The sequence below is a fragment of the Rhinolophus sinicus genome, linkage group LG06, assembly GCF_036562045.2.
Source record: "Rhinolophus sinicus isolate RSC01 linkage group LG06, ASM3656204v1, whole genome shotgun sequence".
Classification (NCBI taxonomy): domain Eukaryota; kingdom Metazoa; phylum Chordata; class Mammalia; order Chiroptera; family Rhinolophidae; genus Rhinolophus; species Rhinolophus sinicus.
Genome location: NC_133756.1, coordinates 132,965,362 through 134,102,107, shown reverse-complemented (window position 1 = coordinate 134,102,107; position 1,136,746 = coordinate 132,965,362). Strand labels below are relative to the sequence as shown.

The window sequence follows — 1,136,746 nt, the reverse complement described above, 5'->3', positions numbered from 1 at the left end:
AGCTGTGGGGAGGAAACTGCAGGAATCAATGTGGGTGGACTAGAGACCACTTGGGGCAAAAGCCTTGCGAGCTGTTTTAAGGATTTTAGTCTTTAAAGTACAGTGGTTAAGTGAGAATGATCTCTGGAGCCAACTTAGTTGGTTTGAATCCTACTTCTGTCACTTTCTAACTATGATCTTGAACAAGTTACCTGACTTCTCTCTGCCTCCCATTTCCTCGACAACAGAAAGGGGATAATGGCTGCTAACTATCCATAGGGCTATTGTAGGATAAAACGAGTTAATACACGTAAAGTGCTTGGACGTAAGTGTTAACTTTATCCCCAACAACGGGAAGCAGTTGACCTGTTTCTTTAAGCCAGGGAGTTGTACTGTCAGATGTGTTTAAAAGGAACATTCTGGCTGTGGTGTGTGAAGAACGCAAAAGTTCGCACACCCTATGTCTTTTTCGCCTTCCTATTATCTATTCAAACCACAGAATGCTTTGTTAGGTAGCAGTGGCAGCAGTAATTTAGGTGGGTAACTCCCCAAACGCTAAGCCCAGAGGTTAGCACTGCTCTTGGTACATGTTTATCCGATTAAATTGACCACCACGGCCTACCAGGCTGTACCTAATCCTGCCTAGTGTTCCATCTCTACTCAACCCTACACCCGGGGCCCCACCCTCCAGTCTTTTATTTGCACTCATCTTCCCACCTCAAGGCCTTTGCTAAGACTGCTCTACCAATGGGTGGGTACTTTTTGTCTCAGCCAGAAAGTTCCTCAGACCACCATTTCTAAAGTACGTTCCACTGTCATTCCAGTAGCACCACTGGTTTCTTCCTTAGCGTCTACCATTTGCTTGTTTTTCGGTCTCACCTATAACACTGTACCACGAGGGTAAGGGCCTTTTGTCTCTTTCATTTCTCCGGCACATAATACATGGCCTAAACTTGCAATAGGCAATCAATAAATTTGCTGAATGAAAATGATGCCTTGTCACTAAACTTTTCTCATTGTACTCCCCTCCCTTAACTGTAAACTTCACCAGAACAGAAGCCATCAACTATTAATTTTGAAGCCCCTTTAACATTGTAGGATATTGCCAGAACATCTACTGGCTCCATTCGGTTAGACTGCTTGTTCACTGATATATTCCCTCTGCCTATGTGCCCAGTGGCACCTAGGAGGCACTTAGTAAGCTGAGTTAATTAATCCAACTTGGTCCTTCATCCTCCCAACATAAGCTCTCTCCAGCAAAGCCCATCTTCTCCCTGTCAGTATAACGTTTAAGGGAAACCTGCTATTAACACCCAGTCATTCAATGTTAACAGTAAAAAAAAAAAAAAAGTAACACCCAATTTAGAGGGGTGATTGGACCAGAATCTTGTCCCTTGAAGTTTATGTCTTACCACAATGCTGGGCTTGAGAGGGAGTAGCTTTTTTCTCTGCTCTAAAGATAAACACAGACCCTCCCCCATCATCCCACTCTCTAAAGACACCAGAATAAAATGTTGAACAAGACTTGACAGGTTTGTGGGTAAGGAAATAATATACAGAGAATATCTTAAAACTGGCCACCAGGTTTAGCTGCTTTTAGAGCCCACAGGCCTCAGGATATCCTCGTGGGGTCCCTTCACTTCAGGCCTCCTGTCTAGGAGCTCATGCTTGTTATCACCCAAACACACAGGCTCTTTAGAGTCAAGCCCCAAAGGAGCCCCACCTGACAGAAGGAAGATGTTCCATTTCCTTCCTAAAGCCCACTGGCCTTTATCTTCCAGGATCCACTGAAGCTTGAAATGACTTGGCATACTGTAGACCCTATAAAAACTGACTGAATCACTCAAATCACTGTGCTTCCCCCAGTGCAAAAGTTAAGTTTCACCACCATCCTTTGTTCCATGATGGAAATTAGCACTGTGTGCTCTTGACTTTGACCCCTCCTTCTGCATCTTCCTTTCCTTTTCCATAGTTTTTGAAGTGCAGCACTTTTACTGGCTACGTGAACATTTTGTAGTTAATCATTATAGGGCTCCTAAACCAATGAAGAAACCCCAGGATTTCGATTTTATTCATCCATAGCATGTGCTGATCCAGCAAAAATTAACTGGAACTGCCTGGAATTCTAGACACTGGATGCTCTCGCAGAGTGGTTACAATATGGGATCAGGACTTGGGTTAGAATCCTGGTCCTGCCATTTCCTAGCTTCTGGTCTTCAGCTTTGGCCTCTTGGGCAAGGCACTTAACTGCACTGAGGCTCAGTTTCCACCATCTAAGATATGGGAATGATAGTGTAACTGCAGAACCTGGCCTATCCTTTTTCCCGGAACCACAGTTTAAACCTTGGATACACCACTTAGGAGTAATACTTGTGAAACACCACTCACAAGTAACACTTGTGAACCCTTAACTGCTACCCACTAAAACACTTCCCCAACTCCTTGATGAGAAAGACAGATTTGAGCCTTGCCTCCTGCCTTCTTGCCAGTGGACTCACAAATAAAGCTTCTTTCTTTTCTCAAAAGCCAGTGCCACAGTATTCACTTTTATGCGCAGCATAAGTATTGTTTGATGGGTTAAAGGACAGCACATGTAAAAGTGGCACTTAGCAAGCACTTGATCAATATTAGCTATTATGTCATCCCATTGGCCAAAATACTGCATATTATCAGTATTTTCTAACAATCTAAGAGGTATCCAAGACTTGTCCATTAATTTTTTTTTCTCTATTTAATTCTCCCATGAATTATATAAGCTCAGTTATGCAACAAATTTTATTATATATTCTAAAGTAGTAAGGCACAGTTACATGCAGTCAGCATTGGGTAAGTTGGATACACGAATGTGAACAATTTTAGAACAGAATTCTTACATGATATATGAGGTTTGCACTGCTGCTGTGCCTCTGCCGATGAGCACTTCAAAGCTGGCCTTCCCAATAGTGGCATCAGAATCACCAGGGAAAGCTTAAATCAACAATTCCTGTGCCCGTACCCCAAAATTCTGAATTCAGAAGGTTTGAGGCAGGGCCTACGAAGCTCTGTTTTTTGAAAAGCTCCCTTGTTGATGTACAGTTGACCCTTGAACAACGTGGAAGTAAGGGGTGCCACCTCAGGGCGGTCAAAAATCCACATGTAACATTTGACTTCCCAAAAACTTAACTACAGTCTGCCTTCACATCCATGGGTTTCACATACACAGATTCAACCAACCACAGATCAAAAACAATATTTTTGATCTGAGATTGGGATGCAGATGCAGAGGGCCAACTGTACTAATAATTTACTGTTGACCAGCAGCCTTATAACACAAAGAGTAGATTAACACGTATTTTGTACATTATATGAATTATACACTGTATTTTTATAATAAAGTAAGCTAGAGACAAGAAAATGTTAATAAGAAAATCATAGGGAATAGAAAATACATTTACGTATTTATCGAAAAAAAATTCCATGTATACGTAGACCTGCAGTTTAAACCCACGTTGTTCAAAGGTCGACTGTATATATATATGTACAACCAGCCTCTGAACTACTGATGCAGAATACAATCATTTTTTGGATCTGGTTGGTTGAAAAACAGTGAAACCACAGTTAAAGCACAATGACTTTTTTCACTCCCTGAAATTACTGATTAGGCAGTGGGTGTTGAGTTTTACCAAAAAAAGGATTTCTCAGGTGTGGTCATGGCTTCAAAGAGCTGTCAGCATTCCCCAGGTCGTGGATGGCCTTGTTTTCCAGCAGTTCCTTCTTCTTGTCACTTGGTCTCACTGCATTGTTCAACATCGCTCTAACCACAGTCACCACTGGCACAGAATGCCCACTGGCCCAAGACTGTGGTAAGGAGCCAAAGAATTTCCTAACAAACCATTCACTTGGGCGAGATTCTTCCCTATCACATAACAGAACTCTAAAGACAAAAAAAGAAAACGCAGAGGAAGAGATGGTAAATTGCACTCAGACCACAGAGGGTACGATGGACTGAATTGTGTCTCCCCGAAATTCACATTGAAGCCCCAACCCCCAGTGTGACTGTATATGAAGACAGCACCTTTAGGAAGGCAATTAAGGTTCAATGAGGTCATAAGGGTGAGACCCTAATCTGATACAACTGGTGTCCTTACAGAAGAGGAAGAGATAAGATCTCTCCTTACACACACACACACACACACACACACACACACGCGCGCGCACACAGAGGAAAGGTCACATGAGGACACAGAGAGAGGAGGCCACCTGCAAGCCGGGAAGAGAAGGCTCACGAGACATTAACCCCAATGGCACCCTGATCTTGGACTTCTAGTCTCTAGAATTGTGAGAAATAAATTTCTTTTGTTTAAGCCACCCAGTCTGTGGCGTTATTCTGTTACAGCTGTCAGAACAGACTAATACAGTGGATAAAAGGTTTTATTTGATTCATGAAGAGGATTTTTATTTAAAAAGGCAGCAAAAGCTACCCAGGAAATTTCACACTATTTTGAACCTGGCACCACCAACGGTCTACCCCTTCCTTCAATGCTAACAGGTGGGTTTCTTCAGAGAACAACCCACCTCCAGACAGCTTCTTTCATCTCTTAGGTATCTTAGTTGTAGGCCTCTTCCAATGAAAAACTACCTTCTAGGGAATAACCAACAGTGGTGTACTCTTAGGCAGCATGAATACTCACCCAGGCCGAAATATGGAGTAACGATCAAATTTTAATTCTTCCACCTTATCTTCCACTTCTCCCTGTTTGAAAAAAAAAAAAAAAAAACACTCACATTGTCAATATTTAATCAAGAAAAATTGACTGTAATGCTTAAGAGAAAATAACTTGGGGTTTTGAAGATAATCTGCTCCAGAGGATCTCAATACAACTGACCCTTGAACAACATGTGTTTGAAAAGCACAGGTCCACTTATACATGGATTTTTTTTCAATTGACCCAATTGAAAAACCCATGTTCAAACCCATGTTTTGCAAGAGTCCCTCCAAAGCTGGGAATCCACATATGTGAAGAGCCAAGCGTAGTTATAGACAAATTTCTGGTTGCACGGGAGGGCCAGTACCCCTAACCCTCACATTGTTCAAGGGTCACATGTACTTACAAATATCGTTCTCTAGGTTTTTAGATGCCAAAGAGTCTGGGAAGTCAAGGAATAAATCATTTCATCCTGATATGTGGTAGAGTGAAAAAAAAAAAAAAAATGTACTGAATGAGTGACTGTCTGCACAGTCACCTAGCATCTCATTTGACAGATATTAAAACAGATCCAGACGGAGTAAACGACAGGTTAAGAGTTCAACCACAAAAGAAAAACTTCCCATTAGTCCAGAATTAATGTTCCAGGCTGGCAGACATTAACCTTTTTTGATTTCCAGGGAGCTCCAGCGGGTCAGAAGACAGACGCACCGTATTACTCATTTCCTAACAAACCCCATCAAAGCTTAAGAGACGGTGAGATTACATGTAGATGATGCTTTAAATTTGTTAAAACCATGAATTTTCATGCCAGGCATCTTTATAGACAGAAATGCCAAAGGAGCTCAGGTCACAGGTACGTCTCAAGGCCTTTGAATTAAGCAGCCTGTTCTCCTTCTGCTTCTTGGCCTGTTCATCCCATTTATTTGGCACTTAACCGGTCCCCTTGTTTAATCTTAGGTAGCTTTTTAAAAAATTTTTTTAATTAATGTTTTTTAGTATATTCATAGAGTTGTGCCACCTTCACCACTATCTAAGTGTAGAATATTTCATCATCCCAAAAAGAAACCCAGTACCAATAAGCACTCACTCCTCTCCCCTCCCTCCAAGTCCTAGCCAATCACTAATCTTTCCGTCTCTATAGATTTGCCTATTCTGGTCGTTGCATATAAATGGAATCACACACATTGTTGCCTTTTGTGACTGGCCTCGCTCATTTAGCATAATGTTTTCAAAGTTCACTCATACTGTAGTATGTCTCATTCCTTTTTATAGTTGAATGATATATTTTGTATGTTTATACTACATTTTATTTATACATTCATCAGTTGATAGATTTGGGGTTGTTTCCACTCTGGCTATTATGAGTAATCCTTCTTTGAACATTTATATATGTTTGTATGTGGACAGGTTTCTTGGCTTTTTACAAAGATGTGTTTTGCCTCCATGAGCAGTGTGCATAAGAGTTAACATAGCAGGCTGAGACGGCTATCCTTAGAAAGTTCTGCTTGCAAGGCCGGCCTGTGGCTTGGGAACTAGGATTTGAGGAGTGTTCTCATCATTACTGAGCTGATAAGGGTAGCTGACTGTACCTAAACTATTTGTACAAATAGTATGGTTTATGCCGAGCACTTGCTTTCCTTCTGGAAGTCTGTAATTATTTTTCTAAGCTGAAGGTGCCTACAAGACTGACCTCATAAAACCCTTGGACTCCTGAGCTCAGGCGAATTTCTCTGGTAGACAATACTCATTGCTGGAGAAATGATGCACGTGCAACACTCAGAGAAGACTCTTAGAAGCTTGTACTTAGTTTCCTTCAGACTTCACTCCACGTACTTCTTCCCTTTACTGACTTTGCTTTATATCCTTTCATTGTAAGAAATTGTAGCTGTGGGTTTAACTATATTCTGAGTCCTGTGAGACCTTTTAGCAAATCACCAAACTTAAACAAGCACATTATAAATTCCTTGAGGGCAAGAACCATACCCAGTAATAAAATATTATCTATTCTGGAAAACTTTAAGAATCACTGCCTCAAAGTCTCGTCTAATGTTAAGATTCCTGCTGATATTCAAGACCAGAGCCGCCATATCCATTTCATGATTACTGGATAATCAACACGGGGAACGACCTTGGAAATTATCTTTCAAATCACTCCTGTTTACTAAACATATCCCTGCGAAACAGTCATGCAGCTATAAAAATGTATAATATAATGCATTTAATGCATCTGTGCATCATTTAGCATTTTATATTATTTAGTACTGCCAATTAGCCAGGATTCTTCAAAGGATATGAAAGCTAGAAACCTGCACAAACCTTAACTTGCAGATATAAAAAATTGCTCGACTTATCAGCTCCTTTAGAAGACAGCAAGTTGAAATGTTTGCACCCTCCAGCTTTTGCCAGCTCGGCAGATTTCAGGACATAATCTCGATCAACACGAACAAATCCCTCCTGAGGGGGAAAAAAAGGTGAGTTATTTCCAAAAAGCTATGAGTTCATCTTAAAGATTACTATTCAGCTTGGGTGGCAGGCTAGGAGGCCTGGGGGGACATGGGTCTAAATAAAATGCATCCAAGCAATACATGAAGTCAGGCTTAGACCCTGGGAAAGGCTCCAAGTATGATCCTCAGGACACGTGGGCCAGTTTTATCAGCAAGGCCAGACCACAACAGAAAAACAAGAACAATGTGTGAATTGTTTTCTTGGTTCTTTTTTGTTGTTGTTGTTTAAAAAAATAAAAAATTTAAAACAAACAAACAAACAAGGACAAGGACATTGAGACACAGACATGAAACAAACTGGCAAGGAGCAAAAGGAACAATAAGATCAGGCAGAGGAACTGCTTTTAGTCACACATTGCTTTGTCTTTTAATAACTTTACAACCTGACAGCCCTCTCTCTGTTTTCTCTATTTTCTTCTGTGTCATCTCTACCACGGTAGGGTCTCAAAGCAGGGCTGAGAACACTATCCGGGCGCTATGAGAACAAAGCCTATTTAATTTCCAATTTTTGTGTATGTTGTCAACATACTTTACATATTAGTAAAGACTGCATTCTCAAATTCTTTTACTGAAAGGTGTATAATTGCGAATGTTGGGGGACCCCTGGTCTAGACTCAGTCCAGTGAGGGTAGTGCTTGGGTCTTTCTTCTTAATTCACATCACAGCCTCAGTACATGTCTAGCACATGGCAGGTGCTCCAAAAATATTTGAATGAGTGAATAAAAGCCCAATGAAAGCAGAGAAAAGGCAAATCCAATTAGAAACAGAAACAATTATGTGTCAATGAAAGGAGGAGAGGCGAGGATGGTACAAACAATAGAATATAGACTCATTTCCCAGGCCTCACTGAAGGACAAGTGCCTGTTCCCAGAAAAGGGAATTCTATGTAGTAACACTCTTGGGACCACCACAAATTCTGGCATCCTCAAAGTCAAGGGAGCTGAAGAGAAGTCTAAAGTCTACTGAAGATGAACTTCCTAGGTACCTACAATTATATAAATGAGGTTTTATATCATGAGGACTCTAAATCTGAAGATTGATGACTGCCCCAATGGATTTTTTTTGGTGTTGTTGTTGTTTTGCTAAAAATTTGCCCTATGGTAGTTATTGACCCTAACTGTTTTATTTCATATGGAGAAGCATATCTTTCATAAGATGTTAGATGGTACCTCAGGAAACACCACATCCAACCCATTCATGGAGATGTGAAAACAAGGTCCAGTGGTTCAGTGAACTGCCGGCATATAAGTGAGAGAGAGAGCTGAGAGTGGAGTACAAATTCTTATCTCCAAGCAGTGTTCTTTGCTATACCCACGTTCCTTCTTATCCCACACTATCCCTAGCTAATAAAAATGACCAATTCCTAATTGTGGTAGGTGGAACAATGGCCCCTCCAAGATGTCCATGTCCTAATCACCGCACCGGTGAATATGTCAGGTTACAAGACAAAAGGGAATTAATGTCGCAGGTGAAATTAAGGTTACTAATCAGCTGACCTAAAAATACTATGATTCTGTATTAGCCACCTGGGCCCAGTATAATCACAAGAATCCATAAAAGTAGAAAAGAGAGGCAGAAGAGAAGGTCAGAGTCATGCAATGTGAGAAGCACTTGATCCGCCCACTGCTAGCCTTAAAGATGGAGAAAGGGGACCATAAACCAAGGAATGCAGGTGGCCTTGAGAAGCTGGAAAAGGGGAAAGAAACAGAGTCTCCCCTCGAGCCTCCAGAAGGGAACGCAGCCCTGTCAACACCTTGATTTTATCTCAGCAAAGTCCCTGTAGGACTTCTAACTTACAGAACTATAAGATCATAAATTTATGGTGTTTTAAGCCACTAAATTTGAGGCGATTTGTTTCAGCAGCCATAGAAAACTAATAAAAAATTCAATTTTGAAACAAAGGCCTAAGCAAATATTTTTAACTTTGTACTGAAGTAGATCATGCAAGAAAAGTAAACATTGTCAGTACAGAGCTCAATGAATTTTCATAAACTGACCATCCTTTGCAACCATCTCCAAAATCCAGAAATAGAACATTACTATTCTATTTTATATTACTATACTATTCTATTACCACCCCCCCATACCCACCCACCCCAAGCCTCTCTTGTCCTCCCTTCTCATCGCTCACAGTACAATTACATCTGCAGGGCAGTGTGATTTTTCTGCCTTACTTTAGGGAATATAAACTCAACTCTTAACAAATGAACTCAACACCATCCCCTTTTGTGTTGTATACTTTGATATTCTATCTTAACAACTGACTCACCGACCTGTCCTCCATACTGATTCAGACTTATGCTGTTGCTTTTTTCAAATCAGTGTGAAGCACACCAATTTTAATTCTCAGCACGTCCTGAGAGAGGGATGTGATTCTCCTCAGAGCCATTCTCCTAAATGAGATTTTACATGTGCTGAAAGTGTGCCAAGGAAAACAATCTAAAACTACACAGAAAAATTCTAAAACACTCCATTTTTCTTCCACATCAATTTCTTCCCCTCACTCCAACTCTCCAGAACTCTGATTTTAACAACAGGTTTGTTATTGATAATAAAATCACATAGGTAACTAGTGAATATAAATTCCTTTTTGCTGTTGCCATGGTTTTACCACTATTTCTTGCAAGTTGCATTATAGTTGTCTCTGTTAAAATGCTTTTTCTTTCATCAGCTTCTTTAAAAATAAGGGAATGATTCAGCCAATCACAAGTCTCTAGACGGACGCTGTCTCTCTCACTTAATCCAGGGCCAGTAAAAGGATAATTTGATTAAACTGAGACCCTAATTTATCTGGCTTTAGTTCTGGATCAGCCTCTCCTTAATAGAGTGCTGTCGGCTCCAATTGTTTGATGAAAATTAAAGTGACATAAATACCATGGGACTTTTTCAATCTCATTAGTCAGCTAAGGCACCTCAATACCACCCCAACCATCAGACGCTGGCGTCCTTCCTTTCACCCGCCTCACTAACAACTGACAACCTCTCCTTGAAGGAGGAGCACCCACGCTGCTGCAGAGACCCCCACGCTTAACCCATCATCCCTGCTCAATGGGTCCTGTTGACAAGGTGCCCATACCTTTCTCCATCGCTATTTTCTGGACAAAGCTAAATATTGTTTTATTAGCAATCAATAGCTGTTAATCCACACCGATTTCACAAATCCTCTGAGCCCTCAAGCTGATTATATATACACATTTTTCCAAGCTCACAAATTTTGAATCTCACTTCCCCCACCCTGATGCGTGGCCTTTTAGCTGGTGAATGAAACGCAAAAGCAAAGGGGTCAATGGCTTTCAAGAACACAGAAACCAAAGTTAAATGTGTATCCTGGTGACTAACTCAGAGATATCAACACACACACCAATTTTCCTTTGGAGCAAAGACGATTCCATTTATAGACAAAAGGGAGCTATCTTTAAAATCCTATTATTAACATCTTTTCTTGTTCTCTAACAGCTCAAATAAAGAAGAAGAAAAAATACAATAGAAAAACAAGCTACTCCTTTTCCCAGAAATACAATGTTCAAGAAACCCGTATTAAGTTTTCCAAACCATATGGCAGGAGAAACGACGTCTCTTCTGAGAGCAGTAAGTCGATTATGTTATTGTGTCCTTATGATTCCACAGTAGGTGTGTCCCACTCTAAGCTAGGAATCAGAGTTCCTTGTAGAAAAGGAATCAATTAAATAAGTTCCCACTATAAATTTCCTTTCCCAGCACCCACTGGAAAGAATAAACACAATGTATACGACTCAGGAGCGATATCCTTACAGGCTCTACACACATCTAGAGCAGGGGTGTCCAAACTTTTTTCAACGTTTTTTACCAAGGGCCATATGCAGTAAAATACACAAACAGCCGGGCGACTCACTCGAGGTGAAGTACGTATTGCCTCACCTGGCTTATTTAAGTAAACTAAATATGTTTTTGGAGTTTGCTACGGGCCAATTAACAATGGATTGCCAGCCACAGTTGGCCCACAGGCCGCAGTTTGGACACCCCTGATCTAGGGAGACAAATTCTTCAATTACTCTTGATTTCAAGTCTTATTAAAATCCAAAGCTACTATGTATTTCTTCTAATCTTCTTTACCCATGCCTGAGAACTGGGGAAACTCTGGCTTAAGAACAACTCATCCTAACAGGTCTTTCAGCACTGACTGGTGTGACAAGGAAGCATGCTGGGATGGCTCAAGGTCAGGGGAATCCTTTTCCAAGAAGGGAGGAATCCATCATTCTGTAAAGGGTCCCATTTAGCCATATTTCTGCTCCAGATTCTTCCTCCTTCACTCCCACCCTATAAATTAGGCGAGAAAACAGAGATGCTGACGAACAACAAATGGGATACTCTGACACCCCATTTGCTTGTGTGCTGGAGGGCGTCCTTGTATTTGATGTACAGTGGCGGAACCAAGACCTTGATTAGAGGAAGAGCTCTAGACAGAAAAATAAAATCAAACAGATACTGAGGATTCCTGAATCAATCTCTACGTTCTCACAAAATTTTTCCTTTGGGGCATTCTTTTCTCTATGTCAAGAAAATCAAAGAATTCTGCAGGCCAAAGGGGCCTCAGTGATCCCTACCTCTCAGTACAGACAAGGAGGCCGTGGCCCACAGGATCTAACCCACATACCCAAGGTCCCACAGTTGCCTGGGACCCAAACAGAGCCTATTATCTGAATCCCTCAAACCATCTAGGACCCCGTCACTTCACAAGCTCCCCGCCAACCAGACATCAAATAACACAGTACTGATTACAACAGGGGTCAGCAAACTTTTCCTGTAAAAGATGAGATAGTAAGTATTTTCAGATCTGCAGACCTCTGTTTGAATTACAGAGCTCTGACCTCAGGGCACAAAAGCAGCCATAGGTAACACAGAAAGTAATGGGAATAGCTATGTTCCAATAAAATTTTATGGATTTTTGAAATTTGAAATCTGAATTTTGAAATTTCTTCTATTTTCACGTCATGACATATTATTCCTCTTTTAAAATGTTTAAACATTTAAAAGGATAAGACAATTCTTACCTCACGGGCTGTACAAAAACAAGAGAGCTGTATGTGGCCCACAGTGAGTAGTTTACAAGCCCCTGGATTACAAGAGTATACCGTTAGCATCAGAAGCCATGGGACCTTAATGATGCTTAATAAATGTTACAATGGCTGCATTAATCACATGCATGGAATCGTCTATTCCACACAATCCAAGAACCTGGACTGCTGGAGTCTATGCCTACTAGGTGAGGAGACCAATAAAGAGGTGACTCCACATCACACCACTTCAAACTACCTAACCCAATCCTTCTCTTAATACAAGTAAGGGGAAAGCACTATTCTCAGTGGGATCTGTGAGTGTTTACTCTTCACTCAAGGCCAATGTAGGTCTGATTTTCAAAGGGTATTTCAACCTTCACTAGCACACACGTGACTCACTAAAACAAGGTGAAGGGCACTGGGGATGACAGCACCTGGAAAACCAGCAGGTGAAGAGGACTAATAGATCCCAGTGCCTCCTGAAAGCAGGTCCAACAAAAAGAGGTGAGTTAGCGGCATCAGAATCTCCCAAGTTTCTAAGCTTCCAACCTTAGAGATTCTGACCCACTAGATCTGGATTAGGACCAAGTCAGGAAGCCACTACATTAATTAGATAACTATGGCTTGTGAGTGTGAGAAGGAAGATTAGCACCTAACCAGCTACTGCTAAAGGAAATGCTTTTTCAATCAGCTGAAGAAAGCTAATAGGCCTATCCCTGGCACCAATTGTAACAGAAATCTGGGTAGACTGAATTTTATGGGTTTCAGTGTTTTCCCAAAAATTCGTATGTTGAAATCCTAACCTCAGAATGTGATTTTATTTGAAAACAGGGTCACTGCACCTATAATTAGTTAAGATGAGGTCATACTAAATAGGGTGGTTCTTAATCCAATTTGACTGGTGTTGTTATAAAAAGGAGAAATTTGGACATGGCCACATGCACAGATAAAATGCTATGTGAAGAGACACAGGCAGAAGGCAGCCGTTTACAAGTGAAGAAGAGAAGCCTGGAAACGATCGTTTCCTCATAGCCCTCAGAAGGAACCGATCCTGCTGATCCCTCCATGGCAGACTTCTAGCCTTCAGAACTGTGAGACAGTAAATGTCTGTTGTTTAAGCCATTATAGTTATATGGTCCTTTCTTATAACAGCCCTAGTAAACTAATACACTGAACATCATAGGGAAATAAACTGGCTACTCAGAGGACTTCAACACTAAGACAGGAACCCTGAATTTCTTGAAGTTTCTCTACTGGCCACTCAGATTGCTAAAGCAAAATGTGGGGTGTACCAATTACAAAACAGTTAAAGAATAACCCTAGGCTTGCCACCAGCTTTGCAATATCCATCTGATAAATTATTTTTCTACGAAGTGGGCTGCTGACCCAGAACACCAGGTGGGGTGAGCTTGGAAATCCAGAACCCCCCAACAAACAACTATTACCTAAGCACTTGTGAATTCTCACCTCTTTGAAATTGCCTCAAGTTATCACGGCCTCCAAACTTTATATTACATCCAATCTAAATTAGTTTCAAATTAAAAAAAAAAAAAAAGACTTTCTGTAGGAAATGCCAGCTTAGTTTCCGTCACTATCGTCTTAAACTATTTAAACCCTAGCTCATTTCTGAGACTGTATTTGGCTTACTAGTCTTTTCTCTTGTTTACTTCATTAATTATGTTTATCTTCTCAAACACAAGGTATTGAGTACCCTGAGGGGTGGGGAATCAACTCCATCTAAAGAAATCTCCTGGATAGGAAAGACACCCAATGCCTCTGATTAAAATTACATTACACAATTTGAATGCAACAAAACAATTTAGACTTTTCCCTGGACTCTGTGAGACTTGCCTTATGTCATGGAAATCAACTGCTCTATGCCTGATGCAGTGGTTTTTCTTTTGCTGAGTCACCACCAAAATCAGGTTGGCACTGCAGACAGAACAAAACTTTTTCAATGCTTTCAGAGGACACACCGCTTGTGACTGTCCATCGAACAGAAAAGACTGCACTAGTTGCTGAGCAGGAATATGACCTTTTCTACAAGACATAATGTGCCAAATCCTAGGAGAGTCAAATATTTCTACAATCCACATTTCTTAGCACAGAGCTCAGAAATCCAGCTGTGTTTCAAAGTGGACGTTGTAGAACTGCAGAAGATTTGGAAATCGATCCCTACTGAAAGCATAAATAGAATTATTCTTTGAATTGCCAGGAGGCCCAGAGAAAAACATCTGAACGTAACCCCTTGGTTATACACCAATACCGTGTGTCCCCGAAAATAAGACCTAGTCAGACCATCATCAGCTCTAATGCATCTTTTGGAGCAAAAATTAATGTAAGACCCGGTCTTATTTTAATATAATATAAGACCTGGTATAATATAATATAATATAATATAACATAATATAATATAATACCAGGGCCTGCTAATTCCTAGGCCTGTAAGACCCAGTCTTATTTTAATATAATATAAGACCTGGTATAATATAATATAATATAATATAATATAATATAATACCAGGTCTTATATTAATTTTTGCTTCAAAAGACGCATTAGAGCTGATGATGGTCCGACTAGGTCTTATTTTCGGGGAAACATGGTAGTTCTTAACCATGTGCTCTCCTAATGATTCTGATGCAGAGGCCTGTTTCTAAACCTATGGCAAGTAAATTCTGCTAGAGGGAGAAAGTAGAGTCAAGGCATAAAATAAATAAGCTGTATTAAAACTTGCCCAAGATCTACATAGTAAGTTATGACTTCTAACTATGTAGTAAACTATGACTTTTGGATAGGGACTGATGAACTTTAGCACACCATTAAAAAGAAAATAAAATGTGTGTTAGAACAGTTCTGCGTCAGTGAAGGCTGAATCACCACTGGGTTGAATCATCACTGGCGGCTGAGTCATCACTAGAGACTAGCTGATTCGTGTCTCTGTTTGACGTTCTATCCCAGAAGTTTAAAGCTTGGCCTGAATATAGGTTGAAGCAAATCACATAAGTGAGAGCAAATGCTTTAAGTTTAAGACATTTGTAAAGAAAAAGGAAGAAAAAAAATGCTTACTGCTAACAGCATGAGTCAGTTGGTTTACCTCAGCCAGGGGATATAGTGACAGCAATATTTGCAAGAGGCAAGACGTTGTAAATATGTATCGATGTCTCCAGCACACAGGCCTGAACTCAAGGATTACTTTGAGGGAAAGATGAATTTATCAGCACTATTCAAAGTACAGCAAAGAACAGGGCAGCATATGAAATCTTAAATGATAAGAGCTTGTTTATATTTAAGCACTGCAAATGTAAAGGAAAAGAGTGAGCAAGAAAGGAATCTTTGACATTACTGGCCAGTGAAAAGGGAACGGGGTATATATAGTTCTTCCTTACCGCCCCGGCTTTTTTTCTGGTGGTACCCAGGCAACAGAATCCGACATCATGACCTTGAAAGGCAGCAGCATAGTCATCCAACTTTTCAAAGTCCACCACTTCTTGATTCTAGATAGTAAAGACACAGCTGTATACAACTTGATGTTACTTTTTTTAAAAGACAAAATACCTTAGATTTAAAAAATCAATTAAGAACATTACTGAAGAGTCTACCCTCTTAACATCAAATTTTGCAAGCTCATTTCCTCCCACCAAAAAGCAATTAATCTGAATTCAAAATCAACAACGTGCTTATATGGACACAGTACACATAACTGGACTAGGGGTGATCCAGATCTCAAAAGTCACGTTCAATTATAATTTTCTCTCTGGAAAAATAAAATACCTGTCTGTATATTAGCAAGAGGGATACCAATAAGGTATAATATGGGGGCAGGGAATGGTGTTTAGAATTTCAAAGACCTAGGTCTGAGTCTTGGGCCTGCTAATTCCTAGGCCTGTAATTTTAGCCTATTTATCATGTGCCTCAGTTTTTCAGCAGTTAAATGTGAATAATAATCTTTCCTTCAGTCCAATCCATGAAGCAACTGCATTAAAATCAATCAGTGGGTGCTTGATACAAGGGTGTATATTCTTAGGTCTATTCTTAGACCAATACTTCTGAGTCAGAAACTGCACTTTTAATAAGCACCCTTGGTAATACTCATGCTCACTGAAATTTAAGAACCTCCATCTAACCTCGTAAGTTTGTCATGAAACTTAAAAAAGAAAGTTTGAGAAGTTCCCATCATATAAGAGTTGAAATATAATGTTGCTTTCCTTCCCTGCCCTCAACTCTTTCAAATGAATTTTCCTGGCACTGTACACAACGAAGAAAAAGATGTTTGCACAAAGTGCCTGACCAAAAGACGTGCACAGCACAGAACTGGATTTCAGTTTCTAATCACCAGAAGTGTGTGACACATCCCATGGAGCCAGACCACGAAGCCCGCATGTTAATGCCTAAGTCTGAGCAAAGATATGCATTTTAAACAGAAAAGTCCTGATGGACCAAAGACATATGCAAAATGACCTGAATAGGACCTGCAGGAGTCACGGACATTTATTTGTGAGACCACTTGTGAGACCATCTGGAATGTTCTACCTGTGAAACCTGTGGGACCAAGTCCTACAATTATGGGGTCTCAGGATTATACTATAGTTCAATTTACTTAAGTTCACAAACTCAGTTTAAATGCAGGGGAAGGAATTTCTATAAAGCTCAGACTTCAAATATTTAGGGGATCTGCACCAGACTGAATCTGTGTATCATTTGGTTAACCATGAAAGTGTAAGTGACAGTCAGGGGAATATTTCACTTACAGACACAAGGCTGCAGCCCTGGCAAGTCAGGCAGGGCAAATTCTTGAAAGTGACTTAACAACACTTTCACAGCCATAGACCTTCCCTGTTAGGCAAAGCATTTTCTGATTCACTAACATTAGTGTGGATGGGACAGGGAGACAAAACAAGCAAAGTGGACTGTCTGTAGAACCCAGCATTGAATGACCCTGGAAGTGGTGTTCTCCGTCTCCCCAGCCTCCATTACAAACTACACCCAGCCTTACAGGTGCCAAGACCGAGAGGACTTTGCCCAACGTTATACAGTGAGGGAGGCGGACCTGGGCCCACAATCCAGGACTCCAGCTTTCAGTAAGGGCTCTCACAGACCGATCTTGGCACATTCTGATCAGCTCTTGCCGCTTCCACTGGCCGGGCAATGGTCAGCCTTTAAGCATGAAATATTTCACCCCATTTTTGAGTCCCAGCGCCAATACCCACCACATTTTTATAAGCTTCCTCATCAAAGTTCAGTTTCCTCCGGCCAATGACTGTGACTCTGGAAAATAGGCTCTGTCCCACGATTTCTTTTAAGAGCACTCTGCCGGTTTCCCCACTGGCGCCCAGAATAAAGACGGATTTATTCTGCATCTTGAAGTCTTCCCGAAGCTTCGGCAGCGCCTCTGTCTCGGCCATGCTACGGAAATAACATCAACAGGTGCTGATCTTCGGCTGTTTAAGGGGTGGCCTGGCTTACCCTGGGTAACGAGGATGATTTATTCGTTCTGGAGGCAGAGATTGTTATTGTCCGCAGCCTGGGCCCAGGGGAAAGGACTGAGTCACCTGCAGGGCGGGGTTCTTTGGCACATCCCCCGCACCTGAGACAACCCACACCTCGGAAGGGGACACAAACTGCTGGCACCAAAAGGCCTCGTTCCCCCACGGTACCCAGAGTTCCGATCCCTCCTTCCTCCGCTCACAGGGTACAGGGGTGGAGGGGGGGAGAGGGAGGAGGCGGGGACCCAGCTCGGTCCCCTACGTGGAGGGGTTACCTGGAGCCGGCCCCCAGCCCTGCGTCCTCAAGCGGCAGCAGAAGCAAGGCAGCCACCAGGGCGGCCAGCAGCGCCGCCACCGCCGCAGCGCTCAGTGCCACAGGCCTGAGCATCCGGGCCTCCCTCCTTCCCCAGGGTTCGTTGTCCTCTCACCCCATTCGGTGGGCGCCCCCCCAGGTCCGCCTCAAGTATCGAAGGCGAACAAGCCCGTGCCTACTGCAGTTAGTCTTCCGGGTGACTACGTCGGGTCGCTGCTAGCCCCGCCCACCGGGGCGGGACCTGGGGAAGTGAGCACAAGTCCCACCAGAAGTTTGGGCTCTGGTTGCACCCGCCCGAGAGCACTGTGCGCAGCACCGGGCAAGGTACGGTGCTCCGAGACCTCCAGGACCCTCTCCTCGGCGTTCTTCCTCATCACCTGGGCTGAGCTTACCCACATCCACGGCCTCAGCCAATAGACTTGACTTTGGATGAGCCCTTTCAAAACTTGCAATTTCAAATGTGTGCTGGAAATCTACATCTCGAATTCACCATGTCAAATCCAACCACCCCAAACAGGAATAAAACAAACCTGTTCCTTGCCTCTCTTGGATGTCACTGTCCCCTATACATGCGCACACTCCTCACCCCTCCCCTCTAGGCGTCCTGGTGATTGGAAGCACAGTATTCATCAACCCTGACAGACTCTACCCTGCGAGGTAAGGCACCACATCTATCTTAGGGCTGTAGCCCCAGCTCTTGGCGCAGTGTTTAGCACTTAGTAGTTGCTCAAGAACATTTTTGCATGGATGGATTTCTTTATATCTTAGAGGAGACTAAGCAAACATTCTTACTTTACAGATGATGCCCGAGGATGAGGCATGACTTGTGCAAGTAGTAAGCCTCGGGCATCTCTTTAATAGAGACAACATAGGGCAGGGTTAAAGGGGTGGTGGGTATAAAACATGACAAGGAGCTCATGGGCAAAGGGTGCCCTGCCACACCAGCCCCATGTCCTTCCAGAGCTCATCTCCTTCCCCACCTCAAAAACAGTCCCTTTCTGAGGGGGAATTCTGTTGAGATAGCATGTCTTCTTTCTAATAAAGAGGAAGCAACATCAGGAAGGCACATAAAGAACCTAAAGGTCCCATGCAGCGAAGGAGCACCAGATGGAACTGAGGGTTTATTTAAGATATGGGGCCAAACGACAAGGGAAAACACAGATGTCATGAGCCCTGAAAGTCAAGAAGAAGTGAAGAGATGGTGTATTCGTGTCTGCTGCTGCTGTAAGTAACAAATTACCACAAACTGGGTCGCTTACAACAACAGAAATTTATTCTCTCACAGTTCTAGATGGCAGAAATTTGAAATCAAGGTGTCAGCAAGGCCATGTTCCCTCTGGAGGCTCTAGGGGAAAATGTTTCCTTGCTTCTTCCAGCTTCTGGTGGTTCCAGGCATTGCTTGGCTTGCAGCTACAAAAGTCTAATCTCTGCCTCTGTCATCACATGGCATTCTCCTCTGTGTTTATATGTCTTCTCTTCTATCTCATATAAGAATACTTGTTGGGGCCAGCCCGGTGGCTCAGGTGGTTAGAGCTCCATGCTCCTGACTCCGAAGGCTGCCGGTTCCATCCCCACATGGGCCAGTGGGCTCTCAACCACAAGGTTACCGATTGAACACGGCACCTTGAGCTGAGCTGCCGCTGAGCTCCCAGGTGGCTCAGTTGGTTGGAGCGCGTCCTCTCAACCACAAGGTTGCCGGTTCGACTCCCGCAAGGGATGGTGGGCTGTGCCCCCTGCAACTAGCAACGGCAACTGGACCTGGAGCTGAGCTGCGCCCTCCACAACTACAACTGAAAGGACAACAACTTGAAGCTGAATGGCACCCTCCACAACTAAGACTGAAAGGACAACAACTTGACTTGGAAAAAAGGCCTGGAAGTATACACTGTTCCCCAATAAAGTCCTATTCCCCTTCCCCAATAAAAAATCTTTAAAAAAAAAATTTAAAAAAAAAGAAAAAGAGTACTTGTCATTGGATTTAGGGCACACCCCAGATAATCCAGGATGGTCTCATCTGGAGATCCTTAGCTTAACTGCATCTGTAAAGATCCTTTTTTCCAAACAAGTTCACATTCACAAGTTCTCAGGATTAGGAGGTATAACTATCATTTTGGGGGCCACTATTCAACCCACTACAGATGGCAAACAGGACAAATGTTAGTCAAATTTTAAGAAAAGGTTTTGCTTGATGAGCTCTACACTTAGTGGATGAAGATGAAGCTGGAAGTAATGTGCAGAGAAGGGATAAAGATAGAAGAGGGCTTTTGGTTAAAGCTCTTGCCAGAGTAACCTGTGGGATGAAGGCATAGACCAAAACAGTCACTGCAGGAAAGAGGAGGAAGTAACGCATTTAAAAGACCTTATAAAATAGTATCGTATTTAATTATTTGAAGTTCTCTGCAACATTATGGGAAGAGCATGGGACTTCAAATTAGAAGATCCGTTTTTAAGCCCCAGGTAGTGTATTGATTAGCTATGTACATTTGGTCAAGTCCTTAGTTTTAGTCTGCTCATCTATAAACTGGGGGTAATAGCAAAACCAGCAGACTGCACAGATTTATAACACAGTTCAAATTAAACACCACATGGGAAGGCAGTATAGGCTGGCAGTTAACTCTACAGGCCATGGTATCAGACCACCTGGTTTAAAATCCTGGCTCTGCCACCAGCTAGCTAAGTGACTTTGGGTGAGTTCCTTATACTTTCTGTTTGTTGGTTTTCCCATTTATAAGTATAAATGATAATAATTACCTAAATCATAAAGTTTCTATTGGAGGGTTAAATGAGATGATCCAAATTAAAGCACTTAGTACCTATCGTGTAGTAAACATGGAATAAATATTACATTATTATGGAAAAGAACTTTGTAAACATCTAAGTACTATGGCAGTGACTTCCAATTCTGGTTACACATGGGCATTTCTTCAAGCTTTAGAAAAATAAAAATGCCAGGGTCGTGCCCTAGACCGACAGAATCAGGATCAGTAGTTTTTAAAGCTCTTCAAATGATTCTGCTGCACAGTGAAAGGAGAAATTCACCATGGCAGAACATGTTATTAAGATCCATTTCCCAGTAATATCCCTAAGGAGAATAGATATATAGTCTTTTTGTTAGGAAGACCATATAGTAAGCTGAAGCAACCTGGACTTGACTTCCAGTTTTTTAAAAAGCACTTATATAGCAGTTGATACATTCCAAGTACCATTAATCACTTTGTATGTATTAACTCATTTAATAAATGCAATATCCTTATGAAGCAGGAATTATTATTATAGATAAGGAAACTGAGGCACAGAGAGGTTAAACAGCTCACCAAAAGTCACCCAGTTAGAAAGTGGTAGAGCCAGCATTGGAACTGCAGTCTTCTGGCTCAAACAACCACACCAATCAGATACTCTCAAAGCTGTAATGTCTCTCAAAACATGTAGTCTCTCTAAACCTCAGTTTCATTATCTGTAAAATGGGGATAACATTTCTTACTTCATAGGGGCCTTGTGAAAATGAAGTGAGATGCTGCATGTAAAGCCCTGAGTAATGTATTTAGTATCTACTAAGCACTAGCTGAGTCAGCCATTATTTTAATAATTTTAATGTTATCACTAATTATTCAGTTTCATGGAAATATAATGCAGGTTCCAGCTTAAGACTAAGTTTCCAAAATAGCAGCCTGTTCATCCATTTGCTAGGGCACGACGCCTGATCCAAGGCAATGAGGGATCTGTTATTTGCACTTCCCATCTAAGCCTCTGTTCCTTTCCAGGGGTCCCACGTAAAAAGTCCTATGGGGCACAGGGAGACTTGAAAAGCTAAAAGGCCTATTTCACTAGTGAACAAACAAAAAGCTCTGCAAAACATTGAAGAACAATCAGCACTGCTTCGAGGGCCCCTTTAAGTAAAGAAAAAGTGAGAGGAGAGTGGGTATGCTTTCTTCTTCCCAAGAGAACCTACAGCTTTAACTTCTCAAGGAATTCAGAGTGTTGGCGTGTGTGTGTGTGTGTGTGTGTGTGTGTGTGTGTGTGTGTTGTATGAGTCTCTAGGAATAGGAACTGAAGGAAATTCAAACTGATAAGGTTAATTATGGCCTAGTGGGACTAGGGAAACTCAGGTGGCACAACATTTTACAATTCCTGACACTAACTAGAGTACATGCAGAGAGGGAAAACAAAAGTTTAATCTGCAAGGTTGTGTGTGTGTGTGTGTGTGTGTGTGTGTGTGTGTGTGTCCTGGGTGTAGAAAATAAATCCAGATTCAGTTTCCTGAATGCATCAGCACTCTTGATTACTTTCCACCACAGAGCACAAGAGGGCGCCAAAGAAGGTGAAAATTTTTGTTTTCCTGGGAACCACTCAATGTTAGAAAATTCTCTCTGATGTTTTTGTATAAGGACGATTACTATTCTCTTGATTTTTTAGAAATGAAATAACTATGTGTGTAAGTTTATTGGCTACTACTTATGGGTGAGGTGGGTAGTTAGTTTACAAATGAAAAAGATAAAATAAGTAAGCAATAAGATAAGTAAACTGGAGAAGGCAGAAGGTAAAGGAGATTGCTAGTAATTAATTCCTTTGTCAAACATGTATTAGTTGCTGTTTGTGTGCCTACTAGTTAAATGCTGTGGGTGCAAAGATAAATTAACCCACAATTTTGTATTGAACTCATTAGTAACATCAGAAGTCAAAATATTCATACCTTATTTTTTCTTATTTGAAACTTTCCTTATCCTCTTCACATATTCACCCTTTAATGTTTTCAAAGGAAGTTTGTGTAGTTGTTAAGCACAAAGGCTTTGAAGTATGACAGCTGGGCTCAATTCCCAGGCCTGCCACTTTCTAGCTATTAACCTCTCTGTGCCCTGGTTTCCTCATTTGCAAAATGGGATGATTATAGTACCTGCCTCATTGGATGCTGTGAAGATTAAATGAGATAAACCCCATGCAAAGTGCTTGAAACTGTGTCATATTTAAAAGCTCAGTGCCTCTTAATTCTTATTCAGATACTACCCATCCTTGGAAGTCCAACTGAGATCATAGACAGAAAGATTGGCCCATAAGGCATTGTTTGATATAATTATTCAGGCCAATAAATTCTCTTTTGTTTCAGTCACTTGCAACTGAAAGAATCTTGAGCGATATAGAAGCTATATTTATTAATTTCTTAATTTGTGTCAGTTACTGTGTGATACAGTTTCCATATCATATCCATTTTATCTTTTAATCCTCATAATAGCTTTATGAGCTAAAGATAAGATAGGTATTGATATTATTCCCATTTTACAGAAGAGGACACTGAGAGTAAAAACCATTAAGTAACTCATCTAAGACAGCACAACTAATAAATGGAAGAATCAACATCTGATTCCATTCCTAGTCTTACTCTTATTATAAAACTGATATTCCCAGGGGTGGCCAGTTAGCTCAGTTGGTTAGAGCGCGGTGCTCTTAACAACAAGGTTGCTAGTTCAATCCCCGCATGGGCCACTGTGAGTTGTGCCCACCACAACTATTTTGAAACAACTACTTGACTAGGAGCTGATGGGTCCTGGAAAAACACACTTATTCTCAGAAATGACACAAATACCCTCTGGTATAACACGTGTTAGAAAGGTATAACTTCAGTTGTTTATGGCTCCATGTAACAGTGGCATATTTCCACACCACTTGAACCTTCACTGACTTCTCTTTTCTCTGAGTATTGGTCAAAGTCACTACCCCTCAATTATCTAGTATGCTATATTATTTACTAACCGTCTTAATAGAATGAGCAGCCTATGAAAGCAGTACTTTGTTTTGCTCACTGTTACATTCCCAACACCTAGAATGATGCCTGACACAGTATAGGCACTAAATAAATATTTATTGATGAACAAACAAATGTGGGTTAGCTTTCCTTGACCACATCGCACAACTTGGATAGCAGACTACTTGAGAACATTACACACTTGATAACACTGGTAAAAAAATCCTTTTTTGTTTGTTTCTTCCATATTATCACACAGTAGGAGCTAAATACACACACACACACACACACACACACACACACACGTGTGTGCGCTCCTTGACTGATAGATATAGCAACTCCACCCTTAAAGCAAGCTTGTTTCCCTCAGATTCCACAGCAGGATTCTGGGAATGCCTGGTTAGTATATTTAAACTGAGTGTAAATGTTCCCACACTCTATTCTAGGCTCCATCCCAAAGGGCAAGACAGGGTCTATTTTCTTGGCACTGTTATGATGGAATTGGCCTAGAGCCTAAAAGATCTGGGATCTCATCCTGGTTTTGCCACTTGCCAGCCATGTGGCCTTGGACAAATTCTTTAGCCTCAATGAACTTCAGTTTCCTCAGGTGTAAAATAGAAATAATATCCCAGTTTTTTGTGAGGAACAAATTATATGGTTATAAAAAGACTGAAAACCCAAGCAAGATATATAAGGGAAGAAATAAATTGAATTCATAGCCTTTCTGGGTAAAAGAGGTTTTAAAATATCATTTTGATGACTGAATTCACATTTGCATTCAAATGGGGGAAAATTTAGCCAAATATGATTTGGAAGAAAGCAGTTTGGTTAACATTAAATCGGCTCATAGGACAATGTGGTCAAAATAGTAGTTTAGTAAAGAAAACTTAATCTTCTCATTATTGGTTTTACAAAAAAAAAAGTTGGCTATTTTGGTTTACTTTGGGGAAAGAGTCTTTTTACATCTTTTAGTGTTTTTGTCTTTTTAAAGAACTCAGAGTTTCTTTTCTTTTTTCTGTTTAAATCATTTTAAGAACACTTTTGAGTTGGTTTTTCGTCAGTTTGGCCACTTGTCAAATGTGTTTGCTCTCAGGAAATCTGATTAACATTGATTCATTATTTATAACTGGTAATCATAATTGAATAATTATAAAAATGAATTACCAGAACATAGTCAACTTCTCAGCTTGATAAATATTGCAGTTTCCCTTTCAAACATCTGAGCTCTTGGAAACGAGCTGCTTTGGGGTCTTTTTTTTTATCACTTTTATACCATTTACTGTTAAGAGAGAGCAATGAAGGGAAGAAAATCTTGAGTGTAGAGGAGGAAGCTTTCAGGACTCCAGGGTGGACAAAGCCACCATTATTTGCTAAGAGCCTTCTAAAACCTCCATTTAAATTTAAAACTAGCAGGGAAACCCAACTGTTGAAGTGGAAGAGGAAAGGTTGCTGGGTGGGAGGAAGGCAGTGAGGGGATTTTAGTGGAGTCTTGATGCTGTGGACTCGTTTGAAAACACAAGAGGGCAGTGCAGTGCTAAATATCTCAGAACCGTAAGCAGTCTTACACACTCACTTGCCTCTAACATGACATTAAGGAGAGGAAACAAGCCAAACTCATAGATAACAGAGTAGAATGGTGTTTGTCAGGGGCTGGGAGGTGGAAGAAATGAGGAAGGTTGGTAAAAGGTAGAAACGTTCTGTAAAATGAATGTCTTGGGACATGGGATTCTTGGGAGGATTAAAGGAGACAATGTATGGAAAGCACGTGGGACATAATAGCTGCAGCATAACTGATAATTATTATTATTGCCAAATTTTATTTTTCATAATACTTACCATTCTGAACAAGACAAAATATACAATCTGATCACAACAGCCAACAGTTCATTTTCATCCTCATTATGGGTGAAAAGTATAATTAGTTTAGCCCTGCCACATTCATCCTCATGCTGAAAAGCCATTTAATGACTATGGAGAGCAGTATGATATAACTCATTATAGAAGTTAGAGTTCTTGCAGAATCACAACAGATGAATTGTCCTATTATATGTTAAGATGATGTTAAAGAAAGGGTTATGAGTTGAGCCCAGCAAGCCAAGAATTCATAATCTCATTTTTCTTGTCAAATCCCAGTACCTGATCCAATAACAATAGTAATGACAATAATGGTAGTCTTATGTTTCCAAATGACAAGACTTTGATTGATGAAAAGAATTCACCTAAGCATCTAACCACCATGATGTCAATCATAATAAATCACTATGGATAAATCACTCTGCACATACATGTTGCTTGGTGAGAGTTGAAAGAAAAGAGTACCAAGGACTGGAAGGAATTACTGGAATCTTCTTTTGTCCATTAAAGATTATTGCCTTAGAGTCTAACATTTAATAGCAGTAAGTATTCTGCAGGTTCAGAAACATCTCTACTACCACTACTGGCCTGGACAAATTCAATCTGAATCAAGAATTCATTTGGGAATTGAAAAGTGAAAAGACTAAGTTTACTCCCAAGTTGTGTATAAACAAAAAGAAGAGAGTGAAGTCAGCTGCTAGTATTTCAAGTTCCCTTGTTCATCTGAAATACTCTATGTATATACATTTTTAAAAATCTTACTTTTTAATTAAAATATAGCATTCTGCCTCAGATTCTTTTTGGCACAAATCCAGCTATATGTAAATGAATGAAATGAAATGGAAACATAGTAATTACATTTTAAAATAAACGTGATTGTTGTGTTAAAATAATTACACATGCGTATTAAGAAAAAAATCCAAAACAATCATTTATTTGAAGATAACATAACATTGGCAATAGTTTTGTTATTCTAATACAACAAAAAAATAACCCCCATATGCCTATACTATATTGGAGATGATTCACCATCTTCTTCAGTAACTTCAAAAGCATCTGCTTCAGCTCTGCTTACTATGAAATCATCATTCAGTTTTCTAATATGCTACAAAAATGTATATCAAAATTACTATCTTACATGTATTGTGTTTTTGGAGTCCAATGCATGCGGCAACTATCTGAGGTGTCGTACAACGAAAAACAAAAATGTGTTCTTTGTAGGAAAACTAACTAGTGATTTAAATCAAACCTACTCTAATTCAAAGAAAGGAATGGTTATCAACTGTATAACTATGGCCACATGCATAACTTCATCTGCAAACCAAATTCCTCAATTTAAAATTGGATGGCCATTTCCTTGGAATTGCATGGAGATCACACACTTTCAACAGGGCCAACATGAATTCATTGGTTTGGTATTACTCTCTTTCCCCGGGATAAGATAGACTGCCAGAGAACATTAGTTCCTTCTGTGGTCATGGTTCAAAAGTGGACCAAATTGTTAGTAAAACATGCTAATTGTCAGAAACAGATGCTTTAATATGGGTAAGTCATTCTTGACAATGTAATCAAAGCTCTTGGAATGATGATATGCCCTTGAAATACGGATTCCAGAATTTAAGAGTTGGATGAGCCTTTAAGTCATGTAACTCTTCCTGCAGCCTCTGTTTGGATTAAGCTGGAGACTCTTTTGACCTTGTAAAAGTCCCCAAGGATGAAGATTCTATTCCTATCTTACTAATTGATTCTAAGCACTTACTAACACAGATGTTTAGGTCCTTTCCTAGAGTCCAAAGTAAATTTGATATTTTTGTAGTGTTTCCCATAAATTTCCAAATGTGTACACATCATGCTGTTGTGGAAAGAGCATTACATTTGGAATCCAGAGGTCTGAACTTGACGTTTCCTATTTGATCTTCATCAAGTCCTTTATTCTTTCTGGTGTTCAGTTTCCTTATCTGTAAAGTAAAGCTAATAATCCTTATATATCTCAGAGGAGGGAGTGAGAACCTAATGAACTAAGGCATGTGAAAATACACAATAAAACTGCAGATGTTTATCTTAAGCCTTATGATATTTAGGACGTTTAGAAAGAAATAAAGATTTAAGGTTTAGATCTTAAATAATTATGCTCCTAGGAATTTTGGTTATGATTGATTTCAATATACACTAGACACAACACTCACACAGGGGTCTGACCCCTAGACCTAAAATCTACAGAATTTCAACTCCCTTCCATTGCTCTTAGACTCTTTTCAAGCAGTTTGCAAACTGTTAATCATTATACAAATTAAGCTGTTACAATAATGACTAGTGCTGTTATACTAGGAACCAGGGAGCCCCGCATTTCAGAGAAGTCTAAGGCTAGATTGCCTAATAAAGACTGGGCTGAAGAGTTTTTTGTTTTTTTTTTGTTTTGGGACCTATAAGGCATATCCTTTATGAATAAATCTAATTTCCAAAGAACTTGACTATCCAGAAAAATCACATGATCCTAAGCGCCTAGTCAGCACCGCCAAAGTCAAAGAACCATATTGACAAGCAAAGTAGCAAAGAAAGTGTTTGCCATTTCATAGCGCTGCTCAGTTTCCTAAGCTCTTCCAGATATTACAAATAAAATGTGTAATATGACCGTCATCATGAGTAATCTCAGTAATTTCAAAGGTGGCAACAAAAAGTAAAGAAAGAACTATCATGAGTTAAGCTGCTTAGATATCTTAAAGCAAAACTGTAAAATCAATACACAGATGGAGACCAAACTGTGCTGTGACACTAACATCCATCAGAATATAAAGCTGTACCATTTACACAATGAAGTGGAGATTTGTGCCCACTCAGCATTTATTTCCTTTTCTCCCCATTCCTACATTTCCTTCGGAAAATGTCACTCATTGTCTAGCATCTGTGTACTTTGGGTGGTATTGACCTCATCCTTTGGTCTTGGGGTCAGCCCTGATTGCTGTAGGCCAATCTGGATAATCCTGACCTCTGTCATTATTCATAGGTGGTGCAATCACAGTAAAATTTAGGACTTTTGTTTGAAGGATATGGGAGGCATCTTTCTCCCCAGGATGTGAAAGACAATGTCCATTGCCCAGCATGTTGCTGGCAGCCATCTTAAGACTAAGAATGATGCCAACCTGCTGATAAATACACCCAATCAGAAGAGCAGAGCAGAGGTGTGTAGAGAAAAGAGGTGGAGTCTAATCCATCTCAGGGCTCCTCAGTTATGAAAGCCAATACCTTTCTCAATAGCAGTTAAGCTACTTTGAGATGGATTTTCTGTTCTTGTCACACAAATCATCCTAAGTGACATATTTACTATATAAAGTACTTTTGCAACACGTATTGCATAATTGGACATTCACAATGACTCAGTGGGGTGGATTTTAGTGTTACCTCCATTTTACAGAAGAGAAAAGAAGTCTCAGTTAGGTTCCTGACCTGCCTAAGGTCCATAAGAGTTAGAGCCAGAAATGAAATCAGGTATCCTAGTCTAAAACAATTGCTTTCTACTCTACTATGTCCTGTCGAAATGCCAAATTAAGATCAGATTTTTGAACTTTCATGACCTTGGCAACATATAAGATTTTATAACTATTAATTCTGTTAAGACATGGTAGGCACATATTACAAAATTTAGAATGTCACTCTGGTTTACAGCAATGGTTGGGTTCCTTAAATTTTTAATCTTTCTGCCATATGTGAGTATGCTATAACTTTCGCTGAGTATATTGCAGTTCTTGCTGTTTATAACAAGACAGAAATATTGATCTTGAGTTATATGAAGTTGGATTATAAACGTCTCATGGTTAGTGCTACTAGCACTGATGTTGGGTGTCCAGTGGAAATCTTCAAATTGCTGTCAATTTCAAAGCATTTTTCTTTGAAGATAAGACCCTATATTAACATATTATTTGTTTTTCAGCATTTTATGAAAAAGTCTATTCTCTGATGTCATTGCTCCTACTATAATAAAAAGTCTCAATTGATATTCATTCATTCAGCAAAAATTTATTGAGGACAAACTATGTGTCAGAAACTACTATAACTCAGTTACACCTATGAATAAACCATAGTTTATTCTACTCTTAGATTTACCTGTCCCTTTAACTCAGTCAGCCAATTAGTGATTATTGATTGAGCATCTTCTAGGGGAATGTGAGGGATTCAAGATGTGGTCTTTGTCTTTGAGGAGCTCATAGTAGAGTTGGAGAAAAAAAAAAGAGAAATACTGACACATTAAACTATTTAAGAACAAATAAATTTTATGTCTGTAGCACTGAATCTGTTTACAATTTGTGGCCACATCATGAATATCACTATGGGTCCAATTTTCAGAGAAGACTTCTGGAAGGTAGTAGAACACGAATCCAGAAAGAATAGGGGCACTAATCCTATTATCCATAATAGAGGGTCACTATGCTTCAATAAGATCTACTTCCACAGATCTGGCTCTAAATTGTGCTTGATTTAAGGGAAAATTCCAGCTGTTTTAGCTGGTGTTATCATCTATAAAATAGGAATAAAACTAAAACCTTCATCGGTGGTTGTGATTATTTAATCATATGATGTATGAGATGAAAAATATTTTTGTATCAGTTAGAATGCTTTCAGTTATAAGTCACAGGAAACCAATTTTAATTTGGGCTTAAACAATACAAGGAATGTATTCTCTTTCTTAACTTTATAGTTTCAGGCACAGCCTTATCAGGGCTTTACCTTTGTTTCTCTTTAAATTTCTGTATTTTTTCCTTCTTTGTGTAATGGTTTTATCCTCAGGCTGGCTTCCAGTGTTTTTCAGAGTACAGTTCTTAAACCACTCTCATCAGAATCTCTTATAAAATTGAACCAGAATCTTGGGGTATAAGGTAGGGAGAAGGTGTCCAGGAATCTTACATTTTTATAGCATTCTAGGAAACTCTTAGGTACGCTAAAGATTAGGAACCAGGGGGTGGCTGGTTAACTCAGTTGGTTAGAGCATAGTCATAATAATACCAAGGTTACCAGTTCAATCCCCACATGGGCCACTGTGAGCTGTGCCCTCCTTAAAAAAAAAAAAGTCCTTCTCTCAATAAAGATTGGGAACCATTCGATAGCTCTGAAAGGGGAAGGTTAAAAGGCAATCTATTCCAGATTTTTCAATCATGGCCTAGAATGAGTATAGGGTTTTAGCTAACTACTTGGTAAAGTACAAACCTGTTTATCTTTATTCCAAAGCCACTCAGAGAAATAAAGTTCTGGGATTCTATGATATTTGGCTCAGATCTCCTTCGCCTATTGTCTTCCCTTCAGACATTTGACACATACACCACTGTCTTCACAGGGAAATCCATAGAAGGAGAAACAGATGGAAAGGGAACTTGCAGAGAGTATTAGTATTTTTTTATAGCAGCAACAAAAACAGGCTCTGGCTATATTATTTAAAAAAAAAAAAGGAGTTCATTAGTTAGATATCAGGTGTTCACAGAATTGACAGGAGACTGAGGAACCAGGTTTGGAGACAGAGAAAGAAGCATGGGAGACCTGGAAGATTAAACATCAGAAACACTACGCAGCCCTGGCCACACCAACGGTCTAGTCCAAAGTCTGCTCTGCAATGCAGATCACTTCCAACGCTCCTAAATCCTTGCACTACTTGCTTAAGTTTAAAGTCCTGGGAGAAGGTGTCTGATTGGTGAAATGGAAGTCACATGTCTGTTCTATTGTATATGAGATGGAGAGTGAAATCTGGCACTTTGGGCTTCTGGGATAACAGCTAAGTACCACCTCCTATCAAGACCACAGGCAAAGGGGAAGCATCCAGAAAGGAAATAAGAAGTGGGACTACCTACAATTTAATAGTAATCAATCAAACAATCAATCAGTAAATAGGCAAAGGACTTGAATAGACATTTCTCCAAAGAAGACATACAAAAGGCCACCAGGTACATGAGAAGGTGCTCAACATCACTAATCATCAGGGAACTACAAATCAAAACCACAATGGGATATCACCTCACACCAGTTCACATGGCTATTATTAAAAAAAAAAAAAAAAAAAAGATAAGTGTTGGCAAGGATGTGGAGAAATTAGAACCATTGTACACTGTTGGTGGAAATGTAAAATGGTGCAGCTCCAATGGAAAACAATGTGGAAGGAGGGAGTTTCCTCAAAAAATTAAAAATAGAACTATGATTTCATCTAGCAATTCCACTCCTGGGTATACATTCAAAAGAATTGAAGTCAAGGGCCGGCCCGGTGGCTCAGGCGGTTAGAGCTCCATGCTCCTAACTCCGAAGGCTGCCGGTTCGATTCCCACATGGGCCAGTGGGCTCTCAACCACAAGGTTGCCAGTTCAATTCCTCGAGTCCCGCAAGGGATGGTGGGCTCCGCCCCCTGCAACTAAGGTTGAACATAGCACCTTGAGCTGAGCTGCTGCTGAGCTCGCGAATGGCTCAGTTGGTTGGAGTGCGTCCTCTCAACCACAAGGTTGCCAGTTTGACTCCTGCAAGGGATGGTGGGCTGTGCCCCCTGCAACTAGCAACGGCAACTGGACCTGGAGCTGAGCTGTGCCCTCCACAACTAAGACTGAAAGAACAACTTGAAGCTGAACAGCACCCTCCACAACTGAGATTGAAAGGACAACAACTTGACTTGGAAAAAAGGCCTGGAAGTACACACTGTTCCCCCAATAAAGTCCTGTTCCCCTTCCCCAATAAAATCTTAAAAAAAAAAAAAGAGAATTGAAGTCAAGATCTCAAAAAGATATCTGCACAACATCCACTGTAACATTATTTGAAATAGCTAAGATACGGAAATAACCCAAATGTCCATCAACAGATGAATGGATAAAGAAAATTTGATATATACATACATACAATGGAATATTATTCAGCCTTTAAAAAGAAGGAAATACTACCATTGGCAACAACTTGGATAATCCTGGAAGACATTATGCTAAGTGAAATAAGCCAGTCTCAAAAAGATAAATACCATAAGGTTCTACTTACATGAATAGTCAAACTTATAGTGAAACTTATAAAAGCAGAGAATAGAATAGTAGTTGCCAGGAGCTAGAAACAGGGAGTTGTTGTTCAATGAGTATAAACTTTCAGTTATGCAAGATCAGTAAGTCTAGAGATACTCACCAAATTGTATACATTAAACATGTACAGTTTTTGTTTAATCGATTCTATCTCGATAAAGTCTTTTTTTTTTAAGTAGTTGGACTAGATGCAGGGCAGCCAAATAATGGCAAATGTCCACTACAAAGAGTGGTCACTAAAACATTTTTCAAGGAGAACTGAGCCTGCCATGTGGAAAAGACCTCCCTGGATCTGAAGGGTGGCATGATATGGGCAGCCAGACAGCTCACTACCAATGAGTCCCAAGAAGGAGTCAAATGAAGGTCCAAATTCTCATTCATACCATTTATATGACACGCAGGGTCTCTGTTTAGCAGGCAAAACCTCTGCAGTTCAGGAAAGGTCCAGTGAGTAGGACTGTTTGTAATTCCCTGTAGTATTTATTTCTGGGATTCACATTTATTTCCAGTGAGTCTTAAAATCAGAACTTGGGAGTTTTCATAGAATCCTAAAACCTCCAATCTGTAAAAATCATTAGACATCAAATAGTACACTGGTTTAAATATGCATGTGCTTCAGAAGCCTTTCTTCAAAGCCTGATATGCTAAGTAGATAAAAGCAGTTTTGGTTGAAGTGGGGTGCAGTCCTGAGTCATCTGTTCAGCCTCCCCCACTCCATCCACATCCTTTCTACCCCTCCCCAGAAGCACCAGTGCAACACTATGTTAGTCATCGATTTCTGCAATAAAGCTGCATAATAAACAACTCCCAAGACGCAATGGTTTGTCACCAAGAGCATTTACGTTCTTTCCTGCGATCCTGAAGCACACACGGTGTCTTGCCTTGATTAGGTAAAGGCAGGGTAGCTGTTTAAAGCTTAAGGGGAGCCAGGTAGGCCACGCTGCTTTAATATACATTGCAAATCCTTCCATTAATGATACCCCCCTTTGGTTCCTCTTCCACTACTCTTCTTTCAGTCAAATTCTACAAATGTGTAGGCTGCCTACTCAATGCTTAACCCTACCCTGGGCACCTGAGAAGCAGAATTCAAACTGTGCTGGGAGCATTTGACACTAATTTACACGGAAATATGAATGATCTGTTGGATCTCTTCTCTGCATGACTACCGTGTTTCTCCGAAAATAAGACCTAGCCGGACCATCAGCTCTAATGCGTCTTTTGGAGCAAAAATTAATATAAGATCTGGTCTTATTTTACTATAAGACCAGGACTTGTATAATATAAGACCAGGTCTTATATTAATTTTTGCTCCAAAAGACGCATTAGAGCTGATGGTCCGGCTAGGTCTTATTTTGGGGGAAACACGGTATAACCACAGAGAGCAGAGACGTCTAAGTGGATGGAGGGAATAGGGCCCTATTGGGCAGAAATGCAGGACACAGGGTTGCGGAGGGCTGCCTCAGCCTATTTTATAAAGATCTGTAGCTTATACTTTTTAAAAACGTATTTCCCAGGACCCCTAACACAGAGCTGTATATTCAGTCCATACTCAGTAAATACTTCATTAATTTGTTCATTCACTCGACATTCATGCACCTGCTATCTCCCAGGCAGCAGACACCTGCCAACTGATTGATCTGTCTAGCAAAACAGTAACTCCAAGAGACATCATCATTTTCCTTCACACACTTCCAAGAAGCATTGGTACCACAGAGTCAATAGGATGATTGTAGGGTCTGGCTCCGTGAACTACAGAGTGCTGTGCAAATACCAAGGATTTCCATTATTATCAATATTGCTACGGAGCAGAGATGAGGGATTCAAAATATGATCCTTGCATCAGGTTCCAGGAGGATGGAGCCTGTGTGATGAGGAAGGAATGCCAGAACTGTTGTTTTGATCATTTGATCATTTACTACATCCTTAGGCACAATTGTAGGTCCTAAGCACACAGCAGTGAACAAAATGAACATATTCTGTGTCCTGGTGGAATCTGGTGGACAGAGAGCTGAGGGCCGTGTAGTGATTACAATTTCTTTGAGTCAATTTTTACAGAATGTTCTTTCTGTGCTAGGGATACAAGGATTTAAAAAACGAAATGAACAACAACAACCCATCCTTGCTTACAGGGTACTCACAGACACACAAAGAAGCAGCTAGAATGACGTGTTAAATTGGTGTCATCCAAGATGTACTTGTAGAGCTACAGAGCACAGAAAAGGCTGCTATTATTATACTTCTAATGGGAAAGGGGCCCAGGGAAAGCCACAAGGAAACATTGATGTAGGCTGAACTTGGAAGGTCAGAGTTCATCAGATGGATCTGTGAATGTTGGGTTAAGTCTTCATCTTTATGGTTAACACTGGACCATTCAAAATATATAGCTTCAGGGGCAGCCGGATGGCTCAGTTGGTTAGAGCGTGAGCTCTGAACAACAGAGTTGCCAGTTCAATTCCCACATGGGATGATGGGCTGCGCCCCTGCAACTAAAGATTGAAAACGGCGACTGGACTTGGAGCTGAGCTGCGCCCTCCACAACTAGATTGAAGGACAACAACTTGAAGCTGATGGGCCCCAGAGAAACACACTGTTCCCCAATATCCCCCCCAAAAAAATCACTTAAAAAATATATATATACCTTCAGAAAAAAAAGAAAACTCAAACAGAAACAACTGCAGCAAAGTAGATTTAGGCTTAACTTGGCTCATTAACAAGCACAGTTATGTGAAAATTAGTTTTCCCCTGATTTTGTTAAAATGTCCCCAGTGAGCCCTTGTCACCAGTAACACAGCACTCTGCACAAAAGGTGTTTGTTGAGAAATGTGGTTGAAACACAGACTTTTCCACATATTTCCCTATTTTAATTTTATCTCTCCTAGACATTGTTTACCAACCTGAACAATGACAAAGTGAAAGAAGAAAGAATGGGATGTGGGGGAGAGGGAGAGGAAGAGGAGAAAAACAGAGATAGAAGGGAAGAGAAGGGAAAGAAAAGGAAGGGAAGGGAAGGGAAGGGAAGGGAAGGGAAGGGAAGGGAAGGGAAGGGGAAAAAGAAGGAAGAGAGAAGGAGGGAAGGTGGGAAGGAAGATAGAAGGGAAGGAAGGCTGGAGATTGATTTTGGGGCCACATTCATGTGGAGATTAGAATCCAGCACAAAAGAGACACTAGTTCTAAAAAGGAGCAACAAGGCCCTGCACCAAATGAGGTGTGAGACAAGCACCTTAAAAGAGTCAAAAGAACAGCAGCCAAAATAAGCGGCTGAAGACCTGAGAGGAATAAATCAGGAAAAAAAAAGGTGATGGAGCAGTACCTGGCAGAGATGACCTAATTCCAAACACAGGCACAGACTAGGCTTTTGTTCTATTTAATAGGATAAAGGGTAAAAAGCATGTAAAATTTTACCCCAGAGCACACAATCACCTGAAAATAAAAATTGCTTCAGCAGAGGCAAAGTAGTTAAAAATTGGCAGTTTGCAGAGAAAGAAAACTAAAATGTCCTATCCTGTGTGCAGTGAGCAGGCTGATACTGTCTCCCCAAAGTCAGCTGAGACTGTGCCCTGAGGGTCGTTGCCTTTAAAAGCCAACCAGGGATGTTTCCTGCCCCTCCATTGAACCTTTGGCCCAGAACAATTTCCCACTTTGATAGTGATTCCTATTTGTCACTGGCTCTGGTTCCACTAAAAAAATACATATATATTTTTTCAGCTCTTTTGCAAGAGAACAGTTGGAATAGCCTCCTGGGGAAGATGACAAAGCCATCCTATCTCTGATTGCTATGACTGAGTCCTAGAAAGTTCCGTTCCTTGAAATGTCTGGATCCCAGGCAGCTGCACATGACTTGATTTTCAAATAGAGTCCTGGGACCATCACTTCCCAGGGGACTTTGCCTTTTAAGCTACAGAGCGACAGGCATCCAATGATACCCATCCTGACACTGGGAGCCCAGGGAGAATTTTTACGTTTCACAGCTGAACCAAACTTCACAATGCGCCAGGGAAGAATTGGTAAAAGGTTGAGCGAGAGCGACAGTCTTCAAATTGGAATACTAATGATGACCTTTAATGAAGCCTGACAGTACAATCTGTTTCTCATTGTTGCTTAAGTGCCAGCTCCCAAGCACACCCTGGCTTTCAAGGAAGGGACAGGCTGGGATAAATGGGCCCTGCTGGTGAGCAGGCATGAGCACAGCTGATCTTTCAGCCGGGATTAAATTAATTAAAGTGATTCTCTCGGCCAAAGAATTAGTCTTTTTATCTGTCATTACTGTATTGTTTATTAATCTCCAATGGAGGCTAATTGGTATCTGAGCTTTTGGGGGCAAGGGATCTTGGAGTGATAGGGATGAAATTGTTCTCATTTGGAACGGGAAGAACAGGAAAGGTTGTTTTAGTTCTAGATGTGACATGAGCTTGTTAATTTAAGACCTTCATCAAAAGACTACAACAGCCCAAGGCAAGAACAGTAACGCAAAATGAACCTATGTGGAGAGAGAGGTTTAGCTGTGCTGGCTTTGCCCCAGATCAGTAATCAATGGACTTGTCCTAAGAAACGTACTACAAGCATGGCATTGTGCCAGGCATTAGAGGGACCCATTCATATGCTGTGGTCCTTTAGTGAATGAGAGGCCTCAGTCCCAGGCCCCAGACGAATCTGGAGAAAACTTCAGCATTCATCTAATACAAACTCAATAAAAAGGAAATTGCCATCAGTACTGATGAAGTTTATCAAAGCTGGGGTACTTCTTAGAGTGAGAGAAAGGTCCCAGCCAGGCTTGGAACATTACAATGTCAGGTGGGGTCAAAGGTAATAGGGTCTTTTCTTTCAGTTTTATTCTCAGGGCTGGGATGAACTTTGAAGGATGACCTATGAAAGGGATCTTGGGGCTGGGAAGAGATGAGAGGAATATATACGAAGGTCAGACAATTAAGTTCATGAATTCATCCTAGAAAAAATGCTACATACCTCATTGCTGAATATCAGTATGGTCACCTTCAAAGTACTCCACCTGGGAAGTTATGCACTGCTGCCAGTGCCTAGTCCACCCTTCAAAGCAATTTTGGAACTCTTTTTCTGGAATGACCATCAGAGCTGTCATCGTATTACCCTTGATGTCATGAATGTCATCAAAATGTCTTCCTTTCAATATTTTCTTTATCTTCGGGTAAAGAAATAAGTCATTGGGGGCCAGATCAAGTGAGTAGGGAGGGTGTTCCAACACAGTTATTTGTTTCCTGGCCGAAAACTCCCTCACAGACAGTGCTATGTGAGCTGGTGCATTGTCGTGATGCCAGAGCCATGAATTGTTGGCGCAAAGTTCAGATCATCTAACTTTCTCACGCAGCCTTTTCAGCACTTCCAAATAGTAAACTTGATTAACTGTTTGTCTAGTTGGTACAAATTCATAATGAATAATCCCTCTGATATCAAAAAAAGGTAAGCAACATCATTACAACAAGTTCACGAACTTAATTGTCACCCTTCATGTACAAGGCATCTTGAGACAGCACAGCCAGGAAAAGAAAAAACCAAAATTCTGTTTGTATTAGTAAAGGCTTTTTAGCTTGCAAGTGACAGAAACCCTGTTGTCCTTTGCCTTCATGGCCACTCCAGGGAGGTATATTCTAGGAGAATTCCTGTAATGATGGCTATACTGCTTAAGCAGTTCTCTTCTATTGGTTTGACTTCTGGCACCTACAGTGTCACCTACGGGTTGTAAGAGACGCTTATCAATTTCGAGACATTATTTTGCAAGCTTGGGTCCTCTCTGGCTTCTAATCTGTTAGTATTCTGACAGTGACAGTGGACTGAGGTCCAAAGCCAGAAATCTTGTTCACCGTCCTTAAACGTAGACACCACCCTTGTGGATTCTGTCCTTTAGCAACAGTCTTGCTACTCAATTTCCCACTCTGATTATTAGGTGGCACCTTGGCCTCTGCTAAGCAAAATAATAGCCTGCGTTGGGAAACCATTGATGTTCTCTTACCTCCAGGCTGCATCGCAGTAGATGGTGGTTACAACACAGCCAGATAGGTGGGTGTTTGGAGGAATAGAGAGGGTCAGGCTTCCCTGGTCCATGCTTATACCCGGATCCCAGTATTATTTTCTGTTCTGTATTCTGTCTCTTCCCTTCATTTGTACTATCTACAGTGTTGATAAAAGAGTCAGCTTTCTCCATGCAGGCAGAACTAACCATCTTGTATTGCTGGTCACAGTAGAAAGACTATCGCAATAATGCCCCTTTGTTGCTAGCACTCACCTGGTGGATGTCCAAAACTCAGCCCTGCAGTGTCCACCTCCACCATGCCAGTGTTGGGGAAAGGATGCCCCTTCACGGTTGAAGCTCACCTGATCTAAGGTGGGGAGAATTCCAAGAGCTTCACCAGATTGCTATTTGCTATTGCTTCTGCTTTTTGGGTTTTACTTCTTCCAGGCCCTTTTACTGCTCTCAGGTCGAAAAGAAGCAGCCATAATGCCACCAATAACAAGGCTACCTGACTATTTAAATTTAAGTTCAAAATAAATAAAATTTTAAACTCTGTACCTCAGTTGCACTAGCCACATTTCAAGTGCTCACTGCCACATGTGGCTAGTGGTGACCGTATACGACATGGCAGATACAGAACATTTCTACCACTGCAGTGCTGATCTAGATAATTTCAGCACCTCCTCCCCCCCCAAAAAAAAATGTCTGCATTATCTATATTTCTTTGCTTGTGAAAAGAAATCATAAAGCCTACATCAAATATTTCTTAATATCTATTTATGAAATTAAATATACAACATCACCCGTCACAGGCATACATCCAAGCCAGGATGTAAAAGGTTAATCAAGGCCTTCCATCAAATCTAGGCTAGCACTTTATCTACGTAAGTCAGTTTCAGCTCTCAAAGAAGACCAGAGATTATAACTCAGAAACTTCTCAAGAATTCAGTCCAGGTTATTATATATTACCAACTAAAATGAGAAATTCTTTATTTTCATTCTCCATGTGTATTTTTTCCACTGAACCCGTAAGGGAGGAAAGGATCCTACGTTAATACACTGTTGATGACAGAAGACATATCCTAATAGTACAATGCATGAGGTCCTTCCTCTCTAGGGGACCTAGTATGGAGCCTTTGCTGTTGAAAAAGGTGACACAGTTCTCACCTTTTTAGCATTCCTACTAAAGGGTCCTAAGTCCTGGCCTGCTGACAGTGATTGGTTACAGAAAAACACAGAGAAAACAAAAAAGATCTCAAAATTGTATCATAGAATAAAAGATGAGAAAAATATACCAAGCATAATAGGTACAGGACCACGATGGAGATATAGACATATCTACCATGTTTCTCCGAAAATAAGACCTAACCGGAAAACAAGCCCTAGCATGATTTTTCAGGATGACATCCCCTGAACATAAGCTCTAATGTGTTTTTTTTGGAGCAAAAATTAGACCCCGTCTTATTTTGGGGGAAACCCGATATTAGGTTGGTGCATAAGTAATTTCGGTTTTTGCAATTATTTTTAACCTTTTAAACCATAATTGCTTTTGCACCAATTTAATAGATATAGATTATACAGATACATATATTATTATATAGAGATATATAAATTATTATAGCAATGTAATTAAATGAGATGATACACATACAGAGCTTAGTATAAGACTAGGCACAAATAGTAAGCCCCTGTTACAGTTTAGCGGTTCTCTTGATTTTTTATTTTTTTAAAATGGAAGTTTAGTTTCTGGTTGCAAGCATACTTCTATTCTTCCCTGTCCCCCGTCCCCCCCATGCTGACTAATAGTGATTCCACAACTATTTGGCAGCCCTTTGGTAAGCACTCTGCATGTATTATCTCATTTAAGCCTCAACACAACCCAATGAGGCAGGTACCATTGTTATTCCAAGCTCCAGAAAAATTAAATAACTTGCCAAGATCAAATAGTTTACAAGGAGTAGAGGAGAAATTTCATGCACGGAGTCTGGCTCTAAAGCCAGGATTCTTAATCCCTGTGTAAGAAATTCCAACACAAGTTGCAAAGTACTTTCACTCCAATTTATTGTGTGAAAAGCTTCATAAAATATTGATCCCAAACAATGAAGCCTTGTACATCATAAGGCACATACCTAGCACTCTAACCCCTAGTGAAAACAGAAGCAAGACAGGGGACATAAATTCAGAACAATGATGAGGAGGAGGATAGCAAACCCATATAGCAGTTACTTTGCATCAGACACTGTTCCAAGCGCTTTATATATTGTACTAACTAACTCATTCAATTTTCACAATAATCCTACGAAGTAAGTACTATTATACCCATTTTTCAAAAGAGGAAATGAAGCAGAGAGGTTTAGTGACTCACAAAACACTACGCCCTACTGGTAAGCTTTGGATCTGGGATTTGAACTCAGATAGTCTGACTCCAGTGCCCCTACCCATCACACTGTATTGTCCCAAATGTTGCTATCACATAGCTGATAATGTCTGTTACTGGAGAAGTGATCCAATCACACAACTACCACTGCCACAACAAACTTAAAAATTCCTGAAAATTGAAGCTACAAAGTCTTTAGCCTAATGTTAAGAGAAGCATATAAATAGAAAATTTAAAACAGTAAATCCAGGGTGGTCGGATGGCTCAGTTGGTTAGAGCGCAAGCTCTCAACAACAAGATTCCCGGTTCAATTCCCACATGGGATGGTGGGCTGCGCCCCTGCAACTAAAGATGGAAAACGGCGACTTGACTTGGAGCTGAGCTGCTCCCTCCACAACTAGATTGAAGGACAACGACTTGGAGCTGATGGGCCCTGGAGAAACACACTGCTCCCCAATATTCCCCAATAAAATTTATGGAAAAAAAATAAAATAAACAGTAAATCCAATTGCTATGGGTATTCTATTCCCATAGGCTACTGGAATTTTTATTCTCCACCACTCCACTCGCATTTCCTTATTGTTATTTCTTTTTTACTCACATAAATACACAAATACACTTACCTCCTTTAGAAAAACTTGACCATTCTGTTTGTCTTTCTGAATTTTTCTGACTCTTCACACTTGAGACTTGTAGCTTCTTGAGTCGCAATATGCCTGAAACAAAAGAGAAGATCAGTTGAAAAACATGAGTGGGTTTTTCTTAAACAATTGCATGCTTCCATCACAGGGCTGTTGTGAGGATCAAAGCGAGAACGTACATGATCTCAATGTCGCTTTGAAAATCCTGAAGGTCTTCAGAAATGTAAGAGATCATTATTATCACCATATGAAAACAAAACGTCAAGCTCTTTTCTCAAAACAATTGCCCCAAACACAAGGAAGGCAGGCCTGTGGTTCACAGTCTTTCTTTTCATTGTCAGACTTCAGCGTTTTCATGGTTTTTTCATTATTGTTAATATTTATTTCACTGGGGTTGCACAAGACTTACACAAGTCCATGAAGACTATGCAGTAACATTCATTTATGAATTGGTCAACAGATGACACATTTTTTTCAGGGAAATTTGCATTTGTCATTGCAATCGTTGAAGCTACTGCTCAACACTGAGTCAGTTCATCAAAGACTTTGTGTTGTGCTTCGGATTAAGAGTATTTCTTTCTGTCAAAGCTGGACAAATTCTGTCTAGAATGAGTTTCTTTTTGAGGCACCAAAAAAAAAGAAAAATGAGTTGGTAAAAAGACACTAAGATGATCCTTTGGATATGATGACCTCAGTTGAACTAACTTGCCCTGTGGCCTGGGGAAGGCCAACCAATTTTCTCTAGGTAGACCTCAGTTTTCCTAGCTACAAAATGGGGAGGGTGGACTAGGATTTTGTGATCCCTTTCGACTCTAATATTTTATGATTCTAAGATTCTTTCCTTGCAAGGTGCTCAAAAGATTAAATGTAGTGGACATGGAACCTAACAATGGATAAAACTTAATGCTCCAGAAGGAAATGTGAGACTTCATTCCAATCAAAAATCTGTACCTCTCAGTGTAGAGTTAACAGAGTATTTTCAGATATATTATTTCATTTGATCCCTAAGCTTTGAAGTAGTGATTTTTATTCCATTTCAGTTCCATGATGGAACTGAAACTCAGAGTGAGTAGTAAATTTCTCTGCCAAAATTCCACATTTAGTGAATGGTGAGTCCTGGACTTAAACTATAGGTTTGGGGTATTGTATTTCCGCTACTCTATGATACGTGGCAATTTATTATAGGAGGAGATTTTTACTCCCTCCTTATGGAGTGCAAGTGTTGGTTTTAAAAATTATGCCAGTGACCCATATATTCTCTCATGGAAGGATGAGGAGAAACTGGGTGAATAAGAAAGTTTAAAATCTTATTGGGCCTATTTCATAAGCATTATGAAGGTAAAAGTCTCATAAAAAAAACTAAATGCTGTATCTCAACATTCACTCACTCATTCATTCATGCTTTCATGAATTTAGCACCTGTTTGTCAAGTGCCTACTGTACTGCTAGGCATGGTGTTTGGAGACTCAGCATTGAATAAGGCAAAGTTCCTGCTCTCATAAAATGTATAATCTCACAGGAAAAACAGACAAACAGGAATTGTTCTGTGATAACGTTCGTTGGGAAATGCTTAGGGTGCTGTAGGAGCAGGGACTACAAACTCTGTCTGGAACATTAGAAAAGGCTTCCCAAAGGACATAGGGTCTAAACTGAAAACTGGAGGAAAAGGAAGAAATCACTGGTTATGGTTATCACTACTTGGGAGATGTTCTATGTAGAAAGAGAACATGTGCAAAGGCAGTCTTTCTACGCTCTCGCTTTTACTTTTGTAAAGTGATTGTCTCTTTTAAAGATATGTTTCTAAGATATTTAAAGTACAAAAATAATATGTGTGTTGTGTCATATGAAATAATATAAAGGTCTGTAAAGAATACGTTAATATTCTCTTTATCTCCCATCTCATTCCATTTCTACCCAACCAACATGGATTGCTCTTGTGTAGAATCTTCCTCTTCCCCCCATAATACCGTTATGATGTAGCTGGTATGTTTTAAAATGCTTGGACCAAGACAGTGTGGTATTATGTGTGTGTTAATTGGTTTAAGTCACACACCAAGGACAGTCAGTTGCCCTAACCCAGGTGCGGCTACTATTAACTGCTTCAGCAATCTTCATCTCTGATTGACATAAGGACACTTAGCCGATTTGTATAGTGAATGTCAGAAGCGGCTCTCTCACAGGTGAAATTAGTAGCTTGTTAGCAATGGATGTTAAAAATGGGTTCTCATTGGTGAGTTTATCTAAACTCTTTTAGAGACCCTCCACTTCCTTGCATGGATAGGATTTAGGACTCTAGCCTGTTCTCTTAGGGATGGTATCTGAGACTTGATCCTAAAGGGTACAGGTCTTACTTGTTTTGAAGGATTTCTGATGGCCTGATATAGAACATAAGAAAAATAGAATCTTGCCCCTGCAGTATTGTCACAATTGGGTCAAGGGATCTTGTCATGCAAGACGGTGAGTAAAGCAACTAATTGACAGAGTTGGACTTAACTGAGCTTCCAGAACTGGTGGTGTGACCTGTTTGTGCTTGCTTGCTAATAAATGTTCATATATGCAGCAGAACTAAGTGGGAGACTTGCTTTTATTACAGCCCTGTAGTGAAATTGTAGGGAAGTAGATAACTTCACTTACCTAAAACTTTTAAGAGGTTAATATTATTTACCAATATGACCCTAAGAGGGATGCATTACTAAACTGGCTTAGAGAAGTCCACAGTACATACAGATACACACACACATTTGCAAAAGTCTAAAAAAGTAAATACATACCATATCATATTCATTTCTTTTTTTTAATTTATTTTTTAAATTTATTGGGGTGACAATTGTTAGTAAAATTACATAGATTTCAGGTGTACAATTCTATATTACATCATCTATAAATCCCATTGTGTGTTCACCACCCAGAGTCAATTCTCCTTCCATCACCATATATTTGATTTTTTTTTTTTTTTCATTTAACAAATATAGCGTGGTCTAGCTGGGTTAGAGATAAAAACATAACAGTTTGTGTAGAGAATGAAAATATTCTATAGAGTAGATACACTCATTTATTTTACCATTTACCATATACCACTATTAATAAACTGTTTCAGTTTTGTTTTATTTTTGTTTTTTATAAGCATTGCTATAATAAGCACCCTGAACTTAGAACCTTATCATTGATGTTTTTATTTCTATGGAATGTATTTTTTAAAGTAGGATTGCGAGGCCAAATGGAAGTTTGATACATTAAAATGAAGTGTTTTTTTAATACATATTTCCAGATTACTTTCTAAAAAGTTTGTAATTATTGACAAATTCCCACATCTCATTAATTTATGTGAGTGCCCGTTTTCTAATACTGTCCTCTCCAGCTCACAATGATATTGCTCTTTTTATGTTTTGGGTCAGAGTGGTACATTATTGTTACTATATTTATGGCATCTCCCTCATACTGAGGTTAAGCCTTTTTTTCTTGTATTTTACTCCTTTTGGATTTCCTCTTGTTTGAATTTCCTATTTATATCATTGGCCCAATTTGAAAGTTTGCCTTTTAAAATTTGTAGGCGCATTTAGTAAAAATATTAAATTTTTGTTTGCTATATATTTCTTTTATTTTTTTCTAGGCTACCATTGCTTTTGGATTTTGTCATGGTATATTTTGCCAGGTTTAAAATACACCTCTTTTCTTTCATGGCTTCTGGGTTTCCTGTGATTAGGAAGGTTTCCCACATACAGGTTTCTACAAATATTTTTCTAAATTTCCAATTTTTTTTTAAAACATGGAATATTTAATCCATCTTAATTTTTTTACATAAGATGTGAGTTAAGGGGTCCTTTTCTTCCAGGAGAATAGCCCATACTATTATAAAATGAACTATCTATTTTTACTAAAATAGAATGCCACATATTATATTTTAAGTTCTCCGATGCGCTAGATCTTTTTTAAGATTTTCTATTTGGCTCCAGTGCTTTGTTTTCCTTTTATTTTTCTATGCTCTTGCCAACCTATACTATGAGAACAGTAGACCTATGGTAAGCCGTACTTTCCTTGGTTAGTTACTGTTTATTCACAAAAATTAATTAATCAAGTGAAAAAGCAAGTTATTCATGTTTAAACATGAATGTTAAGACATTTATGTTTAAACATAAATAACTCAATATTAAGTTATTTATGTTGAAAGCTCATTGTTGAAAAATATGAAAAAACAAGTGGAAACAGGCAATAAATCAGTTTTACTGAACTAAGTAACTTTGGAAACCTCCTTTTGTTCCCTCGGCTTTAGTTTGTTCATCTGTAAAATGGACATTACAGTTGCCACCTACTTCAAGGTGGGTTTATTGGAAGGGGCTAAGGCGATTAGATAGAAAACAACTTGTAAATTCTAAAGGGTGTTACAAACTTCAGTTCTTATCACTCGCATGTTATAATATGTGGGACACCTATTTCTTTATGGAATATGTCTGACTATGTAAGCGTGATGACCTTATAAAGTGTCATGAGCCTGTTCTTGTTTCTCCCACTCAGAAGAGAGGAATGGTCTACAAGGCATTAAAATCACATGTGTTTTCAAAGCCCTGGCCAACTAATTGGGAGGAACTATAGAAAACAAATGGTGATGATGCACAATGCAGTGTGGAAAAGCTGCCTCCTCAAATCCCCAGGTTAAATAGACTTAAGCATTCCACTTTGTGGCCTCGCCTGGGGACGATTCTAAGAAGATCATTCCCCCATGGCAGGCTGGGTAAAGGGTAAAAGGTTAACAGGCCAATCCCAAGATAAGGTGTTGGCCCAAATTAGGTGTTTAGAACATTTGCTGAAGGACTTAGTCTGCTGAGTTTTTGTTTCCACCAAACAAAAGTATTCAGGGAACAAAAAAGAGATTTGTGTGTGAAAGAATTCAAGAAATTTAGTTAGGTACTATATCTCCTTCCCTAAAGGAACTAAAAGGGTCAAAAATGTCCCCCTATTTTAAGGAGACAATTGCAGGTAAAAAAAAACAACATAACAAAACACGAAGGCTTGTTTTGTGTTCTGAGAAACGATATCATATTGGCAGGATCCCCCTGTTCAATAACTTTCATTTGGAATTACTCTTCCATTGAGACCAAGCCGAACCACCAGGGAGTACATACGGTGGCCTGGTTCTCTGGCATCTAAATACTTCCAATATCTGTTTTACTTTTCAGGGCAATGAATTCTCCAGTGAAATCTAGTCTCAGGGCAAAGGCAGGAAGAAGGAGGTAATTTCAGAGTTTGAGGAAAGACGTATAATTGGACACCTGCCCTCACCCCTAACCTCACATACTCCAAGGCCAAAAATGTTTCCTCAGTCATCCTGCAAAGCACTGACTTGGGCTATGCTGTTATCCAAAGATGGAATTCTATAGCAATGAGATCATGGACCTGGAAAATGGCATTTTTGAAAGGAGAGAAAAGCCTTTCTTTAGGCATTTGTACAACATACTCTGTTGAAAAGGCCCCTGGTAAATTTAAGCTAGTACCAGAACTCTCATATCGCCTTTCTAAATTCTGAAGATGTTAGCATAGATAGAATGCAAAGGATCATGTTAGCAAATCCATATAAAATTGGCACCAATTAAATAAGATTTTATCTTGATTTTGCAAGGACAGGCCAGAAATTTTTTAAAACCAAAGATATTTATTGTACATGAAACTAACTCCAGAAGCAATAAACTATAAACTTTAGAAACTTAAGTGTGTGGAACCAGATACAAGGTAAATTGGGGGTGGAATGGGGGAGGGGTAGTAGTGATGGTGGCAATTATTCAAGTTACAGAAGGAATTGCGTATAGAATTCTTTTGGATAGCAAGATGCCTTAATGAGTTTAACTGATATGGTATACAGAAAACAAAAACAAAAACATGAGTTACACCTTCTGCGTAAGATAAAATAAAATGCCACAAAAGTAACCAGGAGCCTAAAACCTTATTCCTTAGCAACACGAAATGCTTCTCATCTGTGATCCAAAAAAGCATAGTTGGTTCATCAGTCATTCTTTCAAGTAAAAAGGGCATTTTATGAAAAAGCAGCCAGTTCAGCTCAGAACTTGAACAGTCACACAGTGTTTTACTTTGGGGTAATCATGAAGCTTTGGTAGGAAGAAGTGCTTTATATGTACCTCCCAGGTCATTGCATCACACAGAATATTGAAAAGATTGTATTCAAGGGTCAAGAGTTAATAAAATGACTCATTTCTACTGCTTTATCAAGGACATTCTTACGAGAGCCTGGAATTTTTTGTTTCCTGCAAGTGTGTGGTGATGAAGAAGACAAAGATTATATTAGCATGCCACACCTTGATTGGTGCTAAACCTCCAGTTTTACCACCCATTGTTTTTGCACCATCAGTGCAAATATCAACATAGTGAAAAAAGGCAAATAGCATCTTAGTGAAAAATGAAAATAGTTTTGACCTCACAGAACCCCTTTGAGAACGACGGTGCCAGCCTGTAAGTAACATGAAGACAAGCCCTGCCTCCAGTGATGTGCTGGGGCCAGCTTATACTGGCTTGCAAGAGCTAATTGTTAATTTTACAGGAATTTTTGCAAGGTGGCTGACGATACACTGGCTGTTTGGTATCAGCCATGACAGAAGTGTTTGCTCCACAGAAATCAACCGACGTTGTAAATCAGGGTTTTTTTGTTTCTTCCAGAGAGCTAATTGTTAAACATCTACCAAAACACCACGGTCTGTGTCCCTACTTCTTTGTGAATCAGCATTCCCCACTGTGCTGCCACATAAAGGTATTTTTTTAAAAATGTGTTAAATAAACAAGAGTAAATAAATAAATGTGCTAATAATGCTTGATTACCTCTGGGTTAACTGTTTATTCAGCTCCATAACTTCTTTTCTGAAACCCTTGGGCCAGATATGTTTCAGAAGTCAGATTAAAAAATTTTTTTAAATCTGAGAATGATATCAAACATATAACACACAATACATAAAATCCTCAGCAGTATGTACAACAGTACCTCAATGGGCCAGAAAGGTTGTAAGGAGCCAGGTTTTGCTGCCAAATGAGTTGTACAAAAAATCCTTTGGTTTTCTGAGCTTTAGGGATGTCAAAATTACAGAAAAGGAGTGTGGACATACATCTGTTAGGCTTCGAGCTGTCAGAGCTGGGACTTTGACGCTGTCTGGTAGTTACCTTTCCAAGGAAACTGCCCAATTGAAGCCAGACTCTGACATCTCTCCTATCTCTAGATAGGCTGTACAAGGTTCACCCTTTGTAGGTGGAAAACCAGGTAATTGCCTTGGCCACACAGAAAATAAACAAACAAACAAAATGATGGGCTACGTACAATTCCCAAAAAGTACTGGGCTGATGGAGCCAAGAAACGCTGAAGCAAGTGGTGAGCAATGTTGAATAAAATTCCCTCTCATTGCTCCACAGCAGTTTCTCAGGCCCTTCCCCCGTGGGGAAGGGAGAAAAGCCCCTCTTATGTTGCTGTGTATGCCTAAACACCCAATAGCTGGATTTATTAACTTCATATCTTTAGCGGGGAGTTCATGTCAGACCTACCACAGGCCTAAAGATGGCTCCTGCTGGGCCCCCAGTATGAGGACAAATGGTGGGGCTAAGAGTGCAAGCACAGCATGAATAGGCCTAAATTAGGCTGGGCGTAATAACGCGTTTACTAACACCTGTATTAGTCCTCTATCACTAGGGGTGAACTGCTGTCGGACAAGCCGTAATCCCATAAGCTTTTCATTTGCATATCCCTCATTAGCTGATTAAAACTTGAAGAAGGCAGGTTTCTGCAGCTGCTGGGCCCATTCCTTCACACTGCCTGCCTGGGTGGTTTGGGTAATGAAGTCATGTGGGTGGATGTGAGGTTTATATGTATGGAAGGGATTAAGAGTATTAGAATTTGTGTGAGCTGATGTTGCCATATTCTCTCTCCTGGAGCCCAGTAATTGGATGGGAGGAGAAATGGCAGACCCATTAGTTTTGTCTGTTTACTCAGGAGCAGGGTGCTAGAGATTCAATTTTACTTTCTTTGGCTCCCTCGCCTTTGTGAAGCAGGACTGCTTTGTCTCCTCTGGCCCTGAGCACCTCCAAACACCAGCCCCGCTAAGGCTAAGGCGGTTCAGCCACAAAGGAGAGACATGGTGACTAGAGGCCCAGGGAGAAGAAAATGCAGCCCCAACTCAAGTACTACTTGAAGGCAGCCCAATCCTGCCTAGTCCAATCCTGGGATAGAGAGCAAGAGATAATTGAAATTTATCAACACTTCTGGGGCCTTTTTTGATTATTTTATTAGTTCTCCACATTTGGGATTAACAATCCTCAGCATCAAACGCACCGCAGCCTCCTTCTTTGGGAAACGAATGGTTAGACATTGCAGAGGCTTCACAAAGCAATTGTTGTGTTTCCCCGGTTTGCATAATTTTAATAGACGGAAAGTAACACGAAGAAAAAATCCATTTCCTGTGCTGTTTGTACAGCTGGAGACAGAGCTCCTTGGGCTTGATGATGTAAGAGATGCGCCATTGTCTCGCCCCCTCAGCCCGACAATGTGGCCCCACTAATGTTGTTAACATACTGGACTGGGCAATTCTGAAAACTTAGAAGCTGAATATTGTCTCCAAAGTGTATGGGGCGCCACAGAGAGGACGATGTTTATTCATCAGCAGGCCTGGGGTTTGCAAAGCCCGGAGATGAGGACGTGCACCAGCCCAGTGAAGGTGGGGAGGTTATTGCAACTCAAATTCTGTGAAGGTTATTTTTATGTTTTCAGTTTTCGTTATTAAAAGCCACAGACCCCACCTCCATCCCCAAATTCTGATGTGAAACTTACTGTGCCGGTTGTTTTGTCACTTGCTGAAATATTCCATTTTAATTGGGGTTATGTTTTTAAATGTCTTTAATGAAGGAACACATTAAAACATAACCCAAATGCAAGTCCGAATGTCTGAGTTAGGTCATTTGCAGGGTTTTTAGTGGAATCTTTTAGTGAGATTAAGGGATTCAAATGAGACCCCCTAGGCGATAGCAGAGAAATGCAATACGAGTTGTTACAAAAGGATTCCCACAGTCAAAATCAAGTCAGTAAAAACAAAATGAACAAAAAAACAAGCAAGCAAGCCAGAAACCAAATGAATAAATAAAAACTCCACACAATAACCATCCTCTTAGTACCTTTATATCTTACCCATCAGCAAAACAAAACTTTTCCATTTCTATCTCCCTCTGCCTTTATTATTTTAATCATTTTTTTCCACTCCTGGTAACACTGTTAGTAAAAGCAACGGGATCCCCTGGGCTCAATGCTCAATTCAGCTGACATTTTGAAGCCCCTACTCTCTGCTATGTTTAAGTTAGGGTTAGAAAGAAGTTCGCCAAACAAAGTATGCATGATTTCAACCACAACACGGCATTGCCAGTGAGGGTTAAAGGAAATCTGGTTAGAAAGATAGTGAGAAGAAAATAGGGGAAAGTTTTTTCATATGACTCTTGAAGCCAGAGATCCATTGACTCGCAAGAGTAGAATGAACCTTATAGATCCTCAAATCCAACGATGCAACCAAAACTTTAAGTCCTCTCTTAGCAAAAATTCAATATACTCCAAGCATTTCTGACCTCTCATGTGTGTAAATTTTCATAACCCTGATCTACAAATTGATCTCCTAGCCGCTTTACATTCCTCTCAAGCTTATCTTTGCATAATATATTCTTCATGGGGGAAGGAAGGTATTTAACAGTTTTGAGCACCTACTTACCACAGACCAGGTGCCAAACATGCAGCATCCTGTTAAATGGAAATCATTATTCTCATTTATATATAATGAAACTGAGGCTCAGGGAGACCACGCAGCCTACTCAAGGACACACAGCCTCTCAGTATATCAGCTGCCCTGGTCCGATCTCTTGCTACGTAACAAACCACTCCAAAGTACTTGGTTTAAAACAACAACTGAGGCTGCTCGGTGGCTCAGGCGGTTAGAGCTCCATGCTCCTAACTCCGAAGGCTGCCGATTGGATTCCCACATGGGCCAGTGGGCTCTCAATCACAAGGTTGTCAGTTCAATTCCTCGAGTCCCGCAAGGGATGGTGGGCTCTGCCCCCTGCAACTAAAATTGAACACGGCACCTTGAGCTGAGCTGCCGCTGAGCTCCCGGATGGCTCAGTTGGTTGGAGCGCGTCCTCTCAAGCACAAGGTCACCAGTTTCACTCCCGCAAGGGATGGTGGGCGGCACCCCCTGCAACTAGTAATGGCAACTGGACCTGGAGCTGAGCTGCAAAACTCCACAACTAAGACTGAAAGGACAACAACTTGAAGCTGAATGGCACCCTCCACAACTAAGATTGAAAGGACAACAACTTGACTTGGAAAAAAGTCCTGGAAGTGCACACTGTTCCCCAATAAAGTCCTGTTCCCCTTCAAAAAAGAAAAAACAACAACAACCGTTTTATTATTTCTCATGATTCTGTGGTTTGGCTGGAGGTGTTGCTGGTCTGGGCTGGTATGGCTGGAGTTGGATGGCGTCACTCACAGGTCTGGGCCTCGGCTGGGATGGATAGGCCAGTGGGCCCTCGCTCTACATCATCCTTAAAGAAGCCAATGCAGACTTGTACCTGTGGGGGCAGCCTTTCAAGAGACTGAAGCAGAAGCTGCAAAGTGTACTGAGACCGAGGCTCAGAACTCATAGTTACTGCTCTGCATTCTACTAACCAAAGCAATTCGCAAGACCGGCCAAGGCACCAGGTGGGAAAACAGATTCTGCTTCTTGCTGGGAGAAGCCGTACAGGAGGTTTGGCCACTTGCAATTGAATGCCTGGTCTGTGGTCAATGCTCTTAACTCTGGAGCCAGACAGTCTATGTTCTGATCTCGGCTTTGCTTGCTAGGCATTAGCTATGATGCCTTGGAAAGTTAACCAACCTCTTCCTGCCTGTTTTCCCACCTGTAAAACGAAGATAATACTAGCAGGACCTTCTTCAAAGGGTGGTTATGAGGATTCAGTGAGTACATACATAAGGCACTTAGAATATGGCCTGTTACAGAGTCTGCACGACACATAAGTATTAGAGTTTGTTATGTTGCTGTTGTTGTTAATTGAGCTGTTGTACTGCCTACCTCAATATTTAGTGATGTTTAGTATGTGCTAAGACCTGGGGACACAAAACAAAGGAATTAGGTGGGAAAGATTTAATATTTATTTGCCACCTATGTATGTAGGCTTCATGCTACGTGCTTCACATGGAGTATTTCATGTAATTGTTACAAGAATCCAGCAGGCTAGATGCTGTTCTCCCTGGTTACAGGTAAACTAAGGTGAATAAGACATGGTCTCTTTTTTCAAAACACTCATACTCTTGTGTGGGAAACATTACCAAAAAAATAACATTGTTTGGTAATTTCACAACACACTCATGCACATTATTAACTCACTGAAACTCAATAGCATTTTTGTCATCCCTGTTAAGCCACTGAAGACACTGGTGTGCAGAGAAATTAAGTATCAGAGAGGTCAAAGCTAGTGTGAATAGCCTAGGTTAGGACAGTGTCTTCAGCCACTTTGCAATAAGTTTTTCCATGATGCCCCAATGTCTCACTTATTTAAGTCAGCAAGTGTCATGTGAGGAGGAAAAACATCTCCAGAAATTGCTAAGAAAAACTGGGACTCCATGAAGGCAGAACAGCCAAAAGAAGCAAAAGATGACTGCTCCTGGTACATTCCATACCCTGTTATAATGTTTCCAGTTGTTTGCTGAAATCATTTTTGGTATGGTATGCCTATTAAGCAGATATGGCAACACTAATGTACCATGGCCTTCTCAGGACTAGAGTTATAGAGCCCAGTTCATAACAGGAAACAGTTCCACAGCTGGCTTGGTTTGTAATAAGCTCACGGATGCAAAACATTAAGCTAAGGCTAGGATGGCCACTACTTGAACAGCTTTCGAAAACTGGGGATCCTCCACTTAATTTAGGATTGCCACAGCTCCCAGTCAAGGCTAGACTGTGGCTCCCTTCACACATTGGAGAGGATCGATACAAGCCATCGAAAAAGAGCAGGGATTGGAGTCAGACAGAGGTGGATTCTGATCCTGGTGGCACTGCCATGCCCCAGGCAAGTCCTTCACCGTGTGAATCTTAAGGTCCTCACCAGTAATAAGAACACCTTTGTTGTGTGGACTGTGTGAGGTCCTGCCTATAAGTACTGAGCACAGTGCCTGGTATATGGTAACCTCTTCTTATTGGTGAAAGATGAATTGATAGAATTGGAGTGAGGAAATAAACATGCCCAAATCTTGCCCTGCAATCACCCCTCCTTTTGAGGGAGCTAAACCTATGAGGAATAAAAGCAGAGTGGAAATCAAAGTCCCATTTTGGCTTTAGCTGCATGCACACTCCTGTCCTGAGTACTGGAAACGCTGTGGTTGGACCACAGGGTTTTCGCTTCAACACTAGGCAGAGCCTTGAGCCTTTGTGCTCTTCTCCCAAACTTAAATCCCAGAATTGTCTACCCTCTGATGGAAGCATGGGGGAAGCAGGTTCGAGAAAAGAGGAAGAAAACGTTGGCCAGATTTGGAAGGAGAGAAAAAGAAAAAGGGAGGAAGAAGAAGAAGAGACAGATGGCTGGGCCCATCTTGATGTGCTAGGCCCTGTCTGCGTCGGCTCTTCCCACAGAGGTAGGAGGAAATGGTAGGGGTTTATTAACACGGTGATCCTGTCTACTGGTAACCATGACCTAGTCAATGTTTTAGAGTCTTATTATTCAGATTAGCAACTACTCTTCCCTTGACAGAGGTCCTGAAAAAGGTGAGTGGAAGTAGACTCAGCCCTGGGAGACAAGGCTGAAGGCTCAACTACCCTACAGCACTCAATATGCTGTCGCTAGAATGACTGTCGTTGACATTGTTGCTGTTTTACATTTCTGTGATTCGGTGTCCTCACTATTAGAGTAAAGGAAATTGAAGAGTGAGGAAAAAGGTTCCTTTCAGCTCTAAATTAATAATCTTTCAGGAAAAGCTATAAATAAAAACCTATAAACCAAAATCCATTTTTTCTAGTGATCTATGTGGAGAGATAGTATGGCATAAAAATAGAGCACAAAGAGAGAGTCATATTTGGGCATATTATTTAAACCCTGTGAGTCTTAGTTTCCCTATCTGTAAATAAAAACGAATGATAACTATCCTCCAAATTTGGGAGAATTAATGAGATAACGTAGGATAGTCTTGTATGTGGTCAAGTTTCAAGAAATTGTAGTTTATTATTATTACTGAAAATATGGTATAAGATTCTTTATTTTATCATCAATTCTGATCGTTTTTTTAAATGATTCCATTACTTTATTTTTCTTTCTTTCCTTTTTTTTTTTTTTAAAAATTGGGGAATGTTGAGGAACAGTGTGTTTTTCCAGGACCCATCAGCTCCAAATCAAGTCGTTTTCAATCTAGTTGTGGAGGGCGCAGCTCACTGGCCCATGTGGGAATCGAACCAGTGACCTTGGTGTTATGAGCGCTGCGCTCTAACCACTGACTGAACCAGCTGCCCAATTTCGATCTTTATTATGCTATTCAATGTACTCCTATTTTTTCAGCTTGAAGTCTATCATCTCTTACCCACCACCTCCCACCACCATTCCAAACTCTCACAGGTCATGTCCAGGTGGAGCACTGCAATACATGCAGCATCAGATTCAGATTCAGAAAGAACTAGAATTGAATCTAGGCTCCATAGTTTTACAGTGTCGTGACTTGGGACATGCTTGACTTCTCGGAACAGCCTTGTTACTTAAATAATAAGTCTGTGGCAAAACTCCTACTTGTTAACCCGTGATCAATTCTCTCCCTTTTTATCTGGGCATATAGCAACCCAGTTAGAAGACTACATTTCCCAGCTTCTTTTGCAGCTAGTTATGGGCATATGACTAAATTTTGGCCAGTGACATATATGAGCAATTAGGAGTGTTAAATGGCCCTTATGTAATCTTTCCTATTTCTTGGAACAAAAGCAGGAAGACTGGAACTCAACAAACTTATTGGCCCCTGGAGATGATTGAAAAGAGAGCTGAAGAAGCCTAAACCCTAAGATAGTGGGGGTCCTTCCATCCAGCCCTGCAATGACCAGCCCTGAACATCTCATGAACGATTAAAAATAATCGACCTTGTTTAAACTAGTCTTATTTTGAGCTTTCTGTCACCTGCAGCCAAACCCACATAAAGTAATGAATGTTCAAGTGCTTAGCACATTATAGCCACTCGATAACTTGAGTTTCTTTTTCTCATCCTCCCAACAAGTTCATTCTTCTGACTACAGTAAGAGCCTTTATTAAATTCAAGTATTAAACAAGAAACTCCACAGATGTGCTTATGTTATCCCCATTTCAAAATCATAGATGGAGTTATGATGAAGGTCAAATGACATAAGTCTGTAAAAGTATTTTTCACATTGTAAAACTATCTGAGTGCAGGCATCAAGACCCTTCCCTCTAAGGCCATCCCCCTCTGACCAGCCCTGGTCCTCTCTTCTCCTACCGCTCTCAACCCCTCCTTCTTCCTACCTCGTTTTCTAGCTGCACCAAACAGAACACCTCATAGGCAGGTCTCAGCCTTTTCTACTGATGGCAGAGAAAAATAAGCACAAACCGCAGGAATGTCTGGAGACAAAGCCTGAGCACCCTTATGGATAAGCCCCAAATTTCTTGGACGTATTAGATTTTTATCTCAAAAAATTAATTTGAATATTCTTTCTCCTCTTCTATGTCCTATTTACATTAATAAAACTATACTGTTCAAATCATTCAACTTTGACAGCCTGTGCCTTTGAGAACTCCCCAGATCCAGATCTAGATCTGAGCAGGAAGCCCAAATGTGTCACATCTCTGTGCTTTTTTGTGCTGCTTCTTTTGCCAGAAATGCCTTTCCTTGAACTTGTACCTCTTAACCGCTGCTATAAAAGTGTTGTTGATTCCTTCAAGGAGACTTAGCTACTCTCTAGCATGTTATACATTCCTACACGATGGTACGTAAGAGATTACATCTAAACTGGTTTTGGGGGGCGGGATATTGAGAATGGGATGGGCTGTCTCTTTCATTAGTCTATAGTATCCTCCAGGGAAATGACTGCAATTTTATACCATCGTCACTACGATAACTACCATAACTCCATCCTCCTTAGGGCCTAGCATTTGCAGGGTCCATTATAGATGCTCGTTAAAGATCAGACAGAATGCATATGAATACATGTTCAACAAGTATATCAAACGACAAGTATATTGTGGACCTTAGCCTCAGATTTCACCCCCGTGCACTGTCCAGTTTGATCGGGGTCACCTCCAGCAGTGACCTCCTCCATGGTGTGACTTACTATACTTCTAAACTGGGCCCTGTATACTTCCACATGTATGATGGAAAGATAAAGGCAACCACCTCCAACTCAAGTCAGCCAGCCAGGAAAATCCACTGCCAATATCCCAGTGGTCACCGAAATGTCATTACTATGAAGGCTGACGCTAAGCTCCACACACCCCACATTATCAAATGCCCGTTTGCTTCATGTTTTGTCTGGTCTGTCAGCACCATTTACTACTGAGCAGGTCCCTTATCTTTATTGATCACTTAATTTATCTTTTCTTAACTTGCCTTGCACCGTCTGGTGCCGTGTGTCCGTCTGTTGAGGCTGTCATGATGGGTTTGCTCGTGAAATAATAGGGGCAGCAGGTGGTGTGACTAAGTCGACCCTTTGCAGAATGGGGGACCATTCCCAGTCCCTGTCTCAACCTGCCAGTGCGTCTACACCCTCCCAGCTGTTCCACATTAAAGCAGTCAACTGTGACTTTACAGTCCGGGTTTTACACCACTGTTTTACAAACTGGGAAGAAGGTCTTTTGTCACAAATCCTTTGTCAGGAAGTAGAATGGGGGGAGAGAGAGCCAGTTTGAGACTTGGTGCATTTTAATGACTATGCAGATAGACCCACACTCCTTTGCTTTGGTAAAGGGGGTGTGGGTGGGAGTGGGAGGCTGACCGGCAGGAGAGAGAGCAGGCTGACTCCTCGCTCTTGAGATGATTTAATAAGAGGAGCAACTGCTCTTGCAACACTAGTTTCAGCTTCAAACAGACCCTCTCCTCCATGAAAGCCTTCATTCCTCTTGTAACATAAAAATAAGGGCAATTAGTTAGAGTCCTGTGTTCTGGAGCCAATATTCTAGGGGCAACTTTTATGCAGTTGAGAAAATAGCAAGAAAGTTGTGTCTTTGGGACTCAAAAGCCAGTTGTGTTTACGATCAGGGGCTTATAATCACGTGTGAGAAGAAAAGAGACAAAGTAAAAACAACACAGAGTTTGAGTCAGACAGATCCAGGCTCCAAAGTTAAGTGACTTTGACATAACTCACTATTAATAATATGATATATCAAAATAATTAGTTCTTAAAATAGAACTCTTTGATATGACATTTGCTCTATTAACTAGAGTACCTACATGTTGGTAGAAGCAAAACGGCAAGGGGGAAATGATTAAACTTAACATTGTGGAAAGAGTACGTTTGATTAAAATGTACTCAGGACTAAAGAGTACATTCGACTAAAATGTACTCAGGAAACCTTTCATGCTCTCCTATTAACGCTAAGAAGCTGGTTGCGTTTAGGGATATCACTTAAGCACTGTAGGCTTACTTAGTAAACTGTATTAAATGTAGTTTATATCTAAGGTGTGTAAGTTGGGGAAGTGGATGGCAACTGAGGAGGGTGACAAGGAGAGTGAGACCATTGTCTCTTTTTCTCCTTATTTGCGTAGATCTGATGAATGCGAATTTCCACTTTCTTTTAGGTGCGTATTAGAATTGCACTGTTAGCTCTTCCTCCCATTGACTCTTCCCTAAGGTGGGAGAGGGCTAGTCTGATTTCTGGGAGCCACTTCTCTCTCCTTGGTGGTATGGGATATTAAATGTTGCTGTTTCCACAAGGGCTATCCTTCTCTTTTTCTGGTTGGCTGACCTAGAGGTCAGAGGTACAGTATTGTCCTTCCAGCCCTCACCTCTTCATCTATGTGGTGAGCAAGCCTGGGTAGAACCCAGGTCCTATCTTCAAAAGTAGAGATACTCATATGTGACCTACTGACAAAAATGTTTATGACTGATCCATGATAACTAATGCAGACACTGTAATTAAGCATTCAGAATCGGTCCATCCAACCTAGACTAAATAACTTAATAAGCATGAAGCAAGCTCATTTTTTTCACATTAAAAGTTATAAATATTGATGTAGCCAAGAGGAACATGTAAGCATTAAACGTTTATATTGAAAAACAAGTAAGTGCTTTAATCAATTATCTAAGATTCCATCTGTGGAACTATAGAAAACATTATCAAATTAAAACTAAAGCAAAGGGAAGGACATAATAAAAGATAAGAGCCGACATCGATAAAATTAAAAACAAAATAATACAGAAAACTAATGAAGTTAAAAGTAGTTCTTTGAAAAGATGAATTAAATTGATAAATTTCTAGCCATGCTGATCAAGAAAAGAAGGGGAAGGCACAAATTATCAATATTAGGAATGAAACAGGAGACATCAATATATGCCCTACAGAAATTAAAATGATAATAAGATAGTATTGTAAACATCTTTGTGCCAATAAATTTGATAACTTGGGTGAAATGCACAAATTCCTTGAAAGACATAAGTGACTCAAGAAGAAATAGATTATCTGAATTGTCCTTAATTTATTAAAGCAATTCAATTTATCATCAAAATCTTACCCAAAAATAATACTTTAGGACTAGATGGGTTCCCTGGTGATTTCCGCCAAATATTTAAGGAAGAACTATGACAATTTTATATAAACACATACATAAAATAGGAGAAAACATTTCTTGAGTGATTTTACAAGGCCAGTTTTACCCTGATAGCAAACCCAGAGAAAGACATTATAGGAAAAGAAAGCAACAAGCTGGTATCCCCCATGAACACTAAAACAAAAATTCTTAACAAAAGTTTATGAGATAGAATCCATAAATATATAAAAGATTATATTAGGTTGGTGTACAAGTAATTGTGGTTTAAAAGATTAAAAACATAATTGCAAAAACCACAATTACTTGTGCACCAACCTAATATATCAAGAGTAAATAGAGTTTATCTCAAAAATCCAAAATGCAAGGTTGAACATTTGAAAGTTAATCAATTTAATCAATCAGGTCAATGGAGTAAAAAACAAAATACCCTATGGTCATATCAACAGATGCAAAAAAGCATTTGACAAAATCCAACATCCATTCATGATAACACTTTCAACCAGTTAGAAGAGCACTTCCTCAACTTTATAAAGGGCATCTCTAAAACAAAACAAAACCAAACCAAACAAGAACTACAGCTAATATTATATGACATTTTTAAAATGGCAAAACTATAGAAACAGGGTCAGGATTTCCAGGGGCTAGCATGAGATAACTTTTGGGGGATAATTCAAATATTTTATATCTTGATTGGTTGGTGGTTACATGACTGCATGTATATCAAAACTCACTGAACTGTACATCTAAAAAGGGTGAATTTTACTCTGTGTAAATTATACCCCAACAAACCCAATTTGTTGTTTAAAAGTGTTAATGACTGCTGCCTCTTATAAAAAGCTTTGGAACAAAACTAATACACCGGTAAGTTAAGTCTACTTCTTAAGGAACAAGTAAGCTTATGTGTTTAAACTGTTCCAGAGAACAGAAAAACATAAAGAGTTCCCCAATGTTACACGAGAATAGCCCAAAAGTGATAGCACAACTTCACAAAGATAGCAATTAAAGAAAACTCCAGGATTGTGATTACAGATATAAATACATCATGTGAAATATTAGCAAATCTATTTGAGCAATATTTTAAAAGAATACACCATAGCCAAATAGGGTTTATTCCAAAATTTCAAAAATCTTTCAACATAAGTAATTTATTGACAACTCTTCCTAATTTTGAAAAAAAACTCAACAAAAAGTAATGATGTAACTTAATATGCAACTAGAATAGAACATTATGAAATCATTAGCCCAAATCCTTCTAAATAGTGAAATACCAGAAGGAGAAATGAAATACAATGTCATAAAAGTAGAGATACAGTTATAGTTATTACAAATTATACAGTTGTCTATTTGGAAAACCCAGGAAAATAAATGCAAAGCAATCCTGTCACATGCTACAATATGGATGAAACTTGAAAACATTATACTAGTGAAATAAGCCAGTTACAAAACAATAAATAGTGCCTCATTCTTATATGAGATATCTAAAGTAGTCAGACTCATAGAGAAAGTAGAATGTGGTTACCAGGCTCTAGGGGGAAGGAGGAGAGGGAGGTTGTTCAGTGGGTACAGAACTTCAGTTTTGCAAGATGAAAAAGTTCTAGAATCTGTAGCATAACAATGTGCATATAGTTAACACTGTTGTATGGTATATTTAAAATGGATTAAGATAGTAAATTTATTCTTTTTGTTTTTTGCCACAATAAAAAATATTACTGGAACTAATTAGAATATTTGCTATATTTTAATAATAATCGAAGACTAGAATGCTATAGAAAGTAGAAACCAATTGTAAAACATAATGGAAAAGCAGATGCCAGTAGTAATGACAAGAACAACAATATAATACCTTGGGTAAACCCGAACTTGCAGAACCTATTTAAAATAACCATAAAACTTCACTGAAGAACATAAATGAAAACTTGAATAAATGGTGAAAGCTAGCATGTCCTTCAATGATGAGGCCAGTTATTATAAAGATGTACACTTTTCTCAGATTAATCTATAAGTATAATGAAATTTCAATAAAAATTCTAATTGGATAATTTAAAACTCAAATACTATTTTAGGTATATCCAGAATATTAAGGTCTGAGAACAGTGTAGAACATTTTGAGAAGGTAATCAATGTTCAGGGCACAGTGTTTGTTATGCTAGATGTCAGATATCAGAACATATTATAAAACTATAGTAATTAAAATAGTGTGGCACCATGTAGTTTCATTTTCAGAAAAGACAGGAAATTTTTCTGAATTGAAAGGTCAGAACAGCTCTCTGACATTGCTCCTAGCAATATTTTTTTCTGATATATCTTTTTGGGCAAGGGAAACAAAAGAAAAAATAAATGGGACTACTTCAAATGAAAAAGTTTTCACACAGCAAAGGAAACCATCAACAAAATGAAAGAACAATCTACTGAATGGGAGAAGATATTTGCCAGTGATATATCTGATAAGAGGTTGATATCCAAAATTTATAAAGAATTCATGCACCTTAACACCAAAAAAATCCAAACAATTCAATTGAAAAATGGACAGAGGACCTGAATAGACATTTCTCCAAAGAGGACATACACATGGACAATAGACATGTAAAAAGATGATCAACATCACTAATCATCAGAGAAATGCCAATTAAAACCACAATGAGGTATCACCTCACACCTGTCAGGATGGCTGTCATCAATAAATAAACAAACAAGCATTGGCGAGGATGTGAAGAAAAGAGAACCTCATGCACTGCTCATAGGATTGCAAACTGGTGTAGCCACTATGGAAAACAGGATGAAGTTTCCTCAAAAAGTTAAAACTAGAACTACCATATGACCCAGCAATTCCACTTCTGGGTATTTATCTGAAGAAATACAAAACACTAATTCAAAAAGATGTATGCATCCATATGTTCATTGCAGCACTATTTACAATAGCCAAGATACGGAAGCAACCTAAGTGCCCATCAATAGACGACGGGATGAAGAAGGTATACATTTATACAATGGAATATTACATGGCCATAAAAAAGAATGAAATCCTACCATTTGAAACAACATGGATGGACTTAGAAGTGTTTTGCTAAGTGAAATAAGTCAGGCTGAGAAAGACAAATACCATATGATCTCACTTATATATGGAATCTAAAGAACAAAATAAACTAACAAACAAAACAGAAACAGACTCACAGATACACAGAACAAAGTGATTGTTGCCAGATGGGATGGGAGTTAGGGGAATGAGTGAAAAAGGTGAAGGGATTAAGAAGTACAAATTGGTAGCTATAAAATAGTCATGCGGATGTAAAGTACAGCATAAGGAAAATAGTCAATAATACTGTAATAACTATGTAGGGCGCCAGGTGGATACTATACTTATTGGGGAATCACTGCATAAATTATATAAATGTCTAACCACTATGCTGTAAACCTGAAACTAATATAAAGTAATACTGAATGTCAACTGTAATTGGAAAAAAGATCAGAAACATACCTACGTATATAATGAATTTAATATGTGATAAAGGTGACTTTTCAAAATAGTGAGGAAAAGATCTAAGGTCCATTATTCAATAAATAGAGCTGGGGCTACTGGCTCATCATTTGGGAAAAAATCTTTTATCTTTACTCCTTATGATATATCCAAATAAATTTCATTGACTTTAATTATTTAAATGTAAAAGGTAAATATTCAAATAATCATAGAATGAAAAAGGACTTTACGAGGTTAACTCTGATGCAAATCTCTAAGGAAAGGTTGACAGATTAAAATACATAGAGTTAAAACCTCAATGAGAAAAAAATATAAACATCATTAAAAGACAAATGAGAAGAGAAAACACACTTACAATATGGTTGATCACCAAAACAAAAAACTTACAAATGAATGAGATGAACATTTAGCTAAAAATATAGGCCAAGGACATAATGAAGAATTCATGATATAATTCATAAAAATAGAAAACATATAAGAAAAGATATTCAACTTCATTGGTAATAAAATAAATGCAACTTCAAATTGGAAATTATTTTAATTTTAAAAATATTACCCTCCGTGTTCATCTTTGTTATGCTGATAGTAGATATGAATTTACACAGCTTTACCAGAGAACAATTTGACAACACCCACAAAAACCTCAGTAATATTTATATCTTTTGATCTAGAAATTTCCCTGCAAGGAAGTTATCTTAAAGGAAACATTGCTCAAGTGTGAAATATGCAAGGATGTTCATTAAAGCACTGTTTATAATTATGAAATTAGAAGCAGCTGAAACATCTTATGATAAGAATTTGGTTTTAAAAATTTATGAATATATACTCGTATGCAATTGTACAATTACATCCTTTGCAACCATTAAAATTATGTTATAGAAGAATATTTAACACCATAGAAAAATGTTCAAGTAGAAAAGCAGATGTAATGTGATCCCATTTGGTAAATTAACAAAAAAATATTATAAAGCAAAAAGAGTAGAGGTATACAGTTCAAAATGTTAATAGTGATTTTTCTTTTATTGTATCAGTATTATCTAAATTTTCTGAAGTGAAAATTTTCATTTAAAAATGATCCAATTGGTTTTATATTGTTTATCTTGCCTGTGTCATTCTTATGTTACAGAGTAACTGTAAGAATTATCTTCATGTATATGCAATTTTGTAGGTCAAGTTCGGGCCATATTCTTGCCATATCATATCTAATTATTTGGCTAAATATCTTTCTCCAGTAGACCACGAGCTTCTTCAGGCTTATATATAGTTTCATAATTCTTTTCTTTTACCTATCATGTTTGTTTTATTATATTAATGGAAATATAATTGTATATCTGTTGAATCTAATAAACATTTTGATTTATGGTTTATGTGTCTTTGCTTTCTTCATTTCATTTGTCTAGTAACTTATTCTTATTGCATTTGACAAATTTATAGCTCTGTTATGGGTTGGGAATAAGAAAAAGGAAAACTGGTTCTTCAGCACAGATAGTTCTGGAAGCACTATTCTAGTGACAGATGTAGAGACCCGTGTGTGTGTGTGTGTGAGTTGTTTCCTTTGTAATTTGGGTAAATGTCCATCCTGCAGACCCAATCTTCTCTTTATAAGCAGTAACAATTTTAGGAATTCCACTTGGTCTCAAGTACAAGAGCATCATTTTCCAATACATCTCTACTGGCAATCTGTGACTAATTCTCAACTCTTTCCGAAATTGGAGGGGAAAAGGTATGACTGGCCACATCAAACCTCACCAGGAAGATTTTTCCAGTTTTAAAATCCTAAGATTCATCAGGGCTTATTTAAAACAAACAGGTTGGTTGGTTGCCAGGGTCAACGTACAGCGAAGTCTCCTTACTCTTGCTCTCTTCACCAATCCTGGACACGTCCCTTCGACTCAGCCAATGGTTGCAGATACCTACTCGCGCTGTACAGCCCCTCCTCCGCTCTATAATAGGGAAGGTGAACAAGGTCGAGTCTGCGCCCTCAAAGGATGCACAGCTTATTTTATAATAAGAATTGCTCTTCAAAATAATGATCCCAAAGCCAGTAAGATCCAAAATTGTCAGGAAAGATTCAATTGTATTTTCTTCCTTAGGTAACAAAGTAGTGTCAGAAATGCTAGTAATATTTTATACGTAAACAAGAGTCAAAATAAATAGCTTTTCCCTTAAATTTCAGTGAATTCAGCATTAATTTTAGCCAAACACCAAATTCCTTAAGGTTTTTAACCTTACTGATTAAGGTTTTCACTGCCCATTTGGAACTATTATCCAAAAAGGATAGAACCTCCATTCCCAAACGGCCTGACCGACATCTACAAAACAGCTACAGGCAATTAGATGATTACCTTGATTTCAATATACCTCTGTTTTCAACATTCGTCTTAGCTTTTTTGCTTAAAATTTTTTTGTGTGTTTACTAGCATACGTATTTATAGGTTTTTCAGTTGAGATAATTAATTAGACATAGCATTGATTTCCTCTGGTTTGTTGATGTTTTCAAGGAGTGGAATGCAAGGTTTATATAACGTTACTAATTTCCAGGCTTTTTCTCTGCTGAAAAGTGAAGGCCAAGACCTTAAGAGAGAATGATCTAAATAATTTTTATTTTGAAACTAATAGTTTAACTCAACCATTTATAAAGAACTTCTTTCCAGAATTTTTTTCCAGGAAAATGTCTGACATTCCCGACGAACCTACGTACTTCCATTTATTATAAAACAGAAGTTCGGTAATGTATCCTATTTCTGTTTGGATTAAGCCAAATAACTTTGTCTCTGGTTCACAATTACTCAACTCTTCGTCTATATTACTTTTTTTTTACTTCTCATTTTGCCTATCTTGCAATGTTATTTAAATTGCCTCAGAACTTCTATGGAAGTAAGTACATATACAGCACTCAAAAGTAAACTGATGAAGTTAATAATGGCAGTTTAAGAATGGATTCTATTAGGTCATTCCTCTCCTTTCACTACTATTTTGTTTAATTACTTAGATCTCAAGGTCTCTCAAGAGCCTCGATTTATTTCTTTTAATGAAATCCCTGTAGTGATGTAATCAGGTAGAAATATTTATTGAGGTAAAATTAGATATCATTTATTCTTTCCCTCCTAATGAAATCAGAAATGACTCCTTAGGAGTCCAAAAAGGATAATTTTTTAAAACAAAAATAAAAAACTTACAAGTGACCAAAACCAGGTAGTGGGTAATAGTACTCCCCAAGAAAATACTAGTAGAAAAATTTGAAATTAATCTTCAAGAACAAAAATTCAAAACAATATACAAGATATTTGAACAACACGGAAAATAAGCAACATGTTTTCTTAAAGACAGTATCAATAATTTAACTTCTAACCAAAATCTGGGGTTCAGGTTTACTCCTGAAGAGAAGGGTGCTCAAGGATGATGCTGTTTCTAATATCTCTTACACCCTGCATCAGTAATAAAACAATGTGAGCAAGCAATTGAAACGCCTGCCATCACATTCTGGACATCGGACTTTCTCCAAACATCTTCAGTGGAAAAAATTCTCCAGTTGGTGTTATTTACTGTGGTCAGGCGATCAAATAGCAGGGTCTCTCACCTCAGGGACCCAGCGCGTAAATTAGAGAGAAGGCACAAGTTAACAGAGTTTGGTGGTCGTTTGAGACCCTGATGGACATTTGTCTACCTCACAAAAGCCTCCGTACAATTGGGCTCAATTTGTCACAACTGACAGTTTGTGCTCTAAAGAGGCCCAGATCTGGAGTGGCACAGATGTTATGGTTTTTCTCCTTCTTCAGATTGGACCCCAGGAACAAAATTCACCCAACAAAGTTAATAATTCCAAGTAATCTGCACAACCCCAAATACCTTTCGGGTACCTTTTTCTGTCTCTTTTTTCTTATCTCTCTGATATTGTTCTGATCAATTTCCTTAGCATGAGAGAAACAGCCCCTCAGCCATTGCCAGACACAACCATCAGGAGACCTACAGGGACAGAATCATTTCAGTAACCATTCGAAGGACTCTAAAAACTACAAGCTCAGAAAACATGCCCACTGAAATCTATGAGCTTCTGGAAGACAGAGCTCATTGCTGTCTCTTCTCACAGCACCCAACTTGGTTGATCTCACAATAGTCTCTCCACAAATGTTACATAGAATGACAGAGGAACTTGACATGTCACCTTAAATGCCAATAAGCCCATTTAAGTCAGTCTCCCTTACGCTAGTTTCAAAGAAAGCCCAATTTGTAATCAGACATCTACAGCAGGGCCATAAGAAGGTACAACTGCAATTGATGCTTGCAGCAAAAGTCATCAAACTCCTGTGCTTTTTTGATTTTTTTATTGTTCCCAGAAAAATGACTGAGGAAGACAAAAACTGTTGTGTAGGCACCTTGCAGTGAGTCCAGTTTCTTTATAACTGTCTTAAGAGTAATTGAATCTGCCCTTTAACAACTCACAAATTATCTCCTGACAACTTGAAATAATAGACCTTTTTGTTAAAAGGAGAAAGCTTGTGGAGACCAAAGGTTAAACAGGTCTTTTCATCATGATAAATCACTGGTTGATGAGGTCACTATTGTTGGGTATTATAACCATTCCCTTTAATGCCATTACCTCCTGGTTGTAAAACTGACACTACCCATGGTCTGCATTCTTTGAACTTTTCCACAATATCGACTGGCTTTTCTGAGCAGATGTTCCCTGGATGTGATAGCAAAAGGTTACTACAATTCTTAGACATGGAAAGAGCCTCAAGAAAACTTATGGAATCCAGACGGTCCAGGCATGTGCAGAGAGGCAGTAAGAGGTAGCGGGAAAAACGAACATTAAGCTTTGATTTTGTGATCGTAACATCAATTTCCTGTAAGAACCTGAGGTGATACAATGTGGCAACTAGTACTGGAGAGCTTAATGAATGGTCATGAATTAGAAATAAGGTGATAAGTGCAATCAACATTTGGATTACTCCTGACACATTACATGATCTATATTAATAGATCATCTCACTTGATCCGTACAAAAACTGTTAAGTTCCATATATTATTACCACTTTTAGATGGGGAGACTGAGAACCTGTGGAGAAATCACTTTCCTAGGTCCTGCAGATTTTAGATGATGAGGAAATGCCAACTCTAAATCTCATGCTCTATGGTGCTGCCATTGCCACCAGCAGAAGAAATTAGCCAGTCATGCATCAGATTCTGCAGTAAGCATCAAGAGTCACTGCAGATGTTTCCTTTACACATGACAATTCCGCTATAGAGTAGTTCTTCATTTGCACTTAATAATTTAACAGAAAAAGAAACTATATCATTTCATAATAGAAAGATTTTAGAGATCAATTACATAGGGAACAGAGGCCCAGAGGTAGGCAATTTAGCAACACTTGAAACCAGATAATGGATGAACGATCATCAATGTCATATTTGCAGTAGCATTCTTAGGGCAGAATGACTTCCAGGGCACATTTGCAATTTTTAAGTCTCAAAAATCTCTCTTCCTTTATTTTCGTTGTTGTAGCATTGTTTTGTCTTTATTTTGCTTACATGGATCACAAATGAAAACTTGAATTAATCCAGATATATAGCTAATATGAAATCAAATATGTATAACGCCTTCTAAATATACACAATTAGTAGTGTATAAGCAGGACATCCAAGTATTTTGGCATTAGTTATACATCCTATTCAACTAATGTCCAGTGTACATCTAATGTCTACTGTCTTTGTGAAAGAAGAAAACAATGGAACAATGCAACTGCAACCACTAACGAGCTAGTAGGCACTCAATACATACAAGTAGAATTAACCTGAAAAACGTGTATAAATTTATACTGTATTTGTTTCATAAAAATTTGAAGCATTGAAACAATTTAAATGTTTTACTTTTTGAGTTGTTGAGAAAGAACTTCTCTTATAGGGGAATAAGTCTAGAATCATTCCCCAATTTTGCTACATTTTTTTCCCTCATAGTAAGTTATCAAATAGACAGTTTTAGCCAATCATTGCTACTTCAGTCTTGAGTCTGGGTTTGCGTTACCTTTGAGAGGACACTGATGAAATTCAAGAGGAAAAAGAAAAAGAGATTTAAAAAAAAGAGAGATGCAAGAGTGAAGTTTATATCCAGTATACTGGATATTCATTAAGGGCAGTGACTATGTTTTATTTATTTTTCTACCTGGCAGATAGAATATATGTTTATTGAATAAATACAAATACAAATTCATGAACAAAAACTTCATATGTACACTGTAGATAATGGCTTGAGCACTTCAGACTTCCCTTTTCAAAGCCAGCTCACTTCAAACACTTAATTTGTTATTACAACTTCCACGGGTCAATTAAGTGGGGTATCAGTTTGTCTATTTTGACAGATGAGGAAATGGATTCACAGAGCAGGCAGCAAACTGCATAAAAAAAGGAAATACTTATTTCAAAAGGACCTCGCTCTATTTTTTTAAAAATTGCTAAAGGGAGACTGTCCAAACTAAAAGTGATAAAGTAAATGCCAGAAAAGGCAGTATTGGTTGAATGAATTCCTGCGAAAAAGGAAACAGATTTCCATTCTTGGAAAAAAAGTCAAAATCTTCCCTTTGCACAACACAGGATAAAAAACGGTATTGAAACATTAACTTAATCTCCCAACTCCTTTGTCTCTAAACCACCAAAGACTCTGGAATAGGGGGAAAGCTCTGGATGTCTGGAATCTCATATCAAAGCCCTAATAATTAGCTGTTTTTCACCTTTTTTTTTTTTTGAGAACACAACCCTGGATCCACAGGGGGGATTAGGCAAATGGTAATTAGTATGGCTTAATTTCCAAACCAAAGCTCAAACCAGGCCTATTCAACATTCAGATGAAATCTGAAAAAAAGTCAGGAACATTCAGGATGTTTTAAAACATATGAGTATTAAGTCCTGTATTGGTAAAACAAATATTGTGCTTAATTTCCATTTTCACCTCTTTCAGGTATCACAGAGTCTGAATTGGAGATTGAACCTATTCTCTCACTTGCAGGGTTTATAGAGCCTCAAGTATTAAATTAACTAAAATAAGGGATTCCAAGAACCTGGGAACGGGTCAGTAGATGAAATCACATAAAAAGAGGATGACAATTTACATTTATTTCACTTGAACTCACAACAATGTTATATTGTGTTAGCTTTGGCTGGCATAGTTATTCCCATTTTAGATGAGGAAATTGAGGTTCTAAGAGGGGAAATGAGAGGCTTGCATATAAACCTACTAGGGAAAGGCTCTTGCCTCTCTGCTTTTATGATTCTGGGCCTTTTCCTATACACAGCGCAGTACAGTGGTAAGCAGTATGGGGGTTACAATGTCTGCAGTGCTTTAAAATACTTTAGCATAATCATGTCATAGTATGGATGGCCCGGGTAGCTTAAACTGTAACTCTAGGGGTGGTTGGTTCAAGAATACACAGGTGGTCAAGAATACACTATCCAGGAGCGGTCAGCTTAATGCTATCTCAGAACAGACACATTCTAGAGGAGGCCGAGTCATTCTTCATCAATAGCTCACACGTTGCTAACTGGTATACTGGGTGTCAAAAAGGGGATATTATTAGTGAAACTAGTATCCTGTTAAACAGTATAACACTTAGAAAAGGGGCTTTCCTTGGTGAAGTCAGAGACATTCAAGACATAGGGATGAGCTAACATAGTTTAGGGTCCCTCCCTATCCTTGCAGGTTCAAGAACCCACCAAGGCCTATATTTTGAACCTCTTAGGAATGAAACCACAAGAGCAAAGGGAAAGAGATCCAAAGGCCCTGAGAAGCTTGCCTTTGAGGAGGAATAGGAGACAGATACACAATCCATCAAACTCTCTTGGACTCGCTGCTGTGGACATTTAGTGCCTACCTTTGGCTATACCTTTTCCCCAGTCTATAGGATAAACTCTTTCAAATTCTGAATCAAAGGAATTCAAAGAATCTTACTCTACAGTTTCAAATTTGAGCATTATCTCCTTTCCTGCTTATCTGGCCCTTACCTTGGGCTGTCAAGGTTTGATAACTTGGCTTCTGCCTTCCTCCCTGGGACTTGGTAACTTGACCAGCACCTTGACGGCCTGCATGTGTATCCGCCTCAGCAGTCATACCAAGCCCAGGGCTTGGGTCCTGCTCTTGAAACACAGCCCAGTGGCTGAAGTCCAGCCAGGAAAGTATAATATTCACACATTTGCCTAAGACAGTCCCAGGTTACGCCTGTTGACTTAGTGTAATTATTAATAGCATTCCCTTTCACTTTTTTTTAAATTAAAATTTATTGGGGTGACAATGGTTCGTAAAATTGCATAGGTTTCAAATGTACAATTCTGTAATACATCATTTATATATCACATTGTGTGCTCACCACCCAGAGTCAGTTCTCCTTTCATCACCATATATTTGAGACCATTCACTTTTTAAAATGTCCTCATTTGCATAAGAAATTATCTGGTCATTCTACCTAGGAGAGAAAATAACCTCTTCTTCAGCATTATATTCTTAGTACTTAGCACAGGGCCTGGCAGGGAGATGCGGTTTCACATGAGTTTGCTGAAGGAGTGAATAAGTAAATGAAAGAATATGTCACAATATGTCACCTGGGGCCAGTCTTCCTTGATATTACTCCTGCTGATCTGACTTGAAAACGCCACTTGCCTTGACTTTCAAATACATTCTTACATTGTCTGCAGCCATTTAAATTAGGTCAACTTGAAGAATCTTCTACCAGCCAAAGCTGGGACAGTTTGAATATCAATGAGAATAATAACAGCAATGGGTTGAACACATTGACTATGATTAAACCCATAATTCAAAGTGATAATCACAAGATTCCAAAACAAAAACTTCATTCGCAATCTTTGGAAGATCCCAGGGAAACAACTCATTATTTTTAAAAATGTTAAATTAAGCATTGATCCTCCCTTTCTCATAGGTCTGACTACCTCACTTTAAGTCATCAGTTGCTAAGGAGAAGTTTATCTTTGTAAAAGTACTGGCTAATAAATGAAAATTGAGTAATATATTTAGAATAGCAACATCTTACAACCCCTAAGGAAACGATAAATTAGGCCAGTGGTTCTCAATTGGAGCAATTTTGCTCTTCAGGGGACAGATGGCAATGTCTGGAGACAATTTTGGTTGTCACAACTGGGGAAGGGGTGCTTAAAAGCATCTACTGAGTAGAAGACAGGGCTACTGCTAAACATCTGAAAACGCACGCCAGACTGTCCCTCACAACAAAGAATTATCTAGTTCAAAATGTCAATAGTGCCAAGGATGAGGCATCATGATCTGGACAATGATTATTGGTGGCTACAAACATCACAAAAATGCAGGCAAGCAGATGGTATGTGCCCGCTGATGGAAGGACACAGTACTTCTTGTAAAGCAGCCATGCCAGAAAACAATTGAGTCTGATCAAACCTCTAGTTTAGTAGCTCTCAAACTCTACCCTGCATTCAAATCACCAGGTGGGCTTTGTAAAACACAGATCCCTGGGACCCTCAACCGAAGTTCCTGACTCAAATAGGTCTGAGTCCAAGAATTTGAATTTATAACAAGTTCGCAAGTGTGGATGTTGCTGGCTCATGACTACACGTGCGATACAGTGCCAATTTAAAGGAAATACAGAGGGCAAAAGAGTATGTTAACTAATTATAGTATTCATCCATTATACTTTTTATTATAACATTGTAGTTATTATACCATTCTCTCTTTCTGCCTATGCTTGAAATTTTCCATGAGTAAAAAATGACAAAAGGTTATCTGTAGAAGAAAATTTAATATATGGGAAGCAGTTTAAATTATATTGTTAAGATAAAACAATATGTGCATAGGAAAAAAAAAACACTAAGGTAAAAAGTCCAATATGTTTACTTTCAACATCTCTGAGTGGCGGAAGACTTATGGCGATTTTTGAAAACTTCATTTTGCTTTTCTGTATTTTTCAACATTAAAGATGCTCCTTATTTTAAGAAAGTTCTAAAATTTGCTTTGTGTTCAGCCTGGTGAACTGTACTTGTAAGTGTCTTTATCTACTTCTGTCCTTTTATACTTGTGTCTATATCTGCGTCTGTCTTCTTAGTGTCCTTCCTCATCTAGTGGAGAATCTTCTTCCTCAGACACAGTCCTTTGCAGGCCACGGTACCGTCTGTAAGTTGGACCGTCCTAAACTATACCCATGAAATGACACAAAGTGACTACCACACGAGGCACAATGAGAGCTCTAAGATAGTGCCACTGGGGTTTAAAGGAGTGTTAAATTAATTAAATAAGGAGGCCATTAGACTGAGGTTGTTCTAATGCCCTAACCCTAACCTATGTAAGAAAAGCAAAATCTAAGCCTTTAAATGCCTCAAGGCTATGAAACCAAAACCTAAAGACAACCAATCAAAAACAGCCAACGAAGCTTTAAGCTACAGTCAATTAAATATTTTCCTTGCTTTGCAACTGCCTCTTCTTCATAAAAGTCTATCCCCAGGCTCCTGTGGGTGAAGTACTCCTAACCACTTCAAGTTTGGCTCCGCTCGATTCCAATGGATTTTTGCTTAAATAAACTCTTAAAAATTTTAATATGCCACAGTTTACCTTTTAACAGGAAGAAAGACCACATCCTTCCTGATACAAAAAATCAGGAAAGGCTGCATGGAGGAGGAGGGGCCATTAGAGTCAGAACGTGAAGAGGATGCAGAAGATTGTGATAGATGGAGAAGTAGATAAGGAGGTAGGAGTTGAAGGAACAGGCGACTACAGTGACAGAAACCACACAGGCAAGGGCAAAAGCACGGAATCAGGTGAGCTCGGAGCCCACTGGGCAGGAGACTGGAGCCTGGGAAGCTGTACTGTGTTTCCCTGAAAATAAGACCTAGCTGGACAATCAGCTCTAATGCGTCTTTTGGAGCAAAACTTAATATAAGACCCGGTCTTATTTTCGGGGAAACACGGTAGGAGATCCGGGAGGTTGTGGACACTGGTGAAGGGCAGAGAGTGCTTCACAGGGCTTGTGTTTAAGTGTTTTGCTTTCTCAAGGGATTTGCCTTATTCTGGAAGCTTTCCCTGTATTGTTGCCTTGTGTAGGTCTTTTCTGCTTTCCTTTGCCCCTGATACCGGAGACAATTCTCCTCTCCCTCCACTATGGACCGTCCTCTCCTCAACTAGGTGAGTCTATTAGTTTCATTTCCTCAAAGACAGCCCACTGCAACACTGCCCACAAATGCACAGGGCCTCAAGTTGGAGGGCCGACGAAAGAGATTGCCATGTCAGATGCGTTCTGTCAGCTTCTCTGCAGCCTGCACACGTTCCTGACCACGGCCCCACTAGCTGTGTGCCTCCTCCTCTGAGGAATGCAGCTGCACAGGCTCCACTCATTTATCGGGTTTCCAAAGTGAAAGAAGTAAAATTTGTAAAAAAAAAGCTTATTTCGTGTATGCTGATTAGCATAAAATTGCTCCTTTGTCTCAGCTGCTAAGAATGACAATGGTGCTGAGACTCCTGGCTGGGGACATTGTCCCTCTCCCTTCCTCCACTCTAAACTCAAGAAGCCAAACCACACAAGACCCCAGGGAACCAGATCAGCCAAACTTCCAACTGCAGACACCAAGAGAGGGGTCATCTCTGGGTGGAAGTTTTGCACAAAACTTCCACCCAGAGATGACCCCTCTCTTGGTGTCTGCAGCTGGAGACTCAGCTGGGACAGAAAATATTCCTCCCCAAAGTGCAGTTTCTGTGTTCCTTCAGGAGCAGAAGGTTAAAACATCAGACACTTAATTCACTAATTTGTTCTTTTGCTATTTATTCAGTGGTTACTGTGCCCCAGCCCAGACCCCTGGCATATGAAAAAGAGATGAAAAACAGCAAAATTGAGGCATTGCTTTTTTCCAAGATCTTGGAAAAATTCACCAGCCCTATGATACTGAGATCAAAGTACATATATTTGATTCTAAAATGCACAATTTTCTACATTTTAATCTCTCTCGAATAGGGTTAAGTCCCATAATTAATAGCACCCTAAAGTTATAAATGACAGGAATTTTTCTTTCTTGGTAGGACATAAAGTGATGATGTGCCTAATAATTGAGAGTGTCTTGGGTTGGATAAAAATTTCACAGCAAGTCAGGGACAGAATGTTCAAAACTGATAAACAAACAAACAAACAAGCCTTGCATTGACAAGCTCTGCCCACCTCAAAGAAATCTTCCTCTGCATCCCAACTTTCCAAAGGAGTATTTTCCAGGAGACAAAATTGTGTTTGGATCAATCTGAATATGAGCATGAATATTTAAAATTCCCTAGGAGTTCCTGGTTCCTAGCAACACAGCATGAAAACAGAATCCACTTTAGGTCGATGGACTTTGTTAACGCCATCTTTTTGAGATGAAGCCACCAAAGATCTACCGTGTTTCCCCGAAAACAAGACCAGGTCTTATATTAAGTTTTGCTCCAAAAGACATATTCAGGCTTATATCCAGGGGATTTCATCCTGAAAAATCATGCTAGGGCTTATTTTCCAGTTAGGTCTTATTTTCGGGGAAACACGGTATCCGTGAGGGTGAGGTTAGGAAATGTAGGAATCGAGATAGGAAGCCACATCTGTGAGCATTATCCCAATGTGTTTCCTATGTTTAGTGTCAAAATTATTACTGTTAATAATAATTTCCTGCTAAAATTAGAACATTTTTAAAGGGTGGGAAGTTTACATATCATAGTTTGGCACGCTATCTCTCTGCAACCCTAAGCTCCAAAGTCAGTGAGGTACAACGTCATGAATACGTCATTTTTATTTTGAGCAGGGCACTGTACAGGGTGTGTACTTGGCCCCACTCTGAGTTTAATGTGGGAAACTCCCAATCCAGGGAGACACTGCCCCACAGTGTTAACTTTTAGTCTTCCTCTGTTTCTATGAATGTTGTCTTCCGTCTGGCCATCACCAACTTTGGGGCTATGATTGGGTTTATGAAACAACAGGATTACAGTCTTTGTTCTCTGAGAGACAAGAAGGCTGCCTTTTCTTTTGCCCCTCTCCATACCCAGCAGACCAAGAAAACGTCTCCCCAAGATGAATCCAAGTCTGCCTAGACGTCAGTAAGGATCTCATTTCCTCCTGAACCTCTGGCCATGGATCCCATAAGAGAATCTTGACTGAAAAATCCCATGTAGAATATGGAGTATAGAATTAATCAGAGAACACAGGCACAGGTTTGGACAAAGACGGCTATCTCCTTGGGGGAAATTTTGAACTAGCAGCCAGCCGTTAAAAAAACAAAACAACTCAGCACCAATTCTCTCCCTTCAAGAACAACAACACATGAAATGAAAACTTAACACACACACACACACACACACACACACACACACACACGGACTGGATACACAATTTGGGGTTTTATATGATATGAATTATATTTTTAACTCCCTATATAATTCTGACCCAGCAAAAGCCTGGTGTCTGGGACTCCATACTGTGACAGCTCTTTGTCTTTCTAATCCGGGACCAGCTGCATAATTTGCTGGACCTCGTACAAAATGAGAATTGAGGTGTCCTTTACTCAAAAATTAATAAGAATTTCAAGACAGCCATGGCAGAGCATTAAACCACTGCCTTGTAAGCACAGGGTCGTGTGTGACTGCACAGGTCCACACCCGTGAAGCCCGCCAGCAAAGAAAGCTAATGCGTCAGCGTCCGGTTAGTAAAGACACACACAAGACCCTGTGAACAGCCCAGCCAAGGAGGCTGCCTAGCATTATTCCAACTTCTCGCTCATAACTGTTCAAAGTTGCCTCTTTCTTCTCTAAACTTTGAACTTCAGTAAGTCTACTCTAGTGTCTCAGAAGTACTGTATGTAAAATGGGGAGTTTCTCTACACAGACAATGCCATTTCTTCTTGACTCTTCCCCAAACTTTCATCTATTCTAGTCCCGGCAAGCTTGGCTGCTCTGTTCATTGGGCCTTTTCCTGCACTCAAGTCAAGTCATTATCCTCTTTTTATATACTGCACTTCGTGCCCTTGTGAACCTGTTGAAAAATAGTGAAAGAGAGTTGAAAAATACCACTGGCTCCTAAAAATAGTGCTGACTAGGAGGCAGAAAGGGGGAACTCCGGTTTTATTCAGTGCTAAAGATAACACCACCAGAATGATAGACTCCTCCGAATTGTTTGTCCCCACTGGCCATTGTCCCTCGGGCACTGAATGAGCCTCTTAGCAGCTCTTGAGCGCCTGTCACAGGTAGGCACCCAACAGAGATAATTCCCAGCCTATGCTTGACTGCCCCTTTATAGACACTCACTCATCGTCCTGAAAGGCCTCAGACACTGTTGAATAAACTCCTACTCGCTTCCATAAACTTTTTCTCCCACTGAATTTTCCGGGGATGTGAGCAGCTTCCCAGCCTCGCCCGAGGATGCTTCTGAATGCACTCCTGTTCTGAATCAAAGCCTGACAGCCAAGCCTCATTCCAAAACAAGAGGAAAAAATGGGGCCATTGGTCCCCAGGAGAATCTCTGTGCTTTCTCCTGCAGGTGAAGGCCAACTCCCAGTGGCTCTGGCCTTCATCCTGTTCTTCGTATGAGTTTATGTATGTGGTTGCAGGAGAGCTTTTCTTCTTTTTTTTTTTCTTACTATGAAAGTGAGTTATTTGTTGTCCAGCCCTGTTCTCTTTTGGTTTTGAAAAAGAAGGGTGTGCCTACAGGGCATTGAGACTCTGGGGCAGTTTGTCCTGAGAATGTCCTGGGGGAGCATGGCTTTAGAGCCGGATTTGAATCCAAGATCTACCACTTACTAACTTGGGGGGCCTTGGGCACGTTACTTGCCTTTCTGAGCCATCCTTTCTCATCTGTAGAGTGAATAATATCCAATCCCACAAGGTCTTTTCTTTCAAAGATTAAAATAGATCAGGGATGTAAAGTATTTTCATAGTGCTCAGGAGGAAACCAAGATCAATAAAAGATGGATTTCGTTACTATATTATTACTCTGCTTTTTTAAATGTTATTCTTCTAATTTACCAGATTCTTAGGAACGTTTTTAGGCCAGTCCTTAGCTTCTGAAGGACATTTACCCACTTCTCTACCCCCCAGCATTTCCACTGGGACATCACTGATACAATACACAACACTTCATGGAAACCTATTTCTAGTCTCAGTGTTGAAGTCTCAAGCACCAGCAACCTTTCCTCCATGAAACCACACAGGACCTGACCAACATACTGATTGGTTTGTGGATCTTGAAAAATCAGCAGCCCCCACTGAGCCCATTAGCATTCTTTCTCTTAACAAGAATAAATGCATTTGTGCACTATTTTGGTTGTTCCCCCAGCTCCCTGAGGCAAAGGACTAGGAAAAGCTGTTCAAAAGAAACCCGGCCCCAGTTCTAACCCATGACCATGAAGAATCTATTACTCTGCAACATCTTTCCTCCCAGCTTCATAAAGCAGGACCGCTTTTCAATAATTCGCTTATTCATTCATTCAACAATTATTTACTGAACATCTACTCTGTGTCTGGTCCTGAGCTACGTTTGGAGATATAGAAATGAGTCAGGAACACATCCCCATGACCAAGAACTCACTGTCTGGATGGCATAATGAGACTATTGACAAAGAACTCTAGGACATCGTTTTTAAAAATCTACTATTTCACAAAACATGTGCATGTAAAAACACAAGGGGAGCCCAGGAGAAAGGGAGATGAATTCAGTTTCGAAGAGTAGGGAGAAAAGAAGATAGGATCAGGAAAATCCTCTTGAATCATTTCTTCAAAGATAAAGTTGGATTTGTCCTGATGGAGACTGGCTGCGGGAGAAAAGAAGCTTTCAGGTGGAGAAGTGTGGGATCGAGGGCCAAGTTCAGAAACTGGAGACTTAGTATGTGTCCATCAATGTTCAAATAGGAATGGACCCTGACAGATAGGGACCTCCTTTACCTATAGCCTTTGCAGTTAGCGGGTTTGTTTGGAGCTACCTTCCTGTTGTTGGTTAGATACCGCAGATGTTCACCTCTTTCCCAAGTACATAGAGCTCTACCTGGAGTTCTGGGAAGCCAAACCAGCGTGAGCCTTGGTCCTTGTCGTCCCAGGGCTCAGAGCCCTGCTCCTCCATCCACTTCTCCCCACAAACCATAGTGTTAACATCTTATTTACCATATTAAAATGATCTATAGATATTAGCAAACATGATATAATCTACCTACATATATAACTTCAAAGAAAGCAATGTATGCTCTATCAGTAATATACAGGAGAAATAAAAGAAAAATAACACATTAAAACAGCATGTATTTCAAGATGTAAATGCTTGAGGAGGCTTGAGGTACTTACAAGAGGTCAGAAACGTTTGTCTACCTATAGAATCCTTATAAATGCTACAGCTATAAAAGCAGACCGACGTAGATATATTTTGTAGGAGACTCAAATACCACAAGCAGTGTTGCCATTGTGGATATAATTTTCTGAAATGGTGAAAAACTCTTGGCCAAAGGCCAAGCTGAACAAAGTATAATTGTCCTTTTTTATTTTTAAAAAATGGTTGTTGCCATCCTGGAAAATTCTCTGTATGTGAAAACTGCAAAGATTACTTGGTGTCTGTGTGTAAAACAGAGTTAGGTTTGAGCCCTGAATAATTATAAACACATATTTAACTTTGAATGTCTGTGGAACATCACACAATCTTGTGGATGGTGGAACAATGATTTATTGTCTGGGGTTGTCCTGTGCGCTGCCCCTGCACAGGAAAATGACAATGGTCCTCTCCAATCAAAGTGATGACCAGAATCTCCATGTTGATACCACTTCCACACTGCGTGAATTTGGGTCAGTTAGTTAACTTTTCCAAGCCTCATTTTGTATATCTGTAGAATGGGAATAATAATTCCTACATTGAAAGGTAAATAGAGCGAATTCAATGAGATTATATATGTAAAATAACTAGGAAAATACCCGGATCATGGCAGAAGCTCTAGAAATAGTAGCTGCTCCTGGTGTAAAGAAAGAGCAACTTCAGCTGGCCTTTGAAGGATGGCAGGAGTGGGAGATGGCAAGGTAGGCACAGCATGAGCGCAGGCCTGGAGGCAGGATACCTATGGTAGAAATGGGGACAAATAGTTCAATCAGGCTGGCAAAAGGGTGAGAGTGGGCGGCATGACTGGCAAGGTGGGTACATTTAAAAGTGTGAAGCCTTGAGGCTTGACTAAGAAGGTTGGCATTTATTCTTGTTGACTAAGGGAAACAATGAACGTGGAGCAGTCCTAAGAATACGTAGGTTAAAGCCAACTGCAGACAAGCCCAGCAAGAGCTACAGCCCCTGTTGCTCTAAACAGCCATGCTCTGTACCACATGCTTCCCACCCTGCTCTACACCTCCGCTGATGTGAACCGAGGTGGCCTTGAACTTGAGAGCAGCCTGTCCAGTAACCTGTAACATATGCTTTAAAAGCCTGCTAGCAAAATTGAGCTGGGCCCATCAGATACGTCTTTTGGGAAATGTGAAAAAAACAGGACAGTAGCTGCTAGAGCTGAGCAGAAACACCTCCAGGCAGACCTGGCACTGGGTATCTACTTGGGACCACGGGCACGCTGAAGTTAGGAGGAAACCAGTTGCTAGAGGATGCCATTTGTTTGGAATATCATTTTCCATCCTTTCACTTGAGTCTATATTTGTTCTTGCAGCTGAGATGTGTCTCTTGAAGAGAACATATGATTGGGTTTTGTTTTTTTGGTCCAATCTGCTACTCTGGGACTTTTTATTGATGAATTCAGTCCATTTACAGTGAGGGTGATTATTGATATATGAGGATTTCCTATAGCCATTTTATCTTTTGTTTTCTGGTAGCTCGGTGTCTCCATTGTTTCTTTGCCTTTGTGTTTCTGCCTGTTATTTTAGTTTGGTGGTATTCTATGATTTTTCCTCTATTTCCTCTTTTTTTATGTTATGTGTCTCAGTTATGGATTTTTTTTTGAGTGGTTACCATTAATGTTATGTAAAAGAAAGTTTCGTATACACAGTAGTCCTTTTTATCAGCCTGTATCTTATCTCCATTCCTATTTGTAAATTCAGACCTCCCCTTTTATGTTTTTATTGTCACAAATTATCCCCATGCTGTGAGTTCATTTCCAAGTTGCAGTAGCAATAGTCTTCTTCTCTTTTTCATGTTTTTACCCCCTTTAATCTTTATGTTATACCCTATTCTGTACCCTATTCTGAATAGGGGTTGCCATTTCCTCTTGTCTGTCTGTCTATTGATCATCTTACTCATAGTTTTGTATCCTTTTGTCTTTTTGTTTCAGGTAGAATTATCCCCTTCAGTAGTTCCTATAGGCCTTGTGGTGGAAACTTCCCTCAGCTTCTGTATATCTGGAAACGCCTTCATTACTCCTTCATATCTAAAGGATAACTTTGCTGGATATTCTTGGCCAGTGATTTTTCTCTTTCAATAGTTTGAACAGCTGATTCTACTCTCTCCTAGCTTACAGAGTTTCTGCTGAAAAATGTGATGATAATCTAATGGGCTTTCCTTTATAGGTCACTGTCTTCTTTTCCCTGGCTGCCTTGAGAATTCTTTCTTTATCATTAATTTTTGACAGTTTCTTCCTTCCTTCCTTCCTTCCTTCCTTCCTTCCTTCCTTCCTTCCTTCCTTCCTTCCTTCCTTCCTTCCTTCCTTTCTGTCTGTCTTTCTATCTTTCTTTCTCTCTTTCTTTCTTTTTTACTGTGCTAAATAGCTTATTTGGTAAGAATTGTGTAAACAGTGCTATATTAACAGTAACGGTGGAGCTGGAGAGTATTGCGCCTTCTCCAAGCTGCACGACAAGAACCCACCGATAATATGGTGGAATTTATGGCCCCTTTTTGCAGCCTGCAGATGTCAGCCCTCACATCTCCCTGTGCTTGTGTTTGGTGATCCACTGGGTGCCAGGATTCCTTCTGATAGCTTTATGGAATGAATCAATGGGGATAACCTTAAAGAATTTGTACGTGGAATCTTTACCCACACAGTAAGAATTCAGGACCCTCAAAGCCCCACAGTGGCATCCAGCTCACTCCTCAGCAACAGATTGAAGTCTTCAAGCAAAGTTTAGCTGGTTAACACCATGATGGACAGGCTTGCCATAGGTTTCACCCTTAGAAACTGGGCGCTTGCAGCCACCATGGTGCACAGGAATCCAACATGTGACATAACCTTGCTTGGCCTTGCACCCCTGCCTGCACGCTTTATCCAGCATGGGGGTGGGGGTGCTGTGGTGTGCAGAGAGCTGGCAGTACTGCCAGCAGCACACCCTGAGAAGAAACCACATTACATCGGACTGCTTCTTCTTCCGTAGTTCCTGGATGTACTTGGAAGTGCCCATGTTGGCTTACCTGGTATCTGCAGCCAGACGGGACGTGTGACAGTTCCAACATAACGTGCCTTGGAGGAGGGCTTTTTGGATTGAGATAGTTAGATGTTCTGTTTTCTTCTTGGATTTGAGGATCCAGTTCTTTCCATAGGTTTGCGAAGTTCTCATCAACTATTTGTTTGAACAGGCTCTCTTCGCCCTTCTCTCTCTCTCCGCCTTCTGGTACGCCCATTATTCTTATATTGCTCTTTCTGATGGAGTCAGAAAGTTCTTGTAGAGTTCTTTCACTTCTTTTAACTCTCAAGTCTCCCTCTTCTTCCATCTGTGTCATTTCCAGATTTCTGTCTTTAATATCACTAATTCTTTGCTCCATCTGGTCAGCTTTATTTCCTAAGCTTACCATTTCATTCTCCATGTCTTTTATTGAGTTCTTCAGCTCCAGAGTATCTATCTGGTTATTTTTTTAAAATTTCAATCTTTTTGGTAAAGTATTCATTCTGTTTGTTGATTTTATTTCTGAGTTCATTAAACTGCCTATCTGAGTTTTCTTGCATCTTGTTGAGTTTTTTCAGAACTGTAATCTTGAATTCTCTCTCATTTAAGTCAAAATTTCCATGTCCTTAAAATTATTTTTTATTTTCTTTCTGAGCTGCCTTGTTACCATGGTTGTCCATAGCACTTCATGGATTATTTCTCCTCCTTGGAAATTTATGGGAATGAGCTTTGCATCAAGTTGATATGAAGAGGTCTTTCTTTTGTTTCCCAGGATATGGAACTGGAGCATTTTTGTTTTTGTTTTTCCCTTGCCCTGTCCTCGCTTTTTGCTGTGGAAGATGCCTTGTATTCCCTAGGGAGGTGGGGGTCTCCTCTGTGACCAGGTCACCTCCGTTTCAGGGCTCCACCCACATGGGAAAATGTGATGGGTAATAGGGTCCTGAGCACCTGAAATCCCAGTGCTGCCCTTGCAGCCAGATGCAGTGCTGTGCTGCCTGAGCTGTCCCAGGTGCCCCCGCTGGGATCAGTTGCAAAAGGTGAGGGTGTGGTGGGCTGAGAGAGGCCCTTGGTGTGTTGTGGCTTTGTTCTCCTCCCAGTAATGGCAACTGCCAGACCTCAGCTGCCTTGCCTCTCTATCTCTATCCCTGTCACTGAGATTAGGTGCCATGTGCGTCCGCCACTCAGGAACTGTATTTCTAGTTCTCAGGGCTGTGGATACTCCACTTTTTAACCTTACATTCACTGCTACAGTTTTTTTCTGGGGTCTCCTGCCAGCTCTGGGAGGGTACAGAAAGACGAGCTCTGGGAGGGTAGGGGGAGGCGGCCAGGCTCTGTGAGTTTGTCTTCTGCCTGGCAGTGAGGGCTGCTAGACCACAGCTCTCACACTTCTGTCTCTCATTCATTCTCTACCCCAAGATCTCTGCGCCATCACTGGGTTCAGTCCTATTATATGGTGACCACTTAGTGAGGAATGATCAGGGCTACAGAGAGTGCACCTACAGCCTGAATTCTGCCTTCTCCCTGGACACAAATTGAGGTCCAGGCTGTGCCTGAAGCATCCATCTCTGCTCTTCTCACTTCCCTCCTCCCATTTGCCCCATTTGCCCATCTTCAGATGTTTCTATGTGAGGATCTCTCAGATGTGTTTGTTACACAGGGAATCCTTTGTTGAATTATAGCTGTTCAACTTGTAATTTCAAGGGGAAGAGATCATGGGGGACCCCTCCCACTGCCATATTTCTGATGTCACAATATCTCAACTTCGAAGGCAGCCTAGTTGTGGAGGGGATATGCCAAGTTACAATCTATGACACTCCAAGAAAGACAAAGAAGGGATTCTGATTAAACAATGTGATAACGAGCCCTATGCTGAATGTCCCCTCTCAACAAAATTTTTACTAAAATAATCAAAGAAAATCAACTGGGGGGGAATGCATTTTATCCATGGAAAGTAGGGAATGGTGCCACTCACATGCCCTTGGTTTTAAGGAATGTCTGCAGATGATACCATAAATAGTACCATATTTCTGGAAGGACCAGCAATCTCCATGTGGGAAAAAGACTGCCTGAGTTATAAATGGAAGAAACCCCAGTGGAAAACAGACAACAGTCCCTAGCTTGCAGCATTTCTTAGGGAAATCAGTGAAGGGACACATTTCAAGCTTCCTAACACCTCAAGAAGGGCAGAGTACTGAGGTCCTGTTGCAATAAACCATACTTGACATGAAGGGGTGGTCTGTCAAAACACACTAAGGACCTGCCAAAGGTGGTTCCTAGCAAGAGCAGTCCTTCACAGTAGAAAAGAGAATGGGTGAGGCTAATTCAGACAACTACACCCATGGAAGAAACCTTCACACACAGAAGTGAATACCCCTGCTTTGACACCTCTGCTGGCTGCTTCCTTCTACCCCAGGAGATGAGGTATCTCTGATCAGTGAAAAAGTGAAAAAAACTATGGACTGCCCTTCATAGCTATTTTTTTCCTCCTTCTAAGTAATGAAATGTTTAGTGGGGGCACATGGCTTCTTAGAATAAAAAGTGTACGTCCCAGCCTTCCTTGTAGGTAAGATTCAGTCATATGATGATTTCTGGCCAATGGAATGTAAGTATAAGTATCATGTGTAAGTAGAAGTATCAGCTTCCATATAGCCTTTTAGTCTCTTTTTTCCTCTTTTCTCCATCCTTCTACCTGGAATGTAAATGTGATGGCTAGAACTATATTCTGGACCATGGGAAAAGGGAACTCATCTTTATGATGGCAAAGTTCTAAGAAACCTGTATCCCTGAGGACTTGGAGAGAGCTACCTTAGATTGATTATCTCTGGAGTTTTACATTAGACAGAAACAAATTTCTATCTCATTTAAAATACAGTTATTTTATATCTCTGATACAGTCAAACCTAATTTTAACTGATTCAAAAAGTAACACCATAGTAAACCGAAATGTGCACTTTTCCCTGCATCTGAATTTAAAGAGCTATAGAAAGTCACATATAATTAATTACAAAAACCTCAATATGGACAAAAAAAAAAAAAAAGACTTTCTACTGTAAGGACGAGCAAAAGGACAGAATTCCCTGGGCTTAGAGATACAATCAGCAATTCGATAGAAAGGACCAATATGAGGTAGGAGAAGATATATAACCCTAAGAAATAAAGGAGAACTATCGCAACATCTCCAATTTGTACTGTCCATAAGCTCTAGAAGCTATTGCATCTCTAAAATAGGATCAAATTGGCAACAAAAGGAAAAATCGACATAGAGGAAAATTTCCTTAAATGAGCAAAGCATAAGTAACGAATTTTAGCAGGCAATATGCAGAGATTGAGTACTACAGAAATCTGGGTGTCCATGGTGATTTACCTTGTATATTCCAGCTTTTACTATTCTTCCTCAAGTTTACTATCCAACATCCTACTCTTTCTAACATTTGACTTCACCTGTTGCACATAGTAAGTCTATTAGGTATGAAATCCCTCAGACTTTTCTCTACACACCTATACCTCTTTTCTAAGTGCTTGTACTCTCACCAAAAAAACCTTCTAATCTAAGAGGAAGATGTATATTTTCCCATCTTAAGGCCAATCTTTGAATCTCTATCCTTGATCACGTCCCTTTCTGATTTCTCTAAGATCAGGACCTGTTCTTTTTCTCCCTCCTGTATTATTATCCTTTTGTTCTTTGCCAAGTCCTTTTGTGCAGATTATAAACACAGTCACGTGCAGCACAATGACACTTTGGTCAATAATGGACTACATATATAATGGTGGAACACCATATGGCTGAGGTGTGTAGTAGGCTACACCATCTAGACTCGTGTAAGAGTACTTTATGATGTTCGCATAATGACAAAATCACCTAACAACACATTTCTCAGAAATGTATCCCTATTGTTAAGTAACACATGACTGTATGTTCAAATCACCCATCTTTTTAGAAATTCTGCAATTATTCATCCTCCATTAGTATCACATGTCCCAGACATAGTATCCAGAAGAATAAGTAGTACTCATTACCTCTATTTTCTCACTTCCAAAGCACTGTTTTTTAAACAAGTTGCTTAAATAAGTTGGATTTTCTTGTTACAAAATATGTTAATTGTAGAAATTTTGAAAAACGTGACAAGGTACATAAAATAAAAATCATCCATAGATCTGTGACTCAGTGACAATTACTGTGAATATTTTGGATATTTTTTATTTATCTAGTCTTTATACAGCAAAATATAAAATTAGAGTCTACTGTAATTATAGTTTTGTAGGCTTTTTCTCACTTTATATAATCTTTTGCAATTTTTCTGCATCATCAAATTTTCTTTACAAATACATTAATTCAAATAATAACATGTATATGGAGGTTCGTAGCAGCACTACTTACAATAGCCAAAAGGTATAAACAACCTAATATCCATTAACTGATAAATCCAAAATGTGGTATAACCATATAATGGAATATTATTCATCCACAAAAAGGAATGAAATACTCACATGTGCTACCATGTGGCCAAATCTTGAAAATATCATGTTAAGTAAAAGAAGCCAGACACAAAAGGCCACATATTGTATGATTCTATATATATGAAATGTCTAGAATAGACAAATCCATATATGCAGAGTAGACTAGTGGTTGCCAGGGGCTCAGAAGAGGGGCAAGAAGGAGTAACCACTTAATGGGTAAGGAGTTTCCTTGGGGTAATAAAAATATTCTGGAACTAGATAAGGGTGATGGTGGTACAACATTGTGAATGTACTAAACGTCATTGAATTGTACACCTTATAATGGTTAGAATAGTAAAATTTAAAGTTATATGTAGTTTACCACCACAACAAAAAAAGACATACAATAATTATACAAGATTAAATTGGGTGGCCCTGCCATAATTTATTTAACTATTCCTCTATTGTCTAATACTTATTTTTGAATTGTGCTTTTCAAACAATATTACAATATCGTCTGAAATTACAATTATTTTATCATTACTTAGACACAGAATATGATAGTGACAGTTGGTTTGATATATATTTTATTAAATTAGGGAGTACTAATCTATTGCTAATATTCTAGGTATTTGAATCAGAAATCAGTGCTGAATTTTACCAAGCAGTTTCAACATCCATTGATTGAGATAATTATGTTTTTGTCTTATTTAACATTTTGTCATAATATGTTTTATTTGTACATTTTCTTAAAGCAAACCGTTCTTGCATTCCTGTTATACATCTTATTTGATCAAAAGATACTATCGAATTCTGTGTACTAGCATTTTATTTTGGACTCTTCCACCCGTATTCAGAAATGACATGATCTACAGCAATACATCTGGTATCTTAGAATATCTACAGAAGATCAAATACATTTGGAAAACATGAAGGTAAGTGCATTTAACGGGGTTTCTTTATTACAGAGCTCCTCAGAGCCTTTAACATGCAAATGTGCATTATGAATCTCCAACAGGAAGACATAATATGATAATTTCCCACATTTATCAGACCACAGAACGCAGTTTTCAAATCATACCTATTAATGGAATAGTGTTCCATAATGTGGAAGTGCATTCCCTGGAATATCATTGGGAAACTCTAGCTTTATTTTTCCTGTGGGCTGACTTTGAGCATATTAATAGTTCGTTTACTTCATAAAACATAGTAGGCATCTCTTCCTGTGTTTAGAAATATATGTATCCCCCAGCCCAGTATGATTTTCCAGAGGTTTGTCTTTTTTTGTTGATTTTATCACAGAGCTACAGCTTGTTAATTGTAAATTCAGTCTCTCTCTTCTCCAATTTGGCAATTTCCATTTTTATCTGTATTATTTCCTTCTGTATCAGTTAGAATCCTATCAAGAAAATAGAAACTACACGAGTTATGTGAACAGAGGAAATTTAACTTAAGGAATGAGTTAAATAAGTATTCAAAGACTTAGAGGGCAAAAGGAGACTCAGATGGCACAGCACTAGTATACACAGGAAGTTGCTGCCAGTCCCTGGGGGCACCAAGGCATTAGTTTGGGGTTTTAGAACTTGGAATCTTGGGGGAGGGAGCCCTGTAAAGTTGGGACCTGGTTTCTGAAGAGGAGCTGCTATCTGATGCTGCTAGTATCTTTGAAGGGGAATGATGAGGCTGGCCCAGGCTATGAGGAAAGAAGCAGGAAACTGGACCCAATGTTGCTGCAATGAAGAACCACGTAAGGTGATACAGAGAGAAGCTGCAAGCAACAACAGCCTAAACATACCCCTTCCTCCTCCTCCATCTCTCCAGCCCCCTCTAATTCCTCCTAATAGGCACCAAGCAATCAACAAAGAAATGTGGTTTGCAGAATCTCTGTCCCAGCTTCACAAAGCAGGGTATAGAGGAATGGGATGGGAGCTGGAGAGCTTAAAGCCAGCACACCTTCCTTTACTCTCCTGTTCAGTGGTTCTTTCCTTTACTCTTTTTTTTTTTTTTTTTTTTGCATAATTTTTATCAAAATATAATTGCCATGCAATAAAACTCACAATTCAGTGGTATATTTCCAATGTTGTGCAACCATCACTACTATCTAATTCCAGAACATTTTCATCACTCCAAAAAGAGACTTCGTACCTGTTAGCAGTTACTTATCATTTCTCATTGCCCTTAGCCCCAGACAATCACTAATCTACTATCCATTTCTGTGGATTTGCCTATTATGAACATTTCATATAAATGGAACCATCCAATATATGTCCTTGTGTCCGGGTTCTTTCACTTAGCATAAAGTTTTCACGATTCATCCATGTTGTAGCATGTGTTAGTATTTCATTCTTTTCATGGCTGAATAACATTCCATTATGAGAATATGCCACATTTATTTATCCATTCATCAATTGATGGTAGAGATGGTGATGAGAAAGCACAAGACACTGAACTGTAAACTCCTCAGGAGTGTATCCCCCGCCTGTTTCATTCATAATTGTATTCCCATTATTGTATTCCTAGCACAATACCAGCTACATAGTAGGTGCTTAAGAAATGTTTAAATAAGAAATAAATGGAAATTTCATGTTGTCCTAGTCATAATGTTTGCTTGTAAAGAACAGAAGCTCTAATTAATTTAAGTAAAAATGGGTTTACGGTGAGGATAAAGGGGACTTTCCCATAATCCAATTGCAGAATATACTGCAAGGTCTTGTAAGAACAGAAAAATTATCCACTCTTTTCCTCTACAGTGTGGCTCTCTCACCTTGGCTCCTTTGTTTATGTTTAATCTACTCTTCCTCATTATATATTATTTTCTTCTACCAAGTTTTAAGTTTCTATTCTCCCCAAATTCCACTTGCACAAGGCTTTGAGTAGCCTATATGCCTACATCTCCAGTGACCAACATTGCCAATTGACTCAATCTCTGCCTAAATTTCAGACTCCTAGGAGAGAGACTCTAACTGGTTAAGCTTGGGCTGGGTAGTCACATCTGTCTAAGCAGCTGTAACCACGCTGGAGTCATGTAGTTCTCTGGGCTCCCACTTCTAGACTCTGAGTGAGACAGGTTTTGTAAGATGGGGTGTTATTTGGGGTGGAAATGGTGATGCTATTACATAGGTAAACACAGAGTTAAGGGAATTGCTTTCCACCTTTTGAAGCTTTGGGCTACAGTCCATGGTCCTTTGAAAATGACTTTAGGATATATAATGCCATTATAGCCACAGAAACACCATCAGCGAGATGCTCAATTGATCCATTGTTTTTCAAGCCACAATTTCAAATGCATGCTAGCCTCAGGGAAGCAGATCAGGCTATAAGGTTCACCACTCAGTTATGACCCGTATTGTGCAAGATTTTCTATGCCTCTAATAATTATCTCTCAGCACTCTCAGACTAACCATTAGGGCCCATGGGCAATGATCAAGACCAGAGTCCCTCCCTGATGCAGAGGTGCAAATAGCAATCCCTTTTCTGAACTTTCCAGGACTTCCAACATTCTAGCAACATGCACAGAAGCATATAGGCACCGGTGTGTTCATTTGGATTATTCAGCTGTGTTGAGGCAGGAAAGAAAATGGTAGCTTTCTGTAGAGTACCCACCTGAGGCTAATGGTCTGGAAGGATCTTCAGACTCTTCAAGGGTCCCCTAGTGGCCTGATGGGGGCAAAGCTACCTTCTATGCCCCATCTTATTCTTGAGGAGTTGCTCACAACAGATGAGAATCTGGTTGTTTTTCACTGTTTGGGCCACACGCAAAAGTTTAACACGTATAAAGTTACAAAGTTAGCATTAGAAAAAGAATAACTGAAATATAGTAATTTTAATACTTGCTTCTACATATCATTCGTATAACAGTGGATCAAAATTCAACTTGAAGAGTTTACAAAAACAACTTGCGTTGCCTTCATTCTGGTAGTCTGCACTGCTTTAATTAGTGCAATGATAGAACTCTCAAAAGCCATAATGTAGACTAAAGTTGTACAAAATGGTATGTTAATGAAAGTCCCCAATGCCAAGTTTATATTGTATTAGTTTCCAAAATGTCTATAACCTATTGTTTAGTTTCTAAAAACTTAGTCAGTGTGGGATGGAGTTTAGTTCAAAAAACAAAAACAAAAAAAGATAAACCCCAGTTCTTGCCTCAAAATACGTCTTTAAAAAAATTCTTTTTTAAGTCTTTAAAGGTCCAGCCTGCTGGTTAACTGAGAAAGTGCCTGGGTTGATTGACAGTATCTGTCAGAGGCAATGAACTCCACTTCAAGATCGCCTTTATGCTGGTGTGTCAAGTTGTTCAACTGTGACCCTTCCATCTGTTCCAGCTAATCTGAAAGTCATTTAGACCCGTTTCCCCATTCATTTGAAACACAGCATATTCTCCTGTTAACACACATATGCAAAGTTGTCCGCTGTCAGCAACCTATGGGTTTTCCTGAAAAGTCTCACTTACAACATCTGTATAAACATTTGCACAACAGAAAATCCATGTATTGACTATTACTGCCTCCCTAACTTAATTATTGACTATTACAGCCTCCCTGACTAAATCCGGTCATTTTGAACAGATATTTAGAAGTTTACCTCCCCAAATTAATTTTTAAGCTCAAACAGTCAATTGACTCTGACATTTCGAAAAAATCATTCTGTGTTATATCTTAAGACTGCTTGAGAATTCATTATCTTATTTTCAAGGATTCAGTTAAACTTGAAAATGTTTGCATACTGTTTTTTAAGCAAGTTTGCAAGGACGTGGTCAAGTTCATCAGATCTACTGAATAGGCATCTCTGGGTAGGGGGTCTGGGAATCTGTATACTCACAAAGTCCTCCCTCCAAGTGATGCTGAGAATCAACCAAGTTCAGGAACAACTGCTCTGATTTACATACACTTTACTAAGATGACTCCTACTGCAGGATTCTGCTTTCCTATTTGTATGACTCATATGACCCTATTAAATAAATTACTTAGCTAAAAGTAAAAACCAATGTATAATAAAATAAACAAAAACCAGGAAAGCGTATCTGAATGATTTACATGGATGTATCTTTGCATTCTGTGTAAACCAAAACTGCATTTGGATGTAACACAATAGGAATACTCATATTACGCTAAATGAATTAAGACCTCCTTTGGTCCAGAACTTAAAAAAAAATTTTTTTTTTAATTGCTTTGCTTTATTTTAACCCGGTTCCTTCTCTGTACTCTGTCCAAGGCTACACTGCATTTCTCAGTTCTAGCCTCAACCCTGACATTGCATCTCTGTGTGACTGTGAATGAGTCACTTCTCTGAGATTTAGTTTGTATGAGAGTTAGAGGAGATGATGTCTAAAGTCCCTTCTAGGTGCACAGAGAATGTTCACCTAAAGCAAGTTCTATACATTCTTTCCACTCGGATAAAATCACCTCCAGCCTAGAATGTTATCTCCAACTGTACACAATTGGGGGCCCACAAAGGGATTTTAAGAAAGTATTCCTTAGGTTTAGGAGCTTAAGAGACTACCCTTTGTGAAATGTTCCTAGAATTTAAATTTACACTCTTAGCTCCAAAAGTTCTTTTATTGATCTATTCACAAAATGTGCCACTCTCCCCTTTGAGGTTATATTTCCAATATTCAAAGTTTCTTTTCATTACATTCATGACCAAATCATTGAATGTCTTAAGCTTTCGTGTGGTGTTTTTGTTGTTGTTTTCTTTCTGGTTTTTTTTTTTTTTTTTTTATCTGTAAGGTGGAATATCTGCTGGAGTACAAAAGGAAATAACTCTGAAGCACAAAAGGCGGTAAGTGAGGAGATAAGCACTTTCTAAACTGTAAGTTGTACACATGCCATTATTATTTTTTATTATAATTATCACTACCGCTGCTCTGCTCATAAGTTGGTCCTCCTCTGTATCACTACTGTGAGTAAAGTACCATCTAGTAAATTACTGGCTTGGACACCTATGGAGGAAAATGGAAGGGAATTGCAGATGTGTACCAAAAGTTTTAAAATGTTCATAACTTTTGGCACAATAATTTTATATCTAAGACTGTATCAAATTATATATCCTATTTTTGCATAAGGATGTTCATCAAAATACTGTTTATAATGGCCCATATTAAAATCAATCTAATGTCCATAAGTAGATCATTACCCAGTAATCATATGTAGTCATTCAAAATGGTCTTTTAGAAAAATATCTAATGACTTAGAAAATGCTCATACTACATAGTAAGGAGTAAAAATAAAGCAAGATGCACACTTGCATTTAAATATTATTGCAATTTTAGGCAAAATACATTGTCTAAATATTTTTTTTTTAAAAGATGTATTGCAGTATTTTCAGTGGCCGTCAACAATTGGAGTATAGGTAACGTGTTTTCTATTTGTCTCTGCACTTTCTGAATTTTCTTTTAAGTATGTATTGTTTATCTTTTTACAAACTGCAGCACCTCCTCCCTCTCGAATTCAAACCACGTATTCATTCATCCAACAGAAAACATACTGAGTATCCCGAGTGTCTTTGCCCAGTTATACATGCTGGAGATACGGGGTATATAGTAGCTTGGTCGTAGGCTTTAAGGAGCTTATGGTCTAGAAGGAGAAATTGTTCCTTATACGGAAAAGCGGTCCTTAGAGCAGTACAGATGAATTGCTGTAGAAGTTAGAAAAGGATGTGAGGATGTGACAGATAATCTATTTGTTAAATCCCACAAGAATTACTACTAAGGCAATAAGCACTTGATAGACATATTTTAATCTGATTAGAGACTGCATAGACTGTATCTTCACATCAGAAAATACAGAGTAGTTTAGTTTCATTTTTACTTACTGGGGATGATCTTGTCAAATTAAACCCCAGCCTGGTGAGCCCCATATTTGCCCAAAGAATAGATAAAATCGAATGCATTGGCAATCCGTTGTTAGGAGGTGAGATACTTTACAAAGAATCTGAAGAGGCTTCAAATAGTTCAAAGTCACCAAAAACATATGAGGGCACCTGGATTCATCTTCTTACTCTCACTCAGTCCCCTAAACTCTGCAGTACAACTCCAAATGCAAATAGGGAGGAGCTAATAAATAGTGAGGAGGAAAAGAACGCTTTCTATCCAGTCCAGAATTGTCTACGTAAGGGAGAAAATAAACACAATGTAATTGGAGCCTATGATGCTGGACCCCTCATGGAAATACAAATAAAATTGGTCACAGAGCTGTCCCATCTTCTACCTTCAACAGCACCATTTCCTATTTGTAAATAGACTGGGGTTGAGTACTCCATTTAGATGAGCACTTCTGTGTCTAGAGCAGGGGTCATGAACTTCAGATGCTTCCAGTGGCCAGAAAGGTCATGTAGATACGTGAACTGGATGGGTGAAAAATACTGATGAGGTGGTACGGCAGTAAATTGGAGGGTATGCGCTTTACCCAAAGGTATAATATTTCAAACTAGTACTACAAAGCTATAGTAATCACGCAATATGGTTCAGCATAAAAACAAACACATAGACCAATGAAACAGAATAGAGAGGCCAGAAACAAACCCATGCTTATAGAGCCAAGTAATCTTTGACGAAGGGCACCAAGACTACGTAATGGAGAAAAGAGTCTCTTTAATCAATGGTATTGGAGAAAGTGGGGTGCGATCTTAAGCCAGGGGGGGACTCTGTCTCAAACTCATCATCTACTCACTCATGCTTTGAACTCTTTAGTCTGAGCCAGTCTGACAATCCAGAAGGAAAAAGCAGGCTACAAGCTGAAGTCACTGAGATTGGCAACGCAGAGGTTTTTCGTTCTTGTACTGAGGAGCGTGACAGGCAAGTACACCTCTGCCGGCAAACAGGGCAAGGTGACAGAGCGGACGAAGCTGCCGAAGCTGGAATAAACAGTGGGGTATCCAAAATGACACCCGTTCCCTTTTTTGCCCCAGAGTAAGGGCTTTGTCAACAGGTAGAATTAAGTATATTTGGTTGTTTCACAGGAAGACAATTACATGTCTTAGAGTGTCTGGGATGGCTCTTGACTTATGCCTGTTGTCCCAGCATAATTATTCACAGCATTCCCTGTCACTCTCAAAATTGTCCCAAGTTGGATAATACATTATATGCTCAGGAGCTCTAGGGTCCATAGGCTATTAGAGCAGGGCAGCCCCGCAATGTTAAGGGCGCCATCTGAATGTATCCCTGCCTCTCTCCACCGACACTGCCTAGGGGACTATTACCAGCCAGAGCCACAGACCAGCAATGGGACAGGTAAAGCAAAGATTCTTACTCACTACTTGGCACCAGATCCCTAATATGGCAGTAGTGGACATTTATTGCTTTTACCTGTCTTCCATTCTCATACTTTCTGCAAAAGCTTCCTGGCTGTGCTTAGGAAACCCCACTTCCCTCACTGTTAAGCCAGGGGAACTCAGGGATAAACATGTGACCCATTCTAGTCAATCATGGCATTTTAAAATCCTTGGTTGCAAGGGTTGGTTCAGCGAGAGTCATGTGACCTAAGCCTGACCAATTAGAGTTCAACACTGGATTGCCCACATTTGAAAAGTTTCTCTGCTACAGGGTGCCTGACAATCTTGAAAATCAATTCCAGGATATTTCAGAACATGGTTGGATTGCTGAGAAGTTAGGTGAAAGACTGGTCTCATTGGCCACAATCTTTCCACTCTGAGAGGAAAGCCTGTCTAAGAAAGGAATCAAAACAGAGAAAAGGCAGAATAGAGAGCTGGAGAGAAAAAGATGAATCCTAAGGACATTGTCAAAACCCTTGTATCCAATGAGGCCGCGAACTAGTATTTCTTTAAACATTTTAGTTAGTGAGACAGGTTAGTTAACATGTTGCTAGGTAGACGGGAGTGGGGGTGGGTTGGGGGTGGGGTGGGGGGGTGTTTCCCTGGTGGAATAAAAACAAAAAAGCAGCCACATCCTGAAACTCCAGGTTCTGGAATGTCTCCTTCACTCCAGGACAAAGACCATGAGAATAGCCTTGAGGTTAATAAATTATCTCAGATCCCTTTTGGCCAAACAAAGGAGCAGATCTAGTACATAGGAATTGGTTATTTCGTGAATCCCTTCAGCATGGGCAAACAGGACAAACCTAATAGATGAATTCCAGTAGAAGGCTCCAGCCCCCTTCCCCAAGCAGGCAGGGGAAAGTATAAAAGTAAAAGGCTTTTGCCTTAGTTAGTGGGCTTCCCAGTTTCGGGTACCCCCTCCCGGTCGGGAGCTGCAACCTCTTCTCCTGCCTCTAATAAACTATCTTCCTTTACAGCTCTTTGCTTCTTCTGGGTCCATGTGTCCATTCTTCAGTTTCACGAGACACGATCCCAGCCCACAGCCAGAAATTGCTGGCAGATCCTACATCATTAGGGGTGGTACATTAGTCATTTCCTTTTCTCCTTTTTTAGATCCAGTTTAAGTTGGGTTCCTGTCTCTTAAAAAACAACGATGACAACAATCCTATCTGATATCAGGATGTTAACACAAACCTCACCTTTTTGACTTAAGAAACTTGAGGAGAGATGCCAAAGCAAGAGGAGTCATAAAATCTAGCCTTGAGACATTCTCACAGAAACTCCTTCTGACATGAGAAATGAACTCTGCAGCATCCCTGACTGTCAGCTGCCCCATCCCTGCTTTGGGTGAAGCACCAGAACTCACATTCTGAAGCAACCCAATCCACGGCTGGCAGGCCCAGACACTCTTTCTATTGAATTGAAATCATTCCCCTTCCACCTTCTCCAAATGGATTCTGAGTCAGGCCCTCACAGCCACATAGAATAACCCTGCTTGCTCTTACTCATGACAAGTCTTCGCATATTTGAAGACCATTCCTGTCCCCTAGGGACAGTCATTCTCACGTGCAATTCCAGACCTCTATCATAGTGCTCCTATTTTTTGTGGGGGGTGGGGGGTCACAGAATACACTCCACCTTATAATCATTACCATAATAGCCAAGATGTATTAATCATTTACTGTCAGCCGGGCATTGTGCTAAACTCTTTACAGGCCTCATCTCATTCAATCCTCACAACAACCCTACAGGAGGTAGGTATTATTATATCCATTTTACAGATAAGAAAACTGAGGCTTAGAAGATTAACTAACTTGCCTAAGGTTATACAGATATTAGGAGATAGGTCTGGGATAATCTGATTAAATGCGTACTACATTCAGTACTATATAATACTGCTTTTGTGGCCTGTAGCAAGGGGCTCTGATATTACACACCGGAATTTGGGTAGTAACTCAACATCACATTGTATTAGTACAGATGGCTACATAATACCAATACATTATCTATGAGAAAATATGTCCTGTTGTTTAAAGCCACCAAATTTGTTACAGCAGCAGCCACAGGAAACTAATACACCTGCTGAGTAGTTTTGGATTCTATGATGCTGGACCCCTCATGGAAATACAAATAAAATTGGTCACAGAGCTGTCCCATCTTCTACCTTCAACAGCACCATTTCCTATTTGTAAATAGACTGGGGTTGAGTATTCCATTTAGATGAGCACTTCTGTGTCTAGAGCAGGGGTCATGAACTTCAGATGCTTCCAGTGGCCAGAAAGGTCATGTAGATACGTGAACTGGATGGGTAAAAAATACTGATGAGGTGGTACAGCAGTAAATTGGAGGGTATGTGCTTTACCCAAAGGTATAATATTTCAAACTAGTACTACAAAGCTATAGTAATCACGCAATATGGTCCAGCATAAAAACAAACACATAGACCAGTGAAACAGAATAGAGAGGCCAGAAACAAACCCATGCTTATAGAGCCAACTAATCTTTGACAAAGGGCACCAAGTTTACGCAATGGAGAAAAGAGAGTCTCTTTAATCAATGGTATTGGAGAAAGTGGGGTGCGATCTTAAGCCAGGGGGGGACTCTGTCTCAAACTCATCATCTACTCACTCATGCTTTGAACTCTTTAGTCTGAGCCAGTCTGACAATCCAGACGGAAAAAGCAGGCTACAAGCTGAAGTCGCTGAGATTGGCAACACAAAGGTTTTTCATTCTCGTACTGAGGAACATGACAGACAAGTACACCTCTGCCGGCAAACAGGGCAAGGTGACAGAGCGGATGAAGCTGCCGAAGCTGGACTAAACAGTGGGGTATCCCAAAATGATACCTGTTCCCCTTTTTGCCCCAGAGTAAGGGCTTTGTCAACAGGTAGAATTAAGTATATTTGGTTGTTTCACAGGAAGATAATTACATGTCCTAGAGTGTCTGGGATGGCTCTTGACTTATGCCTGTTGTCCCAGCATAATTATTCACAGCATTCCCTGTCACTCTCAAAATTGTCCCAAGTTGGATAATACATTATATGCTCAGGAGCTCTAGGGGCCATAGGCTATTAGAGCAGGGCAGCCCCGCAATGTTAAGGGCGCCATCTGAATGTATCCCTGCCTCTCTCCACCGACACTGCCTAGGGGACTATTACCAGCCAGAGCCGCAGACCAGCAATGGGACAGGTAAAGCAAAGATTCTTACTCACTATTTGGCACCAGATCCCTAATATGGCAGTAGTGGACATTTATTGCTTTTACCTGTCTTCCATTCTCATACTTTCTGCAAAAGCTTCCTGGCTGTGCTTAGGAAACCCCACTTCCCTCACTGTTAAGCCAGGGGAACTCAGGGATAAACATGTGACCCATTTTAGTCAATCATGGCATTTTAAAATCCTTGGTTGCAAGGGTTGGTTCAGCGAGAGTCATGTGACCTAAGCTTGACCAATTAGAGTTCAACACTGGATTGCCCACATTTGAAAAGTTTCTCTGCTACAGGGTGCCTGACAATCTTGAAAATCAATTCCAGGATATTTCAGAACATGGTTGGATTGCTGAGAAGTTAGGTGAAAGACTGGTCTCATTGGCCACAATCTTTCCACTCTGAGAGGAAAGCCTGTCTAAGAAAGGAATCAAAACAGAGAAAAGGTAGAATAGAGAGCTGGAGAGAAAAAGATGAATCCTAAGGACACTGTCAAAACCCTTGTATCCAATGAGGCCGCGAACTAGAGTATTTCTTTAAACATTTTAGTTAGTGAGACAGGTTAGTTAACATGTTGCTAGGTAGACAGGAGTGGGGGTGGGTTGGGGGGGGTTGGGGGGTGGTTTCCCTGGTGGAATAAACAAAAAAGCAGCCATATCCTGAAACTCCAGGTTCTGGAATGTCTCCTTCACTCCAGGACAAAGACCATGAGAATAGCCTTGAGGTTAATAAATTATCTCAGATCCCTTTTGGCCAAACAAAGGAGCAGATCTAGTACATAGGAATTGGTTATTTCGTGAATCCCTTCAGCATGGGCAAACAGGACAAACCTAATAGATGAATTCCAGTAGAAGGCTCCAGCCCCCTTCCCCAAGCAGGCAGGGGAAAGGATAAAAGTAAAAGGCTTTTGTCTTAGCTAGTGGCCTTCCCAGTTTCGGGTACCCCCTCCCGGTCGGGAGCTGCAACCTCTTCTCCTGCCTCTAATAAACTATCTTCCTTTACAGCTCTTTGCTTCTTCTGGGTCCATGTGTCCATTCTTCAGTTTCACGAGACACGATCCCAGCCCACAGCCAGAAATTGCTGGCAGATCCTACATCATTAGGGGTGGTACATTAGTCATTTCCTTTTCTCCTTTTTTAGATCCAGTTTAAGTTGGGTTCCTGTCTCTTAAAAAACAACGATGACCACAATCCTATCTAATATCAGGATGTTAACACAAACCTCACCTTTTTGACTTAAGAAACTTGAGGAGAGATGCCAAAGTAAGAGGAGTCATAAAATCTAGCCTTGAGACATTCTCACAGAAACTCCTTCTGACATGAGAAATGAACTCTGCAGCATCCCTGACTGTCAGCTGCCCCATCCCTGCTTTGGGTGAAGCACCAGAACTCACATTCTGAAGCAACCCAATCCACGGTTGGCAGGCCCAGACACTCTTTCTATTGAATTGAAATCGTTCTCCTTCCACCTTCTCCAAATGGATTCTGAGTCAGGCCCTCACAGCCACATAGAATAACCCTGCTTGCTCTTACTCATGACAAGTCTTCGCATATTTGAAGACCACTCCTGTCCCCTAGGGACAGTCATTCTCACGTGCAATTCCAGACCTCTATCATAGTGCTCCTATTTTTTTTGGGGGGTGGGGGGTCACAGAATACACTCCACCTTATAATCATTACCATAATAGCCAAGATGTATTAATCATTTACTGTCAGCCGGGCATTGTGCTAAACTCTTTACAGGCCTCATCTCATTCAATCCTCACAACAACCCTACAGGAGGTAGGTATTATTATATCCATTTTACAGATAAGAAAACTGAGGCTTAGAAGATTAACTAACTTGCCTAAGGTTATACAGATATTAGGAGATAGGTCTGGGATAATCTGATTAAATGCGTACTACATTCAGTACTATATAATACTGCTTTTGTGGCCTGTAGCAAGGGGCTCTGATATTACACACCGGAATTTGGGTAGTAACTCAACATCACATTGTATTAGTACAGATGGCTACATAATACCAATACATTATCTATGAGAAAATATGTCCTGTTGTTTAAAGCCACCAAATTTGTTACAGCAGCAGCCACAGGAAACTAATACACCTGCTGAGTAGTTTTGGATTCTAATTCCCTAAATCAATGAATAAATCACATCTCCCCACCTTAAGCCATCAGCAATGTCAAAGATCTGGATCAAATTATCTACATATACAGTCATGTAACTGCTAAAACGTAGACCAGACAAGGGACCATCTATGTCCTTGTCAGAGTAGGACACTGGTGTCACACTAGGAATTACCAGACAAAGGGGGATTCCTGGTATAGTAAGAAAGTTTGGGAAACACTGAGTTGAAAACATTTGAAAAAGTTTCTCTACTCCAGGACTTCTTCTCAGGGGCTTTAATATGCTAATGGACCTTGTGAATCTCCAAGTAGAGATGTGGTCTTCAATGTTTAACCATTTTATTTGATTACAATCATCCCACCCAGCCCCCCACCCAACCCCCACCACATCCCAAAGCATTTCTATGGGCAAGTGTTGCAAAATGACAGGAGAAAAATATGTCTAACCCTCACTGTACTAATTATAACAGTGAAATCCTGAGCAGCTGTTTTGCCAAAATCTCACCCCTCGTAGTGGCACAAACAGGGCCATAACCCAGGCCTCCTAACATTTTGTCTAGTGTCCCTTCTACTAACCATGTTGGACATCAGAAAAGGAAGCACTGAATGTCATCTTTAAAATAAAGGGAGGAGGGTCCTCCAAAGACAACTTTATTGAAGGGAAACATTTTCTGCAGTGACTTAACAGCTTATAGAATGCAGCAGTGAGATGTGCAGAAAGGTGGGCTTTTCCTGTCTTTTGTTACTGGCATTGACCCTGAAGGTCCTCAGTCCTCCCCCCAGAAGCTTAAGGGGCTTAGATCAAGGGCAGATTTTGAAATTGAATTTATTCAGATTAAGCAAAACCTTCAGTGAGAGGATTTACTCCCCACAAGCTGTTGCCAAATTGGGGCTGTCTGGGCCAGACCCGCTTCCCTGAGCTACAATCAACTTGTTCCCAAGTTGCTGGCAGCACTCAGGCAGCCAGTTTCCTGGGACATTCAACATTCAGAGCTTCCTCAGCGTCCCGGATCCTCTTCTGTCTCTCCAACATGTTCAGACAGGTTCCTGGTAGGCTACAGATTTCCTAACCGTTGTACAAGGTGACGATATAGGGAAAGGAGCCAGAGATGCAGAATCTAGAAACATGCTCCTGCCTTGGTTAGCATTTGACAACTCACCATGTGATTGTTCCTGGCAAAAGAGGGTATGGTGCCAGGATAGCAATCTAGAAGAGAGGGCAGTTGGGAAACCATGCTTAGACGTTGTTGTTTGTTTGGGGATTTTCATTGTAATGCCATATCCCTCTGGTTTGCTAACTGCTCATTTTACTCCCTGAGTTGAAAAAATTGCCACTGATTTTAAGAGGTCTGGATGTGACAGAGATAATAGTCACAGAGACATCTCTCAAAGGGGGCGTTCTACTTCCAGGATACGACGTTATCCACCCTCTATATAAACGTGCTCTGCTTTGAGAAGACTGAGCTCTAAGCTCTAAGCAAGTCTCAAGTTTTTCTCCTTCATGTTTATATTTTTTAATTAATCTGCACTGCTTTTTTCTTATTATAAAAGTTAATACGTACTTCTTCTAAAAATGTTGGAAATACAAGAAAACCATAAAGAAGAAAATAAAAATCTTCTGCGTTCTCACCAGGAAAAGGTAAAGGTCATAAACATTTTAGGCTCCATGTCCGTTTAGAGTCATTTTTGAATATTTTAATGGGATGCTGGTGAGAACACACTTTGATGTTGGTCCCTCGAATCCCCACAAGATGGAAGGTGAGCTCTGCATCAGAGCACAAAGAAAATCATCACCTATAATTCTTTGAGCTACTATTTGAAAAACAAATCTTAGTTCATCAAGCTGGATGGGGTCTGAGAACCCCATTGAACAGGTGAGAAAACTGAAATACCAGAAAGAAACTGACTTCCCCATATCACCCGGCATCTCAGTGGTCAAGCAGGGACCCAGAAAATCTTCTGGTTCTCATTTTAGTGTTCTTTTCCTCACTATACCAGCTGTTTCACTACAGAAAGGATTACATTCATAAAATTCAGTTTGAGTAAGAACATAAGGCGATGTCAAACCTCAAAGCATGAGGAATTTTTACGCACTGATTAGTTAGCATTGCGGAGAAGGAAATAATCTCCACATAAATACAAATTCCTAAACTACTAAAGGTCAGCTTTTTAAGCACAAAGACTTTTATCTGAATTGTAGCCAATTTCGGTAGAAATTATTCTAAGTATGCTTTTTTAAAGACAGTCACATTTAACAACACTTAATCTTTTATTGATGACCTGAAGTCATAATTATGAGCATCAGTTTTTAATTCTATGCTGTAATACAGTGAGACCTTCTGGGATTAGCAAATTGTAAAACTCTGAATGACTCCAGACTGCTAAACTTTTATAGTTTTATGTTTGCTTTATATGGATTTTCTGTCTCCCCTTCACAATCAAGCTGTCAGCTATTATTTCTTGCTGCTCCCAGTATGTCTGAGATCCTCTCCTCATTTGTTCTCCATCTGCTGTGCTACTTCTAATCTGTTATGTGCTGCAGAAGCTGATATTCATGTTTGTTAGAAGTATTTGTAATGTAAGAGTAAATAGGCTCTGAGTGAGTATTGAGGGGCCCTCTTATCATCAAGTTAGTGGGTAGACTTAGGGACATGTATTTTGATTGCTCAGAAGCTGTTTTAAGTTTGTTTTCTCTTTAGATTGGCAAATACATAACATCCCGATAAATTATATCGTATAGTACTTAAAAAAAATAGATACAAACAGGCATGAAGAATTCAGACATCCTGAATTCTCATTTTTCCACATCAGTCTTTCCTTGGGAAGAGATCTAAATCTCCAAACAACACAGTGGGTTCTGGGTCCTGTAATTTATTTCTTTCATTTCTTTTAAATTTTTAAAATCACTTTCCAACATAAAATTGATGTTTCTAAACGGAAGTGGAGAGCAAATGAAAGCACAGCCAGAGCATCACTCATAGGGCCTGACAAGTAGAGAGCACAGGTCTCTGATATCAGGGCTGTTTCCCACCCCTCTCCTCACAGTGGTCGCTGTCCCCTCCCCTGAAGCTGCCAATGTCTTCACTTTTTCACTTGTTACTTGTGTATTTTTAAAAAGATTAACTTTTCATGACATACCCATGACCCTGAAAGTTAAAATAGATGTCCCTTCATCCAAATTTAAAAATTCTTTAAATTGATCAGTAAGACTGATTTTCCTCCTCTGTCACAATGTTTTCTCCCAGATTCTATATTTCTAAAAATCTACTCACCAAGAATAAAGAAGCAAATGAGATAAACTAGTAAATAGCTAACCTCCAAGCTCACGTGATGCCAAAATCATTTTTAAAGCAAACATTGGAAATGGTGCTGTAAGAGCAACATGGGCTGTAAAAGTCAAGTGATTTGCAAAATTATGCCAGGACAAGGAATTACTCAATGCAAACACCTGCTTGGGCGTGATTATCAAATTATCCACAGCGTAACTATGACCCTGCCAGTTGACTTTCCTTTCTCCCACTCCACACTCGTTTGTATTTACCAGTAAACACCGACAAACTCACTGCACTCTGCTAAACCAAATGGCCAAATTAAACAACTCATACTGGAGTTAATGAGGGGTTGTAATAACAACAGCCCAGCAACATTGGAACGGTGCATTAACTATCTGCAAAGGACTTCCACCTCAGGATCTCACTTACAGTTTGAAATCACTGCACACTAAGGCTGTCCCCTGGGAAAGTCGCCACCAATGATTTTTCCCAAACAACGTGCAGAACTGTAAAGTAAAAACTGAGGTTAAAATACAACCCTAAGTTTCCCTTCTACTTCACTGCACGCACCCCCCAACCACCACCACTACCACTTTTCTTTCCAGCTGTCTGTTTTTAAAGTGTATGTTTTAATTTTCCACGGTTGATCACGTCCAAAGCTGTTTTAAGGGGCATGGGATTCTATTCTTCTCTAAAATCTATATGCAGCCGTGGATTACCACAGCTGGCTTGGTAACATGTGCAAATTCTAACTTACTATCTAAGACTATTTCTAAGGCTATTGTGAGTGACATTAGGCCTGTTTCTGGCAAGAAATCCTCTCGTTGTAATGTAGACCATCTTAAATGGTCTTTTTGTGATCATGGTCTCTCTACCCTTAAACAAATGCAGGGCATATTTTCCCTGATGGGTGTCCCAAGGAGAGCTTGGGAAGAAATCATCATTACCAAGGCGGTTCACCCAGACACACAGACGTGCTTGTTACCGTATTTAAAGAAGTGGCCACAAAGAAATAGTCATTGGATTTACAATAGGGGAAACCTAGTATGCATTTCCAAGGAATCACATTTTGGGGAGAATTACAGAATAATTACACATATGCTTAGATCACGAGCATTCAATGAAGCGGACAGTATTTTGAGGATTTAAGATGTTGGTGTTGTGGTCGTCTCTAAGAAACCGGGATAATTCAGACATTCAAATGCAAAACCGCACCATTTGGAGAGTGTAATGCGGTCTGTTCTGGTCACTGTTACAAATTCGGAAAGGGTTCCCTAGCTGCAGACATTAGAAGCACTTAATACTTAAATCTGTTTCCAAATGTAAAGCATAGAACAAAAGTGCTGGCATTAATGAAACGTATCCTAACACTGGTGTGCTGACACATTTCATTAAAGTGTCACTTTGGGAGAGTAAAAAATAATGACAAGAGCTTTGCTGTGTGCAACTTGATAAGGTCCTCAGATGAAATATCATTAACTAATAACACATTAAACATCCATTTTAACACCATCAGGGTTTCCAGATTGGGCTGGAATTAATTTCAGGCCTCGGATGTTGTCTATAACCAATTACTATAAATGAATCTCTTTTATAGGTCTCAATACTGATTGTTTATTCATGTTAGTTTTATTTTAACTGTCAGGAAATCAAGTATTATTGGAAGTTATGGCAATTATCTTTAGAAAAAACGTTAAATATCAAATATCTCGTTTACTTATAAGGCTAGCCATTAGTTATTTCCTGAAAGAATGGATTGTCTGTATTTTAAAAAATATACACTTGTACCATTTTTGTTGGGTGACTGGCAAAATACTTTTCTACTGAACTTTAAAAAGTTAAAGTGTTCTTCAAAGCTCAAACTAACTTCTCTTTTTTAATTAAAAAAAGGATAAAAATAAGAACTCAACAAATGTAGACCAAACACTCAGCATGTTAGGGGTTTGGAAAAAAACTTTGAATTTAATGTTCTAATTTAAAGCTAAGTAATTTTCTATATAGGAATAATTTCCCTGTGTAAATATACGTAATTTGTATTTTCAAAACTTCCCCTTCTAAGATCTTGTGTTCAAAATATCAAAATAAGAACTTTGCAACTTCAGCAGCCACCCAGATACTCTTAAGCAACAGATTTATGTAGAGTGTTTCCCAACATTTACTGACTTGTTTGATTTTGCGCAGAAGAGCCATTCTATATAAAAGGTGATGCAAGAAATTCCCCCAAGCAAAGACTATGCCAAGAATTGAGTTGCAAAGTAACACAACACGGAAGAGATAAAATAGAGAAATTAGTCTGAAGCAAAACAAGAGAACAGCACAAGAAACTTGGAGCTGGCAATCTCACAATGTGAAAGGTTAATCACAAGATTTAAAATCTAATCTTGCTTTCAAAGGCAGCTCATGTAATTGCATACATTGCGAAGGGAAATGAGAACAGTGGGAACAGGAAAAAATTTTAAACAAGCGGGCTTGATATAAGCCGTAAATTTAATATGGAGACAAGCAAAACATTAGCAGGAACAGGCTCAGACCTCAGGAAAGTTTCAGCCGGGGAACTAGGAAAGTAGAAATGGCTACAAATAGCCAGTTCCAAAAAAAAAAAAAAAAAAAAGGGAGCTTTTCATTTTGGATAAATATGTCTTCCAATGGGATACGCTCTGAAGACCATTCTGACTAAATTCCATTCATTTATGTTGCCAAACGAGTATTTATAGGTGGTCTATCATGTGCTGATATTGTGGGAATAAAAGATAAATCTGACACCAGAGGAAGAAAGCCATAGCTCCCTAAAGCACAAAGCAGAAAGTACTAAGGGTTGAGAGGTGGGAGAAACCACCCCACAAATGGGATGGCACTTGAACTATGCCTTGATGAATAGCCAGGACTCGGCCATATGCAGGTGAGAAGAGGAAGGCACGAGTGGAGATGGGAAAGAATGGAGTATGTATAGAAGTCAGAGACAACTTCAGCTTGACTGGCCATGCACAGGAGAAGGGGGGGCTGGACCAGGAGATGGGGTTGATGTCACGGGACCTGGAGGAGTGTGACTTAATTCTATGGAAAGTGGAAACCCACTGGAGTTAGGAGAGCCCAGAAATGGAATGATTCTAAAGGTAATGGAGAAGGTACCACTCTGTGTGGGGCAGCCTAGAACAGGAAGAAGGAAACAATCTCAGCAGAATATATTTCAGGAAAGGCAAAAATGTAGAGGTTCATGTTCTTGGGCTAGAAAGTACTGGAAGCATATTTATGAATTACTTGTTTCTAAATTTGAAGACCGTCAACTTCTTACTGACTGGAAAAGCAGTTAGAGGTACCACGAGGAACATGTAGTTTATCATGGGACATTGGAAGACCCCAGCCAGTGGTGGTTTCTCAGACCAAATTCTCTGGTTTCCCAGGAGAGGGACGCAAGACTCTGGGTTCGTGTTAAATGCCAGGGACTGAAGAGATAGTAACTACCACCAGGGGTGTATGTAATTCCCTGTCACAGCAGGAATTTAGTACCTCTCAGGCCCAACCATGACATCCAACTGCCAGCCAACCCATGGGCAGACCTTGTTGCCCAGAAGTGTGCTAACCAGGACATACAAACCACCTCCTCATGAACATGGGAGAAGAGAAACAGCATGACAGCAAACACATGTAGGGGCCCTTGGTAACAACTGCATGGTGTTAAGAATTTGGGGGAGACATTATTAAAGGGGATAATGTACTAGGAAGTAAAAAAAAATCTGATTTATTTATGTAGGGATATTTCTTTGTCATATTATATAGCACTTTATACTTTTCAAGGTGCTTTCAAATATATTACTTCATTTTCCCCCCAATAGCCCCATTATTTTCGTGTTACAGAAGCCCGGAGAGGTTGTGTGGCTTTGCCTTAGTTCTCACAGACCTTGGTAGAGCAGTGAGCACCCAGAATCCAGTCTCTGACGCCTCCTCCTACTTAAAATCAACAAATACTTATCGAGCATCTATTCCATAGAAGGTATGCTTCTAAGTATGAAGAAAGCTTCAGGTTTTCCTGGTTGTTTTAACAGAAAAATCCTAGCAGGTTTCTAAGTGCCGAATAAAAACGTAGTTCGTCTTCCCTGCACAGAGCCCCCTGGTGGCAGGTAAAATGCAGGTTATGAGGTAGGATGTCCTGAGAAGTTCTTAGGATATGATTTTATGGAAAGATGAGAACACTGAAGCATAGAAAATCATTTTGATAAGGCCTCGTCTAATCTACTGCTCTCACCTGGCATATTAAGAAATTGATGTCCAGAGGGGTCAAGCAATGTGCTCATGGCAGCACAGCAGCCTAAGCGAGCGCTTCTCTCCAGTAAGAACGGCACCCCTGAGCATCGTCCTCATTCTCCTTTCTCTTGTGGGTTAACAGTCATGCCACGTGGGCCATGTGCTTCTTGAGAAGCAGGGCATGGAAAGGATAAGTTCCTGGTATTCGCACAAATAATTGTACAAGTGGACACCTCCTGGATCCCATAGTTAAGTGACCCATGTTACTTCATCCGCCTTGAACCTCAGTTTCCTCATTTGTAAACTAGGAATAGAGATAGTTCCCACCTTGATGGGTTGTTTTAAGGGTTAAATAAAATAATGCAAATGACACACTTATCACAAGGCTGGCATGTAGGAAACAGTTGATATGTGGCAGTTATTGAGCTTAATCATCCACCTCGGCCTTGGTGTCCCCGAGCCCTTAGCCCTAAAGCTTTCATCTATAGATCTGGGGGGGGGGGGCAGTTTTCAAAGGACGTGAGTGTTTTTAATGATGGGCCCCTCTTCAAGATGAAGATGGTTATTACATAACCTCTGAGGCAGCCTCTCCGCGTGCCCAGGGAGCCTGGTTCTTCTTCCAGATTGGTCCTTCTCATGGCAATGCCAGAAGAATTCAGCTCCTGCTCCTCCTTCTGAATGCAACCTCAGCCCTCTGGGGGCTGGGGGAAGAGGAACAGTAACGTTTTCCATACCCTTCTACCTGCTTCCCAGCACCCCTTCCAAGTTTCTCAGTTAAGAGGCATTGTCAGAGGCACTGCCATTGGAAATGGAAATAAAAAAGGATACCATCCTAGTTCACATAGGTGTTCTGAGGACCAAATGAGATCCAGTATGCGAAAGTGCTCTGAAGCACAGAAATCTCTGAAAACTTATTATCAACAACATTGTTCAGTCATAAGTTCCCACTTCAACTCATTTATTGTGTGCCTAGCATGTGCCAGGCACTGACTATGAGAAATAAGATGGGTATGGACCCTATTCGCCTGTAGTTTACAGCCTGTGTTCCTGTGGCTTATTATTAGGTTGGTGCAAAAGTAATTGCACTTTAAAAGGTTAAAAATAATTGCAAAGGCCAGACTGGTGGCTCAGGCGGTTAGAGCTCCATGCTCCTAACTCCGAAGGCTGCCGGTTCGATTCCCACATGGGCCAGTGGGCTCTCAACCACAAGGTTGCTGGTTCAATTCCTCGAGTCCCACAAGGGATGGTGGGCTGCACCCCCTGCAACTAGCAACGGCAACTGGACCGGGAGTTGAGCTGTGCCCTCCACAACTAAGGACAACAACATGACTTGGAAAAAAGTCCTAGAAGTACACACTGTTCCCCAATAATAAAGGCCCGTTTCCCTTCCCCAATAAAATCTTTAAAAATAATAATAATAATAGTAATAATAATTGCAAAAACCACAATTACTTTTGCACCAACCTAATGGTATTGTTACTATTGATTAAATTAAGAATAACTGTAACTTATATGGTCTATAAGACAAAAATAACATTAACAATAGTTATCAATAGAGTGTCTACTGGGGATCAAATGCTTAATTTATAAACAATAATAGCTACTTTGTTTGAAGGCCTAGGTAGCTTGCAAATACTATGTAATTAACTCACAAGAAGCCAATAGGTAGGTATTTAAAGAAGAAGCCTGGAGGCTGAAATAGGCAGTGTAACTTGCAGAAGGCCTTATTTCAAATAACTAGCAAGGCCAAGGGCCAGAAGCTAAATCCAGCATTATGCCACTAACAACTACGCCAGTAAAAGACTTTGGTTCATCTTTATATCATTTGGGGCTGTTATATGGAGCCATCTTGAGTTTTCCATGTGGAAAATCAAACATGCCATTCCTGATTGGCACTTCACTGTAATTGTGTATTCCTTCAAAGACTTGTTTTTTGAAATACCGTAGGGAAAACAACGTCCTCTCAAAATAATAAAATTATGGAGAACTTTTCAAGATTATTTGGAGAATTAAATCAAAGAAATACCCCGGATATTTGTTGCTACAAAAAATATGTTGGCCCTGAATTTCTGTTATTCACCTAGAAGTTAATTGAGCGCATTTTGACAGTAGGCCTTTAAAGGAATGTTTGTTAAATCTATGTTCAGAATCTCAGGTGCCGATGTTGCCTACAACAGAACATGACCCTCTTATGTCCATGTAATTATTCTTTTACTCTCCGAAGGCTCCCAGTTTAGACATTAAATTATACAACCATCCTACCAATAAATTATGGCAGTACAGAAAATTTCCCATCTTCTTTGAAATTAAAAAATGGAAGAAGAATATTGGACTCTCTTATCAACTACCATGAAAACTGGTATGAAATATATGAAACAACTATTTTCATTCATTGGACAGCAGTCAGCTCAAGATGTGAGGTAAACACTATGGTTGTCCCAGACTTCTTTCCATAGGCATTTTCGAAACTTCAGGGTAAATATGGAGAATCCAAGCAGAGCAAAGTAGTCTCACTGAACAGAGGCAACAGATTACAGAGACAATGACACAGGCAGAATTTATGGGGGAAAGTACTAGAAAGAAGAAAGCTAGACAGTTGAAAGATCTCTAGAAATCTGCATGGGGCCCTCTGAGTCTTTGACTGAATATTAAGCTACACATGCACAAAGCAAGACTCCCCCGTCTGGCAAAGAACTGCTGAAGTGGTTTAAGCTGAACAGCTACAGGAGCTTGCACAGGGCTGGGTGACATTAGTTCTCCTGACTGGTGAGATCTGACAATATCAAAGACATTTAATAGAGACTCCAGAAAGATCATGCCTTAAAAATAGAGCCAAATTAACCTAAGGTTAAAGGCTTTTCTAGTCTCACTCTAATAAAGCCTACATCACCACAAAGCAAACACCTGAGTAACGTTATGCTGGGATGGTACACAGGTTATGACGTCACTAGGTGATAGGAATTCTTTAGCTCCATTATGGAACCACCATTGTAAGAGGTCTGACAATTAAGTTCGCAAACTTGTTGCAATGATATTGCTGACCCTTTCTGATATCAGAGGGAGTATTTATTATGAATTTGTACCAACTGTACAAACAGTTAACCAAGTTTGCTATTTGGAAGTGCTAAAAAGGCTGCATAAAAAAGTTAGATGAGGGGCGGCCAGTTAGCTCAGTTGGTTAGAGCATGGTGCTCTTAACAACAAGGTTGGCGGTTCGATCCCCACATGGGTCATTGTGAGCTGTGCCCTCCACAAGTAGATTGAAACAACTACTTAACTTGGATCTGATGGGTCCTGGAAAAATACACTTTAAAAACAAAAAAAGTTAGTTGAAAATGAGCTGAACTTTTCACCAACGATTCATGGTTCTTGCATCACAACAATGCACCAGCTCACACAGTACTGTCTGTGAGGCAGTTTTTAGCCAGTAAACAAATAACTGTATTGGAAAACCCTCCCTACTCACCTGATCTGACCCCCAATAACTTCTTTCTTTACTAGAAGATAAAGGAAATATTGAAAGGGAGACATTTTGATGACATTCAGGACATCAAGGGTAATACGACGACAGCTCTGATGGCCATTCCAAAAAGAGTTCCAAAATTGCTTTGAATGGTGGACTAGGCGCTGGCATCAGTACATAGCTTCCCAAAGGGGAGTGCTTCGAAGGTGACCATAGTGATATTCAGCAATGAGGTGTGTAGCACTTTTTCTAGGATGGGTTTGCAAACTGAACTGTCAGACCTATATGGTCTGTCATTGACAGAAATGTCATGCAGCACATGACTGTAACATCTGCCACTGGCATCAACAAGAAGGAACAAGAAAGTTATACCTAGGAGCAGCCAGATGGCTCAGGTGGTTAGAGCACGAGCTCTCAACAACAAGGCTGCCAGTTTGACTGGACTTGGAGATGAGCTGCGCCCTCCACAACTAGATTGAAGGAACAACTACTTGGAGCTGATGGGCCCTTGAGAAACACACTGTTCCCCAATATTCCCCAAAAAAATTTAAAAAAGAAAAAAACTCCTAATGAATATTAAAAAAAAAAAAGAAAGAAAGAAAAAAGAAAGTTACACCCAGAGACATGTGCAAGCCAACACAAGACACACCATATTTTTGATGAGGTCTTTACGCCTTCCTTGTCTTCAAGTGAAAACTAGAGCCATGAAATTCCTGTTTTGTTAACATTAAGATATGGTAATGCCAAGCATTCATGACCATAAGCATGGAAAATTGATGAAATTACAGTCTGTTCAAGGAAATAATATGGTGATGAGAGATTAAAATCTTTGCTTGTGTCATGATCCTGGTGGCAGCTTTTTAAAACAGGTGAACATTTTCTTCCCCCTCTGCTGGAAAACATCCCTTGGTATGATATGCCAAGTAGATGCTTAGGGAGAAAGGTCAAAGGAAACAAAGAGAACAAATAATTGAGATATTTTTGAGGGCATGTAAGTCAGTGAGTATTTCATTAGTATCATTTCAGCAATTTTCTGCTCTCAAAGAAGTAGCCAAATTGAAATCATATCCTTCTTCTTAATGAGCAAAAGAATGTGATTATGTTGCCATAACATTAAAATTTGAGATGGTCATGTGACAGGCATGAAGAAAGTCAGAGTTGAAGAATCTAAGTAAAATTAACATGGCCCTTTCCCATGAATACTTTTCAGCAAAGTACATTAAAAAATAATCACTTCTTTACGAGCTAATAACAGCTACAACTTAATGTTCAGAGTAATGCATTTCTTTTTTTCTCCTTTCTTCAGCCTCCCCCCACCACACACTCCGGTTCAAGCTGTTGTTTCTCAGTCTAGTTGTGTAGGACACAGCTCCCTGGCACATGCTGGTATTATGAGCCTTGTGCTCCCTTCCCCCCACCCCCTGCTGAGGCAGTTGGTGGGCCGCAGCCCAGGGAAGCACTCAGCAGCCTGCAGCAGCACTCAGCCACCCATGGCAGCTCAACACAGTTCACACCAACCTACAGCTGCTCACGGCAGCCCAGTTCCGGGGAGAGCTGTTGTTCACAATCTTAGCTATATAGGGTGCAGCTCACTGGCCCATGTGGGAATCGAACTGGCGACCTTGGCATTAGGAGCATGGCGCTCCAACCACCTGAGCTACCGGGCCGTCCCAGAGTAATGCATTTCTAACATATGTTATATTGAAGTTTCAAGCAATTAAAAAAAAATGCTATATCTAATCACAGAGCACTCAGCTTCCATCTTCAGTACCACTTCCCAAGGCTCAAGCCTATATAAATGTATCAGTTAGTTATTGCTGTTTAACAAATCAACCCCAACCTTTGTGGCTTAAACAACCACCACTTATTAATTCTCACGAGTCACACTGATCTGCATGAGATTTGGCTGATCTCAGCTAGCCTCACCCTTACGGTCAGCTGGTATGTTGACTGGGCTGGCTGGTCTAGCATGGCTTCCCCCAGCATGACTTAGCACTGCTTTCACATGGGGGCTCATCCTCCAGCAGGCTAGTCCAAGTTTATTTTCATGGCAAAGGCAAAGTTCCAAGAGAAAGAACAGAAGCAATCAAGTCCTCTTGGGGTCTAGGCTTGTGGTCTCTCTCCCATGTTCTATTGGCCCAAAATAAGACATGAGTTCAGCCCAGATTCCAAGGGTGGGAAACAGAGACCATCTCTGTCTGGGAGGACCTGCAAAACAACATGGGCAAGGGGAAAAACAAAAGCCACTATAATTATCTAATTGGAAATGGATTGCCCCCAATTTACAAACAGATGGGGATCCAAAAGTACACTGGGACTCCACTGTTTGACTCTTGGGACACATATTCCTAAGGTAACAAATATTACGTTAGGTGCCCAAGTTAATCAATGAGTCTATTATTCCATAAGGTTGAAGAAACAACTACGCATTGGCAACATAATCTAAAAATAATGTAGTTGCTAGGATAAAAAAAACAAAGAGGAAATCAACAGCATTAAACTGGAAATTACTTTTTATTTCTTAGATAGAAATGCCTTGGAAAAGTCAGTTTTGGTTAGAGGAGGATGACAATATAGATATTTGGAATCACTGAGAGAGCAAGTGACCTCTGAGAAAATTAGGAGTGCCTTGTCTCTAAGCCCTTTTTTACCACCTACCACCCTGACCGTCCCCTACCCACCAAACATATGTGGTTTGGGTTCTAAACTGCCATCTCCCTAAAAATCTCAGTCTTGTACTTACTACTGGGAAATACAAGCAACTGGAGTAATATTTGGGCTGGACGCTTTGATTCCAATGAAGATTTTTTTGTGAAGATTCTGAAAAGAACTTCTGTTCACTTCCAAGTGCTTACAACTTAATGTCATTTATTTCTTTTCTTGAAACTTATTTTTTACAATATGTTACAAACATACAAAAAAATACAAGGAATCACATAACAAACACTCTTGTATCTACTGTTCTCTCCCATACAACACATACAGACTCAGCTACATGCATTCATTTCAAGAGCGGTTAATAATAGTTGGAAATTATTCAGTCTTGTATCAGGTACAGTTCATGTCTCTTCCCCCAATAGTACTACATATTCCTTTGGTCAGGCAGCAGATTCAAAACAAGCAATGACAGCACAGTGATTATAAAAATGACAAAAATCAAACTTTAATTATTTCAATCCTGTCATTTTATGGGAACATTTGGAGTTTTCATATGTCTTTAACATTTAAAACAGTGAAACTGAGTGTGAACTACAGAGTGTAATATTTTTGTTGGTAAGTGGAAAATACAATTCATACTTCAATATTTTACTAAATATGAATAATTTATTTAAATGAAAGTGTATTCTTTTTAACTTGTAATTTTAGAACTGAATAATTAATTGAAAATGTTTCACTACTGCCAATTATTACATGATTATGAAAACCATTTTGTCACAGAAAGGAGGGAGTGTTAGCAATGATCCACTCTGGTGTCAAGCACAGCGAGTGTGCCACCGCTGGACATACTGATCTATACACGTACTGTCATACTTCTGTCTCTAGTCTAGATCTTTCTTAACAGCTCCAAATTAATATATCAGAGTGGCTACTCGACATCTCTACTTGAGTATCTCACAGACAGCTCAAAATGAATCATCTCAATGGACATACTGATTTTCCCCCCATCCAGGCCCAGCCTGTGCCTCCTTCCAGGCTTTTCAGTAAATGACACCACCATTATCCATCCAGTTACTAAAGCCAAATTCCAGGAAACACTGTTGATACTTCCCCTTCCTCATGTTCCATATCCAAGGGACTTCCACTAGTGCAAACCAGCCAGTGCCAGAAGCTCCTCGTCTCCCAGCATTTGCACCCATCTCTCCAGTGCCTGCCTCCCGTATAGCCCCTGTGATGCTGGACCAGGTGATGCTGACTCCTCTCCAAATCTTTCAGTGATTCCCATTGCTGAGCATCACTACCATGGCCTGCAAGCCTCTGCGTTTCCTGTCCAGGGCTGTCTCAGAACATTCTCATCTTCACTTACGCTCTGCTGTCTACGGAGGGCTTTGTTTCTGATTCTCAACACACACACCCCCAGTCCCGTCAATCCTTTGCCCGACTCAGAGCCTTTGCACTCGCCCTCTCCGTGTCCCAGAGGAGCCTGGAAGGCTTTTACTCCAGCTCGTGCAAAAGCTTATTCATTGTCATCCTTCAACTTGTAGTTTAAATGTCATCTCTTCAGAGCAGCCTTCCTTGGCCCTATTTATACCCATTATCAACTTCATAATTATAGTGCTTATTTGGCTCCTAGATAATGGTTTGTCTCCCTCATTATAATGGAAGCTCCAAGAGAGCCCGTCTTCTTGCTGACCACTGTCTCTTCAGAGCCTAGCTCAGTGTGGACACATATGGGGCACATAGTAAATCCTTGTTGCTAGTGAGTTAATGAACTCTCCATTTCTGCTCTGCATCCATGCTCTTGTGTGTCACCCCCGCACTAGTCCAGGACAGTATATCGGTTCACATTGAAACACCAAGCTTCTGCCTCAGGATTTTGGAACTGGGATTGAGAGAGTTATTCAATTCCTCTTGGGTAGATACAAACGCACCATAAAAACTCAGCAGTTATCAATGACTTTGTTTGGCACCATGTGAATAAAAAAAAGAGACAACAAATTGACGGAGAGCTAAGTAAAGCAGATGCACGCAGAGCAGGAAATCAGAGACAGCGAGCATCCTAATGGTATTTCTGCGCCTGGTCCCAGGTGTTCCGAGGCTCTGCTGCAGCCCCGTCCTTGGTGTCCACCAGGCATGGCAGAATTCCCATACTGAAGGCCCCTGTTACTTAAGTTTGTTCAGATCGAGTTTCTCTCGTTTGCAACCTTAAAAATACCATGAAAGCACAATTTTGTTTTGGTCAAAAACTCACAGGGATAAAAGATGGCAATAAATTGCTGTGCCCTTCAAGAGAGCAGCTGAAGAAGGCAATGTTAAGCAAGAGGACGTAAGTCGATGTCACCCTGAAAAAAGACATTGACAATATGAACTGGCAGTTACCAGCCAAAAAGGACAGTAAGAAAATGAAATACATGACCAAAGGATTCACTGGGAAGTGTCCAATGTGATGGGGCAGGAGGATGGTAGCAGCCCCCTCCGAGAAGGGGGAAACCGACATAGAGGGCAGGGCTTGTGTTCTTCGGAACACTTGGTGTTAACGATAATGAGACGAGGTGATTTCACATCCTAGAAGACATTCATCCATCAGACATTCACCCAGGGTCTACTATGTGCAGAGTATTGGCGTGGCCTGGGCCTTTGGGTTGGCATGCAGTCTGTGCACTGAACAAAGGATGGGTGAGAATAATAGTCTAAGACCCAGACCAAGCTCTGCTTGCCAACTGTGCGCTTGTGGGGGCTGTAACTGCTCAGAGGGGGCCCCTGTTTAAAGTTCACAAAAGATCAATAGTGGTCCTGTCTGAGGCCCAAAGCTCTCCAGAATCGTCAAGCAAAGCTCTTACCCTTAGGGTACTCTATGGCCAAATCCACTCATTGTTATGTTACAAACATCTTCCCCAAGTAAGGGACCTTTGAGCTAAATCTTAAATGATTTCAGGCTGACAGAGAAGAGGGCTAAGCCTTTTGAGCAAGGGAACAGCACATGCAAAAGCATGACACATGGTGGTTTATACTGGGCACTGCCAGCAAGTCAGAAAAGCAAGAGAAGTGGGTGCAGAGAAGAAGTGGGTGGGAAGGATGCTGCAAAGGGAAGAAGCCATCAAGAAAGGCTTTGCGTTCTGCACTGAGGCGTTTGGTCCACAGGATCATTGAAGGGATTTAAGTCAGAGAGTGAGCTGCATGGGGATGGTGGATGGATTGGAGCAGGCCAGGCCTGGAAGCATGGAGACCAGTTAGGAGACTGGAGTAGTAGTCCAAGAGGGAGCTGGTGAGGGTCTAAACCAAAGCAGTGACAAAGGCACTTGAAAGGAGGAAAGAGATTGAGTGACATTTAAGGAGTACATTGGAGATGATTTGGAGACAATAGGTCCTGGTTTGCCCAAGACAATTTCAATTTACATCTGTTGTCCTGACTTAACTATTAACAGTGCCCCCTGCACATATAAAAGCGTCCTGATTTGAGTGATAAATGATATGTTTACCCTCGTGCAGGCCATGAAGGAGAGAGAAATGCCAGCATGTTCTTTGGAATCTGGCTTGGGCAAACCTAAGCTTCATGGTTCTAGTAACTAGTGCAGAGAATACAAAAGGAGCTGGGGTAGGGCCAGAAAATAACAAGATTATCATATGCTGCCTTTAAGGTGCTCATGGGACATTGAAATGAAATTACCAAGTAAAATGGATGAAAAGGTTCTAAAATGTAGTGCATAAAATGTTGTAACTCGAAAGATCATGTGAGACGTTGAGACCATCTGTCATTGTTACATAGTTCTTGCCCCTAAAATTTTCCTCCAATCCTCAAATGTATGAAGTCCTACATCTGGAACTCAAAATCATTGATGGAAAGTTGAGAGTACCTCCCCAACATGGAGAGAACAAAACCAATGGATTTTACTGATTGACACTGACAAAGAAATTTGGTTTGTGCTACCAAATCCTTTCCCGATGGAAACCTTTCTGCCTTGGATAGGACATGTTACAGAAAGGTCAGCACCCCCAGGCTCCCAGAGAAAAGATTTAAAGAATATAATATGTCAATAAAGGGACTTTAATTTCTTTCATCTAGTTATTTGAGGCCAAAACATTCCAAAACATAAAGTAGAAATGTTCACAGGCTGCAAGTAAACACCCCTTTCCACATTCTGGATTTAAAGTTCAACGAGAAGAATAAGATAAACTCAGCACTAGTTTCTCTCGTGACCTCCACCACACACTCTATGGCTTCCTAAAATTTAGCACACTTCTTTCACCAGCCCTCACGCCAAAAACACACACACAAACACACACACACCACTGACACACTGATACGTGGGCTGAGCTTCAGCAAAGAAACAATTTGTCACAGCAACAGCTGAAACAAGGAGTGTCATCAAGATTGATTCAACTTCTTAGTACAGGCTCCAGCACCCATCGGAAACTCGATGGCGGTGCCTTCTTACAGCTCGGGCTGCGAGCGATAACCAGCCAGAACCTGAGGGCCACGCAAGCTGACAGCACTCACTCTTGCCTGGGCCACTGGGTCCAGCCCAGCCCAGCCCAGCCCACAGCGTCTCTCTCCCTCTCTGACAGGACCACCCTGCCCCCCTTGCCCCATAACCAGCCTCATTAGGCTCTATTTATGCCTGTACAACCCAAACCTCACACAGCAGCACTCTCATCATTGATTAAGGAGACCTACCAAAACTTGGAGTGTTGCTCCAAGAAATGTTTTTTGAATTCCCATGGTGCCCTCGGGAAGGAGGGCCTAGAGTCCTAAAAGGTGTGCCCACTTCTCTCGTCTTCAATTGGTTGAGGTTTGGAGAGGAAAGAAACCAGGGCAGGAGGAGGAGAAATGCCTTATATAGTAGAGGGGAGAACACACAAGCTTAGGGACACTTACTACAGACGCTATGCTACCGACAAGCTGTGTAACGACAGGCAAGTCCCTTCAATGTTCTGAGTCCTGATTTCCAAGCCAGGAGTCTGCGTGCAATCCTTCTTCTCCTCATCCTTCCACTACCCCAATTTCCAACTACATCTTTAACATCTGCCTTGGATTAAACTTCTTTTTATGTCACTCTCCAACTTAAAATCACTCATTGGCCTCCCAGTGATTATAGGATAAAGACCCATCTCCATTCTCCTCCCTATAACAGAAATAGGAAAATGATGGCAAAACCAGCTGGACACGCTTAACATCGATCCTTCTGCTGGATTATCCCACATCTGACTCCACAGCCTTGGGGTGCTACGGTCCACCTGCATGGCTAAATCACACCCATCACTTAGTACCAAAATGCCCACACATGTCCTCCCCTTTTCGGCCTCACGATCCCTTTACAATCTTAAAAACTATTGAGAACTCCAAAGAGATTTTGTTTATGTGCATTATATCTGTCAGTTATTACTCTATTAAAAGTTAAAACTGAGAAATTTAAAAAATATTTGTTAATTCAATATTCCAAAAACTATAACTTGTTAACATAAATAACATAGTTGGGTAAAAATATTTCCAAAACAAAAACTAAGGGAGAAGAGTAATATTGTTTTGCATTTCAGAAAATCTCTTTAAATCCTGGCTTAATAGAAAACAGCTGGATTTTCATAGTTACTTCTGCACAGAATCTATGGTAATATCACATGTCATGTAGCCTCTGGAAAACTTCACTATACACTCGTGAGAGAAAAAGAGTGAACAAATCAAATAGCATCTTAGTATGATTATGAAAAAATCTTTGAGTCCCTGAAAGACTCTTGGAAGCCACCAAGAGTTTCAATATCACATTTTGAGAACCTCTGATCTACTCTGAGTGAGATGAGTTCAATTTCTTAAGATCAAGGACCATGGGAAACAATAGAGCTGGTGGATACCACACAGACATTGAATCAGGACGACTTGGATTTGAAGCTCAGCTTTGCCACTTAAAAATACATTATGTAAGTTATATAAGTCCCAGGTTACTCACTTCTAAAATGGAAATAATGCCATCTATTCCATGGGGTTACTGCAAAAATAAAACAGGGTATATCCACGCCTGCCCTAGTACCTAGGACAGGTAATTATGAGAGAGTGGGGAGGGGAAAACAGGAAGAAGGAGAAAGATTAAGAGAGAGAGTCATTAAATTACCTTAAAAAGTTATGTGCTGTCCTGACATGCTTTGGTTCCTCCATCTAGTTTGAAAAAAAGGTAAAAATATAAACAGCATATTACAGCATGGCAGGGTATATTATGGTATGGCTTGGTATCCTATGCTATCCTATGCTATCCTATCATATCCTATTCTATCCTATAGTGGGAGCTCCTGCAGCCAGGCTGGTAGTTGATCAGCCACTTGACCTTAAGGAGATTACCCTTGATAACGTGGGTGGGTCTCACCCAATCAGTCGAAGATCCTAAGAGCAAAAACTGTGAATTTCCAAAGAAGATATTTTGCCTCAAGACTGTATCAATTCCTGCCTGAATGTCCAGCCTGCCAGCTTACCCTACAGATTTCAGATATTCCAGCCTCCACAAACATGTGAGCCAACTCTTTAAAATAAATAGCTTTATACCGAGAGTGTCAAAAAAAGTATATGCATTTTAAGAAAGGAAAACTGTATTAAAATTGTAAAACTCTATACATATTGATAACAAAAGTTGAGGATAAGTCATGTTTGACTTCTGCAATTACAAGAGGTGCTCAAAGCGGTTACCATCAGCATCCAGACACTTCTTATTACAGTGAGCTACTGCTTGAGCAACGTTCACCAAAGTGTCCACTTGTACACATTTTTTTGGCACCCCCGGTATGTACATATATATACACAAATGTGTGTGTGTGTGTGTGTGTGTGTGTGTGTGTCTTATTGCTCTGTTTCTCTAGAAACCCTGACTGACAGTGCTTAGATTGTTAGCAGGGACGAGGGAAAAGTTAGTACTGTCTATTCTCATAATAGACTTTTAGTCTCAGAAAGAAGCACGAGAAGTAGGCCAGGGGCTTTGACACTAAACTTCTGCAGGGCTGACAATCACTGCAACATCTTCAAGTTGGTCATCTGTGTTACCTCCTGCCTGTTTCCCACATTACCAGTCATACAACTATTCAAGGCCAAAGTGTCCTGGCTAGTTTCTGATGTGGCATAAAGGGGCAGCAGAGTAGGGGGCATCCTACTTCCTAGCTGCACGTAGCAAGGGGAGAACCCCAAAGGGGAGAGTTGGGGGCAGGATCCAAAGTCACAAGAGCAGGCTGAGTCCCCAAATCCATGACAAGGAGGAACAAAGCACACAGGAAGGCAAATCCCAAGTGAGGTCTAAGGCTCAACAACAGAAAGGCCTCTAGTGTCTCCCCTCGCCCAAGAGTCCATGGTTTCCAGCATGGTTACGGGGTGTAGAGAGATCATCTGACACTGCCTCTCTCTTGTGCGTTGACTTACATGACAAGAAGCCTCTAGCAGCAAAAAACTATAAGTAAGGCTGACAGGTGTGCCTACGACACATTTAAGCTTTCCCAGGCAGTCATTCTAAGAAAGCATTTATCTGTCAGGGCCAAAGGGACAACTCTAGCAGGTGACCCTTTCATTTTCCACTAATTCAATTTGTGTAGGAATAAGCATAGCTCATTGACTAAATCTGCCTTTCTCTTGGAGAGGAACTTGATATGGCTTGAAGTTGCTAACTTAATTCCCATCTCCAGTTACAATCAGGAAGCTATATTTTTACTTGATTAAAATTCAGAAATCTGAGATCTGGAAAGGACCTTGATGTAGTCTAAGTTTAGCCTCTTCATTTGACAGCGAGGACCTAGAAGGCCCCAGAGAAACACCCAAGTAAGACAGCTCAGCTAATGAGTGGTGGGGATCAAAAACTACACAGTGAGCTCAATCCAGGGGGCTCTAGCTGACTTTCGATTATGTGTGGGGTCAGGCGAAGGTGAGGATGGATGTTGGGGCATGACAGGGTGGGTGCTCCAGTAGGAAGGGCACTCTGGTGATCGGGTCCAACCTCTCCCAGGAAGCCCTTGCACTATTTCAGCCTCTGCTTAAATAATTTCAGTGATGGGGTTCTCAGCATTTCATTAAGCAGACCCAAGAGAAGTTATTTGTTGTTTTTATCTGGTAAAATTCAATCTGTTTCCTTGAAACTTCTACACATTACCCCAGTGCTTCTCGCCATAGTTGAACATTAGGTTCACCTGTGGCACTTTTAAAATACTCAGGATACTCAGGCTCCACACCAACCAATCAAATCAGAATTTCTGAGGGTAGAAACCGGGCGTTCGTAGTGTCTAAAAGCTCCTCCCAATGAGGAGCCAAGTTTGAAACACCCTGCATTTGGCTTAGTTCTTGTATTAGTCGGCTAGGGCTACCATAACAAAATACTGCAGACTGGGTGGCTTAAACAACAGGAATTAATTTTCCCACAGCTGTAGAGTCTGGAAGTCTAAGATCAAGGTGTCAGTAGTTTTGGTTTCTCCTGAGGCCTCTCTCCTGGGCTTGTAGATCGTTGCCTTCCTGCTGTGTCTTCACACGGCCCTTCCTCTGCGTGTGTACATCCTTGGTCTGTCTGTCTGTCTGTCTGTCTGTCTCCCTCCCTCCCTCTCTCCCTTACCAGTCATATTGGATTAGAGTCCCATCCTTATGATCTCATTTAACCTTAATTACCTCCATAAAGGCCCTATCTCCAAACACAGTCACATTGGGGATTAGGGTTTCACATACTAATTTGGGGGTGGAGTGGGGTCAGGGAGACAGTTCTGTTCACAGCAGTTCTGCTCACTGACTAGAACTGGTTGAGTTAGAGCCCACATGTGCCATGAGATGTCAGGTTGTGTGGGTGGCCAGTTGGATTCTCGGCCCATCACAGGTCACACAGGTGCAGCTCCAGATGGTGGCTTCTACCTGATCCCTTTACATGTATCAGATAACATATAGTGACAGATGAGCTAGTAGCAGGCAAGCAGATTCTGCAAATTAGAGCTTCATCATTATTTTGAAGTATTTAGGTATCTAGAACGACATCTGGCACTTACCAGTAGTAAGCCTCAATAAATATTTATTGAATAAACAAATAAATGAAAATATTTGATGGGGTTTGAAATCCATTAGAAATGTTAGAGATTTCAACATTGAAAGGCCTTAAGTTTAAATGCAACTCTTGAATGATGAGTGCTTAGAAAAACATTTTTAACTGTCTCCTGTGTGGAAAAAAAGGTTTTCATTGTTACCACGTTCTAAGTCCAAATCTTCCGCCACTCCAGTTGTGGCGACTTTCAAAATTATCTCCTCTCTGTCCACCTCTTTCCATCTCTAATGGACTAAGCCACCATCAATCATCTTTTCCCTGGACTACTGCAAAAGATTCTCTTAACTGGGCTTCCATTTTCTGCCTTTCTTGCCCTTCTCCAATTCCCTGTCCACAAGGCAGCCAAAGTGTCCTTTCAAAACCTTAATTAGATAATGTTATGTCTCCCCAACTCCCTACACTCTTAAAACCTTCCAATGGCCCTTCAAATAAAACCTAGACTCCTTCCATGGCCGAAAAGGCCTTAATGGTCTAACCTTCGCCTTCCTCTCCAACCTCATTTCTACTGCTCTCCCACCTTTGTATGTTATGTGCCAGACACACTGGCCTTCTCTCTGATACTTGGGGATAGAATATTCTCCACCAAATGTCAAGGCCAAGTGGAGCTATCAGGCAAGCAATTAGGTAGACATAGAGTCTAAAGTTCAGGTGACATCTGAGCTGGGGCTATAATTTTGGCCGCCTACCTAATACAAGGTCACCAGACTATGAGCTCACCGAAGAAGTAAGTTTAGAAACAGAAAAGGCCTAAAGACTGGGCCCTGATGCTCTCTCAACATTTAAAGGTCAGGAAGATGAAAAGGAACCTGTAAAGGAGTCTGAGGAGCAGCAGCCACTGGCATTAGAGAACAACAAGAAGGTTTGGGAGCTTTCGAAGCCCTCTGAGAAGCTTGTTAAAAACATCAAAACTATCTCCTGGAGTTTTCAGTAGGAAAATGGACACCCCAAATTTGTTTGTTTGTTTAAAAAAGCACTCCCAGTCTTGTTATCATTAGAGAAGCCTGGGAAACACTGCGCTAGAGACTTGGCCCAGTCAGAAAAATCACCTGCCTGGTGCCCTTTTTAAACATACAAGCATACCTCAGATATGGCGGTTTTGGTTCCAGACCTCCATAATAGAGTATTTCAATAAAGTGAGTTATAATCTTTTTGCTGGTGTCTTGCCTTCGATTTGTTAAAAAAAAAAAAAAAAAAAAAAAAAAAAAGTGACACCTGTGAAGTACAATAAAGCAAGGCACAATAAAATGAGGTGTACATATATACTTTCCAGGGACCTCACCTCAAAATACATTGAACCTGAATCCCTAAGGAAGTTCATCATCCCAACTTCTTATTCCTTCTTGGGACCTGTTCTAACACAACCCACATGACTTTGAGCCAATAGATCAGCAGTTCTCTCATTTACAAAGGCTAATCATGTCTACCATCTCTTAAACTGGAGGTGCATTCACTAAAACCATGAGGAATTTATTTTAGCACATGTGTGCTAAGACTCTTGGCAAAGAGTCTTAGGTTTGAACTAGAATGAAAACCAACAAACAAATGGGCATCCCCCAGTGCAGACATACTAGTAAAACTACAAGTTAGAGCTCTCCACCGGACTTTCTTGGCTGATTTAGCTTCCAACACCACACAGAGGAGTCATTTTCTCTGAGTTTCAGGAACCACGTTTACTTTTCCCCAAATGCTGTGGTGCTGGTGATGTCCGGATGGTACTTACACAGCCCGTTACTGGGTGTCCTCAGGGCTGCCTCTCCCAACCCAACCTTCTCCATCTGGCTTTTCAAATTCTGTTGTCAGATTCTTCCTAAATTTCCTTATTCCGAATGTTAAAAACTCTCCCTCCCTATCCCTTCCACCAAAATGGAAAACTTTTTGCCCTCTCTGACACAAATCATTCCGTTTTGACCACCTGATGGGTACTTGGGGTTAATTAGAAAATCCCCATCAAGGGTTCAGAGGCCAGTATCAGCTGTCAAAATCCCACATTCCCCTCTCTCTCCTCTTTCAAGTGCAAAACAACCTGTGTCTGAAGATGTGCCCGAGATAAAAGGGCACACAGCAGCGCTGGGGGCTTTGACTCAGTGCTATTCACCACCCCACCACTATGAATACAGCAAAATCTCAAATGAAAGTTTTAATCTCCCCACTGCATTCAGCCTAAAGAGAAAAGGGCTTCCTTTTAACAATTTCCCCCCTTAAACCTTTTGTGTTGCAATGCTCCTGAAAAAAGCAGAGATTTTACTCTGACCCGGCGAGGGCTTTACGCCAAAGAAAGCAATGCACCTCAAACTCTTTGTGCTGAAATAAGAAGAAGGGCTGGCCGGATGGCCCGAAGCAACCCGCGGCCCCGCGCGCAGTAGACGCAACCCGTGGTGACACGGCGCGCTGGGGGCAGAGGGTGCACCCCGCGTCTCTGCAGACGCCCAACTCCGGGCCAGATGGGATGAGTGTGATCACGCCGTGGCCTCATTGCTCCTCAGAGGAGTCTGGGGAGGGAGTGCGACAAGGGTGGTTGATTTCTCAGCCAGAAGACCGGTCTGAAACGCACCAACACCCGCAAACCAGGAGGCCCAATTAAGGCCCTTTGTTTTCACTCTGCATTCAGAAGTGTTAGAGAGAACTCCAAGTTCAGTCCTCTGCAAGCCACCTTTTGGAACAAGCTCAGATCTGGGTGTCCACAAGATCCTGGCTGATGGCTGGGAAGCAGATTCCAGCTGCGTTTACACGCCTACCTATGGGCGCAGACTCGGGACCACTCCCAGAGCCGGGCTGTAGCCCTCTGCAAATTCCTTTGCGTGCAGAGCGTTTTGCCCTCGCAGACCCGCGCTTCCCAGAAGGACTTGAGACATGTTTCGGGCTTTGCCTGCCTTCACAATTACCCCCCACCCCCGCCCTGCACGTAATTAATGCTACGGGGCTGCTGTCGCAAGAAACGCAATCCCTTAGCTCTTCTGGCATTAAAAAAAAAAGTTTGATAAATATGGCATTCCCTTCTTCATTTCTTCCAAATTGCTGCCCCACATGTTTGAAATTAGCACCTGATATTAATCCAAAACGTCGGGATTAACACCAGACGCGCAGTTCTGAGCCCAACACGGTTTTATTAGTGCCTTAATTTGGTGTTGCTGAATTCTGACAGCTCAGTGAATGCCACCTTTTCAAAAGGGTGTTTTTGTCGAGAGACCAGAGTTCAAAAGGTCCGAAGGAAGCGCCCAGCTTTCCGCGCAAGCTGCGTGCTGGGGCGGCTGGGGCGGCTGGGGCCGCACCGGCGGGCCGGTCCCCCTCTAACTAACGTCTGTAAAACGATGGACGCTCTCCTTTCCTCCACGTTTCCTTCTCTTCTCGTTTGACAGTCTGCTTCGCTAGCCTTTATCACTCTTTCTGAACGTGAGGATCATAGCCTGGTAGATAACGTTGCTACTGTCCAGGGCAAAATTGTCTTTGATTTGTTGTTTTCCTTTTGAAAACTCTGTTTGTAAAGCCTCCTCTTTCCCTCGCGGGCCAGTTATTTTTGGTGTGCGTGAGTTGGAGGGTGTGTGACTTGGGGTGTGTGTAGTCTTCAGGACAGTGGGGACGTGGGGTCTGTTTCAAAAGATGTCTCCAATTCAGATGTTTGAAGAAACAGCGATGAGAAGGAGGTCGGATGGACGTGAACAACAGCCAAATATATTAGCATTTAAAATTATTACACGTCTGAGTTGAATGGCATGTATTTTTAAAATAAAAAACATATATAAAGACTAAGATTTCTTCCTTTCCATTGGCCACTTGCTGAATACAAACGGTTGTAGAAAATGCTCCTTTGATTATTTTTAGGTTGTGACAATTCAGCCAACACCAAACATAAGCACACATACAATCACATTCCAAAATAAGAGCAGACTAGACAGCGCTGATCAAATTTTCTATATCTGTGTTTTAACTGCAAGCTCAACATTAAAAAACCAAATCGCCAGCTTTATTAAAGTGTTTTTTAAGTTCCCTTCCAGTTCTAATGTTCTAGAAATAACATTTTCTCAGTTCCTGGGTAAAGTGAAAGCACATCTTTTTGGAAAACCGTGATTATCTGGATAATTAGACCAATGCAATAAAATTCAAGTACTAATTTTAACACTAATAAGTACACATTTCTGGAAAAATTCTTTTTGTACAAAATCATATTTCAATGCACAAAGATTCCTGCATTTAAAGGAACTGTAGTGCAAATTATTCTGTAAAATGAAGAAGACTTTTCTAATGGGAATAAACACCCCCTTATTTACCTGCTTTGTGTGTCTCTTAAACCACATTTCTTTGAAAACCAGGCATAGCTTTTTTATACACAAGTATGGCTATATTTATAATATATTCAAATGAACAATTTTCAGAACCAAATACAAACTGAATAGGTTAGGTGCCATTTCTTTTTATAAGCCAAAAAACCAAAAAACAAAACAAACACAAAAAACCCAAAAACCTGTCTAAATGTCACTTTTATAACTATGTCATAGAATTTAAAATCACATATATTTTTAAAGACAGTTGACATCTTTTCTCAGTAGGGAAAATCACAAGAGATATAAAACTTGGGGATATTTCTTGAGCATTGAAAAAAGTCACTCAGAGAAGATCAAACTATTTTTAACTACTCCACTAAATAAATGTGTGTCAAATTTACATCTTTATGAAGAGGAAATTAGACAATCAAATTTAAATACCCTCTGTTTATCTGAATTATGAATAATATATCTTTACATAAGTCAATTTAATGTGGCTCTTTGAGAAAATTTTTTCATTTGATTTCATGCTTCAGAAGTTTCAGAGAAGGGGAAAATGGGAAAAATAAATGCGATTGCTCACAAATTTCATTTAACCAAAGGTGGAAGAGGAACAGAATTGTAAGATATAGTGATAGCCAAGCTTTTATCTTCTAACACTAATCTGAAATTTAATTTGTGAACATTGTTATAAACTGTAATAACATTTCTCACAGAAAACATTTCTCTGCTGTCTTAAAGCAGAGAGACAACCTGGTATGAACCACCTGTTGTGCTATCCACCTAGTCCAATTAGACAAGTCTTTTGCCTTTGTGGGAATAATGACCCCCATGAGTCACTACTTTCAGACTAACAGAATCTGAAAACCCCAGTCAGAGTGGTCTTTTCATGCTCACAAAGTCAGCAGGCACCTTGCCTCGCATAAAGCCTAAAATCTATCAAGCACATGCAGAATAATTCACATCACTGCCCCTGAAATCCTTTGAAGCAAATAAACAGAAAAGAAAAGAAAAGAAAAAGAAAAAGATTAAGATTTGATCTCAATTTAAACATGTTAACAGTAACCCTATATTATTCCAGATTTTACCCAGCTGTTTTGGATCTTTAGTGAATTCGAACAAGAGAGCAAACCTGTTTTAAGGATTAGAGAATAGAAAGCTTCAAAAGGAGTCAAACCCTTTTCTGAACTACCCTAGCTTCTTGCTTGGCAGTCTTTTACGATTCAATGCCATTGCTTTCTTTCTCACTTTTTGTCACTGCAATGATCTGGCTTTCTTGTAATTACATCCCAAACCAGATCTCTCATATTCTTAAAAATGATGAACATTATAGGTCCATACAGGGTGGACTCAAAATCATTTGTCTCACAGGGCATTGGGGTTTATTTCTGAAGCCATTCATAATCATCTATGTCAAGTTCAATGAAAGTGGGCTTATTTAGTTTTACTCTTTTTCTCCCCCCTGGAAGACATGAGAAAGAAAAAGACTAAATATGACCACAGTTAGGGTAAACTTGCAAACACTTATCAAATAATCACTTTCCTAAAAAGAATGAATTTGCTTAGTTCTCCCCCAGAAATGTAGAGAAAAAGACAGACATTATCATGGACAGGAACACTTAAGGTTGAATAGAAACTGATTCTGCAGATTAAGTTCAAATGGAGAGCAAGGGGGAACAATTTAAGTGCAACAGCAGAAAAAGAAGTTTGAAAATGAATGACTAGAAGTGAAATATTTGTATATAGCATTAATCACTGTACCTTTGCTGATGAGAAGGCAGTTGGTCATTACAATTGGATGAACCAAGCCCCACAGAACATAGTGCAGGAGCTACAATAAAGGGTCGTTCTAGAGTGTCCTTAATTTTAGAGCTAGGGATGAAGAGCCTAGAAAGATACCCGTTATATATGGGGAGGGAGAAACAAGAATTTGGGGGTAGAAGTATAGGGAAATATTTATTGAACAGTGCTATAATATAGATAATCTTCACAGGATTTTTCTCTGACCCCCATTTTTACAGATGAGTACAAGAGTTTGGAAAGTTCAAATTTCTTGCACAAGGAGGAAAGCAACTACTTGGTGGGGCTGAAATTTTGATTCAAGCCTACTCTTTCTAAAATATCATGCTGCCTCTCTACTCGAGAGTAGGAAGGTACATTTTAAATGTTCATAGAAAGTAGTATATATAAGGAAGTAGGTATGAAGACCTCTGTCTTTTCCTGTTATCTGTTTTTGCATCATTCATTTCAACAACTTAATACATTTTCATTAAGCATCTTTTCTTTTCCAAAACCCTCAAAAGATATTTGGTACAGGTTACGTGCCTTGCTTAGGGTATCACAGAACCCAGGCAATCAGACTGGAGTGCATGCTCTTAATTAAGCACCATTCTTGACTGGGTCTTCTGTCATCTTGCAAAATAGGTGATCTGGACAAAAGGAGGAGAGAACCACTGCATAAAGTTGACCTGACAAGAGGATGTGTGCCTCCTAATGCAATGAAATATGACATTTGAGCAAGATTCTAGAGTAGCAAGACTAAATCATTGACCCAGTGGGAAGATAGCAACAAAGATAGAGACATCCAAGAAAATGGGATTGATTTCCTACAAAACAAAACAATAACATCAGTACTTCTCTGTTACATTAAGAGTATGTGGAAAACCACAATACGTACAAAAAATAACATTCATTGTTCATACAGAAAATTTAGTAAATATAGAAAATAAAAACTATCCATAGTCCCATCAACCACAGACAGCCACTATTTTTTTTTGTAATATACATTTATATCTACATATATAATATATATATACAGGTACATCTTAAATAGAATTAATATCTTATATATAATTTTCAATCTGGCTTTTTAATCACTATTATTATGTCAGATACATTTCCCATACCATTAAAGTCTTTGAAAATATTCTTCTTAATATTATATATCATAATTTATGGAACCAATTCCGTATAGTTGAACATCAAGTAATTCTATTTTTGCTACTATAACTGGCTCCATGTTGTACAAGTATTTTATCTCTTTGTGGACATTGCTGATGATTTTATCAAGATTAAACAACACTTTCAGATTCTTGATACATACTGCCATATTGTCTTCCAAAATAGCTGTATTCATTTACTCTCCATGAACAAGATACAGAAACAATATTTTTACTGCTGGGTAATAATATATATATATATATATATATATATATATATATATATATATATATATATATATTAATTTCTACCACTGAATGGAGAGGGAAAGCATGTTATTATCTGAAGTTTCTTTGTTATTAGGCTGAATATTTTAACATGTTTCTTTATATTTTTGTCTTTTGTGATTATCTGTTATGTCCTTTGACTTTTTTGTTATTGGTATATTTGACTTGTTTATTATAAATAGTTCTTTAGATATTAAGAATACTAAATAAAGGCATAAAACTATATTTGGACCTGTTTCAAAGCCCAGACCAAATTATGCATCTTTCATCATGCCTTTCCTGACTCCCTCAACCCTAACTCAAGACCCCTGCTTCTAAAATCCTAAAACAATACTCAATACTGAATTATACAGTGTTTGCAATCCTTTAGAGTTGTGGGTGTTTTTTTGTCCTCTATAATAACTTTACAGAGGAGAGTTCACATCTTTTAACAACTACAAAGATGACTAACTTGACTTCCCTGAGTTCTCAGTATCATTGGCTATGACACAGTTGTAATTATCCCCACTCAACACCGTGATGGAACTAGGGTTCAGCTCAGATTCATCAGCTGCTACGTGGTTACGCTAAGTACTCAACCAGGCTTTCCCGCTCCTCCTGCGGGGCCCCTACCACGTCAAACGGTAGCATATTACAATATATTGAAATGAAATCCTAATCTTATTTTAACATTTTCTCTCATACATTTATTGTAAATGTATGGCACACAATTCAAAGAGCTCACAAAGGAAACTCAGTTGGTAAGAAACAGAACCAAGTTTGGTATTTTGGATTTTTTGTAAGAAAAATGAGTTCTTTTCTCTCTGATCATATGACCTTAAGGATCCTTTGCCTTTACAGTAAAGAATATCACATTTCGTCTGACCTTGATGTTATGGGTTGTTTATATATAAAGGATTAACATGAGTTACCCTAAAAGCACAGCAGAAATTGGCAACAACGGAAATGAAATTAAACAGCCTATGGCTTTCAGCATCTTATTATCCAAAATCTTGCTCCAAAAGCTAAGTCTTTACAAATCATTTGACTGTTCTGAATGAGTGGTTTTATCTTTCTTTTTATGAGAATGGGAACTTACCCAGTATTCACTCATAAAAATCTTTTATTTAAAAATCAATTTCTCTGAAATGGAAAGGACCTCAGGGATGGCCCAGAATAAAAATATACACATATATGTATATGTGTGTGTGTGTGTGTGTGTATATATATATATATATATATATATATATATATATATACACACACACACACACATACACATATATATGCATATATATGCATATATATGTGTATATATATATACTGGTGGTGCCAAAAAAAATGTATACAAGTGGAAACTTTGGTTAACGTTGCTCAAGCAGTATTTTGCCGTAATCAGAAGTGTCTGGAAACTGATGGTAACTACTTTGAGCACCTCTTGTAATTGCAGAAGTCAAACATGATGACTTGTATTCATCTTTTGTTATTGTTATATATTATTATGTTTTTAATACAGTTTTCCTTTCTTAAAATGTGTATATGGGGGTGGAGAGAGAAGAGAGAGGCAGGCTCATACTTGATTTATCCACAGTGCATTACTTTTTGTGCAATCCAATATAATTTAACTGGGAAGAGAACGAATAAGGTAGAAGAAAAGGTCCTATGAAAAAGCAAAATTCATGCCTTCTATCTGGAATTGGTCAGGTATGTATTTTATAAAGGCCTTCAAGCTTCTTCTGGAGAAAAGGCCTGATTTGAATGTCATTAATATGGCTGGACTTGCAGGCTTTCTAAAATGGTCTTTCATTTCCATGTGAATATTGGAAAATGCCCTTCTGGGGGAGGGGGGAAATGTAGGGGGAACAGACCTCTTTGCCTACATCTCAGCTAATTTACATGCTCTCCAATGGAGGTCATATCAATATGAGACCCAACCTCTGTCAGCTTTGCGGGTCCCTTAACCTGAGAGCCTTGAGGCCTATTGAGAGCTATTCATACTTGGCAGATTGATTTCTTCAGTCATTTTGTCATAGTAACTGACAATTCACTGCCATCCAAGTGTATCTGGGAGCACAATGCCCACATAAATATTGTTGGCAATTCTCAGCATATCCCTTTGTGGAAATGGTAGGTTAATTTACTTCTGCCGCTCGACTTTCTATAGCTATGTGGCAGAAGATCATTTCCTCTGCAATCATATAGCTAACAGACCCAGTAGGGCTTGTTTCAAAGAAGCAGAGTTCAGAATCCCTCATAGATGCAGAATGACATGAATCAAAACTTCAAACACAGGTTAATCTGGAAGGGGACACAGGGGCCCAACAGGAAAGTAAAAATCTTGATGAGAATCAGGGGCAGCCCAAGTGATAAAGCTATTCTAGAGAGTTTGGGACATGTAAATAATAGAGTATATAATCAAGACAATGTCTCCACTTAAAAAAAATAATTTCATGAGGGACAAAGGGTATTGAGTCCTTAATCACACCAGCTAATTTGAAAGGTGCTTTCTGAGCTGGGCTAACTCACAGAGTAGGTGGGAGACTCCCTGAGAGAAGTGCAGAAGGCTCCAGAGGGCTTGGTCTACAAAGAGTTTTCTTGCTGCTTCCCCAGCTATAATCCAACCATCACTGAAAGGAGAGGCATCTGTGGCATGGCAGAAAGAACAAGGGCTTTGCCAGTAGACATTTCTGGATTGGTTACCTGGCTCCACTGCTTAACCATAGTAACCTAAGTCCCTTAACCTTTCTGAACTCAGTTTCACCATCTGTACAATGGGATTATAAGGTACGCACTTTATGGGTAAGGATTAAATGAAATCATTTATTCATTCAATATATCTTTTCTGAGTGCCATCTCTGCATTAGGCACAGCATTTAGGACTGGGAAATTAAAATATTTGAGGGAAGACATCTTTTATCTTTGATTTTAGTGCATCCAATTACAATGGAAAATAAAATTGCTTCAGTGAAAAACATGACTCTGTGAGTTGGCTCGAAAGAATCAGGAAAGGCTTCTCAGAGAAGGCAGCTCTGGAAATTTGAAGAGAAGTTTGTCAAGTAGACTAACAGAGAGAAGACATCCCAAGCAGATGTGAAGGCCAACGGGGTAGGTGAGAGCACTCTTATTATTTCTACAGTATGTGATGTGCAAGCAGCATGTAGCAGAAGACAAGGCTAAGCAGAGAGAGGACCAAATCACAAAGAGCCCTGTGCATGTCCCATGCAGAGTTTCCATTTTGTCCTGTAATCACAGACAGCCTTTGAAACATGGCTGCCCCCGCGGAACATTTACTATGTACCATGTGCTGTGCTCAATCACTGTGATACTCTTTGTCTAGTTCAGGGATAATCAAAGCTAATGAAATGGAGTTGATGTTCCACTTAGCTCCTTGTGATGATAAATAGTGAACCAAGTTTGTGTGTGGGTGTGTGGGGAAGGGGTTGAGGGATAAATCTTTTGAAAAATTCTATCCATGGTGGGGTCAAGAAACATGGATCCACCTCCTGTTGGTTTCTTTATCTCTCTGAACCTATTTCTGTCTTTCTTGGGTGTGTGTAAATAACATCTGCCAAACCTCAGTGTAGAACTGTTATAGCATAAGGGATGGCGAATGCCGTGAAAAATCAAGTGCTATCTAAGTCTATAGTCTGCTCCAATTTCCTCCTTCCTGTCTCTGGAGTGTGTGACCAGAACACTTGAATTTCTGACAGCACCCAAGCTCTAAGAGAAGGGAGCCCCAAGCCTCCCAAGCCCAATTAAACAGGATGTAGGATTTCCCAGAGGAGCAGTATCACCCCCTACTTCTAAGGCTTACGTAAGGAGGGTCAAGGCTTTTGGAAGACAAATTCTAGAGATCCATATGCTTGGGCTTTACCACTCACGAGCCATTTGACCTTGAGGGTCATTTCATCCCTGTAAGCTTCAGCTCCCTCATCTGGAATAAACGGTAATACCCATCCTGCTGACCTGGTAACCATGTGTTCTGGTTATCTACTGCTGCATAGTAATTATTCCAAAACACAGTGGCTTAAAACCACAACATTTACCTTGTACATGAATCTGTAATCTGAAGAAAGTTTCTCTCTGCTCCCCTTGGTATCATCTGGGGCCCCTTAGTGGCTGGGGCTAGAATCTCAGAAGGCTCATGCACTCACACGTCTGGCAGCGAATGCTGACTTGACTCTCTCAGTACTTCCTCATGACTTGGTAGCAGGCTGAAGGGCACGTGCCTGAGGTAGGCAGAGCACCAGGCCAAAGCCATAAAGTACTTGTGACCTAGCCTCAGAAGTCACATAGCATCACTTCTGCCATTTTCCCTTAGTCACAGTAGTCACAAGTCCCACTGGGGTTCAAGGAGCATGAAAACAGACCAACCCCCATGGGAGGAGAGTCAGGGTCATTATAAGAAGACGAAGTGGGATGGGTTATACAGATACTGACTGGTAGGGCTATCTTTGGAGAATTCAATCCGCCATTTTGTGTATAGGAAACAGCTTTATTAACTATAAAGCATCCTATGAATAATGTTACCAACACTCAGGTCTTCCACTTAAGTGCTGTTTCACATATTTAAGGAGTACTATTATTATTAAGCTATTTGTTCAATGTCTATTGATGTCTACTCAATGCAGGCACTGTCCAAGATGCAATCAAGCACATGCCCTCATGCCACTCATATAACAAGCATGAGAGGTAGGATTTATGATCTCTACTTTAGAGTAAACTGAGGCTCAGGGCATTTAAGCAAGAGCTTTTATTCATTCACTCAGTAAATATATATTAAACATCTACTTCCTGCCAGGCAACATGTCCACAGGGGAATGACCGTAAACAAAATAGACGATCTCTGACTCAGCTCCATCTCGGAGAGGAGAAAAAGAAAAACCAAATAATCATAAAATAAATTGATTACCATGGTGATCGACACTAGGATAGGAAGAAGCCGTGTAGACTGGAAGTCAGGAAAGGCTTCCCTAAGGAAATGACATTTTAAATGACACCTGAAGAATGAGTAGAATGAGATAAGGGTCAGGGTGGGAGTGCAGGAGAGCATTTCTGGGAGAGGGTGAGGCCCATGCAAAGGCCCAGGGGTGGAGGGAGATGGATATGTTAATAGCGGGAGTGTAGAGAGCTTGCTTTGAGATGCAGCCAGAGGGGTGAACAGGCAAAAAGTCATGCAGAGCCTTGTGCAGTCAGAAGCCAGAAGCTGCAGAGTCAGGATTTGAACTTAGGGCTTCTGAGCACCCACTAAGGGCTATTTCTACCCAGGACAATTGTTTCAATTGTATTAGGCAGAGAGCAACCTTCCTGCCATTTCCAACAGATCATTTTACAGGACAGGGTAAGCCCTGTGTTCCCCCCCTCAGGTGACAGGCTCTTCCTCCGTATAGTGTTAAAGTGTGGAGACTCAGCAGGTGCTGAGTAAGTGCTTGCTACTCAGCTCACTGCTCCCAGACTGACAGTGGGTATGCAAACTGCCTCATATTGGACCCCCAAAACACAAGGAGGCTTTCTAGAATCTGGATGGTAATTTAGTGTGTTGAAATGAAAAAGCAGGACCTTTTCAAAGCCTCAGTCTGCCCTTATGTGAAATGGGAGAAATTATACCCAATTATCTCCTGTCCAATGTGTTAAAAATTGCTTGTCCCAAATCTGAAATAATCAGCTCCGTTATGCACCCTGTGCAGGGACAGGATTCTTTCCTGTGTTTGCAGAGGAACCAGTAAGGTGAAGAGTGTAGGACAGCAGGACTCCAAGGAGAGAAAACCACAGTGCTGAGGTGTACAGTCAGAAAAAAAATGTCTGCAGATAGAAAAATGTTTATTCAAAAGAATGAAACTGGACTGCTATCTGTCACCATGTACCAAAATTAATTCAAAATGGATCAAAGACTTAAGCATAAGACCTGAAACAATAAACCGCATAGAAGAAAACATAGGTACTAAATTTATGGACCTTGGGTTCAAAGAGCATTTTATGAATTTGACTCCAAAGGCAAGGGAAGTAAAAGCTAAAATAAATGAATGGAACAATATCAAACTTAAAAGCTTCTGCACAGCAAAAGAAACCATCGACAAAATAAACAGGCAACCAACTGAATGGGAGAAGATCTTTGCAAATAGCGCCTCCAATAAGGGGCTAATATCCAAAATATACAAGGAACTCATACAACTCAACAACACAAAAACAAACAACCCAATTTAAAAATGGGCAAAGGACCTGAAGAGACATTTCTCCAAAGAGGACATACAAATGGCAAATAGACATATGAAAAAATGCTCAACATCACTAATCATCAGAGAAATGCAAATAAAAACCACAATGAGATATCACCTCACCCCAGTCAGAATGGCTATCATCAACAAGACAAATAGTAACAAGTGCTGGAGAGGCTGTGGAGAAAGAGGAACCCTCATACACTGTTGGTGGGAATGCAGATTGGTACAGCCGCTATGGAAGGCAGTTTGGAGGTTCCTCAAAAAATTACGAATAGAATTACCATATGACCCAGCAATCCCTCTCCTGGGTGTCTGCCAAAAAAAATCTGAAAACATTTATACATGAAGACAAGTGTGTTCCAATGTTCATTGCAGCTTTGTTTACCATGGCCAAGACATGGAAACAACCAAAATGTCCTTCGATGGATGAATGGATTAAGAAGTTCTGTTATATATATACAATGGAATACTATTTGGTGGTAAGAAAAAATGAAATAGGACCATTTGTGACAACGTGGATGGATCTTGAGATTATAATGCTAAGCGAAATAAGTCAGACAGAAAAAGTAGAGAGCCATATGATTTCACTGATATGTGGTATATACACCAAAAACAACAAAAGAACAAGACAAATGAGAAACAAAAACTCATAGGCACAGACAATAGTTTAGTGGTTACCAGAGGGAAAGTGGGGAGGGGGTCATAGATGAGGGTAAAGGGAATCAAATATATGGTGATGGAAGGAGAACTGACTCTGGGTGGTGAACACACAATGTGATTTATAGATGACATAATACAGAATTGTACACCTGAAATCTATGTAACTTTACTAACAATTGTCACCCCAATAAACTTTAATTGAAGAAAAAAATGTTTATTACAGAGCACGCTTCCCAGAAGCCCTCTAGCTCTCTAGAGGCTAGAACTATTTCCAAAAGAATTCTCTTTAGGATTTTGAAAGAAAGCACCCTAGTTTCACTGCTGGCAGCTGTTTAGGCTACTGGCATCTTGGAAGTACAATTTGTTTCTCTTCTTTAGCAAAAGACATGTTACTGGCCGTTGAACACTAAGAGGAAACAGTTTGTTTGAGAGATGGGCACTATGTAAAAAGCATCCCAATTTACGCTGTCATTCACAATTTTCAGGTCTGTTTCATTGTGCTGTCAAGTAATAGAACAATGACACCACGATCCTCTACATAAATCTCTTCCCACATGTTTATTCATAACCAAAACAACAAAAACAAAAACAACTCAAATGACAAGACTAGACTCTCTCACCAAAGCCTGGTAAAGCATTATAGAGTTAAAAAGAAAGGACAACCACTTCCTCCACCCATTTCAGCAAACGACCCAGTTTCTTAGTAATTCAGTCACTCTTCTAGCAACAAGATGTGACTGTTTCCTTCTTAAACAGCTATTATGGATGAGCGACACCTGGCATTTCCATTCACTTTTAAGTATTATAATCTCACCACAAATTTCTCATCTGGGATAAAACTTGGTAAAATGATTCGGAACTCAGAAACCATCAAAATAGCCACTGAGATGTGAGTAGGCTGGAAATAAGAAGGCAGTCAGAAAGAGATATTCTTAGGGGAAATAGCCTCACTGTAGTTTTCATTTTAGTGATTCTTTCCTTGTAAAAGGACCTTGACTCAGAGAACCCATTGATGTGTTTCTGTCTAGGAGGCAATACATTTCACACCATGGTTGCCTACGATTTCTGGACATAAATCTGAATTTCCTACCATGTTTAGGGGCCAAAGTAGGTTACATTTAATTGTCACAGGGTGCCAGTAAACTATTGTGAAAGGCTTTTGTTGTTGTTGTTGTTTTTAAAGTAAGTCAATAAACAGATATGATGCAATGGTTAATTTGCTACTTATAATTGAACATATCCTGGGAATATTACATTTATGGTCCCATTGTTACCAGCATAAAACATTTCCTGATAGTTTCAGACTTACCTGTGTAGCAGCTATTTAACTAATCCATGTGGCAGCCAAGGCTGGGTTAAGAACCTTGTGGAAAAATTGGGGGGAAAATCCAGTGAGGTCAAGAGTGAGGCAAGATGACCCTGGAGAGGCGTACATTGCCTGATCCTATACAAAGGATCTAAAAATCATACTCTGTGGCCCTGCTTTTTGGAGACAACCTATGGTCACGAGACATTCCTGTGATTACATTCAAACAAACTTTCATCTGGTAACAAATGAATGAATAAATATTTACAATGGAAAAAATAGATGTCCTAAAAATAATTATTTCCCATGGAGATGGAAATGGGAAGTATTATACTCACGGGTCTACAGAGTATACATACTTGTGGTCCAAACACCCATCCATCTATTTATTCTACCATGATGTGTCAGGCACGGTGTTGGGAACTTGAGATAATGTGATAAACAAGATAGACATCATACTGCCATCATGGAGCTAGACAGAACCTGGGAGGAATGCACTCAATGTACTTGTAAGTTTAGATGTGGAGTGTGTTATAAAAGAGAAATGCCAGGTATCACAGAATCTATTTCTGATGGGTGTGGTTCCTGGAGGAAATGGCATTTGTGCATCCAACGCTGAGATCTGATGTTACAGAAAGCGGGCAGGCTGGTAATATGTCCCAGGCAGAGAGAACAGCATACATAACAGACCTATGGTGAGAAAGTACCATCCAAATTTGTTGGGAGGAACTGAAGGTCCTAGAGTATATCTCATGTAGCAAGAGTGTGGAGGAGAGAGATGAAAGCTGAGGCTGGAGAAATTGCCAGGAGCACAAAATAACATGTGAAAATTTGCAGGCCAGGTAAAGGCATTTGGAATTTCTCCTAAATTCAATGGGAAGCTATTGGGGCTTTTAAACCCCAGAAAATTGACAGGAACAAATCTACATTTTTAAAAGAGCCCTCTGTCCACTGAAGAATGGAGAATGGTTTGATCTGGCCAGAGAGGATGTGGAGAAACCATGCCGAGGATGTCACGGTAGCACAGGTAAGAAATAATGCTAGTCTTGGCTAAGGTGGTAGCATCTGTTCCATTGATTTCCCCAGATTAATACAAACTACATTTTCCACATTTCTATTTCATTATGTAGCATAATCAAACTATGATAGATAAATCAGATCAAGTATTTTCTTAGAATTCAATCCAACTTTATTAAATTGATACAATCCAAGTACTAAAATTTTAAATTTCTACATTTATAGACTTTTATGGAAATGAATTTTTTAGAAGACTTGGGGTATATCACTTTAGTTCAATGATCTATTCATAAATCTAAAACCTGGTATATTCTAAATAATAATGAATGTTTACCTTCTGTATGCCCCCTTGTTCTTCCTTTTTTTTTCTTTTCTTTTCTTTTCTTTTTTTTTTTTTAACCCTATTACTGTCTTAGTAATGGTTGTTACTCTCATTTGACATCCTAAGCTTAGGTGGAGCCAAAAGTCTTTAACTTCAAAGAAAGCCAGTTTTGGGTTCTCTGGATCTGATTCAATCATTGAAGACAATAGAGAAGAAACCAGGAGACTGGATTTCAGGGGAAAGCTTCTCTAAATTCACCATTGGGCAAATAATTCAGAAGTAGTTCAAACAGCAGCTAAAGGAACTGGTGCTAAAGGATTGAGGTAGGGCACTAAGAGTATCATATTTCCCATCAGATTGTGTTTAAATTCTACATATGTTGAAGTTGACTATCTCCTATTATGACTCCAAATAAGAATAGTTATCAAAGCTAAATTTGTTCAATCAAAAATTTATTATCTACCACGTGTAAAGCAAGTTCCCATGAGGGTGACTATGAAATGGTTTCATTATTCTACATAAAATCTACAGCAGGTTAAAAAAATAAAAGGAAAATTTAAAAGAAAACTTTAAGGAAATAGCTCTTTTCGTATCACAGCTATGATGAAACTCAGCAGCTCAGCATACTAGGGATGGACAAATAAAAGCTAAATATCAAAAAGTAGTAAGTCTATACTTCTATCCTAAATAAAATCCAGGAGTATTTATAACCAAAATCATTTAGGAAATATTTACTAGAAATTAAATAGGTACTTTTAGGGAAAGTTCTGGAAAATGCATGCAACATTATTAATGAAATAAAAATATAGGCCAGTATAACAAATGCAGTGTTAATTCAAAATATCAATTATCTTAATACAAAATGGATTTCCTTGGCCAATAGAATCTAGAAAAATATAAATATTATGCCCTGTGGCCTAACTTAACAAAATATTTTAAATATCCCTTGTAGACTGTGAACTTGTCAAGGGCAAACAGAGGTCTTATTTATATTTTAACCTCCAGACTCTGGAAAGTTCTTGAAAATAAAAAGCATTTGGAGTATAGCATAAGGAATAGAGTCAGTGTAATTGTAACAGCTGTATATGATGTCAGAAGGGCAGTAGATTGGGGGAGGGGCGTTATCACCGAGAGGAGTATATCTGTCTAACTATTACATTGTTTTGTACCTGAAACTAATAAAATTTAAAAAAGCATTTGGAAAAATCTGGGATGAATTATTAAATCTTTAAAAAGTTTAAATACATTTAATCTTGGAATTAATTTATACTTAGCTATACTTACTACTTATTAAAATTGTTATAAAATTTAGGAATGAGGAAAAAGTATAAACATTTTCAAGATGAAAATGTCTTAAGAACCTTTCAGTCTTAAGAGCTCATATAACAAGAGGCACTTTGAATTCCTGATTGCTTGTTTTTTATTGGATACACAGCCTTCTTTCTAGACATCTAATGCATATAATTTGAGGTCCGATTATCCAGTTTGTGAATGATCAAAGTCCCTTACCTGTCCTTACCTTCCTCTGAGCCCATTTTTTCTGCATCTTTGCTGATTCTAATCTATCTGTCCTCTTTTCCTCCAGACTGGCAGAGCAAAGGAAATTCAACTCAGTAAGCCTCTCTCCCTCCCTCTCCCTATCTCTTACTTTCCTCTTCCCTCTCTTCCTTCCCCTTTACCAATTTTTGTTCACTTTTACTTATATCAAAGTAGTACATGCATATAATTTTAAATGTTTAATGATACTACAAATCTTACAATAATAATCCCCAGTTCCTTCCCCTCCTGTTCATGTTCCTCCTCCTATTTCTCAGATAATTTTCATAAATTTGTAATTATTTCTTCTGGTATTTACCTCCATATTTCTCAATTGTTTGCTTCTAGTTCTATTTATTGATTTGTACATTTTAGACATTGTCTATTGATATTCTATAATGGACAATGACGTTTTACCCCTTTGGCTTAATGCTTCCCACCCATTTTCATACAATAATTATATCACTATTTTTGGTGCAATCACCAGTACATGTTTACTTTACTATAAATATGCAAATATTGCTCATTGTTGAGCTAGTATTAGATGATGGTTACATTGCCTTTATTAAGTAACTTTTTATTTTTCCTAAAGCTAATAATATCTTCTGTTTATTTACATACCCCCTAACTGTCATTAGTTCCTTCAAAACTCTCCCTCAGAATTACAAAATACCTCTAAATACTGCTCTTTTTGCCACGTGGTCAAATGCATCAGATGACCATCAGTTCTCTGGCTTCTCCTGGACCCTGCCATCCTTCTGCTCCTCTCTGTACCCTCTGGTCCTGCTGTCGCAGATTTCCTTTGCTTCTCCCTGATTGGATCCCTTATTTCTAGGGACCAAGTCTTCTCCTTTGTTGGTTTATCCCCTCTTTTGGTAAAGCATCTCCTCCTGAAGCCTCTTGAGAAAGGGTAGAAGGGAGGTCTGCTCACTGCTAAGAATCCCACATCTCAAGCTTAAGAATCCTGTTTCATTGCCATCTCCTTTAAGGCAGGGGCCATGGGCTATTTTGTTTTCAATGTATACATCACCATTCCTGCACCAGTCATTCTGCATCCCAACACCCTGAAATTATCTTGGTCATTTACTTGTTGACCAATCTGTTATCTTTCTGCCTGGCATGCCTTACTCAGCCAATGTGTCCTCAGTGCATCAGAGCTGCTCACCCCACCAAAAACATTGAATAAATAGATAAATGGGGGGAAAAAAAGTGCAGAAAGAGCACGAATTTGAGAGTTAGACAGCCTTGTACACAAATACTGGCTTTGTACTTTCATTCTGAAGCTTTGAGAAATTTACTTAGCATTGCTGAGGTGCCATTTTCTCCTTTGTCACATAAAAGTAACTGTGTCTCATTTGCCAAACCCAGCGATGACGTTAACGTATTTGGGGCTGAAATGGCATGATATCTACAACTTATGGCTCAGCTTCCCCCTCCCCAATGGTGTGCTGTACATATAGAGAACAGACGAGGCAAAGTGATACCAGTGCACCCAGGTGAAGGATGTAGATGTGCTCATTGTACTTGTCTTTTGACTTATAAGTTTGACATTTTTCAAAACACAAAGTTGAGGGGATGTGGAAAGGCACAGCTATCTCAGAGGCTCTTTGTTAAATACATCTGATAATAAATCACTTAGTACTGTACCTGACAGTATTAGATGCTCAACAAATGTTAAGGTCCTTCATCCCCCGGAACGAATCTCAACCTTGACCTGGAGAACTATAAAGGAACTGAGATCTGCTGATTATCAGGTTGGCCTTCAGCCAGCCCTGCACTGGGCTCCCTCTGACTTCACAGCCCAGTTCTAGAAACTTCTCCCTTAATTTTGCTCCCTGTGGTAAGATGGAAAATGCCTGCCCCCTCCCAAGAGATCCATGTCAAATCCTTGGAACCTGTAAATGTTACTTTATTTGGTAAAAGCGTCTTTACAGCTGTAATTAAGTTAAGAACTGTGAGATGAGATCATCCTGAATTATCAGATGGGCCCTAAATCCGATGACAAGTGTCCTTATAAGAGCCACACAGAGAATAATCAGAAGAGGTGGAGGCAATTATAAAGACACAAGCAGGATGGGAGAGATGTGGCCATCAGCCAAGGAAGCCCAGGAATGAGGACGGCCACTCGAAGCAGCAAGGGGCGAAGAACGAATTTTCCCCTTCGAGCCTCTAGAGTAGGGGTGTCCAAACTGCAGCCCGTGGGCCAACTGCGGCCTGCAATCCATTGTTAATTGGCCCACAGCAAATTCCAAAAACATATTTAATTTACTTAAATAAACCAGGTGAGGCAATATGTACTTCACCTCAAGTGAGTGGCTTGGCTGTTCGTGTATTTTACCGCATATGGCCCTTGGTGAAAAATGTTGAAAAAAGTTTGGACATCCCTGCTCTAGAGGGAGTGTAGATCTCCAACACTTTTGAGTTCGGACTTCTGGCCCCCAGAACTGTGAGAGAATAAATTTGTTATTTTAAGCCACCAATTTTGTGGTGTTCTGCTATGGCAGCCTTAGGAAATGAATACACTCCCCCGAGCAAGTTCTTGATGTGTGCTCCTGTTCATGCAGCCCAGCTCTGCCTGCGTCTGCCAGCAGCCCTCACCCAGTTCCTCAACCTGCATTTCCATGGCTAGGACCCTGCTCCCTGCCCCTGGCACGCCTTTATTTCTCTTCTGCCCACCTGACAGCATCTCTGTCTGCTGTTTGCTGCAAGATCTCTCTGATGCCAGGTACCTACTTGTCTGTCCTTTGCATGTGACTTGTCTTCCATATCTCTCAAGCCTCCTTCTTGTGGTCCAGCTCCCTGGTCCCTGGGGTCTAAGTCTCTCTGATCTAATTTATTCTACCAACGACCATGCTCCAGATATGACATTTTCAATATTCCAAAACGATGAGCAAAAGCCATGTGCAAAAAAAATGAAACCAGACAGCTAGCTGTCACCATGTACCAAAATTAACAAAAAATGGATCAAAGACCTAAACATAGGACCTGAAACAATAAACTGCATAGAAGAAAGCATAGGCACTAAACTTATAGACCTCAAAGAGGATTTTATGAATTTGACCTCAAAGGCAAGGGAAGTAAAAGCTAAAATAAATGAATGGAACTATACCAAATTAAAAAGCTTCTGCACAGCAAAGGAAAAAAAAATCAACAAAACAAAAAGGCAACCAATCAAATAGGACAATATATTTGCAAACAACGTCTCTGATAAAGAGCTAATATCCAAAATATATAAGGAACTCATACAGCTCAACAACAAAAAGACAAACAATCCAGTTTAAAAATGGGCAGAGGAAATGAACAGAAACTTCTCCCAATAAGACATACAAACGGCCAAAAGATATATGAAAAAATGGTTGCTGGCTACTAGGGAAATGCAAATAAAGACCACAGTGAGATATCACCTCACCCCAGTTAGAATGGCCATCATCAACAAGACAAATAGTAACAAGTGTTGGAGAGGCTGTGGAGAAAAAGGAACCCTCATACACTGTTGGTGGGAATGCAGACTGGTGCAGCCGTCATGGAAGGCAGTGTGGAGGTGCCTCAAAAAATAACAAATAGAATTACCATATGACCCAGCAATCCCTCTCCTGGGTATCTACCCCAAAAATCTGAAAATATTTATGCGTAAAGATATATGTGCTCTGATGTTCACTGCAGCATTATTTACAGTGGCCAAGACATTGAAACAACCAAAGTGTCCTCTGATAGACGATTGGATAAAGAAAACATAGTATATATACACAATGGAATACTACTGTGCCATAATAAAAGATGAAATACTGCCATTTGCGACAACATGGATGGATCTTGAGATTACTATGCTAAGTGAGGTAAATCAGACAGAAAAAGTCAAGAACCATATGACTTCACTCATATATGGGATATGAAACTGAAAGCAACAAAGGAACAAGACAAGCAAATAAAGAAACAAAAACTCATAGACACAGATAACAGTTTAGTGGTTACCAGAGAGTAAGGGGGGAGGGAGGATGGTAGATGAGGGTAAAAAGAATCAAATATTTGGTGATGGAAGGAGAACTGACGCTGGATGGTGAACACATAATGCAATGTGTAGATGATGTATTATAGAATTGGACACTTGAAACCTATGTAGTTTTATTGACCATTGTCACTCCAATAAATTTAATTTAAAAAAATGATGAGCATAATAGTCTATAGTAAAAAAAAGAAGTCAGACATTGGTTGCCTTTGGGGGTGATGGGAGCTGATTGGGAAGGGTACAAGAGAACTTTTTATGGGTTATAGAAATCATCTATAGGAATTCAGGTTACATGGATGTTTGCATTTGCCCAAAGTTATCATATGGTAACACTTAAGATCTGTGCATTTGACTATATATAAACTATACATAAACTTTTCTCAACCCACAAAGTAAAACATTAAAAAGAAAAAGGGCAAACTTGCTTATAGTAAAAAATTTAGAAGAAAGTGAAAGTTGTTAGATTAGTTCAGGGTTTCTCACTTTTGGCACTATTGATATTTTAGGTCAGACAATTTCTTAAGGGGCTGTCCTGTGCACTGAATAGCATCCTTGACCTCTACTGTTAGATCCTAGTAGCATTCTCCTGCCCCCACCCATTTTTGTGACAGCTAAAAATGTCTCCAGACATTGTCAAATGTCCCATGAGGGAAAAAAATCACCCCCAGTTGAGAGCCATTGCGTTCAACAACTGGGTATTAGCCACTGGGTTAGTTAATGCCTAGTGTTTAGCCATAGCCATCTCATGCAAAGTGACTTGTGCACAAGATGATAAGCCTTGGGGGACAAACTGAGAGTGTCCTGCACAGGAATTTTTGTCTGAAAGGAAAAAAAAAATTGGCCACTAAGGATATAAGCATGATCTGATATTTCTCTACATTTCAGTTTTAGTTGTAAAAAGAGAGAGAAGTATAAAGTCACTTATAGAATAAGAAAACAGTAGTAGTTCCCATTATTTTAGTAGTTGTTTTGGGGTTAGTGATATAATACCAATTAATAATTTTTTAACATATTTTAAAATTCTTTAAAAAGCCATTAATTTCTCCCCAACAAGATCCCTTTGAGAAATTTAAGTATGATATTAATTTCAGCACTTTATAGATGATAAAATCAGGGAGCCTTCAGTGACTACCCAAGGTCGCAGTGAGTTAAAAGAACAGCTGGAGCCACAAACCTAACCCTTGGTCTCTCAGAGACAGGATCCAGATGAGAGAAAACTGTGTACCTGAGAGGAAGTAAGTAATCAAACAGTCCCTGAGGGGCTGGCCTTGCAGACCCAAAATCACCTATGTGAATAATGTGTAGTAAAAAATTATCATTTTACTTCGGAAACTACAGACATTGAAGATTTTCTTCTTCAGTTCGATGTCTAGGAGCATACTTGGAGGAGGATGTATGGGCACTTAAGGTGACAGCCGTGCTCAGCAAGCACAAAGAGACACTCAGGGACTCCAGGAGAATGCGTCCCTGAAACGGAAAACTCCATCATCAAGCCAGGACTTCTCATGTCTCAGAATCCTCACTGTGTTGCAATCTCTGAGAGAGAGAGAAGTAGGCCGGGCACAGAGGATGTGTAGGCAGGGAAAAGACTCTGTATGATTATTATAACGATGGATATCTGTCATTATACATTTGTCCCAAACCATAGAACATGCAACACCAAGAATGAACCCCAGTGTAAACCATGGGTGATTGTGATGTGTCAGTGTAGGTTCATCCGTGGTTTTAAAAAAAAGGTACCATTCTGATGAGTGATATTTATTGACAAGGACGAGGCTATGACTCGGAAGCAAGGAGTATATGGGAAATCTCTCTCGATACCTTCCTGCCAATTTTGTTTTGAACCTAAAATTGCTCTACAACGTTAAAGTCTTAAAAACAAAAAGCTATTGGAAGCTCATCCTTGTTACTAGGAAATGGGAGAATACAGATTCCAAAGGAAGGGGTCCTAGGCTGGGTGGAAGCACCAATGCAGCCAAATTGCATAGAAAAAAACGTTTTCCTTTCTGCTGTATTGGGCTCTTGCTCCTTGATATTCCTAAGGAACAAGGACATTTTCTAATCGTCATCCTGGATGTATTAAGTGAAAGGAAAGTGAAAGTAACATGCATCAAGCACCTACCATAGGCATTTCTTCTGTAATAGGAAGTTTCCATGATAAAATTTGGAATTAACCATGCAATCAATTAGAAAATAGGATTTGCTCCACTATTGTTTTCAATGTATCTCCATATGGAACTTGTAGAAATAGAAGCATTTTGAGCTTCTATTGCTTCATGGCAGTTCATTTGAATGGTGTTAGTGCTTTATTTATCACAATGGGTGATGAGGGAATAAAGGTAATAAGAATAAGAAGTACTGAAGATCGTGTCCATATAGTGCTTTGAAAAGAAAGCTCTTTACTCTTGAGCAAAGGCTGGAAGTAATCAAACCTGGATTTGCTGAGTAATGTTTACAGCAACATTTAAAATTTCTTTTCTATTATTGAAATTTCTGCAGGAAAAATAGCTTTGATATTGAATATCTGAAACTCATGAACTCTTAGCCCCCTTTCTGCCATTCTGTTTTTATAATGTGGCTTCTTAAAATAACACAGATCCCACTGGCAGACCCACCATCACATACTGAACTGTGCGCAGCAGGTATTTATTAAATAAATAAGTGTGCTGAGTCAAAATGGGTCATGAGCAGCATGAGTTTTATAAACCAAATTACTTTGTTTCTCTGTGGAATGCAAATAGACCTGCAATTCTTTTCAGAAACACCAGTGAACCTGAGTAAATCAGAACTGAGCCTATCGTTTTTCTGAAACTAATGTCCTTCGACCAGAACCTGAACCAGGGGGGTTATTTCACTTGGGGCAGAGTGCCTGTTCATTCTCTGACGCTGATACCACCATCTGGGCCAAGAACTAAGGTCCCTACAGCAAACACCAGGAAAGGGCTTCAGAAGAAGGTGATTTTTCCTGGGAAGAGTTAAAACTTCTTGAGTGAAAGGGACTTGCCTCCACTCCAACCCTTTTTGCTCCAGAAAACAGCTCTGCGAGTCCCAGAGGGGGACTTTGCTGCTCTGACTTCTCACACACTCTTCTTTCAAATGAATTTAAACCTTTTCTTGTCCAAATCCCCACAGAAGAAAGGAAAAAAAGTAACCACTCTGCAGTTTTTCTACTATTATGCAAATAGATTAATCAGGCAATGCTCCTGTGAGAATTAATTTATATTTGAATCCAATGAGGCCTGGATGCTTTCGAACTGAACCCCCAGGCCACAGCTTCAACTAGGTAGCACCTCATAGTATTCCTTTGACGAAATGTGAACTGACATAAATACCATGGCCCCCTTTCAATCCGATTACCCCGTTACCTCACATCAATGCTACCCCAGCCATCAGATTCTGGCGTCTTTCCTTTCACCAGCTCCAGGAACAACGGACAACTCCTCCTTGATAAACAAGCACCCACGCTGCCACCTCGTACCCCCACTCTTAACCCATCATCCTCACTCAATGGGCTCTATTCGACAAGGTACTTTATTTTGTTTGTAAGAATCAAGAACTGCAAAACAGTTCAAAATCAGGCCTGGCTGGGGCTGTTCATTCAAAGCTGCCCTTTCACACAGTCACTAAGAGCCACTGGCAAGAACACCCCTGAAGTATCCACCCTTTAATAGACGTCATCCCCTTGGGACGCTCCCCCTCACCCACTTGCTCCAGCTCCCTCCCTTACATCTCATGAACTCTTTTTAAAACACACAAAAAACAAATAGCAGCACAGGTTCCCTGGGCTTGCGTGACCTGAAGCTCAGTCAATATGAACCTACATTTTAAACCATACCTTTGTACTAAACTCGTGTTGACAACCACTACATTCTTTCTGTTGCTCTGCATAGAAACTTAAAAAAAAAAAAAAAGAAAAAAAAGGCTCATTTCTCTCTCCCATCTCCCCCCTTCCCCAAACTCTGACCATTTTAAAAGCTTGGCTAAATAATCCACCAGGTGGGGGGAAGGTTTTTCTATGTGGGCAGCTTCATTTCTGGAGGCCCTACCTTGGTAATTAGATTAACAGGCAATATGTGAATAGCAGGGACCACAACAGTCCCCATTCCCTTCATGCTTTATGCCATTTATTGCACATAATTGATAGCAAAATATCTTGAATGGTGGCAGAAAAAAAAATATGGATATGTGAACTGCTCTCTACTGAAAATGGAAATGAGAGAGGAAGAAAACAAAGCAAGCTTTATTTTTCAAAAGCAACCCCAAGTAATTGTAGTCCTTGGTTTTTTGAGAAAGGGGCAGACGTCATATATGATCGTAAACTGGGGCTGTGGGTATGTTTGTTAGCCTTGTAGTTGATTAGTTTAAATATTTCTGTGCTCCTGTTAGCACTACGTAAAACAGAGGAGAGTGACCCTAGAGGCAGCACTTGTCTTTCCGCATCCACAAAAGCAGAAAGGCCTTCTATAATCACAGTACCTCTGACCTTGAGAAACCCTTAGAAACATATCCTAGCTAAATAGGTATATTAAAAAAACTATTCACTCTTTAGAAATAAGAAGAAGCAAAATAAGTAGTAAGAATTGAAACATATTAACACTCAGCAACCTACAAAGAAAGTTATGGTTTTGCCAGACACCATTCTTTTTTTTTTTTTTGAAGCAATTTGCTTTCAGTCATGCCAGAGGAGAACATCTCATTTTCATATAAAATAGACTTCCTTTTAAAAGTAGAGGAGGCATGGAGTGAACATGTTACATTTTGGTAATTAATTTTCACTAAAAGTGACACTCTCTTCCTTTCACCCTAACTCGGGTGCCATATTTTTACTCAAAAATAAGTGCAACTGCTTTATTCATTTCCTTTGGCCGAGTTGTACCACTCATTCAGTATCTGCTGATTGCTAGATGACGTGTCTGCAGCAGCCGGCTCAGTGGCGTTCCGGATGTCCAGCATGGTTAAAATCCTCACTCTACCTCCTTCCTTTAGCTATAATTTGGGGCCACAGGAATCCTCTCCTGCAAGCTCAGTTCTACTCGGTCCTGCCCCTTAACAGGAAACATCTAGGAGACTAAATTCATGAGCCTAGGGGACACTGCCGCCAGTCACCCTCATTGTTGTTGCCTTTTTCGGGTAACAAAGGCTCCCAGGCTACCCTGATTGACCCCTTACCCCCTGAGTTCCCACATCGACCCTTTGTCTTCTTGTTCTTTAGTCCCTTCACAGATCACCTGCCTGCCCAGAACCAGAATTGCTCCAAACATGGGCCCCACCTTCCTCTACCCTAGTGATTCTTAACCAGGGGCAATTTGGGGCCCCCAGGGGCATTTGGCAGTGTCTGGAGATATTTTTAGTTGTAACTGGCGGGGAGGGAGGAGTATGCTACTGCCATTTATTTAATGGGTAGAGGCCAGCAATGTTGCTAAACATCCTACAGTGTACTGCTTGGCTGCCCCCCACCACCAATAAAATTCGAAATTAAGAAACCTTGTTATAGTCAGTCTTCTCCTCAGTCCCACAGGCAGCGTAGTCTACTGAGTAGGAACATGGACTTTGGGTCAGGTTACCCTGGTCCAAATAAATCTGCCTCTGCCCTGAATGAGCTACATGATCCTCTGCAAGCTAGAGCCTCAGTTGCTTTGCCTGTAAAATGCACTTGTTATGAGGAGTCAAATGACAAATATATATATGTCAGTACTCACTAAACAGAAGCCATCATGATTGTTGCAACTATATTATCTTCCCTAGAAAAGTACCCCAAGATCTAATCCTGAGTTCTGTAACTTAATGGCAAACCTTCCAATGAGCTTTCTCCCCATTGCTCCTGGTTCTCAGACCACAGGTGCTATATGGGGGCACAGTCCACCTCTCCTCCCACCAGAGCCCTGAAAGACATTATTAATTAATAGCAGAAAACTTTCCCACACCATCAAGAGTTGGTCTCAGAATCCTTCTCTACATAGTATTTTCTACCCCCCGCCTTCTCCAACCTCCCCCATCCACTCCAGTTCAAGCCGTTGTTTCTCAGTCCAGTTGTGTAGGACACAGTTCCCTGGCCCATGCTGGTATTAGGGGCCTTGCACTCCCCCGGCTGAGGCAGTGGGTTGCCAGTTGGCAGTTGGCAGCAGCGCAGCTACAGGGAGAGCCATTGTTCACAATCTTAGCTGTGGAGGACGCAGCTCACTGGCCCATGTGGGAATCGAATCAGCGACCTCAGCATTAGGAACACAACACTCCAACCACCTGAGCCACTGGGCCGGCCCTACATAGTACTTTCAACGCAACTATACCAATCAATGGGATTTGGCACATAAACTGAAGTCTATTTGCAATCTTTAGTCCAAATATTATCTCTCAGTAACTAGAAATTATTTCTTGCTAAGAACAGTGAGTCCCCTGTCACCAGAAGTGCTTAAGTAAGGTGACATGAAAAGGATTTTATGGATAGGATTCCCAAATTGGTGCATATTTGGATAACCATCTTGGCAATATGAAACATATACAACAGATCTGCAGCCCATGTGCTCAAAACAGAGGGCACAGGGAAGATGATTTGGGTGGGTACATTAGTCAAGGTAGGATATATTCTCTGATAACCCCCAAATCTTATAATAAATGCTTATTTATGTCTTGCCTATGTCACAGTCCAATACAAGATGGGTGGCTCTCCTCTAAGCCGTGACCCAAAGATCCAGGTTCATTACACGCTGTACCTCTGCCAGCCCAACATATGGCCTCCATGTCCCAATGGAAGGAAAAAAGAGAAAGGACAGCACATGAGAGCTTTTCCATACTGAGCCTGAAAGTGATGCCCACATTCCACTGCCCAGAAGAGAGTCTAGGGCTCCATCTGACTGTCAGGAAAGCCAGAAAGTGTTGTCTATATGTCCATAAAGAGGAGAAGAATGGAAATTGGTGAGCATTAGCAGTATCTGTAGTAGAGTCATTAAAAAATTGAAAAACAGGAGTGAGACATAGTAGTAAAGGGCAGCTACTGAGGCTCATCCATGGGTCTAGCTTTGGGTAAAGCACAGGTAGTAACAGACACTATTTGTTGCCTACCTAAAGCCACACCACTTTTCCTTTGGTAATAGGTCTTTGTTCAGAAATCTAATATCCTGTATTTCTGGGAAGCTAGGTCCTTCCTATCTCCAGGAAGGAGAACTTTGATCCATTTAATTAAAACACGGCGATTGCATTTTCCTTGCCAGTGACTAACTTAGACATGAACAGCTGGCACTATTCTGGCCAACAAGACAGGAGTAGATATCCTCCAGGTGGGATTCTGGAAAAGGTTTTGTTCTGCTGTTAAAGGAGAGAGAGGACACTAACCTGACTCTCCCTCTCCTGGATATTGTCACCTGCATGTGATGCCTGGAGCTGGGACAATCATCAAAGACCATGAGGGAACCAAAGAGGACAAGTCAACATTTTAAAGATGGCAGAGCAGAGAGATGGAAAGAACCTGGGTCTTTTATATCAATGAGGCAATAAATTCATAAGCTCTGCACCTGTCTTGCTTCTGCAATTCTTTTTTTTTATGAAATAATAACTTTTCTTTGTAGTTTACTCTAGTTTGGGATGGATCTTTTGTTAATGTACCCAAAAGCATCCTAACTAATAGGTATGTGCTAAGCACTTTAGATACATACTCTCTAAAGTGGAGTCACCGTAGATTTGCAGTTCATGTTTATCTACCTCCCTTTTGTCAGAACAGGGAACTAAGACCTCCTCTAGGTCTGGGTCTCTTGCCCGCAAAAAATTCACTTAAAAAAAAAATCTAATACATACTTCTATGAACAAAGTAGGTGTTGGAAATGCTGCTTCTACCTCTTGAGATTACTGTGAAGATTAAATGAGTTGATACACAGGCCCTTTGAACAATACATGAAATTATGTAAATGCTAAATTGTGTAAATGCTCAGATGATTATTAGTAGTAATAGTAGAACTTTTTATTTTTATAAACTAAGGTAAACTTTACCAGTTGCCAAATGACTTCTTGGTGTCAGTTTGGCCTTTGAATATAATGACGTCTTAATCTCTGCAGTGTTTCAAGCCAGAGGAGACCTAGAATTTGAACCACAGACTAATGTCATCAACCTTCAAAATCCCAAAACTTTCTTCAGAGGGTGGTTCTGAGTCAGTATAGAACTGTGGTTATGAGCACAGGTTCCAGAGTCAGACTGAGTTCCAAATTTCCACTTACTAACTGTGTGTCAGGATCCAATCAGAGAAGCAGAACCAATAGGTAATATTATATATATATACATCACATGCATATCATATGCAGTAAGCCCTCACTTAATATCATCAATAGGTTCTATGCCTTTAAGTAAAAGGACATATAACAAAAACAATTTTACCACAGGCTAATTGATATAAACAAGAGCTAATTTAAGTTCCTAGGGCATCTCATCAACGTTACAACGAAATGGCATGCAACAAAATGATATTTTTCAAGAACCTGTTGTGTGTATCAAGAGTAGGCTGGAACCCCACAAGAACAGACTGAAATCCGTGTCCGTCCCCGCTGCTTCTTACCTTGTTGTTGCAGATGTCCTCCTGCTTCAGGGAGGTAAACACACACACGTGGCCCAGGAGTCAGAGAAGCTGGGGAAGGTGGAGTCCCTGCTGCCTAGCTGCTGCCTCACAGCTACGAGGTAAGCCAGCTCCCCAGTTACAAAATGACCAGCGCTTTCCTGCTTTCCTTCCACCCTCCAAATCTCTCAAGACTCTCTTGGGCCCACCCTAACTAGAATCATGTTGAAAAGGAAATTCTGAAAAATGTAATTTAGCCTAGCCAGGTCGACACAATGCAACATAGTAGGTACGTTATTAAATGTCTAACTTTCTCTGTCTTCTCCTGTAGATGTGTGGCATGCGGGGTCTCTGGTCCCGCTCCCCTCATAAGAACGCAGGACATGGTAAGGCCAAAAAGAACACCCACGAAGCCATGGATAGGGGGTTCATACCTCTATAGTCTCGCTGGCAGCTGGGTTGGAGACACAGGAAGCAGGAGCCACACGATGCGCCATCCGCCATCCGCTTCTCTGCCAACCAACCAATCACGCTTGCTAGCTTAGCCACGGCAGTTATATCAGTGGCCAATAGCCAACTGGTTACAGCTGATGGGCAACTACTACCTGAGCCAGCACCTTTCCACGTGAAGCCGAGAGCCTGGAAACTGCTCTCTGGGACTCTGTCCCCACAGTGGGGATAATAATAGTAGTCATTTCATGAGGCTGTTTTGAGGATGTTTGTAAATAATGCATGGAAAATACTTAACACAGTACCAGGCGTAGGGTAAGTTCTCAATAAAGCTAACTATCATCATTGTTGTTGTTGTTTTTGGTTTACATGTCTTTTACTAACATCTAAGAGGAAAGCAGGTACAGGCATACCTAGGAGACATTGCAGGTTCCGTTCCAGACCACCATAATACAGCGAGGATCTCAATAAAGTGAGTCGTAATCTTTATGCTGGTGAGGGTCTTGCCTTTAATTTGTAAAAAATGCAACACCTGGGGCGGCTAGAGTGCAAGCTCTGAACAACAGGGTTGCCGGTTGGATTCCCACATGAGCCAGTGAGCCGTGCCCTCCACAAGTAAATTGAAGACAATGAGCTGCTGCTGACCTGCGGAGGGTGCAGCGGGATGGCTCCGTTGGTTACAGCGAGAGCTATTAACATAAGATTACCGGTTCAATTCCTGCCTGAGATGGTGGGCTGTGCCTCCTGCGACTAAAGATTGAAAAAGACTGCAACTGGACTTGGAGCTGAGCTGCGCCCTCCACGGCTAGATTGAGGGACAATGACTTGGAGCTGATGGGCCCTGGAGACACACACTGTTCCCCAATATTACCCAATAAAAATTTTAAAAATGCAATACCAGTGAAGCACCATTAAGCAAAGCACAATAAAACAAGGTATGTCTGTCCTGCATTAGAAGATTCATTTTCTTGGGAGGAAAGTGCACTAAATTTCCCCTGTATCTAAATATATCCAGTCACTGTTCTGAGTAAAATATATTTTTCACAGTCTTTTAGTGTAAGTATCGTTATACCCATTTCAGATGAGGCAGTTGAAAAAACTAAGGAACAGAAAGATTAAGTAACTCAGCCCAAGGTCAACGGCTAGTAAGCAGCAAGGCCGCGTGTGTGTGTGCACATACGAAACACATACATACATACATACATACAAACATACATAGCAAGCAGAGAGAAGCATATGCATGCAAAGGTAAGAAAGAGCCCAGCATCTCAGAGGAGGAGAGGAGACTGGGAGGCAGGAATGTGGTAGAGCAGGGAAGGGGAAGGACTGCAGGGCCCTATTCCTTCTTTATCCTAAATGCAATGGGAAGATCCAGAATGGCACAAACTGTCTTACTGACTCAAGTGTTCCCAGACCTGGAACATCGCCTGTTGGCACACAGTAGGACCTCAATTAATATTTATCGATTGAAGGAGAGGGTGGGGCGCTAAGGTCTGATTTATGTTTTTAAATCTCTCTAGTTGCTGCATAGTATGCACCCCGCCTCTCTTTGGTTCCTTTAGTGCCATGACACTTGCTACTTAGTTACTTCCTCTGGACAGCGCTTAAAACACTTGAACATGGCAGTCATATCCCTCCAGGTTTCCATTTCTCCAGGCCAATAACCTCAGCTTCCTGCCAAGAGAACTTCTGCATGGATGGAAATGTTCTGTGTCTGTGCTGTCCAGCATGGTCGCGATTGGGCTCATGTGGCTTTTAAGTACTTGAATTATGGCTAATGTGACTGAGGAACTAGATTTTAAATTTTATTTAGGTTTTGAAATTTAATTTTTATTTCACTTTTATTTGTACTCAAATTATTTAAATTTTATTTTTTAACTCCTTGGAACTCGAACATCCCATGTGGCTCTTGGCTCCTGAACTGGACAGTGAAGCTCTAGTTCTGCACTTTGACTTTTTTTATGATGATAAGATGGATATCTCTGCCCTTTCTCTGAGCCTCCTGCTTTCCTCATTGCTCTACCAGAAATAACCGATTCTGATACCTCATGCCCTGTGTTGGCCTTCTGTCTCATGGCAGCTGATTTAGTACTTAAGGTGTAAAGATTAGTTGGAACCCCTTCCTTCGGCAAGCATCAGTTTTCAGAGCAACAAAGTTTACCTTTCTGGGTCACATAATTCCTCTTAGTGATGAAATCGTGTGTGTGTGTGTGTGTGTGTGTGTGTGTGTGTATATAGTTTCTATCTAAAAACCTAAGTGAGGGGGTCGGGTGGGAATCTGTCAGTGCATTCACTAATAACACTGTGAAAATTAAACATTTAATTTATTTAATGTTGTGAGATCAAGTGTTAGGACATATATGTTAACCTGAGCTTGATTCCCATGCTATGGAATTTGACTCTGTTAAACACATTAATCTACTAGCACATTTGCTAGTAATGTCCACTAATGGCCAACCACACCATCAGAAACCATCTCCAAATCATTCAAATCAGCAAAGAGGATTGGCCTAGGGGACACAAATGAAGATTAGACAGTCTTTTAACAAAACCTGGGAGCTTTTTCATCAGGTTACATTCTAGAGAACCAAACAGTATAAAATGAAGAGCTAGGAGTGATAACATTTTAGAAGAGGTTAGAAGAGAGAACAGTGAATTAAATACAATGAACTTTAAAGCTAGAAAGGTCCTTTTAAATGAGGCAGGAAAGTGCTCCCAGAACTTAAATGATTCATCACTCCACACATTCTCTGAATGCTTGCCATGTGCCAGGCGTCAGGAAACAGAATCAAAGGATATGGTGCCTACCCTCAAGGCATTCTGGTCTGCAGAGGAAACAACCATGTGAATTATTCCAATAGGTATAGTCGCCAGATTCATCAAATAAAAATACTGAATAGCCAGCTACATTTGAATTTCTGATAAACAATGAATAATTTTGTAGTGTAAATATATCTCATGAAATATTTGGGACATACTTATACTAAAAAGTATTGGCTTGAAATTCCAATGTCACTGTGCATCCCATATTTTATCTGGCAACTCTAAATATAGGGTGGTACATGCAATGATAAAGGTGAGTGTTAGGTAGTATAAGAAAATATCCAAGGGATGTAGACCTCAGAGCACATGTCAGAGAAGGGTTACAGAGGAGGTGAGACAAGTCTTTCCCAAGCAATAAGAGTTAGCCAGCTAAAGAGTAGAATGCAGAAGGGTCAGCATGTACAAAGGCACTGGGGTTGGAGAGAGCAGGTCATACTTGGGGAAGTGCAAGTGGGAATAGACTAAGTAATAGGTAGAATTTTGATAAATGTCTGAGAGAAGAGCCCAAGTGAGAACCCAGAACAACATTACTGAATCAGAGATAAAGAGAGAAAAGGGAGTTCATGAAGAGAAGGAGCAATCTGAGCAGGAAGAAAACCGTGAAGCCAGGAAGGAAGGGAAGTCCACAGTGACAAATGCTGCAGGCAGGCCCAGTAAGATGAGAAGATCATTGATGATGTCAACAGGGACAGCATCAGAGACACTGACAAAAGCCATTTCAGTGGAATGTGACGGCAGCAGATGGACAAAGGTCCTGGAGGTAGTGAGCATTGGAGAAAGCAAAGGTAGATGTTGCTTTCACAAAGCTTGGTTGTGAAAGAAGTACCAGGCTTAGACCTGGACAAACAGGGGACTTGCTTAGGTCCTGGACTTTAGAGAGGGTGGCTACCCTCTAGCTCCACCCATGTCCAGAAGGCCAAGGGGATATGCTCACTTAGAGCCTATACACTCCCTGTAGGTCCTGGATTCTTTGCCCAAATGAAATCAAGCCTGTTTCCAAAGACTGCACAAGCCTTTCCTGAGGTCTCTCTTTCCAAGGGTGGACCATGCCATTAAGGTGCCTATCTATCTCTAAACCTGAGGCATGGACCAGGGATGGCAGTTTGGAGGGTGTGTGTGTCTCTGTGTGTGTGTGTGTGTGTGTGTGTGTGTGTGTGTGTGTGTGACTCGATCTGGAACATGTGGACCAGGTGTCCCCATTCTTGGATGCAAGGCCCTCATCATGTAGGATGGAGCCAGGATGGGAAGTGAAGTGGCCTGAGGCACAGGCTTCCATCTATAGTCCTGTCTCAGGCCTTACAAAAGTTGGAGGAAATCTGTAAGAAGATGTAATTAGAGATGGACATAAGGCTAAGGGAGGGTTCCTTTGAAAATGAGCACGATTTGAAAGAACCTGTGGTGAAGGGGATATTGAAGCTGTGAACAGAATAACGAAAAACAAGGTCCCTGTATCAGTCAGGATTCAACAGCAAATATTTCCAATGGAGAGACCACTTACAGAAGTGTGGGCAGGGTTAGGGAAATAAACAACAGATGTTAATGCACCCAAATACTAGCAACAGTGGGAGGCCATTATGTCCCATTATATCCCTAGGCCTGAGAGGGCAGGAAGTTGGCAGACAATATTGCTAGAGCCCAGTGAACTTGGGAGCTGTCGCTGCAGTCCCTCACAGAAATGCAACAAAGCAAGACGGAGTGGGAAGAATACCTCAACCTTTCTCTCCTCCTGCCCTTGAATTGGTGCCAGTGCCTCCCACTGACTGAAACCAACAAGAAGAAAGCAGACAGCAAAGTATGGGCGGGGTCAATGCACTCCCTACAGGCCAGTGTCTCGGGGCAAAAGCAGGGAGAAAAGAAGTAGGAAGTAGACTTGGTTGGAAGGGCAAACAGAGAATAAACAACTAATACTGTCTCCAGGGAGGCAGGAGAGGACTTCACTTATGGGGGATGTAAATAGATTGGAGAGTAAGTTGGCAGGAAGGAAATGGAAGGCTTTTCTGTCTGACCATCTTTTTGTCTGTCTGCAGTTAGAAGGGAAGGTTGATAGTGGATGAGGGTGAGGAGGCAAGGAATGTTTTGATTTTCCTCCTGCATATAGCAGCTGGCAGTTGTTCTTAAAGCTTTTTGTGCAGTGTATGTAACACCCTAAGATAAGGCAATTTCCCCCACCCCTTCTCAATGTATGAGGAATGTCACGTTCTCTCCTGCCTCCCCCCCCTTCGCCTACACTGACTAAGCAGAACTGCAGAGCTGGTGAAAGTCTGCAGAGATTTTTCCTTCTCTCTTTCCTGCAATAACCTCTAGCCTCACCTCAGCTGCAGGCAAGCAAACCTCCAACAACTGAGAAGACCACACACTTCAGAATACTTCTCTCAAGTTCTGACTCATGGTTCCAAACAGCCTCTCTATCCGCTAGGTCCCTCCTTAACCCAAAGCAAGACTCCCCTACCTGTTAGGAAAAAAAAACTAATTTTCACTACGTTATGAAGAACTAGTAGCCTTACCTCTAATCCTCCCATGGGTGTCTGGATTAGAAAAGTACCTCTTTGTCTGAAAGGGCAATCTTTAAATTTCGAACACAGACAACATGAGCTGAAGAATTGGGGATGTTTAGAGACAGGATGGCCCCTCTCCAGCTTCTCCAATGAGCTCACCCTAGACCTACAAATGACCCCTCTTCCTTCCATGTTCTAAAACACAACATCTGGGTTTTTCGTTTTTGTTTGTTTGGTGGTGTTGTTAAAAGAAAGAGAGAGAAAGGAAGAAAAAGATGAAGCAAGATTCTGGTTTAGAGAAGAGAGTGTCAGTCATAGGCAAACGTCTTTTTCCCTTGTGCCTCTTACAGGTTGGACAGGATTAAGTTCTAATATCAAGACAACAAGTGCCTGAAGGTAGCTTGACAGATCGGTAGACACCTCGCAGCACCACTCAACGAAAACAAGGCAGTCTTGGCAGAGTCCCCTGTTCCGAAGTGTGTGTGTGGCCCTGGGGGAGGGTGTGTTCATTTCTCCAGCATCTTCCACTCAACTCACTAGACCTCCAACCCCACCCTACATCGTAAACCAGCCTCATTAAGAGGCATCTGCTCCCCATCCCTGAGTCCTTGGGGACCGGAAAGAAGGCGGAGTAGATTTCATCTTCTCTCTCTTCTCCTTCCTGCTGTCGACAAAAGCAACCCTTTCAGGCCCTGAGAAATATCCTACATCCTTTCCCACCCAGCACCCATCAGCCAACTTCACCTTTGTCTAAGCCTCTTTATCCAGCAAGGCTGTGGGGACATGAAATCAATAGTTCCAGCTTGGGGCGAGGGGAAGGGAAACAAAGCTGAGGCGGGGGAGGCGGAAAGGGGTTCATTGTGGGGCCATGACGGGTAATGAAGGAGACTGAAAGGTGACACCCAGGACACGGGGAGCACTCCTGTCGTACACCTGCCATCGGTCCACACCTTGTGGCGGGACCAGGCCTGAAGAGGACCCACGCGCAGAGCAGGCTGCGCACATGGGGCAGGATGCAGGACGGCTCTGGGCAGGATGCGAGGTCCAGGCAGCCCCAGGGCTTTGCTCTCCGCACCCAGTGGCTCTCCAGCCCCGAAGAGCAGAAGCTGATTTCGCGCAGTCCTCTCGGGGCCCATCCGCCCTGAGGCCTCCAGCACGCTCCACGCCCCTGCCCTCCACCCCAGGGCGGGTCCCTAGCACCCGGAAATACAGTCCTTCGAGTATCTCGCGGGGACCAGAGGCTTAGAGCTGCGGGGGCCCGCGCGGGGTCGACAGAGAGCGGAGAGTTTTTAAACCTTAGAAAGTCCGATCTGAAAGGGCCCCGAGAGCGCTCTCTAGGGCAATCCCCTCCTTTTACACACAGGGAAACCGAGGCCCAGGAGACAAGGATTTTCCCTAAAGACACGTAGTAAAGTGAAATGGATCCAAATCTGCGTTCCAAGAATATTTAATCCCGCACCCTGAGGAAAGCCGGATAAGAAAAAAAGCGAAGGGAATTTATTTTTCAGGAAAGAGGGAGGGAAACATCAGCTTTTCAAAAGAAATTTCCCAGACAATGGGGGCGGGGTGGTAATGGAGAGAAAACGCACTCAAGGCTCGGCTCCCGAAAATTTAATTTTGCTTGTTTTGAGTGGGCTGAGATCGCCTTTGCCGACACCTCTCGGTGTTCCAATGCTGGGCCGCAGGGTCCGAGCAGCGAGTTAAACTCCTGCCAAGACGGCCCTACGGTCGTACCGCGCTGCTCTACAGAGATCCTCTTTCTTCGGGTTAAAAAAAAAAAAAAAAAGAAAAAAGAAAAGAAAGAAAGAAAACACAAAAAACCCACAAAAAAACACAACACACAGTTAACCACCTGTCAGGGCTGAGGATACAATGAGGCTCCTCGAAAAAGAGCTTTTCATGCATGCGTAATATATTTGTTCAGCTATTCACTTAATGAAGCTGATAAATGTGATGCAAGACAATAGTCAAGTTAATCTATTTAGTAAAATGTTTTGAGACTTTCAGGCGATGTTAAGGAGGGGAGCGCTGGGCGACATTTTCATTTAAATGCGCTCATCTCCCCTCTTAGGCTGCACAAGGGGTTCAGGCAATCTATGTGAATATAATTTCTTATAAATGTGTCTTTAATGGGTTTAATTCACCCTTGCCAGCTGTTTTGGGGGCTATTTTGTAAGAGCAAAACAAACGTTTCAGGCTTGGAAAGCTAGTTAAAATTAGTTTCGGTCAGCGAGGCCAAGCTATATTTCCTGCAAACCATCTGCTTGATTGGCACAATAGAAGGATTTTCAAGGAAAAGGGGGGGAATGAGTGTGAAAGGAATAAGGGGTGGGGGAGATGCTAGAAAGGGCTGGGGCGGCCGGTAGCTCCTTGTGGCCTATTCTAAAGGTGAACCCCTTAGAGGTGTCTTAATAGAGCCGCTTGCCTAGAGGGCCTGGGGTGGTAGGAAAGTTCTTTCAGCCCGAACCGCGGTCCTGCTCCTTTGCCTGGCGGGTCAGTTCTCCTTTTTTTTCCCCGGGACCACATAAGCCAGGCGGCGGGTGCTTTTCCCGGTCGCCGCTGCCCGGCGTCCTGCCAAATTTGGAAAATGCGATCTAATTGTTGGCAGCTCCAGCCTGCAAGCAGCGGCCTGGGTGTTCAAACCCTTGCAAAGTGCGACCTTGGGCTCGTTGTCTTTTCAGAGGGCGGGCAATCTCCAGCGGCTTGTACTTTGCAGCGCCCTTCGCGCCCCTTCGGTGGCCTCCGCTTACCTGGGGCGCTCCGGGCTAGGCCCACACTGGAGAGAGCGGTGCACCCGCGAAAGCGCGGCGCGTGGGGCTGGGACCCTCCCACTCTTCACGGCCCCGGGGGAAAGAGATCTCCAGAGCGGGTTCGGAGAGCCCCTCCTGCAGGCCCAGGGAAACCCCGGGAGCCCTGGCCAACTCTACTGTGGCCTCCCCCGCGGAGCAGGCCCGCCAGTGGTACAGGCTAGGACCTTAACCCCAACCAGGGCCTCCGATTCTCTTTTCCCCTCTAGTCTTCTTTTCCCTTGAAAGAGAATCAGAAAGCCCAGCTTTGGGATAGAGGGCGCGAGTGACTTCTCCGAAATAAACTTGAAGATAACGACATTACAATTAATGGCAGGACGCACAAAACCCCATGGGCTCAGGTCAAACGGCATTAGTCACAGGTCTTAGCCGCAGCCGCCGCGCCGCGCAGCCCCTTAGGCTAGCTCGGAGTTTCAAAAAGACGCGTTCAAGAAGACCACTTAAAGTAAGATCCTTCCATTCGATTTCTTGCTTCCTCGGGATTTATTTTGTCTTTTCACGGGCGGCCAGCCCTCTCCCCCGCCCTTACTTTTTGAGGCCTTAGGAATGCTCGCTGGAAGTGGGGTCCACGTGGATCTCCGCAAGGGGTTGACCCACCTTCCAAAAAACTGTCAGTGCCTCCTTTTAAAAGAAGTTAGCAGCAGTTAGTCTATACTGAGGTGGAATGGCCGTGTGTGTTGAGGTGGGGGGGGCGGGTATGGAGCGTGTCCGAGGGCAGGATAATAACTGTAAAAGCTGCACCCAGGAAAACGTCCCAGCAGGAGAGGAGGCCTAGGGAGGAGGAGAGCTTGGAAGGCCCTAGACTGGCTGTGCGTCCTTACTGCCGGGTCCCCAACAAAACCCTACAATCGTAGGCTCTATTCCGATCTTCCAAAAGATTGGGCCAGCACTTCCTAGATGGGAAACCCGACACCTGTGGTCACCGCCCTTCTCCTTACCGGAACTGGCAAATGCTCGCGGCAGGGAGGGAGGAAAGGAGGGACGGTGAGGAAAAGCAGAAGAGGAGGCGGGGAGAAGAGACAGAGGGAATGCAAAAACCTGAGTCTTCCAGCTTCCGGAGAACAGTTGGGAAGAGAGGTCCTGACTGCGATGGAAAACTTTGTGGCGAGGTTAAAGCACAGGTGTTCAAATGGTTTAGACTTTTCTCCCCTCTTTTATTGGAAAACTTCAAAGAGTAACTTTTGAAGTTCTTCACAGATCTCCTGCCGTTTTTCGGAGTCTCCAATGAACTCGAGCCATGCATTTTCCATATTTAAATAATCACTTATTTAAAAGTTGTTCCTTTCCTTAGGGGTTTTCCACCGCCTGCCGCCCAGTAAGCTTCCGTAAGCAGTCTTGGGCGCCGAAACTCCATACTTCCGTCATCTTCGAAGATTCATTGGGCTCCAGAGCCGGCCCTAAATAACTTTTTAATTTGAATCAAGGGAGAGCTTTAGCAAGCTCCGTTTCTGGTTTAATGTGATATAAATCGCAGATGCACGTTTATTGAATGGTTAAAGCAGCGACATGGAGATCATCAACACAAAACGCCCTGAACAAAACCATCTAGAGAAATAAAGCTGGTTAATAAGATTTTTGAGAAAGCTTTGTGTTAAAAAGCAAAAAGGAAAACCAGCTGAAGGTGACAGTTAGTTCATGGTTAATAGGATCAGGGCGGCCTGACGGGACTGCACACTTCTCTTTGGGGAGGTTCAGCCACACTACAGAAATGAATGGGACATTTAACACATCTGTTATCTCGTGGAGCAGAGAAACAGGGGAGTCGAGGCTCAGCGCCACCACAGCCTCAACCCAGGGGACGGGGAGGGCTGTCTGCAAGAAGATTCTCGTCTGAGGCCCCAGTAAAGGATAGGCTTTCCTGATGTGGACCAACATTCTTGGGAACCGCGTCCTTCGCTCAGTTTTCACACATTTGTACGCCGTAGTTTATTAAGAAACTGCAAAATCTTGAGCAAGTTAAGCGCCCCGCAATGGGTAGGGCTTTCTCCCGACGAATCCCAAGGTTTGCCACTACAGCTTTAAAAATTCAGGCTGTGAGTTTCAACTGAAACTGCCTAAGGCTCCTTGATGTTGGAAAAAGGCCCAGCGCAGCACTGGTGGCGTTCTGGTCACCTTGTCTGAGGCAGCTGCGGCAGGGGTCAGCCCTTTGCAAGTGCAATCCTGCCAACTTGCCAAGGTGAGATGCTCCCCTCTGCTCCTACCCCAGTGAGCTGTGGAGCATTCCTTGGTGACACTCCTAGAGCAATGTCACTGAACATCGTTTTTTTTAAGTTGCTGGGAGTTTGCATAAGGAGATTCATTTTACTGTTCCACCAACTCTCTTACTCAGTTTCCTATAATGAAATCACTCAAATCAAGACCTCCACCCCTATGAACGAGCATCCAGCAGCCCCAAAGCATCAATTTCAAGTCTTGCTGGGTTGTTAGAGGGGCACTTCCCCCCCCACACACACACACACATTGACTTAACCCATCCCTCAGGCTTTATGCCTCAGCTGCAGTAATGTGTAGAGCTAGAAATGAAAGAGGGAGTATATTTTCACATTCCCTGCCTTGAAAGTTTCCACTGCCCTCCCCAAAAGGGGAGGGTTATTTTACTGATTGCCTAGAGATGAATTTCTATGAATATTTATTGATTTATTTTTCGAGGCTCAGCAGGGGAGCTGCAAATAAATTTAGTGCGTTCTTTAAATAACTCCTTTTCTATGAGGCAAGATGTCATCTGAAACTTCTAAATAGGCATTTAATTAGCCCGGGTGTTGATTCGGAACAAAAACTCCGGGCAAGAGCTCTGGGGGTGCACTGTATGGCCAAGAGGCGGTCGATATGCAGAATTGATGCGCGCCAGCCTTTGTTGCCAGCCCATTGTGCCGGCGATGCTTATGAAGACTAATCCAATCATAAATTGCACCTCTGCGCCAATCAGAGCGCCCAGAGCCTCTAGCGAATGAAGCTCGAGTGGAGAACTTTGTTGAACTTCATTGTCAGAGCTGTCACTTTTCAAAGCGCCTTAACGGACGGGCCACTATAAAACCATCACCTCGACGGAAGGACCACGGAGGACTCGGAGGCGCCCAAGTGGGATCGTTCTTTACTTGGAGACGTTTGCTAAGCCCAAGAGAGAGGGCACCGCGGGGGCGGGAGGGGCGGGAAGCCAGGCATTTACCCTCCGGCCACTGGAAGAAGGGTTATTCCGCCCGCCCCACGACTAACATGATGTTCCCCGGCCTCCTCGCACCCCCAGCGGGGTACCCCAGCCTCCTGCGCCCCACGCCCACCTTAACGCTGCCCCAGTCCCTTCAGTCGGCATTTTCCGGCCACTCGAGTTTCCTGGTAGAGGATCTGATCCGCATCAGCCGACCCCCCGCCTACCTGCCCCGCAGCGGGCCCACCGCCAGCTTGTCGCCCTCTAGGCAGGGGGCCCCCGCGGCTCTCACGGACACTGGGGCCTCGGACTTGGGCTCCCCTGGTCCGGGCAGCCGGCGGGGCGGATCACCGCAGACCACCGTCTCCCCTGCTAGCGAGCCCACATTTCTGAAGTTTGGGGTGAACGCCATCCTCTCCTCGGCACCCAGAACCGGTAAGTGAGCGCAAAAACGCTGAGGGCAGGTCCAGGTGCGGAGCCTTTTTGCCCCAGTTTCCTGTATACGGCGGGTACCCACTTACACACAGGCGCGCAGACACATACGCACGATCCCCGAGGCCTCACGTCGCTCAATGGGAGACTTAGGGTCCAGCGGATTCCCGGGAAGAAAAGCCTCCAGGTTTGCTCCACCCTCCGAATGAACTTTATCAGTTCAGTCTGAGAGAGCGCCCAGTTCCCTTGTGCAGCTAAACTGAGCGCACGCTCCTGGGCGTCTGCGTTTCTGCCCTCGAGCTTCTGGGAGCCGTTTTGTGTGTTTTTTTTTTAAACCAAAGACAATGTATTTATTGGCTTAACTAGTATCATGGATTTACGAATCTTCTGTGTCCCAGTCCTACCTATCTCGTTAGTGTCCAGGATGAGACTGGGGACGGGGGGCGACTCTGAGGACTATTTTGGGGCTGAAAGGAAGGATTTCCACAGATGAGACAGCGTTAGGAAAAGATTAATTTCCCTCTGTCAATATATTGAGGAAGGTGCCTTTGAAACCAGCCAAAGGGTTAATCATACATGTATCAATGTGCACAACAATAATCAAGCACGTAATCAAATTCCCTTCTGCCCCCTTCTCTCTTTTTCTCGCTCCCTCACTCTCTCCCAGAAGCATCCCCCGCCTTGCTGCAGAGCGTGCCTCCCAAGACCTTCGCCTTTCCCTATTTTGAAGGCTCCTTCCAGCCTCTCATCAGATCTTCGTATTTCCCAGGTAGGTCTCGTCCTCCTCCCTTTCGCGAGGCTGGGCGGCGCCCCAGCCCCAGCCCGTCGCTCCCTTCCCCGAAGCCATATTTCTCCGTCCACCCCCGGGGTTACGCTCTGGTTCAGAGGTTGCGAGGCGTACAACATTCACGAATCCGTCGCGCCAATTTGATGCCCTATTTAGCACAAGCAGTGACTGCTTGACACTTTGCACCAATTCCCTGCTCTACAAATTAGCAGGAATTGTCATGGTCCCAATTTGAGGCGGTTCCCTTCCCGGCGAGGAGCTGTTGGCATCCCTTCACGCCGCCGTTTTCCCACAGAGTTAGTGCACTTGGCCACGATTCCCCACAAAGGTTTCAGCACCATGACCAATTGGTCAGCTCCTCCGGGCAGCCACACACAGACCAGCCCTCGCCCCTCCACGCCGCCCAGAGACACCTACCAGCCGGGGCTAATTTCTCTTTAAGACTCATTCAGGGCTTCGGGCTTTTCACAAGACCACATGGGGTGCCCTCTTGTGTGGGATGCCTGGGGTCGCCAAAGGGGAGGGAAACTAGATCCTCCCACACCCCCAACCTTCTTTTTCCAACCGTATTTCCCAACCTCTTCTCACAGCCACCCCCGACCACCATATTTTTTTAAGGACCACTGAGCTGACAAAATAAGAAGTATGAGGGAAGTCCATAATTGGTTCCCAGTCTAAAGGAAAAAACACCTTAAACAGGTTCCAGGAGGTTTACATCCTGGAGTCCCTGTGGTGACTCAAACTGTGGCTCAAACGCAAAAACTCTGCAACTGATCCAGACTTAGAAGGAGAGAGAGGAGCCCCGATGAAGAGACGAGAGACTGGGCTGGTGGGGGATGGGTAAAACCACCACAGCACTCCCAAATATCAGCGAAAGAAACAAGCAATTGATTTTTAAAAGGGGGAGAGAGAATTCACCAACCTCCCCCCCCCACCCCACACACCATTCATGCTGCTGCTGATAATGGAATTTGCTCCCTTTCTCCCTCATCTCAATGCTCTAACAAAAACAACCCGAGCTTTATAAATAGCTTTTCATGTCCATTTAATGAAAATGATTCCGGGAAGAGAAGCCTCTGCCATCAGTATTCTCCCAGTGGTCCTGGCCTGCAGTTGTGTTTAGTTTGAAAGTGTAAATCTCTTTTGTCCCAGTAATATATGGCTTTCGCTGCTTGTCCTTAGTCTTTTTCTGTTAGTTCATTACTACACAATTACCATTCACGCTTCATTAGAGTCTCTGTTTCTTTGGAGTTTTTTTTCACTCCCTTAAAGCGAAACTCTCCCCCTTTTTATCAGGCCAATACCCATTGGGAAGCGGTCATTGTGCTAATTAGCTGCCACTTTTCATGTATTCGGCCTATTTCTTTACGTTTTGTGGGGGAGGGGAGGAAAGATTAATATAAAAAAGATGAATACTGATTGGATTTTTTAAAAAAAAAAATCCAAAGAGGATTTTCTCCTCACTGTCAAATCAGCAAAGCACCTCATTTTCATCTAAAGAACGCAAAAGCCACCAAAGTGATAAAAGCTTAAGAAGGAAACCCAGTGGCCTCAGCTAGATTTTTTATGTTTGTAATTTATTTTTTCCGTTGCTATTTTAGCTGATGTACACAGGTTTGTTTCCCTGAGACCGTTGAATGGAAAACGAAAACAGGCTATTGTGGGAGTTGTTTTCTGTGTTTCCGTGGTTTTATCTAATCCGGGTTTGCACGGTTGAAAGGGAAAGTTATTTAGGCGGAAAGCGCCTTTCACTCTCTCAGGTTTGTAGGTTCCTGGCCTATTCTCCAAGGGAAAAAAAAAAAGAGAGCTTTAAAGAGATGAAGGGATCAGAGAGAAAAACGGAGGGAGGTGACGCGGGGCGACGGACACGACTGCCTCACTCTCAACCTCCCATCTCCACCCCTCCGCAGCGTCCTCGAGCGTTGTGCCCATTCCGGGGACCTTCTCCTGGCCGCTCGCCGCGCGCGGCAAGCCTCGCCGGGGCATGCTGCGTCGAGCCGTGTTCTCCGACGTGCAGCGCAAGGCGCTGGAGAAGATGTTCCAGAAGCAAAAGTACATCAGCAAGCCGGACCGCAAGAAGCTGGCGGCTAAATTGGGCTTGAAAGACTCACAAGTGAGGGCAGTTTCCCCACAGCCACTTTCCCTAGGCTTCTCCCCTCCCCCACGCATCGCACAATTGGGAGGGTTCTCTGAAACCGCGTCGGTCCCATAGTACAGATGGGGAAAATAAAGTCTAGGGAGGCAATGCGTGCACGAGCCAGCTTCCTCGAGGCTGCTCAGCACAGCCCACTTCTCTCCGCGCCCGGTCTCTCCTGAGCTCAACGACACTATTCTCGCCCCAGGGGGCCAGGCACCAGAGGATGGGACAAGAGATGCAGGAGGGAGGTGGGGTTGAGAGTAGGGAAAGTGCTGAGACTCCTCTGAGCTCACATCAGGGGGTGGGGAGCGGGCAAGGTGGGGAAGGACAGGGCCTCCTTCCCACCCCCGACAACCAGCCGGCGTCCCTGCCCCACACACTCTTTGGGGAAGGTCGGTACTAACCTCTGCTTCTCCCCTGCTCTCTCTGCCCCGCGCGCACCAGGTGAAAATCTGGTTCCAGAACCGACGCATGAAGTGGCGGAACTCCAAGGAGCGCGAGCTCCTGTCTAGCGGGGGCTGCCGGGAGCAGACCCTTCCCACTAAACTCAATCCGCACCCGGACCTCAGCGACGTGGGCCAGAAGGGCCAGGGGGACGACGAGGAGGACAACGAGGGCCCTGGCAGCCCCCGCCACGGCCTGGCTTATCACACATCCCCCAGCCCTCCGTACCCGCGGGACCCGCGGCTCGAAAGGCCGCTGCCCTCCTCACCCGCGCACTCCAGCAGCCCCGGCAAACCTTCGGACTTCTCCGACTCGGAGGAGGATGAGGAGGGCGAGGAGGAGATCACGGTGTCTTAGAAGCCTCCCGTGCCCTGGGGACTGTTTCGAAGTGCTTTGAAATTGAAGAGGTGATATTCAGTCTGCATGTTCACTTAGTCTCCATCGCCCCGACGCTGCTGCTCCTTGTGGTCGAACCGTCACCTCGTCAACGGCGCCTCGGCCCCTTCCATTTTGAAAGTAACATTTCTTTCCTCCACACCACCTGCCACAGTCCTCTCCACATGTTAAATTTAGGTTTTGGTTCCAGCGTTAACTTTTCCACAAGGGCTCCTGTCGTCTTATTTGCAAGCTATTTTAAACACCGTGGGGCGTTGGTTCCCACAGACTGGGTTTAGCTGTGAGCCAGAAGCTGCTGGTCCTTAGCGAAAAAATCTGTAAGTTAGGAAACCCCGTATCCAGGAGGAAACTGGGTCAGGGGCCACAACATCGAGTGTACAACTAGCTCCAAGACCCCTGGCTTCCTAGATCCCTCCACCTGCCCTTCTTAGGGAGCGAGGGCCTCCGACCCCACCCCAGATTCTCCTAACCCAGTCTTCCCACAGCAGTGCCCTTAGAAAGCTCAAGAATTTCACAAAGGAAAGAATATCTTCTGGTCTAAGGTGCAACATAAATACTGGGTGTTTTCTGTCATATTCTCAATGCTCTCTGAAATGAGTTCTCTAAATGGGAGGAAGAGTCAGTCTCTATTTCTGTATGTGTGTGTTAAAGCTTTTTCTTTATAATTTCTGCAACCATAGTATATGCACCAAGCACTATACCATGTGCCCCTTTACTATTTCTGGGAAGGTTTTGCTGACCTGCAAAGCTCCTGAGCACTGGGCATGATGTGAACAGAGAGAGACCCACAAGCCTCTTTGATTTTTTTTTTTTTTTTTACTGAACCTTGCTGTCTTTGCACAGCTTTTATGAACTGTACACTATTTTGTACACATGAGTTGTATGGATATTTTATACCAAGGTTATTGTAAACGACTATAAAGGGCGGACTAGATTTCCTTTCCTTTTTTTTTTTTTTTTGCAATGGTTTTTAAACTTAAAAAAAAAAGGTAGCTGTTTAATGCATAACTTATAAAGAAATACTTATTTTGTATTTTTGCCATGTACAAATTTTTATATATGTATATATGTATCAAATGAACAAATGCCAAATAAAAAGTAGAATGGAGCCAAGAGCCAAGTGGTATCATTAATTCATAGACCGTTAGAGCTAAAAGGAATGGAACTTGTAGTGCAGGTGCTGCAGGAATTCACAGGAGGTGTACCGGCTGATAGTCAAGAGAGGAAGGCAGCCAGCGAGTTAGTGGCCACGCTGGAACTAGAACCCATCTCTGACGCTCAGGCCGGACCTGCTCTTCTTCCCTGTACCATAAAACCAACATATTTGCTATAGTTACAAATAAAGTGTCTCCAATAAGATGGTACCAATCCCTTGGCTGCTTAACCAGTGGAGTCTGCAATAATCCTTCTCCTTGTCTCTGAGGACTGAAATGGTAGAGTGAGAGAAATCAATGAATGTCAGTTTAAGTGGTTCAAGTTTGCTCTGGTTTTCCTTCTACTCCTTGAAGGCGTAGTTCCTAGTTTCCTGGAAACCTCAGAGTTGGTCTTGACTTTGGTGTATGAACTCATTTTATTAGGAATGTCGTCTCTAGGCATGACTTGGGACCCCAAGTGAAACTGAAGTTCTTTAAAGACTAGCTTTCAACAGAACTGATGTATTTCACCAGCAACCTAGGAAGTAAAGAACGTCACCTGAGACCCCTGGCAAGGCCTTTTGTGTCCTTTGAGAGATTAGTCTGTCACATCAGCCACACAGATCCACTTTCTTTAGTATCCTAACCAACACTCCAGTAGTCAGCTAGGGGTGGGTGGGGGAGAGAAGTTATTAAGCCTAAATTTGAGTAGCTTGCATTATATTTGAAATTTGAATGTATTCTTTTCACAATTAACTCTCTTTTCAAAAGACACAAGCCCCCTCCATGCTAAGGTTCTGCTGTCCTAGTCTGCTGGCCTGTTCCTGATACTGGTGAGCACTGTTTTCACTATTGTTTGTACACGATTGTGGGAATTTATTGTCATCTAACTTCAAAGAGCCTCCCACATTTCCCCCTCCACACATAGTCTGACAGGGTCCGGCACATGGAAGGGCCTAGCAGATGGCATCCTGCACATGGGAGGCATACAGCCTTTCAACAGGAAACTCTCTCTGTTCTGAGTGATTCAGGTGATTTCTCCTTCCCACTGCTGCTGCCAGGACATCCGGAGACGGGATCCCGACCAGAAGTGGCCCACCTGTCTCTCTGTGCCAGCTGAAGCCTGCAGTCCTTAGTTCTAGTCAGAAACCATTTTCAGGCACGGGGATGGATTGGAGTCTACGTCTGGACTCAAGTGCTCTGGAGGCACAGCCATGCCCACTGAGGCATTATTCACAACAGCCAGGAAGTAGTCTCACTCACATCATTCACGTTATTCACAGTAGCTTCCACAATGCGAGTGTCCACTGAAGGGTGAAGGATAAAGAAAATGTGGTGTATGCACACAATGGAATATTATTCAGCCTTAAAAAGGAAAGACATCCTGTCACATGCTCAACATGTGTGAACCTTGAAGACATTATGCGAAGTGAAATAAGCCAGACAAATACTATATGATCCCACTTGGATGAGGTATCTACCACAGTCGAAGTCATAGAAACAAAAAGCAGAATTGGTGGCCAAGGGCTGGGGTGAGTGGAAAATGAGGAGTTGTTCAATGGGTAGAGTTTCACTTTTACAAGATGAGTAAGTTCAAGGGATCTGTTACACAACTATATGGATGTAGTGAACACTACTGAACTGAAAATTAAAAATGGTTAAGATGGTAAATTTTCTGTTATGAGTTTTTTTAACCTCAATTTAAAAAAATAAACACAATTTTTTTAAGTAAATTGGAAAAATAGCTCACATTTAGAAGACTTAAAAACCCAAAACAATTGTCAAAATTATGGCATGCAAGTGAAAAGCTTTGAGGTAGCAATATTTTTGTAATCATATTATCATAAGACAAGGTAGAATTCAAAGCAAGAAACATTATATGATGTAAAGTGTTTTTCTATATTATTAGGTTCATGCAAAAGTAATTGCAGTTTTTGCATTTATTTTTAACCTTTTGAACTGCAATTACTTTTGTACCAACCTAAAAGTGAAAACCCAGAAAGGGAAAAAAAAAACATACGCTGGAGATTTTTTAAAAAGTGTATGCTACTCCTCATTATTTATCTCTTGAGAACTATAAATACCGAACGTGGGCTCACTTTAGTGTCTCTTTCAGCTGAGCATCACAAGGGTGAGGACAGGTCTGTTTTGCATACTGTTTCCCTAGTGTCATTCACAGTCCCTAATACATATTAGGTGTTTAATATGTGAATAAATAATTAAAAGGACCTTCAGAGACACTCTAGAGTCTAAACCATAGGTATGGAAGTTATAAATCTTTCAAATGAGCTGAAGGATTACTTAGGCTGTTGGGGGCTGGGAGGGAAGGTAAGAAAGTAAGGGAAGAAGAAAGAAAGGGAACGGGAAAGGAAGGGACACTCAAAGATCTCTCTCCTCAGCTCTACACCCAGATAGTCCACAATCTTTGGATGCCTGCCCTCGGGGGTCCCAAGAACTTGTTAAATTCCACATGCCCAGGACCAAGGACCACATGCCCAGGACCAAGTCTTCTAGTTGCCACACCCCATTTGAACAAAGCAAAAACCAAAAGCAAACACACACACACACACACACACACACACACACACACCCCTCAAAACCCCAAAAACTTGCCCCTAACTCTATGAGTGCCTTCATTTCTCTTGCTCAAAAATTGTGGACCTAAGTGCCATTTCTGACCTCTCCCTTTCTTTTCTACTCCATACAAGGAATCAACCACTAAGGACTGTCCCTGTATGTAAATCCTTAATATATTTTCTGCTCTTCTTTCCATTCTCACTGTCACTCTCTAAACGAAAAGCTATTATTATTTTTCTTTAGAGGAACATACTTTGTACTAGATGTGATGATTAGCATTTTATATACATTATTTCCTTTTTAAAAATTTTTTCCTTATTTTTTAATCCCATTTTACAGATTAGGAAACACCTCAGAGATGTTTCTTGTGATGCCCTTTCCCCAGCACTGAGAGCATCTAAGAAGGCTTTGTGGAGAAATTTGCCCAAAGCCTTGAAGGATGGTATAATTTTTTATTGGGTAGGAAGAAGAAACCACGTACCATATTCTTTCAAGAAAGACATACAAGAAAGAGCAGAGAGAAAGACGTTTCTGGAATGTGTTTGTAAACAGTGATGTTATAAAGAAACGTTTTTAAATGAGAAACAGAAACTCATAGACACAGACAATGGTATGGTGGTTGCCAGAGGGTAAGGGGGGTGGGGGGTGGGAGATGAGGGTAAGGGGGATCGAATATATGGTGATGGAAGGAGAACTGACTCTGGGTGATGAACACACAATGGGATTTATAGATGATGTAATACAGAATTGTACACCTGAAATCTATGTAATTTTACTAACAATTGTCATCCCAATAAATTTAATAAATAAATAAAAAAGAAAGAAAGAAACGTTTTTACTCAGAGGTAGTAAGTTAAAACAAGCAGCCACTAAGCAAAACATTTCCAAAATGTGTCTCTTTCCCTTCCTTTAAACATAAAAGAATAACAAGAATGACTACTGAGTCCTAATGTGCTGGGCATAATGCTAAACCTTTCATTTATTTTGCCTCTAACCTTTACAACAACCCTGCATGAAAGGCCCAATATCCTCATGTGACAGAATAGGAAACTGAGGCTGAGTAACTTTCCCCCAATTATCCAGATAGCAGAGATTCCAGCACATTCTCTTTCCACTAAGGGCAGAGGCACCATAAAATCCAAATCTCTACCCCTCCTCCTGCCCCACCACCAATTTCAGACTCAACAAGGGGCCCTTTTCGTAAATATTTACTCTTTCCTTTAAAAAGTATTTTTAGCTGGAGTCACACCATCTGAATTTGGAAAGACAGAATTAATTAATTATAGAAATGGTTTTCCTGGCAAAGACTTACATAAGTCTGCAACATTACACACTCCAAAAAAAAAAAAAAAAAAAGTGTTTCCTTGATTTTAAGTTGATGGTTTTACTTTGTAAAAAAAAATGACATTTTTGACGCTGTTTCATTTAATTCCAATTAAATGTAATGGAATCCCAGATGAGATCCTGGAGCAGAAAAAGGACATCAGGCGAAAACAAAGGCAATCATAATAAAGCATTGACTTCACTTAATAATAATGTATCAATACTACTGGTTTCTTGATTATGACAAGTGTACCATGTGAGGTAAGTTGTTAACATTAAGGAAAGTGAGCGATAAGCATATAGGAATTCCGTACTATCTTCATAGCTTTTCTGTAAATCCAAAATTATCCCAAAATGTTCATTTTAAAGAAACCCAAATGTGTATAGTTAGTTGTATGTGTTGCTAGGGAGAAAAACACAACCATGTTTTTTATAGTTTAAATGGCAAAAATACTATTAGAGTAAGGTGCTTATTAGGAGGAAAAATGAAGTTTCAATTCAATTTTTGGTAATCCAAAGCAACAAAGTGTGTACCCACCCCCCCAAGCTCCCTAAGGCTGATGATTCTATTATTCACCCCACTCATGCCTACTCTACCCGTCCTCCACCATCAGGGTAATGCCTTCTGGAATTCTTTTTGGCACAAACATCTTTTTTAGGACCATGTTTAGATTGTGATTAAAAGAGGATTATTTACACCAAATAGGCATCCCAATGGGACAGGACAGGCCACCCCCTACACTTCCCTAAACTTTTTGGTAAATACCACACCCCAGCAATCACTAACAAACTAAGAAAAGCAGATCAAGGGGTGAGGAGAGAGCTGAGTTTTTATTGTTCTCAGCAAAAAGCTTCATTTCAACTAGCAGCTGCCCCTAAACTCCTCATTCTCGAGTCAAAAGGACTCATTTACTGAGGTTGATGACGTAAAGAGTGCTAAGGTCTGTAGTGCAAGAAAATTCTCCCTTTAAAGCTGTGTTATGGGGGCAGTCACCAGGAATGAACAATTATTAATTATTGACAAGGCCTTGGACACACTAGTTTACAGAGGCCTATGTTAGGTACACATATTTGAGGAAATAGGTTCTCATACGAAGTGCTCACCTGTTTTCTTTGCCTCAATAGTAAATTAATCCTTCACATTCGTTCAGAGTTTAAATTTTTTGCATTACATCATCCCATTCGATTTTCACAACTCCATGACATAATCAGGGCAGGCTTCATCTCCTGCGTGTTCTACATAGGCTCAGAAAGGTGGGTTGATTTCCCCAAGGTGGCACAGCTGTAAGCAATGAAGATGGCATTTGAACCAGGTTTCTGTGCTCTAAGTCAGGGTTTTTTCATTTCACCAGTATTTACCGAGTGCCTTCTCTGTGTGTGGATCTCTGGTTGCTCCTGAGTATGGAGTGGTACCTGAAATAAACCGGTTCTTTGTCTCAGGGAGCTTATATTTCAGTGGGAGAGGAAGATAATAACCAAGGCAATGAACACATGCATATATAATTAGTAATTGGGATAAGGTCTTTAAGGGAAATAAACAGGATACAAAGCTAGCTAGAGAAAGCCTCTTTAAGGAGGTGATGTTTTATCAGATAGAAGGAGCCAGTGGGACACATGTTGCTCCAGATGGCTTATTGCAGCCTGCAAAGAGCATGAAGAGGTGGGAAATGCTTGAACGGAATTAAGAGCTACAATGTACTCAAGGAGAATGGAGTCGTAGCCTGAACCAAAATGGAGTTGGACAAATGGGCAAAGAGTGAATCCCTCAGAGCGTTGTAGGCCCATTAAGTGGCTTAAATTTCATTCTACATGGGACAGGAAAGTACAGAGAGTTTTAAGCATGGATTGACATGACTTGAGATCTTTTTTTCTTTTTTTAAATCATCTGAACACTAGATAAAGAATGGATTGAAGAATGAGCTGGTTCTATCTATAGGCAAGAATGAAAACAGAATGATCATTAGTTAGAAATGATGGTCGCTGGGACCAAGGGAGTAACCGTGAGGGGGAAGAGAGTTGAGGGACCAAAAGGAGAATTCACAGGTTGTGGGAATTAATTGAATGTGGAAGGAGAGGGACATTGAGGAATGTATTGTTCAGTAAAAAAGCCAGGCACTGAGCCATATATGGATTCACTTATGAAAAAGAAAAGATATATTTGTTAATAAAGTTCCTAAAGGTATAGAGACTGAGTTAGATCAATTTTGGGTGTTAAGTGAGAGAAAATCCCAAATGACAAGTTTACAAAAATACGCACATTTCTCTCCTGTATACAAGTATGGGGTTGGAATGGTGGCTCCAAGATCATCATTGTCTCAACCTTTTTCAATTTTCCTCCGTCTTCCTTAATACACAGCTCCCACTTTGGGGTCTGTGATACTGTGACTTAAGGAATATATATTTGGGCTTCCCCCTGATTTCTGGCACCAAGCTCCTACAAGCCTTGGAATTTCTTAAGTGATAAGAGTGATAAAAGTATCTTGATGCTCGTAACAAACACCTTTCAATCAAACCTGTGTTTATGTTAATGAAGTGACTTTTGGGAAGCATGTTAGGATGGGGGCTGGTTGCCAGGGGAACCAAGCATGTGATTAGAGGGTTGGAACTTCCAGTCCCACCCCTACCTCCAGGGAGAAGAGAGGGGCTGGAGATTGAGTCAACTACTAATGGCCAATGATTTAATCAATCATGCCTATGTAATGAATCCTTCATAAAAACCCAAAAGGAAAGGGTTCAGAAAGCGTCCAGGTTGGTGAACAAGTGGAGATGTGGAGAGGAGAGTGGTGTGTCATGGACGCTCCCTGCTCCTTTCCCCATGGCTCGTTCTATGTATCTCTTCCATCTGGTTGTTTGGGGGTTACATCCTTTTATAATAAACCAGTACTCTAGTAAGTAAATTGGTTTCCTGGGTTCTGTGAGCCACTCTAGCAAATTCGTCAAACCCAGGGAGGGGTTCATGAGAATCTCTAATTCATAGCCAGTCTCAGTCAGGAGCACAGATAACAACCCGGACTTGTGATTGGCACCTGAAGTGGGGCGGGCGGGAGCCGTCTTGTGGGACTGAGCCCGTAACCTGTGGGATATGACACTATTTCCAGGTAGATAGTGTCAGAACTGAGTTGACTTGCAGGACACCCAGATAGCGTCAGAGAGTTGCTTAGTATGGGGAAAGAAAACACAAAAAACCACATATTGGAGGGTCTCAAGTGCTGCTCTGGTCTGGCTATCAAACAGCCGCGAAGAGCAAAGAGAAGGAAAAGGACACGTCGTCTCCTTTGAGGGAACGTCCCTGCGGTTGCACATAGCAGTTCTACTTCTCTACTGTGAGTGAGAACCCAGTCTCGGGACAACACAGAGCTGTAAGCACTGGAAATGTCACCTACCTTTTAGGCAGTTTGATAACAGAAGATGAAGGGGAGAATGGACTGGGGGCAGGTCACATTCTCTACCCCCCCCCCCCAGCTGTCTAATTGCCTCAATGCGGAAGCAGGTGGTAGGCAGTGCTGAAAAGACATTGCATGTTTCCTCTTATGGTTATGCCTTGTTTCATTTGTCTCCTTTGGAAATGTATTCATGTATTATTTGTGTACATTTTTTTTTTAAGTCAGAGTAGGGTAGGATAGGAAGGAGGAGGAGGAGGAAGAGGAGGAGCTTGTGCCAGAACTGGGTAGAGAAGATGGAAAGGAGCCCGCCCTAAGGGAAGGAGGAAAACCAGGAGAGGACGCAGTCACAGAGGCAAAGAGGAGAGATGTTTCAAGAAGCAGGGGGATGCCAATTCTCCTGAAATTTCTAAAAAGGCAATAAAGGTGACAATGGTAATGACTTAAGTATATAGCAATCACCGGGGACCCTGAGAAGACCAGTTTTACTTGAGAAACGGGGGTGTAAGCCAAAGGGAAGTGAATTGAAGAACAAATGCTCCAGAAACAGCCAACGTACATGAAACCTTGTTGTTCAATAGAGAAGCCATTTCAGGTCGATGGAGAGGAAACATGCACGTCAATAAAGGATGTTGGGACAACTGCCTCCCCCAAATTATGTAGACTTTTGATCCTGAGACCACATTGAATTAAAAAATTCATTCCAAATGAATTGAAAACCTGAAAACCTAAAGGTGAAATACCAAATTTTCAAATATTAGACAAATACACCTTGTTGTAGATGTACATAGAATTAGAAGAAGTTTAAGGACACAGACAGGATACACACCCAATTCTTGCTTTGAAAGGAGGAGGAAGGGAAGTGGAGCTGGGTGGAGCATAAGTGAAGAGCAGAAGCTGGTGTGCGACCAGACGGTGCTAGTCAGGCCTCCAACAGGCTCTGCTGAGTACTGGTTATGTTTACAGGTGTGTGTGTGTGTGTGTGTGTGTGTGTGTGTGTGTGTGTGTGTTGGTGGGGAGGGAATACAGAGAAAGCCATGGCACACATTACTGTGCTCTGCCCCCCATGCCAAGGCTGACAGTCTGTATAATGGGACGAGGCAGCCACACAGAACAGGTTGGTCAATACACAGGCAGGACAGAACACTGATAGCACAGGCTTTTGGAGATCAAGTAAAAGACAACTAATGAGAGTGCTCTAGGTGGTGAAGCCTTCTCTGAGGGTATGGACCTTGCGGTGGGCTCAGGGATAGGTGATGAATAGAGGCAAGGAGCAAGAGGATATTGGGGGATATGGGATTTCCTGCAAAGGGGGGGTGGGGAGAGAGAGGGTATGGGTTTTGGTAAAGGGGAACAGGGGAAGATGGGCACAGGGATCTTTTTTCTCACATGAATCTCCTTTATCTCAGAGGAAAATCCTTCCCAGAATGCTCCAGCAGACATCTCTTCTCATTGGACAGAAATTGATCCATGCCCATGCCTAGACCAATCACAAGCAATGGAGCTGCCATTTTTGCCTTGGGCCAATCACGATTCACTCTCTGTGGCTGGGCACATTGTTGTCTGAGCAAAATCGGGGTTCTGTCAGAAGGGCAGGATAAGTATTGGGTAGACAACCACCAAGGTCTTCTGCAGCAGCTAAGAACTTAAATCCTTCTCCTAGTGCCTGGTCCTTGACTTTACCCCATTATTATAGTTGGCCTCTCTTCCAAAGGGCCTCCTTCTTCTTGAATTAACCAGAAAATCCTCCACCATATTTTGAGAAAACTCTGCTCCTTATCCGTAGGGAATGGTATTCCTCCAGTTCTATTTGCATCTCCTCCTATTTCACATCAGAACCCTCTCCCACCACCCCAGACCAGAAGGTAAAGAAGAGACATCCACATGACAAGTCGGGGGAGGTCGGACACTCTAGGTCCAAGAAAGAGAACATTGATGCCCCAAATTCTACAGTGAAGTCAAGAAACAGTCCCCCCGAATCTAGTCTTCACAAGTGGGAGCTCACCTGTTCATTCTCTCCATTGTCCTGTTAGTAAATGTTGAATCAAATGCTGTCAAACACACACACACACACACACACACACACACACACACCTGAAACTGAATGACAGACACTAATTCACAGAGGTGCTACAGTTTAAACCAGTGGTCATAAACGCTGATGCCTCCAGGGACCAGGCAGGTGACAGGTGGGGACTCTGGTGAGCTGGAGGATGCAGAGCTTACTGAATAGACTGGCTGCTGCTCATCTAGCTGATTGTTTCCACACGGGAATGTAGGTCAGCTTGCCTGGGAGAAGCTGGAAATCTGGAATTTAAGTGAAATTTTCCATTTAAAAAAATTGTTGAGTAAATGCCTCTTCTCTCACAACAAAGTCTCTGCTTCCTAATATTTTACAGGTAGAAATGTACAGTTCCTCTCCTTCGTCTCCACAGCTTCTTTCAAATGGTCCCGCAAAGCCTGCCTGACAAAAGAAAGAGGGCTATGGCTGAGCAGTATGCCTCTAAATGGTGGTACCCTCAGCCTTTTGTTATCACTATGGACCCATGGATTTTTATGTGTTCAATTATGTTATGATACGTCACCACCATTATTCTTTTTTGATGTTCAATTATCCCAGACTTAGCCAATGACAGACCCTCTAAGCTGGCTCCCAGGTTTCTTAGACATGTCTCAAACAGGTCTTGAACACATCCATGCTTTCCGGAGTAGCCAGATAGCTGTTTGAGGCTGACCTTGTAATTTTCCTGCCCTGTACCTGAAATCAGCCACTTCTCCAAGAAACTTAGGTCTATTTTTTTTTGTGGGGAATGGTATTTAGAAATAAAGATATGCCTCTAAGTGTGCTTATTTGCAGTATAATACTTTTGCTTCTATGCTTTATTGAGAGGGAGAGAGAGAGAGAGAGAGAGAGAGGCATTAATCACACTGATAATCGCCAGTTTAATACAGTAGCACAGGGTTCCTCATTTCTTCCCCATTCCATATTTTTATCTCCCTTCATAAGAATTATTGTTACCCCAGACAATGTATTTGCTTTAACCGACATTACTCATGAAACAGTATTGGAATTACTATGTCAATACCATTACCAGCAGCACACCTACAAAGTAAATCCAGGATTATATTCCACTAAAGTTATATTCCACTAAATTACACAAAGTTCTGTTACCAATGTGATACACAGGTAGGTCTGTTTATTCCTGTAGCTGCTCATTTGTAAGATATTTTTTGTCCTTGCTGGTGTAACTTTATTTTTGCCTGCACACCTATGGAATTGACCCTCTGAACTTCCTTGCACTCGGCTGCCTCCTACCATCCTGCCTCCTCACTTCCATCCTTGTTTTTCTGCCTGATGCTGAATCCGTTAAAGGTCTGAGTTTCCCTTTATCTTTCTTTATTCTATGTCCTTATCCCATTTACTGATAGGAGCCGAGTTCTGTTCCAGACACGACAACCACATGATGGAGTTAGCACTCTTCCAGCTCACAGTCTCTGAGGAGGAGACACAGGCCATCGCAGTAAAGAGAAGTGTGAGGGGAGGCAAAGGACGGCTGGGAAACACAGGGTGGGCTTCTCAACCCCTGTGGCCCTAAGAGGGGCCGCACCCTGCAGCGGGTTCTCCCACTAGACGGAGGAGAAAAGACACTGGCCTGAGTTTTCCCTGTCACGAAGCAGGGTTACTAATACTCAGATTCTAGGGTCACTACGAGGGTGGAATAAGACAGTACATAGTAAATGCCTAGCATGGATCCTGGCATGCGAAGAGTGAAGCACAGGCTGAGTATTACGGCCACAGTTGTGTGATGCCCTCCACAGAACCACAGACACTGTGAGCTGTTCTGGGTAAGGAAGAACTCAGACATAATGATTGAGGGTTTTCTACACACTCGGAACTGTCCCACTGCCGTGTCTGTACAGACAACCGTCCACTTTTGCCTGCATAGCAACCATGCCCTCCCTCTGGTAATAACACTTAGTGTTCCTCTGGTAGGCATGTTTTACCCTCTCTTCGTGCACATGGTCTGGGTGTGGCTAATGACCCCCCCCCCCCCACACACACACACACACTCCTCAGCTCAATGAATGGACAACATGACTCAGGCTCATGAATCTAAATCAGCGTCCCCCACATAACCTGCAGGGCCCAGTGCAAAATGAAAACGCAGGGCCTCTTGTGAAAAATTAAGACTTTCAAGACGGCAGCAGCTGAACATTAAAACAGATTGCACCTCACCATGAACCCAGGACTTCCTGGGACATCCACCAGATGGGACATAGAGGAAGGGTTCCCACCAACAGATGGACACCTGCAAGTTCTTCCATGTCCCAACACCTGAGGCAGCCCAGGGCTCACATTAGGAGACAAAGCCAAGCCAAGGGAGCAATGGAAGAGGTTAGCAGTTTAAGAGATCTCATTGGCACGTTGCCTTTGTTGCATATCTGACCATCCTGAGGCCAGAGATGGGAATGTTTCCCTAAAGGTCACACAACAAGTTCATGACAGCATCTCCACTGGGACCCAGGTTCCCTAGTTAGCACTCCCATCACAGGTAACTACGTTAGCCCTCATGAGGCAGGCGGCCAACACTCATTTCCTACCTGGCAAGATTTTGGCCACTTTTTAAAAAGAGAGCTCATAATGCTAGCAGCTAACATGTATTGAGAGCTTATAATGTGCCACACACTGTTCTCAGAGCTTTACACATCTTAACACATTTAATCGTAACTGTCACAAAATCCTGCGAAGAAGGTATCGTTATTATCATCTCCACTTCACAAGTGGGGAAACAGAGGCACTGAAATGTTAAGTGACTTGCACAAGGTCACACATCCAGTAAGTGGCAAAACTGGGATTTAAACCCAGGCAGGCTAGCGAGGGAACGTGGGGTCTTAGCCAGCTCTCCGCACCATACAGAGTGGCTGAGCCGCTGTGAGCAACCAGGGAGCTGGACAACAGCTCCCATTGGATGAGCGCTTGCTGCCACTGGGCACTTAGCTCAGCAATGTACAGGTGTTGTCTCAGCAGGTGGTGTCTCCCACAGGCAGGTGCTCCCAAAGGCTAGTCACAGAAACCTTGATTCAGGCCCATACCCTGTGCTATTCCATTGAACAGCGAGTCCCAAGGGAGGGTGAGCTCTTGTTGTACCTGAGTCAGTTGGCTCCACAACAAAGGGCAAATTCGGTTCTACCTCTGCTCTGCTCTCCTCCAGGCAGCTTCATCCCAAGGCTGATCTCAAGATGACAGCACCGGGTCCAGGTCACTTCCAGACATGACAATTGTCATTGGAAGAGGACGTGATCTCCTCTGAGGAGCTCTCTGAAGAAATAAGAAACTTTCCCAGAAGTTGTTTCCTGTGAAAAAACTCCTGCAAGCAGCATCATGTTTATTTAAGACCCAAGACCTAGGGAATGGACTGGATTTAATATTAGACCGTGAACTCCACCCTGGGGTGAGAGAGAATGGGGTCAGCCTCCTTGAGGCGCATGGCCGGTGGGGGAGGGGCAGATACCTGCATAATATCAGGGTCCAGTTAAGAAGAAGTGGATGATGGATGCTGAGAAGAAAAGAGCATCTACTATACGTGGATACTATCATGTTCATTTTACAGATGAGAAAACTGAGGCTTAGGGAGTAATAGCTTGCTCAGGGGTCATAGTTTGCAAATAGTGGAACTGGGACTTGCACCCATTCTCTATGGCTCCAGAGCCTGTGCACCTAGCTGCTTCCTTAGCTGCCCAGGGAAGGAAAGCAGAACACCTGGGTTCTTGTTCTGGCAGCACCATTAGCTTAGGGTGTGTTCTGGGACCATTTCCTTTCCCTCTCTGAGCCTCAGGTTCCTCTTCTAAGAGTAATAATGCCTTCTGGGCTCACTTCCAGAGCTGAGGCAGACCACCAATGAGGTCGTGGATGTGAGCGCGTTGGCAGCTGCAGGCAGAGAGTGGGGTGCGGTGTATTCCAAGCTTTGGAAGTGGCAGGCCCTGGGTTCAAATCCTTACTCGGTCCTTGATTAGTGAGACCTTGCACAAGTCCCTTAACCAGTCATTCTATTGAGTGGGAATGATGATACCAATGTCACATGATTATTATGGGGGTCACATGAATCCATGAAGGCAAATTACTTGGCTTGAGAAGATGCCTGAAATATAAATTCTGTTTCCTATCCTATTCCCATTATAGGGAGCGCAGCTTCGTCCCCTTAGCATGGGGCAGAGGGATAAATACTATGCTTAATCTTCTGAGGGTCATAGCCAATCCTTTTTACTATTCTACCTAAATGAGAGTGGCGAGAGGGCAAGAGGGAGGGAGAGAGAATTTTGCCAAGAAAAGCCAAGTCCAGCCAGGGGGAGGATTGGCATTGTGGCATTTCTTGAGCTTTTCTGCCCCCTCGTGGTCACTGTGAGGTATAATGGCCTTCCTGGAATGCAGGAGCTGGGAGAGGCCTGCGCTCCCAGCATATTCTGATTTCTCAGGGCTAAGCGGGGAGGCCACAGTCTGTCTCCAACGCGCTTCCTGGGCAGTGGTGATCAGCCATATTAAGGAACCACGGAGCTAGTCCAATGTCTCACTTTACTCCAGAGGGAGTTAAGGCGTCAGAAAGTGGCATTAACCTGTCCATGTTCACACATCGGTTAGTGTCAAGGTAGACAAACACAGTGTCCTAGATTGACAGATTTGGGAACCATCTTCTGAGAACTCAAACCTAGAGCGAGTGATGGGATCGAGGTGAAAAACCGGAATCTGCTCAGTCTCCGAAGCAGCATTCTTGGCTGCCCTGTGGTGCTTTCTGGGTGAGTGACTGGGTGGGCAGCCTGCGGTGGCGTGTATGGTTTTTAAAAAAAAAACCTTATTGTGAAGTATAACACAGAATGGCGTGCATAAAACAAAGATATACAGCTCAGTGATCAATTACACAGCAACTGCTCATGAAATCACCACCCAAGTCAAGAAATAGGACTCTGCCAGCAACCCAAAGCCTTTCACCCTCTCTGACCACTGCCCGTGCCCTTCTTGCTTTTCTTTATACTTTTATGACCTACGCAGGCACCCACCCCTACATGGTAATGTGGACTTTATATAAATGGAACCAGACATTTAACGCCCTTTTGTATCTGGCTGCTTTCACCCAACATTCACTCAATGTCCACTGACAAATATTTTCACTGCTGTATGACGCTGACATATTACTATTTTATTTGTCAGTCTACTGTCAGTGGAAGTGTGGATTGTTTCCAGGTTTTGTTGAACATTATAACTGCTATGAACATTTGTGTACATACTTTTTGGGGGGTGTGTGTGTGTGTGTGTGTCTGTGTGTGTGTGCACGCATTTCTGTTGGGTATATAACTGTTTTAGTGTCCTAGCGCTGTCATAACTACTGTGTTTCCCCGAAAATAAGACCTAGACAGACAATCAGCTCTGATGCGTCGTTTGGAGCAAAAATTAATATAAGACCCAGTATTATATGATATTATATAAGACCTGGTCTTATATTAGGGTAAAATACGACTGGGTTTTATATTAATTTTTGCTCCAGAAGATGCATCAGAGCTGATTGTCTGGTTAGGTCTTATTTTCGGGGAAACACAGTGATTACCACAAACTAGGTGGCTTAAAACAACAGAAGTTTATTTCTCCACATTTCTAGAGGCTAGAAGTCTGAAACAAAGGTGTCAGCAGGACTATACTCCCTCTGAGACTCTGGGTAGAATCCTTTCCTGCCTCTTCCTACCTTCCGGGGGGAGCAAGGAACATGGATCCTTGGTCCTCCTTAGGTTGCAGCTACACAACTGCTACCTCTGCTTCCATCCTGCATGGTGCTTTTCCCACATACCTTCACATTATCATCTGATAAGGACACCAGTCATATTGCCTTCAGGGCTCACCTTACTCCAGTATAACCTCATCTTAACTAATTACATCTGCAAAGACCCTAATTCTAAGTAAGGTCACATTCTGAGGTACTGGGGGTTAAGACTTCAACATATCTTTTTAGGCGACACAATTCAATCCCTAATAACAATTAAGAGTGGAATTGGTGGGGTTAGTGCTCAACAGAGGAAAGATGGCTCATGCCTACCGCCTGCACAGGAGAAGGACCCCACACAGGGAAAATGGCAACTGGCCATCCAGTCCTTGCCCTACAGCCACACAACTCAGTCTCTCCCCGGATGTCTCTGATGCTCCTCGAGTCACCATCCTTCTGCTGGAGCCCAGGAACAAACACCGTGTTTACCTACTTCACCATCTTGGATCTCTCTAACCATCCATTTTTGAAGCTACTTCTAATTAAATCTTTACTGACATTCAAAAGTAAAGCATATTTTTCATTTAGAAAAAAGAAAATAGAGTGGAATGGCTGAGTTGTCTTACCAGATCCTGAGAGAGGAGTTGGGAGCGGATCGCTAATTTGTGCTGTGGTGTCAGGAAACACAGTTGAGGGTAGGCCTGAGGCAAGTGAAGTATCTTGGGTACAAAATTTAAGGTGCATTCACTCTTGGGGGTATGCCCTAGGCGCCTCCTCCGCACGACAACGCTGAGTGAGGGGGTAGACACAAATGTGACAAGGAAGGGAGAAAGCCAATTAAAGTTTCCTTAATTGCCACTGTGGGCAACTGGAGCTCAGCCCCATTGAGGAATCTCTGAGACTTGTAGAAAGTGCCTCCTCCCACTTGTCCACTAACACCCGTACCTTAGTATAGATTGTCCCTGGGACACTAAGTCCCTTGTGGGCTGCTCTGCACCTGGGCTGAACAAGCTTCTGTGGCACTGGGGGATGGGCTCAGGCAGAGCAGCAGACAGATGCAGGGGCTGTGGAGGGTGCTGTCAGAGCACCAGGTGTCCACGGCAGGCTCGTGTGAAGTCAGGAGTACGGACTGACGCCTCAGCAGTGGCTGCTGCAGCCCACGCCTTGCAATGCTCAGACCACTCATTTGGCTCATTGGGTCCACTCTGCTATTGAAGCTCCAAGGTGGTGGCTGGTCCTAATCTCTAAAAAAAGACTCAGAATGGGAGGGTTAGTAGAACAAGCTAATCAGCACTGCTACCGTGGAGCAGTCCTAAGGCCACCATTGCTATTCAGCGTCTTTCTCAGTCCTCCATTCTGTATTACCCTCCCTCCCAGTCAGCTCTCTCATAGTCCTGGATGAGCCAAACCTTCATTCCTGAAGGGTCTGAGCAACTGTTTACATTGGTCTTGTCAGGCTGTGGTGTCTGCAGGTGCCCATTCAGTTATCACCAGGCATGGAAATGCCTCTGAGGTATCCCTGAGAGTTCTCCAAGTCCCAGACATACTTCTGCCTGCTTGCATGATGCAGCCCTAGCTTCTCATCAGAATCAGGGGTTAGTTACCTGGCCAACCTAGTAAAACTCCTATCATTACCAGCACGAGCAGTCCCAGGCAATCAAGTAGCAGAGGTAGTTTTAAATTCGGTGTTGGAAGTTCCCTCCCCCCACCACCCCCAGCCTGCCCCCTACACTCCAGGGACAAGCACCTCTAATTTCAGACCCTAAAGTTTCAGGAACAGGAAGCAAAAAATTCCCCAGGTGGGTTGCTTCCTACTTCTGCTCCTCAGTTCCCAAACTCATATACTCTAGCTATTGGGCACTTGCAACCAACAATAGCTGATTGTTGAAATGTATGCTGTGCCCTGGAGAAGAGTGTTCCATCACAGAATGTCTTACTCAAGCTGGTGCCTTAACTGAGCCATTAAAGAGGATAGTCCGACCTCCAGCTTTATAGTACCGTGTTTCCCTGAATATAAGACCTAACCGGAAAATAAGCCCTAGCACGATTTTCCAGGACATCCCCTGAACATAAGCCCTAATGCGTCTTTTGGAGCAAAACTTAATATAAGACCCGGTCTTATTTTCGGGGAAACAGTCAGAACCAGTGGATTCTATTGTCATGTGTCCTTTGTCAAATTCCCTTGTCCACAAAATAGCTCCTTTGGTCTGAGATGTTCCCATGTAGGAAAGCAAGCATGCGTCAGGTTTATTTGGGAACGTTTATTCTATTCTATTTTCTTGAACTATTTGTCAGTTCTTGCCACAATACCACGAAGTCTTAATGACCTTTATAGCAAGTCTTGCTATACGGCAGAAAAAATCTCTTAACCGTTTTTCATTGGCTGTTTCACCTGTTGCATTTCAATCTACATATTAAAATCATCCTGTCAACTCAAAAGTATTTGGGCTTTTGAGTGGGACTACATCAAATCTCGAGCCTATTTTGAAGGAACTGACGTCTTTATAACATTGAATCTTCTAATCCATAAACATAGTATATCCCTTCAATTCTTGGGGGCTTCGTTAATTTCTCCCAATGATCTTTTATAGATTTCTATGTAGAGCTCTTACACATTTTATGTTGTATTTATTTCTAAGTATTTGATATTTCTGATGCTCTTAAATTGGTATTAATTTTCTAAACTTTTGGCAGCATATAGATGTTCAACTGATTTTTGTGTATTGATTTTATATCCAGCAAATTTATTCAACTTATTTTAGTATATGTGCTACGGAAGCAAGTACTATCCAGCTTATTTTTAATAATCTGTGAATTCTTCTGGATTACCTAAGTACATAAAGACAATCTAATTGTTTCCTTTCCAATCCTCATGATGTCGCTTGCTTCTTTGTACCTACTAGGGTCTCTACTGAGATAAGTGAGGGGAGGAGGCATCTTTATCTGTCTCCTAATCTGAAAGAGAAAACATTCAATATTTTACCATTAAATATGATGGCTTATATAGTTCCTGCTTTTAAATATTCTTTGTAAGTATTTAAGGCATGTTGACTGCAGCTTTATGAGAAACCCTGAGCCAGAGGACCTAGCCAAGCCAAGACACATCTGGATTCCTGCTGCACACAAACTGAGAAAATGTTGGTTGCTTTAAGCTGCTCACTTTGGGGAGTAATTTGTTACACAACTAATGCAGAAGGGATGTGTAATCCTTCCCTCCAAATCCAACCTACGGTGACAGTAGTAGCCTCGTGTGGCAGAAAGGACATGGGTTTTAGAATTAGAGAAACTGAGAATTCCATTCCTACCATGTAAGTTATTTAACATTACTCATCTCAGTTTTCTTCCTGTAAAGCGGGGATAATAATACCCACCTCTTAGAGGTGCTGTAATTATGTGATAAGATGAAATTCTCGGTATAATCTTGCACACTGTAAGTACTTCAGCGCAGTTCCCTTCTTTTAACAGTCCTCCCATCATGCCCTTTGCATATGCTGGTCATATTTTCTAGGTACCATGAGAATATATTGCGTGGCAGTAGGGTAGAACATGACATGAAAAATCTTGGAAACTCAGGATATCTGGTTGCCAACCATTGCACCAGCTCCCCTTCATTTTTCTTAACAGGCATTAAAAACTGCCTGTGCTAAACATCTGGATTTTTCATCTCCCCTTGGCTGGGCCATTGTTGTGCATTTCAATGAGTTAGGTATTTCATGTCATTATCAGTTGAGCAAGCTGTGTAGGATCCATTTCAGTGACCCCACAGGCCTCGCTTCAAATCAAGCCTTTCCATTTTTGTTGCTATTGAACCCTGAGATGTGATGTCATCTCCCACTCCCACTGCTCCGCCGTGGGTGTCGGCGGCGGCACAGACTGGGGAGCGTAGACACAGCCACTGCGGCAGGATGTAGGGTCAGAAGGTGAAGCTGAAACCCCAGCCCTCACCGCTTGGCTTGTAGGATTCTCAGTAAGTCGTTTTGTCTGAGTCTGGTTTTGTTTTTTTTCTTCCCCACCTACAAAATGGGAGTAAGAATATTTACCTCCTCAGGGTTATTTTGCAGATTATATTGAAGGATTTGGGAAAACACTGGGCAACTAATAGGTACTCAATACATTGAAAAATTCTTTTTTGTGCCAAAGGGTTGACTGGGGGGCAGGTTGGATTCTGATATGGTTCGCTGCTTGAAGTGTGGTCCAGGGCCCCCAGCATTGGGGTCACGTAGGAGCTTGTTAGAAATGGACATGCTCAGGCCCCACCCTGGTCCTCCTAAATCAGAATCTGCATTTCCCCAAGGTCCACAGGAGTAGCCGTGACTGAGATGAGAAACTAAGACGAGGTAGGATGTGGACGACATAGTAGCAAAGATGGGTCTGCATATGTTTTGGGCTCTGTGTTTGCTGCTTCCAAATGAGAATGACTTCCTCTGGGCGTGAAATCGAACTTCAACGAGTGGATTTGCTCTAGTACATAAACGCCAAACCACCAATCTGAATAAATAAGCATCAATTTTATTGAATCATGAATAATTTAAGACTGGTACAATCAGCTTTCTTCTCTATGACGTGGGGCATGATCTCCAGCAGATCACTGACAAATCCCAAAACCTCATGACAAATGAAAATTAAATAGGGAGAGAGGGAGGGAAGGAGGAAGGGGCAGGAGGATGGAAACAAACCGTACACAAAATACTCAATTCCTAGTTTTCTCTTTAAAAATGGCTAGAAAAAATTCATCAAAATGCAGCACTTTAATCAGTTATTTACAATTTCTATGTTACAATGGAAAAATGTACATCTTATAGAACATAGTTCATAAACTGCTCCACTGGAAACTAGATCAAAACAGCAAACCTTCCATTTAATATCCACAGAGTTGGATTACTTTTTCCATTTGAAGTAGATTCGCCATGATCAAATCTGAATACACAGAATTTTGAAGTTTAGAGCATCAACGACAAAATAAAAAGTGTCCCCAAGATACAACAAAGGTCTAGGCAAATCTCATTCCTTGCCCCACCCCACCCCACCCCAAACCTTAAATTAAAAGGTATTCCCATCTCATTTATGGCCTGTATAATTCTTGGCAGTTTGAGAAACTTTTGGCTTCCATTGGTAACTCAACATAAATGTTGCATAGAATTTCATACATTTCAAAATTAGCCTAACTGTAAAAAAAGGCAAAATGGAAGCATTTCAGACAGAGCCCTAAATGAGTACAAATGTGAGTGACACTAAAGTAAAATACAACCAAGAGAAGAAATGTGCATATCAGACAACCCTGCTTCCCGAAATTTTAGGAAGGTCACTGAGTTGTAAATCATACAAGGGCTACAACTCCTTAAGCTCCCCATTCACTGGCTGGGCAACCCAGGGACAGGGGTTTCGGTTCTGAGCCTGGACCCAGTGGGAGGGAAGTCTGTGCAAGAGGGGAGGAGAGAGGAGGAGAGGGGAGGGTGTGTTGTGGGAGGGAGGGAGGGGGATGTAGGGAGGGGAGAGAGGGGGAGGGGGAGAGAGAGAGACAGAGACAGAGAGAGAGACAGAGAGATAGAAAGAGAGAGAGCGAGAGAGAAAAGAAAAGAAAAAAGAAAGAAAAGAAAAGGAGAGAAAGGAAGACGGAGCGTTTCAAACAATATTGGCAGGTGTCTACTCACAAGGTGACTGGGAAAACTGCCCACGAGGAGAAGTCCATTTTACCTCCTCCCAAATTCACAGTATGAGTGTAAGCTCATCACTGGGAGAGAAACTGAGGACCACTCTTCAGGCCCACCAGAAGGCTCAGGGTTTGGCCTGTGGTCACAGGCTAAATATATGGTTTAAAATTCTTCCGAAAAACCAAAACAGAACCAGACACACACACATCCAGATGATTAATGAAGGCTTAGCAGAATGGAGTCTTGAGTTTATTGAGACTAAAGCGGGACAGTGTTGAGAAGTTTTCCATTTACCAGTTAGTGGGACAATTTCCCTGTTTCCTTTCAAGGAGGAAGAAAATGGTATCATCCATTTTCTTTCTGTAATGTGAGCAGTTTCAGGTCAAGCTCTTGTGGTACTAAGACAAAATATAGAGATGGACCTTCAGCAATAAAAAATGTAAAGATGGAATAAAAACCCTGATCATTAACAGAGACCCCCCACTGGGGTTGAATCGAGATTCTCTTTATAAAACAGAAACGAACAACTCAAAGGTTTACTACACTCTGTAAAGAAAATACCAGTATGTTAAAGACACAGTAGCGTGGCATGGATCAGCGGTGTCATGTAGACTTTTAGGAAGTTTTGCCTTTTCCTGCACAAGACATACCATTGTCCAGTCAGGGTGTTAGCTGGAGATGGCTAAGAACCTAAAAATGGATGTGTGTTTTTTTCCCTTTTTCTTTTTCCCATGGTCCCACATCCACACAAATGAGTCTTTTGGGTGAGAAAAAAGTCACAGCAACTTGAGTTCCCCTAATGAGTAGATGACTTTTTAGCCCTGTTTGCTCTGATGGGGGAACAAAAAAACCAAAACAGACCCCAGGCAGGCATGACACTCAGAAATGAACACGGTTAGTACAAAACCAGTAAGGCATTGCTTTGGGAAGGTCAGCACCGAAGAGGTCAGGCAAGGCTTGTCTGGACAGAGGCCGGGGCTCGGGCTTCTGGAAGGGAGTGGCTGCCCCCCACTTGTTGGTTCTGAGGAAAGTGCAAGTCTTTCGTGAGGTGACCTCACCACCCCACCTGAGGTTGGGGCCGGCACGCTTGAGGTGTCAACGTGCGATCTAAAGCCTTGAGGACGAGAAGGCAAGGCAAGGTCCCGGCTCACCCACGCGCTGCGGGGGGCGGGGGGGTCCCGGTCCATTGTACTGGACGCTCCCAGCCCCACCCCAGCAGGAGGCGAGGGTATAGAACTGTGAGGATGGACAACTGAAAACCAAAACAGGGCAGGACCAAACCAAAACTCAACTCCTGCAGTTCTTACTTTCACCAAAGGATTGATTCTGACCAAGAGGGCAAGAAGAAAAATCTTCAAAATCAAAGAGTCAGAAAGGGAGGAACTCAACCTCATTTTCAAAAGGGTAATCGGTTCTCCAAAGTAGACCAATTCTCACTGTACACAGTGTTTGCAGGAAAAAAAAAAACCCCAAAACCTGATTCGTTTATATATAAGAAGGAAACAGACACATGCTGTTCTGTGTTATAGCTCATCTGCTTGGGCATTCTCACTCCTTCACTCACGCTCATGGATTCATCGGAGGCTGACATATGTGAAAGGTGTGGGCGGAATTGGAACAGGCAGAATACCTCTCGGATAAGGAGAGCACCATATAAAAAAACAAAACAGAACACAAAGCACGAGTTGTTTTTTCCCGAAGGTTTCCCTGTGTCGTAACTCTGTCGGTTGTTGTGTGACCAAAGCATATACCCTAGTTAGCACCAGTTCTCGGTGGTGGGCTGGCTGGGAGGGTGGGGAGCTGTCGATATGGAGGTGCTAGAGGGTCTGTGCTGAGGGGGAGCTGCGCTGTCTATATGTTTCCAACTTTGCGCCAGTCTCTTCTGTCTCTGGGCAGCTCATGGCAGGATGCTGTTTGGTTTCAGAGCTTCAAGTGTAGGGTTTTTTTTTTTTTTAATTTTTTTATTTAAACCCTTTTTGTTTTCAACGGTGATAATCCTTTCCCGAGAAGTATCTTTAGTGTCTTAGAGAGGTCACAGCAACAAGGCAAAACAATAATTAAAATAAAACTGAAGATAGTGCAGTTCTCCCTGTGGAAGGAAGCGGTGCCAAGGCGGCTGGCCCAGGCTGCCTGCACCCAGGTCAAGGCTGGAGGACGGGGGGGTCACGCTGCGGCCGGGGCTGGCTCAGGAGGGCATCTTCAGGATGGTGCAGAGGATGTCGGTGGAGTGGGGTAAGGAACAGGGGCGGGGCAGGCTCCATGGCCGGGCCCTGATCACAGCGTAGACTCCAGGGACGAGTCCAGGATGTCATCATGATGGCTGTTGCTGTTGGAGTCGCTGTCGTAGCTCTGGGGGCTGGAGTAGTTGGCTGCCTCCTGCAGCCTCATGAGCATGTTCATCTGGGGGAAGAGCAGGGGCGTGAGCTCGCAGGCCAGTCCACTGCCCGCCCAGGCCTCATCCCTGCTCACACCGCCTCCTCCGGACTCACCTTGGGACTGCGACCCACCGCAGAGGCAGGGGACAAGAACAGGGGCTCTGGGCCAGGCTTCCAGGGCTCCAATCCTGGCCCCACCACTTACTAAGCTGCGTGACCTTGGATAAATAACTTGATCTTTTGTGCTTTAGTTTCTTCACCGGTCAAATGGGAGTAATAACTGTACCCGCCCTCTAACATCATGGTGTGGAGTGAGTTAATATATGCAGAGCACTGAAAACACAATAGACAGTCTCCTATAAAGGTGATGTTTATTTTTATTTGGGAGGGGGCACACCTCACTTAAGCCTGGGTAAAGACGCCAGTCAAGTGTCCCTGGCCCCGGAACGCGGTCATCAGCACGGCTGACTTCGGAAGCACAGGGCCCCCCCCTTGGGTGAGCAGCAAGCTCATCTGTACTCTAGAGGGCAGCCTGGAGCCACCTAAGCACCGGCTCCTGCCACGGCCTTCAGAGGCGACGGACAAGGAACAAGCAGAGCCACAGGGCCAGAGGCCTGGATTCCCAGTCAGGAATCTTTAGACAAATTACCTCAAGTATCCAAGCCCCCGGTGCCTCCTCCATAGAATGGAGAGAACAGCAGCACCTCTCCCCTAGGGCTGACGTAGGGAACATAATGACGAAATGTGTATTAAACCCTGAGAGGAGGGCCTGGCACAGGGTAAGTGTTCAATAAATGTGATCTGCTATCACCACCACCACCATCATCATCATCACCTGACTTAAAGAAAAGTACTTTTATTTTATTTATAACTATAAATTGTGTGCATGTATTTTCTGTTTTATCTAGCAAGTAAGTGAAGAAGATAGGTTCTTTCTGAGCTAAAGCCAATGCCCACTGGCCAGCTGCCCCTCAGGACACTTAGCAGTCTCCCGCGTGGGGACGGCCACAGAAGCACCATGAGCTGGTGGCCACCTGCACAGCCATAACTGGGGAAGGGTGGAGCTGAAGTGCAGTGAACAACCCTTTGCCACTGGGATTATTAATTCACTCATCAAACATTCCTGATGTATCCACAGTATGTGGTCTGAAAGCAAACAAGTGGGTCCTGTTCTCTCGGAGGTCTCAGTCCCATGAGGAGAGAGACTGGTAAACAAGAAAGCTGTTAAAACAGAGACCTGTGGCCTGGGCAGAGAGCATGGACTTGCGAGAAAAACCAAATACCTAACTCGGTGAATAGGAGTGGCTGGACCGGCACAGCTCACTTTTGGGGGCCTGAGGTTGGAAGGAGAAGTCTATGTAACTATTCCGAGAACCCCAGGTCTTACCAAAATGCCTTCTGTGTTCCGTCAGCGATACAGATATTCCTGGGTAAGAAACGAGTGTCTGGGGGTGAGCCAGCCATTCTTTCCTCTAGCTATCCGAAGTTCTATTTTTAATGTAAGTTAAGACCTCATGAGCTTGCACCCACAACAAATATCTCCATGACTGTAGCTTTTAGCAATGGGTAACATTAGAAATGGCTTTTTAAAGTTGGAGCCTTTCCTCTGTAAAACCATTCTCATAACCACTGCAAATTAGGTTATGCATAGTAATACAAGCAATCCATTTAAAACATAGCTCCTGTTTAAAAAGTCTCAACAGGACCACAGCTCTATTCTGCCAGTTGGGACAGCAGATTTTAGTGACTTTTACTGGCAGTTTTAAGAAATCATCTATTGTTATTTTTTTAATCTAACAAATCAGTTAGTCACTAGGGAGAGAACAGCAAATCAGTTGTCTTCTAATCCTGCCGCATCCCCTATGAACACTTTCTTTCATTAGGTAATGCAAGTAACACTCCCTGCTGTGTTTTTCCTTTTGCGTTAGCTGCCAAGGGAGCTCAGGGCTCAATGTAAGGCTTGATAATAGTATTTAACCATGGGAGGTTCTAGTGTATTTGCTTTCACTGCATTTTATAGGGCTTTTGCTTTGTTAGGTCTAATTTTGCAGTATGACTATGTATGCGTCTTATATTGGCAGAGAGAGTAGTACAGCGAGTCCTAGAATACCATTGTTTTGTCATAATGTTGATGAGGAGCTTAGGACTGTAACTCTTGTTTGTATCAATCAGTCTACGGTAAAACTGGTTTCATATACAGTGGCTTCACTTCAAGTCGCAGAGTCTATAGATGATGGTAGGTAAGGACTTACGAGGCTGTCATCGTAGTGTTACCGTCACTGGCCCGGGTTTTCCTTAAAGGGCCTTTGTCGCTTTAGCAATTGTAAAGAAGCAGTTCAGGCAATTAAAGACTTACCTCACCTCACTGGCCATGGGACCCCTATCAGCACCCCTCTTGCTCTCCGTGAACCCCTCCTGCCCTCAGACCCCTCCCTGCCTGCGCCCCAATCATGTGGCTTAGGCCTCTGCCCCTCGGCAAGCTCTGTGTCTGCTCAGATCACTGGAGCAGGACCGTGCAGGACAAAGGTGGCACTCAAACCAGAGGGCAAAGAGTGGTGTAGGGACATGTAAGGAGAAACATCAAATTCTTACCTTTTGCCTTATACCAGAAACAACTGCACAGGGGTTAAAGGCCTGAGTGAAAAACTAAAACTATGGAAGAAAATACTGGCAAGTGTCCCTAATCTTGGGATGGGTAGAGCGTCCCAAAGCAAGGCCAGGGCTCGGTCTCCTCTGTGTTTCCAGCACATCGTGTTTCATGCCCCGTATTCAGTAAGTGCTCAGTGAATGCTGAGCTGTTCTGGGAGCAGAGAACTCACCAGCGGGTCTCCTTCAGCGTCGCTAGGGGGCATCTGCTTGCTCGTTGAGCCCTCCCGAGGGATGGAGTAGCTGTCGAAGCCGACATCCTCAGGCCGGAGCTGCAGCAGGGGAGGCCACTCGTGCTGCTGTGGGCTGGCTGCCCAAGGATAGGTGTCCATCACCCACTTGGCAGGATCCTCCCAGGGGGCCCGTCTTCCATAGAGCTGAAAAGAGGCAAAGAAGGAATAGTCAGGAAGGGGCCTGAGACCTCTTCTGCAGCCCTGATTTTGTAGCTTTCTGAAACCGCCCCCAAAACTCAGCATGATGCCTCCCCTGGTGTGTAGAGCCACATCCAGAATGCTATCCTAAGGAAGCCGTCCAAGGTACAGATAGCTGGACGTGTTGAGTGAAGGCAGCATGAACCAGGGGTCAGGACACCGGCTTCAGAGTCAGGCTGACCTGGGTTCCCATTTATTTCAGCTCTGCCACTGACTCACGGTGCTACCCTGAATTCTGAGCCTTGCTGATCCAACTTGAAAAGTAGTCTCTGGGGAAAAACAAACAAATCACCACCTGATTTGAAGCCAATTTTCATGGTATAAATAGGCTCACCCGGGCCAATTTTAAACTGCCAGCATGAGGTCACTGAATGTGGAGCTGGAAAGAGGTGCCGGCTCTCCGCTCACATGAGCCAGCTCCAGTACCAGTGTCCTACTGTGCGCACCCACCCAAAGAACAGCTCCAAGTATGGACTGGGTGAGGGTGTCAACACTACAGGCAGACGTTACCAACGGCCCTGTTTTGATAAAACTCCATTTCTTGACGTGGATCTGACTCTCAGAGCCCCTCTATAAAAGCACTGGTCACTTTCAGAACAGCAAACTGCTAACAGGTTACACATGGGTAGTGCTTTTCCAACCTCATGTATTTCTCAAAATTGCCTATAACTATTTTGCTCTTAAAACAGAAAACTATATTATCATTTAATTTTATAAGATCAGTACCATGCCTCCAAGCTTTTCTTAAGCCTTACTGATAAAATGATTTTAGTGACTTTTACTAGCAGTTTTAAGAAATATATATTCATTCATTCTTAAAAGAACAAGAACCACTTCCCAAGGCGAGGCTCTCTGTGTGTCACATAGCTAGGTGTAGTCTATATCTTTCTTCTTTTCCACCATCACCATCTTGTTGAACCACCATGCGATTCCAAGAGGAAGCATTATTACCCGAGTTTCCCAGATGAGGAGGTAGACTCAGGGAGGGGAGGAGGCAGAACTGGAATTCAAGTCTGTCCAACTCCATGCACCACCAGAGTCTGAGAAGATGTGGTAGGATGTGCTCACAGCCAGGGCAAGACGTGCCCCCCACACCCCAGAGCAGTGCTTTCCATGGCTCTGGAAGGTACCCCCTCTACAGGGACCATGGGATACAAAGATCCGAGACTCCTGGACCACAATGGCTGCAGTAGGGCTCTAGAGTAGAATCACACCTGGACCACAGCCTGTCTGCCTGCCCCCTCTGCCCTCCCGGGAATCCTACAGTTGAGAGGAAACAGAGGGCAAGTTCTGACAGAGCAACAGAGCGCTGAGCTCTGACCAAGCCATGTCTTTCCAAGTCACAGGCTGCCTCAGCTGGGAGGAAATGGGGTCACGTAGGCCTGCCCCCTCATGTACCAGATGGAGAAATTGGGGCCTAACGAGAAGAGCCAGTTGTGAAAGGTTACAGAGCAGGGCTGAATTGGAACCTAGGACTCGTTTCCTTGTCTGGGCCTTGCCCCTCTCTGTGCTCCCTGACTGACTCCAGATGAGGATGGCAATCTGAGCTGGGCTCGCTATGCCCTGTGGCTGTCTCCTGGCTGCCTAAGCCACCTCTGACCTCTGCGTACAATTTCTGTCAGGGAAGCTGCCCACCCTGCCCACTGCAGGTGGGCCCATCCATCTCTCTGCACTGATGGCTGCCTCCTCCTCCACTCAAGACACATACAACCTATGACCTCATCGTTTTCTCAGACACCAGCACCCCTCCCGTCTGGGGCTCTGGCCCTATCTGTTGCTAAATCTTCCTTAACCCGGGGCGGCGGTGAGTCTCAGGCCTGAGAATTCCGTCTGGCTTTCTGAAGGCAATTGATCGTCAGAACAGAAAAGGATTATGTGAAGGTGGAGCGGTGTGTGTGCACGCGTGTGTGTGCATGCCTGTGTGTGCACGCGTGTGTGGTGTGTGTGCACGCGTGTGTGTCAGGGAGGAAAGGAACACAAACATTTGGGGATATTTGGAACCGAGGAAGCCTGTTCCAGAGGAGGAACATTCCTGCAGCTTTCAGAAGCTTCTCCCTCCAAGGGCTTTCCCCACGGAATTGGGCTGCCTTTCTCAAGCCCGATTTCACACGGCTGAGGCTGAACCCACGCCTCCTCTCTGACAGCTACTGCTTCTGTCTCCATCCTCCAGCCTGGAGGAAGTGATGCTCAGGGCTGCAGAATAACAGGGGCTGGAATTCGGAGCTCATCAAGTCCTTAGAAAGAATCTAGCCCAGTGGTTTTCAAGTATTTGCTCTTTTCCCCCTGACCCCACCACTGAGAAGTTTGAGGAATCTTGGGGCTCCACAGAAGCTGGCCTGAGGAAACACTCTTCTAGCCCAAACTTTTCAGATTACAGATGGGGAACCTAAGGCCTTGAGAAAGGAGATTTCCCCAGGGTCTCAGAGCAGGCTGGGTAATCTGATAAGGAGCCCCCACGCTTCCCACTCCGCTAGGGGGAGGAAGGTCTTTCGAGTTGCTCTGTGGACTAGACACGCTGCCAACGCCAAAGGGGAAGAGGGCTGGGGACTAAGCCATCAGGCAGATGTGCATCGGGCACATGCTGACATCGTCTGCGGGAACAGGAAATATTTTTACAAGCCTCCCTGCTTGCCCCTGGAGCTGTTCACGCCCAGGTGACGAATGGCTGGTAAGTATCATGGCAAGTAAAGGAAATATCAGAAAGCTCCTTGGCCCCAGTGCAGAGCCCTGTGGCAGCTCTAAGAAACAGCAGAGACAGTGGATAGACAGACAGACAAAAAGGACATCCACGTTCCCCAAAGCAGGCAGAAGCCTGGCATCCTCACTGGATCAGGAACAGGGAGCCAAGACACTAGAGACTCAAAGCGGGGCCACTGTGAGCCGCTGACTCTCTGACTCTGGTGCATGCACGTGGATATCACACACGGAAGAATCACGGCACACGTCAAGGAAGAAAATCCAAGCAGCCACACACACACACACACACACACACACACACACACACACACACACACAGAGCTTTCAAATGTATCTGGTGCATGTGGCTATCACACACGCAAGAATCATGGCACACGTTAAGGAAGAAACTCCAAGCAGCTCCACACACACACACACACACACACACACACAGAGCTTGCAAACGTATCTGGTGCACGTGGATATCATACACGCAAGAATCACGGCACACGTTAAGGAAGAAACTCCAAGCAGCTACACACAACACACACACACACACACAGAGCTTGCAAACGTATCTGGTATCCGCTAGGAGGCGACGGCACAATCCTCCAGGAAAGGAAGGCAGGATGTGCCTGCTGGAGGCGCTGTCTGGAAGCTAGTGCTGAGGCCTGATCTCAGCAGGGTCTCCGTGTTAGCCCTTTCACCACAGGCAGCCCTGTCACTGCCCACGCTGGGGACTCGCCCGCTTCTTATCTTATGACCTTCGCCAGGGGCTTACCTTCCCTGAACCACAGTGCGCTGCCCTCATGGCCACTCCCCTCACCTCGCAGGGTCAGGTGAGGTGAGGAGGAAATGAGCCTGCGTGGTGCTCGGCTCGCGGTGAGCATGGACGCAAGGTGGCGAGAAAAGGCAAGTAAGCAATTGTACACTTTTTAAAAATAGAGGAATCCTTTGGTCAAACGAAATCTGATCTGGAACTCCACTACGTGAAACACAACAGTTGGTTTCCCTGAGCCACTGAGCTTCTGGGTTTAGTTCTGGGGGTCCCTCAGGACAGCCTGAAAGTCACAGAAGTAACCAAGGAATCAGCTGGACCTGGGCTCCAACGCTGGCTCATCATACCCCACTGAGTGAACCTGGGTCAGGTCAGAGCTCTGTGAGCCTTCATCGCATCTATGAGGTGCTCACTGAGCTTTACAGCTACGTGAGATCACGATGCTCAGGCCCCTGGGCACAGCGCCTGGCAAGTAGCAGGCCCTCAGGAAATGTCAGCAAACTTCCCTTCAAAACCAGAGGCATGAAGAACACACCAGGTTTCCTCATGAACCAGCATATTCAGGGGCTCCTGGGCTCATCGGATGATGAAGTCACAGGTTTGGGGCCGAGTGGCTCATTTTTGAGCCATCTGTTAAAATGCTAACTCTGGTTGCCTCCCCTGGTTACTCCCACACTCTTGAAAGACTGTCCTTCAAATGACCTCACTACACAAAGACGCGATGCCTCTTCCTGCCTTGTCTAAGCTAGTGAGATGGTGGTGCGTCTCTGGTTTCTCGCCCTGTGCAAGTTCCTGACCTCCGAGGCCTGTCATGGCTGTTACACGTGGTAGCTACAAAACAGCCGCACATTTGCCCGCTCAGCCAAATGTATGGAAATGACAAACACTGACCGAAGCCACTGATGAGTATTGTCGCACACGTGCATGTGGTGTGTACGCCTCTGTGCCCCCCGACCCTGGCCTACAGCAGTGCTTGTGTCTCCCACTGCCCAGGACTGAAGAACGAAGAAGCCCTGGGGAACCCGGCTGCTAAACTGGTGCCCCGATTATTCAGCTGCGGGCGAGGCCTGCTCAGTGCTCAGGGAGGGAGTGGAGAGCGTAGAACTTCTCAGGCTGCCTCGTGCGCAACAGTAAAACTGTCCCAAGTTCCACTTTACTGCTGAGCTCCTGATGGTAAACCCTGGGCTGAGTGAGAAGTGACGCATCTGTGCGTTCCCTCCTGTCCTGGGGCAGCAGGGACAGGCAGCCCCACGAGACCCAGGGTCACACATGAGGGTTCCCGACGGCAGGCAGTGAGTGCCACAAGGCCGAGGCTGAGAACCTGGAATTCTAGCCAGAGGCCTGAGTCTTGAAGGTTTCCTTTTATGACTTTGGGCAAGTCACTGACTCTCTTCTGAGACTCAGTTTTTCTCTTTTGAAAAGTGGAGACAAACAAGTCTCTAAGTTCCAGGACTGATGCAAGGCGTGAACCAAATAGAAGAGTGTTTTGTACACTGTCAAGTGCTACACACACGTCTGCTTCCATCTCTTTGCACTCACTGCGCTGAGCACATTACAATCATGGTTTCCTTTAATCCTGGCAACGATTCTTCGTGGCACAGTACTAGTCTCCTTTTCTATCGACGAACGCACTATGGACAGAGGAGCTAAATGACTTGCCTGTGGTCACACAGCTAAGAGGTGGCAGAGCCAGGATTGACAGCCAAGTCTGTCCCTATACTGAGCTAGGGGCGTCACAGGGGAGGGGCTGTGACCTCACGTCCGTCAGATTTCTGAAGGAAGAGATAAAGACGAGTCATCCGGTTACTAGAATACCCCTCATTTGGAGGCGGCCAGCGGCCAGTGTGCTTCTCACCTGGAGTCCTTCTCTGACGGCTTCCAGGAGATAGGGGATGATTGAATAATTCCACAAGTCGGTGAACCACACTCTGGAGCCATCCACGTCGATGGGGCACGACAGGAAGAGGCGGGGACCTGCGACCACAGTGAATATCAGTCAGAGCTGATTGGGGGTGTCAGGAGAAGCCACGGGCCAAGCATCCCCCATAGGAGGGACCCTGGATTTCCTGAGCCACAGCAGAAATACCACCTACCAGCTGGTGGGCACAGAGCAGCACACTTGGGCTCCGTAACCCCACCCTGGGACCTCTCTTGCCCAGGAAATTAGCCAAAAGAGAGGAAAGGCTTTATGGGAAAGATGTTCACTGTGGTGTTATTAATCCTGACCTTTGAAAATGCAAACACACTAAATGTCCAAGAGAACAGAAATGGTTAAGTGAATGATGGTACACCCACATTTGCTTGTCAGCCTTTAAAAATAATTATAAAACAGGAGTAGCAACACAGAATGCTCGTGAGACAATGTGAAGTGAAAAAGAAAAGCACACACTGTATGTACACTGTCATAGCAGCTATGAAACGTCTGTGTATGGACAAGCGCAGAAACAATAAGCTCAAACTAAAATGATTATATCAGGATAGTGGATGACCAACGATCCCCCCCCCACTCCGGTTCTAAATCCTGACGCTTCAGGAATGTCGATAACATTTTATTTTATTTTATTTTCAGGCAAAGCTAATTCCACAGGGTGGTTTTCCACTTGGGGTGGGGCTCTTCACTGAGCTGGCAGTGTCTGCATCAGCCCCGGCTAGACAAGCTCTCACTGCCAATCAGCCCAGTACCCTGGGCAGGGCGAGAGGGGAGGAGACACAGCAGTGGATGACTGGCTGTCTGGGGTCTGTCTTGGGCTATTGTCCCTTTGCCTCTGTCTCTGTCGGCACGGACAGTACAGTGTCAAGCTGACTTGTGCCTGCAAAGTGTTGTTCCGGCCAGGGTCCCAGGACACTCTCTGAGGAGGCCAGAGTTCCAGGAGCTCTCGCGAGCCAGCCGACCTGCCTGCTCTCGCCTAGCCTCCCACCTACCTATGGTGACGTCCGAGGAGCTGTGAGCCTCCAGGAAGCGGTTGAGGTGATGCCAGACCTTGGGAATCCAGTCGATGATTTTTACCAGCTCCACATTCCGCACCCGCCCACTGATCTCCGTTTCCATGAGTTTCCGCCTCAAGAACCGGCCAAGGAAACCTTTCACGGGCTCCGTGTGGTTGGCACAAAGCACCCACCTGGGGGAAGTCAGGAATGCTTTTCAATGATGAGGACAGTGATAAAAATGATCTAACCTCAAGATTCAAAGACATTAGAAATGGAAGGAGTATATGCTAATTAATACTAAAATAGGATTCACGATGCATCAAACTGCCAAGTATATTAACTCACAACTCCTCCTGGCAACACCGTGATGCAGATATTATCACCAACCCCATTTTACAGATAGAGCCCCTGAGGCACAGACAGGTTATGTAACTTGTCCGAGATCAAATAGCTAGTTAATAGAAGAGCTAAGATTAGAACCAAAACAATCCGGCTCCAAGGTCTGAGCTTTAACCACTGAACTGACTGTGCTTGTATCAGGCCCTGTGCTGGGCTATGGAGCGGTAACAATGCTTAAGTCACATGTGTACCTGTTCCCCAGGAGCTGACTGTCCTGTGGAAGAGGCAGAGAAGCAAACAGAGGAGTGAGGCCTGATGAAGCCCGGGGAATCAGGGAGGGCTAACTAGAGTAGGGGATATCTGGGCTGAGACTGGAAGAACGGATGGGGCAGCCCCATAAGGAAAGGCAAGAACAGGGGGGCTGGGAAGGAGGTGGAGAACTCCCTGTAGCATTTGCAGAGGCTTGAGAAATAGCGTAGGGAGTTTGGGGAAACTGCCAGAGGTTCAGTATAACCAGACTTTAGACTTGACCTGCCAACATAAGGAGTCTGGATTCCATTCTGGAGGCAATGGGGAGCCACTGAAGAACTAGAAGCAGGAGGGTTTATGGTCAGATCTGAATTCTAGGCTGCTCACTCCGGCCACCATTGGCACAGAGGATGGGGGCCAAGCCGCGTGCAGGAACGCTGGTTAGAAATGACCTCAGGAGTGCCCTGCGAGACGATGTGGCCGTGACGAGGGTGTGGGGAGGGGAAAGGAGGACGTGAGGAATGTTTAGGAGAAAGCGTGGACAGGACGGGGACAGCGGGATGCAGAGGAGCCATGGTCCTAGTGGCCTGGACGAGCGGACATTTCTCTGATAATGACGATTCAGGCCAGTTTCAATAGATCGCCCTCAGAGATGCTTGCAGAGTGGCCAGTGAAAATGAGCCAGGGTCCCACCCCAGGAAAGGGCTTCCCACCCTCATCGAAGGGCCCAGCAGGAGAGGGGGAGGAGGGGAATCAGCTGGGAGTCAGGAGAGGCAAAGGGAGTGTATGAATGGCAAGGCAAGCGACAACATACCCGGACACAACTGAGGGGACCGGTCCTTCCCACCCCTCAGCAGCGGGGAGCCCCAGTATGTGCTGGGGCAGAAGGACCCACAGCAGTTGAAACTCAGAGGCCCACAGACCCACATTCAGACAGCTTTCATTGCTCATGTCCACGTGGGCCAGAGAGACGTGCCCCGGGGGACGTGTAGGGGAGGCGAGCATGCGCAGCCCCTGCCCAGAGCTGCCTCCCTGACTCTGCTACCCCGGGAATCAGAGGCAAAGAGACCTGGGTTCAAAAGTCTCAGCTCTGCCACTGATCGGCTGTGTGCCCTCACACGACTCACTTAATTCTTCCAGCCTCAGTCTCCCCATTTGTCAGCCGAGAATGAGAAATGTAACGACTAGCGGCTGTTGTGAGAATTAAATGAGCTCAGCCGGGAAAAACCTGGCATGTCACAGGCACTCACAAAGTGACACCTTACCTGAAGTTGTGATGAAGCTGCAGGTTGGGAGTAGAAGAGGTAGCCTGGTTCATTGTGCCAATTATGTAAGGGCTATGGGGGAGTGAAGGAAAAGACAGCCTGGTGAGTCAAAGCTACGCCTGAAAACGGGGCACTCACAGAGGCCGGCGGTGTCTGTGCGTCTAGGCTGATGGCTGGCGGCCTCCTCCACCCCCCACGCTGAGCCCGGCCACGTGTGTACATAGCTCCCTGTGCAGCGCCTGTCACCTGGTGGCCCTCCTCCTGAGGACCATGAGGTCTGGAGCCGGCCTTTACCATTTATGGTCCTTGCAGTTGAGCAGCCCATTGAAGATCTCGCCCAGAGAGCTGACATGATGCAGGTTGTCCAGGATGATGACGAGGGGCAAGTCCACAGCGTTGTTCTCACTGGTGCACTGGTCAGCAAGGTTGGACAGGTACTGGCGCAATTCCTGCAAACACCGGGGAAGAACAAGTGGGTGAATGTACCCGACGACCACGTATACGCTCCCAGCCTTCACTTCGCCCAGGCCATGTAGGCGGCAAGGCCTTTCACACGCCGTGCACCGGCCTGCTACAGGGGCTTGGTTTGCAGCTCAAGGGATGCAGGGTGGACAGGGGGAGAGGAAAGCCTGTGTCCTGCCTTTGGGAATTTACTAGGTAACAGAAAACCTTCAGCCCAGGGCAAGAGCATAGCACTGTGGAGGGTGCCCAGGCCTGGTTCTATATCCCTGCTTTACCGCTTCTCTACAAGCGTTGTCATTTTTCTTGATAGTCCTTATTGTGCCAACCTTCCAGGAAGGTCCTGAGGGCAGGTGCCTAATCCATCTCTGGAAAAGCTATTCTCGCCCTGTCTAAGCACCTGCCTGAGAGCTGTTTCTACAGAAGCCCTTAATGAATCAACATAGCAGGGAACCTCCGCTCCACAAGTACTTCTGATTGGTGCTGTGGCAGACACACAGCCAACACTGCAAAGGAGATTGGTCTACACATACAGGGGGCCTTGGAACGTTTAGGTAAAAGGGTAAGCTTTGGATTTAACTGTGAAGAATGCCTGGGGGGTTGGCTGGAGCTGGGGCTGGATGAAGCCTAGCACGGCTGGGTAAGGGCTGACATGGTGAGTTGAGGACCGGCCAGAGAACCCAGAACGACTGCTTGATAAAGCATCATGATAGTTGGCATGCCCTAGAGCCTGGCACGATTCTAAGCCTTACACAGATGAACTTCTATAGCCCCACAACAACCCGGGGCACGCTGATTAGCTCCCTTTACAGACGGGGACGCTGAGGCACATCCAACTTAGGTGACTGGCTTGAGACTGTACAGTGGCAGCATCAGGTCTGGATTGGGACTTGGGGGCTGTCTAGTGTGTGCGTTCATCACACCAGACTGTCCCGCACGCTAGTATCCACCTCCTGCACACACGTGCACGCACACACACACACGGCCCCCCTTGTAAGTGCAAATGCAGCTTGCTAGCGACAGAAAAACTTAACTTTCTAAGTTACTCGTAATTTTTCCTTCTTTTAGCCCCTCTCTATCGTGGGTTCCTGGCCTCAGCATCTTACAAGGACAGGGCTCCTGGGACTCCCTCCCTTACTCCGGCTTTCAGGGTCCAGTTGGGGAGCTGTGCTCTGCGCGAAGTGCCCAGCCAAAGGGAAAGTGAGCAGGGGCTGAAGTCTCGCCTGGGCTGGAGCCCTCGCCACCTGCTGGGGTCCTTCTCTCCCTGGTCTGGGACAGGATGTCCTTCAGCATACTGACCCAGAGGCTCCTGACAGAGGGACTGGACCACTTCTCTCAGGTCCTGCCCCATAATCATCTGAGGAACTTGTGACTGGTGCAAGCACCTAACCCACACAACCTACCGAAACAGGGATGCCAGGTGATTCCTAAGGCGGAAAAGTCATTTCCAATTCACCTGGGACCTCAGGCCCCTTTGCAGAGGGCTGGGCAAAGCTAATTATCCATTAACTCCACTGGATGAATAATGAACAGGTGTGAGAAAACCCTGCACAACCCTCGGCTGGGACTAGGTCAGATCGTCCAAAAAGTTCCATCTCTCCCTGTGAAGCAGGATTGAGCCTATTTGCTGGCTCCAGAGTCCAAGTCTTCAACCTGAGCTCCAGTCCATGGCTCAGTACCATCTGAGTGGTCTTCGACACATGGTCACCTGCCTGCAGCCTCAGTTTCCTCCTCTGTGAAATGGGGATAGCACAGGTGGTCTGTTTGCTGTCATGGGGACAAGCAGTCTGTAAATGTGAGCTGTTGTTATTATCGTTATTGTTGTTCCACAAAAGGGGGGTTTCATGTTGAAAAAACAATAGCAACTCTAGGCACATGATGAATTCTTGGTAAATTGAAGTGGATGCATCTGGAGTGATAGGACTCCAGCTCACAGTCGGGTAGTAAGAAACGTAAGCACAGCTTACAGATGGAATTTCTGGCTGGGAAGTTTGGGGTCAAAGCCTCCCCTTTTGCTAGCCCCACTGGGACCTCCTTCACGGGCTTTTATAACCGCCAAAGGAGAGTGTACAGGGAATGCTGTTTTCCCCTTAGGGTGGGATGGCACCCACCTTTCTTAGAGGAAACGTGGCCCCTGGCTGAGCAGCCGCCTCTGGAGGAACCCCTCACCTTGCTGGACTTGTGGTCCACGTTGAAGGTGGCGATGACCCCGTCTGTCAGCTCCCGTCCCTCCCGAAGCACCAGGTACTCTGACAGCCGGTTGGCCAGGTAGGTTTTGCCAGTGCCGCTGGGGCCGGAGAGAATGATCCGCCGGTGTTCTACCAGCAGGGAGACATAGCGCTGCAGGATGGGCTTGGGGATAAGCGACTCGAACACCAGCGAGTCCAGGCTGTTTTCTGCGAGCCCTGCATGTGACAGACAGGAAATGTTCAAAGTCCAGTAGAAAGGGGAGCTCTGTGCTTGCCCACCTGGAAGTGCCACTACATGAAGCCATCCCTTCTCCTGGAAGGTCCAGTCATCTGGGATCCTGCCCACCCAGGTACACGGGAGACGAAGAGCAAACTGCCACTCCCTGCTCATCAGCACTGTGTAGTCTGTCACAAATCAGAGGACTTTCCCAGGCTCCACTAACCTTCCACATCCAGACCCCTCGTCCTAGTCTGTCCTCTACAGAAGTCCTAAGACTCTGGGCTCTGCTTCCCTGTCTGGATCTGCCACACTGATGGTGTCTGCCCAGATCAAACCCGAGTCTCCCGTATCTGCCAGCACCCTAGGGGTCTGTCCTCACCATGCTCTGTCCTGCATGCCAGCCGCCACTGCTGCCCACACTCAGAGGTAGCACTTTTCTCTTTAAAATGAGCAAATGCAAGGGAGGACCATGTGACTTGGGGATGTGACTACTGGCAGACCTGGGCTGAAATGCCACCGACCGCTGAGACCTGTGAGCCTCAGCAACATCAAGAGGAAACTCATCTGTCCCCTTTCCTACCCGGGACAACTCCATTAATCAAAGCTATTGGCCTTAAAAGAGCTGGGTTCTTGGTATTCCTCCCAAGAGAACATCCATCCAAGGTTACTTGTCCAGAACCTAAAGTAATTCTGTTAAAAACTCACCTCAAGAAAGCCAGTCTGTGTACATAAAAGATAAACGGAAGAGCATTTATTGTTTTATAATTGCATCTTCCTTCCACATAATTATTTATCGCAAACAGACCCCAGTAATGCATTTATATGCTTGTTTCTAATTCTCCCCCAACTAAGAATAGCCCCTAGATGCAGTGACTGTTCCAGAATAACCATGAAGGTGCCCAAATGACTCACCTTCTAGGCACAGGCCTAAGTCTTTCCTAGTCCTGAGCTCAGTATAGCCCACGCTGGCTCAAACCTCAATGCAAAGTATGGAGCCCAGGATCTCTAGTCTAAATAACAACAACGGAGGAAAAAACACCAACACCTCTCTCTACCTATATGTTGCTGTTTGGGCCTTTTGCCATAAAACCCCAGGGAGTGACGACTTTGCAGACAAACTCACTTCAGAGCATGCCACGTCACCCCACCCCCTCCATACCACTGAACAGAACCATCTGCAGCTCACGAACCTCTTTCAACTCACACCCTTGAATGGTTTTGAGTGCCTTGAAGGTGTAAGTTTCAAGCACTTCGGGGAAAACAGAAGAGTCAGGTACCACCTAACAAGAAACCTGAGCTTATCGCTAGAGATGCTAAATCAATGTGATATGCTGACAGCAGCAACAGACCAGCTCTGTGGTGGGATGGCAGTTCCACCAGAGGCAGATAATCTTGTCACTGTTTCTACAGAGGTTTGGTCTGGTCTCAGCAATGGGTCACTCTTTTACCCCTCAGTGCTTGCAATGCTCACTTGTAAGTGACAACGCACACTCATCAGCGTGGATGAAATGCAACGTAAGCTCATGACGTATGAGGCTTTCCTTAAAAGGTTCTTGGAGCCGCTACCCCATTCTCCTTCCCCTCGTCCCGGAATTTTTCTTTCTGATGGTTCAAGTGGGGTTGACTCAGCCCCTTCGTCCACCAAAGGGGTGGGCTAATGACAGGCTAGTCACACCTGTGAGTCTCCCTGGTCACAGTGATTGATTCACTGATGGGCGTTTGGCTCACGGTGGGCCAGAATCACCCCTAAGGATTCTCTGTCACAGTTTCCCAGAAAGACATTCTCTTTCTTTTAGGTTCCTAAGCTAGAAAGAGGAATGAGGGGACCAGGGCCGTTTCATGTGTAGAGCGCTCAACACTGAGCAAAGCTGAGGTAGGCTTTGGACCTGATGGCACTACCAACACAACTGGATCCAGCTGTGTTTGAAGCATATTCCTGGATTTTCCAGGCACACGAGCCTATACGTTTCCTTTCTCGCTAAAGGCGTTTTGAGTAGGTGTCTGTCACTTGCAACCGAGGTCACAATTGGGGAATTTAACTTGCCAACCAGATAAGGCTCCATGTGAGGTTTAGGCAGTTCCTCACCCCTCATCACAAGCAGAGTGAGATCTCGATTCCTGCTGATAAAGGAATGCTGTGGTCCTTTTGGAAAACCTACCAATCGGGAAATAACTTGCACCAAACAACCCCACAATCGCACTATTACACTACAGTTCAGATCAGTGCCTTCCGGGGAAGTAAGAAACGGGACAACCCAAAGGTTGTGCGTAGTATGGCGTTTATTAGTCCACGCTTTAGATGGTTCATAAAATAAAGGAAAAAGGGGTTTTGCGGTCAAATACGTTTGTGTTAGACTGGATGAAACAGCCTTCTGAACAGTGGGAGTTGGGATATTAAAGGACAGAGCCGTTAAAGCAGCCGTACACGCCTTTTCCCCTGCCCCACAAACCCAAACGGGGAGAACGATGCAGGATCCCAGACTTATTTGGCCACGAACTTCCCCCACCCCCACAAAATACTTTGTGAGCCTAGCGTTCCAGGGAACACACTTTGGCCCGGGGCTTAACATCTTCGGGTGATGAGGCCATCGGAAGCTCCGGCAGCATCATGCGTGGGCAAGAGCTTTAGCAGTTCCATCAGGGTGCTCAGAGCGATGACTCTAGCCTACAGCAAATCGTGGTTTCCCCATCCGTAAAATGGGACCACGTCCAAGGCTTGCTGGCAAGAGTAATTCATTGGCACTGGTGGGGCCTCATTTTAACAGGGTTATTAAGATTCCATCATCTCAGAGTCATGAGGATAATGGGACCTATTGTTATATAATTTCAACGATAAACTGAAATTATTTGTTTCTGATGGTGGTTGCAAAAACTAAGGACGGTTTGACTTGCTGTGGTCGAAGGAAAAAAACAACAACCCACATCCATCTGCACAAACAAAACTGCAGCTACCGTGTCCTATGCCAAGTCACAACATCAAAACTGCAATTCCTGAAAGCGCCGACCTCTGCCATCGCAGCGTTACCTTTGACGGTCACGGAGATGGTGGTGTTTTCTCCCACCAGGTAGCCGCAGGGCAGAAGCTCGGGGGTCCCCGACGTGTTGCTGCGTTTGACTTCTCCAATGCTGTAGCCGAGAACACTATCTGAATTCAGCCCTAGCTGACTCACTGGGTCCACGTGAATGATGTATTCCTGGAAAAAATAAAAATAAAGACCCCATCGAAGATGTGGCTAAAAGTCTGACCATGACTCATGTTTCCATTGGGTGATTTACAATCATCGTCTCTTCTTTCTCAGTTGATGCCTGAGTTGAAATCAAGCTGTGGAATGAGGGTGGAAAGAGCTGACTTTCTATGGGGATGATATTCTACTATCACAGGCCTCTTAAAATACAGATTTATTTGGTTAGGGTGTGGAGGGGGGAGGGGGCTGAACTCAAGCACAATTGTGAACGTTTAGTCTGGGTCAGCCAAGCACAGAAAAATTTGGCTGCTTTTCCTAAGTTCAGCTGAAGTCTTGAAGACATCAAGGCCTGTGAATGGTGTTAGAAAATTCATGAAAACGTAATTCTGACAAGAAATCTCACTATCAGCTCCGTCTTTTGGCTCAGAGCAAAGACCACACTGATGACAAATGGGGCCAAGACCCAGGGCTGCTACAAAAAAGCAGCTCTTGATCTTTAAACCGGAAAGTGTGCTTAATTTGGAAAATGTTCCCTCTTAGGTGAGTGACCAAAAGGTTTTACATCACTGAACTTGGAACGAAGGTCCATGGGCTATGAGGTGGCCCGATGACGGCTGAAGTGGAATCCCAATAATGGGCCTCTACCTTTAATGGTCTCATTTCCTCACTTGTGACACCCCCACAGGCACTTCTCGGTCCACACTGGTGTCTTTCTAATCCAAGGATATCCTGACTGTCCATGGAGAGAGAAGGCACTGGCCCAGGCAGCAGGACTGCTCTGCCCTAAACTATGCATTTTTCTGCATAGGCCACTCTATGTGGCCTGTGAAGATGATGACGGATCTTTTGTCAGAGAACAGAACTTTCTCTGTGGGAAGCTACCTGAGTCTAGATGCCAGAAAGGGACTGGAGTGTACTAGGTAAGTCAGGTTTTAAAGTCAGACTAACTCAACTAGACTAATAGCCTAGTTTTAGATTCATGACCTTGGGCAAGTGACCCAACCCCAGCTTCACTTTCCCTCACCTTTACTTGGCAAAATAATAGAACCTTCCTTACAGGCCTGGAAATAAATTGAGGTAATGTAAGGAAAGAGCTTACTAGGGTCTCTGGCACAAAAAAAGTGGGTATTAGTACTGCTTAGGGGATACGATTAATGAATACTTATGGCTGTTGACTAAACTCAAGACAATACCAAAAAGTATACCAAAAGCTTCTTTCAGACCACCTTGTGCTTCCAGGTTCATCCTGGTACTCATTAGTTATTTCTCCTGTGGCAAACACCCCCTCCAACGATGTGGTTAGAATGAATACAAAAATAACTACGCCAATGTCCTTGACACTAGCCAATAACCAGATGTCAATGTCACTTGTCGCACAAATCACAGACTGAAGTGTCAGCAAAGATGCTGGGCCAGTTGGATCAAGTCCCTCCGAAATAAAGAATGGACATCTGTTGACTAAGCCCCAGAGCACATCCTCCAAAGATGCAACAAGACATAATTCTAAGGTGAAGGGAGAACTCGACATTAGCTGTTCACCGTGAGAGACTCAAATAATTGCTCAAGTTTGGAGAAATGATTCACTGGCTGACCAACCACTGCCAAGGGCAGCCAGGAACACGTTGGCCGATCAGCGGTCTTTACTTACCATCCCGTTTCTATCCTAGCAACATAAGGATGTCAGAGAGAGGCCAGGCCTGAGAAATGGCCCAGTGTAGGACACAAACCGCCCTTCCCCTTCCCTCCCTAAGCCCAGGCTCCCAAGTCAGGTAGATGGCCACAGCCGTCTCCTTGAAACACTTACTTTGAACAGCCGTCTAACCACCCCATCGAGCACATCCCACTTCGTCTTGCCACTAACTCCAATGCAGCCAATAAGAAAGAGGTGTGGTCTGGAATCCTAAGGGTAAGGAAATGTATGCAGGTGAAAAACAAGTGGATCTTTTCTGACGTAGTTTATCAAGGACTCAGATTGTCTTAGAACTCCACCAATGGTTTGAAAGGGGAATAAATGTCCTATTTGCCTTTTTTTTTTTTTAAATAATTTTTTTGTTTTTTAATTGCAGTTGACATTTATTAGTTTCAGGATTATAACATAGTGATTAGACATTTATATAACTTACGAAGTGATCACCCCGATAAATCTCCCATTTGTTTTAATACCAGATGTAACTTAGATTGAATGCAAGAGTCTTAAATTTTTCATGCTCCATTGCTAAAACAGTAATCTGTGGGCTAGGAAGAGAGGATTTCCTCTCTGGAATCTAGAACCTTCCACTAAATGCATATCTCACACAGTGCACAGATCACATCCCTTGCCTGGAATGCTCTCTCTTCTCCTGTCTGTCATTTCTCCCTTTCAAAACCGTGCTTACAAACTCACCTCTTCCAGGAAGCCTTCAATGATTAACACACCAGGTTCAGAGTTCACACTGCTTCAATGGTTCTGTACAAACTTATATAATGATATATTCTGTACTTATTTATTTTTAGGTATTTCTGTGTCCTTGCTAGATCTTAAACTCCTTCCGAGTCGGATATGTTTGTATTTTCTTTCTTTTTTGCTTTTTAATAATGTTTATTGCTTGTGTTCCAATTAAAAATTAAAACAAGCTTAATTCAGAAAACTAGTGCCACTCTGGGAAGTTCACAAAAAAATTTTTCCCCCATTTTTTGCATCTCTACCCACAAGCCTCTGCATAGTCGGGACTAACTAATTACATGAATTAAAGAAAACCTAGGAGAACATTTCATTCTTTTTTTTTTTAAATCTGACACGCTCATAAGGACATAGAATTAGGAGAGTGGTGGGAGCGGGGAGTTTTGTATCTAGCAATTAAGCAAAATCAGCAGAGAAAAGAGCGCTAGTCTTGCAGTGAGGTGATCTGGCCCCACCACTTCCCTTGTAACCTTAAGTAAGTGGGTCTTAGGTTTCTCAGTTGTAACATGGAGATAATAACATCTGGTCAACCAACTTCATCTGGCTTCTGCGATGATCCAGAAATGATGCACTTTTTAAAAGGGACTCATAAACTTTTGTAAAATGTAAAATCTATCCGTGTTGATGATCGTTGGAATAAAATGCATTCACAAGGAACAACTGCATTTATTACAACAATGAATGTCCCCCTTGGTAGTCCATCACAGTCAACTAGTGGAGCTCTTCATTGGATTTTTCTAGCCTAAAGTAATGTTAAAACCCCTGGCAGCTCTAAAATTCGTGGCCTGTTCCCTTCAGTGAGACTAGAGAGCCAGCCACAGAGTGGAAACCCAGGCGAAGACAAGCCTGGCTGCAGACACTGTTGTGGTGGGACCTGCAAGTCCCCGCTCTGAGACTACACTAGCATGCTGGATAGAATGCTAGGACATAACAGAAAATGGAAGGGGACTTGACATAATGACTCATGAAGCCTTTTCCCACTTACTTGACAGATGGTCATTCACAGCATCATTTCGATTTAATCAATGACTAAAAATCAACTTTGTCAATCCCCACTCCTACCCCAAACAGTCCCTGCTGGGGGTATGGCCTCCTTAGGCTCTGGAAGAGAACAGGAACTACTCAGCAAACTCAGGCTCCCCAGCCTTGGTGAGTCGGGGCGTCCCACCGGCTTCACTACAGCCAGCTGTGTGCTCCTGGGACGTGGCCACCGCCGGCTCCCAGTGTCTACTCCATCGGCAGCCGCTGACAACTGGGTAGAACTTGTGCTCTTGGTCAGCGTCTTTCTGCTAAATGTGATCTGCCTTTGAAGTGCTTTGCAGATACATTAAACTCAGCAAAACCACTGCTGACTGATTTTAGTGTTTAGTTAGTTGCGTGGAAGTGCAATGCGGGACCATTTTTAGTACTCTTCGACTTTTCAAACACGAGAGAGGGAAGGGCTGTTTGCTGGGGATTATGGTTAGTTAAGGAAAGTGTTAGTAGTATTTCCAAATCACCTTACGCACTGAGGTGATATGGTCTGACGATGAAATCACTAAGCTAGGTAGTTCTACCTGGGGAAGGGACAGGCAGAGCAGGGAAAGGGATCCAACTAACCTCCTTCCACTTCATTTCCTCCTGAAAGCTGACAACTATCTTAACATGCCTGCCTCCTTCCTTCCGAGCCGAGCATTCACCAGTGTCATCCAGCAACATGTCTGCGAATGGAAAACATCAACAGCCTTAGGCACATGGGGACAGCAAAGCTGGCTTCCTGACACCCCTGCTGCTTGTTGGCACAGCAGCAGGAAAAACCAGGTGTCGGGGTGTGAGGGAAGTGGGGGAGGTAGGGGAAGGGGAAGGGCAGAATGGAGGATGCAACCACAGAAACCAATGGTGGATCAACCAAGGAACCAGCAGGCTGACGATGTACTTTGCCAAATGGAAGTGCGAGGGAGACTAAACCAAAACAATAGCAACAGCAGCATCATGGATAAGAAACCAAAGCGTCAGCCTCAGTGTGCTTATAAAGAAAACCTAGATCATGTTCGCTAATTACTGCACCAGCCTGGAATCCAGCCTCAAGGCAGGAAGATCACAGACCAAGCCATTGCCCCAAGTGGGACCTGCTGCCATGGGGTTTCTATGCAGCATTCAGCTTGCAGGTCAGCCTCTTAAAATGGATCAAACAGAACTCAGCATGGTGGGCGAGGGGATCCAAGCTCATGACTTGGAGAACTTGGTGTGCTGGAGCGAAGCATGACAGCAGTCTTACGGCTGGGCTCATGTTGGTAGCAGACGCACACCCAGACACACACACACCCCAAGTGCACGCACGCCTGTTGCCTCTCCATTAGATCTGTTGATTTGCTTCTCTTGGGGCTCTGGGTTAGAGACGGGAGTACCAGCTGCAGGCCCTGTCCTGCCCCTAGCCCAGTGACACCACTCACCCAGACTGGTGGACTCAGTGAGGTTTAGACTGTGCTGCGAGAGGCCCATGGACTGCCTCGGGGAGGCAGAGAGGGACAGCTGGGAGGGCGCCCGGCTGCAGCCACTGCCTTGAGACTCCGACTTCAGCCGGTCGTTCTCAGCCTTCAGCTTTTCTATCTCACTCTGCGAAGAGGAAGAGAGAAGCTCATTTACCATGTGGACAGAATGCAAGCAAGCCTTTTCTGGAGGAGGGATGTGAAAGTCGCTTGCAGGGGTCAAGTGGGTAGTTCAGCTGAGGCAGAGTAAGTCACACTATCAACAGTGTTTGCTGCCTTTGCTGTATACACGCGGCCTGTCGGCTGGGCTGGGTCCGTCCGTTCAGAGCTGGCCTTGGGAAAGTCCTCAGAAATGGGGCTCAGAGTCTGAGTCGCAAGCGGAAAGGTATCTTATCTAAGAGGTTTGAGCAACTCTGGGTTTGACAGGTTCCTTACCGCAGGACTTCTCAGAACCATTAATGAACTGCTACGCACTGTGAATCTGAGAGGAGCACAGAGGGGGCATTTCCCAAATGTATTTCACCAAGGAGCTTGACTTTCACAGTTTCCCATGAAAGGAGTGTTCCAGGGAACATCCTTTGGAAAATACTGCTCTCCAGTGAGGTCCCATTTAGAACTCGCCAGGGGTCTTTCATTCTATGAATATTCATGAAGAACCTATTTGTTAAGCACTGGTGCTACGTCCAGAGAAAGCGATGCAGAGAGAGAATAGCTCAGAAGACTTAAATGCCTTCAACCTATGGCAGAAGGTGAGAGGGGCTAGAAGAACAAATCTACAGGAATTCAGACGAGGGCACTAACTCTTCCAGCTGCAGGTCTTGGAAAGGCGTTGCAGAGGAAGAGGCATCAGACAGACCCTTGAGGGAAGGGTCCCATTTGGATGTGCAGAAGGATATCCTGGTGGAGAAACAATACAAAAGAGAAATTCCTGGGCCTGCAAAGGGAGCGGTCAGTGGCTCCCTCTGGCTGGTGAGAAGAGTCTGGCCTGTGGCGGAGGGCGGGGGGTGGATTAAGAGCACAAAGGATCCTGTGAAGGCCTTGAAGGACACCTGAAGGACACACAAGAGGCAACAGCAGAGCCACTGCAAGTGTTGCACCAAGGAAGGAGGGGATGGTTACTCTTATACTTTCATAAGACTGGTCTTTGAGCAATATGTGGGAGGGCCTGCAAAGAGAACGAGGCTCCCAGAGCAGAGGGCTGCCCGCAGGTTCTGCTGCAGCCTCAGGGCATGGCAGAGGGCAGCCTCCTGACGCAGCTTCCCAGACAGCCTCGTGTTTCACCCTCGCTCCTGGGCTCTCACCTGCATTCTGTTCATGGCCTCCCGGAGTTGGTCCAGCTGATGGGCAGAGCTGAGGGCTTCTAGGCGGATGTCTGTCAGCTTCATCTCCTTGTCTCTCAGCTCATTTCGGAGCTGCATGACTGTCTCGGCTTCACTATCCATGCACTCTGAAATTCTAGGGAAAAAGGAATGTTACTGACGAAGGCAGCTCTGAGTTCATCTCCTTTCACTCCTCCACTGACCACAGGCCCATGTCCATTGTGGGGTTTATTCATCAAAAACCCTGTGGAACCAGCTGCCCAGTGCTTCCTGGAGTTGACAATATCAAAGGCACCTAAAATTCACAGATTTTACTGCTTCTCTGCCCTCTTTCTTTGCAGAGCTGTGGCAATCAGAGTGGCTACAGTGCACCTTTCAGCAAAATTCCAACAATTAACAGGAGCCAGCAAAAGGGAGTAGTAACCTCAGGGGTTTGAAACCTCCCCCCACAGTGTGTACACAGCTGGGCCCCTATAATGACACCACATGGCCCTTGAGATCTAAACCCACTCAGAGAAACAAGGTCAACTGTCTGTTTTAAAGATTAGGCACTCCAGGATCAAAGAACCGAGTGGTGATTTTTATTTGCCAAAAAGAGAACGAAACCTAATTATACAGGTGGAAGGAGTTAGTCTGTTTCTGGTCACATTCTAAAACCCATTCTCCTAAGTGTCTAGAGAAGAACATTCTTTCATTTCCCCACCTCCCAAGCTGTTTAATAGGCTCAAGGCAAGGAAGAGATACATGTCAGGTAGTTAGAGAGCCGGGAGAATGATGTGACACGGAGGCCAAAGTTTTATCTGAAAAGTGTGCTCCAGCATCGCGAGCTGTCTTCCTTCCCTAGCTGCACCCCAGATCAGTGGACGGCGGCACCTGCTGAATTCCTCTTTCTTAAAGAGGTGGTCCTTCTAGGCTGGGTTCATTATTTGATTTACTTGGGTTTGCTCTTCAGACACCTGGCAAGACTGCACCAAGTGGTAGATCATAACAGTCAAGATGAATCGTAATGTTAGAAAAAGTGGTTCTAGTAACAAGTTGTGTTGATGTTAAAGATCTTAGAATCTGGAGTGAGGGGTGATCCAGAACAGGAAGCTTTGGCTTTCTTGGGCTGAAGACAAAAACAAACAAACACCCCCACCCCAAGTTCCTCAAGTTACAAAGCTCAAGCTGATTATCTCTGAAAGGCATGGTGAGCAGGAGGTCGCTGTGGAAATAATCACTAATCACGAGAGCCTGTTCTACAAAACCCATGTACTGGATTTGGGGCCCAGCAAAACCTGACCTGTAAAAGGGGCTGAGAGTGTGGAAATGTTAATTACAGAAACAAAGCCATTTACAAGTGTTAAAGAGAGATAATCGTATCTCGGGACAGAAAGGCTAGAAGAAAAATGAACCCCTAAATAGCCAAATCTTCTTGTTGCTATTTTCTTGACCTATGCTACTTTGATTTGAGAGCTACAAAGAAAGTAACACCATCTCTTGTTTTTAGGAGTTGTCTGCTGCCAAGGAAACTTCTTTACTTCAAAATCTTCTGAAACCTCCACTGGACTCCTGAAAGTGTTATAATTATTTCCACTTCACACCTATGAGAAACTCAGGCCAACAGATTTGGGACTAAGGGATAGAGAGACAGAAATACCTTTAGAATTCAGATCATCCTGTCCCCAAACCCCACCCCCAGCTCTCTGTCCTCTGAATAGCCTGGGTTTGTAAGGTTTAACTATAGAGTCATGCTTTTTGGGGTTTGGGAGGTTTGCAGGGAGGGGGAGCTTGCAAAAAACTGGTTCTTTCTTGAGTGAGGACTATGGTTTCCTGGTTTGAAAGGAGCAGAAAGTCTGAACTAAATTCCATTGTGGCTCTCGAGTCTTAGCCAAACCATCCCTGCACGGATCTCGAAGGCTCCAATTCACTGGAGAGATTCGCACTGTGCCAGTCTGGTCTGGCTGCACTCCACAGCAAGGCACTTTGCTCCAGTCTCCTGCTTCACAGGGTCTGTACCTTTCCCCCAGAAAGCTTTCTCAGCGAGACAGACGGTATTACCTCAGCACCCACTTTGTTGAATATAGCACATGGGTTACTTTGCAAAGCTTGGCCAACGACACTACAGAGAGAAGCAAACCAAAATGAACAAAACATCTGCGTTGGGAGTAACTGCACAAAACCTTCCTGTGCTCCCTCCAAATCAGCTGGTTCTCAGAAACACACAACAGCAAGGCCACACGGGAGGGATGTCCTATAGCACAGATGACGTGGAAAACAAGGTCTTCTGCAGCCACTCCAAGTAAGTTAGTGCCTGTCCCTCTTTCCAAGGCAGAGCCTTCTCCCTTGGTCCTTCCACACTAGACTTCTGTCTTGTCGCCGATAATTTGGTTGCACTTAACAGGTCATTCCCTGCACTCAGTAGGGACACAGCACATGCTTCCCCACTTCTCGGACGAGTACCTGAAGCGACCAGATGAATCGTTTCCTACTCAGCCTCCAACACGTTATTGCAGCATACCCCCTGCGTCTTGTCCAGAAGGCAGAGCTGGTGGCATGCCTAATTTGAAGTGCCGTGGGAAACTGCCTTCCCGTATCTCCATTCCTTTCGCCCACGGGGTAGGGGGTAAGGCCTTTACTTAAGGGGTAAGGCAGAGTGTCACGACTCCTCTGCCTTTGGTTTCTTCTTTGAACTCTCTCTCACACCTACATTTGCACATTCCTACAAACCCTTCAAGGTTGGAAAGAAGTCTTTGCTCTCTGCCCACGCTTTGGAGAAGGAGACCCAAAACAAACACCTCAGTGTGCGTGGCTGCCGTGGAATGTCCGAGCGGAGCTGCTGGAGCGCCAAGAGCGTGCCCTGCCCACTCCCTGTGGGGAGAGCGGTTTGGAAGGAGAGTTCTCCTGTGGTCTCTGGGAGTCCTGCATGGCTGAGTGCATCATCACCCCTCTGTCTTCACCTCACTTGGCCACCCAGCGGTACGAGGCTCAGTTAGTATTCCTGCCTCCAATCAGTTTCTTCTCTCTTCCCCTGGGCTGCCTCCCACCGCGCTGGCTGCTCTACTTTCTCTTCCCGAACCTCCAATATCAGAGTGTCACAGAGCTCAGTCCTTGCCCCTCTGCCTCTCTTCCATCTCCATTCAACCCCTTGGAGAATCCCTCCAGGTGTCCAGCTTTCAATACCAGCTATGAGCCCACGTCTCCCAAATCTATGTACCTCCAGGACTCTAGCCTGGCTGCATCTCCATGGAAATGTCTCCTGGGTGTCTCAAATTTAAGCACAGTACCATGTGCTTTCCACTTTTCTTTCATCCTAAATCCCTCCAGGACTCACCACTAGCCTCAGTCACTCATTCATTCCACCTAATACATGAATGTCGGCAAAACCAACTGAATACCTACCTCCATGGAGCCTAGATTATAGATTTTGGGGTCGGGGGGTAGAGGACAAAGCAAAAATAACCAAGAAAAATCTACACACTAGGTGGTGATATCTGCAAAAGTACAAAATAAAAAGGGGGAAAGGGGATGACAGGGCATGCTAGCTGGTGGCGGGTGCTGTTTTTTGGAAGGTACAATTTCAAGGCCTTACTGATACGGTAACATTGAGCAGATTCCTGTAGGAAGTGAATATCTCGGTGAAAAGTGTACCAGGCAGAGGACACAGAAAGGGCAAAGGCTAGAGGTGGGGAGTGGAATGGTCAAAGAAGAGGAAGTGGGCCCGAGTGGCAGGGATGTGGGGGGAGCACACTGTCAGCGTCTTACGTGATCTCCTTCCTCCCCTCCTGCCCCCTATATATTCCTTCTTCACAAAACAGAGACTGATCTTTGCAAAACACTATTTCAGATGACCTTACATTCTTGCTTAAAACGCTCCATCATCTACCCATCACACATGACATCAGATGCAAATTCACGTTGACTTCAAAGCCTCCCACGTTCCAGGCCCCGCCTATCTCCGTGGCCTTGTTCCCCACCTGCCCACCACGTGGCAGCCATGCTGGCCCGCCCCCTCTTTTTCAGACACACCAGGCCTGTTTCCACCTTAGCTTCCTTATGCTCCTTATTTCTTGGGTCAGGAAGGCTGCCCTGCTCTGGAGAGGCAGAGGCTGCTACATGTTCCCTGAAGTCCATTCCCTTTCCCTCCTGGGTACCCCAATTTCACTTCTTCCCTTGCAGGTGGTATGGCCCTGAGTCCTGCTCCGTGGACTGTGGGAAGAGGCCTGGCCCCAAACACCCTTCTTTGGATTGTCTGCACTCTCTCCCCGCCGCCACCTGCCGGCTGGACAGAGAGGAGCCAGCAGAAGACCCCGGCCCTGTGGGATGGACGGAGACGCGGTGCTGGCATCCCACACAGCAGGCAACCTGCTGCACAGGAGCATTTGCATTGGGTTTAGGGTGAATCAGAGATAAACAGTCACAGGGAAAGCCCCTGAGTTTGGGGACTGAGCTTGTGACAGCTCCCGGTGTTACTGAGCAGACTAAGCAGTGATTCCTCCTGTCATGCAGACATCGGCTGAAAGGCCACCTCCTCAGAAGGGCCTTTCCGGGCCACCCTGTTAAAGATGCCGTGGTACTCTGTATCCCAATGCACTGTTTTCATTCCCAGCATTGACCTTTCGCATGATCTGATTTTTCTAGTGTATTTAGATTGCTTTAATGTCTGTCTGTCCTCCTGTTATGCAGGATCTACTAGCGTAGGAACTGTATCTGTGTTGTACACTGATGTAACTGAGGCCAAGCGCGGTGCCTGGCACAGAGCAGAAGCTCAGAACTGGGATGTATCCTGTGTCCTGTCCCCACTGGTCCCTAATCCTCAGGGGTGTGAATCTGGTTAACATCCACTTTGGTCTTTGCAGAACATCTGGACTAGTGCCCTGCTCACTCACAATGTTATATATGAAGTGTAAATCGATAAATTAAGAATGGATGAGGAGTCCCTTTTTCCCTGGTCAGGAAACAGCTGCAATACGATACTGTGGAATGATGGCACATGTGACAGTCATAGGCAACCCGTCCTTTCCCTCGCTGGCACCCTGCAGGTCAGACAGGACTCGCACTCTCGATCACTGGTCTAATCCTTCACGCAAGAACAGAGGACCCTGGGTGAGGCACTGGAGTCCATTCATCAGTGTTTCTCTTCCTTCCCCTGCTCAGTTTTACCTTTGCCCATAACGGAACTAACATGCCTCTGTGGCCACCCTCTTCCCAAATGCTCCCCAAGAGAAGAGGAGCTAGTAATTAAAGACCCCAACAGACAGGTCCATGCATCACCTGTGGGGAGGTTTGCTGAAAAGTTGGGGCCCTATGCTCTGTTTTCTCTTCCACTGCTTGTCTTCCATGTGACCTGGGCAGTTCGTATGCTACAAAGACCTGGCCAAGCCTCTCACCCACATTTCCCGCACCCAGTGGGTGAGCTGGCCTTGGGACCCTTGTGCAGCTACTAGGTTCAGCGAGATGGCTGGCTGGGTATGGGGACTCAGGGTGGCTTCTGAAAATGAAGGAGGACAGAACAGGAAGAAGGAAGCCTTTCATGCGTGGTACCGACGTGGCCCTGACAAGAATCCAGTGAAGCAGATATATCCCATTTTCGCCAATGATGAAACTGAGGTGTCTACAACCACCCCGTTCCCCTGGCTCACCCAAGTTCAGTGGCCATTCAGACCCCAGTCACTGTCTCATCTCGCAGATAACTGTCCTTGCAGACCACCTGAGCTCCAGCTCTTCTTCTTTCACTCCTGACTTGGTATCTAATGGAAGTCAGCCATATAGGGCAGGGGCACTCTTTCTCACTACTGCAGGAGCCAGCTGTGCCACCTTCTGAGCTGACAGCTGGGTCCCCACCTGTCTGTCCCTAGCCATTCCTGACCTGCTCTTGCCGGGAGAGTCTGAGCCTTATGTTTTCAGATGAGGCCCAGGATGTTTTCAGATGGAGCAATCCTCAGTAGGTGCTCAGTGGGAACCATGGGAGGCTGGCTGGGCAAGAGCAGATGACTCTCCCCTCCTATGTAACTAGTCACCAACGGGAACACACCTAAACAAATGCCAAGCAAGCAAACGCGGGTCTCACTTAACAGAACCACCTGTGTTGCTGAAGAGCTCTGTAAAAATGGACTCACTTTAAATTTACTAGGGGAGTTCAGGATGGTGAAGCATTTTACAAAATACAGACCCTCTGGTGAAGAGAATTGTCATCGAATCTCTCCATTTTTTTTAAACTTCCAATTTCTGACTTTAAACTTCTACTCTCTGACCTCAGAGAGTCAACACCAAATTTTGATCAGAGAAGAAAAGTATACTCACTGTAAGCCTTGTCACCCAAATGAATCAGGATTTCAGCAAAAATCCCAACATTCTAATACTACCTCCTCCCCTCACAGCAAGATGGTTGTAGCTCTTTCATATCCATGTATTATGTTCCATCCTTAGGATGGGATAAACAGACAAACATTATCCCAAATTGACATAGAAATAGAAACAGAGAGGTTAAGCAACTTGCCCAAGGCCAGCTACCTAATGATCCAGACTCCCTAGAACAAAAATCTAAGTTTCCTTTCTCTTTCAACCTCCCAGTCCTAAAGCACGGCAAGAACACGCACAGTCCTATGAAAGGAAGACATAAAGGATTCCGAGGAGCAGGTATATCCTAACAGGACTCCCAGCCAAAACAATCTGCAAGGGTTCCTAGAGGCCAAAGACGTCGTCTGACCGTAAGCACAACAGACAGACTTACAGAGAGTTGGAGTGAGAGTTCCTCAGCAGTGGCGTGGAACCTGTGGAACCGTTGTGGGGTAACTTGGGTGAGGAAGGCAGAGAAGAATCTGTCATCTCCTCAATGTCTGAATGAGAGGACGCCGACTTGGGGGACTTCTTCTTCCCGAAAGCTTGCTTGAAGGAGCTGCGTAACTGAATAGACAAGACCGTCAGCCTGGCAGGGGCTGGGACCAATGCTTAGGCCTTGGCAGAACAGAGACATGCAGACAAAAGAGCACTTAATTCTCCCACGTTTTCCTCCCACCAATGAACAAGGTTCCCAACAGCTCTCTGCAATCAGTGTATTAAGGGAAGAAGAGTTATCTGGTGTGGACAGCTCAAAGGACTGGACCTGTGGGTAACATTCCGTGCCTACTCTCTTGGTTCAAGACTAGAGGCCAACAGCAAGACAGAGCCTGGCTCAGCAGGTGGATGTCGGGAGGATGAGGTTACACAGCAACAAAGCGGGATGCTCAGACATGGTGACGGACACGGATGACGTTAGTCATATCAATGGATGGGTTAGCTTGGTATCTGATATTAGCAGTCAGTCTTGCTTACCTCATTGACCTGCCAGAGAAAACGCAAGCAAAAATGGGGGAGGGGAAGGAAAAAAGACAATTTTTAACAGAGAAAGCCAGTGACAGGGAAAGCTTTGGACTTTTCAGACACGACATAGCTAATAATAAACACCACACAGAGAGGAGGTTTCCAGTAGGATCATGAATCTGTCAAAGCATGAGGGGCATCTTCCTCCATGGTGAAAGGAAATGAATAGCGAGTCTGCAAGTCCCTACTACCTGAGCTCTTCTAGCTGCTCTGTCTGGTTGAAATGACTGCCCCCACCTTCCTGGGCTGCTCACCCGTTGTCTCTAATTAGTCATCTCTCTATGCCTAATTTGTTTTGGGCAGGTCTTTTTTTCTCAGCAAGGGTAGCTTCCCTGCTGCACTGGTCCCAACAGGGCTGCATAGCTCTTAGATATACGTACTGAGGAGTTCCAGCTGTCCTGCTACAAATATAATACAATACCATAAGCAGGGAATTGGCCACCTCACTTGTTACTCAAAAAATGGATATTGTAAAGAAATTCATTAACCAGACTGGGAACCAGGAACTGGTATATCACAAAGTCCCCAAACCATGAGACGATCTGAAAAGTCTAATGAGAACATAAATAATTCAAGTGCAATGTTTTTTCTTGAAAGTCACGGTAAGCATGTAGGCCAAAATATAAAGTTACGTCTCAAAAAAAGGTCTTTTAAAAAGTAATTTCCTTTTCTTAAAGTCTTTTTTTCCTTCTGAAAACACTCTGGTGGTTTTCTCAGCCAGTGAGAAATTCAGAAAATGGGCCCTTCTGAAATAATTAACGGGATTTTTCTTCCATTAACATTTCCTCCATATCAAACTCCATGTCCAGCTTGTAAGTGAATCTAGATCCCACTTCTCTCTCATTTCCTACTTCTGATCGTACGTCCAGAGAGTAGTCACAGAAACAGAAGGATTTGGCACATACACCAGCAACCTAAATCCTTGCCTCTACTGCTGACAAAATGCCAGGTGGAAGAGATGACATAGTTCAGACAGAATTACACTTTGGGATTATCCGAGGAGGCCAATTATCCATCCTCCCCAACGGCAATGATAATCAAGGGTTATCGTAAAGAATGCTAAAGAGCTTTTCTTTCTTGAATAAAATGGATAATCATGATTTTTTCATAGACCTCGCACCACTTTGATAATCAAATCAGATCAGGTTTATCAACAGCGTATTAGAAACAGCAACATGAGTTAATTCTATTTAAGTCATAGCAAATGAGTTGACTGAAAGCCATTAGTAACTGAAAGAAAAATATCTACTCATCACGATGAGAGGATCACACGGAACCATCGTTTTAGACTCCCTCCATTGCAAGTCATCAATAACCAAAACAACTAAATCCTCAACTGCTCTATCGCTAGACCTCGCCACCCATCCAAGATAACACAAAATGAGTGAGAAATGTGTGGCATGAATGAGGACATCGAAGCTACTATGAAAACACGATGCTGTCAGCATTGATAAATGGGGCCCTGTGAGGACTGGCCAACTTCATATCAACTTGGGCTATAACTGCCGTGGAGACAGGGAGACGGGGAGCAGCAACTGTCAATCAGAACGCCACAGCCCCAACAGCAGACCTGTTGAATTAGGTGGGGAGAGGGGAGTGGAATTTCCCCAGGAGAAAGGAAAACACTGTTCAAGACGCCACTGTATAGAAAGTCAAGGAGCTCACTGGGATTATGGAAACACTGCACTGGAGACTATTTCTATTAAACTTGCTGTTCTGACGTATAATCCCCAAGTTTAGAACTGTTCACTAACTGCTAACATCAATATTATGAAACTTTTGTTTATAGCACGTGGTCAAAACTTTGTCAGAGACGGGTGGTTTAAAGCTATCATAGGCAACTGTGTAAATAGATAAGGATTGTGGTTTATGATGGGATAATTAAGTGATACACACTCCAAAAAGTACTTTGGAACTCAGAAGAAGTCACTTAAGAGCAACTGCTCTAGTACCTGGAACTTTCTGGCCAGCACATGAGGAGGAAGAAATGACACATATATGAAATGAAAGATGAGGATTTCACATAAAGTCTCATGAAACAGAAAAACCACAAGGTGGTGGTGACTTCATAAATCCTAGGGTTTGGCTGAGCACAACACTGAGTTTAGTAGAAACCTACCCACAAGTTACTTCTTTGGATCTACTCCCAAGGGTCTATGTGCTGAAGTTAAGAGCTAGCCTCGGCTTTAACTGGGGGGGACCCTGGTTCTGAGACTGACTCAGTCAGTACCCGCGAGAGTCTTCGGATGTACACTCACCCAATTCTTCCTCTTCTTTTTCTTTGAATCACTCTCTATGTTGCTGCCCACGCTGGAGTGGCTGGTGGCGCTGTTGATGCTGGAGACGCTGTCGGAGGAGTGCTGTCTACGGATGCGGAGGTCGGCCGACTGGGAGGTACCATTTCCTGGGGACCAAAGAGGGGTATCAGCAGCTGCTGCCTGGAGCCCATTCCTACGTCCCAGGGAACAACCTCTCTACCTAAATCCACAAACCCAAGGACGACTACGTGTCTCCCTTCAGACATCACCTTCTGTTCCCTAGTACTGGTTTTAAGGTCCTTGAGCAGCTGGGTGCTATCCCATTTTGTCAACTAAATGAGGGTTTTCTCTCTCTTTCTCCACTTTACTTACCAGAAGTCAGAGGAGGCTTAGAATTTCCCCAACACCAGCTTTTTTAAGCTTTAGGAAAATGTTAACATATGTGTTTGAACTGCACGAGTTACCGATGTTTTTAGTACCTCTCTCCTCCGCTCTCAGGGTTCCTGCTACAGGAGCCTTCTTTCACCCCCTTCTAAGTGCCAAGCCTTACATGGGCTATTCCCTCCCCCTGGAAGGCTCTTTTCCCTCCACTCTGCCTGGCCAGCTCTTGCTAACCCTTCCGTCAACTCTATCGTCACTTTTTCAGGAGGCCTGATATCTGAGGTAACCACAGTATCAGAAATACCACCACCAGAAATGGCAGTGATTCTAAAATAAAGTTTGCAGACAGTTTTCCTGATGAGCACAGAACTAGCCCTACAGCCCGGTTTTTAAGGGCTGCGGCTTCAGAGTCAGACTGACTTGGGTTCTAGTCCCACTTCTGCTTTTCACAACTCTGTGACCTCAGGAAGTGACTCTCGCCTCTGCAACTCAGTGATCCCATCAGTACAATGCGGCGAGGACTAGTATTGCACTCATAGGGTTTTGTGGAAAGAAAATGGGATAATTCAATAATTAAAACACTGAGCACAGCGCTTAAAACACAGTGAGTGGTCCATAAAGGGTAGCAATCGCTGACTTCTATTATTACTGTTAATACCGTTACTGCAGGAGGTAACAAATTCTCACGCCCACATCCCCCACCAAAGTAAGAGACACAAGGACATAGCAATTTACTCAGAAATATTTTCTGTACAAATAAGAGATGAACCCATTTCAGGCTGAACCCATCAATATGTAACTTATCAAAGCATTAGTAAAGATAAGGGCTATGAAATACGTTGACACTTTGCCAATAGAAATATATTGTCTTCCATTTTTGAGCTACATCAGAGAAGAGGATGGGATGGAATGCTATCTTCCTAGAGGCCAGAAGTAACTGGCTGAAGTATTTGCCTTCTAGGATCTGTCCGAATGATACGGACACCCACTGTCTGGCAGGGAGGCTGCATCGTTCATTGTCAGGGGAGGGCTCCTAAGGACAGGCAGGGAGTTCATCTAAAGGCTGTTTCTCTGCCTTTACCTTTGCAGTTGAGCTCCGGTGTGTTAATGACTCCATTAATCGCGGCCTGGGCAGCTGCATTCTGTTTCTTTAGCAACTCAATGGTTTTTCTTAACTCATTCAGTTCTGAATCCTGAAGAACAACAACAACAAAATACTGGTCATCCTAAAAGAATTCTGTTCAGAGTTCGACTGAAGTGCAACTTAACTTCAACAGAAGAGGGTAGGGAATAAAGCAGTTCCACAAAGCCTCTGTCTCAAACACGAAGTTGGGTCAGTTTTCAGTGGGTATTCATAGCACATGAAAACATCAGGAATAGGTCTACGAGCCCTGTCACTGACGCCGTTACCACCTCTCCAGGTAGGTGGTATTTCCACCTTAACACACCTACTCTTTCCGATTCAATACAATAGTTCAAGAAATATACTAAAATCTATACAATTTTCTGGAATGAAAGAGAATATTTTAGGTGGTTGACTCTGAGCGGGGCGGGAAAAGGCATCTTTCTGCGTTACCTTCTGCTCAGCTGTCATGGTCAAACTCTGGAGCCTGATGGTCATGTTTCCAAGGCTCTGTTCAAAGGCTGCCACGAGGTGAGCCTGGAGAGAAAAGACACAGCCTCAGTTACATTACCTCGTAAGGTAAGAGTACCTAATGGATGCTGGGTCCTACAGACTGACATCCTCACAGGGCGACATGAGTTAGCCCCTGTCGAATTCTTTAGACTCTTGAGCACTACTGCCCAGCACGCTCTGCGGTCCGGTTACGACTCTTACTTTTCATGTCCTCAAACACCCTGTGCTTCTTCTTACCTTGGGTTTTTAGACATGCTTTCCTGTCTGCCTGGACCACTCTTCCCCCAGGTGCCTCTGTGCCGCACTGATTTTTGCATAACTTTCTCATGAGATCTCAGCTCATGCCTTCATCACACCTCCGGACTGGGGTGGTTCCCTCATATTTCCTCTCGAAATCACACTGGACTGCTGGTATGTGCTTTGTGGTGTCACAGTGAAAAATACATGTGCTCTTGTGACTGTTGGTTCACATCTGTCTCTACTCCACAGCAGGACGACCTTTTGTTCATCAAACATCAAGCTCACAGTCGAGGCTCATATGGAGCATGTTCGCAGGACGAACGAACAAAGTGGTTGGCATATTTTGCTTGTTATAATCCTGATTAATAAAAAACCACTGAAAGGCCCATCTGCTACCTCCTTAGACAACGCCTCCCCTGTTTCCCCAGGGAGTTATGACTTTCCCCTGTGCTCCTCTGCACTTTTATATACCTCTGTTAGAACACGGTATCAGATGAACCATTATTTTATATATTACCGTGTTTCCCCCAAAATAAGACCTAACCAGAAAATAAGCCCTGGCATGATTTTTCAGGAGGACATCCCCTGAACATAAGCCCTAATGTGTGTTTTGCAACAAAACTTAATGTAAGACCCACCCCGAAAATAAGCCCAAGTTAAGATTGTCAACCAGATGGACGCATTTAGTACGTTATGATGATGTTTCAGAAGAAAATAACATGACTATTTATATGTCATGCCATAAATGTAGATTGTAGAATAAATGTAGATTGTTGTACTTGAAAAAATAAGACATCTCCTGAAAATATACCTAATGCATCTTTTGGAGGAAAAATTAATATAAGACCTGGTCTTATTTTCAGAGAAATACAGTATAAGACCCAGTCTTATTTTTGAGGAAACACAGTAAGGCATTTTTTAAAATGCTGCCAATTATAACTAAAATAGGCATCCAATTTTCAAAGGTGTTAAAATGTATATCTTAGAATTGAGAAATGTGCATCTTAGAATTGAGAAACGACATTTTTTAAAATGCTGCCAATTATAACTAAAATATTCATCCAATTCTCAAAGGTGTTAAAATGTATCTTAGAATTGAGAAACATGAGGTTTTCCTCTCTGCCCCTTTCTCTGCAACCCTTTTCAAAGGCAAGATGCAACTTGGTGTTCCAACACTGAGCCTTCTTTCCTCTGCCACAGAACAGAGGAGATATATTGGTTGGTGGACTGAGGATCTTGGTAACATTGTTAAAACCAAGAACAAAGAATGGACAAGTCATCTTATCCTATCAGCCTTCATTTCTTCATCTATAAAATGGAAGCAATAGCTATTTCCCTCCCAGGGTTCTTGGGAGCATTAAATGAAACTATATACGTGAAAATGGTCTATAAACTGTTAAGGGATTACGAAACACAGGAATGAATGGACACCGTGGGGAAAGGAAACTGTTTGGGAATGAGAAAGTGACAAAAAATACTAGTATGTGAACATAGGAGTAAGGAGATCAAGAAAGGGTTCTAGGAGAGGGGTGAGTAGATACACAGAGGGCTACAGGAGGAATGAGAAGGACAAACAGGATACTTGAGAGTCTTGAGAGAAGTGAGATTTGATCATGCTGGAAAATCCTAGAGGAAAAGATGGCTGATGCACATAGTGAAGAATAAAGTCTGGAAAACAGCTGGGTGGGGAAGGAGCCATTGGCCCGGGCAGTGAGGAGGGTCAGTGGACACTGCAATTTAAGGAGAAGAGATCTGAGGAATGAGTCGGGCATCTGTCACTAGACTTCATCAAACAGGACCAGTTGAGAATAAGACGTCTCTAGGATCAACTGTTGAGTCTTTTTTCTAACAGCCGTAGGAGCTGGCAGGGAGCAGAATCTTTTGTAACGGAAACATTAAGTGGACTAGCCCATTTCTTTCTGATTGCATTCTCTATCTCTCTCTCTTAAAAATTGAGAGAATGCCTTTGCATTGTAAAATAGATCTGCCCTGGAGAATGTGGCAAAACCAAAGCCAATTTAATTCAGGATGGTCCTGTAGTAGATGAAGGAAGTGGGCCAGGACATGGTTGTAGAAAAGAATGACTGCTAGCCTTGTATTTCAAAGGAATGACGAGGTCAAATTTAAATGACTGAATTACTATTTATTTCAATTCTTTGTTTGATTGCCACCAATGAGTCTCTTTGTGGGTATTCATATTTTCCATTCAATTAAACACACAAACAAAAACCTGACCCCCATGAAGCCTGCTAGTGAGAAAGTGTGTTTGCAAGCTCAAGGAGAAACTGCATTTGCTCTGAAGAACCAGAGGACTGCATTTAGCTACAGCGTGAAAGGACTGACTTTTGTGTCTTGAGTTCAACTACTATGAAAATAATGGTCTGGGGCCATGTGTGAGCCTGGTTCAGAGCCTTCTCCCCAAGCACCATTCTCACATTCCCAGGGAGAACAAACACGAGTGGTATAAAAACACCCAGAGGAGGTGGCTTTGAGTAGTTTGTCCTAGAAAAACAAACACAGCTTGGCCTGTGGGAAACATGGCAGACAATAACACACGTTAGCATTGCTGGTGGTGTGTGGTGAGACTAAATATTTACTTTCAAACAATACTGGATTCAATGGCTTCTGTGAGGAGCAAAACGCACTTTAGAGTAATAGTAATTCAAGGGAATCTCACTCTGGCTCTTCGGGAACAGACAGCAGGGTTCCAAACGGCCCAATGTAAGGTCCCACGGAGCTACAAGGTCATTGGAAGAATGAATCCAAGTTCATTATAAGTTAATTAATCGCTTTTTTTTCTTAGTAAGGGACAATTGACCGCTGTAATTAGCAGCTAGGGGAGCAGCTCTGAATCACTTAGGAGGGGGGGTTGCTGTCAAACCTCCTGTATTTGGATTCTACGCAGGAGATCCTGGCTTATTGGGTCTGGGGTTGGTTCTGGATTCGAATGGTTCCCCAGATAAAGGTCCAGCCACAGCAGACCACCTCTCCTGTTTTTCTGAATAGGATCTAAGCCTCAAAATTCCGATCTCACATCAATGCCTGATGTTCTTTTAGTATCATTACTGATAGTGGAAGAGGTAAAGAAAATAAAGACGGATTACAAAACAAACAGTGGCCTAGTATGTTAGGGATTGGAAAAAATTCTAAGATTTCCAGAAATGTGAGAGAGCTCAGGAGAATGAATACTAGTAAAAAGCAGTCACCAATTACTGGGTCATCGAGGCCCAGCACTGCACTAGGCACTTCCTTGAGCAGAGTCAGGCTCAAGCCAGGGATTGCCTGGGCAAGAACCCCAGGTAAATAGTATTTTGGAGTTCAGTCAGCTTCCTGGTCCAAGGAAAATAACAGTTTGAAGTTGCTTTTCATTTTAACAGCGTGCTATGGGGTCACTCAGGTTGCTGTCTAACACGCTTGCACATATGTATTTGTGGTCTCAGGCTGGGCTGTGCACTCCTGGGCAGGAAAGCCTTGCCTCACAGGCATCTCAGCACCTTCCAAGCCTCAGGCTCTGTCTTCTGAGCTTCAGCCCTGCAGCAGGACTCCTTCACAGACTGGTCCGTTGGGGTAGGAGATTTCTACCTCTACTCTGACCCCTCTAGTCCTATAACCTCACCACAGTCAGAAAGCTTTCTATAAGCAAATCTGACCATCTCACTGCTCTGCTTAAAACACAGCTGGGGCTCCACCAAATAGAGGAAGAAGCCCAGACTCCACCTAACCGCTGAGCGCTTCTGTGATGTGTCCTGACCCTCTCATTTCTTCGATGCCTCCTTCCTCCCCACTTCTTTCTCCCTTCCACCCTCTTCTTCCCCACATCCAAGCCATTGATTCTAATTAAAATGAGCTACTTATAGTCTCCAAAGGCACCAAGACTTTTCACCTTGGGCTTTTGCACAAATTATTCTTTTTGGTTGGAATCCTGTCCTCCCCATGCATCCTCCCCTACACAGCATCCACCAGATGCCCCCTCCTTCGGGAAGCCTTTCCTGACCTCCTCCCACCCCACCGAGACTGAGTTAGGTAACTCCTCCCATATATTCCCACAACCTTCTCCCTTTACCTCTGTCATAGCAGTTATGATGTTATAGCGAAATTGTTTTGTCTCTCTGGTATACCAGAGAAAGAACACAAGATGGTAAGTGACTGCTTGATTTGCTCTTGAACCCAAAGTGCCTGGGGCATAGTTGGCACGTAAACAGTTGCTGAATTGAAAATTGAATGCCGGTTGGCAGTGTCTCCTGAACACATAATTGTATAATTACAGAGTAGTCCGCTATTTACCGTGAAGCCTTAGATTTATTTCCCCCCCCGTCCCCCTTAGATGAAAATTTTCACAAAGAGGAAAGGAAGGAAATGAACATTTTTGAGTACGTCCTATATTCCCGATACTGATCCCATGACAACCCTGAGGGGTATTATCATTGCCCATTGTACAGATGGGCAAATACAAGCTCAGTGGTTAAAGAATTGGCCCAAAACACAGAGCCTGTACGTGTCAGAGCTGACATTCACACCCATGATGCTAAAACCTGGGTCCTATTTATTACACGGCACTGCGTCCATGGAGCTCAGAGGCAGGAGGCCAGGAGGTAATCGATACTCAGAAGATGGCAGTGGCTACCTCCTCCCGATGGCTACAGCCCTGTGACTGTACTCACATTTGCTGTCAGCTGGGTGGTCAAAGCTGAAACCTTTTCCTGCGAGGCATCCAGCTCCCGCCGCAGTTTGCGAATCTACGGATGACAAAGGAGAGTTACTTGTTTTGCACGTCTATTTCCAAGTTGAGCTGCGTAAAACAACCGATGATAGTGAAAGGAAACCCAACCAGAAAACTGTGCCTTACCTCTGACTGGCATTTTTCTTCTGGCTGTAAAGAAAACACAGGGAAATTAGAGCACTTGAGGAACAAAGAATAGTGCCGTCCAGCCTGCAGGGAACACCGTATTAGGAAACACAACAGCCTGGAAAATTTATTAGTTTCTTTCCTGGTATATTTTTCTGGGTAAGCTGGTTCAATTAATTTGATAATCAGAAAGGCCAAAGAGAAACGGCATATTATTTTATGAAGTTAGGAAGAAATGAGAACAATATTCCAACTAGTTTGGTTGTGAGGAGCCCCCTTGACCATGTGACTAAGTTCACAGGGTCGGGGATCAGCCAGAACAGGCTTGCCAGATTTAGCAAATAAAAACACAGGAGACCCAGTAAAATTAGATTTTTTTTTTTTTGATTTTTTTTTAGTTAAAGTATGTCCCATGGAATATTGGGGACATACTTATTATTCTAAAAAAATTATTGTTCTTCTGAATTTCAGATTTAACTGGGTGTTCTGTGGTTTATCTGGCGACCCTACCTGGGGGCAGGGAGAAGTGCTCACAGGTTAATTCTGCCCTCATTTTATCCTCCCTCTCATCTCTCTAGGGCCCTAGAGCAAGAGCAGCAGAACAGGAAGCTTCCCAAGGTGAGGGGTGCTGGGAGCCCCTAACAGCCAGCCTGGTAACATCGCTGATTATGAGGGTAAATGTGACCTTCACCTTCCTGCTGCCCCAATTACCTGTGACCCTGGGGAGGAAGGATGAACCCTGTGGACCCTCTTATTGGCAGAACCTTCCATGCCGGGCCCGTGTCCATGGTGACACAGCTATCTGCCAGTGGGAGACAATACGATTACCTCTCTCCTCCCATAGGGGGAACCCACATCGGTTGGGGGAACCTGCTGCAAGGGGAACCTTTCTTTTCCTCTCCTCAGGTTCCCAAGGGGGACCATAAAAGAAGAGCGCCCTAACCCTTCCTGGAAATGTTGGAAGTATTCTTGCCCTGCTCTCCACCCCCCCACTCACACTTCCCCAGGGTGGAGCAGTGACATGGAAGCCAGGTAGATGAGTGAAAATTAGGAAGGACCCTATTTTGTCCTTGGTTCCTCCATGTGTGTCCTAATCTAATTTTACTAGTGATAAAACCCAGTATTTTTAAAAATCAGCATCTGACTCTGGTGTCTACTTCTCTACTCAGAACGCAAAGGGATAGGATTCTTTAAACGCCGAAGACCCCACACCGGTCAACTGGGGCAGGTTCCTCAGATCTCTCACTCTCTGCTTCCCACTTCCTCACTCCTGATCCTGCCCAAGAGCCCCCTCCCTCCTAATAATAGCTCCTAATAATATGTTGGCTCCTAATAATAACAACTAATTCTAAGGTACACCTAGGCTGAATTATTTAATCCTTGCAGTAACTCCCTAAATTATGTTTGTTTGTATTCCTTCTGAGGCTCAGAGAGGTTAGGTATCTTGCCTAAGTCTCACAGCTTGACAATTTCCTCATCTAAGAAACATTTTCAGGAGACAGTTTGGAGATGTCCTCAGGGTCCATTCTTTCCTCCCAGATAATATTCATCCATCCCTCTTTGTCCATCCATCCATCCCCACCACTGCCACCGCCTATCAAATATTAATTGATTTCTTGTATGTTCCAGGCACTGTTTAAGAACCTGGATTACAGCTGTGAACGTGGCCAAGTCCCTCACCTCATGTTACTTACATTCTGGTTAATCAAAACTAGCATTTATTGAGCAGTGCCACTTGCCAGCAATTGTTCCAAGCACTTTATATTCATTATTCATTTAATTCTTGTAACAACCCTTTGAGTAGGTACTAATACTGTCACTTTCTGTTTTTCAGATGTGGAAAATGAGGCACAGAGAGGTTAAGTAATTTGCCCATGGTTACAGCTGGTAAGTGGAGCTGGGATCGGATCCAAGGTAGTCTGGCTGCAGCGCCTATGATCTTAACCAGAACATTCTCCTGTTCTTTTCGTATAACTATTCTCATGGAGACTTTCCAGAAAGAAGGCCCCATCTTCTGAGTGTGATCCAAAGGTGAAAAGTTAATGGTGAGAATATCAGTGTGATCTAACATTTTGGTAGGGTGTGGAGACCGATTAGCAGGCTGAACCATCCACATAGGACCAGCCCTACTTCTAAACACTTCTATCAACAGGCCTAACACTCCTTCCTATGTCTCTGCCACCATCTATCACTTTGCCCACCTGTCTATGTGTTGGGCCCGTTCTCAACAGCGACCTGCAGAAATCACGTTTTGCCCCCAGCTGCTGCTGCTGCTCTTCTGTACATCTGGGAACTCTTAAGTGAAGAAGCTACAGGCCTCCCTCCATTTAGCAGTTCCCCTGGGAACTCAACTGCTGCTCCCTCACCAACCAAGGAAGCCAGTCTGATGCCAGATGTGGCCTCTTAAATTTTCTCTACTCCATGGCTTGGCCATGACTTCTCCACAACAGTTGTTTAGCATCATGTTGCCTTTGTAATTAAAATTACAGGCACATCTGAGCCAGAATGGGCATTCTTGAATATCCAAGGATTATAGAGATTTCAGGGAAAAATAGCTATTCTCATCTAATAAGAGCCTATAAAACACTCAGCTATTAAACAGAGTCGTTGTTCTGGGTTGGTGACAACTTCAGAGGCTCCAAAGATCTCTTTGTAGACAACAAATAAGAGCTTGTTCACCTTCACATTTACAAAGGCGCCTGAGCATTAGTCTCAGAATTGCACCATTACCGAGTGCCTAATAATAGATGAGGGACCACACAGCAGTACTTGCTGGTAGCAGAGTCTAGCCAGATTTGCAGTTTTCCTTGGAATTAGAAGACTAGTCTAACATAAAAACATGCAACTGTTAGACTAATTTTTTTGTCTGTAAAAGTAACCTATCTTCTCAGAGAGGGGAAATGCCAAGGACAGGAAATGGGAACCTTTGGCTCCATGACTGGTGGACTGTCAAAGGTTGTGGGGACCTCAGAGACTGACCACCTCACCTAGCTCCGACACCAAGAGCAAAACCGGGAGACACCCAGAATGATTAGGCGATTTGTCCAAAGTGAAACAGTGAGAAAAAACTAAGACTAGACCTCTGGTCTTCTGCTGTGCAGATGAATTAAAAACTATGAATAGGTCTTTGGTAATTTGTGAATTTAGATCAACTCAGAAAGGACAATTTCTAATTTCACGAAAACATCAACTTCATGTCTACACACCCAGAACAAGTACTACTGGCAGAGTGGCTTCTGACAGCAAGCACATCCAGTGATTGGCATGAGGGGGCGTGGCTAGAAATTGTAAGTGACGGTTTCCTACATGTGAATTTGCACAGGTGGTGAAGCTCATGCTCTTGCCCTCATTTTTCAGTCTTCTGAGAAGGGCCCATCCCTCTTGTGCTGACAGGAAATCCTGGGAACTCCACTGAGGAACCACGGGGCTTGGGCATTGAAATATCTGCTATGGCTGCTCTGCATCAACCCTGTGAATCTACAGCCCCAAGAAGTCCTATGTCCCTCAGTGTCGTCTGATGCCTCCAACTTCCTCTTTCAGCAGCAGGCTTCTCTCTACACTTAAACCATATCCTCGTGGCTTAGTCCAGAGCCTGGCCTGTACTTAATGCCAGTAAACACTGTTGAAGAAGTGAATCTAGGTTTGAAAGTATCATCTCTGGTACACATATCACAGCGTTTCATTGTAGAAAAAGACTTGGTATATGCACTAGGGGACAGAAGGCCACGTCTACGCTTTCTTAGGAGGTAATGGCTTAAACAACCCCTCTCCCCCAAGGTTACTATACATAAAGCCTTTAAAATGAAAGCCAGGATGCTGTGGTAAAATTTCAGACAAGGTGACTGGCTGAGGAAAGAGGTACTTTGGAGATGGAGGGGTGAGGTGGGTTGGAGCAGAGGAGAGTGTTTCTAGGTCCGTCATATCAGACCAGGTGAACAAGCACTGAAGTCTTGCTATAGGTCTAAGAAAGAACAGTCAGGCCCTGCTCTCTGTAATTTGATTCTGGGATGGCCTTTTACTTACAAGGGACTATATATAGTTTGTCCTGGTACATAGCTCAGAAACCTGGCATTACCCAAAACTGAATTATTAAACATTTGTCCTCCATGGAATTAAGGGCTATAGAATTTCCAATTGTCAATCAACAAAATATATCTTTTCCGATAGGCATTCCCAAATAGTTATGCACATAGCCATAAAATGCTAATAAGGACCCCTGAAAAAAATCCAAAACCATATCTGATTACATGTGGCTTTTGTTCAGTAAAACTCTCATGGATGATAGCGAACATTTGTGAGTGCTTACTCCGCGCTTATGTGCACTGTATTCATTACGTCACATGCATTTTCTTATTTTATGCAAACCTATTTTTTTGAACACTTATGAGGCACTAGGAGTAGAAATAGAAAAAAGTCCTTATGCTCGAGGAGTTTATATTGTAGTAAAATGTAACCTTCATAACATTGCATCCTCATTAGAACCCCACAAGATAGGGACGGCTATTTTCTACTTTACAAATAGAGACATTGAGGCAGACAGAAGATTAGTAAGTTGTTCAAGGCCTTTCTTTTCAGATTCTAGCAGCAGGCGGTCCAGGCTTCTCACACGTGCTGACTAGGGATCACCTACAGCACAGCGTCTCTTTAACAAAGCAGCCCGCTCCCGCTTTATTGGTTGGTACATTATCATCATCAATAGCTGTTCGTGTATTTCAAATCGTGTTCCCTAATTGATCCCTTTATAATGAAAATACTCGCTCTAGGAAAAATGCCTGTATTTTATTCTTGACACATTTGATAAAGGAACCCCAACTCATATGATCCTAGTTACACAGCACTGATTTATACTCACTGTAGAATAAATTGACGATGTGCTGGAAACCAAGGAGAGTGAGGATCCGTGAACTATAAAAAAACAAAAACAAAAAAAAGTGAGTTGCACAGCTGGTGGCTCTTATGGAGCTATAAAAGGGGGAGAGGAGAGGAGAGACTCAGCATTAGAGGGCACTACCAAACTCAGAGCAACTTACTCTCACTTTGACCCAACCTTTCCTGGTTTGGCCATAGGTCAGCATCAAATAAGGAATGATTTGTTAAGGGAGTCCAATCACATTTTTATTGCCACGTTTTTCTAATAATACATGATTATTGAGTGAAAATTTTCCAGGACAGAGAAGAGTTAAAAATATTCACAGCCATAACTTGTGTGACTCATAATTCTATCACCCAGAGGCAACCTGTTACCGTTCCAGCATATTTTATTCTGTTCTTTTTAAATGTATTCCTTGAGGGTTGAAATTGTGTTGCATAGATATTTTATACCCTGTTAGCACCTGTCACTCGTATATGCAAAAAGATGAGCAGATTATTTTGAACACAGGAGGCTGTTGGCTACAGTAAATTCATTCTAGATGAACGAACATTTGTTTGCGAACACTTGTGTAGAAAACATATCCACTGAAATATAGATTCTTCATTCAATTTCCATCATACCTACAAAGTAACAAGCAAGCGGTGTTGTCTTTCCTGTTTCTGATTGGTACTTTTCGACTTAGAACCATCCTTGTGCCCTCTTAGCAATGATTCTCCTGCCCTCAGCCAAAGGGAGACATTTTATTATTTGTTTTCATGAAATTCTGAAGCACCATCTTTTCTAGGACAAGGTATTCTGACCAACTTCTCTTTGTGGGAACCAGATTCTTTAATGACATTTGCTTGGTAAGCTCTCGACAACTCGTTTGACAGAAAGATGCCTGTGGAGACATCGCAGATCTTTAAATTGGGCACAGCTTTCCCGACTAGATGGAATGCATCTACTCCCTCACCGTGTTGTCCCCTGTGGCCTGAGAGTGGGAGGCTCAGGAGTAACCTTCCACGTGTACCACCCAAGGAATGAACTTGGAACAGTAGTCGGCAGCAGCTACCTGCCCACAAGACACCTTAGGAACAGCTCAGCCTACCACTCAGGTGCCCCCTCCCCCGACCAAACTCCCATCCCCCTTTACGTGTTCTTATCAGCCTATGAATCCTGTACTTCACTCTCAGGCATGCAGTTCCCTTTGTTCAGGGTTCATCTCATCCTGTCTGTCCAAACCTCCAGGGTCAGCTCAAACAACACCTTCTCCGCGGAGCCTTTTTTTATTTCCCTGACTGCCACCTGGATGGGCTGTCTCCCTCTGAACCCATGTGGCTCTTGGCTTGCCCTCCCTCTTCTTTCTTAGCAGGTGCCTGCGACTCTGAGGCTGCCCCTGCACCTTCACTCACATCCACCTTCCTTAGCAACGCCCAACGCTCTAGATCTTTGCCTTCATTCTTCCTCCATTCATGACTCATCGGACTCAGGCGCCATAAAAAGTCTGTTTCAGACGTTAACGGCCAATAATGGCATTCAGTAGGAATGTGTCCACACATTGAACAGAGGCCTATCCTGTCCCAACCTAGTGACCTAATGTTCCTTACTTCAGCCCTATGACACAGATAGTAGTCAGGATATTATACTGGAGGCCGAGTTGGGGGAATATATGTGGATAACATATGACCACCCTTTAACCACACCTTTAGGTCACATTTCTGTGCCAGATGCCGGGGCCAGAAGCCTGCACAGGATTGCTGCATGACCTGTGGCTGCTGGAAATGGAAGTTATTTTCTCTTCTATTTCTCTACCTCGCAGACTTACTGACACTGCCTTCAGCAATATCTCAGTGTAAGCTGGGGCCACAGGCGGAGAAGAGCACATCTGGCAGGGTTTGCGTGGAAGTACTTATTTTTCTCTGTAATTAACTCCTCTCACTTGGTAAATAGCAACAGTAAGGCTGTGGTCCAAAGAAAGATTCCTCGACTTCCACAGTCAACCCCAGATTGAATGTGGCTTGCCTGAACCGTTGCAGTTGGCCCTCCTTCAAGTGAACTGAGCCAAGTCAGGGCCTGGGTTACGTGGCTTGGATGCTTTTGGACAACAAAATGCATACAAGAGTTACAAAGCCAAACAGCAAAAACAGGCCACACGTTTTTCTCCCTTTACATATACCATCAACATTTTAAAGTTACAAGGAACCACAGAGAACTTCTGGGTCATCTCTGCCATTGAGGAACCTGAAACCCCGAGAGGTTCAATGACCTGCGTAAGGTCACACAACATTCAGAGACAGGATCTGCTGTCTAGAGACTGCTTTGCTCCGACTTGGTTGACTGGTTTCTGAGTGGTTTATTTTATTTTTTCTTTTTCTTTTTGTAAAGCTCTTTGGTATCTTTTTAGAATGGTTTCCTAAGCCCCTCCTTCAATCTACAGATAGGCACAAGCCAGGACCAATGTGTAAGAAGACAGATGCTTTTTAGGTTTGGCTGAAGTCACTAGACAGGATGAAACAACTGGGCATATTCCAGCCATCAGTACTCTGACATCACACGCGGGCATCTCACAGGTATATAGTCAGCTTCATACGAGTCAAAACACTGTCTCATTTACGCTGTTGGTTGAAGGGATCCTCATATTCACAGAGAATCTGTAGGTTAATATTTCCAGACAGGGCAGGAGTTTCTACCCCCAGTTAACAAAAGAGTCAATGAAGGCCCAGAGAGGCCAAGAGGTGTGGCCAAGCACACACAGGTAGCCAGGAGCAGAGACAGAATGCGAACCTACACGTCACACTCTAGTTCTCATGCCCCTCCGGGTACTGCCGAAGGAGCCGGTGAGAATGCGAGGCAGGTCTGAGGGCTAACGGACGGCCCTCTCCACCAGCAAAGGAAATAGAACTGAAAACAGGATCACAGATGAAGGCTCACAGTTCCCCTGACAGGTAGGAAAGGCCAGCTGTGACCAAGGGAGGGCCACATGGCAAGGCAGCATGGAGCAGAAAAGCAGAGGGCTGAGAAGCAAGAGTTTAGAATCTAGTCTTGGCTGCATCAAGTCCTCAAGTCACTTCTCTGGCTTCAAATTTGCCAGAAACAAAAATGGGGATGTAATGGCCCTTGGGAAGGAGAAAATAAAACACACCAATGATAACAATAGCCACGATTGACTGAGTCTTCACTGTAAGCCCTTTTCAAAGTCATTCTGCTTTCCAGGATTTATCTCACCTCATCTTCACTTCAATATTTGAAGCAGATACAATTATTTTTCACATTTTAGCAAATAGGAACTGAGCAGGGTCAAGTCCCTTACCCAAAGTCTCACGGCTACCAGAGAAGGTGCCAGGATTTGAATTGCAACTGTAACTCAGGCGAGAAACACTAGTGAGCTGAAATGTAAGGACTCTTTATTAAAAACTACTCTGCTCCTGTGGATTCCATGTGAACTGATTTAGACTGTGCAAGCTCTTAGGGATAATTGGGCAAGTCACGGGATTTTTTATTCCCCCTCCAAAGACATCCATTTAAAAACTGCCTCAAGCATCTCCCTAAATGTTCGCTTTTAAAGCTGACTTTAAGACTGCATAATGCATCTGATGGAAATTAATTTATCGGAAATAACTTTGAAAGGCTGCATGTGGGTCGTGTCTGTATCTAATCTACATACTTATGATTCCCGCTTCCTTCAAAATGGGACGTGCTAATTAAATCCCACAAAACCTCACACAAGTATTTGTGCTAATTCTTCCTAAATTTTTATCCTGCTTCCTGCTTTTCTGGCATGTGATATTCCTTGCTGACTCTTAAAAGGGGGCTCTATTTGGTCCAAACATGAGATGTGAATTTTTTCCAACTGTTCCTGCAACACTGTTTATAAGTTAGGAAGGGAAAAGCAGTCTCTACCCAATGAAATGAAAAACACCTAATAGCACAAGTCCTATTTTATCTTTGTAAGGTAACCGCCTTGGAAGAAATAAAATCAATCTGGTGCCAAATTTCCCCAAAGACGAAAATGTTATGTGTTTATAGTGTATCGACAGGAGTCCTTACCCCTTCCCCCCAAATTTGATTTTTACCTCTGCGCTTCAGTGCCACGTCACCATGAATCACTAGGTTTACAAAAGTCTAGACACTGCTTGTGAGCAAGCACTTTTTATCAATGTCACTTTGACATCCCAGATATTCCACAGTTGTGCTGCCTGACAGCTTGGTTCCAGATGGAATACATAAAAGCTATCTGATGGGGATACTGTAATGGTCCTGGACCTTTATGAGGCGAAGTGTGCTTGTTTGGACAAGTTTCAGTACTGCGCATGGTTCATTCAGGTACACGCATGACAGAGAAGATGAATATGGCACAGGACACACTCCATATGTGAGTCGTCACCAGGAGGGCTGGGAAATGCTCCATGGCCATGCTTGGCGAGCACACTGACGACAAAAAAAGTTCAAGACAAACTGCCTGCTCTTTCGCCTCAGGGTCAACATACCCTCCAGTATTACTGCTCTGAGTGGTTCTAGCACTAATTTCCAGCTCTTAAATCCAGTGAAACAGTCTCAGTCGCTCAGGCCCCCCCGCCCCCTCTTAATCCTGTCCCAGCAGGTTCCCATATATGGATTTACAGACAAGCATTTGCTCACTGAATGTCACTGGACACAAATGATACATAAATCAGGGTGGAGAGAATTAAGTCACTAAAGAGATTAACCGGGGGGCAAGTGCTCTGTAACTAAACTGTAAAACTTTCGTAAAACGTACTCGTACACTGTGCAAAGCAGAAGCCCATATCCTGCATTTCTTTCCCTCTTGATCTGTTTAGGGCTTTCTGAAACAGTCACAGGTTTGTTTGTTCTTTCCTAACAGGAGGATGCTGGGCCTATTTCCTCTCTCTCAGAGGAACTGGGAGCAGAGGCAAGCACCTATGACTCCCCTCCCCTCCCACATTCTGTTCTGTCTCTGGCAAAAAAAAAAAAAAGGCACAACTAGAGATAACAGCCCTCAGCCTAGGCTCCAAGAGTCCCTGTCCTCTGGCCGGGGACTTCCAGCTGCCAGGACACTAATGCTGAATCTGAGTCTGCAGGCTATGACATGTAACAACATTTTTGGGTTAACATTTCTATATATTATCTCATTTAAGTCTCCTAATTCCGTGATTGGGTATTATTATTTACTCCCATTTTATCGGTGAAAAAAAAAGAGGCACAGAGAGGTGAAGTAATGACGCAAGACCACATACCTAAAAGTAGCAAAGCTAGACTTCAAACCCTGGTCACCTTACTACTTATTCATAACCATTCACTAGTCAATGAGCACTGCCTCCAATGTCCCATCGGACCTGCCTGTGGGAAACTTTTGGGGGAGTGGGTGAGGTCCCTCCATAACATTTTGACTGCTTGCTCCCCTCACTCACACTTTGACTGAAGGAATAAAAGGAAAGAGAAATAAATCGAGTTAGGAAGATGGCTGGCAAAGTTGCACACAGCACTTTTCTCCCCAAATTCTTATTAATATGCAAGAAACGTAAATATCCAATCCCAAATATTCACAATTAGCAAGCAAAGACGGAAAAGGGCATCACTGTATGCAATACACTTAAACTGATGCTTGAAGAAGCAGAAAATTCCGGAGCGGAGCAGAGGAGCACGGCTGCCCACAGCTCCCCAAAGCCATAGGGACGTCAGCACAGTGAAATGAACTCTCCAGGAACTCGCTCTGCCAAGATGGTGAGCTGGCGGCTGAACCTCAAGATGGAGGCGCTTGCCAAGAAGCTGTGGCCCACGTCCAAGAGAGAGAAGCCTAGAGCGGAATTTGGTCAGCAGTAAGGTTAACCAGTGTTTTCCAGCAGCCTCTTCCCTAAAGACCTGTGAGGTTAATTAAGAGTCAGCCCCTAGTATTCGCAGTCCCCTGCCCGACGCCCAGAGTAAGTTGGAGAGTTGGAAGCGCTTACAGGTGAGCTGTCAGGCCAATGAAGTGAACTTGGCTTAGAGGAGCGTGAACCGCACTGGCTGACTTGGGAGACGGTGAGTCCCCTGCTTACCTTCTTCAAACCCATCTCGGAACGAGCCTGAGCGGCTCATAGTTCTGCTCTTCTCGTCCAGGGACATGGAGCTATTCCGGAAGCGGCTGTCAGTGTAGGGGTCGTATTGCCCATCGGCGTTGGAGAGGCTGTGGGTCCTCAGCATGGTCGGGTTGGACAAGCTCATCTGGGTGACAGTAGTAGGACTCGCTGGAACAAAAGGAATGGAATCAGAAGGTTGGAAATTCATGTCTCTGTTCAAATCCTGGATGGGGACGAAGAGGAGACTGCTTATTATCAGCCATATCCGTCCCTGCCAACTTCTCTCCCTTGTCTATTTTCTAGTCACATCAGCATTTGAGTTACACACTGAGAGCTAAAAATAAGGGAGGAAAGGTGGGTCAGTTCCAAAGCAAGGCTCTGGGCCTCAGCTTTCCAACTTGGCACGTTCAGACAAGTTAGTGTCACCTTCCAGGCATGAGCTAATTACTCCCTGGGCTCATCTGGAACAATTCTCTCTAAAGCCAAAAGCCCAAAATAGTCCAACCGGGCTTTTGATCAGATGGGAAGCATTTGTGCATGACAAGAAACTCTTGCCTCAAAGAATTATGGCTGGGAAAGCACAATATGAAGATAGGTCTCATCGTTTCAGATGGGGAACGCTGAATAATGGCGCCTAAAGAGCTTCGGTGCAAAGGGGGTACACTGACCTCAGCGAAACCAACTTTCTTATTAAAATCCCGTCCATTTTAATAGGTATACTATTTCAGAAGTATCCCTTTAGTTCACTGAAAATGAAAAGTTGAGTCACACTTGATTACAAGCCACACCTGTCCTTAAAGACTCTGAGTTTATTATTCACAATATTCAGAAAAGGCTGCCTCTCTAAAGAACGAGATGAGACTGGAAAAGATTTCTTTCCCCACTATCAGTCTTCCCGAAACTAAGTTCCTATCCTGCCATCTTCATGTAACCTTCTCCTGTAATTCTAGCCAGGACCGACCTTTCCTTTTTCTAACTGTACACGATACTTGCTCTCTGATCATATTCAGTTTGTACACGGTTTCCTGTAAAGCTTTGGATTGTTCTCCTTTACCCGATTTATGAGTCTGGCTGTGTGTGTTTGTCTCCCTAAAAAAGAATCCATTGATCTTACAATTTCACACATCAATTATACTTCAAGAAAGGTAAAATTTAATAATAATAATAATAAAAATAATCCATGGGCATATTGGCAGGGACCATGTTACAAATTCTTGCCCTGTCGCCACTGTGCTGGTCAAAGCATTATTTCAGTTACAGGAATTTCCAATACGTGTCAATCAAAATTTGATTTTTATTTCTAGCTTAATAAAGCAATGAGGATGATCAAACATGGGATATGCTGTAAAACCAACTTCCTCAGAGGTCTTAGAAATAGAATACATTCTTCCCAAGAATGGGATGGTTTGAGCTTTGCTATAACCCTCCCTATAGAAACCACGGAAAGAAAATTACTGATTAGAATACCAAAAACTTCGATTTTTCCCTTAGTTCTTTTGCTGTCAATTTCCTATACTCAAACTACATTGCTGAGGGCTGATCAGATACTGAGAATGATGAGATCACATGTCTCTTTCAACATACAAGCTAACCTCTGCCCTATGGAGCTGGTCAGCACAACTAATGATTAGTGGCTACTCACCAAGCTGGGAAAAGTTGAATCTCGTTCCGGAGGGAGAAGTTACACTGGAGCCAGAGGAAAAGGGGGAATTGGCAGCGGTGTCCTGCAGGCCTCCTGCAGAATGGGACCGTAACCATTCTTTTGTGTCGTCTTGTGTGCGAAGCTGGGAGGTGGGAGTATACCTGGACAGACAGACAAGCTGCGATGAACTATCAACAACGCTTATGGAAATGAACTCCGTGGAGCTGACGATGAACATATATTCAAAGATGATGTTTAAAAAAAAAAAATCAGATCACTACACACCTGAAACTTACGAAGTTTCTCAAAACTTTTTTTTTTTTTTTTTGCTACTTGGCCGCCTTTGGGGAAAACTGCAATTCCTTTCAGTTTGGAGGGACTACATAAAGGGAGCAAGATTGGAGAATGCTCAAAAGCGCTGTCACTGGGCGTATCTGTAACATGTTGATTCATGACAGTGTCGTGTCAAAGCCCCCACCTTGACAGCATATCAGAAACCATGAAAAGGGAAGGTGTGAAGACACCGATGCTTACAGTGGTTGCTGCAACCTAGCATAAACAAGCCTGCATAAAAGGAACCCCAAGTCATGGGTCTCACACAGGGGAGTGTCTTCAGAAGTCATGCGGCCCACCTCCTCATTTATTCTGAAATGTATTTGGTAATGATTTACTGACTGTCTTCAGGGAGCTAGGTGACTGCACAGACGTTATCTCGCTCAAGCCTTGGTGGGCAACTGCCTTTAGTCATGTGCCAAGATTTCTATTCATTTTGTCTGATTTCAAAAGCCACCCTCTTCTCATTATGCCCATAAGCAGCATCTCGAATTTCTAAAGCGCCCAAGTGGCCAGAGAACACTTGGACTTATGAACAAACTATGAGGGGGTAACTACTGATTACACAAACAGTAGAATTCTTTCGGTTTAACAAAAACGGAGTTGTTGGTGTGTTGGTTCTGGAGGCGTGTGGATGGCGAGAGTGAGCTAAAACAAAAGAGTCCGAGTGAAGGGGAACAGAAAAATGTGTCTTCCTTAATGTTTTTACTCTAGTTGATGGCCATACCTTTCCAGGTCACATCCATTGCCTGAAGAAAGCCTGTCCCATGTCCCTATTTTGTTTTTAAAAACCACTTTTAAAAAGCTAGAGCTGCATCATTTTCATAGGCTAGATCTGCCCCACAAATACATACAGCATTCTGAAATGGTAATATTTAGCGAGGTTCGCTTCCTCCTGGGGCAACAGTGGGTCATCAGTGTCCCACTCGTATTAAAAGTGGCTGTCATTTAAGCATCCAGCATGATTGCGAACAAGCAGCCCTCGTAAGCAGGATGAACACTGTTAGGCACAAAAGGCCTTGCCAGCTCCCCCTTCCAAGGCCACACTTCTGAACTTCCTCCCACAGGATGTCTGTTGGGGGATTTTTGAATACTTTTATTCTTAGATACTTAGAATTGGCTTTACTTGGATCTCCTATTGAAAGGAAGCATTGATACCTACCTCACATTACTGTTCAAAACGCTCTCAGCCTTAAGAGCTACAGGTTATTAACTACAGACATACATGACAGCGTTGAAACATTTCATTCCAAGTTCCACTTTTTTTGTTGTTGTTGCAAAAGCATGTAATGCTTAGTGCAGGGTGAAGCTGATGCTGCAAAGGAGGAGGTATTTAGAGAGCAGGAGAAATGGCAGTGCAACCATCAGACATTAAGACCACGGGGCAGGTGTTAGAACTGAAGTTCCTCTGATTGGCAAAGGGAAGTAGATGGTGTGAGCGATGGGGACTTATAGCATCTTGTTTGCCCAGGACTAGCACCAAAAATGAGCCCACGCTACGACTTACGATGGATGAAAGGACAATTGCAATCTCATCGTCTTTTCTTTCTTTTCACCCAAAACTGACCTCACCCACGTCTTGTTGGGCATTGAAAACTGACCAGATTTTCGATTATTTAGACACATGCAAAGTATCTGTCCTTAGCCATTTTCCGTGGGCTGAAAAGTTAAATATTTTCAAATGTTGGAATAACATTTCCTTCCTCCTTTGCTCTCGTCCTGGCTAACAAATCAACATGCTACAAGTCATGTCCTTTCTCTTGGAGGACAGCCCGTGAACAGAATGGTCATGGTGAAGTGCTCAATGATTAAACGCACTGGCCCCAGAAGTAGCAGTGGCTGCCCTCCGGGCTTGCCCAGGGACGTGGTTCATCACATGGTTTTTGCCACATGAAGCCCGAAAAAGCGCAGCCTCTGCCCAAGCACGGAAGGCAACAAATGAAAGGATGAGAATGAAAGGGTGCAAGGGGAGTGGTCGTCCGAGGTCCTACAGCGGTGGCCAAAGCAGAGACTGCAGCCCATCCCGAACCCTCACCAGCCAAGCCCCAAAGCCACACCAGATGGCACGGATGCAAGGAGGAAACACAGATACCTGAGTCCTTTCTTAGGCAAAGTGTTCCTATCAAGGTGCGGGTCACTGTAGGAAAGTTAAAACAAAAATGAGAACTTCAGAGAAGCACAGAAAAAGCAGGCAAGGTGAGGAGGGAAAGGCTATGAAGGGGCTCAAGAGACCTGGAGAAAGAGACTCACTTCACCAGCAGTGCTCCCTTCTCCAGCGGGGCATGCAACTCATCCACGGGGCACCAAAGAAACCCAATCCACGGCCTACGCTGACTCCAGTGCATGCTTTACCCCACGTCAGCAGGAGGCCTGAGCCACTCAACCCAAATTGTTCCTCCTTTTCCACAGGTTCCAAGCAAAACTCAGGGGCTGCCCCACCTTGAAGCAGAGCCTGTGCCTTCAGCCGCCCAGTCGCCCATCTCTGCACCATCGCCACCACCGCTTCTCGGAGAGGGAGATGCCAGCTTCTCTGCACCACTAACTCGGACCCACCCCCAGTGCCACTGGCGATGACTTCAAGTGGGAGAAGGGACTTGTTGGAGGGTTTCAAGAGGCCTGCAGTCTGCATATTTGGAATTCATACGTGAATTCCAGGTCTCTCTCAGTTTCTGCAGCCCTTATTGGATGTAGCCAGGCGCTGAGCCCTGGGCCTACGGTGGGGCATGTTACAACTTGCTGGCTGATAAAGTCAAGGCATTTGGATTTCCAAAGAACAAGGGTTTGAAGGCTTGGTCTGTGAGTCTCACAAAAACAAAGATTTTGCTGTTGATGGGGTGAAGAAGGTTTTCGTTAATTTTTTCCCCCCTAGCATGAAACAACATCTGTGTGCTATGTTTGGCCAAGCCATAGCTCCCCCACACATTTAAGGTCAGTATCCATCTGAGGCCCACCCACAGGGCAGCTAGGGGGGGCAAACAAGCCTCTTCAATTTTAAAGTCTCCACACTCCACATACTCTTTTTCATTATCGTTACAGGAAATGGGCACACAGAACACAGCAGGCTGCAAAACAGAAGAAGCCAAACTGCAGCAAAGGTCTTTTCAAAGGGAGAAGAGCCAGCTGCGTGGGGAGGGGAAGACAGAGGTGAGGGCCAAGCTGCACGGTGGGTGGCAGATCACTTCTGGGCTTGGAGGGGGAGCAGGGGGAGGAGGGGGGGAAAAGGGGGGAGCAGGAGCATGCCACAGGAAGGCTGAGATGCAAGTGAGAGCTTCTGCCCGCCCCACTTCAAGTGGCAGGTTTGAGGTTTCTTTCCAAGCTGGGAAGGGAGAGGCCAGCCCAGCCCCACCTCTCCCGGGGCTTCAGCGGACAGCGGAACAGGCCCTCACTGGCATGTCTGGGCGGAGGGGTCACAGATTACACCAGAGCCACAAACAAAAGCAGAAGCCTCAGGCCCACAGCCTCACACACATCTGGCTTGACACAGATGGGCAGGAGAACCTACAGACTCGGTGGGGTCCCCAGCCTACGTGTCATTACCTGTCCTGTTTCCTGGGCAAAGTACTTCTGCAGAACTTAGGGCTAGCGGCAGGGGAAGAGAGAGGGCTAGAAGTCCAGACAGGTAGAAAACAAGAGAAGGCACATTAGATTGGAAGAAAGGGGAGGGGTTGTTATATATAACGATTAGGACATTTTTCTCATCCCCAAAGCTGATCCTGGCTTGCTTGCTTTTTGGACACATCACTACTGCAGTGAAATCCAGAGCTCTGAGGAAGCTTCTGGTTTTTTGATTTCCTATCACTGGCCAGCAGCCCTTCGGTAGGAGGGTGTTTGCAGCAATGACCACTAAATCGACCCAGCTGCCTAAAGGACATCCTACCACACACCCCATGGCTGCAGCCGGCCACCTACTCTGTCTGCACCATTACAAGGGGAGGAGAAAGAAGCAATCGATGAGCAAACAATAAAATGGAAGGATTTCAAAGGCGGGATGCTATTTCAAATGGAAGCATTAAATCTGCCCCCAAGATACATCCAACAGCTCCAAGCACTGAGAATAACCCCGATGAAAAAGATAACAGGCAGCAGAGCTGAGCTTAATTCCATCTCAAACTGGCTTCCCCGTGGAAACACAGAAATGACTAGAGCGAAATCTTCCAGGCAAAGGTGAATTAACATTTTGGATTCCTAACATAGTCCTTTGACTCTTGGAAGGGGTCTGTCTGAGAGATACAGGCAGCCAAATGCACAGCACCAACCTTTCCGACAGTGTGGTCTTCACACTGTTGGTTCTGACAAAGGGAGTCAGGGAGTCGTCCTTAGAGGAGGCGAGGAAGCCCGTGGAAGAATTGTGACTCAGCCCCCCTCCACTGCTGAGGGAGACGTCAATGGATTCACAGCTGGTGTGGAGGCTGCTGACAGACTGGAAGCCCAGGCCGTCCTTGCTAACTGCCGAGGAGCTGCTGGCGTTGGTGCCCCAGGTGAGGCTGTTGGAGGGGCCCGAGTGGGCTGAGCTGGGGCTGGAGGCTAGAGGAGACTGGTTCATGTCCACGTTCTTACTGTAGAGAGGGCTGCTGCTCCCGCTGCTCAGGACACCGCTGCCTGAGGGGGACTCTAAGTTACCTTGCTGGGTCAAGGTGGCATGAGGATTGGAGATGACCACTGAGTTTTTCATGTTTTCAGCTGTGGCGATGGGTACGTGCTTGGTAGGCTTCCCACCAAAGAGTCTGTGAAGAGACAAAGGGTTGTGCCGGTTGAACACCCAGAGCCAAGGGGCTCTGAGCAGTTGAAGTAAGGTGAGGCACAGGTATAAGAGCGGTGCAAGTCCCTGGAGGGAATGCACGGTCATTCCTACTGAAATGACTACAGGTGCTCCATTGGGACTGGCCACCAGACAGTGGGCCTGGACGCTGGTGTACCACAAGGCTCCAGCTTCCGGTTCTAGGCTGCCACTGAGACCCTAACTCTATTTGAGCCAAAAAGGCAATGGGGGATACTTTTCCACAGAACTATCCATGCTTCGCTTTCTTTCCACGGAGTAATTAGAAATGGCCCTGGCCCAGGAAACATCTAGAGGGAAAATAGCTGTCTTTATCATCTTTGTATCTATGACTCCAGGCACAAAACAGGCACTCAGTTTATGACAGTTCAACTCCAGGGCTTTGGACGCTTTGATCTCTGAGCACAACATGTAGAATCAAGAACCTAAGTCTAGATCTGGGTGGGGCCTGGGGAAAAGTATCTTTACAGATTTATCTGCTAGTGAAAGCCCGAACTGAAAGCTGTGTCTTTGAGGGCCAGAGGGCTACCGGTAGGACTATCCAACGATGTACACAGAAACTTTGCTGGGTTCACAAGACATTAGACCAGACACCCGGTGTCAACCATGTCTCTGTGACAGATACACAGAAATGCCATTCCATGTCACCCCTGCCTTCCACCCCCCACTTATAGCCCTAAATGTGCTGACAGAATACAGAGAATGGCACAAATGTCTCCCCCTTCCATTGGAAGAGGGATACCAGGTAGAATCACAGAATTGTCTTAACATCAGGGGGTGATACATGCTCTATCTAGTAAAGCAATTAATTCCATTCACTAAAACTCATGTGGAATAGGTATCTCTGCAAAGTGATGGAACCACTGCCTCTTACAATAGGCAGTTTGCCTTTCCTCCAGCTCCTTAGTAGTGTGAGTTTGCACTTTGTCCTCTGCAAACAATCCTTACAAGTCTCAATTACTATAAAAACAAACGACCGCATCATCAATCCTTGGTGCAGTATCTGGCGACAGATGAGAAATGCTTTTGCCTGGTGACAATTAGAGAATGAAATACACTACTGTAGAATCCCGGCTTTAGAATGCTTACACACGTCCAGTAATGGGGATCTCACTACTTCGAGGGGTAACTCACTCCAGGTGCCAAGCACTTCCAATGGTTAGAAAACCAAAATCGATCCATCTTCTTCACTTTTACTCATTGCTCCTATGCCTGCTATGTGTAACTACACAGAAGAAGCCCATCTTTTGTCTGTCAGTCCTTCAGATCCTATGAAGAGAGCGCTCACACTTCACCTAAGATTTATCTTCTCTGTACTAACGCATGACAAGAGCACTGAGAATACCTTAACGATTTAGGAAAAATGCAGTTACCAGGATCTAGCTGAAAGGTGTTCAACGTGGAGCCTAGGAAGCTGTATGCATTTTCAAGTATTCTGTTACACTAGCCTAAGGGTCTGGTAAAGTGCTTTTGTAGTCACTGAAGGAAATCTATTAACACCAAAGAGCGAACATTACACTTAATACTTGCGGCAAGAAAATTTTCATTTACAAGGCAATCTGTGAAAACAACAAAGAGCAGCCCAATAGGACCTTCCCTTGAAAAATAATCATTACTAAAATTCTAATAATCAAGTCTAGACAAAGAACAGTGAACGGCTTCATTATACCTTTCCTGTGGAATGCTTCTTCTGAAGTCTCTTCAAACATTCCTATCCATCCCCAAATATGTACATGTGCACATAATTTTTATTTTTTCAATTGCTTGGTGTTCAATCCTCGGGACTCATTCTTTCCTATGACAAGGCATTTCTGGGAAGATAGGATGGGCTCTGTCCTCTGCTTCTGTACTTTCAGGATGGTCAAGTGGGTATTGTGAGATAATGTGAACAGGCAAAAGTTGTGTACATTTAGAATAAACTGTTTTAAACTGTTTGAAGAACAGTGACTAATAATATTTTCATGCAAAAACTTCCATCCAGTATGGTAAAAGGTAATAGGAAATCAATTTTTCTTTTTCAGAAACACTTCTGCTTTAAGAGATTTTTTTTTTTAAGGAAGCTAAAATTTCAGAGACTGGTTTGGAATTATGCATGAAGTTATAAAAAAGTATGCGGGGAACATTGGACTCTGTGAGAAAAGGATCTGGCCAAGATGACTGTCTAGCATAATGATGAAGAGGCTCCGCCACAGAATTAACAAGATAAGAAAAAAACCTATCAGCTTCCGCTGAGCTACCCATCCAGAGCTCAGATCTCATTTCGTACGGCAGCTAACTTTGGTTAAGTACTTACTATGGGCCAGATTAATCTTCACAAGAACTCTCAGGTAGGTATCAGCCTCCCCATTTTACAGATGAGGAAACTGAGGCAGAACTGTTAAGAAAGGTTACATGGTGACTAATTAAGGCAGACCCAAAACTGAACCCAGGATGATTGATTCCAGAGGCTTATGATTTTCATCCCAATATGGGAAAATAGTTGACTGAAAAACTGCTGGCAGCATCTGACCAAACAGCTTTATCCTAGGACGGAAGTGAAGGAAAACAGAGGTTTTTTAAAACTAAGAAACAGGAAATTAATCCAGGACACCGGTCCATGTATTCCCGTTCTGCTCAGTGCCATTTACCCACTTACCTGCGGAGCGTGGGAGAGGCCACATCAGGGTACTTGGCCCCTGGCTGGAGACTGGCCTGAGCCGCACTGGACACAGGCTGGGCTGCTGGGTTCACCTTCACTGAGTTACAGGAAGCCACGCTCTCATTGTCCGACGAGATGCCTTTCTCCTTATCCGTCTGGTTGACCAGACCTGGCAGAGAGCTGCCGAGGGCCGTTTTGGAAGGCTCCCTCAGCTTGGGCACCGGCAGGCCTGCTGATTTGCTGCTGATGTTGGAATCTATGCTGCTCGTACTAGACCTGTTTCCAGCCCCATTCCGACTGGTGGACTTACTGGGCCGTGGCAAACTCCGGTACTGCAAGTTTGTCCGGGAGCTGAGAGACAGATACCCATCATCCTGATTCTGAGTCCCATCCATGCTCGTCTTCCGACCAGTAGATCGACCGACAAGGGCAGATGATTTTGGGATTTTGCCCAGGGTAGCTGACCTGCTGGTGACAGTGGCCCCGCTGGCTGTGATCATGGCCAGACCAGCGGCCGAGCCACTCTGCTTCTTGAACCCAAAGCTGTTGGCATTGGCAGTAGACGTCCTGGAGCTGCTGGGGAGGGGCTTTTTGGATTCGTCACCACTGCTGCGACCCGCATCTGATGGGGAGCGCTTCACCTGGGAAGCTTTGGGGGACAGCCTTCCTTTCTCAGACACCTTTGCATCGTCGGTTTTTCCTAAGAGAGAAATCAGCAAGGTTAGCCTACAAACCAGGAAGCCAGCTCACCCAGCTCAATCTGTTTAAAATTCTCCCCTCCTCCAAAGAACTGGTTCACTTTCTCCGTGGGGAACGTAGTACCCTTGGGAAGCAGAGGAAAGAGCATTTTATAAAGACAATCTAGTCTACTACTGTCACTGGGAGCCTTTTAGGAGACCCCACTGATTTTCCTCATTTGCAAAGCAGTCTAAATTTACCCAGAATAAAGCAAAGCCAGCCAATTACTGATGTGTCTGGGGATGAGATCCTACCTTCTACTGATGTTTCTCCCTCTGTCCAGCAAAAAGCTGTCCCTGACTTTCAAGAGACACCCCTGCCTTCCTGCAAAAACACTGCCCCTGTTTACACACATCCCTACATCAAGGAAAACATCAACTCAACATACCAACAGCTCATGAAAACATGCCCTTAAATAGCCTGCACTGGGTGTGTGAGCTCCTACCCAGCCCACAGCCACATCAGTTCAACACGCCTCAGCACTGGAACCATCTCCAGAGTTTAAAGGCTCTCATGCGTAAGTATTTCCACTTGGAAAAAAGGTAGGGATGGGAACCTTTCTGAAAGCTGGTTATTAGCAGAGTCTACACCCTCAGAAGAAATACTTGAGCATTTGTGGGGACTTGGAAACATCAAGTCCTTGCTAGAGTAACTGCAGTTTTGGTTTTCAAACTGACAGGTGTGGATGTGAGACAGCCTGTGCCTCTTACTCACCGGTTCCTGGGGTCTTGAGCGTGCCCACCGGGGCAGCCGGCTTCGTCCTTGGCATGGTGATGCCCACCTGAGCTGTCATGCCTCGGCGCCACGAGCCTGTCTGGGAGATGACAGGGTTCTTCTTGCCCGACGTGCTTTTGTCGGACTCGTCAGACACGTCCGAGGGATTCCGCCTCCACTTCGACCCCGGCTCCATCTTTATGCCGCTGTCGGACCCTCCGTCGGACCTCTTGACATCATCGCCAGACCACAGGGAATTCCTCTCCACCTGCGAGTGCTTCTCTGCGTCGGTCTGTGGATGAGACTCCAAATTAGTCCGTCCCAGGTTAGGGAGCCTCTGACCCTAGAGCCAAAATGCCAATACACTGGGTGGATTCAGGAGAAAATAATAACTAACTACTTTAAAATGCTCGGGCCTTTGGACTCTGGTTATCTGGTTAGAAAGCCTGGTTTTTTGGGTCTAAGGAAAGTCAAGAATATAAACACGTCCTAGAAGGAAGTGAGGATGGAGAGTAAAAGAGGACAGAAGAAAAAGAAGGAAAGACCCCCATGGAGAACCGTGAGCATACTGAGGAGAAACGGCGACAATTCAGCTACCAACTCTCTGCCACTTGGCGACAAGCCTCCTCTAACTCGGGCGGCCTGATCTCTATCCAGCATCCAGCCTCCTGGCCCGTTTCCCTTTGTTCTGCCGTCTCCCTATCGCTCCACTGGCAGCGAGATCTTTGGATCTAGCATAGCGCCACAGTCTAACACACCAAATGAGCGAGCAAACGAGGGCAGCTGTTAGTTCCACTTGAATCGGGGAGAGAGAGGGACTGAGGGGAAACACATCCTCAAAAGCCACTTCCCCCTAATGCTAAAAGCCAGTGGGTGCCTGCTCCCATCCCACCTCTATTCATATGCCACTGCTTTGCTCCTCTTGTGGGGTTTTGTTCAGACAAGGGATATAATTAGCCAGCTTTCTTTGGGAGAGCCCTGACCTACTGGCCATAGAACCCAGGAGGGGACAGAAGTGTGATGTTAATGATTTGCTGCAGTGGAAAAGGCAGAAATCTCATCAGAATGCCTTGGGGGCCTCCCTAAGGGGTGGGGCCAGTTCAAGGAGATGCCAGTAGGGAAAAGCTATACAGAGAATGGGGTAGGGAGGTCAGCGACACTTTAGGGAGATACAAGTCCCATACTAACTACCTGGAGGGGGCGTCATCCCCAAGGTAGGAAATCAAAATGATCAGGTGGCCAGAATCTGGCCTAATGCCTGTCACCCAAGAGTAGTACAAATACCTTCCTCCCTGGGATACACTGGCTGAACGGGACAAAAGTTAAATACAGACAAGCAGCCCACGTTCAACTGCCTACCAGCTGCATGGCCTCTTTCATCCTCAACGCCCGCACCCCTTGTGGATTTCACTCATCCTTTTATAGCCACCTTATGAGTTCTTTCATTTGTTTGGTCATGCCCCAAACATACACCGAGTTCCTAAGGGTAGTAGGCCCCCGAGATGTGAGGGGGACAAAAACACTCCCCTCTGTGGCAAGCGCATTATTCACCTGTGGCGAGGGACTCAGACAGAGGCCTTCCCACGTCTGAGCACAGGGCAGAGGCTCGATCAAAGCTTGACGAGTAAATGACTGAGCACAGGAACCCGTGCTTTTCCAGCTCCCGCACACCTGCCCAAAACGATCTCACTGATGCCCGCCACTATCTGAGCACAGAGGGTAAGTAGGTAAGTCTACTGTCTCCACCTCAGTTTTACAGATGAGCGGGAACAAAAGTTACTCCCTCCCTGTCCCAAACACTTCAGCCCATGGGCCTTCCCCTAAATCCTTCCAGTACATTCGTTCCACCAGAATTTCCTCAGTGCCCGCTGTTGGCCAGGCACCACCGAGGCTGAGGATCTGTGGTTAACATTGGTTCCTACCCGTCCTGGAGTCCCTGACCCAGTGAAAGAGGTGGAGATCGGATACATAAACACAACTACTTGAGTAATTGTGAATTATGAAAAATGTTATAAGGAAAAACACAAGGAGTCTGAGAGATAAACATATGCATTGACATAATTTAGATTGTGACGATGGGGGTGGGGGACTCCCAGCAGTCAGGCGAGCCCTTTCTGAAGTAGTACCCTAAAGAACGAGAACAAACTTACTAAGGGAAGAGTTTAGGGAAAAGCGTGCCAGGCAATAGGAGGAGTGTAATAGGGCAAAGGCCCTGAGGCAGGAAAGAGCTTGGCTTTGGAAGCATTCACCCAGCAAGTATTTTATTTACTGGGTGCCACCACCTGCCAAGGTAAGATTTTGTGCCCTAGGAATACTACACTGAATAGGAACAAGTGCACGTCATTAACTTCTGGGAGCTTATGTTCAAGTACATTCTAATGCTTTCTAACATACTCCAAGAGGTACTGAAAATGTAGCACGCACCACATCCTGGGCGACTGCATTCGTTCTTATGATATTCCTATACTTTATTTCCCCCCATCAAATTGTAGTGGTACTAAGAGCAGTAGCAGTTAACAACTAAAATTTATGCAGCACTTACTAGGTGCTATGCACTGGGCTAAAATGCTTTGCACATAGCACTTCATTTAATCCTCACCAAAACTCTCTGAGGAAGTGACAGTTTATAGTCTCAATTTTACATGAGAAAACTGAGGCACAGAATGAAAAAGAAGAGAGTCCAAGATCACCTGGTGAGGAAGTGGCCATGAAGGATTCCAGGGAGCCTAAGGGCAGAGCCCAGGTTTTTAACCACTTTATGCCACACTGCCTTCCGAGGGGACAAGTCCAAGGACATGGGACGTTCCTGCATGCCCAGCAGCACCTAACACAATCCCTACACACAGTACATTCTCCTTCCATGCTGCTGGATGATTGTTCCCCAACTCCAACCCTAGAACAGCTCTAGCCTGGCCTCTGGGTGGGACCCCTCCCCACTCTGATTCCACCAATGGCAGGGAAAGGGTACATGGCCCTGGCCCAGGACTGTGGCTTGAATCCCTCCTCTAGAAAGAATAATCACCCCACCATCACATCCCCACCACTCGGTCCAGGGTGGCAGCCTTCCCTGCGCTACTCTGTATAGCGGGCATCTGCCCTGCAACATGACTGGCTTTCAGTTCACATCTCCTTAACAAACCCTTCCTAAGGCATGTGCCAGAGCAGGTGGTGGCACCACTAGGGGTCAAAAGATGAGAATGTCCAAGCCTCTCTGTTCCTAGAGCTTACAACAGAAGGCCGGCAGGACGGCCGGCCACATGGGGATGTACAAAGAGCTGTACCCTCCTCTTTGCTCTCGATGCTTTTGCCAGTTGTTCTCATCTCAAATGGCACCACATTTTGGAAGGGTTTTCCTATTGCCCCTACCTGGAAGACCACTTACTCATTCAACATCCAAGACAGCAGGTGGGAAAACAGCCATACAGGATGGAGGAGGGGCCTGGAAGACTGGAGAGTTCACCACTGAAGGGCCAGGTTCTTCAGGGGCCACAGAAGGGAGGTTAGTCCTCTGAGAGTGAGAGGCTGGGACCCAGGTGGGACCTGAGCAATGGGGAGGTGGGGCACATGGTACGATGGTGCTTGGAGTCTGACTTTGAGTTCAAGTGCTGGGTGTGGCCACGCCTTTGCAGTGTGTGACCCTGGAAGAGGCTGTGTCACTTCTCTGAGATCATTACCTTGTGTACAGAACAGGGGCTGTAACAGATGGGGGACTCCAGAGGTGCTGAGAGTAGTCTCAATGAGCTAAATGTGGAGGTACTCAATAAACAGTGGCCCTTTTGTCACCAACTTTCCCACCTCTGAAAATCAACACTTGAGCATTTATCCCATTTGTGTCTTGCATTAACACGAAGAGGGTACTTGTCTTTCCTGCTGTTGGGCCACAGCCTCTAGAAGGACACTGTCCTCGTCACACTCATCTCCCCTGCCGACCGAGATGCTGAACTGGCTGAGGTCTGAGCCCGTCACAGCAGAAGTCATTACCAGCCTGAGCATCGCCACCTGCCCCTTTCTTGCCGGGCACTGCGTCCCCACACAGACATTCTTAGCTCCCTTAATCCGCTGAGTTTGCATTACCCATAGTTTACAGACCAGGAAAATCCAGGAGGGAAGAGGTAAAGTAACTTGTCTAAAGTCACAAGCAGCAGCAACCAAGCAGGTGGGCAGAAAGGGCCCCCATCCCGGCCCCCAACCAAACCCTGTCCTACATCCAGCCCAACACTCAGAGAACATCCGGGGAGCTCCAGGCTCACGCAGGGCCACACAGGACAGGAATCCTTGCCACAGAATTCGGGATTTTATTTCCTTGAGAAACAAAAAATAAACTCACATGGAATTATCTCTCCCTCTGCCACCCCGGACCCCGTATATTTTATGTAAAAAGTCACAGGCTGTGAAAATGAGGAGTCTTACCATGTGCCTTTTTAGCATCTTGGCATCTGGAACTGGAACCTTCCACAGAACTGAGAGGAAATATTAAATGACCAAGGACACAAATGGATAGGTGAGTGTGTGGGAGAGAGACATGTGTTTGTTAAAGTCCTTTGCCACCAATACTTTCTAAAAATAAAATGCTGAAAAATATAAGAGGAACTGCTCTGAAACTACAAACTGTATTCAGAACACAGTCAATTTCTAGTTCCTGACATGAACGGAGGAGGGAAGCAGAGGGAGCAGTATTCCAGAGGAAATTAAGAAAGAAGGTAACTTCTGAGCAAACTACCCATTTTCAGGCAGTGAAAGAACATGTTCAGATAAAGTATTTCCACGCCACTGTCACACTCACCCTTCAAGCTGGGTCTAATTACTCTAATTTTCTGGACGAGGAGGCAGAGACCTGCAGAGGCTGATACACTTACCCAAGGATTTCACAGAGTGAGAAGCTCAACCCTGACTACAAAGTCCACACCTTCTACTGGACACGGCAACCTGGTCTGGCTGCCCAATGGGACTCACCAGCTCCCCTGGAGAAAGCCAGTCAAGAGACTGTCCCATCTCAAGCAGGAGGATTTCTCTTCTCAGCACTGAGCGCAGACGCCCAATGCTGGATATCTGGGCATGTGTGCCCCCTGGAGGGCAGCCTCAGTGCCCCTCAGCGTCCTTGAGGAAAACAGTCGCTCACAGACGCAGGGCCTCCCATCTCTCAAGGACTGTTCCTCTGTGATGCGTCTCCTCCTTCAACTAGCGAAATGAGGCTGTTCCTTAGGCTTTCCAGACCATAACGCCCTTGTTCCTTAGATGTACTGCTTTTTAGCCGTTTCTCAGAGGCTTTTCAAATATGGAAACGTAAGCAGGTAACCTGTCCTTAACCTGTTTTCGGTGACCTGCTGAGCCCCTTTTCCTGCCTCTCCATGCCTTCCCTGGGGCACTGTGTACCGCCCTGGTTCAGGAGAAAGCAGCATGTGAGGAAACCTGAATGAGCCCCGGGGAAGGATGGCAGCACATCCATCTTTCCATTGCCTGAGGCTGCTCAGAGAGGAGTAATGGCCCTTAGCATTCCTCCGAGTGGCACAGGGAGGAGGCTGTGATTTACATGGATCCAAATATTTGGAGATGCTCCCTGGACAGGAACAAAGGGATGCCACTAAAAATCCATTTAAAGAAAACATCTCAACAGGGATCTCAGTACCTATTGGTGCAAATCTGCACTTATTTTATTCCAAGACCTACTCTCTTAGTTCTTAATCAAATATTTTAAACTCAGGTTGCTTTAGAGCAAAAACAACCCAATGAATATTAAACCTTTTGTGTCCCTGGAAAATACCGCTCTGATCTTAATCAAAATACATGTATTCTAAAACCTTTTCTGATGTGATATTTGCTAGATGAAAGCAAAGAGCTGGTCAAAGGGGGGAGGGGGGCATGCTGGCATTAACCAAATTCAAGTGTATCAGAGAGGAAATCATTTGTAAATCCCAGGTGTTAACTCTATATCAATGCGGAAAATAGATTGCAACTCCAGCTTTGTGGGGAGACAACAAAGACAAGGAGATTCTTCCCACGCAGTGTTTTGTTGGCTCAGCGTGCACCTTAGGAGCAAGTCTGCTCCTACCTGGCAAGTAAACAGAAGAAACATACTGACTTACTGATCTCTTGATCTCTCTCCTCCTCTCTCTCTCCTGCACTCCCTCTCTGCCTCCATCCTCTCCCACCTCTGAAGTAACTCCAATAACCTGCCTGTCCCTTGAATAAAAAGACCTGGTGATCAATGCCTTGGTTCCCCCACATTAGTGTCTAAGGATATCTGGAAGCGTGGCCGTTATTGATGCTATGAAATTAGAATGAATCTAAAAAGCAGTGTCCACGAGGAAAGGCAACCTGGTAGACGTTACGAAATTTGGCGAATGGTAGGGGGTAGGGAACACAGGCTGCCTGGGGGTTTCTAACTTGTGTCTAATTACTGATTAAACAGTGACCCCTCTGGGGCAGCGTGCCTTAGGGGTGTTTTTTGTTTTTCTTTTTTTAACTTTCTTAGTCAGGTTTAACATTCATATACTGAAGTACACAATCATTAGTACATAGCTTAAATAAATTTTATAAATTTAACATACTTACGTAACTACCACTCAGATAAAGATACAAAACGTTATCAGTACCCCAAAAACCTCTGTGCCCCTTTCATTTGGGTAGTTTTTTTTTCTTTTCTTAACAACCACCACAACCCATCCTCACTCCCCAGCAATAATTAGAAATGCTGGCTAAAATGCAAACTCAAGAAGTCACAGGTAATCCCAGAGGCAACATCTAATATATTGCATCCGGCAGTTAATGCTTACATTTCTGTGGGACAGACTCACTCCCATACTCTGATACAGCCTTTTTTTAGCCCTGTCCTCAAAGAAAAGATACCGTTGAAAGCAAAGAGATGTCTAAAACAGCTTCCATGGGTACAGAGTGAGAATCAGCTGAGAAAGTTATAAACGTGGAGGGCAGGGAGAGAAAGAAGCGGGCAGTGTCCATTCTGCCCTCCCAAGGTACCTCTGGGAGACTGTTGAGATCAGGGTTCACCTGAGGCCATCGCCCCCACAGGCGGGAGGGACCCATCAGGAAAAAGATAACAGCCCACATATGCCAGTGCCACGACTGACCAGTCCTGTGCTGGTCAGACCCAGCTTGGAAGCAGTTGTGAGGACGGCACCTGGTTTTTTAACTAGTACAATGGGCTGACCAGAACCAACCCCTTTGACCACTAAGGAATGCTGTGAGGACAAGTGAGTGGGCCCTCACAAAACTGCTTTGAAAGCAAATATAAAGTAACACTATATTCAAAACATAAAATCTGAGCGTTTAAAGTAGGGGTAGGAAAGTCAAGTGCCTCGGGGCCTGGATGCCCTGGCCATAGAGGGCGGATACTTGGACAAGTGTTGACTGTTACCATGTGGAGACTGTAGGTTTAAGGAGGCTTTTTCTATAGAAACCAGGTCATTTTCATGTAAAATAACACACTTCAGAAAATTTGACATGGAGTCCAGTTTTATATGGCCAAAGGAATACTATGGGCCATATAAAACCCATCGTCAGGAGGGTGCGACACAGATTGACAGTTCTCAACCCCTGGTCAGGCTGTACTGGTCTTCCCATCCAGGGCTCTCCATCTTTGTTCCCAGCCCATCATGCTCGAGGGATCGGAAACATGTCTGTGGAGGGCAGTGGGTCACAGGGGCTAAGAGGGGACACACACTCCAGGCTAAGGACGGCCAATTGAGTCCAACATTCTATGTTTGTAAAAAAACATGATGAAACTGAGGTCTGGGCAGGAAACGTGGTTTTACCACGGCCACCACCTGACATGTGGGACCTCCCCACTCCCATGTCCAGCACCCTGCTCCCTGCAGGAGAAGCCGCAGCTGGGGGACAAGATCACAGGCAGCGGGCAGGAGGTTGGGCCTCACCGCATGGACCTGGGGATTCTGCTCCTGCCGAACAGCCCTGCGGCCCACAAGCCCGAGGTGCTCCGCTGGCAGGGCCTTTGGGGGAGCCTGGGCAGACGCTGTTCCTTACCTGGACATCCAGGTTTTTGCGCGAGGAGGCAGGCGTGTTGGCATAGGAGCTGATGGAGGAGCTGGTGTTGATGTCATCAGTGCTGAGGTTGTCTATGGTGTCGCTGATCCCGCTACTGACGGAGCTGCTGTCATCCCAGCTGCAAGACAGACACACACTTCCTGAGCCCCAGAACCCCAAGCTGCGCCAGCTCAGGCTGCCAGCTCAGGCTGACGCACAGACACAGACACAGACACACACCGTCCCAGAGGCTGCCGGGGTCACATAGCCCCAGGCAAAGCTCTTGTGCCTCTGAGGTGACTCATCTTCACGGGGGGCCATCCGTCCTTGCTGGTTTGGACTGGCAGCCGGGTGAAGTGGCTTCCCTGAGCAGAGGTGGCTAAAGACCCACCCATCCTCAACTTCACCTTGGGAAATGGATCAAAGTCCATGGCTACTTCCCAGGCCTAGCGGCAGAGTGGGAACAGGGGGTTTGGAGACTAGACTTGAAGGTAGTGAGATAAAGAGCAACAGCACGACTCTCCCTGGGGTCAGAGTGAGAAGAATTTTCATGGCTGTATGAATCCTCTGGACGCCACTCCTGGAATGAAATGCCAAGGGAAGGAAAGCCACAAAAGGCAGCAGAAACCTGTCAAGTCTATTGGTACCTCTCACTCTAACATCCCAGGATACATCTAAAATAGAATGCTTCATTTCCCAACTCTCCAACCCACTGAGACCCACCCGCCACCTACTGCTCAAGTCAAGTCTCCAGGCAATGCTTCTTGCTCCTCCTTACCATCTCACACCTCCCAACACCACCAAGACGTTTATTTAATCCACCATCTAGTCCAACCATCTCTACTTGCAAAACGCATCCCAATGTGCACAGCTCTCCAGCTTTCCCACCACCCGCCAGTTCAAGCTGCTATCAGCTCTGCCTAGGTTACGGCCAATAGGCCAGGTGGGCTCCAGGTTGTACTTCCACTCCCTAACAATCCATGCTCCCCATGGCAGCCGTATCTGAAACATAAATCAGATCCTGCTGCTCCACTGATAATATCCTCTAGTGGCTTCTTGGGTACTAAAAACCCAAATCCTCACCCTGTGACTGGGCCTCCCCCTTCAGTCCTGTCTCTTGCCTGTCTGTGTATACTCACTGGCTCTGGTTACACAAGCTTCCGTTCCTTCTAAGCCAACATGATTCTTGTGTTTGGGGCTTTCCATTTGTGGTCCCTCTTCCTGGACACTTGTCCCTGCCTCATTTTCATCTGAAGTGTCAGCCCCTCAGAAACGCTGCCTGACCTCAGAAAGGCCTTCCCTGGTCCCTCTATGTACAGTGCCCACCCCTCCAACCCCGCTACCCACCAAGCCTGTTGCATTTTCTTTTGTTTGGTTGCAGGGTGGCAGGTACAAAGCAGGTGCTCAATAAATAAGTTTTGATTTAAATTCATGGGGCTATAAAGTAAGCTTCTAACACTGCCACCCTGTTATGTTCTACTTCATCTAGTGGAAATGGATGCGTACTATTGTGTAGGTGGAGAAACTGAGGCAAAGGAAGGCCAGACTGCTAGGAAAGGTGGAGCAGAAACTGAACCCATCATTTTGACTCTACAGCCACCCTCTTTGCTGTGACACAGGCGGCATTCCATTATGCCAATTTTCAGTCCACATGGGAACCTGCCCCGGCCCACGCCCAAGGACGAAGCCAAGGCTTGGGAGGCCAGGCACCACCACGTAGGTTCAATGTCACACAGCAGGAGTGGCAGGGCCAGTCTCTGTTCGTAGCTGGGGCTGTCTGACAACAACACACTGAGCTAAGCACATCACCCCACCCTTCGCCTTCCACGTGAGTCTTGCCTGCAAAGCAGTAGCCTGATGTTTCAGAAACGCCGGTGGCTGAGCCTCCCACCCCCACCCTCCATAACTCAGAAGAAGTTCTAGTTTGTTCCACCAGCTTGTAAACATGAGCAGGATGACAAAGGCTTACGGAAAACCCTTTAGCACAGCATTGCTATTTGGCTTCCAAAAGCCCACCCGGAGGGTCCCACAGAAATGCAGGGAAACTGTGTGATGGTGTATCCCAAGTCTGGAGCACAGAGCCAGGAAGCCTGAGGGCTCAGAAAGGGGGTTCTGTGGATAAAATCACAGGGTCCAGAAGGTCCAGAGGGTCCCAGGCTCTCGAGTCCCAGCAAACGTCACTCAGATGATTCCACTGCTCTGCCCGGATCTCCCATCTGGTTTCAGATCCTGGTCTGCGGCCTTTACAAATCCTCCTGCCCACCCTAACCATCTCCTACTCTGAAATTCCACATCAACACACACATTTCTATTCTTTTCGATACGCCCTTACAATTTCCTAGTCATTCCCTATAGAAAGGCCTTCCCGACCTTCCAAATCTATGCAGGGCCCTACCTGCCTGGTGATAGCAATGAAGTGCATCCCATATGCAGGGCATCGTGCCAGGTACTTTAAATACATTATACAGTTCACACCTGCACAGTTCACACCTGCACAGTATCTATCATCGTCCTCATTTCACAGACGAAGAAATCGAGGCAGAATGAACAAGTATCGTGACCAGTGCTTTTCAGTCAATGTTGCAATTAGGCCAACGTGCAGACTTGTCTCATTTCAGAACATGTGCTCCTTCTAGCCTGTGTCACGCTGCCTGTCACAACAGTGGCTATTCACTGGAAACTTGCCAGGTGCCAGTTATTCAACACTTGCACATATTCTCACCCCCTCTCGTATACACTCATCGATGGCCTTGCTCCCTCATGAGGACACGGTCATCGTGCAAGGTCGTTCTGCAAAAGCGTGGCAGAGCTGGGACTGAAATGCTGCCTGATCCCAGGCAAAGCCCACCTTTCCTCCTCCCACCACCTGCAGGTGGCGCTGCAGCCGGGTCCCCCTCATTTTGTGGGCCGCCTCTCCTCCATCCAGGTACACAGTCAGTGCTTATTAAACACCTCTTGACTGAACTCATGTGCAGGAGAGATGGGGCAAGTTCTGATGCGAACTCACCCCCAGCAGCGGATTCGGAGCTCAGCTCCCTCGCCACTTTATTCTTTGACAAGTTAAAACTTCTGTGCCTCAGCTTCCTTACGGGTGACACGTGGACGTTATCACTTAAGATGGCAACTATGTAAGGTTCTGCTGAGGAAAGCATGCCATAATGAATGGAAAAAGACTCAAATCTGTTCTCACGATGAAAAGAAAATCCCTTGAGTCTTTAATTGCATCTGCTCTGTGGAGTTAGGAATTTCATGTAGCTAAAATTTCCTATAATCCGATGAAGAAGAAAGAAGGCTGATGGGAGAAGAGTGTGGCTGGAGGGAGGAAGGAGCAAAGTCAGTAACAGATGCCCATGGATCCTGGCCCCGGATTTTGTGCTTTGAAATTGTATCTGCTCTTCCCCTGTGGCCTTTCAACACCAAGATATTATTCCAGTGGAGCACGGAACACTTATTGCACACGACTCTCCCTCACACGGTGCCCAGAGCACCGTGAGACTTATCTCGAGTTGACAGGAAATCCTTGTAACTGAGCTGGTCTAGAATGGGAGAAGCAGTGATCTACCCCCAGGGAAGAGTGGGAGTGGGAGACACTAGCGATGAGGATGAAGGGGCAGTGACACTGAAGAAAACCCATGCTGAGCACGAGCTGCCTGTGTGCCAGAAACCAAAGTTTCCCCGGCACTCAGAAAACCATCCATGTCTCCTTCACTTCTGGATCTTCTGGGACATTGGCAAGTATTCCAGATTTAAAAATCACTGACTTCCAACTTGTCCTTTCCCCCAAATTCAGGGTATAAATGGTCATGAGCCACCATGATTAGGTCTGTGAGTCATCTTGGGAATGATGTATTTTAAGGAAAACTAGTTCCACGAGATGCTCTGTGATAACAATACTGCTGACCTGACAAGGGAATGTGGAGTGTGCTCTTAGAGATTGATATTGTACATGTCCATCTTAACGATTGTGAAGTCCTGGAATGGTCACTTTAACCTCGCCTAAAATAGCATTTCCTAAACTTATATGACCACACAGGAGATGCTGAGAAGACTGAACGCACGACTCTGTAAGACATACAACTGAAGCCCAGAGCTGCCAGCAGTCACTTTACCCTCAGCTGCCTGAGAAAGCAACTGGCACACAGGGAAGCAGAGTCAAGAGGCCTGCCATCACTGAGCTCCTGCATCCAGCTGTACCCACAGACCGAGCACCTCCAGGAGACCAAACTGTGAGATCTCGTGCATTCCTTTCTTTTGTTCAAACCTGGTTTGCTTAGGTTTTTGTCACTTGGCATATTTGTGCTAACCAGTGCGGAATTGCAATTTGTAAAATTACTTCAGATATGTGGCTAAGAGTCAGGCAGGAAAAACATGGAAAGCATGCTGAATTCATTCAGGCAGCAAGGACATTAGTTGAATCCAATCAAGTGGCAAAGGAAATGAGGTACAACCTGGGAGGAGGACAAAAGTCCACTGACCCAAGTCAGGTGAAAAATGTTGAAAGAGGTCACAAAAACTGAATACGATTGAAACTTGAAAGAAACCCAGAGGATCTGTGTTTACTGCGTGGCGAAATGAAATTCCAGCTCAGAGGCGAAAGGGATCCCAATGACATAGCAAAAAGAATGACAGAGCATTCAGCTACGGCTCTGGAACAATCATTCTGGAATCTGAGGTGACCATTCCTGCATATCATGGTCTTGAACCTGATTGAGAAAAACTATACGATGGTCCTGGACCCACCTGAGATGATAAACCTATTACCCTTAGTTGGGAGTAAGTTACTTTATAGCCAGAAAAAGGTTTAAAAAGATGGAGATGATAAAGTAAGTCATAATATTAATACCTAAGTTTAGGATGAAAGCTTTCTGATAACTAGGATAATCTCCGTATATTTATAGTATTTAAAAGAATAGATGGCATATTAGAGAATTTGAAAAACAGTCTGTGATTTCGATTTTAAATGAGTACTTATTTCTGACTTGAGATTTTTAAGATGAAAGATTTGAGAATTGGATTCATACTGTAAAAAGAATGGGAGTGTTTAAGATAATTTACAACATTTGTAACTTTAATAGATTTGCAGGAGTTGTTCAAGTGCTTAGAAAGATTTTGCTTGTTAGGCTGGTAAGTCTACCCTGTCAGATATTTGAAGAGCCTGAGGAAATCAGGTATGTTAAATTTATGAATACAGTCTGAATTATTCAAGAAAGCAATTATCTAAGCTTATACACATTACTAATTGTTTAATTAAATTCAACTTGTTAGGCGGCCGGATGGCTCAGTTGGTTAGAGCACGAGCTCTCAGCAGCAGGGTTGCTGGTTCGATTCCCACATGGGATGGTGGGCTGCAGCCCCTGCAACTAAGATTGAAAATGGCGACTGGACTTGGAGCTGAGCTGCACCCTCTACAGCTACATTGAAGTCTAAGAACTTGGAGCTGATGGGCCCTGGAGAAACACACTGTTCCCTAATATTCCCCAATAAAAAAAAAAAAAAAATTAAAACTTCAGTAAATTAAATAGTAAAACCTAATTAACTCCAAGGAGCTCTTTTTGGGTGCAAAAGCATTACTGAGACATTTAGAAAGATGAAAGGATATTTCATTTTCTAAAGGAATAAATGATTTTTTACATGAATGACCAGAAAAATAAACGAACCCTAAAGAGCATCTCCACTCTTCACCAGTTTTTCCCACTCTGGTATCCCTTCGCTCTACACTGAGACTTCCAAAGCTACTCGCAAAATCTTAGTGGAACAGCGTTGTGTTCAACAGCCGTGGGAAACAAACAGAAGAACCCCAGGGCCTCCTCTAGCCCTAGGGTCTGTAATAGGAAACTAAAAGGGATATGGGACACAGAGCTTGGCTGCTTTCCCCTTTTTTAAAAAATTTCAAGACGCCATATCATAGACACGCCATGTAAATTTGTTGGCTGAGATAGCTAGAGAAATGACAAGAAGACGCTTCCGTTCATTCTTCTTAATCACATCAGCACAAAAGCATCATTTCCCAGCCAGATCACAGCCACGTACCTTTTTCTCTACTCAATAAAATGTCATCCATTGGTCCTGTCAGATAATAGCTCAGCTGGAGTTATAAGTGATTAGATTTGAAAATGACATTCACCTACTTTTAGCCAATGGTAGGTAGAAGGAATTCCATCAAACATTTGCTTTTTTTTTTTTTTCTCTCAAGACTCCTAAAAATATTTTTGGACCCTGAGCCAGGGGCCTTGAATTCATTTGTTCCTGTCATCCAGTCAGCCAACGCCCTCTACGTGGCAGGCAAGGCAGTAGGAATACAGCGATGATTCAGAGCTGTCCCCGACCTGGACGGCAAAGCCAGTGGACGCGACAGACCAGAACACACAGCTCAAACACAAATGAAAACGTACAATAGGGAGACGAGCAAAGGGCTCCGAGTGGAAACTGCAGTGGTCCCAGACATCAATTTCAGTTTTCAGTATCTCAGGCCCCCAGCCAATTCCCAGCACAAGTTAATCGTCTGGTAGCTAAAGCCCAGGGCCACCAACGCTGTTTGCTGTGCGTCTCTCTCCTTCAAGGTATGAAAGTGGCAAGGACAAGAAGCCAGAAGAGCCAGGAGAGTCAGACCACGGCTTCCCCTCTCCCCAAAACTACTTCCTGTGAAGCGTTCATACACATTACTTCCTCTCGAGGCCCTAGCCTGCTGTGTAAGGAGGGAGCTAGAAAAAGCCATCCCAACGGCTGCTTTCTAACTGACATCCTGTGAGTGTAAGCTTAGAGACAAGTTGGCACAGAGGCACATGGGCACACTGCAGCTAACCCCCAACACATCACTGGTCTCACAGCATGGCCTCCCCTTCAGGAAACGCTGCCGAACAGGTAACTGTGCTTACTGGCTTCTTCATGGATGATTTTACCCCTCAGAATATTCTTTTCTAGGCCCACACAGAGTCCTTTAGGTATTTGGAATAGGTGCCAATATCGTAAACAAAGGAGACAATTAGCTCACCCTAAAAGAAACTGCCCTCTTTAGAGAGAGATGTGCTTTCCCATCTGAGCCATTTCACTTACTGATGCTATTTGACTGGCCCTGAAATTTGAGTTTGCAAACCCCTGTACAGAGGCTTTAAAACCCAATTCACAATACAGTCTGCCTTAGACTACACTATTTATCCACAAAGGCATAGGCTGCAACCTTGCCTAATATTTATAGCCACCATTGGTGGTGTTTACCAAGTGCCAGGTAATGTACTAGGCACATTACATGTATTATTCCACTCTCATTTTCTTCCAGAAAAAATAGAGCCTTCGGGCCCAGGGCTCATCAGAAGGATGGGATTCAAACCAGGGTCTAATGACTCCACGCAGCTTCCCAGTTCATCAGAAAGACAGTACGTATAAATGAGCTTCAAAATCTGTCTGCTAACCAGCCTAATCGCAAAAGAGCCTCCCTCTGCCAACAGCAACCAAGTACCATGTTTCCCCGAAAATAAGACCTAACCGGAAAATAAGCCCTAGCATGATTTTTCAGGATGACATCCCCTGAACATAAGCCCTAATGCATCTTTTGGAGCAAACCTTAATATAAAACCCGGTCTTATTTTCAGGGAGACACGGTACATCAAGAAGACACAGCCAAGAGAGCATTTTCACCAGAACCAAGGATCTCAAGGCCTTGAGAGTTGGTCTGCTACCTCGTGGAGAAATACAGATGTGAAGAGAAAAGGCTCTTCAAAAGTGACCAGAAAATCCATTCAAATATGGAAAGCCCCATAAAACCAGAAGATCCAGTTTCAGAGTCTTACAAGAAATGCTGACATCACTGTATGAGGAATTCAAATGCCACTCAGAGGGCTTAGAGCACAATTTTAACAGCCCAAACCCATGCTATCTGCTATGAAAAACACAGGTGAAAGAGTCATAAATTATGACTCCCTGTTTTCCTCACTGTTGTCGGGAGTGAGTATTCCATAGAACTGAGGAAAGAAACCTACTTTTACCAAGCCCCCCCAAAAACCAACTTTAATTTGGACAAATTTTTAATATCAAGCTTTTCTGGGAGTAGGTAGATGCAGCAGGAATCTGTAATGGAATTAATGTGATCGTATAACTTCCTCTCCCATGGAGCAAAAAGGCAAAACAGAATCCCAAGGTTAGAGGGGATGATTCAACAGATTTTTCCACTAGGATTTACATGCCCAGGCGTGAGGATTCCTGGCTTTCAGCAGTAGACTCCCGACTCTGAGGAGTTATTGAAGGGTCCTGAGAGTCCAGAGTCGGACACTTTTCAGATGGACTCCTTGTGAGATAATGTTGTTTATTCAAGGGAAAGACATGCTAACTGATGTTGTATACAAAAGGAAAAAATCAGATGACAGATACATATTTGTTCTCTGCTCACTAATAAGCCACAGCAAGTTAGCAGATACAAAGTACTGCAACTGTGGTTCCGAAAAGCTGTCTTCACAAAGCAATGGATCCTAACCCCCAGCCCCAAGGACGCGTCTGCTTCCAGAAGGCCCGACATTCCTCACAAACAGTCTGAGCCAGCCGCTGCCACCCTTTCTGCCTCTTTCCTGGTGACTAAACTCACGCCAAGAGGCACCCAGGGCTGTGCCCAGGCCTTACCTGCTCACTTTTCCGGTTCTGCTCCAGAGTCCCAGCAGAGCCCATTTACACGGCCCAGTGCCCCCCGACAGACGGCTGTATTCAGTTGCAAAAGCCCAGACTGGTGGAACTTGTTTTCTGGCTATTGTTCAAGGCAATTGTTCCTGTGAAACCCCAGGGCCCAAGCGGAATGAGATCCTTTGGTGTGGATGAGTGAGCAAGCCCAACCGTAGGCTTAGCAGTAACCCCTAGGGAAGAGAAAGGGTTTGGCTACCTACAGTTCCCACCAGACAGGTATGTTAACTATTTCCTCCCCAGGAGGTTTTTTCAAGAGCATCATCTCTCACCACTGCTGGGGCTTATTAAGAAAACCTACCTTCAAAGAATACAACAGGACTCCTGCAGAATCCTACCTTTCACTGTCTATCTGAGACTGATACTATAATAGCCAACTTTAAGTGAAGTTTAAAGTTGTGCCAGACCCTGTGCTAATTCGATTACTTCCATTATTTCACTTAACCCTCATAACTCTACGATAAAAATATAATAACAATGCTTATTTATGTGCCAGGCCTTGTAACTTTATATTTTCTCCCAGGTACCATGAGAGAGACTAATACTGTCTGTACCCATCCTAGAGATGCGAAAACTGAGGCTTGGAAAGAAAGGCCCAGAGGCCATACAACTAGGAAACGTTGAAGCTGCGATTCAAACACAGGTCCAAGAGAGTTCAATCACCTCATTTATTTATCCATTTGACACATTTTAATGAACACCCATCATGTGTATTAGAAAGATTTTAAAGTTTTCCATACCAAAAAAAACACAAAAAAACAAAACAGATAGTTACTTGAATAAAATCACAAGAAAGTCACTGCTCTCTAGGTTTCACCTCTGGGATCAGCCTACACAGTTTGTAGTTCTGGTACCAAGTGACCCAGAAGCTGAGCCCAAATTAAAGCACGAGCAGAGTCAGACACTAATCTCTGTAAATGTAGTGTCATCTAGCAGTGGGCTAGGGTACCGCTAAGCCTCAGAGGCTCTGGATGGAGACACCACAAGCTCTGGAGAAAAAAGTAAACTACATGTGTGTTTGAACTCTGGCTCTGTCATTTACTTTGAGACAACAGCTTCCCCTCCAGAAGACCCAGGTCTCTTCCTGTGTGATACGGTGCTAATAACACCCAGTGCTCACAAGCCTTTTGTTGGGACCAAATCAGATCCCCAGGAGATAACCAGCTCCTATCAGCTGCAGCTCAGGATCCAGGGAACCTGCAGGGACCGCAGGAAGGAGACGCAGTCCTTCCTACGCTGTGAAACAGATGATAAAGTTCGAGTGCAAGAACTTGCTTCTTGCTGCCATAAATGGACAGTGTCCCAGGGGAGAAGCAGCTTCTACAGACGGTGCCAGGTGCAAGGCCAATCATTTGGGGTGGAGAGAGGGACCGAGAGCCCCATAAAGAGGGCTCCAAGGGGATTTAGCAGCACTCAGAATGCCCCGGGGTTGAGTTTCACCCTGCAGCACCTTTGTCCCATTTTGGTAACTCATTCCTTCAACAAGTAGGTGGTCCCCTGAGTAAGCGTGAAATTCCTCCCTTTGGCTCCAGGGGCTTGGTCAGGTTGGAAACCCCAGAGCTCTGGTCCGGATGCCTTAGCCCCTCATTGTTACAATAGGCACCAGTAAGTCTGCTGACCTCAGTTACACAAAGCCCTCCTCCTCCCGGGCTCCTCCAGAGAGGGCTCCTGACATTTGGTCCACTGCTTTTGCCAAAGATCTCAATTAACCCATCCTGGTATCCATTTACTAGAAGATACAAGCACCCTAAACGTTAACAGAATTCAGCATATTTTATATAGCTAATGAAAATAACGGAACACTTACACAAGGTGAAAACTTTTAATAGTGGCTCCAGGCACCTTGCTGAACACTTGACCTACATTATCCCACACACTGCACTCTATTACCTCGTAAGGCACAAACTATTAAAGTTCCCTTTTCACAGATGTGGAAACTGAGGCCTACAGGGTCTAGGTGACTTGCCCAAGGTGCCAGAGCTAATAAAGAGAGCTGGATTTGACGCTAGACCTGCTGGATTCTGAAACTCAAGCTCTTCTTAAGCACATTAAATCAACCTATGAGCAGAAGAAAAGAAGCTTCTATATAGTAGATCACGGTCATAAAAGAACTCAGAACTCCCACTTGTAACCCCAAAAGCCCAGGACACTTTTTAATGCAATCATTATTCTTAAAACATCTCCAGTTAGTTAAAAGGGGAGGGGGGTGGAGAAGAATCCCAGACAGAGCATTGGCTGGTTGCCCAAGGTCTGAGTAGAGGGTGGAGGAAGTGGAGTCCCAACATTCCCACTACCCCCTCTGTACCTCCCCTGCGCCCCACTTACTTCCCAATACATCTTAGGGAGTCTGGTAACCAGAATGTACAAAACAGAAGCACAACTGCCTCAGGGCTGCTGAGAGAGGTGGCTGTCCCCCAAACCCAAGCTGGCTTCAACTTGCAGTTTGTCAGGGGCCTGCCCTTAAGCTACCCCTTCTGGGGCAATGGGGAAGGGAAGGGAACTCAGGTCAAGAAACAAGCACTCAAAGTCAATGTCACAACCCAAGAGCGGCTCAGCCCTAGCTAATTAGCTACCCTCAGCACTCATGTGAGCAGCTAGTGCCAAATGTGGGTTCGCATTAACATGCCGGGTGTGCAACTTCTCCCTCCAGGACTCAAGAAATCCAGATTCCCAGGAGGCAGCTCCAGAATGCCAGAGCACAGTCCCAGCTGCCCAAGGCCAGCTCCAAGGCCATGGACACCCCCTTTGCCCCCCCACCCCCAGATTTAACTTCCACTTACGCTCCCATCCCCTCTGAACTAGGTACAAGCACAAACCCAGCCACAGATCCATCCATGGGCCCAGGAGCCTCAAAGGGATCAACGAGTACCCAGGTGGATCTGCTACCAAAGTAGAGTTGCTTCTTAATATACAGGTCGCATCCCTCCCGGGGACCAGCAGTATCAGTAGCCCAGGCAGGCCATGTTTGCACGTTACCATGTGCACTTTGCTGAGTCCTTCACAACAAAAAAGGTGCCCTACATCCAGCTGAACACACATTTAAACTCGCAGAGGTCAACTATCCCGGCCATCTTCCAGGCCCAACAAAGTAGGCAGAATGGTGGAGGGGACATGGGTTCCAGTACCTGCTTTGCTTATTAGCTGTGTGACCTTGAGCATGTTACTTAACCTGTCAGTTCCCACTGCCTCACCTCACAATGGAAGATAATATTGCTGGCTTTGCAAAGAAAATTAAATGAGACAATGTCTGTTATATGCTTGGCAAGTAGTAGGTGGTAATGAACATGTTTTCTCCTCCCCTTGTCTGGCTTAAAAATAGAACTGTTCCTCTCTGGGTAGCTTTATGGCAGCCCTAACAAACAAGCAAAGCACTCATACTTAAATCTCCCATGCCATCTCTCCTGGAGCCTAGTTTCCAGAAAAAAACCCACCCAGTAATTTGCAGTATTAGTAAACACAACCGCAAGTTCAACTGGCTTGTTAGATTCCAAACAAAACCTCCAACTGTAAGTCATTTTAATCAGGGCCCTCAGAACCACTAGCAGCCCTTGCCAGGGGCCCCCATGACTTTCTCCAGCTCCCTCTTCCCCCCCAGGCTGAAAGGTCTCCCCTCAAAAGCCCAGAATAAAGTACTCCGACAGCTGGGTGGTCAACACACAATTTTTCAGTATCAGCAGCCTAATTTGATAAGATGGTCTGAAAATATTGACATTAGTGAAATGTCCTTGGTTCACCTGGACATTTGGGTAATGCTCCACCTTCCACTGAAACTATCAAGGTTAAAGTGAAAGGGGATGGGGGTGCGAGGGAGAAGGATGCTGAATTTCCCGCAGCACATAGCCCATGGGGACTGTGGCAGCTGCACACCACTGGCTGCTCTGCCCGGCTTTTAAATACCATCTAGGGAACGACAGGGCACTACACGCACCACACCCGGCCCGAGATTTCAGGAAATTGTCCTACCTTGTAAGGTTCCTAGGCCAGAGCATTTCACTACATTGTGGTCCTTAGAGAAAGCGGACAAAGAAGCTGAATGAATCTCACGATGGCAACTCCTCAGCCAGCTGAGCCAGCCCACTTCAAGCCAGGGAGTCCCAGGCACCCAGCTACACTGCTACTAAAGGCACAGCTAGAAGGGGATCACCATTCTCCAACCCAGGAAAGAAATCCGATCCACCAAAAAAATTAACCCCTAAAGTGCTGAAGGAGCGAGAGGTCAGGTCCGAGTGCTAGTATCAAGTCAGCTGTGAAAAGTTTCAGCAAAGCAAAAAGCTAACACCAAACTCTGAAACCGTTACCGTAAAGCACAGAGTAGAAGGGCCCTCCATATGGTCTCCGGGGAGCAGTTCAAGTTGAATGAAATCTAAATGTGAAAAAGATACTTTAAATCCCTACAGACTGTGCTAAAACGTTGCAGAAAGTCCTTTCAGCCAAAAGTGCTACTTTTAATAATGACACAAACATCACTGATATCATTTCTTAGCTCATTCTATGGACAATTGAATGCAAATCATTTGATTGAAATGATTAGCCTACAGAGATAACTTCTGAACCCAAAGAGAAAAAGATGTCTATTTGCATAGTTAACCACGACATACATTTTTTCCAGTGATGTCAATTTTGATGCAATGCTAGCGAAAATAAGCTTTAATTCCTAATGCTACTTATTATTTTTTTTTAAAAAAACGAAGCTCGGTTTTGGCATGGCTACTTAAAACATTATGGTACAGAGGTTGGGAGGGGAGGTGGGACAGGAGAGCGTCCCAGTTCTGGGATGGGAAGGGGTTGCACGGACTTATCCCTATTAAAACCTGTAATCAAGGAATTCAGAAAGCACTGTGCAAACAGATGCACGAACAATGTACAACTGTTCTACAATTGAGAATTCAAAAGCAAAATTATGTTGTAGCCACAAGCTTTTATTCCAAAATGAAGAAGGATTAAGACACTCTCCAAAACCCATACTCCCTCTCCCAACATCCTACCAGTTGGCTCCTGGCCGCTTTCAAATACTTTCTCTAAGAAAGTCTGTCCAGTAGGCTCGGGGAGTAAGGTTCTTTTGGATTTTGTGTGTGTGTGTGGTGGGGTGGGCTGGGATGTTAGGAGAGGAAGCAATAACTGGCTCCAAACAGGGTCTCTGTGTGGTCGGTGTTTGCTTAACAAACAAGCTGCTTGAAGGGGAAAGAAGAGCTATTCCTCCCCCAGCCAATGGGGAGGGAATAAAAGGTCAGCCGCGAGGAAACAGGGTCTAGTGGGTCTTCCCAGGTGAATGCAAAAGCAAACTTGTCCAGGAGCAGAGATTGCAATCTCGAAGGAGTCCCAACCAAGTTAATCATTCCCATCTCATCCCCCAGGGCCTTCCTCTACTTGAAACACTGCTGTCAGCATCTGCAGTGGGGATGGGAGGCAGAGGCCAGGGGTGGAGAAGGGTGAGGCCAGGGCGGGAAGGTGTAGAGCAGACTCACTGAAACAAAGGCGTCAGGATGGACCCAAAGTCTGGCTGACAAAATTGCTTTAAACCATTCCTCTTACCTTCCACATCGTCTCTGGAACAGGATTTATCTTTACAACATGGCTTGCTTGAGACTCTGGCTGACCAGATTAATTTGGGCGGAACGGGATGGTGACGATGTATATGGAGATACACACACATATAGAAAATGACAGATATACATATGCACACACACATACATATAAAAATGTCCAGTGTTTGCTACAGTCATTCCTTGTTTTAAGCAAATATATAAAAATCCAAGTTAACTGCCATGATAAACTAAGGAATGTCTATCCATTCATTTATTCATTCGTTCAACTGATATTTTTGAGTACCCGCCATGTGCCAGTCGCAGTTCTAAGTGATGTGTATACAGGTGTCAACAAAATGGACAAAAATAAATGCCCTACTCTAATTGACCTTACTGTATAGTTGTAGAATTATAAAATAAATGAGATTAAATGTAAATTTTATAATATATTAATGAATGATGCTAAGGAGAAAAAGTAAAGTAGGGAAGAGAATGTGATTTGTGGGGGTGGGGGTGGGGGTGTTGAAATTTTACACGGGGTGGCTAGGGAAGACCTGCTCAGGGAATTACTACAGACCTGAAGGAAGGTTTTGTGACTATCTGGGGGTAAGAGTCTTCTAAGAGAAGAAACACCTGGTTTCTTCCTCCCTCACTGGCTGTACCTCTCACTTTCCTTTGCTCATTCTCCTCCTCTCTTTAGACCCCTAGGGATCTGTCCCTAATTCCTTCTCTTCTTTACCTTGCCTTTTCCTAGGTGATCTCATCCATGGATTCAAATACTAGATATAGAGAGGATGTAACTTGTACATTCATTCCAAGAGCCTGAAGCCCAGTGTGGCTGGAGCAGGGTGAGCAGGAAGAGGGAGCTTAGGAGGAGGTCGGGTCAGAGAGGCCAGGGGTAATGGAGGGAAGAAGTGCCTGAGGAGAGCCTAGCAAGTCGCTAGAAGCATCTTGGCCTTTACTTTAAGAGAAGATGCACTGGAGGTTGAATACAGAGTTTCTTTTTGTATAAAAGGTGGTGTAACTCTCCTACAACACTAAATATATAACTTTGATTATGCACAATTTTTACAAGGGGGAGGGACTTTATTGCACAAGACACTGTACTTGAAGGGAGTCTCAGTCCTCTTTCTGTGGTTAAAAGTAGGAATTGCATCTTCAATATGAACTGCTTCACAGTTACAGGTGCAAGTTCAGTGAGGCCATTTCCATGCTAGGAAAGATAGTACTCGGTATAGCTAAGAGATCCAACAACAAGAGGAGAGAAAATAGAAAGGTAGGTCAACCAACGCTGTGAGAGCAGATGCCCTTCCATGCTTTTCAAAGAGTCATTTCTGACTCTGGCTTCTAAATAGGCCATATTCCAAGGACCTAGAACTCGTAACCTTTTTCTCCACGGAGACAATGTTCTGGGTGATGTGAATGTTCCCAGGTTAATTCAGAGAGCCACTTTTCAAACCAAAAAGCAGCTGATACATTTTACCCAGGTATCAAAGAGGAGAATGAAACTTCATAAACAGAAAACCACTGAAATGAATCTGAAAAGATGTTCACTTATTTCTAATGAATACTTTATGAGACCGATACTAATGAAGACGGTTTGCTCCTTCTCCTTCAACAGTCTCACCCTTTTTACTGGCCAAGAAATATATCAACCATTTCATAAAATGAAACGAAATTTCCTTTAACCCCACCCATGTCCACACTGCCCAAGCCCACGCAGGTCTTCGCTCCACGTTACAGCAGAACACCTGAGAGGAGCTCTCTGTACCCCAACTCCTGTGGCAGGTTGTGGCTTCAACCCATCCGTCCCACTTGTGTCCCCACTATGCCACTGAAACTGCGTTTTGTTTCTCCCAAGAACATCAATGGCTTATTTCTTGCCAAAGTCAATGGTCAATTATCTATTCTTACTCTGACTTTCACCAGCACCTCCAGCTTCCTTTGTCTTAAATGGGTCTCTTCTCAGGTTTCTATGCCTTCATCTGCCCGTGGCTTCTGTCTCGTCACTGGCTGTGCCTCTCACTTTCCTTTGCTCACTCTCCTCCTCTCTTTAGACCTCTAGGTTCCGTCTCTAATTCCTTCTCTTCTCTACCTAGTCTTTTCCGAGGTGATCTTATCCATGGCTTCAAATACTAGCTATAGACGAACAACTGTAAGGTGGGTTTCTCCAGCCTGGCTCCTTTTGTGTACTCAACACATCTAAAATCGATTACACTTTATACAAAATCTTTGCTTCCACTTCCAATTTGTCTGCATCGCCACTCCTGAAGCCCTCCCCGTCTCCGTCAATGTACAGCTATCCATCAGTCACCCTTAATCCTGTCTTCCCTGATTGCCTTCTATATAATCCATTAACAAGTCCTTTTGGCTCTGCCTCCCCAACATGCCTTGAACCCGATCACAACTCAGCCTCCACAGTAAGATAACCTTGGTCCAAGCCACCATCATCTCCCTCCTCAAACAGCCACCTCCCTGATCACTCAGCCTTCCCTCTTGCCCTGCTAGGCTCCACAGCAAGAACAGGGATTGCTTCAAGTAGACCTTCCTGCTTTAAACCCTCCAATAGTTTCCCAGGGAAGACAGAAAAAAAAAATCCAAATTCATTCCCTTGGCCCAGAAGGTTCTCTGTGATCAGGCTCCTGCCCACTCCCTCTTGCACCCTCCTTTATTATGTTCAAATATAGGGCACAGGCCCTCAAAAGGACCAGCCTCTTCCCATTTCATAGGCCCTGCACCCTGCTTCCTTCTGCCTGGCATGCTCCCCCCACACCTCCCCTTGGCGGCCTCCTTCTTATGGCTCAGGTCTCAGATGGGATGTCACCTCCTCAGGGGTCTCCCCCTATACTCTGCTGCAGTTACTTTCCACCACAGGAGCCTTCATGGTACTTACCAGTCAGCACATTGTCTTTTTTGTTATATTTTCAAAACAATACGGAAGCTTGAAGACAGGAACGCTGTCTGCTTTTGTTCTGAGCAATCTCCTCCCCGTGCCCAGAGCCCGCTGATGTGCTCCTGGGCTAACTGGACACAGCGGGACAAAACAGGGAATCGAACGTTCTATGCAGGCTCGTGGGGACTTTGAGTACTTTCAAGGACTTTAGCTCAATGGTTCTTAACTTTTTTTTTTGTCATTGACCCATTTGAGAATCGGATAGAAACTCAGGCCTGTCTCTGTCAAAAAAAATAAATAAAAAAAGTACATGGACAACATTCTGCACACAATTTTAGGGGACTCATTCCCTGGCCCCCCTGAAACCTGTCCGTAAACCCCAGGTTAAGGGCAGCTCCTTCTGAGTTTTACGGCACTGACTTCACTCATACACAGTCTTCTTTCACTTTTATACTATGAGTCTTTCTTTCCTTAGTTTGAGAGCCAGTCTTAGGCTCATTTGGGTTGTTTTCTTCTGGCTTGCTAATAATAGGACAAAGAGAGAAAAGAAGGAAGGAAGGCTCTTTCAGAGGGATGAAACAGAATGGGAAGAGGTTAAAAGAAGATCTGTGAAAATGAGACGCATCACACTGTCTGCCGTGGAATTTTACTGCGAGTGGCCTGCGCTGGACAGTGGGAAGGGGAGAAATAGTCCTGGGGTGTTCAGCAAAGTCTTCCAAGTATACGCGTGAACGAACATTGTAAGGAAGGAAGAAGCTTTGGGGTAGAAAATGAACGGCATTCACCAGAACAGCCGCTTCATGCCTAACTTGTGCCGGACATTGGGAACTAAAGGATGAGTAAAAGAAAACGCCCCTGGCCTTGACGGAGCTGTTACTCGGAGGACACAAGCAAGGAAAATCATTCTGGATGTTGTGGTAAAAGTGACGAAGGAAACAAAATACGTTGCTGGAAAAGAGAGTCACCGGAGGTACTTCCTTTCAATAGAGTGGTCGCAAAAGGTATCTCAGGAAGTCACATAGAAGGTGAGATGAGAGGGAGCTAGTCAGCCATCAGGAGGGAAGTCAGGTGTTCCAGGCAGAGGGGCTGTCAAATGCAAAGACCTGAGGGAACGAAAAGCTGAGTGTCAAGGAAGTGAAGGGTGGCTACCATGCTTAGAGCCTGGGGGGCGGGGTGTTAATGGAAAAGAAAGTTCATCCTCTGAAGATGCCAAACCCATTAGAGCTTCGGGGATGTAGTCAGCGTGTCTCTGCATCCCCTGCCTTCTTGCTCCATTTCCTCAATCCCGTTCTGGGGCTCAGAACCTATAGGATCAGTGAGAAATCCTCCTTTCCTGTTGACGTGATTGTGCAGTCTCTGCTTGCCCTTGGTCCTGCGCTGGCTTATTCTTTGTATTTACACAGACTGTGGGTCCCGCCCTGCTTTTCCAGTGAGGAGATGATACTGTCCCCCAATCTTATCAGAAAGACAGACTGAGCTACATTTTAGCCTCAAACGTTGCATCTTGTGGCGCTTCAGTTTCTGTTACCTTCAAGGGATTCATTCCTGGGGTTGTCTGGAGCCCCCACTTACGGGTACCCACACATCAAAGCACACGCACTCCTCCATTTGAAAACAAAAGGCTTCCTTCATCACCAGGAAGAGCACCTACCCTGTTATCCATGTTACTCCTCTCCCATCTGAGCCTGAAACCAGGGGCTTGTTAACAAAACCTCGCAGGGCAGAGAAGGCGGGAGAACACGACCGCGGGTGCCAGTACCTTCTGCCTAAAATCAGCCTTTCCATCCTCAGTCCAACAGTAGAGATGCCTTTTCTAACACGGTGCCCATCAGCAAGAAATCAACTCCAAAATGGCAGCATTTCCAACAAAGGACACGTGAGGCCAGTTATTTTCAGTGATAACAATAATTCAGATTTATAGACTTTACTGCCTACAAATCTCATCTACTTTAATTCTCACAAATGTGCTAACGTGTATGATTATTCTTATAGTACAGAAAAACAAACTGGAACTCCGAGAATTTAGATGATTTACTCACACAACTGCTAAGGCCCATGCCTTCAGATGCCAAATCCCGTCTGTTTCCATGACCTCACACTATGTAGAGTAGTGAACAGCTCCATCACTATGCCAACAGATGACACTGTGACAGTTAGTGGGCCAGGGCCATTAACAGGTTATTCCAAAGTCCTTTAGCTGCTTCTAATACTTCTGGGCTTGGTCCAACTTAGATATACCTTTTGACCAAATTCCACGATATCATGGCTTCTACTGTTTTTCCAGTGACTATTGTCTTTAAAACATTGGCTGGGTGTTGACTTTTCTGTGCCAGGCATTATGCTGGGGAAGCAGTGGTATGCAAAAGAGAGAAAAAGGTCTCTTTCTATCCTCACGGAGCATATAGTCTGGTATGTGTGGGAGTGTCAGGCAGCCAAACAAAAAACAAATACATTTCATTGCAAATCATGGTACATGCCACGAGAGAAAAGAACAATACACTGTGGGAGCATATTATAGGGAAGAAGAGAAGATTATTGTACATAAAGTGAGAAAAAAATCTGTGCTCTGCGTGCCTGTACAGGAAAGCTACACGGTGCTGAACGTTGCTAATTCGGTGAAAATTTAGAAATGTGTGCCTAGATGTAGCTTTCTACATAATGAAATCTAGTTTATCTCAGAAAACCCCATCCCAAACACTCGTGGCTGACACAGAGCCACAAAGATCCCGGTGTCATTGCCCCATGGTCGATAAGAAGCAACAGCAGATTAAAAAGTTAGATTACCTGGTATTTAGGGAACAATTGAGAGCTGGGCCTTTGGTCATAGTAATAAACCTGGTTATTTAGAAGATGGGGAAAAAAAACCAAAACCAAAGAGGCAAATCCATGTGGTCATTTGTTCTTTTAAAAAACACACCATTAAAGGAAATTGAAAAAACACACACCATTGGCTAGCAGGAGTTGTATTTTTATCATGGTGTGATGGGTGCAGAGGGAGACTCCTAAGGGTTCAAACACTTCCTTTTGAAGCTGGAGTAGCATTGCTATTAAGATGGGGTGGGTAATGAATAAAATAATTCAAAGCCACTCTTTGGCGTTTTCTAATGTGGCTCCCGCTGCAAGGACATCCTTGAGGGTGTCTCCTGCTGGGTGAGATAACGAGGGAAAGGGTAGGCAGGGCTGCGGGGAAGAGGGAAGAGACTGGAGAGGAAGCTTGTAGAGGCTACTCATGGGCAGCCTTGAGCAGACTGATCCAAGCCAACAGTGTGGGGACTCTGGTCTCACGTCACGTCACACACCCGAAGTTCTGCCACTGGCCTCAGCTCACGCAACTCTTGCACCATGGAGGCGCATTGCAGAGCATGGAGAAAGCACCGAACGGGAGCCGGGTTTGGCCAAATCACTTTCAGATTTTGGCTCTCAGATTGCTCATCTGTGCAATAAGCCAACTGCCAGCCCAGAGATTCCCTGAAGACCCCTCCATGCAGGAAGGTTTTGTAGCCCTAGGGATCCCACTGAAATCCCTTTTCAAAAGAAAATTCATTTGCCTTGTGAATTTGACTCCTGGTCCATCAGTCCCCCACTGGGGACAACCCTAGAATTTACTGCACACTTTCTAGGTGTCAGGTGTTGTATCAATGCTGTAAATCCCTCATCCAACAGAACCCTTCCTACAATCCTTAGTCTTGTAAGAAAACCCGTCCTGTACCTTAGCTTTGCTATTTCATTCTTCCCCTTCTGAGTTTATAGGGACTATAAAATAGGTTCACAGAACCTTCCACAATCTCTAAACCACAATCTTCTCTCAGTCAAAAGGGGAAAAAATTGTTAGTTTGGCAAAGAGCCCAACTCATTCTAAGTATTTGCCTGGGGGGAGGCTAGCCGAAAAGTTACAGACTGGTTAAGAATTAAACTCCTTCCATTTGACCATTACCGTAGCCTCTAAGAGAAGAACTGTTCTCGGTGGGGGAAGAGAAATAAAACAGGGTGAGTGGCACACAGTGTAGTGCTTACAAACGTTGCTGTGAGTTTTAAAAACCAACTGTGTGCCACGATGTACAATGTTATCAACTCATAATTCCTCCAACTCCACGAGGTCAGGTAAGTTGCTCAAGGTCACACAGCTCATGAGTGCTCAGGAACAAGTCTGCCTGATTCCTAAATTAGTATTCTTCTTAGGATTCTTTAAAGCTCTCATTTGTACTGAGTTCTTATCATGGCAGTTACCGTGCCATAAATTCTCCGGTCCTATTTAATCCATCTGACATTCCCTATGGAGTAGGTATTATTATCCCCAATATATATGAGGATATTAAGAAGCCATGGGTGACGTAACTTGCTCAAAGCCCACGCTGCTGCTAAGACCCCACTAAGCAGAGCTCTGACTGAAACCACCTTAATCACCTCTGAATGTTTGCCTTGAACCTGTACTTGGCACACTGGGGATGATTTTCTTCATTTCACCTACAGCTCTTTGACTGGTCGAGTATTAAGATTGCATTGGCAACAATTTTGTTATCCATGGGCCCTTTTCTTCTTCCCTTCCTCTCTCCCTCTCTTCAGGAGATTCCATGGGTAGGTAACATCATGGTAGTTCCTAGTTCTGTACATTCATTTAAGTTCAGAGAGAAAGATAAAACCTTTCATTCAGGGGCTGCCATTGAGCTCAGTTGGTTAGAGGGCGGTGCTCTTAACAACATGGTGGCTGGTTCCGCCCCCACCTGGGCCACTGTGAGCTGCGCCCTCCACACCTGGATTGAATCAATTACTTGACTTGAAGCTGATGGGTCCTGGAAGAACACACTTATAATACATTTTTAAAAAGTTAAAAAAAACACACCCAACTCTCATTAAATTCACAGCACAGTGCAAACTGACATTACGTTTGTAAGTTCAGATGCAAGCCGCTGGCTGGAACTAAACAGAAACTCCATTCTTGAGCCAACCTTCTCCCCAACATGGTACCAGGCACAATGGAGTATAGATACCAAAGTGTCTGAATGGCTCAGGGCCGTCCCATCGCCAGCAGCGAGAGCATCCTCGAGACTGTGTTCTCGTGTCAGTCTCGTGTCTCATCTGCGGTATCATCTGCGCACAAATGGCAGAATTATAAGGAAAATATAGAACACGGGTTTTGTTTGCAGCCCATGCTACTGTGCATACGTTCAGGTCCAAGAATGGCCTTTGCATTGTTGTTTATAAGAACAAAAGGACTGGAACACTCTGAACATCCATCAGTAGGGAAAGAGTTCATCACTGTAGCTTTTCTATAGAATGGAATACAGGGTGGTCATTAAAAATGGTGCTGATGAATCCCCATATACAGAAGAGGCTCCTGCCGCAGTGTCAAATTACGAAAGTAGGTCATCAAACACTTCTCCTTTGGTAGAGGCTGTATAAACAGCAAAGAACTGCGGAGTCACACTCCCTGGCTCTGCCACTTCCAGCTGCCTAACTTGGGACATGTTGCTTAAGCAACGTGCACCTCAGTTTCATTACCTGTAGAATAGGTTCTTACTCCTAGAGTTATTAGAAAAATGAAATGAATCAATACCTGCAAACAGCTTAGAACAGTGCCCGGTTCATATTGAGTGCTCAAGAATGTTTGGTCTTTTAAAAAATAAACTGTATAGATGCTTATGTTGTGATTAGAAAAAAGTCTGGCAGGCACCCAGGTGCCAACAGTGGATCTCACTGGGTCATATGGTGTCACGCATGACCTTTTACTCCCCCCCCCAACTGTTTGCTTATCTGTATTTTTGATTTTTCCATAAAAGATGTTTAGCTTTTTCTTTCAAAAGGAAGAAAATCACATTTAAATGTTTTAAAATGCTAAGCTTAATGACGAACAGAAACCTCACCAGAATTCATTAGTTAAAAAAGCAGTGGGTCAGACCAGGTCATTACAAAACTGGGAGTCTGTAGAAACTGTATGATGCCCTAATAGCAAGAAAGAATTGGCATCCCAGCCCCTTAGTCCTGAAGATGCAGAGGCAGGACTGGTGGGAAGAGGAAGAGAGCAGAGAGATAGAAAAGTCTGATTTCATTCACAGCAATCCACTTAGTTTAAAATGTCAGGAAGTTTAGCGGATTAAGGGTATTACAGCCGCTATTCATAAAGGTGTTTTGTTAGAACCTCCAAATAGCAATCTGGTGAAATAAGCCTTGCACAGCCTTAAATGAAAGCCTGTTACAGTACTTAAAGTTTCCTAGAGAAGGAAAAAGACCCCAGGTATTCATTTACCTAAAGAGCAGCTGCCTGGAAGATACTGTAATGTATCCTATGTAGCCAATGGTTACAGAATAGGTTACCAGTCACTGAACTAGGAAGTTTGAGCCCAGATCACCAGTGGTAGAACTGCAATTAGCAGTAATGAGAGGCATGTCTGCATTCTGATAAGAGCCGCAGCTGTACACATATTATAGACATGAGTCCCTTTCTACAAAGTCCAAGGACATTTAAAGCTGCTGGCATCTATGAGGTAGAAGGCATGTTTAGATTTCAACATTCACAAATTAAAACAACAAAGTGCCTGATACACTTATCTCACAGTACATCTGGGACGGGAAGGTGGCAGCAGTTTCTGGGGAGCAAAGGAAACTCACTGTTCCAGATCCCCCTGCAGCATGCAGGCCCTGTGCTGTTTAAACCAATCAACCTAAGTATTCTCAGGTTCAGTCTTATACACAGGGCAGTCTTGTAAAGGAGGCTCTAAATCAAATGTTTGAGACACAAATCCATTTTTTCCCACTGTTTCTCCTGAGATCATAGAAAGTGTCTCAAGAGAGAGGATGTCTTCACAATTAGGGCAACATGAGGTCAAGGTGTGCATCCACCTGTCTGAGCAGTTTTCTCATTGACCTGGGTAATGAAGATACAGTGGTGATTAGACAGGTACTGGCCCTCAAGATGCTTACAGATAAAGTGACGGGTGAATAGCAGGCATTTATAATACGATGTGTTTCGTACACTGATATGGAACAGTTCAGGATACTATGGAAGCAATACTAGGAGGGTCAGCTAATCTGGTCTTGGGGTTTGGGGTTGTTAGGGAAGGCTTCCTGGAAGAGGTGACACTTAATGTGAGCTCTGAAACATAAGAATCAAACTGCGGGTTCAATGGGGTAGAGATAGAGGGAACATTATAGGTAGAGGGACCAGCCTCTGCAAAGGCTATAAAGCAAGAAAGAAGATAGTTTTTGGGAAATTACAAGTAGTTCCCGGGTGGTTGCAGAGAGGGAGAGAGGGAAAAAGGAGTAGGAAATAACTAAGCCAGAGTTCATAACAAGCCCAGTAACAAAGTTTCAACTTGATCCTAAGGGGGGTGGTCATGGAACTCAGATGCATTCACTGCTTCTGGAAAAGTTATGGGAAGCAAGGATGCAGATCTATCAAAGGAAAATGACCCCCATCTCTCTCTGTTCCCCAGTTCAGAAATCTCCCTCTACTGCTTGCATTTTATCTAATTTCTTTGACAAACTCAGATTTCAAAAATTATGTCTACCCCGTGGAAAGCTCCAAGTCACATCACTGTCTCACAGCTCACCTGCGAGAACCAGGTTCTCCAGACTCTGTTTGGACACCACTGAGTTCAATAAGCACCTACATCCCTGCAGTTCATTTTCACTCATCAAATCCCAAATCTTAGACAGGATTGGCTATCTGGTAAACTGAGGTATCCTAGAAGTTTGGATCTGAAAAGAAACTTAGGAGCCAGTAGGCTCAGTTCCTTCATTTCAGGGGTGAGCCCAGGTGGCGGGGAAGTACCTGGCACGAGGTCACAGAGTTTGCTGACAGACCCAAGGTGAGACCTCAGATCTCCAACCCCTAACGCATGCTTTTGCTTTATCTCCATCGCTCCATTACAGACCAGGGATTCCCAATTCCCACCCTAAAGTCAGGAAGGTCTCACAGACACCTGTGCAGCCAAGCGGGGACATGAAGTCTTATTTGCCAGCAAACACCGCAGGAAGGAGTGGAAAAGATGGTTAAACAGGATGAAAGTGATAAGAAAGGAAGCTGGTTAGAATGATCTTATCCATTAAAAAAAAAGAAAAGAAAAACAGCCTCACATCACAGCAGTCGAGGAAAAGAATTAATTCTATTTATGCAAAGCCCTTTAAGGTAATGAAAAGTGCTTCCAGCATTACCCTATTTCAAAACATTTATCAGATGCCAGGGAAATGAGGCATGTGCAGGCACACACACCAGTTCTCTGCGAACGGTTTATCTAGCAAAATAACCAGGGGGGACATAAGATCTGAGGAACTTCAATTTTCAACTGCCAAGTGGATCAAAGACACAAGCAGCAGAAAATGAAACACAGAAGTCTAAATTTAGTCATCTCCCACACTGGGTAATTTCTTTTCCAGGGTCTGTTGTGTGGACACAGCCGTGGTGTGAATGATTTTCATCTGAGAATCCTCAGGGTCAGCTTGAAGGTGCTGATTGCTAGCAAGTTCTTTCTTGTGTCCCTGAAATCTCTATTGGCTGTCAGGGGCAGGGAAAGCTCGGTAAGTTTTTGGACCTCAGGAAGTAGCTGAGGAGAGGACAATACAAATGAGAGAGAAAAAGACAGTTACAGAAGAAGACAGAAAGACCCCCACGCACATTTTCGTGAAAATTAAAATGCAATGTGAGGGGAGGTTTCCGTACAAATTGGAATGAGGAGGCCTAGTCATGGAAAAGCAGGCTGAGAGTTCCGAAACTTGTGGGTTCTGCTCCTTTGCCTCCCCAAGACGGTGTCCGCACTGCCCAATCACACAAGACTAGCACAAGGGGGTAAAGGGGTTTCATGCTCTTTTCCCATTTTGTGGACATAAAACATTTCGGCAAATTCTAAACAGCACTGTAAAACGAAGGAAACAAGGTGTGCGGCTGGGTGTAGCTGACAGTTACTGTAACGCTGGCTGATGGCAGGCGACAACCACAGCAGCACCCCAGCGAGGGGGCCGTCCTGGTAGCCACCGCGTCACACTCGTGTTGCAGCCTGTGGTCAGCGGGCTCACACACCAGGCTCAATGCAGATAAACACCGAATCTGTCTTACCTTTCCTGGGAGAACTGATTTCCTCAAGGGCTGGCTTTTGTCCTCGAGCCAACCTGTCAAACCTGTCTTCCCCTGGTGACCACGAATACACTCTGCTGGCTAAATTTAGACTCTGAGAGCCTTTTCTAACCTGTCATTTCACTGCAGAGCAGGGCAGATCAGTGACTTCAGTGAAAACAACACTGCCAACCCCTTCGATGTGGAGTGAGGCGGCTAGGACCCAAGGGCTCACAGGTGCTGTCCTGCTTACCCTACACCTCCAGGAACACGCCCTTTTCCACATCCTGGGCATATGGGCAGCGCGTCTCATTTGAAAGATTTCCAGGACAGGATGTGCCACTGTTTTACTTAATAACCGAATTCTTCTGTGTCACAAAGCTCAGTCCTACAAAAAGTCCTCACTAATGCTTTCTGGGAGGCAAGAAGCATCTCCAAAATATCTCTGGTCAGCGTTCCAAGTCTCAGCTCTACCTCCAATCATCTGGAAATTATCTGACCTCTTTGTACCTTAGTCCCCTCATCTGTAAAATGAGGATACCTCATGGGGCTGTCATTGGGATTAAAGGAGTACATTTTGGTAAAGTGCTCGGCTTCCAGTAAGTACGACAGAAATGTTACTGTTGCTCCTGCTAATACTATTATCCCAGCTGCTCCAGCTGCCTAACCGCAGGCAAGTTCACGTCTCTGAGCCTCATTTTAGTTTTCCCTACACGAGAAATCAATGCCACACCGACTTCGCAGGAAGGAGTTGGGCAGGATGACATGAGGTAAAATCCTGGGAGCATTTAGCCACTGCCAGGCACAAGCAAGTGCTCAGAAACGTGGTCTCCTTTCTGTGCTCCTCTCCTTATGGAAAACCTCTCATTCCAGAGCGGTTCCCCCTTGTTTTGTTGTTAAAGAATGATGAAAACTAAGCAAACCACATGAGCTTGAGATAACTCACAAACATTTATTGAGCTTCTCGTATGTGACAATTACTCCCCAGGCCGTGGCTATTAACGTGTTAAGACAGACAGAGAGGGTCTCTGTTGTCAGAGAGCTTAGTTTAGTGAGAATGAATCCGAGGCACTTCCTTCCTGCCCTGCCTTGGGTTGGAATCTTTCTCTCAGAATAACAGCTATGGACTAACAGCTATCATTTATCGGGATTATCGCAGGTAGGCCTCACACCAACTCCAGCATTATCTGCATTAACTTACTCTAAGCCATTTGGTTAGTACGGGCTGAGCTGCGATCTGGCTACCCCTGCCATGTGACCAGGGTAAGGGGCTATTCCACAGCTTCTGCTCTTAACCACTGCGTTGCACTGCCTCGGGTTCAAGAGCTTGCATTAAAAGAAGCATGAGAAAAAAAAGAAAGGCAGATGAGACACCCGACTCCCAAAAGCCCATTGGGTGGCATCTGAAAACAAAACCACGGCCAGCCCTGGCCAGGATGGGGGCTAATGCTTGTAATTTGAAAAGCGACCCAGTGGATTTAGATGCTATCTTCTTTCAGCACCACCTTAAGTTACACTAAGGCAGTGGCACGGAGAGGGAATTTATGAGAGTAGCAAGGCTGAGCCTCTCCTGGAAGGAGGTTCCGAAAGGATGAACTGTAACCTGATCAGAAGATCACAACCACCCAGCCTTCGAGCCCATTCCTTTATGTTCCATTAGCACCAGTGATCATTTCCTCAGGGGCAGCAGGCAGAGCCTGGCTCCTTCGGCCAGAGCCCAGCATTTGTAATGCTGCCGGGCTCCTAGGGGTGCAGCCAGCTCCATGGGAGAGGAAAGACCAGGACTTTCTTTGCATGCCCATTTCACAGGAGGGGAAACTGAAGCACAAAGAAAAGTTTGGATTCCACTAGAAACGTGGATTCTGAAACTCACGGTTCCTCTTAGGAACATTTAAACTTGGCAGGCTCACCCTTCAACACAAAGGAACAAACTAAGGCTTCAGAGTGCTGGGGTGAGGTGGGAGGGAGACTGCAAAGCTAGTGCAGTAACGACTGCTGCTGGGAATTCCAGGGGAGCTTCTGGAGGGCCCAGACGTTCTCTATCCCTAGAATTCAAAGAGCCCTGGTGTTTGAGAACCAATTTTCAGGGGTTCCAGAGGTTTGCCAGCAAGGAAGGCCGGTGGCTCAGAATGACTAGAGAGAATTCTAGAAGTCTTCTTTTCAAATTGTCTTGAGTCTACATGAGCCCTCTATGCTCTCTAGGAGCCACTTGTTGTTATTATTATTATTATTATTATTATTATTATTATTTTCAAGCAATACGACAAAACCAGCAGCAGGCGAGCCTAAACCCAATTCATGGAATGGTTGCTTTCCTCCCTGAAGAATGGAAGCAGTGGAACCTAATAATCAAGGCGGCTGGTGACAAGTGAGGCTTTGCTCTCATCCCTGGCTCTCAGGGTCTGCTTCATGCCCACGTCCTGGTCTGGCCCTTCCTTACCACGTCTACGAAGAGTGTGTGCAGGGAGGTGGCTGTGAACCTGTCACCCTCCCCACCAGTGGGGCCCAGCTGCCTCCTTCTTGGAGAGGCAAGTGTGATTTTTTTTTTTACCTGTTGGACTCCAGTAGAGCAAACTTAGATATGGAGGGAAATGGGTTCAGATTGAGTAGGAGAGGCAATGTCCCACACCTGACCCTTTCAATCACTTGATCCCTGGAAGTGGCTGGGGGAAGAGAGAAGCCTTTTGAGATAATGGAGAGGGCTGGAGATGGAGGTTCAGAGGACCTGGGTTCTAGTTCTGCTTGCTGTGTGACTCCAGACAAATGACCCAGCCTCTCTGAGTCAGTTGCACCATGCAACTTGAGGGTGGTGGTGATTATTTTCCCCTCCTAGATGGGTATGCATATGAAATGGAACATCAATACAGATCCTATTTGACTCCAGGCCCATCAATTACAAGCTCTATTTCCCCATCTGTAATACTGAACTCACCCGGTTGTGATACACACTAATGTACAGCATATTTAGAGCATGTGGCACAGGGGAGGGGAAGGAGGTACTTGTTATTTTCCACTCTGAGTGACCTCAGAACCCCATCCCTCCCAGTTGCAGTAAATGTCTGGGTCTGTTCTCTGGGCGCCTGCTGGACGGCTGTTGCTTAGGGCAGAAAGCATTCCCCCAGCTCGCTTCCTTCCAGTTGGTGGTTCCGCTGCTGCCCGCTCTGGTTTACAGCCCATTTACGGGGGGGCACCCTGGTCACTGGGTGTTTGTGTAGTGTTAATCATTAGGAGGTGGCCAGTTCCAACACTGTGAGCCCCGGGGCATCGACAAATAAGTCAGCTATTTGCCTCAGTCTATCAGGGTCTGTTTTCCGAAGGCTTTTCTCCAAGGACACAGAGGGAGGACCCCTGATGCAGCCTGGAGCTGGGGAGGTGCCTTCTGAAGGGCACAGTGGGAAATGGTTACTGAAAGTGAGGTGCTAAGTTCAGAGTGAAGCACCCACCATCCTTGGAAAACATACCATGGGCCTGCAGAGATGGGCCTTCCTTTCCCAGAGAATGAAACCCCAGGCGTTCCTCTTTCCCTCCATCCCGTTTTCCTCCCTGCAAAACCTGGACTGGTCTTTCTCCTCCTCACTTCTTAAATCTCACTTGTTTTACAAGAGCCATGAAAAAGTCCCCTCCTCCAGGAAGCCTTCTCAGTCTACCCTGTGCTGTAATGCTCTGGTTCTGACCTCTGAACCCGAGAGGGCTGACATTCTCCTGTGGGTCCTGCCCTTACCCGCAGTTGCTCATGACCTGCTCTTTGAGATAACAGAGAGGGCTTTGGTGTCTTTTAAGCTGACCCCACTCCAGACGTGTGTGTCCCCAGAGTACTAGCACAGCATCCCGGTAACGCCATGCAGAATGGGTGGGACAGCCATGCCCAAGTCATCTCAGTCAGGCTTGCAGCTAACCTTTAATGAAGACCTACTCTGTGCTAAGGGTTGAACCAGCACTGAGAGTGAGGAAAAACAAATATGTTCACTGTGAAAAATCCAAGGCCTCAGCTGTGGAGAAATAACTCATCCGGCTAAAACTGAAGTTTAGTTCAACAAGTGTTAACTAAACACCTACTATGTGCCAGATACTATATTATTAGGTTTTGGAAATCCACTCACAAATAAGATAATCCCTGCTTTCAAATTTAGCATACAGAAAATAAGAGTCAAGATTGTGTTAGAAGTTACGTGTAAAATGAAGGATTGGACAAGGTCCTTTGGGAGCTCCAAGGAAAGAGACTAACGAAGTTTGAGATGCCTCGCAAGGTGACACGGGAGCTGGAGCTGAGAGAGGTGTACGTGTTGGCTGGCAAAGCAGGCTCAGAAGTGGGAATTGCACAGGTACAGGCAAGCAGACTCAGAACATCTCGGCTGTGCTGGAGACAGAAATGTCAGGTGCTGCTGGGGCTTATGAAATGGAAGGTGAGGCTGGTGTGGCCACAGGGCCCAATGGTGAGGGGCCACTTCAGAAGTGAGCCCTTCATCTTGTCTCCTGACATGCGGCTAAGGAGTCTATATGCGTCACGCACATGGTAAGATCTGCATCGGGGAGGATCCGTGTGGCCCGGCAGGGATGGTGTGGAGTGACAGCACAGTGGCAGCGAGAGCAGAGGGACTGTGCCCGGCAGCACACAAGACCATGCCGTGAAGTGAGGTACACGGATGCAGGACAGAAAGCGTCCCAGCTCTCCGGCTCCAGGGGAGCTCCAATCTGAACTGGGGGCTCTGACCTCCGTGGCACCGGAGTGGCGGGGTCATTAGCATGACAAGTGTTGCTTGTGGGCAGAGGCCTCCCTGCAGACTTCCCACAGGGACATTCAAGGCCAGGCCCACATCAGCTGGCTGGCTTGGCTCTCTACCCGGTGAGTCCAGATCATTAAGAGCACAGCCCTCCGGTGACTGCCTCCTCAGGGGCCTTTGTTTCAAGTGAGAAGCGAGGACATTTAATTGCCTCAGCTAGACACACGGGTTTCCTCCCCTCTCCCTGCCCCTCCACCTACACCCCCCCCCCAGTTCCCCAGCCCCCCCAAGCTTCATCCTACAGCTTGAGTCTTGAAATACAATCAGTGTATGTTCTGAGGCCCCCCTCCAATTATGGCTCTGATCTTTACTTCCAAAAACAGAGCTGGAATTACAGCTTGGCTCAGAGACACATTCAAATCCTCAGGGTCATAAACCCTTTCAAGTTCCTTTTCAAGACCTTTGCTGGGGATTTTAACAGGTTTGCACCTCTGAGGTTGTTATATGTTGGTTAATGGGCTGATTCCAAAGAGTGGGACCTCCTGCCAGGACATGGAGTGTGCTGACTACTTCAGCTTTTGCCAGTTACCCATTGGGGTTCTCAGGCCTTAAATGACATCTTCTGGTTTTTCTCTCCCACCAGTGTTCCCCAAGGACCAGAGGCAGAGGTACAAGAGCTGCATGAGACCCCCACCACCCCACCACCAAAGCAGAATCACAGAGGGAAGGAAGGGTATGCTGAGGCATGGATGCAATGCAGGCAGGTGGCCACGGAAGGAAGGACCCATACTTTACATCCTGGCTCCCCAATCCAGGCCCTTGAACCTCTCTTTCCTCACCTGCAGTCGGCATTTTAATCCCTTACTAAATAATACTTGCTGCCACCGGTGCAGAGTATTCACTGGGCCCAGGTGCTGTGGAAACATGGCCCCTGCACTGTTCTCATTTACTCTTCACAGCGGCTCTCTGAAGGGGAATTGTTATTATTATTATCATTATTATTATTATTTACAGATGAGGACACGGGCCTCAGGATGGGTAAGTTCACCGATGTCTGTCACATCGCTGGGAAGCAGCAAAGCTGGGGTCTGAACCTGTCAGGGGTCACAGGTTTGAAGTCATTTTTCCAAAAACGGTACTGGGTTGGGTCAGACCATTGAGCTTCCCACAGGGGACGCTCCTGGACACGAGCAAACCCGCATTTTGAGGGCAGGTTGAGGCCACAGTTAAGTTCTTTTGAGGACTGGATGAGGACTGAGTGGGATGATTCACTCTAAACCTGGCACCAGGGTTGAGCTGTGTCACCTGTAAGAGCTGTGTACAGTCACTGATGCCCCTTTCTGATGGGTCAGTGCCCTGTTCTGATTGGTCAGTGCCCTGATCTGGTTGGTTGCTGCCTGCTTCCTAGAGCCGGATAGTCATTCATTCATTCACAGTGTCTGTAATGAGCACCCCTCTGAGCCAGGCACCTAAATGTTCAGTAAGTCTTAGTAATCCTTCTTAGGATAATATTGAATGAATGAATGAATGAATGAATGAATGAATGAATGAATGAATGAATGAATTGATCAATCAATCACAGACATCTCCCACTGTATATGCCGGGCCTCTACAAGCCTAGGAATGCTGAGAAGAGTAAGGTATTATTCTGGTTCCTCTCTCTTAGTTTGGCCGGGGAGACCTCACCTAGCAGCAGACAATTGCACAGGCATGTTAAGTGCTACCAGAGAGCAAAGTACAGGTTACAAGGAGACCCTCGATGGATGAGAGCTTCTCACAGGACCTTGTCTGGGGTTAGGGGAGGAGTGGGGAGGGCAGGACTCGAGCCAGTCCTGGAGCAGGAATAGGGACTACCCAGGTAAGGGAAGTCAGGAGTTATTCCTGATTATTCCAAGGGAGAGCTAGATCTATAGACTAATCATCGCTGGGACACCCTCCCTTTTACGAGACAGACACCATGATGTCCTGGGAAGAACACTGGCTTTGTAGTCAGATAGATCCGGGTTGAAATTGGAACTCTGCCACTCACTGTCCGTGGGCCCCTAGCAAGTCACTTAGACTCACTGACCCGGATACTCCTCTGTGCACCTGGGATAACTCCTGTCTTGCTGGGTCCTCTGGGAGGTTAAAGCATCTAGGAGAATATTTGGAACATAGTATGTGCTCAATAAATGAGAGTTGTTGCTAACAATGAGACTCACTCAGACCCCAGATTGCAAACTACCAAGAGCCCTGGGGAGGAGTGTAGCAAGGGCCTCCCAAGGGACCGCATCTCTGCTGTCCCCAGAGCCTTCCTGAGTTGCTCCCAAACTGACAACGGAAGCATGGATCCCTTGTCCCCACAGAGGCTCTACAGCACAAGGCAGAGGGTGCCTGGAGACCCATCCTCATCTCCCCACATAGTACTTGGCCAGCGAGGCCAGCTGCTGGTTGACTAGAGGGCACCTATAGTGCCCCCTGCACTCGCCTTCTAGAGTTCACTGTGTATCCTGTAAAGGGCAACCCCACAGACTCCTACCCCACCCCAAATGCCCTGTGGTTCTGCTGTACATCTTCAGGGCTTCAGTGGGTTCCCCACAATCCACATCCAGGTAGCCCAAGGCAGGAGCCAGGGAGAATGTTTCTGAAGCCTCATTTTGCCACTGGAGAAACTGTAGGGTTTATGAGTCCCTGTCCCCAAATCTCAGGGTAAACTAAAGGGAGAGGCAGTGATAGAAATCCTTGAGCCATGCAACCATCTCATTTCCCTCCTTCATTTAATCTCCTCCACACAATCTTGCAACATCCCTCAAAATGTCAGAGTCTCCCCTCAGATCTCATTTCAGGCAATGTTACAGTGCTGAGCACCATGAGTTAATGAGGGAGATAAATCAAAGTGCGCAGTGGACGAGGGAAAACAACAGGGCAGCGGCTCGAGCAGACAAAGCCGGCCTCGTCTCCTGTGGAACTGAGACACAAAAAAATCCACAGGGGTCTGCAGCAGAGGCCACTCCTGGGAGAGAGGCCTGCTGAAGATGGACCCTAAAGGTCACCAGGTGTGATCGCCATGACAAAGGCCACTCTCAAGACTTTGCTGGGGGTTCTGGCACTGAAATAGTTAAATGTTCTTAGAAAAAATATGACACCTGAAGCTTCCAGCATTCCTAATATCCTGCTCAGTAAGAGACAGAGTTCCCTCAGCAGTAGGAGCTCCAGCTGGAGCCCAGCTGCATCCTGGGCTTTCCTTTCACTGAGCCTCCCTCCAATGGGGAAAACGAGACCTGGAAAGAGGGTTATCTTAAAGGTCACAAGTGCAGGTGCCACCATCTTTGCAAGCGCCTTGTTCGGTGCAAGGCACTAAGGAGAGGCTGACCAATTACTCTGTAGGTCACGTAAGGCTCAGCTTCTGCGAGGCTGGCAGCTGAGCCTCTGAATAAAGAGGAAGGCACAGGGATCGAGCACCAAGGTTTTGTGGGCAGAGACCTGAATCAAACCTTAACTTTGCCCCTTATAGCACTGTGGCTTTGGAGAAGGAAATGTCACCTTCTGGAGTCTGTTCCCTTGTAGGTAAAATGCATGGTCTCCCTGCAAAACCCATTGCAAGTGCTGTTCTGCCCTCCACTGTGGTGTACTATGCAAAGCCTGCCAACTGCATGAAAAACATCACAGTGTAGGGAAGTCCCTCCAAGCCCCCCAACACTGCCTGTTCCCAAGGCCGACCACCCGCCTCTGGACAGGCGGCGCTGATTTAGGGAACAATGTACATCCAAGTGTAATTAAATCCTGACAAACAACCACCCAAATAAATACAATTCACTGTTATCAGTCTCTTGGAATTTTATCTCGATGAAAATAAGACTACAATCCCATGAGCTTCAACTCCTACTATTATTTTGGTGAAGCTCCAAGTTAGAGCTAAACCCACTACAATGTATGAGAGTAGATTTCTCCCAAAGTGCCAGAAAGGTCAACAGCCCCACTACTCTCATCCACAGCTCTGTCTGCCCTGGACGCCCCTTTTGGAAGATTTCATTCTGGTCTGTCAACCCTGGATGTTCTTCGGTACCTGCCAGCCACAACAACAGCTCCCTCCTCTCTCACCCGCATCTAAGTGCATCTCAGTTTAGAGCAGGCTTAGCTCTCAGGTCCAGTGAGGATGGACACCTTGTGGCCGTCTCTGCTCTGACAGCAGACGGCTGCGTGCAGGAGAGGGGGCCCCTCAGCCTGCTGGATCTGCACACACCAGAGACCTTGGGCGAGAACCACTGTCCTAACAGAACCATCACAGGACAACACCTATCACTGTGACTGTCAGAGATGAAAAGTTCATGGGGTCCCTGCCCTGCATGGACGAACGACACCCATGAGCCATTCTGTTAACTCCGCCTGCAAGTGACAACAAGAACATTGACTCCCGGGAGCTCAGGGACCTGAGACTCAGCTAGTCTGACTGTACAGATGAATAAATGCAGGGTGGGGGTGGGGCATCTGTTCAATGGTGGCACACTGAATGGTGGTAGATCTAGGACAAGGTCTCTTGGCTCCCAGGACACTCCTTCCCTTACTGCATGGGCTGCATTCGTAATCATCACCAAAGAGATAACGTGTGCTTTCATCAGTTACTTTAGAGCTCACGCTTTCCAAAATTCACACTGCGATGACCTTGCTCCCTGAAGCCTGGAGGACAGCGAGTGGTCACTTGGCCACTAACAATCTCTCTGGGCCTCAATTTCCTCATTGGAGGAGTCAGAGGGCTGCAGCTGATGATTCTGAAGGTCTCTTGCACCCAACCTTGCCCTGTAAGCTTCTGTTTGAACTGGCGTGGGAGATGCAACATTGGGAAAATTCACTTACAGGCAAGGTAACCTTGAATAGAAACTCTGGGCTGGCATAGCTGTCCCACACGATCAATCTAAAGGTTACACTGTAACCAGGGACACTTCTCCACAAGCCAGTGTAACAGCTGCCCTATACACTGGGCTTATTTCCATCAGCTCTTACATTTCAGTAACAGAAATCAGGGCTAGGCTGCTCTTCAAAAGTGACAAAGGATATTAAAGGAAACAAAAAGAAAATCCCAAACGGATGATGAGATAAGCGGGCCTATTTGGACACTTGGGTAATGTTTCTAAAGGATCTTTCCAGTCATTGCCAATAGGAAAGGAGACTGCCTGTATTTCATTATGATGAGCTCCCAATGTAGGACAACAGTTAGCTCCCAGGGATGCTCTTGTTCCTTCTGCCCCCACAGCTCTCAGTGAAAGTCTCTGTGGCATTTGGCACCTCGAGTTTTGATGGCTTATTTGGGCTTCTCTCCCCTGTATTTGACTGCAAGTTCCTCGAGAGTGGGGACTATCGCCTACTCATCTGTGGATCCCCAGGACCTGAGCATAGTAGGTGCTCAGTAAATGCCAGCATTTTTCTATAAGCTGTCATATATCAAAACAGAGTCCAAATACTTTGTTGAAATGCAACTGACCCATAGCGTTGGTTAAAATTTCGTAACCAATCCAGTCATCATGTTCCTATTCTATCTCTCCCCCACCCAGAGGAGCTACTAGAGGCCATCATTCAGACTGGGAGGCACAGAGCCTGGCATCTGAGAGGTATACAGTAAATATATGATAAAATGTATGCTACACAGTTGGCTAAATAATGGGAGGGTGGCATTAAGCTGAGATTGTCATTTGTGTGTAATAAAACAATGACAGTTACCAGTGCAATTCATATATTTTCTGCTCTCAGGCATATGGTGGAATTGTACTTCTCTTCACCTTTTAATTTAAGTATAGCCACGTGACTTCCTTTGGCCAATGACAAGGAAGTGGAAGTCACACACGCCATTTCTGGCAGAAGCTTTAAGACACAGTGTGTGTGGCTCACCACACTCTCTTTGCCATGGGGATTGTCAATGCTTTAAATCAGGGGTGTCCAAACTTTTTTCAACGTTTTTCACTAAGGGCCATATGCGGTAAAATACACAAACAGCTGGGCCACTCACCTGAGGTGAAGTACGTATTGCCTCACCTGATTTATTTAAGTAAACTAAATATATTTTTGGAATTTGCCGTGAGCCAATTAACAATGGGTCATGGGCCGCAGTTGGCCCGTGGGCCGCCGTTTGGACAGCCCTGCTTTAAATAGTAGTCCCTCTGGAACCCTAGAGTGAGAATGATGTACAACATCCTCCCACTGACCTGCAATGGCCAGACCCGGTGGGTTTTTAGGGGTTGTTTGTTACACAGCACAACCCATCCAATCCTGACTGATGTGCAAATTTGCCCAGGTACTTAGATTAAAACACATGATACTATTTTCTGTTGGAGGGCACAGGTGTAGTTAGATTCTGACTTGGGGTAAAGGGCCTACGGTTTGGCTTGCTGAGGGATAAACACAGGAAAAGGTGCCCCTGTTTGGCTTTCCTCTTTGACCTTCCATTCTTGCTTTCCTATTGCTAGCCCTCCTCTCATCTATACTTTGAACAACCATCATGTCTACAAATTACCGTGAAACAACTACTGAAAAGGCACCACTTTTGAAAACGTACTTTGGGGGAGTGATCTCCATCCCCTACTCCCCACCCCCGCCCTGACACAAACACATTTTCAGCTCTTCTCCTCCCAGAATGTAACCTGGAACAAAGTTATGAAGTTGGGCAACATGAGGGAGTGGGCCATTCTCACGGGACCATTATTATACGGCTTTTTTTTTTTTTTTTTTAAGTGAAAACACTGCCTGCTGTAGAAATGATACTCCACAGACTATTCTTTTTTCTTTACAACCCCCCTGGGAGAATTCCTTTGTGGCTTAAGGTGCAGATGGTTTGCTTCCTGTCAGCACCACCCCTCTGTACAGCACAGGTGGCCCCTGCCCACCCATTCCACAGGAAGCAGCTCTTACTTAAAAAGAAAGGCAGTGGTTCCAGCAGCAAAAGAGGCCCTCGGGAAAGGCCAACGCAGTAATTATTACCCTGTTCCCTCGGAAATAGAGATTTGCCTCCAAGGCTCCTTTTATGAGCTTTAAAATGAAAGTGACTATTCCTCGTGCCTCCTTTGTTTCCCCTTGCTACACACAAGCAGGAGAAGAAAAGGGAAAGGGATGGAAAGGAAACAGGATGAAGACCACTGACGCCAGGTACTGTGCTAGAAAATGAATGTAACCCTTGAATGCAGGACTAAGAAAATGTTCAGTGGCACTAGTGGGCAGAAGAGGTGGTTAATTATAAAGTAATCAGGAGAAGGCAATGAGAGAGGAGGAGAGGGGAAGCTAGGAGAGAGAGACGGAGGAGGAGGGAGAGAAAGGGAGATCAACTGATTGACCCAAGCAGTGAAAGATGAGAACAAAATATTATGGGAGAAATGAGGAAGTGGGGGTGGGGGATGCAAGGCGAAGTTCATTTTCTCTTAGGCAGGTAAGAAGCTCAATGGTGAATTACCATTCAAATATGCAACCACGTAGCACCTTATGGTTAGTGTGTCTGTATTCTCTATTTCCTCCCTTTGCAACGTGCCATAGTCTAACTTACAGTTTCCCCTGGTGCTAATGCTGTCCTTTAACTCACAATTGTTCTTTCTTTATAGTAGACACTCTAAGCTGTTGTGGAAAGAAGAGGGTTTACTGATTTGTTAATTAATTAAATATAAAGAAAAGCATTGCAGGGCATAAGGACCAGATAGCCCTGAATGATTTGCAGGACTGAGGAATAGAGTATTTTGTTTTTGTTCAGTACTTTGTAAAACACTGTCACCACCTTTACCTTGTGTACTCCTCACTATGGTCCTTAACACTCCCTGATCAGGTAGCAGAACATATCCACATGTTCTGGAGATTAGGCAGTGCACATCCGGGGTGGGGGCGGGCGGCGGGAGGGCATTATTCTGCCTCCCACAGGCTTGGAAGGCAGGGTTAAGGCAGGGAGAAGGCATTCCTATCTGTATTTCCCCTCATCTGCATAGCTCAGCAGGGGCTCTGCCTACAAAATACCTGGGTTGGGGACCAATTCCATGTCCTGGCTAGGGACCTCGGGCCTGGATTGAACCCATCTCTCCAAGATATCGGTTAAGTCTGTCTCTATGAATGTGCACTGCTTGGGGCTAGGAGGGTGTCTTGTTGCACACAAGTCACCAAGCCAAGCATTGCCCTGGGCCCTTGGAGATCTTGTGACACTCCGGGCGAGGCAAGAGGGTTCAGCTTGGCAGGCTGGTCAAATACCAGGTTGCATAGTTACATCCCCACACCGTGGGACTCCCAATTCAAGCTGAAACTGGGACAGCTCTGATCACCAAGGCCAGGGCCCAAATGCAGACAGAAAAGTCTGTGCAGTGACTCTGACTCTTACTGAAAGAGCCATCGCAATACCTAAGACACTCAGAGTTTGGAGGGCAAGGGAAGCCTTTGCAACAAGAAGGAAAAAAAAAAACAAAAAAAACCCAGCTTCTCCTTTCTGCTTGGTTTCTTGGCATGAGGTTGGAGGGCAATTTTCATTTTGCTCAAGTCTCAGGCTGACATTTTACCACACGGCATTAGTTTGTTTTTGTTTTTGGGTTGTTTTTGTTTTGCTATTTTTATTACTACCTAAATTATTATAAGAAAAGCTACTGGAGTTCAATGAGCATTCTAATGGTTTAGAAGAAAGTTAGTAAGCAACGTAACCAGCACAACGAGCCTGATTTCTGTCCTCCTTGGGCTCTGAACGACACTTGCATGGCCTGGGGATGCTATTTCGGGGAGCATCTAACTGCTCGAGCCCCCTGCGTGCTAAAGCAGGAGGGTGATGACAGAAAGCTCCGTGAGCACAGCTTTGGAGGGACAAAGAAAGGGATCGGGAATGGAAACTTTCCCAGAGCTGAGCTTCAAGCTTTGAAAGCACTCAACTCGCTGGAGTTCAAGGACTTTTGATGGGTGCTGAGGGGACAGCAGTGCATGTCGGAGCTGGCAGGAGTGCAATAAACCTGTGGCTGTCTGTGAGCCCCATCTCTCGGCCCTCCTCGTATTTCCTCTTCCTCCCTGGCTGCCCATTCAGAAACCTCCATGCCAGAGTTTTTTTTTATTTGTCTGGTATCTGGGGCCTATGACTTGTAAGAAGCTACCTCCATTTGTCCCTTTTGATCCTCCCTTCTTAGCCGGCTGGCTCTAGTTTGCTGGAAGTAGCCACTGACGACTGTCAGGTGAAAACGAGAGCCCAGGGGTGGCAACCCTGAAAAGTGACAGGAGATCAAGGGCAGGCTTGGCATTTTGAATTTACTATTGTCATTTATTATGTCTCAGAAGCCAGCTGGTGACATATGAGACTTACGAGCTGACATGGCCTCTATCTCCCAGGCTCCGAAGGTACACACTGCTATCAGTTACTTTTAATAACCCTGAAGATATCCCAGCCACATCCTGTGGCAAACAGCCGACATCTGTCTGGGAGGTCAGCACCCTCTAAGGCTGGTCTCCAGAGCGGCACTGCTGAGGTTAATGATTTTCTTATTCATTAGGAAAGTGGCTGAGGTGATCTGCCCTTCATATGCTTCTTTCCTCAGCTGAGGTCTAGTCAGGTGTCATCTCTCAGTACTTTTCCTATTCCCTTTGTAGAACCAGTCTGTTGCTTGCGTGTGAATCCTTAAGGACGGGGTTGTCATTTTATACAGAACTTCCTGGAAATATTGCAGCCCTGGGATCTTCTTTATTTTTCAGGTTACAAGGGAAGAATTTTGGAAAGGAACTGGGTTTTCTCCCGTTTTTCACTTGTCTAATCTAAATTATCTAAAGAACACGTTTCCAATTACTGGGACAAGGACAACACTACTGAACCTGCCATACAATGCCGGTTATTTGCACACTACCTTAAAAAAAACCCCACCTATCTGCACACCATCTGTGATCTTCTTCCTTGATATTTCACATTAAATAGCCGACACTATCCTTACTCTAAGCAATATCTATAAAATCACGGGTTTGATGGTACAGTTGTAAGGTTTTTTTTTTGAAATATTGAAATTAAAATGTAATTGTTAAAAAGAAATATTTCCCCGTCTACCAATTAAAATTACATCCTTCACATACTACTACTGTAAGCCTCCCACTTTGGGAAACACTCTCCTACAATATAGTTTTTGGAAGAGATTTACATGAAGAACTTTATAGAGACAAATCTAACACTATTGCAGCTCAGCCAAAGATGAAGCATTACTATGGTCTGTTTACAATAATTTTGGAAATGAAAGAAATTGAGTATATTCCAGGAGGATGAAAAATATCTCACTGCCTAGAGGTCAGAACTTTAAAATAGGAAATTTATAAACATTCTTAAATCCTGTTTTTTCTAAAAGCCACCTGATTCTTTCTTTAAAAGTTGGTCGGTTATCCGTTTAGTCTTACATGGTCATATCTGAGCAGTGCATTCTGGGGAGAACCAGAAGACACTTACCCATAAGCTGAACTGGAACAATATAACAAATGCTATCCATCTTTCCAGCTCCCACCCAAATCCTCCACTTCTAAAAGCAGAAGCATGCTCAGCTGCGATCTGTAATAATTCCATTAACCCTGCAACGGAGCATTAAATTAAACTGCCTGGCGCAGATTCTTCTTTCACTACAAGGGGACAAGTACCTTGTAAGGCCTGCATTTTATGCTAATAGATTTACTAACCAACTACATGTTTCCGGGAGAACACACATAAGCAAAATAATTTGGCAAATTGTGACATCTCCAGTGGGGGTGTTACAACAAACTGATTTTTCCCTGACACTAGTTAAAGATTTTAGTTAGACAGAGCTTTAGCCTTAGAAAGAGCAGTGCTCAAATGGTTCAGCTTTCTATGGACTTTTCAAACCAATACTTTTTGGGGAAAAAAAAATAATTACAGTAACAAAGCTGAGTTGAGCTGGCACTGAAGTGGGAAGCCCTTGGGCATCTCTGGTATATATCACCAGCCTCAACTCTGCAGGGGACTCTGAGAAGGACAATTCAAGTCAGGGGCAGAGCCTGGGCCAGACCCCAAGTTCCTGACAACTAATGCAGCTCTCTCTACATCAGCCTAACTTCCCAGCCCTTCCAGAGAGAATGTGAAGATTTCTTTCCAGCAAATTCCATCTCTGGTGGTAACTGCATTGTCTGTCTCTTTAGTATGCTGCCCTATTTCTCTAAAGCTAGAGAACTACATAAGTCACCTAGCGCCTTGTAAAAAGTCTGCTCTGCTAAGAGGACAGCAAGAAGCTGGACTTGTCCTACAAATACCTGGCTCTCCAACGCATGAGGTTTAGCACCCAAAAAGAGTACAGTGGTTTCAAAGCACTCCCATCTAAATTCCATGTAATGTCTCATCAACCCAGATGTGGAAAGAGGTCAAATATGCCAGAAAAATGCTTCGTCACTCAGATCATTAAAGGGGACTGAAATCTAGAAACATAACACATCAGAGCTGGAAAGGATCTTGCTCATGGTCATAGAAATGGTTTGTGGACTAGAAACGTGGATGCCACATATCCTTCTTTCTTTACTGTAATGTTTGCTGAAGCTCTTTTCATCTGTGACGGCCACAGCAATGACAACAGGTCAAACCCTATCATCTCAACCACCTACGCGCTGCAGCCTTGTCTCTGATTACCAAACAACAGGAGACACATGGTGAAGCCGGCTCAGCCAAGGCCAGAAGAGCTCCTGTCTGCAGACAGACCTTCTGTGCATCCTCAGGGACTCTGTCCCAAGGTACAGTACCTAGAAAGCCAGCTAACAGAGGGACTAAAGCAGATCCCTGGGGGGCTGCTCAACTGACAAAGATGTAGTAGCAACAGTCCAAACAACAACAAAAGCTACTCAAGCCTGAATTCCCTGTGTTCTGGCTCTCAGAAGCACCACCCTACCCATAAGCAGGACTCAAGAACCTATCAGCAACCCTCTCCTACCTGCTGTGCCAGCTGCTAACCCCAGGAACTGCCTCAAGGGCTTCCAACCTCCACGTAGTTAAAGCAGCACCCATCCACTCTCAAAATCACCACACTCATTTCTCAGGCCACTTGGAATGACCTCCGCACCTGGCCAACCCCGAGTGGAGCAAGCTTACCTGTCAGCGTCTCCAAGGCCCAGGGAGGTATTTCTTTGCAGGGTCTCCCGCACCACAGCCATTCCATCAGGGAGCCGGTTCAGGCGACGGGTGTAGAGGCCAAGTCCACCATCGGTCATGTACCTTTAAGAGGAGAAGAGGATGATGCAAACGTATGATCAAAAGCAAGTCATGGGCAGTCTTGTGGTTCATATCCAAAAGGCCTGCATGGCCATCCTGTGTTCTAAAGGGAAAGGAACTTTCCCGAGGCTCTGTCCCTGATCAGCCGCTGATTCAACCCAGAGGCTCACCAACTTGCTAGCAAAAATAGAACTCAGCTTAATTAACCCAAACTCACAGGAATCTATGAAGCAGAAGGGAACCAGTGAATAAAATTAACTGTCAGATGGATTCATGACATTCTTTTTAATGCCAGCAATTATACAAGCAGGTGTTTCACCTCACTAATGTGAATGGAACTGGCAAGTCATTAGCAAATCATAGGGAACAAAATTACAGAACAGTGCTGTGGAGGAAGTAGGCAAGCTTTTAAGAGAGGCAGAAAGAATAGAGGATGAAAGAGCCACCTTTGCTATCACAGGCAAGCCACTTACTGCCTTCCCACATCCCCAGGCAAACAGGAGAATTAGTGAGATAAGGCATATGAAAGTGCTGTGCAGTTTGCATTAGATCATGTTAAATGAAAGACATTATCAGGCTTGTAATCATCTGGAAGTATCTGCAATGGTGAATTACGTCTTTGATACCAGCGTCTTAAGGGGGTTGCCACAAAACTCTCTGAATAACACGAATGCTGATTGACTCTTTTCCAGATCTCTTGGTGATGCTACAAAGCGATCTTCTGATGAAATCAGTGTTGTGCAGGGAAATGGGGGTGACCCCTGGAACTTTCTGGATAGGTGGATGACTGTCCGCAAAGCAGACCAGTCCCTGAGATCTTGGCCATCAGTAGGAGGCAGTTCAGGTCCAAAGCAGCTTTACCTCATCAACCTTGGCTCGTTTACAACAGCCCCTCAAGGAGACTGCTGAGTTATTACCCTCATCTTCAGAGCAGCACAGGAAGCAAAGTAAAACGTGGGCAGAACAAGAAACCAAACTCAGATCCCTTTAATTCCCACATAAGCTCTGTGAGACAGACCTGGAAGGTGTCTGAAAATGCGTTTTACCTTTCAAGTCACATAACATGTAGTAAGAAGACCCATGAGTAGTTTATTTTCCTGAAACAGTCAGCTGAGCTATATCATGAACTGTTTCACATTATTTAAAATTTTAGCTTTAGAATAAATATATGGTGTAGATCCTGAAGGTTCTCAATCCTTGAGTTTTTTCCCATCTCTAGTTCGGGAACTTTTAGGGGTATATTCGTAGGAAAAGTGGAATTATAAGACGCTGTGGAGGTTGTCTAGAACCAGTACATTCAAGTCAAGGGTCGAGAAGAAAGTCCTCACTGGAGCCATTGTGGGTGAGAAGGCGCTTCTAGTATGAGTCAAAGTAACTTCCCCTTAGAGCAGCCTCCAGGAAACCACGTCTGCTGTCCCCCCACTGTACCCCTCCATTGATGACATTCATGACCACAGATGATGCAATCCCAACATAATGGAAACTGTTGGAGTCCATCAGACCAATGATATGTGGTTGTGCCAACAAAACAACCACAGAACAGACTGAAATTTTCACTCAACCGTACCATTTTAAAACCAAAGAGCACTCTGTGAATATACTAAAAACCACGGAAATTGCCTTCCTAGTCCACTCTCCTTCCCGGATAACAGAATCCTAAATTTGTTCTTCTCTAGCAGGGTTGGAAGTCCATGAACCTTGATTCGTCTAATCACAGGGATTCTATCCCCCTCACTACTGACTAGTTTACACATTGTTGATATGATGTAAATTTGGCCAGTGAAGTCAAGTCTGACAGGAGGCTTCTGGGAAAGTTCTTTTCACTCTTAAAAAAAAGACACAAGGGGTGTTTGCCACCACCGCACCGCGATCGCTCTTTAACGCCAGCGCCGCCTCTAGCTCGCTGAGCTCCAGAGGAAGGAGAAGGGGTTAAGTAAGGAGGTCTCTAGACCATGGCTCGTACAAAGCAGACTGCCGCCAAATCGACCATGGTAAAGCACCCAGGAAGCAACTGGCTACAAAAGCGGCTCGCAAGAGTGCGCCCTCTACTGGAGGGGTGCAGAAACCTCATCGTTCCAGGCCTGGAATGGTGCACTCGAGTGGAATTAGACGTTATCAGAAGTCCACTGAAATTCTGATTCGCACACTTCTCTTCCAGCGTCTGGTGCGAGCAATTTCTCAGAACTTCAAAACAGATCTGCTTCCAGAGTGCAGCTATTGGTGCTTTGCAGGAAGCAAGTGAGGCCTATCTGATGGGCCTTTTTGAAGACACCAACCTGTGTGCTCTCCACGCAAAACGTGTAACAATTATGCCAAAAGACATCCAGCTAGCACGCTGCGGAGGTGGAGAACATGCTTAGGAATCCACTATGATGGGAAACATTTCATTCGTTAGAAAAAAATTTCTCTTTTTCCTGTTATTGGTAGTTCTGAATGTTAGTTATTTTTTTCCTGTGGGATCAAAGGGTACCTAAGTATATGATTACAAGTGGAAAAATAGGGGACAGAAATCAGGTATTGGTAGTTTTTCCATTTTCATTTGTGTGTGAATTTTTTTTTTTTTAAAGATTTTATTGGGGAAGGGGAACAGGACTTTATTGGGGAACAGTGTGTACTTCCAGGACTTTTTTCCAAGTCAAATTGTCCTTTCAATCTTAGTTGTGGAGGGTGCCGTTCAGCTTCAATTTGTTGTCCTTTCAATCTTAGTTGTGGGGGGGCACAGCTCAGCTCTAGGTCCAGTTGCCGTTACTAGTTGCAGGGGGCGCAGCCCACTATCCCTTGCGGAAGTCGAACCGGCAACCTTTGGTTGAGAGGACGCGCTCTAACCAACTGAGCCATCCGGGAGGCAGCTCAGCTCAAGGTGCCGTGTTCAATCTTAGTTGCAGGGGGCGGACCCACCATCCCTTGCGGGACTCGAGGAATTGAACTGGCAACCTTGTGGTTGAGAGCCCACTGGCCCATGTGGGAATCGAACCGGCAGCCTTCGGAGTTAGGAGCATGGCGCTCTAACCGCCTGAGCCACCGGGCCGGCCCTGTGTGTAAATTTTTAATATAAATGCGGGGACAAAGAAAGCATAATGCAAGTCAAAAGTTCCAGTGAACAAGTTTCAGGAGTTCAACTTTATAATGATTATAAATAAACCTGTTAAATTTTTCTGGACAATGCCAGTATTTGGATTTTTTTTTAAACAAGTAAATTTCTTACTGATGGCAACTAAATGGTGTTTGTGGCATTTTTATCACACAGTAGATTCCATCCATTCACTACACTTTTCTGAGTTGTTCTACATGCAAATACATGGTTTTAATGTTGTCTGTCTTCTGTGCTGGTCCTGTAAGTTTGCTATTCAAATACATTAAACTATTAAAAAAAAACAGACATAAGAAAACTAATATGGCCTAAATGTTTGTCTTCCCCTAAAATTCATATGTTGAAGCCCTAATCCCCAAGGTGATAGTATTTACAGGTGGGGCCTTTGGAAAATAGTTAGGGTTAAATTAGGTCATGAGGGTAGAGCCCCCATAATGAAATTAGTGTTCTTATAAATTGAGAGAGAGAATACAGATCTCTCTTTCTCTTGCTCCACTGTATGAGGAAACAGCAAAAAGGTGGCTGTTTGCAAGCCAGGAAGGGTCCCTCTCCAAGAATCAAATCTTCAAGCACTTTGATCTTAGATTTCCCTGACTCTGTAAGAGTGAGAAATAAATGTTTGTGGTTTAAGCCTGAAGAAATAAATAGCACTGAATTTTGTAATTTAAAATGGTAAATTTTGGGGCTGGCCTGGTAGCTCAGGAGGTTGGAGCTCCGTGCTCCTAACTCCAAAGGCTGCTGGTTCGATTCCCACATGGGCCAGTGGGCTCTCAACCACAAGGTTGCCAGTTCGACTCCCACAAGGGATGGTGGGCTGCACCCCCTGCAACTAACAATGGCAACTGGACCTGGAGCTGAGCTGTACCCTCCACAACTAAGACTGAAAGGACAACAACTTGACTTGGAAAAAGTCCTGGAAGTACACACTGTTCCCCAATAAAGTCCTGTTCCCCTTCCCCAATAAAATCTTTTTTAAAAAAAATTAAAAATAATGGTAAATTTTATCGTATATGAATTGTATCTCAATAAAAACAACAGTGATGACAGCGATAGTTAAATAATGCTTTGTGTAGTTCCTTGTTAACACTTGTCTCTCCCACACAAGGCAGCGAGCTCCTTGAAGGCAGGGACTGTTCTGATTTTGTTCCAGTCCACATCCCATGTGCCTAGCACAGGCTACGTGCTTCTTTAATCCTGTTTTTGTGGAAGGAATGAAGCCCAAACACATTGTCATCAGGTGGGTTTAGCAAAAACTTTTGGAAAGGACACCAGTTACAGGTTTTCCTTCCTCTTAAATGTCAGCAAACTTGACATCTAAGACATGTTGCAAGGCAAGTAAAACTGCCAGTCTACCCATCTGTCCATCCATCCCTCTGTCCTCTAACCCACTCATTCATCAAACAGAGAGATGACCCAGGGTCCAGTGTGAACTACATGCACGTATCTTACTACAGGAAAAGTAAAACCACGTATGTCAAAATGCAGTCATTTTGTTAGCAGCTAGACTTTGTAGATCGAATGTCCTTTCAAGGACAATTCAGTGGAAACTCTTCAAAACACAATCTGTTGCATCATGAAGCAAGGCAGTTAATTTGATTTCAGTAAAGTCCTCCCAACCATAGAGATAAACAAAAAATTTTCAACCGAGGAGATCTTGTCAAAGGACAAAGTAATTTTAGCATTCACTTCCCTGCTGGATTTTTATTGCTGGTGAAACAACACACACGGTTGGGCAATTACATGCACCTGGGCATGTAGCTGAGCCCCTGCCACACACACACACCCTGGTTTTCTGCGAGCACTGGACAGCAGAGCCCGGTGCATTCAGAGATGGAATAATGAGACATGCTACAGCCCCAGGCCAGCAACACCCACAGTTCTGTCGAAAATGACCACTAATGAGGGTAGGAGGACCCTGGAGAGATGGGACTGGTTGTGCTAAGTTGGCTTGTCAACTGCCGCTGGGAATTCTGATTTTGTTTAGGCAGAGAGGGGAAAGGCAAGGGTAAATATGGATGCTCTGCCTTCTCAAATGTACCCAAAAGCCAGGGAGTTGAATGCAACTAATCTGATCAGGAATTGATTTTGCGCGTGAGAGAGATAGAGGAAGAGAGAGAGAGAGAGAGAGAGAGAGAGAGGAAAAAGGAGAATTTACCTCTTCTCTCAAAGGTTTGTAAAAATCTATTCAATCATATTTTTTTAATGATATTGTTCCAAATAAATTCGGTTGCATGTTCTCTTATTAGAAGACAGCACAGCACTGGAGACAGTTGTCACTAGAGCCATCCTCATACTCAAGAACCTAATTTAAAATATTTCTAAATTATTATCCACAATTACAATAGTCTGATTTGTTGAAAGAAACACACACACACACACACACACACACACACACGGTCTGACAAGTTCGCAAACTTCTTGCACCGATGTTGCTAATCTTTTTTGATATCCGAGGGATTATTCATTATGAATTTGTACCAACTGGACAAACAGTTAACCAAGTTTACTATTTGGAAGTGCTGAAAAGGCTGAGAGAAAAAGTTAGATGAAAACTACCTGAATTTTTTGCCAATAATTCATGGCTCTTGCATCACGACAATGCACCAGCTCACACGGCACTGTCTGTGAGGGAGTTTTTAGCCAGTAAACAAATAACTGTACTGGAACACCCTCCCTACTCACCTGATCTGACCCCCAATGACTTCTTTCTTTACCCAAAGATGAAGGAAATATTGAAAGGAAGACATTTTGATGATATTCAGGACATCAAAGGTAATACGATGACAGCTCTGATGGCCATTCCAGAAAAAGAGTTCCAAAACTGCTCTGAAGGGTGAACTAGGTGCTGGCATTAGTTCATAGCTTCCCAAGGGGAGGACTTCGAAGGTGACTGTAGTGATATTCAGCAAGGAGGTATGCAGCACTTTTTGTAGGATGAGTTCACAAACTTAATTGTCACACCGTGTGTGTGTGATTTTAATAACTCTTCTAGCTCCAGTGAAAAATATACATTTTTCTGTTCAACCCAAATCTGTATAGGAATTGGCTACTGAATATGCTAAAACTAACTCTGTAATAAGTTGATCCCTGGAGAAAGCAGCCTTCACAGATGAAGCGGTCACCCCGCGTGTCCATCTGCAACACCAGCCCTTGCCCAGCGGTTGAAAAGGCTTTTGTTCCTGAAGACTCAGAGAGGCCAGGGAGTTAGGGCCACACCCCACTTCGGGAGCTTTAGGGAGGCTCAAAGGCTCACACCGATGGAGACGAAAGGACTTGCCTGCGGTCACAAGAACAGGAACCAGCTGATCCAGGGACCCCAGCCCCGGGGCCACACTTTCCTTCTCCTTGGGGCAATAACTAATCCGAACTGGAGCTTAATGAGGTGCTAGTAACATCCTAATGTTTGTTTGGTGGGGTCCTGCCTAAGCTGCCAAGTGACTGAACAATTTCCACATTACCCTCCCGGTTCTGCAGTGATGGGTGGAGGGGGCTCTCTGCCTCACCTTCCACAGCTCCCTCAGAGGCCCCAGGATGGAGAAAGCAGGAACCTCTGCTAAAGAGACAAGGTGTCTGTGGGGTGTTTTTCTTCTTATTCGAGGCTGAGGCACTCTGGGGTGGCCCCCAAGCATCAGGCAGAAACATGGCTCTGTTGTCAGACAGACCTGGTTCAGTCTCCTCCACCCCTTGCTATCTGAAAGACCTTGTGCACGTCGTCATTAACAGGAACTACTGGTAACTGATGCTTGCTGGGTACTGTGTGGAGCTCTTCACATAAGTCATGATATTTCAGCTTCCAAACAATCCTATCAAGTGTATTATTATCACCCCTATTTTTCAGGTGAGGAAAATGAAACTGGGGTCAGGGTCACAGGGCAGGTAGGTGGGTTCCAAGCCCAACTCTGGCACCTTTTGGTGTAATTTCTTTGACTTTCAGTTTCCTCACCTGCAAGATGGGTGAAACGACAGATTCACCTCATAGGGCTGTGGTGGATTAAATGAGACTGTGCATATAAAGCCCAGTGCCTGGCACGCTGGGAACACTTTATCGTAGTGTTGTGACCCTTTCAATGCCACAAATACCAGTCTTGGTGCCAGGTACAGAGATGGAAGGACCTAGTTCCTGCCCTGCCCTGGCAAAGTTCAAGGGACTCAAGCGTAGAACAGGTAACTCTACTACTACACAAAGAGCACTATCACAGATGGATGCATGACAGGCTCTGAGCACACGGGAGGAGGTGTCACAGAGGAGCGCTCTTTAAGGTGGCCCTTGAAAGGGACATAGGCGTTTGCCAGCCAGAAGAGGAGGATCCATCTAGGCACATGGATGACACGTACAAAAGCAAAGAGAAATAGAGATGAGGGTAAGTTAAGAGAAGGGTAAGTAGTTCACCGTTGCTGGAGCATCAAGAATGCCAGGTGGAGGTGAGACCTTTGCAAGCAAACCAGGGGAGCTTTGAAGGTACGACACAAATGAGTAACAGGTTCTGGCTTCTGTTTTAGAAAATATCGACTTTTTAATACTCCATCATTCAATGCACCAATTTTGGTGACCCCAGTTTCTTTTCATTGACATTTCCTTCTACAATTTTTTCAGAATGCACCACATTTGTCTGAATCCTGAGTCATCCCAGACCACTGGGGAACGACCAGACTTGGAGGGCAGACCTCACCATCCCTCCAGCCAAGAGGCCGCTGAAGTCAACATGCTGATTACAGGAACTTTCTCAACCAAGGAGGTGCATCCCATTAACTGACACTGCCTATGCAAAAGCTCTGGAATCCAATAGGACCTGTTAGAACAAATACGCTAGATTTTAAGTCCAACATTTAGTCAATAGATCTCTTTCTTTAAACGTGAGAAAACAATGTGAAACAAGTGAAACTGGCTTCGTGAGTCACCTTCAGAGTAAGGGGAAGGTGGCTCCTTATTTCCAAGGTTCACAGTTCAACATGAATGGCCTGCATAACACACACTGACCTTCACTAATCGCGAAAGAAATCATCTTCGTCAGGAGCTGGGGGAGGTGATAGGAGACGGGAAGGGAGGGAAATATGTCCTGCCCTGATCTAGTTCAGTACGTTTCTAATGGAGCATGACACTTAAAAACCAAACAAAACAAAACACCAACAAGAAAAACCTCAGATGCAAGAAATAAAGGCAGTACAAATAGGGGGGGGAAAAATCAAGTCTAGATGATTACTTTTCTTCAAAGACGTGTCAGCCTGTCTATACCTTCTGGACACACTTTTGGTTTAAATGTGAACATTGCAAAGAGAAGTGGAATGAAAGAAATATATAAAATAGTCCTTGCCAATATCAATATAAATATATGAACATATGTATCAACACATACTTTGTTGCGTGAGGTTAAAAGAAATGATGTGGGCTGATGAAAAGCCCTTGAAGTTGAACATTTCACCAACATCCAAGCCCCCAAACAACACACGCATTCACAGTGCCCTTTTACTCCATTACAATACAGCATGACATTTATTCTCTAAGTTTATTAGGATGTAAATTGAGTTTCTGGACAAACCTGTAAAAGGATCCCTTTAGTTGAGGGACTCTTAGAAGTCAGATGAATAAACTTCACTCTAGGTCACAGAAGGACAAACCGACAAGCTAGTCTAACAAAGCTGCCTGAACCCTTTGAAGAAAGCCGATCTTTATGACAGAAAAGAAGCTGCTACGTTTGACTTAAGGGAAGAAAAAAAAGAGTATTTTGAAATGCAAAAACGATGATTGGAAAAAACTGGGTTTAATTTTTCAGTGCAATTTATAAAATTACATTGCTAAAATTTAAGCGAACACTTAAAATTTTACTAAAGAAATACTTGGAAACTACTTTGTCCTCAAAGTTTTTAGGCATTAAAGCTGAGGCAAATATGGCATATTTCCTTCAGTACTCCCCACCCTGCCTCCATCACAAATGCCAAGGGGAGGGAGGGAGGGAGGGAGGGAGAGAGAGAGAGAGAGAGAGAGAGAGAGAGAGAGAGAGAGAGATCAGTGAGTGATTCTAACACCCTCCTCCCAGCATATCTTTAATATTTTAAAATCAAATAAAGGTGTGTTCTTTTCAAAAAACATGGTGTGGCTGCCTCTCTATTGTGGTCATCGCAAACGGACACACAATGAAACAAAACCAAAAGCAGCCTTTAGAGAAAAAGTCTAAGGTTTGAATGTCTTTCTCAGTTGGGTGTCCCGGTAATAACAGGGCTTTAGCTATAAATCATCTGGATTAGACAACACAAATAATCAGGAAATATTTCTTTGCTTCTCACATCTTTGGGGACCCTGCCAGCAGAGGCAGAGGAGAGATACCGGCCAACAGAATCGTTTCCTACCTTTCTGCTTGATGCAGCGTTGGGGTACCTGCCGGCACTGTTTCCCGCTGTCCTCTCGGACCGCTGGCTCTTCCCCAAGCTGGTATCCTGCTCTTTTTAGGAAGATGTGGGAATTCAATTTTCAGCTCTAGCAGAATCTCCCCTGATTTTGCTCGAGCCTGGAGCAGCCACTTGCAGCCATACCATGAGCCACCTCAGCTCAGAGCACAGAATAGGACCATGGCCAGTGGCTGTCACGGCAGGAAAATTCCTTCAATGGCCATGAGCCACCACCCGGGAACATCCCTAGCTCAAGGGACAGCAGCCCCTGTCCTGGCCTGTCTGCATTGCACTTCCATCTCACCGAGTCCTGGCTGGGAAGCAACCAGATGACTGGCAAAAGCCGGCTGAGTTCTCTGATCCTAGTGTGGCCGGAAGTCAAGCCTGCTGCCGAAGTGAGGGCTCAGGAGCTCTGGAGACTACTGGGGCCGGCCTAGTCAGCGGGCATGCCTCTCTGGGGAGCACTGCACAGACGTTGCTAAGCTAGCCAGACAGGCGCTCAGCTCCAGCAGGCCATGGGGACGGTGGCAGCAGCAGGGAAAGGCAGGCCTGAGTAAAGGAGGAGTCAAAGGGCCTCAGGGGCCCCCTTTGAGCCTCACTGGGGAGAACTGGTGCCAAGACTTTATTTCCTAAAGCTACCTGCTGCACAGGTACACTGCTGGGGTCACTGCAACAAAACTCAACATGTGCTTCACTTTCTACCTGTCACTCAACATACGGACGATGGACTGGCAGCTTCAGCCTCACCTGGGAACCTTTTAAACGGCAGCATCCCAGCTCCTGAATCCGACCGCAGTTCAACACGATCCCCACGTGATTCTAATGCACATTAAAGAGCGAGAAACACTGGTCTGTCGTGGGGAGCATAAGATGACCCAAAGGGGTGATAACACAAGGGCTAGTATTACCATTTATTTCTTCTCATGCCCCACTTAATTCCTTTGTTTTATGTAGATTTTATAGTCTGTGCAATAGTTCAGTAACGTGGCACATATATATTTAAAGACCAAATACAATATATAATAGAACAACCTCTTTTTTACGCAGCCAAAACAGTTTAGGGACCACCATCTAAAGCAGAAATTCCTCTATCGTAAGTTATGGACCCCTTTGAGAAACTGGTGAAAGCCATGGACCGACCCCATCTCATACATGTGCAAAATGTGCATCTAGTTTGAGTTGGTGCACAGCGCCCCCTCCCCAGGCCCCACGTTAACCGTCCCTTCTCCTGAGTTAGGGCAGAAGTGGATCCTGGCTGAGTTGGCCCATCAACATATTCTGCAAGTTTCTACATACCAAGAGTTTTGCTGGTGTTTGCTATAAACTGACTCAGCCGTGATACACGGCATCGCTGTAACTCACACGTCACCCTGAGTTTTAGCACGCAGACTCCATCTCACCACTGCTTTGGGTGTGGGCTTGCTCTCACCAAACTCCTAGCAGAAGAGTGCTTGAGCAAGTGGGAAAATTCCTGTGGGGTGATGAAACATGCTGCCAGGGTTCTTGCATCTTTCACAAAATGCAACGGGAATTTTCACACGTTTAACAAAATTCCATCTAGCAGTACTTTCCACAGCATTTTGGTTTAGCTTCCCTAAGGACCGATGAACATATAAACTCCACACTTTAATAAAAAAAAAAAAATCCACAATTTTGCTAATAAAACACACAATCACATAGAGAGCGCGGGAGTATAACAATTGTGGATTGTTTGCTCCTATTTAAATAAATACACATGTAAAAATTTCATGATAATCTATTAACTATGCGTGTTTAAAATGGGAGTTGGCAGGGCAGCCTTCTCAAGAAAGGCTGCACACCTTGGAAACTGGACAGTCACCGTGTCTGGAATTTGGTCTGGACTGGATTCTCTTTCTTGTGGTCCAACTGTCAGTGTGGGATTGCAGCCAGCATTTCTAGCATTAGCAGGAAGCTTTTTGTCCACCTACTGAAAGACGAAACACATTCTAACACACGGCAGACACCTTTCTGGACAAAGCCCCTTTAAGCTCTTTCTTGGAATGAAACAGATGGTGAAAGGAGACTGCTATCTAGGAGCTCGCAAATCTCTAGAATTCACCTGAGTCTGTTGGGAAGCCTGAGGAAACCACGCATCTCAAGGATCCCGCTTACAGAGGCAGCAAGTCATTAGTGAGGCCCAAACCCTGCGTTGTAAAATAGATCTTATTTTTCTTAAAGAACATTTGGAGGTTTACAGAGAAATTGCACTAAAAGTATAGTTCCCCTTCCCCTACTATCAGCTTCCCCTATTAACATCTTGCATTAGTGTGATACATTTTGTTAAACTGATGAACCAATATTGATACATTATCATTTAATGATTATTTGATACTAATAACTAACATTAATGATTACTAATATCATTAATAATATCCATACGTTATTATTATTATCCAAAGCCTACAGTTTATATTAGGGCTCACGCTGTGTTGTGTAGCTCTGTGGGTTTTGACAAATGCATAATACTATGTTATCTGCCATCACAGTATCACACAGGTGTAGTTTTATGGCCTTAAAAATGCCACCCTCCCCCTATCCATCCCTTCTCCCAAAGCTGCATTTTTAACAGACAGGTAAGTAATTTCTTTCAGGTAGTCAGGATCAAGCCGCCAGAAATGCTGCTAAAATCTGGAGACCTGGATGGAGGAGCTGTGAGCTAGACTGGCCTCAGTTTCCCTAAGCACTAGTCACTGTCATGTGACTGCAGTGTCATGGTCATCTAAATTTCAAATCCTCACGCATAACAATTAGTCTTGGCCCTCTCTATTCAGGGCCAATGTGCATGTTGAGAGTAGCTGATCCCTGATGGCCCCTCCATCGCAGATTAAGGCTTGATAAGAATTGCTAGAGCTCCAAGGTTCTTCCAAAATATCAGTTAACTCTTGGTCTTGGACTTACAAGCCTACAGGCCTCAGAACTGTACAACTGTGGGAGCCCCGGCTGAGAGGGGACACGAGTGAGCAGCGCCAGGCATGCTGAACACAGAGTACTGTAGGCAATATGTGGGGGGCCCACAAGGGCGTCAAAATTAGATGCCCTCACCCTGGAAATGCCTTGTGCTTTGTCAGAACGATCCTTCCTCCCCGGCACGTCTTAAGCCCCAAGACGGACTTGCCGGTCGTCTGGACACTGCTGCACCTCATCCTCCCTGTGGTTTCTGACAGGACTCCCCAACCCCCGGAGTGCTCTATGACACAAGTTCCCTTTTCATCTTAGGTCAGCGAAATTTACAGCAGTGTTTAGGATCGTGTGCTCCCTTTCAGGGATGACTAGAGCCCCAGGGGTGGGAGTCAGACAACCAGTGTCTCTTTCTCGTCTGGTTTCATGTAGACACCCCCAGGTCAGAACCAGTCACTACCAAACTGGGGAGAAGGCAGCTGGTGCTTTGGTTTAGGTTCATGCAAGTTTCACCTTGTCCCATCTAGACTGCAGCTGAAAGAAATGTCAAGGTGGACTGAGGACAGATGGAGTAAGAAGGTGACTGACTAACGGGGAGACAGCCCCTTCTGCAAACCGAGGCATAAAGCAGGCCTTGGGAGCATCCCTCCACATCAGCAAAGCTTTCTGGAAGCAGCTGAGGGGTTACAGGAAGCACTGCCCCAGCGCCACAGGCAGGCTGTTGCCCTAGAGACGGTCCCGAGTTGGCGGTGGTGTCATCTGTTCAGTAAATCATTGTGCAGACCCTGCTGTGAGGCAGGCACGGACCTGCGTGCGGGAGATGTGAGAATCAGACCTGCCATGTTTGCGTGGGGTTCAGCAAGGGCCAGAGCAAGGAGAGGGGCCAGGAAGGGCTTCTTAGAGGAAGGAACCCTCAAGTGGCACATAGAAAAAGGACAAGTGTGAGAAGGTGCCCCTGGGGTTTAGGTGAGAAAATCAGACCATTCACACAGACATACATGGGCCGACACAAAGGATCTAAAATGTATAATTAATTCATTGTGTGGTCTTAGACGCTCAATTTCTACCAGGTAACATGTTCATTAAAAAAAATAAATCATGACTCTGGGCATTCATTCTAAATGGGCTTCAATACAAATACATATTTAGGACTTTGGCCCTCAAGCACAGAGACTGGGCCAAAATTGGGTGACCACAGTCTGTTCTTTCACATTACTTGCCACTAAACCCAGTACACACTACAGCTGACAGCACAGGATGCCTGGCCCTGTTCACTTTTCCACATGCTCATATGCCCTGGGTCACCTTCAGAGACGGTCCCCAGTGAGCCTGGAACCCTGGCGTCTGTGGCCGTGGGCTCATCTCTGGGGTGGAGCAGGAGTTTGAAAAAGCATATTCGATGTCATACATTTACCATTTTACACCAACAAATAAAAAAGGCCCAGCGTTTTTTTAAATAATATTCTATAGAGAAAGTGTGACCAAATGTTGGTTGGTTGGGAACTACTTAAAGATACAGTAATTCTCAAAAGTCACACCTATTCTTACCCTCACCATGCACTCCCCTCCCCCACTCAGAGCGTGAGGTCTATGTGAAGCAGAAAGGGGTATGAGATGAAAAAAAAAAGTTTGAAAACAACTGAGTTAAAATTTGTGAGGGTGGGAACCAATCACTTCCCTCCCAGAGAATTCAGAGTTGGAACTAACGTAAGCGCCAGCCCTCATCCGCGTGAAGAGTGACTATCCAAAAACGTGTTGTGCGTCCACAAAAGTAGCACACGATGTACTCACATGGAGGGAAGAGGCTGTGGCTCAGAGAGCACATGGGGCCCACTGGTGTCCTGAGCCAGGACAGGCGTATCTCACAGCTGCCTCTTTGGGGTTCTACCTACCCCCACCTGAACCCCCCAAAAGAACTGCACTGAATCATCCTGGTCAAATAGGCCATGGTAGAAATTCTTAAAACACCGGGCAAAATCCTAACATGAAAAGGCATTTTATGCAAACCAAGGGCCACTGGAAAAGAGAAAACTTAGCCCAGCCTCCAGCTGGGCATATCCCAAGTCACGCCCAGGTCCCTCTCATGTGAGCCACAGAAAATGCCCTTTTCTGCTAAGGTGGGTAAAAGCGTGTCCTACTCTAAAAAGTGCCCATGGGGTCTGACATGGCACAAACTCCAGCAAACAGATGATGTGCTCCTCAGTGACTAAAACACCATGCTGCTCTCCACACTGACTGTGGTGCTGTCACTCCACCATACCCTGCCTCAGCTCGTATGTTAGTACTGACACAGGATGACTTTTCAGATCATCTACCCCACCTCTCACTCAGGACACCAGACTGACAAGGTTGGACTTCTAAAATGTCACCTTAGCTGCAACTAGGTATTATTAGTGTTTGGAAGAAAAACACTAATAATACCTAATCTCACATGGAACTACAGAATAGTAGATCTGAGGGTGGAGGAATGTTCACAGATTACTTGGTCTATTAATTTTTCAGGTGCAGAGCTGAGACTCTGAGAGTTTAAGTAATCTGCCCAAGAAAACATAACCAGCAAATAGCCATTGATGTGTTTTCATTTTAATGTGCTTTGATGTTCAATAAATTTACTGAGTTCAAAAAAACCTGTCTGTTATGATAAAACTGAGGCCTGGCTCCCTTATTTTATATTTTATTACAACTGCTTGCTTATCTATCTCCTCGTGCTCTAGCCTTTCACCCAACAAGATCCACAAAGGTAGGATTATTATTATTATTATTATTATTATTATTATTTTAGGATCAATATTTTTGGTCGCTATCCCCAGCCCCTAAAACTGTACCCAGGACTCTTGAGCTAGGTACCTAATAAATGCTCTTGGTGGACTAAATGAAAGAACAAATAACAAGTTAGAACTAAATCACGTTTTAAAAGGTGTAATATATGTGTTAAGCATTTGGGGAACGCAAAGAGACCCGAGACAACCTTGAATCTATTTAGAGAAAAACCAAATACTGTTAATAGTAAGCGATGTTACCTAAAGGGAGACTTCCAGGAAGATGGGGGCCTTCCAGGCAGTGGGGCGGGTAAGAAAAGGCTCGGAAGGAGGAGTCATAGGTCCCATTCAGGCGACAGCATGGCTTGAGCAGAGCCACCGTGCAGGGGATAATGTCAGTTCTGCACTTGGTGGCATCCTGAACCTGAGCAGAAGGCAGTCTTGCTGCCCCCTGGCGAAACTCCCCCATGCTCTGTGATTTGCTAGAAAGGAGGAAAAAGTGAAACCAGTAGAGCAGGGAGTTCAGTTTGAAAGACAGGAGCTGTGTTTCCCCCTAGAATGTCAGCGTGTACGGGCCTGGGTGGTGCCACAGGCGTTTTCACAAGAGAAGCAGGTGGAGCACAGATTGTGTGGATGAGCACGTCGCTCCTGTAGCAGGCGGCCGCCGGAGCTCTGGAAGTGATTCAGGCATGAGACACCCGGAAGCCAAGCGGCCCAGCACCCAGGCAAACAGGCCAGACAGAAAGCAGCGTCGGGCAGTGTGAGCGGGCGCTGGCAGGGGCACCGCAGCGGGACGTCAGGCTCAGAGGGAGCCAACACATGGGCCAGTGAGCTCCAGAATCAAGCTGGAGCTGGCTGCCTACGGGATACTCAGATTACCTTCTACGTATCAGAGCAGCAGGAACTGTAGTCATAACAGCTGTCTGGTGTTCACAGAAAAAAAGGACAGGGTCTGGACTTTTTTCTCTCACTTTTCTACTTGTTTAAATGCTTCCTCTTTCACAAGAATGGGAGACAGGTCAGCTGTCAATTGGGGCAAAGCTGAATTCCCTAGATCCTGCATGGAGTGAGCGTATTTGATATTATACCTTTTTTTTTCCACTTTAAATACCCATCATCTGAGCTCTACAACCTAGAGTTTAACTGTCCCTAGTAGTGTGACTGGTGTGTGACCCTGAGCTTACAGTGATTCTCAACAGCCACAGTCTGCTCTGCCTCCAGACCCCCGTGTCTTCCAGATCAGAACCTGCAACAAGAGGAGGTGTGCACAATTTTTGTCTGTGTTTATTAAAAGGGGGCGTGGGTGAGAACATTTTCAGAAGGAACAACTAGGGTACCCTGTTACCACCCCCAGGCTGGCATGACTCGGGGAAACCTGGCTTGTCAAAGAGACTTCTTTCTTCCGAAAACACGCCAGCTCTGCTCCATGGGTAACTGAGCCTTGGAGATGCCCAAGGGAACCTGGGTGCCCTGAATCTTACACAGGGAAGAACTTTAAAAGGTCCCGTGTCAGCCTCTCGCGTCATGCAGAAATCCATTCTGCGACATGTGGACACACAGCTCCCCAGTATCTGCTTGATTAGTTTCAGGAACAGGAGGAGGCTCAGGTCCTTGCAAAAGAGCTGAGCCCACTTTTTGACAGGTCTAATCGTCAGCATATTTTTCCTTACACTGATTAATGGTCACGTTGGTGTTTAAGACATGAAAGACGTTAAGTCTAACTTCCACCTACAGTTCAAGTTTGGTCCTCTGGAACCTACTGCTCTTCTAAGTATTTTCCACGCCAAGCAGATCTAGTTTCTACAAACATTGCTGTTACATTTTGGGTTTTCAACCTTCCCTCTTCCTTCATACCTTTCCTTAAACAAACCTCTGTCTGAGTCAGAAACCCTTAAAACCTGGCACGGAGAACAAAACAGACTTTGTCTAACCAGTACAGACTCTGTTGCTTCTCACATTATTATTCTATGAGTCCAGTTGAAGGTTAGGCTTTATAGAGCTCTCTAAAACGTAGAAACATCTTTGGGTCTCAGAGCCTAAAACCCAGCAGGTGGCATCACCCAAAGGGAATGGGCTTGTATCTCAGTTGCTGAGTCCTCAAGCTTTCCCGAAATCGGCTGCACCCTGTAGTGGCTGTATGACCGTGGACAAGGGAGCTCTCTCGCCCTTAGTTGTCCCACCTGTACAATGGGGATGAAACCATGTTAGAGGCCTCTTAGGGTTTCTCTAAGAATTAAATGAGATAATACCTCAAAGTACCTGCCATGTGGAAAGTACTCAGCCAACACTGGCTGCCATTATTACTGTTACAAGTAGTAGTAGAGCAGTACTAGTACTACTACTCCCTCTCTTCCTTCATTCCACACCCGTTACTGAGCACATATAGCATGTCTGGAGGAAGAAGTTAGAAACGCAGGAGTAAAAGACAGAACCCCTCTGCTCAAGGATATCCTGATCTAGGGGACAGTTATACAAACAGACCAAGCCAAAAAGAACTGTGACGAGCCATCTGGGAGGTACCACCAGGTGTTAGGGAACCCAGAGGAGGGAGGCCTGTTGTCTGCTGGTTGCCACAGAAGGCTTCCTAACTACAGCAGATTCTTAAAGGACTGTGGCAGGTGGATGGGAATTGAGTGGGGAGGGATTTGTAGACAGAGAACAGATGTGTGCAAAGCACAGAGGTATAAGAGCGAGCGTGTTAACGATGCCAAGGGAAATGTCAGTGGTCCAGAATGACAAGACCAGGATGCAAGAGGGGAGCGGGGGTGAGCAGTGAGGGGACAGGGAGATAACAAGAAATGAGGCCGGGCAAGTGGATCACCCATTAACTCCCCAAATGAAAAGGGGCGTCCACTATGTGCCAAGCACTGTGCTGGGCACAGGAGACAGACAAGGTCAGTAAGACAGATAAAGTTTGTGCCTCCATGGAGCTTACACCCCAATGTGGGGACATGGAGGGCTTTGTATGTCATGCTTGGCAACGCAGGGGTAGGGTATGGCAGGCCCTGTTTTCCATAGATGACCACAGCAACGTCTCCCATCCCACATGGTCTTGGAGGTGACCTTGACATCTTTCCATTGAGAGGTCGGATCTACGTTCCCTCCTCCTGAATCTGGAGGGATGTGACTGCTTTGACCAATCCAGTATGGTGAAAGTGGCACTCACTGACTTCTAAGTGCAGATGACAAAAGGTGATGCAGCTTTACTTCGCTCACTGTAACACTTGCTTTGCGGACCCTGAACTCCCAGGTAAGAAGTCTATCGCTCCTAAGGCCTCCAGGTGTGGGGAAGCCAAGCCACATAGAGAGCTCATGGGTGTCCCAACCTTTAATTCATCCCAGACCAAGTGTCAGTCATGTGAGCCAACAAGCTTTGCAACGACATGGACCCGCAGCTGAGGCTCTAGAGCGATAGAAGAGAGACAAGCCATCTCTACTGTACTCCGTGCCAATTCCTGATGCTGAGACCCTCTGAGCATGATCAAATGGTGGGTTCAAGCAGCTGAATTTTGGAGTCATTTGTTCATCAGCAATGGAAACTAAAACAGAGTTTCCCCAACCCGCATTATGGAGCCAGGTGATAATATAATCAGATTTATACTCTAGAAGGACTTTTCTGACCAAAAAGTAGGATGGATTTATTGGATGAGCATTGAAATCAGAGGCAAGGAAAGCAATGAAGGGATGAATGCAATCATCTGGGGCAGAAATATGAGTATCAGTGAGTGAAGAGAGAACCACGGCAATAAATATTTGAAGAGACAGAATCCATCCATCAAACTTCGTGGCCGTGTTGCAGGAACAAGGGACTGGAAGAGTCTGAGATTCTTTCCAGGTTCTGGTTGTGGAAGAGAAATGGATGTGGAAACACAGGAGGAGAAACAGGTGTCAGGGGGAAGACAAGGAATTAGATTTTCGATGTTTACACAGCTTTCGTGAAAACCCTGAAATGTAGTGGCTCTTGTGCTCTGCAGTCAGCCTGTCTCTGAGTCTCGGCTCCCTAACTCACCAGCTCCGTGACCTTGGGCAAGTTAGTGCCCTCCAAGCCCCTATGCCCTCATCAGGAGATTGGGCAGAAGACCACCTAGATTAAAGTGAGGATGAAATGCGATACTGCATATAAAATGATGCCTACAGTATCTGGCATTCAGAAATGCCAATAAATCGTAGCTGCTCCTATTATTACAACGATCGTTGTTATTAACCGTTATGCATATTTGGTCAGAGGCTAGGCAGGTTCTTTGTACCGGGAGGGCCTGGCTACAGGACATTAGACAAAAACTCTTCCCCGCGAACCTGCACACACATCTCTGGTGAATGGTTCATTCAACCATAAACTCCCCGTCAACTTCGACAATAGCTACACCGTCCTGCGAAGGAGTAAGGAAAGCCAGTCTGTGAGCGGTCCTCAGTCGTGGCCTCCCTCCCTCTCTCCCAACTCAATGGTTGAGTGGTTTTAATTAACAACTCCCATAGAGTAAAGCAAAAGTCCCTCAATTAATAAAGCTCTAACTTGCCATGCATGGTTCTGAGGTCTCCGGGTGGCGCTGAGCTTGTAATTGTGTGTTTTGTTTGGGTTCACAGTGGGTGGGGGGCCATGAGAGTAGAATTTCCTCAGAGAAATTCAGGTGTCACATCTACAGAGGCTGGAAACCGCAGGGGACTGAGATGCCCCCTCTTCCATGAGATGTAACAACAGGAAGCAATACTGCGGTGAGGCGCTTCAGTAAATCACCATGCAACACGGGCGCCAGTTCGGAACCTTCCTGCCTCTGCCCACCTCATTGGTTTTCATTTTCAGCACCCACGGAACCAGTTTTGACCCATTTACTTTCTGCACAAGCACCTGGGGAATGTTGACACACGTGTTTCTGATACTACAGTAAAGACTTGTGACATTTAATTGAAATGAAACACACAATGCTTTTGAGGTAAAGTTATCTGCCTTTGCTGCGGCCCCTGTCAGCCTCCATGGTCCTTGCACAAGCACTCCCCAAGTATTTTCAAGTTTCTATGTAACTCAGCCCTCTGGGCCTTCACCTTCCAAACACCACCTTCCGGCTCTTTCTATCACTCCCCCAAATGGCACAGGGGGCAGCCAGGGCTTCCGATGTCCAGAGGGGGCCCACTCTTCCTTTTTGGTCTTGCCTTCCATCTGTTCAGAGCATGGGGTCTAACTATAGTGAAAAGCCATAGCACACAGTTCTTGCAGCACAGGCTTTGAGTTCAGCCCAGGTGACACTTGGTTTCAGCAGTGTGACCTGTGCTAGTAACGACCTCTCTGACCTTGGTCTTCTCGACTATAAAGAGAGGAGGAAAACAGCCTCTATCTCAAAGAACTGACACAAAGTTTATGTGAGATGATGCATGTAAAGAGATCAATGCCATGCCCGGCACATCACAGAGCCCCAAAAGCGGCTCAGTGGTTAGGGATTATGGTACCACTGCTGCAGGACGGACAAAAGGACCTGTGTTAGCAGCGCTGGGGGTCAGCTTCTCCGTGGCCGTCCCCCTTCTCTGCGGACGAACACCACATCTATTCTGTCCCATGTTTCTGACAACCTGAGTTGACGTCACCCTTCAAACTTCACCGCTCAAGTGTGTGAGATTTCTCATTTCAAAATAGATGCCTGGGCGATTACAAGCTCAAAGCTTGGGAACTGGGACCCGGACTCGGGCGATGCAGCAGAGAGAACCACAGACCCCGTCTCCCACTTGTCGTAAGATCAGGAAGGGAATGTGGGCTTGATTTACAGCTGGAAGACTCCGGAGACAGACGAGCCTCTCCTTAGACTTGGAATCTTATTTCACATGGGGTCTCAAAAATCACCTCTCCAGGTGTCCATGCCAGGGTATCTGTCTCATTCCACAGTTATTTTGGGATTAAGAGGAAAAGATGAAATCTCCATTTCTCAGGGAGATTACTTATCAGGACCCTGGGGATTCTGGAAGGGATGCAATGATTCTTCCAAGACATGCACAGACTCTTGATTTGTGGTCATATCCCAGGCAGGATGCGTTAGCCTTGAGTCCTCTCAGATGTTTCTACAAGCTAATGTGCTGCTCTTTGTCTCTGGGCCACAGGTAAGCTGCCTCCTGCCCCCCGATGACTCATTCCCACGGATCACACTGAAAGGCCTACTTGCAGACTGTGATGGTAATTTTATGCATCAGTGTGGCTTGGCCATGATACCAGTTATTTATAATAGACAAACACTAATCGAGATGTTGCTGTAAAAGTATTTTTGAGAGGAGATTAACATTTAATTCAGCAGACTTTAAGAAAAACAGATTATCTTCCTTAATGTGGGTGGGCCTCATCCAACAAGTTGAAGGAAGAAAGAGAAAAAAAGACTGATATTGACCCAAGGAAGAAGGAATTTTGCCCCCTTGGATTAGAGTTGCAACATTGTCCTCTAGAGAGCCCTGACTAATACACACACCAATGCTGACCCAGCTAGCAGATAGTTGGTCATTGTACTCAAGAAAAAGATACAGCATGAGATCATCTTAGCGAATATTCTACCTAGGATGAAAGATTAGGAAAAGCAAATGGAGGCAATAACTCTGAGAAGCTAAAGGGAACTACCATTCTAGATGCGTCAAACACTTTATAAACACTGTTTCCTTTCTTTTGTACCACACGTCTAACTAGGCTACAATTTAACAGATGGGAAATAGGCTCAGAAAAGGAAGCAATTTCCCCAAGGTCACACAGCTGGCAAGCAAGGAATATGAAGTCAGGTCTTCTATTGCCACATCTAAAGTTTCTCCCATTATAATGGGGGTGTGAAATACAGTATGGGGAATACAATCAATAATGGTGTAAAGACTATGTAGGGTGTCAGATGGGTACTGGACTTATCGGGGGGACCACTTCATAGATTATGTAAATACCTAACCACTGTGCTGTATACCCGAAACTAATATAAAATAATATTGAATGTCAACTATATTTAAATATATATATGTATACAAACATGTAGTCATGGGATGTAAAGTACAGCATAGGGACTATAGTCAGTGGTATTGTAATAGCCATGGGTGATATCAGAGACTTGAGGGGGGGTTACACTTTGTGAGGAGGGTAAATGTCTAATCATTAATTGTTTTGTACACCTAAAACTAATAAAGATAAATAAATATGGTTTCTTCCATCATAGCATGCCTCCAGGGCAGCAGCATGAAACCATCATGAGTTCCCAACAAAACTTAAGTTTCTTATCTTGATCTGAGTACAGGCACATATGGCCTATTTTTTTTTTTTTTGAGTCTTTCAACATCAGCTTACTGTCTGAGGGCCAAAATACTCCCAACATCATCCAAATGTTTCTTTTCTTATTCACCTCAACTCGAACTTGGTATTTTCCAACCTTGCCATCATAAATCTGTTGAGCCACTCTGTTGCTGCTGACCCTTGAAAAATAACAGGGAAAGGTATTTTTTTTTCATGATCTATATACTTAAGAGAAAAACAAATATACGTGGCTTGGGTTTTCTAGATGAGAGCTATACAAAAACTTAACAAAACTATACAAAAGCTTAACAAGACAAACAGGGGCCCTTCGGGTCTATTCATGACACCTCAGTTCTCTCCATTCAAGGTACATTTGCAAAGCACGGAGCAGAGAAAGAGGAGCTACAACTAGGACACTTCAGCAAAGAGGGTGGTCCTGAAGGATGCAGGACGGAATATCCAACTACAGCAAAGCAACGAAGGCCCAAAGTTACACCGAAATTCCAGCTCACAATGGGAAAGAAACAACAAAATACGAGGCCATCTTTTTCATTTCTTCCATGGGCTTAAAACAGTTAAGTAACAATTACCCTCTTGGGTTTTCATTTTCCTTATTAGTAAGATGAAAATGATATCCTATACCCGAGTTTGGGGCACATAAGATACCCTGAAGTATGTAAGATGCACAGAGGGGATGCAATACACATTAGCCTCTGTTCCCTGTCACCCATCGACAGCTACAGAGTTGGAATGTTTCTCTTGTATGTGTCAGTCCCTCTCGCTAAATGTGAGTTCATGGGTCCCAAGTTTACTCTGAGGAGGACCAACAGGACCAAGGCTGAGCTCTCAACATAAGGAGTGCCAAATGGGCCAGCCCTAACAGCAGATCTTGTTGGTCCCACCCCAGAGCACGGCCTGCGACAGAGGAGACACTTGTATTTGTCGAGTTGAAATAACTAAAACACAGCCTCTCTCTGGAGTGTTTATTAATGCACCCATGGTGGGATTTCCCTGTTGCACGCTTGGGGCCCATCTGAGTGACGCCCAAATGCCGCTGTGTGTTTTGTTGACGTTGCTTATGAATGAAGAGTCCCGTGAAGGGCAGGAAGTCTGCAAGGCCATCCTGCGGTGGGAGGAAAGGAAGGAGGGCCTGATGAGCCTGGTTCATCACAGCAGGGGGCTCGAGCCCAGCACAGCGGATCCCGGCTGGAGGTTTAGGGGCGTTCATATTTGCCACATGAGTATCAGTTATGGTCTCATCTCAAACCCCACTCACTCAAAGGAGATGTTGCACTGGGGTTTGGGGATGAGTAAGGGTGGAAGAGAATGGAATCTACTGAGTACTTTTACCCTGTACCAGGCACTAGATACTACTAGATGTGCATTATGTCCCATTTAATCTTGGCAACTTCGTCATTATTAGGAGGATGGGTTGGAAGGACCTACAATGCCCCGGGCACTGACCATCACTTTGCATGTGTTATCTCTTCCATTGCAACCCCAGGAATTATTGCTCTCATTTTGCAGATGAGGAAAGCTGGCTTCCCAGAAGGATAATGTGAGAACATAAAAGACCACCACAGGGCTTGCTCTATTCTCAGATTCCCCTTGGAGCCCCCATATTTTGCCTCTCAGTGTTCACATTTATTACCACCTACCTGTGTTAGAATCAAGTGTTGACTCACAGGGCAATCTCCCCCACTGGGCCCCAAGCTTTTCCAGGGCAAGACTTGGGAGGCTGTGGGATTGGGGTTTTTCTAAAGCCCCCAGAATTACATTCCATAGGCTGCCACATACTCTGCTTCAACATCCCGCCAGCCCTGGTCTGGGGCTGGCCTGGAGACCTGAGACAATCTGAGGGCACTGGGTGGGTGCCAACCGGCAAGAGAGAATGCCAGAAAAGCACGGCGGGAGCTGAAGACAAAGGTCAACTAGTTCCCAGCCAGTTTCAGCCCAGGCTGGAAGCTGGGAGCCGTCTTTGTCTCTCTTGCACCTTCACGCCCCCGGTCCAACTGGCCCTCCTGGTAGCCTGAGTTTAATGTGAAAAGTATCTGTAACCCCTCTGTGCATATGTTCCCACAGCCTCAGCCGTACCCAGAGCCATGTCACCACGCTCTGGACTCTAATAACTTCTGACCTGAGTCCACCCCGCTCCTGTCTTGAATCTACAACCCATCCCAGACATGTTATATTCTCATAAAAACATGCCTTGTGTTCATATGTTCTCGTGCCCTTGCTCTTGACCTTGGTCGGCCCGTCCCCTTGTTTATCTTTCAAGGCCCAGTGCACATGTCTGAAGATGCAGCAGCTGCTGGTGGATGCCATGGTAGTGACACCTGCCGTGTGCTCTGTCCAGGCACCATCTCCCTGAAGCCCCACAACAACACCGTGAGCCCTGCACACGGCAATTAAACAGCTTGCTCCAGGACAAAAAGCTAAGTGTGGTGGAGCCAGCCCAGGATTCAAGGTTGGACTCAATAGCCCACACTCTTCTCACTGCCCCGACCTCACAGTACGCTCTGTATTTCTCATTAGTTGTCCCCACAGAATTCGCTGCTTCCCCCACTGGCCTCCGTAACTCACCGCGCTCACGCGAATCGACACTTCCCTGCTCCCTGAGCTGTACTTCACGGTATCCGGATCGCAGGGACTGGGTCTTGTTCATTTCCCTTGGCCTCAGGGCCGTTAGCACCGTCTCTAGTACACAGTCAACTCAATAAACACTTTCACATGGAATTTTACTGCCTTTTGCCTGGAGCCTCCACAGAAGGCAGGCCAAAGGAAGGGTTGCCGGTTTCCAACTCCAGAAGAGACCCCCGCTTTGGGAAGCTTTGGGACAGGGAGAATGTTGCCAAAGGGTGGGGGGGGAGGCAGACAGTGAGCAGCCCCCTCAGGGACCACTCGAGAAGCACTGAGGTATGACTTTCTTCTCCCAAAGCACCCACTTTTGTTTCCTTCTCCTTTTCATTCCCCAGAGGATGCTGGGGAGAGGCGGGGATTCAAATCTCAAAGCAAGCTTGGAAATTCACATCAGGGCCTAAGCCCGGTTTCCTGAGAAGATACCCCCTTTTATCTCTCTTCCCCCATAAATCACTAGGCTGTTAGTTACGAATGGCGGTTTGGACTGCCCCTGTCAAAATGGGACCACACTTCATTCCTTCATGGGGCTGTTGGCCAGTAAATCTTTTTTTAATCCCAGTCTCTGCCTGCTGAATCCATAGTCACCAACAGTGGCGAGAGAAGGCTTGGGAATGCTGGACAATTTCCCTGCTTTCAGCATGTTGTTAGCTCAATTGTTCTTTCTCCTCTGATGAAACTGCTACCCAGCTGCAGAGGAAGGCTGATAGATTTCCCACACTCCATAAATCAAGTGGATGGAAAAAGCGTCCAATGGATGCCTCCACAGCCATCAGGGACAACTGATATTGGTAGCCAGAGCCATCAATCAGCCACACCGCCCCTGTCAGATGACATCACAACCATGTGGGGAAAGCTGTCACTTGTTCTGCAACACTTGGGGAAATTAATCCTGCCCTCGGCATAACTCCCTGGGCTTGCTTACTCTACCCACAGTGGTACTTATAAAAACAGGGGTCATTGTATTTGCCTGGGATATTTAACACCAAGGAAAATATCAGACAGGGAGTGGCATTTATGGTTTCTGTGAATTCATACACCGTTAAGACCTGTCAGTGAGAAAACACTAAGGGAAGAAGAGAGGAATGGAAAGACCCCTGGACCTGGACCTGGCCCAGCCCCATCACCAATCCTCTGGGTTACACTGGGCCTGAGGCTTCTTGTTGGAGCTCTGTTGTATTTTGAGAGAGAGAGAGAGAGAGAGAGAGAGAGAGAGAGAGAGAAGACTGGGGCGGGGGGGGGGGGGAGTTAAGAGGATGGCAGTGCATTAGGAGCAAGTAACTTGCCCAAGGCTTAAAGATCTGTCTGTCTACAGAGCTGAGTCTTTACCTTTCCATGACATTTCAAGCTTTCTAACCCCACTGAGACCCACCCAGTAACTGGCTGACTGGCAACCTGAAATCCCCAAGCCTTCCAAGAGCTGCACAAGCCAAGATCATTTCAGAGGGATCAACCCAGAGAAACGAGAATCCCACCTTGTCAAATCCCATGCCATGCTAGAACCGGCCATGACCCAGTGCCTTTCAGGACGGCCTTGTCTAAAATCATTTATCTTGGCTCCGGGGTACATTTTGGCTGTAAGCAGTGTTTTGGCATTCTCTCCTTCCTATCAGTTTGCCAGGAACAACAGCCTGTCAAGGTCGCTTCAGGTCTGGCCTGGAAAGACCATGGGAAACATTCACCAGATAAGAAAACCCTCCATGCTATCAATGCTGCCTTTTTGACTCACAGTGCTACCTGCTGTGTTCTGTGCTGACTTGGTGACAAACAGCTCCCACATTTGTCCCATGGTTGTCAATGGAGAAAGGAGAAGAGCAGAAACACCTCCATCTGCATGACCTCCCATGGCACATGGTCCAACACCCTGAGCTGTCTCCTTTTTCCTCTATTGTCAATGCCCAGCTCACGGGGATAGAGGCGGTCAAAGGTCTGGAATAATCGGACAGTACAAAACAGGGCCAAAGAAAGGGAGGCTATGTGGCTGGGGCCTCAAGTTCAAGGGGCTTTGATCTCAGGCCTATATTCATTCAGAGGCAGGTGACTGGTCTTGCTGCAGGTCAGCTGTAGCATTCATTCAGCAAACATTTGTAACTACTTCCTATGGAAGAGGTTGGCCTTGTGCCAGCCAATGAAGATATGGGCGCATTTAAGACAGATTTGACTTGAACCTTTAAGGGCTTGTGACAGGTATCAGCTCCCTTCCTCATCATCAATGCACTGAAACAGTCTAAAAATATCCTGTATGCGTGCCGTGTTTGATTTTACACACACGCACACACACATTTATAATTCTGATGTGGTGTTTTCAGTGCCATTATGGTTATGTCAGGGCCATGGGAGTGCAAAGGCAAGAATCACTGCCTCTGCTTAGACAGAATCAGGGAAGGACAGAGGAAGTGACCTGGTAGGCAATAATGAGAAAGGCAATCTAAACGCAGGATTCTGCACATGCAAATGACGCATGGAAGCATGACACACTCTGTTATAGATGACACGTTTGTTTCCCCCTCCCCCCTTCATACGTTGAAGTCTTAACCCTCAATGTGACAGTATTAGGAGGTGCGGCCTCTGGGAGGTGACTGGTTTTGATGAGGTCACGAGGGTGAGGCCCTCACGATGGGATTAGTGCCTCTCTAAGAGGATGAAGACCCCCCCAGAGCCTCTCCTCTCTGCCCTGTGAGCACAGAGCAAGGCGGGAAGGGGGCAGCAGGACCCGACCATGACGGCACCATGACCTTGGAATCCCAGCCTCCAGAACTGTGAGAGATAAATGTGTTGTTTACGTCCTCTGTCTACGGCATTTTGTTATAGCAGCCCAAGCAGACACACAGTGACATATTTATAGAGCTACTAATAATTCATTGAGGATGGGGTCCTCAGCTTCTGAGGAGCTGAGTCTCCCAGCAGGTGCTGGTACACATATCACACCTGTTGGTGGAGGAATCCCTGCCACCGAACAGGCAAGACTTCAGCCACAAGAAAGTCAACACTGCAGACCACTTTGGTCACAACCCCATTTTCTCTTCCACACTAGACTAACGGTCAGGCAAACCAACTGCTTCAATGTTCACTTCTTGGCCCTTAGTCTGAAACCAACATCATGGCTCCGAGAGGTGAAAGCAATCAAAATCACAGCGTCACATCCTATGTTGGCCACTAGATGGCGCTATGCATCGCACCAAGAAGACAAACCAGGGGAAGTTCATTTTCCTCAAGCCTTCTGTTAATAGAATGATAGAGTTTCACAGCTGGTGGGAGAAAGTTATATAAGCCCAAGGGCCTGCAAGGGTTAGGCCTGCAGAATAAACCATTCACAAAATATTTGTTAAATACCTAGTTGTGTTGATCTCTGAGTTTAGAAAAGTAGCAGGTACTGTTTGCTTTCTAGGAGCTCCAAGTATGGAGGAGGAATGAATAAATGCACCCGTGTACGCACGCCCACACACCCATTTCTTCAGCATCCCAGATTCTGCCAGGTGCTTTTCAGGCTCTATGTGTAATTCCCAAAGGTTAAGAACTTGTTCCAGTTCGTTTGGCAGCGCCGGGACTAAATCTCAAATCTGTTCACTCCGTAAGACCTTCCTCTTTCCTCAGTACCATCCAGTCCCTTTCAAACACCGCCCATGCAAAGTGAAAGAGTCACACCTAAGGTTGGGTGTAAAGCAAAGCTACCAGAAACACCGGAGGCAGAGCTAACTGCCTGGGGAAGTCCGGGAGCCACCACAGAGCAGGTGTTTACTCAGGGTCAGTCCCATGGGGCTTGATGGGACAGGAATTCCAGGGAGAAAGTGGCATGTCCTGAGGTGCAGAGCTTTGCAAATGCAGGAAACAACCTCTGGTGAGGAATGGCAGGTAGCCTAGAGCTATGGGAAGTGTGGGCTGTGTGCGATGGAAGTGGCCAGGGCTAAGGGAGAGGACAGCTGAGGGGAAGGCATTGAGATCTGTTCCCACAGGTGATGGGAAGCCATCAGAGGTTCTTGGAAACATTTCTGATGTTAAATTTAAATGGTCATATTTTTCCAGGAAGGAATGTATATTCATACTTTGGAAGATTATGCAGTCTCCTTTGAAAAGAAAAAAACTCATCTTTCCAAACATATGGATGCTAAGTCTGTCCCCTTAATTTTATTCTGTACCAGATGGCACTCTGAATTTTTAGAAGATGAGTAGCTGGATTGACTTCACAGATCAAAACTTAGTAAGAGGTATCTTCATCTGTTATTTTGAATTCTTTTCCACTAACTAAAGCCAAAGCCCAATTTACCAATCTAATAAAAGGAAGTGGTGAGGTCCGGTGACAACTTGTAAAGTACTTAGACACACCCAGCACATACTAAGTGTCACAGAAGGATATCACTCACTCACGTGCGCGTTCTCTCTCTCTCTCTCTCTCTCTCTCGCTCGCTCGCACGCACACACACATGCGTACACAAAGTCAAAAGGCATTTGCCATTAGGTTCTTAGTTAAACTCTACACAAACAAAGTAATTTCAGCCCCATCTTCAGGCGAACTGAATGATATACACAGACACATGTGCAATGCTAGCCAGTGGAGACGATAAACTAGAGACATCCAAAAAATAGCTGTTATACCAAGCAGAGGTACAGTGTCATTTCAAAAAAGAAAGTTCATAGGATTCCAGAAACTAGAATTCACTTCCATATCAGGCTTTTAAAATAAACTTGCTGTAAACTTTTACAAGAACTTTCATTAAAAAGCCTCCTTATGGATTTATATCTTACTCATCCATCAAGGCTGTTCCCACTGAGCCAAACAAACATCTGGATGAAAACTTTAATCATTTCATTGTTGCCAAGTGCCTGGATGTTTGAGGTTGATAAGATATATAGACCCTGTCTGAGACTTTGCGTCTTTATCAGATATTTTCCGTTAATCAGATACAACCTCAAAGAGAAATCTAATTGCAGGAGGTTAAGGATCATATTATTTATAATGCTTCAAGGCTTAGGGAAGTTAAATGACAGGCCTAACATCACAGAGCTCACAAGTGGCAGAGCAGGGTTTAAGCGCCATCTGTCAGATATCTCAGTCTGTTTTCTTTCCACTGCACCAATTGCCTCAGCAATATAACTTATTTTTGGCAGATTCTGAAGCACAGACTAATGACCAGTCCTTCAATATCTATAATCTTGTCAAGTTTGTAAGAAAAAAAAAAAGAAAGAAATAGGTACAAAGGACATTCAATGACTTGCCCTGGACTCGGCATGTAAAAGCAAAGTGGGCCTCACAGCAAGAACTCACATGCATTTCTGTAGCGTGGAGTCATGCTTTTAACTAGTGTCCTAGAATGTTACAACTAGAAGGAGCATTAAATGCCATCTGGGTTACCACTCCTCATTTTGGAGGTAAATTTCTACACTAAAAGGAATGGGATTGAAGAAAAGCCAGACCAGAGTTCTTCAGTTTTAGTAACTGGATGGTTTGCTTACATGTCCACACTTTTATCTACACTTGCTTTGAGCACTCTCTCACTTGCTAAAAATGTAACCTCCCCAAAGCAGGAACTGAAATGGAAACATTTGGGCTTTTGAGCAGGGGTAAAAGAAAGTTCTCGTTTGAGTAGGTAAAGAAACTAGGATTTCTCACTGCGACATCACTGAGGTTCAGTTTAGAGTACTTCAATGTCTCCACCTTGTGGACACTGTCAATACTACATTAAAATAAACACAAGGACCTTCATATATTGAGGATTAACAGACCCGACAACAGAATAAACTCTATTACAGGATAGAGAAATCTCAAAATAACCCTACAACATTTTGGCAGCATGTTACAGTGGCATTGATAATGATAATAACCTTGAGGCCATGCGAGATACCAAAAGTCTTCTAAATAATAATACAAAGATGAAATTACATGCAATTTTATTTTAGTAATAGGTGCATGTTATTATTTCCATATTTATGGAAAACTAGAACTAAAAAATGATGCTGTATGTTCAGTGGGTCATTTATCAGTCCATTAAGTTTCCCAGCCATTCTGGATGGCAGAAATTTGTTATATTATAAAGGTTTGGTGTCTCCTGTCTTCCTAGATTTCATGACAGGCAAAGCATCTCTTGTTTAAGCTTTTCAGTAAACAAAAGAACATTTCTAGTCAGACAGGTAGAACTAAGCAAAAGGAATTAATTTTGAAATAAACTCCAGTAGTTGTGTTATTTCAATGCAGCAATAAGATGCTGGGCAAGATGGCGGGTTCAGGAACAAGGCCCTGGAGCCACTAGCCTGGGTTCTGCCTCTGGACCACTGTGGGACCTTGGGCAAGTAATTTAACATTCCTGAGCCTCAGTTTACTCCTCCATAAAATGGGGATGATGCTATCACCCACCTCAAAGGTTTGCTGTGAAGTTAGAACAAGGTAACATGTGTACAGCTCCTAGTGCAGGGCTTGGGAGCACTAGCTATTATTAAATCATGAAAATACTGACTCACCCGTGGGGCGTTGATCCCTGTTCATGGAAATGAGTGGCATGATTATTACATCTGATTTCTGTTATCTGTAATTTTGACGGCTAGAATGTTAGAGGATGATGAGATCTTGGGAAACGTCAGCGCAAGTCAGGTTAACAGATAAAGTCTCTGGCAAGTGGAATAAATAGACGCACCTTCGGTTTACACAGTGATTTGGAAGCGGAGCTGAAAACAAGAAGCCCAGCCTCGGGCTATCCATGGGCACGGCACAGCTTAGACTTCGTCTCTTCGCTTCCCTTAACCTCACAGATAGAGAAACAGAGAGCTGGGGTTTGTTCCTTCATGGACCGATCCACGTGTTCATTAACTCAGCGATATTTCGAAGCTCCTATCTGTATAATGCACTGGGGATTTGGTGGTGAACAAGCCAGACAGTGTCCCTGCTTCATGGTGCTGACTGCTGCAAGCAGGAGTGGGCAGGGAGACCATAAAATATAAACACATAATCAAGATCATTTCCAGGAGTGATATGCTTTTCAAGGAGCATATGACAGGGTGATAGAGAGGAGAGGGCATGTGGCAAGGGCACGTCAACGACTTCAAGTTGAATGGTGGAGGAGAGCCCCTCTAAAGAGATGCCAGCTGAGCAATAACAAGGAACCAGCCATGCCAAAGATGTGGGGAATAGAATCCAGGCGGAGAAACAGAGGGTCCAAAGGTCATGAGGCTGGAACAAGCTGGATGCGACTGAGGACAGAAGGAAGAGCTGCAGCCGAGGAAGTAAGGGGGGCGGGGGTGGGGGTGGGGAACCATGAGATCTAAGCGTCAGGTAAGGGCCAGATCCTGTAGGACCAGGTTGGCCATGCTAAGGAGTCTGGGTTCCATCCTCAGTGCAAGATTTGGTTTCAAGGGTCGACACAGTATGGTTTGTTGTCAAGCGTCACTCTGGCTGCGGGTCGAGTCTTGATAGAATCACCTGGCTAAGACTGGACTGCAGCCCAGGTCTGGGACTCTCAGTCCAGAAAATTCCCTTCCACACCCCACAGCCTCTGACGTAGACAGCAGACGGTGAAAGAGGCTGTTTGATCTCCTCCAGAGAACTTAAATAAAGTCCTGCAAAAAGGAAACCAGGCACCACGCCTTCCCCTGCTCTGTGAAGAGAGAGAAACCCCAGGGACTTACCCGCTTGTGATGTCATCCGTCCGGACGTTCTTGCTCAGGACGTCCCCATCGCTCATGTAGCCGGGGGCGTCCATGCTGATGCCCTCCAGGTCCATCTCATCTCCTGCCTTGTCGGAGACGTCCACATGGCAGACACTGCTGCCCCTAGAGGCCAGCTGCCTCCTCAGCGGGGCAGAGTACACATAGCGGCCCGACTCAGTGTTGATGAACCGGCTGGCATTGGCGCGAGGAGGGTACCCGTTGCCCATAGAGGGGGCGTCTCCTGCTTGGAGGCGGGGACTGGACTGGCCAAGTCTCCAGGACAGAGGAGTGGGCCTGCCGGTCAAGCTGAGGATACTGCGTCCGCTGATCTCTGTGGTGACATTGGTGTCAAATGTGGTTTCCAATGTGCTAAAAAAAACACAAAAGCCGCCTTGCGTTAGACCCTAATGTGCCCAGAATCCTTTGCAGTTCATAGGTTCTTTAATATTTTGAAATGATGAGATGTTTCCTATATACAAAATAGGAACAAACGATAGGCACCAACGTGCCACCCAGTGTATTCCTCTGTTAAAAGTGAAAAGAGAAACCTGCACATCGGCATAACATTCTGAAAAGCCCAGCACAGACTTTACCCCCCTAAAACATGATACAAGACATCCACTGCAGCTTACTTTAATTACACGATCTTAACTACTAAAATCTTCTTTCCAGCACAGGAAAGGAATAGAAAATGCTGAACTGGGGCAGAAAGATGCCACCTGCCTGTTTGTCCTAGGATGCTACTTCGTAGCTCTCCTTTTCCAAAGCAGAATGCACCCATCACTCTGGGATGCCTAATATCTTACTTTACCTCCTCAGATGCTTCTTGACCGAGCAGGTGGGGAAAGCTTTGATTTTCTAACTCTCTAAGCTCCATTTACCCCACACTTTGGCTTCTCCCACATTTTGTCCAAAATGACAACTAAACTTTGAGGGGCAGAAGGCCAGAAAAGTAAATGCCTGGGCTTGAGATCAAATTACATCGATAATAAATCAAATTACGTGAGTCTGCCTCTGCCAGGAGACTCGAGCTGGTCCCCGGCCATGTAAAGGCTCTTTTCCAGGCCACTGTCTTTCTGGCCCTGCAGGTGCTGTGGCAGAGTCAGGACAAGCAGTGTACCTCTTCAGAGCTGCACTAGGGTCTCTAACTGAGCAGAGCGAGCGAGAGTCTTTCCTGCCGGAGAAACCATCCAAGATGTCCCTCCTGTTACCATCACCGTCCTAATCCAAGCCAAGAAATCCATCCAACCGTTGTAATGCATATTAAGTCAGTTTCGGTGCTTATGCTAAAAACACGGATGTTTCCTACCTAATCACCGAGTCCCCATGCCAGCACACAGTAAAGGTTTAGGGGGCCTTACACCACAGCTCCCAAGTTCACTCTCCTCTGAAAGAACCAATTGGCACCTCAGCTGTTTTGGTTGCCCTCTGATCTTGCAAGCGGCCTGACTTTCCTCATAGGGGGAGCCCCTCAGGCTTATGTAAGATGGAATCCACAGTGCTTAACCCTGAGCAAAAACTGCAGGCAGTAGGGAGCCCTGCCGTCTCCCTGCGATACTCATGTATCAAAGAGACTGAAACTGTAGAAGCAAAGGAGACTGTCTGGAGACCAGTGGGGACACCTAGGGCGGGGCCTTGATTATGAAAGCCAAGCACAGGCCGTAAACCTTGGTTCTGCCAAAATCACGAAGGGGGTCCCAGGGTTGCAGCCTCCTCGGATTGTTGCTCAGCAATGAAAATAACCTGATAAATGTTTCCAGTGTCATCCTAGATTTTATCCAACTAAATTACAGTTTAAACACGATCCTACGTTTTTATGACTATCTCCTTACGTGTTTTATACATGTGCATGCCTAACAACATTATAGAGCATTGCGTATCAGAAGACCCGGTAGGAATTCAAGTTATTCTCTTTGCCACACAGGTCAAATATAGTTTACCTGCTCATTTCAACAGCACAATATAATTTTGGAAAATGCATGTACAGTGAAATTTAAATGGAGCTTGTCTACAACAGCCTCTGTTGAATGGATTTAGCAACCTTCGGCTTTGGGGAAGAATCTGTCTATACTAATTCTCGCTAATTACACTTTTCTTCTGCACTCTGTATGGCATTCTTTGTCAGTTCCAGCACATTCGGTAATCAAGGTTATTAGTTCCCTTATTAACCAAATCACGTTGCTGGTGGCACGAATAAACATAAGAGAAGCCGTGCGAAAATCAACTTATTAGCTAGTTCAGTTGAGTAATTCATGCTTCAGATACCTGTGTGTAACCTGAGTTCCCCGTAAACTGGACATGGTCTCCTCCAAATTCTGCCGCAGGTCAGCGATGTTTTTCACTGTCCGCAGTCGCCGAGCTTCAGGATCTTCTCCTGGAAAGATGAGGGTTAAGACTATTTTAATTCTCAGACAGACAGTGAGCTTCATGGGAGCAGAAAATGACTCCACAATATAACCATGCTCCATGCTCAGGGCCTGGCTCACCAAGGCACTTAAAAAGGATTTGGGAATGAATGAGTGAGTGAGTGAATGAATGAATGAATGAATGCCCAAAGGAAGGTGTTAAGTCTAAGAAGAGAAATCTTTCTTCTCCCTCCAGGTCCCTCCTGAAATAGGTGAAGTCTAGCTTGTAAAAGAAGCAAAGTACCTAGCCTGAGACAGAAACACATTTCCACACTGCCTCCAACAAAGACATGCACACGTTAGGTCTGATTCCCAGGCATTGTCCTCTGCGCTTGCGAAAGTGGCTGAGGCATTTCGTTTTTCACCGACGGGTGACACATGCTGCTGTCTACTAGCCCTACATTACAAACGGAACTTGTAGTGGCTAAAAGATCTGCTCTTACTAATCACACGCATTTCTACAGAGAGAGGTATGTCTTTTTCTTTGATTCATGACATCACCTCAAATTCTGGCCCCTCTACTCAGTGGCTGTGTGATCATAGGGAAGAGTGGTGACAACCCTCTCCATCCTTCAGATTCCACCATCCTAAAGCGAGGGCAGTGACAGTAATGACCTCGAAGGGCAGCGATGGGGACTAAATGCTGTAGATCCCTGGGCACGGTGCCCACCACAGCTCATGCCAGCTGGGGCTGCAGAAGAGCAGGGAGCCATCAAGAAGACTCAGGGCTTCGCCTAGAGAGATAAGGGACGTCCATTCTCTAGGCAAGATTTTCCACAAAATATGTGGCCCAGGAGAGGTCAATGTGGCACAAACGTCCCAGGAGCCACAGGCCACACCAAGCCAGGAAGCCACGTGCCCCCTCAGAGTAGCCTTGCTTTAGGTTCTCTCATTATTCCTTGTTGTTTAGGCTTCTAAGAGGAAGAGGAAAAGGAGCATAACTACAATAGTGATGAAAGGAATCAAACATCTTTCCCTCGGAGGAATTCCAGGGAGGGCTGAGAAGCCTGAAGAACCGCAATCAAGGGTCTTTAAAAGCCTATGGCTATTTCAAGTGTTGGGCAACAATTTTAAAGAAACCTCCATCTAAAATCCAGTACACATGGACAGCAGCAAGTGGAATTTACATCAGACCCTAAGTAGAACTTCCGCAACTGTCATTGATCGGGCAACAGGCATCTATGAAAGGTCACAGAATTAACCTTCCTTCTGAGACAGATGACAACTTCCTGAGGTTTTTCTCAGCGTGGTGCTGCGTGGTGGCTGGATGAAAAGATAGTTTGTGAGTGTTATGGAGGAAATTTGCTACCGCAAACTCTATCTCCTTGAAAATGCAAGTGTTTTCAATTTTCTCCCTCTTTTTAACCAAGAGGAATTTGGAAGGCATTTATTTTTCTCTTACCTGAAGAGTGGTCAAGCTTGTATTTCCCACCCGATTCTTTAAAATCCATGCATGTAGGTATGTGTTTTTTAAATGAAAGCAATGATGAATACCGACCTTACCTTCCCCTAATGGCTTTGGAGGAATGTAATTGCATCTATCTCTTGGGCCATCAATTAAATATCTTTTATTGCCAGTTTGGCCACATTTTATCTGTGGAAAGCTGCCAAAAAAGGTACTAATCCTTTGGACAGCTCTAGGCCCAATAATGAACATTTATTATGAAGCTAAGTCTAGGCAGCAGTTTTTAAATTACCTTCATCAATTAGCTTAATCACATACAAGTACAATAATTACATTTACTGATCCATATCTCTCTTCATGACGCATTTGCCAGTGTTAATTCTTCTTTAGAAAATCGGAGATCTTTGAGATGGGATGGCATCTCACCTTTACTTCTGGGAACTCCCACCTCCTCCCGCCCACCACACACACACAACGTATCTACAGATGCCCAAGAAATATTTATTGCCCAGCAGACATTTGGTCAGTGTAGGGTTGAAGAAAAAGCATGGGCTTTGCATTCGGACAGATAAAAACTTGAATCATGGCACTGCTGTTTATCGGTCACTTGACCTTGGACAAGTTGCTTGTTCTCTCTAAATGTCATCTGTAAAATGGGGATAAAGCCTTTCCCGCAAAGGGTCAGGAGGAGCAGATGAGATGACCGGCACAAAATGAGGGCTAGTTGAATCTGAGTGCCCTGTTTCATTCTTGGGGGTCTTGCTGGGAAACGGAAAGAACCTGGGATTTTGACTTGGAAGAGGGAGGTTTAAGGGACATGCTGCTACAAGGAAAAGATGAAAATTGTCTGTGGGCTTCAGGATACTTGATTATATCCAGTGATTAAAAACGTAAGAAGAAAGAACTCTGTTACCCATTAAAGCCAACAAAATATGGAAGGGCTGCCTTATGAAGGAATAACCGTCAACATCCCCATCACAAGAAATATTCCAGCAGAGACTGAAAGATGATCCCTCAATGAATGACAGTAAGGATTCATAAACAGGGCAATAAACAAACAGGAGTGTGTGGTTCCTTGTAACTCTACAATCCAAGACAGATCTTAACTGTAATGCTATGTAGATGACAGAGCCCTATGGAAAAATCCACCTATTTGTATAAGCAAGGGAAAGAACTAAGCAATTGATCAAATAGCCTCGTAAATGTCCATTTCTAAATACACTCACCATTCATTGTCATTTCAAGGGGTCAGTTGTGGATAAGTTAAATTCAATCCCATGCCACTATGCAGTGTCTCCATCAAAGAATTCACTGGACAGTCACCCACGTGAGTTCTATGTGAATGTAATGGCAAATCACCCTGATTAAGAAATTTTCATTAGCCGCTAATGCCATTCGACTCAATACCAAATCAGAGTGCTTGATCAGGCAGGACTCGCTGCACCGTTCTATTCCCCAAAGCAACTGACAGCGGCTCAGGCTTTCTGAGCTCTTATTTGGTTTTACAGTCCTGATGCAGAGGAGACGTGGGGAGAAGAAGAAAAATGAGTGAAAGATCACAGGCTGCAGTCTGTCGCTCTGAAATTTAAGTGTTACATGGAATGCTCTCTTGCTGCTGCTTTTGCCTTACAAATGTGAATTGTGCTGAGCCACCATGCCTGACACGAACCCACACTGCTCCACGGGACACACATCCGATCCATGCCGGGCTCTGAAGCACTGGCTTCTCTCTTTTGATGTGTGCCCATAAAGACAAGATCTGGAATGTGTGTGGAGACCTGAGCTGTCGTCTGCACTGCACACCCTTCTCCTGGCCCTTTTCCTGTGCGATCCATGTGCTCAGATGCAAGGGAGCTACAACCCTGGGAGAGAAGGGAGCAAAACCAATCCCAAATGTGGGGGCTTGAAACCTTTCTGCCTCATCACTGGGCCCAGCCGCAGAACGAAAAGGAAATAGTTGAATCTCTCAGATCCTCTGAAATTAATACTCAGAGCTAATGGTGAGATAGGTAGGAATTGATCATATGGGCTGCAGACCAATCCCACAACAATAAATGGCTATTAAAATGTTAAAATGATGTGGTCATGGATATTTAGTCTAATAAATAGATTTTAAACACGGATTCGTTTTCTAACCCAACTCTGGAAGTGGTACGATACGAGAAGAATACCACAGCCACTACTAGATATGTGGTTTACTATTCACTTCCCTGATTAGAAGTTGCGGGAACACAGGGGGAATGGGGTAGAGAGACAGACAGAGAAGGTGGGAACTCAGAATTTTATATTTTGGCGACTGCAGATTTTATATTTTTTATAATGCCCCTTTAGTCATCATGGTCTAGGCTATACTTAAATAAAATTTAGATTTTTTGTTTTGTTTTTTGGCTATGGTAAAAGCAGCATGCTGTCATCTTCTTCCCAGCATTGAGAACGATGTCCCATCAGTGCTTCCATACAGGAAAGGAATAAAAGTCAGTATTTTAGAGTCCCAACTCTTGTTGGAAGTGACTTTATCTGAAGAGTAAACAAGGGGATTCAAAGTTAAGTGTCATAGCAGCCCAGAGCCCCTACGTGAATGAAATGGAACATATCTTAAAATAGGATTTGCCAACAGGTAAGAAATTTATTTACAATTCTGGAGAGGGTGTGTGTGTGTGTGTGTGTGTGTGTGTGTGTGTGTGTGTTAGGAGAGTGAGAGAGAGAGAACAGGGAAACAGGGAAGAAAGAGAAGGAAAATAGTAAGAAAGAAAATAAGTTTGTTTAGCTCATCAATCAATGCAAACATAAACCAACTTTAGAACACCTGCTGGGTTCATGCCCATCCAGCAGGTTGTTACACGAGATGCCACATCACTGGCAGACACACAATTTCTGGGGCTCCATACTCACCAGTGAGTTCTTCCAGGGCAGGCTGTCCACTCTTGGAGTAGTGGCTGGTCTCCATGCTCACACCTGCTGAGCTGGACTCGGCAGTAACATTTCCTTCGGTGTCTGTCTGGGACCTTCGCACATAAACCAAAGCAGGCACACTTGTCACAAGCAGGAACTCCCACATCTGGACCGCTGTGGTTTTACCATAGAACCCCCCATCACCTCCTTCAGCAGGCTTTGGAATAGAGCAGACCAGCTGACTGATGCTAAAGAATTCATCAGCGTGTGTGGAGCAACGTCAGAGACAGACACGGAACTATAAAAGATGAAGTAAGTATTCATCGCCCAAACGGAGGGTCTGCAATCCCTTACTGGATTCCCATCAGAGCGCTAAGTCTGGCCAGAACAATGCTGGAGAGTACAGGGTGGTTTGGATCATTTAACCTCTCCCAAAGAGCAGCTTCTAAGTAACTAGCCACACCAGCAAGTCAAACATAGGGATGACTCCATGGAGAGCCCCCATGCCCCCCCAGTCCTCCTGGCATGGCTCTCTCTGAAAAGGTGACTGTAAAACCAGTCAGGACTACGTGCCAAGCAGGTGTGTTTGCCCTCCAGGTCTCTGATTCAGAGCTCAGATCTTGACATGAAAGATCTCATTGATCACTATTTCAACACTTGACTGAAATGCATACTTCCCCAAACCTTCTCCATGCCCTTATTTGTCAAGCAAATGAAGACAACTGCTTCATGCAATGTGTTCTTGCTGCAACTACCTCCGCTCATTTAGGCAAACGTATAACTACACTCAGATGTATAACCCTGGGTGTAACATTATCAATTCATTTAGCATCTTCAGCTAACTCAACCCTATTTCACTCTCTATGAAGAAAGCATTTGCCAAGGACGAGACTGTCTTAAACGTGGGGGTTGTGCTGATAACCCTCAAGTCATCCATCTACTCTTCCTCCCTTTGGCCTCCTACGGAAGCCGTCAGTTCCCAATTCCAGTCATCTCTACCTTTAATGTATTTTCGTACCCCCCGTGCTCCTCTCCATCCCCTGGCCGGAGTCCCGGCTCCCATCACCTCTGCCTCGGCCCTACCAGTGCCCTGCAACAGGTATGCTGCCTCCAGCCTGGAGGGTGCAAATGGCACCCAGGGGGAGGAACCAGTCCACACATATATTTATTGGTGTGCATAGCATTTTAAAGCTTTTGAATTAGTTTCAACATTTAAAAATGGGGGAGCTTTCACAAAAACTGGCTGGATTTCTGCCTCCTCCCAGGAAAAACAAGGACGTCTGGAAAGACCGAGCTCCACCTGCTGGTGCCAAGTGGTGGCTGCTCCCTCTAGAGGTGTGGCCTTCCCTCTGCCACAGTCCCACTCGTCCTGAGGCTCCCATGTATACTGCCTTTTGGGGCCCAATCAGGCACCTGAAGGCATGACCTCTGTTCTAGACTGTTCCTAGGGCTGGTCCACACCCCACAGCATCCTCCCGACCTTTGTGATACTGACGTGATCACATCAGCTTCTGATGAAAGGCTTCCAATGGCTTCCCAGGATAGGCCTGAGCGCCTTACTGCAGAAGGTACCGCACACCACAGGACTCTTCCTTCCTCCCTCTCCAGCCCCCCTCCTGCCACTCCTGCCCTGGACACACAGTCCTGCCCTACGCGCCACCCACATGCGGCTCTCGCCATTCCCAGATCACACCCTGCCCTTAGCAGTTTTGTCTTTGCAGTTACTAGAACCTCTGCCTAAAGGCCCATCTCCCCTTTCTGTCCTAATTTGCTCCTAACCTGCCTTGAAGAAGTAGCTCCCATGTCACCTTCACCTGGAATCCCTCCCCTCACTCTTTGCCAGCTGATCACACCTCTGTGTTTCTACAGCACTCTCCTTCTTCTCCGGAAGCCTGTTTCCTACAATGTGGTGTCATTAACAAATCTTTCCTCAACTAGATTGAGAGCTCTCTGAAGGCAGAGACGGGCTCTTTCGATGTGTACATATAAGGACACGATCTGTTCAAATTCATATGCTGAGGAGGCACTCAAGGCAGGATAAATGTGTTAAATGGGTAAACGAGAAATCTTTAACTCTGGAAAGATGCTGGGTAGTGGAAGGAACATTAGACTTCAAGTCTGACGAGGTAACTGGCTTCAGGCCTACAGCCATGCACATTTGAATACATCTGAACCGCAGGCCCTTCTTGGGTACAGTGGGAATCACAACAGCGACCTCTTCTGGCTGCTACAGAAATCACAAGTGATATGGCAACAAACAGTGATAGAGGGGTCCCCCCCGTTCACTTCTGACTTGATAAACATAATTCATTCTGAGTGATTTTTTAAATGATTTATTTTCCTTTTGTCCCTTGCTGAAATTACTAACATGGGCAGGTTCTGGGGAGAGCACTGCAGGTCACAGACGGTGAGCCATAAACTAGAGAGAGAGCGTTTCAGAGCACAAAGGAAGTCTAACCCGTTTTTTGAGATCCTCTAATCTAATCCACGGTCCTCACTTTACGCATGAAGACACTCAGGCTCAGAGCGATGCAGTGATTTACAGACAAGAGAGTACGGTGCTGAAGAACTTGGGTCCTTGTAGGTGGACAGCCGTGAAACACTAGCTCTTCTGGCTATTCGCTCTGTGACTCACAGCAAGTTATTTAATTACTCGAAGCCTCAGCTTTGCTCAGCTATAGAAGAGGGATTTTTAAAAAGGTAGACAGCTCATGGAAATGTGGGGATGATGAAATGAGCTAAGGCATGAAAAGCTGTTAGCCAGGTCTCAGTAGCGGTTCCTGCGGCCAGGTTCCAAGACCACACAGGGAGTTGCAAGCTGAGGAAGGACAGAGTCCAGGAGTCCTGACTCCTATCGCACTGCTCTTCTTTCTAGTGTCTTCCCTGGCTCACCTAAAGAGCAAAGGCACCCCAGAGGGGCCAGAGGGACATCAGACGGAACAAACTTAACATTAAAATGGGGCTGGACAGATAGATATACATGGTATTTTCCCCTTCCTCCTATTTGTCATATATTTGTTCTTTATCGTTAAGAATTTTCCTTTCATAAAAAAAGCTTGAAAACTTTTTTAAAAGGTTAAGTATGTTTGCAATTTTTTAAATGATTATAGCCAGAAAAAAAGGGGGAGTGGGTGGGACTCAGGGTGATCAAATCATGTATTTTAATTTTGAAAATGCAAATCAAGACTCTGTGAACAGTAGCCTGATCTCATGACTGTAAACGCTACTGGGATGATCAACGTTTCGTGGGGAGCAATTCAGTTGCCGCTGCGGCTCAGAGAACAACCGTACAGAAAGCTGTGCGTGCAGACGCGTGCTGAGTCATGATCTCAGCCTTGGCACTCTTCTCAGGACTGAGAGCTGAGCTGAGGACGTGATTTACTAAAAAGATGGCCGGCTCCCATTTAAAAAGTTCGGGTGTGACCCTCACTGAAGGGGAGGGTGAGCAGAGGAGAACGAAGAGGGATGAGGTGAGGCCTGACATTCCCTCACTGGCTGGACCTGGCTGGCTTTACTCTGAAATCGCTCAAGCCAGCCTTTCTATCAGCCATTGGCAGGAGTGGAAACAGTCTCCGAGAACACAGCTCAGGCAGGGAGAGAGGGTTATGGGTGAGTCTATGCATATGAACAGCGAGGAAAATACATGTTTGCGTATGTGCATTTGTATTTGACATACGAACGTGGACCTGTACTCCCACTTACATGTGACTGTGACTGTGGGTGTACATGCATACCCACGGCTGTATGAGGGTGTGTACAGTGGTGTGTACATCCTTAGCTTAGGCCGAAAGCTAAAATGCGTGCCCAGAATATGAGATTCAATCTTTCGATCCTTAGTCCCCTTTTGCTATGTAGACGTATCAGTTATCATCCAGCTGTGCAGTGCGGCCCAAGACACTACACGTCCAAAGCACAGGATCAAGTTGATTACTGTAAGCAAAGCTTTGGGACTTTCTTAAAATCAGTGCTGGGGGAGCTGCCATCCGCCTGGAGAGAACTCATCACCTAGATCAAGGAACAGCCAGAGCCAGCGTCCCCATTCGCCGAGGTATGTAGTGCAGGCTGAGCAACCAGAGGTGTTCACAGGCCAGAAGCACACAGAGCAAGCAGCATCTGGCTCCACATGTGTCCCATGGGTGCACCATCAGAGCCAGAGACTGAGGGGCAGACAACGGCCAGAAGGCCAGAGTCACATGCAAACACCCAGGCTTGCCTCCTCAATATAACCTGGGTTCTTCTGTTCTTCTAGAACTGGTCTCTCCTCACCTCTACCCTTCTCCCTCATCCTGCTCTTGCCTCGAACATCCCAGCACACTGCAGGAACTGAAAACGTACTTAATATGTGTGCTGTGGTAAGAAACTGTGAGGGTCTGCAAGGTCAAGACAAACACCCCCGTGAGAAGCAGCATCCGTTATTCAGCAAGGATGGCTAAAGACTGATGTGGGCGCCTGCTGAGCGATACCAAACCCCCCTTCACGCATCTGCCTGTGCCGCTGCTGCTGTTTCCAAAATGCCCCTGAGTCCCCAGATGCCCGGTGAACTGCCACTCATCCTGGGTCAGCTCTAAATTTACCTCCTCTCTTTAGCTTTCTCTGACTCTCCACCAGGCCCTGCTGTATTAATTGTTCCCTCAAGCAAACTCTGTATACCTGTTAGGACCGTATCACCGGTACCTCAGCTGCGTGTGCTGAAGTGTTTCCCAGACAGCGGTCCTGATTCCTGCCCTTAACTACCCAGAAGCCACCAGAAAGGCTTCTCTGTCCAGTGGCCCAGGAAGGGCAGGCAGGTGGCCGCTCCTACCTGTACAGGAAAGGTGCCACCGTGGCAGTGTTGGGATGGTTGTATTGCTGTTGAGGCTGAGGTAGCTGAACACTGACGGTGTTGCTTCCCGTGGTCTGGGTGGTCCCGACGGAGCCACTGACCGTCTGGCTGCTGATGCTGTGGTTCAAGGTGGTCCCTCCGGGGCCTTTTCCTTCCGAGGATGCCAGGCTGGAGGAGGAACTGGAGTGTCTGCCATCCAGCTGGGGCTTCTGCTGGGGGAGCCCCGAGCTCGGCTTGCCACCCCGGCTCCGCTCCCCCTCCTTGGAAGAGGCAGGGGCACTTGGGGATTTCCCGGGCATGCTCTTCATGCCTGGTTTTGGTATTCCACTGAGGGGAGGGGCTGCGGCCTCCTTCTTGGCACTGCTGAGCTTGCCCCCTTTGGGGATGAAGCTGGCGATCTTGGAGGACTTTTTTGGCATCTCAGTCACCACCGCCCCAGTGGGGTCTTCTTTTGGCCCCTCTCTGAGCTCTGGCCTCTCCGTCACAGAGGCTCTCTTGGTGAGGTCCTTGCTCTTCTCCTTTTCCTTTTCCCGCTGTTGTTTTTCCTTTTCCTTCTCATTGCCTTTCGGGGAACTCTTTTTGGTGGTCAGCGCCCGGCTGAAAGTTCTCTGGGCGATGCCCTTGAGTGCGATCTTGGGGCTGTTGGAAGGGGGACCCGCCATGGAGAGCACGCGGCTGGCGGCCTCCATCTCCTCACTCTCTTCAACGCTGGACAGAATCTCCAGCCGCTCACAGCTCGTATCGCGTGACCCCGGCCCTTCACCCGCCTTGGAACCCCCTTTGCTATTGAAAAGTTTTAGTTTTTCCAGCATGGACTTCTGATTATTAGGGGCTGGCTTCAAGGCTTCGGAGCTGGGCCTGGGGGCCTCGGGCACGGGCTGCTTGACCGAGAGCATGGACGACGTGGCGCTGTGCTTCACGCTGACGGACTTGCTGCGCCAGGGCTTGGCAGCCCCGGGCTGGGGGATGGCCGAGGAGACACTGCAATTAGCAGGGGTGGTGGAGCTGCTGCCACTCTCCAAAGAAACAGGTGCATTTTCGTTCATTCCGGGGTGGGAGGAGGCTGGGCTTGCCAATGGCTCTGCAGAGATGGAGAAGAGAAGAAAACCTGAATTATACCAGTGGATCTGCACTGACGATGAGGGAGCGTTGGCTATAGTTACATGTAACCATAGCCAATCACTCTCCAACCCAAATGCTTTATAGTTCCATGACGTGCTTTGTGCATTACCTGTGGTTAAATTTTAAATCCTACCTTGATTTCCTCCTGTTCTCCATCACGCACTGTTCACATCCACCCATCACACTCTGTGCTGTGCACAGGCACGTTGAGCTTAACATCAGTGCACACAAAGTACACTTAAGCACTTAAATTTATGGAAAAACAAAGAAACTACAACCTGCACCACCATTGTGGCGGTGTGGGAAAGATGTAGGAAGTATCTATTGTTTTGAATTATCAGCCCACAACCCCATTTCCCAGTTATGCAAAACACTTGAGAATTATCCAACTTTAAGAAAACAATGTCACAGAGACATTAAAACAGAACACACCAAAAAAAGAAAAAGAAAAAAAGAGAAACCAAGTATAATCTTTACAGAAGAATAATTACCCACAGAACTTGCTAAGTCCTATCAAAGCGTATCAATTTTTCCTATGTTGGCAATTGTAAAGAATTACAAACATGTTTCAGACTAGACTTAAAATAAGAAAGACTTTTTAGCTTAAGAGCATAAACTGTGCACATGGTTTCACTGTAGGCAAGAAAACACACAGGTTATCTGAAAGTCAAGGCTTTCCCCTTGGCGTGCAGGGAGTACTTCCCCGGCCAGACTCTTTTCTCAGAAAAACCTCAAAATGTTTCCAAACTAGAACTGGAATTATTCTGGGAAGGGTGGGTTCCAAACTGGAGTTGTACCCGCCACCAAGGCCGCCAATGTCACAGACATGAAAAGTGGAGCGCCCTTCTTCAGGCAGCCCTTCTTCAGAGCGATGAGCTCTATATGCTACACAAGGGCAGCTGTCAGAGTGAAAGTGGCAGGGAAGACAGGTCCTGGCGGAGCCCAGTGCCCACCCACACCCCATGCCCGCCCGGGGCTCAGAACAGACAGGATGTGAGCCCCCAAAGAGCATATCCCTGTCTGCAAAGTCACCATGTCATTCATGACTTACCTACGAGCAGCAGCCACTTTCTCCCGAAACGACTCCCTGCAAAAAATTCTCCAACTGGAGAGGCTGTCCGTCCAATTGTCACAAGTGTTTTCGGTTAAACTGCTCATGTTTCTAATTAACTTTTGTCATCTGCAACTGACTGCTCCAGTGCCCAGAAGCCTGGCGGGATTAACGGCTGCTTCTTCAGTTTTTTTTTTCTCTCTTTTAATACCTATGTTCCGCTGCCTTTTAGCGACAGAGTAAACTGTATACAGAGCGGCTTTTTATGATTTAAAAGTCAACGGCCGCCAAAGCCAAGTGAAGGCAGCCCCTGTGTGGGACGCGAGCGCCGAGCCAGGGGGAAGAGCTCCCAGCAGAGGAACTGTTTCCTTTCACTCTCAGCTGCTCAGGGAAGCCACAGCTCCAGGGTGAGCCAAAGCAGACCTCCCAATGTTTTAAAACACATACATCTTCCTGACTTACTGGGGATTTGGGTTTGGATGGGGGTGGGAGGGGTTGCTGCACAAGCCTCCCTAACAAAACCCATGGGGCATCTTTGGATCTTTTCCTGGGGAGAGTCGGAGACTGGCTCAGAAACAGGCTCACGGAACCCACCCACACCGCGGCCTTTCAGAGGGTCTCCCCGGGCCTGACACTGTTTCCGGAGGACCTCCGGATGACAGCAGTGCAGTGCTAGGCACGGGGTGAAGAGAGTCGGGAAACTGAGGCTCAGGGAGGGCTAATGACAGACCTGAAATCACAGTCACTAGAAGTGGACATATCTGGGATTTGAACCCAGGTCTCAGGACACAGTACTCTTTTGAGGAAGAATCCATTTAAACAACAGCAACTTACTTAAGTGACTGGAGTGCTTTTTAGACATCACCTTTTCTATTGCTTGGGTATGTTCATGAACCAGCCCAGCCACTAGAAAGGAGGCAGCCTGTACCAAGAGACCAGCTCTCTGGAGGAAATTACAGTGACACTCCAATCCCAATGACTTAGGACAACTGAGTCATTCCCCTTTGCCTGGGCTCAGATCTGGAGCAGAAGTATTCATGTATTTGTTCATTTAATATTTCATTCATATAGACATTCATTCATTCAGTGAGCATCTCGCCTGCGCCAGACATTGCTCTAGACATTTGGGATCCATCGATGACCATCACCAATACCTGCCTTCCTGGAGCTTACGTTCTAACAGGGAGGAACAGATGACAATTTACGTCGTTCACAAATAAATGTGATCATTGGTTAGAAAATAAGTGCTGTGGAAAAGGGGACTTTGGGGACAGGTGTCAACAATGTCTTTACACAAACTGTAATGTCACATTCAGAGGCACGACCCTCTTTCCTAAAAAAAGTTTTAGGCATGGTCCTCACCGACCATAAGTAACATGAATCCATGGGACTTCTTTGCTCCCACACATTCCTTAGAATTCTTCTAAAGCTTGATTGAAAGGGTTTTGACAAGAAATGCCTCAACCTAGTATTTCTGTGTATTTTTAAAATTAACATACATAGCTAGAAATTAACCAACAACTAATTTGCTATCGACTGACCCAGAGGTAAACAGATACCTGGCTTGTCTAAGCAAAATGCTCAGACTCACTGAAATGTGTGTCTCCTTCAGGAAAGGTGCCGGGTGCAGGGAAAAGGCTCATGCAACATAGGCAGGAAGGACACTCACAGACACTTGTCAGGCCCTGCCAAAACAGCTCCCAGGAACTCCTATTTATCAGTCACACCCCAGCTCAAGTGCCCTCTCCTCTGTCAAGCTCTCAGAGGCCCTCCCGCTGAATGACTGCCTGGTTCGCATCCAGGTATTCCACCCTCCGCTGTGTTTTCCTAGGATACTGTCCATACCTGTCCCCATAAAAGGACCTTGGAGGGCTACCTACTTACTACTCACTCCAAACCCCTCTCTACCACCAGCATGGTCTCTTCTGGGTTATTACAAGAGCCACCAAATCTCCCAGTGGGCACTCTTGTCCTTCCACCATGTTTTCCATATAACAACCAAAGTGATTCTTAAGAAACTCAATGATAGTTCACGTCCCTCTTCTAATCAAAGCCTGCCAGTGTCTCCCATGTCTCCCTGCCAAGCCGAGGTCCTCACAACACCCACCAAGGCCCCGTGTGTCTGGCCCCTTGCTCCCTCCCGCCTGTGTCCTGCCACTCTTTCCAGGTTCATCCTCTCAGGCATCCTGGTCTCCTCCTGTTCCTCAGGCACAGTCTCACCTGCAGGGCCTGCACTGGCCTTCCTCTCTGCCTGGAACATTTTCTTCCCAATGTCTACAGCCACCCAGCCCTTTCTTCAGATCTCTGGTCGTTATCACCCTGAGCACCCTAGAAAACATGGCGACTTCCCCTCCCCATGGCACACGCTCTCTACCCCCCTTCACCTGGCCTCATTTTTCTCCATAGTATTAAATGTGACCTAACACACTACATGTACAGTTGTGTATTACCTTAGCTCCTCTCTCCCCCCGTCTAATGAGGGTAGGGCCTTTGTAGCGTTTGCTACTTACATCAGGCACTGGGAATAGAGAGTTGAATAAAACACATCTCCTGCCCGCTGTCCAAAGGGGAACAGACCTCAAAGCAGAGCACAGAAATAAGGTGCATGGCTGCAGAGGGCTGTACGAGGCACCGTGAGGCTCTCGGATTGGAATCCGCTCAGTCTCCCTAGCGAGTCTCGGAAAGCTTCATGGAGGAGAGGACTCGTAAGTTGTCACACCATGTTTGTGCTCCATTATTCCACTGGTCTGTGGGTTCCTTCAGGGCAGAGATCCCCCTCCCTGATTCAGCTGTGTCCCAAAGCCCGCCAGAGTATAGGACATAGTCACTACAGTTACCCTTGGACAATGTGGGGGTTAGGGGTCCGATCCCCTGTACAGTTGAAAATCTGTGTATAACTTTGACTCCCCTAAAACTTAATTACGCAAAGCCTATTGTTGACGGGAAGCCTTACCAGTAACATAAACAGTTGATTAACATGTATTGTGTATGTTATATGTATTATACACTCTATCTTATAGTTACGTAAGCTAGAGAAAAGAAAATGTTATTAAAATCATAAGGAAGAGAAAGTACATTTTACAGTATTTATTTTTTAAAAATCCATGTACGTATAAGTGGACCCATACAATTCAAATCCGTGTTGTTCAAGGGACAACTGTAAATGGTTTCTGAACTGTTTGTTGGTTCTTTTGACATTTGCAAGTTGCCTCTAAGGCAACAGAAACACAAGATTTGTGATTAGTCATTAGGGTTTTATTAAAACTTTTCAGCCTAAACTCAGGAAAAAAACCAGGATTGGAACTCAGCACTTGCGAATTTTCACTTGGCCTTTAGTGTGGGCTCCCCTGGTTATGAAATCATGGGGACATTTCAAGGCTACTCATTACAGCTATAAAAAGTAACACTTGGAGATGATTCTGAACTTGGTTTCTGCAACAACAGTTCCCTGAGTAGGATGACAGGGCCCCAGGGCATCTGTGGATCAGACCATCAGTACACTTATGCCAAGGCCAGAGACCCCCTTAATAGCACAGGGGGCTCCAGGTTATGAGGGGTCTTGCCCAGGTGACCTTGGCATGGTTCTGTCATTCCTAAGGGTATCTCACCACTGATCTCAGATCTTAGCTGGACTGTTCTTCTTGCTTTGGAAAGCAGCCATTTCTAGTACCAGGGTTCTGTGATTCTTAGCAGAGATTTTCCTTACCAAGCCTCAAACTTTGCCACCAACGGGTGGTGTCACTGTAGAGATGCCATTTTGCCCCTCTGTGCCTCAGTCGCCCAATTTGCAAGAAAGGATGAGCTATTTCTCTGAGAGTCCTTTCAGTTCTGTTCCTATTCAAGTCTCAGTGAGTCTCCAAGAGGCCCTATGAGGATGGGTCACAGCCAATTTTGTCCCCTGGGCCCAAGAACGCAGGACTCCCTCACTAAGTGCTATCATTACCGTGTTGTAACATGCAGGTGTTTGGTTTTTTTAATCTTCAAACCATTCCCCTCCACAGTTCTCTTAAGAAGTTTTCTAATAAATGGGGAACACTGGCTGGGTCAAGGTGTATAGTCAATCTTGCATGAGTCTGTAGTGAATTCAGAAGTGCTAATATTCTATGAAAACAAATGTGAGGGAGGGAGGGTGGGGCGAGTTCTTTCAAATTAAGGGCACTTCAATCCCTAATAACTAAAAGCTCTTGTTTCTTTCCTCATGTATAGGAACCTTTGTTAGAGCAAAGGCCTCTAACCAGGAGAAGGGAGAAAGGCACAAAAGAAAGTTCTAAACATCGTTATTTTCCCAACAGTGGTATGTGGGCTGGGCCACTGAACTACGTGAGATAATTTAGGTGGCACACGGGTGAACATTTTTATATTTTAAGAGTTATGTATTTATTTTATTGTATATTAGAAAAGATAAATAGCCCATAGGTAAATTAGCAGTTTTGTGAATATTAAATGGAGATTTAACTTGAGTTGACAAGGAAATTCTGAGACTAGTAAAAACACACGTGGTTCACAGAGTTGGCAAAAATCATGCAGGAGGTTTGTGAAAGACTGAAGTTGGGGAAACACCGCTCCATTAAATCTAGAAATACTTACGTTATTTTAAATCTATTCTTTTGGAAAATGTAATTGGCCAAATAGAAATCAAATCAGACGGCCCAAATAAGGACGAGTGTTCAAAACTAATCTGAAATGGCTCCCTTTTTGAGCTTTATTTATATCTATTTGTTTAAGCACGGCATTTTGCGGAGAACGGCCAGAGGTGGCAACATGAAGGGGCCCTTTTCAGCCAACGGTAATTTTACAAACAATGGCTTTCACAAGTTTTTGATGACTAAACGTAGTAAGAATGACATATTACATCACACTCCCTAATCATCCAAATATCTATATGTAAAATTGAAAACTATGAAGACACACTCTTAACTACACAGAATAAACGGATCTATTCTACCCTGGTCCATTTTTTAAAACGTGGAGCACAGAGCTCCTGAACAGCTTTTCTGACCCACAAGTGGATAGCGCCCTGAAGACTGCACATCTCAGCTCTCAAAGACCAGCTTACACCCACCACCAACTGACAAACCACAGCAAGAAGGAAAAGTCTCATTTGAAACACTGCAGACAGGATGCCTTTGAAGAAGAGAAAAGGCTCTTTTTTTACAGGGATTTAGGGAGAGCATTAATCCTCCTGTGGGGAGGGGGAAAGTTTGGTTTTTCTGGCAACCAGCCTTAACCTTCTCTGACAAGTAACCAAAATACTTTCTAAATGAAAATACTGTCTACGGCAGATAAATAAGCACGTCTTCCTCTCTCCCTCCTCGAGGGCCAGCACTGGCCCCAGGTTTCTCTGTCCCTAAGGTCTTAGGGAGATGTTGGTGGTCTGGTCCCAGTGCCAACAGGCACTCAGGGAGTCTGCTCTGCACCCGGTGATCCCATCTCCTGTCACCTACTGCGATTTTAAACCTGCACTGGGGAGGTTTCCCACCTAAATCCACTCTGTCGTCTTCAGGGAAAGGCCTGATAATTGGGCCTGGGAAAATGTTTGCAATTTCCTATAATTTGTCAAGGTGTCAATCTTGAGCATTCAAATTTGTTAGGGTAATTGAAACCAGTTTTTCTTGTTTTAAAAGTGCATGGACTCCAGCCTCGCAGGCTGGACATTGTTTTCAGAATTACTCAGGTCAATTTCTACACAACCCTGTGAGCCACCAGACCACAGGAGCTTTGCGGGAGGAGCTTTCTCAGCATTGTTGTGACCAACGTCTAGTCTTAAGGGCATTTGGGCTTAAACATAGTCTTCTCTCCAACTCCTTCTTAGTGAGGATGCTTGGAGGTACAGAGAGAGAGAAAAGGAAGGCATGAGAGCCACCACGGAAAGTGAGAGGGCATGCAGAGGAGCTGGGCTTTGGACTCACATGCTCTAAGGATTTTGCGTGTACAATTCCATAGGCTCCTAGAACATCGAAGTTAGAATAGGGATGGTGATATATAGAAACAAGTATTTTATAAAGTTGCTCTGTTAATTCAATCCCTATCAAAATCCCAATGATTTTTTTTTTTTTTTGCAGAAATAGAAAATCCCATTCAAAAGTCCATGTGGACTCTCAAGGGATTCCCAATAGCCAAACCAATCTTGAAAAAGAACAAAATCGGAGGTCTCCAACATCCTGATTTCAAAACTTCCTACAAAACTACAGTAATCAAATCAGTATAGTACAGGCACAAAGAAAGACATACAGACCAATGGACTAGACTAGAGAGCTCTTTGCATATATGGTCAAATGATTTTCAAGACTATTCAATGGGGTAAGGACAGTACTTTCAACAAGTGGTGCTGGGAAAACTGGATATCATCATGCAAAAAAACTAAGTTGGATTCTTACCTTACACCATATTAAAAAGGTCACTCGAAATGGATCAAAGACCTAAATGTAAAAGCTAAAGCTATTAAAACTCTTAGAAGAAAACACATGGTAAAAGCTTCATGACACTGAATTTGGCAATGATTCTTGGATAGGACACCGAAAGCACAAACAAAAAAAGAAAAGTTGGACTTCATTAAAATTAAAAAAAACTTTTGTGCATCAAAAGACACTATCAACAGAGTGAAAAGGTAGCCTACAGGATGGGAGAAAACACTTGCAAATCACATATACGATAAGGAATTGCTATCGCAAATATAAAAAGAACCAATACTCAACAATAACAACATAGCTTGATTAAAAAATGGGCAAATGAGTTGAACAGACATTTCTCCAAAGAAGATACGTAAACTGCCAATACACGCATGGAAAGATGTTCACACGATTAATCAACAGGGAATGCAAATCAAAACTGCAAAGAAATACCACTTCATGCCCATTTGTATGGCTATTATTTAAAAAACAAACAAGAAAAATATCTAGAAAATAACAAGTGTTTATGAGTTTGTGGAGAAACCCTGCTCACTGCGGTGGGAATGTAAGATGGTACAGCCATTGTAGAAAACAAAATGGAAGTGCCTCAAAAAATTCAACATAGAATATGATCCAGCAATTCCACTTGTGGGTATAAACCCAACAGAAGGGAAAGCAGAGATTTGAACCACTATTTGTCCACCCATGTTCACAGCAGCATTAACAGCGAAAAGGTAGAAGCAACCTAAGCGGCCATCAACAGATACACAATGAATATCGTTTGGATAAGCGAATGGCTAAACTAAATGTGGTATATACATATAATGGAATATCAATTCAATCTTTAAAAGGAAGAAACTCTGACACATGCTATAACATGGATGAACCTTGAAGACATTATGGTAAATGAAATGAACCTGTCATGAAAGGTCAAATACTATGTGATTCCACTTACAAGAGGTACCTACGCTAGTCAAATTCATAGAGACAGAAAGTAGAATGGCAGTTGCTAGGGCTGGAGGGAGGAGGGAGTGGGGAGTTAGTGTCTCATGAATACAGAGCTTCAGTTGGGACGATGAAAAGTTCTGGAGGTGGATGGTGGTAATGGTTCCATACAATGTGAAGGTACTTAATGCCACAGAACTGTACATTTTTAAATGGCTAAAATGGTAAATATTACATTAGGTATATTTTACCATGATAAAAAAAATAGGATTGTATTTGGCTACAAGTAACAATTCTGACCACCATGGCCTAAACAGGTGAGGGGTTCACTACTTTATTTCCAGTGCTTAGCATGGCGTCTGACACACACTAAGGGCTCAATAAATGTTGGTTAAATTTTTTTAAAAGTTTCTGTTAGTCTGATGATTAATGAATCATATGAAATTGTACAGTTCTGAATATTACCTTATCACTGTTATTTTATTCTAGCTTGAAAAGCAACTTCTGCTTCAAAGGCATAGTGGTCCTTTCTAAAACAAACTCTACCAGGCAAGCAAATTATACCACAGGGCTTCTTTCTCCTTAAATTGGCCATCACCAGCAACTTGGTCAAGCGGTTTACTCTAACTGGGATGCCTCCCTATGCCCCTAATTGCCTCACATCCATAGCCTTAGCCCTCAGTCTACCTTCCACGCCATCTCTTCTAGGAAACTTTCGGAATCCCCCAAGCAGAAGCCATCTCCACTCACCTAAGAGCTGTAAGGCTCCGTCGGGGCTTCTCCAGGGCCCCTGCGCCTTATTGCCCTGCACTGTGGTTAGTTCCACTCCGCTTACTTACAAGAATGGCTAATGCCCTAATAGGCGCTCAGAAATCCTTGTTGGAAAAATCAAACAAATAAAAACTATTACCCACACTGGATCGCCCCATATGACTCAAAATTAAAATCAGGTGTGCCTGGCTTATCCCTCTTGGCTTATCATGCCAGTTGTTTTCTTGAAAACGAAATGAGCTTGCAAGACTAGGAACCTTGGTGATGCTTGTGATGCTTTCAATACTTTTTCTTCTATGCCTGGTGGAAATGCTGCTATACCAGGTCACTGAAAATGTCACCTACAAATGCTCCAGTACCTTGTGAGGGTGTGGCCCCAAATAAATGTGCAGAATGTAAAAGTGCGTTATCTTAATAGACTGAAGCTGCCGCTTTCCTGTATGAGCCACAAAGTTCCCGGTTTTCCTCAGTGACTTTTTCACCCCAGAGGAAGTACAAAAGAGGCCCTCGACAGCTGGAGTGATTACACTTGTGTTTCTTTTTAATATATGACAAGGTACTTCTTTTTCTACAGTGGCTTATTTTGGATAAAACCAAGTGAAACTGTGGGTAATGAGGTCATTTGTTTCTCTGTTGGTAACTAAAGATCACTAAAATAAAATAAGGAAGCACTGTTTTCCTACATAGTTTTCATTACACTTTCTCCACTTTTACAAGGTATGTTTTCAAATCCCACTTAATGGCATAAAAAAACTGGTAAAGCTAAACAAAGGTTAACTTGCTGGAAACATTAGTATACAGTTGGACTTATGTTTGACCTTGCAATAGCACCTTGAAAAGAGAACAAATTCTTAAAATGTTGCTCTCCCTCCCTCAGACCCTTGACCTCAAAGGGTGTCCTACACGTATTTTTTTAAATCCTTCCACTAACCTGGATAAGGAGACAAATCATTTGACTGCTGACATTCGAAGGAAGATATCTTTAAAAATAAAAAGCATTCCTAGTCTTTATTTTTAATTTCTTGAAGCCAGATCACCCTCGAAACACCTCCTTCCTCACTCCTGAACTTATTTGTTCAAAATCCCAAGCAATATATTTCAGGAGAAAGCTTTTGATTTAATTGGTCAAGCCATTTCTCTATCTTGTACCATATATGGCTATGAGAAAGTACAAAACTGGCTGTAGAAACCTTCTCCCTTTTTTCAAGGGTGTATGAAATTTCACAGAGATTATAAACACTTTACAGGGGGCAAATCTCATTCTTGCAGGAGCTCACTGTCCACAGCTAACAGCTCTTTGGCAGAGTGCAATGGTTGTATGCTATTGTAAATACATCCCTCTAAGACACAGTTAAGAACTGCAGCCCTCTCCCATCCCCGTCCTCTAAGACACCAACTCAGTCTTCCTGCTTTCTCCCAGGGCAAAGGATTCACACTCCCACACAGGGGCCTCCAAACCAAGGTTAAACCAAAATGCTTCCCACTGACCACCACAAACAGGCAGTGTCAGACAGAAGGGGTTCTAGGGTCAGGACCACTGTGGAAAACAGAGGGCTAAGTACAGGCATATCTCATTTTATTGTGTTTGCTCTATTGTGCTTCACAGATGTTGTGTTCTTTACAAACGGAAGATAAAACCGTCCACCAGCAAAAAGATTACGACTTTCTTTCCTGGCAGTGGTCTGGAACCGAACCCACCATTATCTCCAAGGTATGTATCTAGTCGTCAAACCGTTTTTTCTTGCCTGCAGGACTTCTCAGAGCCTTTACTGCGGTTACTTGCACTGGGAATATCCAAAAAGATAATGGGATGGTGTGGTTCCTAAGTGTATTTTTTTACCATAGAACTAATTTTATAGACTAGCTTAAGGAAATAGCCTACTATGGGATGCATTTTGGTAAATAGTGTCCTAAAGAAGGGGGCAGAAAATGGGCACATAAATCAGATAAGACAGCCATTCAACAGGTACCAGTCACTAACCAGGAGAACAATGCGAGGGAGAAGGAAGAAGATGCACCTTCCTCCTGCTGCGAAGTTATAACCTCACAGACTGTGGAATGCTTTCATAAGCATTTTGAGCATTAAACATCCTTAATCTGTACCTGTTCCCTTTTATTTCCAAAGGATTGATAGAAGACCCTTCACTAAAGCCAAAGACTCCATGGAAACACAAAGCAGGAGTCATGGCTGCACAGCGGTACGCCTAAAAAGATTTCTATCAACAGTGAGGCACACCGTGACAAAGCCCTGGGACATGGTAGCCACAAAAACTGATGTCTTCTTGGCCTGTGTTAATACAGGAATGACATTCAGAACAAGGCAGCTGAGGACTTTAACCCCGCTGTGCATAGCCCAGATCAAAGCTAGAATGACTGGAAATCTTCAGAATTCGGGGCCTGGAAAGGCTACTGAGAGATCCACTATTTTCTGTCACTCATTTCCCAAAAAGGGACCAGAGCCTTGGGCAGGTAATGACGACCCTAAGCTCCTGCAGTCAGTAAACGGCACAGCTGTTGTTGAACTTAGAACCCGGGAGCTTATTAAATGAAGTAGCTTGGCTGGCTCTACCCTCAACCCTAGGAACTCAGAATCTCTGGGGATGGACCCAAACAGCAGGAGTTTTAGCTAGCTCCCGAGGTGACAGTCCCCCATCCTGAAATTCAAACACCAGGGACTAAAGAAGTCAAGTTTTATGACAACACATCGAGAACCTGTAGCATGCCCAGGATAAGGGCTAGAATCTGAGGACCACCCTAAACCCGTCTCAGTGAGGAGCAGCCAAAATGATTGAGACGTTCGGCTTGGAGAAGGGAGGACTTAGGAGAAGGCAAAGGTGGAAGAGCACTTGTCATCAAGGTGGCTTTCCTTTCCCTTTGATTTTTCTGCCCACTGACACTGAACAACAAAGAAGACAGGCCCACGCCTCGGGTATGCCGCGAATAACAGTATGTGGGCAGTGAGAGGCCAAAGACCCATTACAGCTGGGGGGGGAGGGGAGGCAGGCTTCCACAGAGCCAAGGAGGGGGCAGGGGTGGGGACGGGAGTGTTCACAGCAATCGTGGAAAAGGGGAGTTAAGCCAACCTGTTTTTATATGTTCTCTGCTTCTCTTCTACCAGAGCAGCAATCTTTACATATAAGATTTTATTTAACAAAAACTTTCCATGGGAAAAAAAAACCTATAACAATGTTAATAATTATATGTTAATAAGAATAATAGCCAACATTTATGGAGCCTGCATTTTGCGCCAGATACTGTGCTAGAAAGCATTTTTATTGTATTGCCTTTTTCATTTGCAGGATAAATCTAGTGAGTGATTATTGTTCCATTTTACCAATGAGGAAACTGAGGTACAGGGCTTCCGTGGGGTTGCCCAAGATGAAATCAAGCCAGACAGCTTTATTTCAAGTCCACACACTTAAGCCGCACTCCTAGCCTGCCCTGCCTCGGGAAGAGACAATAAACTGGACTCTCATTGTATGTGCTCCTCTCTTGGTACAAGATACATTATTTTCCTCAAGTCTTCTGTCAACAGTTTCCAGAAACTCTACAGCAAAGTCCTCTGACCTTCAGCTCTGTCCCTGAGGAAAAAGAGAATTTTTCCCTCCAGGAGGTTCTTTTTAAAAATGGGACTGTCAACCACTGAGTAATAATTTAAGTATGATTTTTGTTCTTCAAAATGTAGGATGCTGGCAAAATGTAATCTTTCTGCTGTTATGTTTTCTGCCAATCAAAATCAGAAGTCAACCAAAGAACTAACTTATTATATTTCTCTGGGGGAATCAATGCAGAAACTGAGAGCTGAATTGGACTATTATTCACTATCTATGATTGTATTATGCCAAATGTGCAGGAACAGAAGGAAAAAAAGCAGTCATTTATCCTGATTCTGCCAAGTGTGCAGACACTTGGTATCAGATAGATCAAATAATTTCAGGGCTTCATGACTGTCACTGATCCTTTTTACCTGACAGTTGTCTTCTTAATGAAAAAACAGGATTTTTCTTCTGAAAAACACAACATACACCGAGATAGAAAATGGCCCTAGAGACTTCTCACAGGCTTTACCCACCCAAACCAGGAAGTCATTTCCTCCAGGTGTCTGTTTTGTTTTGTGCAACAAGCCTGGCTGTGACAAGCTGAGGAAACTTGTAAATGGAACATGCATCCTAATAACTCTTCTGAAAGGTTAAAATACCTTTTAAAAACAAAATAATTATGATGAGGTAGAAAGAATGCTAGGCCCTTGTCTTATTCTGCTCTGTGCTACTCACATCACCTGTCGAATTGTGCAATCACAGAACTTTGTGGATGGGTTCAAGTCCAGCTTAGTAGCTTGATAACCCAGAGGGACTTACTCTTGCTGGGCTCCAGTTTATTCCTAAGTAAGAATAAAGCTACACCAATAACTATCACCTATAGAATGCCACGCACGTGCCAGGTCCTGTACTATACTAAGTGCTTTAAACAATTTCATTCATTGATTACATTTAATGAATGATTTCATTGATTCACACATAAGCATCTTATGCAGTGGATTTACTGCAACTCAGAGATGTGAGCATCTTGATGTGAGCGTCCATCCATCCTATCTCATCCCTCCAACATTTCTGAAGTTTCTAGTCCAGGTACTTTCCCAGGGGCTTCAGATACAGCGATGAATATGTGGTCTATGCCTTTAAGGGGTTCTAGGTCTTGTGGGTGAGACAGAGCATAAGGCAGAGGTAACAACCAAGTGTGAAGCCGTTGTTTATGGAGCTATGGATCACAAAGGGGGTTACCCAGCTCAGTCTGGGAACAAAGGGCAGTTAAGAAAACCAGGCCAGGGCTAGGAATTGGTGGAACAAGACTTTGAACACTGACGTCCATGCTCTTAATCCACGGACTCCACTAAATGGAGATGGTAACCAAAGCTTTCCTCCTTCACCATGAGGAGCAAAGGAGTAACGATGGGAGAGCATCCTGCAAAAAGCTCTCCATACAGATTTTCATTTCCCTTACTCATATGGAGCCTTCTTAAAGTAAGGCACAGCTGTAGCAAATACTGGTGGAATTGTTGTCTTCCGTAAGCAGAGTGGGACCAGGGGACATCCTAAAAGCTGCCTCTGCCCTTCCTGACGTCCTGTGCATGCTAAAGTTCCCAGGTTTTGCAAGTAGCTGCCCCCAGCCCCACCGCCCAGGCAGACTGCAGATCACAGCAAGCTTCCCTGCTCCCCGCCGGACCAGGGCCCCATGTGCCTTGTCCACTTCGCCAGGCTTGCTAGAGGCAGCCCCGTGAACACGTAGCTCTCACTGTCTGCCATGCTGACTCAGACACTCCTGGCAACATGTGCTCTGTCTCTGTAAGGCTCAAAGGGCTCTTCACATGAGTGGTGCTGAAAAGGGATTCAGGGAGCTTCTCACCCCTATGCAGGCCTGTGAGATATAATGTGGAAACCAGCCTCCCTCACGAACCAGCTTAGAGGTTTTCGTGCACACTTACACATGCCAAAGCTTACGAAATGGTATTCCAGGGGATCTTTGTCATCTTGAATAATGAATTCTGGAGGTATCGTAACCAGGGATGTGACTGGGGCTCAAAGTTATTTGGCGATAGTTCTTCTTGGAATCCTGAAACGACTACAACATTTCGTGTTTGCTCCTCCATCCATCCTATCTCATCCCTCCAACATTTCTGAAGTTTCTAGTCCAGGTACTTTCCCAGGGGCTTCAGATACAGCGATGAATATGTGGTCTATGCCTTTAAGGGGTTCTAGGTCTTGTGGGTGAGACAGAGCATAAGGCAGAGGTAACAACCAAGTGTGAAGCCGTTGTTTATGGAGCTATGGATCACAAAGGGGGTTACCCAGCTCAGTCTGGGAACAAAGGGCAGTTAAGAAAACCATTCAAGCCAGAGTAAACACCCCGGCACCAACTTAATTCTTAATCAGAACTTAATTCTTAATCAAAAGGAAATAAAGTGTCCAGTCACCCAAACCTAATCATTAAAATCAAACTCAGAAGGACAAAAAAAAAAAATAAAGATTCTCCACTTCATCAGGGTACAATCTTGTCAGCCAAATGCATTCACGATACTAATCACAGCAAGGAATTTCGGGGGCATAGCCATCGCACTCCGGCATCATGAAAAACGGGACAATAACTCAATCAGGAAGTTATTTTCCCTGGTCACCCGGTGCGCATATACTCTGTTCATTTAGTGCACGTACTGAACTTATTTCCACAATGAAGGATCCTTACAAGTCACCTCCCAGTCCAGGCTGGAAAACACAGGCCTGCAGACTCGACTCATGCATCCTTCCCAAATCTGGCTCACGAGCCAAACGCAAAGTTGATGATTTCAAATAATAGGAAACCGACCACTGATGTAGTCACTGCCAGCTGTCAATCCAGATGCCATGAGTTCAAGGCAAATGGCTAAACTTGCTCTCTCAGGATACACATATCACAAAAAGATGTAAATGAGGGACAGACACCCAAATGCAAGCTTGTACTTCTAATTTGGGACTTAAAAGAGGAAATGAAGGCAAGAAAAGACAACTAGCGTTAGCCCCACACTGACAAGGACTGAGCTTGGCAGCTAAGTTCTTTTCCTGAATCTTTACCATCGGCCCTTGAGGAGATCAATATCAAGCCTATTTTATAGAAAAGTAAAGTCAGGTTCAGGGAGGTTGAGTCACCGGCCTGATATCACACAGCTGGTGAATGCAAAGGTGAGATTCAAGCTGAGCTCTGTCCAACATGGAGGCCCCGTATAGTTTGCTGCCTCAGCCTCATTCTCCTTTGTAAAAATTAATAGACCTGTGGGACCAAAGCTATGGAGTGGGGCAGGGGGTGTGGGATAGGAAGGGAGTAGCAGAGTATTCCTGGGAAGCTACTGTCTGTCAGAGTAATGAGAGCACCAGAATTTGTTTGCATGGGAGGGTTGTCTCTGGTAGGAGAATTCCTTGATAATCCACTTGGGCCAGAAGCTGAAGTCCTGGGGGGACCTGAATGTGGGAGCCACTGACTTGTAGAAGGAAAGGGAAAGAATTGCTTGGTTACATCATAAACAAAGAAAAAAAAAGTTGGGTGGGACAAGCAAATGAGGGGACATTTCCCTCCTTATGACACCACAATAAACTGTCACGCAAGTTACTGAAAAACAGAAAATGATTGCTGTGAGTGGATATCCCTTAGAAACCAGCAAGGAAGTAGGCTTCTGTGTTTGGGGTGTTGGAATGGAATGGAGACAACCTTTGCAGAGAGCAGCTGGGGAAGCAGTCCATGGGCACTCACAGAAATCCTGAGATGGATTCCAGAGAGTTCCATCAGATCTCCCAAGAACGGGAAGGGCTTTGCATGTATCTGGGCTGGTTAGCTGACCTCTTCATCACCAACATCGTCTGTGTCTATATTAAGGGCCAGCCAAACAACTCTTCCTCCTGGCCTTAGTTGGCTCTCCTTTACCTCACACAGCATCCCTACTTCCCTAATGCATTTCTCCCTGTGAGGGTCACAGCTCATCCTCTTCTCATCTCCCCATCCTCTGACCTTCATAGGTCTTCGCCCTCTGCAAATCTGAAACAGACTTAGCTGACTGTAAGTACATTTCTCCTCCTCTAGGACAGAGGTCAGCAAACCCGGATCTGAAGGTCCCACTACCTATTTTTGTAAAGAAAGTTTTATTGGAACACAGCCGTGCTCATTTCTTTACGTATTATCTATATTTGCTTTCTCACTACAATGGTAGAATTGAGTAGTTACAACAGAGAGTCAAGGTCGCAAATATTTACCATCTGGCTATTTAAGAGGAAGCTTGCCAACCCTTGCTCTAGAATATGAATGTCTTGACACCAGGGGCCCTGTTTTTCTCATCTTTTTGTGTCCCATAACTGATACAGGATAAATGATGCTTAAGTGGGTGAATGCATGCATGAGGGTTAGGTGAACACCATGAGGTCAGGAACCTAATACAGTGGTTATTGCAAAGGTGATCATTAGAAATGCTTTAAACAGCTGAAAAGAGATAAGCTAGTTAACTGAATTCTCTAGCCAAGCCAGTTAACAGCAGCAAAACGTTTATGTGTTAACGCACATCGATGTGTCTTTTCTTAAAAGCACATTATTCCATTTCTTTTCCTTAGTAAATTTGGGTCTAATTGAACTGATGCTTCAGGTTGCATTCGTGAACATTATTATCTATTACTAATCATGGATACAGCTTTAGATGTTATTTGGAAATAGGATAATTCGTCTTCCAGGTAAAGGCTGGCAGTTATTGCTTTTTGGTACATATTCCAAAAACATCAGCCTATTTCTCTATCATTTGCTCTTAATGATTTTAATCATTAATAACAGCTCAATACCAAAAAAATAATAGCTCAATAACTTATGAGCATATGTTGTGTGAAAGTCACTGTGCTACGTACTTTACTTGCATTGCCTAATTTACTCCTCACAATAACCCTAAGAAGTAGATACTGCTATCTCCCCAATTTACGGATGAGAAAATTGAGGCTTGGAAAGATTAAGGAGCTTTTGCCATTGTCAAATGACAGGTATACACCAGTGTCTGAGCTGTAAATAATTATTCTAGAGTTCGATCACTCATTCATTCATTCACTCTACCAACAAATATTTATCTAAAGTCTCTGCATACCAAGTTCTGTAACGGCAACGGAGAAAGAGGAGAAGAACTCCCCAGTCTCAAGGAGCTCACCTGCTAATGAAGGACGGACACGATAACCACAGATCATGGGGAGGCGACCAGATGCGAGTAAGGGCAGGGTGCTGTAGGAACTTACAGAAGGGTTTCACACCCACTCCCAGGGGCCAGAAAATGCTTTGTAGAGGAAATAAAGTCTCACATGAAACAGAAAAGAGGAATAGAAACTTGGTGGGAAGAATGAGGAATGAGGAAAGCCGAAAGCATTTCAGAGAGCAGCACAGACAAAGACTGGCTATACGAGAGAAGACAGCCCCTGGATGGAAGCTACTGCGACTGCCTAACTACTCCACATGGCAGAAGCTTCAAGGGAGAAAGCAGGCCAGCTCACAGTGGTGTTGTGGGCATAGGTAGTGCGTCTGCACTCTCCAAAAGGTCAAACAGAGAAGAGAAATGGGAAACGTGTGTCCCAAGGTCCATGTTCTAGAATTTCATTTGACTATAGTTCTCCCTTCTCAACAAAAGTCATTTTCTTCTTTATGAAAATCAGGTAACTAACTTCTGATTGGGGATCCCCCCGCCCACCAAAACCTAAGCCCCTGATGGACTCCACGAAACCACTATAATGGCTGGTAAAAGTCAACACTCAGTACACATGCAGGGAATGATACACAAAGCAATGTACCATCTTTGAGTTCAAATGAGTTATTAACTGGAGGTAATTAGCTACCAAGCTTCAGAGATGGAGGAATGTGAAAAATCAATATGATTTTAACAGCTGGCACCAGGGCTACTCTAGAAGCTTTGTTTAGGAAAGACCTTGGATATTGGCCACTCCAAGGGTGGACGATGAGGCTGTGGAGGCGTGGTCTGCAAGGAGACAAGAAAACAGAGATAAATTGTCCTACATAAGAAAGGGAGAAGGAGAGAAGGACACTGCACAAGACAGTGGGAAGCTGGAATCTTAAAAACACCACAAAAGGTGGCCACTGAGAAATTCCCAGTGGCAGGGAAGCTGAAGACTTTTAAGAACAGGAACATCCACTATTCCATTTTACATTGTATTGCCACACTGTAACCCCTGCAAGGCCCTAAGCCTTCAGGAAAAATCTACTATGCTCAAAGTCATTTTTTTGAGAAGAGAATGAATTTGGGCAGTTCCAATGGGTAAGAGAGGGATACTGCACATAAGATAGTAAGATACATGGTCTACAAGGTCAAGTATTTCAGCAAAACAGGAACTAGGAGCAAATACTGACCAACAGCAATGTGATCCCACCCTCACCCCAATGAAACACAATACGCTACACAGAAAGATTAGGAAAGACACTGGGTCTCCTTCCACCTGTGAGTTGGCAGATGAATTTCATCTGAATGTCATTGGTAGGCTGGTGAATATCTAACAGACTCTGAAGGGGGGTAAAGAAGTTCTGATTTATAGTGTCTGCTGTTTTCTCTGGTGTAAATACTCCCGCCATGGCAGATTTTAAACTACCATTGTGACATCAACAGTCTTCTGAAACTCCCCAAAATTTTAAAATTGGCTCTCATGCACTGGTACAAGCTCAGTGAGTCCACAGCTGGTATCTACGTTAAAGGTAGATTCCATGGATTACGTCCTTGCTTTGTCTTTGACAAGAAAAAGTTTTATCTAGAGTTATACTAGCTTTTGGGGACTAGGCAATACCTATGGGAGGGGAAGGAAGGCAAAGGGATAAGAAAGCTGCAGAGGTGGGCACATTCCATCAGGGGGCCACCATGTGATCAAGGTACTGAAAGGAAGCAGTCAGGGCAGCTAGTGTGATGCCCCTTCTGAAAGAGGAGGAACCCAAGGCCCAGAGAGCATGTTGCTCAAGGTCATTCATTGTTGAAATTAGTAGCAGATCTGGCACTAGAGCTGGGGCTGTCTGCCTCCCTCTTCCTGTGCCTCCAAGCCCTTCTCTCAGGGAAGATAGGCACAAACTTGGCTTGTGTCCAGGCAAGAGCACACATAGGCGGCTCTGGCTACATTTTCACATTTCACTAGCTTATCATTTGGAGGTTTTCTGACCCTCTCTGTAGGAAGGGCGAAAGCTCTGCCAGGGATTTGTATGAGCTGAAGAAAGCCAGCCAGAGACCCAGCTGACAGGAAGAGAGGACCCAACTGGGGTCGCCAGCAGCAAAGGAATGAGGGGACAGACTTCTCCAAGAATTTCCAAGGGTGTGGGTGGAAGCAGCGGGCTGATGGGATATTCCTGACTGTGAGAGGATTCCCCCACACCCAGGCTGATGGTCAGGAAATAGGAAGGGCAGAAAAGGAGGTATGTTTTTAATAAATCTCGAAACACAAAAATACAAAATGTTCTAAGGCAATGCCTCCCTCTCATTGAAAAGAAGATCAAATGAAGCATCCTAAATGTTTTTCAAATGATTTCTGGCCTGGTTATGTTACAGAAAACAGGGCAGAGTGATTCAAACCTGCTGTCAATACAGAGTGAAGGGAAGAAAAATGCCAGCTATTCTGCAGCTGTCCGGCCAGAATACTGGAGGAGCTGCTTTCCTGACAACTCTGATGCACAGAAACAAGCCGACTTCCAGAGCAGGATTTAAACCAAATAAACCTGAAGGATATCAATTTGGAGGCGAGTCTTAAAATAGCAGCCAGGAATGCATGGGTTCCCCTGGACAACTCAGATTACATGCCCTGTCCCTGCCTTTTGTAAAACTATGCACTGAAAGTGTCTGTTGAATCTGGACACAAAAACATGCTGGATGAGCAAATGTATCAAGTGATGCTCCTTGGAGGGGCAGACAGGGTACAGAGATAAATAAGACACAATTGGGGTCCCTAAGAAAATTATTCCAGAGTTAGGAAGAGACACACTCACAGGGCCAAGCTCTCAAGGGCAAGGATTTCCAGTTAAACTAATGGAATGGTCTTCATGAAGATGGACATTTGAAATGGCTTCTGAAGGACGCAGTCATTCCTTTAATGAATGTCTATTCTTGACGGGTTCTGGGGATACCACCTTCAGCAGTGACCAGTCTCATGGGGTGGATAAAGAGGCATTCTAAAATATTACATTTAAACACGTCTTTTCTGTTACGTTTAATTAACATTTTAGTAACCAGCAGCAGACCTTAAAGCCCAAAGGTAATTAGGTGGAATATAAACATATGCTCAAAGCTGTGGGTGTTTGAAAGCAGAGCAGACTTTTTCGAGAGATAAAGAGAGGCATGAGAATCATTTTTTTTTTGGTTGCATTTTTTATGCAAGTGAAGGGGGAAAATGTCCTAAGGTCCAGATCTAAATTCCATTTCTACTTTTTCTATTTCAAAACCACTGGCCTTAGCCCATCCTGTTTTTGAGAGTTCAGTCATCTTTATTTAATGAGATGATGTTAAGGAATTATTACCAGACATTTTGCTTAAAAATTACAATGCGAGCCCTCAAAGAAGTTGCTGGGTAGAGATGTACCCTAGCAAAAGCTCAGTGATGACATCCGGACAACCCATCATCGCACTGATGGCCACAGTGGCTGTAGAAGTTATCACATGTGCTCGCAAAGGCAGAGCTGCCTTTTGCTAAGAGACATTGGAACTTCCTGGGGTTTAGCGGGCCCAGGACTTCATCACCAGAGTTCTGTCAGCTTCCTTGTATCCACAAATAAACCTGTCATTGGATCATGATGGTCCTTCCCTTTTACGGTAAGCCCACCACCAGGTCAGCAAAGCTCCTTGGGCACAACTTTGTGAGTCTCGACTACTGCTGCAGCTCTGCCCCCAGGCTGGGATTTCTCACTCCACAGTGCTATGAAAATTGATTGCTGTTCTCACTAGTCTGTGTGGGCATACTAGGCCAATAAAAGTATTCCAGTACCAATTCCAAGGTGTGTGTGGGGAGGAGAGGGGTCCTCACATATCCAAGCAATTCTCCATCGCCAGCTGGGTATCCTACAATGCAGCTCACTTCTGACACTACCTGGCGCCAGTCACAAACCCAGGTTGTTGCCTGTGCTTCTGACTGACCGGCTATGTATTGGAGGTTCCCACAACTCTCTCCTTGAGGTCAATTAATTTGTTGGAGCGACTCACGGAACTCAGAGAAATATTTTACTTACTAGATGACCAGTTTATTATAAAAGGAACAGCCAGATGGAATAGATGCATAGGGCAAGGTATGGGGAAAAGGAGCATGGAGCTTCCGTGTCGTGGGCACGCGCCCCGTATCTCCACATGTTCACCATCCCGGAAGCTCTTTGAACCCAGTCCTTTTGGTTTTTATGCAGGCTTTATTACATACGCATGATTGATTAAAACATTGGCTATTGATATTGAACACAATCTCCAGCCCCTCTCCCCTCCCCAGAAACCAGGGAGGGGGTGGGACTGAAAGTTCCAACTGTCTAATCACAAGGTTGGTTCCACTGGCAACCAGTTCCCATACTTAGATGCCTTCCAAAAGTCATTAACACGACTAAAGACTCCTCTATGGCACTATCCGGGAATTACAAGGGTTTTAGGAGCCCTGTGCCAGAAACAGGGATGAAGACCAAACACTATCTATTTATTATAAATCACCATCACATTCATCCACTGTCCAAGACCAGTGCAGAACTGTCTAAGAGTTTTCACAATGAGGTGACTAGGCAGAACACTAAATAGATTGAAGACACGTGGGCTCTAATTCCATTTCGGCCACCCATCTGTTCTTTCAACAAGGATTTGTTGAACATGACAAAATGTTACCTGCCCTTAGAGAATTCATAGTTTAGCACTGATTTGCTGAGTAGACTTGAGAAAGTCATTTTGCCTGCTTCAGACACATGCACACACTCAAGTTTCATTTTCTCGATTAGGCCATGCTCTCTTTCACTCCCTAGTCTTTGGGCATGTTCCCTCTATCTAGAATACTCTTTCCTTCTTCTATACGGTTAATTGACCACTCATGTGCCATTTGCTGGTTTTGGTCATTAGCTGCATCTCCAGCAATTTGTACAGTACCCGACACAAAAGAGGGGTGCAGTGATTAGTGAATTTAGTCAAACGTAGCTCCTGTGATAGTACGATGGTGAAAAACAAAACTCCAGCTTTGGAATCACGCAGATTCTAGTTCAAATCTCAACTCTGGCTGGCCCTTGCCAGCTGTAGGATGTTGGTAACTTATTTCACCTCTCTGAGCCTCAGTTTTTCTATCTGTAAAATAGAGAAGACACTATTAATGTCCCCTGGTGATGGCATGAAGGATTGTATGAGGCTGTGCACACAAAGTACGTAAAATGCCCCCAGGCACATAAGGATTCCTGCCCAGCCAGCAGCTCCCATTCCCAATATCCTCATTAGCACTGTAACAATGTCCCTTCCTGGTCACAGCCCGTCACCTTCCCTACATTGAAAGTAGGCCCTAAACTTATTTGTAAGGCAGGCATTTATAACTTCCGTTTGTTGACACACTTGGAAGGCTTTATGAGAGTGCTGAAGGGGAAGAAGAAGATGACGGCAGCCATCGCTTCCTGATGTCACTGACCGGTGAGCGATCCTCTGACAGGCCTTTGTTTTCCTAAAGCCCATCAGAGACGTGGGAGAAGAAAAAGACCAGCTCAAGCCTGCTCCTGATCCCACAGGATCCCCTAACCACAAGCCACGGGAAAAACGGCAGACTAGACGTTTTACCACCAGGAATCACCTCCTTGCCCCCTAGGAATCTGCCTGCGGAGGGTATGGAGGAGAGCTGGTTCTGTGCATTAGCTCAACTGACAACTCAAAGTTACAATCTGTTTTTATCTGGATCAAAGACAGAAAGATGAATATCTCAGCTGCTCCTTAAAATTCCCAGCCTGGTACCAGAGGCTCTCGACACTGTGGATCCAGAGGACATGGACAGTCCATTACCTGCCTCAAAGCTCTACTTATTGACTGGGGCTGTCCTGCAACTGAGTTCCCGGAAGAAGGGGTGCATTCTCTATGCCAGGGACCAGCCCATCGGAACCAGCTGAAAATTAAATCGATAAAGGGAAAGGAAGACCAGAACTTTTCTTCTTTGCTACCCTTGAGGCAAAGGCACTACCTTCATTTTATCGAGGGGAAAATGAGGCGCAGGTAGGGGAGGCACTTAACCGGGAACATACGGGTCGGGGCAGAGCTGAGGTCAGAACACTGACTTGAATGTGACACAAAAGTAAGCCATTTTTAAAACCACTCTGAGTTATAATTCACGTACTATAACATTCATCCATATAAGTGTGTAATTCAATGGTTTTAGTGCAACCATCACCACCATCTAATTTTAAAACATTAAAGCAAAAGGCAGCTCTGTAGCCATTAGTAGTCACTCCTCATGCCGCGCTCTACACCCCCAGCCGGACCCCCACCTACCACTGGCAACCACTAATCTACTTACTGTCACTAGAGATTTGCCTAATCTGGACACGTCATATAAAGGGACTCATAATATTTGGTCTTTCGTGATGAGGAAGCCATTTTGTAAGGGCAGACTTTAGCAGCAGAGCCTCTGCTTGCTCACTGAACTATCATCCAGAGCCATGCTGTCAAATACTGTAGCCACAAGCCACATGTAGCCATTTAAACTAATTAACGTTGACTGTATTAAAAAACCCAGTTCCTCATTCTCACCAGCCACATGTCCAGTGCCCAAAAGCCACAAGAGCTCGTGGTTACCACGTTAGACAGTACAGATATTAGAATACTGCCATCCCTGCAGAAAGTTCTACCGGACAGCTGATCCACAGGACACAGAGGCATCTGCGGATTAACACAGACCCGCTTTCCACTCCTTTTGGTGTTTGGAAATTACCTTCAGAGATGAAGAGTGAGCCAGGAACAGTTCCAGGGAGGAGAGGGGGAGGGACGGAGGGGAGAGAGTGAGTGGTGGGCCAGTTGGAGCCAGCTCCCTCCTCCTCCCCTTCCCACCCCCATCTCAGTGTTACTCTTAGTGCCAGGGGCCTCCCCGCCCCCACTGCCCCGGACCTGAAAAGCTTTCTGTTTAGTTAAGCTCATCCAAAAGGCAGATATGCCAAAGCCTTTGGAAGCACTTCAAGGAATCCAGCCTCTACCTCAGCCCTTTGATGATTTCTGAAGCGTTTCATGCCAGAAGGTGATCTGAGGGACTCCGTAATGAGACTGAACAGTCCTGATCAGTTTCCCGCCAGCAGTGGCTACTTCGATTGCCAAGACATGACCACTCAGGCTGACCCACACCCCAAGGCCAGAGCCATGGCACGTTGGCAAGCTCCGACAGCAGGGAGCTCAGCAATCTCCTCACCCGGCATCTGCACTCCACCCCTTTCCTTGAGCTGTTCATTAGATCAGCTAAAATGCCTTTCCTCTTCTTGTCCAAAGGTACTTCAGTCAACAGCTCCCAAGAGCGGGTCAGCAGATTATTTCAAATTGTGGGTCTGGATGAATTAAGATGATCAGAGAGCCCAGACTGAAGGATGATGGACAACAAAAGGAAAAATAGAACCACATTCAGAAAAAATTCCTTTACTAATCAAAGGGTCCTTTGTTCCAAAACACTGTGCAAAAATCATCAATCAAGACCTTTAAAAGTTGTTTTAAAGGAATATAATTAAGTTGGCTAATATCCTTTTGTTTAAAACTCTGCTGAAAGGTATACCTTCTTTCTTCTACTTTAGTAGTCAATTTACTTTTTTTTAAAGAAAGACAAACCAATTTACTTTTTTAAAAGAAAGACAATCTAATAAATGCTTCTTTCAATATGTTTGCTTGTCTAAATCAATACTTTTATCTTGAATTCCGCCCCCCTCAACGAGTGGCAAGGGGGCGGGGGGTTCAAGAATCAATAGGTTACATTTCTAAGATACAAGAACAACAGATAACCAGGTGGATGAATATTTACCAAGCTCTGATAAGCGTTCACTTGCTAATAAGCTGTTCTTTTAGTGAAGGTCACTCTGTGTTTCTTGATTCCTTGGTTTTTGAAAACATCCTTCCTCATGGTTTATCCACAAGAGACATAGCTAAGCAAGAAGAAGGGGTTGCGTGGGTGCTTTAGACTTTTAATCTGAGACAAGACACCAGGAGGGGAGAACTGACTCTGGGGTCCTCAGTTCAGCTGCTGTGGTTACTCTGCCCCTTGTAGTTATTTTTGACTTTGTACACTCATGAATTCATGTGTTCAACAAACATTACATACCTAATTCAGAATTCTTTTTTCCATATGTTTCATCTCATGTCATCCTCACAATAACTATATGAGGGTGGTGTTATTCTCATTTCCATTTTAGAGCTGAGGAATTGTAAGTTCAGAGATGTTAAAGAATCCATCCAAGTCACACAGCCATCAAGCGGAATTGCTGGGACCACACCCTGGGGTCCTGAACCCCAGCCTGGCATTCAGACCATCTTCTTTACATGACCACTTGTGCCCATCAGTATGGAAAAGAAAAAGCAGAGGAGCTTGGCTATCTGAGGAGCAAGGATCCCAGAGACCTGAGAACAAGCTTAAGTTAAGCAGAACCAGACCTGTGTTGCAGGATGCTGTTTTCACAGGTAGGTCCTATCTTGGCCAAAGCAAGAAGGGCTTGTATTCCCTCAGCGAATGGCCTGTGTCTGCTAGTCAGAGAACTTCTGTGGGATTGGAGTAACCAAGGAGGCTCCAGCCACTTGCCTACTGAGAGCTTTTACACACTCCCATACTTAGAGGAAATTACAAGTGTATCTCAGCTTACGTTTTATGAGCTTAGTATTCTTTTCATGCACCTGGAGTGAAAATGAACTATTACCTTGACAAGTGAAATCAATCCATTAATACATATTTATTGGGTCCAACTTATATACCGTGGTAGATTAATTGCAAAAATAGCTTTAAGTCTCCACCCCTCTCGATAACACATATGCTTTGCAATGTGACTTTGCAGCACCTCCCTCAATAGGTAGAATGTTTCCCACCCTCATGCATCTGGGCAGGCCATGTGACTTGCTCTGGCCAACAGAATGAAGCAGAGAGAAGTGAAGTCCCTCATCTTAGAACTCATCCACCACCATGACCACAGCCTCGACTGGCCTGCTGGAGGATGAAAGACCAGGTAGAGAAAGCTGGGTTGTCGCAGCTAAGACCAGCACCCAGGCGATCACCCACATGACATAAAACCAATGAGCAAGCCCAACTGAGATCCCCTGAGCCTGGAACACCTCATCAGAGCCATCCGGTCAACCTGTAGGCTTGTGAGAAATAATACAGTTTTAGGGCCTGGGGACAAAGAAGTCAATAAGTCAGAACCTTCTTCACTAACCTTATCAAGGTTGGAGGGTCCAGAAAAGGTTAACCCATGTAAGTTTCATGATTATGTACCGTCTCCTAGCAGTAACAGGTTTGAAGATCATGGTTTTAAATAATATCTATTATTTCTCATAAGCCTATAGGTTGACAGGATGGCTCTGATGAGGTGTGCCAGGCTCCCAGACAAGAAAAAACTAAAAGAATTTATCACCACCAAACCAGTATTACAAGCAATGGTAAAGAGACTTCTTTAAGAAGACAAGAAAAAGAGATCAAAACTATGAATAACAAAATAATAACTACATGTCTATCAACAATTACTTGAAATGTAAATGGATTAAATGCACCAATCAAAAGACATAGGAGGGCTGAATGGATAAGAAAACAAGACCCTTACATAAGCTGCCTATAAGAGATTCACTTCAGATCGAAAGACACACAGACTAAAAGTTAAGGTATAGACAAAGATATTTCATGAAAGTGGAAACAAACAAACAAAAGCTGAGGCAGCAATGCTTATACTAGCCCTAACGGAATTTAAAACAAAGGCTATAAGAGATAAAGAAGGACCCAGTAATCCCACTTCTGGGTATTTATCTGAAGAAACCCAGAACACTACTTCAAAGGGACATATGCATTGCATATGTTCATTGCAGCATTATTTACAATAGCCAAGATATGGAGACAACCTGAGTGCCCATCAATGGATAAAGAAGTGGTACATACATACAATGGAGTATCACTCAGCCATACTAAAAGAATGAAATCTTGCCATTTGCAACCACATGGATGGACCTAGAGGGTATTATGCTGAGCAGGGTAGGTCAGACAGAGAAACACAAATGCCATATGATTTCACTTATATGTGGAATCTAAAGGACAAGATAAACGAATAATCAACACAGATCGATACAGAAAACACTTGCCAGATGGGAGGGAGGTTGGGGGGGGGATGGGTGAAAAAGGGGTAGAGATTAAGAAGTACAAATTGGCAATTACAAAATAGTCATGGGGATATAAAGTATAGCATAGGGAATATAGTCAATAATATTGTAATAACTACGTATAGGGTGAGATGGGTATTAGATTTATTGCTGTGATCACTTGGTAAGTTACATAAATGTCTAATTACTATGTTGTGCACCTGAAACTAATAACATTGTATGTCAATTTTAATTGAAAAATAAAAATTATTTTTAAAAAAATTCTACATGGACAGCTGCCCGAAGACATATATAGCTGGGTCTTCTCAGGACAGGGCAAGGAAATGAACCCAAGTGTTAAATGGCTAAACCAGCCATGAATAACTTCTCACTCAGAAGCCATGACTTCTATGTAGCAGGAATCCTTGCTTGTAGCATCTTAGATGGGTTCATAGCAAGAGCCTGGCAAGTTCAAGGCAACTTATCTGAAGTTAAGGGAGAAATCTTCCCTAAGTATGTGAATTGAGTCAAAGAAGTCATCACAAACTGTACACAAGCCATTACGTGCATGAAATGCAGCAGCCTCGAGAATCAAGTGCAGTTTTGGAATGAATGAAGACCTTCAAAGAAGCCAAAGGTGAGGCTTTGGGAACTCTGATAAACTGTGGGGGATACAAGTCATTACCAGGACTTTCCAGGACCGACCAAAATCACACCAACTCTACCCTTTGCCTGAGATAATCAAATACTATATTTGCAAGGGATCTTAGGGAATATCTATTCCAACTGACCTGCTAATACAAGGAACCCCACCTCTAGTAACCATAGCAAGTGATGATACAGCCTCTGGGCTATTCCTCGGGGGTCAGGGGACTCTCTACTCCCAAGGCAGTCTGTTTAACTATGAGAAGACAAATGTGAAAAAAAGTTATTTGTTAAAAATGAAACCAAAGTTTGCTTCCCTGTTATTTTTTTACCCTCTGTGGCCAGAGAAGGAAAAAAACCTGGCCCAGGACATGGACCTTCATTTCTAAAATGAAACTGATCTCTCTCCATAAAACCATTCCCTAAATCACCCATTGTTTCTAACCATGGGAAAATGGGTGTTCTGAGCCAAGCAGATCCCTGCGAACATTGCCTCTGGGTCTCACCCTGATGAGTTCTACCGAATCCAGAGAACTAACTTCACCCATTCTTAATTCCTGCCCGTGACACCTAACCTTCTTATTAAGCAGTTACCACAAGGTGTAGTAAGATTATTTGTTTTGGTTAATATTCGTCTCTTGCACCAAACTGTAAGCTCCATGATAGCAGAGATCATTATTTGCTTTTTTCACTTTGGAATATTTAGTGACGAGGATGATGCCTGAGACACAGAAGGCACTCAGTAACATGCTGAATAGATGACAGATTGAGTTCCAAGTACATGAGTGCATAATAAGCAGGGAGAGACACATTTACTCCATACTGTACAACCTGGTTGAAATTATCTGCCTCTTAAAAATAAAGCCAAGTCTAGTATAACTTTTCTTGGAGCAAAAATCAACTCGTGCCCTCAAAGATCCTTTTCGCTAAATCTGATTCTTGAATCCACCAGCTGGCAGCTCCCTGAAGGGAGGGGATAGAAGGCCTTGTGAAGACCGATTTTAGCTCAGGCCTGCTGTCACTTCCTCCCCACTGGAGAGAAAGCTTTCCACCATGCCACGTGAACCTAATCACACCCACAGTGTGGGTTTGCTTCAGTCCACATACATTCTTCCAAATCGAGGCAACAAATGTGGCGAGGCCCTGTCTGGAAGAAAACATTTGGACAGTCTGAAGCTACTTACCTTCTCAAACAGAATGCCAGCCAGGATGGAAACCAAAGCGCTCATCAGACGCGTTGCAAAACCTGGGCAGTAGGGGGCAGCAGAGACAACGGGGAAGTGTTGCGACCATTATCTTGCGGAGGAATAGTCTCAGTGTAACCCCTCCTGTGACATCCTCCTCGGAAGATGGTTCCCTAGCCCATGGGTTATGCGTTGGTATCCTAATGAAATGCACATACTGATAGAATCATGAAAGGCAAGCTGCAGCTGAAAAACTGGCACTTTATCTATTAGGTTCATTTAAGCCTGAGTATGCCATGTCCTCAGGCCAGCGGGGCAGCTAAGCATGTGTTCACAGAGAAGTGATCGTTGAGTTGTTGCAGCCACAGAGCTTTTGAGTTGGATTGTTGAGGAGCTCTCCCTCGTTCTGACCAGTATCCTGTTCTTACACTTTGCATCGGGATTCTGGGGCCACATGTGCTCATAGAAAAGTTAATTTCATGTATCCCCAAATATATTTATCTTCTCATGCTAATGAACACTGTCAAATACCTCACTTGGAGAAGAAAAATATTTTTTTAAAAAGAACATTTAAATCAATGACTAAGCCCTGATTACAGATGACACCTGGATAAAAATGACTAAGAGAGCACCCAGAAACATAAATACTTTCCCCTACCAACGATCCTTGAAATTAAATTGAATTTATGTATGTGTGACGCTTTCCACACAGCAGATGGAAGCAAAAGAAATGCTGCGATTTATCACCTGAAGATCGGATAAACATTAACTAGTCATTTTCTATTCCTGACACAAGACTAATCAAATATATTTCATCTCCCTAAATGGTTTATTTTCTCTCTTTTCTCTTCTTATTCTTCCTGTTATAAAGAGCCAGGTTTATTGTATTTTACAGAACGGATATATACACAGCAGAACCTTAAGCCGACACATTGGCTTTGAAACACATCCATATTTAGAGAAAAGCAAACATGGTTATAGCCTTCACATTCCAAGCTAAGGATGGCTTGGCTTTAAAGGTTATTAGTTTCACACATTAGAAGGATTGATGAGTCTCCTCCTCTCACAGCTCCTATGAATTACACAGTAGATCAAGAAAATGGTTTTCAAAGGTGGCCAGAGAGACTATCCCAGATACAAATTCTTTCACCTTCACGTTCGACTTTAGTTTAACGGTAGAGGTTAAGGACAAAATCTAGGATGGAATATGGGAAGGAAGGCACAACCCTCCAGCTCTTCCTCACATTGATTCATCAGTGCTCGCTCTTCCTCTGAACAGGGCAGCACTCGCACTCTTATGCTCATAAAGTAACACCCAGCTCTTGAAGGGCTGAGTAGAGAAAGAGCCAGAAGACGACTCTCAATCAGGGAAAGGGTGAGCTGACTTTCTCCCTCGGAGCAAGCACCTCCTTGCATTGTATTCCCTCTGCCACTATTTCTAGACCCCACAAGGACACTTCCTTCTCTATGTTTCCAGATAACACAAGGTAGCATTGAAATTAAAAATAAATAAGAACTTCACGAAAGATTAGTGCAGCAAGAGAATGAAACCCGAAGAAGACATGAAGATATATGCAAGTAAAGTCTACCCAGTATAAGCTGCTAGTTTTGAGAATGAATTAAATATACATACAACAAAATGTATATGCAAATTTGAATGGTTTTCTGTTTTTTGAGCTCCTGCTACATGCCAGGCATGAGTCTGGGTGTCCTGCTATCTTATCTCCACTCCCCAACACAACACACTACAAAGTGGTGCTGAGAACTGAAGGGCAAGTAGAGGGCAATCTGTCCTTTCAAATGAAGGTGACCGAGAAGCTCTCCTAGGAGAGGAGTTCTCAGCCTAGGAGAGGCTGAGGAGGCCTTGTCGTCGGCACAGAGAGGCAGCTATACCTGTGTTCACCCCTCTGTGCCGAGGGCACGGCACCCTCAGCCGATAGGGCCCTGTAAGAATGACAAGGCTGTAAAACGTAGACTTCCAGGCTCTCACATAGAAATCTGAATTAGAAGGACTAGGTTTGCAAAGCCTCGGGATTTGTCTTTTTAGCAATTACCTCAAGAGATGCTCGTGTTACTGGTCCATTAATCATACCTCGAGAAACAAGTTTAGAGTCTCGAATTTACCATCTCAGTAGATCATGGGACTTCAGACTTAACAGAGACCAACCATGTCTGACCTATTCCCTCTGAGATCACCCATGGGCAACCTGCATATACTACATCAGAGAGGAAAAATGAGACTGTTGAGGCATTATTTTAGAGAGAGGTGCCATATGTTTGGGGACTTTTCGTCGATTCAATTAGACAATGTCAATGATTAGTAACAAAGGGAAACTAGTATGAAATGCAAACTAGAAAAATGAAACCTGCCTTGACGGCATGCGGCATTAACCTCCACCCCACCCCCACTTGTGCAGGGGTACTGTTAACAGACAGCAAACTAACTGACGATACACTATTTTAAAGGATCAGAACTTAGCAATTTCATCATGCTGTGGAAATGAAACCCATGATGTCAATAAACAAGTCACACCCTTCATGGAAATGTCTATAACCAAGACAGGGCACAAAGACAGGACATTTGAATTGGGCTATACAAAAAATTAAAAAGAATGCTTTACATCTAACTTTCTCCCATCATTCATGGTTGAGCAGCCTGTTGCCACTTCACAGATAAATAAACTGAAGCTCTGAGAGGTGAGGGGGTTCGCTGTTGGAATAGGATTAACAAAATCTTTTCCCTGCTGCATGAGAATTTGACCTTGGGTTAACCTTGCAACTCTGTTCCCCTGGAAACTTGATAAAGATAGAATGTCAGTTATGTTACTAAGCAACATTGCTCATGGTGAAAATGACCCTGGATAGCTAAAGCCATCTGGACGGGGAAGAGCTATAATTAAAGTATAAATACCTCTTGGGGGACACCATCATTTGGGACGTCTCTGAGTGCTGTGACTCTACTAATCGAGGCTTGTCTTTGTGGGGACCCTGGAAATCATGCATATGGAGCTGTTACATGAGCTACTGGCTCCTGAGGAGCATGTGGCTTTTAAGCTGGTGACTCATGCACCTGCTCCATCCAAGTCTTGTACCCTCAGAGCTGAGCTGTCGCCTGAGCTGGGAGGGGGCAGCATCTGGATGGCTGTGTGGACTGCTGGATACAGCGCTGCAAGGACCACTCCAATGGAAAAGAAACCTCTGCACGGCCTTGCCAACAACCTGGGATTCGTGCCTCGATTCTTCTAAGTGGAGTGGTGCCAAGTGTGGCCGGGGATGGTCTTCTGAGGGCAATCCTGACCAGCTACCCAAAGACACAAGCCCGGGAAATGGCACGGCCACAACTCAGACTCAGTTGTCTTCCTTCGAGGTACATACTTTCTCTTTAATTGCAGGGCACTAAACCTTTTCTCCTGAGATAACTGTATTCTGGCCCAAGAGACTCAAACACTTTCTCGGCTTTTCTTTTTCTCCCTCCAGTGCCATGTGAGGCCCCAAGTTCGGTAGCTTCTGATTCACCCCGGCTGCCTCGTCCCAACAGCTGGCCTAATGGTTCACTGAGTTCCATTTCCATTTGATCCTCCAGAGACCTCTTCACATTCATAGGTACCCCCCGGTTCAAACCTCTAGGCTGGCGTGTAAGCACTCAGACAATTATGGCTTCTGGTGAGAGGGTCCCGGTGACTTCCCAGCTGATTCCCAACCAGAGATGATGGATAGGTGCCCAAGCTCTCCCTGGCCCGGAATAAGAGCTCTGGAACGGCAGAGTTCTCCTGATGACTCAGGAGGCCCTACCCCATCAATGAAATGATCTTCCACTCTATGGGCCTCCACAGGACAAGGGTTTATTAATACAGTGACCCCAGCAGATGACATCTCACATTAGCAGCTGGACCAGAACAGCAGGATGAGTCATTCCTTCCCAGCCTTCCCTTCCTTTTTCTATCAGTAAAAATCCAGACATGGAAATCATCACAAATGGTATCACTTCTCTGAAGTTCTCCCTGGGCCTTCCTGTAAGTTCATCTCTTGCCTCACAACTTTGAGCATATCTCTATTATAGGACATGAGAGCTCTGCCCCTCCCCTAAGGCTGTGAGTTCCCGGAAAGCAAAGTGTGTGTCTCAGTTTTCTCTGTCACTATAAGAAGTCCAATGCTAGCCGTAGTGACAAAATGAACAAAACAATGAAGGCAACAACAAGAAAGAAACAGAGGGACTCGCACCTCTTTTCTGCGTGACTTGGACCACTCATTCCCTTCCATCTAGTCTAAACGGTGATTTTATGTCAGAATCCTGGTGAATGGCAGGACCTGGGCAACTTCTTTACGAGTTCATCTCCCGATCAGTAACTCAGATACATAACTTGGTTCGCCAACCACAAACTGATAAGTTTATAGAGATTCTAAATTAATGGCCCCGGTGTTGCTTAGACATGACATAGCGTTAAAGGCTGTAAACCTCTGTCTCTAGTCATGGCTGGCTCTTCTCTTCTGCCCAGGGTGTGCAGGAGTGAACAAAGAGGAAAGAAGTGACACAGAACAAAGACCAACGGAGAGAACCTACTAGAAAGACGGCACTCACCTCAGACAAGGCCAAATGGCCAGTGAAAACTGAAGAATTCATTCACGCTTCCCAGTAACTTAGTGATGGACAACCTCAGACTCACTTTACGGAACAGGAAACTAAGGCCTGGAGACAGTAAGTGTCTTGAGGGAGGTCACGTTAGCCAGTCGAGAGCTTGATCTCAAAGCCCCAGACTTCTGTACTATGCCAACGTCACTCACAGAAGAGTGTCATAAAAAAAGACCAGTTTTTAACAGATCATCTTGTTTGATTTCAGCTTCTTAAAATAATTTACCTCACTTTAAAGACAGAGTATTTTTTACCCAAGTGCATGAAAATAAAAGCAGTGTCAAGTGTATAGGAAAACCAGCAGTTTCACACCCTGTTGATGGAAATTATAAATAAGTTATAGATAGAAATATAACCTTGTGGGAGCAAAATTTGGAAACCTAAGAGCAACCGTAAAAGGTGCATACCCTTTATTGCAGCAATTGCCCTGAAATGGCTGTATAGATGCAAAAAAAGACATATAAGGACATTAATCTTAGTGCTATTTATAATATTAAAAACTTAGAAGCAATCTAAAAGTGGCTAAAAAGATTAAAATAAATTCATACAATGGAGAACTGTGCAACTATTATAATGAGAGAATGACTTATGAAATGGCTGTCCTTGATTTTACTTTATTTATAAGATTCTAAAAGTCATAAACATATGTGTGTGAGAGTATATATGCATATGTACATAGCTCCTGTAAGAATTAAACACATTATTACCAATAAAGCATTTAGAATAGTACCTGGCAAATAGTAAACATTGGGAAAAACTTATCCATCAAAATGTGGCAAGATATGCATGAAGAAATACAGCAGAATCTAAATTAAGAGGTAAACAGTAGCTACTTATGGGAGTTGGGATTATGTACGGTTCTTTTTCTTTTAACAAATTTCTGTTTTGTTTGAATTTTTACCTGATGCTTTTCATAATGAAAATAAAGAAATGCTTTCTATAAAACGAAGAAACCCGTATCATTCAAAAGAAATCATCGTCCATATGTGCGGAATTCAGTCTAGGAATATGAACATTTCAAATTCATATGATGAACCAAACACTTTAGAAATGAATTAATATTAGATCTCTGGCAGCGTTAACCCCTTCAGAGAATGTCAGTGAGGGAAGGGGAGGAGGCGAAAACTGATAATGTTACACATGTTGGAAAAGACAGCTATTCCTCTCTCTGAACATCTGTGATTTTGGTTTGAAGCCTCAGAGCTACTAGGAGCCAACAGAGGAAGTAAAGAGCTGCCGGGAGTCTCGGGCCATTTCTCAGCAGATGTTTCACAGTGGAACCCGCTGACACATCCCACAGGCCAGGCGAGGCTCTGCCTGATTGTTGCCTGCAGGAGCGAGGGGATGAAACCAAAGGCGGACGTAACCATGAGAGCCATAATGACAATTAGCAGGTTTTCCTAGAGGCTAAGGACCCATAGACGGCTCCGAACCACAAAATCGGAAATCAGAGTCTTTAGGACAATTAACAGGTTGTGTTGCTGTACAGGAACACTTCGGTTTTTCTATATCAACTGTATACTTGGTCACCTTATGGAACGAGCTAATGAATTTTGGGTGAGTCCCCAGGTTTTTTCTAGCTATGAAGTATTACCTACCATTTTCCTTCTGTTTCCTATCTCAGGTGACTATCTGCTATAGTCAGAACTAAATTCAGTGATAAAGGTAAGTGGGGGACTTGTGTCTGTGGACATGATTTTAAGAGGAATCCTTGAGCATTTCCTCACTAGTATCAAGTGCTCTCAGGTTTTCAAACATTACCTGTAACGATGTCCTTTCATTTCTCTTCATGCCTTTAAAATTTGGGACGGAGTGTTGAAATATTTCTTTCATTTATTGACAGAATAATGAATTTCTCATTTGACTTACGGATGTGATTACATCAATTCCTAAAAGTGGAACGCCTGGGTCCACGTGTCACAGATATAGATTTATGAATTTCACCTGAGTGAAATGCCAGACCACAACACAATCAGGGCCTGACTCACAAGAAAGTTTCCAGTAAGGACAAGTAATGAGATTACATCACGGACTTGACATCATCTGAAAGCGATCCCTGCCTCAACTACCGCACCAACCACACCGAACTGCAATTTATCTGGAATATGTCTCTCGCCGAGATGTCTCAAGGTGAAGGATGCTATCTGAGGCACCCAGGACCTATTGTGTCGTACACACGGCTAGGTGGCTGAGTGATTTCTCTTCCCTCACCATGTACCATATTTTGCACGTAAGCTGGCTGCTTCATAAGCTGCAATCGAGATCATATTCAAGGGAGAATATAGGGACCATGAACAAAGGAGGCGGAAATATGAAAATTGCACTGTCCCTTTACCACAGTTGTTCAGTTCCAACTACACCTCTTACTATTTCTGGGGTGATCTCAGCAGGCACTGAAAGTGGGGATCAACACAGCTTGTTTGGGGGAATTCAATGAGACACATAGTAGGCACTCAGTAAAATTTAGCTCTTATTTATAGAAAAACCGAAAACCTTTCCCTATATTTTTCATATACACACACATACTGGGGGTGCCAAAAAATGTATACAAGTGGACACTGGTCAGCGTTGCTCAAGCAGTAGTTCACCTTAATCTGAAGTGTCTGGACGCTGATGGTAACCACTTTGAGCACCTCTTGTAATTGCAGAAGTCACACGTGACTTGTATTCATCTTTTGTTATCGGTATATATTACTACAATTTTAATACGGTTTTCCGTTCTTAAAATGTGTATACATTTCTTTGGCACCCTCTGTACATATATATTTTATACATATAAATGCACTGTGAAAGTTCTGAAGGATACTCGTAGGACGGTTTATAATAGTATCCTTCTGGGAGCATAGGAGAACTTTTATTTGATATATACTTGTACCATTTTATAAGCATGCATTATTTTATAATTTAAACACACTTTTAGAAAGAGCACACTTGGGTATGGTGAAGAAAATGAAAGGAGGTGAGGGGAAGGGGCAGGAAGAGAAGAAAAAGAAAAATGGTTTGCTTGAGGCAGAGGCCAAGGGCTGGATGACAGAATCTTGACTGGTTGAGACATCCTGGTTATGGGAAACCCTTCTGTCGTGTGTCTGTGTCAACCTTACATAAATCTCCTTCACATTTCCTCTGGTATTCCGGAGTGGGGGGATCCCAACTCCACTGAACTAAGTTATCCTGAGCTGGAGGTGTGCGTGGGGGAGGTTCTAATCTCCTTCCCAGTAGGAGGGCTGCCCAGGTTCCTGGAGCCCTTTAGGGAGCAGAAGGCAGCTCTCTTGGTCTCAGGGCAGAAGAGGGGCGCGTGTAGGCCGAGCCCTAGGAAGCTCCCCACCACCATGTAGGAAGTGCTTCCAAGAGACCTGGGCACATCCCCACAAGACCACTTTGCCTGGGAGGAATGAAGGAGGGCTCTGCCTCTTCCTGAAGAATCTTCTAAGCTGCCTCAGTTTCTCCAATGTCTCACAAGACACAGACAGAAGCAAGCAAAGGTTTCACTACCTTCTGTGCAGGAGCCCCCACTGGGCTACCTTTGATCTCCATCCTAAGCAGATGGATAAGCTCAATGCTACGTATAGTAGGAAAATCATATCCTTTTTTGGCAAAAGTTACATCAGTAGAACACCAAGAGCAATGTTGCCTTGTCCTTATATGTAGCCAAGATCTTCCTTTAGCCAACCCATATTTCTGACTTTTTTCAAAGGATGAAAACTCACTCGTTCCTTATTTCCCCCACATCACTTCTGATGGTAAAAAGCTTATCAGCTCACAAAATGCATGCCCCCAAGAAGTTTGCATTTCTGGAAAACCACCTACCCCACATAGAGCAAGTTCTATGAAAATTTATTTTTAAATTGCAAATGCTACATTGCTTCTATCTGTAGCCAGGTACCTGACAGGCCCCTCCCAGACGAATACAGCTATGCTTCCTGGCAACCATGAATATCACAGTATTTCCCCCACTTTAGTAATGCATCTGTTAACAAAGTTCCCGCCAGCCAGCTATGCCGGTGCGACCCACTACCACCCTGTTTGCAACCCCACCCCCGACGACACTCACCCAAAGGAACTGGATGTGCTATAAGGAAGGTGACAAGAAGGACCCCAAGGTGACTCACCTTTCTCGTGGCTGCTTGGTGGGGGTGGGGAGGTGACTGGTTTCGACTTGTCATAGTTGTTAAAGCTCTGGCTGCGGCGGTTGTTAGCTGTGGCTGCCCCTCCGCGTGTCTTGGCGTCGCTGCCTGCAGTGGATACCCTTGTGGTAGGACCCGGAAGTCTAAAATGCAAAACCAACAGAGTGACAGACTCAGTCTCAGGAGCACAGGCGTGTGTCAAAAGAAGGAACTACTGCCACCATGCAGGAGGGAAAAGAACCCATTCAGGACGCTGTGGAGCTTTGCCATCAAAAGAGTTACTGGAACCACTACAAACCACTACGCTAGTAATGACCCCAAAGTCCAACAGCAAAACGTTTTCCTTTGAGCAAAGAGAGACATTTTGAAGGCAAAATAGATGAATATGCTTGCAGATTAAAAATGCGAAGTTTACCTGGCTTGTCGTCTCTTGGAGGAGTATTTTTACTTTACAGTAGGGCTGAACCACGTCATCTCTAACTCCATCAAGCATGGAACATAAAGGCCCATTGAGACTCTAAGCTGTTTACCTTGTGTGCCTATGTCTTCTGGTAGGTGTTGAAAACGGTGTTTGCCATAACCCAGAGATATAAGTATCAAGAAAAGACAATTTATAAAAATCAGACGGGAACTACTACCACTCAGAACCCAACACATCTGCAGTGAAAACGTATGGCCCGGAGGGAAACTTCTTCAGACATACATTTTCCTTCGACACCTGACAACCTGTCTGCACAGGCATCAGGTGTCGAAGGAAAGCCCAGCTTCTCTGCACAGTAGATGGATAAAATCATGTTCTTTCTGTAAAACCAGCAGGAATCTGTTAGCCTAAAGACACACACACACTGCCTTTAAATAAAACACCTCATTTTGGGTGGTTTGGGAAATGAAGTCAGCAGACTTTTCTGCAATGTGTCTAAAGGTATTATGGCCCATTCCCCAAAGCGTTAAGGGGAGGACCCCAAGTCAGAATTTTGGTTCAGGGCCTACTACACAGGCTAGCTCCAATCATCAAAGTTGAAAGAAGAATAAATGAAATATGTAGCTATATCTTTCTGCTAAAACCCACTTAGCTGTGTTTAAAAGCCTCTGGAACCTCAGCTGACTAGCATTCGATCTAGTGACATGTCTGAATTTTCAACTCATAAAGCTTTCGGCCTTCTCCTTCCATGCAAATCTGTGAGCACCAAAGAAGTGTGCAGTCTGGAAGCATTTGAGACATAAGCAGGCAATCACTTTAAACTTTTTCTTGTTGGCCAAGCAAGAAAGATGGCTGTAGGGTAAACAGAGAACATGAGCTGGTGTGAGAGGATTGTAAACCTGTACAGTTAAGAAGCTGGCCCAGTTCCCTGACTGGGAGCTGGGAGAGAAGGAAGGGGGTGAGCTCTTCCCCCCACAAGGCATCACCTCCCACTGCACTGGGAGGATTTGCCCCTCTGTTCATTTACCCCACAAAGACAGGCACAGCGTAGGGTGCAAGACCAGCAGTGCCGGTGTCTGTGTTTGGGGAGCAGATGTGGCCAGCACAACCGATCACGGAGGCCCAGCAATGGCCCCTCGCTACGTCTCAGTTCTGCTTCGGATGCTGCATCCTGCCGTCCTCCAGGTCAGTGCTGTGTCTCTGAGGACGCAGAGCCAATGGCAGAGCTTCTGCAGATGCAGGCCTGGGGCACTTTCGGGCTGGACTCTGCAGGAGTCCTTATGCCCAGATAGCCCGGGAAAAGCTTTACAAACTTGTTCCAAGATGATGTCACAGCAACGGTATGAAGTGGCTCAGGGTAATCCAGGTCACAGCATTCTGCTTCAGTGGGGACTTTGCAAAGACCAGGGAAGCAAAACGTGAGGAAAAAGAGGCATTCCTTTCAGAGTTTCTGGGGAGCCCCCACTGCCCTGACCTGGGGCTGAACCACAGAGTTTTTGTGGTGGCACAGCGCCTTCATGGGGCAAGAAATCAAAGTACCGGACGGGATGGGGACAAGCTTGAATTAGGTAAGCATCCGGTCTTCTGGGTGGCAGTGCGGTATCACGGGCAGAATATGGGCTTTTCCATACACGTAACATTGGACCAGCCTTATAATCTGACATTCATGTTCCGTATCTGTACATTTGGAATAATAATAAATTACCCAATGAGATAGTTGTAAACTTGAAATGGGAATTAATTTCTGGCCTATAGTAAGTTCTCATTGCATAGTGGTTCCTCCTCCCATCCTTTCTGCTGAGCACTGATTTGTAAAAGAATTGGGCATTGTCATAAAGAAAACGTGCTATGGTACCAAAAAAGAATCAGACAAATAAGGAAGGAAATAGATGGATCTAGGTTAAAGCATCAGAAGAGGGCTGGACAAAAATCATATAAGAGTCTGAGATCAACATTTTCAAAGAGAGAAGATAGGCTTTGTCAGACAGACAGGACTTATCATCTCCCTAAGAACCGTTCCAGATGAGACACTGCTTCATCCAAGTGTCTGTGCCTCACTGAGACTGTACACGTGGGGTACCTCGAAGCCATTGTGCGTGCCACGCCCCAGAGTGAAATGTTCCTGGTCTGGGATTAACTAAGATAGCTCAGGGTTCCCCATGTCAGTCATAGTCAGATTCTCTTCACTGAATCCAGATCTAGAGGTGCTCCTTTGATGGGAGTGACATATCCTTCAAATGGCTGCATAGTTATGCCAAGTTTCCTGAGTTCTTGAAGGCCTTGAGGGCAGCTGACATGGCAGATAAAAGATGGCTGACACACACTTAGCCATGAAAAGCCACCTAAGCTCAAGCCAACACCTCTACCCTCAGCACCATTACATCCTAGTCAGGCAGCTCCCTGAACTTGACCAAATGGGAAAACTTGATGACTAAGTAATTTCTTGCAAGTTTCAGGGGGAATCATGTCAACAATGTGCTTTAAAACTTGGGTTCTGTTGTGAATGGGTTTGGTCAGATGTTTGCTCCAAAGTAAGCCTCCTCCATCCCTCTGAAATTTTCAGCAAGTCCACCTCACATGCAAAGGCCATGAATGAAGTGTGGTGGGTGGGAAGTAAGGAAAAAGGCTTAGCTTGGATTCCCCCCATGAGGGAATCAAAACATTCTCTGAGATGGCGGGTCAATTCACATACTGAATTAATTCAGACTGAATTATAAGTACTGGACTTCAAATGTAGGATTTCAAAGCCAAAGGTGACAGTGAGAACCTAAGATACCTAAGCAATCATGGGGAGGGCTCTGGACTTTCTACAAATTGAAGGGGTTTGCTATGGTCTGAATAGCTCTGTTCTCCCAAAATTCCTGTGTTGAAACCTAATGACTCCTGTGATGGTATTAGGAGAAGGGGCTTTTGAGAAGTGATTAGGTCATTACGTGGTGCCCTTAGAAAAGAGGACCCCGAGAGCCAGCCTGCCCCTTCTGCCACGTGAGCACACAGTGGGAAGTCAGCAGTCCACAACCTGGGCGAGGGCTCTCACCAGAGCCCCCATGCTGGCACCCTGATCTTGGATTTCCAGCCTCCAGAACCGTGAACAATACATTTCTGTTGTTTGTAAGCCACTCAGTCTGTGGTATTTTGTCATGGCAGCCCAAACAGACTAAGACAAGTCTCTAGCTCAATCTCATCCAGATCTTCAAGGAATGATTGCCCCCGCTGACATCTAAATTACATGCATATTGAGAAAAGAATATGCAAGGGTCAGAAGTAATCCCAAGAAAGGAAAAATGATAACCTTGGGGGTTGGTGGGATCATCAGGAAAGGCTCCAAATAAAAGGGACTCCAGAGAAAGCGGGGGCACGTGGAATGGGAATGTGCGTAGAGGACAAGAAGAAAGTCATGGTAAGAGGAAGAGGTGTCATGCAGAGGGAGGGGAGTCTGTGTCAAAGTAGAGGAAAGAAAGGACGGGTACATGTGTGCTGGGGCTTCAGGGACAGACTGGGAGCAAATGAGGCAACAGAAGCAGGCAGGGCCCGAGCAGGGAAGACCTCGTATGTCAGTAGGAATCTTGGACTTTGTCCTGCCTGCAGCCACGAGGCATTAATTAGGGAGGCTGAGAGCAAGAGCTAGAGTGGAAGGCAGAGCACTGTCTAGTTGACAGCGACACAGATGGAGGCCTCTGGCTAACACTGGGAAGTGCATGATTAGTAACATCCTCGTGCATCAGGAGGGCTTCTCTCGAGCCCCAGCCTGGAAGGAGCTGCTGTCTGTCCCTTAGAATCCCTCTTTGCTGAAGAGATGGGTCTTGCTCATGTGCAACAGCTGCAGGTACCACAGCAGATGCTGCCCAGGGCGCCTGCCTCACGGAAGGAACGCAGCGAGAGGGGAGCCGGGAGGTCAAGCCTGTGTCACTGACATCCCACATCATTTATAGCACCAAAAGGTTCCGACAGCTTCTTTGGAAGATCACCCCATGTCCAAACGCAGTTACAAAATGACAGAGGACACAGATGGGCTCTTTGAAACATACACATGTGGCTTTTTTAAAAAGTTAAGTTTAAGGGACGTGGTGGAACAAAGAGGCGGAAGGAAGACAAATCCTGCTGCTATTGGAGCCATGGTCAATTTCTCCAACATGTGCAGAGCCCAGCAGGCAGGGCGGTACCGCTATGGTTCCTGGCACATGCCCTGCAAGTGCATCCCAGCTCCGCACACTGTCTGTGCTGATGGGAAGAGAGCCGTGTTTCCCCCATAAAACCACTTCAAAGGCTGGGAGCAGAAGATGGCCCTCCCAGGAAGGATGGCAGCTTGTGTGCACATGCTCAGGGCCGCGGGCGGCAGGGGACGTAATCAGAGATGTTTTTTGCTAGACAAGATGCCTAGATGCTGAATCTCTCATCTCCATGGCATCTGCCTGGAGGGCCAAACTCCCAGCCTCACTGATTCCTCTCCACAAGATGGTCCATATAAAGATCAACTCTTGCTAGAAGTGGCCTGGTGGCCTTACCTGGCCTAGATCAACCCCAACACCAACATCTGCTAGTTATGGTGTACTGATTACATGCCAGGTATTAAAGGATTGGACATGACTTTATTTAATCCGCATAGCACTGTGAGACAGGACTACTCCATTTCACCAATAAGGAAACACAGGCTCACAGAGATTAAATAATTTGCCCAGGTAACAGGAAGTGGTAAAGATGGGCTTTCACTAGGTGTAACCGCAAAGCTGCATTCTCGGCCGCTATGCTTCTCTGCCTCCTGCAGGTAAAATGAACCTAAATGTGTGGGGCTCACCAGGGATACAGAGAACAACAATAGTGGTCAAAGGCAGAAATTCATGGAAATGCTTCATCCCTCTACCAGCTCCCTCCATAAGTCCCTTCTCGGCATCCAGATTCAGGGGTGAGGCTTTCCACCCTGCTCAGTGTCCCTGGCGTCCATCAAGGTGCTTGGCTCTGACAGATGTTCGTTCAATCAGTGTTTGCACTTGAAGAAGTGACCTATTTCCAGAGTTCCAGGAGAGGTGTCCTACTCGCCAGAAGGAATATGGCTATTCCTTTTGGCAACCAAACCTACTGCTACACTTAGCGGTGCCTGATCAGCTCAAGGGCTCGTATGGACTGTGCTCCAGGCGGGGGGGAGGGACGTGGGGGGTAAGTGAAGACAGGGAGGGGTATTAGGCAAGTAAGGAAACAAAGGACATCCCTTATTGGTGTCATCAGAGACCAAATGCATCCAAAAGAAACTCTAGGTGAGGGACATGGCCCTGAAGGAGAGTCAGAGCTTGCTTTAGGTCAACTTGAAAGCTCTGCCCAGCAGATCCTCGGGCAGGGGCAGACAAGCCCTCATCCTTCATTTCTTCTTCTCTTCCCATTGCGCCCTGACAACTGCCTCCTCCCATCATCTGGGACTGATAACAAATCATGCACAGGATGGGCATGTGCTTGCTCCCAATTAGGTATCTCCCCAGCTTGTTCTTGCTTTGTCTCCCAGAACGAGGCACATTGTGCAAACAACAGTTCATGTTATCTCAGTGCCCCCCTACCCTCTCCCTCCCTTTCCTGTGTATGGATATTTGCATAACACCCAAAAAAAAAAAAAAAAAAAAAAGGAACCCAACTTGCCAGGGCAGTGGGTGTCTGTTCTGACTTGAGCCTCATGTTTTCTGCTAGGGAAAGCGGTCACTAGCACGGCGCTATGGGGTGCACGTTTGTACCCTGCCCCACCCAACTCAGATGTTGTAACCCTAGTCCCCAATGTGATGGTGTGTAGAGCTGGGCCCTTCGGGAGGTAATCAGGTCTGAGGGTGGAGCCCTCCTGATGGTATGAGCGCCTTATAAGAGAGATGGAGAGAGCATGCTTCTTCTATCTCTGCTCTCTACCACATGAGGACACAGCAAGAAGGCAGCCATCTGGAAGACGGACCTCATCAGGACCTGATTGTGCTGGCACCCTGATCTCAGGTTTCCCAGCTTCCAGAATGATGCGAAATAAATTTCTGTTAAGTCACCTAGTCCATGGTGGTTTGTTTGTTACAGCAGCCTGAACTGACTGAGACACATGGCTATGAGAAGCACTGAAGAATGCAGACTCCCTCCTGACCCCCAGAACCAAGTCTGGGTAATAATACGCTGACTTGTTCTACAGAAAAGCAACTGCCCTGGGGCTTCTGCCCCCACCCCCATCTCCCTGCCAGGCAGAGCCTGAGTCGGATCTCCCCATGTGCAAGCTTTTTAGAAAAGTAAACTCGTTTTAGAAAAGGCACCTAGAGCCTAACAGAGTAGGGGCAGCCAGCAGACATCCAGTGTGTATTTGTTACATGACTACAGATGGAAATGAAGTGTGGGTATCTCTTTACCTTTAAGTGAGAATTCAAGGAAAAGTAAATAGTAGTCATAAGGAGGAGGAGATTGTCTTTCTGTTAGGATGTGACAACTGCAATGTGCAGCAAAAGGCTGGGAGTAATGGCTGAAATGTAAGATTTAAACAGCAGCCTCAACAACCGCATAAATACCACAATTCAACAAGGAGAAGGGCGGAAGTGTACAAAGTCAGTAAAGTGAGGGTAGTGGGGTTTGATCACCTGGGCTCAAACCCTGGTTTTTCCACTTGCTGTGTGACCTTGCGTAACTTACCAAACTTCCTGAATTTTAGTTTCCTCACCTATAAAATGGGGACAATAATATGACCTACAACAAAAAGACGGATGTGCAGATTAAATAAGATAATGCATTCAAACTAGTGCATAATAAGCATTCAAGGAATGTTAGCTGTTGATACCATTTAAATAACAGTAGATACAATGATGTAACTGGTATTTATCATAGCCTGGAATGGGTCCTCACAGGATGCAGTGGATGCCAAACTTGGAGTTAAGAGAACTACTTAGGGAGCAAACCTAATTTTTGTCTCAGGAAACTGAGGTGGTCTCACCACGCTACACAGAGCGTCCAGAAAAAAACGAGACAGCTGCCTTATTGCTTTGTCTTCTCTGACCAATTGGATTCATGCTTCAGGTCTTTGTAACACAAGAGAAAACCAATCCCACATTAGTAATTTTAACAACAAAAAGCACAACACATATAAATGAGATGCAGGTGAGGCGGGATCAGGGTCAGGAAAGAGCAGGGGGCCAAACTCATCATAAAGCCACTGCAAAAACTACATAGGCACTCACCTCTCCCTAAATCAGAATGGATTCTGATCACGAAGCGATCAAAGGCAAAATCAATGAAATGCAGAAACATGTGGACCTCAGCCTCACTTACGTATACTCTGCCTATCCCTCCCTCCGTCTCCCGCTCTTACACACACACACACACACACACACACACACACAGACACACTCCTCCCTCTCCGTCTTCAATATCCCCATGTTCGCTCTTAAAACTCTAACACTGGGTCATTGGCCATAGCATGTTTGGTTTTCTCAAACTGCAAACATGAAATGGGGAGAGGGACCAAAAGGAAATGCAGCCAGAGCAAAGGAACAATGGGTTGGGTTGAAACCATGCTTTGCAGGACACAGAGAAAGTCTAACCTAGAGATCTTTTTCTGACCCAGAGTGAAGCGGATGATTTTGCTTTGAGATGAGTCCTTGGATGATGCACTGTATTATTGGAAAGAAAAAAGTGGAAGAGATGAGTGAGGGGAGAGAAGATACATTAGACACACAAATAAGCAACAGGAGTCTTACGACAATGAACATGCCCCTAGTTTTCCCTCTGCCCACTTTTCCCACAATATGCAGCTTTCTTTGTAGGTCTAACTTTTCTGATGTGATAAATTTCCAATGTGAAGAAAGTGCTGTCAAGGTTACCTAAAAACTTTTGTGGTTTTCTTTTAAACACCAAATAGCTTTTCTGCTACCAGTCACAATAAAGCCTTCTTCCCATAATTAGATCTGAACAAGGGGGTCTCTGACAAGTTTACACCTTTCTAAAGTATTTAGGTGCTTCTAGTCCACATCCTACCAGGGTTCTTTTCATATGAACATCCTGAATGTCCCAGCAAGTTGACCAAAACAAAAGGTATAGATGTTTGCAAGTTAAACTTATTTACCACCTTCTGAAAGGTGAAAATATTTGTCTTCTTGAAGCCATACATCCTCTACCATGTTCAAAAAAGGATCTGAGATGAGAAATACCATGTTGGTGTCTCTAGACTTAGGAAGTGAGGGAATAGGCAGAAGAGAATGAAGAAAAAAAAATTGTTTTTTTCTTAAACTGCTGAATATTGATAATACGAGTATGTAAGGTAGACACAGATGGAGAGGGAAGCAAGTCTTGGGGCTGACGCTCCTCTCCTGGAGGAATCGTGAGGCAATATGTGAATCAAGTTCCCAGCCCTCATGTAAATTCATGAGAAGGGCTCAAGTAAAGAGGGAGAAGTGAGTCTCCACTTGGCCACCTCGGGAGAGTTGCTCTGCTTCCTTCACGCCAATGTCTCAAGCGTCCTTGGCCAGCTTCCGTTACTCCTGTATTCACAAACACCACGGGAAAGTTGCCAAGTTTTAGCATTTGCTATCCCAAGAGGCACAGTATTTAGGCATGCTCCTATCTGGCAGAGTTCTAACAGAGAACCAAAACAAACCTGGCATTTGACATTGATGACCAAGGGTCAAAATCATTACCCTTGGGACTTGGGTTATCAAAGTCAGAATCTAGGGACAGTAATACAATGGAACGGAGCCAGGGAGGCAACTCGACTATTCTTCAATGTATAGCCAGAGTACTAGCATGCGCTGTCGGAGCCCTAGGACTTGAAAATAAGATATATCTTCTGGGAAGTAAATGAGAAGGGGTCAGTATGTCATGGATGAAGCCAGTCACCTGCAGAAGTAGCCCAATCTGAGTGAGATAAAGGATGAGTGAGGACACAGAGCCACTCCAAAGGCCAGTCTGTGCCACCACATTGCAGGGTCAGGGGCCACGAGGGCAGGAACACTCTGGAACAAATGAATATAAAAAGCTGGCTTAAGTGAGTTTGGCTCCTCTTTCCATAAAGCATGTATTAATAGTAGGGTGTTTCTTCTTACTGGGAGATGGCTGTCCTGATTGGAACATCGGGTGCTTTTAAGAAAACAAACGCCCATCATGGAAATCAATGCCTGGGGCTGGCAGAGCTCAGGAACAGCCAGCCGCCCAGTGTTTCTCCACACATGTGCCTTGGAAGCCTGTGCAGTGAGGTGCTGTATCAAATAAGAAGAGTTCTGTGGCCGAGTTTGAGGCGTGCTTTCTAGGCCCCTCTTCTGAAGAGCCACAGTGCACATGCGTGCTTCTCCCTGGCGTCCTGCAATCAATAAAAACCACCATTGACCTAACTGCTCAAGCCAGAAATCTACGCTTCACCTGTGATTCCTCACCCTCACTCCAGGTACTCCATCTACCTGCAGTCCTGTTAGCTCATCCTCCAAAATGCCCTGAGTTGGTCCATCTCCATACCTGCTCCATCCCATCCCAGCCACTATCCTCCAGGGGACCACGGAAGCCTCGTAATTGGGGCTCCACATTCTTACTCTCCAGAAAGAAGCAAAGGTGACTTTTTTTTTTTTAAACTGTAAATCAAATCAAGTCTCTCTCCTGCTCAAGACTCCCCAATGGCTTCCGGCCACTTTTACAATGAAATACCAACTCTCTACCCAGCTTAGCCAGCACTCTGTGACATGGTCTCTGGGCCACAGCACTGCTCGACTCCAGGGCCACCAGTCACACTGTCCTCCATGTAAATGGTGGCAGCCCTCTCTGCTTACAGGTCACCTGTTCACTTCCCTCCTCCCCTCACCCACTCAGCTCCAGCCACACTCGCCTCCTTTCCGCTCCTCACCTGCCCAGCTCCTAGCACAGGGCCTTTGTAGCCGCTGCTCCGCTGCCCGATGCATTCCCCAGCTGAGCTCTGTATGCCTCACTCTTTGTCACTCATATTTCCACTCCAGGGTCAAGTCCGAGGGAGAACTCCCTATCAGCCCCACCTAAATTACCGACCCAATCCCTCTGAATCCCATCCTCTTAGAACACCACTCTCTGATAGTTCTCTTGCCTGTTTATTTTCTTGCTTCCTCCAGTAGAACGTAGAAAGTAGGTACCCTGACTATCTCATTCACCCTTGCCCCCCAAGTGCCTGGCACACTAAAGGCATTCAAATACGAACTAAATACATGGATGTGTACTGGCAGATTCAAGGATCTGAGATGAACTTCAATAACAGTTGTAACAACTTAACCCAGATTATCTCCCAACTCCCCCCTCCCCCATAGGACCCTTCCCCTGGCCAGTTACCATCTGGGGAATAAACAGTCTGCAGAATCAGTGTGCGAAACGATGCCCTGATCACTCCATCATTCAGGTCCGTCAGAGACCTCTGATCAGAGCATAGCTCCCACTTGGGTGGTATTTCAGGGCAAGAGTGCAGAGGCCGGCTGCCTGGTTATCTATTCCTCATTGCTAGTCTGGGCATCTCTGCCAGCCCACACATTTCCTTAATGTGAACTGGATACAATTAGATAATTCATTAGAGGATCTGATTTACATCACATCCATCACTGCTGGTTTTAACAGCATCGCAATTGGGAAATAGCACTTCTCATGGGAAAGAAAAATGGTAACATCTAGAAGGCACCTGCTTTGTTTGAACTGCTTTGTGCTCTGCCCAACTCCAATGGGCTCGAAGGGTGTGGAGGTGGGTGGGCAGCGCTATAACTATGAATGCAGGTGCTTTGGGGCACTGGAAAGGAAAGGCCATTACTCTGTAGCACATAATAAATGAAATCGAGAATCTATTTGATTAGTGACATGCAGGTTTGATAGCTAAAGGGTTACAGCTTAAAACAACAACAACAATTATTGGGGACTTTTCTCCAGAACCTGACGATGAGTCAGAAACGTTCTAGTTTCTAACCCCTTCCTTTTTCTCCCGCTATGAAAACCCAGGTTTTACACGGTGACCTTTTGCAGAGCTGTTTAGGAGTTCAACTATCCCCACTGTAACAGTAGGCGGTAACAATTGGTGCTCTGCTTGTACGTCATTCGATGGTGAGTTCCACTGGCAAGCATCAGACCCTCCTGGAAACACCAACAAAACCCAGGACCTAATCCTGCAAAGCGGGGGACCACAGCCGACACAGCCACCGCTAAGGCCACCAAAACCCCGTCACACTTAATGGTAACTGCTCCCATCAGGGAAAGCCAGCGCTCTCAGGGAAGGTGGACCACGACCACTTGCCATCTCACTTTGTTGTTCTTGACCTTTCTCTTCTGGCAAAGCAGAGCTATCTGCCGGAGGACAACTCGCCTCCAGTAAGTAAAATTACTCCCACATACAGCACTGAACACCCAAGCTTGTAGGCAGACATGCAAAAGGCATTTGGAGTCTATTTTAGGGGCTGTTGACTGCTTACGAGTGTGTGTGTAGTAGGCCAGGATTAAGGCAGAAGCGGCTAATTAGCTTTGGCTGCTGGGGATTCTGACATAAAAGTACACATCACCACCAGGCACAGGCGGAGGCCTGGGTTTCAAGGTCATGCTCCTTCCTCACTAACCACCAGCAGTTCTCAACACTGTGACACTGTGCATGAGAAATCCCGTCAGCATAGGCTAGAACTTGGCCCGTGTGGAGGAGGGCCGCTGACAAAACAGAATTATTATCAGTTGGCGAGGAGCCCCCACCTGGACTGCATTTCAGCTTGTGCTTTTGACTGCTGATGTGGTGGTGCTGGCTGGTGAGGCTGGCACGGGGCTTGGGGAGTGGCTGGCACCTGTTGCAGAGCAGTGCCAGCCTGGCACTGGAAAGGGACCCCGGCCGCCTGGGACACGGCAGGCGACAGCGGTGAGGAGAGGTGCTGCTTCTGGGGCTGCTGCTGCTGCTGCTTGTACCGGGAGAGGCTGAAGAAGAGACCTAGAATGGCCTTGAGGTTTCCATTCCTGATTTCTGCAAAAACAGCAAAGAGAGTCTGGTTAGAGGAGGAGGCCTTTCTTGCTCCAGTTCAATGGGCTGTTTCGGCCCTCGCAGGAGTTGAATTCCTCCGGGATATGACAGATTTCCCGAACACTTATGTAATTGGTATCACAGTCAATTAAAGTCAGGCCTACACCACAAAGAAATTAGCTTATTCTCCCCACTGGGATTAGAGTAGATACATGAGGCAAGTTGCAACTGGATGTCTGACGAGTGCCAGAAAGAAATTCTCAGGAAAGACACGACCAAAAAAGTAAGAGTCAGAGCAAGACTGTGCTTGCTCTAAGGGCAGAGCTAATGATCTGGGGACAGCGGAGGTTCCCAGCGCTGAGGGAAACGCAGTGGTCTTCACGGGGCTCTGCCAAGTCCGTGTTCTATGCTTCAAGCAGCGCGCGGTGTGCCAAGTGGCCGCTGTCCCTGCCCACAATGCTTGCACTGCTGCACCCAATCAGCCTTCCCTCAAATACAGGGCTCTGTGTCTCTCTTGTCTGCTGACTAAATCATTTTAATTTGGGATGGGTGTGGGGATAGGCTATAGGACTTGCTTCCGTAAAGAATTCAGGCAAAACTCCTCCTATACTAAAAGTAATGCGAGCAGAGCGGGGATAAGAACATTTTTGTTCCTGATGGAATTTTTCAGATGTTAAAATGCATTTTCTTCAAGGCATGCGTAGAGCTGCAGAGAAGGAAGAAGGTATTTTTCACAGGCAGAGGCTGTCCATGCAAGGATGTTTCTCCTTGGGCAATCCCTTCATGTAGGCAGTACTTTTAAACACCAGCTGCTGAGGATCCCTCTGCTTTGCTTAGACCCTGAGCGGAGGGAGGGATTCAGAGGGAGGGAAAGCTCACAGAGGGAGGTAACGCAGGTTAGCCTCGGGCTAGGGAAGAGGCTGCTGATAAAGAAACAGGAGTTTCCTCCACCGACCAGTTTTGGGGCAGCTGGTAGCAATTGGGTCCTTTCAAGCACAGGCCTCATTCCCTGCGAGCCTGCCAGTGCCCTGGGTGTAAGCCGCTGATAGGCAGAGCTGAATTACTTCCTGTGGGAGCACGGCCTTCGCCAAGCGCTGAAGAAACTGACAATACACACTGCTAGCTAGAATCCAGCCTTCACTCTCTACTTTGGGAGCTAGCAGGTTCTGACTGTGGCACAAAACTGACAGGAGCACAGCTTTTGGAAAACCTAAGCCTTGAGTTCTAGTCTGTAGTCTACCATTTATTAGTCCTGGGCACGTCACTTTATCTCTCTGCGCCTCAATGGCCATATTGACACAGCTTGCCTCATCACACGCGGCTGTTTTGCAGATCAAACATACGAGAGCACATATGTGAAAGCACAATGCAAACGGTCTGTCACTGGTCTTGGTTACTATGCGACAACTGTAGCCCCAGAATCCTGTATAAGGTCCATATAGCTCCAGCTTCATGTCCGAAAAATGAGGGGCTTTACTATGGTGACCTTATAATTTATCATGAAACCACAATACATTTGAAAGTGAAGGGAGGTAGGGGGGTGGCTTTTAATTACACCTGAATGACAGGTGTAAGCCAGGACGGACCTGGACAAATCAGGATGCTTATAAACCACCGTGTTCAATGCAGGGAGCAGAGAAGGTTCCAAGGAGGTGGCCAAGACCCCCACCCCACTCCGTTTCTTTGGATCGGTCAGCTTTAACCCTTCCACTCTGCTTCCTTCTCTGTCCTCGGGAAGTCAAAGAGGAAGCACACACTGGTGGCTGGTTCTGCTTCTGCTTCCAAAAGTCCTTACAAGTGCATCAGGGGCACAGAATATGCGGCTCGGACAGAATGATTCAGTAGGCTCATTTTACTCATGGCAAAAACAGAGGGTGAAGTGATGTACCCGTGGTCACCCAGCTGGACAGTGGCAGGAGTTAGGGACAGAATCAAGATGAGACCATCAAGAGCTGGCATGCAAGTTAGGATCTATTAAGGAACTTGGGAAGACAGGTAATTTCCCCAAAATGAATTCACTGAAAGGAGAAAGTAGTGCTAATCATGGAGATAGATGAAATCTATGTAAGATTTGTAGTGCTTTTTATAAATGTCAGGTTGTATACACCTTATTTATAATAACGAGAGCTACTACTAATTTCTATGTAGCAGGTTAAGCTCTTTACATGCACAATCTCATGCAATCCCTGCAACCTGGTGAGATTATCCCTCTCTTAAGGGGAAGCAGAGGCTCAGAAAGGTTTTATGACCTCCTAAGGTAATAAATGCTGGAGCTGGGATCTGAGTCTAGGTTTTTCTAGCTCAAAGCCGGGTCTCCTAACACCGTGTAAATTGGCTTTCCTGTGTACTCATCCTGTGTGGTGAAAAACACACTAGATGATATTTTATTAAGCTAGCTGGTGGTCATGTAAGTATTCTTCATTCTTCTACAAGTATTCTTTTGTTGTGGAATGTGTCAAACGTCCCATAATACATGTGTTTAAACCATGTGAGAAAATCAAAGTAGGGAGGAACTCATAACCTACCAGCCCAGCTCAAGGTAGAGCAGGAGGCGGCTTTGTCACACTCTACCTGCTGTGGTAGTTAACTCTTATTGTTCATAACGGTTTGTTGCATTATTCCCTAAAACAGCTTTTTATTGGTCAAAGTGGTTCCTATAAACACACTTCCTTAGGAGGTAACATCTTTTATGATAAAGATCAGTGATTTTCAGAGCCAGAAAGACTTGGGTTTGAACCTCTACAGTCCCTTCCTTCTAGACTTTGAGTATTCATAAGACTCACCATCTCTGTTTTGTCTCAGTTTTTGTCTTTAAAGTGGGCAGTGGCATGCTGCACCTTTCCCACAGAGTGGTTATGAGAATTAAGGGAAGATTAAATGAGAAAATGAGTGCAAAGCCCTTAGGACAGGGCCTGACTCAGTACTTCCCCTTTTGGGTTCAGAAAATATCGTCCCTCTACCCACGGCCTCCTCAGGACTCACCGCAGGGTTCTTCCCTCAAGGGAAGCCTGGTATAGCTGGCTATTCTTCCTACCCATCCGTATGCCAGTCACAAGTGTCAAGAAGGAAAGGAATCACGGATATTCTCATATCAGAGAAAACTCACTGGTGATCTCGTTTTGTATTGGTTGTTTTTTAAACAGCTTTATTGAGGTATAATTCTCATCCATAAAATTAAGTGTACAATGATTTCGGTAGAGTTAGAAAGAGGTGTCATGCTCACTCTCAGTCAATCCCCAAAACAGTCCCCAGGCAACCTCTAATCTGTTTTCTGTTTCTACAGATTTGCCTATTCTGGACATTGCATATACATGGAGTCACACGGTACATAGTCTATTGCAGCTAGCATCTTTCATTTAGCATACTATTTTTATGTTCATGTTAGAGCATTTATCATTAGTTTGTTTCTTTACATTGCTGACTATTACCCCATTTTATGGATGTACCACATTTTGTTTATCCACTCACCAGTTGGTGAACATTTAGACTGTTTTTCTTTCTTTCAGAACACAAACCTCAAGAGGGGTGAATGCTCTTGAAAGCCACCCAGTTTATGACACGGGTGGTCTACAACAGACAGGCTCCAAAACAGCCAGAATTGTTCTTTCCCGGTTTCTGAATGTCATTTCATGAGGCCTGGTAAGCAGGCTCCATAGGCAGGCTAAAAACAAAATGTTATTTTTGCCAACCCACAAAAATGTTTCCCTCATGACATTTCCCAAGGCTTCGGAAAAAGTACCACTTTGTATCTGATCAACTCTCCTTATCCTCCTGATGTCTAGAGAAGGAAAAAAAGGTTGACCTAGAGTGAACTGACTTGTCCAAGGAGACACTGGCTGGCTGGTGTCTCAACCAACAGGGGAACCCTGCTCTGCTTTCTCTTCCTGTGGATGCCGCATGTAAACTGAAGAACAAACTGCATATCCGGTTTCCAATAGAATTCAGTATTGCCTGGACTCTTCATGTCTTTGGGTTCTCACTGAGCTTTTTGTTTCCATTGGCTGGTACTAATGTGCACAGATGCCGTAGGGAATATTAGGCACACAGGGTAGCACGAGTGGGAGAATTATTTTCTTTCAATGTTATTTAAGAGAAACCTCAGGCCTGGTTTCCAAAGGCACGGGCACTTGGATAATCTAATACAAAGAACCTGCTCTGCAGGGAAGGAGATTTGGAGCTAAAGAGAGGGCTACCTCAGCAGAGTTGCAGGATTCCTCCTATTCAATCGCCTTAAGCCACAGTGGCTCACCCAGCTGAGTCAGGACTACGGATTCTGGGGCATAATTCCTCAAGAGGGGCTGTCTACACGAACCTACATAACTTCCCACCCCACCCCTGCAACACTTCTGTGGACTGCTCACCAAGCTTGTCAATGATTCTACCCACAGGGGAAGTGGCTGAGGGGGTGAGAGCAGAGCCTACAGGGTCCCTTCTGGTGAGAGACAGAAATGGTCCCCCATACACTGCCAAACTCAGGTGACATGGGCAGGAAATGATCCACATGCTGTTTTTATCCTAAATGTCCAGAAAGACCTCCTGCTTTCTGGCTCAGGAGGAAAGGAGACACAAGCTCAGCATCTCGGTTGCTGGACATCAGGGCAGCAAACCCTGGTCTGAGCTCATCAAGTCAGCAACCGCTTTCCCTCGGACGCATACACTCCTTGCCGGAGGCACCTGGAAGGATCGTCCTGTCTCTGTTTCTCCAATCTGCAAGGTAGACAAAGAGCTAGTTCTTTGCTCCCACCATACTACCTAGGCCCATCTTCCTCGTATGTCTAGATTTCCCTTCATCTTCCTTTTGTCTGATGAATGCCTCTGCCTCCTGTAAAACCCAAGGGAAACATCACCGCCTCTGTGAAGCCAGGGGCCCCTGACTGCTGCAAAGCTGACCAAAGTCTTTCTTTGGGCAGCACTGGATCCTGTACCACGAGCACAGCTCTCAGTTAGAATTAAGGCGAGCTTTGTATGACTGACTTGACTCTCTGTGCACCCCAGGGCCTAGCGCTATGCCTGGCATATAGGATGTGCCCAGCGAACAGTTGGTGAACTAAATAGGATACACCTGCCATTCCCCTGGACCTCTACTTCTCTAGTACAGGGAGATGGGCTCAGGGCCAGGTGGCACAAACCCCAGGTGTTCTCGAAACTCCCAGGGATAAAGGTCATCCTTCCTCGCAGGGACAGGATTACAGATGGTCATGACAGGTGACATGTGTGTCGGGGAGGGGTTGAAGGGATCTTGAAAATCACCCAGGGCAGGGTGATATCCAAGCTCACAGGACTCTGGCAAGTCTCCAGGGCAAACAGATGGGTCCAGCCTTCGGGAACACTGAACGGGTAAAGAGGTTTCGTCCAGGGGACGTGACCCAAACCAGCAGCGTCTCCACAGGACTCACCTGGGTCTGCAGCTTCTGCCCACAGGCACCTGCTGCCTGTGCCCGGGAACAAAGGCTCTCTGTGGTTCTCTAACAGACAGGCTGGGGCAGGACCTGCGCTGCTGAAATGCTTCAAGGACAGGTGCATACACCCTCCTGGGTTCGAAACCAGCTTTAGTCACTGGGAAAGGGTGGAGATATACCTGTGGGGCTTTCCAACCCCTGATGTTTTATTTTTATTTTTTCATCAGAGGAGGAGCCTCAGGGCACTCAATCATCTTCAAAAGGAAAACAAAAAGCATTAAGACTACATTATTTATCTGAACACTATAATTCTTTTCTAGTACTTATGCAGGTGGTTAGAAGTGTGGGTAGCAGTGAGTAGTAGAAAACACCAGGCCTTTGAATCAGCAAATCTGAGTACCCACTACTGACCTCATGGACCTCCTTTTCCCCATGTGTAACTTAATCTCTTTTGGCCTTAGTTTCCTCATCTGTATTATGGGGATAATGTGAATACTGATCTCATAAGGTTTCTGGGAGGAATAAATAAATATAAAATGTGCATGGCACTCGGCTCCATGACTCACACATGGTGAGTTCTCAATAAATGGCTTCCATTCCTATCAGTTACCAGCATCTCAAGTAATCATGAAATTGTGAATAAGGCCCATTTGAGGATAAAAGGCTCTACGTACCATTGCTTTATAAGTTCAAGGAGTGGACCAAGGTTGGGTCCAGTGATCCCGTAAGACAGCACGAGTTCAAAACCTGTCTTACCACCAAACGCCATCATCATCCCTCACTTCCCCCCAAAAATCAATACAAGAAGATGTAGATGAGAGAGTGTCATTGAGGGTGGGGGAGGGTGATCATGTTTGATGACCGCAGAGACAGGGTATCTCCTCCCTCACCAAGGAGAAAGGAGGTGGGATCCCTGCACTCCTTAAAGTCAAAGGCCAGGAGGCTCTCGGAGAATCACTCCAAGTAGGGGTCCTGATATTCCAACCCCAGATGGACACCTGCTTAGCAGAGAGTTGGCCTCTTGGCCATTTGAGAGGAAAAGAGCTGAAGACAGATTGTATGGGGGGTGGGGAGGAGGGACTTCCAGGTGACAAGAGGCCTGTTCTACTGACTGCAAGTGGAAGATGGAGCCCACACGTTCCGGCTGGTTCTATGGGGGATAAACCGGGGAGTCATAAGACCGCGGGATATATCCTTACCAGGATCACCTCAGTGTAGGGCCGGAACCAGGGAGATGGGACGTGAATGCTCCCAGCTGGGAGTGAGCTGACAGAACGAGGCGGATCTCACAGAAGACTAACTACCAAGGCGCTGGGAGCAGCGTGGGAGTGAGCTCCTGGTCAGCAGAGCATGCAGAGCTCCCACCTTGGGACAGTGGCAATTATCCAAGAGGGGGACAGCAACTTCAGGGTCAGCCACATTCTGCTTCCTCTGTGCTGCTCCAGTCCTGGAGACTCAGGCACAGGAACAAGGGGAGGGAAAGGAAGTCACGTTATCACATCCTCACCCACCCCATCACCTTCCAAAGGCACCTGCACTTGGGGGCCTAGGGGAAAAGAGCTTTGAGTGGAGTTTGAGACTGAAGTTTAAAAATGAACAAGACTGAGTCACAAAACTGAGGCATAGAACGGTTCTAATAATGAGTGTGACTGAAAAGTTACCGATTCTGGCCACCATTGAGTCTTGACCCAGCGGAAAAATGGAGCGGTCAACATAACACAGTTGGGGGCAGTTACGGAAATACCAAAAACCCACTTCATAGTTATGCCACAACGATTGATACACTCGTTACCAGTATGCTCCTCTATGCTCAGAGACTCACAGGGCCACATCCCACCGAGAAGCGTCTGGGGAATGGCGGGCGAGTGTCTCTGCATTACATGCCCTCGAGGGCTGTACAACAATTTCTAAGACAGAGTTCTCAATCTTTTCTGATTTCTTCCACTTATACATGGCATGCCTAGATTTTAATCCATCTGCTGTCCCCAAAGACACCACAACCATGAGCTCTGAAATCACACAGACTTGGGTGCAAATCCTGACTCTGCCACACACCAGCTACAGCCCTTGGGGGATGTCACTCATAACCTCTTTAAGCCGATGTTTCCTCATCTGTAAACTCAGCCTATTAGAAATTCCAACTTCAGTTGTGAGAGCTGGACGTGATATGTGTAAAAGCCTTAAAAGCGCAGCTGGTACTTATTCAGTCAACAAATATTTACTGAGTAGATGCTCTATGCCTTAAGGTACAGAGTATGAGGCAGGTGGATGGGGGGGTGGTGGAGACAACCGAGGCAGAAAGCAGAGCACTGGGTAGATAGATGGCAGAGTGGCCAGGGGTCACCCCCAGGCCACGTGGGATGAAGCCGGCCCACTGAGTCCATATCCCATAGAGCCCTTTCAGCTGAGCAAGACTGTAAAAGTCTCAGCTGATGCTCTGCCGAGGGGCCCAGACCTGGATCCCACCAGGCCCAGAAACTCGGAGCACGTGTCTGCCACCTACAGACCAGCACGAGAACTCTCCACCAGGAGGAAAAAACGTGTTCCTGGGAATGGGAATTTGCATCTCCCTACCTATCCAAGGAAACACCACCACCAATCACCCCATGTCCCAGCAATGTACACGTCACACATCATTTCTCTCTGATCTCATCCCCATGGAGGAGGGCTCACACCCCAGGGCAAAGGAACCCATGTAGGACCCCCCCGCCCCACCTCACAGAGCTGGGATTACGACGCACCAGCCAACAGCTGCTTCAGAGACCTCTGGAAGCAGTGCGACCAGGCCTGACCTGGGACAGGCCCAGCTCATTCAAGTTCCCACTCAGGGAATTCCAACAGCCACACTCCGAGACACGACACACCCACGAGGCCCCGGTAGTGGCCACCCACCACGGATACTGGAAGAGACTGCAGCTCAGAAACACAGCCAGGAAAAGCAAACGTCCCCTGAATTGCAGAACAGAAGCAAGGAACCAGCCGGATTGCAATCCATCACCTTTGCAAACTTACCTGCTCGGCTGGGCTGTGTCCTTCCTCACTGCTCCCCTCCTCCCCATCCTGACCACCTACATGACCTGACCACCGAAGTCCGAAGTCCGTGTTAACAGGCATCTTTTCAAAACACAACCTTGCTAGGGAAAGGGGGTGTCCTCTAAAGCCCGAACTGCTTTACCTGTTCTGGGAAAAGTGGAGGCAGGTGCAGCCTAATGAGTTTGGGAGCATGCCGGGGCCCACGGCAGCTCTGGAGCTGGCAGCTGCTTGTGTTTACAAATAGGAGCGAGAGCACAAACGTTTCCAGAGCAAGATGTTGCCTGAAGAGGCTGAGAAGTTAGACCAGCCATCTCCAGACCAATACCTAATTGAATAGAAAACCACCAGCAATCACTAAGGTGCTAATTAGCCACGAAATTTGAGTTAATTAAAAACTAATCGGGATGTCAAAATGTAGCCTCTCATTAATAAATCAAGGGCTTTTATTTTTTTTTTTTTAAGCTAAAAAAAAGTATTGCTTCCTCTAATAAAAGTAAGAGATAAGGATTCGGCATTTCTCCCTGGGAACTGTACACTTTAAATATGTTCTGTGGTTAAGTGTTCTCTCTCCCACAGATAAGGCCTGGCTTGATAATTAACTGAATTGCTAGTCGGGTGAATAAAATCAGCATTGTCTGATTAAGCCCTTCTGAAAGAGAAGCGGCTGTGTCCTCACAAGTCCCTCAGTATCTGGCAGACCTGGCCAGCATGGTTGAATATGCATTCTTGGAGTGAGTCTTTAGGTTGTCAAAAAGTTGGCATCCTCAAGTCAAGAAAAGCACTGAGCTACATCAACACCAGAAGGAAAAACCAGAAGCGCCCACCAACATCTCTTGTTTTAACCATAGTCATGTCATCAATAAGTAACAGGTGGGCATTTCTAATGATGAAAAGGCAGCTTCATGACAAGGTGCTGACTTACCTTCTGCAGACAGCCCCTGGATGTTTATTCCCTTAGCTGCCAGGAAATTCAAGCAGGCATCTATATTTTCAATCTAGGAGGAAAGAAACAACAATATACACTCAATAAATGTTCAACCTTCTCCAGAGCCATCTCTTATTAGAAACAAAGTGCTATGTCAGAGAGAGGGTTCCTTGTGCATTCGCTAAAGTTCTTCACAAGGAAAAACAGAAGGACATGAAAACACCGGATGGACAGATGGATGCAGGTCAAAACTCTCTCTCCTTTGTCTGTACTTGCACAGGAAAAGCTTACCTAATATACCAACCATACAGAGCCAAAAGTTGAGGCCTTGGATTGCTCACAACTGCCAAAAATAACCAGGCTGGAACTGGAGCTTTTATGTGGATCAGTGTCACCAGTGCAATCCTGAAAACTTGAGCAGCTTCCAGAAAAACAGAGGTGGGACGAGGTTAGTAGACCCACCTCTCTACTAGCAGCTCGGAGAAATTTCTAGCCACTGAGGCGGCAGGAAGTCAAATGTACGAACGGTGAATGGGAATTTCAGCAGGAATCTGGATAGTGTTTATTCAAAAAATTCTCAGGATGGCAGGCATTGCAGATGAACAGGGAGGGCTGCAACCTCACGGAAGCCCTCTGTCCTTTGGGTTTTCTGTAGCAAGAAGGGATCCACCTGACAGAGACCGGGAGGCCTCCCATCTTTGCCAGGGTTAAGGCCATGGCAAAGGGTGAGCCAAAGTACAGCCCTCAAGAAAGAACAATTAGGTCATTCCTAAAGGTCTGATTGGAATTCAGTTGTCAGAGCTAATTATTTTTGGTCCACAGGAAAATGTTCGGGCTTGATTAATGTCAACAGTGACCATACATAAAAGAAACTGTTTTTGACTTGGCACAAGGCTCTTTGAATTTCATACAGTTTGCATTTCACAGTGGCAATCTCCCTTATCTCCACAACCATGCACCATCCACCTGACCTCCTAGGCACCATCAACATTCTTATGACTGAAACCAGTATTTAACCCATGGAATTTATTTTGAACTAATAAATGACTGTTTTCCGCAGTATACAGTATACATATGACTATTCTCCCTCCCCTCCCCCAAGCAATATGGCTCCTTCATAGCCACAGAGAATGAAGTGTCTACATTTTAAGAGCTCTAATTTGAGTAGAGTATGCTCCAGTCTTCCAGCTGTCTTCCTGAAGGTCACATCAATGCCCCCCCAGATGTCTGGCATTTGCCTGCTCTACTTTCAGTCTTCACATCTTTCAAATGCTTTAAGTTAATCTATGGGGCACCTGAATAAAACTGCACCCATTTTAGAAGAATCCACTCAACCTGGAGCTTGAGGTAACTCTATCCTTGCATTTTTTAGCTCAGGATTCCATTTCTTTCCCAGCCTCCAGCTCACCTTCACGACGACTTTTTTTTTTTTTTTTTTTTTTTTTTTTTTCATCTCAAGGCAAAGGGGAAGAATGGAATTTCCAGCAAACTAAATAAATGTTGATGTTATGGGTTATGCCTGCCACTACCACAGAGAGATTGCTTTTAACTCTTTCTTCTTTCTAGCCCAGGATGACTGACAGCGACAATCAGGTGCTACCGTCATGAAGGGAGGTGGGGAGGGGAAGGAACGGAAGAGAATGGCTAGACCGGCCTTGTGGAAGGTGTTTTGGAGCAATTTGCTTCCATTTGTAAGTGTAATAAAAATTATCATCCTAAATGCTATTTCACCCCATTACAAAACCTCATTTTTGAGAAAATAACTTATCAGCCCTTATTTATGCTATTTTACACAGTAGTAACACACCAAAACCAATGGTGGAGTACGTAAAGGCTATGCTCACCTCCTCCCAAGACCACATCAGAATTAGAACTACAGAACATGCATCATTGAGAATCACATTAAATGTAGCTGCACAGAAGTCCTATAACTAAGAATATACAGGTGAAGTCATGTGGAGACCGACAGGAGGGGTGGAAACATGGAACGGACTAGTCTTACACCCACGTGTGGGGGGGAAAAATTGGGAGGGATATCTCAGCTCAAGGTCCCCATTCCCTGAGGAGTCCCATCCCCACATCAGGCTCACCAGCTCTGGGTTCCAGGGCCAGGGTGAGAACTTCTCATAACCAGTGGTGGAGATTGTAGCTGAGTGAGACAGGGCTGCTGGAGCCCTAGGCACTCCTCCTAAAGGGCCCATACACATACTTACTTGCTGACAGACTCACTTGCTCTGAGCTCCAGCTCTAGGGCAGCCGGTGCCGTATGTGAGTCTCAGTGAACATGTCCGCCCTGCCCCGGTGATTCTGAGATCCCACCCCACCCAACTTACAGGCACACCCAAGCCCCTTCCAGTAGCTCTGCCATACAAATGGCTTGTCTTGGTTCATGCTACCGACTTTCCTAAAATCCCTCAAAGGGTCACAAACCCCAAACGACAGCATCTGGCCTTGGCATGCCCCATACGTCTTTCTAAATAGCCCCAAACCTGGCACAAGTAGTAGCTGGCCTCAGTCCACAGGTTAGCCTCTCCCAGGCACTTCCAAGCCTAAAGTGAGTAGCAACCATCTTCAGATCACTTTCTAGTCATACCAAGTGGCCCTAGGCAAGGCACAGGCAGCAGATGACCTTGGCCTACAACAAAGCCCCTCCCAAGAGGCCCCAGAACCAACACATTTTGTGGCCAGCTTCAGACCACACTATAGCACTACCCAACCATCTCCACAAATGACACACCCTAACGGCAGACTGAGCAGGCAGCAGAACCCCACTAAAGTGAACACTGTTCCACAGGGTCAGCCCCTGCACAATAGCCTCTCCACTGTAGTCACAGCCAGTCCTCACAACCAATCAGCCTGAGAATCTGACCCCTCCCATTGATGTGCCAACAGCAATCAAGGCTCAACTACCACAGGAGGGCACACAAAATGCACACAAGGGACATACCTACAGTACCCAGCTCAGGTGACCAGGGAGACTGCACCACTGGGCCCCACAGAACACCTACTACATAAAGCCATTACCAAGACCGAGAGACATAATAGCACTACCTAGTACATAGAAACAACACAGGGAAGAGAAAAGAAACATGTCCCAAATGAAAGAACAGAACAAAGCTCCAGGAAAAGAACTAAAGATAAAATGAAAACAAGCCATCTACCAGATACAAAGCTCAAAACACTGGTTTTAAGGATGCTCAGTGATCTCAGGGAGAACTTCAACAAAGAGAGCAGAAACATAAAAATGGAGATAGAAAACATAAAAAAGAACCATTAAAATTCTTAATGAAGAATACAATAACTAAAATAAAGAATACATTAGAGGAAATCAACAGTGGATTAGATGAAGCAGAGGATCAAATCAGTGATTTGGATGCTAAGGTAGCAGAAAACATCCAATCAGAACAGCAAAAAGAAAAAGAATCCATAAAAATGAAGACAGCTTAAGGGGCCTCTGGGACAATATCAAGCATACCAACATTCACATCATAGGGGTACCAGAAGGAGAAGAGTGAGAGCAAGGAATGAAAAACCTATTTGATGAAATAATGATGGAAAACTTCCCTAACCTGGTGAAGGAAATAGACATACCACGTTTTTCCAGAAAATAAGACCCAGCTGGACAATCAGCTCTAATGCACCTTTTGGAGCAAAAATTAATAAGACCCAGTCTTATTTTACTATTATAATATAATATAATATAATATAATATAATATAATATAATACCAGGTCTTATATTAATTTCTGCTCCAAAAGACGCATTAGAGCTGACTGTCTGGCTAGGTCTTATTTTCAGGAAAACAGGGTACAAGCCCAGCAAACAAAGAGTCCCAAATAAGATGAAACCAAACAGGCCCACACTAAGACACATTGTAATTAAAATGGCAAAAATTAAAGACAAAGAGACAATCCTGAAAACAGCCACAGAAAGGCAACTAGTAACTTATAAGGGAGCTCTCATAAGACTGTCAGCTGATTTCTCAACAGAAACTTTGCAGGCCAGAAGGGATTGGCACAAAATATTCAAAGTGATAAAAACCAAGGACCTACAATCAAGATTACTCTACCCAGCAAAGCTATCATTTGGAACAGAAGGACCAAGAACTTCCCAGACAAGAAAAGCATAAAGGAGTTTATCACCACCAAACCAGTATGATAAGAAATGTTAAAGGAACTTCTTTAAGAAGAAGGGGCAAAAAAGATTTAAAAATGTGAATAATAAAATGGCAATAACTACATATCTATCAACAATTACTTTAAATATAAATGGATTAAATTCTCCAATCAAAAGACACAGGGTGGCTGAATGGATAAGTAAGCAAGACCCTTACATATGCTGCCTACAAGTGACTCGTTTCAGATTGAAAGAAACACACAGACTGAAAGTAAAGGGATGGAAAAAGACATTTTATGAAAATGGAAACAAACAGAAAAACTGGAGTAGCAACACTTACATAAAATAGACTTTAAAGGCTATAATAGACAAAGAAGGACCCAGTAATTCTACTGTGCGTACTTATCCTAAGAAACCCAAAACACTAATTCAGGTGGATACATGCATCCATATGTTCACTGCAGCATTATTTACAATAGCCATGATACAAAAACAACCTAAGTGTCCATCAATAGATAAATGGATAAAGTGGTACATACATACAATGGAATATTACTCAGCCATAATAAAAGAAAGAAATCTTACTACTTGCGACAACATGGATGGACCTAGAGGGTACTGTGCTGAGTGAAATAAGTTAGACAGAGGAAGACAAATACTGTATATTACTTATATGTAGAACCTAAAGAACAACATAAACAAACAGGAACAAACTCATAGATACAGAGAACATTTTGATGGTTGCCAGATAGGATGAGATTTGGGGGGATGATAGGTAAAAAAGGGGAAGGGCTTAAGAAGTACACATTGGTAGTTACAAAATAGTTATGGGGATGTAAAGTATAGCATAGGGAATATAGTCAATAACATTGTAATAATTGTGTCTGGTGTCAGACAGGTACTAGATTTATTGGGGTGATCACTTTGTAAGTTATATAAATGTCTAATCACCATGTTATACACCTGAAACTAGTATAATATCGTATGCCAACTGTAACTGAAAAATAAAAAATTATTTAAAAAACAAAACAAAACCAGTCAAAAGGATCTGTTGTCCCCACAAAGAGGCATTAGTATTTAAATCATGGTAAAATTATAAAATTCCTCTTCTATCCCGTGTCTCTTCCTATAATCTTTTCCTCCTTCTTTATTTAATGTCATGCACATAGCTGATAAGCAAGGCTTTGACAATTATGTCCCCATTGAAAATGAGAAAAAGAAAAAGCTTTTTGCATCTGTTAATGCAAAATCAAAAACAGTACACTTGATATTTATCCGGGCATGTGTCATGTAGTTGGGCTGACATGGGTAGGTTAAGTTTTTCAACAATAGTGCAGCAATGTGATATTAAATTAAAAGACACCCACCAACATATTCAAGAAAAGCACTGCTTGACTACCATGTTGTAGTTCTGTGGAAATTTCCTTTCAAGGGCCAAAAAGTACATTTACTTGTCACATTCATGGAGCATTCAACGCACATAGGATCATTTAAAGGACATAGCCATTTCTTTTTGCAAGACTAGCCTTGGTACACTTCAATTCAGCTATCTACTGGGCTTTCTTTTAAAGTTAAATTCCACTAAAGGAATGAAGAACTATAAATAGGTTACCCAAAATACTTTTTTCTCCTGTTCATTTTCTAAAGACCTAGTACTCTTTCAACGAATTTCATAATTTAGATCAGTAGTTCTCCACCGGGAAGGGGAGCGTGGGAGAAAAGGGACAAGGATTTTGTCCCTCAGGAGACATCTGGCAATGTCTGGCAACCCACATTTTGGGGAACTGTACTGGCGTCTGGTGGGTAGAGGGCCAAGAATGCTGCTAAACATCCTACGATGCTTAGCACAGGACAGCCCCCCACAGCAAAGAATTATCCAATCCAAAATGTCAAGGTGCCCAGGTTGAGAAGCCAGAGTTACTTATACAATTCATTTAGTCATCCATCCAATCCACATAACTGTGCTCGATTCTCCTGACAGTGGTGGTCCAGAGTCCTCCCTGACAAGGAGCTCACACTGACGTGATAGTTCTCTTTAGGGTCCACAGAGCCATTCAACAATCCCCTATTCCCCCCTCCCCCAACCCAATTCCGTCCATTTCGGGGAGAATCAGAATACATAATCAAGGGAAGCATTAGGATCTTTCTTCATTAGGTGGAGAAAGGAGCCCAAAAGGCACCAAAAACTCTTTCTCCTAAAGAGGCGATGAAACAGGGAGCCATATACGGATGGCCGGATTGTACTCCCAGAAAATGTTAAAACTGAAAATAAGAACGTGGGCCATCCTTTAAAAGACGATCCTAAGTCCATCAAACGCCTTGAATGTTTTTTCCCCTCTGCTATGAATTCTCTCCTCACAGGAGGAGTTCAAAAAACATTCCTGAGTCTCAAATCCACTCTTTAATAATATTCCATTAAGGTTAAAAATCACTCCTGACAAGGTGGCCGAGACCCACGCGCTTTTCATCTGCACCCCAGGAAGAGCGCGGGGCTGGGAAACAGAACAGGGTCAGATGTGGATTCCAACCTCCTGGCTTCACTTGGAATGAGATCAGAAGGGGAGACCGTGTCTTTGATCCAGGCTCTCTTGTGATTAAAATTCACCTTGAGATTTTCTTCCAGGTAAACAATCCATCTTCGTGTACTGTTGAGACTGCAAACTCCCAGCACACCCCAAGAGAGGAAAGGCCTGAGAACGGCCTGGTGGCAGGACCCCAGCAGGCAGCACAGGGGTATTCTCGAGCCCATCTTTTATGAGGCTCGTGGCTCATGTGTGATACAGACACGTAGTGCAAGATGAGGACCGAGTTCAAGTTGGGAGGTAGAGCGAAGGAAAAGACTCTTAACCAGCAAAGTATGTAAATATGACCAAAGCTGTTCATTAACACATAGCAGCCAATATAAACTACTTTCCAAAATTAGCTGGAAAAAAATCTGCAAAGTTTGACATTCCAGTGTTGCTGAGGGAGGCAGGGAGCAGCCCTGGGTGAGAAGGCTGTTGTAGTTGTTGCCATAGCAATGGGTCCAAGAGCTCTGGGATGGAGTTCCCGGAGTTGACAGTATTAGCTGGGGTGGAGGCTCGAAGCCTGGAAGTGGGACCACAGCGTGGCTCGGAGACCCTGGGAGCAGAAAGACGCTAGATTAACGAGGAGATGGAGTGAGGGGCTAGACAAAGACCGATGTACTTCACAGGGCTTCCCTCTGTTGGGGGCCAAATGTCGCCTTCACGCTGTGTGGCCCATGAACATCCAAGAGAAAAAGCCTGCAAGTAAGCCTTTCTCCCCGTGTCAGCCAGGACCTCTGTGCCAATGTTGAATCGTTTCTCAACAGTCTCTGAACTCTAGACTTGGCAGGGCAACTTCCACGGACTACGTATGTTTTAGCCTTTGTCTCCCACATCCAGACGTAGATCTCCACCCAAGACAGCCAGAGAGCAAGGAAAATCAAAACAAATGCCAAACAACTGGAAAGAGAAAGGGGGGTAGAAGAGACAAATGGAAAACTTCACGTTTCAATCATGATTCCGGCTGGACTGGGGCTCACGATAACGTAAAATATGCAAACCTCGGGAGAGCTGCTGTCTATCTCCTCTGTAGCTTAGAGACTGACCAAGTACCATCTGTTGTGGCAGTTGTCATGGCAGCATTTTCCTCTGAATACCAGTGTAGCTGAGCTTAAAGTACATGAAAATGATGGATACAAATGAAGATCATCTCTACCGATGCCACCACAGCCCACAGGAAGATGGGGCTCCGGGCATACTGAGTAAATGGGGTGCTAGTTTTTATGAGTTAAGAGTTTCTCAGCAGGCCCCTTGGAGATCTCCTTCCTGGGAGGATGAAACTGCAGGGGAGGCAAACAGCTGCTGTAGTAAAGTCAGACACGGTCACAGCCGTTTATTTAAAAATCATGAAATGCCTGAAGCCTCGGCAATGGGAGACTGGGGCCCACAGAAGGATGGCTGCGAACTTGCAAGTTCCGGGGACTTGGAAAGCACATTGCAGCTTCTTCACAAGCCTCATCTAACAGCTCAAATGACTTCCTTCCAGAAACGTGAGTGATCCTCACACCTGATACTGCTACTTGCCAACACAAATAATCATCATTCATCCATTCCTTTACCATATTTGCTGAGCACCTACTGGTGTCAGGCTGTGTGCTGGCTGTTATTCAGCATACAGCAGTGAATAAAACAGATATAATCCCTGACTTTGTAGAACCTGCAGTCTAATGCAGGGGAACTGGCAATAAATAGTGTGCAAATCACATCTGTCACATACTAGAAGGCTTGATCTAGCCGGCGGGGGGAGCGGATCAGGTAAGACTTTCTTAAGGAAGAGATAGCTGTAGTACGTCCACAGAGATAAGCGCTTTTTGTCCGTTCCTGTTCACGGAAGTAGCCCCAAGCCCTGGAACAGCATGGACCACATCATGCGTAGGTACCCAAGAATATGTGTTGACTGAAGGGGAATTTGAGCTGAGACTTAGAGTTAGCTGGGCACTGAGAGTGGGAAGAAGAGAACATACCCATCACAGGGAACTAAGGCTTGAGGGCTTCCACACAGGATGCAGCACATCGCATTCTGGGGAGCAAAAGAAAGTCGAAATGGCTGGAGGCCAATGGGCAAGGGAGGAGAGCGGTAGAGAGGACACTGAGCAAGAGTAGAGGCTGGTCCCCCAGGGCCGCATCCAGCTGCTGACATGGGGAAGGAGAGCAGGCAGGGGTCCTTCCAGTTCTTAGGAAAGGTTTGTCATGGCCCCGTTATCATGGCAACAGAAGGGAGGCCGTGCCCTTTGGGTCTGAATGCTTGAGGACATCAGGGATGGCTCAAGCCATGTCCTCAATCGAGGTGGAGGCCCAGAGACAGGGAGGTCTGGGAGGGAATGCCAGCATCTGGAGCCATGTGTTACTTACTAAGAAGGTCTGTTTCCTATCTAACCCTGCTGACACTCCATCCTCTGGCTCCTTCCAAAAATAAATAGAGAAAAGAAAAGAAAGAAATCCAACTATGGAACCAAACAGAAAAGCAAAACGCAATTTGGGGAAATGCCCTCCTAAATGCCGTCTCACCAGTGTCGTCTCTTTTCTGTGCATTCCTAGGGGCCACCGCCTAATACATGATTTCCCAGCTTCATGGGTTTTTGTTTTGCTTGTTTGGGTCCACGTAGGTCAGTACTGGGGCCCAGCATCATCGTAGGATCACATGACTCATGGGCCACAGTGGTCCTGGACGGAGCTGGTGGGGTCCAGACACTACCGTCGTCATCCTACAAAGGGGACCCCAGAATGAGGGAAATGCATGGTGGCATTTCAAACACTCTAGGTGGGGAAATCATCGGTAGCATCTCCCCTTGTAAGCTCCACAGGCTGCTGCTTGCTTGGCTGATGCTTGAAGCCAACTTTGTCCAGCAAGACAAGAGGTTCCATACCTTCTGTCGCAGCTCGGACCATTCAGACATCAAAGTTTCCAACAAGTCAGCTCTAGCACTCTTGGTGGCTTTGAAGCAGAAGGTTAAAGAATGTGGGACTCAGGGCCTGGGTGGGGCTTGAGACCCTCTGTCTGTCTGTTTCTCTTGCTGCTTTAATGCCTTGCCCAGCTCCTTCCTACAATTTGGCAACGTTATCCACCTTATCGTTTATAGTACTTATAACTTCAGCTTTCCAAGATATTGTCAAAAATTCCTTTAAAAAAAAACTTTGTGGGAGTCTCTCTGCTGTTACAGCAAATGTAAGTCCATATGGATACAAAAAATTCTGTCTAGAGGAGGAAAAAAACAAAAACAAGAATCTCAAATTCCTCCAGTGACTATCTTTTTCTGCTTTCCTTCCAACTGCCTAGAATATTTCATTTTCCTATTATTTTCTGACTTCTCAACTTTTCCCTTGGAACAAAGAGAAATCTGGGAGAAGAGCTGCAGCATACGTTCTAGAAGTTAGTCCTTATTCTGAAGGCTCCCACAATGAACCCTTCCAGGTGAGCTCTGCAGGGTATGCCCTTTTAGAGATGGCAGTCACGACGAGGGGAAAACTCCCCTGGGGACCAGCAGTCAGAAAGGCCCAGTGACGCCTCTGTGCGTGTTTATTCAGCAAACCATTCCGAGCATCATTTCTCCTGCTACCACCTTAGAGTCACGACCCCTAACTGCCCAGTACTCCCACAGGGACTGTTCTAAGTCAGGAGCTGAACACAAATGCCGAAGGGGAGTGGAGAGGGCTAAGGAGTGACATTTAGAGGACATAACTCAGGCTTTGGGGCCACACAAACGTGGGTTCAAATCCTGCTTCTGCCATTAACTAAATTATGATCAGCAAGCTAGCTCAGCGGCCAGATCTGTGAAATGAACCTTATAACACCTAAGACACAAGGGACTGCTACTGGCTTCCCATGGGTTACCTCTTCCCAGTGGTACTTGTATTCCATCAGAATTATTAGGTGACATTATCTGTTGAAAGAATACGGACTTTGGACTCCACACTGAATTCTTGTTCCCTTACAGATGACCCACAAGGCCCTAGGAAAATTAGTAACTGCTTCAAGCCTCAAATTCATCACCTGTCATGTAGGAATACTGACAACTATCTCTTAGACTTACTGAGGAGGAGTAGATGGGTTGACATATGTAGAGGGTCTGGAACTTGACATAGAGCTTTAAAAAGGCTCTGTCCTCACCCAATTCCTTCTGTCATAATGGCAGAATATTAGATATCACTGGCCTCTCCTGAAAGCAAAAGATCACTTCAGAGCGGTGACACTCTGAGACTTGCTCAATTATGTGACAGTAGTATAGCCTCTCTAGGAATGGGTTCCTTGTAGCGAGAATTCATTCTGACCCTGTCAGAATCAGCGCTTTCTGTCCAAAAGCTTTCTGGTCAGTTTCCTCTACTAAGTTACATGGGAAACCCTAAGAACTTAAACAAACAGTTTTGTTTGTCAAATATATATGTATACACACACGTACATGTATTATGTACGTATATATATATTTATTTATATATGTATATATATATACTTTTTTTGCAGAAAACTTTAGCTTTATGTATAGAGAAGGATACAAACTCAGATTCCAGCTTTCACAAGAAAACCCTGACTCCTGGACCCCAAACACGTGGCTGCCTCTTGAACCAAAGGGAGAAAAGTGGCACTTGGGAATTTTACCGGGAACTATAACACTTGGTAGCCTCATTCATTCCTTGAAAAGCAATGACTGAGTTGTGGGCCCAGCTCTAGGAGAAGGGGAAACAGTGGTGACAAAACAGTGAGGTCCTTCCCTCATGCAAGAGACAGCCTCCTGGGCAGGAGCACACTGTAACCAAACATCACCCCACTGAACAGCTCACTGACACGGTAAGCGCTAACTTATACCCATCAACTCACCTACTTAAAAGCCTGACACGGACTCACTATGCTCTTTTTAGAAGGTCTGGGTTGTTTTTGAATCTTTGCCACATGTTAACGCTGAAGCCCATAAGCCACCCCAAAGTCTTTAAGAAACCGACTATATACATGCAAAAGAAAAACAAAACAGCAGATCCTTGATACGCCCCCAGAGTGCAGCAAATCCTCAGTTTTGGAAATAACCACTAGAATAGATCATTTCACCCACAAAACAAACACATGGAAAGGAACAGGGTGATGGGGTAATTTGTAAAAGAGGCCAAGAGCTAGACTTGCTCAGCCATCTGAGGACTGGCTCCCACACACCAGCCTGGGCAATTCAGTTTTGTGGCTCAGACAATGTGCTGATGTCTGTAGCTTAGGGTTCTTCTGGGTTGCTCACGAGGGGTCAATCCATGGATTTCCAACCCTGAAATTCCAAGGATAGCAGGTATGGAAGTGCAAGACCATCCTGGCAGCATTAATTACCAGGGAAGCAAAGCCAAGTAGGTAAGTTGGCATGCTTCGGTACTCAATTCAGAATCCCGCAAACACGTTGCTCTCACCCTGTGGCGATGGCCGGAATGAAGGTGACTGCTCTGCTACCTTCAGCCTGCAGGTATCACCCTGTAGTGTTCACTTCTGCGGGAGATGGAATTCAAAAATTGCCCTTCTCTTTCCATTCCAACTCCAGATGTGCCCAGCAATGAGTAGGGAATTATTATATGCCAGACATAATACTAGGACCTTTTACATACGTTACTTCTAATTTTTTTATTTTGAAAGCTGTGTATAGTATGGCTAAAGAGCTGAGCCTGAATTTTAGACACACTGGTGATCATTAATATATCATTTGGGAGGCTTGGCAAGTAGCATACAAAATAATTTATACCGAGAAACTAGACTTGTTAATAATTTCAAGTTTTAAAATCTGTGATTGGGGTGGCCGGATGGTTCAGTTGGTTAGAGCGTGAGTTCTCAACAACAAGGTTGCCGGTTCAATTCCCGCATGGGATGGTGGGCTGTGCCCCCTGCAACTAAAGATGGAAAATGGCGACTGGACTTGGAGCTGAGCTGCGCCCTCCACAACTAGATTGAAGGTCAACGACTTGGAGCTGATGGGCCCTGGAGAAACACACTGTTCCCCAATATTCCCCAATAAAAATTTTAAGAAAAATCTGTGATCAAGGCAGAGCTATATGCCAATCAGAAATTATACACAATTAAAATAATTAAGAACATTATTAATATTAAAATAATTCTCAACTCTGCTTACTGTCATAGCCAGAATGTCAGAGAACGTTTGGTCACAGTCCACCGGAAGAGCGCACACTAGACAAGGAACATCTCTATTACAGGATATCCTTGAGCGTTTCAAGGCTACATGATAGCTAACGCACTTGTGGAGAAGTAGTGACAATTTTTAACTTGTTATATACTGCTAATCTGTTATTATTTCCGCCCTTGTCAAGTATTTAGTTGAGCCAGATAACACTGCGCTTTTTGTGAGTAAAAAAATGGTTCAACATGGGCGATTTCATAAGGTTCTACCTATATATCAATGCATTAGGAAGACACCCTCCCCCTAAAGGCTAAAATTAAACTGCTGGGTGATCATAAACATAGAGCATTTTACAGCCATTTATAAAGAAATCACCAGTAAATTCTGAAACTCAGAATAAAATCTCTGTAAGTCTCTCTCATGGAGTCTTACAAGACTGATGATAGAGAAAAAGAGCAAGTCAGAAGAAATCTCTCATCCGCAGGTTAACCCTTAAAGGCCCTCTGCTTTAGTTAGGGTTTCTTTTGCATGACCCCTTAAAGAAGCAGGAGGGGGCCCCAGAGAAGCCTTTAATTCCAAGTTGATTCACATCTCAAAACCTCCCATGAAAGGTAAGCACTAGTCATCCTTCCTAACAGTGAAGGAAACCAGGTCTCACGCCCTCCTCTTGCCTTCCTGTTCCTTCAGAGGGAAGGGGGAGAAAGATGAGATTTTGGTCCCATTCTGCCACCCCATCCAACTCTACACGACTGCTACCACGTTCACGCCAATGTGGGACTCCCTCTTGCCCATGGAATCTACTCATAGGAAAAACTAGCGCATGTCAAAGTGTTGTCATTTGCATTGTGATGGAAGCCATTACTAAGAGGACATTTGAACGGGGGAGAGGGAAATGAAAGCTTTCACAGGACCAGAGGTGAAGTCTGGGGCACTGTGGATCTCTCAAGGCTTCCCGGATAGCTCAGGTACTTAATTTCCCTGAGCCTCAGCTTTCCTTTCAGGAAAATGGGGACAATGATCCCTTTCTTGAAAGCCTTATAGAGGCTTCACAAGAAACCAGTATTTGTACTCTTAAAAAACACAAAGCACTGGGATACGTTCTTTTCCATACATTATTATTTCAGTTTATTTTCAGCACTAAATAAGGTAGATATTATCAGCCTTTCCAGATGAGGAAATGGAGGCACAGAGTGTTAAGTGTCTTCCTAAAACTGCAGTTGTTAAATGGCACAGTTGGAATGTGAACACTTAACACAAAGTATTTTAAAGCTACAAGCCTCTAGAAACAGGGAGCATTAACAACCAAACAGCGGGAACTTCACTATTACGCTTGAACGCTGTTTGGTCACTTTCCCTGCCCTTGGCCCTCAGTAGTGTGACAAGGCAAGTAATCAATCCCTCGAAACCAAATCCAATCTTTACATCAAAAGGAACTTCACAGAGAAAGGAGTGACTTCTTCCATATCCTTTTGGACATGTTTTGTGGAAGACATTTATGTTCTTGTATATAGTGTTTTAAATATTCAGGTGCGGGAATTATTTAAAGCAATATAAACACTGATAGGCATTCTTTCAAAGTCAAAATGCTCCCAGAACAGGGATCTTTCAAACCACCACGACAGTGCTTAGCATTCTTGAGGAAGCCCATGGTATTATAAGAATACAATCTTTTGGAGCTGAAAAACTCCACATGTGTATCATCAGTGTGCTGGGCGTGTAGGCAGGCAGGGAACAAATGAGTACGATGGGCTGGTTATAAGAAAACAGGGAATGGTAGGGAGTGTGACACATGCAGCCCACACCTACCCCAAAGGGCAGCTATTACCCAGTTTTTGCCAACTTTTGCCTGGAGAGGGATAACCCACTATCGCCAGACTATGAGATCCTTTCTTTAAAAAGCTGGGAGATCTATTTTTAGGAGGTACATTGATTTTCATCTAACTATTGGCATCTGTTCAGTTTCTGTTTGTGTTTTAAGCTCGGCTCCTTGGCCATGGTTGTCTATCCTTCGCTTAAGCGAGCACACTGGCATTCATGTGCTCCCTGGTTTCCAACACCGAGACACCGTAGGCTAATTGTGCCTTAATACCGGACAAACAGGAATTCCTTGCTAAGTTCTATTTCACAGAAAAATCAAAAAATAACAAAAAACAAACACACAAAAGACACCCCTTTGATGCTAGGGCGAAGCATAACAACTCTACAAAGACATATGCAGGGAGGTGGATCCCAGCATGAGATCCAGATGGCTTATAGATTAAGCTACAATCTACATGGTGATAAATCACCATCCAAGTTCTTTTTCAGCTCAAGAAGATTTGTAGCTATTCTCCCCGTGTCCATCCTCACACTTGCGAAGTTCTTTAACCTTAGAATACCTTAGTCCCAAGGGAGATGCGATGGGAATTACTTCAGTAAATATTCATTGAGCATCTATCTACCAGGGGCCCGTTGGTTTGGGCAGATGGACGGATGTGGCCCCACCCTCAAAGAAGTGAATGTCTAGTGGGATACAGGCAGTTAGTACCATGTGTGAAAGGATTACCACTTCAGTTTTTCAATGGAAGAACCCAAGGGTCACAGAGGTTAAGTGAGCTGGAAGGGGTAAAGAAACCGGCCCTGGCACACACACAATTCAGATGCTAGGAACTTAGACCCTAACGTTCTCAGACAAGAGGTGTCTAAAACATTCCAACCTTCCCAAAAGAGCAAACGGATGGGCTCATTCAAAAGAGTCAAACATAAATAAACCCTTTAGAGATATTGCTAAAAAAAAAAAAAAAAAATTTTAGACAACTTTGCAAATGAATATATGTTTAAATGCATGTTTGCACAGGCATATCTCAAAAGCAGCTTTTTTCAGATGACTCTAAGACAACACTGATTGGCAAAGTGTGGTCACCCAACCAGCAGCATCCCCATCACCCAAGAGCTCGCAAAAAATACAAATTCTCCAGGCCTCCCCAGACTTACTGAAACAAACTCTGCAGGTGGGGCCCAGCCATCTGTTTTAACAAGCTCCCCAGGTAATCTCATGCACTAAAGCCGGAGAAGCACTGCGGGAAGAGGCTTTGCCAAACCAAACATCACTTGCCTTATTAATGAAAAGAATCTGTTATTTTGGTGTCTTTGCCACACACCTTTGTGACTCAGTTAAAATATAATATTGTGAGAAGAGACCAGATATGAGAGAATTTCTTGGCTTAGGATGAGTCAAGTTTCTTTACAGCGTTTAAAAGTGCCTTGTGCATTTGACGTTACGATTTGATATGCAACCTCAGCCCCACTCTCTAGGAAGCTCCTAGACAGCTGGACCATTAATTGTTCCACTTATTCATCTAAGAAACATTAGCTGAGCACTTCCAATGTCCCTAGCACCGTGCCAGGTCTGGGAATATGGAAATTTTTATTGAACTAAAAAAGATGAAAAACACACTATATATATTACGAAGCTCTGCTGTTATTAGACAGCATATAAACTATATAAATCTCTCACAAAATTTGCGTAAATGCCATATTAATTACAAGACAAACACATTACTAGGGAACAGAGCACCGACTTGTGAGTTTACATTGGCAGAAAAAAACTCCGGCATACCTGACGTTCACTTCTAATTTCCAGATGAAGTGGTACTTGCCACGCACACGCTAGACAGACAGCTCAGTATCTGAGGGGGCTCAGGGCTGGAAATGAAATGTCGGCCGGTCCTCCCCATGCTTCCCTACAAGGACCTGCTCTGAACGAACAGGTGTGGAAAACTCTATTCTGAAGGTTCTAACAATGGAAGCAACTTGCAGTCAGTTCAGAAACCCATTGGCCAATGCTCACTCACAGTTAGTAGCGAGATGAGCTTCTGCTATGAACCCAAACCTTTTACCATCTACATACGTACAGTAAGAGCTACTTCGCTAGAATCCCAGAGCATATTAGTTTCCTATTGCTGCTGTAAGAAAACATCACAAGCTTAAGTGGCTTAAAACAATATAAATTTATCATCTTACAGTCCTGGAGGTCAGAAGTCCACAATCCGTTTCACTGGGCTCAAATCAAGATAGCGACAGGCTGCACCCATTCTGGAGGCTCTGGGGAAATCGCATTTCCTTGTCTTGTCCAGCTTCTTGGCTTGCGGCCCCTTTCGCTATCTTCAAAGCCAGCTGTTCTCTCGTTCTCTCTCTCTCTCTCTCTCTCTCTCTCTCTCTCTCTCTCTCTCTCCCTCTCTCTCCTCCACCTCCTCCTCCCCTTCTCTCCCCTCTCCCCCTCTCTGACTCTGCTTCCCCCATTCTAACTCTCTCACCCTCCTATCTCCCTCTCACAAGTATCTTTGCCATCACATTGGGCCCACTAAGGTAATCCAGGATAATCTTCCCATCTCAAAATCCTTAATTACATCAGCAAAGTCTCTGTTGTCATGTAAAGTAACATTCCCAGGTTCCCTGTAGGGATTAGGACGTGAACATCCTGTGGGCGGGGTTGGGAGGGCACATTGTTTAGCCTACCCTACTGAATGCCACCTTTTTGAGTATGAAAAAAACTTTTAATGCACAAATCAATCGCTAGGATATATGTGACTTGTAAACAGGGAAGGTGATGACGATAGGACAGGCACTCATCATGAGCTGAGATGATGCCAGGAGCTTTTTAGGCTACCTCATTCATACCTTCAGCAACCCTAGGAGGTAGCTCCCATTATCATCCCCCTCTTTCAGCTGCAAGGGGCGGGTGGGGGGCTGGGGGGGTGGGGGGGGAGACTCCTAGATTCAGTCACCTGCCCAGCGCACATTCCTAGTAGGTGAGACCCAGATCTGCCAGAGTCCGGTGTCCATGCTTATTCTTCTTCATCGCAAATCTCCTTACCAAGATGGAATGAATCACCCCAAGACTTGGCCCATACTTATACGAGGGGCTAGTATGACAAATGTAATTTCTGTACGTCCACATCACAGCTAGCGTTTTTTCCTTCTTCAATCAACTGCCTTGTATGTGGAACAGGATAACAGTTAAGGGAATGGATGCTAGAGCCAGGCTTCCAGGGTTTAAAACACAGTTTGTCACATATTAGCTGTGTGACCTCAGGCAAGTGACTCACCCTCTCTGCTTCAGTTTCTTCATCTGTAAAATGGGAATAATATCTGCTCTCATAGGATTTTATGAATCTAAAATCAGTTACTGCAGATAAAATGTCTAAAACAGTGCCCAGCTATAAGTGTACATGGTAAGTGTTTGCTGCTATTATTATTATTATTATTATTATATAAAAATGCTGACAGAATCAGGGACAAAGGCAGTAACCCTGGGCTCTACAACATGGTAAAGGATGAGAGTCCTCTAACCTGAATCAGCAAAGCACAGCGAAGGCATCAGGGTCTGATTTCTCAATACCCTTTAATGGAGTGAACAAAATATGTTCTCCATTCCATAGGGTTCTTATGAAAATAAAATGAGTGAAAACATGTGAAACACTTAGAACGGTGCTTTATTATATTATCAATATTAATCATCTCTGGTGTTATAAAGATACCTAAAAATGCTTACCTCAAACAACACAAAAGAATGCACTAAACTGAAAATTAACTGCACTGTCCTATCTGGAGCCTCTGGGTCAATCAAGGAAAAAAGGAATTAAAGAAAAGGAAAGATACTTCCAGAAGAATGCCAAATATCCATTTCTTAAATCCTATACAGAAATTCCAAGTTCATACTCAGTGTTCAAATCACTGCTCAGCTGTAGATAATGATACGAAAATACTAGTAGGTTATATTCCTGGTCTTTCCACCTCCCATCTGTACGTCCATCCAGCCATCCATCCATCCATCCAGCCAGCCAGCCAGCCAGCCATCATTTACTAAACACCTATTATATGCCAGTCATATAAGTGATCGGGGCTTACTTAGGATACTCAGGTGAAAGACACGGCATCTCCTTCAAGAATATAAGTCAACAGACAACCGCACAAAGTATGTTATGAGAAATTCAGGTACAGGACTTCTGGGGACACATAAGAAAATAGGCACCTAATTATCTCAACTACTTGAGGTAACAACTGACCTGAGTATTAAAGGTCACGTTACCCAGGGGGGACAATCAGAAGGTCTTCCCAGCAGTCTGGATAGCATGCATCCAAGTACAAAGGCACGAGCGGCCTCTTTGGGGCACTCCAAGTTCCAGCAGGTCTGGTGTGCAGAATCTGAGTGGCTGAGTGGCAGGAAATGATCACAACCAGATCATGAAATCTCCTCTATTGTGTGCTCAAGAGTTTGGAGGGGGAAATGAGGAGCCAACGATGGTGTGAAACAGAGGTGTGGCCAAAGAGCCAGAGAGACAGACGTGGAGGTTGTTACCATCTTTGAAAGAGAATTTTGGCCAGCACTTCAGCAGTGACAGTGGATGTGCCACCTTGAGTCAGAAGTAGTGGATGCTTCCTGCCGATCGTGGCCCTGGACGCTTTGCATTTTGCTTTCAATTCTAGGTGGCCCGTGGACTTTCCTTCATTCCTTCTTGGTTCTGTAACACATGTACACCCTTAGGGCTGTGTAAAAATAGGCCCAGAGACCCAGGGCAGAGGCCACTCAGCTGCCCAAGGATCTCAGACACTCCCCAGGCATGCGGCCAGCTTTCTGGCAGCTGCTGGGAGGGCCCCAGGTCACTGGGCCCAGAAACCTGATCCTGCTGCCTGCCGATGGCTTTCCCTGGGCCCAGGACGCCCTGTGAGAACAGGCAGAGCACCTGGCACCAGGGCTCTTCAAGGCCATCTGAAGAGGCTGCCTTTTGCTAGGGGCCACCTGCCCCTGTTTCTTGAGTTCCCATCAACAGGTCAACCCAGGCCCTTTCCAGAAATATTCAATCTCCCCACTCTCGCTAACTCCTGGCTAAAATCAGCTGATTCTGCTGCATCCACAAATAAAAAATAAGGAGAACAGGGATTGGTAAGGTGAAGATTATTCTTGTCTCGCCCTTTCTCTGTCACCCAAGTGAACACCACGAGCTCTTAAACTTGAGAGACTTGGGTTCAAGCTCCAACTCTGCCTCTTAGGTGAGTAATCTGGGGTAAAAAAAAAAAAAAAAAACTTTTAAAGACTCAGTCTCCGTGTGCAAAACATAGACAATAATTGCACCTACTTCATAGGATGGTTCCAAGGTGTGACTGTAATAATAGATATAACGCTTAACAGGCCCTTGGTCACAAGCAGTTGGCCCTCAGAGCCCATGCTCTTAGCCATGATGCTTTGCAGCGTCCAGGTCAGAGGTGAAAAAGAAGACCTAGTTTGACTGTCTCTTTTCACAGAGGAGACATGACCAGAGAAAGGCGGGCTGGATCCTTGAGCAGAGCTGGGACCTGATGGCCTTGGCCTGAGGGCTGGCGCTTCCCTGCCCTTTCTAGGCTTCATCACTGTGTTTTTCCAGGTGCTGGCCTGAAAGGAGGCTTCGAGGGTAGCTGTGACAGTGAGGAAGGGAAAGGCCAGGATGGCCCTGCCCTGGGCCACTTACTCCTGCTTATGACAGCAATACAGCTTTTATCACTGTCACATATGGGGTTCCACATAGGCTTTTATTTGGGGAAAAGGGGCGGGGGCTCTGTTCATGGAATAGAAGTTTGAAAACCACAACGCTGTCCTTCTCTGTGCCTACATGCAAATTCCTATTGTCTTGGGAAGTCAGGTGCTGGCATTTTCTACAGAGGTTCCTGAAAGGCCAGTGTAAGGAGCAGAGCTGTGCGCTAAGTAGCAGGAACACTGAACCTGGGGTCGACGGAGCTCCAGGGGGCACCCAGGCCGGGCTCTGGGACCCAGCATCTGCGAGGCTTATGCAAAATTCTGGGGATAAGCCTGGCGGGGAGGAGAGGGCTGGCAAGTTTTCTCCAATTTCCAAAAGGTTCCATGTCCCCAAACAGATGAATGATTGCTAAAACTAACCATTGTCACCATAGAAACTGCCATACATTGAGTGCCACCCATATGCCAGGAGAATGGGGATAATAAAGTCACCTTAGCTCATTTATCAAGCACTTAGAATGGCACCTGGCACAAGGCAGAGCTATATTTTATCCTTGCAATTATTACCCATATTCACTTTCATGACCTCATTAGTCCTCACAAAAACTTTATAAGGTAGACATTATTATCAATCCCACTTTATAGAACAGGAAATAGAAGCTTCAAAAGATTACATAATTAGCCCAAGGCCACAGAACAGCAGGGAAGGAACTCCAACTTGGCCTGTCTGATTCACAAGTCCAGGCTGGCCCTCAGTCTAGATGTACTAAGGGAAGAAAGCAGAGCCCAGAGCCCAGGACAAGGCAGGTGGGCAGTGCTGGGAAGCCCCAGATGACCCCAAGCCTGAGATCAGCCAGCCAGAGGGAAAAACAAGCCTGGGGCTTTCCACTGAAAAAGGCCAGCAGGCCTAGCTAACTTTGTACCTCTCCTAATCAACCACAGAAAGCCAACCCGCTGAAAAGAATGATTCAACAAGAAAACCGCCCCCTGCAGTGGCCATCCCTAGGCTGCCAAGTGAGCCAAGTCTTGGAGCCCAGTGGATTTAGGGAACGAGGCAGGGGCCGCCCCCGTGCCCGTTGGCTGAGCTCCAAGGAGTGTTTCTCCTTCCAAACGAACACATAACTTTGCTGAACACACCACTTGAAAGCCAAAACGATGCCTCGAGGTTGCCATGGCAATGTTAAACAGATAAAACATTTAACCAGCTCTGACGCACATACACAAACTTATTTAAGGGCCAAATGGACTGATTTGGTGGGGGCGAGGGGGAGGAGAGGGCAGTGTTGTTTCTACAGCTCCATCTCCAAGGATTTGGCCCCCAAAGTATCTAGGTCAGACTGAAACAGGGCAAAGGACTCAAACATAGGCTGAGACCAAGCTTGCCAGGGAAAGGGAAGGCACTGCTCGTTGTGCCTCTGCAGTTTGCTTATGGTCACGGTCCCAACTTACAAGAGCAGAGAGCTGGGCGCCAAAAGTCACAGATGCTGATGGTCTAGCTCTGCCTCTCCCTGGGGATCAGCCTTCGACTACCTGGCACCCCGGTCTCCTCACGCCTCAGTGGGGGGGATGCTATGCGGGCCCACAGCAGAGTCAGAAGGATCCAATGTGCTCATGATTGTCAAATCACTTGTAAACCTGAAAGCACTGTATGGAGGCAGTCGGTGTGGACATTAAAAACATTAACCACCATTTCCCACCAGGCGGCGTTCTCATTTCCCAGACGCCATGGTTCAACGTCCACTCACAGGAGTTGATTGATGACCACAGTTGTCATTTTCCTTTAGGAAACTTTGCTCCTGGGTCCAGTGGGGGTGGCTCTGAGCTGTGGAGTGATGATGAGTGCAATGTGAGGAGTGATGATGAAAGCAGACTGGTCCCAGGTCTGGAAAGAACACTATGCCTACGGGGTCTGTCTACTCCGGGCTCTTCCATGCCTCAGCCCTCACCTCGGACACACAGGGCAAAGGGTTGACATTGCTGAAAGTCCAGAAGCATCTCACAGACACAGCTTACAGCACTTGGGGAGGATCGATGTTGCAAAACCTCCCTCTGCACGGTCCCTGACACCCTCAGGTAAACAGAATCTCTAGAAATGGGAATGAATCCTCTTCCGCCCATCACTCCCCTGTGCTGAATGAAACCTCATGCCTTTCAAGACTCCCCACTTAGAAGTTATTGTAAAAGCTCCCCTTACCTGGGGTGGCATGGGCCCCCCCTGTGCCATGCACAGATGTCTGTTCTATTGTTGTCTGGTCACACCTTGTTCACTTGGCTCAGCCCAGTGCCGCGCATTAGCTGGCGCTCTGTGAAAGTTCTCCGACTGAACGGCTAAAAGTATGTGATGCCACGCCCACAACGGTTGTGCACCAGTGACCCTGGAATTCTTTAGTCCATATGCCACAGGTTTTTGCTTTCACTTCCCCACCCTCTGGGAAGAGAGCAGGACTTGAAGTAGAACCTGGGATGCAGGAGTTAGAGACGGCAATGGAGCTCAGGGGCAGCGTGATGGTCCAGAGGAGGAGGGTAAGTGAGTGGGTGGGAGGAAGAGGTACCTGCTTCACCTCTTCCAGCTAAAGAGGTGATGAGCTTCTGCCTTCTACCCACAAAATAAAAACTCATGTTTCTATCCACCGACTAGCTGATGAAATACATGTGTTCAAGCCTTAAAAACTGGACTAGCACCCATTCCTCCTGCTTTGAAACGCAATTCCCTTTCTTTGGCTCCATTATTTAGGCCCCTGAAGAGGCTCTGTTTTCTTCAGGAGGAAGCACATGAACTCGGTGCTGACTATGTTCAAGGGAGTCACAGTTACTTCCCCAACAGGTCCACGCCCCTGTTCCCAATCCCTTGTGTGTCAACCTCGTTTCGCCAACATGATGCTCTCCATATACCCTCCCCTCCCGTCTCCTCCAAACAGGCAATATTTAGCAAACGACAACAAATGTTTATCATTAGCCATGCTAAACAAGGCCAAATTGGGAAGTTAACCTTCTAGGAATCTAGAAATGGTGGCCCATCCACTGTGCCATATTCCCAAATGATGCTTCTCGTGAGTAGAAATGCTTTAACCCTAAATGTGCTCGTGCACACACACAGGTGTCGTTACAGCCAGAACAACCCCCATGCTTGTCTCTGAGAACTTCCCATGTGCCCTAGGCGAGTGTCCCCTACTGAATATCACCGTTTTGTGATACAGGGGAAAGGACAATGGCTCCACTGTCCTTATCATCTTTCTCATTTATAGCAGAGTGGAATGACAGTGGCCGAGGTTGTTACATTTTTCTGGACTCACATCCTGCATGCTGAACTATATTCTCTGCTGCATTTACCACCAGACCATCCATGTCTGCCTCCCCGCCCCTAAACTGGAACTAATTATCACAGACAATTACACGATTTTATAGTCTTGTATTCGGAAAAAAACACAGTCCGTGGGGGGAAGGGAGGGAAAACCCAACAACAAAAGACAGTTCTTCCATAGCTAAAAGAGTTACGGAGAAGCCATAAAATTGCATTGGTGTTATGGTAGTATTTATAAAGAACACATTTACATATAGAACTAAATTTACACAGAAGAACCTGAGGTGACAATCTTATTTTATCATCTTGAAAGTGGACTTTTAACAAGAAACAACACCTCCAACAGAAGATCATGGCAAATAAATATATACCACATAGAACAAAAGGTTAATTACCTTCAAATGTCAGTTCTACATATGCATATAATAGGCTGGACAAATGTGTTGATATTCATCCCAGGGGAAATACTGCATCTCTTTCATGTGAAGGTATGACTGCATGTGTAAAATACTTGCACTAAAATTAAGTCTTCTATCTTCCAAATTTTCTCAATTATTAATACACTAGACAGCTGCAGTAGCTGTAGCAAAAATAGCAGCCAAGCTTTTCCAAAAGTCAAAGCAGCCATGAGATGTCTCCATGGGGACTTTCCTCTGTAAGGAGTGGCTGCTCTCTGGATCAAACAGAAAGAAAGCAATCTCCAGTGGAACCATAAAAAAGAGAAACTTGTTTCAGAATGTAGACTGAAAAAATGACACCCCCCCCCACCACACACACACGCACACTCACTCCTCTTAACAACAAAAACTTTTCTGTGTATGAAAAAAAGTTAACGGAAAAGGCTATCAGTCCAACTCACTGGGATAACAAGCAATTCAGAAAATTAAACAGTAAACCCAAGGAATGCCAATCACTTTGGTGTACTCTGGAATGAGACTATCAAATGGTGCCTCCTCAAATGCAGTGGCGTGAGGTTAGAAAAACAAAGTATGGGTTTTTTTTAGATTTCTGGAAGCAAATGAATATGCAGGAAAAAAGTTGTCCACTTGCCTTCATATTTTAAACAGGTATTAGCGTCCTCTAAATAGACTCTGATAATATACATTCTTTGTTTAAATACTCACATTTGAAACGCATTTTAAAGGGAAAAGCTAAGCACTCAAAGCATCGCAATTTAATGTTGTTTGAACTCAACAGTGCTCATCAATTCTAATTCCAAGGGTATATGCAGAATGTGCAACAAGAAAAAAATAGATTTGAAGGTTTAAAAAAAATATCAGCGCTTAAGCACATCACAGCAGAGAGAATATCACTTGTCGAGGTTATGCTGAGAAGGGTCTGGATATGATAATACATTCCATACTTCTTGTCACAGTTCTGATTTCACATCATTCTGATTTTTAAAGGCAATCAGACCACATGCCCCTGTTTCTGAGTAATAAGATACCATCACTTCATCTGTGCCTCAGCTCCATACACAAACAGAAATTGTCGTGCGTCTTTGAGGAAGCAGAACATGTCATAACAGTCCAAATTCTAAACAAGTGTATGTTCACACCAGTTCTGTACCATTTGTTTCTAAGAGCAAGGACCATACTTCATTTTCACTGTCTCACCATCTATGTAAAAATCACAGCCGTGTTTTTCGTAAATGCCAATAAATGCCAGAAAAGCAGACCACAGCTACTTGGAAATGGCTGTTAGTTTAATATAATCCTTAGAGTAACGCTAGTGGTGTGAATGTTTTCAAGATGGTCAATACCATTCAGAGGCAGGGCTAACATAACACCAATCCTCTCTAGCCTGTGTACCACTTACCATTTGCGATCTGTTCTTCGGACAGCCATTGATGTCTTCAATCTTTTCATTTGCTGAAAAAGGAAACACAAGTCAGTAAAATAAATAACCACCACAGACACTTTGAGTCGTGATGTTCAGGACCCTTGAGGCCAACCAAGTCCTAAGGCCCAGACTGGGGTTTGTCCAATCAGCGCTGGCATGTGAAATACTGAGACGCATCCAGCAAGCCTGAGGACTTACTCAGCGAGACACTGTCCTCCAGGGACAGCTGGGGCAAGGTCGTCATCATCTAAAGCAGAGACAACTGCATCGACGACAGTCTTGGAGTGATGGGACATGGTGGAAATACTGGAGACTGGGAAATAGACTGAGCTGTGATTGTGCTTGTGGGCTCTGAGACAGGCTAGTGCCACCTCCCCACAAAAGATGAGATGGTTCAGAGTGGATTGGTTCAGTTACAACTCAGCTCCAGGGGACCAAAGCTACATTTGATAACATCTCACCCCATCCTTAGCCAGAAATACAAAAATAATGCTTTATACTAATAGGATTCCTAACAATCCTATTTCCAGGGGGTGGCAAACAGAGAAAATGAGCGAGTAAGACTTAAAAATGGCTCCTCCAAGGTCACATAGTAAGTCAAAAGAGATCTGGAACACTCTTGAAGTCATAATAGCACCTACGCACTAAGAGATGTGAAAAAAAGAGAGTGCACTGAATTAACTGGAAATCAAATAACAACAACAGGGAAGAAAGGTGCAGCCTCCCATGGTGAAGCATGGTGGAACCCTTGCAAGATGCAGCCCAAGATATCTATGGTTAAGTTTGCAGCTGCAGCCACACACAAAACGGCAGTACATGTACTGGTTAGGACACTGGCTTTGGGGGCAAGGAAACACCAGTTTGAATCCCAGCTCTACAGCTTAGCTGTGTGATCTTAGCCATGTCACTCAACCTCTCTGGGCCTCAGTTTCCTCATCTGTAAGATGGAGCTAATACTACCTACTTACAGGAGGAGCTATGAGAAATAGATGATATGACACTTAACATGGTGCCCAGTACACAATAAGTGTTCTAGGAACAGTACCTGTCATTAACCCAATAGTACATATACAGTCTTATCTATGTAAACTATATAAAATATGAGTAATACGATTTCCCTTTTGGATGCCTCCCTCTGAGTTAAGCCCAGAAACTCAGCTAGGATCCCATAATAAAGAACTAAGGACTTGCCTCCTCTGTGATGCCTTTGTAAGTTTCCTCCCCAACCCCATGTCCTGGGACGAGGTTGGCAATCACTAGACTCTGAACAATACCCAGTTTAGCATTAGGTCATCAGTGCTCATTACAGTGAAGGATGGATAACCGTGAGCCTAAGAAGTCACGTTAAAAATTCTTTATATACCATCTGGATCAATGGAACCATAGGGCTTGGTCTAATTACTCCTCTAATTCCTTTTCGTGATCTGTCACCTACACCATAGTCAGGTGCTCCTAGGATGCAAATATCATGGCTCATCTAAGCCTAAGGCTGCCATTTACAAGATGCAAAATAAACCAGTGGCGTAGACCTTATTTATGACCATGCTCTAGATTATATGGGAAGATAGAAATCAAGTGACTAAGCCCGAATGCAAAATAAATGCTTAATAAAAATCCCAACGAATCTTACTTAGACTTCCTCGTTTCCAATTTCATGTAATTTAAATACTTCTCCTTAAATTCTCAGGAATGTCTACGGCTGTCACAAATACTTAGAGGGATAACAGCAGTTCTGATTCTGCTGGTAAGGAGAGCTTGGTCTGCGGATCCAAATGTATTAACTCGGAGTAGGGGGTCTTGGGCTACAGCCCCAAAGCAGATAATCAGATACAAAGGCATTTGTCCCCCAAGTCCTCAACTGTGATTACAGCCAGCGTCCTTAAGTGCCCGTGGCAATTTATGTATTCCAGCGTCTTCAAGACATTCTTAGCCCATTCCTGTAGTAGCTTGTCTGCACACAAGGTGACAAGTTAGTCATTGGAAAGCATCGGTGCACTTTTTAAATAAGAAGAGTAGCATCGGGCTCATTCCTTTTCCAAAGAGCTCCTCTGACAAGTCCAGAGCATTTCACCAGCCCATGCGTCTACACATGGCGTCTGTGCACGTGCATAGGGCAGCTGGCAGCCCTGCACGCAATGGGAGTAGGTTATCAAGAGGGAGAAGGTACCGTCCTGTGTGTCTGAATTTCCTGGCTGTGCTCAGAGGCAGCCCAAACGGTCGGTCGCAGAAAATAAGTTATCAGCTCTTCCCCCTCTCATGACAAATCTCCGTCTGGGCTTCCTCCTGCTCCACCCTCTTTTGTTCATCCTGTTTTCCTCTTCTCTCTCTCCCCTCTCTCTCTCCTTTCTCCTGCCTCTTCTCTCCTTCCCTTTCTGGCATCCTCCCTGAGTGACAGCCATGTACACATGAGGAGGGAGGCCTGTCTCTCTCTGTTGATCCATGCTGTTTATCCTGGCCTCGTAAACCTTTCTAATAACTCACAGAGATGGCACCGAAATGGGCTGGCAGGCAACTGCCAACTTCGGGCAGCTCATGACTCAAGAAGATAATCACACTAATAAGAGACCCAACCCTCAGTCACTACAGGAAGGACAGGAAAAGGCAGCAGCAAAAGGTCCATTTATGCCTAACGAGCAGAAGGCAATGATGGAAAAGTATGGGCCCCAAATAATCCCACTGCCTAGGAAGCCTGCCTCCAGGGGTGTCTGGGATAGATGAAGATTTAGGTAGGGGCAGCGTCTGTGAAAAGCATCTATGGTTTTCCTTCAAGTCACATGTCTGATCATGTCACTCCCCAACCTGAAAATGAACTCTTTGACCACTAGCCCTTGCTCTTAGGCTAAAGCTCAGCATTCACTGCCCTGACCCAGCAGCCTGCTTTATTTTGCCTTGTTGACCCTCTGGCTATCTAAGCTCCAGCCTTTTTGCACACTATTTCCTCCAATAAGAAAACCCTCCTGACTGCTTCACTTAGCTAACTCCAAGTTGGAGGTCTTGGCTTATAGGCAAATTCCTTATAGGAAAATCCCCTGATTCCCACCTTCCCGTCACATGGGTCAGGTCTCACAGCATCACAGGTCATGCAAGACACTCCTCCAGGCTCTAGAAAGAGGCTTCCCCTCCAAAGGGACAATCTCCCTGCCTGCAAATTTTGATGGACCTTCATTTAGATGTTTTCTTTTTAACTTTTTATTTTAAAATATTTTCAAACTTACAGAGAAGTTATAGGACTAGGACAGAGAATTCCTACATTCCTTCATCCACTCTCATTTGCTCCTTCCCTCCTTTCTCTGTATAGGGACACCTTGCTTCCCCTGTAGTGTAGGCTACATAGATATAGTCCTTTGCCCCTTATATTTGGTGTGTATTTCCAAAGAACAAGGACATTATCTAAGGTAGAATTAGATAGCTCAGAAAATCTACCATTGATATAGTTCCAATTTTGTCCATTGACACAAAAATGTCCTTTATGGAGCCAGTCCAGAATCACATAGTGCATTTAGGTGTCACGTCTCGTTAGCCCTGAACAATTTCTCAGCCTTTCTTTGCCTTTCATAGCACTGACATTTTTGAACAATAGAGGCCGGTTCCACAATTTGGGGTTGTCTGAGACGCCTCAGGTTCAGTTTCAGGTTTTCCATCCCTGACTGAAATTCAACATAAGAGATGTTGTGTTCTCTCAGGGTACCACATCGGGACGCACATGACATCCATCTGTCCCTCACCAGGCACGTAATTTTGATCACCTGGTCGTAATGTCAGGATTCTCCCCTGTGTGGTTACTATATCTCCCCTGGGAACTAGTAAGGAACCAGCGGAGAGACCTTGAGACCATGCAAAATGCCCGCTCCTCATCACACTTCCTTCTCTCGATTGCAGCATCCATGAGTGATTCTTGCCTTATGTAGTCTTGACCACCATCGTTGCAACTCCCTCTGCATTTATCAGTCAGCATTCTCCTGTCCAGTTGAGCCGTCTTATCTATCTATCTACCTGTCTATCTTCCTATCAGTATAGACTTACACATTCCTATTTTATTCCACGGTTCTAACCCAGCACCATCCTCGATTATTTTGGTGTTCTCATTGTCTCTGATTAGATTTTTCTCTGTAGCCTTAGAGGACAGAACAAGTACTTGTAGGGAGACACTATGTACGGGGCAGATTTTGACCTAATGTAAGAAGAGCTTTGGAAGGATTCTAACTCTCCATCTTTTGATCTAGTTGCCTGAAGAGGTAGTTAGCTGCCCACCACAGTGTTTAACAGTCTGTTGACTGCTTTTGAGGAAGCAATTCATGTATCAGGTTGGGGCTTTTCAAAGTCCCTTCCAAAACTTAGAGCTAAGGGTTGCAGCAGAATCCTGGAAAGGAGGAGGGTGTGACATACAGTTTAGAAGAATGTTCAGAAGAATATTAAATGCTGAGAAGGGGAAACCTCCAGGCCACCTGTTGGAAAGAATTTAACCTAGACTTGTAGAAGCAGGGGCTGCAAATGAATAAAATTCTTATACTTAATCCTCGCTAAACACCGTGAACCCAGAAAGGAAGATGACTCAGACCCAAGGACAGTAGCCCGTGGAATGATACAGGAGGGTCCCTCCAGTGGCCCGAGGGAGCTCGGAAAGGTATCAGAGAGAAACTGACTTTTCAAGACTGGTTAGGAGCTCACCAGCCAAACAACTGCAACCACCAGAATTCTGTCCAGCAGGAGATGGAGGAGTCGCCAGGACTCCAAAATTCTAGATAGATAGTTAGATACACACACATATATGTATGCATTAAGCACATGTACACATACTGATATATCTTTTTACATTTCATTTTCATGGTCACATGTGTGGGGGAAAGCGTGGACTGCACACGTAGAGTACAACTGTTCAATAGCTCAGCATCCTGATCAGACAACGCTGCTCCTCCTCCCTCACCAAGAGACCATACGATATTGTAAAAGTAAATGCCCTCAACGGGCTGATGGACAATCTAGGAAAGAAGTCACGCAAGAGTCCCCTGCGTTTAGCTGCCTGCTCAGCCACCTGTCTTCTGGGCCTGTGTTCCCCACACCCACAGCAGAGGGTGTGAGCCCAGCACCGTGAGGGGTGGAGAGCCATGTGCTGACGTCTGGCCTCACTTCGGAGTCTCTGGCCAGAGCAAATCTTTCCTGCAGGGCTGAGGGACAGCAACTTGGTGGCCTGAGGTATAGCCTGAGTCACTCGTGCTAACTTGAGCCTCTGAAGTCGCACTCTAGTAGCTCCAGGCCCAGGGGGTCACCGACTAGGGAGATTCATATCATCTGAGTAGATTCAGGGAAGCAGCCTCCTGAGCAACAATAAAAACCAGGCCAGCTTACATGTCCGTAGTGCTACACTTAGTAAACTCACAACGTACATGCTACCACTGACCTCTTCTGGGCCCATGACAGACATAACTAATCTATCACGACGCAGTCTGACACTGATACCAAGGCCTCATCGTCCTTCTATGCACACCTTTCTAGGCAGTGGCTACCAAGTGCTATCTAGGAACACTTCACGGTTTCCAAATATATTTCATATTTGAGATCATCCCTGCAGTTCGTAAGGCTGCCACAAGAGCAGACAAAGCAGGCGTGACTGTGTGCATTTTAAAGATGGGGAAACAGGGGCAGCAGAGATTACGTGATTTTTCAGAGGTCCCACACTTGCGGGGGGATGGAGTGGGGATGAAAGCAAGGCTTCTGGGCACTATCCTTTCCTACTTTCTCTTTTGCTGCCTGTGCGGAAAGCGGAGAAGAGTCTCCATGGAAACACTGCACAGCCCCAAGACTCAGTCACAGTAGGCCCAGGTGCCGGGTGTGACCCTGCTGAGACAGATCCAAACCCAGCTCAGGGGCGACCCCCCTCTTTCAGGAGGACCTAGCCAAGAAGATGCTACTCCTCCTTCCAAGGTTACAAGCCTTGCACATTTGCCTCTGTTCCCCGCGAGGAGTGCAGTGCTGGCACATTCAGTGTTCCACAACTGCTTCCTGCACTGAAGTGGAAGGAGGCAGAGCCTTCCATTGTGTTCCGTGTCTCCAGATCGAGATAGGTATAATACAACCGAGCAAAGAACAGAAGTTTTAGAAGCAGACACCGAGGTTAGACTTCCCTCACACACAGATCATGTGCTACTGGGCTATTGAGACTCACTGGGCCTCAGTTTCTGCATTTGCAAAATGGGGAGAACACCACCTACTTCACAGAGGTGCTGAGGATTTAAATGAGAGAAATATTTAAAAGAGCTTCGTAGGTGTGATGATGAAGAGTGGGAGGAAGAGGATGGAAGGGAAAAGGAGGAGTGACAGACAGACCTCAGGCTGATCCCCAAGTCTCCTGTCACTGAAGCTCAAGTCCGTATGACGCTTTCCTGTTGAGTGTGGCAGGACCTAGGACTTCTGACCAACAGAAGGTGATGGGGCATCATTCCCGTGATGTTACGGTACATTACGTAAGGTGCTTTCTCTTCAAAAAAAGCTTTCTCTCTTGCTGACACTGCAGAAGCCGATCAACGTCGCCATGTTAGGAGACCCACGTGGCAAGCAGCTGAGAGTAGCTTCTAGGAGTTGAGAGTGGCCTACAGCCAATAGTCCGCAAGAAATCAGGACTCACCTCCTACAACTGCAAGGAAATGAATTCTGCCAACACTGAGTGAACTTGAACCCTCCCTGGTCAAGACTCCAGATGAGAACTCAACCCTGGCCCACACCTTGACTGCAGCCTTGCAGAGGTCCCCAGCTGCACTTCTGATGCACAGAAACTGTGAGCTAATAAATATATGTTGTTTAAGCTCCTAAGTTTGTGGCCATTTGTTATACAGCAACCGAACACTAACACAGGGAGGGAAGGAAAAAGGAGAGAAAGAGGCGGACCCGTGGAAGCTAGTTAGTCTTAAGAAATCAATCTCAGGACAGCAGGGAAGTTCTTTTCTCCTTGAATGACAGTGGCAGTCCATAAGCTTCAGTTAAGGCCACTCTGCCTGTGTTTTTTCAAATACCATCTCCACAGAAGTGAGCAAAACCACAGCTATACTAGGGTACTTCTCACATTTGAAGGGTAAGCGACTTTCCCACTACAACACATGCCCCAGGGGCTGCAGCTTCTGTCCTTTCCCTGTGCCTTCTCCCTGGGCATCTCTGGGCACGAGTCGGCTGCTGCCTGCGACAATAATTAGTCTAACGCTGTCTAATTGACCTCCCGCCTCCTCAGTCTGCTCTGAACTTGTGGGCAGGACCCCTGGGGCGCTTCCCTTAAGACCCAAGGCAAAGCTGTGCCCAGCCTCTGCCCATGCGCCTTTCTGGATGAACCCTCTCCTCCCAGCGCATGGCCAAGGCAATAAAAATCCCTCTGCTCCAGTTCCCTTCTCCTAGTGTTAAAACCAGAACCAGCTCTCTCTGGAGTCTGATCCTTTGATTTCTCAGACCCAGTGAGACTTGGCAGGACTAGACCAACCTCATGTTGCTTTTTTTTTTTTTTTTTTTTAAATATTTCCAGAATAATCCACAAAAAGAAGTACCAACAGAGATGGGGCTGGAATGAGAGAATCTGAAAGATAGTAGGAGGTAAGGATGGGGACAGAGAGCCCCTCCCCAAATCAGCCTTGGCTAGCCTTTCTTTTCAGAGGAACAAGATGAGATTGCTGTGTGGGTGATCTTATCAGGAAAAAACAAGCTGGTACCCACACTCCCTGAGCACAAAACAGTCAAATAAATTCTCAACACATGTGGCAGAAATATTGCATTTTTCATAGAGATTGCAGTGTTCTATTCCATTGCCTGACTCGACCCCTCTGAATCTCCCCTGTAATTCATCAACCCCAGTATAAAATCTGCTCTTACCCACGACCTGGATAATCTGAGCCAGAAGGACACCGTCCGTCACATCTTGCTGGAGATCCTTGATGAGACGTTTGTGGCCTGATTTGGCTAGATAATGATTGGCCCAGTCCGTGTAGATCTGCAAAAAAGCAAGGAGGCAACTTTAGGAAGCCAGTCGGACCCCATCTCCAAGTCTGAGGCCGCTGCTTGGGCTGGTGTTGCAGCCGCCGTCCAGCTGCCCTGGGCCAGCCGGTGCCATTAACATTCAGGGCATTGTGCCGATGGGGCATTCAGCAACCATAGCTGGGCTTTTGCCTATTGAGAGGTCTGCAGTCAAAGCTCAGGGAAAAGCTAAAGAAAGCTTCAAAACATGCAGAGGCCTGAATGGGATAGGGGACACGGAACGAAAGTCTGTGCCAGATGGCTTTGAGAGGCTGTGGCTCTAAATGCGAGAGAGGTCTCCCCCACCCCTTGGCTACCACCCCCACCCCTTCCGATCTTTCTCTCTTTATTGAGAAAACGTATGGGGAGGTTACCACCCAACAGGCATCTATTAATGGGCCGTTTCAGGGTAAGGAGGGCTATTGAGTTAACCAATTTCTCAGGAGCCAGGGTCCCTTGTACAAAAACACAGAGCCCCTCAATTACTCTTGTATGAGTGGAGGTATTGATGGCTTCACAATAATCTCAAATTTAATCGTTTTAATTTAAAAGCCAGGCATCATTTTCACTGTTGGGATTCTGTGAACAAAACCCAGCAAATTCCAACATATTTAATCATTGCACTAGTGTACACTACACCCTGAAAGGCAAAGCCGGGGTCACCCATGAGATCAGGAGAGCAGACCCCCTTGGGGGACATATATAGACCTGCTCCTATGGTCGACACAAAGGATATTTTCTTCCAAACAGGCCAGTAAGCATGAGAAAACTCTCGTTGAAAACTTTCCCCCTAACTGACATAAATCAATAACGAACAAAATTAAAAACCTTCTCGACAATTTTGAGCGGTAAGTTCCATGCATGGATTGTGAGTTGGTGGAGGGACACACAAGCTCTGTTTACTAGGACTTTTGTCCCCGAGAGTGATACAAACAAATGACTGCTCAAAAAGATAACCATCCTACCTCAACTGGGTCATATATGACCATGTTTCCCCGAAAATAAGACCTAGCTGGAGAATCAGCTCTAATGCGTCTTTTGGAGCCAAAATTAATATAAGACCCGGACTTATATTATATTATATTATATTATATTATATTATATTATATTATATTATATTATATAGACTCGGTCTTACAGTAAAATAAGACCAGGTCTTATATTAATTTTTGCTCCAAAAGACGCATTAGAGCTGATTGTCCAGCTAGGTCTTATTTTTGGGGAAACGCGGTAGCGCCAACCGTTCACGTACCCATGTGGGGTCTCCACCAAAATGGGAAGGTGATCCCTGCATCTCCACCAGCTGACTTGCTCTGACACCTCATGTGACACGCAGAGCAGTGGAAGCCCTGCTCTCACTGTCTGTCCTGTTCTTCTGAACACCATGCCCAGAGTAATATCACACAACTGGGCCCTGCTCCTGGACTAGGACAGTGGGCCAGGGCCTGCACTGGCAAAGCAGAGCCCTACTAGAGAGGCGGCACCTCTGACTACTTCACCTGGGACCACAAGGGCATCATCCCCAAAAGGGAAAGGCAGAGCTGCACTTTCTACCTCATCAAGATCTGAGGACAGACAACCCCTGCGCACGCCCATGCCCATCTCGAAGTCCAGTCTTCCCCTGCAGAAACCCACACGCACACTGCACACCACAGTGGGATTCTATTTCACATCTCGGACCATGGTATCCCATCCTTAAACTCATGTTGTTTTCCTTCCTGGGACTCCCAAGTTGTCAGAGATCAAAAATCTAGAAAGATCATTTTCAATTTTGTAAGCACTGAGACAGCTAAGGAAATGGAGCGCCATCTTGGTCGATACAATAGCCAGTCTGAAATGTCAATGATCAGTAAATGAAATTGTTAAGAGGGTGAGAGAGAAATATTAAAAGGCAAAGAGGCAGCCCTGTGTTCAAGTCTGTTTCATAGTCTCCATGAGGGTAGGGATTGAGGTCTGTTTTGTTCACTGATGTATCCCCACAGCATGAGGTACATTAGTTCTCAATATGCATCTGTGGATGTATGACCTCAGTTGAGCTATTGAACTTCTCTGAGGCTCAGTGTTCTTATCTGTACAATGGGATCAATACCATCTACCTGTCAAGCTATTATGAGGGTCAAGTGACACAATATATGTGGAAAAGAAAAATGCCCTCTGCAGACTAGAATAAACAACTATCAAGCATCGTGTCTACCACCTGCTGAGCACTGGTATAAACACGTTACACAGGTTAACTCACTTAATCCTTATTCTATGAGGCAGATACGTGTACTGTGTCATTTTTCAGAGGAGAAATTGAAGTGTAGCGAGGTGAAGTAACGTGTTCAAGGTCACAAGTGGTAGAGCCAGGATTTGAACCCATGCTGACTACCTGGAGAATCCCTTATACACTGCGCCACTGCTTCTCTGAACAGCAATATAAATGTTAGTTAAATCATTCGTCAACTCTATGACACTCTCCTACTGACGCTGGGCTCATTCCAGTATTCAGGGATGCTCTCACTGAATGAATTAGAAAATAAATAACTAAAACCCCCAAAACCCAGTTCTGTCTCTTGCTATCTGAATGCCCTGGGGCAAGTCACCCAACTTTTCTAAGTTTCAGTTTACTCAGCTATAAAATGGGGACAATAAGGCCTTGAGAAGCGGGTTGTGAAGACTCAGTGAGGTACGACATGGAAGCCCCTGGCCTGGCCCCCAATGGAGCTCAGGAAGCAGAGGCAGGAGAGCAGTAACGAGGGCTTTGGCGTCCACAGACTTGCTTTAGATCTTAGCCACCAGGTTACCAATTACCTCTGTGCCCTTTGGCAGGCTGTCCTCATTTACAAGATGGGGATAATAATGCCATCATCAAGCTATTAGAAGATGAAATGAGCTTGGATACATACAGGACTTGGAATCTGGCACATGCTAAAGTGTTCAATAAATTAAAGTAATAATTAGAAATTTTACCACCAGCATTATAAAATGGACCCAAAGCAGCCACAGCTTCTGCCCTGAACCTCCAGGACACAAATGACTCAGGGACTCACTCCCCTTTCTCCTTCACACAGCACAATTTTAAGAGTCTGGAGTATCCCCCATCCAGAGTCGCAAATTATGGTCAACTATAAAAGAAAGGCAGGTCAGAAACCAGCCAGGTTGGTACATGGAGCGAGGCTTCCTTCCCTCACCAGCAGGAGGCACACCTACAATCCTACAGGGCTCTCTCAACACCTCGAGGGATCCCACCAGCTACGTCTGAGGGACTGCGACATTCCAAAGCTTAGAGCCATCGGCCAGGAGACCATCAGCTGAAGTGAGAAGGTCACTGACAAGGGCACTGCTGCGTGAGAGGTGAGGCTGGTGCTTCCACTCATTTTCTTCTTAGGTGACGAAGGGCACTTTAAAATACACGCACCGTCTTTATCTAAAAGCAGCCACCTACGTGTCTGCAGATCCGGCAGGAACGCACAGTATGGAGTCATGGTGAGGCCACGTAGGTCTTGGGTGTACCAGGGAGAACCAGGAGCCAGAAATGGACCTCTCTACCTCAAGCTGTTTACACCAAGAGTTCTTCTGTCAGCTTTAATCTACCTACACACCCCTGCCAACTTCATCTTCCAGAACACAGCTCTTACCCGATCAAAAAAATCATCAGTGGCTCCCCACTTGCCACTGAATTCAAGTTGTCAGAATTCACACTGCAGTTTAAGGCAGCATTATCCTCCTCCAGTCTCGCCCAGGCCATGCCCGACCCTTCTGCAGGAGACGCAGTGCGTGTGAAGTTAGGAGCATGGGCTTTAGAAACGACCAAGTCAAGGAGGCCCTTGGCCCCGGGCAAGCAAATTTCTATTAATCTTGCTACACCTCAGTTTTATCTTAAAATGGAGATTATACCAAATACAGTATTAGAAAATACAATGCCAGGAGATGGCACACTGTGACTTGGGCCTAACCCAACTGACTGCCTGTTTTATAAACAAAGTTCTGTTGGGACACTGTCACATCCACTTGTTGTCTACGGCTGCTTTCACCCGACAATGGCAGAGTTGAGTAGTTGTGACAAAGAGACATCTGGCCACAAAGCCTCAAGTATTTACTAACCATTTCTTCACATAAAAAAAAAAGTGTCACTCTGTGTTATAGGGATTGAATGAGTTAATATATCTACACATAGCAAGTGCTCAGCGGTAATAATTACAATGACCCTCAGGAAAACTCGACATACCTCATACTTCCCAGTCTCTGAACTCACGCCACCCTGTCCACATGACCGCCTCCATCTCGGGTCACCCTGCAAGGCTCACTTCTAATGCCAGTCCCTGCATAAAGTCACTCTTGATTTCCTGATTGCATCCTAAGCTGCACACGATGCAGAGACTGCAGAGAACTTGTACGTTGGCACCATGTAGGGTAGATGCTGAGGAAAATTTGCCTTCATTGGTTGATGTGAGCTTTTGTCTATTAGCTTTTATCTGTTCCTACATGTGAGGTGATTTCCGTGCTGTGATCAGGGGTTGAGTAAACTCCCCCTTTGGTCTCCTTCTCCGGAGCAGGGGAGGCATGAGATGATGTTTGTGGTTCTGTCTGTGCTGTGAGGTGATGGTTAGCTTAGGGTTAAAAAAATTGTTGATCGGGGTTGAGAGAATTCCCTCTTTGTTCTGTCTGTTTCACCCACATCAGCAGATGAAGTGAAGAAGTAGCTAAGTTATATCAGGACGACGTGACAGGCATGTTGCCAGGCTTTGGAAGACCTTGGGCTGATGGTCCTGAGCAAGAACAGTGGCTACTGCTTATCCAGATGAATTGGCCCTTTGGCCGGATGGGCAGCATTCATATCAGTAACTGCCAGACCCTCCCGGAACTGGCCATTCCCAGAGGGGGAGGTAGGAACAAAGTGCCTGGCTCTAAGGTACATTTTTGGAAAAGATGGCAGACCTCAGTTGGCAGTGTTATTACTATTATTTCGTCATTTGGTCATTTGTCATTGGTGATTTTTCATCATGCTAACATTTTGAAGACTCCCAGCAACATGCAGCTTACAACATCAGGGGATGTCCAGCCGCGAACCTGGTGAGGGCCGGCTGGTTCCCGGCCTCTCCAGTGTTGTTCCCCACGGTTAGCCTTCTTGAGAACTTGTCAGCATCTAGAAAACTTGCATGCAGCTTGCAGCTTACATCAGAAGACGCCCTAATGTCTAATGACAACAACAGCAGCAGCAGCAACAGTCTTCAGATTGTTAACACCTTGAAAACTTGTATGCAGCTTGCAGCTTATAGCATCAGAAGAGCTTTGACTTCTAACAACAACAAAGACAAACGTCATCAACAACAACATTCTTGGGAACAAGCAGCAGTGTGGGAGACACCTGAGTTTCTCTCAGCTACAGACCTGGCAAGGTTTTGATTTATTCCTTTTCAGTGTTGTTCTCCCCTAGTTTGGTGAGCTTTTGGCATCTACTGTAATAGTTACTGTCCTATAAAGCTTATCATTGCTTTTGGATACTCCTTACTGATGTTATTTGTGTATTTAGCCAAGTGATTTTTGATCAATAGTAAACATATGTTGGGATCTCTTAAACTTATATGTATGTGTACTCCTTTGACGTGACGTTGTTATCAATGTATATAGTTTAGTCTTAACCACCTTTACTTTCTGACATAACATATTCTATTGTCTTTGTCTTTTGCTATTGCATATTGATAAATTGATTAGATACTGCTAAATAAATTCATTAGCCCCATTCTAGCGTGTGTCCCGCCTGCTTCTTTTCCCCACTGGTCGTTATACATCGCCTTCTCACTCTCACCACCAGATTTTGGCAGAGACCATATCTTGCCCATCTTTGCTGCCCAGTAGTGCTTCACAGGAAGAGGGCACACAGCAGGAGGGTGTTAAGTGGTTGCCGGGTTGAGCTGAACACAAAGAAAAAGGGCAAATCAGGAGAAACTGATTACATTTGAGATTTAAATAATGTGAGCTCTCAGCGAATCCTCAAACCAGGATCTCGATTTGACTGAAAAGAGGAAGGAACAGAGGAAATAGGTTACTCCATAGCTCACGCTTACTAATCCGAACCCATCCAACAAGAATCATTAATTATCTGGAGTTTCCCCTTCCCTCCCTTGTCGCCAGCTCTCAACTTTTTGAAGTGAGTCATAAGAAAACACCCAGATTTCTTTTATTTTTAAAAAAATATTTTATTTTTCAATTACAATTGATATACAATATTATATTAGTTACAGGTGTACAACATAATGATTAGACATTTACGTATTTATGAAGTGATCCCCCCGATAAATCTGGTACCCATCTGACACCATACGTAGTTATTACATTATTGATTATACCCCCTATGCTGTACTTTATATCCCCATGACTAGGGTTTCCAGGGTCTCAGGAATTCCCACCTGTTCTCAGGAATGTTTTTTGCTTTCACATTCCCAAATCCCAAGAAAAGTTGGTCAGGAAATCAGGAAAATCGGCTCCTTGAACCCAGGTGGTTGGTAGTATCAGCCGTCACTTTGCAGAAACGATTCATCGTGGAGAACAGGAAACAGTTTGTATCTTGGGATTTGGGAACGGGAAAGCAAAAAAAATTCCTGAGAGCGGGCGGGAATTCCTGCCTGGAAACCCTACCCACGACTATTTTGCAACTACCAATTTGTACTTCTTAAGCCCTTCCCCTTTTTCATCCACCCTTCCCTCCCCCACTTTCCTTCTATTTGGCAATGATCAAAATGTTCTGTGTATCTATGAGTTTCTTTCTGTTTTGTTTGTTGATATTGTTCTTTAGATTCCACATATAAGTGAAATCACATGGCATCTGTCTTTCCCTGACTTATTTCGCTTATCATAATACTCTCTAAGGCCATCCATGTTGTTGTAGAAGGCCAGATTTCATTCTTTTTTATGACTAAGAGTCCAGTGTATATGGACTCTTCTCCTTTATCCATTCATCTATCAACGGACACTTAGCTTGCGCCCATATCTTGGCTATTGTAAATAATGCTGCAATGAACATATGGATACATATATCTTTTCGAATTAGTGTTTTGGGTGTCTTTGGATAAATACTCAGAATTGGAATTACTGGGTCCTTCTTTGTCTAGTATAGCCTTTGTTCTAAAGTCTATTTTATCTAAGTATTGCTACTCCAGTTTTTTTGTTTCCATTTTCATAAAATAGCTTTTTCCATCCCTTTACTTTCAGTCTGTGTGTTTCTTTCAATCTGAAATGAGTCACTTGTAGGCAGCCTATGTAAGGGTCTTGCTTACTTATCCATTCGGCCATCCTATGTCTTTTGATTGGAGAATTTAATCCATTTATATTTAAAGTAATTGTTGATAGATATGTAGTTATTGCCATTTTATTATTCACATTTTTTATCTTTTTTTCCCTTTCTTCTTCTTAAAGAAGTTCCTTTAACATTTCTTATTATACTGGTTTGGTGGTGATAAACTCCTTTATGCTTTTCTTGTCTGGGCAGTTCTTTGTCCTTCTGTTCCAAATGATAGCTTTGCTGGGTAGAGTAATCTTGGTTTTCATCACTTTGAATATTTCATGCCAATCCCTTCTGGCCTGCAAAGATTCTGTTGAGAAATCAGCTGACATTCTTTTTGGAGCACCCTTGTAGGTAACTAACTGTTTTTAAGATTCTTTCTTTGTCTTTAACCTTTGCCATTTTAATTATGATGTGTCTTGGTGTGGGCCTGTTTGGGTTCATCTTGTTTGGGACCCTGTGCACTTCTTGGGCTTCTATGTCTATTTCCTTCACCAGGTTAGGGAAGTTTTCAGTCATTATTTCTTCAAATAGGTTTTCAATTCCTTGTTCTCTCTCTTCTTCTGGTCCCCCTATGATGTGACTGTTGGTACGTTTGATGTTGTCCCAGAGGCCCCTTAAACTATCCTCATTTTTTTGGATTCCTTTTTCTTTTTGCTGTTCTGCTTGGGTGTTTTTTCTGCTACCTTATCTTCCAAATAACTGATTTGGTCCTGTGTTTCATCTAATCTGTTGTTGATTCCCTCTAATGTATTCTTCATGTCAGTTATTGTAGTCTTTATTTCTGACTGGTTCTTTTTTATGTTTTCTGTCTCCATTTTTATGCTTCCTATCTCTTTGTTGAAGTTCTCCCTGAGATCATTGAGCATCTTTATAACCAGTGTTTTGAACTCTACATCTGGTAGATTGCTTGTATCCTTTTTGTTTAATTCTCTTTCTGAAGTTTTCTTCTGTTCTTTCATTTGGGACATGTTTGTCTCCACATTTTGGAAGCCTCCCGTGTTTGTTTCTATGTATTGGGTAGGGCTGCTCTGTCTTCTGGTCTTGGGAGAGTGGCCTTGTATAGTAGGTGTCCTTTGGGGAGCAGTGACACAGTCTCCCTGGTCACCTGAACCAGGTGCTCCAGGAGTGTCCCTTGTGTGGTTTGTGTGTGTGCCCTCCTGTTGTACTTGAGCCTTGATTCCCATCAGCATGTCAATGGGAGGAATCAGACCCTCAGGCTGAGGGTGTGAGGACTGGCTGTGACTACCACAGTGGAGGAGCTGTGGTGCAAGGGCTGACCCTACAGAGCAGGATTCACTTTAGTGGGGCACAAAATGATCTGCAGATGGTTGCCACTTGTGCTGGGCTTAGAGGGGCCTGGGAAAGGCTAAGCTGCAAACTGAGGCCAGCTGCCACCTGTGCCCGACTTAGGGCTGTTCATCAAGAGGTACAGGGCATACTGAGGCCAGATGATAATTGTTTGCAGTTTATGAACCTTTGAGAGATTTTAGAAAGTCCACAGCCTGAGCCAAGACAAGCCATTTGTATGGAAAAGCCACTGGAAGTGGCGTGGGTGGGCCTGCAAGTTCGGTGGTCTCAGAGAATCACCAGGGCAGGCCGATCCATGTTAACCAGGTAAACAGAGACTCAATATGGTACCTGCCTGCATGGGCAGGCTGGGTGGGAGGAGGATTCAACAAAGGAATAATAGCTTCTGCCAGCACGTCTGTCTGGCAGAAAGCTGCCTACTCCCCAGCCCTCGGCCTGAAGTCAGAGAATTCAGGTCTATCCTGTATGTCCCTGGCACCTTTTGAGTTGCTGCCCCCGCACTGGAGCTCAGAGTGAGTGAGTGCATCAGGGAGTAAGTCCAGGCGTGGGCCCTTTAAGGGGAATCCCTGGGTCTCCTCAGCCACCACCTCTGCTGGTTTTCACAACCGGAAGTTACAGTGACTTATCTCCCTGGCCCTGGACCCTGGGCTGGGGAGCCTGGTGTGGGGCTGGGACTCCTCACTCCTCAGGCAGCACCTCCACAGCCACAATGTCCCCTCCAATTTTTAACCACCACACGCAGGTGTGGGACCTGCCCGTTCTGCATCTCCACCCCTCCTCCCAGTCTCAATGTGGCTTCTTCTGTATGTCCTCAGTTATAGGACTTCTGTTCAGCTAGACTTCAGGTGATTCTCAACGATGTTTGTTCTGTAGTTTAGTTGTAATTCTGAGGTGGTTGTGGGAGGAGGAAGGCACAGCATTTACCTACTCCGCCATCTTGAGCAGAAGCCAACCCACCTTTTCTTGAAACACACTTGCCTGCCTGGATTCTGAGGCTGAGTTCCAGATTTATTTAAAAAACAAGTTTTCACAGGCCATGCTAAGAACCAATATAATTCAGCACTATCTCCTTCCCTTGCTGTTTCAATGGCTCATGCAATGAATACCATTCTTCCAAGGGGCAGCCTTCGAAAATAAACTCACAATAACCCTAGGCATCAAAAGCAGCAAAACTTGGGTGCAATTCAGCAAAACTGGGTAGGGGGTATGTGACAGATTTTAAACAATGGCTCAAGCATGTAGGACTTCCTGTCTAAGTGCCAGGCCTCCAGAATCAATTTCTCCGGAGCCTCTCCTTCCCCAAAGTTCTGGAGCCTTGAGGGCTGCTGTTGCTTTTACCCTAAAGTCCACTGATCCTTGATCTGCGACGTTTTAGAAATGGACAACACAAAGAACTGCACAGGAGGAAAGAACAAAAACCACCAGCCCCACTCCCAACTCCAAACCATCAAGTTATTCTAGAGAAATGATCTTAGAGAAAGGCTCTAACATCACTTCTCTCTCACTAGGATCTGAGGAGTCTTCCCCACTGCTTTCCTACCCTGATCCTTCCATCTCCCTGAGCTTACCTCTCACCCCACCCCCCCAAGGGGAGACTCAGTGCTCCAGAAATGCTGAGTGAAGGAGAGAAGCTGCTGTCAAAAACTTGAAGGAATAAATTGGGGAAGGAAGGTGATGACAGCTGAACAGTGAATTCATTTTGATTCACGTATTACCCCTGAAAGAATTTTAAGGAGTATGTCAGTCATTTGTTTGCCTATAACTTCACATCATCCCATATCACATGGGGTGGGATCAAAGAGGGAAAATTTTGACACATCAATTGAAGTAAAGAACCTGATTATTAGTTGTGATAAGAAAACTGACAACAATTGCACTGTGTTAAGCCAACGGATAATAAGTTTATACTGTAATTAGGTAGGTGGTTAAAGCACTCTAAGTAAGGAACCCGTGAAAATTGCCACAAAATAACTGCACCAAAAGTTGGTTCCCTAAGGACTCAACTATAAATCCAGACCAATATGCCAGACATCCTGATGGATCTAGAAGGTAGTGGGTAGTATTAGGATGGTGGTTCCAGGAGAAAGAGCATAAAATGTATCTCTTAGAAGGAAATGCCAGTGTTGAGATGAAAGTAAACCAGCCATTCAGCATCAGAGGTAGTTTCCAGTCCATGAATTATAAAGGGAATGCTACTGTTTGGCTTCAATTCAAGAGGCTTTGGTCACCTCGTCAACATAGTATCATTTCCATGACTCAGCAGTATGTGGTTAAGTGGTTTAGTTCCTATTGTTCTGAAGTACAAAAATAAAACTGCAACAATAGTATAGAGCGTTCATCCGGTTCCTTAATACCACAAAGAATGATTATTCAACTATTAACAATTTTAAGAAAATCAAAATACACCATTTGTTATAAGGGGCAAAGCTGGCAACACATTCACTTCTGCATCCAGCAAGGCATGTGGGAGCCATCCCACAGGTGCCGTCACATGGCCACACAACTTTTTAACTGCACTGGGGTGGGGAAAGGGCCTGAAATTAGCTGATGGCTTTTTTCCTCTCTCTCCATCAGTCTAACATACCCTTTCTCAGTGTAGACCCCTGCCTGCCTTGATTAAAACCACTGCCTTTGAAACCAACCGTCAAATGAGTGAAATGGTGTCCCCAGCCCACAACATTGGACAAAGAGGTAGAACACAGAGCAGCCACTTTTCTGTTCAAGACCACACAGCACTGCCGGGGCTGGGCCTGAACATTGGCCTTGTTCCCTGGTTTCTCTGAAGAGTCCAGTTCTGCCCAGTGTTCTTGGTGCCACCATATGCCCACCCCAGAGGGTAATGATTCTCCTGCCATCTTCACCTTTGACATCTCCTGATGCACTACTTCGGTCATTTGTGTTTTTTTCAAGAATCACAGTGACCACAAGGGCAGCGTGTCTGCACTCTCGAGCTGGCATGGACCAGGGCTGAGATCTGGCTCTGCCTCTAACCAGCTGGATGGTCCTTGGTGAGTGATGCCCCTGGCTGAGTGTCAGGGGTCCCTCACCTTGTGTCGGATGATATACTGGCTGTTGTATGGACTAAATGAGAGCATGTAAGCAGCTAACACAGCGTCTGGCACATGGTGTTAACTAAGTGGTGGTTATTAATATTCCAATTAATAAATCTGTGGCTATTTATTTGGGGGGAATAAGTCATTGTAGATTCCCAAGAGTTTACAATGATGAGAGCCACACATTTTTAACTCTTCCATTGAGAATCTTTCCCAAATGGATTATCACGATCCCTTTTTAAATTAACCCAATTTTGCTTTATCTTGATGACCCATGGACATCACTATGAATAATAGTGTTTTCATGTACACAAGCACAAGGAGGCCCTGAGTTACAGGGCCTTCCTTAAAAGATCCCAGAGTCCTTTAAAATTGGGTGTACCGTAAGAGAAAGTACTATTCCAGCAAGAGCCTTTCCGTCAATGAAAATACATAAGCAGAAGGATTTTGGCACATCCCTGAGTGCTCCAAGGTGTAGTAAGAAAAGCTTTTTGGCTCTTAGCTGGTCTCTAGGCAGGGAAGGCTGCTGGTGTGTGGGGCTCCAGGAGCAGTGAGATGTGACTGGGTTCTGTATTCCCCACCTGAACACATGTGGAATGGTACTGCCAGCCCTCCCTCGTGACATACATTTTATAATAAGGCTAACGTGAACTTATTTATACCATGGTATACATCCCTATGTGGACCCAGCAGATGTGACACAGCCGGGAGAGGGGAGGAACCCACTGCTAGTTTCCTCCCTTGTTATCGACAGTGATCTATAATACTTGCCCACACAGCCACAAGGATACACCCTGACACCTGCCCTCACATGTGCTTTTGTTTAAAGGGACACACACACAACTAATGACCAGAGAGAGGGGCAAGGCTTATCACCAACCTGGATTTCCATCTTGCTCCACATCCTGGCTCATCCTTTCTCATCCTTTACCCCTGAATAGCAAGTCAAGATAAACTGCTTAGACCACGTGCTTACCCTGTCACATTAAGCAAATGCTACCTGAGCCCCAGGCTGTGCTGGCCTGTGCTCTTGCTGCAGTCTGGTATAGGACACTAACTACCACCGGCCGAATGTCTACAGTGATTTAAAAAAACACCTTCTAGAGTCAGAACACTCAGGTTCCAATCCTGCCTCAACCACTTCCCGGCAGTTTTCCTGGGCAAGTTACCTAAACTATCTCAGCCTCAGCTTCCTCATCTGTAAAATGGATCAACTGCCTATTCAGGTTATTGGGCAACTGAAATGAGATAGCAATCTAACAATGCCGGGTATAGAGCCAGGACTCAGTATGTTACCTGTGATTATAATTCCCACGAAGACGAGGACATACAGTGCCAGCACTTCCCAAATAACAGGTTCCTTTAGTGCCCCACTCACTTGTGAAGAAGATTGTATCTCCCCCATTTAACAAATGAGGAAATTAAGGCTCTGAGGGGTGAAGTGACTCTCCCACTGTCACGTGACAAGCATGCAAGGTTTGAAAGAAGTGACTTTGTCTCCTAACTGATGCTACACTGCTACTGAGAGACCCACACAGGAACCACGAGCCAGAAAAGGTCAAGTGCCATGGCAGTGTGGGAAAAGCAGCAACAGAGGACAAGGCTCTTTGCACAATAGCCAACACAGTGTCACCCTCTCCTGCCCCTGGGAACAGAGCTGGTTGCTTGTCACTCAGGGCTAACAGATCCAAGAGGAGCTGACACTTTCCCATGTCACCAAAGCACAAAGCAAACATAATTTCACAACCAGTGTTGCTATAACAAAAATAAAAATGTCAATATAACATGAGTTACCCTTGCAGGGCTGTACCCAAAAGGGGAAATGCTCAGGCATAAAGCCCTCCAGGTCCTCCAGTCTGAATGGGGGCAAGGCCAGCCTGCGCCCCTGTGCAGTGGAAGCTGGGGGCGTGCCTGGGAATGGCCCGACGGCCACACAATGGTGGCCTTGTCTGTCAGGATGCAGACAAGCAGCAGGTGGGTGTGCACAGCAACTCCAGCGGTTTTGAAACCATGTCTTTAGACAAATAAACCAGGCTAGTGAATGTGCTGGGAGGGATCAGTAAGCTCTGCAGAGTGAGTATGCGGCACCTCTTACTCCACACCTCAGGGTAACCCACTTCCGATGCGCGGGACTCCCCTTTCCTGCCACTCTGTTCTCCTGGGAAAGGCACTTCTCTGCGCCACACTCCATAGTGTACACAATACTTTCCCACTCATTTCCTCACTTAATCACCACCACCTTCCTATGCACAAGGGGTGTGTGCTTCTGTTGAGGGCCTACTGTGTGCCAGGTGTTTACACCTGTGATCTCATCTATAATCACACCCCCTTGGAATGACAGATACAGGAAGACAGGAATTCTCCTAATTCATCTAATTTTTCCAAACATCTAATTTTTCCAAACATCTAGTATAGTTCCTGACACATAGTAGGTGCTTACCACATATCTATTGAATAAATGATCGATCAGCCCCATTTTACATACTGGAAAACAGAGGCTCTAAAAGGTTAAGAAATGTGCACAGGGTCACACAGCTAATAAGTGGTGACTCCATTTGACCCAGGCCGCCTGGCCTGCAGCTGCCTGCCACCTCTCACAACAGCAGAGGTATACCCAGGTCTCCTAGAGCCTCCTGGAAAATCAAAATAGCCCAGGTAAGGATGAAGACTGAAGTATTCCTGGTTGCTTCAGAATAAAATCGGGCCCCCTCAGCAGTACTTCCTCTCTCCCACTCCAACATTAGAAGTGAGATCTGAGAAATGCTTAACCACGATGTCTGGCAGCAACAAGAAAGTCAAATGTCAGAGCCCACTTGGAATGTTTCAAGTACTTTCTCTGTCTTCTTGTGTTCATCACTTACTAATTAGACATGCTCTCCTTCCAAGTGCTTCCTCTATGGCTGTGGTAGGAATCGGGCCCTCCCCGGCAGGCCTAGGGGCAGCTGCTGAGCACACCCTTTGACAGCAAACATCCCAAAACCCACAAGAGCTTTTCAGAGCTGCCTGGCAGGCTGGGGGCTGGTGACAACCTGGGCAATAACATAGGCCTCTCTCTCTCCGATTTGGTTATTAACTGACCTTTTACATACTAACCTCCATCCAGTCCTCCAAATCTCCACAGCTCCCTCGATGTGCAGACTACAGGTAATCTGAAGACTACAGGTAAAGCAGCTGTGCCTCTCGGTCACTCCCATGCAGCCCAAATGCATCAGCTTAGCTTTCTAGGCACTGGCTCCCCCAGGCCCAGCCAAGACCTTGGAGTCCTGGGTAACGTCTGGTAGGTTACGTAACCTCTCCGAGTCTGTTTCCTCTCCACAGGGTTGTTGGTTAAATAGAGTAGGATGTTAGACCCAAATGACCCCACACATGTTTGGGCACAGATTATGCCACGGCTTTGGGACCTTCGGAACACCATCAATCTCTGAGTCTCAGCTTCTGCATCGATAAAACTGGATAATGCTCTATTACCTATTGCGAGGACTAGTGTGTCCACCGTGAGGATGAAATAGAAACGTTCGTAAGGTGCTTACACAGCGCCCGGCACATACAAGTTGATGGTGCCTTTAAATGTTAGTTTCCTTTTCCTGCCTCGTCTCCAAACCACAACCCACACACGAGCTCTGTGCCTCCTTTACCTGCGGTCACTGCTGGTGGGTTTTCTGGCCTGGCGTGTGCTCCCGCATCACCTCCGCTTAGGATGTTCTCTTCTCCTAGAAACCAATCGTGACCGCCAGCCAGGCTTCTCTCCCTTCTCCGACATATTAGTGCCCCTACAATTAAACAACCCCGGGTGCCCAGCTCCCCAGCCCCTGAACCTTTGCCCACACTAGCCGCTCTGCCACCTACCCCACCACCTGGCAAATGCCGACTCAGTCAAGTGTCCAACGCAGAAAAGCCATTCATTCCAACTCTCTCTCTCACTCCCAACACAGAATTATTTGTTCCTTCTTCTTGACTCCAAAAGCACTGTGCATACGCCTTCTTTGTGCCTTTTATAACTACCCATTCACATCTCTCTCAATTAGGAGCTTCGCAGGAGTAGAGAATACGTTTTATTTGTTTTGGAAACACTAGCTCAATGCCTGACTCACATAAACAAGCTCAATAAACAAACACTTATTGACTTATTGAAGGGTGAAATGGATGGATGGAAGGGGAATGAAGGAACAGATGGAGGAAGAGGAGAGAGAAAAAGACTGGTGAATGGTCAGGTGGATGGACATATGGATGGGTAGGTGAAAGAAAAGACAGATGATTAAATGGGGAGATGGATGGGATGCATGAATGAATCTGTTCCCCTTCACAGCCTAGATCATGAAGTCCATGAAATCACAATGATGTTTCATGTATCTTTTAGATTTTAGATCAGTGGTAGCACAAGGCACAGACCAGGACTGACAGGTAACACTTTGCTGTGAGACGACATTCAGCAACATAGTAGCAGGAGGACCCACCTGACAGCGGATGTTCAAGCGCTCTTTTAAAAGATACACAGGTAGCTAGAGCAGGCATGTGTTGGCTCAAGAGAGTTCACTGTTAAACTTTCAGGAAATTTGCAATCTTGTTGTTAAACACAGCCATTATTTATAAAGAAATATCAAAAAGAAATGAAGAAAACAACCCCATTTATGATCGCATCAAAAAGAATAAAATACCAAAGACTGGGTTGTCATTGTGGGGCCACTGTTTTCTTGTTGTCCCATTTTGCATTACCAGATGGGTCTAAAATCATTCATAATATTCTCTGAAAGGATTACTATCTCTATGATTGGCTATTCCTGATCTCTTTACAGCGTTCTCGTAAGAGGTAATTCTGAATCCCTAAAGTCCAATTTATCCACAATCGCAATTACAGAATTTCAGTGACAGAAGAACATTTGGTGATCTGAGACAACCCTAAATGTACAGTTGAAGAAAGCGAGGCCAACTTAAATCAAACTACTTTCATGTTTTCTTTAAACCTAAATATATGATACTCTATGGACCTAAAAATACATAGGCAAGTCATTCATGAGGCCACAACAGAAAATGAAGCAAATACAAATGGAGCTCTTTGGTATAAAACCGCACTTAGAAAACTGAATATTCTAGAAAATATTTACTTTCAAATTAATTTAAAATTTGTTTTCCAATTTTGTTGAAATTTAATTGACATAATGACCTGCATATATTTTAAATGTACAGTTTGATGAGTTTTGACCTATATACACCCATAATATTATCACTACAATCAAAATAAACATTTTTACCTGCCTCAAGAACTTCCCTGCACCCCCTTAGAACCCAGCCCACACTCTACCGCTGTTGCAAGGGCAACACTGACCAGCTTTGTCATTACAGATTCATCTGGGTTTTCTAGAATTGTATATAAACAGACATATAGTTTTAAACATTAAATTATGTAAACTTTATTATAATTTTTAAAGGCTGTAATGAATACTCAAAACTCATCACTTCCTAATTATTTTACCACATTTTACTATCGTTTATGCTCTTGAGCTTGTTTACATCTATTATACCCGTATGAGGGAAGCAGATACAATGGTTTTACTATTGCACATCTCTTCCCAATTCTGTGTTCAGAGATGTCACGTGGGTAGACTGAAATAAGCCTTGGTAGGAAGACTTACCATGGAAATCAGCAAGTGCTACCTACCAGGCTTTTTTCTCTGGAAAGCCAACGGTTAAGCCACTGGGCAAACACAGGTGAAAGGGGAAAACACTTATTATCTTCCCCCACCCACCTCCGCCACCGGGAGGTTTCTTTGTTACAGAGAATAATGCTTACGAGTATGCAAATTTGAAGGACTGGAGACTGAGCTAAAATGCTTTGCATGAGAAAGAGAATTCAGGGAGAAAAGGAGGTGAGGTTCAGAGCCAAGAGTGGGAAGCAGGGAGGCTGTGGGGTGGGAGGGGCCAGGAGCCCTGGAGACAAAAACCAAAGGGCATTTAATAAACTGTATATGATCTAAACTCTCCCCTTTAAAATCTTCAGTATAATCTCTATTGCTTTCTAGAGGAAGCAGAGTCCTTCCTAGGAATGCCAAGAGGAGCCAAGTCGGGCTTCCCGGTAGGTGAAGGGACAGGAGAGAGTGAGTGGAGCCACAGTGAGGTTACTCCTGGTTGACAGGAGACGGGTGAGCTTGCGGTTTCCTCTGTCGCCCCTCGCAGGGTACTTGTCATAGGGCTGAAAGGCCCTCTGAGCTGCCTCACCTCTCCTTCACAAGCCTTTGCTTCAGTCTCCCCAATACTTATGGTCCTCAAGCTGCCCAGCCTCTCCCTGTCCCCTGACTCCACCACCCACCCAGGGGGCGCCCCTGGCACTCTCACCATGCTCCCCACCACCCGTGCCCAGGACTGGGCCTGGCCTTGCATCAGCAAAGTCCTGGGTGATCAAAACTCACCTGACCCTCCTTCAGTTCCATGTGGGCTTGTTAGATGCCAGGTACACAGCTCTGCCAGGGATGGCCAGGTGACTCATGGTTGCCAATTACCATTTCTATTTCCAATGGAGTCATCAATGCTTTAAAGCCAGGAGACTGATGTGAGGAAATGCAATCACTCTGGCAAGCTTGGGAGATAATTTTTTTTTTAATGGTAAAAGGGTTTTTTTGTTGTGGCTTAGGTGTGTTTAGGGCCATTCAGACCACTGCAGGTGAATGGCTCTATAAGCTGTACATCGCTTATTACAATTCACCACACCCAGCAGAAACCCTAGTGATGGGAGGATGCTCCCTTACTCAGAAAAGCTGAGGATCGGATGGTAGTTTAAGGACTCCCCCCAGTCAGGTTTCTTGAGAAGATTATGCAGCAGCTTGATTTATGGGGTGAGGTGGATCCTGTGAGGACCCCAGGCATGGGGATATAGGTAGCCCTCTTTCCTGCATGAAGAGCTGTGATGTAGGCAGAGCAAAAAGCAAGGTGGAGTCCGTTTCTGGTTTCACTTAGAGAAAGAGAGAGGGAGAATCGCGTAGGGGCCTGGAAAGTAAATGGGGCAGCATGTCTCCTTCTTTGCTCCCACTTCCAAGCAGGTTTCTGGTTGGCGCGTAAGGGATAATATCCAGGAACTTCTCTGAACTTGGTGCTTGTGACAAGGAGAAAACGTGCAGTGAGTACAGCGTGAGGCCAGATCTGGGATCCGATCCTGGCTTCACCTCTTAATGTACACAAACCCACACGTCACTCCAACCCAGTCTCTCCGTCCGTGGCGCGGAGATAACCGTACTAGCATCAGCTTACGTGGAGAATTAAACGAGAAAACAGCAAGCACCTGTGAGCAGGCGCACACAGGTGCTCAGTGGAGGGTAATGATACTTATTAAGGAAGCTCCAGGTGCTCAGTGTTGTTGGGGCCAGAGGGCCCTCAGAAGGTCTGATATCCTCACTGATGGCTAGAGAGTGACATCCCAGTGGGCAGCGAGGCACAGGGCATGGCAAACACACTGCTGTGCCATTGGTGGGAAACTTGTACAGCCAAACTTGAACAATCTCTGGAAGGCAGGCAGTTCCTGGCAGTGGAGGACGCTGCCCTGCCCCCGCCACACTTAGGCCCCCCTTCCTTTCTCAGCGCCAACAGGGCCAAGGGATTTGGCCACAGTGGAAATGGCCGTTGTGCCCCGGGTCCCTCTCCCAGCCAGATGTCAGAACTCTCAGGCCTCGGGCACCTCGGGGTTTTTTGTAGGTTTGTATTTGTATAATAGGCTTTTACTAGGAAGACAACCAGATACCAAGCTGGCAGCCAGGAAAGAAGAAGTGTCTCCTCTACCAGGGGGACAACCTGGCCCAGGGCACACAAGAACGATTGGCACAAAGGTATTGTTTGTTTTACAAAGTCCTGGAAGAAAGTCCCGCCTGAGTCATCTCAAGAAGAATACAGTCCTAACAACACCAGCTCAGCCTCTGCTTCCCATCTGCAGTGCTTACAATTTATAAAGCTCTTTCGAGACAGTCTAATCTGAGCCTTGTCACAACCAGGGAAGGGGAGAGATGCAGTCTCCCCGTTTCATAGCTGAGGAAAGAGAGCCCAGCTGGACAAAGACCACTACCAGCACGGGAGCCCAAGTATTCTACTGGGTCAAAAACCGAGTCCTTGGATGGCCGTGAGGGGGAGAAAGTTCCAGGATGAAACTGGAGGGAGCCTTCTCTTCCAAGAGCACAGGAATTTGAATTCTGTGTCCACTCAGCCAGGTTCAGCGGGCGCTGGAAATCCCCGTGCAGTATGCGAGAATGTTCATCGAAGCTCAGAACTACATACCACAGCTTCCTTCTACTGAAATGTCTATTTTTACCATCCTACCCCAAAAGAAATCTCTTCCACAAGGCAGTGAGCCTAGATCCCGGCACTAAAACAATAATAACCCAAGGACATCCCCATGAATCGTGCCTTGCCTGGGTGGTGGCAGGCATCGAAAACAAAAGACACCAGTGTCTAATATCCCAGCAGCGCCCCGCTTTTAATGAGCTAACATGCCCAGAGGACAGAGGCGACGAGGATATGTAAAATATTCAGAGGGCTCAACAGAGCGACTCACGAAGAAAAAGGCCTGAAAACCGCATCAAAAGGTATCTTCGTGTGGGGAGTTTCTTTTATTTTTTTCTACAGCAGTCATCCCAACACCATTCATATCGTTGCAGGTACAGGATATCTGCTCACCCAAGCAAATGTTTTCGGGGGCTTAAACATTTTGCAATCCAGCATTCCAAGGTCAGTTAGGCACAGCAGTCACTACGCAAATAAAAGCGGCACCCACCTGCTTCCCCGGAAAACAAGCCCTTACTAAAGCTTAGAAGGTTCATGTGGCCCAGGAAGGTGGGTTGGGGGGGAGGGACAGGGTTTCGTTTTGAGAGGAGGATACACTACATCCCCGTTTTTTTTGCAAGCTAAGCAAACCACATCAAAATGACCGTTCTGAATGTCCAACCAGAGAGCCACTTGGCCACAAGCACAAGCGCCCGGACTGTCGTTAGCTGTCGAGTTATATTACCTAGCTGAAGGTTCAGGAGGCATACAGGAAAAGAAATGCATCTTGCCTTTTTGCTCTGTGTTGCAAGCTCCCAAACGGATTCTGCACAGTAAGCAGAAAGCCACGGAGGTAGCTGCCATCTATCCTGCTAGAAAGACACCACCCAGGTTGATCCATCCAGGGGTGGGAGAGTTCAGCGGTGCCCTTCCTGGGGCTCACAGGACCGGAAATCACTTCAAATTGCCCCCAAACAAACCCTTTCTACAGTGAAGCCCTCAAGCGTATTCCCTTACATCTCTTCAAATCTTTAACAGAGGTCAATCTTTGTCCCCATGAGCACCTGCTGAGGCCCAAGATTGAGAAAACAGACTGAGATCTGCCACACCTGTTGGCATCCACCACCCTCCTCATCGTTGCCGTTGGTGTCTGCAATTGTATTTTTCCAAGGCATTTTTCCTGGAAGTTTCCAACAACTTCCAGACACATCCTCTCTACCTGCTCTAAAAATATACTACCGGGTCCTTACCCCATGAGGATACAGGAAAGAAAAAAATCAGCAAGGAGGTGGCAGTTAGCTCCATGAAGTGTTCTGCAAAAGGAAAGCTGGCTTGGAGCCCTCATGCTCCCACTGGGCATAGAAAATAGACTGGAACCATCTCTGAGCCCAAGCCCAAGTCAAACAAACGTCATCATCTCTCCCCAGAGACCCTACCCGAGTCCCTGGAGGTTGCTCACCACTTTATAATGGTCGCAGGAATCCCGGCTTTGGCCCCGGGCGGGAACCCCTAAGTTGATGCTTATGGGCATGGCTTGCCCCCAGTGTGGTCCCAGCAGTCAACCGCGTGCACCCTCTCAGGGTGTCTAGTTCAAAGCCCTGCGGAGGCGTGGGAAGCCGTGAAGGTTAATTTTAGCTGAAGTCACACTCCCGCTGTGGTCAGATTTTCTTACATAGGCCACCTCCTGAATAGCGGCAGCTTATGTTACCCCAACCTGCTGGGCGGCACTCTGGCCCTCAGCCCTGAGACTGCGGCAATTCGTCCATCTCCTTCTCCCTCACCAAATGCTCCTCACCCTCCCAAATAATTGGACTCTCCATGCTGACATTAAGGGAAATAAATCCCAGTTCCTTTGCCGACCCAGGCAAACAAACCTGGGGATGCCACCCACCACACACACACTTGGCAAAGGCTGGGCAGGGAAGCTCTAGGCTGAGGAGCTGCACAAACTTTCCTTGAACTGGGCAGCGGCCACGGAGGCCACACAAGAGCAGGAGCCCGAGATGCTTTCATTTTCTGCATTGAGGATTTGACAAACTTTGTGCTGCTAGCTGCCTGGTGCCTGCGCGCGTCTTGTCTCTTTCCTGACATTCTCTCTGTCAAAGGGAGGAACAACACGGCCCGCCCTTCCATTTCTCTAAAAGGCTGACGAAGGAGAGGAACCTGCATGCTTCCACCCAACCATCACTCTTGCAAAGGAAGAGTGCATGAGCCTTCCTTCAACGTTGCAGGGGTTTTGCAAAGGCGATCTGGGCATGTGTATGGCCACTGGCTTTCCAGATCTCAGCAAGTGGATGAGTGTGGACGTCCGGAGGAAGGTCATTAGAAGCAGCCCATTCCAGGCCTCACTTCTTGCCAAGCTCAGTGATGGCGACCTGGGAGCTTATGAAACCAGTTTGTGTCAAGAGTTGCCTGCCCAGCAGAATTCTGTTAGGCTCTTGAGATTGCCTTTTTCAGTGTGGACAGGACCATGGAAAAATTAAATCAGTGGCCGACTGAGGTCTCCAAACAAATCCTATAACCTATAACCTTGCAGGCAAAATGCTGGTGTGCAGCGTTTGAAATAGGCATTCAGGCCACGCCCAGAAACGGGTCCATGTGGGATGCGATGCAGTGTCTTACCCCACCTGTTACACTCCCATGGTGGCCTGGGCCTCTCCTTCATAGGGCTCATTATGCTTGTAATGGTTTCATTCATTCAAGTAGTTATTGAGCCTGTACTCTGTGGCAGGCACTCTTCTAGGCTCAGAGGAGTCAACAGTGAATAAGAAAGTGTTCTTGTGAGGCTTTATTCCACGGAGGATGAGGAGTGGGAGACAGACACAATGGCAATAAACTAGTGAGCAAGCTACTATCAGAGAACGATAAAGGCTATGATGAAAATGCAATAGAGAATGAATGGTGAGGAGTGGAAGGACACTACGTGGGGTAGAGAAATCAAGAATGGCCTCTCTCCCAGTGGGCTCTCAACCACAAGGCTGCGGGTTCAACTCCTCGACTCCCGCAAGGGATGGTGGGCTCCGCCCCCTGCAACTAAGATTGAACACAGCACCTTGAGCTGAGCTGCCGCTGAGCTCCCGGATGGCTCAGTTGGTTGGAGCGTGTCCTCTCAACTACAAGGTTGCTGGTTCGACTCCCGCAAGGGATGGTGGGCTGTGCCCCCTGCAACTAGAAAACGGCAACTGGACCTGGAGCTGAGCTGCGCCCTCCACAACTAAGACTGAAAGGACAACAACTTGAAGCTGAATGGCACCCTCCACAACTAAGATTGAAAGGACAACAACTTGACTTGGAAAAAAGGCCTGGAAGTACACACTGTTTCCCTTCCCCAATAAAATCTTTAAAAAAAAAAAAAGAATGGCCTCTCTTAAGAGGTGACGTTTAGAGAGCTAACTGACAAGAAGGGAACAACCATGCAAAGACTTAGGGGAGTGATTCTCCCAGGCCAGCAGCACCTGCCTCACGTGGGGACTTGTTAGAAACGCAGATTCTCAGGGCCAACCACAGACCTCCTGAATCAGAAATTTGGGGGGAAGGTCCCTGGGTTTGAACAAGCTCTCTGGGTGATTCTCAGTCACATTCCAATTTGGGGCCCACTGATCTCGGGGAAGAGCATTTCAGGTGGAGGACTCTAAACAATAGGAATCTGTGCTTTTACTCACCTCTAAAATCCCCAGCCACCAGCCCAGTGCTTAGCCCAGAAAGGAATCCAATAAATATTTTTTGAAGGCTTGCCAAGCATTAAGTCCCAGCCCCCGACAGCCCAGATAACGATCACAGAAAATTATGTCACCAAAGTGTTATATTCATACAACTTCAGCAAAAGCACCCACAAAGGAAGAGAAGGGGGTCATTGAGAATTCCAGGGGGCCACTGGGAAGCTTTCTTTAGTGCCTGAAACTGCCAGCCACTAAGAATGGCTCTTCCCAATCTAATAAAACTTGGCATCGCAAAGTTGGCAATTAGATTTCCTGTAAAAGGCTAAATGTGGTGGCCTTCTGCTTCCTGATTCTGAAACTCAGTAAGAAAGGCATTAGTGTGTGGCAGCTGGGATAATCATTTAATTGATCTTTTCTATCCATGGAAGCCTCCCTTCCCTGCTCCAAACCACTGAATTGTAAATCAATGTCACCTTCATTGTAAGCATGAAAAGGCAGGAAAAAGCACCCTCCTCCCCAAACCAAATTGGAGTCAATTTCCTAATGGGGCTTCGATAAGACTCTAAATGGGTGCTGCCATTTCTCCCCCTCTGGCCTCCTCCTGGTCCCCCCACACAGCTCCATCCAGGCCAGTGGGAACTCCAGTGACAAGCAAAGCAGGAAACAAGGGACTTCCTACAATAGGAACTCCATGACAGAAAGGGCATCGATTCTGATGTCAGACAGACCCAACTGAAATCCATGAACTGGACAATATTTCAAAAGCATCTGGCATATTGGAAGGGTTCAGTACATCATATTTGTTTTTATTCTCATTAATGCTGTATATAATTTCACTCACTTATTCAACAAATATTTATTGAGTACCTACTATAAACCCTTACTGAGGATAAAATGGTGAGCAAAATTGATGTGGAACAGCTTAGTGTCTTGGAGTGACAGGTGTTAATCAAGTAAGGATGTCAAATATAGATATTATTAAAAGATGTCAGTGAGCAACTGTGGCCGATGCTATAAAGATGAGTACACGGCACCTGAGCCTATCATGGAAGAATTCGACCTGTCTAGAGCTTAGTAAAATACAGATGCCCAGGCCCCAGGAGGGCATCTAAACCAACCTGAGCATGTGGACCCTGCACAGGTATGTTTAATAAGCTTCAGAGGGGTTTCTCACTGTTGGAGGGGAAGGTTACAATGATCCCTATGGTAATTGATTCAAGTTGAAAACTCAATATAAATTATAAACTAAGTTTATAAACTAAATGACAGTATAGTTTATCAGCATAAACTATATATGGATCTATATAGTATATCAGTACATGGAAACCGATGTTTAGATTAATCTAGGTACACTATTTATAGGTATGTGTATATACATCCACTGAAAAGGTCTAAACACAGCGACACCCCAGTAGCAACAAGCACACATAGTGCCCCTGCCTTGGTTTCTAATACCATTCTCCAAAACGAGGAACCTGGGCTCTTTGGAGAAACTGCTGATTCTTGGACCGAGACAGAAAATATTCAAGCTAGGCCAGGAGCATATTACAGTGCCAGAAAGGAAGGATGTGTTCCCACACCAAAACACATTGATGGGGACACAGGAGCTAAATGAAAGAGGACCAGTGGCCAAAGTTGGAACAATTTGAGCAAAAAAACTAATGAAGTGGTATTAAATTAAAACCAAAGTATGAAACAAATATCCACGCGTCCATACTGATAAAACCATGCAAAAAGAGTTCTAAATGATTCAAGTAGATATTCCATTCTGAAGGAAGTGGAACATGAGTGGCCAGTGCTTGAGTGTGGGCCGCACAGAGAACGATGGAAAGGGAGGAAAGAGTAACTTTACTGAGGAGAAAGCTGACAAACACCACCTTAGCCAGATGGACACGGTTAACTTCAGCCTTGGTAAGTCATGTTGATAGCATGTACTCCTGATACGATGCGATGAAAATGGCACTTTACCTCTGTCGTCTTCCTCTCCAAAACCCAACCCCAGTCTAATCATGACAAAAGCATCAGACAAATCTCAACAGGGCGAGGGGGGTGCATTCTACAAAATACCTGACCAGTACTCCTCAAAACTGTCAAAGTTATAAAAAACAAGGAAAGTTTAAGAAACTGTCACAGCCAAGAGGAGCCGAAGAAGACATGACAACAAAATGTATGGTGGGATCCTGGAACAGATAAAGGACGTTAGATAGAAACACCCCCCCCCCCAAAAAAAAAAAAAAAAACCCTAAGGAAATCTGAATAAGGTATAGACTTTAATTAATGATACTGTTTTAATACTGGTTAATTAATTGTGGCAAATGTACCGCAATAATGTAAGTTAACAACAGGGGAAACTAGGTGTAGGATACACGAGAACTCTCTGTACTATCTTCACCACTTTTCTGTAAACTTAAATCCATCCTAAAATAAAAAATTTCTTAAAAAAAAAAATACAAAGCTCCATTGTCAGGTCCAAAAACCCAGTTCTTAAACCCCATGGATAGATAGCATGTGGATCCAGCCATTTCAGGGGCAGAATGCTTTGCTCGATGTTGAATTTGAGATCACAAAATTTCAGAAACTTCATTTATTTGTGTACACACACACACACACACACACACTCACACACGAAGGGTATATGTATAAAGTTTATACCCCAGTTATTATGTACAATAAACTTCCCGCAGGGTTGAATTTCCTAGAATGGTCATTAGTAACTGTTAAGGATAAAAGGACTTAACAAAAAAGAAGGCATTCAAAACTCCAGGTTTGCTTTGATCCTTTCAAAAGGGCTATGAAAGAACTATTTGTGCCCAACAGAATAAGGTTGGGAATCTCCCAGTTAACGACCCTGAGCCGTGACTCAAAAGATCCCATTTGTTCTTAAAGATTCTGCATTTGATTCTTCCTCACCTTTAAAAGAAGGAAATCAAAGTGCCTAAAGTTCCCTGAAGTTAACCAGATCAAAACGTGTGGTGAGACATTGTAATTAAGAACGTGAGCTAGAAAACACCAGGTCCTGAGAACTTCAGCGTACAAACACCTCCAAAATGAATTTAATACTCAATGGCCCATGTTCTGAAGGATTTTAAGAGGAGAAAATATCCTTTGTATGATTGGTAACAGAAGACAGCTTTTACCAGCAATAGGTGGCAGCATTTCTGTTCTCTGGGCCACATGCTATATAATTGTATCATCTATTAATAGACAATTAGAAGACAAGGGTTTTTCAAGGTCCTGCCATATCCCTTGTTTCCATTAAAGGATAAACTCTTTCTACAAATCACTTTTACCAGAGATAACAAAATCACATCTCTCTTTAAAAAAAAAAAAAAAAAAAAAAAGAATGAATGAATGAAAGAATGAAATAATAAAGTGACAAATTAATTTCCCCAAACATAATAAATCTAATTTAATCATTGTGCCCTGGCCATCTGCTTCATAGATGCAAATTTAACTACATTTTCTACTGCCTGATAACTTGCCTAATTCAGTTAGCTGTTGTGACCCTGCTTTTGTGAGCAATTTTCAATGAGACCTTCCTCTGGTGGCTTCTGGACAAGGAACTGGCTGAGCCAGTGTTTCTCCATGGAGCCATGGTGACACAGCCCCGCTCCAGCTGGCTGCCCGTCTGCACATGACGTTTTAAAGAAGGCAGCTACGAGGTCTAGAGTTTCAGCTGAACTGAGCTGGATGATGGGCAGTGCTGAGCATTTCCTAGGTGGCAGGCAAAGCCCTTCAGACTCGTCACATTTAATCCTCACAATCTTAGAGCTCGTTTTTATGACTAGTCCCATTTTATTCACAAGGAATCTGAAGATCGGAGAGGTCAAAATGCTTTCTGAAGGTCTCAGAACCCAGCCTGACTGACAGCCCAAGCCACTGGCCACTATGCAGGTAACTCAACGTGACACAGGCCTGCTTCTAAGCCTGACCTTAAACAGAAGCACCAAAGGAAGCGTGGGACAAATGTGCACAATGCAGGAATCAAAGGAAAATTGGAGAGCCAGTTTCAAGACTTTAACTCCTCCACTGGATGGAGGATTTAACAAGAGATGAAAGTGTGGAGTGTTTCTGAGAGGAGGGTATCATTGGGGAACACTGCGCTATGAGTACATCTGCTGTTCACCCACTCACACCTGGGGCAGGGCATGCTGCAGGGGTTCACTGGGGAGCCTGAGATGAATAGTCCTGCAGTGAAGGATGCGGTGGTCTGAGATCTGACTCCTGCCCTGAGAAGCTACAGGGAGAGAGGACAGGGCTCAGGGTTTCAATGGCGGAGTCAGACCAGTACAGGCTGGGATTGGCCTGCAGCCCCACCACTGAGACAAGGGATGCGAGTGTCTCCTTGGAGAGAGCACACACCAGGGTGCACTGTGGGTCCTAAGAAGGGGACCTTGAATGCCCCTCAAAAGAAAGCAACAGGCTTTCAACAGGGCTGGAAACCAGCTTCTGGAGGCACCATCCAAGTAAGCATCTTTCCCTTTGCATGGCCCCCTGGGGGTAGAGGAGGGCCAACTCTTTTCACTCTGCAGGGTCCTGAGCCGATTACGAGTTTGGAGCTTTGATTAGTCTTGTAAGGGGGATATTCTCATTTTTCATTTGAGACTATCTTTGCAAACTCTTGTGGCCACGAGACTGTCTATGAGTGAGCAGAGAGGGCACGGGCTGCCCGCTAGAGCCTTCATCCCATGGCAGGAAAAACATTCGATGAACTGTGTCCATGATCCACACATCACACTGGCCCAATATGCTGGTTACATGTGTAGTCTCAATTCTAGCGGCATGTCACAGTCTCTTGAGGAGCTTTTGAAAAAACAGATGCCCAGCCCTCCCGAAGAGTGTCATTCAGCAGGTTTGAATGTGGCACACATCTGCCGCCCCCCCAAAAAAAATTCTAGAGGATTCTGAATCAGAATTCTGGAGGATTCTGATGCCCAGACAGGGCTGAGAACTATCAGATCGTGCTCTACATATGGGTACACGGATAATTATTTCTGAAAGGAGGAAGGAGAAGCATTTCATCAACACCCAAGTTACTTCTTAATATTTAGAAAATCTATATTATACGGTGAGAGGAGCAGCAGTTATTAAACACGTCCCACAAAGGAGGGACTCTAGTACTTTTCTAATCTATCCAAGTCTTAGCATAGGGTAGCATACAAAAACAATATGAGAATATTCAAGTCCCTTCTCCAACCCCTGTCCAGAAATGAATCTCCATTTTAAAGACAAGAGTACTGAGGTTCAGAGATGCCATATGCCTAACGTCCAGCAGTTAACAAGAAACAAGACTGACAACTGACCCAGATCCTCTGCTTTCAAACACGAGTTCTTAACCACTGCACCTCCTTCCTTCTAAGAATCCACATTAATGCAGAGATCGAGACGTTCTTTCCCCTGGCCCCCGGGCTGCTCATGTTCCAGAGTTTAAGTTGAAGAAGTGCAGGTACTTGAGATGAAAGGGATCTGATGACAGCAGAGGTGACTGATGCAAGATAATTTCCTACCCAGAACTTCAATGTCAAGGCCACTAAGAAATGGTTAGCACATACCATGTAGTAACGCTTTGATGAAGAAACAAAATTCAGGAAAAGAGTATTTCCCAATGAGAAGTTCACTGGAGAATTTAGCCATCTATAAAATACATTGGATGATAAAGCCACAAGGAATCTTGCCTGACATTTTAGGGCCTTGTTTATTTTAATCTAAGGGTGCGGGAAAGAAACTCTAGCAAGATGGAACGCTGTGGCTATTAAGGCAAACTCAACATGCACGAGCTTTGAAAAGTTGCATGTTCAATCAACTACTTAACTACAAATGACTGAACAATCAGGGGGTGAAGTGAATAAATAAAACCCTCTGTAGTGACATTCCAGGTTCAGAAATCAGACACACGTGGTTTCGTGGAAATTACCCAGGCTTTGATTCCAGGCAGAGGTCGGTTTGAACTCTGGCTCTGTCACTAACTGACTGACCTGGTGACTCTGAGCAAGCCGGTTAGCCTTTCGGCACTCACTGTTCTCTTCTGTGAAATGGAGAGGCGAATACCCTGGTTTAGGGGGGTGCTGGGGGATGAGAGGTATGGCAGGGACAATCCCAGCAGCCAGGACACAGGAGCCCCTCGAGATTTCGTAGCTCATGTTTTTGAAGAACCTAGATCAACACAGTGAGATGTTTAAGTAAATGGGAAGCGACAGCCTGATAAGGGAAGACGGCTTTGTGGCACATGAAATTTTAATGTCAGTGACAGTTCAGGTTTGGCCCTAGTCAATAGGAAACATAAATAGCTGTCACCTAATGGCCATGTCCTCTTGAAAATGGGTTATTCGTCTGAGTCCATCTCCCAGAGGACAGCTGCAAATACCATCAATACTGGCACTAAGCAACAGCCTTATTTATAGCCAGGGGACAGATTCCAAAGATAGAAGAGGTCATGGAGGCTGAACCCCCTTCTCCAAACTCCCAAATTCCTAAAAGGCTGAGAGGTGAGGCAGGAGAGCAGGTCTCACAGTAATGTCTAAAGACAGTGGGAATACTCAGTAAAGTCAGAAAAACTCAAAGGTAAGGAGAGGTTTGAAAAAAAAGGAGACACAGAGAAAGGAGGAAATGTGGGTGGTATGACACACGCCTGGAGCTGCTGAATCAGTCACTACCCAGTGATGAGACGGCCCCATCTCTCAGCTAACACCTAACCTTTAACAAGTGGAAGACCTCTCAGAATCTATCAGCATGTGTCCAGGCTCTAGCAAGGGCTGGAAAGTCTTCCCTTGGCCACACCAGCCATGCAAGTATTCTCCAGTACCTGCAGAATCAAATCTTAACTCCTTACCTTGACTTTCGAGATCTGCTACTTAAGCAGGTACCTCTTATTTTCCATTCCTCCCCTTCACCTCAGTCCAGGGCAACTACTGGCAATTCTTCACAGAGAACTCCCCCTTTCTGCCCTCTGGGACTTTACTCCTGAAATGGGAATGCCAAGTCCTCACCAATTGGGATCCTGTGGATTTCTCAAAGAGCAGTTGGTTCAAATACCACTCTTCCCCACAACATTTGTCCTTGGGCTTTTCATCCTGGTACATCAGTGTCTTGACTATTTCACATTTTAAGGTGTCCCGGGGCAGGATACATGTCATTTTCTCCATATTCCCTTGCAAGTTTAGTGCCAACTCAACTGCTTTGTAGGATGGATGAATGGATACCTGGATAGATGGAGGAAAGGAAGGCAGGAAAGAAGGAAGAATGGAATGGATGGATTTGATGCAGGGAACACATTATCTACTATGTCCTTTGTCATCGAGTATAGCCAGGAAATGGAATATTCTGGTTATCACAACATTCTGATTAATCGAGAGCTCCTTCCTCAATACGACTCACAGATTTGACCACTGATAACTGACTATCTCGAGATTGGAAGGAAATCTACCTCGCATTTTAAGTAGAATAAACAAGACTGTTTTTTGTGGAGTCACAAAGCACTTGGTAATCTTGCAAGCCTCAAGGTTAGGAATGGCACACCTGCCACTGCCCTGGGCCGTGTGAAAGGACGGTCTGCAGAGTACTCATTAAAAGAATCCTAGATAACTAGACATATGTTTGGTGAAAGCATCACTGAAAATAAGTAATTTTTCTATATTCTCTTTTCCAATGGAATCTTATAAAGTTAGTATGAACATTATATACTTGCAACCAGGTGACCCTACAAATCAGCAGAGACATGCAGAGAACACACGTACTGACCAGCCTGAGGTCTGGCTCTTCCCACTGACCTGCTGAGCAAACCGGAATTCAGGAAATGAGTAGAGAAAGTCATTAAGCACATTGGCCACAGATCCCATTACAGCATCTCACTCTTGTCTCTCCCTTAATCCCAGCCCTCCCCTGCTTCCCAGCTCTCCCAACCCTGGCCCTATGTTCCCAGACAAGGCCCACGTTTGTTTGACCATTTCCCAATTCCACCAGCCTCAGATGGGGTGAGGCAGAGGAAACGCATGTCAAGCAAGTCAGGCTGCTATTATTTTTAACCTGGCTCCTTCGTGCTCACGGGTAGCAGAACCAGTTCTGTTGTACACTGTTTCTCCATCGCAAAAGCAGAGAGAAGAGCGAGGGGCATTCTGACCTGTACGTTATCCTCCAGCCCTGGGGAGCTCCCAAGTACTCATCTGAGAGTTCCCTCTCCCAAGCACTTTCCTGTGCCAGGGTGCCCTGCTTTCTCTCAATCCATTATACGCAGCATCTCAGTTCATCGTCACAGCATCTTCTGAGGCAGGAATGACTACCCCATCATACAGATGAGAATACTGACACTCTGGAAAGGTAAGTGACTTGCCTACGCCACACAGGATTTGAACCCATGTCTGGCCTCCTCCTGACACTACGCTCTCTCCATTTCAGCAGATAACTTGGAAGGAGGCAGCATTTCACACTACCAAATGGTCTCTTGTCCTCTGCCCCTGTCCCAAACTGAGTAGCTGCAGCTAGAGCGGGGACTTTGAAGGGTGAGCTAATACTCACCAGAGGAAATGGGTCCTTGCTTGGGTCCCAAGGCAAAGCTGACACACTCTGTGCAATCAGAGGCTCCATCTTAGTTAAACAGATACACTGGCAATTCCATTGTATAGCTTTGACATATGGCACCAGCACAATATGCCCACCTGGGAGTTCTTTTGGTGCCAAGAACGAACAGAAGGGAATGCATTGCAGCAATATTAACCTTGGCAGCCCCTTGCCCCAGTAAACCTCTGGTTGAGCTTTAATGAAATCTTGCACAAGAGCAGAAACATCTGTATCTCTGGTAAAAATAAACCCCAGTCTGGAAGACAAGACTGTCTTTGGAAAGGGATATAAACCTGGAGAAAAATGGAAAGGAAGCCTTTCTTTGTGATCAAAATGACAAACAGAGAAAGGGGATGCTCCCCTCTGTCTGTGTTCTCTAGTGACGCTTACTGGTTTCTAGCAAATGAAGACATAGTCTAAATTCATGTAACTCAGGCTTTCCTAGGGGGCTTATCAGTGTGGGACAGCTAACGTCCTGCAAACTGCCTGTCCCCACTGACTCTTCCTGGTCCCCAGAAACTCATTCCCCTGGATGAATAAACTGACATACGACTTTGAGCCTTGCCAGCACAACAAGGCTAATCGTCTTAAGTATCCCAAATGAATCATTCATCCAAGCCAAAATGAAGAGCATACACATTGTCTTATTTAAAAGGTGTAACAATAATAAGCCAGTCCACAGGTCTCAGCAACCACACAGTAAAAGTCTCTTTAGAACTAGGGCATGTGACATTTTCTGCTTGGTGGCTTTTCTTGAAAAGCAAACAGCATGTTGGCCTCCTGGATCCCAGAATCAGACAGTCATCCTGCCCAATCTCTCTCCTCCCGATGCGCGAATTCCCTATGGAAGCCCCATGCTAAGTTTCCCCAAACTCCTCGGGGTGAAGACCCTAAGGATGCCACCCGATACCTTACAAAGCGTTTCCTTCCACTAGATTGAATTTTGCTCTGTTTGGTGGGGAGAACCCCAGAGATGAATCCATCCAGCCCTTCAGAGATAGAAGGTGGCAAAATGTCTCTCCCGTGAGTCTTTGTATAATAAAAGTGTTTCATTCTCCTATAAACGCCCTTCATAGCACAAGGAGTCCAGGGAGAGGGTGATGACGAATAACGACGACAACAATGATTATGAAAATAAAAGCAATGCTCTTAGCTCCTATTTATTAAGCACGTACTGTGTGGCACACACTGTTCTCTGCTCTTTAGAGGCACTTAGAATTGAATCCTCACAACAACTATTATTCAGGACTATTATTCTGTTCATTTTACATTTTGAAAAGTCCAAGCTCACAGGTGACATAACTTGCCCAAGGCCCCAGAGCTAGTAAAGGGTGGTGTCGGGATTCAAACTCACACAGACTCACTCCAGAGGCTGCCGTCCTTGTCACCATGCCAGAAGAGGGCCATATTCCAGGTGAGCCACACCCTCCTGACATGGTCCCCAATGTGGTCAGCCTGGCTCATGGTACACAGGGCCACCCATGACCACGTGCCTGACACCATACCTCCACCGGTGGAGTCCCAACCGCCTTCATCTACTGGGAAAACACCGATCCTGAACAGTCATGGCCGCACCCTTTGCCTGGGGAGAAGTAAGCATTACAGAGGGAACAGGAAAAGGAAAGTGGGAGGTGGTGAAGACACCCTGCTTATCACTTAACAATATGGAGGAATGTTGGGCCTGGGAAGACAGAGCAAACGGGGAGGTGCCAGAGGGTGACAGCTTGAGCCTCATCCCACAGCAGCAGAGGGTTGCAAAGGAAGCTGCTTTACGGGAGACCCAAGGGGTGCAGGGGGGAAAGGGGCTACTTAGCACAGGCTGACTTTGCATCTACTATTTTCCACTCCTCATTCAGGGATGGGACTCAGCTGTTGCCTAACTGGTTGGACTAAGCCAGACAGTAAAAATGACCTGTCTGGCTGCCATATCGCTGATCAAAGCTGACTCATTTCAAAGGCGAACTGTCAGCAACTTGGGGAGATTGCAATCAGACAAGGAAAAATAAACTGTAAGGTTACTTCAGGGGTTAAAAACAAAAAAACAAAAACAAAAAACCCTCCGTGAAAAAATAAAGTTCTCTTTTGAGTTCCTGAAATTCTAAGTTCCTAATAACTCCATGAGGGAACTTAGATACTAATTAAGGAATATGTTTGCATCCTGAGGTAACACCCTAATGTTCATTTGGCCTCATGAGTTATCTGAAGATGGGGAAATTTTCCGAAGCGATGAGCTTAAATTAATTACCCAAGGCTAGAAATCAGGCTGGGATCCCAGCTGTTTGGACATTCCAACTTTGCTTCCACACATTTTAATCAGTGCAATGAAAGTACAAAGAGGTTCCAATGAACACACACACACACACACACACACACACACACACGCATCCACACCCCTTCTTTTGCACTGTCTCTTGAGAAAGACAAGTAATCTCCAAGCCACCAAAATAGAATCAGACTAGCTTATAGCTTAGGCTAATTTAAAATAAGTTCAGGGCCTGGATCTTCAGAGTAAAACAATTTGGTCAGGAGAAGAATTTACTGAGCAGGTCTCAGGGCATCTATCTAGAAATGGGAAGAATTTATTTATATGAAATCTGGGGAAAATAGAACTCTTCCTTGCATCTCAAACACTGGGGACTTGAGAACGTCTATGAAATGGACAAATATGCCTAAGACGGGGCAGCCTTGCCTGGAAACTCATTGGGGTCCTCTCTCCCCCTTTGTGAGGCCATGAGCCACGCCCAACTGCTGGAACATCCAGAGGCCCCACAACATCCAGGCTTGTCAGACGTGGGCTCAGTGCCACTTTCTGCATAGAGCTGCCAGAGAGGACAGCACACCGGATTCTACCAGGAGGGAAGACAGAGATGCAGCGGGGACGATGGCCTGGCGCGTTGGAAAGAAGCACTGTAAAACCATCACTAGTGTCACACCTGCATAAACAAACACATGTGTCAATTTAGTAAAAGATGAGGGGCTCCCTTGGGCTCCGGGAAGCTGCCAAGATATGCTCTTCTATCCAAGTCGGAGGCCCGGGGCTGAAACCCAGGGGCAGGCAGTTAAAACAATTTCTCCATCAAATTACTCTCCTGCGAAGGAGTGTGTTCCAGCATCTCTGGACGGCTGAAAGTCACTTGGGTCCACACAAGGTAGAGTCACTCTCCAATGTATGTGGAGTAAGGCCAGGAGGAGACAAAGAAAGCGGTCTGCACAGCACCCGCACACCTGCTCTCTTCTTGCTGCTGGTGCTGCTTCGTCTGGGACTCTTGTTTCCTTAGCAGTCTGCAGGTGCTCCCAGGAGAAACAAGGAAATGCCTGACGGTCCTGGCGGAAACTCAAGGGGAATCCCCCAGCTCTCCTCTCCCTCGCAGCAGATGTTCCGGCCAGCTGCAGCCCAGCATCTTAGCTGACCAGTTTGGGAGGTACCAGGTCCACTGTACATACCGGGCATCTGATTCCCCATCACATGTTGTGTGTCCACTCTGAGACCTGGCTCTATTCGCCTGGGGTTGCTGCTTCTCAGCAGAGTTTTGGTGACAGGGATGCAACACTCTGAACATTTACAGAATTCACTCAGAGAATACTGAGATACTCTAGAACGCCCTCTTTCCTCTTCCCTACCTTTCTAAATCCTATAAAAATGTTCTCTACTGGGAGTTCCCCACCTGGGAGCCTAGGGGTCTCTGGGGTCCTCAAAGGTGTAATAGGATCCCTGGGCATTCATATGGGCATAACAATGCTTTCAATCAACCAACAGTTAAAGGACTATTAGCACATCTGCCACAGAGGGGTCCTTTGATAGTTACTAAAGTTGATTCCTGCCACTCCCCTGCCAAAATGTTCAATATCATCCCATGACCCTCAGGATAGACTTTCATTATGATTCCAACTCCTGAGACCTTGGCAAAGACATTCAGGGCTCAGCCTGTGTCACCTGTCCTGCCTCAACCCCTTCCCCCACTCCAAGTGAAGTGGAAGAAATGGGTGCTGGAGGGGTTAAGAGAATGCCAGTTAGGGTATTCCCAGTGCATGGAATCTATGGATTTGAGGATTTTTCTTTCAAGAATCCACAGATAAATGGGAGGCAGTCGGGCATGCTGGAAAAGCTACAGCTTTTGAAGTCAGTTAAACCTAGACTCAAAAACCCCACCACCTTCCACTTGGTAAACTCAGGCAAGTTACTTAATATTATGGAACCTCAGTTTTTCTCTATCTATACAATGGGTATCAGGTGAAGAGAGCTATGAGATAATGTATACAAAGAACCCAACAGCGTGCTTGGCACGGTGTGAATTCTGGCTCCCAAAGCCCCAACTCGGGCCTCCAAAGTAAAGTTACAGTAAAGCGGAATTCAGTCCACAGCTGGAAACAAGCACCAACTCCCAATCTACAGCCTTCCTTCCAACAATGCTCCCTGTACTTTCCCGTCATCCCCACACATGCACGAACCATCCTCTCCCCACATCTTTTGAAAGCCATTTTCCCACAGCAGATGAGATTGGCAGTGATGATTTCAAACCAGATTTATGAAAACCCATAACTAGAAGATTAAAATTCCAAATGTCATCTGGATAAGACGGGCCAGATGCTTGGAGAATTGCAAAAGCCTCAAGCTCTTTGCACTGGCAAAGAAGTAGGAGTTGTCAAGAAGCTCACGTCAGAGGGCTTTACACTACTGAGAAGTGGCGTGTACTTCGTCTCTGAGGGAAGAGATATTTTCAGAGGACTAAGTGGCTAGGCTGCATGTGTAGACGAATTCAAACACCATCACCGGGCATTTGGTGTGGGCTTTTATTCACTGGTGGCCACCAGAATCCAGGGTTGGCTTATGGGCCCTTCTGGGTGGGTCTGGAATGTGTGTCTGTCTATCCTGAGGCCTCCGCCAGGGACCAGCGGGAGGGGATCAGACCAGGGTTACTGGGAGAGGAAAGCCCTAGCGGCTAAATCAGCGGAGCCAAGTTCACACTAACTGACTTCAGCTGGTCAGAACTACCTCCCACAGATCCCAAAAAGCAGAAAAGGGAAGGTGACAAGTATTTCCGGCACTCCGACCGTAGGCATGCACACCACGAGGGCTGCTTCACACACATAGATAGGACTTCACTGAGTTCCGACAGCAACCTGCTGAGGCACTGTTACCCCTACCCTGTACAGGCGAGGCTGGTGCCCGGGGAAGCTAAACAATTGCCCACATCCTGTAAGCTCCAAACACAAAGTGGTTGAAGAGGGATTCGAACCAGTATTTCTGAGTAAAAAATTCATCCACTGTCCTAGAACTGGCTCCTTTCAACCAGAACTGCCACATCTCATTGTCTGTTTCCACAGAGGTTGCCCACTCCCACTGACCAGCCTAACCTCAGGTAGGAAGATAAATCATCGATGTCACTGGCAAAGCATTAAAAAATAGTACAAAGAAGAAAAAGAGAAAAATGATTTGTATTGGAAAGTTGACCCTTGGCCATAGCGTAAGATCAAAAGTATCCAGTGAGTAAAGGAAAAATGCTTTTCAGAAGCATCTGCTTCACTGACCAAACTGAGAGCCTAAAGTCACCTGGGATTCAGGAATTGTTAAAGAAAGAGTTCATCCTCTTGGAACAACCAATAAAAAAATGGGAGAAAAAAAATCCCTGAAGGAACAAAATATTATCAATTTCTCTTGTCTCTACTGCTGTCTGCCCCCGGCCTTTTCTCATGTCAATCAAGCCCATTCTCCTGCTAGAGCTGGCCTCCCTGACTTCAGTCTCTGCTCTCAAACCTCCAATGTCCCCTGCTTATCATTTGAGATCAATCCGGAATCCTTAATCCTCATTATAACCTGGCCTCAATCTCAGCGCCACCCTCCCTTCCCTCCACAGAGAGGCAATGTGGCCTAGTGACACACTGGCCTTAGTGCCAGGCTAACCTGGGTTTAGCATCATGGTTTGACTGTCTAATAGCTTTGTGGCCTTAGGTGGATTACTTAGGCTCTCTGAAACTAAAATGAAATACTACTTAGGGGAAGAATGAGATACTGCATGTAAAACATTTTCAGCGTGATGCATGGAAACTAGTAAGTGGTCAAGAAAAAGGAGACTGGAGAGTTTTAAGCCTTCGTGCTCGGAGATAGGTTTGTAGCATCACACTGCTCCATCTCTGACTTTCTCTGACTAACAGCCTCTCTACCACATCCCCCTACACACACTGACCAGAATTCTGCAAGGTCCAGACTAAGTCAATACTGTTCTTACTTTCCTGTGACTTCATTGGTACTCATTGCTTGTTACCATGTAGATGGGATTTACACACGAATCCTGGTTAGTTATCTGCCTTACCTCTTCATGGTTATGTTGTTTATTGGCACTCGGCAGCCATTTCTGCCCCCTTCTATATTATCCTCCACCTCCGTATTGCAGTCTTGAAGCATATCCCAGACTCCCTTGCAGCTGGGGTTCTGGGAGTGATTTAGGTCCTGCCAATGAGTTGCAATTGCATGAGGTCTGGAAGGTAGGAGTTAGGCAGAGGGGGCTGGCAAGCAAATTCCAACAGATGAGAGTGACTGTGGAAGCCAGACTCCAGGTTCTAGCATCTGGTCATCAGCTTCATGGGAGTCCAAGGTGGGTGGGTGAGTGGGGGCAGCAGGGTAGTTTAACAGCTCCAGCCTAACAGGCCCGCTAGATCTCAGCTAGGGTGAGCTGGCCTTCAAACCAAGAGCCCAACTGCACCCTCCTAACGTCTGTCCTTTTAGCAATTTTACGTTACTAATTCCTTATATAAAAACCCTTCCTACTTGGCTGACCTAGAATGGTTCCTGGATTCTAGACTGACCCCAACTGATCAAGCCCCCAATTTGCTCTTCAGCTTCTCTAGCTCCATAACTATGTATCGCTTTGTTTATATGCAGTTTTTAGCCCACAGCCCTGGTTGCCAGAGCCGCTCACTACGCGAGTCCATCAGGAATCCACATTTATTTTCATCCTTGCTCCCGGCTCAACCTAAATGGGCAACTTCCCACATCTCCTCTCAGAGTCATTACAATCTGTGGAATTGACAGATACGAGTATACGGTAGCCAACAGTGCCCACAGCCAACGAGGCCTCAAAGTCTCTACCAAATTTTTTTTTTTTTTTTTTTTTTTTAAGGGGGGTGCAGCTCAGGGCGACCAGATGGCTCAGTTGGTTAGAGTACAGTCTCTGAACAACAGGGCTGCTGGTTTGATTCCCACATGGTCCAGTGAGTTGCGCCCTCCACAACTAGACTGAAGACAACGAGCTGCCGGAGGAGCGGCCGGATGGCTCAGTTGGTTAGAGCACGAGCTTGAGAGCTCGCTACAAGGTTGCTGGTTCAATTCCTGCATTGGACGGTGGGCTGCGCCACCTACAACTAAAGGCTGAAAACGGCAACGGCACGTGGAGCTGAGCTGCACCCTCCACAACTAGATTGAAGGACAACGACTTGGAGCTGATGGCCCTGGAGAAACAAACTGTTTACCAATATTCCCAATAAAGAAAAAAAAAAAAAAAAAAAAAAATATATATATATATATATATATATATATATATATATATATATATAAAAGGAAGCGCAGCTCACAGTGGCCCATGCGGGGATGGAACCGGCAACTTTGGTGCTACCAGCACCACGCTCTAACCAACTGAGCTAACCAGCCACCCCTCTACAAAATCTTATGCCGGCAAAAGTAATAGCCATCAACATTTGTCCCAGAGTAAACCTGGATGACAAAAGCAGATCTGTCATTGGGACAAATTTTCACCTAATCCATATAAGGTGGCAAACTCAGAACTAAGAGTTCCTGACCATTCTGTGAGATTCAGCAGCTTTTCCTCCTTTCCCTGGTCTGTCTTCCTTTCTCTCTGGTCAGATAAGAGTTAGATTCCTTTTATACATCTGTGTTTCACAAAGTGTGGTAGACGCATCACTGATGGTATGTTTTATAAGATTTTAGATTACACACGGGTCAACATCTTATTTTAATAGCTAAATATTCATTTTTATGATTACTTTCTATTATGCCCAATGATACTGCTTTTGTATTTATAGTTGGAATAGTTTCCTCTTTAAATAAATTTCTTCAAACTACGTAGTCCATTTAAAGAAAATTAATAAATAAGTGACACAAGTGGTAGACAAATATGGCAAAATTATGAACATGGTAAAAGAGTGACTAAGCTTGAGCGACACTGATAAATCAAATCTTACCACTACATTTTGTGGGGAATTTCAAATATCTCATCTACTTGGCTTATCAGGATAGTATCAGATGGCTCTGAGAATGTTCATAATTCATTTTAAATCACTTGGTCCCATTTCTCTTCTCAGGCTTTGGGAGTAACCTGGTCTTATAGGAAGGCTGTCAGAGGGAGTCAGGAATTGCAGTAGCCTTTCATTGGCTGGGGCACTGGGCACCTCGTTTGCTCCCCTCTGTGCTGGGAAAGAAAGCCAGGGAACATGCTACTTATTCCATAAGATGCTGAGTCGGTTAGAAAGATGCAGCTACATCTCCTAGATGAAATCATTAATGTCAGTGATTGTCTGTAGTTGAGTTTAATGATCTAAACTGCAGTTTTCAACATACATATAGTCCTAGGGTTGAAGGAGAAAGGTTTGCATGAAATTATTCAAATAAATGAATGTTAACAGGGGAAAATGTGAGTATCTAGATATACTTTTAAAAAACTGTTGTTTATTTTGGGTCCTTGTGAATATTCATGAACATAAATGATAGTAAAGCTAAAATAAGCAATCTACCTCCATTCCTTTCCTGCCAGAGTAGAGAAGGGGGTAAGAATTTCTGGGCCATTCTCAGAATCATGGGATTCTCTTCCAGCCAAATATGATAGGACAGAGGGGAGACTCCCCTCCTGAAGTTGAAACAGGGTGCGGCCAAAGGGCCACGTGCAGACACTCCAGGTGCCCTCAGCAGGATGCAATGCACTAGCTCTCTTCTGAGGAAATGGCCCAAGAAGTCAGGAAACAATAGGTATGTTGGCATCCAGTTGGTGCCAAATAAAAGTAGCACTAGGCTGTGGCTGACTCCCTCAGCACAGAGCTAAGGTGACTTCAGGATGCAGATTCACAATGATGTGAGGGAAAGGGGTGGGTGATTTTCTCTCCAGGCATCCCCTAAAAATGCTACTGGCACCCCAAAATCCAGCACAAGAGAAATGGATGGGAATAATGCCAAGGAAGTGACTCACCCCAACAGTGCAGCATGAGGCCAAATTCCCCGTGGACTTACCATGGTCATTTTTAGCAGCGATGTCACTAAGTATATGTTTGATAAGGGGAAAAGTCTCTGGGGGAAACGGCTGTTCTAGTCACTGTAAATAACACGTGGGCTCACAATGTTTTCTGGAGAGTGGGGCGATACCCGACGCATACGGTTGGGTTGTTTCTTTAGCTGCTACAGAGCCTGTCCACCATTCTAGGATCTCAAAGAGGATACGAAACACGTAATGTGAGAAAGACACCACAGTGCAATGTAACCAGTAATACAACAGTAGACTTGGCGATCCTAACAACAGTCTGAGAGAGGCGGAGTGCTTGATGGCTTAGCTGTGGTATGAAGGAAGCCTCCTTACCACTCCAAGTACAGATATTCTTTTTCAGATGACCCTGCTCAAATAGCTTACCTGTTAGTTCATTCATTCACTCATTCATTCATTCATTCGACAAATATTTATTGGATCCTACCTTTGATCCAGATACTGTGCTAGATATCAGGAATTCAGTACAAAATCAGACATGTTCCTGAAGTCATGGAACTGCCATAAAATTCAGTGAGATGGATGGTAAACACGTTAATACACTTATAAACATGATAAGTTCCGTGTATGTGGTGTTATGAGGAAAGTAAAGAGGGACATGAGGCAGTGACTGAATGGTTGGGGGGGTCAGGAAGGTTTCTCTGAGGATATAATGAGAAGAAAGTTTCACGTGAAGAACCATGTGAGAATATTCTGGGCAAAGCAACAGCCAAGACTAAGGACCAGAGGTGGGAAAGAACCTGAAATTGTAAGAACAGAAAGGAGCCCCAGTGTCTGCCATGGAAGTGAAAAGGGTAACGTGGGACGCAAGACCTCTCAAGTCTTGATGGAGTTGGATTTTGTTCTACATGCAATGGGCAACCACAGGAAGGTTTTAAACAGGGAATAAACACGATCTAAGTTGTTAAAAGCTCACTCTGGCCACCTGTGGGAAGAAGGCACGAGGGGGTGACGTCAGGAGTGGAAGCAGGAAGGAAGCCCACCTACCTGGCCACTGGAATAGTCCAGGTACAGGAGGCTTGGGCCAGGTGATGCTAGCGGAGATGGAAGGAAGTGAGGAAAAGCAAGTGAACACGACTGGCACACTTTGGGACTGAATCAAAGTGTCTTCAATAAATACATTATAACTTGGTTGGAATTTTACCTGATGTGACTGACTTTTCTAAATTCAATCACCATAAAAGCGAGATTGATTATATATATACAGCCACTAGTTCTAAAGCAGAGATGGGCAACAAACAATGCTTCAAAGTTAACAACAATAATTGTCATATACACGATGCATTGAGACAAGCTCAAGGCAGCATCTCCTTCCTTATTAAAGAACGATGGCTTCCTGGAAACTGGGTTGTCGGGAGCTCCCTGTCTTCCTCTGCCCCTCCTCCCCCCATAACCTCAGCCCATTCTTATTTTGCAGTTTCAAAGTTAAGAACCCGAAACCTCCCCAGAACAAACTGTAACTTCCAAGGAAAAATATGCTCTGGCATTATGCTTCAGTAAACCCAGAAGGCATGCGAGATAAGAGTATTAAGCGTACCTATTAATGCAGCCGGAAGTCCCAAATAAAGAAGAGATGTCCCAGGGGAGACATAAAGCAGAGCCTGCATCCCAGCAGAGGCTGAGTTTCTGAGTTTCGCAATTGCTGGCAAGTTTGCAGAGGCCGTTCTCCCTCAGAGAACAGCAGAGAATGCCAGCAGGGAAGACCCGAGGTTTTTCTCCATTCCTCTGGCCTGATGTGCACGCAGGACAGTTAGAACGTGGGTCGTCAGTGGCCCCAGAAAACAGTTTTTGTTGACAGGGCATGTTCTCCCCTGCAGCAGACCACGGTTGGGCTTGGCAGCAAGGGGCCGTGTTCTCCACCATTTAGAACTGAATTCCCCTGGCAGTGAGCGTTTTGACTTTCAGAAGAAGTTATGGGGTGAAGGGGGGAGGCTAAGAGACCCATGCTAGGTAGGGATGTCACTGGCATAGAGGTTCCTAAAGCCCGTGACCTGGACCTAAGTATGTGTCTGTTAAGGAGACAGGCAAGGAGAGAGGGTCTCCCTTTAGTTTCTGAATTGAATCCCCTCCCACTGCCACTTAGATATATAAATTAGCCACACATGTGAAGAACAGGCACCCTGCCCCCAAGCCCAAGGCAGTGCCTTCCCCACGGGGACTCTACAGAGATGGCAGAAGAAGGTGAACATTTGCAAAGCATCTCTTAGGGGGCTCAGCACCGTGTAAGCACCTCTACCCACACAGGTCCATTATATAACCCTCTTAGAAATTGTCTTAGGTGGGAAGGAATGACCATCTCTGTCCTAGAGGTGGGTAAATGAGCCCAGAGCCATGTGACGGGGGCGTAGCAGAGATGAAATCTGAACGATTCGATCTCAAGTCCCATGGGCTCTCCATACCTACCAGCCACCACCCTCAGCCCAGCCAGGTTCTCTTCTAGGGGGACTGAGTACCCAATGGGTACAACGCGGGGTTCCAACCCAACCACTCAGCTCGCCCCAAGCTCTTACCTAGCTTAAGAACAGCGACCAGCCACAGATGTTCTCACTTGGGAACTCTCTCTAAGGGAAGAACTCTACAGCAGCCCAACTTTGCTATGGTGTGCTACTATCATGGGACGGGGGCTCTCTCCTCTACAGATTAAGGTGCTCCTTTGCTCTGCTCTCAGGCCCAGCTTCTTCCTGCCCAGCCCCAGGCCTGCAGACCTGCCATGCCAGCGTCTGCTCCCCATGGGCTCCACACCTGGGCAGGAAGGGCACTTGGCGGGCTTGATGTGCTCAAAGGCTGCAGCAGACTGGAGTATGCAGCGCGTAGGGTGGGGTGGGAGGGCCAGGGGAGGGGTTCCAGGACGAGTTCCCTTGCCTTGGCCTCTTGTCCTCTGGCAACTGGTGAGGTGGTAATGGTTAACCAGGGAGGGTGTCCTTGGTGTGAGTGATGCCACCCCCACAGGATTTGTCTGCCACCAGAACCTGGCGCAGTTCTTAGCAGTGAGTGGTTAAGGGTATAGATTTTCAAGCCAGATTGATCTGGGTTCACCAGTGTGGCTGCCCCTCTCACGGATTCAGGGTAAGTTACTATCTTCTGAGACTCAGTTCCCTTATCAATCAAATAGGGGATATGAACAATTAATAGCACTTACGTCATAAGGCTATTGTGCAGGTTAAATGGGATAATGCACGTCAAGGCACAGAGCAGAGCTTGCCACCTAGCAAGTGCTCAATAAATGCTAACTAATAAAAACTACAAATAACACTGTAAGTGAAAGAGAAAGGAACAACGTAAGCACCAACGGGGCCCCCGGCTGATGCTGTGCTGACTGCCTCTCACACACACAACATTCTCACCCCTTTGGTGGCAGCACAAGATCAGCCATTTACGTAGCACCTCCTGTACAGGCAGGGGCCTCATGTGCACGATCTCTAATCTATTCAACAATCCTGCTGGGACAGAATTATTCCTACAGGAGGACTCTGAGGTTCAGAGATGTCAAACAACTTGCCCAGGATCACACAGCCTGCAAGCAGCAGTTAGGATTCATAAATAATGAGAGCAACGCTATGTAGTCTGTACACTGTGCCAGGTGTTGGTCTTAGATCTCAACACATATTATCCATTTAACCCGCAGCACACCCCAAATGGGGAGGTACAATGATTATGCCCACTTCACAGATGAGAATAACTGAGGCCCAAGCAGATTAAGCAAGGTCACACAGGGAACAGCTGGGCTGGAATGGCAACCAAGGCAACCAAGGCTCCAGGGCCTTGCTTTAACCATTGCCCTAATTACTTCTCAAAAGAAAAAAAACAAAAATAAAAATAAGCCTGTGCACAGCTCACTGCACTATCCTGCCTCTAAGAAATGAAATCTCGTGGGTACTGAAGACACTTCTCTAATGAGTGAAAACTGTGTTGGAAACAAAAATGCACTAGGCTGAAAGTCAGTAGATTTGGGCCGTGACTTTAAGCAAATCACTTTCCCTCTCTGGATGTCAGTTGGCCCCACTATAAAAGGATTGGTTTGGACTAGAACTTCACACTGAAATCGTACAGCTCTAATAGTATATGGTTCTCTGAAATGGGCCTTGTTCCTTCCAGAGGAGACCATGAAGTCCCTGGAAATGTGGGCTGAGGTTGCTGACAGGCCCTTCACAGAGGAGCCAAAGCACGTCTAATGCAAGGAGACGGCATGTGGCCCAGCGCTTGAGAGCCGCCCACGAGTGAGCATCTAAGGCTGGGAGATCCCGGGCAATTTACCAGGCCCTTGGTTTTTCCTCTTTGGCAAAGAGCGGAAAATAACTTGCCTTAGTGGGTTGCTTTGAGGTCATAAAAATGGTCATAAAGCATTTTCCCAGATTCAAAGTTCGTGTATGCAAAATTCTCTTGAACTCAGCCATGAGAAGAGTAATCAGAGAAGTCGGGACTTTGCAGGATTCCCAGAAAGCAGTCTGAGAATGTAAAGAATCTTCATTACTTCTCCATGCTTCTAACAGCTGAGAGTCTGGTCCAGAAAGAGGGGGAAAAAGCCCCAGTACTAATTCAAAGCAACTCACAAGATATTCAAACCAGTACCATGCTGTTTAGTATAATTATATGCTATTCTGTTCCCCAAAGTCTTCATCCCTCCCATTGGAAAATAAATTCTCAGAGGCTATAAAATTTGTCTGTCTATAACGAAGACCTACCTGTTGACTTACTGATTCATTTCCATGGTGACACCTGAGTACACTTCCCTGTACACAAAACTGCCCAATTCTCTTCTCCTTCTGTCAGTTCAATTAATTCATGAATTGCCTTGATTCAAGTCAACATGTTTTGAACAGCTGCCACAGGCCAGGCAGCATGACATCTGTATATTCTGGTTACTTCAAAAAGCTACATAAAAACAATGGCTGAAAATAGCATCAATGTCTTAGACTTGGGTGGGGGTGGGGTGGTGGGATAAAATCTTCCCCATAAAGATCTGAGAAGGTCAAAAAATGATCTTGGAATTTCAACTACTTGCTTAAAATCTGTTTATTTTAATCATTATGCATTCATATTACATTTATTACATAAATTTTTACATAAGAAGGATCCATTCAACAATTATCTCATGGGCAGCTACTCTTTACGAGGCAGTGTGCTAACAGTCCTGAGAGATTCAAAGAAGAAAATTGGTATATTGCTTCTTTTATTGGAAGTCTAATTCCAGAGGTCTGCTGTTACCAATTTTAAACTACAGTAATGGCATCGCTCTTCCTCAAGAAGGATGATAACATTAATTCGTTTATTTAGTCAACAAATAAATGCCTGGTAGTGGAGCTACGTTGAGAAGCAGTCAAACGTGATTCTTGCCTGCATGGAGGCCAGCAATGTGATGAAGGAGATAGCCCGTAACTGCCATAGATGTCAAAGGGGAAAAAACAAGGGATTGAAAAAAACACTTCTACCCAAAGGATGTCCGACCGACACGGGACAGGGAAAGGCTGCATGAAGGAGCTCTGTTTAGGTTGAGTCCTACAGGATGAGAAAGAGCCTGTCATGTAAAAAATGGGGAGCAGAGCATTCAGGTCAAGGGAATACCACAGACGCACTCCTCCAGGTGGGAAAGAGTTGATGAGCTCCAGGCAGGACGGTGCAGCTGTTGCCTGGTGAGCAACCAAAGGAGATACAGTGGAGAGAGAGGAGTTGGCAGAGCAGATGGTGCCAGGTCTTTGAAGCCACGGTGAGGAGTTTGGATTTCATTCTTTGTGAAAGAGGAAGTGACTGAAATGTTCCTGAAGCAGGAGAGTGATGTGGTGCCGTCCAGAGAATGGACTGAAAACGGACAATAGTAAAAGGATAGAGACGAGTTAGGAGACCACCGCAGTTCTGAGGGAAAGGTGATGGCGTCCTGTCTATGAAAAATGGCGAAGTGGTTGGATTTTAGGTCTATTGGGGAGGTTCAAACAGGAGTACTCCTATTGGAACGATGAAGTCCAGAAGAAAGAGGAATCCAGGACGATGCCTCACGCGCTGGTTTGAGCCACTGGTAAATGGCAGAATCACTTACATCTGGACATTTCTGGAGACATCTTTGATTGTCATGACCGGGGGTTGCTACTAAACATTCTACGTGAGTAGAAGCCAGGGATGTGGCAAAACACCTTGCCATGCACAGGACAGCACCCAACAACTAATAATTATCTGGCCCCAAATGTCGATAGTGCCGAGCTCAAGAAGGCCCGACTGACAGAACGAGGAAGAGTGAGGAGGGGAGATAGTTTGAGGGGTGACTTAGCACCACACCTGCGACATGTTACATTTGAAATATTCATGTTAAATTGTCCTCAGAACCACACTCTTCAGAACGGAGGAAGTAAAAACTGAGACTGGCACCAGGCTCCTTTGAAGAAAAAAGTGAGTCCTCTCGAAGCTATGAGAAAGAACCCAGTGGTCCTACTCATAATACTCTTTCCTCCTAAATTATGAAAGACATTTCACAAAGTCAAGGAAACGTGAGTCTTTACACTTGCCATTCACCCTATTTGCAACCCTTCCTTTCTCCCGCCCCAAATTCTGCCTAATCTGTAAGCCCAATGCCAAGTCCTAGATTTGTGAAGTTTCCCTAAGGACGTCCATCCTTGCTGTGTCTGAATTCAGAGGAGTCTGGCTTTTCCAGCACCTGCTGTGCGCTGGCAACCTCTCTAGGTTTGCCACCATGCGGTCACATCCATATCTCTAAGATTTCTGACATCCCTGGCAGGAAAAGATGCCACCAGTCTTCTAGATATAAAATAACCGACGCTCAGAGAAGTTAAGTGATTTGCCCAAGGCCACAATGAGTTAGACCAAGTTCTTTCTGTTGCCAAAATCGATGCATTATACAGCCTACCTCCCTCTGATCTCCTACAGCACGTAATCTACCGCCCTGGGACGATTACTAGGCCCTGCTTCAAACAACAGCCCCCAACACACTGTCTTCCTGTGCACATGAGTGGCTGGCACACAGTTCTTGCTCGATAATTTGCAGAAGCCTGTTTTCCCTGTGTTAGTCTGGCCTCCCCACCTGATCTGTTAAAAGCTGGATGGCAGGAAAGCCTGTGGGGAAGGAAAGAAATTCCCTCCTTTACCCTCTTTCCCAAGATACCACTTGGATTCCCCAAAGAAGGAAGTGTTATTAATATTTCTGGCTTCCCTCTCCACACCCACAGGAGGTGCTGAGTCTAATCTGACCTGGCAAAGATCAGTCATCTTATGGGACCCCCAGATTACTGGTGGGTGAAATGACTGTGTTTAAGGGCAGGTATCAGGCTCCAGGCGTCTCTTACTTCTGGGACTCTGGTTGGTGTCTCCACCTGGAAGTACAGGTGGTCAGTTATGTGAGGTCGAACCTGCAGCCAATTCATGGGAGAGAATGCCAGAAGCCTTCCTTTGGACTCAGGCCTAACTCACGTTCTTCCCAATTTATCAAAAGTCCTAGATTTGGGGAGTTAATAGGTATTTACCAAAAATTTGCTTACGTAGGTGAATAAAGGCCAGCTGTCTTTGCCCCTAGGAAGGCAGGAGAGATGACAGCAGTCTTGATTTACGTTGTACTCACAGAACCTTCTCATAGTTTGGGCCAGTTAAGTGTTCAATAAAACTTGAAAAATGGTAGCAATACCCTCCAACCTGATACTATCCAATCCAGTCTGCCCTGTCTCGTTCCCCTCTCTCTCCAACCTGCTATTCTTGCCGACTTTCTAATTTCTCTCCGGGACAGTGCTACAGTCCAGATCTCCCAGGCAAAACGCCTCAGGAATCTTTAAACTCTCCTTCTTCTTTGCTGGCTCCTGACAATCAGCTGGCCATCCCTGTTCATTCTGTCTCCACAACAGCACTCCCACCCAAAGGAGACCTTTGCCATGCTACTACCTTAGCATCCGCTTACTCCATCTAGAGAAACCCACCAGAGCACTAACCCTGAAAGGAAAGCTCTGATATCTCCATCCCCGTCGCATTCCCCAGGACCGACCACAATGCACAGCATTCCAAACCTGGGCAACGGTAAAACCACCCCTCCAGCCAAGTCAGGGAACTTCAAAGAGGGACACGCAGCGTGGGTGCAGCTGGTCTTCTTCCACGTGACACAAATGTCAGAATTAAAAGGACTTTATCAGACCACCACTACTCCCAAGGCACACCCATAGTACACCTATAGTACAAGGTGAATCAACTCTGCCTTCAGTAAGCTGAGTCCCAGAACCCATGGGACACGCTGCAGAACGCTGAGATAACTGGGCCTCAGAACTTGAATTCCGTGATCAGGAGCCTGGTGGTTTGCTCCCAACCTCAGTCTAGGTCCCCCCATTGTCCAACGAAGGTAGGCACAGTCTTATCTTTTGTGTGTGTGTGTGAGTGTGGGAGGGCAGAGGGGAAGGAAGGGGAGATGGGGAAATGAGCACCCCCTTGGGAAGTGCAAGGTGACTCTTCACATGCCTTGTATTCCCCGGCCTAGTGTGCCTGGGGCACCACCAAGGAACCTCGCACTGGGAAACTCCTGGAATAATTCCCACTGTCTTAGCTATTCGAAGCCTGAAACACCGCACCAACATTACATCTGGAGAGGACCGCTATTGGGTGTGAACCAAACTGCAGCCTGGACCAAGACTGATTTGGAGACCACAGAGAGAACCCAGGACCCCCTGCCAACTACTGCTCAGATTCATTCCAGTTATTTCATTAATCTGACAATAAACAGCCAATACTTTATGTGATTCAAAAGCTCATTATGTTAAAAAATCAGAACGGTGATTTTATAGTTGCCCCATTAAGTGAACACATAGTATGTGCCAGGTGCTATGTCAGTTCTGGGGAATGCAAAGATGATGGAGACTCGATTGCTGCCCTCCTAGGGCTTATGTTGTAGCAGGCATCTGCAGTGAGTCCGGGAAGCCGAAAGCAAGGTGGTGGCACAGGAAAGGGGGTTGTTTATCCACAGTGGCTACTGTGGACACATAATCAATAGGGCTTCATAGCTGAGGCATCTTGGAACTGCAGCATCTATGGCCTTGAAACTCCAACTGTCTCTTTGAAGAAGTCTATTTCAGTTCTTATAATATAGGACACTTCCAGAAATTAAGTGAAAAGGATAATGCACCAAACCCCAAATTCCTAGTGTTATCTGATTATATGCAGGCTCTTTTTCTTTTCTGACCAACTTGTTATCCAAGGAGGTCCATGAATAGAACTTTTCTCTCCCTTACCTAGTGTGAGCTAGGTGTGCAGCCATCCTTTACTGACTGATAAGCATCTTGGGAAGGAGAGAGGACAGAGAGTGTGGACCAGGTATTCAGGAAATATAATGTAAAACAAGCCAGTTGTCCCTAGATTGTCCTGGGTCAGAAATGTATTCATTCAAATAGGGGCCCCCTTAAACCAAAATATAGCTCAATCTGGAACAGTCCCTAATAAGAGAGGCAGGGACACAATTTATACGGACTGAAAACGACAATGCCTACAGCTCCCCACTTTGTAGAGGGAACATTTACAACACTGCAGTTAGCACTCAAGGGAAAAAAAAGGCCAACCAATGCAATGAACTCAGTTCACTTCATTTCAAAACATGAACTCGTTGCTATCTCAGGAAATATCACCTTACTCTTTAGATTAAATGTTCGCCCAAGCCTAGGAGACATTCAACAGTAAGAAAGTAATATACTTTAGTTGGCTTCTCCAGGCTCAAGTTTCACCAAAACAAGTTTCGTGCAAACATTAGCCAAGTACCGGGTAATGGGATACGGCAGGGTTACGTCATCCACGGCCCATTTCCAAAGAAACATGGCTTTTCCAGGTGGAATGTTAAGTGCTCTCTTCATGTTCTTTATAATCTTTGTTACACAAATTTACAGAATGGGTTATGGCCGATGCATTAAAACTGTTGAAAGGCCACGAGGCCTTGGGCAGGTCATTTCGTCTCTCTGGGTCCACTTGAAGTGGGTTGTTGGAGGCCACTAGTCATGGGGCTCCTTCCTCAGCTAATATTCAAAGATTATTAGCCCAGGACTCTACTGTCCAACTCTTCCTGTGGCTGCCTTGGCATGAAGTACCCCCCTTCTGACCTTTGAGTCCAGCATTCAAACACTGTGTGAGTCTTACACTCTATGAGTATGGAGGGAGCAGATCAAGTCAGCTCATCTCCCAAATCCACTGCTCAGCTACATTTCCAACCCTAACATTAAGTAATGCACCTTGCATATCCTTTACCCCTCTGCACAGTGAGATATGGAAAAAAAAACACAATTTTTACCCTTGATCTGATGATGATAATCGTAATAAATTTGTATTGACTGCTTATGAGGTGTCAGGTCCTGCACTGAATACTTATGTTAGCTCATTTAAGTCTCACAAAATCCCAGCGAAGCCCTCCTTAACCATCTTCTATGAAAGAGTAACCTCTTTGAACCTCTCTATCCTTCTTACCCTGCTATATTTTTCTCTACAGCATTCATCTTCATAAAAAAGTAATATACAGTTTGCTTGTTATCCATTTCCTTCACTAAGTTCCATGCAGGCAAACATTTATTTTTGTTTACTAGTGTATCCTCCCGTATGTAGTAAATGTTTCTAAATATTTGTTCAATGAATATGTTCAATGAATGTTGTTAGCATGCATCATCCTAACAACAGCTGACATTTACTGAGCATTTACTATGTGCTGGGTGCTACTCAAAAGACATATTTTATTGGGGCAGCCGGATGGCTCAGTTGGTTAGAGCGCGAGCTCTGAACAACAGGGTTGCCAGCTCGATTCCCACGTGGGCCAGTGAGCTGCACCCTCCACAATTAGATTGAAGACAATGAACTGTCGCTAAGTTTCCAGAGGGGCGGCCAGATGGTTCAGTGGTTAGAGTGCAGGCTCTCAACAACAAGGTTGTCGGTTCAATTCTCCCTGCAACTAAAGATTGAAAATGGCGACTGGACTGGGAGCTGAGCTGCGCCCTCCACAACTAGACTGAAGGACAACGACTTGGAGCTGATGGGCCCTGGAGAAACACACTGTTCCCCAATATCCCCCAAATAAAAATTTATTTAAAAAAATAAAGAATCTGTATTTAAAAAAAAAAAAAAGACATTTTATCAAACAACCCCAACACGCCCAAGTGTGGAAGAGTTATCATCATCACTTTACAGATAAAGAAACTGAGCTTCAGAGAGATGAAGTGATACTCTCCCAAGGGCACCCAGTGGATGGCAGAGCTGGGAAGGAACTGAAGCTGACCATCTCATCACCACTCTAAGTCTGACAGCAGTGACACTGGCACACACCCTGCAGGGCAGGATTGAAAGCAGGCTACCACGAGTGCCTATCAGAGATCCCAGGAGGTGGTGTGGTCAGGCAGGGCTTCTTAGAAGAAAGGGGGTTGGATTTGAGCTTTGCAAGATGGCATAGAATAGGGACAGATAGAAGAAGCATTTAGTTCCAGGGAGCAGTAAAAGTAGGAAATCAGTGGGCTGACTATACTGATTGGAACTAACAGCTTCTATCTGGCAGCCCAGCAGAGGGAGATTTACAACACTGCTGTCACCAAGAGTGCCAGGAAGGAGTGGGACTTCATCCACTAGTAAGGAGGAGCCCATGTGAGGTTTCTGATCAGGAGCGATGCAGTCTGTAGTCTTGATTCTTGAAGCTTCACATCAGTAACAAGGCCATAGAAATTGGCAGGAGCTACAACTGTTGGCCAAGGCTCACTCCCCAGGCCATCGACACACATACATCATCCTGAGCTCAGGGCACAAATGGAGCTGATATGTCCCTATTTAAAGCACCTCCCTTCGCACAGATTTTCCCACAGTGTTTCGTGTCCGGTCATGTACTGTGAGCACACAGCCCTTCTGTCACTAAGACAAAGATAAAACATAATGCAGGTGCTCAGCTCACCCTGGTCCCATGTCACAGTGCTAGGACGGGAAGCAGGTACTATCTTTGGTAACTAGGGAAGTCCTTTCTTACCTCCCAGCCTTCTCATGTATCTTCATCACACCTTCTTTTCACCCTGTGTAAGCAGTATCTTTCCACTCATTCTAACCCCTCATCCTATTACCCATTCCCAGGGGCAGCTCAGGCATTTCCGCCTCCCTGGCTTTTACTCCTATAACACCAGCACCAGCACATCTGCAACAACTGAGTCAGAAAGAACAACCCTTGGGAACACCCCTGCATCACCCACCCAGGAGCCCCACCTCTAAGCTGGATGGATAATGGCAGTCTGCTCCACACTTCCTGTAGAGCCTCGAGACCCTGAAGAAAAGCTTAGCCATATGCCTTCTGGGTGGTTATGACAGAAGCCAGAAACAAAACAAAACAAATTTTTTTTTTCCTTTTTCCTGGCTTCACACAAAAACAATTGTCTAAGTAATGTGAGCACTGCTGGGTCACCAGAGGGACCAATTACAAATCTCTACCTCTATTAACACAAAAATGAAGGAAAATGTGTTACCTCAAAATGTCATCCAAAGGAAGTCACTTACTAATTTCAGGGTTTTTCTTTCCTCCCCTCACAATATTCTATTCTTTATTTTCCAAGTAATTAACCAGAGTCAAAACCTTCCTTACATGCTTTGGTTTCAATTCTGAAAAGTATATCAAGGCTATGATGGCTCATTACCCATAGCAGAAATGCATATGGAAACATTCCTGTATATTTCAACCTGATTTCTCCAGAAAAGGATGGAATTTCTTGCCCTTGAGATTTGGGGAATTAACAGAAAATGGATATGATGATTTCAGTACCTGGGAGATGGTGAAATCGATGTTAGTTATAGTATGTAGAAAGTGGGAGAAAGTCCTAGAAGTCCTTGAGAGTGGAAATTACTGATATTTTCCAGCAGACTTTTCGGCCTGGGCAGTCACCTCTTCCTGTCTTCATCAAAGGCCACAACATGACCCTGTCGGGTGGGATCTGGACAGAAATAGGATTTACCAGCAGAAGAGGGCAGTGCCTTCAGGTGAATGATCTTTAGTCAGAAAAAAAGCAGCAGTTGTTAAGAGGAGACCCCATCTACGTATGTACAGAAGGATGAATGAGAGGTGAAGGGCCGCTGTATTTTAAACCTAGAACCTGTGTCCTCAGGAGTTTTGCAGCATCCATGGCGTCCTTGCCTTAGAAGGGTGTGGTGTCACCGCAGAAAGGCAGACAGGGCCCTTTCACCAGCGATCTCTTTTACTCTGCTTGTTAGCCTGGCTGCCTACAGGCCTAGGGGGTCTTTGACCAATGCCTCTTGGGGGCTAAGGTCAAAGGTCAGAGGAACATTCCCTCATCATCATTCTTCTCAATTATTCTTCATTCAGAGCCACATTCTCCTTCGTTTTGTGGAAGGGCCTCAGAAATGTTTTCCAGGACACTGGAGGGTGATGAGCCAACCCAGCCCTGCTCACAGTGTTCGCTTTCCTCGCCACGTCACTCACAGCATCTTCCTGACCAAAGGGGATAACAGAAGGGAACAACTTACAGAGAGGCACCTCACAGAGAGGAAGCACAGGCCTGTATACCGCACACTCATACACACCTATCATGTTTCCCCATAAGACCCAGCTGGACCATCAGCTCTAATGCATCTTTGGAGCAAAAATTAATATAATATAATACTGGGTATAATATAATACCAGTTATAATATAATATAATAATACCAGGTCTTCTATTAATTTTTGCTCCAAATGACACATTAAAGCCGGATGTCTTTAGTTGTGCTATCGTGGCTGCCTCGATGTCATGAATCATTTTGACTTTGGGGAAGAGCCAGAAGTCTCACGGTGCCAGATGTGGTGAATACAGTGGATGAGGACACAACATAATGTTTTTATTTGACATAAACTGCTATATACCAGAAGCGATATGTGACACGGAGCGTTGTCATGATGGAGGATGATTTACAGCACACTTTAAAACACACCTTCTCTCAACCGTAGCTCACACCCGACTGACTACACAGAACAAGTTGAAACTTGTCACACACTGTTACTAAGGTTCGACGCGCCACTTCCCATATTGAAGATCCCTGCCTTTCCATTGGATGGAACTTGGCAGTAGCATTCACCGTATTTTCTGATCACAATGGAAAGGCTCCGTGTCACAGAACGCTTCTGGTACAGCAATTTCTGTCAAATAAAAATATTATGGTGAGTCCTGATCTACCTTATTCAACGGATCTGGCACCATGTGACTTCTGGCTCTTTCCCAAAGTCAAAAAGACCATGAAAGGTAAATGTTTTGAATCGATTCAGGACATGGAGGCAGCCACGACAGCACAACTAAAGACACTCATGAAAGAGGACTTCCAAAACTGCTTCAGAAAGTGGCATGAATGATGGGATAAGTGTGTTCGAAGCAAGGGGCAGCATTTTGAGGGGGATTAATAACAATGTGTCTTTTACTGTAATAAATTTTTTTAAATTTAAACATTCACTGTATTGTTTGATCACACCTCGTAGTTTCTACTTCACAGGGTTATGGTGAGGATGAAACAGAATAAAGCTCAAAGCAAAGGCTCAATCAATACATGTTAGCTATTAATATGATTAATATTAATTATCTATTATTTTATCAGTAATAGGTTTTATTTTTCCTTGATGATAAATGTAATATATGGTCGTTGTAGAACATTTGGAATGTAAGGAAAAGTATAGACAAAAAAGAAAACAAATCCCTGGTAATATCCCCCCAGAGCTCAGCAGTGTTAACATTGGGAGTATTTCTGTTGAGTCTTTTCTCCAAGCACAGAGACATGCACACACTACTAGACCATATTATTATATAATCACAAGAGCAATCATTTGCTCCGTCAACTAATCGCTGGACCCCGAGCTCAAAGCCTGAGGCACACTTTTTCTAGTTCTCTCTGTAACTCTGTGAGGTGCTGTGTACCCATTTACAGATGAAGAAACACAGGCTGGAAGAGGCTGTGCAACTGGCCCCACATCACGCAACACACAGTTCCTCAGCAGAGCTGTGACTACAGGTCTCTCTGACTGGGACACCTAGCTCTGCGCCCAAGGACGGACTCCAAAGGTGGTCTCTCTCCGTGCCTTTTCTACCCCTATTTGTTGGCTCTGCTATATCTCAGAGGACACAAGCTGCTGCAGAAGTGGCCTCGTTGCTTCTCCTGATTTCTTCAAGAATCTAAAAGAAGGGAACTGGGGGTTGAAGAGGATGTCAGAACCACTCACATCACGCTCTGGAACTCCGCCCCACGCTTACCCCCTTCCAGTAGGCACTTTAGGCCTGAGCAGTCACCTCCTCTCACTTTCATCAAAGGCCCCTGTGACCCCGTTGGGTGGGATCTGGACAGAAATAGGATTTACCAGCTACTGCCTTTTACCCTGGGTGGGCAGGTACATTTCTGACATTCCCCTGCAGAGATAACACCTAAAGATGTAAGTTTTGCCTCTAATTACTCTTGGCCTCATTTTGATCCAATTAGCCTTAAAACAGAACATGAAACAAAACCTTTGGTTCCACTAGTCAATCAGAACAGTGCATTTTCAAGCTGTGGGTTAAACGACTTCATGTTTATTGAACTGCGACAGTGATAAAATAAAAGTTCAGGCGCCCACCGCTGGCCCCAGGCCCCAGTCTGAGTCGGTTATTCACACACAATTGACTCCAAGATGTTCACAGAGAGCTCCTTCCTACTAATGATTCAAAGGTAAGAAAGGTTTGTTTTTCCCAAGCTCATTAGGAGAAGAAACCATTCACCCAACAGAACAATGGAGAGTGGGGACATAGATCTTGCCTCACTTACCTTTGAAGAAAATAATAATGACAACAGTCGTTCCCATCTATAGGGACCCATATTACAGACTGTGTTGGGTCCTGTTTTTATAGTCCCATTTCATCTTTTCACAACCTGGGAAAGAGTGTCATAATGCCCCCTGTTACAGAAATGGAAAATTGATCCAGACATTACCGTGTTTTCCCGAAAATAAGACCTAACCGGAAAATAAGCCCTAGCATGATTTTTCAGGATGACATCCCCTGAACATATGCTCTAATGCGTCTTTTGGAGCAAAAATTAATATAAGACCTGGTCTTATTTTCGGGAACACACGGTAGTAAGTGGCAAGGCTGGAATTCAAACCAAGAATCACCTGAGAGCAAAGCCTTTCACACTGGACACAGCCTGCCACCAGGACTGGGCTCTGCATGGAGTAAGTACACAACAAATAACAGCTAATTCAACCCGTCAGTCAATGAAGACACAAAAAGCAAACTAATGATGTGCCCATGGTTTCTGGGCTTCTGCAGAAAGGCTGAGGCCCATCCTTGGGCATCCCCGAGGCTATCTGAATGGCAAGGTGCACCCATCACCTCTTCCTGCCTGAGGTCTGGAGGCAGTGGGGAGCACAGGACAGTAACTGCCTCCCCTGGGTTGTTTGAGCTCCTCCAGTCCCTCCCCCAACTGGAAGGGGGTTACTTTGGTGGATCACAACTACCTTGGGTAGTTCGCAGAGTTAATTTTAAAAAGTGAGACTCAGGTCCAAAAACCCCCACAGACCCAATAAAGGCTGACCTTTGACCCACATTGGGAAAAGCTCCCTCCATAAGCTAAAAGGGCAACAATATTAGAGCAGTGAGGACATCCCAGCCCTTACCACAGCCACCTGCCACCAAGCTCCATGTCCCCTGGGATGCTCCTCATCTTCCCTGACTGGGCAATAATTATTCTTCTTGTTTTTTTCTTTAAGTCTGGCATCCTGATGCTACGCGGTCCAGACCAGGACCCAACTTTCCCGTGCTGCAACTCAGGTGCACCTTGGAGACAAAATGTGTGAAATGCTGGGTTCTCCCACAGAGTTCAGTTAGAGGAAAGGATTCCAGGAAAGGATTAGGGAGCTGGAGTCCTGACAGTGCAGCAAAGGTGCACTGCACACCGTCTGCTAATGTTACAGCATATTAGCGAAGTTGTAAAATAGTAGATTAAAGTTAGACAAGCCAAACATAACACAAGAAGCATGAAAAGCAAGGTGCCATTTTCCCAACAAATACGTTCATTATGTGAAGAAACAGCTTAGGTTGATATGGCATCTTGGTATCCAATGCAGATGCTATGACTTTTTTGGGGTTACCATCTTTAAAGAGCTCACCCCAATAAACATTAATTCCAGTTTATTAATTGCTATTCCATATTGAGTCCTTATTATGTGCCAGGAAATCTACAAATATGGTTTCTTATCCTCACACCAGCGACAGAGTGAGAACTGGCCCCATTTTACTGAGGAGGAAACTGACATCCAAGGGGGTAAAGGGCATGGCCACAGCACGGCTGACTTCGATGGGCAATTAGGCTCCCCGCCAGTAGAAACCATAAGATACAAAACAAATCACAAAAGAAAAACCCAAGGAAGAGCGTGCGGATCACATTTTCTCCCAGGAATGGGGAAACTCAGCTCCCTGGAGCAGAGGGAAAACGCTCTTCTCCTCAGCCCTCCCAGGAGTGATGGGCGGTTATTTTTGAAAACCGAGGAGGGAAAAAGTACCTGCAGCCTAGATGGTTCTGGCAAGCTTGAAAGAAAACTAAGCCATTGTGAGAGGCGGGAGAAGAGGACACCGTGCTCATGCAAGCTGGGCTTACGTTTTTTGTTTTTGTTTTTGTTTGTTTTCCCCCCCCAAACAAGCCAAACCGCAATAGAGATCAACATCGGGGGGGCATCCTAAAGAATCAAAACACAATGGGGGCTGGGGAGGCGGGGGATGGAGAGGAGACCACACTGTCCCGGGCCGGCCATGAGAGCACAGACCTACTCACAGGAGACAATCCCCGGCGTGTGCAACCCCCAAGGGCCCCAGGAATCAGTAGGTGGAAGGGACAGGGAGAGAATGCAACCCGTCCCCCCCCCCCCAGTCGCTCACACAGACACATATCTACTTTCCAGGTTTAAAACAAACAAACAACAACAACAACAACAACAACCACCCTGAAATCCATCTTCAAAACAATTAGGGAAATACCAAGTATAGAATGCATTTTAGGGGCTTTCCATCATGGGAGACAATTCCGAATGGGGATGGGGGTGGGGTGGGGGATTAAAAAGTACAGCAGTGTCCCGGGAGTGGGTCTGCAGTCCACCCTTACCAGCTTCATGGTGGTGTTATTCTGTTCCCAGCGCCACAGCATCACGCTCATCTTACTTCAAGGCGAGGAGGGAAGGGGGGGGGGGGAGAAGAGGTGGGGGGGAGGCGGAGGGGGCCGAAGCACCTGCACCCGCGCCGGCCAGGTCGGGCCGTCGGGTCCGGAGTCGTCCTCTCGGCCCCGGCCCCTCTGGGCATCCCCAGCACCCGCGGCCGTCTCGCCCCCGCCCCGGGGCCGCTGCTGCGCGTGGGGACCCTACCCCCGGGCCCGGCGCCCGCGCTGCCCGGCTCTAGCGCCTCGCTCACTCGTTCCCCGCCAGCCGCCCCGCCTCGGCCAAATCAAACAACTCCCCCTGCGTCCGAGCGCCCGCGCCTAGCAGCGCGGAGGCCGCTGGGGCCGCGGCGGAGAGGGTGGGAGGGGGGGTCCGGCCAGCCGGCTCCCCGCCCCCTCGCCCGCCCGCGGGCGGCCCCGCGTGGCCCCCAGCGCTTCAATGGTCGGGTTAGCTCCTGCGGTGGGGCCGAGGAAGGGGGAGAGAGGTTGGAGCCGAGAGGTACTTAACTTTCGGGGAGGGCGTGGGTAGGCGGGGCAGCCTGGGGCAGAAATGGGGGTGTGTGATGGGGGCGGGGGCTGCGGGAGCGCAGTGTGTGGCTCCCGGGTCCTCACGGTCCTTAGCGCAGACGTCCCGTGCCTCTCCCTACGGGTGCTCAGCATCGTCTTCATTTTCTTTCCTCACCGAACTCACCCGAGTTGTCTGCCAGTTACCACTCCGGAGCCGCCGCCCCCGGAGCAGCTGGAATTTTGACTTCGGGATGGATGCACCATCACCACCACCTCCACACCGCGTCCCCTCCGCCCATCCCCGCGCCCCCAGACACTCACACACACCCACCGACACCCACACCCCGCTCCCCCAGCAACATTTCCTGCTACAGGAAGGACGGGGCTCGAGTATTTTCAAACATACCTGCTTACTACTGCCGCAGAAAGGACATCTGTGGCCCTCGCAGAAGGAAGAGGGGACAGGCAGTGAAAGGAAAGGCGGACAGGGGAAGAGGCTGTGAAGCCTTTATTTCCTCTTCTGCCTGCCCCATCGACCAAAGGCTTTCTGGGGACCTGCCCCCTCCACCCTGTGCTTTCTGAGACATTGAGGGGGACTGGGCTCCTCACCTTCCTGCCCAACCCTTGGTCTGGATCCAGCATCCCCTGATCCGGCAGTGACCTCCCAGGGGTCCCCAGCACTTTCAGTATCCTGAAAAGGCTCAGGAATCCTTCATCTCCCCAAGGCAAGATGGGACTGGCCACCCAGTCCTCCGAGCTTCTCTCTGATTGGGCTGCAGTGATACCTTGGGATGAAAATCCTGGCTCTGCCCTGCTGATAGACACCTATGATGAAAACTCATGGAAATACCTTATTACACATTCATTACGTTAGTCATAACTATTCAAACTGAGAGGAGGTGATAAAATGGGTTCTAATCTTTTAAAAGTGATCTTTAAAACATGCCAATTAGATCAAAATGTTGCCCTACCTAACCCTTTCAGGATTTGACTTCCCTTCATAGTTGAAAACTCCCAAGCCTTTTCTATGACTTATAACTTCTTCTTCTCCCACCCCCCCCTCCCAAGCTGGGATTGACCCTTCAGAGGTCCCCAGCAACAGCAGCCTTCTTTCTTTTTCTCAGACATACTGAAATCCTTCCTACTTCAGGACCTTTGCACCTACAGCCACTCTCCCTAGATCCCTGTTCCCCTTACTGCCTATGGTCTCATTTCTAATGCGGTCACCTCCTCAGAAGGACTCTTGACTTTTAATATAGCGACTTTCTACTTTCCACACTCTTGTAGCCAGCCCATTCTCGTCTTTCCTTCCTTGTTCTGCTCACCGTGTGAACTTAGCTAACTTGCATTCTTGTTTATTTTCTGCCTTGTCCCCTTTGGCTATAAACTCCACAAAAGCAGGGACCTTGTCTGTTCCCCCATGGGATCCCCAAGTGCCTGGAATAGTGTGTGGTGCATAGTGGGAGCTCAGTAAACGTCTCCCAAATAAAAGCTTGTTGACAATGTCCTACTGTAAGTTCCTGCAGCTTCCTCTGCAATGAGGACTGAGCCAGACCTAGGCAGCACGTCCCACATCCTGCCTGGGGCCCCGACCGACACTGAATGACTGCAGGAGACCCTGTTATGTACATCTCCACGCATATTTCTGGAGACCAAAACACGGGCAATAATATTTGCTGCCTCGTGGAAAGGGACACATCGTAGGGGAACAGAGAAAAGGAATATTTGAAAACATATGAGAATATGTCATCTGAAAAAGCATATTCCATATTAATATATCTTATATACTTGTAAAACAGATTCTAAAATAACTTTTTTTTCCCCCTGAAAATAACGCTTGACAAAATCTTATTGGCCAAGAGAACAAAATACAAGCTCTCTATTTCAGCTGTTGTCAGCCAGGGGTCCTTGAAGCCTGGTGGTGGGAGGATATGGACTTCAGACATCTTCTGCTTGTGTGAAAATGCCAAGCCTGGGTGGCTGTGCATTTTCTGGGGAAGCATCTTTTGGCGTATCACATTCTCTAGGATATCCAAAACATTAAAAAACGACACATCTCTAGGAAGTCACTGAAGGAACAATTAGTTCCTAATCACAATCTTTACTGGTCAAAGATGGAAAACGCCACTCATGGTGCAAGGAGGAATGGGGCATAGGGCACTTGCCCCAGCTTTAATGAAAGAGAATAGATCTGTGGCCTTGCCTTTCAGACCTCACACCCTTCAGACCATAGGTGTGCTAGCTCATTTAACAAACACTCCTTGAGCATCTGCCATGATACATTTACCTGGCTCTGTGCTCAGTACTGGGAATCAGAAAGGAGTCCCTCTCTGATGTGTGTGTGTGTGTGTGTGTGTGTGTGTGTGTGTGTGTACATGCCCCTACCATGCACACACAGTCTATAAGAAGATAGACATACACCAACAGTTGCAATGCAACGTGACAGGTTCTACAAAAGAATGCTGTACAGTGTACAAGTGAGCCATAAAGAGAAAAGCTTTGAACAAGACTGGGAAGCATGGAAGAGCTTCACAGAGGTGACACCGATCTGCATCTGGAAGGATGAAGGCAGGTGCCATAGGAGGAGGAAAGCACCCCAGGAAGGTGGAATAGCACATGCGAGGGTACGGAGAGGTGGCAAAGCATGGCAGCCTCTGTGTGGTCAGAATGTAGAGATTGAGTGGCAGGAAATAGGGCTATTTGTTAGGCTGGAGCAGGCTAAGTCCCTGAAAAGGGGCTTCTACCCTTAATTCTTCTAAACCAGAGGAGTGATTTGATTAGGAGGACCTCTCTAGTAATAGCAAGAGAACAGCTTTGAAAGGTGCAGGCTGGAGGGAGGGAGACCTGTTAGAAGGCTGTTGAAATCATGCAGAAGACCGAGAAAAAGGACCTGAATAAGGAGAGATGTACGGAAAGGGGGACTGATGTGGCCAGCAATCCACTGATGCAGTGGGTGTCCCCAAGGGCTAAGGGCTCTGAGTTCACCCCAGCAGGTGTGTGGACCCTGAAGATTTTCAGACGGAAGTGGCTCCTAAAGCCTCCTACCCCCTGGAGAGCTATTCATCATTCACCAAGCTGCCTCTCCCAGCCACTTTCTTCTCCTTCCTCCCATTTCTGTAATCTCGTACCAAGGCCTTTGAGGTGAATTAAGGGACAGAGATCAGCCTGTGTGGACCACATGGGACAAAGCCGGTGGAAACAATGCTTGTGAAGGTCTGCCCTGAAGTGCGGTCTGGTTCCTCCCAGCTGTTGGCCTTCTGACCCATCCTCTGGGCCTGACAATCCAGCGCTGACCCCTGGAGGCAGTGACCCCCCCCCCCCAGCTGAGCCCAGTTCCTGGAGTGTGACCTCTCTTGTGTTCTCACGGTAGCCACGAGGTAGGGCCCTAAGTCCTAGCAGTGTGGAACCCCTGGTGGCGCTGACACCCTGGAGGCTGGATCTGCCCTTTGCTGCCAGTGTCTTATGTTCCAGACCTTTCCATCCCTAGCATCTAGATATCTGCTCCATGCCACTCAGCATTCGCTTATTCCCTTGTCTGTCTGCCCTCTTCACACTCCTCTGAAGTTTCAGCACTTGCCCAGCTAGGGCAGGCATGTGATAAATATCTCCCGAATCAAAGCTGGAGTGTGTAGCTTGCTCCACAGGGCAGCATGAAGAGGGGAGGAGATTGCGGCCAGAAAGCAGGCTTTAAGGCCTGGCATCCCCAAATCTGCTCATCCAGGGACCTCCATTCCCTTACCTACAAACTGATGATCTATAAAAATCCTTCTCACTCCTAAATTCCACAAGGCCAACCCCTGTCTGATAAACTAATTTGTATCCAGCTGTTAATGGCTTAATGTGTTTCCCAGAGAACATAATGCAGTTTAACAGGGGTCTGCCACTGCGTCAGCCAAAAGCAGTGACGAATGGGGGAACATGCAGATGCTGTGGGGGCCTGCCTGGGGAACGCCCGACAAAATGGGCTCTCTACGTGGCCCCCAATGTGGGGTGATGCCTTTCCACCCACACATGAGGCTGATCGTGGGGGAATGTCAGCCTTTACGTGATACAAGGATGACAAAGGAAAGACCAAAAGCAGTGCGCCACCGCAGAGGGAGCAAATAAGCTAGATAGCTTCACATACGTGTAGGCCGTCCATTATTTTTTTCCCCAAACGAATGGGCTTGAATAGCAAAACCACAGAAAAGTTTTTAGCATCATTTGTCAAACGGAAATCCTGGCCATTTTAGCAGCAACTTATTAAGCATGGCACACAGGGTACCTTTCACTTACTCATCACAGCAATGCTCAGGAAGGGCATTTTTCCCGTCCTGCAGCTAAAGACTCAGAGTGGGACAGTGATTGGCTGTGTTCAACCAGCTCAGAAGCCGCCAACAGGAGTATCACTCAGGCCCGCCTGCCTAACCCCCCTCTCTGCAGTGTCTGCGTTATTCTTATACTACGTATAGGAAATGAAATCCCAGGTTTGCCATCCGTGGCATAATGAAGACAACCTGTGAGCAGCATTTTTGCAAGTGACTTTAAGACCCATTTTCACTCTCCGTCCCAGTCTGGGAGGGCCCAGAGATCTCGGCTATGGGGAAAGAAAATGTATAAAAATTAAAATGAAAGGCTTGTGGAAGTACACAGCCGGCAGGCATTTCTGAACTTGAGAGTCAAATTTTAAAAATGCACGAATCCTTCCCGGAGAAGAAAAGACTCCTGTTGGCCAGCCAACCAAGCCAACAGCAAGGAGGGCCTGAGCACAAGAGGTGCCATCTCCCCTCCACCAGCCTAGGAGTGGAGTGAGCCCCCTGCCCAAAGGTCAGCCTGGGAACACTGGGGTCTGCAGGGGTCCGCTGCGATTGGAAGGTTTCAAAGTGAGATGTATAGCTTCCAGGGAGGGAGACACAATGTCACACTGACAAGCCTACAAATGAATGAATACGCCCCTAAAGAGGGCTGGGCCTGCAAAGGATTTCTCTCCCTCCCCCAACCCCTTTCTTTTTTCTTGAGATCAAGAATTACGTAAAGGCATCTCTGGGTGCACACACTAAATGCCACTGCCTTTAGCATGTTCCCTGAACAGGGTTTAATGTGTCGCTTCCGGGCTCCCCACACAATGTACTGCCAAGGACGGGTCAGGTGACAGTAGAGACTTTCTGGGTAGAGCAGTGCCTCCTGTGGCCCCTCCCTATGTCCCTGCGGACCGCCTACTCGCCTGGACTAGGCTCGTATCTCCAGGGCTTTGCCGAGGGTGTTCCCTCAGCTTGGAAGTGATTTTCCTTCCATTCTGTCAGTGACAAGCTGTTGATCAGTGGAGCAGAATTCACTTTGTTGACGAAATTCTCTTAGAGCCCCCTCTGCCCCCGCCCAGCATCAGAACTATTTACAACCTCCTCTGTGGTCCCCAGTACTTTATTTCCATCTTCTTGATGGCCTTTACAATAGCCCATCTCCTCTTGTAGTTGGGGTGGGTGTATCTCTTTTGCTGTTATGGGTTCTGCTACTGATATTTGTATTATTAGCACCAGATTATAAGTTGGTTAGGACCAGGGGCTCTATTGTATTTATCTTTGTACACCCAGCATAGTGCTGGGCTTATTATTAAACACAATTAACAAATTCTGAATGTTGGGAGTGTAGGGCGTTTCAAGATCATCTGGTCCCTCGCCCACTTTCCAGAAGAATCAGGTCCCCACTGTACTGGGCAAAAGGTATTGAAAAGAAACCCAACTCTGCAGACTATAGATTTTCTTGTTTGCTGGGAATTTGGATACTTGACATTTCCTTTAAGTATTACTAGAAGGAGAGCTTTTGGAGAGAGGATTATGTCTTCTGTCTCTCTACAGCCCCTCACACATTGCCACACATAGAAGAGGCTTAGGGTAGAAGAATAAATTCCAGGATGAGTGAATGAAGAATTAAAGACTAACTTTAAAGCTCTGGGGTAAGAGGTTTGAGACTTATACACTAGGCGGCCAAACTGGTCCCAAGCAATCCAGGAGCAGGCTTGCTTTCCCCTCCAGTCTGAGGGTTGCCAGGTGCCCCTGGTATTTATTTGCTCTATTCAACATCCCAGGCCTGGCGGCTCCTCCTCCAGCTCCTTCCCCTCCCACTACCTCAATGAGGCAGATAAGGGTTGAAATTGTGCAACCTTTTGGATGACCTCTGACCTCCCTTTGAAGAGCCTTCCTGCTGCCTCCCTCCTCTCTCCCCCCCCACCCTACCCTCCCAGGAGCTGTAAGTCCAGGAGCTGTCAGGGTGTGGGGACTTGCAGACATTTTTGGGAAGTGGTTTATAAAGACGTATTTTAGGCTCATCTAGCCCCACTGTTGGGCTAGACGTTCATGTGAGGTGAAATAAAACAATTTAAGGCAAAAACAGAAAGTTCTTTAAAATTCTGCCACAGAGCTGTGGGCACAGAAGTATGGATAGCTATTGTTGAAGCCCTTAGAAAAGTTAAATGGTTTCTAATTTTTGTCCTCTGTTCTGGTTTTGCATCTGAATGATTCAGACGAACAGATTGGAACGGAATTGCCCTCAAACTCTGTCCAACTCTGACTGGGTTGCGTGGGTTTGTTGAGTGTTGCTTTGTTTTGTTTTCGGTGGTTGTGGTTTGGTGGGGGAGAGTGTGGTGTGGTTCCGTTTATTTTATTTTCCCTGTGGGATCAGCCCTTTCATTCTGGGCCAGTTCTGGTCACCGGGGATTAAGGTTAGCAATTTAAGAGGCAGCATCTTTCCCATGGGGCCCACGGTTCAACTTCCTGGGAACTGCTCAGGAACTGAGAGCCTCCCTAGTAAACTTGCTAGAAGGAATGCAATTGCTGTTTATTGAAAAGTTATATGATTGAGCAACTAAACAAACACAAACACCCTCAAGGTGGGCAAAAACATGTTCCCCAATGGGAGCTTTGGTGAGTTTCCCTTGGAACAGAAGCAGTAAGAACACTGATTCCACTTTTGTCAGGCATCCTAACCTTACAGGAGTTTGTTTTACACACACACACACACACACACACACACACACACACACACACCCAGCAGTGTATGCAATCTATGACAAGGGCGCCCGCCTCCTGCACCTAGCCTAGGAGAGGGGGTCTATGATGAGTTCCACGAAAATGAGGACCAGGGCTGGCACGCTGGGTCTGTACACGGGGCACGCGATGAAGGTAAATAGGAGGAAACAGATGTCTGCGATGCACCAGGTGGGACAGTGTGTGCACACAATCACCCTCTCTTCCAAAGTCAACAGAGGACAACCCGGGAAATCCCAGAATGAGGGCGCCATTGTTGAGCAAAGGGAAACTCCCAGCACCGCTAGTGACTTGCTTTTGGCTTCTGTGCAGGTCCACGAAATTACATTGGTCATAATGACAGCTGCCATGGATCCAACAGCCTCAGCGGTTCTGGGCAATTCTCAGATCCTACAGCAAAACTAGGGGAGAGGTTCTCCCAAGCCAGCCCCCTTCCACAGCTTCCTCTCTGCTCATGCTCCTGTCAAAAGTGGACATCAAGAAATCACAATGACCTTGTTTCATGTTTGTCAAAGCCCTTTTCTATCAGTTGCCCAGGAGGTTATTCTTTGACTAGTCTATGAACTAAGCGGGATGGCTGCCATGAGCCCATATTCCCAGGAGGACACTGAGTCACAGAGGGGTTAAATGAGTTGGCCAAAGAGGAGTGAAGCACAGCCGCTTAACGGAGTGGGACAAAGCTGGGTCTTAGAACTATTGGCTCCTATCCAAATACCCTCTCCACGGGTTCTCCAGGTGAGTAGACTTTACATATTATTAGTAGTAACAAAAGCAATAGCAGCAGCAATAACAAATACTTTCATAAATGGATCTACTATGTTCCAGGTACCATTCTAAGACAGCTGCATGTAACATCTCATTGAATAATCACGGTCACTTTATGATAGAGGTTTGAAAATTACATGTTACAGAGGGGAAAACAAGCACAGGAAAATTAAATTACTTGCCCAAGATCAACGAGCTTGTACATGATATCGCTTGGATTCAAACTCTGTTTGGCTGCAGAATCTACATCCACAACCTATGCTGTACTCTCCCCCTCCCCCCTCTGGTAATGTCATAATCATAATATGAGCCTAAGATCAATAAATAGCATAAAGGTACTCCACTGAAAGGGTTTTGACAAATAATAGGTGCCATTCCCTCTTAGTGGTTTAAAAAATTTTTTTTGATTGTTTTGTTTGGTTTTAAGAATTGCCGCTACTACAAATAAAATTTCATTGATTGCACCAAATTCTTTCTCAGATCATGCAATTGTAGATAGTGTTTTAAATACTCTGTGACCTGGGATAAGTCATAAAGCTCTCTGTACCTCAACCTTTTTCTCTGTAAAATGGGTATGATCATGCCTTTGAAGGTTGTTTTGAAAATCAGGTGAGATACTACATATAAAGTCACCTGGAAAAACTGTAAATTCCTAGAACTAGTTTCCCAGAATTAATTGATGGGAAACACAGGTTAGCATGTTCAACAACCTTACCTGTGTCCACCTGTAGGACTCGTGGAAAGCTTCCATATCCCTGTAAGCATCCGGAGCTCGAAGCAGGAAGTTGGAATTGGGGTACTCTTTCCCAAACGTATTTGACTACAGCCCTTTGCATGGAGCATGTCTCACGTTGCTACTCCAAGAAGCCCTCTTCAGGATACGTCTCCTATCAGGTAGAATCTGGCATGTATTTTCCCAGAGGGTCCCCCTCTTCAGCAACATTCAGAGCAGCCTGAGGCTATCTAAAGTCACCCCTAGATTGTTCTCACTTAATTTTGAGACTCTACAGCAGGAGACTTAAGCCTGTGTGTGTGTGTGTGTGTGTGTGTGTGTGTACACATACATGTACATATATATACATATACCCTGTGCGTTGAGGTCTGCAGAGCCCGGAGAGTCTATGGCTGTGTGAGGAGGGAGGGTGGGGAATGAGATGTAATGGAATGAGTGTATGTAAACGATCAGTCCAGGGACCACAGGACACGAATGGTGAGACAGAGCTGCCCTGGGGCTCCAACAGAAATGTTACAAGAGACTTTGGATGACCCACTCCTTGTGTCATACACACAATCTGGTTCCTGTCAGGAAGGCTCCTGCAGAGTCACACCGAAAGCCAGTCACTCAGAATGTGTGGCAGGCCCCTAGCACAAAACTAAGATTTACAGATGGCCATACTGATGAGGAATCCCCTCTTTCCAGCACAGAGCATATGGGTGAGGAGTAACAGTGGGGTTGGCCCTACACATGGGGCGCAACTGGAGGAGAATGTGTCCCTTTCTCTGCTCCTACACCACTATCCTATAAAGGGGGACATGTGTGTCTGACATACCCACCTGACAACAAAAAATGCTAGCGTTTCTTAGGTATTTGCCTACTTAGCATGTTCCAGACACTGCCTAAGTTCTCCATGTAACTCATCCCCTTCAGTGCTCACAGTAACGCTGTTAAAGGAGCACCATCACAATTTTACAGACCAGGTAATGGAAGCACAGAGGCATCAGGTAACTTGCCAATCATCACACAGCTCACAGATGGTGCAGCTGGGATTCTAACATGGATTCCTCTGAATCCATAGCTTTGGACCTAAGGTTATAAGCCTTATAGATCTTCTACAGCACTGGTTCTCAAAGCGAGGTCCTTGGACCAACAGCGTCAGCAATACCTGAGCACCTGTCAGATACGCACATTCTCAGGCACCACCCCAGATCTACTGAATGAGAGATTCTGGTGTGTCCCAGGAGTGTGTGTTTTTACAGCATGCAGCTCATTCTGACACTGACTAAAGACTGACAACTGCTGCTCCAAGGGCAAGGGCTCTGAACCCAGGTTGTGGCATCATGTTGCCCGAGAAAGGTAACACCGCCAGCCCCAGAATGATTCATCTGGTCCATTATCCACCAGTGGTGCCCAGCAACAAGTAGGGTACAGAAGGGCAGGGGTGGGGGCTGGTAGTTGTTCTGGGAAGAAGGAGTAATAGTGAGGTCAGGTGGTCCCAAGGCACTAGGGCCAACACAGAACTGGGAGGGCACCGTGAAGCCCAGAGTGGGGGTGGAGAAAGGCCAGCACAGCCCCGGCGTGCACTGCACACACCATGCCGTCCCCTTCCCTTCCATTCCATCTCATTCCCCACCCTTCCTCTTCACACAGCCATAGACTCTCGGGGCTCTGCAGGCCTCAAGGATCCCTGAGTTCTCTTCCTTCCAGTGCACATGTCCCCACCATAGCAAGGCCCCTGCGAACAGGGAACAGGGCCTCCTGCCTCTGCTTGAACCCCTGCACTGATGGCAAGCTCACTGCCCCCAAGGTGGTTCTTTCCCCTTCTGGAAGACTCTAGCGGTTACATTGCATTTTTGTGAGAGTTCCCCAAGTTTCCTTACACCATTCCCTGCCATTCCTTCCTCTGGGCTACGGAGGCCCCACTGAACTAGCCGGTCTCAGGGCAGCCCGTCAGCTATTAGACAGTGCCCATGCTTCCTGGGTCTTCTCTTGTCCCAGACAAACGCCACGGTTCTTTCAATAGTTCCTCTCCTACCTGTTTTCATGTCCTTTTGCCATCCTGGTTCATCTCTGAAAAGCTCCTGAAGTATTCTCAGAGAGGGCGCCCAGAAGCCCTTATCTGCTACTTTCTGTCGGCCGAACTCTCCAAAGTCCACTTAAGGGAGTAACAGGAGGCAAGCTGAGCACACAGCCCTGGGCTGCCAGCCTGTGTGCTCTCCTGAAGGAGGCTGGTCAAGTCCACCCTGAAGGAGGGGCTGCAGAGAGACAGGGCCCGCAGCTTTCCTTCCTCTTCCTGATGAGAGGATGGAAAACGACAGCCTGCCCCTCAGAGATTGCCTTCCTGCCTCTGCTTTCTCAAGGAAATGTTTTTCCAAGACCCACTCAACATGTGGTGAGGGAGGCCCATCCCGGCCGGGAACGTTCCACCACACGCGCCTGCTCTCCATAACCTGGAGGAGCCCCGGTGCCCTGGCATCTATCTCTCCATTTCCCAGGATTGGTGGGGACTTGCTGTCGCCATTAGGACCCCTGGCTCTTGGACTTGGTCAATAGGCTGTGTGAAGGCTCCTCAGTTGGCAGGGACTGAACCCGTCTGCAGGGAAGAGATAGTGACAGGTCTGTTTTCACTGGATAGACGGGTGGTTATCTCCCCTGAGGAAGCCAAGGGGGTGCAAAGCGCCTGGAGATGTGGGCGAGAGGCTCTCGAGATCCGAGTGTGTCCTCTGCAGACAAATTCAGATTCACTTGCATTCAGATTCTGGCCCACCCAGGCTAGCTGCGTGACTTGGGCCAACTTACTTAACTTCTCTGGGCCCTACGACTGCATCTGCTATGGGGATTACAGCGGTGCCTCTCTTTAGGGTGCTGTGAGGCCCACGGGACACATGCATTTGAACCCTGGCACAGTGCATGGCACATATATGGTCAGTGCTAATTGGATGTTTATTGTTCATAGTAGTGTTACTGTTTTATACAAGTTAATTAGGCATGAAGTTATACACGACTAGAAGCTTTTCAACTTTGCAAAGACTTTCTGTATTCTTCCGTTTGATCCTAATAACTCAGTGAGATGACAACATCAAGATTTACTAATACCATTAAATAAGTAAAAACACTGCAAGGTCAAGTGACTAGTCCAGAGTCACACAGAAGACCCTCAGCAGATCCCAGACCATCTGATCTCTGGCTTTGGGCTCCTGGGACATGACCCCATGAAGAGTTTGAGTTGTCCTATCATTGCTTTTCCCCTCGTGTTATGGAGCTGTGTTGTTTTCTAAAATCAAGAGATAGACTCATGATCTTGGACATAAAACTCCCCAAGCTCAACAGGGTACAAGCTCCGCTGCCCCGCACCTTCCAGTTTCTCTCCACGAAAGAGATTCCTTTCTCTCTTCACTCCCGGACCCGGCTCCTGGGTCAGGGCCGATCCAGTCCGTTTATAGCCAGGCTCACTTCCCCATTCAAGCTCACTGTCTGACCCGTAGCCACAACTCAAGGGCACAGAGGACCAAGTCCTCCTGGGGTCCTCCACAGGACCACCCTATTCTTTCCACCCCCAGAGCAGCCTCCAAGAAAGGGCCTGCTCTTTGGCAATGACCCAGATCCAAGTCCTCTTTTCCTGAGGCTTTGAACTGGAGCAGGGCAGGTGAGAGTGTGGGTGGGAGGAGGGTATACCTGGATGCTGCAGGGGCACCCCTGTAGCCTGCCAAACCCCAAAAGGCCCCTAGAATCAGATGCTGGAGGATTTGTGTCTGGGGCTGGGAGTCAACACGTTCTATTCAATGGCTCCAAAACTACCAGGTTTTCCCACCATGTCCCATCTAGGCCTGATACGCACGATCCTTTCAATGCTACACGAATCGGTTTGCAGGCTGGCTTGGCTCTGTGTTCCAGACAAAGACACTTTATCTCAGTGCCCTTCCCCTGGATCTAAGAGATGCTTCTCTCCCTCCTCAAGAGATATCAGGCATTGGCCCTGCTGAGTACTTATCGTCCAGGGATGCTCTAATGACATCAGCTTCCTGAGAGCTGGACAGTTCCCGTCGCTTCCAAGCCTGGCTTGGCTCCCCCTCCGCCCCCTGCTCCTTCCCACCCCCATATTCACACTCAGATTCATCTTTCAGACCCGACTGCACAGGGACCTGGGTTCTCACAGACCTCGCTGTCACTCAGAGCTTGGTGCCTTCCTCCAATTCCTCTATTGGACAGAGCTAACAGGGATGAGGATTTAAAACGAGGGCCACCTTGTTGCAAATGAGTGATAGTACAAGGGTTGAAAACTATCTATCTAGGGCAGAATTGTTTTTACGTTTATTAATGCATGCAATAAATATTTTTTGAGTGACCCCTACATGCCAGGTTCTTTTCTGGGTATGGGGCAGAGAGGACTGAACAAGATGGACTAAGCCTGCCATCGAGGACCTTACATTCTAGGGCAGCAGAACTGACAAACTAACAAGCAAATGCATAATAAAACAATAAGAAGCATAGCTGGGTGAGGGACAGAGAGTGCCTGCGGGGGGGAAAGGCAAGCACTTTAGGGGGGCTGCTGGGAGAGGCTTCTCCACGGAGGCCGCTGCAAGCAGAGACGCACACAAAGGAAGGCAGTGAGCCATGAAGCAGACCTGAGGGAACAGTGTGGGGAACAGGGACAGGAGTGCTCAAGGTCACCAAGAATGTCACTGAGGCTAGAACAGAGTGAGTGAGACGTGGAAGAGGGGAGAGGTGGGCTGGAGAGAAAGGTCGAAGGCAGCCCCTGTAGAGCGAGGGTCATCACACCCCAGCCCCTGTCTTTGTAAGCCCGTGAGCTAATAACAGTTACTACGCTTTTAAGGGGTCAGAAGACAGGCATGGAGACAGGCATGGAGACAAAGATGAAAGCCAAAAAGATGATGAGGTGATAGACTCCCACGTGGCCCACAAAACCTAAACTATGTCTTATGTGGCCCTTTCCAGGAGTGTCCTTACCCCCCAATACACAGATCTGAAAGACTATGCCCTGGGGGTCTTATTGCCAGCACTACAGGCAGCTGGGGCAGGGAGTTCTGGGCGAGGAAGGTACAACCTGCGGCCACCTGTGAGTGCACACTCTGGCTCCATGGAGAAATGGTCGTGGGGTCCAGGGTGACACTGGGAGGCAAGCTGGTGCCATTACACTCACACACGAGCGAGGATGGTGGCTCTATCTGAGATGGTGGCAGTGGGGAAAGGGATTGATCTGGAGACATGTCAGCTGAGTTGTCAAATTGAATATGGAATGTGAGGAGTGAGAGGAGTGAAGGATGACTCGGGCTTTTTGCTTGAACAACTGAACGTTGGTGCCATGTATGGAAATGCAGATGACTCAGGGGGAAGCAGTTGGCGAGACGGGTTTAAGAAATCCAAAATTCTGGTTTGGCCATGATCATCTGAGATGATAAACATCAAAGTAGAGATATTTACTAATATGTACACCCATACATACAAAACGCATGCACACATAATGTGGAAAATGGTGACGTCATTGATGCTATTTGAAAAAAAGGATAGAAGGAAAGAATATTGAAGAGTTACTCTTACATACGAAGGCCCTGATATTCATTCTCACAACAATCTATATGGAAATGTCCTCATCTGTCCCTCCCATTTTACTGATGAGGAAACTGAGGCTTAAAGAGGGTCAGCAGTTTACCCAAAGTTTACAGATGGAGTTGGAGAGTGGTAGAGCCGGGAGACGAAGCCAAGAGTCCAAGTTCTCAGCCCTGCGTCTACTGAACTGAACAGCACACCCACCTCTGCTCAGGCGTGCACCCTTGATTTCTGGTGTTTCTACGTGGGCCTTTTTATTTGGACAACATAATAGACAAAGTGAGTTTTCAAAATGAGTCTACAGACCAGAGACAGTAACATATTCTTATTTTCCACCTCTGAATTTCGTAAAATTGAATAAACACCTTTTTAATACCAATACTTATACAGTACTTTTTAAATTACTTAAGTAACATATGCTTATCAATTCAAATGAAAAATATGGAAAAATAGAAAAGGGGAAATTAGTAATGTACCCAACACTTAAATATAGCCTGATTGAATATTCTGGGACTTTTTAGATTACACTTTTAAAGATTACACTTAACCCGCCATCTAGATAGTCACAATTAGTTTCTGGGGTTCAGAATTGAGGGCTTGGATAGTACAGAGGGCCTCAAAGGAACCAATGAACGGTATGGCCAAGGAGCCAGGTAATAATAAAAATGGCTGACATTTAATTAAACAACACACAGCTGTGTGTCAAGAATTATGCTAAGTGCTTTGACTGAATGACCTTATTTAATTCTCACATCCCACTTTACAGCTGAGGAAACTGAGGCTTTCATCACTCCCCACCAGCAGAACTGAGACCTCAGCCAGGGGTAATGAACCCCAGACCAGGAGCTTTTCAATCTCATGTCATTCTATGCCTAGAGAACAATTATGGCCCACCAGAAGGCTGGGAGGTGCTCAGTAAATATTTCTTGAGCAAATAAATCAAAACTAAGGCATCTGATGAATTCAGAACAAAATTAAGGAAAGGAACGCTGAGTGAACTGGGGCAACCTAGGACTGTAAATGATTCATTCACCCAACACGTATTTATTGAGCAGCTACCAAGTGCCAAGCACTGAGCCAGACACTGGGGGCCAGCAGTGGACACGACAGACTAAAACCCTGGCCTCGTGGTGCTTACATTTTAGTGGCTGGATCACCATGGGTAGCTACACCCGGGAGACCTCACAGGGGCTTCCCCTCAGACATCAAAGGCCTGTCTTATTTACTCTGATGTACATGGTCAGCCTATGTCAACCCACTTGTTGCAAAACGGGAAGAACTTTGGGGATGCAAAAGCTCTTCTCTGTTATTCTTTAGACCAAACATCTACCTTGCACTTCCTGTCATCTCTTATTAGCGTCTTTCTGCTCACTTTCCAATCAGACCTGCTGACTGGAAGTTTTAACCTGAGGCTATGGCCCTCCAGGGGACCCCATGGATGGGAAAATGTTATATGGATATACATTTTGCAGAAGAAGAAGGGGCAGAAAGGGGGGGAAGGGTCCATTGCTTTTGTCAGATTTTTCAAAAGGATATATAACCTCCAAGAAGCAAAAATCCACAGCTCTAATCTTTTTCCACTTCAGTGATATTTCCCATAGTCTGTGAATGTTGACTCTTTCCCCCTATAACAGTCTCTCATGGAGCTGAGACTGAGTGGCATTTGGGGTTTGCTTTCAGAAACTATGTGAGTACAGCACTGGTATTTTTCCAGGCACGGCATAAAACGGAGCTTAATTTATTCACTTCCACATTGACACAGGGGGAATGTTCCAATTCCTCAGCTGCTGAGAAAGGCAGTGTCCCCCACCAGGCTTCACACAAACCTCTTTCACTTGATTATTATTTGAGTCTCACCCCTGGCCCTGACTCCACACCGTGGGTCTACACCATTTCCCTGAGTACACACAGTCTTAGACTCCTTTGAGCCAAAGAAAAGAACACTGCGCAGATAGTCCGAGGCAAGAACAGACTTCCTAAGCAGGTTGTTCATCTGCCAGAATTCCTGCTCTCTCTGCTTATTCTTGAACTCCAGATATCAATCACCGTCTCTATAGGGTAGAGAAATGGAACAGAAAATACAGACAGTCTCCTGTTATTTCTTTTTGTGGAAAGCAAGTAGCACATTCAAGTGGAACATTTGAAATTCAAGGTCTTCGTGAGCATTCATTCCTTCATTGCTTCAACAAATACTTATCAAGTGTCTGCTGAGGACACAGTAATAAACAAGACAGTCATGGTGACTGCCCTCCTGGAGCTTATGGACTAGTGCAGGAAGGAGACATCATCAGTAAATACAAGTGTGCTGAGAGGTATGAAAAAAATGTGAAGTGCTATTGGGAACATATAAGCGAGAGACCCTATGTAGTGTGGTAGTAGCGAAGAATGAGGAAGACAGCCCTGTTGAAGTAACACCTGAGTAGGAGCTACTGAGGCCAAGGTGCATGGAAGGAGAACAGATTTAGCAGCCGCTGAGGCTGTGCAAAGGCCCTGGGGCCCGAACTAGTAGAGAATATTGGAGGAACCGGAAGAAAGCCTATGTAGCTAGAACATGGAAAGTGAAGCCACAAACAGCTAGGAACAAGGCTAGAGAAGAGAAAGGGGATGTGCCTCGATAGGGCTTTGTACGGCATTCGAGGGAGTTGAGTCCTTATCCTGACAGCAGTGGGAAATTACGGAAAAGTACCAAGGAAGTGTGTGCGTGTGTGTGAGATGATCAGAGCTGAAGTTTTAAAGATCATTCTGACCACAGTGTGGAGAATGAATGGGAGATGGGCAGGATCAAATGTGAGGAATCTGGTTCAGAGCCGTGTTCAGTAGACCCGGGGAGGGATGCGCGTGGTTTTGTCCAGGGTGAATGTAAGGGGCATCAAGAGGCGTGGACTCACGTAAGAGAATACAGGGAGGATGAACAAACAGAGCGTGACAGGGGGTCAGATGGGGAGGTGATAAGGAGGGTAGGATTCGTCTTCTAAGCAATCATTTCTGCTTGTCCCCAAAGCAGCTCAAGACACCCCCACCTACTCCACCTCCAGGAGATGGCTCTTTGAGTGGACACATCAGGTAGACAGCTGAAAGGAGCCACTGCTTCATGAGGCTCCAGTGACAATGGCCAGTGCTCTGTTCATGACTGAATGAGCCAGACTGTCCCCACCTGAAGCCTTTGCGTTGGCAATCCCACTGCCCAGCTCAGGCACCCCCGGTCTTCATGTGGTTGGTGCTTCAGTTCTAATGCTTCCTCCTCAGCGCCGTCTTCACTGACCCCCTTGTCCAACGTCACCCCTCGTTGTTCTTGAGCACATTACCCCACTTTATGTTCTTCATAGCACTTGCCAGTCTCCGAAATAAACTTATTTATGCATTTATTGATCTGTGCTTTGTCTGTAGTATCTCCCCTACAAGAAGGTAAATTCCATGACAACAGAAACCTTACTAGTCTTGTTTCACAGCAGCTAGAACAATGCCTGTGTGTAGTAGGTGCTCAATAAAAATGAAGGCATAAATGACTCTCCAAAGACCAAATGCCCCCCAGACTGCCCTTGCCTTGGGAAATGTGGACACCCACACCCGTCTTGGCTCTGGGCCTTGACACAGACTGGGCAGCCCTTGTACTCAGATTTTTCATGAGCCCTTTCAGACGCCCTCTTGCCTCCATTTGAACACAGGGCTCACGTGAGTAACAGTTTTCCAAGAAACAGCACTCCCGCGGGGTTTTCCTTCTCTTTATTCCCCAAAGCAGAAGAACCACAAGCACTGATATTTTTCCAAACTCCACACCTTGGGGCATGAAGCAAACACGATAGGATCCTGGGACAGAATTACTTATTTTCATGCAGGACTGGAACAGCTCATGATTTGTTACTATTTTTATCCCCTTAGATTTCCCTATAGATCTCAGGGCCAAAGTCAATTGCATCGTAATTCATAACTGGTTCTTTCTAATCCAAGATATTGGACAGGCTTTGGTTGTCTCAACTAAATGCCTTTTTGGAAAGGGCTCTCGATTCCTCTCTCTGACTCTTCTAATTTCATTTTGAAAAGATGCTGTTTTCATAACATGAAGATGGGGACTGCATTCTGCAAGGAGGGAAGACACAGGATGTGGCAAGGCCCAGCCAGCCCCTGGAGAACCCCCCAAAGGGACGAGTCAATGCTTAGTCACCAGTGGATGGTCAGTTCTCAGCTCTGGTGAGTCAATGCCTGGTGTATATGGGTCTTTTGATCGCTTCCATGAACTGCAGTCTGCCCCAAGCCAGGAGGGAAGTGACTAATGATGATTTCAACTGAAACCATAATAAAGGTGCTGGTGGGATAAGACGAACTGTCATTTACAAATCTACTGCGTTGCCCTGGGGTTGAGTTGGGGTGGGACAAAGGACAGGTTCTAGAACAGCTGGCTTAGGCAGGTGACCTCGGTCTAGCCTGTCTCTCAGAGGAGCAACGCCCAGGCTTACACACTGGCATACGTGCTGGGGCTGCTTGTGAAACGAAGTAAAGACGAACTCTAAATTCACATGCTGCAACTCTTAGGTAACAGGGAATATTTTCTCTTAGAAACTGCCTTTCAGGAAACAGAGGCAAGTGAGAAGATCACAAGTTTTTTTTTTTTTTGGGGGTGGGTGGGAATTAATAAAAACCAACTTTGAGGGACGTTATGGAGGCCTGAACTCAAGGTAATAACATCTGTAGATCATCTCGCCATCACTGAGCATCTTCTTACGCCCCACATCATGGCTCATCTCTGATATGTCTTCTGCATCTTTCCCCAAATCATAACAGCCGTCACCATTTATTGACTATTCACTATGTGATGGGTACTTTATGTAGATGATTTCATTCAGTTCACATGAAAACCTCCATGAGGTAGGTATCCATTATTATCCATATTTTACAAATCAGGAAACTGAGGAATCAGAGACTTGCCCCAAAACACAGCCAGTAAGTACCAGATGCGGGAACCAACTTGGCATCCAACACCAGAAGCCCCGCTCTGTCCTGCCTCCGGCCTCTTTTCAATCAGAATTTTTACTGCCTATCAAGTCAAAAAAAGTGTCTTTGTGTGTTTTTGTTTTTTCCCCAGGAAGACCTTCACCAGCTATTTTTCACAACACTAACTTAAAATAATACCCAAGCCTTAGTCCCCTCTTATCAATGAGAGTGTTGAACAAGTTTGTCCCTAAATCGTCTTCCAGGTTCACAGTTCTATGGTTTCATTCTGATCAACAGCAGAAGAGCATCTTCTTCCAATCAAGAGGGGAATAATCTTATTAGCCTCTTTAGAATGTCTATCAGCAGTGCTCTGTAGATGGTGGGTTTCCTACAAAATCCCCAAGTGTGTGATAAATTCGATCCAGTCTCGGGGGCTGGGGGAAGTGGGCAGAAGAAGCCACTCCACCCCCCGGGGAGGTCTTGGTTCCCAATTTAGCAACCAGCAGGGTATGGTCATGGGGTGATTACTAGCAGCACCAGCCCTGGATGCATGAGTGTGACAACCAGCCTATGTGGGCGTGCAGGGACCCCGAAGCCCCCAGGTCCGGTGCCTTTGCCCTGCAGCAGAACGGAAGAGGCTCCTGAGGCTCCCAGCCCAAGCTCACCCTCCAAGGATGCTGCCCCCCAGACCATCCTGTCCTACCCACGCCTGGGCTTTTCCTCCGTCATCATTCCAGACCAGACACATGGCCAAGGACATAGCCCCACAATCACCCTACGAACAGGTCTTGGCAGGAATGGGTCGCTGCCCTGCATTACTCTTACAATAGCCACCCCACTTTTCACCAAGGCCACTGCCTCCTGCCCCCCTAACCCTGTACCACCCTTCCTCTTACTCCCTGAGCTCCCCGCTAGTCCTCACCAACCTCTGCTGTTCCCCAACCTGAGAAAGCGCCTCCTTACACATTTCACACAGCTGCCTCTTTTTTACCATTCGAATCGCAGCTCCGAGGACCCCTCCTCGGAGAGGCCTTCCCTGACCTTCCATCACTCTGCCACTTCCCTGGGTTTATTTTCTTCATCGCCCTCACCATGATTTGAAATTATTTTGCTTATGTATTTCATTGTCTGTCTCCCCGGCATTAAAATAAGTTCTATGATAATGGGAACCCCCATTCACCGTCTCATTCACTGTTGTGTCTCTAGTGTCTCAAATAGAATAGTAGGTGCTCAACAAATGGAGTAAACTAAAGCCTTTAATCGCAAATGCCTCGTTTATAAAGTGGAGGTGGTACTATGACATCACAAGGCCACTGTGAGGATTAGAGACAACATATTTTCAGGGTTTGTCAAAGACCAGGTCCCAATAACCGGAAGTTTTAAAATTATTATTACTGCATTGAGAGAGGTAGTATGATGGGGGAGGGGGGGCACGGAGGGTGAGAGGAGGATGAAGCCTGCACGCTCTGGAGCCTGAATCTTGCTGTTACAACTGATCAGCTATTTAACCTTCAGCAAATTACTTAATTGCTCTAAGCCACAGTTTCCTCATCTGTAAAACAGAGATAATAATAGTACCAACTCCTAGAGCTATTACTCAGGTTAAATAAGATAGTCCATGAAAAGTATTCATAACAATGTCCAGCACGTATCATACCCTCAATAAATGTAAGCTATTACTGTGGACAAGATACAGGGCTACACATTTTCCGTTATATCCGTCCACACTATTTAGCCTGCAAGGCATGTTTACATAAATCCTCTCAGCTCCCCAAACCCTCTGAGGGCCAGGAATTACCCACTCAGTTTTATAACAGAAAAACACCTGAGTCTCAGAGAGGTCAAGCAGCTTGCCTGAGGTCACACAGTTAACCTGGAGCAGAGGAGGTAAAGCCTCTGATTCAGAAATTCCAGCTCTCTTCTTGTCACCACACTATGCTTGCTTCCTCGCCCAACCTACAGCCCCAGTCTGAAGACGTCACATCGGGCCCCATATGGAGAAACACTGCCATGCTGCTAGATTAGCCCTGTTCAAAATACACAGAAGCCCAAGGCCTCTGCACACTCATGGGGGCCAGCTATATCCCTCCCAAGTCCACTCCCTTATCAGCAAGTCGAGGGTTTGGCAAAGCCACAAAAGCATAGGGACCCTGTGGCTTCCACCACGAGAACAGACCCAAAGCTCTACTGCTCTCTCAGCTTCAAAGCAACATCAAAATAGCCCAGCATTTGCTGAGGGGGTGGGGTGGGGGGTGGGGGTGGAGGGGGTCAGAGCAGGGCACCGAAGCGGTCACCGAGGGATTTTTCAATTGCTTCCAGTTGGCAGAGTGTTCACTGGGCATTAGGGTCTTTCCCGCAGAGCAGCCTGGTCTAGCGGCTCCTGCCATTCTGACCCCCTGCCTGCCTCAGCCCCTAGCCCCTGTCCTCAGAAAGGCTTTCAAAGGTGGCCTCGCCAGACCTTGGCAGCAATTCCTGCACCAGGGACAATTCAGGAAGGAACTCTGCGCATGAAGTCCAAGGGATCCAAGGGGTGTGGGGGGGAGGGGCAGGGAGGGAACCACGTGAAGGGAGAATAAACTACGTCCACCAAAAAGAAACTGGTGCCCTGTTTCCATCTTTTTGACGTGATTTGTTGTGACTAATGCTTCAGGCTTTAAGGACTTCCACGCAGCATGCTGATTTGCCCAACACACAATGGAGGCAAGTGCAGAGTTTCCAAACGTGCAGTTTCCAAACGGAAGAAAAGGCTGCCACCCTCAGTAAACACTCTCCTGCTGATGGAAGCCCACCCTGTTTCATTCCTTAATGGAGCAACAAAGCTCAAGGCATTGTGGCCAGGAAGAAATCACAGGGAACCAGTCAGATTCAGGGGGAGGGATTTTCAGCTGGATCCTGTCATCTGTCTCTTCAAAAATTCGGCATGATTGTTCCTTGACCACAATCCAAACTTCTTGGCATTACCTTCTAGGATCTTCATGAACTGGTGGTGTCTCATCCAAAATTCATGTCCTCCTGGAAACTCTGAATGTGACTTTATTTGGCAATAGGGACCTTGCAGATGAAATTAGTTGCGTTTGTCATGGTTTGGGGCAGGCCCTAAAGCAAGTGGTTAGTGTCCTCATAACAAGGACATGTGAAAACACAGACACAGACACAGAGAAGAACACCAAGAAAATGAAGACGAAGACAGGAGTGATGGGTCTGCAAGACAAGGAATGGCAAGAATGGCCAGAAGCCACCAGAAGCAAGGAGAGAGACATGGAATGGAGTCTCCCTCAGACACTCCAGAAGGAAGCAACCCTGCTGACACCTTGATTTGAGACTCTTAGCCTCCAGAACTGTGAGAATAAATTTCTATTGTCTTAAGCCACTGAGTTGTAGTATATTTTTAATGGCGGCCCTATGAAATGAATATAGGTCCCAATCTACATGTCTAGCCCTTCTCCCATCAAAGTCACCCTCCTTACAGTCCATGTATGGGAGGTGGCTGTTATACATTTTTTTAAAAATATGACAAGAGTTCAAGTCTCATGTCTGCTCTTCTAACTGTTGTGTGACTTTGGGCAAACAATTCATTTCTCTTATTTTCAGGTGTCTGATCTATAAAATGAAGCTAGCAGAGGGCTGTTGCAAGGCTTTGAATACGAAAATATACGTGTAACAAGAAAGAGACAACATCAGCCACTAGAAGTGCTCTTGGGGAAGGCATTGCATGTTTAGAAATATAGCTACGTAAACCACTTGCAGGACGGTGGGTCCCAAGGGCTAGGATCAAACACTGGAGGGGGGGGGCTGTTGATTAACATGATGGATCTGTAGTGTGTAAGGTGGGTGGTAAGAGTTGGCTGATCAAGAGTGAGGAATATAGTCCACGGGGAAGAATCCCAGAGACAAGAAGGGCCAGCAAGAGAGTGAGAGAAGGAAGCAGCAGCACCCCTCCACACCACAGTGCAGCTAAGGTGAGCTCTGGGGAAAACAGAAATGTCTGATGTAGGTTTTCGACTGTTTATGGCAAAGTGTACAGGGTAAGCTCATTCTCCCATCTCCCCTAAAAATACCCAATAAAGTCTAAATTGGGTACCAACATTTTTATGATCGATTCTTTTGCATCGACCTTGCAGAGGTGCTGAGTTTGGAGGCAGGGTTGTGGTGGAGGTAAAAAAGTGCACGCACACAGACAGGAGAAGCAGGGACTCGGGGGAGCATCTGGTTTACCCACACATGTAAGTGGCCACATACTGCTTGCTTCAGCCTCACGCCTTACCTGCCTGACCACGCCTTACTCCTGCCTGAGCTCGGAATGACTTCCTTTCTTCAACTATTTCAATCCTACCCATCCTTCCAGAATCAGCTGCCTCCCACATGAAGGCTCCACCCACCTTCCCAGCCAGAAAGGGACAATTTTCCTTTCCCCAAATTTGTGTAGTGTGTATTCCCACGTACCAAGAACCATGTTCTTTCTGGAGCTAGAGATAATAGAAAAACAAGACAAAAAGTCATGCAGAGGCATAAGAGGGAAGATGAACTCAGAACAAAGAGAAAGACCCAGAAGGGAGTGGAGGAGGGGAAGGAATTGGGAGGTAGGGGTACTGAAAAGCTCAAATGGCCAACTTTATTCACGGTCATTGTACCTGGGCCAGGCGAGAGCGAGAGCGACAGAGGGGAAAGGTGATCTCTCTCTAGCAGGCCCTTTTGTAAAGCTGAAATTCAAGCATTTCCCCTGACTCTTGAGTGTCATTCAGAAGCACAGTGAAAACAATTGATATGTTGGTAACGTGGCTTCTTGGAAGCTCTCTACAGCCACGTGGGCACAAATTGCTATAACCTCTGCCTGCCGAGCTTGCTCCTGGCCTTCCCTCAGAGCAAATCAGTACATCCACCATGACCTGGAATGTGCATTAACCTCAAAGGTGGGGCAGGTGAAATGACCTGACCCCCCCACAAAGGGCTCTGTTTAGGAGCTTTCCACAGGCCCGGAATGAGGAAATAAGTCCATTTGTCCATTCAGCGGGGAGGACAAGAGACAACTAGAAACCAGCTCCCCACCTACCTCCATCGGCCCTTGGCACCTGTCCTGGAGCCTGGGCTACTGAGCTGCTGGGAGCTGGAGAAAAAGAAATGAACAATACATTTTTGCTGTTTTCAAGGAGGTCCTTGTGCGGGGGGAGACAAACGATCAGGCAAGTGCAAAGCAGTGTGAGTAGTTAAACAAGAGAGCTGCCCTCAAGGAGGAGACCGGAACTCAGGAAAGACGGCCTGGGTTGAGCCTTGAAGGATGAAGAGGCATTATGCTATTTCTTAACATTTGCAACTCACCTACCACCACAAATACACTGGCTGTTAGATGCATCCTCATTTCAGAAATAGCAAAATGTAAGGAAACGTATGACTTGGGGGAGGGGGAAGAACCTATGACAATCTGGTGAAGAAGCTGGGAAAGGGCTCTCCTAGCAGGGAATAGAATATGCAAAGGCCCAGGTAAAATCATACAGGTCCTGTTCCAGTAAGTGTCTGTGGAAGAGTGGGTGCAGTGGCTGCTATGACAGAACACCACAGACAGGGTGGCTGAAAACAACAGACATGTATCTCTCACAATTGGAGAGGCTGGGTGCCAGCATGGTGCGTTCTTGGGGAGAGCCCTCCTCCTGGTTCAGGGATGGTTGACTTCTTATTGTGTCCTCACATGGGGAAGAGAGACAGCTCCGGTCCCTTCATCTCCTTATAAGGACGCTGCTGCCATCATGGGGGCTCTACTCTCATGGCCTTATCTAAACCTAATCACCTCCCAAAGGCCTTACATCCTAACACCATCACCTTGGGGATTAGGGCTTCCACATACGAATTGGGGAAGGGATACAAACCTTCAGTCCATAGCATTGCGTTTGTATTAATTTAATAACTCTGAGAATAATCACTGTTTGTCTAAAATATACCAACAAGAAATTCCATCACAGTATTGTCTGTGATAGTCTAGAGTTGGAGACAATATACCTGCCCGATAGTCAGGGATGGATTAAATAAATTACGGTACTTGCATACAACGAAATACCAGCTAGTAAAAATGTATAAACATATTGAATCACAAGGAAAGATGTCCATGATGTATTAAGTTTGTAAAATGTATGTCAGAAAATACATAGATGCTAATTAGTAGGGAAAAAAAGACTAAAACAAAACTTACGAAAAATTTACAATTGTTATTTCAGGGGTGAGATTACAAGACATTTTCAACTATCTTTTACCCTGTCCAGATTCCTGCAGCCACTCCCATCACTGGCTGTTCTCTGAATCTCCTCGTATTTGCTTCTCTACAGGTCTCACAAAATCAGCCTCAACTATCCTCTTACACAGTCAGTTGAAACGACCCAGCCACATTCACCTCCCAAGATGGGAATGTCATTATTTCTTGGAGTCACAGTTTCCTTTTTAAAATGTTCTATTAATTATTTGTCAACAAATCAGCAATGACAGATGTCGACCGTTGGCCTCTTTGGGGTGGGGAGGAGTGGGAAAATGAAAGAAGTTCCAGGGTGAGAAGAAGACGGTTGTAGACTCTGAACGTCCCGTGAGATCAGAGCAAGGAGAAAGCCCTTTGCCTTTCCCAGAGAGTATCTGAGCTCATCAAAGACCACCGAAGGCAAGTCTAAGAAAGGTGCCACGCGGAGCAGAGTAACAACAGGCTCACTCATGCAGCCATTTAATTCTGCACTCCAGAGCTATAATGATGAACAAGACACAGGCTCAACCTTCGTGGAGCTTACATTCCACTGGAGAGAGAGACAGAAGGCAAATGCATGTTCTTTGAAGGCAGGCAGTGCTGAGTACTATGCAAATACACTAAAGGAAGAGCAAAGGGACTGCAGAGTAGCTATTTTAGATGGGCTGGTCAAGGAAGAGCACCCACAGGAAGGAAGTGAGGGAGCAAGCTCTGCATGTATCTGCGGAAAAGCACTGAAGACCACGGGACGAGCAACCACTAAGGCCCTGATTTGGGGCAGCGACCAGAAGACGTAAAGAGAGCAAGGAAGCCTATGCGGATAGTGCAGCGTGAGGTCTGGGAACGCTCCTGGAGACCCCCTCCAGCCATCCAGGCGTGGGCTCTCTGGATATGGGTCCCTCACACCCTGCCGCCAGCCTGCGGATCAGATCCACGGAAGCTGCTTTCTCCCCCAGCCCAAGAGTGAGTGAGCCACTGAAAACCTGGCCCTGTGGACTCGCAGTAAGGATGATGGTTAAGAGCTCAGGCTTTGAAGTCAGACACCCCTGGGTAAAAGTCCCAGCTCTGTCACATCCCTGCTGTGTGCCCTTGGGCAAGCTGCTTAGCTTCCACGAAGCCCAGGGGTGTGCTGGGAAACTGGATCTCCTGGCATGGGGTGGCGGGTAGGGGACGGAGAAAAGCCCCGATGTGGAGCATTTGCCAATTTGTAGGATATAATACTCCCACTCTGGCTGATTTCAGTTCTCAACATGAAATCACTCAACATGGAATTAGGAGGACACATATACCACTGGCTCTTGAGAGCCAGTGCCAGCAGCCTCAACATATCACTGCCTCAGTTTCTTCACCTGTAAAGTGGATTTCACCTCATAGAGTACTGGGTGGGAATTAGGTGAGGTATACCAGGGGTGCCAAAAAATGCATACACAGGACTTGTATTCATCTTTTGTTATCAGTACATATTGAGTATTACAATTTTAATACGTTTGTTTTTTCTTTCTTAAAATGCGTATACAGTTTTTTGGCACCCTCTGTATATAAAAAGCACTCAGCATAATGCATGATGCATAGTTAATGCTCCATAAATGAGAGCTGCAATTCTTATTCAGTAAGAATGTTAAATTCTGGCACTTGTGTGTAGAAAGGAATTCTCAAATGACAGAGCAAAGAGCCAACAGAAGGGCTGTGGCCTTATCCTGACTCTGTCTCTGCCTCCTGTGTGACTTTGGGCAAGTTGCTGTCTCTCTCCGGGCTTCAGTGACTCTCTCTGAAATGAGGAATAGAGCTACCTGTAAAGTCCCTTCCAAATTGGACATTCTGCAACTTCCTACTTTGGGGATTGTTCTAGAAGCACCATTGGAAAGAGGGAGTTGTTGCGAGCTACCAAGGCAGCGTAAGGGTGGGATGGATGGAGTTCACTAGATTCTCATCAATATTAAAAGCTACACAGACAGAAGTGACCAATGTGTGCAGAGTCTGGACAGCAAGCCGGAGTGAGCTCTTTCCTGGCAAAGGCCTAAGCATTGTTCGAAAGGTCAAGGGAAAGGAGACAGAAACACCTGGGACAAACAAAACAAAACAAAAAGCTGAAATATATGGCAGTGGTGAAAGAAAAGAAAAAGATCCGTATAAGTGCGTAGGGTCAGGATTGATAGGTTTCCAGAAAATGTCTTAACCATTTTAGAAAAGAAGCCTATTTCTTTAAAACCTTGCATGGAAAGAGAGAGAAAAAAATCAGGAAGAAGCTGTTGATAAAACCTTGGGCAAGATGAGCATAGCAGAGGCAGATAGGGACACACGAAGGCGAGAGTGCTAAGGCCCTCTGACAATCCTCACCAGGCGCCGGCCAGGAAGGAAGAGAGGTTAGCAAGAGAAACCAAGTAGCTCCAAACCTCATGGAACTGAAAACTGAATCTGCCAAGCTGAGATCCTGGTGGCTCCTATGTCCTCATTAGACTCCCTTTGAAGTACATCGGACTATAATTTCTAAGAGTCAAGAACAAAGCTCCATCTAGCCTTTGGCTCATGTGGCCCATCAGCAGGGACCAAGTATCTGCCACAGCTCCCTCAAAGCCACAGACATGAGGCAGGCCTCCCCACAGATGACAAACGGCACTGAAAGATTTTGTGGACTTTGCACTTTTCTTCTTAAAAGTCTCTGGACTGGCCTGAATTTCTTCTCTGGGGGACAAATGAATATCAAGTCTGAATGCTGTGAGGCCAGAAATTGCTTCCCCTGGCTATTATGGTTTGGAACTCCATTTTCCTTACAAATGAGTAGTTTGCTCAAGCAGCCTGAAAACTCAGAGCTCTTCTAAGTTGTGGCAACTAGGTAACTTAACTGAACTTCCAGCTCAGTAATCTCTGTTCTAATATTTTTGGGTCAGATATTGTTCCCATAAGGAGCTTAATTCAGAGACCTTGACATCCAGGGAAATGAAAGGAGAAGTTAGAGAGTGTATTTCATTCTGACCGGAGCTAAATTCTGACAGGTGAGCTTAATTACTGGCTGCCTCCAGCTTCTAATCAACCAGCTTATGACTGAAAGAATAAAGTAATAATACGTAGTGACATTTTCGTCAAACTGGGAACTAAGTCGCAGTAGCTGCAGTGACTAGAGTGGTAAAGTAGATGCTTAAAGAGGTGAGGACAAACCTGGGACAGGGACGCCCCACTGACTCTCACATCTCAGTTCCATCATTTTAATGACGACACAATGAGTTCCAGGCCTGTGGAGTCAGGATCCACACATGCTGCATTAAATGTGTCTATAAACAATTATCAACAATAGCCTTTAAGCTTATTAACAATAAACCGAGAAATGACTCAATCGTTGTCAAATGCTCCGTGCGATGTTGCCTCTAAACATAAGAGTCCATCTGAAATTCTAACAGCATCTTACAAGGGATGCTTCAACAATCTGTTCACAACATTTAAAAGAGTACAAGAAGACCTCTGAATGGCCCGGAAATGACACTAGCTGAGAGTTAGAGTCTCTGGGTTTCAATCCTGTCTCTTGCCAGTCTGGTTACCAGCCTTGGAGTTTGGTCAAAGTCTCCCCCATCTCTGCCTGTCAATCTCCTTGCTCATGTTCCGGACACCTTTGTCTTTCAGCATGACGATCCGCCTCGGAAGCCCAGCTGACAGATGCCCTCTTTCTCCTCCAAGCCTGCTTCTCTTGGGTCTGCACCTCCCTACAAAAGTGGTACTCTGCCCTCCACGGAGTATTCAAGCCACCCTCCACAAGGCTGCCCATGAACCCCCAAACTAAGCATTTTACCCACATCATTACATTTAATACTCACAGCAATGTTCACTCATCTAACAGGTACTTACTCAGCACTTACTCTGTGCCAGGCACCATGCTAAGTGCCTGGATAAGGTGGGCAACAGGGCAGGCATGGTCCTTGCCCTCAGGGAATGTGTGGTGTGTTATTACATCCACTTTACAGGTGAGGAAACTGACACTCAAAAAAAGCTAAATAGTGGGAAGCAGCAGAGGTGGGATTGAAACCCAGCCTAAGTTGTTTTACTCCCAGCTGTCTGGGTACGTTTCTTTTTCCCTCTCCCAGACTCCTGGAAGGTGGCGGGTCCAGGTCTCTGAGCCTTACCATCTTTCTCACAGATGCTTGAGAACTAAGTTGAACTCTACAATCCTTGGTCACCTCATCTGAAAATGTAGGTAAAGAGGTCCGCCTCTCTGTCTCCTAGGGCTGATGTGCAGCCCCAGAGTCCATGCAGGCATCCATAAGGGCCTCTGAACAAGTTCTGGGAGCCACATGTCAGCCCTGCCCGAGGCTTCAGAGTTCATCCTCTCACATCAGAGCCTTCAAGACAAAACGTCCAGAAGGTCTCATTATAGGCCCAGCATTTCCTGCAAATGCCATGCTCAATTGCCCGTGCAGTCAGGCTTCCTGGGCTGTGCACAATCCCTCTACCACCCGGTGAGTGGGGCCCTGGGGGCAGCGGGCAGGGGGCCACCCATCTTGAAGGCCCGTCCAGGTCACTACCTGGGCAGAGAGTTCTGTTTCCAGATGGGATCACTGTCAGGAGGGAAAGTGACGCTGGCTCTTTCCTGGAAGGGAAGCAACTGCTGAGGGAAAATATTAAGTGAAGAGTCTACCCCAATTCAGCCTGATTTCTAGTTTTAAAAAAACAAAACAACTTGAAATCAGATCGCTATCATTGCCTGGAGACAGTCAGGGAGAGGCAAAGGGGACCGGAAATAGGAAAGTTGACTTGCCTCTCCACAAGGGCATAGCTTGGACACTGGGGGATCTGAGCATGCAGGTTCAGCCCTTGTCCCAGGTCCCACCTACCCCCCACTATCTAGTGAAAGGCTTGATGGAGCCCTTTATGATTGTCTTCCTGTGTGAGAATGACACAATATAGAAGTTGATTTTTTGAATCTTCTGTCTGTTCTGTGTGACCTCCAACTATTGACTCAACCTCTCTGAGCCTTAAGTCTCACATGTACAAACTGGGTATTATTCCTACCTCAAAGTATTATTGGAAGGTAAAATAATATCAGGGATGACATATGTGTTCAATAAAAGGTAGACACATGGTGGCTTTTTAAGGAGGGATATGATAAAAGCTTAGCTTTATAAAGCTTAATCTTGTGGCCCCTCTCAGCCAAGGGGATAGATTGTGGGGAGCATCCCAGAAGCTGAAAATGACCGACTGGCAATGTGGATAGGGTGACAGAAGGGGAATGGAAGTAGGATTCCTACTCCAGAAATGGAGGAGGCATGTGGCAAAGGGTGGGGTTAGATGCATCAGAAGAATGTGGGAATCAGATAAAATTTAAATAAAAAATAAATCCACTTCTAATTTTGCTGCCCACAATTGCCTATTAAGTCCACCTTCTTTTGATTAACCCTCCTTCCATGCCCTTCCAGCTTTCTCCAAGTTAATGATAATAACCATGCTCTATAAATAAAAAGTATAATAGAGGTAACGCCGAGCCCTCGAATTCAGAATTTCTAATCATGCTCTACTTACATTAATATAAGATTCCAGGCATGTGAGATAATCAATTTTACTGTAGTTTAACACACACACACACACACACACACACACACACACATTGATGTCAATTATTTGGAGAGAGATTGCGGCAGCACGGCTGCAATTGCCTTCCACATGTCACTCAAATATGTGGAGCTCCACTTGTGTGCCCGTCGGTATGTGGCAATGTCACTGCCTCACCTTTCTGCAAAGTCACACATCTGAGGATGTTCAAAGAACAAAAATGTATCATAAGGTTTGGGTTGAACCAGGCGAGCGACGCTGGCCGTGTGGGAGGGCATGAAGGGGGCAACGCTGGAGCGGAACCTACAATTCTATTTCTTATTTGCTGTATGTCTTGGACAAGTTACCTCTTTCCTCTCTCAGTGTCACCATTTCCTGACCTGTAAAATGGGCACAATATTTTAAGATAACCATGTTGGTGAAAACACTTTGCAAACTGCAGGTCTCTGCTGCTGTTAGGGATTATCAGCCCTGACCCAGTCCAAATGTTGCCCGGTGCTTTACGTGCTGGCCGGCTAAGACCTACTATGGCCTAATTCCACACCCTTCCCGTGCTAAAGGCCAGGGTGAGGGAAGGTGACTACAGGTGGGGAGGCAGGTATGTGGAAAGCTAACCTGGGGACCAAGTCTAGGGCCAACTTAGCCACTAGGCACAGTGCTTAGGGCCAGGATACTTGTAGGGGCCCATGGACATGTTTAAAAAGTTATTTTTTATCAGAAGAAAACAATTAATACAATCTTACTTGGATTATATTTGTCTTATGCCAACAAAGTCATAAAATATATTTTCTATATATATATATATATATATATATATATATATATATATATATATATATTTTAAGTGGAGGAGGGAGTCCACAAAGGCAAAAATGCTGACGGTCCCTGAAAGTCATGATGCAGCCCTGCCCAAGTCTATGCTCCATCCATAAAGAATGGGCCTCCCTGCTTACCCTTCCCAGAGGCCAGATTTGTTCCTCTGGGACCAATATCTGTTCCTAGAAATTAGATTCTTCCAGGAATAATGCGCAGGTGAAGGAATAAGTGAGAATTCCAGACACCGTGGCAGGCTGGAAGGGGAGATCCTTGAGGCAGGCAGGATGGTGAGCAATTCCTGGCTGCTTCTAGAATCACGCCGCCTCAGCCACTGTTGAATCAGACTCCTGTCCACTATCTGATGACTGGACTCACCTTCCAGGTGGAGATACTTTCCACTCCTGCTGTTGGTGGGAGTATAACCTGGTACAAACTTCCTGGAGATCCACTGAGCAGTATTTAGCAACATGTAAAGAGTATGTACTTTGACCCAACAATTCTGTTTGCCAGAATCCGTCTTACAGTCCCTCGTGTGCAACTGTGCAAAGTTAAATGTAGACTGAACAGGTCATTTATGATGGCAAAAAAACCCAGAACAGGGCCGGCCCGGTGGCTCAGGCGGTTGGAGCTCCATGCTCCTAACTCCAAAGGCTGCCAGTTTGATTCCCACATGGGCCAGTGGGCTCTCAACCACAAGGTTGCCAGTTCAACTCCCGCAAGGGATGGTGGGCTGTGCCCCCTGCAACTAAGATTGAACACGGTGCTTTGAGCTGAGCTGCCGCTGAGCTCCCGGATGGCTCAGTTGGTTGGAGCGTATCCTCTCAACCACAAGGTTGCCAGTTTAATTCCTCGAGTCCCGCAGGGGATGGTGGGCTGCGCCCCCTGCAACTAGCAACGGCAACTGGACCTGGAGCTGAGCTGCGCCCTCCACAACTAAGACTGAAAGGACAACAACTTGACTTGGAAAAAGTCCAGGAAGTACACACTGTTCCCCAATAAAGTCCTGTTCCTCTTCCCCAATAAAATCTTTAAACAACAACAACAACAAAAAACCCGGAACAGCCCAAATGAGGAGGGCAATAGCCAGCAAACTGCACAGGGCCCATAGCCATGCAATAGACTGCAATTAAGCAGTTCAAGAGAAGGCGTTTGGCCTGTGTCAGTGACGACAGAGAGAGAGAGAGAGAGAGACCTCTGCAGGATGGGGAGTACGGGGAGATTCCAACTGGGGGAGAAAAGGAGAGATTTATTGCAATATGCTTGTTTTTGTACAAAAATTTCTGGAACAATGCACAAGAAACTGTTCACAGAGGGGATTTCTGGGAGTGAAAGAGAGTTTGGTTGAGAGAAAAATAGACGTTTTTCTATTCATTTTATACCCATGTTGCTAAAATCTGTTTTTTTCACTATCTCCATATACCTCTTTTAAAAAGTACTAATTTACACTGTTAGTGAGAATGTAAATTGGTACAACCACTGTGGAAAACAGTATGGTGGTTCCTCAAAAAATTAATGGAATTACCATCTTACCCAGCAATCCCTCTCCTGGGTATCTACCCAAAAAATCTGAAAACATTTATCTGTAAAGATATATGTACTCTGATGTTTATTGCAGCTTTATTTACGGTGGCCAAGACATGGAAACAACCAAAGTGTCCTCCGATAGATGATTGGATAGAAAAGATGTGATATATAACATAATGGAATACTATTCGGCCATAAGAAAAGATGAAATACTGCCATTCACGACAACATGGATGGATCTTGAGATTATTATGCTAAGTGAAGTAAATCAGAAAGAAAAAGTGGAGAACCATATGACTTCACTTATATGTGAGATATAAAACTGAAGGCAACAAAGGAACAAGACAAACAAACAAAGAAACGAAAACTCATAGACACAGACAACAGTTTAGTGGTTACCAGAGGGTAAGGGGGGAGCGGGGTGGTAGATGAGGGTAAAGGGGATCAAATATATGGTGATGGAAAGAGAACTGATTCTGGGTGGTAAGCACACAATATAACATATAAGATGATGTACTACAGAACTGTACACTTGAAACTTATGTAGTTTTGTTGATTATTGTCACCTCAATAGATTAAAAAAATACAAATAAAAGTACCAATTTAAACTATAAAAAAGAAAATTGTGGCTTTAGAAGCCCTGTGTTGCTCCACGCCCACCACTGTGCTCTATCTAACTCACTGTCTCTTAATGGGTCCCAACATGAGTGGTGTCAGCATCAAACATTCTGGAAGTATTTAGTACCGAGGGATAGAAAAAATGAGAGCCAACACCTGGCACTGGGGGAGACTGGCAGGAGAGGCTTTCCCTGGGTCCCTGGCAAAGTGTGTCATTAGGATCCTTCTTCCCTGCTCAGTGAAGCCTGGGACTCACCCCTATGCTGGGCTTTCATTCCCAGCTTCTTTCTGGAAGGTCTTGCACCTTAGACTGAATAAAGACAACGAGGCAAAAACTCTGGGCTTAAAACCAAGCTTCCACTTCACTGTGTGACAACCGCTGTAAGCCTCAGGTTTTTTTTTTCATCTGGGATACAGAACAAACTACCCTCAAAGGATTGCTTTGAGGAAGAAATGAGACAATCTCTGTGAAAACATCCAGCAAAATGTCTGGCACATATTAGTTGCTCAATAAAATCAACTGCACGTGAAGCCAATGGAGCAGAAGGGTATGCTACAGGCAGGGGAGCGCATGACAACCTGAAGAGGTCCCTCAGGGCCTGAGGATGCGGATGGCCCCAGTCTTTTGGTGAGGCAAGCAGACACTCCAGACCCCCTGGGCTAGACCTGTCTGGAGAGCTGCCCCAGCAAGACAGCGAGAAGCTGCTGGGTTGACTACCCAACACTACACACCGGGCCCTTTGTCCACCAGCGGAAAGGGATGAGCTCATGTTTCCTGTCCAGGTTCCAATACCATCGCATTCCTGGGGTTGGGGAAGAAGCTGGGGGCTGAGTCCAGCTCATCTATGTGGCCTCATTTTGGAGTGCCGTGGCTCTTCCTCATTCAGACGCAGAATTTGGGAAACCCAGACACAATCTCATGCCCAGCACTGAGAACTGCAAGCACGAGGCATTCTCCACCTGAAGCTGCCTTTGGGTGAGGAGGTCGCAGGAAGACCAGGAGGGAGAAGGGGCCTGGGACACACAGCTGGAGCTGAAGACCCCAGTGCCTCACCCACCCTGGGCCAGCAAAGAGGGAAGACCCACATCCACTCCTGCTCCCATCTTCGGGGGGCTTGCACCGTTGGTCCTGCCAACAAGGTGGGGAGAGATGCTAGGCTATTCCTGACTCACAAGTCCAGAAGCATTGACTTCGGTGTGCTACTTTTTAACCACCACCTCTCCCACTTGTAGAGTCCTCTGCAGCTTACCAAGCCCTTCGTGGGAGCCTCACGATGGCCTATGAGTAATATAGAGGATTTCAATCACATTTTAAATAAGAAACAGGAGCATAGGAGTTCAGTTGTTGGTGTGAAGTCCCAGTTAGGGGAGTGCAATTTGAACCCAGGCCACACCCTATCATCGTGCTCTTTTTCCTAAACCTCACTGTTTTCTACTCTATGGACCTCAGTTTTACCTTTGTACTCTGAGCAGGTTGAATTATACTTTTAATTCCCAGGATGCTACAAGCTCAGTTCCCTTAATAGCGCAGAAATCCCCATGCCTGTGTTGCTGCAAAACGCCACCAGATGGCAATAGCGGCCAAGGCGGACTGGAACGAGGGCCTGTCTGCAGCCCACGAGGTTCGGCACTCTGCAGCTTCTCATCCACCTGAGGATTCATCTGGACAAGGGCAGGGGCGGCTTCTTGATTCCCTGCCTGTCTGAGGCACCTGGACCAAACGATGCCTGTGCTCCCACTATCTAGAGACAGGCAGGGTTGACAGCAGGCCAGGCCTCAATGGAAGAGACCAGCTCTGGTAACCTTCTGGGCAGCAGTGCTCCATGTATCTACACAGGTACCAGGCAGAGCAAGGATGCATCGATTGCCAGCTGCCAAGTCCCGTCTAGAGTGTCTCACGTAGAGGGTGGCAGGCAGTCCATGGGCCCTCACTGCAAACCACACTCACACCCCTGCCCATCCCAGATCTATGTGGTGACCACATGTGAAATAAATTCTGGGTTCAAAGCAGCTGTTTATTGGGCACTATGTGTCAGACCCTGTATTGTCTTGCACTTACCTCCTTCAATTCTCACAAGCCTATTCAGCAGGTACTATCGGCAGCCCCATTCTACAGATGAGGAAACTGAGGCTAAAAGAGTTAAGTGACTTGTTCAAAGTCACCAGAGGTAGGAAGTAGTAATCCAGAATTTGACCCTATATCCACATGACTCCTAAGCTCACGCTCTTCCAAGAGTTTGGTTGGGCTGGAGTTTAAGGGGCTTGGAGGGGTAAGTGGGAGAAGACACACTGTGAAGGGAGGCTGAGGCCATCCAGGAAAGGACTTGATTCCAGTCTTTGAAAATGGTACCATCACAGAGTCTAATCTCTCTTGACTTCTCGCCCCAGTCTCACATTCCTCATACTGGGGCTGCTGGCTGCTGATGGAAGCAGCATAGGGCAAAGGTCAGGAGCGTGTGCTCTGGGGCCAGATCACTGGGTTACTAACTGGGTGACCTTGAATGTTGCCCTGAGCAATTTGCATCAGTTTCCTAACTTGCATGTGTGATGATAACAACAATACTGCCTACTTCACAGGCTTTTTGTGAGGGTCGGAGGAGACGATATATGTCTCGTGCTTTTAACATGGCTGGACATAGTAAATGCTCAATAAATGCTACTATTATTGACTGTGCTACCAAAGCCAGTATTGTCTGTGGTTTGGTTCTGCCTTCACGCTCTTTCCCTCTGCATCTGGTAAAATATCATAAATCTCCTTCCCTGAATCTGTCTCAAGTGTTTTCCAACCTCCATGCCATTGCCCATGATGGTCCGGCTACGTGGCACAACTACTTCTTTTGAACAAACCCCTCGAGACTCCAAGGCCCACCACATATTAGTACAATTTGCCTGGAATTCGTTCTTTGTGAATATGTTTTATTGTCCCTAGATGTTTGCAGGCAGCCAACCCTCCCAGCACTTCACACGGTGCTTTGTGCATAGTAGGTGCCCCCAAAAGTGCACAGGACAAATGACTCCTCACCAAGGTCCGAAGGGCTGCCCTCCACGGTACGCCTGCTGGGAGCACGAGAACTTGCCTTTTTCTCTTCAAGGACAGAATAATGCATTTCCCTCTCCACTGTCCTCTTCAAATTCATGAAAGCTGACTTCCCAGCACGAAAACAAAACCAGGGCTTCAGAACTTCCTCAGCCCACCTTGGCCAAGTTTGAAGCTGCCAGCCCTTCTTCCCTCTAAAGAGGAAAAATGAGGGCATTTTCCCCACGGGGATACTGTCAATACATCTGACTCAATCACTGACTCAAGCACAAGAAATGTTTAGCCAAGAAATGTAAACTCAAAGCCGCTGGACAGATGTAAGACAATTGGGAGTGGTGGGGACTGTGGTAAACAGAGAACACCATGTCAAGGCAGGAAAAACACTTGGAAAACACTGTGCCACACAAACAAACCCACCCACAGAACTAATATAGCCTAAAAGCCACCAATCAGCTTGTAGCCCATACTCTTACCTTAAAAATTTGCCGCTGACGCTCAAAACAGGAAATGCGGGGTGAGAATTCAGTTTGACCTTGGAAGTAGTAATTAAGGGAGACAGGCCTGAGTTTGAATCCCTCCTCTGTCATTTCTCAGCTGTCTGACCTTGGACACCTCACCTTCTCTTTACCCATTTGTCATCATTAAAATGGGACTAAAATGAGAATCTCTTCCATAGGGTTGCTATGATGAATAAATGAAAAAATGTACGTGAAGAGACTAACAAAGAATCGATAGATGGTAACACTCAATAAATGATTTTAAATTTTACTGACCAAGTGGGAGGGTTATAAGGGAAAAGGGTAAGATTTGTATGTCTCTAATTACACTGTACCTTCTGGTATTAGCCGTGTCTTTTTCTCAGCTACTGCCTCTTCTCCCAGCAGGTACCAATGTGTGGCCCAGGGGACAAACCCTAACTTGCCAGGCTCTAAGGGCAGTTCTGGGCTCCACCATACAGCTCTGTACTGCTGAAGGCAGCGGGGGAGAGTCAGCCAAACCCCATAGCAGGAAAAGCCTTCCATCTGCAGTTACTAAAACACCTTCAAAGAGCTGTCACGAAGCCCAGGAACTGAAACCTATGTATGTGATTTCCTCCCCAGGGCAGAGATTTGCAGCTCTCCTCACAGTGGCCGGGAGCTGTCCCTCTCTCATCTCCCCTAAGAAACAAGCGCCATCTGCCAACCTCACCCGCCATGCCAGGGGTGAGATGACCAGTTTAGGTGTCTACCTTGGCTATAAACACTACCTCCCCTCTTGAAAACTCACCCACAAGTTCTCCTCTAGGAAAAGCCACCATCCACTCGTTGTGCTCCTCATACTTTCTCCAGATCCAAGCAGATGGACTTGTCTTTTTATCTCCTGGATAAAATGCCTCTCCCACATCTGTCACCCACATTCAAGATCTACATCTATAAAACTGGAAATCCAGCCTGGACAAGGCTGACAGGCTCCAAACGGATCCCCAGCAGACATATGTCTAGGGGCCCCTGCTCTGCTCTGCCCGGGCCACACAAAGCGGAAGGCATAACTGGCACCCAATACTTCAGCCCTTTTTATCCTCCATGAGGTTCTATATTAGACATTCTCACCTTCTCAAAAACAAGAGCACATCAAACAGAAATTCACCTTTTCTTCATGGCCCAAGAAGCATCATAACCACATTAATTGCTCTAAGCGCTGATAAGAGTGATTTTTTTTTTTTTTTTGGTCCCCTTTTGCTTTGCTGTCAAGTTGTCGGCAGTTTCACTGTCAGCTATTGATTGGGCGGTCAGAGTGCCTACTTATCCCATCCTTCTAATCATTTATTTTGGATTTGTTTAGGTCTGAGAAATCAGATCATAACTAGTAACAGCTACCATTCACTGGGCACTGCATGTGTCTCAGAATTCCTGCTAAATGCTTTCTTTCTACGCGCGATTTCACTGAACCCTCTCAAGAACCCTGGGAGGTAGGAATTGTTATCCCCATTTTTCAGATGAGGAAACTGAGCTCGGTGCTTAAGTGCCTTGCATAGATGCATAGAGCTAGGAAGGAGCAAGGACGGTCCTGAATCCAGTCTCTTTGACCTCAAAATCTGTGATCCTGATAATGCCACCGTCCACCGCGTTACCCTGCCTTGGGATTACCTATTCAACAGACTGGCCCCCTTTCTCCCCCTCTTTCCTCTTCCTTCCTCTTTGTAATGACTCCCTCCTGTGGAATAAAATGTATGCATTTGGTACAGGAGCTTTCTGATAGTTTTTTTAAGGTCCCCAAATCTTTCCAAATTACTTGCCTTTTGTGGTCCGACTCCAGGTGTCTGAGGTAGGCAGGCTGGCAAAGGGATAATGAGAGTGGCTACCTGGTCCAAATCCCACCTCTGCCACCAATTACTTCTCTGATCCTTAGCAAATCAATTATACAGAGTGACCCTCAGTTATCCCTTTTGTGAAATGGACATAATTGTCATTTCTTTATTATTTCTTTATTATGAAGCTTATTATGAACAAGACATAAGAAATAAAAAAGTCTTACTTAGCTTTCAACAAATGGTGGTGACTGAATTTGACCTCTGAATCCATCAGTATGCTTGCTTAGCACATACCGAGCATAGATACTAGGTGTTCCAGGACACCTAAGCCTAAAGAACAGATACTCCCTGAGAAGAACCAGAATTTTCCCCAGGATTTTTAACACTGACAAGAGTTCTCACTGAAGCTCAGCAGACCAAGTTCCATTTCATTCCACACACCTGTGAAGACTGTGCTTGTTTTTCGGCCTCCGCTTCAGCAAAGCTTCAGAGCCTGGGACAGCCACGGAGGTCCTCGTGACTGTGTCCTCTGCCCAGCCAATCAGCCCTGGAGCCCAACAAGAGGTGGCCCAAAAGGCAGATTGACAGTGAGTAGCTCCAGCTTTCCTAAAAGGAAGCTATTTTTAATCCTAGCTGCAGTGGAAACTGCATAATCTCAACCTCATCAACTACTTCGTTTTTCATTTTTTAAAAACATGGTCGTGATCAAAAGCCTAGACCAATTTGCGTCTGGAGCTGAGTGATACAGACAGAGGGAGATTTATGGTCACTGCCACATCCTATGAATGGACAATATGTTTTGAACTGTCACCAGCCCCCCATGGATCTCTCTCTCTCTGCCCCTTGAGCTGCTTTGGGCTAATGGCTCTTCGGAAAGCTTCTCTATTTCCGAAGGCTGATGCTGATGGCCAGACAGGTATTGGCAGGCCAGGCTGAGGTTGCCCCCAAAGTGGGCAGATGGCAGCAGATGGCACCCAGGCGGGCAGCTGCCAGCACTTGCACTCCTTCCTCCCGACAATGTCAGCCTCCCAACCTCCGTTTGTTCTTCCCAGCCCTGTAGGTTATTTTTGCCATGGGTGAAAAAAAAAGTGATGCTATTTCTCTGCATTTTATCCTGAAACAAGTCACACCAGCTCTCTTAAAAAAGCACCCAACAGATGGCTCTGGTCCCTTGTGCTCAGAGAAACAGCAAAGTTCCAGGCTGTAAGCAGGTTGTTAAAATTTCATGCAACACGCAGAAGGCATGGCTTCAAACGCCTTTGTTCAGCATGGCGTAGAAGTTAGGAGTTCGAGTTCTACCTCTGATTTTGTATAAAACTGAGCACAAGCAAGTGACCTAGCCTTGCTGTGCCTGTTTCCACCTGTGTAAAACGGGGGTGATAACAGTGTTTACTCGATGACATGGTTGTGAAGATCAATCGGTTTAATGCCTGGCATATAGTAGGTGCCAGTTAGAACTATTACCTCTGATGTAAACATTTGTGGGGCTGGAGAGGAATTCTACAAGACCCAGGATGACAGAGGAGAGGGCTGCTCCCAGGGCCAACACTAGCCTCCAGTGCCACCTGGCTGAGACAGCAAGGGAGAGTGGGCAGGGGCCCAGGCTGAGCCCACCGCCACCCTGCAACCAATGGCACTGAGATGCCTGGTACCGGGCTTAGTTGCAATGTCCGTGGACAAGTCTGAGGTCTCCTAGAGGGGCGTTCAGAGTGGGGCTGGGGCAACCACTGCAGCTTCCATTTAGTGAGCACTTACTATGTGCCAAGTCCTGGGCTAAGTACATTCCAGGCCTTCTCTGATTTGACTCCTCTTAACACTGTGAGGAAGGTACTATCATGAGCCCCATTTTACAAATGAGAAAACTAAGGTCACACAGCAAGTAAGCATGAGGCCAGGACCCCACTCTGGCTGGACCCACTGAAAAGACCATGCTTGTGATGACTACACACCCCTGGTGGGGCTGGGGGTCTGAGAGGGGGCTCAGGAGCTGGGCCCTGCCCTCCGTGGCAGACCTGGCAGAGAGAATGTGGTTCAGGACTTTACTGGGGGCCCAGGTCCAAGGCTGCAGGTCCCAGGCACTGCAGGTGTGAAGCACAGGCAGCTTTCCATACATTTGGAATGATGGGGGCGGGGCGGGGGGCAGGGGAGGTACGTGAACCTCTCTCTCCTGTCTCTGCCCAGCCCACGGGGATTACTCACATCTTCACCTCCATCACCCAAGCTCCCGAGAGTCTGTTAAAACGCCAGCAAGTGACGTGGAAGGAGAACTAGCTAACCCAGAACTGGCCATGAATGCTGACCATGAATCGCTTGGGGTCAGACTGTGGGTAGGAAGGAAGGGCGAGGGGTCCAGGAGAAAGGGACCCAGGGCAGTCATGCTTTGAGGCAGCACGCCCTAACGGAAGGCGCGGACTTGCAGGGCCCTTCTCAGAACTGACCCGTCCGGGGTCCTCTTCTCTTAAATTATGCTCCCCGTCTGAGGCTGATAATCTGTCACGTGGAGGGATCTGTGTCTGGCACTGTTTTATTAGCTCCTTCCTTTCAAATAGCACATTTACATTTTAGCACATTTAGGCATTTAGGAAATTGCTACCTTGCCTTTGCCAACCGGGTAGTAACTTCGGCAATAACTACCTCTACGACATTGGTTCCTACAAATGAGCTCACCTGGGAGTCACTGCACAGCCTGCCCCTCTCCCCTCCCTGACACAAGGCACCAAGTCCTGTGCTCGCTCTTCCTTCAGTGGCTCTCGGAGTGACGTGTCTCTTTCCAGCCTCAAGGCCCACCCTCATTGCAGGCCCTCATCACCTCTCTGCACCACAGTTTCCTCATAGGACCGATAATAGCACCTTCCTTATAAGACTGTTGCAATCATTAAACAAGTTAATAAATGTAACATTCCTAGACTAGTACCCAGCACACATTAAGCCCTCAATAAACATTAGCCATCGTCACCATCACCCCCAGTAGTACCAAGATGACCTACGATCCCTGGTCAGGCCTCCAGTCTCCATCTTTTTCAGTGTCCCGAGACAGTAGTTTCAGCCTGCCCTCCCCTACTCAGAACCCCAGCATGGCTCCCACTCTCTGGGACTGAGACCAAACATCCTGCCTGAGCGGCCTCTGAGGCCCCCATTCTCCGGTCTCAAGCCTGCCTTGCAGCATCCCCTTCCCATATTCACCCAGTCAAAGCAGGTTTCCTCACGGTCATCCCTCACTGCACGGGGCCATGTTCATTCCTGTCTTTAGGTCTTGCACAGGCTCATCCTGTCCTCAGAAAACCCCCTTTCCTTCCTCCATGCATCCAAAATCCTTTAATCCCTTTTAAAGAAAGTGTGAGATCAAAACCCAGCTCTTGTCCCATCTCCCCCAGAAGCCTCAGTCGTCTGTTCTGAAGTTGGGCACTGATGGTGCCAGGTGGCTTACGGCCTACTGTGTGGTAGGTGAAGCCTCTTCTGTCCTCAGCTGGAACCTTGAAGGTGAGCACATGCTGTCTGCTGTTTGGGTCTCCCCGAGAGCATACAGATCTAGGCACATGGGTGAGAGCAAGGCTTGGACTTCAGAGCTGAACTCTCTTGAGCTCAAAACCTGGTGCTACCTTCTACCAGCCATGTGACCTAGATCAAATCGGCCAGCCTCTCCAGCTCATTTTGCTCATCTGAAAAATTGGTGTAAGGCCTAACCCCAGAGAACAGTCGGGGGTCCTAACCTGATGCTATGAAAGAAGCCCCATCCCAGTGCTGTGCACACAGCAAGTGCTCAGTAAAGACTAGCTCCCTGCCCCCTCCCTTTAACAATCATTGTTGGTTATTATTCTCTTAGAAACCAGCGCACCACCTAAAGGAGCAATTTAATCTACCTGCTCCCACAGAAGGGGGACGTGGTCTGGTCGGCTGAAGTCTGCCTTCTCCTATGAGAGGCCCACCCCAACCTCTCCCCAGAAATGCCCCCCTTTTCAAAGCTGCTTTTGTATTGAAGACAATGAAACCAGCATCCATGCCAATAACATAATTGTGCGGGCATCGAGTAACAAAAAGGTTTAAGAGAGTCATAAAAACGCCCACATCTCAGACTTCAAGCCCAGCAAAGGAAGAATGGATGTTGTGAGGCACATAAATCCTCGGATTCCTAAAAGGTGCTCTTTCTCCCCGCCTCCCAGGAGGCTGGGCGGGGTGGGTTTGGCACAAACAGGTGTGCCAACATCTCCAGGAGACACCTGTGTATCTGAATCAGACCACGACCGGGCAAGGAGGGCCTGAAACCAACGAGTCCCCAGAAAGATTTCTGGCTGAAAGCTAGACGCAGAGTCCCTTGAAGGCAGGGTGACCTCCTGAGAAGCTAGGGGTATATTTTCCAATAGCCGCCCTTTCTGGCTATGCCTCTTTGGGCTGGTTACCTAACTCTCTGAACTTGATTCTCTACCTCATAAGTACGACCTCACAGGTTATTAAGATACTCAAATAAGACCCTCTTAATAGCTGCCCACTTCTTGGCACTTGATCTGTGCCAGGACCCATGCTGAGCACTTTATAGGAATGGTCTCTTGTCATCCTCTCAACCACACCTATGACGTTTCATTTTACAAAGGAGGAAACTAAGGCACAGAGATTAAATACTTACCTGAGGTCACACGGTAGAGACAGAACTAGAACCAAGGCCTGTTTGAATCCTTAGCCCATGTTTCTAATCATTATGCTTTACAAACAGTAAAGCACTGTACAAACACCTGGTATCACTGTTATTCACCTGAGACAGAAGGAGATCGCTATAAAAGACTGACCATAATGCCCAGAGATGTAACTAGAGGCAGAGGACCAATGTGCTGAGCAGGTAAGTATGGAGGAGCATGAAGCAGGCATGAGGTCCAAGCATTTCTGGCCCCCCTCTACTTCCCCTGTCCGTCAACCCCTACCCCCCTCTCCCCAACATATGCCTACATGTTCCATCTAGAGCCCTACACTGGCAGTATATGTTCACATACATCATTTTACTTAGAGTCTCATATTGGTCCAGAGGCAAGGAATATTGTTCCCATTTTTAGATGAGGAAAACTGAGGTTCAGAGATGTTAAATGACTTGCTCAGAGCTACACAGCCAGTCAACTCAATGACATACCTCAGGATTTCAGTTTGGATCCCCTGACTCAAGACCCGTATTCTTTGTGTTAGTTTGTGGCTGCCGCTGTGGGGTGCCCTCCCGGGATTCACAAAGCCCCCCTGGGATCCCTTGCCCACCCACAGTGCTTGTGGGTTGCTGGATCTTGATTGCTCTTTTGTTGACTGCGTGTCTCCTGCTAGCCTGTAGGTACCTTTGATCACATCTGGCTCATTCACCAGTAAGTCACCGAGGCCCAGCCAAGTGTGACGTGCGGGTGCTCAGTGCAGTTACCAAGTGGCATTGCCCCTCTAAGCTTCCCTTCCCATGTGGGAGCTGGGGGACACAGATGCAGCTCCTGAAAGGGGGTGAGGTAGGTATGTATTAACTGCGGTGTGTGGCATTCGACATATGGAAATCAAAGGTGGACAGCAGGCGCAGGAGAAGCCTCCTACTTCCCGTGTCCCACCTCGGTGGCAGGCAGGAAAGCCTGGCTGAGTCCTCGTGGCCCCCCCCGTGTGCTCACCATGGCTCCCTGGGCTAGCGTTGTCAGAGTCAGCAACTGAAAATAGAGGATTCCCCATTAAATCTGAATCTCAGATAAACAACCAATAATTTTTAAAATTTAAGTGTGGACCATGACACACCCAATTGACTCATAACTTGGTTCAGGCTTTATCATGTATTAATATTTGTTCAATACTTAAACATAACTTTCTACATTATTTCTCTCAGTGCCCTGCTTTGTAGCTGGCAAACCCACCTGTGGATGCCGCACGTTTTCTGGGGTCAGGGGTTATTTCTCCCAGTGGGCTGAAAAGACTGCTTCTGAGAACCAAGGGCACCCTGGAAAGGGCCAAGCATGGTGAGCAGGAAGCAGAGAGCAGAACCAGGCAGGGAGGAGGCCGAGAGCCAGCCTGTGGCCTGGAGAAGCGGGTTCACACTGCCTTCCTGGCATGGGGAGGAATGTGGAGCTGCCCCAGCTGCTCCCCATTAAGCAGAGCTGGCATTTCAGAGCACGTCAGAGGCGCTGGCTCCCAGCCCTGGAAGTCAGCGTCTGGCCTCTGAGCCAGCGCTGCCGGCCCAGCCCCAGCCCTCTCACCTCAGAGGGCTGGACCGAGGGCCCCAACAGGCCCATTGTCATCCTGCCTGCTGCCTCAATGGAACCATTCAGGGGCATTCGGACAGGCTGCTTTGGAGGGCACTTCCTCCTCCCCCTCTAGGGCGCCCTTGGCTGAAGCCTTTGCCTATGGGGGTGGGGGGTTCTGGCTGTGCTGAAAGCAGCCGGCATCCAGGCCAGCAGTACTGAAGGCTGGATTGTTGACAGAGGGCACGGAAATGCCCCACACATCACGAGACTCCAGGGCACTCTGCCCACACTGTGCCCAAACCCATCCAGAGCAGCTGGGCTTCCAAGGGGCCAGCACCTGAGGACCAAGCGTTCCCTACATTCACTGAGGAACTGGAAGGTGGGCCATTGGAGCTAGATGGAGTGAGTTCAAGCCCAGGCTTTGCCAACTCCTAGCTGTGTGGGATTAGGCAAGTTACTTCATCTCTCTGGGGCTCTCTTTCTCCATCTCTAAGATGAAACTAATGATATCTAAAGTGAAGGCTGAACAAGATAAATCACGTAAGCATGTATGTAGCATGGAGCCTGGAACTTAGGTGCTAAATAAATGTTCCCCTTTCCTCCTGATTTCTAGCTCTTCGTAATGCACTGAAGACCGCAGAAAGTGTGCTCTTCAGGGACCATCAGATTGAAAGGCCACGGCTATGGGAATATCTTAGTTCCAGCTTTATCAAGGGACACAGGGCCCCTTGCAGACCTGGGTCTCCAGCTGAGGCCCCTCTCGGCTCATACAGCCAGTAATAAGGAACATTCAAATACACAGCTCATCTCATCTCTGGTACTCTTTCTGCCACCCCACTCTGGGGTCCTGAGTGTCTCAGATCTGCTTTACACATCCAGATCCCACCACAGGTTGCTCCTAAGCCCTGATTTCTGAATGAGCAAACACAGAGAGAGATGCTGAACACTAGAGGCACTGTCAGGCCGTAAACAGCAGCCAGTGTGGGCCTTCAGCAGAGGACAAAGGGACACACATTCTGGTTCATTACCTTTCAGCAGGAGTCCTGGTTAACCCTTCTCAGTGGCTGGGCTGACATCCTGGTGTGATGCCCACCCGACATGGCAACCCCAGCCCTTGGCAGCAGGGAGAAGAGCCAGGGCTCCCGGTCCACCAGAGCCCTCCACCACCTGCTCAGCACACCAAATCCAGAATATGCTGCCTTGTTGTCTCCGGAGCTTGCATGCACTCAAACCTGAGCGCTTCTCATTTCATCTAGGATCCCATCTTGCCTGCCCCAAATCACTCAGCTTTCTCCTCCTGGATCCTCCAATTTGATCTCTCATTGTGGACCAGTCAGAGTGGGGGCTGCACACCAGCTTCTGCACATTCATTGGTTTTCTTGTTTCCAAATTACATTAATATAATCGAGCACTGCCATCTCATTTCTCCATTGCATTCTGCCTTGGATTTTCTGGAGAGGTTTCTATCCATCTATTAGAGTGCAGCAGAAAATACATGCACGCACTCACGTGGCTGCACACCTGAGACCTAACATTTCTGAGGAACTCGTCACAATGCCAGGCACTTGCCACGTGCTCCACACACGCTCCGGGCAGCCCCGTGAGGACATTAGTCTCGTGCCTCTAGAGCAGATCAGGATGCAAAGGGCAAGATTAGCAACTCGCCTAAGGCCCTATCTACAGTGGGCAGAACTGAATCTGAACCCGGGTCTGGCTGGCCGTGACTACTTGCATTATCCTGACTTTTCTGAGGGGGCTGGGCTCAAATCCAGGAGCTCTCACCCCAGAGCATGCATCAGAATCCCTTCAGAGCCCTCAGAAATACAGATGCTGAAGCCTCACCCCAGGCCTGTATGTGTAAGGGAGATGTCTGGGCATGTGTACTGTTTTGACAACTCCACAGGCTCCTGGCAAAGAACCACTGGACATGTGCCCAGGTCAGGCAGCTTGTAAAAGTAGGGTCTAGAAGGAGAACTCAGGTTTCTTGATCCAAGAACAGTGCTCTTTCAGCCTCCCCACGTTGCCTCACATGCAATGGTGCTGCCAGTGGTCAAAATGGATTTTCTACAGCCTCTCAAGGAGCATCTAGACACACAAGTGCACACAGGTCCGTGCACACACACACACATGTCCGTGTACATGCACATGTGCACACACAGACAGGCAACTTCTTGGTATCGGGCTGATCATCTTTCAGTCACAGGGCAGCTCCCCTGTCCCCGCTCAGGGCCAGGTCTGGAGCAGGCCAGGGCCCTCCTCCAGGTGGCTCGGATAGAGTTAAATGAAACAAGTCTAGGGGAGATGGGGGAGGGGGCAGAAAGCCCCCCTTGACTCTCCATCACCTCCCTTCCTCCTGCAGTCTCCCCAGTGAGGCCACCAAGGCCTCTTCCTCCATCTGCGGTGGCCCACGCCTGATTGAGACACGGGTATGCACAAGGAGAGGAGTGACCATGGCACCAGTGACCAAGCGAGCGGCTTTTAAACACCCCTGGTTTACACAGAACAAAGTGAAAAAGCTCCAGCATCAGCCTTAGACAATAATTTCACCAAAAGCCTGATTTAGGGCTCAGTTAATCTGCTCTGCTCTTATCAATGGGCTTTCCCCAGATCAATACATAATTGCAGCATGATTGAAAGAAATGCCGCAGCAGGCAGATAGATTATACTTGCACAGCACCTGTCTATTGAGAGGGCTTCCCTTGGCAGGGATGGAGAGCCCAGCATAGCCACTCAAGCGAACCCTTCCTCTCAGTAGACCAGGATACATCCTGCCTCCTTCACAGTCACGTGCTGGAATCGTACAACGCAATTTCCAACTGCAATTCCAGGAGCAGTGGAAGAAGACTTCCCAACAGCAAAGGATCATGGGAGTTACACTCTGTTCAGACTGTGGGAATGGACTTCCCCCCGCTGCGGCAGGGGTTAGTAAGGATTCCACAGCGGTCTATGAGAAAGGTTAGAACGAAACCTCGAATTCCTGAAAGATGCCATCTTGACCAGCCCAGAGCACACCCATCAGAGAGCTGAGGTCCTACTAAGCCTGAGCTCCCAGGCTAACGACTCCATCTCCCTTCCTTCTGCCGTTACCACACAGATTGCAGCCTGCCATGAAGCTGACCAAACATTCGCTACAAAACCCAGCACACAGGTGAATAAGACAGAACGATGTCCGAAATGGAGTGGCCAAGTACTCTAGAGGTCTCTTTTACAATCCCCTCTTCTAGGGCTGCCCTGTCCATCCTCCCATCCCCAACCACAGGGCAGGCCTGTTAGAGGCACAGGGGTCTATGCCTGAGTACTTTGTGGGAAGGGGTTTCTCTTAAACACTTCTTCTGAAGGGGTGAGGGCATAAAGGCTCCTCTATTTCTTAAACTTTAATTTACCTATGAATTATCTGGAGGTCTTATTAAAATGCAAGTTCTGATTCGGAAGGTCTGAGGCTAGGGCTATGGTTCTCCATTTCTAACACGCTCCTAAGTCATGGCATTAATGCTGGTCCACAGACCATACTTTCATTAACAAGGATTTAAAGCACAAAAAAGTGACCAAGAGAAAGAAAGAAAGAGGAAGGGATGGGAAGGGAAAAAGAGAGAAAGAGAGGAAAGGGAGGAAAGATGGGGGGGAGGGGGAGAGGGAGAGGGAGAGGGAGAGGGAGAGGGAGAGAGAGAGAGAGAGAGAGAGAGAGAGAGAGAGAGAGAGAGAGAGAGAGAAGGAAGGAAGGAAGGAAGGAAGGAAGGAAGGAAGGAAGGAAGGAAGGAAGGAAAGAAGGAAAGAAAGAAGGCTGAAGACAAAATGGAACCAGTGCATGTTGGTAAACCCAGTTCTCAACTCCACATTCTACTGTGGGTATCTCAGAGCCAGCCCTAAATTCAGACAAAGTAGGAGTATGTTCATAGGGTAAGAATTCCCCACCCTGAGCAAAAACATTACCTTTTCCCAGCCAACCTGACTCACACTTTACACTAAGACACTCACCCACCCTTTGCAGTAAGAGCCCCCCCATGAAAGAAAAAATATTGTCAAAGGGATGATATTTTGATCCATTAGCATTTTAAGGGACACACTGTAGATTCCTTAGTGGGGTCTGGAGAAATAGTGTAAGAGCCCTGGACGTTTGCACTCAGACCTGGATACCTGAAATCTTGCGTAAGTCCCTGCCGTTTTATTCACTACGTGTTTAATAAACACGCACTACGCTGTGAACGAGACAAGCAAAAACCTTGTTCTCATGGAGCTGCAAGTCTAGTAGAGGAAGACACATGATAAATATATAACATGTCGGGAGAAGACCGCTCTGGGACTGGAGAAAAAGAAAGCAAGGTCAGGAGTAAAGAGCTATAAAAGGATGGATTGCTATTCTCTATAGGGTGGTCGAGAAAAGTGCCTTTGATAGTGCAAAGGCCCTGAGGCATGGCTTCCGCATCTATAAAATCAAGGAGTAAGAAAACAGGGATTTTTGTGATCTAGTTCTAAGGTTTCAGAGTCTGCCAGTCAGAAGCAAGAGAGACTTTGGCGTTTAGGAGACGTGACCTGTCCTGTGTGAATGGGCCAGGGGCGTGAGACCTACAAGCCACCTTTACAGCCCCCTTTTTTTTCCAGTCTTATACATCGCTCTTTCCAACTCTGTTTCGAGGAGCAAACTAGCAGTTATTTTTAAGAAACACAAACAATCTGTCCTATTAAGGGAGAGATATTTTAAAACCACTGAATGGATTTTTCCTTCCCTGCTTTTTTTCTATTGATACATCTCTTTTCCTTCCAGTTCTAAAATAAGCACCTTGTCTGCCCATACGCTAATCCAAAGGCAACACACTACAGATGGCGTGGTCCTGGGAAGCGCCAGGCGGAGGTCGCTTGGAAGGCACCAGACCTGGAGAACACACTGAGGCAAGTCAGCCTGGCCTCGCCCAGGACCTGCTTCCTCTAAATCCAGGTGACCAGCTGCTCTTAAAAACAGCAATGGAATGCGCCGAGAGCTGGCATTTGCAAATGACAAATTTCTGACCGAATTCCAGTTCTTTGGAATGGAAAACCAGCAGCTTCCTGTTACAAAATGTACCAACAGTTCATGCCGAATACACAAGTGTGGGCAATTCATATACTTCGAATCTAAATGTGGCTAAAAATATAACGAAGCCGGCATATTTTTAACCAGGTAAACATTTCTAAGGACTAGGTCAAATTTATATTGGTCTCTGCTGTGCAATTCAGAGAAGAAACGATTCCAAATGAGTGAGAAGCAGGGACCAAAGGGGAAAGCCACATGATCCACCAGCCAGTTGGGCGTCCCTGATTGCTGGTGACCATTTCTAGTTTGAGAGTGCCTCCCAGCACTAAACAGTTTGTCCTTTCTCAGAGAGGCAGCACCTTTCAAAGGATAGAGCCACCGGCTACTTCAGAAGGCAAGTCTCAGCTGGGTTTTACTAGCTCTCAGACTACAGTACCTTCCACAAGTGGTTTTCCTCTGTGTCCTCAGTTGTATTATAAGTGTCTCTCCTCCCCACCCTCACCCAGATTTGGGTTTAATTAGAAGCAGCACAGAGGGAGAACCATGCAGTGGGTAAGGAGGCAGGCTCTGTGGCTCTGCCTGAGTGTCAGGCCTGGCTCCTCCACTCATGGGTGGGTGACCTTGGGCAAGTCGCTTATGCTCCACATGCCTTGGCTCACCTACAAAAAGGAGATAATAATTTGTGCCGACCTGACAGGCTATTGCTTTTGTGATGAAGAAATAGGAAAATCCACATGAAATGCTTAGAAGAGTGCCCAGCACATAATAAGTGCTTAGTAAATAACAGGGATTGTATCGACCCAGTGCCAGGCATTTTTACACATACTAATTGCTTTTATCCACATGACCCATTGAAATGCTACACTTTCCCTGTGGAAACTGAGGCTTGGCAGGGCTGACTTGTCCAAGCTGCAGTTCAAGAACGATTATCAAGTGCCTACTGTGTTCCCCACACTACCCCTGGGGAAACGAGATGCCTGGTAAAAACACCAGGAGGTTGGATCTTCACCTGCATCTCTCTGACTTCCTGCTTGGGGCACAGGGTGTCCAAGAGGCTGAGCAGAAAGAGCATGGACATGAAATCAGAGAATTCCAATACTACCGACAAGTGGTCTTGGTGCAGTGTCTGACCTCCTTGGGGCCTCATACATAAAACAGATGGAAGGCCACCAGTCTTATCACATTGTTGTGAGGTTTGAATGATAAAATGTATATAAAGTATCTGGCCCATGGGAGGTATCCTGCCACAATTATACCATCTACAAATAGGTCCTGATTTTCTGATTCATTGAGGCAAATGCAGAAGATTTCCAATGTGAAGGAATTAAGCATACTTAACTATTCGGTGGAAGGCAGGGAAAAAGTCATAGCTTAGGGTTGGTTCCAATTCTTTAAACCATCAGACCCTTCAGAGCAGAATATGTGATGGCCATAGTGAAGTGGAAAGAACACTGGGCCCGGAGTCTGGAGGCCTGGGTTCCAGTATTTGCTCTACCCTCAAGAGCTGGGTGACCATGGGTAGGTCACGCCCCTCTCTGGGTCACGGTTTCCCCATCTGTACAAAGGAGCTGTGGGAACAGATGGCCTCCAAGGTCTACACTGGCTCAGCTGTCTCGAGTCTCTAGTCTTCGGAGGCACAGTTCTCTAAGCAGACATCGCACGTAAGAATGATTATTCTAAATCCGGTTTTGTCACCTAAAGGGTGCTTTTCCCTCCAGGGCTTGTTTTCCTTGGTCCAGAGACAGTTAACAACCAAAGTCAGCACACCGGAAGGTCTGACAGCTTTGGGACACTTGCGGCCCACACATTTTGACGTAAACATGCGTCACTGGCAGGTCTGAAAAGAATCAAAGCAAATCAGCACAGAACGGGGACTGTCTGCAGAGCTGCAGAGGAACAGCCTATGGCAGGAAGCAAGAGCTCCTGCCAGCTGTTAGGCACGTGGGCCCAGCCAGGCCCAGCAGCACAGAGGTGACCTGGGGGACAGCTGCCACAGCAATGAGAGAAGGAGCTCGTGCCCAGATGGCAGCAGGATGAGCACGAGCGCAATGGGGCTCCTCATTCAATAAATGCGGGGCCTCTGGCGGCAGGCTGGAGCAGACACGGGAGGCCCCAACACGAAGGAACCAGGGAGGAGGCCAGGGCCAGGGGAACAGGGAGCAGGCACCCAGGGGAAGAGAGTTTGGGGGTTTGACTGTCTCAGGCGGCACCTCAGGATGGGACTCAGGCCTCTTCCAATTATCGGCAGAAGAAGGCAGTGGTTACGAGCACAGAGTTGTGGAATCAGAAACACCCAGGTTCAAATCCTGCCACCGTCCATACCTGTGTGTGACCCGTGCAAGTTCCATGGCCCCTCTCAGGCCAGACTCCTCACTGAATCCTCATTGTTCTCCTTACTGGTAAAACGGGATCAATGATATTGGCTCTGATAGTTAGAGTGAGGATTAAATGAGATTAAGTATGGAGAGGGTACATCACTGGTTGCTGTAATCATTATTACTAGAGAGTTTGTCCCATCCTAGGACTGTCTAAACCCTCCCCTTTTCTTAACCAACTGAAATCCTTCAGAACCCTTCTCAGGTCCCCCTTCCAAAGTTGGGGGGGGGGGGGACCCACGAGAGCTCATGGTGTTCTTTCCCCTTCCACCTTTCCAAGTGCAGTACCGCCATTATCACATCCCGACAGGTCTTCTTCCATTGGAGCAGCCAGACAGTTTGGACATTGTAAATATTCTTGGGTAAAGGAATCTGCCTGCTCCTTCTACCCAGCCGGACCAGGTGCGTTTCCCTAAGAACTGACATTGGACAGCTCTGACGCTCAGCCAGCATTCAGGTTGCCCGTTTCACGTCTCCTACACTTGGCCACCCACCACCACTTCTCAGCTCACGTCCCAAGAGGGAGTTCTGCAGGATCCATGTGGTTTAGCCACAGCTTCGTGAACACAGCTGGTGCTTGATACCATGTATTCCTGCGTTTTAAATTATTCCTTTTATCTTCCCACTCCCATCCTTCTGTTCTCCTGCCATTATTAACTAAGAACCCATTATGTGCTGGCCTTGGACCACAAGGGATCAAGAAGGACACATCCTTGCCCTCATGGAAGCCATGGGCTGGCTAAATAAGCATTCACAGTCCAAGATTTGGGGGCTACAGAACAGGCTATGGAAGGAGGTAGGAGAGACACTGCGTCAGGACCACGGTGTTAGCAGAAGGCTTCCTGGAAGAGGTGACACTAAGTCTGAACCTAAGTGGATAAAGAATGGGGAGACTTAGCCAGGCAACCGAGACCTGAGTAGTGAGGAGAGAAAGAGGGTTGAAACAGTGCAAAGAGCTTGTTTCCATTCATACTCCTTACTTTCTCAATGCCTAGGCTGGTAGGACTCAACCAGGGGTTTTACTATTTTTTAAATTCCTTCATTTAAAAAAAAAAGCTTTTATATTTTCAACCTTGGAGCCATCTCAGAATTTCACAAGAGTGACAAATTAAACTGGATCTTACGGTTTCCATAAAATGTCAGCAACCATTCTCATGAAGGAACACGGAATTAAGCCACGATGCTCACACCACACCAGAAAGGACATAAGGAGTCCCGATCCTAAACCTCGTGAAACGAACTTGGCCAGGTTATTTATTCTAAGTGAGCACACACACACACACACACACACACACACACACACACTCCTATTGCATTTACGTTCTCGTGGGTACACCATTGATGTCAAGAGGCTTGCTAATGTATGCTCTGGTTAACCAGGGCTTTGTTTTCTTTTCCAATACTTTATTTTGAAAATCTTCAAACACAGAAAAGTTGAAAGAACTATACATGTATCTTCACCCGGATTCACCAGTTGTTAACATTTTACATTCGCTTTTTCCTTCTCTCTGCAGATACACTCACCTTTCTTCCTGAACCATTTGAGAGTTAGTTGTTGACATCAAGACACTTCACCTCTAAATATTTCAGCATATACCTCCCAAGAAGAAAAGGACATATTCTTACATAACCCAATATCATTAAGATCAATAGAATAATGCCATCTAATATACAATCTGCATTCAAATATCTCCTGTCTTCAAAATGACCTTTCTAGCATTTATGATTTTTTTGCTTATCCAGGATCTAGTCAAAGACTTAGCATTGCATTTGGCAGTTAAGCTCTTTCATCTCCTTTTCTAGAACAGTCCTCTATCTGCCTTTAACTTTTTCATCTTCCCTAACGTTGACAGTTTTGAAGATCCCAGGCCCATTGTCTTAAAGAATGATCTGAATTTATCTGATTGCTGCTTCATGCCAACAAATGATTTTGATGGAATTTCCCATTTTCCCCTTTGTCTGTCCAAAACCAGCCCTGCCAGTTGCATTCAGTGATAAGACTTTAGCAAACCTTGAGGCCTCAGAGCACTTGGAATTTTATACATCCCAGAGGTGGTTAACTGATATTATGAAGCAACGAATATTTATTTAATATTGAAAGAATATTTTTAATATTTCCAAACTTTGGGGCAGAGGGAAGGAGCCAAATGGCATATGAACCCAGACAAAGGAAACTTTAGAGCAATTTACTTTGATTTAGTATCAACAATGTCTTTTCAGATATTGTTTCAAAGTGCTTTCACACTTGCTATTTAAGAACCTTGACTTTGCGGTCAAACAGATATGGGTTCAAATTCTGGGTCCACTGCTTACAAGCTGTGCTAGTTGGAAAAGTGGCTTAACTGCTCAGCCTTGGTTTCCTTAAAGGGTATTTAGAGTGTAAGTTGCTTAAATCAGTGCCTCGTTCATAATATAACTACCTCTATTGAGCTTCACAATAAACCTTCAAAAAAGGCAGAGCAAGTATTAGCCTCTCCCTTTTATAGATAAAGTAACTGAAGCTCAAAGACAACAAAACGTGGTGAAGGTTATGTAGCAAAGTGTCAAAAGAGACAGAACTGCTGACTCCCAGAGCTGTCCTTTCCACTCATCTTCAGGAAGTAGCATCTACCTCCTGGGATTTTGTGAGGATTAAATGAAATGATACATTTCTGATGTTATGCCTTATGCTGGTACACAGGCTATGTTCCATCAGTGTCAGCAACCATTACTATAATTATTTTTATTTGTCACACTGCCCAGAGTAACTGATTTTGTTCAAAGGCCCCAAAAGAACCTGAGGAGGTAGGCTCATAATTATTTTGCCCAAGCCCCCATTTCTACCCAATCTTCTCTCCCAAGATGGGGTAAGGGGTAGGGTGTTGGAACAACACCAAATTTGCTAGAGGTATTAAGGTTTCACTTGGAAGGAGAGACAAAATAGTCAGAGGCTGTGGAGCCATTGTTTGCAAAACACAAGAGAGGGTCTGTTTTCCTTGGGAAAGGGAGCACTAAGTTATGAGTCACTCTTTAGGTTCTGTGTGGGCGACCTGGGGTGCCTGCAAAAAACGTTTGTGTCACTCACTATTGTCTTGTGTGGACTGAAGAACAAAGCCTGACCCAGTTTTGATCCCCAAATCACATGGCCCATTCTGCCCAAGGCATTCTAGGAACATATTGTTTATCTTTTTGAACAATGTGACCAAGAGACTGAGTCGGCATTGAAACTGGCCCTGTGGCGATTGCTAACACACCATTGGGCAGCTGGCCATGCCTTGGGGCACCTCAATGACCAAACTGATCACAAGGTCCAGCTCTCACCATAATCAGGCCAGGCGTGAGAAGAGAGGGCTTTCCTTCTGCCCTCAGAACAATAAGGAGCCATTCAAAAGCCCAATCAATGGGACTGTTCCATTCTTGGTTCTGGGCAGAGCCATCAGATTGGCCGGCTCCACTCAACCAGCTCTGCAATGCCAGCTCAGACTGAGGGTACAAAGAAGCCTTCCCATAAGTTTGGTTTGCAGCACATCCCTCAGTGTGGTTAGTGCCAGAGATGGCATGTCTGGGACGGACCCAAGTGTAGAGGTATCGTTTCACAAGTCTGGATATGACTCATTTGAAGGAGATGGTTCTTAATTTACTCTTGCTCCTCATGCATCTAACCAAGGCCCTGCTATGCTCTCTGCTTCTAGGGGGCAAGCCTCTGTCCTGCCACCTAAGCGACCGTGCACTTGGGAGGCAGACACATAGGGCGGAAAGGTATGAGCTTGGAATGAGGGAAATCTGGTTTTCAAACTTGACTGTGACCTTGGGTAATAAAAATAGGCAATACCACATATTCCTCACTTATTACACGCCAGACACTGTGCTCAGCAACCTACCCGTATCATCTCACGGGTCCTCATAGCCAACCTATAAGCATCACCATTTCCACTTCATAGATGAAGACTGACACTTAGGCTAAATAACTTGCCCAACGCTCAGCATCCTCATATAAAATCCACAGACCACTTTGCATTCTACCCAGTTTCTTATGTCTCAAATTAAATCATATATATATAGCACCGCTGACTACCCAGCATATAGCAAGCAGATGCTTCATAAAGGCTCCTTTCCCTGCTGCTGAGGCTGATTGTGAGAAATAGGAATCTCACTGGGTGGGTTTGGCTTTTTCAGACTGGCTTCAGGAGCTTCACTAAGTCCTAATTAAAACACCTCTCTCAAGCCTGCATCTCTTCTGTCTTATGAGTAAATAAAAGGGACACTAAGATTTGGTTTCAATCTTGGTCACAGAGGAAGAGAGTGTGAGAAGTGGGAAGCAAATCTAGCTCTTCTGAAAGCTGGAAATTGGGCTGTAATTCCTCCAGCCTGGCCTTTGATGTGTGTGCGCTTACATGTGCTCATTACTTTAAGCTGTTCCATGTGTACATATGTGTATATGTGTATATACACATATCCAGAAGTAGATGTATTTATATGCATATATATACACACATAATGATACCCTAAATAAGCCACCAGTCCCACCCTTAAAGTGTCTTCAGAAAATTAACCCATGGAATAAGCAATAATATGTGAACTATAAACATTCTTATATGTTGGCAGATAACCATGCAACACGTTCCCCTCCAAGAACTGAGAAAGAGAAGAAAGGGAATAACACAATAGCAAAAAAATGCACTAATCAAATCCATAATCAACTTTGATGATGGAGCACGGATTCTAATCAAAACACAATGGGGTAAAGCTGCAACAGGTTGTAAGCTTGGAGCTGTGCGCTCTTCCCAGGGGCCTCCCTGCACTTTCTTTTTAAACATCTAAAACACCCACAGAGGATTTCAATCACTTCTAATTACCTTTTTAAAGAAATGAGTCGCAAGTTGAGCACCAGGCTCCTAAAAACAGGAAATATCAAAGTATTATATATATAATTTTTCCCTGCAACTGCTTCTTGAAAGTAGGCTAACCTCTCCTCAAATAGCTCATGAGCATTCCTTATCTGAAGGTCGGCTGGACAGGGTTTCTGAACTAACACAGAGCCTATCTCTAAAACAATTCTTTGCACATGGTCATAATTTACACAGCACATTAACAGAGCAGATGCTATAAATGTTCATTCTTGGGGAAAGGCCCAGGTATCCCGGCACCAGGAAGGGAATTCAAGGGGGGATATGCTGCTGCATAGCACAGTTCCCCCCACTTGGGGTCAAGCCCCCGCTATAGGCGTGTGGGAGAAATTGAAGGTGAGGGGTTTGAGGAGTTCACTGTGGCGCTGCACCTCAGAGCTATTTGCTGGCTTCCTGGTCACGTTAGGTCTTATCACACTTGATGGAGATGGAGAGCAGGCTTGGGGGAGAATGGGCTGTCACTGGCTGAGGAGAGTTGCTGCATAATAAAAGCAGCCATGAGAACTGCCTCCTTTCCCCCATAACTACCATGTTGAATATTCTGAACCCCAAGCTAATATTAATAATCATCACTGCCATTCCCCAAGGGTCTGTTATGAACCAGGTCTTTTATGGACCTCATCTCTCCAGCTTCTCAGAACTACCCTGAATGCTCAGAATTACTATGCACCAGGAAGCCGCCATGCAAAGCCAATCCTTCAACTGCGAGACTTTGTTCTTTTCTCTTCATCACCTTTTAAAAGGAAGACACTAGATATGGAACAATTACCTGTGCATGAAGGTGCAGCTGTAATTCCTCCAGCCTGGCCTGCTCTGTACCACTCATTACTCTGTATTGCTCATTACCTCCTGCTCTGTACCACTGCTTGGCCCTGCTCCTCATCCTTCCCTGTCATACTCACCTCACGCCCTCTCCTCCCCACCCAGCCATTCCTGCCCATCTCTGAAGCCCAGGCACCTCCTGCCTCCTCCATGAGGCCCTGTGGGTTTCTTCTGCCATCATGGCCCTTCCTTTGCTTTGAGCCTCAAGCATCACTCCCAGCCCTGTCAGTGATGTGCCCTGTTGCCCTGGGTACAGCCGTTATGCCTCCCAACTAGAGTATAAACTCTCCAAAGCCCAGCCGTGTCTTATTTACAGTATTCATCTGCCAGAGCATGCTGGAGGAGGCAGCTATGAAGAGTGGGAAGAGGACTGGCCTTGAAGCCTGACCTACCTGAGCTGGATGCCCTCCTCTGGAGCAGGATGGCCTGGAGCAAGCAACTCCACCTTACTGAGTCTCACGTTTTAGTTCAATCGTTAGAGCAATGGTCTTATAAATCAGGGCCTGCCAATAATAAGGAAGTCTCTGTGGTTACATCTGCACAGCACTGTGGTTAAGGGCACGGAGTCCACAGCCAGACTGTCCAAGGCCTAACTCTACTTCTGCTATTTACAAGGTTACTAATCCAGTCTTTGCCTCAGTTTCCTCATGAGTAAAATAAGAGGAATAACACATATCTCACTGGATTTTTGTAAGAATCAAATGAGGTATTTTATGTAACATCTTTAGAACAATGCCTGGCACATAGAAAGTGCTATGTAATGATTTGCCATCATTATATTATTATTGTTATAGAAAATTGTTGTTACAGAAAATGTCACATCTTCAAGTGTTACTATGAGGATGAAATGAGATCATATGTAAAAAGCTTGGCACATCAGGCACTTAACAAGTGGCCGTGCCCTTCCCTCATCTTCCCACCAAGCCTGGTACTGTACTAGGCACATGACTGATGCTCGGTAAATCCTTTTGAACCAACTGATACCTTCTCAAGGGCTTGGGAGAATAAGCTATGCCTTTTCTTACTTTGAGGCTATTAGATGTAGGTTTAACTGCCCTATCTCTCGGTTTAGCAATATAAATAGCTGATTTTATTGTATTCCTTATTTGTCAGACCCTGGGCTAAACACTTCACAGATGTTATTTTTCTTAATCCTCACTATTTGTGTGGCTGTTTATGCCCACTTTTGCAGATAGGAACACTGAGGCCCAGAGAGGCTAATTGACTAGGTCACCCAGCTCATACATGACAGAGACAGGACACCATGGAAATCCAAGTGACTTTAAAACCTATGCTGTTGACCACTGCACCATCCAGCCTTCTGCCAAAAAAATCCCTAAATAAAAGGGAAGTCAGAGGCCCAAAACATCATTTGCCATTTAACTCATTATTTCCTGAGTATCTTCTAGTGATAGATACCGGGTTTTGGATCAGGGACTGCCAGGTGCCGAGCCAGACGCAGTCCTCACGCCATAATGGAGAGGCTTTCCTAGATGGTGAATGGGCATTGTGGCAGCAGAGTGGGAGGTAGCCTGGTCCAAAGAAGGGAAAATTATTTTTGCCAAGGTCACTTTGATCCAGGGTGGGGCAGTGAAAACAAAGGTTTGTCACCTGCCACAGAGAAGAGCCCCCAGGAAGCCCGGAAACAGATAAGGAAAGGCAGGCTGGTAAACACCAGGCTAGCCCACTGGGAAGTGGACAATTTCCTTAGCAGTCCATTTAAACCATCCTCATGGACCGTGCACAAGTTCCCACTGAGGGTAAGGCAAGTGGAATGGGGGCATCTGGGAACTGTGGGCCAAGGGTAGGGAAGGAAAGCAAAGCCTGGAAGGAACTGGACCATGCCAGCCCCTCCAGGAGCAGCTGGAGAACATTTTTCCCCCCCAGGGAAAAGGGGGATGAATCACCTTTCCAGAGCCGGCCCACTGCAAGTCCTCCCGCAATGTTTGTTAAGTGAAGGGTCAAATGGGAGAAGGCAGAACAGCTGCCTGGCTATGAACAGTTAATCCCAGCATCTACTTTCCCTCTCATTCCTCAGGTCCTCCTCATCAGAATGGATGTGTGTCACATCCTAGAGTCACTGCTCTGGCCTCCCACATACCACCCACTACACCTCATAAGCCCCACCTCCAAGGATGAAATGTACACCCCGCCCCCACTCCTATTTCCAAACCTACTGGACAAATCCTGAGACTAACAGCAGAAAAAGAGAGCAGAGCACCAAACCCTAGCAGAGACAGACCCAGGGAGCGCATTGGGGGAAATCTTGCCTTCCTCCCACACACCATCACTCAAACCTGTCAGCTTCCAAAAACATTTAGCAAGTGCAGCAGCAAGGGGCATGCTTATCAGCCTGGCCTGGGAGCTTAATCTGCTTTGAGGGCCTTCTCCAGCCCAGAGCTCCAAAAGTCTGCTTACAATTAGCTTCCAGTTCCAGTTCCTCCATCAGAAAGGCTAGGAATGTGTTGAGTTCTAGCCTCTGATCAGAGAAAGCTCCAGAAGAAGGTGGAGACAGTGTCAGCAGAGAAGTAAGTGCCAAAAAGGTCAGCTGGTCTGTTGCCACTTCGCTGACACCAGCCCCAAACTACCTCCCCCTCTAGCTTCCTGTCTCTCCTGAACAGGACAGTCACATCCGTCAGGTCCGCCTGTCCCCAAAAGTCCCTGATGAGTGATTGCCAAGAAAATACACAGCGTGCCCCTGCTCCCTCCTACCAGGAGAGAGGGAAAAAAAAAAACAAAAAACAAAAAAACAGCAGGGAGGGCAAGAGGCCAAGAGAACCTGATTGGGCCTCGCTGATTTCCTTAAAAGAGACTGAATGGCAGAGCCTGCCACCCAGCCAAACTGGGTGATGTGGGCTCTGTCTGGAAAGGTAGAAGTCACCACTTCTCTTCAAGCCATGCCCACTACTCCCACCCCCACCCCCAGTCACCCAGGCTACCAGCACCAGGATCTACTATCCACGAAGGAGGGGCTTAGCTTCGGGCCGCCATTCTGAGGCAGCCACCCACACCCCCACCCACACCGCAACAGCCAGCCAAGACGCTAGGAGTCTCCAACTGGCTGCCTCAGCGGGTGCACCGGGCACTCCTACTGCAGTCCTAGCATTGTGCCGGGAATCCTGTCAGTCCAAGGGATGGGGCAGGGACAGGTCATCTTCAAGCCGAGGGGAGCAGGTTCACAGCCACCCCCAGACCTCGTTCCCTGGATCTTGCCGCTAGGCCAGGGGGCGTCGCGTCCAATGAGGCCTCAGATCACTCCTTGGCAGGGACAAAATCTCTGCGGAACCGACAGGCAGCCAGACTCGGCTGATACTGCGTGGGGGTGGGGGTGGGGGGGCAAGCGCTCGACATGCAGGACCTGACATTACCAACGCTGCGCACGTTTTTTGGAGAACACCCCTGCCGTGCCCCCCCCCCCCCCCAGAAGGAAGCCGCAAGCGTGTCCGCACCCGGGTCTCATACAGATCCTTAAGGCAAACCTAGAGCACCCGGGCCACACCCACCGGCCAGCCCACTCTACTCGCGCATCCCCCAATCTGTGGGTCGAAGTGGAACGGTTTCCTTCTCTGCCCACAGAGTAGTCCCCCATAAAAAGCATTCACCCATCTTCCCAGATCAGTGCCCCAGAACACAGCACCTCTCACCTGGGTATCGAACCCATTTTCCAACGAGCCGCTCTTCCGCACAGGGAGCCCCTCCGCCGCCAGCTCTTGTAGTCCCTGCGATTTCAGGGGGATCTGGCTAGGGAAGGCGGTCTTGCTCACCTCCACCTTGCTTCCCAACTTGAGATAGCAGGGTTGGGGGCCGGCCCGGGCCGGGGGCACGTGCACGATGGGCGCGGCGCTGTGCACGGGTTTGGGCAGTCCCGACTTCATTTTGGAGGCGACCAGGATGGCCGGCATCTTCTCCCGGGGCTTCGGTTTTCCCAGCACGTCCCTGGCAGCGGCAGCGGAGGCGACCGCTAAAGGCAGCGCGGGCAGTAGAGCAGGCGCCGGGCCTCGGCCCGCGAGGCGCCCACCACCAGCGGAGGAAAAAAAAAAATCCCCAGTCGGGGAACTCGGGGCTATTCGGCGAGCGCGCCTTCAAGGTGCGGGATGCGGCGGAGAACCTGTCGCGGTGCTCAGCTGGTACCACCTGGATGGATGCTGCAGCCGTGTCTCACACCCCTCCTGGGAGGCCTGTTCAAGGGCTCTGGGTTTTCAGAGGCAGTTGCCTCTTGCGATTCTTCTCCTGGGAACCTGAGGCTTGGAAGCCCATATTAATTTGTCACTGCATCTCCGAAGTGAAGAGGCCTCTTTGGAAGAGAAGCGGCGGGGACGCACACCTCCAGCTCCGGGAAGCTGCGGGTGTGAACCCGCGAGCGAAGGAGCGAACTGCGGCAGAAGAGAAGGAACGAGCGGCGGAGAAAGGGAGAGGGAGGGCACACGGAGCCCAAGACGTCTCCACCAAGAGGCAGCTGCCGCCCAGATCGCGAGCACCGCAGTGTCACCCGCGACGCAGAGGCGCGGCGAGAGCCCCCAAAGGTCTCTCTAGGCGTGACAGCGAGTCACCACAGCCCAGAAGCCCCCCGGATAGGTAGCACCTTAGCGCCTGTGGGTCTGCACATGCTCCAAGCGCTATAGCGCAAAGCTGTGGCCGTGGGGCGCGGGCACCGGGACGCGCGGCTGGGCAGGGCTGCGCTCGCGAGCGGCCGTCGCGCTTCCCGGGAAGGCTGCTCTGACCGCGGGGCTCCGCACAGGGAAGACAGGCTGCTGCCCGCGCGTCTGCGGCGCGCGCTGACAGCCCGGGCCGCCCCGGCGCGCCCATTGGCCCTTGGCGCGCCAATCAGTGGCCGCGGATCTCTCTGCAAAGGGGGTGTGGCCTCAACTCCCGGGCTGCGGCCGAAACTCTGGGGCCGCGCTTGGCCGCAAGTACAAAGCGGGCTGGTGGACGCTCTGCAGCACCACTCCGGCCGCGCGCTTCCCGGCGGGCCGACACCCCCGCGCACTGAAGCCTTCTTTTGAAAAATGCTCTTTCAAACGCAAACGTCCCCCTCCGGTCCCCGAGGGCACGGCTCGGGAGAAGTTTGTTTCCTTTTTCAAATTATTCTGGTCACCTTAACGGTTTGAGTCTTCCGGAGTCGCACTCGAGGCCCCGCACCCCGCCATCTGGCCTGGGCAGGGCTGTTACTTGTCTCCCGCGTTAACGAGACGCCAGCCATTTCTCCTCTTTTCTGCTTGCTTTGCCAGGCGGGCCGGGGGGCGGGGGAACCTCCCAATAGCTTCCTCTCCAGCTTTCAAAGGCTGCACATTTCACTTAACTATTTGAAGTATTTATAGGCAAATACAATACCCAAGGAAGCTTCCCGCCCCGAAACAGCTCCTCCTTGCAACCTACCACAGACTCTGTAATTAGAGTGGCCTGAGGAAGCCAGGAGAGGCTCCAGGACCCTGGCTGGTTCCGGCTAAACCTTGCTGCATTTCATGTAGGAGCCCCTCCCTGGGGCCTTGGACACACTGGCCCCACAGGTTCCTCGGCTTTAATTCGCCTGAGGATTGCTTTACTCCTCTCAGTTGCTGTTTGCGTTCCTCACTGACTCAAAGGATATGAGAATTGGAAGGAAGGATCCAGGCAGGCCAGAAACCCTCGTGCTTCATGGATGAGGAGCCCCCACCTTGCAGGACTGCCTGGATTTCAATTGGGCGAGTTCTTTAATCTTACTGCATCCATATAAAGCTTTGGTTTTCACTTGGAGTAAGGAGGCTGGACTGTGTTTAAATAATTCACTTTTGTTTGAATTAAATGAGATAGTGCATGACAGTTGTTTAGCATAAGTACCTGGCAGTGTAAGGGGCCAATAGAAGCGGGGTATTATTATCCCTGTTAATTAAATTACTGCTACTTTCCTCCCAGGCATCTCTGTGTATAAGCTGTTTGTCTTTCTTCTCTGTCTCTGAGATAAAGGTTTTCTGTTATGCACACCTTATCGCGTGATTTATAATGCTGATCGATTGATTTATCATTATCTCTACCAGAGGAAACTTCGGTTTTAAAATAACCTCTTAAAGCAGCGTTAAGAAATGAGAAGGTGTCTCCTTACCCTGGCTTGTTTCCTCTTCCCACCTTATCTTCCATCCGTTCTATATATTGACCTTCTACTCTAACTAGACTGAAATGCACACAGTCTTATGTATAGTTTCAGGTATCCTCTCTCCCTCTGAAATTAAATCACATGTGGTCCATGCCACTTAGCACTCTGCCTTTTGCCATCTGATGCCATTTGTTATTTATTGTTCCATGAGTTTATTTTCTTCTTAGAGAGACTCTTGAAGTTAGGAAGTGCATTTAAATGTCCATTAGATTCTCTCAGCATCTAGTATGATGCTATGGACAGAATAACTTAACTACTCAAATTGTTATCAAATAAATGAGTGAATGATGCTAGCAGCAATTCTCCAGGAGGAGAACCTTTTAGATTCAGGTACATAGGTCATAAGAAATGTTACGCTGTAGTAAACTTTGGGACTCTCCTACCCAGAATTCTGGTTTGACGGATGTACCAAGAATTATGGGAAGTTACTGCAGTCTTCGACTTTAAAGGTCATGGAGATGTTCCAAAGCATTCCCATGGCCCTAATGCAGTGGATCTCAAAGTATGGTCCCTGGATCAGCAACAACAGCAGCACTTAGAAACTTGTTTGAAAACCCCCACCCCAGACCTACTGAACCCAAAGCTCTGGAGGCAGGGCCCAGCAATCTAGGTTTAACAAGTATTTAACCCAATGATTCTGATATATACTAAAGTTTGAGAACTTCCTCCCCAATGAATATATCATGCATTCAGTACCCTTCCAAGGCTTCTTAAAAACTTAATATACATAAGAAGTAATAGAGATCTTGCTGAAAGACACATTCTAATTCGTCGGTCTGGAATGGGGCTGAGATTCTGCTTCTGAATAAGCTCCCCTGTGATGAGCAGTAAGGCTAAGCCATGTGTAGCAAAAGGGTTCATCTCAAGGTCTATCTGTAGTTAAGTTACTTTCTGTCACACTGTGCTGAAAAGAATTCTGAGGTGCATCTATGTAGTTTAGTTGCAAACAGCAGCCTGATGAATTAATAATGTCTGTCATGGGTACAAAAATAGAAATAATTACATACAGGCTATGTATTTGCCATCTTGGATCTCCTCTTTAAATCATATTTGCTGCCAAGTTCATTTTTTGAGTTCTGAGACCCTCAAATGTATACTAATATGAAAAACAGTGCATTCCTTTTCTTTTCTTTTTTTTTTTTTTTTTTTTCTGTATTACAAGTACCTGTTCCTAATAATCTAGAATTTGGTAAACATATAAGCATTCATCTTAACCCTGTGTGATTTACGTAAAATCTGATAATTTCTCATCTTTTTTTGGTGGAAAACTAACGACTCTCTAAGTTTATTTCTGAACTAATTTCCCTGCCTCTTCATCCCTTAAATAATTTTATTTGCTCTTTCCTGCAACATTTTTCTTCCCCCTTTATATCTTTCATACAAATTCTCATTTTCCTTATTTAAAGCAAAATAATTTATCATCACAGACATACAAGGGGGAAAAAAGCTATTTTTCTCTTGGAGCAAAAGAGATAATTGCAGGATTCCTCTCTAAATAAGATCATCTCAAATTATTAAAATGTCCTATAAAATTACTCCTTCCACATGGATGCTATATTAACATGAAATAAGTCATTTTAAATCAATGTGTCTGGCAAGCTCTGGTAGCTAAAGAAGTCACTGGTTCAGAGATTGGCAAACTGCTTTGGAAAGCACACACTATCCAGGTTTTTAAAACATTGTTATTTTTAAAAATTATATGCACTATGGACAGCACAACATTTTAAATCTCAACTTCGACAACCTTTCTCTTTCTTCTAACTGTAAACTTACAAAATCACCCGTATGTCAGTGATGGGGCAGTTTGAAACGTATGACCGAGCTCTCGGGAACACTGACTCACCCTAAGAGCTCGGACAGTTCCCTGGTCAGAAGAGCCAATCTCAGACCCGGAGGCACCTGCTGCATCCCTTTCTGATACTTAACATCAGGCACTGGGGATTAGTTGAGTGTGAACTGGGCTTCAGAGTTGACCTGCAAGTGACCAGCCCCATCAATGCATCCTTAATTAGTGCTAAAGACCCCTGGCTGCAACTGACCTCCCAAGAAGACAGTCCTGTGAAGAGCCTGGAACATCTAAACCCCTGCCTATCATGAAAAATGCAGCGACCTGGGGAAAAAGTCAACAGACTCTTGGAGACCCCTGACTATACCCAATGAATGGACATGTTGCGAGTCTCTGGAGTGAAACATTTATGAGTTTACTTGGGAGTGAAAAAAAAAATCACACTAGTTCATTTTCAAAAACTCACTTTTCCTTAATTTTCTACACCATGGTTGGCAACTTATGACACAAATGCCCACCTTTTGGCAGTGGCTGAATTGAGAGCCCATTCATCCCAGACTGCAGAGGATGAAGTCAGGATAAGAACCTCAGGACAGCGTCCCACTCACTTCTCTCTTTTTCCAGACAGGCCTGTGCACAGATCAATATAACAATGGTGAGCTTTTGGAGACTGTGAGTTCTCCTATGTGCAGATGCTGGAGTGTGAGGAGTCTATGTGAGTGTGTGTGTGTGTGTGTGTGTGTGTTTACAGGCACAGAGGCAATGGGCCTGACTAAATGTCAAGCAAATATATAGTAAACTCTGATTAAGTATATATGGAGTAGCTCAGTTATTAATTTAATGAATAAATAGTTGAGAGCCATCTATGTGCCAGGCTGTGGCCATCATGATAGAGAGCAAATAAGTTCTTATTCTCTGCTCTCATGGTTTAAAGAATGATGCGACTATGTTGCCCAGCCTGAGGATTGCCCTTTTTCATAAAAGAAAAATGGAAGACTCACAATCGAGTAGGAGAAGCAAACAGGAAAATAAATGACAAACAGTATAACTAATACTCTAGTAGAAGCAGTGCAACATATATGGTGATAAATGAGGGACATAGGAGCATCAACTATCTATGGGGTTAGCAGCTATTTTGATTAATTTAACTTTCTGACTAATAAAAAACTGAAAAGCAATAGAAATATCCTTTCCTTTCCACCCTTAGTGTTGAAACTCTAAGAGATATGGGTCCACTTTCCTCCCTTTACAAGTTTGCATCTTGCTTCATTCCACAAAGGATTTGAGGAAAGGCCATATTCAATAAGCTAATGGCTAAATATTAACAAAAAATAAATGTAATAGAGAAAAAACATTTAAAACTTAGACTGTGACTATTTTGCCTTCTGTGGGGGGGGGGGAAGAATGTGTCAATAAATCACACCAGTGGGAATATAAGTCACATATCACAACTTTCCATATTCAGGCTCTAGGAGATAGGCAGGTCTGAAATTTCAAAGTCAGTTCTGGGCTACTTGAGAGAGAGCCTCTGAGATCTTACGTTACCTTAGAGATAGCATTATTTGTATACCATTTATATATCAGAAGGGCAGCCCAGAGCACAGGGATTAAGCTACGCTGTTGTCTATAATAAGTGAGAAAATTTCAGGTGTAATGTAAAGGGCACCCCCAAAATAGAGTAGCCAGAGTAATGTGAAGAGAGTCCTGGGGGAGAACAGAAGAAGAAGAGCACTGTGGCGAAGTAAAACCCTTTCCTTCTAAAATTGCAATAAAGCCTGCTATGCCACCAAACACTTTGAGAGAATAGATGTTTTTGATGGGGAAAATTATTTTTTAAAAAAGAGCTGAGTTTTGAATCTGGGTTCATTTTGGAGAAGGAAGACAACAGGGAATAGAGTGCGATCCTGAGTTTAGTGGGAGCAAAACTGCAGAATCAGAGATGGCCACAGGAAGGAAAACTGTGTCCCCCATCTTTGCCCCTCCTCCCCAACTCAGTGATTTGCAGAATGTTTGGGAGGAATTTGGATTCACCATTTCATGTGGGATTGGAGTGTCAAGCAAATTTAAATAAGAACATCTCCTGACAAGGAGATGGGACCAGGGAAAGACTATATAAAAGATGAATATCAAGATTGCAAGTGTGAGCAAAAGGTGAAGGAGGAGAGGAGGAAAATAACAATGTCTGGATTCTCCGGTCCCTGCAGTTGGCTATAGTCCCGTCAGTACTGGTGGCTTCTTGAAATTCCTCCTGTATTTTGGAGTAAGCACCATCTAGGACTGTACCTGCAGGAAGTAAAGGGGAAGGGGACTGAGCTGAATATGTCCAGATTCTTGCCTGGATCCTAGCTGCAAACTATTTTTTTTTTTTTGCTTGCTATTTTTAATTCTCTACCCACTTTTTTACTATTATAGATGAAGAAATGTTATCAATTGAGAGGTCTAGTTAATTGTGTTTCAAACTGATATATATATATATATATATATATATATATATATATATATATATATATTTACATATATATACTTTATTTTGTATTCTCCACTCTTCTTTCCCCACAGTAGACCTGGCAACTGCAGTTGACCCAGTAATGATATTGCTGGTAAGAACCATAACTTCTGAAGTTATTCTTAATATTTCCCAGGGACTGTGATAAGCATTATACATATCTTATCTTTAAATCTCACAACAATTCCATAAGGTGGATGGGTACTGTCATTTTAATTTTACAGGAGAGAAAACTGAGGCCCGCAAAGAGTTCTGCATCTTATAAGACTCCATAGCTAATTAGGTGGGAAAGTGGGATTTGAACCCAGGCACGTGGACTCCAGAGCTTGAACCCTGAACATTAGGCACTGGTGTTCACTATATACTATCAAAGCTTTCACCATCATGATAACAATAACAGTAGAAATGACAATAATGGCTTCCTGTGGAGACTGGCCTAATACACACCATTGCAGAGCGCTCTGGTATGGTGGTATAATTGTTCCATATTACAGTGGAGGAAACAGGAAGAAAGGATTAGTAACCACGCAGGTTGTGAATGATAGCGGTCTTAATAGCGAGGCAAGGCCCCCAGTTACGGGGCCTGCTTACCTGAGGCTCGGGCTCTGAGACAGAGCTGCCTGCTTGCTGGTGTCCACGGGGAGACAAAGATGCTTGGAACAGTGGTCTTTAAACAAGAAGCCTAAGAATCCCTGGGGTGCTTGTTACTGGGGGCATTAAAGGAGCAGATCCTGAAGCCCCCACCCCCCACCCCCTGCAACAAACCTAGAATTTGGAGTCTGTGAGTCTGCATTTTAAACAAGCCGTCGGTGACTCTGAAGCCGTCGGTGACTCTGAATCAGTTGGTCCTCACACTTGGCTTCACAGCCTTGGCGGTCCATTAGCATTACCCAGGGAATTAATAAACTACTGCTGCCCAGGCCCCACCCTGGGCCAATTAAATCAGACTCTCTGGGAATGGGGCCCAGGCGTTTGTATGTTAGTAAAGCTCTCTGGGGGCAGGCAAATTGAAAAGCACTGCTGTTAAGAAATGCTACCAGTTCTTTGCTCTCTCAAAGTTCAGAGTAGAGGGCCATTGAGGCAATAACCTGGATAATTTTAACCAATGACAGGCCATCTGGAAAAACTCAGGCCTTCTATTACTTTCTGAGCGAGATTTTTCTGGTTGAGAGACACCCTCTGCCAGTCTAGCTACCCCTGCAGCCCCAAAGCAGCTGGGGAATAGCCCGAATGCTGCCTCCGAGTCCATGCTGCAGATGGCCTTAAGCAGCCTGACCGTCTCCCAGTGTGAAGCTCCGGGCACTGAGCGACTTGCTCCCGGCCGCCCCCTCTGCCACATTTCCTCTTTTGGTCACTGCCATCACACTGGGAGCCTGCATGCCTACCCTCTAACTCTGCCCCAGGCACAGGCACAGAGGCTGGTGTGCATCCGATGGGAGAGGCTGGGAGAGGGGCTTCCGATCAAGGTCTGACCCACTGGCAGAGTCCGATGGTGCCCAGAGGCATGTGGTGCCCAGACGCAGGTGGTGCCCGGGGCTGTCAGAGGTGGGCTTGGAGCAGAGTTAACTCTTGGAGGTCTGTGCTCATCAAGGTGTGCTGTCGGGAAAAATCTTGACAGTGGATAACTTACAAAAGAAATCATGTAGAGCTTTGGTATGCATTTTGTACTTTTTCAAAAATTTTAAATGTTTTCTTAGTGGGGGTATGTATCTTAATATTTACATATAAGTTTGGCTACTATTAAAATTTGCTCATAAATTTTTATGTGTTTACCTAGGTATACATAAATATGTTCTTAAAGAGAAGGAGAAGGAAGGAAGGAATCACATCCAACCATTAACAGCAGTTACTTCTGAGGGGCAAGATAGGGGACTAGCAATTTCATCTTCTTGTATATCCTTGTTTTAAAGGGTTGAAATTATGGGTGGTTTTAATTTACTTTTCCATGGGATTTTCTGTATTTTTCAAATAACTATCTTTACTTGTTTTAACCTTTTAATTATTCAGGGGACACTTATTAAGCCCTATAGTGAACCAAGCCCTTTGCCTCATGTTGGTGATACGGAAGTTAGCTTATATCCATCTCTGCCCTCCGCAGGGTAAATGAGCCCTGTCCCAAACAAACACTTGGTGAGCTACCAAAGACTAAAATCCAGTTTTAGCTAAAGGGAGGTTACCTATATATATAACAAAGTCCTAAGACAAGTAGGAATGGTTACTCCAGAGGTCCTGTTTTCCCTTCCTTCCTGGGAAGCAGCTCTTCACAGAATCATTCTCTGCATAGTGCCAAGACCACCCCTGAGCAGCAGGACTTGGAAATCAATTCTCTTCTGACTGATCTACCAAGCTATCTCTACAGCCAGTGACACTGGCTTGAAGACAGGGTCCCCATCCTGCCGAAAGAGAAGAGATAGAAGGACGAGGCCCCCAGTATGCCTGAAATGAACCCTACCGAGCATGTGTGAAAGGGAACTCTAGTTCACACTACTCCTTGGCTGAGCTCAAAGCTGGTCTAAAAACTGTCAACAAAGCAGAGACACCCATGAGGATCTTTTGTGCCCTGAGATCATTCAAAGCCACTAAACATAAACAGCTGTGTTGATTTCCGCTTCTTCTCCAAACCCAGGGCAAATAAAACCTCAGAGCTTGACGAGTGGAAAAGAACAAAATATACAGGGATTTGTTGGCTTAGAAAGATATTGTTTTACAAACAGTGGGACAAGACACCACTAAATCATTTTTTTTTTTTTTTTTTAAGAAAATGCCTGGCAATTTTCTTAAAGCTCCAAATTGTGCAGGAATTTTAGACATTCACTGATAAATTTATCAGGATTTTCTCCTCAGGGCAGACTGGACATGTGCCAACTACGAATCAAACAAAGCTAGTCTCCCTAAGGCCGCACTGAAGCCTGTGAAGCATCGTCATCCTGGCTCCCTTAATTCCATAAAGACCATCTTTCTGAACTTTGAGATGTTGAATTAACTCCCATTCAGAATCATTTGCTTGTTAGGGTTTTATCCTTCCCAAGGGGGGACCATGAAGGGCTGTATGTGGAGATGCCGAATCCAGTCTTCAAAGGCGTCTGGCCTGCAAGGCTGACTTCCTGCCCAGTTATCAAAGACAGGTTCCTAGAATCTCCTCCCATGACCATTTTAGCTCTTTCCTTGCCTTTGATCCATTATTCTTGACTTTCAATCCTGTCTGGTCTCCACAACCCCATTTGCTTCTGTTTTTCCCCAGAGGAGGAACTTTGGAAGAGCCCCTCGTCACTACTTCTTATATCCAGGTTCCCTTTTAACAGAGTGAAGTGAAGGAGAGAGAAGACCGGGGCTGGAGTCAGGCAGACCTGGGTATGAATCCTGACTTCACCTCCGAGGGACTGATGGAGTGAGGGTCACTTCACGTCTCTGACCCTCAGCTTGTTCATCAGTAAACTGGGAATGATGATAACTATTTCACGTGGTTTTTGCAAGATTTAAGATAATGGAGGCTGAGGGCCTGGTGTGAGTCTAGAACCGTGTGGGTGCTTTACTCATTCATTCATTCATTTATGTAAATACTATTTTATTACTACTGAATGCCAGACACTGTGCTAATCGCTGGTGATACAAAGTTGGCAAGAACCGGTTCTTTTCTTATAGAGCTTACAATAGAATCAGAGAAATGGACAGTAATTACATAATCACAATAGTGAACATATCATTACTAAGTGAGGCAAGTGCTGCTAGCAGATAAAAAACCTAGATCCCTTTCGACTGCCAAGGCTTCAGGAGAAGTGATGTTTGGGGTGAGGTCTAAAAGGCAAAGAGGGTAACTTTCGTGCCTGCCTGCCAGAGGGCTCAGCGTGGAGGTTTGGGCAGCAAGCAAACAGCTGGGGCCCCGCACGTTCTCCTCCCTCTTACCCATGGAGTAAGAGACAATGTCAGGGTTTCAGTTGCTCCTCCAGAAGAGATCCATAACTGGCTGTATGATCTTGGCCTAGTCACTTAACCTCTCTGAGCCTTAGTTTCCTCACCTATGTCATTAGTAAGACCCACGTCCTGGTACTTTGGGGGCAGATGAAGTGGGAGGCAGTAAAGTAGGGCATTATAGTGGTTAAAAGGAAGACGCCTTTGGAGTTCAGGTGAGCTTTACTACATAGGTTTGAGCTCTGCCACTTATTAGCAGTGTGACCTTGGACAAGTTACTTAGCCTTTCTGAGCCTCAAGTTTCTCCTCTGTAAAATAAGGTTTATAACAGTACCTCCCACACAGAGTTGATGGGAGGGTTAAATGAATTAATATGTGTAAAGCACTAAATCAGTGACTGATCTGTAGTCATTACTACCTCATTTATGATTACCATTTTTCCTGGCACAGAGGAAGTGTTCAAGCCACAGTGCCTTTCCCACCTACCTTGGAGTCAACACATGACCCCTTGAGGTGGGTATATCTGAGATTGTAGACATTTCTGTTGCTAAGACATTGAGTGAAGACCCAGAACCTGAGGCTGTGAGCCTAACGAGGACCACTGCCTCTCTGAGAGGGACTCATGGGCACCATCCAGCGTCCTGGGGAGGGAATTCATATCCCCAGAACTGGGCATCCAGACTTGAGCAGGAAGGGAAAAGAAGCTAGAGAAAGGGTGATGGAACCTCTGTGTAAATGCTTTCCTCGCAGTTCTGCAGGCTGAGAGAAATACAGAGCGGTTTGCCCTCTCTCATTGCAGCCCCAGCCCCTGTCCCCACTCCTCCCCTGGCCTCCTGCCAAACTCCGTTAGTAAAAGAGCATGATCAGGCTATAGCAGTCTGTTTCCTGGAAGACATCTATTCAGGGTACGGCACTCATTCCTCTTGCCATGTGGTGTCAAATGCATATGTCTCCCCACCGCCACCACCGGCTGCTTTTATCCCAAGTGCCTGAGATGACTAAGGCCATCACGTCCAAGGGAGCTCCTCTTCTTGAGAGACAGGCTTTGCTTTCAGCAACCACCTCTTCGTACTGGTATCTTTCTGACTTTACCAAATTCGTAATTAAAATCAACACATCATGGCCGATGGTAAATCCAGGTTCAGAAAGCCACTGGGATGGTGGCAGGGACTGAGGTAGGAATGAAACAATTACGTGCCAGAGTCTTCATCGCATTTAATGTCTCCAAATAATGCTTGGAAGTAATAGTTTCTCCATTTCACAGATGAAGAAACTGAGGCACAGATAGGTAAAGTAGTAATTTTCCCAAGGTCACACAGCTAGGAAGTAGTAGAACCAGGATTCCAATCCTGAATTTTCTAATTCCAAATTCCACACTTTTTCCATAACACCCTATTTTACATCAGTCACCTGGACTGAGTCCATGACTCTGCTTTTTGTTTTCTGAACGTTTGGCAAATCATTGCCCCCTCAGCTACGTGGCACTGATTCCCTGTGGGCTACGGAGTACGGGTCCTGGGCCAGCTGCCCATGCCTTCCTCCAGCAAGTGGCTCCATGTAAGAGGCAGAGGACCTGGGAGGGAAGAGAGCACTTCTCTCTGAATCATAGGGCAGGGGGTAAGGCCCCAGTGCACTGGAGTTCAGGTATGGAAATAGTCTCTAGAGAATCTGGAATTTTCTATGCGCCCTTCTCTCTCCTCCTCCCTTTTCCTTCACACACACACACACACACACACACACACGTGTATGCACTGTCCTCATGCAGCTTGCATCTGGGGGGAAGGCATGCCAACCAAGGTGTTGAAATCCATGGAGAGTCATGATTTGGCACCTGTGGAGTACTTTTCAGCACTTTGGAATGACAGCTTATTCGTCCACACAACCCTTCCAGAAAGGTTGTATCTGTGCCATTATGGAAGGAGGAAATCCGAGCAAAGGCTATGAGTGCTTGAACTTCTCACCCCTGCTCCACGCTGGGACCCATGGGGCCTCTCACAGGCACCTCCTACTCCTCGTTCTGCTGCCCAATTTCCAGATGACCTTGGGAAAGCCATTGATTCCCTTCAGACCTCAGTTTTCTCATCTGCAAAATAAGGAGGTCTTTCAGTGGCTGGCAGCCTGGGCTCTCTGGATCCACAGCGTCTTAGGACACGGTAATGACAGTGAACAGGCATAATAACAGCTGCCATTTACTGAGGGCCTCAGACATATTTACTAGGTGTCTCATGAATGATGCCTCTAATTCTTAAAACAAACCTGCAAGGGAGGAGTGGTCAGCCTATTTTACAAGTGAGAAAACTGATGTTCATAGAGGTCGGGGGACTTGCCCAAAACCACACAGCAAGTGGCAGAGCTGGGACTGGAAGCCAGGCTCATGGGTGTTCCTGTTCCAGTGTACTGCTTCTGAGCAGACAGCCTCTCCCCTGGCTTCCCAGGGCAGGGGCATGAGTTCCCAGCTCTCCCGTGGCCGCCCCATCAGTGCACAGCCCATTCTGGGCAGCCCCCCGGGATGGTTTTGGTGGGCTTTGATGAACAGAGTGGGCACAGGCACGGAGAGGTAGTGCAACTGCCAGGGAAGGAAGGCACAGAGCCAGCTGCTCTAGGGCTGACCCCACAAGTCCTGATAACGTGTCAAAGCAAGAGTCCAGTGGGGAAAAAGAGCAGGAGGCCCTTCTCACATTCCTCCCCACTCAGCACGGAGTTCCTGTCAGAGCAGATTGCCGTCACCGAGCGTCTGCACTTCAGCGCTCTTCCAAAGACACTGACCTACTTTTTGTCGTGTATCTGGAGCTCCCAGCTAATGCCTTCTTACTCTAGTTGGTCTGGGTGGGAGCTATTCCGATCATCTACTGAATAAAATCCAGTCTTCTAGTCTGCGTTCCCAGGACCCTTCCTCCCTTCTCTTGCCCACCTCTCCAGCTTCCTCTCCCTAGTTCTTTTTTGCCACAGACTCTAGCCATTTCTAGACATGCCACCCATCCCATGCTTCCACACATGAAGAGACAGGACAGGTCCGAGGTAAGTGCACCTCTCTGCAGGCAGACTTCCTACCTGTGGTCCTATTCTTTTTCCGTGCTGCGACATAGCCAAGTGACTCAACCAACTCATGCCTCAGTTTTTCTATCTTCAAAATGAGTACAACAGTAGTACCTATTTTGTAGGATTATTATGAGAAGTAAGGAGGCAAGAGTACTTCTAAGAAGCTCCTGGATGGGGCTGCTTGCCGCCAGAGTTAGGGGATCTCTGACGTCAGACTGTAATCTCCAAGGGTGGAGAAGGCATCTGATGGTGTGTGCTTTGAGGCATTGCTGCTCAGGTAACACAGTAGCTGGCACAAAGTGGGCATTCTGGAATGAGACGTAGATTTTGAATGAATGGATAATTCTATTTATTGGGAAGATTAAAAGATAAACAATCCTTTCTCCAATGCCAGATATCCAATCACTACCAAATCTAATTTCTGCCCCAAACCTTTGGAAAAAGCATGATCCTTGTCATCAAGAGACCCCACTGGTGGAGAACTCCACTATGAGATGGTGAGCTGAACTGGGCCCCGTCTGAGTAAGTAAAGTCATTTAAAAATGACTCTTGGACTAACTAGGAAGAACAGAGTAAATGAGATCCATGCAACACAAAAGGACAGATTTTGGGGTAAGTTTGGATGTTTACTCTAGGTTCTTTCGTTTTCTTTTTTTTTCGGTCAGGCTTCCAAGTTTCAGGGCCCATGCCAGCTTCAGATTTGAAATGGACAAAAGCACTTTCTGACTCCTCACACCTAATTCCAGATGGAAATACTGGGAAGTGAAAAGGACCAGATCACTGCTGGAACAGAAGTTATACTTAGCACTGTGGTGTGGGTGGCAAGCCAGGTTTTTTTTCTTATGTGATTGATGTTCAATTAGGCTGCTGAAAACTAGGACAGCATTTCTATGTGTGGGGATACAGTTGGCGGGGGGCATGACCCAGCATCTCAGTGTCATGTAGCATTTTGCTTTTTCTCTTGTGGTATGCTGTCCAAGAGAGCCTCATCTGAGGAGCTATTAGTATATAGAGTATAATAGAATTCAATGAAGACGACCAGGTGCTAGCTTTGCATTAGTCAAAATCGATGGGAAAAAAAGAAAAAAGCAAGCCATCCAGTGTTCTTTGATAGAACTCAGACAGGAACCCAAAAGGGACAAAACCCTTCAAAACCCATGACAATAAACGACACACTTCTCTACTTGCACTCTGCACCCAATTGAGCCCAAGGCAGCTAGGCTGTATTAAAATGCACACAGTGACCCAGAGTTAAGACAGATAATGTGACAAGAAGCAATGCAGCAAAGCCTAGAAAAAAGTCTGGGACCAAACATTTCTCAAATGTCCACTCTGTCTAGGCTCTTACAGATAACATCTCATTTAATCTTTACAGGGTAGAGTATTATCATTTCTTATTTATGGATGACAGAACTGAGGCACAAAGAAGTTAAATAACCACTTCAGCTAGTAAGTGGCTGAACTGGGTTGTAAACTCTGATCCCAGTCTCCTGAGTCTGTGTCCTTTCCACTGTGGCGTGTTCTGGGCTGGAGATCTGTGACTCAGCTCCCTCGGGAAGGCCACCCTGGGCTGCCAAATAAGGGCAGGTGACTGCACCTGGCTGGGGGAGTGAGTGAGGAGGCAGCAGCTGGAAGTGATTCCCTTACCAGCTGTTCCGGGGTCACTGTGTCCCTTGGCCTGGCTCGGCTGGGAGTGAGCTTTCGATGAAGGCAGCAGTAGCCTTCTCAGGCAGTGGCGTTGGATAGTGCTTCACTGCTGGCCTGGCCATGGGGAGCAGCAGGTCAAGCTTGCCTGGGCCAGGGGACCCTAGCGTGGGAGGACAGGCTCCAGAGACTATGGAGGAAACTGTGAGCAGATCCTACCAAACCGGAGCAGGGAAGGCCCCCTTTCCAACCTAGAGAGGGACAAGGGAGAGCTATGTGACAAAGAGTCCAGCTACCTGCAAATGCGCTTAGACAAGTTATGGTTGTCAGTCACTGGGGTCCTCCACCGCCTGTACCCAAATCAATCAGCATGCGACAAGTAAGTTCTAAAATCTCATTCTAAGGAAAGGAATAGCCAGAGACCACCAGCTTCACCCCAGTGACCGAGGACATTGGCAGTGACGTTGAGTGGATGGCTTAGTGGCCAATTCAGGATAACAGAGTTCTAGCCCCACCTCTTCATGGGGAGCTGAGTTATTTTTATCCTTTGGACTCTCAGTTGCTTCATGTGTGAAATAGTGATACAACTAACCCCTCCTTCCAGTGGACTCTAAAGATGCTTTGCCAAGGCTCATGGCCCCCTCTGACCATTTCCATGGCCCAACTCCTCCCCCATCTTCTGTGTGCTTTGATTCTAATAGCCAGCCGCCACCTTGCTCAGAGGCCTGCCTTTGAAGTACTGGAGTCCCTTCAGCCATGCATGCAGAAAAGAGCACATGTCTGAGCATCTACTCCCCGCAGGTGGCCTGTGGCCAATGGCGAACTATGGGTGTGAAAGCCCAGCTCACTTGTCTTGCAGTGAGACAAACTCTGAGGCGTAACTGAAGCGCCAAGACCCCCTACAAGAGGGTGCTGGGACTTTACCCAAAATCATACGGTCTCACTGCTCCTGTCCTCCTTCCCCTCTCCCTTACTGGCTTGTCCTGGGAGCATTTTAATAAACCACGAATCCTTAGATTCTACTTCTGGGAGCCTGACCTAAGATACCACTTCACTGGGTTATTGTGAAGATGAAAAAACATGATTCTTGTGAAGATGAAAAAATATGATTCTTGTAAAGCGCTTAGCTCAATGCCTGGCACATGGGCAGTAATCAATGAATGGTAGCGACTGTTTATTTTTAGATGGAACCAGATGAAATTGTCATAATGACTATTTCTGACTCAAAAATGGTAATTTCATATGGATCAGCCTAACGGTATTTTATGGTCCAGTCTCCTAACATCCCCCACCAGCCTTTTTTCTTTTTAATGAAGATCATAGCCTGTTCTGGTGGCTTCTCAACTCAGTATCTTTTCCTCCTGTTCTGTCTTTCCTAGAACAGTGCTGGCCTCCAATATTCTCCCCGGTTGCTGGCGTTTGGGTTTTGCTGGGCTGGGGCTGGGCACAGAATCTCTTGTTATTGAACCAGAAAGCCATGTGAACTGGGGCCCCACCTAAAACAGGAGAAAGGCAGGGGTGGGGGTCGGGGAGATCCATCACTTTTTGTCAGGTGGAAAAGGACCAGATCATAAATAGGAAAAATATTTTCAACTTTCCCCAGGGGCAATGTTTTGTAAATATAGTTTTCATTTTATTTTCCTCAAAAGATGACTTTGGTGGCCTCCTAAAGCAGGCTGCTGTGAACCAACTCTTTGAAGGGCCATGTGTTTTTATGGCACATTTCAGCTTCAAACACTGAACAAATTAATACTGTGTTTGTGTCAGCATGGCACTCCTGACTGACAGAGACGTAAGTGCACGGAAAATTGTTGTTTATATTTCCTCGAGCTATCACTGCTCCAACCTCATGACAGCGGGGAAAGTTTGTGGTACAAACAATCCATCTGCTATCTCACTGAACACACAGCCTCCCCTCCCCTCCCCTTCCATCAGAAGGGGACCCTGTGGAGGGTGAGAGTCACAGGCTGTCATGGCTGCAAACACAGAGGAAACTGAGGGTCCAGGCAGAGACAGGCTGGTGGCAGATAAGTGAAAGAGACAAAGTAAATCTGAAAATATGGGGGCAGGAGGCACCAAATGACCTGCTTAAATGGCGGGTCCCAGCCATAGGTAACCAGGGAGCTATTGAGCTTTGAGAGAAGGTCTTGGTCAGGTCGCCATACAGCGGGGACCCTGGGCAGGTAGCAAAACCTGCCCTGCGGTGGGGCGTGGGGGCGGCCCACTGTTTGGGAGCCTTGGACACTCTGTGACCTCAGTTTGGAGCCCATCAAGTGTGCAACAGGACATAGGATAGTTAGCACCCGGTACAATTTATATCTTATTTACTCATTTATTGTCCACCCCTGTTCCTCCCCTCACATCAACACACATGCATACATTCAAATATAAGCTCCACAAGAGAAGGGTTTTGTTTTGTTTTTTTCTTTTTTCTATGCATTCCCAAAGCCTAGGGACAACAGCTGGCACATAATAGGTACTCAGTATATATTTGTTAATTGAATGAATGAAGTATAATTGCCTATGTGGTCAATACGCAAAAATGCCTGCAGAGGCAAATGATGATACTGAAGCATTAAATAAAATTTGATTTTGCTCGTTATTCTGTATTTACGAAGGCAGGAAAAAGTCAAGCCAAGTTTAGAGGATTTGCAACAACAAGGAGCGAAAAAAGGAACAGTTTCTGCTTTCCCAAAAGATGCCATTAATCAGAACATCCCTATGCGGTTGTTTTGTCAATAGAGCACAGAGTATTTAGAGGTTTCCAGATATTCATATGTTTAGCATTAGGTAGCACCAAGCTATGAGCTTTCTCAGACAAAAGCAAACATTTGGTTGAAGAGCCAAATGTCCCAACTTCTCAGACATGGGTTTCCAGGGAGTACATGGGAGTAGAAGTGCCTGGTGAGTCACCTGCAAGTCACATTTGGGGAAGAAGCTTGCAGCTTTCATTCTGGTTCAGACAAGACCCGAAATCCCCACAGTGAAGCCATGAGCTGGTGTGGGGATTTCTCCCAGTGAGTATGGCCAGAGCTGTCAGATGATCGCATTGATGTCTCTTTGGCAGGAGAAGAGCCACACCCGAAGTCACAGAGAGCCCACAGATGTCACGCTGGCACTCCGCCATGGAATCACAGCCTGTGTCTCTCACTGTCATGGTTGGCCCCACACAGACCCCTTCAAACCACCAGGCCAGACAGTGGCAGGGTCTGAGCCGTGTGAAAAGTATTCTTGGCCGCATTCCTCTAATTGAGAGCAGAGCACACACGCTTTTGAGCATTTCATTGTATATTGTGACACCACAGTGCCAGTCGGATGGCGGTCTTTTGGCCCAGATAAGCCCCGGGTTACGGAGAAATGAAGGTAGAAGATGAGTTTTGGCCTTCTTGGCTCCTGTCTCTATCTCGGCTGTTGTATTCACAGGAAGCTGGGGAGGGGTCAGGGCTGCTGTTCCTTATGGCTTACAGCTGGAGCAGACCTCACCCATGGCAAGGGTGCAAGCGTGGGCAAGGTGGGCTTGCCAAGGTGCGGAAAGCCAGAGGAAGACCCGGCCCCATCCCCCACCCTGCACTCAGCAGGTGTGTGGGGTGGGGGATGGGGAGGGGACCCACTGCGTGATCACCTAGAAATACACTGTAGCCACATGTGGCAAGTGCGTCCTTCCAATGGGACAAGTCCGAACTGAGATGTGCTCTAAGTGTGAAACACACACTGAAGTTTGAAGATTTCATATGAAAAACAAAGGAATGCTAACTATCTCACTCATTTTTATATAGATTCTGTGTTGAAATGAGAATATTTTGGATCTATTGAGTGAAATGAAGTGTATTAAAGCGAATGTCATCTGTTTCTTGTTTAATGTTGCTGCCAGACAAACAGAAGGCAGCAGGAAAAGAGGACGAACACATAGGAGATGGGCTGACTCCATAAAAGAAGCCACGGGCGTGAGTCCACAGAAGCTGAGCAGGGCTGTTAAGCATAGGACACTCACTCAGAGTCAGAGCTGACTCAATGGCACATAACACACACACACTAGAAAATGTAAAATTACAGATGCAGCTAAGATCATATATTTCTATTAGACAGCACTGGCATAGAGTTTTGTTATTCTAAGTGCGATCGAAAGAGCAGTGGCAGCGTCACCTGTAGCACAGTTGTCGCAATGCAGATTCTCAGGCACCGCTCCAGACCTACCAAAATAGAATGTGCATTTTTAACAAGCTCCCCAGGAGTTTCGTTTGTATATTAAAGTTTGAGAAGCCCTGGCTGAGGTTGTCACCAGACTGCTGGATTCACCGTGGGCGGCCAGGCCTGCGTTGAGGACTACTATTTCAGAACAGACCAGGAGGAGCGAGAGACACCTGGCATGTGCACTGTTATGGCACCAGTTTGGATGTCACGGGATCTGAGTTCTATTCCTGACTCTGTGTATAGAGCATATGAAATATATGTGTGGATTGAGGTTTGCAAAACAAGTTGTTTACTAGTCGGGACAGGATTATGGCCGCACATGTGTGAGACTCCGCAACAGTAAAGTAAAAGTAAACATGTTTATGTTTAGAGCACATACATAAGAGTAAACATGTTTTTGTGTGAAACTGAGCATAACAAAATTGAGTGATAAACATGTTCACCAAAACAACTTCTGGTTATCACCTAAGAGGTAAACAAGTCCAAGGAAAAGAGGTTCAAAGCAGAACTCCAGAGCAATGCCGTGAGAAGTCTGACTTCGCACTTGGCTAAGACCTTCTGCAAGGCTCTGAGCAAGATACTCCGGAATGATCCCCCGGGACGTTTGTCTGGGCAAATCCGACAGAGCCCTCTGCGAGTGGCAAGTGATACTCCGGGACTCTCCGAAGTTCTTCCTTGTAAGACCAGTTCGCCTAAGACCTGTCATGGGCCCAGCAGCCTCTCCCTGACCAGGGACCTTCTCCACCGCAATTGCCTCTGGGACTTGGTTCGTTATGAAATTCTACTCTATTCTGTACAACCTTCTGTGCTTACCAGAGCATTGCCCTCTAGAGGGACATTGGTTCCCAAATAAAGCTGTGTTGCTCACACTATCTGAACCTGTGTGTCAGGACTTTGTTCCCCACTCGCATCACGATTACCACACAGGGACGTAGGGCCCTGCCGAGGGGTTAATGTCCCCTTGACTTTCAGGAAGAGACTGAATTGTGGCGACTGCCCTTACAGGCACTCGCCTTGAAATTGCTGTGTGACCTTGGTTGAATCACTGCCCCTCTCTGGGACCAGTTCCTCATTCAGCAAATGAAGACACTGGACTGAAGACCTCTGAAGCTCCTGTAAGAGCTTTCCCTTGTTCCATCTGGTGTGGCTGGACACTGTTCCTTTTACGAAAGTTCCTTGACAAAATCCTACGGAGGGTTTAGTTTTCACTTTGGCTTTGGTTTCAAAAGGGTCATGACCATTCAGAATGGTCACATACTGTGGAGAACAGATACGTATGTTCTAGCATGTCCGCTTTTGGGTCCTGAGAACTTTACACCTGGGAGACACTGTGGGTTCGGTTCCAGACCACGGCAATGAAGTAAGTACGGCAATAAAGTGAGTTGCAATCTTTTAGCGGGTGGAGGGTCTTGCCTTCAATTGGCAAAATCCCAACATCTGTTGGGTGCAGTAATATGAAGCACAATTAAATGAGGTATGCCTGCATTTTAATTAACTAGTACCGTGTTTCCCCGAAAATAAGACCTACCCCCAAAACAAACCCCAGTTAAGATCGTCTGCCAGATGGACACATTTAGTACGTTAGGACGATGTTCCAGAAGAAGGTGACGTGACTGTATTTGAATAAATGTAGATTATTGTACACAAAAAAATAAGAGATCCCCTGAAAATAAGTCCTAATGGAGCAAACATTAATATAAGACCCAGTCTTATTTTTGAGGAAACACGGTATTTTTGTTACAGTATGTTGAGTACTTATTATGTGCTGGGACTGATGGTAACTGCTTTACATGTGTTATCTCTGTTAATACTTGAAATGACCCTAAGAGGTAAGGCTCACTATAACTTATTATTTTATATATATATATATATATGACAATTAAAGAACAGAGAAGTTAATTAAGTTACCCAAGATCATATGATTGCTAAGTGGTCAAGTGTGGATTTTATTCCAGGTAAACTGAACTCTTCATTCTTAACCAAAATAATAAATTCCCTTGGGGCTGTTCTGAAGCTCCTTTCACGTGTTCAGTCCCCAATCTGCCCGTGATGACTATTCTCAACTTGCAAATTCTCAACATTTGCTTTTGGTTTCTGGGCTCCAAAATTTTTCTTTGATACTGCTGACACCAAAACCCCAGAGGACGTCACCCTTGGTAGTTGTCCCTCAGCTTCCTAGCCCATAACTGGGGACACAGCAGCCAGGAGGCCATAGTCTCACTCCATCCAGGGAGCAAGCGCTCAAAGCAGGTATGCTGACTGCTGACGTGGGGCCCCGCAGACCTCAGCCACGTCATGACTGGTGAGGAGAGGAGGGGCCTCACGGGCAGCCTCACACTGTCAGGTGGCATAAATAGGACTGGAAAAAGGAAAGTACTGAAATAGATCGAAGTGAATCAGTTCAATGCACAAGGCTCAACTCGGTTGTTTCTGCAACATTTGGTCTGATTTGCAAATGATGGTCAATACCGTGCATCTGGCAACCATGACAACCTATTTCAACTCAGCATCCACGTGATAGACGTCTCACGGGAAAGACACTCTGTCCAGTGGCTGCGCAGACATTGATACCCAGTATAGACACTCTGGCAAGGCTGGTTTCAGTGGATGGGACAGACTGAATAATTTGTCCCCAAGGAAATACTCTGAAAGGGTTAATGCTAAAATAAGCCCTTTTCTTTTTTAAGACCCCTCTCTTCTCTCAAAACTACATTTTTCTGGGGGCGGCCGGTTAGCTCAGTTGGTTAGAGTGCGGTGCTCTTAACAACAAGGTTGCCGGTTCGATCCCCACATGGGCCACTGTGAGCTGCGCCCTCCACAACTTGATTGAAACAACAACCTGACTTGGAGCTGATGGGTCCTGGAAAAACACGCTTAAAATAAATAAAAGTTAAAAACAACCCTTAAAAAAAAAACACTACATTTTTTGTAAAAATAACTACTCCAAAGGTAATATCTGTAAAAAATAGCTGCTGTAAAAATAACTTCTGTAAAAATAACCATTCCAAAGGTAACGCTTTGGTGGCCATAGCAATGCCACCAAAGCCAGGATATCAAAAGGCAATTTCAGTTGGCTGGATGTGAATGCAGTCTTGGGAGGGGAGGTCCTGTCCAGCCTGGCCGGTGCTTCCTACCCAGCCAGGCTGCACCATTCTTGTGCCAGCCCTCAGCCACTGGTGTTGTCACAGCCTTTGTCTTGACCCCTATATCCAATATCCCCTGTCCCACCACCTTGCACCTCTCTTCCCAAACTTTTCCTCCCATTCCGGGTTCCAGGCTTCTTGGTTCGTCTCCTGATGATGTCTCTGTACTTATCCCTTGGAACTGACACATCATTTTGACTCTGGCTTGTCAACTTCCCTGACTATCATCTGTGTTGCTTTGTAGACTATCCCTCTCTGGCTGCTCCAGGGACAAGGCTGGCTCAGCCTGGTCTCCTCAACTCTGTTCTAGCATCATCACATCACCGTTGTCCGGAGCAAGTGTGTCCTGATCAAGAAGGCCAAGAATGGACCACTGAGAGCGGCCACACCAATTTTCTCCCTCCTCGTAGATCCCCAAAGTCCCTGGGAGCTCCTTGTAGAGACACACAAGGCTCTCTGCCTGTTGAGTGACAGCCATGAAATGTCCTTCCAGGCGTCCTCCCCTAATCTTCCTGGGTTTTCACAGCTACAGGAATCATATGGTTATTCATCCAAATTGGGCTCTTCTGGAAGTAGAAGGGAATGCTCTTAATAATGATGCCTGGACGATAGGCATAACCCTTACTCATAGCCCAACTTTCTTCTCAGTGACAAAGCTTGGTAATAACCATATCCTGGTGTTGCGTAATGATCCCGATTACTTTTCTGCTCAGTATCACTCAAACGTGTCCACAAAAGCACCTGTACAGCAGAGGAGAGCTGATGTGTATACCCCTGGGCGACAGGTACACAGTGTGAAGGGACCACCTAGGGTCCCTTGACAGTAGAACTTTCCTCTGAAGTCTCAAAAGGGCATATGAATTTTGCCATTCTACTTAGTATATCCTTGTTTTTATAAAATTACCTATACATTTTGTCCTCAAAATTTAAAGTGAAAATGACGCCTAGGAAGATACTTTCTGTAGGTTTACCCTGCGGTTTTGTGTATCTCCTAGTTCTACAGTGTCATTTGAGAAACTTGACATTACAATAGGCTCTCACCAGTGGGGCGTGGGGAGGTGGGAGGGTGGACGGAAATACACTCACACTCACCATGTCCAAGGCGTTTGTTGGAATGAATAAGAATTCCACTGATCCAGAGCTAGCTGGGCTTGCCTCAGAATTTGATTTTTCCCTGCATTGAGCCTTCTGTTCCTCTATGTACAGCATATAGAAGGCCAATAAACCCCCATGCAAGAGTCTTAGGGGGCTGTATGGTCATGCAACTCAAGGCCCTAGCTGGGATTCTTAGCACCATAATTATGTAGCGATTCCTGAGCTTGGCAAGAGGCCAACTCTCAGGAGACCCTCCCCAAATGGGAGGTGTTTATGTGGGCCCCATTCCCCTTTTCATCCCATTCCATGTTTTCTGAAGAAACCAGAGGCAGTTACCCTAGCAGGCATACCTGGAGTACTGGAGTCGGCAGCAACTTCTTCTGGGTGGAGGATGGGAGACAGGCTAGGGCACAGAGGCTCTAGGTTGAATCTCCTAGACTCAGCTAAGCATGATCTCCTCGGTAAGACCTGACCTAACCCTGCAGATGGGGCAAAGCACTCATCCCACAGTCTCCCTGTGCTTCCACCCTACCCACAATGTCCTACACCATTCAGATGAACACACACACACACACACACACACATACACACACGCTGCTCCCAGAACACCAAGTTACTCTTCCTTTTTCTCTGGAACCTGCATCCATTTGCTCTGTCAGAGGGTTTAATACATCTTGTGTTGAATTCCTCCCCTCCTCCACCTCCTTCCTTCTTGCAGACTAACAATTTCCCTGGAGATGAAAGGATAATTTGAAAATTAACTTCTTATTTCAGCCCTTCTCCATAGCTCCAGGGAATATTCTCAGATCAAAACACACTGGGCCTGGAAGGTAATGATTATGTGGGGGCCTGATGGGGACTCGGGGTTGCTGGTAATAATCTATGCCTTGACCTGGATGCTGGTTACATGGGTGTGTTCACTTTGAGATGATTCATTCAGCTGTATATGTATAATGTATGCTTTTCTCTGAATGCATGTAATACTTTGATAAAAATTTAAATTCGAAAACAAGCAGAGGACAGGGTTGTAGCTGCTGTAACCTGGAGACCTGCTATTTGGATAAGAAATCTTTCTAGTGCTTTTCCAGTTCTCACATGTTAGTGCATCTGAGAGCTACTGTAGGGCTATAGGGCTGCCAAAGGTTCAAAGATGATGGGCTGAAGGCCCGCACGGTCTCCCTGCTTCAAGGGAGAAAGTCGTATTGAGAGCACATTACTCTTGGATCTCACGCTGCCCCTCCTGACGCTCTGGGCAGACTCACATTCCTTGAATAAAAGAGTCAGGAGATCCTGAGAAGGGAGGCGAAGTACTTGCAAGCTGAGCATCTTGAGTCAGAGGGACAAACTCGTGTTCAAACCCTGGCTCTGCCACTTCTAGCCAAGTGACCTTGGGAAAGTTATATAAACTTTCTAACCTTCAGTTTCCCTATCTGTAAAATGGGCTAATAACAGTGCCTGCCCCATATAGTTGCTGTGGGAAGTACCTGTGTTGCATATAAAGGGGTGAACCCAGAGCCTGGCAAGAATGTAAGTACCTATTAAAGACTAAATGTCATAACCGAATGCAACCCCTCATTTTATAGGAGAAAACTGAGACCCAGAGAAGGGAGTATCTTTTTAATGGTCACAGAGGTAGGATGTGACAATGACAAGGAACGGCATACTGCTTTTCCCCTCACACTGGGGGCGCCGGGCAGGACCGTGCTGCCATGGCTGACCCAGACAGGCCGAGTGGCTTCCACTGTCTGACACACACCTTTCAGTCAGGGGACGGTAGTGAGTGCCATTTTGCTCATAGGCCAGACCCAGATTGAGGAGAGCTGGGGCGAGAACCATGACCAGAGTACTTCACTGTGAGCCACTGCCTGAGACCAAGCAGCATAGAAGCTGAGGGGGAAAGAGCCACTCTCACCCAGTAAACACGTAGTGCCCACTTCGTGGTCAGGCCAGGTGCGGGGGACAACATAGCGAGAAAGAAGTGCCCTGCCTTCCGAGAGCTCACAGTCTGAGAGGCGGGTGGGGGGACAGAGAGATTTCCAACCACAGTGATGACAAGAGGTCGGTTATTCAAAGGATAAGCAAGGGGAACATATCACAGGGGACCTAAGAGAAATGAAGAGGGGGGAGGAGAACCTGTAGGAAGTCTCTGGGATGAGTCCAGGCCCGGGTGTGTGTGGGGAATTGGAGAATAAAGGGGCCGGTGTTTCTGGAGAGCAGGAAGCCAGCGAGAGAGTGCAAAATCTCCTGAGCCACGCTGGCAAGTCTGGACTTTATCCTATAGGATATTAAAAGCTTCAGCAGGGCTTTAAGTTGGAAAGTGACATTTGCTTTTTAGAAATCCGTGAGCCCTGAGAGTCAGCCCACGTCCAAATGCCGTGAGTGGGAGGGCTCCTGCAGCCTCCTCCAGTTCCTGGGGCCAGAACAGCTGGGGCCCTTAGCAACTGGTGCATCTCCATTGGACAGACTGGGGGGCGGAGGACTGGAGAGGGAGATGACTTACCCAGAATCATTTGCCACTTAGAGGCAGAGCTGTGTCTGGTTCCCAGCTTGCCAGGCACAGTCCCTGCTATACTTGCAGCCATCCCCCGGCCTTGCTTGGCTGTCTCACTAGTTCCTGCGAAAGTCTTTCAACTCCAAATGGATCGATAGGCTCTTAATGGGCAGGAACATGTCTTATGTCTAGAGGCACTAAACACATCTTTGCAGAATGAAGGAATTTAAGTGCATGACCTTTTATGGGGACCCTGGATCTGCAACTCTTCCCTCACAGTATCTTGGAGCCTGCAGAGTTTGATGCCACAGCCTGGCCACACCTGCAGATCTGCTCAAATAGAGACTGGGAGGGAATGTAGCCACAGGGCCAGAATTCAGCAGGGCTGCTGCAAGCCTGCTTCCCTCCACCCTGACTGCTGGGGTCTGGTAATTCCCAAGGCTTCATCCTCAACTGGTCCTCACGGACGGATGATATCGTGGACCTTTGAAATGAGAGGAAAACTCCTGCTAGGCTGGACATTAAGGTGATTTAAAGACAGATGGCAGAGCTTCTGAATGGAGAGGGCAGCGCAAGTCATCTAAACACAGCAAGCTGAGAGGTCAGCTGGGCTTTCTGGCATGAAGGTGTCGGGGTTGTTGTGGAGGCAGGGCCCTGGGGGGCTTCAAGGCTGGGGCCGCCTCGGAGGGTCAGGACTGGGGTCAGCCTTTAGGCCTTGCTCCTGTCCCACCCCAACCCCACATGAACCACAGGTAGCCTCTTTGGCTTTTCCTAAGAGAAGGATTTCCAGGTCCTAGCCCTACCTGAACCTGTGCTCTTATGGAGTGAAGGACTTAGAAGGAGAAATTAAGGCTCATTAACCTTTGCAATGGGCCAGGCACTGTTTTGGGGCTCATGGGTGATAACAATGTAACCGTTGGAAATTTCAGCTCCTTAGGCCATAGGGATGAGACCAACCTTGTAACATGGTAGGCGGGGAGTGCAGGGGGCGGGGGACAGGGGCGCTCTCCCCTTGAAGGGAAGGGCTGCTCTTATATTCATTCATCCTGGAAGGTGCAGAAAATGCAAAGAGCCCCGGAACTGGAGGAAGGAGACGTGTATTCCTCTGGTTCCCATGGGACCTGCAGTGTGGAGAGACCATGGGTGGTCTGGGGCTCGCTGATCTGCCCTTGGCTACTTGGAAGCCGTCCAAGAGCCAGGCAGTACCTCGCTGCCACCATTTACCATGGTGGAAGCCGCAGCAGCTCAAAGAGCCACCAGTGTTGGTGACAGTGAGCATGTAGGCAATACTCCAGGGGCCTCTCTGAATGCCTGCCCTCTTCCGAGAAGTGAGAGCAACCAAGACGGACCCTTACGTTGAGGTAAGGCTCTGGGATCTCAGAGATAGACAGTGGCCGTGACCACTGGGTAAGCAGGTGGTGACTTCACATGGGGCATCAATAACGCAGCTGTCGCGTGGGGACAAGGAGGGTACCGTGGAACAGAAGAGACCCTGGGACTCTCTCTGGAGCACAGATGAACCAAAGCCCTGGAAAACCCTCAGAAATGATGGGCGGACATGGTGACAATGGCAAATGGCCAGTAGGTAGACCTAGGCCGGAACAGTTGGCATGAAAAGGAAGTATAAATCTATTTTAAAATGAGTCCAGGGACATACAGATTATATAGTACCTCACTTTTCCATCACAATTATCCCTCAAGAGAAATAGAACTAATTATTATGCCCAATTTATGGATGAAGAAACACATTCAGAGATGCTATGTCAGTGATTTCCACTTTTTAGAGTTCAAAAATGAGCAAGGTACAAAAAAAAAAACAAAAAACGGGGGGAGTATATATGGATGGCTACCTTTTATTTAATTTTCCTAAGTAAGGAAGTTAAAAAACAAAAAAAAAACAATTGCTACATCTACATTCACTGTGGCTTCTTGGTAGAAGAAAGGATATTTTAATGTCAAAAATGTAACAGACAACCTAATCGGAATCAAGGCCAGTCTTTTAAACTTATGTTGTTGAATGTCCTTATTTTTCTCACCTCCCTGGAGACCTCTGAGATGTGGGCCTGCACTTGTGCTGGTTTGTAGAGTAGTAGTTGGGACCCAGGGGCTGAGTGACTCACCCAGACAGAAAGAGGCAGAGCCAGCACACCCCAGACCTGACTCAAAGTCCGGGCTTTCCAGGTGCCCGACACAGCCATGCTCCACTGTGGCCAGGACAGAGGAGACCCACAGAGCCACCCAGGTTTTCTCCAGGGCGGTCCAGGGAGTGTCGGTGCCTGGTCTGACTGTCCTGCCCCCAGAACTCTTGGATGGGCTCAGCCGTTTGGCTGAGAAATAGACCAGCACAGAGGACTTCACAGAGCTCTCAGCACCACACGGTTTTCTCGGCACCAAATTACAGCCCATAAAAACTTAGCCCTTGCTGGGACATAAGCAGTTAAAGAGGAAGACAATCCAACTCACCCTTTTCCCTTTTAGGAGAACACATCACTGAGCCTGCACTCCCAAGCTGCTGCCCTGAAGCTTCCTGCTCCCAGACACCCTGTTTGGAGGAACCACCAAACGGTTCTCTCTCCCTGCTGCCCCCATTCAACAGGCTTAGAAGCATCCCAGAACCAGGTCACTGATGGTCCCCAAACTCCGGGGCACTCTTGCTTCCTCAGAGAATCACAAAATAGTAACCCTACAAGGAACTCACAGGATCATGTCATCCAACTTCCCCATTTTACACAGAAGAGGCAAAGCGGCCACTAACCCCCAGCTCTTCCAACTGCTGGCCAGAGCGATAGTAGCGTAGCTGACAATCCACAGATAAACACAGGTTTGAGTTGGCCTCTCTCATCCTATGTGTGTGACCTTGAGCAAACCTTTACTTCTCCCAACCTCAGTGTTTTCATCTGAAAAATGGACAAATTAAAATACCAGCCTCCCCGGTCTCCCTTAGGGATTAATTAGAGCACTGTATATACAGCACTTTCACACCATGCCGGGCATTTGTGCATACAGTGCTCAGGACACAGTTCCTTCTGGGCAGCTTATTAATATCCCTAAGGTTCAGTATTCCTGTCTGTTAAGTGGGGATAATAATTGAAGTATAGCAGGTAAGGCGCATATGTAAGAAGTTAAGCCCAGGGCTCAGCACATTGCAAGCACATGGAAGCGATTATCAGCATATTATCATTATCAGCTCCTCTCTGACTTCCTTGCTTCCCTCGCAAGTCTCTCACTCCTCGATGCAGATAGGTGAGGGTGTACCAGGGCTGAGTACATCGCAAGGGGGGTAAGGGGCTGTCCATGGCTCTACCTGAGGCTCTGATGGTGGTCAGCAGCCCTGAGCCCTGCAGGGTGAAGTCCACTGCATGTCTTGTGGCTCCTTGAGGTGCTTGGTCAGGGTCACATGGCCAACACAAGCTTTCTCAATGATCGGGACATCCAGCGAATTCCCTCCTCATATATTCCATCGGGCGGAAGTGTCCTGAATCCCGTGTGAAACCACCACGTGGCCTCCTAAGGCTGTCGACCACCTGACACATTCCACTCCCACAGGAATTCCACTCGGAGGCGCAGATTCCCCAGGTAGCTTCCTGACCATCTGGCTGGAGGAAATGCTGGTGAAGCTTTGATGAGAGGCTCTGGACCCTAGACATATCTGGTGCAAAGGACAATTCCTGGACCTCAAAGGCTCCCTTGCCAGGAGCTGACCAGATCGTCTCAGAGCCACAAACCATTGGCCTGAAGGACCAACAGGCTGTTCCCAAAGGGGAGATTTGCTGCCACACCTCATCAGCCTGGTCTCCTGTTCAGGAGGAGTTAGGCAGACTAGGGGGCCATTAACGCCAAATAAGCAGGTCAATAAGCTTCAAAAAGACAGTGAACGTCCTCCCAATTCAGCCAGCCATTTCACATCACTATGAAACTATACTAGACTTTGAGAAAGAGACACTTGGGTTCAAATGCTGACTCTGCCACTAACGGACTTTGCGTGTTTCCTCACCACGTAAAACCTCAATTTATTCTTCTGTAAAATGAGGACAATCGACCCTATCTTTTATAAAGGCTGTGAAAATTCGATGGGCAGTTGAGGATGCTTAGTTCAGTGCCCGGCACATTCTCATTATTTAATGATGACTCAGTTAGGACAAAGCTCAGAAAAAGGACAGCCAGGCTAGGGACGTCTCTGGGAGACTCTCACTGAGATACATGACATCATCTCCTGAAACTAGATCGTTTGTATTCAAACCCTGGCTCTGCCTCTCTTTAGCAAGTTAGTTAACCTTGTGGTGCCTCAGTTTCTCTATTTGTGAATGGGGATAACGATAATACCCGCCTCAAAGGGGCTTATGATGATTAAATTATTTTCTTAATGTAAAATGCTTAGAAGAGTTCCTGACAGATAGGAAGTGCTCAATGAAAGTTGGCTACGAATAACAGAAACACATGATTTATCGGCAGCCTGAAATAAACTTCTAACGTGTGAGTTTCAGGAAGCCCAATATCGTTTGGCCTTTCTGAAATGACAGGTGGGCAGAAGGCCTGGGACCCACGACCTTCCTCCTGCAGGAGCTCATTGCTAAGCAAAGGAGCCGTGCTTTATCATAATGTCCATTCCTAGAATGCCTGCTGCGTGCCAGTTGCTTTAGAGGTTGTGCCTCCAATCCTCACATTAACCCTCTGATATTGGCCTTATTACCCCCATTTTACAGATAAGGAAACTGAAATTCAGAGAGGTGAAGTGTCTTGCTCAAGGAAGCAAAGTGGGCGGGGACAGAAGCAGGATTCAAACGTAAGTCTGGCTGGCTCCGAAACCACGGTGGCCTTGCTTCCCTAAACAGAATGGAGTTCTGTGTCCCTTTTGTGTGTGGGAGTTTGTCCACCAAGGTCCTTGGCACTCGTTCAGCTCCAATGGCCTGGCTGAGGTGGTTGATATTTAAAAACTGGAGGGTAGGGGGAAAAACAATAAACGGTGATTCAGGCTGAGTCTTTACTCAGGCAGTTACGGGAAACTGGCGGGAAGGAACAGCCTTAGTCACTTAGGAATGGCCAAGCCCCTGACTCATGGGCAGCAGGTCACGTTGTTCAGGACAGAAACCAGCAGTGCTTTCACTGCCAAAAAGGCAGGAAAAAGCTCTGGTGAAGGGGGGGCAGGAGATGAAAGGAATGATGAACTGGGGCGAGAGCCGCTTCTGTAAGTGAGGGGCCAGGCTTGCCCTGGTCCCTGAAACGACATCCAGGCTCCCAAGTCTGACATTCTGGCCCCTATCTGTACCAGCCCCCACCTTTTTCAACCTGGTTTCTCTCTCTTCTCATTCAAATACCACACACTCCAGGCAAATGGGACGGACTCACCATGCGCAGCATGTACCCTGGTTCTCTTTACTGCCTGGAAATGTACTTGTCCCTAGCTCAGGTGCCTCAGCCCCCCACCCCTGGCCCTTGGAGTGACATGTATGCCTCTCCTCTACCAGCCCTTCCTTCCTGCCTTCAGCTCTAAATTCAGTCCCTCTTTCCTCACATACTATTTATGGAGCACATACTAGGTGTTAAATTCCCGGGTAGCTGCTGGGAATATGAAGATGGATTAGACATAGTTCTCACCCTCTGGAAGCTCACATCTAGTTTTCATTTCAGCAAGGAACCAGCTAACTGGGCGACAGCCTCCACAAAAGAAGGGCTCTGATGTGGGAAGCACAAGGCACTTCTTGGGGGGCTCTCTAACCTACTCTAGGAATAGGGGCAGGCTTCCTGGAGGAGGTGATGCTTGAGTTCAATCTCAAAGAGTAGGAGTTAATCAGGAGATGGTGGATTGGGGAAGAATGTAGAATAAATACTCTTCCAAACTCTCAAAAACAAAATCTTAGGCAAGTAATATAAGCTTATGATATTAAAAAGGGGATAAAAATGAAGAAAAAAAACCGGAGAAGCAAAATAATAGCCACTTATAAACCCTGTTAAAATTTTGGAGTAATTCCTTCCAGCTTTCTCTGCATGTTTCTATGTATATAGACATATACATTTTTTTAAAAATGTTAATCTGACTGTTTTGTAACCTGTTTTTTACATTTAGTGATATATGAGTATTATAAAATCTTTCCATGTCAATAAATATTAGTCAACATAATACAGAGGTCACAACTTATCTGGCCTGAGAGAGGTTTTGTTGAGCTCATGGAGGTGCTGGAAAATTCTGTATTTGAACACCTAGCACTGAGGAACATGCTAGCAAGCTCCACGGCCACCTCTCTTCCTTGCCTTATGCCAAGGAGATCTGCTTCTGTTTACCTCCCCCGCCTGCCTGATCTGACCATTGGCGTTTGAAGCCCTGCTCCTGAACGCTTGAATGGCTATGTAGTATTCCAGAATATGATGTACCTTGCAGTCCCTGCTCCTCCCTTGACACTGTCATAGATAGCCACCGACCCTGTCGTGACTTCTTTCCTCATCAGAGGGTTCCACGTCTGACATTTCTCTTTCCTCCTCTCTCCTGCCTCACAGAGCCTAGCACAGCTCCACAGTGACTTGCTCAACAAGCGATCACTAAATGTTTGACAAAGGAATGAAGACAGAAGTTACAGGGTCAGGGTTTGACTTCTCCTAAAACAGGAGAGACGCTCTGCTTCATCCCCTAGACCCCTCCCCTCATCCAGATCCTGCAGCGGACAAAGGGCACGGGCTCCAGTTAAGTCTGCCTGGGTTCACACCCTGGCTCTACCACTCAGTGAGTTTGGCAAGTTACTAAATCTCTGCATGCTTCAAGTTCTCGTAAGCAAAATGGGAATACTAATTTTACCTATCTCTCCAGGTAGCTGGGAGGGTTCAGTCTTATAGAAGAAAGACCTGCTAACAGAACCTGACACACAACCACAAATGTTGGCTTCTGTTCTTACTCTTAGCATCAACCTTATTATCTTGCCCTCTCTCCAAGTGTGAGTTGTGACTCTCAGCTCCCCTCTGAAGGATGCTTTCCTCTTTGTCAGCTTGTTCTTCCTCTATTCCCGGGGCACAGAGTCTTGCTGCAGAGAGGGGTCTCTGGCTGGTCCCCTAACTGATACTGGGGATGGATTCTCTTCTCCTTAAAGGAGGAGACTACTGGGAACATGGCCAGCAGTGTCCAGACCTTTGGAAAACCTCACTGAATTAGACCAGGAACGGGCAAACTTCTTCTGATAGAAATATTTTAGGGTTTGCAACACTCAACCCATAGTAACAAGGAAGCAGCATGGACAATGTGTGAATGAATGGTCTCAGGTGTGTTCTAATAAAACTTTATTTATGAAAACCTGTAGCAGACCAGATTTGGCCCGTGGGCCCTAGTTTGCTGACGCTTGGGGAGACCAATCATACACTCACATAATCACGGCCTGTGGGTGGGTCTTCTCCTCTGCTCTGTGACCCTGAGAAACTCCTTTCCTGCCCTGAAGCTCAGAGTCCTCATCTACAATTGAGGAGATTGGAACAGGTGTTTTTTAAGAGGCATTTTGTCTCTAAAATGCAATCATTTTATGTGTGACATTGGGCAAGTTCTGTTCCTTTCTGAGTCAGTCTCCTCCTCTGTAAAATGAAGGGGACACATTGACTATTGAGCCCCAACCATACGCCCAGTGGGAGCCGTTGGGCTGGGGAAGCCTCGATTGCTGCAGAGTAAGTCACAGGAACTCAGGCATCCCAACCACTCCCAGATGCGGCCCTTCCCCACCTCCCTGCTCTCCTTCCCACGGCCTGGGATCCCTGTAAGCTGTCACCCAGCGCTGGGTCGATGTGCAGTCACACAGTGTGACGCAGCAAGGCTGCTCTTGCCCGAATGGCTTGCCTGGAAATCACTGCACAGCCAGACCACCACAATTCATGTTTCACCAAGTACCCAGGGACAACTCCTCTGTGGAGTGCAAGGTGGCGAGTCAGGCTGGGTGTGGTGTCATGTGGTCTGGATCAGACTGCTGTGTGCGTGAGAGGCCAGTAGTGACTCCGAATTCCCTGCTCTGCAAGACCAACCTTAGAGCCTCTCTAAGCTGGTAGCCTTTATTCTGCCCTTCAGAAGCATAGCCTTCACTTCTGGCATGGTTAATATGCACTCACACATGCCCATACCATCACAGGGTACTCTTGTGGCCTTTCCGTCCCAGGTCATGTCTTAAAGATCTGAGAAGAGTCAGGAAGCTTTTCAGATCCAACCAAATGCTGTTTTTATCCCCATAAAAAGACAAGACCAGCTGCTGTGGCCTGACCCATGTGCGGCAGGCCTTAGAAGCTGAATTGAGTCACCAGTGGGCAACCACAGCATCCTCAGGGCCTGACCACTGAGGGACAGGCCTGGGACAGCCTCAGTTCACTGGGAGCTGAGGTGCCAATGGCAATAATATCATCACCAGCCTGGGCAATTCTACTGGGCAGATGCCTCCACCCCACAGAGCTTCCCTGGGGTCCGGGGATAACAAAAGCTGTGTCCCAGCACTATTGTACAACTGGGAAGGCCGGAAACCAAGCTGCAGGAAACTGGTTGCTATGGTTTCCATGAGCGTAATAACATAGAAATTGCTACCTTAAGTTTTCTGTTTTTTTTTTTTTTTAGATTTCTGTTTTGTTTTTTGTTTTGTTTTTTCAGAGAGGTAAGGAGGGAAACATTTGTTTCAATATTTACTATAAGTCAGGCATTGACCTAGGTTCTAAATCCTCACAGTAAGCCACTATGCTTGGTAGTATTATCTCCATTTTGTAAATGAAAATATGGAAGCACAGAGAGGCTAAGACACCTGCTCACATACATACAGCTGGAAGGTGGCAGAACCAGTTGTGAACCAAAGATTGTCGTACTCCAGTGCCTGCTTCCTTTCAAATGTACACACTGGGATTCAGGAGATCTAGCAACTCAGATTATTCTTAGCATGAGGCCAGGCCCTGGAGCAGGGAGTGGGATAGAGCAGCAAGAGGAAAGGGAAAGAGCTAAATCAGAAATTAGAGAACTGAGGAATGAGGACCCTGGTAGCCTGTGATATAATAGCACCGGGCGCTCAAGGTAGATGGAAAGATCATAGGATTTGGCATCCAAAGGCCTGAGAATAAGATCTACTTTCCCCACTCTCAGTCTGAACCTCAGTTCCCACATCTGTAAAATGGGTGTAATAATCATATCTGCCTCATAGACTTGTTGTGAGAATTAAGTGAAATAATGCATGCCAAATGCATGACACAGAGTAAGCATTCAGTAATGTTCGCATTATGGCTATTGTTACCATTATTAATTATACTATTGTAAAAACAAACTTGTAAATTATGAATTGCTATGCAAATATCAATTAAATTAAGGGAGACTTGGGCAACTTTGGGTCTAAATTAGCAGTGGGAACCTGGGAATGGCCATGCAGGGGGTATACCTCACCATAAACACGACTGCATATAGCAGCCCTGATTTAATGGAGAATGGGAGGAAATATCCTACCATACATACTGCGGTGAGAACAGTGATGCAGGCATTAGTTCTACAGGTATTTACCGAACACCTAGTATGTGCTGTGTCCTGAGCTGGGAGGAATACAAGAATATAGCATGGCTTCTGCTCTCCAGGAGCTCACAGACTGTGAAGGAGAGGAAAAAGCCACAATGCTGACTGTTCACTTACAGAGCGAAGCCTCATATAAGGGGGCACGTGCAGTGGGTGTCCACAGAGGGGGAGCCACTCCCTCCAGGGAGTGTATACGTGTGTGTGCACGTGGGTGTGTAATGGTGGGCAGGGAAGACTTCTCCGAGAAGGGGGCATTTAAATCAAGCCTTAACAGATAAATAGGAGTTTATCAAGTGAGAAGTGGGAGAGGGCAGACTAGGAGGAAGGAACAACAACCTACAAAAATATTGGGGCATTTGGGGAACATGTAGTTAGAATTTCAAGCGTCTATGCATGGCATGGAGCTGAGGGAAGGCTAGAGGAGTGGGCAGGATGAGAGATAAAATGGAAAAGTGTAGGGCCTTTTACACCTTGCTAAGTTTCCTGGAGGTTTCCCACTGAAGAGAAGGAAGCCGCTGTAAGTGTGGGATGTGATCCGGAGGTCTACGGAGGCCCTGAGGGAATGAGGCAAAAGGAAATTAAAAGGAAAAAAAAAAAAAAAATCACCTTAAAAAAAAAAAAAAAAAAGCCAGGGGCTTGGAGGAAGAGTTACCTTTATCTCAGTCTCTTACTCTCAGGCAGGCACCCTGCTGAGTTCTTGACATGGATTCCCTACTTTAATTCCCTCACTAACTCCACAAGGTGGTCCAACTGTTCCTCCATTTTGCAGATGAGGAAACTGAGGCCCAGCACAATTCTACATCAGATTTGAACCTGGGTGGTTGGCTCTTTCCCCTCATAGTGACAGTTCCATCTTCCTGTGGACGGGGAACATACTTCAGAGAGGCCAGAAGAGATGCTGTGATGTCTGAAGACGGACAGCGGTTTTGTAGTGGAGGCTGAGGGGGGACAGCCTGATGATCTAGGCAGAGAAGTAAAGAAATACCCAGGAAGCGCGAGGCTCCGGAAAACCTGTTTTCTGAGTGACCTCACTTACAGAAACCTCCAGCTGTCACCACAGGTCCATTGAGATGCCTTTCGAGGCTGCCCCTACCTTTTCCTTAGAGAAGGAAAGCCTGACACAGACAATACCCCTGAGAACAAACTCCCCACTCCAAAGCTGAGAGAAGGGAACAGGGGAATTCATTCTCTCTGCCCTGGGGAATTAGACCTTCAGGATCGGTTACTTGTAATGTTCTATTGAGAAAAATTGCTGGTTGGGAGCTGCAGCCATCTCTGCCTGGACCATCGGGCCACCAGGCTGGTACCCAGAGAGGCTATCTCCCAGGAAGGAAGATGTGTGCATACACTTCTTCTGAGAGCTTGTCCTCATGTCCCTCTTGTGCAAAAATCACCCACAGTGGAAATAGAAATGATGTTTGGGGCATGGTGATCCTCAGGCCAGTCTCAGAAGGTTCCTAGGTGGCTCAGGGAAGAAGTGGCTTCAAGGATTCCTGATCAGAGAGAACAGAGAAGGTGAGTCTGGACCAGCAGGAGAGAGGGTGAAGGATGAGCTTGATGCTCAGCCAAGAGCTCCTTCCACATCGCGGGCTGGAGGCACTTGGCTGTGAGAACCAGGCCTGATGATGACCAGAGCTGCTCTCCAACTGCCCCTGAGTGGCTGTTACTTCATTAGCTCTATGGCCATAAAAGGCTGGCTCAGCTCGGAGGAGGTGCCTGGCCCTAAGAAGCAGCAAACTGAAGTGTCATAAAAACACAGCACCAAGAAGGGAAAAGGAAAGGCAGGGTGGTAAATTCAAATCACCCTGAGTACGTTGTTTCTAATGATGCTGGGCCCCTGCCCCCAAGCCCTGGTGTGGCAAGGCTTAGCCCATCATGGAGGGAAGGTGACAGTTCCCAGGAGGAGAAAAGATGCAAACCAAGGGCTTGGGTACATGTGTTGTTTAATCGAAGCCAAAAGACAATGCACAGAAACATTCAACCCCCCATCCCCTTTCTGGGATTCCTGGTAAACTGACTATTGCGTCACTCCACATCCTTCTCTCTCACCAGTTAAGACTCTAGGTGAGACATTCGTTACAGAACTTAGTGCCAAAGAGCCTCTTCTCACAGAAGTTGGGTTATCAAGGTGGTGAGAGAAGAGATTTGGAATCAAACCCTTCTGGATTTGAAGGTTGGCTTGGGCACTTACTTGCTCTGGGACTTTGAGGCAATCACTTCACCTCTCTGATCTTTGTTGTTAAATGAGGATAATGAAAAGATTGCCTGAGCCTTGTTGGAAGGATCAAAATTCTGGGTGTAAGGCACCCAGCGGAGTGCCTGCCACACAGTAGATTCTCAGTAATCACAGGGATATATGAGTATATTTATAAAACACAGTGTAGCCTCTCTCACTGGTCCTGTAAATGGAAATAGTACTATTTATCACCAGAGGGTTGCTGTGTGGAAATACCTTCCACGACAATGGCGCTCACCACATCTGCTGTGTTAGTCCCTTTCTCCTCTCTCCCTTGCCTCAGCTCATGCCTGTCTAGGCTGCTCGAAGTTTCAGAGCCAAATTTAGTGTTTAACTCAGCACTTGGGCTATAGTTATTTCTGACTTCCTCTTTCTATCAACCATCTTGTATGCATGTAGTTGGTTGCCACCTGTCTCAAATTCCTTTTGGAAAAAGGCCAGGCGCAAATCAACATGAAAACACTCCCCAATCTACATTCTGCACCACAGAAACTCTTTCCTGATCCTCTGTCTGCCTCTCTCAGATCTCAAGCCTCTTGTTTGGAAGGTTTCAAAAGCTGTGGGGCTTGAGCTGCACGGTCCCCTGGTCCCTGACGCTCACTGACGCTGAGACAGAGGGCACTCTGCCTGCCTGTGGGCCTCTCCCCTACCCGAGCTGGTCAGCGTGGGTTGTGCCAGCTGTTTCTCTTAGGCTCCTTCTCCATGTTCTCCCTCTGCCACTAGGTCTGTGCTAATTGCTCTCAGCACATCCCTCCTGCTCTCCATCCCCTGGATCCAGGAAATGGGAGAGAATTCTTGATGGTCACCATTTGTGGGGTGTTTGTCATTGATTCTTGAAGATGCCTCATACCCACTTCACAGTAGCCAGTTAACACTTGGAGAAGTAAAATAACGTGCTCCATTGAGGTCAGTTAGTGACAGTCAGGAAAAGAACCCAGGTCAAGGAAAAATGTACCAGTGGTCCCACTTTGACTAGTACTGAAACCTAAGAGGACCTGCCTCATTGCTGGGGGTCCACTGTAAATTTAGGTTCTGCATCTTTATGAGGATAAAAGAATACTGAGAAGAAATTATACAACCACACAAATCAAATGCTTTTGAGAGCTGACTCAGGACCTGGAATTGGGATGGAGACTGTGGTGGAGGCTGCTCAAAGCTTTGCGGTTTTATTGAGCACTTACTATGTGCCAAGTATGCGGTAAGTACCCTCCACTTGGAGTTCTGGATGTGCAGTGCTGGTCCACTCCTCCATACCCCTGCCCTGCTCTTCCCCCTGCCTTGGTCTCCTTCCTCCTCTTCTCCTCCTCTTCCCTCGGTGGTCAGGCTCAGCTCAAAAATCATCCCCAGGAAGTCTGCATTCCCATAGTCCTCTTGTGGCACCCATCACTCTATCGTAATGATGTATTTGTGAATGTCTCTCCCTCCAGAAAGGGGATCTGTGAACACAGATTGTGCTTTGTACATCTTTTATTTCCAACACATAGAATCATACTAAGCACACAGCAGGAGTGTTTAGAGGTTTGTTTACCTAAATTAGGTGTTGGCAAACCACGGCCCATGGGCCAAATCTAGTCTTCGGCCTGTTTTTGTATGGCCCCTGAGCTAAGAATAATTTTTTACATTTTAAACGGTTGTAAAAAAAATAAATAAAAAAGAAAGAAACAGAGACCATATGTGGCTTTGCAAAGCTTAGAATATTTACTATTTGGCCCTTTACAGAAAAAGTTTGCCAACCCCTGCTGTAAACTGTTGAAACTAAGTCTTGAGGGGCAGGTGGGCGAGTGGAGCTACTGGGATGAGTGGGGTTCATTCTGACCCCACGGAGCTGCAGGAGAAGACAGAAGCCTTAAGGAACCGGGGAGAAAGGAATAATGCCAGCATGTGATTGGACCAGGGGTGTTAGAGAGAGGAGATTTTGTGGAGGGAGCGGAGTTCAAACAGTGAGTAGGATTTTCAGTCACCATACGTAAGAGGTAGTCCAGCTGAAGGACAGGAACAAAGACTAAATGAAACAAGAGGCCCTGTAGAGAGAAGACAGCACCTAAGAAATCACACCCTCAGTTATGGAGGGATATGTGTGCACATGCACATATGTGCTAGAGAGTGGTTGTTAGTCACAATTTTTTTAAAGCACACACACGTTGTTGGGGAGACAAGAACAAGAGTAAATAGTCTAAGGCCAGTTGCAAGAACTAAATCAGAGATACGTAGCCAAACAGCATGAACTGATCACCATCCTTTTACTGGAGGCTTAGATGTAGCTTCAAAATGCTTCTCAACCCAAGCTCCAGCCCCCTCAGCCCATTTGGAGGTGAAGCAGGAGATGTAACCTACTTGCCATCTTTCGACTAGATGGAGTCCCCAACTCTTGGCACAGCAGGGGCTTGGAGGAGAGGGGCCAAGAGAGCTGGCCTAGCCAGGTGCGCTGCACTGGGTTGGGGCTGAGGGCTGGAATGACACACAGGGCTCGTCCATCAGCTGCCATGGCATTCCAAGGGGGCAGGATGAACCAGATTGTGGCTGGGAAGCGCTTAGGCCAGGCAGTCCAAGAAGACAGGGTGTCATTACTTATCCACACAAAGTGCGTGGCGGTTGTTATTTCTTTATTAATAATTTCCTGTGGGCTCAGAGATGCCCGCAGCTATGGCATCACCTCACTGGCCGCTCCCATCCACTCTGCAGCCCAGCTTCATCTTCAAAGGCTGGGCCTTTCTTTGGGTGCGGAGGGACCAAGCAATTAGCTCTCACCTCCTCCCTCCTCTGCCCTGTGAGTCAGAGAGATGCTTGGTCAGCAGTCCCTTTCTGCTGGCCTAGCCCCTGAGGATCACAGACACCCACAGTGCAAGGCTGCAGGAAGCCTGGGGTGAGGAGGGCAGTGCGGCTGCAGCCTTCTTGAAATACAACAGAGCACACTGTCCCCTGTCCACTGAGCTACCTGCTCACTGCAAAGCCAAGTGCCTCATTCCACAGGCACGTATAGAGCTCACACCATATGGAGACCCAGCAGAGGTACTGGGGACACCGCGGTGGAGAGAAGGGGCCTTAGGCTTCTTCCTGGAGCCTGTAGGGAGGTCAACAAGGCCAAGATTGCCCAGTGAGTTCAGGGTTAGGGAAGGAGGAGAGGGGTTGGGACTTGCTAGAGGAGCTGAGGCCTCAGCAGAGATCTAATGGATCAAGGGGAGTTACCGGAGGTGAGAATGGAGGTGAGGGTAGAGAGCGTTCCAGGCAGAGGGAACACATGTGCTAGCAGAAGCCAGACAGAGTGAGTGTGCACATCCAAGGCACTGAGGTTCAGAGAGGCTGGGCCACAGAAGGCAAGGTGGGCATGAGAAGGAGGGGCCGGAATCCCTGATCTGTGTGGGCAGGAGCCAGATCCTGGGGGAGTTCATGGCCAGCTGACGGTATTAGGACTTCCTCCTGAGCGCATCGGTGGTCCTATGCAATGAGTGGTATGATGTCATTAGCACTGTAGAGAAACTTGAAATCTGGAGGTCAAGTGGGATGCCAGGTCTGACCCACTGAGCATCACCCAGGACAACGGGGAAAGGAGTGGGCCACTGTGGGCCATCCTGGGCAAGCTGGGTCCACTATGGGCACCTGGCCCTAAAAAGGTATTGAAAGATGTGGAATTTATTAAGAGAAAAGGGAACTGGATAGGGTAGGACCCCGTTAACCAAGCTTGGAGGAAGAAGAAGACAAAGGCTGTGTGTGGCTTGGCGCCCAACGCCTGGCAATTAATAGATAATCTGTATACTTAGCACTGATACAGAGTACACTGTGCTCCAAGCATTGCGCTTGCTGCACATGTATGTACTCCTTCTATCATCCCAAGACTCATGAGACAGGTGCTATTGGTATACCCAGTTTACAGATATTAACACTGAGGCCCAGAGAGAGGGAAAGTAACTTGCCCAAGGCTATTCAGCAAATAAGTGGTGGAGCCATTTTAAATGAATGAGTGAGGGAAGGAAGGAAGGAAGGAAGGAAGGAAGGAAGGAAGGAAGGAAGGAAGGAAGGAAGCAAGGAAGGAAAGAAGGAAGGAAAAAGGTCATCTGGGCTTAGGAAGAAGAAAGTGAGATGAAATGGAGCTGATGAGTCCAAGGGGATGACAGTGTATGTAAGGATCTGACATGTCTGGAGCCTGTGGGAATGGGCTGTGGAGCTCGCTTTGCAGAAGTCTTGTACAATTAAGTGACCTTTTTATTCAGAAAGGCCAAGTGCAGCTACTGACACCAAGGAATAGCTTACTAAATCTCAGCCGCTGGCTACACCCTCTCTTTACAGCTGGTACCTCTGTTAGAGCCACCGACCTCTCTAGTTGCTGGGTGTGGTGGTCACTTGTCCATCCTTCTACTCGTCCATCCATCCATTTGTTCACCCTCCATTTTACTGACACCCCAAGAGGACAGACAATAAATGAAAACCCAAGGTGTCCTAATTGTCTCCCATAGGCCTGCACTACAGAGGGAATCACTTGATAAGAATTTAAACAGGACATTCTTCTCATTTACAAGGTTCTGTCTCGACAGAAGCCTGTATTAGTGCCCCGGGGAGACAGCCAGGGAGCCAGTAGTCTCCTCCCTGATTCTACAAGTAGATGTGTTGATGAGAAAGAGCTTGAATTCTGGGCAGCCACAGATCTGGCACCAGGGCAAGGTGGCTCGAAGTCCCCTCCTCACGTCAACTTTGAAATGGGTGAATAAGGGCCTGAATGAGGAGACAGGGAAAGAGAGCAATCCCATCCTGCACTGAGATGAGGCGAGATCATCACTGAGCTGCAAACACACTTCAAATTACTGGGCTGTAGAACCCAAGGTTAGTTTTGAAGGCCACTGATGGAAATAGCACTTCATATGGGAAGTGTAGAACTTATTCATACGTGATAAAACTGTTCTCTTTGATACCCTCCAAAACACGTGCCTTCCTGCTCTGTCCACTCAGATTCTCTCTGTCTCTGTCCATTGTCCTCCCCAGAGGTGTCTTCTTGGGCCTGGGAAAGTAGGAAGAATAGATGTTCAGTGGCCTGTAGGCCCCGGGTGGGGGAATTTGGGGGGCTTTGGCTAAGACACGCTCCAAGGGAACTGAGAGGTATTAGGACAGTGGATGGAAGTGCTGGAAGAAAACAAGCAAATAAACACCTTGAACCATTTGCAACAGTATGGATGGACCTAGAGGGCATCATGCTAAGTGAAATAAGTTAGACAGAGAAAGACAAATACCATACGTGCTCACTTATATGTGGACTCCAAAGCACAGAATAAACGAACCAACCAAAGCAGAACTAGATTTATAGATCCAGAGGACAAACTGGTGGTTGCTAGAAGGGAGTGGGGCTTGGAGGTGGGTGAGAAAGGTGAAGGGATTAAATACAAATTGGTAGTTATAAAATAGTCACGGGATGTGAAATACAGTATAGGAAATATAGTCAATAATATTGTAAAATCTATGTATGGTGTCAGATGGGTACTAGATTTATCAGAGTGGGGGGGATGACTTCGTAAATTATATAAATGCCTAGCTACTAAGCTGTACACCCGAAACTAATATAAAATAATATTAATGTCAACTATAATAGTATATAGTATAGTATATATATAGAATATATAGTATAGGGAATATAGTCAATGGTGTTATAATAACTATGTATGGTGTCAGATGGGTAGTGGACTTGTTGGGGTTATCACTTTGTGAGGGGTGTAAATGTCTAATCACTATGTTGTTTTGTACACCTGAAACTAATAGTAAAAAACAAACAAACAAACAAACAAAAACCAAACACCTTGAGACGTGTGACGGGATTTTAAGTCCCCTTCAATGTTGAGAAACACAAATAAAGGACTTGAATCCTGTTGAAATTCCTTTTGGCTTTTGATCTGTGTTCTTTTAACCATGACACTGCTCCGGGCCTGAAGCCATAGGTCACTGCTTTACAAACAGTGTACTTTCAGCTAATCTCATGGCAAAGAAATCTATAAACACACATCGATACATGTCCAGTGAGTTCTCCAGTTCCTCAGAGACACGGCATCTACTTGCCTCATTCAGTCATTTATTCATCGATTCATTCAACAAGCTCTTAACAAGCACCGAGCATGTTCTAGGTCCTGTGCTGGGCACAGGGTATCCAGGATGGTCCCTCCCCCAGACCCTCAGGCCCAGCACTGGGCCCGACAACCCACCAACCGAGCTGTCTCCTCATCTGCACTCTCTGCCTGCCTCCTGGTGCCTCCGAAGCACACCCACAAGTATTGGCTGTCTGACTGCTGCCCTCAGGCATGAAGAAGTTGCCAACCTTCCATCTGTCACACACCACACTGTAATTGTGTTTTCACGCATCTGCCTTCCCTGCCTGACGATGAGTGTCTCAAAGTCAGGGGCGACAGCTTACTGGGAGTTAAGTCCTAGAACCCAGTATAGAGCAGGCATCAGTGCAGAATTGTGGAATTTGGACATATCTGTTTGGTCCCATTGTATCAGCCAGCAGAGTAGAATGAGCACATCCTGTGTGCAAGGCCCTGGCTCTGAGGACCAGCCAGTGAACACAGTAGACTAGTCACTATGCCTAAGACCTAAGAGCTCCTTGGGGGGCTGACAGTAGAACAGGCAGCAGACGGACTGAGTCTAGTCCAGCGGGTGGGTGAGTGGTGTGGTGTGGGAAGGAGGCTAGAAAAGACCTTCTGGAGGAAGTGACATTTGAATCAAGTTGGAACTAGCCAGCATCAGCCATTTTCAATACTGGTTGCATGTGAAACCCTGGAGAATGCTAGAAAATACTGGTGACAGGCCCTCACCTCCAGAAATTCGGACTCTGGGTGAGGCCTGAACATCTTTTTTTTTTTTTAACCTCCACAAATTATTCTCATGCGAGGCCAGGGTGGAATCTCATTACACTGGATGAGGTGGAGGTGGAAGAAGAGCGATGGCGTGAGCAAGAAGAGGGTTCCAGGCCAGCGTGTGTGAAGGTCCTGAGCTGGGAAAGAGCATGGCAGCGTCTAGGAACTGAAAGAAGTACAGTGAGATGGAAGCCAAGACAGGGAGAGAAGCACCACCTCAGACTGAGCCATCAGTGCCCCCCCCGGCCCCCCCACCCCCCCAGTCCACATCAGAACGTTGCAGTTCTTCAAGCTGTGTGGGAGCCTGCTCTGCTATCGGGGCAAGCACACAGCCAGGGCTCAGGCCACCCGCGCACGAGGTCACCGCCCCAAATGTCCCTTAACAGTAGAGATACGTGGGTGGTGGTTTTTCTCAGCTGCATACAGGCTGCCGGAGGAGGCTCTATGAAGCCCACCGAGCCAGGTAGGGAGTGTGATGGTACCAAGAGTGACAGTTGGCTTCTGTCACTGTTGAAGGATGACTGTTGCCATTCTACACCATCCCAGATACGGATGGAAGGGCATCTGGCTTCCCTTCTATGTGCTGGGCCCCACACCAGGCCAACTGAATCAGAATCCCTACTGATAGAGCCAGAGAAAAAAAACATGCGACATACTGGAAGCCGGCGGATAAAGCGCACGGGACTTCAAAACCAGAGAGAACCAGGTTCAAATTCTGACCTGGAACTTTGCCTTTTGAACTCGTACAGTTGTTTAACCTCTTGGAAGCTGAATTTTATTTTATTTGCAAAAGGGGATTTAGCATACCTCTTTGGAGGCATGTGGGGAATTCGAGAATAGCAATGGGAAGGGCCCCTTGGCCTGAGGTTTTGGAATGACGATGATGACGATGATGGGGTAATGATGGTGACCACGCTATTTCCTCCTTTGAAATTATATTCTGCTTCATCATCCTAGAATGAAATAACTTTCAATTATGGATGTAACTGATCATAAATATCATAGTCGCATTTTATACTTTGGTTGATTAAAAAAGTTCTTTGTAAGAAGAATGATAAGAATACTGCCAATATTTCATTATTAAATCGATTCTATCATGCTTTTCTGCTCTTCCAAGAGAAGATGATACGTAATCTTGATGGTGAGAAGTTTGATATATGTTTGCCTCAAATCTATATCTTATGAATCAGAAACCAGGGGATAATAATTATAGTGGTGACTGAGTGTCTACAATCTCTTAAGGCTTTTACACAGATTGATTTTAATATGAGCAACAACTCTTCCAGGTAAATGTTATTATCTCCATTTTCTAGAAGAGCCAGTTCCTCCGAAAGAATACGCCACACGGCTTTTCCTGGGTTGGGATTCCTGAACAGAGCTGTCGTGCGGAGGAGAGGCTCATGAGCTGTAGGGAGCCGAGCGCGGGGATGTCAGGCAGCCAGCCCCTCCGCCATGCGCCGTCTGCTTCTCAGCCTCAGAAATAGCATCCGCTCCAGAGACCTGAAAGGACTGCTGGGTAACAGTGAGCTGGGAAGGAAAAGAGGACCCTGGCTGGTTGTCTTCTGCCCTGATGGTTCCAGGAGCCACAGGACATGTCGGAGCTGCTGTCCCTGGAGTAGGTGCAGGCATGCCCTTACTCTTTTGGTTTTGTTAAGTGGTCTTTCTGTTCTCAACTTGGTGTTGGTCTCCGCAACTGCTTTCTCTCTGCTCAGACTTTTAGCTTAGGCTCTTAAGCCTAGGCTACCTCCCCAACCACACACACACACACACACACACACACAGAGGCACGAAATATAGCACAGGTGACAAGCTCCTTGGCTTTCAAATTTCACAACACCTAGGTCTGAATTCTAGTTCCACTACTCACTAGATGTGTGACTTGAGCAAGTTACTTACTTTGAGTTCTGGGTTTTTGTTCTGTGAGGTAGCGATAATCTATCCCTCATATAACTGCTCTGAGGTTGAACATGAGAATGGATATAAGTATATATTACACATTGCAAGGACATAGTAGGTCCTCAATGAATGTTCATCTATTCCTTCTGCTTCCTTGGGCAAGGGGAGCTCAATTCCCTTTCATGGCAAGGGTTTCCTGGCATCTTGAAGCCCTCAGGAATGTAGCTACTGGTTCAAACTCAAGCAGGCTGAGGCTCAAGATTGGAGTCGTATTAGCTTTCTATTTCTACTGAGATTTAGAGTTCCATATCTCACCCCTTTACAAAGTTCACCAGAAGCTCTAAGGATGGCAGACTCATTTCTCCTACTCTGGGAGATGCATTTCTCTGGTCAACCTCGTAACCATCATATTGGCTTGGGTTTGGAGGTGCTTCTCTAAATGGCTCTAAATTAAGCTTAGACGCATGACCTCTACATTAATATCCTGCAGACCAGTCATAACAGGGCTGGGACAGGCAACGTGACTCCTAGAGGCTCCAGGACAGCAATAGGGAAACACAGGCAGTGCCAAGAAAGTGGCAAATCCGGTTTGTCTTCAGTTTGGAATCCCCAGTAGTTGCCTCCTTGCCCAGCTGTAGGACCTGCATCCATGTGACAAAGGGTCAACTTTCTCCCCCCAGACAAAAGACCCTTCACCCGAGAGTCTAGGCTAAAAGAGTGAGGTTCAGAGAAGGAGTTAAGGGCCAGTTGAAGGCCCACCTTTCAAGTCCGGTCCCCTCCAGTGATTCAGATTGGGGTTCGCCTTCCCCCCAGAAGGGCAGTCTGGTCCCTTTCCTATACAGTCACGGCCTTACCCTGTGGGAGGGAAGGAAGAAAGTTTCGTTTCATGGAACAGACTAGATCAAGTGGCAGTGACATTCCTGGAGCTCTGTGCTGTGAATACGAAGATGCATCTGGGCTCTGCAGAAAGGAGAGCTGTCGTTAATTAGTGATGGCTGCCATGGTTGGGAGTGGGGAGTGGCAGCCACATGCCACACACTTGTCATCCTTGCCTTATGGCAGAAAACATGGGATTATAAATTGAGTCCATACGCTAACATCAAAGGTGTGTGGATGTCATTACGCACAAGGCCTTTTGTTCTGCTGAGAACTTGGATGGAATCTGAGCTATAAGAGAAGGTTGGGAGCAAAGGGTCGGGGACACTTGAATTGTTCTGAATAATAGAGGAGGAAAATATTGGAGTTTCCATGCTCATCGGGAAGGAAGGAGGTGGGGATAAGAAAGGACAGTGGGAAGAGAAAATATATTACTAGGACGGCTGGGGCCTGGGATGCTATCCTGTGAGGCAGATCATGAAAAATCCAAACCGTCAGGAGTCAGAGGCAGGGGACCACAGTAGTGGTTTGGATGACAGGCTCTGGGGTCAGACAACCTGAGTTCAATTCCCAGCTGTGTAACCTCAAATGTGTTTCTTACCCTCTCTAACCCTCAGCTTTATTTGTAAATTGGACATAGCAACAATCAAAGCAAATAATGTATATAAAGTGCTTAGCACAATGCCTCCCATATAATAAGTACCCCATACACATCAGCTTTTGTTATGTTTATTCATCTCTCTCGCGCACACACACACACACACACACGCACACACACACAGAATCTAATATTCAATATAAAAATACATGTATTTCTGAAATACATAGCCCCTTTTTGTCTCGCCAGCAAATCTTTAGTGTACGCCATACATACACACATCATCTTGTGTGAAAGAGACTGGGTTTCCAACCCAGACATGAGCAGAGTGGAAATTGATTGGAGTTAGCATATAAATCAAATGTGATTTGCTCCCTGACCCTCCCTTACCTGGAAGTCAGGAGACCTAGGTTCCAATCTGATCTTTGCCGTTAATTCATTGAGGGCCTTAGTTTCCTTTTCTGTTATAGGAGACAAATGTCCTATGTCCTAGCGAACCACAGATTCTCATTTGAATCGGACAGATACAATGAAGTAACACACAATTAATGATGAAATCCATTGAGTACTAAGTGTCAGGCTCTGCTCAACACTTTCATACTCGTTCTTATTTAATATCATAATAACCATCTACACTGGGCATGATGTACTCACTTCTCCTCACATAAGGACCCTGAGACACAATACATTTAAGGAACTTGTCCCCAATCACACAAGTAGCAAGAGGACCCAGTCAGGATTACCATCCAGGTCTGCCTGGCCTTAAGACTCCAGTGTTACCTTCACACCTTAGTTTCAAAAGCCTTCTGACAAGTTAAAAACACCGTACGAACAGAAGATACCAATGCCTTTTATGATTATGCTATTTTTAACTTTGAATCATTTCTTCGAAACTAGTATCAGTAGTGACATGGCAACAATACACAAAAAGGGGAAGCAACCCAAGTATTCACAAACGGATGGATGGATGAACACAATATGGTATATCCATGCAATGGGACATTATTCTGCCTTAAAAAGGAATGAAATTTTGACACAGGCTGCAGCATGGATGACCCTTGAAGACATTGTGCTAAGTGAAATAAGCCAGACACAAAAGGACAAATACTGTATGACTGCCCTAATATAAGGTATCTAGAGCACCTGAATTAAGGGAGACAGAAAATAGAAGGGTGGTTTCCAGGTGCTGCGGTTGGGGGCAGGGGGTAGAATGTTTACTGTCCAACAAAGTGAATGTACTTAATGCCACTGAACTGTACACTTTAAAAATGGGTAAAATGGTTAAATTTCATGTTATGTATATGTTGCCACAATTAAAAAAGAGAGGGACACAGCACAAAAGCTCCATTTCTCCTCAATTGTTAGCACTGTTTACACAGAAAAAGGCTATTATTATTACTACTACTATAATTAGAAGGGCAATTCACCATTCTGTACTGGGCCCTCACCATCCTCCTGCTCATATCGGAATCTCGAGGGGCAGACATATGTGGTTTAGAAATTATATTCAATATCAAAGTTTTGTATTTAGAAAGAAAACCGAGTTACCTATCACGTTTACAGTACACCTTGTCCAAATCCTCCAGGCTGGTGGGACATGGGGTCAGAAGGGTAGAGACACCCTGAGTCAGGTTTCCAAAGTTGGAGGCGGTTGGGTAATCTCCAGCTTCTGCTCGGATCTGCGGGCTCCTCCCCATACGTTTGCCTTCCCTTCCTCTACGGTGCCCTGCAGACCTCCAATTACTCATGACAGAGCTAGTACCACCTGCTTTCTGCCAGACCCCGCCTCTTGTTGCCGCCTGGATGTCAAGTTCACGAGCCTGTGAATCATAAAGTCCAGGCGAGGAAGTGGTGAGTGACCCTGGTGACTCATCCCAAGCCACACCAGAAAAGGGACAAGACAGCACGGGTGATGGGGCTTCCTGTTGGAGGCCCCACCCACAGAGGAGGACCAGCCCTGCTGGAGCAGCCCCTGCGACGCGGTGGCCTGGTGAGGTCAGCAGAAAGCAAGTCTGCTTCCTCCTGTCCCAGTGATGTTTGTCCAGCCTTTGCTGCACTACCTAACCTCATATTTTCTGGGGCACCGAACCTGTGTTTACTTTGAACAGCTCTGCCTGCCAAACGCATGCTGGAGAAGAGAACACAAACACAGAGACAAAGGAGGCCTGCGGCACTCCTCTCCAGAACATTTTCTTTCCACACAAAAGTTGCTTGCCTTGAAAAGCTCCATGTCTTAATGGCAGGCAGAGAAATCATCAACGGGCTAATAATCATCATCGTGATTATGCTTTTTCACTATACTTAGGTTATTATCCTAACCACTTTATACAGAATAACTCACTGAAACCTCACAAGAACCCTACGGAGCAAGAACTCCATTTTACTGACGGGGAAACTAAGGCTCTCAAAAAATGGAGTCACTTGCTCAGGGCTACACTGCCAGTAAGAGGTAGGGCCAGAATTTTAAGTCAGTGAGTCTGGTTCGGGCCTCTTGTCTTCAGGGTCTCAAGGAAACTGAGTCATCCTTGATGTCCCCCCCCCCCTTGCCTTGCAGCTCATCTCAATTCATTGGCGTTGTCTTGTTGATTCTACCTCCTAACTATATTCAACTGTGTCTCAGTAGAGTCCAAGCCACCATCATCCTTTACCTGAATTCCTGCAATTTCCTCTTAAGAGATCGCCCTGCTTCTACTCTGACCACTCTCCTCCCAGTGCACTTTCCATACACGGGCCAAAGTCACCTTTCCTTACCAGAAATCGGAGCGTGTCACCTCCCCTCTGCCAACTCCCACTTAAAACCCTTCTACGATAGCTTCCCATTGCACCAACCCCTTTCCCATGGCCCACAAGGCCAGACACCATCTGGCCATATCATAGGCTCCCTTTCTCCCCTGCCCACCACCCACTCTGCATAAACTGGCCTCCAACATTTGCCAGGCTTCTCCCCAGCACTTGGCCTTCACACACATTCTTCTGTCTCCCTGGGACTTGCCGGCTCCTTTTCACCCCAGAGGCCTCTGGTTTAAACGTCGATTCTTTAAAGTCACCTTGCTTGACTCCTTAGACTACTAGATTTCCCTCTGTTTCCTTCATAGTATCATAACTTGATATTGTACACTTGTATTTCTTTATTCTTCTTTTTGCTATCCGTCTTCCTCACTGGATTCTAAGCTTCACAAAATCAGGGACATGTCTATTGAAGTCACCGATATATTTCCAGGGCCTAACGTTATGACAACAGAGCACACGTGGGCTGCCAAGCATGCATTTGTAGAATGTTTTTGCTGATTTCCATCTCCCTCAGGACCAGAGGAGAGATGTCCCAGGTTTCGTGACTCCATAACCTTTCTCTGGCCCCGAACGAAGCACTTGATTCTAAAAGCCAGCTCCAGTCTAATCAGTGGAGTAAAACAATCCCTGATTTGCAGCACTGGCTGATTTCCATGGTGTGAACACTCCCACTGTAGCTGATTTCAAGCAATCAGTGTGATGTCAGTGAATGAAGAGTTGGGAAGAAACGCATGCAATTAGCTCCTGTCAGTCAGCAAGAGCCTGCAGCAGCACACTGCTGGGCTCGCTCATCCAAGTCTGCAGCCCCTCTGATCCTCAGTAAAAGAGATTTAAGGGGCTTGACTTCCACACTCAAAGGGCTTGGCACAAAGCCCCCTCTTTGCCAGTTCCATCTTTGGCCAGGTGGCATGGATCTGGTGTTGTGGCTGGTGGTTCAAAGTTTGGACTTTGCTGTCTGTAATCCATCTCACCTACCTTCCAGCTATGTGACCTTAAATAAATCATATAACCTAAGACTTACTTTCCTAACCTGTAAAGTAGAGATAATCATGGAGATAATATGGTTGTCATGATGATTAAATGAGGTTTCTATGTGTAAAGTTCTCCCTGTAGAGTAATGGTTAGAAGCCTAAACTCTGGAGTCAGACAGACTGGGTTCAAAATCCTGCTTCTGCCACTTATTAGCTGTGACCTTGGGCAAGTTACTTAACCTCTCTGTGCTTCAGTTTCTTAAGTTGTAAACTGAATAATAGCACCTGCCTCACAGAGTTGTGAAAATTGAGTTCATAAATCTAGAACACCTAGCATAAAGTAAAAGCTGTTATTGTTGGGGATTAAATGTCAGCAGTACATATAAAAGTCCTTAGTGCAGTGTCTGGTACACAGAAAGTGCTTAATAAATAGTAGCTTTCATTATTAATAATGCCTGATTTTGTGTTGTAGTCCCCAGCCCAAGTCCCCACCTGTGCTCCAGATCTAATACTTTGTCTCTATCACCCTGTGCCTCTGTCCCTAATCTGATGATATGTCCAGAAACCTGCTTCCCTCCATCACCCCAGATTCCTCTTCCTGGTGAGGTCTTGTTGCTTGGACCTATTGCTTGTCTCATTCTCTCAGGACACCCAGATCTTCCTCATGCCTCCCTGACCCACTTACTGCCTGCACAGGGCTCTGGAGCCCCAGGGCAGAAGATGAGCTTTGCTTGGTGGGTAAGGAACATTAGCTCAGTGTTTCACTCAAGGCCCTCCCACCCTGTCTGCTATCACTAACCCATGTGGGCCTGGCCCTCTCAGGATACAGGGCTGGAGTGCTTTCAGAGACCCTTAGGAAGTGGGCAGCACAGGACGGTGAGGAATAGACAACAACTCAGTTATAGGCACATTTCCCTAACACACAGAACCCACTTGAAAATCAGCCCCCAGATGTGGCCTAATCAAAAGAGCATAGGCATTGAAAGTTGTCTTGAGTTCAGATCCTCAGCGATATACCTACACTTCCTGAGCCACACTTTTCCCCCCATGTATTAGACGTGCAAGTACAAACAAACAAAAAACATGTGTACCTGCCTTAAATTATAGTCCTCAAAAAGGAGTGGCCATCATTATAGCCTTCCTAATCTATGCTAGACTCTCCTGCTTTTTTGAATTCTAAATATCGGAGGGCCAGGTTGAGCCCTTGGCTTTACTTTTCTCTATTCATACTTGTTAGACGTTCCCATGGATTTTAATACTCAGGTTTATATCCCCAGCCCAGACCTCTCCCCTCAACTCTGAATCTATGGAGCTAACTTCCCACTCAACAGCACCAGTTGGATGTCTAGAGAGTGTCTCAAATGCATCATAGTCAAACAGAGTGTCTCTGCTTGTTCCTCCTTCCTCCCCCCGACTCCGCCACAGGCCTTCCCCTCCACAGCATGTCCATCTGAGCAAATGGTACCTCCATTCACTCCGTTGCTCAGGCTGAAAACCCAGGTGAGAGCCTTAATTTTTCTGTCTCTCACACTCCACATCCAAACAGTGTCAGCTCTGCCCTTCAAATAGGCCCTGAACCTGATCACTTCTTAGCTTCTCCACCATCACCACCTTTGTCAGGTGACCATCATCTCTCTCAGTGCTGGATGCAGAGTCTGACGCCTGAGAGTCTGCATTTTTAGCATGTACCAGGTGATGTGGGTGTTGCCATGTCCCCGGGCCACACTTTCTAACAAGGGTCCACTCTTTCCCACTTACTCCTCTGCGGCCAGAGGGGTATAAAAACATAAATCAATTCACTCTCCTGCTCAAAACCTTTCCCAGTGTCTTCCCTTCAAACACGGAGTGAAATCTGAAGTTTTAACATCACCTGCACGTCTCAGCATGATCTGGCTCCGGGGTCCTTCCTCAACCTCATGTCTGTGCATCTCTCCCTCACGCGCAGTACTGGACCACAATGGCCTTTGTTCTGTTTCTCGGATGCACTACGCTGCCTCCAGTCCCAGGGGTTTTGCCTTTGCTGGTCTCTCTGCCAAATGAATGCTGAGCTAGGGAGTCTAGTACAGTGTGAAGCTCCATGAAAACAAGTGAGATGGATTCCCTTGTGAGACAGGGGATGGGCCCTCGTAGCTGAGAATGAATCCTGCAGCTCTTCCCGCAGCCATTCTCTCTGGAAATGGAGGCTGCCATGCCTGTCACTCAGTGTTCTGCATTTTGTCATTTCTGGTTGCTATTGAGAGAGAAACTTCGCTTGCAGCTGTGATGTGAGATAACCATAGTGCAACAAAGCCAACTGACCACGCTGAGCCTCTGCACAGATGGGTCTTCTCAAGATAAATGCCCTACAAATGATCCCCCTGCCTCCATCAGCCACCTGACTCCTTGGAAGTCAAGAGAGCCACTGGACACTCTTCCTTCTCCAACCAGAGGCACAGAGTGCCAGGCTGCTGTTTGATTTTCATGGACAGCTCTAACATTCTATCCTTTCAGGTCATCCAGGCAAAAAGTCGGAAGCACAGTGGCTCTGCTCAGGGTTCTGAAGTCAGTTTGCTCAGATTCAAGCCCCAGACCTGCCAGCTAGGACTGTGTTACCACAGGCAACAGGCAAGTTACGGAAGCTCTCTAAGCCTTGTGTTCCTGTCTGGAAAATGGGTGCTACCTCACAGGACTATGAATGTGTTCATAGGCATCATGAGCTTAGCATGGTGCCTGGCACATGGTAAGCACCCCTCTGAGTGTTAGCTATTATCGCCATGCTTCATTATCTCTGGTGTCTTCCAATCACACAGCAATCAGGGTAGCGGAGTTGGGTGGAAAGAGCCTGCATTTTGATGCCAGGAACATCTGTGTTGGAATCCCAGCTCTGCCTGCCTGCATGTCTTTGGGCAAGTGGCTTCACCTTAGTTTTCTCATCTGCAAAATGAGGCTATTAATAGCGAGGACCCAGGTACGTGAGGAGTTTTCATGAGTGCACAAATGTAAAACGCCGGGCACTTAGTAGCAGCCTATTAAATGTTAGTCTCCCCCCCAGCTTGTCCTCCTCTACCTCCTTCCGAAGCCCGCCTCTACATTCACAGGGCTTCTTCCCTTTACTGTCACACTGAATACATGAACACATTAAGTTAGTGCGAGCAGATCCTTTAAGATCCTGGCTGGTGCATCTCCCGGGTTTCACCAGCATCCATCACGAAACATTAACAAGAGCACTTAAAGAAACACAGCGCATCAGAGACAGAGCAAAGCTCCTCTGTGGCTCTTGTGCCAAGTGTCACATGTTATTAAGGTCGAGGGCAAGAGACGCAAAGATGAAGGGGGAGCCCTAAGGGGAGCTTAGTCAAAGGATGGTGACTGAGAACCTGTGCAGAGCTAGAGTTCAATGCTGGGCAGCCTTCTGCCTTCCCTGGAGCTTTGCAAATAAAAACCAATGCTTTGTAGTCTCGAAAAAGGTGGAAACAACCTAAATACCCATCAACAGGGAGCTACTTAAAGAAATTATAGTCCATGCAAGAATACTCTGCATGCATTAGAAGGAAAGAAGAGTATTTATATGTACTGTCATGGAAAGCTGCCAAGTGAAAAAGCAAGGTGGAGAATGCTATGTATGGGAAGGTTCCATTTGTGCTAAAAGAGCTCTGTAGTCGTATATGGACATAGATGCCTGTAAATGCATGAACTAGTCACGGTCATTAACTCTGGGCAGGGGGGAGGGCATTTGGGGCAGGCATGGAGGTTGAAACCACTTTTTTGCTTCCTACCACATGTATACTTCCTTGTTACTGATTGTTTTACACATGTATTACTTGGGAAGTTAAGAGACAAAAGGCAGAAAAAGAAAGGATGTGGAAACCAATAATTGTCCACAAACCCAAACCGATTCAATCAAGAATGCCTCAGGTCCGAGGGAAGTCTTGCTTTCTCACTGCAAATCATAGTTGATGCAGAGAAATGTCCAGACACACTCCCTCACTGCCGATCCTGGACCTGCTTTGTCAGCACTTCTGCGGACATGTCACTGGTTCATGTCCTAGATTCACCTTTGTCGGGTCACTCCTTGCTCCAGCTTATACTGTGGTCTACCATTATAAGACAATCCTCAGAATACAATGCAAACTCCTTACTCTGGCACCCCAGGTCCTCAAGGATCTGGCCTAACCAGATACTCATCCTTCTAGATCAGGGAAAGCATATCCTGTTACACGTGGTGACCCATCTTGCCAGAATTGGTTTTCAGAAACAGATGCCATCTGTCACGGCTGCCATCTGCCCTGTCTTTGCTCTGAAGGCCAAAGTGGATGACCAGCTGGTCCACCTGCCTCGATTTTTCACTTGGATCATTCACAGGCTCTTAAGTGACTCAGGACTGGCAATAATCATTCAAAGGACAAAACAACTTCCCATGCATTGAGCGTTCACCTCATGCCACCCTGTGCTAAGTGCTTTTCATACAGTATCTTACTTATTTCTCACAATAAAATTTCAAAGTGAGCATAATGTGCTCCCTTTACAGATGAGGAAATTGAGGCCCAACAAGCACAGGTGAGGGGGGTTTGACCTCTAGGCAGTACTACTTCCCTGAGGCTCTCTCTTTGGCGGGAGCGCATAGACAGGTGGGCACGTCTGCAGCCACAGTAGCCTTGGGGTGTGTGGTGAAGGCTGTGCCTTGAGCACGTCCTATGTACAAGCCACATTACGGGTCCTACGGTGAATCACAGGTCCCGGAATTCCCTGTCCCTACCTCCCGCAGGAAGGTGCACCTGGGCCTCTCTTCTCCCTGTGGGGCTTGGCAGGTTGAAAACGCTTGAGTCAATCTCTTAGTTAATCTCTGTGCTCTTATAGGACCCTTGAGAAAAGACATTCTCCCTGGAGATGAGCTGTGAAGAATACCTTCCAGAGAAAGGCTCTTTCAGTGTGTCAAGAGAGTCTGTACAGCAGTCCTAATGGCTTCTACAGAAAACCTGGTGTGGTTTTCTTTGTTTTTGTTTTTTTTTTCTCCCAAGAGCTGCCTTGAACAAAGACTCAAAAGATGGGATTTAGATTCTGTCTTGGCCGTCAGAACTGTGTGAGCCCAGGCAAATAACTCCCTTTTTAAGTCAACTTCATTGAGAAAGAATTTATGTAGCAGAAAATGCACCCATTTTAATTCAATAAGTGTAGTGTAGTTCAATAAGTGTTATAAATGTGACATTTCTATCACCACCACCACAATCAAGATATAGATATTTCCATCAACCCCAGATCTCCACTTTTTCAGTCACTAAAGATTAAATCTGTCTTTTCTAGCATTTTATACAGATGGAATCATTCTGTGTGCAGATTTTTTGTTTGTCTCTTGTCACTCAGCATAACGTTTTTGAGATTCATTTACGTTAGTGCGTGTATTAGTAGTTCATTCCTTTTCATGACTGGGTAGTATTCCGTTGTACATTATACGATGATACCACAATTTGCATATTCATTTACTTGCTGTTGGACATTTCATTGTTTCTAGTGTGGGGCTATCATGAACACAGCTGCTAGGATCATATGTAAACAAGTCTTTTGTGTAACTCCATGTTTTCATTTCTCTTGGTGAAATACCTAGGCATTGAAATTCTGGGTCATGTGGGTATATTAGCTTCCCAGGGATTCTGTACAAAGGCCTACACACTGGGAGGCTTAAAACAACAGACATTTATTGCCACACAATTCTGTAAGTTGGAACTCCGGAGTCAAGGCGTTGGCAGGGAATTCTAAAGACTGGGGGTGGAGGGTGTGCAGTGCTTACAGAGACGTGGGCTGTAGAGTAAGTCAGACCTGAGTTCAAGTCCTGGCTCTGCCACGGTCAAGTTGTGTGATTTTGTGCCAGTTACCTAACCTCTTTGGGCCCTTTCATACTTGTAAATTGGGGAAATCAATAATACCTACCTCATGATGTTGTTGATAAGATTAAGAATTCTCTATTTAAAGCACCTACCACGGTGCCTTGAACATACATGCTATTGGAAAATTGTTGTGTGATGCCCTTTAAGTGTGTGTCTATTAGCAGCTGTCTCCGGCCGGCACCCTCACCCTAAAATGCACTCCATCGTCACCTCACCCTGGGAAGGTCCCAGGACTCCATACCCTACGTCCTCTAAGCCCATCCTCCCTTCTGACCTCTGACCTCCAGCAGCTTGGGGCACGTGGCACACACCACTACAGGGCCTCAGCCCACATGCAGTCACAAATCCACATCATTTCCTGCCACGTGTGGCTACCCAACACTTCTCTGCACAAAAGACAGAAAGCAGGAGGCAGTCAGCCTGCCGGGCCTCTCCTGCTCCCTTTCAAACAGTCCTCATGTGCCGATTAGAATATTTGTATTAAAAGAAACCGAACTCCCACCCCCACCTCCATTTTTCCTTACCCAGCTTCACTCTACAGCCCCTCAAGTTTGTTAATGAAAGACAATTGGCACGCCAACCACGTTCTCGTAAAGTCACACTCAGAGATGCTGGGCGTGCATTTTCTAACATTGGCTGGGAGGTCATTAGCATTTCTGCTGATGGGGCCAAAGCCCCCAGCCCTGGGCTCTCACTCAACCTTACTCTCAAAGCCAGGGGATAATCCACAAGGTGGGCACAGCTCCAGAGAAAAGCTCTGCGTCAGGCACTGTCATCGATCCAGTGCAACGCCACTGCACTGGCAGCCAACGCGACTTGAAAGGACATCGCAGTCATGTCAGAAGCTGCCGCTGTTTTCTGCCTCAGCCGTGGTGTCACTCTGGAGTCAGACTTGGTTTTGAATTCCTACTTTGTCTTTTACCAGCTGGGTGACTTTGGCTGAATCCCATAGCCTATCTGGGCTTCAGTGTTTTCCACTGTAAAATACCAGTTCCTTTGTCACCCAAAGAGTTGTGGGGATGATGAAATGAGACATGACTTTGAATCATACAGCAAGTGCCTGGCACATAGTAAGTATAGGCTCAGTAAATGTCAATTCTCGTTTCTTCTCATCCTTCCTCAGCCTGTTGATGTCCCTTATCTAACTCTACAAATAGTTAGCTACCAGACTAGGGATGGTGAATATCTGGCACTCTTACCACCCTAAACTCTCATCAGGGTCATGGCAGACATTACTAATCTATTCGTACCTGTGGTATGTATGGTAGGCAGAATTCTGGCCCCCCAAAGTTGTCCACATCCTAATCTTTGAAATCTGTGACTATGTCATGTGCCATGACAAAGGGACTTTGTAGGTACGAATAATTTAAGGGTCTTGTGACAGGGAGATGACACTGGATGATCTGTTGGAGGGGTGGGGGGCAATGTAACCAAAGGTCCTTAAAGTACAAGAGGGAAGCAGGAAAGTCAGTGTCAGAGAGATGCACTGTGAGAAAGACTGGGCTGGCCATTGCTGACTTTGAAGATGGAGGAAGGGGCCACACACCAAGGGTTATGATCAGCCTCTGTAATCTGAAAAGGGCAAGGAAATGGATTCTCCCCTAGAGACTCCAGAAGGAATGCAGCCCACCTGACTCCTTGATTTGAGCCCAATGAGACCTGTGTTAGACTTCTGATCTCCAGAATTGGAAGGGAATAAATTTATGTCCTTTTAAGCCACCGATTTTCTGTAATATGTTACAGCAGCAATAGGAAACTAATACACCCACCATCTTTCCCCATAAAAATGTACTTGGCCTGAGAGTTTCCAATACAGTGCTCCAGGCAACCATCACTGAGGAGCACACGATGCGACCTTCAGTCAAGGACCCACCTGGGCCACACACACACTGGTTCATCTCGCGGTGCTCTGATTATAGCCTTCCCTGGCCCGGTGGCCCATCTGTCCTGATTTGAGACATTTCAGGTCCCAGCTCTGCTACTTACTTTCTCATTAGCTTGAAACCCAACAAGCTGAGGTCCACACCCCAGCCAGCTCTGGACCTCTTCCTTCAGGCTCTGACCCTCAATGGCCCTAGAAAACAGACTACTCTTTTCCAGGGCTTTATTCTCAGGGTTCCAGCAAGGATCTGGCTTCCGCATCTGCCCCATGACCCACAGCTGAGGGATCCTCCGAGCCAAAGAAACCACATGAATGGCTGGAGCAGAAGGAATGCTAGACCACAGCCTGCCTCCCAGCGCCTACTTCCCTCAGCTTCAGTACAAAGGCCCTCACCACAAGGGGTATATTAGATGCGTAAATTCGCAGCCACTGGCCTGTGGCCACCATAATAACAAGGCCTTCTCGCAGCAACGCCCATCACCAAGAAATGCTTCCTATGGAGGAAGAAAGGATCCCAAGCAGAGATGATTTTCTGCCACTTGTGAATGAAGAGGAGCTACAGAAAAGGACAAGGCTCAGGGGATGGGCACCAAAGGGGAGAAAATGAAGATTTGCAGTTCAAAATGCCCTGCCATCCAACACCTTCTCCCCAGCATTCATTTCTGGAGGTGACTCCATGCAAATGTAACCACACACACATACTTCTGCTTTGTGCATACACCATCCCCTCTAAGACACTCCAACCCACAGAAAGACAGCCATGTGCACGTGTGTATTTGTGTGTGTGTATGTGTGTGTGTGCACGCAGCACCCCAACATGCCAATCCATGGGTATACGTGCACACATGCACCCCCAGGCATCAACACACTCACCCCTGCAATGGGAGAACATACATAGTGGTATCACAGTGCATACACACAGAGTACCCCCTTATTGCCCCTTAGACATTTATGTGTTTAACTACATGGAGACGGTTAAAGACCAACGTCGTGGCAAGCCTGTGCCCAAACAGAACACACATATTTAGAAGCACTGACACATCCATCCTGTGCCATACATGGAATTGCATAGAGGATCAATCTCTCAAAAACGTGGTGATTCCCCCTCCATGCACACACCCAAGGCCCACACCAGATGGACAGCCATGCAGAATGCAACCTGGCATGCAGTCTCCAAATGTCTTTGTAAAAAACAAGCAAAGCCAAGGAAATAGAAGCAAAAGCCTTTGATGTTATTGTTTCTGCAACAGGACTACCACCTGACTCGAGGGGCTGACTGCGGCAAGCTGCCCACTCTCTCGCAGCAGGCAGCCACTGTGAACACAGGGCTGGGGCATGGTGATAGCATGGCAATCATTTCCCAGGGACCCTGAGTGCCCACATTCACACACACACACACACACACACACACACACACACACACCCCTGACTGTTTGCAGCTGCCTTTTCTTTTTAAATCTCTCCTATAACACACTTTGCAATCCAGCCCCCCTCCTGCTTGGCTGGGCTAAACTATTTTGGGAATTGGCACAGATGCTGAGAGCAAAGATATTATTCGGAGATGCTCAACAGAGATCAAAGCTGCTCAATCAAAGCCGTGAACTCGGTGTGCAGTGCCTTGGCGCATGCAGAGCCCAGGTGGAGAGCAAGACGTCAAACTGGGTAATTTAGGGGACAGGCAGAACTGCGGCAGTGGAACTCCAGGTCCAACACGAATGGAGCCATCAGACTCAGGGAGGAACTGCTAAGGTCATCTGAGTCCCAAGCTTGTCTCACTCCCCATCTCCAGATAGAAGCCTGCTCTAAACAGCCCCAGAAAGACAATCTCTCTGCTTAAAAAGCCCTCCAGGGAGGAAGGTTTCCTAATAGTGTATTGAGCAATTCTCACACTTAGGAAAGAGTTTTGTCTCCTGGTGCAGGTCTGATGAAACACTCCAGAACTTACACGGACCATGGCTCCCTCCCCAGAGTGTTACTGGGCGGGGTTGGCTGAGACTGGATGGGTAGGTGCAGATGGGGATATCACGGTGGGTACAGCCCACTGTGGGGACGTGCAGACAGGGCGTTCCAGGGAGATTCCCTGTGACTCACATTCTTCATCAAAGCGTAGTCCATCAAAAGCACCCCTTTCCCTGCCACCCCGCATAAACAGAAAGTGGTCATTAATTGATTCAACCAATATTTGTTAGTACCTACTATTTGCCAAGTACTGTTCAAGCTGGGAACACAGTGTGAACAAAACAAAGTCTGTGCCTCTAGGCAGCTTAGATTTTAGATGGAAATGGGAGGAATCGATGGGGGAGACAGGTCAGGTTACAGGTAATTAAAAACCATATTTCAGATTGTTATAAATGCTAGGAAGGAAATAGACAAAGTGCTGTGAAAGACAGACAGTAAGTAGAGGCCATGGGGACAGAAAGCTGTGTTAATCTAGAGAGGGTGACCACAGAAGCAACTTTGAGGAGGTGACATTTGGGGCAAAACCTGAAGGATAAGAAGGAGCCAGGCATGTGAAGAGGAGGGGGAGCCGTGTTTCAGACAGAGGGAACAGCAAGTGCAAATGCCACAAGGTGGTGAGAGCTCACTACGTGTGAGGCAGGCCAGTGTGGCTAAAGCATCGTAAGCAAAAGGGAGGACGGGAGGAGGTGAGACCGGCCAGTGGGCTCAGACCAGCTCAGGGAGGGCCTCGTGGGTCATAGTGAAGAGTTTGCCCTTTTCACAAGAGTCTGAACTCACTGGCTAGTGTGGAAAACAGGTTAAAAGAGGGCAAGTGTAGAAGCAGAGAGATCAGCTAAGAGGCTACTGCAGACTCTGGGTTGAAGATGACGGTCCCTTGGACTAGGGTAGTGACAGTGGAGGTGGAGAGAAGCGGATGGATGTGAGATTCATTTGTAGGTAGAAGTGATGGACTACTTGATGGATGGGATTTAGAAGGTAAGGGGACTAGAGAATCTGTCATCAGTCAATACTACCTAGAGTCAAAAATCCCAGGGCTGGGAGAGACCTTCGAATTCACTTCTCATCCAGAGTGTACATTTTCCCCTGCCCCACAAGGAGGTCATCAGCCCCTGCTTCCATGGGATGGTGAGCTGACCAGCTACAGGCCCACCTTGCCCATGGCTGACAGACAGCTCCCTGGGCAGGTGAGTGATGAACTCTGACTCTCTGAAATACCCAGCCCTAAGTCATGGTCATGTTCCTCCCTTGAGGTCACGAGGAAATGGTGAGCACGCTTCCATTGAGGGGACTTCGGAGAACTGTGGAAAGTGCTAATGGTGTGCTGGCCAACTTTCTCTCTAGGCCAACTATCCCTGGTATCTACAGTTGCTCAGGGTTACCCTGGCTTGACATTTGTGTCACAATGTCCTCTCACAAGTATGGTGCCCAGGTGTGGGTACTGGACTTCAAGATACTCAAGTTCAGAGAATCCCCAAAGGACCAGAAGAGTCATCTTTCTTGAGCCCTACATTTGCATCCCTGAGCTCACGACCCAGCCACTTGGTCTAGAACACTGGCCTGGCTAGCTTACCCCTGTCCCTTAAGCTTTACCCTTCACCTCACAGAACAATCTTCTTGTCTTAAAATATTCTCTTTGGTCTAGGGGAGGGGTAACACAACCCAGAGCTGTGTTTCCCAAAGTAGTTCCTGAAATGATGGTCCTGTAAGATACTTCATGGGAAAAGGGACCTTCAGGTGCATAAGTCTGGGCAGTGCTGCAAACTATAATATACAATACTACAAATATTATATGTACCTATATGGACATGCCCTACAGATACATAGGATATATGCAGAGGGTGCCAAAAACATGCATACACATTGTAAGAAAGAAAAACTGTATTAAAGTTGTAATACTCAATATATACCAATAACAAAAGATGAATACAAGTCACATTTGACATCTGCAATTACAAGAGCTGCTCAAAGTGGTCACCATCAGCATCCAGACACTTCTGATTATGGCGAACTACTGCTTGAGCAATGTTGACCAAAGTGCCCACTTGCATACATTTTGTGGCACCCCTGATATAGGTATACTCGTGTGTATATATGCTAGTCTATAATAGTATACGAATACTATACTATGATCTTTTCTTGGAATTTCACAATGGACATGAGAAGGCTCTGACCAGTCCTGCAGTAAACATACGCATTCAACTTGGTTGAATAGTAAGTTACCTAAACTTATGGACCAAAGCAATCTTTCTTCCCAGAATACCTACTATTAATAGCTCTGTTTTAGGAAATATCATTCCAGATGACCTAGTTATGAGATGGAATTTGTTATATAGGTAACTTAAGCCCCAAGTCCCAGTTTGCTCTGAACCATTTAGATGTTTTAAAGCCCAAATGGTGTTTTTGAATTCAATTACCTGCTTAATGGGTTCTTTCTTTCTTTCTTGGCACTGATAGCCTGTCTTCATCTATACACTGATTTCAACAAGTGACCAAGAAGCCTTTAGTTGCCTTCCCTCCTTCCCCTTCCCTGCTGAATTCAAATAAGTCATCAACCAGGTCTTAGATGGAACTGAATGTTTACACCCTGTGGCCAGTTTGTAGGAGGGGATCCCCACTGTTGAGCACTTTCTCCACATTTTACCCACTTCCTGCTTCATCTCCGTGGTCACACACAAGGCTGGTCAGTCTCCACTAGCACAGGTGGAGGAGGGTGGCAGTGGGAGAATGTTGTGCCCAGGCCTGAAGCCAGCCCTCACTGTGCCATATGCCTCCTGTGAGACACCGAGGAAATTGCTTTTCTCTGAGCCTCCATTTTCCCCTCTGTTGAAGAAAATAGAAGACCCTAAGGCCCCTATCCGCTATGGGTCTGTTTTTGCCACCTTCAGGTCAGCGAGCCTGTGGCAGTCCGTTTCCCAGAGAATCAACCTAAAAATACAGCAACGGAAAGTGTCCTCCCTCGCACAACCTTATTTAAAACTGGAAAACCTCTTGAAATAAATACTTCCTCTGTTGACAAAATATCTAGCAATATTTTGCCATTCTACATAAGATGGCAGTCCTAAAGTACAATTGTCAGAAGGTTAGAAATAGTAATGGTGGCGGTGATGGAAGGGCTCCAAGGGTCTCACCTGGGGCTGTGCAGGCTCGGCCTTCCATGTGGGGCCACACACACAGGGTCGAATCATTTCATAGGAACTCTTGGTGATCAGCCCCTCCTCCAAGCAGCAAATCTACTTCATCTTCTACTTCCCCCAACAAAGCTGAACTAGAACTGCATCAAGAGTTCACAAGAAAAGCCAGATTGTTTGCAAAAACATTTTAGGCATAGTCGGCCATCCTTATCCGGGAACAGTGGGAACCCTCCATAAATCCCCCAGACCAAGGTCAGCCTTACAAGCAGGCCATCCTAAGGAGAGAGTCTCAGCCTGCGATGTGAGTTAACGCTCTCTGCACAAGCGCCGATGCTCTTCTACTTCCTGACGAGTAAGTTAGGCTCAGAGATGCTCTCAACCCCCTGTGTACATTTGGGCACCCTGTTAGTTGTGCTGGGCCTTGGTGTCCTCATGGGTATAAAGTAGAGACGATAATGAAAACTACCTTATGTGTGTGAGCACAAATGTGTATATGCCTGCATATAAAGCGTCTGGAACAGCGTTTGATACATAGTGAGGACTCAGTAAGTGTTAGATAATATTCGTATATTATTAGTCCAAACCACGTGACAAAATGAGGCTTCAAACTCTGGTCTGTCTTATTCCACTATATCTGTCTTACTCTACCACATTATCACTTCCAGAAATTTCTGCTTTCTCAGGCGAAAGCTTGCTTTTTTGGTTCATGTGGTGGCATCTATGGCTGTGAAGGAGCCCATGTTTTACTTATTACTGTGAGACACTGAGAGAGAAACTGACCTCCTCCTTTCAGTCCCAGTAGTAAACTTCCCAGGGAAGAGAATGATTGGCCTAGCCTTTGTCAGGTGCTCACCCTGGAACCAATCACGTGGGCTCAAGGTGTGGGGGTCACACAGAAATCCAGTAGCTTCTGCTGAAACCATGTGGATTTCTGAAAGGGATTCCTGGAAAAGGGGATTTGAGGCAAACAGTCCTGTGAGTGTCTATTACAAGGGGTACAACAATATGCACCTCGAGGGTTATTCTGAGGATTTAATAAAATAACATATGTAGAATGTTTAGCACAAAGTAAGTGTTCAGTAAATGATAGCTGAGCTTACCTAGTCAGAAATCTGTATCTGAAATAAAAGCCAATTTACCAGTCTAGTCTGAGAAGGCACCTGGATACTTAGAAAACTCCCAGTAGCTACAAAGGACCAGAAACCACTGGCAGAAGGGGTTGGAAGGGTGAAACATGGTAGGGGTTCCTAAACGTGGAGGTAAACTGGGGGTGAAGAGAGGTGTGCAGAGATTGAAGGTGGAGGCAAGGCCAGTAGCCAGGGAACAGAGACTGGAGGTCGGGCCAGGTAGAAGTTCATGGCCCTTCATGCATCCAAGACACCAACCCCCAACTCTTGGATGAGGCAGAAAAAGAAGGGTCAGAGGTACTTGTACTGGCTGCTTCATGAAAGCATTAATTTAGAACCGATGAGCCACACTGGGACCATATGTGGCCCAGCTGAATATTTTCAGCTGCCAGCACGGAAGTTCCCTTCTTTTAAGAGGAAACTCGTTGTCACATTTCATGAGGTGTGGCTCTATACCAAGCGGATCGACCAGGTCTTGTATTTTAACCTGGAAGTTATGAGGGCAGCCTGAAGTTCTGGCATCCTTCAGAGTAAATGAAAGAAGACTTAAAGATTGCAGAACTCACTACCGTGTTTCCCCGAAAATAAGACTGACCCTTATAGTAATGTTTACTCCAAAAGATGCATTAGGGCTTTTGTTCAGGGGATGTCAGCCTGAAAAATCATGCTAGGGCTTATTTTCCGGTTAGGTCTTATTTTCAGGGAAACACAGTACCTACGATTCCAAGGAAAGAACTGCTTGCAGGGACTTAAATCTATTCTCCGTCCCAGTGTAAAGCAAGCTGACTCCAGACCTGCAGCCAGCAGGGCCCCTTCCTGTGTGACGTGTCCCGGAGTTACAGGTGGGACTTCTGTAAGATGGTGAGCATAGAGACCCACCCATCCAGCGCCCCTTTCCAAGGGCAAGGAAATCTCTATCTTCCCACTGATACTGACTGAAACAAGTCCTTGCTTCTCTAGGGAGGGACGAAGGTATTGAGAAACAAACATGGAAAACAGGAAGACACAGATGTTCACAGAACAGCACAAACATCTCTGATTTCTCCAAAAGCCTGCAAATGCACTGACCAAATCTACTGGCAAGGTTCCTACTAGATAAGACTCAGACTTGTGGAAGCAGAGTGGTCAGATTAACTGCTGTGTATTGACTAATTTCATGACCATAAGTTTCAATTAGGCATTGAACTTAGACATGGACCCCAAAGCTATTTAAGGCTTTGTGGCAATGGAGACCCCAAACCATGACCCAGACTGACTCTAGACAGTTTGATACAACTTTTAACCCCACCCCTCTTCCTTCCAACCCCCACTTCTCACCTATCTAAGGTACAATGGTCTGGATTACTAGAATACTTTCCTAACTGGTTCCACTGCCTCCAGTCTCTCTCCCTTCAATCTGTGCTCCACACTGCAGCTGGAGTAATGGGTCTGAAAAGCAAATTTGATGATGTCACTTCCCTGCTTAAAAATGTTGATGATTCTTCACTACTTTCAGGATGAAATCCAAACTCCTTAGCTTGGCCTTTATCAACTGCATGTTTCAGTCTTGCCTGCTTGTACAACCACAGTTCTCACGACTCCCTTGCATAATTTCTATTCCAATTTTCCCCACCTCTTAGAAATTCTTCACATAGGTTTTGATGGAGATACTGCTAGGTACTCACCAAAAGTCACTTCACTTTCCTCCTGGAGACCTGGCTATAAGTGACAAATTCTGAGGCTCTAAAAAATGGCAGAGTCATAGATGGAAGTGCCTGGATCCCTGGATCATTGCATGGAAAAGAGCCATCAAAAACCATCCAACTTGGAAGATCCGTGCTGAACCATTGCATAAGCAAGAAACATACATTTATGGTATTGGCATCACTGATATTCTGGGGGCATTTGTTACAGCAGTTAGAGACATCTAACTAATCCTTTGTTATGTTCTCCTAGCCTGCAGGCCTTTGCATGTGTGCTCTCTCTCCCTATAATACCTTTCCCTTTATTGTCTTCTAGAAAATACCTAATTATCCTTCAAGAATACTCTGGCATCACCTCTTCTGAGAAGCCCACCTTGGTTCTCCTGGCTGAGTTAGAAGCCTCATCTCCAAAGTGTCCCAGAATTCTGTACTTTTCTCCTATCCCATGGAATTTTAATTCTCTCTTCACTTGTCCATCTCTTTCAGTTACTAGACCCTGGGCAGGGACTGGGTCTTGTTCATCTCTGTACTCCTGGGGTCCAGAATAGAGCTTTTCCCAGAGTAGAAGTTGAGTAAATATTTTTTTGAGTGAATGACTAAGTGGATGAATAAATGGAGTAAGTTAATACATAGATTTGTGAACGGGCTTTTCCTTGATAACAGCCTATACATTTACATAATACCACCTCCCTCACATGTGTGTACTGGGACAAAGTGGGGGCAACAAGGACAGCAGTCTAGGTTATAGGAAACCTATACAGCAAATTGGCTGGACAGTGGTTAGCATAGAAGCCTGAGCTCTGGGTTCCCTGTGTATTACGGACATAGGTGAGAGAGCAAGAGAAAGTTAGAGAAACTTAGCATGGTTAGAAAGGAGAAAGGAACACACATTTACTAATCATCTACTATGAGCCAGGAAATTTCAATTTATTATTTCAGCAAGTCCACCTTTACAAAAACCCATAAGTTATCTGTATTATCCCCACTTGGCAAATAAGGCAGCAGGTTCAGAGAAGTTAAGTGACTTGCCCAAGGCCACACAGCTGGTAAGTGGCAGAGCTGGAATCCAAACCAGGCCTGTCTGTCTTCTGAGCGGGGACTCCTCACGATGCACCTCAGAGGACAAAGGCTGAAGCCAGACATGCCTAGTTTCTCCATGACACCCTAAGCCCTTCATAGATGTGAGGCATGCATATCAGTCCTGGCCCTGGCAGAACACTCAGAATGCTTCCCCTGGCAGCAGTCCGTGAACATGGACTGAGGGGGAGGTGAAGGCACAGGCTGCTTTTTCCTGGCCGGCTTTCTGTCAGGCAGGCCTGATTTGCACAGCTGCCCCAGACACTGCGGAAACAAACACTGGGCTGTTGGGTCAGGTTCCCCTGATTTCTCAGATGAAGGAGCCAGACTGGAGCCAGCACATTTCTCAACCCCCAGGCAACCGCTGACCAGGCCTCCTGGGCTCTGTCTCCACTGGCAGCTGTGAGCGGCGCGGCCGCTTGGCAGGCTGAGCACACCCTGGCACTGCTGGCAGGTGAGGGCCCAGGGTCCTGAATACCAGGGACCTCCTCCTCTGTCTGGGGAGACAGGTCCAGGAGCTTAGCCAGAAACCCCAGGCCCTGGTCAAGCCCTCACTTGCCTCAACAAGCTGGCAGATGGGCAGAGGCCCCTGGAGTGCTGGCTGGGAGGTCAGGAAGGGAAAAGTCCTTCTGGGATGTGACTAGGAGGGAGGTTAGTGGAGAGAGACTGGGAGGAGTCTGAGGCCCAGAATGAGCCGTCTCAGTGGTCAGCGTCTTAAGAGGGGCCTTTGCCAGGTTCTGTGATGAATAGATATAGCTCCTGCCCCCAAGGAGCTCAGAGTCTAGAGGGGAAGGTGGGCACAGGACAATCTTAGTACGGTGTCAACATTTCTTCAGGCTGCATGACTTACTATGTGGCCTTGGACAAATGACAAACTCTCTGGGCCTCAGTTTCCTCATCTGCAAAGTGGGACTAATAATATCCACTTAAAAGGGTTGGATGAGAAGCATATGGGAAAAAGTGCTTAGCAAAGTACCTTGCTCATAAAAATGGAGCTTACTAAACGCTGTGTTGATCTTTGCCCTCCCAATTAGATGGAATGTGTGGGAGTCAGAGACCTGGCCTTAAATTTCTTTTATAGCACCATGGTTTCTAAGCCAGTGCTGAGCAGTTAGTGCTCTAAGTAAGAGAGAGGTCAAATGCATATCCCAATGGGATAGAAACGACTGCCATCAACAACAGCTTCAAGACGTCAGTCACTCCTTCCTGGGCTTCTTCCGAGGCATCAGCAGCCTCTTCGAACTGACCATGAGGAAAACCACAAAACAGGCCACAGCCAGCAGGAAGAGGTCGGACAGTCTAATAATCTCCTAATAACGAGTCTGGATAACCTAAACTTGATAAGAGCTCCTTGAATAATCAAGGACAGACTGCAATTGTGAGAATAATGCCTACCTACACAGCACTTTTCAGTTTGCAAAGCCCTACCACACACATGATTTCATCTGAGGGAGTCCAGTAAATACGTGTTGAAGGACGGAGCCCTGCATCAGCTTGGTGATGCAAGGTATCCGGGTCCTGATGTAATTGATAAGGAAGCTGCGGTTCAGAGAGGTGCATGAAATTGCTAGAAAAAGATGGGTCCTGTTTGATGCCTACCTAGTGTCCTCACACCACACCACACCACACCACACCTGCCCTATAACAGGTGGCAAATGGGGGTACACAGTCCCTGACCTCTCCTCCACCAGCCAGACAGGAAATCCAACCAGTACAGCTGCTCTCACTGCGCTGGTCTTGGAGATGGGTCTTTGAAGCAACATGTAAAAGCTATTCCCTGCACCCCACACCCTGCCCGTCAGCAGGCCTGGTGGGTGGGAACTGTGGAAAACTGAGAAGGGGGCAATTGGCACAGCTGGAATGCAAACAAACAATGAAGCTGGTGAAAGATTGGCCCGGGTCTCTCTTCCTGATGGAGGGTGTGTAAAATATGGAAATAAAAATTACACAACTGAGCTGTCTCCTGGGAAGACGATGGCTAATTAGATGTCTCACAGCACACTGGCTCCAAATCATGGAGCAATCTTCACCTTGGAATGCAAACCACAGCCACGAGCCAGGCATGACGCCCAGAGATGCAGCCGTCTCCTGGGACTTTGGCGGTCACCCAAGCTACCACTCAGAGGGTGCCTTCCAGGTGGCACGCTCTGTGCTGGGGGTTTGTATTCGTCACTCCCTGACTACAAGTCTCTCCTTAAAACCCTGAGAGTGAAGTGCTACGAATGTCCTCACTTGCTGGAGGAGGAAGCTGAGGTGAGGGGAGCACCCTGGTCTTGGTGGGGAGGTAAAAGGCAGTCGGTGACTCTAGAAACAAAAGGAAAGACAGCCCTAAATCCATAGAGAAAGAATTGTTTTTGCTTTCTCCTTACATGGACATTTTATGGAGTGAAACAGATGACAAATCCTGGCTTGTCAAAGCTGGAAAGGCCCTCAGACAGCATCTAGGCCAGTGTATTGAAAACTTTTTTTTTCTTCTTATTTTGAACAAAGGGACCCTTTGTTTAAATGCAATCTTGTGTGGAACTATGGTAGATAAAACAGAGCAAGGAGGAGCTGCCTGGTAGAGGGGGGTCCCTACCGATCAGCCTTCGTCCTTTCTTGCTCTCACAATCACATCTGCCTGGAACCCTAGGGTTCCTTGGAATCCAGTTTGAAAACCACTGTCTGTGTTCAACTCGTTGATCTTGTACATGAGAAAACAGATCTGCAGAAACTCACTGATCTGTCCAACAGTGTCAAAAGCCAATAAGTGGTAGAGGCAGAACCAGACATCAGGCTTCCTGTTGTTCAGGTCAAAGATTTTTGGCTGGGCCACGCAGCCCTTACTGCGCTAAACTACTATGTAGATAGATATAGACATAGATGCTATAGATACAGAGAGATGAAGATAAAAACACGTCAGTTATTGAGCATTCTTTGTGACAGAATGTGTAGGTATACTGGTGACCCAAAGTTGGCAACATGGGCTCCATTCCTCAGGAGCTCACAGTAGAATTGGGGAGACCAACAGGAGCCCCCATCAACCAGAGGGTGGAGAGAATTTTAGCGGAAGTGCCCATAACAGCCATGAGGAGATAGGGTGGGAAGGAGCTGTTCTGGGCTGATAGGGCGAAGGCTCTGAGGAGGCGGGACTTGGACCAGAGCTGGCAGGATTGACAGGACCATGATAGGGGGAGGGACTGAGAGCCAAGGCTGGGCGGCCAGGAAGCGCAGGGTGAGATTTGGTGAAGACACTGGGGCCTTCAGAAACCGAGATCAGCTCAATCTCTTCTTCCCTGTCTCCTTTCCTAACAGGATTTGTCTTTCCCACCCTACCCCCAACTCTGGGCTCTAGATGGGGGCTCAGCTGCTTCCTTCTCAGCAACTGTCCTAAAGATGGGAGGAGGAAGTGGGAGAGAACAGGAAACAGGAAATTAATTCTCCAAGGCTGTGTGAGTGAGTGTGTGTGTGTGTGTGTGTTGCATAAGAAAAAATGCCATTCAACATCAAACACTGTCTGAAGCTACTTCTGCCTTTTAGGAGAGAGGTGCAATTCACCTCAGGGGAGTTTTCTGACATACCTTTATTATTATTATTGTTATTATTATTATTATTTGAAAATGCCTTTGGTTCCTGGTCTGGAAGGGGAAGGGGAAACCAAGAGAGAGCCAAATTGCTCTGCTTAAAATGTCGCTTGTGCTTTGTTCGCTGAGTGCTCCAGAGGTTTAATAGGTAGAGTTGGAAGCCAGGAGTCAGAAATGGCGGGAAAGAGGGTGCGACATGGAAGTGAGGCTGGAACCAGGAAACAGAGCAGGAGGTGCACTCTGTGGAGACAGGGAAGGCCACCCTGTTTCTCAGAACACAGTTATTTTTTGCCCACTCCTATATTTTCAGCAGACGTTTGGTGGCCATGAGAACCTGGGACAGTGGCATTTTGGATCAAAGGCGGGTACAAGAGAGGACTACAGTCTCAGGTGCTTAGAGCAAGTTCGGGAAGATGTTGGCACCTTGGACAGAGCAGGTAAGCACCTTGGGAGTGCTGGGGAGGGGGTGCTTCTCAGAGTGGTGGGGACAGAGCATGGGCTGTTGTATTTGCAGATTATAGTAATGGATGCTGCCGGAAGGCTAGAAGGCTGGGGACTTTGCTGTACCTAGGGAATTTGTGTATAACTACATGTGTGCACATGTTTATGGTAAGAATATGTCTATAAGTGTGTTCATGAGGGTCAACACCTATGTGATTGTACAGGTCAGTGTGTGTGTATTTGTGAATATAGGTAAGTGTATGGGAAAGACCGAAGATCCTGTGTGTGTGTGAATGCGTACATATGGGGCCCAGACTTCAGGACCTGAGGGTACGTATGTGTAAATGAATACAAATGAGTGCATGGCCATGTGGGTGTGGATGTGTTAATGTGTTTCTGAGAACGCCTGTGAGTATGTCTGCCTGTCGCTGTGTACGTGTAGGGTGGCTATGGGGATGTCATGTGTGAGACTGTGTGCTCCGTAGGTGCGTAGACAGATGTGCCAGGGGCTCAGGGCAGACCTGGCCACCTCTCTCTAATGTGTCTTCCACCCGCTGGGGCCCAGCATGGAAGGGCGAGGCTCTGGTCAGCAGGGAAAGGGGAGTGGATGTTCCCGGGGCGTGCTTGTCCCAGAGCTCTGCTCCTGGCCCAGGAACATTCCCACTTTCCCATTCCTGGGAAGGAACATAATGTCCACTGGCTCTTCTCCCGCCTGCCGAGTCCAACTCCCCTGCTGCCTCAGGCTGCGAGGCACTTCCTGACCAGGACAAGGAGGATCCAGAGAGTCAAACCCTGGAGGCAGAGTGGGAGGAAGATGCATGGGCTCCAAGAGTGTCAGCAACAGGCCAGCCTCCCCAGCAGTAATTAAAGTCCCCATCGTTTATTGGGTGTTTGCCATGCGCCAGTCTGTGCAGAGCGTTTCACATGAATAAACACATGTAAACCTCCCTATGGCCTTGGTTGTTATGGATAACCACTGTCTCATTGTGGCAGATGAGGAAACTGAGGCTCAGGTTAAGGAACTTGTCCAAGATGGCACAAGCAGTAAGTGGCACTGGTGGGGTTGGGACCCAGGTTCCCCGACTCTGGAGCCCAGGTTCCCCGACTCTGGAGCCCAGGCTCTAACCCTACCGGCAGGACCAACTCCTTCCATCAAGCCCATCACCCTCGGTGCACAGAAGGGAGAGGCGCCCAGGAGGGACTCACTCTGTTACCAGGCTTCCTTCTGCTCGAGGCTGTCCTCTAGGAACCTGGAGACAGGTGGGCTGTAATTGTGGCAAGGGACTGCAAAACAAGGGTGATCGAGCTCTCCACTTGGGAAAAGGCCCCGTGTCAGGGTCCAGGGCACATTGACTTCTGCATAAATCACTCCCCTTTACTGGGACCGAGAAGGTCAGAATTGGAGATTCTGTGGCCTGTGGCCAGGGAACTTCACCCATGGAAAACCTTTCTCTCCCACAGTCGGCGTAGCCTCCAAGCCAACTGAGCCCTGGCCCAACACATCAGGCACATGGGTCTCTTGGCTCCCAACTGGTCCTACACACCTCAGCCATCCTCACCGTCTTCAAACACCCCTTTGGAACCTGATGGTCTGCGATGTGCCAGGCTACGTGCTGACCCCTTTCATGTCCCATATGGCACATATTAATATGATGCTTTCCATGTACTATTTCATTTCATCACCATAACTATATTTTAAGGTTGATGTTAATCCCATTTTACAATTTAGAAAACTGAAGATCAGAGAGGTTAAGTCATGTTCCCAAGAATAAACAGCTCATAAAAGTTGGACCCGGAATGAACTGGGGCCTGACTCCAAAACCTCTGTTTTTAATGATTAAAATTTATCACATTTCAGCCCCACAATACTCCTGTGAGGTAGGGAATATTTAGCCTAGGATCAGAGATAGGGTGCAGAATTGTTAAGTAATGACTACGTAAGGTGTCAGATAAGTACTGGACTTATCAGGGCGATCGCTCCGTAAGTTATATAAATGTCTAATCACTATGTTGTACACCTGAAACTAATATAATATTGCATGTCAACTGTAATTGAAAAATAATTTATTTTAAAAGTAACTTGCCCATGCATGCACACATACATGAGGAGCAGAGGCAGGAGATGAACTCAGGTCTGTGGGAACATTAATGTGCTCCTATATGTGCACACCTGAGACTGCATTATAAAAGTGTGTGTGTGTGTGTGTGTGTGTGTGTGTTGAATCTTACTACCCTTTTCCTGCTATCCCAACCCCTCAGCTCTGGCCATGATGGGCCTCTCTCCTCCCAGTCCCAGAGAGGCCATCCTCACTCATCTCCGTTCCTCTCCCACCCCTATCTCTCCCCTTCTCAGATTGCTCATGGTCCTAGGAGGGCACCCATGTACCTCCCGCAGAGCCCTATTCTCCCCAACCTAACGCTGGGTGTTTCAGCTGATTTTCCTTTGTGTGGCCCCATCTCCATAGGGGACTCCCCACTGCTACAGCTCAGCACAGGGCCAGGCCCATGGTAGATGCTCCAACTATACCCTGATTAGGAAGGTGAGCCTTGCGTCACCAGGGGCCCACCCATCCATCCAACAAATATTTATTAAATACCTACTATATTCCAGGCACCACATGTTTACAATCAAAGAATAAAACCAGACAAAAGCACCTGCCCTTGTAGGTGTTATCATCTGGGAGGGAGAGACAGACAATAAACAATAAATCAATTACAGAGCATGTTAGAAGATGGTGACTAAAAGAAAAAACAGCACAGTCTGAGAGCCCACTGAGAAGGTGACCTGTAAGCGAGACTAGAAGGAGGGAGGGAGTTAGCTACGTGGATATCATGGGAAGAAAGAGTATTCCGGGTGGAGCCAACAGCCTGTGCGAAAGCCCGGAGGTGGATCTGTGGCTGGAATGAAGTGACCTGGGGGGAGAGTAACAGGGGTGCAGTCAGATCACGTGGAGACTAGATGGCCACTGTAAGGACCCGGACTTGCCCCTCCCAACTATCCCCGCACCCCAGCTCTCTGTTTTGCTGTCTTCTTACCACTCAGGTCTGGACCAATGCTGTCTCCTGAGGCAGGCCTCCTCTAGACCCACCTGGTCTGAGTGGCACTCCACACCTCACCATGCACGCTTTATCTTAACGACCATATTTCATCTTCTTCACAGTATTTGCTATTCTGGGAATTAGCTAATAGGGATTTTCTTGGTGTCTGTGTTTCTTTTGTGTCTCTACCCGCCAGAGTGGGAGTTCCTTGAGAGAGGGGTCTGTGTCTTTCTCATTTAGTGTGAAATCCCCGCTGCCTAGAACAGTGCCTGAGAGTGTCACAGCATTGCACAGCCAAGAGGCGAGCAGCATGTTCTCCCCTACACAAGCCTGTGAATACTTGACGTGCCCCAGAGGGCTGGTTACCGGCCCATAAACCTCGCTCCTGTTGGGAAGGCAGGTGCACACTTCCTGCAGAATTTCCCTTCTGCCCCTCCTCCAGCTGTCACCACCCTCCTAACATGCCCTCCTAACACCCATTAAAATTAAATATGAGGGTTTAAACTCAAGTTTACAATGAGCTAAGAGAAACCATTTGCAAAGCGGAGCCCTCCTCTTTGCCCTCACGTAGGTCATCAAAAATAAATAGCTCTTTTCCTAGAAATTCATGCCATTGCACTGTTGGTACAGTCATAAAACTGTTGCCCAGAGAATTCCATGAGAGGAAGAGAAACAAAAAGTGACCAAGAACCTATGAGGTGCGTGAGTGGATTTTATCGTGTGGGCTCCTGGACCAGCCTGCCGTGTGATGTCACTGCCCCCACTTTACAGATGAGGGAGCTGAGGCTTGCGAGTCCATCACCATCCCTGTCTCAATCTTACATGATCAGTTATGGCAGAGCCAGGATTCACTCTTAGGTCTGCCAGACACCAAAGTATCGTGCCTTTCCCACATCCCTGTGCTAACATGGCTTCAATTCAGCACACACAAAAAAATCTATTCTTCTGAGGACTAAAAAGAACCAAGAATAGGAAAGCAAGAAAAATAAGAAACCTGTCTCTGTGGAGCTGGTGTTGGCCAAGAGCCAGTTCAGCACTTGTGCCAAAGAAGCCATCCTGCGCCTAGAGTTGCCCAAGCGGGAGAATCCTGCACCTTGGACCCAGGTGTGCTGGGACAGCCCTGTTCCCCCCCTCCCCACACCAGCCAGGGCACGTGGGGGCAGCACTGGCGTCCAGCTCGCCTGCCCACCCGCCTGGGTGCTCCACAGGGAGTCTCCGGCTGCCTGCCTGCCTGCCTTTCAGACTAAACATTCCCTTCTCCCAAGTCTCCCTGCTCCACTGGGCCAAAGTGTCCTAGGAGAGTCTCAACAACAGAAGTGAAGGATAGTTTACACGTGTCTGTGGACACCCTTGGGAGAGAGGCGGGCATGTGCCCAGGCTTACAAACACACGTGCACAGGGGAGAGTGAGCCTTTGCACACTGCGTGGGGACGGCAGACCAGCTCCTAGCTCCACAGATACCTCCCCCCACCCCCCCACCCCCACCCCCACACACAAGCAGAAATGGTTATCTTTGAATTCGGATAGAGGTGGGCCCACACTAAAATACACACACATAAATACTCAGATGCCACGTGCCCTGGGCTTCTGACACAGCCACGTAGGCCTCAGTGTGGACACAGACACTGTGTGCATGGCTGTATTTTGGAAAATCTAAAAAAGGAAAAAGAAAACAACAACCTGCCAATGTTTCCAATCGTGTGCTGCTTGTAAAAAATTTGCAGGCTGGAGAGATGCCCCTGAGCCATATAGCTGTGTGTGGGCTGTCAGATAAAGTGGGGATCATGAAAACAAACAGCTTGGAAAACATGGTGGGAGACAGGCACTCAGCTGACAGGGTTGGGGAAGGGGCTGCATGCAGGGCAGGGTCCCCAACAGCTGATACAGAGGCAGCTGGAGCTTCCTGCTGATGGGCTTATGGCTTCAGGATCTTGAAAGTGAAAAACAAAACAAAATAAAAAAACCCCGAACAAACCTACCCTAATGGTTGCTTTGCTAAGATTCAATGAAATACTATTGAAAGCACGGTGCCCAGCTCTCACAACGTGAAAGCTGCTATGACGCTCACAACACCACAGGTAATAGGGACTTGAGTCACCCCATTGCCACCCTCAGTGCTGCTCCTTTTAGGGCTGATTCAGTATAGTGCTGTTTATCTCAGAAATATTTTATACAACATATAATAAATATATATGAAATGCATGTGTAATAACAAGTGCAAAAACAACAACTAACATTTACTGAATATTCACTCAGTGCAAGACATCGTTAAGCACTTTGCGTATGTACACTTATTTGATCGTCACAACAAACATATGAGGAGGTACTATTATTATACCCATTTTACAGGTGAGGAAATAGAGCCACAGAGATGTTAACCAAGTTTCCCCACGTGGAATTTAAATATAAATGTAAATACACTTAAGTGATGAAAAACTAGTTATCTCTCTCTCTCTCTCTCTCTCTCTCTCTAATATATAAATACATATATATTATACAATATTATATATTTGTTGAGGGAAGTTAGCCAAAACAGTCAACTGGGCACTCGAAAACCTAGCTTCTCAGGCAATGAACATAAATTGCCCATTCTGAGCTCTCCTCAGTTTGGGGCAGGCAACCATCTGGTGAGTACATTGCAGCTTGTCTTTTGGACACTATTTTCAGCCTGAAGGAACAGTACAGGAGGTATAAAAGTCACTAAGAAGACGACTGTGTTAAATGTTAAAAATGAAAATTTTATGGTGGCCAGAGGAGTCTTTAAGAAAAAGGTCCAGAAAACAGAGAAAAGCCACAGCCACAGAGCAGACACCTCCACTCAGCATGACCTCTGCCACCTGGCCTGTGGAGCTGGGGATCTGTGTCCCTCAGCATCCAGACATGCACCCACCACACCAATGAGATGTGTGTTTAAAAGAGGGTGAGGTGGGGCTGGCCTGGTGGCTCAGGCGGTTGGAGCTCCATGCTCCTAACTCCGAAGGCTGCCGGTTCAATTCCCACATGGGCCAGTGGGCTCTCAGCCACAAGGTTGCCAGTTCGATTCCTCGAGTCCCGTAAGGGATGGTGGGCAGCGCCCCCTGCAACTAAGATTGAACACGGCACCTTGAGCTGAGCTGCAGCTGAGCTCCCAAATGGCTCAGTTGGTTGGAGCTTGTCCTCTCCACCACAAGGTTGCCGGTCGGACTCCCGCAAGGGATGGTGGGCTGCGCCCCCTGCAACTAGCAATGGCAACTGGACCTGGAGCTGAGCTGCGCCCTCCACAACTAAGACTGAAAGGACAACTTGACTTGGAAAAAAGTCATGGAAGTACACACTGTTCCCCAATAAAAATGTCCTGTTCCCCTTTAAAAGAAAAAAGAGGGTGAGGTATCAAGAGTGACCCCTGATGTAAACTATGGATTTGGGGTCATAATGACATAGGTTCATGGGTTGTAATGAATGTACCACTCTGGTGCCGGATATTTAGAGTGGGGAGGTTGTATGTGGGGAGATGGGGTACATGGGAACTCTATAGTGTCCCCTCATTTTGCTGTGAACATAAAGCAGCTCTAAAAAATAAAGTTTATTAATTAAAAAGAGGGAGAGAGTGGGATGAAAACAAAAGAAAGACACAATCCACCTCCAGATCAGAGGGTTACATTTGTGTTCTGAGCAGCCCCGGGGGTTCTGGGAGGGGCCTTCTGGGGGCTGGGGCTGGAATGGAGAGGAAAAGAGAGTACAGGACCCAGCAAGATCCCTGCCACATACCCCACCCACCGAACCGGAGCTGGCCAGATTTTATTTGCTTTATCAATTGGGGTTCTGCATAAACTTCATTTGAAGCAGGCTGTACTGCTACTCCTGGTTTAAGGACCTCTGTTTCAGAAGCTCGAATGTGGGAGAAACCACCACTTTTCCCCCTAATCTGAACAGCCCTGCTGTTTGCAAAGCCCTTTCACAAAAAGGACCTTGAAAGCAGGGAGCTCACCTTTAAGCTCACCTAATAGCAGGTTGGTCATGTAGAAAGTGCTCAATAATTATTTATTTTATGAACATATGACTCATTTGAGTTTTACAGCAAATCTAAGAGGTGGGCAAAGCAATTCTGGTTTTACCCATTTTACATGTATTAAGTTGCTGATAATGGGCCTGCTACTGTGTTCATCACTTCACATCAACTAACTCATTTAATCCTCATTACAAACCTTTGCGGTAAGTAATATGACTATTAATGAAACTGGAACACAGGGAGGGTAACCAACTTGCTGAAGGTCACAGAGCTGGTCAACAGCAGGGATTCCAAACCCGGGGCTTGGCTCTTACTCACTGTGGAAAGTTGTTTCATACCCAGTGAAACCTGGGATGGGAGAGTTGTAGGGACCCCTTCAAGTCCCGGGGAGGTTTAATGGTGGGGACCAGGCTTGGACCCCAAGAACATCTTAGATCCCCTCCCACCTCATCCTGACATCATTTCGACAGCCTGGGCAGGGCATGGGATGGTTGGCTCCCCACCACCGAACAAACAACAGGACACTCCCAGACCGGGAGGCCAAGGGCAGTGCTTCCCGGGAGATCCAACCACACCCAAGGCCTGTCTGATGCAGAGGTGGAGAGAGGGAAAGGAAACAGGAAGGCTTATTCAGAACAATAATAAAAAAGCAAGATAAAAACATGATTTCTTTTTGGGGGCGGCCAGTTAGCTCAGTTGGTTAGAGGGCGGTGCTCTTAACAACAAGGTTGCCGGTTCGATGCCCACATGGGCCACTGTGAGCTGCGCTCTCCATAACTAGATTAAAACAACTACTTGACTTGGAGCTGATGGGTCCTAGAAAAACACACTTAAAATAAATAAAAGTTTTAAAAAAAACCATGATCTCTTTTCCTCAAGCCTCCCATCTGGTCCATATACTCAGCTCAGACACTGGGTAGACCCCAGCCAGTTGTGGAATTTTCCAGCTGGGTCCTCTGATCTGGGAAGGGCTTCCCAGAGCAAGATGAGGACGTGCCCAATGTCAAGGAATGTAAGCAGGTAGGTCTAGGTTCTTACCACTACGCCCATCATCCATCTACCCATTCACCCATCTATCCATCAATCCATCCATCCTTCCATCCATCCTTCCATCTGTCTATCATCCATCCATCTATCCATCCATCCATCCATCCATCCATCCATCTAGCCATCCATCCATCCATCTGCTGGAACTATAAAGAATAAGTATCCACATTCTGCTATTCTTAAGTGTATTGACCTTTGGGCTTCTTAGCTAAGACTGACGGCTGTGTGAGAACTGGATAAGAGCAGGCTATGACAGAGATCTCCAGGCAGTGAGGCACTTGACCTGTGAGAAGTTGTTTGTTATGTATGTATTATAAAGCAATAATCGATTTCTGAGACTTCAAAGGGAGTTCATTTTATAGACATCTCAGAGACACATCTGGAGCCCATATCCATGTGGCATGTATGAGCCCATGGCACTCACTGCCTTGGATATAATCTGATTCCCCCTCCCTTTATTTTCCTCTTTACTCTGACTTACCTGTCTACATATAGATTATCTTGTATTAGCTTATATATTTTTAGCCTCCTCAAACCCTTTTTGGAATAAAGTTAAATTATGAAGGAAAAAAATGATTGAACTGAACTAATGCAGATGGAATAAAGAGGGGATTCATTTCAGGAACTGAGATAAGTTCCTGGCACAACTCCCAAACTGAGAGTTCAACATTTCCTGTTACCCTCACTCGTGTCCCTGGGGACGTGACTGCTGTCAACTTGAAGAATTGCCTCTTGCTTGCCAAGGGATGGCAGCCCTTCAAGAAGCAACTCTCAAACCTGTTTAGGGGCATCTGAGGGGGAGGCCCCAGCTTCAGTGTTCTCACTTTGAATTGGAGGTTATATCAGTTCCTGGCCTGCAAGAATGTTGGGAGGATGCGCAGTAAGGCTTAGCTGTTTATTGCTGGTGGGTTTAAGCTCCTCATGACTTAAACCAAGTTTAAATCTTTGCACTACAGGCTATCGGGACAGCCTGGCAGCACCTTCTCCCTCCCTCTCAGGCTTGGAGGATAGAGCGAGCGTAGAATCTGAGAGCATAGAGGCTCACCTGGCTAGGAAGACATCATTTCACTGATCCTAGAGATTTACTGGTCACGACCCTCCTAGTTAGGGCTGGCTGAGGCGTGCAGGCGTCAGGTCCTCTGCTAAGCCCTCAGGGGTGCACAGAAGTGAAGACACGGTCCCTGCTCTCAAAGGGTTCAGTGTCTACAAAGGGAGACCAATCTGTAAGCCACCAACTGCCACACCAGGAGGAATGAGCTGTCCGTGGCTCCATCTTACCTTTAGGCCTTTGCCCATGCTGTTCCCTCTACTTGTAATACCTTTCCTTTCCTCCATCCTCCCTTCATATCTCTCTCCTCTCCCACCTCCTCTGCAAGTCTTCCTTAACCTGTATTTCCACATACTTGGTCTTGATGTATTTCGCAGTCTCTTCTCCCTCCCCTATTTTCCCTTTTTTCAACTTCAACTCTAATTCCAATTTTTTTTTTTTTTTTATTTAGAATTGGTTACTGTCCTTTTGGCAGTAATGTAAATGATTTAAAATATGTCTACATTTTATTAACTAATTAATTAATTTTTCTACCTCATGGTGTTATCTGCTTTTCACAAGGCAGAATTATGGCCCTTTAGAGATGTCCACAGCCTAACTCCCCGAGCCTGTGAATATGTTACTTTATATGCACGACACAAGTAACTTTGCAGATGTGATTAAGTTAAGGGTCTTAACATGGGGAGATTATCCTGGCTTATGCAGGTGGACCCAGCGAAATCACAGGGTCCTTAAAGATGGATGATAGAGGCGGAAGAGTGAGAGAAGGCACTATGACAATGAAAACTATGGTTACAATGACGGGATTCGTTGACGGCTGGGCGCCAGGAGACACGGCATGGGGGAAGCCTCTAGAAACTGGAAAAGACAAGCCTACAGCCTCCTGACGCCCTGCTGACACCCTGATGTTCAATTCTGGCCTCCAGAAAATAATACATTTGAGTTGTGTTAAGCCACAAAGTTAGTGGTAATTTGTTACAGCAACAACTGGGAACTGGTTTCAGAACACAGCGGGTTTCTGAAGAGAGAAGGAAACACTGTTTCTCACAAAGGATTGCTATTTCCTAGTGTGCACAACCTAGATTTTGTGGGAGTGAGTGCACGTGTGTGATGGAACTTGCCCATGTGGCATTATGGACCTCTCTTCTCCCCCAGATCATCCTCCACACAGGATAGGTTTCCTCAAAATAAATGGACACTCTCATTTCAATTGAACCTTTGTGTGGGGACAAGCTTACATGCCAGAGTGGACTTGGCCTCCACACCCCTTCCTCTGCAAAACATCAAGGGCACCATTGTGTTTATGGTCTAATAAGCACTGCAAAGCAGTTGGCTTTGCTTTTCTTGCGCTTTCTTTTCGCAGTGACATCTGCTGATCTTCAGCTGGTATCCTGGGTACTGTGCAAGAGAGGGCATGAGGGCAAACGAGATGAGGGGAGTGGAGACCCAAAGAAAGAGGCAGCCGCCCCTAGGGCATTATACCATTATATTCACATCTACACTTTTACAGTTAGAAACATGAGTTCGATAAGGAGAACCTCATACCTTTAATTTGATAAATGGAGCTCTGCAAAGTCCTAAAAGAGCCCCTTTGCTCTGCTAGAAGGTGATACAAATATGCAGAAAGCTGGATTTGAATACCAGCGCCTACTGGCTCTGGTCTCTAGGTTTGTTACTGTTCTTTTCCTCATCTGTAAAATGGGAGGAGGGGGTGGTTCTGGGTACATGATGAGGTAATGCATTTATGTGCATAGCACAGTCCCAGGAGAAAAGTAAGCCCTCAATATATGGTAGCTTTTGCATTTAGCCTCCTTATCTAGAATAAAGGCTAATTAAGAAATAAGACTAGCTTCTGTGGTCACTTATCTTGTTAGAGGAATCTCTGCTTAAAAGTTTCCAAAAGGCATGAAATATTTGTCTCCTCGGTTCCCTTTATGCACAAAGCTTCTCTTACATGCTGTGATTAAGAAGCCTGCAATCCGAGTTCCCATCTTGCATCCTGTTAATGGACCTGTTTTCTTTCTCATCCCACAATAGCATTCTCAGCCCAGCCACACTCATTCATTAGAGGCTCTGAGGCTGATAAGGAAAAGAGCTGAGCATGAGTGGAGAGGTCAGCCTGCAAGGAGAAGCACCTGTTTACATCTTCCTTTGGGGCAAGGAGTGCAATCCCGTGATGGGGCAGGAAACCTGCCATATCAGGTCAAGTGGCGGCCACATACATTTAAATGTAGAACCAGTCATCTTCCGGCCTGCAACCTGAGATGACAGCTGTCCGCGCTCTGCTTAGAAGACAGCGCCTCCTCTGCTTACCAGGTGGGGCTGCCGTGCCCAATGTTCATGATGGCAAAGTAAGCAGAGCTGGTCCTCGTGTCTAGCTGAGTAGGGCCAGGAGAGCTATAAACAACTCATCCTGTTTGCCCTGGGCCAAGAGGGCTCCCACTTCCCAGGGCAGACAAAGGGGAGCTGAGAGACAAGTCAGGATTAGGGGTCACACTCACCCCCAGTGCCTATCTGAGCAGAAGGTAAAGGGCGGACTGCGAAGCTGGGTCACCTACCCTATGGGAGGAGCCATTCTTCCCTGTGCCCCTCACCAGGCCCTGAGGAACACACCCCCGACGATCACAAACCCAGAGGGGACCTCTAACCAGTGAGGGGGCCGAACCGAGCACAGTTGTGGGCAAAGTCCTTGCTCCTTCCCTGGCCTGGGACCTGGGCCATCGTGTGGAGGGCGTAAAGCAGCGGGAGCAGGGCACCTACCTATGCTCTGAATCACATGGGGATTTGTTAAAATGCACGTTCTGAGTCAACAGATCTGAAGCGGGGCCCGAGATTCTGCATTGCTATCCAGATCTCAGGTAAGGCTGTGCCGCTGGCCCACCTTTGGGATGGCAGTTAGCCGGAGAAAGCCAGAAATAAAGGATAATACAGAAACAAGAGGAGGGAGTTTCAGGAGACTTTTCTCTGGACTTCCATAATGTTCTGGGTGCCATATGTTTGGGCAGAGGTAATTTAGCATGTCCTTGCTTTATTGTGGTCTTTGGGGGTCCTCATTGTGTTCTCCTCTGGAGAATGAACAGGGCCAGGACAGGGCTTGGAGATTTGGATTTGACTGCTGGGAGCAGCCCTAGGAGCAAAGAGATGGAGGTGGGACCGAGCAGAGTTGAGCTGAAGCAGCTGGGCGGGGTGGTTGGGGCAGAGCAATTAGGGGAGAGGAAAGTGGAAAATAGAGACATGCTATGGTGGGGTCAGAGAGAGGCACTGGACCCAGAGTTGGGGCTCTGCCTCTTGTCAGCTGTGACACTTGGAGTGGGGTGAACTCTCTGAGCCTCAGTTTCCTCATCTATAAGTATTCTAACATTTAAACATCTGGATGAGGGTAAGGATGAAATAAAGCGACAAATGTGAAAGCATCCAGCAAATTATCGGGCCCGTAAAAGTAGCCAATATCTAACACCCTTTGAAATAAATAGCAAATAAGCAGGCTCAGCCCATGCAGGATCTTGACAGCCAAACAAAGGAGCATGGCTTATCCTGCCACGAAGCCAGTCACAAATTATTCCCACCTCTGCAATAAAGCAAGCCCCCCCCCCCCCCACTGAGAGATCTTGGAGTAACTGCCTCTGCCACTACGTAATTCCGAGGACTTAAATGGAACTCAAACAGATAAAATTATAGAATTCAAACCCAGTCCTGAATGCAGACCTCTTGCTAATTCCCATTAATCTTTTGCTTCGGTCTGAACGGGTGTGATTGCACAGGGCCCTGGATTTCCTGGAATAAGGGGCCAGCTCTCCCTCCTCACAGACTCCAGGATAAGCAGCGGGTTGCATGGGGCTGCACACTTACAGGGACACCTGGAGAAAAACACCACCTGCTCCCGGGGTCTTGAATCCCAAGGCCCCCCGCCCCCAAGTCTGAAATCTGATGAGGCTAAGAAAAGAAATGACCCATTTTGCAGGGTCCTTGCGAGAAGCCCTTAGAAAAAGGCAGCCTCCAAAATGAATCCTTTCCAGGAAGGCTTTGTGAGGCCGGCGCCTGCCCTTCTCCTCCCCGCTCTCCCACCCTCACATTCTCTGTGGGACAGGCCTTCTTAGCTAAGCAGAACTGAGGCCACTTTTCAATATTTTTGCTTTTTAAAAAATAATATTTAGAAGTGGTTTGGGGCCCGGAAATTTAAACATTTCCACCGAGTCATTTTTTTCCCCTGCGGTGTATTATTTTAAGCAGACAGAAACAAAACCAGCATTTCACAAACAGAACAAGAGAAAATGGTAAATACACTTAAAATCAGTGTAGAGGAATCTCCGGTGCCCACTTGGGAGAAGATCTCAGATGGGGCTGGGCCCAGGGCTGCGCTCTCACTCAAAGCAGAAAGATCTAGATGAGAGTCAAGGCTGAGGGGAGGCTGAGGAAGGCATATTGGCATCTCCTCTGGGTGTTTTGGTCCTAAATAAATATTCCTTGCCCTGCTCTCCTCCCTTAGACTTCTCGAAAAGCCCCTGGCAGTCCTAGGCAGTGGTCGGTGACATGTCTGGGCTCGCTCCTGGCTCTGCAACTTTTGAACTGGGAGAACTTAGGTAAGTTAATTCACTTCTCAGTACCTTAGTTTCTTCACCTGTAAATGGAGGTGATTACCTTGCCCATCTCATGGGGCTGCTGTGAGTTTCAAGGAGTTAATACCTGTGAGGTGTTTAGAACACAAAGCGAGTTTCAATGACTTAATATGTCCCAAACCATGTCCTCAAACTCTTGACCCCACCCAGCCCACCCCTAAAAGTTCACAGTTCCTCATCTCCATAAACGAGAACCCCATTCTTGCAGTTGCTCAGGCTCCAAACCCTGGAGCCTGTTTTGACTCATCCTTCTCTCTTACTCCACAGGCAATCCATTCGCAAATGCTACTAGCCCTACATTTAAAATACATTTAGAACCCGGTCCCTTCTGAACACCCACCATTACCACCCGACTCTATCTAAGCCACTGTCATCTTTCTTCCTCATTATTACAGTAACCTCCTCCTACTCTCCCCTCCTGGCCCCCTGTCTCTCCTCCATAGTAATCCCTTTAAACCGTTTAAGTCTGATTGTGTGTCTCCGCTTAAAACCCTCCTAAGACGCCTCATCTCACAAGGAGTAAAAGCCAAGTTTTCACCAGGGTGTACAAGGCGCTGTGTGAGCTGGCCCCAATGCCTCTCGGATGCGCTCACCTACTTCTCTTGCCCTGTTCTCTGTCCCCCAGCCACACTCCTCTTTGAGCATGCCCAGAATGTTCCTGCCTCAGGGCCTTTGCACTTGCCAGTCCCTCTGCCTGGAACACTGTTCCCTTAGAAAACTTCTAACTCCTTCCTTCACTTCTTCAGGCTCTGCTCAAATGTCACCCCATCAGAGAGGCCTTCCATGAACCTCCTACACAAAACCCTTCCATCCCTCACTATACCCCTTTCTCTGTTTTATCTTCCTTTTCAACTCATACTGCCAGTTAATGTCTTTGTTTCTTTGCTTTTTCCTCCCTTTCTTCCCTTCAGATGTAAGCACTAATATAGCAGCATATTTCCTTTTCTACATTGCTGTATTCCTAGTCTCTAGAAACATGCCTGGCACGTAGTAGGTGCTTTATACTATTTATTAAATAATTATCCCCCTCCCTCCATTCCTGTCCCCTCTAATATTGTGCCATACTGCAGCCAGGATGATCTGTCTACAACACAGATGCTCCTTCTGCTCAAGAACCACCAGTGGCCCCGTTGCTGCCCACAGGGCAAAGTTACTGTTCCCTACAGATGGCCTTTTGTGGTCTGGTCCAATTTAACCTCAGCCCCTTCTGTTGCTATCAGCAAACCCTGTGCTCCTGGAACACCAATGTGTTCCCTGAGTGACAGTCCTTTGCTCATGCTGCTTCTCCAGCTAGATATACCCTCCCATCCCTTCTCCATCTGTCAGATTCTCCCTGGAGTGGGTTGCATGGCAGCAACACCCCCACCTCCCCAAAAAAAGATATATTCAGCCAGAACCTGTGAATGCGATCTTGATTTGGAAAAAGATCTTTTCAGATGTAATGAAAGATCTCGAGATAGATCATCCTAGATTAGGGTGAGCCCTAAATTCGATGACAAATGTCCTTATAAGAAAAGGGGAGACGGCACAGAGGAGGCCCTGTGAAGACCCAGGCAGGGACTCGAGTGATGCAGCCACAGCCACGTCAGGCCTAGAGCCACCAGAAGCTGGAAGAGGCGAGGAACAGGAGCCTTGCAAAGGGCACGACCCTGCCAACACTTTGATTTTGGACTTACGGCCTCCAGGACTGTGAGAGCATACATTTCTGTTGTTTGAAACCACCCACCAAGCCTGTGGTAATTTGTCACAGCAGCCACAGGAAACTAATACACTCCCCTTCAAAACTGTTGTAGAGGGGAGGCCAGTTAGCTCAGTCGGTGTGAGCGTGGGGCTAATAACACCAAGGTTGCTGGTTCGATCCCCGCATGGGCCACTGTGAGCTGCGCCCTCCTTAAAACAAACAAAAAACAAAAAAACTATTGTAGAGATGCTGTCCTTGCCTCCCAGCTCTGTGGGGCACTGATGTAGCTTTTTTGTCTTGGATCCCCCTCTTTCCTGGTCAAAGCGGGTTGGACCAGGGATGGACACCTGGCCCAGGCTGGGCCGGTCAGTGTCACAGGTATTGGAAACTGTACAATAAAGTCCATGACACCGATGGGGGGTGGTCATCTAGGCTCAGAGTTGGGCTGTGTGGGGTTGTGCGCAGAAAGGAAGCCGAGTGGAGAGGACCAGAGCAGATGTTGACAATATGGAGACCAGGGCCCTGATGACTCTCCCTTGCCCATGGGGAAGGTCCCGCTCTTTGCTTCCAGAAGATTCCCTTGTATTCCTCCAATACCCAGCCCCCTTTCCACTTTTCCTGACCTGACTTTTCCCTGACAAGGCTACTTCTCCTTGCAACCACATCAACTCTAAGCTAACAGCTGAGCTCCAGTGTCACCTCTGTGAAGGCTTCCCTGACCCCACCATGTGGAGAGAGAGGTCCCCAGTTTCCAGGCACCCTCAGCTTTGTGTCCCCAACAAGATTTCTTTTCATCATGAACGATGGCTGCATACCAGTCTCCCCCCAGAAGGAGCCCCTCCAGCCAGACCCATCTTGTTCTGCGTGTCCCCATTTCCCAGTTAATGACCCAGTGGGGTACAGTGTCTGGTACCACAGTGGATAAACAGGTGAATAAAGGAATGAATGCCATTCAGCTCTGCCCGTGAGGAACTTCGAGTAAGGGTGGGGAGCCCAGACTCACACATGCTGCAGGAGCAACACCTGAGGAGTGTGTGATGAGGCACACACACCAGGGTGGGGGTGGGGTGAGCAAAGGCAGCTCTGAGCCCGTGGGGGGCACAGCCAGGGAAGGAGAGACTGTGGAGGGGTCGGTGGGGGTCACTATCTCTGGAGCAGGCAGAAGGCAGTGCAAACCAGAGGGACTTCCAAGTGGAGTGAATGGGAGGCCAGGACGAGGGCGAGGCAGCATCTGGGGCCTGTGGCAGCGATGGCCTGACTTGAGCCGGAGTTCCAAGGTGGGAGCTCTGATGGGAGGTACCACAGGGGCTGTCCTGGGGCCTTGGGTAACTCAGCCACTTAGCTGACATCCAACCAGGCACTGCGCCCAGTGCCAACTACTCAGCGATGACAGATAGCAGAATTCAAGGACCAGACTGGAGCTCTTAAGAGAACAAGAATGTATCTGTTGTTACAAGGACCAGGAAATAGCACATAACCAAAGCATTTGCAGAGCACTTTACAGTTTATAAAGTGCTTTCTCACATTGTAATGATTACAAAGTCATGGGGGATAGCAGAAAAATGGTGATTGTTGCTGCAGAAAGCTTGAGTTAAGGTCTTGCGTCTGCCATTTGGTGGCTGCCCAAACGTCACTTTATGATAACCGCCCTGAGCTTCAATTTCCTCATATGCAGAATGATAACCATGGCTAGTGTTTGTTAAACACCTTATATATGCCAGCTACTCTTGGATGTATTCACCATGTTGATTTTCAAATAAAATCAGTATGATTGTTACCCCATTTTGCAGGTGTGAAAACTGAGGCTCAAAAGAGACTAAATAACTTGCCTGAGTCACAGACTTGCTCAGCAGAAGAGATGAGATTTGAAACCACACAATTATTCTGGCTCCGGTACCTGTGTTCTCAACAGCAGGACTATACTACAGATAATGACAGCAGCGCTACATAGCTCAAAGCTTTTGAGAGACCAATAACATTAATATACATGTAACTGGCTAGAGGTTAAAGGTAAATACTGTCTGTTGTTACTATTTTGTCCCATGCTCCCCCATTTAGTTGCTTTAACAGACGGTGTTGATGCCCTGGCATTACGGTTGGCCTAGCCTAGGGGTCACCCGCAGACAGGAACAGTGTCCCTCTGAGAGAAATGCTTGACCATCAAACAGGGCTAGCCAGAAGGGCTGGGGTGTCCACTGCCCAGAAGCACCCCTCACTCAATGAGGCATGTGAGTTGGTGGATAAACACCCTATTAGTGGAACAATTCTGAGGTGTATTCCACACAGTCTCTCAGAGGGTCCCCAAGAATATTGAGCCCCAGCTTCAGACAACAGTACCCACCCACAAGTGCACCTTTTATTAGCTTTCTCCTTTCTCTGTCTCACTCCCCTCTCCCTCCTAACCTTCCTGGAATCACTTCCCAAATAACCTACTGGCATCGAACACCTTCCCTCAGGGCCCGTTTAGGGGGACCCACACTAAAGACTGGCATGCAAATCAGTTTGGAGACAGAGGACAAGAAGAGATATTATCCGCTGAGGCTTGAGATTTTTCTGGCCAAATACTATGAGGGGAAGAGCTGGAGAGAGGAGGGGCACACATGCGCTCTCACACGGAAGAGGAAAGTCCCAGGAACTGGGAAAGTGGCTGTTTCTCAAAGAGGGTAGCACCTCACATGTCACCTGACACTTCAAAAAGGTTGTCCATCGAGAGATTTTGGCTATAGCCCCCATAGCTCTGGAGTACATTACAGGGTCATCCTTAAAACTCCGGGACCTGCTCATAGAATAAACACAAATAAACCACAGTCCAGTTTGGTGAAGCAGCTTCCTTTTTCTCCTCACCCTCCCATCCTCCTCTCCTCAAAGGCCATGCTTGTTTGCTTACTTAATCCTCCCAACACTTTGTACCTTCACAGGGCCCCTTTGCGTCTGGGATGAAGTGGAGCGTCTCTGCCTTGTGGACACAATTTTCTAAATGAACTTCCAGACACAGAAGAGCCCGAATTACTGACAATAAGACAGGATTGTGGTTTGGGGGGATGGATTAAATGATTAGGAGGTAAGAAGTAAACCACAAGGAAGGATGAATTTTCAGCAGGTTCCTCCAGCCAAACACTTTACAAGGTCATTGGAAAGAATTTTCAGGGGGGAAAAACAGACCCAAGACCATGGGGGGAAAAAGCAAATTACTGCCTCAGCAGTGTGGCTTCTTCTCTTGACAAGTTGGTCATGAAGGAAGAGGGACAGGATTCATTGAAGAGGGCTGATGGCGGGCCATCGTGATGTGGAAAAGCGCTTTGTCACCTCAACATGAGGGTGGGGTAAGCCACAGCCCTGGGGCCAGGTTCAGAAGGCTTTCTGTCTGTCTCATGAGTCATGGAAACTGCAGAAACACTGAGAACAGAGGGCATCTGGCTGGAGCTGCCCGGGGGGGTCCACGTGGGGAGAAGATTTCAGAGAACACCGTGGAATAAAAAGTCAACACAAGAATTTTTAAAAAAAGGAAGGAAGGAAGGAAGGAAGGAAGGAAGGAAGGAAGGAAGGAAGGAAGGAAGGAAGGAAGGAAAGAAAAGAAAGAAAGAGACCACGAATGAATATACTACTCAGAGCTGAACTAGTTCCCTAAGTGGCAAGATTATCTATCTGGTGGTCAAGAGCTTGGCTGTGGAGCTAAAGTGCCCGGGATGGAATCCCCAGCTCTGCCACTTCAGGGATGGACGACCTTGGACAAATTACTTAACTTTTCTGTGTGCTTCAGTTTCCTCATGTGAAAATCAGAGCTGATGATAATCATTGTACTTACTTCAGAGAGTTGTTTATGAGGATTCAGTGAGTAAATATAACTGAAGCACTTAGCAAAGTATCTGCCATGAAAGTACCTAGTACATGTTAGCTGTAATTACTACATGGCTTCAAAAGACAATAGCTCCTTGGCACTACAATATTCTCACAGGTGCAAGAGAATAAATGTTGGGAAGACAAAGCAGCATGAAAGCAGGTTGAACCAAAGAAGACTTCCCCAGAGCTAGGAGCCCGCTGTGCCTGGAGCAAAGCCACGGCTGGTCTTACCTGTGCCTAGCTTGGTGGGAGCACAGAGGACCACAGGCTGTGAGTACCCCAGAGTGCAGGGAGAACTCTGAGGTCCCCCTGGCATCCCCAATTCTCTCCACTGTGGTCAAAAGTCCCCGTTTGACTGCAGATCAGAAGTGTGGCTGAGACTGGGGCTCTGTCCTCACAGAGGAAATGGCATAGCCCCTCCTTACACCCGAATGCAGCTCGGCCATCTGGCTGTTCCTGCTGCTGCTGTGGTCGTACCTGGAGCCTAGAACCCCAGGGCAGTGGAGGGGCTGTCACCGGCATGGCTCACAATTGGAGGCCAGCAACTCGGTGGTCTGTCTGTGTGGTGGGTAGCAGGTCTCAGGCTCACGTGCCCTTGATAGGAGAACCCCATCTTCATTCTTGGCTCAAGATAAGGCCCCAAGCTTTTCGCTGCAGAGGAGCCTTCAGGGATGAGGAATGACCATTGCCACTCTTCCACTCAGACAGACACACGCACCCCAGCTAACCCCACAGTTCTATGCGAACACTACTCATGCACCCCAACTTTTTCAGCTAAAACTGCTCACTCATTTAGACCCCTGCCACTTAGGAATGAAGCAGAAACTAAAACAAAGACCAAGGGGCAGTAGTCATTATTTCTGAAGTGACAAGCAGCTAATTGGGACTTACTATTACTAAAAACCTATACTGTAGGCAGCAATTAAACTGCAGCTAATGAGGATTTCAGCACCAGACTTTGCAGCCACCACTGGACTATTGTATTCCCCTTGTCCGGGGTGGAGGGTTCTGTTGTTGGAGGGAAAAAACGGCTTCTCCATACTCCTCTAAGAGAGAGCAGTCATGGAATTTCTGTCTGGGGAAGTCAGTGTGGCTTGGCAGTGAGGCGAGACAAGGCCCAAGTGTGAGAAGCCCAGGAGCACATGGACGTTTCTAGATTGACTGCCATGCCCATCAAGATGGTGACGTCATGCCTGTGGGAAATGGCTGTGGAGCACTGTCAAATGAGTAGGAAAAGAGCTGAATTGGCTCATTTATACACAGATTTATTGAGCACCTTTAATGTGTCAGGAGCTCTTGGGCTATGCATTCGATTATACACACTATTTCAAGTACTCCTCCGAACAGCTTTCGGAAGGAGGAGGAGGTCCCATAGGAACTGCTTTATGGATGAGGGCAACTTGGCTCAAAGAGGTGAAGTCACCTGTGGGAACTCACCTGGCTATTGTACAGAGTGAATCCAGGGTTGGACCCCAGAGGAAGGCAGAACTTTGGGTCACTTCCTTGTAAGCAACATTGCGATATATGCAGGTATACAATCAGCGGGGTGTCACTGCCTGATGAGTTTGTCAAATTGCCAAAACATTCCATGCCTCAGGTTCTGCATCTGTAGCGTGGGGACAGTCATGCCCATCTCGGGGCCTTGCTATAAAGCCTACGCAATATGTTGCATATGAAGCATTTAGCATAGTGTTTAGGGCATAAACTCTCAATACATGCTGGTTATTATTAATAGATGTTGCTTAGATGCTTTTGGAAGCAGCACTGAATGTTGATGAAACTCATGGTCTGAGCATGGCAGAGTTTTTGCAATAGTGGAAGTAGCGGAAGTTTCCTCAGAGTGTCTGTCTGCCTGTGTCCCTTGGGAAGAGGGCAAACAAATCCAGCGGGCTGGCTCCACTCTGAGGCCACTGCCCTGGTGTCCAGGGCAGTGAGAGGCTGGCCAAGCTCCCAGACAGCCTGTCTCGGGCCTGGAGCACAGAGCCGTTGCCTCACCAGCTTGTAATGAGCTGCGTCTCCATCCTGATTAGAGGAACAATCCTCACTCAGAAAGACGCAGGGGAAGGAAGTGACAGCGTCGTAGGGACAGGGCATAACCTCACCCCCCAAGGAGGGGCTAGCTTCTGGGGAGCTGGTGACTTGAAGGTCACAGCCCAAGATGGTGCCGTTACCCAGGGAGGAGGCTGAGCAGACCCCACCGGGCAAGTCTGGGTCAGAGCAGGAGACGAGCTGGGACCCGCCCAGGCCTGTCTGCAAGCCTGGGAGGCAGCCCCTCTAGCGCTCTGCTTTGCCAAGAAGGGCAAGCAAGGAAACCAACATTCTCCAGGCACCTTCTGGGTACCAGGCCTGATGCCAGTCCTATGACATCATTGCCATCATCCACATTGTCCTAGTAAATAGAATGTTACAGCACTGACTTTTCCAAAACTGTGGATTACAGCCCATTACTGGGTTATGAAAACAGTTTAGTGGGTGACAAATAGCATTTTAAAAATAACACGATAAAAAACCCCAGAAAATTTCAGAATGCACAACACAGAGCAAAGATGAGTGTCGTTTTGTGGAAGTTTCATTTCTTTAATAGGTGTGTGTGAGTGTTTGGGAGGTTGTAATGGGGATAGAAACCATGCCCATTTCATAGAGTTGTTGTAGAGATTAAATGAGTTAATGTTTTAAGTGCTTAAAGCAGTATAGCAGAGGCTGGCAGCACCCACTCCTGTCTCCTTGTGAGACAGGTTAGTTAGCATGTTGCTAGGTAGACAGGGGGATCCTTGGTGGAATAAACAAAAAAGCAGCCATATCCTGAAACTCCAGGTTCTGGAATGTCTCCTTCACTCCAGGACAAAGATATGTGAATACGCCTTGAGGTTAATAAATTATCTCAGATCCCTTTTGGCCAAACAAAGGAGCAGATCTAGTACATAGGAATAGGTTATTTCATGAATCCCTTCAGCATGGGCAAACAGGACAAACCTAATAGATGAATTCCATTAGAAGGCTCCAGCCCCCTTCCCCAAGCAGGCAGGGGAAAGTATAAAAGTAAAAGGCTTTTGCCTTAGTTAGTGGGCTTCCCAGTTTCAGGTACCCCCTCCCGGTCGGGAGCTGCAACCTCTTCTCCTGCTTTTAATAAACTATCTTCCTTTACAACTCTTTGCCTTTCCTGGGTCTGTGTTTCCATTCTTCAGTCTCACGAGACATGATCCCCGCCCTCAGCCAGAAATTGCCGGCAGATCCTACATCATTTGGGGGCTCGTGTCCTGGATTGAAGGAGAGGTAAATATTATCTGTGCCTTTCTACTTGCCCACCCTATGGGCCTTCATCATTTTTTTGTCTCTGTCTCCTGTCACACAAATACTGGGCCTCCATCAGCCACTTAAAAGTGACTAGCATGGCTGCTGACCTTAAGCCACAAAGGTAAAGCCTTTTCAGAAGGGCTCTGGTTGATCCCCTCTGGCACTGAGCCGGAGGAATGTCGGCCACAGTCCAACTGCCTTTTCTCTTGCTTTCTCTCTCAGGTGGAGTAAAGCCCAAAGATGGCATGGTTGACATGAATGGCCCTTGGCAGCAATTGCGGGATTCTGAGCATAGCTACTCTGCCCTGTGGCCCAAAGGCTCCCTGGGTCTTTCCCCAGCCCGACTGCCCGTAAGGGTGCCGTTCGGAGGCTTCCCTCCCCCTCTCTCTGCTATTTTCTCATATCCTTGTGCTGCCTTTTTCCTTTCCACAAGGAGACTAAATACTGGCGCGTGGCCAGGACTGTGGGCCTTTGCGGGCAACTGAAGGATCCTGGTCATAGCTACTCAACGGTGGGTCCCAAAGGTCCCGCTGGTCCCTTCCCAGCCCGACTGCCTGTGAAGGTGCCAGCAGGATGACTCCTTTGTCTCTGCTGTTCTTTCATCCTGTCACTGTCTCTCCTCAGCTTTTGAGACACCGGTCTGGGGTGTCTTCCCTACGAGACCTCCACAACACTCCCTGCCAACTTCCAGACATCTTAAGGTAACAACATGGACCTCTGCCTCTACAGGACATCTCTTGTCACTCAGGATAAGATTTACTGGCATTTAGCATTCCCTCTCATACCATCCTCTTGGGATTGCCTCCAAGCTTTATTAAAGCGCAGATGGAAGTGTCCTGATCTCCACCCCAAATCTCTCTGTTGTTTTTGTGATCTCTCCACCTGTTGTCGATTCTTCAATAATTGTCTGGCAGCCCAGACTCATCGGGGACTCCCCCGTTGGAGTCCCAATACCTCCCATGGAATCCCAATACCTCGCCACTTTCCTCTTACACCGCTGCTTTTGTCAGCCACCTGGCAAAATTCCCAGGGAAGGGCGATATATTCCAGACTCACTTTATCTGCAGGAGGAAGCTTTACCTGAGCCTTTCAGGGTTTCCTTTTCCTCTGTTTGCCTGTTGGGAATCAAAACTTCCCCCCTCACCTTCCTGCCCAGACTGCATGCCTTCTTTACAGACCTTGATTATATAGTCTCTCCTTAAACATCTTTATTTAGGAGGCCACTATTATATTAATTGTGCCATCAATTTTTGTGACTCCCAGAGTCGGGACATACACCCCTCGACCTTAAAGCACTTCATTATTGGCCACAGCCTTTATCGGCCTGTGGGCCAGCACCACACATTCAGGTGAGGACACACACACACGGATTTGGGGAGGCGCCCACCAAGGCCCAGGCCCAGGTAAGCATGAATAATCCTGGTGCACTGTGTCTCCCCACCCACCGAACCGGTCACGCGGTATCTGCGGCCCACGTTTCCTGGGGGACGCCCTAGAACAAGCTGTGGGAAATGAATTGCAAAGGGACGCCTTTCTGTTCTTCCTCCCTTTCAGATGGGCAATCGGCCCTTATATGCCTTCACCCCCCTGAACTGCATCTTGAAACATTGGGACAAGTTTGACCCTCAGACTTTGAAGAAGCAGTGCCTGGTTTTCTTTTGTTCAGAAGTTTGGCCTAAATACACATTGGAAGATGGGGAGACTTGGCCTTCAGAGGGAAGTATTAACTACAATACTATCAAGCAGCTAGACCTGTTTTGCAGACAGGAGGGCAAATGGTCAGAAGTTCCATATGTTCAGGCTTTTTTCACCCTGAGGGACAACCCAGGTCTCTGTAAGAAATGTAGAGTTGACCCAGCTCTTTTGGCTGTGATCTCTTGCCTCCCTCCGCCTAAGGAGACCCCATATAAGGGACTCCTCCTAAGGGGACGCCTTCTAAGGAGACTCTCCCTAAGGAGACCCCTCCTAAAGGGACTTCTCTAAAGGAACCTCCAGCAGGATCCTCCTCTCCTGAGGAGGTCCCTTCAACAAACACCCAGTCAAGGGATCGTCCTAAAACGTTACGTCCTGCTCTTCCTGTGGAGCTGGTTCCTGCCCGAGCTCCTTCTAATTGTCCTCCGTATCCAGGACCTCCTATACAAAAGCACCCCCAGCTTGGAGTAAATCAAAAGCGCCCCCAGTATAGAGTAAATCTCCTTCCTTTACAAGAGATGCCAGGAGGAGAATTTGGGCCTGCCAGGGTTCAAGTCCCTTTTTCCTTACAAGATCTCAGACAAATAAAGGGAGATCTAGGGAAGTTCTCAGATGACCCTGACAAGTACATAGAAGCTTTCCAAAATTTAACTCAGGTCTTTGAGCTCTCTTGGAAAGACGTTATGTTAATCCTGAATCAGACTCTCACTAGCTCTGAAAGACAAGCAGCCTTGCAAGCTGCCAAAAAGTTTGGGGATCAGTTCCTACCACATCATGAGGAGCAGGCAGGATGGGGTTCCACTTGGAAACCCTTCCCTACAAGGAAGCAGGCAGGACCCACTGATGATCCACGATTGGATCCTGATACAGCCATTGGACAGTGGCAGAGTAGACGCTTTCTGGCATGCATTTTAGAGGGACTGAGGAGAGCAAGGGCCAAATCCATCAATTATTCAAAACTATCTACTATAGCCAGAATTCGGAAGAAAATCCTTCAGCCTTTTTAGAAAGTCTCAGGAAGCCCTTAATTAAACATACTCAAATAGGGCCAGACACCCCCACAGGGAAAATCTTTTAAAAGACAAATTGATAACCCAGGCTGCCCCAGATATCCACAGGAAATTATAAAAATCGGCTGTTGGTCCTGAAGGCACCTTGGACCAGTTACTCAAGGTGGCCGACACTGTCTTTTACAATCGGGACCAGGAGGAAGCCCAGGACAAGGAAAGGAAAATAAGAAAAAAGACAGAAGTACTAGTGGACGCCTTACAGGGGACCCGGGGAAAGGTCCAACTGCCACCAATGTGGACAGTCCAGTCACCAGCGAAGGGAATGCCCACAGCCGCCAGAGCCAACTCGGAGACCTCCGCGGCCCTGTCCCATCTGTGAAGGGGGTCACTGGAAGTCAGACTGTCCCCCGAGGCCTCCACTCCCGAGGCCTGCCTCACTCAGTCAGACTCCCACTCGGGGCTGTAGGGGCCCGGGGCTTCTACCAGTGGCTCCCTCGTCCCATCTAACTATTGGAACCCCCAAGCCCTGGGTAACCCTAGAAGTGGAAGGAAAACCTATTGATTTCCTTCTAGACACAGGAGCCACATTCTCTGCCCTCCTCTCCAATCCAGTACCCTCTCCAATCGACATGTTACAGTCCGTGGAGTTACAGGCAAGCCAATTACTAAGTATTTTTCCCACCCCTTAGGCTGCATATGGGCTGACCTAATGTTCTCCCACTTATTCTTAATTGTGCCAGAAAGCCCTACTCCTCTGTGAGGAAGAGACATTATGACGGCAATGGGAACGATTGTTCTCCTAGCCCCTGGAAGTATTTCTAGCTGCTTCCCAGTAGTAGAAACCAACATCAACTCTGATGTCTGGGCATCACAAGGGACAATTGGTTGCTCCATAACGGCTGCTCCAGTCCACATTCATCTGAAGGACCCACTTTATTTCCTTGCCAAAAACCATACCCTCTGAAGCCCGAGGCACGAAAGGACTAATCCCTATCACTAACAGTCTCAAATGACAGGGCTCCTTAGAGAAGGCAACAGCCCTGCAAGACCCCCATCTTAGGGGTTCCCAAACCCAATGGAGAGTGGAGATTAGTTCAAGACCTCCGGGTGATCAACGAGGCAGTTACTCCTACACACCCTGTAGTTCCAAATCCTTACACTCTCCTAGCCCAAATACCTGAAAGTGCCAGATGGTTCACCGTGTTATATTTAAAAGATGCCTTTTTCTGTAAACCTGTGCACCTCACTCATAGTATCTCTTTGCCTTTGAGAGGACCCTGAAAGCCAGATTCCACAGCTCACCTGAACGGTCCTCCCTCAGGAGTTTAGAGATAGTCCACACCTTTTTGGACAGGCCCTTTCTAAGGGCCTAACAGATTTTTCCTATAGCAGCTGTACTTTTACAATATGTTGATGATCTTTCATTGTGTGCTCCATCTGAGACCTCATCAGCCAAGGCACTACTGCCCTTTTAAATTTTCTAGCCTCTGAGGGTTACAAGGTTTCCAAGGCCAAAGCCCAAATGTGTCAAACTTCTGCCAAATACATTAGGCTAATGATCTCTGAAGAGACTAGGGCCCTAGAGGAGGACAGAATTCGTCCCATCTCCACGTATCCCCTGCCTAGGAACCTGAAACAATTAAGGGGCTTCCTAGGCATTACCAGCTACTGCCGACTGTGGATCCCAGGATGTGGAGAAATGGCCCATCCCCTCTATCAATTAATTAAAGATATTCAAATGCAAATACTCATCTGCTACTTTGGAGCTCAGAGTCAGAACAAGATTTTAGCCTTTTAAAACAAGCACTATTAAGTGCCCCAGCCTTAAGCCTTCCTACAGGAAAATCCTTTCATTTTTATATAACAGAAAGAGACTGGCTTTGGGAGTCCTAACGCAAGCCAGGGGACCCTCACAACAACCAGTAGGCTATTTAAGTAAGGAATTAGACCTCGTAGCTCACAGCTGGCCAGCTTGCCTCCGGGCCATAGCTGTGGCTGCCCTTCTGGTTCCTGAAGCCACCAAGCTCACAATGGGACAAGACTTAACTGCCTTTGCCCCCCCATCGCATTCAAGGACTTTTAAATACTGACAGTAGTCACTGGCTCATAGATAGCCACCTCCTGCGGTATGAAGCTCTTTTACTGGAAGGTCTGGTGGCTCAAATATGGAACTGTTCTCTCAATCCAGCCACATTCCTCCCTGAGGCGGGAGAAGAGCTGATGCATAACTGGCAGCAAGTTTTACTACAAACCTATGCTGCTAGACCAGATTTACGAGATACACCCCTAGACAATCCAGATTGGACACATTTTACTGATGGGAGCTCTTTTGTAGAATACAGCATACGAAAGGCTGGATATACTGTCGTTACTTTACATACTATCTTAGAGCATACAAGCCTTCCCTCTGGGGCCAGCACACAACTGGCTGAGCTAATAGCTCTCACCCAAACACTAGAACTGAGTAAAGGAAAAAGCGGTGACTCCGGCTAATCAATATGTTAACTTCACTAGCGGCTCCAACCAGTGCTTTAATCTTTCAGGTGGTAACAGTTTAAACCATAGCTCTACCACCTCAATGAGTTCTAATGCACATATCAAATTGCCAGCTAGATGGTTTCTCATTTGTGGGGAGATAACCTCCCAGCTTGCAGCACCGAGGGACCCTACTCTCTCGGGAGGTTAACTGTCTTCTTACCCCCAAAGCCTCATCAGGTTAAACATCACAATAAACTTACTCTGGACTCCAGCTATAACATCAATAGACATTTATTCAGCCCCACTAGGTATATATATCCTTATCTCTTTGTAGTACCTGCTATGACCATAGCCTTAAATGAGATTAGCCACATTGCTTGTTCAATGGCAAAGGCCCTAAATGCCACTTCGCAGGCTATACACGCCAATGGGTCAGAGTTAGGACGAGTCCGAGAAGCAGTTCTTGAGAACCCAGCTGCCATAGACTACCTACTCCTCAAACACAAGCAAAGATGTGAAAATTTTAAAGGGTTATGCTGCTTCAATCTTTCTGATAATTCTCATTTAACAGAAGATAAGGTACAACAAATCCATAGCATAGTTTCCAATGTTACACAACAGACAGGATTCTTTGGCTTAAATTTTTCTTTCCTTATTTCCTGGTTTCCTAGCTTAGCAGGACTTAAAGAAGCCTTTCTCATATTTCTCTTATTCATTATTATAGGAATTATCTCTTGCTGTTGCCTACAGTGCATTTCTGCTTGTGGACCACTTGCTAGCTGGCTACCACGGCCTCCAAAGCAACAAAACCCTCACCTGGATCTGCTCATCTACCGGGGACCCTTAGGTGGACCTCTGGACAAGCCCTAGCTGCTGGTCTCTCTCTACGTCCCTCGTCAGCCTGAAGTAGCCAGAGCGGTCATCGCCCCTAACTGCCATTAGGGTTATGTCTTCAGATGGGGGATTGAGACAGGTTAATTTGCATGTTGCTGGTAGACAGCGGGGGGTCCTTGGTGGAATAAACAAAAAAGCAGCCATATCCTGAAACTCCAGGTTCTGGAATGTCTCCTTCACTCCAGGACAGAGATATGAGAATACGCCTTGAGGTTAATAAATTATCTCAGATCCCTTTTGGCCAAACAAAGGAGCAGATCTAGTACATAGGAATTGGTTATTTCGTGAACCCCTTCAGGATGGACAAACAGAACAAACCTAATAGATGAATTCCATTAGAAGGCTCCAGCCCCCTTCCCCAAGCAGGCAGGGGAAAGTATAAAAGTAAAAGGCCTTAGCTAGTGGGCTTCCTAGTTTCGGGCACCCCCTCCCACTTGGGAGCTGCAACCTCTTCTCCTGCTTTTAATAAACTATCTTCCTTTACAGCTCTTTGTCTCTCCTGGGTCCGTATTTCCATTCTTCGGTCTCACGAGACACGATCCCGGCCTACACCCAGAAATTGCTGGCAGATCCTACCTCACTTGGAGATAGCTCAATTTTCCTGTACCCACCATCAGTTTCCTGAGTCTCCTAAGGATATTCCCATGGGAATATGCTTAGCCCAAGTGAAGGGAGGTAGAATTAATGCCCAGGAGTGACCTTTGGCCTCTGAGAACTGGGAGATCGTCGGTAAACCACAGCCTCCTGACCCCCCCGCGCAACGATTCTGAGATGTGTCCCCAGCGGTCTCTCAGAGGGTGCCCAGGTGGACTGAGCATCAGTTGTCCATGGAATTAACTTCCCCTCCCGGTCTCCCTTCCCCGCTCTCACTGCTTCCTGGGATCCCCTCCCAAACAAACTTCTTACACCTATATCCTTGTCTTAATGCCTAATCTCATTTTGGATGAACTCAACTAAGATAAGCAAATTCTGGCACAAAGTAAGTGCTCAATTAATGTCAGTTTGTATGAATTGTGTTCATCTCAAGATAGGATCTGTGTAAATGTTTTATATGCATCCTTTCATTTAATCTTCATACCAACCCTATAAAGTAGGAACTATGATTGTCCCATTTTCCAGATAAGGAAACTGAGGCTTAGATAAGTTAAGCAGCTTACTCAAGGTCATATAGCTAGAAAGGGGAGAAATCAATTCTGAACCCCTGTGTGTTACTAAAACCTCGTTCTCAACACCTGCACTCCATTTAATCTGCACAACCCCCTGCCAGTTACCTTCTATTATCACTCCCATGTTACAGATGTGGGCATGGGCAGTCCAGGGAAGGAAAGCACTCAGTTTCCACACTCTTCATTGCCAGATCGGGACTAGCGCTTGACATTCCAACTCTGGGCCCTGTGCTTCCCATGACAGCAGGCTGCCTCCCAGCACCCTGGAAAGGGTCGGGGGTGGGGGGAGAAATCCCTTCCTTATAAAGCATTCCTGTGGTGGAAATGGGCCAGCTGTTTATCACACCTGTGGCACAAGAGTCAGGTAGGATGTGTGTGAAAAGAAGGAGCACTTCTAGCAGGTTCAGCAGGACTTCCAGGCAGATAGAGGTCTGTCCTAATGCTTGTGCCTCAACCTCCCAGGCAGCTAATAAGAGCTGATAACCTGGTATTGAGTCTCTCTACTCACTGCTGGCTTCAGCTTTCATCTTCCCATCCTTATTTCCAGCAGCCCCACCATTCCCACCAAGGTGCTCTGGGCTGTACATGCCTTTGGTCTGAGCTCCATGTGCACAAAGCTCCCTGTGATTGGTCACTGTGCACAGACTGTGAGCCAGGCCTAGTTCTGCCTCTCAGTACCTCACCTGCCTCACCTAGTAGATTGGGACAATAGTAGCCTCTTCTTGGGTTGGTACCAGGATTACATGAGCCAATGGTGTACACCACATAGCTGACAAAGGACTCATAGCTAACATGTATAAAGGATTCTCACAAGTCTACACTTATAAAACGAATAATACAAGTACAGCCATTATGGAAAACAGTACGGAATTCCTCAAAGAATTAAAAATAGAACTATCATATGATCCAGCTATTCCGTGCCTGGGTATTTATCCAAAGAAAATGAACACACTAATTTGAAAGATATATGCACCCTCATGGTCACGGCAGCATTAGTTACAATAACCAAGATATGGAAACAACCTAAGTGTTCATCATCAGATGAATGGATAAAGAAAATGTGATGTACATACAATGAACTACTTACTCAGCCATAAAAAAGAAGGAAATCCTACCATTTGCAACAACATAGATGGACCTGGAGGGCATCATGCTAAGTTAGGTAAGTCAGACAGAGAAAGACAAATGCTGTATAATCTCATTTACATGTGGAATCTAAAAAAAACCCCAAACAAAACAACAAAAAAACCAAGCTCACAGCTACAGAGAACAGATTGGTGATTGCCAGAAGCGGGGGATGATGGAGTGGGTGGAATGAGTGAAGGGGGTCAAAAGGTACAAACTTCCAGTTATGAAATAAGTAAGTCATAGGGATATAACATTCAGCATGGTGACTAGAGCTAAACATATTGTACTGCATATTTAAAAGTTGCCAAGAGAGTAGATCTTAAAATTTCTCATCATAAGAAAAAAACATTCTGTACTCTGTATGGTGATGGATGTTAACTCGACTTACACGTACATATCATTTCACAATATGTACAAATATCGAATCAGCATGTATACCCAAAACTAATGTTTTATGTGAATTATACCTCAATCTAAAAACTGAACAAACAAAAAAATTTTCTAATTAGAAAATGGGCAAATAACATGAAAAGATATTTTAACAAAGAGGATATACAGATGGCAAATAAGTCTGTGAAAAGATATTCCACATCACTAGCTATCAGGGACATGCAAAGTAAGACCCTGATGCGATATTACTATGCACCTATTAGAACAGCTAAAAGAAAAAAAAAAATGATAACACCAAATGCTGGTGAAGATGTGGAGAAGCTGAATTACTCATATGTTGCTGGTGGGAATGTAAAATGATACAGCCACTCTGGGGAACAGTTGACTCTTTCTTTAAAAAATTAAACACGCGCTTACTATATAAGCCAACAATTGCACTCTTGGGCATTTATCCCAGAGAAATGAAGACATGTGTGGATAAAAACCTCTACATGAATGTTTCTAGCAGCTTTATTTGCAATAGCCCCAAACTGGAAATAACCTAATCTCCTTCAATAGTTAAACCATGGTACATGCATACCATGGAATATTAGCCAGCAACAACAAAGGAATGAACTCTTGACACACACCACAACTTGGATGGATTACGCTGAGTGAAAAACATTCCAATGGCACATAAGTATGTGAAAAGATATGCTAGGTCATATACTGTGTCATCCCATTTAGATAACACGATTGAAATGACAAATGTGTGCAGATGGAAAACCTAATAGTTGCCAGGAGTTAAGGATCATAGAAGAGAACTATACTCACACATCATCATACCAATGTCAGTTTCCCGTACTATAACTGTACTATAACTATGTTAGATGTAACCATTGGAGAACATGGGGCGAAGGGTACAAGGGATTTCTCTGTACTATTTTATAACTTCCTGCAAATCTATGTTTTAAATGAGCTACTCGTAAAAAGTTTAGCTCAGTGCCTAAGTGAACAGCACTTAATCAATGGTAGCTCTCATTATTACGATTTCATTGATTCCTTCTTACAAGTCATCTTATCTGATGCTCACAATAAGCTAGTGAGAAAAGGTTTTCTTCACCTCCATTTTACAGACTGAAATACCAAGACTCAGACACATTAGATAACTTATCTAAGTTCACATATCCACAAAGACTTAGGAATTGAAGCCAAAATCCATGGACTTCTCACATACATGCAGGTACAAAGACCAGTAAGATAAAAATCTTTCCCTTCATTCAGCATATAACATAGTGAGGGAAGAGATTTAACTCAAATCCAAGCAGAAGTTCTATGAGAGCACAGGGGAGAAAGGAGTAAAAAAATATTCCAACTGAGGAGATCTAGGAGGGCTTCCTGGAGGAGGTGGCATTTGGGATTGTTTTGAAGAATGAATAGAAGCTCAGTAGGTGTAAGGGTGGTGGTGGTGCAGGAAAAGGCATTCCAAGCAGAGAGAACCTGATGGTTCAGGAACAGGAGTACTTGGAGAACAGTGACAAGCCCAAGGTGGCTGAAGCAGCTGACATGGGCCTAAAGGCAGATGCAAATTAAGGAAAAGCAGAGGGCGGTCAATGAAGATGGGCTCTGAACAATAGTCTGGGGATTAGACTCGTTCTCCCAGCTTTTGCTCACTGTGGCCCCCAATGTCTGCTGTGGAAGCTGAAAGGCTGATGCCTAAAGTGCACACGCAATGAAAACAGTGTACATGAGGGGCCAGCCCTGCATTTACACTGAAAAAGCTGGACAGAGGTCCACAGTGGGTTCTGAGGTCCCTGGAAGCAAGGAGCCCTTCCATTTCAGGACCCCAAGATAACATTTTCCAGGGTCCTCGCAAGGCCCAGTGCTAGCAGATCCTGAAGGAAAACACCTGCCTCCTGTGGGTCCTATGCCCCACAACAGTTATCCTGGGCTTTGGAATTTTATCTTTCCACAGTGAGTCACAAACCCTATCATACGTGTGCTTATTTATCTTCCCTCCCAGAAAATAGCCTCTCTGTGGTCAGGATCCAGGTCTGTTTGGGTCATCACTGAACGCAGCGTGGCGTCAGCCACAGAGAGGTGTTCAAATTCAATTCCATTCGATCGCCCTAATATCAATGTATTGGGCACCTGAGCTAGGGATTGGAGGTAAAAGAACAAGACGCAGTCCCTTAGTGGAGAAGAGAGAGGATCGTGGCTCACCGCTCACAGGGCAATGGCACTGCCAACCATCTAGAGGCAAAAGGATGAGAAACCACCGTGGGTTGTGACCAGTGGAGCCAGTCACCTCTGCATAACTTATCTTAAAAAATGTGGAGGGGAAGCCTCATTCTTTATTTTCTTTTAAGGAGGGCATGGCTCACAGTGGCCCATGCAGGGATTGAACCGGAAACCTTGGTGCTACCGGCAACACACTCTAACCAACTGAGCTAACCGGCCACCCCTGAAACCTCATTCTTGGGAATGGGCACCATTGATCCTCGTGTCCAGAAATTCTTAATGGGGCTACACTGAGACACAGGTTATGTTTCCATCACAGACTTCCAAACTTATTGCTGTGACGACAGCGAGACCTGTGCCTTTTTGCTAAGGTCGTGAGTGGCAATTGGATGTAACACAACGATAATATTAGAAATGTGTGAAAGAATAATAGTACATTTTAGATTGTTGGCCGAGATAGCAACGTGCTTTCTACAGTTCAACTTCTAGAGCCCTAACATGAATTATTTGAAGAAACTAGATTCCAAAGACGTCAGTGGGATACTTTTTGAAGTGTGTCATCAGTATGTCTGTATTCACATAGAGATAAAAGAAGCCCAACAAATAAAATTGTGACAAGGCTGACGAACAGAACAACTGTGGCTTATACAGGGGACCTTTTAAAAAGGCCTATGTTGAAGATAAGTCTTGGCTCAAGCTTTGGAGGAGCTAAGGTGACTTAGATGGGCAGTGGGATGAATCACATGTAAAATTCCTTAACTAAACATCGATTGACTTAACACGTGGAGGTGGTTGCCTGTGGGTCTTTGCAGTCAGGGTTGCTGCTTGAATAACTTTTTTACCTCGCCTGCCCACTTTGGTTTGCCTTTGCCAGGTTGTCCCTGGGGCCTGGCTCCGCCGATGCTTTTGGAAAATGGAGTTTGAGAGGTAAAGGGCAGCTTTTGCAGATGTAGACTCAGGCTTCGGAAGGAAGACTCGGATTAAAAGAAGCAGCTGAGAGGGACCTTAGAGACTCTCTGGGACAACTGCTTTGGACCTGGGTTTCCTGGAGCCTAAGGGTTCTGTAGAGGTGCCCAGGTGGGCTGGGAGACAGCCCTGGGGCGGGCAATACTGAGGGCCTGGGCTCAGGGTCTTAATCTGCTTCAGCCAGAAGAGCTCAGTGTGACTTTTCGTACACACTGGAGTTCCAAATAGCTTAGAAGAAAGGTTCGATGGTTTAAGGCTTAAAACCTGTTAAGCTAGTCCAACACAATCATCATCGTCATCATCATTATAAGTTTTTACAAGAGCTGATTTTGAGCGTTTTGCACGTGAAGGACACTATTAAAAGTGTTTTATATGCATTATCTCATTTAATCGTCACAGCAACTCTAAGAGGTAGGTGCTATTATTATCTAATTTTACACAGGAGAAAACTTAGGTCCAGAGGTTAAGTAATTTGACCAATGCACATCGTTCATAAGCAATGGACCGTAGCTGGCTCCTGAGTCTGCACAATTTTCCACTCCAAGGAACTGAGGGAGGTGAGGCCCAGAGAGAGGCAGGAACTTTCCCCAAGCCCCACAGTGAGCTCAGGGGCAAAGCCACTCCCCCTCAGGGTTTCTTCCTCCTGCCAGGCTTTCCCCTTTCTCCCTCTCCATCCTTCAGTGTGCCTTTCTCGAACTGACTCAGAAGTGGCTTTAAATAGATCATCCCTTGGTTACCAAGCACCAGCACTCCCACGCTGGGAGCAACGAAAGAGACGAAGCTGTGATGGCTGATCTGCTTCAGGGACCCCTGTTCTAAATGGGGCTGGGGCTCTCTTTTGGCCTGTAGCCTTATTTCCCACCCTCTGCTCCAGGTGAAGTTGAAGGCTTTTGGTGCAGCATTGCAGGCCCTTCACAGTCTGCACGCGGGCTGTCCAGCCCCACCTCCAGCTGCTCTCCTATGTAAACTGTTGCTATTGCAGGGAGGTACACCTTGTTCCTTTGCCATGCTGTCCCTCTACCGGAACACCCTTCCTGCCTTGTTGGCCTGGCATATCCCTTCTCTAGGGTCCCGACCTCTCTCCCAAGGCAGAATCACATCCTCCCTGTCATGGTACATACCGCCCCGTACTCTCACCATCGACTCCGTTTGCTTGATTCAAAGCCATGCAGGCGGCCCCATTGTTCCTTTACTAAAATCAGGATAGTTCTTACAATCCATGCTTCTCATTTATTTGGGAGTATTTCTTGCCTCCTGAAACACAGTTATTGAACTGATACAGTATTTTGTAATCAATGTCGTCTTAGGATCCAGGACTTGTTGGTTTCCCTCCAGACTGAGCTCACCTAGGTTGGGGGCCATGACCATGTGTCTGTAGACACCCCATAGCATGCACAGGGAGGCACAGACGAGGGGCCAGGTGGTGCGATTGGATGGCGCCCCTTGTGCCCAGGTCACCATGGGAGGCCTGCAGGGCTCTGAGCTCCAGGACATCCTAGATGCCCGGGAGAGCCTCCAGCCAGCAGCCCAACGCGCACTGAGTCCATGCACTGCCTCATGGCACATGCTCTGCTCAGAAACATGGGCAATAATAGCAGACTTCACTTCCCCCTTGTGTTCGTTAGCTAGGGCTGCCGTAACAGAGTACCAGAGTGGCTTAAACAACAGAAAGTTATCTTCTCACAATTCTGGAGGCCAGAACTCTAAGATCCAGGTATCAGCAGAGTTAGTTTCTCCCGAGGCCTCTCACCTGGGCTCGTAGATGTCTTCTCCCGGTGTCTTCACATAGTCTTGCTTCTGTGTCCTAATCGCCTCTTCTTACAAGGACACCAGAGTCATATTAGACTAGGACTCACTCCAGTGACCTCATTTTAACCTTATTACCTCTTTAAAGGCCCGATCTCCAAACACAGTTACATTCCAAAGTACTGGGAGTTAGGACTACAAGACAGGAATTTTAGGGAGACACAACTTGACTCATAACACCCCTCGAAGGTTGACCAAGCCCAGCAGGAAGCATGTCAGTCTCAGAGTTCAAACCACACATAGGGTATTTTGCCTCTGCTTTTCTCTTTCTCAGGTAGTTATAATAGCTGACTAGTTCCTAGCCCTTAACTTTCTTGAATTTCCAAAAGAATTCTTCACCATGTCCTCTTCTGACTGGTCTACTTCGTTCTATCTATTTAGCTCCTGGCCCCAATCCCCTCCTTATCCAGGCCTTCCAAACTAAATGTCCAATGGCAGTTGCCCACCACTTCCCTCAGAGCGCCACCCTTATATGTAAAATACAGGAATCTTAGACTTAATACGATCTCTCAAGGACATGGGTCTTGGCTTACCATTGCCCTTGCCGGTGGCACACATCACTAATCAATCATAGCACACTTTCCTGCAGCACCCAAGGCCAGGCAGCCTCTGCCAGGTGGGATGGCTTGTGAGCTAGGTCACATTTGTGGTTGTGGGCCTACCTGACTCCTACGGGAACTTCTAACCAGAAATCCTGTGGATTCTTGAGTATAACATCCACACACCAGATCATTTTGATTGGTCCTGAATTTGTATAATTCTTACTGTCTTCAATGAAAGCAGTTTGTAAATTGGATAAGCAACTAAAAGTGTCTAGATTCTTTTGGAGGGAACATTTGACCTTTGGACTCTGGGCCCGACAGGTACACTCTGAAGCAACTGACCAGGAATCTGATCTGGTCTTTCTATTAGGTGACCCAAGCCAGGGAACAAAGAAATAGAACTGGTAGGACATTCATTCATTCATTCATTGCTTTCATTCAAACATTTACTCGGCACTGCTCTAAGGGCTCGGGATTCACAGACAAAGAAAGTGATGGCCTTTATGGTGCTAGATCCAACGGCACCTTATTTATTTAATCCTTTATGGTCTCAGTTTTGGTACATTTCCCTTTCTGTAGCAACTGTTACTAATTGTCCACTAAAACGCATGTTCTCCTTTCCACAGTATCTGGTCGTCCATGTGAAGGGGCTTCCCAGCAAGCAACTTTAGTTCTCCGCCTCCCTTACCTCTAGCTGTGGCCATATTACCTCACCAAGGGAATGTAAGAAGTGATGAGAGTTATTTCTAGGCCTAGGCTTTTATGAAGCGATTGTACCTTCTCCATGTTTTTTCACCTTCCATTGGCGAAATGCAGGTTAGTCCAAGGCTCTAGAGAGGATGGTGAAGTCATAAGATGGAAGGAGCCTGGGTTCCTGAATCATTGCATGGAGGAGAGCCACTCACTGACCAGAAATATCAGCCTTGGATGATTTTGTGAACAAGAAATAAATTTCCATCATGTTTGAGTCTTTGGACATTTGAGGGTCTTTTTGTTATAGAGGCTTACATTACCCTAACACAATTTTTAGGTGAAGTCAGTCTTATTGCTGCACTGCCTCAGACTCTGCTGCCTACCTTCAAAAGTATGGCCAATGAGGGGAGCCAGGTCTGGAGAGAGTCCCCAGTAGGTCTCTAAGCCAGACGACTTTAGTGCAGACCGGGAGAGTTTTCTATAAGAGAACTTAAAAATCCTGGTAAAATAAGCTCTCAAAATTTAAGAGAAAACGGTAAAGTTTTCCTGAGAAACTCACAAGCACTGTATTCCTTTGCCTGGGAAATCAATCAGGGTCCAGGGCAATTTTTTAAACAGCCAGAAACCCTTTTCTGGGATTTAGTACCCCCTGGCTATGGCTCACTGAGGGAGCTGGCAGAGTAAGGACCACCTGGCAAAGAGAAATTAGCAAGTAATGGAATCCCAGACCCCAATTGGGTCAACAGCATGAGTCAGATTGCTACAGAAATAAAGAAATCCCATTCATAAAATTTCCCTCACTCCAGCTTAAGAGCTTTCAAAGTCATAAAGTCTACATAAAGCTAGAAGACCTACAATTGTCCAATTAGAGGTTTTATCCAGGAAAACACACATTTTCAAAGTCACTGTTTGGTCCCCGTGCCAGGAGTGGAGCTAGGCTGGTTTGGCATACTGTGCCTCTGGGTTTTATAGACGTTTCCACTTTAGTGAGACAGGACAGAGGACTTCTCAGAGACTCTCCCCCCTACAGTGTGGTCCATGAGGGGCCTAGAGACACCCAAGACTAACCATTACTAATGTCACAATTCGGGGAAAGCTGGAATCGATCTAAACCAACTCATCTGGGAGGGAAGCAACAACTAAGCGCTTACTAGTTACTACTGGTGAGTGCTAGCTCCCGTTGTAAATACATAGCATACATTATTGCATTTCATCTTTAACACTGCCCTATAAGGAAGGGTCTTCTTTCAGATAAGAGAGGCATGGAGAGGCCAATCACCTTGTTTAAGGTTGTATGGCTCGGTGAGTGGCAAGGTCCAGATTTGAACTCAGGTCTAGTGATTCTCAAATACTTCAACCTCTACATTCTGTTTGGCACTCGCAATGCCAGGGCTTCACTCTCTCTCTGTCGGGCCATGTAAGCCTCATTGGGGAGAGCATTCAGATAGACGTCAAGGTAGGGCATGTCATTACCAGTGGGAGATCAGTTTAAAAGCAAGACTAGTGAGGAGAACCAGGCCTGGAGAGAGTCCCCGATATTTGCCAGGTACTGTGCCAGCATTTTACTTAGATTATCGCGCTAAATCCTCCTAACAGTCTTCCAAAATAAGTATTATTATACCCATTTTACAACTGAGGCAACGGAGGCTCAGAGAGATGCAGAGATTTCCCCAGATCACATGGCTGGGAAGTGGTAGAGAGTCTGTTTGAACAGAGCCCTCGCTCAGAAACATTATGCTGGACACGAATCTCACCCACCTATGCACCATATGGCTTTTGTTCATGGGAGGGATTCCTTTATCAATTTCCAACTCTACTTGCCCACATTTAATTGCTAACTTCCCTGACAGTCCTGGATGTTGAGGCCCCCATATATTGCCTTTTATGGCCACTTACTAGCTGAGCAATCTCGAGAGTGTCCCTCAACCTCTCAGAGGGGACATGGTTTCTGCTCTCCTGCGATTCACCATCTAGACCAGGGGTTGGCAAATTTTTCCTGTAAAGATCCGGAAAGGAAATATTTTAGGTTTTGGGGTCTATCCAATCTCTGCACGGCAACTACTCCACTCTGCCACTGTATTGTGAAAGCAGCCATAGACCACACGTAAATGAATGCATATGGCCAGATTTGACCCATGAACCCCAGCACGCAGACCCATGATCTAGATGGTCAAAATATTCCACAAATAAGCATTAAGTTCTCATTATAAACATGTCACAAGGGGAAGGTATCACGTGCTCTGAGGGTTTATTCCCCAGGAATGGGTCTCAGGGAGCTGGTGGCTTGGACAAGGTCACTCCGTGACTCAGGGCAGGGCTAGGACTGGAGTCCAGGTCTTCTGCTCTTCTCTGGGGACTCCCCCTGGCATGTGCTGCCTCCTTGGCCATCAGGTAAATCTGCAGAAGCTGAGGCGGGTCCTGCAGCCCTGCTAGAAGCGAAATGACAATGGTCGTCACTCAGAGCAGCCCCGGGTTTCTGCAAAGGCCTGGCTTAACCTGTGACTGGGGCCAAGAGACTTTCAGTAGCAAATTATTGGCTCATTTCTTTCCAGCAAGGCCTGGCTCTCACAGCACCTTCTGGAAAGCTGGCATAGCAGCTGTAGCAGCACGCGCAGCGTTAATTTATTAAAATCCCAAGTTGTAAAAGCTGCCGGGGGAAGCAGAGGCATGCTGCACTGGCGATGTAGTGTTGCAGCCACAAAAGGAAATGTTGGCGAGGTCTTTGGAGAAGGGGTGGTTGGTGAGGCGGGGACGCTGCTAGATTTAATAGCAGGAATAGGAGTCATTTGTCTTATTGTAGAATAGATGTGTGTTTGAAAGCAGAAAATGCTCTGGATCCTTTCTTTCCTCCCCTTGCAGGCATGAAAAGCCTGAAGCAAAACAAAATGCTGCTGATTTCGAGGCTATTTTGGGCGGCCTGTTGCTGATTGTCTGCTTCTGAGGCCCTCGGCACACATGCTGCCTTCTCAAAGAACGGTTTTAACATATTGAAATAGGGAATGAATGAGCATCTCGCTGCTGCTGCCCCGCTGCCATCAGAGCAAAAAGCAGTCCTTAATAGCCAGGCCCGGCCCACGGCGCTCAATTCCTCCCTCTCGTCCAGATGCCCACCCACCCCACACCTCCTGCCGGTGCGGTACTGGCTGGCGCCTCGGTTACGTTGCCCACCCCATGCCAGGAAGCTATTTACCAAAGGAAATAACTCCGATAAAGGGATAAAAATAGCCAGCAATGATGGAAAACATTTTGTTGAGAGGTCTGTTGACAAGAGAGGAAATAGAGCTGTGAAAAAGCGAGGTGGTGAAGGACACTGAGGGAGAAGTGAGCCGGCTGTGACCGTCCGGGGACCCAGAAGCAGTTGTGACAGGGCCCAGAGGCCAAGACGGCTATGTCCACATGGCCAATCTCCCCTCTCGGTCAGTGGCCCCCATCCTGTGCTATGTCACCCGGCCTCAAGGCAGTGAAGGAGTGTGAGCTGGCGAGATCCTTGGTATAGGATGGATGTCTCTGAAATGCAGCTCCAGGAAGGAAGCAAGTGGAGTGCAGGGTAGAGGCTAACCAAAATTTGGCTTTTGGAGTTCTGCCACTTATTAACACGGTGACTTTGGACAAGCCAGTGAATCTCTCTGAGCCTCAGTTTCCTCGTGTGATAAAGATAGTGTTAGATCCATGTCATCGAGATGTGGTGACAATGCCTGCATACTAGCTACCAAAATGGCATTATTGAGGTCATGTGGCCTTTCACACACATAGATAGAGGGCATTCTGTGTGCTAAGCACTGTCCCGGGAACCCAGGACACCTTGATACTTGAAGATATTAAATTCCTTGGGAAACTCAGCAGAGAATGGAGAGACCACCTTAGAAATACAGAACCAGCACTGACTGCTTGCCCTGAAAGAGCCAAATGAAGAAAGGAGCCCAGAACACATTTCCTGGGCCACAGAGACATTCCAATTAACTCTCTGTGCCCTCTAGGCACTGCGTACTAGAGAGGGAATAATCGAAGGGCTCAGTCTCTCTTTTTGAAACACACAGCCTGGTGGAGAAGACAGGAAAGTAAACAGATATGTGTCATTTAGCACAAAAAGGACCATAACAGAGTCAGATTTAAGAGGGAACCATGAACACTGCCGTGGGACAAGCAGGGAAGGCCTCGTGGAGGAGGCGACATGGGCCAAGTCTCAAAGGATGTGTAAGAGTTAAGACAGGCAGAGAGGAGAAGAAAGCATTCCCACGAGAAGAAATAAACAGCATGGTGTTTGTGAGAAAAAATGTCTACAGTTGGGAATGGCTGGTGTGCAAGACACAAGGGCTAGTGATACTCAACAAATTTAATAATTGGTATTCGAAGGGACCACACAGTCCACAGGTGCTGGCCACGCACTGGAGAACAGGGTCCCAGGGCCCCTCCCTGTGACAGGATGGTTGTGCCCTGTTGGCTGCTGGATGGTTGGGAGGTCTGGGGAGCAGGAGCTGGAAGGTTGGAGGTTGCTGGACACACAGAGGGTACATAGAGAGCTTGGGGCAGTGGACATTCACGGGCTGGTTTAGAGGTGGGTTACACCAACGTGTGCCAGCTACCTGTCTGACCCCAAATGGAGGGAGGAGCAGAGGGAGAGGCACCCTGAGCAGGGAGCAGAGCCCACTGGGAGACAATGGGCCATCCCAGTGGGCAGAGAGGTGGGATTCCTACCATGATTTTTGCCAAAAGACCTCTATTGGTAATCTGTTCATATGTGGATTTCCCATTCAAGATTCCACCTGGAGGAAGTATTTTGATGTTAAAAAGATGATTCCTGCAACTCAGGTTCCTGTTCTTTGGTGAGTATAATGGACATCTGAATTTTGCTCCCCTCTGCCTTTGCAGTTGCTCCCACACTGTAGAAGAATATATCTTAAAAGGTTCTGAAAGCCGTTCTTTCTTCTTTGTTCCCATGGAAACCAGTTCAGGCCTCATCATGTCTTCTCTGGACTAGCACAATCATCTCTTCATGATGACCCTTCCTCCTTCCTGTCCTGCTGCCTTCAATCTGTTCTCTAAATGATGGGCAGAGTGATCTTTCAAAAATACACATCTGATTGTGCCAGTGCCCCACCAAGAGTCCCCCTGGCTTTCAAGAGAAAATACGACTTCCTTAGTATGACATAGAAGGTCTTTCATGACCAGCCACCTCTTTTAAGTTTATCCCATGTTAACCATTTCTGCCCTGTAGAGGCAGGATGGACCCATCAAGGATTGCGTTCAGGTCAGTTACATTAGGCTGACTCTGTCTCCCCAAAGAGGGGCTGGGTATTGTTATGGACTAAGTTATGTCCCCCCAAAATGTTGAAGCCCTAACTCTCAGGATGTGACTGGATTTAGAGATAGAGTCTTTAAATAGGTAATTAAGTCAAATGAGTCTTTAGTGTGGGCCATGTGCCAGTCTGACTGATGTCCTTATAAGAAGAAGATATTAGGACACACCGCGAGATACCAGGGGCTCCATGTGAAGAGGGAGTGAGAGGGTGGCCGTCTGCAAGCCAAGGAGAAAGGCCCCACAGGAAACCAACTCAGCTGGAACCTTTTTCTTGGACTTCCAGCCTCCAGAACCATGAGAAAATAAATTTTTGCTGTGTGAGCCATTCAGTCTCTGGTATTTTGTTACGGCAGCCCTAGCAAACCAGTACATAGGACAATAAATGTGCAAAGTAAGAGCAGTCAGCTTGTCACTTGGTCAGAGTACCTTAGCCTGATGCCATTAAGGATTTCAATTGTATAATCCCTGTGCTCTGATTCCACGCTAAGCCCCTCACCTTCTGATCATATTTGGCTCCCCACATTGGTGTTCTACGGGGAGTGCGCTCACTGATAAAACCAACGTGAGCTTTCCAGACCCTTCAACAGTCACATTTCTCCTTGTATGATAGCCACAGAGATGCATGGCTCAAATCCTCCTTCAGAAAAGGACCCGGTGCCCAGCTGTAAGGAATGGGGTGCTTTCAGGCATGCGTTTACACGTCAGCCCTGGCCAGCGGCTGTGCAAGGCAGCAGAACAAGGACCCCTCTTTGCCCAGTGTGGGACCCCTCTGATGGCAATCTCTGCTCACGTACTTGCCCTTTCCGGGGCTGGCAGAGGCTTTGTCCCTATTGCATCACAATCAGATGGCTCCCCATGCACAAATTCACTTTCTGCCCTTTTGGTTTCAAGGTGTTACTTCCTGGGAAACTGTTTATACCTCTTATCCCATCTCAACCTGGAGAATCCAGCCTGTAACACCCGCAAATCAACGCCTATCTGGAGTGTAGACGGTTTCTGGGAGTTGATTTGGTATGAGTCAGTTTCTGAGCCTCACATTCTGAAGGTCGGGCCTTGGGCTTTTGTAATCAGGACAAGGTATCTGCTTTGGGAAGCCAGGCAGGCAGGGGTACCTCCTGGGCACTCCACAAATTCAGACCCTATTTCTTTCTTTCAAATGCAGTGATTACCACAGCGCTTAGCTGATCCTCTGTGAGCCTTTCCTTCCTCTGAGAGTTGAGGTCTCGCAGCAACCAGAGGAGCGTCCTCAGGGCAGGAACAGGCCTGCTCCTTGTGGCGGGCCCAGGGTTGGGCCCATCAGAGGGCTTGATAAAAAAATGATGGAAGTGCTCAGTGGACGGCCATCGGTCATCTCTGCTTGACCATCTCCAAGGGCAACATGTGTGCTTTCTTCTGAGGCCTCTGATAAAGCCATGGGAACCGCAGGATGGGGTGAAAGGAACCTGCATTCTGAAAGCAGGACAGACCAGGTGTTCAGCCCCAGGGCCATTACATCCTAGCTCTGTGCTCTTGGTTATAGGATTTACTGCTCTTGCCTTGGTTTGTGCATGTGTGTGTGTGTGTGTGTGTGTGTGTGTGTGTCTGTTTGTGTGTGTGTGTGTGTGTCTGTTTGTGTGTGTGTGTGTGTGTCTGTTTTTGTGTGTGTGTGTGTGTCTTATTTTTGTACCTGTAAAATGGAAATAAGAACAATAACCATCTAATGGCTCATAATCAGGATAAATGAGATAGTGTTTGTTTTATCACATGTGTTTGGTTCTTGCATTATCAATAGGAAGAGTGTTAATTACAGCCAGGCACACAGTAGGTTCTCAATAAAAGCTAGTCCTTTCCCACTCCTCTCTTTCTCTGAGATTTCCAGGCACTAGAGTGTACAAGTCTTTTCAACAAACTAAATATATGCAAGTTAGTCATATTCGTGTATTTGCATAAATGAATAAGCAGTAATTATATATTGTAACAATTTCTAAATAATATCCCGAAATAACTATCCCAATCCACCAAAATATTAACAATGGTTATTTCTGGGTGGTAGAATTATGGGAGATTTGTATTTTCTCCCTAAATTCTCTACAATTACTATGCGTTATTTTTGGAATAGGGAAAAATGAAAAATAAAAGAGGAACCATGAGTAAGAAGAAGGCTCTCCTACGAGTCCTACAATACGCTGTGATGGGAAGTCTGTTCGCTGGCATCAGATTCTGCTGACAGTCTCTGTGATTCCAAGGACATGTGGAGTCACCAACGTTTTAAGCAGCTTGAAAATAGAAGATTCTGCAGCAGGATGTGGCCAGGCTGCCCAAGCTCTGGCCAAATGGGTCTGAGCCTTTTCCTCCTTACTCTGCAGGATCACAACGGAGTGGGCTACCTTGGGGGTGTGTAGAGAGGAGCCCACTCCACAAATGAGGCCTGGATTTGAGAGTTCCCTCCGCCATGTATTAGACGTGAGATCTTGGGCCCCCTATTTTACTCCCCTGAGCTTCAATGTCCCCATTCTACACGTCTTCATTGTGACTTCCTCTGAGAAACCTTCCTGGGCCATGGCAGGTGCAATGGGGCCCCCCTCATTAGGGTCCAGACCCCCTCTGCTCAACGCTCGGTGTTACTATGTTCTCCTTATAGCCTGTCCCTGTCCCAGGCTGGGAGCAACTTAGGAGCTGGGAACATGTCCTACCCTCTCGTGGAGCCTGGTGCAGAGCGGGCCCTCACCAAGTGTTTGCTGGATGAATGACTAGATGAATGACACGCAAGCTCTGGAGCCGCGGAGATGCCCCACCTGGACCCCACCCTCAAGGAGCTCACACTGCAGTGGAACTCAATCTTCCCAACATAACATACTCTGTGACCAACGCCTTCAATGGCTTAAAGGAAATTAGGAAAATAAGGAAGAAGAGGAGAATTCCACCCCCCCTCCCGGGGGTGGCACTGGGGGTGTCTGAGAAGCCCTTGTTAAGGAGGCAGAACTTGAGCATAGTCTGGAATAATGAGCAGAAATCCCTTGTGCGGACAGAAGGTGAGGCAGAGGCAGACCAAGGCAGGGAGTTAGGCAGGAGAGTATGCACAGCGGGGACAAGGCACGAGCAACATGGGGCCATGCATAGAGCCCTCGAATGCGAGCCCAGAGGCTCTTCTTGGCATCCTGGCTGAGCAGGGACCACACAGGTTTAGGAGGAGGGTTGGTAGGGTCTGACTTGCTTCTCACTGGACTGGCAGGACCAGGCATCTCCCACCTGTGCCAGATGCCAGCCTAGCCCAGCATTCTTTCGCTTGCCCATCAGGAGGGCTCAGAAATAGGGCTCGTTTGGAATTAATCACTGCCAAATCTAGTCTTCAGCAAATAATCCCCTTAATTTAAACCAGCATCTGTGGGAAGGGCTGGCTTTGGCAGGGGTCCTGATGAATATGAACACGGCTCACCTATGCCAGTTGCAGCAAATTAAATGCAGAAAAAAACATCCTGGCTGGACCCGGGATCTTACGTGCAGCCAACCTTCGAAAATGAATCCTGATTACCTCACCTGCGCAGAGCTCCGGCTTCATTTCGGGGCCCACCGTTCCCACGAAAAGTGCAGGGGCACTAGTTCAGCCCCACCCCACCTCAGGGCCCTTGCATGTGCTGTGCTGGCAGCCTGAAACCCCTTCTCAGTGTCGAGCATGGTTGACCTAGCCTGAACTTTCAAGTCTTGGTTCAAATACCGCTTCCTTAGTGAGACTTTTCCTGGCTCCTCATTTAAAGTAACTGTACTATCCCCTCCACCACCTCCCACTCTATGATTCTATTTTCGGCTTTCACAGCGCTTCCTTTCTTTTCTCGTATAGTTATTTTCTTTCTCCCCACTTGACTTCAACGAGACTTAGTTCCACGACAGCGGGAATCTTGTCTTACTCACAGCTGCATTCAGTAACTGAGGAAAAGGAAGGAAGACGAGAGAAGGGAGGCAAGGAAGAAAGAAGGCCGGAAGAAAAGGAGAGGAGGCAGGCAGGGGCTTTTAACACAGTAGTTTCAAAATGACCACGCCAGCCCTCCGCCCTACTGCCCTGGGAAGATGGCTCATTGACCATGAGCCACAGAAAACCTCCAGGGCAAGGGCAGGGGCGTTACATCCCCAGGGACAACACAGGCCTGGAACTTGGTGCTGAAGCAAGGGAAGGGAGAGAAGAGGACTCAGCTGTATTCAGCTCCTGCCGGGTGCCAAGCCTGTGTCTGCTCTCATTTTACAGAAGAGGAGCCTGTAGCTCATAATGAATAAACATAAAATAGCTAACATGTATTTTGCACCTGGGGGAAAGCATGCCGCATATATTGTCTCATCCATCACAGCCAACAAGTCTGGGAGGAAAGCATGATTACTGCTGAGATAGTGTAACTGGGGGATCCAGAGGTGTTAGTGAACTTGCTCTACTTCACACAAATAGTGAGTGGCAGAGACAGGATCAGGACCTAGGTCTTTGTAACTCTTGTCTAATATCCGCCTTTGATAGAAAACGCCCTTTACCTGATCATGATGGCTGTCTTGGGCCTCCCTGTACCCCGCTGCCCAGGGAAGGAGGCGCAGGGAGCCCTGTTTCAGGCCACGGCTGTGGGCAGACTTTTCAGACAATCCCAGCTCATCCACAGACCACTCCTGGAGCCGTTAATGAGCCTGCCACCTCCAAGCGCTGAAAGCTGCTTGGGCCGCCTGACTCAGCGCTCAGGCCAAGAGCCGCCTACGCACATGGGCAGGTGAGGAAGGACAGGCCTTCCGGCCCTGCAAAGCAGCCAGCTCAGAAACCACCCAGGGAGGCCCCCCACAGGCTGGGGTACAGAGGAGGGCAAAGACATCGCTTTCTGACCAGGAGGAGAGGACGCGGTCCTTAGGCTCTGTCACCCATGAACTGACTCTCTCTGTGTCCCAACTTTCTCATCCACATGAGAAGGTGGGCTGTCGTGAAGATGAAATGAAATGACCTATGTCAAGCGCTGCCCAAGGCCGGTCCCGAGGGACAACTCAGTAAAGGCTGCTTTTCTCTACCGAGTATACCTGTCCCAGGTGAAGTCTAAATTCCGAACCCGCCTGTAAATCCTCCTTCCCGCCGGTAAACTCAAACATCTCATGAACATTCATGGAGCCTGTGTTCTGTGCTGGGCATGTCCTGGGCCCTGGAGAAAAGGCAATGAACCAAACAGCCCAAATCCCCGCCCTTGAAGCCCTCACCTTCTAGTTAGAGGGCTGGAGAAGAAGACAGGATAACCAACTGAAGAACAGAAAGAAATAATATGGTCTGTCAGATAACGTGCTAAGAAGAAAAAGGTGACGCTGGGTACGTAAACAGGAAGCAGAGGGAGCAGGGGGAGCTGGAGTTTTGGACAGGTGCCCAGGGACAGACTCACTGAGAGGTAACTTCTGAGGAGAGAGGTAAAGGGAGTGTCTGTGGGTGTCTGGAGAGGGAGGCGGGGGTGGGGAGAACGTCCCAGGCAGAGGAAACAGCAGTCTCTCCCCGAGGAGAAGGGGAGTGCCTCCGGAGCTCAAATGCCCCGGCAGAGTCCTCACTAGATTTCAAAGACAAAGCATTTCCCAAACAAGAAGTCAAGAAAATTAGACTTTGTAAAAATGCAATTTGTGGCCAGTTTTTCAAAAGGACCGATGTTCTCTCGTTGGTTTGGTGGTTTGCCGTTTCTGGGAACTTATCCTTGGCAAGCAAACCTGAGAGGTGAACACAGGCTTCCCCAGGTGACTATACTCATTAACATCAGCAAGAAGAATTAAACTCCTATGTACTGACCACCACGCTAACTACCTCAGAACTTGGACGTGCTCGTTGTTATCAGCCAAGAGGGATTGCTCTGGGCTGTCCACGCTTTCCTGCTTTCCCACCAGCCATGCTGCTTCCCCCAAATGAACACTTCAGAGCTTCCTGTTTAATCTTTTCACTTGGGTCAAGGTCTTTTGTCAGATATAATATCCTCAAGAAAAAATGTGTTGCAGATGGACTACGATAGCAACAGACGACCCAAAATTCCAACCTCCGCTGCAGAGGGGCGTGACTGAGCAAGGAGGGTGGCACGCTTGGGGTGCCACATCCCCAAGCCTTAGTTTTTATAGAACGTAATCTGCAGGCCGCCTGCCCCTCCAGGTTGGTGAGTGTGGCTGAAAGTTCAACCTCCTAGCCACCTGTGACCAGCTCCATCCTGAGGCTATCTCGGGACCCCACGCTAAGTCACCTCATGAGCATAAACCCAACTGTGCTCAAAAGAGTCTCCTTGTGAATAACAACTGACACAATTTCCTATCACTCAGGAAATTCCATGGGTTTTAGGAGCTGTGTGCCAGGAGCTGAGGACCAGGACCAAGTATATTTCTTATTATACTGCAAAGGGGAGAGCATTCCAGGCTAAGAGAAGTGCCTGAGCGAGGGCAGGGAGATATGACAGCAACTTGGCATCTTGCTCATTTATTTATTATTAAAAATGTTTTTCTTTGATTGTAATACTTCAGTGATAAATTTTAGAGAGAGAGAGAGAGAGAGAGAGAGAGAGAGAGAGAGAGATTGAGAGAGAGAGAGAATGAAAGTGAAGGGGAGGAGAGGGGAGGGGAGGGGAGGGGAGAGGAGAGGAGAGGAGAGGAGAGGAGAGGAGAGGAGAGGTCACCCACACCTCCATCACCCGGGGAGAACTAGTAATTGCATGACTGTGCAGAAGCTGAAACTGAGTTATCTGAACTGCGGAGCCCAAGGATGCCTTGCTCAGCATCTGAAAAGCATGTGTTAGGCGAACCAGAGCCTTGCTTTCCCCCAATGCTACTTGTCAAATAGAAGATACGCAGGGGACCCAAGGCAGTGCATCTGAAATGAGAGTTAATGACTTTGGCTGAACTAGATTTCTCCTAATCAGGTCCACTTAGATTGCAATGAAAGAGAGACCTCTCCTTTGCCTCCTTGGGTGTGGATGGGGCTGGGGAGGCCATGTTGGGAGGAGGCTACAAGTCACAGTACCAACTTGGGTTCTGAGACCTGGCTCTGCTTTTATGTGCTGACCGTGGGCAAGCGCTTACCTCTCTGACAAGGCCTACGTGGGTGGTGCTTTTGTAAGAAGTAAATGAGATCAAGCACAGCCTGACACATAGTGTTCCGTACAAGATCCTATTAGGCTCTGGACTTCTGCGTCAAGTTGGCTATGCCACGTTAGAGACCCATCCCTGCGATTCAGGCACCCAGGATTCACAAGCCCAATCCAGAGCTGGGCCCTGGATGCACCCACACCTCTATCCAGCGCTGCCTGCTCCTCATGCTCTCTGCCGTCCCGTCTACTCCATGGGCCCAGTCTGGCCCATGTCTGGAGCTCCTCTCTGGGGTCCTGGCATAGGAGTATATTTCTACTGACTCTCTCTTTACAGCCTGTCCTTGGCTGAGCCCAGAGTCCTTTCAGTCCCCAGTGGCCTCCTGGGTTTCAGAGAAGTGATGCTCGTAGGAAGAATGTGGCTGCGATGTGTGCTGACACGTGGAGGAGGGCAGGCCGGGTCAGGGGAACCACAGGGCACACAGGCATAGGTGCTGTTCTCACGCTCGCTCATCCGCATTTCTACCCCTGGGGCATTTAGTGAGCACCTACTATGAGTCAGGTACTGCATTAGTTGCTGAGGTTGCAACGATGAACAAGCTCCTGCCCTCAGAGAGCTCACAGTCTGTGGGGAGACAGGAAATGAAATGAGAAGTAACAACTACGGTGTGGTCAGTGTTAGGACACGGGGTGCAGGGAGCCCCTAACCAGGCATGAGGCAGGGGCAAAGTGTGTGAGCGACAGTGTGTGCCAGGATCAATGAAGGGAGACCCTTCCAAAGAGGGAGACTTGAAGCTGAGCATGACTGTGAGTAGGTTCTGAAGACATTTTTTTTTGAGCGAGGGTAAAGTGAAAAACAGTCGCAGGCAGCAGGAACGGCTTGTGCAAAGGCCTAAAGCAAAGGAAGAGTGTGGGATGTCATCGGGACTCAGATAAGTGGCATGGCCGGCGTGCTAAGGGCCACAGCGAGGTGCCTGAGATGAGCCTGGGGACAAGGGTAGGTCCCACTCACAAAGAGCCTTACAATGACAGAGAAGTGGGCAGGCCCGCCCCTGGGAGACAGAAAGCCAGAACGTACTGGTTGCATGAACTTGGACAAGTTACTCAACCTCTCTGACAGGTGCTGGTGAAAAAAGAGAGAAGGCAATGGATGTGAGAACATTCAAGAAATAGTCTGTAAGACAACCTCAGGGAACTGTAGTCCTTTGTCCCGAACCACATGTGGAATGTCCCAGCTTTACTCCGTGGTGGGTGAGTCTTCCCCTGGGATCGCCTCTTGGGACCCAGCCTGATGCCCCCTGCTCAGCCCCACCTCTAGGCCTCACCCTGGCTGGGGCACTCGCGGCCTTTCTTCCTTTGGCGGCAAGAAGTCCATGGTTAAAAGTGAAAAGAACCAGTCGTGCCGGGCCATCCTGCCCCCGGCAATGGCTAAACGTTCAGGGGATGAAAAAGAGAAGTATCTATGAAGCTGTCAACAGGGAAATTCTGGACTATGATGGAGACAGAAATATTTACTCTGCAGGGATAAATATTACAGAAACAACCTTCCGTTGTCCAGTCTCTGGTCTGACGTAGATTTCCCTCGCCAGAACGGTGTTCTCACTGCCTGCAGAAATGTCAGCAATAAACAGTGTAGACCCCTTTTCATAAAAACAAACAGAGGTGCCTCTGTGACACGGGGGCAATTCTCTCTCACAGGCCAGCGTGAAAATGCTTGGATTTGAGTTAGACCTGTGTGGATTTTCTCCCAGAACCTTTCTATTTCCTTGGGTGACCGTGGACCACTTAGCTCTCCTCTCCAGGCCTCAGGTGCCCTGGATCCTAGACGGAGATGGCGCTTATATAGATATCTTCACGACGCGACTGTAAGGATGAGTGAGCCCAGGATAATGCCTGGGTGCCCAGTAAATGTGGATTCTCTTTCTCCTGCTCTTCCTGCTCTGTTACATGAACTTTCTACAGGACCAGCAGCTCTCAAATACCCGAGTCCTCAAGCTGTACTAAGACTGGGCCATTTGTCACAAGCTGCCTGGGCTCCCTGCTCACAGGTACGGAGGAAGGGGGAGGAGGGGAGGGGAGCAGGTGGGGGGGCTGCCACAAAGCCAATGGTGTTCACAGAACTCCTCAAGTTTACAGATAAACGGACAGCGGAATTCAGCCATTGTCCCCTTTTGATTCAGAGAGATCTTTACAGACCAGAGTCCATTTTCCTGCCTGTAACAACTGTCAGTTGAAGTGGTCAGTGTGCTTAGCCCTTAGACGGGGAGGCAGCCTGGTGTCCTGCAGTGGATCTTGAAGTAACCACGGAACAACTACATCGTAATTCACCAGTGCGGACTGGAGCAAGCCCAGTGCTCCGGAAGGAGAAGCATGAAGCCACAAGTTCTTATCCTCCAGCTGCCATTAGATGCTAGGTTGGTATTTTTCTCAGGAGATGGAGAGACATCCAGGAAGAAAACCATAATGTCCCCACAGTGTGCTGTGAACTGCACTACAGCACCTTTGAAAAGCACATTGCATTGGGTACACAGATGGGCACACAGATACATTTTATTTTAATGGTGTGTTCCAAACAGTGAGTGAACTGAGATAGTCATTTTACTGGTATTAATTTCTGTGAAAAAAAGGAGGGCTGTCCGTTTATCACTGGAGTAAAATCCAGTATCAGCCTAGGCCAGGAAACTACAAAAGGGGTTGGCAAGAGGGGGGGCTTCTCTGGTGATGGGAGCAGTCCCTCTTCATGCGATTCTGACTCGTGGGCTTCTAAGGGCAGACCTTAGCAAGGAATCGGTGCTTTCGAGACTAGGAATTCCAAGCAAATCTAAAATTGGGAATATGATGAAGCCACTCTTGCAGCTCTTACCAAGTGCTGTTGGATTATCAGAGAAGAGTTACTTTTAATTGTGGGGTAAATGGGAATTTAATAATTTGAAAGATTGGGGAAACAGGAGAGTAGTCCATAGAAGGGTTTGGAGGCAGTGTGGAGTTGAGGGGAAAGCATGGGCTTTAGGGTCAGACACTGGGGTTTACAAATTTGGTTACTGTAGGATTGAGCATATGTGATATGACAACCATCAAGCCTGGCAATGCACTAGACTCTCAATTGCTTATACATGGCAGTATTATCTTTGCTCATTAGCTGTGTGGCTCTGGGCAAGTCACCTGACCTCTCTGAGCCTCAGGTTCTACCTCTGCAGAATGCTCATGAAATACAGAATAGCACACAGCCGCTGCTCAAGCAATGGTGGTTGGTTTCCTCATCGCTTGATTCATAGGGAATGACAGCAAGGGAATTGTACACCCTCAAGCCCCCCCACCCCCCAGTCTGAGATGAAGGAAGTTTGCTAAGTATGGTGAGCCACTCTACACAGTTCTGCTCCTTCAGATGGAAAAAGAACACGAGGCTGGATCACAGCTCTGCCAAGTCTCCTTAGAAAGGCGCCACAGCCAACACTGAGGAGGGCTTGCCAGGGCCAGACTGGGTGGCAAAAATAAAATCCACAGCTAATGAGGCTTTCTGAGGCCTCAGGGGAGAGACCCAGCATCAAACCAGCTCAGGGTCTCACTTTTCCAGCAACGAGAGGAAAAGCAGCACCCTGCCTTGTGAACATCTCCAGATATTCCTCTCCACCGTGGGAGGAAGATTCGAGAACATGTGCTGATCTCAGCTTCAACCCGTTCCCTGCAGAGAGCCCCCTTCCTCAGGGATCGCGGCAGGCAGAGCTCTGAATGCGTGTATGCCTCCCCCTGCAGGTGGCTATTGTCACTGCACCCACCAAGACCCCGGCCACAGTGGGCGGGCCAGATTTCTTACATCAGCATGCCCCATCCCCCACCTAGGGAGCGGCGGGGCAGAGACAGGGACTGTCTCTTGGTGCGCCCAGGGCCCCCATATGGACAGCTGAACACAGGGACCGTCTCTAACGTATATCATAGTAGCAGCTAAAATTCCTGAAGCACTTGCAACGCGGCAAGCACCTTAGCTCCTTTACCTCCTTATATCCCGATAACCCTTTATTATTGTCCCATGTTACAGATGAGAAACCCAAAGTTCAGGTGGGCTGAAGATCATACATTTGGTAACTGGCAGAGCTGGGGTTCGAACCCGCGGCTGCCTAACTCTAGGGCCCGTTGTCCATTGCAGTAGTGGTTCTCCAGCTTCAGGGAACACGCACATCACCTGAGATTATTTCAAAATGCAGGTTCCAGGACCTCGTACCCATAGATCTGGAATCAGTGGGTCTTGGGTAAAGCCCAGGAATCTTCATTTTAACAAGCTCATGGGTGAATTCTGAGCAGTTGATCCAGGGATCCCACAGCAAGATATCCTGCAGGATAAGGGCTGCATCCCCACCCCAGAGCTCAAATACCAGCCATGGTAGTCATTTTAATTTATGGTTGTTACAGGCAGGAAAATTGACTCTGGTCCATAAAGGTCCCTCTGTGTCAAAAGGGGACAATGATGGAATTCCACCTTCAACTTCAAGTTTATCTGTCATACATGGGGCTCTGACCCCAGAGTCCTGGCCCCCAGCTCAGTGCCCCATCGGGAGAGGGCAGAGACTGCAGAAGTGACAGACAGCTGGGTGGGGCCCTGCCCTGACAATTGAAAAAGTAACTTTTCCTGGTCTTGGTTGATCCATCTAAGCAATGAGAGGATACGAGCACTTCTCTATGTTTGGAAAATTCCACATACCTGTATTAAAATAACCTTTGTATTTCTTTTAGCTTCCCAGCCGTTCTCTCCGTAATCAGACTGGGCTGTTCAGTGTCTCAGTTTCTGCTGATGTTAAGATGTAAAGATACTAAGATGTGACGGTCCAGATGATAAGTTAATTGGGGCTTTCCTGTTCATGCTGCTACTATCTTCCCCAGGTAGATAAGGCATTTTAGCAGGGCATACTCCACATTTTAAGGATGATGTTATTTCAGGATCCAGGGAAAACTCATGGGATTAGGTTGATGGGCAGGGAGCAGATGGATGGTCAGAGATTTCTTGACACCCCCCCCAATCTCACCACCAACGCTTATGGTTGGCTCTGAGTAGAAACTGGTTTTGAAGCAGTGCTGTCTTGCTGGCTCTGAGTGAAGCAGATCAATAGGCCACAGAACTACAGCCTGGGCTCCAACCCCAGAACTATCTATCGCTAGGGTGCTGGCTGAATCCTTTCCAGCTCTGGGCCTCCTTTCCCCTCTTTATAAATGAGGCATTGGTCTTTGTTTTACAGGGTCCCTTCCTTCCTGGATTCCGAGTTTTATTCAATCAGCCAGCCCTGGACAGGCCTACTCCCTGGTCAGAATCTTCTATCCTGTTGCTGATTTGGTGCCTGAGCCCCATCTGAGCTCCAGAGCCACCAAAACTTAAAACTGAAAAAAAAAGAAAAAGAAAAAAAACTCAGCAAGGGTCAAAGAGGTTGAGTGAAGATCCAGACCTTGTCTCAAAGAAAGTGGTTTTGTCTAGCTCTAAAGTATACCTTGGACCCCTTTACAATGTCCTATGGGGAGGCCCCATGGGCCACTCTGATTGTCGGCAGGCCTTCCCACCATCCAAGAAGGGATCTGAGGTTGGGGGTTGGGCATAACTTGGTTGCTCTCATGATAAGTCTCCCCACAAGGAAGCACTGCATTTCCTATAAAGGTACGTGAAGATTCGTGAGACAGTATAGATAATGTTTGGCACACAGTCAGAGCTCTGTAAATGTCAGCTGTTGTGGCAGTTCTGGTATTTTTATTAGTTAACCTCTATAAGGGTGTCTGTAAAATGGGTATAATAGTACGACTGTCAAGGAAATGGTTGGAAGATTAAATATTTCATTTAAGGCAGAGGGCTATCAGAGGCTTGATGCCTGCATCTCTGAATGGGGTGTCCCCCAGAACCAGGCAGAAGGAAAGGGAAGATGGGAGTGGAGACATGTCAGAAATCTCAGCTCTCATCTCCAGGAGGCCCTTTGCAACCTCCCCCGGGGGATGGCAGCCTGGGACAGTGGAGAAGGCTCTTTGGTTAGGCAGGGCTCCGTGCCAGACCTGACTGAGCCAAACTTACAAGCTGGGCTGTGGGATTGTAGCCAAGTCACTTCAACTCTCTGAGATCCAAGGGGTTTTGAAGAAAGTGCAGAGCAGTGGTCCCACTTCAGGAACTCAGGGCCCAAGAGGTATAAGGGGCAGAAATCCTTGAAAGGACTTTAGCTATTCACGGGCTATGGAATTTGGAGTTCATGGCAAGTTAACTGAAATCTCAGGAACTCCCCCAACATACATCTAAATTAAACAGGTTGATGAGATGACAAAGTAACTTGCGGATGTCTGATAACACTGGGGCTCATAAAATGTTCCCTGATTTTACTATTTCCCTTCACCAAGAGGGAGAAAATCTCTTATATTAGAGCTGATGAAAGCAAAGACCAGCCTTAAATGGCCTCTACTGCAGCCCTTGGATTTCGGAATCTCATACATGTTATGCCAAGGTTGGGCCCAGCAAATTCTAAGTCCAGACAATCTCCTGGTTTTCCCCAAATAAGAGAGGGGCCCCCCGCTCCCCTTCCCTGGCCTCCACTCAACTCCCCCATTACTGTCTAATGACAGTTCACCTTGGGTGGGCGCATCCACATCCAGATATGTTTCCCTGACAGCTGACCATGCTGAGCTATACTGTCATAGGAATAGAATTAGTTGTAATTGTTCCCTTCAATCAACAACTAAAGAGGGAAAAAAACCCTCTTTCTGTCTTTTATCATCTATCAGCAAATCGAAGGCTGAATTGCAGAATTAGAAGGAATGGCTGAGGTCATCAACCCAAGCATTGTCAAGGGCATTCATTAGAACACTAGTCTTAGTGGAAAAAAGGAGTCTGGGGTCCACAAAGTTTGGAAAACCCTGCCCACATATGCTCTCCTTCCCTGTACAGGTGGGCATTTTAAAGGCTCTGAGGAGTCCTGCGTAAAGAGACCTGCTCAATTTTGTTTAGCCCAGACTGTCCCCAACTTATATAACTTTGGACCCTCTCCCTCAATGCATTTTTAAAATCATAATACCTATTAACCTAACAGTTCTTCTATTGGGTCCACTTTTAATAATTTCCAGTATATCCCTGGCTCCTGAAAACATCTGAATTTGCAACCTGTTATCTATTCCACGTATCCATAAAGGTACACTGACTTACCCACGGCCGTATAGCGAATTATTCTTAATAGTAAGAAAAACCAGCATTGGTAGAGCATGTCAGAGACATCTATCTGTTTACACAATATCACATTTTATCGTCAGGATATAATAACGGCTGTTGATGTCACTGAGGTCATTCTCCGTCATTGGGCTTACACGGGTACCACCGCATTGGAGCCTCACAGCAAACCTCCGGAGCGCTTACTTGTCTTTCTCATGGTACAGATGAAGACGAGGAGATTCAGAGAACTGGATCAACGTACCCAAGATCACAGAGCTGGCAATCAGCAGAGCCAACGTTTGAACCCAGAAAGTTTGACTCCAAAGCCCGTACTCTCAGTCACCCTGGCCCAAGGAGAGTTGTTTTTTCTGCAGGCAGGAAGCAGATGTCTGCAGAGATGGTCACATGGGATCTCAGGGTTTTCCTAAAGCTCGTGATTAGTTATCAGATGTCTCAGGAAGCACATCCTCTCTCTCTCTCTCTCTCTCTCTCTCTCTCTCTCTCTCTCTCCTCTCTTAAGTGGGGAAATAACCAGAGGACGCTAAACCATCAGAAAAGGGGGCTATTTTACCACTAATTTTGAGCAAAGCAATGAAAAACAGCTTCAACAAAGAGCTAATTAGGAAGTCAGCTTGGAAAACCACCAAATGCAATTCTGATGAGGATCAAATTTAATAAAAGCACAGCTTCTGGTCTCTGCAGCTAGAGCAGAGCACGTGAGGGGAATGGCTAACAGAGGCTAGACAAGAAGTGGAAACTCCAGGTAAACTGGGCAGGGCTGGCAGGCTGTCTGTCCGTCTGCCCTCCAGAGGGCGGGAGGACTCAGAACACGGCATGGTTTACTGAGAAGGCGCCTCTGGAGATGCACCAGAGGAGACAGTACAGAGCCCAGACTGGCCCTGGGCAGGGGAGAGGTCAGAGGCTTCCTGTCTCCAGATTCTTCTTTCACATAAAGAGGTTCTTGGGAATTTCCTTACTGAACATGTACAAGTGGCTTGTAATTAACATTCACGTCAATGGCTGTTTCCCAAAGACTTGGAAATGGTTATTGCTAGTGGGTTAAGCACTATATGGCCTCTTCTGTCATCCACCCTTAGCCACCTTAGAGACACTGCTAGTACCAAAGAAGGTAAACCTGAATCCAGATTTGACCAGCTGGAGACACATTCTGAATGAATGTTATTCAAATTAATATCTCAGAATAACTCATGCGCCCATAGGTTATAAGATGCTTTCTTAGGCATTTCCTTATTTAGTCTGCACAACAATTCTATGAGGTAGTTGTCTTTATTATATCCATCTGACATCACATGAGGAAAACAAGGCTCAGAGAGGTTCAGTGACTTGGCCAAGGGCACACAGCTTATAGCGATGATGTGGCAACTGAATGTGACTCAGAAAGACCTGGGTTTAAATTCCAGCTCTGCCCCGACCCACTGTATGATCTTGGGAAAATCTCGATACTGTCTCTCAGCCTTGGTTTGCTCAGCTGCAATAGGAGGTGCCATTTACAGAGGGTTTCCTCTGTGCCAGGCATTGTTTTAAGTACTTGTGAATTTTTTGCAAAGTTGGTCACCAATAATTCCTCCCATCACTGCTGTAGAGCAAATCACCACTCCCACTAAGAAGTGGAGCTTTTTTCCTCTTCTCCTTGAGTCTAGACCAGCCTTGTAACTTCTTTGACTCATAGGATGTGACAGAAGTAACGCTGTGCCAGCTCCTACTCTTAGGAGGCTGGTTGTTTTATACTCATCGTCTTGCAGTTCTGAGCCACCATGTCTTTACATTCTGACTACCCTGCTGGAGAGAGAGGCCCAGCCAGCCCCCCACGGATGTGCCATGCAATTAAGGAAGACCTCTTGGGTCATGGGCCCCATGTGAACTGCCCCAGACAATATCACATGGGCAAGAGAGCTCCCCCAGGAAGCCCTGCCCTAATTGCAGAATTGTGAACAAATAAATGGTTGTTTGGGGGTATTGGCTTTGCAGCACTAGATAATGAAAACAGTGCCTAATTTCTATGAATTCATTTACTCTTCATATCAACCCTATGGAGAAACAGGCACAGAAAGCTTAAATAACTGCTGGATTTAAACACATGAAGGCTGACTCCAGAGTCCACGTTTTTAACCACCACTTATACTGCCCCTGTGAAAAACGACAAGGAAGGACATACCTTTCAGAGTTATTAAAGAGACTGTCTCTCCCCAGTGTGGTCCTAAGGGGGCATTCCCTCCTCCAAGAGGCAACCCACGTGGGTTCACCTGATATGAACCAAACCAAGAGCCTCTCTGTAATCCTGACTCAGTGCTGCCCCCCAGTGGCCACTGACTGTCCAAGCCTCTTATTGGTCTGTGACAGACCTCCAGGCTGCACTAAGACAGTTTGGGGATCTGTCATCCCTTTAGGAACCCTGCTGACTCCATCCCATGCTTTCCAACTAGAACTGCAACTTCCTTCTGTTCTGCTTGGTTCCGACTTTAGCCAGGACTAAAGAAGAAGGAAGAAAGAAAGGAAGAAAGACTGATGCAGGGGTTTCAAAATTGGGGTCCACGAACACCCTAGGGAACTCATTCAAAGGGTACATGAACTTGGATGGGGAAAAATGACATACTTAGCTCATCAGGTTCTAACTAAAATGTAGTATTTCCATCCATTGTGAACAGGCATTAAATCACAGTAGTCTTAGTTGTACAAGCAACTTTGAAATCTCAGACATTTTTGTACCATGTTTAATTTTTGCAGATATTTTGAAATACTATTTGCATTCATCACTCCTTCATACCTGGTAGGTATAGTGGTTATTCAACCTCCTGCTAGATCTTGTTATTTAAGTTGTTAAAAAGAAGGATACACCCTACTATGCTGCAAATTTGTTTTACTATCCGTATTTCAATATTACTGGTTTCCTTTGAAATTCTATGTTTTATATTTCATGCATTTAAAAACATGCTGAGAAGGGTGTTTTAAAAACACCCTTCTTTAAAAACTTGTGAAGAAGCCAAAAAGGGTTTTTGTTGTCCAAAAGGGTTAAGACTCCCTGCTGTGGTCCCTCCAGCCAAGCCCAAGGACAGCTCAGATTCTCCCAATCTTTAACTGTTTACTTATTTCATATTGTTGCAATCAAGCTGTATAATATAATTTTGTAGCCTGCATTGTTAGCTAACTATCAACATGTTTGCATATTTCTTGCACACATGATTTTTAATGGTAGCATAATAGCCCATTTTATTGCCGCGCCATCATTCACCAGTCCCCTATAGTTTGCCATTTAGAATGGTTTGAATCTGTCACTTTCACAAATGACATTGGGGTGAGCGTCGTCCTGCATAAAGGATCTGCCATAGTTTAGATTTCCCAGCAGTGGCAGGGTACACATTTCAAAGCTAAGACACCTTGCATGGCTCCTGGGGGAGGTGAGTGTACCGTCAGTCAGGAGAGAGGGAGAGAGAGAAGAGAAGGCTTTGAAAGGGTAAAAGGGGATGAGAAGGAAAAGACAAATGGGAGGATGGGGCCTCCATGGACACGTGTGCACACTGAGCCCTGCTCAAGGGTGCCTGCCCCAGCTGATAAAGATTGGGGGAACTCTTGTCAGTCTCTGCTCCCAAGCCATGCACTCTGGCTGGAGTTGGGGGCCGAGAGTAAGGCTTGTTCTCCCAAAGGGGCCAGGGGAACAGAAGCAGGCTGGCTGGAGGAATCCACCATTGCTCCCTGGTGCTGGCCTCTCCTTGGGGCTTCCAGGATATGAAAGCCACACCCTCAGAGAATGCTAGAAAGGAGGGACCACATTTTCAACCTAGAGTCCTGGACCTCTAGGATCTTAGAAGGCAAAAATGTGGGCTCATGAGCAAATTTCACTTCCAAAACATGTAATAAAAATGAACACTGTCAGTAAGGCCTTAAACATCCATCGCGTACCGGCGGAAGATCACCGCTGTGCATTGCTCAGCTGCACACAGCGATTATAGTGGATCCTGTGGTGCGCTGCCCCGACCCCCCTTCCAGACAGGGGCCCTCCTGCCCCCAGCTCTGTTCATAGTTCAGTTCCCTCCCCAGGAACTGCACTGGCTGAAGGGAGCTGCCGCGCCTGATCCATGTGGAGGTAACCCAGACCTGGTTCCCTCACTCTGTGGAGACAGTTCTGCGGCTCATGCAGCCAGCACTGCCGGGGCAACGGCTGAGGTCTCTGTTGTGAAAGCATTGCAGGTCGCCCCACACCTGCCCCGCTCCATCACTCCCTCACAGATGGCTTGCCAGAGTGCCCCAGCTTCCCACACAGCCAGGCAGTCCCAGAATCCGTTTCTCAGGGAACCCAACCTAAGATGGCTGCATATCTTTGTTTCATTGAAAATGAGAGAAAGAATAAATTAATACAATGTAAATTGGTAGATGAGATTTCCACCCCCCGCAAAACATGGTGTCCATGAGGTGAAAAATCATTTGGAAAAAAAAGGATCCTTGTTGGTCAAAAGAACAATATCTAATCCTAATCCTCATCTACCCCCTCATTTTATAGATGAGAAAACAGAACCCCAAAGGGCCTTGAAAGCCACACGGCCTGTAAACACGAGAGCTAGAACTCAAAGCCAGACTGATAATCGGATAATCCAGGACGAGCAGTGTTTCCATCCCACCAGGCTGCCTCTTACTGGCTTTGGGTTCAAGGTAACCCATCATGTAGGCAAACATTTCCTCCACCAGTGGGAGAAGCAGGGCCCTGAAGCCTGGTGTCTCCCCCAAAGGGTTAGGTACTTCCGCTAGCCTCACTCTAACATCGGAAAGAAATCCTAAACTGTAAGGTGAGCCTAGTACATTGGCTTTACACGGCCTGAGTCCAATCCTGACTCTGCTGCTTGCTAGCTGTGTGGCTTTAGGACAGTTTATGTACTTCTCTGTGCCACAGGTTATGCATCTGTAAAATTAAAATTCTAAAATCTAATGTCTTATCGCTGTTTTCTGACTACAGTAGAAACCTCTATGTAGATTTGTAGCATTTCCAGGCCATTAGAAGACACTAACCCTAGGAGGCGCTGGCTACCCTGATCCCACCTTACCTCCTGGGAACAAGCACAGTATTTCCGAACAAAGAGAGCTCTCACAGATTTTCAGTATGAAATTAGATCAAATGCTTTGTCCCCTTCTTTTATTGCCAGGGGGACAGAAGCCAGTCTCCCTTTCTACTACCATGTTTTCCCCGAAAATAAGACCTAGCTGGACAATCAGCTCGAATGCATCTTTTGGAGCAAAAATTAATATAAGATCCGGTCTTATTTTACTATAATATAAGATGGGGTCTTATATAATATAATACCCGGTTTTATTTTACTATTAGACGCGGTATAATATAATATAATACAATATAACATAACATAACATAATATATAATATAATATAATATATAATATAATACAGGGTCTTATATTAATTTTTGCTCCAAAAGACGCATTAGTGCTGATTTTCCGGCTAGGTCTTATTTTTCGGGGAAACTGGGTCCTTTAAGCCTGTCAGCGCGTGCCTGAGAATCTGCACTGTCCAGGTTTGCCAGCAGAGGGCAGCACCGCTCTGCTAAAAGCCCAGGAGGGTTTGCAACCTATTGAGGACCTCCACCCTCAGATTGCTTCCCTGACTCCCACAGAGAGCCTGGTCCTGCGCTCTAACTGTTCTGCCCCTGGAGCCCAGCAGCTATGGCATGTATCCCCAGAACTGGAGTGGCCAGACCTTCGGCTCTTCAGCAGCCAGGGCTGGAATCAATTTGCAATGCCAAAGCATATTTGAATGTGCTCCTCTGTTAAATATATCCGTTTGTTACAAACAATACAAGCCGGGAGGTGGAAATTCAAACCAGACTGAGGCCACCAGCTCATCGTTTCCTGGGCATCTGACAAACTGGTGGCCAGTGTCTTCCCTCCCTCACACTGTAGAGGGTGGTGGGAGGGGGTGGGAGACCGACTCTGTGTGTGTGTGTGTGTGTGTGTGTGTGTGTGTGTGTGTGTACGCTCTGTCTGCATGTGTGTGTGTATATTGATGCTCTGAGGGCCCTGAGCCCTGGGTGGAGAGCAACAGGAGGGAGGATGGTGTGAAGCAGGGGTGGGGCCCTCACATCTCTCCTTCCTTCCTCGAGGAATTCAGACAAACCCTGGAGCAGACCCTGCATTGTCCCCCTGCCACTTGAGCTCCTGTTCAAGTTGGGGAGAGAGAGTGTTGAACTCCTATATCTCACATTCGAGAGAAACAGCAAAGGTTTTCGGGAACCTCTGGGCTTTTTAGAGACAGACTTTGGCTGAGGGGCCCCCTGGGTTGGAGCCAGAGCCACACATCAAAAGAGTGTTACCGCTCTCAAGAGTCCATCCAAAAGGGCTTTCTTGAGGGATGGACCAGCCGCCCCCGATCAAGTGACATTTTCCTGTACAAACATGTCCATGGAGAGCATATTACACAGCTATGCTGAGGGCAGTCAGGGCTGCTGAAATCTGCCTTCTTTTCACTCCATGGATGCAGTGGACAAGAAGAATTTCTGCTTACGCATTAATACCACTGTCTTGAATGGATCTCTCTCTCTCTCTCTCTCTCTCTCTCTCTCTCTCTCTCTCTCACACACACACACACACACAGACACACACACACACACACACACCCTCACAATTCACAATGCAATGCTCACACTAAAGGAGTAAGCAAATTCTTCCATGGAGAGAACTGCTGCCCAGGAAACAGCCCCTCAGAGAAAGCTACTTTCAGGCAGAAAATCCTCACAGCACGCCAGCCAATGAATGCCGGGTTTGCTCTTTCAGACTACAGTGCTGAAAGAATTTTCCCCCACTTTCTCTCAAAAATGCCTATAATATCTGTGACAGTGACTACTTCACAGCTCTGCCTGTCCTTCACGCACAAAGTGGTTCCACTTAATGTTGTTCCACTGCCTTGTGACAAACAGAGCTGCTCCTTGTGCTTCTTGTGTCCATTGACCCAAATGGCATTCTGCTTGGGAGACTCTGTCCTGCTCTGGGTGGGATGGGAGGGGGAAGGGGGTGGCGGTGCTCCTGAGTGCTGCAGCCCAGGGCCCAACAAGGCGGGCACTGGCTCTGCGGCACCCCCAGCCATGACGGTGCTGCCCCTGGGTCCCTGTGAATTGATTCAGAGAAGCTGAAGAGGGGCAGAGTGAGGAGACTGAACCATCTGACTATACACTGTGAATTCCCACAGATGCTACACACACAGACACCTCCTGTCTCCTGGTTCCATCTGTCTGTGGATTCTCAGTTACCCCAGCTCTTGCTCTTCCCAGCCCCAGGTGGGGCAAAGAGGCAAACGACAGGCCATACGTGCTCCCCCTCTTCTGCCATCTGTAACCCACCAAGGCTCCCAAACTGAGCAGTCTCTGCCTTTCTCAGGGGCGTAGGCCACCCCAGGCTCAGCCCTGGGCCTCCACAGAGGGCAGTGCCTCATCAATAATTCACCAGCCTCCCCTCTGCTCTTTAGACAAAGAGAAGGGGAACGAACGTGCAGGGCTCAGAAGCCCGAGAACCCAGAGCTGCACAGTCAGGCAGCTGGGCTGACCTTTGGAGAGGACATGAAAGGTAGGGAGATGGAGGAGAGGGAGAGAGGACAGGAGAGCAGAGGGAGGGCCGGACTGAGGGGCGCAGGGAAAAGAGGAAGGAAAGGGTGACAAAAGAAAGAGAATGGCTCTGACCTAGAATGACAATTCTAGAACTTATGCATGCTTCACGACTGAAATGCACTATTCTGACAGAACTAAAGAACATTTTTTCCCCACTGCTATTACCCCAGAAATAAGAGGAAGCAGGACGTGGCTGGGTTTCACAGACTATTTCTTCCCAGTTGCTTATTCTGTTTTGACAAGACATCTGCTTAAGCTACTGTTCTGAACCACGTGGTGTGGAACCGTCAGCTCTGCAAGTTGTAATGTTCTGCAACGTGACGCAGAAGGAGCTGAGAGTGTGCACACCTGGCAGGATGGTGGGGCTGGTGGTGAGTGAGACGAACACTCGGTGAGGTCATGCTGGGAGCAGCCACCTGGGTGCACAGCTCCATAGGGCGGGCATTCCGGGTGCCTTGAGGTATGCACTTTGACCTCTCGGAGGCTCAGCCTGGCCTCTGACCCCCTCATGGGGTAACTCTAAGAGGGTCACTGCGGAATAGAACACGTGGTCCTCCTCATGGAACTGACAGTCTGGAAACTGATCACAGTTGCACATCAGTCAGCTAACCTATATGCATTCTTGTAGGAGTTGCAGAAGGAAGGTGAGGGGACTGGGCTGGCATCAGTCCCGGAAGGCAGCCATAAGGCCAGCAGGAAGAGCAGAGCGTGGCGGCCACTCATTTAGCGAATATTGACCGAGGGCCTATTGTGTCAGGCCCTGAAAGACAGTTCCTGCCTTCGTGCAGCTCACAGTCTAGTGAGTTCTTTCTGCTCCAGATTCCATGTGCACCTGCCCTTGGGCGAGTGGCTTGACCTCTGTGGGTTGGCCTCAGTTTCCTTGTCTATGAGAGAGAAATTGTTAATCCCAACTCATGGGATCATTGGGAGGATTTAGTGACATTTTAGGTCCGAGGGTTCTAGCACTGCTGGCATACAATAAGTGCTTAATAAACGTGCATCTTCTTTCCCTTCTCTTTCCTTATGAGAAGAAAGGGGTGTTGAGAGGCTCTGGAGAGAAATTCCGAGTTTCTCAGCCATTTTCTTCATGTGGCCCATTTATTAAACGAGCATCAGGAATAGCTGTGTTCCTCTCCTCCGTCGGATATTGCCCTGTCACGTTTCCTTTCCTTCTCCCTAGACAATATCTCAAGCAGGTCCCAGAGCTTTTCTGATTGCCTTCGGGTATTAAAACAATCTAATGTTCATGTAATAAAGAGTCCAGGGCAGTCTTCATCAAAACTCGGCTCTCTTTTCCAATGCCATGTGTTTCCTCTCTGGCCAAGAGAGATGTGAGCTGTGGGGCACAGACAGCAGAGATTTGCTTTCCTTGCTGTACCTCCCCTCTACTTGTTCTCCTGTTTCTGATCCCTCCAGAGCTGAGAGAAGGGGGGGAGGTGGTTATAGGGACAGAGCAGACTCTGACATAACTAATGTGATCGTCATCTGGCTTATGGTGCTCAGGGGGCAGTTTGGGTTCTTGGGCAAGGCCCACTCAGGCCACTGCATTGGATCATTCATGACTTGGGGAGCCCCTGTGGGGGGACCTCTCACTCCTCCTCCTCAGCCTACATTCTAGCATAGCATTCCCATGTAATTCTGTTGCTAGGGCCCCCTCTCTCTGGCAGGCAGGCCTCGGGGGTGAGGTCTTTTTAAGATGGCTCAGCCTAGCTACCATTTTCTGTCCACTGGCCACACTATTGGCAGAAAGGTCGCTGTCACACAGTGCTGGCCTTCCTTGCTCTGTTCAGGGGCATCTCCTTCTAGCCAGTGCCTCTCTTCATTAGGTGAACCCCCAAGATCTTGGGGATACTTTTCCTTCAATCCAGAGAGATAGTACAGGTGAAGGAGGGGGCACTACGAGTTTATACGAGGACCAGCAAACATCCTTCTGGGAACAAGATGCCATCTCCCCTTTTGAAGGCAGTCTTGGTCTCTGAGTGGTTGCCAAAGGATCTCCCTTCTTACCCACCCCCAGGCTTCTTTCATTCACCCTAGAAGTAGGAGCCCCACAACTGGTCTCAGTCGCCTCCCAGGCAGGGTGATGAGGATGGCCCAGGCACTGACTTTAGAAAGTGTAGACACCTGGCCTTAGCTTGGAAGCCTCAGCCCAAGCTCCATGACAACTAGAAACGTTCCTCTTAACATCCTGTCACATTTAGAAAAGAAAAAGGACTTTTGGTCCCAAAGGCTGTGACATTCACCGGCTTAGGGGCCTTTCTCAGTCTGGGAAGCAGTCATTTGAAAGAGGTACAGTCTCATTTTCCTTCTCTGCATCCCTGGCTCAGATTAAAAGGCGGGCACGCAGGCTGTCAGTCACCTCTGGGTAACACAAATTATCTTATCATTGAGGGCCTTACATATTTAAATACTCACCTTCAGAATGTTTTAAAATGTTCTCTTACTCATGGTTGACAGGACATTGGTGGGGGGCTCACTCTTTGGTTAGGAAGGCAAATTACAGACCTAGACAATATGGTTCATAAGTCCCCAACTCTTTCGCTAACTACCAGTGTGGCCTTGGGCAAATGACTTGACATCTCTCTGCCTCAGTTGCTGTACCTGCAAAATGGAGACAAGAAGAGGTCCTCCCTCCTAGGGCCTCGGCCATGTCACTTAGAACTAGACCTGGTACACAGCACGTGCTGCGGAAATGTTTGCTGCTGGAGGAACGGTCATAACTGAATTCCCTCTTCATCTAATTTCCCTTTAATTACTCACATCGATGCTGTTTCAGGATTTCATTGTATTGTTATACCCTTTTCTTGCTTTCCATTTTGTTTGTCTGTGAATTACTCTTGTAGACACCCATTACTGATTGCCATGGAACTGCCAATAACGCACAACAATGAAACGGCCAGCAGCGGACGTCATGACTAACCTCACCCTGAGAACAGAGACACTCAGGGAGGAAAGTGGTAGCCACAGAGCCAGGTTCCCTGAGTCTGAATTGTTCCCCGTTCCTCAGTAGCTGGGTGATTTGCAGCAGGTTATTTAACCTTTTGGAGGCTGGGCTTCCCCATTTGTAAATCAGAGATGAGGCTCACGTTTACTTCACTTTATCCATCGAACATTTCCTGTAGGCCCCCAAGTCCTAGACATTGAACATTTACTCCCCAGACTATAATTGCTTCGTTTTAATGAGCAGGGAATTGGGGTCCAGAGATATTTCAAAAAGCTGGCCCATTCCTTGTAGTGAAAGTGTAATAATTCCTTCACTATGACTGTTACTAGTGTCCTCATCATTATTCTGGGGCCGACGCTGAAAGCAAGGCTACGTTAGCTGTGGTGCTAAGGAGAATGTGCAGGGTGGGCCCCTTCCTCTCTCCCAGCCTTTCAGACCCCACGTTTTCCTTAGTACAGGGCCTCAAGCAAAGGGAAGATGAAAGAAAAGCTTCGGAGGCCAAAGGAGTCGAGGAGACAGAAACTGTAGCCAGAAGGCAGTGGACTCCTCTCCGTGCCTGATTTCCCAGGGTGCAGAGTGAGAACACTCTTTAGGCACATGGTCCAAGGGGAGACTGAGAAGGAAACTAGGGGAAAACAGCTTCAGTGACTTATCCAGAGTTTGCCATTAGAAAAATCGGAAGCTATTTTAGTGTCAGCAGTTTTGCACGTCATGGTGAAATACTGCTTTTATTTGGCATTACAGTTGGGGGTGGGTGAGAGAAACTCAAATGTTTCCAGCGTCTTTCAAGCTCTCCATCTGCTGGGCCTGCTTCTGGCCCTCCGCTGGGCGCTGCAGAGGGCTTCTCAGCCCCGCTACCTTAATTAACAACTGCTCTCCAACCTGGAGAGTTGGCCTCCAAAGTGACAGTCGGATCATTAGCCTCCAAGCAGCAGCCGTGGGAAGCCCCTGTTGGAAGTGGATACACAGGGACGTTCCCGTGACAATGTCAGGAACCCCTATGGCAGCATGTATGACACAGTCCCTGTTTCTTCACCTGCCATTCAGACGGGAGGCACAAAGGCTGCAGCTGAGCGTCTAGAATCTAAGTGTTAACTATGGCCTGAACTTCAACTGATGTTCTCCCAGACCCTGATCTACCAATGGGTCAGAACCGGCAACATTGTGGTTCAGAGGACACGCTCCAACCACCTGAGCCATCTGGGAATGGCCACTGGACCTGGAGCTCAACGGCGCCCTTCACAACTACGATTGAAAGGACAACTCGACTTGGAAAAAATCCTGGGAGTACACACCGTTCCCCAATAAAGTCCTGTTCCCCTTCCGCAATAAAATCTTTAAAAAAAAAAATAAATAAAATAAATAAATAAAAATGGGTCAGAAGTTGTATGGCTGCAAGGGTCCTGAGAGGCCCTTCCTTGTGTAGGTGGGGAGATGCTTGCACCGGGGGGCTAGAAGGTGCTGTGTGTGAGGAAGGGAGCTTCCTGTATCAAGGAGAGGAATGGGAAACAAAGCGTCTACAATGGTTACATTGATTTTAGAGAAACTTTTAAAAGACAGAGCAAGCTCAAAACCTGGGAAATAAAATCCTTTCTACATTCTCCACCCCACCCCCACAGGCAATTTAAATAATAGAAAACACCTCCAAAAAGCCTGGGGGTGAACCGCACTGGAGTTCGGTCAACAGAGAGTGGTTGCCACGGTAACCAGCCCCTCCTTCTGTATACAACCCTCCATTCTCCCTGATGTCACCCCACCCTGCAGTTGGTTTTGGCAAGCTGGGGATTCTGAGAAGAGGCAGTCCAGCCAGCCCCACTGCCCAGCTGCCAGGCTGTTTTCCTTCCTTGCCCCAGCGGCTCAGCCTTTGCCATCCAGGCCTCACACCCGGGGCCCCCAGCATGGTCCCATTACAGGGCCTCCATTAGTCACAGCAGCCGGACCCCCACTGGTCAGTCAGTGGTGCCCTCAGCACAGCCTCAGTTACAAAACAGCGGGCTTGAAAGAGAAGGAAGTCTCCGAGCTAGGGCTTCAGCCTCCCCTGTCATCTGCTCTTCAAAATCAGTCAGGCCTCGTTAGAGACACCCAGTCAAGACCAAATAGGGATGAGATTTCGTGTCAAGAAAACATCTATTTGTTTTCCATGCCTGCTTGGACACAGTTTGCTGTGGTTTCCCAACGAGTTACTTGCCTCGGTTTGAAAACGGGGCTCCGTGGACTTCTAGGGTTTCCTGGAAGCACCTGATGGAAATGCCCAGTATAGGGGTAGGGAGGGGACTCCTCCCCCAACCGATTTGGAGCAGCTCTGCTTTCATTTATAGCACAGATTTATATACTATAACTGCATACAATTTTATTTGACGAGAAACAACAAAAGAGTTCTTTTGCTTTAGAAAGGTTGAAACTATTAGATTATTTCCCCCAAATGTTTAGTACCCGCAAGAAAAAGAAAAGGCACCACTGCTGTACTTCTTTGGCCTGTTCATTCCAAGCTAAATTGTCTGAAGAGAAACCAACTCGCAGACACTCAATGCCAGCCCCTCACGTACGTGAGGCCTCCAGGCAAAACCTCCACTTCAAAGGTGACCCCACCAGCCAGGACCTTCTTCCTTTGACCATCCACATGCTGGTGGTACAGGTGTCCTACAGGAAGGGAATCTGTTTCTGGAGGCCACAGCCAGCACACCTGTCAGTCCTTAAACCAAAAAAAGAGGCTCTGAGGGAAAGAGACAGAGATAGAGCACACGTGCACTAAATAATTCGGTCGGCTGCCATGCCCAAACCAAACTCCCTGGAGGCATCATTGAGACACACATCTGCCTACCTCATGAAACCTTAGAGCGGTTGCCAGTAGGTCTGCGTAGTGGCGTGGCCTCCTGTGAACTCCCAGTAATAAACGCCCACTTGGCATGAAGCGCTCTAGCAGGCGGTAGGGACACAAGAAACAAATGAGTGGATGGATGAGACGCACGCGCCTCAGAGCAGCTTCTTGGGAGGGAGAGGCTCTTTGAACACAGCAACTGCTCAACTCCAAATTGGCCTGACTGCCTCCTGTGCTGAAAGCAGGGGGAGAGGTGGGAGATCTAACTTTTACTACAGTCTAAGCCTGTGTTGGATGCTCCACCCACGTGGACCCAAGTCGTCTCTGCAGCATCTCCATGAGGCAGGTACTATGATTCCCATTCCTTTGCTTTAAGTCACTTGCAAGAATTTAAGCTGAGGGAGAATTTGGGAGAGTCGTCTGTGGTCTTACAGCTAGCAAGCGGCAGAGCCAGGCTCCCTCCAGCTCTGCCTGGCTCCAAAGCCAGGGCTCATTCTGCTGCCTTGTGAATTCCCCCCACTAGTGTCCCGTGCTTTCTGCTCACTGTCTGCAGGAGGATGCAGTGACCAGATAAGCAGTCGGGGGGTGAAGATGCTGCACAGTAAATCTCATGTCTTCTAAAGAGTAGATTCTCTCCCCAACTCCAAGCCATCGACATAAATAAGTACCACAGAGTGAAACAGTCCACCTCGGCCCTGCCTGCCTTTGATTTCTCGTGTGTGAAATGAGGGCTCTGGGATGGCGGAGCCCAGCTCAGGTCTTCATGGCCACTCAGAACATTGGGTTTCGGACTCTGCCTGACCAGGGCCCTGGACCCAGTGAGCCTTGCAGACAAGGTAGCTCAACCTGGCCTTCTTGGTGGCTTCCATCTACATTTGTCACCTCTGAAACCTGTGGCTGGCTTGCAGCATGAATCACACTGGAGACTCTTGGTAAAGAACTCAAGAGTTAGAGTCATAGAGTCTGGGACCAAAGTCCATCCTCTTCTCATGTCCCTTAAATCAATTGGTTTAGGTGGCAGCCAGCTCTGCTTCTGTCACAGGTACCTTGAAAACACACTAGTCCATTCATCCATTCGTTCAATCATTAATTCAGCAACCAAACACTTATTGTGCCAGGGCCAATATTAAGCACTACACACCAACAGGCTCAATGAATATTATTTCGATGCAAGAATACAGGGCAAATCATATTGCTGTACTAAGTACATTCACAAGCTTTGGCCTGGAAAAGCAAAACAAGCAGTTTACATTGGAACAACACTTTCTGTAAGGCTATAAAGTGCACTCGTGTCCATTCTAATACGTGCTAGATCATCCAGTCTCAGAGTAGGAGCCTGGAAATACAGGAGGATGGGGAGAAGACCTACAGCATTTGGTGCTGCTAAGAAGTCAGCCTCAGAGTTGGCCAACCTGAGATCGGAGAGGGCAAGGAATAGCAAGAGAAATACCGTTCAAGCACTTGCAATGAGAATCTCATTTAACACTGAATTACCCTATAGTGGGGAGGCAGGTATTTTCATTCCCTTTTTGTAGACAAGGGAAGCCAGATTCAGCCAGGTAACTTGTATAAAATCACACAACCCAAAATGGCAAAACACCTCACTCTAGAGTCCGTGGATTTTAACTCCTACACCGGGCTAAACCTTTCTCAAAGGAGGAGGACAAATTAGAGAGACTGTATTAGTCTCTCCAGGTGAGGTTTGCTGTGAGGATAAAGGAAAAATAATAGAGGCGGGAGTGTGCGAGTCAGCATAACAAACACAATGACATTTCATTGACAATAGCAATGATTGCTATGAGATTGGTCACACATCAACAGCTCAAGCCATGGTTCCTGGTAACTTCAGAGATACATTTAGAAAGTACTCCCAGGAGGAAGGCCACTCTTCCCAGGAAGTCAGACTGACTACCATACAAGGTAGTCATTTTTATCTCCGTCCTATAGACAAGGACGCTGAGCTTCTGGAATGTAATCAATTTGCATTTAGTCACACAGAGAGGGAATAGTGGAGCAGGGATTTGAACCCAGGTCTTTCTGACTTTCAATCTTACATTGCATTGCATGAGCCTCTTCTAAAGGTGACCAAGGATGGATGAAGGGACTCTTAGAACTTCAGAATTTGGAAGAGACCACAGCTTTCTCTAGTTGGGTGGTTCTCAAACGTAGGTGATTAGATCTAGCCTTGATCAGCTACATGAAAAGCTTATTAAAGCTATTGGGAGGACAGGGAGGTGAGTTCACCCCTCATCAGAGGGACTGCCGTGTCCTCGAGAACTCAGGTGGCAGGAGAGGCACCGGGAAGGGGCAGAGTGAGAGGTAAGCAGGAGACCGAGGAAGACTCGGGATCTGAGGTGGGCTGACCTCTCGGCCCTGCCACTTCCAGCTCAAGACCTTGGACAAACTCCTAAATTTCCTGTGTCTCGATTTCTTCATCTTTAGAATGGCAGCACTACAGCTGTGATGGACTGCGTGCTTTAGGTCAAAAGAGCTTGATTAGAGTCACAGGACTGCTGGTGACATTCGCTGAATCACACAGCCTCTCGTCACTTCGGTCCTTATCTCTGAAATGGGCATAATAAGAACTCCAGTAGGTCCTCACTTAATGGCATCAGTAGGTTCTGAGACATTAAGCGAAATGACATATAACAGAACCAGTTTTACCATAGGCTAGCTGATGCAAACAAGAATTAGGTTCTAAGGCGTCTCATCCAGGACATTGAACGAAACGACGACGCTTGCGGACCTGTAATACTTCACAGCGTGTTACGATGCAATGAGACGGTATACGTGGAACACCTCAGCACAGAGCCTGGCTCCTAGTAAACACTCAGTGACCGTTAGCTATTCTTACCCTCGGTGAGAGAGCAAAGTGTTCAAGAGTCTACGCTCTGAGTGACGATTTTTGAATTCAGTTCCATCACTTTCTGGCTTTGGGACCCAACAAATTCCCCAACCCTTGGTAAGTTGTTCTATGCATTCTGCAAAATGGGGGTAACAAAGTTATCTACCTTAGAGGGTTACTATGAAGATTGAATAAAACATGCATACAAAATGCTTAGCATAGGGTCTGGCAGGTGGCGAGCGTTCCTTAAAGGGTACCTATTATTAGCTCTATACGGGGTCACACTTACTGAGAGTTGGCCAACAGCAGATAGGCCTGCACAGGGAGGGAGTGAGCTCCCTGTCTGTGGTAGTGCTCAGCCAGAGGCTAAAAGACCATCTGTCAAGGGAGGGTGGAGGGGATTCCCATACGAGGTCTATGGTGGGCCTTGCTGACCTCAAAGACCCCGCCTGTCACTCCCATGCTGTGACTCTCAGTTTGAATTAATAGAGCAGACACCCTGACCCATCAGCCCAACACACCAGAAGTGGAGAAATTACTTTCCAGCTTAGTTTTAAACGTCAAAGCCCCTTTCCAGCCAAAGGCAATTACAGACTCATCCACGGTAAGGCAGAAGCATATTTCAATTGAAAAATGGCATCTTCCTAGCCGTTGCCATATGGAGCCAGGACACCAGGTGGCCCATGGCTGAGACCAATCACAGGGTCCAATTGGAACTAAATAAAATGACCCCCTGGAGGAAATGGCTCCAGTGAGGCCCACAAATCCCCATGACATGTCATTTTGGCATGTCCCCTGTCAGCCCGGGCCCCATGGTCTGCCTGACGCCTGAGGCTCTGTCCTTTCCCTCCAGTGAAACAAAGAGATGAGGGGACTCAGATGTGAGTACATCCCAGTGGCACAGTGGGTGAGTCCTGGCCTCAGCCTGCTGCTGTAGAGAGCCCCGGGGAAAGCCAGGTTCACAGGGGCACCCTGCCGTGGCTGCCAGGCCCCAAGGTGGGACCACAGGGCCCTACGCTTTCATCTCTGCAAAACTCTCGTACACTGAACTTCAGCTCCATTCCAGGGCAACAGTCTTAACACTTTCTCTCTCTCTTGCCCTGCATTCTGGAACAACTTGTCCTTTTTCCCTGCCCTGGGAGAGCAGGGGACACTTTGGAAGATGGGGTTCTCTGTAGCTGCCAGGCCTGTAAGAGAGCTTGGCTATGGTTCCCTTGTCAGGCCCCCCCAAATTCAAAGCAATAGTCAAGACTCTGCCTCCACTGCTGGCTTCAGAGGTGGTGGGTGCAAGAGCCAGTCACATTTGTATCTTCCTCTAGCTAGCCTTCCCCCACTCCATTGTTCTAATACCATTGAGCATTTAATAAAGTATAAATGCTAAAAGGACAAATAGCATGCAACAAAGAACAAATAACTTGGGAAATACTGAGTTTAGCAAGCTAAGTTTCCTCCTTGCAGGACTTCCCAGAACTTTTAATAAATGAAAATGCACTGGGAATCTTCATGAAAGGGCTTAGGGCACGGCGGAGGTAGGGGGGTGGGCTGGTATATTGTACAGCATTTCCCAAGCTTTGTCTTAGAGTGTCTTGAAGGAAACACACTTTGCAAAACACTGGTGTAACTTGGAGCATGGGGTTTCGAGACTTACACAGCCCTAGGGGTCTGAATCTGGATTGCGTAATTTGCCAGATGTGTGGCATATTTGAGGCTCTGTTTTAATTTATTTAATGGGGCCGATTATATTTACCCTGCAGAGTTGCCATGAAGATTTGCAGCTAAAGGCACAAATGTATGTAAACTGCTTAGTGCCTAGGGAAATAATAAGTGTTCAATAAATGGTACATTCTTATTGTTGATTTCATTGTGAAGGATGAAACAGAGAAGGGTCTGTGGGCTTGTTTTTAGGAGTGAGGAGCAAGGAGAGAAGCGGGGAAGACCTCCTGCAGCCAGCCTTGGTGGGGTTGTTGGGAGAAACCCCAGGGGACAGGCTGCCACTGAAAGTGGGGGATGGCACACACTGAAGGAGAAGAAGCAGGCCGAGACCTTCCAGCTTTGCAGCCTCACAAAGAAAGAGCTTTCAGGGCTCAGCCGGGCCCTTCATGGATGGCGGCTGGGAATAGGCAATCGTGTTTACCCCCTCAGTTGCTGGGAACAATTGTCCTTCTCAGACGGCCTATTGTCTCCAGGAAAGCAGGCACATAACTCCCATTGGCGCTGATGGGATTATGTGCTCCTATCAGGAGAGAAACAGAGTCCAGGCTTGGATAAGGAATGGGGGAGCAGTGGATCCCCCTCGGTGACCTATCTCAGAGCAGCCATTGGTTTGATTATCAGCTGAACACAGTGAGCCCTCTTTCAAGAGAACTATTCACGCCTGAGCATTCGTGGCCTGGCTGCTTCTTGATAACTTTTCAGGGAGTAGACTGATTACATCAAATTTGGGCTGCAATGAAAAGGCTTCCAAATGCCCGTGACATTAGATCTTGAGTCAGAATGGCACTGATAATGACTTCCCAAATGGCTGTGTCGTCTCCATAGTCTTCAACGTTTGTGCTCTCATCCCCCCAAAAGGATGTTGAACAAACATTTGCACATTGTTGAACCGATTATCTAAAAGTGGTCATCGTGAGGGTACATAAACGTACTGTGCTAATAGGAAGTACAAAATAGTACACATTTTGTAGGGCAAAATAAAATTAGGATTAGGTATAGTTGGAATAAATATTTCATGATGCATTTTTTAAAAATGTGGGGACTACCTCTGATGTGCTGGAATAAAACACATCAAATCGGAAAGAGACCATATATACATTTTATCTGTGGGTTTTACCAATACGGCTTGAGAAAACAATGGTAGCTCTAGAAAGCGTTCCAAGCAGAGATCACCAGCCTATACTGTGTTGTCTGTTCTGGACTCAGAGCATTCCAATGCCAGCCCAAGGCCATATTTCCAGTGCCAAGCTTCGCCTCTAACACGAATACACACCATTCAGGGAAAGCCCAGAAGCCCCGTATGTTTAAGGTACCTTAGTTAATCACTTAGGTGGCTTCCTCCCAACTAATATTTCAATGTATCCCTTTAGTTGACACCCCAGATGGTTCGGAACCCCAGGACAAAATATCCTCATAAGATTTGAGATGAGGGAGGGGTCTACTTTTGTCAAGTGGGAGAAGAGCCTCTGTGAACTCTTGTTGGGTAAATCTCCTTCTTGGGCAGATCAATTTTGGGAAAATGTAGGGAAACAAGCTGAGTCTCTGGAACCTGATTTCTTTCACACTATTCATACATATATACCCCTGGGAACGACTTCATGCGCCCCCAGTTTAAAGACCATTGCTCTAACTGACCTTAATGAAATTCAGTATACGGAACTTGGAAAATGTGTGACTTCTCAGCGGAAAGGCTCCCTGACTCAGAGATACCTAAAGACTGGGGGGAGGGGAAAGGATGAAAAATGACACATGGCTCTTGCATTACCTTTTTTAATCATATAGTTAGCAAACAGATATTAAGTACCTGCTACATGCCAGGCACTGGTCTAGATATTGGAAATATTGTATTGAACAAGACAAAGTCACTGATTTGGTGGCTCTTAATTTCGAGTGGAAAAAAATATATACATTTTTTAAGACAGGCAATGTCAGTATCTTGGTTGTGCTATTGCACTACGCTTTTGCAAGATGACATGAAAGCACGAAAATATATATATTAGAAAGTTATCATTCAAAAATAAAACAGAGGAATGTACTAGGATATGATCGGTGAGCTTCCAAAGATAGATTGGTCATAGGAGGCCTCCCAGAAGGTCATGGTTAAGCTGAATGATGGACGACAGCCACCTGGGCCAGGCCATTCTAGAAATGTCACTGTTTGGCTGGGTTACTGGACCTCACCACAGCCCTTCCAATGTCAATGATATTTAAAGATATGGGGACAAAAAATCAAAGTAGGAGACTCTACAGGTGTGAGTTGCTTTCTGTGTGGCACTTTCTCATCATACCTACTGCAGAGCACAGGTGTTGCCTAAGGTGAGGTAAGGGACCCAAGTCTGGGTTCTGGCTTCTCCTTCGCCCAGCAGCTTTGTAACCTTGCCAAGTTGCTTGTTTCTCTGGGACTTGGGTGCTTTTCCCAGGAAAATGTGATCTCCGGGCCGATTTCTTCACATATATTTCACCTCTGAATCCTCACAACACCCTATGAGGCAGGTGCTATACCTTATTTCCATCTTATGACTATAGAAATTAAAGCTCAGGAAAATTAAGTAACTTGCTGAGGTCATACAGAAAGTGGCAGACCCAGGACTTGCATCCAGGCCTGTTTGACTTTTAAAAGGCTCTTGGCAGTAGATCTGATATACCGGTGAGCCTGTGTCCAGAACTATGGAAAGTCAGTGTAGAGCTAGATAGTAAAGATGACCACATGCAGAATTCCCTTAAGCGCAGGAGGGAGAGACAAAGTCCACTTGGTGGCTGCTGCCCGATGGCCAATTCTGAAGCCCCATCGCTGAAATATTAAAGTGAAACTGTCAGCCTCAACGGTACAGCAGGTAGAACCTTAGCAGCAGGACGGGCAAGGTGCTGTGAAAAGAAAGGGGCCTTGGGAGACTCAGTCATTTGTTAGGTGAGATACCTCGGGCACGTTCCTTAAACTTCCTGAGTCCCACTTTCCTCAGCTAAAAACGCGGGTAATAATAATAGACCTTCCTCAAAAGGGTGTTGGGATTTTGGCTTAGAACGCCACCCGGCACAGAGAGGGCAGTTTGTTCACAGGCTGTTACTATGATTATGTGTCATACTAGTAACAGTAGTGATTGTTGCTTTTATTACTGTTGTATTATATTATTGTTGCTGAGAAGTACATCCAATAATGCATATGGCAGTGCATACATCAGCATTCTCCTGCAGTCCCACTGGCTTATTTTTTTAAATTTTTTTTACTTAGCAAAATTTGTTTTGATTTTTCCAGCTTCATCGAGATGGAATGGACATCTAACACTGTGTATGTTTAAGATGTACAATGTGGTACTTTTAGACGTGTATAATATTGCAAAATGATGATCCCAATTAGGTCAGTTCATACATCCATCACTTCACATGGTTAAGATTTGTGTGTCTGTGTGGTGAGAACTTTCAAAATCTACTCTCTTAGCAACTTTTGTATACATAATATAATATTGTTAATTATCGTCAACAGGCCGTACATTGGGTCCCCAGAACTTACTCATCTTATAACGAGAAGTTGGTACCCTCTGGCTACCTTCACCCATTTGCCCCACCCCCACTCTTCACCCCTGGCAACAACCAATCTGTTCTCTATTTCTATGAGTTACCTTTTTTAGACTCCACATATAGGTGAGAACATACAGTCTCTATCTTTCTCCACCTGACTTATTTCACTTTACATAATGCCCTCAAAGTCCATCCATGGTGTCACAAATGGATTTTCTTATTTTTTATGGCTGAATAGTATTCCAATTCATTTAAGCATTCTGGGCGTGGGGTTGAAACCTGTGAGCCAGCCCACTGGCTTTTCTGCTTCTGTTTTCTTAGTTATGGTACTGGATCTTAATGTATCTGTGGTCACTGCCTCAAGTCCATCTGCCTAATTCTAGGGGCTTCCTCAAAAGGTCTGCCCCCAAGGGGTTCCATACTCTTGACCTTGGGAAGTACATATACAGTATTCTCGCCCGGGGCTCAGTTGGACAGTGAGAAGATGGCCTCCCATGATGTTAGGAGTTAACTGGGAAGTCTCATGCTCAAATCCCTGCTCAGGCCTGGTTGGGCCCACGGCACCCTAAGTGTCAACAGGGAATGGAATTCGGCTCAGGAATGATGAGACTCTGATCAAAGGAGGCGGATGAAACTATGCAGATAGAATTTATTAATAAGGGATAAAGTGAATGCTAATTAGGGCAGAGCTTGCAAGAAGGCAAATTCCCAAAGTAAAACTTTAAGGAATGCTCAAATGATTACCATTTTAATTAAAAGTATATCACCCGATACAAATGGCAAGCCACCCTTTCTCACCAGGAGTGCTGTCTGAATGCAGCGCTGGCTGCCTCTTCCAGGGGCGCACAGGCTGTGAGCGGCTGCGTGAATCCAGGTCAGCCTGAGCTGTAGTCTCTGTCTGGTCCTTACCTAGGTCTCTGCTCCCCGTCAGGTTAGGGGGCTCCTCCTCCAGCCCCTGCACCCTTACTTTGAGAGGCAAAGTAGGGCCACATCTCCTGCCACTGCCTTTTGCCGCGGTAGATGCTCTAGGTCCCCACTCCTCTACCTCCCTTTTCATTCCAGCAGCCTCCTAATTGTCCTGCCTGGTCCCTGTCTCACCTGCTTTCCCCGGGGCCACTGCCAAGCTACCCTCTACACTACTGCCTGAGCGGTCTTCCTAAAATGCGAATCTATCACATCCCTCGTTTGTTTGGAAAACTTCCAGTGCTCTTTGTTAACCACCAGTAGGAACAGCAACAATTTACTGAGTAGTTTCTTTGTGCCAGGCGCTGAGCTGAGCCCTGATTTTACATTCCCAACAATCTTACAAAATAAATGTTAAGCCCATTTCAAAAACAAGAAAACCGAGGTTAAGAGACATGAAATTGCTGGGCCAGTCACACAGTTTGGAAGTGTCAGAGTAAGGATTTGAACCAAGATCTGAAATGAATTTCAAAGCTTACGCTCTTAAGCATGACCCTACTGTGCCTCCATGGCTCCTTTTTGCTACAGGATACAGTCGACGTTTCCTTGTATGGCACTCAAGGCCTCTCCGAGTTGCCTCATCTACTCCAGCACCCTCATCGCCCGCTGCTTCAGACACTGCTCCGGTACTCCTGCAGCACCAAGCTTCATGCCACGCTCCTTGCTGGCCCCCTGGGCTGGGCACCATCCAGAATCCCCTGGGTCTCCACACCTCTACAGACGCTGAGCACTCCCCTTTCCTCTCAGCACCTGGCAAGCTTTCCGCGCTTGCCAGGCAGTTTACCTGCTCCCTTTCTGTGCTCCCTTACTTCCCTGTCTTCACCTCCTTCAGTGCTCTCTTTCCACGAGGCACCAACTTCCTAGGAAGCAGGGACTGTGCTATTCACCTTGGCGTTCTCAGCCCCTAGCGCAGGGCCTGGCACAGAGTAGGTCTTCAACAAGTGTTCACCAAAGCCATTCGACCAGCAATGAGGCATGCACTGCAGTGTGCACTGTGCATAAAGCAAGGAACAGACTAGAACAGGTCTCTGCATGTGAGGAGCTAACAATCCAGGGGGGGAGACAAATAAGAAACAAACAAATAAATGAACAAGTTGATACCAGTGGAAAAGGCTCTGAAGGCTGTCAAGCAGAGAGATGCAATTAGGAGTAACTGGAATGGTAATCAAGGAAGGCCCGTAAGAACGGTGCCATGTGACTAGAGACCTGAACGATGAGAAGACACCTGGGAAGGGGGAAGAGCAAGTGCAAATGTCCTGAGGTGGGAGCACACTGGGTATGTCTGAGGATAAGAAGGTCCCCAGCAGAGGTAGAGTGGTGAGACAAAGCGCCTGTCCCAGAGGAGGTTTCAGTGTGAGGTGGTTCCAGGAGGACAACTACTGAAGGCAGAGAGAACCTGGTTACAAGGAGGTCCAGCTTTCACCCAGCCCTGCAGTCAGGTGCCACAGAAAGGAGAATTCTCAGGAAGGCCCCAGGACATGCGTGGAAGTGGCCAGCTTATGACCGTCACAGGAGGGTGAAAGAATTGTTCATACCAATGGTTCTCAACCCCGGGGAAGGGGGTAGGTGCGATTTTTCCCCTCAGGGAACACTTACAATGTTTGGAGATGTTTTTGGTTGTCTCAACAGGGGTTGGGGACTGATGCTGTGTTTCCCCGAAAATAAGACATCCCCTGAAACTAAGCCCTAATGGAGCAAAAATTAATAAGACCTGGTCTCATTTTCGGGAAAACACGGTACCAGCATCTAGTGGGTAGCGGACAGGGATGCTGCTGAACATCCTATATACACAGCATCACAGAGCTTTACGTGGCCCAAAACGTCATCATTGCTGAGGTTGAAACACCCCAGTCTGCACTATAGCCCGTTGAAATGCTGACAGCAACAGACTCTGATCAGCCCCCCGATTAGGGTCAGGCCAAGAGCCAGCTTTGTATCGTCATTCAAACTCACTCGAATTCCCTGCCCCTTCCCCCACCTCCTGCTCAGGAAACTTTGTCCCAACAGCAGAGAAGACTGAGCAGTCTGCCAGTCCCTCCCTGGTCAAGGGAACCCCCTTCAGCACCATTCTCTGTAGACAACGATTCCAAGTCCACGAGATTAAGTATGGGTTACCTCTGCACCCAACAGCAGTTGCCTCCCTATTGCCCTTTCTAGAAGCCATGCCATTTCCATGAGAGCATGGGAGGCCCTGAGACAAATTACATTCTCCATTTATGTGGGGTAACACCCTGAAGCTCTACTGACATATCATGGAAAGGGGTTGCCCTTGGGCTCTGGCTATGATGCTACTAAGTTTCATTCAAGAACAATACATCCGTCCCAGCAGGGAGGCAGGGCGCTTGGTGGAATCCAAAGCCCTTGATATCCTGCTGGGCAGCCTGGCTTCACCACTATGAGTGGCCTACCCTCTTCTTGGTCTCAGTTGCCTCATCTGTGAAATGGGAATAATAATACTTACCTTGAATGGTTGTTTATGATGATGAACAATGATGTAAATCACCTAGTAGATGCTCAAAGTACTGCCGCTAGTATTATTGTCATCATAACCTGAACCAGAAGAGGGCTTAGAGATCACCCTCTCCAACCTCTTCCTTTGACAAATGGGGAAAAGAAGAGGCTGGCTTGTTTTCTAAGTTTTGATGGGAGGCGAGCAGACAATATATGCACATATTACGGATGATGAAATTGAGGCCCAGTCTGAATCCAGATGAGCCCAAAGATTCAGCCCTCTGGACAACATCCTGTGGCCAGTGCCGGGGGATGTCATGGGTTACAATGGTGCCTGGCTATCTCTCAGCTCTGCATCCTCAGGCCGAGCCCCACAGAGAGGCACCACAATAGCCTCTGCCTCTGAAGAAGAGCTTTCACTGCCTGGCTTTGCGTTGGCTGGAACTGGGCCATGAGTGACCCTGCTTGAAACTTTACAGTCCTAGCGCTCAGTCTTTACACTTCCATTTTTTTTCTCTCTATCCTTGGCCACTCCCTTGGTGATTTCATCAACTTTCACTACCTTTAAAACCACCTGTGTAGTAGAAACTCCCAATGGACTGTATCCCTTTGGTTCTAAGACACACATTTTAATATCTCTGAAATTGGGATGTGTCCTCGTTTAACTGGCAGTGCTTTAATTCTTAGTAGTACATAAAATAATGGTGGTCATACAGTCAGTGGCATCTTAGATTTGATGAAACATGGTACCTAAGCGTATTTACTGCAGAATACCCCCCTCGAAGTCCAGATTCATAAATCACAGTGGCTTTTCAACATCTCCCCTTGGATGGAGAATAAACATTTCAAATGCAAATAATGAAGTTGAATTCCCGATCTTCCAGCCTTCCTCATCTCAGCAACGGCCATCCCATTCCTCCATTGGTTCAGGCCAAAGTCAGGGAGTCATCCTTGACTGCTCCCTTTCCTCCCGGTCTACATCCAATATAGCAATTCATCTTGTTGATTCACTTTAAAATAAATGCTGCATTCAACCACCTCTCACCAATCCAATACCACCATCCTGATTCAAGCCACCCTTGTCCCTTACCTGGATGATTGCAATCACCTAACTGGTCCCCTCGCTGCTCTGCTCACCTACAGTCTCTGCCCAGGGCAACAGCCAGAGGGGCCCTGTGGTTAAGACACGTCCTCCTGGTCTCCCCAGCCACGGCCTGCCTCATCACTGTTTCATTTCTAAAATAATTTACAATTAGCTGAACTGATACATCTTTTTTATTTCTATGTTTAGTGTCTGTCTCTTCCACCAGAATGCCAGTCCCATGCAGGCAATTTTGTCTCTTATTTAGTACCTAATCCTTACCTTCTAGGACAGTGCCCAGCACATGGCAGGTGCTCCATAAAGATGTGTTGAATGAGCTATTTCCCACAGGATGATGTTTTCGAGGGAGCACTGCAGTCAGACAACCCTGGGTTCAAATTCTGACTCGACCACTTCATGGCTGTGTGACTTGCAGATTTGTTTCAACTTTCTGGAGTCTGTGGCTCATCTGCCTGATGGGAGGATTAACACCCACATTCCAGGGTCGTTGTGAGGATTAAATGAGTTAATGTGCATGAAACACATGCATGGTGTCTGACACTTAGCAGGAGCTCCATTGTGGTCATTTGTCACTATTGTTGTTCCAACCTCTGGATTTAGCCACAGAGCTCTGGTGTTTGTCCCCAAACGCTGGCACAGTTTAATGGGAGGTGAACTCAGAGCAGAAGCGCAGAGGTGTGTGTGCACTGGGGGCAGGCAGACTCCGATTTGAAGCCTTGCCCTGTCATATATCTGCAGTGTGACCTTGGGCAAGCATGTAACCCCTCTCAGCTTCAGTGTTCTCAGGCGTGAAGAGGAGATAATGACCACATCTATTTCGTACGATTGTTATAAGCCTTGCTGGTGCACACACAGAGCACATGGTAAATTCTAAGCAAATATTAACTCGCATTATTACCATCTGACCTGGCTTCTCCCCTAAACGCAGAGCTCACTCCCCACCTCCTGATGCCCAGGGTGCTGCACTGAGTTCTCCCCCACCCCTGCCTGCCTTCCTGTAGCCATACACAGTGGAAGGAGCTTGCAGCTGCTTTTCTGTAACTACGATGACCTCCTGAAAAACAACGACACCAGGCCCAGCCCCACACAGAGGCCGTCCCCACAAGTGCCCCCTTGATGGGCGACTGGAACACTAATGCTGGCCCCTCATCCTGCTTGCAACCTCCCCGGGCCACTTCCAGTGCTGACCTGGTAAGGGGATTTGTGACCTTCCTGCTGTCACCAGTATGCTTTGCTGGGCCCACTGATTTCCATTAGGGAAGGGTGTTGGTGAGACTTCCGGTTTCCCATTCTAAATATTCTACAGGACCTTCCAACAACCTCCATGTTCTCAGTGAAGGAGGCAAATGGTAGAAAGCAGATTTTTTTCCTTCTCTAAGGAAACACTGTTGTTCCACTTTAAATCACTTTCCTGTCTGGAACTCCGTTAATTCCTCACCTGATCCCTGAGTGCTGTACAATGTGAGAGGCCCAGGACAGTGGGCTGCTGCACCCTACTCCCCTCCCCCCACATCAGGATCCCGCCCCACCCCACCTGCCCTGGGGAACCCCCTGCACCTCTGTGCAGGAGCCCCAGTGGTGAAGAAGACAGATAAGGTTTCCGTACCCCTGAGGCTTATGTTTTTAGAAGGGGAAGGTAGGCTACATCGGAGGATGCAAAGACAGGACCAAGGTAACTTCCGTCAAGGTAAGGGTTCAGAAGAAAAAGAAAAAGATACGTGTTAGATAATTATTGGGGATGGGCGGGCAGTGGGGAGTCTCAACTGCCACTTTAGATAGGGTAGTCTGGAAGGGCCTCTCGGAGGAGGTGACATTTCTATATCCCTCACTCCCTTGAGTCAGGGAGCAATGTGTGCCTCTCACAAACCTAGCGCCCTGTGGAACCAGGCAATCCATGCATGTGGGTTAAATGTTGACATCAGTGAACTCAGTGAGATGTAGCTGTTTGTGTATGTGACTGTTTCTTAACCTTGCGACTAATTCAGTAACGTTAGCTCCTGGAACGGGTGACAATGAAGTTGCCATGGGTCATCAACAAAATGAGAAATGTAAGGACAATGCTGGGAGTTTTCATACAAAAATATAAATGCACTTAGTTTAAAGGGCTGTCATTTATTCTAAGATTAGGTTTATTCCTCTTTGGTGTGTGCGTGTGTGAGTGTGTGTGTGTGTGTACTTATATATGTGTGTGCTAAAATGTCCTCTTTTATGAAATGATAATACTAAGAGATGTTCACTTTTTAGGTTTCTTTTTTCCTTCAGTGTCCTTACTTGGCAAGATAAGATTCTTCCCATTTTAAAAAAATTATTATTGGTCTGAGGCTTCCCAAGGCCTGGAGACCACTGTTTTCATGCCTTTCTACTTGACAGCCTGAGGCTGAGGGTTAAAGGAAACAGGCTCCATTCTGGAGGGAGATGGTCAATTCCTCCCAAGAGCCATTGCACACCTGCCAGATTTGCCCCTGATCTAGGGTGGGATGTTGGGATTTGGGGTGCCTGGAGTCAGGGTATATGAGAAGTACAGTCATCTGCAGTCTCAGAAAAGGACGGAAAAAAAAAAAAAAGATGCACTCGTGTGCACTGCTCACTCAGCAGTGACCCTAAACTGCTAAATACTTGTTATTGTTGCAAATTGCCGAGGAGGGTGAATGCAAAGACCAGAGGGCATCAAAAGGCCACAAGCCATCCCGAGCCCACCAGATCTGATTTAGAGAGGGCTGACGCAAAACATCCTCCTCGAAAACACCTCCTTTATTTGATACGGCTGTTTTTGTTGTTGTTGTTGTTCCCGTTGTTCCTCCTTGGCTCTCTCCAAGATTAGAAAGGTGTACTCGGTGTGGGGGAGAGTGTGTTATGTTTCTTTGATGCCAAAATTATTAATCCCTCATGCCTGCCACCATATCACAAGCAGCGAGCGAATGCGGTGCTGTAACAAAGATCCCGGAGAACTCTCCCCTCCCACGTCCCCTCCATTTGTTAGGAGAGACAAGTGCAGCCTGATTCCCAGGATTGGGAGGAAGGAGGGCGGCTATCTCCTTGTGACTTGGAAGCTCAGCATCCTCAACCCCTCAGAGGAGACTCGGGGGAGCCTGTGGAATGCCCCACCATAGGAGTTCTGGTGGGAGATGGGCTCCACCACTCAGAAGGGACTGCCCCAGACGGAGAATCAGCAGCCAGAGTAAGGGTACATTCAGCCAAGAGCTTAAGACAGACAAAAAGATATCATATACTTTGCAAAATGGAGACATCAAGTTGCAAAAGTTGAGTGAGAGAGAGACAGACAGAGAGAGAGAGAGAGAGAGAGAGAGAGAGAGAGAGAGAGAGAGAGAGAGAGAGACTGTTGCATGCAGAAAAAGCCAGCTCTCCCTCCCCAGCTGTGGGTAGCAGGGCATGATCTCAGGGACCTGGAACTTCCATAGGAACACTTGCCACAGGGGACAAGTTGGAACAAAGAAACTTTCTGCTGCTTTAATCCTAGGGTTTGTGGATCTAAAAATGGAGTTTTCCAGACATGGGTTCCCAATGAAGGGAGAGCGGGCCCAGGGAAATGTTGGGACTTCAGCAGAAAGAAAGCTTCAGCTTTCCTAGGGGACTGCCAAGCCAGAGGGGACTTCAGGATCAAGTCCAATCAGCCAGGTCAACGTCCACGCAGGAGAGAGGCCCCAGGGATACAGGGGTCTCTGAGAAAGTGTGAAAGAGCCCTGCTGCAGAGTCAGCTGTTACAACACACCAGGTCAGTGAGAACTTCCCCTTCCTTCTTCCCGCTTCTCCTTGTTCTTGCCCAATCCCGGAGCTTGCACTCAGTAAACTGGGGGTAAAGGAATAACAAGAAAAGAGAGAAAGCCTGATCCTACACACTACCCAAGATAAGGCTGGCCCTGAACCTGGCCTTGGAAGGAGAAGTGACATGATTCATTTCTAAATCAAATGCAGAGTTGGAGTTAATACACAGGACTGGGTATTCTAATTATAGAACCGAGACTATTTGGGGACTTCAACTGGCATAAAATATTACTAACAGTGAGCAGAAAAGTCATGGGACTTCTCTGAGTTTTCACTTGGGGGCAGAAGAAAAATTTCAGTGAGAGACAAAACTAAAGTTGCTCTGTTCGTCCCAAGAGTTGTGCTTGATTAAAGTACCCAGAAATCAGGAACCAGGAAGAGGGTCCTGCTGGCATGGCAGAGGCAGCAGATGCCATGTCCAGGGTCCATGGGTGGCTGTGGCAGCTGTGACAGTGGCTGTGGCCAGGCTGCCAGTGGTAGGCAGCCATGGGAGCCGACGTGGTGGACAAGCTGTAGCATCCTCAGCAGACTGGCTCAGCTTTGGCAGGCACCTGGCCGGGTCCTGGTTGCCCCTGGCTGCCCCCTGGCTTCCCGCCTGCCTGCCCGTTCCTAAGCCTTGGCCTCCAGCCTTCTCGGCAAATCCACAAGCTACCTCAAATCCTGTCAGTGGATCTGTTTCCTTACTGCAGCAGGCGTGCTTTCTGTTTCTTGTAATCAGGAGCCTTGATGGCTATGCCTTTCCTCCCCTGGTACTTCAAACGAGTGGTCAGAGCCAGTTGCAGTCCTCTCCCATTACCCCAGGCATGTCCCTGCTTGTTTCCAGCTGGAGACTCCAGATCCCATCTTTACCCAGGTTGGAACATGTGGCCAGGTGTCTCTGGCCTGGATTCTATCTGTGGACCTTGCAGTCTTGGTGATCGTGTTGTACAATGATTGGAGAAAAAGCCTCTGAAGTCATACCCTGGCTCTGCCACGTGCTGGCTAAGGGAACTTGGGAGAATGACTTTACAATAATCCTCCCAAGGATAATGTCAGGATTAGAAGGATTACATCGGAGGCACAGAACACGTTACCTGGTACACTGTAGTACTCAGTGAAAGTTAGCTAATAACAGTAGTGGAGGGGTAGTACTCAGTGGCACAGTAATAGTAGTAATAGTGCGAGCAGTAGTTGTAGCGATAGAAACTTGTCTCTGGACTCTCATGTGAACAAAGAATAAACTTCTGTTTTGTTTAAACCATGGGTTTTTGGGTTTCTTCGTTACACAAACTAGCAAAGGCTTATTCTGAGTTCTAATAGAGCATTTTGAATTTTAAAAATACACACAAAAAAGTTACATCTGTACTAAGGTTAGAATTATGCGTAAAATATATGCTCATGCAAAGACTGGGCGGGAAATCATGATAAGGTGACCGGGTTCCAGGAAAAATATTTTTCCCGTTGAAATTCCACTCTTGTTATCTTTATATTTCAATAAAACCGTCTTGTAAGAGGAAAAGGAAAAAATGACCCTGAGATTGGACAGAGTTTGGCCATGTTTTGGTATCATAAGAGGAGAATGTACGCCCAAACTCTCTTTCAGTTGTAGGGCCCTGGAACAATTAAAAACAACAACAAAAAAGACAGAAGGCACAGGTCTGCCCCAGTGACAACACGGGAATGGGACCACAGACAGTCTCAGCATAATGCTGAGACAGAATGAACCCTTCTTCATGGGCAACATTGTACGGTGCCCCCCTAAACCTTGGCACCCCTGACAGGGAGGTGGGGAGCATTACCAGGAGCGGCAGGACCAGTCGACGAGTCACCAAGAACTGAAGGATGGGGGTGGGCTATCACACGGAGACTTGTGTATTTCTCCTGCCAGCATTTCGTTGGGAACAGGCTATTACCCCTCTTCTCCCTTCCCACAGTCCCCCCATCCAAGAGGAGAGACCACATCACAAAGGTCTCCTGCCATGGGGACTTTTCAGCCTCAGCTAACATTCTTCTCCAGTGTGGTTCCTTGTCAACACCTCAAAACAAAATGTGTGGTTTCTACATGACTAACAACAGACCACAGGTCTCGCTTCCTCAGCCTGCACCCTCTCTTCTATTTCACTCAGACTGAGTTTGTTGACAGGCCATGAAGGAAGCATATCCCACACCACTTAAAGAATTTCTGCGAGAGTGGTTTGGAGTTGGCATGCATGGTAAAGCCTGAACGTTTATGGTGATCTGAAATATGATGTAGGGAAGAGGTTCCTGCTCAGCCACTGGCTTGCTGTGTGTCCTCAGGCAAATCAATGCCCCTCTCTGGGCCCCAGCTGGGCCATGTATCAATGGTGGGATTGGACAAGAAGCTCCTTTCCAGCTCTGATGGACCCTAGTTCTGTGAAATCCATTCTGGTTTAAGTTGCTGCATTCTGGCTTGAATTTATGACCCAGATAGCCATTTGAATGCCAATTTGGCATTTCTTTTATGGAGAAATGAATATCATTCACAGGGTAATAACCCATGAGACAATTCAAACCAGGGATTAATAGAAAGAAAAAATATTCTCTCTCCAAACGCACTTAAATATAATTGTGTTTATACAAACAATGGTCTAAATACTAAATACTAGTTCTAAATACTAAACTCTAAGTGTTCATTGGCTAAGGTTGAGGAGCCTGGTCGTCATAATTCTAAATAATAATTGTATAATAGAAAGCTCAGAAGCTTATAAGAAATTAATAGGAAAGGGACATCATCGCCTGGAGAATCCCCTAGAGCTTATGTGGCGTAAGGAAATTTAGGCAGAGTGTGCTGGGGCTTCCCTATATGAAATTCAGATCTTAAAAAAAACAAAACAAAAAGCAAAATCTCAGAATTAGAATGCAAGCAGGACACGTCCCCTAACCTTTCCAAGTGTCGGTTCCAAGGCCTGGCTCTTTTAGTCCCAGCCCCCACCACTGCCTGCCGTGATGTCAGCTCACTGTCTCCATAGCCCGCAGCCCTGGGAGCTTGGACTTGCTAGATCAATGAAAACATCCACCTCGCCAGACGCGTCTGCCCCACTCCAAGCTGCCGTGGAGCCAGGGGTTCAGGCATGCAGCTAGCCCATCTGTCGCTAGGCACTGCTGTTAATTGCTGTGCTAATGAACAAGGTTTGAATTGGAGGCATGAAATGCACATGCAGATTTAGACACAGGTCTTCAGTACTGGGTCCTGTCCCCTAACAGCTTGACATAGTCTCCAGGATGCAAAGGTAAAGGTGGCCGAGGAACATCACGGGCACAGACAGTGCATAACCCCATGGGAAGATGCTTCAAATAGCAAATGCTGAGAATTTTTCATCCATTCACCCACCTATCCCCTCAACAATGACTGGCTTTATGGTGGACACTGTCTCAAAGGCCAGGGCTCCAGAGATGATAATGACACAGTCCCTGCTCCCAGGGGATCAAAGCCTGGAAGGGGAGATAGACAGCTGGACAAGTACCGGACATACCTTGTGACAAGAGCTAGGAGAGAGGTCAGCCTAGGCGCTGGGGGAACATAGAGAAGGGCTTCCCTAACCAGCCTGGAGTATCAGGAAAGACTTCCTAGAGACAGACAGAATGCCGGAGCCAAATCTTTAAAATGGAACCGAAGTTATCCACAGGCAGAAGGGAGGAGGCATTCTAGGCATTAGGGACTAGGAGGGAAGAGAGAGCACTGACATCTGAGGAAGCACGTAAGGCACGGCGGAGTGAAGGTGAAGACGCTGGGGCTGTAGAGCGAGGAGGCTGGAGCGGGAGACAGAGTGCAGATGGTGAGGAATCTGAAGAGCAGTCACTTTGCAAACCTTGAGGAAGCTCTTGCACTGTGCAAGGGATGGGGCTAGGGCCATGTGGGCGCTGCCCTCAAGGGATATGATGAACAAGGGACACAGGCGGTGGCACGGGGTGCTTTGGAAGAAGAAGAAATATCAACGGAATGGGCTAGACAGAGGTCTCGAAGGTGAGGAAGCCAGAGCTGGGCCTCCAATGTCAGGTAGAACTTGGACAGCTGAGCCGGATGCTTTGTGTAAATACTGACTGACTCATCAACCAATGAGGCCATGCCACGCTTCCAGTTTCAGGGTAAGTAAACCGAGGCCCGGGGAGCTTACACAGTTTGGCAGCGGGGAAGTGGTATAGTCAGGATTCCAACCCCCGTTGTGCCTGACTTCAGAGCCTGTGCCCTATTCGTTACCCGTTCTGCTTCCCAAAGCCTTCCTGGTAGAAGGAACAGCCAGAGCAGGCAGGTGGGGAGGGGGCAGGGAGATGTGTGGAAGACGCACAGGAGACTGGTCAGAAGAGAGTCTGTGTGAAGGAGACTGAGACCTTGAGTGTGGAGGTGATGGTGTCACAGAATGACCCGGGCTTGGGCCTCAGAGTCCAACAACCCACAGACAAGTGACTTAGCCTCTCTTGGCCTCAGTTTCCTCACTGGAAAAATAGGCCTAATACCTACTTCCTGCAACTGTCATTAGAATTCAGTGAGATAGTATAAGTAAAGTACTTAGGACATTGCCTTGTGCCTTGTGAGTCCTCAAACACAGATGGTTATTTTAATCAACGGTCGTCATTATTCCCAATGAGAACAATAACAACTATTAGCAAGACCCCAGAGGTTCATTGGGGCCACTACGTGGAGTGCCAGCTCAGGCGTGCGGTCTTGATCTTGTTAACACGGGGGAATGACAGGGAAGGTTTTAAGCACAGACATGAAATGACAGCTCAGACAGCATTTTCTCCTCTCCTACAGAACAAGACAGCAACTCCCTTCTTCAGAAGGTGCATGTTTCTCCTACACAGGAAAATTGCATCACAGTGAGGAAAGGCTCTTCACGGCCTGCAAACGTGGTGGTGGTGGTGGGGGCTCAGAGTGACTGAGGCTGGGCATACACCACAGGGAGCCTGAGAAGGGTGTCATGGCTCCTGCTGGGGCCAGGGGGCTCTGATATTACCAGCTGGTGAGGAAGGGAAGAAGGAGGAGTCACTACTGGTGGCCTCTTACTGCAGACTCGTGAGCCTCTTAAACATATGAGGCATTATCCCCTCAGCCGTTTATCACCAAATCAGAAGCCTCTGGAGGTCACACCTCCGTAACCATAGAAACAGGCACTCTCTGGACCACTCCTCTCTTTATCATAAAGGACAAGGCAGTGGGTCCCCTTCTCCAGCGATGGGTGTGGAGATGGCTGAGGGACACAAGGCCTTCGGGAGAGGCCCGCTGTGGCTTCACGTCCAGCCTGCCCTGCACCCTCATGCTGGTCTGCAGAAGGAGGCTCCGTGGGGACTTCCAAGCTACATAGGAAGCTGGCATCTCCCTGGCACTAGCACTTCCTTGAGCTCCCCTACCCCTCATGACCTCTCTGTGAAGCAAACCTTATCTTCACTTTATAAACAGGAAAGTGTGGCCCAAAGTGGGTAAATGACTTGCCCACGCCACACAGCTAGGAGGAGCCAAACCCCCATTGCTTTGAACTCTAAAACCCCGGTTGTAACCCCTGCTGCACTCTGCCTCTCAGAGCAGGGGGCAAGAGAGATAATAGCTGGCTTTCAGAAGAGGGGTCACATGATAGAGGCCAAAGAGAAAGGAAGGATCCAGCTGACCCCAGTCCCAAGCCGGCAAAGGGGCAGTCCTGGGTTTGCGTCTCCCTGAGTAACCTTTGGCAAGTTGCTTATGCTACCTGATTACTGCATGCTCATCTGGAAAATGGTTCTTGGAGGACCTACTTGCAGGGTGGTTGTAAAGATCAGAGATATTTACTTCAAGCCCTGCTCTTCAATAAGCGCTCAGTGATGGCAGCTCTGATTATTGGTTATTATTGCAGAGCTGCAAATAGGAGTCAGGTCTCCTCGGACAGCCCCACTAACACGCAAGATCGGCCAAAAATGGAGTTGTGTGCTGGGCATGGTGTGAGAATCTTCTCCCTCCCTGACAACAGGTTCTTGGAGTGGTCCTCTATTGCTAAGCACTTAGGTACATTATCTAATTCATCTTCCCCACAATCCAGAGAGGCAAGTGTTACTCTCCCATGTTACAGGTGAGGAAACTGAGACTCAGAGACTAAATGACCTGTCATCAGGTCAGCCAGTTCCTGCTTATCAGGCTCCAGAGCCCGTGTTCCTCAGAGCCCTGCTCCCTGCTGCTCTAGCTAACTGCCCCTCCCACGGCCACCCAGGACCTGGGGACTGGCCTCTGGGTCCATGGTCTCCAGAAGGAAGTTTTGTCTCTATCCTGAGCCCTCACACCCTCTTCTCAGAGAGACAGCCAGCAGCCACACGTGATTCTGCCACTCTTCTGAGTCCTGTGGTAACTACTGACCAGGCAAAGTGGGTGATGCAAGCTGAGGACTTCACTAGGACATGGAAGAAGTGGGGTTCAGCTTAGAGTCTGTGGGGCCAACCAACTCTCCCTGCCTCGTCACCAAATGGTCGTAGGACCCAGACCCAGCCTTGCAGGCCCAAATGAACCAGCCAGGCGGGTCCATAGCCTCCTTGAAGGGATTCATTCCCAGGCTGGCCTTCCTTTCCCCTCCACCAAGGCACTGCCACAGCTCAAAATGAGGGCCAGGGGAGCTGTAAAATCCCCATTTGCCACAATTAGCAGATGAGTAATGAAATAGCAGGAGCAGCTGGCAGCGGCCTCTGCTCTCCCAAGGCCCCTGCCCCTGCCTCCTGTGAGTGTCAGATCGGGACAGAAATCAGCAGCGCACCTGGTACCCAGAGACACCTGGAGACACACCACTGGGCTCTCCTGCTCTTCCTCCCTGAAATCCAGACGGTCTCTGATGTAGCTGGGGAGCTTGTGTCCCCTGCAAGAGGCCTGTACTTACGTCTCCAAAGACAGGGTGAAGTAGGGGAAGGGGGCCCCAAAGGAGAAGGAAGGAAGAAGGAGAGGAGAGGAGGGAACAGTGTCTGCAAGGACCCTGAGGCAGGAAGGAACTGTCATGGGAACGGAAAGCAGGCTGCGTGGCTGGAGTGCGGTGAGGTGCAACGATGGGGAAAGGGCCGGACAGGCAGGGCAGACAGGCGGTGGGGGGCATTGCATAAGCCATGGGGAGGATCTTGCCATGGGGTGGCATCCATGGCTGCTTCCCTTCCACACTGGTGGATCCTTTATGCTTTCCTAGATCTCAGCAGCATTTTGGGATTCATCTACAGATGGCTGTATTTGCCTGAAAATGGGATGGTGTCAGCTCTGGGCCATAGTCCGATAAAATGCCCCCATGTTTGTTTGCAGGCACATCGCACATAAGAGGGTTAGAGACAGCCATATCCTTCCAGTGTTCCCTGAGGCCAGGGGCTTCCTGAGTGTGGAGGAGCTCTGGGCGCCCTGCCAGAGACCCTCTGCCTCCTTTGATCCAGCCAAGAAAGGATCTCAGGGCCCTGGGCCCGAAGAGAAGAGTTGAAGAACGTCTCATCCAGAGAGAAAGAGCTATTCCCTCAAAATGCTTCCGTCCTGCTCAGTGCATCGAATCTGCAGCATGTAGCGTGAATGAACACAACCCTAATTAGCAGGTTTGTGCTGCAGCTGAATAATCAAAAGCACATCAGGATTCCAGCCTCGGCATCCCCCAAGAAGGCACGGCGCCTCCCCGAGAGACCCGGGCAGCGAACGTGGAATCCTCACTCACTCCTCTGGTGTTCATGCCGTTGGCCTCGTTTCCTCCAAGGAGCTATTTTCTGAAGGACACTCACCTCCAGGTCTGATCCTCAGAGAACTCCCATGCCCTGGCTGGGTCTGGTTAAATAAATCAGTGCACTCATATGCTGAGCAGGTGCAGCCAGGGAAAGCCCTCCCGAAGGTCAGAACCGAAAGGGAGTCGTTCTTGCTTTCCTTCACTCCTGCATCAAATATTGATGGGGTGCCCACTCTCTGTTATGTGCTGGGAGGCAATAGGGTGAGGCAGTTATTGGTGGGGTTTCTAGAGCAACGGTCAGGATTCCAATCCTGGCTCTACCACCTCGTTTATTCTAATTGGTTTTCTCAGCCGTGAAGGGTGCTGGGCACACCAGGGTGGGGGCCACAGAACCCCGGTTGAGAACCACTCCTTTAGCTGCCTACTCCCACTGTTTGGTGTGTCGCTGGTTCTCAGGGCAACATCTGGATAAGACTGGTCAAGAGCTGCATCCACCTCTGTGGACTTGACCTAGAATTCTGGAATGACTTGCCAACCTTTGGTGTTCAACCACCTCTTCCTTTCAGAGCCAAAAATAACTCGGCCCCTGATTGGCAGACAAGACAGATGTGAGTTTGGAGTACATGCTACTGAACTAAGTGCCAGGCACTGAGGGACAATTTGTGGGCCCTGTTGTACTTCAATCTCTCAACAGTTCTGCAAGGAGGTATCGTCATCTCCATTTAAAAGATGAAGACATGGACACTTGGAGAAATTGATGATTTGCCCAAGGACATGTGACTGCTCAGCATCAGAAGGAGAAAGTCTTGAATCAGGAAAGAGATTGGACAGAGGAGCCCCCAAGCCAGGGCACGGTCACACGGGGAGCATCTCCAGGCTTGCGCTAGAGTGGCGGTGAGTTTCTTTTGCAAGATGCAGCTCTGACGCGACCATATAACAACAACGGGCAACAGAGACAGTGGACGGTGGGGGCCAAAGCAAGGGAATTAGCAATGAGTCCTTCTCGCATTGTCTCACCAGCCCCAATTCATGCTCTTCTGCAAAAACCCACTTGAAATTTCAGCTTTTAAACTTCGCTGATCATGTCACCTACCATTGTATCTTTCTTCTTTGTCCACTGAAATTCCCAGCATTTATCTACTAAACCCCATGGTGAGCAGGTACACTTGGGGCATTGGAGGCTTTGACCTTGGTCTATCGCCCACCCTCTCTGAGCCTCCGCTGCCCTTCTGCGTGAAAGCAGCCGGCCGGTAGGGAGCCATTCAATTTTATTTCAGTTCCCACCGATTTCTCCAGCTCTCTGTCTGCAGAGGTTGTCGACCGGCAGTAAGAGGAAGAGAAATGGAGCCAAAACTGCAAGCGGATTCCGCCATCTTCTCCTGCTCCCTCACCCTGCTGCCTTATGACATCAGCTCAAGGAAGACACAACAGTGAAAGCAGACATGGCTCGTTTTGCTTCCAACGTGGGGATGAGTTATGGAGAAGGATTAACCCAGCTGTGCAAATTAGCACAGGCCTGTAGACTGAAAGGAAATCAGCCTCAAAAGAATTCCCAGGATGGCCTCTTCCTGCCACAGCTGAGGAAGCTTGTGTGGTTTTCTGCCCAAGGTGTTGTTAACAAGAGTAGCAATTCTGGACTTTGGGGGGAGTTGTCAGTGAAGATAGAAGTTCATTTGGTATTGTGAGGCTCAAACTGTGACACTACCCTATCGGCTTAGGAGAAAGAGGGGCACATGTCACCTCTTCCCTGCGGCAAAGAGACAAAAGGTCCCCACTGATTTGGTGACAACTATCTGAGTTCTGCAGCTCTCTTAGAGATCTGGGGTCCCTGAGAGCTCTCACATCTTTAAATCCATGCACACATTGGTAACACCCTACTTTGTATCTCCAGCCAGGACAACTTCCCTGAATTCCATACTCATATATATCCCTGCCTATTTGACGTCTCTGCCTGGATGTTTAAAAGAAACCTTCAACTGAATGTTGGAAAACCAAACTCTTACTATTGTTCTCCAAACGCCCATCTCAGTCAATGGCAAATCGATCCTTCTAGCTGCTCAGGCTGAAACCCCTGGCGTCAACCTTGATTCCTTCCTTTTCCTCACATGCCCCCTCCCATCAGCAGCACCTCCCGCTGGCTCTCCCTTCAGAACACGACCCAGGGATCCACTTCGTCCACTTCACGCCACTCCCTCGTTTGTGCCTGGTCCAAGCCTCCAGCATCGCTTCCTGAGTTACTGCAATAACCTTCTAGCACAATGTTATTAGTGTCACGAGGAAACTGAAAATTAATTTAATGTCCAACAATATAAATTTGATAGACTAATTTTCAAGATTTCTACACTCTGAACTGTCACACAGCTATTTAAGGTGATGCTGAAGGACAATCAATACTTCTCTGGGAAAACTGCACTTGAATTTATAAGGCAATAAAAAGGATACATGCATACTGGAAAATTAGACTCAAAAATGTTCTCCGGGTTCCAAAGTTACAGAGGTTTTATGTTTCTTTTTCTGTGTTTGCTTGTATTTCTGAAAATTAAAATAATAAATTTTCATTATGAGGAAAAATTGCTACTTCCAAAAATAAAGCGATGGGGGAAAAAAGACCGAAGCAGAAGCAATGTATGATTGACGAAGAGGAGGGACAGGCTGCAGGTTCCCTCTCTGGCCGAGAACATGTGAGCTCTCAGTCCTGCGAGCTCCCATTTCACAGATGAAGAAGGAGAGGCCCAGAGAGGCATGGTGAGTTGCCTGGAATAATAATGCCTGCTTTTATTTACTTCTGTATGCCAGACACTGTGTAATGTGCTTTATAAATATAATAATATTTATTCTTCACACTAGCTATCTCAGGTTAGGCATTTCCCCTCACCCAAACTCTACTCCATTCTGTAGCTGAGGCAACGGACACTTACAGAAATTATGTAATTTACCCAGAATCACATGGCTGGTCACATTCAAAAGCTGGTATTAAAAACCCCAAAGTTTGTACTCTTAACTATTATTATTATTATTATTATTATTATTATTATTTTTACTTCACCAAGTTATAAGTTTATTTTGGAGTGGAGAACCTAGGTTTCTAAACTCCCCAGTAGGTGTGACCCATTTTAAAAACTGAATGGGGATGAGCAGAATTAAACAGCTCAGAGCCCCCCAACATTTCTCCTCTGTGCCTCCTCTCAGCCCAGCACACAGCCTGGGCCTGCCTGGGCCACAGCCACCTCCTCTGGTTGAACTCATGAATCCAAAGCTTCACCTCATAGAAGGAGCAGCTGCTGCCGCAGGCTCTCAGAGAGCCTGGAGTGGCCACTGGCGAGGACTAACCAGCCTGGGAGGTGGGAGTTTGCCTGGGCAGCCTGACCTCCTTCCCAGAATCCTCTCCTCTGTGATTCCCTCCCAGGCGGTAAATGCATAATTGATTTAGGGAGCATCTCCTAGGGTTCGATATCAAACACACCTTCAAATCTAATATCAGGGATAAAAAGGCTAGTGAGCTGGTCTCTGAGATGAAGAGAAAGTAGACTATCGTCCCGTGGGCAGCTTCTGGGTTGTGTGGGAAGGTACCACACCTGAGGGATTCCTGTGGCCTGACAGGGAGAACTGGTTAGGGAGCTGACGAATAGTTTCACCTAAAGGGTCTGTTACAACAGCAATGCTAAAGTATTGTTGAGAGGATCTGAAGAGAGAATGTAAGTTAAACCCGGGGTGAACTGAATTGGTGTTCTAGTTCTGAGGACACAGTCACACCCTTGGAAATGGGCAAATTAAGACATTCCTGCTCTAGGCACTCTTTAGGCAAACACAATAGGGGCTGAACCCGAGTGAGGTAAAAGCATCTTGAGTGTAGAGAGAAGGCCCTCAGGCCTGTGAGCCTGCATGTTAGTTAACCTTGGTGCAGGTATTACCATTTATAAAAGAACAAATACAGGTCAGGCTGAAATGGTGGGGCAGGGTGGAAGTTGTATTAGTATGCTAGGGCTGTCTTGACAAGTGTCACAAACTGCGTGGCTTAAAACAACAGACACTTATTGTCTCCTACTTCTGAAGGCCAGAAATGCAAGGTGTCAGCAGGACGGTACTCCCTCTGGGACTCTGGGGAGAACCCTCCCTGGCCTTTCCCCCGCTTCTGGTCATTTCCAGCAATCCTTGGCATTTCTTGGCTTATAGCCACATCACTCCAATCTCTGCCTCCATCGTCACATGGCACTGTCTTCCCTGTGTGTTTCTCTCTTCTTATAAGCACACAAGTCAAACTGCATTAAGCGCCCATTCTACTCCCATAGGACGTCATCTTAACTAATTACATATACAATGACTCTATGTGCAAATAAGATTGCATTCTGAGATACTGGGACTTTAACATAGTACCTTTTTGGAGGTACCTTTTTGCCATTCAATCTTTAACCGTTGGCTATAAAAGAAAAAAATGTGAGCATTGGGGGGTGGGGATATATATAACGTGTCAAGCATCACTGTACAGTGGCCTCTGATCAATTCATTCCCTCCATGGAGACACCCTGTTGCTGCTGCTCAGGGACAGCAGCATGGCAGCCACAGCAGGTGTCACAGTTCTGGGATCTGACAGGACAACCAGTAGGCCTTCCCTATGGCACATGGGCCCCCACTGCATGGTTTTCTATGCAAACAGCCACTGCAGTGATTAGAGTCATGACATGTTCTACTTCCTCTTCGACACCTTGGGGTCTCACCTTTTTTGGGTTGAGACTAACACCCCTTCAAATACTGAAACATGACACACCGGGATAAAAAGACGTGAAACAGCATGAAATGAGTCAGCAATACACATGGTGGCTGCTGCAGCAGAACCAAGTCTCATCCTTTCTATAAAAGTGCCTGGTGGTCAGATTACAGAGGAGCCTTGGGGTTTGGGCTAAGGGAAGACTGGCCGCTGGCTTTGGTCCAGGGAAGAGGCTGAGAAGAGTGTGGTTTGCCCTGGACTAGGAGACAGAAGACTCATCCACCCCCAGATACCACCGTTTCTGGCCTGTGGGTGGGGTGTGACACAGCTGGGCTGGGAAAGAGAAGACCCCTCTTTCCATCCCCAGCCCCCACCCTTTCTGGCCTGCCTAGGGCGTGGCAATTACATCGGCGGAGGCACTCCCAGGGATCAGCAGTAAGTGGTATATACAGCACTCAGCTTTCAGCAGCTGAGGAATTCCCTGCCGGCCACACACACACACAGGGAAGAGGTGCCCTAAGACTCAGGAGAGCTGGACACAGGGCTGGTGGTGCTATTCTCGGTGTGCATATGTGCCGGCAAGGGCAGAAACTGCACTGACTTTGTAAAACCTACTGTCCAGACCCCTCAGCCCCACGCATCTAAAGCTGCAGCCTCAGAGTCACTCTGGGCATCAGGTGACCGGCTCTACCTGCACAATATGCAGGGGATTACTTGGTGGGCTTAAGCCACAACTGGCGCTGTCTTTTTTTTTTTTTTTTTTTTTTTTTTTTTTTTCCTTTTTCTTTCTTTTCTTTCTGTTTTGATTTGTCTTTATATTTTTGACATCTTTGCCTGTGTCGAGTGGGGATTCTGTGCTACAGCAGAGAACAACTTGGAGATTACTTGGTGGGCTTAAGCCACAACTGGCGCTGTGTTTTTTGTTTGTTTGTTTGTTTTTTGTTTGTTTGTTTTTTGTTTGTTTGTTTGTTTTTGTTCTGTGTTGATTTGTCTTTATATTTTTGACATCTTTGCCTGTGTCGAGTGGGGATTCTGTGCTACAGCAGAGAACAACTTGGAGATCACTTGGTGGGCTTAAGTCACAACTGGCGCTGTGTTTTTTGTTTGTTTGTTTTTTGTTTGTTTGTTTTTTGTTTGTTTGTTTGTTTTTGTTCTGTGTTGATTTGTCTTTATATTTTTGACATCTTTGCCTGTGTCGAGTGGGGATTCTGTGCTACAGCAGAGAACAACTTGGAGATTACTTGGTGGGCTTAAGCCACAACTGGCGCTGTGTTTTTTGTTTGTTTGTTTTTTGTTTGTTTGTTTTTTGTTTGTTTGTTTGTTTTTGTTCGGTGTTGATTTGTCTTTATATTTTTGACATCTTTGCCTATGTCGAGTGGGGGTTGTCGATTGTTTTTTTACATGTGAATGTATTTGACTTTTTCCTTGTTGTTATTGTTGTGCTTGGTGATTTGCTTTGTTCTGTAATTGCCCTACCAGTGCCCAGCTTAAGAGGCACAAGATTCAACATACCCAGCGGCCAACTCCAGACCAAGCCAGAGTACTACCGGGTTTGACCTACAAGTGACACACTCAGAGGGGATTCTTTACAGGCACATAGAGGCCAAAGGGCAAACCACATCTAAGCGGTCAATCCTCACGCAGCAGAATACCCTGCGTGGGCAAAGCCAAGTCTTACAACTAGTCAGCCTAGGAGTTAACTCCACCTACTCACAAGAAAAGCAATTAAGGATCTTCTTTAACAGGACAATATACACAACACAAGAGTCACTTTTAGAGCACACGGGAGAAGAAAGTAGTGCAAGTCAAATATAAAGGACATTTATTATATACTAATCCAGCAAGAACTAAGAACTCCAGGGCACCTATCTAATACATCAAGCAAACACAGAGAGTCAGCCAGAATGAGGAAACAAAGAAACATATCCCAAATAAAAGAACAGAAGAAACCTTCAGAAATGGAACTAAATGAAGCAGAGGTAACCAAACTGTCAGAGACAGAGTTCAGAATACTGATGATAAGAATGTTTAAGGAACTTAGAGAGGACATCAAGAAGGATGTAGAAATCATAACGAACAACCAGTTAGAACTAAAGAACACAGTTACCGAAATAAAGAACTCACTTGAAGGAATTAACAGCAGGTTAGATGAAGCAGAGGATCGAATCAGCGACTTAGAAGACAAGTTAGCAGAGATCACCCAAACAGAACAACAGAAAGAAAAAGAATAAAAAACAATGAAGATGGTTTAAGAGACCTATGGGATAACATCAAGCGCAACAACATCATCATAGGAATACCAGAAGGTGAAGAGAAGAAACAAGGGATTGAGAACATATTTGAAGTAATAATGTCTGAAAATTTCCCTAACCTGATGAAGGAAACCAACATACAAGTCCAGGAAGTGCAGAGAGTTCCAACCAGGATAAACCCAAACAGGTCCACTCCAAGACACATTATAGCTAAAATGGCAAAGATTAAAGACAAAGAGAGAATCCTAAAAGCAGCAAGAGAAAGACAGAGGGTTACATACAAGGGAACTCCCATAAGACTATCAAATGACTTTTCTGCAGAAACATTGAAGGCCAGGAGGGAGTGGCAGGAGATACTCAAAGTGATGGAAAACAAAGGCCTACAACCTAGGTTGCTTTATCCAGCAAGGCTATCATTTAAAATTGATGGGGAGATAAAGAGCTTCCCAGAAAAGAATAAGCTAAAGGAATTCATTACCACCAAGCCAGCATTGCAAGAAATACTAAAAGGACTTCTGTAAATAGAAGAAAGACGAAAACAATTTATCCACAAATTTAAAAATGGCAATAACTATGTACTTATCAATAATCACTTTAAATGTAAATGGTTTAAATGCTCCAATCAAGAGACATAGGGTGGCTGAATGGATAAGAAAGCAAGACCCTTGTATATGCTGTATACAAGAGACTCACCTCAGATCAAAAGACACACACAGGCTAAAAGTGAAGGGTTGGAGTAAGATATTCCTTGCAAATGGAAATGAGAGAAAAGCTGGAGTTGCAATACTTATCTCTGACAAAATAGACTTTAAAATGAAGAAAATATTAAAAGACAAAGATGGACACTATATAATAATAAAGGGATCAATTCGACAAGAGGATATAACTCTAGTAAACATCTATGCACCCAACATAGGAGCACCTAAATATATAAAACAGATATTGACTGACATAAAGATGGAGATCAACAGTAACACTATCATAGTAGGGGACTTCAACACACCTCTGACAACAAGGGACAGGTCTTCCAGACAGAAAATCAATACGGAAACAACAGCCTTAAATGACACATTGGACCACTTGGATTTAACCGATATTTTCAGAGCATTCCACCCCAATGCTGCAGAATACACGTTCTTCTCAAGCGCACATGGAACATTCTCCAAGATAGACCATATGTTAGGCCACAAAGCAAGTCTGGATAAATTTAAGAAAATTGAAATCATACCAATTGTCTTCTCTGACCACAGTGCTATGAAATTAGAAATGAACTACAGGAAAAAGACTGGAAGACACACAAATTCATGGAGGCTGAATAATATGTTACTAAACAATGAATGGGTCAAACAGGAGATCAAGGAAGAAATCAAAAGATATCTCGAGACAAACGAAAATGAAAATACAACGACCCAAAATCTATGGGATGCAGCGAAAGCAGTCCTAAGAGGGAAGTTCATAGCACTGCAGGCCTACCTAAAGAAACAAGAAACATCACTAATCAACAGTTTATCTTCACACTTAAGGGATCTGGAAAAAGAACAACAAAATAAGCCCAAACGGAGTACAAGGAAGGAGATAATAAAGATCAGAGCGGAAATAAATGAAATAGAAACCAGAAAAACAATACAAAAGATCAATGAATCCAAGAGTTGGTTCTTAGAGAAGATAAACAAAATTGACAAACCTTTAGCCAGACTCATTAAAAAAAAGAGAGAGAGGACCCAAATTAATAAAATCAGTAATGAAAGAGGAGAAGTGACAACAGACACCGCAGAGATACAAAAAATCCTAAGAAATTTCTATGAGCAACTGTATGCCAACAAATTTGACAACCTGGAAGAAATGGACAATTTCCTAGATGCATACAACCTCCCAAGGCTAACTCAAGAGGAGACAGAAAACCTGAATAGACTGATTACCACCAAGGAAATTGAATCAGTAATCAACAATCTCCCAACAAACAAAAGCCCTGGACCAGATGGCTTTACAGGTGAATTTTACAGAGCGTTCCAAAAAGAATTGTCACCTATTCTCCTCAAACTCTTCCAAAAAATCCAGAGAGAGGGAAGACTCCCAAACACTTTTTACGAAGCCACTATCACCCTGATCCCAAAATCAGACAAAGACACCACAAAAAAAGAAAACTACAGGCCGATATCGCTAATGAACATAGATGCAAAAATCCTCAACAAAATACTAGCAAACAGAATTCAGCAATATATTAAAAAGATTATACACCATGATCAAGTGGGATTCATCCCTGGCATGCAAGGGTGGTTCAACATCCAATCAATTAATGTGATACACCACATTAACAAAATGAAAAATAAAAATCATATGATCATATCAATTGAAAAGCATTTGATAAAATTCAGCAGCCATTCATGATAAAAACCCTTAAGAAAGTGGGAATAGAGGGATCATATCTCAACATAATAAAGGCCATATATGATAGACCCACAGCTAACATCATACTCAATGGGGAAAAACTAAAACCATTTCCCTTAAAATCAGGAACAAGGCAAGGCTGCCCACTTTCTCCACTTCTATTCAACATAGTGCTGGAAGTTCTAGCCACAGCAATCAGACAAGAAAAAGAAATAAAAGGCATCCAAATCGGTAAGGAGGAAGTAAAACTGTCATTATATGCAGATGATATGATACTATATTTAGAGAACCCTAAAGACTCCACCAAGAAACTATTAGAGCTGATAGATGAATTTAGTAAAGTAGCAGGATACAAAATTAATATTCAGAAATCAGTTGCATTTGTATATACCAATAATAAAACATCAGAAGGAGAAATTAAAAAGCAATTCCGTTTACAATTGCTCCAAAGACTATAAAATACCTGGGAATAAATTTAACCAAAGAAGTAAAAGATCTGTACTCAGAAAATTATAAGACACTGAAGAAAGAAATGAAAGAAGATACAAATAGATGGAAACACATACCATGTTCATGGATAGGAAGAATTAATATAGTTAAAATGTCCATACTGCCTAAGGCAATATATATATTCAACGCAATTCCTATCAAACTACCAACGACATTTTTCACAGAAATAGAACATATAATCCTAAAATTTATATGGGATAACAAAAGACCCCGGATATCTTCAACAATCTTGAGAAATAAGAACAAAGTGGGAGGTATAACAATACCTGACTTCAAATTATACTACAAGGCTACAGTAATCAAAACAGCATGGTACTGGCATAAAAACAGACCCATAGATCAATGGAACAGAATAGAGAGTCCAGAAATAAATCCATGCCTATATGGCCACTTAATCTATGACAATGGAAGCAAGAATGTACGGTGGGGTAAAGACAGTCTATTCAATAAATGGTGCTGGGAAACTTGGACAGACACATGCAAAAAGATGAAGCTGGATCACCTCCTTACACCACATACAAAAATAAATTCAAAATGGCTTAAAGATTTAAATGTAAGATCTGAAACCATAAAATTCCTAGAAGAAAATATAGGAAGAAACTTCACAGACATTACCCGGAGTAAGATTTTTACTGATATATCCCCACGGGGGAGGGAAGTAAGAGGAAAAATAAACATGTGGGATTACATCAAACTAAAAAGCTTTTTCACAGCAAAGGAAACCATCAATAAAACAAAAAGGGATCCTACTGATTGGGAAAAGATATTTGCCAATGATATATCTGATAAGGGGTTAATATCACAAATTTATAAAAACTCACTCAACTCAACTCCAAAAAAACAAACAACCCAATTAAAAAATGGGCAGAGGACATGAAGAGACATTTTTCTAAAAAGGACACACAGATGGCAAACAGACATATGAAGAAATGTTCAACCTCACTAACCATTAGAGAAATGCAAATAAAAACCACAATGAGATACCACCTCACCCCAGTCAGGATGGCTATCATCAATAAATCAACAAACAACAAGTGCTGGCGTGGATGCGGAGAAAAGGGAACGCTGGTGCACTGTTGGTGGGAATGCAGATTGGTGCAGCCACTATGGAAAACAGTTTGGAGATATCTCAAAAATCTGAAAATGGAACTACCTTATGATCCAGCAATCCCACTCCTAGGTATCTATCCGGAGAAATCCAAAACTCCAATTCAAAAATCTTTATGCACTCCTATGTTTATTGCAGCACTATATACAATAGCCAAGACCTGGAAACAACCGAAATGCCCATCAGTAGATGACTGGATTAAGAAACTGTGGTACATTTATACAATGGAGTATTACGCAGCCATAAAGAAGAAAGAAATCTTACCATTTGCAACAACATGGATGGACCTAGAGAACATTATGTTAAGTGAAATAAGTCAGAAAGAGAAAGACAAATACCATATGATCTCACTTATATGCGGAATCTAAAGAAAAGAATAAGTGAATGAACTAATCAGAAACAGTTTTGGAAACATGGAGGAAAAACAGAGGGTTGCTAGAGGGGCGGGGGGGTGGGGATAAGGGGAAGGTGAGAGGTTTTGGGAACGTACAGAGGGATAGTGGATGGGGGGAGGAGGGTTCACACAGTGTGAGGGATATAAATGATAAATGTCTAAGTTTTGCTTTGTCTTGTGCACCTGAAACTAATTAAAAAAAAAAAAAAACTTCATTGAAATAGAGGCAGTGATCACAAAGGCAGTGATAGAAGAAAACATGCTATACAGAAAGGTTAACAAATTTCAGCTTTAAATTTGAATTATGATTGCATGTTTATTTTCAGATCATAAGGAATTTTTAATGTCAATTTATTATTTCTTTTGAATTCTGGATGTTGGAGATTTTACTTAGGTAATTTTCTTTAGATGTTATTGTTGCAAAAAGATAGGAGATAAAAAGTTATATATTTCTTAAGACAGTACAAAGCACAGAAAATGTTGAAAGTCTATCCAGTTTTAATAGAATTTTTGCAAGTGATCATTTTTTTTGAGAATAGCTTTTTACTGAATTAGTCTAAAATATACTTTTGAAAACCATAAGGATTTTTTTCCAACATGAGAAAGAAGCTTAACAAAAACTGTGAAAAGAAGTTAAATATTGAGTTGTCTTAGATACAAGAAACACTAAAAAAAAAAGAACTTTACAAGTATAATCACAGCGTTTTATAATAAATTATTTTAACTCAGGGTCCAAATGGAATTAACCTTTTTAAAAGTAATTTACTAATAGATTTATTCATAACAAAACTTATTTTGTAAAATTTAATGTGATACAAACTAAAGAAAAATTCAAAAAACTGTCAGCAATATTTTGTCAAATATAGAGTGATAGCATATTTGGAGACCATAGACTTTAAATAATTGAGAATCATCAAGAGCAGAGATGCAATTGCCTTGAAATTGTTAAATTGAAATTAAGGGACAAAGGCAAGATGCAAGAAAATCAAATTGTTATATTTTATCATGTCTTTGTTTTTATTTCATTGATATATTAAATAGTATTTGAAATAAAATAGAAATGATTCTGAAACATCATGAAAAAAAAAAAAAAAAAAAAAAAAAAAAAAAGTGCCTGGTTATCACACTTGTCACACAGGGGCTATAAAAGTATCCATGCAAGTCACACAGGGCTGGCCTCCCCTACCCCAGCCTGGGTGGCTGTGTGAGTAGAGAGAGTCATTGCGCTTTTCTGTGCTTTCCCATGTATTTTTGAAGCAAAGTTCTCACCTCTTTCAGGTCAATTGTAAGAAATAACTTTTTACTTTTGATCCATCGCAGGTTGTATCCCCTCATCATAGCATCACTCAAGCTGGTGTAAACAGTACGTGTATTCTATTATTGCAAAAATGAGCTTCACTTGTGGATCTATTCAAAATTTGGTGGCACGCCTGTGAGGAAATACGTGGGGCACTGGCACTGAGGCACGCTGCGGGAAAACCACCTCCAGGGCTGGAGAAGGAGACTGAGGTGTTTCCAAACTTTTTTCCCCCTGCAAAACTTGAAACAAAGAAAATGGTTTCTGGCTAACTCTGAGTTATCTAAAATTCAAATTACCCATTTTCCCCAGTTCTGATGAATTGAGCTTTCCCTCTGAGAACTTACCGTGTTTCCCCGAAAATAAGACCTAGCCGGACCGTGAGCTTTAATGCTTCTTTTGGAGCAAAAATTATAAAGGCCCGGTATAATATAATATAATATAATATAATATAATATAATATAATATAATATAATATAATATAATATAATATAATATAATATAATATAATATAATATAATATAATATAATATAATATAATATAATACAACACTGGGTCTTATATTAATTTTTGCTCCAAAAGACGCATTACAGCTAATGATCCGGCTGGGTCTTATTTCCGGGGAAACACGGTAAAATACAATGTGAATGCATTACAGTTACCGTCTGATTTCAGCCTACCATGAGGGGATGATGGGACTCTCTTTTTCCCTCTTTCCCCTCCCTCCTCATAGTCCTTCTCTCTGGCACCCCAGACACTTAGGCCACCTGGCTGCTGTCACTTCTGTGCCATTTCTCATAGCTTCGTACCCTCCTCAGATTTTTTCTCGCTTCCATTTCTAATTAAGCCTCGGTGCTCACTGGCCGCCTGAGAAAGGGAGCTGCCAGCTATGGGTTTCAGTTACAGAAAATGAAAGAGGCTGTTTTCCCTGAAGACAGAGTCAGAAGAGTCTTTAAACTGCCACCCGCCCCGTCCCTGAAGCCCCCCAGCTCTCAGCACTGACCAGACACCTCCACCTCCTTCCCACCCCTGCCTTGGGAAGGGCACCGGAGTAGAGAGCTCCCTAGGGAACAGGGTGGTTTCCTGATGGCAAGGGAAACAGAATTTATCTGTTTCTCTTGGAATCAGTCCAAGCAGAGCAATGCCAAAGCCCGAGTTGGGGTACAAAAGGCATTAGGCAGGGACCCCAGAGGACGGTGTGCAGAATTCTGGACCCCAGACCCCAGCATGTGTTGTTAACTGGCTACGCCCATTCCTATTTGGCAAATGACGTTTTTTGGACAGGACTTTGTTTTTCAGTCTGGGCTGGATGTGTAAAGTGCCGTGGATCAGAAGGGAAAGGCTGGTGTCCACGCCAGATGGCAGAGCCTGGGGCTGAGGAGGGGCTACAGAGCTTTCCAGGCGCCCAGCAGTGGCACAGGCCCAATGGCATCATCACCAGGGCACTGAGACCTGGTGATGAGGGCAGGGGTGAACTCGTTCTGGTCCTTCCCTCCAGCGCCACCTCCCAGGCCTGAACAGAAGGGTGGTGGAGACTGGCAGAGACACAATCGTTCAGTGAGAAATCAACAGTGTCTGCTTCCAGGGGCTTTAGAAAAGGCTGTAGGAAAAAGCACCCATTCCCAGCGGGGCGTCCCTGGTGCACTGGTCCTCCCTGCTCCATGCTACCAAATGCCTTCCTCAGGTTTGTTGGCTTGTTTTTGGCAATTCTATTGATACATCCTTCTCATACAATTCACCTATTTAAAGTGTATAACTCAGTGGTTGCTAGTATAGTCACAGAGTTGTGCAACCATCACCACAATCAATTTTCACACACACTCCCCCACCCCCCGCCCTCCCAATAAAACCCGTATCCATTTCTGTGAAGAGACTGTGCAGGGATCTCCTTCTAGCTCCATCGCCCGTAGCTTAACCATCGCCTTATGAGTTGTTCTTCTAGCTCTGGGAGCATGTGTATGTTTCAGCAGAGAACGTGAATTAAAAAGAGAAGAAATAAATAATACAGGGTCATCAAGAAATTTGATCTACTGTACAGAAAATGACCAAGAAGAAGAGAATCTAATATGTGGAAAGACTTTTCTCAGTAAAGCCCGGCTAATGGTCAACAATAAATCGTAGTCACTGCTGTTCGTATTATCATGGTTGTAATAATCATTTCTGTTATCAGAGAGGAGGTAAAGCACATGAGGGAAGAGCGCTGGTTCCCACCTCGGTTTAAGGCCAGGCTCTACCACCTCTCTGAGCCTCAGTTTCCTCATGTTTAAAATGAACCCCAAAGTAGTGCCAAACTCAGTGTAACTGTGAGGGTCCATGAGGTTATACACATAATGCCCTTAGAACAGAGCCTGGCACATAGAGCTATGTTACCAGTACTTCCTAAAAAGGTTTTCCTCATTCCCTCACAGATCAACAGGGGGTCCTGGGCATCTTCCTCTCGCTTTTCCCCCCTGTGTACTCTCTCTAGGTCCCTGTTTTCCATTTGAAAGATCCTTCTGGTATTTTTCCAACTTGTAAAAGAGCCTCTGGTTTTCCAATTCCATCTAACAGTCTGTTTATACCTCCAAAGGTCAAAGAACTAAAACCACTAGATAGTTCTTCCTGGAAAATCCTAATGAGCAGAGGAAGAACACCCCCAGGAATGAGAAAACGTCCCCAGACCCATTCTCAGGGGTGGGTCCCTGCCTGCAAGCTCCAGCCCGTAACATTTCTCTCTGGCTGATGTTTTGGGCAAGATTAAAGCAATTCTAGCAAATGTCAGAGGCTCAACTGCCCTGCTCCCAGGATAAAATTTCATTTCATCCTTAGAGGTCTAGGGGCAGCGGATTTGTGGCTTCAGGGGTAAACATGGATGAAATACAAAGAACCAGCAAAGAGAAGGTGGGGCAAGTGATTATCTTCCCATTTTTCTTCTGCTGATTGCATTACCGTTTATCGTGGCTCAACAGGAAAAAGCTGGGAAACGCATCGTGTGATCCTGGGTTGAATAAATATCCCAACTATCAGTGCTGGGAATACAAGCCCAATTCAACCAAATCTTAAATGCACTTGTGTCTAATCCCTTTATAACCCTTCCTATGGCATGGTGTAAAAGCTGAAGAGGACACTCCAGCCTTCCCAGGGTGCACAGCATAAGGACACTCCTGTCCAAACTGTAGGATGTAATCATCCAAGGCTGGAGGCTCCTCTGGGAGCTGGAAGCCCCGGCACTCATGCTAGGGACACAGTTTCTGCCCCAGATGCTTCTGTGCACGTATACACACATGGACACACCAGGATGGACAGGGGGTCAAAACTCAGCCGGAGAAGGATCAAGGTGAAATGGATCATAAGGGTTGTCTCAGCCACCTCTCCCACCCTTATTTTATAGAAGAGGGCATGGGACCCAGAGCAAGGACTAACTTGCCCCAATTAATGCTCTGTCCTTCTTCCCTTTTTTGTTTCCTCATTTGTCAGATGCAAATCATTTCCCTGACATTGCCGGAGTTTTGAGGATTAAGTGAGAAACACAGGTCCTGAAATGCAGTCTATGCTTAGTAATTTCGCCTTCTTTCTTCCCTCCTTCCCCGCACTGCTCTGCTATGTGATGATTTTGTTTTGTTTGCTTTCTCGGGAACACTTTGCAGGACCACAGTCAACCTACCCCATATTGAGGAAGCCGAGAAAGCCATGGTGGGACTTTGGGGGTTCTATTCATTCACCCATTTATTCAACAAAGTCAAAGTCAGCCATAAGCATTTGGAGTTACAGTAGTGAATAAAACAGCTATTACAAGAGAGAGGAACTAAACAAATCATTATTCTCCTACTTATTCATTTAAAATTCTGGTAAGTGACACAAAAGGCAAATAGGTGACTGTAGGAACATGTAACAGGGAGATTTAACAGAGTCTGGGGTGGGAGGGTAGTCGGCCCTGAAGACTTCCCTGAGGAACACTTGTGGCCACATATGCAGGATGAGTAGGAACTTGTCTAACAGTGAGTGAGGCTGGGAGCGAGGGATGGGAAAAGCAGCCCCAGAAGAGAGAGCAACATGTGCAAAGGTCCTGGGGAGAGAAGCCACATACCATGTTTCCCTGAAAATAAGACCTAGCCGGACAATCAGCTCAATGCATCTTTTGGAGCAAAAATTAATATGACCCGGTCTTATATAACATATAACATATAAGACCTGGTCTTATATTAATTTTTGCTCCAAAAGACGTATTAGAGCTGATTGTCTGGCTAGGTCTTATTTTCGGGGAAACACGGTACCATACCATCTGGAGAGAAGGAACCAGGTAAGATTAGAGAGAAGTCCAAGGGGCTGCTTTGGTGCTTATATACTTATTTATTTTTATTTAGTTTGGGGGAGGACAAAAGTCAGCGGCCCCAGAGCCCTGGGAGGAAGGACCCCTGCAGAGGGAGTCAGAGTCAGTCCTTTGACGCCGACCCGGATCCTGACCCATGGATCAGACCAGGATAGGAGTTGCTACAACTTCCAGATGAATCAGTGGCATAGTCCTAGGTAGAGACCTTTGACCCCTGGGGTTGAGCAAGGCTGGTCCACAGAGCAGCCCCACCAGCATGTACTTATTAAAACAGCCCCCTCTCCCACTCTCGTCCCATGACTGCCTTTATGATAGAAGGAAACATACTCATTTCATGCAGGACCAATCTGTCAGAACCAACCTGAAGTCTAGAAGACGGTGTATCTCTCAGCATTTATTCAGACTTCATGTCACCATTAATCCTCATCCCAGGGCGTTGTGCATCCTGGGTAAGAACTGGGGTTCAGGCATTAGACTGACCGAGTTTGAATCCTAATTTTGTCATTTACTAGCTGTGTGATCTCAGGCGAGTCCCTTAACCTCTCTGTGTCCTCCTCTATAAAATGAGGACAACACTTTATTTTCTTGATAGGGATGTTATAAAGATTACATGAGATAATGCACATAAACAACGGCACATACAGGTAAAAGTTCTCAATAAAGAGAAGCTTTTTCTTCTTCTTCTTCTTCTTCTTCTTCTTATTATTATTATTATTATTATTATTATTTCATTAATATCATCATCATAGCAACCCTGTAGAACACATGACCAATGTTTCGGAAACTAAGGTAGGTATTCCATATACTTTATTTTGAATGCTCAGACAAATTTGGTATAGGGATCCCTATTTTCTAAATGAGGAAACTGAGGCTCAGAGGAATTAAGTGACACAGCTATTAAGTGACAGAGAATTCAAACCCAGTCTCCAAAAGCAGTTCACTCTCTACATTTCTATCCCAAATTAGCTAGTTCTCATCAAAGCGCTGTAAAATCCTCTTAATTACGACTAATGAGAATGAGGTCCTATATACTACCTGTTCACTGATTTGCAGATTTTTAGTATCATTCCTTGCCCCAGGAGAACTCTCCGGGGGACCATCATTACCATAGAATTCTTTGGGGGGAAATGAAACAACAGCTGGCCCTGCCAATCACCATGGCAACACTCCTGTGCATACATAGAACTGTGTCAACAGAAAAAATTTATAGATACATATACGTTCTCTATTTGCCCGTAATCCCTATGTTACACCTTGACTAGCTGATGACACCATCTCGGCTCAGGTAGAGGCATTTTCAATCAGCTCCCAAATCCCTCCCCATCCTTGGATGTTTCCCAGACCCCAACAACAGGGGCACAGGCAGGGAGAGAGGTTGCTAGGGAAAAGGAAACATTGCCAAGCGCTGGCACACAGCACAACATGCTTCACTCTGGCAGCGGGTAAGTGTGGGGACAGGGCTGGTGTCCTGGGCATGTGACCTGTACAGCAGCAGAGGGCCTTGCACTGAGAAGGGCCCCACGCTTGGCTTAATACTCCACTGACGGCATCTTGGAATTCTTAATAACCTTTGAACAAGGGGCCCCACCTGTCCGTTTTGCAGTAAGCCCCATAAATGACGCCGCAAGTGCTCTGTGGGGAGGGAGTGATGGACAAGCATTGCTTTCATGTCCTTCCCTAATGGCATTTTCTCCGTTTGCGCCTCCTTCTCAGGTCTGCCAGTCCACCTAGCACTCAAGCTCCAAGTCGATGGTCTTCCCGCAGGGAATGCAGCCATGACAATGTCACCAGAACTGAGTCACTCATAACCCTACAAGTAATGGTTCTGCTAGGTGCCAGGCACGATACTCAACCAGAATTGACATTGTTTCTGATCTGGAAGGGGGGTAGGTACTATCAGCCCTATTTCACAGCTGAGGACCCTGGGGCTCAGAGAGATTCCGTAACTTTCCCTAGGGTACACAGTACATGGGACACAAATCGTATGACCCTTCCCAAAGGCCCGTCTCAAAGGCGGCTGCTGTGTGTGCCTCACTTGGGCCCAGGTGGTTCTGCCATGTGCAGCAGACCACTCACAAGTCCCAGGACTTCAGGCCCTTCCCAGCCACGTGCCCAGAGTTTCTGGCTCCTCTGACCCCTTCCAGATGTGGATGAGACAATATCCAGCCTGGCATGGGAATTGACATCCAGGGAGGCTGCTGGCAGGACTGTAGGTACAATCATGGAGTGAAGAAGAGTGTTAATGCCCCATTGGGCACACTGATCAATGGGAAATGAGAGTTCTCAAGAGGGAGCTGGGCACATTCATTCCCTCTCCTTCCTCTCTCTACGGACTGCTTCACGGCAGTCTTTCCTTGCTGAGAAGTCCTATGGAGCAAGCCGAGAGATCGTCTGCAGAGACATCATGAACTATCAGCAACAAAGAGCACTCACCATTCACCTTCATTTTAGCTAAAGTAACACTATCCGGCACGTCTATCGCCTGGTGTCAGCAGAGTTCTTGGCTCTATTCTAAGTGTTTTATGTCCATTTAAAGTTGAATCCTCCCAACAACCCTATGAGATTAAGTGCTACTATAATCTCTAATCTATAGGCAGGGAAACTGAGGCACGGAGTGATTAAGTGACTTGCCAAAGGTCCTGTAACTAGAGAGGAGCAAGGCAGGGATTTGAACCCAGATATTTTGGCTCCTGAGACCACATGCTTAACCACTGAGGCACATTGTCATTCAAAAGAGCCAGGACATCTTAGATCAACTCAAGAGATGATCTCAACTCATGGCCACTCAGTGGCTCAGTGCCATATTGGCTTCCACCATAGTTCTTAAGTCCTGAAAATGTTTCCAGAAGCTTCCAGGAAACTTGAGACCTACCAATTGTTCACTTACAACATGGAGCACAGCTATAAAGGACATGAATGCTTTATATCCAATTGGGTGAAGGGAAGCATTTTTGTGTCTGCCTGAAACCCTGACAGAGAAGCCGGGGCCACCCAACGAATGCCACAATTAATTTCCCAGTGCGGCACATTGCCTGTGGGGAGAGGAGGCACCGGCTCATTTCTTATTCATGAAGTCACACTGCCAAGCTTCATTTGCATGAAGTAATTTCTGCTGCTGCTACCCCGCCATAAAATAAATCCATTTGTCCCACAGAATCTGGTCTCTTTACACCAAGAGAGATGAGTAAGCAATATAGGGTAAAGGAACACACCCTTTGGACCAGTTTAATCAGAAACATGTCTGTAGCTAACAATAAGTGATTTTATAGGAATATAAAATAGCTTGGACTCAAAGTCCTCAAATACAACTCTGCCTCAAGATCTGTCTGGGAAAGTGCGTTTAGCATTTCTCTCTGCTTGGCCAAACACTGAGATTTTTATCACCAGTGGGGTTGTGGAACTATAGCTACTGCATCATTGTCCAAGAAAAAAAAAAAGCTGTTAGGGAGGGGGGTAAATAGCCTGCCAAATACTGAGGAAGGAGTTACTGGAAATGTAGATGACCCTTTGTGTGACAGGCAGCATAGTGGTCCTGCAAACATGTCCACATCCTAGTTGCTGGAACCTGAAAATACATTATATACGAAAGGGACTTCGCGAATGTGATTAAGGTGAAGGACTTTGACATGGAGAGAAAATTCTGGATTCTCCAGGTGAGCCCAACCTGGTGAATCCTTAAAAATGGAGGAACTTTCCTGACTGCAGTCAGATAGATAGGACGACAAATGAATGGTCAAAAAGGTACAAGGTCGCTGGCTTTGAAGACAGAGAAAGGGGGCCCCCAAACAAGGAACATGGGCAGCCTCTAGATGCCAGAAAAGTCAAGGAAACAGATTTGCCACTAGATCCTCCAGAGGAAAACACACACACACACACACACACACACACACACACACACACACAAAACAGCCCTCCTGTCACCTTGATTTTGAAACCCTGTCAGGCTTCTAACCTACAGAATTATAAAATAGTAAATTGGGGTTGTTTTAAGCCACTGAATTTGTGGTAATTTGTTACAGCAGCCATAGGAAATGAATACACTTGGAATCAAGAGCTTTTTCTACCACTCACCAGGGTGACCCTGCCTGAGTCACCTCACCCTTCAGAAATCGTGTTCCTGGAGGAATCAGAGTCATTCAGACAAAGCATCTGAAAGTTTTGTTAAGTCTTAAAGTGAACTGTGGAGGTAAGAGTTTAATAGTATTAATATTATTCCGGCTGACTACACTCTATGCAAGACAGACAGCTGACAGGGATAGCTGGGGTTTTCCAATTCATAATGATTAATATCATTTAAGCAGTTAACGCCAGCTTCCCCCTGACCAAATCTTTCCCAGAGGTAATAAAAATTTTTAAATGACAATAAATGCTTCATCATCTCTCCTGGCCACTTTTTAAGATCTATTCCAGATATTAATCCAGGAGGGGTGCATCAGCTACTTATTGCCACAATAATGCTATGTAGCAAAGTACCTTAAAAGTCTATTGCTGAAAACAATAAGCACTTAATGCATGAGTCTGTGGGTCTGTAATTAGGCTTGGCTTGGCTGGGCAGTGCTGGCTGTGGCTCAGCTCACTGATACGACTGCTGGTCAGAGGGCTGTTGGGTGACTCACCTCTTCTGTATATGCCTCTCACCCCCCCAGGTTAGCCTGAGCATCTTCTCACAGCAATGGAATAGAAGCAATATCCCATTGGCCAAAACATGTCACATGTCCAACCTTAGAACCAAGTAAGTGGTTCTTTAGTGAAAGGAGATGCATAGAGACATGGCAAAGGGCATAGATACTCTGTGCATGTGTGTGTGTATGTGTGTGTGTGTGTGTGTGTGTGTGTGTGTGAGAGAGAGAGAGAGAGAGAGAAAGAAAGAGAGAAATTGGGGCCATTGATATACATAATTATTCTACCATGGAGAAGAAGAGCAAAGAAAATTAGAACATCGTTATTTGAGATTTATTAAGCACCTACTGTAAGCCAGAAATTCATCTAGAAGATATAGAGATAAACATAACCTATCTTATGCAGGAAATTTACATTCTGATAGAATGTCTAAGATGAGTTCTTATGGGGCAAAAGAATAGCATTCTTGTGTTCCTACAATGTGCCCCAGGCCAGTCACTGGGGAGACAACCGTGAGCACTATAGTTATCTCACTCCCTGCACACAAAAACCCTGAAAGGTGAGCACTGTGTTCGTCCCTGTTTAACAGACAGTGAAACCAAGGCTGAGCAAGGTAAGCTGTCTACATGCCCAAGTTCAAGATACCAAGATGCATCTCATTCCAAAAACCCAGATTCATCCTACTCCACTCTGGAGAGCATTGATTTACTAGATACTTAAGTGGCTACAACATACCAGGCATGGTTCACGTCTCCTTAGAAATGACTCCTGACACTTCTCCCTCCCAGCATCTATCAACTGCAAACAGAATCCCTAACCTCTCCCACCTTTACCCTAGTGTGGGGTCATCATGGTTGAGAGATGCTAACTAGCTCCTTTTCTTTAAAAAAAAGCAACAACAAAAACCCTCTAGGAGAAACAATTCATCATCATTACTGTAACCTCTGGTTCACTTCAGTCTTAGGTTCCCAGCCTTTTATTTATAGTGCCTTCAAAGAAGTTCCACGTCATTAATTGCTCACCATTTAGGCCAATTAGATGAGGTGAGCACTCCTGGAGAAATCTCCCTGCCCAGGTGACAAAGGCAGATGGGCCTGCCTAGGGTACTGGCTCTGCCCTCTAAGAAATAACACCCCAGAGGTGGTCTGTGCAGGTTGGCTGGGCTGTGTGGCTCACATAAAATGAATGAGCTACAGACAGACGTTGACTGTGGATTTATTTCAACAAAACAGATTGGAACATGATGAGAGGTTAAGCTAATGGTTTAACCACGGTACCTTTGCTACTAAATGAGGAAAAACCTTGGGAGAAAGCTACTTTAAAAACAGAACTGTCAACTTAGTGGATTAAATGTGGCTGAGGAAAGCTTTGTACATCTGATAGTGACGTGACACTCAACAGCATATGTTGAACCCAGATTATGAGTACTTGAGTGCAAGGAACCTTTGCTTTCCATCTTTGGAACACAGCAGACTGTAGTAGCTCAATCAATTTTTGAGTAAATGAATGTGTACATAAGTGAACAGATGGATAGGAGGATGGATGGACAGCCAGATGGACAGATGAATGAATGTAACAGGATAAATATGGAGATGAACAGGTAGCAGCAAATGTTTGTGGCATAAATAGATTTGTGATTTTTTTATTAAGTTCCATAATATTTATGGGGGTGAGTGGGAACAAGGAGAAAACGTTTATTGAGTCCCTCCTGTATATCAACACAGTGTATATATTTTCTCATTTAGTTCTCACCGTTCCTCTCTGGAGTTGGCTTAATCATCCTCTATTTAAAGAAAGGGACACTGAGGCTCAGAGAGGTTCCTTAGGGGACCTCTCCAAAGGAGCCAGGGTTCAAACCTGAGTCTGCCTACTTCCTAAAGCCTGTGCCCTCCCCACTGGGAGTTGGGAGGGCTTTGGGGACCTGGTCTTATAGATGAGGAAAATGAGGCAGGGAGAAGTACAATGATTTGACCCCTGCCATCGGTGGGCCATCAGTGGAGGTGTCTAGATCTGTTGTCCTCTTCTCCAGGGGAGCCACATGGTGAATGGGGTCAGCCTGGAGACACTGGAGCTGTCAGGGCAACATACAGAGCCCTTGGAGCCTGGGCTCTGGAGCCAGACCACCTGTGTTTGAATCCTGGCTCTATCACTTCCCCAGTGTATGTTCTTGGTGCCTCAGTTTCCTTCCCTGTGAAATTAGGATGATGATAAAATGACCTCAGGATGGTCATGAGCATTAAATGAGCTCCGATAGTGTCTGGCTCGGAATAAGTAAACCATAGACGTTCGTGACCGTTTTCATCATTAGCTGTTCCAAGCTCCCTTCTGTTGCTTGCTGCTCCACACCAGGCAACCCCCAGCTCAACATGGCACTTGAGCAGAAGTGGCCTCATGGAGGACTTTGTGCCAATTGATGTTTGGGAGCAAGAACTGGGCTAATGGAGACATTCTGAAAGGGAATTGCATTTTCTCTCTGTGGCTTTCAGGTCACAAGTTCAGGTGGCAAGCTCATCCTTTAGTTAGCAAAATTCATTCACTCCACCTCATGATTAATGACTCCTGAATGCTCAGAGCCACACAGACCCTGGGGCCAAGAGCTGCAGCTGTTTGTCTAATCCCGGAAAAGGACAAAATTTAAAAATAGGAAGGGAGCCTGGGTAACCTAAAGCTGTGAAAAGCCCAGGAATAGCAAACACATTAGACCACTCCAGGGAGTTTCCCACCCCACAGTGTAAAGGTGCCCACTTACCAGGGGTATGAACCATTTTTTCCAGTATATTCTGGTACCTTCAATCTCTGTCATGGGGCAAAAGCCTGGATGGAGGGGAGATAGCTACCTATTATAAAAACACCCACTATATACCAAGATTATGTTTTATTTCTCCAATATTAATACAGTGTGCCAGGCACATCGCTGAGCACTTTGTAAAAACTAACTCACTCAATCCTCGTAGCAACTCTGTGAAGCAGAGACTATTATTTTTTTCATTTTACAGAAGCAGAAAGAGAAGCACAGAGAAGTGAGGAAACATTGTCCAAGTCAAATAGCCAATATCTGGTTACACCAGGATTTAATCCCTTAAGTTTACCCTTTGGAGTGGGTGCTATTTACCTTTGGTCTAACACAACCAGCAAGGTTACTATTATTCCTCTCCAGTTTACAGGTGAGGAATATGAGGCACTGGAAGATTAAGCAATGTCTGCAAGCACAACCAGTGCATTTCTGTGTTAACCTGAGGTCTGGATGAACTCAAACCCTGGGCCCCCTGCTTTGTCATCGAGAGCTGACCTGGCCTTAAGCAAAAATAGTCAACTTAGACGGGTTTTTTTCTTAGCAATCACTTATCACAAATGTCCTGGAATAATGCAAATTTCATGTCGATTTTAAAACGGATTCTTCCTTAGTCACCTGCTATGGTCGGCAGTCTCCAAGACGGCGCCCAGCGATCCTTGCCTCCTCGTGTTCACGCCCGGGCGTAGCCCTCTCCCACACTGAACAGGGCTGACCTGTGTAACACACAGGATGTGGATGGTGTGGACTCGGAAGCTAGATCATGAAAGACGTTGGGGCTTCTGCCTTGTTCTTTCTTGAGCCACTCGCTTTGGGGGGAGTCAACAGCTGTGTTGTCAGGACACTCAAGAAGCCCTGTGGAGAGACCCACCTGACGAGGCATATGTGGTCTCTTCCAACCACCAGCACTAACATGCTAGGCAGGTCAGTTAGTCGTCTTAGAAGTGGACCCTCCAGCCTAGTTGGGCCTTCAGATGAACGCAGCCCTGGCTGGCATCTTGACTGTAACCTCTTGAGAGACCCTGAGACAGAACCACAGCTCAGCTCCCAGATTCCTGGCCCTCAGAAATGGTGAAATAATAAATGTTTATAGCTTTAAGCCACTAAATTTTGGGGTAATGTATTACATAGCAACAGATAACTAATCACAGATCTAAACACAAATTTTTCACCTTTTGAAGGCTTTTTATTAAAATCATAAAAATCCTGAGAATGTGTCAATATTTTATTTGAAAAATATAATCTCATAGTGACTCTAATTTTCACCTAATGCCATAGCCCCCAGTCTCTCTCTATACCCTCGTTTGTGGAGATATTCCTCCTTTTTAGCTTTTCTATTCCTAAAAGCCCCTCTGTCTTTGGGCCTCAGCTGTATTCCCTGTGTTAGATGAGGCGTGGGACAATGTAACCTCTAAATCCAACAGTAAACCCACCCCTCCGTTTTCTCCTCTCTCTTCCCCTCTGTCTCACCGGCCCTCCCTCACCTGCTTAAACATCACCTTATCAGGGAAGCCTTGATAGCAACATCTGCCACTTCCCCTTCCCCAGCACTGCCTCTTCTTCCCAGATTTATTCTTTTTCTGTGTAAGTCTTGTTACCAATACATACACTATAGATATAGATGATGTAGATATGATATGATATAGCTATAGCTATAGATGTAGATGATCTAGATATAGGTATTTCGGTTTGTTTGTTCCCATCCATGCATTTAAACTCTATGAGGACAGAGATACATGGCTCTGTTTCTGGAACATGGCTCCTTCCTCAGCAGAAATAAATAAATGAATGACAGCTTGTTCACGTTTAAGTACTCCTATCTGTTCTGCTACTAAGTGGTATTATTCGATATATTTAACAATCTCAATGCCACCTCCTCCAGGCAGCTTTCCCTTTGCCAGTCTCAGTCGTGGGCCCCTCTGTGCTCTCACAGCCAGTTTACTGCCATCTCTCATAGGAAACACAGCACACGACGGTGGTCTGAGTATAGCCTGCCATTCCCATTTGAGTCTGTGCATCTGGACGCCACTTCACTTCTAGCTGCTCAGGTCCTAAGTGAGAGCCTGGTGCTCAACTACTGAATTAAATGAAGGAAACAGCCAAGGTGAGATAAGGAAAGAACAAACACATAGAAAACAGCTTTCCCAAGGGAACTCAGCTATCACAGGCTGAGCAGACAGCTAGCTGAGTTCATGTTCTGACCTGAGGGGCTGACAAGTGTTCCCCTCCCAGCTGTCCAGCCACAGAGTTACCCACGGGTCCTCTGGAGACTGGCGCCCTAGTAGGCCTGTCTCTGTCAGGCCTGTCACAGTCAGTTTTCTGTCAGGTGGCCCCTGACCTGTCCCCATGACTCTCCTCTGAGGGACAGAGATAAGGCCCAGGAGGGCAGAGGGAAGAATGGGGTATAGTAGCCCTGGTCGGGAACCCCAGCACCACAGTAGACCAGGGGTCAGCTGGGGTCTGCAGGAGGTTAACCAGAGTGGGACAGGAGGCCTGGGAAGAGGGTGGTAGGGCATCAAACAGTGGCCAAGCCACATCCCCCCACAGACACAGCCACCTTGGGCTCCATGTCCAGCAACCCCGCTCCTGCAGGAAGGGGTGGGCCAAGTGCAGGGCACGGGCACTCAGGATTCTGGGGCTCCCAGTGGTTTTCAACCAGCTTGCACATCAGAATCGCCTGCAAAACGTCTTGCAGTGATTCAGGACGCTTAACTCACCGGGGTCCTGGTATCTGTATAATTAACAAACCCCACGGTGGCTCTGATGTGTGAACTGCACTGAGTGCTTCTGTGTTTAGAGCATAAGCTTTGCAACCAGACACCTCTAGGTTGAAACCCTGCCTCAGCTTCTAATGATCTGTGCGATATCAACTCTCTGAGCCTCACTTCACTCATCTGTAAAATGGGGACAACTTTATAGAGAAGTATGAAGATTAAATGACACATCAACTTTGCTTAGCAAAGAGCACATGTTTATTAAATGTATAGGAAGTCCCAGTAAATGGTAGCTCAAAGGAGAAAGGTTTGGGGCCGAGGAAGAATAAGAATCTATGAGCCAAACTATTGTCAGTTCTGAGCCAGGACTATAGAGAACCCAAGCGGTCCTGGCCTGAGGCCCTGGGCAATTAAATGAATACCCGTTTGTGACAGGAAGCCCACAGCCGATGGGTGCTCCTGCCCACAGTAACCTACCTGGGCCCCTCCTAGCTCTCTCAGCTGCCTTGTTGTCTGTTCCAAAGATGACTGCCCCTTCTCTAGGACAGTCAGAGCTGGGGCTTACATACCACAGCACCTGAGCCAGCTGCTTATCTGCAGGGGGACAGTGTCCCGGAGGCCACTGCTTTGCAGAGCTCAGCCTGGTCTGTAGGGGCCAGGCCATCGTCTGTCAGCACCACAGCTGCAGACCCAGCTAGAGGGGAGATAAAACAATTCCCCCGCTAAGAGGATTTGCAAAATACACAGCACATCAACAAAGCATATGCAGCTACTGGGCTAATGTCTTGCTTTCTTTCCTGCCCCCCACCCCACTCCTTTTGAGGCAAAATAATTTTTTTCCTCACAGAGAATAGAGAATTGAACTCCACTCTCTGGGTGGCATTCGTTACATGTTACATCCAGGGGCCCTTCCTCCAGGTCAGAAAAGATGGTGGAAGGAAATGGTCTGGGGGAATGACGGAGAATGTAGCAGTTCTCCCAGGCAGCTCTAAATGGAGACCTGTCTCTCCAATCCCTCTTGCCACCTGCCTCACCCTGAAAGCTCCATCTGGTCCAAGAAAGCTGAGTCCGCCAGCTGGGGGCTTCCTGTTCACAAGCTCCCTATGGAAACAGCTCCTTGGAGGCTTGGGAGAGCTCCGGGATACCTAGCTTTTTTATAGGAGGGAAATAACAAGTCATGTTTAATCATAAATGATGACAGTGTTGCATGTCCATTGTCAGAATGTAGACATTTACTGAGCGGCTTAAAGAAGAAAGTAACACCCCTCACCCCCACATCTTAGAGAGAAGCACTGCAGGTATGTTTCCCTCCTGACTTGTCTATGGATACGAACACACTTATGGGATCGTGCCGTGCGTGAAGATGTGTGCACTGTGCTTTTTTATTCCCACTCAAATATCTTTTGATCATCTTTACTATGTTAATAGTGGTGATGGTGATGCGATATCTTTAATTCCAGGATAGTATTCCATTGGAGGAGGAGAATGGGGGAGGGGAGGGAAGTGGGGGAGGCGAGTGGGCGGAGGAGGAGGAGGAATGGCAGCTTCCACGCGGTGATTACACAGAGCTGGGCACTGTGCTAAGGCCTTTACACGCCTCATTTTGTTGTATCCTTATAACAACATTGCAGACCTGTACTATTATTGTCAGCCGACTTTGTACGTAAGGAAATGACAGCTCAGAGAGGTGAGATAGAAGTGGCCCCAGTCACAGAGCTGGTGAGGGGCTGAGGTGAGACTTAGGCCCAGGTCTCTCTAAACCCAGACTTCACATCTGGAACTCTCAACCACCATTCTGTTATGTGCCATGGGACATCCAATCTCTCCTCCGTTGGTGGAAATGGAGGTGGTAGCCATTGTTTTCCAATTATAATTAAAAAAATAGTACTGAATATCTTAGTCCATGGGACTTTAAGCATCGTCTGATTATTCCCTTTGGAAAAATTCCTGGAACACAAGGTTTTTAACTTTTTGGAAAGAAGAGTCTTGCTATCTGCATCCATTGGGATGAGGTTTTGCTAAATATATGAGCAAGTCAAAACAGCAGTGGTTTCAATGAGACAGAGTTTTATTCTTATAGAAAGAAGTCTGGAGAGAGAGATTTTATACGGTGCACACGAGGTGGTCAGGCTCCTTCCAGTTTACGCTTTCTTCCCTGTGGCTTTTATCCTCGTGGTCCAAGATGGCTGTGAGAGCTACAGCCCTCGCATCCAAATTCCAGACAGTCAGATGGAGGATGTAACAAAGAAAGATGTGGCCCCTCTCTTTAAGCATCTGCTGATACATAAGTCAGTAAACTTAATAATATGTCCACAACTAGCTACAAGGGAAGCTGGAAGACATTGTGTTTAGCAGGGTGGGAATATGTGCCCAGCTAAATATTGGAGATCTGGGACTATAGAAGGGGAAAAAAATGTATGTTTCAGCCTCCCTGTGGATCCCGTAGCAGCACCCTCTCAAGAGGTGGTGGGAAAATCATGGGCCTAGAAGTCAGGCATCCTCCTAAGAAACGTTATAATCATAATAGTTAACGTTGATCCAGTACCTAGTATGTCCCAACACTCCACAAGATAGTTTTCATGTCACCTCTGATCCACAAAGACAGAGCTGAGAATCAAGCCCAGATGACTCTCTGTCACGTACTGAGCACCTACTTTGTGCATTTCATTTTAACTCTTGACATCCAGGCCGTGGCTTTGCCTCGCAATGTATCTCCCTGCAAGGTAGAGACTGTGACCCCCATTTCATGGATGAAGAACCAAGGGGAATAATATGAGTTGCTCAAATCAACTCTCTCTGAAACCAGAATATCTGCCTTTGCCGTGTCACAGTGCGGTGTTCCTTTCTTTTCAGAGATGTGTTATTAGAAGTGACAGCAGAAGTAGAAAGACACCACAATGGTCAGACTACACAATCCCCTTCCTTCCCTGCCCACCCCTATAAGGCTTAAGATATCACTGCTGAGTCTCAGGGTTTGGAGGGTTTGCAGGTGGGGCTTCAACTAAGGTGCAGTCTCTGGGAAAGGATGGGGGCCTTGGATCTTCACAGTCCCAGGGACCCTCCCTCAGCTGAGAAAGTCATACCACGTCTCCCGTTGGGGAAGGGGAGCCTTCTGGACACCACCCACCCTGCAGACCTTCGGAGAGCAGAAGAGATGCCGGACTCTGGGCCTACAACAGCATCGACTGCATGACGGACTCCTGAGAATAGACACCAACGTCTTCTAAAAGGGTGGCCTGTCCAAGTGACCCAAAACATCTTGGGGAAGAAAAACTGTCTGCTTTACCCCACAGAAACGAGGATAGGCAGGGCCACCCTCCCAACGAGAAGTCCTACAGGTTGGTGGCACCTCAAATACTGCACCAAGAGTGTCACCCAGGTCTTGCATTTGATAAACACTCAATAAATGGCAGCTATTTGTACATTAGTATGCTAATAATGATGCAAAGAAGAATGTTTGTTTTTTAGAGTTATTATTAGGTGCGCTGCTGAGGGCTAACCATGTGCTTGCTAAGTATGTTCCATACATTATCTAATTTAATTCTTTAATAACACTGTGGGGTAAGTGTTATGACCCCCACATCAGAGGTGAAGACGTGGCACACAGCTGAGAAGGAGCAGACCTGGGATGTGAGCCCAAGACCCTCTGACTCCACTGTCCGACCCTAACCTGTGTGTCGCCACCTGTCTGTTCGCCTGCCTTCGTCGCTCTCCAGGAGAACACACCCTTTCTCCCAGCCCAGCAACGCCTGCAGATTGAATCAGTAAAAGGAATGACAAACTCTCACATGTATGGAAATTCCATTGTGACAAATAAAATTGGTCACAGCATCACTGTGTTTAGGGTAGCTTTTTGTTATTTATCTTTTTAATCAATGGACATAGGAAGCAAAATCCCTAAGGTAGAGGAAGGCAGTGGAGCCTAAAGGCCTGAAGTTACGGTTTGCCACAGTCATTGTGCTGACCCACCACTGTTTTACACGTGGAGAAACAGAGGCAGGGAAGGGGCAATGCCGTGTCTGAGATCACTTAGTCACACCACATGGTGTTCCCTCCCCTGCTTCTCTGAAGCTGCAGGAGGCACTTCCTCTAGGCATTTTCCAGATAAAGAGGCCCAGAGAGGGAAAGCAACTTGCCCAGGTAGTGTGCCTGGGCCCTGTCCTTTGGTTCTTAAGCCCAGAGCCCCCCTGAGTAACGTGGGTGCACCCGAATCCTGACAGTCCTCTCAAGTCCAGGACACAACACCTAATGGGCCCAAATTTTCCCTGGGCCTCCTGTGGGACCTCCAGGAGCAATTTGGGGCTGCAGGGCACTGACTCAAGGATCCTAGAGAAGGCTGGATAGATTGAGCATGGTTCTAGGTCCAAGGGACTATGCACATACATTCCTTTATTGCCTAACTCACGGCAGGCTTCAGAGAAGGGCCCAAGCGGAGTCTTACAGATGAAAAGTGGGGAGGGTGCCTGAGACAGAAGAACCAGAAGGACCAAAGGCCTGAGGATTGAGAGTGATGGCGAGGCTTTTAGCCAGTGGCTTCTGGTGCACAGGGTCTCAAGGGGAGATTAGAAGTGGACCCACCTAAACCCTCCCTGCTCCTAGGCAGCCATCCACTTTCGCATGTTTGGCTTTGCACTCCTGAGGCTACTATGGGCAAACATTGAGGCAGGGTATTTTGTGCCTCTTGGGCAGACGCTTTTGCTGTGGTGAGATGCTTTTGCTGTACCCCACTCCTGAAGGGCTGCAAAGGCTCACCCACTCAGAGACGTGAGCTGTAAAGGCAGTGCCAAAGCTCCCGAGCTGGGTCAGGGCACTTGGTGGAGGGCGCTCTTGCAGTCACTTCTGCTCAGCTTTCTTGCCCCACCCCACAGCCCGACTCAGGCCTGCCCTGCTCAAAGCCATGGAGCCAGTCACTGGCACAATCGGACACAGGAAGTGTTTGTGTCAGGGCATCTGTCCGTCTCTCACCTCTTGTGCCACAACATCCCATCCCAGGACACTGTCCTAACATTTGGAGCCATCCTGGCCTCTTCTCTCTCTCTGCCTCTCTCTCTCCCTCTTCCTCTTAAAATTTTAATAGATTCTCCCTGTGTGCTCCTTCAAGGATCTGCTCCATGAGCAAATTTAATCTAATAGGAGTTCATCGGTGATAATTAATTTATTCAATTCACTTCCTAGGTACCATATTTAATATTCACAGGTGACTTCTGGAGGCCATGTGTCCCCAAAGAAATGACTGCAGTTGTTGAATTAATAGGGGCAGGGAAAATGTTTGGGGGTGAATGGGCCTTTCAATGTCTATTACATCAAGCCCTGTTCATTGGTAACTTCCTGGTAGTCTGGTCCCAGGCTAGAGATAAAGTGACACTTCCTTTCCTCTCTGCCACCCTCTCACCTCTCCTTTGTACTTGAAACCCAGGGAAAATCTTAAGTCAGCGGGTCCTGACGATAAAAAGTCCAGGATAGATGGAACCCTGGATGTCACCTGGCCTCACAACCCCTCCAGAAACCCACACTTGCCCTTTGTGGATCAGGAGACCAGCACCCAGCAGGGGAAGTCACTTGCCTAAAGTCATGCAGCATTTTGATAGCGAAGCGAGGAGGCTGATCCTCTGAACTCCCAGGCCTGTGTTTTGTCCTTGGCACCTTGTTCATTTCTAGCGGGGATCCATGGGAGGTGCTTGTGGTAAGTTCTAGGTCAGGACCAAGGTGGGGAATCGAACAACTAAGTTCGCAGTCTGAGACTCCAGTGCATAGGAAGGACTGAAGTCATCCCAAGACACAGAGATTTTTCCCAGCCTTGGGGGCACAGCTGTCCCATCACCCACAGAAGTCCTCCCCCAGCCATGTCTGGATGGGTGCTGGCTGGGACAGGAATGTGGGCAGGAGAGCAGGCAGATGAAAGCTAGCCTTGCGCCAGCTGCCAGAGACTCAACACTGCGAGGTTTCCCTCACACCTGCTGGCCCATCCATCAGTCCTTTCTCTGCCTGACCCCAGCAGATGGCAGCTGTGGGGCTAGAGACGATGTGGGCAGGCAGGCTGAGGAGGGAGGTGTTGGGTCAGGGTGGACAAAGCCTAGTGCTACCTCCCCCTGGGGAAGAAAGACCAGAAGCTGGAACTTCCCCAAGAGGGTCCAGTGCTGGGAACAGGGAGCAATCATAGCCCAACATCTAGGAGAACAGACTTCAGGGTCCAGGCAACGGTCTATCATGGTCAAGAACTAAGGTGTCCCTTCCTTGAGGCAGAAAAACACCAGGAGGCTGAGCTGTTCTTCTGGGACAGGATTTCTCACAGACCATTATGGCTGCCTAGGAGGAGCTGTTTTCTAACATTCAAGGCTTTGCAATGGTGGAAGCAGCAGTGACCTCCCTATTATCAGAGGAGTATTAGAAGTGGTGGGACCAGTATCTGGGGAGGCTGCAGAGGTAACGGACCCTGAAGAACCATCAACTTCTTGACGCAGGAGGTAGCACAGTGCAAAAGAAAGAGCCAAACGTTAATTAATATACTCATTCCAAGGTTATACAGGGCATGGAGGAGAGGGAGGCCAGCGTAGTCGGCTCAAGAGGCGGAGAGATAGTACTTCATTTACCAACAAGGTTCTTGAAGCCCACCTGACAGTGGCCTGTGAAACCCCGTGGATAAGACCCGCTGAGCAAAAAGTTTGGGCTTCAGGATCAAGAGACTTAGGTTTGAATTCTGGCTCTGCCACTTCCTGGGGTAAGTTACTTTGCCTCTCTGTGCCCCGTCTTGTCTTCTGAAAAGCAAGTAGAATCACAGTACTCACTTATCTACGGCAGGTGGTTGAGAGTCTGAATGAATCAGCGAGCAGGTTAGAGGGCTTGCACAATGCCTGGCACATTGTCAGCGGGACTCAATAAATGGAAGCTGGTGTTTGTGTGGTAACAAAGGTATAGAGCCAGGCAGTGGCATATAGTAACAGTGAGAGGCGTGATGGGAATATTAGCTGCTGCCCCTGCCCCAACTTCCCCCCACACACATGTACATGCATACAGGCACGCACGTGTGGGCATATACCGTTTCCCCCAAAATAAGACCTAGCTGTACAATCAGCTCTAATGCATCTTTTGGAGCAAAGATTAATATAAGACCTGGTCTTGTATTGTATTGTATTATATTATATTATATTATATTATATTATATTATATTATATTATATTATATTATAATATAAGACCGGGTCTTATATTATAGTAAAATAAGACCTGGTATTATATTATATTATGTCATATCATATCATATCATATCATATCATATTAAAGACCCGGGTTTATATTATAGTAAAATAAAACCGGGTTTTATATTAATTTTTGCTCCAAAAGACACATTACAGCCGATTGTCCGTCTAAGTCTTATTTTCGGGGAAACATGGTGTAACTGCAGAGTCTTTGTAACTCCCCAGCTCACTGGCACTTGGGGAAAGGCTGAAGTCTATCGCACCTGCCTTCAAGAGAACACCCACTTTCCCCTGTGATAAACGGCACTAAAATATTCCGGGCGTTGCTTCGATGGTCCTGACTTGGATTCTCCTCCATGTCACTCCCCACCTGGCCATTTCTGAAGGACTTTTTAGCCTCTCAGGACCTCGGTGGGCCCATAGCAACAGCCCTATTTGCAAAACCTGCTGGGGAGGGTGGGGCTGAGCTGTCAGAGGGGCTCCCACCAAGTCCCGCAAGGCCCGACCTTCCCCAGGCATCAACACGCCACCTCCTTTTACAGTGAATTTACACATCCTCAAGCACTGCTTCAGCCATGGCATGACTCATGGGAAACTGCCCTCTTCTAATTCCAGGCAACAGTAACCCTGGGGCCCTGTGGAATGTTCGCTGTGGTCCAGGACAGTTGAGTTTAGATGGAGAGAGCACAGGTAACAGGGGACTAATTCAGCAACACATTCTTCTTACTGGAGGCTCATTTTAGGATTTGGAGGCTAAACATAGGGGCAGCAAAGGACCCCAGGAGAAAATTCATCCTAGAGTCGGTTCTGGAACTGAGGTCTGCCTATTTCCAGTGAATATGTAGATGGCTTTTAATCTCACCATCTCTAAAATAGGCATAATAAGGTCACTTGCCTTCTTGGGTTATTACGAAATATAATTCAGTTACAATGAATGTAAAGTTTTGGGCATAGTGCTTCCACATAGCAGGCTTTCAACGAATGGAGAATAAATTTAAAATTACAAATGCAATTTGTATTTTTCTTTCTTTTGTTTTTATTATCTTTCTCTATGGAAAGCCTTAAGATTTTCTCACCTGAGCCAGACTTCCTCACCTGAGCCAGACTTTCATGTTTATTTGTCCAGCATTCTGTCTTTGACTGTACCACTCAGGGACGTGCTATGAATGATATGAAAGCCACCTGCCATTGACTGTTTACTGTGAAAGTACCTGGTGTTCAGGATGGGATAGAGTCCTTCTTGCCCCTCACCACCTGTGTGGGCCACCCAAGACACACTAGCGATATTCAATGGCCTTTAGGCCCCTTGGTGTACATGCCATATGATACATTCCACCACACGGCGTGCCTCAAGATGCAGCAGGTGTAGAACAAGAATTTAACAATATGAGCAGTCGCTATGTATTGACCATGTACTACATCCCAGGCACCGCTCTAGATGTTTCACATGGATCATTTCATTCACTCTTCCAAACAACCTCATGGACGTGGCTATTACCAATATCCTGATTTTACAGATGGTAAAGCAGAGGTGTAGAAGGGTTAAGGTCACCCAATTAATAAGTAAAAGAGCCAGAACTTGAACCCAGCTCTCTCTCTCTAGAACTCCGTTTATGAACCACTGCTCAGATATTCAGCATGAGATAGTTATGAGACAAAAGTGAGGCTTAAGCGCTTTACAAGAGTAATGGTATAGATGTCCTCTCTGGGGGTCTCCATGAGTGACACAGCCTATGCATCAAAGACAGCTCTCCCCAAAACTTGCTCCTTCCCCCAGAGTCCATAGGCCAGCCTTCAAGTCACAGTTTCTAGGGCCAGGTTCCCCGTCTGACTCTTGGCTCTTCTACCAGCCAGAAGCCACCTGTCCTTATCCATTTAGTACAGATACCAGGAGCTGGAGATTTTCCAGGGCCCCTTGGGGACCATAGCACTCTTGAGAATACTAGTGATGTGATTCAGTAGTAGACCAAGAATTGCCAATGACCCTAAGGTCCATTCCTACAAACTGCCTAGCCATCATCAGTCAGCGCTGCAGCAGCTGCAAATCCCCATGGCTGAGGTCTCAGACTCCCGTGAAGGCCACTGGCCCAGCCCCCACACCGTCATCCCTCTATTCGTCTTGTCCAGGCTCCATCTGCCGAAGGCATGATTGCCCAATGAACAGCTGCAAAGAGGGAATTCAGAGAGGGAAAGCATGAGTGGGTAAAGCAGGACAGACAGACAATGCACCCCGGAGCAGCTGGTCAGGAGGCTGGATTCTCACCTCTAATCTTCTTGGGCAGATTATGCTTTATGCAGTCAACGGGGGAGAAATGCCACAATTTACATGACAAGGACCGAAGAAGAGAATTATGGCAAATCGATTCTGCATGAGGAGATAAAGCCCTATATTTAATGTATGCGGTGAAAGGTAGAAATTCAATTCTCATAATGTCAGATGATGCTGATTAAAACTGACATTCATTATTAGTATGATGATTTTCCCTTCTCTTCTTGAACTTGAAGAACAAACAGACCCCATGAAGACAGGGGTGTGGAACATCATTGTAAACAGGCAACGGAAGGAAGACCAGGCCGCTCCAGCCACCACGGACGACCTCCTCAGGAGAGGAAACTCCTGGAACTGCACCAATCACTCTTACTGAGACTGGCAACCAGCAAACGGCAGAACACTGCTTTGGGAAGCTCCTAGAATCAGATCAGGTTCTGGTGTAACCAGGTGCAAGCTGCATGCCCTTGGGTAATTCACTTTTCCTGTTTGACCAATGAGTGGGGTTAGACTCCAGCCGTGTTCCCCAAAGCTTACCTCAAGGATGACTCATGAAAAGGGGGTCCTCTAGTCAATATGTGAGGATATACTGCATCCCATATCCTTCTCGTGAAGGGACAAAGTACATTAGCAGATTAAAGGGTCTGAAAAGTCATGCACCAAAGAAACCTGTTTCATTTTGTTCCTTAGATACGGGCCGGCAACCTTTTTTATACAGGGTCAGATAGTCAATATCTTAGGCATGGTGGACCATACAGTCTGGTGCAAATGCTCAACTTGACTATTCTAGTGTGAAAGCAGCTATAGACAATATGCAAACAAAAATGTGTGACTGTGTTCCAATAAAACTTTACTTAAAAATACAGCTGGTGAGCCATGGTTTGCCAATCTTTGCCCATGAACTTCACCAGCCTCAGCCTTCTTTTTTACGCAAGACCTACTAACAGGTCAAATAACATAGCATGTAGGAGGTTAGGTCCAAATCCCAGTCCTGCCAGTAGTAATTCTGAATCCTTATATAAGTGGTTTAAGCTCTATTACAGCTCATGGTGCATAGGTGGGAAAGTCGCGTGACAGTTTACTGAAAGAATATATGGAAAGCACTTGGCATGTCACAAATGGCACATAAGCGCTCAATAACTGTTCATGTTGTTGATGACGCATGTTGTTGTTGTTTTTAGTATTTTATTATTAGTATTACCCAGCAGTAGAGTATTCTTTGAAACACCCAGTGGAAACAATCTCCAAAACGGCCCCTTCAGTGATCGCACTCTGCCAGGAGGTAAAGACCAGCTACTGACTAGTACGCCACCAGAGCAATGCTGGCAAAGCCCTCTTGTGGAGCTTCCAGACTCTCATCATTAATTTCCCATCAGAGTTCATCCTCCCTGACCTCCCTGTCAGAGAAGTTTCTTTAGCTTCCTTTCAGCTCAGTTAATTATACCCAACACTGTGACCGGGCCACCAAATGAACTACGGCTCAACTCACAGTGGCCTCTCCGGACTCAGCGCCATCCAGCTGGCTGGGCAGCCTGGTGAAAACATCTACCCACCCCTGCAGGCCCAGCTCAGACCGCCAACATCACTGGAGACCCCCGGAAGCCAGGAACTATGCTAAAAATGTGCACCTGTCTCATGTAATGAAAAACAGTTCCTCGGATGCCTGGCAAAGCCTCCTTTTTAATTATCTCATTATGGGGAAAGCCTTGTTTCCAAAGTACACATTGTTTTTGCATCAGAATTTCTGACCTGACAAGGGCCCCTGCCTTGGGACAGAGGAGGAGGGATGCCTGGGAATGTTTATGGAAGCCAGCAGGTACAGGAGAGGGTGATGAGAAGCGGGCATATGTGTGCATGCACGTGAGTGTGTGTACATGCACACACACAGCTAGGAGCTAGGGCAGCAGGTAAGACCGTGGCTTTCATCTTGATTGGTCAAAGCTTAGATTGGGCCCTGTCTTCTTGGACACTGTCCTTGCAGAAGTCTCCTGCAAGCCCCCACCTCCTACTCTCCCATCCCTCACATGGAAAACCTTCTATCAGTGATTCTCGCAGGCACCTGGCTGTGGATCTGCCTGTCCAGTCCCCCCCGCCAAAGGACCCAGAGCCCCCTTTGCTTTGTTGATGCGGAGCTTGTTCCTGCAGTGCAGTTCCCTTTGTCCTTCCCTCCTACTGCCCCCACGTGCACCCCACCTTCATCACACCTTGCGGAGGGGGCTCCTGCTCCCATGCCCTACTTCTCTCCCCGGACACACACACACTTTCTCTAATTGATCTTGACCATGTTCTGTCCAATAAAACTCTTTTTAATGGACAGCGCTTATCCTTACAAGGGCTCTTGGAGCACTCTAGGGCATCTTTGTAGGAAAGATCCTTGCTCACAGCCATAAATGCTGGGTTTGTCATGATAGCAACACATTAGCCTTTGTGTTGAATGGTGTTTGCATTTGGCAAAGCACTGTCTCATGAGACCTGCTGCTGTGCTGGAGGCCACGCAGGCAGTAGAACCCAACGTCTACACTTTAAATCCTGGATCCCCTCTTCTTGGCTGAGAAACCTCAGCAAGACCCTCAACCTCTCTGAGCTTCTATTTCCTCCTTATAAAATGCATATGGTCTCTATCCTGGCCCTAACTAGCTCAGGGAGAGGCTGGGTGCATGAAACGAGATGATGTACACGAAAGAAAGCCCCTAGTCACGCTTCAGGCGTCACAATAACAGCAATTTCCTGTAGCCTGCTATGTGCCAGGCTCAATGCTAAGACTCCCCTGAAGGCTATGAGTTTCCCAGTATGGTCACCACTTTACAGATAAGAAAACTGAGACTTAAAGATTAGCAATGTGACAAATGCAATGGTCCCAGTTCCGTCTGACAGCAAAGTCTGCAATTTCCCACTCTGCCACATGGAGGGCATTTTGTTATTTATGATTCTAAGGTGGGAACCTATATACCTCAGGGGGCAGCAACCCCACTCAATAAATCCTTCTTGATGAACTGTTTGAATGCATAAGATAATAATAAATAATGCAAATAAAATCGATGCCGCTCCCTGCCGTCGAGGAGCTTTTGGTATGGTGCAAGTGGCAAGCAAACATTGCAGGAGACAGAGAACAGCCAGTCTGACATAAAGGGGCCATAAACATGACAGCTTTCACAGAGTTTGCAATTTTTTCTTAGCAGTACCCTCCTCAGTGTTCATCTGCCAACATGCATGAAGGGCTGTCAGAGTGCCTGATTCACCTTGAAAAGGGTTTTGACATCTTTATTCAAATAATCATTTGGCTTGACCTGAGACTGACCACATTTACCTTCCTGTGACCCAGTTTGGAGGCAAAGGACCCCCTGGGGACATTATATGATTGGCGGGGAGTGATAACTCCGCATCTTCAAAAGCTTTCCCTGATGCTCAAGGGGGGCGTGGCGCGGCGAGATGAAGCAAACTGGGGGGAGGACAGAGGGAATGACGCAGCAAGGTGTCAGTGACTAGGCCTGTTGCTGCTGGCCAAGGTGCCCTGACTCAGGCTGAGGACCGGCACGGTTCAGCCTGGGCTGAGTCTCCATGCTGGATGAGAACTGGGCCAGTGTCCTTCACGTCCCCAGGTCTAAGCCAGAGAACACCAGCACCCCAAGATGCTCCATGAAAACAGGCCACCCTAGTAAATTCATCTGGGAAAGAGCTGCGTGTCAGTGCATGAAGGGTGCTGGAAAGGCCTGCATACGGGGACTAACTTCATTTGGCCTAACACTGTGCTTCCTAGTGTATTGGATCAGGGTGCCCTCTTCATGCCCCACAGAGTTAATGTTACTTGGGGCGCAGTTTAGGAGATAATGCCCTCTCTTTTTACATACGCATAGGAGTGCACTAGGACCCAACGTGGGGCGCAGAGGGGCTGGTTGCCTAAGATCAGTTGGAGAAGAGCTGAGACCAACATCCCGGCCTTGCCCTCTCAGCGGCAGCCCAGTGGCTGGCAGTACAAGTAAGTACCCCCAGGAGTAAAGCAGCCAGGCTATCAGAAAAAAGCCTCTGGGTGGTCTCACTCACATTACCTTTCATTTTTAGTATGTCATGGGTTTGGAGAAATATTTTTAAACGATAGATAATCAATAGCACAAAAGTGATACGCTCTTCATGACAACTGACGTTCAGCCTGAGCGTTGGGCAGCAAAAGGGAGTGGCAGGGATTGGGGCTAACAGTTCTCTGGCTAAAGGGGCAGCCACTTCTTGGCTCCTGCAATTACTGCCATGTGAGTGTGCAGCTCGAATGTTGTTGGTGCCTTTGATTTATCAAGAGACGCAAGATAGGCAGATTTGTATGGTACAGCTCCTAAAAAACAATTTTTTGCAGGCTGAATTTTGTCTGTGGGTCCCGTGTGTGCAAGATCTTTCTCCTTCCATCCCCAGCTCCTCTGCACAGGCGGACAAACACTAGCAGTCTCTGGCCATGGTGGGCAGAGCCAGGTGGGTCGGCAGGAGGCAGAGGTTTCCCTTGTCCAGCTTGCTTTGCTCTGAGGGATTCCCCACAGAGATAAATTGGGACAACAGTGCTGTGCAAACAGCCGTTTTCAACATAAATATTGCCAGGTTTCGCTAATGTGATATCAGCCCAGCCTGTAATCCAAACAAAATAGGCCATTGTCCTGTGATTGTTTTTCCTCTGGACCAAAGCCTCTGAACACTTGGTTTCCCATTTTTTAACCTCTGTATTTATGGGCCATGTTAATTCAATTCAGCAGCTCCGCCTTCAATGCCGTTCATAAGCAGCCAGTATTTGCATTTCATGATTTCAAAGCCTTTCTGGTCTGCTGGGCTTCACTGAAAGGGAGGCTTTGTCCTCTTCATTCTGAGAAAGAGGACAGAAAAACCACCCAAACCCTCTGACAGAATAGAAAACATCCTCACAGCGACACACACTGCAGCTCATATCCCAGAAACCAAGACCCAGGCCCAGAATACCTGGAATGTTCTGGACTAGTCCATCTCGGTCCCCACAGAAGTAGGCTGTGACCAGGGAGGAGAGCCTTCCCCTTCCCTGGGGCTGCTGACCCAGGCTGCAGCGGAAGGTTGTCTGAGACACTGGCCAATGGGGCTAAGCCTGACGGTTGTTCATTGGACCAGCCTGAGGCCTTGCCGGGCTGTTTTCTCTAGAAGCGGAGGAGGCTTTCTCGGAGTCCACCCACCACTTTTTCACAGCGTGTCAGCAGTGGGCTAACAGCTTCATGAACTTTACCTCATCTGACCCTTCCCACCTATGAGACAGGGGTCGTGGCTATCATTTCACAGACGGAAACGGAGTCTTAGAGAGGTAGAGTGATTTGCCTGAGGCTAGGACCTCTTGGAAATGAAAATAAAGAATTCTCTTTTGAAAGCAACTCTGGCTTTTTCCATCTGTCCTCAGGAGATGACTTTGATTTGGATTCTCATGAGTAAGACTGGATTTCTCTTTCTCTTTTTAAATATAAATACCTAACTGAACAAATAATCCATGAATGTATTCTAATATATTCTTTTAACAAAACATTGCAGAAAAGGCTTAAAGCGCCTTAGACTACCCTACTGCACCTCATCCCATGCGACACTCACACATCCCACGTCTCTCGTCCCAGCCCCAAAGGCCACCAGGATGATCAGTTTCCTTGAAACTGTCCACCGGTTTTCTAAGTATTTACCTACAATCTATTTTTATGACTACACATTTATCTAGTGTTTGTCACTTTTAATAAAATGGTAATCATATTGTACAGCTTTCCACAATGTGCTTTTTACACTCAGTACATTCTTGAAGAATATAGAATGTAACAAATCTAGAACTTTCTCAACCTTTTGAACATGCTCCATAGCCCAGCCACACCATGGTTTATTTAGCTGTTCGTTGGTTTCCCTCTTACCAACCACACTGCAGGGATGGCCCAGGCTGCTTCCTGGGGCACATTGGAAAGTATTTTTTCAGAGCCAATGTGAGAAATGGGATTGCAGCAGGCCACAGGGACTGCCTGTTCCCAGCATCCTTCCACCTCTTCTAGGGTACATCCAGGCCCTAGCTGACCCTTACACAGAACCTCTGGAGCTGGAATGACCCTTCAGAGTTGTCCGAAGTTGAGGCAAGAGGGTTGGGATTTTTATGCCTATATAAGCCAATTATTGTCAAAAATGGCCTTCTTCTGGAAGTAGGTGAGATCTTGAGTGCGCTGGTTCCCTGTACCTCTGGGCAATAACCATAGAGAGCCGCAACTGTGTGCTGTCAGTTGCCGGTACTCCTAGCTGGGGACAGGGACATCAGCCCTGAAGAGGGCACCTGGGCAATGCAGCCCAGCATCCACTGCACCCATTTCCAGGAGAGCAACCCTATTTCCCAGGCTCCTGCAGGGCTATGTGCATGTGATGAGGTTCTGACCAACAGGACCCAGCAGAAATGTGAGCAATTTCTAGGTTCAGTCGTCAAAAGGTCATTTCAGATTTTTGCAAGAAAGAAAAGTGAACTTGAGTGCTATTTGGATCAATTTTATTTGAGGTTTCTCTGAAAAACAGCTGGAAATATATAATAACTAATGTGCCAGGTCACTGGGTACACACTTTTAAATACATTTAATAGCTACAGTATAGTACTATCAGGCCTTTCCCCCTTCACCCACACCTGTGCCAATTTATACCCTCACCTGCAGAAGTGAGCATTTCTGTTTCACGAGAATAACTTTGTACTGAGCAATCTGCGCCCTCTAACCTGGGCCCATTTCTGACTTATCTGCAAGGATTCTAGCAGCAGTTAAGGATTCTGTTGGATGCATGGAACAAAGCAAGTTTAACTTGGCAGGAAATAGGCCCAAATAGACCCCAATAAGCCACATTAGCTCCTGGTTTCAGCTGGCTCTGACCTCAAAAAACATAGCTGGGAGAATCAGGACCAAACAACCAGCATGGGTCTGAGCCAGAATGCTACACTCTGAAACCCTGGCTCCAACCCAGCTTGGCTGCTCTCTAGGGAGCTCTGGGAAGGTTCCCATCGGTCCTCCGTCTTCTCATCTGGAAAATGGGGCCTACTGGCCTGCAACACTAGGTCAATGAGAGGCACTGACCGACAAGAGGAGAGAGAGGGGAGAGACTGGGGAGTTATTCCTCACCTCTTTCCCTGCCAAGCTCTCATTCCTTTCCCCAAGGCTAAGGCTACAGCTCTCTCCCCTCGACTCTCAAGCCTACCAGTTGGAATAGCTGCGGCTTTCGCTAATTCCCATTGGCTCCCTTACCCCTGCCATGTCGTTGTAAATGGTCCCAGATGGAGCGCTCTACAATCACTCCTTTCTAGTGCTTCCTACTAGAACCTTCATCTAGGCATATAACGTTCCAGGAGCTTACAGTACAGGAATGTTAGTGGAGTCGTTCCGACACTCCTGGCAGCTCTCTACGAGACGGTCCAGACACCTCCAGTGAGTTACCAGGGCAGCCATCAGCTCTATGAAGCCCCGTGGCTCTGCCAAAATGGATTCACTGGCCTTTCTGGGTCTTCAACCTCTACTTCAGTCTCAGTGGGTCTGGGAGTCCTTGCAGAAACAAACTTTCAGGAGCCACCATGAGGGCTGCCTGGCTTGGCCTGGGCTGACTCTCCAGCCAGGAGCAAGTTCAGTGTCAAGCTCTCTCCAGGTCATCTGCCAGCCCTCCTCGCTTAGTGTTAACAAAGGGGCAGAGGTGACAGACAGGCACAGAAACTGCCTTATTTTGCATTCTTGCCTCCTTCTAAGAAGACAGAGAATTAAAGTGAGAGCCTCTCATGAGGCTTTAGTACAGAGTTGCTAGATGGAAAAAAAAATCAAAATAGCAACGAAAAAATCAACTGAAGGGAGTTCAGTCAGAAAATACAGAACAGGTAGAAAATGCAGGACAGCCAGAAACAAATTAGCCAGATCAGGAAAATACCTTTTGGATTTCAATGGGTTTGTGTCTTCTTTTCACCCGCCCTTTCCAAATACTGCCAGATTTGCCAAGAAAAAGCCTGCCACAATCCTGCAGGCGAGTGAAAGTGCACCTGGTGAGGGGAGATGAGAGGCCCTAATGGAATGCTAGAAAAGAGAGAATGCAGGAACCTGTGCACTGACCACATGGGGAAATGACTGGTCGACCAGATGGCTTAACTAGTAAGGTCCGTGGAACTGGGCCCTAGGAATGGTGGGTTTTCCCTGCCCAGTCCAGCAGTAAAGGCAGAGAATACCACACTCTGGAAGCCAGAGGCCAATCTTTCAAGCCCCATGCTCTCCTCTACCCCATCCTATGCAGTTGATGGCAAAGGCAGCGGATTGTGGTCTGAAGAGACGGCTTCTCCACCACGTCTGCCTCACCCCGAGGCTTGCCTCAGCTCACTCCTGACTCACATTCACACATGGGTGTTCTTGGGGCCAGAACTGGAGCCAGGGGAGCAGCCACCAATCTTTGGAAGCCAGTGGGTACCCTGGAAAGGGTGGGGACTTGGATGTCGCACTTCTCTGGGGTTTGCTCCCAGCTTTGCCATTTGGGCAAAAGGACTACAAGTTCTGTAGTACTTTCCACACACCAGGTACTACGCTAGGAGCATTACCCAGCATTACCAATTGTCCCATTTACTCCTCATGAGAATTCATGCTGACCCATGAGTTAACTTTAGTTATCCCCATTCTATAGGTCAAGGTCACAGACACAGAATATAAATACTCAAACCTCAGCTCTTTGTCTCCAAAATCTCTGCACTTAACCATCATGCAGTCTGTATTTGATACAACCTCTTTGCACCACAATTTCCTCTTTAAAAAATGGGGAACAAATAGCTACTTCAAAACGCAGTAGCAGCAGAGAAGGGCTTGGCCACATAGCAATGATAATAACAGCTTCCAATGTTTGTTATTTACTATAGCCTGACACTGGACTATGATTTTACCTCAATTTAATCCTCCTAACCAACTTGATATGGGTTGAATTGTGTCCCCCCCAAAAAGATATGTTAAAGTGCTAATCCCCAGTATCTCAAAATGTGACCTGATTTAGAAATAAGGTCATTGCAGATGTAATCAGTTCAGATGAGTGGTATTAGAGGGGTGTACTTATAAGAAAGGAGAGAGACACAGAGACGAGAACTCCATGTAAAGACACAGAGACACAGAGGGAGAAGACGGAGGCAGAAATCGGAGTTACGCTGTCACAAATCAAGGAAGGCCTAGGTCTACCAGAAACTGGAAGAGGCAAAGAAGGATGCTCCCCAAAAAATTCTGAAGGGAGCATAATCCTGCCAACACCTTGAATTTGGACATCGAGTCCCCAGAACTGTAAAGCGATACATTTCAATAGTTTTAAGTCACCCAGTTAGTGGCAATTTGTTACAGCAGCCCTAGAAAACCAATATGCAACCCCAGGCATTTTTTTTTCTATTTTTACAGATAAGAAACAGAGACTTAAAGGAGTTAACTGACTTGTCCAAGATCACACAGGAAGTGAGTAGTGGAGCTGGGAATGGAATTCGAGTGTGTCTGACTCCAGAACCTCCATGCTCGACCCCTAAGCCTATAGAGCCCGTCCATAGGAGAGGCTCGGCACATGCTAGTTGCCCTCCATGCAACTTTCCCCTCCAGGCTCCTTCTGCCCACCCCAAATCTTGTTTGCTTCATGACCCACCTCCCCGCAGAAGGTTTCCTGCCCACGTGGCCTCTCCCTTCTCTGAGTTCCCACGCTCCCCCAGACAGTGCCTGGCCACGTGGTGCCCTTCTTCATCCCCTCCTCTATGGCCCTTCTTCAGTTCAGGTTGAGCCTCACCTCCATCATAGGATATTAGGTTGGTGCAAAAGTAATTGGGGTTTAAAAGGTTAAAAATCATTGCAAAAATCGCAATTACTTTTGCACCAACCTAATAGAAAGCTCTTTGGGGCCAGAACAAGGTCAGGTCTTCTGCTGCTCTGCCCAGAGCAAGGGCAGGTTGTTCAGCCTTGCCCAGTACTTACCTAACGGTCCTCACTCTGCCCCATGCAGTGATAGGACCCGGACTCTGGAAGCAGGAGGCCATTCTGATTCACCCACAGATCTGTGAGACCCACAGATCTTCATGAGAATCAAGATATTTACTGGATGTTTTTGGCAACATTGGACACCAGGTCTCTTCCTTTAACTTACTCTGAATGCTGTGCTGTTTCTTAAGGAAAAATCTGTGTCCATCTATGATGAGATGAAACAAGCTCTTTCACTACCAATGGAAATGTAAATTGGTCATGAACAGCACACGTGGGTTTTTTGTTTTAAGTTCATAGTTTTTACGCACTTCTAGAAATCTGCCCTAAGGAAATGATCAGGAATTCCAACTGAGATTTATGTTCCAAGACTCTTACTAAAATATTATTTATTATTTTGAAAAATCTGAAAACAGCCTAAATGTCTGACAATAGGTGATAGATTAGGTAAATTATGGCATACTCATAGAATATTATGCCTTACTGATTAGATAAACTATGGTTCCTCTAAAAAATTAAACACTATGCATAGCATATTAAAAATGTTGATACTGAAGAAAATGTAATATTATGGGAGAATGTGGATGTTATACTGTTAAGTGAAAAAAAGTCAAGCTACAAAATTATACATATAATATGATCCCAATATGGACTGTAAAAAGAAAAGAAAGAAAGGGAAGGAAGGAGGGAGAGGGAGGAAGATGGGGGATAGGAAGGGTGAGAGCAAGATTCTCAGATTTACAGGAGATACATTAAAAATATCATTTTCTTTTGAGTAGCAAGACTGGAAGTGAATTTCTTTTCTTCTTTGTAACTTTCCATATTTCCTAAGCTCTCTACAATGATTACTGGTACAGTTTTAAAACAGAAGGGAAATCAGGGGATGGGGTCCTCTCTATGCAGTGAAATGTCCCAAGATACCTCCCTTTCCCCTCTCTGCCCCAACTGACAGACTCCGCTGGGTCTGCCCATGGCTCATTCAGAGCTTTCCTGTGTGGTTCATTCCTGAGCCACGTGGAACTGTAGAATAAGCAAGCGTCAGTGCATTCAAGAGTCAAAGAGTGGGCACAGCGAATGGACAATTTTCCGGTGCATCTCTCTGTACCACAAGAGCAATTTATTGTTCGGGACTGTTTCCAAGAAAGGCTCATCTGCTCTGAGCAGCAGCTGGCTCTGGCACCTGCACATCTCATACCTTGTTCCCAGACTTTCAGAAACAAAAGCTCGGAGGAACTACAGGCAAGCCATTCAGCCCCAAACTGGAAATACTGTAATTACTCCCAAGTGTGTCACTGCCAGCCACATATCAGGGACAGACATGATAGGGGCATTTGGTGGAAGAAACAAGAAATTATGGACAGATGCAAATGGATTTGCCACAGTGAGGTCACAGGAGGAGAAATCCCACCAATACAGACCAAATGCAAAGTCTAACCCATTACTTTGGCCCACCACCCAGGGCAGCAACAAGGCTTTTTATAAATGCTGCCTCTCTTCCCATCTGCATGTTGCCATCAAATTTTAAATAAAATACCAAGCACACACAGCACTCAGGTTATCATCATCATCTCTCTCTCATGGAAACAAGAAATTCAACTAAATGAACTCTCAACTGTGAACTGAATTTTAATGAAGCTCACGTTCCTGCATATTTCTGGACCCCTGTGACTCCCCAGAAATCATCATACATTATAGGGACCAGTTGGTGATCTCCCATCTAAAGCTTTCACTATTTAATTTCCTCTCTACTGATTACCTGCTGGGCATGCCCCTTAGAACAAAGACCATTTCTAATTCTAAGATATTAGAAAGAGTAGAGGAGTCGGACAGCTGGGTTTGAATTGCAGCTCCACCACTAGTGAGCGAAACCTCAGTTTCCCTAACTGTAAAATACCTACATCATAAAGTGTCTTGAGGATCAAGTGAGATATTAAATATAAACTGTGGCCGATGATGGATCCTCAAATTAATGTGCTTTATACTGTTACCTTCCATTCTTAGAGTTCAGCTATCAACTTGGTTCAGTCACTTTCTCAAAAGCTCTATTCAGGGTACTTTCTCTCAAGTTCTCCTTTCTGCAGCTTTTCAACACACAAAAGCCCAGAGTTTCTTCCTTAGTTTTTCATTATGAATCTCAAATTCTAGAGGCTTTTCATTTTTTTTGAGCTGGTTAAATTTGATTTTATTTAATAACAAAATAATTAAAATCTTTTGGAGAGATAATGGTTATTTAATAGGAAAAGGCCCATTTATTTAAAAAAAAAATAAGATCTGTGATTCTACTCTACCTATAGTTACAGACAAATGTTGAATTACTTATGGCTAACCATACCAGGGAAGTCATCTCTCCAAAAGGGGGCTCCCTTTTCTTTGGGCAATTAGGAGCACTCTTAAATCTTTCTGCCCATCACTGACACAACTGCAGGAGAAAATACACTACCCATGTCCTCTTACCCTAAAGAAAGTGGAAAATGCCATCCGCAGAATGGGCTGTCCTGTGTGGAGATTAACAAACAGAAAGCTGGTGATAGACAGCCGTCTAGTTTCACTCAATAGAAGAATGGATAAAGAAGATATGGTATATATACACAAGGGAATACTATTCGGCGGTAAGAAAAGATGAAATAGTACCATTTGTAATAACATGGATGGATCTTGAAATTATAATGCGAAGTGAAATAAGTCAGATGGAAAAAGTAGAGAAACACATGATTTCACTGATATGTGGTATATAAAACTAAAAACAACAAAAGAACAAGACAAACAAATGAAGAAACAAAAACTCATAGACACAGACAATAGTTCAGTGGTTACCAGAGGGTAAGGGGGGAGGCGGGTGGTAGATGAGCGTTAAGGGGATCAAATATATGGTGATGGAAGGAGAGCTGACTCTGGGTGGTGAACACACAATGGGATTTATAGATGATGTAGTACAGAATTGTGCACCTGAATCTATGTAACTTTACTAAAAATTGTCACTCCAATAAACTTAAAAAGAAACAGAAACCTCATTTAAATTGGAGTTGGGAGGGCCTGTAGGGGGAGCGCTCACTCATCATCAATTACCCCAAACAGGAAGAGTCCTACTTTCCATCTCCAACGGGAAGATGTTTTTCTCTATTACTCCAGCAGGAAGGAGGATCTCCTCGCCCACAACCACCCAGCCAATGAAAGACGTACAGCTCAGCCAATGAAAAGCCTCTACACGTTAACAGCTATTAAAACAACAAAAAGAAAAGGAAGAAAGAAAAGCCACTACACTTCTAACTCCCAGTTTCCTCCAATGAACTCTTTGTTTACAACATCCCCTCTGAACGTTTCCTTTCTTTTATAAAAGAATGTTTATATCCTTTGTGCTCTGGACTTGCACGTGACTGCCGTTAGACCGCCTGTCCAGAATTGCAATTCTTTGTTGATCCCAAATGAACCCATTTTGCTGGAGAAATACTGGCGATCTTTTTGTTTAAGGTCAACATTTATAAAATAGTGTCATCCCAAGTCAGCCCATCAAAATCAACACTATTCCAAACCAATCCAAAGAAATATAGGAGCCCCATCAAAACAGTACTATTCCAGGCTAGCGCATGAAAATGTCCAACTCCAAGCGTCTCCATAAAAATACTACTATTATCAGCTTAGTCCCCTAAAACTAACACACCTTTAGTTCCTTTAAGGACTGAACAGGGTTATTGTGGGTGGACCAAGAAAGTTACCCTCCAAATTAAATATTCCCTAGAAAGTGGATTCTGAGTTTGACATAAGAAAGCTAAAACGCCAGCCGCAGGAATGCAGCACATGTCTAAGCGGGAACCTGCCAGCAGTACCTAACTTTCTTGCACCAGTTTGCTTTTGATCACAGCAGCAAATTTGGATGAGACATGTTAACAGTGTGCATCCCTCTGACGAATGAAAACAGACAAAACCTGGCAACTTGGCTGATTTAAACTCCATATGAACCAAATCTCCTAGGCAATTGCTATCTAAACAAGGAATATTACAGATGGAAGAAAATTTAAATAGTATGACTCTGTGGGGACAGAGCCAGGAGTACAGTTTCCAGGCTCTCGGCCTCACGTGGAAAGGTGCTGGCTCAGGTAGTAAATGGCCATCAACTGTGATTGGATGTCCATCAGCTGTGGCTAGTTGACCGTCAGCTGTAACCAGTGAGCCATTGGCCACTAATATAACTGCTGTGGCTACGCTAGCAGAAAATGGAGGCTAGCAAGAAGATGGTGGCTGAGCTAGCAAGAGTGGCTTGCAGTTAGCACAGTGGATTACAGCTAGCAAGTGAGGTTGGTTGGCAGAGAGTAGTGGTTGCAGATAGTGTGGCTCCTGCCTCCTGTGTCTCCAACCCAGCCGCCAGTGAGAGTATAGTGGTATGACTCCCCTACCTATGGCTCCGTGGGTGTTTCTTTTTGGCCTCACCATGTCCTGCGTTCTTATGTGGGGAGCAGGACCAGGGACCTCAGAAGAGACCCCACATGACAGACTCCAATTTCTCCATTCTACAGGTGAAAAAACTGAGGCCCATAGAGGGGAATGGTCTTGCCTAAGGTCACCCACGTGTGAATGCTAGACCCTCTCTCAGAGGAGTGCTGCCTCTTTGCCTCATTCTCTACCATCCAGTGGGATATTTCCCTACATCCATCCATTTTCCTGTCTACTCCCTTAACTCTGTACCTTATTAACCATAAAGTTCTGCAGCCCAAATGCAAAGCCAATCACTCCCAAGAGTGGGGCCTTAAATATTTTTTACAGACCCCCCATTCCCTCACAATAGCAACAGAGCTTGGCTCAGTGAGGACATTTCTTTTAAAGCAGGAATAGCTGCTTTTTTTCTTTTTTCTTTTTTTTAACAAACAATCCCATTAGAGTGTAGCCTACAGTCAGCTTGTGATGGAAACGGGTGCTCTGGGCTGCTTTGGCCCAGCACTAATCAGGTTCTGTGCTTGATCCTGAGGGACCCGGATTACTACAGTAGGAAAGAAAGAAATGCCTCCATTATCCCTTAAATCTTTTTGCTGGATTCAGGGGTATTCACACAGAGGAGGAACATTTCTTGCCTGTTGGCTTCTTTTCTCCAGGTTAATCCCCATCAGTTCAGCTGTCTCTTCAGATGCAGCATAGCGGCAGCCACTCAGCTCTGTCACAGGGAGTTGGGGATACCCACCTGCTGGGTCCCCGGGGCACACTGGTGCTCTCCTGACTTCAGTGTGGCGGGAAGACTTCTTACTGTTGCAGGCTCAACAACATCCCTCCCCCACACTCTGTGCTCCTGTAGTTCCCCAAATGCTCCTCGCTCCCACTTGCTTCCAGAACTATAGAGATTAGAGAGATCTGCCTATTGACTTACTACTATCCGTCTGTCTTTCTTGTAAGTATGTACGTATGTGAGTAAATGTATGGACGCTGTTCTCCTGTCTTCCTGATCACCACACCTCCTTCAAACCGAATTAACTCCCACTCATTCTTCCAGGCTCAGCGCTTTCCAGAAACCTTCCACATGACGCTCTCCCCAGGGAGCTAAACAACCCTCATACAGCTCCCAAGGACCCCCTTTGTCCCCTATGTGGCATTTACACACATCACAGTAATTGTCCCTTACTGGGGACACTCATTTAGACAAAGCAAAGAGGTTAATGGTTTCTGGCCACTCCATCTGCTGGGCAACACTGCCGGGATTGTGTGAGGAAGGGGCTAAAGCTGTGTGTTGAGTTCAGTGTGAAAGGATCCAACAGCCAGTTAACCACGTCTGCCATGGGCACGGGATTAGAGTGTGGAGGCCAGTGTGCCAGTTTAGCAATAGATGGTGAGCGGCCTGAAGGCAAGGGGCAGGGCCACATTTGGCTTTGGGACTTTACACAGCACAGGGACTGAATCAACGTAGGTGCTTAATAAATACCTGTGAGCGGATGAATGGAGACTATGCTAGCTGCTACTTTTTGAGGACTTGTTAAATACTAAGTGCCATGCTAAGTGTTTTATATGTTACTTAATCTTCAAAAACTTCCTATGAGGTTATAGGTATTTTTAGTCCTATATAAAAGATAAGAAATCAAAACCTGGAGAAAGACCAGTAGGTGGCTCAGGATCACAGAGTAACTCACCCAGGATTGGAGCCAGCTCTGTCTAATCCCATAGCTATCGCTCTTGCAACTCAGCTACACTTAGAAGAAAAAAGGATCCCTGGAATAACATACTCAGGGACCCAGCTTAGGAAGTGGCAAATTTTGGCCTCTCTTAGAGCTCTTCTGGAAACAAAGTTGATATAAGGAATATTTCTCCTGGCCTTGGGGTCTTCATGAAACCAAGCCACACATGTATCAAGACTCCAGCTAAGACCCAGGCATGGAAGAGTCATCACAGGGAGGTAGGGTGGCCTTGCCAAGACGGACGAAGGCTAAGGAAGCTGCCTGGCTTCTCACCCAGCCTGTGCTATTCCAAAGTGATGTGATCATCAGATCGCTCCCCCATTCCAGGGGTTAGGTCCTCATCTAAATAATAACAGGGTTGCTCCTGCAAGTGCCATGTTTCTTCTATCTCAGGCAGTTTATATGGGCCTTGAAGAGAAAATACAAAACACACACACACAATATACAGAGAGGTATTCTTGCCAGACCCACTCACTGAAGACAGATGATTTCCAAAACCAAAAAAAGCACAGCACAGTTTATAATTTTGGGGTCAAACACATTGAATCTGAATCCTAGCTCCTAATTGTACCTACCGACTGTGGGCCATGGGTGAGTTAACTTTCTCTCTCTGAATCTCAGCTTCCTGACCTATGAGATGGGGATAATTAGGCCAGTGGTTTTCAAATGTGGTCTGGGAATTAGCAGCACCTGTAAGCTTGTTAGCAAATTATTAGGCCCCACCGAGACCTATTTGATCCGAGATCTGGGGGTAGGGTCTAGCGCTCTGCTTTAGGAGGCATTGCAGGTGACTTGGAGACACGCTGAAGGCTGAGAATCACTGAATTAGGCCAGTAATTTTCAAACATTTCCACCACAATCCACAGTAAGAACTGTATTTTCATCATAACCTAGTCCTGAACCATTTCGTCATAACCTAGTACACACATTCCATTCATAACTGAGACACAAGTTTCACGAAACGTTCTTCCCCTTGCTCCCTGCGGTGCTCTCTGATGTTTGCCATTCCATGCCTATCATTTCACCCTATGTCATTTTTTTAAACACTGGTTCCAATTCTTTAAATTAATTTCATGACCCATTCATGGACCTCAAGCTATGATTTTAAAAGAAAACAGTGATCTAAACAGTCCCGTCTGAGTTGGACTGATTGGAAAATATCTCTGTCAAGTAGCTAGCTCACTGTTTTTTTGTGTTTTGTGTGTGTTTTTTTTTGGCATCGTGGGTGCTCAATTAATGGTGGCTTTCATCGTCGTCATCATCATCATCATCATCAACAAATTATGCAGCAGGTTGGAAACTTATTAAGTATTTCAAGTGAAATGAAGCTCACGTTCATGTTTAAGACCACATAAAATGCGTAAGTCCCAAACCTCTTCTTTCATATATGCTTATGCATAAACCCAAGTTCATCTTTTCCTAGGAAATCCCTCGGAAAGTTATAATTACGCTGATTCTTGGCAATAAAATAATCATAGCGCTAGAAAATCCCCGCGGAGGAGTGTTGGCAAAGGACCATGAGGGGGCAGGTGGGGTTGCATCTGATCCTTCTGTGGGGGCTGAGAAGGGAATCTCTGTGGTGCACTGAGCTCTGATGAGTAAATTTCAACTTTCCCGTGGCATTTACTCAGCACTGTACTTGCCAACAAAACTGATCTCTGCTAAGGGGACCAGATGGCCACAAAGGAGCCAAATGGGAAGATGCTGGTTACAAATTACAGTCACAGCACCTGAACTCTGCCGACGGAAGCAGCTGCTGTGCTCATCGTCCCGTCCTGGAAAATGAGACCTGAATTTAACTCCAAGGACCTGAAATTATGAATCCCATCTGAAGTATGCAGTGAGTCTTAACTGCCTCTAATGCGTGTGGAAGGAAATGAGGAGTGGGAAGGACTCTGCTCATCAAGTGATGGGGAGTCTCTCCTCCAGGGCTTCGAGGCAAGATATTCACCAATCTAGTAAATCCATCGTTTATCCCCCCACCCAGGAAACTTTTAAATAATGATTTCCAATGACTATTATTTGGGGATCACTCATTATATGCCAGGCAGGCCACATGCCGAGCCTTATTTGTTAGGAAAAGGAGAATTTTAAATGAAACTTTTCAGGAGAGGAAAGAGGCTCAGAGAAGTTAACTAAGTTGTTAAGGGTCACAGAGCTAGTAAATAAGGGAACTGGATTTGATTCAGGTCTCTGGCTTCAAAGCCCAGGCCCATGTCTTTCTAAGTCCGCACCTACTTTCTCAAACTCTTCAGCTGAATCTGGTCCCTGGGTCACCAGAAGAGGAAAGAAAAAGAAAAGAAACTCGTTTTGTTGTGTACTGACAATGTGCAATACACCATGCCAGGGGCTGTACAGAAATTCTCTCAATCACAATATGCCTTTCAGATCGAGAGCATGATCCCATTTTCCAGATGAGAAAACTAAAGAAAGGTTTAGTCTCTTGCCCAGAATCATGTAGTTTAAAAGTGGAAGAGCCATAGGGTGGCCGGTTAGCTCAGCTGGTTAGAGCGTGGTGCTGATAACACCAAGGTTGCCGGTTCGATCCCCACATGGGTCAGTGTGAACTGCGCCCTCCTTAAAAAACAAAAACAAAACAAATACAAAAAAAAAAAAAAATCTTTAAAATGGGAAGAGCCAGACTTTAACCCTATTCTCTGAATCTAAACATCTTGCTTTCTCTACTAACACCATGCTGATTAGAATCTGGAAAGGGCGTCTCCTCCTCACTCCCAATCCACCCTATAGTTCACTGCAGTATCAATCGTCCTGAAACACAACTCAGGCTACAGCACTCTCTTGCTCAAAAACATTCTATGGCTCCCGAGTGCCTAGAGGATAAAGCCTAAATCCATTAGCCTCAGTTCAGGATATCCTCGGTCTGGATGCAAGTGGTCCTTGGACCCACGCACAAGCAGACCCTCCCCACATCTCCCTGATCCAGTCCACCTTCCATACTACCACCAAAGCATTTTTTCTGCAACACTGCCTGATTGCACTACTCCTTTGCTTGAACACGGCTCTGCAGAGACTTCTGTTGTATTTGCTGCTATCATTTATCCTTCTGGTAACAGAGGTAACTACCCTCCACTCAGCATACCTTGGATAAACTGTGACCAAGCCTCGCCAATCAGCACCACACCCCGCCTCTCCCCCGGCCAGGCCACGGTGATTGGTTCAGGTACAGGCAGGTAACCTGAGCCAAGCCAATACCAGGCTCAGAGTTAATCCCAGGGCTGGGGTTCAGGCAAAAGCACTCTGTTCTCGGGGATTTTAGGTGCAGGCCCATTGACTGCCCCTGTGCCACACAGATTGTATATGAGAATGCATCTCACACAGAGGAGGGATCCAAAAAGACAAACTCTTCATGACACGGGGTGTCCCCCCTGATTCTAGCCTGGCTTAAAACTCCTTTATCCCTGGACAATTCAGTGGTATAAACCAATACATTTACTTTATGCTTACACTAGGTTGGGTTGAATTTTCTCACAACTTACAGCTGGCAGTCCCTTACAACGGGAAGCTAGAAATCACGTAGCTCTTCCCTGCCTTTAGAATTCAGCCTCCTGAGGGACCTCAAAGACTTGAGCAATAGGACTACACCTACCTTCCCGGCTCATCTCCTATTACTTCCCCTCTGCCACCCCAAGCACCACGTGTCATCATCACCTGTGCTCATACACACACCTCCCTGCTCTTGTTCAAACGGCTGTCTGCCTGAATAACTCACCCCGAGTCACAAAGCTAGTAGATGCTAAACCAGAGTTTGAATCTGCACTCACCCTTTTCAGCATTTGCACGCATAACCACTGCCTCGCAAAGATGGGTGGTGGGACTGGAAGTGGGGTGATAGACCAAGGAGCACGGTGTACCAGGAAAAGACTGACTCTTTTCATCTAGAGTACAGAGAACTGGTTAAACACAGGGGATCAGGAGCCAGATTTCTTGGATTCAAATCCTGACTCCACTTCTTACTAGCTGCAAGACTTGAACATTTTCACCTCTCTGTGACTGGGTTTCCTGGTCTATGAATCAATAGTGATAACAGACACTGCCTTGAGGGGTTATGGTAAGGATTGGGTAAGTTAACAAAGATAAAGCACGTAGAACTGTACTTGATACATAGTAGGTACAACCTAAGTCTTGTCTGTAGAAGGCGAGAACACATAAACCGTTCCTGGGCACGCTGCAGGGGCCTGCGCAGGACCAGGCTTTATCTTATTTCATGCAAATGTGTGGCTTGGTACAGGAAGGCTTTGGTGAATTCTGTGCACAAGTGGAGAGTCCCCTCACCTAATGCTTCCTCTCCATTCAGACCAGACATCGGTGGGGAAAGGGCTCTGGGAGCAGCCATAGCTGGCTGGTCACCCTTACGATTCCCTTGCCTCCCTGCCCCCTGCCCCCACCCGTGCCCCCGCACCCCTGCACAAGCACTGCCGGCTCCCAGCTGCAATGTGGTTATCAGTGAGCCGACCTCTTGTCCACAGGTTTCAGGAGCAGGGCACGGACCACTCCTCGGATGGCAGCTCTGGGTACCAGGCCCTGAGGCCACTTTAAGGCTTCCTCTGGCTACGAGGCTGCCACCGCCAGATGCTCCCATCTCGCGGGGCTCGCTGACCGGGTGAGAGCCAGATGCTCAGCAGGTAAGTGCCACGTTGGCCGCTGAACCACCAGTGGGATGAGGGACCACACTGAGGTCATGGGGCCAGAGAAGCAGCAGAGTGGGTGAGTGGGCCTAGAAGGGAGGACCCCTGCCTCCTCTCCTTCGCTAACTCCTTGTGCACCCACACACCAGTCCATGTCCCCACAACCCACTCCTATGTTTCATTCTCTATAGTTATTTCCCGGGGAGAAAATGTGAGTGTGAAACTGGTCTGTAAGACACTTCTGGGCAGGGGCTTCATCACACACATCCCTGTCTCCCCGCTGGCCAGTATATTTCTGCCCTGAAACTTGTTATAAAATCTGTCTGCTTGCCTCTGCTTTGTGTGTTATGCCCCAAGCCAGCATCTCCTGCAGGGATGACTGTCCTTCCTGTTTCCCCCCCATTTCATCCTTCAGGCAGCCGCCCAAGTGACCTTTTAAAGATGCAAATCAGAGGGTGTCATGCCCGGCTCAAATCTCTCAAACAGCCTCCCATCCTAATGAAAATGAAGCCTAAACTCCTTAGCACAGGCAACCAGGTGCTCCATGAGCCGCTCTGCCCCCCTCCTCCCTTCCTCTTCCCAGTTCTCCTCTCCCCACTCACCACGCTGGCCCTGCCTCGGAGCGGCTGCACTTGCTCTTCCCTCTGCCCCGCATGCTGGTCTCCAGGTCATTACACGAATGGTTCCTTATGCATCCAGGTCACCTTTCCAGAGACACAGTTTCCTGACCCCCAGGTTGAATGAGCCTTCCCACCTCCTCCTGCTGCATCACAGCATTTGACTCAGGTTTCTTCAGGACATTTATCAGTACTCCCTAAAATGACAGTGGTCGTGTTGTTTTCTTTCTCCTCCGTCTTATTTAATTTTTGCTTATAGCTTTTCTTTCCCCATTAGCATATTAACTATCAGAGTAGAGATATTGTCTGTTTCACATCCCCCTCTATCCTCAGGGCCACGAACAGGGTCTAGTACATAGTAGAAGCACAATAAACACTTTTCAATAAAAGACCTAATAAGCCACCTGACCCCTACCCTGCCTCAACTGAAATTCAGAGAAGAGCTGAGTCCTGGAGAGCTGACAGGAGAAAGAGAGCACAAAAGGTGGGACTACAGGGGCTCCTAGTCTGAAAGGCCTTGAATTTCTCTGATTCATCTCCCCTCCATTGCCCTGTATAAAAGGAGACATCACCTGTAAAGCTGAGTCAAGTCCTAGGAAGGGACGGTCAACTGCTCCAAGGGGAGAGGATGGGGTGGAGCAGAAGGCATGGGCTCTGGTGTAAGACAGACCTGCGTTCAAGTCCCATCCCTGACACTTCTACTTGGGAGGTCAGGCAAGTTACTTGTCCTCCAAACCTCAGTTATTATATCTGTATAACAGCTCCCTGACAGGGCTGTTTCATACAATGGATGTTACTTACACAATAATCATTATTGGTATCTCACTACGGCGTCTGAGGATTAAACACAACAGTGCCTGTAGCTGTAGCATGGCACCTGGCACATAGTAGGTGCTCTTAAATGGCTATATGACTTGCAGATCACATTAGGGAATATCCCAGGAACAACTGGTCATCAAGTATCTTGTAAATGCACATCTTTTACTTTCCTTTTTCTACGTGTAAAACCAGGGCCTTTTGATTATGTTTTGCAGAGCTCATTTCTCACCTGGTTGGGAGGAGCTGATGGGAGCCATGGGTGCTTGGATGACACCACAGCACCTCCAGGGTCCTCAAACCCTGAACAGCAGGAGCAGCTGCCCCACGTGGCCTCCTTCCTTTCACCTCAGCAGGTTGCCCCCACCATGAATATGCACACTCATGCCCCAGCCACAGCTGGAGAAGGAGGCCTCCACTTCTGCAGCTCAAACACCATGGCAACCCGGCAGGCCCCCAAATATCCCCAGCCTTTTGATGTAGTAGGTTCTGGTGTATTGCTCAAGGCTGGGAACCATTCCAGGGGGATTGTTTCACCAGCACAGATATTACCCCGAAATTCTATTGGTGATTTTTCTTAAATAATATAAAAGTAACAGTCCAAAGGAGGGAGGAGATAACATCGTCCTGAGAAGCTTGGGTTCTGACTGTTGCCCCTACACTTTCCAGCTCTGGGGTCCTAAGACAACTTACTCACCTCTTGAAATGTTTCATATCCTGCAAAATGGGAACAATAATAGTGCCCACTCATAAAGAGGCTCTAATGATTACATTCAATTATTCATTCAACATACACTCCTTGAGGCCCTAAGTGGCAGGCATTGTGCTTGGCACCAGTTCTGGCCTTGTAGAAATCACAGCAGAGTGGGAGAGACACACAACGATTATGCACAATTCATTTCATTTTGTACGTGGCAAATACTATGAACGAAATCTGCAGGATGCCGTGAGAGCATATAGTGGTCTCAAATGAGATTGTTCTTTCAAAAACTATTAACTGAACACCTACTATGCACCGCTGTAGTTCTAGGTGCTAGGGATATGGTAAATGGTCTCCCAATTGGTCTTCCATCTTCCACTGTCCAGCTCCTATGCTTCACTTCTCCCCATAGCAGCCACAAGTATTTGAAAATTGAACATCAGATCACGTCACCCAAGAGCTAAAAATCCTTCGGTAACTTCCAACTGCATTTAAAATCCAAACTGGCCATTGCACCACCCCTGGCCCTGCTTAGCTCTACAGCTCAGCTCAGGCAGCCCAGCCCTTTGCTCACTGTGCAGAAGCCCAGTGTTCTCAGACTCTAAACACCCATCACAATCACCTGGAGGGCGTGCTGGTCCCCATCCCAGGGTGTGTGATTTGGTAGATCCAGAATGAGCCTGAGAATGTGTGTTTCTAACCTGTTCTCAGGTGATGCTGAGGCCACTGCTCTAGAGAACCACTTTGAGAACTGCCTTCATTTTGTTTCTTGAAGACACTACAGTTTGTTCCATCTCAGGACCTTTGCACATGCTGTGCCCTCTGTCTGGAATGCCCCAACGTCCCTCTGGCTGGCTCATTTTCTATTAATTGCCACTTCCTCAGAAATGTTACCCTTGGTCATCTGCATCCTTTATGGTTTTCGGTTACACTGGCCTACTAATTCACCATCACAGTCCTGGTCTGTTCCCATCACTCCCACACCCATTCTCCTACAGGCTCCACAAGAGAAAGGCAGTTAGCTCTGTTTTGCCTCCCAGCTCAGCACAGTGCCAGCAAATGGTGAGCAATCAGCACATGCAGAGTGAATGAAAGAACAGGATTGCGACTCTCAGGGATTTTTCAATCTAGGACAGTCCATGTAAAGCCCTCAGCACAGGGCCTGGCCCAGTCAAGGACAAATGTCACTAACAACCTCCATCCTCCTTCGATAGAAGCCGTACACAGGCTGTGTCCTCAAAGCTCCTTGAGACACACTTTCCTGGCCAGCATGGAGGCAGCCATTTGCAGCTGGCCTTGGACCCCACCCTTTGCGGCAGGTGGACTGCTTTTCCTCTGCAGACACCCACTGGCTCCATTGCAATCAAGTCAACCCCCAAGTAGTTAAGCTTGACCTTTGTAGTCATAGCCCTTTCTCCAGCTTCTCCAGTCACCCTCCCCAAGAGGCCTGGCATCTGACGCCAGCCCTCAGCCCTCTCAGTCCTCTGAGTGGCACTGTCCCCGTTAAGCCACAAAATCACAGTCCAGTACACATTTTTTATTGGAGCCAGCATTGTCTGTGAGAAGAATCTGTGTCTCAGGCGGCGGCAGAGAGTGGCATCCAAAATTGCCCATGAAGACTATTCAGAGTCATAAACGGGAGGGCAATTAATAAGGAAAAATGATCGTAATGGCCTCTCTCCACATAAAGGGGTTCAATTAAGGCACAATAGTGACGGGAGAGCGGACGGATGGCCCCTCTCCTCCCTTTTCTAAAGGGCTTCCTCTGGCCTTGAGCAAGAGACGAAACCTTACAGGAGTCATTTAAAAAGGATAAAGGGTTTATCAGTGAAGGGTTTAGATTCATGGCTGGAAGGATTTCAGGAGGAGGAGAGAGCTGCAGGGGCCTTGAGGATTGGGCAAAGAGCTCTGGCCTCTGCTCCAGGCCAGGTCGCATCCTCGCTGAGGCCCTGTGGCTTCAGGAGCAGCATACACTGCTCTGGAGGGGCTGGTGGCCCAGTCGTGTCTCGGCCAGACAGATAGGCACTCTGGGAGCCCCTCAAGCCAAGGTGGGGAGAGTTGAGAGATCTCAAATGACTGCAGCGTGTTTTCAGAGCAAGTTAGTGTGGTGGGAGAGAGGGGAACCATCTCTGCACTCTTTCGAGAAGACAGGGCTATGACAGGTCCCACAGGAAACTGGAGCCCTCGTGGTACTCTGGGGAGGTGGGGAGGACACCTGCTTGGGATCAGATTGAAGAGGGAGGCGCCTTCTTGATGGAGCCATGAGGATCAACAAACAGGCCGGCCATGCCGATGGGCTGGCTGCTGGGATCTGTGTGACCAAGGTCCCAGGCCATGCACATAAGCCACAGGTTTGCTCAGAGATGACACCCATTTCACGTGCTTGGGGCCCACAGGAGTCCCAGAGGGTGTCGGGCAGAGCCATCCACATACCAAAAAGTGTTAGCATGGTTGGAGACCCTCCAAACTCGTTTCTAATATCCAGTTTAAGATTAATCATCAGTTTCCCTGACTGATATAAATCTCGCTGGCCAACAGACTTGGTCAGGGTGCAGACCATAGCCTTCCTGGAGGACACGAGCTCTTTCTTAGGGAACTCCCATCCCAAGAGGCTTGTTCCATCCTCAGGCCCCATATCTGTTGCCCAGGATTTTATTTTGCTTTTCTCTGCAATCAGTCAGTCTCCACGTGTTTATTTTGAACAGCTATGATGTGCTAGGCACAGCGTTGAGCACTGGGGACCTAGAGGAAACAAAATAGATGTGGTGTCTGCTGTTAAAATTGTTAGGGGAATTCATAGCAGTAACCAGCTGAATCCCAGCAACGTACTGTCACAGTTATGATCCCAGTCTCTGGAGTCAGGTGTGTAGGACCAAACCCAAGCTCTGGTACATGCCAGCCACGTGACTTTGGGTGCATGTGATATTGATCAAATTACTTAACTTCTCTGTGCCTCAGTTTCAACATCTGTAAAATGGGAAAAATAAGTGCCTTTATCATAGGGTCATTCTGAGGATTGAGTTAATACATAGAAAAAGATTTTATATATAGTAAGCACTATATTTATCTCATTGTTTTCTTATCTCATTGTCATGGTGAAGGTGGAAATACAGGACTGTAGAAGAAACAGGAGCATTTCACATCCAGACTGTGGGGGCGTGGAGGAGATGAAGGTGCTGACGAAGGAACCTGTCCAAGGGGAAGGGGATAACATTTTTGAAAGACAAAGGAAGGCCTTTCATTATGTGCCTTTCATTATGGTCACTTGTTTATAGCCATTTCCCCAAACTGTGAGCTGTTTCTTTATATCTCAGGCCCCAGTAACTATGTAGAGTCTTAAATGAGTCTTTTAAAAGGATTTCCTTAAATTTGCCTCTATTTGGACTAGTTATCTACTCAGATGAAAAGAATAGAAAGGAAATAAAGAGAAGGAAATCTCAGCTTCGCACACACACATACACATTTCATTCTTTTCACCTAACAGAGCTGACCAAACAGGCGCTGCAAGTCACAGAGCCACTGATCCATGTACTGAGGCTGGGGCAGCCAGTACCACAGGGACGGGGATGGTTCCTGGCAAAGATAGTTCCTTGCTCAATCTCCTCCAATGGCCCCCTCTCTTTTAGGATAAAGACCCCTGCCCTGGGCCTGGCCTGCAGGATCCTGCTTTCCTGGCCCTTGCTCACCTCCCCAGCTGCCGTTCCTCTCTCAGCCTCTAGGCTCCAACCAGCCTCTTCCATTCCAAGTCCCTGAATTTCCTTAACTTTTTCCTGCCTCAAGGACTTGGAACAAACTGTGAGGCTGTTCCCCTCTCTAGAACTCTCTCCCTCTCCCCTCTGGCCTCTCCCCTCCCTTCTGTCTAGGAAACACCAGCCTATATCCTTCGCCTCAGCTGAAACATCCTCAGGGGAGCCTTTCGGATCCCGGCCCAGCCTCCGTGCACCCTGCACTCCTCCTATGCCACTCTTCCCTGTCCTTAGTCTAGTACTTGCACACTTAGCTGTTTAATCTCTGTCTCTCTCCGCTTCCAGACTGGGAGCTCCACTGCTGTGTGCTTACAGCCCAGCACAGAGCCAACAGTAGATACTCAATAGACACCGGTTGAAAGGAAGGCAGGCATGAAGGGGAGGAGGGGGGAGGGCAAAAAAGAGAACATGTACCACTTGGGGACATGTGTAGACGAACAAGTCCATCAGAGGGAATCTTCTTCCCTTTCTGTGGTGTCACAGTTCTGTGCTGCTTGAGGGAAAGAAGAAGATCTCTAGGAATATCTGTGAGTCATCAAAGAAGAGAACAGGGGAGGGACAGGGAAATGAGAGGAGGCAGAGACAATACAGAGCAGCCTTGGGACTCAATTCCAGAACAAGAGAGACAGAGAAGGCTGTGGATATGAAGTAGGGGCAAAGCTAGGTCTCTTTGTCCAGTCAGCTTCTTCCATGCCCCAGGGTGGTGTTCATTTGGGGTGAACTGACATTCCTTATCCCTGTCTATCATGGGAGGGACTGGAGAAGTCCCTATGGGGTGGTGATTTACTAAGTGGCCACTCCTATCAGAAGCCTCCAGGTTGTTCCATCCTTTCTGATTCTAAATCTGTACCTTATTCATAAATTGCTACGGACCTCCACCCCACCCAGCGGGCCCAACCAATCACCCATGAGTTGACACCTACAGGGCTCAGGTGGCCTAGACTGGGAATCATCAGATACACTAAGCCCAGGCCCATCACACACTTGACCCTGCTCTTGAGAGAAGAGAATCAGTGCCACTTGATGGAAACTGTATGCGACTAGGATCCTGTCCCAAACCAAACAGATGACGCCAACCAGCCACATGATTTTGTTGTGAATGATGAAGGTGCATAGGTTATGCAGGCAAATCTTATTAATTCAAAACTTAGGAGACCAGACATTAATTCAAACGTCAAAACAAGACTAGGAAAGTGCTGGTTTCTGATAGTTTTATTAATAGCGCATTTTTGTCATCTGAGAAATAGCAAAAGTTCTGAATTATGTACTGCTTTAAATTAGCCATTAAAGGATTAGGAAAGTTTTCTGCCATTTATGCTACAGAACATAACAAATGGCTTTAAGGCTTAGAACCAGTAATCACTGCTTGGGCTGGCTCCGGCCAGAAAAATGATGGACCAAGTCATTGTCTTGCTACTGAATGGTTTTCCTCCAGTGCACCACAACTCAGAAGAGCTGGTCTTTAGACACTGATGAAGAGGGACATGAAAGGGGAAGGAAATTAGGTGACACGGCAGCTCTGAATGCTACTGATTACAAGTGACCCTCGGCCATCAAGGAGTCAAATCGTCGTATGCTGTGCAAGGAAATTAGCTGCTGACTAACTCCCCATGTGCCCCAGAAGGGGGTTTTAAAAAAATCCATACTTACCACACTGCCACTCCCCCCTGCAGCTCCACTGTATAAAGCAAATGGACTTTTAAGTTCCCTGAACAGACCTCACTGTCATCACAGGTCTTTTTGCCCCCCATCCCAAACACTTAGGAAGGTTTTTTTGTTTCTTTTGTTTTTAATGAAGCCCCAGTGGTGAGTTGAAAATGATACGATTTTCAGGTCAGCACCCCTTCCTGTCATGCCTGTTCCTAGAAAAGCAAAGAAGGCTCCTTGCTGCCCTCTGCTCTGGATGTCTGGTTAGTTCTCACCATAAGAGAACAAAGCCACAAATATTCGGGGTTGAGGGCAGGACTGGGGAGAAGATTGCAGAAGGAAGAGGAGTCACTGGAGGCCACAATTGTTTTCTTAGCACAACCACTGACTGGCTCGGGGCCAGGCCCTGTGCCAGGCCCTGGGGACACAGACGGCACTGCCAGGGCCAAGTCCTGCCCTCAAGGATCACAGCCTGATGGAGAAGGTAGACATGGAAACTGACTGTAATAAAAAAAGAGCAGCTACCTCATGCAGCTACCCCCGCACCCCAACCCCCGCCATCCACCTCAATTCTCCCTTTGCTCTCCGGCAAGAGAGGAGGGTCAGGCCCGTGAAGGGGCCGTGGCTGCTTGGGAAGATGGGGCAGATGGGCAGCAAGTGACCTCCCTGTGCAGTTGGTACCAACACAGTCTACCTGTGGCTGTTGACTGCTCATCTCCTAAGTTTCAAACCAGGCCTCTATACTCTTCAAAAGTCTCTCTTGGCAACTGTTTCGAGACCCCTCTACTCCACTTACACAAGCGTGGACAAAGCCCTGCATGTGACTTTCCTCAGCACAGAGCCCACCGGGCTGGGTCCAGCCCCACAAACTGGGGACAATGTCCGGGATGCCTTTTCAGACCCAGGGGCTGTGGCAGGGAAGGAGCGGTGGGGAGAAGTAAAAATAATAGCTCGATTTCAGGCTTTCTCCAGGCTAAGTGAATTTAATAATCCATAGATCATGTTATACAAATTGCATTTCACAGTTTGAAAAAAATAACCCCACACTGTGTACAATCCTGGGTGGTTTATTTTACAAATAAATAACTGCACTCTAAACAGCTCTATTTCCTCAGCCATCACTCTGAGAGAGCAGATTGACTATCTGTCTCCCCTCTCCCTCTCCTTCACAGACCTTAATTGCATTGCCAAAGAGGTTTTACTTATACAACTAATCACTATGTGAACAAAACAGAAAACATACAGCATCTATCAAGGGCTTGCTACATTATGAGGTAATATGCAGCATGTTCTACATACATTACTGCATGTAACACACATAATAGGAAGTAAGGATTGTTGTCTCATTTTATAGGTGAAGAAACTGAGGATCAGAGAGGTGAGGCCACTTACTCAAGTTCATGTCACTAATACTCATAGCCCAGAGCACAAAACACAATGTCCAACAAAGTGTCCCATGAAACAAATGATCCAACTAAATAGCAAATGTCCTCCCCTACAAGCACCATGTACCAGGGTCCCGGTATAAAATAGACTTGGGGTGGGGGATGGATCCAGAACTCCCAGGGCCTCCTGGTCCCAGGAGCCCTTGCTGTCTCCCTTTCTGAGGAGGAAGGAGATGGTTGCCACCTCGGAGAATAGTGCTTGTATTCTGATGCATGCAATGGGACATCCAGGCCTGCAGGGGACACCGAAGGCACACCCAGGCCACACTGACTGCCTTTAACCATTTTTCATTACTTGTGAGGGCAATAGCTCTGGCTAAACCAGGGTGCCAGGCTGGGTGCTTGGTCAAGGAGAGAGAAGGAAGATGGGATGGGATGGATTCATGTGTTCTGAATTGTGTCTCATCTTTTCATGTCTCAATGCAAGAATCCAGCAGAAAGACCCGCTCATGACCCATCAAGGATAAGCAAGAATCTTCTTGGGACATTTTCACAAATCAACCCAAATCCCTAGTTGGTCCAGAAATTGACCTTCTGTGACTTATTCTAGTAAGTAAAAGGAGATATGGTGTCTGACCATGAGGCAAGCTTCTATTCGAAGATAAGGATACTTAATATTTCATCTAATATTTCATAATTATTACTTCATAGCTCATAATGTTATCGGGATTCTTAATGATAATAACAGCAGCTAACTAAATGCTAGTGCCTGACCTTAGTGCTTTAAATGCATCATTTCATTTCATCTTCCTCCAAACCTCTGTGAGGTGGGAATTACTATTCCACTTTACAGATCAGGAAGCTGAGGTTAAACACCTTTGTCCTCGTGTCTCAGCTGGGAAGGGTAGAACTGGGATTTGAACCTACTCTGTCAGATTCCAGAGCCCAGGCTCTGAGCATCCTCCCCACACAAGCTTCTCAAACGAGGGTAAGTGGAAGTGCTTTGAAAACCATGAAACAAGGTACACATGTCAATGGTTATTGGTGTCCACAGGACAGTCTGATGGAGAATCTACCAGGAAAGCTTTGAAAAGAACCATCCCATTCAATTTCAGGGAATCCACAAGTAAGCTAGAATGAGACTGCCAGTGTCTTGTTTCCAAATGGTTTGTCCACCTGGAAGAGGCTTTCAGGTCAAGCTTGGAAGGGAGATAACCCTCTTTTACCACAGACTTTCTAGGCAGCAGTGGTTCTCAGTATCCCAAGTTGCATAGAGTGGGTACAAACAAAACCTTCTCGATTCTGGGGAAGGAGTACACAGAACTCCCTTCTGGCCCAACTGGCAGCACCTCACTGGCTCGTGCTGTGCTCTTTTCCTCACTATTGATTCCCTCTCCTTGGGCAGAAATTGAATCACACAGGCCTGAAGCACTCTTATGACACTTGAGGGGTCAGGCTGACACTGGCTGTCTCTCTTCACCAGGCCCCAGGGTGTATCAATATCTGTACCACGCAGTTGTCCATACAGATCCAGGTCTGGGAGTCATGGGACTTCCGGTCTATAGATGTGGATGGACATATTCTGAGGGATACCTGCCCTTCCAATAACCCGGTTTTCTCTGTTGCTCCACTGCATGGAAGAGCCCTGAGCAGTTCCACTGTTTGCATTAATGATGACTCTAGTGGGGCAGGTGGCACTCTGTCTGAGATGCAGCCCTCACTCTTGTTATCAAATCCCCTAAAGCAACTGCTAACCCCTTGCTTTCACCTGGCAGGCTGCAAGCCGCTCATTAACAGGCAGAAAACTCCCTCTACAAGTCCAAAAACTCCATTCCCTGGAGAGCTGCCCATTGAAGCAGATAAACCCCGAGTTGTGTCAACTTTCATTTAGACCCAAACAACCTCTGGCCCTGCTCTCTGTGCTAGGTGGGCTTTGGTTAATGAAAGAACACACAGAAGAAGTGACAGGCAAGAAAGGAAGGATGTAAAATTAGCATTTAAATTGCTCCCTCCCCATCCTTAAAAAATAGAGGAAACCAGGAGCTCACGGCCATGATAGGCAGGAGGGGAAGGAAGGGGTTCCTAGCCAGAAGAGCCCTATGCTTTAGCTCTGGCCCTATGCTTTCAATGGGGCTACTTGGCTCCATTTTCATTATCTTAGGCTGGGGAAAAGGGTAGATGGATATATAGCTAGGTATTCAAGTGCCATTTTCCTTGCATTGCTTCCTGAAGAAATTCTACAGCAATGAGACCGAGTAAATTAAGAGCTGAAAAATGTCTTAAAGATCCCCAGTGTGGTGATCTCAATGACTTGGGACTTGACACCACAAAAACATTGTTGACACACATACCCAGGAAGTTGGGTATGACACTGAGATTTGGGACAAGCGACTCCATCTCTCTTTGTGCCTCGGTTTTTCCATGACATCACCTACCTTGTACATTGCTGAAAAGAAAATGAGTTGGCTGTTCTAGTGAAAGAACCCAGTATGGTACCTGGTACATGTGGCTTCCTTTCATACCCATTCCCCACTTCTTAAAAAAAAAGAAAGATGGGAGACAATTAAGTGAACACCAAAAGCCACAATGTCAGCTAGCGTGCTTCCCTGAAAATAAGACCTAAACGGAAAATAAGCCCTAGCAGGATTTTTCAGGATGACAGAAGCCCTACTGCGTCTTTTGGAGCAAAACTTAATAGAAGACCCGGTCTTATTTTCGGGGAAACATGGTAGCGGGAAAGGTAGGGTAAGTACCACTCTACTAATACTCCTTGCCTTTTCTAGGCTACATTTTGGAATTCTGCTGAATTAGCCTTGGCGAATGGATGTTGTTCAAGAGACAACAGAGTCCCCACACAGTCCAGATTCCAGTCTCAGCTCCACAATTTACTGTGTGATTCTGGACAAGTTCCATCAAGTCCCATGCCTCAGTTTCCTCATCTATACAATGGGTGCTATAGCAACTTCAGAGGCTTGCGGTGACAGTTAAATAGGTGATCATGCCCAGTCCCAGGCCTGGTGCTTCCCAGGTGCTCAGGGCCCCCTCTCATTCCCTTCCTCTTCACTGCACCTCCCACAGTGCCCCGTGCAGTGCTGCACCCACACGAGGGTCTCAGAAGATGCTTAGTGGCCAGTAGTACTGAAACCATCTTCCAGAAGACTATAGCCTGTCCTTTACCAACTTGTGAGGTGGGGCCTGTCTTCAGAACCACATCGCCTCATCTCCCCACGGCTTGACTGCCTTTCTCAGACCTGTGCAGTACATTCTGAATCTTGTTCAGGCCTTTCTTCACCTGGAGGCAGACAACAGTTCCACCTCCCATTCACACAGTGTCCAATTCTCCCTGACACATAACGATGATGGTGATGATGGCTCAGTTAACGTTTACTGAACTTATTCTGTGCCAGACACTCTCCTTTTCTTCATATAGGCTTCCTTTCCCAATTCTCATAATACCCCTATGATCCATTTTATGTAAAGTAATTTAGCACAGAAGCCACACAGCCAGTAAAGTGATGGAGCTGGAGTTCACATCCAGACATGCTAACGCTCGAGTCCACGTGCTTCACCACTATAAGGGCCTTAACACGGCCTCCTACAGCAGATCTTCCCCTGAATAACAATAAATTACAGCAAGAACAGCAATGTAGTTATTAAGGTGACACTAGCTGCGATTACAGGTAAAATCTAAAATTTTGTGGCTCAACACAAAAGAAATTCATTTCTTGTTCATAAAAAGTGCAATGGTGATGTGAGGGGAGGGGGCCCCTGCTTGGCAGCCATTCAGGGCTTCAGAGTGATGGATCCTTTGCTGTCTTCGGCACATGGTTAACCTGCAGCAAGAACATTTTATGAGCCCGGCCTGGAAGAGGCATTCCATCACTTCTCCCCACACTCCGCTGGCCAGAACGTCGGCACATGGCCAACCCTAGATGCAAGGAAGGTGTGAAGAATGAAGTCCCTGGCTGGGCAGGGCTTCTGAGCAATCACTCTTCATGAAGGAAGGTGCGCACTAATCTTTGGTGGACAGCTGGCCATTTCTGCCACAAACAATAACAGCAGCAATAATAAAGACAACACGTCCTGAGCACTCACTATACCTACACACCAGGCTCTGTGCTAAGCCCTTCATATACATTACATCTGCTTTTCATAATCTAAAAGATAGAATTTATTATGATCTCTATTTTATAGTGAAGAAAATAGACATTTTAAGAGATGTGAAGAATTAGCACAGGTCACACAGCTCATGAGTGGCAGAGCCAAAGCCAAACCAGATGTCTTGGTCAGGGTCATCTGGAACACAGAGCTTCAACAGGAATGCAAGTGCAGAGATGCTTCAGAAGGTGCCATCCCAGGGCAGTGAGAGTGAGGGGAAAGGAGAGTGGAATGGGGCACGAGGATGCAATAAGATGCCTCACTATGCTGGCCATGGCTTCCCCCTAAGGGCCTATGAGAGACACGGAAGGTCATGTGGCAAGTGTGTTTGCTCAGCATGTGGGATTTTTTCCCCCAAAAGATTTGCAAGGACAAACTGTACCTCAGAGGGGTCCACAGCATGGAGAAAGATTCGGGGAGGATTTGCCCATCTCCGACTTTCTTCCTTCCCATGGGTCCAAATCTATGGAGAGTTGACTCCCTATACTTCTGCATTGTTTCATTCAGCTCCTGGTGGGCACTGAGGAGGCCACAAACTATATCCTGCAGCATGGCCCTCCATCCCCTTCTCATAATTAAGAGTGACTCAACAAGGGTTAAGGGCCAGCATGCAAGGTATGGAGGCCATGCTGGCCCAGCACTTGAGCTTGGATTGTCCAGCAAGGGTGCTGCCATGGGTGACAGCAGGGCTAGGAGGTGGCAGTGGCTGCAGCTAGAAGGATGTGGTGTGAGTAACCTGGGAATGCCCAATGCTCCTGTCTCACCACTAAAGATCATGCTCTTTCCACTACATTTCCTGACCTTCCTTTCACATTGGAAGTGAATGTAGGAATGTCAGGCACTCTGATGGGGAGAGAGAGACTCTTTGGGCAGGAGTGCATCTTAAATCTCACCCCGTAAGCAAATCATCTTTTACCCCACAATCGAAGGGGCAGCTGAAATCAAAACCCTAGGTGCACAGGGGGCAGTCCTGGGACTCGGGGGCCATGGCAGCAAGTGGGCATCTTGTCTAAGTTTGTGCAGCCAGTCAGTGTCAGGCTGGGACAAGAGTTCTGGGCCCTTTCTATGATGCCACCATCTTCTACCACGTCTGCAGGCTTCTGCAGACCATCCCCAGACCCTAGTTCTGGCCAGCCCTCCAATGCCTGGGCTCTCCCAGCAACAGAGAACGGTCATCTCCCCACATTGGAGAAATGCACCTCTTTTCTAGTCACACCTACCACTGGTACAAGAGTCATTTCTCTGGGGTGAAATCACGTCACCTTTGCTTTTGAGGATTCCCAAACCCACAGACATAATTATCCTTGTTCATCAGCTTGCCAAATCCCAAGAAGTCAGCAGTTTACCTGTCCATGCTGCCTGCAAAAGCCAGACAGAAGACATGCTCAGGCAATAAGGAATGGAGGCCCAGCCTCCCAAGCCCTGCCTCTGCCCCAACCTATTAGCATTCCTGAGAGGGTCTCTGGGGAGATGGGGAGGAGGGAGAACACAGATGGCAACCGCTGCGGTGTCCCCTCCCAGTGCCCTTGCCACCCCCAAAGCCCCACTCAGTTTCAGCCAGGAAGGTCCCTGTTTCTGAAACTGGAGATTTCTTGTGAGGAGAGGCAGGCTCAAACCGGAAGTGCTGAGCTGCCCAGCATCTCTGCCAAGCCCATAGGAGGGGGTTAAGACGATGGGGTATCCAAGCAGCCACAATTAGGCCAGCACGTTGTTATCCCTGCAAACGGCATGAGCAATGTGATGTAGCAGCTCATTACTAACGGGAAAAAAATGAGATAAGGCCCAGGTTCAATGTCCAGGGGGAGCTCCTGTACCAAACTGAATACGTACTAACACAGCAGAAGGGTGAATTCCACCCCTGCCCAACTTTAGCACCCCCGGCCCACCAACACTCCAACCTTTCCTCTGAAACTCAGGGAGAAAATGGGCTCTGATAGAAGCACATTATCTACTATGACCCACATCCTCTCCCTGTGAATAGGGCTTTAAAAGAAGGGCCATGTCTGTTGTGACACAAAAATTGGTTATAGGATAAATAACAAGTCACCGTCCTCTTTCTATAGTTTGGCTTCAATGCAGGATGAGGGGGCAGGTCACTTCGGAAAGACTAGGAAGAAATAATGTGGAAACTTCAGTCCTCTGTTCATCAGACCTCAGGTTTGTGCTGCCAAGGCTCCCCATCAGAGAGCCCGACATTCTGTACACAGGGCACTGTCAGCCAGGTGGAAGCTCTGTGTGGGCCTGTGCACATGTGTGTGTCTCCCAGTGTCCCTTCTTGCTCTCCTCCAATCTATTCACCTCATAGCAGCCAGTGGGATTGATCACGTCTCCCCTCTGTTTAAAACCTTTCAATGGCTTCCATTACTCTGAGGCCAAAGACCAACATCTCTTTCATGGCTGAGAGACCTCACGTGGGAAGCCCCTGCACGTGCTCCAGCCCCATCTCCGGCCACTCACCCAGCTCATCCCCAGGGTCCAGCCACACTGGCCTTCTGCTGTGTCTTTCAACATACTCTGCCCCTCCCTGTCTTGGGGTCATTGCATCTGCTGCTCTCTCTGCCCAACACATTCTTCCCGCCTCCTTTTGCCCCTTCGGAACCTGGTGCAATTTCTCACACGGCCTCCCTTGGCCCTCTTTATGTGCCCTTATATCACCCTGTACATCTTCTTTGTATCATGTGTCACCATTTTAATTACATAATTATTTGTGTGGTTAGTTATTTAATGCCTGTCTTCCTCATTCCACTTCAAGTTCCACGGCAGCAAGGTCAATGCGTTTTCTTTCTGTACTGATTTCGAGAACACTGCATGGCCTGAATTGCAATGGAGCAGAGGTGTTTCCAGATGTGTAGATGTGCATGTAGCACAGACTAAAGAATATCATGAAGAATATTCATTCCTTCATTCGGTCAATTACCAAATACTCGTTGAATGCCTACTTGATGCCAGGAGCTGTATTAGCTGGGCAGTCAGGGTCCAGACGTTAACAAGACAGGCATGGACCATTCACAGGGCACAGTTTATGTATCCTGTGCTGTACGGAGTCATTCCTGACCCTTTCATCTTCTGATTTGAGTTACTGTTCCCTCCTTTGTGATCTGTACCTATCTCTCACCTTCTACCAAGCTTGACTGCACTTACCATGCCTATCTTCTCCACTGAGTGAACCCGAGGTCTGGGGCCATTACCTGCTTATTGTGCATACAATGTGGCTAACATACTCAGTGCCTGCAGCACCCCTGGTGCCAAAGACATGGCCAATGGAAGAATGCAAGAATGAATGATTGGAGCTACAGGAGCCTCCCTTAGACAATCAATCAGAGGCATGACCTGGCCCCTCCCCCGCCCCCCCCCAGTCCCCTCAGGGTCCCCATTTTCACACTCATCTCAGCTCCTTGGATGACACGGGGTGCGGGGTGCGCTCTTGCACAGGATGTGTCTCCTACGCAGAAAACCTTTCCCTTTGTGCAACTTCAACTCATCCTGCAGCTCTTGGCTTAAGCGTCACTTCCTCCAGAATGCCTTCCCCATCTGACCATGACCACCTTAACCCTCACCAGTCACCAAACTGGACTAACTAGGAATTCCTGCCGTGGCTTCCCATAGCTCCCAGGACTTCCCCTACCAACACTCTGTTTACCCCACTAGACAGTAGCTTCATGCAGAGTCACTACGTCCATCTATCTTGTGTACCAGCCCCTTGCCAGGCACGTAATAGGCTCTGAATACACTTTTTTTGAATGACTGATTGGACAAATACTTGAGTGGCAATTGTATATAAAGACAGAATGCTTCTAATATCTGCCTTCAATGATATTATTTCAAATATAGTATAGGCATTTTGCTAAAGGTCTGAGCAAAAAGGTAAATTACTTTTTTTAAAAGTTCACATTTGGAATTAATTTTTAAAACCAATTTGCCTGTTATTCTCAATATCCTACATCATTCTTGGCTATACCTGCAGGTCTGGTAATGAGGACTAATGTTCAGAATGAATCAAAGATTAAATCATGCTCACCATACGTAAGAAAAATGGATCCTGACATTTTCTAAGGATTTTTAACAAGGGTTGGAACAAAAGAGGATTTCTAATTAACACTCAGTTACCTAGGAAATTACACCCATTATAGCATTCATTCACAAAGATATATCCCTTGATTGTGTAATGTGTGAATGATTAAGGGCCAAATATGTACATGAGCACAAGTGGGGGCCGGAAATACACATGGCCCCACGGTGGGCCTGTTACACAGGCTATCCCAGCCACACCTCACAGCCTCTTTGTGATGTCAGTATTATCACTGTCATTTTTATAGTTGAGAAAACAGACCCAGACAAATTGAATAATTTCCCCAAGATCACACAGCTGGCAAGGGCTGGAGACAGGATTTGAGTTCAGGTCTGTAGGAATCCAGACCTGTGCTTCCCATAGCCACCTGACCTCCTCCATGTCGTGGCTGAGATGACTACGGGGAGAGTGATCAATAATGTGAATGACACCAACATAGCGCAGAAGTTAGGAGCAGGCAGGAAAGTGAGGTTTAAACTCTGACCCCACCACTAATTGTGTCTGAGACACATTCCTTAACCTTGGTAAGCCTCAGTTTCCTCATCTGTAAAATAGGGTAATAATGGTACCTACCTCATAGTTATTGTAAAGATCAAAGAGATCATCCACGTACGGCATGTGGAGCACATTAAAGAGCAATGATGCCCCAATGAAGGCCTCTCTTAGCCCCAAGAATCAAATGGTTACAGGACAAGGGATGGGGCAGTGATGCTTCAGAAGCCAAGTGAAGGAATCCAAAGTAGGCTCACTCTTTATAATTGCAAGGCTGCCGAAGGGCCTAGCACCAATAGCTCTTCACTCTTTTAAGTGTTCATCCGAGAAACGCTAAATCACCAACACTTATGTTGGCGTTGACAGAAAATGATATGATGTGGAAACACACAGAGCAATGACGCAAAAGTGGCTCAGAAATCTCAGGCTCTAATTAGAGACATTTTAGAAATACCTTATTCAATTTATGTTGCCTTTGTCTTTTTTATGTATGCACAAGAGTGACATGATAGAAAGCTAAGTGTAAGAGAACGCTCTCAATAAGTAGAAAAATTCTAAGTCATGAAAATGCATTGTACCATAGTTTATTGGCAGTAATTTTTTTTCTGAGTTGTACATAAAATCATAGTGAATTTTATAACCGATGGCATTTGAGTTTTGATGAAATACAATAATTCACAGAGAGACATTTGGTATATGACCCATTTATGAGTTTCAGCTGCCTAAAGAAAGAATTCACCCTAAAGTACAAAGGACTGCCTTTATTTATGTCCCTAATATTTATGTCCCCAATATTTCCCAGAGTTAATTTTGCTAGAAAATGAGGGTGCAAAAAAGATAAAAGAGGGAAAATGAAAAACAGAGATGAGTGGCACCGTGTGGATGGTACAAAAAGCCACTGTTGTATAATTATCATTTGTGCACAGGGCCAATCCTGATAGGAAAAAAGAATTAGAAGGACAACCCCAAGACACTGTGAAATCCTCAATCATCCAGCAAAGATTCTGTTGTATTTACCACATCTGTTGTGAAAAGAAGGTAGGTTTTGAGTAACTGACAAATTTGCAAGGATTTGAAATAAAATGTTTTTCTGGTTAGCCTCAAATAAACAGAAACTTATGAACCCTGAACACTCCAGTCAGATGAGAATTGATGGCATAGCTTTGTCTCGAGAGAGATCACTGTCTCCTTTGGGACAGATCACATGATCTAGAATGCCCTTGCTGCCTCTTTTGTACCCTCATCCTCCCACCAACAGATTGGTACTGTCAAGATCTAGGAGAATTGGGGACCCATGTGAGAGGTCAAGACAGATTTTGGGAACACGAAGCATCTTGTCTTCGCTGAAAAGAATCAGCGAAGTCCCACACAGCTTTGTGCTTCTTTCCTATGCTTCTTTTGACCATAAAAGTATGAGAGATTCAAATGACGATTGATATTTCCATCCATTAGTTCAATGAACATCTTTTTGATATTTGAAGGCTAATTTATAACAAAGCCAAGGCTTCCACCTCTCACTCTAGAATAATTTGATTGCACAAGATAGGAAAACACCTCAGGACCAGTTGAAACAGTACTTGCCTTCTAAAGGAGCTAAAGAAGAAAGGTGCTCCAGACATGGGGGCAAACCACTGTGGATCCATCCATGGTAACTTCACGTAGAGTCCGGGAAGGCAGCTGCTCCCTCGGTTCTGGATTCCATACTTCCCACGGGAACTCGGCTCCCTTCTTTTTCCTAAGGCTGTACTGCAAACCTCCTCACTTCCCTTCTGCTTTCCAAGTTCTTAGCTCTTCTTTTCCTCATTATCAATACTAAAACACTGGCCATTTAATTCTGACATTTAATTGTTCCCTGAAAATTGCTCCAATTTTCCATCACCAAGTTGCACAGGAATGACGCCCAAGGCTACTTCCTCCCTTCAGGGACCAAGATGCCTTACTATCGAGCCACCAATCACCTACTACATGTAAAATGATATGCCCAGCTCCAGTTTCGCTGACGAATTTGTAGTATCCATCTGTTAAGATACATGGGAAGTGCTATGTTTTGCGTCTTATGACACAGACCACTGGTTTTCCCCAATATCCCTGTCCTCCTGTTTCTGTGGCATATCTCCCAGTCCAGATCATACAAGGGAGGCCATGGCAGTAGCTTGCACCCATGGAATGTGGGCAAAGTGACCAACACCACTTCCTGGCTTGGCATCGAAACCTCTTACATAATTCTTCTTGCTTTCTCTCTTTTGCCTGTCGGCCAGATGCTTAGCATCTGTGGGTGACTGTGGGGAGAGTGGTCAATAACATCACAATAGTCACACAGTATGGAGGGTAGGAGCAGGCCCTGAGTGACGTATGTGATGAGAGAACCCTGACAGGGAAGAAGCCTGGGTCCCTGAATATTTATGTGGAAGAGAGCCCCTGCTGATTCTTTTGAAAGCATGATGAGTGAGAAATAGACCTTTATTGTGTCAAGCTATTGAGATTTTAAGGTTTACCTGTTAATGGTAGCTAGCACTACTTACTCTGTTTCTATTTTTTTTTTTTTTTTTTTTGAGAACTCTTTTCTAATGCAGATCTTATGTGTGCATAGATAGCTTAAACATTTCAGTGGGGTTTGAGATGTTTTGAAAAGCAATGATCTGCCTTTGAGTCCTGGGGAAATGCAATTTGCCAACAGTGATCACAAATGCAAGGAGTTAACATAAAGGCCCCAATTAGATTCAGGGGCCTAATTGGGCAGTCCCTGTGGAACTAATATCTTTCAACAAGCAAGCATGTTGCCAGCACACGAAACGCTTGGTCCATACTGCCTTTCAGTTGAGCAGATGGGGGTTTTGATATAAATTGTGTTGGCATTTGCTGCTCTGAAAATAGATTTGCTTTTGCCTGCTTCCAAATTCGGTTTTAAAAAGCAACAGTCAACAAGTTCCATTCCCTCCCTTTAGGCAGGTCAGCAGGGCCAGATCTGTTTCCTATTAAAAAGTACAGGAATCAAGAATCCACGCATCTCAGTTTTGTGGGGGCTCTGGAGCTTTGCCTTGTTGTCCTATCAAATGCAGAAATCCCCTCTAAAACATTCCAGGTGGAGCAGCTACCGTGTTTCCCCGAAAATAAGACCTAGCCAGACAATCAGCTCTAATGCATCTTTTGAAGCAAAAATTAATATAATACCCGGTCTTATATTATATTACATTATATTAGACCTGGTATTATATTATATTAATTATTATATAGTATATTAATTATATTATATTATTATATTATATAAGACCAGGTCTCATATTATAGTAAAATAAGACTGAGTCTTATATTAATTTTTGCTCCAAAAGATGCACTAGAGCTGACCATCCAGCTAGGTCTTATTTTGGGGGAAACGTGGTAACCTGTGTTTGCTCACCCTCTTTGATGGGGAGCTTATGACTTCACGAAGTGACACACACTGTGTTGAGAGCCCTGCAACTAGAAAGATGAAATGACCTCCACACAAATTCTATTCCTCAGTCCCATATCTGCCCTTTAGTGGTAACCTCCCAAAATGCAATCCCATCTCAACATATTGACCCTTCAGGCATTTGCAGACAGAATTGAAGACTGAACACTTCTCTTCTTTGAATCTCTGTCCTGCTGTCCTCTCTTCTCCATACAGAGTAACTTCTAGGACCCTTCCTCAGAACACACTTTATCTAGCTCATCAATATCCTGCGAAAACTGAAACGCCAGGAGCTGCCACAAGTCTGACGAATACGGACATTGCGGTTCTGGGTGAACTGGGCTGTTCTGATTGGGCACAAATTGCCTCAGAGAACAGCAAGGCTCACCTCAACTCCAATAAGGTTTACTGGGAAGAGAAAAATGAAGATAAGGAAGCAAGAACTTGGGCCTCATGGAAACCTGGAATGGATTCACACTGGGACATGCTTCTAAACTGTAGGGTGGTTCGAGATCCAATGCAATTCCAACTGCAGGGACACCACAGCTGCTGCAGCCCCTGTCCTGTCTCTACTTTTGCTGCTCCTGATCTCACCCCACAACTGGCTCTCCCCTCATTCCTCACATCTTTAGCATCCGCTGACTCCCGGCTTATAGCTCCTTGTGTCCATGATACAACATTGCTTCTCCTGCTTGCTCTCTGTGTGTGTGTGGTATGTGGTCTTTCCCTAAAATCTTCTCTTTGACTTAAATTCAAAACTTCCATGGGAAAGAACTTGATCTTTTCACATAATCCCCATCAACCCAGTTACGTCAAGTTTTAGCAGCATGTTGACCTATCACTCGCTGGCCAGTCTACAGATCAGTTCAAATACCCTCCTCTGACCCATCAACAAAGATGAGAGCCGTGGGCCACAGGATACGAGAGCAGCAATTTTTACAGAAGGAACTCTGTACGGGCCTTTAGCAGGATGGGCCTATCCTAGCGTGGCGGGTTCTGAGCCACATTCATGAATCTGGGCTCACCAGTGCTTTTGACGGTCACATCACATGGTAAGCCTCCCCGTTATCACAAATCTCCAAAGTTGTGCTTTCACAAGCTGTTGCTAAGCTGCCACTCTCCACCCTGCACCTGTATGTGCAAATCAGCTCTTACAATTCATCTTGGTAGATTCTGCTTAAGATCCCCAGCTTGAACGTTCTCTCTCAATCTGAATTCTGTCTTCTGACACTGGGCTGTTTATCTCCGTGCTGTAAACCTGAAAGGTTCCTCAGAGCCTTATCAGAGCCATGAAGAGAAGAAGCAGAACGAGACGGTTGGCATCAGCACCTAACCCCAGCCCCACTTTGGCCAGAAAGACTGTTTAGCAGGATTAAATTCCAGGTAAGAGTTTGCTGGAACAATGGTTTCTGAAACAAAAATATAATTTGAAAACCAGGGAGGCCAGGCCCGTCTGTCCGTCTTCTGTGCACAGTGGTGGGTCTCATTTTTCAGTGCATTGAGATGATGACAGGCAAAATCCTCCAGGCCTCTTCCTGGGGCAAGCTGAAGCCAACTGGGGACACTCCATCTCCCTGTCGCTGCTCCAATAGTCACTGAATGCAGCAAAGAGCTGGAAAAAATGACTGCTGACCTCCTTGCATCAGGAAGCAACAGCCTCGTGTGCCGCTTCCTGCTTTAACCAATCCAGCATGGCCTGAAGGGGTGAGCTGTTTATCCCTGGCACCATCAGACCACTGGGGGCAGAGGGACAGTGGGTGAAACTGGCTGTGGGCAGCTTCCAATCAGGAAGGAGATGCCCGTCTACCTACACGCTTATATTGCCTTTAATGAAGCTAAAATAAGGCAGATACGACCTGTAACGGTTTAACAGGCTATGGAAGGGGGCTTTTTCTGCTGTGTCTGATTCTTGGCTAAAGTGTCAAATTAAAGATAATGGTAACAAATAGCCCATGTCCTAGAGAGCTACTTGACACATTCCAGCAGCAGTTACTGAAAGGGGGAAAAGCGAGTTCTGAGACCCCCTTCTCCTTTTAGACTATGGAAGTGGAGGCTGGAGCTCCTCTGCGGAGCAGGTCTTTCTAAGGTCACTTGGAGAGGAACGAGAGGGGAGAGAGAAAGGTGGTGATTTCTGCCCTCACTCCTCAATGGCCAACTGAGGGGGCCCCGGAAGAACCATGCAGAGTTTGAGGATCCACACAAGAGGGGAGACAGGCTTCTCACCTCCTTAAGGGGATGTGTGCTGAGTTCCAGAAACTTGTAAAAGCAACTCCCTGGTGTTAATAGAGCAGACAGAGGCGAGAAAGTTCTTGGGAGCTCCATATGCTTCCTGGAGTTGGAAAGTGTATGGAAAATAAATGTTGCTGCCCATGGGCTGGGGCTGCTGTCATGGCAGGGCAGGGGACAGCAGTTAGTGGGGGTTAGCTGCTCACTCCCCTTTTGACAGGACAAGTACTCACTGTCCCCAAGGGACAGAGAACCCTGGTGAAGGCCACTGGGCTTGAATTGTGCCAAAAGGCCCCCAGCTGGAGAAGGCTGTGGGAGAAGGCAATGAAGGAGGGGAGCAGGCACCAAAGGGGACGTGAAAAGTGGGGCAGTGCAGAGGTGCTCAGAGGACCCACCAGGTACTCCACGGAAAAGATGACTTTGGGAAACTGCCCTGACAAAGGTAACCAGAGAGCTAAGCAAGAAGTGCAACGAGCATGGGCTGCAGGAAGAAGCCTCTGCCCTGTCCTGTTTCCCCTGCCCAACCCTGAGGAGCCAGAACCAGGGGAGTGAGGGAGGGAGGCGGGGAGAAGAGGAACAAGGAGAATGAGCAGACAGATGCTGGTCTTTCTGCGTGGTGGCTCCCTGAGCGCCAGACCCGGGTGGGGCTGATGGGAGGGAATCAAGTTTTAAACTGAATATCAAATTAAAGTTTTCAAGTTCAATTGGATTAGATGTTCAAATAACTCGAGATGAGACTTCTTTGTTTTAATTACTGAAAGGGACTGGAAACTGAGTGTCACCAAGTGACAGGGAAGTGAGGGTCAAAGCACTGGCGGAGAAACGCAATGTGCTTTCCTGATGGGACCCTGCTGAGTTCAGGCCACTCTGTTTGAGAACCTGGTTTTGCAGTCTCAGAACTTAATCTTCCTAAGCCTTGGATTCCTCATCTGCTAAATGGAGAGAACAATACTCAGCTCCTAGAGATGCTCTGAGGACTAAAATAAAAGTGTTTATGACAACATATAAAGTGTCTGGCACTTGGCGGTACCCAGCCAATGTCTGCATCACTGAACAAGGGTCCTTCCCCGGTCTCTGAACCAACAGACTTCTAGAACACCAGAGCTGAAGAGACTGGGGAGAGCCGTGGTCCAACATGCTCACATTACACATGACAAAACTGAGGTTCAGAGACACTGGGGTCCAGCTGCCTGTGGTCACACAACGGGTTAGTGGCAGAGTCGAAGTCAGGACCAAAATCTCCTGACCCCAAAGCCAGCCTTTCCACCAAGCCCCTGGTCACTCCCATAATAGTTCAAGGAAGGTCTGTTAATTGGTTGATTGAAAAGCAACCAGAGGCCAGCCCCCCTTGGCAGTGCCAGGAACTGCCAGATAAATGAATGCATGGGCACAAGTTTTCATTCATCTAGCAAATCTTCACTGAGCACCAACCCTGTGCCACGAAGGTGGATATGGATCCAGAAACCACCATCTCTGTATTGAGCTCCCATCCCTACGAGGGAGGCAGAAGACTCTGGCTGTGCCTAATGATTCTTGAAAGGCTTCTCAGAGGGGTTCATGAGCTTGTGCAATGGATGGAAAAGGATGGAGGTCCATTCAGGAACTTCCCCTGCCCATGCCTCCCCAGGCGACCTCTCTTTTAAGGGGATCCAATTTTGAGTTCTCTAGCTTTGTACTGAGGCTGGCAGAAAGTCCTCTCTCATCTGACTTTTGCCCATGAGTGCCTTCCCACACTGCATACAAGTCAAGGTCCCTAGGCAAGAGCTTTCTTGATACAGATGAAGAAAGGATCACAAAGGAAAGCGTCTGCCAACAATTAGCTCGCACATCTCACCTTGTTTCATAGTTTAACAGTCCTGTCAATCAGCCCCTCTCTTCCCACCCTGATTCTCTGCTTGTAAATTTTTACAACAGGAAGGAGACTATGAGTGGCAGGGAGGAGAGATAACTGTAAGAGGCAGGACGTCCCTGAAGATAGCAAAGCCAGTCGAGCTCAAGGTTTTAGTTCCTGGTTCATGTAAGTAATACCAGGGAAAGCACTTACTGGTTATTTGGGGTGTCAAACCACTTAAATACAGCCAAGCCAGGACAGTGGCTTGAATGTGTCAAGGAGATCATGCCCAGTGATGGCTGATTGGATCAGCCCCTATGTGCCGCTGGCAAAACTTACAGTGACTCTCAAAGTTCGGCACTGAAGGACTGGCCACTACACAACCGCTTCGAAGCCAAAGGCACTAGGAGACAAAGGGCCAAGGGTTCAGGATAAATAGGGAAATGATGGAAAAGAAATGTGGAAATGAAGATGTATTTTAGAAACAACACGCTTACAGTTAGCCAATTATGCAATGTTTACCAGTGGGCTGATGGTCTGGCCTTAAACCAGAGGTTGCACAATTTGGGGAACGTAATCAATAGTGTTGTAAAGATTTTGTAGGGTATTCGATGGACACTTGTCTCATTAGGGAGACCACCTCAGGTATGACGTAGATGCCTGATCACTGCACTGTACACCTGAAGCTGAAGCTGAACAATAATGAATATCAATGAATATATATATATATATATATTTACAAGAAGTGGAGTACAGCATTAGGAGTAGAGACAGTGGCAATGTAATGGCTGTGTGCAATATCAGAGGGGTAGTGGATGGAAGGAGGGGGGTTATCACTGTGTGAGGGATATAAATGATAAATGTCTAACTATTACATTGTTTTGTGCACCTGAAACTAATAAATAATAATAATAATAAATAAATAAACCAGAGGTTGCAAATCAGTGGTCCATATTCTAAATCTAGTCCATGTGTGTGTTTTCTTAGGCCAATATAATGTATATGTATGTTATTTGTTAGTTCCCAATATTAAAAATTGGAATACTTAACCAAAAATCTGACTTCTGGGTTTTATTAAAAACTTGGACGATCTCAAAGATTTAGAAGTTAAAAAAGGAAACTATTAAAAGAGAAGAAGAAATTATTGGAAAATTCTTTCATAACCTCAGCATAAAGAAGGCTTTTATAATCTGGACCCAGGATCCAGAAGTTAGAAAGGAAATGACTGGTAAATTTGACTACATAAAAGTCAAAAACACCATAAACAAAGTCAAAAAGACAAACAACAAACTGGGGGGAAAATTGCAACTCGAATTGCGCAGATATAATCTCTCCAATATATAAAGACTTCAAGAAATCAATAAGTGAAAGATTGCCAACACAGTAAGAAACAAGCAAATGATGTAAACTGACAGTTCAAAGATAATGAAATACAAGTGGCTTTAAGCTGAGAAAAGACATTCAGCTCCGCTCATAATTAAAAAAACAAAACAACAACTGAGATGCCATTTTTCACATGTTGGAATGGCAAATACCCAAAACCTTGATAACGTACACTGTTAGCAGGGCTGTGGGAGATTGCAACTCCCCCTTCAGGAAATTAAACAACTCCTTTTTTATCTCAATGACTAGATTTCCTTGGGAATTTCATACCTGGATTCTGAAGATGTAAACAAGAATTTTGGCTCCTATTTGATATTTAACTTGAACATGCTGCTCTCCTATAATTAGATAAAGTTTCTGGTTAGAAATAAAAGGTTTTCCTCAATAATCCTACCTGGCGTGTGCTCTTCTAGTTCTTTTTTTTTTTTTTTTTTTAATTGTCTTCATGTTCTTGTATTATTTCTTTTTTCAGTATTTGATAGAATTCTTCATTGTGTTTTGTTTTTTTTTCTAAAGATTTTATTGGGGAAGGGAACAGGACTTTATTGGGGAACAGTGTGCACTTCCAGGCCTTTTTTTCCAAGTCAAGTTGTTGTCCTTTCAGTCTTAGTTGTGGAGGGTGCAGCTCAGCTCTAGGTCCGTTGACATTGCTAGTTGCAGGGGGCGCAGCCCACCATCCCTTGCAGGAGTTGAACCGGCAACTTTGTGGTTGAGAGGACGCACTCCAACCAACTGAGCCATCAGGGAGCTCAGCGGCAGCTCAGCTCAAGGTGCTGTGTTCCATCTTAGTTGCAGGGGGCAGAACCCACCATCCCTTGCAGGACTCAAGGAATTGAACTGGCAACCTTGTGGTTGAGAGCCCACGGGCCCATGTGGGAATTGAACCGGCAGCCTTCGGAGTTAGGAGCATGGAGCTCTAACCACCTGAGCCACCGGGCCGGCCCTTCTATTTCTTATTAAAAAAGAGAAAGAAGGAGAGAAGCAGCCACAAGAAGGAGAAAGTCCAACACCACTGCAAGCTCACTGAGCACCAGCAGCCACGTAGAGTTTCTCATGCATTATCTCATTTCTTCCCCACAACAAGCCCAAGCTCACTGCCACCCTCTTTTTGTCGGGGAAGAAACAGACTCAGAGCAGCCATGTGACTTGAACCTTCTTTGACAGATGTGGGCAGGGAGGAATTGAACAAAGGAACCACAGCTTGGGTCCAAGGGGAAGAAAACTTATTTTGATATGGGTCGTTTTGGTTGAATGAGTCAAAGAAAATCTGGAAGCTAAGGGTGTCCTGGTCAGCTGCTGAGACGGCTCAATCACATTGTAGCAGGGTGCCATGACAGGGATTTAATTTGTGCTTTTCTTTAATCCTCTTCTTCAGTGAGAGGTGCCAAAATGGGCCTTAAATGGCTGTTCTGTGTGAAGAAAATAGCAGTGGTGAACCTCTTAAACGCCATTGCTTCCTCGGATTAGAGGAGAAAGCATGACTGACCCTTTGCACTGCACAAGTCGTCAGGTTCCTGGACAGTGTGGTGGCGGGGGGCGGGAGGGTCAGATAGGACTTCAAGAGGGATATGAATTTACTGCTAACAGAGCTGTTGAGGGGAGGAATCAATCAATTCATTCTAAAGCAAAAAAATGATAAGACTTTGTACTCTGAGACAACTGTGAATAGGTTCTCACTGGTCATAATCTATTTGGTGTCCCTCTCCCCACACCCTGAATCATGTTCCTCTCTTGGAAGTTCGCCACGAGAGACACTTGGATTCATGCTGACCTGTCTCTCCTCAGTAATGGAACCATTTGTGGGTAGATGCTGTTATCCTTGGCAAGGGAGTCTCTTTCGAAACCCAGGATTAGGGTGAAAGGCCAATATTTTTCCTGTAACCAAGGAGCATCCCTGATCTATTTCTTCATGGAGTCCTTCGTGGAGTATCAGGTTGTGGTGGCCAGAATTCCCAGAGAAGGGTGATGGGGAAGAAAGCCACTCAATGGCCTGGGAAAGCTGAGTTCCTCTGGAGATCACCAACAGCACCGCTCCATCTCAGAAGCCACACAGCTGTGCCCTTCTTTGGGAAGAAACAGCTCTTCACATCTAGAGCTGTGATGCAAACTGGTTGTATGGGAGGTGCTGGTCGCTGGTTAAGACCACTGACACGGAGAGGGTGGGCAGGAAGCTGTCAAGTTTTGCAGAAAACCACATTCCCAGAGTCTCTCCAAACACAAACTTGTGTTTCCTTTCACCATTACTCAAACTCACTGAGCTGGAATTGTCAAAATAGTGCATTTCTCTGAAATAGTGCAACTTCGGTTCATCAAACCTTGCTATATCAGAGCCCTCAGTAACTCAGAAACTATCTGCTTCCCTCTTTCCCTCTGTCGTTAAAACAAAAAGGTGAAAGAGAAGAAAACGATCCCATCTCAGGGCTTTGGACAATAACTTGTGGTAGTATCTTGGGCTTGACATCAGTAATAAAGAGCCACAAGAATTGATGTGCAGAGTTATAGGCCTGGGGTCCTCAATCATCATCATCAAAAAAAAAGATAGGAGTCTCACACCCTCCTAGAGTGTGAAAAAGAACTCAGAACTAACAAGGGCTGAAACCAAAAAGGTTTTCTGCATAAGTGTCCGTTATCCAGAACCATCCCTGTCCCCCAGTTTTGCAGTTAATGGACGTAGCATTGTAACTTCCTGTTGCTGGAGGCCTGTTTCTTGGCCATTACTCTATGGCATAAAGGATCAGAACCACATAAAATGCACAGAAGACTAAACCACTGGAAATCTAGTTCTAGTCAAGACTATAACCAACCGGCTATATTAACCCTCTGGCTCTCAGCTTCCTCACCGATAAGACAAGCCAGTTGAAGTACCACAGGCTGACCTCGGATGGGAGGAAAGAGAGACCCTTTGGAAGAAGGGAAAGACATTTTTGAAGCAGGGCAGAGGGTGACTAAAGACACGTCAGTGGTAAAGCTTGTTGTTATTTTCCTTGGATCTGGTGACTCTATCTCCACTCTTCCTGGATATGGATTGGCTGTTCTGTTCTCCAAGAACGGCATTTCCTTTCTTCTTCATATGTCTAATTTCTATACATCCTTAAAGGTCCAGTTCAAAAGTCGTCCCCTTACTCTACTATAAATAATCTCTTCATTTAATTCTCCCAGCATTAATTTGCACCTCTAAGGATACTTATCACTTTGCTTTATATTAAAATATTCCATACTGAACTGTGGTCTACTAGACATGGGATGAATTGCATATTTGTGTGCCTGATAATGCCTAGTAGAATGCCTTGTGCATACTAGGTCCTCAAATTACTATAGAAGAACTGACATGAATGAATGAATGAATGAATGAATGAATGAATGAATGAAATCCCATAATATCTGGACATAGCAAAATTACTTTGGTTTAACTTAAATACTTTAAATATTTTTATTTTGAAATTCTTGCTTCAATCTTCTTATATAAACACTGGAATAATCCTGTTCCAAATTCTATGGCTTATTTAGTTATGGATCCTACATTCAACCACTTCTTAGAGTGTAGAAGAACTTTAATTTCTGACAGTCAGAGCTTCAAAAAGTGCCACACACTGTGCTCTTCTCACTGCTCTCAAATAAATGTCCGTGACAACATTTCAGCCCAAGCCTGCTGGGAAAATGTAATTCCTGTCTTACAGCCCCACCTCCCAAGAACCAGAAAATAATACTTAGAGAACCAGTAATCTTCGCTGAACACAAATAAAGAGGGAAACAATACCCATGACTCCTTAAAGCTGTATATTAGCCACACTGCACAAAGTATCTCATTGATATTAATGTGCTTACAGCTTATTACACAAAAATTAATTAAAAATTGAATAAAGCCAGAGCTCAGAATTTCTGCATGTCTAATTTCCCTGCCAAAGCAGCTCATACAATGAATAGCTAAGAATCTAAGAGCATTAGTTTATCATGGTGCAGCATTCACCTCCATTTAGGATCACCCCTTTCACAGGAAATGGGGGCTCTGTGGTTTTACGGGTCTTCCACTAACATGTCATCTTTGGGGAGGGCAGTTAGAGCTAAATGGACTTGCTGCTACTTTACGATTCTCAGCTCAAGTTTCAACCCCCTAGAGAAGTGCCCAGTTATTTCCAAACCACAAATGGCCCATCCCAGGCATGATGGAGAAAACTTCCAGCAGTCTCCCAGGCCCCAGATATCCCTTCAGACTCATAAGAACTCAGAGGAAGGAAACCCCTGCAAGTCAGGTCAAGCTGACTGCTACCTCTTAGCTCCCTGTCACTTTTGCTCCCTGGGGGTAGCCACATAAACTAGGACGATAATGAACACTGGAGTTAGACAGACATCAGCAAGCAACTTCTATCTCTGAGCCACAGCACCTCCTATTATACCTACCTTATAGGATTGTGTCAAGTACTGTATAACATGTATGTTGCACCTGGCACAGAGTAGATGCTCAATAAAAGCTCTCCCCACTGAGGACAGAACCCAAAGTTTCAGTCTAGCAGATTAGCAGCTTCAATTATTTCCCCACAACATAAAATATTCACAAGTCTTGCCTGTCAAAGTCTCACTGGATAGTACATTCTTGAAAGAAAGAGCAGTGTCTCAGTCATCTGTGTTCACAACCCCTTGTACAGAGCCTGGCACATAGCTGTTAGTTGAGAAATGTCTGCAAAATGAATGAATGAAACAGAAAAGAAGAGCCACCAGATGCTGAGTGCTTACCACGAGCACTTTACCCACATTAGCTCATTTAATCTATATCACAACTCTCCACGGTAGATACTGTCTGTGTTTTACAGTTAAGGATACAAAAACTTGAAGAGATTTGGTATGGCAAATTCACAGGGGACACACAAATAACAGGTAAACCTATGAAACTGCTTATATTCCACATGAAAAAAACAAATAACTATTTACTGTGTGTCAGGCACTGAGCGAGATGCCCTACAAATATTATCAATTAAGTGGCACAACCTTGTGAAACAAGGGAAATTACAGATGGGGGAACTAAAGCTCAGAAATGTTAAGTAACTTGCCCACAGTTCTCGACCATTTTAGACTTATAACAATGGCCATTTCAAATGGATCAACCTGATATTAAAAGGGAAAGCCAGGACCAAACTCAGGCCTCTTTCCTCCAAGCCCCTGATGTGCTACTGTGCCTCTTGAATAAACAAATCAATGAATGACAGGAGGGGAGAAAAAGCAGGCAGAAGAAGAGAGAAGAGGAATGAGAGGGGAAGACGTTCACAGATACTGTGACTAGCTGAGTAATCCCTGCAAGGCCAGATCTTTCCTATTTAATCTTCTGCATAATTGCTGCTTTAGGGACCCAGCTGGTCTCTGAACCTGCAGTTTGCAGTCAGTGTATAAAACACCAAAGGGGAGGCCCCTCCTGTGTGCTTAGCCCCAGAACGACAATGTGCATGGTTTCCAGTTGGAACAGGGCTCTCCAGTGCCTGCCCATCTCAGGACCTGTGCAGGTGGCCACACTCTGCTGGGGTTGGCATCACAGGGCACTGCTTCCCACTACAGTGGCCCCTAACTGCTCTCTGGGTCAGTGGGTGCCTCCCCCTCTGGCTGGTAGCCCACGTGGCTGCCAGACCCAGCTCACTATTCCACAGGTTCACTTAGAAATCACTGATGCTCTAGCCATCGGAAGTCATACCAGCCCAGCGGACATCAGGGTAGACCATGCCGCTGCTCGTCTCCCTGCGGGCACCGTGCCACTTGAGCAAGGGCTTGCAGAACCAAGATGAGACTCCTCAGAGGAGAGAACGCGGGACTGGGACCAAAGAGCCCTGCGTCCCAGGTCTACCTCCATCTGTTCCATTAGGCAGTGCCCTCCTCGCTCTCAGCACACAGACTGACCAGCTGTGGGCCTGGGCCTTCACCCGCTCTTTCAGGCCTCCTAACCACCCTGTGATACAGGTATAAAAATTTTCGTTACAAATAAGGAACCCGCAGCTCAGAGAGGTTAACTGACTTGTGTAGCGCCACTCAGCAAGAAAATGGGGAGTTGGCTGTGGCTCCAGGTTGATCTGGCTTTGAAACCTCTGCTCTCGCCACTGCCCTGTCAGGCTCTCTACTCCCTCCTTCTTGGTGAGGTACGATGGTCATTATCTCAACCTCCCACGGTGGAGCAAATCTGTCTCTGACGAAAACCTCTATCTTAAGGCACTTAAGGGATTCTCAAGGGCAGGATCAGTGTTAGGCCTCAGGATCGTTATGCTGTGCCTCCTACCATTCAGGACTCAATTTCCCCATTGTGAACCGAGGAAGCCATGTTAGTGTTTCTTAAACTTCCACCTCTGCAATTTTTGCCATATCCTTATATCACATCTACTAATACTTACATTTGATTGCAAATCAAATTTAAATCATGTAGTTTTTAAAATTTTAACATCATCTTAAGCAATAATACACATGAACTCAAGGGTATAATATACTGATTATGTTCTTTGCTAATACACAACAAAATAAATTGAAATGAAATTACAAGCTGTTCACTCAGGTGATACCTCGGAGCATCTCATCAGAGGCAAGGAGCCTCGTTTGGGGAAATGCTGACCTCCAGGGCCTCTAAGCTTCCAGCCAGCTCTGACTCTCTGAGTCTCTGCTCCTGTCCCCCTGCACAGATATGTATGCATGCCTTGGCCCTGTGTCATCTCCCAGCAGTGTGGTCTGGTCCTCCGTGATGGATGCCACGCTGGCATGGAGGCAGCTGTGTGGTGGGAACCCAGACTGAAGCAGGCGGGCAGAGGAGGCAGAAGTTGATCTCTGAGAACCCAGAGCATGGTTTCCAGCTGAGATGCAGCCAGAGAAGGATGGAGAGCCTGGGGCAGGAGGCTGTTGAGCATGGAGAGGTAGGGAGTAGAAAAGGGGCAGGGTCCCCCTGGGTGATCACCTTTCCACCAGCAGCCACAGCATCAACCCCAGGGCCTGGCTCCCCGTGGTGCGAGGCTAAGGAGACCCGTGGCCAATGCCTTCAGGGGCAGCAGCATCCTGAGGGGGCCAATTACAGGAGTGGGGGAGGCCCCACCAAGCACCCTGCCACACACACCCTTAAGCTCTGTTTTGTTTAGTGTGTTAGCTTAGCTTTTCACTAAAGCACAGTGTGCTATAGAAAAATGCACAAGTCACAAGAGCATACCATAATGAATTTTCAATACCTGAACACACCTACATAATCAATATCCAGGTAAAGAAATAAAACATCAGCCTCATCCTAGAAGCCCTCTCACTTTCCCTTCCATCATACCCCCTGGCCCCAAGGGTGCACGTTATCCTTACTCCTAGCACCAGAGACTGGTTTTACCCACTGTGAACTTTATAAAAATGGAATCATAACTATATAGTCCCTGGCCTGGCTTCTTTTGTGAAACATTATGTATCCCAGGATTCATCCATACTGTTGCATGTAATTTCAGTTGGTTTATTCTCATTGGTGTGGAATAGTCCCTTGTACAAATATACCATGATTTATTCATTCTATTCCTACGGGGTACTTGGGCAGTACCCAGTCTTTGATGTTATGAATAATGTTGTTATAAACATTGTATAGAGCACGTGACCTTTGCCTTCATTTCTCTCGGGTATATGCCTAGGAACGGAATAGTTCGGTCACAGTGTATGTTCATGTGCAGGTTGAGTGGACACTGACAATTATCAGAAGTGGTTGCACCAAGTTCCACTCCCATCAGCAGTATGGGAGAGGTTTAGTTGCTCCTTGACATTTTTTATCTTCTTAATATCAGCCGTCGTGGTAGGTGTATGAATCACCTATATTTTGTTTTTATCCAAGCTGCACAACAAGCCCATAAGTCGATGTCACTTGTAAGAAGCAATGTGATATAGCAGACAGTGCCTAGACCCTGACTCAGAGACTTAGCCTTAATGTTTGCTCTCTAGCTACTAACGTGATGCCATTAGGAAAGAATTGCCACTGGTCTTTACAAAGACCCTACTCAAGCCCTTGCTCATTCATCTGACCCTTGCCACAAACTGAGGAAGGCAGGCAAGGAAGGAATTCCTTTCAAGACCTTGCATAACTTGCCAAGTGAGTAGCAAAAACAAAATTCAGGCCTATCTTCTTCTGATCCAAGTCCAACAGCCTTTCACTGAGCTTATACTGACCCAATTCACTTATTCCCCATTTCTAAGAAGGTGTTGAACTACATGATATGATCTCTGATGTTCCTTATAGTTTAAATATGGTGGGCTGATTTGTTTCTAAGTGTACGAGTGATTTACTCACTTCGTGTATAATCAAGCAAACGATCCTTACTCAGTCCTAAGAGGAAGGAAACTGAGCCAAGCTTATCTGGTGACTCAGATACCAAATGAAGCAGATTTTTGTGACTCAGCAGACTCAGCAAGACCAAGAGTGAATAGGGTTACAGCTTGGTCATTGAAATATCAAAACGTGCTCTACAGACATATTTTATTACCCAGGATTTCCTGCAACTAAAGAGTATCCAACCATCCATTCATCCATGCATCCAACCAATAAGCCGTCTACCTATCAATCCATTTGACCATCCTTCCCTCCTTTTTATTCAACAAGCATTTATTGAACACCTACTCTGTCCATCCCCATAGAATATAGTTCTGGGGTTACAGAAATGAATCAGAAATAATCCCTTCTCTGAAGAAACTCTCAATATAGTCAAGTATCTTACCCTATACACACCTCTATATACTCTCAGTTACGAGAAGGCAAGGTCCTTATCTCACCTACGTCACTCCCACATCATGGATGACTAAGACTGGTACAAAGTATTGCTAAGATAGATTTGCAGAATGAACTATTAATCCCTGTTTCTTCTCGTTGGACTAAGAACAAGGTCTTGGAGCTTCGCTTACCATGGTCCCTTCCTCAGACAACAAGAGTGCAGAAAGGAAGGGGCACCAGCCTCTTTTCTCAGTTCTCCTGATGGGTGCAAACAGCTGAGAAACAAGTTCGCCTGCATTCCCCAAAGAATGTTATTCATGAGATCATTCCACATCAAATATGTTTCCCAAGTTTTCTAATTGGCTCATGATGGATTTCTGCAGTTTTTGATGAGGCTCACCTGCAGGGCTTTTGCTCTACAGATAGCAGAAAAGCTACGTGTTTTCTAAAAAGCAAATAATTGTCAGACAGTATTTCAGCAACGAAAATGAATAGAGTATAGTTCAGAGAAGGTGGGCAGCTTGAAGGTGGGGGACATGAAAAAAGGGGGAAGGACCTCCAAGCTCCAGCACAGTGTCAGCCCCCAACACCAAGGACCCCCAAATCTCCAGGGCTCAGCTCCCAGAATTCAAGGCCTGTGTCTGCCATCAGATGCGTTCACTCTCAGAGCTCCTATTATGTGCACCCAGTGATGGGGTGTTCGCTTCACTTTCTCCTCCCCCTCCCTTTCCTTCCCAATATCATTAAGCACCAAGTCTTATAAACCGTCTGTCTCAGAAATCCCTCCCCTGCTCTCATTCCCCACAGCCACCACCTGAGGCCAGCGCACCAGCATCCGCCTACCTGCACTCCCACAACACCTTCCTAACTCGTCTCCCTGACTCTACTTTGACGCTCCTGCCACATAACAGATACAAATCTGATCATATCACCCCTGCCACCAACCCTCCAATGGCTTTGAGTGGCACTTGGAAAAATGCTCCAAGTCCTTTTGAGAGTCTGCAAAAGCCTCCTTGATCTGGCTGCTGCCTCCCTCTCCAGCCTCATGTCAGTACTTTCTCCCCTTGACTTATTTTGTCACCAGACCCACAAGTGTTTCTGTCCTCTAAATGTGCTCCATTCTCTCCTACCAGCAGACCTGGTCTCTGGTCTCTACGTGGAATGCTTATCCCTGTCACTCACCTCCTAAGTCACCCCTGTTCATCCTTGAACAAGAGCATATACAACTTGGACAACATTTTTTCAGTGAACCCTTCTCGGAGCCCCAAGTGAGAGGTAACCGATCCGTGTGCTCTAAGCCTCCCAGCACCTGCACTGTCACCTCTGGCTATGCTCTTCCTGTTAGTAATTCTCTCCATGTCTAGCCTCCCTCCTGGACTGTGTGATCCCTGAAAGCAGGCACCATGGAGGTCTCCTCCGTGGCTGGCCCTGGGCCCCTAACATGCGGCCTCCCGGATAGGAGGCTCTCAGTAAACAGTGATGGCTTGACAGGTTGATTGAGTGACAGATAGAGAGACAGATAGATAGACTGATTGATTACTTGCAAGTACTGAGCTCAGTGTCAGAAAGTCAGAGAAAGTCTTAGAACAGATACCAGGATTCTTTTCCAAACTCTAGTCTGTAGCCACAAGCTATGTAACCTTGGACAGATTATTTCACCTCTCCGAGCCCCAATGTCTTCATCATTATGTTCATAATAGTAATACCTGCCCTTCCTGCCTTATAGACACTGTGCCAAACAATGAGATAGCGGCTGTGAAGATGCTTCACAAAATGGAAATGTGCGAAGCACGGCAGACCCAACAGCACGGCTGTGCCCTGCAGTGATTCCCGTCCCTGGTCCTCTTCTCACCCCGATGGAAGGGAACAGTCTCCACATACGCTGGCCCCATGCCCCACCCCTCAGTACATTCGCAGGGCACCTGGGGATTGAGCTAAGAGCCTCTTGATAAATAATAAATAGGATACAATCAGAAGGAGGAAAGCTCGAAGAGATTTACAAGAGACAGGAAAAAAACACCCAAGCCACATTCACAAAAAATGGGTCCTGGTCCTCCATGTCTCTGGGGTCTTGTAATGAAGGAGAAAGACCCATATAGGAAGGGGAAGGAAATGCTATTGATGGCCTGTGGGTAGAAAATGTATTCTTGTTGCTAGAAGGTCCTTTACACGTCCCATAACCCAGTTGCTTTCAATTGCTTCAGGAATTCAAATGAGTTGGCAAGGCCATCGGAACCGAAGTTCCTTTTGCTGCTAATGCAGTGGTTTTCAAAGTGCAGCTCCCAGAGCAGCCGCTGCCTCACCTGGGAACTTGTTAAAATTCAGATTCTCATCCTCACTCGGCCTCAATGAATCAGAAACTCTGGGGGTGGGGTTTGAACAGCCCTCCAGGTGATTCTGTTACCCACTCAGGTTGAAAACTACTACGCAAACTGAACACAGGAAAATGAAAGTGAATGGGAGATGGGACGGTGGCTTTTGTATGTGTGGGAATGTTCCCTCTGACACCACCAGCACAACCCCCTGTAGCTCAGACTAGCTGAAGGAAGATTTGATGTCAATGTGCTCTGTGCACGTCCTGTCCTTGCTTCCCTTCACTGCCAAACAAGCAAACAAACAAAAAACAAAGGTCCTGGAACTCTGGAGCTCAGGCAGAGTCTTGATAATGGGGCTGTAAAAGCAAACAAATATTTATGCCCATCTGCCCTTCTTCCTCCCCCATTACTTCTGGAAACACTGGCTACAGGGATGGATTTCTCAGTCGCTACTCACTCTAGAGCAGGGGTGTCCAAACTGCGGCCCGTGGGCCAACTGCGGCCCGCAATCCATTGTTAATTGGCCGGCAGCAAATTCCAAAAATATATTTAGTTTACTTAAATAAACCAGGTGAGGCAATACGTACTTCACCTCGAGTGAGTGGCCCCGCTGTTTGTGTATTTTACCGCATATGGCCCTTGGTGAAAAACGTTGAAAAAAGTTTGGACACCCCTGCTCTAGAGGGTCTCACAATCTAAAGGAGGAAAGATGATGAGTGACAGGACAAAAACGTGTTAACTTTCATGTGTTTCAGTGTTTCTATTTACCTCCACTTGCTAAGGGAAATCCTGCATTGCCATTTTGGGTGCCCCCCTCCCTCCCTTAAAGAGAAAAGATTCTCAATTGCTACAAAAGGGACTAAGTCCATAGACATAGGAAAGGAACAGAGAACACATAGAAGGAAGAAAAAGACAGAAAACCCTTGCACGTTACATGCGGTGAGATCTGGGGTTTGGGGCAGAGCAGGGGTTGAGAGGAGCTGTGGGATGTAAGGAAACTGGAGGGGAGAGGAAAGGGACCTTCGCCTCGCATTGGAGTAGATTATGATGGGCACGTTTGGTGTCCCCAGGACATGTAAGTAATGGATTTTAGTTACTTTTTAATTTGAATTTAATTACTTTAAAATTTCCATTTTGATTGTTAATCCTTGGATACAGCAATGTTCCAAAATTGGATCCTATGCTTTCGTAGTCTTATTAGGGTTCCGTGGATACTCTGACAAGCACAGCACTGCTACCGAGCTGTCGGGGCAGTGTACTGTGCACAAATCACTACCCAAGCCGCCAGGGAAGGCTTTTCTGCAGAGGAGACACTGACACTGGGTCTGGAAGAATGCACAGAGGCCAGTCAGGCACCGAAGGGCCACTGGTCAAACGACAGAGGACCTGTATTCCGAAAGAGCACGTTGGCACAAAAGACAGCAGCTGTCAGCAGCAGGTGCGCTAGCACTGAATATTGTGGGTGAGAAGGTGCACCCTGTAGCTTCTCTTCAGACAGGCAGCTCTCACCTCAGTTACGGGGAGAATTCAGGACTAGCCAACGAGACAGTTCCCGCTGCCTGGGACGATGAAAGGGAGTCTGCCTCCTTCTTACCCTTTGCCACTGAAGAAGACTAACTCTTGTCTAGAAGTCTGGCCTTCCACTCCCTCCGTCTGGGTCTTTGGAAAATCATAGGTTCCATCAATGTTCGTCCCTATCGGCGGTGGCAGCCGCAGCATTTCAACTGTCATTTACCAAGAGCTGGGCAAGGTTTGAAAGGCAATTGAGGGCTAACTAATAACAGAGTGCCATTCCCACTTTACAGGTGGAAACTAAGGCCCAGCGGGTATGCGGGGGAGGCAGACTAAACCCAGGTAAGCAGGGTACCAAAGCCTGTTCTCTTAGCCACAAGCTGCTCCGACCTCCTCTCCAACCCTCATCACACACTGTCCTGTTCTCTGTCCCCCACACTCTGTATGACATTCCTAAGTGAAGAGGTTTCTGCAAGTCCTCAGTCCCCCAGGACAGTGACTAGTACATAACCAGGTGCCCAGAAATGTCTGTTTAATGCTTAAAGGATAGAGCCCTTCTTGTGTCAAGGAAGCCTGGCCCTGAGTGAGGTCTCGTCACCCCGCCCCATCTGACGGATGATATGAAGAATAGCAAACAGAGCCGCTGCATCCAAATATCAATGCGTGGCAGTCGACCCAGTAAACCTTCATTATTTATGTCTGAAAGTGTTTGTTTTGATTATCTTTGAAATGAAAATATCCCACCGGGCGTTCCCAGAAACCAGCACAAGGTAACGGTCAGGAGTAGAGCAGGTGCCAAAGCCAAATCCTCTGGGTTCAAATCCCAGCTTAGCCACGTCCTAACTATGTGGCCTTGGGTCACTTAGGTAACCTCACCGTGCCTCAGTTTCTTTATTTGTAAAATAGGGATGATAATACCTCCTTAGTAGAGTTGTTATGGAGATGAAATGCATTAGTGTTTGTAAAGTGCTTACAATAGTGCCTGGCACACTTACCACTATTTAAATGTGTGCCAAATACATAAATCAGGCAGGGGTTAGATGGAAACCAGCAGAGTAAAAATGCGGTTCCTGACGAGTAGATGAAAGGGAGGGAAGGGCCCAGATGAGGAGGTGTAGGAGTTGTCTGAAACAAAAAGTTTGCCACCTTTAGAATGTAGCCAAGGCGGTCGCTGACTGCTCCATATCTCTTGGGAAGATTCTAGCACTCAGGAAGATCCCCTTCTGTCTGCACCCCCCTGAAACCAGGCAGGAGATGGACGGAGAAGTAAGGAAGCAGCCCACACAGGATGGTAGGGTACAGACATGCTCTGGACGTCCTGGGCTCTCTCTGTGGTCTGGTCTCCTATGCCCAGCAACCTTGGAGAGCCTCCCAGAGAAGTTCCCAGCCCCCAGTCTGGCCCCAGGGCTCCCCCCTCCCCACTGAATCCTGAACCCTGGCCCAGAGAGAACTCAGTCATGTCTCTCCAACTCCAGTTCAAATAGGATCCCAAACTTTGAAGTCAACTAGAGTTGGGTTCCAATCCCAGCTCTGCAACAGATTATGTGTGTGATGTTAAGTAACTACCCTCTCTGAGTCTCAGTTTCTTCATCTTTAGAACGGGGGTGGGGGTAATAAAGTCCACCTGCCAGGGTTCTTCAGAAAACAAAATTACATCGCAAAGGTAAATCCTATGAGCTCAGAGCCTGGAGCACCACAGGAGCTCTGTGAAGATTTGCTGAATGATTGAAAGAAAGATCATACAGACCAGACTCTTGGAGTCCTATGGCTCATGGCTGCCACCATTCCATTGAGAGTGGAAACCCTGGCACTGGATCACTTCTTCCCCTTCCAACCTCGCCAAGGCCCTCCAGGCAGCCCAGGGCTATTTAAACCTAAGTGATGGGAGGATTGGGGAGAACCTCAAAATTCCACCCACCACCAGAGAATAGAGCCGCCTGTTTAAGGTGATGGGGGAGTGATTCGAAGTTTCAAAGAAAATCAAGTTCTGTTAATGAAAGATCAGGAAAGACAATGCCTAAATTAGTCTCCATGCTTTGTTGAATCTGGAAGTCCCATTGAGTAAAAACACTAGTGATTGAAAAGATTCTTTCTTACTTTCTCTTTTATAAACCCTCCAGCATCATTCAGCCTTTTGCATTTGCAGATTAAACCCGCCATCTTTCTAGTTTCCCCGAAGGACCCAGCGGACAGGGGGTGGGCCAATGATTTGCTCACCAAGGGAAGCTGATGTTCCCAAAGGGGGAAAAAAGGCGTGTGATTTACAAGGCTTAATATACTCATTAAAGGTTTAATTGGAGTCACTTTGCCACTGATCCTCCAACAGACCCCCTTTTACCCCATTTAATTAACAGAGTAACCTTTAGCTTCACAACTCATAAAGAAAGCCAAGTACAAAAGAGGAGCTCTAGCCATTCCCTTGTCCTGATCCTACCAGACTGCTTATAACCCCGGTGGGACTCACAGGTTCGAGAAGGGGTGCCTGTCTTCAGTTTGGGGTATTAACATCCTCGGGAAGAAAAAAAGAGGCTGCAGAGCATGGGTCAGCCAGGCCCAGGTTCAAATCCTGGCTCTGTCATTCATTAGCTGTGACCTTGGGCAAGATACTTAATCTCTTTAGCCTCAGTTTCCTTATCTGTAAAATAGGGATAATAATTAAACAGATAGTTCATGGGGTCGTGGTGAGTTTCAAAGGAGCATAACGTATGCAGAGAACTTAGCATAGTGCCTGCCACGTGGGAAGCGCCCAGGGAGGGGCTGCAATTTGCTCTTATCACTAACGTCACAATTATGGAGTATAATGAGTTTGGGGGAGCAGGAACTGGCCTGCCAAGGGACTTCTCACACAACAACAAATTGTCATTTTGCCTTCTGGAGTCACCACATAGTTTCTCAGAAACCACATAAACATTTCTAGCAAACATTATTTGGAGTGACTGCACACCGTTATCTGTGCTTAATCAACGTTCAGGATATTTCAGCTCTTTGCCATTGTCTCCCTTGGTCGGCTGTCCCTCCCAACCTCCCCGCTTCCTGCCCTTGCCCTGCCTGCCTTGCAACATGAAATATAAATAATTAATGCTATCCAATTACCTAAGCCAAAAATAAATAAAGCTTCAAGGCTGCATTGGATTTCCACAAGAATCCACCATTGGGAAGAGGCTGCATTCCACGTGCAGGTGTCTGTATCCCAAAAGCCATTTGTGATGGGGCTACTCAGTGGGTACCAGGGTTAGTTAAAGCTCGCTTCATTACTGTGGCATCGGGGCAGATGGGAGCCGATGGCGCTGGGCTGTTTTCATAGGGAAATGTGTACCAAGACCCCCGTCAGCATGGTGATAAATGGGCTTGCTGACAATTGGCTGGGAGCGTGCATCTTGGGGGACTCCTGAGGTCATGAAATCTCTGCTGTTAAGCTACACAATTTTCTTTACTTATCAGTCTCAACCACATCACAGACACATATTTGAACAATGAAACAAAGGCGGACACGCATTATCAGGCCCCAGCCGGGGGACGGGAGCGGCACGAAGCCAACCGGTGCTGATTGGACAAAGCCTGGGACACACTACCCGCCAAGCGCGGAAGGGAAGGAAGCCTGGTGATTTCGTTTTTTAAGTGGCAAGTTGGAGGGGGGAGCCCTTGGGGACTGTGGGTGGGTGAGGCGTTCTCTAAACAGCACAAGTTCCGAGGGCTGAAGTCATCGATCACCTCCACAGTCTCAGCGGCGGGCTCCATCCTGCACACAACAGCCACAGGGATCTCTCCAGAATGCAGATTTGATGTTGACAACCATCCCATGGCTCCCCATTATCCCCAGGAGAAAACCCAAACTCCTTAGCATGCGTACAAAATCATATTGTGGACCCTGTGCACACCACTTAACTCCTCTCCCACAATCCCTTTGTCCTATTCCACGCTCCCCCAACTCTTCTTTCATTCAGACGCCTGCAGGCCTTTGCACAGGCTGTCCTCTGGCAACACCCTTCTCCGCTCCTTCATCTGGCTAACTCCTAGTTATCCTTTATGTCTCAGCTGAAATTGGCCTTCTCCAGGAAGTCTTCTTTGACCACCATTAAATTAGGATTTATTGCTCATCGTGGGCCTCTTACAGCACAGCCCTGTTCAGCTGTACTGCTGATGTCTCATTACTTGTCTCCAGACGATAAACTCCCCAGGGACAAGGTCTGCCTCGTTGCTATGCCTGGCCCAGAGTCAATGCTCAAAACTATCTCTAAAATGAATGAGTAAATATGCAGAGAAAGAACTTTCACACCAGCAGGAGGCAGCAGTGCTAAGTGGGCCGAAGGTCCTGCCAAGGTAAGGTCAGGGCCGTCATCTCCTCTCCTGCCCCCATCAAATGAGCTGTCATCGGACACTGAAAGACACAGATCAAATGAGTTAACAAAGATGAAAACCATACAGGACCAAAAAAATCCCTAGGGAGGAGCTTGGAAGTTACTCCAAAATAAGGGAGCGGAGGTAGATACAGAATTTGGTGTGTGAAGCAACGTGTGGGGCCAGAGACTAGAGATGGTGCATGAGAATCAGGAGCAGATGGGGAAAGAGGTGATTCCCAGGAATTTCCTAAGACAGTCGTGAGTACATGCTGCTGCTTTGATGGGCGTCTTTTAAAGGCCAGGAACAACTCAGACCGTCTTGGCTCTAGGGTGGTCAGGCGGGGAGGCCCAGATCCTCTGTAAGACAGTGGTGGCAGAAGAGATCCAAGAGAAAAAGAAGCTTGGTGAATTGCAGAAAAGGAGGCTGGGTGAGGGGAAATAGGAGACTTCCAGTGATGTGAGCCCATCCCAAGGGAATGGATAGTCCTAGTGGACACTTGGAGGGCAGCAGGCCCGCCTGGAGAAGGAGAGCTCTGGGCTTGGTTCTGTCCACTCTGGGGCTTTAGACAAGTGGCCTGCTGCCTCTCTGCCCTTTTCCTCTTCTGGAAAACATTGCCCTCCATGGTTTGTTTCTCATCGTGTCATTCATTAGGGTGCTTTCCGCATTTATACCAGTTAATTTTCCCATACCCTCTTAGAGAGGCCCTTCATTTAGCAGCTGAGGAAACTGAGGATCAGAAATTGAGTCACCTGTCCAAGCTCACCTAGTTAGTGGGTGGCCAAGTTCAGATTCAAATCTGATGAGCCCAACTCCGGTGCTCCCCTAAGCCCAGCCGGCTGCCAGGTGGCCCCAGCTTCCTCTAGCTGTGAAGTGAGAACACAGAAGCTGAGCCAGCTTGGGCTAACCACCAAACGTTGGCAAAATGTGTTCTGCCTCCGCCTACCTCACCAGGCACCCAGTAGCTCTTTCCTGGTATTTGTTTCTTTGTACACAGCATTAGGTACAGGTGCCTGTCTCACCCCACACCCGTCACCATGCTTCTCCTGCTCTGTCCCAGGGACCCTGTCTTGTGTATCTAACAAGCAATCCGTACCAGGGTTATTATGGGGGAGAACAACATCATACGACATCTCTCCTCGACAGCCCCTTTTGCATTTTTACAGGGCTCTTTTGGGGGACCCAGTGCCTTTACCCACAGGCCTAGTAAAAATAGAGAGAATGAGAACAGTTGCTATTCTCCATTGTGCATGTGCACAGATATTACAAAGCAACTACCACCAACCCCATTTTACAGATGAGGGGACTGAGGCCTGGAAAGATTTCATCACTCATCCAATGCCACAGCTAGGAAGTGGCACAGTAAAGCTTCCAACCTAGGCCTGTCTGCATCTCCAGCATGGCTTATTCCATCATGCCAAGCTGTTTTTAAACAGGGTAGTGTTTTCAAGCACCTGTGGGTATGCACAGGCGGTCAGGGTGGTTTGCTGGCGGTGGGCAGAGGGAGGGGTTTTCAGGACAAACACACCTTTTGATAGCTTTCATAACAATTTACTCCATCTATGAGTCAATGCAGCACTGGCTACAGAAAGACCCCCTTTACTACAGAAAGGAAAGGATCATTTATCATGGAGGTGGGGGACGGAGACCCAGGTGGGGAAGGAGAAGGGGAGGGAGTCAGTCCAATGTCAGAATTTGAGTGAAAAACTATCAATATCCTGGCAGGCACCTCCCAAACATCTGCTTCCCTATTTGTTCGGGGGAACCTGATGGTCTAAAACCAGCAGCTTTGAGCATACACATCAAGGAATATTTCTCTTCTTATTCACCAACATCCAGAGGCATCAGGGTTCGGGGCTCTTCTAGGACCATTAATACCAACTCCTACCTCTCAGGGACAAGGAACAGAATGCCTTGGTGTAAACTGGAATTCCCAGTGGACAGCGGGGAGGGAGGAGAGAAGGCAGCTCTCAGTAATGGGGTTCTGAATACCAGACAGACAGCACTTCCAAATTAAAACCTTAAAAAGGGGGGGAGAGGCATTTCCCCCTCTGTTCTGTGAGTCCCTGCTGAATAGGAGTGTGGGTTTAAATTTTAATCATGAATTCGTTGGAAGGAAATAAATCACAGAGTAAATGTTTAAAGTGCAAAACTGCTGAGCTCTTGGGTTGTGATCATTCAATTTAGCATAAAAATTAAGAGTTAGTGTTTTCCAAGAGCAGAGACGAAGATGCATTCAAAGTGTTTTTAAATGACAGATGCCATTAATTTTTAAAAAAATAATCTGATTTGCAATGCAGTATACAACATAAATACATCTTACTGTTTTGAACCTGGGCTTAGAGCTGCAGAAATTATATCTATGCAAGCACCCACAGAGAGCGGGAAGTTGCTTTCTCACTATTGGTCTCGTGGGCCCAGAGGCAACTGAATTCTGGTCTTTCTTTCTCAGCCACAACCCAATTCAGGAGGCAATGCTTATTCCAAGTGAGGTACTGGTGAGACCCATGGAATTTGCCTGTAGTGAAGGATACAGATGTGGGTGCAATCAGCTCTGCTCCCTCTGCCAAGTGCAGGCCTCCCTCCTCGCTCACCTGGGTGACCCCGGGAGCTCCTCACTTGACCCTTATCCCCTCTAATAAACTCTCAACCTAGAGTTATCATTGTCAAACACAATGTGGTCACATCGCTCATGATTAAAATCCTCCCTGGTCCCCCTGGGTCTCAGGAAGAAACCCTAGTCACCTGGCAGAGCGTATGCCAGGGCTCTGAGCAATGGGGCCCCCAACTTCCTGTCGTCCTTCCCACTCTGTGCTCAAGGTCTCCACCTTGTCTTCACAAGGCTAAAGCGCATCAGGCTACCCCTTTGCCTACTATCTCTTCCTTTGCTCACTCCTCAAACTGACCAACTGCTCTTTCTCAAACAGGCCCAACCTGCTCCTACCTCAGGGCCTTTGCACACAACTGTTTCTCTCCTTAGATGAGTGCCCTGTTAGACACTCACATGGCTCCCTCCTTCTATTCCTTCAGGCTCTGCACAAATGTCACTTAGAAAGGCCTTCACTGATTACCCCATCTAAATAACATCCCTTCCCCTAACCACACACCCTATATCTCCTATTTTGCTCTATTTTTCCCCACAGTGTTTATGCCACCTCACACATGATATCCACATCTGTTTATTGCTTGTCTTTCCACATTAGAACAGAAGCTTTATGACACCAGGGACTTTGTCCGTTTTGTTCTCTGCAGTATCCTCAGTGCACAGAAAAGGGCCTACTGCACACATTGTTGGTGCTCAATGAATACTGATAAAATGAATTAAATGGATGAACGGCATCCAGTTCTGTTTCCTGTTCCCCAAACACAGCGTGCTACGGCATGCCTCCCTATCTTCCAACACGTTTTTCCTTTTACATGGAATGCCCTTCCTCCCCTTTATCTTCTTACCAGGCTCACTCCAGCTTTCCTATAATGGCCCCCTCCTCTGGGACCTTCCATGTCCCTGACCTTGGACCCAGGCCTGGTGAGGGTGCCAGCTCTATGCCCTATGTCAGTTTCTTCATTGCACCAGAGTATAAAATTGCTGATGTGCTTCTCTTTTTCTCCTAGGAGATGCTAAGCTCTTAAGATATATGTATCTTAAGTACCCAGAAAGGGCCTGACAGGTAGTAAATATTCCACAAATGTTTGCTGAATTAGCAAATAAATGATAATAATAGCTGGTGTCTATTGAGCAGTTACTATTTGCCTGTCACTGTTCTAAGCACTTTGCAGAGATTAGCTCATCATCCTTTTAAGAACCCTGTAAGGTAGGTGCTAATGTAACCCCATATTTCAGGTAGGTAAACAGAGGCATGGAGAGGTTAGACAAGCTGCCCCAGTCACACACTGTAAGCGGCTGGAGCCCCCTCTGGACTCTGGGCAGTTAGCCACCACCTCCTAATGCCTTAGTAATAATGAAATGGGGGAGTGGCATAAATGGTGGACCCAAAATGACGTCCTTTTTCTCTCTTCTCTCTATGCTCCCTGCTATTCTTACTCTTGCCTGTCTCCATGTAAGCATGCACACATTCAATTAACATGTACTTACTGAGAACCTACAATGTACCAGGAGGGGTGGAGGTAACCATAGCCAGTGATGCTCATCTAGAACTTCTGTCTGGGAGGCAGACAGAGACTACTTACCCGTATGAGTACACATGGACTAATTAGAAGAGGGACCATTCATTCATTCATTCATTCAGCCTACTAAGAAATGTCTACTGATGGCTTACAATGCGCCAGGAGCTGTTCTCGGTGTTGGAGGTGAAGCAGTACCTATTTACACTCAAACAGACCAAAAATAAATAAGCAAACAAATAAACAGTCAAGATAATTTCAAAGTTATAGAAATTACATTATAGGCATAATGAAAGGGGGGAAAAAAGCAGACTGAGATTGAAACCTACAAAGAGCTATCTATAAAAGCGTACTGCTGGGGACCTTGATTTAGACGCCCAAAGACAGACACCCATACTTATAAAGTGCTTCCTGTGTTTCAAGCATTAAGCTCTGAGTATATCAGTCCATTTATTATTCACAACAAGTCTGTGTAGTGGGCGCTACTGTTATCTTCATTTTACGCAGGAGGACATTTTAGGCACAGAAAGATAAACAGCTTGCTCAAAGTCAAACCATTATTAAGTAGCAAACCTAGGATATGAACCAAGGCCGTCTTGATCCTGAGTCTATACGCCTCCCTGCCAAGTTAACACTTGTTCTACCATCTAGAGAAGCGGTATTGGAAGGAGGTTCTCAGGAGCTGTCTGACCCTGGGTGGGCCACTGCCTCTTTGGGCTTCAGCATTCTGGAGCGAAGAACAGGACTGTTGGAGTAGATCAGAGTCCGACAGTCGTACGTGGGGGTGAAGGATCCTTGGAAATCACGTGAACAATTTTGTGTGCATGTGACTGTGACCATGTTTGTAAAGCATGGCAGCATAGTTTAAAATTTTAGAGTGGTCTGTGGCGCCCTTAAAAGTGCAGCAGATCGTTCCTTCCAGCATGAAATGTTCCAGGAAATATACCAAAACACACCCTGTGTACCTGTCTGTAGAGTATACCAGGCCCTCTCTCAAAAGAACCCAAATGTCTACAATACTCCCTGTCTAGAAGGTGAATTCTGGGTCCATCTTCCACAGTTTCCCTGAGTCTCTTGGGTTGCCCTTGCTCCCTTTGATTTGTGATCACTCCTCCTTCAAATGCATCGTTCTGTACGTTGAAGACCCAGACACAACGCTCCCTGGCCCTAATGTCATTAAGGCCCAATAAAGCTGAGCTGCACAGTTGTGATTTCATAAATGTGCCCAGTAAATGTGACAGTGAAACATTTTATTAGGTGGGAAATGCCACACATAAGTTATTTATTTGCCCATAAAAACGTGGATAAAACAACTTCATTGTACACGGGTACAGCCTGATTCTATGGCTGTCAACTCATGGCTGCCAGCATGGTCAGTGGGATTTGGTTTTCTCTTTATATTTTACATTTATATCCCCAAGAAAAATAAATGTGCCATTCCATGTTTAGGTCTTAAGTCGCTTAACATTATAAGCATCTTTCAATAATGCATTAACATATAAAATATATTCTTAAAGACAAACAGGGAGAATTAATATTTCATGGGCTACAACCCACAAATGTCTTTAGAAGCATTGATTGCTTCCTAAATCCATTAGGCTCTATTTTGATCTCCAACAGCTGGAGACAGTCTGCTCTGTGGTAGGAGCTATTTTGGCAGCACAATAATTTAGATATGACCAATGTTTTGACGACTTTCAGCTTCTGACACTGAGTGCTAAAGAAGCTCTAATAAGAAGACCTGGCTCCTGGCACACCCCTGCCTTTTGTCACAATTATATACCACGTTTCTCCGAAAATAAGACCTAGCTGGACCATCAGCTCTAATGCATCTTTTGGAGCAAAAATTAATATAATACTTGGTATTATATTACATTATATTATATTATATTACATTATATTATATTATACCTGGTCTTATAGTAAAATAAGACTGGGTCTTATACTAATTTTTGCTCTGAAAGGCGCATTAGAGCTGATGGTCCGACTAGGTCTTATTTTGGGGGAAACACGGTATTAGTTGCTAAGAAGAGAACTGTTCCTATGTGATGAAATCTGACTCATCAGGCATCAGGCTGGTCCAACTAACCCACCAAAACGTCAGGTTGGAGCTGTTTTCCATCAAGATGACAATAATGATAGTAGTAGTAGCAGCTATCATTTATGCGATGAATGTGTACACTCCATAACCCTAGGACGCACCATTCACGTCATAGGCTGGAAGGTGACAGTCAAGTGTCCCGAGGAAGGGGCACTTTTTTCTAGTTCTCTCACAAAGGCACTATATAAGCTAGTTACAGCCTCATCCTCCGATGACCTCGAGTTAGATGTATATTTGGGGAAAAGGTCTTAGGCAGGTTACTGACTTACCTACAGTCACACAAGTCAGCCAGAGTTGAGGCTGAGGTTTGAACCCAGTCCCCTGGCTTCACATCCTGTGGTGTTGGCCCTATGCTACAATGGGTGACACACAAGCTGGCTGGTAAGAGAGACCAATGTGACGCCAGGACACTGAAGAAAGATACTAGCTGGAACCGATGGGACAGCCCAGGCGTCGCTTCCTTATCGCCCAGATGCACAGAACCTTCAAAGCTAGCAAAGCCCTTCACAGGAGGTTCCATCTAGAGCATGACACAGAGATCTCCACTCTTTTGATGAAAGTAACTCATTCCCCTCTTCCTCGTGACTTCTTACGACTCACGGTCTTACTGCATGAAATCTGGCTTCTAAGGCTTATTTCGACTCTAAGAGGTCTCTCTTCAGTGCTCCCACGGCTGCTCTGCCCGTCGTACCCAAGAACCCACCACTCCGTGAACGTCTATGACATCTCAAACACCCCCCAGCACTGGGAGCGCCTGAAGACAAGAACTTCTGTATTTTCTCTGGCATAGTTGCTGATGATCTTGTGTCGAATGAATGAGTTCAAAGTTAACTGGATTTTCATTCAACTCTCTCACCTCCAGACAAGTCAGAACAAGAGACGCCACCTCTTTCCAAGCCACCCATCCACACTCTGTCAATCCTGTGGGCTCTGCCCAGATCACAAATCATCTAGAAGCCTTCCTTCTCCCCTCACATCATATTACTCTCAAATACACTCTCACGTAAGTAGCCTTGTGCCTCCAAATGGATTAAGGAGTCTCTTGGGGGAGAGGACTTTTCTCAGAGTTGGAGGCACATACATATGCCCGCAATATATACTGCTTAATCTTTCTAAGTCCTGTCTCTTCCTCACTAGACAAAAGCAAATAAAACCAACCAACCCTAACTAAGCCCTACAATAAACAAGGTACTGTGTGCACATCAAATCCTTACAATGTCTCTCTCTGCCAGTAGGGAGAAATTATGCCCATTTTACAGATGAAAAAACTGACACCCAGAATTCTAAAGCATCTGGCCTCCAGTCAGACAGACAACTAACCAGGGGCAGACCTGGTATTTGAATCAAGATCAGGTCTCATGTTCTTTTCCAAAACACCAGGCTGCATCCTGCTCTAAAGCCAAATAATGGTCTCTTCCTTCGGATATTTTCTGTGGGCACCACAAGAGTTTGGTTTATAATAGCCAACAGCTCTTGCCCAGAGATGTCACCAAGTTTATCTTTTTATGTCAAGATAAGACCAAGAACAATTCAGATTTAAAACTCAAAGATGTCCATATGTTCTTGCTTTGCCATTCAAAATTTTAAAAATCTCAGCCCTTCCTTCTATTCATAAGCGAACTGGTCTAAGGCTGCTTGTCACCTGAAATGTAGTCCTGCTCTCTCCTGGTCAAAAGACCAACGGATGGGAAACCCATTTGGGACTTTTGATGGAAGCAGCACCTCTGAATCTGATGTGACACGGTCGGAAGGTGAGTCCTAGAGTTTGGCCACCTCTGCAGGCGAAGCTTAAATTTAGAGGACTGAAAAAGATGGAAAATGCAGAGAATGGCAAGGAACCATATTTTTCTAATGCCAATCACACGCTTGTTTCTCTTCCTGTCCCACTGGCTCTCCCTTCTTTATCCTTCGCCAATGCTCTTCATTTTCTTGACATCTTAATGTTGGAGTGAGGCCCCCAGTGATCAGCACTCAGATCACTGTTCCATCTATACTTAATCTCAGTGTCATGGTTTAAAGTACCATTTTAAACCATTTTATACTCTGACAATTTCCAAACGTATATATTGGGACTGGACTTCTCTGAACCTCACACTCACATTCAACCGCTGACTCCACACCTCCACGTGGAGTCTAACCAGCATTTCATCCTTCGTACGTCCCGAATTCAATCTGTCTACATTTTCTTCTCCCCACACTTCCTTCTTCTACCGCCTTCCTAGATTCATTAAAAGGCAATTCCATTTTTCCACTGGCTCAGGCCAAAAACTTTAGAGGCTCACTTCTCCCTTTCTTTCATAATCTAGAACTAAACTGTCAGCAAATACTGTTTGTTGTATATTCAGAATATACCCAGAACAGGTCCACTTTTCTCCTCCTTCGTGGCTATAGACACAATTTACGTTGCTCTCATCACCCATAGGATCACTGCAATGGCTGCTAACTGCTCTCCTTCTGCCCTAATGTCCCTTCCAGCCATTTCCAACAGCAGCCTGAGCTAACCCTTTAACATGGAAGCTGGATGTTGTCTTTCATCTGCTCAAAATGCTCTACAGGGTTTTCATTACCCTCAGTATAAAAACCAAAGTCCCTACAGTCGCCTACAAGTCCCCAAGCACCCACCCCTCTCCCTCTTTAGTCAACCCCAGCTACGCCGGCTCTGTTTGGCTTCAAAAACACCAAACACATTCTCGTTGCAAGGCCTTTGCATGTGCTGTTTTCTCCCTCATGCTTCACTCCGTAACCTCAGGACTCTGCTGAAATGTGACCATATCCATGAGGTCCTCCCTGACTGGCCTGTGTAACATGCCATCGGCACCCATCACCATATTTCTATGCTCTGTACCTGACTTTGTTTTTGTTCACAGAGCTTATAACCATCTGCCATGTTATATGTTTTGCTCATTTTTTTTCATTATTTTAATTATCCACTCTCCTCACTAGCGTGTAAGCTTCATCAGGACAAGACTTGTCTGTTTTGTCTACCAGTGCACCCCCAGTGCCTAGGACAGTGTCTGGTACACAATATGAATGAATGAATGAATGAATGATAGAAGGGAAGATGTAAGAGGCCCAGGAAACTAACCTCCCAGGCCAAAGGAGTGCTAAAAGCTTTAAAAATGCCCAACAGGCCCCGATCCATTGTGCGCTTTCTTTCAGTGGTGAGTGTGAAGAATCTGGCAACTTCCCTGGAGGCTGTCTTTAGATAGTTATTTGTCCTGGGGAATCTCCGGCTTTATTACAGAGCTCTCGTCCATGGAGTCACCTTTGCACAGAGGGGAAATGCTGACATTTGTGGCACCTGTGCCCATGACAGACGGCCCTAGAAGCCTAAAGATTTAGTTGGTGGCAAGTGAGAGAAGAAATCACCTCCTCTCTCCGTTGCTCTGCCCTCCCCCTGCAAAAAGCCCAACCAGTCCAGTCCAACACAGAGCAAGGCAGCCTTGGGGGCACTGTCTCCACACAGGTGCAGGTATCCACATTTACTGCAAGGATCAACGGGAAGAAAAGACAGGAAAGTGAGGCTAGGGTAGGAACATGGGGAAAGGTGGCTCTTTGGGATCCCTCCCAGCCTCCTGGAGGCTGACTTGACCTGAATACACAACTGCCACAGGACTCACCCCAGCACCCACTCTGATTTCCCCGAACACACCCTTGGGGTAACAGGCATAGCACCTCTGTGTCCCAACCTCAGGCTGCTGCTTCAGGGCAGACTGATCTCCCACCTCTGGGGGCAGGGATCTGTCGTTGGAGATCATTAACCTACTGCTGAGAACCATTCATAAGCTGTTCTATGAAAACGGAAATGACATTCAAGGGGGTCGGCCGCACACACTAAAGGCCTTGCTCTATCTCCTGGCCACTGGGCCTGGGCTCCTCTGGGTGCTGGGATGGGCAGTATCACGCATGGGGAGGAAAGGGCTCACCAACTTCGAAGTCAGGCAGACCTGCTTCCAGGCTCAGCTCCACCACGGGCCCGGGGCCTTTTAACCTCGCTAAGCCTCACTTTCCTCACCATCAGTGGAGTTCATTACCGTCCCTGCAGCTGAGGAAGGATGAGCAAAGGCACAGTCTGCCGTCTTATCCCAGCAGCACACTGACCGAACCTGTCCTCCCCACCCCAAGCCAGAGGCCAGCGGGCTCCGAGAGCAGGAGTCTCGTCGCAGTCTTCTGTGGCCCCATCCACGCAGACTGTGCCTGGCACAGAGCACGCGCTTCAGTAAAGATATGCTGAACTGCCCAGAACCGACAAATATCTGGGCTGGAGGGTCAATCCAACCCCGGAGACGTGTAGGAGAGAAGGGAGCGCCCGTGTTACCACCCGCAGGAATTACCATCCTGGTAATGTCAGGGCAGGAAAACGGTGCCACTGACCATCTCTCCAGGTTGGCATCTGACTTCTGGAGGTGGCAGGAAGTGTGGAGCAAGGGGAGGGTGTTCTGATTTTTTTTTTTTCTTGCAAAATTCATCACAGACACTCAGCTTAAGACACAGGGGAAAACAGAACTGTGTTTTGACTTCTAATTTATCTTCTTAATATCCACTTCCCTAGGCCCTGGACCAGGGCCAAGGAGTCTCAAAGATCACATTTCACCAGTGACCTTGAAACTGTGATTCAGCATCTCTTTTTGTGGTAATAAGATCTTTTACCGAAAGTGACCAATTTATGAAACTGATACATTACAAAAGAGCCAATTGGCAAACTGAGGATCAGGGTTATTAAAGCCCTGGGAGAAATCAATGTGCTCTGAAGCCAACATCCAGCTGTGACTGAAGTAACAGTGACCCAGAGTTCAGGAAAAGTGTTTGCCAGGGGCTGAGGCTGTGTCCAAAAGTGCTGCTCACCCATCAACTGTGAGCATGTCTGTGGGTGAAGGAGAGGGTCCAAAGCCCTCTCCCCTGGTGGGGCAGGGGTGTCAGAGGGGGCCGAGGCTGGCTGCTGCCCAGGAGGGTGAGACTGGCAGGTCAACTCTGAACCCCAGACACGGAGGGCTGGGCAGTACTGCGAGACAAAGGGGAAACTGGGCTTCAGTGGGCAAGGGAAGGAAGCCCAGGAGGTGAGAGAATGGAGGCAGGGGTTGGAAGCACAGGGAGAGGAGAGCAGAGGGCTGAGTGGAGCACAGAGGGGGCTCAGAGGGATGAGAAGCCAGAATGTAAAGCCAGCATCACAGGTTCACTGTGGTGGCAGAAGAGTGGCGCACAGGAACACCAGCTGTGTTTAAAGGGACAGAGACAGGCCAACAGAAGGGGAAGTTAACAGTGTCACCTCTCAGGCTTGCTTCTCCTAAAGCTAGCCCTCTGGGACCAAAGATGTAGTCAACACCTCCTACACATCTCCCAGACAGAAGGTGCCAAGGGCAATCAGGAATAGAGCAACACTGGCAAAGTGGACACAGTCCAAGGACACTTGTCCCTTTGCCATCACTAGCGCTATCCCTATCACACAGAAGTACTGATAAAGGCCCTTCCTCCCTTTCTCTCTCCCAACCACCCACCCCATGCAGCCCACCCTGAGTATCAGAGCTGTATGGGCCCATGCTTAACATATATAATTCCACCCCATTTTACAGATGGGCAAACTGAGGCTCAGAGTGCAAATGTACCTGGCCCAGTCATATGCAGAGGGAGCAGCTAAGCTGAGGCAAGACCCCAGGTCTCCTGATCTTTTTTCAGTGACATATAATTCAGAGGCAATTTTGATTCAAGTTTCAATTTTCATCTATTTTTTATTATAAAATCAATACTTGTTCATTGCAACAAATCCAAATTAAATACACATGCAAAAATAATAAAACGTGGAGATGACATGCTGCCCCACCTACCCACAAATACACACACACACCAGACGTAACCTATTCCACATGTGAGAGGTCAGGAGTTTACATCCCCCTTTCAGGAGGCAGATTAAAGGGCAGTAGCTCCAATACTCTCTCTCTCTCTCTCTCTCTCTCTCTCTCTCTCTCTCTCTCTCTCTCTCAGAGAATCCAGTCTTCTCTACAACAGCCCTGCCAAGTGAGCACTCGGGCTTGACTTGTGTACCTCCAGACTGAGAGAGACCATTACCTCTGGAAGCATCCTGTCTGTCCCCCTTTCCATAGCTCTGGCAGTCAGACAGTTCCTCCTTTAACAGAACAGAACCTTGTCCACCCATATCCCTATGTTAGCCCTTGTGACAACTACAGACACGTCCGCTTCCTCTTCTTATGGGGGCCATCAGGTAGCTAAGAACAAGGCCCTCAGCCCTTTGAGCCCTCTCCTCGCCATGCCAACCACCACTGGCTCTCTCAGCGGTACCTGAAGGAGGCAGTCAGGAACCCCTGTCCCTCACAAACTTCACCAGGGCTCAAGCCAGAGAACTGCCACAGAGAAACACATTCATCCTTCCCTCACCTCTCCACGTTCCCCATAAAAGAAGAAAGCAACCCCCAACAAAGACACGTCAGCCCCACTCTAAGAGAACCCAGTGTCCCAAAGTCCAAATCCAGCAGTCCATCCATTAATAAAAGATGGTTTGCTTGGATGATATGAGTTCTTCTGGAAAGTAACCATTCAGCTTCCACGGAGAGCTCCACTGGAGTTTAAATAAGGTTTGCATCACACAGCATTCACTGCCACACAACAGTTTGGATCCCACTCCAAACATGAACTGCAGGCCCCATGGGCCACCTAATAGCCAAATTTTCCTCATCAACAAACACCTGAAAAGGGATGTGGTGGCAGATAGCAAAGTCCAAAACTTGGCACACAGTGGAGAACCCCCCACAACCAGGTGGATGCCCAGAAAGGAAGGAGCACAGACTTCCTTCTGGAAACCCTACAGACCTCATGGATCTCTCAGTGTGGCCATGGGTAAGGCCTGGACATGAGCAGAATGACGTGGTCTGTCTTCACAGAAAATGCAGAAGTAGACACCCGTATAGGTTGCACGTTAGCAGGAATACCTTACACACCAACCTAACACAGGCACCCCTGGGGCTGAGTCCTGGTCTCACACATGCCATGTACCGCACTGTTGGGCCACTGCTTGGGTCTGAATACTACCTCCACTCTTCCCAGCTGCGTGACCTTGCGTCATACTAGCAGCATCTGCCCAGTGCCCAGCACACAGAATATACCCGACCATTAGGTATTAAGTCATAGGTGCTTTACAAACACCAGTTGTTCTACTGGCTGGAAAGCACTCTCTCTCCCCTGCACCCTTTAAGCTGCCGAGATTAGCTATTCAAAATAACCATTATCACTTATTAGGGATGTATTAGGGACATGCCAGGCAAGGCTCTGGGCACTTTACATGCATTATCCCAGCTAATCCTCACAAAACGCCAGGAGGTGGGTATTTTTACTGATGAGGAGGACACTCTCAATTCCTGCCTGAGGCCAACTCAGAATTCTCCCAACTTATAATTTTGTGGGGATCTGTCTGCTGGGGCCGGGACAGATAGGAAATGAGGCTCAGTTCTGTCACAAGAGCACTCGGGTGATGGGGCAGTGGAGGGGCAGAAACAGAAACAGGAACCAAAAAGATAGAGGTGGGACAAAGGACAGGATCAAGGACAGAGGCTGAAATAAAAACCAGAGCAATCAGGGCGCTGGCTTTGACTCCCTACGACATCCAGGAATCGGCAGCCAGGAAGGGCCAGCCCCTCTCCTCCCTGCGGACTCCCTGCGCCCTGAGCATAAGGTAGCCCACCAGTGGGACTTCTCTGGGGGCTCAGCCCCCTGCCCAGTGAGTCACAGGCTCCTTCACACTCCTGTAAAAACGGTGCCTCTGGGCTAGACATGGGCAGATGCACCTGTTTCTGGGCAAAGGGGAACTGAAAGCAGCAGCCCCTGCCCAGCAGTGGCCTGAGCCTTTCTGGACGTTCTCCACAGGCCGGACTCCACCTGGGGTGTTTTTGTCAGGAGCAAGACTGCTCTCTCCTGCCCAGGTGCCTGGCACAGGGGAGGCCCTCACTAGGTGAATGAACGAATACATCCCAGCAGGGCAAGCGCTGTCCAAGGTAGGAGAGAGTGGACCTCTCTGGGGGGCTTCTTCTTCCCCCCCTACAAATGTCTGAGCACCAACAATCAGGAGTTGCACCCGCTCCACTGTAGACAAGGACGCACGTGCACACCGGCACACGCACGGCATACGTAAGTGTAAGCGTGAGAACACTGCCTTACTCATCCTCGCTGACCCCAAAGCACAGCACCAGAAGATGTCAAGATACTGTGAGAACCCAAAGACACATAGCTCCCCACACCCCTGAGGTCCCTGGAACGGGCTCATTTTCCCATTTCACAGACTGAGAAAGGCCTGCCTCTGACAAGCGGGGTTTAGCAGCTTCCTGGATTTTTGCCTTTCCAGGGTTACATACTGCTCATCCACACACACTACTGGTCTTAGCGAGTCCTCTGCCACGGCTCTCACATAAAGACGAGCCTCCTGCACGTGGTCTGCGGCCCCAGGCAGAGCTTCCCTACCACCTCTCCTACTTCCTAGCTCCAGGACCCAACCCCACCCACACTGGGCCTTTTTCAAGCCCTCATGCCTCCCCTTCCGCTTGATGCGGGGTTTTGCCTATGCTCTTCCCTCTGCCTGGCACTCCCTTGCCTTCCCTTTCACTCATTAACTCCTCCTCCTCCTGCAGATTTCAGCTCAAGGAAGCCTTTCCTCACCTTCCCCCTAGGTTGACTCTCCCTTTTTGTCCTCTCCAATGGCACCACATCCCATTGGTGGGGCTGGATGTTCCATTTCTGTGATTACTGTTGTCACTCCCACCGACTACACACGTGAGGGCAGGAGCCGTGCCTACGTGTGCTCATCACTATGCCCCGAGAATCTAGCACAGGTCCTGGAACAGGGAGGTGCCTCAGAAAACATTGACTAAAGGAAGGAATGAGTGAGTGAGTGAGTGAATGAAGGTCCAACAACCCTGGCTATAGTCGCTCCAAACAATAATTCTTTGGGGTTTCTGGTTTTGTTTTTAAATCAAAGTTTTCATTTCCCATTGTAAAAGGAATATCTATACCTTAAAGAAAACTAGAAAGTAAAAAACATCCTGTTTTCCAAAAGTTATCCGCAAACAGTAAAATTATGCCACAGCACAAAGCACCCAGGAAGCTAGGAGGACTCAGCTACTTTACTGGCTGTGATATGGTCACGGGGACGGGAACCAGGAAGGACAGTTTAGCTTCCAGAAGAGACCGAGGATGTGTCCTTTGACCTCTCACCTCACTCACCCCACCCCGACCCTGGATAATGCAGGTTTTCATCATTGCTGCCTCTGAAAATGCTCAGGGTTCACAGTCCAAATGGAAAGAGAGGGTCTGATACAACAGTCTGCATGAATTTTGCACTTTTGTGAGATTTGACTTAAAGGAAAAAAAAAAAAAAAAAAGGAAGAAAGAAGAAACCTAGGTTATAAATTCTTTTTAAAACAGTGATAATAATATGGAGCAAAACAGTTCTTAATTCAGTACGTTTCAAATTTAAAACAAACAAATTGGTACTGGGAAAGAAAGAACACCAAGCATATAAGTGAACGAAAAAAGGAAGAAAATCCAAAGTAAAAAGCCTGGGGTTGTGGTTTAATTACATTGCCTTCTACCTTAGGTTTTTGTCTGCAAAAGGCACTTTTCGTTTAAGAAGGAGGAATAAATTTTAATTTGACAGCCGATGATTCCCATTGCAAAATTAAAACACATTTTGTCAGGTTTTTTTTCCCAAAGACATTATATTTTATTGACACACATATAATTTCAGGCTACAGATATAGCTTATAGTTTGTAAACCTTGTGAACAGACAAAGGGATCCATGTCTCCCTCCCTAAATCAACAGAGCACAATGAGTAGAACGGGATGCAAGTGTTTCTAAAGCTACAGATCAGCCCAGTTTAGTTAACGGCTGAAGTGGAGGACAGAAGCTTCTAGAACAAGCCAGCATATTTTACACCTCCCCAGATGCAAGGGGAACTGGGCCCAGTGGGAGAATATGACATAAAGGCTGTCTGGCACCTTTATCCAAGGTTAGATGACAACCTGAGAAAGATGAAGCTGATGGTCTTAACATCTCATGCCCACAGTGGGGTGCACAGGGCAAAGCAAAATATCACGGTCCCCCCCTAACCAACCCCGAAGCCCCTTTTCAAAAAAGAGGGATGGACATTCTGGGAAGGGGGGAAAGGATGACCTCAGGCTGCGACGGTTAGGCCATCCAAGTCTCACATGCTTTTCCTGTGACCACTGGCCTGGCCTATTTCACCACAGCACCATGTGCAAACGATGCCATTTGCTAGCCTCTGGAGGAGCCATGCAGAGTTCTGCAAGCAACAGTTCAAATCCCTGCTGTGGCCCTCACAGGAATCTGAGCAAACCATTTAACCTCCCAGAGCCTCAGGTTAGGTTGTTCAACCGCAAAGCAGAAATGCGACGTACATCATACATAGGAAGGATTCATTTGTGCCAGGCACTGTTCCTGGCTGTACTGCCAGATCCCATTCAATCCCCACGGCCGCCCTGCCGAGGCAGAGACTCTGTGATGGTTTGAAGCAGGGCTGCAAATTATTTTCCACTCCTGCCATCAAAAGGTAGAGTCTAATTTCTGTCCCCTTTATAGGGGCCAGCCCTCCAGACTGACTTCTAATGAATAAAATGCAGCAGAAGTGATGCAGAGTGAATTCTGAGGCCAGGTCATTAAAGACAATACATCTTCCCTCTGGTCTCCACCCACCTCCCCATCAAGATGCTCCTGGCTTGGATCCAGCTGCCACGTGGTGAGGAAGCCCAGGTCACATGGAGGGGCCACATGCTGACTACCAGCATCAACCACCAGCTGTGTGAATGAGGGAACCTTCAGATGATTCCAGCTTCAAGCCACCCCAGGCGATGTTGAACAAAGCAAAGAAAACCGCCTCCACTTAACCCTGCTCAAATTATAGATTCGTGAGCAAGATAAAGGTTGTCACTGCTTTAAATCATTGTGTTGGGATGGTTTGCTATATAGCAATAGATCCCTGGAATCTATTGCTGTAGATAATAGATCCCTTATATCCATTTTACAGATGAAATAATTGAGGCTTGGAGAGATTAAGTCACTTGCCTCACACAGCTAGCAATTGGCACAGTCAGGACTTGAACCAGCTGGCAAAGCATATGCCCATAACCACTATCCCACACTACCTTCCCAGCCTGATTCTCCATCATCCACTCAACAGCTTAAACAAAGAGAGTCTGGTTAATCCTCAGTTACCAGAAAACACTCATTCAGACTCCCCATTCCCTGGGCGTTCTGGCCAAGAGTGTCATGTATTCCCTTCTTTGCCGTGATTTGTAATCATTGTTTATATTTTAGCTTCATTTAAATATCGTTTTCTCTGGTAGAGCAACTTTAAAATGAACACCTATGTGGGAAACCTGGTTAATCTGCTGTGGGTGAGCTGATGGGGATGGGGACAGGGAGGTGGGGGAGGAACAAACATTTTATTAGCATCTCTACGTGCACAGCACTGTGCTAAGTATTGGTCCTTCATTATTCTAGATGCGTAGAATTGATTAAAAAGGAAGTTACAGTAGGTTGAGATTGAACTCCAGTGCTTTTTACAAACACCGTTTAAAATCCCCCCCACCAACTCCTGCTCCTCCCCTCCCCCGCTGCCCCATATCCCACTGATAGGTGTTAAAACCTCCATTACTTTCTTACTGTGATGCCATTTGCAACACCCAAATTCAAAACCGTCCCCCACTGTTTCTGCTACTTAAAGGCACAGGGCTGTCTTCTGGGACAGACGTTAATAGTGAAGGTCTTGTTCATTCCTACTTCAGCGTCCTCCTCTAATTCAAGGGGTTAGTCTTCATTAATAAAGTTTAAAATACCTGCTCTCCTTTGAAATTCAGAGTATCAAAACTCACTGAGGATGGTGAGGAAGTCATCCATAAGGACAATTCTTCTGCCAAAGATGTGTGGACATAACAGGTAGAAACCAGGCTGAGGGCTTTGGGAACAGGTGAAACAGCAGCTGGGACAGGACAGAGGTAAAATACTGAGAAACAACTGACCGCGTGCTGAGCCCAAAGCAGGGGGCACAAAGCAGCAGAGGCTTGGAAGGGACTCTGGAGGGTGAGGCATGGAAAGGGTGCCTCCTTGGAAGCAGGCTGTAGTGAAGGCAGGAGGTGAGGTGTAATCAGAATGAGAGAGTGGGGTCGAAAGGAGGCAGAGCGGTACAAAGCGTACTAGAGACCAAAGGCTTTGGGGTTCAGCAAACCTGGTAAAATTCCAGACGCACCGTTGGCTTGGTCAGGGATGGCTATGGACAAATAGCCTGTCCAACTCTCCGCTTCTTCACCTTTAAAAAGGGGAATAAGACTGGAGTAGCTCCTATACCCTGAGTAACTGGAAGGGATAACGTTATCACCCTGCTCGTAGGATCAGTTAGGATGGTGCATAGAAGAACTACGACGCTCAGCGCTTGGCACAATAAGTAGTGGCTGTTCCTAAAACTCACCACGCTCACTCCCACCTCAGCACCTCTTGTATGTGTGGCCTCCTCCTCCCCAAATGTTCCAGCTCCCGCTCGGCATACAGGGTCTTCTCAGAGGTCCCGTCCAGAGAGAAGCCTTCCCTCACCATTTCCCAGCCCTCCCTACCAGCCCCTTGCCCTATCTTACTTTCCTCCTGACAGGCAAAGCACAAGTGTTGCTCATTAGTTCTCAGTTTTGAGACAATCCATCAATCCAATCTCTCCACTCCCTGACCACTTGATTTGAGGTTTTATTCCCGCTCCCAGCTGAAACTTTATGACTTATTCCTTTATTTTACATGTTTATTAAACACGTAAAGTCCAGGGCTTTCTCTATCTTGTTCACCCTGCATCCCTAGGGCTAGCACATAATAGGAGCTCAGTGAATGTTTGCGGAAGGACAGAATTCACATTGATTATTATTTTGCAGGCAGGAAGCAGAACCAGGCATTTGGGGACGATCTGGGAGTTATCCACTGAGGACTGAAAGCTGAGGCCAGGGCTCAAGTTTCTTGCCTGGGGAAACCTGAGAGACAGAAAACTATGGGTCGAGGACCATCCATCCATCATGAAAGGCCACAGAGAGGGGTTTGGGGAAAGAGCCAAGGGGGCCAAAGCGGGATCACCACAGCCTCAGGCCACCAGCACCTTCACAGCCAGGCGCCCAAGAGACACATGCCCACGGGGAGGACCCTAGAATGAGCCCAAGGTTATCACTTAACTGGGTTGCATATGTAACAATCCCACAAATTCATGAGCCTGTACAAACAGTTGTTTCCTGGAATGTTCGTACAAATGGTGCAGGTTAGGAAACTCTGGCCAAAGTATAAAAATACCACACGGGGCCAGGGTCACAGAGCAGCCTGGGCTACTGAACAGTTGACAGGAGTCCTACCTCTCACCCTTGGCCACAGTTTTCCTGGTCTGATGAGCTCACAGTTAAGAAGTGATGTAGGAACACGGCCACTCCCTCACAGCTCAGCGCTGAGGCCTGTGGGCTGGGCAGGAGGCTTTCAGGAAAATTCAAGAGGCTTAGGTCAACCTGTCTGTGCTACAGAAAACACAGATGAGATGTTTGGAAAGAGCCATCCTTGGAAATAGTAAAGCACCAAAGACTCCGAGTTCCTCCAGCATCTTTAAAGCCGCTAGTGTGTGCCAGGCATTGCCCTGGCCGGTTCACATACATTGTGGCGCTGAGTACTTGCAACAACGCTGTGAGATGCCTGTCCTTGAACCTCATGATCCAGATGAAGAACCTGAGACTCAGAGAGTGAAAAGGATCTGCTTAGGTCATAAATCTGGTGGGTGGGTGAACGAGATTCAAATCCAGGCATCTTGAGTCCAAATTCTGTGCCCTTTCCGACATGTCACAGCAGTTTCCGAAATGCAAAACTTTATACAAGCACATTATGCTGCCAATACACAGCTTAGCACGTGCAGGTACGTGGCGAATGTGTTTATTTCCCTCACTCTGTAAGACTAAAGGCTCTATTTAATAACTTATCTTCCCGGGGCCTGGAGTTTTGCTTTATGCATAGTAGCTATTTATCCAATGTTGGTGGAACTGACTAGCTGGTGGGTTGACTGCTCCCAGACAGCAGGCCATGTCACTGCTCATCTTCTACTTGTTCATGGAGGAACAAGTTTATGAGATTTGCTTTCATCCATTGAGGAAGGAGGCTGGTGGGTTATGTGGCAGCGAACCAAAATGTCATGCCAAAAATGAGTCTGGTTCCTAGTGAACAACTGAGGGCAGAGTAGGCAGACCACTGCTCTGGAGTTAAAAGTATCTGGATTCAAACCCTGGCTTTGTGGATAGTGCTATGGCCTTAGTAAAAAAAATACTTAACCTTTCTGGATCTCAGCTTCTTCACCGGGAAATGGGGATAATGCAGCCTGCCTTAAAAAGTTGTTGTAGGGATTATAGACAATAAATGTAAAGTCTGGGGCACAGAGTAGGCGTTCAGTTAACTATGGCTATTGTGAATTTTAGGGGTGACTCCAATGACAAAATCACAAGATTTCACAGATTTGATTTTGCCCAGTGTGCCACACTAGCAATGTTTCTCTCAAAGCAGCCATTCTCCGAGTCCACAAGCCCCCCCACTTCCCCTCAGACTTCCAGCCGCAAACCCCCACTCATCTATAGCTCAGTCTTTCTGTGCAGATTATGTTACAGGAAGTTTAAAAATCAGATTCTCGGATGGAATATATATTACATGTTTTAATACCCAGCAATTAAAATGTTTAGGATGAGAAAGAGAATCAGCAAACCTTCAATGTCTCTGATGAGGCTCGACCTCGAGGAAGCAAGACTGAGGACAGCGGATGGAAAGCTGGTTTTTCTGGGATTGGGAACAGATGGAGAAAGTCAGCCTCTTTTAAGCTCTGTCAGAGATGAGCGATGTGCTTGCAAGGAGAGTCACACATGTCCCATTATCCTGAGACATTCCAACATGCAACGTATAATCCACTGCTTTCTAAAGCATTCTAAATAAAACATGCAAAGGTTTACATGTTGTCTCTAACACACTTTTACCCCTGTTTCTTGCATTCCAAAGTCCGAAGTTTCTGGCTTGCAGTTTTCAAGGTTTCACCTCCGAGGAAGGCTGTGCCTACTCTCACTGTCATTTACTTACTTTTTACATGCCTGCCATGTTCATTTGTGTCACCTGAGGGTCTTGGTAAAATGCAGATTCTGATTCAATAGGTCTGGGCAGGGGCCTGGGATTCTGCATTTCTAATAGGCCTGTAGCCAATGCCACTGCTGTTGGTCACACAGTTGGAGCTCAGAGGCAGGAGGAAACCAGTGGGTGCCTAGTGCCTGTGGTCCATCAAAGGGAGCCAAATGCCAAGCGGGTTTTCCTCTCCACAGAGCTTTTTCTCTAAGAAAAGGACTCTTAAATTAGGCTTGAATATTCAAGAACTCTATTTAAACCACATTAGAGCAAAGAGCAAGATTTAAAGAAAATAAATGGCTTCGCGGTTGTTACTCAAAACCCTGTTCAGCCATCTTCACTGACATGAGAAAGATGCCTGTCCTCTATTCACAGCCTCCTGGACTCTCTGGGTCAGGTCCTCTAACATTCATTCCATCCCTGGACTGCCAGAGTCCCACTGCTTCCTGCCACCTCACAGCCTCACTCAACACCCACCAATGACCCAATCCCTCCCTGTCAGGTCACTAGGGGAAGAAAATACCTTTTTGTTCCACTTGGTTGGCAAAACTGGGAAAAGAAAATGTCCCCTGCAGGGACAGATCTGAGAGGCTCAGGAGCTTCTCTCGCGTCCCACCTCCCAGCCCATGCTCCAGCCTCAGCCACAGGCCGTTTCTTAAACATTTCCCACTGCTGGGTCCCCAGGCCTTTCCACATGCAGTTCCTGCTCCTTGAAATGCCTTTTCGTCCTGACCGCCTCCCTTTCTTTCTGCAGTCTGGCGCTCTTACTCACCCTTGAATCTCAGCTCAGGAAAGCTCTCAGATACCCGGGGTCTTAGCCAGCATCTTCCCGGTTGCTATCCTTCAGCTACTATGTCCCAGAGCACCTGACTGGCCTGAATCACAAATGCTTAAAACATATCAAACAGGATAAGGAAGATTTTAAATTAGAAACATGAACTAATGTACCAGCCTTTTTCCCCAGAAGGGGCTTGCCAACGTGTGTGTGTGTTCAGTAAATACAAGATTGAAAAAGTAATAATACCATTAAAAAAATTTAAATGGGAAAAAAAAAAAAAAAGGATATATGGGGGACAAACGGTGAGTTTTTCATCCTAGTTCAGGCCGTAACCACCTGTGTGACCTTGGGAACATCTCCCACCACCACTCACACACCTATGGCTCCATTTCACTTAAAAGAAAGGTCTGTTGCCCTTCCACTTGGTGGGTGGCCTCCAGTCACCTTTCCTTCCCTAGTTTCTTTCTCTGTTTTCACCCCCCAGCCCTTCTCAGACCTGATCCTCTTCCAGGAAATTATTTCTGAACACCATGCCCCTGCCATTGCTTTTTTCCCTTCACCTGCTGCCCTTTTGAGTTCTGGAGATAATATCTCTAACAAGCCCCAAACTATACAACTAACTCACTTTAGTTTTGCCAAGTCACATTTTTCTCTCCACCAGACCACGGTCAAAATTATGGACACACTTCCTGATGTGATATGTTGGCTCACTGAAAACTGCTGAAAAATGCCTGGATGGAAGTTATTCTAAAAGCCATGCCATCTCCATCTTAAGCTTGATAACAAACGCCCCGCTCCCCGGCAGTTTCTCATGTTGTCTCTGAGAATCTGTTTAAGCATATCTTGCGTCTCCATTGAGATTCGGATTCCACAGGTACTCACTGGGTACCTATCCCATGCCAGATTTTTTTTACATGACCCATATAATCAACCATACGAGGTAGGTATTATTATACCCATTCCACCCAGGAGAAAACAGAGGCTCAGCAATGTCAAATAACTTGCCCAACATCACACAGATAAGACATCACAGGGTCGTTGTCCAACCCAGGCTCTTAACTTCAAGCTCAGAGCTCTTCTCATAAAACGATACGTTTCTCACATCCGAGTGGATCCTTCTGTGTCACCCCACAGTGCCTGGCTCAATGCTGAGCACACAAAAAATATTTGTTGGATGAATTTAACCTTTGCCTTGCAGTCATGCCTTAGGGCAAGTACACAAAGCCATGCCAACTTATGGCCTAAGACTGTATTCTTTTAAGATAGTTTTCTGATATTGAGAGCACAAAAGGCAGATATATTTAAGAGATTGAGGGGGGAAAAGTTTCAACAAGTGGAACGAGATTATTATTATTAATACCATGCATTTACACGCATTTATTTTCTTTTTTAAAAAGTTAAATTTATCGGGGTGGCAATGATTAGCAAACTTACATAGGTTTCAGGTGTACAATTCTGTAATATATCCTCTATATCTTGCATTGTACGTTCACCACCCAGAGTCAGTTCTCCTTCCATCACCATATATTTGATGCCCCTTTCACCCTCTTCTACTATCCCTCCTCCCCTTTACCCTCTGGTAACCACTAAACTATTGTCTGTCTGTGAGGTTTTCTCTCTTTATTTGTTTGTCTTGTTCCTTTATTGCTTTCAGGCATTTATTTTCAAAGGACTTAAATTCAGAAGCAAAAGGCAAGATGGTAAAAATTAACTGTTTCCTATTGAAGCCAGGCCCAAGTGCAAAAAAAAGAACATGAAGGTAAAGACACCTCAAGACTCTTATTTTTGGTGCAAAACCACGTTTGTGTTTTTGTTTTTCTATTGTCAGATTTATTTTGAAATGGATAAGATAATGCAGATGTCTGAGAATCAAGAAAATATGGTAAATAACGCCAGCTAGAGGGTGGTTGACTTAACAAAGCATCATTTTGCAAACTCTCCACATGTTCCCTGAAGGCATGAACTTTGTTTTACCCACCATGAACTTTAAATACATAATTGTTGGATAAGTGCATGAGTGAATAAACATATTTATCCAGAAATTATTTCATCACATAAATCAAACCATTCTGAATAGAGTTTAACGTGAACAGAAATTTAAACTGATTCCACACTAGCAGTAAACTGATCTCTTAATTGTCCTACATCCTTACCAACTTTGAGAATTATCAGACTTTTTTACACTTTATTTTAGCCAATCTAATGGGTATGAAATGGCATTCCATTGTGGCTTTACATTGCACTTTCCTGATTACTAATGATGTGGAACTCCTTTTTTATGTGCGTATTTTCCATTCTTATGTTTTCTTTCGTGAAGTGCATGTTCAAGTCTTTTAGCCATTTTTTGTTGAGTTGTCATTTTATTGCCTCTTTGTAGGATATCTTTATATGTTCTGAATGGGACTCCTTTGTCAAATGTATGCATTGTGAATATTTTCTCCCAGCCTGTGGTTCATTTATTCTTGCGAAAGCACGTTTTGGACAAGCTTGAAACAAACTCATGCACATCCATTACGTGCCCAGCTCAGGGGGTAAGAAGCCCATGACGAGTGTACCAGCCCAGAGAAAGCTGCTTCCATGCCAGATTGTTATATTAAGGCAGGGAGCTTCCAGCTTTCATCCTGTGGTCCTCAGTTTGTCCAGAGAAGCTGAGCACCTGGGCAATGTCACGGGACACACTGTCTCATCCAGGACATGGTCTGCATTAGCAGCAGCATTTTTTTCGGGGGAAGGAAGAAGGGCAGAGGTCCTAGTGCGCATGTGTCCGTGCAAACAATACCCATCATATTAACCACCCAACAACCAGCACCCAACTAAACCACAAATGACAGCAATACAACCCCGGAGTAGATGCTTCCGCAGATACCCTGTGTCAGTTCACATTTGTCTTTGTCTTTCACACTGTCCAAGTCAATATCCGCACAAGGTGATAAGGGATGCTCAATGTCATAGCAATTGCAGACCAGGCCAACAAAAGAGTTTTTATAACTTAGTTTTTTCTCTTTACCAAAGTGATGCCTGTTTACTGTAGACAATCTATTATAGAAAACACAGATAAGCACAGCAGAGAAAAAACTCACAAACCCTACTACCAAGAGATGAACATTTTAATATTCTAGAGTGTGTTCTTTTAGCCTTTTTCTTATATATGTGTGTATATATATGTATGTATGTATGTATATATAATATATAGTACATATATTACACACACACACACACACACACACAGAGTGCCAAATATATATATATACACATTTTAAAAAAGGAAAAAGCTGTATTAAAATTGTAATACTCAATATATACTGATAAGAAAAGATGAATACAAGTCATGTGTATACATTTTTGGCACCCTCTGTATGTATGTATATGTATATGCATATATGTGTGTGTATATATACGCATACGCGCACACACACACACACACACACACACACACATACTTTTATTTCTATTTTTAAAAACGGGTTCATGAGATATATACTGTTTTGTAACCTGCCTTTTCCACTTTTTTACTGTGAATATTTTTTCATGTGATTGCATGGCCTTCTATTACATAATATGTAATGGCTAGATGGTTCTCAATTGAATAGATGCACCACAATTGATTTAATCCATTTCCTATGGCTGAAAATTTAGCTTGTTTCTAATTTTCCACTTAAATGCAACACTGGGATAAACATTTTATCTTTGCTCATCCAAAATTATTTTCTCAGACGAAATTCCTGGAAGTAGAATTACTAGGTTAACAGCCAAGGAAACATTTCAGGTTCGATATGTACCGGACAACTGCTCTCTCATTAAAAGGAAAAACGTTTACCATTTATTGAGCAAGTATGCAGCAGGCGCAGTGCTAGGGTCTCCACCACATTCCCTCTAACTTCTCGTAACAACTCAGCATGGCTGGCAATGCCTTGATTTCACAAAGGAGGTTTCTGCAACTCTGTGACATTGAGGCATGAGGCTACTACGTGGTGAGATGGAACGGGAACTCAGTGTGTCCCACCCTGAAGTCTGTGCTGTTTCCAAACTTCACCCTCTCGGTCTCAGTTTACTGTGGTAGAGAAGTAGACTACGGCACTTTTTAAAGGCTTTCTTAAAAGGCTCTACATTTTGGGGGGTGGAGGGAACTGACTACTATAATACTAATATCTCAGTGACTTAACCCAGTAAAGATAGTCTCGTGCTTGCGTCCTAGTCCAGTATGGCGGCAGGGTGGTGGCAGTGGTGGTGGTGGTGGTTGCTCCATGTGGTCATTCAGGCACCCAGGCTCCTTCCATTTGTGACCCTCCTTTAAATCTTCTAGGATCGTGGATGGGAGGATTATTTAGGGGATGGGGGCAACCCCAAAAGTGGCATACATCCCTTCTACTTGTATTCCATTGGCTAGAATTCATTGATGTGACAACAGTTCACTGCAAAAGAAGTAAGGACATGTAGTGGGGCTGTGAGCCCAGGAAGATGAAAGCACAGATACTAGTGACCTCTAGCAGGCTCTGTCACAGGGTTGAAGGCTACTGGGTTTTCCAATTAACCCTCAGTTAACCAGAAAAAGCCACCACTCAGCCTAACATAGAAGTTCAGAGCAGATATCTTCAAGTCAGACATCATGTGTTTAAGCTCAGGTCTGCCCTCACAAGCTCTGTGCTTTCGGGGTAGTAACAGTAACAGCAGCTCACCCTTACTGAGTGCTCTCTGTGTATGAGGTGGTTTCATAAATGATTAAGCACTCAGGCTACCTATGCTCAAATTCTGGATCTGTCACTTATGAGCTATGTGACCTCGGACAAGCTCCTTACACTCTCTGTGCTTCAGTTTGCACATCAGTAAAACAGAGCTAATAATAAAACCCATATTATCTTGGCATAAAAATGGTGGCATGAGGGGAGCCTCTTGAAATATCCCCTGGAATTTACAACAAATTGAACAACTGTAACTCTACAAAGGACTACCTTAGACAGGCAAGACTAAGAGGAGCACAACTGAAATCATCTAAAGGTGAACAAATTGCGCAAGGTGAGGAGGGAAGGGAGAAGTGAGGAGACAGGGCCGCTTGGGCACAGGATGAAGGCCTAGTTCAGTGCTCAGAGGTCGCTGCATCCCGGAACTACCGCAGCTGCGGGAGAGGGAAGAATTCGGACTGCTAGGGCTCCACTTATGGCCCACAGGGCTGAGGGGGCAGCATATAACACGGCTGAACCCAACGCTCATGGCAGCGACCTCGGAGCAAAGACTGAGGGAAGAAGGCTGAAAACGGTGGTTTAAGCCCTCACTGCCGAGCAGAGAACAGAAGCCTTAGGCACTGAGACTAGCCACCCCCTCCCTACCCTCCCAGAGCTTGCCCCACTCTCACCCTCCCAATGATAGAAGCAGAACAGTAGCAGTGTCAGATCAAAAGAACAGAGTATTTGCAGTTCTGAGAACAGTGGTCTGCAGACATGGACTCGCAGTGCAACTAGTTGCAGCAAAGGGGAGGGAGCTGTGGAAGTAGGACCAGCTGTGGTGGTGGTTGCCGCCATTGCTCTGGGCCACCTCTCACAACCCACACTGCCCCTGTCCCTAACTATCTGGTAGAATCCCTGCAGGAGTAAACAGAGCTGCTAAAATACACAGGCTCTGAATCTGGTGCAGGAAGAGCTGTGGAACTTCAGAAGCTCTCCACATCCCGCCACGGAGGCGGCACCCTATGACCCAGGTGAAGTGTTCACAGAGGAGAAGCCCACCTTCCAGGAAATCCCCCCATTGTGTGAGAAGCTGGAACTGTGCAGAGAAAATATAACACCACAGCATGAGAGAGAATAAAAGGCTGCAGTCGGAGAGAAAATAAAACATTCTACCAACACCTACTGGAAAACAAAAGAAAGACCTCTTTCTATCAACCTGTTGTGGATCCCACTCCTGTAGCTGTCTAGGAAGAGAAATAATAAATCACTAATTGCCATGAATAACCAAGGAACCAAGGTAACAAGACAGCTCAGGAAGAAAATGAAAAGTCTCCGGAATATGAACGTAAAGACATGGAAAAATGTGACTCAAATGACAGAAAATTCAAGATTGGAGTTCTTAAAAAAATTCAATGAAATGCAAGAAAACACAGACAGGCAGTTTAATGAACTCAGAAACACAATCAAAGAACAAAAAGAACATTTTACCAAAGAGATTGAAATTTTAAAAAGAAACCAAATAGAATTTCTGGAGATTAAGAACTCAATAAAAGAAATGAAGAATGAAAAAACCAGCTTAGGTAGTAGAGTTGACCAGATGGAGGAAAGAATCAGTGACATCGAAGACAGAAATCTGGAAATGACACGGATGGAAGAAGAAAGAGATTTGAAACTTAAAAGAAATGAAAGAACTCTACAAAAACTTTCTCACTCCATCAGAAAGCAATATAAGAATAATGGGCGTACCAGAAGGAGAAGAAAGAGAGAAGGGAACAGAGAGTATATTCAAACAAATAGTCGATGAGTACTTCCCAAATTTGTGGACAGAACTGGACCCTCGAATCCAAGAAGTAAATAGAACACCTAATTATCTCAACCCCAACAGGCCTTCTCCAAGGCACATTGTACTGAAGCTGTCCAAAATTAGCGACAAAGAAAGAATCCTCAAGGCAGCCAGGGAAAAGAAGATGGTAACCTACAAAGGAAAGCCCATTAGATTATCATCAGATTTTTCACCAGAAGCTCTACAAGCCAGGAGGGAGTGGAATCAAATATTCAAACTACTGAAAGAGACAAATTATGAGCCAAGAATAATATACCCAGCAAAGAGATCCTTTAGATATGAAGGAGGAATAAAGACCTCTCCAGACATACAGAAGCTGAGGGAATTTTCTAACACATGACCTGAACTACAAGAAATACTGAAGGAGGCTATTTGACCAGCATAAATAGGGCTGAATTGTGACAACCAAAACGTAAAAGGGGGGAGAGTAAAGGTCTGAACCGGAATATGGGAATGGAGAAAGTAAGCATCATGCTGAAGAAAATGGAATACTCTAAATATGAAACTTTCTTTTACATAAACTTAATGGTAACCACAAAAAAAAACCAGAACTGAAATATATACTGTAATAAAAGAAGAAACAGAGGGAAACATCATAGAATACCACCACACAGAAATAATAGACAGCAACAAAAAGGCAAAGAAACAATGGAGACACAGTCTTACCAGAAAACTAAAGATAGAATGACAGGAAATCCTCACATATCAATAATCACCCTAAATGTAAATGGACTGAACTCACCACTAAAAAGGCACAGAGTAGCAGATTGGATCAAAAAACTAAACCCAACCATATGCTGACTCCAAGAGACACATCTCAGATACAAGGACAAACCTAGACTCAAAGTGAAAGGGTGGACATTGCAACTCCAAGCAAATGGTATCCAGAGAAAATCAGGTGTAACCATACTGATATCAGATGAAACAGACTTCAAGGTGAAAAAGATAACAAGAGACAAAGATGGACATTTCATAATGGTAAAGGGGACTATACAACAAGAATACATAACAATCATCAATATTTATGCCCCCAATCAGGGAGCACCGAAATATACCAAGCAACTACTAACAGAACTAAAGGGAGAAATTGACGAAAACACAATTATAGTAGGGGACCTAAATACATCATTCACAGCTATGGATAGATCATCCAAACAGAAAATAAATAGCAGCCTTAAATGACACATTAGATGAAATGGACATAATTGACATTTACAGAGCACTTCATCCTAAAACATCAGACTATACATTCTTTTCTAGTGTACATGGAACATTCTCAAGGATAGACCATATATTGGGACATAAAACTAGCCTCAGCAAATTTAAGAAGATTGAAATCATACCAAGCATATTCTCTGATCACAAGGCTTTGAAATTGGATATCAACTGCAAAAAGAAAGCAGGATAAACCACAAATATGTGGAGATTAAACAACATACTTCTAAAGAACGACCGGGTCAAAGAAGAAATAAGAGGAGAGATCAAAAGATACATAGAAACAAATGACAATGAAAATACATCCTACCAAAATTTTTGGGATGCAGCAAAAGTAGTTTAAGAGGAAAATTTATATCATTACAGGCCTATCTCATGAAATAAGAAAAATCCCAGATAAATAACCTCACGTTACACCTTAAAGAGCTAGAAAAAGAAGAACAAATGAAACCCAAGGTCAGCAGAAAAAAGGAAATAATAAAAATCAGAGCAGAACTAAATGAAATAGAGAACAAAAAGACAATAGAAAAAATTCATGTGACAAAGAGCTGGTTCTTTGAAAAGATTAATAAAATTGACAAACCCTTGGCTAGACTCACTAAGATAAAAAGAGAAAAGACACTAATAAACAAAATCAGAAATGAAAGAGGGGAAGTTATCACGGATGCCACAGAAATACAAAGGATCATCCAAGAATAGTATGAAGGACTATATGCCACCAAATTCAATAACCTGGAAGAAATAGACAAGTTCTTAGAAACGTATAGCCTTCCTAGGCTGAATCATGAAGAATTGGAAAATCTTAAACCAATCACCAGTAAGGAAATTGAATCAGTCATCCGAAACCTTCCCAGAAGCAAAACTCCGGGACTAGATGGCTTCACTAGTGAATTCTACCCAAACTTCAAAGAGGATCTAATACCTGTTCTACTCAAACTCTTCCAAAAATATTGAAGAAGAGACAATACTCTCCAACTTCTTTTATGAGGCCAACATTACCCTGATACCAAAACCTGGTAAGGATAACACAAAAAAAGAAAACTACAGACCAATATCTCTGATGAATTCAGATGCAAAAATCTTAAACAAAATTCTAGCAAATTGAATGCAACAATGCATTAAAAAGATTATTCATCATGACCAAGTGTGGATCATCCCACAAGGATGGTTCATAATCCGCAAATCCATCAATGTGATACATCACATAAACAAAATAAAGGACAAAGATCATATGCTTATATCAATTGATGCAGAAAAAGCATTTGACAAGATACAACATCCATTTATGATTAAAATACTTAATAAAATAGTATAGAAGGAAAATATCTTAACATAATAAAGGCATATATGACAAACCCTCAGCTGATATAATTAATGGTGAAAAACTGAAGCCCTTTGCTCTACGTTCAAGAACACGACAGAGCTGTCCCCTATCATCTCTGCTTTTCAACATAGTGTTGGAAGTCCTCGCCAGAGCAATCAGGCAAGAGAAAGAAATAAAAGGCATCCAAATTGGGAATGAAGAAGTTAAATTATCACTCTTTGCAGATGACATGATGCTATATATAGAAAACCCTAAAGGCTCCACCAAAAACCTTTTAGAAACAATAAACGAATACAGTAAAGTTGCCAGCTACAAAATCAAGGTACAAAAGTCCATTGCATTCCTATGTATTAACAATGAAATCTCAGAAAAATGAAAAAATGAAAAAAACAATTCCTTTTGCAATTTCAACAAAAAGAATAAAATACCTAGGAATAAACTTAACCAAGGATGTGAAAGACCTATATGCTGAAAACTATACGACATTTTTGAAAGAAATTGAAGAAGACACAAAGAAATGGAAAGACATTCCGTGCTCATGGATTGGAAGAATCAACAGAGTTAAAATGGTCGTATTACCCAAAGCAATATACAGATTTAATGCAATCCCCATCAAAATCCCAATGGCATTTTTTAAAGAAATAGAACAAAAATCATCAGATTTGTATGGAACCACAAAAGACCCCGAATAGCCAAAGCAATCCTAAGAAGAAAGAACAATGCTGGAGGTATCACACCCCTTGACTTTAGCTTGTACTACAGGGCAACAATAATCAAAACAGCATGATATTGGCAGAAAAACAGACACATAAACCAATGGAATAGAATTGAGAACCTAGAAACAAACCCACATAAATATGGACAGATAATTTTTGACAAAGAAGCAAAAAATATACAATGGAGAAAAGACAGCCTCTTCAATAAATGGTGCTGGGAGAATTGGATAGCCACGTGCAAAAGAATGAAACTGGACTGCTATCTGTCACCATGTACCAAAGTTAATTCAAAATGGATCAAAGACCTAAGCATAAGACCTGAAACAATAAACTGCATAGAAGAAAACATAGGTACTAAACTTATGGACCTTGGGTTCAAAGAGCATTTATGAATTTGACTCCAATGGCAAGGGAAGTAAAAGCTAAAATAAATGAATGGACTATATCAAACTTAAAAGATTCTGCAAGCAGTGCCTCTGATAAGGGGCTAATATCCAAAATAGACAAGGAACTCATGCAACTCAACAACAGAAAACCAAACAACCCAACTGAAAAATAGGTAGAGACATTTCTCCAAAGAGGACATACAAATGGCCAATAGACATGAAAAAATGCTCCACATCACTAATCATCAGAGAAATGCAAATAAAAACCACAATGAGATATCACCTCACCCCAGTCAGAATGGCCATCATCAACTAGACAAATAATAACAAGCATTGGAGAGGCTGTGGAGAAAAAGGAACCCTCATACACTGTTGGTGGGAATGCAGACTGGTGCAGCCGCTATGGAAGGCAGTGTGGAGGTTCCTCAAAGAATTACGAATAGAATTACCATATGACCCAGCAATCCCTCTCCTGGGTATCTACCCAAAAAATCTGAAAACATTTAGCCATAAAGACATGTGCTCCAATGTTCATTGCAGTTTATTTACAGTGGCCAAGACATGGAAACAACCAAAGTGTCTTCCATAGATGAATAAATAAAGAAGTTGTGGTATATATACACGATGAAATACTATTCGGTGGTAAGAAAAGATGAAATAGGACCATTTGTGACAACATGGATGGATCTTGAGATTATAGTGCCAAGCAAAATAAGTCAAACAGAAAAAGTAGAGAACCATATGATTTCACTGATATGTGGTATATAAAACTGAAAACAACAAAAGAACAAGACAAACAAATGAAGGAACAAAAACTCATAGACACAGACAATAGTCTAGGGGTTACCAGAGGGTAAGGGGGGAGGGGGCTCTAGAAGAGGGCAAAAGGAGTCAAATATATGGTGATGGAAGGAGAACTGACTCTGGGTGGTGAATACACGATGTGAGATATAGATGATATATTACAGAATTGTACACCTGAAATCTATGTAACTTTACTGACAATTGTCACCCCAATAAACTTTAATTTAAAAACAAACAAACAAAAAACCCCGTATTATATGTGGATGTAAGGATTAAATGTGTTGTATCTGTAGAAGTACTTAGAACAATGCCTGGCACAGAGCAAACTTTACTTATATTTTAGCCACTATTGTTGGGATGGTGTGCCAGGCATTGTGCTAAGTCCTCTGAATGTATTAGACTTCTTTGGCCAGTTTCCTCCTTTGTATATTGGGAGAGAAAATTCCTTGCCGTGGGGCTGCTGTTGCAATGAAGCAAAGTCATTGACAGAAAGCGCAGCCCAGCGCCTGGCTGGCGTGAGCTGTTGCATGAATGGCAGGCACTGCTAGACTCCCTCACGTGTTCCAATTCATCAAGGTAGGCTCCACTGCCTCACCCTGTGCTACTGTCGAAGGTCACTCGTTACAATGCTGGGCTCTCATTCAGTCTGGGCCAAGAGGAATAGAATTCTATAACCAAAGCCATCGCCTGTGCTCACCTCCATCCCATTATACATGGGGAACATGGTGTCACAAGAACATTATTCCACTCCCAAGGACGCCATGCCCTTCCCCCTCATGTTCTATTCAGCTTAGATTAAAAAGGCACTGCCTTTCCCGGCTGCCTTTCTGAAATATTCATCCGGCAGACAAGAGATTCCAGTGCATGAGGCAGCCCTCCCTGGAAGCCCAGGGACTTCTCTTTCCTGTAGTGTCCCCACCAGGGGCCCAGGCTGTGCGGGGCCCACTGAGCAGCTGTGGACAAGTTCTAGCCAACACCCAGCAGGGTGGCGTAGGGCACACTGCCCATACCAGCCTTGATTCTACCAGGTCCTTCTTGGTGCCACACAGCTCCTCTCCACCCACAGGAGCCCAGGTGGGGCCTCTCTAAAAGGAACCTTGTAAGTTCTATGTCCTGGTCATCTTCCTGGATCTCCCATCTCTCTCTCTCTCTCTCTCTCTCTCTCTCTGTCTCTCTCTCTCTCTCTCGCCTCCAACCCCCATTTGGGTAGGCATCTTAGTTAAGAATATCTTTTTGGCACTGAAAAGCCAAATAGTCAATGACCCTGCATTTGTTTCTCTTATACCAGGTTGTCCTGTTTCTCTCCCCAACCCAGCTCCCAGGGTATCAGCTTGCTTCAGAGCCCCAGCCTGACACTGCCCTCATCCCATCCCCTCCTCACCACCAACCCCCTTTTCCCTGGGCAGGAAGTTTCGTGGCCCTGAGCTACCCGCTCCCTGGAGAGAGTCAAAGTCTCCCCTTCTTTCATGAACTACTCTACATGCTTGTCAATAGAACATAGGCACACAAATTTGGAAAGCTCAGCAATTGGGGTGGCCGGTTAGCTCAGTTGGTTGGAGCATGGTGCTAATAACACCAAGGTTGCCGGTTCGATCCCCGCATGGGCCACTTTGAGCTGTGCCCTCCTTAAAAAAAAAAAAAGGAAAAAGAAAGTTCAGCCACACCTGGACTATATTTTATACCTACCTTTCACTCATTCACTTAAATATTTAAATAGTTAAATAAATCTTTAAATTAAATATTTAATGAATGCCTACGTCCCATCATTAAGTTAGGTGCCAGGAATATAAAGTCTAATAAGTCATATTCCTTACTTCACAAAGCTCCCAGTCCAGTGAGGGAGAGAGAGACAAGAAAATAGATTATAGAGGGACTGCATAATGACTGTGACAATGGGGTCGGCACAGAGGAGAGAAACTCCCCCAACTTAGGGGGTCAGCAAAAGCTTCCCAGATGAGGTGATGCCTCACTGAACCTTAAAAGATGAGGAGAATCCATTAGGCAAAGACAGGGGAGCCAGGGGGCCTTCCAGACAGCTGAGAGAACCAGGGGATAGGCCCAGGCAAGAAACAGCAGGGAGCCATTACAACCCATGTAGAACCACTAGAGCTTATTGCTCAAGATAAAGACGGGAAGCATCTGGGGCTGCAGAGGGGCAGTGAGCCCTAGGTCGCGCTTCTAGGGGAGCCAGCTCAGACCAGTTTGCCCTGACTTTCTGGTTTTCGCACTGAAAGTCCCATATCCCAAGAAGCCCCTCGGTCCCAGGCAAAGCAGGCTGCTGGGTCACTCTGGTCTAGGAGCTCTTTGCCCAGCTAAGGACCTTGGACATTTTGCAAAGGTGACAAGGAGTCCATGGAGGATCATAGGCAGGCAACCAACACAGTCATATTTGGATTTAAAATTTATGCAGAAAACCCATCCAACTGCTCCCGCCATTTGGACAGTGGGAACATCAGCCATGGGGTTCGTACAGCTCAGAGCACATCGACCTCCAACACTTTGCAGTGAAATTGAAGGCTCTGCCACTTCTTGTTGACCTGCAGTCACAAAAGATGTCATGAAGGATACCTGGAGACAGGAGCTTTCCCTCCGGCACACCCATATGCCTCATGGTAACCTACTCAGAAGCACTCAACTTCCTGAGTGGCCCATTAGATCACAAAACTGGGAACTTCCGGAGATCGTTCAAGTATGCCATGATTTTCCCAGGCACATACAGTTTCTACCTAGAGCCTTCTAGACGTTCAGAGCCACAGATATGATACGAGGTTGGACAATTAAGTCTGAGGATTTGTCACCGTGTGCTTACATTGACAGCACTGTACAAACAGCTCAGTAAGATTTCATAACCTGGGTATATCAGTGTCTCACAGCTGTCTTTGTGTTGATGTGTGGCAGTGTCTTGCTGAGTGGCGTTCATCATGGTTGTTGCGTGTTTCTGTGTGCCTTTGTGAGAATGTCTGAGCTTGAATCAGAGAAACGAACAAACACTCAATTTCTTGTTGAACTTGGCAAGAGTGAAAGCAAAACCAGGGACGTGTTAGTCTAAGTTTATGGGGATAATGCCATGAAGAAAACAGCAGTGTACAAATGTATTAAACGTTATTCTGAGGGGAGAGAACATGTCACTGATGAAGAGATGTCAGGGCGGCCAGTAATGAGCAGAGCTGATGAAAACACTGCAAAAATTCATCGAATTGTGCACCAAAATCATTGGTTGACTGTGAGAAGCATAGCAGACCAAGTAAACATCAATAGAGAAACAGTTAGGAAAATCTTAACTGAAAATCTTGGCATGAGAAAGGTGTGTGCAAAAATGGTCCTGAAGGAGCTCACCAAGGAACAAAAGCAAAGGGAGTTTTTAGCCAGTAAACAAATAACTGTATTGGAACCCCCTCCCTACTCACCTGATCTGGCCCCCACTTACTTCTTTCTTTACCTGAAGATAAAGGAAATATTGAAAGGAAGACATTTGGATGACACTCAGGACATCAAGGGTAATATGAAGACAGCTCTGATGGCCATTCCAGATAAAGTTCCAAAATTGCTTTGAAGGGTGGTCTAGGCACTGGTGTCAGTGCACAGCTTCCCAAGGGGAGTACTTCAAAGGTGGCTGTAGTGATATTCAGCAATGAGGTATGCAGCACTTTTTCTAGGATGAGTTCGCAAACTTAATTATCACACCTGTGTATCTAATGCAAGGGAACAGCAGTAGCCTAAGGAAATCTAATAAGGAGCGGATCCTACTGTAACAAGCTTGACAGATATCAGCATAACCGTATTGTGTTCAAATTTCATTAAGGCCAAATAGATTGTTGCCAGAGTAGAAAGAAGATGTACTTTATTATTTATTAGTTTTGTTTGTTTGCATAAATAATTCCATTAGCATGGTTAATTGCAACCAATACAACAACCAGGGGGTGAGGAGATTCGATAAAAGGGATATTTTGTGGGAGAGCCTGGAAGACAAAAACCCTTCTGCCACTGTAAGACAAGACATTAATTATATAACTTTATCATATATGTCTACAATTACAGACATTACAGCTACCCAAGACATTAGCTAGATCTGTTTTTCAAAATGGTCCGTTGGTGATTTAGAAAAACTTGTCAAATTCTGGTGCCAAGTACAAGTAGGAAAGTGCTTCCTGGGAACGCACTGTGGGCAGGTGAGCAGAGAGCTGCTGCGATGGGATTCTGCGTGCAGATGGGAGGAGGAAGATGTGAGGGTCTCAGGGGAGTGCTGGGCAAAGCAGCCTGTCTGAAGTGAAGCAGAGGAAAACCCTCTGAGAAGCAGACACAGGGCTCCGGTCAGGTCCCCAGAGATACAGCAGGATCAGCATGACGCTGGGGGGGGAGGGGGAGTCAGGGCAGTGGAGGGGGCCACTCCCAGTGAGTGTTGGGGGGTCCAAGGCGGTCATCACCTTCTCTCATCCTCCCCTCTCTGCCATTTTCTCCATAACAGGCACTTGGGTGTCTGCTTCAGCACATAACAGGGAAATGGAGAGAAGATGGACATTTTCTAGTGAATCCAGTATGAGGTATGGGCATGAATTTTTTCTCAATCTCACTTAGAAACTTCACAACCACTATCATGACGTCCTAACATCCCGTCCCAACTACCCTTCTTCCTCCCAGGTAATAGGTCTTACTCTCTAACCAGGTCTCTCTCCGATGCCCCTGTCTTCTCCACCCACTCACCAGGACTTCAGTGTCCAAGTTCCCCGCTCCCACTCCATCTAGCCCCGCTGACCTTGAACCATACTCCCAGTTCCCAAACCTTCTCACCACCAGGTATGGAGCAGACCGTGCTTGCCCACCAACAGTTCTCCCAACAGCCCTGCCCCCTGTTCCTTCAAGACTCAGCTTGGGCAGCAGCACCACCAAGAAATGTCTCTGCCCGCCCCCCATCCCTGCACACGCTGGGAAAGGGATTCAAGGAAGGTTGAATAATTTGCCCAAGATCACACAGCCAACAAGGGGTGAAGCCAGGGCTGGAACTCAGGCCCATGGGCCTCCACAGACACACACGTCTGGCAGTAAACCTGGGGTTGGGGAACCAGAAAAATACAACAAACGCCCTGCCCTTGAGGAGTTCAGAGGCTGGTCTGGCCGATGTCCTGCCGTCCACTGCGGCTGCTCAGAAGGCAAAAGTCCCCTATTGGCTCCTGGAACGTATGTGTTAATCATCTATTATTTTGGAGCCGAAAACCCAACCAGAGATGGTGTCAAATCTTTCCTGGGCTGGACAGCTCAAGGCTCCGGCAGAGACAAAGTCAGCTTTGACAAAAGGGAGCCTCTACTCTGCTAGTGACTCCCCCGCCCCACCTCCACCCATCTCTCCATCTGCCATTTCAAAAGCCAATCACAATGAGATGCTTTTTTGTCACAACCAGCCCTATCATAGCAAATAGGGAGGCGGTGCTCGTTATTAAAGGTGAGCCTGATTCCATGGGGCGTCTATCAGCAATTCAGTGCGTGCACACGGCGCCACCACCCCGCGTCTGCCAGGGAACTGATAAGGTACCGCTCCTCGGGTTTTGACAAGCAGCGCCATGGGAGGAGGCGTCAGGGGCCCCACCAAGCCAGAGGCACGTTGCCAAGGAATAAACTCGGGGGGGGGGGGGGAAGGGGGCAAGGAACAAAGAAGACCAAAACAATATCCCAAAGCCATGAAGATTGGATGTGAACGTGAAGCAGGCACCCCCAAAATTCCAGCCTCCGTTTTTGCAGGGCCTGAAAGAGTCCATTGCAACTTAGAAGCCGAAAGATAAATGATACATGCAGAGGGGTTGGGCCTGTGACAGCCCAAGCGGAGGGGGAGAAATGTGTTTGCAATACGCATCACTTCACTGCACATGGAGCTTGTCTCATACATACATTCTACGAAGCCCTTCTCTTCTCTCCCCAGAGATGAGCTGTTTGTTCAGGCCCCAGACAGAGCTCCGCCTCGTCAAGTGCTGTCTCCTCTGATCCTCCACCTGCCTCCTCCGAGCCTCACCGTCTTAATCTATTCAAAAGGCTGTTACCCAAACGAACCTGAGCACAATTCATATCACTCCTCTCTTCACGCTGTTACACCCCAACTCCTGTCTCTTTCAACCGGCGAAAATGCCTCTTCTGTTTTCCCACAGGGATGGAATAAAACTGAAATCCTGGGAGTCCAGGTAGAATGGCAGAACCATTGGCCTGGGACGCAGGAGACCTGTTTTGTCCTTCCCTGTAAGTCTTTTAACCTCACAGAGCCTCGAGAGTCTTGTCTGTATAATGGACATGAAAGTACTTAAGACTAATACCTAAGTCATTTTTGGAAACCTCTTCCAACTTGAAGACCTCTGATCAAACCAAGTCCACAATCTCCCATCATTCATTCACACATAGGAACGTGAACGTAAGAGGTTACAATGCCTCCCCTGAGAAGCCCATGGCTAAGTGGAAAATCAGACATGAAAACATCCAAACACAGTGAGTGGGGACACACACGTTATAGCCCAGGGCTCTTGGGGTGCTGAGAAGAGTCCCTACATCTGCCTGGGAACAGGCGGAACAGAGCAGGGCATAAGACAGAGGTTAAAGCCTGGATAAGATGGGCAAAGGCTTTCCAGCCAGAAGGAAGAGCCAGTGCAAAGACAGAAGGCTCTGAAAAGATGGGGGCAGCACGCTTCCCAGACAACTGATGACATTCCTCTTTGCCCTGTTCTTGTTGCCTGCTTGGGACAGTGAAATCAGCACTTTTAAGCCTTTTAAAGATCCGACCTTCATATCACTGATGAGAAAGCAAGGCCTGAAAAAATGAGCTTGCCCGGCGTCAGAACCAGGTCTTTTGATTATTTTCTGGGGCAATTTCCCCATCTCATGCGTTCAGTTTTCCTCAGGCCACCATATCACGGAAAGTCCTCTCACTGGGAATGCTCTTCCTTCTTGAACTAGCTCCACCCCATTACTTCCTTGACATGTGAGCTCAACTAAGAGTGATATAAAAGGCAGGCAGAAAAGTGGTGCACAGGAAACCAGTACCACCCAGGGAAATAAATGCTTGTTAAATACACATTTACATTAAAACTCAGCGTTAGCATCACTCCCTCCAGGAAGTTGTCCCTGACTTACTACCCTCGGTCAGGTGTCCCTCCTTTGTTTTCTCCCAGAGCTCCAATGCTAACGACTGAGCACTTACCACACTTCATTATAATTATCCATTCACTTACTGTCTTCCCTGTCAAACAGGGAGTTCCAGACAGTATCTGGTATATAGTAGGCCCTCAATGAATAGTTTCAGGTGGGTGGGTGGGTGGGTGGATGGATGGATGGACGGATGGATGGATGAATGGTTGGATATATGGGTGAACTAACCCATTTCTTTGAGGGACAGTTGAGATTGTAGAAGGAGCTTGAAACAGCAATGAAAGGATTTGGGTCTGAGTCCCATTCCACCACTCATTAGCAATACGACATTGGATGAGACTCTCACCCTCTCAGAGCCTCAGTCTTCTCTTCTGTGGTAGAGGAATATCAGGGTTGTCATGAGATTTGAATGTGATAATCCATGTAAAGATGCTTTGTAAACTCCCAAGGGTTGTAAGCACGTTACCTCTATTTACCAATTAGGATGCTTCAGACAGCAAGTAAAAGAAAATCCGTTTTCATTTAGCTTATACAACCAAGGAGTGCATTGGCCCACATAACCAGAAGTGCACGACTAGGAAAATTTTTGAGCAGAAAATAACTACAAAAAATAGGAAATGTTGATGAAGGTTACCTATAAGAAACAAGTCCACTGCTATAGTGTAGTCATTCATTTCAGCAACAGGTTAAACCTACAGACATTCAATTCTTCAGCGTAGTCTCTTCCGAAATCCCCTTCAACATGCCCACCTAGATAGTTACAGTGATATTTGTGTTTTTAATAAAAATGAATCTTGTGAGGAGAGGCGAATAAAGTGGTAAATATACACCCCCCCACCATCACCACCAAAGGATGAAAAATAAAGAGCTGTAAGAACGCCAAAAGATAATAACATAGGATTCCTTTGCTGAGACCTTATGAGGGAGTTTAGTGGTTTATTAGGTAGGGTGATAGGACTTCAACACCTGCACAAATGAAAGCATGAGGCTTTCAAGTAATTCTTAGAGAAATTCAGGTCCATCTGAGTTATAGCATCCAGCAGTTCATGCACAGAGATTGCAAACTGCACCCCTACACAGCCCGGCTGATGGATATTTCTAATATCTAATTTAATAGGAAGGAGAGGCTGGGAGAACAGCAAATTCAGACTGCTGCAGAAGCAGAGTGCAGCTTGAGAAGGAGGAGGTAGGCACTGAAATTCAAGCACTAGGGAAAGAACGACCCCAGAAGAATGCTGAGGGAATGGAAGAAGGGAGCTTTACCCTGCTTTCTTCACGAGTGGCCTTTCATTTCCTGGTCTGTGCCCAGCCCGCCTCTGGGATTAATTTAGACATGTCTGGTTTTAAACAACTACAGCAGGGAAACAGCGCCATAACTTGACAAAAGGGTCTTTACCTCAATGTATGGAACCATGATTCCTCAAGTGTGAGGCTGCCACAAACCAAGAAGTTGGACAAATGAGTCTTTACTGACTGGCTACAGGTGGGCAACCTTGGGCTGAAATTTGGAAGGAACATAGAAATATAAGACACTGTTACTATCCAGGAAGAATTTTCAATGTGGCTAGAGAGGAGGATGTCAGGGTCCTCCTGGTCCTGATCCAAAAGTTGGGTAAGTCAGGCAGCATCCAACCAGAAGGGACAGATCCAATCAAAGTCGGTCTCTGTAGGCCTGAAGGACTGCCAGTCAAGAGGGGGGTGGGGCAAAGTCCTGATGAAGAGACAGGCACAGGCGTCAAATCCAGAGAGAAGAAAACGCCTTGCAGGGGAATATGATGAGCACCAAACTGCCAGGTGGGCCAAACAGTTGCAGAACAAGGTGGGGGAAAGGTTCTGTACCCTGAATGTCCAGATTCTGAACTGTCCTGGATTTGTGATATTTCTAGAGATTAGGCTTCTTAAGATCAAGAGGAGAGATTATTTTAAAAAATGAAAAGGAGTTGACCCAGCTCAACAGATTCTGGTTGGATTCTCTTGGTGTTTCTTTTTATTGTGCAGATTAAGAAATGGATAGGTTCAACATACTTGCATAATTGCAACATAAAAGTTCAAAACAACTGGCTTCTACAGAAGCACATGGGTGACTGGGAATCTCCCACCTGTGTCACCGGAGAACATGCCGTGGTATCCTGACAATCATTCAGTCAACTGTAGCTCACCCCTTCACCCCGTACCAGGCAGTACGACAAATCAGCCTTCAGTGAGGAGGGTGATAAGGGGTTTGTTAAATAGGTAATTATTGTTTTAAACTTTTAAGAAAAAATTCTCTTTGGATGAATTGGATATTTAGATTCCTACATAGCATCTAGTGGAGCTGACAAAGAGTTAATGGATGCCAAGTTACCATATATATAATAAATAACAAGACAAGACTATGTGTGAAGTCAGAAAAGCATGTGTTTTGGGGGGAAAAGCAGACCGGTCATACATGTGGTAAATTATGATCATAATAATTATGATAATTGCTACAAAATGCACATACTGAGTTTTGCTATCTGGACAGCAAGAAAGATCTATCCTTGTTATAAGTTATGAATTATCAAAATTACTCAATGTATTGTTTTCATGTAGGTGATCTTCATTAAACTGTTACACCTTTTCCGAGGGGAGGTAAAAAGGTCCGTGAGTTGAAGCATATCACACCTTTCAGCCTCCATTTCCTCACCTATAAGACTGGGAAAATGACACCTACCTCTCATATTATTCTTTCATTCATACATCCATTGGGCCACATGCTGGTGCTGGTGCTACAGTGGTGAACACGACATGGCTTGCCTCGGTGGATTTGATATCTCAGGGGGAGGGACAATCAAGAAACAAGTACATAAATAAGCATGCAATGTCATTGCAGGTAGGATAAGTGCTATGGCCAAAAATGAAAAAGGCAGGGTAAGGGCACAGAGAGCAGGAGGTGGGGTCCTATAGGAGGGGCTGGTTTAGATGGCATGGTCAGAGCAGATCTTCCAGAGGAGGGGCCCTGAATGCAGAGTGAGGCAGCCATGCGAATACAGGGGGAACCATTTTCCAAGCAGAGGGAAGAGTAGGTGCAAAGAGAGGTGGGAATATACTGGTAGGTTCAAAGAACAGGTGACGGTCTTGTGCCTAAAGGGGAGAGCGGAAGGAGAAGAGGTTGGAGAGGCACACGGAGGCCGGACTTCCTGTTAGGCTCCAAGTGAGGTGGATGAGTCTGGAGCACAGGTGTACAGGTGGATTGGAGTTATCACCTTGGGAATCATCAGCATAGAGATGGAAGGTAAAGCCAAAGGGCTGGGTAAGATCACCCACAAAGTCAGAGAAAAAAAGACTAAGGACTGAGCCAAGGGCCCTTGACATTCAGAGCAGGAGCCAGCAAAGGAGTCAGAAAAGGTGAAACTATTATTATGGGAGAAAAAGCAAGAGCATATGAACATTGCAAGGAGAGAATGACCTGTTTCTGTGGTAATGATATGGGGTAACGTGTGTAAAAAGTTTTAGCATAGTATTGGCTCCCCAAAAGGTTATTTGCCTCCCCTAGGTTTAGAGAGCATTGCAACATTGAAAATAAGGAAGAAATCAGTGTAGACAGCAGGAAGAAACAATACTCCCCATCCCCCCCCCCAAAAAAAGGAACACAATAAGACTGGTTAAGGTTAAAATGAATTTTTACTAGAAACCCCAACTGCCCCAAAGGCCAAATGCTGTGACATGATTAGAATGCACTGCTGATGGAGCAAGGAGGTCCTGAAACCTGGTTTCTGCAGCCGTGTTCAGATTACTTAGTACCCGAACCTCCCAGGTCTGGTCTTCTCTGCCGTCTCACGGAAGCGGGTCAGGATTCTGACTCAGGGTTCAGCCGGCCTCAGACTGGAGTCAGTATTTTCTGTGTACTACCCTCAAGCACAAAGGATTGGGGACTCGGTGTGCGAGGCCCCATGGTTCCTGTCTGCAGGCATTCCCAGAGATCTGGAAGGAGCAATGCCAGCTCAGCTCCGTTGTCTCTTCGAGCCAACTAGAAAAGAGATCTCGCTGACAGCCGTTTAGTACCCAGGCCACGCACAATCCGAATCAAATACAAACGCAGCTGTCATCTAACTCACAACAAATGTGGACCCTCCATTGGTGATCAGAAGAGACAGAGCAAGAGAGAAAGCTCCCAGACCTCAAAGGATAAAGGGACCTAATGGAAAGAACCAGAATTAGCCTCAGTTCAGAACTTTTCAGCTGAAAAGTGAAGCACAAGCACATTTGCTGTCTCACGAGATCCTGTGGCTTAAATAAGGATGCGACCTCTCTTTTACAAATAAGGAAACTGAGGCACGCAGGAGGAGAAGTGACTTGCCTGAGAGTATTTGGTGCATTTAGCAGCAGAGCTCGAATTATATCCAAGTTTCTCGATTCCTTGCCTACTGGGTTATCTCGAGGATTAGAGGAGATTTGGAAACAAGTATGTATAGGATTCTGAGACATCGAGCCTCGCAAAGTAGCATTAGGACAGTTGAATTTTGGAGCTTCCACTTAAATCCTGACTTACTAATTACAGATCAGTGGACAAGTTACTCTCAACCTCCCCAAGCTTCGTTTTATCTCACCTAATGATACCAACCTTCTTCTAGGATTGTGGTAAAAATTAAATATGAGACTGTAAAGCACACAGTGCAATCTCTGGTAGCAATAACAATACTTTCCACCAATTAACTGAGTGGCCTTGGGAAAGTTGTTTCCCTTTTTTGAGGTATGGGTGTCCTCACCTGTAAAATCAGCGGAAGTTAAACTAGACTCAGCCGAAAGGTGGAAAACATGTAGGCTTGCGTCCGACAGGGAGGATTTAAGTTAACTTCCTCTGCAAGTTACTTATTCTCTCGAAACTGCATTGCCGTGTTGGTAAATGGAGAAAATAAACAGTACCTGCCTGCGGGGGGGGGGGGGGGGGGTGGCGGCAAAGATTAAACAAAATCATGCCTGTAGAATTCTTAGTACAGAATCAGTGCTCAGTAAAACTTGGTAATTGCAGTTATCTCCACTTTTCTGTGCTTCTTTTCCAGTGATGGCCAGGATTACAGAGGACAACTTGCTATCTGAGACCCCCCCCCAGTTTCTCCATCTGTAAAATGGGGCCTTGGACTAGATGGCCTCAAGGATCCTCCACCTGTGACATTCTGTGACACTCCAGGCACCTCCGGGTAGTGCCTCTTCCCAGTCGTAAATCCTCCCAAAGCTCAGAGCTGGAGAGCCTGGCTGTCTGCTGTCATGCAGCTTGGAAGCCCCGCCTCCTGGCGCGTGTCCCCTTAACAGTGACTGTCAGCAAAACTGGCCTGGGAAGCAACTGCAAATGATGTACCTACACATGGCAGGGAGCCAGCAAGAGTGGGCGCCATGTTCTCCTCTGTGGTTACCTAACTCCATCCTCTGACTTAGCACATGCCCCGGCCCTTTCAGGACACAAAAAAAGTTTAAAAGGAATGAGAGGACTATTCGCCTCCTTCCTGCCTTCCTAAATAAATATGCTACTCCATGTAACTACGCTCCTCTTGGTCCAAAACATTCAGCAGAAACATTTGAGGAGTGGGCAAACACCTGCCACAAAGCTGTACCATATGAGGCCTTTGCTGTTCAGAGTCCCCTGAAATCAGATGACACACTCTCCACTGCATCTGACTCATTAGCATCAGAATCTCCTGCGGAGTTTGAGAAAAACTTGCTGGAAAATGTTACAATGCAGCTTCTTCTCTTCGACCATCTCCCAACACCAGTTCAATGAAAAGTCTTGTCCAATAAGAAGACTTAACCATTTCCTCATTAGCCATTCTTTCACCCATTCAGGCCAAATTGGTATTTGATACAACAGGGGAATGTGTTCAGTACATTATTAATCAGGGTCAGCAAAGGAAAGGTCACGGGAGTGACGGGCATGATTACGGGATGTGGGCAACAGGCCAATGAGAGAGCGCGTCAGAAGGAGGAGAAATCGATGGCTATGAAATTAGGGAGGGTTATGAATAGTTGGAGTCAACTGGAAGGCTGACATTCTGCCCAAACCAGACAGGTGCAAGGCTTCCATCTTCAATGGTCTTCACCTGTGTATTATTACATGGAAAGCCACGCTCCAATGCAGCCAGTACAGAGAACTGAAGCCTGCAACCAGGTCTTAGTACAGAGAGTCACTCAATGCAGAAGATTCGATTGCAAATTTATCAGACTGATTAGAGCTCCAGCAAGAAAGGAAATGTCAACGTGCCCACCAAAGGAAACTAGTCTTCTTATCTCTCAATTTCCTGGCCGCTCGCTATTCTCAGTAGCCTTGGAAGGACATAGATTTCCAAAGACTTTTCCAGATAAAGTGTGTGGAGGTATGGAAATGGACCCCAAACTGCCTTAACTGGGCATTGATTCTTTAGAACCAATGTGCATTTAATTCAACAATAAAATGCTAGTGAATCGTCTAGAAGATCTCCTGAGGGCGCACAGCTCTAAGAAAACCTCTAAGGAAGTCACAAAAGTTTGCAAAGGACATTGCACCCGAAACGAACCACACAGCAGTAAAACCTTCAACCCTGTAAACAAGAGTGGCTGCGGATTTCTTTTTAAAAGAAATCACATTAAGCTATAACTACAGAGAGGAGTATCCATCTAGTTTATCAAACATAGAGACCAGGCAGAAATGAAGTCGTGGTCATTTTATAAAGGTCTTTAGATTATTAATCTGAATCATCAATGAAAGCTTTCATTAAGTTGCACCCTAGGAATTGATTTGCAATGGGTCGTTCCAATGTACTATGCAAACTTGCTGTAGAAAATTAGTCATCCTAGACTCCCTAAAGAATACAGACATGACATCCGGGCATCTGTTAAGTTTGCTCAAAAACATATGTGAGCCTTTTTTTAAAGAACCATAATTACATCCTGCTGAAACCTCCAAGGACCCTGCTAACTGCCTTTGTATTACAACATCCATTTCCCACTTAGGCAGGCTTGGCTCTGCTATTGAGACGTGCAGTACAATCTGCTTGCTCCTCCAGCACACTTTCTCAGCTAGAGTCTGCAAAGGGTCAAGGCCTCCCGGGCTCAAAGAAGACCAGACTTGGAGGAAGCAAGACTGGTACAGTGGTGTGTTATGTGTCCTTTGGTAAAATATGACAAGGAATTTGCAGCTGAAAGGGACCTTAGCATTAATCCAGGCCAATTCTCTCCTTTTCAGATGGTACCACTAAAGACCAGAGAGGGAGGGCGCTCATCCAATGTTGCACAGCTCAAATCTGAAACAGTATGTGGTACAGTGATTAAAAGTTGAGACTTGAGTCAGAAAGACAACAAATCCACCATGCTCTATCACTTATTTGCTGTGTGACTTTGAGTAAAGCACTTAACTTCCCTGAGCCTCCGGTCCTTTATTTATAAAATGGAAGCTATGAGAGTGCCTAGGATGTAATAAGTCCCCAAGGAACATTAGCTGTTAGTACCCTTTTCATTTTCACAAACATGACCTCATTTAATCCTCACAACAAACTTATGAGGAAAAAAGCATTACTAGCCTCATCATACAGAAGAGACAACTGAAGCTGATAGGAGTGAAATGACTCTTCCAAGGCAACACACACCCCAGGTCCAGTTTCTTACAATCCTACTGAAGTAGATGGGGGGAGCTTGGCCCCATTCGATGTCCCACCAGTTTTCTTGACTGCCCAGAGATGAAGAGAGAGGCCATGTGGAATTGTGATTGTTTATGTCCACATGGGAACAAAGCAGTGTGGCTACCATTCAAATCCTGCAGGGACTCTGAGTGCATTTGGCTGTTTCCTGCCTTGGGGATGAGAGGAGAGCAGTTGTACTTTCGAACCTGCTACTGGACATTGGGGCGCTTATATACATGGGGGAAGGGGCAGTATTCTACTTCATATTTTAAAGCTGACATCAGAGTACTTGTCAATGCTCCGTCAGCCTGCCCTTCTGACCCCCAAATCTGGCCTTTGGGAAAAATCTAATTGCCTGCTCTGAGTGACACCAGGCCATGTGAGTGATAAAGTTATATGCAGTCACTTTGTAATTATGTGCCCTAATGGAAGGAGGAATACATTGAATGAATGCTTGAGTGAATGAATGAATGCACACCAGGGTTATTTATACTAAGCCCTGGAGTGCAATATAGTGATGTCTCCATTAATGCATCTTCTGGGAACTCAGCCTCTATAAGGATGTCAGCTGAGGACAGAGTCACAAGAAAGCTGCAGGAGCGGTATTAAATGAAGACCCTAAATATCAGCTTCTCCAGGCATCACTTTGGAAGGATTTCTAGTCCTTAAGGCCCACAAAGATAGACATATAGCTTGGGCAGTGGGTGGCTGCACTCTGGGCCACTGGGAGAGAAAACATCCTGAAGGGAGGCAGACAAGTGTCCAAGAATAGGTGGGCTGGGGGTCTGCCATCTTTTTTAACAGAGCAAGTGGGAGCATTTCTAGAAAAGCTACCATTATGAGCACCACCCTATAGCCCTATCACTTGCTCATTCGTTCATTCATTTGTTCATTCATTCATTCATCAGAAAAATACCTCTTGGAGCACTACAAAATGTCAAATATGAGACCAGAAATACAAAAATGAGTAAAACTTGGCCTAAATCTTTGAAAAACTCATCGTCAAATAGGGAAAACAGACAGGGGAACAGCTGTCCACAATACAGTGTGAGAAGTCCACCACACAGGTCAGCTCCAGGACCCCTGAAAAACAGAGAGGAGGGGTCGTCAACCCAGTCAGGGAGTGGTAGTCAGGGGGGGCTTCTCAGAGGAGGTGACGTCACATCTGAGTCCTTAGGAGGACAAAGAGTTCAGCACAGTGGATGGGGTGGTTGTTCTTGGCAGAAGGAAGTGCACGTGCAAATGTTCAAAGGCTGTGAGAAGATCCTGAGGGGTCAGGAAATGACAAATGGTGCTGTGGGACCTGGATGGAGGGCCTGGTGCTGGTTCTACTGCCCTGGTGACAATTCTGGGCCTCAGTGTCCTTGCCTGTACAATGATGACTCTGGATTTAAAGACCCAAATATCAAAGAGGGAACCTACCCACACGTAAAAAGCTGCTCTAGACGGTGCCCTGAACAAAAAGTGGAAAGCTGACACAACTTCGTTGGAACAGCCTAGCAGCTAGTAACCTGCAGCGAAGAGATTCCAGCAAGTGGTCTGTTTAATGTTAGGGCATGATGGGACAGGGAAGGGGAGGTGGCAAAGAGTTCTCACAGCAGTGCTCTCTTCTTAAAAATAATCCCTGAAAAGTGCTCTTTTCCTCATTTTGCAGATAAGGAAACAGGCTCAGAGAGTAGAAACAATTTGCATACGGTCCCACACTAAGGGCTGAATCCAGGATTTCATCCAGGCTCTGTTCATTCTAGATCCAGCTCTTCCCAGGACACCCGGGCTTCGTCTCTCATCCACCACTGGCAGCTCTAGCAGGTCCATCTCAGGGACCTGAGCCCTTCCTCAACTTGACGACCCACACTCTTGCCCACCTTGGGGCTCCTGGCTCCCCTCCTCTGCAAACTGGCCTCACAGGGAAAGCTGCAGAAAGACGACCCTGCTAGGAGAACTCAGTAGGAAGAGCAGCCCTGGCTCCCCTCCAAGTGAAGGAAGGCCAGCGACAGCCCTTCCTCCATGCACCCCATGCTCCATGCACCACAGGGGCTCTGCGGAGTGTGCAGGGTGGGTCGCCAGGCACAGCTGCTGCAGCTGCTGCCACTCCCAGTGGCCCAGCTCTTAGGAACTGGGAGCAGCCCTGACGTCATTCCCACTGGTAACCCGACCCCTAATGACTGCTCCCTCCCCTCCTCTGCTGGGCCCATCTTGCAGGCACAGGGGAGAGGTCACCCCCCAGGGGAAGAGGGGCCAGGTGGAGCTCCTTTTAGTGGCTGCTGAAATGAGAGATAATTTTGGTTATTGACATCTCCCACAGGACTTCCCCATTTCTCAGGGCTGTTCTGAATTCTCCCTCTCTGGCTGGCTCTAGAATCAGACCTACTTTCACTTCACACTAAAAGAGCAAGGGTGGCTCTCCCTTTGGGCTTCAGCCCCTTATTAGCTGGCCAAGAGCAAGAGTCAGGTTTGTTTGAGGGGGGATACAGTAGGGAGATAAACACTTATGAATAAACCGTTTATTTAATCACTGACACAGGCTCTCTATAAAATGGGTCTAAGTACCAGCCAAACACTAAGTTTATTTAAATGCAATTCTAATAAAGCGAACAGAAGGGGAAGCATGAAATTTCAATCCACTGGGTATTTATGGAGTGCTGCTATGACTTTAGAACTATGACCCACTCTGGAGGATAAAAAAACAAATGTGAGACTCAGTCTCTGCCCTCTAGCATCTTACGGTCTAGTTGGGAACATGACTATGTTATCACCAGTACGCCTGCGTGTGGTGGGCATTTACTGAATAGTTGCTGTCTACCGGGTACCTGCTAAGTACTTGTATTTCCCATTTGATCCTCATAATAAGCCCAGGATAGATGGTAGGAACTAGTGATTTTCCCTTTGAACAAAGAAGGAAGCTAAGGCACAGAGAGGTGAAGTGAATTTATGAAGGTCACAGAGTCCAGATTTTCATTATTTGACTCCACAGCTCATGCTGTTAACCCAAGTGTGAGTCTATGAAATAATGTACCAGACAGGAAAGAGGGAGGGAGGGAGGGAGGGAGGGAGGGAGGGAGGGAGGGAGAGTGGGAGGGAGGAAAGGAAGTGGGGGGGAGAGAGAGAGAGAGAGAGAATGAGTGAGAATCAGAGAAGAAAGAATAAGAAAGAAGAGATAGGGAAAGTTTCAAGTGGATAGAAATGTGAGCTGAATCTTGAAGAGAGGTTATAGGTCGCTGGATGGAGGAAAAGGGAGAATACAGTTAGGTGGACAGATACCATCTGTTTCCAGAAGGAAAGCCAGTCCTATGAGATGGCCCAAACACAAGCTAATATCTGTACGTATTCTGTCATCCATCTCCATGGAACTTGGGCTCTAAACACACCTTAAAAAGTACCACAGATGGGATCATTTCTAGCTTATTCTTTCCAAAAAGAAAATGAGAGAGGTGAATTTCTTGCTCTCAAAAGGAACCTCAGGTACACTTAATGATAAAATTTTTCTCAGAGATCTTTCTATGGAAGGTGGAAAAAGTAAAAGTCAACATATTATGTGAGTAGTCTTTTGCATAGTAAACAAATTTATGAAAAGTAACGAGATCACAGTTTTCTAAAGTTACCTAAGTAAAAGAACTCCATGATGACATCTGTAAAGCAAACCACTGTTTTCTACAATGGAAAACATGGCTTTAACTCCTGTACCTAGCAAACCAAGATGTTTGTATACAAATGATATGATTACTGCTATGGTGGCGGCTGTCTGTGCCAGGTCTCTGTGCCCACCTTGTAGTCCTGCATTCTAACACATGTTGACCACCCACTGTATGTAGGAGCTCCAGGGCTCTGGGAAGGCACTTCAGGGGACACAAAGATGCCACAACAGGCTAACAGGAGCTGAAGACGCACTCACACATAAAAGAATCAAAGTTGGAAGACAGGGAGAGGCAGGGTGACACGGGCTGTTTTCAGAAAAAAACAGGCGAGAAGGTTCGATTGGCCCAAGAGCATGAAGTCTGGCCACTTGTCTGAGAGTAAGTGGGTAGGCATCCCTCTGTCAGGAAGGGGCCTTCCTTTTGTGGAGAGGCAGTAATGGCAGAGTAGATCAGAGAACCAGCTATGACTTCTACGATACTGTGATATCATAAGAAATCCATACGAGGTGAGACAATTCAGTTCATGAACTCATCCTAGAAAAAGTACTACCTCATTGCTGAATATCACTACAGTCACCTTCAAAGTCTCCCCTTGGGAAGCTATGCACCGACAACGGTGCCTAGTCCACTGTTTAAAGCAATTTTGGAACTATTTTTCTGGAATGGCCGTCAGAGCTGTCCTCATATTACCCTTGATGTCCTGAATGTCATCAAAATGCCTTCCTTTCAATATTTCCTTTATCTTAGGGTAAAGAAAGATGTCATTGGGGGGCAGATCAGGTGAGTAGGGAGGGTGTTCCAATACAGTTCTCTGTTTACTGGCTAAAAACTCCCTCACAGACAGTGCTGTGTGAGCTGGTGCATTGTCGTGAAGCAAGAGCCATGAATTGTTGGTGAAAAGTTTAAATCCTCTACCTTTTCATGCCCCCACTCTCCCACCTGTGCTGTCCTCATGCACGTCCTTCCTGGTCACCTCTATCTCATCCTCCCTAATCTAGCTGAGATCCGTGATCTCCTTGGGCACCATTCTGGGGGCTCAGGGATTCTCCTCACAACCCAACTCCAGCAGGTGAATCCTTTCTGCCTTCTCAATCGCATTGCTAATAAGATTTGCAGACTCCATAGGAATCCAAATGGGAAGATACTCCAGGGACATGGGCAGAAATTAGATTTTTTTTTCAATTACCATAGGCACAGGGTATCATGTTGTTCTAGTAATGCAAACTGCGTAGGTGCTGCTTCCCTCTTTGCCGTCCTACCCGGGCCCTGCCAATGAGGGAAGGCCTTAAGAGAAGAGAGCACACACATCCAGCACTCAAGTTTTCAAGCGTCTGTGGTCTCAGTCGACAATGAGTTCGCTCCCCGGGGTTGGCATAATGGCCTCAAAACCATGGAAGGCAGTCAGGCAGGAAGACACTTCACAGCTGGGAACTCTGCCCTGCCTTCCAAACAGAAGGATCCCCGCTAAAGTGACTCATATACCGAAGACCAGCAAAAGGCTAGACCAAGGAGTCAAAGAACCTCACACCAGTCCAGCAGGACCTGAGGCCCAAGGAAAATCAGGACTTGCCCCGTTGTAGCTGTCACACCAGCTGACACACTGGGATTGGAACCCAAGTCCTCTGGAAAGCATGACTTTTCCTCAAACTCACAGACAACAGACAGCGGTCCCAAAGTAGACCCACTAAGACCTCAATAGCAAGGTGCAGTTTGTCATGGCTTACCATGAGCTCAGAGACAGATAAAGGAGAATTCACTTTAGGTCAGCACCAGTGCAATATGCCAGCTGCTGTGCTAAGTACTTTACATCCATTGTCTCATTTAATAGAACCCTAAGAGATAGAAACTATTAGTATCCACATTTTATAGACGAGGCAGTGAGGCTCAGAGATGTTAAGAAACTTTCCCAAGATCAAACCAGCAGTACAGTTTGAGGCAGGGTTTGAAACCCAGATTGTTCCAATTGCCAAAGCTCTTTCCATGCTACCATTTGGCTTCCTGTTTTCCAGAGTTGAAAACTCTGTCTTCCCTAGTGTATTCCATTTGTCAATTTGTGAAATCTAAGTAGATATTTGTTTCATTATTCATTTACTGCCTGGTTGTTCCATTGGGCTGTGAGTTTTGTGAAGGCCGGGATAATCCAGTGAGAAAACAAATATCCAACAGATAATCCCATCACCCCCTGACCATCCACACCAGAGAGTGCCTCCTCCTCTCCAGTCACCTCCTGCCATCAAATTCTACCCAGGAGAGTAGAGCTATCAATGAGAGCCTGCCCACCCATGCCTCCTCCTGCAGTACTCCACCCTCAAAGGCTAGGTTCTGTACCATATGGCCCTGCCCCCACCTTAGCCATAATCGATTGGCCCAGGAACAGATATATAACTCAAGTGGGCAATCCAGAGGCTGATCCACCTCTCTGGACTTGCTGATAAGCTGAACAAGATGAGTTGGGCCAATCAGATTATCTCACGACTCTGAGCTAAGAAACAAAGAGGAAAGTTCTCATTGGGCAATGATATTGAGACAAGGGGTGCTGAGGGTCAGACTTGAAGTTAAAAGGGAGGAGAACGGAACTATGACTAGCAGTGGAAGAAGGGTGTTAGGCAGAAGAGAAAGGAATGGATGCACCAAGAGAGGCAGAGCAATGACGTGTCATTCCAACCAAGGTGGAATGAATGGCAAGGACCTGGAGTTTGCCTTACTTCCTGAAGCCTGGTTCTTAGAATTTCCCAAGTTTCCTAAGCACATGTGTCCTTTTTATTAACAAATGAGCAAACAAATAAACAAACCAAAGCTTTTTTTTCCCCCTAAAGGAATTTAAGTGAAACTCTTTGCAATTTAAAAAATAAATAAATAAAAGAGAACTTTCCTCCAATCCATTCCTGCAGACCCTTGGTTTTGGTGTTAACGGAGACGGTCACGGGATTTAACCCTTTGTGAAAGTAATTCTCAAGCTTCAGTGTACATTAGAATTACTGAAATGCATATTTAAAATGCTGCTTCCTGGGTCCTAACCCCAGATGTTCTAATTCAGTGGGTCTGGGTCAGGGCTGTTGTTTCAAGTAATTCTGATATAAATGCTCCAGGACAGAACTTTGAAAAACCCTCCATCTAATCGCTTTTTGTTAATTGTAGTGTGAGGTTAATAATAACCATCAAACATGCTCTGCCCAGTAAAGGTCTACTTGGTTCCAGGGTGTAGTAGTCAGTTTTTGCTGCATAACAAACAACAACAACAAAAAATATCTTAGGGGCATACAAAACTAAGCATTTGTTTCTCACTCACAGGTCTGCATGTTTGCTAGGGCATCTCTGCATCCTCAGATCTGTTCCTGAGGCCCAGGATGGGAGAATGGCAGCAGCTGGTTGGGACATGTTCTCACAGTGGAAATAAAAAACTCCCACAAGAGCAAGTGGAAACAGGTTATGTTTCTGAAGGCCGAGACTTGAACCAGCACAGTGAAGTTCCATCCACATGCCACTGGTCAAGCAGGTTACTGGCCATGCCCAACATCGACAGGGCAGGATAGCACCCTCCTCTCACGGGGGTGTGGGCAGGGGAGAAATGACTACTTAGGATAATAACCTAAACCATACAAGGGGCGTGCAGTCTAATGGTGGCACCTTAGATCAAGGGAGGGCATTGGGTCATACGAGGATGAAATCACCCTGGATGACACTCAAAGGACCAACCTTAAACAGCACCTCTTTGCACAAAGCTGTTTCTTTTGACTGTCATCCCATTTTTCTGCAAGAATCACCTGGAAGAGCAACACCATAAACCTAACACTGTACCTTCTCTTCTGGGTAGGACGGACCCAGGTGATCCCAGGAATTCCTAATCAATAGCTCCATCATTTGTCTCCATTCAGAACATTCCACGGGCTTCAGTAGGACATTGTCTCCCCCTTTGACTCCTCGTTACTTGCTCTCATAATTTGTCCCCTTGTGCTGTAACATGTAAGGGCATATTTTGCACTGATTTATTCAGTATACCCCCTTTTGGGTACATCTGAGCCACTGTTCTCGCCTCTAATCTCACCTCTAAATGATCTGCTCACACAGACATCAATACAGTGACCTTCCAGGTCACCCATCACCATGGACCCATGGAAACTCAAAGGAAAAAGGAACATCCCTGCCGGGGGGTTGGGGGGAATAATAGATTCACAATAATGAAACCGGTCTTCAAAGTAAAGAAAAATCTACACACATAAAGACACACAAATGCAAGACAAATTCAACACAAAGCAGTGGTGACACCCTTCCTCCCTCTCCAAAATCAAAGACAATAAAAACCTTCTCCTTGCTCTACGCCACTAAGAGTCTCGCTCCGAGAGTCAGAGGACACATCTTACTCTCCCTCTTACCCTCACCCCATTCAGAATGTTGACGCTCATTCATTCATTTAACAAACAACGTAATCTGTGCTAGGAATATCAAAATAAACATGAAACTGAATGGCTAGTGAAGAAGAGAGACTCTAAGCAATTGATTAAATGCAGGTTTACACAAGGTGAGATGCCCAAGATGTAAGAACTACAATTCTTTATTCCACTTTTTAGCTTTCATGAAGACTCTCCCATGTCAATAAGGATTTTTGCTGATTGTTTTAAAATTATATCGGTGAAAAAAACAGAGAGAAATTGTTTAACGTAAACTTAGACTCACACACTTCGAGGGAGCCTCTCATCTACAATCCATCCTGCGGGCGTGGGGTGGAGAGGAGGTCTAAAAGAACCTCATTCGCTTAACTAAGAGGCGAGCCAGAACCTGGATTCTGAGCATTAGGGCACCATGTGCCCAGGGGTTCAGACGGGTACCTCTGTGACAGCTTCACAAGAAATGAAAGACACAGGATCCTGCTAGTTGTAATCAAGCTGTTGACTCCTGTCCCTCAAATCCCACTGTGCCTCAGAGATTCAAGGGAGCATGGATGCAGGAAACGGAGGAGGCTTTGAGTAACCCTGTCTGTACTTACGCAGCTTAGCCAAGGGAGAAATCCCCACGAACACCCAAGCGTGTTTATTTCCCGACCTCTCTCTCTAACACATACAGTTACACATCTCTGGCTCATTCCCCAAATGACCCCCAGTTCCCATAGCAGGACCCACCCTGCGCTGGCCCCATCAGCTCCCTGCCCCACCCCCAGTCCTTGCCTCTGCTTCCTCCACTCAAGGGAACTGGGAATGTAGATGCCAGGCTTCAGTTGTTCCCTCTCCTTGGAAGAGGCTAAACTGGAAAGACATCCACTCCTGCTCTGCCATCCGCATTGTCTCCTGTGGCACTTCCCAACCCCCATGGCCCTCTTTTTCTAATTATTCCAATGAGAAGGAAGATTAAAAATTAATGCCCTGAGGATGGGAGTTAGAGATGTCATTATTTTGATTCAAACCGCAGGCAAGGAAGAATCTGATCTCAGCTTTAGAAGCCCTGTAACCTAGGAAGGGATTTGGAAACTCTTGATTAATTGGAACTCACCTCTAGATAACCAGACATTTTTTCCCCCAGTGCTGAGGTTTGAGGGGATGCCACAAGGTATACTAACGAAATTCATAAAACATATTCAAGTAAAAATGCAACCTGTGGGACGGTGGTGTTTTGGAATCACATGAAAGGTTTAGCCTAATCACTGCATGCCAGGGTCCCATAAATTGTAATTTAATGTGCAGAGTGATGGGTCAAGGTAATTCCTGCAGGATTCCTTCCTACATGAAGGAAGATGTGGTGTTTTCATCAACTGAACTTCTAAAGCTAGAAAGCTGATTTCTTTAAGGAAAATGTGCAGTAACAAAGGTTTAAACTACAAGAAATTTTATGTCACCTGCAGTTAACTGGAAACTCAAACAAGCTAGCAAGTCACCCATCTCTCCCGCCCCCCTACTGTATTCCCCAAAGATGCCACTTAGAGGATTTTGCTGAAAGAGGAAAGGGAAACATATGGTAAAAATTACAATAGATATCACTTAATACTTAATTGTGTGCTAAGTACTGCAAATACTTCAAGTGTGTTCTGTCTCATAATCCTCACCAAAGGCTTCATTATTGCCACCCTAATTTTCAAGATGAAGCAGAGGCCAAACAGGATAAATTATCCAACGTAATAAGATCCCAAAGTTGTGTTATTAACAAACACCTAACAACCTAGCAGACATTGCCCCTCTTTTTCCCGCTTAAAGTATGGGCTCATGACCACACTTTAGGTCGTCTAAGAAAGCAATGAACGGCAAACAGTACAGACCCACAGGAAGAAGTGAAGTCCAAAGGGGCTTTAACAAATACGCCAACCCCGATTCCTACCTAGGATGCCAGCTGGAAAGCTGGCACAGCCTACTACTTCTTATTACATCTCAGCCCTCCTTTGTGCTAAGGACTCTGTAATTTGCTTCCTGGAAGCCAGTTTGGGATAGAGCTGGAAGGTCGAAGTAAATTCATTTGACTTATGTTCAGAGCTATCCTAATGCAATTTGCATGAATCTTTCAAATAAATGGGGACAGCCACCTATGAGGTCCCCGATTATTGTTCAACTTCTAGCAACTTTAGGACCAGAAAATTAATCTAACTTTTCCAGCGTCTTTTAAATTAAATCCAAAAAATGCCAAGCCTCCTTTCCCATTGAAAATTACGCTGAAATAACAAAACATTGGCATTCGTCTGCTGACTGAGGAAGGCAATGTTATTCCCTGGATAGTGACCCTAAACGGGAGCAGAAAAGGACTAGAGATCTTCACTCCCATCTGGTTATCAACATGTTGTGCGACCTTGGGCAAGTCACATGCCTGTCCATGTCTCACTTAACCTCATCCACCATGTGGAGATAGCGCCAACTGCTCCATTGTGACCAGTGCAGGAGATCATGGTGCATCCAGCGTGCATTAGACAGCCCTGATCTAAAGTGCCAGTGGGCTATTAGACACCATTCTACTCGTAGAGGGGGGAGGCTCTGAGCCTGGGAGACACCTGGGATTCACGCAACCTGGGACACAAGCCAACTATATCCGGCTGCTGGCAAAATTATTTTCCTCCAATTCTATTCCCTCATGTCTGTGCTCATGTTTCCCTTGCCTTTGTCTTAGCCTTGGAGTATAAGCTTATCCCCAAATGCCTGCATCACTACTGTAGCCTCCTAACTGGTCTCTCTGGCTCCAGGCTCTCTCACCTACCCTGCGACCCTCACCCATCCCTAGCCACCCTAGGTTATTGCAAAATATTCCTAAGCGCCACTCCCTAACTCTGAAGCCTGCAGCGGTTTCTCAGTGTCTACAGTATAAAATTCCAATTGCTCACATGGGTTGTCCAATCTCTCCTCTCTCTGTTCTCATCCTTTTCATTTACGCATTTGCTCACTCAACAAATATCTACAAAGCACCTGCCAGGCACCAGGCAGTGTGCTGGACGCCAGGGAACAGACCCAGTGTCTGCCCTCCAGGAGCTGACAGTCTGGAGCGTTGCAGGCAAAATACTTGAAGCCAACTCTCCCCTTCACTGTACGCCAGTGTATTCATGTGTCCCCGAAAATAAGACCTAGCCGGACCATCAGCTCTAATGTGTCTTTTGGAGCAAAAATTAATTTAAGACCTGGTCTTATATTATATTGAATTATATTATATAAGACCCAGTATTATATTATATTATATTATATTATATTATATTATATTATATTATATTAGACCCGATACTATATTATATATTATACTCGGTTTTATATTATATTATATTATATTATATATTGTATTATATTATATTATACCTGGTCTTATATTAAAATAAGACCGGGTCTTATATTAATTTTTGCTCCAAAAGACGCATTAGAGCTGATGGTCCGGCTACGTCTTATTTTTGGGGAAGCACGGTACTCTGCTAGGGCTGCCAAAACAAAATGTCATGAACTGGGTGGCTTAACTGACAGAAATGTATTTTCTCACAGTTGTGGAGGTTTGAAGTCCAAGATCAAGGTGTCAGGAGGTTTGGGTCTACTGAGGTCTCTCTCCTGGGCTTGCAGATGCCTCCTTCTCGCTGTGCCCTCACATGACCTTTCCTCTGCACAAAGGCCTCCCTGGTGTCTCCTCCTCTGCTTAGAAGGACACTAGTCATATCGAATTTGGGCCCCACACATATGACCTCATCTAACTTTAATTGCTTCCTTAAAGGCTCTATCTCCAAATAGCCATGTCAGGGACTGGGGCTTCGACACACAAATTTGAGACAGGGGGACACAATTCAGTCCATGCTGTGAGCTGCTTACTTAGTCCCCTGTTTAATGTGCTTCTCACTCAGCCTCTTCCAGGCAGAGTTCACGTTCCTCCTGCTCTAGGGACGCTTCTCCTGGCCCAACCTCTCTACACCAGGTAAACACTTACCTAATGTGATGCCATTGTCACTGCTGGTTGAACTGACTGAGTCCTCCAAATACTGGAAGTCCCAAGAGGTCAGGGACAGGATGAAAATCCATCTTTATGAACCCAGTGCCTTCTGCTGTGGCTGGTTGGTATAGAGTAGGCACTCAATACATAAGTGTGGAATAAATACATGAAGAAACGAATGTACGGATGAGACTGATCTTATACTGTCTTACGTTCCCTGCATTGAAATTCAGGCAGAGCATTGGCCTGGTCCCATGCTGTCCTCTCTCCCCCGACCCCTGAATAGGGCCTCAAAACTTACAGTGAATTGATTTGCCTCTGGCTACATACAATGTTTTTCCAGTCTTTGTCAATGACACAGGAAACGTGTTGTGGCTTCTCAGTGTCCATCCCCTGAGCGTTTGGTTAACACCCCCTCCATTCATGCCAGAAAGACAGGGCGGACCATCCAGGCAGGAAGCTGTCAGGAGGCAGATCAACTTGTAACAGCTGCCACCTCTGGCTCCAAAGGGGCAGCAGCTGCAAACTGGCCCAGGCCACAGAGTGAGCATTTCAGCTCATCTGGAAGGAGCTCCAGGAGCTGGGGCTGGAGCTGCCTCCTCACCTGATATGTGAGCATCCATCCATCCAGAGCCCGAAGCACACGGTCAGCACCTCAGAGCTCAGATCGCTAGTGAGAAGGAAAATGCCTCTAAAGCAGCTCAGCCTCACCACAGCCTGTGACCAGTCTTGGGGAGGGTGGTATCATGTAGCTCTGATCTGATGAGTGATATGGACATAGTTCCTCAATGAACAAACACCTCTGTAAGACGTCGCACAGGCCGGTCCCGCTATGGAATATGTATGCATGCGTGTGTGTATTTGTATGCACACATGTGCCCATATATACACATGTGCACAACTGCAAAGAAGTTGGAAGGAGCTATTTTTACAGTAAAATCCAGTTTAAAAACTTTAGAGATATAATTCTAATGGCAACGTGAAATTACAGTGCTGGCGTCTCTCAGACAAGATAAGTTGTGGAACCTTGGAGAAGTCCCTTAATGACAGGTTTTGCATCTGTAAAATGGGTTGATAATATCTACATCAAGGGCTTAGGGAAGATCTAAATGAGCTGAAATGAAAGGAGTGCTTAGTACACTCTCTGGCACATAGCGGGTGTTCAATATGTTAGTTGCTTTCCCTATCCTTAGCCTATCTCTTAATCCTTTCTGAAAAATTTACTAAATCTAGTAATGTGTGCTTAGGAAAATGACCCTGAAATATGTATGTGTCTTGTTTGCCTTCTTTGCCTGCTCCCATTGGTGCACACCAACTGAAAAAGCACCTTTGCCATGAGAAACACTACAAGGTGGCATTACTTCAAGTCACTCTGTCCAAAGGTCTGCCAAGTCCCCTTTGGCCACCAATGCGCTGAAGTGTGGCAGCATCTGAGACTGCTTCCTCTCCATCAGTCTAGTGACTAGTCCAGTCACTGATGCAAATTCTTCCTTCAAAACACTGTTTGGATCAGGCCCTTTCTCTATTCCACTCACCAGACCCAATCTAGCCTCTCTTAATCAGATGTGTCGATCACTGTAGAGAGCTCCTAACCACATCCTTGAATCTTATTCTCCCTCGTCTTTCTGTAAGAATGGACACCATATTAAACCAGTCATTTTGGAAAACCAGATTCAGCCTCAGGACCCCAGGGAAACAGGAATCTCAAAGCAACAAGTAACAGTCCCTCATTCAACCAATATTTACTGGGGCCTACGCTGTGCCCGGGGATGAAGAAATGGACAAGACCAGCTCCTTCTTCAGGGAGCCAACAATTGGGTTCAGGGGTGTGACAGGTGGAAAACTATCTGGGCCACAGGGAGGACGTGCTGAGATGCTCCCCCGACTACATTTGCACAAGGACTAGAAACATGAGCAGGACCCACTGTTCATGGGAGATGGATGAACGCTCTGACGGGGAGGGCCTTCCAGGTGACACATACAAGCGAAGACTCAGGTGCGGGGAGATGTGAGGGTTATTCAGGGAACAGAAGAGTTTGTCAAGAAGAGAGAGTCTGGGTAAGAGAGGATGGGAGATGACACCGGTCACAGCAATTCCCACGTACCGATCACTGTGTCCCGGGCGCCTTACAATCTGTGAGTAACTATCACTGGGGGAACGGCTCGGGGAGGTTGCTGACGCTGAAGTCAATGAGACTCCAGTGAGATTTGATGTTTCACCCATTGTTCCCTAGAAGTTGGGCACAAGGTAAAGTGCCAGGGGCTGGGGAGGGTGTCTTCTGAGGAGACACTGGGAAATCATCGAATAGGATGATAACAACGGGACTCTGGGGACAGTGATCTGGCCCGGAGCGGAGGATGAACCAAAGGAGAAATGGAAACAAGGTTATGCCACCAGCCAGGCAAGAATTCCTGGGCCTGAAATGAGGGTGGTGACAGCGAGACTAGAAAGGAGAGTGGGCTGCCAGATACACGGTGACATAGGAGCAAGTATGGCTGCTGACCACACAAAAAGGTAGTGGACTTGAGGGGTTGGGTCGGGAGAATAGGTTAAATGATTCTCATCTGTAACCACAGGTGACAGGGACACGAGGGATGCCATTAATAAAATGGAGAGGAGAGGCTGGTGGGGCAAGGGTGATAATACATTCCCCTTTGAAGGGCAGGATTCAGCCACCCAGAGAAGCTCAGCCAGCCCTGGAAATTTTAATTACACTAAGCCTGAGTTCACCGTCTCCAAAGTCATTTCTTACAAAACTGTCTCCAGGAGGCTTTCATGCTGAGAAGCTGACAGCCTGGAGAACATTCAAACTAAAGCGTCTTTGTCACCACTCAGTCACCAAGTATCTTAAACCTCCCCGAACGATTCTTATTTTACAGTGTTCACCCTTTGTGGGAAAGCTCTGCCTGTGAAGGACAAACTTCTAAGAAGGAGCAGTGAGAAAAATCAATCAAAGAGTCTTTCCCTTGACTGATCAATAGGGTCTGTCAGGGAAATTTTACTTCTCCCATCTCTGCTAGTTAAGTGGGTTCTGACAACACGGAACAATACTTACCTCGCTGAATTTCTCTCCGTGGTAATTTGCAGCCCCACACCTCTCTGGATTTTCCCTGACTTCAGCAAAGAATTTGAATTTGACAAGTGCTAGGGATGCGTGGGGACTTACTGTACATACGTGTCACCAAGATAAGTCGTCAAAGAGGGCATTCTGAGTGGCACCCACCCATGCGGCAGGGTGAGAGTGGGCACGTCCACATCTGAAGTCGCCCAGGCGACCTTCCCATGGCCAACTGCTTCTCATCACAGAAGCCTCCACTCAAGACACTTCCTCACGGAGGCAGCCCCTTACACCCAGCTAACACACATCCTCTTGGGCGCAAGAAAGGGTCTACATCTTGATCTACGTGGTGGCTGCACATGTGTATAAAAGGTATAAAACTTCATCAAGCTGTAAACTAAAGAAGCATGTACTTTACTGGATGTAAGTTATAACTCAATAAAAAAGAGAATTAAAAATAATTATAAATATGAAATGCACCCTCCCTGGTCCCTGACACCACTATGCCCTATTTATTTTCTTTAGAACATAGACCACTGTCTGCAAATAGATGACCTGGTGACTTTCCTGTCAGGTACCGTTCAGAGAGGCACTCTCCTCCACGGTAGCCACTAGTCACATAGGTCTATTGAAGTTTAAATTAATTACAACTAAATGAGATTTAAAATTCAGGGCCTCAGTCACACTGGCCACATTTTGGGTGCTCTGTGGCTAGATAGGGACAGCGGCTACCGATGTGTACGTTGCACAAACAGGACCTCTCCGTCACGGCAGAAAGTTGTTTGGACAGCTCTGGTCTACAATGTAAGATTCAGGGAAGAAGAGACCTTGTCTGTCTAGTTCGTAGCTAGCTACAGGACTGGTGCTTGGCACATGAAGGCGCTTCCTAAATACTTGTTGAATATGTGAATAAAGGAACTTTGTAATACCAAAAACAAAAATCACATTGCAAAAACAAAAACCTGCTAACACCCTAAATATACATCTATAGGGATCAGTGAAATAAATGTTGGCACCTTCTATCGTGGAAGTCTATCTAGTCATTAAAAGGCACGAGGTAAGTGTGTGTGTGATGACGTAGACGGATAGCCACACTGTATTAAGTGAAAAAGCAAGTTTCTTAACAACATGTACAGTGCGATTCCATTTTATTAAGAAACACAAACCCAAATAGTCAGGAAAGTTATATACCAAACTACAAATAGCAGTCACTGTTGGACAGGATTAGAAAAAAGAGGAATTTACACTCAGTATTTTACTGTAATGTCTGAATGGATAATGAGTATGTATTACTTCAAGCATTTTTTCAAAAGAGTTAAAATCACATACAGCTCTCTTAAAACAAAAGAAATCCCACATTGGAAACTGTCCCAAGAATATATAGAACATTTCTTGAATAATTTACCAAGTGCCAAATTCCTTACCAACTTAATTTCATTTAATCATAAAAATATTCCTGTAATATAACACTCTCGTCCTCTGTTGCAAATATAGATGTAAATATCAGAGAGATGAAGTACCTTTCCCAGGGTCACCAGGGAAATACCCACCAAGGGCCACATCCCAGAGGAGCCCTGAACTAGCCACTCCATCTATATAAAATCCTAAGCAAGCGCCAAGCTACAATAGTGGCTGTTGCTGTTCAGGGGAATAGGAAACACAGCAATAATTGAAGCTAGCAACTCTCTCTCTGCTTTGTCCCCCAGCTTATCCCACAATGGTCCTTCATTTGAGTAACAATTGAATCACACACACACACACACACACACACACACACACACACACACACACACAGCAATGCCACAAGGATCCGATGCCAGTGAACACTTGGTAACTTAAGCATGCTGGTGGCGACTTCCCAGCTCTCCAGCAGATGCCTCGATTGTGCCTTTGTTGGATTTTCAGCCAATCCCCCCTGAGGAGGAGTTTTCAGCTCACCCGAGAGACATGGAGACATTGGAGCCAAAACACTGTAGAGTCAGTCGCCTTTCAGCAACCTGGACAAGACATTCCAGGCTGCGTGCCGGGAGGCTTGTTTAGATTCACACTTGACGCAAATGGGGTGTGTGTTTACCCACCAACACACACATGCACACACCAACAGAAGCTGCTGACGCCAACAGAAGCTGCTGCAGTGGCAGTATTTCTAGAAGCCCAGAAACTATACTCGAGCAATATGGAACTTGATCACGACGCGTATCAGGAAAGACAATCTAATTCTTCCCAAGCAAAATTTCAACCGCTGCCCTGAAAATTCAGTAGGAGCTGAAATATAATACTCTATTAAACCTTATTTTGCCAGCACAAGTGAGAGCTCACTCAAGCGTGGAGAGTCATTAAAATGGATCTTACATATATCATTATAAATTTAATAATCGCCATGACGGCTAGAGTTCAAGTTAAAATGAATGTCAGCTGAGCATGACCAATTGATGTTACCCCAGCTGCTGCAGCGCCTCACTTGGGGTTATATTCTACTTCCAGAGGCTCCGTGGTACATGTGGACCCAACACAGCCAGAGCCGAGAACAGATGGGAAATACAGACATCGACACCTAGCCAAGGAGAGGCCGTCATAATTGCATATTATCTCGGTGTACCAGCCCAATTAAAATTGTCTACAGTGTCAGAGGTCCCAAATGTTCCTCCCCTAAGTGTCTGAATACCAAACTTGGCTAACACTTTGTAAAATGCAGTCAATCCCAGGTTCTATTCACAACAATTAACCGATTTTTCTCCTACCTCTCAGAAAGCTTCTGTAGAGACTGGAGCAAACAGGTCTGGTAGGCTGTGTGCTGCATAAATCAAACAGCACAAAACAAATTTCACTTATTGCCCAAAATAGTGGGAGTTCTTTCTGCATTACGGTGAGTGCAGTTCAGGAGTGGAAACTTTTTTTTAGGGATGGAGTCAGTATCTGTGTTTTTAAAATGCAGTTTGTTTCCATCTATTTTTATCCTTTGATAGAGCAAAACCTCATACAAAATCCTTTACACTCACACACACACATACACACACAGCCATCTAAAATTATAAAGAAGAATTTTAAGGCTGGTTTTCACCTCCACATGGATTTTACACCAAGAAAAGATGATCTTTGAGACTCAGGAGGAAAGGGGATATTCCACCCCGTACTGACAGAACACTATGTTTTTCAACCATTCACAACATTTCAAAGGAAATGTCAAAATTTATTTTTACATTAACAGAGACTGTGGCCCTTCTGGAACTGTATTACACCCTTGCCACCACCCCCACCACCCCATCCTCTCCTCCCCCCACCCCCATCCTAGTAATTCCCCTGGGAGCCAGGAGACACAGCTTCACCTTTCTTCCTAGACAACCAGCCACTCAGTGTTACTGCCACATGTGTCTGGCTTTTAAAGACAAGTTGAACTTTAACTGGTAGACACAGGTCCTGGGTGGCTGCCGCTTTCAGACAGATGACAGCAAATGACCTACACTCAACAGGCTTTTTTAAAAGGCTGCGACATTCTCACAGATGGGGCCAAAGAGTGGAGTAGGATATGTTTTTGATCCATAAACACACGAGCCAGCAGACCACACGGAGAATAACTCAAACAAAACCACCACTGTCAGGAGCGCCATTTCCAAAAGGCGCTAAGAGTGTGTGAATCCCAAAGGGGATTCAGAACAAATAAGCTCCCATTTGACTGTGAGAACACCAACACTTTTTGTTAACTCCCTGAGCTAAAGCTTGTAAATCTTTGCCTGGCTCCCAGGATCAATTTCTTTCTTTCTTTCTCTCTCTCTCCCCTTGCCCATCAACAAGTCAAGGCTTCAAGCCCAGCACTGGGACCTGGCAAATCATCAGCCACCATCGTGCCTCCTTCACCAGAGAAAGACAAACACGCGTAATTGACAACAACAACATTTCGGCAACCACCTGGGCTCCCTGAATCACGCGTAGTCATTCCAGCGCCACAAGCCAAACGAGAAGAAAAGTTCTGCCACTTACTCTCTTTTGATCTTCCAGTCCATGGGTAACCAGCTTTCTCTTCTGCTGTTGGCTGGACTCAGGAACCGATTCCATTTCCCAGGAATAAAATACCCTCTTTCCTTCAGCGATGCTTCCAAATCCACGAGGGAAGGAAATGAGCCAGGCAAAGGTAAGGCATGCACAGCACCAGACACAGCTCCTGCCAGCCGAGGAAATCCACGCTGCCTCTTCAAAGGTCCTCCCTACTTCTTGGAATCCATGCGGGGACCTCACTCGCCATCGCTGCCTTAGCAATGAGGGCGGCTGTCGTCGGCATCATGAGAGCTGGGACTTGGGGTTTTACTTGACTTCCAAGACGGGCTTCCTAAGAGCCCAGAGGACAGATTTCGGCAAAGATGAGTCCATATCCTGGGGCCTGTGCCACATTACTGCTCCAGAAATCCTTTCCCTCACTGTCTCCTTGGCACCGGTAAGTTATATGTCAGTAACAGTGTAAATGGGCATTTAATCCACCGAGCTGACAGCACCCACATCCCTCTCCGGCAACCCCTGACTCCCATAAATCACCACAAATGCTGCTCGCAAAGCTGCCCCTCACAGTTCCTGCCCGTGTTTATCACAGAGGCTGCTCCCCTCCTGGGCTGTCATCTTCTTCCAAGCAGTGAGATCCATACCTGAGGAGAAAATGTGCCACAGTCAGATTTGTCTTTTGTGGAGAAGTCCAGGGGTGAGCGGTCTTGCCCACCGCCTGGAGCCCAAAGCAAGCAGCAGCCAGCAATCTTCCTTCAAGCCCCTCAGTCCTCTGAGCGCATCCATGGACAAGCAACCAGGGGACCTCATGGGCTCCCCAGTTTTCCTAGCCAGAGACGCACAGAGGACCCTGTTCTTGACATAAGTGCACCGGAGCCGAAATGAGTTGTCTTTCCACCCTATGTGGGAAGCATCATCATCCTCCTCCTCATCCTCGTCCTCATCCTCCTCGGAAAAACGCACCCAGGTGTGATGAGACAGGGAAGCAATGGTCTGGGAAGCAAAAAGGCATTAACATTCCCCCCTGCTCAATCACAGCTGCAGAGGCAGCATGTGGCAGGCGAGACACCAGCATCCACCGAGGAGGTGGAAAAGAGCAGCCTGGATCGTCTGAGGGCAGAAGGGCGACTGCACTACGGAGGAGCTGCATTCCCTGCCTTGGAACCTGCAGGCAATGCAGGCACCCAGTCACCTCCTGAGTGACGTCACAGAAGCTGGGGTGGGGGGGCACGGAAGGAGGAGAGAGGAGGGACCTCTGCACCAAGGAAAATATTTCGCATGGGGTGCACCCTTCCATGAACAATCTGAGAGGTGGGAACATATTTGAGAATCCTCATGAAGATGTACCAATAAAGAATTATGAATGCCTCTTCCCATAGCACCAGCACCACCAGGAAAGAAAGAAAAAACAGTGGGGGGAGTCCTTCACTAAAAAGCACTAGTCTCTTGCCAGCATTTCTAATCAACGCACTAGCCGTTCTGCGATTCAGGCGGCGCCAGCCTCCGGGAAAGCTGTGGCCAGATCCGGCCTCAGCGGGTATTAGACAGAAGCCCTCAGACCCTCCCTTGCAGCTGTCCTGACCGGTGGCTACTTTGGAATGAGGCCGAAGCCATCCTCTATCAAAAAGGCCTTCTGCACTGCTGGATGCCAAAGCAGGTCAAAAGGCAGATGAGAGATTCAGCCACAAAGGACGGAAAAGGAAGAAGAAGAGAACTGCTTCTCTTGGGAGAAAAGCTGCAAAAAGGTTGGAGGCTTGTCCTCACTGCATGAAATACTCATCCAGAGTAGATTTCTCGAAGTGAATTCCCAAGTCACAAATGTTCTGAATCTGGCAAGAATCAATGAGAGTAGAATGTCCATAAAAGGGACATCTCATATGCCCAAGGGTGGCTAACATCAGAGACAGCATGAGGAAGCTACCTGCTGACCCACGAGATAGATAAGCTACCAGAGAGAGGTAGAGACACCCTCTGGTTACCCACCACCACCATCTCCACAGCCCTTTCAAGGGATCCCTGGAAAAGGTGAAACTTCAGATCCACTCTTTTTAGCTCCAGATCACAATGCAAATAACAACTGGCAAACTTGCTCCAAATATTAATTACCCTTTTCTGAGTCTAAACTGAGACCTCAAACCAGAGGACCCAGACTGAACTAGAGTTGAATGTCAGCTCTACAACTGAACTCATTGCGTGACCTTGAGCAAGTAGTGTAACCTCTTTGAGCCTCAGTGATCTCATCGATAAACTGGGGACAATAACAACACATAAGAGTAGAAAGATCTAGACCACCTACGGACAGAGTAAATGATCAAGAGATAACTGCTAACATGTATTGAATGCTTCCTCTATTCATTCATTCATTCATTCATTCATTCAACAAATCTCTATCAAGGGCTTGCTATGTGCCCGTTGTCTGGCTTCAAGTAGGGATTCTTAGCCCTGTGTTAGAGACGAGACAATTAAACACAAGGAAGATCCTGCTAAAGTCACAAAGTAGGAAGTTGTGGGTCTGGAACTGGAACCCAGGTCTGACTTCACAGCCCTTGCTCATATCCATGCCTCTCTGGCAGGATAACTGATATTCGGCTGTTTACAAGCAGCCAGAGTCCAGAATCCACACTGTTTACAGTTCCTGGCTCTACTCAAGAATAATAATAAAAAGAAGTAAAGAGAGAAAAAAATGAGTGCCAAAAGGGTCTCCTGCTTGGAACGGCCTTCTCCAGAAGGGCTGCTTCATTCACAGCTCTGGGCTATCTCCATATCTGAAAACAGCTCTGCACCAGGCCCCGAGCTCTCTCCCGGGTGAGACCCTGTCATATCCCATCATGCCAGCCGGTGCACACGCCCCAAGTGCACATGGGGACAGACGTTCTCGCCACAGAATTACCTCCCCACCAGCAGGAAGTAGGAGGATGTCCAACACCTCCTGCAGGCCTTTTTTTTTTTTTTTTTTTCTGAGAGTCAGTCTCCACCAGTTCTGGGGTTGTCGCTGTCCTGGTGCTGGAGTCAGGGTAAGGAGGGGTTAGCTGAGAAAGGGGAGAAGCAAGGATGCCACTATTAGCTAACTACTGTCTCCATCCGATCCATTTCCTGATTGGGGAGGGTAGACATCATGAGAGCAAGTCCTGTTGTAAAAGCTCAGATTTCTCACTGCCTAAAAAGATCTCAGGAAGTTTAAACACACTTGAATAAAAAAGAGCTGAAAAGCATGACAGTGAACATTTAACTAGATTGTTGAGAAGTCAACATATTTATTGAATTGATCCCTAAATACAGCAACATATCAGCAGCTTCTCTCTGTACCAGAAGTCAGCAAGGAGCAGTGCAAGGGAGAGGGGACAAAGGACAAGACTGGCCCAGATTGCATCACAGGACAGGTAGGGAAGTATCGCGGCTAAGAAGCGGCTTCTCCTGTACGTCCTCTAAGCAAGTCCAGCTGTACTGAAGGCGTGCTGAACACACTGCCAGGGCTTCCTCCCTCCCGGTCCAGACACCGTCTCCAAAGGCTTTCACTTCCAACTCCACATCTGCCCAAATCCATCTTGCCTTTTGGGCAATCACCAGGGGGGAAAATTTCTTTTAAGAAAGGTTTGGAGGTACAGCCCAGGATGTGGGGAACCAGGAACGAGTCTAGTCTCAGATGGAGAGGCATCCTTCTGAGAGGGTCACTGAGGTCCCTCCCCGCAATAAAACTCCATTCCCTGGTAAATGCCAATTTGGGAGCCCAGGTACCCGACAAGTCACAGGCCAGGCTTTCCCAGGTGCAATGTACCCCTTCCTTCTGCCTGGGTGCTGGAATTGTGAGCCCATTTTATATGTCTGGCAAAATATCCGTCTTAAATTCTCCAAAGTTTTCCAAACTGCGTAAAGCCCCTTTGGCCATCTCTTCACTTCTCTCCCTTCTAGCTTCTCCTGACCTCCCACAGAAACTTCCTCCCCCAGGTGGGCCCAAGATGAAGGAAACTGGTTTTAAACCTGGATTAAAAGTTGGGGGGTGGGTAGTGAGAAAGGGAAGCCTGACTTGTTTCATCTTATAACTGGAGTTAAGCTTCTGAAAGCAGGGAGCATCCGTCTTTCCAATGGTCTAATTAACACTCATCGCTAACACAGAATTTTTAATTAGTCTTCAGTGCCAATAGGGGAAACAGAGGAGCTTCTTGGAACCCTAGCCATTCATGAATCAATCAATAAATAAGTTACATAAGACATAAGAAAGAAGGCCAAGGAGGCCTGGTGGTTTCCAGGCTGGGCTTTTTATTTGGGGGCTTTTTTGCTCCCAAAGGGAGCCAGCCTAGCCGGGCACTTCTGCTAAGACTCGGGGAGGGCTGACCCCGCCACCAACCCCAGAGCTTTTATTTGCCCACGTTGAGCGAGCAGAGCGTACTCCCGCCTCTTCCCTGAAGAAAAGAAAGGATCAAACACAAAAATAAGTCACTAGGGCCCCAGCTGGGCAGCGCGGGCTGCAGCTACCGCTGCTGGGATCCCTATACCGGCAAAAAAGGACTCGGCTCAGTGGAGCGCGCACCCGGGAGGCGCCTTGACTCCCGGTGCTTGGGCGCCCCCTCCCAGCCCACCATCCGCGCCCCTCTGCCCGCAGCTGCCCGAAGCGTGGGAGAGAGAGAGCCAGGGAAACTGGAGGCCAGGCCTAGTTACCCCTTACACACACACACACACACACACACACACACACACACACACACACACACGGGTGTGGACACAGTGAAGAGACTCAGACGCAGATCGACACAGGCGTAGTAGACACTCTCAGAGGTCCAGACAGACATACACACGCAGACTTATAGGCGCGCGTACACACACGCACACCTATGGATGCTCAGATCACACCCAAGGATGCACATCTGCCCAGAGAGGGACACGCACAGACAGGTACAGGATGGACATTGAGACAGCCGGTGGCTGGAAAACAGAGACACAGACAAAAAAAAAAAAAAAAAAATACACACACACATACTCATAGATACATAGACTAACATACAGAGAGGAGAGACACACACAAAAAACAAAAATATGCAGATGCAGACAGAAGGATGTACTAACAGCAATACTCAGACACAAGCTCCTGGAGAGGACGTTCACAGACACCCACGCCAACAGCAAACACACAGGGACCCAGACTTGAGGATACACCCAGAGATGCAATCACGCAGAGGGGGAACGCACAGAGACACACAAACAGAAGACACCCACAAGCACAACCACACGCCCAAGGAAATACACCCAACCTCAGGCACGCGCCACCAGAGGGACACACACCCACTCTGAATGGGGACGTTTGCAGCGGCGCCGGAGGCCCAGAAAGTGCGCCCCAGAGCTCGAAGAACCACCTCCGAGCACCGAGCCGCGTGCCCCAGCTCGCGCAGGCTGGGGAAGACTTTCCCAGCGCATCTCTGAACAAGGGCCCGCCGGCTTTCGGCGTGCGCCTGTCGCTGTGCGTCCGCCCGCCAGGTCTCCGTCCTGCGGCCTCACGGCTAAGGAGGCCCAGGCTTCCATCAGGGTCCCGGAGTGAAGGTCTGGCCCCGCAGCTCCATGCGGGACCAACCCTCTCCCACCAGCAGTCCCCACCCTGCCCGGCCCGGGAGCCCAGCACAGAGCATCTCCAAGTCCTCTCCTCCCTGCTCATCCCGTTAGGCGGCAAACTTTCCCCGTCCGGTCCCGACGCCCGGCAGCCTGGCCCAGCCGGGCCCCCGCAGAGGCGACACGGGGGTGGCTCCTACCTGCGCCCACGCGGCTTTGCCGAGCCGCTGCCTCTAGCGGGTCTCTCACCGCTCTCAGCTCGCGCTCCTCAACCACGGCCGCCGCTGCAGCCGCTCCTTGCCCTCCCGTTACCCAGGAAACGGCCTCCTCCTCCGTCCCGCCAACCAACCAGCACCGTTCACATGGCGCCTCGCAACCAATGGACAACCTTGCCATCCTGGTCCCCTTCCAGGGTCCCGAGCCCTTTCCCAAGCGAGGGGACCAGAGGAGGAGGTAGGGGTCTCTCTGGAGCTGCTGCTCCTTAAAGGTGGGTCCCGGAGGGAGGAGGACAGGGGGAGTCACCTGGTCCCTCTTGTTGGCGCTCTTCTGCAGGATAGACATACCTGACACTTTAAGGAAGACCTGCACCCCTGGAGAACCGGAATCGGAAGACGACTCTGGACACCTAGTTCAGCTTTCCACTAAATCCGAAAACCCTTTGGACAGGTTCCCACCAGGGAGCTGTCCAGCCTGTGAACGCCGCTCTGGATAGAACGCTTGCGGTCTCCCAAGGCAGTGCTTGATGCCTTCCCGCTTGTCCAGCTCTGACTGAGGGCACTTTTTTTCCAGCACGGACTGAACCTACCCCGCTCCAGGACAAGACCCATTTCTTCTCTTGGACACACAGAACAAGGCTCCCTCAGCCACCGAACAGTCAGAACTTCAGAAACTAGAAAGCAGCACATCCTGTCCCCCAGGTGACCCTTCTTTGGACAGTTCTTCACTCATCTTCCATCTTCACCCAGAGCCATTTCGAAATTGGAGAGGCTTGTGCTCAACTATGACCCTCAACCCCTCTTTCACGTGGCAGTCTAGGCTGTCAGTGCCCAGGCAGGCAGAATCTCAGGACCCCAGCACAATGTGCAAATAAGACCTGAAGTGGTGAAAACATTTATCTCCTAAGTCGAAGTCGACTCCCAAACCACTGGAGAAAAAAGTGAGGCTGACACATCTGGGGAGGCACTAGGGTGGACACTTCGGTCTCTGAAGACCTCTTATTCCCCTCCTATTTCATCCTCCAGTCAAAACTTGCTCTATCACATAGGATGCCCAAGGTGTGAAGGCAAGAAGTCCTATTGGTCTTGGCAGGAGGGTGGCCTGGCCTTTCCAAAACCCACAGATGCCACCAGGCTGCAGGGTCAATCCATAGCCACAGGCAAGTCTGGCCACAATGCTGCCTGGCAAGGACCAGGTGGGCCCAGCATTCTCAGGGGCTGTGGACCCAGCCAATTCATTAGAACAGGAGCCCAGGACACAGGCCAAAGCAGAAGGCCAGTCCTGCTACTGGGCCCCTGGTTGAGGGGTGGGAGGAGATTCAGGCTTAGGAAGGGGCATGCACTCCTGTGCCATCAGAGCAGGAGAGAATGAGGACGCCCTCACAGTACCCAGCCAGATCTGCGCCAGTTCCAACCTCCACTCCCCAGGGCTGGTGGTAGAAAGGGGACTGGAGCCTCCTGTTACTGAGAGTAGAGGGCCCGGCTGCAATATGGCAGCAGTGAGAAAACTGCAGGTGGGGGTAGCAGGGCAGCTATGCTCATGCTCACTCATATGACTCTCCTGCGTCCTGCCTCAGAGGGGCCCATTGACACTATTCACAAGACAGAACTGAAAAATAAAAACCATGTCACTTTCTTAGCCAATTCCTGCAAGTCTCCAGAGGTTATGCAAAGACGAAGCCCAGCAGGGGAATGGCAGACAAGTAACATCATGTACCAGGTTATAGGGAGCCTGCTATGATAGAAGTACACAGACCTGGGTGAGACAGCCTGGGCTGGAACCCCCTCTTGGCCATTTATCAGCTATATGATCTTATCTCGGAACCTTCATTTTCTCATCTATAAAATAGGGCAGCTAATATTCCTCCTGACAGAGATGTTCTGAGAAGCAGAGGTGATCTGGACGTGATCATGGGTGAGCACATGCTTTGGAAGCAATAAGGTACCTTGCAGAGGAGAAGGACTTTTATAATAGACCGAGTTTGCCCCGTGATGGTTAATTGTATGTGTCAACCAGTCTAGGCTGCAGGACCCAGTCTTTGGTCAAATACCAGTCCAGATGTTGCTGTGAACGATTTTTTTGTTTGGTTGGTTTTTTGTTTGTTTTTAGATATGATTAATATTTAAATCAATAGACTTTGAAGAAAGCAGATTATCCTCCGTAATGGGGGTGGGCCTCCTCCAGTTAGTCAAAGGCCTGAAGAGAAAAGACTGAAGCACCTTGAGGAAGGAATTCTGCCTCCAGACTACCTTTGGGCTCAAGACTGCAACATCAGCTCTTCCCTGGATCTCCAGCCTGCCAGCCTGCCCTGCAGATTTTGGACTTTCCAACCCCAAAATTGACATGAGCCAATTTTTCAGATAAATGATAGATATCCTATTGGTTCTGTTTCTCTGGAGAACCCTAATATAGCCCCTTCCCAAAATGAGGAGGATTTTCCAGTCAAATCCAAAGAGAAGAAACCAGGTGACCAGATGTATAGCCTACAAGTTGCTGGGGGTACGTATGAGTATTTCCCCAAGTTTGCTCCAAGTGGGCAATGGCTTATGTTCACGGATGGTTTCAATCCACCACTATATACAACAACCTTCCACCTACTAGAGATGGACACCCTGGGAGACATTTTTCTAAAATAGCTCCCTTTCTCTACTGACACTGCCTTCTGCCCCAGTCCCCACCTGTGCACTAGGAACCAAGAGGACAGAGTCTGTTCATTGCAGATTATGACCTCTCTCTCTCTCTCTCTCTCTCTCTCTCTCTCTCTCTCTCTCTCACACACACACACACACACACACACACACACACACACACATCCCAAATGAGGGCTGTAGCAGCAAAGAGTTTAACACCTACTGCCATCTGCCAGACCATTTTTGTCTCCATTAAGGGTACATACATTTTTAAAGATGACATCCAATCACCCATTTAGGGTCCTAACTCCAAATATGTCAGCTGAAGAAAGGGTTATTTCCATTTCACCGACATAGAAAAACAGGAACCAGAACATAACAAGGTCTTCCAGGGACTAGCACGGCAAGCCTAAGAGCTGTGGCTACTCCCTCCATGCCTTCTAGAAGGGAACACATCTTCTCTCATCTCCTGTTTTGCTTACTCACCTTCCTTGTGGGCTAACATGGCTGCCAGTCCAAAGGTCTATCTCTCCATGCACATACCCAATAGAGTTTGCCAGCAGCCTCTGGAACTTAGGTCACATTCTCATGAAAGAATCTGATTGGTCACTGACCTGTGAGTCAGGTCAGGGGTCAATCACCAATGGCAAATAGGAAAGGGACCTTTGCATGGTTAGGCAACATCAGACATTTGTAGCACACAGTGAAATGGAGACATGCAAAGGTGCCTCCTTAGTTTAGCTTCTGACTCCCAATACTGACCCCCTGCACCTCAGTTTTCTTGTTTTCAAAACCAGAGCATCCATAGCACCCTTTTTCAGAGCTACAGAATCCCTATAGGAAGTACATTGTGAAGCACTTAAGGAAATTAAAACATGTTCTTTTTTACTACAAATGAAGGAAAATCTATCATCCAACCTCAAGAAGACTTGAGGAAAAATCCCTGGTCTTAGGTCTCTGGTAAGCAGACCAGGTCTGGTAGATTCAGCTCGGACACTGTTTTACATGTACTGGACATCACAGAGGTGGCATCGTAAGCACAGAAATGTTTTTCTCTCTTGTCTTGGGCCATCTCTGAATTGAACACAGGGCCAGTTGGTCAGCAGAGCAGAAATGAAGATGCGAAGTGGCCCTTTCCACCTATCTTTCTGGATTGGCGAACTTGAATTGTTTCGGGACCCAACTCGGGAATTTTCCCTAAAAGTCCTTGTCAGGATGGGTTGCTCCCTTCTCTGGACTCGCACAGCACTTTGTACTCCTTCCGCTCTTTAATAGCCCGTGCCACCCCCACCATAACCATCTCTTTTCACGTTTATCTCCCTGACTAGTCATTCATTCATTGATCATTCACTCAATACTGCAACAAATTTTACTGCCAATTTTATTGACAATAAACATCCTGAGATGCAGCAGTGAGCAAATCAGGCACGGTCCCTGTTTTCGTGGCAACGGTGGAGGAAGAGGTACGACAAACAAATATTTGGTCAAGATCATTTGAGAGAATAATTAGAGCTCTGCCAAGAATAAAAACAGGATGGTGTGACAGAGTGAGTAGGGGCTACCTTCCATTGGGTAGTTGTAAGAGAAATTTAAACTGCGATCTGAGTGATAAAAAGGATACGTCTGTGCAAGGATCCAGAGGAAGCACATTCCAGCTGCTACTAGTACAAAGGCAATGCAGACGGCACAACCAGCATTGCGTGCTCACGGAGCAAAAGCAGCTCAGTGCTCCTGGAGGACAGTGTTCCCATCTGTGTGGGGACAGCCTGTGGAAACAGCAGAGACCAAGGAGTGCTCAGTCCTTCCCTTTTCTAGTCCCCTGCGTAATACCAGCTGTATTCTCACCCACCATATTTCCTTTCCTTTGAGACTTAGCTCAGTTTGTCTCTTCCATCACAACAAACGAACCTCACCCCTTATTCCCTCACCTCATCCTTTCCCTCCACACAGACCCCTTAAGTTTGTGGTATGTCTCTATGACTGTTTTCTTGCTCCTTCATTCATGTGGTTTATAGATTCTTTTTTTTTTTTTAAAGAGGACGTAGCTCACAGTGGCCCACGCAGGGAGCGAACCGGCAACCTTGGTGTTACCAGCACCACGCTCTAACCAACTGAGCTAACCAGCCACCCCTAGTTTACAGATTTCACTGAGTGCCTTCAGATGCCAAGAACTTTCATGTCTGTGCAGTACGATCCCATTGACGAGAACACGCGAAGAAGCAGATCTCTGAGCAGTGAAAGAAAGATGACACAAAGGTTGTGTGATAAAGGATGTCGCTTCTCCAGTCCTCATTCAAGGCCTGTATGCTCTTGGTGTACTCACACTTTTAATGGGGCTGGTTATTCAGTTTCCAAGCCCACAGCAAATCAGAGGAGTGCACCGATCCCTCCAGTGGGCAAATTGACAGCTGTAAGACATAAGACAGGACAATCTGTCAGCAAGAGAGGAGACCCAACCACCTACGAAAAACAAAACAAAAGGTCCAGGCAACCTGGGACCATTTAGTGAATGGGCAATCAGTCGTACACATCTCATCCATTTATTAAACTATATGGATCGCTCATCATGCTGACTCTGAATTCAACAAAGGTCTTATAAGACAGGGAAGATTTGTGTATGCTAGAAAGCTTTTTCATACAAATTGGCTAAATGGAATTTAATGGACAAACCCAGGGCTACGAAGAGAGGCAAATTGTCAAAAATGACTTGAATTCTGGACAGCCGATATTTTATACAGATAAAACTATTAATTACAATTTATTGAACAACTCTAAGATGTACCAGTTGAATGTTTTAAATACTTGACTTCATTCAGGCCCCACAATAATTCTATGAAGTAGGTACTATTATTATCCTTGTTTTCTAAAGGCGGAAAGGAGAGGAAACAGGCTCAGAGGGGTTGAGTAACTTGTGTTTGATCACAAGCTGGTTAGTGGCAGATATTTTACAACCTAATCAAAAGAGAAAGAAGAACATAAGCAGTATGTATTTCCCTTTTTTTATTCCTCTTCACATTTAGCATAGATCTGGGCATATAAGTTCTCAAAGTGCAGGATCGGGGTTCATTCATCCAAGAAATTTGTCCCAGGAATTGTGCCAATGTCTGGAGATACCCTGGAGAGGAAGCCAGGTTCATGCTGTCGTCAGGGTGCTACAGCATGAAGAATGGATGAATCTATTCCACAGTTTTGAAAAAAAATCAATTTGCTGTGATCCTGTTAAATATGATTCTCATTCAGGATCTTTTGGAAGCAGCTGAAATTTCACTCTTGAAAAAAATAAGTGGCAGATAACAGTAAAGGTTTGCATATGAAGAAAAGCCATCAGCCCCTTCCCCCCACCCCACCCCACCCCCACACACCATGCTGTTCCCATTTCCAGGGCAGCCTGCAGTCCTCTCGTCCTGCATCTACCCTTTTGCGACTTCATTAAAGAATGACTTCATGGAAGTCACTTCAGTATCTTCATCTGCAAAATGGTGGTCGCAGGGGTGACAGGGAAAAGACAAATGGATTAGCTGTGACATTCTGGTTCTGTCTCCCTCCCGCCCCTGGCAGCTTCTCCTCAAACTTTTCCCCTTGATCCTTCACTCAGCCCCACCACGGTTGAGTTGCTAGAGTAGATGTAAGGAGCCTGTTTACCCCACTGATAATGGGTGGAGACAATGCCACATTGTCTGAAATAGACAGTGGCAGGGGAGGAATTTATTGCCAGCTGGCAAGGGCTGGGGACAGGGGGTGGACTGGCTCTGGTTTCCCTGCCCCAGGTGGCTGGTACTTCTGCAAGCCTGGGAGGATGCTATAAAAACAGGACTGCTGGGAGACACCCACGGGTGGGTTGACCACATCAGTTGGGCTGTGGAGGAGTCAAATGTAGAGAAAGGGGAGGCACACTTTAGGTGGGTTGAAATGGGTAACAAGATCCAAGCTGTACGTTTGTTTTAGTAGGCTCTTTTGGTTTTCGAAAGAAAATGCACTGGAAATGGAGTTGAAACTAAAATTTTAAAACAAATCCAATGACTGTTTCTTGAGTGCCTACTATGTTGTACGCATGTACTGTGATCCCCACTGGAAAGACCACAAGGAACATACAGATATGTTTCCTTCCCTCAAGGAATTTATATTCTATCAGTGGAGCCAGTCATTAAACAAAGAAACAAATACATGATCTGGATAATTTTTAAAAAGGGTTGACTGACACAAAGGAAGTAAAACAGGATGATGTGATATAAAATGACAGGTTAGGGAGAGTAGCATTTCATAGAGTGACCAGGGAGGGTTTCTCTGAGGAGGTGACAATTCAAATTAGACCTGAAAATAGTAGCCAAGTGAAGGTCTGGGGGAAGACCCTCCCAGACAGTAAACAAGTATGAAGAGGCCCTGAGACCACAATAGCGTGATGCATTCCAGGAACTAGTGTGGCTAGAGAATGGTGAACAACAAAAAGAGTGTTATGAGATTAGGCCAGAGAATTTTGTTCTACATTCAATGAGACGCTCTGGGAAAGTTTTAAAAGTTTTCAGAAGGTTGTTTTGGCTGCCTTGTCAAGACTGTGTTCAAGGGGGTAAAAGAGGAAGCAGAGAGACCAGTTAGAAGGCCACCGAAATCACCAGGCAAGACGTGATGGTGGCTTAGGGTGGAGGTAAGAGGACAGCTTTAGAATAGATATTTTAGAAAGGAGGTCTCGAGGGGAGCAGCAAAGTCAGCAGGCACCTCAGCAGCTTTAGGAACCACCTACCGCTCTGAGTTTCTCTTGATTTAAGCTTCTCTTTGAACATCTGCTCCACCCTCCTGTGTCCCGAGATTGCCCTACTTACACATTGAGTTCCCTTGGACATCAGCTCACCTGCTGTCTTACCCAGACCCAGAGCTCCCTCCAGCCTTGGTTCCCACTGCTAACTGGGTCAGTCCACTTCAGGTGCCGGAAGGAGTATCTGATGGGGCCAGTTCACCTCCTCATGCCGTAACCTGTGGGTTATCTCCTCTCTCAGTCAGGTGCTAACCTCTGGGGCATGTTGGAGAGTGTGGGCACGTTTAATCAAGGTAGTGCCACCGAAGTAGTAAGGGCTGTGGTGGGTAAGCTCGTGTGCTACAGGCAACACTGAGCAGGCCCAGCGGTAATTCCAGCTGGCACCTCTATATCACTATTGTTCCAGGCACTGCTCTAAGTTTTATATAACTAATTTAATCCTCACAACCATCCTAAAATTATTAAAAGATAGGATTATAATCACCATATTGCAGAAAAGGAAACATGCACAGAGAGGTTAAGTAACGTCTCCAAGGTCACACAGCTGGTAAGGTAGAGAGTTGGGATTCAAAGTCAAGTAGTCTGGTCCTAGACACCTCGATTTTAACCAGTTAAAATCCTCTCTAAGTTCTAGATCAGACATTACTGAGAAGGGATCTTGAATATAGATGTTGAACAAAATAGGAGTAGATGTTGGTGCCGACACTGCTGTTGCTGTAGCAGCTGATGATGATGATATTTTATCTAGAGAAACCAGAGGGAGATGTCGTGCACTGTCTGGTTTAAGCAGCAGTGTTTCCATCTGCGCTTTCTGTGATCTGGGTAAGGAACTACATCATTTCTTGGAGCCTCAAGTTTTTCACCTAAAAAACAGTTAATAACGTCTATCCTACTTGTTACCTAAGCATTGTTTGTGAAAACAATCATTAAGATGCCATGGGAAATGTGTGCTGGTAAATTAAGAATGAGATTCTTTGGGAGCAAAGGGCAAGAACAAATGAGAGGAGGGGTGGGCAGTTTGCTCAGTTGGTTAGAGCGTGGTGCTAATAACACCAAGATGGCCGGCTCGATCCCCACCTGGGCCACTGAGAGCTGCACCCTCCTTAAAAAAGAACCACAACAAATTAGAGGAAGAAGAGTCGTCTAGGGGTCTTGTATGGAAAAGTCCGTGTCCAAAGGCCTGGAGAAGTAAGCCGAGGGACCAGCCAGGGACGCAGAAATGGGCAGCCCCAAGGGCCATGCCTCTGCCTAAAGATCACAGGAAGCCACTGAAGGATCTGAAGCTGGAGGAGGAGGAGGAGTGAGGTGGTCAGATGAACTGTTTAGAAAGATATTTCTGATGACCAGTGTCAACAATGGTCTAGATAGAGTAAGGAAGATTGCAGACAGGTAAACAAGAGATGGTTCTAGCAATGCAGGCAGGAGACGGTGAGGATATAGATTCAAGCAATGGCTGAAATATTCAGGCATGTCACCAAGAGAATGTGGGGAGCCTGGGATCCCACTATACCCAAATCTAGAGCAACTCTACTGTCTAAAAGAGAATGGGTATGTCCTCCAGTATTTTAAGTAAATATTTCACAGTGCTCCATATCTGAAGAGTATTTGTTTCTTGGGTGTGTGACTCTCCATTGACATTTTGTTGCTCCCAATCCTTCAAAGGGGAGACTCTTCCCTTTGATGAAGAGGCCCACCCACACTAGCTTCCTGTGTGTGGATCACGACCTTTCCTGGGAAGGCAGGTGTGGGGCTCCTGGCTTCACTGCTTTGCACAGCACATTGGGAGCATTTGCATTTCCAGAGTTTTTTTCTCCATTGAAAGGGGGCCCCACTACATTTTTGTTTGTCCTGTGGCATCAGATGAAAGTGGAATGGAAATCAATGCAAATTCCTTTCATCTCACAATGTGTCCAGTAGTCTAAATGCTCAAAGCCCAGCGGCTGAGCAAGGACACACAGAAGAAAAGCCCCATTTTGATTCTTTTGAAAGTGTTCCTGGCTGCCTCCTGACTGGTGTTCATGCGCACGCATGCGCACGCGCGCGCACGCGCGCGCGCACACACACACACACACACACACACTGTACCCACTGAGCCACAGGGCCCACCCTCACAGCGGTCCTTCTTCAAGGCATCTTTGAAGTCTGGTGATGCCACCACTCCATGCCGTTGTCTTTTCCCCTGGGCTTGCCTGATGGAAGCCTACATGTTCCAAATCCTCAAAGAAAATTTAAAAAACTCTCTTCTTCCAAGGTCAGTAGGTTAGCTTTGCGAGGAATACCAAAGATGTATCCTTCATGAAGAAATCTGTCAGTATGAATGCTGATGACATGAATTGCCTTCCTGTACCTGCAGAAGTTCCATGGGGATGGGATGCTTGGCTCTATGTGACTTGTAAGCCAGTACAGGTAAGAGCATCCTGAGAGTCAAAGAATCTCTGAATCCAGAGATCCCAGCTCTATATGATCTTGTTCCTGATTAGCTTTAGTTCTGAGAATAGTTTTCAAATACTTAGGTCCAACTCCAGCAGCCTTACTAAGCATTTGGGGATAGAAGGTGGCATGAGGAGATCATTTTTAACTGTGAGAACTATTATGTTTGCTATCAGACTGGGAAAAAAAAGACATTTTAAAGTAATATTAATAGTAAACACTATTGGTGACGACATAGGGAAACAAATTCAACAAATATTTATTAAGAACCTACTCTGTGCTACACATTTCTCTAGGCTAGAGTCACTGTGGAAGAGTAAATAAATGGACAAAACCTTTGCTTCATGTAATGTACATTCCAAGGTAATTTGCTGTGCTAGAAATGTGTACACCTAGAAGGAAGAATGCATCAAAAGCCTTAAAAATGTGTGCACATGCCCTTCTGTTGGATAATCATGCACCCATATATGTATGTACAAGACTATAAAGCTGTGTGGGCTTTTTCTCCCTTGGAACTGTGCTGGGCCTGCAGGACTTTGGCAAGCTGCAGACGCGGGTCTCTGTTCTGCATAGGGTTTGCTAAAGCTGGCAAGAGTAAGGCCTACTTCAGGATATACCAAGTGAAATTTAGAAGACAACAAGAGTGTAGAGCTGATTACTATGCCCAGAAACGCTTGGTAATCCAAGATAAAAACAAACATAACACACTCAAATACAGGATGATAGTTCATGTAACCAACAGCGATATCATTTGTCAGACTGCCTATGCCCGTATAGAAGATGTGATAGTTTGTGCAGCTTACTTCCATGAACTCCCCAAGTACGGTGTGAAGGTTGGCCTGACAAATTCTGCTGCAGCATATTGTACTGGCCTGCTGCTGGCTTGCAGGCTTCTCGACAGGTTTGGCATGGACAAGATCTATGAAGGTCAAGCGGAGGTGACTTAAGGTGAATACATTGAAAGTACTGATGGTCAACCTGGTGCTTTCATCTGCTATTTGGATGCAGTGCTTGTCAGAACTCCTACTGGAAGTAAAGTTTTGGGGGCCCTGAAGGGAGCTGTGGATGGAGGCTTGTCTAGCCCTCACAGTTCCAAAGGATTTTCTGGTTATGATTCAGAAAGCAAGGAATTCAATGCAGATGTACATCGGAAGCATATCATAGGTGAGAACACTGCAGATTATATGCATTACCTAATGGAAGCAGATGAAGACGCTTACAAGAAATAATTCTCTCAATACATGAGGAACTCCAGACGTGATGGAGGAGATGGATAAGAAAGCTCATGCTGCTATACAAGAGAATCCCGTCTATGAGAAGAGGCCTAAGAAAGAAGTTGTAAAGAAGAGGTGGAACCATCCCAAAATGTCTCTTGCCCAGAAGAAAGATCAGGTAGCTCAGAAGAAGGCAAGCTTCCTCGGAGCTCAGGAACGGGCTGCTGAGAGCTAATAAACCGAACCACAGTTTTCTATGAAGATTTTTCATATAAAGACAATAATAAACTTATTGACTATGAAAAAAAAAAGTTGTTAGGAAGAATAAAAAATAAAGGGAAAAAATAACTGTATAACATTAAGGAACTATTTAAATTAATTATGGTCCATTTTTACAACCGAATACCATATTATATCAAAATAATGCAGAACAACATTTATGGATTTCAGAAAAATGATATATTACTACGTAAAAAAAAATGTAGGCTACAAAACAGTAGGTAGTATGTGATTCCATTTGTATAAAATGAATGGAAAAAATAAAAGAAGGGTTATCACTTAATTTAGCAATGTTTACTGAGCACTTACTATGTGCCTGGGCCCCGGAGTTACAGAAAGGAACAAGATCGGCCAAGTCCTTTCCCTTATGGAATTTGAGGTGGTTGTCTTTGAGGGGTAGAGTTTAGGTTAACTTCAATTTTTTCCATTTGTTGTTCTGTGTCTTCCACATCTTCTAAACTGATCAGATATTCCTTTTTAAATTACTTTAAAATTAAACATAATTTTTTTAAAAAAAACAACACTTTGGAGATATCACTTGTAGCTTGGAGGTGGAACATGGGCCTTTGGAATTAAGGCCCACCTCTTATGTCTCCTCCCTCTGAGGAAGTAACCAGGATGGCCAAGTGTGATACAACCAGGGGTCAAGAACCATGGAGATAGTGTGAGATAAGAACCATCATTGAAAACAAGATGCCACAGCTCTAGTCAGAATCCAGATTGAAGCAGATACAAAGCCAAGATGGGGAAGTAGGCAGAGTCAGCACAAAATGGAAGCCGGGCATAAGTCTCATCTCTTTGCCATGAAAAGGGCTCAAGTGCCTGGGCCCCGGAGTTACAGAAATGAACAAGAAATGAGCCATCTTTGTGCTGGCTCTCAGGTGCATAGGGGTCAGCAGAGGATAAAGGCAGGGGGTCAGCAGGGCATCTTCTGCCACCGTCTTAAACTCACCAACCACCTGATTGGTAGTAAAACACTGAAAATCATCCAAATGTTCAATAAGGGAATGGTTAAGTAAGTTAAGATTCTTTAAATACTTATCCATTTAAATGAGGCCAGGTAAAACTTTTATGCGTTCAAGTTGTTTGTTTGTTTGTTTTACAATTCCTTAGAGACTAGGAAATGAAATGAGAGTGTGAGCTATTGGTGAGTACTCTGAGAAGGAAATCCCATGCCCTCACCCACACTGTCCCTCCCCTCGTTTACCCCCAAGGCCAAGTCCTGGGAGGAATAGAAATAACTTTCTAAAACAGGATTGGGGGATTTTGAGAAGCAAGGAAACGCACGCCTCACTTCCTTAGGGAAGCTCAGGGAGATTGTCCCCACACCCCCAGCCCCAGCATGCTTTCACACAGCAGAGTCGGAATGGTGTCAGGACAGCACTAGATAGAGCAAGCCTGGGGTGGCCCCTTGAGTCTCCTGTGTCCGTTCCTTCAAGAACATGAAGAATTAGCCAAAATTTGCCGTAACCTCCACAAGGGGTATACAGGAGTAGAGAGGGAATGCAATGGACCTGGAGGGGTCCAAGGGGGGAAAAGGAAAGTAAAGAGTCTGTAGAGCAATGACCAGAGGCCACAACTGGGCTATGGACATTTTGGTGGAGGCCAGCATGAATCGATGCCAGCCATCAAAGATTAGACAGGGCCTGGTTCTCCCTCAGCAGATGCCAACATAGGCCAGATGGTGTCAGGATCGGTCATTTGTTTATCTCAGATCCATTCCCCACCCACAGAGTACCCCATCTCTGCTATCAGAGGGAACTACATTTCCCAAGCTCCTTTGCCAACTGGTTTGGCCAATGAGAGGCACTGGGGGGAAGGCTGAATTGCAAGAGGAGGAGAAAGGCCAGGGTATTTCTCCCTCTCCTTGCCTGTCTCAGGTGAAGCTCAAGCACCTCCGGTGGTTATTCCCTTGATTCTAGCTGCTGCCAAACGGTCCCTCCTATGCAGTCGTATAGCTCCAGCTAGGCAGCCTTTGCCATGGTTCTTGCCAGAGGGTCCTGGCTTCTGAGCTCTGTAATACCACCATCTCACTGTGTCCCTCCAACCCTAATGGTGACAATAGCTTTCCTGTAGCTAATCACTGTCCCCTTTGGCTTCTTAGCTCTCACATAAGCAATGTCACCAATTTCCTGTATTACGTTTGGTTTCTATTTTCCTAACTGGACTTTGACCAATCAGTATCAGAAGCCTCCTTCACCCCAACTAAGGTCCTGATGCCATTTGAAACCTCTGGGAATTTATCACAATCCCAGGGGAAAGGAGGGAGGTCGAACATCCTGAATTAGCTGAATTTACCCAAAAGAGGTCTATGAAACCTTTGGATATTTAAGTTTCAATAGAATTGATTAAATTATGTGGGATTTTTGTTTGTTTCTTCGTTTTAGCCATCAGGTAAAAAGGGAGCTCAAAATAGAGTTTAAAGTACAGAAAACTAAAATGACCACCTTTGCACACTTGAATATGTAGCTTGTGAAATTCATACTCACTACATTAAGTGTAAACATAAAATGGATGTGTGCCATCACCATGACTAAGAAAAATTCATATACATTTGGACAAAAACAAAGAAAGGAACAGGAAAAATGAATTCCATATGATGGGGTGGAAAGAATAGTATGTGATTTTTTAAAAATCTACGTTATGCATTTGAAAAGGATACATTTTCAAAGAAAACTCTTAAGGGTCATCTGGGAGCCTTAACAAAGCAGACATCTCCTTCATCCCAGGGTAAACGTCTGTGGGAAATGGTAAATATTCTTCCTCTGGAGCAGCACCAAGTGAACAGGGGAATTTTCACTATATGGAAAGCTGACAGAACCCAAGGTGTAAAGTTAAAAATACAGGCAATCAGCAAAGAATATCAGAGGTGCTAAGATACAAGCCTCGAGGCAAGTGTTAGAACCTTCCTGAAGCCACATCATAATTAAATTAGGTCAGATGGAAGGCTTTGATTCCACAAGGCTAAGTAGGGGTATCCAGAGAAAAGGAGGGCATTTTGTCCAATTTGAGGGTTATCTCCCTGCAGAGGTTGCAGGCAAGACCCTGCTTTCCCACAAACCAGTCCTTGGTACCCTCTTGAAAGGTATAGTCCTGGGTTAGAGATACCCATGTCCTCATTCCCAGAAGGATAGATGAAAGCTCTCTGCAGAAAATTTTGAAAAGAAGACTCTTAAGAAGTAATATGACCCAACAGAAGACAGTTCAGCATAGTGGTCATGGACCCTCGCAGACCAAGGTTTGGTCCCAGCTAACCACAGATATGTGATCCCCAGACGGCCCTTAAGCTCTCTGAGCCTCAGTCTCTCCATCTGTTTATGGGGATAATAATAGGACCTACTCTAGAGGATTTGGGGGAGTAGTAGATGAGACAAAGCTGATAAAATGCTTAGTACGTAAGTACTTGATCAATGTTAGCTGCTGTAATTATTTTTGGAATCAGAATCCCTAAGTTTAATTTAAAAAAATAAAATAAAAAAGGTATCTAATGAGCCACAGACCCTGTACTAGTCACAATGGAAAAACGTAAAATGAACATGCTCCTGTTAAACATTTCTTACGGTCACTGTTAACTGGAGGGGTGGAGGGTGAAGAAGGGAGGATGACAAAAGCACAAAGCCCAACCAGAAAAATGCAAGACCCAAGGGAAGGTCATTTACTGAAGTCGCATGGGACACACACTGGCTCCAGGCTGCAGAGGGTTTTGAACAGCAGGTACCTCTCTCTGAGTGTACGGTTAGTCAGAGTTCCTCATCTACTAAGTTGGTGCAAAAGTAACTGCGGTTTTCACATATTAACTTTTTAAACCACAATTTCGCACCAACCTAATATTTTATAAGCAACTCTTTTCTCTATTATTGAGACAAAAAAAAGACTTTCAGGTCCCTCAAAGCAAAGAGCCTGGGCCGTTGTCTGTGGCACAACCTCAGGTAAACATCCCTCCTGATTCAAAGTGCCCCTGTGGCTCTCTCATCAGAGCACCAACCTGGCTGGAGGGCAGCTGGGATTTGGATGGGGGGAAGGCAGGGGCTTCCTGGTTTCTTCAGGCCACACAGACAATCTCAAGAAATTAAATTCCAACTCTAAGCCTAAAGTTTCCCAATCTTATGATCCTTCACATTTTGGAGTGTCACCCCTGGAAATCCAAGGAAAACTTGGAGCCCTTCCCCCCAAAATGCACACGTGCAGATACATCCACGATTTTACCCACTATTTCAGGATACTTATGAAGCTGCATAAACTTTCTGAGGTCTAGAGATAAATTGGTTACGGCAAGACTTTGTAATCCTCGAACAAGAAAATTCAAATGAGATCTATTTAGGATAAAGGATAATATAAAAACATAACCAAAGCATCCTTTCTGTAGCAAAGACCAGCTGCTCCCCTTACCAGAGATTTTGCGTGTGGAAAACCACAGAGAGGACTCGTGTGGAAAAGCCCAATTTCCACTCACATTCCAAAATCCAATCACTGCCTCATGTCATGGCCTTCCTTCCAAATGTTTACCATCCCATGAGACCCCCAAGGCACAGCCCAGTTGTCCCCTCCTAAGCAGCTGGGCAGTCAAAGCCTCATTGCAAAGCTGTCAGGGCAAAGGCAGGAGGTTACATAATTCCAATTAGCAGAAACCCCACCGACTGGAAGGAGCCCCTCACCACTTCATCATCTTTTCCCTCCAAGGAAATAATCACAATTGTCACCAACATCCTGGAAACAAAAGCTGACAAAATAAACACAGAGCTCACCCGGCACACCCCAGTATTAAGATGTAATCTCAAAACAAAGTCTAATAACTTTCCTGCTTTTGAACACACTTAGAATAAAATTAGCATATAAATCAAAACTTAATTAGGACATTGTAACAATGAACAGCACTGGCTGGTATTAAAGGTTTCAGACCCAATATGATGCATCAAATAAACACCGTAATTAGAGAACAAAATCAGGGCGGTCTCCTGGTAATCAATCACCCAGCTAGGTTCAAGGCTTTCAACTTGAGGGTCACCTCTGTTTTCTGTCTTGTGAATCTTGCCTCCCGGCCAGTCTCTCCCAAAAGACTTCGTGCATCTTGCAGGCTGGTCTCTGGCACATCTCTCCAGCTCGTGGCTCTCGAGGGAATTCCTGGCACGAAGCAGGGATGGAAGAAACTTGCAGGTTGCTCAGAACAATAGCCTGTGGGCTTCCAGACTGAAGCATTTATTTGTTATTTGAGCTCTACTAGACCCTTTAGCTGCTGGTTTTATCCAATCCAGATAAATACCTGTCTAAGACAGAAAGCCAGGAATCCTGAAGAAATACCTTCTCTACTTTCACTATACTCCAGCCACACAGTGGCTTCCTTGGTGTTATACACACAACCCAAATTCTTGCCTCAGGGTCTTTGCACATGCTGTTCCTTCTCCCTGGAATGGTCTTCATCCACATGGCTTTCCCTCTCACTTCATTCACATCTCTCTACTAAAACGTCACTTCATCAGAGAGGTCTTCTTCACACCTCTTATCTAAAATAGCACCTCCTGTCACTCTTTAACTCTCTTGGCTGGGGATTTTGAGGGGTCATGAAATGGCACCCTGCTACCCCATGGTAGTTCTGATCCAATAGCAAAATAAGGAAAAAAGGCAAGGCAGATGGTAGAACAAAATGTCAGCTTTATTCCCAATGGAACAGGCATCAGCAAATGAGGCTTATAGCTGTGGGCAAGTGGGCTTCTGGGTACGGAACTGCAGACCAGACAGATGGACCCACCTGGCCCGGCTCTGCTGAACCAGGTAGCAGGGTCACCTGAGGGGTAAGGCAGGAGGAACAGAGCAGACCGAAGAACATTCCCCGTTCTTCATCCCCAAATCACCAACAGTGATCTGGTGCCTCCACCCTAGAGGAGTGTTTCCCAAAGGTGGGCACTGCCTCCCATGGGAGAGGTACAGGAGGAAGGGGAGATTCAGCTCCTATGCCCCTACCTGCGTTAGTTTTCTTCATAGCTCTTATCACCATCTGATGAATTACATCAGTATTTGTTTCCTTGCTGTCTTCCGACACTAAATGTAAACTTGGCGAGGCAAAGCTTTGCTTTGTTTACTGCTGTATCCTGAATCCCCAGGGCCTAGGACGGTGCCAGGACACAGCAGGCAATCAGTAAACAGTCGTGGAATAAGTGAATGAACAAGGGAGTCTTCACTTGCACCTTCGACGAGACACGGTATTCCTAGGCTGCAATGGACCTGTGTCGCTGTCACCTTTAATCCTGTACACTTGTGGCCTGTTCTTTTATTAGAGTTGCTTCTGAAGGGACCAGAGCTTTTCTTTTGGAAAGTCCTCGTATGATGATCTTCTTGTATACGGACCTGATTTCTCACCTTTTTACTAGCCTCTAATGCCACCTCGTTTATACTTCATGAATGGAGGACTCTGTCCTCTTCATGGCTGTGTCCCCTGCACCACGCATGGTATCTGGCTGTAAATAGTGGCAGCCAGAGAGGAGGAGGGAGGGAGGAAGGAAAGATGGACCTCTTTTCTTACTAAGCTCCCCTCCCCCAGGCTGGTCCTTTCAACTAAAATGAATATGTGACCTAGTCCTCTGCCTTCAAGGAGAAAAGACATTATGATCTTCACCTAACATCTGAGGCCAGAGGCCCAGAAAAGCAACCTGCACAAGGTCACACAGGAAGCAGAGGTCGAAGAGCCCAGGACACAAACCTCTGACTCCAAGGACAGGGCTTATCGTGATACCTGCTCTCGCAGGCCCACAGGTCATAAGCACCCGGGTCATGGCCCTGGGGGTCCGGAGAGGCTCTGATGAGGGCACCATGGCAATGCCTCCTCCCTCAGCATCCCGTGAGAGGGGCCTCCACGTGGCTTGAAGCTGGGCTTGGGCCTCCAGCCACCTGGGGCTGGGCCATCTGCCTGAGGTCATGCTGGGGCATGGGCAGAGGCCACTTCCAGCTTATCTGCCTCCCCCCTCTGTTCCCCTTCCAAGTATCTGCTGGCACCCAGACCACCAGAGCCCTGCATGGAAGCAAAAATCCCTACTCAAGTCACGTTTCCTGAGCATCGGGGCTTCACATAGGCTCTGGCTTTGCTGGGCGTGGGAGGACCCAGATAAAGTGTCACAGACTACGTCCAGGGGGACAAGCCTGGTGAGGGAGGCAGAGGCATAAACAACTGCAGTGTGGGCTCCAGATCTGCCTCTTCTGCGTTAGACTGACCCAGTGATAGCTCCCATGGCGGGGTGTCCAGCATGGGCCCAACATGACGCCAAGCACTTCACATCCATCAGCTTGCTCCATCCATAATAACTCTATGAAGCATTTACTGTTACCAGTAGTCGCATTTCACAGATGAGGAAACTGAGGCTAAGAATGATCAATTACTTGTGGAAAGCCCTGCAGGTGCTAAGCAATGCGGCCAAGATTCAAGTCCAGGTCTAACTCCAAAGCTGGAGAGCTTAAGCTCTTCCTGCCCATCCCGTCCTCTCCTGGGTCCACCTACTCCCAGGCTGCCTCTCCCCATACTGGCCAAGAATGAGGGATGAACGAGCAGCAGCCACGCGATGCGGCAGGCCCCACACCCTCCAGCCCTCTCTACCCAGGATTGTTTGCCAAACACACACTCTCATCTCTCCACACCTGGCTCACGCAGAGACTCCACTTCCCCATCAAACCCTGCTCAGTTCATATGTCACTGCCTCTGTGACCACTCCCCCCGGAGTCACATTGAATCACCTTGCACCACCTCATCGCCATGCAGACAACATGCCTTTATTTCAGTGGTTCTCATAATGTAGTCCAGAGAGCAGCAGGGCCAGCTGCACTTAGGGTTTATGAGAAACACCAGTTCCTGAGCCCCAATCCAGAGCTGAGTCTGATACTCGAGGGGCGGGACCAGCAATCAGCTTCAACAAATCCTGCAGCTCAGTCTGATGCACACTGAAGTTTCAAAACCACTGCTCTGTTTTCACGCTTTTTGTTAGTACCATTTGCACATGTTTGAGAAAAGCACTAGGCGGTGAGGACCTGCCAGGCCAGAAATGGATGGTGTTCAGTTTGCCCCACACGAGGGGCTCTTTGACATGGAAAGTGTTTCCTTTAGCAGCCACCTCCCAGTAACCTCTCAGCTTCGGGATGTTAGCAATGCCAGGCAGACCAAGGCTGGAGGCATTTTGGTCCAGCGGGCCTTCCCATGTCCTCTGCGGCAGGCCGCCGCCTCCGGTATTGCACCTGCTCATGGGAGAACAGCTCCATGCTTGTTCATTCATTCCCTTCGCAAGAATGTACTGAGCGCCAATCAGAGACCAGACACCACGGAGCAGGAGGACATGACGGTGAGTAAAATGGAGACTATGTCCCTGTCCTCAGGGAGCGCATGGTCGAGGGGAGGAGACACACATTCATCGGATAATGATAATAGCTCAATTCAAGGGGCATTTACGTGTACTGGCTTGTTTAATTCTTACAACTACCCCAGGAGTGGGGACTGTTATCTCCCTCTTTCTATGGATGAGGAAGCAGATATCGTAAGGTAAAAATACCTTGTCCTGGTTCATAGTTTGTAGATGGCTGAGCTGACAGCTGAGCCCAGCAGGGATTCGTCCCTGCTCTTCATTACAACACAATACTATCTTAAGAAAATTACAAAATAACATTATAAACTTTGATTATCACTATGAAAAACAGTACACAAGAGTGCATGATGGGAAACGGATGTGGTCTACGGGGGCAGGGTGGAGAGACAAAGGAACTTGCTAGAAGCAGCACCAGCTGAGCTGGGGCCTGAGGAATAAGTAGGAGTCGACGAGGCTCATCAGTGAGATGAAGGTGGGGTACAGGTGAGGCCTTTCCATGCAGAGGAACAGCACTTGCAAAAGCCCGGAGGAGGAGGCCTGGGAGAAGCTACCCGTGGCTGCAGCCCTGAGAGCAGGGAGGAGGCAGCAGAGCCTACAGATGGGGTTGGATGTGTGGGCAGCGGCCGGTCAGTCAGGCACCTGTGTGCCACATCAACAGACCTTACCCTTGGTTCCACTTTTCCAAAGAAAGGTCGTCAAACCAAGGGTGCCTCATGGATGGACTGTCCACTGCATGCCAAGTGTGGTTCAAGTCCAGAAAATCTCATCCTTCACTCACTGTGTCATCCAGAGACATTGAGCGAGTGCTTACCACGGGCCTAGCACTGGTGTGGGTGTTGGGGAGACCACCCCATCCTACTGGGGCACGTCCTCATCATGCCTGCGGAGAGAAAACTCTCTGATAACCGACACTTTCTTTCCTTCCTCAGCACCACAGGGGCTGTGGGACAGGCACTCTGTTAGGTGCGCTATTCAAAGGCCTGGTTTGCATTTTAATGGACAAATCAAAGGCATATTCCCAAACCACAACTAGACCGCCTCGTCACCAAAATAGATGTCTCTTAACAATTTCAACACCCGCGGATAGTTCAGAGGATTTGACATATTTCTTAAGAAGCTAGCATAGGATAAATCACTTTTGGCCACTCTATAAAGTGAACTTCGCTAATAGAATCTAGGGCAATGATAAAAATACCTACAGACCTGTAATTCACTCTGCATAACATTTACACATTCCCCTCTGCTGAAATTTTGTTAAATGATTTTAGTCAGCAAAGCTCGGCCTGAAGAGGAGGTGGAGAATGAATACATTTGTTCACAAGGCCTTCAGAGAGCATTTTCAGAATCTGTCTTCATTGCCTTCTTTTTTTTTCTGTAAAATGTAACAAGTGTATCATTTTGCAGATACCCCTGACAGTGTGACATCTGGTTTCTCATCACAAGGTACCTTGTTCCCCCGAAAATGAGACCTAGTTGGACAATCAGCTCTAATGCGTCTTCTGGAGCAAAAATTAATTTAACACCTGGTCTTATTTTACTATAAGACCAGGTCTTTAATATAATATAATATAAAAATAATATAATATGATATAATACCAGGTCTTATATCAATAGCTTCCAAGGTCCCTGAATCACTGCTTGGAGGAGAGCTGTCAGATCATCATGAATAATCAGTTTGGATTTCGCATGAGGTTTGGGGTTTATCTGGTACATCAGCAAGCATTTCCTTGACTCATCAATACAGTGTGGCCATTTTCTATCAGGTTGCTAGCACTTTCCTCATTGATTGGTAGGCATCTTTTATATCCTGGATAGAAATGCTTTCTCTGTCACAGATGTGGCAAATACTTTTTTCGTGGCCTGTCACTTATCTTTTACCTTTGTTTATGGTGTCTTTTGTTGTACAGAAATTTTATCCAGTTAAACCTGTCCATTGGAGACTTTGCTATTTGCTAAGAAAAGCTTCTTCTACACCGAGATTATAAAACAATACTCTCAATATTTCCTTCTGTATTTTTAAAATTTTATCTTATTTACATGGATAGTTCCTTGTCACAATGATGTTTAAATTAAGTATTATTGTCACCACAGATTTAAAAGGGTACTTTTATTATTTGCTGGATTCCTATGTATTCTCTATTCTGTTCCACTGGCCCAGCTCTGACTGCACCAATATCACACTGTTTGAATCACTGGAGCTTTCTAGTTTGTTAGTATTTGGTAATGTAAGTGTTCCCACACTGTACGTTTTTCCCTCAGTTTCTCAGCTGTTCTTTCATATTTACTGCTCCAGATTAATTCTAGAATAAATTACGTGATTTTACAAAAAAAACTTCCCATTGGTTTGTTTTATATTAGTTAAACTTATACACTAATTTGAGAAGAATTATCTTTACAGTGTTGAGCCTTCCCATGCAGAAACATGGTATGTTTTGCCATTTATTCAAGTCTTCTCTGGCATACATATGTAAAAGCTTGTGATTTTCTTCATATAATTATTCCTATGTATTTTACAGGTATTATTGCTGTGAGGACCTTTCCCATTGTGCTGCTTAACTAGATATTACTAATATATAGGAAGGCTCCTGGGTTTTGTGTACTTCTCTTGTATCTAGCATCTCGACTAAAACTAATTTTTAAACATCTTCCCCATTTGATTTCAAAACAGGAAATAACATTTACAGAAAAGTTTATGAAATATTTGATACTGTAGAACAGGAGTCAGCAAACTATGACCTGTGGACCAAATCCAGCCTGCTGCCTTTCTCAACTACACTTTCTTAATAGTTGATCTTAGCTAGTTCAGCCACACAATCTTGAATCTTCAAATAAATGTAATTTTGTCTCTTTTCCTCCAATATTTGCTCGTCTCATTTCTTCCTCTTATCCCATTGCTATGGCTAGGACTCCAGCACCATCTTCACGACTCTCAGGAATAGTGGGATCCTTGTACTCTCCTCCTCTTTACTAGAACGTTCGCTATTGTTGTACCATTAAATAGGATGGTTGCTGCTCACTTCTTATACTCTTTCTGCTCTCAAATGCTCCTCCTCTTCAGAACTTACTAAAGGTTTTTAATGAGGAAAAGATGTTGAATTTTCTGAAATGTATTTCAACGCTCATAAAGAAAATCATATGGTTTTACTCCTTTAATCCATTAGTAAAACGAATTCATTAAACAGATTTCCTAATGTTGAGCCACGTTGCCTTTCCTCTGTCATGGTAGATTGTACTTTTAATACTTTTCTGGATTTGATTTGCTAACATATTACATAGAATTATTTGCATCGTATGTGGCCATTCAAGGCCAGTTCTCAAGAATGTTAAATAAAAAAAAGTGTGGAAAATTGTCCATCTCATGAACTTGGTGGCTTATTAAAAGGATACATGGCAGAAGGTAACGGAACTAGTAGGCATAGCTGAGACCGGTGGCCAAGCCCTCTGCCAACACAGTATACTCTCCACTTTAGAGGTGTTACCCTGTCCTGCTCAGCTTCTGGGATTGGACAAGAAAACTGGAACATGTGACGGATCTGAGGTTTGGTGAATTTAATTTTGGAGGTGCTGAAGAGGTGTCCAATCATTTCAGTAAAAGATCATAGAGGCCAAAGAGACAAAAGAAGAAACCTGGGTTTCATCCAAATATCTGAGTGGGGCCTCTCCAGCTGAGAATGGATTTAAAAAAAAAAAAAAAAAAAAAAAAACCACAGAGGAGGAAACTGTGGACACTTTTTTCTTTTGAGATTTTATTTGAAAAGTGAATTTCATCTTGAAATTTAATTTCTCAGTGCGATCTTAATAATGGAAGACAGCTCATGTTCTAATTTGGAACGTTTCATATTATGTTAATTTGGTTCATTGTATTTTTTTGTGCTAGGGGAGATGATGTCACTGGGCATAATTTGAAAGGAAAAATAGAATATAGAGCAAATTTTTGGGTAATGTACAATTACCTGAAGTATTCCTAAGCAAGAGTGACACAGAGTTAAGAAATGCTCAAAGCATACGTAACTGCACTGCCCACCTGGGAGCAGAACAGAAAGGAACAGGAGATTTCAAGTGAGCATCCTTACAAAGGTTGGCCTCGGGCCTTCCTGCAGATGACAACCCTAGCTGCCCCTGGGCTCGGTTACTAAGACCAGGGGATTAAGACAGAATGAGAGGAAGGGAACTCTGCGCAGAGCAAGGGAACTCTTCTTGCCACCTCCAACCCTAGGCCCAGTCCAAGCTCTGCCAAGTCCCTCATCAGCCTCACCACTGCCAAAGGGACTGTGAACTGGTGACCTGATGGGGCAGAACCCAAAATATTCAGTGGGAAATTTTTTAAAGAGTGACTTTTCAAGTTAATAGCTATTTCTTCTGCTTCTCACCTCCACCTGGGGCTTCCTGTCCTCAGGAAAACCTGGCCATAGCTTTCTTTTCTTCCATCTTCTCTGCACTTGCAAAACAATATACTCCATTCTGCAGATATCTCAATAGATAAGTACAGGGATGGAGGGAGGGATGGATAGATAGGTAGATAGAGAGACAGACAGATATAGATGATAGGTAGATAGACAGATAGGTAGATAGATATAGGTAGGTAGGTAGGTAGATAGATAGATAGATAGATAGATAGATAGATAGATAGATAGATAGATAGAGCTAAGTAGCTAGCTCTCCACTCTCCAACACAATTGAGCTTTTGAATTTGGTATTCTCAAGATTTACATCTAAACCGGAGAAGTGGAAAAACCCCACTTCTGCAACTAAGCCGGACTCTACAATTCAGCTTTTGCCAGAGGCCCTAGCTATGCCAAGCAGCTGCACAAATATGAATAAGGTTATGCTCTGATGCTCATTCCTCTGTTTCTGGGTAGTGCATGTGTCCTCAGTTGCAAAAGAAGAGGTCAGGGGCCAGACACTTTCTGACTCCCCAGCCATCACAAAGACCAAACATCCGCAACCACAATAGGACAAGAGTCAGGGTTTGAACCCAGGTCTGTCTCCCACCAGAGCCTGCTCTCTCAATCACCATAGTAAACCACAGCCGTGTTTTGTGGGTTTCGTCACTCACTACTTTCTTGTACACTGTCCTCCTCTGTGGAGTGTCTGATGCTAATTCTTTTTCAGTTGGCTCAAGAGCTTCCATAAGGAGTTATTTTTCAAAGGTTATCTGGGTAGCATACTTTCTGATTTTGATGCAGTTTGGCATGTCATTTCCACTCCCCTCCCCTCCACTGTTACTCACTTCCATGTCCAAGCTCAATCATCTTTGGTCCAGACTTCAAGGCTTGGCTCAAATACCACCTCAAAGGCAAATGTCTCTGCCCCTTCCTTTGTGCCTTCATCGCTTAATCATCTCTGGCTTGTGGTAGGCTATAAACTCCAGTGTAAGTGAACAAGTTTACAGATACATGAATCCCTACTAAACTGTGAGCTCAAGGCAGGGATCACATCTCATTCAAGTTCATATCACTAGTGACAGTGCAGCTAGCACAGAACAGCCAAATTCAATTCTGAATTGAGTAACACACAAGTTAGGGTATTTCCATATGATTTTCAGACTCTAGGAGATCCAAAATTCCTATGGTGGTATCTCAGGCACCATAATCCCCCTTAGAGCTAGGAGGGAGAATGAAAGGAAATTCCCTTTTGAGTTACCTAATATATACACCAGGCCCCGTACCAGGTGCTCTCGCCATCACAAAATAGGAGCAGGTATTTACTGCTTACCTATTGTCGAGCAATGTTTTGAGCATTTTACATATGAAAACATATTTGACAGCATTATGAGATGGGTATTATACTGTTATCCCTATAGTTCATTAGAATAACTCAAACCAAGAGTTGATGTAATTTGTTCAAAACTACAGAGCTGGAAAGTGGCAGAGCAGGGATTTGAACCCAGGCAGTCTGATTCTAGAACCTGGCTGGGCTCATGATTACTACTGTATATCAGCTCCTTCACCTAGTGTTTACACCAGCCCTGATCGGTACTACTCCCCCATTGTAGAGATCAGGAGACTGAGGCTCACACAACATCCAACTGCCGTTTATAGAGGGCCGAGGTTAGACACCGGCATGGGGTGGTCTGCCCTCCTTCTAACCCCACACTACCTCCCTTCCTGCCTCCTCAGCATCACACCACAATCCCCACCTGCTTTTCATGAGGTGGTGCCAGGAAAGCCAGGGTGCCAATGATATCCTTGCATCCTGGGCAGTGCTGAACAGATCGGGACCTGGGCACACAGACACTTAGAGATATCAGGGAGCTGAAGACTTGGCATTAAAACGGCTTTTCCATTTACTAAGGGCTGCTATGGGCCTGAGACTGTGTACATTTGCCATCTCTGAATTCTCACTCCAATCCCATAAAACAGCTATTACCCCATTTTACAGATAAAACTAGGGCAGGAAAAAAGGAAGCTCCTGCCCAAGGTCACTTGGCCAGGGAACAGAAGAGCTGGACTTCGATCCCAGGTGCGTCTGACACAGTGTATCATCCTGACCAAGAAGATTGTTCCTCTTCCTGCCTCCTTCCTGGAAGGGCATCGTAGCAGGGAGGCCTGGGCAGACACGAGGTCCAATGTTCGCTCAGCTTCTCCTTAGCCATGTGATCTGGGGCACGTTATTGAACCACTCTGGGTCCCTGTTTTCTCAGCTGTAAACGAGAGGTTCGCCTACTTGAGTAGTCTTTGAGAGAATGAGAAAAGGGTGCATTCATACGGGGCCTGACACCTCAGAAGGGGTAACCGTCATTCTTTTTTCTCTTCCTATTCCCCAACAAAGGCTTTTGCCCACCTGAACCCCAAAGAAAGTCTCCCTCCCTCTGGCTTTTCTCGTTGTGGTCTTGGACCACACTTGTATGGTCCTGTGAGTCCACAAGGAGTCACCTTCCAGAGGAATACAGACTGGAAGAGTTTTCCTGGGTGGAGGGAGGGCTGCCCAAGCCAGGCTGGCTCTTCTCTGCTCTCTGCTGCCCCCTGTTGGTTCACAGCCTGAAGAGCCCTTTGCCCACTTGACCCACAGAGTTACACCTTTTATGGAGATGAGAATGATGATAACGATGATAAAGGCAACTCTGAGCAGTTAAAAACCAAAAATAAAATCAACGAACAAAAGAACTCTGGTGGTTTGTAGACACAAGTCCCAGAGCCAGTCCTGCCCTTCCATGCTTGGCTGCTTTGGGGTGCTAATGGCTCAGGTGCCCTCTTGATCTGAGGCTTTGACATAAAGGGGAAACCACTTGGGAAGTCCTCACTACGTTTTCCAGAGAGAATGCATGTGAACAAGTTCTGCAAGAACGTGGCAGGAGTGTTGCCTCTTCCTCCAATCTCAGGCCTGTGTCAGGCATTACCAACCAACCACTTTGTTTCTTTCCTGCTGAGCACAGTGCCAGCCTCGGGATCCTAACACAGCCGCACTCCTAGTCATTTGTCAGTGTGTGCACAGGATGAAACCTGTTTTACCTGCAGGGGGCAGGGCTTGGAGTTCCAGAGCTGGGCCCAGCAGCCAGGGAGAGGAAGTGGATCCAAACTCCCTGCTCTATGCCTGTTCCTTCCTACATCACCTTCTCCAAGTGACTGGGTACCTCATAGGTGCAATAGAGCAGCTTTGAGCTTCTGTTCTGGAAACGTATTATTTTACCTAGGAAATTTATTAAAGAGAAAGGACTGGTAAGTTGGGGCTTAAAAACATTTTGAGCTGGGGATTGGCACATCAATGAGCATCTGAATACTAACTGATGTACCCCGGTATTTCTGGCTACTTCCTTGGAGCAGCTAACCTGGGCCACAAGGCACCTGTGGCCTCCTGATTTGGTGATGACAGAAGAACAGAGAAGAATCGTAGAATCAGATCTTTGACGTTCTGAGGTTTCAAAAGCCTTCAAGGCTCTTGAGTTATAAGACCTGGGCTTTTGAGCATCAGATGCCTGAGTCCTGCAAGAGTCAAGGCATACATTTGATGCTGTCAATGACGGATCTGGAACAAAATGTGACCAGTCCAAGCCACTCCTTCCCACTCCCCACACAAAATAATTCCACATACTGTTGTACGAGGAGGAAGGAGAGGGAAAGCAGAACGCTCAGGTGTGGGCAGACTCTAATTAGGTGCCCTGCATCCTGTCCACCCGTGACCTATGACCCAGGCCAGGCCCCAGGGTAGGATAAGTCAGGTGTCTGTGAGCAGAGGCCCAGAGGCTCACTTCCAGGGGAAGCCTGGGCAGGTGATGCATCTGGCTGAGTTTTCCCCTCCCAGAACCCAGCAGGGAAGGGAAGATTAATGAAATTGTTGCAAGAAATATAACCTCCTGTGTTTTTCTATACCAGAGTGGCAGAAATATAATCTCAGACAATTCAGTGAAAATTTATTCAGTCTGGGGTTCTTTTGTGTTGTTTGTTTTGATTTCATTTGGGGGTACCAAGGCCTGGGGGGACAAGGTGTCTGCTCTCAATCATCATCTGTCCAACTCATCCACTGGGATATCAGACCACACACATGGCTGCTCCAGTGGCCTTGGCCCAAAGCCTGCTGGCTCTTCATGACCTGGTGCACAGGACCACATTCTACTACTTTCCATGCTTTGTGTGGCATGTGACGCTGTCTCTGACCACTTCCATTTATCACTTACTCACGCACAGTGTAACTTTAGGCAAAGTACATAAATTACACAATCTTTCCATGCCTCAGTGTCCTCATCTGTAAAATGGGACTAACAATAGTATTTACCCCATAGGGCTGCTGTGGATTAAATGTGTTAACACATGTCAAGTGTCTAGGACACAACAAATGTGTCTATATTATTTGCCATTACAAATAAAGGGGTGACTGTCAGAAAGCCTCCACATACAAATAACAAATATTTACCACAGGCATTCTGATGTACCTTGGTGGGTGGGAGAGAAGGTGGGGTTACAGCCAGAGTTTTAGAAGCAGCACATCACATAACACTAGAAAATGCTGATATTCAAACTCAGACCCAACAGAACAGTCCTGGAGGCTGCCTCTGTGCCAGGCATGACCCCTTCCGTTGCTGGACGGTGAAGAAGACCTGGAGGACCTGGGGTAAAAGGGCAGGAGGCCAGGGCAACATGCAGGTGAAGAGAAGTGGGGACCTCCAGGGCCTCAGAACACTGGCTTTTTAACCACCAGTGTTGAAATCTTCCACTCTTTTCACAGCCCGAATGTCCTTACCAGGGTGAGCTGGCTTGCTCCTGACCCTGGCCACGCCCACAGGACTGTCCCACGCAGGTGAGCACCACTGCCATGAGGCCAGGCCCAGCAGGTGAGAGCAGGAGGAACCTGGGACTTGTCAGGCCGCCCCATGGCTAACTGCTCAGCCAGGGTACAAGGTGAAGGGAGAGCACAGGCTTGAATTCAGGTGGCACCGGATGTCGGCCTGCCCAAGTGCCTGGAAGCCAGCTTACCTACCCCCTTAGTGCAGGGCCAGCACTCACTCTGAACAAGCCCCTGGAAATGGGGCTTTTCCCTAGGCCCCTCCTGAATCAACTGACCTTAGCCCACCTCTGTGGCTCTTAGATTCTACAATCCTCAAACCTACCCCTTGGCTTAATGTCCACGGTGCTACACTGGCTGAGCCTTACCTTCTGTGCTTTGTTTTCCATTTGCAATTGTCCCTTGAGTCACATTGACTTCTGGAGAAATTCCCCAGCCAAAAAAATGATAAATAGGTCTTACCTTTTGTACCAGCTTATACTGATTGCTAGTGCTTACCTGGAATTCAGTGGAAGGTGGCCAACTCAGGTGGGGGGATCATTTAGCACTGTCTGCCCCAGGGTCAGGGGGTAGAGAGGCAGTAAGTATGCAGTATATTCATCATGTCTGCCCCCAGCCCATCTTTCCAAATGGGGCCTCTTCAGCCCCTATGGGAGATGATTAGACGCATGGATAATTAAGGGGAAGGGTCAGAACGGGACTCTGGGAGGCCCAAGTTGTTGCCAGAGGTGGTGTCATGCCAGGTCTCTAGTCCCGCTCCCCACACAAGAACACAGGACATGGTGAGGCCAAAAAGGAACACTCACAGAGCCATAGATAGGGGCGTCATACTACTATATCCTCACTGGCAGCTGGATTGGAGACACAGGAAGCAGGAGCCACACGATCCGCAGCCTGCCGTCCACTTCTCTGCCAACCAACCAACCGCTTGCTAACTGTAATCCGCACTTACTAGCTCAGCCACGGAAATTACACCAGTGGCCAATGGCTAACTGCTTACAGCTGATGGCCAACTAGTCACAGCTGATGGCCATCTACTACCCGAGCCAGCACCTTTCCACGTGAGGCCAAGAGCCTGGAAACTGCTCTCTGGGACTCTGTCCCCACAGGTGGGTTTACCAAAATTTGGAAGCAATCATCAGAACCTCCTTGGAGACTATCAACAATTTAGCAGGTGGTACGTCGGGCTCCCTGTCTAGCCCATTGGTCCTTAAAGGCAGGGTGACCAACCGCCCCAGTTGGCCTGGGACTGTTCAGGTTTGAGCCCTGAAAGTCCCAAATCTGAGGAAACTCCTCAGTCCCAGCAAACCGGGATAGTTGGTCACCCCCCGGCAGGAGAGATGAATGCTTTAGCTGCCCCCAAGTCCACTCCTGGGACCTAGAGCTGAGCCTGCAGCTTAGTAATCAGGCTCATACGCTCCTCCTTAAAAAGACAGACGTGCCAGATAGCCCTAGAAAGCCTGGCTCAGGTGTGCCCGGTGGCTCCTACATGAAATGTTTACCGAAGGTCCTAAGAACTTTCATTCCCCTGATGCTTCCCTGTGGGTGAAGAGGAAGTATGGGAGACGGGAGCGGGAGCCGTTTGGAACCAGTGTGCTTAGCGGCCCTTACCTTCTCCAGGAAATACGACCCATGAGATGGCGTCCACACAGTGCGTGTGCTCGAGACTGACTACTCGCAGAGAAAGCACAGATAAAACTCCTAGCCCTGAGTTCCAGCAAGTGTCTCTCCCCTACAGGGGAGGATACTCTTGGAGTGAAACTGGTTTCCCTCATCCTCTCCTCCTTTCTCCAGCTCTGCAGATCAATACAAGACTAATGCCTTAAATTCCCAGCTGCCCTCACCCAATAGGCTAGCGGCAATTCACCAGAATCCTTTTCAGGTGCTCAAAAGACCCATTTCTGTGGCAACCAGGAAAAACCCCCCAAAACATTACTTCTTGCTTACCTCTAAAAATGTACTTTGCAAAGCCAAAAAGGTGGGGAGGGGGAAGAAATCAGGGCACAGAGTAAAATCACTTGCATTGGTCAAACTTTGAAAATAATCATCCAAAGGAAAGGAGGAAATTGAAAAATTAACTGCCTCTCCGTGGTTTGTGTTCTTTCCGCCTGCAACTTGCTAAGAAGAATTTCCACTTGTACTCAGCTGTGTCGGCTCATGGTGACATCTGTCAACCTGGGAGTTTAATTGTTGGTGATAGAATTTCCCTGTTATTCAGACACCACGCAAATAGCATAAATATCATTTAACCACCCTTGCCAGAAATCACAAATTTGTGTCGTGTATGCTGAACGCTAAGGCTGATTAGCACAAAATTTAATTTTCGTTAATATCAGCCCAAGACAAGTAGAGCGTGAAATTAACGTGATGTGTTAATACTGTGCTTCACAGTTCCAACGGCATCCGGTAGATGCTTTCACTAGAGACAGGTGCGGTGCTGCTTGGGGGAGAACTCGCGCAATCAGCTCTGTCTGGGGGGCAGGGCAAGCTGACTCCGGAGGTGGTGTTCCCCGCGGCTGCAGGAGTTCAAGAAGGCACTGGATGATACCTGGATACTATGGTGGGAATTAAGGGCCAGTCGCCTCTCAGGTCCTTTCCAATGCTGGAGTTCCAGGATTTTAAATCTTAAGAAAACCACTCCCCAGCTGTTATTATCTAAGACAGGGGTTGGCAAACTCCAGTCTATGGGCTGAATCCAGCCCATTGCCTGTTTCTGCACAGCCTTCGAGCTAAGAATAGTTTCTTACATCTTTAAATAGTTGAAAGAAAAAAAAATCAAACGAAGAAGAATATGTCACGATGTGAAAATTCTATGAAATTCAAAGTTCAGTATCCACAAAGTTTGACCAGAACTCAGCAATGCCGTTCGTTTTCATATTGTTTGCAGCTGCTCTGGGGCTACAAACCGCAGAGTTGAATAGTTACAACAGAGACAATCTGAACTGGAAAGCCCTGAATATTTACTATCTGGCTCGTTACTGGAAAAGTTTGCCAACCCCTGATCTGAGACAATAAATAGCTTTCAAATGGGCTCTTTGGAGACGGGACCAAGGACATCAAGGAAGAAGGGGGGCTCCAGGCTTTAGCTCTTTATCAGGTTTACACAAATGCTTTTGTTTGAAGAAAGGGAGTGTAGCTTTAAAAAAAAAAAAAAAAAGAAAAAGTTCAGGATGCATAAAGCAGTCCAAAAGGTTTTCTCTCTGGAGAGGCACCCTGTTGTCTGTGAACGGTGGGCTAGCCCCAAGGTGGCTCCAAATCTCCAGAAGATCCCACACTAGGCCAAAGGGCACCTGAAACAGAAGGTGTGTGTGTGTGTGTGTGTGTGTGTGCGCGCGCGGGCACACATGTGCATGAATGTACGTGCTCCTCCAACCAAGGGGTTTGGGATAAGGGGCAAGTATAAAGTGAAATACATTCATCAGGGCACATTCCAGAAATTCTCCTACATATACACCCTGCCCTTCCCGCTGGGCCTGACAAACACCTACTTATTCATTTGTAATAAACAGGCACATATTATTAATTCAGTGAAACCATTTGTGGTAGGCCAATGTCGACATCAAATCCCTGGAAGCTCCTTATTCGGGAGCATGCTCGCGGATGTGATTAAGTTAAGGATTTTGAGATAAGAAACAGTCCTGGATTACCTGGGCGGACCCTAAATGTCATCATAATAAGTAGCCTTATAAAAGAGATACATGGAATGCAATGTGACAACAGAGACAGAGATTGGAATGATGTGGCCACAAGCCCAGGAAAGCAGGGGCAGCCACCAGAAGTTGGAGAAGCAAGAAATAGGTTTTCCTCAAGAACTTGCCACATTTCTGACATCTGGCCTCCAAAACTGTTAGGGGACAAATTTCTGTTACATTAAGCTACCAAGTTTGTGTTAACTTTTTATAGCAGCCTCTAGAAACTAATACCACATTGCAAAGGGTTTTATTGTAAATAGTCCCACAATCCTGACATAATTATTTTTATTACTTTGTGTTGAATAACCATGTATCACTCAAAGCTTTCCTCTCATAAATTATGATATGGTAAGAGCATGCAGGACTAAATGAGGTAACTTTTTTTAAAGTACCTAGCACATACTAGATACTCGCTACATGTGAATTCCTTTCTTTTCTCGCAGCAGAAACTTTTGCCCCTTCCTTTGAAACCCCATGGCACTTCATAAATATTTCCAATTAGCACTTGCTTTTCTCTACTTCTGTGTTTTCTATGTCAGTCACTCCCTACGGCCTACCAGTAAGCTATGAATTTCTTGCAGGCAATGATCACACCTCATTCCTTTTTTTTTTTCTTTTTATTGAGGTTTAACTTAGATACAGCTAAATAGCTATATCTTAAATGTATGTTTCAAATGTTTACATGTGGGTAGCCACCACCCAACCCCAGAAGGCTGCCCCTCCCCCTCCCAGTTAATACCTTCCCATAAGAGCAGCTATTATTCTGACTTCTTTTACTATAGATTAGTTTTGCCTTCTCTTGAATATAATATAAATGAAATCATATAACATATACTCTTTTGAATATGGCCTCTCTCATACTGCATCATGTTTTTCAGATTTACCCATGCTGTTGTGTGTACAATAACACATACTTTTCTGTTGTATGGAATTTATGTATCCATTTTATTGTGAATGGATGTTAGGAATTTCTAGTTTGGACAACTGGTGCTGCTGGGAAGATTCTTGGACATGTCCTGTCATGGAAAAGAACACTCATTTCTGTTGGGTATTGACAGGAGTAGAACTTCTGGATCACAAGGTATATATAAGGCCAGCTTTAGAAAATACTGCTCAATAGTTTTCCAAGTAGTTGCACAAATTTTCATTTACTCCCACAATGGATGAAATTAGGAACAATGCACCAAATCCTCACCAACCTGTCAGTCATTCTGTTAGTAGATAATTCATCTCTTTTTCAGCTTTACTGAAGTATAATTGACATATAAATTTGTAAGATATTTAAAGCGTGGATCATGCTGATTTAGTATACATGCTCATGCATATTGAGAAAGGACTCCTCCCATCTAGTTAATTAACATATCCATCACTTCACATATTTCTCTCTCTCTCTCTCTCTCTCTCTCAATGAAAACATTAAAGTTCTACTCTCTTAGCAAATTTCAATTATACAATAACATAGAGTTATCAACTCTAGTCACCATGTTATACATTAGTTCCTCAGACTTTATTCATTTTATAACTAAAAGTGTGTACCCTTTTACCACTTTCTCCCTATTTCCCCCACTCCCAAGCTCCTGGCAACCACTTTTCTACTCTCCCGTTTCTAGGAGTTTCACAGTTTAATTCTTTTTAGACTCCGTATTAAGAAATACCATACAGTATTTGTCTTTCTCTGCCTGGCTTATTTCACTTTAGCTAATTTATCTTTACATCCCTCATGCACTAGGCCAAAATTGTACTATGTGACCCCGCCTTCCTTCCTGACCAGTAGTAATCAGATACAAGCATTTTCCCAAAATCCAGGTAAACCACAGGCCAGCTACCAACTGATACCACCTTGTGTGAAAAAACAAAACAAAAAACTGAGCTGAACCAACTAGATCCCCTCTCTTAGAAATTAAAGCAACAAAACAAAGAATAACATAGTCTTCAACAGGAGCAAATACTGAAAAGCTGGAATGGCTATGACTAATCAATATAAGCAAAAGAGATGAGAAATTAAGGAAGCAGATGCTATAACACAGAGAGAATAAAGGTAGGCGGGAGGAAGCCAGTTGAGATCAGGAAGAGAGAAGCAGGTACCATGAGAAGAGCAGTGAACCAGAGCATAGAGCCCAAGGCCATTCCTGAGGTCATTAGAGTGACCTTGGGTCCAGAACCACCTTCCAGCCCCCAGCTCCATAAGGCCCTGAGGTAGGGCCTATTTATCACCATTTTTTCACAATACAGACCCATACATAGCATAAACCCCTCTTCATCTTAGTTGAACTAACCCGAGTTAGCCTGTTTCTTGCAACCAAAAACATTCAACTGTCTTACCTGGTTTGCAGTATCAGTGGTGTGCTGGTAAATGCTTACCAGCCAACTCGCAGGGAATGAAAAGCCCTGTTTGAAGTGCTTGCCAATATCTACGGTGTAAATACTCCTACCATGGTCAATTTCAAGCTACCAACATGACATCACTGAACACAGATGGGAAGAGATGGGAAATGGCACACCATTATGCAGTATATTCACTACACAGCTCCAATAAATGCAAATAACCTCAGGAACATAGAAAATAGTAAAATAATTAGTTGAATATTTATACTCAATGTATGATTATTACCTTTGTCTTTAATACAATTTATTCGGTTGTGAGTCTACATAATTTAAGTTTTTATAATGGCTGTGTTTAATAACTAGCTTACAAAATTCCTGAAAATTTAACCATCAAGCCAGCTCTGGCATACTACCAAAGCATTAGGTTGGTACAAAAGTAATGCGCATTTTGCAATTATTTTTAAGCTGTTAAACCACAATTACTTTTGCACCAATCTAATAGATGTTCACTAAATGTTTGAATCTTTTCCTGCCTTCTGTGCAAACTACATTATAGCAGACTCTTGCTGCGTAGGGTTCAGCTGCCTGCCTCCTAAGCCAGTGGCACCTCCAAATATGAGCAAAACGAATCATGTGATGAAAGTGTTTTACTCAATTTTCCACTGTAGATTTCCACTGCTGATATTCTAAACCATGGAAATAGACATGTCATGGCTATATTTACCCACACAAAAGCATGGCAGCTTTTTGGTTTGGGAGTCTGGTTGGTTTCGTTGTTGTTTTGTCTAACAGCAGAACACAAGCGTGTCGTATGTTAAGTGGTCACAGGAACTTTCGATTCACTGAACTGGCCATTCACAAATCCAGCAAATACCCAAGCTCATTCCACATGCCTACCACTGTGCTGGGCGCCAGGCTCCCAGAAGTGCAGTGAGGGCCGTAGTTTTTGCCTTGAGAGGGCTTTCAGTAATAATGACGCTGGTGAGAGCTGACATTTATTGAGTGCTTACTCTATGCAAGGTCCTTTTCCAAGTACTGTATGTAGATACACCCAATTCATCCTCACAACCCTGAAGGCAGTTTCTATATTGACGTCCCAATCTTACAGATAAGGAAGCTGAGGTACAGAGAGGTTCCGTAGGAGCCTAAGGTTACATATAGGAACACAAGTATCCAAGCTCAGAGGCCCTGCTGCTAACCACTGGGCAACCTCACCTTAGGACAGTCACATACAAACGTTGTGGTCCAAGTAGATAAAGAAGACATGGAGAGGATACATATAAGGACATGAGGATCAGAGAAGGAAGTGGCAAGTGTGGGCTGGATTATTCTCAAAGGATAACCTTAAAGGTCCTGTTAGCCATTGGAGGGGTTAAAGGATACATTTGGAAGAAGGGCAGGATTTGGAGATAAAAAGGATGAGGTGGGCAGCTTTGGGAAAGAATTCCAGACTGGGAACAAGTACCACGTACCAGGGCAAGTGCGGAGCTGTGAGTAGGCTCACAGTAAGGGAGAGGATGGTGGGGCAGGAGGTTGAGGCCAGATGACAAAGGGATACAGATACAAGGCCAGATACAAGATAAAAGGCCAGATACAAGGAGCGAGAGGACACTTTGAGGGTGAGGGCTGTGGACCTTATCTTGATTGTGGTGATGACATCATAAAAGTACACATATATCAACATTTATTCAAGTGTACACTTTAAGTATGTACAGTATATAGTATGTCAATTATACCTCAATGGTACTATTTTTAAAACTGAAAAAGAAAGGCTCTAGGTTATATGATTCAACTTATATGACATTCTGGAAAAGGCAGAACAGAGGGACAAAAAAAACTCCATCAGTAGTTGCTAGGGACTGGGAATTGAGGAAAGTGTTGATGACAGATAGCATGAGGGCATTTGGGAGAGGAAGGGTGATGAAAATGTTCTATATTTTGTGTTCTATATCTTGATTGTGGTAGTGATTACATGATCATATTGTTGTCAAAACTCATAGAACTGTTATGCCTAAAAAGGGTGAATTCTACTGAATGTAAATATATATATATATATATATATATATATATATATATATATATATATATCAATAAACCTGACTTTTAAAAGAGAAAAATTATCACACACACACATATATACACCTGTATTTGTTCGTTCACAGAGGTCAGTAGATAAATCTCCCTCCTCCTACCTTAAATGCTGGAAAATCCAGTGCAGGCTTCAAAGACTACCTCCCCACCTGTGTCTGCCCTTCACTGGTTTTTAAGTCTTTTCATATCCAATGTCATTTGATCTAGTTGCCAACCCTAGGAGGAAGGGAGAGGGCAGGATCATGTACTGATTGGTGAACGAGGAAACCGAGCACAGGGAGGTTTAAAGACGCTCACTGAACATTACACAATTCAGAAGTGACTTCTAGTCTGCAGCTCTTCCCATATGTGCTCCCCTCCAACTCTGTGGGGTCCTTCATGGTCTTGTGTGTCCAGAGGGAAGGAATCCAAATCAAGACGCCCATCTGAAGGAGCCTCCTCAGGGCCTGCCCACTGCCTTCAAAATCATGGTGGAACCAGGGATATGTCATGCTGCCAGCATGGGGGTACATCACACCGGATGTGATGAGTTGTCAGAGATGTGGGGGAGATGGGGGGAAAATGGGTGAAGGGAGTCAAAAGGTACAGACTTCCAGCTGTAAAATAGGTAGGTTATGGAGATTTAATGTACAGCATGATGACTCTAGTTAATAACACGGTATTAAGAGAGCAGATATTAAACATTGTCATCACAAGAAAAAAAATGCGTAACCATGTATGATTTCAGATGTTAATTAGACTTACTCTGGTGATCATTTTGCAATATGTAAAAATATCAAATCATTATGTTGTACACCTGAAACTAATATAATGTTATTTGTCAATTATATCGCAATAAAAAAAATTTTTTAAAGGATATAATGAAAGGGACACTTCACCTCAGTGGTCTTCCTCCCCAAAACCCATAACCCTAGTCTAAGCGTGAGAAAGACATCAGACAAACCCAAATTGAGGGACAGTCTAATACATACCACCACTCCTCAAAACCATCAAGGTCATCAAAAACAAGGATAGGCTGAGAAATTGTCACAGACCAGAGGAAACTAAAGATACGAAATGGCTAAATGTAATATGGCGTCCTGGATGGGATTCTGGAACAGAAAAAAACAAACATTAGTGGACAAACTAATGAAATCTAAATACAAACCAGAGTTAACATTAGTAAGGTGCCAATGTTGGCCTTAGTTGTGATGAATGTACCATGGTGACGTAAGGTGTTAATGACCGAAAAAACTAGGAGAGGAGTATATGAGAATTCTTTGTACTGTTCTTTGCAACTTTTCTGTAAATTGAAATTATTCCCATAAAAAGTTTACTTAAAACAAAAAAGTCACTGCTTTTATTCTTCCTGTGGAATCGCCTCCCAAGAAGCAAAGAATATATTTTATTTTTTAGCCAAGAATCAATTTCCAAACCAAAGACCAGACCTCTCTGCTTTGACTCATAAAACCCTCCACAAGGCAGCCTGGTGTGGGTGGTCATCCAACTCTTCCCACCACCACGTCGCTTCTGCCTTTCCCCCATCGGCAGCACCACCTGACTGCATTGAACTCAATAAAGGTATCCTGGTCACATTTGGATCTGGACAGCCAAGGGTCAGAGGGCAGTGGTGGCCTCCTCTGCTGCTCTCCTGAAGCCCTACTGGTCAGATCTGGGCAGGACCACTGAGGCAGGAGTGTCCCATCTGAAGCCAGGGGATTTCCAATGCTCCCTGTGAACATGAAGTGAGAGAGAGAGAGAGAGAGAGAGAGAGAGAGAGAGAGAGAGACTCGCCCAGAGTCTCCACAGGGCGTCAGGATAAACATGAGACTCTTAGCATCCTTCCTTCAGAGCAATGTTGACACCTTCACTCACCAAATCAATGTGCCCTTCTCAGCTGACTTCTTTCGGGAAAGTGAAGTTTGCGTGTGGCTTCAGACAGGGTCCAGTCAGGAAACAGAAACTACATCAATAATTTTAACAGAGAAAATTTACTGTAAAGAATTGTTCACATTGGGGGGTTATCACTTTGTGAGGGGTATAAATGTCTGACTAGTACACTGCTCTGTACACCTGAAACTAATAACAAATAAATAATAAGAATTGTTCACAACTTACTGTGGTAACCACTGATATAGATAGATAGATAGATAGATAGATAGATAGATAGATAGATAGATAGATAGATAGATCTATACATATACATATATCAAATCATTATGTTGTGCACTTTCTGTTACATGTCAATAATGCTGACACATAATGGTATAGGTAGATTATATCTCAATAAAACTGGGGGTGGAGGGGGGGAGAACGGTTCACCAGGGATTAGAGAACTGAGAAAGCAAAAAGGGAATGCTGAGGTCTCACTGAGATGACTGCAGGAAGCAGCTATGGTCACTGCCATGTCTGGAGGAACAAAGAGTGTGAGGCTGCTGGGACCAGGAAGCATGAAGGATGTCCCCACGGAGAGAGGGAACCCAGCCCTCTGAGGAAGGCATACCAAGTGGCCGGGGCTGTCGTCCTCAAGGAGGGACAATGAGACTGGTTTTGAGAATGTGAGGGGGAAAAAATGAAAACCAGAGTCAACTGCTCTATTAAAAAAACAACTGCCACTACCAAGGTAAGTTGCGGTGATGCTGGCAGGAACGGGAAGCAAACAGGAAGCACATCTCTTCCCTCTTCCTGCCTTCCAGTCTCCATCTAGCACCCCCTACTGGCAGAGCCTAATATCCAGCTGGCAAAGGAGATAGGTGTAAAGTCCCTGCCCCACCAACACAAAGCAGAGCATAAAAAGGAGGCATGAATTTGAGACAGAATATCATAATAACCAGTAAGCTAATAGAAACGGAAGGAAGAGGTATAAATTTACAATTTATCCAATGACTATTCCATAGACAAACTGTGTGTGAATGAATACACGTGTGTGATACGTGTCTCTGAATAGGAAAGCATCGTGTTTCACGGTAGCACCCCCATTTCTAATCACTGTATCTAAGATGTACGAAGAAGTTGACAGGTATGAGGCAAGTGCCAAACTCTTCATATCAATGATCTAATTCAGCACTCACAAGGACCCAAAGAGGTAAATAACAGAAGAATTTTAATTTTATAGATGTGGAAATTAAAGCTTAGAGAGGTTGAATATCTTGCTTCTGATACATAATTAGTAGATCCAAGAACAGATGCCATGGAGCTCATGCATGGTCACTGCATACTGGGCAGTTATTTAAGTAGCTGCTGGGTAGCTACTCATGGCTCTGAAGTCTGCCACCTTCCCGTCTCCGGTATCATTAAGGTTGTCAGGACCTCTTCCAGCGAGAGGGCTAACAGATTCCTTGGCGCTCTCCACACGGATGCACCATACAGCTCCAACTCCATGGTATATAAAATCACAGCACTAAAACTCACACGGCACTGAAGTGTACATACACAACCACAGGACCAAAGGAAAGCAGAGAAGGGTGCTCACATACCAATACAATAGTATAATATGAAGACAATAAAATTGTGATGTAGAAATACATGTATTCACATGGAGACATGATAATGGCTATCATTTAATGAGAGGTTCCCATGTGCTGGGCTGTTTTGTATTAATATATTTAATCTTCACAACAACCCGATGTAGTAGATCCCATCACTATCATGCCCGTTTTACAGATGAGGAAATTGAGGAACCAGAGAGGTTACATAATTTGCCCAAGGTCATATAGCTAGTAATTGATAGCATCAGGATTTGAAACAACAGTCAGGCTTCAGAGCACGTGATGTTGACACCACACTATTTTGACTCCAGTGGAGTGTAAAAGTCTCCATGACAGCCTATCCTGCTGAAAAGAAAGCAGTTACAGAATAATGTGGATTATATTTTTGCATGTTTGTGATCATATGTACAATTTTTACTATATACTTTTATTAATATATATTTTATTAATACATATTCACATATCATATATGTTATTAGTATCATGTACAATAATTTTATTAATATGTATTAGTATATATCATATGTAATAATTTTATTAATATATAATTACATGTAATTTTATATATATATGTACAGATATATAAATTTTTAGTCCATAAGGGAAAGTCTGGAAGGGTTTATAATAAAATATTAACAATGGTTATCTCAAAGTAGTGATTTGATTTTTTTTTTACTTTCTTATTTTTAAATAACTATATTTTATTGTTTTTTCTGCAATAAACATGTTTTTTTATAATAATATTTTTGAAGATTTATTTTTTTTTAAATGAGTGTCATTTCGAGGAAAATGATCTGGCAATTTGAACAGCTTCCTAATATGTCGCATGGATAAGAAAAGGAAACTTGTGTTCCCCAAAGACATGTATAATAGAAAAGAGATTCGCAAGCATCTACTTCATCCTGGCAAGGTTAATAAAACACTCCCTGACAATCATCCTCATACCAGAACGAAGCCCGGGAGCCAATCCCCATGCATTGTTTTAAGCATGCTCCCTTCTCCACTGCACTAGAAGGAGGGTTTGCAAATATCCTGAACATGAGCGCGATGATACCACTTTGAAACTCATGCTGCCTCGATTCTAATCAAGATGACTGGGTCCTGCCACACACCCAACATTTGTGCACTGGACAGCATTGCTGTGGTAGCTGTGATGTTATCCCTTTGCATAAAGACTATTCTCTCCAATTTCCCCAAGCCATGTGTTGCCTTGGAAACATCATGATTCTTAGAGAGATCTAAGCAAAGGGAAATAATAAAAATAATAAAATCTTACAGTTGAAGTCTATCTTTCATGCCACCAAGGTGCGCTGCTAAGCCCTTCTTCTAGATAAAAAGACAGACAGGCGGAGGGGCTCCTACCATATGTCATCCTGATAATTACCAATTAGATGAAACACATTGATCTCTGTTCTCCAGATAATTCAGGTCAAAGTCGTTTTCCACCTGAATTAAGAGGATTGCTAAGGCCGACAATTTCATGAACAGGAAGATTTAGTCCCATTATCTAAAGACACTGGCATGAAAGGGGTCTCTGATCTGGGAAGCAACAAAGCCTCTTGCCATCACAGCATCAACTCACGTGAAAAAAAGGTGTGACGTAATGCAGGGGGTCTTCCCTTCAGAGCAGTAGTCAGCACACTTTTCTCTAAAGGGTCAGATAGTAAAAACGTTCAGCTTTGCAGGCCACATAGTCTTTGTCTCAGCTACTCTGGTCTTGTAGGGTTAAAGCAGCCATAGATAATATGGAAAGGGATGAGCATGGCGTGTTCCAATAAAACTTTATTTATAAAAACAGGTGGTGGATAGATTAGACCCACGGGCCATAGTTTGCGGACCCTTGCTCTTAAGTATAAACTGAGAATCTTCAAGGTGTGTCTGCAATAGTCAAGGATTACCCTCAACTATAAAGTTGGCAAAGTTGTTCTCATGCATTGATTCAATAAATGTGTACTGGCATACCTCGTTTTATTGCGCATTACTGCTGTTGCACAAACTGAAGGCAAGACCCTGCACCAGCAAAGAGATTATGACTCACGTTATTGCGATACTGCTTTATTACCGTGGTCTGGAACCAAACACGCAGTATCTCTGCTAGATGGCTATATTGCATTCCTTTAGTGAGCCAGGCTCTGGCTGAAGCTCTGCGAATCGGAAGTAGAAAAGCAAATCAAGTCCCTAGAGTTTACATTTGACAGAGGAGGACATACTAAATAAGTAAACAAACAACACGAAACTTTCGGGTAATGAGTGATATAAAATGATAAATGAAGGTAATGGGTTACTTAGTAGAGAGGGGAGACCCCAGTTTGGGCAACGTGTTCAGGGAAGATCTCCCAGGGGAGGTGCTTTTGAGCTCACAGCAGAGTGAAGAGAAGGGGCTCAAATGCAAAGACCCAGCAAAGGGCAGGCTCTCTGGAAGCAAGAACACAGATGAAAAGCACCCTGTAGCCAGAACAGGCTTGATGGTTTTGAGGAATGGAAAGGTCTGCCTGTCGAGAACAGAATAAATGAGGAGGGTACGGTTTGACATGAGGCTGCAGAAGTAGTCAGGGTTCTGGGCAGGCAGAGCATTCCCTTGATCTTGCCTCGCCATGGTCGAGCAGTCCTGCCTCTCCCTATAACCGCCATGGACTCCCCGAAGTTCTAGACCTTCCTCAGTTTCCCCCACTTCCATCAACTGTGGGTGGTCCCGGAGGTGTTCTAAAAACATTACGATGGAACAGGCTCCCCTACCTAGGAAAACACAGCTCTTTACACTGGTGCCATTGGAAGACAGACGAAAGTAAAATAAATGAATGCAGTAGTAAGATTTTAGGCATCTGATCAAATGGCTTCTTAACATTCCCCTTTCTTGAAGTCAACGTTTAAACCGAGAAGAATAAGGAAACAACTGGCTGAGTGCTTCAGGGCCATGTTCACAAGTGGAAAAAAAAAAAAAAAACGGAAAGAGAAACTACGTTGCTCCTTTAGCCCTGTGAAAGACAATAATCTTCAAACTACAAAGCATAGGACATACATGTTTAGGAAGACACTGAAACACAAGGTAAAGACAACTAACAAGATGGTCTTAAGCCATTTTAAATGAGATGGATGGGCCAGGCCCACAGCAATGAACCCAGGGCGGGGATGCATCGCCAGTACCAGCGATACAATGTACCGGGACCTGTGAGACCAGGAGAGGAGCCAATGAAAGGCAATGTTCTTCTTCTCAGAAAAGGTAACCAGGCATATTTCAGAAGCCACAGCCCATGGAATGAATACCAGTCCCTAGAAAAATCCTATAAGAGATAATTAAATAATACCATTTCATGAGCAAGAGGGAAGTGGTGAGCGCTGTGGCCAGCATGGGTTGCTAGGAACAACTTTCATAGGCTCACCATCATTTTTCTTTGATATGATGTTTATATTCAACGAATACTTATTATACAAGTAAGTTTTCACGCCGGGCCGATGGCAATGAACAAGGCAGACAGTGTCTGTCTCCGTCAGTGGAAGAATATGCCACTGGGCTTTCTACTTGACCCCATCATGTTCAACATTCTTATCAGTAAGTTGGATGGAGACATGGAAGGCATGACTATCAAACTGTGCATCACACAATGCAGTCCAAAATGGGCAGAAGCTAATGAAAATAAGTTGAATCTGAATAAATGTTCCATCTTGCACAAATTAACTCTGAAAGTACAGGATGTAGACTTTCAGTTTAAAATAGTCAATCGTGGGGTGATCAGTTAGCTCAGTTGGTTAGAGCGTGCCAGTTCGATCCCTGCATGGGCCACTGTGAGCGGCACCCCCACTTAAAAAAAAAAGAAAAGAAAAAAAGTCAATTGATCATAGAGATTTATCTCCTTCCCATCCCAGGCAAAGAGAACAGGAAAGGGGACAGCAGCAGATGAGAGATTTCAGTACATTTTTGGAAGAGAAAATGTTATTGGAAGAGTGATAAATGCTGTAGCAGGTCAGAGAAAGGCATGAAATAAAATGTTTGCAGAAGAGGCTAAGGCAGAAAGATTGCCAGTTTGCCCTATAGAGCCTTGGAGAAGCTCAATACTTGATCAAAACTGCCATGGAGAAGGGGAAGAGCAGTGCAGAGCTGCAGACCATCTGCACCTGAGCACTGGACCCCTTAGTCCTTCTGTCCCACCAGGTATGCAGAACTCCGGCAGATGGATATGCTCACCACCTTCCCCTATCACCACCCTTCCCCAGGGAGGAGACAAGGACATTCTTCTTTGGAAAATCTGAATAGTCCCAAAGAAAAGACTGTCACACACTGATACTGGGATTTCCCCCAGTGCCAGCCTCCCATCCAGTCACCTAAGAGTGAAGTCTTCCACTTGACAACCCCCCATATTCATACGCAGACACAGAGCTATCCATCAGCTTTTTAATGTCGTATTATTAGATAGGAATGAGTAACCAAGATATGTGAGAAGAATCATCAATGTAAAGAGAGACTAGACTCAATCAGCAGGAAAAAGGAAACTTAACGGAAACAGATATTGCAACTGACGGTCCTTATGACTTTGATTAAATTTAGCTTTAATCCCTAGCTCTACAAATCATCTCTCTCTCTCTCCCTCTCTCTCTCTCCATATATATACATGTATGTACATGTGTGTGTGTGTGTGTGTGTGTATATATATATATATATATATATATATATATATATATATATATATATATATATATATATCTCAGAGACCTAGCCGTTGCCCCAGATAATCAGCAACCCCGAGGCAGCAGAAGACAGCAGCTGTGACCTGACTAATGGTCACACAGTCCTGACCTCTGGTAGGATAAAGATAACATCTTGACCTAAGTTATGTTTCAGCTCCGGAGCCCTAAGATGGAATGACCCCTGGCTTGTTCCCATGAAACCACACAGAGAGACACCAGAACAGACCTCCGAACTGTCCTCAAGATGAAGGAATGATTTATTACCCTTACCTCACCCTCCACCAATCAGCTCCCAGCTGGACCCCAAATCCCTAACCCACAGTGTCCTGTGATTTCGCCCTATATAATCTGTAACCTACACGCCATCGTGGAGTTCAGGCTTTTGAGCATTAGTTTCCCATTCTCCTGGATGGCACCATTCATCATAAAATAGCCAGTATTTCTCCACTGCAATTCTCAGTGTTTAGTGTTTAACAAACTTTCTGTTCAATAACAACATAATGTAGGAAGCAAATATTTAGCAAAAAAAAAAAGTACATCTAGTTAGTTTCCTCAAAAAAACTGGTAATTGCATACAAAAAAAATGACTATTATGAAAAAGAAATAATCAGAGCTTTTGAAATTAAAAATTATAGTATATGCAAATGATAAATGATAAGCTACATAAATACATGACACAGTTGTAAGATAGTTGAAAAGTTTTACAAGTAAAAAAAAAAAACAAAAAAAGGGACTGAAAATATAGGGACAAAATAAAAGATTCAACCTAGGAAGCAGGAGGTCCAATATCCACCTAACAAGAATTCCAGAAAAAGACAACAGAGAAAAAAGAGAAGGAAGAAATTCGTATGAATGAATCAATTAGTCTCTACGTTGAAGGACCCATTGTGGACCCAGCACATTGAATGACAAGAGACCCTCCCTGAGACTTCTAGTGAAATTCCAAACCATAGAGATAAAGAGAAAACCCTACAAGCTTCAGGGAGAAAGTTTCAGGCTACTTACAAAATACCAAGATCAGACTGAGAAAGGACTTCTTAAGAACACAGTATTCTAGAACAGTGCTTCTCAAAGTATGTGGGGAAGAACTTTACTTGGTTTTCAATCTATTACGGACTGCTACTTCTATCAAATAGAGTACAAAAGAATTACTAGGAAAAATAAAATTCAAAAAAGCCATACAAAGTAAAAGCTTCCCCCCAATTTTATTATCAGCTTCAATAGACATAAAATGACATAGTCAACTTGGTATAAAGTTTTGGAAATGCTTACTCTCAGTTTCCTCACAGATAAATGACAAATAGTTTCCATGTTGACACTGGTCCATGGACCACACTTTGAGTAGCAATGTGGTAGCAAAAATGCCTTCAGGATTCTAGTTCTCAGCCTAGAATCCTATAATCAAACTATCAATCATGACGAGAGCAGAATAATGGAATACAGAGACTTGCAAAAATGGAAACCATTGATCTCCATGAATCCTTTCCTAGGAAGCTACTAGGAGGTATTCAAGCAAAATAAAGGAATAAATCTAGAAAATGTAAGACAAATCCAGGCAAGGGGAAGTACCAATGGAGTCCTCCATCCTCTCCATTCCAACCTGGACCCCTCATGTGAGATTTGCCCCCTGCACAGCCACTCTGTTCCCTCCCTTTCAACAAGCCACTGCTGCAGCCCTCCAAGCCCACAGGTGTGAACATGCGATGTGGCTGTACATGTGTGTGCATCGGAGAGAAACCATGACAACCAGGCAAGGCAAGTGCTAAAGAAAGGAAGGCCTTGACTTCACCTGCCATTTTGCTGGGCTTTCTTATCTGCGTGAGTCTACCCAGTGACTCCAATGGTCGCCATCCCTCTCGCTAAAATCCAGGTTCAAATCTCGAGATTGTTCCTCTTTGAGATTGTGGGAGGGGAAAGTGACTGTGAGGTTCCCAGCTTGGTGTCATGCTCTCTCCCGATGTCTGCTGAGGCTCACTTCACTTGTTTCTTTCCACGTTGGTGGTCCTGGAGAACAATACAAAATCTAAAATATTTGCATTCTGTTTGAATTAACACCACATTTTCTGTAATTATCCCCGCTGCTAAAATCATTTTCTTGTGTGCTTTTAGAGCAAAGAGGGAGGGGTGGGGGTGGGATGGGACCAAATTAATCCATTGGCAACAAAAATCTAATTAATCAAAAACTGTTCTTAGCCATCCAGAGCCTGTTCAGCTCATGGAAACAGCAGCCAAAGGGCGCAGGAACGTTTAGCTTGGTAGTCAGAAGGAAAAAAAGAAAATCAGATGCTTCTTTAGGCAGCGGTTTCCATGACTGTGCAAGTGGGAAGCCGGGTAGCACACGAATATGAGCAGGGGCTTCGGAGTCAGTCAGAGCTGGGCTGGAATCCCAGCTCTGCCATTTCCTGCTGCGTAACCTCGAGCAGGTGATGCCGTCTCTTTGGTCTTCAGTTTTCTCATCTGTAAAATGAGGATGTTCATACTCTCTCATGAGATCAGCAGAGAGCTTGAGACGATGTCCATAAAACCTTTACAGAATTTGTCACCTTGAAAACACAAAGTCTTGATGGCGACTTATTAACATTCCTCCAAGTACTGCTGCTGTTATATAAATTATATAAATTATACGCTTTTGGGAGACAGTTTTTTCAGCTTTTTCAAAGCTGTTTTTAAATAGCTGCTTTAACTAAATGTATTATATTTTCCAGGAGCACATACTAAAGAAATAATAGGAGATGTACGAAGACATTTAGGTGAAGGTGTGGTCATCATGCCGTTGATTCTAATAGAAAAAAGAAAACTATTGAAATGTCCTAAAACAAGAATTGGTAAAATAAATAATGGCACACCCATAAAATGAATAATTACTCTGCGGAGTGGATGTCAAACGGTAGTTCATTGATGAGAGCATGGACGTGGGGGTGTAGGAAGCCAGTTACCAGTTTGTAAAGTGTAAACCATATTTATTTTGTTCCAAATACTTTCTACCTGTGTTTATACATATGTACAGAGAAAATTTTCTGGAAGTATGGTTAAGGTGGGTTTTTTTTTTCAATATGTGTTTTCTTTTGACCATCTATATTTAAAATTTTCTTCATAATGAGCATACTCTTTGTGATTTAAAACTGTTGAGATTTTATTTTACTTCCTATAAAGAGAACCATAGATTCCCTAACTCCTCTCAACTTCATAGCTCTCTGGATGTGACCCTTGAATGATTTAAAGCCAGCCCAGAGGCTCTGTAAACACAGAAGATGTAGCATTCTGGGTCCCAGTTGTCAGCCTGGTTCCCTGCTAATTTCTGCAGAAGTCACCAGTGCTGTGCCTCCCCGGTTAATAGGCAATAGCTCCTATGAAAGAAAGAATCCCGCTGATGTTAACTGGGGTCACCAGTGATGGAGTGTGGGGGTTGTTTGCTGAGCCCTATCTGCTTGCTTTTGTCTTCTTTGGGGAGGACGAACAGGGGACTGTTTGCCTGCCCTTTGCCGTCCCTTTGCTCCACCACTGGGGAGGCTGTCAGCTCCCTGTGGGCTCTAAGGCAGGATGGGGCTGCTAGCCTGCCTGCTCCCTCTCCCCAGCCCTCAGGGGCTACCTGCGCACACAAACCCAGTGCTGCTGGAGGGCTGCAGCACCCTTCTCCCCTCAAATCCTCCTCAGGCAGTGCCCTACGTTCTGCTCAGGAACCAGCCATCCCTTTTCCTGCCCCCATACCTCCCTACACACACAAGAAGAAACCACCCATTCCCTCCTGGGAGGGAAAGGCAGATCTGACGTCAATGACTTATAGCCACTATTGCATGAATTATTGCTATCTTCCACTGCAGTGTGCAGGTAGAAGCTCTGACTCTAAAGAGTAACCTTAGACTTTTATGCAACTGTTTATAGTTTGCAAAACCCTCTCCTCTCCAGGCTCTCCTTCAACCTTTACAACAGCCCTTGGTGGGGAAGAAGGTGGTGTTCTCTCCCCATTTTACAGATAAGGAAAGTGAAGTGAGGCTGAGAAGTGCAGTGCAGGCTAACCCAGGTCTCTTAATACTCAGTGCCAGCCCCTTACCACTGCGCTAGGTAGGCTGCCAGGTCAGAGTTCCTGCCACAGCAGCTCTCACTAGCAGCTCACTGTCCTGTAAGATAGAAACAAGTTGTGATTTTTCACAGAATTTGGGATCGGTTTGGGGAGTACTAAGCTATAAATAAAACCTGAATTGCACAAAAAGAAAAGGAAGGAAAGGAAAGGAAAGCAAGGCAAGCAGAAAGCAGACAATGGGCGAAGCTCACTACTCAGGTCTTACCCATAATATTCCTTTATGATTCAAGCCCGAATCCCATGACAAGCTTCAGGACTATGGTTTCAGGGTCACATTACCTCCATGCACAGTCCACAACACCCGGGGCTGAGCACGGCTGAGCAGAGCAAAAGGTGGTGTCGTCCTAAGAGTCCTAAGAAGGTTCTGATGGAAGTTTGAAGACATACGTGCCTGTGGGGCTTTCAAGAGTTTTTTCTCCAGACACTCTTGTAAGACAGGAAATAGGTGTTATAATGAAATACCATCCTGTTGACTCTCCAAATCGAAGAAATAAACCCGGAAGCAAAACAACCATGAAATGGAACATTTCAGCTGCAGAGGTAACAAGAAAGCAGTAAATAGGAAGGTGGAAGAATGATAACAAAACCCCCACAACTGCTTGACGTGGATATTCTGTATTTATTCATTTCATCCAACAAACGCTACGTGTGTCTCCATGGCCTGAGTCTGTGAGTGTTACAAAGATTAAGATAAGATTGGCCCTTGTGGACTCACCGTCTCTTGGATGTTGTTTCGGTTTCCTTCATGCGACAGACTGTATTTTCCAAAAGCAGCTAGACGTGGTAATAGTTCGTTTTGCTCATAATTTCCTTTTGAAACCCTGCTAATCCTTCATCAAAAAGTGAAGCCTATTTCCCCTCCCTCAGGGAAGGAGGGGCCTTTACGATGATGGTGACAGTAGGATGCAGCAAACTGACACTGCCCACCTGCCAAGGCTGGGTCATAACAGCCCAGGTGACTTCTGCCTGCTTCTCGCTCTCTTTTCTGGACCCTCACTCGTGGGCTGGGGGAGGCAGTATCACCATGTTGTGAGGAAGCCCCAGCTGGTCCACGCAGAGAGGGTTCACGGTGAGGCCCATGTGGAAAGGAACTGAGTCCCAGCCTCGAGCCAGCCTCAGTCAGCAGACATGCGAGTAAAAACGCCTTCCCTCTGATTAGTGCTGCCTTCAGGGTTTGAGCCTTTCAACTGAGGCTCCAGACACCGTGGAGCAGAAACAAGATCTCCTTGTGGTGGCCTCTCTGAATGTATACATAAGCCCCATATATGACTGTTTTATGCCACTACATTTTGGAGAAATTTGTTACTCAGTTATAGTGACTGCAACATGTTGGGTTTTTATGGCCAAGCTGCCCTGTTTTTAAACTCCAGCCCTGCAATTTCCCAGAGGAGGGATGCTAGTAGAGTTACTTACTGTGGCTGAGCCTCGCTTTTCCTCTCTGTAAAATGGGAATAACATCTATCTCACATAGATGCTTTGAGGAACAAATACTACAGCTAGCCCAGTACTGTGGGAACAGAGGGAAATTGCTGTAAGCATAGGGGTCATCCACAGGGTTAGAGCCGTTGGACAAGCATCCTGAAAGAGATGAGATAAGCACAGCCTTGAACAGTCTGGACAGAAGGAGAGTCAGGGCTTCCAGGTGGGCCCACAGGGCGATCTCTGGAGGCACCCCTTCCGCAGGCCAGGCCTGCATGGGCCTGCCTGGCTCCCTGCCCCCACAGCCCTCCAGTCCCTGGTCCAGGGGCTACTCGACAGTCACCTGGAGCTTCTTCTTTGCCCTAGAAACAATCCTGCCCACGCCAGGGGAAGAGCAATTTAGACACCCCAATTTAGATGTCCCACTTCCTGTCCACTCTGTCCAACCTCCCGGTAGACAGCCAGTCAAGGCAGCTGCTGAGAAATCAGAAAAATTCCTGGCAACTACTGAGGGCCTCCCCACATCTCTGACCTCCCCCCACTCACTTCTGACCTGAGCTTTGTCCCACTTTCATCCCTGTGCCCATTCTTTGCATTTGTAGAAAGAGCAGGGTTTCCCCAGCTAGAATGGAAACACTCTCTGAGCATTCTGTCTCCTTCCCATCTTCTGGGTCTTTCTATCTGACCCCCACCTCAACACCATCCTAACCACAATGATAAAATTACCCACCATTTATTGACCTCGCATGCCTGGCATGTCCTCCCATTACCTCATGTAAACCTCCAACAATCCTGGGCGGTTGGTATCACTGGTACCAACCATTTAAGATGACAAAATACGTGCCACTCAGAGAAATTAAATCATTAGCCCACGGACACCAACAAGCTAGGGGTGAAAGCGCTAGGATCCCTAAACTCTGCCTATTCTAGATGAGCTCCCGATACCGTGTTACCTTACGTGGCCTGTGTGGCGTGTACACATCCACCCTGCAGCCTGCAGTTGCACCACGTCATTCTCCACTGACCCCTCCCTCCTCCTGCCCTAGAGTCCTTCCCTGAGGTCCCACAGGCAGCTATCTGGATACAGACCTCTCCATGTCTGCTTGTCTCAGCTCCCTACTCAGAAGCCAGGATATTCCCATTCCCAATGACCAGGTTACCTGGGACAATGCAGTCCTTGCAGTGGATCAGCCGCAGGGAATGGGAAGAAGATGGGATGGGATGAAGGGACTCATAGTATCTGAAGAATGTAGAGGCAGCGGCTGGGGGTGGCTTCCCCAGTCCTGGCCTTTCCTGAGATAACACTCCGTGGTCTGTTGGTCAGTCAGACGTAGTGATAAGGCTCTGGCCCAGAATCTCTCAGGACCATGTTTCCTGGGGTGGATGAAAGTGTGTCCAGACAATCCTTTTCATTTACTGCTACCAATTATCAAAGCAATCGTCAAGCTGTTTACTGAAAACTGCCCCCCTCAGTTCAACTAAGCTGGAACAAATGGGTCAACTAGAAAGTCAACATGGTAGGTGACCAATAAATATTTGCAGAAGGAAGGGGCAGATAAAAGAAATCCTGGGAAGAAAAAAATGGCAGACTAGATGATAGATTTGGCATGGAAGGCGGAGGAGAAAGCAAGTCCAGGATGTCCCTCAGTGTAGAGCCTGGGACATGGAAAGGCAAAGGAGGCTGTGGCCCATCGGGCAGCGGAGGAGAGGGGATGCTGATGGGAAGGGCGTGGTCTTGGTGCGACTGCTCAGTGGACAGCTGCTGTAGGACAGGCAGGAAGCCATGCTGAGCTCGCGAGACGGGAAGAATTGTCAGAGGAAAATGTCCAGGGTAGCTGGCTAGACAGGAGCCATCCTCCAGGGAGTCGCCTGCAGACGTGCTAATTGAGGCTGGTGGAAGGGGGAGTGGGGAAGGAGTCACTGGGGAAGGGGTGGAGTGCCCAGGAGCTGGGTTTGTTTGGCCGGGAGGTGCACAGGAGGCCTTGCCATGTGAGTGAGGGGTCTGGTATGGTGCTCTCGGGGGAAACCAAGTGACCCCAGGGTTGCAGAATCTCTAACTGAGGCTACGGGGACACCAGGGCCACAGGAGCAAGAAGAGACGATGGAGAGAGACCCAAAGGGTAGAGGAAGAGGAGTTTGAAAAGAAGTCAAATTGTAAAGGCAAAAAAACAGTATCACAACGGGTGAAGTGGGGAGTCTGGAAAGGCCAGGGAAGCCAGCTCTGGAAATCAGAGGGAAGAGCTGGACGACTGTCGACGAGGCAGGAGCTCAGAAGTCCAGAGCAGGCATGTGGCCTCAAAGGGAAGAACCAGGGCAAGAGACGTGAACCACAGGCGTGCAGATTTCAGCCCGGCAGCACATATTTCTCACACTCAAAGATGGGAAGGAGTAACTGGGAAGATGTGAATTTCCCATCAGTGCGGGTGTTTGACCCAAAGGCTGGATGCCCCATGGAAGGGGCGGACATACACATACAGAGTACACTGAAGCTTCACCTAAGGCACTGGACCAAAGGACCTTTAGGCTCCGTGCCACCAGTTCTCACCAGCCACCCTGCCTCTCTGCACATGCCACCCCTCATTAGTGCTCAACGCTGCCTGATGCCCAGCTGGTACTTTCCTTCTTCACTTGTTAGTTTATTATAAGTGCCTCCCCATATTATTGTCATTCACAAGTTGTCCCAAGACTTAGTAGCTTAAAAACATGTATTATCTCACGGTCTCCGCGGGTCAGGAAGCCAGGGGCAGCGAGCTGGGTCTTCTTGCTCTGCGTCTCACAGGCTGCAGCCCCTCCAGGCGCAGCTGGGGGGATCGGCTTCCTGGCTCACTCAGGCGTTGCTGGCAGGATTCAGTGCCTCGCAGCTGAGACCGAGACCTCAGTTTCTTGGTAACTGGTAGTCAGAGTCGCCTTCAGTTCTGCCATGTAGGTCTCTCCATCGCGCTTCTCGCAGACTGGTGTCTCGCTTCATCAGACTGAGCAAGAGGGCAAGGGAGAGAGCCAGCAAGACGGAAATCACACTCTTTTGTAACCAAATCATAAGTGACATCCCACCACTTTGGCTGTATTCTGTGTCTCAGAAGGGAGTCACTAGGTCCAGCCCACACTCAGGAGGTGGGAATTACACAGGCTGCAACGGTGGGCATGGCTGCCACATCCCTTCCCCCACCCATCTCGAAGGCCAGGTCCACGACAGCACGAACCTCATCTGCTTTGTTCACCTCCCTATTCCAGTGCCTGACACACGGTAGATGTTCAATACATGTATTTTTAATGAATGAACAAGGTAAACTGTAAGCTCCACGAGCTCCCGGTACTGCAATGTATACACAAGCTTGTTGAGCGAATGAATGATCTGAATGTCCTTTGGTGAATGTTTGACACAGTCCCTAAATCACCAGCTAAAATGAATGTGGGAGATTGAGTGGCTTAGTGGGTACCATGAAAAATAAAGAGTTCTCAGGCATCATTACCGATAAATCCTGTCTCCCAAACATATGTCCATGAGACCATTTCAAAGATGCTTAAATAACTTGGGGATTCCTCCGGAAGACATGTGGCAAGAGGGCCTGTTGCCCCTAGAGAAAGGGATGGAAGGCAGACCTTTATCCTTTTGCCAGGTTGTGGCAACGGCTCCAGAGAGTTTAAATTTGTATAATTGTTTCCCCTTGACTGGCTCCCCTCCCTGCTAAGGCTGATGTCCTGGAGATGCCTTTCTGAGTGACAAGTGTATTGTCAACACCAGGCCTGCTGATTGGCAGGCCTGTCAAATCATAAAGGCCCCAAATGGGCAACTTTGGGGACCTGGAGGAGGAGGCTGGTAAGAACATGTTCTTTCCACCTCCACCCCCACCCCTACCATGGCTGTTAATTGCGAAGGGGAGCCTTGATAAATGACACTGAAAACAGATAAACAACTCGAGCTGTGTTTATTAAAGAAATAACAAATGGCACAATGCCAACACGGATGAGCTCCACTGTACTCAGTATATTTATTTCACTCCCCCCCCACACCAAAAAAAAGCCTGTCTGCGCTTCTTTTAAGACTGATAAACTCATTATACTAAGTTTCAGCCTTCATAGAACTGAGGCTTTTCTATATGTTAATTTCTTTTCGTAAATAATTATTCTGTTTGGCAGAGAGAATGCGTGTCTGTATAATTTAATAACTGGGAGGGTTATTACATGTGATGAATAGGAATCATAACCAAATACTAAGAGTATAATAAAGAGGGTCAGTGGGGAGGTGGGAAAGATGCTGCATTCCCCCACCCCACCGCCTCCTCCTTTTCTTTTCAGAAGTAGGGATTTGGTACTTGGGATAGGAGAAATCGCCTTCCTGGTCCATCTGAGATCCAATTCTGATACATGGCACGCTTCTCTTCAGCACTTTGAAATGTGTCTCTGTGTATCTGTATGAAAGAGGTGAGAAAGGGGGAAATGGGGAGAGGAACTAGAGAGAGCAAGAGAGGCAAGAACTTAAAACCCTGGTTCTTCCAAGCCAGAGACTCCCAAACGCCCATCTGAGGCCCTGCCTGTCCCTTCAGGGTTGATCACTGAAGATTCCCCCAGTCAGTCCTCAGCAAAAGGAGAAATACAATCATGTAGTTGCTTCCCCACAGAGTCAAAATGTACCCCAACTTTTTTAAAATTCTGGCATCACCCTTCACCCAGTGGGAGGGTCAAAAATGCCCTTTTGTGAAATAACGATCATTGGTGACATCTTTCTCCACCTCCTTACTTGGAAAAATGAAAATCTGGCAACTTTTGACCGCTTTCCTCTAATGATTTTTGGCATTTTCAGTTTAGAAATTTCTCAGTCTGCAAAACCCCCGAGTCTTAGAAATTTGCTTTAAACCAGAGCCTCAAGAGTGAACCATCGGGGGCCAGACTTCCAAATCTTATTTTTCTGGGTTTTTTCCTTGTTTATTAAGTGGTGAAACTGATTAACCGATATAGTAATACAGCAATTCAAAAATATTGAGCATCTACTATGTGACAAGCACTGTTCTTAGTATTGATGATAATTGACTGATGCATTTTAGTAAATAATTGATTTATTTGAAGGAGTGTAACCCCTATAAACGTAGAGATTTTCTGTACATAACTAAGCCAACAACTACAATTCCTGGTTCTTGGTAAGTGTTTGCAGACTGATTGAGTGAATGTACTACACGTGGTTGTTATAATACTAGATATGAAGGTACTTTACATATTTCCACATTGTTGTTGTCATTTTTCTTGCCAGGAAATGGACCCTTCAGGCCCAGCCAGAGCCAGCGGGGAAGCTCTAAGGTACCAAACCTACAAGGAACCACGTGAGGGGCATCCCATTATCATTCCAGATATGCCAACTACCCAGGTTCCCTTCTAGTTGGCTCTTCACAGCTGCTTCCCCTCCTGGCCACCCCCAATCCCCATACCCACTCTCAGAGCCCCACCTTTCTGATCCTGATCACAGCTTTCTCAACCCTGACCTTTCCCAGCCCCCCACCCTCACCGGCTCTGGCCTATGGGTCTACCAGAGGGTGCTCCCTCGACTGCCCCTGCCCCGCTGGAATCTACTTCCCAGACTGGGACACCTTGGTTTGGGCAGAAGTTCCTGGGTCTGGGGCTGCCTCTTGCCAAACTAGGCCTCCTCTCTCCTAGGGAGCCAGTGAACCTAATGAAGTACAAGTGCCGGGCCTTGCTGTCACCAGCGAGCTAGGCCAGGACCACTGCTCCTGTGAGGGTGGCACACCCAGAAGGTGGCACACCTAGAAGCCGCAGAGAGGTAAAGGCTTCAAGATGCACTAATTCGTTCAACAAATATCTTCAATCACTTATTTAGGTCAACTTTTTAAAAACTTTTTATCATGGCCATCAATTGAAAAGTTGTATGTGACTTGCCATAAATAGAAGAGACACATTAAAATGCATAACTATTAAGTTTAAAACTCAATATTTCTCAATGTGACTCCCGAGATCACCTCTGAGACCACTGGGGGACACTCAGGGACACTGGGAGGGGACACCCGAAAGGCCTTTCCAGACCCATGACACTGTGACTTTCTGTCACTTCCAAGGACCTGCAGGTTTCCCAGGGAGGAGCTGGGGGCCAGACAGCCTTCCCCCTCTCTGGCTCTCCTCTCCTGCCCACAGGAGTGCCACTCAGTCATGTGCACTGTGAGGGCTTCCAGGGAATTCAGCTGCCACCAGCCTGGGGCTTTGATGACTCACCTACCTCCTCCCCTGTGGGTGCAGCACCCACTCAGGGGGCGGCGCCACCCCAGCCTTTGCAGTCTGCTTTCTCCAAAGACAACCCACTGGAGGGGTGTCCAACCTCCTGCCAGAGTAATGGACAATTCTCCTTTGTCCCCAGGGCCCTTCAGGGAATGCCAGCAGCAACTGCAGGTGCAGGGGTGGGCGAGGGTGGGTGCTGGCATCACTGCCTGGGCCCCTGCCAGAGAGGAATTCTCAGGATAATGGGCGTTAGTCACGCTTTTGCTGCTGCAGCTCTTTGCAGAGTAGAGTGTCTCCCACCACTCCCAAAAGCCCCTGTACCAGGCTTTTATACAACCCAGGGTTTTCTTGCATTGGCAGTGGAAGGGAGGAAACATGAGGAATTGATGACATAGGACAAAACGGCCCCCATCGAACAGTTTTCTCTAACTTGGAGTACAGATTCACTTGGCGAAGATGGAGTTGGGGAACCACATTCTGCCAATGCCAGGGAGCAGCAGGCTGGCTACTCGAGGAGCCCAGCTGGCCATCGTTCAGAGGACACAGTTGAGTCACAGATACAAGAGAAATTGACTTGGAATACCGAAAAAACTTAAGTTTGAATCCCGTCTCTACCACGTGGACAACTGGATGAGTAAACTTGGGCAGATCATTGATCTTCTTTTGGCCTCCATTTCTTACCTTTAAAATAGGGATACTATCCTGGGCTGGCCCAGCTCAAAGGGTCATTGCTGGGACAGAATGAGACGGTGGCTCTGAATGTGTCCTGGAGGCCACAAAGCTCCCTGTGGACGTGGGAGTTGGAGATGACAAGGCGTTAACCACCGTCACCTGGTGACACCACACCTAGTGTCAGGGGCGAGGGCAGTTGCTGTCAGTTACCCTCTGACAATGCGGACACAGTCCCACCCACCTCTGCAGCTATATATAGCAGTATGTCCGTGAGGCATCATTTAGCCTGTAAGGTAACCAGACTCTCAGCAGGACAGGAGGAAATGAAGTTTTGGCTTAAACAGGGTTGAAAATATTTTCAAACTCCTTATTTTGTTCTAGAATGAAATACAGGGTTGATTCCCATTGTAACTAGTTTACCAAGTGAAATTCGGTTTGGTTTGGGGTAGGGGGAGAAGACAACTTTATTTCAGTTGGAAATTCTAATAGATGGCGGATACTTGGGTTCAGTTTGGGTTCTAAGCAGAAGGGTTGCTTGCCCTTCTCTGGGTTTGGAGTCTGTTACATTTGGGGTTGCGTGGCCTTTTGTAATGGGGTTTGGCTGAGCAAATGACGTTCATCATACTGTGCTTTTCCAGTATGTTTGCAAGTCAGAATTAATTTGATAGATGACATTCAGATTTGGCTATAAAGGGAGCAACCACATACTGCTTCATTCATTCACTCATTCGTTCATTCACCAAACATTTATTAAACTCCTACTGTTCCAGACCCTCTCCCTAATGCTGGAAAAATGAAGATCAGACTTAGTCTTTGATCTGAAGAAGCTCACAGGTGAGAAACAAGCCTGTAGAAAAATATCATGTTTCCCCGAAAATAAGAGCCAGCCAGACAATCAGCTCTAATGCATCTTTTGGAGCAAAAATTAATATAAGACCAGGCCTTATTTTACTATAAGACCGGGTCTTAATATAATATAATATAATATAATATAATATAATATAATATAATATAATATAATATAATATAATACCGGTTCTTATATTAATTTTTGCTCCAAAAGATGCATTAGAGCTGACTGTTGGGGAAACACCAGTTTATTTTCGGGGAAACACGGTATATTACAAAGTAGCATGTCAAGAGCCAATGTCAATACTTATCAATAGAACAGGACAAGGACAAAGGATTGAAGCAGCCGTGTGGTCCAGGGAAGTCTTTGTGGATGAGGTGGCCCCTGGTCTGGAATTTGAAAGACAAGCAAAAGTTTCCAGCTGCATGACATTTACTGCATTCTGATTCTGATTTACTAGCAGATGTGTTTATTTCTATACAAGCATGCACACACATGCACGCGCGTACACACGGCTTGTTCACTGCTATATCCCCAGCACCTAGAACAATGAATGGCACGTATTTGCTACATATATGATCAGAAGGAGGGATTCCCGTCAAAGAGCACAGCACGTTCAAAATGGTCACGAAGAGGAACGAAGTGAAAAAGGCTAGAGAAGGCAGTTTCCACTGATGGTAGAGGAGGACCCCTGTGGGCTGGCTCAGGAACCGGCAGCTGCTCAGACATTCCACCAAGGCCCTGGTGGCGGATGTAATGTAGCTGAGGGTTTCAAAGTGGCCTTCTTTTTAGAAGAGTTCAGGTCACTCACCCCACCCACGCTCACACAGACTCAAGTTTTGCACTAAATTTGCCCAGAAATTGGTAGGCAGAGAAAACTGACACCAGCCATGGGGCAAGAGCATCAACTAGACAGTGAGAAAAATAGAGCAAAAGAATGACTGTTGATACCGCACATAATCTTGCCTCCCCTGATAAGCCAAGTCCCTGGGAGGAGCTAAGGTGACAGCTACAGAGCCAAGGAGGCCACTGTCATAGAGCTGCCATTCGGCAGATAAAGTTCATTTCAGATGCTACGCACTTAGGACAGGGAGCCTTGGGACAACCCAACAGCCATGTCTTGGAGGGAAAGCAGAAAGTCTACACCTTAATACCACGCTTATCACGTATTACTGAGCCAGAAAGGTAACCAGGGCATTCGGTCTGCGAGTGTCAAACAGCAAAGTGATGTACAACCTTGCCCAAGGGTTCGGGTTATGTCATGAGAACGTTTTAGACACTGGGAGCTTGATTGGCACAGGATCAGAGGGGGAGGTTAAGGAGGGAACTTAATTCTCCAAGGAAAGAGCATCTGGTAGAGGCAGCACGTTCAGCAATTGGGTCGCCCAGGTGGCTGCAGATAGAAGATGGGACTTGCCTAATTGTTCAAAGCAACTCCTGGGGAAGACTCCTTTACTGAGGCTTCAGGAAAGACGCCAGAAAGGAGCAAAGAGGAGGAAGAGGAAAGCATGCACTGATTCTGTTCACAAAGGCAGGCAAAAGAGCCTCCAGCCAGATAAAAAGCCAGTGCAGAGATAGCAGCTGAACGTCACTTACTCTGGGGAAACTAAGGGAGAGGTGACATTCTGAAGGGGTTAGCCATCAAGGAGCAGCGTCAACATGAGTTTGTAGATTTAACCAACCATGAAGATGCGCCTGCCATGCAAATTCGGTCCCTAACCCACACCTCTTCCCTTTAAATGGCCACTGACCTGTAGCCGGCAGGGGCTGGACGGCCCTCCAAACCAAACGAAACCTCACACCAGAGACGATGGTGATGTGGTAGGAAGAGCACAGGGCAGGAGTCGAAAGCTCTTCCTCTCACTCGCTACGAGGCACCTCAGCCTCTAGGCTGCAGCTTCCTCCTCAGCAAAACAGGAACATTAAAGCTGATGTCTCAGGACTGCTGTGAAGATTAAACAGGACACGTGAGGATGCACTGGAAAAGTTAGGCATTTGTCTATATTTTTAACAAGTAAGAGCACTGAGGTTCCAAGGGGTGAAGTGATTTAAGGCCAGGAAATCAGCAAATGGAAAGCAGAACTAGAATTCCTGCCTCCGCATCCAGTGCTCTTCCTACGAAACCACACCCACCAACATGCAAAAAGCTCTGATTATTTCATGGGTGCACATGTTGTCTCCCCAACAGGTTTCTCCGGGACAAGGATCCTGTACTCTTCTCCATGGTTCTTGGTACTTAGTAACAACGGCCAACACATATGGAGCCATTACAATGGGCTGGACTTTGTTCTAAGTGACTTCCCTGCAGTAACTCATTTTATCTGCACATTAACTCTATGGGGCAAAGTAGGATTATCATTGTCTCCATTATTACAGATGAGAGAACTGAGGCACAGATTAAGAAACTGACTCAAGATCACCCATCAGGAGGTTGGTGATATTTCTTTACCACCCGAGGCAGTCTGACTCGCAAGCTCTGCTCTAACCACTATGCGTAGAAGCACTGACATCGCACCGAGCTGGCTGTGTCCCCCCAGGGAAGCCTGGCGCAGTGCTCATGCATGCCAGGGACTCAACTGTGGTTTCCCTGCCTGCAGAACATCCCGTGGTTTTGCCACAGGCAGCCCTGGCTTCCTGCAATCAGGAGAACCTGGCAGCACTTCCATCCTTTCTTCCTCATAGAAAAGACTCAAGGAAATGTGTCCTGAAATGTGATGAACAATCATTAACCAACTAAGGGACATTAACAAATGAAGGGACATTAACAAACTAAGAGACACCTTTGACCTCGCCAAGAATCAGAAAACACAAATTAGAATTAGATACTCTTTTCACCTGTCAAATTAGAAAAGACTTTTTTAAATGATGATTTCTAATGCTGGCAGATGTGCAGTAAAACAGGCATCCTTACACCCTCCCTGTAACAGTAGGCATTGATTGTACTTCCCTGGAAAACAGTTCGGCCGCATACAGTCAATTCTTGTCATTCCCAGTAGTTAACATTTTATAAAGTCACCGCAAACACTGCATTAGCAAATACTGAACCATTGCTCCGAGGGGAAATGCAGGGTTAGGTTCCTATGAGCCTCTGGTCACAGAATTTTTGTCAACCAATCAATACAGCCCGTGTTTTACGTGTGTTTTCTGTTTAAAGACACCTTATTTAAATGCTGTGCATTGTTGATTCGTTAACATTGAACTCAAGGTCAAAAGTACTATAACTCAGGCCTGAACGAAGCTTATCAAACACGCATTATTTTCTCTGTGAGGCATATCGCAGCCTTCTAATGCTTAGAAGCACTACACAGCACTTTCAGTACGATGCCTGGGGGGCATTTTAAACAGTAAAATCACACACACATGAAAAGCACAAAAAAAGGCCCTAAGTAGACCTCGAAAGGACACTTGTTTACGGTGTAACTGAAATAAGAAAGCAGAGCATCTCCTTGTCCCACCTCAGCTGGGAACATGCGTGACGGGCGACTCAAATTTTTCCACTCTGCACATGTCAGCGAACGACCGTGAAAGTCCAGTGCGTATTGACTTGGGGGTTACAAATACATTTTAGCAAGTCGGTGAATTTTTCAATACAGAATCCACACCAAAAAAAAAAAAAAAGAAAAAGAAAACGAGGATCAACTGCATCTATTAAGAATCTAAGCTCTTTCCCATCTTGCAAGGCGGCGGGTGAAAAAGCTGAGAAGCCAGCCGATGAAGAGAAGAAACTTGAAGCCAAAACAGCTGGTGCTGGTGGCAGGTTAAGAAAGGTAATAACCTCAGGGCCAAAATGCGTAAGAAGGGGAAGCCCCACTGCAGCCGAAACCCTGTCCTGGTCAGAGGAATCGGCAGGTATTCCCGAAAGGCCATGTATAAGAGGAAGAATTCAGCAGCTACAGCCAGGATTGAAAAGAAAAAGAAGGTTCTTGCTACTGTCACAAAACCAGTTGGTGGTGACAGGAATGGTGGCACCCAAGTGGTTAAACGTCGCAAGACGCCTAGATACTCTCCTACTGAAGATGTGCCTCGAAAGCTGCTGAGCAACGGCAAGAAGCCCTTCAGTCAGCACGTAAGAAACCCGGGGGCCACCATCACTCCCGGGACCATTCTGGTCATCCTCACGGGCACCATAGAGGCAAGAGGGTGGTTTTCCTGCTGCAGCTGAGCAGTGCCCGGCGACGTGTGACTGGACCTCTGTCCCTCAAGAGTTCCTCTGTGTAGAACACACCAGAAATTTGTCACCATCACCTCCACCAAAATATCAGTGGTGTGCAAATCCCCAAATATCTCACTGGTGCTTCCTTCAAGAAGAAGAAGCTGTGTCAGCCCAGACACCAGCAGGTTGAGATCTTTGACACAGAGAAATACGAAATTACAGAGCAGCGCAAAATTGATCAGAATCTAGTCATGGACTCACAAATTCTGCCAAAAACCAAAGCTGTTCCTCAGCTCCAGGGCTACCTCCGCTCTGTGTTTGCTCTCACAAATGGGGTTTAACTTCACAAACTGGTGTTTTAAATTTCTTATGAGAAACCTAATGAAATGCCTGATCTGTGAAAAAAGAGAATCTAAAATGCTCACAAACGTTGAAGGGGACGTGTGACACAAATCGAGACATGATTTCACAAGCGCCCTTTGAACTGGTCCTATTACAGGTGAAAAAGATTCATCTGAGTCTCAGAGTGGGGTCTTCCCTAGTAAGAACCTCTGTGTGTTTCAGGCTGAGAACAGTAGCAAAAGTTAAAGCTCTCTCACCCACCTGGACTGGGGGACAGAGAGCTTCACAAAGCCAGGCATAGGCTTCCCTCCCCTCACAGACTCAGGGCTCTGTCCTCAGGGAGAAAGTTCCCGCAAGGACCAAGCCCTTCTCAAGTTTGTGCTGAACCCATGGTTCCGGGATGGCCGTGAAGTCAAGCCCCTTCTCTCACTCTGACTGATCTCCTGACCCTCTCACTTATGTCTAACGTGTTTCTGTCACATTGTTATCTGCAATTCAAATTTAACTGAATGTTCTGGTTTTCTTTTTTTCCTCTCAACCTGCTAACTCTACACATTTCACAGATGAGAAAACTGAGGCTCAGTGAGAACAAGTGACTTAACTGACGCCCCAAGGGCACACAACCAGTGGGAGAGCCAGAACTAGCTGTCCAACAATCAGCTAACTCCTCCTCCCCTTTCAAAGGCCCTGTGCCTCTGCGCCTAAGCCAAGACCTGTAAATCTATCTTAATCCATGTACTCTGAGGATTATCTTGCAATTTAAATGTCTCCTTGGCCTTGAGCAAGGAAGAGGTTTCCATGTCTATATTTAATCATTTTTAGTAAATATTTTTCTGATTATAAAAATATATACCTGTAGTATATTCACACAATAGAATACTATACACCAATGGAAAGAACAGACTTCTGCTACACACAACAACAGAACAGATTGGTGAGTTTTTATGTATTTATACACATCAACTTAAAAAAATAATATTGAACAAGAGTCCAAATACAAAAGAAGGTATTCTGTATGATTCCTTTACGAGTATATGAAGTTCAAGAATAGGCAAAAGGAATCTATGGTGATAGAATAATCGTTCCTGGGGGCCAGTGAGGGTGAGCAGGGAGGGTTCTAGGAAGGGACACAAGGGAATTTTTTGGGTTTTGATAATGTATATCTTAATCTGGGCAAAGGTTATACATGTACAAATACATAAATCCAATCTGCTTGCTTAAAATTTGCATGCTTTTCCATTGGTAGGTTATACTTCACTGAAATACTAAAAACAAACAAGCAAGAAAATTAATACATGCTCACTGTAAAAAATGAATAAAGTGCAGATAAGCATAAAGAACAAAACAAAAACCATCTGTATTCCCACCACTGGGGGATTCCCAACTAACATCCTAGAGTGTATCCTTCCAGATCTTTTCCCAATAGCATTAACTTCTCATGAGCATTTCCTAAGAAAGGAATCTGGAACCTAGTTTCAATCAGCTCAGATGCTAATATATTTAGGAGTCTGAATTTCCTGGACATGTCTTTCACTTACCCAGAAGGCCCCAACAAAACTAGATTTAATTTGAGCATTTTTAGAAGAGCATGGAACAATTAAGGGCAAATAAATAGAATTAAAATCAAATTGAATACAGCCTTTCAATGATATGACTTAGAATTTCATTTTAAATACAGTAATGAATATAAAACGAAAGCTTGGCGTGGAAGGTTGAAAAGGACTCTGGAGCCTCCTGGGACCCAGAGCGCCACCTACTGGTGATGGTCTGAAATGACATCCTGCCACCCCATCTAAAAGAATAGTCTTCCTACTTTAAGTCTCAAAAGCGATAGCTCCTTTTATTAGATGAGTTTATATATGTCCCAATATCTTGCCAGACATTTTTGCTTCCTAGTGCATTACACAGATCCTAGCACAAAGAGGCAGTTTAATAAAAAGTTGCTGAATTAATAAAAGGATGGATGGGTGGATGGATGGATAAATAGACAAACTGACAACAGGATGGAAGGGCATTCTTGTATGTCATTGTGAAGTGAGGGAATAATCTCTGCCCTAATTATCTTTTTTGTTTTTGTTTTGTTTTTCATTAAAATGATGATTTGATATACATATACATAATGAAATGATTACTGGTCAAGCTAATTAACATATCTCCTCACATCGTTAGTTACCTTTCTGTGATGAAAATACCTAAATTCTACTCTCTTAGCATTATTTCCAGTATTCTATACAGTGTTATCAAGAATAGCTATTGTGCTGTATATTAGATCTCTAGATAGACTCACGCATCCTACATAATTGCAACTTTGTACCCTTTGACCAATGTCTCCCCGTCCCCCCACCTCCCCACCCCTGGTAACCACCCTTCTACACTCTGCTTCTATGTATTTGACTTTTTTGATTCCATAGATGAGTGGCATCACGTAGCGTTTTTTTCTTCCTTCACAGGCTTTTTTTGGAAGCGTGGATTAGATAACCACTGGGGAGACCAGATGGAGGTGAGGGTTGTTATAACAGCCCAACGCCAGGGGGTAGAGGAGTCAAACAGTGACCCGGCTGAGCAGTCAGGCGGCAGAGTCAGGGACTGTGTTCAGAACAGGAAACTCAAATACATATGAAATGTCTTGAGCCAGACACTTCACAGGCACCTGACAGATGTCAGCACTTTTCCCTTTCCTCTTCCTCCTTCACAACCCAGCTCACAAATCCTTTCCACAGGATCTGAGATGCTAAGAATGGAGATTTGTCCTTTTCGGGGCTCACTCAGAGGTGAAGTGATGTTTGATCATTTCCTGTAGTCAGTTCTGAAACAGGCCCGGTCACTGTGCTTATGGGTACGAGCTGGCCCGTCAAAGCCCTCCTGAGTTAGGAAAAGTGGTTCCTGCTGCATCACTGTCGGGCTGCCTGATGGCGAAGTGCCCATCTGAGCGTGTCCACTGTTGACAGCACTTGATAAGCATTACGCTGGCCTTGCTTTTAGATGCTGCACAGCAGGGGCTCTGGTCCACATAAAGGCAGCATGATATAGCAGAAAGAGTATGGATGAGGGGTCAGAAAGCTGGGTTCTGACACTCGCCAGCTAGGTGACCTTGAGCAAGTCGGCTTGCCCTCGAGAGTATATAAGCCATCTTATTAGGACAGTGTAACAGGATGATGCCTAGGAAAACACTTTGTAAACTAAAGCACTCAACCCAACTTAAGGCTGGCTATTAATAGGACCCCAAATAAACATCATGCCCCAGTTGTGACCTGAGAGCTCAAAAACTATAGGGAGTGTCACCTGCATTGATCTGGATGCACCTTCTACTTATGGAATCCAACCCCGTTTTAGTAGCAGCTACATCACAATCTTATTTCACATTGAACTAATAGCCCCCTGAGACCTTTAAAATATGGACTGCACCCCTTCAAGTATCACCCACTCTTTGAGCAATCGCTTTCTTAAAACGAAATATAGACTTTGAGTTACATTTGTACCAGGTAAATTTAATCGTATTGCTTTGGTCCATCTATATAGGCTATTAAAATATTTTAATTCTACCTTGGCCATTCTATATGCTCTCTCCCTACTGACTTGATGACACCACACATTTCAAGAGTGTACAAGTACAAACTATCCATTCATTCCTTCAATATACATTGACGGAGTGCCTACATTCCCTGGACACTGTGTTAGGAGCCAGGACATAGAAAGCATATTTGACAGAGGGTGGCAAGTGCCATTGCAGAGGTGTGCCCTGGCTATGTGGCCTCCGAGGGCGGGGCATTCCTTCTGCTGTCTGCTGCAGAAGGTTTCCCAGTTCCGGAGGTGTGGCCCAGGCCACCAGTCACTGTCCTCTTCTTGCTGAGCACACCACTGGACTGTATTTTCCAGTCTCGATGATTCTCACTGCTTCCACATTAATGACCAGGTCTTTCTTCTTGGGCAGACGAAGAGATGAAGTCCACTGTGACAGGTAGATTCCCTCTGTCTTCTAAGCAAAGAAACTGCAGGTGGCAACAGCTAGCCTGCTTTTATCTTTCTAACCTCATCACTCCACTCTCATCCCCTTGCCAATGAGAACATTAATTCTGCAAATATCAGGAGAGTTCCTACTATGTGCCAGTTCTGTGTTGGGACCCACTGCCTTCTCTTAAATCCTTTGAATCCAAAATCTCCACCATGGGGAGCAGGTGCCTTCTTCATGTGGGTGGATCCCCTTCCCTAGCCCTTTTGTCTGAGCCAAGATCAAGGTCTGGGGCGCTGTGTCCCTACACCCCTGGTGTAGTTCTCCCAGGCACTATGCAAAGGTGCCGAGGGAAGGAGGGAGTTCGAGGAGTCGTGGCTGCCTTATCCTCTTGGTCTCTTCATTAGCAGAGCACTGGAGTGAGAAAAACCTGGACTGCAAGTAAAGACCCACAGACTCGAGTCCCAGATCTGCAACCAACCAACTTTGTGGCTTTAGATATGGCCCTCTGGGTCTCATTATAAAACAAGCTGAGTAGACCGGAAGGTATTTGAGTTCCCAGTCAGCTCTTAATATTCTGATTCTTTCTATGCTAATCCCTAGTTCCTGGGTGAACCTTCCACTTTCTTCTAATCTAGGTTTCTGGAGGAATAAAAAAATGTTATGAAAAGACACAGAAGGAGGGAAAGGTTTAGGCCAGTCTTCCTTATAATGAAACATCTGCTGGCAGTCAGCAGCCCAGAGCTGGTGCACAATGGCTCAGGGTTACAACTTTGGAACATCCTAAGATGCTTCCTTGCCTGTAACCTGATTTCTTTTAAGGCCAGCCTAATCTTGAGTCGAACTCAATCTCCATGCTAATTGTCAAGGCCAGTTTGAATTATTTATGGAATTTCTACCCTGGGATGGTTTGAGAGATATTATTCACAGATGTATTCATCCTTTCACATTTTCAGGAACTTTTAATAATGAGCCGTTTGGATAGGTGAGTCCCTTCACTTTCCTGGGCCTTCATTTCTTCACCTGTAAATAAGGAAGACAGTTCCTCCAGCTCTACGTTCTCTTTGGCTCTGTGACTGCAGGTGCCTCAGCCTGAGATTCCACAGGCAGCTCACAACCAGCAGCAAACCACGTGGGAGAAAAAGGAAAAAAGATGCCATCTGACGATTAAACGCAATTTAATCCTTTAAATGCAAAGGATTATGCAATTAGCAAAGGACGTTGATCACACAACATGTGAATCTAATTATAGCACATTGAAATGTTTGTTAAATTAGATAAATATGGGTTTGCAGTCACTCTGGTACACATATTGAGTTGCAAAGGTAAGGAAAAAATATAAATTATGAGATGGGAGCGATAACCATAGGGTTTGTACACGAGGCCAATGAGGACTATTAACCAAGTAATCACCTCACGCCTGACGTGGAGTGTTGTAGGCATTCCAGGCCCATAGGCTGACAACTGTGCAATGAAGTTACTATGTTTCATAAGACATGGGAAACATACTTCACTTTTATACAGCACCTGTCACTCGGGGAGCCCCGCACTTGGGGCAGGTTATATCGGCTCACCAGTTTGCCCAGTGCACATCGCCAAGGTGGCAAGTCTTCGTGTTCTGGCTGAGAGGCAACGCTGGACCCTGATCATTCTCAGACTCTCCTAAACCTGCCTCAAATGATAAACCTATGAGCCCAGGAAGTAGCTCTTACGTGAGCGCACCTGTAGCCTGCAGGGCTTCCATGGAAAGGTAAAAAAAGTCCTGGAGAGGCAGCCACAGTGAGAACCGAGGTTCTGGAGGAGGGCTGCTTGGCTTTGAACCCTGGATCCATCGCTTATTCTTTGACAAGTTAGTTCAGCTTGATGTGCCCTGGTTTCCTCATCTCTGTCATGGGGACCATAATATCACGTATCTCTTGGAGTAGTTGCAAGGATTAAAGGAATCATTACTGACAGAAGCACAAAGAACGCTGTCCAGCACAGAGGAAACACTCAATAAGTGACTTATTGCTTGCTATCTGGTTTTCCCTGTTCATTAGTTCATTCATTCAACCAAGTAAGGACCTACTACCATGTTTCCCCGAAAATAAGACCAGGTCTTATATTAATTTTTGCTCCAAAAGACACATTAAGGCTTATGTTTCAGGGGATGTCATCCTGAAAAATCATGCGAGGGCTCATTTTCCGGGTAGGTCTTATTTTCAGGGAAACACGGTATGAGCAAATCACACGCACGCACATGTTCCATCCTCGCATTAGGATTAGGGAGGACATACACAAATAACTGCAGTGAGATATGCTATGTGAGATGTACTGTTTGAGAGTTAAAAATGCTCACGGGGGCACCATTCCTGCAAAGCAACTAGAGAAAGCTTCACTGAAGACAGGCCCCTTCGGCTAAGCCAGGATCAGATTTTTAACAGAGGGGAAGCTGAGTAGAAAGATGTGTAACATTCTAGGCAGAGGATACCTTATGGGCAAGGACGCTGAACTCAGAAAATCCAAGGCAACATCAAGTTATTGCCGGAAGTGATAGGTAAGGCTGGAAAGCAGCTTTGGGGTCACCCATGGCTGCTGGGTGGGGGCGTGGAGGGTCAGCCCTCAAGGATTGACTTTATCCTGTGAGCCACAGAGAGTCCCTGGGACATTGTAAATGAAACCATTTAGGACAAAACAGTGTTGAAGGAAGATGAATCTGGCAGGAGGAGCAGAAAGAATGGAAGACTGGTGCCAGTGTGAGCTGGGAGGCGACTGCAATAGTCCAAGCGTGCAGTAATAGGGTAAGAATGAAAAGAAATGCAAGGGACATGGGAAAGACAAACTGACAGGACTCAGTGACGAAAAGAATGTGCACAGGCTTGCTAGTCAACCCAAGATTCTGATTCCTAGTTACCCAGCACGTTAGCCGAAAAAAGCTCTACCAGTCAGAGGCAGCACAGAGTAATCGTTCTGAACAAGGGCTTCAGAGTCACACAGTGAGGGGTCCCTGCTATGCAATTGGCTAGCTGTGTTACCCTCGGTCAGTTTTAACCTCCCCGAGTTTTCCTCATTGGCGAAACAAGAATACAAATAATATTCTTTTAGGGATGTGGTGAAGACTGAATGAGAGAACGTGATAATAATGTTGAGCTCTTGCAAAATGCTAACCTCACAGGGAGCTCTCAGGAAATGCTGAAAAAAAGATTGCCAATGGCCCCAAATAGAGAAGGAAGGAAGGAAGGAAGGAAGGAAGGAAGGAAGGAAGAAAGAAAGAAAGAAAGAAAGAAAGAAAGAAAGAAAGAAAGAAAGAAAGAAAGAAAGAAAGAAAGAAAGAAAGAAAGAAAGAAAGAAAGAAAGAAAGAAAGAAAGAAAGAAAGAAAGAAAGAAAGAAAGAAAGAAAGAAAGAAAGAAAGAAAGACGTAATACTCTGTACTCGAATTCTCCTGAATGTGGTTGATTCAAGTTTTGATGATTCACAAGCTCTTTCCAGATTTTGCAGAACCACCAGAATCCCCAACAGACAGTGACTATGCCCCACAGACGCACTGGTTGACACATATTTGGGTCAGAGTAAAGCAAACCAACTCGCTGTATCAATTTGGAGCCAGAAGGAGAGAGAGCAATGAGGAACAATCCCCAATCCTACTGGTGGAATTGGACGATGAATTTGGGTAAATTTCTCCCGTATTTTCATCAATGACCTCATTATTTTCCGTCTCTCACCTCTCAGGCAATGCCAGCTTCCACATACCTTTCCTGATTTCCTGTGACATAGGTTGTGGAGATGATCCCAGGGGCTGCTGACCAGTTGGCTGGTGCGTGAGCTTCAAAAGCCTATTGACACAGCTGCACACCACCCGGCTAGGGGCCAGGGGGGGCAGGTCTGTCTGAAATGCCTGAGCCACACCTTGAGCAGCAGAACCAACAGCAGGGGGACCAATAAACCATTGCAGCTTTTGAAGCAATGAGATTTCAGCAACAGAAATTCAACATGCAAAAGCAACCTGGTTCTATCACATGAGTCACTAGAGTTTGGAAATCACAGAGCTAAATCTTGACCTGACCCGTTAGCCCTCAATACAGAGTTCTGCTCACAGCTAATGTCTTATTGCAAGCAAAATTACCCTTCAGCCAAACTGCCGTTAGTTTTCAAAAATACCCAGCACCCTCTGAGACAATCCTTTATGGGTCCAGAAAGACAAAAAGACAGCAGGGATTGACCCATCTGTCAAACTTCAAAGCCTGTGCTTTTTCCAGTTTCCAAGGGAAGCTCAGCCTCAGCATAAAATTATACAATGCTGAGAGGTTTGAGTAATAAGTCTGCTCTCCCATATCACAGGGGAGACAGCTGAAGCTCAGAGGAGCTGAATGGCTTGTCTTAAAAGATCGCACAGCACATGACAGTTTCTACTGTGGAAATCAATAAGTTACAAGAGATTTGATCATATTAATAAGATAATTTCCTGATAATCAAATAGCAATTAATGTTTTCAACCTCTTTTTCTTTACATACGTTGCCTTGGTTGATCCCACACCATTAATGATGTCTTTATGTCACAGACATTAGCAGCCCCTTTTCACAGGGTAAGAAATTGAGGCTCAGAGAGGTAAGTGGCTTTCCTAGGTCGCAGAGCCCACAGGTGACACAGCCAGGGCTATAGCCAGAGTCCTTGGATTCTAAGCCAATTGGCAAGTATTAATTGAATCCAATTCCACGCGCAGGCCTGTTCTTAGCACAACTAAGAAGTGTGCTGGGAGCAGAGAGACGGAAGAACGAAGAGCAGGAGAGGCACCATGTACCAACAGAGCCAATAAGCTACACAGGAAACCTCAAGTTATGATGCACTTACTAACTCGCCTAAGAGATAAGAGTATGTGATCTTAGAGTATTTCTCCTCTTCAACGCATCTTTCTCAAGCATTTCTATAAATTAAGCCCTAAAAAGAAGAAAAAGAAAAAGCTGGCCTCTAGTGGTAAAGCTTCCAAAGACACTGGACGTCTTCCCCCACTGCGGAGCACAGCCACACCTGCGGCGGGGGTGGTAGGACAAAGGGGCGAAGGTGCAGACTCGGTCGGTCAGGAGAAACAACTTCCTGGCCAGCGATCTGGCTACTGGGAATCTCTTTCCCCAGAATGACTAAAGCCAGGAAGAATAAAAACAAAAATGAATATTGATTTGTCTGGATTATGATACATAATAACTATTCCTCAGTACTTACCATAAGTGCTAACATTGTGCTTTCCATCCTTTATCTCATCTAATCCTCACAACAAGCCCTTCAAGATGGGTATCCCCATTTTAGTGAGGAAGAAAAAGGTGAGGCTCAGAGAGGTTAAGCAATTTGCTTAACAACGCACAGCTGTAACGATGAGGCAAGCTTTGGACCAAGGTCGATTTCACTCCCAGTCCTAATTTTTATCTACATCTTATCCTCTACCAAGGAAGATAACTGACTAGAAGATGCCTCTCCATCTCTAAACCCCGAGTTTCTCTAAGAAGCAGCCATCTATGATATGACACAGATATGACATTATTCTAACAATGATGCCAAGATAACCAGCATCTAAAAATTTTAATAACTTTGCCTTTTTTAATAATATCATTTCATATTACTCAAAATAACTTGAAAACAAGTGTAGACTTTTACTTCAAAGATTGAATTTTCCACAAAGCTGAGCACTATTTAACAAGCACATGTAGAACTATCCATTTTGTGGGCAGATTCAAACACAGTTACTCCAACCAATTTCCATACTGAAAAACACTGTGAGCTTTTAGTGCGCATTTGCAATGAAAGCTCCAAGGAGAGCTATCTACTTCTTTTGGAAGATCCTATGAATGTAACAAAATTAAATATGTACGTCCTAGTCAGTCTCTGTGCTAGATGGTAAAGCTGTACAACGAGCAGTTATACTCTACCATAATAGACCTGGGTATCGTGAGGAATGGTAGGTCAAACCAGCTCCTGAAAACCTCATGGGGAATTCACAAGTGCCGAGGAGTAAGAAGGAACGTGTTTGAGGAAGAAGTGCATTGTTAGAGGGCGTGGTGACTGCCTATAACCCTGGTCCTTACTTGGTGTTCAGTAATGTGGACCAAGTAATGTGGGGGTTCAGTAATGTGGGGGTGCCTCCCAGCCTGACTGGGCTGCTCAGGAGCCTGTTCTGTCTCCCCAGTTCCCAAGTCCAACCAAGAGCCATCCACAGTTTAACTAACCCACTTAAGCTGACGGCAGTGACTACTCCAGGAGAAACCAGGCTGCCTCCAGTGACTTTGAAGCAGCAGTTGGAAAGACTCGGAAGAGCAGACAACTTGTCCAGATGAAGTCCATGTCCCTGGAAAAGAGAAAGAGAGAAAGGTGGGGAGTGAAAGGCTGGCTTGATCGCTGTGACCCAAGGGCAGCCACCACGTCCTGTGGCTGGTGCCCAGGACTGTCCCCAGGCTCAGAGCAGGTGAGCCACACACGTGGGCTGAGAGAAGGAAAGAACCAAAGTTAGGTTGCTACAGAAAACTCAAAAAGAAGTACTACAGAGGTAGGACATAGAAAAAAGACTTTTGCTAAAGGGAGTGTCAGAGAAGTCTCACATTTATAGGAAGAAACGAAGAAGATAGTAGGAATAATAATAGCAGTGAACACTGTGCCAGACACTGTTCTACTGCTTGATAGTCAATTCCAAAAGGGCAAGAACTTTGCCTCTTTCACTCACCTGTACCCACTGTACACCTAATTCAGGGCTTGGGAGCAGAGCAGGCATTCAGGATACTATGTTACAATGAATGAACAGATGAAACACAAGTCGTGGGTCAGAAAGAGGGGGTAGAAGAGTACTTGGCCAAAGCAAAAACATTTTTAAAGGGATGGTAATTATGAGATCATTTTTTCTAACATTACTGAACACCAAGTAAGTACCAGGCATTGAACTTGGCCCTGAAGATAAAGAGGTTAAAAGACAAGATATCTTTTGGGCTTGGTGAGATGGCACCCACGATTGATTGATTGTTACTTAATCAAGTAACATTAGTCAAGCCGCTGCTCTGGGTCAGGCACTCCAGTTGGGCACTGGAGGAGAAAGAGATAAGGAAGTCCCTCTGCCTGCCCTCCAGGAGCTCACAGGGTGTAGGGGGTTGTCTGTAACAGAGATGCACATCCAGAGTTATAATCAGTACAGCATGTGAGGACCCTGCCTGAAGAGGGTCAGCAGTTACACTTTACCACCAGACTAAGAAAAGGACAGCAATTGCTGATGAGGAAGGTTATGGGATTCCAGCCCTGACTGGGACTTCTTCACGGAATAAATTCCTGCCCCCATTCCCTGTATATACACTTTTGTAATGTTCTGGAGCCTGGAAAAAGGAGTTCTTCCAATTCACTAGTAAGTGCTACGCCTGCGTGATCCTTAGCTCTCCGACAATTTTAAGATCAGATGATACAGTAAGTTGGAGGGCAGCACTCACTCAGACTCCAGTTCTACAAAAGGGTCCTCAGTATTTGGTGTTCTATAATCCCCAAAGCATTTTAAAAAATCAGATACAGGAATTACTCAATAAATGGTAGCAGCTGTTGTACTGCAGCTGAGTCCAGGGTTACAAATACCCAACCAACACTCATCAGTTGAGCGGAGTTCCCAACAGGAAGTTGGTCACAGGAGTTAGGAGGACCTTACACACAGTCCAACTGCAGCCATCCGCAGGCTCTGACCAAGCCTAGCTCTACAGACAGCACGAGGCAGCTCCCAGGCACTCCCACCTGCTGCATCCCTTGTATTCACCTTCTTTAAACCCAGCCCAGATTGGACCCAGCACGATTGGTTTTGGGGCAGAGTAACCAGCTAGCTAAAAGGACCGGGGAAGGCTGGGCTGAGATACAGGTGTGAGCAGCTGTGAGCTAACCCAGCACATGGGGCTTTTGTGTAATTTAAAGCTCTAAACAGTTGTTTTGTGGTGGCTGTGCCTACACGTGCTGTAGAAAAAGCACAGCCCTGCATTGCCCCAGTGGGTCAGGAAGTAGAGCTGGTGATAGATAGAAGCCCTTGGGAGGCGGGGGTGGCAAGAGAGCAAGAAGGAAGGTCTAGGAACCCACTACCTAGAGCAACTCATTCCTGAGCCCCTCAGCCACCCTTTCAGCAGGATCGTTTCACATCCATGTGTAAGGCTCTGATGATGAAAATGGACATGATTCCGAAATCTGAAAGTTACCATTGAATCTAGACACCTCAGTTAATGCCCATCTTCCCCTTCATCCTAACACCTTTTTTCATTGTTTAGTGCTGAATGTGTTACATAACACCTCAGCCCTGCAACAGTGTTGAAAAGGGGTCTAACTCAATGAGACACAGATTACACAGCATGATGGACAGAAGACCAGAAACAAAGGCACAAATATTCCCTTGGACTATATAACTAATAACTGAAAAACATGTTTGATGGGAAAATAAGAAGAAAGATTTTCAACCTGTCCCTTCATTCTTCTTTCTTGGCTGTGCAGTAAACATACAAGTTTTCAATAGATTTGTATCTTTCTTTTACACTCATGCTGAATTTCAAATAGACACACTACACAATGTTGAGTAGAATTGTTTCAGCTCACTTGCTTTTTTCATTACTTTTACCTGAAAGGGTTACAACTTCAAAACTATATCGTTTCACTCTCAATAGAGCCACTTTTCATCATAGTGAGTTGGATTGTAATTTCACATGCTTCAGTAAGATCTGACAATTGCTATTAAAACAAGAATTACAGTTTTTCTGTATTTTGCTGTGTTGGGAGAGGGGTTGGATGGTTAAGGGCTGATCTACGATGTCAACAGCAGTGCTTCCATACGAACTTTCAGAGACAGTGGAATGGGATACATGAACTGGGAGCAGGTAGACCTGGATTATGATTCTGACTCTATAGCTAACTTGGCCATCATTTACAGCTCTTTTGTACCTCCGTTTTCTTCTCTGTAAAATGGGCACCACTATCCTGCAAAGGAATTGAGGACCAGCACCAGCGCAGTGGAGAAAATGGCTTTCAGTAAAAAGCCCTTAGGCATAAACAGACTTAGCTTCAAATCCCAGTGCTGCCACTTACCCTGAGACCTTGGGTTTGGTACTGTAAAACGCTGTTTCTCTTTCTGAATCATAACCCATGGTTAACACCTGGGCTGAGTATTAAATGAGATGCCATCTGTTCAGTGTCCCAGAGATGGCTGCTCCTTACATTATTTGCCCTACAAGTTACCTGGCACTCAGACACCTGCGGCATGACTGGCCCCGTAGACCACAGATGTGAACGCATAAGTCACCACCTCTAAACAGACCAGCTGCTTCTGAAGAGTCCCTTTACAGAGGACTCCGGGGCTGTAAAACTTAAGGTAGTTGGGGCAGAGTTGAAAGGGGTCACTCCTATAAGCACCGGGAGGGAGGAGGGGCAACATATGGCGCATAAAGCAGAAGCACCAACTGCCCACCTTTTGTTGATGCGTTTATAACCACACCTTGCCCCAGAAAAGGTGTAGCGGGGCTCATTAAGAACCGCTGTTGAGTGCATCGGTGGTGGGGCCCTGCCCAGTGACCCCGGCTTTGTTTTAAACCTGAGAGCAATAGGCGGCGGCTCGCTTCTGCACGGCATCACGCCAAGAACCGGCTTTCAGGTGGAAGTGCTTTCTTGAGCAACACTTGCCTGAAGCCCGTGTGGCCCGCGCCCCGCTGGCTGGTAGCGAGGGGAGGACAGAGACACCACCGCGCTAACCGTTCGGAGTGGTCACCCTGAGCGTCCCGAGGTCACGTACCGAGGGGTAAAGAGCCACTGCTTGCCACCGGGACCCCTGGCCCTACTGCCGCTCGCGGCAGCACGGCGATCGCAGCCTCAGTATCACAGTTTCCCCGCCCTTATATCGCGTCCGGGAATATAAAAATGTCCTGGGCAGCAAGTCAGCACTGGCTGATTCATTGACACATAAGTATGAGATGGGACTGGGGGATCGTAGCCCTGGGATTGCTGTAGTTTAGAGACGAGAGATTACAAAAAAAGGAGGAAGCGCTCAAACCAAACATTCCATAGATGGGCGCCCTGATCTGGGTGCGGTTGGGCAATATATGCGGTCCCGCAACTCCAATACAGGTCCCCAGAAAAGGGGAAATGCTACAAGGCCGTGAACAGCGGAGCAAGTCAGCGAGGGGGCAAACAATCCAGCAAAAGGCAAGGCAGCGCTGCGGCCCCGGGTCTCGGTTTCCCCGCCTGGTGAACAAAACGAGCGCGCTGGACTCCAGCATCCCCCAATCCTATTAATCTAGCACTCTACAATATTCCATGCTGAAACTGTCCAAGGCCTGGAAACAGGAAAAAGAGGGAAGGCGACAGGGAGGGGAAAGGGGGAAGCGGTGGAAGACCTGGAGAGGGAAGGCGGACGCCAAGAACAAGCTTGGGGTGTTCACAACCGTGATCTTTCTCCTCGCACACCTGAGTTCTCACGTCTCGGCCAAGACCCCGCGCCCACCGAGTTTGGGTACCATTTGGCCAGTCCTCTCTCCCCACACACCAATTCTAGAAGGCACGGGGCAGATGGTGGACAGCACAATAATGCATGCCAGGGATGGAAGGTGGAATGGTCCCGGCTGGGGTCCGGAGGTCAGGTGAGTGGATCTGGGGCTGGACAGGGGATCGCAGAGTGCGCGCGCGTTTCCCAGCCTGCGTACCCGGGAGGGCCACACTTCATTCCCCAACTTTGAGCCGGGAGAAGGGGGGTGTTTGCAAATTGAAAGGAAAAAAAAAAGGAAAAAAAAGTTGCTGAACTTTTTCCCCCAACACCGTCGTAGAGGCGGGACCGGAGGGCGGCGCCTGCATCGTGATTCGCCACCGGCGCCTGTCTGGAGACTCGGATTGGCGCGCGAGGTCCCGGGCCGGGAGGAGCGGGCGTGGGGGAGGGGAGCGGCCCGCCCCGCCCGCGGGATCAGCTCGCGCCGGGAGCGGGTTAATTTCAAATCGGGGTTTGACTGCTCCTGGACAGTCACGCTTCCTCTGCCCGCCCATCGGACCGTCAGTCCCGGTCCCGGCGTTTCCCTCTGGCACCCACCTCGGCGCGGCGTAAGGACCGACTGACCGCCCGACTCGCGGGCTCTGGAGCCTGAGCGGGGAAGAGGTGCCAAGGAATCCCCCTCAGCCTCCGCCCGCTCCAACCGTCAGCTGAACTGACAGGTCAGCGGGACGCAGAGGGAAGCGGCGCCTGGCCGGCGGGCACCAGGAAAAGACTCGGGAGGGCAGCGGCAGCGGCGGCCGTTTCCCGCCTCTCGCTCCGCTGGGGGCCGTGGAGGGAGGAGCTGAGCTCCCGCGCAGAGGGGAGGGGGCAAGCGAGGGGGAGGGGCGGGGATGCCGCGGTTCCGGGAGCGGGTTTGCCCGCGCTCAAGCCCCGCGCAGCTAAGGGGCGGCGCGGGCCAAGGCCCGGCTTTCCGCGCCAAATTTTTAAATCGAAGGCGGAAGGTCTGGACCCGCCCCTGGCGCCGCCAACCAATCGCAGGCTCGCGGCCTGCTCTCTGATTGGTCAGCGGTCGTTGCCCTGGAAACCCCGAGGATGCTGTCGGGGAACTGCTAGGCGGGTGGAGCTCGGACTGGGCCTGGGGGGAGGGGCAATTAGCCGGCCCAAGGGGGAAGTACGCGCGGGGTGCGCAGCGTGTGGCGCCAGGAGGACCGTACCTGATTGCCTTACTTAGCAAATGTAGTCTTCCGTGGTGAGGTCCAACATCGTGGCGGTGAACTGGCCGCCAGAATAACGAGTACATAGCACTTTGCATCTTTAGGGAAGTCTTTATAAAAAGTCTTAATCATAAGAGGTTCTTTAAATGCCTAGAGTACGGTTGGAGCTTAAGGACTGAATTTGGAAGTTTCCTGAATTTGGAAATTTCTTATCAAGCTATTTCCCAAAACTACTCAACTGAGCGTATGCACGTGTGTGTCAGAGGAGAAATTCAGGCATCTAGATGCAGACTTTTATCCAGATACGTGGGGTCGTGTCTGTTCAGCCGGAACCTGGGCTCGCGAGCTCAGTCTGTGAACAGGTGGGTGCTTGTACTTGCTACAGTCCATTCGGTGGGGTCCTGAGAATGGCCTGCCTTCTCTTAAGGTGAGAGGACTGTCACTGGAAATTCTGTGGGTTGCTTGAAGTCGCGTGACAGCGAATCGGTTTGCTGAAGGAATTTACTGGCGTTTGATGTAGTTTTCCGCCCAGTGGGGCTATCTCTGGTCGGGAATAAAATGTAAATGTAGTTTGTCAATTTTCGTTAGTCTTTGTTTCAGTAGACTGGCATCCATGAAGGAATTTTCAACAGATTTCCTTTTTTTTTTTTTTTTTTTAATTTTCCTATTTCCTTTTTTCTTTAAAGATATTAAACTTTTTAATAGAATTGATTGGACTCCTTGAACCAACAGGATATTGGGAGAAACTTCAGATTTTCATTTTTAAAGAAACTCTAAATGTATGAGAAATCTACAGGATGGAGAACGAGAAGGTACCGTTTTAACTTCAGTATTCATCCTTGCAGTTTTAAATGCATTATCATTCAGATTTACATCCATAATTTTTCAATATTCATATCTTATTAATGCCACATCTCCTTTTAGTTAGCCTCTGTAAAAACCTAGAAGGAAGGGAAATTTAATTTTTGAAGAGGGGCAGAGTTGCCCAGAGTTAAAGTAATCTTCCCAGAATTAAAATTTTTAATGGTTTGGTGGAAGTCTCAAAGAAATAAACAGAGAGAAAAGGTATTTTTAAGAATTGTAAAATTTGTTAATTGCATTATAATATTTTTGAGAATTCTTGAACAAAAGGAATTCAGAAAGTGTGTTTGACATGATTTGAGATTGGATTCTTTTTAACATAATTTTCTACCAAATTACCAGCTTCTTTAACTATGGGTGTTAACACTCTGTTTGAGAAGAAAACATTTTGTAAAATTACAAAAGAATTACCAGTGGGGGTGTCTTGATTGGTGTCCAACTACTGCCAGGTTACCTCTCAGGTACACATGCTCAGGAGGGTACCCCCCTTGGGTCCCTCACACTGACTTCCATGTAAGAGCACCATAGCTGGATTGAGGAGATTTGGGTTCAAGTCCCATTCTACCTCTCAGCCTGGCTGTCCTCTTCTGCAGAATAAAGAGGATTATAGAATGTGGTGAAAATACAAATGGAAAAGCACTTGATAAATCCTAAGGAATCACAGGCGTATAAAATAGCCCCATTAATGTTTGTTTCTGAAGTCACTGAGGAATTAGTGCTTTCTCTATTCTTTCAATTATTGCCATTCCAAGCATTTTCTTTAAAATAGATAGGAAGGATGTGTGAAGTCACCAGTGTCCAAAAGTAGAAGAAACGTGGTTTCCACTCGCCTTCTTTATGAACTGCTGTTAATTCACCCTTTATGTCTCAGTGGCAGTCCGCTTACCACCAGGAAGTAGCTTTGTGACTTTGAATCATTAATTTTACTTCTCCATCTGAAAGCAAAGGGATAGATATTCAAAGGGCAGACTTTTCTGGTCAGAAATCCTACCCTTTGGCACTCTGGATTTTGCTCCCTACTGGATTTTGCCAACAAGACTGACCATATGCTAGCCCTCTCCCTCGGCTCTCTGACTCATCTACATCAGTAATGTTTTATTGAGCACCTACTGCATGCAGCCATTGTGCTAGATGGATACACAGATGAATGGGACATGGTTTCTGCCCTGGAGGCTTTATTACAGTGTCTTGAGTAAAAGTCACTCCTAGGAGTTTGGGATCCCTTAAAATGATCTCTCCTATTAGGGGAAGCTGAGTGAAAGGTATATGGGAATGCTCTATGCTATCTTTCCAACTTTTCTCTATACCTAAAATTATTTCAACATAAAAAGTTTAAAAATTATGTTTTAAAATTTCTTTAATCCTTGGAACAGAAAGTGAAAAAATTAAGTCCATGGTTCACTGCAAAATTAAAAATGGGAAATTTAGCTTTCAGAGTAGACAAGTGTCAAGTGATCATTGGAATATAGTTACTAATTTAATCACCTCTGTAGGCTCATTAGGCAATCTTTTCCTTAGTAACATTCTATTGTATAATTTCTAGAGTCAAAAGCTGTGTCATGAATCGTGTTTTACAGTGAATTTAATTATATACTTGTTTTAAACCAGGAAAATCTCTTTTTTGAGCCACATAAAAGGGGACTGATGAAAACACCTCTGAAAGAATCCACTGCAGCAAATACAGTATTGACAGAGATCCAGCCTGACTTTGGCCCTTTAACCACACCCACCAAGCCCAAGGAAATCTCCCAGGGAGAACCGTGGACACCAACAGCCAACCTGAAAATGCTCATCAGTGCTGTGAGCCCCGAGATCCGCTACAGAGATCAGAAAAGGGGGCTGTTTGACAACAGAAATGAATTAGCTGAACCCAAAGATTGTTTACATGTAGGTTTGCAGAGGACTGGGTGGAGAGGAGATTTGGGGGAGAAGGGAAGTAACTGTCGCAGCAGTGCCAGCAATATAAAGCATCGCCACCCTCAGACTGTTAGTAACTTCCTCCAGCACCCCAGAAAGGTTTGGACCCCGTCAAATATCGCTCTCGCAATTCTGAACCTTTGATTTATTTTCAGTTCAAGCTTCCCTTTTAGATCTGCCAAGCAGTTTATTCTGGCTTCCCACCATTTTTCCCCCCAAAAGTTCACAGCTATTGAAGTGAAGCACATAGTATTAGTCAGTGTTAGTCATAGAGCACAGACGCCCCTAATAAATCTGTCAGACTTTATTTTAGAATAACACATTATTTACCTCTTCCTTTGTAGGAACACTTATCTGGAGATGAATATGAGAAATCCCAACCAAGTCGAAAAGAGAAAAGTTTAGGCTTGTTGTGCCATAAGTTCTTAGCACGATATCCTAACTACCCCAACCCTGCCGTGAATAATGACATCTGTCTTGACGAAGTCGCCGAGGAACTTAGTAAGTATGCTGCAAGCTCACTGAAATGGCTCATAGGTAAAGTGATTTTGTGCACTTACTCCTTCAAACCCACACTCATCTAGCCATTGTTTGTAATGACACAAATAAGCCCTCAGGGAATTATAAATCTCTAAAGCCCTTTTAATTTAAGAATAAAGGCATGTATTTTCCAGTTTCGGAGCTTAATACAGAAGTTAAAAATCACAATGGAGATTGCTTCTGACTGCATTTCAAAAGCTCTGAAGCTTTAGAGGAAGGCAGCGTTGTTTTATGACTTGGACCATCACTGCTACAACTTTGAACTTCTCTCTTGGCTCTCGCCTGTAAGAGCCAGGCTACAAAATGGTATCTCCATAGTTTATAACAAGGTTCAGCCTCTGTGGGGGAGCAGGGCCACTCAGAACTATTTTAAGGACCACTGCATTTTCTGAGTGTTGGGCAAAATTACTGTGTCCCCTTTTACTCCTTTCTTCATAGACTCGAATCTAATTATAGCCTAAAAGGTGTGTGGCAAATTTGAGATACCTTTGGAGCCATGAACATATCATAATCTGAAACTGAACTGATATGCAGGATATTTTAATATATAGCTATTACCCCATGAAGAAAGTTTTGCCCTTCTAATGCATGTTTAGCAAAGTCAACATTATTTCACATTTTAAGAATATGCCATTTAGATTCATCTATTCATATACACTTCATTGTAGCTATGTAGAAGGTACCCGATAATTCAGCAGGTATCTATTGATCCTATGTGGCCGGTAATGGTATAACAGCTTGTGATAAAATCAGTGAACAAAAGGACAAAATCCCTGCTCCCGTGAACCTACATTCTAGTGGGGGCAGTAGACAATATGCAGAGGGCATAATAAGTAAGTAATTATAATGTTTGTTAGAAGAAAATACATACTGTGGGAAAAAAAATGTAGACTATGGTAAAGGGGGACCAGGAGTGCTTTGCAATTTTAAATTAAATGAGATTGGGCCTCCTTGAGAAGGTGACATCTGAGCAAGGACTTGAAAGAATCGAGAGGGGGAGCCATGAGGACATCTAGGAGAGGGATTCCAGGCAGAAGGAAGAGCCCGGCACAAGGGCCTTCAGACAAGGGCATATCTGGCAGGTCCCAGGAACAGCAAGAAATCTCAGTACCTTGTACCTATCATATGACAGCCGTGTGTGAGTGTGTGTGTGTGTGTGAGAGAGAGAGAGAGAGAGAGAGAGAGAGAGAAACATAAGAAACAAGTTGTGAATTGTGGGGTTTAGAGTATTAAAGACATGGTTTTGCCACTTCCTGGCTCTGCGCCTTGGGGTGCGCTACTTAGCCAGTGTGAACCTCCATTGCCTCATCAATAAAGTATAGATAATAATACCTACCCCACAAGTTTAGGGTAGAAATTTTCTAAAGCTGTATGGCATATAGTAGCCCCTCAATAAATGTCCCCTCTCTAATTCATATTAACTGTGTGTGCCCTTTGAGAGCAGGCACATGTCTTTCTCATCTTCACAGTCTTTGTTGAGCAATAAGAAAGTTACTCAGATCTCAGTGACTAATAAACCATAGAAGAAAAAATGATTCAATTTTTTGACACATTCTAAAATCCGATCCTAGTCATGCATAATTGCTCCTTCTTTGTAGATGTTGAGCGTCGGCGCATTTATGATATTGTGAACGTCCTAGAGAGTTTACACATGGTGAGCCGCCTCGCCAAAAACAGGTACACGTGGCACGGGCGACATAATCTCAACAAAACCCTTGGGACTTTGAAAAGTGTCGGGGAGGAGAACAAGTATGCCGAGCAGATTATGATGATCAAAAAGAAAGAATATGAACAAGAGTTCGACTTTAGTAAGAGTTACAGTATCGAGGATCATATCATCAAAGCAAACACTGGCCAAAATGGACACCCAGACATGTGTTTTGTCGAACTCCCTGGAGTGGAATTTCGGGCAGGTGAGAGATGGCATCGAAAAGCTCAGGTCTAAAGAAAAGGTTCCTTAGGGAACCCTGCTCTAAAGCTACCGCTGTCTTTAACATTAAAATGCTGCAGTTGTTAACTCTCTGACCAGGTGGTGGTATTTTTAGCCTTGTTACTTTAGAAGTCACTTGTCCCTTCATGAATTTTAATTCTCTAATCCTTACCCTTCTTCAAAGCTTCTGTAAACAGCCGCAAAGATAAGTCTTTAAGAGTGATGAGCCAGAAATTTGTGATGCTGTTTTTGGTGTCAACGCCTCAGATAGTAAGCCTAGAGATTGCGGCCAAGATTTTAATTGGGGAGGACCATGTGGAAGATTTGGACAAAAGCAAGTTTAAAAGTAAGTATCACGACTGCTATGGAGTTTTGGATCTATTCTTAACAATAAAATCTCAGTTACAGACTGACTTCCTTTGCTGTATAAACAGATCTTCTCAAATTGTGCTTTTGTAGCTTTACTTCTCCCCAGCAGTCATGATCCAGCTGCTTTAGCTAACCTGTAGTATTCAAAGATATGTATATAACTATTATTTGTATGACACTTTGGGTTGTAAACAGTTCCTTAGAAGTTACCTCCTGTGAGAGTGTAACATTGTCCTCGTTTTATTCCTATACCATCTATAGTTGCCTGAAGTCTAAATGAGCAGTAAATCATAAAGTGACGGCAACCCAGGTCTCCGCTCTTTCCACTATCTCTCATATGTGCGAGTACAAATAACTCTTCTGACATTGTCCCCAGAAGTGACCTGCAGCACAGTTGGCTTGCTACTTTGAAAGAATGGTTGCAGCCAGCATATTTGATGAAAGTTGGAACAGGATTATATACTTTGGGTTCCTGAAGCAGAGGTCTGCCCTCGCCACCGTAACAGACTTGACAGGAACCTCCACGAGTAGAGAGAGGGTGTGGGAAGAAGTGCTCAGCAGATGAGGAGGGGTCTGCTGCATGCCCATCTTTCCTGGGGGCATTTGCAAACCTCCAAGGAGGGAATGAAGTCTAGCCTGAACATGGGACACTTCGGGGACCCAGCTGTATGGTGAGGAAGAGCTTCCTCAAGCAACAGCAGAGGCTGTGGGAATGCCTGAGAGCTGTCACACAGACTCCTTCCCATCCCTGAAAAGCTATACTAGTCCCATAAAAGTAAATGCAGACATCCCCAGGTTGATAGTGTCTCTATCAAGACAAAATTAAGTAGAGAGAAAGGCTGTGATACCGGCAATTGGCTTGGGAGATGTGCAATTTCAAAAAACACGTCCTGAGCCTACTGATGGGCTGCGTTGCTTTGAGAAGTCACCAGACACAGTTTTCAGCTCTCCATTTCCCTGGTTACTCACAGCCTTGGAAACTATTCCAGGAACTGCAGATGTGTAATTTGCTGAATCCCCAGGGAACTCAGAACCTTCTAGCACAGCTATGAAGAATGGGTTCAATTTGTAATTTTATACTATGAAGCTAGAAGTAAAAGCAGACTTTTTCTTAAAAAGAAAAAACACTTTAAGACATGTAAGGTCTGTAGAATTAATAAATCTATGCTTTGCGTATTACATAAGGATAATACCACAACTTACAAATTTTGATGGGCTATGGAATTTTCCATGCTTATGATATTAAATCAATCTTATTGATGTAACCTATCACAAGCAGGAAAGCAATACATTTATCATTGATGCTTTATTTCTTTTGTTCATAAAATTCTTCTGACTCCTCATTAGAAGATGCCCAGCAATGGTGACTTTATCAAAAAATCTGTTACATAGTTTCCAGCAGGGCAATCTCATTAAGTAAGTTTTCCCTTTTCAACTTGTGCTTTTGTCATTTCAAAATTCAATACCAGCAGTAACTGAGTCTTCAATATTTAAAACTATTTTTTTGTTTGTTTTAATTAAAGCCGTATCCCTAGAATAATTTTAAGAGCCACATTTTTCTCTATTTGACATTGACGGTTAGGATAGCTCTTTGAATATACATGAAATCCTTATGAAGCAGAGTCCTTTGATCTTTCATTATTCCATTAAGTGGTATGTATGCTTTTTTTTTTCCCCAGCAAAAATTAGGAGGTTGTATGATATAGCTAATGTTTTGAGTAGCCTGGCTCTTATCAAGAAAGTTCATGTTACAGAGGAAAGAGGCCGAAAACCAGCTTTTAAATGGACAGGCCCAGAAATCAGTCCAAATCCCAGTGGTATGTATTTGTTTTTTCTAATTCTTTGCTTTGTTATTTGGAATTAATGCACATTTGAAGATATTCTCCCTTCCCCTTTTTACCTACACTCCCACATGGAAAGAACATATATAAGTGGTTGAATAGACAAAAATGAGTGCCAATATGAAAAATTTGGTTACTGACTCCATCAGCAACCACAAGGTCGGTAACGCACAGTGCCCAGGAGGTAGAATCTGTATATGAAAGGATTTGAAAAAGTTGAAAGCGTCACAAAACGTGAGATGCTATTGCTGTCATTATTATGCTTCTCAGTAACCATAGCACATTGAGAATTAAATGAATTCATTCTGGTATCAATATTCTAGTCTCCATCTCACCTCTAGGATTCTGACATTTTGCCTTCCACCAAAGATCCCCACATAGAAGTAAGTGCTGGAAAGTGGCAAGGACATGGGCATGGAGGCAGAGGGAGACCGGTTCCAGTCCTACCGTGTTTCCCTGAAAATAATCCCTAACCGAAAATAAGCCCTAACATGATTTTTCAGGAGGACATTCCCTGAACAGAAGCCCTAATGCATCTTTTGGAACAAAAATTAATATGAGACACGGTCTTATTTTCGGGGAAACACGGTAGCTCTGCCACTTACTAGCTATGTGGCCTCGGGCAAGTTACTTTTCCAAGGCTAAGTTTCCTTACCTACAAAATGGGAAGAACCATAGTGCCTTTGTGAGGTTATTGTGATTTGGGATGTAATCTGAGGGAAAGTTCCTTTGGGGAGGGATTTGGAAAGCACAGGCTCTGGAGCCAGACGGATGGCGCTCATATCCCAAGGCCCACATTCTACCCCCTGAATGAGTCAGGCGGTTAATGTCTCTGAAATGGGGATACATTTCCTGAGAAGTACCTACCTGGTGGAGCCGCTGAGAGTGTCTTCGTGTGTTCAGGCTGCTCTCATTATTATGCTTCTCAGTGACCACAGCACATTGAGAACTGAGTGGCTTATAAACAGAAATGTTTGTCAGGGAGGCTGGGAAGTCCAAGACCAAGGCACCTGCAGATTCGGTGGCTGGTGAGCGCCTGCTTTCTAGACCGCTTTTCATTGTAATCGTACATGGTGGGGGGAAGTGGGGAGCTCTGCGGGGTTATAAGAGTACTAATCCTGTTCATCAAGCCTCCGCCCTCGTGACCTAAGCACCTCCCAAAGGCCCCACCTCCTAGTAACACGTTGGGCATTAGGTTTTGCAACATAGAAATTTGGGGGGGGGGGTGAGGGGGACACAAAATATTCAGTCCATAGCAGTTAGGGTCACCATTTTCCATCAAATTAAGACTCCGCTGATTCTAAGAGGCACAATTTTTTATATTATCAATAAGGAAAGAAACTACTGACAGTGCCCCTATAACACACCACTGGTTATAAGTTATAACGGGTTTTAGAAACACTCAAGTGTGAAATCTTGTCTCAGAATTCATTTAAGAGGGTGAACAAGGTATTGTGTATTTAAAGCCCTGAAAACAGTATCTGGCACATAGTCATGCTCTATAACTGTTGCCACTGTAATTCCTAAAATCATTTCAGAACTACACTTTGACTTCATATCCCAAAAGGAAGACAAACCACCGGTGTTTTAACGCAGCACCCTTTCCTCTTTCAGGTCTGAGCCCCGTCACTCCTTTCTCCCCCTCAGAGCTGGAAGTGAAGCAGTCTTCAAAAGAGAACTGTGCCAAAAACCTCTTTTCCACACGTGGGAAACCAAACTTTACTCGACACCCATCTCTTATCAAACTGGTAAAGAGCATAGAAAGTGATCGGAGAAAGATAAATTCTGCTCCCAGTAGCCCCATCAAGACCAGCAAAGGTGTGTTTTCAGTCACGTCAGGTTTCCACTTGGAAGAGCTCCTTTTTATCTGATTTTTTTTTTAAAGCTTACTTGATCCATATGGAACGTGTTACAGAATTATTTCCATATCCATATACCTAACCCCACTTGAAGCCGAACTTATGTATGAATGAAAGGATGAAAGTCGTTTGTGGGGTTTTTCTTTTAATTGCTATGTGATTTTGGGGGGGAGGTGCATGGTCTCTGTTCCTTGGACTTCAGAGATACGTCATCTGAGTGAGCATTTATTCTTTTGACTTGACCAACCCTACCCCTTCTTTCTATTTTCCCAGCTGAGAGTTCTCAGAATTCTGCACCCTTCCCAAGTAAAATGGCTCAGCTCGCAGCTATTTGCAAAATAGAGTTAGAAGAGCAATCAAGGTAAGTCGGCAGCGCTCTTGAATTACTTGCACATTGAATCATTAGGATTACTTACTTTATGTGAGAATAGGCATTCGCCTTGGAAACTGGTGAGACAATCTTTCCTATAACTCATATGCAATCACTACAGAAACACTCTGCTAGTTTCATAAAAGGATGGTTTCAATCTGGGACAATCTAACGTGATAGAACATTCTAGAGAAAATGTGTTTATTTTAGAACATTATGGACAATGTGTCATGTTTTAAATCTTGTCTTTTAGTGAACCCAGAAAAAAAGCGAAAGTACAGCTGGCACGATCTGGACATTGTAAACCAGTGGCCCCTCTGGGCACCCCCGTAAATGCTGAGCTGGAGCTGACAGCACCGTCCCTCATCCAGCCCCTGGGGGTGGTCCCCCTGATCCCCAGCCCATTGTCATCTGCGGTGCCCTTGATCCTACCTCAGCCCCCTCAGGGCCCATCCTATGCCATCTATTTGCAGCCTGCCCAAGCTCAAACCATGACACCGCCCCAAGGCCTGAGCCCAACAGTCTGCCCCACCCCCGCTTCTAAAGCTACAAGATCAAAAGACTCCACAGATGTCACCACCGAGAAGGCAGCCAGTGATGCCACAAAGGCAGCCAGTGTCTCCACCAGGCCTGGAAGCCTGATGCCAGAGAGACAAGGTGCACAGACCCGAGACAGGGAACCTGCTGGAGAAAGAGGCTCAAAGAGGGCAAACACGCTCGAGGATAGTGGTTCCAAAAAGAAATTTAAAGAGGACCTAAAAGGACTTGAAAATGTCTCCACAGTAAGTACAGCCTTGCACTGTGCAAAGCTTTAGCAACTCCCCAGTTGATTAGAGGAGGATTTGGTGGCTTGTGAAATTTACCAGAGCAAAGAGCAGTCTCTCAGAAGACAAGAAACTGTTCCTTGGCATCCCAAAATCCAAACGAGGCCCCAGGCAGCTAATCCCCTGGCGGGGATGACAGCAGGACATTTTTAACCTTTAGAGGAAAGGATTATTTGCTCTCTTTATAAAGCACCACGGGTGGTTGTCCTTAAGTCCATTTCTCTACCACATGCTGGAATGCAAACACCTGTCATGAAATTCTTAAATAATTTACAAGCAGACATAACCCAAAGTGAATGGATGGATGCACAGGGTTCGGTGACTCCTGCTTTCTGAGTTATTACCTAATGTTTGTTAAATACCCTATAACTGGCATCTGTTGCCTAGAAGATAAATTGTTCCCAGTTTTTACTTTCTACCTAAAATTTAAACCAAAATTTCTATTTTGTGTAAATAGAAAAATCAAACGTATCTTGGCAAACTGTAGGTATGTTAGATACATTGGTTTCTAGGGATTTTGATGTTCTAGGTCATTTTTTTTCCTAGGTGGAGTTTAGTTCAGGAAGCAATTAACATTTATTGGATGCCTACCCACACACCAGATGTCCGAAGGATTAGGCACTTTCACACACATTCTCTCATTTTCCTCCCTCAGGACAATGATATGTGAAAGACATGATCACCAAATGAACACCACTAAATGTGCAAGCAGAAGTTCATCTCTCATTTTGTCCCTGCTGTTAACTCAAGTTATTTTACTTCTCTACATCTCATTTCCCCACATCTATAAAGAATTTGTTCCACCAGTTTTTCCTCATCATCTACTGGGTGTAAAGCATGTGCCCTGGATCAAATCAAACCCAGCATGTGCCTTTGGTGACAGTTGCTTTTGAGAACTTGCCCCAAGCCATATTACAGTTTCTGTGAGGCTACGTAACTTTGTTACATGATGGTATACATAAAGGGGGTTTGTCCTTCTTTCAAGGCACCATATAACCTGAAGGATATTATCTGTGACTGTTGTTATTGAGGAGGCTTTAGAGTTTGTCAAGTTTTCCCTGAGGATGGCATAGTGTCATTTTTGTATTTAATATCCATGCTAGGGGGAAAAATCACAGGGCTTTAGCCTGATACGAATTTCTGGGAGGTCCATAGACTCTTTGGGCCAATGGAGTAATTGAATAATGGTCTCCTGTTGCTCACTTGGCTGATCAGCATTAGGGTTTTCAGTAGATAGATTTTTCCATGTCCCCCTGCTTTTTTCACCTCTATGACTACATTTTGACCATTTCTTTTTGGCATGGACCGAGCAGAACAAAGAAAATCTGTTAATTCATGTGTTAATTCATTCAGCAAACATTTCTTGAGAACCTACACTTCTGGGAATGGAGAGAAGACAGTATACAAAGAACACAAACGTATCAGTTAGTGAATAAGAAGAATTATAGTGAAAATAGAAAAGGATGGTGCAATAGGAAGAGGGGGTAAGAGGGCTACTATAGGATAGATGAGATGACATGCAAGTTTAACTATGTCAAATTCACTCATCGTGCTAATTTAATAGTTCTCTTTTTTTTTTTTTTTTTCCAAAAAAGAGGAATTGGCATTCTAGGTTAAATGATTTTGTGATAAATGTGGTTTGCACAAAATTGAAAAATAATGATTAGAGTGCTATAGGTTTTGCTGAAGATTTGAAAGAATTAAACCGGCAAGCAGAATAACTTGTACCATGAGAGAACATGATTAATAGTAGCAAAGAAGAGCTATTTGTAAAATGCCTGAATCCACCCATTAAGAATAGCTATTCCTGCAGCTTTCAGGGAACCTACCAGTAAAGACACTGAACCACAGCAAGCATCTAAGAAACAAAATTTAAAGTTTGTGCTACACTTTGAGCATCGTGGATTCTGAATTCACTGGTTCCCAAAATAAAGACAGGACCTATTAACAGCTGGATCAAAGTGTAAACTATTGTTTGGACAATGTTTAGAGGAAGGGTCTGGAGGAAGATAAAAGGAAGGTTTACAAGAGCGGCTTTTAGCTTTCGCCAGTCCTGCTCTTGCTAAGGCTGAAGTGGACTTCAGGCAGTTCAGCCACCCCTGCCTTTGTGTGTTAGGCTTTCTCTGTTTGGTAAAGTACAACGATCTAGTAGGCATGGGGGAGATACACAGCCCAACATCCTGGCCGCTTCCATTTGGAATATGACTTGATTGCCTATAGCTTTTGCTCCATGACTGTGGGGTCTCTAATATGAGTTACTCAGTTCTCTTTTTCATCTGTGGTTTTTGAATTGTGGTGCTGTGCCATTTAGTTTGTGTATTATAAGCGTGTTTGTTTGGTATCATTAAAACCTCCAGTATTAGAAAGATATCTACAGTTGTATAATTCCTTTGTTCCAAATGAAGGGTCAGTAAACTTTTTTCTGTAAAGGACCAGACAGTAAATATTTCACTTTGCGGGCCATGTGGTCTCTGTTGCACCTATTCCATGCTGCCAACGTAAAAAGAAAAAAGAATTGGAAAGCGGCTATAGAATGGGCATGGCTGTGTTCCAATGCAATTTTATTTACAAAAACAGCCAGGACGCTGGATTTTGGTCCCTGGTTTGGCAACCCCTTTCTCTAAATAAACATTTCTTAAAATATTTCCCTTGAATACCGATGCTACCAAAAATGTAGTTGCCAGGTAGCCTAGGAAATGCTACATGCTGGATGCTCCCTTGGAGATTTACAATGAATGCATGCCATTATTAAATCAAGTCCCTCAGAAATTCTCTAATAAAAACACCGTTTTCCTTTGTTGAAGTCAGCATTTCCCAAACATAACTGAGCATGATTCAAGCAACGACTGCTTGCCTCCCATGGAACTGGGATCTCAGAACACTCTTTGGGAAACACCACGCTATATCATTTAAGAACAACCAGAGAATAATAACACAGCCCTTATAGTGTCCAACTGCATAAAAGCACCACGCGATTACCAGCAGGCCTCAGGCTGCCAGTGTGAGGGGTCTGCTGAGGGAATGCTACTCTAAGCAGGCTCAGCGCTAGCTTTAGGACACTTCCTAAGACCACAGCGCATTTAAGAAACACATGGTTTGTATTACTCAGGACAAGTGCTGGAATGGGAGGGAGGGATATTATCTTCAGGGAGCCATACAGCTGGCCTGCCTGGAGCCTGTACGTTGGGAGACTTTAGTATGATGAGACCAACAACCACTAAGGGACAGTAATCCTCGGAGAGGCACGTGGCCATTTTTCTTACAGTGTTTGTGTGTAAAGTAAACCCTTCTTTTTCCCTAGGCTTTGTTCCCGTCAGGATACCTAATCCCTCTCGCCCAGTGCTCATCCCTGGGGGCAGAGTCCGGCTTGCCTAGTAAAGAAAACTCAGGTACCCTTTCCCCAAACCACAGGATCTACAGCTCCCCAATCACAGGTGAGGGTATGTAAAATGTTATTCAAATGTGGGCCAGTCTCAAGTTCACTTAAGCCTTGTAAGCTTCTCAGACAAATGCCTGTGCTTTTAACATATTCTCCCTCCCCCTTTTCTTTCCAGGTGTTATTCCAGTGACATCATCTGAACTCAATGCTGTTAATTTTACCTCTTTTCATGTAACACCTTTGAAGCTAATGGTCTCACCAACTTCCATGGCAGCCGTACCTGTAGGGAACAGCCCGGCTCTCGCTTCGAGCCACCCCATTCCCGTCCAGAACCCAAGCTCAGCCATTGTAAACTTCACCCTGCAGCATTTGGGGCTCATCTCCCCCAGTGTGCAGGTGTCTGCCAGCCCCAGCCCCGGCACTGTTCCTGTGTCTCCAAGAATAGAGGCTGTTAGTGTTGTACCAGAAAAGGCAGGCTCTCAGCAAGGAAGGGCTACCAGGTATGATTCTCCAGTCCTGGGCCAGAACCAACCGAATGGACAATCCATTGCTGTGACAGGAGCACAACAGGTGAGAATATTTCCATTTAACTTAGTTTTTCCTTGGGTTATTAAGTCCCAAATATCAGTGTCATGGGAGATTTGCTTTTGCCTTTCTTCTTTGGAGAGGGAAAGGATAGGAGAGTGAGGAGATTGAAGCCTGCCTGCCTTGCAGTCCTGGAAAGAGTGCCCAATGAGTCCACATTAGTGGGTCATGAGCTTTTTATCTTGCCTTAACAAAAACAGCTGGAATGTAAAACTCATGCAGGCTTACCTAGCCAGTTTCAAAGTGTGCTGTGTTCCCACGTGTGACACGATCTCTCAGTCCAGTCTTCTAAGGCTGCTAGAGTGTACCTCTCTGGCTTTGACCTCTTTTTTCCATTCATCTCTTTTCAATCAGCCTGTTCCTGTGACACCCAAAGGGTCACAATTAGTGGCCGAAAGTTTCTTCCGTACCCCAGGTGGACCAATGAAGTTGATGGGCTCATCCTGCGTGGATTTCGATGGTGCTAATAAAACCTCCGTAGGAACTCTCTTTGTCCCACAACGAAAACTGGAAGTCTCAACAGAAGATGTCCATTAATTGACAGACTTGGTTTCATTTAATTTTCTAAAAAGTTGTTTAAGAGAAAAGATATACTCAGACTGGTTTGGAGAACACAGTCTCTGAAAATACTGTAAATACATTGGGGATTTACTTAATTTCAAAACACACTTGTGTGTATATATATATGTATATATATACACACATACACAGATATATATATATATATATATATTTGTATTAAGCAAAATTCAGCCATCAGTCCTAAAAAATAAAAGTAAAATGTTGAACTAAGAATTTCTAGGGGGAAAAATTATTTCACTGTGCCTACACTATTATGCAACGTAACTGTATTAAAGTTTACATTCCTTGACTGAATATGTGATGTGCCTAATACAGCATTCTCTTAAACTTTGCACAAAGAAAACACTGTGATGTATAATGTTATATTTTTAAATAGGAGGGCGATAGCTATATTTTTTGTAATTTTAATCTGTTGTTGCAGTATGTCTTTTTGTAAAGTTTGCAATAATCATCAATCAAGTCTATGGAAAAATTATTTATAAAATGTATTTTTAATCATAAGTTGTTGAAATTAAAACTTTTCTAAATTGTATTTAACATTTTCATTTGACCAGTTAGGGCACTGTTAAGAGAAAATGAAAATTATTTAACCTTAGGGGCAAATTCTTGGTAAGAATACTGTCCTGGCTTCCCTTAGATATGCAAAGTTCAGAAAATGTTCCTACAGTCTGCCCGCCTTTTGATCTTCCACATGGCTCCATTTTTACAGAAGTGAAAATGGCTGTGGAAATGCTGGAGCTTGGCCAAGTTACCCAGCTAAGTCCCATGGGCTATCCATCGCTCCCTGGGAGAGTAGAAGTGAAAGGCGTTGCTGGGGTGTTCCCTACACTGCTCTGGCACCACTAGCATCCCCCCAGGCCTCCTGCTGTCAGCTACAGTCCCATTACCACACTTTCTGAATGGCACAGCTCCAGGGATGGGAAAGCAGCAGTAAGGATTCTAATTTCCTCCACACTTAAGAAACTACACTAAATCTCCATGAGCTCCAAGAGAAGGTATACGCTACGATGTGTTAAATGTGCATCTCCTTGACACCCCCCACCCCGCTTTGCTATGGGATGAATTGCACCTTGAGAATTGACATGTGACCTCCCTGGTCAGGGTCGTAAAGGATCATCATATCTGTGTCCTACGTGTTTACTATACACCAGGCGTTATCTCAATGAGCTAAGACTGAGGTCACTAAGGCTCTCAGAAATTAAAGCAGTTAGTCCAGAATCACACTGACAGGACTCGACCCATGTCTATTGGCTGTCTTTATCCATTACCCGTCCACCTTCAGATGCATGCCTAGCAGCTCTGGTAGAACCAAGCACATATATGAAGAAAGAATTTCCATGCAATAAAAACAATTCACCAAATGGTAAATATAGACCAAAGATATAGTCCAGTGGAAGCTACTAGGTTTAATGACAGACAACTATGAGAGAAACACCAACCAGACAGAAACAGTACCTCTGAGGAGGTGAAGCTCTTTACATCCTCTCCCTCCCCTATAGCTCAGCTAGACAGATGGGAGGTCAAGGTTTTGTTCTGCTCATTAGTTCTCCACACAAAAAAGTACCTCCCTAGGACCAAGGTTTGGTGAAATCATGCACAGAAAGAATGAGGTATGTTAAAACTTCAAGGCAACTCGGGATTGTGCCACTCAGTTCTGCCACTCTGACAGATTTTAAGTTTGCCCCCTAGCCCCCACCTCCTGGTGTGCAGTTCATACCCTTGTGTGACCCCCTGCCCTTGAGTGTGGGCAGGACCTATGAATCCCTTTTAACCGATAGAGTAGAGGTGATGGGATGTGTGGGATTATAGGTACACAATTACATGCCTGTCTTGCTGGAGTCTCTCCCTTGCTGCCTTTGAGCAACCCAACTGGCCATGTTGGGGAACCCAACACAGCAAGGGACTGTAGGCAGCCTCTTGAAGCTGAGGGCAGCCTGCAGCCAACAACCAGCAAGAAACTAAAGTCCTCAGTGCTACCTACAAATTGCAAGGAACTGCATTCTGCCAACAGCCTGAGTGAGCGTGCAAGTGGATCTTTCTTCAGTAGGGTTTCAGATGATATCATCACCCTACCTGACACCTTGATTACAGCCCGATGAGACCCTAAGCTAAGCTTTCCCCAGATTCCTGACTCACAAGGAACTGTGAGATAATAAATTTGTGTTGTTTTAAGATGCTCAATCTGTGGTAATACTGTTATGCAGCAATAAAGAACTAATACAACCATTATAATACAGCGACACATTATCACTAGCGGAACAACTAACCCACTAGTGCTCCTGTCTTCTTCCAGTTTGTCTTATTATTGTTCATGGTTTTATAGGCACTCATAGAGGCAAACATCACGGGGACATGGCAACATCACGGGGACATGGCAACCCCAAAGGTTTTCATGGGAGAAGCACTGTCCATTTTTAAAGCTGGAAGCAACTGTAAAGATGCCGGGTAATAGCACAGTAGTGGACAAAGTTATATGTCCAGCATGCAAATTCTTTTTTCAAGCTGTCTTCTGATTTCCTCTTAAGGAATTACTGAATGGAGCCCTGTGGACCGTAACTGGGGCCCCCACTCATCTCTATGGCAAGGGTGGCCTTGTCACCCAGGCGAGGCCCACCTCCCTAGAATTTGATGTTCCATTTTATCCTAGCAGTGAGCTTCTCTCCACTCTAACCCTACTGCAAGGGTTCCTGCCTCGCAGCGTCTGGAAAGGCCATGGCACCCGCCTGTGTTCAAACCTGATTTTCAGCCATCCGCTGATTCTGTGGGCCTTTGCTACCCTTCCAGTAAGTTTCTTTTGCTTGGAGTTGTCAGTCATTTCTGAGCCTGGTAACCAAAGGACTCTCAACAAATCACGGAGGGAAACCCAGAACCAAGGCTTCCCAATTCCATACCTGTTAGTCTCTGTTTCGTGGGCCTGGTGAAATCCAGCCATAGAGGGAATAGGCAAACACCTTAAGAAATGCTTATCTCCCCAGTACATGCAAGCAACTCACCTAGGTTCAAGTGAATGCAAAGTGTCATTTTAAATACCTGAAAGGGAAATTATGGAAATAAGAGGCACAAGGAACTTAGGAAACTAAAACAATAGAATTCGATGCAAAAATAAATAAATAACTTGAAACCCAGCTTTAAAACAAGTCCCCTCAGCCTTGTCCTTTTCAAGTGATTAGTGTTCCTGCAGATAAAGGATAAAGAGAATTTTAAAACTTAAGCCGATAAGCTGTCTGAACGATCCTATTAATGATATAGCAGATTGTGGGTTGACTGCAGATTCTTTACAGTATTTATCACCACCTGGTAGTTTTCAAATCTTGAGGGCCTATAATACGAGATAAGCTGAAAGGAAAGGTGTCATTATTATAGGTTAAAAAAATATATCAATCTTTTATTTAACTTCTAAAGAAGTGGTTTTACATCTCAATTTCCTATTTGGGTGCATTTAAGGTCAATTACTTGCTCAATTGCTTCTGTAACTAAACGTGGACTTGTCATGATTGCCAACATTTTGTAGAAAAATATAGGTAGGGATTATCCATGTCCTCCAACAGTCAAGGAATTAGCTGCATTTTTGAAAGGCTACAAGAGAATGTTCTACCTTCCATGACTTGAGCTCAGAGTGATTTACCCTGTATATACTGAAGTCTATTTTTTAAATAGTTATTTAATTTTTACCATATACACAAGGTATGATCAAACAATATGGTGAATGTTTAAATTTTAAAAACTTATTACAGTAAAAGACACATTGCCATTAATCCCCCTAAAAATACTCCTCACTTCAAACACACTTATCCCATTGTTCTTGCAGTTCTGGAAGTCCTCTTTAGTGAGTATCTTTAGTTGCGCTGTCGTGGCTGCCTCTTTGGGGAAGAGCCAGAAGTCACATGGTGACAGATTCAGTGAATAAGGTGGATGAGGACACCCTGTAATGGTTGAGAGAAATGTTTTTATTTGACAGAAATTGCCGTACCAGAAGCAATATGTGACACGGATATTTGTCATGATGGAGGATGATTGATGGCACACTTTAAAACACACCTTCTCTCAACCATAGCTCACACCCGACTGACTGCACTGAACAAGGTGAAACTTATCACACACTGTTACTAAGATTCCATGCACCACTTCCCATATTGAAGATCCCTGCCTTTCCATTGGATGGCACTTGGCAGCAGCATTCACCGTATTTTTTTATCAGAATAGAAAGGTTCCATGTCACACATCACTTGTGATATGGCAATTTCTGTCAAGTAAAAATATTATGGAGTGTCCTCATCCACCTTATTCACCACGAGATTTCTGGCTCTTCCCCAAAATCAAAATGATTCAGGACATGGAGGCAGCCACAACAGCACAACTAAAGACATTCATGAAAGAGGGTTTTCAGAACTGCTTCAGAAAGTGGCAAGAATGGTGGGATAAGTGTGTTTGAAGTGAGGGGGAGTATTTTGAGGGGGATTAATGGCAATGTGTCTTTTACTGTAATAACTTTTTAAAATTTAAACATTTACCGTATTTGTTGATCAGCACTGTTATGCAAAACAATGCCTATTATCCTACTTTGGATAATAAAAGAGTCTCTGTGTATGAATCTTCTAGAAGTTTATCCTTTATGAAAACATTTTTATTTTAGTTACTATTGATTAAAATCTTTCTAAAATGATGAAATAACTCCCCAGATTCCTAAACTTGGAATATCATTTAGCTGTTTCTTCATGTTTAGGAAACTTATGAGCACTATTGTTTTGTTAAATTCAAATTCAACAAATAATTTAGGCCATCTATGGTACTATAACTCCAGGGACTATTAAATGTGTAGATCTATATCCTTCTAAAATGAATGGCTCCAGAATATGCTTTTCAAGTTCTGTTTTTACGGTTCTGTCTCCAACTTTTGCTATCAGCTTCAACTTTCCTCTTGCCTCTGCCTTCATGATCAATCCTGCCTCTGACCAAGGAAAACTGCAGGATTCTAGAGAAACTGATGTCACCACTGTCACTTTCATAAACCCTTCTAAGTCCATAGATTTCTAACTAGTTAAGGAGTGCTCTGTTTCTCTCCTATGGGGTAAAAGCAATGGGCTTCATCTCACGTGTTTCCCTTGCCAATCAGTAGTCTTTCTCACTGTCCACACAAATCCAAACCTGTGGGTACTGGGAATCGGGGACCGTGATTAAATGCCAAGAATGCTGAATATAAATTATATACCTGCATTCATTATCAAACTCAAACACTTAGACAATAAGAACATTGGAAATATTCTGAAAAACAGACTATGTCCTAGATATAGTAGGGGAAAGGGTAAGACTTGAGAGAGGAAAAGAATAATTTTTGTTGAGCATCTACTGTCATCCTTACACACCTACTTCAAAACAATATTATGAAGTGGTTACTACTGGTCCCATTTTACGAATGAGGATGCTAACTTCAGAAAGCATAAGGAGCATGTCCAGTCACACAGTAGGTCTGCAAGTCACACAGCATATACTTCCCGAAATGCCTGGCAACAAAGCCCGTGCTGATTCCGGAACACCACACCTAGACTCCATCACACTAAAGCCGTCACATGTTTAGGCTGCTTCCAGATTGTTCATGAGAAACGAGAACAGAGCCTCAGGAGCACTAATCTGAAGGCGTGACAACTACTTCTATTTCAGGCTCTCCATCTATAGTGATTCATACCGCATCAAGTTGTTGAAGCCAGAACAAACTTTCACCAAAAAAAAAAAAAAAAAAAAAGCCTACATGTTATGGTTGTGCTTTTGAATTAGCCAAAAGAGGAATGCGTGACTTTTCTGATTGTCCAGTTGGTGACAGCTCTGATTCTCCAACTTTCCTCCAACTTTTCCTCGTAAAATTTCACTTCCCCAGCTCCTCCTGCAATTGAGCAAAGGCTTATTCCTATAAGGAATTCCTTATTCATAATTCATCATGGTCTGATTAAACCCTGACTATACAATATCATGTGTCACTTTTGAGAGGAAATGGGGTGGGGAGGGTGTTCCAGAGGGGGCCACGGGCTGTCTACTTCCCAGTGTCCAGAGAATAGATGTGCCAGCAAGTTGGCCCTTTATAAGCTGTAGGTCACTTGGTTGCCAACGTTTTCATAGCTGCAAATCCAGGAGCTAAAGCATTTTTAAGTATAAGTGCCCTTTACAAATGCATTGCATGGAACTCAGCCACTGCCCACTACAACTACCAGACCCAGCTCAGTTACAATGCCAGGAGACTCTACATCCAAGATGCCACCTGGCTCAGCTCAGACAGATGGAAAATGCATGGCTTACGAACCAAACCTGGCTGCTGGTTCCAGCTCTGACCCCCTAAATAGGCACTTAACCTCTCAGGGCTGGTTTCCTCTTCTATCATTATAGAGGTGAGCTCAAGAAAATGATCTTTGAGGTCCCGTGGGAATAAATTTTTATGAAAAGCAAATTTAAAGCTCACTAGTGATTCCTAGCACATAAGCAGGAACTGCAGTCAGCCAGCAGAATTTTGTCAACTCTATGGGAAAGGGCTAATCCTCGGGAGGAAAGGAGGCTCTTAATGAAACCGCTAATCCTCAGACTTGAGCACACAAGGCGTTCGTCCTGGCTGACACCACATAAAGCAGATTTAGAATCTATTGCTGTTATTATTGCAGGAAGTTGTGATTTCCACAAAACTAATCTTGCAGGTTGGGAATCCATTTGGTCTCCTGTTGGTTGTAATATTTTGACTTTGCCTACCAATTCCATATATTTTTTTGTCTGCTCTGTGACATTATTTGAGATGACCTATGTGATCTAGAGCTTCAGTTAAGAAATTGAGGAAAATGAATAGACTAGCACCTCACTTAACAAGCAGCTTTATGAATGGGATATTCTGAATAACACAGAGCCTGAGGATCTCAGAGTTGGAAAGGGCCTTAGAGTTCATCTCATGCAAGAGTCCCCAAACGTCTAGGTTGGACCCTACCTTTGGGCTGCCAAACCAGTGCCAGGTTGGCTATATCAGAAACCTAGAAGCATCTTCTACAGATTCTTGGGTTCCCATTCTCAGAGATGGGCCTGGGGTAGGACCCTGGAATCTGTATTTGTTTATTTGTTTCCCAGTTAATTCAAATTTGTTGCTAGGTTTGAGAATAATGATCTGAAAAAAATCATCATCCAGTATTTAAATTGTCATTACAAAACTTCTGGTGCTAATCAAGAGAGTAAGCCCATTACCACCCTCCACTCCCCCCCACACACAAACACACACACATCTCTTCCATCAATTATAACTATAACCTCTGGACAGAATACAGACGTAACTATTTGAGGACTCTGAACAGTAAACAGTAGCAAATAGATTGAGAAGGGAAGTCAAAACGTGAACAACTGTTTGGCAGTGAGCTTGGTTTTTCTTTCTTTCTTTAGCTCTTGGCTTTGATCTGAGGGTGGCCTGAGTCCTGAAACTGTGCTACAGGTTTAGACAGCAAAGAATCTGAAAGAAATCCCCTTTCCTAGCTGGAGGATCAGGAAAATGGGCTCCTAAAGCTGAAGGGTATGGGGGGCATCCCTTTCATTTTTCTATTTTTATTTTTGTTTTTTCCCCGTCCTCAATGCCGTCCCTAGTCCTGAAGCTTTAGTCCCACAGTGGCAGCAGCAGTGGGCACCGAAAACTCTGAGACAATCCATCAGTTTTCAGGAATTGGGAAAAGGAGTCTCAGTGGTTTGGAAGAGTATGGGAGGGATTCCTGTTATTTGTCTCTTTCTTGTCTTTCTTTCCGAGTGGCCCTGAGTCAACCCAGGTGCTCAGAGTCATGTGAAAGGGGCCTGGGCTAAAAACCTGAGAAAAACAATGGCTTTTAGCCAGAGGGAGTCCTGGGAGCCAGAGCGTGTCAGCATAATTCCAAGGATGAGAAAGCTGCAGAAGGAAATTCTTTAATTCTGTATGTGAACTACTGTGTTTCCCCGAAAATAAGACGTAGCCGGACAATCAGCTCTAATGCGTCTTTTGGAGCAAAAATTAATATAAGACCCATTCTTATATAATAATATAATATAATATAATATAATATAATATAATATAATATAATATAATATAATATAATATAATATAATTAATATAAGACCAGCTCTTATATTAATTTTTGCTCCAAAAGACACATTAGAGCTGATTATCCAGCTAGGCCTTATTTTCATGGAAACACGGTACCAGTAGTCTCAGATTCACCCCTGAGTTATGCATTTATAAAACAGACTCAAAGAAGAACAGAAAAGCCTTTGAGAACTAAATTATGATATAAACCACTACGCAAGTAACAGATTAACACCTGAATGAATGGTCCATGTGTTGGGCAGACACACACAGCACAACAAAAGTTTTGAAAACTGAACTGACATTGGAGTTACCACTCTTAGAAAGCAAGACACAACTTGAGGTATATGAGCCTAACCAGATACACTGTCTGCTAAGATAAACAGACAAATAAAAATTAACATTCTCCAGAGGATTTTAGTAGGACCCAAACTCTCCCAACATAATATTTGAAATTCCAGAGTACAATTCAAAATTACTTGACTTAACAAAACAGCAGAGAGAGAGAGAGAGAGAGAAATTGGACTAATTCTCAAAGGAGAAGACCATCATCAACAGATACCAAACCCAAGATTATTCAACTATTGGAATCATGATTTTAAAGTGACCATGCTCCATGAAGTAAAGGTGAGCACTCTTGAAATGAATGGAAATATAAGCATTCTCACCAGAAAAATAGAAACTATAAAAAAGAGCAAAGTGGAAATTTTAGAGCTTAAAAATAGTTTCTGAAATTAAAAGAAATTCACTGGATGAGCTCAATAGCACAACTGAAAATTAAAATTCTCCAGAGATATTTGTAGGACCCAGCATCAAAAGACAGCCCAGAAACATAACTATGCAAATGTGGTCAATTGATTCTTTTTGACAAAAGTGCAAAGGGACTTCAGTGGAGAAAGACTAGGCATTTCAGCAAGTAGTGCTAGAACAGTAGGACATCCAGACACACAAAAAAAATGAACTTCAATGTACACCTCACACCTATACAAAAATAAACTCAACATGGATAATATGCATAAATATAAAATGCAAAATTATCAAACATTTAAAAGAAAACATACGAGAAAATTTCTGTTACTTTGATTTAGGCAAAAAGTTCTTGGCTACAACCCCAAAAGCATGATTCATGAAAGACAAAATTACTAAACTGGTTTCTATCAAAATGAAAAATGTGTGAGGGGCCAGATAGCTCAGTTGGTTAGAGCGTGAGCTCTTCACAACGGGGTTGCCGGTTGGATTCCCACGTGGGCCAGTGGGCTGCGCCCTCCACAACTAGATTGAAAGTAACAAGCTGCCGTTGAGCTGCCGGATGGCTCAGTTGGTTAGAGCGCCAGCTCTTATCAACAAGGTTGCCAGTTCAATTCTGGCATGGGATGGTGGGCTGCACACCCTGCAACTCAAAATTGAAAACAGCGACTGGACTTGGACCTGAGCTGCATCCTCCACAACCAGATTGAAGGACAATGATTTGGAGCTCATGGGCCCTGGAGAAACATACTGTTCCCCCAATATTCCCTAATAAAATTAATGGGGAAAAAATAAAAATAAAAATGTGTACTCATAAAAGTTTTAAAAAATGAAAAGATCAGTGATAGACTAAGCAAAAATATTTGCAAATCACATGTCTGGCAAAGCACTTGTATCCAGAATATATAAATAATTCTCAGAAGTCACCAGTGAAAAAACAATCTAATTTTTTAAATGGGCAAAAGATGTGATTAGTCAGTTTACTAAAGAAGATATGTGGATGGCACATGAAAAGATTCTCAACATTATTGTTCATTGAGGAAATGCAAATTTAAACCACATTAAAATACCACTATTAGAATAACTATTATACAATTTTCAAAACAAAAAATTCACCGTACCAAATGCTGGTGAGGATGCAAAGAAATTGGAACTCTCATTCATTGCTGATGGGAATGCAAAATGGTACAGATGCTTTGGAAACCAATTTGACAGTTTCTCATAAAGTTAAATATGGCTTAACTTATGACCTAGAACTTCCACTCTGAGATATTCACTTCAAAACATGAAAAGTTATGTTCACACAAAAATCTGTATACAAATGTTTACAGCATATTTATTCCTATTCACTCAAAAGTGAAGACAACGGGCAGCCGGATGGCTCAGTTGGTTAGAGTGCGAGCTCTGAACAACAGGGTCGCTGGTTTGATTCCCACATGGGCCGATGAGCTGCTCCCTCCACAACTAGACTGAAGACAACGAGCTGCCACTGAGCTGCTGGAGGGGTGGCCGGATGGCTCAGTTGGTTAGAGTGTGAACTCTGAACAACAAGGTTGCTGGTTCAATTCCTGCATAGGATGGTGGGCTGCGCCCCCTGCAACTAAAGATTGAAAACGGAGACTGGACTTGGAGCTGAGCTGCGCCCTCCACAACTAGATTGAAGGACAATGACTTGGAGCTGATGGCCTCTGGGAAAACACTGTTCCTGAAAAATAAATTTTTTAAAAAAGTAAAGACAACATTTATTCTGTTTGGTGCTCTCTCAGCTTCCTGGATCTCTGGTTTGTATCTAACATTAATTTTGGCAAATTCACAGTTATGACTGCTTCAAATATTTCTTCGGCTCCCTTTTCTCTCCTAGTATTTGCATTGTGTGTAAGTTGCATCTTTTGTAGTTGTCCCACAGGTCTTGGATATCCTTTTCCATTGTTTTCAGTCTCTTTTCTCTTTGCTTTTCCGTTTTAGAAATTTCTATTGACATATCCTCATGCTCACTGATTCTTTCTTCATGAATTCTTCAAAGGCATTCTTTGTTTCTAGTACCATGTTTGATTTCTAGTATGTCTTTTTAATTCTTTCTTAGAATTTCCATTTCTCTGCTTATATTACCTGTTCTTGCATTTTATTTACATTTTCCATTAAAGCGTTTAACATATTAACCATAGTTGTTTTAAATTCCTGGACTGGTAATTCCAACATCTTTGCCATATCTAAGTCTGGCTCTCTCTTCAAAGTCTCTTTTTCACCTATTAACTTGCCTTGTATTTTTTGGTGAAAGCTGGATATGAGGCACTGGGTAAAGAAACCCAGTACTGGTTCCCATGGAGTTTATACTCATGGTTTCTGCTCCAGTAAATTGTGATTCTCTCTATCCACCTGTTTGTCTCTCCAATTTTGGGGACAGCAATTTGTCCTGTGATCTCAATTTCTCTGACACATATAAGAAAAGTTGGTTTTCAGTTTGTTCAGCTTTTTACTTGTTATTAGAATGGAGTAATGACTTCCAACCTCCTCATATGCCAGAATGGAAACCAGAAGTCCCTCACATATTCTTTTTATTATTGTTATTATTATTATTATTATTAGTTTCAAGTGTACAAAACAATGTAAAGTTAGACATTTCACCCCTCACATATTCTTTAATTGGTGAATGGATGGACACTTAGTAGGTCTATATAATGGAACGTTACTCGGCAATAAAAAGGAACAGACCATGGCTGAGTCAACGACATGGATGAATTGCAAACACACTATGCTAAGGGAAAGAAACTTGATTCAAAAGGCTGGATACTGTGTGATTCCATTTATATGACATTCTGGGAAAGGAAAAACTATAGGGATAGAGTACAGATCAGAGGTTAACAGTGATTAGGGATTGGGGTGGATTTGACTACAAAGGGGAAGTACAAAATAATTTGGGGAGGATGGTGGAATTGTTCTGTGTCTTGATTGTGGTGGTGGTTATGTGAGTCCACGCATTTCTCAGAATTCATAAAATTGTACAATAAAAATACATAAATTTAAAAAATTCAATTGTCATTATAATATCCCATCTGGGTTGTTTCCAAACTCTGCTTGAAAATTTCCTGCGATGGGGAATTAATCTTTTCAGAGACAACTGATCCTATTATTACAGAGCTTCCCGATTGCTGTGCTGTGACTAGGTTATAGGTTGCCAAGATTATAAACATCCCAGGCCTCAGGCAGTCAGAAGTCATTGGACTACTCTTTTCCACAGTGGGCTCTAAAATTGTTTTCATGTTCTATTATTGCCAAAAAGTGAAAAAGGCTTCACTATGCTATTAGATAGCTAAAAGATTTTCTTCTACATTGAAACAATATCAGCCTGTCTGCAGCGTCTGCCCTCATTGGTCCTAGGTTTCCTCTTTTTTTGGAACCAATTTTCTCCATATACATATATATACATAAGGCAGTTCATCAGCTATTTGGAGATGTGCCCCACATTTCCATATTCCCACCATCACCAGTTCTTCTCAGAGTAAATGTGTCTAGTTGGGCTGTTGCTCACGTGCCATATCTTTAGGATTCATCATTCCCCACAACATGATCTTCACTGTCAATATTTCTTCCCAATCTCCAGAACAGAACATGATATTTAACTTTCAATTAGCATAGGCTCTATAAGGAAAAATTGCTGTTTATTTAAATTGGTCCCTTGATGTCTGCTTTCACGCATCCAGGAGAGAATGCATAATGCAATCTTTCTTTGCAGACTGAAAATATTACAGATTCTAAGGATCATCAAGTTTTGGGGTCTAACTGTACTGACTCTATAGCCTCTGAGAATCCTTGGAGCACTTTCAAGTCCTAGCATTTGGGGAGAACTCACTAGAAGGAATTCATATATTTGAAACGTCACCAAACAAATCAACAATGACGATAACACACCCACCAACACCATCTCTCAACATCTATAAAAAAGATCCATAGTCGTCACACCATATACTTGGTCCCCCTTCAGCACGATGGCATTCTGTTACCAGAGCTACTTACTGAACTGACCACTTTCTCTCAAATACTCATGAGACAAAGCATTCCCATCTTCCAGGAAACAGGAGACCTTTCTTAGTTTCCAGCTAATCCTCCCAGGAAATTTTTTTCACTCACAAAGCATCTCACTGTCTTCTTAGTTCACAGTCCAGGTGACAAACATGGCCATCTCAGTATGCATACTCAGTGAGAAATAGATTGTATCTCCTGTAGGTTTATGGAACATTAGTTGAAATCCCTTGGTCTATGACTTCAGATGTAGCAAAAGTAGGTTTAAAAAATTGAGTTTAAGTTTGCCAGCCCAAGACAGCTCCTCACATTGCAAGTCATTACAAATATGACCACAGATCACTTTTCTAACTTCTATTTCTAGTAATTCCTAACTCAAGGAAATACAAACAAAACAAAGCCTGTTTCTATAGTCTAGAAAGAAATTTCTGGACATGTGGGATTTCTGCTAAAGCACTTTAAAAGTAGAATTTTGCGGGCTGGCCCGGTGGCTCAGGCGGTTAGAGCTCCATGCTCCTAACTCTGAAGGCTGCTGGCCCGATTTCCACATGGGCCAGTGGGCTCTCAACCACAAGGTTGCTGGTTCAACTCCTCGAGTCCCACAAGGGATGGTGGGCTCCGCCCCCTGCAACTAAGATTGAACACAGCACCTTGAGCTGAGCTGCCTCCCGGATGGCTCAGTTGGTTGGAGCATGGGTTCTCAACCACAAGGTTGCCAGTTCGATTCCTCGACTCCCGCAAGGGATGGTGGGCAGCGCCCCCTGCAACAAGAAATGGCAACTGGACCTGGAGCTGAGCTGCACCCTCCACAACTAAGACTGAAAGGACAACTTGAAGCTGAATGGCACCCTCCACAACTAAGATTGAAAGGACAACAACTTGACTTGGAAAAAAAGCCTGGAAGTACACACTGTTCCCCAATAAAGTCCTGTTCCCCTTCCCCAATAAAATCTTTTAAAAAAATAAAAAAGTAGAATTTTGCTTGAATGGGTCTATTAAAAATGAGAACAGTTCTACAAAAGACACTGAGAAGAGAATGAGAAGGCAAACTATAGACTGGGAGAAAATATTTGCAAAAGGCATCTGATAAAGGACTGTTATCCAGAAGATACAAAACTCTTAAAACTCAACAAGAAAATGAACAACTCAATTTAAAAAATGGGCAAAAGACATGAACAGATACCTCACCAAATAAGATATACAGACAGCAAATAGCATATGAAAAGATGTTCAACATCATATGTCATTAGGAAACTGAAATTAAAACAATGAGATACCACTACACACCTTTTGCTGTAAAGGATGTGAAGCAACAGGAAATCTCATTCATTCCTGGCGGGAATGCAAAATGGTACAGCCACTTTGGAAGACTGCCTGGTGGTTTCTTACAAAACTAATCACACTCTTAACATACGTACAATCCTGCAATCACAGCACTTCGTATCCAGGCAAAGGAGTTGAAAACTTATATCCACACAAAAACCTGCACACAGATGTTTATCGAAGCTTTATTCATAATTTCCAAAGCTTGGAAGCAACCAAGATGGCCTCCATCGCTAACTTTGTTAGCTGGCTAACTACAGCTATGGTACAGCAAGACAATGGAATATAATTTGGCACTAGAAAGAAATGAGCTGCAAGCTATGAAAAGACATGGAGGAATCTCAAATGCATATTACAAAGTAAAAGAAGCCAATCAGAAAAGGCTACCTACTGTATCATTCTAACTATATGGCATTCTGGACAAGGCAAAACTATGGAGACAATAAAAAGATCAGTTATTTCCAGAGGTTGGTGGGGAAGAGAAGTGGTGAATAGACAGAGCACAGAGGATTTTTAGGGCATTGAAACTACTCTGTATGATACTGTGATTGTGGATACATGTCATTATACATTTGTCAAAACTCATAGAATATAAAACACCATGAGTGAATCCTAATGTAAACTATGCAACTTGGATGGTAATGATGTGTCATTGTCAATGTAGGTTGACTGATTGTAACAAATGTACCACTCTGGTGCAGGATGCTAATACTGGGGGAGCCTGTGTAGGTGGGGGCAGCGGGTAGATGGCAACACTCTGTACCTTCCACTCCGTTTAGCTGTGAACATAAAATTGCTCTGAAAAATAATGTCCATTTTTAAAAATTGGGTAGAACAGCATGTCAGAATATTGCGGTGTGGGGGGAGGGTGGCTTTCCGATTTGCTTCTATACAAGAGAAAATAGTCACAGCATCTAGCAGGAGCCAGTGACAGAGGAGTATTCACCACTTTGAGAATTTCCGATTCTCTTTGTACCTATGACACATTGTAGAATGCCTTCCTGAAGGCCTGAGTTTAAAACTCAACATCTAAGCATCTTCTCCTTCCTCTCTAAATGTCTTTAGGTGTGCCCCGAGCACTTTATTCTATCCTCCATCTTGATGAACCCAACAAATCAACTAACACTTCTAAGGTCTTTTTCTTAGCCTGCTGTGTGGCCTTTCAACTTTAAAGGGACAGAGCCCTGATGTTTTGGGTAAGGGGTTTCTTGTTAGTTGTTTTAACCCTGTATCAGGAACTTGCACTTTATAAAATCTTTTGTGCTCTTCCTAATACCCAATTTTTATGTAATGGGGCCACCATAAGACAGAGGTGCTTTTGTGACAAGAGAGATGCCTGCTCTTTCTGCTAAGGGATCATCGCACTCAAAGGGAAATGAAGGCTTAGTTTTTCTACCTAGAAAAGAAGAATCATCAAATCTGAGAATTAGAAGGCACTTTAAAAGTCATTTTGCCCAGCATAACATTTATAAATAAAGAATCAGAAAGGGGAACTGACTAGTCAAAGGGCACACAGCAAAGTCAATAACAGAGCTGAGTCTAGAAACCCATATATGTCCACTCCAATCTGGTGCTCTTTCCACTTTAGGCAGAGCATGAACTGTTTTGGGGAAGTCAATAAAAGGCTTCCAACTATTATAAAAATGCATCCAATCCTTATTTTAACAGTTTAGGTGGAGTGACTATCTGCTTCAATAAGTAATTTCATCTTGCTGAATTTGTGCTTTCTCTCTTGTTGTTTATCCCACCTTGGGGAGGAATTTAGTCCTTTCAAGACCTCTCAAAACCATTCCATTATATGAATAAATTCAACCCCAAATTTTCAAATGTCTACTAGGTGCCAACACCAAGGACACAAAGATAAATAAGGTGCTCTCTGTTCCCCTAATGAGTCCACCATCTCATGAGCCAAAGTAACATGGGAATAACCAGCCAACGTTCCTTGTGATGAGACGCGTGAAGGGAGTGCTCTGGGGGCCAGGCGCAAAGGGCAGCACATCACCTGGTGGGGGCGGAGGCCTGCCCTGAAGAGGCAGCATCTGAGCTGCTCATGGAAGGGTAAGGAAGATTCCACCAGAGGGGGCAGATTAAGGAGGCAGAGGACATTCCAGGCAGAGGATGGATCATGAGCAAAGCAGAGAGGCATGAAATGGCTGGCTATTTTTAGAGACCAGTGATTAGACTGGAGAGGCTGAGCGATGGGATAAGGGAACGTGGGGGGGGGGGGGGGGTGTAAAAGAAAAAGTCGGAAAGTTAATTTGGGGCAAAATGAAGAAACCTGAATGCCACAGCAAAGATTTTTAACGGGATCTCTTAGGAACGGGGTGTGAACAGCACTCTTCAAGCTCTTCAGATCTGTGTTTCGGAAAAGGACTCTGGTAGCAACGTGAGCCGCAGAGAGAGGCGGGAAAAATTGTGTGGGGGGCTTCGGAAAACATCAAGGCAGACATGTGAACCCAAGCAAGAAGAGGAGCAGGGCTAAAGAGAAGGGCTGGATTCAAACAAATTGTTTAAGTAGATGTTGACACAAGCGAATGAACAGTCCTGGACTCCACTCAACCTATGGAAATAGCTCCTACAAAGACAATATCATTGATCCACTTCTGAACCTCTGTGAGTTGATTTGCATCTGTCAATTTGCTGGCGCTGTGATTCCCACTTCAGGGGCTTGTACTGCTCGGGCTTCTCCTAGAGGTTTCGTACTGGCTGAATAACCAACGTAGAACCAGCCTCTACTGAACCAGGGGACCACTGATGTAAAGCCCTGCTAACCATCTCTCAGTGCAAGATGCAGTCGGGTTGGTCCTTTGGCTGTGGAGGTGCTCAGACTTGCGGTGGTTCTCGGACCTACTCAACTACATAATGCTGATGAGATCCATTAAAATTACCCTCAGAGCATTGGCTCTGGAGCAGAGAACCTGGTTCAAGTCCCGCCTTTACCATTTACTAGCTGTGTGACTTAACCTCACAGGCCAGGTTCTTCATCTGTAAAAACGGACTAAAAACACCTGTATCCTCCTACCACTTGAGAGAAACACACATAGAGGGACACAAAGAGAAAGGAGAGAGATCACACCCAAGAGAGAAACAAGCAGAAGTGCTTTTAAGCTGAAAAGCATTACGTAAGGAACACTGTTACCACCATAATCGGCAAGTGAGGACTGGCCATAAAAACAAAGAACAGTAAAAAAATTCTGGATGATGCAAGTAAATCAACTATTTGTTTCGCTAAGTTTCACTTCATTTCAGTAAAGATGACAATGTTTATGTTTATCTCTCGAGGAAAAAGAAGCATCTTGATGCACTTAAGCATTGCATTTGCCCGTTTCTCTGCCTTTCATGGATGAGACACATGACCAGGAGCAACCTCTGAGTGATAGTTTTAAATTAATTCTCTCTTAGAAATAAGAGCCAAGGGCAAATGTCAGACCACGGGTGCATAGACACAGTGAAAAGCCCTGGTTACTCTAAGAATGTGGGTGATATTGAATACATGAAGGTCCAATCATGCTTCTCTTCAGAGTGGTTTGGATGAGCAGATGGAAGCTGAGATTCCCAGGCCTGTGAGTTCTTCTATAGCATATTCCCTCTTTGTGTGGCATGGTTTATAGCCCTGATTTCCAAAGTGGAAGGGGGACCAGCGCCTGAGGTAGCATGTGAAACAATACTGGAGAATGAGAAAATGAATGGGAACTTTTATTATATTTACTTTTATATTTTTAGCATATAGTTTTGAGTATGTTTCATAATGTATAATATTACAGTAATTTTTATAATTTGTTTTAAAAATACACATATATACATGTGTATGTATATGTGTATATTGCTCAAAGCTGTTTACTAATGGTCAAACAATTTTGGGAACCACTGTTGTAGAGGGGTTTGGAGTCTGATCTGGTTTAAATTTCTCTGTCACCTGAGTGATATGTGTTTCCCAATGACTTACCAGTTTTCAGTTATTCTAGAGGCACGAAGAGGAGAAAGCAGTGGATTCCAGTTCTGACACTGACATTGACTCATTGTTGACTCAACTGTGTGGCCTGGGAGGGGTTACTTAGCCTTCCTGAGTTGCATTTATTTCATTCCTCATTCGGACAATGGGTATAATATCTTCTTTACCAAGTTTTTATGAGGATTAAATAGAATAATGTTTATTCTGACTTGGGGTATAAAAATAGTGTTTTAAGGCACGTGTTTAAGATTGCCCTCATTGTCCCACTTCCCTCTCTTTTCTGAGCTTCTCTATGCCCCATATTTATCAGTAGTTTACTCACTGATGGTTCTTCTGGGGGAACGATGGGACAGGAAAAGTGGGTTCTAGTTCTAATACTGTCATTTACTTACAGCTGAGTCAACATTCAGCTGGTATTGATTGAGCACCCTGTTATGCATCCAACACATGCTTAATAGTATCTGTTCGTCATAGAATCCAAAAGGGACTTGCTTCATTTTTCAGAGGAAAAAGCTCTAAAGCAGTCCTAGGAGAACTTCTGTAAGAATGGAAACATGCTATATCTATGCTGTTCAGTGCGCAGGCACTAGCCAAGTGTGGCCATTTGGAATATGGCTGCTATGACTAAGGAACTGAATTTTTAATTTTAGTTAATTTTAAATAATTTCAATATAAATAACTGTATGTGACTGCTGGCTCCTGTATTGGACAGTACAACTTTAGAGACTGTCGAAGTAGCATTCAAGTGTTAGGCAAAATTAAAACTGTCATGGGCTGAACTGTGTTTTCCCCATATTCATATATTGAAGTCCTAACCCCCAGTGCCTCACAATGTGACTGTATGTAAAGACAGTTCCTTTAAAAGTAAAATGAGGTCATGTGAATGGGCCATAATCCGTCATGACCGGTGTCCTTATAAGAAGAGATTAGGACACAGATACTAGAGGAGGAAGACCTTATGAAAGCATGTGGAGAACATGGCCATCTAACAAGCCAATGAGAGAGGCCTCAGAAGAAACCAGCCCTGCTGATACCTGGGTCTTGGACTTCTGGTTTCAGAAATTGTGAGAAAATAAATCTCTGTTGTTTAAGCCACCCAGTGTATGGTGTTTGTTATGGCAGTCTAGCAAATTATTAGGAAGACCTTTTGAATGATGTGAGATTTTTGTTCATTTCCAGCACACTCTTTCAATTAATTCATTAAGAATCATTCTCTCACTTTCTCTCTCTCACTTAAAAATGTAAGATATAAAAAACATACAAGAAATAGTCATTGAATGAAGAAAGCAGTAAACTTTATAATTAGGTTTAAATAACTACAGATGCATACTGAGCAAACCTAATTACAACCTGGAACTAAAATCCCAGATGATCTACACATGGGAGGTGGTGGGCAGGTGTGTAATTACAAGGTCAAGGTGAAGGAAGAGGGCAACGTGATGATGGTGAAAGTGTGCTGAGGTTCTATAAGTTTCTCATTTCACGGAAGAAAACAGAAAATGGCTACCAATTAAATCTATATGTTAATAAAAACATATATTCATTGTGGCATTAGTTTATAAATTAGAGGAAGAGAATCTTCTCTAATTCATAAGAGAAAACACAGCACAAAGTAAACTATTATTAGAAAGCCAGAAAAGAAAAAAGAACCGTTATAAAAATAAAACATACAATAAGATGCAAGGAATAAGTCCATATGTATCCAAAATCACAATAAATGTGAATGAACTAAAATCCCCTTTTAAAAGATGACTCAAGTTAGTGAAACCGAAAATATTGTCAGTTATTAACTCTGGAAAGGAGAGTAGGATTATGGGAGGGCACTTGTACATTTTACCCTAAATACATCATTATTGTTTAATCTTTCACAATAAAAGTGCATTCCTGTGTTACTTGTGTAATTAGAAAACATTTTTTAAGTGTCAGAGACATTAGTCAAACCCAGATTTCTGGCTCCAGAAATAATTCTGTTGTATACATTGCATCTCCCCTTGAGCAAATAAATCTCTTCTGTGGACCTTAATATCTGTATGTATAAAATAAAAGTGGTGGGCCATAGTTATGCCTTTAATATTTTGTTCCAAAAAAGTATTTTAGAAGCCATTTTGTGGGTTCAGGAAAAGGTTATGTGAGTGGGACTACTAGACCACCTGTTTATTTCAAGCACGGAAATTCTTTTATCTGCTTTATATATTGATGTTCCATTTAATATTATCTATAGAAAAAAGTATTATCAATTTTTTAAAAAACCCCACGAAATTTGAAAGTTGCTATCCTAGGAGACTTCTAAAGTCCCTTCTAAATTTAACATTCTAGAGTACTCACTATTTTCCCATTTCTATGATAATACATTTTTGCAAAGCATAGACCAAGGATATCTCATAGGAGGTTGTGATGTGCCTATATTTGTGAAATTACCACGATCTCCTTTATAGTGAAATATTCCATCACTCAACTATTTTATTTTTTCCTGTGTGCATGTAACTAAAGGGCTAATATGGCTGATTTGAAAGGCTGGATTTTATATACCCCTCAATTAGTTATTTCCTACACCCAACCTCAACATTCAGGTCAACCCTAGTGGAAAGTACCTTCACCTGAGAGACAAATGACCTGAATTTCAATGTGGCATCTGCCAATGACTTACTGTCTGGCCTTGAACAAGTTAGCTGCCTCAGTTAGCTCAGCCACAACATAAAGATTAACAAGAATTAGTCTATTAAATCTCTGAACTTCTGGTCAACTATCAAATCCTATAATTCATGAGTCCTTGATGCTTGATCAAAGCCAAAAATATGTACAGACCAGGCAAAGAGAAAGTAGATCTCCAAATGTGAGTTTACAGAGACTTATCAAGACTTGTCATAAATACGATGCATTGTTATGTTAAATTCTTAAGCGGAGACAGATAATGAGCAAAGTAACTCAAAACTTTTGAGAGAAAACTGTTCTTCATAAGATGGCAGGCCGTGGAGTGACAGGACCCTGATGATCAGCTGACCTTTTCCCCCAAGCTTCTTTGAAGAGATTATCTAAGTATCGTTTCAGACACCCATCACTCTTATTTTTAGCTCTGAGTTCTCTTCACGAGTGTACTGACCTGTGGCTTGGAGTTCCAGAGGGCTCTCAGATATGGCTCATGATTCATTTTCAGGTACCTCACATTGATTTCCAGGAAGGTCAGGGGAGGAACAGCCTGGAAAAATGATTTTAGACATAAAATTCTTCTTTGTTCTTGTTCCTGTGCCAACCACTTGGTCAGAAATTTACCCGCCACAAATTGATCCCTTGTTGCCATGGGCGATTGGCAATTAAAACAGAACCCAAGCCATTTTGTTCTCCAAGGGCCTCACAGCTGGCGTGGGGGTGGGGGTGGGGGGGGTGGAACAAAACTCAGGGCTTTGGTCACAGGCTATTTTCAGCCTCTGATAGCAGTTGTGTTTCTCGTGTCTCATTCCCCCTCTCCCCTCAGCCTCCCTCCCGCCCTTCCCTCCACAGGCCAAGGCTGGTGACGGCCTCCATTTATTTAAAGAGGAGGAGAGTCCTCCTTTTTACTCAGTTGAGCTGACAGAGACCACCCAGGCAGGTAAGTGGAGCGAAGCAGGTGTTTGGGCTGGGGGTGGGCTGCTGGCTTGGTGGCTGGTTGGTACTGTGAAAGGTCCCATAGAGTAAGGGTGTGTTTCACATCCCACATTCCATCCTCCACTCTGGTTCTATGTGAGGAGACTCAAGTTATGCCGGACTCTGATGTGGGCTTAGCAGTTGTTTAGAAAACTCCTACAAGGGCGATCGACATTTGGGGGTTTGAGGGAACCTCACAGAGAAATGAGTAAGGGATTATTTTTGGTCTAAAACTATTTTCATGGTGGAATGTTTCCTGTTGTCTGAGTCCAAAGACCTGCATTCTCATCCTAGAATTATATAATGAATGGATGTGTGACTTTGAGAAAGTTCCTGCCCACATGTTCTTCGTCTTTTTTGCAAGGATCAATATGGCTGTAGTGACATTTTTCTAAACTGTAAAGTACTGCACAGTTATAAAGTGGTATTATAGAGACAATACGGCAGAATCCAGCTTTCCAGGGCTCAACATACAGGGAATCGATGCTACTCCAGAGGTATGAGTGAATGACTGAGATTCTTACAGTTCAACATACCCTGTCTTGCACATAGAAAATACTCATTCAAGTTTGTTAGTTTAAAGTGAATTTTCTATCCCAGGGATGTTCAGCAACAGGCTTGCTTTTAATAATTTAAATTAATCAAAACAGGATCTGAAAAAGACATAGCTACCGTGTTTCCCCGAAAATAAGACCTAGCCAGACCATCAGCTCTAATGCGTCTTTTGGAGCAAAAATTAATGTAAGACCCGGTATTATATTATATTATATTATATTATATTATATTATATTACATTACATTATATTACATTACATTACATTATATTATATTATATTATACTGGGTCTTAAAGTAAAATAAGACCAGGTCTTATATTAATTTTTGCTCCAAAAGATGCATTAGAGCGATTGTCTGGCTAGGTCTTATTTTCGGGGAAACACGGTATGTTGAAAATCCATTAAAAGCTCTGTTTAGTGAGAGGGTAATTCCCAGCTGGGAATGAGGGGGTGAGTCCCAGTATTTCCTCTAGATTTCAGCCAAGGATTTTTTTTTTTAAACATCCCAGTGAATGACAGGCATGAGTGTGACTGAGAACTGAGAAGTGGTTTTAAGGGATGGTCTGAGTGGAGACGTTGTCCAAAGATCAAAGCTACCGCCTCTAATTTCTGTTCCCACCCCTGAGTTGGGGCAGTGATTCACCCAAGAAGCAGAAGTTAGACGAACCAGTTGGGAGAAAGCTTATTTCTCTACAGTGCAATGCAATGCAAGTCAGTGAGCTTGCACTGACCATCTCCTGTGTCTGGGCTGGGGAGGTCCAGGCAGCCCTCACACAACGCCGAGAAGAATGGGCATGAACAGCAGGAAGGGGGGGAATAGAAACAGCCTGTGTCCTCAGTACATTTTGGGGGCTGAATCTCAATGTTGCGTATGTCCAATTCATCACTCTGTATGTAAAACTGCTTAATGACCCAGAAAATATAAGGGATTCTTCTGGCTTGGCTTTGATTCCATTCTGAACAACCCAGTCCTTAAAATGAGCCCTGGCTATGGGCAGGGAGTGCACCTGACCCCCAGGGCTCTGTGTCCTCTCCAGCCCAGGCAGACAGGTGAGCTACAGCCCGCACGCACAGGCCATCCATTAGAGAAAGGGTAGGCAGGCCAGGGGGCAGGATGGAAAGAGAAACAGAGAGAAAGACTAAGGAAGAGTCAGCAGGATCATTCAACAGGCAAATGAATAGCCACAATCCTATTGGAAAAAGTAGATACAGATTCTTGGTAGAACACAAATTCAGAAATCCTGGGAACCTGAAGAAAGAGATAGAAGAAAATGAAAAGCATCAGTCATAGAGGCAATTCAAATTCTCACTCTGACCATCACGTAACTTCTCTAAGTTTCCATTTTCTGAGCATTAAAATTAAGGTAAGGCCATCTATCACAAAGGGATTTTTTAGAATCAAATGAGATAAAGTGTAGGAAAGTACTTCGTAAAGCTTAATAAAACTGTACAAATAGGCAAGGCCTTTGGGAAAAGGCCCAGGACCAAACCTGATCGACTGCAGGAGGATTTCTTGCTAAGTAAGAGTGTGGTGATGATGAGTCCAGAGGTCAGAGTGAACAACAAGCTGTTACATGATTAATTTGTTTTACAAGAGGAAGGATCCAGACTAGGAATACAATACACAGAAATACAACTCCTGAGGCAGGCAGACTTCCAATTACAAGGATGCTGCTCAGATATCTGCAGATACTGTATCCAGGGTGGGGCTTCACGGACAGAGAGAAATGTGATGCCTTCAAATGTGAAAAACTGTAGTTATTCATTGCAGTGAAGAAACGCAGGACGGAAGACAATGATTGTCTTGAGGGCCGTGGAGGTTGGAAACCTACTCTGAGCCTCAAGAAGAACCTACTCATGGGAAAGGGTTAATCATGATTTTTGGTTGTTTACTGACCTGTGAAGGCGGGAAACAATATTAGCTTATCTAACTGTCACAAAGAGCCATGGGAGAAGTCATTCTTCGAGGAAGAAACAAAAGGTCAAGGAAACAAAATAATTATTAAGGGTCACACACGGCTAGAAAGTGACAGAGTCAGGTTGTAACCCTGGGTGCAATGTGATCTTTAAACACAAATTACAAAGGTCAAAATAGAACACAGTGAGTTTCTGAGAGTAAAAGTCAGCCACACTTCAGAGATAACTTAAGAAAAGATGTAATATGACCTGCATGTGACAGCCTAGTGTAATGGGCAGACGTGCCTACCGTGTCTAAGTTTAAAAGGGATGAGAGCCAACACTTGGGTTTATTTCTGTGCTGAGAATAAGAAACCTATGCTTCTCAGGCTTTGTGAAAGGGCTTCTTCATGGGGGACTTTACAATCTGTTCCGAAGTTTGAGAGGAAGCCACTGACCTTGAATGCCCCACACAGGGAAGCTGTAGGCCATGGTTCCCCTGGGCCCTGTGGAGGGACTCTGCTTGGGCTCACTGCTTCTAAAGCACAGGTCACCAGAGAGGTCAGCTGGTGTTAGGCACCAGAGCTGCCAAAGCGAGGAAGTGGCTGTCCCAGGCCATAGGCTGAGGTCCTTGCCTACCATGAGGTCCCTGGCATTAGGCACCCTGATCCCCACACAAGGGGCCTGATTCTCCCCGCTGCGAGCTGCATCTGTTCCTGGTGCAGCACATGCTGGAGGCTGAGAAACAGAGTTGGTTCACAGTCTGAACCAGAAGGACCACAAAGAAAAAGCCAAGAGAAATTTGCTTATTTTAAGAAAATGGATTTTTAAAAAAGAGATAAGATATTAACAATCATTGTAATAGATATATACGGTGTCAGAGGGGCAACAGATTGGGAGAAGGAGGTTATCCCTTTTTTGAGGGGTGAAACGTCTAACTAGTGCATTGTTTTATACACCTGAAACTAATTAAAAAATATTCAAAAAAATAAATATTAACAATAGCAATAATAGTAATCATGAAAGGAACTGAAATTATTAAACACCTGCTATGTATTATGCATTCATAGACAGTACCGTTGTCAGGACTAGTATTTTGTTTAAACTGCAAACAACTTGCTAAGACATGTCTTCTCATCCTGTGTTTCTATGCATGAGGACCCTGGGTTCAGAGATTTTGAGCAATTTGCCTAAGGTCCAACAGATAGTGCTTTTTGAACCCTGGTCTGGTTCTTCCCCAAGCCTGTGCTTGCCCACTATGCTACGTTGTCTCTCTTACCTGGATTAAGAGAATAGAGAAGAAGCCATGTTTGAGAGGGGATGCCATCGGGCGGCATTTCTGCCAGGTGAGGCTCCAGTCATCTGAGATCCCTAAATCTGTCTCACGGCTTGAAGGACGCTTGAAAGGGCTTCACTACATTGCAGCCACTTGGACATCCATCCGCGGTAAAGATAAAATCAATAGAGAGCGAGCACCCTCCAGTCCCAAAGGAGACTTTTCCATGTTTGAAGAGCACTGACTCTTAGAAAGTCCTTTATTTTACTGCATTGAATTCAGTCTCCCTGTTATTCCCACCCATGAGTACTCTGTTTGTCCCATGGAGAGACAATGGGTCAATCAGATACCAATTCCTGTCAACTGCTAAGTTTGGTTAATAGAGGTGCTGTCCCTTGTCCCCCTCCAGTGTGTTGTAAGCAGGGACAGACATGGGATATAGAACCAGCCTAACGGGGGTTTGAATTGCAACTCTGCCACTTTCTAGCAGGGTGACTTCAGATAAGTCACTTAAGCTCTCTGAGTCTCAGTTTTTCTCATCTGCAAAATGGGGATAACAACATTTTCTCTGCAGGTCTGTGGTACTAAAGATAGTGCATATATATAAGGCAACTGGTGCATAGTAAACAATCAATAGCAATTAACGTTATCATAAGAACACAGCTTTGGAGTCAGAGAGACCCAAGTTCCAATTAGACAACCGGGCAATGTGATTTTCCTAAAACTCCATTTCTCCATCTCTAAAGTAAATTTTGTAATATTACCTACAGTGAGGGGTTACTGTGAAGATTAAATGAGCTATGACACAGTGCCTGGCCCAAGGGCTGATGTCCAGACATACTTTAGCTTCAATAATAATATTATTATATTAGTTACGATTATCACATAGATCCCAGATACAAGTTTCTATGATTGAAAATATTTGCCCCAGTCAGTATAGACTCACTATGTGGAATTTAGCTCATCTATGTGGAGTCAGACATCCAGCAGGGTGACCAAATGAACCGACACTGAGCTGACGAGCTGAAAACAGCATTATTGCTTGCAGTCTCTGCTCAAAGTCATGGTCTAAGATTCTTCAGTGGTCCCCTGCAAAGAAGACACTGAATCACTCAGCGGCTATTTTATCTACCCCACCCACTTTTGCCCTAAGGTGTCACCAGTCAGCTTCATCATTGGTAGTTAAAGAAAAAAAAAGAAAGAAAGTTGGATTAGGAAGAATGTGCCTAAGAGACACAACGGGTTACTCTTTTAAAAAAATTCAGATTGATAACTGAAACTTAGCGTGATTGTGGAACTAATCAGCTCTTACATTTTATACTACTCTACAGTTTACAAAGTGATTTGCTGTACATGAACTGTTACAATCCTCCCAGCCATACTGAAACAGGTAGGCCTAGTATGCCCGTTTTAGAGAAGCTGCTGAAGCTCAGAGCGCTTGGATGGTTTTCCAAGATCACACAGCTTCGAAGAGGCAAGAGAGAACTAGACCTTGGCCTCCTGCATCTTATCCACTGCTTTTCCCAGCTCCCACGGTAGTACATTCCCAGTATAATCTCGTCCACAGCGTTATTTGTTAACAAGTCTATACAGGTCGTCTCTCACTGGGACCTGGGAATCCAAAAGTCTGGCGTCCACCCTCTCCCTAGCTGACGTTGGAGGGCCTGCATTCTAGCTTATCCTCGTAAATCTCAGGCTGTCCCCATTTCTATCCTGAGCCATGCCTTCATCTCTGATAATGCAGCCGTCTCCGGGACTGGCCCAGGAAGTAGTGCCAGGTGATGGGATAGAGATTGTGACCCAGGGGACAAATGGGGCTGAGTGACAGGCAAGCCTATATTTGGTGTCCCACCTTCAATGACCCTTGCCTGTGCCAGGCAACGCTGATAAACAAATGGCCCATCCCTTGGTATCTTGACAGCGTAAACTCACATACTGGGCCTGGCTACGGGAGTGTTGAGACACAGGAATTCCAAAGCAATGCAGGAGGCTAAAAAGGTTAGGTATGTAAGCCAGGACCTAAATGTGCTTTCAAATCACAGCGACTCAATGAGCAAACTGCTGCTATTTGAACACCCTGAAATAAAGGGGGCAACGATGCCTTGTCTTTGAATAATTCCTCCTCAATAAAGTAGTCCCCTTATGCAGTTTTGTTTTCTGTGGTTTCAGTTACCGACAGTTAACCTCGGTCTGAAAATATTAAATGGAAAATTCTAGAAGTAAACAATTCATAAGTTCTAAATTGCTTGCTGTTCTGAGTAACGTGATGAAATCTGGCGTAGTCTCTCTCAGGACTTAAATCTCGTATTCATGCTGTCTGTGCGCCCCGCCTGTTAGTCACTTAATAGCCGTCTTGGTTATCAGATCAACTGTTGTGGAACACAGTGCTTATTCTCAAGCAACCCTTATTTTATTTAATAATGGCCCCAAGGTGCAAGAGCAGTGATGCCAGCAACTTGGAGGTGCCAAAGGGAAGCCGTAAAGTGCTTCCTTTAAGTGAAACCATATATATACAGGTTTCAGTACTATCTACGGTTTCAGGCATCTACTGGGGGTCTTAGAACATATCCCCAGTAGATGGGGACCCGGGGGGAGCTACTGTACTGCTTTAAATCCCATCATATTTCTATGACCTTCATAATGGTCCTGTGCAGGAAATGGTATTATCGCCATTTTTCACCCAAGTTCAAGGTCACAAGGTCAAGACTAGAACCTGTGTCTTTCAATTCAGGATGCTTTACAATACCCTTTGCCTTTTGGCCTTTGAGCATTGGAAGAACAATATTAGAGAGGTCTTTTATGGTTGGCCTCCATAGCTACATTTCCATCTTTAGAAATGGAACTGAGTACCTGTTTAATAGAATGCTTATAGATTTCTATTTTGGGTTTCAAGTCCTGATATATATATATATCAGAGATTTATGATCACTTAAACAAACAAAAAAAACCCTGTGCTCGGATACATTACTTTGTGAAGAAGGTATTATCTGTAATCTTATCCTCACTCTGAAAAAGTATCATCTCTAGGCAATTGCTGAATACACACACACACACACACACACACACACACACACACACGCACGAGTCATATCTCTCTCCCATTAACTTGCAGTACATGCCAATACGATCTCCACTGGAGATCTGAAATGAGAAATTTGACCTAGGGTTGTTTTCATTGAAGATTTCCACATCATTAATTTCACAAGTGTCACTGTCACATTCCCAGGTGTATATTACATTTCTCCTCTGTTTTATACTATTTTGAAACTCAGGATCAAAATGAACGTGAGCAAAATTATGTGTTCGACTCTTTTCCAGAGATTATAACATCTTTAATCAGAGAAGGGTGGTTCTTAGAAAAAGAAAATAGCCAAGAGAATACTCCGAAATGTTTACTTCTTATGTGTCACTTTGTTTGTAAATGAGGGAGTTGGTAAATCTTGAAAATCTATTTAAATCCTAAAAGTCCTAAAAATTTTAATAGAGTAAAAAATAAACAGTTTGGGCTCTTTTCAGGGACATTAAGGCCCCTAAGCCTTTCTGTGTCCTCTTTTCTCTGCCTGAAGTGTTCTTCCCACTTTCCTCTATCTGGGGAACTCTTAGACACCCTTCAAAACCCCATTTGGATGAGCCGTCTTCTGTGATCCTCCAAAAACTCAATTTTCATGCCCAATGTAAGTGTGGGTAGCCATTCTCTCCTTTGAGTTTTCATGGCACTTCTCACAAGACTCTTCTCTGGTGCAGTATTCTTGTTCCTGCCTATCTCCCTCACTAGAACTTGGGCTTCTCAATTCTAGGAAACACAAATTACTGATTTTTATGTTTTCCTCCCCTTAACCCCTCACCAGTACCCGGTGCAGTGCTCAATACAGGCAGTAAGTACATGGAGAATGAATGAGTAAATGAATGCTGACTTGATCCCAAGCCTTTCAACTCAAAATCCATTGCTCTTTCCACTGTACTACACAACCTGAACTATAGAAATAGAAGCACTAAATGTTTCTTTTGTAAAATGTTATTTACTGAAATGTTACTGAATAAAAGCCTGCGTCTCTGAGGGGAAAGATAGGATGTTCCTGATTAACTTCACACTGTTGTTTTAAGTGGGGAAAAGCTCCGTGTAGGGACATTTAGGTAGAGATGTTCCCTGCGGTGCTAGTAGCAGGTTCAGTAGTCGGCTTGCTACTTACCCTCCGTTTCTGAGCAAACCCCGTCTTTGTTATGAGTCTGGGACACACATTCCTGACCAGTGACCCAGGAGGGCTGAGTGGGAACCACCAACTATGACAGAAAGGTGACTGTCTTCCCAGAAGGGAAAGGAAGGTCAGAAGCAGCCACCGGAATGGCCTGATAATGCTTGGTGGCGATGACAAGATGACACACCAAGCTTCTTAGACACCAAAGGACCCCAGTGAAAATTCAGCCCCCCTGCGGCGGGCAGGATTCCAGAAATTTCACTGAGTCCTGATGGCATATGTGAGTTCTCTGGAGAAACTGAGAACTGGATTCATATTTACACGCAGACAGAAAGAAAGAGAAAAAAATTTTTGATGCCTCTCCTTGTTTAAGTATCTCTTAAACATAATTCTCTGGTGAGGAGACACGGCTGTCTCAGGGCTGTGGTTATATCAGCAGCTCCTTGCAGCAGAATGTACTCAGAGGCTATGGAAGTCACACAGCATCGTCACCTGGCTCCTGCGGTCACACCTGGCACTGCGAGTTCTGACAAGTACCTTTCTGCACATCATGTCGTTTGGTCCTCTAAACAACACTGTGAAGCAGCAGGGAAGAGAATGACTCTCTTTATAGTATAGGCGGGAAGACAGCTGTGAGAGAAGCTATATGGTTCATCTGAATGCACACAGTAAGCTGTGAGTAGCCCTGAAAACAAAAGGTGGGTTTCCAGACCACTGACGTAGTGCAGTGCCAATAGAACCTACTGCCTGGGCAATGATAGTTCTTTAAAATGGAATTAACGAGTGGGAGGAATACATCTGAACGGGATATTTATATAGTATATATTCATATCAGCAAGATTAGCTAAACCTTTGCTACCCAAAGTGTGATCCACTCCTAGCAGGACTAGCACCACTTGGAGCCTGTTAGAAATGCAGAATTTCCTGCCTCTCCCCAGATCTACCAAACCAGGTCTGCAAACTAGCAAGATCCGAGGAGAACCAAGAAGCACAGAACTAGATAAGAAGATAATACCACTTTCACAGATTATTGCCACTCCTGATGGAATAATTTTTAAAAACCCTAGATGGAAAAAATTATAATACTTAATATGTGTATATAATTTTATATACACAAAATTACTCATCCATTCCTTCCAAGTACCCTGTGAGGGACACAAGAGCAAGTGCTTTTGAAATTTAACCCGAGGAAACTGAATCCCAAAGTAGTAAAGTGACTTGCTCAGAGCCTTATTCAATGAGTTGCACACAGCAACTATTTGCTGAATGAATGAAAGAATGAATGAATGAATGAATGACACGAACAAACCACCGAACAAACTGGGGCTGTATCCTCATCTTCAGATCACTGCATTATTAGTGATTGGTTCACTCCCGAGGACTAACATTAGGGCATTTGCTTTATGTCCTGTTAGACTTGACCTTGGTCAGAGAGTCTTCAAGATGCCGAACTGGGGTGGAGGAGCAAAATGCGGAGCCTGCGAAAAGACAGTCTATCACGCAGAAGAGATCCAGTGCAATGGAAGGAGTTTCCACAAGACCTGTTTCCACTGCAGTGAGTTGGGTGAACACCATGAGGGCCCCAGAGCATCCAGAAGGCATTTCAGAGTTCACATTTAGCCACAGATCCTGTATATTAGTGCGTCTCTGAGTATGGTCCCGGGGCCAGCAACATTGGTTGGCATCCCTGGGAACTGGTTACAACTATCACTTGTAGGCCCCACCTTAGGAAGGGAGGGTGCTGTCGTGAGCACCCTCTCTCTACCTCTTGCCCAGCTCAGAGGCTGTTTCCCTGAAGCTCAAAGTCAGAACAAGCTGGCCTGCCACTGCTCTCAGTGGTGAAAACTATCCCAGTGGCGACATTTACAAAGTGTGACTTGGCAGAGAAAGACAGCCATTACTTAGCTGCAGCCAGGACGGATCTGGCTCTAGGTTTCTTTCCCAGTGGCCAGCTGTCACTGAAGTCAGCTGGGACTGGCTTTTCCTAAGAAAGAACCTGTGTCAGACCGGAGGCAACACGTGCCAATTCTCCAAGAGTCAGAAAGGGGAGGGGAGAGTTTCAGCGCCTGGGCACCAGTAACTTGACAAAGGGATCCTTTACCATCACCTGCCAGACACAGATTCACAAACATTAAAACTGGAGGAACTTTGAGACCCTGTGGCTCACCTGGTAATCTGGCTTTGCCCGACTCATGTGACTTTGGACAAGTCATTTTTCATCTTTGAGCCCACATCACGAGCACCTTCAGCAGAGCCAGGAGTAGAACCTGTATCTTCAGGCTCCCCATCCAGCCTCCTTGACACCACTGCATTCCACAGTTTCTCAGCAGCTCGCCCTGTTTTGGGAGAACAGTCTGTTTTGGCTACTTACCTTCTTTGCTTCCCTTCAGTAAGTCTGGCTTAAGGGTTAGATTTACGAGACATTTGGCAGACCCCCTCCCCACATAGTCCCTCACCCCACTTCCATGTCTCAGCCCAGTGGCTGCAAGGTGTCACACTGCCCCCAAACTGTTTCAAACAGAATGTAAAGCATTGTGCTCCATCTGTTAGGGCAGGAGACACTCCATCCTTAAGCTGTGAGAAATAGTAACATTTTCCCTGCAGCGGGCGTTTCCATTATCCCTTGCCTCCCACAGCAAACATAATTATCACTGAAGAACAGGGGAAAATTCTGTTCTGAGTGATTGGGTTGGCAGATTTACTCATGCTTTGTTTTTAATAAATGGAAATTATTTTTAAGTCATTGAACACATCCGTTCAACATTCACTAGATTTGTTATTATTACTACAATTATCCAGAGGTCACTGCTTGAGAGTTTAGCCCATAACTCTCTGGCTGCTGTCCAAAATCTAGTGTCCTTTATAAAGCACAGGAGTGGGGAACATTGGAAAGAACACTGGAGTAAAAATGATTAGGATTTGCACCTGGGTTCTGCCATACACTGTGAGACCTTAGGCAAGTCATGTCTCTATCAAGCCTCAATTTTCCCATCTATGAAATGGAGAGGGTTATACCTACCATACAGGTTGTTCCAAGAAGAAAAATGAAGTTCTTGATGTGGAAAGCCAGCCTTCTAGGCCTTCATTCTCCTTTGATCCACTTTGACACCCGAGTGGGAACAGAAAATGAGAGAGAAGCTTTCCACGGTAAGGGGTGTCTGGTCTTTACCAGACAGCAGGAGGATGCCCTGTTCAATGGAGCCAGGATAGAAGGGATTTGAGCAACTGGGGGTCCATTCCTTTTAACCTCTGACATTTTCCTTAGAACTCACAGGTCAGATGGGGAGCTGAGCAGTATGAGTTTCTAAAGGGGAAGAAGGATCCTAGAGAGAAGCACACTTTTTTATTTTGTCATCACAAGACTTGCCTGTCCACAGGCCACCCTATAATTGATGAAAATGGGATTCACAGAGGCAGAGGCTACCTAAACTTGTCCCCTGGCCCATGTTTGCCGCATTTCTAGACAAATCTTAATCCTCTCTACCAGCACAGTCCAAATGAAACATAACACAGGCCACATGTGTCCATTTAAAATTTCTAGTAACTACATGTTTTAAAAGGTACCAAGAAACATGTGAAATTAATTTTAAAACATTCTATTTAACTAACCCAATAGAGACAAAGTTGTCATTTCAATGTGTAATCAAAATACACATTATCAACAAAATATTGTATATTCTTTGTTGTTCGTACTGTTTGGAATCCAGTGTACATTTTGCGGTTACAGCACATCCTGTGGCAGGCAACGGCTACGGTATTGGACAGCACTGCTCTACCGGGCCTGTGTATGAAAGCTGGTCAGAAGCCAGGATGTGGCTACAGAACTGGCCAGAGCATGACAGGGCAGAAGCAGAGCATGGTGGGAATGAGCAATGGGGCAGGAATCAAAAGATCTGAGGCCAGTCATGGCTCTGCCACTTACCACTGTATAACTGTGGACAAGTCACTGATTTCCATTCACACATGCATGCATTCATTCATTCATTCATTCATTCATTCATTCATTCATTCAACAAATGTTTACAGAAGACTAATTCTGGGCCAGACTCCATGCCCTGTTCTGAGGATATTAAGATAAAAGTCTTGCCCTTAAGGAACTCAGCGACTAGAACATCAATGAATATTTAAGAAATTGTTCTAAAGATTGGTAACTCATAGCAACAGGAAGGGTGGAGACAGGTATACACCTCATATGCCCAAATATAAGGCTTTTTTTCCCCCAAAAAAATTATTCCTCATAAAAATGGTTTCCCTTGTTTTCAAAGCCTTATAAAATCTCTCATGTTATAAGACAGTGTCTCAATGACTTCATTATTTCTTTGAAAAACATTTTTAACAGAATTTTTCACACGCATAACATTGACATAATTGCTTAATAAACTTCTATATGCCTGTTCCCCAGCCACACAACCACCAACCTCTGAGCAATTCTCCCTTAGCCACTTCCTTCTCATCTACTCCCACTCTCATATTCAGTTACTTAATTTTTTAAAATAAAATATCCTTTGAGGAAGGCATATTCGCCTGAAACAACCTCATTCAATGCTGAATTGCTTACAGAGGTCACGTCACAAAACTGGTAGGAAAAAAAAAAAAAGAGGAGGCAAATAAATTGAATGCACATGTGTTCTTATTCCTGGGGATATGACCTCACTATTATAAGCACTGAAAATCACTATAAACAACCTCGAAGGATCATTATTACAAAGCAATTCAGCAAGTTATTAAGTTGTGGAAATCCTACATATTTTTAAAAACCTGCCCTAATGTTATGCTAATAGGAGATTCTTGTCGAGATACAATTTCCAGGTATCTGGAATTTGACAACCTCCTACTCAGGTGCAAACAGGGCTGCCTCTCCAGCGACACGGACAGAAGTGGAGATGAGCTGCCACACTCTGTTGATGAGGGAGATGACGCTGAAGATGCAGAGACAGAGTTTGGATACAATTGTTTCCCGAATTTGTGGGAGATTAGAAAACAGTAACATCTCCAAATCAATATACGATTGACTGATATTATTAAATTAACTATTATAGGTAGGTATTTAACACTGTCATTTTACATCCTTAAAAGTTGTTTTCAGACTGGCAAAAAGATTCTTTCTATAAATCTTCTCTTTGGAAAAATGGGGACATGCCTTACATACTTGATGTTATGGGGGACACTTTACATTAGGCAATGTAGTGACCAGGGGGCTCTGGCCAGTCTCAGCCTAAGGATCTATGAGGCAGGTCTACCCAGCTCTCCCACTTCCTGCTTCCAGAACTGGGTCCAACTGTCTCCTTGAATATCACAGTGCTCTTCAAAGTCCATGATAAGGAAAGAAACTGCTCAATTCTGATTCTGATATGACTAAGAAAAAAATAAGTTCCTCTCATGCCTCAGCCCCTTATCCCTGCACCACCCCACCCCACCCCCACAACCATCACACACACACGCGCGCACACACACACACACACACACACACACACACTTCCCTGATGTCATTTAGGGTAAGACACTCAGGAACTCAGGTTCTTCCGATTCAGACACAGTATTCTTAGCTGGTCCCACACCACACACGCAGCTCTAATTCCACCTCTTTCTAGCTGGGTACCACTGAGCACTTTACTTCCCTTCTCTGTGCTGCAATGTCGTCATCTGTGAAATGACAAGTGCCTTGGAATCTACAACCCAGAACAGATGCTTCGGTCAGGAATCAAAGTTGTGTCCTTGGCTGGAGGGCCCCTCGTGCTGGGTTTCTTGCCTTACGCATGGAATTGGAGGTGCAGGGTGGCGGGGAGGAATCGAAGCCCAACACGGTGCCCTCCCTTTCTCCGGCAGTGGCCTGCAGGAAGGCTCTGGATAGCACCACCGTCGCAGCTCATGAGTCGGAGATCTACTGTAAGGTCTGCTATGGGCGCAAGTACGGCCCCAAGGGGATCGGGTTTGGACAAGGCGCCGGCTGCCTCAGCACTGACACGGGCGAACACCTGGGCCTCCAGTTCCAAGAGTGAGTTACTGCCCCACTGCTCTCACCCCAGGAAAGCCCCAGTTATCAGGACAGCTCATTATGTTCCCATAGCAACGTTTTCTGGAAGTGGGAGAATGGACTCCATTGTCGACTGGTCAACAATAAGAATACTCGGTCTGACCAAGTTTTAACAATGTGTCATCTCACAGAAGAGTCTCTTTACATTATCTACCTTTCTAAAGGGCAATTACTTTTACACCAGGCCCTTGGTTTGCATGTCAAGAGAAAACCGAGAATGTACAGATGTTCCATTGTTTGACCTTCGCAAAACTGCATGGAGCTTCTTTTCTCTTTGGTGTTTCTGTGTAAATCACATAAATATGGCAGGGAAGCAATGGCCATTTGTTAGGTGCTTGTCACTAAAAGATGTCTCCCCTTGGGTTGTAAGATGAAGAATATCCATATCACAGGGGGAGTGGGTCTGCAGGGTTGTGCTGTGTTCCTCATGAGTAAATAATCAATCATGACCATTTTATGGGTCTCCCTGGCTGCCTGCTGCCAACACAGGACTGAGGTTCCCCCCAACATTATCCTAGGGAAGCTGGGTATCACACTGTGCCTCTTCTCTCTACCAGTCAGTCTGTTTTATCTCAAATACGCTGCTGACCTCAGACTGACAGCTACTCACCTGCAGCTGCTGTCTGGCCAGCTGGTACCCGGGCTCGGCTTTGTGGTGGGATTGGGCAGAAAAGCACACCCTAACTGAGGCAGTGTCCCAAAGAGAAGTGAGACCGTCTGAAGAGTCATCTGGTCCCTTCTAAGAGAGGAGCCCATGGCAGAGCCTGGAAAAGTACAGGGATGTGTGATTAGTCATTTTCATTTTTCTCATCACTCACTCCCTACTGGGCACTCTGTTTGAAGACAATGATGATACCAATTGTGTCCTCTGCCACGTGTTACCCAAGGCTTACTCTCTCCTATATTAGGGCTTTCTTATGATGCTGCACAAAGAGGAGCAAGAGTCTGGAGGGCTCGGTTTCGTCCCAGCTCCACGAGTCATGAGCTGCCTGCGTCATGCATGAGCAGTTGTCCCTCTAACCCTCACTTTTCTCCAACTAGCCCTGCTTACTTTAGAGGTTATGGTGAGACTCAGTGATAAATGGACAAGGAAACACCAAAAGACACAGAAACACAGGGGCTGCTATTGTGCCTCTATCTGGGACACGGCTCACATGGGGACAAGGAATGTATCAGCTCATTGGACTACGGTTTGTTTAGTATCAACTGTCAAGATCCCATCTGGCCCTAAAATATTTTCATAACTCATTTCAGAAAGCAGACCAAATGGGCTTCAGAAAAACCTAAACAGTCATAGCAGTAACAACACAATAATGACAATGGCAATAATACAAGCTAACATACATGGAACACTTGCTAAGTGTTTTGCAACAGAAAGGAGAGGTTTAAACCAATTACAGCAAATATTTATTACCCCTTACTACATGCCAGGCAAGCACTGTTCTCAATGCTTTATTCACGTCACCTCATTTAACCCTTTCAACAACTCTGGAGGAAGGCACCGTGATTATCCCTGCTTTCCAGATGCGTCTGAGGGAACAGAAAAGTTAAGTCACTTGCTCAAGGTCACACAGCTAGTACTGTCTGCCAAGGGAGGTCTATAGGTTTCGTTCATCTGTCTATTTCCATCAGGTCCCCAAAGGCAGCACGCTCAGCCACCACCAGCAACCCTTCCAAGTTCACTGCCAAGTTTGGGGAGTCAGAGAAGTGCCCTCGATGCGGAAAGTCAGTCTATGCTGCTGAGAAGGTGATGGGAGGTGGCAAGGTAAGGACTTCTATATGAGCCAAACGGGATTTGTTCATTCCACTAGATCAGCTGGGAGGGATGAGAGAGGAAAGTAGGAACTGCGGGTGGGTGGGAACCAGACTCTTCATTTTCTTTAGCTCTGAGGGACCAATTAGGAGCCATCCAACCTCACCCACTTTCCTGGGCTGTGACTGTCACCTGAAGTGTCCTTGGAAACTAGAACTGATGAATTCGTGGCAGCCAGCATTAGACCAGTAAGTGGAGGGTACCCACCTAGAAACTCGGGAGATAGAGGTGCACAAGCCCCCTGCCCTGCAGTGTCCACAGTCCTTCCAGAAAGGGGACAGCTCTGGGAGTCATCCAGAAGACTGTCACCACTACGTAACTCAATCTACTGCTGGCATTAGCACTGGTGGATAGAGCAAACACCTCATAGCAGCAAGAAGCAATCCTCACTCACAAATGTCCTGGCAATCGGGAGAGTCATCACATGTCAGGTAGTAATGCACACTTACGAACTCCAGCTTCGGGCCTAAAGCCAGGGTATTCACCAAAGGATTTGGGCCCGATGAAAACAAAACACCCTGCACATACCGTGTTTCCCTGAAAATAAGACCTAACCAGACCTTCAGCTCTAATGCGTCTTTTGGAGCCAAAGTTAATATAAGACCCGGTCTTATTTTAATATAAGACCTAGTCATAATATAATATAATATAATATAATATAATATAATATAATATAATATAATATAATATAATACCAAGTCTCATATAAGACCCGGTCTTATATTAATTTTTGCTCCAAAAGATGCATTAGAGCTTATGGTCTGGCTAAGTCGTATTTTCAGGGAAACACGGTACTATTAGGTTGGTGTAAAAGTAATTGCGGTTTTTGCAATCAACCTTCTAAATCGCAATTACTTTTGCATCAACCTAATAAGTGAGTGGTGAAGGGCCATGGAAACTGTCTCACTTCAAACAGGAGACTGGCCATCTGAACATATGAGAACCCCAAGGCTGTGCCTGGTAGACAAGCAGATGTGCCTCAGGCAGGCAATTTTCTGGATGATCCAAGCCATGCAACTCTCTTCTGCTGAAAATACAGAGTTAAAATTAGGATGAATTACCCGGATAATTATTTCTTCCCTTTTTCCTTTAGATTTATATTCAGCATAAATGTTACCCACTGCCCCAAGTCCAAGTTCCCCTCTCCAGTTTATTCTTTGGTCTTTTAGAAAGGGGAGGCCCTTGTCTATTTAGTCTGTTCTGAAGGAATATATATAGAAGTCACTTTGATAAGCTTATTTTTAGGAGTTCTGAGAATTGTTGGCCAAGTTAGCATCTTATTTTCTTCAAACCCCAGGGGACCTATTAAGTACATGAATGATTAAGACAGTGGCATTCCTTTATATGCTGCTGGTCAGCAGACTTACCATGGGAATAGAATATGCTGCCCGCCATATTAAATATGTAACTCTCTTGCTCTCCTGTGCCCCTCAGCCTTGGCACAAGACCTGTTTTCGCTGTGCCATCTGTGGGAAAAGTCTAGAGTCTACAAACGTTACTGACAAAGATGGGGAACTTTATTGCAAAGGTGAGTGGTTCCGGAGTCTCCCTTGAGATGTTTCCCGAGGGGCGTCCTTTGGGAGGAGCAGTTGCATCCATGCCGAGAGATTTGGGTCTGCCAGGAGGCATGGCTGCTCAGCCTGAGCAGGGTTTGGGGTCTCAGGATGGGGCACAAACCCACCTAAGGGAAAGAAATCTGCTGCCTGCCCCAGCCCTGGTCCTCCCCAGTGGAGCACGCGGGGGACCTGATGCAGGGGCTCGCTCGGTGGTTCGGGGCATCTGTGTGCCAGGGTGGGAGAGGAGCGGAGGAGGCAGGGCCCTGATTCTGGTCCTGGGAGAGGCCACAGGCCTGGACAAGCAGCATCATTCTCTTCTAAAAAACCAAATACCCTCTGTCCCTGAGTGGCACACAGGTGACAGGGCGGGCGGGGTGAACCCAGTCTGGCCTCTTCTGTTCATCAAGACTTATCTACCTTTCTTCCTTGTTTTCCTTCCCTCTCTCCCTCCGTGTCGCCCTCCCTCGCTCTTTCCTTCCTGACATTCCTGCTGTTGTTACCCATCACTTACTGATCACAGAGACAGAACCCACAAGGTTTTCCTTCTGGTCCTGGCAGCTCTGCCCCCAGCTGCCTCCATGATCCCTGTCTCGTGGAGGAGGCAGAGGCTCAGCTCTTTCCTGACACTACGAAAAGGAAGGGATGCATTAGCGTCAAGGCCTCAACCTCAGAGCCTCTCCTAGGCCTGTTCTGTTTCTCAATGGGGTCCTCCCACCTGTTCATTTAGTAATGGTGTCGCAAGATCTCCAAATGTGTGTGTTCAAGTGGGGTGAGGAGAGCAATGAAAGGGGGGCCACAGGGAGGCTGTTCCTAATCCAGATCGTGGGCTGTCAAAGTTTTCCCCGTGATGAGACAGAATGGGAACTGATGGTCACCTTCTCTTGGCAGTAGAAGACACAACACTCGCCTCAGCATTTATAGGCTTTAAAGCCCTCAAATATTGTTGTAGCCAGCAGGGAAACCAACATGTCGACAAATAATGGCATTTCCGAGTGAAAAAAAAGCTCTAGTAGCAGACCGTACACAATGCAGTAGCATACAAAAATAATGCTCGGCCTGGGTTGTGAGGGAAGGCTTCTTAGAAGAGAAGCTTCCTCTGGGCCTGGAAGGAGGAGTGTGGGTTTCGGGGGTGGGGGTGGGGGGGGGATGGACATTCCAGGAACAGGAAGCAGTGAGCACAAAGACACCAAAGGGGGCATCAGGGTTCATTCCAGGAACCATGAGTCATTCTGGTGCCCAAAGAGGCAGGAGGCAGTGGCGGAGGACGCTCGGCAGGCAACCCGGGCCAGATGACGTTGCCTTAAATGAGCAAATGTCTGTGAAAACAGGGAAGTGAAAAGCTTCATAAACAATTTTTATGAGGCGAATCTAAAAGAGTTCAGTTTACTTACAAGTTAGTTTATGAATGCATTTATCAAAAGGAAGTCTCTCACGGGGGAAAGGGCTGTATCCAGATGGAAGGATCTGAAATAATGTGCTAACCAGCCCATTCTCTCCCCCTTGTTCTCTTTTCATTCGCAGTTTGCTATGCCAAAAATTTTGGCCCTACAGGTATTGGGTTTGGAGGCCTTACACAACAAGTGGAAAAGAAAGAATGAAAGGTCCACCATTTCTCAGATCTTTCATCCGCCTGAAGCATATTTTCCAAGTAATCCTTCCCAGATGGACAGCCTTCCCCAAACATCCTCTGGTTGGTAGCTGGACAGTGTTTCTCTTCAAAAATCATCATAGTCTTTAAAACCCAAAACTAGAAGAGACCTTTGGAAGAAAACCATTAAGCGTTTAATCTGCAACCAATGCTTTATTATTTACAATACCTGGGGTTGGATGAGGCAATAAATAAATGTTTTATCGGTACCTTGTATGTCTCCGGATCTTTTCTTTCAAATAGAGGGGAGTTTTCAAAAACTAAAAAGGTAGTTGGAAAAACTAGCTACAAGGAACATACTACTTTCTGTGTCAACTGGGGAAGGAGTGAGGAGGACGAAACAAGGGGCAAAGGAAAACAGCCTTCCTTCCAGTCTGTCAGCTGAGTTTCTTTCGACTTACTGCTAACAGAGAAGAAAACAGGGTCCCGGAGGAAACAGACAAGATGATAGCAAATTCTAAAAGGAAAATCAAAACTAATAAAACTGCTGAAGAGTTGATCCTTTTGTCCTATCACAGGCTTGGCAATATTACACATTTCATGAAAACTCAGAAATGGCAACAAAATGTAGAGTTTGCATCTGTGTTTTAAATGACATGAGGATGATTTTCTTTTATTCTGGAACAATCCCCTAGGGTTTAGCAATTTTCTTAAAACGTCCCCTACTTCAGATTGCCAGCCTCACAGATGAAATGCAGCCAATTAAAAATGTCTCTCTGCCTCCTCAGCAAGTTCTCAGCGGCTGGAGCGTGTATTTTCCCCAGCCTCCGCTTTTACCAACCATAGCCATTTCTCCCACCACCATGCAATTCTGAATTATTTGGAGCAAATGAAAACCAATTAAAATCTCTTGATAAAAATTATGAAGTGCTCAAGTTCTCCGAGCTTCTTCCCAACATCCATCTTCCCTTGGGTCTCAGTCTCAGACTTTCCTCACAATGGCCCCCAAACACCAGCCTTCACTCCCACCTCAAACAAAGAAACCGAGACTGCCTCCAGCTGACATCGACCTGTCTGGACTTGCCAAAGGGAGAAACAGAACAGTAAGACGCAACTGAACATATTGATGAAGTACAAAACAAACTAGACTAAAAGAACAAGCCAGTGAGATTTTAAAAGTAGAACAGCTACATAACAAACTCTACCAACCATTTTCTCAAGAGCGGTCAGAATTGATCGCCAAAATCCCAAATTTTGGGGTAACAACATTTGTCAACCATCCACAAGTGTCTGATCTGCTTGGGGATAAGGATAAAGAGGCACTGCATTATTTGACAAGCATCGAAGTGACAGAATTTTTAAGATATTAAATCAAGTTACAGAATAGATTTTTATTTTGATGAAAATTCTTCCTTCGAAAATAAAGTTCTGTCCAAAGAATTTCATCTGAAGGAGAGTGGTGATCCATCTTCAAATCCACTGAAGTCGAATGGAAATCTGGAGAGGATTTGACCAAACGTTCGAGTCCAATGCAGAACAAAGCCGGCAGGAAGAGACAGCATGGGGAAGCAGAGAGCTTCTCTACCAGCCTTACTGGCCATTCTGATGCAGGTGCAACTGAGTCAGAAGCCATCAAATGACAGTTGGCCAAATCTATTACTTGGTTCCTGACATGGATGGTGAAGAAGGGGAAGGAAGAAGGGGAAGGAGCAAATGAAGAAGAATTAAAAAGGGCTGGAAAATACTGATGAAGAAGGGGATGAGGATGAAGGTGAAGAAGATGCAGATGATGGTGGGGAGGACAGAGACGAAGATGAAAGAGATGACAAATGGAGCACTGATGGATTCTAACCGTTTCAAATGTTCTCCAGTCCCTGGAAGCAAGTTGCAGTCTTTTTTTTTCCCCTTGTGCTCAGTTGCCCTGCTTTTGAGGTGTTTTTTCTCTCCTTTACACCATGGTTCTCACCTTATTTGGGAGGAAATACCTTGAGTAGAAGACAGTGGGAAAAGAATCTCTGCCCCTTCCTGTTCCAAATTCATTTTTATCCCTTCCTGTCTCAACAAAACCTTTATGGAATCAATACTGCCGTGCTCTGTGAGAAAAAAGAAAAACGCTCTGCTCCCTTAGCTCTGTAGGAAGCTGGAGGGTGCTAGCTCCCTGTGTAGTAGTGCAGAGATTTCTAGCTTTTTCCTCCTTTGTCTGTATGTTGGGCTCAGGGAATACACTGTGTCTCTATGTGAATATGGACAGTTAGCATTTTCCAACAGGTATCCGTCTCCTTTCTCTTGTTTAAAAAATAAAATGGGGTTACAGAAGGTGAGCAAACGGTGGGTTTAAGATGTTTGGGTGGGTTAAGTGGGCATTTTGACAATATGGTTTCTCCTTCGTCATGTTTAACTGTGATGTTTAACAGACATACTTGCATTTTAAGATGACACTTTTAAAATTCTCGCCTACGAAAAAGAAATGATTGAAGCACTTAACTAAACTATGGGTTTTTCTATGCTCCAATCCCAAGGACTTTCTTTAAAATGAGCATTTACTCAGGGCTGCTTACATGCTGCCATGGTCAAGGCCCTGCACTATTACTTATTTATGTATTTATCTAGTTCTTTTTTGATGCTCAAAATGCAATTACATATGATCACTTTCTCTATTTGATTGGCATTAATAGAATGGTTCAGGAAAAAAAACAGCTGACAGAGATTATGTCCCATCCACTTTTGAAGAGATAACATAGACGCATGCTTTACTTGTCCAGAGACTCCTGCTGGGGTAATGCAGCCACTGAGTTCCACCAAAACAGCCTGAGGATGCACGTTTTACATTCTCTGGGGAAGGAAGCATAGGATAGTATATTTTTAATTTGTTAACTTTTTACCAGAGCTTTATAAGAGATCCCATCATTGTCAACTACTCAAATAAAACCAGTAATAAACGAAACTAACTAAACCAAATCCCCTTTAACCTGCACTGATTTTGAAAGCCGTATACTACCTTGGCCCTTGGCTAGGAAGTACGCTATGCTGGAGACTTCCAGGCTTGCAAAGGGGTAAGACACACATGTGACATGACTTGCCAATGTGAACTTCTCCTCCTCTGCTGCACTTCAGTTACTAGTCCCACCATCCATCCACCCAGGAGACTGAAGCTAGAAACTTCAATCATCCTTTGCTTTGCCCCCTCTCTCTCCCCCTAAGCCACCTTGATTCTGACTCCAAAATGTCTCTAGAATACATGCCCTTCTTTCCTGTTCTGTTATGTGTATTAGTCAGCTAGGGCTTCTGTAACAAAGTACCATGGACTGGGTGGCTTACACAACAGAAATGATGTTTTCATAGTTCCACAGCCTACAAGTCAAATCAAGGAGCCAGCAGAGTTGTTTCTTCTCAGACCTCTCTCCATGGCTTGTAGATGACCACCTTCTTCCTGCGTCTTCCCAGTCTTCTCTCTGTGTGTCTGTGTCCTAACTTCCTTTTCTTACAAGGACACTGGTCATGTTGGATTAGGAAGCACTTGAATGACTTCACTTTAAGTTAATCACCTCTGTAAAGACTCTGTCTCTGCTGAGACAGTTCATGCTGAGGTCCTGGGGGTTAGGGCTTCGACATAAATTTGTGTGTGTGTGTGTGTGTGTGACACAATTCGGCACATAACAGCATGTCATGTAAGAACTTTGATGATCGGAGCTTGGGTTTGCCCCTTCAACTTAGTTTTAGACAATCTCTTCCATATAAGCTCCACTACACTCAAAGACTTAAAGCTTTCCAAGTATGCCAAGTACCCTCACCCCATCATGTTTTTGCCAATGATGTTCTTTTAGCCTGGAATATCTGGAAGACGGAACACCCTCCATCTTCCCCCTCTAACCCAACTCCTTCGCCTGGTAAACTACTATTAATCAAGTCACAGGTCAAATGCCATCTCCTCTGCAAAATCGTTGCTGCATGACCTGAGAATTAATCCACCTTTGTTTCCAGAGCCAGTATATAATTAGCATAGCATTTGTCTCATTGCGTTGAATTTTGAATTCTCATCTGCCTTCTTGTTAGAATGTGGCACGCTTGCATTCACAGTGCTGGACAAGTAGGAGGCACTTTATAAACATTTGTGCAGTAAGTGACGAGGGAGAGTGTGGGCTGAACTAAATGTAAATTTTGCTAGAATTTTAGAGATTATTATCTACTGGCGTGAAGGAGCTTGGAAATGAAAAACCAAAACCAAAGGCCTGACCTCCATGACCTCCGGGAGTCTCCCTTCTCTCCATATCTGTGGATGTAGAAGGCCCAGTGGACACTGAGGCCCTAGCAAATGGTGCAACCACTAGGTGGGAAGGAGTGTGGGTCCCTGCATGGAAGAACACCTGCTCACAGCTAAACGGACTGTGACAAGAGGCAGAAATAAGCTTTATGTTGTGTTAAGCCACTGAGATTTGGGGGATATTTATTATTGCATTAACTCACCTTGACTAATACCCCCCTGAAATAGTGGATGTGTTAACATCTGACGTATCCCACTTCTCACTGTTCAGTGTCCATCCAGTCCATTTAAATCACAGGGAGCAGAGTCAGAAGTTTGCCCAATATTTGTGAAAGTGATTCGAACGTGTTGTCTCCGATGTGACTATACAGGTATTTGGGGAAAGGAATGAAGCATAACCGTCACCTTCCCCGGGGCCACAACAAACATGATTGGCTTTGCCTTGGTTCTAAGACAGAATGAAAACAAAACCCTGCTGTTCACTCCCAAGCTATGGCCTTCTCCTCCCTTGTTTCCGAGCCAAAGTGTAAGACTAGATCTCACTTAGTCCTTAGTATGTCAGCATCAGGCTTCCCGGTCCCTTCCTCACCCCCAGCTGACCCCACCTCCTATTCATAAACTCTCTGGTCTTTCCTCAGTTGTTGTTCTCAGCCTCTCCTTAGCTCCTGAACACTGACTGCTTCCTCTGTGAAGTTCAGTTTCCTCCTTGAATTCTATGACACTGTTCTGATTATCCTCCTCCCAGCCTCTTCCCAGACCTCTCCTCCTCCTCCTCCAGTTCCCCAAACCCATATTCCATAAGGCCACGTTCCTGCCCTTCTCAGATTTTTTTTTTTTGCAGTGGTTGTCACCTTTGGTCTCTTTATAGAATTGACCTTCCTGTTTCAGGAGGGCAACTCCCCTTTTCATTTTCATCTCATTTTTCTACCTCTCTCCCATGGCAATCTCATCCATCTCTGCAGATGACTTTCATCCGTGTTCTGGTCTTTTTCCAGATGCTTTCTAGCCTTTTCCACTAGGTAGCTTGCAAGTACCTCAAACAATAGGCACCAACCACCAAGCTCATCACCCAGTCTCTCCACACTGTTTTCCTTCTCAAAATAGCATCGTCATCCTCTCATTCACTGGGCTCAACACTTCAAAGTCGTCTTTGATTCTTCCTCTTCCCCCCACATTCAATCAGTAATCTGGACCTGCTGGATCGCGTATAAGCCTTCGTTTCGTCTTGCCTCGACCATTATTAAAAGCGTCTCTCTAACATTCTGTATCTGCCAGGATCCAGTCAGAAAAACAGAAACCACACTAGTTTTTTTAACAGAGAGAATAGAGGCAATTGGCTGAACAGGTGCTAATCTTTGTTAAAAAGCAAAGAGAAACACATTGACTTAAGAAAGAGATAGTAACTGCAGGAAGCAGCTACCACCTCTGGGGCTGAGGAAACAAGATACGGGGGGCATCCTAATTTAGATGCCTCGTGGAGGTCTCCCAGGGACTAGGAGACAGATCTCGGAGGAGAGAGCCCTGCCTGGTTACTGCGGGTGCTCCTAAGAGGGGACAAAGGAGCTACTTTGGGGTCAAAGCTAGACACTGATTCCAACTGTCACTGTCAGGGTGAAGGGCCACTATCTGAACAACACTGGGAGAAACAGCCATCAAGTAGAATGGAGTAAGTCCCTTCGTCCCCTCCCAGTCTACTGGCAGAACTTAATAGAAAGTCAGCGTGAAGGGGATTGTCGTTTTCAGCATCCTGGCCACAGAGCCACAACACAGAGGACAGAAGCTGAATTTCACACATTTCCCTACCACTGGCTTCTCTCTCTCCACAGTTTATTTTCCAAAGATTTCTGAATAGCCAGCATTTATCGAGTATTTACTATGTGCCATTCACAAGTCTAAGCCTTTATTTATATGTAGTAACATTTAACCCTCATAACATTTGGAGGTATGTGCTATTATTATCCACATAATACACATGAGGAAACTGAGGCACTAGGAAGTTAAGACATTTGACCAAAGAGAGGAAAGTAGCTTGTAATTGGTAGATCCGGGATTCAAACCCAAGGTGTCTAGCTATAAAATACAGATCCTCAACCTTTTTTTTTTTTTTCAGTTTTCACACTGTGTACCTGAGGGAAAGCCTAAATAGAATGGTGGGGGTAAGAGCCTTAGGTAAAAATGATTCTCAAATAATAGCATGTACACCTAAGAATCATCTGGGGAACCTGAAGAAAATATGGATTCTAGAACTCAATTCTCAGGTACTGATTTGAAAGGCCTGACATGAGGAATTTAATTTTAGATCACACGATCCCAGATACTACCCCTCCACCCCCACCCCCTGTGCATGATTCCAACGTAAACGGTCTATGGACCACGAGTTGAGAATACTTACTTGGCAGGGCCTGGTGAGAGAGAAGATATAACTTGGAAAAGTCCTCTGTCCCCCACTTGAGAATCAGTATTCAATTACAACTCCGATCACATCACATCCTACTTAAAAATCCTTCAATTCAGCCAACAAATGTATTCAACAGATTCATTCAGGTATTTATTGAACACATACTATGTGCTAGGCCTAATATTGTAGGTCTTGGAGAACATCAGTGAACAAAACGAAGTTCCCGTGTGGACCTTATATTCTAATGGGGCGGAGAGACCGTATACAATAGACATAATACATTACATAGTATGTTAGAGGTGATAAGTGCTACAGAAAAAAGAGAGAGAGTAGAGAGGAGGAAGAGTGCAAGAAAAGGACATTACAACTTATAAAATGTTGGCGAGCACAGCCTCACTGAGAAGCGGACGTTTGAAAAAAGCTGGAAAGAAGGCACTTCACCTTACGGACATCTAGGGGAAGAGCATTCTAGGCAGAGAACAGGCAGGGAAAGACCTGAGGCAGAAGCACGCATGGCAGGTGTGTGGGATGAGCAAAGGGAAAGCGGGAGAAGCCAGTCAGATCCTGTGGGGCCCTGGGGGTCAAGGTCAGGGCGTTGGCTCTTCCCGTGGTGAGAGGAGCTACTGGAGGGTTTGGAGCTGAGCAGTGACATGATTCAATTTGTCCTACAAAGATCACGTTGGCTGCTTAGAGCCAGGTGAGGGCAGAAGATGGGGAACAAATAGGAGGGCTGTAGTAATACAGCCCAAGGTGACGGTAACTTGCAACTGTAGCAGCAATGGTGGCCAGAAGCATTCAATTCTGGCTGTATTTCAGAGATAGAGCCAACAGGATTTCTGGGGCATTATGAGAAAGAGAGTCATCAAGAAAAGATTCTACGGTGTTAGTCTGAATAATTGAAAGGATGGAGTTTCTGATCAACTGATATGGGGAAGACTGAGGGTAGAGAACTAGATTGTTTATTTTTTATTTATTTAAAATTTATTGTATGTTTTATTCTACTTTTTAAATCTATTTTTTATTTGTGTGGGTGAGGACAGGTTAGAACTTAGTGTCCAGTTTCAATTTTGGGTATGTTAAGATTAAATACCTATTAGATATTTAAGTGAGAAAGGAGGGAGAGAGGCTATAGCTTGAAAAAGTCCTTCTGTCCCCCAACTAACAATCAGACTTTAAACACAATTCTGATCATATCACGTCCTGCATTCATTCAACAAATTCACACATTAATTGAATACATACGTGTCAGGCAGTATTCTAGGCGACTGGGACTCTAGAATGGCTGCCCCACTTAGTACACATCTATGTGACCTTGGAGAAGATACAAACTTCTTGAGGTTTTAGTTTCCTTATCTACAAAGGCTCTGTAGAAGAAAGAGTGGATCCTTGAAGAACTGAAAGGTCAACAGGGTTAGAGTACACAGCTTGGTCCAGAGTGAGACTGGTAAACAAAACAAGGTTCCATTATGTAGGGCCTTGTAGGTCGTGATGAGAATTTTAGTTTTTACCCCAAGAGCAATAGGAACCTATGAAAGGGTTTCCAGCAGGAAAGTGACATGCCCAGGGGCATATACACAATATCAAGAGTTACAGTTCAATTACCGTGTTTCCCTGAAAATAAGACCTAGCAGGACAATCAGCTCTAATGCGTCTTTTGGAGCAAAAATTAATATAAGACCTGGTCTTATTTTACTATAAAACCAGGTATAATATAATATAAAATAAAATAATATAAAATAAAATAAAGTAATAAAATATAATATAATATTATAATATAATATAAATACAATATAGGGTCTTATATTAATTCTTGCTCCAAAAGACACATTAGAGCTGATTATCCGGCTGGGTCTTATTTTCGGGGAAACAGGGTTGCATTTTCTCCAGAACAAGCGAAATTAGCAATTATAATCACACCAGTCTAATATTTTAAGGGTAAATATTAATAATTAATAATACTAGGCAAAAAATAATAATTAATCTTTAAGATTTCCTATGTTCAATTTTCTAAGTAAGATGGAAAAGTAAATTAAATCTTGCTTATTGGTGTTAACAGTGGTCTCACTCAGCTCATTACTGGAATCATGAATGAGTTCTTTGTCTTATATATACCTTTTCTCAATTTAAGATTCTAGAAGCGTTGTCAGAAATTAAGTCTCAACTACAAAAAAATTATTTTATTAAGTGTGAAAGCAAAACAGGTATGTCTATTTAAATATTTTTTTACATATTTATCGATAAAACAAAGACAAATAATTTATCAAAAATTACAAGTTTAAAGAATAGTACTATTTGAAACAGCCAATACAAGTATCTGAAAATATCACATTTACTCATAATTAGTGAATATTATCCCCCCGCCAAAAGTAAGTTGCATTTGTGAAAAGTATAAAAGTTGTTCAGATGTCTGCCAAGATTGCTTACGAACAGTCCATCTTGCTAAATCTAAAAAAAGTGTAGTGCCTTTATCGAGAACTTATGTTTTCACCAAACGGCTTTAAAAGCCACCTGTGTTTTCCTCTGGGCTTAGGTGACCTCTAAATCTTCACTTCACTTTCAGACCACAGGGCATGAACTTAAATACAAACAAATCAGAGTGAGAGCTCTGGGTTGCTTTTCTTCATACTGAGCGAAGAACTTTCTCCTTCGCTGGGTGAAGGACCATGGTGTATTGTGACGTCCAGTCTATTGCACAGGGCTTCACCAAACCAAAGCAGCCGCACTGAAAGAAATCTGCAAGGTTCTGTGTGAACCCAAGGCTGCCAAGAAAGAAAGAGAACACGTCGTCTTACTACATTTCCTGGTTAGCTCTTGACAAACATTCACTGAAGCCATAAACATACACTGAGATCCTACAATATACAATGCCCTTTGAGGCTCCTGCAGGAATCCAGAGGTGAACCAGACAGTTCCTGGGCTTATGGGACCTTAAAATTGAAGCCCCGTTCCATTTGTGGAACCAAATCCCTAATTTTGAGATTCCCTGGTTTCTGCCTAGTAACTAGGTAAGTTCGTTTTGGTTCTCCCATTCACTAGGATGGTCACTGCCGTCAATAAGTTTCTTTCCTTCCATTCCCACTGCCCTAATTCAAATGTTGCTTGTCTCAAAAGGCAGATCGATAGGCCAGACAAGATAGTCACGATGGGTTTTCTCTGAACTTTCTATGACACCCCGGTCTCAATTCCTTCCAATTCATCTTATATATTGGAGACTGTCTAGTCCTCCAAAAACTCTGATGTATTCACAACCCTTCGCCTCCCAATCAAAACCCTTTAACGACAGTCCTCTGCCTAAAGGCTCAAATCCAAATCCCTCATCTTTGTGTTCCAGGCCCTGTACAATAAGCCCCAAGAGGCCTCCATTTAGCTCCCCAAACTCATCTTTACAAACCTCCTGCTGCAGCTACTTTGGTTCTATTTTTCCCATAATCATAACTGCGTGGGCCATTCTCCCCCTCTTTGCCCCCCCTGACTTCCGGTAACCCCTCACCCTTTCAAGTCCCACCATTTCTCCAGGCCCAGGTCAAGGCCATGGCCCCTTTGGAGGCTCGCCGACCACAAAACCTTCAGCACCACTTTTTCTCCATTGAATTCCTGAACACTGCTATCTCTTCCAGTGATGAGGAACGTGTATTTTTATGCATGTGCCCTATCTTCCAAGCCTAACCCATCCCCTTACAAACATCAGAACATATCTGTGTGAGGATGCTTGTACCGCTGCGGCTGGTTAGTGACACTGGTCAGGAAAGTCCCATCACTACCCAGAAGGCGGCTTCCCAGGATGAGGGCTGACTACATGGAATGGATGGGGTCGAAGCGGGGAGACATGTTAGGGATTTATAGGGACCAGCTCCAGAGCTAGTTGGTAAGTGAGTCACTTAGAGGAGGACAAACAAGCAAAGCTTTGGTTTGGGCAGGATTTGGAAGCTGGAGTCAAAGTGCTTTCAAGGCCTTACCATTAGTTCCTCCAGCTCACGTTGCCATTACTCAGCAATGCCCAAACGTGCCCAGCTCTCTCACCTCTGTCCTTACTGTGACTCCTCTCCTGCATTTGGAATGTCCTTCCTTCCATCTCCATCATGGCCACCCCCAACTTTCAAGGCTCAGCTCTATCACTAAGGCTTTCATTCTTTAGTGGAGTAAATATTTATTCTTCTGTTAAGCCTCTGAGCAAGGGACCTGATTATCACTGCCCGTCTGAAACGATCATCACAAGCTTAACACTACTCTCCACTCTCCATCACTTCAGCCATCTAGTCCCAATTAAGTCACTTTCTCTCCTCTCGAAACACGCATCAGACTCACATCCCAGGCTCTGATTTCTTTGTCTAACAGCCTAACAGTTCCATCTAGTACCATGAATGTGCTTTAAAATAGACTGCTCGTGAGATATGCAGTGAGCATTCAAATCCCTGGAGGGCTCTGGGTCACCTCTGCAGCACGCCCAGCCTCCAAGACCCCATATGTGTGACAGGGAGATAAGCTTCAAAGCCTGATTGTTCATATCGTAAGACAATGACCTTTCTATAAACACTCTAATTTTCAACTGAGGACAGGTTTTATGTAACCAGTGCTTGGGGAAGAACCTATCCCAAACCTGAAAACCCAGCTTCTCCTTAACACAGGTGGGCACATTAAACATAGGGCTTAAATAATTAGTGGTGATAGAGAGCCAGGTTGAAAATCTTGGCAAAGCTGACAATCTAACGCTTTCTACAGAGAGCCTTGTGGCTGACTTTCCCAGCCACATGCTTAATTATCTCACATTGACTTCATGCCAGCAACAGGCCACCTTGTGACCATGTGGTTTGACTGGAGAGATTCCCCATCCTGGCAAAACTTCAAAGTCACTTATTATTTGTGCTCAGTCCAGCAGACCAAATCCCAAATTCTTACCACCTTGGGGCTCATGACCTTACCACTCAACTCCTGTCACGGAGGCTTCCAAGAAAGAAGGTCAACTCTACCAGATAGCAAGTTAGAGGACAGCAGAATGGCCAAGGGTGGTAGCACCTGACTGGGTAACCAACGGCTAGCCTAGCATCTTCCATAGGACTCAGTGGAAAGAACAGATCTCACTTACTTGTATGGTGTCCTCCTGAGGGACAACGGCTGTTTCATGTGCCTGCTCTGCTTCAGCAGGTTGGTTCTCTCATGGGAGGTCAGGCCCAGAAAAGCAATCTGAAAAAGGATGAAAGGTACACAAAAAACACCACATCAAGGCTCCATCACTCTCAGCAGTCAGGGCATCATAGGAACATGGCAAACATTCAGTACGCCCTCAAAGACACTATCACCTAGCCTTCCAACCAAGGATCATGATAAGGGCAGATTCAGCAGCTCTAAACTAGACTCTCCCATGTCAATCTAGTAGCTGGGCATTCTTGTTTTCTGATTGTCTGATTTTTATTAACCTTTCAGGAAGCACAGTGCATTGACTCTAAGCCATGAAATAATTGTTTTAGTAATTTAAGCCATGGCTTATGGCCATGTTTAGATTCTTAATCCATTCGCCATTCAACTGTTAGATGAATAAAACAGTGTAAGGCCAGCCTCAGTGCAATTATCTCAACTTGTGTATTCGTTCTTAGTATCTCTTTGAAAACAGCCAAATGAAAAATAATCAGAAGTGAAGAACATTTAAAATCTATCAATTTGGGGAAAGGTAAGAATTAAGGCAACTTAAAAACTCCGAAGTCGGGCCGGCCCGGTGGCTCAGGCGGTTAGAGCTCCATACTCCTAACTCCGAAGGCTGCAGGTTCGATTCCCACATGGGCCAGTGGGCTCTCAACCACAAGGTTGCCAGTTCAATTCCTCAAGTCCCGCAAGGGATGGTGGGCAGCGCCCCCCTGCAACTAAGACTGAACACGGCACCTTGAGCTGAGCTGCCGCTGAGCTCCGGATGGTTCAGTTGGTTGGAGCGCGTCCTCTCAACCACAAGGTTGCCGGTTTGACTCCCTCAAGGGATGATGGGCTGTGCCCCCTGCAACTAGCAAAGGCAACTGGACCTGGAGCTGAGCTGTGCCCTCCACAACTAAGACTGAAAGGACAACTTGAGGCTGAATGGCACCCTCCACAATTAAGATTGAAATCTGACTTGGAAAAGGCCTGGAAGTACACACTGTTCCCCAACAAAAAATCCTGTTTCCCTTCCCCAATAAAATCTTAAAAAACAACAAAAAAAACTCTGAAGTCATTAAAACTACTACTATTTACTGGGTTATCTCATCGAGTCCTCAAAACAACTCAAACATCAAGTTCCTTATCTGTAAAACAGAGATTAACATCTACATCAGATTGTTTAGGGATCTGAGATAATACGAGTAAAATACCTGGTGCAGAGGCTTACAGAGGTGAAGTCACTGGTCCCAGGCCACACAGCTTAGGCAGTGAGAACCGGGACTGACACCTCTGCTGGTACGAGACAAAAGCCCATGGTCCTACCCAGCAGTCTGTGCCCTCAGTCTGACTGGATACAGTCAGAAGCATGACTCACAAGACCACTCAGGAAATAAAAGGCTTCAAATACCTGGCCTGTTTTGTTTGTTAAGCGATCAACTCTGCTCTGAATTCCTGTATCTGAAAGCTATCCAAACCTCTGAGTCCATTTTCCTGCCTTAGAAAATACAGATATATTAACCTTTCTTGTAAAAACTAAGAATATTATAGTCTCATTTACTTGTGCTTGTTCTAAGAGTCCAGAAAGGAAGAAAGAAAACTAGAACTGATGTGTCAAATCTCAGGCTCTTCATCGCACCCCACCTCTTACCAGCCCTATGGCCGTAACCAAGGCACTCAGCCTCTCTTACTCAGGCTCAGTTTTCTCGTCCGTAACATGGAGACACTTTGACACGGTCTACATCTCAACTGCTGGTGAGGAAACAGATGGAAAGTGCTTTGGAACTTATAAAGCATACATAAGTATTAGGTATCAGTAATTGACATTAACAATCACTGATGTTAATATCCATTCTTAGTGCCTGAGTCTGTAGCTATCAGAGGGATAAGAAATTAGGACGAATGTTCAGAAACTTCAGTTCAGTCGGTATTACCATGTTTTCCTGAAAAATAAGATCTAACCGGAAAACAAGCGTGATTTTTCAGGATGACATCCCCTGAACATAAGCCTTAATGCGTCTTTTGGAGCAAAAATTAATATAAGACCCGATCTTATTTTTGGGGAAACACAGTATTAGCTGAATTCCTTTCCTTAGCATTTTTCCTTTCTCTTTATTATTATTATTCTTATAATAGAATTGGTTACTTCCCCATAAAAGCGGAATACATTTTGCTTTTGTTGAGTAATGCTCTACTTATCTGAAGTCTTGCAGTAAGTGGCTCTGACTGATCTTGACTGCCCATTCCATGAAGGCAGGCCATAGCAACAGTGAGGATTTGGTTCTGCTCACAGGGGAAGGCGGGCAGCAGGGATGGGACAGAAGCTGCACAGAAAGCTGAAAGTGACTATTGCCCTGGAGCTTAAACTTTCTAATGGCCATGACCTTCTCTGGAAGTGCAATTACCATGTCCATTGATTACCGATGTGTCTTTCATTTCTTCCCCAGTTCTAGCCACTTAAGCAGTGCATAATAGTAAGGGTAACAAACAGGTAAAAAGTGAGAGAAAATAATCATCTCACATTTGCACAATACTTTATTTATATTTATACCATGCTTTTACACACTATATAATTTAACTATATGATGAAAAAAAGCCCTTAAATGGTACGGTCAGAAGATCTAAGCTCTGCATTCTGATTTTCCCACTCATTGAACAATTCAATTCACCTCTCTATACTTCTGTAAAATAAAGAGGGCCAACACTAACAATTAATTATTCTAACCATTAAGCCCTCCTGTGAGAGCAGACAGACATTATTCTCCCCCATTTTACAGACAAGGAAACTGAAATTCAAGAGTTACATGACATGTCTAGATCCACACGAAGAGTGACAGAGGTGAAACTAGAAACAAAGTCTTTTGATTTGAAATTCAAGTCTTTCTACCCAACTACAGGTTATTGGAAACTTTACCCAAAAGCATTATAAAAAAAGAAATATATACCTGGAAGAGCTGATTTAATAATAAAAATGTTGACCATGAGGAATGGAAAGTTGCTAGCATGAAGATATATAAAACCCAAGGGGAACAAGCCACAATCTGATTGAGGTAGGTCCATAGTCCATCTTCTCTGAATGTTGTGGCACAATGATTTGACCAATCTGTGAATTCAAAAAACAGAACCCATTATTTAAAAAGACAAAACCTAGTGATCATTATTCAAGAAGATAAAATCACTGCAGTTCTATTTAGGGAAAAGAGAAAGTAACACATGCCGGCACAGACCCGAACCCAACTTTAAGATTTTATCTTTCAAATGCCAGCTCAACTAACAAAGGCAAAAAGGCAAAGGCAAAAAAATAGTACCTCATTGTTAATTAAGGCTGTGATAACATTCCATCAGTAGTTGGCAGTGAAAGGGTTTAAGAGCAAAAAAAAGTCTGTAGAACCATCACTAAAATCAGCATATTCTGCATAAAATATACTGGCCAGGGAAGTTAATTGTTTGAAGACCTGACAACTGAGAATGATTATATTTAATAAATACTTGTCCTAGAAAATTCTCTATCTTACCCATGTTATAGCAAGATTTGGATCTATCACAGAACTAAATATAAACTCTTATTTATGGATTTTAATAAACCCTTAGGGTTTCAGATAAACAGGCCATGAAATGCTGTGGGCACAAGAAATCATATAAGCAGCTAGATACTACTGGAAACCCGACCTAACAGCACGCAGTTACCAAGTGAACTTCTGCACAGGAACCATAATTTATCCTACAGAGAGAGAAAGACCAGGTGAGGGAATGCACAAGACAGATACCCCCAGGAAAAGGACAGAGAACAAGATTCATATGATCACAGCTCCGTTTCTCCCTGGAACGCCGAAGTATATGCCAATTAAAAGAGAGGACTTCACTATGCCTTCCCTAACCCATGTAGCTGAGAGCAGCAGTTAGGTCAATACAGGAAGGCAGCAGCAGGAACAAGGGGACAGACCTTCCCGGTTACATAAAGCCAACGACTTTTACAGGCACCATGACTGTTCATAAAGGGCAAATTATTTTTGAAATGAGAATTCTGTGGATTTGCACCTTGAGATTTCATAAATGCCTCTGACAACTTGGTAAATGGTTTTAGACATTTTCCCAATGCAATACTTAAGAGCTCCTGGGACAGGAAGAAAATGAGTCCGTGATATTACTATCAGCTGTCCATTTCAGTGCTAAAAATCTATTCTTTTTCCTTTTTGAGTCTCATCTGATTCTCAACCATCTTTCATGAATACACGCCAGAAGCATTCTAATAGCAATCATCATAGGGTAACAATCAGGTAACAAGTTAAGGCAAATTATACTCTTTAGAGCTTCATTAGGATGGCAAAGAAAGATACATCCCATGCACCTGATATGACAAAAAAAGAATATAATCTCCAACAGCAGGCAAAGAAAACAGCTGAGTGGGAAAGAACACCTATTTTCTTTCAGCTTATGGATTTCTACTGCTCTCTTCTGGGAATTTTTTTGATAACACAACATGATCTCAAGCTGAAGTTTTCATAGGACTGATTTCAGATTTAATAACAAAGACAGGGCTGTAAATGGACATGTACATTATCATGCAATGTAACACTTTAATACACACTAATACATTCTTATCAGGTGGTCACTGGCTAATGACAGGGAACTCGTATGGTTCCAACTCAATTGTTTGCATCTTTAGACAGCTCTGGTAATTACAATGCTCTCTCTAACAATGTCTAAAATCTTTCTCCCCGTAGATTGAATAACGCTGACACTGAGTTACTCACTGTCCACCCTGAACACAGACCTCACACAAGGTGACACGGATGGAGGCTGTGCAGAACCAGAAGGAGCTGCAACCAGATCGCCCAAGGAGGAGGCTGCACAGCAGGGCTCTAGCAACAGGAGTGTTAGGGTAAACAACGAGGCGGTGACAGTGAGGCCTCATTAGAAAAATGAAGTGCTTTAAAACAAAGCTCATTTTTCTTGCCTGTGGAATAATGATAAATGACATGATAGCCTCATTCAGTGTAAAGAAATATTATCAAAATATAAATGGAATAAAACAAAATAGGTTCAGCTAGTTTACACAGTGGTAAGTGGATGTAAAGGTAGGGCTGTTCCTAAGAAACAAAACATAATATAAAAATTGGTTCCCAGCCAGAGAATAAAGACAAAGAGGAGGGAAGAACCAACGCACGAAATAAGAAAGCAACTTGGAAAGAATGAACGTGATGGAAAATCACTTCTGTCCTTATCAATACAGTCCTATGCTGGACATAGACACCAAACAAAGGTGACTATTTTTAGTGGAGAGAGAGAAGGGGGAGACAAGAGTGGTGTAAAACCTGGCTCCTCTCCCCTAGGATCAAGTCCAAGGCACAAGTTGGTCCATGGGCCAGCTTAAAAAGGTTTTCCAGGAATCCGCTTTAATGTCAGGCCTTCAAAGGGCAGCTCTTTTAACAGGAACAAGCACTGGCAAAAATTATTTTATTTCTTACACCACAGGACATCATCTGAGAGGTTTTAAAATTCCAGTGCTCAGGGTTAGTGCTGGCCTTGGACAAGAACTGAGATCTGGGATCACAACCTTCTGACCATCAGATCCATTTGAGATGGTGACAGTTACACTGAGCCACAAAAGCATTCCCTAGGTACCATCAGGTGGGAAGGCGGCTGACAAGGTAACTGAAGCCCTCTCCAGGCCTATGGCAGGGCAAACAAGAAGCCATTTCACATAGATACTAATTAACAATCTCTAAAAATGAAACCCCAACCCAAACAAAATGTGTAATATTGGATGTTCCAGGAGAAGGGAGCTGGGAGGCTGGGGGACATGGAGGAGGAATTATCTTCTGCAAATTCAATGAAATTTAAACTAAAGAAAGCCGGGGAGGCAGGGACTTTGGATGCTAAGAAAAAAAAAAATGTAGGAGAAAACTTTCCTAATGTCTCTTGAATCGTTCCAGATTTTAGCTCAAGAAACAAACTAGTATTCTACTGGCAAAATAAAGACTTGAACATGAAGACAACAGAAGGGTGGACGGAAACAGATCAGCAGTGAAATCTCTGCCTCTAGAGCCAAAGTCTCCCAAAGCTTTCAAAATAAATAAATAATGAACAGTTAAAGTCAAAATAAACTACAAGCACCATAAGTTTTTCTAATTAGGTAACCTATTCCAAGGTTTGAAAATCACAGTCATGCAATTCCTGAGAGCTACCAAAATCCCTCTTGCTTCAATTTAAACCCCGTTCTTCTCAGTTGATCACCTTGGTGCGGCTGCATGTCACTGCCTATTTGAGAGCCCGAGATGCCCTTCACACTGCTACTGAAAACTTACTTTCCTTTCTCAGGGATGAAGCATCATGATCTAGTATTTTCTTCCAAGTTATTATTTCCAACCTTTCAATGACTGTTACAGTTTTCACATCAGGTATAAGTTGTGACCTGATACTTATCAAATGACATGTGCTTTCAGAGTTTTGTTCCTTAATTACTATGAGCACCTTCCCCTTCCCCAAACCTCTCTACTGCCAAACCAATTTTTTTCCTGTTTTATTTACTTATCACTTCCCTTGCTTTGTACTTGAGTAGCTGATTTTTCCTCATTTCACCTGGGCATAAATCTGTACTTTCCTTAAATGATTTCTATTTTTGACCCATTTTCAAATTTATCAAGGTCACTTTAGAGTATAATCTCTTCCAAGGTATAGACAACTACCCTCTTCCAGCATTTCTTGCAGCTTCCCAATGCTGAGTGCTTAGAGGCATCTGTTTCATTTTTCATTAGGGGTATGGTCTATAGTCATCCAGCCAGAATGTGATATATAAGAGTTTACAAGGAAAAGCATACACGGGTATGGGTGCATAAGCTTGCTGTAAGAAAAATTTATACTTACACATGAAAGATTCATATATAATCCAGTCACACACGATGGAAAGGAAAAATAAAAAGAGTATGTAATAGTGATGGTTGCCAAAACCTACATCAAAAAGAAAAACAACATATTTAATACTTTCTTACAATGATTTTCCAAATCAAGACCTTATTAACCACTTTCCTGTCCAAAGCCTTCACCACAGTAAAAAAGAAATAAGCTGTTGCTTTGCTTTTAAACACCGTTAAACCAAAACCAAACAACTCTGATATGTCATGGTCAACTGTCTGTGTTAACTGAACTAATATTTATTCATTACTTATCTAAAAAGAGGAGTGTGTTTTTTTTCAGTTTTTTTTTAAACAGAACAAAGTTTATTAATAAACTTTTTTATACACATCTCTGGGATGGCCTATACTGTGTGAGAGGGAGGGGAGCAGGCAGGATTTGGGGCAAATCATCCCGTCTCTTCCTTGCTTCTGTGTGGTAAGTTTATATAAGTACAACTTCTGGACATCAAGGGTTGACTTAACCAGGGAAAGAGAAAATGAATCTGAGGAGGAGCGCTAAATAGGTGTTGCAGGCGACTGGACACAGCGAAAGGGGGGCAACCTGCAGGCTGAGAAAGGCCTACAGAAGCAAAGAAGGGATGTGGGTGCGAGGACACCACACCCCACTCTTGTGCTGCCCTCTTCATGCTGCAGATGGGAGTGCTTTGAGGCTAATGATACAAAGTCTCCTCAGGTACCATCGTGGTCCCACCTTCTCGGAGGCAGCAAAGCCCAGGAGAAGGAGCAATACCCATTGGTATGAGGGGACCCAGGTTTATGAATGACTAGTTGTGTGACTGTAGGTACGTCACTTAACTTCTCTGACCCAGTGTTCTTATTTGCAATATGAGGACAAAATCTCTTCTACTTTACATGCCCGTGGCAACCAAACAGAATGGTGCATGTGAAAACACTGTATTAAATACAGCGCGATAAAAATGTATGGACTCATTACTGTTGTTTTGCCACTGCCATTGAAAGCTGCCTGTTATAATGCCAATCATCTCATCTTTATGGTGGGACGGGGTCCATGAAGCTTGGGACCCCAGGAATTATCTCTTCACATGTTCTCTAGGAACCGTAAAGAACATCAAAATGCACCAAGGAAACCTGACTGAACTGAGGCAGCCTTCTGTTCATCAAGATCATAAAAGCTTATCTTCTCCTGAAGATTCATGACGACAGTTCCTCTGAAGTTTCCCAGTATAAACCCCTGGCGTTAACTGGGACGGCTCAGACGAAACCCAAGGCTGCAGATCATGACAAGGAATATTCCCTGGGTAGGAGGCAACCCCCAGATCTCTACCGTCTCTGGTTCTAGCTCCTACCTGAGCCTTGAAGGAGGCAAGTGGAGAAGGTGAACAAGAGAGCCACGACACAAAACATGGAAAGAGCATGGTATTTGGAGTAGAAGACTGATACTCCTGAAGTGACTTCAAGCAAATAACTTTTTACCTTTTATTTTTTTCAACTCTAAAATGGAGCACTCTGGTGATGAAATAGAATACTATATATGAATGTGCTTTATAAATGCTAAAATACTATATATGATGACATTAATTACCATTATAAACAGCGACAATCAGCTTCCCAGAAGTGTTATACCACGGAGATGATTCTGACAAGAAGAGCTACAAAATGGCTGTCCTTCCACGTTTTCCATCAGTCACACATATAACTAAATGTAAGTTAAACGTCATCGTGGTAACTGAAAAATTCGCTCTCACCTATGCAGCGTCCGGTCCACAGGCAGTGTTGATCATATCGAGCCACACAGGAGTTGCACACATGGCAATGGAGTGACCTTAATGGCTTCCTTATCTAAGTGGGCAATTAAGAGAGGTCCAAGGAAACATCAATGTCTCAACGTGGTAACAAATCGCACGCAAAATTTTATTCCTAAATTGTGAAGACACTGGCACAAATAATCCTACGTATTACGTCATCAATTCACATAGAGGCTGTGGAATGCCTTACTAATATTTACTTCCATGTGTCCATTTTCATTAAGCCATCACTAAAGGGGATTTGAATTCCACAGCCTGCTGACACTGACTAAGGGGAAATGAGGCCATAGCACATGGCATGACAAGCACTGGACTAAGACAGAAAGAAACCCAAGTTACGTTTCCGGCTCTGCCAATAATCTGGGGAAAGTTATTCCCTCCCTTTAGGCCATGATTCCTCAGTTGCAAAATGAGGGGTTTCACGAAATAGTTTCTAGGGTCATCATGAGCCTCTGACTCCAAGTTAGTTCTAACATATGCTTCATGGCAGAAAAAAGCAAACAAAACACACAAGGAGATTTAACCGTAGGCAATTTCAAGAGATTATATTCTCCCATATATTCAAGGCAGAAAACTGTTGACAGTTATACAAAATTAGAACCTGGTAAAAACAAAGGTGTATAAATATACCATGAAGATTTGATAAATGCTTACATGAGCAATGCAACCAAGAATTTGCTTTCATTATACTGTGGGGGAAAACAATCTTTTTGTAAATAAAAGATTCACTCACAAGACACGATGTACAAAATGTTCTGAAGTCCAGACAGCCCGTCTCTGCGAGGGTGATGATATTCTGAAAGACATGAAATTTGACCTCACGTTTGCATTTTACTAAGGAATGTATAATGCATGGTTATATACCACAATCACAGCTCTCTCTTCAAACTGAGGTGGCTAGAAAAGAAATTTGGAAGACTTCCCCACAAATCATTCTGTGCTTGAAATAAAGTGACTTTTCAAGGCTGCATTTTCAACCATAGCCAATAAATTAAAATGCACAAAAATTACACCCCCCCTTCTTTCCATCAATGGTAATGATCTCCCAGTTATAATCTGCTAGAGAAAAACAAATACACACAGAGACATTCCTAAAAAAAGAAACAAAAACCACTGGTATACATCAGAACTGATAGTTATAAGCACCAAGGGCTCAGTTTTTTGGGAACTCTAGCTTTAGGTAACAAAGAAGATGACACTCTCCCCAACTTCTAAACATTCACAAGCAATGGAAGACACACCATGTCATCTGACAACTTCGTATCTGAGGAAGAGAAGGGGCATCTACTCAGTCAATAAGGAGAAAGACACCCCTGGCCCCAGCCTACTTATCCTCCATGTATTAAATGGAGGAATTGAAGCTTAGTTGTCATTATTTTAAGCTTAGTCATCCTTATTATAAAGAAGTAGGACATCATATCTGCTAACACAAAGTACATCTGAAGAAGTTTCAGTGACACAAAACTTTTAAACACAAAATAATTTTTTTTAAACTTTCATATAAATAAATGAAAAGTATGACAGTGGAGAAATCTCATTTTATTCATTCCATATTTATGTTATATCCATTAGGTGCCAGGCACTAGAGATGCAGCCATGACAAAAACCAACATGGTTATGATCTTCTGGAGTTCACATGCCCTCCCAGTAAAAAAAGAAAATCAGTAACATTACAAAGAAAACTCACCGTTTTCCTTTCTTCTTCAGAAGCCTTAATGAAGCCTGGTTCTGTTGCCCACGTCTTATAGAAAAAGTAGTGGAAGCCTATTATGCTGAGAATGAAAGCAAAATTAAAAGGGGTACCTGCTAGATGTTAAAGCCAAGTTAAGGAATATATCGGACTTCCTGTAAGAACAGAATAATTATGATGTAAACAAATGTCATCGCTGGTGCCTAAGCATTTTCTATGCATTCTAGCCTCACCTCCCTTATGTAACACATCCTGTCCCCAAACCTGGCCCCATCCTATGTTCTAATCTTATGGGAATTTGCTCATAGCTGGCAAATTAATCCCTCCTCATTAGTTGAAACTCACATGAAATATTGATAGGAATAGTTGCAATATATGAAAAACATCCTGGAGACTGAAAAACATTCAAGATCCAAATAAATTAATCTCTAATGGTATAACTGTGGCTCTCCTGAGAGCATCTGAAAAATACTTTCTGATAATTTTAACAAAATTCAAAGAAACAGACCACTTGGTTAGCGATTTCAACTAAAAACATTTCTCTAGATATCAGATAAATGCTTGCAAACTTTTCTACTGCAAAGTTTAGAAACTAATCTTTGTAATCGTATTAGGCTGAATTAATTTAGAAACAAACAAAAGAAATTGCTTTCCTTACAAAGTGATTATAAATCAAATACTATTTGGTTAAGGCAGATATTACACATAAATTGAGATAAAAAGTATTTCAAGGATAAACATTACCCACTTTGAAATGTTTTTGAATTTGTACAACTTCCTTGTATGAAAGTAAAATTTTGTTCTGGGGAAAGACAAATGAATGTGCAGTAATAAAACAATCTTCGTTGCCCAATTTAAATCATTATTGACAAAGTAATTGTATCTGCTTTCCACGGTACTGCCAAGATGTCCTGTGCCAAACTTCAGGGTGGAAAAGGTGGCCATAAAATAGACTCTAAAGCCCTGCTGTTCAAAGTATGGTCCCCGGACTCCCAGCAATGGCTTCCCTTGGGAGGGTACTGGAGAGGCGGAACTTTAGACCTCACCCCACACCTGCAGAACCAGACTCTGCTCTCACCCACAAAACCAGCACACCCACATCAGGTTCAGGTAAGCGGAAACAAATCTTATTTTCAGTTTGTCAGTTTTTCTGCATATGGGTCTGGCTTTGAGAAAGAAATAGGGTCCAGAAAAGTTGCATGAATTGGAATTTTAACAAATAATGCTACTTGAAATGAATTAAGAACACTATTAAAGAGTACATAAGTCAAGACCTTCTGTTAAAGAATCACATCCTATTATTTCCCCATAAAATTCTCAATACACATGACATAGTCTCAAAAATATATCAGGTGAATCATATGATGATCCCACATATTGAGCTGACTGAATTTCTTACAAAACAAATCCCAGGAGAATCCCAGGATCCTCTCCCTCCAAGTACAGAGAATTGCATTCTATGCCCTCACATAAAAGCCAAACATTCCCTGCTTCCATGCCCTTGCTCTGCGCGGCTTATTGACCTCAAATGCTCCCCACTTCCCACCATCTACAAGTAAAACCACCTTTAGGATGTCTAAGTCCTACCTGCCTTCAAGACCTAACGTATATTTCTCCGCCCCTTGTAGTTCTTTCCTGATTCCCCACAGAGAAGGAGTCTCTCCTTTCCCTGAACCTAAAAATGCTTCTTCTGTGGCACTTAGACCTCAAATTACAGTTATTTATAGATACCCCAGCCTCCCCAGTTAGCTTGTGATGTGCAGTTAAGAAGTTTCTCAATATGGAGCTAAAATTTGCTTTTCTGTAACTTGGACTAAGCAGATCTCATTCTGCAGACCCTTTAGCTCTACGCTGCAGAGCTACACTACAGCTGTCCTTTAGAGCTACCCTACAGAAGCTTATTCCTCAACTGCTCAATACAATACTTATTGCATGCCCACGCTACACGACGCACTGGCTTCCGAATGCTACTTCCAAACCCCTGAGACTGGAAGGCAGTGCTCACATCTGCAGGATAAGCAGCCACGCTGTTCTTTGTACAACGCTGTTGCCTGCGCAAGTTCTTCTGTTTGTGCTCCCGTTTGTCACCGTCTCTTTTAGAAGAACAGAATTCAAAACAGAGCAAACACACTTCAGGTGTGTGCTGACCATTGCACAGGACAGTGAGACTGCTGTCCTTTGCTGGGACACTCCTAAGACTGGAGAACATACAGGCTTTCTTGAAAGCCACATCACTACCCACACGGCGCTTGGTTTTTCACTTGACCTGAAGCTATGTTATTTTCAACACAACATGTACACATACATGTTGATTCTCTGAAACCCAGTACAGGATTTCATATGTATTTATCCCTCTTAAACTTAACTCAGAGAGCTATCGCCAGAATCCAAATTTAACATTCAGTGGTTCACCATTTCTTTCTAGAGTCTTAATCTTCCAAACTTATCCGTATGATGCTATCTCTTCCCCTCAATCCAGCCTCATAAAAGCCAAATACTTTACTCGCTGAACTTATCAAAGGTAACAAAAGAAATGTCTGAGGAGCTAACCTAGAGCAGCCTTTAAATTAATTTCAACATGCAGCCTTCTACACAGATTTTATTCATAAGAGTATCTCATAATAATATAAAAATAGATATTATTTACAGAATTCCAGTTATGCAATGAAGACTGTGGTCAGCAATTTACAGACATCATAGCATAATAATCCTTTGGAACCACCCCACGCACTTGGTATTATTATCTCCAATTTACAGAAAAATTAAATAATTGAAATTAATTAAGTGAAATTAAATAATTGCTCAGTCGTACATAACTAATAAGAAAAAAGGGCCCAAATTCATTCTGTCTGATTCCAAAGACAGTACTCTCTCCAGGTGCCCCAGACCCTCTTCCCATAATGGACCAGGCGACTATAGGAGGAGAAGCCCCTACGCAATCCAGACTTAGCAACCTGAGACGAACTAGTATAAATATACAAGATGAGTCTTTAAGGGTAGCACTTCAGTCCATACCCAGGACAGTTCAAACAGCATTTAACATTCAGCTTGAAAACCACTGGTCTGATGGTGAAGGCTGCCACCTACTGACTGGCAATTCCCTCACCAGTAGCAAGCGCATATGTGCCTACATCAAACAACTTCAAGCTGTACATGTGAGTAAAATGTCCAATCTTGTCAACTCCGACAGTTTAAGATTCTGTCCAGCTATGGAAATCAGTTTTTCTGATGTAATGGCATCTTCACAAATACTGAACTGTTTGTAATTAAACTCAGCTGAATACTAAGTTCTGTAATTGAGGTTTTCAAACTACAGTGGAGTTACAGTGTGGTTAATATTGATTCTGTAAATTTGAAATAATCCAATATGAAAAAATATCTCACTTCTGGTGCAAATTTTAAAACAACATGAGTTGCTCAAATTTTTAAAATTCATCAAGGAACACAATTTTAAAACTGTGTTTTCTCCACTGCCACATGGGTTGGATATCAGCCATCCCTTCTCAGTATCATGTCAATTACCCTAGAATTTATCAGCCTTGGGACTTTTGCAGGTGCACTCATGGTTTTCATAAATATTTTTTATAAAAATTTTTATAAATATTTATAAATATCTTTATATCATATAATATCATCCAAGCCTTCACATTAAATGGTGGTAATAAGGCTAGTACTTAAACAGCTGCCTCCAAATCAGTAATTATGAGACAAAGGTGAGATGTAATAAAATCTTTAGAAAAACTACAAATGAATTCCATGATATGCTATACCATTCATTTAGATTAAAGGAATTTGAAAAATATTAGAGCTAATGCTCAGAAATAAAAAGCATCATTAAAGTAAAAACATGCTATAATGAAAGTAGATTTATGCACTCTAAGAACACATATGCCTCTTACTTTACATTTATTCCTATGAAAAAGTGTTCTTGAATTGAGTGTATTCTTTCTATTACCAGAAAGAGAAATAACATAGAAGGTAAAGAAACATGCTTAAAGGTACGTTTCTATACACCACATTCCTGCTTCTCCTACCTGTAAGGAAAAGCAAGTTTATAATGGCTTTCTAGAGTCCTTGGAAGGGGAGAAAGGATCCTGGAGAAGATAGTAGAAAATTGGAGGAAATGCCTCCCTCCCAATGGGAGGTATAAATAGCTATAAACCAAGAAGTAACCCCTATCCCCACTTTCAGGTGACTAGACTTGGTCAACCTTAAAAGCACAGCACACCCCTGAGCTGGACTTGGCCTGAGCCCTGCTCCTCAAGTGATAAACCTATTCCTTAGGAGTCTTGTTTTTTCTTTTCAAACCATGGGCTGCCATCCATTAGTAGACCATGAAAAAATTAAGTGGGCTACGACTAGCATTTAAAAAGAAAAGGAAATAGAATAGGACAAAATAAAATTTCAGAATAAAGCACACATTGGGTGTATTATTTTCAAAGATTTTAGTTTCAGATATCTTTTGGGTGGCAACGCAAATTTATCTTTACTATGGATTGAGAATCACAACCTAGGACAATCTCACTACACTGACCATTGCTGAGGGCACATTTCTTCCAGTATCCCTCCCATATAGGCCGTCTCGGTACCCAGATTTGGTAATCCACCATAACTGCTGACCAAGTTCAAAGAACCCTCTGATCTTGAAAAGAAGCTCAAGGCAATACAAGAAATACGTACGGCGCTAAGTAAAACAATAGTTCATTCTACTGTTTCCTTCCTATAGGTAATAAATACTAGACACCTACTGTTTCCAAAGCGTGCTGAGATTATTTCCTAAACGGAGCAGATTTTCAACATTAAACTTCATGAAATGAATATAAATGTGAGTTACATTCCCTGAGTCTCTTCCAATATCTAAATTTCTAACAATGGCATTACTATTTTTTAAAGGCGAAATGAGATATGCATTTAAATGTAAGCTTGAAGGATATGAGGAAAGAATAAGATGAACCAAGTCACAAATATCCAAAACATGGAACTCAGCAGCAAGACCGTTGGTATGTATACAAGGCTCTTATACCCGACCAAGAACCTAAAAGAAAAAAGGATAAACATAAGGTATTAGTGAAAACAAATATGATTCATATTTATTTCAGTTCTAAATCCCCTTAAATAATAATAGTAATAATGATTCCCTTAAATAACAACAACGTTCACTTAGTGAGTGCTTACGTGCCAGTTTTTACTTGGTAATGAGTTATGCATCACCACCCCATTTTACACATGAGAAAACTGAGACACAAGAACTCTCAAGAAATGAACGCTCAAGTTCTTACAGCTAAATTATACATTACTTCATTCCTAATAACTTTATATTTTTAATAAATCTTTTTTATTTCTGTTGAGGCATATAATATTTGTACTTCTTTTTCTTTTCTTTTTTTTTTTTTTTGGCATATCGTATGTCCAAATACTCCAAAATGCAAAAGTTCTAAACACTTGTAGATTCACCTTCACATTTAACAAGCTTTCTTCTAAAGGCTAGCAGTATATTTTTGAAACATATAGATGCACACAACCTTGAGCACTTTTATCCCACAACCAGCTTGAGAAGCAGACACTAGACATAAAGATACATAAAGACTACTGAAAGTGGCATCAGTCATTAGAACACTAACCATTTCACTTGGGTATCAAGCAACTTGTAAGTCCACATATAACTTACTCAAATGTTAATATTGTAGTTTCAAAGGAAAAAAAGAAACCTGTCTTTCACATTACTCAATATAGTAAATCTATGAATGAATATAATTTACCTGGATCTATTTTAAAATTTATACCAGGAAAAAAACAATAGTTGATGGGTAAGAAAAGGGTTTTTAAAAAACTAGCAAGATCATTAACATAATAAAATGCTTGAGAAGAACTAAAGATTCCAAACCTCAGGCATCTAATATGCTGCCAGAATAGGCCAAATGGAGCCCATGTAACCTCCAGGGCTTGACCTGTCTGAGATTTTGCAGCAAAAATGTGACCTAATTAAGTAGTACCGTGAACTACCTAATTTGTAACAGCCTGCTACTATGACCTGTTTACTTCTGACAGGAGTCACATAGCAGCCTGGATCAATAAGCAACTGCCTCTGGGGTCCAATAATAATAGAAGTTTGCAGCAGCTTACCTCCATGTAATTGGGACAGGACAGAGGAGAGTGGGAGAAATCAAAGCAGTGCGGACAGTGTTGCCATATGCATTTGTCTCCCATTTGAATTGTATCCATATGCCAAGACTAGCATATGAAGCCGTTAATTTACTGTCATCAAAAACAAAAAGCTTTCATATATATTTTTATAGTGTGTTTCTACTAAAATAAACAAAATTTCAAATGCCACTACCCAGGGTTAGTAAATGTTTCCCTGAAAATAAGACCTAGCCGGACAATCAGTTCTAATGTGTCTTTTGGAGCAAAAATTAATATAAGACCCGGTCTTATTTTACTATAATATTAATTTTCCCAAAATACACATTAGGGCTGATTGTCTGGCTAGGTCTTATTTTGGGGGGAAAACAGTACTGCCAGCCCTTGCTTTGTCTCTGGGGAAAAAAGTAATGCTTGTGATTCCTAGTGATTTGGCTTAAAATTTATTTGGAGACTGAGTCAATCCAATTAGTGGAAAATGAATGAAAATTTCTAAGTTACAAGTTTTTGGAATAGCAGGCAATTTAGGCATTTTGCCATTTTCCAGAAATTTGAGCTTTTACTTTACAGTTAAATTCTAATTCATTTCTGAAAGTCAACTGTCCTGCTCTCGAGTGACCAAATGGTAAGACTCCTCTAATATTTTGTTTTTTTCTTATGACAAAAATAGCACACGCTTATTCCAGAAAATGCTGCAAGCAAAAGAGGGTACAGGAATCTCATAATCACATGCTAAAGAGAGCAACACTACTTCCTTTTAGATCTTTTCCTAAGGACCATCATCAGCACTTTTTTTTTTTTTCAGTGAATGAAAATGTTCAACAGGAGAGAGAAGTTTCCTGTTCGTGTGGGCCTTCCATTCCAGGAAACAGCGATTTAGTGCAATGAGGAAAATAAAACGGGGCTGATACAGCACAGGTCGTCAGGGACGGTCTGGTCTCACTCAGGAGGTGACTGACGTTGGCACTCAGGCCTGAAGGAGAACAGCGGCTCCAGATGCAACAACCAGAACACGTCAGACAACAAGGGAGAGTCAAGGCCACAGGTGAGAATGAGCTTATGAAAGGAGGCTGGAGAACAATGGAGGGAAGAGATGAAGTCAGAAGGGAGGGAATGAATCACATAATACCTCATAAGGCAAGGAGTGCGGGCTGTATTCTGAGTGCAAAGAACAGTACTGGAGGGCTTTAAGCAGGGAGAAAAGGCAGAAACTGATTTGCCTTTTTAAAAGACCACCCTGACTGCTAAGTGGGGATGAACTAGAGGGAGGTAAAGTTGGAGTCAGGAGACCAGTTAGGAGGTTTGGTCTAGGGCACCGATTATAGAGATGCAGAGAGCAGACCAACTGGAGGCAGAGCGGGGAGGACTTGGTAATAAGCTGGATGTGGGAAGTAAAGAGAAGGGAAGAATCGAGGATGCTAGTAATCCAAGGATGACAACCATTATTCACATGAGGAACTGGATGCCATTCTACTGAGAAAGGGAAGCGAGAAGAAGAGATTGGGTATGACAAGGTTACTGAGTACTGTGTGTCAGCCATGGTGCTAACCATCACATGTGTATAAACCATGAGGGAGACATTGTCACAAATTGTTATCCTCACTTCACACATGAAGAAACTGAGGCACAGAAAGGTAAAGTAACTTGTTCAAGGTCAGCATGCAATGTGGTAAAGCTTGACTTGAACCGAGACAATGTGACTCTTAACCAGTGACTACCGTATTTTGCTGTGTAATGTGCCCCCATGCATAATGCGCACACACATTTTTGGCCCAAACTTTCAAATTTGTATTTGTTTACATTTAGGTACTTGTTTTTTGTACTATAAAGGAATTTTAGCATTTATTTTTTAACATATTATGGTACAAGAAATTTTATGTAACAAATAATTACAAACCACAAGAACAGAGATACAAGGTACAAGAAATTTTATGTACTGGTAACAAATTTATGATATTTACGTATCATAGAAGTTCAAGAACTCTTCCTCGTTGCAAGTTCATCGTAAGTTCAACAAAACCGATAATCATATTCCAGGGTATTATTTTGCATGCGGGTATCGCTATTGATTTCTAGAGTATACACTTTTAACTCATATGCGTAAATAAAAGAATTAAAAACATGTATATAGATACGGAATTAGTACCACCCATGCATAATGCACATCCTTATTTTTCCCTTGCAAATTTGGACAAAAAAGTGCGCGTTACACAAGGCAAAACACAGTATATATAATCATGTGTAAACATTTTTCATAAAGTCTATATCATAGTAACTATTTTATAACCTGCAATTTAATCATGTTGTTTCAACTAAAAAAATATTAAGAGCAAAAATCACTAGCTAAAAATGAATTTAGATTTAGAAAAGGAAAAAGCAAAATTTCTGAAAAATGGGCAAAAACGCTTCAAGATGTAAAATAGTTACAAAAATCTCCCCATTATTCACCAAAATTAATATTTTTAAAAGTAAGCTAGGATATTTATTTTCCACCAATTGTCAATTCAATTAAATTACCGGGTTGACCAATTTGCTTTTAGTCCAATCACATGCTTTCCCTCCCAGCAGCCCTGAGGACTTTTCTAGGTACGGGGTAACATTCACAACCCAGTAAAAATCTGTGATTCCAGCTAATCAACAACAGAAATAAGCAATCAGATTGGAATGCAATAACCAGCCTTGCAAAAACTAATATACACACCTTGGAAACAAAGATGTCAGAAAAAACAACGTTACTAGAAGACATCCTTTTAAAAGCCAAGAATCTGAATTGAGGTCCAATATGTATCCAACAGCCCACATGGTAACCACAGAAACCATCAGCAGCAGGAAGAGCTATTGAGAGATTCAGAATTTTAGAACTTGATGGATCTTCACCTCCTAAGTACCGAATAATAATTAGTTCATTAGAAGATCTTTCTAAACATGTATAATAACAAGTAATAGCAGAACACAGAGTTTTCCTTCAAAATTGCTGATTGATAAATCTGAAGCTTGAGAAATTACAAATCTTGGAAACAATCTTTTAAAAGCCTTACATTTTCTGAAATATTGCTTAAACATACTTTGTTTTACTTTCCTCCCCTCCAAGAAATGGTGGTCTTTTAGAAAAGTGTTAATGACAGTTGACATTTTTTTTTTTATTTCTTTCAACCAATATTATGTCAGAAGGCATAAACCAAGACAAGGGGACCACACAAAAATCAGTACACCTAAGATTTAATAAGGAGGGCATAGAGCTCCAACTTGGGCACCAGATGGTGCCATTCCCTAACAAAGAGGGTTTGAAGGAACAAGTTTGCAGAGAAGATGAGTTTAGAGAGTGTGGAATTTTAGAGGCCTGTGGACATCTAGGAGATATTCAGGAGGCAGTTAGAAAAGCAGGTCCACCACTCAGGAGAAAACTCGGAATTTGTCAGTATAAAGGTGGTAAAGCCATGAATGAACACTACTCCAAGGACTCTGTGCAGGTAGAAAGGGGCAGATTCCTGACCGACACAAACATTTAAGGGCAAGAAAGTTAAGTCCCTCAAGGTAACTAAGAAAGAGTGACCAGTGTGACCAGAAAGGCAGGATGAGAACCAGGAGAAAGAAGGTTTCAGAGAAGCCAAGGAAGAGCGTTTCAAGAAGGGAGTTGTTCTCGGTGTCAAATGTCACATGGAGGCCAAAGACTGAACCGTCCTCAGGATGCTAATAATTCAGGTTTATCCTAGCAAAGTGAAAGGATACAAGTCTAAGAACTAACAGTGTGACTGTATGCGCGGAAGCTGGGCACCACATTTTTGCAATGCAGTCCTGTTACTATAATATGCATGACCTTGGAATCAAGCAGGGCTTTTTCAACAGTAAAGGGAAAAACATATATTCTGTTTACATCCCTAAGCCATATTATAAGAATGGGTAATTTCAAATGATACGAAATCTTTAAAATGCTTCCAATTCTAATGTGCATAACACAAAATGAGCAAGTTTAGATTTTTTTTAAAGGCAAACTTAGAATCTATAACCAATGTAATTTCAGAACAGAAATAAGAATATGGATCTCAAAATTTTAATCCCATATGTAATGCTCAGAGATGAGCCACACGAATCACTCATTCAACAAACAGGCCAGTGCATACGGCATGTGGGGCACTGTTCTAGGCACATGGGACACGTCAGTGAATTTAATGTCCTTCTCTCATGGAGCTTAAATTCTAGTAGGGAAAGACAGACAAATCATACTAAGTGCATTTTATAGTAATAAGAAAAGCTGGATCACACAGGGCCTTGTAAGCCATAACAAGGACGTTGGCTTTTATTCTGGAAGAAAGGGCGAGACATCATAGCATTCTGAGCAGATGAATGACAGGATCTGACTTTACACTAGAAGATACATCTCGATACTCTGTTGAGAATAGACGAGAGGTGAATCAGGGTAGGGAGATGTCAGACAATTACAGTCATCCGCATGAAAGATAACGGTGGCTGGACCAAAACTGCCATTGGTCAGCTTCTGGATATATACTGAGGGCAGAACTAACCAATATCTTTTTCTGATGGACCGGATACTTGTTATGACAGAGAAAAGGCAAAGATGACTGGAAAGCTGGAATTGCCACCTAGAGAGGTGGGGAAGGCGATGGATGGAATATTGTAAGAATTGATAATTTCAATTGATATCAAATGCTTCCAATTCTAATGTGCATAACACAAAATGAGGAAGTTTAGATTTTTTTTTAAAGGTAAACTTAGTCTACAACCAATGTAATTTCAGAACAGAAATAAGAATACAGAATAGTTGGGGAAGGGAGGAAAGTAGGAGTCTAGTTTTGGATGTGTTATGTTGGAGATGCCTACTGGACACTAAATTGCATAAGCCAAGGTAACTGGATATACAAGTCTGGAAAGGGCTGAACTAGAGATAAATTCGGGAGTTGTCAACATACAGATCTTTAAAGCTATGGAAATGTGTGAAATCACCAAGGGAATGAGTAGACAGAAAAATGGTACAAGGACAGAATTCTGGGGCACCCTATCATAAGGGGTGGGGGAGAAGCAGAGGAGTTGGCAAAGGAGACTGAGAAGTAACTTACTTCTTTCTCTCACCCTCCATATATCTAAAGGCAAAATAAATGTAGTATTCATGATGACCCTCTCCATAGAAATCTGGTGTCTGTTAATTTAGAATCATTCTAAAAGTATAATTACTAATTATTATTAAGATTATGCTATCTCTCGTATTTGAAAACATTAAAAACAGAAATCAATTAATACCCCATTTAACAATTTAAATTATGTTCACTATTATGACTTAGACTTTGTTGGCCACTCAATAGGACGAGCTGAACTTCCTAACTTTTTCTATCTTGCAGTTCACTTTTAAGTTTAGAAAAGCACCACTCAGAAGAACTGACAAGTTAAAAAAAAGAATAGAATTTGATTTCATTTCTCAAAATTCCAGATTTTTTTTAAGAAACATCATATGCTTGATGTTGGCAACACTGTCACTTTTAAAGCCCAACTCCTAATTCTAACAAAACATTTTGAATGCTTCCTTGTTACAAGGTATTTTTCCTTTTGCTTCGCCAAGAATCTAAACCATTTGAGTTTCAATTCACTCATTAAATAAATGTGGAAGTACAGCATGATAGTCACAAGGTAAGAGATAGTTTTAGAGCCATCTAGCTGAAGACCAACAATAAATTGCCAGTGAAAGTGCCAAACTTCCAACTTTGGGTTATGGGATGCATGGGAAAGGTGTAATTGGCAGAAAAAAATGCAGCACTCCCTGGTTTCCCAATGCCTTAAAAAACGAAAATAAATAAACAAAATAGTTCTTATAGTTCATAGGCTAGGGCCCATATGAAAATACCTCGCATTTCTGCAGCCACCTCCAAAGTCTGAATTTTTTGTTGGCTCTCATTTTAGCTTCTGTTTTTAGCATATGAATAATGAGCCGATTTTTGTTTTGTAGAGCCATGTCAAGAGGTGTTTCTCCCTTAAAAAAAAAAAAAGAAAAAGTTCAATTATATTTCCTATATAGTATAGGTGCTAAACATTTTATTTAAAAAAAATCACCAGAATCATAGACTCAACATTTATTCTGAGGGTAGCCAGCTATTATTGTTTATATCTATCCTGCGGTAACTGAAGACATGTTTAACTTATATTTATGTTAACTTAACAATTCTCTAACTAAAGATATAATAATCTAAGGGAGATAAATACCTGGTCATACCTTAACATTTCGGATATCCAGGCTAGAACCAGCTTCCAAAAGTTTATCTACTGCATTAACATTTCCTGCTGCAACTGCCCAGTGAAGTGGAGTGTTTTGGTGTATTTTATCAACCACATTGAGAGAAGGATTAAACTTTAAAAGAAATCCAGTTGGTTCTGGCCTGTCTCAAGACAATAAAATACCACGGGGTATTAAGAGAGATGAATGATATGAAGGGTAAATGTAAATAACAAATATTTTAAGCTAATGTATCAACACATCAGTAAGTATTCCAAAGACTGAGGAACTTTTGTGCAGAGTCCTATCCTGGGTGCTAACAGGAGAGATGCACCAAAAAAAAAAAAAGAAAAATCTATTAAGTGACGCTGTATCGATAATACAATTTCAACATCAATACAGTAGTAGAGTAACTGTTTTTTTTCAAACTTATACTTTCATGTTGTTGTTCTATTAATATTTTTTAATTGTGAATTTAACTTTGGCTAATATTAAACACTATGTTATTCATCTAACTATAAACTATAATTATATTTGAAGAGAAAAACCAAAATTTAACTTCACATTCTCCCACTAACCAATTATTAAATAAAGTAGGTATAATGTACTAAAATATTTGTTTATCTTAGAAAGTTATGGACTAGAAGGCAGAATTCAATAAAATATTTTTGCTTTACCATCGTACTTTCCCTTCTTTCATGATGGAAGGGATTCTTTTAATAAAACAACATTCTACTTCACCTATTCTATCAAGATCTTTAAACATTATACCTGACTTGAGACATTGGCAAAAAAGACACAATGTTTTTTTAACAAAATTCTACTCCCAGCCCCACCACTCCATGAACAAAAAGTAAATGACCTCAGAACTAACTCAGTTTCTAGGAGAGAAGTCCTAAATAACAGCAGAATCAGAAATTAAGTACAATATTGGAAACAAACTGATAAAAAACTATAGCATACATTTGAATAGAACACCACCAGAGGTTGGACTATATGTGACTATATGATAGTCACATGTGTTTATAAATACACAGAAAAACCTAAATGTGTAAGTACCTGATGTGAACATATAAACTATTTTCATAGATAAGTTACAACTAATATTTTCAGAGCAGTCAACAATGTCAGAGAACCTCAACACTTTCGTTTTCTGGAAAGTAGATTTATCATCTGGATTTCAAATTGAGAACATCCAAACTTAGCACCATTTTTTAAAAATGCAAACTAGGAAAAACGTAAGTCATGTTAACAAGTATATGCTATGGAATCTCTACCTGTTCTGTAAGGAAATTTCTTATAGTAGCTTTCAAACTTTTTCCCTAAGCTATCAGAAAAAACTTATTTCACTGGTGCTTTTCTAACTAAAACTACATTAAAAGTTCATATATAGTCACAAGGTGAAAAATCTTATTTTCTTCTTCAGAATGTAGTATCATCTCACATAGACTAAGATAGTTAAGATTATATACACAGAAAAGAAATTGTCGGAACCAAGAATTAGAATGATGCAATTCAGTTAAACTCACTTACCCAAGTACTTTGTGAGCTGATAACATAAGAGGTGTCTGCCCATTTAAATCTGTCATATTCACACTCTATTCAAAAAGAAGAGTTAATCAGCATAACTACAGACCCAATCAAATTTCTCTTTCTCATAATAGAAGTATCTCTTCAATACATTTAACACTACTGTTGTGTCTACAAGGAGGGTTCAAATATCTTTTGACTAAAAGAAAGTTCTGCTTCACATCCATAGGATAAAAATCCACTGATTTCTACAAAATATTTTTAAAGGGAATATCTGAACATAGGATTTAAAGTGTTGTATAATATGAATAGAAGATGGATAAAGGAAAGATAATAATCACCATCAAATACAAGACACTTAGGAAGCAGAGACCTTGAAAGTCAGCTCGTTAAGACCTTAACTGACACATTAATTCATACTGTCTTCTCTTCCACAAAGTCATCCAGTCTCTACTTAAACACTTCCAGTAATAGTGAACTCCCTATCTTCTGAGGAAACTCAATGTATTTTTGGACCGATCATATTATGTTTTAAAGAGTAACACTTGAAAAATTCTGTTTTCTAGAATACAGAAAAAGGAAATCATAATTCCATGAGGATATGCTCCTTTTCATAGAATGCCCAGGTTTGAGGTATGCAATAATGGTTCTAACCAAGCCAAAGAAAAGGTTTCAGTTACTGAAGATTCTTATGGGCCTTAGAGGAGTACAGTTTGGGAAGGGGCCCAAAGAGAAGCAGAAAGGACTCCTCCTCAAACATCCTTCCAAAGTGAGCCCCAGGAGGTTGTAATTATTCTACTTTAACTGGCTAAGTCTGAAAGTGCTTATTTAAGGAAAACACAATCATTCCAACAGCATTTGTGCAAACATGTTTCCACGCATGTTACAGGCTAGTCTGCTAATATATAAAGTACTTTGCTAACAGAAAGCATATCCCAGACAAGTATAGCTGACAATGAAACTCCGCTGCCAGTAACCTATAATTTAACCTGTGCCATAAATGGATGCCTCTTAAGGCAAGTCGTTTTTCATGGAATTACTTTAGAGAATAAGAAGCATACATTCAAATTGGTCTCCCATTTGGACTCAAACAATGAAACCAAATGATGGGTTAATTTAGTGATCTGACCATTTCTACATTCAACTAGGAGAAAAATACAGGCTTTGAAATCACGTTTTTCAAAAAACTCTGCAAATTACTAAGGTCATAAGGAAAAGTATTATGGGCTTACAACAATTTCAGAAATGTCTATTATACGTTACTGAGCTAAATGACCTGTCCTTTGTGCTTCAATGAAGCTAGAACAGCAGTATGCAGTAAACAGACTTACTGAGGCTAATATCTGAATATCTGGATATTTATAACTTCTACTTTAAAAACGGGGACAGACTACTACTAATCTTCCCAATCTCTTCAGATTTACAATAGCTGGAGTATAAGACACGTTTCAACACATACCTGTCCTTTGGAGATGAGATATGCTATGATCGGCATGTGTTGAAATAATACTGCCAAGTGGATGCTGCTGAATCCCTCTCCATCGATGAGAGTGGGGTCTGCACCATACTGTAGTAATAATATGACCATAGGTAAATGCCCTTGTCTGTAAATAAAGGGTAAAAATTATACTGTATTCTGTAGCAGGCAGAAAAAGAAAACAATTCAGGGAGAAACTGATAACCCTCAGACATGAGGGATTTTACTTAGATATAAAAAGCACTGTGTTTCCCTAAAAATAAGACATAGCTGGACAATCAGCTCTAATGTGTCTTTCAGAGCAAAAATTAATATAATACCCGGTATATTATATTATATTACATTACATTATAGACCCGGTCTTATAGTATAGTAAAATAAGACCGGGTCTTATATTAATTTTTGGTCCAAAAGATGCATTAGAGTTGATTGTCCAGCTAGGTGTTATTTTTTGGAGAAGCATCATATTTCCTAACAGTAAGATTTTTAAAACTCTGAAGAGTCTCTAAACGTCTTTTACTTAGATGCTCCAAACTCAGAAGTATCTGGACAGTCCTTCCTGAATGCAAGTAATAAACTTATTAACCTCCCAGTCTGCCTTAAACCTTCTGTTGCTACCATGTATAAATATAATTTTACATGACTAATGCTAAAAAGGTAAACTTTAAAACCACTTAGACTTCACTATTGAGCCAGATACACAGCAACATAACAGTCACAGACTGCAGGCATACTGTAATAATAATATTCTGAGGAACTACATGCTTTTACACTCGAATATGGCTCGTTTTCCACATAAAGCACTGCACCTCAGTAGCTTAAAAGGGATGAGTTAACCCTCGAGTCTTCAAAATTCTTGGCTATGGAGAAAAGATTCGCCTCCTTGCCTTAAATGAACAATTACTCATTTTAGTTTCAGGTTCATGTCAATCCCATCAACAACAGAGAATGGAGTTGAAATGAAAAATTAAGAAAATGTTTAGTATCAAGACAGGCACTTATCAACTTCAGCTTCAGATGGCCCATGTGTGCCAGAGATAGAACTGATTGAGTTTACAGCCCATGGGATCCGTGTGATCAAATACAAGAGATATTTATTTTGATTATAAAAAAGTATAATACACATATTTGAGTTTGAGCTTCATAGTGGAACCCTAATTTAAACACAAAAACATCATCTGTGGAAACTCCTTAAAGCTAGATTTATTGAGTGTGTATGTGTGTGTTACTGCTGTTGTTTGTTTTTGGTTTTTTTAATGAAGGAGAAAAAAAGAAAGCCTTTCAAATGGTCTGTAACTGCAATTTCCAATATGGTGGCTACTAGCCACACATTCAAATTAGTTAAAATTCAAATTAAACTCAAATTAGTTAAAATTAAATAAAATTTTAAATTCAATACCTTAGTTGCATTAGCCCCATTTCACATTTCACATGCGGCTAGCGGCTACCATATTGGGTAACACAGACTAGACCATTTCCATTCTCACAAAAAATTCTACTGTCAAGTGCTGGTCTATAATGTTCAGAAAATAAAGTTAAGTCATTTTTTATTTTGAACAGCAATTTCAGTGTTTAAAGAAACCTTTACCTGATGGCCCAGTGAAGAGGAGTTGATTTTAAATCTCCACCCAACTGATCTACCACAGCACCTTTTGAAATATAAAACCTGTTAAAAGACATAAATAAAAATAAGACTTGAAAACTTAAAATCCATACATCAGAAACATCAAATAAGAAACATCAATTTTTCTTAGTAATAAATGCATTGGGAAACACAAATTATAATAATAACCCACTCTAAAAACAGTCAGATTTACAGAGGTCTGAAAGAGTCACCGAACAGCATCAAACAGTGCAATAGTCTTAAGTAATTACTTCTGCTGTCATGAGTATTCCGTTATAACTTACATACCAAACACCTAACTACTCTTTCCATATTCTAACTACCACTACACTTTTGAAATGGTTTATATTCAAAAGGTTTAGGATCACACAGATATTCTACTTAACTTGCAAGAAGAAAGGTAAAAATTATGTCACTTCTAACAGTGTAAAATTAGAATTACTATGTGGGAATGAATTCTAAAAGTAGTAAAAAATTAATTCAAATTCCTTAGATATTTTGAGCGTTTTGCTCTCTATTTTGGGGGCAAAGATGTGATACACTATATAACTGAATCTATAAGGTAAAGAGATATTTTCTTCTATGGTTTATAGGCATTCATCTCATTATTTCAAAGTTGTACTTCATATATCGTATTATCGAAACAATACACTAATTTATTTCCACAGAAAAGGAGTTTGCCTGTCAGTATGTGTGTTTATTTAAAACTTTAGTATATTTTAAACTTTAGAAATTTTTATTTTCTTAAACTTCAAGGATTTTAAACGTGTAATATAAAACATATACACATTCATACACACACATATACTTTACATGCTAAGGTATAAAACAAAGAAATAAAAAACAATGGGTAAGCAGTAGTGCCTTAAAAAGAAAATATTTTATACAATTCAATACAGGCCTACTTAAAAATGTATTCCATGTTTAGTTTTAAAAAGGGTTAAATTATTGCCCTAGCCATCCATTCCTCCTGGCATTATTACAATATAAAATATTTCAGTGTTTCTTCTAAACTACATGAAACTTTCCATTCTATACTGAGAAAATTTATGTTATGCTTTTTCTTTTCAAAAACTGTTCAATTTCACTGCCTGAACTTTATTATGGGCCTCCCTGGCTTTCTCCTGCATTTTCCTTTTTGGGCCAGTGAGAGTCCTGGACTGGATGATCTGAGGTCTTTTGCGATGCTCTGATACCTGACGTGTACGGCACAAAGCTTCAGGTAGTCATTTACAATACAGATTACAGGGTCAACATTCATAGGTGCACTTGAAGAAAAGACAAATGAAGGCGAGGTCTAGAATTATAAATACATAATTAACACCCATATATCCCGTCTTACTTTACAAGATCCAGCCTGTTGTTAATAGCAGCCCAATGAAGAAGCGACACATTTTCTTTGTCTGGTTGCCTGACATCATATCCTGCTTCTACCAACTCTTTACATCGTTCGAAAATCCCGTATCTCAAATAAGGAAAAAAAAAAAAAGACAATTGATACCATTCAAATAATTTCAAATGTCAAAATTTCTTCCTTTTACCATGTCTTTACCCAAACTTTTAGTCAACACAGAAACTCTAATAATTAACAAAGATATGCACAAAGAGGCCATATTGTAAATCCAAATAACAAAAGTAAACCTGGCTTACTAACTGATCAGATTAATCCACCTGGAGTTACACTTGCTTTTCTTAAATACACCTTAATGTTCACAGTTGCCCTCCTTCAGTCAATTCCATCTGATCCTCCTCTGTGCCAGGAATGCATGGTGCTGACTCCTGACTATAATCTTATCCTTGAAGCAAACCCAGCCCATACAATGACCTCAAAACAAGGGAAAGCCTAAAAGCCAACTTGGAACAGGATAAATTCAACAATAAAATATGGACATAGCTTAAGGTATAGCAAAGGAAGGAATGATCAGACCTTCCAGAAGGGGATGAAACATGGTATATGAGCTATGTTCTGTAGGTGGAAGAGAAGGTATTTCAGGCAGAGGAAATAGCATATACAGAGATGTGAAACCTCACAGATGTTCAGAGAACTATAAGCACTATTTAATGCTGCAGAAGCATAAGAAAGGGATGGCAAAGACATGAGGCTAGAAGAGGCAGGCAAAGAATGCATGGGCATTCTATACCACGCTTTGAAATTGAGACTTTCTCTATCATTCAAAGGGACACCACTGCAAGTTTTAAAGAGAAAAGCACTCAGACTGAGTTTTAAGAAAGACCACATTAGTGGCAGTATAGAAACTAACTAGAAGAGGGTGAGGCAGAGACTGAGAGACCAGTTTAGAAGCTCTTGCAATAAATACAGGTGAGAGACAATGAGCCTAAAGTGAGACAGGCAATAGGAATGGAAAAGGAGGGATGGACTTGAGGAATATTTAAGAGTTATTTAACGGATTATCAGAATGAGAAATAAGAGAGAAATAGCTTTTTAACGCTATCAACAACTTTTTAAACCATTCATGAATAATATTTCTTTTCAATGGAAAGTCCCAACTGACCATTTAGTACTTTCTTTGAAACATATTTCTATTTAGAGGAACCTAAAGGTTTCAATAGGCCTTCAAGGGTCAAAATCAAACCAAATGGCAAAATTGTCTGTTTCCCAGAAGTTAAAATAAATCATTTCTGCTTCACCAAAATGTGTGTGTGCCTATTTGTTCATCTGTCTGTATGGCATTTTAAAAAGATGCAGACACCTGTGAAAATATTAATAAGAGAGTGAACCGTTGGTAATAATATATTTATATTCACCTGTAAGTGTCAACTTTAACATTTTACTGGAAAAGAAATACTCCCTTTATGTGAGAAATATAGTAAGAGTACACACTAATTAGGATTTTGGTGATTTAGAAAACGCATACACACATATCCTAGCTTTCTAGCTCTCTTTTGCCCTTCTCAAATATTTCTTAAAAATCTTTCCACACCCACTTAAGAAGGTCCAAGACCTGAAAGAAATTTTAGGAAAGATTTAAAATGTGAGTTTTTCCTGAGATTCCCTGTGAGTGTGGCCTAATTTCCCACATGCATCATAACAGATCTTTACCAAGAGCAGAGAAACATTTAAATGTTCCATTTCTAATTAAAGCAAGTATTTTCCCTAAGAACACTCTCATCTTCATACAAATATAATAATATAAACAATATCAAATAACATTCACCTAAAGTAGTGTTCCCAGGGCCTCTAGAGTTCAGAGCTATTAATAATAAGAACACCCAAATAGTTGTCAATTATTTTTTAACATAAATAATACATTAGTCTACGTTAAGGCCAAACAGGCTAATTAATCACCAAACTCCTTTGCTTTTGACAGAAACCATATCAAGTTAGTGTGGTAGTTCCTTTCATGCTGATTAGAAGCTCTGATGGGCAGATTTATATTTGATTACAAAGAAAATGTATTACAAATTAACATAACCCGATAGACAAAATATTTCAAAATATGTTCAATGGCGGGGGGGAGCAGATGTTAATAATCAATGAGCTCGATGATGGTGAAAACGTTGAAAATGATTTAACGCAAATACCCATGTATGGAGATCTTAAGGGGAAACTTTCAAAACATACTTTCATTTTCAGTGCAAGCAAAACCACCTAGTACATGTTTCAAGTGGTCAGGAAACCTATTTCTACTTCACTGACTTTCTTCTAGTGCACCCAGCACAACAGGTACATAGAAAGTACTCAATCAATAATTGTTTCATACATCCATAAATGTGTGAGTTGATATTTTTCCATCCCATTTACATATCTAGCTTGCAGTATATTTTAAAAGACTCAGATTTGTGTTTCAAACTCAGAGTCTAGTTTCAGTGTCTTTTAAAAATCATTCACTCAACAAACATTTACTGGATACCTAATACAAGACAGGAACTGTGCAAAAGCACTGGGGCTACGAAGATGGAAATGACATACTTTTGCTAAGAAGCTCCCGACAACCTCATGGGAGAGACCGGTAACACACAGCTAAGGTGCACTGTGTTCCGTGCTCTGACGCTGGTCTGATAAACGTGCTCACGCTGGAGTGTGACGTGAGGAAGGCACACACTGCAGTGCCGTGGACGGTACCTGCCTTGTTATAATCCAACGGAACGTACGCAAAAAACAAAGCCTGGGAAGACTTACTGAGTAGCTTTTACAATATCACAGTTACTGGAGTCCTCTATAAGAGGAAGAGCTTCTCTGGCCTTGGCAAGTTCTTTGTGTTCGTGAGCACACACCCCATGTCGACCAAATCCCGGAGGGTGGGGGCCATGGCTGTGATTCCTGCACTGGAGAGAAAGAGTAATTTGACAAAGCACAATAAGAGAATTAATGTCACATTCAATTACATAATGAAGAATTTTCTACTACCAACAATACCTACTTATTAAATTGATTTTTTTTTTTTTACTCTTAGAGGTGCATCCAAGGGAAGATTTTCATCTTACGTTCACAAGAATTAGATGTTTAAAATTAGAAAATTCCAAACTATATATTTTGTCATAAAACAAACGTCATCTGCAAAAGCACCAATGGACCTTGTTACCTGTAGTAGGTAGAAGGTCATGGCTATTGACATAAGTAGGTAGGTCGCCAGGCATCTGCTTTAGGGAGTTGTGGCAGACATACCGTAAAGATATCCCCCAGTGAATCAAGTTCTTAAATATGTATAACTGGAGTCACAGGAGAGGAGAGAAAATATTTTTAGTATTTGACTAAACAATAGCCAAAAATCGTCCAAATGTGGTGAAAATTATAAACCCACAGCTCTTAGAAGCTCAACGAAACTAGTAAGAAGAATAAACCTCAAAATCTTACACCAAGGCATAACATGATCAAATCACTAAAAATTAACGATAAAGAGGTAATGTTAAGACCAGCCTAAAGAAAAAGACGTTATATTCAAAAAACAAAGAATGAATTCAGACTTCTCATCAGTAAATGCAAGCCAGAAGATAAAAAAGCACAGCAGTTTTAAAGAGCTGAAAGAAAAAACTACAAATCTCGTAACACCAGCAAAATATTCTTCAAAAATGGAAGTGAAATATACACTTTTTTCAGACAAACAAAAGGTAAGAAATTGTGAGCAAACTTACACTACAAGAAATGACAAAGAAAGTCTTTCAGGCTAAAGGAAAATAATACCAGATGAAAATCTGAATCAATACAAAGGAATAAAGAGTGCCAGAACTACAGGGGTAAATATGTATAATTATGTGTGTAAATATAATACATTTTCTCATTTTTAAATATCTTAATGATAGAGAAAAAGAAGTGTACCATTATAAGAGTTGCTACCATGTTTCCCCGAAAATAAGACCTAACCAGAAAATAAGCCCTAGCATGATTTTTCAGGATGAAAATCCCCTGAACATAAGCCCTAATGAGTCTTTTGGAGCAAAAATTAATACGAGATCCAGTCTTATTTTTGGGAAAATACGGTATAATAGTGTTTGCAGATACACAGTGATAAGTTAAAGTGTGTAATGTAAACCCAAGAGCAATGTCTAAATAAATAAGACAAAGAGGAATAATAAGCCAATAGCAGAGATAAAATACTTAAAAGACACTGAATATTTTTTAAAAGATCAGGAAAAGTAGAAAAATATGAGCAAACAGAAGAAAAACATGCAAGATGAAATATTTACACCTAATCATATCGATAATCATGTTAAATGCAAATGGTCATTAAAGAAAATGAAAGACAGAGATTGTTAAATTGGATTTAAAAACACAATCAAGAAAACTACAACTATATGCTGTCAACAATAAACCCACTTTATATATAAAAACATATATAGGCTAAAAGTAAAAGGATAGAAAAAGATATACCATGCAAAAACACTCAGCATAAGGAATGTAGCAGCTATATTCATATGACACAAAGTAGACATTAGCTCAAGAAATATTACCAGAGATTAAGAGGAACATTTCATAATATTAAAGAGGCCAAATCCTCAAGACACAACAACCTTAAATGTGTGTGCATCCAAAAGAACTTTAAAATTCATGAAGCAAAAACTGATGGGGCTGAAAAGGAAAAACAGAAAGATTCACAGTTATAGTTGGGTATTTCAATACTTCTTTCAGGAACTGATAGAACAAGTAAACAGAAAACCATGCTGGATAGAGAAAAGGACAAGAATCATAAAAGGACAGAAAAGACTTAAAGAACACTATCTGCCAACTTGATCTAATTGGCATTTTCACAAAACCCCACCCAACAAACAGTACAATAGATTTTCTTTTCAAGTGCACATGGAGTTTTCACCAAATTAGATGACATACTGGGCCATGAAACAAGTCTCAACAAACTTAAATGGATTGAATTCACACAAAGTATGTTCTGTGAACACAATGGTATTAAATTAGACAGCAATAACCAAAGCACACGTGGGAAATCCTCAAATATTTCGAAACCAAGCAACACATTTCTAAATAATCCATAGGTCAAAGAAGAAAACAAAGAATAAGTAGAAAATATTTTAAATTGAATGAAAATAAAAATATAACATATCAAAATGTGCGGGATGCTGGCTAAGCAGTGTTTAGAGTGAATGTTCAGCTTTAAGTGCTATAATAGGAAAAAAGAAGAGTCTAAAATAAATGATCTGAGCTATCACCTTAAGATTCTAGCGGCAAAGAATTAAATCCAAAGTAGGTAGAATGAAGGAAACATTAAAAATAGAAGAAATCCATGAAATATAAAAACAATGCAAAAAAATCACTGAAAGCAAAAGCTGATTCTTTGGAAAGAATAAATCAATAAAACTGATAATCTCTAGTCAGAATGATCAAGAAAAAAGAAGACATCAGTGACAAATACCAGATTTAACAAAGGGGGCATCAGTACAAGATTCTACAAACATTAAAAGGGTAATAAAGCAATAGTATGAACATCTTTATGTCAATAAATTCAACAACCTAGATAAAATGCACAAATACCTCAAAAGACACAAGTTATCTACATGGACTTTAAAAGAAATGAGTAGCGCTTTATTAAAGAAATTGAATGCATAATTTTAAAACTTCCCATTAAAAAAGAAAACAAAACAACTCCAGGCCCATATAATTTTTAACCAGCAAATTCTAACAACCCTTAAGGAAGAAATGATACCAACTCCCTCAGAAAATAGAGGGAATACTTCCCAGCTCATTTTAGGAGGCAGCATTGTCCCAATAATAAAGCCGACACACATTACAGGTAAAGAAAACTATATATCCCTCATGAACATAGATGCAAAGAGCCTAACAAAATAATAGCAAATTGTACCCAGTAATATGTAGAAAGGATAATCTACATTACAACCAAGCAACATTTCTAAATAAATGCAATTTACCATATTAACAGAAGGAAGAAAGAAAACACATACTCATTTCAATAGAATAAAGCATCTGACAAAATTCAATACCCAAGCATCATAAAAACTCTTGGCACATTAGGAAAAGAGGGTAACTTTCTCAGTCTGATAAAGAACATTTATAAGACACCTACAGCTACCACACCCTTAACAGTAAAAGACTGACTGCTTTAACTGTAAAGACTGAAAACAAAGCAATGATGCCCTTTATCACCACTTCCAATCAACAATGTACTGAAGTCCTAAACAGAAAAACAGAGTAAGGAAAAGAAATAAAATGCATACAGATTAATAACGAAGCAAATCCACGTTCATTTGCTGACTGGTCACATACATAAAAAATCCTGCGGAATCTTTTAAAACTTTCATAATAGAATTAAAAATATAAAATACTTAAAATGATTTTATACTGTATCCACCAGCATTTTCAGTTGCATTCAAGGGGAGGGTTACATCAAATAGCTAGCAAACCATTCCTAGAAATCAAACGTGGCTTATCATTTTGTGTAATCCCACCTTGTTCTTTTACCAAAAAGTTGTTACCTAGCTTTCACCCACCTCATTCAACAGATCCACCTCTCTGAACAACTCTCACTGTTTAATTAAAAAAACAAAAACAAACCTCAAACGATGAATACACATTAAGAACAGAAAATTGATATTTGACATAATGTGACTAAGTCAATCCTGCAGGAGTTCCAAAAAAGGAATTTAAGAAATTATAGTTTTACTGAAATAAGTCCATAATCCCTCAACAGGTTACTCTGAAGAAGCAAATGCCTTTTAAATTAACTTACAGTGAAAGTGACTTTTTGGTATATGAGGTCAGACAATTAAGTTCGCGAACTCATCCTAGAAAAAGTGCTACATACCTCATTGCTGAATATCACTACAGTCACCTTCGAAGTTCTCCCCTTGGGAAGCTATGCACCAACGCCAGTGCCTAGCCCACCCTTCAAAGCAATTTTGGAACTCTTTTTTTGGAATGGCCATCAGAGCTGTCACCGTATTACCTTTAATACCTTGAATGTCATCAAAATGTCTACCTTGTACTATTTCCTTTATCTTCGGGTGAAGAAAGACATCATTGGGGGCCAGATCAGGTGAGTAGGGAGGGTGTTACAATACAGTTATTTGTTTACTGGCTAAAAACTCCCTCACAGACAGCACCGTGTAAGCTGGTGCATTGTTGTGATGCAAGAGCCATGAATTGTTGGTGAAAAGTTTGGGTCGTCTAACTTTCATGCAGCCTTTTCAGCACTTCCAAATAGTAAACTTGGTTAACTGTTTGTCCAGTTGGTACAAAGTCACAGTGACTAATCCCTCTCATATCAAAAAAACATGAGCAACATGGTTGCAACAAGTTCGCGAACTTAACTGTCAGACCTCTATAGTTCTACGGAGTTTAACACATGTATAGAGTCGTGGAACCACCACCTCCATGGGGATACAGAACAGTTCCAACACCTCAAAAAACTCCCTTGGGATATTCCTTTGCCATACCTCCTGGCAACCACCAATATGGTCACCACTAGTTTTATCTTTCCCAGAATGTCACATAATGGCATTACATAGTATACCATCTTCTAAAACTGCTTCTTTCACTCACATAATGCTTTTGAGACTCACTGTGTTGTTGCATGTTATTAATCATTCCTTCCCTGCTGTATAGTGTTCCATTACATGAATATATCACAGTGAATCAATCCAAACAACCCATGTGGGTTGTTCCCAGCTTTTGACAATTATAAATAGAGCTGCTATAAACATTCATGCACAAACTTTTGTGTGAATATGTTTTTGTTTCTCTAAGAGGGAGCTTGCTTGGCCATCTGGTAAGTACATGTCATTGCCAAACTATTTTCCAGAGTGGCTGTACCGCTTTGCATGGCCACATATTGCCACATACGCGAGTTCCGACTGCTCTGCTCCCTCACTGTATGGTCACTTAGTGAGGTCAGTACAGCAGAGGTGTAGTAGCATCTCATCGTGGCCTTAATTTGCATATCCCTAATGGCTAATGAGGTTGAATGTCTTCTCATGTGCTTATCTGCCATCTGTATATCTTCTTTGGTGAATTGTTTAAGTCCTTTACCCATTTTTTAATTGGGCTGTTTGTTTTCTTACTGTTATGTTTTGAAAATTCTTTATATTATATATTCTAGACATAAGCCCTCTGTCAGATATGTGATTTGCAAATGTTTTCTACCAGTCTGTAGCTTATCTTCCCGTTTCTTAACAGTCTCTTTTATAGAGCAAAAATTTTTAATTTTGATGAAGTCCAATTTATCAAATTTTTTTTCTTTTATGGATCATGCTTTTCATGTCACTTCTAAGAACAACTGTCTTGGGACCACAACTCCCCTGTTCATGGAGGAAGTTCTCCTCCCTCAGAGTCTTAGAAACCTGTGCTGCCAGGAGACGTCCTTCCTGCTCCTTGAACCTGAACTACAAGGCTTCTCCCAGAGCCTCTCTTGGTCTGCACTGATGCTCACCTCCAGGGTGCAAGTCCAGGCAGGGAAGAGGGAAGAGAGCACACACAAACATTCACACACAGCTAAAAGTAAACATGTAGGTAGTTAGATTAAAATACAAATAACATTACTTTAGGATTTTTTAAATTATATCACAGTAATTATAATTATATCCAATTGGAAGAAGACAAAGCGGTTAAGGAAAGAGTTGTACTATACTCAGAATTTCTAGAGTATCAAGAAATAGTAGATATAGCTAAAATTGACAGAGAAATCAGTCTACTTTTCATGTCATTTTTAACATTATAACGATTCACATTCATTTGAAAGATCTCACAATACAAAAGTGAATAAAGGGTTAACCACGGACTCTGTCCCTTGCAATCCTGCATTACCAGACATACCATTATTAACAGTTTAGTGTATCTCTCTTCATTGTGTATGTTATACTTTAACTTATATAACATTATGTAGCATATATATATTTTTATCATTTTCTTCTATTTAAAATGAGATCATGTTACATAATTATTCATCATCTTACTTATCTCACCTAACAATGTATCCCATACAGCCCTGCAGGTCAGTAATAGTTAAATATCATTCCACTGTATAGATCTAGCATAATTTATTCATTCACTTCCCTATTGTTAGAGATGCAGGAGGTTGATTTCAGTGTTCACTTCTATAAATAATCCAATAATTAACATCCTGTACATACTATAGGATTGATTTCCCAAAGTAGGACTGCTTGGTCAAAAAATATATGCATTTTCAACATAAATAGATACTGACCAATTACCTTCCCCAATCCAAACTCCCAACAGTAAGTACTTACGCGTATGTGTTTTCCCCTACAAACCTCCCCATAACTAAATATTACCAGTCTTGATTCAATCTTGTCAATCTGATGGCTAAAAAAAAAAAAAAAAACAACGGCACCATGTTTTTCATTTGCGCACTCCTAGTTGCTAATGAATTTGAGTTTGTTTATGTTTATTGACGTTCATATTTTCTCGTTGATGGATTGCCTTTTCATAGTCTACCGTTTTTCTAGTAGATTGTTTATCTTTTTCCATTTGTATGTTAGGAAGATTAACCCTTTGCTTATTACAGAGTTTTCATCACAGAAAACTGACTCATGCTACAGACATAAATTTGTTGCTTCTCATTATGCCTTAAGGCATTAAGGATATCAGCTTCAATTTTCATGTAGAAAGTTGAGGAGGATTACCCATTTCAATGTAAAGAATATTCACAATTAATTCAGCAATTAATTACCATGTATTTATGATACACAAAGCATTATGCTAGTGTATCATGCTAGGGGCCCAGAAGACATGGGTATCTATCCTCCAGGAGTTTAAGTCTAATAGGGCAGATTAGACTTAATTAGAGACAGGGTAAAATCATAATGGAAAGCAATATGTGATTAAATGGCAAAAATAGGTGGTAACTAGAGAACAGGAGGTAACTTTTGTTCGTGTCATCATTTTTTGCCTAAATCCAGATCAGAGTAAAACCTAAAAATGATTATATAAACTCAAAACCTGCTTTCAAAGTCAGTGGTCTCCAAAGGGAGGCAAGGGCACTTACTATGCAGTGGACTCATTAGGTAAGGGGAGAAAATGTTGATGCTTCTATTACAATGATTTTAAATTTTTTTTTTTGAAAGGGAAAGTCACAAAATTTTACAAATTTGGCTTCTTAAGCTTTACTAATTTTAGCACTGACAGGCTCAATTGGTCTGCACGTCAAACAGTCTGTTTACAAGGTAATATGGGGTGCAGTAACAGTTCCACACCCCAGAAGGGTTGGCAGTGGGACCTTCAGCATACCGCAGTATACATCAGGTTAAGTAATTTTCAAGTTACATTACCTGATTTTAACTAAGTTACCCTCCCAAAATAGGCAAGTGGGTTAAACTGCAAAGTAGCCATGAATTGAGATAATAATAATAGCTAAGTACCAGCAAACAAGGAAATGGCAGAGCTGACACTTGTATTCATAGCAGGTGGTCTTCATTAGTCACACGAAGTGGAAACAGTCTAATCTGATCTAACAAAAAGCCAGCTTCTCTCCAAAAATAATCAAAATTATCAAAAAGGCCGATTTGAAGATTTATACATACTATCTTTAATTCATAACCTTACCATGAGTATATATTGAGCTATTAATTAATGAATACAATTTACAGGGATATTGTCAAATCTTACAGTAACATGCCCCTTGACAATATGAATTTGGCGACAGACTCCTGTCCCCTGTCCCCACATACATCAAACAGAGGGGGCCAACGTTTTTCAGTCCCAGCCAACCACGTAACACACAACCACCCCCATCAATGTGTAAGTTAGTGAGATCAATTGCTAACAAGGACAGTAAAGAGCAGTCAGTGCCTGGATGGTCTGGGCTGCGCAGCTGGAGCCCCGAGTGCCCAGCTAGCGTGCCGTGCAGTCCCATTCATCATTCCATTAACCTCACAACACATGATACTTTACAAAAATGAAAATTTGGGAGCCTGCTTTTCACATTATGGTGGCGTTTTACTCTAGGGGTGCCAGATCAAACTTGTTTTATTGATAGAAGTTCATGATCAAAAAACTTTAGCGACCACTGCTCTAAGTTATCACTTTTGCTATAGATACCGCTCCTTCCCAACATTTTCCAAGAGCGACAGGTGAGAAAGGAGAGCGCCTGCTTTGGGGGAGGTTAACTTGGACGGGAGACAGTCCCATAAAGATATGTAAGGAACACAACCATACAGTGCCGTCACAAGGATTAAAGCAAAGTTTATGTCACGTACTAAAAATCCTGCTTAGAAATTTCTCTCTAGTTACCAAAAAAAAATTTGTTTATGGTATTCTCTAGTTATTTCATTCTTACCACCTTGAAATGTAAACTACTTTGAGAACAAGGCCAAAGTCTTAGATTTCATGTGGGCTGTATGATGGTGGCTAATCATCTACACTATTTTTTGGCTTCAGTTTCTACATTTGTAAAATGGAAGGAGCAGGTCAATATAGCTATAAAGTTCCTTCCAACTCCATGTTGCATGGTCCTACGAGGAGTTGTTACAAGAGACATTACGGGCATGTGCGCTGGTAAAGACTTCACCACACAAACACCCTTTTGGGCAGTGGAAGCTTAACTGCTGCTACATGGCTGCCTACCTCATTAAGGGAACAGAACAGACTAAGCAAATCCTCCTGATGCCAGCAAACTGCCGAGTTTTCATTAATTATTCATTCAAGGAAATGTAAAGAACACCTACTACGTACCAATCACGGATAAAAGGTGAATTACGGATAAAAGATGAATAAAAGACGATTCCTACTACAATCCATTCATTCATTCATTCATTCATTCATCAGATATTTCCTGAATGCCTACTCTGTGCCAGGCACTATTCTAGACACAGGGATATGGCAGTGAACACAATAGACAAGACACCCTCAATAAAAGGGAATAAAAAGGGATACTAAGAAAGAGTCATGTAGCTAGCTGCGTACTCTCCTCCACAGGGGATAACAAGATATTATGAAAATTATATAAAAGAGATATGGATACATCCGTGGTGATTTTAATACCAAAGCCCCCAAATTCTTTGCTACTTCTTCATCAAGAGGAGAGGGTCTTCGTCCTTCCTCTGGAGTCCGAGCTCCGCGACTGTTTCAGTAACAAAATACTGCAGAAGTGATGCTCTGCTAGCTGGCAGGCCCAGGCCTGAGACACTGGTGGCTTCCTTTCCATCCTTTGAGACGCGCGCTCTGGGAACCAGCCACCATGCTGTGCAGCCCAGGCCACATGTAGGTATCCTGCTGAAAGTCAGCACCCACTGCCACACGTGCGTGAGGACACCACCAGGTGACACCAGCCCCAGGTAACAGAGTCATCCCAGTTTACAAGTCTTTCCAGCAGAAGCTCCATACATGGTGGGGCAGAAACCAACCATCCCTGCTCTGCCACGCCCAAAAACCTAATAAACAGTCCATGAGCATGGCAAGAGCTGCTTCACACCACCCACTACGTTCTGGGGTGGCTTGTTACACAGCAGCAGATAACAGGTACATCTTTAAGATATGAGGGATTAGGTATATAATAGCTTTCATATGAAGATATCATGAATTAAATTATTTTTCTCAATAGTAAAGAAATACTGTTAAAGTTACAATGGGCATTACTTTAAGAGAAAAATAAAAATCTAGGAAACCATAAAAAACTCTGATGAGGGTCACTGTTCTGCCTCAGATAAAACAAAAAGAGAGACAGATCTGATGGACAGCCTTTAAAAAGTCTCATGACATTTAACAGAAGTATCAGAGTTCAGTTTCTAGGTTCATTCATTGCACAATTATCTATAGAGTACCAACCAGAGTGAGGCACTGTTCTAGATGCTAGGCACACAGCAGGGAACATAACAGATAAACATCACTTACTTTCAGTGGAAGAGACAAACAAGACAAAGAGATGTGTTAAATGGTATTAAATGCTGAGGAGAAATATAAAGCAAGAAAGGAGGCTAGGGAATGCTGCCAGTGGTGTAATAAAGGGGAGGTCTTGCCACAATGAGGTGACATTTGTGTCAAAGAGGTGAGGAAATAAGCCATGGGAGTATATGAGGAAAGAGTACTCCAGACAGAGCAAATAGTAAGTACAAAGGCCTTGAGGCCAGTGTGGCTGGGGCTGATTGAGCTAGTAAGAAAGTAATAAAAAAAAAAAAAATGAAGTCAGAGAGAAAACGGGGGCAGGTGGCACAGGCGTACCTTGGAGATACTGGGGGTTTGGGTGCAGACCACTGCAATAAGTGAATACCCCAATAAAGAGAGTCTCATGAATTTTTTATTTTCCCAGTGCATATAAAAGTTATGTTCACACTATACTGTAATCTATTAAGTGTGCAATAGGATGTCGAAAACAACAACGCACATACCTTAATTAAAAAATTCTTTATTGCTAACAAACGCTAACCATTCTCTGAGCCTTCAACGAGTCATAATCTTTTGGTTGGTGGAGGGTCTTACCCTCGATATATAAAAAAGACAGTATCTGCGAAGCGCAATAAAAGGCAATAAAACAAGGTAAGCCTGTATAAGCAAACTCCGGCAAAAACCCATCAGCTCTGACATTGGAATCAGGAGAACCAAATTCAGCCAGAGCAGGCAAGTTGACTGCTTTGTTCACTGATTTATCCCCAGCACGTGTAACCGTCCCTAACACCTAGTGGAATGAATGAAGTCTTGGCTCTGTTACTTACAGAGACTTACAGCTATTAAACTATTAACATATGACTGTAATTTTTGAGGCTCAGGCCTAAGCTCTAAAACTGGAATAATAATCCCCCCGCACCTCACAGGGATACAGTGAGGAGTAAGAATAGGGAACTATTTTGTAAACTGTAAAGCACAATACATATGTAAGATCTTTACAATACTGAAAAATTTAACAGCAATTATTATTAACAACAGTGATTTCTCTACCTGGCCCCATTAATTTCAACTTCTGAATCATTCTCTTCCTCCACCTGTCATGGAACCAGGCAGGGCTACCTTCCCTTCCGCACAAGGGACTGAACCTGAAGCACTTAATAGCTTTTGTAAATGAGTGGCAGTAATTAAGATATGATAGTTACTCCTACCAACTTTTCCTTGAGACTCCCTGGGAAAAAAAAGGAGACATAGTTCCCATGTGAAGATTCTACACCGTTTTGTAAAATTCAGTCAGCTGGCAAACCTATTTTTTTTCTTGTCAAAACCCCAGAACACCTAATAAGATGCCTTGATAACTCCCCACACGTCTTGTGCTGAAAGAGGGGAAGCATGAGAATCACTCTTAAGACCGGAAAGACTTTTGTAAGAGGCCAACTAATCCCATCATCTCAAACTGCTTGAACCCCACTATGGACAGAAAACACACTACCTAACTCACTCTACCTGGAGACAGCTACAGTTTTCTCATCTGTATATAGGGATGGTGTCATCTTCTTAAGGATGCTTCAATTCCGTAATAAAATGATGCCTATAAAAGCATCTGGCATATGCCAAACACTCACTAAAAGTTGGCTGAGTCTGGATATTCATTTCTTCAACAATCATTAAGTGAATAGTTGCAATATGCCACTACTAGGCATTGGGAAAGGACCATAAACAGAAAGGGCAAAAATCTTGTTCCCTTGGAGCTAACATGTACCTTCAGTAACTTCCCCCACTAGTCTGTACAGTTCTCTGGAACTACAACTGGCCTCTCCACAGAATACTGTATTTTGCTGTGTATAATGTGCATTTTGCCCAAATCTGTGAGGGGAAAAATAAGGATGCACATTATACATGGGTGGTACTAATTCCATATCTATATTAATGTTTTTAATTATTTTATTTATGTATATGAGTTAAAAGTGTAACTCTGGCATCAAGAACGATATCCTATCCGTATGCAAAATAATATATCCTGGAATATGATAATTGGTTTTGCTGAACTTAGGATGCACTTGCTATGATGAAGAGTTCTTAGCCTTATATGATGTGTAAATATTGTAAATTTGTTTCCGGTACATAAAATTTCTTGTACCTTGTATCTGTTCTTGTGTTTTGTAATTATTTGTTACAGAAAATGTCTTACAGTATGTTAAAAAATGAATGCCAAAATTCCTTTATGATATAAAAAAACAAGTACCTAAACGTAAACAAATAAAAATTTGAATTAAAAATTTAAAACGAAAGATTTCCTTCCCCTGAAAGTTTGGGCCAAAAACGTGGGTGCATATTATACAAGGGGGCACATTATACACGACAAAATACGGTACCTCCTCCGTAGCAGAGTCCCTTGGGCTTTTGCAGATACCTATCACCGTACCACCCCTCTCACTCCCCTTTCTCCAACACAAACAGTCTCAATTCTTTCAAGGAGTAAGCAAGGATGTGGGAACAAGAGCTAAAACAAAGCTGGATGGGGCGAAGGCGGGTACCACGGCGCCTCCGCTGAAAAAAGCAATCAATAGAACCGCACAGACTCCAGCCCAAGGTCAGACGAGCTGGTCCAACTCAGGTGTGTCACCTGACACCTCTCCCAGGAACAGCCAGCCCCTTGCAGGCCCCACAGCGGTCCCTGCCGGACACAGCGGGTACCGGCCTCTGGGGGCGACCCAGCCCGCGGATGGAGGCTGGAGGGTTGGCAAAGGAACTCACCCCTCTGTCCTGGCCACTCCCTCCCGGTCACCTCAGAGAGAATTCCCAGCTTCATTCTCAGTGTTTCCAGGCGTCCCCTCCCCGCCCAGGCCCCTCGGCCCCCGGAGGGCCCTCTGTGAGCTGCCTCAACCCACGCCTTCGTATCCCCACAGCCACTTCCTCTCCCCAGACCCCCAGGACAGCCAGCGCCCGGCCGCACTCACCTGCGAGCCCAGACCCGGCCCATCCATCTCCCCGGTGGCCGTGTAGATTAGGCAAAGCAGCGACTGCAGCCAGCTCGCCAGCCCGCCTCACGCCGCCTCTATCCCACTTCCTGCTCGTGGCCCCGCCTCCGCCGCAGTCGCTAATTGCGCCCTGTGCCGTCAATCGGTCTCGAGGGAGCCAATCACTGATCTCTTCTCGGCTGGAGGAGGGACTTTCTTGCCACCAGGGAGGCTAATGGAGAACCAAGAGTTGGAGGCCCCGCCCCCAGCCCGCCACCGCGGTACACTTCCAGCCCCAGGTCAGGACTGCGGTACTCGCCCAGGTGGACGTCCCCCTAACGTAGTATATAACCCCATCCTGGTGCCGTATAGGATCAGGCTGTTATTCCAACGTCAACCACCATCCACTGAGAGCTACTTATAGCTATTTAATAACTAAATGACCTTGTGAAAATCTCTTTACCTCATTGTCGTCATCTATGAAATGGGAAAAATAAGGGTACCTACTTCACAGAATTGTCTGAAGGATTAAATGAGAAAAAATGATATAAAGCCTCTCAGCCAATATTTGACATATAATAAGGTATCAAAAAATGTTAACCACTAAAACATTTGTCACTCTCCACTTCTGCGACCTTCAGCAAGTTACTTCTACCACCTGGGGTTCTGTTTTCTTCATACAAAACGAAAAACAAATGAGTTCCACAACTCAGGCTAGAGGAAGATTGTGCAAGAGCCTCTCACCTGCACTCCCCACTCCCGTTTATGGTCTGCACTGAAGGAGCTGGCATCTCAGTTCTGTTCAGCTCAAAGAACAGCTATGAAACTAGGATAAGGCTTGGTCCTTACCCTTGGGGAGCTCCAGCCGGGCAGTGGGTCTGTCTTTTTTCAGCCCCCAGAAAACGCTGGAGCTTTTCTAGCCAAGCACTTAACACAGTCTTTATAATTTATTCCTTTATATATCTGTTGCCAAGCTGAATCAGACTAAGACCTTTAGAAGTTAAATTGGAAAAGAACTGAAAACATTATGACTCCCTTATTCTATAAAAATAATGCTGAATCATAAGATAAGTGTGTAGAAATCTAACAAAGTGCTGGTTTTTCCCATGATAAATACTATAATACAATAAAATTGTTAAAATTTTAAATTTTTACTATTGTTATTATAGCATCCCTGCCTATTGTACACACCAGCCATGAGTTACCCCTGAAACCTACCCCATTTGAGGGTAGAACCATGTCATATCCACCTCTGAACTCCCAGTGTCCAGCACAGCACTGGGACGTGGAAAACACTCAGTACAATTTTACTAAGTGGATAGGCGCATGCATAGGTGTGTCATCGACATATATGATAACAATGAAGGACAAATTGCGTGACAAATAGAAGTGCAAGCAACTTCCTTGGAGAGCCAGAAGAGCAAGCAATTAATTTAGACAGGCTTGGATGAGGCATTGGGGAAGGCTTCACAGAGGAGAGAGCCTTTAATGTGGTCATTTTGCTTAGCTAGTAAGAACTCTGTTTATTGATCACTTACTATGTATTAGCACCTGTAATAGTGTTTTTGCATACATTCTGTCTAATCTGTGAAATGGGTGTTATTTTTCCCATGTCCCAGAAAGAAAGAAAAAAGTGAGATTTAGACTACCATAAACCCCAAGTCACTCAGCTGGTTAGTGGTGGAGAGAAGATTCAAATGCAGGTCTCTTACTGCAAAGTGCTTCGGCTGAAGTGGTTTGGTTGTTTCACTTTCAAGGACTGAATTAGAAGTCGTTTTTGAATTTGAGGGAGGCTTAATATCTGCTATTTCAATGTTTTGGCACTGATAGCCTAACACTTAACACTTCAGAAAATTCTGGAACAAATAAATTCTAATACTCTACTCTTTAGCAAAGCTCCTGCTCCCCTCTGCTCATCTGTTTTATGCCTCCACTGAGCTACTTCAGATTGGGATAAGTATATGCGTAACTAATGGCAAACCCACTGAGGCCTAAAGTGCTATCATTATATCTTGTCTGAAAAAGCTTTTGGCTTACAGACATACCACAGTAGAATAGCACGATGGGTGGGCGAACAATTCCTGGGCCCGAATCCTGGCGCCAGCACTGAGTAGCTATATGCTCTTGGGTGAGTTGCTCAACCTTTGTGCTTTAGTTTCCTCATCTGTTAAAAATGGGACAATCATGGTACTTACTTCACAGGGCTGTCGAGGTAATTAAATGAGCTAATGTATGTAAAGTACTTAGAAGAGTGTTTGGTATGATAGGCACTATATATGGTTTAGCTCTTATCATCATCGTCATCATCCTCATCAGGATTGGGTATTGGGGAGAGTACTGAATGGACCGGCTGAGTGGTGTCATGCAAATGGTTCAGGAGATTCAGCAGACTTGGCTCCTAGTCCTAACTTTGCCTTCATGTACTGTGTGGGGACAGAGCCAGGAGTACAGTTTCCAGGCTCTCAGCCTCACGTGAAAAGGTGCTGGCTCAGGTAGTAAATGGCCATCAACTGTGACTGGATGGCCATCAACTGTGGCTAGTTGGCTGTCAGCTGTAACCAGTGAGCCACTGGCCACTAATATAACTGCCATGGCTATGCTAGCAGCAAAATGGGGGCTAGCAAGAAGATGGTGGCTGAGCTAGCAAGCGCGGATTGCAGTTAGCACGGCGGATTGCTGCTACCAAGTGAGGTTGGTTGGCAGAGAGAAGTGGACGGCAGGTTGTGGGTAATGTGGCTCCTGCTTCCTGTGTCTCCACCCCAGCCACCAGCGAGACTATAGTGGCATGACTCCCCTACTTATGGCTCCATGGGTGTTCCTTTTGGCCTCACCATGTCCTGCGTTCTTATGTGGGGAGCGGGACCAGAGACCCCGCATGACACCCTGCATAACAACTGTATGGCTCCTAGTCCTAATTTTGCCTTCATTTACTATATATATTAATTTGCTAGGACTGCCAGAACAAAGTACCACAGACTGGGTGGCTTACAACAGTGTAACGCTGGGGCCCAGCACCCAGCAGGTGAACACAGGATACGGTGAGGCCAAAAACAACAACAACAAAGTCATGGACAGGGGGTTCAGACTACTATATTCTTGATGGCAGCTGGTCGAGACACAAGAAGCAAACATCTGCCAGGACCCCAAAAAAGGGTCTTCCTGCACCAGTCTCAGGGGTGGCCCAGGTGAGACACAGGAAGAAGGATCCATAAGACTTGCACCATCTGCGCTTGCTAACGTAGCCATGGCAGTTATAAACATAGAGAATAGTGGCCGATGGTTAACTGGTTACAGCTGATGGCCAACTGGTTACATAAGTGGTTGCATGTGCAACCCAGCTCCTTTCCACATGAGACTGAGAGCCTGGAAACTGCTCTCTGGGAGTCTGTCCCAACAAACAGAAATTTATTTTCTCACAATTCTGGAATCCAGAAGTGCAAGATCGTGGTGTTGGCAGGGTGGATTCTTCTGAGGCCTCTCTCCTGGGTTTGTAGGTGTCTGTCTTCTCCCTGTGTCTTCACATGGTCTTTCCTCTGTGCAAATATCTGTGTCCTAATCTCCTCTTCTTATAAGGACACAACTCATAGTTGATTAGGGTCCTCCCATAAGACCTCATTTAACTTAGCTCTTTAAAGACCCTACTTACAAATACAGTCACATTCTGAGATACTACTGGGTATTAAGACTTCAACATATGAATGCGGGTGGGGGGCGGGGGAAGTTCGGCTCATAACACTGTGGAACCCTGGGCAAATTACTTGCCCTCTTGGTGACAGTTTCATCATTTGTAAAACGAGGCAGTGAGAAGCACTAACCTCCATGGTCTCTCTCAGCTTCCATCATGTAATTTCCCCAGCTGAGACTAAGCTCTCCCTCTCCAATCCCCATATCACTTAAAAGAAAAAATCTCTTTTGGATGACACTATTTCCCTCATTCTGCAAATATACACTATTGAGTTTCCACTATGTTTCAAGCAGCATTCAGCACTGGGGATTCAATGCCGAGCAAGACAAAAACACCTATCTCCTGGTTCCCTGAGGCTTACTGTCTGGCAGCAAGTAACAGACTTTAATCAAACAGCCTCACAAATACTGAACTCTCAGTCAGCCTTGCAGTTCTTGGGTAGATCCTGTTTCCTCTACTTGGCCATGGGCTCTGGGCACACATCCATCTCAATGTCCCTCACTGTGCTTTGCACAAGATCTGCCATGTGCTAAAGCCTAAAAGAAGTACTGTCCAAACAAACGAACAAATGAATGAATACAGCTAAATTAATGGTTGACAAAAGGAAATCAAATGTGGTTCAGCTCCATAAATCACCCTAAGGAGTGCTGACTTTACAATGTTTAACATTTCTTGGCTTTGAAAAAAAAAATTCCATGTTAGGGTTTGCTATTCCCCACTGTCACACTGTGGGCAGCAACTGACTTCATTCGGACAGAATTGTGATTCTGGCCTTGTTTCTTCTACGGCCCTGGAAAGGGTAGAGGCATTTTTTTGAAACAGGGCATATGGTTGTAATTATTTCAACAGTGACACCAAAATGAATGGAATGTTAAAAAACAAACAAACAAACAAACAAAACCCCTCACATTTGTCAGCACAGAGCTTCTCACAGACACCTGGCATGCGGGGTCTCTGGTCCCGCTCCCCACATAAGAACGCAGGATATGCTGAGGCCAAAAAGGAACACCCACGGAGCCATAGATAGGGGAGTCATACCACTGTCTCGCTGGTGGCTGGGTTGGAGACAAGGAAGCAGGAGCCACATTACCCACAACCTGCCGTCCACTTCTCTCTGCCAACCAACCTCACTTGCTAGCAGCAATCCGCCATGCTAACTGCAATCCACCTTTACTAGCTCAGCCACCATCTTCTTGTTAAGAAGCACCCCCATTTGCTGCTAGCGTAGCCACGGCAGTTATATTAGTGGCCAATGGCTCACTGGTTACAGCTGACGGCCAACTAGCCACAGCTGATGGCCATCCAATCACAGTTGATGGCCATTTCCTACCTAAGCCAGCACCTTTTCACGTGAGGCTGAGAGCCTGGAAACTGCACTCCTGGCTCTGTCCCCACACACCAGTTAGGAAACTCCAGTTGTGGCCACGCAGCAGCCTACCCGTCTGTCTCCTTGTACCTGCCCCTAAAGAAAGGAGAGTCTGTGAGACGGATCCTTTCAGGGACTTTGCTTCACCTTTGTGTTTGCACCTCATGTCTCCCTGTTTGGCCCCAAAAAGATGGCTGGTCAGCCAATGATGAGTAAGATGCCCCACGGTGGGGGGGGGACAACTCAAGCCAGGTGCAGTTGAGTGGGGACCAACAGGAGAACCCACGGGGTTCATAGAGGTGGGCACAGCCCCCCACCTTCCCCTGGCTAAGGAGAGCCTCTGCCTCAGTGGCTGCATTCCTTCCCAAAACCTGCAGAGGAAGAGATTCAATGACATGCTCTCCATCTATTCATATGCATATAGGTTTTGTCCCTTGGGAAAGTACAAACATCCTGAGACTTAGAGTTCTGCTGCCCAAAGGCAAGGGTGATTGGCTTGAATCAGTTTCCTATTACAAGTGTATGGGATTCACAGATCTTGAGATTGACAAGCTTTATCCCCACCTAACAAAAGCTAATACATAGGCGATTAGGCACCACCGCCCAGACCTTGAGGCTGCCAGTCCCTTGGCCCTGCTTAACTATTCATGGCTACTGTCTTTTCTTAACCATGCGCCTCCCTCCTCACTCCCCACAACCCTCCTCGCGTTGGACATGACACCCAGTGCTCTCTGGTACCAAGTCAGCAGGGCTGGCGTGGGGATGAGTGCTCCATGGGGCTACTTTGGGCAACAAATGTTTATTGAGCTCCTACTATGTGCCAGGACCAGACTAAAACATATAATGAGTACAGTGGTGACCAGCACAGTCTCTTCTCTTCTGGAGTTCACGTCTTTTGGGGAAGGCAAATACTGATAGAGATAGATAAATAGATTTTTTTTAAAATAAAGAAGTAGAGACTATACGTGCTAACAAGGAAGAGTGCCAAAAATATAACATAAGGACCCACTTTAGCCTGAGGGGATATAGTAGGAGAGAGGGTCCTTTTCATAAATACATAACACTAGCTCAAAAGGACTTTTCCAATTTCCTGTATTTATAAATGGGGACACAGGCTCAAAAAGGGAAGTGACTTGTCCAGGATCACCCTGCAAGTTCGTGGTGAAATGCGGGTAGGGTAACTCTTCTGACCTGCTCTTTGGCTATCTCACCAGCCTTCAAGCAGCCTTAGCTTTCTAACTACAACCAACCTCACAGATTCTCAGGACTGGGGATTGCAGAACGGGGCTAGGGTTGCTTAGAAGTCTTGTTCAATCTCTTGTCTTTTATCTATGAAAAAGCTTCAGTTAAAAAAAAAAAAAAGAAAGTGATTCTTTCCCTTCATTTTATATACAAATCACCAAGATCTGGTAATGAGATACTCTAAGAACCACAATTCATATGGTTTGGATGAGGAGACCATGGTGTACATCTTTTATTTTACCTACCATATTAACCAGATTCGTGTGTGTGCGTGAGAGAGAGAGAGAGATGAAAAATATGAAGCAGGAAGTATTCCAGTATTTCTACTAGTTTTTTTTCTATTTTGAGTCTTAGTCACCTCCTTGCAGTCACACATTTAAATACCAACTCCTACGGAAAATTTTCTGGATGTGTCTAAATTGTGACAGCACCACCCAGGACTGAGTAATACAGCTACCTTGACTCTAATAATAAGTGTGGCAAGACTCCCCTCTCCACCTTCTACATCCATCCATTACAGCTCTTTATTTATTGGTTCCCATCTCCATCTGGTCTCTGTGCTCCTAGAAGACACTTAAATATCACTTCCTCAAAAGGCCTTCCTGGACTCCTAGACCAGGTTAGGACCTCCTGTTAAATGCACCCTAGCACCTGTAATTCCTCTAACAGCCCCCATGGAACATTACTGAATTCACATTTTGAACATGTATATTCTCTTACTATCTTCGCTTACTCGAAGCAGCTCTGTGAGCACGGAACCTGGCCCTCAGATATAGATGCATTCCCAATGCATAGCCAGTCCCTGGCCCATGGAGCCGCTCAATATTCAGTTGCTGAATGAATAATCAGCCCTATAATTATTCCTTTTTATCGATACCCTTAGTGCCTAGCACATTTCCCAACCCAGGCTAAGTGCTCAAAAAATATTGAGTTCAGTTGAAGATTCCTATTTAGATTGAGACTCATAACATCCCAGTGAAACATGCAGAGTGAGAACTGGCATCTCACTTTCCAGACTGTGGCTTTGAGAGTTTCAGCAATTGCCCCAGGGCATCAGGCTAGAGACTGTAGAAGAGCCCAGGCCCAGAATAGCTGATGATAATGGCAGGACTGTCCCCTGTGTGACAAGGCTGTTGCCTTGCCAGTACAGTCACTGACAAGAATTAAGTTCAGGGCTTAGGAATTAGCTACAAGTTCAGGGCCTTTCAAAACTTCATACAGCTATTTTTTTCAAAGGTATTTCCAGATTCCTACTTACTTGGGGGAATCAAGGTGAGACATGAATTTTAGAAACTTACTTTCCGTGTGCTCTGCAAGAGACCTACTACTTTGGGCCTCCAGGCTCTCATCTGTAAAATGGGAATAGTAATAGAACCTACTCCATAGAGTAGTTCTAAGGGTTAAATGAAAGACTGCATTTCATGTTCATATATACATACATATATATACCACATTAAGTGATGTATAAGTAAATTGGCTGTTACTAGGTGTGGGGACAGAGCCAGGAGTGCAGTTTCCAGGCTCTCGGCCTCATGTGAAAAGGTGCTGGCTCAGGTAGTAAATGGCCATCAACTGTGATTGGATGGCCATCAGCTGTGGCTAGTTGGCCGTCAGCTGCAACCAGTGAGCCACTGGCCACTAATATGACTGCTGTGGCAACGCTAGCAGCAAAATGGGGGGCTAGCAAGAAGATGGTGGCTGAGCTAGCAAGCGTGGATTGTGGTTAGCACAGCAGATTGCTGCTAGCAAGTGAGGTTGGTTGGCAGAGAGAAGTGGACGGCAGGTTGTGGGTAGTGTGGCTCCTGCTTCCTGTGTCTCCAACCCAGCCGCCAGCGAGACTATAGTGGTATGACTCCCCTATCTATGGCTCCGTGGGTGTTCCTGTTTGGCCTCACCATGTCCTGCATTCTTGTGTGGGGAGCGGGAGCTGAGGCCCCGCATGCCATCCTGCGTGACACTAGGTACAAAGGCAACTGAGGAAAATTGAGATATTTGGGAAAACTCAGCCTTTGATCAGGACCCAACTCTGGAATATTCATGACTTTATAGGAAATTGACCAAAGTTCAACTGGCTAAAATTTATTCCTTGTGTCAACAAGGACGTTGGTTGGTGACATTTAATAGGAGTTACTGTTCTTCTCTTTCCACCACCACCCTGCCCCCCACACTAAACTATTTGTGGTAATGGGAAAAGCTGCATGTCCCTCAGCGATGCCATGACCAGAGGACAAGACACTGGTTAAATCTCTGTTAGCTGCTGCCTGTCGGGCTCCAATTATAGTGACACAATGGTGACCGTGGTAACTGGCCAAGCTGGCTTGCTGTGATCCAAGTTGTTCAAGAACATAGAAGGGACCATGGGAGGCCAAATTGGTTAACTCTCATCTCAGTTTCTAAATGAAAGAATTCCACACTGCTTTGGATAGATGGTGAATCCATACAAAATCTGGATTTCCCAAGCTGAAGGCACTGAGGTCATTCCCAAGGCCACTGAGTTCGTAATGAATCCAACCACTGGAGGTGTGCATTGTCAGCAAGGGCAGCAGGTGCGATGGCAGGAGAACCATAACACTGAATAAGATGACAGAGTGAAATTCTGCCTCTCCCTTGAACCTTCTGTGGCTCCCTGTCGCCTGCTGTACAGTCCTCTGTGGGACTGGAGTAAAGCACTGAGATACCCTCAAAAACCAAGGAAGCCATAGTCACTATTTTCCCTCTTTTGTCTCTGTGCTTCTGGACATCCGTCCTGTTCTCTCTGTAAAGCAGGGCCTTCTGCTTACTTACAGTTCCTGCTTCCCCACAACTTCTACTTGCACATGACACCGATGCCAGCCTTGACTCTATAAGATTTTATAGGCCCAGCACACATTACTTGTTTGTCACTATCTCTATGTTTCTTCATTCAGACTATTGAAAGAGAGATTCCACTTGGTTGTTATTATTTAATGGCTTAGGTGGCCCTCAGTCACTTATCTACCCTGACCAGTCAGCTGTGACGGAGTAACTTGTTTTTGCCATAATTACCAAGAGATTTAGATGGGGAAAATTCACAGAGATGGGAGCCTACATCACCTGAAATTCCATGAATCAGAGACTCATTTACCTTTCCAAGTAAAGACCTTCGGCAGGACGTATTAGTTTCCTAGGGCTGCCATAACAAAACACCAGACTGGATGACCTAAAAGAACAGAAATGTATTCCCTTGCAGTTTTGCAGGCTGGAGGTCCTGAATCAAGGTGTCGGGCAGGGTCACACTCTCTCTGAAGGCTCTAGGGGAGGGTCCTTCCTTGCCGCCTCCTAGTTTCTTGGGGTTGCTGGGAACCCTTGTTGCTTCTTGGTTTGTGGGTACATCACTCAGCCTCTTCCTCCTTCCTAGCATTCTCCCTGTGTGTCTCTCTCTGTGTCCAAATGTCCCTCTTCTTATAAAGACAGTCATTGGATTAGGGCCCAGCCTGATCCAGTATGAGCTCATTTTAAGTTGATTACATCTTCAAAGTAAGGTGATATTCACAGGTGCCAGGGGTTAGAACTTCAGTGTATCTTTTTGAGGGACACAATTCAACACATAACAGAGGGTAACGGCAGTGAGGAGAATTAGTTTAATCCCTAGGCATCCATCTGAGAGGTTCTGTAAGAATAGTTTGGACATGGGAGTCGGCAGACACGAGCTAGAGGTAAATCTGAGACTAGAGGTACTTCCTGGAGGGAGCGGCCAGGGTGGGGTTTGATATTGAGGGACTTTGGACAACCAGGAGGCAGTGAAGGAAACTGGGTTACTGGGGGACTGGGGAACAAAACATCAGAAAATGAGAGAAGATGGGCTTTACTTATTTCAAAACATGGCCCAGGACCCACTGAGAGGGGGGTCATGGGAATCCAAAGCCAACTCCCCATAAAACCTAGGAGAGTGTCTGGTAAACAATAGGTACTCAGGGGAATTTAGTGAGAGAGGGAGAGGCAGACAAAGAAGGAAGAGGCTGAGGAGGAAGAGGAGAGAGATTAGCTGTGTTGTGCAAAACCGTGGTCCTGGGGCTGGAGTGACCGCTGTGCTGTCCACTACGTCCGTCAGCACTCAGCTAGAACGGCACTTGTGTCACTGTATTGGAACCTCCTATTTCTTGTTCATCTCTGCCTCCAATCCATGAGTCTGTGTCCTTTCTGTTCACCACTGCATCCTGGGAGCCAGCACAGAGCCCACGCGTAGTAGGCGTGCAATGAATGCGTAAGGATTATACATGTGTGAGGCAGCGGAGCTTGTCAGGAGCCCTGTCCTAAGGCCTGGTCTGGCATGGTTGGGAGAAACAGTGGAGAAAAAGCTGTAAATTGGAAGTTAACCCAGGGCATAATGGTTCCTAATTTCACTTATTCACGGGATTCATTTTCAAATTCCACACATTCCTTCTCCTTCAGGACTGGTTCAGGAACAGAGCAGTCCACAGTCCCCTTTGAGGGAGGCAGCAATGGTGGAGTCCAGGGCACAGGAACTTAGATGTCTTGAGGCTATGGAGGCCACACATAACCTGATCAGAAAGAGCTCTCAGGACTGGAATGTCCCTAGGGTGGGCTAGATCAGAAAGGGGAATGAAGACAGGTAACCTAAAGCCAGGGTGTCAGTAGCCAGGCCTCCAGCTATATTCAGAGCTGGGTCACAGACCCGCAGAGGGCCTGAGGCAAGAGCTGGCCTTTCCCTGGCTCAACTTCCTCTTCCATCAACCAACACCACTAGCAGCCTGCAAAGGAGATGTGTGGGACAGTGAAAGGAGCTGGGCCAGGAGTCAGGAGGTCCAGCTTTCAAGTCTACATGGCCAGTTGTTGGCTGCATGGCCTTTGGCGAGATATGGAATCTCTGTACGCCTTAGTTTCCTCATCTGCAAATGGAATTTTGGCCACAACACACATGAATAGCTCTTAGGAATGTGTGTCATGGAAATATCATCTGTGTAGTTCCTCATATGCCACAGACCAGAAAGAAGGGAGTCCTGGGCTCCAAGACCAAATTAGTTTGATCCCAACTCCAAATATCTCTGGCCACTTATTGATGATTCTCCTCATGGTGAAGGACAGACTGGACTCCTGCCTCGGAAAGGAAGAAACAGTTCCAATCATTACCTTAGCACAGAACCTGGGGTAATGCACCCCTGAGCAGGGCACAAGGAGACTGGAAGTGCCAGAAAGTTGCCTCCTAGACAAGATAGACTAGATGCCTCCTGTTCTGCACTCTTGTCAGCCCCTCATCTCATGCCCCATCCGGCTCCTTTTCCTCAAGCAATTCACTTAGAGTCTGAGGCAGAATATTAATCAGTAAAAATATTTTCAACCAAACAGAGGAATCTTAATTGGATAAAAATGGAGTACTTTTTAAATGATAAACAAGAAACTGAAAACTGTGGAAAAGTTTGAGACAGATTAAAATGCTTAAAGATGCAGAAACGTTTGCAAAACGTTCCTATGGTATATCCTTATTGTCAGTACATGGTTTTGTGGTTTCTCTTTTACAACCAGTGTGGCATTTTGACTTAATTTTTAAAAATCAATTCATCACCTGGAGTTGACCTGGAATCTTGGGTTAGTCTGGCAAGGATTTTAACTTCAGGAAATGGGGTGGATAGAAAGCAAGCTGTAATTTCATAATCGTAGGATCTTTAAAAACCTTCTACCCCCTGAGTCTGGATTCTGCCCCCTGAGTCAGGATTCTCTCATTCTCCACTTCCCTTAAAAGCTAGTGTCATTATCTCTTTGAATGCCCACACTGCCTTCTATCATTTTGGTTATACTGAGCAGAACTTTACCTCACTGTAACTTTTATAGGTGACTCTGTTTCTGACTAATGGGTCCACAAAAATTCCAATGAATTCTCTCTTTTACCTCACAGCCTATTAGATATTTGAATGAATAATGATGCCACTAAGTGTGCTGTCCTTCTGGTTAAACACCCCCAGTTGTCTCACCCATTCTTCCGTTGGTGTAGAGACAACGTGGAGGAAATTCTGCTATTCGGGGAGCCAGGCAGAGGTAGCTTTATACTCTTGCCAAGTAGCTCTGTACCCTTGGCCCAGTCATACAATCTTTCTAGAATTCCACTGCTATGTTGTAAGGTTGTGAACAAGACCACATGAGAGAATGTGTGTAAAACATTTGATGTGGTGTGTGCCTCGTGGGGGGTGATTTGTATGATGGTAGGTGCCATTATTGTTATGGGACTAGGGAATATTTGTTTGCAATCACTCTTCCTCAGGAGAATTCTACAAAAAATAAATAAATAAATAAATAAATAAATAAATAAGGAATAGGGTTGAGATATCTACAGGTGAAAGAAAATTGGAGTTGGTATGGCCTGGCTAAGGGAGCTGGGCAAGATGGACCTGGAGTCAAAAAGAGGTGGAAAGCCCAGTCACAGGAGGCCAAAGAAGATTCTGTAAAACGAAGATGAAAATGTCTACTTCGTAGTGACTGACATCATGAGGAACAAATTATAGAATGTATGGGAAAGTGCTTAGTAGAATAAATGCTCCCCTGTGTTCCCAGAACACTTAGTACTTCACCTCCTTGTATTATAACAATCTGTCAGTGTGTCTATTTCTCCCTGCAGACTCTAAGTTCATTGTGGTGGGGAAATGTTGGGCTTTTTCTGCCCAGTTCCCTCCTTCCACTGGAGAAGTACCTCTCTCTCATCCCAGGTGGTTCAGGTGGCCCTGTCAATGTCAGTACCCTGCCTGCTGTGAGTCGTAGGGCTGAGTCTATGAGCCACTCCTCACTGGTCAAGATACTCCATCCATTTGTCCAGAGGCATTGGTCCAAGGAGGAGAGGGAAATATGGCCCAACCAGAGTCCCTCCTTGTAATTTCACGTATGGATGCTGCAAAAGACAAGTTTCTTTCTTTTGAAGTAGAAGCTTTAAGAACATTAGTTTGGCATTAATTTATTTACACAACAACTATTTATTGAGGGCCTAAATATCAGTCAGGGTTAGAAGTATCCAGCCATGAGAAAGTATACCTCTCTAGATATTTTAAACAGTGGGAATTTAATATAGAAAAGTGACACTGCAGTGTTGGAAGAATTGAGAAAAAAATGGACTTTGAGTTAACCCAGATCTTAGTAACTGCTGGAAGAAGCTGCCAACCCTAAGAGTGGGAGAACAACAGGGTGGAGATGGTGTTACCAGAGCCCTGCACTGGGAGGAGGGGAGGCTGGGCTGGTGCTTTGAGCCGCAGAGGTTTCCAAAGGTGGCCAGGGCTAAGACCATGGTGGGGACACTGTGTGCTGATCGTGGGACCATGTTGGAGAGCTACTTAGGCTCTGAGGAAGAAGGTCCACCTATAGATACTAGAAGTACCAAAAGTACCTGTTGCTCTCTGTACCTGCTGGAGGGATGCAAATAGAAGTTTGAAGTAGGAAAAGAACCTCTTCTCTCTTTCTCTTTTCCAATCTTATACCAGTGTCTAATTGTCAGAGCCTATCTGAGAAAGCCTGGTGGTAAAACAGCCTGAGGAATGTAGTTGCAGGGTCCAAGCCTCCCTAACATACATAACAGAACAAAGCAGAGTGGAAATAGGGGCTGAGAGCAGTCAGGCAAAAGATCAGCCACTGTGCTATATACTAGATCTTGTTCTAGGGGCTAGAGTTACAGCAGTAAGCAAGACCGAAAAAAACCCACTCTCCAGGAACATATTTCTAGAGAGGAAAGGTGGACGATAAAGAAGCAAGCCTAAAGCAAACAAGATAATGCAGCAGGATGCAAAGTGTTACTTGGTCTTGGTGCAGGTCCCTAGAAGCCGAGTATGACATAAGGATTGATATACAAGTGATTTATTAAGGGCATGATCTCAGGAACACCTGTCAGGGAGTGAGGGGATGTGGTGCTTAATCATATGTCATCTTGGCTGGACTACCGTGACCAGTTGTTTAGCCAAACACTAGTCCAGCTGTTGCTGTAAAGGTTTTTTGTGGGGATTTTTTGATGTGATTAACATTTATAGTTAGTTGACTTTAAGTAAAATAGATAACCCTATATTTATATGTAGAGCATATAAATATATAGGGTGGGTGGGCCTCATCCAATCAGCTGAAGGCCTTAAGAGCAAAGACGAAGGTTTCCCGAAGAAGAAAGATTTCTGCCTCCAGACTGCAATTACATGAGTCAATTCCTTAACATCTCTCTCACATTCTTATCTCTCTCTCTCCCTCTCTCTCTCGCCGTATGTATATGTAATATATACTGTATATATAAATATGTTTACATAAAAGTTTAAATATATATATATTTCCTGTTGGTTTTGTTTCTCTGGAGAACCCGGACTAACACAGGGAGGGGGAAGAAGCAGAGCAAGGATGTGATTTCCGCAGTCTGGTCTCAGCCATACGGCATGGAGATCTCTGGAGTGTAAATTGCACCACAGAGTTGGCCGTGCCTTGAGGCAAAGGAGTTGGACTTTGTTTGTCTGCAACAATCAGTCCCTAGGCAATCCTCCGGAGAAGGGTGTGGGTGCAGGGTACACACATATTTCAACTATTGAAAATTTCTTTTTCCTTTCCATTTGTTAAGTTCATCATATTTTAATTCCTGAGGGTGTCAGACTCCTGGGAGGAATGTTACATCATTCCTCCATCATCTATTGACAAACTAGAGGGAGTTCTTTAATTAGAAAACTACCTGTGGGCCTTTAGGGACATGAAGCTTGGCTTAAAGACTTAGGAGTTCTGGTTTGGGGTTCCAGCTTGGCCAACTCACTGTGTGATCTTTACAAAAGTGTTTGCCTGCTTTAAACTTTGCCTCCTGGGTGTACCAGAGAGCTAGCTAGGACAGTAAAAGGTTCTGCTCAATCCACTTCCCTCACTTAGACCCCCACACCCCTGCCCTTTGCTACTATCAGGTAGTAAATGACACTTCTGGAAGCTTCCCTGATCTCTCCAGGAAGTTGGGCACTCCTCTTTTCTCTCTTAGAGAACACATCCCTGCATGCCCCTTTGTTATTACATTATTATTGCATTAACCCCCAACGAACTCTTCACTTTGCCCATGACCAACCATTCCTGGGATTGAGTTTTCCTGGGATTGAGAGCAACGCCATGAGTAGTCCGACTGGGCACTCCGGCTCAGACCCTCTGTGAGGTGCAAGCCGCATAATCCGGGGCTCTCCGACGTTCTTCCTTGCAAGACCAGCTCGCCTCAGACGTGTCGTGAGCTCAGTCATCTCCCCCAGATCAGGAACCTTCTCCACCCCGATTGACTTTGGGACTTGGTTCGTTACTAAATTCTATTTATCTTGTATAACCTATGGTGCTTACCAGAGCATTGGCCTCTGGAGGGACATTGGTTCTCAAATAAAGCTGTGTTGCTCACTCTATCTGAACCTAGGTTCCCCATCACATCACAAGTATCACGCAGAGACGTAGGGCCCGGCCGAGGGGTTAACGTCCCCTTGACTTTCAGGAAGAGACTGAAATGTGGCAACTGCCCTTCCAGGAGCTCGCGACACCCCCACCAACAAGTCCCTGCACATATGGAATCCTGTCCTGCTCAACCTGTTTTTTCCTGCACAGTTTAATACACAAAGCAGGTGCTTAATTGGATTTGCTGGGGTCAAGAAATAATGCCTTTTTTTCCTCCACCCAAGTACAGAACACATTAAGAGAGACACACACAAAAGTCAAACACATAAAGATAAAAATGCCACCTTTATCAGTGACAAAAACTGATCTTAGAGAAAGGGGTTTAGGTCTGCTAGCCAAAAGGCTTCTAATACTCCACTTCCTTAATTAGAGACTTAGCCAGTCACAGTTTCTGGTCACCCTGGACCAATGCAAGCGTTGGAGTGTATGGGCACTTGGATTGGAACAGAAGGGGTGCTCCCTGCAGGCAGGCAAATCCCAAAGGAGCTCAGCGGCAGCTCAGCTCAAGGTGCCATGTTCAATCTTAGTTGCAGGGGGCGCTGCCCACCATCCCTTGCAGGACTTGAGGAATCGAACTGGCAATCTTGTGGTTGAGAGCCCACTGGCCCATGTGGGAATCGAACAGGCAGCCTTTGTAGTTAGGAGCATGGAGCTCTAACCGCCTGAGCCACCGGGCCAGCCCTGCAATTACTTTTGTACCAACTAATACGCTACTCCTCCCTTCAGGATAGGGGACAAAAATGGACAGAGAGGAGCAGAGAAAAGCCAGACATGTTACTTCAATCTCCCTTCACATGAAACCACAAAGCCAGGAAAAAAAGAGAATTTCCAAAAGGATTGGCTGAATGGATGAATCAACAAATAATGTTACTAATGCTCATTCTTCACCTACCGTGTGATCATGTGTTGGGGACCTGGAGCTGTGGCAGGGTAGAGACCCTCTGCAAAGCACTGTCGTCACCAGGCCTGCCACCAAGGCCCCAAGTGTGGAGGGGACAATGGACCACAGCAGGCTGATCACTTGCTGAGATACTGTTCAACTTCTGACTTAACCACAGGAGTCTCTTCCTCAGCCGTCCCTCTGTACCCAGCTGGCATGGATTTTATCGGCTATATCTCCCCAGGGCTTGTCACGGCCACACTGAGGAAGTAATCATCATGTTTTCAGGACTTTGCAGCTACTAAATTACCCAGTCTCAAAAACAGGACACACACCCCTCCCCCGCCCCTTGCTGGATAAAATACTGCATTTGCTTAGGATGGAAGTGTTTGGTGTTGTTGGGTGGTAGAGAAGGTATACAATGCGTCAGCTCACGTGGTGTTCCTTTAGAGTTTCTGTATATAAAGACAGCAGTAATTGGAGGTAATATTAAGCCAGAGTTTAGTTAAGCTCTGGCTTAACTGAAGGGCTACTGAAGTCTTGCTCAAACCCACCTGTTCTGGTCCCAGCTTGAAACTTGATTCCTAAGTTTCAAGAACCTAATAAGCCTGATCAACACACTCTAAACAGTCCTTTTTTTTCTTACCCAGCCAAGTATGAAATGGCCAGGTTCTTAATCCCTCCCAATAAATGCCTGTTAAAGATTACCTTGATTCAGCAAGTGCATCAGGAAGGCTGGAGAGGAGGCTTTGGCTTTGACAAGGCAAGCAGTGTACGTCCTAGGAGGCCGTCTGGTCAAAGGGAAAGGGCCGAGGCCTAGGAGTAAGGTTTCTACCACCTGTCAACTCACTATAGAGCACTGACCTTAAGTTCTCTAAGCCTCAGGTTCCTCATCTGTGAAATGGGATGGGCTGGAGCTGGATTCAATACATTCAGCCCAAGCAGAGCACCTAGAACTATTGGCCGGCCACCAGGGATGTCCAGCCTGGCGAAATTCTTCACTGAGGTTCTTTTGACAGTGATTTTTCTGATTGTTCCATGTCTTCTGCATCTTTTTGCAGCAGGTGTTTTCTCTGGAGTGTGCGTGTGTAGAATATTTTTTTTTAAAGTGGCACAGTGACTCACAATTTAATATTTGCATTGTGATTACCTATGACAGCCATCTTCTGAATATTAACATTCGAAACCTCTCCCAAGTCATATTTCATAACCTCCCCAACGCACACCATCCATGAATAAGATTTCATTATTAAGAATTTCATTTCTCATAATGGATTTTTTTTTTCTAATTTAGGCTCCATGGGCAATGTGCTGAGATGACATGATTTATTGCTTCCAGTTTGCTGGCCTTGGGTACTAATTCTGCCTGAATACTAATTTTATGGCAGGCTGAACTTCTCTCTCTTTATCATCTTCTTCCCAAAGAAGGAAAAACTGCAGCCCTAAGACCTTCAAAACAAACAAACAAACAAACAAAAAACACCCCCAGAATGTAGAGGTAAACCTTTCCTTTAGAAGGAAAGGCTCACATTTGTTCAAAATGCTATTATCCCATCCATGGGCGACTGAAGATGGACTAAAGAAAACATCAGACAAATAACTGTCCTGGTGGGAAATGGAGCAGACTGATTAATTCTTAATTAATATCCATGTAGAGTAAACATCCTTTAATAGTAAACATCTAAGCTTGGTCTTAATAGACATTAGATTCCTATTAAGGCATTAGATTCCTAAGTATGCTTTAAACACATTTGCTCATAATGGAGGTCTTTCCTATTTGCAATGAAATATGTATGTGGAAATACATATTAACTTGTTACATGATATATGTGCGTGTGTTATGTTCCAGAGCTCAGAAAGACTGTGAAAGGAGCGAAAAATAATATTTACTGAGTATATTATAATAGTTTCCTGTGGCTGCTGTAACAAATTACCACAAACTTGGTGGCTTAAAACAACAGAAAGTTATTCTCTCACAGTCTGGAGGCCAGAAATCCAAAACCAGTATCACTGGGCTGAAATGAAGGTTTGGGCAGGGCTACACGCCCTCCAGAGGCTCTAGAGAAGAATCCATTCCTTCTCGCTTCCAACTTCTGGTGGTCGTCAGCATTCCTTGGCTTGTGGACACATCTCCAAACCTCTCTCTGCTCTATCTTCCCTTCACCTTCTCCTCTGTGTGTATGAAATCTCTCTCTGCCTCCCTCTTTTAATGAACATATGATTGCATTTAGGGCCCAGTCGGGAAATCCAGAATAATCTCCCCACCTCAAAATCCTTAACTTAATGATATCTGCAAAGACCCTCACGCCTATTTTTTTTTTGCCATCTAAGAGAACATTCACAGATTCCAGGGATTAGGACATGGGTATCTTTTGGAGGGCCATTTTCTGCCTCCCACACTGAGCATTTACTCGGTACAATTTCCTACCTGTGGTGTATACCTGTACCTCCTCCCTCTACGAGTAACATGCAGTCAGAAACAACCCTGGGCCAGGAATCAGAACACCTGAGTTGTTTAACTCACCAGCACAGGTGCCATCACTCCTTTTCTGTGCTCAGAGCAGACATTGCTCATGAGCACAGCACTAGTTTTTACTGAACCCCTGGACTTGACCTCAGAACCTCAATACAGTGTTCCAGAAAATCAATGTGAGTTGAAGCCTATTTGCCACCTCTATCCGGAACCCTCAGTTTCCTCATGCATAAAATGGGAATACTCCCTGCAAATCTACCTCCTAAGGATAGTGTAAGGATCAAAGGACAATATGGATGGGAAAGCACTTTATCAATGCTTAAAGCAGGTGACTAAAGAAGATACACTCCCAGCAGGAACTCATGAGAAGACTGTCAAGGAGACACTTGCCAAGAAAGGAGAGGGCTCTTGGTGCAAGGAGATTGTGAAGGTCAGGTTCAAGGTAGTGGGTGTAGGTCTGAAACATAGATGATCATTCTTCTCTTTATTCATCCAGTAAAATAATATAAGCAGGCAGCCTAAGCAATCAGTCAGGATAGCTTAAAAACAACATCACTAAGCATGTAAACCCTGCGCTAGTCTTTGCTTGGCTCACAATAGCCGTCTGGCATGTGTTGGCCTGAAGTCTCTACACACTTGCCAGCCCTCCAAGCACCACCAGCTCTGTCTGTTCAAATTATAGCATCCCTTCAAGGACTACTGAAAATGTGCCCCTCTGGGAAGTCTTCCCGGGTGTGACAGGACGTGCTTGCTCCCAACTCCTGAGCATTTTGTCACATGTGTTTTGAGGTTCACTTAGAGACAGGGACAAGCCATCCCTGTCTCCACAGATGTTGCAAGAGCTCTTGCCAAAAAGCCTGTAAGTGAATTCCCTAAATCCCTCTCCAGCATTTCAAAGTGTCTCCCCGTTTCCTTCCAGCATTTGAAGTCAGCACGCTACCCCCTCAGTAGTTCAGTGACCCCTTCGGATGACAGCTCCACAGGGGCTGCTTTGCCTAGAACCTGGTTCTAGGCTTGGTTCTGCTACAGACCAGCTGTGTGACCTTGACACTCAGCTGTTCCTCTATAAAATGGGAAGAGGGTTGAGCACCTGCCCTCCCTGCCTCTCAGGGTTGTTGGCAACGACAAAAAACACAAACTTTGTTGCATACAGACTGGTTCAAATCCCAGCTCACCATCCCATTCTAGCTGTGTGTCCTTGGCGAAGTGGCTAAACTCGCTCAACCAGTTTTTCACCTGTAAAATGGGAATACTAATGCTTACTTTCTAAGACTCTTTGTAGGGATAATATGTGCATAATGCTTAGCACAGTACCTGACATCTAATAAGTGCTCAATACATCTTAGCAAGAGTTGTTTAGCAAGAAGAAGTGCTTTCGTTGAAAGACATGGTGTTGTCAGACTGAAGATATAGCTAGACAGGACAGAGGCAGCTGGGACCAGACAAGGAGGCCAGGAGCAGGCACATCTGGGAAGAAGGGTCTTGTAATCTAAAGTTCACGATCAGGCAGGTTGTGTTGAAATAACCCTCCTGATAATACTCAGCACACATGATGGAATTGTGCTAAGCAAACGTGTTTAACTCCTGAGCCATCCTATTGGTAACGTATTATTATCTTTTATAAATGAGGAAAAAGAGGCTCAAAGATGTCCAATGACTTGCCCAAGGTCATGTAGAAGATCAAGGCTTCAAATCCAGGTCTGTCTGTTGACATAGCCCTTGCTCTTAACTACAAAGTAAACATGGCACGTGTAAGGTTCCTAACATATACAGGGCACAGAACAGTTCTTATTTCTTATTTCCCTCTCCTGGGTATAAGAGCAGGAGTGTGGCTGGTACCATCCTGGGCAAAGCTGCATTCTAGCTTCAGGAGGAGAACCTTGGAGAGGTGGATGTTCTGTGAGATGGATAGAAGTGAGCGTGTTAAGAGTATGATCCTGTAACCAGAGGCAGCTGGGACTGGGCAAGAAGGGAAATACAAAGTGAAGCCAGTCGAATCTATCTGGAATTAGCTACATTAATAATAAAAACCCTGGCTAAGAAGAAAAACCTCCATGTGTCCCATATTCCAAGTTTAAAGCCAACCCTTCCCTCTACCCGCAAGAGCTGATGGAGAGGGACCAGGCAAGCAGAACCAGCACCACCCCCTATCCTGCCAGCACCACCCTCTAACGTGGGCAAGCTAAGAGGAGGCCTGGGGATAAGAATGGAGTTGACTTTCGAAGATTGCAGTGTTTGAAAAAGACAGCTCATCCCCTTTGCTCACCTCCCCATGGGGAAGTGGACAGGGCTCTTGACCGGTTTCTCTCTCTGCAGCAGAGGCCCCCTGCACTGGCTGGGAATGCGTTTCGATACAAGTAACAGAAAATATGACCTGCAGTGCTTTGAGCTGCTGGTTGCTGTATTAGTTCATTTTGGGCATCCATGCCTTCAAGGACACAGGCTATTTCTTTCTGTTCCACCATCCTTTATGTGTTAGTTTTCATTCTCTATCTTGTCATTTAATGGTTGTAAAAAGGCTTTTATACTTCCAAGTTTTCTACTGGTTAAGGCAAGAAGAAGGGGGAGAGGACAAAAGACCCTCTCCTTGCAGGCTTGGCTTTTTGCTCCTGCTCCCTACACACGTCTTATGTTTCATTGGCCAGAACTGGGTTGCTTGCCTTCCCTAAAACCAATCACAGGCTAAGGGGCATGAGAGTGCTATGACTGGCTTTGACCAATCAGAAGCTATCTCCTAGCGTTGTGGTAAGAGTCTACCCTCCCGATAACACGGGCTCTCTGTCCACTACCTGTGTGAACTGAAGAAAGGGAGGTGCAAAGACTACTGGGTAGGGAGTGGGTCGTATCTTTTCCAACTCAAGAGAAGCAATAGCAAATTTGGTGTCTACAAAAAGAGGACACTGACATCCCATTCCTTGACTGGACACTTGTCAGATCCCAGTCTTATTTGCCTGCCTCAGTGCCATCAGAGTTGGACAAAAAGACACCTGGAGAGAGCTGGGCAAGGACAGGCAGAAAGGACACAGGGACCACTTCCTGGACTTCTGGATTATTAAGAGATAAGGAGATGACTCCCACCTATGCCAAGTGCCTCAGGACCAGGGACCAGAGAGGAGAGATGAGATTGGGACTTACGGGTTTATTGGGAACCATCATTAATACGGCAGAGAGCCAGCTTTTATCCCGGGCTTGCAGTGTGAATTGAGGCTGCACAGTTAAAGGAGTTATAGTCTGTGGAGGGAGAAGCAATTTTAAAAGGCTCTACCCTCTGACTAACTTCTCTGTGTCCCCCACAGTTTCACACAATTTCCTCCAATGCCTTCCCAGCACAGTTTTAACAACCACCACATCAAACACAGCACATTCAGGGAGCAACTCTCTTCCTGTTCCCCTCTCCCTCCACTCCCGTTTCCAGCTGCTTCAGTACCAAGCCTGACAGGAAATGAGAATATGGTCAATGTTAACCAAAATGTCGAACACAAGGCAGAGACCTCAACTGTGGTAGCTAGCAAGGGCTTGTTCTTACAAGTTAACAGCACCCAGGTTATAAGTACAGAAGTTCAAGGTCAGCTCCTTCCTTGCTCTGAGGCAGAAATTTCCCTGCAGAGTCAGGTTGCAACATGTCTAACTGTATGTAATGCAAAGCAAACGGAGACAAATGCTCTAACAGATGATAACACTATTCTACAGATAAAGAAACTGAGGCTCAGAGAGGTTAAATGACTGGTCTAGGGGGTCACACAGCTTGTAAGTGACAGAGCTATCTATCATATCCAGGTCTTTTGGAGTCTCATCCTTGGCTCTCTCTGCCACACCATGCTTCCCTGAGATTCCAGGAAAGGAAAGGAAAAGCCCCACTCTCCTCCCTCCCCTCCAGAAGCATCTTTGTCTCTAATGGATTTCCCTTCTTGGTACCCACTGTTCAGCTCATTTGGCATCTCTATGGGGAAGCCTCACCTCACCCTTCAAACCTTTTCTTCCTGAGAGTCCTTATTGCTCACAAGGAGGAAGCGAGTAGCTATGGGGCCAACAGGAAAATTTGGGCATTACATTATTGGAGGTATATACATTGGAACACATTTTCTGGAGAGTTGGTAGCAATAAGTATCAAGAATCTTAATAATATGGGTATGCATTGATGCAGCAATTCCACTACATATGAATTCTTTAATGCAGATTTCTAAACCAATTCAAAACAGAGGGTATGCTGGAGGGCACTAGTGCTAAAATTCCATCAACATGTCCCTTATTTTACATAATTGATATGTCCCTGCAAGGTGGCATATAGAGCAAGTGCTAAGATAAATGCGTGAGGGGCACATTCTCCCTCTTCTCTCTCTCTTTCTCTCTCTTTCTCTCTCTCTCTCTCTCTGTCTCTCTCTGTCTCTCTCTCTCTTTCCCCCCCCCTTTACCTCTCTCTCCCCCTCTCTATCTCTCTTTCTTCCTCCCTCCTTCCCTCCCTCCCTCGGATATTCACACACACAAAAATCAATGTCACCCACAAAACTCAAATAGAAGAATCATCACTTTTACACGTTTCTAAATCAACGCAAATCCTGCTCAGCCCCCACCTGCCTGGTTGGCAGAGTCAGGAGATAACAGTCTTGGTCATTTTGAGGGTTGCTCTGATCACTCGTGATTGTACATGAATTTGGACCTTGCACAATCTAGAAATTCTCAGGAGGGACTTCGATCCGCAGCTAGCCATGCAGGTGCTGGTGGCCAAGCCAGTGTGTTTGTCATCCATTTCAGGGTGGTGGCTCCACTGGGGGTAATCACACCTCCTCAGGTACCCATGGCTGCTGGGCCCTCATGTGGCTCCAAAGCCATGGTGCTTTGTGCTTAGTCCATCAGGCAACCCTATAACCCTTCTCCCCTTCAGAAATCCTGCTGCCTCCTACGTTCTCTTCTAAAATGTTTGTGGTTTTACATTTTGAATTGAGATCTCTGACCCATTTTGAGCTTATTTTTATATGAGTGTGACATATAGGTCAAGGTTTATTTTATTGGCTATTGATGTCCTATCCATTTGTTTCTGCCAAGTGAGAGAAGAGCACCAAGTTCCATAGGAGTCACAGAAGTAAGATCATATTCAGGGCAATGGGATGTCTGTATAGTCTCTTACACAAAATTAATCACCCTCTCATGTATACCTAGAATAAGCTGATGTTACGGGAACCAAACATTTCACCAATGAGTCTTGCTTCTGCAATCATTGTGCAACTAAATACTGTTCATACTGGGTCCCTGAAGAGACTTTTGCTGCCCCTTACATAGTGAATTTCTGTTTGAAGCAGGAAGTGAACATTAGAAATTCCTGTTGCACATGACAATATATCATTTCAGGGTAGGAAAGGGTGTGTCTTATAGGAACATGGCCTCAGAGGTGCAAAGGGCCCAGAACAGGAATCCCTTCTACAGTCTCTTTGTAAAGAAGGACAATCCTTCATTCAGCAAATATGTATTGAGCAGCTACTATGTGCCAGGAATCAGGCAATGTGAGATGCAGAGTGAAAAAAACAGACATGGTCCCTACCCTCTGGTGGGGGAACAGGGGTGGAGTACAGGTAATTATATATATATATATATACACACACAATACTGTTTGTCAAAAACTAGTGATGAGATACCGAGGGAATATATTGCAGGGACATTTAACCCAGGTTTGGGTAACCAGGCCGTGCTTCCTGGAAGAATTAACACCGAACCTAAAACTTAATGGATGACGAGAAGAGAGCCAGGTAGAGGGGAGAAGGTGCGGTAGGAATGGTAATAAGAAAGAAGAGTCCTTCAGGTGAGGGGGAGCAAAGGTGCAAAGGCCCAGAGGTGGGAATGAGTGTAGTGGGGCATGGATCTAAAGCATCCAGTATTTTGGTTTATAATGTGCAAGGTCAAAGGGCAAAGGATGAGGCTGCCCACATCAGACTATAAGAGCCTTGAAAGTCACTGTGGAACTCGTAGCCAAAGGGAAGTCATGGCTGAGGAATTCCGCCATTTCATGAGGACATCAAATCCACTGGAGGCTTCTGAACAGGAGTGTAACAGATCCACCTTTGTAATGTAGAAATATCACTCTGGCAACACGGAGGCAGATTGGTGGGAATCTAGGCAGCTGGCTGGGGTATTGTTTAGGAGACTGAAGCAAGAGATGATGGTACCAGAATGGGGGCAGTGGAGAATGCTTGATGCGTTTGCATTGGAGTAAAATCTGAGCTTCAGGGGAGAAGATGAGGTTTTAAAGATGACTTTGAGAAATGGGAAACAGAGTTGTGCAAAGAAACAGAAGATGTGAAGTGAGGGATCAGTTGAGGTTAGAACTGTCGTGTGGACACTCCTACTAAGGAAGAGCCAGCTTATTCCTTCCCCTTTGTGACCCTCCCATGTTGACAGTCCTGTTTGAGCAGAATCCTACTCCCTTGTGACTTCCCTGCCTTAGTCCAACTTCATGAACTATTCCACCTCTGCTAGTTCATAGCAACCCTTTGACTATTTTAAAGACATGGGTCATGTTCCCTCAAGCTTTCTTTTTTCCAACTTATTCATGCCTAGTTCCTACCACCACTTCCCATTTAGTGTGGGTTCCCGATCCCTCTTCTTCCTAGTAGTCCTTCTACCTCCCGTCTTTAACCATGTGGTGCCCAACTCTGGATAGTGTCTGTTCCGTCAGAGCACCATAAGATCCCCCCGCCGCCCCCCTCTTCTGGAACCTGGATATTCTAACCCTAGTGCCCCCCACACTTCTGTCCTTATCAGGGAAGTTGCCTCCCTTCTCTGAACATTTGAGCCAACATCCCGCAGTGAGATCTGTGGTCACCCTGGGCACTGGGGACAGGCCTGGGCCCACAGCCTCAGCTGGGGAAACAGGTTTGACAAGGCCCTCACTGACTCATCTGCAACAGCAGGCGCCCGAGAGCACATGACCCAGCCTCAGCCGGAAATGGATTTCCTGCCTTTTCTCTGGTGAGAATCAAGATACCACCAACTATTCACTGACCAATGTGAGGAAAACAGAGGCGGGACATGGGCTTTGTCTTAGGGAACCATAGAGCCTTGTTGGGAGAGAAGATATAGAATGGGTAGTCAGAGAAGGCCCTTTACAGAGGAGATGGGGCTGCAGCTAGACCTCAAAGGACAGGGGAATATCAGTTGGAAGAACAAAGCAGAGCACTAGGATAGAAAAGGAAAGGTACATAAGGGGGGTGGGGGGTGGGAGATGAGGGTAAGGGGGATCAAATATATGGTGATGGAAGAAGAACTGACTGGGTGGTGAACACACAATGGGATTTATAGATGATGTAACACAGAATTGTACACCTGAAATCTATGTAATTTTACTAACAATTGTCACCCCAATACATTTTAAAAAATAAAAAAATAAAAAAAATAAGAATAATAAAATTTAAAAAAAGGAAAGGAAAGGTACAGAGGTCAGAGTATCTATGGTGGACCTAGGAAAAGAAAAAAAAGAAAAGACTTTGTATATGTGAACATGGAGAGAAAATCCTGCAATGATAGTTTGGAACCACACTGGGAAGCCAGCTCTAGAGGCTGGACTCTCCTACTACAGGGAACACCGAGGGTTCTTGAACCAGTGAAGACGATGATTAAAGTGGCGGGTGGTTTGCTTTCTGGGTCTGATGAAGCCGGATAGAGGAATCCTACTCTCTGTGATGACCCGGAGAACGGAGCTCCACGATGCCCAAGAGAGATAAGACCCTTCCAGGAAGTGGCCCAGGAAACCCAGAGAATACCTAGCTGACTTACTTCGATCTCACCCCCAGGTGATCTTTCCCATCGCCCTTCCTAGGGGGATAAGGACAGGGGACAGAGTAAATGATTCAAATGAGTGACCTGGGAAGTGTCTTGAGTGGCAACCACAAAAGCTGTAATCTGGGAGCAGAACTGACTACAAAATTTTTTGGGCCCCTTGTTCACAAATCATTAAGAATTTCAAGATGGTGACATTAACTCAAACATGGAGCCCTTCTAAGCGCAGAGTCCTGTGCTCGTGCTGCTGGCTCTGTCTGCAGGGTGGGGGTAAAAACGAGGGCAGGTTCTTATCCAAACGCAGCAGTGGGTTTGCAGGGGGCTCCCACACTCAGAAGGCTTGTGGCCATTCATTTCCCTCTCTGCCCTGGGCAGGTGATAGCCCAGCAATGCAGCTTAGGCAGTCAGCTTACAGCTCTTGACTGGAAAGAACAATAAACTAGGGACAGGCAACTTGAGTTCCACTCCTGGTTTTGCTTCAAAATTGATATGAATCATTTAAATCCTTGGCCTTAGTTTTATGGCTCATAGTAAGTGTTCAGAAACTATTGTTTCTCATCCTTACCATAAAAGGTCCCCAATTCTAGGATCTCTACTCTATAGCCTTTTGATAGAGTATTTGAAGGAAAGCACAGCTTCTGGTGACCAGTCTTTGGCTATAGAAAGAACTCTGTGAAATGCATTTGTATCTCAGAGCAAACTCCAAGTATCCTTTTGCATCCCAATACCTCCATACTTCACTAGAAAAGTCCTCTTTGGCCATTCCATGACAAGGATGTAGTTAAAGAAACTTCAAGTCTACTCTTCGCTATTCCGCCAATTCTCTGTAGAACCAGAGGCAACTGACTTCCTCTCCCTGTGCTTGTTTCCTCTTCTGTAACAATGTGAGGATTGAACAAGGTTATCTCCAAGGTCCTTTTCCACTCTGAGTTCAGCATTTTCTTGAATCTATGAGGTAAGTGGTCCAGCATTTGTCATCATGTGGCACTGAGATAAATTTATCTGGCTGTATCAATGGAAAGTAAGCTCACTGAGGTTAAGAACGATTGTGACCCATCTCTGAACCTCCAGTTCCTGGCACAGCATTACGCACTCAATTAAGTGGTGGATGGACAGTCAATGGATGAACAAGGTCTCTGAGGAAGAACTTTAAAACAAAAACAAATGAGCCAAAGAAATGAAAACGGAGATGTAATCAGAAGTGAGTCCCCATGGAGAGGAAAGAGAGTCAGTGCAATAGCCTTTTAAGGGAGATTAAATACTTGGTGATCAACATCTCAAATAATACAAAGAAAACAAGAAAATCGAAGGCTTAAAAAATAAGGAAACCAGGTTTCATAATTAGGAGGTTATCAGTGATTTCTAAGAGAAGTCAGCCTACCCAAAGTTAAAGAACGAATGGATCGTGAAGACGTACGGATAATAGGCATAAGTGAATCAAGAAATTTGGTGGAAGAAAAGAGAAAGATAAAAAGGTTACTAAGTATGAGGTAAAATCGAAAGAAGACTCATTGTTTATTGGTTTGTTTGCTTAAGTGGAGCCCCAAAATACTTGTTAACTAAGAGGAAGGAATGAAGGAGGAAAAGACTGAAGATTTTAGAGAGTGAGACAGGAGGGAATTGAGATGGGTTTATGTCCTAGAGGAGTCAGGGGAGAAAGAAGGGACCAAGAGCCTAGCTATTTTTGCCCATTTTCTGCCACCTCTCAATCTGACCAGTGTATCACCTGGTGCTATAGAGGGAATCCAAACATCAGAAGGGGTTTGGGCAAGGTGATTTTTAAGGTCCCCTCCCCCCAAGCCTGTGACCACTGTGTCCATTCATTTTTATTGTGCCCTTTTTATTGTGGCCCCCAGCTCTTGATGGCAGATAATGTGAAGAATATCTTTTAAATCCAGTCTCGTGCCACAGCATTCCATCACCGACCAACACCAGTAACTGATGAAAGATGAAATGAGCCCTTTGAGACAAACTCCACCTGTTTTGGAATGTGGCCCAAGAAGGGAGAGTGGCATAGTAGGAAAAGTACCAGATTGGGAGTCAAGAGTCTGGATCTAATCTCTCCTTGTAATTCTCTACGTGCCTTTGGACACATACATCCCTTCTGCTGTGTGAGTTGCAGTTTTCATTGGACAAACACAAGTTTAAGGTTGGTGACCGGTTTACTTCTATGTGCTCTGATGCTTGAGTGTGACAGTCATCTGAAAGAGCTGCCACTTTTCTCTGGTTCTTTGGGAGCTCTGCACTTAGTGTGGTCACTGCAGTACAAGGCGCAAAACAGTTCCCATAAGGGGAGAGCAAATCAGTCCTCCATGGCAATTCACAGCCATGTCACTTGCAGAGCTCACAGTACTGGCATCTGCTCCAACAGGAAAATCCACATGCTTGTCAATGACTTTCTGGACCCTCCCATTTGGGCTGTGGCACCAGCATGACCAAATCATGTTTGGCAAAGGATGGATCATGTCTGGCTGTGAGCCAATGACACTGATGAAACCCATTATTGCCTTGGGGGACTGAGTCCCTCTGACTGAGAACTTGGTTTGCCCTTTGTTGACCAATCTACACTAGGATTAAAGGGAGGTAGGTGTATCTTTGTCATTAAATACATCATAACAAATTAGCCATTCACTAATTCATTCAAAAATGTGCATTGAGCAACTGCTGTATACATTAAATGTATGTGTATTAGATGGATGGATGGGTGGGAAGAAGGGGGTGTGGGTGGGTGGGTGGGTGGGTGGGTGGATGGATGGATGGATGGATGGATGGGTGGATGGATGATGGATGGATGGATGGGTGGATGGATGATGGATGGATGGATGGATGGATGGATGAGGAAACCAAGGATTTGGTTCATATTATCTCTTACCAGCTGGGCATATGAGCCAGGATTTTTTCAGTCACAAGTGACAGAACCCTAAATCTAAGTGACTTAAGAGGACATAAAAAATATATATATTGACTCATATATCTGAAAAATTATCAAGAGTTTACAAAAGTCCCTCTTTATCTTGCGGCTCTGGTTTCTTCCATGTTAGCTTCATTTTTACATAGTTTTCCCCTTACCCAGTGGACAGATTCACCACCAGCAGCTCCAGGCTTACATTTACTAGGTTTGTAAGCCCAAAGGACAGAATGCCTTTCCCCCAGGAGTTCTAGGAAAAAAATCCTCCAGAAGGTTCTCACTGGCCACGCTTAGGTCATGTACTCATCCCTGAACAAATCCTGAGGCCAGGAGGGTGCAGCATTCCGATTGGCTGGGTCTGAGTCCAGGGCCCGCCCACAAAGCCTAGAGGTGATGTTAGCTCCAGTGAAACCTGCGGACTAAAAGTGAGGACACGGAAGCAGGCCCAGAAGACAAGGGAATGGATGCTGGGTAGGCAAAAATCTCAAATGTCCTCTCATTGGGTAGTTATTAGGCAGTTCCTTTGCCACATGGCACCTCTCAGTTTCCTCCTCTGTCCTCTCTGCACAGGCTTTGTGTGATGTGAAAGCCCTTTGACAAGGTGAGGATTCTTCTTTTCACTGGTCATTTATCAGCAACCACCATGGCTCCTCCTCCTTCTTGAAGCCTTCCCCAACATCTTGGCCTCCCGATTCCTCTTTTCCAACCTAGGCCACTTAGTTTTTCATGCCATCCATTTGATGACTACTCATCAAGTGTATCTGGAGCAGAAAAAGTGCCTAGACCCTGTGAGACCCAACAGGAAATACTGCAATGACTATGACCCTCTCTTCCCACAGAGGAAACTACCAATACAGTCAGTGACAAATCTTGCAATTGTTTCTAATTGCTCTGTGTGTAAGTCTAATCTCCAAAGCAAACTACCGGCTCCTTATGGGCAAAGCCATGTCTCAGCCTTCTCTCATGTTGAGAGTACCAGTCATGGGCCCTTGGAGACCCCATCAGTGAAATGGTTGGAAGTCCTACCCCATAGGTCCCAAGCTTCTTCCTTCAAGGACCTCCATGCTTCCAGCAGCCAGAAAAGTCCTCCTCTTTGCTACCTCAGACCACTGCCTTGCTTCCCACACCTTCTCACCCTGGGGCCCTCAGTTAACATATCATTGGCACCTTCATCCCTGGCTTAACAGTGACTTCTGTCTTTGGCTTCTGAAGTCATTGGAGCTACGTGGCCCTGGCTGTCCTTTGGATTTAGCCATTTCCAAGCTGAGGAGGAAAAGGATCCTTCCCTGGGCTGTATCAGACCATCTTGCAAAGCCAGAAACAGTGGCAGCTTTGTGATCTGCTCCTTTAGTCAACAAATATCTTCTGAGCATCCGTCAGTCTGTGCCCAGAACATGTGCTGGGGAAAGGGGTGAATAGGCAGGCGGAGTCCTGTCCTCCAGGAGCTAACAGACCAACAGGAAAGATAACTGACCTCTCACCCAACCCTGGGAGAGTGAAGCTTCTCATGCTCCACAGTGATCTCTTCTATCCATTTGTTGGAATGAAGAGGAAAGAAACACAGTACAAGTACCCCTGGTGGCTTGGTTATGGTGCAGGGGGGTGGGGAGGGAAGGAGAGGAATGGTCCTCATGATGAGCACCCCAAAATGGTCCTTGTATGTCATTTGTCAATCAGGTCCCTGGACTTAGCATATGGGCCCAGATGCACTCTCTTTCCACCTGCTTCCAGGGAGGTATTGGGGCAGCCACTGGCCACAAGCTGGGGCAGCCATTCGTTTAAGGCAGCCATCAGAGCTCTCCTGGGAGGTTCCTATGCCCTTGCTACTTGCACCAACATGCCCAACTCTGCAGTGAGTACACTCTTACATCCCTTACACCCTTCATCTCACCCAGCACAGGCCCGTGTGCTAGACACCAGCTCACAGGACCACTGATGGATAATTCTATAATGAAATGAAGTAAGCCAGATTAAATGGCCCTCTCCTAGGCACTTACAGATGGAAGTTGATTTTTTAAAAGGAGGAACGTTTCCTGTTCCATCCACTCTTCACTAAAAAGCCGTGAACTCCTTCTGAAGGTGAGCATTTCCCTGGCATATGTCTGCTCTTTTCTCCTTTGAACTCAGAGGTGAAATTAGTCGCAGCATTTCAGTCCCCTACTTTCTCCCTCCACCTCTTCTTTCTGACGTTAAAATCAGTCTCTGTCTTTCATATCCACACAGGTGGGGGTAGAGCTCTGCTAATGAATGTTTGAGAAACCCTTTGAGATCTTGGATGAAAGGCACCTTATAAAATACAATTAAAAATAATAGGGATAATTACTAGCTGGGCTAATCCCTATAGGATAATTAGAATTTTCCTCTGGCAGATTCTGAATTTGTGCAGAAGCACATGGGTTCAAATGGCAAAACTGATTTGGGATTTCAGGGGTCACTGTTATGCTTCCTCCATGCAAGGATTGTGTACTGGACTCCAAAATCTGAGGGTTATTGCATTAGACCAGAGCTGGCAAACCTCCTTCGTTTGCAGATGTAGTCAGTGAGGCCCAGAGAGGTGATGTGACTGGCTCAAAGTTGCATAGCAAGTATGAGAGTGACACAGCTCTGGAGACCCAGTCTCTGGACACCCCAATTTGGGGGCTCCTATCACCACTCTTAATCAAATATACCCCATCTCCAATCTCTGCATACTGGTGACCTTCTATTACACGGTAGAGCATCGGAATAAGAGTCAGATAGAGCTGAGTTCAAATCCCAGCTGTGACCCATATGTAAGCTGGCAAGGAAGCCTCACTTCTTTGTGTGTAAAATGAGTATAATAATACGTGCCTCATAGGGGTGTTGGGCGGAGCCAGTGAGCGATGCACACAGAAGCACCTGGAATGGAGCACATGTTTTGTTAGTGCTGCTCGAATGAATGCTGCAAGAATGAATGAGTCTCGGCAGTGCTAGGGATTGACCTACAGTCCTTGTTTTCTATAGCTACATTCAGTCTGTATTTAATTAGCACCTATTAATGTGCCAAACACTGCGCTAAGCTCTCCAGTACTTTATCACATTTAATCAGCATCACATCCCCATGAAGTTGGCTGTGCGAAATTAAGGTTCAGAGAGGTTAGCTAACTTGTCCACGGCCACACAGCTGAAGAGGAGGCAGGACTGGAACCCATGCACTCAGCTACTAAGCACGTGACCTTCCTTCGTGAAAAGAAGCACGAACATTGGTTGTAATCACAGTGGAACCGCCGAAGGATATTCTGGTGTGATACAGGAGAGGAGTGATGGAAGGGTGGGGACCAGCTGAAGCCTAAGATGACCCCCTGAAGCATTTTTGCTTTCAAGGTTATAAAAATTAAATTCTTCTCCTTACATAAGATTTATTTATTCTGAGGGGCTGCACTGATACTAGAAGTCAAATGACCTCCCCCAAGAAGGCCAGAGTCAGGAGCTGTAGCTGAATTTGGAATCAAGAAACCTAGAATCAGGTCTGGGTCTGCTCCTTAGAAAACAAGCACCTTTGCTCAGGTCCCTGAAGCTCTCTGCCTTCGAAGTTTCATGTTCCTGGTTTGTATAAAGGGGATGACATATCCCACTTTACCCCTCACATGGGGTCTTGGAGGCTCAAATGGGAAAGCACAAGAAGTGCTTTGTCACTTGCAACGTTCCGTACAAATGTAAACCCTTACGGTTACTGTTACTGCTGAGATTTCAACGGGATCAAGGAGGTGGCTGGAAGTCCCAGGCTGCAGAGTAAGGAAAATTGACTTAGCCCACTTGGCGGGTGGGGGTGGGGGTGGGGATGCAGTACACATTACCTGTCTTCAAAGGACAGTTCAGAGCATCCATCGCTCTGAGCTCAGATTACAGTGGTACCTTGGTTTTCGAACATAATCTACAAGTTCTGAAACATTCGAAAACAGCCGACAGCGAGGCCTCAGGATCTTGCACTCAGCGGAAGGCGTGTGACATGTTCGACTTCTGAGTCATGTTCGACACCGAAGCATTTACTTCCGGGTTTACAGTGTTCATAAACCAAAATGTTTGCCAATGGAGACGCTCGAAAACCGAGGTACCCTTGTATTTGGCTGGAAGATGGCATTTTAGGGGACCAGCCCTTTGAAATTCAATTATAAACATAATGGGTTCCATTTATTTCAGGTTTTAATTTTTTCCCAGCTGAAATCCAAGATTGAAACCTGCTGTGTCACATTCTCTACTTCTGTGTGTGTGAGAGAAACCAGGCGGCTGGGTGAGGCCTGACAGAAGGAAAGAAGCTTCTTCAGGAGTCGTTAATCACTTATCAATTTCCCCATCAATGAAGACTTTTCCAAATAGATCCTAGGAACTAGAATAACCAGGATTGTGCTGTTCTGACTACCCTGCTCAGAATAGATGACTCTGAGTCATCCTCTCCAGAGATTTCCAGGGTTGACCAAGAGAAGGACAGTGCCTCAGTCTACCAGAGCCAAAGGGAACTCTCAAGTCACCTTCTGCCAGCCTTTGGGCCTTCTGGAGAGACAGTCACCTGACACCCTCCATGACGGGCACCACACCCTCACATTGTTAGATACTCTCCAGCCACCATCCTCCTCCATGGGATTCTCACAGCCCCTGGGCTGTGCGCCTCAGCGCGGCATTTCTCTAGCTGCCCTGCTCTGATCCTTAGAACAGAGGCAGGATGGAAAACGGCATTTGGAATTGTCATAAGCAATTTAGGAGATGTCAGAGTTCAGGGTAATGGAGAAAAACTTCCTGAAGAAATGTACATGAAAACCTGATATTTCCCTCCTGGGCTGTGTGTGAGTTCTGCGGTTTTTACTTCAAAGCACAGCAAGTGATTGTGCCACGTGACCTCCAGACATTTGGGAGAATTTCTGGAAGCCCTGGGCATCCTGGGGAGGGGGCATGGACAACCCCCACTCTCACCACACCCTCACCCCTGCCCACCCCCTTTTCCTTCTCTGGAACATTGATGTACCCCCTTCTGATGTCAGGTACCATGGCTTAGAGGGCCCAGGAGGAGCAGTCAGCAGAGGCCTGGCTCACAGAGCATCTGGCAGCCCTGGGAAGAAGGTTCAGGGTGAGTTGGATGTCTTTTTTGCCCCACTTCACATACCGGAGGCTCACCTTTGTAATTTGGCCATTTGTTGTGGCAGCCAGCTGGACAGCAGCTGCACAGAATATCTCTTGCATTGTGACCAGCTACTCACTAGCTGTGTGATCTTGGACAAATTTCTTAACCTATCTGTGTCTTAATTTCATCACCTGGAAAAGGGGCACCCAGTTCGTATGGTTGTAGTAAAGAGTATATAAATTAATAAATGTAAAGTGCTTATAACAGTACCTGGCACAGATTAAGTACCATCAAAAGCCGTAGCAATAATAATAATAACAATAATAGTAATAATTGTAATAATAATAATAATTATTATTATATTACTCTATCAAGGGCTTGGTGCTGGAGGGAGATCAGGCTTCCTAGCTCTGGCTCTATTAAGTTGGAGCCTGACTCGCTATGGATGGGAGTTGACTTCAGCCCTCGGGCCTCTGGGGTCGGAGTGGGGCAGGGAGGACAAGAAGTAGCATTTATCGAAGGTGCAGAATCTCGGGGGTTTCTCATAACACCTCAGGGAGAAGATGCTCTTGCCAAGACTTAAAGAGCTTGTGGGACTTGCCAAGGTCACATGGCCAGGAATGGCTGACCAGGGCTCTAGTCAGACCCAGTGAGCATGGCTCTGGTCCCTGTGGCCGCATGGGAGGCTGCAGAGGCATGAAAGGAAAGTCTATGTCTCTATTGTTACCTGCCTGATATTGTCTAGGAAGAAAAGAGAGGTGGCAGCGAGGGGCCTGTCAGCCCCCTGTACCAGCCCACAAGTGCTGCAGGGTGTCACCTATCAGGGATATGAGAGAAAGGTGAACCTGGGTACTGCTTCCATGATGTATAACCAGGGGCCTGGGTTCTGGGTCAGGTGAACAGTAGGTAGGTGATCTGTTAGCGCACCGGGCCAGGAGTCAGGAGATGGATTGCAGGTCTGGCTCTCTGCACAAATTTCAGCACCCCACAAAGGGTCTACCAGTAAGGGAGTCTCAATCAATATTTGTGGAACAAATGGATGCACGAACCAGTGGATGAATAACACAGTCCATGCTCTCATGGAGTTTCCAACCTGGAGGACAGATCCATAAATATCAGTAGAGAGCAGCATGTGCTACGTCAAACCTACAGGGCAGAGCACAGGGGCTACAGCTGAGGAAAGCATCCCTGTAACCGGCATATATTCCAAATGGAATGTGACTAGGCCTAAAGGATAAAGGGGATTCCAGGAGGTAGAGAAGAAGGAAAAGCACAGAGCATGAGGCCTGTGTGTGCACAGGATTAGAGGCAGGGAGGGTTTAGCATTTGAAAGGTATATGAGAAGATAGTTTGATACTATATGAATCCTTAAATTCTGCTCCAGCAAGCCCATCTCTCCCTTCTCCCAAAGCATAACTCCAAAGTGTACAGTTATCTATACAGTGGGCATGAGCCCACCCCCAACACTGACTTTCCAAAGTCCAGCCCCATACGAGGAGCTGTTTTAGTAGACAAGCCCCACAGGTCTCCTCCATCCAGAAATCGCAATAAGGCCTGGGACCAACGAGCCCTCAGAGAGCTGCAGGTTTAAGCTGAACCCGGGTCTGGGCATGGACCTCTGCCCTCCTCCTTGGCTGCCCAACCTGACACCATCCCCACCCTCCCCACCCACTCTCTCCCCCAGCCAAACCCCACTACCTCTCCTCCCCACCCTGCCCTGGCCACGCACTGGCAGAGGAAGCTGGAGGAAAACCAGACTGGCAAGCCCCACCAGGTGGCAGCCAGGCCTTAAGGAACTCAGGAGAAGAGGGTGACGTGAAGGTCACTGGGGCTCCCTGAAGCCAGAAAGATGCAGAGGGAGCTGCTCTCTGCTGGGACCTAAGTGGCAGTGAGTCTCACTCTGCTGCTCCTCAACAAATGTCTCTGTGAGAGTTGAGAGAATTATACCAGCTACCATGTTTCCCCCCAAATGAGACCTAGCCGGGCCATTAGCTCTAATGCGTCTTTTGGATCAAAACTTAATATAAAACCCAGTATTGTGTTATATTATATTATATTATTTATATTATATAAGACCCGGTCTTAATACAATATAAGATGGCTTTTTCTGCATGCAACAGTCTCTCTCTCTCTCTCTCTCTCTCTCTCTCTCTCTCTCTCTCTCACTCAACTTTTGCAACTTGATGTCTCCATTTTGCAAAGTATATGATATATTTTTGCTCCAAAAGACGCAATTAGGGCTGATGGTCCGGCTAGGTCTTATTTTCGGGGAAACGGTCTAACGATCCTTTACGTCTTCAATAATAAAGAAGATGATGATAAGGATGAGCATGTTGGTGCCACATGCTAAGCACCCACTTGTGTCTTTGAGTGATTCACAACTCCACAGGCTGACAAGACAAGTGAGGAAACTGAGGGTTAGTGACTGCGGGTAAGTAACTTAACTGCTAGTAAGGTTAAGTAAGTTAGTAATCCTGTTAGATCTGGGACTTGAAGCCAGAAATGACCATTCCAGAGGTTAATTTCATAGACACTTCCCTATACTGGCAGGAATAGCTTTCCTCACTGCCACTCATGAATAACCATCTAGAAAAAACACGTGTCCCTTTTCACTTACGTTAAATTGGACCTTTTCCTATCTTCATTGACAGGGGCCTTCTTTTCCCCAAGGGTTACATGATTCCCACAATAATCATTGACTGCCACCTAGTGGCGGCATGTGGAATGTCACATTTCTTTTCTATCCCTTCATCTGATGTGTAACCAGAAGCCAAAATGTTAAAAGCTTGCGCTTTGCTTCTCCTTGCTTCAGCATCCCCAAGAAAAACTACAAGTAAATGTTATTCCTATTTTATTAATGATGAAATGGAGACCCAGGGGAGTTAAGCAGCTTCTTGAAGGTCCCATTGCCTACGTAGACGTTAAGGGTCAGAATCCTGAACATCAAGGAACAAGACAAACTAATAAAGACAAAAAATGCATAGACACAGACAACAGTTTAGTGGCTACCAGAGG

The 1,136,746-nt window shown here is 45.0% G+C and overlaps 7 protein-coding genes, 2 long non-coding RNA genes, 1 other non-coding gene and 3 pseudogenes across 25 annotated transcripts; 7 read left to right on the top strand and 6 right to left on the bottom strand.

Annotated features, from left to right (window-relative positions):
* Window positions 1-2,736: 2,736 nt before the first annotated feature.
* HTATIP2 (HIV-1 Tat interactive protein 2) lies at window positions 2,737-18,228 on the bottom strand. Of its 2 annotated transcripts, none has more exons than XM_019742628.2 (6): window positions 18,120-18,228; window positions 17,416-17,611; window positions 15,595-15,702; window positions 6,984-7,121; window positions 4,650-4,711; window positions 2,737-3,892 (listed from the first exon to the last, which is right to left on the bottom strand). In XM_019742628.2, exons 1-6 carry the CDS (start codon window positions 18,122-18,124, stop codon window positions 3,667-3,669), a joined length of 735 nt encoding a protein of 244 aa, XP_019598187.2. In that variant the 5' UTR covers window positions 18,125-18,228; the 3' UTR covers window positions 2,737-3,666. The 2 variants fall into 2 exon arrangements, with proteins under 2 accessions (XP_019598187.2, XP_019598186.2); XM_019742627.2 differs by having other exon boundaries at window positions 17,967-18,199.
* Window positions 18,229-81,594: 63,366 nt separating this feature from the next.
* On the bottom strand, window positions 81,595-82,187 carry LOC109453103 (large ribosomal subunit protein eL15; annotated as a pseudogene).
* An 83,359-nt stretch (window positions 82,188-165,546) lies between these two features.
* Window positions 165,547-170,786, top strand: DBX1 (developing brain homeobox 1). The gene is made up of 4 exons (XM_019742603.2): window positions 165,547-166,104; window positions 166,769-166,870; window positions 168,799-169,001; window positions 169,470-170,786. Exons 1-4 carry the CDS (start codon window positions 165,738-165,740, stop codon window positions 169,824-169,826), a joined length of 1,029 nt encoding a protein of 342 aa, XP_019598162.2. The 5' UTR covers window positions 165,547-165,737; the 3' UTR covers window positions 169,827-170,786.
* A 19,729-nt stretch (window positions 170,787-190,515) lies between these two features.
* NAV2 (neuron navigator 2) lies at window positions 190,516-908,510 on the bottom strand. Of its 11 annotated transcripts, XM_074336128.1 has the most exons (40): window positions 908,408-908,510; window positions 902,658-903,313; window positions 445,911-446,028; window positions 438,039-438,091; window positions 412,651-412,723; window positions 403,038-403,299; window positions 398,915-398,983; window positions 390,938-391,095; window positions 351,260-352,361; window positions 346,459-346,571; window positions 342,022-342,130; window positions 339,736-340,125; window positions 306,975-307,097; window positions 264,095-264,233; window positions 256,097-256,388; window positions 254,642-255,344; window positions 251,486-251,953; window positions 250,767-250,832; window positions 249,322-249,366; window positions 246,897-247,057; window positions 245,234-245,422; window positions 239,199-239,251; window positions 234,347-234,370; window positions 234,162-234,236; window positions 229,201-229,284; window positions 228,706-228,817; window positions 227,244-227,389; window positions 224,357-224,529; window positions 217,627-217,780; window positions 216,290-216,452; window positions 215,457-215,557; window positions 213,222-213,317; window positions 211,258-211,426; window positions 207,993-208,228; window positions 205,659-205,813; window positions 205,365-205,436; window positions 203,506-203,702; window positions 202,439-202,557; window positions 196,872-197,075; window positions 190,516-194,077 (listed from the first exon to the last, which is right to left on the bottom strand). In XM_074336128.1, exons 2-40 carry the CDS (start codon window positions 902,730-902,732, stop codon window positions 193,952-193,954), a joined length of 7,167 nt encoding a protein of 2,388 aa, XP_074192229.1. In that variant the 5' UTR covers window positions 902,733-903,313; window positions 908,408-908,510; the 3' UTR covers window positions 190,516-193,951. The 11 variants fall into 11 exon arrangements, 10 of the variants coding, with proteins under 10 accessions (XP_074192229.1, XP_074192230.1, XP_074192225.1 ...); XM_074336129.1 differs by lacking the exon at window positions 908,408-908,510 and having other exon boundaries at window positions 902,658-903,330; XM_074336124.1 differs by lacking the exons at window positions 902,658-903,313; window positions 908,408-908,510 and adding an exon at window positions 567,980-569,083.
* LOC141572248 (uncharacterized) lies at window positions 611,547-618,107 on the bottom strand. The gene is made up of 3 exons (XR_012497553.1): window positions 617,753-618,107; window positions 613,642-613,787; window positions 611,547-613,000 (listed from the first exon to the last, which is right to left on the bottom strand). It is a non-coding gene; the product is annotated as an uncharacterized LOC141572248 (long non-coding RNA).
* On the top strand, window positions 674,447-674,583 carry LOC141572568 (small nucleolar RNA SNORA1). The gene has a single exon (XR_012497892.1). It is a non-coding gene; the product is annotated as a small nucleolar RNA SNORA1 (small nucleolar RNA).
* LOC109453104 (large ribosomal subunit protein uL18) lies at window positions 903,571-919,682 on the top strand. Its single transcript, XM_074337081.1, is given in 5 exon segments — window positions 903,571-903,636; window positions 903,708-903,868; window positions 907,972-908,447; window positions 918,807-919,482; window positions 919,484-919,682. Coding segments are annotated over 5 exon segments (1,578 nt in total).
* Window positions 919,683-954,562: 34,880 nt separating this feature from the next.
* LOC141572247 (uncharacterized) lies at window positions 954,563-986,726 on the bottom strand. Of its 2 annotated transcripts, XR_012497552.1 has the most exons (7): window positions 986,265-986,726; window positions 981,424-981,542; window positions 968,535-968,728; window positions 960,132-962,014; window positions 959,037-959,201; window positions 957,829-958,155; window positions 954,563-955,546 (listed from the first exon to the last, which is right to left on the bottom strand). It is a non-coding gene; the product is annotated as an uncharacterized LOC141572247 (long non-coding RNA). The 2 variants fall into 2 exon arrangements; XR_012497551.1 differs by having other exon boundaries at window positions 959,037-962,014.
* LOC109453105 (large ribosomal subunit protein eL6) lies at window positions 970,289-971,298 on the top strand (annotated as a pseudogene).
* On the top strand, window positions 986,142-1,002,475 carry E2F8 (E2F transcription factor 8). Of its 3 annotated transcripts, none has more exons than XM_074336122.1 (13): window positions 986,142-986,386; window positions 987,614-987,693; window positions 989,351-989,629; window positions 990,004-990,160; window positions 991,798-992,112; window positions 992,314-992,475; window positions 994,178-994,315; window positions 995,954-996,157; window positions 996,472-996,559; window positions 996,822-997,350; window positions 1,000,694-1,000,826; window positions 1,000,947-1,001,341; window positions 1,001,711-1,002,475. In XM_074336122.1, the coding sequence occupies exons 2-13, from the start codon at window positions 987,679-987,681 to the stop codon at window positions 1,001,891-1,001,893; spliced, it is 2,598 nt and encodes an 865-aa protein (XP_074192223.1). In that variant the 5' UTR covers window positions 986,142-986,386; window positions 987,614-987,678; the 3' UTR covers window positions 1,001,894-1,002,475. The 3 variants fall into 3 exon arrangements, with proteins under 3 accessions (XP_074192223.1, XP_019598147.2, XP_074192222.1); XM_019742588.2 differs by having other exon boundaries at window positions 987,568-987,693; XM_074336121.1 differs by lacking the exon at window positions 986,142-986,386 and adding an exon at window positions 986,898-987,243 and having other exon boundaries at window positions 987,568-987,693.
* A 21,036-nt stretch (window positions 1,002,476-1,023,511) lies between these two features.
* Window positions 1,023,512-1,042,850, top strand: CSRP3 (cysteine and glycine rich protein 3). Its single transcript, XM_019742620.2, has 6 exons — window positions 1,023,512-1,023,631; window positions 1,033,006-1,033,145; window positions 1,037,417-1,037,585; window positions 1,039,257-1,039,389; window positions 1,040,872-1,040,965; window positions 1,042,515-1,042,850. The coding sequence occupies exons 2-6, from the start codon at window positions 1,033,034-1,033,036 to the stop codon at window positions 1,042,589-1,042,591; spliced, it is 585 nt and encodes a 194-aa protein (XP_019598179.1). The 5' UTR covers window positions 1,023,512-1,023,631; window positions 1,033,006-1,033,033; the 3' UTR covers window positions 1,042,592-1,042,850.
* A 313-nt stretch (window positions 1,042,851-1,043,163) lies between these two features.
* Window positions 1,043,164-1,044,432, top strand: LOC109453122 (protein SET; annotated as a pseudogene).
* A 6,970-nt stretch (window positions 1,044,433-1,051,402) lies between these two features.
* On the bottom strand, window positions 1,051,403-1,099,056 carry ZDHHC13 (zDHHC palmitoyltransferase 13). Of its 2 annotated transcripts, none has more exons than XM_019742618.2 (17): window positions 1,098,944-1,099,056; window positions 1,085,865-1,086,010; window positions 1,083,066-1,083,188; window positions 1,081,688-1,081,765; window positions 1,080,082-1,080,226; window positions 1,078,626-1,078,690; window positions 1,077,093-1,077,255; window positions 1,076,727-1,076,852; window positions 1,073,574-1,073,707; window positions 1,069,666-1,069,766; window positions 1,064,729-1,064,853; window positions 1,063,775-1,063,837; window positions 1,062,982-1,063,075; window positions 1,061,226-1,061,309; window positions 1,057,304-1,057,461; window positions 1,054,324-1,054,421; window positions 1,051,403-1,051,999 (listed from the first exon to the last, which is right to left on the bottom strand). In XM_019742618.2, the coding sequence occupies exons 1-17, from the start codon at window positions 1,098,968-1,098,970 to the stop codon at window positions 1,051,861-1,051,863; spliced, it is 1,869 nt and encodes a 622-aa protein (XP_019598177.2). In that variant the 5' UTR covers window positions 1,098,971-1,099,056; the 3' UTR covers window positions 1,051,403-1,051,860. The 2 variants fall into 2 exon arrangements, with proteins under 2 accessions (XP_019598177.2, XP_074192221.1); XM_074336120.1 differs by having other exon boundaries at window positions 1,051,706-1,051,999; window positions 1,064,729-1,064,854; window positions 1,069,667-1,069,766; window positions 1,085,865-1,086,005; window positions 1,098,944-1,099,044.
* Window positions 1,099,057-1,136,746: the final 37,690 nt, after the last annotated feature.

Coding starts and splice junctions, on each gene's coding strand:
- NAV2 (XM_074336124.1), bottom strand. CDS start 568,237: ATGCCGGCCATCCTGGTCGCCTCCAAAATGAAGTCGGGACTGCCCAAA. Junction 249,367..250,766: donor TTGCCCAGGAAACAGGACAG/GTAATGACACGT, acceptor ACTTTCCTACAG/TGACCCGCACCTTGATAGGA. Junction 239,252..245,233: donor CCGAGATGGGTTTGAAGAAG/GTAAGCAGGGGA, acceptor GTTTTTTTATAG/TTCACGGATCCTCACTCTCC.
- ZDHHC13 (XM_019742618.2), bottom strand. CDS start 1,098,970: ATGGATGGGCCGGGTCTGGGCTCGCAG. Junction 1,081,766..1,083,065: donor AACAGGCTGGATCTTGTAAA/GTAAGACGGGAT, acceptor GTCTTTTAACAG/GTTTTATATTTCAAAAGGTG. Junction 1,063,076..1,063,774: donor CATTTTGTACATCGTGTCTT/GTGAGTGAATCT, acceptor TTGCCCACTTAG/ATAAGGAAGCCATTAAGGTC.
- HTATIP2 (XM_019742627.2), bottom strand. CDS start 18,079: ATGCTCAGGCCTGTGGCACTGAGCGCTGCGGCGGTGGCGGCGCTGCTG. Junction 4,712..6,983: donor TTTTATATCTGCAAGTTAAG/GTTTGTGCAGGT, acceptor TTTTTCAAACAG/GGAGAAGTGGAAGATAAGGT. Junction 3,893..4,649: donor TACTCCATATTTCGGCCTGG/GTGAGTATTCAT, acceptor TTTTGTCTTTAG/AGTTCTGTTATGTGATAGGG.
- DBX1 (XM_019742603.2), top strand. CDS start 165,738: ATGATGTTCCCCGGCCTCCTCGCACCCCCAGCGGGGTACCCCAGCCTC. Junction 166,105..166,768: donor CTCCTCGGCACCCAGAACCG/GTAAGTGAGCGC, acceptor ACTCTCTCCCAG/AAGCATCCCCCGCCTTGCTG. Junction 166,871..168,798: donor CAGATCTTCGTATTTCCCAG/GTAGGTCTCGTC, acceptor ACCCCTCCGCAG/CGTCCTCGAGCGTTGTGCCC.
- E2F8 (XM_074336122.1), top strand. Junction 996,158..996,471: donor CCCCATCAAGACCAGCAAAG/GTGTGTTTTCAG, acceptor CTATTTTCCCAG/CTGAGAGTTCTCAGAATTCT. Junction 1,001,342..1,001,710: donor CTGTGACAGGAGCACAACAG/GTGAGAATATTT, acceptor CTTTTCAATCAG/CCTGTTCCTGTGACACCCAA.
- CSRP3 (XM_019742620.2), top strand. CDS start 1,033,034: ATGCCGAACTGGGGTGGAGGAGCAAAATGCGGAGCCTGCGAAAAGACA. Junction 1,039,390..1,040,871: donor AGGTGATGGGAGGTGGCAAG/GTAAGGACTTCT, acceptor TGTGCCCCTCAG/CCTTGGCACAAGACCTGTTT. Junction 1,040,966..1,042,514: donor TGGGGAACTTTATTGCAAAG/GTGAGTGGTTCC, acceptor TTTCATTCGCAG/TTTGCTATGCCAAAAATTTT.